The 1,112,008-nt window shown below is 40.2% G+C and overlaps 2 protein-coding genes across 4 annotated transcripts; both read left to right on the top strand.

The window, feature by feature from the left end:
• The first annotated feature begins 150,052 nt into the window (after positions 1-150,052).
• Positions 150,053-733,166, top strand: EFNA5 (ephrin A5). Of its 3 annotated transcripts, XM_082260207.1 has the most exons (7): positions 150,053-151,126; positions 151,193-151,922; positions 619,929-620,221; positions 706,865-706,930; positions 707,378-707,458; positions 719,795-719,851; positions 729,982-733,166. In XM_082260207.1, the coding sequence occupies exons 2-7, from the start codon at positions 151,798-151,800 to the stop codon at positions 730,101-730,103; spliced, it is 744 nt and encodes a 247-aa protein (XP_082116333.1). In that variant the 5' UTR covers positions 150,053-151,126; positions 151,193-151,797; the 3' UTR covers positions 730,104-733,166. The 3 variants fall into 3 exon arrangements, with proteins under 3 accessions (XP_082116333.1, XP_082116334.1, XP_082116335.1); XM_082260208.1 differs by lacking the exon at positions 719,795-719,851; XM_082260209.1 differs by lacking the exons at positions 707,378-707,458; positions 719,795-719,851.
• A 124,593-nt stretch (positions 733,167-857,759) lies between these two features.
• LOC309543710 (zinc finger MYM-type protein 1-like) lies at positions 857,760-858,975 on the top strand (the record flags this gene model as incomplete). The annotated part of the gene is made up of 2 exons (XM_082242981.1): positions 857,760-857,969; positions 858,439-858,975. Exon 2 carries the CDS (start codon positions 858,466-858,468, stop codon positions 858,973-858,975), a length of 510 nt encoding a protein of 169 aa, XP_082099107.1. The 5' UTR covers positions 857,760-857,969; positions 858,439-858,465.
• Positions 858,976-1,112,008: the final 253,033 nt, after the last annotated feature.

Genomic DNA, 1,112,008 nt, shown 5'->3' with positions numbered 1-1,112,008 from the left:
ACTGGGGGAAGGCAGAGATCTGTGTTCCTACTTAGCAGAAACACAAGATCACTACTTTTCCTACTGAGAACGGTGATCTGCCTTGTTTACATAGGCAGCGCGCCATTCTGCTTTTTGTCCCAAATGATCGCCGGGTGCCACCGGACCCACTGATTGGCTCCCACTGTAACCAATCACAGTGAAAACAGGTCACTGCCGGCACATCTGTGCGCCCCAGACCCAGAAGTGCAGAATCATGTACAGGTATGTGATTCTGCACAGAGGAGTCGCTGACCCACAGTAAATGTACGTAGGGCGGTCGGCAAGAGATTAACTCTCTATTTTTAACCCCTTCATGATGTAAGGAAAAGCAAATTTCAATGCTTAAACTTTGGCGTGGGTTAGTAAAACTGCATATAGCTTCACAACTACTTAGCGTATCCAGGTGGATTATAGCTGTTTTTTTTTTTTTTTTTTTCAGAACAAATTGGATCTTTATTTAGTGGTGAATGGTAATTGATATCTTCAGATTTTTATATCTTCGAATGAAAACTGTCCCAAAATAGTGAAAAAATTGTTTGTTTTTTTTTTTAACTCAAAGTAACCAGTTTATATGGCTAAATGTTATTGCTTCATTCAATGAACAAGACTCAACTGATTTATTTGGGCTATGTTTAACTACTACTTGCGTATATTATTATTTTTGAAACACTGGTGCACTGCTACCTTAGGCTGGCTAACATAAGACGTTTGACTGTAAGTGCTAGTGAACTGATGCTACCATTAGCTCAAGCTCTCTGAGTCTTAAAAAAAAGGAACTATAAAACATATGAAATGGTGCGCTGTTCTAGTGAATATTTAAATGTATATTATAATATGCTCATAACAATATGTGACAAAAAACATGAAAAAAGACTTTCATCAATCGTTCATTGAAGTATCATAAAATATCTGTCACAGGGTAACCAAAAAGAGTGCATATTATTGAATAAACATGCGTGAGAAATACAAAATAAAATAAAAAATAAACAAAACTTCTGCTCCCAAAACCAAGCAGTATTATTAAATGAGTCCACAAAGCATTTTGTGCATAAAGTGCTCCACAAAAATCTTGAGTGATGAATAGGTGATTTCTAATATGTAATCCAGCCACCTGGTATCCAATTCTATGTGCAATGTGTGCTCACCTGAAAACATATGTGTATCTCACAATATAATCAAAGTACTCCTCACAGAGATCCAGCTATCTTCCCTTTAGATCCACTTCTATCCAGAGTAAAAAGGCTCCACGGGTATTTTTCAATAAAACAAGATAGGTTCATTGTGCAGTGCTTTTAAAATTGTATTGGTTAATAAAAAGGCTTCATCTTAATATACTCACATTTTCAAAGGCTTGTGTTCCACCTAAACAGCTTCCGGACCGCCCGCCGCAGATTTACTGCGGCAGGGAGGACCTCCTGCGCGAACTGACGTAGCTCTACGTCAGTCGCACGCCTGCAACTAGGGGGCGCGTGCGCATCGGGGCGGCGCACTCCTGCCCCCACTCGGCAGCGGGGACTCCGATGCATGGGGCAGGTGGCTCAGATTGCCACCTGACACCCGCAATCGCTCCCCGCTGAGAGAGAAGAACGGTCAGCTGACCGTTCTTCTCTCTGGAATGATCACAGAGCGCCTTTGATCCTTCTATATAGGAACACAGGTCTCTGTGATCATTTCACAAGACCAACCCCCATACAGTTAGAAACACGCACCTAGGTACACATTTAACCTTTTGATCACCCACAGTGTTAACCCCTTCCCTGCCAGTGTCATTATTACCGTAACAGTGCATATTGTTAGCACTGATTACTTTAGTATTGTCACTGGTCCCCCCAAAAGTGTCAAAAATGTCAGTTAGGGGCCCGTTCTGTCCACCACAATGTCGCAGTCCCACTAAAAATCGGAGATAGCTGCCATTACTAGTAAAAAAAAAAAACAATAAAAATGACATAAGTCTTTCCCGTAGTTAGTAGACGCGATAACTTTTGTGCAAACCAATCAAAATACGCTTATTGAGATTTTTTTACCAAAAATATGTAGCAGAAAACAGATTGGCCTAAAATGTTAAAAAATTTAGATTTTTTAATTTTTTTGGGGAATGTTATATAACAGAAAATAAAAAATATTGTTTTCTTTTTTTATTTTCAGAATTGTCACTGTTTTTTTGTTTATAGCTATACAAATAAAAATTGCACAGGTGATCAAATACACCCAAAAGAAAGCTCTATTTGTGGGGAAAAAAAGGACATCGATTTTATTTGGGTAAAGCATTGCATGACCGCGCAATTGTCCGTTAAAATAACGCAGTGCCGAATCGCAAAATATGGCCTGGTCATTAAGGGGGAAAATCTTCCGGTCCAGAAGTGGTTAAAGTATGTCAAAGACAAGGGGCATATACAGATGATAGAGCGGCTCCAGCTCACCCACTACCTCGGCACGGGTCACGGTGACACCGGATCTATGCCTGTGCCTACACCTGGAGCTCTGCAAAACCTGCACTGGACAACCATGAATTGAAGGAACACCCGGATCCGAGATCTCAGTATAGGGCCCCATCCGGTTGTCCAGTAAAAATTTGTATTTTCTGGTTCACTACTTCCTCTGTCCATTTGCTGTTGTATTTACAATAACGTTTATTCCAAGAGGGGCTGTGAATGTTTTTGGGGTTTAGGGGCAGAGCATAGAACCTAACATTCTCAAGCGGCTCCTTCGGGGGTAGCTCTACATATGCATCCCCTCATAAGAAGAAGACTCACTTCTTTGTGTGTAAAAATAGGAGAAACAAAATGCAGCACTACAATACATCTCCACCTACTGATGATGAAATTTGTGTGGATCCAAAACTATAATTTACCTCCTACAAAAGTGCAAATATATATATATCAGCTAGTGGAGAAGTACACTTGATAATACAATACCCTTTAAACATAGAAATCCTAGTGCAAGGCAATAATTAGTGAGGATGTTAATTGGAATCAAACCATATAAAATTCATCATTTAATAAAATTACTATCAGTAAAAACACTGTGCTCCCCAAACAACAAATTGACCATATACAGTAAACCCCCCTCCATTGCGGGGGTTACGTTCCGGACCCAGCCGCGAAAAGTGAAATTCCGCGAAATAGAAAAACCCTATTAAAATGCATTGTAGGCGTGTTTATTTTACTGTCACTGTACGTGTAGAAGCATTTTAAGGTCTTTAAACACACTTTTAAAACAATAGAAACTCGTTTAAACACATAAAAGATACTAAGAGACATAGCAAGAGCTATGGAAAACACAAAAATATTTCATTTTTAATGATTTATATAGTAAAATAACATTACAAAAAAAAACGCGAATTACCGGGACCGCAAAAACTGAACCGCGATGGAGCGGGGGATTACTGTACCATTTATGTATGTTCTGTACTATAGAACACTTCCCCCACAAATGCAAAGTCCTTATATTGAAAGTAAACAGTCTTTGTGAAAGTTCTCTAAGATGAAGGTGCCGTATCCACACTGCCTAATAGGTGTCACAGACGCTCCACCTCCAGAACTGCACTCACCAGAGATCCTTAACCCTTTGAAAACAAAGGGTTGCCCCACCCTTTACTCCCCAACTAGCCTGCATGCCTGCTTAAGGATCTGGTATAGACTTTGGGGAGCACGTTTTTTTTTTTTTTTAACCATAATATGTTTATTAGAAGTTTTACAAAAGAAAAATTAAGGAAGTGCAAATAAAGAACATAACTCATATAAATACCTCAACTGAGTCATAAGAGAGAGGTAAACAATGTCCTCAGTAGCTGGTCCCATCTAAAGCTCAACATTTTTAAGGAATCATAGTAATAACAAGAAAAAGAAACAAGAGAAATGTCAGCCAGACCAACTATCTGACTTTGTGAATTACATCACGTCTAGCCCAAATTTGTCATCAGGAGAAAAAGTCAAGCAAAATAGCCCAGTGGTAACGACTAGATTCCAAGTCCCAATGAAAAGAAAACCCATCCAAAAAACCCAACACTTTTTTTCCTACCTGGATTGATATTTGATTATTGATTTTGAAGAGACTTCCAATTGCTTTTTTTTTTTTGTGGTTTTTTTTTTGCCTGGGGTGATGTCAGTGACCACATGTCCTGACCAAATCTGGCCAATGATGTCAGCCAGAATCACAGGCTGGTTTGTTGATATTTAGCAAGTGGAGCTGCCATGTAGTGATGGGGGAGCAGTGGGAGAGGATTGTCAAGCATGGATTGTCATGTTAGTGGGTGATCGGGTGGTCATTCATCAAAATGCATCAAAATGTAGCACCCTCCTAGGTAGGTGCTAGAGAGAAAGTATAGTTCTGGGTCCAGTCTGCTTATCAGAATGACTGCAGGTAAATCTATATTGTTCTGTGCTTACCAGAGATTCTCCTTATCCATTGTGAATAGTTACAGTTGGAGTATCCCACTATTGCCTTCTCCCATACAAGTTTCAAAATAAATGCTAAAAACCAATACCCCTGGACTGTTTACTGCGTGATGAGTTATCAGGAATAAGGAGGGATATATGTACTATTCCTTAAGTGACTGTGTGCTGGTAATCAGAGGAGGCCCGAGAAGTCATCTTGCAGCAGGCCCTACAAGGGCAGTGCTACAAAACTGTTTATTTATTTATTTTCTTATAAAGGTCTTTGTCACAGTTTTTCTCAAGGGGGAGTTCAGATTCTGATAGATCTCCCTCTACAAATCCCAGGTCTGCCAGGCCAAGGATGTGGGGATGAGGCTCTGCACATGCTAGTTGCCCCTCTCTTCCCTGGGCAGCCATACTGCATGACCAGAAAAGGGTCTGGTTTAGTTTTTAGAGGGAAACAAAAATGTTGTTTTTGTTTTTTGTACATGTGGTCTACCTAAAATACCAGATCCCTATCTAGGATATGCATTAGGGTCTGGTGTGGAATTGAGGGGACTCTATGAAAATTGCATAGATCCACTTCATTATCAATGATATAAAAAGACAAAGCAAATAAACATACACCCTTAATTACATAAATATAATATCTATATAAAAAAAAATAAACATGCCCCTCAATGTAAATTTAATGCTAGTTACATCATCCAGTAATGTAGATCCAGTGTCAATTATGGTGAGAAACTACCCAATGTCCTGCTGACAAGACATCCCACTCCATGACAATCCTTTCACATTGCACTTCTACGCAAAAAAAGCCTGTTATTTAAAGGGATTGTGGATTTTTAAATGTTGCCCTTTAATTCTCGTTAGGAACAATACCCTGCTGAATGGCATTTGAGAAAAATGACAAAATGCGGCTCCCATAGACTTAAATGGGGTTCAAACACTATGTCTAGTGTGCTCATCACTAGTCTGGAGTAACTACCACCCATTTCTCCTTCAAAAACAAAAATACTCCCCCTCCTGTACATTTATCCCCCAAGCTATAATCTCCCAAAGCACAATTTCTCCCCTCCCTCTGTTAAATTTACTTACCAAAAGTTCCAGGTCCCCCTCAACTTTTTCATATGACAAGTCAGACCCTAGGTTTTTCCTTAGCTCTGTAATACCTATTGGCCTTCTGATCTGAGGTCTGAGAAGTGTTGGGTGAGACCAATGGCTGGTGGCGGTCTCAATCTACCTTTACAAGTCTATGTTTGAAGGGAATAGATCATAATCGACCTGTAACTGAACTGTGCCCTAGAGAGCAAAAAGGCATACAGAAAAAGAAGGAATGCTTTTCTTTCTTAAATAGAGGTGTTAGGGTGTTTAAACCCACCAATCAGAAGTCAAGAAAAAGCAATGTAGCCTTTTCAGTAAATAAAGAGTCAAAAGATCCTAGGCCTGACCTCTCTTTCATGGTTCTAGTTTTGGGTCAGAGCCAACTTTTATGGCACAATCCTTTACAATCATAATTCCAAGGAGTGTGTTTCACAGCGTTATCTAAGATTATTTTCTCCTCTCAAGAGCCTAACTGCTCTAACAGGTCAGCAGTGCCTAAACTAACATTCAACACTCTTGTGTGTCCTCTGCAGCACCCCTCCCTGCCTGTTTATTTGAAAGTCACTTACCAATCTCCTTTTGGGTGATCAGTGCATTAGATTAAGTGAGATCCATATGAGAAAGGGATTTTTCCTATCTCTGCCTGATCCTGAGTGTCTGCATGTCAGCTGAAGGTTTGTTCTGGTATCTATCTACGTGTAATGATATTTGATAATTGCTTTACTACTAGCCTGGATCTCCACCCTGTTCTAATGAAAACGCATAGGTTGCTTGTTGCTGAGATTTTGTCTTTGTCTAAATAGAGAAACTGTTGGGGGGGGTCCTGTGCATGTTGTACTATTTTGTCTGTATATGTTGTTTTCTTTCATAAGCATAGGGTCACATCTACGAGGCAATGTAGGCCGCGGTTTGTGTGGGCATAACAGCCCATTCATTTAAGTACAGTGTGTTTCCCAGTGCAGGTGCATTTTCCAGTATGGCCCCACCTGGGCTTTCGTTGTGTGAATGGCTCAGCTGCGGAAATGTGTGCGGGTCACTTAGGGGGAGATTTATTAAAACTGGCGCACACAGAATTTGGTGTAGTTGTGCATAGAAACCAATCAGGTTCTAGGTTTTATTGTCAAAGCCTAATTAAACAAGCTAAAGTTAGAAGCTGATTGGTTACTATGTACAGGTGAAGCAGATTTTGTGTGCACAGTTTTTGTAAATCTCCCCCTTAGTGTCACCACCCGCAGAGGTGTAAACTTAACCTAAATGTATAAAAATGGAAATGTTAGCTGTTTGAAGTGCTGCCTATTATTCACTTATCGATTATATATTTTAGTCTCCCATAGTCCAGCCGTTCTGGATTTATCATACATTGCCATACATATGATCTATAAAGACGATTAAACACTTTGGGGTTGATTTACTAAAACTGGAGAGTGTAAAATCTGGTGCAGCTGTGTATGGTAGCCAATCAGCGTCTAACTTCAGCTTGTTCAATAACGTTTTGACAAAAAAACCCGGAAGCTCATTGGTTTCTGTGCAGAGCTGCACCAGATTTGCACTCTCCAGTTTAAGTAAATTAACCCCTTTGTTCTTTGGATTTGTGACAGAAGTAATGATATGCAAATATCCTTTTTACACATGGACAACAATTGTCAACTTCATCATTGAAGCTTTATATCTAAAATCAACCCAAATGGATGAAAGAAAAGTTATATTAGCCATTTAAATTCTACCAATTTTTAAAGAATGATGAAATATTTAGGGTTAACAACAGACCGATTCATTTATAAAGTACTTACTTGAGAAGTCAGTGGGTACTACACAAACTCAACTATAAAGTCTATCTAGACTTTGAATAGCAATTACATTTGCTAAACATTTTTTCGGTCACAAAGACTGCTTTTGCTTTTAACGAACCAGCACGTTTTATGAACCTTATGCCCATTACATACAGAAATGTAGAGTGGCATAATTTGTAACCCTCATTATCCTTAATACTTTGTCTTGATCAAATGGTAACATTTAACTTTATGATACATTCATCTTGTAAATGCAGACAGCTATGCGATAACAGCAAGACTTTTCGAAGTAAGTAAAAATCACATTCTGACACATTTTGAGAAAAAGGATAAAGGGTAGTTCTAATTGCATGGTATTGCAGGGTAAGCACAATGCAATGTCAGCTAACAGACTTTTGGAGAAGTCACTATTCACATACAGGGCTGTACCATATGAAGACACTGAAACTGGGATTTGTTAGCTGATCTTAAAAAATAGCCACTACACTTCTTTCTGTCAATGGAAGTTCTAAAAATGTAATTGGTAACACTTAGGTACTAATATTTTCTGCAATTATTTCACAAGTAACAATATCTACTTAAAAAGTAGTTATTTACCAATTAATTAATCACATCAGCCTTTAGTATTTATTCCAAAAAAAATTGAAATTGAATTAACTTGGTTAAAGGGACAGTTGTTTTTTGTGTATGCAATTCTGTAAGCTAAAAAATCATTTTCGGTGCAAATGGAGGAAGAAATCATGGCAATGTATCCCATGACAAATATATAATAAGACAAAGTAGGTAATAGGACTTTTAATACCCCTCCAATTATCTACTATGTCTTGTTATATACTTGAAATAATGATTATACCTTCCACTGGCACATATTCCTAGTTTGAACCTCCCTCATACACATACAACAAAGTATCCCATGACAAGTTACTGAAACTTTGGAGCTAAAACTTTGGTAAGACGTTAAAATAAAGATGGAGTAGATAGTATACTCCTTCCCTATGTATCAGCAGCTGGGCTGTGGGGACCTCTTCATATTACATTACCAAGTTCTCATTAAACAAGTTGAAATTTAATATACCAGAGATGGAAGTCTTACTCCCAGATTATATCTCTGTAAATCCAGTCTTGTTTTCTAAACCTTTTTTTTTTTTGATTGCCTATATGTATTTGAGTTAATTTTTGGAATGAACATGAACCCCTATAAGTTATGTTGCTCTGTTGAAAAAGCTTGACATCTGCCAAGACTGAGTTGGGATCCTGCTCACAATGGGTTCTTATTGGCCATTAATATCATTTAATAGGCCCAGTAGCACGGGGAGCTGGGCTGTCACAGTTCAGCCATGACAGCTGGGAGATGTTCCCAAAAAGGGTGAATAAACTTTAATATATTTCAATATATTATAATTTAATATAATAATTAAATTAAATAATAATTATAATATATAATATATTATATTAAACTGAATTGGGCTTACTCTACTTTTCCCTGGACTGTGATAAGCACTTTAGGTCAGGTATAAAAATGTAAAAGATGACTGCTATACAGACATTCATTTTTATGTTTAAATACAACATAAAAGTGATTGAACAGATCACACAAACTTGTGTTTAATATTTAAAGTACACCTGTACTGCACAAACATAAAGAGGGGGGAAAGGGTATTTCCTAAAACTGGAGTGAGCAAAATCTGGTGCAACTCTGCATAGAAACCAATCAGCTTCCATGTTTTGTTGTCAAAGCCTAATTGAACAAGCTGAAGTTAGAAGCTGATTGGCTACCATGCACCAGATTATAGTAAAGCTACCACAATGTAAAGGAAAATTGTTCAACTACAAAAGGCACTTTAATTTGTGTCTCTATCACTGTTGCCATTGTGTTCAACAATGCTTTGGGTTTGCTTGTAATGCCCTAATTTTTGAAATTGGAAATACAAAGCAAACCCCTCCTCAATCCAAAAAAAATAAAAAATTTGATAATCTAGCACTTGGTGCCTTGAGTGTCATGCCAGAGTCTTTTTATGGGAGGATAGGGCTTGCTTATGCATATTTGACTTTTAAAAGCTCAGAATCTGCATAGGTTCTTTCAGAGTTTAAAGTGTGTAATTTGTTCAGTACAGGTTTTCTTTAAAAGCATTGCCAGGGTGTACATGTTTCCCTCAATATATTCAGCCATCACACTGTTCAGAAGTATACCTGAGCACATCTCTACTAAATTAAAGAGGTTGTAAACCTCAGAAATTATAAAAAAAAAAAAAAACGAACACCTGAAAGAAAAACACATAATGAGCCAGTATGCATCGCATACTAGCTCATTATGAAATACTTACCTTAGAACGAAGCCTCGCAGTGCCGACCGCTCACCTGTCTCACGGGTGACATGTTTGGTCACCCTTCTTCTGGGTTTGGGGCATCCAGCCATCTGATTGGCTGGAGCCGCGGTGACGTCACTCCCGCGCATGCACGCGTGAGCCGACGGTGGCGGCACGGGGCTCTGAAGGAACGGCACGAGCAGCTGCATGCAAAGTAAATATCTCCTAAACGGTACATGTTTAGGAGATATTTACAGTACCTATAGGTAAGCCTTATCATAGGATTACCTATAGGTACAAGTTGGTTGCAGAGGAGGGTTTACTTCCTCTTTAACTTAAAGTTGAACTTGAGGGAAGGGAAGAATGCTCCTTTGAAGTGAAGTTCCCCCTGCATTGCAAACGTTTATTGCCCATTTAGGTCTAGGGGCCACAAAAAAAAAATTACTTACCAAATCCTCTGCTATAGCAGACTCCCTCCAGGCTATAAAAATGGCCCTACAGCTTCTTCTCCCTATGCTCACAAGGTCACAGTGTTTCTGATATCATCAACTTATGTATAAACAGAGCCTATAGCCCTGATGTAAAGGGCAAAGAACTCCTATACTCAAAGTCTTGAGCACTTTGTTTCCTTTAACAAAATGCTCTGTTTAGGGTATGTTAATCGTACCCCTTGTTGGGTGTGAGCTGAAAATCTAACAAATCTTAGACCTAAAAATGGAAAACCAAGTGAAATTTGATAAAGACATAAATCATCAAGATGATTATTTTCATCTTTGTTGAAGCTAAGTGTTGCAGAAGAATTTAGAATTGGAGGGATGTCTGCAAAGGTTCTCATTTATCCAGGTAATCCAGACCAGGTTTATCCAGGTCATGGTTTAGCTAGAAGTAATTTCACATTAAACTGGACTTGTTCCATAATGTTAGAGGACTAGCGAAACCACTTTCAACATTACTGAACAAGTCCAGTTAAATCAGACTAATTACTGCAAGCAGTTGTAGGAACATTTTTTTTTTTTTTTTTTAGCGCCCTAAGTAAATTTCAACTGCAAATAATCTGATTCATACTTCTCATTATTTTTTACAAGCATTCATATAAAGCCCTCAATTCATGCAATGCTCTACATACATTCACATTACCTTCACTTGAAATTAGACCTTTCCTTCAACGATATTAAAATCTAAAGTCCCTATCTCACACACAAACATAATAAGTCCAATTAAGAGAGGAGACAATTAACCAACAATCATGTCTTTGGAATGTGGGAGGAAACTCACGCAAACACAGGGAGAACATTTAAACTGCATAAATTTAGTGTTGTGGCTAGGACCCTGGTGCTGCAAACTTTGTTACCCCAATGCTTCATATTCCTGATATGTGCCTGCTGTACCATGTCATTGTTTGAGAAAGTAACATATTTTCTCTGTGTATTTCTTCCCTTATATGAAATCCCTGGTGTTCCTGCTATTTACCTTGCTTTCCTATTAAAACTGACCAAACTAAGCAGGAGAGCACAGAGTGGTCAGTTCTCTAGCTATGCTGGGAACTCAGTGTGCTCCCCTCCAATGATCACACTTGTCATGACACTCCCCTTCTGCACAGCCATTCACTGGGAAGCTCAGCGTGCTTCTGTTTCTCCTCCCCCAGCTCGTATGCATCTGAGAAGAGAGGGAATGTGATCATTTATAAAAAAGGGAAAAAAGGTATTCATAATGTTTTTTTTTCGCTCTACACAAAAATGTTTTGCTTTTCATTCATATTATTGTTTTACAAGGTGATCATTTACAATCAATTTAAGTGTTAACTACTGAGCCACTGTGCTGCCCACATTGGTAGATATATAGGCAAGATGGTACATTTCTAGCTTTTTTATATAGATTTAACTTTTAAGAACTAAAAGTGGATGATATACAGTATGCGCTATGCCAGTACTAGAATACTTATCAACGTATAAAGCTACAAGGTCTTAGATTACACATCATTTTTATGACCCTTGCTTTGGCTTTCAAAAATCCCAATGATTCTGTGTTGTAAAATGTTCCTTTTATGGTCCATTGTGGGTCGTTTGAAAGCAGGCAGAGAGAGAATCTGTAAAAGGTGCTCCAGTGAATGCATTTCATTATTATTACCTTATTGGAGGTGGGGCAATGCATAAAATGGATGACATAGATGAAGAACCATGGAACCTAAAAATCTAGATCATTCAGCTCCGAGGCAGACTAGTTGCTAGTGAAGTTCCCTCTGGAATCTTTATGGCAATTTATGGAACTTCCTTACCAACTACTCCCTCTTAGAGCACCTGGATCCAGATCTTAATTAGTTATAAAGTTAATGAGCCAGAATCTTTGTTTACCCATGAGGGTAAACTAGCATAACTGTATCATTTTCCTTATTATATTTTTTTTAAATATCCTCTTTCTGTTGATCAAATTTGTATCTGTAAGGGGCTGAGGGTTACTTTTTTTTGTGCATGTCTTTAAATAGCAGTATTTAGATTACTCAAAGAAAATTATTAAAACATTTGTTCATCATGCCCTTCAGACACTTTGTTGAGGACCTTTCAGGTGAATGGAACAGAACACTGTTGTTCTGTTGCTTTGTATAATCAAAGGAGGAAAGGTCTAGCTTGTAACGTGTCAGCATACAATAATGGGGTTGTAGAAAGTTCACTGCTTTACAGACATGTAATTTTTTAGTTCCGCTTGCTATGGACAATTTAATGCTGGGGACATAGTTGAGAGATTTTGTGAGTTGTTAATGTTTCACATTAGTTCAGAAGCATGCAAAAACAGTTGAATTAGAGAAATATATAACCACATGTTTGCGTATTGTGACAGAAAATAAACGCTGAGTCTGGGACAGATGGTGACCTTACTTATTAGTCCCAAGGGAAACAAATTCTTATAAAACATTCAGAAGACTAAGCGAGACAAGCATTAAAAAGAAGTTAGGTTGACCTTCCTACTGGACGTATAGGACACTGAGGGATTAAGGGGCAAACATAAACAGTTTTTATTATTAATGGTTTCATTTTAATGGTCACTAAACAATTAAAAGTTATGTCTCTATTTATTTCCAGTGGGTACATTGAAGAGCCTGAAAACCAGTCTTCATTTAAATAAAATACACAAAATCACTGTTAAGTTACCATTATAGTAGTAAAATAAATGCATTTATCAATTAGAAATTCAACAAATATAGGACAGAATGAGCAATGAGACAAAATTTAATGGAATTGTGAATTTTCAAACATTTTCTAGTGCACAGTCAATGTTAAAGTGAACACCTTGAGAATATTGATGAGGTTACAACAGGATATCCACATTTGTCTTTCTGGAACACGGCATGCTTCCCCATTGCAGTGACCTGCAATCAATACTGGTGGTGTCCTCTGCCCTCTTCACATCCCCCCCCCCCCCCACACAGTGGTGGTCAAGATGGGACAGTGACCTGGACCACGGCCCACCATTTAGTAATCCCTGGACTAGAGGGTTGGCAAAGTAGGAATGTGTTCACAATCCAGCCATCACCTGCCCGCAGTTGATGGGTAGATTGGGATTGACGGGTCGCCAACCCTTGGCTTACAGTCTACATTTATGACAGTGCTAGGCCCTGCCACTGTGCAAGTATAGAAAGAAGACACACAGCATTCTAAATGTTGTGTCTGAACATAGAGGATTGGGTTTTCAGTTTCCTGTGGGTAGGCTGTATGAACACTCATTATAAGCAAGGCTTGGCCATAGTAAAGGGCTCCCATCATGGGACAGGTGTGTGCTCCCATGAGAAGAGGTGCTCCACTTGAGAGACATCACTCCCTGCTAAAGAAGAGTTTCTTTACACACAAGACTGAGTGAGTCAAGGCAGCTAAGCAAGTCCAAGAGACTAGGAAAGATGAGATGACTAGGCTAGTCTGAAGGACAGAGGGAATCTGAAGATCTGAGGTATGAGAGAGCCCGGGTGCCATGAGATCCCTTTATCGAGAGGCCAATGAGTGGACCTCTCGATAAAGGGATCGAGAGTGGAGTGTGCAGCAGGGAGCCCAGAGAGCCCAGAGAGCCAGGAACATTGGGTGAGACAGTCTGAGGGACCAGTGAAAGCAACAGCAGCACTGCTAAAAAGGAAGCCAGGTGGCTTGGCATTATTTTGTGGTATTTGTTGAGATGGTGGAGACCCCCACTTATTATGTGGAATGTTTAATTTTGTGTTTAATAAAAGTGGGCAGATAAGTCCTAAAACAAAGTTCAGACTGGCAGGATCTCACTGAAATTGCTACTACCATTTAGCCATTTAGCTAATAATTCCCCAAGATCACATGTTCTACATTCTACATAATAGTACTAATTGAGTGGCTAAATCAAGAAAAACAATAATGCAACTGAATTCCTGCTATTTTCGCCTTTAAATATATGACATAAAGAAGGTTTACTGGCTCTTAACCACTTAAGCCCCGGAAGATTTTACCCCCTTCCTGACCAGGGGGTATTTTGCGATTCGGCACTGCGTGACTTTAACGGACAATTGCGCGGTCGTGCGACGCTGTACCTAAACGAATTTGACGTCCTTTTTTTCCCACAAACAGAGCTTTCTTTTGGTGGTATTTGATCACCTGTGCGATTTTTTGATCACGCGCTATAAACAAAAAAAGAGCGTCAATTTTGCAAAAATAACAATATTTTTCACATTTTTTTATATGAAATTCCCCCCAAAAAAAAGTAAAAATCAAAATTTTTTAAAATTTTCGGCCAATTTGTTTTATGCTACCTATGTTTGGTAAAAAAAATCGCAAAAAGCGTATTTTGATTGGTTTGCGCAAAAGTTATCGCGTTTACTAACAAAGGGAAAGATTTTTGTCATTTTTGTTGTTTTTTTTTAACGCGTAATGGCGGCGATCTGCGATTTTTTTTGCGGTACTGCGACATTGGGGCGGACAGATCGGACCCTTGACTGACATTTGTGACACTTTTGGGGTTACCAGTGACATTTCTACAGTAATCAGTGCTATACATATGCACTGTTACTGTAAAAATACACTGGTTGTGAAGGGGTTAACTTTATTTGGAAGGGAGTGGCTGTGTGTGTCCCTAGGGGCGTGCTTTCTACTGTGATTGGCTGTGGCTTGAGCTGTAAGGACACTGATCAATGGATCTACATACTAGATCCGTTTTATCAGTGTCTTTACAGCGAGGAGAATCACAGGTGGCTTGTTTACACAAGCTGCCTGACATTCTCCCTCTCCCCCGCCGATCGCCGAGTGACCGGCGGACATCGGGTCCGCTGGTCACACGCGCGGGGGGGTCCGTGACCACGCGGGAGTGGGAGCGCGCCTCCGGGGGCGCGTGCTCGCTCCCTAGACCCTCACAAGCTAGTGACGTAGCCCTACGTCACTTTGCCTGTGAGGGGCTGACTGCCGACGTAGATCGGCGTTAGGCAGTCGGCAAGTGGTTAATAAAACTGTCACTACCCACTCTGCCTTCAAAACTAAGTCCTGTGATTTGGCAAATTAATATATATTTAAAGTCAAACTGAATGCAAGTGAGTGATGGGGAAAAGGTCAGCTGCAGGGAGACCACAGGCAATACTTATAGATTGTCATTTGCCCTCTATCTACCTTTTTTTGGGACACACCTTTCAGAATTGAGTACCTATTTAACGACTTGCCTATTGGGTACTTTTACCCGCTTCCTGCCCAGGCCAATTTTCAGCTTTCAGTGCTGTCACACTTTGAATGACAATTGCAGGGCATGCAACACTGTACTCATATGAAATGTTTTTTTTTTTTTACACAAATAGAGCTTTGGTGATACTAAATTACCACTGGGTTTTTTTTGCTAAACAAATTTAAAAAGCCAAACATTTTGATATAAAATAATAGTTTGTTATAAAATATTTCTCCTTCACTAATGTGTGCTAATGAGGCTGCACTGATGGGCACTGATAATCTGCTTTGATGGACACTGATGAGGCAGCACTGATAAGCCAGCACTGATAGCTGGCACTGATGGGCACTGATTGGTGGCACTGATAGGTGGCACTGATAGGTGGCAGTGATGAGCATTAAAGACACTGGTAGGCAGCACTGATGGGCACTGATTGGCAGCACTGATAGGTGACAATGATGAGGAGGTACAAATGGGCACTGATTGTCATTGATTTGCAGCTCTTATATAAAGACAAAAGCAGCCCCTAACAATTAAGGGTGGTGTATTCTTAATTACAATTAAGATACATTGAAAACACAGGGGGATGATGAGGCCAGACCTGGCTCTCTGGGCTCTCGTAGCTCACTCAGCCTGTAGTTCTTGGTTTGGCCTCATCTTCCCCTGTGTTTTCAATTTATCTTAACCACTTAAGCCCCGGAAGATTTTACCCCCTTCCTGACCAGGGGGTATTTTGCGATTCGGCACTGCGTGACTTTAACGGACAATTGCGCGGTCGTGCGATGCTGTATCTAAACGAATTTGGTGTCCTTTTTTTCCCCACAAACAGAGCTTTCTTTTGGTGGTATTTGATCACCTGTGCGATTTTTTGATCATGCGCTATAAACAAAAAAAGAGCGTAAATTTTGCAAAAATAGCAATATTTTTCACATTTTTCGGCCAATTTTGTTTTATGCTACATATGTTTGGTAAAAAAAATCGCAAAAAGCGTATTTTGATTGGTTTGCGCAAAAGTTATCACGTTTACTAACAAAGGGAAAGATTTTTGTCATTTTTGTTGTTTTTTTTTTTAACGCGTAATGGCGGCGATCTGCGATTTTTTTTGCGGTACTGCGACATTGCGGCGGACAGATCGGACCCTTGACTGACATTTTTGACACTTTTGGGGTTACCAGTGACATTTCTACAGTAATCAGTGCTATACATATGCACTGTTACTGTAAAAATACACTGGCAGTGAAGAGGTTAACTTTTTTTTGAAAGGGAGGGGCTATGTGTGTCCCTAGGGGCGTGCTTTCTACTGTGATTGGCTGTGGCTTCAGATGTATGGACAGTGATCAACGGTTCTACATAGTAGAACCGTATGATCATCTTTCATACACAGGGGAGAATGACAGGCAGCTTGTTTACACAAGCCGCCTGACTTTCTCCCTCTCCCCCGACGATCACAGAGTGACCGGCGGACATCGGGTCTGCCTATCACACGCGCGGGGGGGCGCTCGCTCCCTAGACCCTCACAAGCTAGCGACGTAGACCTACGTTGCTTTGCCTGTGAGGGGCTGACTGCCGACGTAGATCTGCGTTAGGCAGTCGGTAAGTGGTTAATTGTAACTAAAAATATACTGCCCCCTAATTGTTAGGGGCTGTTTTTGTCTTTATATAAGTTTGACTATACTATATTTTTACTATACTATTTGTCATGTTGTAACTGCTGGAAATGTTGGAATAAAATTGCATAAAGAAGAAGCATTTGTGTGCCAGCTTTTTGACATTTGGAAGACAAAAAAAATGCCCATACAAGGTCACTACTAGGGATGGGTGAATCTGCCTGGGTTTAGTTTTTGAATCTTGCTCAAAGTTTAAGTTTGTGAATTTTATGGTGAACCCCAATTAAGTAAATGGGGGGGGGGGTCTTGTTATTTAAATCAGGTAATTTGAACAGCTAAAAAGGAAGTTATTGTCCAACAAAAGGTATGAGAATCTGAGCACTGCCATAGGGGACATGTACAAAGGGCAAAATTAAAATAAAACATTTAGAAAAATGGAATCTCTCCCCACACAGTATTCACAGCTTCCCTAGCAGCTTTGACACACACTGATAATGTGCGTCCTTTTATAAAAAGGGGGCTAGGTTTTCCACTCCTTCAGAAGACGTCACGATTGATGACGAAAGTCAGTCCTGCTTTAACTCTCCCCAAGTCATAGTGCAGATGCTCACACGGGATAGATTTTAAACTATTTTTGTATGTATAGCCTACTACAGAGGCTTTTAGCAAAACTAACCTTTTTACGCTATGAGGAGTCTGTTTTCCTTTTTTTCCTCTTCTTCTTTTCAGTTGTTAACTCCCAATTTTGGAACCTTTGAACACCGTGAGGAGTGTCCACCAGGAACAGGCTGGAGTATATACTTTGGTCACAGAGACCACCTAAGCCTTTATTGATCCTTTTGTCATAAGACAAGGAGGGTCAACAACTTCTGGGGAGTGCGGACCTTCACCTTACTTTTGCACGTGGTGGTTTCTTTGGGCTCATTGTTGGAGGAACTTGTTAATCACCGCAGGAAGGATTTCACATATTGGATGTCACAGAGAAATATCTGGGACTATGCACTTAAATTGCTTTGTACAGGCCCGAGTAGACACAACTGTATGTAAGCACCTGTTATTCCAGCCACAGGATACTCTGGATTCATGCTGCAACTGGCACTAATCCTACATGTTAATGAGGCCTACATTTTGGTTGGTTTGGTTGAAAAGAAATCAATAGAGCAGCAGATAAACATAAACATTAGCAGACCCCTTTGTCCATCTTTTAAAAAAAAAAGAATATAATGTCAGGAAAATGTTTGTTTAAAATAATTCTGACTTGATAGCTTACGTAACAACTTCAATACACACAGATACTATGGATACAGTGAGCCCACCCTGATATATCATGGGAGCTAGCTTGTCCATTCCTTCAGATTATTAGCTGGTGTGACTCAGCTAACGTTGTAAAGGTTGTATATTGTATTATAGAACTCTCCTTATTTCACATGGCAAATGTGAAATTGAAACATTGGCAAACGTTCCAAATCCTAGGAATTCACCACGGATCAGTCTCTAAATCTTGTAAGTTGGGTTGAATAGCGACAACTAGATAACAGACAATAGAGAAAAGTATATTAGCAGCCACTTTTGTCCAACTGTTTTGAAATACAGATGAAAAAATTATCAACTGCTTTTTACTTTACTTTATACATTAGTAGGACATTAGGAAAATGTGCTGTTTGTTAAAAATCAAACAGCAAAGCAGTTTCAGCCTGTAATGGATATAACAAGTGTCACTCATCTCGAAAAATAAAAATCAATCAAAAGAAATAACGGGTTGCGCTGTATAATCTGGACTTTCGGCATTGACATTATTTTCCTACATGCTGTTAAGATAGTAGCCTAATAACTGTGAATTTTAGGAGTACGAAACAATTATATGTGTCTTTTTTTTTTTACTTCACTTATTCAAAACTGAATGCTGTGATTTAAATTGAATACTCAGAGACTATCTGCTGGAGACAAGTAATCTTCACTCATTACAAGATCTCACTAGTGAATTTTCCCCATGAGCAAATTTCAATTTTAAGACTTACTGGCAATTTCTTTTGTTTTCACTTGACTTCTATACGCACTTGGTTTTATAATAGTATATGGTATATCAAGGGATACTTCATCCCCCTTCTAGTTTGCTGCTTAACTTCATGAAAACCTTTCTGAGAATATATCCCTGTAGTAGATAGTAGTAGTTAGTCTCATTCAACCTGACATGTTCAGTTAGATGTGACTAACTGCTACTAGATATACCATGGCCTGGATAAATGAAAACCTTCACAGACATATTCTTGCAGTCCATGATAAGTCTTTTTAATGACAGGTTTTCTACAAAAGAATATTTTGTTTGATTCTATTTATTGCTTTTATCATATATTTAGTAAGTCTGATAAAAATGTATTTATTGTTTGGGAAAATTACCACATTTTATTCAATTTAAAAAACTTAACGAAAAACAAAAAGATCATGGATTATTAATTTTTGCCACAGCTATTACAGTTTTGATACTTTTCAGTGTGGAACTGTGAAAGGAATTGGGTGCAAAATACTTTTGGTGCGTATGCAGGACCGGATTTTCCAATAGGCACTGTAGGCATGTGCCCTTCCTAGAGGGGCGTCTGGCTGAATTAAAGGGTTGCTCCTCTCTTTCCCGGAGCTCAGCTGATGCCTATTGGGATCTGCTAACAACAATCTTGGCCTACCGTCAGGGGGTGCTGGAAGCTCTCTCTTCTGGGGCTTGCATGACGTATTTCCGAGGTCCCTCTGGTGACCAGAGACCTCCTTACATCAGAGTGCCCCTTTACATCACATCCTGCAGTGTTCCCCTTTACATACACATCTATAAAAAAAAATATTTTATCAAGGGGGGGCGCTTCAGAATTCTCTGCCTGTAGGCTGCTGAAATGTAAATCTGGCCCTGTACATATGGTAGTAGGTTCAGTATTGCATTTTACTTTGATTTAGGATAAGAAGTTAGTGGGTAAAGCCTTATTCCAGGGGCAGTTCTTTTTATATAGAGTAGGCAATGTAAAATATAGAAAGGCTGCAATAGTTAGTGTCACTAAACCCACATCATAAAAAACTATGAATAAATGTTATATTACATGCTATTCCTACTCACTCATTCACTATGAGATTAGTTTTCTGTATTCTGCATAAAACCTGGTTGATCCTACTGCTCTCTATCTCCACCTTCTGTTCATGTCCCCAATTCAGCTAGGTATTTTGCAGCTGTGGAGGCAACTCTGCACATGCACATATTTCAGTAAGTTTCTATGCTGAGCATTTCTTCCCTATCACATCTGAGCAGCCTGTGTGGCTATAGAGTCACACATGTGGGCATATACACAGTGGTAAATGACAACCCACTCCCTCCCTCCTCCTCCATATCCACTAACCAGCTAAACACAATGGGAATGGGATAGTTAATGAAGATTAATGGTGGCTTCACCTCCCTCTTAAGACACAGGCTGGAGGGTCATGACACAGCCTGTGAGTGGCAGAAATCCCCCCCCCCCGACTGTTGTATTTGCACAACATAATAACAATTTGATTTAAAATATACTATTTGTATGCCAGTTTAAAACATATAAACTGTATGCCTGCTCATGTTTTCCTGCAGACAGGCTGGTAAAAATCTGGGTCATGTGACAGCTGTATATCGATTAGGAAAAAAGCTACGTAGACTTTTTTTAATTAAAATAATTACAGTGCCATCATCCACATAAAAGGGACAATGTAAATTAATCAGAGTGGCAGGGTGATTTACAGGCAGGAGATTGTGGGAGACAGGGGCAGGGCATTGTCACCCCAACACAGAAAGTAATCAAACAATGAAATAGACTTGGTTTGTTTTACATCTGCTAGTCTTAAGTTCTTTGAATTATCATGATGGGGTATATATTCTTATATGCCCTTCCTGTGTACACAGATCTGTACACAAAAAAAAAAAACAATTGATTGATAGGCAGCTCTTCAATTATCTGCACCTTAGCTACTTTTTTCTATTAAACAGGTTGGTTTCTGCCCTTTCTATCTTATTACTGATACTGGTCTCTCACTCCTTGCTTAAGACCTAATTTGGTTCTCTCTGCACTGTAGAAATGGCTTTTTGAACTCTTTAGTAAGATCCCTTTCTCTATGTTTACCTACAAAGTGATATTCTTCGTAGCTGTCCCCTCTGCAAGGCAAATGTCTTAACTTATGGCTAGGACTTCCTTCTTGCCTAAGGTAATACTCAGTGTGTGTTTCTGTTTTTGCCTGTGTTTGTTTGAATAGGACAGGGACCACCTTGCAAAGAAAATTGTAAATCTGTGAATAATGTGAAACAAACCTGAAAACATACTTCCTTCACATGCAGAATCACTGCCTCTCACTATTGTCCTGCCTAATATAGGAGGATACATCTATGGCAATAAGGGGATAAATATGTGGTGCTTTGGTGCACACTACTTTATTGTGCAAGTATGCAAACAAATAGCAGTTTTTCCTGTGTCAGCAACAAGTATATGCACTGCAGTCACAAAATAAAAAAGAACCCTGATGTGGGGAAAGGCAGGTAGCCTATGTCCACAGGATTCTACACTTTTTTTGCTACTGTCAGCCTTTCCCCCTGACAGCAGGATTTCTCTTCTTTCTTGCTGGTGCTTTTCCTTCTCACTGCATTGAATGGGTTGCCTGTGCCCATATTTATCCTGTATTGTTGCTATGTCTACAGTGTCCTGACTATAATGATATAACAATAATAATGTTAAGCCTGCCCCATTTCTTCCTCCTCACTCCAATGTAGTCAGCAATCCTTTTGTTCAGATGCTTTCTGTCTATTCCAGTAGCCAAGCTTGGCTGCTGGAGTATAAAAAAAAAAATCCTTTCAGGGATTAGAGAAATGGAAATATGGTGGTATTTTTTATATACAGTATATTGGCCATTTTATATACAGTAGTATATTAGCCATTGTATACAGGATCCAATAAGGTGGCTATCCTAAAGCGGTCACTCTGATTGATAACCTTAACCTGGGGTCCTTGCGCAGGTATTTTTTAGCATAAAGACACCTCTCCCCGAAATTTGTCTGCAGCCCCCTCCCAGCCTCCCCCTATTCCCAGACGTACTACTCCCAGGGTTTGGGAAGGGCAAAACGTTCCCCTTGAAGCCTGCTCCATTTCATCCTCTTCACTACCTACAGCACAAATCCCCCCACCCCCATTACCAGAAACTTGACCCTTCTTCTCACCACCAGCACCCCAACAATTCTCCATACCAGCATCACCTCAGCCCTCTTCCTCAGATTCCTCCTCTGCTACCTTGTTGCATACTTAAAGTTCTGAAACGGGCCGTCAGTAGCAACTCACCCCAAATTAAAAGTTATAATCTAAAAACTATAGTGAAAAAATACCCAATTTAATAGAAGAGGTAGATAAGATCTTGACAGTTTAAAAACTATTTATAAATCAGTTGTTGAGGAGCAGATATTTATTCTTGGAAGGATTTTTAGTTGAACAGATTTGTGCACAGAGGCAGTACACATAGCATAATTTACCCCAGCACTGTAATTTAAAGAACTCAAGCATAGTTAGTTGTAGTAGATATAAACCCAACCACTAAAATCTCAAGATTTAAAATTATATAATGACTTGAAAATCCTATTTATTATTTTATGGGGTATTTTTTCTGAATATAGAAGCTGTTGATACTGATAAAAAGGTCTTTGGGCACTTTGCGTTGTTGGGTGGCAACGTCATGTCCCTGTCTCCCACAATCTCGAACTAGTCAATCACCCAGTCACATGCTTTCCTGAAGAAAACTATAGGCTTCTGTCACCATTTAAGAAAGGTCTGTGCAAAAAACAGTTGCAGCTAGTGAAAATTAGGAAATATGCCTAGTAACCCATAGTGATTTACCCCAAGGATCAATGTTGGGACCCTTACTTTTTATCCCATTTTTAAATGATATAGATTTTGGGTTATACCATTTCAGTATTTGCAAGCTATGTAGTGGTATGATGTCCTTACAGAATGTCTCCAACTTACAAACCAACCTAATGTTGATAAATGTAACGTTATGCACTTGGGAACTAAAATCGTGCTTGTATTATACATTCTAGTAGGGTAAAAGCTGGGGAAGTCAGTGGGTGAGAAGAATCTGGGTGTTCTGGTAGAGATAGGCTGTTTCTGAAAGGCTGCTATGATTGACCCTGTAATATATGATCACTTTGACTAAAATCAGAGGTCACAGTAGTAAACAATGATGTAATTAATGACAGTCATTGTTTACTTTAATTTAATGTGATCACTGTGATTGACTACAGTGATCACAAGGTACAGGGCCAGTCACAGCAGCCTTGTACCCTGATCTGTGATCTGCTGTTTCCAGTGGCACCGAGGTCACCTGTTCTTGGATGAAGTACACCCAGTGGTCAGGTAGGAAGTGGTTAAGCAGTGAAAAAATGTTGTGACTTTTTATTTCTCTATACTGCAAATCCAAAGATAGAAAGAATGTTTTCAGGAAAGCCTTAAAGTGTCAATAAATCCAGACTATGAAAAACTCATCACATGCTATATAACAGACTGTGCATACTCAAAAACCACTAAAGCAATTTTTTGTGTAGAGTGAAATATATCTGATTGATCCTGCCTTTACCTGTCTCTCCTATCTTCTATGTGTCCCCATTGCAGCCCGAGATTGTTTGGACCAGCTGTTGTCATTTACTGAGTATGCTCCAGTTTCAGTTCCCTTCTTAGCTCTTCATACCCTCCTTTTTCTTATCTGTGCAGTCCACAGGACTATAGAGTCACACATGTGGGAGTACACACAGTGGTAAATGACACTCCCCTCTCTTGGATGCAGAAGCCGTCTGAGCAAAGTGAAAGCTAGTGTCAATCATCTTTGACTTTGCCTGTACCATATTAATGCAAAAAAAAAATACACATTTGATGTTCAATAAAGATTATTAGGGAGTTGAAAACTTTTTTTTAAATATTTATAATTGAACTTGAATTCCTCTTCTGAAACTGTTTTATCTTTAGTCTAGTGACTGGAACAGCACCAAACAGGGCTGTGCAGGCACAGACTTATACTTCAGAGGGCATACATCAACAGAGTAATAGAAGTCTCACCAAAGATCTTTCCCTTTAGATGCTAAAGAACAATAAAAGATCATGTGACCACACTACAGCACTACAAGAATAAGGTTTTTAGAGGATTAAAAAAACAATAACAAAATACAATAGCATGCACAGGTAGCTTGATAAGTGATCTGCAGCCAGGTAAGAGGCCTCATCTGTCAGAACCAACCTGTGGACAGTCAGACAGGAGCTTAATAGCATGCAACGTCTTTGGAAAACCTGTAGGGAGCCTCTCGCCATAACTACCAGACTACTCCAACAGTTTCAGTGGGATGGTACTTCCATTCTGTTAAAGCACCTCTAATCAAGTTTTATTTTTAGTTATGTGACCAGAACAGCACCAATCAGGGCTGTGCAGACACAGATTTACAATATACTTCAGAAAGCATACATCAGCAGAGTAATAGAAGTCTCTCCAAAGATCTTTCCATTCAGATGCTAAGGAACAATGAAAGATCATGTGACCAAACCACAGCACTACAAGAATAAGGCATTTAGAGGATTAAAAAAAAAAAAAAATACAGTAACATGCCATGTATGATTTATGTGAATGAATTCTCCCACTCTACAAGACTCTGGTCCGACTGCATCTCTATTATGCCATCCAGTTCTGGTCACCAGTCCTCAGGAAGGATGTGGTGGATATGAAGAGAGTCCAAAGAAGGCCAACAAAGCTAATAAAGGGACTGGAGGATCTCCGCTATGAGGAAAGACTACAAGCATTGAACTTATTCTCCCTGGAGAAGAGAGGTTTGAGAGAGGATATGATTTAAATGTACAAATACTGTACTGGTGACCCTAGTATATAGAACAAACTATTCAGTGAAAGGGAATATAAAAGGACTCGCGGCCATTCGCTAATATTAGAAGAAAAGCGGTTTAACGTTAAACTGTGTTAAGGGTTGTATACCGTCAGAGCGGTAAGTATGTGGAATTCTCTTCCACAAGCAGTGGTGTCAGCGGGGAGCATCGATAGTTTCAAAAAACAATTGGATGGGCACCTTAACCACTTGCCGACTAGTCACGTTGACTGTACTGTGGCAAAGTGGCTACGTCGCTGGACTCCTCACCTTGTGGGTGGCGCGCGCGCGCCGCCGGAGGCTCGCTCTCGCTGTATTCAGTTACAGCGGGATTCGGGCCAGGGGAGGAGCAACAGTGATCACCGCCGCTCTTCCCCGATCGTCGGGGAATCGAGTGTGGAGATCCGCCCGCTTGTGTAAACAAAGCGGGCGGATCTCCTAAGTGACAGGCAGGGTCAGATTGCAGGGTTCAGCATAGCTGAACCTGCGATCTGTCCCTGTGTCACTCAGTCACCTCCCCCCACACATGTCAATAAGCACCAGGCATACATTAACCCTTCCCTCTCCAATAAAATTAACCCCTTCCCTGCCAGTGTCATTTTTACAGTAACAGTGCATACTTATAGCACTGATTACTGTAGTAATGTCACTGGTACCCCCAAAAGTGTCAAAAATGTCAGTCAAGGGTCCGATCTGTCTGCCGCAATGTCGCAGTCCCGCAAAAAAAAAAACGCAGATCGCCGCCATTACTCGTTAAAAAAAAACCACCAAAAATGACAGAAATCTTTCCCTTAGTTAGTAAACTCAATAACTTTTGCGCAAACCAATCAAAATACACTTATTGCGATTTGATTTTTTTTGCCAAAAATATGTAGCAGAAAACAAATTGGCCAAAAATGTAAAAAAAATTTTGATTTTTACATTTTTTTGTGGGGGAATTTCATATAAAAAAACGTGAAAAATATTGTTATTTTTTCAAAATTGTCGCTCTTTTTTTATTTATAGCGCAAAAAGTAAAAATTGCACAGGTGATCAAATACCACCAAAAGAAAGCTCTGTTTATTGGAAAAAAAGGACGTAAATTTTGTTTGGGTACGGCGTTGCATGATCGCGCAATTGTCCGTTAAATTCGCACAGTGCCGAATCGCAAAAAAGTGGCCTGGACGTAAGACAGCAAAATCCTCCGGTGGTAAAGTGGTTAACGACCACAACATACAGGGGTATACAATGAACTATTGACACACTCATCATAGGTTGAACTGGATGGACTGGTGCCTTTTTATCAACCTCGCCAACTATGTAACTATGTAATTATGGCAATTAACACATTTCTATTTATTATCACTTTGAAAAAATCTGTGATTTTTAACCCCGTCAATGCTTATTATCACTTTTTATTCATTAGCATTGTATTATGTATTGCAAACTATACAGAATGTGGAAGCATTAGACATACAGTGCATGTACTAAAGGTGGAAAGTGGCACAACCTTTGGATGAGTACCTGTGATAGGATATGCATCATCACAAAGGCTCCATCTAAAATTATTTTGCTTTGAAATAATGATAGACTCATCTGTGGACCACTGTGAAATGTATTGATGTAAAAAAAAAAAAAAAAAAAAAAGCTAATAATACCTTGGAATAACTAGCTTTCAAGCAGAAAAAGAAAGTTATGATCAAAAGCATTCACTACAAGACTAAAAAGAGCTATACATAGCTATTATATTTTCCTTTTTAAATTTGCTTTTGTCAGACATTTATTGAATTGCCAATGGCTTAATAAAAAAGATTTGTGAGTTGCATTAAACACTGAATGCATGTCACAGACTTCCGTATTGAAGGAGATATCCATTTGTTATGTACCAATTACAAAGGCTTCCAGAGACTGAACATTGACAGGACATAAAGCGGTGGGACACTTTCTACAATAATTATTTATATGGTAAGGCTCAGAGATGTGCTATTCATAGATTGCATTGGTGCCAGAAAGTTGTGTCTTAGGGTTTAACTGCAATAGTAAGATTTTATATAATGTTATTCATTGATCGGTTTAAATATACACATTGTAAATGGCACAGGCTCAACTGTTATTGGCCGTGGTAAACCATGCACTAGACAGGGACATCCAGGAACAGTCCGCGTAGTTCTGCCCTGTACTTTAAGGCTCCTTTCACACTATCCGTCCGTCGGACGGATTCCGTTTTTCTCAGCGGGGGATCGAGCCGCCGATCCCCTGCTGGTCCGTTCTCATCCAATCCGATCCGCTGGACGGATGGAAAATAGGGTTTTCATCCGTCCAGATTTGACGGATCAGATCGGGTCGGATGTCAGTGGACATGTCTCCGCTGCCATCCGATGCCCCATAGGAATGCATGGGGGGACCGTTCAGATCCGCCAAAAAAACGGACAGGCGGATCTGAACGGTCCGCCTGTGTGAAACAGGCCTTATAAAGAAAGGCCTTAATTATAGTTTCAATGCAGAAGAGCTGTGTATAGCAAGTCCACAACATAAAACAAAAAAAAAAAACTGCTCTAAACTCAGACTCAAACTTTTTTACTAACAGAGTGCTAAAAGGGTCCAATAGGTTCCCCAAACAAAATTTGGCACCTTCCGTGGATCTTTTTTTTTTTTAGATCCCCCTATACAAGAAAATGAATTGCCGTATTTTTCACAGTTAAAACCACTTGCTGCATACATGGCACACAGATTCCATAGTCATTGTAACTACGCTCTATGATTTAAAGTATTACTAAACCCAGGACACTGCATTCACTTTATCTGGTCTCCCACAGTACACAGAACAGGGAAATGCAATAGTTTTAGTAAATAAAAACTGCTAAATACCTTTTTTCATCAGCAGTATCTAGCAGTCTTGTGACTTCTATCTGTGTCTGGGTAAAGCTTGTAGGAGGAGTTATCATTCTGCTCTGACTGTCATATAAGGCTGCAGGACCTCTGCCCCTCTGTTTGAACAGCACTGATTGGCCCTGTGCTGATCACTTGCACTCTCTAGCAATACACACCAATCTGAACATATACAGCTTGTCCTCTAGCCTCTGTTCTTCCAGCAGATAGATTGGGCACTGTGGAAGAAGGGGAGGAACAGGGAAAACACACAATGCAAAGGATTAACCCCTTAGGTTCCACAGTGAGTATATCAAGCATGCTTTACTGCATATACAGACTGATTTTACTGTTGTGGGTGTTTAGTAGCACTTTAATGAAAAGAAAAAGTCTAACTTACACATACAACACTCAGCACAATCATTAAAAAAAAAAAAAAAAACTCCTCAATTATATATGCTTTTCCGGTTTCTTTTACCCCTTTCGCTGCCACCGCTGTATGTTATATGTCAGCAGCAGTTTGGTAGTGGGGTGTGTGTGTGTGTAATGGGGAAGAGTCTAATTAAGCACAATCTGCACTCCATTATCTTCAGTGAGGGGGGGGGGGGCAGGAGAGACTGCAGGAGAGACCTGATGTCCCATTGTCCCATTGAAGAGAATCTCTCACAAAAAAGGTATCACGTGGTGATTTTTTGCCTACAAAGTGATAAAAAATAAAGTTTAATGAAAAAAACTTGTAAAAAAATAAAGTTCCACCCAAGCACTTAAACCCCTCCTCCAATATGTTTTTACCCCCGCCCCCTCCAACGCCCACATGCATGCACAAACAAGTGTAAATGCATGCTTTAGGAGTCCCTGTCCATACAAACGTCGATTGCGCTACACATGTTACAAATCGCCACACACGCATGAGAGAGACCATTGAATAAGAGAAAATTCTATTTTCTTGGCTAACTCTAAAATTTCCCACAGGTCATCAGTGTAAAGAAACATTTATGGAACATTTATGGTAGTGAAGTTTGTCACCATATTTTGGGCACATGCCCCTTGTATTCATGTAGCTGCAGGGAAGGAAATGCCTTGAAAACTTATGATTGCATTGGCCATTTCTTGGCTTCCATGTACTTACTGGTATTGTCCCTAGGCCCTGAATACTGGTCTCCATTCTTGGCTTGAACAGAAGACAGAAGTCAGCAAAGGCCAGCAAGAAGTCCTTTAACTTTGATCCCCAATCCACTTCCATGTAGCCACCCTTAAGTGGACACTAATAAAAATCTGCAAGCCCCCAAACAAATCCTGACTTCAGTCATGGTCACCATGGACCTTGATTCCTTTATGCATATAATTTCTTGTGATTAGGGATTATGCCTTGTCTGGAGATGATGAGGCAAATGAGCAGTTTACTTTGCAAGGGAAGTTGCATTTTAAGAGCTAGTTTTCCCCAGAGCTTAGTGAATGTGGTTAAATTTCCCCTTGCAAAGAATACCAATAATGTGCAAGGAAAGAAAAAAAAAAAAAAAAAAAACAACAGCAAAAAAACTATTTTTTGCTTGCACAAGATTGGATAGCTTAAGTCAGCAGAGCTTTGCCTCATTCACTAAGTTCTGGGGGAAAAATTCCCTTTTTCCTTGAAAAGCAAGTTTTTTTTTACCTTTAGTAAATCATCCATGATGTGTCCTAGGAATTCAATATCACATTTGATTAGACAACACTTTTGGGGTTTACACCATCAGGGGGCACACACAATCACAACACCCATTTGGCTAAGGTCATGCCCTCAGAGCTACACTTTCACCCAGGCATTTACAACTACAGGGGATCTCTTTGACAGATGTAAATAAGATCTGTGGCAATTCTGGGCTAAATAGGACAAGACACTCAGCTGCCACATCTTTGATCAATGTATGGGGAGTTTCTATTTTGCTGCCCCACTGCTTGACCTGGCAGAAGAATATTACATTTTTTACAAGCAGGATTAAACCCAAAACAAAAAATGTAATATATTGCAGCATACTAACCATCAGATGTAGCGGTTGCCTTCGTTTTCTTTTTTAGGCTTTTCCCCTTCTTTTTACCTGGTGATCTGGCCAGTAACATACCTCCTGTATTAGAGTGCTCCCACTCTGGATGGAGACGAACAGGGGGCACATTTGGAAAAAAGCATTGTCAGTCTTGGGGTAGGGGTTAGAGTACTAGCAGATTTAAATACAATAAAAAACTGTAAGCCAAACTGTAGGTACATTTTTATAAACAGTTATAGCAACTGTTTTTTTTTTTCATTTTGGAATAAAGGTTTTACAGTGTTAAATGGTTAGTCTCATTCCTGTAACTGATACATTTACAGGAGAGCATGTTCTTTTAACCACTTTACCACCGGAGGATTTTGCTGTCTTACGTCCAGGCCACTTTTTGCGATTCGGCACTGTGCAAATTTAACTGACAATTGCGCGGTCATGCGACGCCGTACCCAAACGAAATTTATGTCCTTTTTTTCCCACAAACAGAGCTTTCTTTTGGTGGTATTTGATCACCTGTGCGATTTTTACTTTTTGCGCTATAAACAAAAGAGAGCGTAAATTTTGAAAAAATAACAATATTTTTCACGTTTTTTTATATGAAATTCCCCCCCCAAAAAAATGTAAAAATCTAAGTTTTTTTTACATTTTTGGCCAATTTGTTTTCTGCTACATATTTTTGGTAAAAAAAATCAAATCGCAATAAGTGTATTTTGATTGGTTTGCGCAAAAGTTATTGCGTTTACTAACTAAGGGAAAGATTTCTGTCATTTTTGGTGTTTTTTTTTTAAACGAGTAATGGCGGCGATCTGCGATTTTTTTTGCGGGACTGCGACATTGCGGCGGACAAATCGGACCCTTGACTGACATTTTTGACACTTTTGGGGGTACCAGTGACATTACTACAGTAATCAGTGCTATAAATATGCACTGTTACTGTAAAAATGACACTGGCAGGGAAGGGGTTAATTTTATTGGAGAGGGAGGGGTTAATGTATGCCTGGTGCTTACTGACATGTGTGGGGGGAGGTGACTGAGTGACACAGAGACAGATCGCATGTTCAGCTATGCTGAACCCTGCAATCTGACCCTGCCTATCACTTAGGAGATCCGCCCGCTTTGTTTACACAAGTGGGCGGATCTCCACACTCGATTCCCAGACGATCGGGGAAGAGCAGCGGCGATCACCGCTGCTCCTCCCCTGGCCTGACTCCTGCTGTGACTGAACACAAGGGGAGGAGTCCAGCGGCGTAGTACTACGTCACTGGATGATAACGAGCCACATTGCTGCATTAGCAGAAATGTGAGCAGATGGAAAGTGGTTAAAAAACAACATACTTACTCGCAGGATCACCAGGTGAAGATAGAAGAAAGAAAACCTAAAAAAGAAAAATAATGCAGCCATCACACCTAAGAACTGGTAAGCTGCATTATAATAAAATATTTTCTTTTGGGTCTAATACCACTTTAACAGCTTTCTTTGTGTTTTGTTGGGGCAATCTTTCCAGAGATGGCCCACCTAGATAGCCCCACCACAGTGATAGTGACCTTTGCCTCCTTTTGAGGTGGTGTTAGCCTTCTCCACTGGGAGAAATCCTTTCAGTGCCTCTTAGAGGAGTGTCCCTGTCTGTGCTTCAAAATGGATAACACTGCCTAGAGATGAGCCATCCCTTCTATAAATTTTGAGATTGCCATCTCCCATTGTGCCATCTGCTTGTTTGCAGTTGGATCTATTATTTTCCCACCTACAAGATCCACAGATGTGTCTGAGCCTGTATATATCTGACAAACTATGGTCACTTCTAATTGTTTGTGGAGCTTCAAATTTGGTTAACAAAAAAAAAAATCAGGAGCGTGCCATATTTCAAATGGACAAACATAAAACAACAGTTATAGAAGACAACTGCAAATATGTGTGAACTTTAAGGGCACATCATAAGATAGACTTAGACACAGATATATAAAAAACACATTTATTAATTCAATAGTTAAAACCAATACTCATTAAAAATGGTGAAACTGACCGAACAGAGGTCTAAGTTACCAAGCATATGTGCAAATAAACATGACTAAAAATTGTAAGTCATGTATACACAAAAAGTACAATACATATCAGACAGTGCGTGGATATGAGAATACGTCTGCTCAAGGGTTGACTCGTTTCGCAGTAAGCTTCATCAGGACTATATACAGACAGTAATATTCTCTTTCAAGCAAACAAGGCAGAAGATTGGCTTTGGGCAGACACAGGGGGTAAGTGGAACCAGAACACTGGTCACGGACTACACTTATAAAAGTGAGAGATTAATATTCCCACTTCTCAAATAGAAAGCGGATGAAGTATATGAGGGGTCTGGTTGTTAGGGTTAACACAGTATCCACTGTTATGAATGTGGGTCCCACATGGGATCAATACAAAGAAAGAAGAAGATCTATCCTGAATTGTTCATAGTAAGATTGTAAACTCCAGGTGAAGAAAATATGTAATGGGGAAGGTCAGAGGCTCCACATTCAGCAGTGGGCCCTGCAAGACCGCATGCAGGAGAAAACCCCTAGACCAGACAGATGAGTAAACCTCAAATATGCCACCCCAGTTCAAATTTGGTTACTTTTTCTTGCAAGGTTTCTCTGACCTTTTTGGGCAGCACTACATCTACAAACTGTTTCTTCGGCCATTCACCCGCATCACCCCAGCTGGGCTGTCCTACTCAACGCATTTCCCCATGGCTCCTCTCTGCTGCTATGTCTTGCAGTTTCAGTGCATACTGTGGAATGGATTCTCCCTCTCTCTGTTTTCTACCATTGAAGTGCGTCCTTAGCATTGTATCAGAGCTCTATGTTTTTAAACTAAGTAGTGTTGACCAGGGGCACCTTGCATATTAGCCTAGGAATTGGTCAGAACTGATTTTTAACATTTGGATCCAATTTAATTCATTGAGGTTCAGATTCAGCACCCAAATTTTATTCATGTATGCCGAATCCTGATCAAACCAAATCTAGCTAGTAAAAAACTATATGGACTGAAATTCTGGATTTATACCAGAATTTATGCCAACTTTTGACCTACTGTGATTGTTGCATCATATTCCAATTAATGGAATAGTCTGGTAGGCAAAAAAAACCCAAAACACTAGAATGGATTAATTGGCTTCTGTCCAAATTTGTCCAAAGATTATGAGTTGTAACTAACAGATGTGAGCCTTTGGCACTTGCTGGTCACTACTCATTACTGCGGATCAGGTAAGGTTGCAGGCCATACTAGCCATCAATCAGAAGATATATATTGACTTCAATAGGTTCAGTGTATGCCTATTTAAAGGTGTTTGTCTATGCTTCAGGTTTTCGTTAATGATTCGGACTACCTATGGACTCTGTTTCTGCCTTTCACGCCCCTTCACTTTCTGTCTGGCTCCTGTTTGTGCAGCACACCTGGTGTTTCCATAAGTTGTCTGTCACCCTTCTGTGACATAGTCCACCTGCACTACCTGCTACATAAGTGCTTCTGTTACCATGACCAGGAGATTAAACAGTAAGCTTGACGGGGACTGAAGTGGATAACATATTGCGCATTGCATGGTATCAATTCACTGGAATAAAAGCTGGCACAACAAGATAAGTGTAAAAAAAAAAAAATGAGATGAGATATGTATAATGAAAAGCATCTACAATGATCTAGTCTTTGAAAACAAGTCAAGATATATCTCTTCAAAATCTCCATTCCAATAACTCCTATAAATAATGTGCATTTTGAAATCTATGATAAATAATGTGCATTGTTTTAGTTCTTTTCTCAATCCAATACTCCTCTTACTTGTCAGAGATTCCGATTCATACAGACAGCACAGTTTTGTATGGAGAGACTAATTATGTCTACCATGCCACATCATTACAAACTTCTCTAGACTAGCTGAAGCTTCATGCAGGGTTCATTAGTTATAACATCATTTCTGCTGCACACGTGTCTTATTAAGTATTACTTTACCTTTAATTATTTAGAGTAAACCTAAATTAAAAACAGAAGAGAGGAATTTACTACATAACAAGTAAGATGTGAAAGCATTGCAAGTGCCACATAAAAATATACTGTATTACCAGGCTTTTCAGAGTGGTATATGGAATGCGTGAACTTTGTGGTGCTCTTCTGCAAACTATAATTGCAGCTTGAAAATAAGTACTCTCCTGGTGATGCTGGTATAAACTAAAGCATATTGAAGCCCAGCAACTTTCACTTTAATTTACTTCCTAACGCCAAAGAGCAAGACTGTCATATTTACCTGCACAGATCCACACATTTATATGAAATGAGCTGCGGCAAGCAAAAAATAGTCAGAACTTAAATTAAGTCTGGAAGGGGTAATTTTAAGTATTTTCTGCTTCAATACAGGGCACTTTTACCCCCTTCCTGCCCAGGCCAATTTTTAGTTTTCAGCGCTGTCACACTTTGAATGACAATTGTGCTGCCATTCAACACTGTACCCATAAAAAAATTGTTATAATTTTTTTCACACAAATTGAACATTTGTTTGGTGGTATTTAACCGCTTGCCGGCCGCCCGCGCAGATATACTGTGGCAGGCTAGCTCGGCTGCGTGAACCCCCGAACCTGTACTCCTGGGGGCGAGCGCACGCCACCGGAGGCGTGCACCCACTCCAACTAGGCAGTGGGGATTCAGATCCACAGGGCCGGCAGCCGCAATTGCCGCCGGGCACCCGCAATCACTCCCCACTGAGAGAGAATGACGGTCTGCTGATGTAAACACAGCAGACCATTGTTCTCTCTGAAATGTACACAGAGAGCCTGTGATCCTCCTATTAGGATCACGGGTCTCTGTGTTCATTTCAAAAGTTCCTCCCCCATACAGTTAGAAATCACTCCCCTAGGCTCACACTTAACCCTTTGATCACCCCTGGGTTAACCCCTTCCCTGCCAGTGTCATTATTACAGTAACAGTGCATATTTTTAGCACTGATTACTGTAGTAATGTCACTGGTCCCCTCAAAAGTGTCAAAAATGTCAGTTAGGGGTCCGATCCGTCTCAGTGCCGATAAAAATTGCAGATGGCTGTCATTACCAGTAAAACAATTAATAAATAAATAAAAATGAAATAAATGAAAAAATTTGATTATTGAATTTTTTTTTTTTTGGGAATGTTAACCACTTTAGCCCCGGAGAATTTGGTTGCTCAATAACCAGGCCCTATTTTGCGATTCGGCACTGCGTTACTTTAACGGACAATTGCGCGGTCGTGCGACACTGTACCCAAACTAAATTGATGTCCTTTTTTTCCCACAAATAGAGCTTTCTTTTGGTGGTATTTGATCACCTGTGCAATTTTTATTTTTTGCGCTATAAACAAAAAAAGAGCGACAATTTTGAAAAAATTACAATATTTTTTACATTCTTTTATATGAAATTCTCAAAAAAAAATGTAAAAATCAAAATGTTTTAACATTTTAGGCCAATTTGTTTTCTGCTACATATTTTTGGTATTTCTGATATTTTCGTGTCTACTAACTACGGGAAAGATTTATGTCATTTTTATTGTTTTTTTTTTTTTTACTAGTAAAGGCGGCAATATTCGATTTTTTTGCGGGACTGCGACATTGGGGCGGACAGATCGAACCCCTGACTGACATTTTTGACACTTTAGGGGGTACCAGTGACATTACTACAGTAATCAGTGCTAAAAATATGCACTGTTTCTGTAAAAATTACACTGGCAGGGAAGGGGTTAACAGTATTTGTGATCAAGGGGTTAAATGTGCCCCTAGGGGCGTGATTCTAACTGTCAAAGGGCATGGCTTTTGAAGTAACCACAGAGACATGCGATCCTATATAGCAGGATCACATAGCCTCTGTGATCACTTCAGGGAGAATGACAGACAGCTGTGTTTACATCAGTCATCTGTCCTTCTCTCTGCTGCTGCGGGAGATTGTGAGTGGCCGGCGGCCATCGGAACCGCAGGTCACACACACTGGCTCCCCAGAGTCTCCTGAGCGAGCAACGTAGTATAACGTCGCTTTGCCCAGGAGCGGCTGCCTGCCGCAGTAAAACTGTGGTGGGCGGCCATTATGTGGTAGAATGTAAAAAACATTGTTTTTTGTGTTTTTTCAGAATCGTCACACTTTTTTGTTTATATTGCAATAAATAAAAATCGTACAGGTGATCAAATACCACCAAAAGAAAGCTCTATTTGTGCGGAAAAAAAGGACATCAATTTTATTTTGGTACAATGTTGCACAACCGCGCAATTGTCAGTTAAAGTAACGCAGTGCTGAATCGAGAAAAATGGCCTGGTCATTAAGGGGGCAAATCCTTTCAGTCCAGAACAGAAGTAGTTAATCACCACTGGGTTTTTTATTTTTTTGATTAAAGAGGAGTTCCACCAAAAATGGAACTTCCACTTTAAGGCCTCCTGACCCCCCGACATGCACATTTGGCATGTCATTTTTTGGGGGGGTGAGCGGGTACCTAGATTTTCAGGTGCCCGCTCCCACTTCTGCTCGGGCCACCTAGGAGGCTCGAAAGGAAGTTCTCCTCTCCCCCTCCCTCCCTGCCATCTTTTGGGACACGTCACAGGTCTCAGAAGATTGCCCATCCACTTAGGACGTTCAGTGTGAAGCCATATGCTATCACAGCCGGGTACCCACACTAGAGATGCCAGCCCTGCGGGGAGAAGAGGGAGAGAACCGAGCCTCCCGCTGGCCGTATCTCTGGACTGTGGAACAGGTGAGTGTGTTAATTAAAAGTCAGAAGCTACCCTTTTTGTAGTTGCTGACTTTTAATAAACACAAAAATGCGTGGAACTTCATTTTAATAGACAAATAAAAGACCAAAGATTTAAAAAAAAAAAAAAACCCTGCATTTTTCTTTGTTTCTGTTATAAAATTTTTCAAATAAATAGCGTTTCTTTATAAATGTAGGTCAAATGTATTCTGTATTTTTTCCTTGATGAAAATCATCCAAATCAGTGTTTATTTTTTAGTCTGCAGGAAAGTTATAGAGTAAAAAAAGGATGGTATACACCGGGTAAAATAAGTATTGAACACGTTACCATTTTTCTAGGTAAATATATTTCTAAAGGTGCTATTGACATGAAGTTTTTACCACATGTCGGTAACAAGCCATGCAATCCACACATACAAAGAAACCAAAACAAATACATTCAGAAATGAAGTTATGTGTAATAAAATGGAATGACACATGGAAAAAGTATTGACCACGATAACAGAAATGTATTTAATACTTTGTACAAAATCCTTTGCTGGTAATGACAGCTTGAAGATGCCTCCTGTATGGAGAAACTAGTCACATGCATTGCTCAGGTGTGATTTTGTCCCATTCTTCCACACAAACAGTCTTAAAATCTTGAAGGTTCCGTGAGCCTCTTCCATAAACTCTGATCATTAGTTCTTTCCATAGATTTTCTATAGGATCCAAATCAGGTGATTGGCTGGGCCATTCTAGCAGCTTTATTTTCTTTCATTGAAACCAAACAAGATTTTCCTTGGCTTTGTGCTTGGGATCATTGTCTTGCTGAAATGTCCAAAAAAAATAAATTTAATCATTTTTCAAAACTTTTTAAAATTGTTTTGTTTTCTTTTTTTTTAACACCCTGTGACAGCAGCATACCAATCTTACCATAGTAATACTGTACTACTCTGGGGAAATGATCAGGATATTTTTCTTTTGCACATCATGATTGCTTATACCAATGAATTTCATTGGTATAAGCAACCATTTTTACTGAATGAAACTGATTAATTCAGTGTTTGTTTTGTAATTAGCTGTGATTGGTCAAAGCTAATCACATGGTACAGATGGGCTGTGATTGGCCCTGTCTGTACCATGTAAACACTGTGACCAATCACAGCTAGCAACACAATTTTATACAATGGATGGCATGAAAGGAAGTCATCCATTGTTTACAATTGTCAAGTGATCTGCTGTGATTGGTCACAGTGATCCCATGATGTTGGCAGTGGGCCCGTATAGTGATCAGTCATCGGCTGTGTGAAGCGGCACCTTCTGAGAAGACATTATGTGACATCCACTCAAAAAGACTAAAGGCCAGCCCAGCCATCAATCTGCTTTAGGCTGGAAGGGTAGGTGTTAATAGGTAAAATTTCTAATTCTGTGCACAGATAGAGAAAATATCTAGTTGTTGAGCTGAGAGTAGAAGTGTGTTGCTGGATCTGTAATTTATGTCCTCTTGGGCCTCTATGTCATGCTCCCCTTTTCTAATAGATACATATGATAATGATGTCATACCAGCCAATAGTTCTTCTTGATTGACCTTCACCTCTTTTTCACCTCAAGAATAGAATGAAACTAGTAGATTGATGTTAGGCAGTGTAAAGAATTAGCATTGTCTGAATCTACTTCTCTTGCTCATAGATAAGATGCTGTGCTGTTCTAGGTGCTTTCAATGTAATACTATGGAATGGACCATCACAAAAAGGCTAGATATTTATTGGATATTTTGGAATACTGTATTCTAAATGATGGGTACATGTTGGGACTGATTTGCTTAAAGTAGTTTTATACATACATACATACATACAATGTTACCGACACTTTATAGAACAGTTATAACAATTCAGATGTTATAACAGACTGCAGAAATTATCCTTCTTACCTTTCATAAAAGGTTAAAAAGTTATGTCATGTGACCAGACATTTCTTCCTGATAGTGGGGGGCCAGGTTACAGGACACTGTGCAGCAGAGGCGGCTCTAGACTTTTTGAGGCCTTAGGCGAAAATCATGTAGGAGGCCCCCCACACACAATAAAAGAAATAAATAAGCAGGCGATATTAAAATGAACTGCATATTGTGGCAGCCGTGGTGATGGGGGGTGGGATGAGTGGCAGCGGTGGTGATGGGGGGTGGGATGAGTGGCAGCAGTGGTGATGGGGGGTGGGATGAGTGGCAGCGATGGTAATGTGGGGGTGGGATGAGTAGCAGCGGTGGTGATGGGGGTGGGATGAGTGGCAGCAGTGGTGATGGGGGGTGGGATAAGTGGCAGTGGTGGTGATGTGGGGGTGGGATGAGTGGCAGCGGTGGTGATGGGGGGTGGGATGAGTGGCAGCGGTGGTGATGGGGGGTGGATTGAGTGGCAGCGGTGGTGATGGGGGGTGGGATGAGTGGCAGCGGTGGTGATGGGGGGTGGATTGAGTGGCAGCTGTGGTGATGGGGGTGGATTGAGTGGCAGCTGTGGTGATGGGGGGTGGGATGAGTGGCAGCGGTGGTGATGGGGGGTGGGATGAGTGGCAGCGGTGGTAAAGGGGGGTGGATTGTGTGGCAGCGGTGGTGATGGGGGGTGAATTGAGTGGCAGCGGTGGTGATGGGGGGTGGGATGAGTGGCAGCTGTGGTGATGGGGGGTGGGATGAGTGGCAGCGGTGGTGATGGGGGTGGGATGAGTGGCAGCGGTGGTGATGGGGGGTGGATTGAGTGGCAGCGGTAGTGATGGGGGTGGATTGAGTGGCAGCTGTGGTGATGGGGGTGGATTGAGTGGCAGCTGTGGTGATGGGGGGTGGATTGAGTGGCAGCTGTGGTGATGGGGGGTGGATTGAGTGGCAGCTGTGGTGATGGGGGGTGGATTGAGTGGCAGTGGTTGTGATGGGGGGGTGGATTTATTGGCAGCGGTGGTGATGAGGGGGTGGATTGAGTGGCAGCGGTGGTGATGGGGGGTGGGATGAGTGGCAGCGGTGGTGATGGGGGGTGGGATGAGTGGCAGCTGTGGTGATGGGGGTGGATTGAGTGGCAGCGGTGGTGATGGGGGCTGGGATCAGTGGCAGCTGTAGTGGTGAGGGGGGGGATCAGTGGCAGCTGTAGTGGTAATGGGGGGGGGTGCAATCCCCCCTCAATCAGGGATGAGATCTGTGAAGGTTGTGGGGGGATGGGATCAGAAAGAGGCAGTGGGGATGGTGGGGGAGAACGGCACCAATTACCAATCAATTGCACTGGCAATTACTTACTTTGTCAGTCGATTTCTCCCTCAGCTTCAGACAGATGTTCAGCCTCAGCGCTTCTGCCTCTTCAGACTTCCTGGTTGCCTTTTCGTCATGGGGTCTCCTTGCAGAGCCAGCCAGAGCTCCTCCCGACTCACTCTATTGGCAATGGCCGTCAGCTGACTTTCTCCTCCAAATTCTCTATGGGCGGAGGATAGGCGGGGCGGTCCGCACTTCGCAGTGATACTCTGCTAGCCTCCGCCCTCCGCTCTGCAACGAGCAGACAACAGCGTCTCTCCCCCTCCATGCTCCATCACACAGACAGTAATTTTGTGCCCCCTCCAAGCGGCAGAAGGGATGGGCAGGACGCAGGCAGGCTCCCTCTTAGCGGGAGCAAACAGAGGCAGCGCCGCGCCGGCCCTGACTACATAGATTAGGCGGCCGCGAGGCCTTCGGCGGCCGCCTAAACTGCCTAATTAGAGAGCTGCCTCTGCTGTGCAGACAGGCATATTTCATAGTCTATTCAGCTTGAGGCAAGACGCTGGCTGTGTTTAAGAAGACAACATGTTCAAGAGGCAAAAAGAGCTGATATTATCAGAAATAGATTGAGAGAGAGGCAGTACCCTGCATTTCTAATTTCTGGAGGTTTTCAGATAACAGCAGGCAACTCTCGTAACATCTTGTTGAATGAATCCATCTCTAATACTACAAGGGAAAGGAGAAATGGGGGGAAAGCCCTTATATTTACATAGGGAGATTCATTTTTTTCCTCTTATTCTCTTGAGTATGATAAACACATTCATATCATTATGAAGAATTTAACCTTTTTTTCCCAGATAATGGTTTGTGAGAAGACTTGACTGTGGGCTACCATTTTTCCAGCAGGAAAGCCTCTGCACTACGGTTCCTTTTGTCACATAGAATTAATGTGTCCCATAATGGCTTCACTAGGTCTTGGCTTTTTTTTTTCTGGTTCCTATAGGTGTGGAACTAATACCTGTAGATATTTCAAAGTTCATGTTAGGACTAAAGAGATTAAATCCTTGGCTACAAGAGAAAGTTTTCTCATTAAAAAGTTTATTAACTGTAACACACATATTGTGGCATATGTCATCCAGCGCATGGTCTGTTCAATATGTTGGATGTACTATTCTCTTGAATAAAACACGCATAAGTGAACATTATTGCGATACCACAAACTACAATGTAAAGCAGCTGTCATCAGTTTTGAGGCATTTCATGGGGACATGGCAAGTTTTCAATTTCACATATTGAAAAAATCACTAAGCCCATCACAGGAGGAGATTCCCATAAACGTCTTCTTAAATGTGAAGCCTGATGGATTTACAGGTTGGTTAGTAGAATGCCACATGGGATGAACCAAACATGGGATATTAGCCTTTCCTTTTAAAGTAAAATAACTTTTTTAAGTAAAGGAAATTACCATTCTGGGCTGGGAAATGATCCACTGCTATCTTCCCTTTTGTCTGCTCATTGATTTCACTATATACAGCTGCAAGAAAAAGTATGTGAACCCTTTGGAATGATATGGATTTCTGCACAAATTGGTCATAAAATGTGATCTGATCATCTAAGTCACAACAATAGACAATCACAGTCTGCTTAAACTAATACCACAAAAAGAATGAAATGTTGCCATGTTTTTATTGAACACACCATATAAACATTCACAGTGCAGGTGGAAAAAGTATGTGAACCCCTAGACTAATGACATCTCCAAGAGCTAATTGGAGTGAGATGTCAGTCAACTGGAGTCCAATCAATGAGATGAGATTGGAGGTGTTGGTTACAGCTGCCCTGCCCTATAAAACACACACCAGTTCTGGGTTTACTTTTCACAAGAAGCATTGCCTGATGTAAATGATGCCTCGCACAAAAGAGCTCTCAGAAGACCTACGATTAAGAATTGTTGACTTGCATAAAGCTGGAAAGGGTTATAAAAGTATCTCCAAAAGCCTTGCTGTTCATCAGTCCACGGTAAGACAAATTGTCTATAAATGGAGAAAGTTCAGCACTGCTGCTACTCTCCCTAGGAGTGGCCGTCCTATAAAGATGACTGCAAGAGCACAGCGCAGACTGCTCAATGAGGTGAAGAAGAATCTTAGAGTGTCAGCTAAAGACTTACAAAAGTCACTGGCAAATGCTAACATCCCTGTTAGTGAATCTACAATATGTAAAACACTAAACAAGAATGGATTTCATGGGAGGATACCAAAGAGGAAGCCACTGCTGTCCAAACAAAACATGCTGCATGTAGATGTATTATCCTGTCTTCAATAACGTGATTTATACAGTCCCACAGTGGAGTGCTGGCTTTCACCTTACACTTATGTTTAAGAGGCAGGCTGGGATTGGGAGGGGGTGTGTGCTAGATGCAGGCTTTGAATGGTGGGGGTGGGGCATGGTGGCTAAACAAGCTACCCAATACAGGCATGTTGTGTGTCTGCATGGCCAACCAAAGGAAGAAAACTGTCCAAATTAACAGCAGTCAGGTTCTGTGCTTTGTGTGGCAGGTTTAGAACAAGAAAAAAATGTGAATGGCAGGATCAACCAGGTACACCAGATGGAAGAAGTACATGAAAATGATAGAGACTATGGTTTATAAAATAGACATATGTGAAAACACAAAAAAAAGATTTTGGGTAACATATACTTTAAACTACAACACCAGACTCATCCCTTTACTAGCTGATCACTCCCTTTCCCCTAGAGATTCCCAGCAGTATGCTAGGCTGTTTTTTTTTCTTTTTTATATTCTTACCTTTTTTCCAAAGTGTGTAGGCTAATTATATGACACACTTTATCCTCTTCCATTCCAACCTTCTCCCAGCAGTGGGGAGTCCTCTAGGATTCAGAGAGTGATGCTAAAGTAATTAGGCCAGTACCTCTCTATGCATCAATGAACTGTGAATAAAGGGCGTCATAGTCACGCACCCTTAGGGGATGGGCCCATCAGGCCTGCATTCACAATACGTTCTCAGTTTTCTGAAAGTAATATGTTTGAGCACCATGGTGACTCCCCTTCAGAGGGCCTTGAATGAAAAGAATTGTGGTGACAATTGGGGTTGGGCTTACATTCCCAGTATGTCCTCTGTTTTCTGGGTAAATGATGATGGGCGTTGTGGTGACATCCCTTCAGAGGGCTTGTGAATGAAGGGTACCATGGTGACACCTCCTTGGGGCTGGGCCTATGACACCCCACATTCACAGTATGTCCTTAATCTGGGTTGAATGTCACTGGGAATCATTTATTTTAAAGACATCTCATGGAAGAAAAAAGTACTCCTTGATGCAGTTTCCCTTTGAAAGTAATCACTGAAAGTGAGCCAGAGCTGTGAGTTTTTTTTTTCTTTTAACCTGCTGGGAGACCATACAAAAACAGAAAAAAACATCATAAGAAAAAATACTTTTCACTTAGCAAGGTGATTGTTCTTTTTTCAAAGTATATATTCACTTAGCATAGTAAATAAATTGAAGTTGTATTCACTTCAATCATCCAGGCACATACAATTTTCCTTGCACTTTATTCGGTATGTAAAATAATGACAGCTTCACCTCATTTACTATCACCAACATGCATTTGATTTTTTGATGGTCCTCCTTATATAGCTGTCCCGTTAATAACTCATATTAATAACCTCAAAAATTCACAATCTCAAATTGGCACTGCAAGTATCATCGTAAATGCAGACTACAGTTATATTACATTACAAAAGTGTCCAGACTGCGAAAATTTAACTCACTATTCACTTTTACAGTAACTGCTTTTCTTATCCATCATATAGAATATAAACCAACCAATTCACTAGATATATGATTACTGCTTATTATCATTTTATTTTTGTGTATTTGCTAATTTACCATAGCTAATTATTTCATGATGAGGTTTATAAGAACATTGCAATAAATAGTATGCATATATTTTAATGATTATTGCAAACTAAAAGATGTACACAGTCATTAAGAAGTGTTAAAAAGAAAAATATTGCCATTATAATCTTCAGTACTGTATAAAAAGTTTTTCAGCAAGGACATGTTATATAAAGAAAATTGCTGTTATATGTCAGTACAGAAATTAACAAACAGAATTATTTGGACACTTTTTAACTGGAAACATACTATTTTGCTCTTGAAGTCTATTTAATGACACTCTTTACATCACATTTCCAGGCTTCCAGCCAGCCAAAAATCAAACCATACCGTATATGTCTGCAAACAGCCCCTTGTTCTTTTAAAAGTCATGAACAAAACTCCTTCTGGCCGCCCATAGACAGCTGGTAAATGAGCTTCAAACAAATGTCATGCTTTCTGACAATGTCTACAAATTGCTTCAGCTAATGTAGATGAATTGTTGCACAATTATGTAAATCATGCATTTACAGCAGCAAGTAAACAAAGCTGTGCTCTTATTGCAAAACGTGCTACGTGCAGGTATTTCATCTGCATAGTGACAAGATACTTCCATTTTTCAAAGGAGCTAATGTGTTATTATAAAAGAATGACATGAATAAGATGGATTCACTTAAGCGTGCAATCATATTCATTTATAAATATCCATTGTATTAATATTTGCAAATACGTACAGTATACAAATGCCAAAACGCAAACTCTTTAAAGTGGACGTGTCTGCAAAATTTGAAAACCTTTTCCAAAGGCACTCAGGGTCTTATACAAATTAACTCTTTTATGACCGCCCGCCGCAGATGTACTGTAGCAGGCAGCTGCTCCTGGGCAAATCACCGAACATGTACGGCGCTCGCTCTCGGAAGTCTAGGGGGCAAGCGCGCGCCGCTGGTGACGCACTCCCACCCATGCTCATCAGCAGGGAAGCCGATGCGTGTGTCAGGTGGCTCAAATTGCCGTCTGACACCGGCGATCATTCCCCGCTGAGAGAGAAGGACGGTTGGCTGTTGTAAACACAGCTGACCGTCCTTCTCCCTGGGATGATCACAGAGCCCATGTGATCGTTCTATATAGGATCACATGTCTCTATGGTCATCTCAGAAGCTACGCCGCCCCACAGTTAGAATCACTCCCCTAGGGTCACATTTAACCCCTTGATCACCTATACTTTTAACCCCTTCCCTGCCGGTGTCATTATTACAGTAACAGTGCATATTTTTAGCACTGATTACTGTAGTAATGTCACTGGTACCCCCAAAAGTGTCAAAAATGTCAGTCAGGGGTCCGATCTGTCCGCCGCAATGTCGCAGTCCTGCAAAAAGTTGCAGATCGCTGCCATTACTAGTAAAAAAAAAAACAATAAAAATGACATAAATCTCTCCCGTAGTTAGTAGACGCGATAGCTTTAGCGCAAATCAAAATACGCTTATTGCGATTTTTTTTTACCAAAAATATGTAGAAAACAAATTGGCCTAAAATGTTAAAAAATTTTGATTTTTTAATTATTTTTTTTGGGAATGTCATATAGCAGAATGTGGAAAATATTGTTTTTTTTTTTTTTTCAAAATCGTTGCTTTATTTTTTGTTTATAGCGCAAAAAATAAAAATCGCACAGGTGATCAAATACCACCAAAAGAAAGCTCTATTTTTGGAGAAAAAAAGTGCATCCTTAACCTCATTCACTAAGCTCTTGGGCAATTTCCCTTTTAAAGTGCAACTTACCTGAGAGATAGAGAGAGGGAGAGAGAGGGGGAGGTATAGAGGGAAAGATGGGGAGAGAGGGAGAGGGAGAGAGAGAGGGAGGGGGAGGGAAAGAGGGGGAGAGAGAGAGAGGGAGGGGGGAGAGGAAGATGGGGAGAGCAAGAGAGAGAGAAAGAGAGGGTGAAGGAGAGGGAGAGGTAGAAAGAGAGGGGGAGAGGATAGAGGGAGGGATGGGGAGAGGAGGAGAGGGAGAGAGGGAGAGAAGGGGAGAGGGGGAGAGGGAGAGAGGGAGAGATAGGGGAGGGGAGAGGGGGAGAGAAAGAGAGAGAGGGGGGGAGAAGGGGAGAGGAAGAGGGGGGAGAGGGAGAGAGGGGGAGAGGGAGAAAGAGGGGGAGAGAGAGAACCAGAGAGAGAGAGAGAGAGACAGACAGACAGACATACTAGCTATATGCTGGCAGCCTTGCTAGAATTAAAGGGGAGAGGGAAAGAGAGAGGGGGAGAGAGAGAGAAAGAGGGAGAAGCTAACTATATGCTGGCAGCCTTGCTAGTATTAAAAAGCTTATTTTTTTCTGGAGCCAGACTCCTAACATAGAGGCACTAGATTGTATAGTTAGTCTCCACCAGGCAAGCTAGGATTTATTTTGTACTTTATATTTTTGTACCTTTATCGAGACACTGCTTACTTTGTTTGGATGCTGGAAACTTTGCCTACATTTATTTTATGCTGCAAATGCACTAAATCTGGGTGTGGACAGTCTCCAACATCATCTACTGTGTGTTCATGTGCTTCACCCCCCCCCCCCATTTCAAGTCATTTACCCCAAGAGACCCCAAGAGCTGCACAATTGCATTATGGGCTAAGCTGACCACCCACTGCAAAAATTTTTATCATCTGGTCATTCCTACACTCGTTACAAGTAATAAAAATTCTTTGGTACAATATAAAATTAATTACTTAATATTTTTCTTTACAGTAAATAGATAACACTGCAACACCTGGAGCAAATGCAGATTGACAGCAAAATGGGACACAGAGTGGAGAGATTTTAGTAAAACTGTGTTCACCCTGAAATAACTGATTTCACCATTAGAAAAATGTCACTGAAGCTACAACTTCAGTTGTACTGGTAGTCTAATTGAATATGATGGAACACAGCAATAACAATCATATTTATTATACAACAATTTTCTCCAGGCCTTCCACCACATTGGAGTTTACATGGCTGTATTATCTATCATACCTCATCCCTAGCCCTATCTTTACATGCAACATAACCCTTAAAATTAACTCTAACATTTAATCTAGACTAATGCCTAAATAATAACCTAAAAATTCTGTTACACACATGATCATTTTTTTATTTCCGTTCAACCCATTGGGCAGAATGAAAAAAAATCTGAGAAGCTCAGAGGAGATCCTGTACTAACAATCTGATGTTAGTACAGCGATCTCCCAGCTGGGCTATTGTATTCTGACAGCATTGGCTGAGAGCGCTGATTGGATGCCGACTGGCAAACCTTCTTCGGTCGGCTTCTGTCGGACCAGCTGGCGTATAACGGGCCAAATGTTGGCCAATTTCTATTAAACTAGCTGATGCCGTCCGATATTCAGCCTGTGTGTATGGCCCTTAACCCTTAAAATTAATCTCCAACTGCTAATCTATCCCTTTAGGCCACTTTTAGATGAACATTCCAATCAGATCTGCCTGTCAATTAAATAGACAGATCTACATGGAAGCTCAATGTTAGTCTATGAGCAGGGAACATTGAAGTTTCAGTCCCAAGCCAGAATTGCTGTGGAAAACACTGCTGATCCATTTAAGGGCCCATTCACACCAGGTGCACTGTACACTGCTTTACAAAGCCACTGTGGTGAGTAAAACTGAATAAAACAAAGCTGGAAATAAAAAGGTTACAGTGTGATGTGCTGTTTTCAGCCTTTTCAACACTTCAAGTGGTTGTAAAGGCTAAGGGTTTTTACCTTAATGCATTCTACGCGTGAAGGTAAATAACCTTCAGTGTGCAGTTCCCCCCTCAGCCCCCCTATTCGCTAAGCCAGATCTCGATCAAGTGATGTGCACAAGACCCGAGGCTCTCCTGGGTCTCTCCCTCCTGATTGACTTAAATGCAGCAGCAGGAGCCATTGGGAGAGGTGGGAGTGGGGGGCGAGGATGAGCCGCACTCTCTGTGTCTTATGGATGCAGAGAGCCAGCTCTGGAGCGAGCATGCATGAGCAAGCAGGTTTCTATAGGGGCACTCAGCAGGGGGAGGGGACCAGAGCATCAGCAGGGGGCCCGAGAAAAGGAGGATCAGGGCGGAGCTGTGCAAAACCACTGCACAGAGCAGGTAATTATGACATTTTTACAATTTGTTTTAATAACAATTTTTCCTTTACAATCACTTTAAGCTCCAGTATGCTACTACTCTATAATAGTGCACAGAAAATAGACCACAAGCAACTTGATGGTGGATTAATTAGGTGTATTCTGACAAGGCAAGATAGGCAATGCAGGAATCAGTAAGATGCCAATCAGTTAAACTGCAGCAATTCTAAAACAAATGTTAACTGATGCAAATAGGGTGAAAAGCATGAATTAACCCAAAAATAAATGTCCTTGAATGTACACTATGCATACAGCCCTAATAGCGGGTGGGTGTATGCATTATGACAAGGGGTACCTCTAGAGGTGGCTATAAAGTATCTGGTGCCTAGTTCACAGTATTAGCCACTATCTTTGTGGCCCATCCTTAAGGTGGTACACATGAGGTTTTACCCTAAAAAACACTACTCAATGCATGGCTGATGGACTGCTAAGTACGGAGTATTCTCTATTGGTATTATCTATGGGCAGTAAGTTCCACTCACCACTAATGGTATGTAACAGATCTGGTCCAGTGCGCTTGGCGGTCTGTTGTCAAAGAAGGCTCTGTCCTCACGGTCAGGTCCTCACTAACAAGTCCTTCCAAAGCTCAGTCCTCTCTGATGTAGGCACACATGGCAACAGTCTCCCCAGCTCTGGTCCCAAGACACAGAAACTCTCTGTGGCTCAATCTCTCAGCTCTCTGGGTGCTCAGAACACGGCAGCAGGTCTGCACACTCTGGTTCCTGTACTGCTCTGTCTCCTCTGTAGCTGTCTCTGTGGTAGTGCACTGGCAGGTCCAAACAGCAGGTCTGCACTACTCTTCTTCCCCTTGAAAAAGACCAAGATCTCCACTGAACTGCATAGGGAAATCTCCCTCTCTCCACCTCTGTTTTGTAAGGACTTGTGGGTGCTGAAGCCCAAGCTCCATTAACCTGCATTATAAAGCACTCCAAAAGAACTACATGTCCCATGATACTCTCCCTTCATTCCTCATTGATCCCATGTCTTGCTGGCTGGAGGGGGGGCAGGGGGCAGGATTAAGTTGGGGATTTTACACAGCCACTGGAGGTGGTGGGAGACAGCTCCCAGGCAGCAGCTTACATAGGGGGAAAACATGGAGAGCGGACACAAAAGCAAAATCCCTGCTCCTCCTCCAGCCAGCAGAGCAACCCCCTGCAACGCAAATCTCTCTTTTTTGAGCACATCATTGTGCAGATTATGCAGATCAATGTAATATTGAATTAAAAAAATAAAGCAAAGATGATTTTCTATTTCCAAAAAGCTCCTATGTTTACCTTCCTGCCCAGTGCTATGATAAAAATTACTGAAAGACAACTTCTTAAGAAGTGTTTTCACTATTTTTAAACAAGCCCACAATAACCTCTGTAGCTGCAGGCACTATGAAGCAAATTATCCTCAAAGCTCATGAGATGATGTGAAGTTGTTTGAGTTCGGTCTCTGCCTGCTTATTTACTGTTTATCAAGCATATATACAGTAAATATTTGACTTTACATAGACCAGTTCTTTAGGGCATTCCTAGTTGGCTGTCTCTTTTTTCAATTTCCATTTCTTCCTATTTGCTGTGATAATGTGGTTTGTGCGAGAGAGGTGGCAGACCATCTGGTGGAAGAAGAGACACATAAATGACCGGTACTAGCATCTATCTACTCGGCTACAGTTTAACAATTTAGTTTTCATAACAAACATGGTGTGTAGCTAAGCAATTATTACCCTAAATTATTGAGCACCTAAAAGCAAGCATTGTACAGAGTACACAAATAACTTTTGGACTGATTCTTCTCTTCCTGCTTTGCATGTGCATTGAATAATGCGGCTATGCTTTGCATTTTGAATATATACAGAAGAAGCGGCTCCTGATATCTTCCGTCTCGTGAAATGTGCTAAATAAAAATGATACAATGGACTATTGTAAACTATTGTAAGGCAGACAAGTGAATAAAAGAATGGAATGCCAACAACACTCTAGTGAATTGTGACTTATTTTTAAAGGAAAGTGAAACGTGTATTGTTAATGGTTTGAAATAGTTTATGAAAGTAGGTTACGAAGAGGTATCACTTCACACAGAACAAAAGTCCTGGACATTTATGTCTTACTGGCTTCTTTGAAATGTCTTAACATTATCTATGTTTGTAATTTGTATGGATTTCTGTTATTGCAGGTAAGTGATATGGCAAGATTTTTAAGTTTTCATATACAGGTTTCTTTTATACAAGGGGTTTTTTTTTGTCTCAAAGAGTATCTGATTTGCTTCCAAAAATGTTAACCTACTGTTACCAACCCATGAACCATGGTTGGTTCTCATCATCCTCTTTGCCTCATTTACTTGCTTGGATCCCTTGTCAGTTGACAGGAAGCCTGTTAGATGACTTCAAAACACATACCCCAGGGATCATTTCTTCTGACAAGGAAGTACAGAATTAAAAGTGGTTCAAAGATGCTCAAACTGGTGTGGGTTTGCTTGCACACGTTCAAATTGATACTTTGGCATTCCTTCATGGGAATCTATCCTGGTAATTCAAACTGTTTTTGACTAAAATTTTTCTTTATGCATATAGATTTCAGAGCACATACAGTACGTATATCTTATCTTGCAGAGAATTAGCAAACTATATGGCAAGAAAGCAGTAACCTAAACAGGGTGCCATGACCCAATAAAGGATTCAACAATGAAAACGCTGTTTCGGGTAGCCATCTGCACCACTTCGGCCCCCAAATGCTTGAATTGGTACTTAGCCATTTAGCCCTGTCCATTCAGAAATGTGATCAATAAAAAAAACCTCTTGGCTGTGATAAGTCAAAGAAGAGCAAAAATAAAAATCCTTGATAAAGGGAAAAATCACAAATAGTTTTTTCAAGATTGCCACAGTTCCTTTAAGATAGTTGGATATTTGGAAATTTTAACCTGGCCTTTGAACCCACACCGGTTTAAGCATCTCCTTTGCTTTTTGTAAAATGCAGCTGATTGTCTTCTTACCTAAAAAGTTCAGCAGACCAAGGCCCCATTCACATCTGGCCATTCCAGTATTGCTGGCAATTCTGCCCGTGATACTGGAACTCAGTAAAATTGCAGCAATATGTGCAACAGCACCGTTTGGGTGCTATCATTGTTGACGCCACCCCAGATGCGCAAAAAAATGAGAATTTTGTCATCAACACTGCACATTTCACAAAATGTGCTAGAGTTGGCTATAAAAAAAAATGGTACAGGAGCTAGTTTGGGCAGTTGGGAGCAGAGAGCAGCCCATTCAAATGGATGGTGCTGCTCCAAAAATGCATCTTAAAGACTGCCAAAGAATTGGCCCAGGTGAGGACAGCGCTGGATCCCTGGACATCAAGGTGCCCTTTTATTAAAAGTAAGCAGCTCCAGTATTTGTAGCTGCTGACTTTTTATTTTTTGGGGGCGGACTAAAGAACCTCTTCAATTAGCACTTTATCTTTGGCATATAATTCTTAAATTAAAGCAGTAGAGTACTTTTTACAATTTCCTAGGCAAGCTCTATATTTCTAGCCTCACAGAAGCCTGTGAGGGTTTGGGATCAGGTAGAGCTATCCAGTGATTGCTTGTACCTCCAATGATATGGTGGTGTTCTTACAACTACACAATGCTGCAAAATGGACAACAAACTGGATCTAAGCAAAAAAATCAGCTGCAAAATGTCTGTTTGTAGGCTACTGTTGCCTGAGTCTAGGTCCACCTTAATGGCTAAAGTCACAGATATAGCTATGCAGTTAGATAGACATTGTACTAACAACCCTCATTTTCATAGTCTTACTTCCATTTTCCTGTTACAGCAGTTGTGCAGTGTGTAATAGAGTAAGTGCCATCAGTAATCAGTACTCAGTAACAGAACTGGTATGACACACCCTCACCTTCTATGTAAAACAAGTCTGTGTGAAGGCGCTTGTGCAAAGGGGTTTGGCCATTACCCAGCTATTGCTGCACAGAGCAGTGAAACGGGAGGTAGAAAGTAGCATTTTCTCTGAAAAAGATAAATATCTTACATATAAATAAATATAAATATCTAAAAAAATTAATAATTATCTAAATAGATAAATATCTGAATACAGTATTTCTTACTAAAAAAAAAACACTCACAAATCATAACTACAGGACTATACAGAAATACACGGATATGAGACCTATTCTAGACTACTATAGATGTAGACGAACGTCCTCAGGAGGACATGATGGTTTTAAAATCTATTAGCTCGACTATACATTTCCGGTCATTATCTTGTACCTCTGGGATAGACTTATTGACATTGTTTTCTGTAGGTGACATAAACTTCACACTAGTAGTATGTATGGTTTTGTAGCGATGAAATCAAAATGTAAAAAGACCCTTTAGGGTATGGATTGGTAGCCAATGTCTGATTATGGTATAAAGTGTATGGTTAGCGTTAATGTAGTGGTTTTCATTAGGTAAGTGACCATGTCATATTCTTCATAGAACTTTTATAACAAAGTGTAAGTACATACATCATTTTCCTGACAGCAACTTTCTGATCTTTCTTGTGATGAATCTTCCAATTGATTATCAAGTGAACAGCTGACTCAGCATTTTTGTGATGTATGATAACATTTTTGTCACTTATTCTTCCCTATCAATCAATAGCTTGAAATTATTGAAACTCTAATGAAGGACTAATCACTTTATTTGCTTTAAAGTAAAAGTCTCCGCAAAGTCATTCAAATCTATTAATCATCTCACATTTGGCAGAAAATAATGGATGAATAAATACATATATATTTTTCTATTATAAATTACTTTACTTCAAATAACCATTCTGTCATGAGTATATATAAATCTGTATGTTCAACACTGAAGGCCCATTCATACTAAAACATTGTATTGTGGTGCATTATATACCAAAAACCTTTAACAAAAAATACCAAATTAGCATTCTGTATTTCTAAATTGTGCTAACAATAGACATGTGTGTAATTATAATCCAACATCACTGCTTAACAGTCCTTCATATAACTGTCAATTAAAAAAATTGTAATACAATCCACCAGTGGTGATAAAGTCTACATAATTCAATTTGGTGAGATCAGATTGTTTAATGGCAAGCATTCTCCACCAAACCCCCTTTTAGGCACATGCTCACCTTTTGGTTACAAAAGTCATTACAAAAGTCCTATTGTGCCTTTAAACAAATCAAATGGACACCATAAACCCAGCTGGACTCCTCCAGGGCTCAAGTAATTCTCCCCAGAGCTCTCACTTGGTAAATCCAACACTCTTCTCAGCTCAGGTGATAAAGCATGGATTAGTGTTCAAAGGATGCAAGAACTGACATAGTACTCAGTGAGGTATTCTTATTAAGACAATAAAAAAATGCACTTATAGTATCAAAGTATCAAAGTTGGAAAGGCTGAATAAACACATTAGTCTATTCAGTTCAATCTGTGTGAGTTTGGGAGTAGGAGTTTGTAGGTATTTATGTCTCTAGTAATTCCCATATCCCTGTATTTTGTGTTTGCTAAGATGCCTATCTAAAAGCTTTTTGAAATTATCGACACTTTCTGCTTACAGCAATAGTTGTGGAAGAAAGTTCCACATTAGGGATGGGCCAAATGACCCCCTGTTCGGTTTTCACCAGAACTTTCGAACATCACAAAAGTTCTGAACCGAATAACGAACCCCATTGAAGTCCAGGGGACCCGAACTGGAAAAATCAAAAGTGCACATTTCGAAGGCTTATATGCAAGTAATTAGACATACAATGGTTATGGGGGTTGGGGAACTTCCCTGGGGGACATATATACATTTTTAATTTTTAAATGAGCAGTGATTTTACTAATGCTTAAAGTGAAAGCATCAAAATGAGAAATAACAATAAAAATTCAAAAATCCTTTCAATATAGTGTCTGGGGGGAGTATGTATATATGGTATATTTGTAGGTTTGCTACTTAGACTATAACGGCATATTACCTATTACAAAAAACCTCAGGTAATTATATAGGACTATGTTTGGTGTTCTTTGACCATTTGTCTGCTCCTATAGTCTAAGTAGCAAACCTACAAATATACCATATGTACATACTCCTTTACATTATTGTTTTAGCTGGAACCTGAGCTATACAAGCCTGCTGCTTCCATCTCCATCTCCTTCTGTATCCATTTGTAATCACTGAGTGACAAGTCTTTTGGTAGGTACATTTATTGTCAAAAATACACACTGGAAAATGATATATAACCTTGCACTATATTGTAACCACTAAAAGAAAGCCCCCGCACTCGCCGTGGAGACTAGATACGTCACCTATTTAGCCACCTAGCATTTTCCATCTAACCATACCTCCGGAGATATACGTGGGCTGGGGGGTGTAGATGTGGGACTGCCATGTTTGCCTATATGTCAATACTCTCAAAGTTACCACTATATATGCAATGCTAATTATCTGTATTTGATATTTTCATAGATGATAATCTTTATTGAATTCTCTTTGCCCCTGAGGAAGCAATACATTTTTGCGAAACATGTCGGGCTAGAATTCCAGTGGAGGCACTTCAAACCTCACACCTCAATAAGGAGGATCTTATCAATGACGATCTTGCAAAGTCACCAGTTGTATAAATGATTACAATTGTATTGTTGTCTATATGTTTTTTGTATGTCTAATGATATTATGTTAATAGTATCCAATTGTCAATGCTTTTGGCTTTTAAAGGAGAAAATTCAATAAAATATTTGATTTTATATATCTACCTAGTCATATATAAATTGAGTATGATACCATCAAAGTCCCATTAAGCTCTTTTTCCTCCCTCTTTTCCAACGTCCATTTGGACATTGGTAATTTTCCATATGTAAACCGGGATGTAGGTATCAAATGAATAATTTTTCATATAACACAACCTTTTGATAGAAGCCTGTATTAGACAAGAATGGGACAACATTCCTATTCCTAAACCCAAGCAACTTGTCTCCTCAGTCCCCAGACATTTGCAGACTGTTATAAAAAGAAGAGGGGATGCCACACAGTGGTAAACATAGCCTTGTCCCAACTTTTTTGAGATGTGTTGATGCCATGAAATTTAAAATCAACTTATTTTTCCCTTAAAATTATACATTTTCTCAGTTTAAACATTTGATATGTCATCTATGTTGTATTCTGAATAAAATATTGAAATTTGAAACTTCCACATCATTGCATTCTGTTTTTATTCACAATTTGTACAGTGTCCCAACTTTTTCGGAATCGGGTTTGTATATATATATATATATATATATATATATACACACACACAAACACACACACATATATAGTTTATATATACACTGAACAAAATTATAAACGCAACACTTTTGTTTTTGCCCCCATTTTTCATGAGCTGAACGCAAAGATCTAAGACTTTTTCTATGTACACAAAAGGTCTATTTCTCTCAAATATTGTTTACAAATCTGTCTAAATTTGTGTTCGTGAGCACTTCTCCTTTGCCGAGATAATCCATCCACCTCACAGGTGTGGCATATCAAGATGCTGATTAGACAGCATTATTATTGCACAGGTGTGCCTTAGGCTGGCCACAATAAAAGGCCACTCTAAAATGTGCAGTTTCACTGTATTGGAGGGGTCCGGAGGGTCCGAAAACAATGGTGTGACCAACATTTGCCTCACGCAGTGCAAGCCATCTCCTTTGCATAGAGTTGATCAGGTTGTTGATTGTGGCCTGTGGAATGTTGGTCCATTCCTCTTCAATGGCTGTGCGAAGTTGCTGGATATTGGCAGGACCTGGAATGCGCTGTCGTATACGCCAATCCAGAGCATCCCAAACATGCTCAATGCGTGACATGTCCGGTGAGTATGCTGGCCATGCAAGAACTGGGATGTTTTCAGCCTCCAGGAATTGTGTACAGATCCTTGTAACATGGAGCAGTGCATTATCACGCTGCAACATGAGGTGATGGTCATGGATGAATGACACAACAATGGGCCTTAGGATCTTATCACAGTATCTCTGTGCATTCAAAATGCCATCAATAAAATGCACCTGTGTTCATTGTCCATAACATATGCCTGCCCATACCATAATCCCACCGCAACCATGGGCAACTCGATCCACAACGTTGACATCAGCAAACTGCTCACCCACACAACGCCATACACACTGTCTGCTATCTGCCCTGTACTGTGAAAACCAGGATTCATCCATGAAGAGAATACCTCTCCAAACTGCTAGATGCTATCGAATGTGAGCATTTGCCCACTCAAGTCAGTTACGATGACGAACTGCAGTCAGGTCTAGACTCTGATGAGGATGATGAGCATGCAGATGAGCTTCCCTGAGATGGCTTCTGACAGTTTGTGCAGAAATTCTTTGGTTATGCAATCAATTGTTGCAGCAGCTGTCCGGGTCGCTGGTCTCCACAATTTTGGAGGTGAAGATACTGGATGTGGAGGTCCTGGGCTGGTGTAGTTACATGTGGTCTGCGTTCTTGAGGGGGGTTGGATGTACTGCCAAATTCTATGAAACACCTTTGAAGACGGCTTATGGTAGAGAAATGAACATTCAATTCATTCGAAACAGTTCTGGTGGACATTCCTGCAGTCAGTATGCCAATTGCACGCTCCCTCAAAACTTGCGGCATCTGTGGCATCGTGCTGTGTGATAAAATTGCACATTTTAGAGTGGCCTTCTATTGTGGCCAGCCTAAGGGCTCTTTCACACGGGCGTTCCGTATGTCCGTTTTTCATCCCATCCGTTTTTTCGGATGAAAAACGGACATAATGTATCTCTATGTAAATACGGATGTCATCGGATGATCATCCTCTGACATCCGTTTTTTGTCAGTTCAGTTCAGTTCAGTTCAGTTTTTTTGAACGGAGGAGAACCCTATTTTTTGTTCCTTTCAAAAAACGGAACTGAAGCAAAAACCGATGTCAGTGGTGTCATCCGCAGACATCCGTATTTACATAGACATGCATTATGTCAGTTTTTCATCCGAAAACGGATGGGATAAAAAACGGACATACGGACCGGATGACACAAGTGTCATCCGTGTCCGTTACAAAAAAAAAAAAAAAGGACCTGATCGGGCAAAAAAAAAGGAACGCCCGTGTGAAAGAGCCCTTAGGCACACCTATTCATGCTGTCTAATTAGCATCTTGATATGCCACACCTGTGAGGTGGATGGATTATCTCGGCAAAGGAGAAATGTTCACTAACACAGATTTAGGCCTTTTGTTTACATAGAAAAAGTCTTAGCTCTTTGAATTCAGCTCATGAAAAATGGGGGCAAAGACAAAAGTGTTGCATTTATAGTTAGTTTTCAGTATATACACAGTATATATATATATATATATATATATATATATATATATATACTTTTAAAAGGTACCTGTATATATTACTATGTGCAGTCTTGTTTATATCAAGTCGATAAATAAAGTTATTATATTCTCCACCACCAGTCACACAATATGCTCACCTTCAAGAAGAAATCGCCTACAGTATATTATAAATAGGTCACCATGTGCTTTGCCTTTTATTTAGGCTTTCACCAGCTCCTTATGGATCTTTCCAAATTCACTACCTGGCCACCTCCTGTCTCTCCAGACACTACTCTCCAGATAAAGGCTGATACCTCCCCAATTACTGCTTTTAATTCAAGAACAATAAATGGTTATCACCATGTAGTATGTTAAAACACCATCTTTTATTAAAACAAATGAACGCTACTCACAAAATAAAGTGCACATACAGCCAGTGCACTGTGGTATGCTTGCTTTTAAAACACTACATTGCCCCCCTAAGAGAAAAGTATTAGCATCACATTGGATGGAAATCACCATCCACTTCTGGGTTTGTTCAATGATGTCACAAGCTCAGCTTCTACATGTTTTGTCACAGAGGACGTCACTTCCTCATGTGGAAAGGAGCCATGACATCTGTGCCCATTATCTGCCAGCATGTTGTAACAATTTAAAAGTGTTTTTGCCTATGTATTGTATAAGATTAGCCATTTTGTGGCCCATGCATTGTCAGGACTGACATTTTTTTTAAATATCCATGTCTACATATTTTCATATCACCTCCTATTTTAAAGATAATCTTCACTATCCCCATTGTTCTGGCCATTATTAGTTTATGTTAAATTTTATAATTAATAATAAAAGCAATTTTGATGTTTAGAAGGATGATATAGAACAATCTGACCCTGGAGTCAAATATAATAAGCATTGCTTGATGGTGGCTGGTAACATCTAACTGGCTCACTGACTTTGAGGTCTATGAATGTCTGCCTTGAGTCTCTGTCCTCTGCTCCAGCCAGTTTTTCCTCTAATATTTTGCTCACTCACTGCCACAATAAGGCCAAAATTGCATGCTAGCTGTCCCTATAGATCTATATTGTAATGTGTAGCCCTTTCTGAAGATATGTAGCCTCGCACTACATATGCATGCACTTTAGATTTAATCAATTTTTCAAGATTTGCGTTACTGCACAGTATCACTATTCATAAGTAATATATGCACTTTATATTTAATTAATATTGTCTCAGAAAATTAGCATCATTGCACAGCAGCACCGTTCATAGATAATATATGCACCTTATATATACAGTATATATATATATATATATATATATATATATATATATATATATGTGTGTGTGGTATTGCACTGAAGTCACCGTGCACTTGTTTCTGTATATATTGAGTTATCTATTTCCGTTATAATCTATGTATTCATACATATACTGAAGGTTTAAGATTGCACAGAGTAATACTGAAGATTTAATTTGATACAGTTGTATTTATTGATTTATTTATTAGTATATTAAATATTATATAATTATTAGTAAATATAAAAGTAAGAACACATATTCCCTTATTGGATCCTTGAAGCGCAGTATTTCCCCCCATTATTATTAATTAACAAAACTTTTTAAGGTACCAGTCACTATACGAGCGGCATCAGGGATAATAATTAATAATAATACTAAGTACCCATGACAGCACAAGAATCATACCAAAATAACTGCCCCTGTTATTTATCACTTTGTTTTGTTTAATTACCATAAGCGTTGGTATGTATTTGTATATTGGATCACATCTTAGTACCACCAATCCAGAGTGTATGACAGATACAGTGAACACCATCTTCTTGATCAGGAGAGGGACCAGGCAGAATTGTCCTCTTTCCCCTCTACTCTTCACCCTTGCTATTGAACCTCTTGCATAGTTTATACACTTTGACCCTAATATTAAGGGCCTTTTTGTTGATGACTTACTTTTATTTTTACTGTCACCCCTTATATTTGTACCTACTCTCCTCTGCACATTGGTCAGTTTGGCTTGCTGTCTGGGCTGACAGTTAATCCACAGAAATTACCTTCCCAGAATTACAAAATATTGTTATGCTGCACCTATGGCACATCTCCCAATGTACCATGCGATCCACAAAACCCCCTTTTGGTAGGATTAGAGGCGGTTGACTGTCACTCTCTCTCAGTTGCAAACATTCTGTGGCTTTGGCCTTCAGATCAAAAGAATATCCCTAACCCAATCACCACTCACTTTCTTACCTTATGGGAACCACTTAAAAATCGCAATCACACTTCATTTACTCTAAAAACCCATTACCATCCTTCCTCAAAAAAACATCATTCTACCCAGTCTTCTTGTCTCCAACCTCTTTCCTAATCTGGAAGACTGCAAACTTAATTAGACTTTATAAACTAACATCTGCTCTGCCTTAAAGTCCTTTCCATCTCTCCAGGAATCACATGGCCTTCCTAACTTTCTGATACTTGTAGCTGAAACATTTCTATTCCCCCTACCTTGACTCCTATGTCTAATGTATGCAAGACTGCAGCCAAGGACAAAAAAGATAAAGAGAAGTCTCAAAGGAAGCAGCTGTTGCTGGGTGATTCAATCATAAGAAGTGTGGAGCTTAAAGAAAATGGTTTTGTGAGATGTCTCCCTGGTGCTACTGCTAGATGAGATAGAAGACGTATTATTAATATTGTTAAGCAAGCAAAGCAGGAAGGGGACGTGGATGTTCTTGTCCATCTAGGGACAAATGACCTGGCTTGCAATGAAGTGTCAGAGGTGAAAAAATCTTTTATCACACTTGGTAATGACGTACAGGATTTTGCATCCACCATTTCATTTTCTGAAGTTCTGCCTGTGCATAATGTTCAGAATGATAGGCAGAGCCGCATAAAGGAGTTCAACATATGGCTTAGTAAATGGTGTCAAGAGCAAGGATTTGGCTTTGTTTCTCATGATAGCTCTACTTGGAATAGAAAGGAACTGTACAAAAAAGATGGTTTACATCTTTCTCTCAAAGGAACAAATGTACTTAGTGAACAACTCCAAGAATTTGCGAAAGAGTATTTAAACTAGGAAGGGGGGGCAAAAGAGTGTAAATACAAGAGTCCAATTGCCCCCCGAAACAATGCCAGAACAGGTCAGAAGCACAGAGGTTAAGAAATGATAAGCTCAGTGTCCTGTCTACAAATGCTCGCAGTTTAGGTAAAAAAATCAATGAACTTGGGTCAATAATGGCATCTGAGAATGTAGATTAAGTGGCTGTTACGGAGACATGGTTTAATGAAAGAAATGACTGGGACATAACCATACCAGGGTACTCTTTATACAGAAGAGACAGAGAAGGCAAGAAAGGAGGAGGAGTGGCCCTGTATGTGAAAGATAGCATTAAATCTAACCTAATACAAGTTGGTGAGGCCAACAAAGAGTCGGTTTGGGTTACGTTGCAGTTTGCTAATCATGCAGTAACTCGTGTAGGTGTGATATATAGACCACCTGGTCAAGTTAAAGAACTAGATGATCTACTAGTTGAAGAAATAGCTAAAATGACAATGAAAGGAGAAGTTATCATTATGGGAGATTTCAATCTTCCAGATATAAACTGGAAAACCAAAATAGCAAGTTCTACCAGGAGTACAGATATTCTAAATTCCCTACTGGGGTTGTCTCTGCAACAAGTGGTTGAGGAGCCAACCCGGGGGGAGGCCATTTTGGATTTGGTATTCACAAATGGGGATTCGGTATATGATGTCATTGTAGGCGAAACCTTGGGAGCTAGTGATCACCAGTCAGTGTGGTTTAATATAAGAACTGTGAAAGAGTCACACCACACAAAAACAAAAGTTTTAGATTTTAGAAAAACAGACTTTTCCAAAATGAAATTAGTCATAAATGAGTCCTTATCAGACTGGAACGGATTACATGGAGTCCAGGAGAAATGGGACTACTTAAAAGGTGCATTATTGAAGGCAACAGAAAATTGCATCAGACTTGTCAGTAAAAGCAAAAAAAGGAAGAGACCACTGTGGTACTCAGCAGAAGTGGCCCAAATCATTAAAAATAAAAAGCTAGCATTTTGTAATTATAAAAAAACCCAGAGCAATGAAGATAAGGAAATCTACAAGATTAGGCAGAAAGAGGCCAAGCAAGTTATAAGAACTTCTAAAGCGCAGGCAGAAGAAAAACTAGCTCAGTCTATGAAAAAGGGGGATAAGACATTCTTCAGATATATAAATGAAAAAAGGAAATTAAAACAAGGAATAACTAAATTAAAAACAAAGGACGGAAGGTATGTAGAAGAGAATAAAGGGCTAGCCGACTGCCTTAACCACTTTACCTCCGCTCACATGGAGGCTACTGCGGCACTTTGCCACGATCCCGTCCAGCGACGTAGACCTACGTTGCTGGACTCCTCCCCCTGTAGGCGGTGCTCGCGCGCCGCCGGAGGCGCGCTCCCGCTGTTTTCATTCACAGCAGGAGTCGGGCCAGGGAAGGAGCAGCGGCGATCGCCGCTGCTCTTACCCGATTGTCGGGGATCGAGTCTGGAGATCCGCCCGCTGTGTGTAAACACAGCTGGCGGATCTCCATAGTGACAGGGAGTGACAGATCGGAGTGTTCAGCATAGCTGGACATCCGATCTGTCCCTTTCTCCCAAAGTCACCTCCCCCCCCACACGTCAGTAAGCACCAGGCATACATTAACCCCTCCCTCTCCAATAAAATTAACCCCTTCACTGCCAGTGTTATTTTTTACAGTAACAGTGCATATATATAGCACTGATTACTGCAGTAATGTCACTGGTACCCCCAAAAGTGTCAAAAATGTCAGTCAATGGTCCGATCTGTCCGCCGCAATGTCGCAGTCCCGCAAAAAAAATCGCAGATCGCCGCCATTACATGTTAAAAAAAAAAAAAAATGACAGAAATCTTTCCCGTAGTTAGTAAACGCAATATCTTTTGCGCAAACCAATCAAAATACGCTTATCGTGATTTTTTTTTACCAAACATAGGTAGCAGAAAACAAATTGGTCAAAAATTTTAAAAAAATTTGATTTTTACATTTTTTTGGGGGGGAATTTCATATAAAAAAATGTGAAAAATATTGTTATTTTTTCAAAATAAACGCTCTTTTTTTGTTTATAGCGCAAAAAGTAAAAATCGCATAGGTGATCAAATACCACTAAAAGAAAGCTCTGTTTGTGGGGAAAAAAAGGACGTAAATTTCGTTTGGGTACGGCGTCGCACGACCGCGCAATTGTCAGTTAAAGTCGCACAGCGCCAAATCGCAAAAAGTGGCCTGGACGGAAGACAGCAAAATCCTCCGGTGGTAAAGTGGTTAATGAATACTTCTGTTCAGTTTTTACAGAAGAAAAAGAAGGAGAAGGACCTCCACTTGAAAGGATGACTAATGAATCATTTGATGCATGTGTTTTTACAGAGGAAGACGTTCTAAGATTGCTGTCTAAAGTGAAGACAAATAAGTCACAGGGTCCTGATGAGATACACCCAAAATTATTAAAAGAGCTTAGTGGTGAGCTGGCAAAACCATTAACAGATTTATTTAACCAATCATTAGTAACAGGAGTCGTCCCGGAAGATTGGAAATTGGCAAATGTCGTGCCCATTCACAAGAAAGGTAGTAGGGAGGAATCCAGCAACTATAGACCAGTGAGTCTGACATCAATAGTAGGCAAATTAATGGAAACCCTATTAAAGGATAGGATTGTGGAACATCTTCAATCCCATGGATTGTAAGATGAAAAACAACATGGGTTTACTTCAGGGAGATCATGTCAAACAAATCTTATAGATTTTTTTGACTGGGTGACTAAAATAATAGACGGTGGAGGTGCAGTAGACATTGCATATCTAGATTTTAGTAAGGCTTTTGACACTGTCCCACATAGAATACTTATCAATAAACTGCAGTCATTGAGCATGGACTCCCATATTGTTGAGTGGATTAGGCAGTGGCTGAGTGACAGACAACAGAGGGTTGTAGTCAATGGAGAACATTCAGAACAAGGTCATGTTACCAGTGGGGTACCTCAGGGATCTGTACTGGGACCAATTTTGTTTAATATCTTCATAAGTGATATTGCAAAAGGCCTCGATGGTAAGGTTTGTCTTTTTGCTGATGACACAAAGATATGTAACAGGGTTGATGTTCCTGGAGGGAAACGCCAAATGGAAAAGGATTTCTAGAAAACTATTCTAGGAAAACTAGAAGAATGGTCAGAACTCTGGCAACTGAAATTTAATGTGGATAAGTGCAAGATAATGCACCTGGGGCGTAAAAACCCAAGGGCAGAATATATAATATTTGACACAGTCCTGACCTCAGTATCTGAGGAAAGGGATTTAGGAGTAATTATTTCAGAAGACTTAAAGGTGGGAAGACAATGTAATAGAGCAGCATGAAATGCCAGCAGAATGCTTGGATGTATAGGGAGAGGTATAAGCAGTAGAAAGAGAGAAGTGCTTATGCCGCTGTACAGAACACTGGTGAGACCTCACTTGGAGTATTGTGCGCAGTACTGGAGGCCATATCTCCAGAAGGATATAGATACTCTCGAGAGAGTTCAGAGAAGAGCTACATAACTAGTACATGGATTGCAGGAAAAAACTTACCAGGAAAGGTTAAAGGACCTTAACATGTATAGCTTGGAAGAAAGAAGAGACAGAGGGGATATGATAGAAACTTTTAAATACATAAAGGGAATCAACTCGGTAAAGGAGGAGAGCATATTTAAAAGAAGAAAAACTACCACAAGAGTTTTAAATTAGAGGGGCAAAGGTTTAAAAGTAATATGAGGAAGTATTACTTTACTGAGAGAGTAGTGGATGCATGGAATAACCTTCCTGCAGAAGTGGTAGCTGCAAATACAGTGAAGGAGTTTAAGCATGCATGGGATAGGCATAAGGCTATCCTTCATATAAGATAGGGCCAGGGACTATTCATAGGATTCAGATATATTGGGCAGACTAGATGGGCCAAATGGTTCTTATCTGCCGACACATTCTATGTTTTTTCTATGTTTCTATGTTTCCTACAAAACTCCTCTCTGAATCAGATAACTTGCTTTGAAAATGTGTGCAAATGAAACCTTGAGCCCCGAGCTTTATAACTCACCTCTACTTCCAACTATTATACAAAACTGATTCTAAATCCCCCACATACACGACCCACTGGGAATAAGACCTCTGACTCTCCTCAGAAGCAATTGATCTTGATCCTTGTCCTCACAAGTTTGTGAGGAGATCTTTCAAATAGTTTCTACATTGTTCTCTACTGTAATCCCCCTCAACCTTCTTCTAGCAGTGCTTAATGTATCTCCTCCAGACTTAACTCAGATTGAATTTAAGCTAGGCAAAGACCAGGAAGACTAACTCCCTTAACATAGTCCAAATACAGGATTATAAGGCAATGATTCACACCAAAACTAATGCAGTTCTCCAGGATAGGGTTGACTAATATACAAAGTTATGGCAACTCTGGGTCCGCCTTGCTTTGATGATTCCTTATTGCTTCCCTGGGCATCACTACTTTAGCTCTGCTTAGCCCTACTTGTTACTCACCTTAGAGCCAGGTCCCCCCTTGGTCTCCCAGGGCTCCCCCTTTCCTTTCTCCCTTTTAACCTACTTAGATATGGTTTCTCAGAGGCTCTCATTCTGTAAGAAACACTGCCAGGTATACATCACATTGTTCTTCTGATTTTGATCTACAGTTCTCTATGTAGACTATTTTTTTTCCTTTGATACTTGATTGACGCCTTCAATAACCCCTTAATACATGATGGTCTTGTAACCTGAGACTTTATACCTTCACCTTTTGTACTCTGGATACCAAGTCTAACACTGAATCAATATTGAACAAGAAAAAATATTAAACAAGAAGAAAAGTATATACAAACATAACATAAAATAGGGACACACATTTGTTAAGGAAATAAAATGGCATTCAAAAGGCAGCTCAAGAGTTGTAAGTGGTGATAGTGTGAAGAAATGTAGAGATATGGTTTTCTAATTTTCCTATTCCCATGATTTTGTAAGAGGATCGTTTTCTAAAAGGAGAATTTTCACTCCTGGTTTCGCATACGTGTTTGCTTCAAAAATCTCAATAAATGCAGAAAATGATACATTTGTTTCAATTCCCTTGTACGATTGGACGTTTGAAGAAAACATAATGCTTCTTCCTTTCAGAAAGTTTCTTCCTATATGACAAAGGCTAAATATGTCCTGTTCTCCTACAGTGTGACTTAATTGTGCACCAGACAGAAGATTTTCATACTAAAGTCCACAGAGAGCCTTTTACAACATAGGACTGTATAAAGGATAGAGGTGGAAGTGCTTGGTGTATGAGATATAAACATTTTAAGATCAGAGAATTGGGGAGACCGGGGTGAGACATGCTGACATGCATCCTTGCCTTATATTGCAGTCAGCTTTCCCTCAGCATGAAATAGCAGATAATTCATAGACTTAATGCTACAGCACTACAAATACTGATAGAGGATTATTTTTACCTGTGCAATGCTTTCAGTAACTCAAAGCAGTCAGAAAGTGAAAAAAATTGTGTTTTGATAGGATTTATGAAAGATAAACTTTTAATAACCCAGATGAATCTGAAAAAAAAAAAAAATAGAAGCAGAAGGATAACCTCCTCTAACTCCACATATATTCTCTTTAGGTCTCTTGCACACGAGCATAAATAAAAAAAAAATGATGCTTCTACAAGCGCGCGGTAGTTCTTTCAGTGGGTGGATACCCATGGCTTCAGACTCTGGGAATGAGATAAGGGTGTCCCTGAGAGATGCTAAAAATGTTCTACACCTAAGTGCTATTTACAGACAGTCAATTTCAGCTTTGCATGTCAGAAGGTGATTAGCTAAATTTGTACTGTTCTGCTTAAAAATTGTCAAATGATCACACCTAATTAGTATGCACACTCCATGTACCTAGAAACCTTGTCTCAGTATTGTTTGACAGCATTTTATAAGTCATTTGAAACTGCAAAGAGGACACTGCTGCAAAACATCCAACTTAACCACGTGAAGTCCAGCCTGCTACATCCTCTTTCAGTTCAGACCATTTTTTAGTTTTCAGTCCTGTCTCGTTTTGAATGACAATTACTCTTTCATGCAACACTGTACCCAAATAAATTGTATGTCTTTTTTTTTTTAAACAGATAGAGCTTTATTTTGGTGGTATTTAATCACCACTGGGTTTTCTACATTTTACTATATAAAGGAAAAAAGATTGACATTTTTGAAAAAAAAAAAAAAAAAACTGCTTTAATTTGTTTCTGTTTCTGTAAAATAACACCCACATGACCTCTTTTTTGGATAGTAGACAGTCCAAGATATTTAGTATGAGGCATGGTGAGTTTTTTTAAACACAATTTTGTGGAAAATTAAGAAAATAAACAAAGTTGTCATCTTAACAAGTCATTTCTTACACACGACATAGGCGTACTTAGAATTACACCCTAAAACACATTCTGCTACTTCTTTTGAGTATGGCGATACCACACGTGTGAGAATTTTTATAGATGCATAAAGAGGCCCAAAATTCAAGGAGCTCCTTTTGGCTTATACCTGAAGTGTACCTGAAGTGTCAGGACAGAAGAAACACCCACAAAATTATCTAATTTTGAAAAACAAACATTCCCATGTATTTTCTGAAAGGCAAAGAGTCTTTTTCGCCACCAGATAGAAAATGATGTTTTTTTTTTTATCCCAATTTATCGATTATTAAGATATTTCTCACACACAGCATTGGCATACTTACAATTACACCCCAAAACTCTTTCTGCCACTTTTCCCATGTATGGTGATATCACATGTATGACACTTTTTTTACAGCCTAGTGTCTTGACAAGGGGTCAGAAAGCCCGGAAACACATTGTCTGTTCATTTCCAGTCCTTTGCACAATATGTACTGTTAGCAGGAGGGCTCCCAGTACTTCTCCAGAGCACTGTTTATCTGAGACTGCTGGCTGCATGTATTTACTGGCTATCTGGCTGTGACTGTGCCGCTCTGAGTGTTCCCTGGATCTCTCCTGGGATTTTCTGTCATGCTGCTATCCTACCCCACAGATGTGAAGATTTCATACTGCCATTGTTAAAGCTGAACAATTTGTTTTTATCTGTAAGTGGATATTTGTTTTTTCTAAATAAATGTTTGAAGGTGCTGACACCTCTCTGCGTTTCTCTGCTTATAAAGCCTCGTACACACGCAACGAATTTCCGCCGAACGGTCGTCCGTCTTTTGTCCAGAGTCGTGTCTGTTGGTTGGAATGTGCTCTAGACTGCACACAAATTTTCCCGCACGACAGAATTCTACTTCAGAAGTGATGTCATGTGTTGGATTGCTTTCTATGTGTTCTTTCATCTCTGAGCATGCCTAGTCTTGCTCATAAGATTTTTCCCCATCTAAATCTGTACTAATGAGATGAAAATCGGACGTGTTTTGATGGTCGACAAAAATTTTATAGCCTGCACACCAGAATTTTTTCGGCCAAAAAGTCGAAGTCGGTTGTCGGAAGCATCATACTAACAAGCCGAAAATCGGCAGATCGGTCGTCGGACGAAAATTCCCGGCCAAATTTCCACTCGTGTGTACGGGCCTTTAGTGTTCTAGAGACAAAGGCTAAACATAATGTGGTCTCAGTTTAGGTATTTAAGTGTAACTGCGAACACACCAAAAAACTGTAACAATAAATAATTGCAACCTGCACAGACATTTCTAGAGTGAAATATTCTATTGCTATCTTCCGGAAAAAAAAAAAACACATGTCTAAAAAAGCAATAGGTGCATTGAATTTTAGGGCATCACAATGGTTTTTTTTAAACATGATATTAATTTAATGTGTGAATGATACTCCACATTTAAAAAAAGATTAAAAAAAGGCTTTAATAGAGCTCCTTCTGACTTCCTTTAGGATGTGAAAGTATTACACTAGAAAGGTGATAATATGGCATTAAATCAAGCTATTGAAATAACATAAAGGAAGATAGAATATGTGAGTTGTAATTATTATTATAAAAACCTTAGATTTGTTTTTCTATAATTGACAACATTTTAAAATATTTTTCGCACTCTTGCAGTTATGGGTCATGAGTTCAAATGACTCCAATGATGAAATTGTTGTCAAGTTTGTTTGTTTCTGCTCTATTTACTTGGGTTTCTTCTGCTGTCCCCAACCAACACCATATCTCTAGGTTAAATAGCTTCCCTTCAATTTGTCCATAGTGTCTATGAATATGAAATCTGCCTTAGATTAAAATGAGATTCCCTCAGGAGATAGGGTCTCGTGGAAATGGTTCTCTATACTCTGTAAAGAATCTTGAGCACTATGTATAAATGATAACTGAATAGATTTGCTGGTCTGTCCATGAAAAATACTATAGTGACTTGTTTGCCTTCCCCAGGTACATCCCCAAGTTGAAGGATGAAAAAATGCAAGTAAAGCCGGTAAATGCTTTATGGTCATCAGTTACACCTGTTTTGAATCCTACTTTTTTTTTGAAGGCTTTGCATAATATTACTATAGTGTCTTGTTGTTTTTTCCCAGTTCTTCTCCAAGTTCTGGGATTTGATTGAGGTGAGAAAACACCTTTTCAAATCCAGGGCAAATAGCTACATCATTTCCCAATGGTTTGCAATTCCAACAAAGTATGTCCTTCTTGAAAAATCTGCCTGATATTTTGTTACAGATGTCAGTAACCTATTTATTATGGTAAAAAATGTACTACACACTCTGCTCCAGAAAGGAATCTGAACAACAAAGTCTCCATATTTCTCAGTGAATATTGCAACTGTGACATTACTTGTACTTGATATATTGTATCAAGTCGTCCACTGTGCCTAAGGAAGGACTGTACAGCTGTATAGAATATGTTGCTGTTATAGAAAGAAGATTGTATATATGCTTTGAAATATACTTCTGTCCTTTGGAAAATGTTTAATGCAAGCTGACTATTTATTTTATACAATTTTATTGCAAAATAGCTATTTTCCAAGATGTTTCTGTCTATGTAAATAAAACAGTTGGCCGAACATTTGGCTAAGAGCCTGGCCTAAGGTGTGTCCATTTTAAGAGATTCCTCCTACATAAAATGTTCTCTTTTTTGCCAGTGTAATTACTGAATTATCATATAATGCAGAGTAGCTGTACAGTCTGATGCTGATATAGTATCTAGATTAAAGGCTAAATTAGGTGTTGAGGAAGACAATAAATGGAAGTCTAAAGTAAAACAGTAGAAGGCTTGTCCTATAATGGGAACAATTGGTCGAACATTCCGACATTGGTCGGAAAATATGTACCACTCACAAAACAATACCTCTGTTATGGAAATAAAAAAATATTATTTTTTTTTGTTTTGCAAATGAGGTATATAACAGAATTGCCTTACTTGCTTGCAATTGGTTTTATGAATACCTTTTCAGAATGTTTTTTTTAGGCAATAATTGAAATACTTTTACAAATATTAACAGACTGCTGTGTAGTTCAAAGTGTGACTTCTTTCAGAAACTTTTTTTTTTTTTTTAAAAAGCACCTGGTCCCATTTGTACATCTTTGCAAACAAACAAATAGAGTTTTAATATACGCTTATGTCACCTGCTGTTTTTCCTTCAGCTGCACAGTGGCTGATATTTATTTTGTACTATCAGTATGTGACATATTTTTCTGGGCTTGTAGAGTTACTTACAGATAAGTTGCAGAATGATGCAATGAAGTGTGACTTTAATTTTATTCAAGAAATGGATAGCGTGTTACTGTCAAGAGCAGTCATGTTTACAAGACGTACATTCCAGTCAGGTACATCAGATATATTCATGTCAGCCATGGTTGTCATCACTCTGGTTGAGTTTATAATGGAAGACCAGAAAACAATTTCAAATTAAGGTTACCTTCAATATATAACAGATCAATCTTACAGTGAGATCTATAAAAAAAAAAAAAGTTGTGCACGAATTGATAATTAAAGAAGGAAACAGAATGCTCATTTATCTTTTGTGTGTTTTTGATTGTTTAATCTATTAAGTAGCTGATTAAGTTGTTAGCAATAGTTTCTTGTTTCACTCAGCACTATAATATAGGATTTAAAGTGAAGCCTAATTGTCTCACTTTGTGAAGGTACCTCAGTTGGTGATAGTGAAGAGAGTTATATGCTGAAGCACTGTGGAATCCTTGTATTGTTCCTTTCTCTTATCTTTGAACATACTGGCTATTGAAAGTTAGGTGGAGGATAGAAAGAATATTGTATCTTCACTGACAAATGCAAAACTCATCCATTGTAATTCAAAGACGGCAGCTTCTTGCATCTGCATACTTATAGTATTTGGTCTGGACTACTCACTACCAGTTCTGTGGTTGCCAAATGAGTGCAACCACAACCTGATGGCTGTTGCAATGCTGTATCTGTTGTGATATCTCGATGATCTGTGTGTATTTGTAGCACTCTTCTAGTTAGGTGCTAATCAGAGAGTGTAGTTTTAGCTCTGTCTGCTTATCAAAAGAGCAACAGGCAAAACATATGTGCATTCTGCTTGTCAGGGAGCAGGATTTGTAGACAGATCTGCTTGGTGTGTCTAGTGTTTATTCATTTTGTCTTAGGGAGTGTCTCCAGCTGATCCAATGGGGAGGCACGTTGGATGCAGGAGGAAACCTGACCAATGGTACACAGGCTTTTGGTACTGTCCCAGTGGGTTGGCACATACAGTGGTGTATTATGGGACAGGGAATAAAAAGCCATGGGCACATGAGGTAGAGGTCTTTTTGGCGGGAAGCCAGGTTCCAGAAGGAGGGTGGCGGCTGCCTCCTCTTCTGCAACAGTTGGTAGTGGTCACAGGCAGTCGGCCTGGTGTACCAGGGGCGTGAGACTGAACCCAGAGGTCCAGAAGAAGCTGACTAAAGGAGTTGGGGCACAGCAGAATCTGGAAAAACAGTGTCTATGAGTACAGAGGAACTTGCCCAGGGGTCTGCTCAGGAAGGGGACCACTCTGGAGTGTACAGTCAGTGGGCGGGTGTCAGCTAGCCCAGTGAGAAAAGGGGGTACTAGGGGAGTGCCCTGAAGAGAAATATAATGGAAAAACTTACCTCATCTTCATTCAAGTGGCAGGATGAAGCAGCGGCCTTGCCACATTCTCAAGTCAGAAGTGAATAGTGTTATAATTGTAATATTGTGAATAGTTAACAGTTGGAGTATCTCACTCATCCCTTCTCCCATCCCAAATAAAATAAAACCACAAAAATAACAACCCCTAGACTGATCATTGACTGAGCCAAGAACTCAAGTGATAAGTTTCTGCAACCAGTTGCTACGGGTAACCCAGGGGAATCCTTAAAGTGTAATACTCAGCAGTCCTCTAGGGGGCAGTGCTACATATCCTTCTGATACTTTTTAGAAAACATGTAAAAAGAATTGCCAAGATGGAAATTAAGCTGTGTGCAAAGGCACAAGCTCTGCTGTTGTCATTCTTTCTTCTCTCACTACCCAGTAAGTCAGTGACCTGATACTAGCATGCAGCCAATGAGTTAAGGATTCCTGATGATATAAAAAAAATGCTTTGTAGATGCATGTACATTTATGTGGTTTGAACAGAGAGGGACATTTATTTTCTCAGAATAGAAACTATTTTTCTTTTCATAGACTTTTTAAACACTTTTTATACACATTTATGTGGTAAAGCAGGAAAATTCAGGGTTACACCATAGGCAGTGCACCCAGCCCAAAATACTTCTTCTGTCATGGTCAGGACTTTACTAAAACGCAAACTTGCCACTGCTTTTATTTAGTGCCTCTCCACTTTGCATCTGGTAAATTGCTATCAATTGTAGCATACTAAGACCTTTTCAGGCGCAAGACCTAATGCTGCTCCAATACCGCTTATCCCAGGGCAGGACATCACCAGGAAATAATTCCACCACTGCTCCAAATATCCAATGGAACTCAAAGGTTTTAAATACAGAAAAAAGATCAGGGGCTCAAGAGGTTTAAAGAAATACATAACAGTTCTTTCAGCTTCTAACTAAATCAGAGCTCACCAACTGCAAGAGAGTGCAGCCTGGTGCAATACACTGCTGAAAGGAGCCACATTTTTCCCCTTAGGGCCATGCACATTTACTGACTGGAGCTGCAAACTGTCCAGATCACTGTATGGTGATTGTGGCCAGGTGTGTCTGATCAGCCTTGGACAGGAAACCTGGAATGATTTCCTGAGGTTTAGGGTGGATGTGCACCCTTGGTTGCAAACTCTCTGTGTCCAGGGGTGCACATCCATCCTTAACCACAAGTAAATGCTCCATGTTTGAGTACATGTGACCAGTTGCATACTGTTGTGATGAGGTGGTACTGATGGGCACTAGTGAGCACTGATGAGGTAGCACTGACAAAACTGTTCTGATGAGGCGGCACTGGTGGGCACTGATAGGGCTGCACTGATAATCAGGGCACTGATTATCAGTAAAAAAATGTACTTAGTGTGCCCCTCAAAGATCCGCTCTCCTTTCCTCACACACGGTCTCTGTGTGAAGAAAGGAGAGCCGATAGCCGGCAAGTCTGTTTACATTGTAACAACTGTAATTGGACAAAATAGATCGCATGGTAAAGGACTGCTGTGATTGTCCCTTACCCCAATCTGTGATGCACAGTGTCCAAGGTGCACAGGGTTCACAGAGCATGCCCGATGCATGCCCCAAGGAGTGCACGGGATATGTCCAGGGACATCCTCCCACAACTGGAGAGCCGCGCTGTAGCCATATAACGGCTTTAGACCTGGCAGCAAGTGGCAAATAAAAGAATGCAGTTTTTCTTTTCAAAGATTACTTGCTTTTTGGATTCAAAGCCATTATGTCACCTGTCTGATCTCATAAAGCATACAAGCCCAGACGTAAGCTGGCCATAAATGGACTGTTTTTTTTCCATTCAGGCAGTGGACTGATTTGTGCATGCACATAGTTGCAGAAAATAGAGGGATCCTCCTCCCTGCTACATTGTATTCTGACAGTGGGGATTTGGAGACAATGGGCTGTGGGCACTGATCAAGAAAAATTCTTCCCAAATTTTTTTCCAAAAAACGTGATAACATTTTTTTTCACAATTAAACAGAAGTTGAGCAGCCACACATGGGTTGAATTTCAAACCATCTATGGCCAGCTTTAGTGTCAGCTATCAGCCTTGAGCTCAGGATTGGGTCAAGTCAGCTTCAATTGGGGTCTTATGCACCTGGGATGGAGTGTGTCAATCTCAACACTGGCTGTACCGAGACAATTCTTTTGGCAGGTAAAACAGCTAATTTACATGTATTTTATCTGTGCATGTAATAGCTTTCCTGATATTTAGCTTTTATATTCTGGCATAATAACTGAAACTGCTCTTTGCTTTTTGCAATGGTTTGCTATTGGAAAGTAAAAATTATTATACAGTGCATTGCGAAAGTATTCGGCCCCCTTGAACTTTTCGACCTTATGTATTTCAACAACAAGTGGGACACAATTATGAAGTGGAACGAAATGTATTGGATATTTCAAACTTTTTTAACAAATAAAAAACTGAAAAATTGGGCGTGCAAAATTATTCAGCCCCTTTACTTTCAGTGCAGCAAACTCTCTCCAGAAGGTAAGTGAGGATCTCTGAATGATCCAATGTTGAACTAATGATGATAAATAGAATCCACCTGTGTGTAATCAAGTCTCTGTATAAATGCACCTGCACTGTGATAGTCTCAGAGGTCCATTTAAAGCGCAGAGAGCATCATGAAGAACAAGGAACACCAGGCAGGTCCCACATACTGTTGTGGAGAAGTTTAAAGCTGGATGTGGATACAAAAAGATTTCCCAAGCTTTAAACATCCCAAGGAGCACTGTGCAAGCGATAATATTAAAATGGAAGGAGTATCAGACCATTGCAAATCTACAAAGACCTGGCCGTCCCTCTAAACTTTCAGCTCATACAAGGAGAAGACTGATCAGAGATGCAGCCAAGAGGCCCATGATCACTCTGGATGAACTGCAGAGATCTACAGCTGAGGTGGGAGACTCTGTCCATAGGACAACAATCAGTCGTATACTGCACAAATCTGGCCGTTATGGAAGAGTGGCAAGAGGAAAGCCATTTATTAAAGATATCGATAACATGTGGAAGAAGGTGCTCTGGTCAGATGAAACCAAAATCGAACTTTTTGGCAACAATGCAAAACGTTATGTTTGGCATAAAAGCAACACAGCTCATCACCCTGAACACACCATCCCCACTGTCAAACATGGTGGTGGCAGCATCATGGTTTGGGCCTGCTTTTCTTCAGCAGGGACAGGGAAGATGGTTAAAATTGATGGGAAGATGAATGGAGCTAAATACAGGACCATTCTGGAAGAAAACCTGATGGAGTCTGCAAAAGACCTGAGACTGGGATGGAGATTTGTCTTCCAACAAGACAATGATCCAAAACATAAAGCAAAACCTACAATGGAATGGTTCACAAATAAACATATCCAGGTGTTAGAATGGCCAAGTCAAAGTCCAGACCTGAATCCAATCGAGAATCTGTGGATAGAACTGAAAACTGCTGTTCACAAACGCTCTCCATCCAACCTCACTGAGCTCGAGCTGTTTTGCAAGGAGGAATGGGCAAAAATTTCAGTCTCTCGATGTGCAAAACTGATAGAGACATACCCCAAGCGACTTAAAGCTGTAATCGCAGCAAAAGGTGGTGCTACAAAGTATTAACTTAAGGGGGCTGAATAAATTTGCACGCCCATTTTTTCAGTTTTTTATTTGTTAAAAAAGTTTGAAATATCCAATAAATTTCGTTCCACTTCATGATTGTGTCCCACTTGTTGTTGATTCTTCAAAAAAAAATTACAGTTTTATATCTTTATGTTTGAAGCCTGAAATGTGGCAAAAGGTCGAAAAGTTCAAGGGGACCGAATACTTTCGCAATGCACTGTATATCCACACGGAAATAATTGTGATGTTGTTCATCAGTGGCTAAAGATACCATAGAAGTTGTGGTCACATAAAATATATACAGATCACACCATGATTCACACAGCCCTTATATCCAGCAAAATACCCAGGGCTACACTGAGGACCACTCTTCACACCTGTAGAGTTTAACATCGCCCATAACATGATTAACCAAAAGTGGTGTGCCTCCTATATTGCTGGGTAATTTCCTATGCAAACACAACTTTAAGCACTTACATTATACACACATAAGCCATTCAAGACTAATGAGAACTTTTCTGCATACGTTTCTATACCTTACATATGTCAAAACATTTTATAATTTATTCTAGTTAAAAATTTAGCATTTGAGAAAATCCAGAGATCTACACCTAACATTAAATTACAGCAATCATATAAAAACCTAAGCCATCTGACCTTCTGAAGGTTTAATGCACAGATGATTGGAAAACAGACTAGGTTTGATTCAACAAAAATATGTTTTACTAAGATATATTTAAGGTAAGTGAACCTAAAAGAATATATTCACTTTCAAACCAAAGGACAGTGGTAAGTAGGGACTTACTGGGCCATGACAAAGAGTTCCTTCCCTGGCTTCAAATTGCTCTGCGAACGAAGAATCAGTTGTTTTGAAATCAAATAGGGGGCTTAGCAATTTAGTATGATTATGTAAGATGTACATAATGGTATAATTGCCGTTATTTTCAGAGGTTGTGTGGGATTGCTTCTTAAAGTATTTTCATTATTGTAGCCACATGATGAAAACATAATGCAGCTGAGAGCAAAATAAGGCAAAGAGATGATGTCAATCACCATAGAAAAATAAATCGCAGAAAAGTGTTCAAATATGATATTTAGCTGTTGATGTGCACACAGTTACATCGGTTGGAAAGAATAAAAACTTCATTGTCCTACATGTTAAGGAAGCGACATAATTACAATCATTTCATGTAAACTTTTTATTTCTTTAATGTGAACATGCCCTGCAATGAAAAATTGCTTCCATATTGGGCCTGCAGTTAAAATGAAAAAGTATGCAGCGTAAAATCACTGAAAACCCTATAGGGGCCTTTTAAACTTATGCCTATGCAGTAAGATTTGTTGCAAAATACATTACTGACGTTTTATACCACTTTGGTAAAATAAATATTGTGTATTAAAGTGCATTTTATGCAATATACCTGTTTTTTTTTATCCCATGTCTTGCAATTTTAAGGAGTAACTTAAACAAGTTTAGATCCATTTTAACATAGCAGCTATGTTTGTAGCTTTCTTATTATTTATGATACAGGAGTGAGAAATATATTGCATGGGGTATTGTCTTTATTTTAAATATAATTTAGAGGTAAGAAATAATGAAAAAATAAAATGAGCTTTTTCCGGTTTGAATAGTGGTAATAAAATAAAAAAAAAAAAAAAATTTTTAAACAACAAGTCTTAATATAGATATAAAACACTTTTTATCCTATGATTGATCTCATTTATCATGACACTAAAAGGATGTTTCTGGCACAAAGTGTGTAGAAATTATTTACAAATGACTTTAGGTTTTTTTTATGCATATTTTCAATATTTATGCTACAAAATTGAACAAGAAAATAAAGACATATATAGAAGTAAAAAAAAAAGGGTAAAAAAAAGGGTCAATCAGGGGTTAAATAAAAAATACCTTTTTCTTTTTCTTTTTCTTTCAGGTTTTCTAGGGTACTTCTTTAAAGAAAAGAATCAAATAGAAACTAATGAATAATGTCAACCAAAAAACGAAAAAAAAAAAGAGAGAGGTTAACTCGTTTTATATATACCTGTAATTAGACCACACAGTGGAAGTGAGTATTCCCCTAGTAGGGAAAGAATGTGACTGAAAGCTTCAGAACTGGTATATAAGGATACACTGAGTGTCACATGGAAAAAGAAAGCCAATCCTATTGTGAGAATGTCAAAACCACCTGGTTTTGACATTCTCACAATCGGATTGGCTTTCTTTTTACTTTGGACTATATTCTTCAAACTAGGGGTGTTTTCTTGTAAGCCTTCATTTTTGGTCCTTTATAAAGACAAGATGATTCTGTATCCAAGATTCTACTTCCTGCCTAAGGTGGTATCAGCTTTCTAATTAAATTAAGACAAGGTGATGTTGATGAGGACAAGGGCCACTTCTCCAGAACCCTGGCTAGGTGGTTGTTGGGGCCTGAAGGTCGGAGGCTTATTGGAATCAGGAAGTCCTTTTTAACAATAAAGGGGCATCCAGATACCAGCCAACCCCATGTGAAAGAGTAAAGAGTACATAGTATCCTGACTCATTCACAGAAAAGTGAAAAGTAAATAGAAACACATACACATCATTTCTGACAAGTTCTTTATTAAAAAAAAGTCCCACGGTATAATTCCACCATCGATCATGTCATCCAGTGATGAAGAAGGGAGCTGTCATATATAGTATCAGGAGAAATACCTGTTACTCTATATGATGCACAGCTTCTGTCGAACAGGCTGAAAATCTGGCATCCAGAACATCCAAAGCTTAGACTGAACCAGGAGCTTATCCCTAGTGGCAACATGAGCTTATGCCAGTTTTAGGCATAATGTTTTGCAAACAGCAGCCTAAGTGTCCTCTATTATTTTCTTTTAAGATGGTTGTCATTGCAGGTGAAGATCTAAAGGAGACCTGTGTTCTTCAATTAAAAAATATGACTTTTTACACTTACTGAAAAATTATTTTGTCTGCGTTTTTGGAGGACACAGCATCCATCCCTCTGGCTTTGCTGATGTCCATGTGTTTAAATATATTGTTGTTTGCACTGCTGTGTCATTTAAAGTATATGTAAACCCTCACCTTTTAAAACAACCCATTCAGTTTAAAATAGAAATGAAAGGCAAAACATTTGTGTGTGTGTGTATGTATATATATCTATATCTATCTATCTATCTATCGATCTATCTATCTATCTATCTATATATCTATATCTATATCTATATCTATATCTATATCTATATCTATATATATATATATATATATATATATATATATATATATATATATATATATATATATATATATATATATATATATATATATATATATATACACACATTACAAATGTTCCTTTTTCTCACATACCATATGTTCTCAGCACCATAAGAAGCTCAGAGAGACAGAGATGGAAAGGTAGCAGCCGACTGAACTTTTCAGTGAGTATCAGGTCGGGAAGGGGAACATTTCAAAACATGTCGGTTCATTGGAGGAGAGCAGGCTGAGTTCCCAGAACAGCTAGAGACCTGGCCACACTATGTTCTCATGCCTAGTGTTGTGAGTTTTTGATAGGAAAGTAGAGGGACTGGCAGGATCACCAGGTATTTCACACAAAGGAAGAAGTACAAGGGGAACAGGAAAACTTTTCATAAAAGTGCATGGTATGGCGGGAGGATATCAGGAATATAAAATGTTGGATTTACAGATTCTTTAACTGAAGTTATCACACAGCATTGAAGGTTTTGGCAACCAACAGGGACCATCCCTGGTCTGTCTTTTATTTTTAAGTGGTACCCAGCATCCTACTGGGGTTATCACTATACCCAGTAGCCAATGATGTAAAGTAGAGTTATGACCTCTAATACATGCAGACAAAAGTGCTCTTAATTTCAATTGCACAAATGAGCACAGCTAAGTAATTCATTAACAGAAGATAAAAAAACAAAAAAAAACAGGATTTTCCTTGCACATGATCAGATGACTGGAATGAAAAGCTAAACGGACATTAACTTTGCTACATAGCCATTCTCTACTCTTTTAGTAAATCTATCCCAACACATGGATTGTGCCACCAGTGGTAAATGTCCTACACTTTCTGAAACACTGTTTTATATAAAATATAGGGGTTGATTTACTAAAATTGGATAGTGCAAAATCTGGTGCAGCTTTGACAAAAAAACTGAAAGCTGATTGGTTTCTATGCAGAACTGCCCCAGATTTGTCACTCTCCAGTTTTAGTAAATCAACCCCATAGAAATTAAATCACCAAGTCAGACAGTTAACAAGAAAATAAATACAAGGCCCAAGGAGATCAGATCTTCATTTTAGCTGTAAACTACAATTGACAGTGCCATTAAGGCAGCACATTCACTTTTGGGCTTATTCAAATAAACACCATGAAGAACAAAGTAAGAAGCCCAAGCATTCATAAGCCATATTGTTCTGGTTTGTCTAAAATAAACTAATAGATGATTGGTTGCTATTGATTACTGCAATGTATGTGTTACATGTAATTTTCAGCATTTAATATTCTGTTTTATCCAAGGTTTTATATCAAAGCTTTTTGATTTTATCTCAGTATTATTTATTCTCTAATAACATTTCTTCAAATATGACTTATTTCACTGTTTTCTCAGTATCATAACATTTGAGCTTATTCTTGTCTTCTCATAAGGAAGCTCACTTGTACATTTAATGAGCTAAATTGTTTTAGTCTAGTCACAAGTTAGAAAAAAAATCCAAAGCCTTCTTATTGTCCTTGCTTGGATCTTTCACAAAATCAAATTTTATATTGCTGCTGCAACGTTGGCAGGACAAACTGTTTTCAGACAGAAATCAGAATTCTTTTTATTTTCTCATTTGTATACTTTGAAATATAAAAATATAAAAAAATAAAAAAAATATATTTTAAAAATATAAAATATAATATAAAAATAAAAATTTTAATCATCAAAGTTTATATATTTTTCACAAATAAATCTTGGAGTATATGCTATAATTCCAACATACTCCAAGATTTATTTAAAGTTCACCTTTTGCAAGGTTGGAACATGTACAGTAACATGTTCCAGCTCCTGCCATCTTTCCCCCTGGTCCCCCCCCCCCTCAGTGTGACAGCGGGCGGAGGACCTTCTCCCACATCCAATGTCACAATTCAAAACAGTGCAGCTGTGCAGGGCTCCTTCCACACAGCCCCATCATTCATTCACAGTTTCCTGTGAATGAACTACAAATACCTTCAGCCACTGCGGCATTTGGCTTGTAGTTCTGAATGAACTGCAAGGGTGCTGATGAGTGCCCTTGTAGATCATTTACAAGCCCTGCAGATTTCAAACCAACAACCCTTATTGAGGTATGGGCTGAAAGCTCTGGGGCTTGTCTGCAGAAGCCTGCCATTGAACCCATGATTAGAGATGGCCTTGCGATTCGCCCGGCGGTTGGTTCGCGGTGAACTTTGCTCGTTCGCTGTCCGCCGATCATGCGAACATATGGCGATGTTCGCGGTGGCCATATTCTTTTACATTGGGAAGAACTTTGAAACATCCATCAGGTGGTACAGGACAGCCAATTGAGACATTTCAGCACATGGACATACCCCCTACCTTATAAATAGACCTGACCTGGCTGCCATTGTACATTCTGTTTTTTGTCAGTGTAGGGAGAGGTTTGCTGTGTGGAGCAGGGACAGATTGTCAGTGACAAAGATCGCTCGGTTATAGTTCCACAAAAGTCCATTTAAGGACTGGTATTTGGTATAGGTGTGCTATCTATATTCTGTCTTTTGTCAGTGTAGGGAGAGGTTGCTGTGGGGAGCAGGGACAGACTGTCAGTGGCAGTTCATACTGATGTGATGCGGGAACACTGCGAATATATCTGCGTGTTACCGCATCGCATCCACAGCACAGGCAGTTCACACTGCCATATGCGATAAGCTGGGGGTGTCAATTCAAAGTTAACGACACCCCAAGCTCAGATCGCATATCACGGTGTGATCTGATAGTTCACACAGAATCGGATCGCACTGATGAATTGACACTCCCAGCGTATCGCATATGGCAGTGTGAACTGCCTGTGCTGCGGATGCGATGCGGCAACACGCAGATATATTTGCAGTGTTCCTGCATCACATCAGTGTGAACCAGCACTGAAAGGACTGGTATAGGTGTACTATTGTTTGGTGTGCAGTATAAAGGGGTGTAATACACTTATAATATACTTTCTAATATAGAAAGCATATTATAGTGTATTTGGGTACTGAAGAAATTTAGCCTCTTTCGCTGCGTTAACCCTGCTACACACAGTGACAAAAGTTACTATAAAATATTTTTCATAACTGGTGTGATAAATCATTGGCCCCCCAAAACGACAGATTGAAGCGGGGTGTTATACTTTAATAATAGTGTATTTGGGTACTGCAGAAATTTTGACTCTTTCGCTGCGTTAACTCTGCTACACACAGTGACAAAAGTTACTGGGAAAAAAAATATTATAACTGGTGTGATATACCAGTGGCCCCCCAAAACGACAGATTGAAGCGGGATGTTATATACCTTCTTCCACATATACTGCGCTTCTCTAGAGACTTTTGTCACAGGGTAATTTAAAAAATGACAGGCAGAGGAAGAGGCATGCCCTTCCGCAGGGGTGGTAGGGGTAGGGCAAGAGCACCAGGCCGGAGCCAAAGCGGGAAGTTGCAGAAGGTGCGTTCGATTATGTCAAAGGATGCACCAGACTTGTTTGAGTGGCTCACTCAGCCTTCCTCTTCTGCACCCTCTTCATCCTCTCTATCTGCACCCTGTTCACTCTCTGCTGTGTGCACCCCCAAAGACACCAACACCACCATATACACTCCGCTTGAGTCACAGGAATTATTTTCCGATCCATCACAAGACATTTACGAAGCACAGCCATTCTTGACATCGTATCAGGAAGAGGAGGTATCAACAGCCGCCGCTCAGCAGTCTGACGACAGTACCCAGATCAGCCCAAGGAGGTTGGTCCCCGCTGTTGCTGCCTACTCCAAGATCTCTAATGTTAGTGGTGGGGAAGGTGACGTCGATGATGCAGAGGAAAAATTTCTGCAGTACCCAAATACACTATTATGAAAGTATATTGTTATATAACACCCCCGCTTCAATCTGTCGTTTTGGGGGGCCACTGGTCTATCACACCAGTTATAATACTTTTTTCTAATTGCGTTTCTCACTCTTCGTAGTTGTAGTATCGCTGCAGAACTTCTCACCATTCACAATGCTGCACAATACAAATCCATTATAATATGCTTTCTATATTCATCCAGCATTGTGACTTCCTCATCTTCCTGCTCCTGCTCCTCAATGGCTTGATAAATGACACGACGCAATGCACGCTCCAGAAAGAAGGCATAGGGTACGATGTCACTGATGGCGCCCTGGCCGCGACTGACTAGTTTTGTGATCTCATCAAATGGCCGCAGAAGTCTGCATGTGTCGTGCATGAGCAGCCACTGGCGTGGTGAAAAAAACCCAAGCTCCCCAGAACCTGTCCTGCCGCAGAGTTCGTACAGGTAGTCATTAACTGCACATTTCTGCTGGAGCAGCCTATCAAGCATATACAAGGTTGAGTTCCATCACGTCGGGCAGTCACAAATAAGACGTCAGGTTGTGGCACCGCTGAATGTCAGCAAGGCGAGCCATGGCTGTGTAAGATCTTCTGAAAAGGCCCAAGATTTTCCTGGCCTGCCGCAAGATATCCTGGACCCCAGGGTATTTGACAACAATTCGCTGCATGACCAAGTTCAGAGCGCGTGCCATGCATGGCACATGTGTAATTTTTCCCTGTTTTAGCGCGCTCAGCAGATTGGCACTGTTGTCGCACACCACTTTACCAACTGTCAAATTAAGCTGTGTTAGCCACTGATCTGCCTGTGAACGCAAAGCTGAAAGGAGTGCAGGACCAGTGTGGCTCTTGGCTTCAAGGGACAACTGACGCAGCACAGCATGGCAACGTCTCACCTGGCATGGCAAATAGGTTCTGGGGATCTTGGGCAGCGCAGCAGAAGAGACGGTAGCAGCGGAAAAGGAGGAGTCAGCCGAGGAGGAGAGGGAGGATGGAGTAGGAGGAGGAGAAGAAGAGGCAGGCCTGCATGCAATCTGTGGAGGTAAAACCAAATCTACACGGGTGCCATGGGTTACATGCTTGACGGCCGTCAGAAGGTTCACCCAGTGGGCAGTAAAAGTTATATACCTTCCCTGCCCGTGTTTGCTAGACCACGTGTCTGTGGTCAGATGTATCTTGGCACCGACACTGTGTGCCAGAGATACATTCACTTGCCGCTGAACATGGCCATATAGCTCTGGGATGCTCTTCTGCGAGAAATATTTCCTTCCTGGGACCTTCCATAGTGGTGTTCCAATGGCCACAAATTTTTGAAAGGCCTCCGAGTCCACCAGTTTATATGGCAGTAGTTGGCGGGCTATAAGTTCCGACAAGCCAGCATCATCATTTTTTTACGTGAGGATGACATGATGGAAGGTGGAGTGGAGGACAATTGCGAGGAGAAGGAGAAGAGTCTGGATGCTGAGAGCCTGGAGTGTGGCTTTGTGGTTTCTTACGACATTGCTCCCACTGGGCTCGGTGATGGAAGTCCAGGTGCCTTCTTAGGCCCCTTTCACACAGGTGGACCGTTCAGATCCACCTGTCCGTTTTTTTGGCAGATCTGAACGGTCCACCCATGCATGTCTATTGGGCTTCGGATGTCAGTGGAGACATGTCCACTGACATCCGATCCAATCCGGTAAATACAGTGGCATAAAAGGCCTTTTATGTCCGTTGAATGCATAATTGCTACAGTCTATCCCAGCTCCACAGAGCAACCTCTCCCTACACTGACAAAAGACTTTTGTGGACCTATTAGCTAGCGACTTGTGTCACTATACAATCTGTCCCTGCTCCACACAGCAACCTCCAGCCACAGAATACAAAGATCTTTGCTGTCAGGTGAATGCCTGTGGGCTAATTTTTGGGGTCTGTACTGGCCGTCACTTACTTCTGTATCCTGTGTATGCCTAATGTACCTGCAGCCACAGAAAACCAAGTTCTTTGCTGTCAGGTGGACGCCTGTGGGCTAATTTTTGGGGCCTGTACTGGCCGACATTTACTTCTTTATACTGTGAATGCCTAATTTTTCAGACTGGCATTGAAAATCAATGGGTCTGTAAATGTTCTGCTAAATTGTGGAACGGATGCGGACCCATTTTACAGATGTGTAAATGGACCCTAAATGTATTTGACATGTACCGGTATTTACCGGCTGCTGTCAGTTCTGGCTGATTTAGAAAAATAAATAAATACATTTTTTGGCTGAAAAAAAAAAATTAAATAAACTTTCCCAATAGCAATACTTCTGGTATGTCAGTGTCCATGTTGTGGGATTATGTGTGCACAGCTAGTAAGTATTTTGTGGCTTCAAATATGACCTGGAGGTTTTTAATGTTTGCCTGCCATTAAAGTGAATGGGGTCCGCTGTGAACATTTGAGAAAGTTCGCGGATGGCGTTCGCGAACTGCCCCGTCTGATGTTCGTCCATCACTACCCATGATCATGGGTGCAATGCTTTCCAGACTCCTGCAGTAAAAAATAATAAATGTACCATTTTTTCTGCAAAAAGTATGTGCATTGATTACTTTTTCGAAAACGGTGAATGTATCCTTTAAATTATATACGTCATATATAAAGGATATGAGAAATACATATTATCATATATGGATTATTCTGGTAGGGTTTTTTTTGGGAACACACCTGGTTATGTGAATAGATTTTTTTTTTTAATTTTGAACAATTTTTACCTTCTGGCGCTTTCTATCTTCCTAAACCTTATATATATATATATATATATATATATATATATATAAAACTATTTATCTATAATTGTTCTTTTGATACATTTAAAATATTAGTGCCTGATGCTCTAATGCTGAAGGAAAGTTATTGAAGTGTCTTTGTTGAAAAAAGTTCCCGAATGTTCACCTAACGCCTATTTTTCTCTAGTAATTCTGTGAATAACACTTTCTGTCCTTGAGTGGCTTTGTTTTTTTCACCTCCATATCTTTGGAGACAGCAGAGGTTTTTACCAAGCCTTGACTAAAATATATTAGCCTGTTTTCATCTCCATTTCATGACTTGCAAAGCCACCCACAACTATGCTCCCATATACATCACCAATCGCAAAATATCAACCAAACTGTATTCCTGGCTCCTCCCGCGGCCTCCTGCTCTCTAGATCACTTGTAAACTCCTCTCATGCCCACCTCCAGGACTTCTCCAGAGCCTCTACCATCCTCTGGAACTCCCTGCCTCAGTCTGTGCAGTTGTCTCTGCCTTTAAGCGCTCCCTGAAAACATATCTCTTCAGCAAAGCTATCTCGCCTCTACCTAACAACTTCATTCTCCTTTCTTAAACTCATCCTACCACAGTTAATAGCTTTTGTAACACTTTCCCTTCCTTTTAGATTGTAAACTATCTCTAAATTGTAAACTCTTGTCTTGAACTGTATTTTAACACTTTCTTTATTTTGTAAAGCACTGCACAGACTGTGGGTGTGAAATAAATCCTGAATAATATTAATAATAGGGAAATACCACCCAAACCTCTCAGTCCACCCAATCCTGTCGTTTCAGGTGCCAGCAAATGGATGGAGCCTGTCAATGTTCCTCACATTGAATAAATACACAAGTTGGACACCATCCAATGACATCAGTCTTCATAAAGCTTTTTTATCCTAAAAAAAGGAAACAAATGCAGTCAACACATCCAACGACTTCTAAAATGAAATATAATACATTTTTGTTCTTGGATTTAGTTATTATTCCACTTTCACTACCCAGACAGGAGCAAGGAAAAATAGCCGGGAGTCATTGTAACCGCGAGTCATTTTAAAAGGGATTTAACTTGTTTTTGTTTCTTTCGAAATTTTAATTTTGCTGTAGCAAGATCTATACATGCTACAGATGCACGCTTTACAGGCACAGTAAGGGGACCCTCCAGGCACTATATTTAAAATAATTTTTCATTTTTATTGTTGCACTTTAAGCATCATTAAAATCACTGCTCCTGAAAAACAATTGTTTTCACAATTTTTTTTTTTATTGATTCATGTCCCCCAGGTCAGTACCCAGACCCCCAGACCCCTATTATGGCCAATTACTTGCACAAAAGCCTTCAAAATGGGAACTTTTGATTTTTCCTGTTCGGCTCCCATAGACTTCAATTGGGTTCACCATTCAGGTTAGAAAATTTCCCCTGTTTGGGAGTTCTGCTGTGAAACGAACAAGGGGATGTTCGGCCCATCTCTACTGGCCTCTTTAGCTCTGAGATTACTTCAGGATAATAGACTGCAGTGATTTTTGAAGTTTAATGTCACCATCTAATGCTTGTTGTAGAATCCCTCGTGCATTAGGCGGCCTAACAATTGGACATCTTTGAGCTTGAAAGATTTTATCAAGCAGCTGGCAGATTTACAATAACCATTTTTGGGAAGAAAAGAAAGAACTCTGGTACACTCAAAATATATTTGGGAAAAACAGCCATGATTAGACATATTATTCACATTGTGTTGCATGTTAGTGGGAACCAGATATATCTTAGGTTAGCAAAGACAAATTGACAGCTAGAATCTCAGAAAATTTCTAGCCCCAACTAGGGCCAGATTTGGGCCTTGGGGGGCCCAAGGCACTTTAGGTTCAGCTGGCTCTCACACAAAGAGTTGGTTTACATTCTCAGTGACGGTCACACATTTTTAAAATGCCTGACGCAAGATTATTCTGAGGTCACGTCACGCATGCACACATAAATCTGACACTAGCCCCAACCCCCTCACCAGTCCTTTAAGCTGATCCAGCAAAATATTGCAAATGTGGTCACACAGCCACTTGTCAAAATCTTCTACTTGTCACTTGTCAAAATCTACTCCCAGGGCAGGGAGTACCAACTCTCCACAGGAATAAATGAGAGTGCACCACACATGTATTGGCCCAGCAATAAAGTTTTTGACAAGAAACTGTGCAGCTTTACCAAAGATTTTCTGCAAAACCAGCTGTGAATTTATAATTGCTTTCAGACCTTCAACATATCTGGTTTCCACTAACATGCAATACAATATAATATGAATGGCATATCTGATCAGTTTTGGTTTTCCCGAAGTAAATTTTAGTGTATCAGGAGTTTCACTTTCATTGCCTAAAATATTTATTAAAAATCTATTAGGATACCCTCTTTTTTTTTATTTTTACAGCTTCCTGTATATAGACTGGTCAATAGCTTATCCACTAGCTGTCCAATCCAATGTTGACAGTTCTCACATACATGTAAAAATCTGCATTTTTTTTTTTTTTTTACAAGATAATTACGTAAAACCCCCAAACCTTATATATTTTTTGAAAGCAAAGGCCCTTTTTTGGAAAAAATATACTTTAATGAATTTTAGTACAAGGAAAGACATTATAATACCCAATTGTTTGGTAAGATATAAAAAATGATGTTATGCTGATTGTATAGATATCAAACATACAAAAGAGGATGCAGCACTTCCAATAGCAGGGAATCGTGGAGTTTATTGCACATACAGAGATCCGACATTAGACCACAGGACAACACACCAATCAGCAGACCCGTTTCACACGATAGTGCTAAATCATTGCTGATTATCGTAGGGTGTATGGGTTCTCCTATGGATCAAAATATGCAAATGACTTCAATTAGAATCAATTAGTGTTGTCCAGGTATTTTCGCAAAGACCCATTAGAGAAAGCACTCACACCTTCACACATGACTGACAAAAATGTGTTAACAAATACAGACTGTTCAATAAACAAAAAGTAAAAACTTTTGTAACAACACATATAATGAAAAACTGCAAACATGTTAGTTAGCATTTGTAATGGCAATAAAATATATATAAAAAAAGAAAGAAGTAAACAATATATATATATATATATATATATATATATACCAAAAACACCAAAAGAAAATTGGGTTAAAAACAAATGCAAGAAAGAGAATTTTCGCATGCACAAAAACATACATTGACCAACCAATAAACACATGGTGACAAAAGGAGAGAAGATAGCAAGTAATGCATAAAAATATATATATAAATACATTTGCTGTAAACATATCTCAATTGTCACCAGTTGTACAAAAAAGAAAAGACGCATATATATTAGTTGTATAAAAATATATAGTGGTATCTTTATATTCTTTTTATCTCCATAAAATGTAAAAAAAATTGAAAAAATGAAAAGACATGATAGGAAACACCCATATATAAATATAGAAGAGATATGGAAAAATATACAAGCAAAAAAGATGCCATATATATAAATTTCACTCACATGAGGGTTGAAATTAAAGGTGAGCGAGACAACTGTATATTTGGATAGGCATGGAGGCTATTGGTCAAAGTAATGGGACATGTCCCACTCATAATTCATACCTTTAGGAATTTGAGTATCTAAATGAAAAATCCAATAGACTTCACGTCTACATAAAAGTTTTAAACATGTTACCCCCCCCCCCCCCCCCCCGGCCATAAGACATACTTTTTCCACAATTTGAACCTGCACTAAATTGGTATCATCATGATGTTGAATGTTGAAATGCCTGGCTACATTTGTGGATTTTTTAATCCTGCTGTCACTTAAAAAGAATATAAAGATACCACTATATATTTTTATACAACTAATATATATGCGTCTTTTCTTTTTTGTACAACTGGTGACAAAGGAGATATGTTTACAGCAAATGTATATATATATTTTTATGCATTACTTGCTATCTTCTCTCCTTTTGTCACCATGTGTTCATTGATTGGTCAATGTATGTTTTTGTGCATGCGAAAATTCTCTTTTTTGCATTTGTTTTTAACCCAATTTTCTTTTGTTGTTTTTGGTATATATATATTTTTTTGTTTACTTCTTTCTTTTTTCTTTATATATTTTATTTCCATTACAAATGCTAACTAACATGTTTGCAGTTTTTCATTATATGTGTTGTTACAAAAGTTTTTAATTTTTTTTTATTGAACAGTCTGTATTTTTGAACACATTTTTGTCAGTCATGTGTGAAGGTGTGAGTGCTTTCTCTAATGGATCTTTTCGAAAAAACCTGGACAACACTAATTGATTCTAATTTAAGTAATTTGCATATTTTGATCCATAAGAGAACCCACACACCCTACGGTAATCAGCAATGATTAAGCACTATGGTGTGAAACGCGTCTGCCGATTGGTGTGTTGTCCTGTGGTCTAATGTCGGATCTCTGTATGTGCAATAAACTCCATGATTCCCTGCTATTGGAAGTGCTGCATTCTCTTTTGTATTATTGAACTTTTGGGTTACGGACCTCAGCGAGCACCCTTTGTGCAGGTATATCCCAGCCTTTCTGGATCAGTGCTCTGCAGACTGCCTTTGGAGCGGTGGATTTGTCTCCTTCCCTTCCCCTCTCTCTTCTTGTTAGATATCAAACATGTCACGCTTTAAAATTGCACACGCCAATGGAATGGCTACAAACTACGGTATTTAAATTCCCCATAGACAATGTTTAAAAGCCTTTACAGGTTACCAATTTTGACTTAAACAGGAGGCTTTAATTTATTTATTTGTTTCATTATTTTTAATGGCACTGTCTATTTAAAAGTCTTGTTTAATCATCTTTATTCATTTACAAGGAATTAACAACAACGCTTGTGAGAGCATGGTCAATGACAGGTACTCCTTACTGTGAGGTTGTATAGCTGCTTGTGTCACTTTTACATTATAGAGCATTGCTGGCTCTAAAAGAACATATCAGGATCATGGCTGCAGCTTCACTGAATCCTGAGGACTTATGGGTAAGTCCATTTGTGGGAAGTGGTTATTCAACTAAGTACAAAGGATTGCTGAATGGTGACGCCACTAGCTTTTGAAATACAACCCTTAATTCTGCAGGTTTACAGAAGCCCTCAGAGTACAAATGGATATCCAAGGGCAAATGGAGGTATGTACATCTTCACCCTAAGGCACCACAAATATCTACCAGGCATACCAATATAATAGCATAGTTTAGCTTTATGGTAGTTGTATAATGAGCATTAGGGATGATCGAACGGTTCGGGACGACCATCGGTTCGACCCGAACATTGGCTGTTCGAGGTTTGGCCAAATTTAAAACTTTTTGCTGAAAAAGTTCGGAATTTGGCAACCAGAACCGACCAAAATGCAATGGTTCAGGAAATGGGCTTTAAAAGCCCATGATTGGACCAGAACCATCAGTAAAAGCCAATTGAGGGGGCAGGAGAATTCTAGGAATGTGATTGGAGTGACTAGGGGGTCCATAGGCCAATCATTAGTGAATACGCCCCCCAGTATATAAGATAGCCCCCGCCAAATTCCTAGCATTGTTATACAGGGACATGGAAGAGAGTGGAAGCAGTTCTGTTACTTCTGCTACAAAGTGTCATTTAGCAATTTTTAGTGTGAGGAAAGGGATATCTAGTGTAGTTAGGGTGCTATTTTCCACTATAGTTAGCTTTAATTATTCAGTTTCTGTAGGGAAAGTGCTAAGTGTAAGGGGACCGTAGTGTAGTGTAGGGTTAACTGACTCTGACTGCTATGGCAGGGTGACAAAACCCTTCCATATCAGGGTGACCGCTATAGAGAAAAGATTGTTTCTCTTAGGTCACTTTCAATGCACTGATATGGCTTCTCACCGGTCAGCCTGCTTTTTGGCTGCAGGCGTTTATAGGGATTTTTTGAGGACATGTTTGGAGTCAGGCATGACATCTGAACATGTGTTTAGGGGTATATATACACACACATGTCTGTATATATACACCTGCTAGGTGTGAAAGGAGCAGAACACTATACTTGAGCTAATTAAATAATTAACACCAATATGGCTCCGCTCCTATCACACCTATATATGTGTAAGTGTAAAATACATATAAGTGTGTTTTTGCTTCAGGCATTTTTTTGGGCATTTTTTGGGGTCTTTGGAGGCCGGCAAAACATCTGAACTTCTGTATAGGGGTATATATATATATACACACACACTTATATGTATTTTACACTTACACATATATAGGTGTGATAGGAGCGGAGCCATATTGGTGTTAATTATTTCATTAGCGCAAGTATAGTGTTCTGCTACTTTCACACCTATATATGTGTATGTGTAAAAATACATATAAGTGTGTGTGTATATATACCCCTATACAGAAGTTCAGATGTTTTGCCTGCCTCCAAAAAAATGCCCAAAAAAACGCCTGCGCCAAAAAAAAAAAAACGACCAAGTGTGTTATTGCAGGGTTTTTTTTGGGCATTTTTTGGGGTTCTTTGGAGGCAGGCATGACATCTGAACTTCTGTATAGGGGTATATATACAAACACACTTATATTTATATATATCCATACACATATATAGGTGTGAAAGTAACAGAACACTATACTTGCGCTAATTGAATTAGCTGTCTTTGAGGAGCATGGACCGGATCGTTTTCCCCACTGTTGGCGGGGAAAATGACTGGGACGCGGCGGGAAAGGATAAGAATTTCTCATCCTTATTCTTAAAATTATCCTTTCTCAAAAAGATACCATCTAAAAGATATTACATTGATCAGATATTTCTACAAAACTGGACATACAGTATTCCTTTATCGATCTAAATCTTGATTATTGGATTGAAGGGTAAATACTTTTAGATATATATACATCTTGTTACTCAGGCTTTATATAGGCATTATAACATAAATCAAAATCAATTCTGTTTGTTGATGTTAGATCCCTACTCTGGCTTGGCTCTTTCCTCCTCTATGGTGTGACGCATGCATAGTGGGTGGTCCTACATTTCCCTGTCTAAAGGCAATTATCACCTACAATTTCTTCCATAACGGGCACAATTTGGTTATTTGAGGTATGATTTTTGAGTTTTTTCTCATAATCATTATAGAATTTCATGGTTTTCATATACTGTGACTGTTGTAATTTAATACAGTTGCTGTTTAATATATATGTATGTATGCTATATTTTCAATATATTTCTCATTAACCACTTGCCGACCGCCGCACGACTATCTACGTCAGCGGTCAGCCCCTCACAGGCAAACTAACGTAGGGCTACGTTGCTTGCTTGTGAGGGTCTAGGGAGCGAGCGCGCGCCCCCGGAGGCGCGCTCCCGCTCCCGCGTGGTCACGGACCCCCCCCGCGCGTGTGACCAGCGGACCCGATGTCCGCCGGCCACTCGGCGATCGGCGGGGGAGAGGGAGAATGTCAGGCAGCTTGTGTAAACAAGCTGCCTGTCATTCTCCTCGCTGCAAAGACACTGATCACATGGATCTACTATGTAGATCCGTTGATCAGTGTCCTTACAGCTGAAGCCACAGCCAATCACAGTAGAAAGCACGCCCCTAGGGACAGACACAGCCCCTCCCTCCCAAATAAAGTTAACCCCTTCACTACCAGTGTATTTTTACAGTAACAGTGCATATATATAGCACTGATTATTGTAGAAATGTCACTGGTAACCCCAAAAGTGTCAAAAATGTCAGTCAAGGGTCCGATCTGTCCGCTGCAATGTCGCAGTACCGCAAAAAAATCGCAGATCGCCGCCATTACGCGTTAAAAAAAAAACAACAAAAATGACAAAAATCTTTCCCTTTGTTAGTAAACGTGATAATTTTTGCGCAAACCAATCAAAATACGCTTTTTGCGATTTTTTTTACCAAACATAGGTAGCATAAAACAAATTGGCCGAAAATGTTAAAAAATGTTGATTTTTACATTTTTTTTGGGGGGAATTTCATATAAAAAAATGTGAAAAATATTGTTATTTTTGCAAAATTGACGCTCTTTTTTTGTTTATAGCGCGTGATCAAAAAATCGCACAGGTGATCAAATACCACCAAAAGAAAGCTCTGTTTGTGGGAAAAAAAGGACGCCAAATTCGTTTAGGTACAGCATCGCACGACCGCGCAATTGGCCGTTAAAGTCACGCAGTGCCGAATCGCAAAATACCCCCTGGTCGGAATGGGGGTAAAATCTTCCGGGGCTTAAGTGGTTAAATATAGAAAGATTACTTACTTATCGTTAGTCTCCTGAAGAAGGCACTACAAGATGGCGAAACATGTTGAGCAGACATAATCAAGTTCTTTCTTTCCTCTTTTATGTGCTTTTAAAAGAAAAATGTGTTTGTTAATTGTTTCAATAAAATGTGTAAAATTTGTTTTTACAAAAAATGATTTTTTTTCTCCATTATTAATTATTTATCAGCACCTTAAAAGTCCCAATACCAAACCTTGTTCTTTCTTTAAAATACTAATAGGGGATGTGGTTCTTTGGAAATTTACTCTCCAGCAATATAAAAATTAAAAATCACTTTTGGATTGTCTCTACTTCCATGTCCTCTCCTTGGCAGTCAGCTTCAAGGACAACAAAGGGGCCCGGTTGTCCCCAATTGAGTTTGACTGAAGCTTGTAGACACGCACCCTCTCCAGGCTGTAGTATCTTCTCACTTCTGTCCAATCGCCAAATCTTTCCTACTCCTTCAGCCGGGGCTCTCTGTTCCTAAACTAGGTGCTGATACACTTGTCTCAGCATAGGGTGTATTCCCTTGGCTGGGGTTTCCGATTTTGATACAAGAGGAGTGAGCAGGCTTCTGAGGAGTTCAGTGTTAGCTCCTATTATCAGAGAACTCATGTTGGCTCCTGATGGGCGAGGACATACAACGGCTAGGGTATCAAATATTTCTGTTTGTTCAGCCACGGAGGGGTCAAATGTCAACTTGACCAGTAACTATCCATTATATGGGAAATTCTGGGTTCCAATTTCCCCTTTCCTAATTCCTCCTTTTTCTGCAGGGGTGTTTGAGGTGCCTGTTGTAAAAGTCTTTGTAAAGATACCTTCTGCTTGGATTGACACAATGGGAGAAGGTCCCAGAAGTCTGTCAGGGAATTTACCAGGAGTAGTGGGGCTAATTTGTCCTAGAAGGCTGGTGTGCACTGACTTTCTGAAGTCAATCACCCAAAGTCAATGGGTTGTCTAGTCCCTGAGAAACAGCAATGGGAGCCTTCTGAAAGGGTTTGGGCTTCCAGTGTGGTTTCTTGGCGCCTTTAACCGCTTGCCGACTGCTCACAGTATATTTACTGCGGCAGTCAGCCCCTCACAGGCAGAGTGACGTAGGTCTACGTCGCTCGCCTGTGAGGCTCTGGGGAGCGAGCGCGCGCCCGCGGAGGCGCGCTCCCGCTCCCACGCGGTCACGGACCCCCCCCCGCGCGTGTGACCAGCGGACCCGATGTCCGCCGGTCACTCGGCGATCGGCGGGGGAGAGGGAGAATGTCAGGCAGCTTGTGTAAACAAGCCACCTGTCATTCTCCTCGGTGTAAAGACACTGATCACACGGATCTACTATGTAGATCCGTTGATCAGTGTCCTTACAGCTCAAGCCACAGCCAATCACAGTAGAAAGCACGCCCCTAGGGACACACACAGCCCCTCCCTCCCAAATAAAGTTAACCCCTTCACTACCAGTGTATTTTTACAGTAACAGTGCATATATATAGCACTGATTACTGTAGAAATGTCACTGGTAACCCCAAAAGTGTAAAAAATGTCAGTCAAGGGTCCGATCTGTCCGCCTCAATGTCGCAGTACTGCAAAAAAAAATCGCAGATCGCCGCCATTACACGTTAAAAAAAAAAACAACAAAAATGACAAAAATCTTTCCCTTTGTTAGTAAACGCGATAACTTTTGCGCAAACCAATCAAAATACGCTTTTGCGATTTTTTTTTACCAAACATAGGTAGCATAAAACAAATTGGCTGAAAATTTAAAAAAATTTTGATTTTTACTTTTTTTTTTTGGGGAATTTCATATAAAAAAATGTGAAAAATATTGTTATTTTTGCAAAATGTACGCTCTTTTTTTGTTTATAGCGCAAAAAGTAAAAATCGCACGGGTGATCAAATACCACCAAAAGAAAGCTCTGTTTGTGGGAAAAAAAGGACGTCAAATTTGTTTAGGTACAGCGTCGCACGACCGCGCAATTGTCCGTTAAAGTCACGCAGTGCCGAATTGCAAAATACCCCCTGGTCGTTTAGCAGGAAAATCCTCCGGGGCTTAAGTGGTTAACTTTGGAGCTAACTACTGAAAATGGGGATCTGGTTGGCTCCTTTACAGGGGCCCTCTGAAGTTTCCCCGCTGGTTTCTGGCATTGGATTTCACAATTGGGTGAACATGAACAATCATGTTGGTAATGTACAATTCCTCTGCAGTTAAAACAAACCCCTTGATTCTCTGGTTTCATGGTAGAGGCAATGGTAAGAGTTGAAAATTGGCTGGACTCCAGAGTACTTTCACTGGACAATGTGGTGATTTGGGCTGCTAACAGATTCATTATTTTTATCATCTGTGACATCTGGGATTTTGGAGTGGCTATCTCCGAATTGGGCTCTGCTGCCCCCACTGACCGGACGTCAGCTAGAGATGCTGATGTTGGCCTGGTTGCATTTTTTTGCCCTCAAACATAGCCTCTTCCATCCTCACTACCCTAATGAGTTCAGGATACTTTAATAACATGACATTGGCTAATGTCTTTAGCTAAATCCAGACCGGATCGGAGGGTAGAGCACCTCTCAGGATCTGATGCATTCTAGCTTGATCTATGGCTGAAGGTTCCATTCCCTTCTTTAATACAATTTGGTTTAGCATTTTGTTTAATCGCTGGAAATACTTGGACAGGCATTCACCTTGGCATTGTTGAGCATGCTCAAATTGGTAAATCAAGTCTGTAGTCTTCTCTGATCGTCCAAACTCCTCCTGCAACATGGTGAGGTAGTCATAGGCTGTGCAGTGCATTTGACTGAACTGGGGATTTCTGATAGCTTATGCAGCAGCTCCTATCAATCTCTCACTGATGCACTGTTTCTTTTGGGCTTTTGGCACATTCCATTCTTCCAGGGCCTGCATGGTTTGCTCCATCCAGGTTTCATACTCCTCTTCCCCAGTGAGCACTGGCTGTTTCCCCGAAAATGTTCTCAGCTTCCGATACCCGGTCCCAATTTATGTTAGAATGTCCTTCTGGGATTTTGTCTCAAAATCTCCCAAGGCTGAAATAAACTCTGACATGGCTACTAGTGCCGGTAAGGTGGCTTCCCCTGCCGGGGCTGCTTGGCTTGAGCTTTCTGGACTTATGTTGGGCACATTCAGCTAGATTAGATGAGCTTTGACATCGCTGGTCAACCATAACCTCTCCCTTTGGAAACAAGTGGGGATCCCATTCCTCGACTCTATTAGGGCATAAATGTGGGAATTTTCTTGATTGGGCTTGACTTCTATCACCCACACCTTCTGATCTGGGACTAGTGTCTTTATAGCTTGCCTGATCTTTTCCTCGGTCCAGGCCACCTCAGGGATGTCAATTACAACACTTAACTCCCATTGGCCATTTTCCTCCTCACACCACTGGGTTGCAGTGGCAGGGTCCATCTTAACACTCTGCGGGGTGTTTTCTTTGAGGTTTGATAGTAGGAAAGAGGATCCCAGAAGAGTTCCCCCACTTGTAGCACCACCCCAAAGGAGCTGCACTCAAATTAATAGACAGATGCAAGATACCGCATTAACTGGCCAGCAGATAGAGCTTCAAGGTAGTTACAACCAGGGGCAATCCTTAGTCCTATGTTTTGTTGGAGTTCATTGGCACACTTTGCGGCCATCAGTAAAGCCTGCAGGCAGTATTAGAGCTATGGGGTCACTGGTTAAGTAGCTTCTAGTGGCCTTAATCCCCAGCAGTGGTAGCAAGTAATAGCTGCAAGGCCCATTCACCAGTCCCGGTAACAATGTGTTAGTTAGACTCTGGCAGGCAGCACTGCAAATACAGCGTCCTGGCAGAGGCTCTGTCTAGTTTTTCAGTCCCAGAACTGCTTTTCCACACTGTAGTAATTTCCAATGGCCTCCCTCCATTTTCAGACTCTGGAGATGTCATGCCTCTTCCTCTCACCACAATAGTCCCGATAACTCACTGCAGACTCAGGAGATCCTCCAAATAGCTGGGGGTTTCTGCCATCTCAGGCTCTCTCTTTCTTTGACTGACAATCTTGGGCACAGTTGTTCTCTGAGAAACAGAAGGGTGTAGCCGCTCAGGTGTATGTCCAGAACCTGGTGCAGGTCGGATCCGTAATCCAGAAGCATGCAAAGTAGAAAAATAACCATACTGGTTATGAGTAAGTGACTGGGAATGTCGTGAAACGTGTCAACCTATATGTCTGCTTGTACACTGTCTGTCCTGTTTGATCTTACTTGAAGAATAAAGGAAACAATTTTTTGATTTAAAAAAACTATCAACCAGAGTGCGGTCACACTTTTTCTACTTTGCACAGTTGTTCTCTCCTCACTCCGTCTCTCTCTCTCTCTCTCTCTTCCTCTGAAATCACCACAGCCTCCTCAGCACTTCCTGAAACTCACCTTTTTTTGCCAGTCCCTCTGTGTCTCTCAGTTTTCTGGAAGGACAATTCAGCATCTCCCTATCTACATCTTGTGGCCAAAAGGAGATATTGCATTACAAATAGTTTTTCATTGCTACATAAGATTACTAGAGTATTTCACTGAGTCCTTAAGGTGCAGAATGTGAAGTAAGGAAGGATTCTAAATCTGGGGATGGTATGAAGGCGGTATAAAGAGGAGGGTATATACAGTATATGGGCAAGGGAGAACATTCAAGGTCTGCCAGGTGGACCCAGATAGGTATTTTGGCATTACCACAAGTTTCTTTACTTCTGACGTACACCACAACTTTAAATTGATTCTTATACAATGAATCACTTCAAAATTATTCTCTGCACCCTGTTATTTTGGCATTTTTGAAAAATTTTAATTTCTGCAGGGTGAAATATATCTACAAGCTAAAAAGTTATTAGGATCTGTGGAATTTCTGTCCAAATCTGTCATAAGAATATTCCTTTCCACAGATACGAAAACATCCAAATAACTAATAGGCTGTAGATGATTTTCCAGTGTAAATTTAATCAAAGAGAGCAAGATATTAATCTTAGGAAACATTTTGGGCAAGGAACTTTTACATTCTATCTGTACAGCCTACATCTCTGTTGATTGTGGCAAAAATATAAAAGAAAGTCTACTTTCACTTCTCTAACGTTTGTACTTAGCCCTATGTTAAAGTATACATTCATGAAATTAAAATACTGATAGCAAGCATTCATTATGAACATCATTCAGCCTATGTATTCTAGATATAATCCTGTGTGACCACTCATGGTCAGTAACAATAAACACATCTCTGGGAAACAGTCTTGAGCTTGAAGCTCCAGGGAAAATATAAAGGTGCTTTGTTGCATAAACTCTAACACTTTGACAAAGTTTTTTTCAGTTAAAGCGAAACCCATTCTGCAAATGTTTAGGACATTTTTAATTTAAAATAAAATTCTCTTTTTTAACACTCTGGGGCTTATGCATACAAATTGTTAACTGAATCAAATTCCTCAGATTGCCTCTTTAGAATAAAGTTTGCAAGAAGTTAAAAGTATGAAATGGCAGGTCCAGGTGGAGTTGACAGAGTTGTCTGTACCCCAGCACTCTCAAGTGAAGAATGTGACACCTACTGACATGAGTTCATTTTTGGCGAAGCTTTGTATAGTGGGGAGGAATGAATTAAAAATACATATGTAAATGCGATGGTGATTACTGACGAGCAAAATGACAATGAAAAGTTTACCATGGGTGGGAATGCGACTGTTTCATCCAGACAAAATACTGAATTAAATGTGGTAGGCGGTGCCCTGTAGGGATGATGCATTATTTTCCCTACCAACAGCATCTAAGGACAGCAGAGTTGCCCTTGAAACCCCCAAGGATCAGCGTGCTGAAACTGGAGGTTACCCTGGAAAACTATGGTGCCACCCTGATGGGAGAGAGCACATTTTAAAGGAATAATAGGAATGTGTTAAAGCAGAGTGCCAAAATTGAAAATCAGAATGTGTTAATACTGCCTAACATGTTTGAAAATGTTTGTGCATTTTATTAAGAATGACAGGCTCCCAGTGATATGATTTTAGTAATGAAACCAGCTGTGTATAACAATGTTTTGTTGCAAATTTGTATGCTTAAAGATGGCATGTGCAATGTGTGTTCACTGTTCAGTCACTCTGTTCTTTTGGGTCTTTTTGTACAGGTGGATCAGTCCTGTGAAGTACCCTTGAATGGAGTATAGAACAATTAGACTATGACAGTTTAGAAAAAAGTTTATTTATGATGTTGAAATAGGTCTTTGTGTGCAACAGTGGGGCAGAACAGCTTTTAGTGTGCTCACTGCTGTAGCAGAGATCCCTCTCAAGATGGAAGGTCCAAGTAAGAATGAGTTATCACATGCCTGATGACGGGAATCTGCATCGCTCCAAATCATTGCACTAGGACTTCTGTGATGTGATCATTCTTCACTAAAGAATTGGACATAATTGGCAATCTGTGGTGTGCTGGCAAACATATGCATTTGTCAAGTAAGGATGAGCACACAACCCATGAAGGAGCTAAGAATGCTGAGTTGCCAAACAAACTCGTGTTCATGGAAGTGCCACATGGTACAAGTGTAGATGAAGAGCTTGGGATCACCAAACCAGTTTATATAATGAAGGTAGGATGTTGTGACAGTTGCTGGCAGAGAGTTATGCGCCAGTGGAGTTGGGGCACAGTGTGATGCTGCGAGAGACAGCCATACTGCTGGGTATGGTTCCTCCATGAACACTGCCTGGCAAAATGCTGAAAAAAGGAGGTATAACAGTAGCATTCTCACTTCTGACAATAATAAAAAAAGCATAAAAAAACAAAAAAAAATCAACTAATGTTACTCGTCATTTTAACTCTTTACATAATGGGGATCTGTCTCTTGTGCGAGTCCAAGTTTCTGAGAAAGTAAAAACACCACAGTGGAGGAGAAGTTTTCCGCTTTCTCTGTAAGAGGGGTATTCTGGATATATAAACTCCAGACCAGAATAGCAGATGGGATGAACTTCGAGTGGGAAGTTGCTTACTATTTTCAGTGAATATACTGTATATATATACATTATTTTTTGGAATATATATTTTTTTATATATTTTTTATGTTACATATTATTCTTTTTTCTTTCCTACTCATTTTTTCACCCGCTGGCGTTAACATTTGCCTCTCGTTGCCATCTAATTCTCATTTTGCTGTGATAATGCCTTTTTTGTAGTTTCTATATTAAATTTATAAAACGTTCTGCTGTTAGCCTTCTATATGGATTAGCATTGGCTTTAACGCCTATGATGTGGGACACGCAGTCTTTTTACTTTTATGAGATATGTTGTTATTATTGTTATGTACAGTGGTGATCGAAAGTTTGGGCACCCCAGGTAAAAATTTGTATTAATGTGCATAAAGAAGCCACTGAAAGATAGAAAAATCTCCAAAAGGCATCAAATTACAGATTAGACATTCTTATAATATGTCAACAAAAGTTAGATTTTATTTCCATCATTGACACTTTCAAAAATTACAGAAAACAAAAAAATGGTGTCTGCAAAAGTTTGTGCACCCTGCAGAATTTATAGCATGCACTGCCCCCTTTGCAAGGCTGAGACCTGCCAGTGTCATGGATTGTTCTCAACCATCATCTGGGAAGACCAGGTGATGTCAATCTCAAAGGTTTTAAATGCCCAGACTCATCTGACCTTGCCCCAACAATCAGCACCATGGGATCTTCTAACCAGTTGTCTAGAAAACAGAAACTGAAAATAGTTGACGCTCACAAAGTGGGACAAGGCTATAAGAAGATAGCAAAGCGTTTTCAGATGTCAATATCCTCTGTTCGGAATGTAATTAAGAAATGGCAGTCATCAGGAACAGTAGAAGTTAAAGCAAGATCTGGAAGACCAAGAAAAATATCAGACAGAACAGCTCGCAGGATTATGAGAAAAAAAATTCAAAACCCACGTTTGACTGCACGATCCCTCCAGAAAGATCAGGCAGACACTGGAGTTGTGGTACACTATTCCACTATAAAGAGATACTTGTACAAATATGGCCTTCATGGAAGAATCATCAGAAGAAAACCTCTTCTATGTCCTCACCACAAAAATCAACATTTGAACTTTGCAAACGAACATATAGACAAGCCTGATGCATTTTGGAAACAAGTTCTGTGGACCGATGAGGTTAAAATTGAACTTTTTGGCCGGAATGAGCGAAGGTACGTTTGGAGAAGAAGGGGCACAGAATTTAATGAAAAGAACCTCTGTCCAACTGTTAAGCATGGAGGTGGGTATGAATGGGGGGTGACCAGTGCTATGGAGTGATGGAGACAAATGTATATAGGTGTAGAAGCTGCCACCAACCAGCCCCTAAAAAATTAGGAGCCAACAATGTTTGGGGAAAAAAGGAGAGGTTTGAAACAGCACTACCTGGTATTATAGATGTGCCAAGATGCTACAAAGTGATCTTATTATAAAACATATAAATGGTGAGACAATATATAATAATAAGGTGCAGAGTGCAAAAATGCAAAAACAAAATCGCAGGGACAAAAAATGGGCTAAATGTGATACGCCCTAGAAATGCTTGAAGTGCTGTGAGAAAATAAATCTAATATCACTAAGTGCAAAAAATATAATTTTTTTTTGGGAAGTGTAACAGAGTGTATCAGAACAAGGATGTGCACCAGAATCTTGAGTGATAAAAAATGAAAAAAATAAAAAAAGTGCCAGTAAATGGTATAGTGAAGAAAAAAGGGGGGGAGAGAGGGGCCCCCTATACAAAAAAATTATTGTGCTGAACTAATGTCCATGATAAAGTGCAATGTGGAGGTGAGTATCAAGGAACATAGGTGCCTGTTCCTAAAGTGTCCACTAGATGTAGCACTCACCCTTAATTTCCACCCTAAATGGCAGTATAAGATACGAGAGTGGATGTAATTCCACACAGGGGTGGATGGGGTCCAAACTGTGATTACTGAGCCAGGGTTCCTGGAATCCTCGCGGATCGACAAGTCCCATCTAGGTGCTAAAACACAGAGAGAAGATCCCCATGGTGTAGTAAGTACAATCAAACAAGTAGGCAAGTAGTAAAAACTCACGGTTCAGTCTGATTGATTCAGCAGTATGTTGCAGAGCCTTCCGCACTCCAAGGGACTGGCAGACTGCAGACCGGAAGTGACACGTAGAGTATTGCCCTACGTACATTTCGTCATTGGACTTCTACTGGATCAATCATGCTTCGGGGTTGTATTGCAGCCAGTGGCACAGGAAACATCTCACGAGTAGAAGGAAAAATGGATTCAATAACATTTCAGCAAATTTTGGATGGTAACTTGATGCCATCTGTGAAAAAGCTGAAGTTAAAGAGAGGATGGCTTCTACAAATGGATAATGATCCTAAACACACCTTGAAATCCACGGGGTATTACATCAAGAGGCGTAAACTGAAGGTTTTGCCATGGCCTTCACAATCTCCTGACCTCAACATAATTGAAAATCTATGGATAGACCTTAAAAGAGCAGTGCGTGACAGACAGCCCAGAAATCTCAAAGAACTGGAAGACTTTTGTAAAGAAGAATGGGCAAAGATACCTCAAACAAGAATTGAAAGACTCTTGGCTGGCTACAAAAAGCATTTACAAGCTGTGATACTTGCCAAAGGGGGCAGTACAAAATATTAACTCTGCAGGGTGCCCAAACTTTTGCAGACACCATTTTTTTTTTTTTTTTTGAAAGTGTAAATGATGGAAATAAAATCAAACTTTTGTTGACATATTATAAGAATGTCTAATCTGTAATTTGATGCCTTTTGGAGATTTTTCCATCTTTCCTTGGCTTCTTTATGTACATTAATACAAATCTTTACGTGGGATGCCTAAACGTTCGATCACCACTGTATATATATATATTGCTGGATGTTTCTAGGATTATGAGGTGTTTTAGGGGCATTATGTGTGGTAGGTTCCATGTCCCATGCCAGCTTTGGATGGTGGATATGGGCACATGTTATATATATATGGCATCTTTGTAGGTACATAATGAAAGGTTATTTTCTTTAGATATTTTTTGTTACTTTATTTATCTTAATTTTTTTTTTTTTTTATAGTGCCCATCATCATTATCTGGACATGGGACGTAGGATTTAATCAATTTATTTATCATCTATCTTCCTATGCTATACCATATTTTCTTTATTGGATAATTATACATAGTCTGACATTTTGATGTGTAACTCAATATATGCACACATATGGATCGATTAGATTGCTAGGTTTTCTCACATATATACATTTGTTTTTATCCAATGGTTCAATGCGTCTGGTTATGTTTAGATATATCTTTACCATCTTTTTTATTGTACTTTTGTTTTTCTTTTCCTCCCACTTTGTCAAGGTGAAGTCTACTCAATTGGACGATATTGTCTGTTGAATGTCTATATATCTCCTTTTTCATTGTGGGTGGTTAACGCATACTTTTTTTAATTTGTTTAATACTTTATGTGTTCGTATATCTTTTTCTCTACTCAGTATACATTTTTGAATATATTTAGTAACTTATTCTGTTTATTTATGTGCTCTGTGTTGGTCTGAAACTTAGTTAATATTTTTGTTTGGAGCAAAATCATCTAGTACTTGATTACTTACAGCTGATTTCAGGCTATTTAAGGGTTAGCATCACGAGTACTTGTAGGTTATGACTAAGCGATTAAGTTTGTGAAACGCGTCAACCGTGCTCCCTTGCGTTTGTGTCATGAAGTTATTGTAATTTCATTACTCTATGTTGGATGATTTTATGGAAATAAAGATCTTCTTGCATCTTAGAGGTGCGGTCGCCATTCTAGTTTTTGCATAAAAAAAGCATTGCTGATTTATAATGGTTTGTTGCCATGAGTAATAAGCATTGTATCAGTAGACTTTATGATCAATTTTACATGATTGTTGGTAATCCTAAAACATGTAATGAGATGGGTGATTGCTTAAATCATAGTGTGAGATAAAAGGTGCAGTTAAACAGTGTAGGGAGATTAGGAGAAGCCTTGTGTGAATACTTTACCCTCCCAGACAGGCTGCTAGGATGTCAGTCATTATTAGTTCTTTTTTGAGTCCTCTGTAATTATTGGAGTAGCTATCGATTTCTTTAGGCTGTTTTAGATCTCACAGGTTGCAGTTTTGACTGCTTTCCCCTGCTAGAGGTTTCTAAGACATAGGGGCTGGAAAAGTCAAAAGGGTAGCTTGAAAATTTTTTGTACTTTGGCCAATTTTTGGGGAGTTGTGCTCCGTAGGTGGTTAGTGATAACATAAATAGTCTGTGGTCTGGGGAAGCCATTTTCTTGTCCTGCTGCAGAAGTTTGACAGCCTCAGGGGCTGCTGCCCCTTTAAAGCAGTTCTGCTAGAGTTTATTGATGTTCTTTAAGGTCCCAGCTATAGCAGAGCTAAGGGGGAGGGGCTATTCCTAACTACCTTTGGACTTCACCTAAGGATCTAGTCTAGAGAACTCAGTGAAGAGTTCCTGGGGGAAGCTGGAAAGTGGCTAGCTGTACTGTGGTAGCTCTCCCTTACTGAAGAGTGTCCAGTGAAAGTTAGGAACTATGCAGTTGTCCTGTGAGGCATCTTTGCAGGAGTTTTTAAATGTTCATCAAGGGCCCAGCTGTGGCAGAATTGGGGGCCTATTCCTAACCAATTTCAGAGCTAATACAAAGTCCCATTTAAGGATCTGGTATGCAGGACTCAGTGAAGAGTGCTGGGTGGAAGCTGGAATGTGTGCAGTTGTCCTGTGGCATTGTGCATATTAACCCCTTCCTCACTGAACAGAGTCTGGTTAAAGCTAGGAACTGAGTAGTTGTTCTGAAGCATAGAGATGTCGGAAGAAAACTAGGGAGTTCACCTGTCCTGGAGAGACATTGTGTGAATAGACCTGAGCTCAAGATCCAAGTGACTGTGTGCTGTTTTGAAGGATAAGTGCCAGCGGTAGCTCATTCTGAGACAGCTCTTACAAGAGTCTCAGTTCTGTCCATTCCTTTTAAACCCTTGGCATGGAGATTGTTCAGAGAAGCCTAGCTTAGTCAAGAGTGTTCTCCTGTTGCTATTCAGCATGTCTTGAGTATCCTATACCACCCTCATCCCTTACCCATTGCAAGTTCTACAAGCGATAAACTATCTAAAGGTGTCGATGTTGCTGTAGCTGATCTGGTCAATGGAAAGGCGGCTTCTACACCTTAAAGGATCTCCATGGTCTCCTCCTTGTAGTGTAATTTAACAAAATGTAAATTGAAGCACCACGCCACTGCTAAAAGGTCCAAACATGATTTCATTCTAATAAAGGTTAGGGGGCTATCAAAAGAGTACGCAATGTCTTTTGGGAGTCCAAAACTGCTTCACTAGGGTTAAAAAAAAAAATAGAATGAGCACATCTCTGTATCTCCATATCAATGCGATTACTTTGCAATATGCCCTCTTTAAGGTCATTGGTAAAACCAAATACCCAGCAGGCATTAGAATTTTTAATGGAACAAAAAATAAGGAGTCAGGTAAAACTGAATACATACTGTAACTAACAGACAAAAACCTCAGACAAATGTAAGAATCTGAATAATAAAACACACCATTTCAGTTCATTAATTGCTGATTAAAATATGGACCTTGTAAGAAAAAAAATATAAAAATAAAATGTTTATAAAAATTAGCATGTGTATAAGTCAAGCCATATACTATGCAATATGAGTGTACAATCCCTGCGCAATCTCTCCTAGCTTCACCAACACCATTCATTAAGAGAATAAACCAAAACATACCAATTGGTAGTGATAGATCCAAAGAAGACTGTATAATAAGATTGTGGGGTTATCCTCATAATTATTAGGTCCAGTGTGGTTCTTCAATGTACATTTATTGTTCTGTTCTCACTACATGTATGCCCCAGGCGTGTGCAGCTCAACATACAGCTAAACCTTTAATCCTACAATAACCAGTCCTTTTGTAACTTAAGGCTTTATTCCAGTGAAAGAATAGTGGTCACATAAAACAGGTTACAAGTCAGATGGATATGCAAATAGGATTGTGAATAGTCAGATAGGACTGATCAGATAGGATTGAGAATATGTCAGGTGAAACTGTAAATAAACAGATAAACATACAATCAGTGTACAAACATAAACAATATATGCACTGAGTATATAACTGACAGTTCATAGGCATACCAGCGATGCTTCAAAGGGGGGTTCAGGAATCTCCCACAACAACCTCAGATGCTGACTGCTCCTTCATGAGGTAAATCTAAAATGGAGATTTTCTCACAGAGAGGGGTGGAACTAATACTCAGTAATAGAGAACAGGAAATACCATAAAGTACTGTACAACAATTGTATTGTCACAGTGGCATCTTGTGGACAATATTGGTATTGCAAGTTCCACTAACATTAATTACTTCCAAGCTGAAGGCATGACACTCCCCGTCTGGTATCATCAGATACCACTATTTATTCCTCAGATGACAACAACAAGATCAGTTCAGAAACTGGTCTGAGGAACAACTTGGTCTCCTTGTTTTTATAGATTTTGACTTCCACTTTTCTGACCTTCCCATCCTCACTTGGAAAGGTGTTAGTGATGAGACCCAAAGGCCATTCATTCCTTTGAGACTGACAGTCTTTGACAAGAACAAGATCTCCCTTTTTCAAGTTCGGTTTGTTATCTTGCCATTTAGTACGTGGCTGCAAGGTAGATAGATATTGCTTCCTCCACCTGTCCCAGAAGGTATTTGCCAGACTTTGTACTTGTCTCCACTGGCGCAAGTATAAGTCCTTAGTGGTGAAGTTTCCATAAGGAGCACTGATTACTCCAGTTTTCTGCGTAAGGAGTGCTGCTGGTGTGAGCAAAACAGGCTCATCTGGGTCATTTGAGACTGGAGTTAGAGGTCTGGCGTTTATGATGGCTGAGACTTCTGCCTTGAAAGTTACCAGGCTCTCGTGGGTAAGTCTTGAAGTCTGCATTTGCAGAAAGATAGAGTCCAGAATTCTGCGGGCTATGCCTATCATTCTTTCCCATGCTCCACCCATGTGAGAGGAGTGAGGTGGGTTTAAAGTCCATGAACAGCCCTGGTCTCTGAGGTATCTCTCTACCCCTTCGGTGTCCATGTTAGAAGGAATTTGCAGTTCCCTGGCTGCTCCAACAAAGTTAGTGCCTCTGTCTGAGCGGATGTGTTTTACAGGGCCTCGAATAGCGATGAAGCGCCTGAGGGCATTTATGAAGCTTGAAGTGTCCATAGATTCAATAACTTCAATATGCACTGCTCTGATGACCATACAGGTAAATATTACTGCCCAGCGTTTATTGTTTGCGCGTCCTCCCCTGGTGTGACGTGCTACAACAGACCAAGGGCCAAAAACATCAAGACTAACATTGGTGAAAGGAGGGTCTGTAGCAAGTCTGTCAGCTGGCAGGTTGGCCATTTTTTGTGTTTGTAACATCCCACGAAGTTTACGACAAATAACACATTTAAAGATCATGTTACTCACGCATCTCTTAGCTCCGAGGATCCATAGGCCAGCAGCTCGTAAAGCTCCCTCTGTGAACAGTCTTCCTTGATGCTTGACGTGAGAGTGATGATGTGACACAATCAAGTAAGCGATGTGGTGGTGACCAGGAACTATTAGAGGGTTTCTCTCATCTGAATCTAGGTTGGCTTGCTTTAGACGACCACCTACCCTAAGTAGTCCATTTTGATCAAGGAATGGGTCAAGTTTTCTCAAGGCACTGTCTCTAGGGATAGGTTTCCCGTTCAAGATACAGTCTATCTCCTTAGCATATGCTTCATGCTGTACAGTGCGGATGATAAGATCCTGAGACTGCTGTAGCTCTAATACTGAACTGATCCTTTGACAATGGTGCCATCCCTTGCGGTCACAGCTGTTTGAGTCACCTTTAAAGGAGCGAGCTATGTGAATAAGAAATAGCTCGAACAAGTGTCTTCCACTTTGAGAATCTGGTAAATCTGTCAGATTTAAGCTGACAACCTGAAGTTGCAGTATGAAATGTTGAGATCTCGGGACGGATGTCAGTATCTGAGTCTGGATCTATTAGTTCAATAGTGTCACTTTTAGGAAAGGTTTGTTCTGCATCGTACAAGAATGCAGGTCCAGTAAACCATGTTGTGCCTTTAAGGTTACATGCAGCAACAGCTCTTGTAGCATGGTCTGCAGGGTTATAGTCAGTAGGTACATAGTGCCATTGTGTTGGACTGGTGGATCTCCTAATCCTCAACACTCTGTTGTTGACATAAACATAGAAACGTCTGGTCTCATTGTAGATGTAGCCTAGAACTACCTTGCTGTCTGTGTAGAGCTGAACATCTTTAAGGTGAATGGCCATCTCTGAGGCTATTAGTTCTTCAAGTTCAACAGCTAGTACTGCAGCACAAAGTTCTAGCCTAGGTATAGTGTGCTCAGGGTGTGGAGCCAACTTTGCTTTGCCCATGATGAATCCTACGTGGCATTGTGTTGTTGTGTCAACAGTCCTTAAGTAGGCCACGGCAGCTATTGCCTTGACAGAAGCATCACAGAATATGAAAAGGTTTTGACGCTGTAGCTCTGTAGAAGGTACAGGAGCATATAGGCGTGAAACATGGAGATCTGATAAGACTGATAAAGAGTCCCTCCACTCTACCCAAGAGTTTCTCTTATCGAGTGGTAGTGGGGCATCCCAGTCGGATGTTTCACGAATCAAGTCTCTAAGTAAGACTTTGCCTTGAATTGTAACAGGTGTCGTAAATCCTAATGGATCGTACAGGCTACTGATTGTAGACAAGACACCTCTGCAAGTGAAGGGTCTTTCTTCTCCATTTACTTGGAAGGTAAAGGAATCGGATTTCAAGTCCCAAAGTAGACCTAGACTGCTCAGCACAGGTAAAGAGTCTGTACCCAGATCTAAGTCCTTTAGAATGGTCTTGAGAGTCCACTGGAATGGTCTTGAGGGGGGAAAGCTTCCATTACCTCTTTGCTGTTGGAAGCAATCTTGTGAAGCCTGAGATTGGAACAAGCGAGCATTTCCTGTGCTCTTTTAAGAAGACAGATTGCAGACTCACTGGAAGGTAAGGATTTTAAACAATCATCTACATAAAAGTCTTTCTCTACGAATTGTCTTGCATCTGAGCCAAACTCAAGTTCACCATCTTGGGCGGAATGTCTTAGTCCGTAGATAGCTACTGCAGGTGAAGGGCTATGGCAAAGATGTGTACCCTCATGCGATACTCTCAGATATCTTTGGAAGGATCATTGTCTTGGAACCAAAGGAACCTTAGGAAGTTCCTGTCTTCCTCTCTGACCAAGAAACAATGGAACATCTGCTGGATGTCAGCTATGAAGGCAATAGAATCTTTGCGGAAGCGTAAGAGCACTCCCAGGAGTTTGTTGTTAAGGTCTGGGCCTGTCAAGAGAACATCGTTTAAGGAGATACCCTTGTATTTGGCACTAGAGTCAAACACTACTCTGATTTGGCCTGGCTTTTTGGGATGGTACACTCCGAATATAGGGAGATATCAACACTCTTCAGAGTCTTTAGGGGTGGGAGCCACCTCGGCATGACCGTTCTCAAAGATCTTCCCCATGAAAGAAAAGAAATGTTCCTTCATCTCTGGCTTTCTTTGTAAATTACGTCTAAGGGAAGCAAAACGTTGAAAAGCTTGTTCTTTGTTGTTGGGTAAGCGTTGTCTCTGTGGTCTGAAGGGAAGAGGTGCGACCCAGCTGTTTGTGCTGTCTTTGACTAGACCTTGCTCCATTAATTCTAAGAAGAGTTTGTCTTCGATAGACATTGCCACACGATTGTCATCTTTAGTTCTCTGAAAGATTGTGCACCCTAAATGGTCTTGGTCACTGTCACAGGCAAAGTTGTCACTAGTGGGGCTTGTGAAGGGACAAGATGAGTGGGTGGCATAGGCTGATTCCTTAACAAGGAAATGGTTGTGGCATGGCTGGAAAAGAGAGGGACGTCCATTCTCTAGGGTATTTGTGAGCATGCTGCTAACGGAGTTAGGTTTGTGCACGCTTCCTAGACAGACATCTCCTATGATAACCCATCCGAGGTCTAACTTCTGAGCATAAGGAGCGTTATTGGGACCATTAATCTGAGCTCTTGATTTGTGAGCTTGTAAGATATCTCTCCCAAGGAGTAGGATGATCTGAGCCTGAGGATCAAGTTCTGGTATCAGATGTGCTATGCGTTTCAAGTGTGGGTGATGAGCAGCTACATCTGGTGTAGGAATTTCAGATCTATGATCAGGGATCTGATTGCATTCGATAAGAGTTGGCAAAGACAAGCGTTATCGCCCATCGATGGACTCGATTTGGTAGCCGGATGCTCTCCTACCGGCCATCTCCACTATTCCTGCACAAGTTTTTAAGGAGTAGGGAATACTGGGGCCTTTAATGCCGAACATGTCAAAGAAAGTTGAGCTGGCTAATGACTTGTTACTTTGGTCATCCAGGATTACGTAAAGCTTAATAGCTTTGTCTTTTTGGCCTGCTGGGTAGACTCTGACTAAGCAGATTTTGGAGCAGGACCTACCACCTATAGCTCCTTTGCAGATCTCTGTACATTGTGAAGTGACCTTTGGTGTAGTTGTGGTGGTGTGCTCCTCCTCCCCGCCGTGCTCACTAGTGCTGAGGGTGTGTTGTAAAGTCCATGGAGCTGGCCCAGGATGTAACCCTGTGTTGTGATCTGAGCTGTCACATTCTGTGCATTTTAAACTGACCTTACAGTCCTTGGCGAGATGAGATGTTGAAGAGCAGCACCTGTAGCAGATGTGGTTCTCCTTGAGGAAAGCTTTGCGGTCCTGCAGGGTTTTCTCTCTGAAGGCTCTGCATTTTAGGAGAGGATGTGGCTTCCGATGCAAGGGACACTGCTTACCAGGATCGTTGACCTTTGTCTCTGAGTTAGAGAAGTTGGCAGACCTGTGAAAGGAACCTGGAGGAGACACGTTAGTTTTGTGTACTGCTACTGGAGGTTTGCGAGGGTTAAGTCCCATAGGAGCTGCACACAACAGCGTAAAATCAAAACTTGGATCATTTCTTGTTTTAGCTTGCTGGCACACAAAGTCCACAAAAACAGAAAAAGGAGGGAATGGAACATCATGCTGTCTTTTATATCGGGATCCGTGTGTAATCCACTGCTCTTGCAAGTTATAGGGTAACTTTTGCACAATGGGATTGACACCTCTGGCTGTGTCAAGGAATGCAAGTCCTTGTAAGTCTCCCTCAGATTTAGCTACTTGAAGTTCCATTAACAAGTCACTTAACTCTCTAAGTTTATGGTAGGCTTTCCTAGGTATTCTGGGAAAGTTATCAAGTCTTTTGAATAATGCATTTTCTACTGCTTCTGCTGAACCAAAACACTCATCAAGTCTATCCCAGATTTTTCTAAGACCAGTGTCTGGGTAGTTTATATTTATTGTCCTGATTCGCCTGGCGTGCTTGGCAGACTCATTTCCAAGCCATTTGATCAGGAGGTCTATCTCTTCGCTGCAAGATAGCCCTAAGTCTCTGATAGTGTTTTGAAAGGATGACCGCCAGGCTCTGTAGTTTTCAGGGCAGTCATTAAGCTTTTCAAGTCCTTTGGTGACTAACTCGCGTCGTGCAAAGAACCTTGCAAAGTCTATGGTGGCTTGGTTAGCCTGTTGTGTGTTGTCATGGTAAGATGGCTGTGTGTAGTCATACCTTTTGCTGGTACCGAGCTGTCCTCTGGTGTACCGTTCTGGTTTGGGCGTTGGTTCTGGAGGGCGATTAGAGCGTGATTCTATTATCTCACTTATGGGGAGTCTGTCGTAGGAGACGTCACTTTGTGCGGATTTCTCCCGTTTGCAGGCTTGAGGCTTGTCACTGACTTGCGGCGGTACCGTGGAGTGTCTTTGGCTTGTCTCTTTGACATCATCTTTGACACTGCTTGTTTTAAAGTGTTGATTGATGTAATCTGAAGTTTGTTGTAGAGAATTTGGAGTTTCAGCTGCTGGATAGAGAATGTTGCTGCGTCTGCTGCGTTCACTTCTCGGGTATACAGCTAATTCTAAGGCGTCTGCTTCAGCTATGGCTGCTGCTACTTCCTTCTCTACAGTCAGTTTCTCTAGGGCTACTTCTAGGAGGGCTTCCTCGGCCTCTAACTTCACTTTCTCCTGTTTAATCTGCATTTCTTGCTCAGCAAAGGCTGCTCGGGCCTTGGCGGCTTCAGCTTTTGCACGTGCTATGGCGAGTGCATTGCTTGCGGATGAAGATCTAGAGGAGCCGGAAACTCGGGACCTTGTCTTGAGTGAGGATGTTTGGCTATGTGACATGTTGCTTGCAGGAATGCTTGACTGTGTAGAGACTGCTGTATTGCATATGCAGATGACTGCGCTGGCAAGGTAGCAGGCCTCTGTATATTCTCTGTCCTAAATCCCACTTGCTGGATAGCCGCTGTTTCACTGTTCTGTTCTCACTACACGTATGCCCCAGGCGTGTGCAGCTCAACATACAGCTAAACCTTTAATCCTACAATAACCAGTCCTTTTGTAACTTAAGGCTTTATTCCAGTGAAAGAATGGTGGTCACATAAAACAGGTTACAAGTCAGATGGATATGCAAATAGGATTGTGAATAGTCAGATAGGACTGATCAGATAGGATTGAGAATATGTCAGGTGAAACTGTAAATAAACAGATAAACATACAATCAGTGTACAAACATAAACAATATATGCACTGAGTATATAACTGACAGTTCATAGGCATACCAGCGATGCTTCAAAGGGGGGTTCAGGAATCTCCCACAACAACCTCAGATGCTGACTGCTCCTTCATGAGGTAAATCTAAAATGGAGATTTTCTCACAGAGAGGGGTGGAACTAATACTCAGTAATAGAGAACAGGAAATACCATAAAGTACTGTACAACAATTGTATTGTCACAGTGGCATCTTGTGGACAATATTGGTATTGCAAGTTCCACTAACATTAATTACTTCCAAGCTGAAGGCATGACATTTATAGTAGCTTGAATGGGCTGACTGATGTATCACAATTGACCAAATTTCATGCATTCCACATTTTTAGCAGAAGACTGCATGCTATTGCTGTGCTGTTTGTTGCTTTATGATTTAATACAAGTGCACTGAGGAAGGGCATGGGGGTATGGCACCATATTGCACCAGAATGAATGACCTCACATTGCACCAATATGTATGCTACTATACCGTAAGCATGTAACTGGGCCCTAAGTGAAGCTCAGCCACATATTGAGTAAAATTTAGACCCTGGTAACAAGCTGAAACTAAATCTGAGAGGAATATAGGATGCTTTATTGACTAATAAAGATAGTACCATTTATCTACTGGTATCCGCTCATAAAGTATGACTTTTAGTTTCATATAAATTTAAAAAAATTACAGGTTAACTTGTTTGAAACACTAAACAGTAATGTGAACTTTCAGTAATAAAAGTCAAACTGGCATACTTCTTAAAAATGGTGTTCTACAGACTGGTGAAGTTGTGTAAACATTCAGACTTTTTTCAACGTGGCAAACTAATGAGTAACTGAAAACCAAGAGCTATTGAAAACCCACAAACAAAAAGTGGAGATTTCCAAAAGGTGAACATGAAGTGCAGAAATTTTTAACAAAACACAGAATAACACAGCAGAGAATTGTGGAAAGTCAATACGTCTGGTCTACAGAGTGCCGACAGCTGTCAAAATGATAAGTTTGCTTTTTTTAACACAAAATAGCAGCCCTGTATGCCATTTGATATGCAGTGTACAAAAAATGCATATAATTTCTGTTCTTTTTCTTTTGGAGTCCAGTCAGTTTAGCATTTTGTTAGTGCACTATTTATCTGAACAAAGCATGCTGTAAAACAGAGAAATGGTTTCAGATCTGGAGGACTCTAAATTAAAAAAAAAACTAGCCAGGATGCATGCAAAACTAAATTGTTGAATAATGTTTTGTAAAGCTGACAAAGAACCAAGTGAACAATGTGTACTAAAAGATTGGGCATTCATTTCAGTTTGTAAATGTATAAATAAACCCTTTTAACAGGGTGTTTTAACAATATATTGAGGGGACAGGTGTGAGGGACTAAGGATTAAGCAGCTATTTGCTTCAGACATTTTTTTGTGTGGTCTTCATTGTGTCAAATGTATGTTTCCTCCAATTTTTGTCACTGATATATTAAAAAATGTATTTATATTAATTTAAGAAACACATTTTGTTGTGAAAGTAATAGGATAATTAGGATTGTGGATACTAAAGTTTATAATGAAAAAGAGTAAGATTTTGGGGTAAGGTTGAGAATAATCAGGAGAAATTAGCTGGATGTTAGAATTATGGTTTGGATTAAGTGTTGCAGTGAGGATGTTTTCATTACCCCTGAGTCCTATACTCATCTGTCCAGATCCAGCAATATATCACTCCATAGATGGGAAAGCTGCTTGCCAAAATGTTTTTGCCTGTTCATGCATTCTAACTTTTCCCTTTTCTTCTTGTAAAGCTTCCACTGTAATTAGGAACCTTTAACCAGTCCAGGAAAGAGAGAAAGGTAAAGCTGTCCACTGCACCCTTTATTCATGCACTAAATGAAAGGGCATGGATGGTTAAAGAGCTTGGTGCTCATATAAATTAGCCTGGTGTTTGGAGAGGCGATCCCTTTTTTAACCTCTTTCTAGAAACAGTTCTGCTTATGAATGCTCTTGTAACTCGGCATCAGTGTTGTAGGGTACAACATTAAGCATGCCTTGCGATTGTAAACCCATATTTTTTGCTTGCTATGGGGGCAATTGTGTGGGTTTGCCCCATTCCTCCTCACTGGTTGTGATTGATAGCAGTGGGAGCCAATGGCTGCAGTGCTGGATCGAGGTCAGGCTCAGGTAAGTATTGGGGAGAGAGGGTAGCTGCACTTTTTTATTATAGAAAGACAGAGGAAGGAGAGAAAAGTCAAAGACATTTCTGAGTCAAACCAACACGAAAGTTGACTTATTTGGTAACGCAGGATATAGAAAGTCTGGCTATCTACAAATCTTACCAGAATATCTCTCCACCTCTAGTCCAGGCTCTTTCTCAGTTACAGAAGAATAAAGAAAAATATTCAAACTGTTCAAAAAGGGAGAAATATTGTGTTGATGAAGGACATCCAATACCTTAAAATGTGTAATTGAATTTTGAGTAAAAAGACCTGGTATAGAAAGGTGGATAGTTATATGTTGAAAAAAATAATCGTGAGCTCTCTGAACTGGTATGCAATACACTTCAGGAGGGAGTTATCACTAAAGATGCTGCTGTTTTTTTGCTAGTTGAAAATAGTATGACACCTACCCTTTATGCACTTCCGAAAGTGCACAAATCCACAAAAGAGCCACCGGGGAGGCCCATTGTCTCTGGGAATAATTGCCTGACCAAAAACCCCATGTGGTGGCTCTACCTTTATATTTGAAAGACACAATGCATGTCCTCACCCTGTTTGACAGTATTTACATGACAGAAAATACTATCTTTGCATCAATTGACGTTAAATTTTTATATTCCAACATCCCTCATGACAAGAGCATAGTGGTCATGGAAAAATTTCTCAATGAACAGGGCAATGATTAATACAGGTACAATGAATTTGTATTGCAGCTTTTACTTTTTATTCTTGCGCACAATGTTTTCACTTTCAGCGGCTTCCACTACCTCCAGGAGCAGGGGGTTGCAAAGGGGACTAAGTGCGCCCGTTCAGCTAAGCTGAATCATCTGATCTTTCCCTGCCTCTGTTACAGAAAACCCGCCTGCTTTGTTTACATAAGCAGTCGGCTCTTCTGTCATTCTAGCAGAAGATTGTGGGAGGCCAGCGACGATCGAGCCCTCTCCTCCCGGGGTCTGGCTCCCGCTGTGTCTAATCACAGAAGGAGCACAGCTCCGGTGACGCACGTCCAAGTGCACATAATCACGTAGATCTACGTGATTATGTGCAGCCTAGCCACCCTGTCACAGTAAATCTGCGTGTGGCGGTCGGCAAGTGGTTAATATTATTATACAGGCCTTATATAGCGCCAACAGTTTGTGCAGCACTTTACACATACAGACATTGTAATTGCTAACTGGAAAGCACAAAAAATATAGAATGTAAACCTCATGCTATACTTTAATTAATAATAACTTTATTTTTTATTTTGTTTATTTTCTTCTCCCTTTTTTATTTTGTTTTCTCTTTTTCTTTTTCTTTCTCATTTATATTTTTCATTTCATTCTATTGATAAACTTTCTTTAAATTCCACCAATTATCCAATAAACATATATTCTCTCTTTTTGAGAATAAAAAATAGGGTGGAGTTTCACTTTAAGCAAGCTTACTAGCTTTCATTAATTTTTCCCCCTCCCTCTTCTTCCATCTGCACTCTACATATATGGGAGCTAGGAGACTCCGAAACATGTTCCCGCCCACCTCACCGCCCATTGGGTGACATCATCACGGCCAAATGCCGACTGCACACGCTCTCCAATCCTAATTTTGTTCCAGCCTGGGTACTGCCGGCCACTGTTTTTAGTCAAACCGCTCTCTACTCCTGCACACCAGCCAGGTAGGCTGATGTATCCAGACATCCTATCTTGGGTCTTACTCAGTGTTTGGATTTACAGAGCTGCTTACCTACAGGGCTAATCCACATAGACTAGCCATTTGTCATTCCACCAGGATACAGCAGGAAGCGGTCCCCGACACATCCATGGGATCCACGTGACATCTGGCGTATCCATTGCCTAATCACCACATTTTGTGTTTTCATGTGTTTTATGAATAAATAGATACACTTAGAATGCTGCACCTTCTTGTTCCTTTTATCTTTTATACTTTAATCAGCCCTGAATACAGGTATATAAAAAAATAAATACATAAAAGAGAACAAATTGCGCAGTCTGATAATAAACCCAAAAAATACTAATGGAGAGGTCTCCAATCCCTGACAAAGTCTGTTACGGGGAAACTTTTCGAGTGGTGTCAGAGTTGTGACATCATTATGACTGGGCCGGCTGGTTTGTCCTGCCACTGGTCTGTTATGTGATCTACCCCAATTTTTATCTATAAGCTTGTAAGTGTAATATATTTATTTTAATACATTGGGTATATGGTATTGCACAATGAGCCTTCTTTTTTTGTGCACAATATTTCCTCAATCAGAGGGGGCTAATAGCTGGCATCCAGAGAGCATATATTTCAGTATGTAGGGACACAGATGCTGAGTTACTGAGACCGACATCGCTCGGTGGCAAGAATACTGACTGAAGGATAATATAATATAGAGATCATTTCAATCTGGTAAGAGGAGAAGTTATTTAAAGCACTTTGGAGCACTGAAGCACTTTATGGGATTGGAGCACTTGTCACTGGGAAAAGAGCACCACAGATCCGTTTGAGAAAACTTTTACATATGAACCTTATCTTTATTGGAATTATGTATTATAATTTTTATAAACACTATGAGATTATAATTTTCATATGCAAAATTATTTAACATTTATAGCATTTTGATAAATTGTTTTGTATATATTAAGTTTTTTTGCACTTACTGTAAGGTGATGAAAATGTTGTCTTTACAGTAATACTATGGATCACTTAACACTGTGACATTGGGATATTTTTTTTTTGTTTATTATCAGACAGCGCAAGAAAAGTACAAAACTGGTAAATAATGTTTGTCCATAATGCATTATTGCATAACAACCCATAAGAATAAGTTATTTCTGTGACTGACCTCATATGCAAATGTAAGCAGAGCTAACATGATAGTTTAAGGTTTATATGCTATGGGCTAATGCATGTATAAATGTGTAGGGATCTGCTGCCCTCTACTGTCTGTAAGTTGTTGTACGGAGTGCTGTTCACCGAGATTATTTATGTACAGGTCTTCATGTATCTTTGTGTCTGGTCTAGTAACCCCAGAGGGAGGAAGTAATAGAGAGGGAGTCTAATACCACATGTCCTGCTATTACTCTCCATAGCTTCTTGGTGTTTTTGTGTATTTATTTAGAGACAGGTTACAGACGTAGTGCATATCTCTCTCCTTGCTGGTGTCTTACATTATACCATATGTGATATGGTGTGCGTATTTAGTAATCACCTCGATGTACCATAGTATGTGAACCTGTTAATTGCAATAGAGTTATGTAGCTTCTGTTTCTTTAGATAACCATGTCCACAAGCCTGGGATTCTATTGCTAGTTTTAGTTTAAGGCTCGATAACATAGCATAGGCTACAGCCAGGTTAGGCACCAGAGTGTCACTTGATAGTTAGAGGTCTGGTTGCATGACAGATAAGAAGCTACTAGGGAAAAAGAAGCAGAAAATATAGGCAGACAGTGCCACATCACAGTTTCTGCTGGTGAGAAGCAGCTTTCCAGGCTGGTTGGACAATGGTTGAAGGATCTCCTCATAACTATTGATCTTGTTTCCAGGTCATCCTCAGGGGCCCCTGCAAATGAACTTTGCTGTAACATTCATCTGGAGGTATCTTTATTAATAACGATATACTGTATGCCTGGGTATACAGTATCCGCACAATTCCACTAGGACTTTTGTTAGGTCCTTTACTGATAATATTTGTTTGTTTGTACATCGAATGTATGCTCTGTTATTAATCTTTTCTTATATAAAGCTTGTATTATTTCCATACTGGTGTGCATCTATATACTTATGAATAATGTTATATGCTGGTTGCAGTAGTTCCTCTAGTCCCAATTACTTTGTTTAGATTACTGAATAATTTGAAGGAAAGGAATCCCCTCTGTTCACAGTGGCCCTGTCCTGGGTGGTGGCACTGCCAACTTTATTATCAACCCCCCTCTTCTACTTAATGAAGGTTTTGGTTCTTTTATTTACCTAGAGGTTTATCACAATTAAAGTTGGGCCGAACGACCCCTAGTTCCGCTTGCGCCAGAACTCTCGAACATCGAAAAAGTTAGTACCCGAACCAAGAACCCTATTAAAGTCAATGGTACCTGAACTTGAAAAATCAAAAGTGCCCATTTTGAAGGCTTATATGCAAGTTGTTGGCCATAAAAAGGGTATGGGGGCCTGGTTACTATCCTAGGGGACATGTATCAATGCAAACAAAAGTTCTTAAAAAATATCTTTTATAGGAAGCAGTGATTTTAATGATGCTTAAAGTGAAACAATAAAAATAAAAAAATCCTTTAAATATAGTGTCTGGGGGGTTCCTTTAGTCTGCCTGTAAAGTTGTGCATCTGTACAATTTATAGAAACTATTGCAGAAAAACTAAAATATATAAATAAATAAAAAATTACATTTAAATTGATTTTCCCATCTGCAAGCTTTCAAACCATTGTTGGCAATACAATAATGTAAAAAAAATTGCGTGAGGGTCCCTCCCAACCCATACAAGGGTCCCTCCTAACCCATACAAGGCCCTTTGACAATGTAGAACCATCCTCAATCACTTAATCCGCCGCACCGCCGGACCCGTAAAAAAAAAAAAAATTTCACTTGCGACGGAGACTACAGTTCTCTGCCTGCTCCGCTGTGACAGTTCTTAAATAGGAAAGGGGCAGGGCCACCTGCCAGTTTCATCTGGTGGCACCGCCCCTTGAGACATCACTGGCCCAGCATGAACCAGGTGGCACCTCCCCTTACTTACTTAACCACCTCAATACTGGGCACTTTCACCCCCTTCCTTCCCAGACCAATTTTCAACTTTCAGTGCTCTCGCACATTGAATGACAGTGAAATGGCTGTGATTGGACACAGCCGTCATGTGATTAGAAGGGCCAATCAAAGGGACCTTATGCCAAACGGTGTTGCTCTGTGTCCAGGGGATCATGCTTAGCTGCGGTATCTCCCTCCTTCTGAAGGATATTCCTGAACATCCACTCAGAAGGAGAAAGCTCCCAACTGGCCGTATATGTGCATTGGCCAGGTGGGAGGAGGTTAAGAACTGTCACACGGGCTAGCAGGCAAATGTCAGGGAGCCTTTCTCAAGGGTGCAGCTTTATTTTTTTTTTTTCATTTTTTCGAGTCCGATGATGTGGCGGTTGTCAAGATCCATTCCAGAGCCAAAGACGCAGCAACCAAAAACAAAAAGTGTATACAGCACTGTATGTAATGTAATGCTTTTAAACACTGCACTACACTATACTCACACTACATTATAATCACACTACACTATAATCACACTACACTGACACAATACATTTATCATAATAACACTAACAACCTAGTCCTGCTCTATCTATCTCCAACAACACACTGCAAAAGGTTCCGGTGTGAAAGAATCTTTTATTGTGTGGGGTGGAACTATGAGCACTAAGCCATGATTGAAGTCATCTTGAATTTGTTCAAACAGGGCTCTGACAGTGCTCCTGCGCCCTGATTGGGCAAAGCCTTGTACCTGGCCAGCGATCAGGTGCATTGCTTAAGCCAATCAGGGCCCTAGAATGCACTGTGCACTGCACACTGCACTCGGGTGCGCTCGGCGGGAGGTTCACTCGAAAAATACTTGTGTTCGTCGAACGGGCGTACAGATAATGCTCGAGCTGAACTTTTGCTCGGCTCAAACTGTTCGCCCAACTCTAAACACAATTTCCAGCTTTGGGAGGGCCATTTTTTACAACGGTGTATTTATTGTATGCACTGTATATATATATATATATAAATTGTATTCAGTATATATTGGCACACTGGTGGCTGAAGAGGACCACAAGTAAAAGAAGAATGCTGGAGGTAAGTGAGGGAGACAGCACATTGACCTTGTGGGCTTAAAGATTAGAGCTGCAGTTTTACCTAAGTGAGTGGAGTTGACAGAAATATATTAAGCCTTCTTGCTGACATATTTTTTTGAGAAGACTTAGAGGGCTAAGCACTATATGAAATCAAGGAGCAAATATAAAAACCTCCTTGATTTCCTAGTGGACTTGGGGAATGTTGATAATTTACTATCATCAGGCCCACAAAATGGAAGCTCAAGCCTGCTGAGTTCAAGAACCACAAACAAAATAGTTTTAACAGTGGTAAAGAACTCTTTGGTGTTATTTCCTTAAATTAAGAGTGTGGGAAGCAGAAAGAAACTTTTTTTTTTTTTTTTTATATCATAACTGGCATACTGATCTACTTGCTTACACTGTTTCTTCAAACTGAAGGTGTGGTTGTAACTTTAGGTCAATACCTTTCCTAAGCCTGGAGGAGAATTTAGGATTGCTTTTAGTTTATAAAGCAGCATTTGCTTACTAAGGTGTATGTTTATTAAAGACAACTTAGAACACTTTAACATATTGCAACTATTCACTGCAAATAAATATATCTGGGGAGACAATGTTTATTAGGATTGGCAGTTCTTTCTCCAATGAAATAGTGAAGAGATGTTATAGCAGTGCATGCCCACAATATGGAGAGATGTTAAGGGAAGGCAAATGAGTGCCTGTGATCTCGCAAGATTACAGTCTCACCTACTTCTCATTAAAAAAAAGAAGAAAGTGGAAAAAATAAAACATAAAAGAAATTTGTAAATATAGATATATGTAACTGAAATAAAGACAGAAATAATAAAGAATAAAAAGTTTAACAAAAGATATCACAGATAAGAAGACTAGAAACATTTTCAAATAAAAAGGATACACCACTACATAATATAAACAGAATTGTCCAGTGTTTCTCAACTCAGGTTTTCAGGGCACACTAACAGGCCAGGTTTGCAAGAAAGCTGAAATACATCACAGGTGATATCATTTGCTGCTCAGTGATTGCAGTATTCTAGTTTGTATCTCCCCAAGGTGATACTTAAAAATCTGGCCTGTTAGTGTGCCTTGCTGAGGACCAGAGTTGAGAAATTCTTGTCCAAACCATCCATTTTTTGCTTAGGTGTAAAACATAAGAAAAAAGATTTCAAGGCCATTAGCAGTTTGGTGATTTTGACATTAAATCTACACATATGAAATATGCTGAGATAATCATTATTGTGGCTTATCTCCAATAGACACCTAAGTGTTTAAATAGAATTTACATTTTTAGGTACAATATAACACAAATATCAGCATTTTTGAGAAATATAGATGGTGGGTCCACCCTTTGTCAAGGTCTTACCTTGTCTTCCTGTTGTCTCCTATAAACTCGGTTTGCATCATGACTTGCCTGCTGCCTGGGCGTCGCTCAGTGATGATGTTGCACACCTGACTATTTAAATCACTTGATGACTTACAGTCCTTGTCCTGTGTTTGTGCTCCAAGGTGCATCACTGCTAGCAGTCTTCTGTTTTCCGTGTTCCTTTGTGCATGACTTGGCTTGGCTGACGACTTTCCTGGCTCTCGATTCCGCATCAGTTTACATCCCCACATTGGCAGGTGACCCGGCATCGGCTGACTACCTGCGTCTGGCCTCGACCCTGGCTTGGATGACTACCGACTTCTGGACTCAATCCCGGCTTGGATGATTACCCACTTCTGGACTTTACCCCAGCTGTTCCTGATTTCGCTCCTCTCTCTTGATGTGCTGTGCATTTATTGTTGTTGCTATAATAACCTACTTTATTTTATTTGCATCTTCCTGTGGTCTGGTTTCCTGGCACCCTGACAGTACACAAGGGCCATGAATCCTGATGATGCAGGTGCTCTTATGCTCCCCATGCTGGTTACCAGGCTCGAACAACAAGATCACCTTTTGAGTCACTTCACTCAGACGTTGCTTGAACGCACAGCATACCTTGCTCCTGGTGCTGCTAGGATGATGGTTCCTCCTGCTGCTGCTCCTGTTGCTGCCCCTGCTAAAGCAGCTGGAGTCGCTGTTACCAGAGGGGTGACTGGTTCAGCCCCCCTCCCGCAGCACTATGGGGGTGAACCAAGTCAGTGTCGTGGCTTCCTAAACCAAGTGGGAATTTATTTTGAGATAGTTCCTTAGGCGTTTCCCTCTTATAGGTCCAAGGTGGGCTTCCTAATCTCGTTGCTCTCAGGCAAGGCCTTGGCCTGAGCGAATCCCTTATGGAATAATGATAATCCAGCAATACTCGATTACCTGAATTTTGTTGCCTCCTTTTGTAGGGTATTCAATGTGCCTGCCCACTCTGCCTCTGCTGCTAAGCTGCTCTTGTCCCTTCAACAGGGTATAAGAACCATCAAATGTCATACCCTGGCAGCAGAGGTGGGCTGGAATAATGAGGCTCTGGTGGCTGTCTTCTCTCATGGTCTCTCCGATTCATTGAAGGTTGAGATTGCGGCCAAGGATCTTCCTGACGAGCTTGAGGCTCTCATTTCTTTCCTGATTTTGATCAATACCAGGGAGAGATTATCATTTAAGGGGTGCCTGCAGAGGCCTCCTACCAGATTGGCTCCTACATTTTGGACATGTGCAGACTGCTGTCTCCTATAAACTCTGTTTGCACCATCACTTGCCTGCTGCCTGGGCATCGCTCAATGATGATGTTGCACACCTGACTATTTATATCACCTGGTGACTTGCAGTCCTTGCACTTGTGTTTGTGCTCCAAGGTGCATCACTGCTAGCAGTCTTCTGTTCACCATGTTCCTCCGTGCATGACCTGGCTTGGCTGACAAATTTCCTGGCTCTCGATTCTGCATTGGCTTACTTCCCTGCATCAGCAGACGACCCAGCATCGTCTGACTACCTGCATCTAGACTCAAACTCCGGTTTGGATGACTATCCACTTCCGGACTCGATCCCGGCTTGGATGACTACACGCTTCTGGACTTTACACCGGCTGTTCCTGATTTCTCTTCTCTCTCTTGCTGTTCTTTTATTGTTGTTGCTATAATGAACTGCTTTATTTTACTTGCATCTTTGTGTGGTCTGGTTTCCTGGCACCCTGACACCCTTTCTCACTTCTCAGGCCTTTCTATTGGCCCACCAGTATGATGGGCTTTCACACCGGCCAATAGAAAGTTGTGAGAGGCTTGCCTTCACAAATAGTATGGAATGTTGAATGTTTCATTTAAGAGGGGCCTAATATTGGGGAAACAAGAGGCCTGCATTTTAGTCCTGGGGCCAGTTTAGTGCCAGGAGTACTTTAAATGCTTATAAAGGGTGATGTTGCAGCAACATAATTGGCTTTGTTTTTGTTTTACAAATAGAAAACATTAATGCAATGCTTGAGGGTGTTAGCTTTAGAAATCCTGATATCAGATTGTTCTACCTTATGACATCAAGATTAGCACTTCCTACGTGTCCCTGCTGCTAGCCTGAAGTAGGAATTATGATAGGATATTTGCTGAAATCAATACATAATTTGATTGAGCCTTTTTGGTTTGGTGTTCAGATAAATACTTTGATTCAGCAGTGACAGACTTTATATGATAATGACCTCTTTTCAAACCATATAATGAGAATATGATCTTCATAACGGATCTGTAAAATCACTTTATAGCCCTTTAATTTGTTAGTTAGGATATTTTTTTTCCAGTTCTACTTAAATTGCTCAGGGGCTCAATCTGCAAATGCTTTGTCAGATTCAAGTAACACTTGTATTCTGTTTCTTTTGTTCTGTTTGTATAAAAAGTGATAAACTCATACAAACAAAATTAAAGATAAATGGTAAAATATGACAATTGTTAGCCAATGTTATACAGATATATTTATTTAATAAAAAATCTTTAGACCATACTTTTTTTGTAGGAATTAAAGACAATTCCATTTCAAAGACATCATTAAAACCACTTTGTGTCCAGGCCAATTCTGACATGTAAAAATCTGCATTTTGCTTTGCTATAAATTACTTACAACCCCCAAACAATATATATTTTCTGAAAAAAATGTCCCTGGAGAATAAAATGGTGGGTGTTGTGCCTTTTTTCAAATGAAAATTTTCAGGAAAAAATACACTGTAATGAATTTTAGTGCACACAAACAATATACAATATAATATGGAAAAATATACAAGATGATGTTACACCATGTAAATAGATACCTAACATGTCACGCTTTAAAATTGTGCACGGCCGTAAAATGGCGACAAACTACAGTACAGTACACTAAATTATCCATAGGCAATGCTTTAAAAGCCTTTACAAGTTACACAAAATGTCTGGTGCTAGAATTATTATTTTAAAAGAAAACAGAGGTCAGTTATTATAATGAAAAGAGAATCATTTTGCGGCACATGCATGGAATAAAACAGGACAGAAGACCACCACAAGAACAACCTGGCTGGCAGCTGACTAGAAATTAAGAGTTAGAAGTCTAGAGGTCAATATGCACATAAGGCACAAAATAGATGATTTATATGCTGTCCCAGATCTTCTTGGATCAGCAGATAACTCCACTGATTGCTTAAGAAAGGGTGATCCTATTTCCTAAACTGGAGCCCCAGTGTTCAAGTGTTTTCCTGTGCTTCTGAAGATCCCCAATGTTCCTAGTATCTTCAGTGCATCTAAGCTTCCTGACAGCCTTTTGCTCCCAATATGTACCAGCATCTTTCCAGCCTTTTGCTCCCAGTGTGTCTTAGCCTGATTCTAGCCTTGTGTTCCCAGTGTATCCTAGCATGTTTCCAGCCTTGTGTTCCCAATGTGTTCCAGCCTGTTTCCAGCCTTATTTTCCCCACTCTGTATGCTGCTCTTGTCACTCTGTGCACCCCAACTTGCATTCTGTCCTCCTTCACCTCCTTATCTCTCTTTGCACTTCAGTTTGTTACTTGTTTTTCTGCATCAGTGTGTATCCCCTGTGAGGTACAGTCAGCCTTGTTATCAGCACCTATGCACTCCCAGCTTGTGTTTCTTTTTTGTCTCTCAGTGTATTCTCGTGCTCTGCAAGGGAATTTTCACCTGCTTTCAGCTAAGGTCTGCTCGAGCCAGCTGAGTACTCTGTATCCACTCTATGGGTTTCACTACCATAAGCCCAGCTGCTAAACTAAGTCCTAGTCAACCGCACAACCCAGTAGGGGATTTTCCACATACTGTAGCTCCCCGTCTATTACCCTGTGAATCCAAGGGATCTAAATCTAGTTCCCTCTGCAATTCTGAAACCACCTTTTAAACCCATTAGAGACATTTCTCTCTCTGTACTCTAACCCACAAGTGTTTTTTCCTGTACCCATCACTAGGGATGGGCTGAACAAACCCCCTGTTCGGGTCACACCAGAACCTTCGAATATCGCAAACGTTCAGAACCGAATAGTGAACCCCATTGAAGTCTATAGAACTCAAACTTGAAAAAACAAAAGTGCCCATTTGAAGGCTTATATGCAAGTAATTGGGGATACAATGGTTATGGGGGTCCAGGTACTGCCCTGGGGGACATGTATCAATGAAAAAAAAGTTTGTAAAAAAAATTTTTTTTAGATGAGCAGTGATTTACTGATGCTTAAAGTGAAAGCACCAAAATGAGAAATAACAATAAAAATGAAAAAATCCTTTCAATATAGTGGCTAGGGGAACCCCTTAGTCTACCTGAAAAGTGGCATATGTGTACTGTGTATAGAAGCTGCTGTGGAAATAATTGCATTTATAAAGCCAAAGACATTTTCCCTGGAAGCTTTCTTTATTTTGTAAACAATGGCTTGGTCTGTATGATTTGGCCACAATGTAGTGCACTAGGAGCAAAATTAGAGATTTTTTGGATAGGTTCAGGTGTCTTTTCTGCAGATTTTGGATAGAAGTAACAGATGCGGAAAAATTGATCTTTGTTTGTCGAAGGTGCCTTCACACTGTAACTCTATTGAGGTACTCTTGATTAAAGCAAGAATGGCCTTGCTGTCAAAATCTGAAATGATATGTACCTGTCAAACAGGTACGGAAAAATTGGTCTCTGGGTGTCTGTGGCGCCTTCACATCTTAACCCTATAGAGGGTCTCTTGATGAAAGCAAAAATTGGCCTTGCTGTCAAAAACTGAAACGATATTCACCTGTGAAACAGGAGCAGAAATATATGTCTTTGGGTGTTAATTGTGCCCATGAAACCTACACCAAAAAATATTCTTCCAGGATGAAATCAACACCCACAATACTAGGCAGCCTAGAAGTCTTAGGAGATTCAACATCCCAAAAACACTTAATCAGTGACATTGGCATGACACTGTAACCTACCAAAGTCAGGAAAAGCATTAGATAAACTCCTTTTTAAAGTGTCCTCAAGAGATCTGCTGCACTCTCTGTGGGAACTGGAGGAGTTCTGAGAATTTCCCCTTGTAACAGTGGTCAAGGAGGGTTGCAAACAAATATTTATCCTTTCCCTTGATGCCACATATTCTTGGGTTCTTTGAAGTATGAGGGAGTCCATGCACCGCAAGTTTGTGGAGGCATGAGAAGCAGACCCCTCGGGGTCACTGAGGATAACATTATCTGGAACTGCCTCCTCCCCACCACATACTACTCCCAAGGGTTCTGGGGGACAAAAAAACAACTGTTGAGGGTTGACGTATGTCTTCCTCTGCTTTAATGCCTCCAAAACAGTCAGAATCCTCCTCCTCCCTCTCCTCTTGTGCGTTCTGTGGTGTAGGAAGAATGGTGTCTGCATAAAAGTGGGCCTTGAGAGGAAAGGAAGTTCTCCTCTTCCTCCTGCTGCTCTGTCCATAATGCCATGCAGAGTCTGCTACAGGAGGAACAAAACAGGGATTGTGTCACTTATTCATGCATTGTCATAGCTCACCATCCTTGTGGCCACCTTGAATGGTGACAGTACAATGCATGCATCCTTTATCAGCAGCCATTGCCGGCTTTGCTAGAAGCCGGCCGGGGACTGTCATTGCGCCATACTCACACAGGTACTTGTTGACAGCCCTCTGCTGAATGTGCAGCCACTGCAGCATTGCCACAGTCGAGTTCCACCTGGTGGGCATGTCAGAAATCAGGCAGTTTTTGGACAGGTGCAATTCCTCCTGAATTTAAGCCAACCGAGCACTGGCTGTGTATGACTGTCTGAAATGGCTACACACTCTTCTGGCCTGCTTTAGCAGATCTTCCAACCCTCCTGGGTACCTATTTAGGAAATGCTGCACCACCAAATTGAGGACATGTGCCAGGCATGGCACATGTGTCAACTTTCCCTGTCTAAGGGTGGACAGGAGGTTTGTGCCATTATCGCACACCACCACCATTCCTGGCTCCAGCTGGCGTGGCGTGAACTACCTCTTGGGCTGCCCCTGCAGAGCTGCAAGAATTTATTCTCCGGTGTGGTTCCTGTCCCCTAGACACACCAACTGAAGCACTGCATGGCAGCTTTTAGCCTGACTCATTGAATAGCCCCTTGAATGCTTAGGGATACTTGTGATTCGTAGGACAATTCAGCAGAGGAGGGCATGGAAGAGGAGGAGGAGGAGGGGATAAAGCTGACACATCTTGCATCATCACCACTAGCTGTATGGAGACTTGGCACAACAAGCTGCAGCACTGAGCCCGGTCCTGCATTCTTCTGAATTACAAGCAGAGTTACCCAGTGTGCTGTGAACGAACTATAGCGTCCCTGAACATGCTTACTGGACCACGTGTCAGCAGTAACTTGGACTTTGTGGCTGACTGCCTTGCTCAACATTGCCACAACATTGCCTTCCACGTGATGGTACAGAGCTGGAATGGATTTATGTAAAAAGAAATACAGATTGGGAACCTGCCATTGTGGTACAGCACATTCTGCAAATTCACAAAGGGGGGCAGAATACACCAGATGGAAAGGCAGAAGTTCTAAAGCCAGCAGCTTTGAGAAACTTACATTTAGAGGCTGGGCATATGGGTGGCAGTGACTGTATTTTATTTTCTGCTGCAGCAGATGGGGCAGAGAAATTTGCCAGCTATAGTCTACAGCTGGTGGTGTGTTACTGGCAGATGTGCTGCAAGGACCTGGGACATCCTGGGCTATACCATGATCCCTGTCAGTGGAGGCTACTGAGAGGTCATGAGGCAGAGCGGGGGTAGACTGAGGTGAGTAAGGAGGAGGAACAGAATTGCATCCCTTTTGTGTGGCTTTCAGGTGCTCTTGCCAATGGGCTGGGTCATGGAAGGTTAAATGCCTTGTCAAGCATGTGGTACCCAAATGGTTTTGCTGGTGTTTTTGCCACGCTTGATGAGCTCGAGACAAAGTTTGCAAATTGCAACAGTGTGATCAGCTGCACATGTGCTAAAAAAAGACAAGACAGCTGAGCTGTGGGAAGAGTGCCAGGAGATAACAGCTCCACAATGTGATGGAATAGGGTGGCTGCTCTTTATTCTTCCATGATGGCTGCCTCGTTGGAGTTGTGCCTCACCCTCACTTTCATCCTCTGCTCTATCTGGCACCAAAGTTGCATCAGTGACATTCTTCATCATCTCCCTCCTCATTACCACTGGAGACAACTTGGCAATACGCTGCAGCTGGGGGAGCATGACTGTCAATTTGTGCACCAGTGTTCTCCCCTCTCTGTAGGCTCTTGTTCCTACCTTTCTCAACCTCAAAACCAACATCTGAATCAAGTAATAGCTGTGCATCGTCAAGGAGCAAGTGGCTGATGTGTTCAAATAATTCAGCTGACTCCTCCATGCCTGATGCTGGGGCTATGGCAGGAATAGCTGTGGACAAGGAGGCAGATTTTGCCACTTTGGCAGCTGCAGTGGACTGCACGCTAGTTTCTGCTTGGGTGACGGAGGATGAAGAGGATAAGGATGATTTAGTAAGCCAGTCCACCACCTCCTCTGCATGTTGTGGCTGGATAGCACTGGCAACATCACTAAACAGAGGAAATGATGCCCTGAGGACTGACCCCGTCCAGCTTTGCCTGTGGACACATACGCTGCTGGCCCTCTCACAGTGCCATGGGAACGTCTGGCTCTCCTTGTTGGCATCCCAGACACGATGGAAAGGTGATTATAAACAAAATGTAACAAAGATGTGGAAATATGTACGTGGATGCACTTTAATTAATGGAAAGTGGAGTTTGGTGCACTTTAACCTGAATCACTATGCAGACATACTCCAATGACACACTACAATATACTGCAGTAAAACTGCACTAAAGCACTGAAATATGCTGCGTTAGGGCACATTAAACGGGCACTAACACACTGAAATATACTGCAATAAATGTGCAGTAACGCACTGAAATATACTGCGCTAAATAGCATGTAATTCACTAAAATATACTGCATTAAACGTGCACTAATGCACAGAAACATGATGCGTTAAATGTGCACTAGCACACAGAAATATACTGTGTTAAACATGCACTAACGCACAGAAACATGCAGCGTTACACGGCATGTAACACACTGAAATATACTGGGTTAATTGTGCACTAACGTACAGAAATATACTGCTCTAAATGCCACATAATGCAATGAAATATACTGCATTAAATGTGTATTAACGCACAGAAATATACTGTGTTAAACGTACACTAATGCATAGAATTGAACTGCGTTAAACGTGCAGTAACACAGAAATATACTGCGCTAAATGTGCAGTAACACACGAAACATACTGCGCTAAACGGCATGTAACGCAATAAAATATATAATGCCCTAAATGTACACTAATGCATAGAAATATACAGCGTTAAACAGAACGTAACGCACTGAAATATAATCTGTTAAATGTGCACTAAAGCACTAAAATATACTGTGTAAATGGCATGTAATGCACTGAAATATACTGCGTTTAACGTGCAATAACGCACAAAAATATGCTGCATCAAACGCGAACTAAGGCACAGAAATATACTACTTTAAACAGCACATAATGCACTGAAATATACTGTGTTGAATGTTCAACAATGCACAGAAATGTACTGCGTTAAACACGCACTAACGCACAGAAATATACTGAGGTTAACAGCACATAACCTACTGAAATATACTGTGTTAAACAGCATGTAACGCACAGCAATATACTGTGTTAAATGTGCAGTAACGCACAGAAAAATACTTTGTTAAACCTGCACTAATGCACTGAACTATAATGCAGTAAACCTGCTCTGACAAAATAAAATTGAATGGTCAGGTCACCACACTCACACTGACTGATCTATCACCAGATTCATACTAAAGTAAAAAGTAACTTTTTCTACTAGATTCACACTAAAACTGATATTCTACACTGACAATAGTATCAGAATAGCACACTATAGCCTACTAACTCTCTAGTAGCACTAAACAGAGCCCTGTTCTATCTCTCTCAATGCCAATATCACACTACAAATGGCCGCTTTTGAAAGAATACTTTTGAATAGTGGGCTGGGACTAAAAGCAATGAGCCATGATTGGATAGAGTCATCAATAATTTCTCCAATCATGGCTCTGACAGAGCTGTGTCCCCTGCATTGAAAGCTTTCATTGTTTCAGCCAATCAGGGCTTCCAATGCACTTCCAATGCACTTTGCGGCAGTGAAGTGCATTGTGGTCATTCGGCGGGCCGAACAAACACTCGAACGCCAGATAATTTGGGTGTTCTTTGAACGGGCGAACAGCTGACATTCGGCCCGAACTCATGCTTAGGCTGAACCGTTCACCCATCCCTACCCATCACCTCTGCGAGAGATCTGAACTGACAGTCTTATCCTGCAAATAACCCCTTTTGGTTTTGCCTAGAAACAAGGTAGTTCTGGGGCCTAGGACGTCCTTCTCTGCCTTTCACCTCAACCAGGACATTCTTAATTCTTCTTGTTCTTTATTCTATCAGTTCACCAAACATTGTTCTCCCATCCCTCTGTTCACCGAAAGAAAATTTCCTTCCACTGTCACTGTCTTCCTTCATACTGCATTGCATTAACTGATAATTGCGTGGTTGTGCAATGCTGTGCTCAAAAAAAAATGATGTCCTTTTTTTCCCACAAGTAGAGCTTTCTTTCGGTGGCATTCGATCACCTCTGTGTTTTTTTTTTTTTTTCTGCTAGAGACAATAAAAGCTCGACAATTTATTAAACATTAAAACAGAATACTTTTTACTTTCTGTCATACAACATCCAATAAAAAAAAAAAAAAAAATGTAATTTCTTCATCAATTTAGGCCAATATAAATTCTGCTACATGTTTTTGGTAAAAAAAAATCCCAATAAGCGTATATTATTTGGTTTGCGCAAAAGTTATAGCATGTACAATTTAATACATTTACATACTTTTTATTCTTTTTTTTTTAAATTTTTACTAGTAATGACGGCAATTAGCGTTTTTTTAGTGAGACTGTGACATTGCGGCTGGCAAATCTGACACTAAGTGATACTTTTTTGGGGACCAGTGACACCAATACAGCAATCAGTGTTAAAAAAATGCACTGTCATGGTACTAATGGCACTGGCAGGGAAGGGCTTAACATCAGGGATGATCAAAGGTTTAAATGTGTTCCCTGGGAGTGCTTTCCTGCTGTGTGGAGGATGGTTGCACTGTAGGAAGACAGACATGCGTGTTCCTGCTTAGCAGAAACATAAGATCTCTGTCTTACCTACTAGCAGAACAGCGATCTGCCTTGTTTACATAGGCAGACTGCTGTTCTGCCTCTCTCTGAATGATCACTGTGTTCCCAGCGGACATCGGCTCCCGCTCTGCTCAGACCATGAAAAATAAATCACAGACAGGTACGTGCTTTTGCACTTAAGAGACGCCCTGCCACACTATGTGTACGAGGGGCGGTCCTTAAGCGGTTAACCATCTTCAGGTGGCTCAGTCAGACCATTTTCCAGGCTTATGGTCTAAAGAGTTGGGTTCCACCCTTTTCCATCAAGACGCACTTGAATAGATCTCTGATATGTGCAAGGATACCACTTGATTCTCAGTTTTTTTTTATTTTCTAAGGTTTATCAGGTGGATGTTCTGGCCTCATCTGATGCCAGCTTTAGGTGTTAGGTCTTTAGACAGCTCTTTGGGCTATTGACAGTCCCCTATTTTCCGTTGCTTTTCTTGAGTTTGTTATTGTATGTGCTATGTTGACCAGGGGCGTAACTACAGGGGTTGCAGGGGTTGCGATCGCATGGGGCCCGGTAGCAAACCAGTGGGTGAACTTCCAGGATTGCAAAGGTCACACTTGCGACCAGACCCTGGCATTGCACCACTGTGGGGAGGCCCCAAGATTGCAGAAAGGGGGCCCACTGCAGAACTTGTGAAAGAATCCTGCTGCGGGACCGTAATAAAAGGCCATGCAATGAGTGTAAAGAGCCCCAGGATTAGTGGGAAGAGCCCTGGGCTTGAAGGTAAGGGCCCCGGCCAGGGGTCTGGGGGGCCCTTCATGGTTTCTTGCATCAGGGCCCTGAAGGTTCTAGTTACGCCTCTGATGTTGACCATCCCTCAGCTTGACTGCTTTTGGATGCTTTTGGATGTCCAGGTTTCAGATTTCGTGTGTCCTTCAACAAACAATAATGAAAATAGGTTGTATGTACTCACTTTGTGGAGTCCGTTAAGAGATACCGTTAAGAAGCCCCTCTGTGCTTATGGTCGTATTTGTGGTATTACTTTGCTACAAGTTTGAGGAATGCTGTAGGTGGGGTAATCTTGTACTGGCCAACAGTTCTTCTGCCCATTTCCTCTGTAGACAGCAGTATAGCCTGAAGGCTTCAGATTTCCTGTGTCCCTGTAGACTCAATGGACTCCAAGAAAATCATTTTACAGTGAATTCAAAAATCCTGTTTCTTACTGTGGACATAGCTTTGCTCAATAATCAGACTGAATAACCAGACCAAGATGAACAGTAATGGCTTTTCAATTGTGAAAGTAATTGTCCTAATAAATAATGGAAATACTCAAATAATTAAGTTTTGTAGCATTCTAGGTAATTTTCTGAAAGAAAAAAGAAAGATTTGCATTATAACATTTAATCCTCAAAATGTGAACATAATAACTGAGATCAGATTGTAATATATTTCTCATTATCCACAATAGGATATGTGATTTAAAAAGAACCATAGCTGGGAAACATAAAAGAATGTTTGAAATAGTTTAAAGCCAAATGCTATCCTCTGTACACGGTTGCCTATGATTCACATCATATATAAAGATGCCTAATACCTGCACTGGCAAAGTTGAACATGCACTTTCCTACAATCATGTACTGTAGAAGGTGCTCCATAATCATTGGTTAGGGCTTATTGGTATTTGGTCAATCCCAGGGAATTCAGGATACGGGTTTAAGGAGCACATTGCTACAATGAAGGGGCAAAGGCAAAATAAATGTTCAAAACAAGCATGATACCACAGACCTTAAGCTGGCTATACATGTTAGGCAAACTACTTGATTCCCCATCCACATTAAACAGTGTGGGTGTTGTATTCAGACAGCCAATACCTGTGGCTGCCATTATACCCAAACAATGGCTGCTTCTGACTTAATGCAGATGCTATTTGGCCGATAATTTTTCACCTGGCTGCATTACCAAAAGTTGACAAAAAAAACGGCAAATTGTGTTGAGCCTTGTAATGCCAACAGTGTCAATCACAAAATTAATGTTGATCAATTCAGCAGGAATCAGCTAAACTTCGAACTGTATATGACCAGCTTTATGGTACTAATCATTTGCAATATCACCACAGAGCTTAGATATAGATTACCTCTCCTACCTGCCATAGCCTGCCAACAGTCCATTAGTGCATCCATTGCACAGTTTTGTAGCACTTTACAATGTATTGTTTGTTTAGTGATTTCAGTAGCTGCAATCAGAAAGCAGACAGTAATGCAAACAAAAATAAACTTGGTAAACCGATAACAAAGGCAGGTCGTACAATAATCATTTTTTACCCACTCCTCTTCCAGGTCAGCCCTTAAGAGATGGAGCTACTCCTCCCAAAGCAGGAAACACGTTGCCATTTTCTTTTCTTTTTAAGGCTTAAAATAACTCTTAGTTTTTCCTCCCTCCGGTGGAGACATGTTGCCTGAGGGTCCACCGGAGGATCCATATCCCAAGGGCTGAACCTGGGGCATGTGTCTCATGGCTGCAGGAGGGAGAGGGGTGTAGGAGTCTTTAGGCTGTGGGGGTATGTGTGTGCCCTTACCACTCTCTGTTGGTGGAGGAGGTCAGTGGGAACAGCAGCTAGTAGTGGTGGTCTCTAGCGGGCTGGGGCACAACAGGTTGTTGTTCAGGTGTCACCGAGTGTGCACTCCTTCATGGCTGGTGAGGTGCCTTTTCTTACCACCATTGGCTCCTGTGTTTGTCTTTTGGCAGACCAAGCCTCTTAAAGTGGTGGTCTCTAGCGGGCTGGGGCACAACAAGTTGTTGGTCAGGTGTCACCGGGTGTGCACTCCTTCATGGCTGGTGAGGTGCCTTTTCTTACCACCATGGGCTCCTGTGTTTGTCTTTTGGCAGACCAAGCCTCTTAAAGAGCCAAAGCCCATTCCCAGGAAGCAGTGTGCTAAGTGTGGGACAAAGATGCCCTTGGAGTACACAGAACCGCTACGCAAAGTTTGCATGAGGAAACTGGTCAAGAAAGAGTCAGAAACCTTTGATGCAAATTTCTTTGGATCTCTAACAGATGAAATTACATCCACCTTCAAGGAGTTCAGAAAGCTGATGTCAGAACTCCAACTGCTTCCTCGGGAAACCCCTCATCCACAGCCTAACATAGGGTCAGTTGCCTCAATGTTGCAGGAGACGGTGAGGAAACGTGCAGGTAGCTTCGCAGCTAGTAAAGTAGCCACTGGCATCTTGGATTCAGAGTAGGAAGAAGGTGGAGAAGAGGAAAGAAGGGGCCTCAAGTATAAATTGTCCTTAGAAAATGTGGAGGACCTGCTTGGGGCTATATATGAAACGCTAAGAATCGAGGAAGTGAAAGATTCCCTCCAAGCACGACTTGATGTATCAGGTCTAAGGAAAAAGAGGTCCAAGGTATTCCCAGTCCACCAGGTGATGTTCGAGGTGGTGCGGAAGGAATGGGCAAACCCAGAGAAGTAACCCTTTTTTTTGCAGCCAGCCACAGAAATGTTTCCTTTCCACAGCGACCCACATGCATTGAAGAACAAAAATCCTAAACTGGATGCTCCACTGACATAGGTCTCCAAACAGTTGCTATTAGCCTTTGAAGACATGGGGCATCTGAAGGACTGGATGGACAAAAAGGGAGACCTGGTCTTGAAAGAGAGCAGGGGAAACTTACAGTATGTCGCCAGCCTGAAGCCTGCAGTAGCCACAACTTGTGTAGCAAGAAACATAGACTTCTGGCTGTCCCAACTCCAGGATCAGATGGATAGATGAGCCATTTGGCTAAAATCATGGTTAGGGGACCCTGCATCCAAAAGAGTTTTTTTCGAGAGCAAAGGCAGTGATCTCAAGATGAAAGGAAAGATCCCGCAAGAACCATTGGACGGGCCACAAGGGGAAGCCAAAAAGCAACATTCTCTTTGGCCAAACTCCTAAGCAGCAGTGACTACAAGATGCCAGTAGGAGGAGGATTGGCTACCTTCCTTCTTCAATAGCAAAAGATGACAGCTAACGCTTATGTCTTACACATCATCCCCAGGGGTTACTCTTTGGAATGTAACAGCTTTCCACTAGAAAGATTTATTCTGACAAAGCTTCCCAGGGATCCTGATAAAGCTCGATCTGTTCTCTTGCTTTTGGTAGAAATGGTAGACTAGAAAGTCCTTGTTCCAGTCCCAGAAAAAGAAATATGGCAAGGTTTCTATTCACACGTGTTTGTCCTCAAGAAACCTTCTGGGATGTTTCAGATAATTTTAAATCTAAAACCCCTGAATCAAGCGATTCGATACAGGAAGTTCTGCACGGAATCAATATTTTCAGTAAAAAATATCCTTCACCTAGACCGTTCATGGCGACCATGGACCTCAGGGACGCCTATCTCCACATTCCCAAAAGAGAAGACTCCCAGAGATACCTGAGGTTGGCAGTGAAGATGGAGGTAAAAGAATACTATTTCCAGAGCAGGGCTCTCCCCTTCATCTGCTTTTGGGAGAAATGGCAGACCAGAAAGTCCTTGTTCCAGTCCCAGGTAAAGAAATATGGCAAGGTTTCTATTCGCACGCGTTTGTCCTCAAGAAACCTTCTGGGATGTTTCAGATCATTTCGAATCTAAAACCTATGGAATTATGCAAGTAACACCTCTGAAAAAATCTCATTAGCATAGAGGGCTCATTCTACAAAGGGCTTCAGCGGCTTCATGAGGTGAGAAGGCGGGAGCTACCCAAGAACAGATTTGCAGGTCAGGAACTTGGTCCAGCTTCTCCACCTTTGTCTGACATCACCGATGGGATCTGATTTTGGTACAAATGTCCTCCAAGCCGTTGTCCCACCCTAGTCTGGTGAGTACTTGGTTATCCTCTCAAGGGCTGACCTGGAAGACAACTAGGGGAAAAACCGAGTTAGTCTTCCAGGGCAGCAGATCCCACCCTAACGTAGGGTTGTGTTGTGTTTATGTTTCCTTCGGTTCTCTTGGATGACTGACCAGGGACCTGAGGAACTGCCTTAAATTAAAATAAAATGGCAACGTGTTTCCTGTTTTGGGAGGAGAAGCTTTATCTCTCAAGGGCTGCCCTGGAAGACTGGAAACAGAGTTACCGGTAAGACTAACTCTGTTTTTTTCTTTCTTTTTGAAAGCATAAAAATGACCGGATTGCTCCATCCACACATTTGATGTGGATGGGAATAACTACCACTGAATTATTGTATTCTGACATCAGGAAGCCTTCCCTGAAGTCAGAATACACCGATCAGTGCCACCAGTGTGTCACCAATGGGAGGAAAAGACTCAATAAAAGTTATAAGCACTGCTATAACTCAGAAGAGCCGATGGCAGATTTGGAATTATGAAGTTGATGCTATAGCCCTTACCAGTGACATGATAGAGACAAAAGGTGAAACAGAGACTAAAAAACTCCATAATCACTGGGTCAGAATTCTGGGGCAAAGGCCTTGTTCTCAATAACATAGGGACAATGTACTTTGCTGGGGATCCCTCTGGCAAGGTAACCTCCTCATGCTGAGGGCATGTGGCTTGGTAGGGTTCAGGAAGTAGGGTGCATAATCAACCCCCCTTTCCTGGCCTGTTAGGCAGCATGTTGGGTTGATGAATGGATTTTAGGTGGGACCTAATACTTTTTTTTTAAATGTTGCATGGGGTTACCCCTTGACATTCATGACAGACCCTTATCAAGGATCACTGGAGAGTAGCGATGAGCTGAACATACTGTAATAGGTAAGAGATTGTTAAGTATGGGGAGCTGGGAATTGCCCAATACAAACATTTTTTTTATTTTTAAATTCTGTTTGCCCGGGAGGAGCAATTAGTGAAATCTTGAAAACGTGCTTGTGGGTGCAGCTTTTATAATAATGCAGATTAAAGCTCAACTGCAATATTCTTTCAATTACCACGTCTGGGGGATGCCCAAAACCAGCCAGTACATGGGTGCATGTATACGATATGTACTATAGAAGGTATTGCATCCAAAATGTAATTTAGAAAAGAAAAATAGTAATTTAAATTGCGGGAATTGACATTTTCTCTGCTGGCATCTTTTTTATTTTTTTTGGCATAGGGACTTCTGGGTTTCCCACAAAAATATTCCAGACTTTAAGGGCTCTTTTATACCTCCCAATCCCAGTTAACACCCTCCCATACAGTCCCTATCAATTCTTTTCTATCTTTAACTCTTCTTCATCCTCCACATTCCCTCAAAACTATCATGATCACCCGCATTCTCTATTCTACACACTCTAACTCACATCTTCCTCTCTAACCACTCCTCTCATTCCTTCTAAAACATGCACCTCTATACCTTAAAAGCCGTTGCTGGACCCCACTGATCTGCACAACCTAAGACCCATGTCCTTGCTCCCATTTACTGCAAAAATCCTAGAACCCTTAAGCAGGTCATAGATTGTGTGATTTTCTTGCTCGATTTCCCATCAACACTAATGCCTCGTACACACGCAACGATTGTTGGCCGTGAATTTTCGGCCAACGTCCGATCGGCCGATTTTCGGCTTGTTAGTATGATGCTTCCGACAACCGACTCTGACTTTTCAGCCGAACAAAATCTGGTGTGCATGCTATAAAATTTTTGTTGGCCGTCAACATAACGGCCGATTTTCCGTCAGTCAGTACAGATTTCGGCAGACAAAAATCAGATGAGCAAGACTGGGCATGCTCAGAGAAGAAAAAACACACGGAAAGTAAACCAGCACATGACATCACTTCTGAAGTTGGTTTTGGTTGGCCGAGAAAATTTGTGTGCAGTCTAGAGCACATTTCAACCAACACAACAACACCGGACAAAAGTCGACCGATCGGTCGGCCGATAATCGTTGCGTGTGTACGAGGCATAATTCTGTGAATCTTCCGTGGATTTAATGTGTTCTCTGGGGCATGGGTAGCAGTCCCTGCTGGGAAAACACAGTGATTACTGCTAGCAGCTATAGCTGCTGGTAATAATCGCATGCTAAAAATTCAACATTCTGGTTGTACCCAAATCAATCAATGGATTGACTTGAGTACAATCAACTTGCCTATACATGGATCGAATCTTGGCTGGTCCCTGCTGAACTGGCCGAGATTCGATCCATCTATGGCCAGCTTTTGTCTACAACCACCTGAGCTACCACCTGATAACAACTTCCTTGACCCCTTTCAGTCTAGATTACTATTTGCTAAAAACAATGGCCAAAACTTTGTACTCTTACTTTTGGGCCTCTCTGCTGCCTTTGATAAAGCTGAGCACTCACGTATCCTCAAAAAATACTTTATATCTTTGATATCCCATCATGAAACTATCATTATGTTGCTCCATACACTATGGGGTGCATTAATAAAGCAGTGAATGTGACTTTCATCAAACAATCATTGCAGGTGAATATTTCTAGTACCTGTTTTAAGTAACAATGATTGCTTTACTTGCAGTTTAGGTTTAATAAAAGTCACATCTACTACTTTATAACTGAACCATTATGTATTTTGGCAGCATTGCCACACTTTGCTCTTGATTTCTCTAAGCACAAAGCACTGGCTGAATAATTAGAAGAAATCATAGAAACAGAAAATACAATTGGACAGATTTCAGATTTTGGTGCAGCCTGTTGTAAAGAGTTGTTGTGCAACGCAATGTGATGCATTTCATGGTAAATGCATAGTTCAAAGTTCAAAATGAAGTAAAAAAAGTTAACCACTTAAGCCCCGGAGGATTTGGCTGCCCAAAGACCAGGCCCTATTTTGCGATTCGGTATTGCGTTTACTAACTAAGGGAAAGATTTTTGTCATTTTTATTGTTTTTTTTTAAACGAGTAATGGTGGTGATCTGCGATTTTCTTTCCGGGACTGCAACATTGTGGCGGACAGATCGGACCCCTAACTGACATTTTTGACACTTTTGGGGGTACCAGTGACATTACTACAGTAATCAGTGCTATACATATGCACTGTTACTGTAAAAATGACACTGACAGGGAAGGGGTTAACTTTATTGGTGATGCAGGGGTTAAGTGTGTCCCTAGGGGCATGCTTCTAACTGTAAAGGGGTGTGGCTAGTGATGTAACCACAGAGACATACGATCCTACATAGCAGGATCGTATGATCTCTGCAGTTAGATCAGGGAGAATGACAGGCGGCTTTGTTTACATTAGCCACCTGCCTTTCTCCCTCTCCACCGGGAGATCGCGAGTGACCGGCGGACATCGGGTCCGCCGGTCACATGCGCGGACATGTTAGGGAACGAGCGGGGGCAGGAGCGCGCCTCCGGCGGCGCGCACTCGCCCCCTAGAGGCTCTCAGGCTAGCAACGTAGTACTACGTCACTTTGCCTGTACGGGGCTGACTGCCGCAGTAAATATACTGTGGGCGGTCGGCAAGTGGTTAAAACGTATCTCAGTGCAGCACAATGCAAAGAAACAACCCATGCTAAAATACGCATTATGTGCATGGTAAGGCACGTGCCATGAACAAACCCTGAGAGGTATTATTGACATTTCCTTTCAGTACTTCTGCCTAAACAACCTTAGGATTTCATTCAGAATGTTTTTTATTTTTGTGCTCGAACTGGTTAATCTAAAGCAGCAAAAAAAAAAAAAAGAAAAACAAATTTTAAAAATCCACTGTTTTTTTGTTGAAGTTTGCCCTTTATCTCTAATTGTAGCGCAGCAAATGACCAGCAGAGGGAGTGTGGGTGCTTTCAAATTGTAGGAAGGATTCAGAATGTAAAAAGAAACCTGGATTGAAAATGTAAAACATGTGCAAGCTTTGATTATCCGTTCCTAAAATATATGTGTATTTTATCCATTTATTTATTTATTTGTTTATTGTGCTTCCAGGTACTTCCTTTTTATGTCTTGGGTGAATAAATATATAAACAGATACATTGAATTAAAATTACCTGTTCATGTGAATAAATATATAGAACAAATTTGATGCCATATTGGCATGCAAAATATAAACTGAAAATATAAATACCAAAATGAACTTAAACGGTTTGAATGTTTACAAAAAATCTACAGTCAGAGCTGGAACTTTTTATAATACCTTCTTCGTGTTGTCCAATATATATATATTTATATATAATTTCCAATATATATATTATTATAATATAGAATTTATATAGCGCGAGACAGTTTGCCCAGCGCTTTACCACTTGAGGGTAGACAGTACAAAGACACTTTAATACAGTAGGAATCAGAGGGCCCTGCTCGTTTTATATATATATATATATATATATATATATATATATATATATATATATACATACATACATACATACATACATATACACACACACATATATATATATATATATATACACATATATATATACACACATATATGTATTTTCCGGCGTATAAGACGACTGGGCGTATAAGACGACCTCCCTAATTTTCATCCACCGGTAATACTTATACTTAGGTTACCTTGGAGATATTATACTCAGTGTATAAGACGACCCCCATTTTTGGGGGATTTTTTTGAGGTTCAAAAGTAGTCTTATACGCCAGAAAATACAGTATATATATATATATATATATATATATATATATATATATACATCTATATATATATATTAAAAAGTGACCAGTGAAGTAAGAATAAGAAATGATTTTGTATTGATGGAAGGATTGGTCACCTTGCTCCTTAACCTGCTTTTTATTAACGAAACAAGTGACTTGTAGCCCTGTAATGCACTGCTGGTCTGATGCCAGGAAGGTTATCACCCACTGAAGCATGACAGCTTTGGCACCATTATATGTAAGATAATTATACAAAAAACTGAGAGAATAAAATGACTGTTCGCCTACATTAGCTAAAGACACTGCGTATCGATTTTTCATTATAGCCAGGCAGAAATGGAAACTTTCTCCCCCATCCCCTATCATAATGAAGGAAATTTAAATTAGACAACCAAAGCGGAAAGTGTCTGATGCGCATATTAAAAAAAGAAAAAAAAGAGATCCAAGTAACGACGCTCTTCATCAGATCTGTGCTCCAATTTGCAAACAAATTCAGTTGATCGATAGCAGCATCAGAGTCACCCACAGAGGTTAACGAAATACATTGTCTTTTAATTATGGCGCTTTTATTCTGACAAAACTACCTTCATTATAAGTTTGTGATCAGATGCAAGATTAAAACCTAATGGGAAAAAGACAAGAAGGCTTACTTAATATCGTACCAACAGTAAGTGTGTACAGTAACCCAAAGCAACCAATTAGAACACTTTACTTTCTTGAGTTGCTTTTTATCATGATGGGACACTGTCAAAAAATTATCTGGGACCTCCTTATCTGTTAAAAAAAGAAAAATGTCAAGTTTAACCTTTAGTCCCGGTTCACACTGCCATATGCGACACGTTGGGGGTGTCAATTTAAAGTAAACTACATCCCCAGCTCAGATCGCATATCGCAGTGCGATCTGACAATTCGCACAGAATTGGATCGCACTAGTGTGAACCACCATGCGATCCGATTCTGCTGCAGACCAAAAAAAGGGTCCTGTGCGTGTTCACTGCGATTGCGGTGCGAATTCAGCCATACAAACTGTATAGCTGAATTTGCACCGCACAGACATTGCATGTGTTTTTAGGAGCAGTGCGCTCCGAATCATATGCAAGGCCTGTGATCGCATTAGTGTTAACTGGCTCTTAACCACTTAAGCCCCGGAAGATTTTACCCCCTTCCTGACCAGGGGGTATTTTGCGATTCGGCACTGCGTGACTTTAACGGACCATTGCACGGTCGTGCGACTCTGTACCTAAACGAATTTGACGTCCTTTTTTTCCCACAAACAGAGCTTTCTTTTGGTGGTATTTGATCACCTGTGCGATTTTTTGATCACGCGCTATAAACAAAAAAAAGCGACAATTTTGCAAAAATAACAATATTTTTCAAATTTTTTTATATGAAATTCCCCCCAAAAAAATTTAAAAATCTAAATTTTTTAACATTTTCGGACAATTTGTTTTCTGCTACCTATGTTTGGTAAAAAAAATTGCAAAAAGCGTATTTTGATTGGTTTGCGCAAAAGTTATCGCGTTTACTAACAAAGGGAAAGATTTCTGTCATTTTTGTTGTTTTTTTTTTAAACGCGTAATGGCGGCGATCTGCGATTTTTTTTGCGGTACTGCAACATTGCGGCGGACAGATCGGACCCTTGACTGACATTTTTGACACTTTTGGGGTTACCAGTGACATTTCTATAGTAATCAGTGCTATACATATGCGCTGTTACTGTAAAAATACACTGGTAGTGAAGGGGTTAACTTTATTTTAGAGGGAGGGGCTGTGTGTGTCCCTAGGGGCATGATTCTAACTGTGATTGGCTGTGGCTTGAGGTGTAGGAACAATGATCAACGGTCCTACATAGTAGAACCGTGTGATCATCGTTTCTACACCGGGGAGAATGACACAGGGGAGAATGACAGGCGGCTTGTTTACACTAGCCGCCTGACTTTCTCCCTCTCCCCCGACGATCGCCGAGTGACCGGCGGACATCGGGTCCACCGGTCACATGTGCGGGGGGGGGGTCCGTGACCGCGCGGGAGCGGGAGCGTGCCTCCGGCGGCGCGCGCTCGCTCCCCAGAGCCTCACAGGCTAGCGACGTAGACCTACGTCGCTCTGCCTGTGAGGGGCTGACTGCCGCAGTAAATATTTTGTGAACAGTGGTTAATGTAGTACTAAAACCCACTAAAAAGTGTTTTTTTTTTGTTTTTGTTTTAGCTCATCTCCTTGAACACAATAAAATAAAATAATCTTCCCCTGGTAAACTATATATCAAAATTCTTACCCCAGCAGTTTAGAATGAATGTTGCTGGTTGTTGCTTAGAGCTGCTTCTCTGAACTTCCAGTCTTCACTGGAAAGAGTTTAAGGGCTCTTTCACACGGGCGGTCCGATCAGATCCGCCTGTCAGTTTTTTAGGCGGAGCTGATCGGATCCTCCATGCAGCTCTATGGGGCAGCGGGTGTCAGCGGAAACACCTCCGCTGACACCCGCTTCCATCCGCATCCGATCCTGTGCTGAAATCTGGACGGATGGAAACCCTATTTTTCCATCCGTTCAGTAATCGGAGCGGAGCGGATCTGATGAGAGCGGACAAGCGGTCCGCTCTCCTCCGATCCCCCATAGAGGGCAGCGGGTGCTGAGACACCTCCCTCTCCGCACTGCAAGCGGAGACAGAGCTGTCATCTGCCCGGCTCAGCGGGGATCGCGGATCGATCCCCGCTGAGCAACACGGATCCGCCTGCGGAGGCGGACCGTGTGAAAGAGCCCTAAAGTAGACAGTGCAGTCTCCAGTTAGTCTGTTAGCTTGGAGAAAGAGGGGAAGGAGAAGAGGGGCCTTGCCATCCTAGGCTTTAGGGCTGTGTGTTTCTATTGATGCACACAGCGTAGAGAGACACAGCTCCCTGTATGCAAGGATGATTCCATAGGATGAGTTAAAGTGATGTTCCAGCCTCCCCCTCCAAAAATGAAAAGTCAGCAGCTACACATACTGTAGCTGCTGACTTTTAATATTAGGACACTTACCTGTCCTGGAACCCAGCCAAGTTGGATGCTGCCACCGCCATTGCCAGTAAGGGAACCCTGCCATGCATTTGCGGCTTCACGGCCTGGTCCCTACTGCGCATTCGCAAAACGTGCTGCGCTCGGTTACTGGCCCGAAAGCAGAGGAAGGAGGAGGAGGGGGCCGAACAGAAGTGGGGAAGGGTACCTGTCAAAAACAGGTTCCTGCTCCCCCCGAAAGGTGCCAAATGTGAATTTGAAGGGGGGGGGGGGAGACAGATAAGGAGAAGTTCCACTTTTGAGTGGAATTCCGCTTTAAAGGAAGAAAGGAGTCACCTTGAACAGGAAACCCGAAGGAGCAGTGTTCATGGCATCAGCCTAAACTGGAACATAGGCAGGGATTACATGATGAAGAAGCTGCATATTGTGGAAGTAAAGTAAAATCATTAAATCAGCTGTTGAAAGTGCTTAAAAATAGAGGATTTAATATCACTTGAAGATGCTTTTTTAAGGCTTGATAAAAATTTACAATATGTTGAATTCCCCGCAGATGCCATATATATTATGTAATATGTAAAAAACACAGAGGTTAACCACTTGTCAACCGCATGAAAGCAGATTTACTGCTACAGGGCAGCCGCGCTGCGCAGAATCACTTATATATATATGTGATTCTGCACTTCCAGGTGATTTGTCACAGCAGAAGCTGATCAGCGGGTGCCGGTGAATGGATGTCCGCCAGTACCAGCTGATTGTCGTGAAGACACACAGGACAAATCTCCGCCTATGTAGACAAGGCAGAGCTCCGTTCTGACAGGGGGGAAGTGATGGATTTTTTTCCCCTGCATAGAAGGGAATAAAATACATCACCTCCCTTAGTAAAAGCATTACACACAGTACACAAAAACACTCTCTAGGCACACATTTCACCCTTTGATTGCCCTAGATGTTTAACCCCTTCCCAGCCATTGACATTAGTATGGTGACAGTGTATATTTTCAGCACTGATGACTGTATTAGTGTCACTGGTTGACTTAAAGTGTCAGTTAGTGTCCGTTTGTCCGCCGCAATTTCCCAGTCCCGCTGTAAGTTGCTGATCGCCGCCATTACTAGTAAAAAATAAATAAGAATTCCAGTATATATCCCATAGTTTATAGACGCTATAATATTTGTGCAAACCAATCAGAATACGCTTATCGGGATTTTTCTTTTTACCAAAGATATGTAACAGAATACATATTGGCCTAAATTTATAAAAAAAAATATATATTTTTATTACATTTTTTTCATTGGATATGTTTTATAGTAGAATTTAAAAAATATAGTTTTTTCTTTTTTTTTTTAATTTTGGTCTATTTTTGTTTATAGTGCAAAAAAAAAAACCTCAATGGTGATCTCAGCATAGAAAAAAAGCTTTTCAGTCGAAAGGATTGCATGAGGACTCGAGGGCATACAATGCGATTAGAGGAGAAGCGTTTTAACCTCAGGCAATGCAGGGGATTCTTAAAGCTGGATACACACTATACAACTTTTGTTGGTAGATTTCCTTTAGATTTACCTTCAACTATGTAGTGCAAGGGCCGGCCTGATTGCATACAAATTCAAAGTGTTTAGATTTGACCTCATATTATATGGTTTTGGTAAATCTAATGGAAAAAATCTAAAGATAATAGTATAGTGTGTATGGCCCATTACTGTTAGGGCTACACGGTTGTGGAATTCTCTACCACAAGAGGTGGTTTCTGCGGGAACTATGGCTACTTTCAAAAGACTCTAAAGCCTCATACACACGCAACGAATTTCTGCCGACCGGTCGTCCGTCTTTTGTCCAGAGTGGTGTTTTGTTGGTTGGAATGTGCCTAGACTGCACACAAATTTTCCCGCACGACAAAATTCTACTTCAGAAGTGATGTCATGTGTTGAATTGCTTTCTTTGTGTTCTTTCTTCTCTGAGCATGCCTAGTCTTGCTCATAAGATTTTTCCCCATCGAAATCTGTACTAATGAGACGAAAATCGGACGTGTTTTGACAGTCGCCAAAAATTTTATAGCCTGCACACCAGGATTTTGTTCGGCCGAAAAGTCGGAGTCGGTTGTCAGAAGCATCATACTAACAAGCCAAAAATCGGCAGATCGGTCATCGGACAAAATTTCCCGGCCGAATTTCTTCTCGTGTGTACGGGGCTTTAGACGTACATCTCAAGGATCAGAACATTCAGGGGTATGAGAGATGATTAGAGTCACACACACCTACACAGGTTGAACTGGATGGACTATTGTCTTTATTCAACCTCAACAACTATGTAATATGATCAATTACCACCAAAAGAAAGCTCTATTTGTAGGGAAATTTTTATTTGGGTACATTATTGCATGCTGTGCAATTGTCAGTTAAACTAAAGCCTTGTACACACGCAACGATTGTTGGCCGACCGATCGGCCGACTTTTGTCCAGTGTTGTTGGGTTGGTTGAAATGTGCTCTAGACTGCACACAAATTTTCTCGGCCAACAAAAACCAACTTCAGAAGTGATGTCATGTGTTGGTTTACTTTCCGTGTGTTTTTTCTTCTCTGAGCATGCCCAGTCTTGCTCATCTGATTTTTGTCTGCCGAAATCTGTACTGACTGACGAACAATTGGCCGTTCTGTTGACGGCCAACAAAAATATTATAGCATGCACACCAGATTTTGTTCGGCTGAAAAGTCGCAGTCGGTTGTCGGAAGCATCATACTAACAAGCCGAAAATCGGCCGATCGGACGTTGGCCGAAAATTCACGGCCAACAATCGTTGCATGTGTAGGCTTTACCCAGTGCCTTATCGCAAAAAATGGCCTGGTCGTGAAGGGGGCAAATTTTCTGGTGGTCAAGTGGTTAACTAAAGGTGGAACAGTATTAGTTAGGCCACTGACTCCAAGGGTGCAGAAAAGTTTGGTTCCTTTGCACGTCTTAAACTATAGAAGATATATAAAATATATTTAAATCATAAAAATGTAAGTAAATATAGAAATATATAAAAATATCAACTAGAAAATGTTGATTTCCACAGGTGGCTACATAGAATAGATCCTGTGCTGGTATTAAATAAACACTATTGTATTTTAAAGGGGAGGAAAGGCAAAATGTGAATGTACCGTCTACAGCAGCCAATAAGGCTTTATCATTGATTACTGTCAATAATAAAAAAAAAAAAAAGATTGGTTTCTCTGGCAACAGCTGTGCTGCCTTTGCTTCAGCTTCATCTAGATGTAGATCTGCTGTCTGATCATACCGTGAAGGGTTAAACCTAAAAAAAAATGGAAAAATCCAGATTCAGTTTTGAAAATGCATTTAAAATTTGGTACGAGGTTTGTAAGAAGATAGCAAACAATACAGAGACTCAACGCAGTCTGTGGTCACCCATAGAAACCGTCACTGTGGTTGTCACAAATTGTTCTTTGCTCATTCGCATATCCTTTGTTTAAATGACAATAAAAAACAACGGGAAACATTGAAAAACTTTTTACATATTGCCTGACATGCTAGAGAATCTACAAAACTAAAATAAAATCACTGATGTTAGAATATTCTCCTTTCCTAGAAAGTCATTTAGTCATATAAAAATGCCAGCTTTTCTATCTGCATGATGTTAGCAGTGACTGTGCTTTGTTCCTCCTGGGTCTGATGAGTTCAAGAATATCAGCTCTGCTGTTTGACTAATGATGGCTCCATAATTACTGTATAGACAATGCACTCAACAAAAACAATCCATGTCTGCTTCACAAGGTCTTATCACTGCAAGATATTACAGAAAATTGTCATAGGCATCCAGAGCTTTTACTTACCCTGGAAGAAGATAACATCTTAAATATATACACTATGTTAAATACTGGGCTGGAGCCTTCTAAATTGGTGTCTACTACTAGAGATATTCCATTAAAGCAAGGCTTGTCTCTTCTGCCTCTTTCAGTTGTGGTGTGCACAATACATAGCAAATGTCTCCTGATGGACTAGTACAGGACAATCAGAATACTTCTCTATAGGGGGATATGAACTACAAGTCCCAGACACATTCCTTATCTGGAGTGCCACAGCTTGCTTAGACATTTCTAATATGCCATTAGCATTGTACATAGAAAACATCAGCTTTCTATATTATGTTTGCAAGAAAAGCAATTATGTAATACAATAAAAGAATATTGATTTTCAAATCTTATTTAAATACTGATCACCCACTGTGATATGTCTATAAAAAGTGTCATCGGAAATGATCTAGTTATCAATATATCTACTGTTCTCTCATCTATCTATCTATCTATCTATCTATCTATCTATCTATCTATCTATCTATCTATCTATCTATCTATCTTTATTATACTGATTATCTATCTATCTATCTATCTATCTATCTATCTATCTATCTATCTATCTATCTATCTGCTCACCCATATCTATCTATCTATCTATCTATCTATCTATCTATCTATCTATCTATCTATCTATCTATCTATCTATCTTTATTATACTGATTATCTATCTATCTATCTATCTATCTATCTATCTATCTATCTATCTATCTATCTATCTATCTATCTATCTATCTATCTACTCACCCATATCTATCTATCTATCTATCTATCTATCTATCTATCTATCTGCTCACCCATATCTATCTATCTATCTATCTATCTATCTATCTATCTATCTATCTATCTATCTATCTATCTAATATACTCACCCATATCTATCTATCTATCTATCTATCTATCTATCTATCTATCTATCTATCTGTATTTATTATACTGACTATCTATCTATCTATCTATCTATCTATCTATCTATCTATCTATCTATCTATCTATCTAGCTATCTATCTATCTATCTTTATTATACTGATTATCTATCTATCTATCTATCTATCTATCTATCTATCTATCTATCTATCTATCTATCTATCTATCTATCTATCTATCTATCTATCTAATATACTCACCCATATCTATCTATCTATCTATCTATCTATCTATCTATCTATCTATCTATCTATCTATCTGTATTTATTATACTGACTATCTATCTATCTATCTATCTATCTATCTATCTATCTATCTATCTATCTATCTATCTATCTATCTAATATACTCACCCATATCTATCTATCTATCTATCTATCTATCTATCTATCTATCTATCTATCTATCTATCTATCTATCTATCTATCTATCTATCTATCTATCTATCTATCGTTGTGGGGTGTATATATGTACAAACCTGTATGTGATTATGACTGCTGAGATCCTTCCATATACGCCACCTCTACCCCATCCATACACATAGCAGGCAGTGTGTCAGTGTGGACAGCACTGCACAGGAGAAGCCCTGCAGGTTAAATGATGAAAGCATTGAGTTGGTGAGTATCCTGAAGGCTCAGGCATGTAAAGGGTTAATCTATAGTGCCAGAGGCTGCACTTTCCTGGCTACATTGTGCTTATTTCAGTAGTGCCTGTTAAGCATCCAGATTTCAATGTAATTCAATTAGTCCAGCTTTAGGGAAGGTGGGGAGATTTTTTTTCTTCTCTTGGTAAGTAAGGAACGCCTCTTTCTCATGTTGCACACCAATCGTGTTGCAGAGAGGAAAAATGAGAGAGCTAGACTATGGAAATGTCTAAGCAAACAGCAGCCCTTGCCTTGAGTGGCTGCTCTGGGCTCTGACAGTCCCCCTCCTCCTTCTGCTCTAGTAAAGTGCATGAGATCTCACATGATCACCCGGCGGCTGTGTGTGCTTCTCATGAATACATCATCTGCAAGATTAGTGGTCGTACCTGGGCGCCCGCTGTGGGTGTCAGCACCCACCTTTCTCCTATAGATCTCTATATGCACCCAGTACCTCTGCCTGTGCATGGAATCTGTCTCCACAGCAAGGACTGCACACATTGAAATGCTCTCACAGTGTGTCTGCTTCATGCAAGATCTATAGGCTTCAAGTCCCTGGCTTAACAAGGGGTGGGACTTTTTTTTTGTGGGGGATTTTACTTCATCCTACAATTTTTTTGACCTACCCTCCCTCCCCGTCTGACATTTAACCCTTCATCCATTGCGCACCCATTTTATTTTCCAGTTGCTGATGTATAATAAGTTTTTTTTTTTTTCTCCTGTTTGCTTTTCTCTCTTCCTTCCCAAGCATGGGAGCAGCTGCAGTTGCTGTGAAGCTGGTGTAGACGTCGGCTTTTCATGTGTGTGATGTTGGATATTGTGGCTCATTTTATTTATTTCAAACTGCTTCCTGCTCTTACAAGTTGATCTCCTGGGGACTGGACAGCTTTAAAAAAAAAAGAAAAAAAGTAAGCGAGTGACTTTTTTCCCCCCTCCTGTTGATGCCTATGGCAATATCTGGACCTCATCTTTATGTATGTGGCCGTTTTATGCAGAAGACTTGGATGCATTTCCAGGAGTTTGCTGTTTTTGTTGTGGTTTTTTTTTTTGCCCCCGTATAAAACAATTGAATTTGCATCCTGTGCATTGAGTTTGGATGTAAGACATCACACGGCTCAGAGGATTGTTCGATTTTCTTCTTACTTCTAGTGCATCACCCCGCTCAAAAGGAAGGACAAGGACAGAGGCGGGGTGCGAGGATACATAAAGTACCCCCAAAGACTCAGACAGTTCAGATAGACTCAAGCTCTTCTACTTTACAACACTATCTCTGGAGACAACAACTGTAGGACTATTGCTTCTCTTGGAGAGGTCAACTGTACGACTATTGCTTCTCTTGGAGAGGTCAACTGTATGACTACTGCTTCTCTTGGAGAGGTTTGAAAGAGAAGATCTGATACTCAATATCCTACTAGTTGAGTGTCCGCTAGACAATTTTATTTCCAAAGCTTGCTTCTCCTTGACATTGGGCAAACCCTACAACCAGCAGCAAGTGCCACAAACACAACTGCCTGAATGCAGAGTAACTTTGTACAGAACAAGAAGTGGTGTATATATATACCCTGGAGTGCACAGGATTCCAGCCCTCCCTATGACACACTGAATTTAATACCACCATTGCTTTAGTGTGGAAGTCAAGGTTGGCATCTGGACGGCAGTGCCTGAGGTTCCCCCTTGGGAATGTGTCCCTTGTTTCCTTGCCATGCTCTATGTGCAGGGAGCACAGTGTGAATGTACACCGCCCTGTTAGTCCTGCTCTCAGCAGCATTTACAACAGCCTTACGGCCTCCAGCACCTCCCTGAGCCAGGCTATCCTTCCCTCTGCAGCAGCAGTGTCCCTGACACATTCACGCACCTTTCCGTACTAACTCTAAGAAAAAGCAGAAGCCCCATTACTGCACAACCGCAGCCTTTCTCTGCTGTACGCTTGTGCACCTCTATTTGTTCCTTTCGCACCCCTCTTTTTTTTTTGGCCGGGAGTGATGTTGCACGTGGAGATGTTGACGCTTCTCTCTCTGCTACTCTGGATGTGTGTTAGCAGCCAGGATCCTGGCTCCAAGGTGGTTGCTGATCGCTATGCGGTGTACTGGAACAGCACCAACCCCAGGTAAGGAGGAGGGGGGGAGGTTAAGAACTGACATACTGCTTTGTACTAAACACACGCTGTCCAAATCTGGCCGCAGCAGCATGTAAGCTGGATTGATCTAAGTGCTAAAGCCAGGGGAAAAAAATAATTCTGTTTGGCTGTTCTTGGAGTAAAAGCATCTCACTCAAGAAATAACATATGCGTGCATATTCTACAACTGTTCTCTTTTGTTATTTTACTGTGGTTGTAGTCCGTATGTCCCAAGGCTAATGCTGGATACACACTATACAATTGTCTTTAGATTTTTTTCCTTTTGATTTATATGAGGTCAAACCTAAACACTTTCAATTTGGTATGCAATCAGGCGGGCCCTGGCACTACAAAGTTGAAGGTAAATCTAAAGGAAATCTACCAACAAAAGTTGTATAGTGTGTATCCAGCTTAACATTGCTGGCAACACAATTTGAAATGAAGGCATACCTCTAACATATTCTACAACTGTTTTCTTTTGCTATTATACTGTGATTGTAGAGTTTAGCACTGCTGGTAACACAAATCTATAATATAGTATGCAGTAATATTGGACTTTCTGCAGCATAAAGAGGCAGTATGCTTCCCTACATTGAGAAAGGGACTAAGCATCATCAGTGACTCACTAGGCGTCACACACTGGATATGTTTTTGGTGTACTGAGCATTCCGTTATGTCTATATACATTTAACCTAAACCGTTTCTGCTATCAACACTTCTTTCACTGCTATCATCTTCAATTCATTTTGCACAATCCGGCTGAGAAGAATCAGACATCACCAGGCAGTTTTTTTTTTTTCTCAGAGCATTCAACATGTGCTAATAAAACTTATTTCTATTAAGTAGCTCTATCTCATTCATTGCCTATGCCGGCCATACACTGTTTACTTTTTATAGTGATATGACGGACTCAAGCATGACTATCAATAATGGGTCAGTCTAGGCCGAATGTGAGCATCCGGAAAAGACCAAATTCTGTCATGTCACTTGAATAGATTTCCCAGCCTGCGGGAAGATTTCTGTGCTTGAGTTATCAGTTACATGGTCCCATTACTATCTGTGTGTATAAAATAAAGTCGCAGGGAGGATAAAAACCTGCAACACTATGGTAGTCTCTAAAAGATCTGCCTATAGATGGCAAACCTCCTTGTAAACTGCTAAATCTCCATAGTCAGCAAAAAAAATAATAACAATAAAGCATAGTAATTATAAGCTTACAAGAGTTTTAAATGTGACATCATCAACTGGTCATGACAATTTGTAAAATAAACAAAGAAAGTCGAAAAAAAAGCCACAATCTTTCCCCCCTCATATAACTTGTCTTGTTTTATTCTCAAAGAGTTTCCTATTGATGGTTAGGCAATATCAGCAGCCTTAATTGGACAAACAAACCGTATTGATCTGTCAAACTCAACTAATGTTTCAATTCCTTTTGGAATCTACTCCCCCATGTAAGGCAGTACATTTCTTTGAAACATAATGAAGCTTTGAGCCAAAATATCTCAGTCATCTGCTTAGTTACTAATTAACTCTACATAAACATGTGTTTTCTTTCTAGTTGTAGGCAGGACTCCTTAAAACTGTTTGCAGGGCACTGCAGATGCCTTAGTTAAAGATGATTAGAACATAGAAACATGAGAATAGGACTCGAAACTCCTGGACAAATTACAACGGAAATAATGCCCACCAATGTGATTAAAGTGTGTGCGTGTGTTTTGGTTAACTGCAAGACACTAGAAGACAGACTTGAATAAAACTTTTATGGAGAGAGGCCAGCAATAACTTGTTGAGTTATGGGGACTGGTGTTAGAGGCAGCACTTTTTATTGTTTGGTGTATTTTTTTTTTCCCCCCTTTAACTGCTTTGCTACGCTATCATAAAATTACATTCCTTTTTTTCAAAATGTTGACCATATGTTCAGGAAAGTCACCTGGGTTCTATATTTTTTATTTTCCGAAAACAGATGTGTTCCAAATCATTTGTTACCTTTCCCGTTAGGCTGAGGACATCTTATCACAGGTTATCTTCTTCTTGTGCCTGTGATACTGCTGTTTAGTTTGAGATTAGTACATTGATTTTTGTCACAGGTCATGTTTTTTAATAGATCAGAATTGCCTGCAGAAAACTCTCACAGTGTAGAAGGAGCAGTGGCATAATCTTAAAGTTAACGGTATTTACAGATGAAACCAAAAATGTTGCCAGAGCAGAGTAAAAAATGGTTGGGAGCTAAAAATTCTTTAGACACATTATGCCTTTGAACCAATGTGATATCCCCTGTAGATACCCCCAAGTTGTATAAGAACTGGCTGTTAATTGATTTGAAGAGAGAATACTTCAACCATATGTAAAAAAAAAAGGCATCTAAACTTAAAAAGAGCATCTGGACGTCATGATAACTTTTGTCCAAAAGAAAAAAAAAAAGCCTAAAAAATGCATAAAACAACAAAACAATAAAACTAGGCAGCTTCCTAAGTGACCTCATACTATTTAGCACATCGTAGTTTATCCTTTTACTGTAATGCCTTTCAAAAACTGATCCAAAGTATTGTGTATTTTAGCAAAGCAGAAGTTTAGATGGGGCATGTCAAGCAGGATTCTGGCAGTTAGTTTAAAAGCAAGGCCAAAATGTGCTTTCATTTTTCTTGCAAAATGCCAGCCTAAATCTGGATCTTATTAAATGCCTTTCAGAGTTCATTAATTGCACTGTAAAACATGCAAACAACTGATAAGAACATTTCTTTTGTTCTGGAACTCAAGATACAAATTAACGAGTGCAGTGGCTTTAGCTTTTGTAGATGGAGCCCTGTGTAATAAAACAGGAGTGCTAGTGAAAGTCTGAATAGGAGAGCACCAGTAAGACTGCCAGGGTTTATGTGATATATAGTTAAGCTTAACTTTTTAAGAGCACTGATGCCTTCCTCTGCTTCCCACAGGCAGCTATACCAAAACCTGCATCCATGTAAAATACTACTTTATTTAAATGACTAACTGCCGACATTCTTGGTGTTGCAAGTTATTTTCCTGGAAATATAATCCTGAAATATATGTCCCTTAGTTTAACGTACAGTAACTTTTGGCAGCTAGTATAAGTTATATTAACAACCTGATGAATTCTCTAAGTAGATTTTCAGTTCAACATCTTTCCTAGGCAGAAAATGTATATGAAGAACCACTACTGAACTTTTTTGACTTTTTGCCAAAAAGCTGCTGGAATAATTAAAAGTGTCTGCTCCTAAATGTGTTTGCCTGGAATCCTGAAATATTGCATCCATAACAAATCATTCATTATGTCAGGCTTGTCAATTAGCAATATGCTGAAGCTGTGGCATTTGTCTGCTAAGTTTGACTCCAAAAAATAAAGAATTTTTTTTTTTGAACCGTGCTTGCGGAAATATGATTTGGCCATTAACCTTGTAATCTATTTCTTTAGCTTAGTATACGTGCTTTCTCTACTTATATACTCTGGAATATACTCTGGAATAGTCGTTATGTGTTCAGCCTGTACCAGCAGTAACTTATTACTTGGGCGGAAAGCACTTTTTTAGAAGGTACAAAAGCAAACTATAGAGTTACATTACAGATGCCTCAGACACATAAACCAATAACCACTTGCGTTGAATATATACATTTCTTTTTTTTTTGTTCTTTTTTGACCCTATAGTTTTTGCTTAGAATGCCATATCATTTTGTTTTGGATTTTTGCTTAAGATATGATAAATGATATACATATATGATCAAGACTATCTGATCCATAACCAACCATACAATGGTTCATCAAGAGTGTCTTGCCTAATGGATATGATGTTGCTTGATAGATGTAGATGTAGTTCTCTCAGCATATATATTAATAGGCAGGTTAATGTCCTAATTGCTGTAATGTGTTTACGTACATGTAAATAGTTGTTCTGATTAGCAATGATAACAACTGCAGTCAGATGGCGGAAAGAGAAGTTTGACTATAGTACTCTTTGCGTGGTTGGCTATCGAAATAGCTTTGTTTCAGCTAAATTCATCTAAGTCTGTCTCTCGATACTGCAGAACCAGGTTTATACTTGCTCTGGGCTTGTTTTCAAGATTTGGAAATCTTTGGAGGGCAGCAAGTTAAAATAAATAGTCACATTCTTGAAACATTGGTTCCTGCTTCCAATTTCCAGAGGGGTTTTTGATTTGGCAATTTCAATTTGAGGGACAAAGAGACCTCCAGCCCAATAAATTTTTCATGATTAAAAGTGTAGCAAGAGTGTTCTCAGTAGTTCATTACGTGCAGCTTGCTGGCTTTAATAGTGTTACTCTAGCCTGTTATAGCTGTGAAAGAATACCTTGGTTATTTCAAATGGGTTCCTGCAAGAGACTGTATTTTCCCCTTGTGGATCTCATGCAATCAACAGTAGTTTTACAGACCTCATCCTTTGAATGAAGGGCACCTAGTTAAGGGTAAATTACCCTCCTGTAATTCTTCTCATTTAATCTTTTGCAAATGCCCATAATGAAAGCACTACATTCCACCCACTGGCCCCGTTTCCTGTTGTAGAGGGACAGATAAAGATGAGCCTTTCTTTCTGTCCCCTGTTGCTATGGACCCAGCAATCGAGCAGCTCCATGCTGGGCTAACAAAATGAATGAATACAATTAGTGCTTAAGGAAAGTTGGTTTGCTCTGTTTTAAGAGTATCTATAGACCATCATGTATGCACAGTCACAAACATTACATTCTGCTCTGTCATTTTTTAGTAAAACATGAAAAATTCCCTCTCTTGATACTTTCAAATCTTATACATTAATTGCATAAACCTACATCTAGGAGTCTGCTATTACTCTCTAGCAATTAGTCATATCTGTTTCCTGATGTTTTCTATATGAAACTCTTAATTAACAGTTTAGAAGTACATCATTTTTAATGAGCATGCATATGTGTAAGGGGATATGAAGAGCTCAAGTTATAAAATTTTTGCAGGATGTGTAAAACGTGGCCACCACTTTTAATTATGGCAATAAATAATCTGTGCCCATTTGCCAATATGTGACTTTGTCCTATGTACGGCACTCCTTGCCCCGGAGATATCTAAATCCTTGCTAAGGCAGCAGTCTTATGTTATGGTAGTATAACTGTAGTAGAAATGGAAAGACACTAAAAGTTAATGGGAAAAAATCTACATCTAACAGGAAGCAAGGAGATGAATTCTCCCGTTGTGTGTTTGGCGAAGTACACTTTGTTAATTAAGTGGAATTTTAAGGTGATTCGAGCGATGAAGGTGAAACTTTGTTTCCGTTTTTGAATTTTTTTTTATTAAATACTTTAAGACTGAATGAAGGCACTTCCTTGTGGGATGAGGTTAGTACTGTAATTATAAAGGATAAGTCGACTATACAAGCCTTTTTCATTCATATCATTTCATAAATAATAGGGTCAGCCAGTACTTAGTTGAACTATTTATTCAACATTTAATTTGGTAAAGTATTCTCAGTATGTAAATATTTTCTGTTTTCCATAACCTGTAATTTTATGCACTTGTGTACTTCCATAGTGATTACACATACAATATATACACATTTATGTTAATGCATTGCTTGTAGACATGTAGGAGTTTCGTCAAGGCTATTTTCTTTCTCAAGGTCTGTAGGAACCTTTCTGTTATAGTATTTCATCTCATTTCTCTACAAATGGCTCCTTACTTTTAATTTATATTGCTGGCTTGCCTTAGCAGTTGTCAACACAAGATATCATAGGAAGGTAGCACTTACCTCAACTTATTCCTAGTTATGGTGAGTTAAACGGATTTTAAGCCGAAGTCATATAGATGGATATGGTAGGGAAAGCTTTTGTGTGATGCACTTTGTCTAATCACAAAATGGCTTCTCACTGCTTCTTCAAAAATGGCTGCTGGTTACCTCAATTGCTCCAGTGAATGAACACAAAAGCCTTGCAGAGCAAGACACTGCTAAGTATGCAGAATGGCATTTATTCCCCCAAATCATTCTAATCTGACCAAAGATTTACAGTTTGAGGGAACTGAACAATACTTTTTGGCATCGTAAATTTGGCGGTTCAGTCCTTGTATGTTTGCTGGAGCAGGTTTGTTCGTTTTATCTAGAATCTTTTCCCCACCAATTGGTTTCATTATAGCTCCAAACAAACGTGCAATGCCCTGTTTCCTATTTTAAGGATTATGCTTTACGGACCGTCCTAAGAACACTGGAATGTGGATTTGTGATATCACAAGATCTTTTTCTCCTGGATTATAGAGGGATAGCACAGAATTAAAAAAAAATTAGAATAGGATTTTCTGGTCCAATAAATGTCTTAAATAGCAGAAGGAATAAATGAAATACATTTTATTTATGGGTCAGGTACAGTTACAGCTAAATATGCTAGAATTGTATTGACTGGGAGGACATATGTCTGCTCCTGCTGACAACTAACTAGCCCAGGATGCAGGTTATACATCCTACCCTATTGAGCTAAGGTGTTAAAATAATATATTACCTTTTGGGGCTTTTTAATCATGGCTAACAATTATTGCTGATGCTTTGCATCTTGTTTGTGCATATTTGCATATACTCACATATATGTATAGCATGTGAAGTATATGGCATATATTATTATATCATGCAGTAGCACATTGTAGATGTGCATAATGTAAATTAGTATATGTATCTCAAGTGGTACCCTGTTACCATTAGGTATTCAGTCTATCTTTTCTCATTTTTTCAGCACTTTATATTTTGTGGCTATGCTACATTAACACGTAGGTAATTTTATCTATAAACAGTATGTAGTCGAAATACGAAAAACAAATTAGGAGTATTTCACATATATCACTATATCCTATTTGCAGGTGGATAAGGCACATAATGGAAACCAGTAATGTAGTGTGTCAATACATTTTGTGCACATGATATTGGCACCTTTGCCATGGCAGACATTCTGTTAGATCTTTTAGAGGTTATCAAGGCAAAGAAATTAGGTAGTTTGTACATACCCGCTCAAGCACAATAAAATGCACCTAGCAGATAATAATATCACCATTTACAACCACTCTGTTTATATTCATAATTTTGACACTTTTGTGGCTGCAGAAAAAAAGCATTCTAGACACTGTTCCTTCTGTCGTTCTTTTTGACTGGAAAGCCAATTTGACTTTTTATTGGCTGACTGATTTTCCAGGCAGTCAGGCAGCATATAGTATGTGGCAGGCTATTCTGTAAATGTCAGTATTTCCATTGGAGTGAGCGTGCCTCCCATGAACAAGAAAGCTATGTTTTATTAGAAGAGACCTGGCTGGATTGCTGATAGGATTGGAGAAGGCTGTTTATCTACCTACTCATGGCTATATCTCTTCAAAACCTTGCCAGAATACAAACTGCTTTATCTAGAGCTCAGTATAAAACTTGTGGTTGTTTTGCTACAGGACATTGGAAGTAGAAGCCGCTGTATGCTGAGACTTGTAGTTCTATGACTGCTGTGGATTTACCCAATCTTAAAACTTAATTAAATTTGTAACTAGGAAATAGATGGATAGATAGATAGATAGATATATAGATAGATAGATAGATAGATAGATAGATAGATAGATAGATAGATAGATAGACCTACATAAACCATCCTCCACTTTGAAAATTCTATCAAGCAGTAAAAGGTCGTCTGATATAATCTCTACTTTTTCAGGGAGCTGGAAATGTCAGTTTGCTGTTATTGGGAGCACCCCCACCCCATATTTCCAATAAAATTCAGTAAAGTTTATGTTCTATCCAATAATATGGAAATATTCATCTTGAAACCCATTTGGGGCCCGAGTCACATGCTGCTTCCATCAAGAATGTGGGCTCTACACCATCCTGCTGGGTACCTACTGTGTCATATAGTTCCAAAACACTCATATGTAGCTCAGTACTTTATTTCATATGTTAGATATATTTTCACAAAATTAATTTGCATAAAATGTCTTATAAAAACTAAAATTAAGCATTATATTTTAGGGCAATTAAAAACAACATTATGAGAGGAATATAAAAGTGAGAGGAAGAGAGTTGCTTTTTTCTTCTTTTTTTTTTAAGTAGTTTGGCTTATTTTAAGTATGGTGCGCCAATGCATGCAACGTTCCACTATCCCGTATCCTAAACATATTATATTTATATCCCAATGTTTGTATGTATTTAAAAAAAATTGAAATGATTACAAGTATCCATATAATATTGATATCAATAAACATAATTGTATTAATTATAAAGAGGCCATTCACACTTGGCCCGCACTCAGAACTGCTCAATGTTTCTATATACTAAGATTGGTGGTATATACTAAAGTTAGCGAGATCTGCTAACCAGTGTGCCATGGGTATTGACTGCTTAAGCTGTCAATTGACACACAGTCAATATGCATGCTCAAAAGAAGTATATTCTCTAGGTTTGGTTTGTATCTGGATCTCAGAATTCACAAAATCGATTCTTTCAACTCAAGTTTGTGAAATTTCATTGAATCTTGCAGTATGTAGTAGGTCACCTAACTTAGCTGAACAGATGGCCCCTCAGACATGCCATTGGGTTGCAATGATAATATTTTCCTGTTTAATTGTGTGGACAGAAAATGTATCAAAAATCTTCCTTTGTCTGCTCATGTTGCTCTGTGCTCTGGAGGCTTCTATTTCCAACTGTCCTGTAAGTTATTAGTGTCTGTCAAACCCATAATTGCCGCTAGTTCCTTGCTCTCTCTTCGAAAAATACAGCAAGCAGAGAGAGTAAATGAAAGGCATTTTTTTTGCTACACAAGGGCTGCACATTGCAGCGCTTAGGCTTAGCTTTATTAATTGTTATTGGACTTTGCATAATTTTGTGTCTTATTGCATAGAAACATCAAGTAGAAGGCATTTAATTCACGCTTTGCCTAAATGTTTAATTATTACTTTTAAATTATTATATGGTAATTACTTTTGTTATTCATTTACAAAAATGACTTCAGTACTTGTGTATAGTATTTATATTTTGTACAGTTCGATGCAGTTGGTGTAAAAAATAAAAATAACCAAGTCAACTTACTAAAGGAGTCATTTGTTCCTTAGCCTGTGTTCATTTCAAATTCCCAATGAGTTTGCCGAGACAATTCTATTTTCATTCCCCTTAAGTTGGTAGCTTAAATGAACTTAGGGTAGACTGAAAATGACTGCTTTAGTAAATAAGGCTTCAGAAGTTGCCAATAGATATGGGAGCTTGCAATCAGAATGAAAATTTTTTTCTTACTAACTTTTTGTATTTTTACATGCTAGGTTTTTCTCCATAGTGGGATCTCTATTGTATATAATATAAATATACTGTATAACACACCAAGGAAATATGCAAAACGCGGCTCAATAGATCCACTTTTTTCTAACCTGTTTTTCATATAAATCTTTTGGTGTACGTTTTAATCTCATTAACTCTTTGTTAATGTAAAATTTATGTTTTTTTTTCTGGAAGATTACTTTTTAGTATACAGGCACAGCTAATTGTTTTCAGCCTTTACAGTACATCAATACAATTCCATCTGCTTATAATTGAGAGGATACAAATTATGGCACACATCAAAGACATCTGGACAGAGAGATGTTTTCTTAAAGGATGTATGATCTATATACATATTTGTACAATTTTTATTATAAAGCTTGGATAGTAATTAAAACATGGCATGTCAATATGGGCCGTGGTTAATAGCAGTATTATTTTATTTTTATTTTTTTTTAAATATTAAAACACAGCCTAGGTGTAGAGTTCAATTCAATTTAATAACACTTTTCAATAGATTCTTCTGACTAGATATACTGTAATCATGAACCACAGAACATTTAGATTTCTAGCTCACAAGGAGTTACAAAGCCTGAATTTGCTTGGGTCAACAATAATGTTCCCGTCACAAGAACTGATAAGATATCCTGTTGCCAAACATATACCTTTTCTTTGTGTTACATCCTCATTCAAATATATTATTTTGCTGTGTGCCCATATCTCACACAGAAATGCATAGATTTCATTTTAGATTGAGTAGGAGGCTCCAGTCAAATACTCACAAGTTAATGCCGACTTTATAAGATTTTCCAAACAGAGCTAAGAATGAGATCGGCTAGCCATATGCATGAGTGGCTTAGAATCTGGGGCATTAGGGTAAAGCTATGATAATTAAACCCTTCTATGTGGCGGCAGTCCATTTATTTACTTTATTCATATATTCCCTTTATCTGTAATACATTATGGTGACTTGCCAGCCTGGTTACAATGGCCACAATATTTTCGCTGAGCGCTCATTATGGTATGTAAATTTTGTTTGTCCAATATTCATTGTCGTATTTTAGATTGCGCTCTGATGATCTTTCAAGGTTTAATAGTGCAGATTTACGAAATCCTGATGCCCGCTTTCAATGCTGCGTGAAAAGTTCTTGCCGCCATAAAGCTGGCATTAAGTCACGCATATGTGAATGCCTTGTAATTAATCTTAGAAATTAGTTATAATGGCATCCCCCAAAGTTTTTTAGATATGTTTTTGATGTGGTGCGTATATATACCTGCTATATGTATTAGCCCGAAATATCATAATAATACCTTTGAAATGTCATAGCAGTGCCCTGGATATGAGTATACATACATTTTCGGATACAATATAATGATTAAAAGTAGATGTAAATAGTAAAAGCCCCCTTAGGTTCATCTATCTATCTATCTATCTATCTATCTATCTATCTATCTATCTATCTATCTATCTATCTATCTATCTATCTATCTATCTATCTATCTTGTTATGTTATGGCAATGTAATATAAATGAGGCCTATTTTTCAATACAGTAAGTGCTATTGTACATAAGCATACCATAGTGCGTAGAAAGTGGAAAAATCCTTTAGCGGGGCATTGATGTCTAGTGGGGCCAGCTTAGCTTCATCCCATTGCGTTCTCTGCAGTAGAACGTCAAATGAATCTTAGTACTGCTAGCTAATAGAGTGGGTCCCGCAAAGGTAATCAGTTGTTAAACAAGAGAAAGAGAGAGCTCACCATTCAGCATTACATCTCCATTCAAAAGGTTTTATACTTATTTTTATGTGAAAAATTCGAATAAATCCAAGTCTTTAGGCAGAATGTCTGTGTCTCAGCCATTCTCCAAATCTATAGACCGACAGATAACAATATCAATAAACCTATATCTACTCTTTCCTTTGGTACGCATCACATAAAATACATAGGACTTAACACTTCTTACTGTTGCATCTTTAAGGCTAGAAGTTCTGTACATGCATTTGAATATGATTGCTGGTTCCTCCACCATCTCTCATTAGGAGAGAGATCAAAAAGCAACCCAAGGGCACAAGATTCATAAGACAAAATGGCTGCACTCCCTGGGCTGTCCCATATAAAGATGACTGTGGTTAACTGTTTAGGTACTTTATTGCATACTGTCAGCATTTACTATTGATTAGAAGGAAAAACATTTATTACGCCTTAGAATTGAAACACTAATTGTGTTTTTGTGGCTCCCCAAAGTATTTCCAGTTGTTCAGGGAAAGTAGAGTAGAAATAAGAGCTGCCAAAAAGTGTGTCTCTTTATTACTAATTAATCAAGCAAAAAGGCACCTCACTGACAAAACCAATGTCAGCTGTGACAGCCTCTCTGGGATATTTTATTTGAAATACTGTAAAAAAATAAAACTAATTAAATGATTCTCAGGGGGGTTCTGCTCTATTAGCTAACATCATGATGTACACTGTCTTTTTCGTTAAACCTTTAAATTAAAACACATTGGAAAACACCTTCACAGCTATGCTATGTGTGCTTATTGCAGAGTTATACTTTCACTTGACAATGCTGTCATACAAGTAAAGGAAATTAAAATCTGTTTGCTTATTTACAATTATCAATTCGTATCACATCAAAATATTTCTAGGAACACACACTCATAGAAATGTCCCATTATGTCTGGTTTCTTATATATTATATGGGCTCATTCACATGGGTGCAGGAAGCTGTACACCATCAAAAATTAGCATATTTCTGGGCCTGGGAGTGACAGGTGTTGGATGCATTTGATGATAAATCAATGACAGGCTATGCTGGTAATGCACATCTGATTATTACTTGGTTAAGGGATAGAGCGGCTCATCTATCCCTTAAGTAAGTAGACGCTTAAACATTTGCTTACCAGCAAACAGCCACAGCCTTCACTGATTTTTACTGGTGGCTACACGCAACACCTGTCACCTGGAAGGTGAAATACTATCGTTTTTTTTTTTTTTTACAGAGTATGGCTCTTTGTACTTGTGTGAATGAGCCCTATGTGTTAATTACATTCATTACATATAATAAATATACCGCACACACTATGAGGCATCTGCACATGATTGAGCATTCGAAGTGATTAGGAATTTGCATTTCATGTGATTGGGAAAATTAAGTAAATGTTTGCACAATTGTTTAGGTGAAAATTGTTAACTTCTTAGTAAATCAGTTCCTATCTAGCTATAACAACTATGAACCATTTATATAAGTCATTGCTCCATCAGAGATTCCATTGTTTATCATATTGTCATTTTGGTTGATTTACTAAAGGAGTTTGCTTTGCAAAGTACATTTTCACGATTAGCACAGTCACTGTGCAGCACCCACAGATCCATTCCATCAAGGGACACTATTTGCGTGTTTATATGAGCTCCCACATGGATACTCTTACTTCCTCAAGTATTTCAAAACTGGCTCTAGAAATGTATATCTGTATCTCTGATAGAGACAATAGGGTCAATTTACTGAACCAATAGATGCTGAGTTTAATAATCCAATCACGTACTGTAAAGTATGTATATTTTATCTGTCAATTACACTTGAGCTGATAGGAGTCGTCTGTATGTATATTGTTAATTGTGAATAATATATATATATATATATATATATATATATATATATATATATATATATATACACTGCTCAAAAAAATTAAAGGAACGCTTTGAAAACACATCAGATCTCAATTGGGAAAAATCTCATACTGGATATCTATACTTATATGGACTGGGTAATGTGTTAGGAAGGAAAGGATGCCACATCATTTTATGGAAATTAAAATGATCAACCTACAGTGGGCTAAATTCGAAGACACCCAAAAATCAAAGTGAAAAAATGATTCAGAAGGCTACTCCATTTAGCTGAAATTTTATTGCTGCAACTCAAAATGGTAATCAGTAGTTTGTATGTCCCCCATGTGATTGTATGCATGCCTGATAACATCAGGGCAAGCTCTTAATGAGATGACAGATGGTGTCCTGGGGTATTTCCTCCCGGGTCTGGACCAGGGCATCACTGAGATTCTGAATAGACTGAGGTGCTGGCATGGTCAGATGGACCGAAACATAATGTCCCAGACTTGTTTCATTGGATTTAGGTCAGGCAAGCATGGGGGCCATTCAATAGTATCAATGCCTTCATCCTCCAGGAACTGGCTGCATGCTCTTGCCACATGAGGCCGGGCATTGTTGTGCACCAGGAGAGACCCACTGCACCAGCGTAGGGTCTGACAATGGGTCCAAGGATTTCATCCTGATACCTAATGGCAGTCAGGGTGCCATGGTCTAGCCTGTAGAGGTCTGTGTGCCCCTCCATGGATATGCCTCCCCAGACCATCACTTACCCACCACCAAACTGGTCATGCTGAACAATGTTACAGCCAGCATAACATTCTCCATGGCTTCTCCAGACCCTTTTACCTCTTTTACTTGTGCTCAGGGTGAACCTGTTATCATCTGTGAAAAGCACAGGGCGCCAGTGGTGGACCTGCCAATTATGGTGTTCAATGGCAAATGTCAATCGAGTTCCACGGTTCTGGGCAGTGAGCACAGGGCCGTTAGAGGACATCGGGCCCTCCGGCCACCCTCATGAAGTCTGTTTCTGATTGTTTCGTCAGAGACATTCACACCAGTGCCCTGCTGGGGGTCATTTTGTATGGCTCTGGCAGTGATCATCCTGTTCCTCTTGACACAAAGGAGCAGATACTGGTCCTGCTGATGGATTAAGGACCTTCTATGGCCCTGTCCAGCTCTCCTGGGGTACCTGCCTGTCTCCTGGAATCTCCTCCAGGCTTTTGAGTCTGGGCTGGGAGACACAGCGAACCCTCTGGCAATGGCACGTATTGATGTGCCATCCTGGAGGATTTGGACTGCATGTGCAACCTCTATAGGGCCCAGGTATCGTCTCATGCTACCAGTAAGGACACTCACCCTAGTCTAATGCAAATCTAGAGAAAAACAGTCAGAAAAGATGAGTAGCGAAACAAATGTCAGTGGCCTCCACCTGTAAAACCATTTATGTTTTGGAGGTAATCTCATCGTTGCTCATCTAGTGCACCTGTTGTTAATTTCATTAACACCAAAGCAGCTGAAACTGATTAACAACCCCCTCTGCCACTTAACTGACCAGATCAATATCCCAGGAGTTTATTTGACTTGATGCAATACTCTGATTAAAAAGTGTTCCTTTAATTTGAGCAGTATATATATATATATATATATATATATAATATATATATTATAATAATATATAGCACTGAAACTTTACACAGTGCTTTATATATATAGCACATTCATAAAAGTCCCTGCCATCAAGGAGATAGCTTGCATTCTTACATAATAGAGCCAATTTAGACAGGAGTCAATTAAGCTACCAGCGCGTCGTCGAAGTTAGGAATCCGGAATACCTGGAGGAAACCCACGCAGGTACAGGGCAAACATGTAAATGTAAACTACAAGCAGGTAGTGCCATGTTTTATTTTAAATTGTTGCACTGAAGTTATTGACTATACATACCATTCCATCATTCACATTTAGAGTAAGTAAGTAGGAATGAAAAAGATGTACAGGGAATACAATTACATTAGTTACCATTATTTTCAAAGGAAAATCTTAAACCGAAGTATAAGTCCTTTAATGTATCTATGGCGTTAATGAAGAATGGCCTGTATGTGTTGCTGTTGAATAATTACAGCTTACATCTAAAGTTTTAGCACATTCAGTGGACATTCAAATAAAGCAGATCTCACTTGGCTAAACCATTAGAACCATTAGATGCAAAGATACTGGGTACACAAACTAAAAGCTGAACATTTTCAACATTGATTTAGAACAAAATGTATTGTGCCATGTATTTAAGATTACATGTCATGGACCCACCTTTCCATCTCCTTCTTTTTTTTTTTTTTTAGCAGCCAAGGATGAAAGAAAAAAAAACAATTAATTCTTAACGATTTTACTTTTAAACATCCATGTAAAATTGAGTGCCAGCTCTGCAGCTCTGGCTGAAAACCTTCTTAAGCACATTGATGAATTTGCCGTGTTGTCCAATCTTTGTTGAGAGGAATGAAATGTTTAGATGTGGTAGCAGCCTCACAGAAGCAGCCAGTCAATTTTCGTTTCATCCAGTTGAGTGCTAATTTAGCAATACTTAAAGGTTTCATTGCCTTGTAGTTAATTAGCACTGAGCAATGAATGCTAACTGTTCTATTAGTGCACATTGTCAGCACAGGGAGGTTCTTTGTGTGATGGGAACCATTTCAAATTTATAACACTCACACATGTTGGGTGTTCTGAAACACAATGGCCTGAATAGCTAAAATAATTGTAATAAATACATAATACTCACTTCCACACATCTTTTCACTAGCATCTTTCATTATGGCCAATGTTCTCAAAACTGAATTGCCGGTATTGTAATAAATGTCCTCCTTACTGTGTTAACAAAGGAATATGAGAGATGTCCTATGCCCGTTAGGGGAACAATGAAAGTAATTACACACTCAGCTATGAGTTAGAATACACCATGTATTGTTAGAAGGCAGACATGTATGCATGTGTGCTTTGTATGCATGCCCTGTATGCATTGCTGTTTGCTTGTTCTGTTGGCTGGTTTCAGCTTAATTTATGTATCCCCAGCAAATTTGTTCAATAATGCTGTTGCCACCGGTCTCTAATTTCTAGGGACAATCCTAGAATTTAAAGGAGGACTCCAGTCTAGAAAAAAAAAAAAAACAGTTTCTAATGGCAGACCTCTTCAGATCTCTAATTATAACCTATTCACAATGTGCCTATTTCTGAGGCTGAGAGGAAAGTTAATATGCAAATTAGCTGATTTCTCATCCAGACACCAGTAATTATTTTCTGTGCTCACCCTGCATTAAGATCAGTGGGAGACATGGGTGCCGTGCTGTGCCTTGCCACACAATCGACAGCTGCGATGTGCTGTGGTGGAGTGGCCTCATACAGCTCAGATTTTTTTTTTTTTTATTCTTCCACATATGTATGGTTTTGTTTAAGCCATAAAAAAACACTATCACTAATGTTTTTGTTTCACGTAAAGTGTTATTTTTGTAATTATTATATTTTGTTACTGTCTGTTATTTAACAGTTTTTTGTTTTTTTTTTCTTCCCACTACAAATAAGTAGTTAATGCTAGGAATAGATTTTCAGTAGAGGTAGTGAGTAAATCAAAAGATTCAAAGAAACGGTCAGACAAAGTAAAAAATAAATAAATAAATAAATAAATATCTATCTACATCTATCTATCTACCTATATATATATATATATATATATATATATATATATATATATATATATATATATATATGGATCTATATATATATATATATATATATATAGTGCAGACTCAATGGATCACTCTGTCTTTTTTTATGCCATCACTCTTCTATGTTTCTATATTTCTAAATGTAGGTAGTTTTGTTATGACATTCCCTTTGAGTTAAATATCACGGTTTACCAACTAATTCTTTGCTAATACTGCCAGTTTTTATTTCAGTTTATTTCAGTTCAGTGATACTGCAGGTAACATTGACTTTTGACATTGCTTGGCAAAGCCTTAACGAAAGCTGGAAGGTTAAGGGAGTAGAACCAATGCCTGATTTATAGGGGGGCAAAAGGGGGGTTTTGCCCAGGCTCCACTGCCAGAATGGGCTCCAGACTTCTTTTATAAGAAAATAAAACTTATTTTTCCTCCAGACTTCAGCAGTGTGTCCATGTAGGAAATTGTCCAGTTTTAAGCCTTTGCCAAGCTCCGTTCATGTCTCACTCCATCTCAACAGACAGTATTAAATGATGACTGTCTTGCCGATACCTTTCCAGATGGTACTGTAGCTCTTAGAATATATCTTGAGTATGATTGTCATTAGTTGTTTAGGAGAAAGGAAGTTCAGCAAATTGGCACTGATAAAGAATTATCTGAGAACCACGTTGACCCATGAAGGACTAAGTGCTCTGCGCCTACAGACTGTAGAGAGCAGTGTCCTCAAGATGATACAGTTGGATGAGTTAGTTAAAGATTTTTCAAATGCTAAGTTCAGGAAGAAATGTAACGCTTATTCTTACAGTCAATAAAATTAAAGAGAAAAAATAAATAAAAATAAGACAAATGTCTTCTTAAACCTAAAGCCTAGTACACACTCTTAGTTTTTTTTTTTTTCTGTTCAATCCAGCAGGAATTTTTCTGTTCAATCCTGAAGAAAAAAAAAACTGACAGCTCCGGAAGAGCCACTGTACTATCCATGCAATATTAGTACAGCGATCTCCCCTGCTGTGCCATTGTGTTCTGACAGGGGGATGGCCAGAGCTTGGCCAGAGATTGGCTGAGAGTGCTGGTCAGGAGCCGATCGGCAGATCTTTTTTGGTCATGCCCAGTGTCAGAAGCCGGCCAAATATGTGTACTAGGCTTAACTTTTTTTGGGACAAATGCGGTTTATCATTAATTTCAGTTCACATTTTTATTTGTCTTATAATTAAGTTTCTATGCAAAGGGAATCCCAAGCTTGAAGTGTCCTGGGCCCCCCAAGGTCTAAATCTAACACTGAGTAGAACCACTTTATGTTCCTACATGGAAGGATCAGAATCTGAAGACTACTTTAACCACTTGCCAACTGCCAGCAGTACATATACTGCGGCAGGTCGGCACTGTCCCCCAAAACGATGTACCTGTACGTCGCTTCACGGGACCGCAAGTGGGGGGGGGCTGAGGTGGGGGTGGAGAGGAAGCAGATCTGTGGGTCTGGTGGCCGTGGTTGCGGCTGGGCACCTGCAATCGCTTTACATGGTGACAGAACGGTGGTCTGCCGTTGTAAACACGGCAGACTGCTGTTCTGTCAGCAATGAACGCAGGGCTCTTGTGTTCCTCCTGTGTTCATTCCATAAATACATCCCCCACAAAGTTAGAAAACACCTCTAGGGGCACATTTAACCCTTTGATCACCCCTGGTGTTAAACCCTTTCCTGCCAGTGTCATTAGTACAGTAACAGTGCATATGTTTAGCACTGATTACTGTAGTAATGTCATAAGTGTCATAAACGTCAGTTAGGGGTCTGATCTGTCCACCGCAATGTCCTAGTCCCGCTAAAAAACGCTTATCACCGCCATTACTAGTAAAAAAACAAATAAATAAAAATTACATAAATCTTTCCCCTAGTTTGTAGATGCGGTACCATTTGCGCAAACCAATCAATATACACTTAGTGGGATTTTTTTAAACAAAAATGTGTCAGAATACAAATTAGCCTATTATGATGAAAAAATTTGATTTTTTTTTTTTTTTTTTATTGGGAATGTTATATAGCAGAAAGTGAAAAATATTGTTTTATTTTTTTTTAGAATTGACGCTCTTTTTTTGTTAATAGAGCAAAAAAAAAATGCAGAGGTGATCAAATACCACCAAAAGAAAGCTCTATTTGTGGGAAAAAAAGGAAATCAAATTTATTTGGGTACAGCGTCGCACAACCATGCAATTGTCAGCTAAAGTAACGCAGTGCCGAATTGCAAAAAATAACCTGGTCATTAGGGGCTAAATCCTTCCAGTCCGGAAGTGATTAAGTAAACAATTCCTTATACATAATGGAAGCAATAAAATGAATGACAGGGTTTCATAGAGTAAATAGTAAAATATTTGTATTATTTAATGTAGCTTTTACATAATCATTCATGCTTTACGAAAAGTGGTAAATGGTCTTAAATTGCTGCATATTGCACTTGCCTACTTTTTCAATCATTGCTAGTGATTAACAATAAGCGAATGAGTGTTTGGACGCAAAGATTCAAATGAGTTTCATTAGCACTTTGTGTTTGGAAGACGGGATATATCCAATATAATTTTATTGATCAGCCAGTGTGTGCCAGCAGTTGTAATACTGGAAGGAATAAAATCTGTTCATTGTTAGATAGAGAATCATATGCATCATCATTGACATTGGAGCAATACCAACTCTGGGCATGAAGGACCTTTCACTTTTTATTGGGCGGAAATTGTTGTTTTCTGCCAGTTTGTCACTCTTTTTAATCGATAACATATGCACTGGCAAAGTTTTAAATGGCGGCTACACCTGAAGCTCAAGTTGTTTCACATAAAGAAGTTGTTAATCGTGTTTGTAAATGAGATCAATAGTTCTCTGTGCTGTGTCCACATCCCAGGTGGTTTTTGGCTTAGGACCTGTGAAGATTAGTCATAGCTAATTCTAGCACACGGTTAGGTAGTTATATTGCAAAAGATTTTATTTATGAGTAAGAAAATTGTTTAGGAATGAACCTTTTAGTGTTAGGGTAAGTTTAGTGTTAGGGTAAGGGTTTCCTCTTTTAGTTTTGTTTTTTTAGGCTTGGTTCACATCTGTGCAGCGTGTTTTATATACCTAAACATTGAACTCTATATAATGTGCATTTTCAAGACAGCACATCAAAGATGCAGCAAGCAGGATATATTTTAATGTACGGTGCCCAGAGGCTGACTGGCAATTTTTGGCCCAGGGGGCAAGTACAATACAGAGTCCATGGTACATTGACTCGGCCCCCCTCCCACTCTCCTTCTTCCTGGCCTCTTTCTGACCCCCATTCCAGGCTGAAGCCCTGCTCCAGGTACTCTCTACTCACCAGCCAAATCTGGGTTCCTGACCTGGCCAGCAGGGGGCAGTTGGGGGGAGCTGGGACAGCTCGGTTGGGGCTGGTTGGGGGAGGAGAGTCTCCAGTGGGGCATGGAGTGGCCTCTGCTCAGACACAGTTTACATCATCCGTGCTGGGGGGGTCTGCGCTCCGTCCTTCATCCTGCACTCAGTAGGTCAGCAGTGAGGACTTTTTACTTCTCTTCACCAGGAATCCTTTAGGCATGTCTGTGGCAAAAGTGGTGCAGCCTTTTTACAGGGCATCAGAGTGGCCCAGGGGGCAATTTCCCCCTGCCCCCTGGCCCAGTCCTCCCCTGACTGTGCCTTAAGTGGATGTAAAATGCACAAGTGTGAACAGGGCCTAAGGCCCCTTTCACACATACGTTCATTTCATCAGTTCAGTCACGTTTTTTTGTCATCAGTTTTTTTTCAGTCACCATCAGTTTTTCATCCTTTGTCATCAGTTTTTCATCCGTTTTTCATCCTTTGTCATCATTTTTTCACATGATGTCATCTGTGTCATCTGCTTACACCCGTCGTCATCCGCTTTCATCCAATTTTCATCAGATCCTTTTTTTTCATGGATTATAAATAGGGCTTTCATCCGTTCATAAAAATGAATGTTGATGGAAGTGGATGAAAATGGATGTAAATTATTGATCAACCATGTACATCCGTTTTTCCATAGGAATGCATTGATGTCCATTTTTCATCTGTCAACAGATGAAATAGTATGTGTGAAAGGGGCTTAAGGGTTAGTGTTAGTTTTTGAGGCAAGTTAAGTGTTTGGTTGTTTAAGAATTAGGTGCAAACTTTAGGGAATAAGTGTAAGTGTCTAGTAGGTGTTAGGAGTAATGTTTTTCTTCTTAATGGTTAAGTGTCGAGGGGAAGTTAAGAATTAAGGCCTTCTTTTTAGCCAATAGCCTGTGTGTAAATGCGTCAGGTAGGGGAGGATTAAAGACTGTGGGTTGGGGTTATGGGTAATTTGTTATTTTTTTTTAGACATACTCCTAAACAATAGTGATTTACATTTTCTGCTTGTTCTGGTATCTGGTAGTGTATTACTTATATGCTCCTTATGCAGAAATTCTTTAAAGTGTATCTAACCTCAAAACAATGTAACACATTGCAGCTTACCCGACCTAAAGTGCTAGTTCACACCAGGAGGTCTTCAAAGTCGCGTGACATTAAAGTCGACATTCCTGTGCGACTTCATCGTGGCTTGCATACGACTTCTTTAACAGAAGTCAATGTATGTCTTGATGAATTCGCCCCAAAGTAGTACAGGAACCTTTTTCTAAGTCTGAGCAACTTGAGTCACACCAATTTAGAATGGCTCCATTGTTGGGTGAACAAGGGTTAAATGTGGGTGTCCAAATTTGTTTTCTTTTTTCATCGTTTCTTTTCCTATTTTCATCTGGCAATCTTGCCAGTTACACACCTGCATGCAGTTGTTTAAGGCTTCTTAACCTTTTAAACTGATATCTGTAAATCTCCTTTAACCACTTCAGTACTAGCCTGTATTTACCCCTTCATTACCAGGCCATTTTTCAGTTTTTAGTACTGTGGTATTTTGAAATTTTCTCAGTCATGCAACACTGTATCCAAATTAATTTTAAATAATTTTCAGTGGTATTTTATAACCACTGTTGTTTTTTTTTTTTTTTTTTTTTTTAATAAAAGAATAATAAGATAAAGAAAAAAGATTTGCCTAAATATACCCTAATTTTTTGGACTTTTTAAAAAAATATCCCACAGTCATTGTGGTCTCTCATTTATAAAAAGAAAATCCTCAAATTTGTGGTTGTCAGTCTCATTTTACACCCCACCTTTAAAAAAAAATCCCAGTCATTAGTGGTCAGTGGCATTTTACACTTCCCCCACCAAAAAAACTACATTGCTGTTGCTGTCCATGTAACACAAATGTGCGGTGTCAAAAAGATGGGCTCTAACGCCCACATGCCGCACATATGCACTAATGTATGGCCGATGTCTCTGTGATTTGAGTACACTCACTGGACACTCCCAGCACAGAGACTGCTCTCAGTCCACATTAGATCAGTAGCCATTGGGATGTTGTCTGATCATATAACCACTGTGACAGCCAATCACAATGGTCACATGATCTCTGATCCTTCACACCCCCCCCCCCGGCATTTAGGACTTTCTTAAACAATTGCTTGGGCGAGCAGTGGTTAAACCATTCCCACAAAGTAAGTGATATTTTACACTCCTGCACTTTAGGACCCCCTCACCTTCACTTTTGATCTGCCAATCCTCCTTCCTGCTGTTTTAACCCACTCAGCCAACTCACAATGGAAGAAGGGGAGATTCCCCCCATGTGATTGGGCTGAATGTTTGTAAACACTACTATTGATTACACTTGTGATGCCTGTGATAGGTGTACAGTGATCACAAGGTACAGAGCAACTCTGACTGGCTTTATACACCAAGCCATAGTCTAAGCTGTCCAATGATAGTTTAGATCACATCTTTTCTTGAGTGTGCTAGCTGCTGAGTTTGTTAACTTAAGTTATGTTTGTAAATGGCACTCCAGAAATACACATCTACCTCCCCACCTTTTTTTCTTTCTGATATGGCGGCACGGAGGTGGTTAAATAAAAGTGGATTTGTTTATACTACATAAATGAAAGTACATGAGCAATAAGATCAGAGGAACTAGATCCTCTGCCCTCTTTTTTTTAGGCACTGGTGCCACCTACTACTAGTGCAATGGACAAGCCACAAGGACATCAGTGCGGGAGGGTGTGTATAAGGAGCTTCATAGTGCCTCAGAAACAGGATGCTTTATTTTTTAGTAAATGTAGACAATCTCTTTAAATTTATCTACACTTATCAAAACCTTAACATATCACAAAATAATTTTTTTTGAAAAGCCAGTAGAACATTTGTCCTACACAATCACATCTTCATTCTCTAGAAACTCCTGTAGAAAAAAATGTGAATGTACTTGGCAGGGTAATTCAGATATCTATACATTTTCTGAAAAGCATTAGTCCATACATATCTATTCTCGATTGCTTTGCTTAAACAATTACAGAGAGCACTATCATTTGCCTGCTTATGATATCTTCCTTTGTCAGACACCTGTTCATACACACGTATAATCACCCCTTTCAAGATTTGAATTGCTTTTTTGTTGTGACGTTCGCAGAGAATGTGAAAGGTATTTTTAATTAAATCTCTTCTGAGTAGGTGCAAATCCAGTAAAGATAAGCGTGAAGACAGTACGCTACAAAAGTACTCTGGACTTGTGAATATGTTAATTTGGTTCACTACATGACATACTAGTACATCTCTGACACAGCAGGGGGATCCTATAAAGATTAAACCGTTTACAGTCATTTACATTGCTCTGCATAAAGGTAACTTACTTGGATGTGAAGGTGTGATGATGGTCAAGATTGTTTTTACGTATTTAAATCATTATATGCTTTTGCTTTGATAAATAATTCTATATGATGCAAAGAGATTATTATGTACTCATGAAAAATGATTGACAGGGTCATGTGATTCCTTTACAACATTTATTTTTAATATTTATTGTGGAATCCAAAGAAATTGTAATACGCAAAATTCTATTTACTATTTTAAAGAGGAGTTGGTTTTAACATTATGTATGGGGAGCAGCAGGCATTGCTGATAATTGTTTCAGGGAACGCACAGACAACCAGTTTGTATTTTTTGGATGTTCTCCTTTTCTTTCCTCCAGGAAGGGTTGACACCGAGAATGTCTGCTCCACTTCTCCTATACATCAATTAAGATGATATCAGTATACATAGCAATGTACCAACTGTTCATATAAATAAAGAGTGCCACTAGCTAGAATAGAAGAGGTTTTTTTTTTGCCTACTCTATATAGTTGGTAACCTACAAAGTTTGTGATGGCATATATATACATACAATGCCTGATGCCTAAACATTAAGTATAAGCATATTACACAAATCACATATATTTAAATATTAGATCGTAAACTCTCAAAAGGAGGGCCCTCCTACCTTTCTTAGGTTGAATTGTATTGTAACTGTACTGTCTCTCTCTGTATTGTAAACCACTGTACAAACCATGGGTGCTATATAAATCCTGTGCAATATTAATAATATACCAGAACTATTGATTTTATTTAAGAATACAAGAGCAAGGTCCATAATACAAATTGCATGCATCTGTCATAATCTCAATCCTCTCTGGCCTAGTTATGACCCACCTAGCTATACACTTCCTTTTTGGCTGCACACCTTATAACTCCTCCATTCCACACCAGTATTTTCAAAAACCCAGAATAAAATCAGGGAGATGGGGAATAAAAGTTGATAACTTATTTTAAAAATGATCTCATATAGGAAAGTGGCAGTGGAATTAAAGTGTTTCTAAACCCAAAAATGCAAATCCAATATTTTACAGATTGCAAGTCCTTGGTATCTTGATATGGCGACTAGATTTATTTATTTTTTTTGCAGGATTTTTTTCTTTTACACCCACACACATCAAAACTGTTCAAAACATATTAGTATAAATATGAACATTGTGTGTTGACTGTAACCTTGGTGTGCAGCCTGTGCAGGACCTGATATGGGGTCCCACAATACATTTTTATTCTCCAAACAGAAGGGTCTTTTTTATTTAGCATTTTATTGAAAAATACATGTTTTGAGATTTTTTCCAAACAATGGCAAACTGAGAGTTGCTTGGCTTCTTTTTTAAAATGATACATAGGGGTCAACTCACTAAAGCAGGACATGTTGTGTTATTTGCAATTTGCTGTCACGGAACATGATGTTATCCGTTCACTGAAGGTTTTATCTAATGGATCAGAAAAATTTACCACATGCACATTATATGATTGATTTTCTTCTGTTAGGTGTGTTGTATGTAAAAATCATCATGGCTTTTACTCATTCACATTTTGCCAGCTTCTTATAACTTTGAGTTCTATAAAGAGTTTGTTAATGAGTGCAGAAAAGTGGTGAAGAGAAAATAATAATTGAGAATAAATACAAATTCAGACAAAATAAATGATTTTAATAGTTAGACATCTCTACAACATTTTAGGAAAACGGTTGTAAGATAACATAACTAGCACAGATAATTGTATTCATACATCTTAGTAATTAACCCTATGAACTCTTGGGGTCACAGTACTAAAAATGGAAAACCACTGACCTGTAGAGTAGACACAAGGTCTAGTCAGTTGATTTAACTTTGCATTTAACACTAGATTAAAAAAAAAAAAAACAAATAGGTGCAAATACCCCCAAAGGCAAACATCCTATGCCTGGATTGCTGGTACTTACTGTGCAAATCATAGGTTTATTGCTGTGGCCTCCTCCCTACAGTGCTCTTGTTCCAGCGCTTGCTCACTCTCCACTTTTAGAAAAAGCCTTTCACTCTTTTCAATGGATGTACGCCTTTCTGTGACTGCATGAGGGGAGAGGATGGATGGGTAAACCACTAGATCTCCTCTCATCCAATCTAATACAATTAGATGAAGAGCAAGCACCAACCTATCATCACCGTACACTAACGGGATGTTTCAGTTACAGTGCCAGAACAATAGCACCTTCAGGAAAAACCGAAATCAATGAAGAGATGTTTTGTATAGTAAGCAGTAGCCATCTGACCATAGGATGCTTGTCTTTGTAGGTAACTTATATAACATGTGCCGTTCTTAAAAAATGATTTCCACTTTAAGGTCATTACAGAAAACAGGTCATCAAAAAAATGTATGTATGTGGAATGCCATTGACCTGTGGTGATTCATCCACTGAATGATGAATCATGGGGGTGCAATCGATTTTATTGGAATAATTTTCTTGATTTCTATTGCTCAAGAGATAAGGCTGGCACTTGGAACGTACGCACAGGGATTGAACCCACATGCTTTGCCACATTTTCACTTTAGAAAATCTGTATGATGGTTGAATCTTCTGGCAGTTGCCATCTGCCTAATTTTACTTTTATTGTTAAGTATGTGCCAAAAAATGATCTTTTGTTGCAGAATGCTAATTGGATATTTTGGATCGTGCTTCTCTTTACTTGCTTTGTTGATTCAAAACAACCTAAATAATCATTGGGGCATTAATGAAATAATAATGAAATAATAGTAATTGTCTTAAGATGTTAATGACTGCCCCAAGCTACATCTCACAAACCCTGTAGGAAATAGCAGGTGCAAATTTACATACAAAAGCACAGTTTTTTTTCATGCTAAGTTCAAAAAAGACTGAGCTTGAATAAATAACGCATTACCAAAAATTAGCATTTTTACTTGTTTTTCACATACTGAAAATAACAATATTTTTCATGATAAACTAAAGTATTCAGGTATTTATGGGACCCCACCCCACTATAAAATGTCAAACTGATGAAACTGGATGATGTAGAGGAGCAATTTCTAGTCATGTGACCTTTTAAAGAAGTACTACAGGCAAATAGCTAAATGATGAACAGTGAAATTTCATATATATATGAATTGTTTCACCTGCCACTTTTCATTCACCTTTGTGGTTTCCAGTGTCTCAACCACCAGCCTGTTCATTGGACAGAAAATCAGCATAAGTACTTCTGCCCAAAGAGCAGACAGGTGACACAGGAAGGAAAACGCACATGGTTGAAAATTTGAAGAGGGGAACATTTTTAAATCCAATCACTTTTATCCCTATATTTTAATAGAGGGAGGGAAGAAGAATCATGCTGTAGCAGACCTGGATTCAGCAAGGGTATTTGGTGCCTGTTTGTGAACCTGGATGAAGAAGATATTTGAAAATTCACTCAAAAAATATGAATTTAAAGTCTTATGGGTTGATTTACTAAAACTGGAGAGTGAAAAATCTGGTGATCTCTCCATAGAAACTATTCAGCTTCCAATTGAACAACCTGTAGTTAGAAGCTGATTGACTACCATGCACAGCTGCACCAGATTTTGCACTCTCCAGTTTGAGAAAATCAGCTGCTTAGTGTTTTTGTCGGCTATGTATTTATAGTCGTTTTTTGATTTTTTGGATACAGTTTTCAAGGGTGATTAGCTGTTACTAAATCCCCAGAATGAGTCTAATTCCATGGGTGAAATGCAATTGATGGCTACGAGTATATCACTATGTAACACTCGGTAGGCATCTGGTTCATGCAAGAGGGTCTTGGAGAGCCCTTCAAATAGATTTGAAAAGCATAAGGAAAATATAGATGCTATACCTAAAAGTTGCTGAGATTATTTAGTTTATTAAAATAATCCCACTAGAATCCATATTTGTAGCCAACACATTTTGGAGTTTGATACCCCCTTCATTAGGCATTTAAATACTGGTTCAAATCAAAGATGTAGTCAGGGTTTGCTGCAGAGCGTGTCTTTTTATTGTACATAACTATGTGGTATCCTCACAACCCCCTGAGTCCACTTTTGAATTAGAACCAATATTTCAAACCCTGAAAAAGTGGACATCTTTGAACCCCTGACGTGTGTTTAGTCTTTTATCTTTGTGTGCCCAATGGACAAATTCACCCTCTCTACTTGTTTTGCTAACTATTTTCCCTCACACATAAAGTCTTTGGGTGACAACTGTCCATAGATTTGGTTGGTTCAGTAGGGGCCTGCTATATTTCAATCAGTCTGTCTGTGCCACTATTAGGGAGATTCAACCTTTCTATTTATCCTGTTTGCCATTAACATTAAAAGAAAATCCCACAATGTGGGTCCCCAGAAAATTTATAGGGGGGAAATCTTCCAATAGGGACACTAATTCTGGTGACCTGGGGGTCCTCAAGAAATCCCCCTAATTTGCAGGGATTTCCTCTCACTTCCTGTTTGGCTATGGGACAGGAAGTGAAGGGAAATCTCTGCAATGGGACAAAGATGGCAAAAAAAAAAAACTGACAGGTCACCAGAACTAGTGTCCCTATTGGAAGATTGTTTTGTTGTTGTTGCCCAGTGTGCATAAAGACTTAAAGTAGAACCATAGGCAAAACTTTTTTTTTTTTTCATTTTGGATAGAATAAGGGAGGGTTGCTCCCTTATTCTGTCCAAAATGAAAAAAAAAAAAGTTTTGCCTAAAGTTCTACTTTAAGTCTCCATGCACATTAGGCAAAAAAAAAAAAGAAAATGCTGCTTATACAGGTGGTTGTTTTTTTGTTTGTTTTTTTGCAGCCCATAGAAGCAACACTGTGTTAGCCTATGAGTCAATGCACATTTGGGTATCTACAGGCATATTTGTAGAGAAGCATTTACAGGCTGGAAAAAAAAACATCATAATTGCATTTTTAAAAGGTTTCGGGCAGAAAAGCGCTTAATGCACCTAAATGCGTCAAGTGTTTTTAAGTGTACATATTTTTCTAGTATTTTTTTGTGTTTTCTGATAAAATGTTTATAAATGCAAACACACCTAAACGCTTGTGCAATATTCTCCCCCGGAGTGTTTTTTTTATGCTGCTTTTTTCTGTTCTGACATTTTTTCTGTTGCCTAGAGTGTGCGCATAGATTCCAAGAGCAAAATTCCCTTTAATTCGGAGAGATTTCCTGCTGTTTCTTCAGGACAGAAAGTAAAATCTATCCAATGGGACGCCGACAGCTTATAAAAGGGACACAGATTTGAACCATTCCCTGTGCTATTCAAAACAAAAAAAAAAAAAGTTTTGGCCGTAGATACACTTTTCTTTTTCTTTTAGTGCTGAGACAAATTAAGCACTTCTTAGTTTAACTTGCTGTGCTATCTATATATTCATGCCATTAGTTCAATTTTCTACAGCATGAACCTTTAAAAAAAAAAAAAAAAAAACACTTAAAGTGTAGAGGAAGCAATGATGAATCGGTGACAGGATAATGTAGCAAGGTCTAGCCGAGAATTGGTATTTTCTTTGTCAGTGAGTTTTTCTAGTGATACAGCACTTTGACAGCTCTTACTGACAGGCAGGTAACGTCAGGGCATCATCTCCTACTCCCAGAAATCCCATCACTGTCAGAACCATGTTTGCTCTTTAATCTATGGTTCAATTGCACTAATCTTTTCCAACTGCCTCTATTTTGTGTGGCACGGATGACAGGAAGTAGCTAAGTCTACTCCCCAGTCAGATCTGTATTTGTTTATTCCTGTCCAAATAACATAAGAATGTTAAGCGCCTACCTGTGCTGTGTAATACCAGTTCTGTAATAGATTGTCCGAAAAAACATTACGGCACAGCACACAGATTGCGGCTTTCCGTGAAGTGCTCAAGGACCTTTAATTTAAAAAGTGACAGCAACTATCATCTCTATAATGTCCTGACATGTTAAAGGTTCCAGCTGTAATTCCCCACCTTTTAAGTTATAGTAGAAGGAAGCAGCTGAAAGTTGTTTGTACATGTCTGCAAGAATTTCAGAAAATGTGCATTGAAATAGCAGGCTGCATGCTATGCAAGTGAAGCAGAGCAGCAAAACGGCTTCTTTTATTTCAAGTTCTTTGATGGTATCAGTTGGATAGAGCTGGGTCTGTGTTAAGTATAGTAATCTGTTACCCTCATCTCGTAGGATTCTATTTTATCCTCTGGCATTTTCCAGAAGCAAATGTGTTTAGAAAATAACATGTATAATGAATCAAGCTGAATAATGGTCCATAAGCTGATTCAAAATATAGATTAGAGAAGGAAAATTTCAAACATTCTAAGTGGTGGAGCAAGAGCCTGATTAAAGACGCAACAAAAACACACTGCCTTGCACTATTAATAACCTTTAAATATGTGTGCATAGGAGATATTTCAGATGATTGAGCACATGATATTGTTTTATGATGTCAGCCATTTCAGGCTGGAAAGGGCTGAGGAATAGATGACTGCAAAAATTTTTAGAGGCAGTAGTGGGATGGAAGTCAACAATGTGTAAAAACTATACCACGGGCCATTTTTTTCTTGAAATGTGCTGTTACGAGTTGCTTCTAAGACATTTTCACATTTATTTCTAGCTACTTGTTTCTATAACTCAGTATTTATTTTCAGTTGTTGTTATTAAGGGTTTTTCAGAGCAGGAGCAAGCTAGAAACTCATTATTTCTCTGTATATGGGGTCCCCTCTCTTAGGCTTCTGCTGTTCAACACCAGTTAGCTTAAACTTAGATTTTCTTGACTTCAAATACATGATATAGTGCTAGAATGATATTATAATTGAGATGCTACACATACAAACTAAAACCTTTCATTTATCATTTACTGATAAATAAAATTATACAAGGCACTGACTGGTTCCTCTCAGAAACAGCTTTACTTTGGCTCAAATTTTCTTTGATCTTTTGAGCGTTTGTAGCTGCAATTAAATGCAATAACTTTCTGTTTTTTTTAATATAAATCATTGTAGACTTGAAACCTTGGGTCACTCTCTTTTTACCTGGAGACTTATGCCTCGTTTTCACTGAGCGGAACGGTTCGGGTCGGTACAGTTTGGAAGGGTTGGAATGGTTCCGGCCTATTCAGGTGAGCGTTTCCACTGCAAGTCAGACTGCCAGGGGCCATGCGGGGTTTACACTAAACGTGGTGTTAGTTTTGCTCTTTCATTTGACATGAGCATTGACGTTTTCCTGTCCGCCAATCAGGGGAATGTATTGTGTGACACCAGTAGCTCCGCCCTAACCGTACCATACCATTTTCTATGGCCCTACATCTGAAGGAGGACCAGGAATGGTGCGGTTTGGTTGTATGGGCCTTTTTCATGATGGAAACACTCAAAATAGCGTACCGTACCGAACCGACCCCACCCGAACTGATTCGCTCAGTGGAAACAAGGTAATAGATTGTTGACTCCTTGAACATTAGCAGCATAGAAACACTCTTTTACCAATGGACAGGAAATGCCCACATTCCCAGGTCACTCTCCATCCTTACAAGCACATCCCTCACACCCTTCTCCGCCCTCCTGGACTACTCTCTCTCTTCTTTTAGATTCTTCTTTTTTTTAATGGATGACACTCTATACCGCATAAGCACATTCTAAGTCTAATGAGTTTTTTGCTCAAAGCAGAACCAAACTTATCAAAAAGCATTTACATTCCGAGCATATTGGGAATGCTACCTGTCACATCTGCTTGTGCTCTCAACCAAAGTGTCACACCACCAAATGGTTGGTGTCATAACTGATCACACATTTTTGTCAATAAAAATGATTGAAAATAAAAAAAAAGAAACTTATAGACCTCCACAGACCTGTCAAGGTCTGGGTACTCTTTATATAGGATGCAGTTATAGGGGTTCCTCGTAGTAAGGCTTGCCACTTCAACAAAACAGAACTGAAAAACATAGCTCTAAGAGACAGCCAAAAGTGTAAATAAGGGAAGCGAGAATTATTTTGCCTGCCAAAATATTTTAAAAGCCACAAAGTCCAGCACTCCTGGGATATCTCTGTAGACTAGGTAGACGCAGCTGAGGGATGATTTAGGGCTCACTCCAGACTGTGATGACGAAGCTGCAGCACATTAAAGAGATTATCACTCTGCTCTTTCCTCCTTTCAGAGTTCGCTGTTCGATAACAATACAGTAGTTTCTTGTTAGACAGCAATGCATTAGCACCTTATTGACTTATAGCGCTGCCCCTCCCTCTTGGAAGTCAATATCAAGATAAATTCAGGCCTAAATAGTTAGTCAGTCCCTCTGTCAAACACATAACCAACATTTACATGTAAAAGAGAAGTGGAGGTGTCGGAGAGGCAGAGGTTTACTTGACTCAAAGCACTTTAGGGTTGTGAAGGCCATTTCATAACTTATGTATTAAGATATGTTGGTCAACACATTCCCAAGGCATAGACACTATAAATACAATCCTTCACAATTAGCGTAATTCACATGATTGCATTGTGCCACATTTATTTGTGCTGAAAAACAGTATAGCTCTATTTTTTCAGTGCAATGTGTGTATCAACACAATGCATAATTCACATTTACTGTTACTTAAATGAAGACTCTTTTTATTAAGCATATTGAAGTGAAATAAATATAGCAATACTAAAGATGTATGCAAGCGCATATTGACGCATATGTGTTACTGCTAAAGTTAGTTTTTAAAGTACTTCTAAAGCCCAAACTTTTTTTTGTTGGACAGAGTAGAGAGGGGTTTTAACCTCTGTCATGTTTTATTGCTGTCTGTGCCTTCACAGGGGAGTTTCACCCTCTCGATTTTAGACTTAACCCCATTCACACTTTTTTGTTTTTCCCTACACTGGAATCTACCTTACTATGCTTGACTATGTAGAATCCTTTTCTTTCCAATTGTCCGTGTTCCCATAATTGCACTATTTTTTAAACCCCATGTTCAAAAAAGTGCATGGGCTTTATTTTGGTTTCTAGACTTTAATGGTAATGCTGTATATGCACAATACATGCTTTTGTGCATGTTTTTACGCCTAAGGAATTCTTCTCCTCCTAAAGAACTGCACTTCCCTCCTTGCCCAGTCCAACCCAGGAAACAAACTCCTGAAGCTTGACACACATGCAAAAACAATTGTAAAATTCCTGTAATTTGTCTGAAAAACTCTTTGAAAAAATGCTGCAAAATCAGCAGGAACATGCTCTGCTTGAGCAGCATTCAGACTAAAAGGGAGAAAAAAATGTAATATTTTCAGTTGTCACTGGAAGAGAAGGCTGTATAAAAAGGACCTCATGTTGGGGAGATGAAAAAAAAATCTTACCCTTCCTTACTCTATACCAAATATATTGTAAAATGCTGCACAAATTGTTGGCACTATATAAATCCTGTTTAATAATAATAATGATAATTATAATAATACTAAGTGGTTCTGGCTATGTTAGCTTTAGATCTTCTTTAGCTACTTGCCGACCGCCCACTGCAGTTGTACGGTGGCAGTCTGGCGCTCCCAGGCAAAGCGTCGTACATGTATGGCACTCGCCTGGGAGGAGCTAGGGGGCGATCGCACACCGCCGGAGGCACGCTCCCACCCCCGCTCATCAGCTGGGGAGTTAGCGCGTGTGACTGGCAGCTCCGATGGCCGACGGCCACTCGTGATCTGCCGCAGCTGTGAGAGAAGGACAGACGGCTGATGTAAACACAGCCGTCTGTCATTCTCACGGAAGTAATCACAGAGGCTATGCGATCCTGCTATATAGGATCGCATGTTTCTGTGATTACTTCACAAGCCACGCCCCCTGACAGTTAAAATCACGCCCCTAGGGACACACTTAACCCCTAGATCACCAGTAAAGTTAACCCCTTTCCTGCCAGTGTCATTTTTACAGTAACAGTCCATATTTATAGCACTGATTAGTGTAGTAATGTCACTGGTACCCCCAAAAGTGTAAAAAATGTCAGTTAGGGATCCGATCTGTCTGCCGCAATGTCGCAGTCCCGCAAAAAAAATCGCAGATCACCGCCATTACTAGTTAAAAAAAACAATAAAAATGACATAAATTAGTTAGTAAACGCAATAACTTTTGCGCAAACCAATCAAAATACGCTTATTGCAATTTTTTTTTACCAAAAATATGTAGCAGAAAACAAATTAGCCTAAAATGTTGAAAAATTTTGTTTTTACTTTTTTTTTTTTTTTTCATATAAAAGAATGTGAAAAATATTGTTATTTTTTCAAAATTGTCGCTCTTTTTTTGTTTATAGCGCAAAAAATAAAAATCGCACAGGTGATCAAGTAGCACCAAAAATAAAGCTCTATATGTGAGAAAAAAAGGACGTCAATTTTGTTTTGGTATAGCATCGCACGACCGCACAATTGTCCGTTAAAATCACGCAGTGCCGAATTGCAAAATAGGGCAGTTACTGGATGGCAGGAAGAATGAATGAACTATGAGAGTGCTCACCAGCTCCTTCACAGTTCCCTACAAGCCATCAGCCATGGAGCCCGAAGATACTTGTAGTTCATTAATTCACAGAACTCTGTAAGTGAATCACATGGCCATTTGGGTGGAGCTGCTTTTAAATTTTGACAGCGGATACAGAGAAAAGATCCCCATCTGCTGTAGAGGGGGGGGGGGGCAGTAGGAGAGGGCAGGAAATGGAACATGTTACTTTTTCTATCCTAAATAGGAATGGTACATGTAACATGTTACAGAGGTGACTTTATTTTTTAATTAGTAAATAACTGGAATAAATGATTATTATTATTTCAGGTACTTATATAGCACTGTCAATTTACGCAGCACGTTACATATACATTGCACATTCACATCAATCCCTGCCCTCAAGGAGCTTACAATCTAAGGTCCCTAACTCACATACATACACATAGTAGGGCCAATTTTTCATACAGGATCCAATTAACCTACCAGCATGTCTTTGGATGGAGGCTTTTCAAATTTCCTTAGAGTTCAGCTGTAATACAGACAATGAGATATACACAACATAGCCGTCTATGACAAATAATTAATTAAGGAATTCTTTCTAAATTGACTATTGCTGAGTACAAATAGCACTCATGTACAGTATGTTATATAAACGAATCAAAGATTATAATCCAACAGTTTATTACAGTTAGGTGAATGCATGCGTTAACTGGTTACGATTAGTTACTGCAGCTTTGTTTTTTATGCATTTTGATAGTAAAAAAAAAGCACATTACTTCAAAGTTTCTTGGCTGAACACTGATTGATGGCTTTTAAATTGAGTGTTAAAATATTTTGGAATAATAGAAGAGAAGGAACCATATAAATTGGCCACACAAATAGCACTCATATAGGAACCACAAGCTGATAGACAGCTGACACAAATTCAGATCCATTGAAAGCAATTCAATAAAATAAAGAGAATATTATTAAATTACATTCAATACTGAAAAATTTTGCCTTGATCATTTAAACAGAAAATTCCGATTTTACAAACAAATGAATTAATGGCCCTTGAAAAAGCATGCCTTTATGTATCATTACAACTATAATATAATAATTATAGTGATTCTGTCCCCAAATGACAACAGATGTCATTTAAATGTAGTTCAATTGTAGAAGGAAGAATAATAAATACTCAACAAACTAGATGTGGTGTGCATTGTTTTTTTTGTAAGTAGCAACTGGTATGTTTTAATAAAATGATAGTAATCAGTGTAATTTGAAATTTATAAGTAGTCTTCATGCCATCGGCTCCACATTGCTGTAAATATTGACTGTGTTAAATCTGAACCCTTTTCTAGGGCCAGACACTGGTGTCCTGAAAGGCCTCTATTGTTCCCTGTTAGTCAGCATTCCATAGCCAAGACCAAAGTATGCATGAGTTACAGGGAGAAGAAAGGCAGCTCAGCTAGTTTAATAGAGCTCCCAAATGATCTTGTAGATGTTCAATGTTGAGGAAAAGGAAAACTGTACCAAAAACAGCAATAGTTCATGATACTCTACAGAGTGTAAAACTGCCTTAATTAGTGGAAAAGCCAGAAACACATTTCCGCCTCGTGTATTGAAGACCTGACAGCCTTAACCCTCTCCCTGCTGATCTCCAGGGCTTAGAAGAAAAAAAGGGAGAGCAAAACAAAGAACATATAGGGCTGTTGTCTGGGACTGGATCAACATAAGTAGCTGCTACATATCACTCATCGGCACAGCTATTTGTGTAAAGTGTGAGTTCTTTGTTAGAATTTGTGTAAGTGAACTATGTGCCTCGTCATTCAACCACATTAACTTAATCAGAGTGTTTACATTATGAGTTCCATGTGTGAGCAAATACATGTACATTTTCAAAGTGTCAAGATATCTATTATTCGATCCCTTAGGGCCATGGTGTGCACATTAATATACTTTTGCAACTTAAAGAAAACATCTTGATCAAGGCTGAACTATAGCCACAACTGTGCATGTGGCCTAAATGAATCCCAGAAGGATAGGGGAACTAGTGCACAAAAAACTACCTTCCAATACTTTTATACACTACATTATTATTACATGGGATTTGTCAAATATTTTTTGCTTTACGCTTAGAAAATTGTTTTCTTTAAAGGTATTGTACACAATTGATGGCCCTGTGATTAATTGATTAGCAAACAAATGTTCTGGAAATTATAGAGGCAACTCCCACCCTCATATCAGTGGTTCCAAATAATATTAACTACTGCAGTAGGGAACAGACACAAAAAGATACACTCAGCATCCTCTCAAATCATGGATCTGTTTTTTTTTTTTGCACCATTAGAGTATATGGGTCCAACTGCAGGCCAGGTAAATAATTTGGGTCCATCAATAGCAGGCTCGTCTCTGCATCATCATGTACAACACAGGGCCAGCTGTAGCCACCGGTTTTACATTGTACCTTATGATGTCGGTGAGAGAAGGAGCATCACAGCTGGTCAGAAAATGTCAAGAATAGAGGCTCCAGAGGAATGGTCATCACAGCTGGAACAGGCTAGGAGCAGACTGCGGACCATGGATTAAGGCAAGCACTATTTAAAAATTCCCGATTTAATGTAGGTAATCCAAGAGGGGTGAGGATTTGGGACAGCTTATTCAAGTCATACATTTAAGGTTTAACAGAAATTTATGATGAAATTCATGAAGCATGAATGTGAGATCTGGCCCAATTAAAAGCAAACATAAATGTCTCCAGGCCCTTCTACTGTTTTATTTTGCTTATTAAAATGTAGGGTGTGAATTTTTGTTGGTTCTTATATATGAAGGAGAATTTTCCAAGCATCTTCATGAATAACAATGTGGAAGAGGGTGTTCACAGATTTATTCAATCTTGGCAATTTTCATGTCAACATGATTGCTATCAGCATTTATAGAATAAAATGAAACGAGACATTTCCCAGGCAATGCTCCTGTACAGTCCATTTTCAGATCTACCATTTTTTTCCCAAAAGCCTCATATAATTATTTGACTTCTATAGAATTTGGTATGAGTGATATAAATATACCACCATGCAAATACAGTAATCAATGAACAGAAAAAAATAGTATGATGTCATTCAATACATGTCAGAAAACAAAATTATAAGTGTGTTAAAATCCTTTATTTTACACCACAATATCGTGAAAAGCACCTGAGTCGAATTCGACACTGACAGCTTAAAGTGTTTCGGAAATAAAGCCCCGTAATCATAGGTTTGCTACCTTGTATGTTATAATATACCTTGTAGAAAGATATTTTCCCCATGCTGATGCTAAAATAAGGCTATATTTTAAAGACAGATGATTTATATACAAGAGCTATTGCTCAAATGAGAACTGAAGATAATTAAGATAAAAGTCTTGTCCTGGAGAGAGACATTTTCCTATACACAGCGGTCTTGTAATCCCATTGAAGGACACTGTGGGAAGCCTCTGGTAAGCCTCTTTTAACCTAAAATGGCTGAAATCATAGTGATGATGATGATGATGCACACACATATACATATATATATATATATATATATATATATATATATATATATATATATATATATATATATATATATATATATATAGATATATGTATATATATATATATATATATATATATATATATATATATATATATATATATATATATATATATATATGTATATATAAATAAACAAAAAAAAAAAAATATATATATATATATATATATTATAAAATGTTGAAAGGTTGTATGAAGTTTATTTACAAATAAAATATTTCTTTACTTGGAGTTGCTAGAACGGGAGAATACAAATTTTTACGTAAAATAAAATTGAATCTATTTACTATCCCTACAACCAGATTTTAGCATCTGTCTTTTAAACAATTTCCAATTTAGATTCATCTGAATCTGCTTCCTCCTTGATTGGAAACAATTCAACAACTCTTCCTGTGGCAGCTTTGAGCAAACAAATCAAAGTTGCTAAATCTGTCTATAAATTTCTTCTGTTCTCCATACTGACCCATAGCTTGCAGAAAACTCACAGGGAGAGGAACACAGATTGAATGGGCCTTTCTACAGCGGATGCTTCCCTGTCACTTTCACAGCCAGCCGCTTGTTATCTTTATCTGCAGACAACACTGAATCTTCTTAGCAAGCATTTTGCCTTAGCTGATCCCACTAGATATTTACAAGATAAAGTTTTAAGATATAAGGAGTTTTTTTTCCTTTCTCTGCTGGGATATTTGAATGAGGCACATTGACAATAACATATAACCATAGAAATGATGATCATGATAATAGTTTTTATCCATTATAGTAATAATACTAATAATCTAAGTATTCCATTAGCAATACATTTCTTCTTTTTCAAATTCTATTAATAGTATTTGTGTTATTGGTTTTATTGTATTTATTTGCTTTGTAGCTTTATATGTAGAATTGCTAAATATTCTACAATAATATATATACATTATTAACTAGATCTAGTTGAAACATTCCAGACCACCAGCACCACTGGAGACCTGCTCCTCTCACCTGTCCATGGATAAAACAGGCACCAGCTCACAGAAGCCTGCCCTGGCTCACCATTGTAGAAAATAGATGAATAAAGGCCGCATTACAGTCTTCAAGTGGGTGTAAACTCCCTTGTTTGGCTGATTTTTACCTATAGATAAGCCTATATTAAGTCTTACCTATAGGTACAGTAAATAGTTTCTAAATGTGCACAGTTTAGGAGATAGTTACTTGTGAAGCCACCAGTAAAGTCACTGGTGCATGCGCTCTGAAGGAATGGCTTACCCGTGCTGTTCCTCCATAGCCCTGATCCATGAACAGCGACTCCTGTGGGCATATGTGGGAGTGACATCATTGTGGCTCCTCCATTCAGAGGACTGAAGTCAGCGAACCAGCAAGGAAGACCAAGTAAAGATAAAAGCCTTGTCAGCGGTGACAGTGCACTGCTGGGGGGGGGGGGGGTCATTTTAAGGTATGCATACTAGCACATTATAACATTGCTTTGCAGAAGGAATTTTCTTTTTTGGAATGAGTTTACTACTGCTTTTACTCTTCCAAGGTTTTTTATTCAAACACCAAAAATATCACTGCAATCATGGTGTCTCCACCCTAGAGAAACTACCACCTCCCAAGGAGGGGGTGGTTTCTTTTAGGTGGAGATACCTTGACTGCAGCGATAGAAGTGATGTTTAAAAAAAACACTTGGAAGAGTGGAGACCGGAGTGTTGCTCTTATCCATCTATTTTTTATGATCTTAAAGGGTAACTCCACTTTGATGGGGGAAAAAAATAGCAAATAAAGAAAAAACAATATAGTGTATACAATTGCGACACAAATCCTATTGTAATTGAATGTTATTAAAAATTACCTTTCCTTTTCCGTCTGCAGCTGTTGTAATTTTCTGAAATTGCAATGCAATATTGCTACCTGGAGCTGTTCTGTATACAGAATGTGTACTGACCACACCCAGAAACATCATTTCCTGCTTGTGTGATTGGCTTACCAATTGTCCCAGAAGTCTGCTTAAGATAAAAGTCAGATTTCTGGCATCCCCTGCAATAAAAATGTCATTTTTGGAGAGATACTTCCAATAGGAACACGTCTAAAGGGATGAACGCCCAGCAGATTTCATCATTAGTGTCCTGCAGCTGCCACAGCTGATAGATACTTATGAAACTACTCCCATTAGACCCACTCAGCACAGAGGCACAGAGGAACAAACAATGATTTCTTCAGAATAACAAAAGGTAGGAATATGCAAAAAAGTTTGTTAAAATCCTTTTAATGTACATAGATCACTTAGAGGGGAATAGTCTTTTCTCAACAAAAGTGGAGTTAAGCTTTAATGGTCTGTTACAAACAAATCAAATTGAGGCAGCCCATACATTAATAATTTTTTTTTTTAACCAAGGAGTCCCCCACCCACACTGACAGCTTGGGAAAAATCTGAAAATCTGGCAAGCTGGTTGTACAGAAGTCGATTACTAGATACATGAATCACAATTTGGTGGGTTCCTACTGAACCAGCCACATTTTGATCAGTGTGCGGTCAACTTAACTCACCAGTCAAAGAGTTTGTGAAGTTGGGTGGTTTACTATACTAAGAAAGTAAAAATAGATTGGCTTTGAATATAATTCAAACTAAATAGCGTAGGTACACACAAAAAGATGGAGGCAGGCAAAGACACACCATCCTATGAAATTCCAATGATCCTATGAAGCAAGGAAAATTGTGGAGGCTGCAATTGCTAACCTCCCCTTCTGAAAATGCTGATCCATGACTAAAATAATGTTGGTACAAATGATAAGTCATTGACTTGAAACAATGCAGGCTCTCTGGCTTTTCACTTCGGTTTGTAATCTTTTTGCATGCTTCAGGTCAGTAGCTCACAGTACTGAAGTCAGAAACAGACAGGAATCTATTTTTGTCAGAAGCCGGTCAGAATCTCAGAACATGATTCCTTAAAAGTGAGTGTATAGCCGAAACCTTTTTTTTTTTTTATATTCGTTTTTGATCAAGTAGGGTTTAGAGCCTTTGTTAAGATTTTTTTTTTCCTGTCCCTGCTTTATAGATTGGGAAATGAACCCACTTTATTTGTCCTGGTGACCTTTGTCACTTAGATAAGAAGAGATATTAAAGCCAAACTTTTACAATTTACACCTGAACAAAAAGTGAGGAGACATCTACCCAGGGGGACTCCTGTTCAATTGATAGGTGTCTAGGGAATACCATACACATTAAAATCTTTGTACAATCAACTTTAGATTTATCAAAATCGTGTAATATGAGGACCTATCTAATCTATTCGATCCATTTGTTTCCAGCCTGGCAGAGCCTTTCATTATATACTTGTAAGTGAAGGGAAATTTAAATGGTCAGGAGTTTTAACCCTTCCCTACTCTATGCAAAGCTGAAAAAAAAAACGTTTTGGCTATACATATGCTGTGAGCACTGACAACAAATGATTCTTGATTTAGTTCATAGGATCAGTGAGTTTAGCTTGTTTTCATACTACAAGTCCTTGCAGTTTTAGAAAAAGAGAAATCTTTATTGATAGATAATATTTAAAAATCTGAACAGATCTAAAAATCTAATGTTTGCTCATGTCTACAAACCCAGTAAAGGCACCCATACAGTGTCCTGATTAGATTAATTAATAGGGTCAATGAATTTGAAGTTTGACATATACAGTAGGTACTTGGACAATAAAGGCTAAGTTCACCCGCTCACTCTCCACTGTAAAAACAGCAGGGGATCCTCTCCCCACATCCGCAGTCATAATATAAAAACAGTGCAGTTGTGTGGGGTTCTGCCTACACAGCCGTGAAATTCATTCACAGGAATCTGTGAATGAAGAAACTACAAGTCCCATCTTCCACAGTGACAGATGGCTTGTAGTTCTCATAGAAAAATAGAAACACAGAAAGTGTTTTTTGTTTTTCTCAATAGACTGTGGGGATACTGATGAGCAACCTTGTAGGTCATTAGCACTTTTTCCGGCTTTCTAAGAGAGAGTTCATACAGAAGTATGACCAAGAAAGCTGAAGTAAGTTTCTGCCGGTGCCTAACATTGCACATCATTGGATTTCGGGCGCAATGCTTTGCAGGCTTCTGTAAGAAAAAAATATTTTCTGCAAAAAATATATGCATTTATTTTTCCCCTAAAAAGTGAACCTAGCCTTTAAGTGGATGGCATGGTTCATGCAATAATGTGAAGGCTGTTTGGAAGCTATCCGTATGATCCAAAAGCTTGCCAGATTTTTGCCTTATTGGTATATGGATAAAATCTTTTAAAACTTAAAAAAGACGAAGCTTCCTAAACTTCTTAGGGCTGCCTAACCTTGAATACCTTGTCAGATCCACAGGTGATGCTTATCTTTACCTGCAGCAACATATTTGATCTTTTCATTTACCATGTTGAAATAGAAACATTTTGGAACTATTACAAAGATTTCTGACATGCAGGAAAATGTTAGCAAGTAATATTGAACTATTGTATGTGTGTTATTGCTTTAGTTTTTTTTTTTCGTATGGATGGTCTTTAAATTGTTCTCATTGATTGAAATATTTTGGCCATACATGGATTTCTGTATGCCATCTATAGCTATTATAGTGTAGTCGACAGTGCAGTGTGTATATACATAGAGCACACTATTAGGGTGTACTATTGTACCAGCTGAGCTTACAAATGATTTCTATGGAGGTCATCCCCCTGGAAGACAATCCAATCCATAGAGCACTCTATTAAGGTATATTGTTCTACCAGCTAAGCTTAAAGGTGATTTTTTATGGCAGCAATCCAGAGAGTTCTCTACTAATTTATAATTTCTGCTCATCTACAGGGGAGAGCAATGTGGGCTGAATTGGGGACAAAGAACAATTAATGGCTTATCAGTGCCAGTGAAGGGGGGGGGGGGGCAAAGCAATCAAGGCAGCCTTTCTAAAGCCAGCCATATATGGATCAGCCAATTTTCAATCCATGTATAGGCAGGGAGGTTGTACAGAAGTCAATCTTCTAATCGACTTCTGCACAACTGCCTTGTCGGTTTCTCCCCACTTGATCAGTGCTGCATGCTATAGCCTGCAACATTGATCAGTATATTCTGATGGTAGGGAAGTCTCTGCACTGTCAAAATATAATAGCTCAACAGGGAGGATTCCCCCATCCACCTCAAATGTGTTGCAGGGGAAATCTGGTCAGTTTTTGCTGGTTGAAAAAAAAAAATTCTATTTATGGGCTGCCTAAGATATGCTTTTGAATTCCTGCTGTTATAAGGGATGCCTTCTATCACTTTCACTAAGAAAACTAAATGGAAACTAAGCAATACATGGATTAAAACTTGGCTGGTTCAGCAGGGACCAGTCAAATTTAGATCCATGAGTGGCCACTGTGGTTCAACCGCCCTGTCAGATAAAAGCAGCTAGATCAATACTGCAGGCAATAGACTGCAGTGCTGATCAGTGTGTTCTGATGGAAGGTAAGTCTCTTCACTGTCAGAATACAATGGCGCAGCAGGGAGGAATCTCCCATCCACATCAAATGTGTAGATGGGAGAATCGGGTCAGTTTTAACGTGGAAAAAAAAAAAAAACTGGCCCATATATAGCCAGCTTAAAGTGGTTGTAAAGCCACTATGTGATGTTCATACCATACCCTCTGTTAGACAACAACATGTGCCCCACTGTATATGCTTTAAAAAATATGACGATTTTTACCTTATTTCAGAGCGCCTTCTGGTGCTCTCATGACTGCTCGTCTCTCTGCTCTCCCAGGCTGACAGCTACAGTGGGAGGGGCCAGGAACTCCCACTGATGTCAGCCGGGAGGAGGGAAGGAGCGAGGTGAGCAGTCACGTGAGTGCCGGAAGGTGCTCTGAAATAAAGTAGAAATCGTCATATTTTTTATAAAACATATACAGTGGGGCACATGTTGTTATCTAACAGAGGGTATGGTATGAACATCACATCATTTTATAGCAGTGGGGTGGGGAGCAGAGAGGCACTGGTAGGAGCTGACAGACAGGTAGGACAGAGGAGAGGAGGACAGAGGAGAGCTGCGGATGACGGAGGCACTTAAACTGACCATGGTGTCAGGGCCCGGCAGCCATGATATACTGTGGTCAGTTTACAGGGGAGGGGGCAAAACCAGGCAGGATCAACCAGATATTTTAGATGATACAAGGGGAACATTACACAGCACAAGCACTGTGCTGTATAACATGTTTTTAGGAAACAGGATCCATTTTGATCTTTTTTTTTTAGGGTTACAGACACTAAGCTGTGGCTCCTGGAGATGCTTGCCCATTAGGTCATACGCTATATGAGTTATGAGTAAGCACCTAATGTTTGAAACGTGTCAAGGTTCATTTTGATGTCTGTATGTTGGTGCCTCTTGCTCATTTAAACAAACCTTGGATTCTGCAAACAGAGTTCACTGATTTATGTGATGTTATTGCAAGGCAGCCTTTCAAACCTGTTTGACTAACTATTCCCATGTAAGTGAGTGACCAACCAATTTGAGAGCAACCTGCTGAAAATCGCCAAATCAAACGTCTGTCATCTGATATTCATGTGTACCCTTAATTCTAATGTTTTCCTACAATGCTAGCTTAAGAAACTTCTGCATTTATATCATTTACAGCACGGCAGTTAACATTTTTTTTTTGTTTTGAATTATTGGATTTAGCATTCTAAACATTTACATTATGAACAGTATATACATACACATGTATAGCTCAGTGTATATGTTCACACCAGTGGAGCATATAATTCAGGCCAGTTGCTGAAACTGACTTTGCATATCAGCCAGGGTTGGGAATACCCCACAAAGATAGTGTTTATTTTCCCTTACCAGCCCTAACAGAAAATCTTTCCTCACTTCACAGGCTTTTGATATTGTAATCTTAAAACATTTATGTTTTCCCACACAAAAGGTGGCATGAAATTTTAAACTGAGAAATAAAAGAACATGATTTTTGAAAACGTACTTTTTTGAAAGTTTGAGGAAAAGCACGACAGGGATCTCAGACTGAAATTACTGTTATTATGTGATATTTTTGGCAGAATGGGATGTAGCAGTGCCAAACATAACAGTATTTTTAAAGCTATTAGACAGTGTAACATTTTTAGTGGAATATGACTGGTGACGTACTTAGATAATGCTCTGACCATCAGTGATTAGTAGGAAAATATAAGAAATAAAATTGCAGAGAGTGAAAAACTTTGTTACCTTACTAATATATAAAAGTGCAAGTGCAATGCAATGTGTGAAAAACCTGAATCAATTAGTACAATACACATACATAAAAAAATACACATACATGAAAAAGTGCTTATGCTTAAATGCTGTGAAATCAACAACTGAAAAAATAAATAAAAAGCCCAATATGTGAGTCCAAGTATGCTCCATTCCATACACAGGTGCCCCATACACAGGTGCTCTAAAGAAAATATCAACTGTAATCCCCCATGTCTGCTCCCACCAGTGTGCGCACTCACCCGCAGATAAGGACCCACTAGGTGTATACCTAAGCAGGTCTGACAAGCTTCTGGATGCCGTTACAATGCCCAGAGATATGGAGAGCACTTCAATGAATCCAGCTCATGGGAGAAAAAAAAATCAAAGGGAGTATCATAGAGCAATAAAGTTTATTAAAATGAGCATTTAAAATAGGAAAGATATGCACTCACAAACAAGGTGCCTTACCCAGGCACGGGGAATGATCTGCTGATATGCAACTCAAGAGATGCCACTGCTCCGTGATTTCTAGAGTCGGCGTGCGTTCCACTGGATGGACGTGACGTACTGCATGACCAAAGAGCCCGCCCCTACGCATTTTATCATCTAGATGTCATCAGGAGGCATGGTCACATTCCCCCCTTCTGTCCATCTTTCTATGTGGAATTGGATCATGCTAGCGGAGTGAAAAAGATCTCCAATTCATACATTAATCTACCGGCATTACGCAGTTTATCATCTAGACTTTTATCAGGAGGCATGGTCACATCCCCCCCCTTCTGTCCATCTTTCTATGTGGAATTGGATCATGCTAACGGAGTGAAAATGATCTCCAATTCATATATTAATCTACCGGCATTACGCAGTTTATCATCTAGACGTCGTCAGGAGGCATGGTCACATCCACCCTTTCTGTCCATTTTTCTATGTGGAATTAGATCACGCTAACGGAGAGAAAATGATCTCCAGGTCATATATTAATCTACCGGCATTACGCAGTTTTTCATCTAGACGTCATCAGGAGGCATGGTCACATCCACCCTTTCTGTCCATTTTTCTATGTGGAATTGGATCACGCTAATGGCGTGAGAATGATCTCCAATTCATATATTAAACTACCAGCAGATAAGTCTTACAATGGGCTACCTAAGAATACATAAAATATTACTGAAATAAGAGCTAAAATAAAAAAATAAACTTAAATATAAAAATAAGATGAGATGTGATGTGATAAATATAAGGGCCTATAGCCTATGAATTTCTGTTTGGCCCCATCTTGTGGATGTCTGACCAATTGCATAAAATGAAACCTGCTAAAACAATGATACCAATCTAATAACTATTTCATATACAAATTTTAAAACAAATGGGGAAATATATTAAAGTTTGTTAGGAATTGAGCAAAACTTATTCTAATATATTGTGTGTATTAACATACTGCTAAAGCATGTTGGTTATTTAAACACATTGTGTATTTCATCATTTTGATTTTTTCTTATAAGAAACGAAATTGCCTAGCGGTTATGTAAAGTACTTTTCAGAATGACTAAACTCCATAATAATAGCTCAGACTTATCGCAAAGACATATGCGATACCAAGCAAATTCATACAAACTCATTTCAGAGTTTGTCAGATTTATATCTTTGCATTGGAGTAATGTGGGGCAAAATTCACACATACCCCACTGCTTTGCAGTGCCATTAAAAGTGAATGGTAACACAACGTACTATAATTCACATACTGCCAATGCTATGCAATCTCATTCATTTTGTATGCCACCCCAATGTACATCTCTAATGCATCACAAAATGACCACGGTTTGATAGGAACCAGCTGTGGTTTGTGGTACGTTGAATTGGAAAAAAAAAAGGAAGCCTAATCAAAATGAACGTTATGTGTTGTGATAATGCATCACAAAAGTGTGCATCCTGACTATAAGGTGATCGTCAACGTTTTTTAAACCATAGCAGGAAACCAGTTTACCATTAATCAGTTTAGAGCATTCAGAATACCTAGATGAACGCTTGTTTGTTGATTTGGGTTGCTACAGTTTGCAAACTGTTTTGCATTAGTCATATTTGACCAAATCATCATCTATTGATATGACTTGAGCTGGCCATAAATCAAAGATCTGCCAGTTCAGTAGGGACCAGCGAAATTTCAATCCATCTATGACCATTCCTGTTAGAAATGAGTCGATCTAATGATCAGATTCTCTTGAATGGGAATGTTGAAAATGTTTTATTTGATCAGAGCTGCAGAATACAATGACATGGTAGGAAGGATTCATTCATCCACCTTGAATATGAGGATGGTTGCATCCATTTTTTTTTTCAGCCAGCTGGCTGATGAAAAGAATAATGATCTATCAACAGCCAGCTTACTGTAAATGCCTTTTTGTTCTAGTTTTTCTACATACTGTAGATAGCTTTGTGATCTTATCTATGTAGTACTGCCAAAGAGCTATGTAAAGAACATTTTTTTTTTTTTGTCAATGCTCATTTGAAATTTAGGTACAACTACGGCCTTTCGGCAATGTCAAAAAGACCCTAAAATCATGATCACTGCCTGATTTTAGGGGCTCTGGACATTGCAGAAAAGCTATAGTTGTACATGAAATGTTGGTTAATTTAAAAGAAATTAAATCAATCATTATAATAGTAATATTAATAGTTGCTAGTTGCTATTAAGCCAAAATGTACTGTTACAAGCTATTAGCAGTACCAATGAGCATGTAATGAGGCAGAAAAAGTAATAACTTATGCTGAATTATAGTTACTCCCATCATTGTCCTCCCCACCCACTTTGGGGTTGACTTACTAAAAGGGGTGGAAAAGGTTACCTTAGCAGAATCAGTAGGCTTAGTGAATAAAGTGAGCCTATGTTCGTGTTATGTAAGCGTTATTCAAGGGAAAAAAAAAATAGAATTTTGTTTTTAAAGCCGAACTCCACTTTTGTTGAGAAAAAAAACACTCCCCTCTGGGTGATCTATACATTGCAGGGATTTTAGCAAACTGTGTTACAGATTCCTAAGTTTTGTTATTCTGAAGAAATCATTGTTTGTTCCTCTGGGCTGAGTGAGTTAAATGGGAGTGGTTTCATAATGTTCTATCTGCTGTGGCAGCTGCAGGGCTCCAATGAGGAACTCTGCTGGGCCTGCATCCCTTTAGACATGTTCCTATTGGGAGTATCTCACCAAAAATTACATATTTGTTGCAGAGGATGCCAAAAATCGGACTTGTATCTTAAGCAGAGAAAATTGGTGAGCCAATCACACAAGCAGGAAATAATGTTTCTGGGGTGTGATCAGTACACATTCTGTGTACAGGACAGCTCCAGGTAGCCATAGTGCATTGCATTTTCAGAAAATTACAACAGCTGCAGATTGAAAAGGAAAGGTAATTTTTAATAACATTTAATCACAATATGATTTGTAACGCAATTGTATATGCTATATTGTTTTTTTCTTTATTTGCAGATTTTTTTCCCCACGAAAGTGGAGTTACCCTTTAAGTGTTTGTACGACGTACACAGTTTCAAAACATGTACATTCTCCTTTTGTAAATCAACTCCAGCATCTTCGTAGTTAAAAAAAACGGAAAGCCTATGACCACCATAACTCCAAACCCTAAGCAGCATAATGATTTCTTCAGACAGCAATAGTATTTGCCAAATTATTAGGAGGAAATAAATGTATATACAGTTCAAGAACTCATGCCAGATTGCTGACATGTGGATAACATAGGCTTGGCTGTCCTGCTACCATTAAAGCAGTGCCAACTGTCTTTTACTTTAGCTTAAGCCCTAGTCATGTGGCTGTTATGTAGTGGATAAGTCATAAAATCGGTGTTAAATATCACCATTTCTCAAACTGCTAGCCCTTAGTTGATTTAGGACATTGTCAGCTTGTGAAATCTTGTCATAGCTGGGTTTTTCAGGAATCAGTTGAACTTGTCTGCTCCCTGACTCAACATTCAGCATTAATTAGTGTTTAGGTTTCTGATCTACCTAACCTACTCCATTGTCTCTTACGCAAGAATGATTATTGGCACATTAAAAACTGAGAAAATATAAAGTGAATATATGGCATACACAATCCTTTATTTTACATTATGGGTTATGCTTTGAAGTTACCAAAAAAAATTTATAGAACATTTTTTGCGAAGATGAAAGAGCACAGTTTCATTATGTATGGGTTGCCTATGAGCAAGTAAGTAAAACAGATAAAGTGGCATCTTGCTACAAAAGCTTAGCCAACTCTTCAAAGAGCTAGTCAGGTATGTTTTTCTTAGTCTGCACTCAATACACATATGAAAGAATAACTCTTAAAGCGGAGTTCCGGGCACAAAATCGACCTAATCGATTTTGTGGCCATCCGCTTGCTTTGCTTCACCTGAAAAGGAATTGGATAGTTAGGATTATTATTTTTTTTTTTTACTTACCTTGTAATTGTAGAAAGAAATACTCACCTATTTTCCACTTCCTCCCTCTGTGGCCGCGGCCTGCGCCGTCACTTCCGGTTTGCAATGATTCCTGGGAGCTGAATGTCATCGCCCCCAGGAATCAATGCGACGGCATCGGCCCCGCTCGTCACTTCCGGTGCAACGCAGCATTCCCTGCTAAACAGCTTCTGGGCATGCCCAGAAGCTGTGTAGGAATGCGGCGCCGCACCGGAAGTGACGAGAGGGGCCGGTGAAGGCGCATTCTGGGAGAAGAAGACGCGGAAGAGGACGCAGAAGAGGATCGCGCTGGCTTCAGCTGCCCACAACAGAGATGGCAACGCTGTAGAAGAAATTTTATAAGTGAGTATTTCTTCTTGCACGTAAGTGCGAACCGGGACAGATCAGAGGCTAGCCATTGTGGAATGTACTAGCCCTGACTGTCCCAGGGGTATGTTCATTGAAAAAATGTTTCTGTGCCCGGAACTCCACTTTAAGAAGGCCAAACATTATGCAATTTTCTTTCCTTCCCTCTTGGGGTAAAGGAAAGAAAATTGCTTGATTCCCCCATCAACACAATCAGTGTTGATGGAGTAATCCCTCAAGCAGAGCTATTGTGTTCTGCTGGCGAGGAGCACGGGGAGCCTTCTTTGCTGGCAGAACACAGTGATTAGAGTTGCCGGCTTTTAGAAAGCAGGACTAATCATTTGGGAAAAAAACCTGACAGGCTGGTTGTACACAAGTCGATCCATGGTTCAACCAGGGTGCCCATACATGGATTGAAATTCAGCCGGTCCATGCTGAACCGAACAAATTTCGATCCATGTATGAATTTCGATCCATCCTTGAATCAGAGCCCTGATACACTGCTCTATCCTTCGAAACAATAGCTTGAGTCCATCTAACCAATGGAAATGTTTGTATTATGGAGGAGGGGGGGGGGGGTGATGGCATCATGTCTTTGGAATAACTAGTCAGCATTTGCATATTGCACATTAGGCATCTGGATTAATGCACTGGTATAAGGGTCCCATGAGAGACATTTCATCTTGGGCTGTCAAAGGTAGTCAATGGCCAATTTTAACAGCATTCAGTCAATGTAGGCACAATGATCAGGAAATAGTAGGCAGGTATTATAGCATTTTAATGACACTCATTTGGTTTTATTCATTAAAGTAGTCTAAAGAACAATGATCCACAGAAATTCATAGCAACAACATTTTAATGTATATTACTTCAGAGCAGTCAAAACAAAACAAAAAAATGATTGCTGTTTTATTACTGTGGTTTATTGCACATTCAGAATTACTCAATGTCTTATTACCAGACTGAATAGAAGTTCTGGGAGTACTTTCCTTATCAAATGAAAAAAATGCAAATATTCATGAATTGCTCACATGATATAACCAAATGATAGCAGCTTGCAGCAATTGCAGGGCCTGCTCGCAGCAGGCATTGTATAGCACTGCAGTGTTTGTCTAAGGAATTTAAGCCAAGGTGTCTGTTGCTAATGAACGATGACTGGAAAGGATTTAAAAAAAAAAAGAAGTCATTCTCTCTATTGTCAAGAATACAAAAACCTTCAGCTAACATCCTCTAACTTCCTCTACTACTTCTGAGAGAGCCATGGGCAAGGTGCCGTTTGTGCCATATTAATCTGCTTAAGCTAATGAGATGAAAAGATCTTTTCTTAAGGTGCCGAGAGTTTGGCCTGGGTTAAAAAAGATTCAGAGCTGCTAGGGACTAAAATGTGAATCCCTCAAATCATTCATTCATTTATAAATGTTATTGTAAGGCTGTGTCATTAAAGCAGAACTCTAGGCAAGTATTCTTAAAAAAAAAAAAAAGTATTCCGGTTATATATTCATTGAATATATCAGGTACTTTAAAATACAGTGTACTGCCCCAAATCCTTTTTTTAATTACATTTTCACATTCCCCTCTCAGGAATTAGACTATGAGAGGTTCGGCACTGTGAGCCAGGAAAGCTCTTTTGCATTCCATGATGTTGTCATTATTATATGTTTTCAGGCACTGGGAGCTGGAAGGGGGGGGGGGGGGTCAGGCAATAAAGAGGAAGAGCAGAATAAAGTATTCAACTCAGCAGTGTGATGGTGCACTTTTATTGGCAAGCAAACAGGGAGAAGACCAAGAATTCACTAAGCTGCAAACATAAATAGTGGTGACACGATTCTAGCTATGAAGTCCGACAGGAGCATGTGTATGCCAGTATTGGTGAATCAGAATTATAAATATTTGACAGTTAAAACAGTGCATACAAATGTACTGTATTTTAGCTGTATTTATTTGTGTATATATTTAGCTGATGTTGCATGTTAATGATCATAGGATTATTGTAGAAGAAATCCAGGAATTAATAATTTTACATAGTTACATCTTAGACCAATCTAACTATGCCTATACCATGCCTGTGGGATACTTCTAGAACCTGGAAATCCCTGTAGAATACCACTACTCATGTTATCTCCACTAGCTCCAGGTCCCACGCATAGCGGGCTGCCCTGCTGCATTCTGAATACAGGAGTTTAGTCACTTGGCATGAACACCATTCTGAGAACGCTTTACATTTTCTCGAGAATGCAATGCATTCCTTGAATGGCGCCCGTTCCAAGCCGCCAATCTCTTGTCCTGCTTGCCACGGGACCTTGAAGCTAGTGGAGATTACCCAAGTAGTGTTGTTTACTACAGGGATTTCTAGCTTTTAGAGGGATCCCATAGGTATGGCATATGCATAGTTACATCAAGCTGGACCAATGTAACTATGTAAATATGCCATACTTAGAATTATTTTTTAAGGGCCTATTTACACCACCATGCTGTGGTAATGAGAAGTACTATACTTGTGTTGGTTGGCTGCAAAAAAATGCAGCAAGATCTAATTTTGTGCGTCGGTGTGCATTGCAGCCCATTCATTTTGAAAGGATTGCAATATCACCTCAAACACAAAAAAAGGTTTGTATTGCAGTGCAGCGTGTTGAGGTGGGAACAGGTCCTAGTTCACCTCATTCTGTTGTTAGAGGTTCTTCTATAAGCTAAAACCTTCCTCTTATGGCATTTTTCTGTCAGTCATGTAAAGCCCATGAATTACCAATCTGCTTCTCTGTACTGCTTTCTTGGTCCTCTAATGCTCATCACATTTCATTGCATTCAGTTCAGCATTAATAAATATTAGTAGGGATTAATAAGCAGGCATTCTCCTAAATGGAAAATGTCAAACAATATCATTTTACTATACTTGATCAATCTCCATGATACAAAACTGTTTATTTTATGTACCACAGCATGTCAATGTATACATTTGTGTGTTACATATACATTGTACATGTTAGGCTATGTAAACTAATGCCAAATTTGTTAATCAAAAGTAAGCTTGGTTAGCCAATGTTTGTGGCTTTTTTTTTGGGCTTCCACGAGTTCTCCTGTCTACAGATCCTATCTCTGGCCAAAAACCAACAATAGATTTTAATCCTTTTTTTTGCATAGCAGTCCCAACCCTCCTGCTGCAATCACCTCCTGTAATTGTAGTACTATTAAAAAATTCACCAGGGAGAATCAGACCTCTTCGTAATGGTCATGGCAGATGACTCAAACTGGTCATTCAAGTCATAAGATCTCTCCACCAGAGTCCCAAAGAATGATTTCAGTATCCTGTAGCTAGCCAAAACTGAAGTATCAATTCCTGATATATTGATCATTTCATTTAAGCTTTCAAAATATCTTCTTTGGTCAGAAACTCAAACCCCCATTTTCTATATAAATGAATATGTGACTACAAGAGCTGAAATCATCTCATATAATTCACAAAATTGATATTGTCATTTTCTGCTGTTTGATCCATATATGACTTAATTAACAAAGTAACACAAAGAACAACAAGGTGCTGTATCTCCCTGTCACCCAATCAGACTCTTCTACTGTGAGTCAACATTTATAAATGGCTTCTGTATATTCCAATTTGTAACATATTGTTCTTTATTGAATTTTATGCCTTGTGTATCACATTATGCTTTATGTCCTGTACATACAGGCTTAGATAAATATTGTTTTTAGCACTTAGATGTTCTTTTTCATTATTAACATTGATTTTTATGCTGGATTAATGACTTGATTCCCATTTTCAGGATGAACCACCAGTACAATGGCTTCTTATATGTCTTGAGCCATATAAGTAAACAGTGGCAATGTTGCAGATTAGTATTAATGTGCAATACGAAAACATTGCTGCACTTCCAATTATCTTTCTGTGAACCTTCTGCTAAGTTCCCAACCATCAGTTCCTATGTTTCACTCTCTTGTCAAGCTGAGTTCATAAACTGTAGCAGCTGGAAGTCCTTAGGGATTACTGCCCTTTAGCATTTTAATAAGCCCTGCTGCTTGAAATTCCTGATAGGGTACTCTGTGAGACAATTACCATTCAGAACAGAGGGACTGATGATGACCCTTCAGTAGCCCAGGTGGCCAGACTGGAAAAGTTTGGCAGACACTGTCCCAACAGCAAATTACTGAAGCATAGAGAGACGGGTTTGGGAAACTACAAGTGGAATGAAGAATAGAGTCCTAAAAAAGAAAAAGGGAGTGGATTACATCAAATTGCATACATCCTATTCAGTAAAAGAGCATTGGTTATGGTTTCCATGGTGACAAAAACATGTTGCTCATATGGCAAAGGTTATTATTACAGAAATGACTGCTATTAGGAATGCAAAGGTCTCTTATCTACTATAGTTTATTTCAAGTGGTTTGTTATTTAGACTCATGCTTTTTACTAAGAGCTTTCAGAAAATCCATAGAAACAATCTGCTTGCTCTTTATGTTTTGAATTGTAACAAAAGCTGCATTAGTCTGATTTGTTTTATGTAGAATAATGAAGCACTGACATTATGTGGGCAATCATAAGATTACCTGGACATCCTTGGATAATAATTTGTTGCAAAGATTATTTAAAAACGATGCAAATCCGTAGCTGTGTCTGGTCTGTGGTTTGAGACCTACTTAACCTTGGCTGAATTTGTAAAACCACAAAATAACAAAAATAAAAACTAAACCAAACAAATACCGAATCATTTTACAGCTGAAGATGCCACATAGTGATAATCACAATACAAAGATAGTTTCATAATTTTATATATCCCTTCATCAAAAACACCTGGCTAATCTTAAAAACATTAAGATTATTCCCAGTGACTACATTAGTCATAGAGACATGCAGAAATATGTATTTAAAAGTAACATACTATATAAATCTAAACGGTGCACATCAGGGTCCATTCACACTAGCGCGACTTGTCAGACGACTTGGTCGCCTGACAAGTCGCGGTGGGCCGCTCGCCATTGAATAGTACAGGACCCGTTCTAATAGGAGCGACACAAGTCGCTCCAACTTAGAAAAAGGGTCCTGTACTACTTTGGGGCGACCTGGAGGCGACTTGCATTGACTTCAATTATATGAAGTCCGTGCAAGTCGCACCAAGGTCGCGGTGCACGCTGTGCACTGTGACTTCACAGGTCGTCCCACCAAGTCGTGTCGCCCCAGTCTGAATGGGGTCTCACAGTCTGAAAAGATTGAACCTAATGAGTAAATCTGAAATAGAAGCACCACACCCAGATATACATTTTTTTTCAAAATTCAACAGAAGACTTTATCATATACTGTATAGTTACATAGTTAGTCTGGTTGAAAAAAGACACAAGTCCATCCAGTTCAACCAATAGAGGGAAGAAACAAATTACAATCCTATATACACAATCTTATAGCCACAGTTGATCCAGAGGAAGGCAAAAAAAACCCCAAATAAAGCGTGATCTGATTTGCTTCAGCAGGCAAAATAAATACTGCCTGATCCACTGAGAGACAATTAAATGTTCCCTGGATTAACTTTACCTATAAATATTAGTATCAAGCTATATTATGTGTATCTAGGAAAGAATCCAGGCCTTTCTTAACCACTTGCTGACCGCATACTATATATATATACGGCGGCAAGGTGACTCGTACAGGCAAACCAACGTATCGGTACATTGCTCGCCTATTGGCAGCTAGGGGGCGAGCCCCCGATTGTCAGTGGAGAAGCCGATGTCATCCGATTGCTGCCTGACACCCGTAATTGCTCCCCGCTGAGAGAGAAGGACGGTCGGCTGTTGTAAACACAGCCGACCGTCCTTCTGCCTGGGATGATCACAGAGCCCATGTGATCCTTCTATATAGGATCACATGTCTCTATGGTCATCTCAGAAGCCAAGCCCCCCCCCCACAGTTAGAATTACTCCCCTAGGCTCACATTTAACCCCATTGATCCCCTATACTGTTAACCCCTTCCCTTCCAGTGTCATTATTACAGTAACAGTGCATATTTTTAGCACTGATTACTGTAGTAATGTCACTGGTACCTCCAAAAGGGGTCCAATCTGCCCGCCACAATGTCGCAGTCCCGCAAAAAGTCGCACATCGCCGCCATTACTAGTAAAAAAAAAACAATAAAAATGACAAAAATCTTTCCCGTAGTTAGTAGACGTGATAACTTTTGCGAAAACCAATCAAAATACGCTTATTGCGCTTTTAATTTTTTTTTTTTGAGAATGTCATATAGCAGAATGGGAAAAATATTGTTTTTTTTTTTTCAAAATTGTCGCTCTTTTTTTGTTTATAGAGCAAAAAATAAAAATCGCACAGGTGATCAAATACCACCAAATGAAAACTCTATTTGTGGGAAATAAAGAAAGTCAATTTTATTTGGACACAGCGCCGCATGACTGCACAATTGTCTGTTAAAGTAACGCTGTGCCGAATCGCAAAATAGGGCCTGGTCATTAAGGGGGCAACTCTTTCCGGTCTTAAAGTGGTTAAAACAATCTACAGAGCTGGCCAGAAGCACCTCTTGAGGGAGTCTATTCCACATTTTCACAGCTCTTACTGTGAAGAAGCCCTTCCATACAAACCAACATGTTTCGGGGGCCACAAAACACCCCATTCACCAGGGCTTAAAGTGAGAAATGTTGTGTATTTGAATACCTACAAAGTATATCCTTTTATTTTTTTAACCAGGTAATGAATGAAGCACAAGGTCTAGGAAAAACTGGTCCATGTAGACATGTACAGACTTTGTGCTTCATTATTTATTACCTGGTTTAAAAACGGTATACTTTGTATAGTGCCCAGAATTTAATATTTCTCACTTCAAGGCTGATGAATACTGTTTATAGCTCTTGAAATAATTTGGCTGTCTGATAAAGTATTTGTTCTCATTTTGAAAAACAAATGTATCTAGACTATTTGCTTCTGGCGTGGTGCTTCAATTTCAGATTCACCAAACAAAGGAAAGAGTAGAAATACTGTGGCGAAGAGAAGCTGACAGTACAGAATCCAACTACCATGCCCAACCACTACTATGAATCCTAAAGCAATAGAATAATTCTAGGGTCTCGGTGCTACCCTTACATTTCTCATAACTAAGCTTACATTTCAACAACACAAGCAACTAGTATCTAGCAGAATGAAAATGGAGGGTGGGTCAAAATGTACCTGCCCTACATATATGGGGCCGTGGCATGACAACAGTGTTAAAAAAAAAAATTACAGTTAATTGGTCGTTAGTAATATTTACCTAGGATTGGGCAAAATTGAAAGAAACAGTCACCTTGGCACGAGAGGTTCCCTATAAAAGGAAAGAAAATACATTAGAACCAGTCAGTCAGCGGGAGCAGAGGAAGAAGATTCGTCCCTCCCTCCCGCCCTTATTTCTTGTCGTGATCTTTATTGTGTATATGGGGAATATTTGTTAAATTTTTTTGGGTAGTTCGAGCTTTTTGGCTGAACTACAAGTATAAGTTTTGGTGTGTGATGGTATATATAGCCCCGCTTTTTTAGTATTTATTTGAATTTAATAAATGGCCGCGGCCAATTGTACCATGCAAGTCCATTGTCCTATGTGTTTTATTTAATAGGTGTAGAGTTTTAAATTAACAAATTTGATGTCAGAGATTGTTCTGCCTACGGCACCATTTTTTTTAAAAGGTAAAATAATATACCTGATTGACTGGTTAGGAGTACAACAGATCATTTGTATACTTTTTGACATTTTCTATACAGATAAATATTTTTATTGGAAAAAATCCTGCAAGGTTTCAGGTCTCCAGCAGCTGCACATGCTGCTTATTTCTTATTTTCTGCTCAAAGTGGATTGTTTCTTTATCTTTAGGTACTGTGCTGTCTGCTTCAGTGAAACACAAAAACGAGAATGATAGAAACACAGACATGTTTGCCACTAAGATATTGGCTATGACACTAAATTGTCAGGTAAATTTTGACATCAACCATTCCAGTTCCTTCAGGAGAAGCAGTAGAGTCTCAAGCACGGAACGCTAACATAGATATCTAGGGAGATTTAAGAAAGTTTCCCTGCTGCAGCTCTGCTGAGCTAGAAAGTGCTGTACCTCACCCGACGACAATCCCAGGCTTTAAACCGTAAATGCCGCAAGCGCTAAGAGTCTAAAAGCTGTCTGTGCCTATATGCTGTCTCAAGAGTCAAATCTCAATTTACAAACTGTTGTTTTATTTCTGGTCCCAGAGAATGGGAGTTTTTTCCTTGAGCTTATAAAGGCCATAGCCGCACCATGATAGTCATATTGTAAGACACAATCCTTGATAAATATAAAGAAAAATATACAGAGTTTGAGCAATCAGATTGTAAAACGAGGGGGTCAGCATTACTGATTTAAAGGTCATTAAAAACTGATATTTTAGATTTAACCAGTTGCTGACCACACACCATGTATTTACTGCGGCAGTGTGGCTCTCCCAGGCAAACCGACGTAGGGCTACGTCAGTCACGCGCCTGCAGATAGGGGGCGAGTGTGCACGTGTGCCGCCACCAAAGTGCTCCCCCCCGCTTATCAGTGGGGAAACTGATCCACGGGTCAGGCGGCTCCGAATGCCGTCTGACACCCGCGATTGTTCCCCACTGAGAGAGAAGGACGGGCAGCTGTTGTAAACACAGCTGACCGTTCTTCTCCCTGGAATGATCACAGAGCCCCTGTGATCTTTCTATATAGGATCACAGGTCTCTATAGTCATTCCATAAGCCACGCCCCCCCACAGTTAGAAACACGCCCCTACACATTTAACCCCTTGATCACCCACACTGTTAACCCCTTCCCTGCCAGTGTCATTATTACAGTAACATATTGTAATTGTGACATTGCTGTGGACAGATCGGACCCCTAACTGACATGTTTGACACTTTTGGGGGTACCAGTGACATTACTGCAGTAATCAGTGCTAAAAAATATACACTGTTACTATAATAATGACACTGGCAGGGAAGGGGTTAACCCTATGGGTGATCAGTGGGTTAAATGTGAGCCTCATGCTTACTGACGTGTGGGGGGGGGGCTTCTGTGACAGACACAGAGATCGTAGTTTCAGCTATGCTGAATCTGCTGATAACTTTCTGTCTGTAACTGAGAAGATCCGCCTGCTTTGTTTACATAAGCAGGTGGGTCTTCTCTCTGTTTCCCTGACGATCGGGGGAGGGCAGCGGCAATCAGAGCCGCTCCTCCCACGGCCGGACTCCCGCTGTGTCTAAACACAGCAGGAGCTCGGCTCCAGCGGTGCGCATGCACCACCGGAATCACTAGCAGTCCAGTAACATAGGTCTACGTGGCTGGACCCAGGGGAGCCGCACTGCCACAGTAATATTACTGTGAGCAGTCGGCAAGTGGTTAAAGGAATCTCCCTCCTTTTCTGTGTTGAAATGGGAACAATTATAGATCATTTGAAGGTATTTTCATACATGTAAGAAAATGCCAATGAGTACATGTTATCACATGAGATCTAAATTTAACTAAAGTCACATTTCAGTTATGGGTAGCATCTAGCGGTCTAACTTAGGCAGCCCAAATGTGAGTCTTTTTTTTTTCATTCAACCAGCAGGTTGAACAAAAAAAAAAAAAAGACCCGATTCCCCTATCCAAACTCTATGTGGATAGGGAAATCCCTCCCATTGTACTATTGAATTCTGATGGTGCAGCGACTTTCCCTCCCTCAGAATACACTGATTAGTGCTGCTAGCTATAGCCAGCTGTGCTGATCGAGTGGAAGAAATCCAGCAGGATGGTTGTACAGAAGTCAATCAATCTGTTGACTTCTGTACAATCTCTTTGCCCATTCATGGATAGAAATTCGCACAGACCTATTGAACCCTCTAAATTTTGATGCATGTATGTCCAGCTTTGCTTAGTAACTTACATCTGTTGGGGACTTTAGCCCACAGGTATCCCTGTTACAGTAGGGTTGTAGAATGTTGCAATCCCTCAATGTTACTACTATTAGTCTAGACAAATGATGGGGGGGGGGGGGGGTTAAAGTGTATGTAAACCCTAACAATGAACCTATCTTTTTTTTGGGGGGGGGGGTCAACTGCTGTATCACCAGTGAACTATTTCAGCTAACAGTCTTCAGTAGTGAGACTTTTATTTTTAGGCAGTTTTGCTCTTCGTAGAACCAGATTCTAGATGTCATTTAATGAGAGTGACAGAATAAGAGCAGGACTTTGATAAGCTGCCCTGGGCAACAGAAATTCTTTGCTTTTCTTCATATATATGTATATATTTTTTTAATAAACCAGTCTAGCCAGTTATTACAATAACACATCTTGCATAGCACAATGCTGTCCTATCATATTAGCTGAAAATAGTTTATTTTAGGATTTGGTCAATAAACACATTTAAGGGGTGGACAGTATTTGAGTGTATTAGGAATGTATTTCAGTGTATTATTTTTATGGAACTTGGGTGCATTAGTTACATATAGGAGTTGTTACTGGATAAGTCTGCTTGTGTGCTCTCCCTGAAACACAGCACCCCATCTCACATAACTCACATGTATTCTGTATCGTTATAATACGGTTGACGCAAATTAACCAAATACAAAATCAATAGCTAAGATGTCACATGCACGGTTGTTTGCTTTTTACTGTGAGTTCAATATATGTTATAAGAGCCTGAGGTTTTAATATGAGGACTGCGACAAACATGGCTAAAGAATATTAGGAATATTACTCTTGTGACACAGACAGCGGGAAGGTCATGGACTATTCTCTTGAGGTATTTTTATTCTACGGTGCAATTTAAAATCTAGACAGAATGTACAAAATCCAAAATGTTTTGTTTAAATACTGCATGAACATGCAATGCAACATCTGGGAATAAAAAAACAAAAACACACCATATACTTTTTTTAGTTAATAGCCAACAAGCATTAGATTGAATAAACTAGGGTGGTTGAAATAAGTTTACTCTGCATGCAAATTCTATAAACCTCCACCTGGCAAAACCACAACCTGGCAAAACCACAACCTGGCATTACAATCAACTATATGTAGAAAAGCATCTGTCGGTGCATCATCTTTATAAAGCATAATTGATTTGCCAATCATTTGCCACTTTTTTTTCACTTTTACAGCATGTGGAATAAGTATTATTTTGTGAGGGTTTAGTTCTACTTTTTACACAATGAGGTTGGGTTAAAGAGTTTTGATTTACTAAAAGAGTAGACAAAGTTCACTTAATAAGTTAAAGCCCCACTCAAGGCCAATAGAAAATGATCCCTTGCAGTGAGGCTGTGCCCGCACTACAAGATGTAGTTAAGGGAACAATGAAAGGAGATATGCTTACCAAATCCTCTGCTCCTCCCTGCCGCTAGACCAGTCTCCACAACTTCTGCACACCCACACTCTAGCAGTCTAGAGTCCTGATGTCATGAAGTCCAGGCTGTGATCCATGATATCTTTGTGTGCCACTCAGGCTCAGTTGATGTGGGGTATAGGTTTGAGTTCCTCCGCATCCACTACTAGGAGAGCAGACAAGGGATGGAACTCGTCCCAGCTCCTGCAATGGCTCAGGGGAAAGAAATGAGGTATCCCCAATGCTGCACATCCATGCGATCCTTTAGAAGTGAACATAGTGGCAACCTCAGCCTGGACTCCTAGCAGGCCACACTCCTAATGCATTTCACTCCACCCCGGAGCTTAGTCGTGGGGATGCCCATGATCCCCATGACTAAGCTTTGGGAGGTGGAGCGAAATGCGTTGGGGTTTTGCCTGGTAGGAGTCCAGACTGAGGTTGTCACTCTGTTAACTTCTATAGGATCACATGGATTTGTGGCATTAGGGATACCTCTTTTCTTTTCCCTGAGTCATAGAGTCAAGAGCAGTGTCCATAGCTGAATGTGAGAATGCCGAGGGACATTCCTCCATCAGAATGTGGGGGAAGGTCACCTAATAGGGGAGCAGATGATCAAGTAGGTAAAATTGTTTCTCCCCTCCCCTGCACAAAGTAAGCTCTTAATTTTGTATCTGTCTGCAGTTGGGCTTTAAATGTTCACAGCTTAGTGAATAAAGTTAACCCGTGTTAACTTCAATTATTTAATTATGTATACGGAAAATTCCAATTTTTTTGTATGACTGGGTCATCAGAATAAACATAGCTTCGCTAGATACACTAAGCTAAGTGAACACTCTCCACTCTTCTAGTAATTTAACTTTTTAGAAGAAGCAATAAGAAGCAAGTGTTCTTGGTATTTCATTATTCTTTGAATCTTGATGATTGTAAGGTTAAAACCCTATTGTGAATGGTTGGACTCTGCAATCATAGAGCAATCATGTTGATTAAACTTTTGTCTCTTGAATTTCTGGGCTCTGTGGGTATAAAGAAACAATTTATCACACACGGTTTACTCTCAGCCCCTGAAAGACATGTCATACTCTCCTATTGAGTGGTAAAAGCAATAGACAGTTAGAGGAAGTTATTCCTGTTAATTATACTAATCCATGTCCATCAGAAGTGTGAGTTCTCGGAAGATACACATCCTGTTTTACAGCATCCCGCAGTTAGCTCCAGTTATATAGCTCTAGTTTTAGGTCACCCTAGTAAAAAAAAAAAAAAGTAGCAAACGCTGAAATACAGCTTCTTTTTTTATAACACATATACGCTTACTGCTGTTTAGATCTAAAGTCAATGCAGCTCTGTATTCAATAATACAGCATCAAATGTATTTTTTTTTTTAATTCAAGCATATAAATAATTAAATCTGACCTTGAACCCCGTATGCAATCCATGAATGGCAGAGCTTAATATGTAAAAGGGAGAAGCAACACAAGGAGCCAGTCACTGGTCCTGCAGTGCTAATGTGCTAACAAGGGACATGCTAAAAGGCTGAGAGAGAAGAAGGCTAATAGGGGAAAGAGAGAAGAACTCATGGGTGTGTTGCTTCTCCTTAAATGTCCAGTTTCAGACTAGGGAAGGGACAAGACCTGTGATTGTTACATAAATGCAGCAGAGAAAAATCTGGTATTTTTCTAGACAGGGTTGTACTGTATGTCCGAGCTGTAAAAATCTCAGGAATGGCTGGGCAGAAAAACCGGCAGGCAAAACACCTGGACGTCAGCTCTAAAGCCTTGTCCCAAGCAATATGAACTTTTCCCCCCCTTGCTCGTTAATATATGTACATTGTAAGTTATCTACATTGGCCACACAGCAGTAATTTTCACAGGTACAGAAAACAATTAGAATCTCTGTAGCAGGGATAGTCAACCTTGATACTGCAGCTTTTGTGGACAAGTCCCATGAGGCAATTCAAGACTGACAGCCAAAGACATGACTCCCAGAGGCGGAGGCATGATGGAATTTGTAGTTTCATCACAACTGCAGTGCTGGGGTTGACTTCTCCAGGCTATAATTTATAGAAGTTGTCTCCTATCTTGAAATGACTAAGAATTAGAATGGAAATATTCCCTGTTCCTATTAGAGCAGATGTTGCAGTTTGCAAACGTGACAGATGTTTTATGATTGTTTGTACTGTATCATTAATAGCAACCTATTACCTAATGCCATCATCTCTTGTCCATCTTAGAAATGAAAGTGAAACAAATAAGGTTAAGTTATGCCAATACATCTTTCATATTTCCAAGTTGAAGGACATACCATCATACTCAAAAATACAGTAGCAGAGATGTGTCCTTCTTGTACAAACCGACAAGCAAGAGCATAGAGATTGTGAGGCTGACATACTAAAGGAGTTGGGAATCTTCCATAAAAAAACAAGGGTAAACACTTACTTAAATGATCCAATTATTTGCAGAATAAAAAAATAAACATGAACAGAAATTGTCTTTTCACACAATTGGATAACTAAAACACATCTTGGCTCCTATCTCTGCTGATCCAGCATGTGTGAATTTAAAGGGGAAGAAGGATAGTTTATCGGTCAAATCAAGACTGCAGATTGCGTGCAGATTGCGTGCACTGACCTGCAGCTTGAGAGTCAAGTCAATTTAAAGGTAAAGTCTACCTTTAAGACCATGCAATTTTTTACACCAATTTTTAGGGTTTAACTAGGTACCAAGCGTACCTCTCTACCCCCAAAACAAATCCTTCTCTGACAGTGGTTCTCCTTCCCCAAAGCAGAGGGAACGTGACGGACGCCCAGGAATTGCTCCAGCTGGATACCTACCCTTATCCCCTTACCACCAAACAGGCAAAAAAACGCAACACAGACCGGGACTACCCCCTACTGGTGCACATCGGCAATACAACCCGTAGAAACCATAAGAAGGGACTTCTCCCCTCCCCCTTACAAGTCAAACAAAGTACCCACACATCCGTAGACAGCTTTTCCTCTCAAATCCTGTGTGATATACTTGGGAGAACAGACGCAAGGCTTCGGGAGCTGACATACACGTCACAAACATGGTGGACAATTTTTTCCTTGAAAAAGGCAGCGTATTATAAATGCCGAAACGCGTTGGAATTCTTAGATATATTCTTTCTCAAAACAGTTCCAATACCTCACACATGAGCAAGAACAGACAGAGAAAAATATATCATTGTCACCATTCACTTTGTCACTTCTTTCTACCTAATCTCACTATCACATGTGGGTCTATAACCCATCCACATAATTAATGTATTGTATGTACCATTTATGAAATTTTGTTTTCAATAAAAAAAATTTTAATACTACTTATCATATTATTTTGATTAAGCCCATAAAGTCCCACTCCCTTTTGGCTTGAGGCACCAAACATTGTTTCAAGATTTGAAAATGAATGCTCCACCCCCACAGCTATGTCATTCATTCACAGAGATCTGTGAATTAATAAACTATATTGTAAAAAAAAAAATATAAACTATGAGTCCCATCTTCCACTGTGGCAGTACTTCTCAATGGAAAAGCAAGTGCAGTGATCACCGCACTCGTAGTCCAATGATACTTCTTCTAATTCTCTAACTGAAAGTCTGTGCAGAGGTACAGACATGTGGAGTTGATTTACTAAAGACAAATAGACTGTGCACTCTGCAAGTGCAGTTGCTCCAGAACTTAGAGAATGAGGTAAACCTTCACTTTGCAAAGAATACCCAACTATGTGCAAGGAAAATAAAAAAATATTATTGATTGCCCATTATTGGATGATAAAAGTCAGCAGAGCTTCTACTCATTTACAAAGCTCAGGGGCAACTGCTCTTGCAGAGTGCAACTGCGCAGTCTATTTGCGTTTAGTATATCAACCCCATAGCTTGCAACGCTCTTTTTTTTTTTTCAAATATAAATGCATTTATTATTACTCTTATTATTATTTTTGCAAGAGATTGATTTAGCTGTTTTATCGAGGCTTTCAGAAATGTGACACATGCCTACGTATGAGCATGGGCATGGGCAGCAGGTATCAACTCTATTACTGTATGTGTTTTGTTGGGAAAAACTTTGATTATTAACATTGAGCCCACCCCTATCCACCTGAAAAACAAATCAATGGTATCAATGAACCTAATATAAAAATGTATAAAAAAATATACACACTGACTATTTACTATAGGACCAGAGAATGGTCACTTAGCTTAGTGAATATGTGGTATTGGTATTTTGTTTTAGTACCCGTTGTACAGGGCAAAATTCTTTAGTAAATGAACTCAAATAAATAGTGATTTTACCACACATTCAATGAATCTTTATTTTATCTGTAGTCCATAGTACATGCACTAATCTAAGGCGTGATTTACTAAAGGGAGTATGTTTTATGTTAAACCAAGAAAACTTGTGCTTGTTTTTAACACACAGTTTGATTCTAGAAAAACGAGTAATTTGGTGATGTCCCTTTAATGTTACGGTTTGCTGATATAGACCTGCACCGTTTAGTAAATCATCCCCACCCCCAGTATGGATTTTGTCAGCTCATGCAGGGATGGGGTCTATAATTCCTATTTCTATCTTCTTTCAAGCTGTGTTCATGTAGTGAAAACAATGCAACACACCGGAACAGGGGAGTATGGCTAACCGCCCAAGTATATCCAGCGCAGAACAGTCTGATTTTCCAAGTCACGCAAGGTTGAATCTTTTTTTTTCTGCTTAGTAAATCCCTCTCTTAGTCTCTTTCCTATGATCTCTTATGCAAAAATGATTAATGTGAGCTATGTACATGCACATATCTATGGTAGCTCTCTTAACATGTCATGGTTTGTTTAACATTACTTGAAATGAGGTGATAATTTTCTTTAAACAAGATCTTGGCCTCTGCAGAGCAAATCAATTAAAGACAATTATGTTAGTTACCAGGAAGAAATGTGAGGGGCTATTAAAATAAGAATGTTTGCAGTGCATTCCTGAATGTGCTTGGTGATCCCACCACTAAACCCCGCATAGTTCAGCTAAAGGTACTCGACCAAACCAAGATAGGCAATTTCAAATTACTTTGTTGCTGAATTAAAAATTAAAAACAAATAAATCCTACATAAGAAGACACGCCATACTTGCTTGTTTGTTAGTGGAATATTCACTGTGTAAAGCTGGCAGAATCTTCACACCTGAAACACTTCCAAGGGTGTCAGATGCCTGTCCCAATTACTTTGGGGCTGATTTTGGAAATTTACAAAAATTGAGGCTGGATAATAAGGCCTAATGCACACTCAAAACATCAGTAGAAAGCTGTAGCTGTAGAAGGCGTTTTTCAGCTTTTTTGCAGTAGCGTTTTTCAAAGTTTTTTAGCTTTTTCCAGCTGTATTGTTTTTTAGCTTTTTTTTAGCAAAACTATACTCCCACAAAAGCCTATGGCTCAAAAACGTTGATAAATGCTGAATACTTGCATTTTTTCTGCATTTGTTTGGCGTTTTCCAGATTGTTTAAGCTTTTATCAGAGTTAAAGTGTTTTTACAGCTGAAAAATGCCTCTTAAAACCCACCAGTTCTGGGTTTTTGTTCCAGCCAGAAGACGCCCCTGCCAAAAACTGCTGATAACAGCCTATGTGTGCACGGACACATAGGATAACATGCTGGGGAGTTTACTGGCTGCAGAAAAAAATGTCTGACGCCAAAAACAGCAACTGTAAAAACGTCCAGTGTGCATGAGGCCTTATAGCTTCTTTTATTTAAAAAAAAAAATAAAACATCAAAAGTTATTGGTTTCTGTGATCAACAATTCTTAAATTTTCTTTGCTCCACATTGTGGTGGACTAGTGCTGTGGACAGAAGTTGTAGGGGAAGAGGGGACACTGGTGCAGAAAGTTAACTTTGATCATTAATATTCAAGATAGTTACTCTGTCCTCTGTAGCTTACCAGTCTTTTTCAGAATCTAATATTTCAGGACCTCAGTGTTAATTATGAGCACTCCCCCAATAAAAAAAGTAGTAAAGTAGTCCGTAAAAGAAAAAAAAATCAATAAAATGGTTTATGTAAAAAATATTAAAGTGCGCTAAATTGAAACTAGGTCTTAATCAATTGAGTACACCCCCCCCCCCTCATTTTTGGATATTCTTTTTTTTTTTTTGCTGTTTTGTACCTTTTTTTGGTTTCCTGAAGGCTTCACTATTAGGTTTCCCTTAGTTGCGATGCCGGCGACTGCACTCGATGGATGAATCGGCTTTGGGGGGCCGACATGGCAGGATCCCTGGACAGATAAGTGTCCTTATAGTAAAAGTCAGCAGCTACAGTATTTGTAACTGCTGACTTTTAAATATTTTTTTTAAAGGCTGGAACTCCGCTTTAACAATCATGGCAGTATTTTACAATATTATGTACTGTGGAGTGTTTTGGTAGAACTACAAGGAGGAACTCTGGATTTTAACAGCCATAGAAAGACTGTACTGGGCATAAAGGGGTAATTTCAGTGCTGGCTGGGATGACCAGAAGTTCTGATGGCAGTAAATCTACACTATAAAGAAAGGCAAAATGCGAAGACAGCTACTGTGCAACCTGCAAAAAAAAGATTTGTTACTAGTAACACCGATTCCAAAGATTTCTGTACATATACTGTCAGCTCTTCTTGATTGGAAATGTCACTGGGGGGTATGGGGTCAATGACAACAGCAACCTCTGCAGTTATTAATATTATAGTGATTGATATGTGTTATCTTCAAATGAATAAATACGTTTTGAGGTTGAAATATTAAAACTGGAGAGTGCATAACCTTGTGCAGCTCTGTATAGTAACCAATCCGCTTCCAGTTTTTGTTTGTCAAAGCTTAATTGAACAAGTTAGAAGCTCATGGGCTACCATGCAAAGCTACACCAGATTTAGTATTTTCTAGTTTTCGGAAATCAATGTTTAAATGTGCCTTACAGCTTTCCTAATAGGGCCCCCTTCATCACCTGGGCCCCATAGCAACTTCATGGACTTCTATGGCTATGGGTATCCCACTGATGTACTTTTCTGTGAAAAAAGGTTAAAGTCCCTAAAGCAAACAAATTGTGCAAAGCTCATTGAAAATATATTAAACATTGTAAGACTGTTTTAACTCTATACCCAATTTATAAGCATACTCTTGCTTAGAAACTGAATTTAAGCTGGTACGTTCCTATAAACATGCAGCAAATGCGCTATTTTCTCTGTTTTATTATGTAGTGTTTGTAACACTCAGGCTGTATTGGAGATGTATTTCTGCAGTGTAACAACTGGCTGATTGTGACAGCTCTAATTAGTTTGATAATGGCAAGGACTGGTCAATGCAATCAATGACATCAAGGTAACCATGAGCCATCACAGAACTGATCAATAAAGCCAGTGCTTCAATTAGGTGCTTCTTTAAAGTGCCCCAGTCATGAGTGAACACAGACGCATAAAGGTTGAATCTTTTTCATCTCAAGCAGTTTTTTAAGTCTTTTTCCCAGCCAGTATGTACTTAGTTTAGCCACAGCTGGAGTGCTAAAGATTGCCTGTCTTTGGAGCAAATCTTCTATGATGTCTACAGCTTCATCATAAGTAAGGTCAGGCCCATAGGAAGGCTGTTGATCTCTAGTGATGCTGTTCTAAAATGTTTCCCTGATTTACTAAAAGCAAATATAATGCTTATAGGTGAATGCACATGCATACCTGGGTTAGGGCTATTCATGCACGAATTCGCTAAACTCAAGCACTCATGGTTATTGTGCCTGGACTATTTTTATTAGTATTGTTGTTTTATTTTATTCTACATCCTATCTCAGGCAAACACTGCTTCTAGAAAAGAGATCTCTCTCAATAAATACTATAAAGGTGGGAGGAAATGCTTAGCTGAGTTTATGTATATACATATATATAAAATATACAGTACAGATAATAAATATATATATATATATATATATATATATATATATATATACAGTACAGATAATAAATAAATATATATATATATATATATATATATGATTTATTTATTTATATATATATATATATATATATATATATATATATATATATATATATACACACACACACTTTTTTTTTTTTTTTAGAATTGGCATGCACTCACCCATGCTCACAAAGCATTTCCTCCCACCTTTTCCACCTTGTGGATCCCAATTTAAACCATTTAATTAGGATAGGAATGCTTGGAGTCAGTGAAGGATAACCAGGAGTCAGACTGATGCTAAACAGGAATAATTTATAGTGTTACATTCATACTGCCATTGTGAAGTAATTAGCAATGACAACTCAGAATTGTTGGTGTCTTCTATTTAAATATTCAAATCTGTAGAAAAATGCTGTATAATAGTTGTGCTTTGTGCCTGGACACAGTGGCTGCAATTACAAAATGCGTTGTATTACATTGTCACAAGTAATGATAAAGATTTATGTTATGCCAAACGGGGCCTTGTGATCTTATCAGCCAGTGGATCGGCTAGTAGGCCTAATATATGCAGATGCTGTGGCAAATGAGCATATAGGTGTGCTATATCATCATCATTTTTTTATAAATCATACGTTTTTGGGCTTAGCATAGGCCAAATAGTGTCTTTTACTGTGGGTGGAGGATGGAGAAGTGGATCAGTTCTGATGGCATTGAATTAGCTATTTGATGTGAACATCTAATCGTATTCCTTTTTTTATTTGCTTCAGTTAAAGCACTATGAAATACCAAATAAAAAATTTAATATATTGCAACTTTCCAATTCTTAGAGGTGGCGACTGCATTCGTTTTCTTTTTTGAGGTGAAAACAAAGGGAAAACTGGCAAGATCACAAAAAGATCACTATTTGAAAATTAAGGAGAAAAAAAAAAAGAAAAATAATGCAGCTACCTCATTTAGGAACATATTTATTTTTTTTAATTTTTGTTTTATTACTGCTTTAATGTCTTTAATATGCTTTTACAGGGGCAATATTTTATATACTGTATATGTTCCTAGCACACAAAACAAAGATATAATACTTAAAGACAAGACGTGAAAAGCTGTAATATTTTGAAAAGGCTGTCTTGTTTCATCAAAATAACAAATGATAAAGCTGCCAATGAAATCTGATACGGTTTACAGGACAGGAGGAAAAGTTTGTACAGATGGCCTGTGTCTAAAGTAAAGCCAGAGCAGAAGAGACAATTCTTCAGTTACTATAGTAGCCCATAGACATTTAAGATGTCCACATGGTGGAAATTCTAAAACGATATACCCGAAGCTTGATCTATCCATCTACATATTTGCACACACGCACACACAAGTATGGAGAAACTAATTTGACGTTGTTCTTTAGTTTCATTGGAATAATCCGGCAGCACATAGAAATATTTTTGGTATGACATTGTTTTAGTTTAATCCATCCATTTTAGCATGGGGATCTCCAGGGGTATTAAAACATTATCCTTCCAAAGCCAATTTCATTTGACCTGTTCAAGGTCAATGCAATAAGTAATATTAGGTCTCAGCAAATTCCATGTTTGTAGATCAATCGTTGGTGACCAAACTGCTTGACCATTAATGACTGGTTCTGTCTCGGGTGAATTAAATCAAATTGACTTCAAAATAGTGGATCTCTTATATTGCACTGTACTACAAAAATGTATAAAAAGGAAACAATCACAAGAAAAAAAAACTGATGTTAACCACTTAAAGGTTTGCTGAAGTTAATCCACATGCAAAAGGATTGAAACAATTGTAGATACATCATATAAGATATAAGAAAACAACCTTTTTATCGCTGTGGACAAAGAAGTAAAAGTCCAGTAGCTTGAAATAACTTGGATAAAATCTGAGAACCCATATTAACCCATATTAACAGCAAGATTGGCGCTTATTTTCTATGCTGTGGCCCTAAATATTAACATCATTTTTCAGGTACCTCAATTTTCAGCTTGCATTTCAGGTCCCAAAAGCCTGCACACATAGGATCAAAAGTTTTAAAAAGTTTTAAAAAACGTGAGCATTGTAACTTTTCATCAAAAATTGTATGTTATTTGGAAATTAACTTTAAAGAGATACTAAAGTCTGTTTTTTTAATTTTTTTTAAAATAACAAACATGTTATACTTACCCACTCTGTATAGTAGTTTTGCACAGCACAGCCCGTGTTCTCCTCTTCTTGGGTCCCTCCCCAGCGCTCCTGGCTCCTACAGCAGCATGCTCTAGGGGGCACCCAAGCAGACGTGCTCCTGACCCACGGCTCTGTGGGTCCATTTACGCACAGAGCCGTGGTTCGGCCCGGCCCCTCCATCTCCTGATTAGTTTACTGGCTATGATTGACAGCAAAGGCTCCCGCTGCTGCCAAAAGCCAATCAGGAGTGCGAGTCCCTGGAGAGACAAGGCTCTCGTGGACATTGCTGGATCAAGAGGGGGCTTAGGTAAGTAATATGGGGTCTGGGGGGCCCTTGCACACAGAAGGGCTTTTACCTTCATGCATAGAATGCAATGCATGGAGTTAAAAAACTTTATGCCTTTATAACCACTTCAGATTTTACTAAGGTTGTAATGTTGTTTGTCAGGATGCTGATCCCTAGCAGTGTTACAGGGATATCCTGCTTTGACCTCTTAAGGTTTTTTTGCACATACAAAGTTGGGACTATGCGTCGCATAATTCATTACATTTGCGAGCATGTGACTATGGGTGTAACAGCCTATTTCAAATGTCCCAGAAGCAGGTCAGCAGGCATTTTGCAATTGAACTGTAGATGTATTATTTTTTTAAAGCCCCACTCCAGGAAAAATATTATACCCCTCATCATGTAGGCAGTAACATGGACACTTGAAGAAGGGCCTTGCCAAAAGTAAACAGAATAAAAATAGGAAGAGCTTTAGGTATGTAAAAAAGGCCATTATCATGTTGTGTGAATGCGCATACTCCCGTGCTCATTACCTCAACGTGTGTCACTAACCATTACTTCTGATAGACACTTCTATGCACTTTGCTGATTGGCAAGTGTTGCAAGTTGCAGTGCGATATGCTGTCAAAAAAAAGAGGTGCAGATCCCATTTCTGGGCCACTGAGGTGCATGCCAGCCAATTCAGAAATGTGTTAAAAAAACCTGCCTGCTTTAATGAACTGCACCCTAGTCATTAGGTGTGAACCTGGCCTTAGATAGCTTTTTTTTAATACAATGATTCTTTAGAGGTGGTGGGAGGTGGGGTAATCAATATCCCAAAAACGAGCTTTAAATAAATGATTGTAATCATTTATGTTTGGGCTTGGAAATGAGTCAATAAAATCATTTACAAAATACATATTGTACAAATATATATATATATATATATATACAGTATATATTGAATTAAATGGAGTTATATATCAAGTACTTAATCCGAAGCTGGGAACTCTGGTGTGCAGCATTAATATACCCTATGTGGCCAAAACGTAACATATTTAACAATGACATTTATAGTTTTCTAAACCAATATCTAAAACAAAATATGTAATGGCGGTGTAACATTTTATATATATATATATATAGAGAGAGAGAGAGAAAGAGAGAGATATGTTAAATTTGAATGTAGCATGAACATTTTCATAACTGGACAGTAGACATGTACAGTATGTGCCGAGCTTAAGGAAGAGAGAACGCTGGTTTTCAAAATGTATATTAAGCAGGGAGAAGTGACTCTTACTTGACCTGTGCTGTTCTTATCCAGCAATTCATAGGCACTTGATAAAAACTACTTTATGATATTGTGAACTGAAAATATTATCATGATGAGAAATGTATCATTACTTAAGGCTGAAAATTGAGTGAAAGAATATTTGTTGCTCTCTCTCTGCACTTTTTGATTAAATAAGGTATGCTTTGTAGCAGACTGTGCAACAAATGCTTTTTGGCACAAGCCAAGGGTGTCATATAAGAATATGAGAAATATTAGGAGTAAGCTTTACTGAAGAATGTAATTCAAGTACATAAGAGCAGTTATCAGTCTGCATACAAGAAGTTAGTTTCTTTGGAATATTTATTTTTTTAACCACTTGCCGACCGCCCTATAGCACATTTACTTCTACTGGGCAGCCAGGCTGCACAGGATCATGTATATAGACATGACTCTGCACTCTTGGGTATCGGGCGTTAATGCGCATTGCTGGCAGCTCACTCCGGCTGTGAATCTTCACAGCGGGTCTCGCGGGCCTGATGTCCGCCAGCATCCGCTGATCATTCTGTACAAAGGCAGAATGGCCATTTGCCTATGTAAACAAAGGCAAATTTTTGTTCTATCAGTACAGAAGGCATGGACCCCGTGTTTCTGTAAAGCAGGAACACTGATCCATGCCTTCCACTAGTAAAAGCACCTCCCCTACTACACTGAAACTCCAGCTAGGCACACATTTAACCCTTTAATAACCCCTGATGTTAACCCCTTCCCAGACAGTGTCATTGGTACAGTGACAGTGCATATTTTTAGCACTGAACACTGTATTAGTGTCACTGATTCCCAAAAAAGTGTCAAAAGTGTCAGTTAGGTGTCTGATTTGTGTGCCGCAATATCGCAGTACCGCTATAAGTCACTGATCACCCCCATTACTAGTAAAAAGTAAGTAACAATTCCATAAATATACCCTATAGTTTATAGCGCTAATACTGTCGTGCAAACCAATCAATATAGGCTTATTGGGATTTTTTTTTACCAAAATTATGTAGCAGAATACATAATGGCCTAAATTGATGAAGAATATAGATTTTTTACATTTTTTTTATTGGATATAGTTTAGAGCAGAAAGTAAAAAATATTGTTTTTTTTTCTCAAAACTGTTGTTCTTTTTTGTTTATAGCGCAAAACATAAAAACCGCAGAGGTGATCAAAGACCACAAAAAGAAACCTCTATTTGTGGGAAAAAAGGACATACATTGTATTTGGGTATGGCGTCGCACGACTGCACAATTGTCCGTTAAAAAAACCCAGTGTCATATTGCAAAAAATGGTCTGGTCAGGGAGGAGGTAATGTTTCCCGGAGGTCAAGTGGTTAAAGTGAGAGCAAGAAAGACAACCAAAGAGAATCCAGGGCCTAGAACCTGTGGGAACATCTCACCCAGAGAGTAATAGTAGTAGCTTGGCGAGGCAATTGATAGTGAGGCAACGTGTGATTGCCTTATGTTTGCAGATTAGATTGTAAGCTCTCATGAGCAGAACCCTCCTGAACCCTTCTGTATTGGACTGGCTTGTAACTGTACTGTCTCCATTAATTTTGAAAAGCGCTGTGCTGTTGGCACTATATAAATCCTATATGATAATAATAATAATAGTGTCTGTGTGCCTAAAATTGGCAAGCATGAACTTTCTCACTTATGAAATGGTTAATAAGTAATAAATCATTTATACAATCCACTTTGTCTTTAGCAATTTATATCAGCATAAATGACCTACTAAATAATACAAGAATGATCAAATATGCAGAATATAAAAATTGTAGAATTGTTTGAAATAAAGGGCATATGAACTGGATAACTTAACAAAGGAGACAAAAATAGACTAAGAAGTGGCACTTTTCCTTATAAATGGACTCTCTTACCAACTGCACATAACTACTTATTAAAAACCAAAAGGAATTGCCCTCTTGCCTTTAAAGCATGTAGTGATTTCTGCTACAGATTTTAAAGGTGTCACCCTCATTACTTTACACAGAAATACATTTATTTTCCAAGTAACTTTTTTTTTTATCAGTAACTATGATGCTGTTTAGGATGGTTCCTAAATGATGACATGCCGCTGTTTTTGGTTGCTTATTAACCTTTGTCCTTTTTTGTACTCTTTGAAAAACTGGTGGGATAGAACTTGTATCTCTGGTTTCATAAACTTACTCAGACAATAATGTCTCCAAAGAAGTCAGACAAGATAATTGATTCTCTTTCTGTTAAGGTTTTCTAAAAGATCTTAACCTCCAGGTCATCATGCCTCTTAGTAAGTGTGGCCATGATGCCCTCTTTGCTTACCTACAGGATTGTCAAAGTGACCCTGTCAGGGGGTCAGCAAAATTACAAAAGGGATAACCTGGGAAGAAAATAGCTTTATATTTACCTGCCCATCAGGCTGTTTGCTATGTCTGCAGTCTCCTGGAACCAATCTGATTCCACACTTCCAGATCTGGAGAATAGCATGTCCAAAACTGTCTGCTGTGGTTCCTCCCACCAACCCCTATGTCAGCATTGTGTCCTGCAGTGATTAAGAATCAACAGGAGGAACCACAGTAGCCAGTAGGGGGACCTGCTATTCAGCCAGCCTGAGGAACTGAAATGCATCAGGTCAGTGTCAAGTTTAGTAAACAAGCTCATGGGTGTGTATACTTCACAGGTTAGTGCTCCTGTAATATTGTTGACCCTATGATGCAGTCACTTTAGGTAAAATGAAAAAAAAAAAAATGAAAACAGAGGGGTTAGAACTGCTGTCAGGTTTTTATTTATGTATGTATTTGTGGGCTGTCTGTTTCCTGGTTTCCCTTTTAATTTGTCCTTGTGATCTTCAATAACGAAGCTAAAGGAAACAACTATCTAACAGGGAATTTCTTTTAATTTTAAAGAAGAAATTTCTTCTAAGTGTCAGTGTTTTTTTCCACTTTCTACTTTATCCAAATGAAAAAAAAATGTGGCCTTAGATATTCTTTGAATAGCTATGTAATGGTAATACAAGTCTATTTAAAGATAATGAAAGTAAATATATCTTCAGGGGTCACATTATACCTGAAATCAAGGCAAACGGCTGAATAGACATATGAGAACTATTTTAAAAGCCAACATTTTTTGTAGGTTTGTCAAACCAGTCCTGAAATCCAGGAAATCCTACCAGACAGCACAGCCAGACTGGTGACCTATTGTTTTCTATACTGCTAATATGCAATTAATGCTAGTCATGGACTCACTCCCAATTTTCTACATGGACAAAGAAGGAGCAGCAGCATACTAAACAGTTCTTTCCTTGTACTTCCCCACTCTAAACATTTTTATACTTTTAGACTTGTAGATCTGTGCAAAGCAGTAGAAACTGGCTCATAGTGCTAACCATCTTTTTCTCACTAAACTGCACAGAGAACATCAGGAAGCTAATATAAAGACAGATTCAGCTTATTTTACTAGTTGTTTTTAAAACACATCATTACTATATAACTAGATTAAATGACTGAATACTGTTATTGCACCTATCAAGAATTCATATTTAATCCTTAACCCAGTAATTAACATTGATTTATAGCTCAGCGGGGAGATTGCGGTACTATCACCGCATAGTTAGTACAGCGGCTCCTCCTGAGCTCTTCAGTTTTTTTTTTTTTTAATTCAGCCCACTGGATTGAACAGAAAAAACTAATAGTGTGTATTAGGTTTAACCTTACCTCCTAAGCTGGTCATAAATGGATCAAAATTTCAATCCATGTATGGTCAGGCTGGTTGTACACAAGTCAATCCATCGATGGACCTGTGTATAACCAGATGGTCGGGCTTTCCGGCTATAGCCGGCAACACTGGTCATTGAATTCTGATGGCGGGGAAGGCTTCCCACTGTCAGAATATAGTACAACATAAGGATGTGGGAATCAAGGCGCTTTCTTTCAATCAGCCAAAAAAAAAAGAATAATATAGCCTTAGTGTTATATTACAAAAAATTGCTAAAATTCAGCCTAATTTGTCCTATGACGTCATTCAGGCAGTGATGAAATGACCTTGGCTAAATATTCCTAAATCTGAACTTCTAAAAAAAAAAAAACAATAGAATTAGCCATTGGACAGTCACATACATACATAAATATCATCAAGCACTTTTGATAGTTGATAATTGCTGAGAAGATATAAATTGGTATAGTATAATATGTATGCCTTGTAAACGAAGTCATTTTGACCACGTGTGTCTTAAAAGGTTGAACAGTTCTTCATAATAATTCAGCCTCCTCTATTCTTGATGAAAAAGAAATATAAAAGAACATTTCTCAGTATCTTGCATCAACACAGATTAAAAGCAATTAAAATAGACCAAAGGCTTTGAGTAGATGAACTAAGATCACCAGACGCACAAATTGTAAGTTGTCAACCTGTGCAGTCTCTTTTGTTTGAAGCTTGACTAGAGCTGTGTTAGGATAATTTAATTGTTGGAGGAGCTCTGTTATGCAGCCATGCAGGTAGCTAGTACCAACATATAGATTAATTAGACTTTCTCCCTTTTACCATTGTGTCTGCTTCAGTGTGTGTCTATGACAAGACAAAACAATAATGATCAAGTTTATTTTCTGCATTCCAGTCACAGGTCATGTACACTAAGAATTCTCCCTGTAGGCCTCATTTAAAGCAGAGAAATAATCATCATGAAAATGCAAAGAAACAAGAAAAAAAAAATGTGACTTTTGAGTTTTGTATAAAACAACCTAATTGAGATGAAAAGCATTTGCTTGGTTTGCCGATTAGGTTTTTTTTGACTGGAATATTAATATTTGTGCTTGATTTGTTCCATTTCATACCCTTTCCATTTTTTAAAAGACATTTGTTCGATGGCACTGATCCATATCGCTACATTTCTTCTCAACATTTTAATTTGACTGTCAGACTTTATCAGAGGTACTTGTAGTGAAAAAGACTCCCGTATTGTTTGTGGTAAGCAAAAATCCAGTATTATGCCCAATAAAGACGTAAGTACAAAAAAAGATCCTTGGATGGAAACTTGTTTGTATAGTTACAGGGTGCTGCTAGAGTTAAACCTTAGGGGGTGCAAGGGAGCAACTGTTCTTAAACCAATGCATCTTTAAGGGGCAAGCGGAGCACATTCTGTCCTTTTATTTGTCAGTAGTAAAGAATTTCACAGCATTTACACTCCTTTATCTCTTTTCTTACTTGCTGTTTGAGCCTCTGGCGGGCCTGCTAGCCTGATTCTGAAAGAAACTGGGGCTTTCAGTGTTTTTTAGATACATAAGGGGTTGCCATACTTTTGTTCAGTTACATGTCTGCAGAGGGGTACATTTTGTGACAGCACGGAGACACAATTAGAGATTTTGCCTGCAGTAAAGCTGTAAGTAAACTAAGTATCACAGTTATTTGGTATTATGTGCTATGTTGTACAAAAGATAGCAAAATGAAGTGCCTGCTATTTCTGATAAGGAGTATCAGGAAGATCTCATTGTGTAGACGAGGGGCAACTGCACTGGGTTTAGTTTTGATTTAACTTAGGGCATAATGTATTAACTATAAATGGTTTATATTCAGGTCATTTATGCAAAGAAACCTTATCACTGGATATGGAACTCATAACTGGAAGTCATGTTTGAAGAGTTTAGATTTAGAGTTTATAGTTAGGATGTGGCCTCTATATTGTTTAACCACTGGCATAGGTCATTCTTAGCAATAGCAATGCTCTAAATCTCATCCACTGTTGGGATATATACTTATAGTAAACAAGCTTGCAGGTCCTACAGATGTCTAAAGAATATTGATTTTCAGGTATACCTTTGCATTAAGGTATGCTGTTTAGCATTGTTGTAGGCATCAATAGGTGGCATGGAAATGGTTAAACTTATTCTGGTGGGAAATGAATGCCATGATGATTGCAGACCCCAAGCCACCCTGACGTCATTTCCTTCGCCATCATTGTCAAGTCTCTGGTGATGGTGGTTGTGCTGAATTATTAGTTTGTGTCGGGCTAGATAAAGCATTTCCATGTACTGAGTTTCATCATGCTTTGTGGTTTGGGTCAGATGAAATATTAAAGAGTGTTTGTGATCTCAGTGAAGAGCCAGGCTTGCAGACTTTTGCACGCACAACACAGAAATATAAAAAAAAGAAGCTCAGCACATCCTATTTTGAAAATGTTGGCGATTTGTCCACAACCCTTTAACATTTATTGTTTCCAGGGGAACATAAAGAAAGATATTAGCAAAGCGTTTTGATTGTAGTTTGGACACCTACCTTGAGTTGAGCTTGCGTGATTGTTAATTCTAGAATAAAATCAGCTTGCTGTTCAATCTACACTGATCTACGGAATCAGATATAGCGCAAGTTTGAGGAAATTATTTATTTTTTTAAGCATTATTTCCAGATAATCCCCCTCATATTGTATTAATACAGATATTGTATTAATTCAAAAGCTTTACTGTCCCGTAGAGTTTTTGTCATCCCTCGTTAATTAAAGTTATTTCTTCAATGGAGACTTACTGCAGAGATTTTTTATTTTCTCTGCCTAAGATCCAGTTGTGGTCAAGGTTACTTACCTATCTGATTTTGCTAAATGCACATGCATCAATTGACAAAGAAGGGAAAAGTTTTTTTTATCTGCAATAAATCTTTATTGGCTGCCAAGCCTGTTATTTGAGGTTTTTAATGCAGGATAATCACCCCAGTCTCTAAGCCCCCCTTTATTTGATCAAACAAAGAGACGCAATAAGGTCAGCTTTACAGAAATTTCCTGCTTATCAAGATGAAAATCCAGTTCAGGCATTAAAATTGACTTAAAATTGAATAGGCTGTAAGTTTTACAACTCGGCAACAACTGTGCTGTAAATTATATGCGTTATAATCAAAAGGCGCTGAAAGGGGTGATGAATATGCCAGTCTGGTCTTGAATATAGATATGGAATTAAGTGAATGTTTTCCTTCTGGGGTTTAACTGATAAAATAGTTACAACTCGGTCTGACTAAAAAAGTCTAATTATTTTAGTAATAGATGGAATGTATTTTTTTCTAACTTTAATACCCCCTTTTGTTTAACTCTGTGACTTAAAGACTGAAAGACTATCTGTCCATGTAGATAAAACATAATTGTTATCTTCAATAATAGTGTATTTTCTTTTGGTAGGGTATCTTTTGTGAACTTGGTGTTTTCAACTACTTTTTTGGGTTAGGTTGTTCTTACTGTATCCCCCATCCCTATGTTTTATTGATCTTCTTTGTTCTCTAAATGATACCATACCACACATGGAACAATACATGTAAGTATAAAAATACATTATTATACCCAATTGAATAGGTCTTGGCCAACAAGTAGGTATTGATTGACAAGCCTCCTGATCTTCTATCTCTCATTAATCTCCTTCTTTTTTATTTTCTTTATACTTATCTATTGTAGAGGATTATTCACTACGTGCCAGGTGCTTTAACAGCTATGGGAATATAACGATTACACTCAAAGATTTCTTTACACGTCATGAAAATGTTATCTTCTTTATGAAAAGCAAAACAATAAAATGTTGTCAGCAATGCGAATAAAGTATCTGTGCTATGTAATAGGTGTGAAATTATATAGGAAATATATAATTATTACTTGTAGTAGTTTAATATTATTTAAATAGTACTTTACAGAGTTCTTAGTTATTTTTCTGTTTATTATTTAACAATCAGTAGTTGTGGGTAAAATGTAAAGTATAAATATTCACCAGTATTATTTTTTATTTTATAATCACTGTCTATTGTTTATTTTTTTGTGAAGAATGAGTGACATTCCGGATGTTATCCATTACTGTACAATATTTCACCATTTTGTATGTTTGGTTATATATAATTTATCAACATTGTTGAAAACATTCTAGAGTCTATATTTTACATGGTAAAGCAGTAAACATTTTTAAGATCATTATAACTGAAAAACTGTCCAAGTATAAAATGAAGAAAAAGGTTCTTCAGGGTAATATCCATTCAAAGAAACCCCATCAAGCAACTAATCCTTGTTCTTGAAAATTCCTGTTGCTGGAGAGACGTTTGAGCATGCCAAGAAAAATTCCCTGTCCAGATCTTGTAGATGTAAAATATATATGATAAGTACATGGCACCAGGAAAATCAGGTCTTGGAAAGACTGGTTTAGAAAGGTGAAGAAATGTGGGACTCCAATTTTTCCATGATCAACTTCAGTTACTAAACCTTGGCATAGAAAAATAATGAACTCATTTTAGAAAATAACTGTAATAAAGTTTTAGAGAGTTTGGCTGCATCTGTCTAATCATGTGGCTGTGATTAAATAAAACTGTTATTTTAAGGATATAGTTTAAGTTTTCCTAAATTGACATGACTGTGCCCAGAAAATCCATATAAACACACAACATTTATTTTTTGTTCATTTTGTGTGCATAATAATTACATTATTCGCGCGCGCGCGCGTGTGTGTGTGTGTGTGTGTGTGTGTGTGTGTGTGTGTGTGTGTGTGTGTGTGTGTGTGTGTGTGTGTGTGTGTGTGTGTGTGTGTGTGTGTGTGTGTGTGTGTGTGTGTGTGTGTGTGTGTGTGTGTGTGTGTGTGTGTGTGTGTGTGTGTGTGTGTGTGTATTTGCGTACAATATGATTCTATTTATCTATCTATCTAAAGGCTATCTATCTATCTATGAGAGAGAAAGCACTTACAGGAAAATATTAGTGAATGCTCATTTTTGCTGAGCCAGAATTGTGTAAGGCTGTAGGTAGGTACTGGTTAGCATGTAAGGTGCTTCTGTAGCACAAGCAAGGAGACTTTAAACAATGTTTGTGGGTAATATGTTCAAATAGCCTGACTCAAGAAGGGAATTTGCAATTTCTTAACAAGACTGTGTTTGTATTTTGGGTATATCTTATTATTGTATATGGATTACATGTTCTACAGTTTAGAGTTTTGTACCTTTTTTTTTATTTTGTAATGTCTTTTTTAGTATATATTCTAATTTCTTGTATGAATTTCTTCTGTGCATTATTAGTAAGGAAATACAGATTTTAAAAAGAAGAAAAAATAAGACTTTATGTAAAGTAATTTTTTTGAATAATTTGCTCATTTTTTAAACCCTTCTCTTGAGAAAAAATGTGTAGAACATTTGAACCCGTAGCACAGTCAAATATCCTTACTTTGTTGTCAATACATAAGCTGAGCAATAACAGAAACATTATTGTATACCCCCAGAGACCTCGGTAGACACCACTTTCTGGCAGATCTCGGGAAGGGGGCATGGGCTGGATCAGTTTCTTTCTTTTTTTCTTTTCTTTTCTTTTCTTTTCTTTTCTTTTCTTTTCTTTTCTTTTCTTCTTTCTTTCTCTCTCTTTCTCTCTCAGTTATACACCACATTTTAACAGGCAGTAATGCTGAACTTGATTGAGACTGTCCTAGGTCCTGTCAATAATGAGATATATTGACAACAGGTGCTCGGTTGCCATCAGCAAGAATATATGGTCATCTGCTGCTTCATTGTCATTAGATAACACCACTCGTCATCTGGGACACAGTGACATTAGCCATATTATGTGTGTAGATGGAATTTCTGGATTCTGCCACCACAGCATATGGTGTGCTCAGACTAATGGTTTAACACAGCATTATAAACGCAGATAATGTCAGCACAATTCATTGTATACTTCCTCTAAACGCAAAGAGCAATATGGCCGCAGGTCAAATGCTGTGTTTCAGAAATAGGAAATATTTTATTTACTTAGTTTCCATGGTATGTTTTTCCAGTCTGCAAAAAAACACCAAATCCACATTTTTTTTTTCTTCATGGGACCTTGAAGAAAAAACACAATCATTCAACTTGTAGGATGAAAGTAAAACGACATGAAAGAAGCATGCTGAAAAGGCCCTGGAAGTTTGTCAAATTTTTTTTACACTAAGATAAATGAATAGTCCCCTAAAAATGCATTTTACACCAACACAAATTCTGCTTTTTAGATCATTTTTCATCGTTAGCATTTAATTACAGTTTATCCTGCCAGTGTACGTGTCCATTAAAAAAAAGAATGGATAAAAGTCTACATTTATATTGGCACAATTCCCTTTCATTCTACCTATATTTTATACTACAGCAATAGAAATATGTTAATAGAAAATCAAGACTTTAAAATGAAGTTTTAAAGACAACATTTTCCACTTTTTGTGGAAAATGAATTATTAACACTGTAAAAGTTAAAGTATTTTCTTACACATGCCATAAAATGAAACTATTTTGACCACTGTTTTATATAGATCTCCCAGTTATGCCTTTCAGGTGCCTTTCCACAGTAGGCAGGTTGAAAAGCATTAAGAAGCCAAGCCTGCCCTAATAGTACATCATATTCTGCCAGCCTCATATCACTGGTAAAAGGAACATGGCACGCAGGTGTTTAAATTATTTACACTCATAATCGGCCTTTATGTTACATTGCCGAGCTAGGCCTCTGTTATTCTAGTGCATAATTGATAGTGCTCAGAAGTGGAAAAGTTAGAAAAGCGGAATTAATGTGATGCGAATGTGCAGTGAGGCAGCTCCAGCTGGCACAGCCAAGTTGGACTGAGCGGTCTGAGAAAGTGCAGGATCGCGTGTGCACGCCCACCGAGGAGAAGACATCAGAAGTAACATGTCTTGACTTGGCATGCTGTCAGGGATTTATAGTAAGAGAGAAAGTGGTGACAGAGTCAGCAATATGAACTTCAAAAAGATAAAAACATGTTGATGGAATTCTGAAGTTTCAAAATGGTGTAAGCCAATGGCAGAGAAATTATTTAATCCTTAGTAATATCCTAATTGAATATAACCTATTATGCCCGTGGGGGTCAGCATGCAAAAAATATAGGCATTACAGTAGTATAGAGTGCTGCAAAATCTAGGCTCTAAAGAACATCACAAATACATGCAACTTTAAAATTGCACGGCAAAGAGTAATGATCACTTAGAAAGTGCAATTACTTATAGCAACCAATCAGTGCAATTCAGTTTCACCTATTATTAAAGCTGTCATAATAATACAATATGACTACTTATTGGTTACTATGGGTTACTACATTTTATCTATTACTCTTTTCCCTACTGAGTAAAACTTCATTTAGGCAGGACTCTTCCTCTTATCATGATTTGGGCAATCATAATAACTAGCCTTTGTTTGTAACACATTTATTGATTAAATTTGTTGGCTGAACAAAATTTGAATTGTATAAAACATTGATAGAGATATTGAAAATGAGTATTCTTTAGCACAGATAAAAGCATTAGCAATCATGCTAGAAATGATATCCTTTTTACCATAAAATTAAAATAGTTATATTGAGAAATAGGGAATATTAGCATGATCTTTCCAAAATAGATAATTATTTTTTCCCTGGCCCTTACTAAGATTGGTGCTGCCAGTAAACATAAATTTGCCAATTGGCCTATCAATCAGTCTACAGCTATGGGTAGCTTTATTCCTAAAGTTACATACATTGAGAATAGTAATATTAATACCAATAAATAAAATGCATAAACGCATATAAATTTCACAAATAACAAAGTGGCATAATAATATGACAGCACTGCCTTTCTTGCCTAACTCCATAGTGTGCTTGCAAAGGCAGACATGAAGGTGGGGCCTGGCTTGTATTGACCTGCACAGTACAATAAAATAAAATAAAATAAAATAATGAGGGTTATTAAGTACAGGTGTGTGTTTTTCTCATAAAACAGTTAAAATAGTTCAAAGCAGAATAATAAAAGTCCTTTGTTTTAATGCTCCATTAAAGGGAACTATACATGTAAGTAATTTAATATATGGGTTAAACAGCGCCCATGTAGACAGTACCGCCAGGGGAGTGTTTTCTCTTCTTCTCTTTGTATTTGTTTTACTTTGTTCTAACTCGATTTGCAGACTCTGCCTACGTTGGCTTCATAAGCTATTTCTCACACGTCTGTGTGTGAAAATGAATAGGAAGGAAGGAAATTGTAGCAAACTGAGAGGCCAGGAATGCATAAGCTCACATTTCTACTGGACATCTTATTATTGCAGCACATTGGGCTTAGGAAATCTGCATCTGAAATATAAACATACAGCCCTATAAAATATACCTAGAAAATAAACACCCATTATTTTACAATCATAAAAGCCCTTCTGGGAGCCATGGAAAACTTTATTTTTTTCCCAGCCTTAGCAGTGTGTACTGAGTACAATAAAATATAATGGAACTGTCTCTTTTCATAGATATCACCCAAGCATTACAGGCAACCAGAGTTATGTACACAACAATATGGCCCGTGAGCTGAATATTCACTATACAATGACCACAGTCAGACAGTATATGTTTACAATGAATACTGAATTACCTTTACACAGTCAGGGAATTAAGAAGGTTGATTGCAACAGAAATTGATTTAGATGCATCTGTAGTGTAGCCAGCAGTGTGCAGGTCACCAAAAAAAATCTTAAAATTATTAAGACATATGACGTAGTTTGGTGGGAATTGGCCAAAATTTGTTCCAGGTATGGTCAGCTTGTGATTTAAAAAAAATGCTAATTAGGTTAAACAGTATGCAAATATTGTGCTAAAGCTGTTGACCTCAAAGAAGTCAGAAAAACTCTAGTAAGACAGTTACAAATATGTGCTTACAGTGGGAAAAATGTATTCTTTCCATCATTTAGAAAAATTCCCCTCCACTCATTAACTCTAATTACTGCAATAACATGGCCTGGATGTGGCCATAGCATAGCAACGACGCAGCAAAGATCACGCTGGTCACATTACTGTATAGATGTATATATGAGGCTCTTGCATTTTTATGCTTGCTAATATGATATGCTACACTCTTGAATAGTACTGTGTATTTACACCACATAAAGGCATATTTGTGTAACCCCACCCTGGTGACAAAATGTGGCTGAGAATAGCTCAAGGTTTTACTCGTCCCCAGGGATTGCTGGTCTCAGTTGTGACTATGACTGTTTTATGTGTGGGGTCATCTTCACAGCACACGCTATATTGATTATCCTCTAAAAAGTCACATCTGTCCAGACTTCATCCACCTCCAGGGAATAAAGTACTGAAAATAGTGACTGGCTGTGATTTTTTTATTTGTAAGGTCACCAGCAAGCCATATTCAAGGGTTCTAATGAGATGACATTTTGGACTAGACGCTGAGTAGCTTATGCTGGCTAGCAAGGACACTCAAAAGGCTTCTTATATTTCTCCTGGACTCCACTGTCATGCAGATCCTATGAAAATATCCAGTTCCAGCACCTGTTGAATTAATTCTGTGGTCAATACCTTCTTGTTTTTTTTTTAAATGGTTCTAAAGGCAAAAAGATTTTTTTTTTTACCTTAACAGCTTCAATGCAGGGCACCTTTACCCTCTTCCTGCTATCGCACTTTGAATTACAATGGCATGGTCATGCAAAGCTATAGCTAAATTACATTTTAATCATGAGCTTTCTTTGGCGGTATTTAATCACCACTGGGTTTTTTTATTTTTTTACAAAAAAAACAACAAATAAACCTGAAAGTTTTTCTTAGTTTTCTAAAATCTTGTAAAAAAGTCATTTTTCTCCTTTGCTGATGTGTTGATCAAACTGCACAGATGGGCACTTATAGGCTACACTAATGGGCATTGCTGAGGCAGCACTGATGGGCACAGATGAGATGGCACTGATGAGGTGGCATTCATGAGGCGGCACTAATATGCAGCACTGATGGGCACTGATATGCGGCTCTGATATGCAGCACTGATTAGCGCTGATAGGTGGCACTGATGGGCACTGATAGGTGGCACTGGTAGGTGGCACTGATAGGCACTGATTGGCAGCACTTAGGGGTAACTGATGGGCAGCACTGATGGCTACTGAAAGGCAGCACTGACTTGCATCACCAATGGGTACAGATTGGCATCACTGCTGGGCACAGATTGACATCAATGATGGGATCCAACTGGCACCACTGCCGGGCACTATTGGGGCTGCACTGATCATCAGGGCACTGATGATCAGTGCCCTGATCATCTGCCCTGATTATCTGTACAGGTCTCCCCTGTGAGGAGACTCTTTCAGTGTGGGAGAGAAAAAGCCGATAACTGAGAAATTTAACACAGCTGATCACATGGGTAAAGAGCCATGTCATTAGCTCTTTACCAAGATCAGGGTTTCTCCGTGTCCCAGTGACAAAACACGCCCGCAATCGCTGCACTGCATGCCCCTGTAGGCGCGTGAGAGAAGTGATACTGGGGTGATGGCATATGACATTATTCCAGAACAACAGAGCATCCCGCCATCATTTGTTTATATGGTGGGTGGGAGGTAATGAATGCATTCTCTATATTAAAGTAAAAAACTTCCAATACTCCCCCCCTCCAAACACTTCTTTGTGCTGTGCCTAGCTGCAGTTCTTCTCCCTTTGCTCCAATAGGACAGACTGGAAGCAGGGGGAGCCATTGGTGGCTTCTGCTGCTGTCAGTCAACTCCTGTAAGGAGGGAGTGGGGGAGTGTCCAAACTGTGCTGTGTGGGTCTATAGATGCACAAAGCTTGGCTCAGGAGTGCACCTGTACCTGTGCTCCCATTGCACAAGACTTGATATGGGATAACATGCAGGAGAGGCGTGTGGACAGTGCCGGGAAGGAACTTCCAGGAGAGGGTGTAGGACACCACTCTGTGCAATACCATTGGACAGGACAGGTAAGTATAAATTTTTTTTCAATTTTAGTTATCTAAGGGTGCGAGGGGGGCGAGCGTGCGAGGATTCCGATGCACGGGGCAGGCGGCTCCGATTGCCATCTGACACCCGCGATCGCTCCCCGCTGAGAGAGAAGGATGGTCTGCTGTTGTATACACAGCTGACCATTTTTCTCTCTGGTATGATTACAGAGCTCATGGGATCCTGTATCCTTATAGGATCACAGGTCTCTATGATCATTCCATAAGCCCTGCCCCATACAGTTAGAATCACTCCCCTAGGCTCACATTTAACCCCTTGATCACCCACAGTGATAGCCCCTTCCCCGCCAGTGTCATTATTACAGTAACAGTGCATATTTTTAGCACTGATTACTGTAGTAATGTCACCGGTACCCCCAAAACTGTCAAAAATGTCAGTTAGGGGTCCGATCTGTCCACCGCAATGTCGCAGTCCCGCAAAAAATCGCCGCCATTACTAGTAAAAAAAACAATAAAAATTACATAAATCTTTCCCGTAGTTAGTAGACGTGATAACTTTTGCGCAAACCAATCAAATACGCTTATTGTGATTTTTATTATACCAAAAATATGTAGCAGAAAACAAATTGGCCTAAAATGTTAAAAATGTATGATTTTAAAATTTTTGGGAATGTCCTATAGCAGAATGTGAAAAATATTATTTATTTTTTCAAAATTGTCGCTCTTTTTTTGTTTAAAGCGAAAAAAATAAAAAGCGCAGAGGTGATCAAATACCACCAAAAGAAAATACGTAAATTTTTTTTGGGTACAGCATTGCACGACCATGCAATTGTCCGTTAAAATAATGCAGTGCCGAATCGCAAAATAGGGCCTGGTCAGGAACAGGGTAAAATCTTCCGGGGCTGAAGTGCTTAAATTAAATTTAAATGAAAAAGTTAAATCACAAGAACAAAAGTTCACCATTTTAGTAGTATAATAATTTGTCCCAACCCCTGCACTCTTATTTTTCCTAGGGGCTTGGTCTGCATGTAAATGTAAAGAAAAAAATAAATAAAGGTATGTGAAATAAAAAAATAAAAAAACAATAATATTGTGAATGATACTATTACATGTTTAAAAAAACAGAATTAGAATAATATAATATTTTTTTGCTACAGTGTGCCTTAAGCTTCTTTTAACACACTGATCGTAAATTATGGTGAGAGACAGAAGACCAAACCACACTCTTTCCTAATATCTCAGTGCATCTATTTTAAATTCCAATAAAACCATAGTAGAGGATGCTAGAATATGTTTTACAAACTGTGCACACCCTCTTAATAATTTAAAACAGTTCAATCCATGTATTTCTTCTTTTCAATCAAGCCTTGTACACTAAATAATCTGCTTACTGTTGTATTTATTTGTACTTGTCTGCTTGTTGTATAACGGCAGTCTCCATGTGCCATGACTCTCTGAGCTGAGGAAGGACTAATTCCTGTATTTGATGCTAAATGCTTCCCTGGTGACATTGCTTCAGGTGATAAAGTGGCTAATAACTTTTATTATTATTCCTCTGTAAAGAATATAAATATATCTTTCCTTTTTAATTTGCACTAGGAGAATCAAGTTTTCAGGGAAGTCCCTGCTCAATTTTGGATTTTAATCTTGAGGTATAAAAAAATAAATACATAATTCTTGAAGCACAACAAAGCAAGCAGAAAATGAAAATGCAAACAGTAATTCAATACACACATAGATCATTAATATCATAAACAAGGCTTGGAAATGTAAAGCGATATCATGCCAAGGAGAGTCTGTAACAAAGCAAAACTCCTTTGTGAGAAGCATCTGATGGAAGCTGCCCATGAACTACCTTTTTATTTCAGGTACTTATATAGCACTGTCAATTAATGCAGCGCTTTACATATACATTGCACATTCACATCAGTCCCTGCCCACAAGGAGCTTACAATCTAAGGTCCCTAACTCATATACATACACAGTAGGGCCAATTTTTTTTATACAGGATCCAATTAACCTAGCAGCATGTCTTTGGCGTGTGGGAGCAAACCAGAATTCCCGGAGGAAACCCACGCAGGCACAGGGAGAACATGCAAACTCCAGGCAGGTAGTGTCGTGGTTGGGATTCGAACCAGCGACCCTCTTGCTGCTAGGTGAATGTGCTAACCACTACACCACTGTGCTGGGTTACAAACTTTTTTTAAGTTCATGACATCACCGTGGAGCTGCATAGGTGGATATTTACTACCGTGGAACTAGTATGCATTCTAGAATTCACAGTGTGATAGACCGGAAATTTTTTAAAGCAGGATTTAGTTTAATGACAATAGACATGCAGAACTATCAGTTACAGTACAACTCCACAAAATACTGTGCACATATTGAGCTACCAACATATGATTTTGAAAAAATAACAAACCTTCTGGTGAAATGAGAGTGCCAGAAAATATCTCCCAGATATAGGGAGATATGAATCTGAGCCCCCAAATGTGTGGTCACTCTTCAACTTCAGCCTAACATTCTTTCCTAAATGTACATCATTTTATTGGATGCTAACATTTATAGGTAAAGTTGATCCAGGGAATATCTCATTGCTTTGGGGGATCAGGAAGGAATTTTTTTCCCTTGCTGGAGCAAATTGAATCATGATTTGCTGAGTTTTTTTGCCTTACTCTTGGTCAACTGTGGGTATAGGATTCTTTATATTAGATTGTATAATTTTTTTCATGTTATTGGCTGAACTGGATGGACTTGTGTCTTTTTTTAACCAGATTAACTATGTAACTACTGTATGTAGCTATGTAACACAACCCTTAGAAAAGGTATTATTTCTAACAATCTGGGGACTTCAAACTTTTTTGTGGCCTTTATATGAGGCCTTGATCAACAGATTGTGCAATTTTCTATAACGTATGCTAAAAGACTATTGAGGCCTGGTTAACCATATAGCTGGGAGATCTCTTAAATACCACAGTGATGTACATATGCTTAAAATGCCAGAACATTGACTCTCATATATATTTTTGGTAACAACATACATGGCTCTGGATAAGGATGAGTGAAAGTTAGAGCTTTAATTGCCCCAACATTTCATTAAAAACAGAAGGTTTTGTTGAAATGAGTCAACAGGGAATGCAAAATTAAGGTGTTTTGGTTGTTATTAATGGAGCAATTAATGCCTTTAAATGGCTTCTGAGGGTTATGGAAGCTGCCATGAAACATAGATAGATAGATAGATAGATAGATAGATAGATAGATAGATAGATAGATAGATAGATAGATAGATATTCTTCACTCTTTTGTTATTAAAGATATGCTATAAGAAGCCCCACCTCAGCTTTAATCCCTAAACACCGACCGGACTGCCAAAAGATTTGCACATAGTCATTCATAGGGATGCCTGACCAAGCGAACATCATCTGCCAGGACGGGAGGGTGAACACTGCTCAACCTTGTAAGTGCCTGAGCTTTAATTGAGTTAATAATACCCAGAAAGTATTTTATTCTACTTTATCTACACTAAGCAACCCAAGTGTCATAACAGTGAGATGAAAACAGAACAAAAGGTAATAATTAGACACTAAAGAGAAATGCCTTGGCAACTTTTCATTATATCAGGACTTAAATCTCCCGAGAGATTTTGAATGTTTTAGTTATGTATCAGTTTATACCTCTGGGGAGAACTCCGTAGAGACTAGGCCTAAAGGATCAACGATTAGGCAACATATTTTCAACAATAAAAACATTCTTTCTTTTAGCATGCCAGATATTGAAAAAGAGTGAATGACATCATCGACGGAAAACATTTCAAGGTTGACAGGCAAGCTAAAAAGCTCCCATTATAAGCCTTGTAGGCCTCATCTACTGGAAGTATACATGGCCAAGCTTACCTAGCCTGTATTCATTTGTAATGTTGTGCTATAAGATTTATGTTATAAATGTCCTTTGTGATTTTAAGATATCATTTTTCTCTGAGAGGTGAGGTAGGAAATTTACATTTTATTCATACTTATGAGAAAAACATTTTTTGTACTTGCTTTTACCATTGACAATTAAAGAAGGGAGATAGGGCATTTGAAAAGATGCTTTATTTACTTAATCAATTGTTTTACTTTACTGCATTGGTTAGAGATAATCCCAGTGGTACATTGGCATTTTTATTTAACACAGCAAAACAGGTAGACAAACCTAGCTGTGTAAACATGACCAGGCAAAGGGACTATATCAAATGCCATTATTTTCATTGAAAAACAAATCTGTTTTAGGATGTAACCTTTTCTTTGCTTCTGTATGAAATAAGACATTTCATTGCAATCTCTCCTATAGACAATTTGTCAAATTCAGACGTTACATGTCACAGCAAGCTGTGTTTTATGATCCCCGTGATTGATAGCTAGCTAAATTACATTAAAGAATTGATGAAAAAATGAATTACGGCTTAAGTAGCTTAAACTTGTTTCAGGTACAATAGTCGCTTGGAAGCCTGGAGCCGCCTTATGCACTGAGTAATATTGTTTGAACTATATAGGTCATTTTATTTGCAGTTATTTATTTTACGGGGGAATCATATGAGGCCATTTTGCAAGCAGGCAGACCTTTGTATGTATCGCAATTACGGCATTAATCTAAACAGCATTGTTTTGTGGTCAGGATGAGATAAACATTGTTTAGATAACTTATAAAAAAAAAGTTGTTTTGTCGAAGTACATTGACGACTCTATGGCATAATCGAAAAAGAAAAACATAATAATCTTAAGCAAAAAAGGGCCAAAACAGTTGTAATTGCGAATATTAAACGCAATGGGCCAAGTGTTAATGCAAAATATGAATACAACACAAATTGATGGGAGGTGTAATGCTGTCCTACCCACATGACACAGTGACAAGATACCAAAGCCACTGATCCATCACAACGAATTAGATGGCACTTGTCCTTCCTGAGAGAATGCACTCTACCACACTACTTTTACATCAACAGTTCCAAGTCACTCGAGCATCAAATCTTTTCGTGATCATATGGTCAAACCTCTGCACGCTATCGGTGCGATGAGACCTCTTTGCTGGCACGCAATGAAAATTCGACTGTTTCAGTGCTGGAATAAAATGCATTCCACGCCCGCGATAGAGGTTCCTTTTCTATTCGCTCTTGTGTTAGGTGGATGTCTTTGTAATGTGTTTCACTCTGCAATCAACTATTTTGCTATTTTGTCATATGTGCTTTACAATGGAGTGCTATCACCAGTCATAGTAATGAAAATGACAGCAATTGTGTATCTGTGCAGGTGTGTGTGTATGTGTGTGTATATATATATATATATATATATAGATAGATAGATAGATAGATAGATAGATAGATAGATAGATAGATAGATAGATAGATAGATATGTGTGTGTGTGTGTATATATATATATATACATACATATATACATACATATATAAATACATATATATATATATATATATATATAAATAAATATATACATATATATGTTTCCCTCCCAAAACACACACAGATGCATTATTTTGTGTTTTGAGATACAGCTTCTTAAAAATGTTAAAGCAAATATTCTTTTACAGTGCCATCTGATATTATTTTTACTTACAGTGCAAAAATAGCAAAAGAAAAACTCCTCACACGGCATAATGACAGCATTCTGTTCTTTGTTCTGGGAGACATCTCACTGTGAGAGACATTGGGAAAGATTATATATTTTATTGTTTATTCATCTTGGATTTTTTTCTGAGCACAGCACAATCTCTGTACAGCTAGTTTAAATTTTCCTGACCCTATTCTTTTGTCATGTTTTTAATTACTTTCTGTGCGTTTTCTAGATTTATTACATTTGGCTACATGGTTTATGTTGTTATGTATACTTATTTTATTGCACATTTTGCCTTATATTAATATTTGTATTAGCTGAGCTTTGCAATATTTTTATGCTTTTTGTTGGCAAACATTATTTTTTTTACAGCCTCCATCTTGAGCATTACTAAATGTTTACACATTGTTATAACTTACAAAACAGGAATTTGATCAAAATATTGAAATTATCATAAAAAATATATATGTGTGTAATCAAAGAAGGAAGTGGTTTAGGGTGAGGCAAAACAATATACATCTATATCTATATATACATATGGATATATATATATATTTATATCCATATATATATATAGATATAGATATATATTGTTTTGCCTCACTCTAAACCACTTCCTACTTTGATTTCGATGGTGAAATTGCCAGAATCTATATGACCCTTTTATGTTTTTTATGTATAACCTGGAGTTAGGTATTACCTGAACTACCTGTATGAATTTGTTATTTATTTTTTTTAGAGTATTATTTAACTCATTGTAACTTTTTTTTTTTAATAAATAGTATATTAACATGTATAACTGTTTTCATTGTTAAATGTGCTTGATATTTGTCAGTTAGGTTAATATTTCTCATAAATCATATTTATTTTGGTATGTTTTTTTTCCAAATATGTGGATATTCTTTTGCTTTTATGTATCACGATGTCATATAATAGCATAGAAATAGCAAAAGCAATTTGCATTATGTCCTACTGTTTCAGTTCAAACCAAAATGCTGTGTTGGTGTGCTTGAAAAAAAAAAAAAAAATACATGTTGCATTTATGAGCAGTAATGCTGCCGTGCATAAAAATCGCCTACAACTGTGGGGAAAAAAAAAACACGAGCACTGCAATTTAACAACACATTGCCATGCGTAACTATTACCATTCACGATGCACACCATCACATGTATCATGTGCATCTTTAGGCTTGCCTTCTGGTGTGAATGAGCCCTAATACATAGGTTTCCATAAGAGGGGGTTGCTGTATTAGGTATACACAGTGTACATACACATTACCAGCTGATTAAATCCTAATTTGGTGACAGTTGCTTGTGTGTGGTTAGAAAAATACTGCTATCTCAACGAGTGGCTGGCTTGAATGGTAGATCTGATCATAGACCATATTCTTCCGTGAAGATTGCCAATATAGCATTGCTTCTTTAACCTGTAAACAGTATGCATGTTCATTTAAGCTCTCAATGTCCATAATGCTCATGTAATTTGGATGTTATTTCTAATCTTTATATTTTAGATTGCTGTATTTTAAGTCAATATAATTAAACCAGTAGTTATTCAAGACACTAACAAATATATTTGGATATCATCATTAAGAAATTGGAGCTAGAGGGGAATGATTTAGTAGTAAAAGAATATTTGGGCTTAAAAGGGTATTGTGTATTATCCTTAGACATCAAACCAGGCACAAAAGGAACAGACTCAAATGATTGGTTGTTTCAAGCAAACACAGATTTACTGGGCTTATTTAAAAAATACAGCTTTAGTTAATCAACCCCCAAACTGTGATTGTGGGGCGTGCTATTGCTCTACAAACAACCGATACTGTATCTAGTAGTGTCACTTAAGGACACAGACAAAGACACTCCAAGACTTGTAAAACAAAACCATGCTTCAGTTTACATTGTAAATATTCATTCATTGTTATCTCTGAGGTTTTGTGAAGTGCTAGAGGTTCACCAGAAATATTTGTGTATATTATAATAAGATTCTCTTTGTGAAATTATTTCATTTTCAATTCAATGGCCTTTTAAAGCATCAGGCTGTGCTGTTCTAGCTATTTTTGTTGCCCATTGACTCTAGACACAGCCTCCCCAATCCGTTTCAGCAAGAGGCCACCCCTGAATATGAGGATGTCAGTACTTCAAAGCCATAGATACTTGAGACTGAAATCCTACATCTACTTTATATACTGGAACACATACAGTAGACCCAGACAAAGTCATTTGGCAGCCTTGAAAGCTGAGCTCTTCCTGTATATTTTCATATGAGAAATGCCGCACTGTGAATTTTAAGAGAGACCGAATTTTGCAAAGCCTGCATTAGAGAGAGAGAGAGACTCAAAGTCAGCTTGGAACTTTTTTAAGTGTCAGTCTCCCTCTATCAAAATAGCTTACACTTTCGGCAAGAGTATAAAAGGTTTTTTTCTTTATGCCTCCCTTAATGATTCATAGCACTGACCACACGTTTCACAGCTGCCAAATGCTTCTTTTTATGTTTTTGGAAGTAATAAGGCAATATTACAAACTATAAATTATTGTCTTAGTAGCTGCAAGCTGGCCAGCCCATCCATTCTGTACTTTATGAAAAGTTATGTTTAATGTCACTTAATGAGTACTTAGGACTGGTACGCTTTCAGATACTTTGATGGGCTCTTAAATTTACAAACGTCCTTCTACCATAAATTCCCAGTAAAGATTAGGCGAAAGATGGAGAAAGCAGTTTTGTGCACCACTTGTGATTTATGAAGGTGTTCAATAACACAAGCATTACAGCAGAAAAAGGACTATGTTGAAAAAAATATATATACTTCTGGAAAAATTATGTTCAGTCATATATTTCTAACATATTATACCAGGTTATTCATGCATATTGAAAGCTATGGATTTGATTTTATTCCACATAAATACTCTTGAATTCAAAACATGTTTAATGAATATTTGTAAAATGCATATGGGCTTATTCACACAATAACACTTTTTATTACTTTTTTTCACCTAGGTTAGGCACAATAAATTAAAATAAAATACATATAGCTATGGGTTACCGTACTTAGGACATAGTCATTGACCTTTAATAATAACAATTTGGATTGACTGACTAAATCTCATTTAAAGCTAAAGTTTTTTATTTTTTTATTTTGGGTACTGTACCAAACAGGTATGTGTAATGATGGTGTGAATCCCCTTACCAGCTGATAAATGCTTTTGCTAAAAATCAACTTGTTTTTATAGCTGCTGGATACTGGCCTGAGTGGTTGTCTTCCACTGCTGTGAAGGTTAACATCAGTGATTGTTACAGAGAAAAGTTACACCACTCACCTACCCCCTTCTGCCCTCTCCGCCATTAATCTTGCTCATATTACTATATTCCCACAATGCACTGCATTTTGTTAATGATTGGAGGAGATTCTATAATTCAACTGTTCCTCCTTCATTAACAGAATACAGGGATGGAAGATGGCATAACTGTAGATGTTGTAAATACCCACTAGTAAGCAAGTAGGTGCCCATTTTTAAAGGAATATATCTTCTTAAGTCAACATCTGAGAATGAATTTCATGACATAAAATGCCAGAGATGTTATCTAAACAGCGGGCTCAGATCGGGGGTGCTGCCAAAGGCAAGCGCTATCACTGCCCCCTCTCTTATGTGTACACTGTCTGTCATTCCCTCTATCTTCTGTGTTCACCATCCCTCACAACTAATTATACATTCCTCCCCTTGTGAACAACACGATCGAACAACAGTGGGGGAAGGGGGCGCATAGTTGACCATGCTAGCTCACCAATTACAACACAGATTTTAGCTGGACCAAGTGATATATTCACAGCAAGGATTTTTACATTTTTAAGTGATACTTCTTTAACTCCCTTAGCAGTAACCCCGAGCGTGACTCGGGGTGGTTTTTTCATGCTAGGATCGGTATCCCCAAGTCACGTTCGGGGTAGGTGTGCAGAGCCTGCAGCGGGGTTCCTTACCTTCTTCTGGTGATCCAGCGATGATCTCCCATTGCTGTGATTGCCACGAGAACCCCGCCGCTCGTCCGTCGCTCTGATGACTTCCTGGTTCCCTTCCCTGCAGCAGCAATGGTGCATGGGAGCAGAACTGGGAGGGAAATTCAAAAGTTGGACATGGCAATGAATAAGCGACATCTCTAAGTCCTGAAACGCGTCTGCCTTTGTGTCCTGCACTCACAGTGTGATGTTTCCAGTTTGCCTATTTGTTTGATGTGGAATAAATATACTCCAATTTTGATTTACATCGGAGTGCGGTCATCTCTTTTTGCTTCATAGGGAAATTCAAAAGTTGCACAAAACACAAACACATAAAAAGGAGGTGATACAGTGTAATCTGAGAGGATTACACTGTATCACCTTAGTATCAGAAAAAATTATATTATTAATATATATATATATATATATATATATATTTATAGTTTATAATATATATATATATATATATATATATATATATATACATATTATATATTTTATAAATTATAAATATCAAAAAATTGTACCGCTTTTGGTACATAATTCCTGACATAATCATACCGTCAGGGAGGTTAAGCTAAAATTCTCTATGTCCGAAAATAATCAATATTAGTTAGTAATTCTTGTCTAATCTGCTTCTGTATTGTATAGTATGGGTTCATTCAGGGAGCCCAGACCCTGACATGGAATCACTGACTCTTCTAAACTCACAGACCTTTGGACCATTTGAGATTCTGCTTTTGATAAATCAAAGAGAGTACAGGACATTTTGGGACAATAGAAGTTTTCCTTGTGAATAATTATAGTGCTTCCTTACAAGTCATATTAGACTACAGGGATGTAGAATTTCATTCCAGAGTCTCCTAAAACTTCTTCAACTAAATAAAAATAATATCTTCCTTGCCGATAATTCAGTCATGGATCAGAGGTTGCTTGGTTCTTTCTTCCAATAAGTTATACAAATGTAGATTAGAAAGAAGTTCTTTGAACCCCTTTAATAGTCCACAGAGCAAATCACCTTGTGGAGCAAATTAGAAATCCTTGATGAATTTCAATTTACGCTAATGCTGCTAATCAAGATGAAATAATATGGCATCTGTCTGCCCACTTGTGAAATTCCATCCAAGTTTGTACATCTGTATTTTATGACTTTAAGATGTGAGAAAAGTGGAATGAAACTGCATATTATTTGTAGCACAAAATTTTATTATTACTAGGTGTTACAAATAGGTAATCAGAGTTCCCCAACCCATAATAATAGTAATGTTTTATCTCATATAAAACTTTATCATTGATTCACTATTTATTTCCACCTTGCTTGTTTCCGATACACATTCACCCTACCCATCCAATGCCTTGTGAATCAGGATTTAGCATCATATCCACATTGCATATATCCCACTCATGGGAAGATTTAAGAGAAGCTAAAAAAAAAACATATTTAATGAATTCAGTGCATACAAGTTTCCATTTTCATCATAGAAAAGTGAACAACTTGGGGCTGGCCACACAGGCATTTTAAAACATATTTCTAATCCTCACCATGAAACCTCCTCCATAGCATGATTGTTGACTACGTAGAATAAGCAATGCTGAAATAACTTGCAAAGATCAAGGTGTCTATAGGCGCCTTATTTAATAAGATAAAGTGAAACGGCTGTCAAAGTGCTTTTACATTAGCAATCAGCAACAAAAATGTTAGAAAAGACAGGAGATGTTTATAAGGGCAATTACTGCCAAGTCTTTCACTTTTGGAAGTTGAGGATATGCAGATCTGAGGAGTAATGCATAGTATAGATCATCTGTAATTATACTTTTTCATGGTGTATAATCTAATCTTAATTATTCTATCTGTACATACAGGCATACCCCACTTTTAAGTACACAATGGGACCAGAGCATGTATGTAAAACGAAAATGTACTTAAAGTGAAGCAATACCTTTTTTCCATTTCTCAATGCATTTAAATACACTAGCTCCATAGGAAATCTTGGTCAGCTTGACATGGCATTGCTCCCAAACCATGTGACAAGGACACCAAGCTTGGGGAGCATGTTAAGGGGATCCAGGACTATGACATAGTAGATTACCTAGGCAAGCTGGCCAGCCACAAACAGGATATGTTGTAGTCCTGGGCCCCCTCTCGGTGCTCCCTAAGTTTGGTATCCCTGTCACTTATGGTTTAGGAGCAGTGCCATGTCAAGCTGACCAAGATTTCCTATAGACGCCAATGTTAAAAACCGGGAGTAGTGTCATGCCAAGCTGAACAAGCTGTGTCCTTACTCGCGAGTGTACTTAAAGTGAGTGTACTTAAAGCGGGGTATGCCTGTACATGTTTTAGCTGCAGTAGGTTTTATTTTCTTCTGTTATGTGTTAGATTGAATCCAAAGTGTCCTAGAAAAAAAAATGGCATAGTTATTTTTATTAAAAAAGAAGTGATGAGAACATATGCTTGTCTTTAAGGCCTTCTTTTATTTTGGCTAAACATGTGATTTTTTTTTTTTTTAAGTGTTTGGAATGATGGACGTTTTCTTACACAAAAATGTAATTAATGAGGAAGAAAGTGGCGCTGAAATATGGTATTTCCATATTTTATCCTAGCAAAGATACTTATGTGAAGAAGATTACAAATAACTAACTTCTGCATTTCAAAGAGTGGGGAATGTGTGTGATCTAAACAGAATTTATTATTTAATGATTTTATAATTACCATGATATTATAGATCATAAAATTGTTTTAGGAATATCAAAAGTAGGATAGATTACAGTAATTCACTATTCTATTATCAAAAGTTACTCTGTGGGCTATAAGCTTCTGTGGAAGGATTAGGGTGGCAAGTTAAAATTAGCCAATAGAAACAAAACATCCTTTCCTCATGTAGTTAGCATAAATAGGATAGATACCTATCAAATGTCCAACTGTTATGAAAAATTAAACTGTTATATGAATCACTAAAGGAAGCTTTTCTTCGAAGGAGGCTTATGGGCTGGCTTCATGTCTGTGTGTTCATTGACCTGTGTTGTTTTATTGGGTTCATTGTCATGTGTTCATGTGCACTGCCATTTCCATCAGTAGAGTCTTGATGACCAATCAAAGATAGACATTCATTTTTTTTGTCTAATGCATTTCAAAGCATACAGATCTGAACGTTTAACCACTTGTCGACTGCATCACTAAAATGTACGGTGGCAAGGCAGGTCCCCTGCACTGGACCACATGCCTAGTACGTGATTCAGCACTTCCTGGTAGGGGACCCATTGGGGCACCACCGGCGCCATGGCTGTGCTGTGAAAAGAGAGGAGGAGAGGCACAGAACATAGCTCTCCCTATGTACACAAGGCAGAGCTCTATACTGTCAGCAGAAATCTGTTGAATTTTCTTTCCTTGCAATGCAGCGAAAGAAAATCCACCAGATTCCTTATTAAAAGCATCACATATAGTGTACAAAAACACTGGTTAGGCACACATTTAAATTTTTGATCACCCTAGATGTTTAACCCCTTCCCAGCCAGTGTCATTAGTACAGTGACAGTGTATATTTTTAGCACTGATCACTGTATTAGTGTCACTGGTTCCCACAAAGAGTCAAAAGTGTCAGTTAGTGTCAGACTGTCTGCCGCAATATCACAGTCCTGCTATAAGTTGCTGATTGACGCCATTACTAGTAACATAAATAAATGAATAAAAATTCCAGTAAATATCCAATAGTTTGTAGAAGCTTTAACTTTGATGCAAACTGATCAATATATGCTTATTTATACTTACCTGTTCTGTGCAGTGGTTTTGCACAGAGCAGCCCAGAGTCTCCGCTACTCAGGTCCCCCGCCAGTGCTTATGGCCCCTCCCTCTTGCCTAGTGCCCTCACAGCAAGCAGCTTGAGCACTCAAGCCAAGCTGGTGCTCTTTGTTTCCATTTAGACATGGAGCCACGGCTTGGCCCTGCCCCCTCTCTCTTCTCATTGGCTCACTAACTTTGATTGACAGCAGCAGGAGCCAATGTTAGCTATCAAAGGTAAACTGTAGAAAACATAGAACTAGCCCAAACAAAAAACAAATCAGACCCCTGTATATCTCTGTGCTGCAATAGAAATCTGAATCTTTATGAATTGTACTAAGTATGTGCATTTTGGTGCCCATAGAGAAAATGGCAATGCAGAACAATACACATTTACAGCATTTTACTTTGTTTTTACTCCAGGTGATCACTGTAAATGTATGGGAAAATGGTAAATAGATGGACTGAGATATAGTAATGTCACTGTAATTTTCCATTGCTGCCTGTGTTCCTGTTGGGCGTACATAAATAGACCAAAAAATAAGAGTCCAAATTCATTTATTTATTTAAAAGACATCTAATGCATTTCAGGAGTCAAAGGAACTCCCCCTTCATCAAGGCTTCAGTTAAAAAAGATGACCCTGAGTGGACTCAAAATAAAGCTTTCATTTTTGAATCTGTTCAGGGAAGCTGATTGCTGGATTAGGATTCCTAGCCAGCAGTATCTGCATCAGCAGTCAAAATAGGAGGCCGGTCATGTTGGAGACCCAAATTTATATAGAAAATGGGAGGGGTGATCCCCGAGTTGGAGAGATCCCCGTCTTTCTATATCTCATTCTAACTATCAACATCAGGACTGAAAGTCTTGGAAAATCCAACATTTTGGGTTGTCACCAGAAGAGAAATAGCCACCTAAGAAAGGATTTTGTTCATTTTTTCACTTAGTATTGTCTCTTGGAGAAGAGAAAGTGAAGTCACCCAAATGGGATGAAGACAAAAAACAAAACAGGAAATTAACTCTTCTGTGGCTTTAGATATGCTTTAAATTATTAACAGATCACATTATTTTCATTCATTCGATTTCTTAGACTTTGAATTCTTAGACTAATAACAATGTCAGCAAATGCACTTTTTAAAAACATAAAATCTACAACTTACCAATGTCATGGCACACTTTGCTAGTAAAAATGTTATGTTGTTAACTATTTTCCATAATACCATTACTAATCTTTAAATATGTTCTGTACATTATTATTATTTGATCATTAATATTTAACATAAATATACAACATTACTAAAACAACACATATATCATGTTCATAGGTCTTAAAGGAATGAGTTAAACATGTATGTCGGTTCCTTCAAATTCTGTAAAAGTCTTGTACAAAAACATGTAACCTAAGGGTAGGTGTTAAACACATTTCTGTTCTGTATACTTTACCAGTTTTGTTCAAGGGTTAATCTGACTATTTTGGCTTGGTTTTCCAATGACGTAAGCTAAAAAGAGCTTTGTAACACATAGAAGGTAGAAAATGGTCTATAATACATCTACGCTCTTAATAGGAAGGAAGGACTTAAATTATGTTTTGTTGTCAGGGTAAGTTTCAGTACAAGGAATAAGTCCAACAGAAAGTGGCATGCAGTATTTATGTGGTTTGCATCAGCGGCAGTGAAGAAATGTTATATGAATGATGGCTTGAACTGGAGCTTAAGAAAGAGACTTTGAGTAACTGCCATCTTTTCGTTCCACAGAACTACACTGTGATTTCTTTTGAAGTCTTCAGTAAAAGATATATAATGGGATAACCTGCACTTTCAGTTCAGCGAATATCTAACCTTTTTGAATTCATTGCTTCATTGAGTTATTATTTCTAATCACACGCCTGATTGACTCCAACTAAATGACTGCTAGCCTGCAAGAGGCACATGAGTGTTAAACCCTAGACTGTAAAGGAGCATTTTAGCTGGAAAGAGGCATCATCACAGGCTGCTTGTACAATCCAGATGTTACTTATTTCTATTTTTCACTTTTAGATTTCAGGCACATTCTACAATGAACAATTATTGAGAATTTAGCTTGTTTCTGGAAAATCCTTTTTAAATTGCATACAGTGAGTACAGTATTTTTATATTTAAATTGACAATGCTTAAAAATAAATTAAATGTAGAAGCCCACTGAACCTGAGTTCATTTCAAATAACTAATCAGCTTAAGGGAAATTATTAAAAAAATACACAGTATATAAACATCCCCTGAACTTGATTGAGTAGACTAATTGAATAGAACATCTGAGGGGGGGCTTAGAATAAATTGGAAGCAGGTGTTACAGTAATCGAAAGTAGATGGAGTTAGAGAGCTTTAAGATTTTGGGGTTTGGGGACAATGTCAGAAGGGGAAGTTAGTATGTTAATTTACTAGTGGGAATTATAGATTCCTTATTTTTGTTGGAGCATTTGAGGGTTAAGAGAATCAAATTTGAAGATAGAGAACATCTTTGTATGATGGGCAGAGGCATAGGCTTGCATTGGCCAGGTGTGAGGAGTGATGATAACTTGCATAAAAAGTGGAAGGCAAGCATATTAATTTTTTGAGTTTCGTAGGTATTTCAGGTGTATTGACACATGGAGTATTTATAATCTATAAGGAGGTGGTGATGGATTATGTTTAGAGATGAATAGATACAGATATTCTGTATGTTATTCTAGTGGCTCATAGAAGAGTTGCTATAGAACGTTTTGTAGGAGCAAGCACATTTGTATTTGCCATTGTTTATTGGATGTTTTACATTGGCACACAAATAACAAGAGATAAGAAAATGTCACAGCCATGGGGAAATGTAAACAGAAGATCTTATTGTATATTTTAAAGTGGCTTTTACTATTGTAGAATGATTAAATAAACATTTTAATACTTACCTGCCAAACTGCCCACACCACCAATTTGGCTGCATTTATGAAAGAATCTTGCTCAAATATTGTCTGAATTTGATGCTTCTAGTGTCCCCCAATGCACTCTGTGGTTTCCTCTGTTGGTATACTGCATCACCCAGATGTGTTGGATGCTGAAAATCTTTAAAGAAGCTTCTATCCTCAGTTCAGTAGGGTTTGGCAGTGCAGTCAGTAGGAAAGGTAAATATTCTTCAGCTTTGCATGAAGCTCTTAATTGCATCTCTTGACAATGAGTACAAAGTCACTTTAAGTTACCTAAATTAATACTACAGATCAAAAAGGCATTTACTGTAGATATAGAATTTGGACATAACTGATTTAACCACTTTAGCCCCAGCCCTATTTCGGACACTTTTTGTTCACAAGTTAAAACCAGTATTTTTTCCTAGAAAACTACTTAGAACCCCCAAACATTATATATATTTTTTTAGCAAAGACTCTGGAGAATAAAATGTCGGTCATTGCAAAATTTTTTGTCACGCGGTATTTGCGCAGCGGTCTTTAAAACGCCATTTTTTTGGAAAAAAATTGAAAAATCACATTTCACTGCATTTAAAAAATACTAAACAGTAAAGTTAGCCCATTTTTTTTGTATATTGTGAAAGATGATGTCACGCCGAGTAAATAGATACCAAACATGTTACGGTTTAAAATTGCGCCCCCCCGTGGGATGGCGACAAACTACGGTCAATAGAGATCTCAATCTGCGACGCTTTAAATTTATTTAACGGTTACCAGTTTAGAGTTAGAGTGTAGCTCTTTTTTTTTAATTATTGCCCACGCTCTGGCGATCGCGGCGATACCTCACATGTGTGGTTTGAACAGCGATTTCATTTGCGGCTCGACTTGCGTATACGTTTTTTTTTGTGCGCGAGCTAACGGTGACGGGGACGGCTAAATTTTTTTTTTTTTTTTTTTTCCTATTTATTTTTTCTTTTTTTTTAAACTTTATTACAGGTTTTTAAAAAAAAAAAAATCTGATCACTTTTATTGCTGTCACAAGCAATGTAAACATCCCTGGTGACAGCAATATGTCGTGACAGGTACTCTTTATGGAGGGATCGAGGGTCTAAAAGACCCCAAACCCCTCCACTACACTTCCCTGTATGCAAAACGCCGAAAACGGCATTTTTGCATACAGCCGTTTTTCAAATCTGCCGCCTTTTGCAGCACAGTAACCCGGACGTGACGTCATGGACGCCGCCTCCGGGTTACGTCATCGGAGACCCGATCGATGCCGTTTCCGGCATTCATCGGGACTCCATCCAGCCGGCGGACGTGCCGGCTGGGTGCTCGGGGCTCCCGGTGGGTTGGTAGCCCCGAGCAAAGCCGCGGAAGGCGGCGGGAGGGGGGGGACGTCCCCTCCCGCCCCCCCGGGTAACGATCGAGCGGCTCCCGAGCCGCATCGATCGTTACCGACGGAAAGCCGACCGTCGGCTTCAAACAACGGTACCGGGATGATGCCTCTAGCTAGAGGCATCATCCCGGTATAACCCCGCAAAGTCTGATCACGTAGAGGTTACGTGACTGGTAGTAAAGTGGTTAATAGAGCTTTATAGACAGAAGAAATGAATATGTGGTAATTGAATTAGATAAAGCAGAGAGACATCAGTTCTTACACCTGCACAGTATAGATTAAGTCTTCATGTTAGACAAAGTACTAGTATCAGCAGTGTCAGGTTAAGGTATGTAATTCTGGAACAACTGGGCTCCATAGGGTGGGCAGTTCTGTGGTAAAAATGTACATATTTTCACATCATAAAGTTTAGTATTTAAATATATCTGTTTATTATTTAAAGTTAATAATACTTGTCTTGCTATGGGGATTTAAGTTGGCATATATCATTATATCTAGATCTGGGCAGAAACCAAATAAAAAAGTTAGTGTGGATGTGGGATGCAACAATATTAAAGTGAATTAGGCATTACAATGTCCCTACCATTTTGTAAATGGCTATTAGTGGTGGAGAACAGGGCCCAAAAATATTAAACAAGCCTGAATTTTACTACAAGGTCTGCTTTAAATTAAGACACTTGCCCAAAATATGCGGCACAAAGGTGTAAGAGAGATGAAAGTCCCTTTGAACAGGAAGCCAAGGTGTAGTCCGCTCCTCCCCATTTCCACGCTAAAATGACCAACCAGCTAAAGCTTCCGATTCCACTAAGAGTTTTTTTTAAATTATGTAAGGGATATTAAAATATGCTGAGTTATCTTTTCAACTTGCATACAGCTATTTCAGTCTTACTTAATCTCATCAGAAAAAAAACATGCTCTACCCTATATGTGTGTAAACAAGTAACCAAATTCAAAGAAATTCAGTGAAATGCCACCATTATTATGAGAAACAATCCTGTTCAAATATATTCCATGCAAGCAAAGCTTCATTTGCTATTTTGTATTTTTACTCCATTTGTTTCAGCTGAATTCCATTTTTTCTCTCTCTTATTAGATTTGCTACAATTTATGTTCACTTACAATGAAGACATTGATAAATAACCCCTGCTGTCTCATATTGCTAACAAATCTAGAATTTGTGAAATATGTAAACACAACACATGGTAAATGATATAGACAGTTGCTCATGTTCAGTCTTACTGCAGCATCTTGTGTTGTGTTGCAATATAAATCATGATTTTGAGTTATGCACATTAATTAGATATACATGCCTGACTAGAATATTATTTTAAATATGGAAAAAGTAGGTGTCCCTCTGGGGAAATTTTTCAAGTCAAAGTAAAGATGAAAGTTATGATGCTAAAGATAAATTGAGTAGAGCAAGAAGAAAAACGTTTGCAAAATAATGATAGGAGTCTGTTGAGTTGGATGGAGTTTTCAACTCTTTAAAGCCTGACATTGCCCTCTTCCATGCCTAAATGTAATGACAGGGGCATGAGTTCTGTACCCCTACTGCCTACTGGAACAATACTTCTTACAGGAAGATGTGAGGGCATATTTCCTCCCTGTGTGTGTGCTCTGCAACAGTATGGTAAAGTATGAAGGTCATTTTTGGCACACAATTTAGGACCTGAGACAAAAGCTTCACTTTGCCTCAAAAGAAGGTAGGTGGGAATCCCAAACAACTGACCGCATATGGGATATTTTGAAATTTGAGCTGCAAATAGATAAATAATTTAAATATATATTCTGTAACAAAATCTACGAATCCACAATCAGTGTATAGTATTTAGTTGTCTTATCTGTCTGTATTTTGTCAAGGCCAGTGCTGCGTACCTTTTGGATTTTAAAGTAATTAAAGTGTTTCTAAACGCTGACTTTTTTTTACCTTCATGCATTCAATGCATGAAGGTAAAAAACCCTCTCTGTGCAGCCTGTACCTGAGCCTGATCCGGATCCAGCAATGTGCATGGGAGCAGTGCCTCTTCCTGCTCTCTTTTCCTTGGCTCCCACTGTTATCAATCACAGCTAATGGGGAGGGGGTGGGGGCGGGGCTGAGATATAGACACACATAGCAGGGCTTGAAAGTGAGCATGCACAAGTGCCCCCATGCCAAGCGGCTTGCTATGGGGGCACTCTGCAGAGGGGTGGAGCCAGGAGCACCAGCAGGGAACCCAAGAAGTGGAGATTTGGGGCTTCTCTGTGCAAAACCATTGTATAAGTATATCATGTTTGTTATTTAAAAAAAATACTTTACATCTAACGTCACAAGAGATATACAAGTAAAAATAAATAAAATGAATGATAAAATATATAAATGGGTAAAAGATCACTAGCCACAGAGACTAAGGAGTTGATTTACTAAAGGCAAAAAGAAGTTGCTCCAGAGCTTAGTAAATGTGGGAAAGCTTCACTTTACAAAGAACATCCAGTCACATGCAAGGAAAATTTAAAAAAAACAGCATTTTTGTTTGGACATGATTGAATGATGGAAGTCAGCAGAGCTCTCCCTCATTTACTAAGCTCTGGAGCAACTGCACTTGCAAAAGTGTACAGTCTATTTGCCTTTAGTAAATCTACCCCTAAGCCTCCATCACCTCCAACAACCTTGAACTATGAACTATATGTTCTGCAAGCCTGACATGCTGCCAACTTCAGCCAGCTGCTTAGGCCAGGAGTGGGTGGACTAGAGCAATCCCTGGTTCTGCAGTCTGCAAATAATACCATGGGAAGCCCACCCTTGGCATCTTATAATAAACTAAAAATAAAGGTACCTAGTATTTCCTCTCTCTGTGCAGGAAGTGAGAAATGACATCATGGTGCAGGGATGCCTTTTATTCATTATTTTCATGTTTAGGTATGCGTGTTTCTACACTTTACTTTATACTGTAGATAAAAAAAAAATAATAATTATATATATTATATCTGTCAGAAGCCATTTGCAAATGTTATATTGTTTAGCCATGCTGTCCTTTTTGTGACAGTAAGTTAATTTAATGTAAAACAATTTTATTTAAAAAAAATAAAAATAAGCTTTTATATATATATATATATATATATATATATGTGTGTGTGTGTGTGTAATTCTCTTCTTACATTTGTTACAATGAGCTAACGTCTCTTTTGTCCTGCCAATATGTGAATTAGTACCACATGGTGGAAGTAATTTGATCTGATTTTGCTTGACTGACATCAAGAGCAACTGACAACCAAGTTTTTTCTTTAACGTTGATGATTCTAAGGTAGGGAGCAGTTAAGCACTGTATTAAGATCAATTTATCTATCTATCTATCTATCTATTGAAAAATATTAGAGGAGAATTATTGACTGAACACAAATAAAAATAAATCATGCTATTAAAATTAAATTATTAACTTTTTATTGTTAAATATAATTGAAAAGGTTGTATAGTATTACAATGGAGTAAGACATCTCTTCAAAATTATAATGCAATATACAGGCTAAGCAATCTGCAGCCTAGAATATATACTGTTGTGATACATAATATTATATACACGTTTCCTTCAGGACAGTGTGGTTTTTAAGGGCCATCTGATAGTGACCAGAGATCTAGTTAAAGTGGCTGGTTTCTCCCTCAAGTTCAGGAGGTTAGACAAACTGTTGCAGAAATTAAGCAGCACAGTTGTTGCTTGCCAATTGAATTATCATTAAGCCACATGAGACAGCCAATCGAGCGTTATGGATGTAACTGCAGGAGATCTTTAGGGGTAAGATTGCGAATATATTTTAATCCACAGTATATTTTTTTTAATTGTATTTACGTTATTAATACAATGCACATTAATATATTGATTTCTGGATCGTTATAAATACAAGATAATGATAAAAATAATAAATAATATTTAAAACAGATAGAACCTATATATACTTTTAAACATTTAACAGCGAGTGCTTTAACACATGGTTTAGATGCATTACATAGTGTGGTGCATTTTTCAAGCATCTTTTGAAACTCGAATTGTTTCCCAAGATTGAGTGAACTGGACTACATGGACTAAAGTACATTTATATGCATTTTACGTGTGCTGCTATTTTTTCCTATAAAAGATTAAAGTGGTTCTAAAGGCTGAAGGTTTTTTTATCTTGATGTATTCTATGCATTAAGATAAAAAAAACTTGTTTGCAGCAGCCCCCCCCCCCCAGCCCCCCTAATACTTACCCATGTCCCATCTGGATGTTGCACTAGAGCCTCAGTTGTCCGGGACTCTCGCTCCTAATTTGCCGAGATGGTAGTGGGCACCATTGGCTCCCTCTGCTGTCAATCAAAGTCAGTGAGCCAATAAGGAGAGAGAGAAGGGGTGGGGCCAAGGCACAGCTCCATGTCTGAATGGACACATAGAGCAGCAGCTCAGCTCGAGTGCCCCATAGCAAGCTGCTTGCTGTGGGGGCACTAAGAAGGAGGGAGGGGCCAAGAACACTGGCAAGGGACCCAAGTAGAGGTGGATCTAGGCTGCTCTGTGCAAAATCACTGCACAGAGCAGGTAAGAATCCCATGTTTGTTATTGTAAAAGAAAAAAAACAAAAAAAACAAGACTTTAAGAGCCGGTTCACACTGAGTCGACACGACTTCGGGGGGCGACCTGTGAAGTCGCGTGCACCACTGTGCACCGCGACTTCAGCGCGACTTGCAGGGACTTCACATAATGGAAGTCTATGCAAGTTGCTCCGAGGTCGCCCCAAAGTAGTATAGGACCCTTTTTCTAAGTCGGAGCGACTTGTGTCGCTCCTATTAGAAAGGGTCCTGTACTACTCAATGGACCGCGACCGACCGCGACTTGTCAGGCTGACAAGTCGCCTGACAAGTCGCGGCAGTGTGAATGGGCTCTAATATCATTTTAACCAACAGGATTAAAAAAAATAAAAAATGCATAGGGGATGATTTTTTAAAAAATAATAAACTGTCTATTTACTTTAAGTGCAGTAAAAATTTCAAGTTGTAAACAGGCCCTGAACATGTTTTATTCTTAGGTTATTCAATATTGTTGTTTGTATAGTTTGCTCATTTACAAAGCAGGGCAATGCAATAGTGAACAATACTTGCCCCAGAGGAACTCTCTTCCATATGTCCTTACCACAGTCGTACATATTGGGGAAATTAGAGCACCTGATAGCAACCAATGTAAACAAGGGAAACACATACAAACTCCATGCAACAGAGGTTGTGATGAGAATTGAATCTAGGACCCCACTGCTGATTATTATGCCAGACACTGGCCTTCTCTGCAAACTATTACTTGTTCTCCATAAAGAGAGTTTACTTCTATAAAGATTTAATCTGGATAGTATCATTTTGTGGAAAATGCCTTTTAGTCCTATTTTATTTATACCATTTTAATCTGGCATTCATTAATCTTAGCCTTAGGGAGATTTGTTTGATTTTATTTATTTGTTTATTTATTTATTTTTGTTTTTGTTTTTTTTTGCTTTTGCTTAACTCTAAAAACGTCCTTGAAGAAATAAGATACAGACCAATAGGTTTCAATCTGAGGGTAGCCTAAAGCAGGGCTTAGTTAGGTGAAAAGAAAGAAAAGAAAAACCTCAAGACGCATGCTTTGTTTTAAGTTAAATTGCTGCATTCAGTAGCTTTTGTTGACTTTGTTGTTGTGGTATATTCACTGATCTGTTTATTATTCTATATTCAATCACCTAGATAGAATGAAATCATCTTGCATAGGAAAACATTTTCAACAATTCTACCTTGGATAACCTTTTAAAAAAATAACAGAGGGGACTTGTAAAAGGAGAAAAATGCATTTTTTTCTGCTAGTTTCATCCTTTTATGAAACACTTGAGAATCTGCTGTTTGCATGAACACAGACGGGTACTGCAATATGAGGAGCCATCAAATAAATGCAGATAATTGAAGTTTATACCACAGAGTAAATAAAACAAATAAAATTTGCTTTTTCACAAGGCTTTCCCGTATTACTTCTTAATTTTTATTGCAGAGAGAATTGTCCGTCAGCTTAGGCATAAAGCTTTCCCTTTTCCTTGATATATCCTACTACCCTATGATCTACTTAATACTAGTCTATGTACTAGCTGGCAGAGAACTATAACTCTAAAGTATCCAAATGGTTTATATCTTTAATGAAATTTGTTCTGTACCTCTTGTGGATTTATCCTTGTTTTATTCAACTTTTTTCTTGACTTGCAACACATATTTGCTTCTTAAAATATATTTCTTTGGTAGGCTGGTCAATTGTAACTTTTTATTTGTGCTTCAAAATTTTTTTTAAGAGTGTGAAACTAAGGGAAAACAGACATAGGATGGCAATTGTTCTTAACCCATTTACCTAATCATTTTAGTTTGTAAGGTAGTTCATGAACACCCATTGACCACAGATATCACTGTGAATGCCATTGACCACAGATATCACTGTAGGTTGAAGAAGGATAAGCTAGCTTGACATTTAGACTATATTTCACACTTAGTAGATATACCATATATTCTTGCAGTCTATTAGAAGACATACTTTAGGAAAAGAGCTCTTAAAGGCCAGGTCACTTTCTGGGGTAGAGTATGGAAAGAGTGGGGTAAAAGATGTTTTGAGGAAGGATTTAGGAGGGATAGTTACAATTCAAATCAGATCAAAATTTTTAATCACTAAATGAAAAAAAAAAGGTACATATACGTGCATAACAATTTAGTCATTCACAGGGAACATTCTCATCTACATTTCTGCCATCTATTAAAATTTTGGCGATTCATTTTTTTATTCCCTAAGAAATGTTAATTCCATGCCTACGGTAGTGTAGAAGTAATTCAGAAAGTCACAGTCTGCCTACCGCTGGAGAATTGAGTGGGAGGTGAAAGGTCTATACAGGGAGGAAACAGTGCAGTCAGTTTTAAAATACCTGGATTGTTTATCTAGTAGCGATTCAACAAGGAGCTCTTTGCTTAACCATATGCTGTACTTCACTCTCTTGGACCCATGCCCTGTAATCTACTATACATCTTAACAAACCCCATTTTCCATTTGCCTTCCACGTATCAACAAACATTGTGGTAACAGACCAAATATTTTAGAAGGCAAAATAATACAGACTTGCGATAACACAGATGTTTTAACAAAAGATATTCACATAGGATAATGCCATCATTTACGCCTGGTTATATTACGTTCCTCTAGTCTTTCATTCTATACAGAGCAAATAATTTGATCAGCTAAATGTATTTAGCAGGCAGCCATCTTTTCTACAATAGTTATACATAAAGAAAAAGCTGTATCAGCTGTAAAAACACTGAGCTTTATATTGTGAACGCAAGCAGATAGTATATATGAGTGAATATATCACCAAGCAGTCTACATCTATGGGTCCTGTGGTGCTTTTCAGGCCTTTCAATTGATGAAAGGTGACCTCATTGCAATTCATGTGCTTTAAGAAATGCTAAAATATTAGTGCATATTTCCATTATTATACCATTTGTGTTGTACATTAGCTTGACACATTACTGGTGTCACTGTATATGTGCTTTCATTTACAGGTGCTGCATTTCAATATAAATATATACTATATATTCTCATGGTCACCCTATATTCCTTTTTAAAACACACTACAAATAATAATACTAGTGCTGCTACTAATATTATTGAAACATTACTAGAATAATGTGGTGTCTAGAATGTTTTACATAACAAGTATCAATACTTTACTCTCTATCTATCTATCTATCTATCTATCTATCTATCTATCTATCTATCTATCTATCTATCTATATAGATAGATATAGATAGATATCTAACTATATAGATTTATATCTATAGATACTGTATGTGTATATATATATATATATATATATAAAAAGAGAGAGAGAGTGAGATATTAATATATATATATATATATACTGTATGTGTATATATATATATATATATATATATATATTTTTTTTTTTTTTTTGTGTATGTTTAAGGGGGATTATTGTGTGGCATTTATCTGGCTTGGTAAAATAGTCAGAAGGGAAAAATGGACAAGCAGTTCAATTCATGGTGCATTGTTCTACATATTTCTTAAGGCATTCTGTGATCTTCACAAAAAAACGTGACTACCAGTATTGGTAGCATTGGGATTAACATGCAATATGTGCTTTTAAAAGTCTCTGATGAATACCGACTGAAGAATAGAAGAATTCACTGTAAAATATGATTCATATAAATACATACATGTCATACATTCTATTGATGCTTGCAATTCTGTGGCTAGTTCAGGCTGCTTCAGAAATTGATTCACATTTGTGGAATGTCTATCCACCATGGGCTTATACCACAATCATTGAATAGAACACAACTTTTACTGTAGATGCAGCTCTAAGCATTCAGAAAAAGCTACACTAATTGATATGTCCTACCAGTTGCGTTTATTACTGTTTCTCTTTGGTGAGAACATCTGTTTTCCAGTACAGATTTCCAGAAGGAATTCCTTATCTTTTTACATTATAGTGGTGTTCTATAAAAGTTTTAATATACTCCTTTTTGTATGTATGTCTATATCTATCTATCTATCTATCTATCTATCTATCTATCTATCTATCTATCTATCTATCTATCTATCTATTTATCTTTAACAATATTGCTATAGTATATATTAGTTATAGTATCAATTTACCAGATCGTGTAGCCATTTTTAAAGATGTTCATATTTTTGTTGTCTATTTTATTTTCCGCAGTTCGTAGCATTTTTTTTTTTAACTTACAGATTTAAGTTGCTGCAACTGAATAGTATGAGTGGCTTTGTATAACATCCCCATGCTATTCATGAGAGTGTTGATTTTCAGCATGTCCCAATATCCTGTCAGCTAATTCTGTCATTTTGACTCGACAATCTCCTATCACACACTGGTGAAGCACAATATTTTTGTGCCCTGAGCCACTGAGCACTTGCTGAGTTTTAGCTCAGCTCGAATGAAATATCATTCACTATTTTTCAGATGGGTCTACCTCTCCTGCCGTTAATGTTAATAACTCGAAGGGGCAGAACAAAGAAAACAAATCTGCAAGAGGATTCAAGGATTGTTTTTTTATGTCGATGGTATACTTAAGACAACCAAATACTATATTCAAAATGTTTTTTATTTTGGTTGACAGAATCGTAATGATGCCAAATTTAACCACTTGCCGACTGCCCACTGCAGTTTTAGGGGTACATCGGTTCGTGGAAGCCCTCCTGGGGGGCGAGCACGCGCCGGTGGTGGCGCGCTCTTGCCCCCAACGGTGATGCCAATCCACTGGACCGGTGGCCGCGATTGCCACCGGGCACTTGCAATCACTTCTCACTGGGAGAGAAGGACGATCAGCTGTTGTAAACACAGCTGACTGTTCTCTCTGAAATGATCACAGAGCGCCTGTGATCTTTCTATATAGGATCACAGGTCTCTGGGATAATTTCGCAAGTCAGTTACAAGTTAGAAAACACTCCCCTAGACTCACATTTACTCCCTTTGATTACCCTAGGTTAACTCCTTCTCTGCCAGTGTCATTATTACAGTACCAGTGCATATTTTGTCCCCCCAAAAGTGTCAAAAATGTCAGAGGTCCAATCTGTCTGCCGCAATGTCGCAGTCCCACTAAAAATCACAGATTCCTGCCATTACTAGTAAAAAAAATAAAAAATAAAAATGACATAAATCTTTCTCCTAGTTAGTGGACGAGATAACTTTTGCGCAAACCTTATTGCAATTTTTTTTTACCAAAAATATGTAGCAGAATACAAATTGGCCTAAAAGAATGAAAGGTTTTGATTTTTAATTTTTTTTCCCCCGGAATGTTATATAGCAGAGTGTGAAAAATAGTTTTTTTTTTCAGAATTGTCACTCTTTTTTTGTTTATAGAACAAAAAATAAAAATCGCACAGGTGATCAAATACCACCAAAAGAAAGCTCTATTTGTGGGAAAAAAGGACATCAATTTTATTTCGGTACAGTGTCGCACGACCGTGCAATTTTCCGTTAAAGTAACGCAGTGTCGAATCGCAAAAAATGGCCTGGTCATTAAGGGGGCAAATCCTTCCGGTCCAGAACTGGTTAAAAGAGGACACAAGGTCTCCAGCAAATTGAATAAGTAACCAGTCACCAGTGCCCATCTTTATTTGTTATTGATCTAAGCAGTATTTTGCCAATTTAGTCCTGTAACTTAAGAATAAACCTCTAATGGCTGCGAAAATCCCATTTTGATTAGATAAATTCTTCAGGCAGACAATGACAAATCATAGAAAAGTCTGCTGTTGGACAGCTGCTTCATATTGTATGAACTTTTTGACCGCTAATAATCTTGTATGATTGCCAAGCAAACCAAAAGGTTGAAACGCGCTGAGAAGTAAGTTAATGTTCCTTTTCATTTTGATGGAGAAGAAAGCAGGTCATGTACAAGAAAAAAAATATTTATAGTTGAAGCACATCAGACAGGATTTATTAACCTACAAATTTAATGTACATCTCTGCGTGCATCCGACAGATGCCATTGATTTTTTATGTCAGCTGCTACCACAAAAATGACTAATAATGCAAATTTGTTTCAGAATATGCCAGCAGCACACACGGTATGTTAACATTAAACAGCTCAGTGGAGATACATAGTTTAATGCAACCATGGAGCATTGATACAGAAGTAGAGATAGATGGATAGATAGATAGATAGATAGATAGATAGATAGATAGATAGATAGATAGATAGATAGATAGATAGATAGATAGATAGATAGATAGATAGATAGATAGATAGATAGATAGATAGATAGATAGAAAGATAGATAGATAGATAGAGAGACAGACAGACAGACAGACAGACATACAGAATGTTTGTGTTTGATTTTAAGGTGTAGGTTAGTATGCAAAAAAAAAAAAAAAAATATATATATATATATATATATATATATATATATATATATATATATATATATATATATAAAGCTGCATTATTATGTAATTTTATTATGTGTGTCAGATTTCTTACTCTCCCTGTGTTGACCTCTTCATTTTCAAATGAGGTTTATTGAGGTTTTAAACATGACAAAAACTTTCATGAATACATTTGTGAAAAAATAAATAGTACAACACTTAAGGGCATGTGAATAACAATAACTGCATGATGCATGAGCTTTAAACGAATAATAAAAGCCAGTTACAATCATGGGCATCCGCAGGTAGGGGCAAGGGGGGGCAAATGCCCCCCCCCCCTGGAATCTCAACCTCCCCTTTCAAGTGGTTGTTAAGCCACTTTATACCATCCTGTCTGGTCTGTTTAATAATCCTGTGTATCTGTGTATGTGTTTTAAAAAAATAAGCCGTTCTTTACCAGTTTTCAGAGGGCCGAGCGCCGCTCACATGACCCGTCGGCTCTCTCCTCTCCCCATCTGACAGCTGCCTGCAGCAGGCAGGGCCGAGGCATCCTCACTGATGTCAGTCGGGAGGGGAGGGGGAGAGGAGGAGGGAGGCCGCAGGTCACGTGAGCGATGAGTGGCACTCTGAAAACTTGTAAAGAACAGCTTTTTTTTATAAAACAAACACAGGGGCACACAGGATTATTAAATAGATTGTAGACAGGATATAAAACTTTAAATGAAACTACAGCAGCAGGAGGAGAAGGAGGGGGGGGGGAATGACCCAGTAGCAGACAGGCAGGTAGAGAGGGGGAGAGAGGACAGAGGAGGAGGGCTGCGGATGACGGAGGCACGTAAACTGACCACAGTGTCAGGGCTCAGCAGCCATGGTATAACGTGGTCAGTTTACATAGGGGAGGACATAGCCAGGCAGGATCAGCCAGGCATTTTAGGTGATAGAAGGGGCCAAATTACACAGCAAACCACTGTGCTGTATAACATGCATTAAGGGAACAGGATACATTTTTTTTTTAGGTTAACAAATGCTTTAAAAATAAATGCTGCTGTTTGCTCTTTAAAAATAAAATAAATAAATATAATGACTAAGCCCCGCCCCTTCATGACATTGTTGAAAAGGGGCGGAGCATGGGTGACCTTAAAATTATGTCCCCCCCTGAAAAACGTTCTGCGGACGCCCATGGTTACAATGAACAATAATAGTGTTTATAGACACGGATGTCTTTGAGATGGAATAGAGGTGTGTTTCTTTCGCCTTACAGGAATCAATGGAAGTAGGCAGGTAAGAAGGAGGTCCGAGGGGGATAAAGGGAGCGCACCCTTGAGCATTCAATATATGCAATGAAGACCTCTAGGGGTCCTCTTACTGAGGGCCAAGGTCCCAGACACCCCAATGGGAACTGCCTGTGTCCATAACACTGGCCCACCCTTGTAGGCTGATGGTGTGTCCAATGAAAGACAACATCAATAATTAAAAATGAAGGGGACCTTCTTATGAATGGCAGGTCTCCCAATCGTATTAGCAATATAGATCTTAGTGAAATCACTTGTGTGTTGTTTATCTAAGTAAAGATTTTTTTTTTTTTTAAGTAAGAACAGAACAGTCTTTGTTATCACAGTGAGTCACCTCTGTATTTTGCTTTTATTATTCAATGTATAGATAGCAGAAATGGGTCCTCCTGTGTTATTGCCGATAAATCTATCTAACATATCTCATCTAAAGGTACTTCAATAATACAGGTCTGATAAAGAGAAGAAGCAGGACCACTACTAATCCAATGAGCCAATATGATGTTGTTTTCTAATCGCTTTCATTCTTGTATTGAGAAAGTTTTTGATTTCAATCTGCTGTTCTTGTCTGTGTTTTTGGGCTCAGGTTAAACACACCTAAATTGTATTTCTGCTTGCAAGCAAATTAAGATAACACCTACTTAATATTTGTTACGTAATTCCATTTCTAAAACATAACTTTAAAAAAAAAAAGAAGTAAAATCTTCTGTTTAGTGTTTTACTTTCTCTTTTATTTTCCACCAATATATAATTTTCCTGTGGAATGCAAGGGGATTGGGGAATTAATGAGTACCATAATTAACCCTGTCGGTATTGTGCTGCTGGTTCTCCTTTATCAGTTGTAAACTCTAATTGAACACTGTCTATCTTATCAAAGGCTTAACATTTTAGAAGTTGGGCTTCTCCATTGTATGTTAATGAGGAATAATTCAGTGTGTCTCCAGTCTGTGTGGGGACAAAGACACTTTTGTGAAACATTTCAGAATTTCAACCAGTGAGCTACAGGGCCTTCTTCTTCTTCTTCAGTTTGTAAGTTCTGCACACTGTTTATTTCACTTTGTGCAGAAATCATCTTTGGTTTTGTCTGTACCTAATGAATTTTTTGTGGGGATGTCCTGGACACTGGATCTCCATCCTAGAGTGGCCCCATACAAGAATGTTCAGTGCACAATCACAGCTGATCTTGAAAAGCTGAAGAATATTTCTACCTGAGGTGAATCAGAGTACGGTATTTGTCTCCACTACAGCGGTAAATAAGAAGCTGGAGTGAGGAGGTTAGTTCAGGGGAAGTGGGGATGCATTAGAGGATTTTATAGTAAAATAAAGTTATGAAACATGGGTCAGACAGGATTATGCAGGATAAACCATTATTCCATTTATGAAGGTTCATAATAGAACCAAAATAATATTTATTACACTCAATACAATGGCCTTATGGATCTTTTCTCTAAGTGCCAATTCCCCAACATTGTATGAGTTCAGCACAAGTAAGTATACACTTTAACTACAGATATATACTTGGATGTTTTTTTCTAATTACATTTTTTTTTGTCTATTCACTCTATAAAATAACCAAGCAGCTCCTTAGGCCCTTTCACACATGCGGACCGTTCAGATCCGCCTGTCAGTTTTCAGGCAGATCTGAACGGATGCCCCATGCATCTCTATGGGGCAGCAGATGTCAGCGGAGACATGTCCGCTGACATCCGATCCGATCCTGTCCGTCAAATCGGGATGGATGGAAACCATATTTTCCATCCTTCTGGAGGATCGGATGAGAACGGACAGGGGGTCCGTTCTCATCCAATTCCCCCATAGGGGACAGCGGGGATCTGACCCCTCCGTCTCCGCACACATAACCTGAACATGTAAACTCTAGAATTAAAAAATATGGTTGATGTGGAGCTACTGCACAGAATTTCCTATTGCACTAGGGGTGAAGAATTGTATTACCCTCTAATGCTCCAATGCCCATTCTGACCAATAAGGGCAGTCCTCATCTTTGCCTTGATGCTATGACAGACAGATGCCACTATTTATTATTATCTGGCCCATCCTCTGCAGGAGTTTAAAGAAGCTTGAAATACCAAAGGGTATAAAACACTGTACTGGCCCCAGGCAGAATAAAGAGTGGTTTCCTTGTTAACGAGGTAACCACTTTCTATCCAAGAGTGTGATAGGGAGAGTGAGGGAAATCTGCTTTTTAAAGTTAAAGGTGCACTTATCCTTTAGATAATCCCATAAGCACGTGTACAACAAAGCATATTATTTGATATGAGCCTTAAAAAAAGACTTGCATTGTTGATATCAAAAGCTGCTTTAAATAATAACCACAGGCCAACAAGCAAAACACACAGGGGAATGCTAAAGACATGTTTTATCAAGGGACCTGGCTTCCAGTAAACAAGGATTCCTCTGAGAGGAATTACATATTCAACATAGCTTTACTAGTGATATCCATAAGTTCTGTGGCACTTCTTACAAAATCTGCTAGCTTGACAAGTGTACATACTGTATGTATAGTGAGTAAAACTGTGGGATTGGTTCAGACGTAATCTTTAAGGCTGACTCCACACCTATGTACCGCAGTAATGGATGCATTGTCACAATTCACAGTAATGCACTATGCATGGGTTATTATGTGCCAGTGACATTCAGCTTGAATGGACCCCAGAGGAACATACCTCTTACGCCCAGCATTGTGGCCCCCAGCCACTGACTGTAGTGCATTATGGTGCACTGATTAAAAAATATCTAAACTTTTTGTGGTGCATTGTTGTTGTTAATATAAAGTAGGTTATTGCATTTAACAGTGCATACAATATAAATGCAGGTTTATTAACACACCACACCAGACTGCATAAATGTAAATGTAAAGATATCAAAGACCTAAAGTTAACAAAGTGTTAGCTGCAGTTGGGGTTATTGACTGCATGGTAAGTGACAAGGATTTCCTGATTATCTGATGGTTCCTACACAAATGAATATGAAGATCAGTATTCTTAATCCAAGTAATTGTTTTTAATGTAAACGATATTAAAGAAAAAAATTGGTAAACATAGTACAGCCCTCTTGGAGTCAATTCAACCTTATGCAGTTTATTCTAGCAGTAAATGATGCCATATTGTTTCCCCTTTCTGTGTGAAGATGCCAGGCTTTTTTACTCTGCTTCAGATCTACAGTCAAGAAATATAAAAAAAATGAATACAGTCAGTTCAATTGAACAGCCAATGTTCAGGTATCAAGACAAAAATAACACATTATTGGTGCAAGTATTCTTCATATTATATGTGATTGCTGGAAAACACACACGTAGCCATGTGAATCCTTCCATGGCACATCTCTACGAGGATTAGTCTGTACAGTCATTTTTTTTTTTTTTGGACTGCAAACATTATTATGATTAATGACACCAATTTAGATGGCAACACAGTCATTCTACACAGTGATTTTTTTCATAAACAAAATATTATTTTACAGGCTATGGGATGAATGTATACTACAGTGTAATTTTAAATGACACTAAAATATCTGTGCATTCTTCCAAATCTAATAATTGATGTGTTTAAATTATGTTATCATTGGCAAGTACAAAAAGAATATTCAGCAAAAGCAGGTTGGGAAAGAGTGGTCTTATTTAATTTTTATTTAGTCACTCATTAGTACTGGAACCTGATGTTAAAAGGAGCATTTCAGGTGAACCCTAATTATTACTAGAATGCTTGTGGGGAACCTAGACTGGCAAGCATTGGGAAAAAAGATATCTGACCTCACCCTGAAGTATCTTCTGCGTTTTTTTTCTCATGTTGGGGGAAGGGTCACCTGGTCATGAATTAGCTATCACTTTCACCTTACAGTGCTAGGGTACCTTTCCACCAGTGATTCTACTTGCATTGAGTGGTGTGTCCATTTCACTGTTGGGTTTTCTGTTTGCTTTAATCAGCTTTAGGCTCGAAAAGGCACTGTAGTGTGTGTGTATTTGTTTTATCATTATAACGGCAACAATAAGTTCCTTATTAATCAAGTAAGTTTTTATAAATCAGGTAATCAAGTAAGTTCCTTTTAAAGCAGGGACTGCTGTGAATTAGAAAATGTACCCAATGAGGTACAGTATAATGTTTGTTTAAATGCTAATTTCTAGGGCGTTAGGGAGTATTTGTATATAAAAGGTTTCTAGTATCATCTACTTCCAGCCAGGCCAGAGGTGTGAAAAAGACCTTCAAGTGTTCTAAATAATTCGAAGCCTGCTAAATGTGAATTTATGTCCTTTGGATTTAAAAAAAAAAAGTATAGCTGCTCCAGGAAACAACATGAATAAAGAAAGGCGCTAGCCCAATGTGTTTAGCAAAAAACCTACAATAGTGAAAAACAAACAAGCAATTTTACAATATTTGCAAAAGATAGATTGCAGATAGATAATACAAATGCATGGTTATCTCAAGGATGGGGACTGCATGGTTATTTAAAAATATTGTAAAAATTGCTTGTTTGTTTTTCACTATTGACGATTTTTTGTTATACACCTTGGGCTAGCACCTCTCTTTATCTTATTCATTTTGCCTAGAGCCATTGGGCATTTAAATGGGCAGATGCTCATTTATCACATTTACCAATGTTGAGGTGAGGTGGGAAACATGCCCGCTCACATATTTCTTTATACATAGGTGAGATTGATTTAAATTATAATAGTTAGGATTTATAGATTTGTATAGCACATAGTGCTTACTTTAAAAAAAGTCTAATGCTCCAAGAAACAGTAAACTTTTTGTGCTCATGAAAGGTCGCTGTTTAATTATCTAAAGCCCTTGGTTTTCTTTTCAATGCATATTCTGGTCCCTTTACTATTACTTTGTGCATGCTCTGTACACTTCTGAACCCACTCTGTACCCACTTCTGTACACTTCAACAGAAAGTAATGTAATCGCTGGGCTAACTAGACCTCTTACTACCTAAGGCAGTGCCCAGTGCAAGAGCAAAGTAAGATGTACAGGCACCACAATACACAATGGAAGGAAAGCAGAGATCTGGTTGGTTGTCTGCACAGGAGGCAGAATATTTAGAGCAAGCAACAATGAGGTTGGCTGGGGAATAGAGGTCAAATGTACTATGTAACTAAACAGTTTATAGTATTCATATCAAATGAAATGATACTCAGTGTTTGTGGGCTCATTTATAGCAAAAATATTTTAGTTCTTACTATTACCACCAATGAAGACCAATTTTTACTTTTCAGAATGACGCTGGCAATCATTTGTCACAACATTGTATTCATAAATCAATGTGTGCTTTTTTCTTTCTGTAAACAATAAAAAAAAAACTATTACAGATTTTAATATAATAAAATTTACCCCGGCGTACATTATTTTGTTATAATAGTACCCTGATTATGCATCAAATTGACCAAAAACAGATGTAGACGTGTTTGGATTCAGCTGTTAGAATAATAGAAAACTGATGAATCTTGGAAGACTACCAGGTTTTTTGAGCAAAAAAAAAAACCAAAGACCTGGTGCTAGATCATCTTTATTAAAGCAGTAGTTCATGTCAGCTCATGATGTTTAGACCAGCTGAGACATTGCCAGCTTCCGAATGTAGAAATGAAAAGAAAATCTTTATCTAAGGATTACCTAATCCCTACCTAAGTGAGAACAACTCCTGCAGGTTTCCCGGCATGACAGACAGGTTGGGTGACACTTCAATTTTTTTTAACGCTTGAAATGTGCTGTTGGCTGTAATTCAATATGCCACTGTTTTAATCTGACATTTCAGAAAAATCTTTCGGATATGGGAGACAAATTGTGTATTTCAAAAACCGGTATTGTTTCATTTTTGTGGTGCTTGGAGGGGGAACTGAAATACAAGTTGATGTCATAATAGAGAACATTTTAGGACATTTTAACATTTGATGAGTGATGAGTTCAAGTTTAAGATTTTCAAAGTGATTCTTGATGAATAATTTAATATGAATATATGAATATGACCCAGCTCTGTGTTTGCATAAGAATGTTTTAATTATATCGCTGGTTAATCATTGTCAAATAAGAAAGCTGCAAATATAATTTAACATATTTTGCTTAATTGAAGAAATAATATGCAATGTGGCAATTCCTCTGGCCTCATAGCAATGCAATGTGACTGATTCCTGAAAAATGGAGTAAAGAACATGAGCACAAAAATGTGATTGTTGCCTATAGCAACCAGTTTTTATGACCCCAATGTTACATGTTAATACACACATGCATACATACACATGTACACACGTATAAACACGTAAAAGTAAACAAGCATATATGGGTTAAAAGGAGAAATTTTTAATTTAAATATGTAAATTTAGAGCGTGCTATTTGCTCCTTTGTTTGATTCTTGTTTTTGGGTGCAGCATGTGAAGAAAAATAATGGTCTGATTTTGGGTTTCAGGAAATGGCCTTCTTCTGTTGGTCTCAAGACACAAATTCGTCATTGAGCTTAATGTACTTCCATCCAAAATCTACCACCATTCATGAAATGCTAAAGACTTACCTTTAGATGCAGCATGCAATGTAATCATATTAACCTTCAGGGTACAAGTATTCTTGCAGGTTTAAAATTTTTTTTAAAAAAAATTAAAAAAACAGTAAGCACTGACTATCCGGTAAAAATAACAATCAACTGTCTACTAAAGATTTTCTTATGTCTAAACTTCTCTCTTAACCATTTCATGACCAGGGGACATTAATGACTAGAAATGCAGTATAGATTAGGTAACTTGACAATAACCTATGAGTTATTTATCTACCTGAGTTTTAAGGACCTATGGGGCTCTTATTTATTACACTGTTTAGCACAATCCTTGCTCAAAATATTTAATAAGCTGTCAAGTAGACCAAAATGTGAAAAAAAAGCTTTGCAAATTTAAAAAAATGTTTTTTTCAGTCTGTACACCACTTTAATAGCCTTCTGGCCACTTCTGTCAGGGTTCCTCTATGATGGCTAAACTAACAAGTGCTGGCTTTTTTGTAAATAAAGCCAAGTGATAGCTATTAGCTGGGACGCTCTGCTGACTATTATTATTATTATTCTACAGGATTTATATAGCGCCAACAGTTTGCGCAGCGCTTTACAATGTGAAGGAAGACAATACAGTTACAATACAGTTCAAAACAGGAGGAACTAGAGGACCCTGCTCGTTAGAGCTTACAATCTAGAAGATTGGTTTCCAATCACTGTATCTGAAAGGGCAACTGGGGGAAGTTAATATTGAGGAACAAGGCAACTGAGGACTTTTATACCAAGGAACATTAATATACAGATTTGCAGGGCAGGGCTCGATTAACCACGCTAGCGGTAAACCCGAGCTTGACTCGGGGTAGGAATTTCCTGCTATTATCGGTATCCCCGAGTCACGCTCGGGGTGAATGGGCAGAGCTATGCAGACAGCGCAGCGGAGTGTCTTACCTTATCCTGGCGATCCAGCGATGAGCTCTCATAGCTGTGACCACCAGCCGAGATCTCCGCTGCTCGTCTGTCGTAGGAGGACTTCCTAGTTCCGTTCCCTGCAGCAGCAATGCTGCATGGGAGCGGAACTAGGGAGGGAAATTCAAAAAAAAAAAAAAAAACGTTGCACAAAACACAAACACATTTTATATTATATATATATGCATATATATATATGCATATATATATATATATATATATATGTGTATATATATATATATATATATATATATATATGCATATATATATATATATATATATATATATGCATATATATATATATATATATATATATACATATATATATATATATATATATATATATATATATATATATATACCTATATACACACACACACACATATATATATATATATATATATATATATATATATATATATATATATATATATATATAAATTATATTATTGATTCGATTATAATTCATGCGTTATATATATATATATATACACACACACACACATATATATATATATATATATATATATATATATATATATATACACACACATATATATATATATATATATATATATATATATACACACACACATATATATATATATATATAATATAACGCATGAATTATAATCTAATCAATAATATAATTTTATTATGTATTATATAATAAAATTATATTATTGATTTGATTATAATTCATGCGTTTGTGTTTTAAATTTATCACATCTGGGATGTCTACTTGACTCTTGTTTTGGTCAGGTTTAAGTCAGTAATTACTATGAATTGTAGGCCTATAATACATAACGCCAAATTTCCATGAAAGAAATTGTACCGCTTTTGGTACAGAATTCCTGACAGAATCATACAGCCAGGGAGGTTAAAGGCTCAGCTAAGGTGTTATATTGTCTTAGCTAGAATATCCAGTGTGTATCTTCTGCATTAAAGATTGAGGTTTTGCCCCTAGCAACTAAAGTCAGGTCATAAAAAAACAGCTTTGTTGACTATTTTGGCTTAAATTTGTCAATAATTTACCAGTTTGTGTAGAGGCAACAAATCAAAAACGTACTTTGACTTCTAACAGGAAGAACGTTGAGTTCAAATATGTTCTTGACAGGCTGAAGAAAAGGGACTTATAGAGTGAAAATAAACCAAAGTAAACAGTGTGCTAAGTAAAAGGTCTATCTGAAAATAATGAGCTGGGATAATCTAAAAAACAAATGAGAGAGTTAAACACTTCATGATTGAGATGTTAAGGAAAATCCGTTGTTTTATGTTTGTGTGGTTCAAAGTGGGTGGCCAGCCCTTTCTCTAAGTAATTTATACTATATCCTCTTAATGGATGTCTTACTTGGTACCCAGGCATACTATGTCTTGGATTGTTTAAGAAAATATGATATGATACAATACGAGGAAGTATAGTAAAATCAGCAAAACAAAATTGTGGCAATCATCTTTAAGTAAGCAGAGAAACATATGAAATTAAATAATGCAATTAGGAAAAATGTATTGTGACATTGTTGCTCAATGTTGCTGGGTTGATAATTTATATGCATCTTGCGGAATTAACATTTCTATCTATTTTCTTGTAAACTAATTGTATAAAAAATGCATAGGAAGGGTATTCAGAATCTATGCAATACAGCTATCAGAAGCCAGCTTTCAGTAATCTTTCATTTCACAGTTGGTTTTGCTTTGATTGCATTCCACTACTACACTGCATTTTTATAAAAATAATTCAAAAAAATTGGATGACTTATGTAGCTTTACTTGATTTATTAAACTAAATGAGCAGTCTCTCTATTTTGGTAAAAAATCAATACCCAAAATATTGGGACTATGGACAGCAAAACTAGTTTGCATATTAATTGGGCAACTCATTTAATCAATTTGTACACTGATATATATATATATTGTAGGTACCTACTGCAATCTGTTGAAATGGTGTACAGTATATGTTCTATTTAAATCCCAGCTCCAGAAAACTGTAAAATTATCCCTTGCAGTGAAGCTGTACCCACATGATTAATTGCTCAGTGTGTAGGTGACATGGAAAAGCAGATTTACTTACCCAATTCTATGTTTTTTCCTGCTGCTTGACTGGCCGCAGCCATGTCCTCTCCTTTATGCTCCACCAGTCTAAGGTTCTGGCATTATCAAGACCAGTGCAGAGTCCATCTACCTTGTAAAGACAAAAAGGGACAGTCCACCACTGGAAGATAGGGTAGGGCCATCAGATGGAGGATCATGATAGGTTAAGTAAAGTTTCTTCTCCCTTCCCCTAGACAAAATAAGTATATATCCCACCCAGTGGCGAAGCCCCACTTTAATGGAAAATAGTTTTGCTTCCCAGAATTAGGCTTTAAAGTTACCACATTAAAAGCCCTTCCCTGAGATGAATAAATGGGTTTGATTTACTAAAGTAGCAGAGAATGTAAAATGAATAAAATGACTGCATTAAATACCCAATCATGTTCATGAAAAATGAATCTATCTTTAAAAAACTTCTGTGGATAAAAAGTGCAGGCCCTCAGAAGCTGTAGCCACAAATGGGACCCTTTTGTTAAGGTCAAATCCCAGGTTATTGTGACAGTCAAAAATCCAACAAAGGGTAGTCGTGGGACTTGCTGTTACCTCCTGCCCCACAGATTCCCTCAATGATGGGAGGCCTTAATGGCCAATAGGAATGTGTGGGAGACAGAAAGGACAGGAAAAATTCCTTACTATGAGTAAGTAGCAAAAGGAAAGGCCAGGATGTTGCAGTTCTTCCTAACTAATGAGAGTCTCTATGAAAAAAACAGTAGTTTTGCTTGTGCATTATTGGATGATTGAAATCAACACAGTGTCACCTTCTTCACTACCTGGTCATTAATTTTGCAAAGTGCATATTCTGTGATTCTTAAGGAGCTCAAACTCCAAAGAGTCCTGTGCAAGACATGTAAGTGAGAAAGTATGCTAAGGTAGCAATGCTATTGGTATGATTAGATGTTGAATGCACCCCAGATCCTATTCCATTTTTGGAGCATATCCTGTTCACTTACATTTTTTTCATATCACATAATTCAAATTTCATGCGGGTATATCCATTTGAGTGCAATGGACTTCCTAACAATCAACAAAGGCCAAATAAATTCTAAACGGTTAAGGCCATAGCTATTCATCCTGGATGCCATCTTGGTACAGTAGATGCTTAAAGTTTTGATACCAGAATTATTTAATTTCCTGACAGTCCTTTTCAGGTGCCATAGATCATAATTGTCTTGGTATCTGAAACATTAATCCTTGTATATGAGTTTTATCACTTAAAGTTGTATATGCTTTAGATGTGTTAAAAGTTATTGTAAAGTCTCGTTTTTTTTCTGTTTTTTTTTAAATAACAAACATGTTATATTTACCTCCTCTGGTCAGTGGTTTTGCACAGGGCAGCCCAGATCCTCATTGCTGCTCCTGGCCCCTCCCTCCTATCGAGTACCCCCACAGCAAGCAGCTTGCTATGGGGGCACCCGAGCCAACTTGCAACTCCATGTATCCATTCAGACATGGAGCTGACATAAGGCCCCACCCCTTTCTCTCCTAATTGGTTAAGTGACTTTGATTGACAGCTGCCAGAGCCAATGGTGCCGTAGCTGTGTCCCAGCCAATCAGGAGGGAGAGCCCACGACGGCCGAGGGACTTGTGAACATTGCTGGACAGAGAAGGACCTCAGGTAAGTAGTAGGGGTAGCTGGGGAGGCATTAGGATGAAAAAACGTTTGACTTTACAACTCCTTAACCACTTGCCGACTGCCGCACGACTATTTACGTCGGCAGTCAGCCCCTCACAGGCAAAGTGACGTAGATCTACGTCGCTAGCCTGTGAGGGTCTAGGGAGCGAGCGCACGCCCCGGAGGCACGCTCCCGCGTGGTCACGGACCCCCCCGCGCGTGTGACCAGCAGACCCGATGTCCGCCGGTCACTCGGCGATCGTCGCTGCAGAGGGAGAAAGTCAGGCGGCTGATGTAAACAAGCCGCCTGTCATTCTCCCCTGTGTAGAAACAGTGATCATACGGTTCTACTATGTAGGACCATTAATCACTGTACCTACAGCTCAAGCCACAGCCAATCACAGTTCGAATCACACCCCTAGGGACACACACAGCCCCTGTGTAATTTTACAGTAACAGTGCATATGTATAGCACTGATTACTGTAGAAATGTCACTGGTAACCCCAAAAGTGTCATAAATGTCAGCCAAGGGTCCGATCTGTCCGCCACAATTTTGCAGTACCGCAAAAAAAAATCGAGGATCGCGGCCATTACGCGTTAAAAAAAACAACAAAAATGACAAAAACTTTCCCTTTGTTAGTAAACGCGATAACTTTTGTGCAAACCAATCAAAATACGCTTTTTGCGATTTTTTTTACTAAACATATGTAGCATAAAACAAATTGGCCGAAAATGTTAAAAAATTTTGATTTTTACATTTTTTTGGGGGAATTTCATATAAAAAAATGTGAAAAATATTGCTATTTTTGCAAAATTTACGCTTTTTTTTGTTTATAGCGCATGATCAAAAAATCGCACAGGTGATAAAATAGCACCAAAAGAAAGCTCTGTTTGTGGGAAAAAAAGGACGTCAAATTCGTTTGGGTACAGCATTGCACGACCGCACAATTGTCAGTTAAAGTCATGCAGTGCCGAATCGCAAAATTGGCCCTGGTCAGGAAGGGGGTAAAATCTTCCGGGGCTTAAGTGGTTAAGGTTACAATATGAAGTTGTACTAACTTATTATTTATTACCAGGATTACAGATAAATACTGAGTGGCAAAACCATGTTTATTACTTTTGCGCCTTTTGTGTTCCAGAACATGGTTCCTATGAAATAAAGAATCTTTGTAGGCATCTGCTTGAGAATATTTGATTAGATATTAATAAATGTGTCTAGTAGAGACAACAAGAAGAAGGATACAATCCAACGACTTGCTCAAAAATAATAACATATTACATTTTCAAGAACATAAACTGGCCAGGATAAATCTTTCAAAATATGGCCTGTCAGCACAAATTAGCAATAGGCCTCAACTATGCAACTAAATTCTAATTATTTATTAAACAGCTGTGGCTGCTTTATACATTTAATTTATGACTGTTAATTTCCAACACAAAAAAGTGGATATGTTGCTGAATAATTATAAAGGAACATTAGGCATATTTTGAAAAGATTTCTCAGGGCTTCACTAACATTTCCAGGAACAAGAGATATTAAACCAAATCATGGATTACACTCAGAGATTAAAAATGATGAAAGTATAAGAGCAAGATCCAGTTGCTGTGCTCACTGTCTTGCTTGCTGATAGTGGAAGTAAAAAAATATATAATTGTATATAAATTGTATTTACTGTAGAATGGACAGACCTAATGCAACACACATTAATATATGGCAAAATGTGCAATTGGGTCTAAATGGGGCCTAAATAATGCTTTAATAGCAAAGAGTGATAGTAATATTCACTTGGCTTTGTAAATAAAGTGAAACTATGGCGAATATGACTATACAATCATATAAACATAAAAAAAACTGTATTTTGGCTTGCACTGGATTGAATGATTAAAGCAAATACAGCTTCTCAGTATTTACTATGCTAAGTAAATTCTTCTTTACTCCTTTAGTAATCCTTTGCAAATGAATCCTATTGAGTAAGGAAACAGTTCCTGCTTCTGTATTTTAGGACATAATATATTTCAACAGTACCAACAAACAGGCCATATGATGCCTTTAAGATCTGACTTGATTTATTATACAGACAGCAAAAACTGCATCCTTCTACCTAAGGCTGCACCTCTAATGCATTTCACCCATACAGGCCTGAATCATAGATCTAAGAATGCAGTGTGTGCTGTTGGTTTTTTATAAATCAATTCAGATCTTAAAGACTTCATTGGGTGTGGTCCATTTGTTCTGAGGAGTTTCATGGAGCCAGGGTACCAGAGCCCATGGAGTGGACTCCTGGGCTATGGCACCCGGCTGTCTCACATGACTAAAAAGGAAGAAGGTGGCTTGAGAGCAGTGAGGTGCGGAGTGATCATCTAATAATACATTTTATGTTTCTGCATTGAGAAAGGAAAAAAAAAGAGCAAACTATCCAGCTAGGTCTTCTTTTGATGCCCTCAGTTTGAAAGCTCAAATCAAATTTTGCTCTATCATGGGGGCACCAGAACAATCTAGCAATAAATAGACCACGTCGGATGTCTGTCTACTATTGCTGGAGTGGAAGTGGTTAAGAACATACTTTACACACTGTGTGATGTTACTTTTGCAGTTATTGCTTATGTTTTTACTGTTTATCTCAGATATAATTATATGCCTGTAGCCAAGAAGAGAAAACAGCTGACAAAAAGAGGGTCAGTCAGGCACTGATTTCTCTTTTATGGGAGCAGGAATGGTGTGAGCAGATAGGCTTCAGCTAAAGCATCTGTTCTGCTACAAGTATCAGCAGAATTGCTCAGTTAGGAGACTGGATTTCATTACTTATGGTAATGTTAAATATGCTCCTCTGAATGAGATCTGCATATATATTCCTATTTCTTTTCTTTGCATTGGAAAACATCTTTTCATCCAGCTAAACACACTCTGTGGTGTAATTATCAAGCATGATTTGAAGTTGTTATTACTGTTATATCCATAGTGAATTTTGGTATATTGAAAATTGAATTTTAATAAAGATGTGGAGAACACTTCATGGTATAAACAAATGAAAAAAAATTAAAATGCAGAAAAAGTAAAGTACGGAATTAAAAGAAAAAAATAATAGCTATAAAAGAGAGAGGCTGCTGCTATCAGATTATCTCTGCAGAAAAAAACACAGTAAATAGAGAATGAATGAAAAGCCTATCTGCCTTTTCTGTGCTTTGTATAGCCATGGGCAACTGATGTACTTACTTGCTGTTTGAGAACTACAAGTGCCAGCACCCATCTGCTTGAACTTTTAGGGCTGGATTTAACGGTTTAGGTTCTCCAAGGGTCTTTGCTCAGATTATTGTACACAAGCAGATTAATAAACTAGACTGCACTAGTTCTAGTGGTTATGTTCCTCAGACAAATGTCTTAAGAGTTGAGGAGCAAATCCAATCAATCAACGGGTTACAAAGCATATGTTAAGGACTATAGGGCATTGTGTATCCACTTAAAGCAAAAGAACAATGGCAACCAAGTTAGCAAAAGATTTTTTATAATGACAGCCTGATAATTATGAGGATTCACCAAAATGCAAGCCAAAAAGTAAAGCTAATTCTGAAACATTTTTAGTTTCTTCTGCCCCATCACATACCAAGTAACGATAGAAGAATAGCCTAGGCTATATACAGTGCTTGCCGCAAAAAAACAATTAACTTAATGTATGTGAATAATGTTGAAAACTTATCTTTTTCAGTATAAGTGAAAATACAAATCAATTAAACACATAAAAATTAATAAAAAGTTCCAAAGAATTGATAAATAGATAAATAAGTCTTTTCCAGTGGTGATCAATATATGTGAATAAAATAAATGTAAAATTCAATATATAAAGTATTTTCAAGTGGTGATCAGGTGCTTCGTGCTTCGTTCTCAATAAATAAAAGTTTGTGACTTTCGTGACGTGGATTCCTCTTTTCCTGTGGCTTGTGGTAGAAATAAATGACCAAGTAATACCAATCCTTTCTTTGGTGCTATGATTAATGTCCTGCCATGCCATAGTTTGTATTATAGGCACATGATAAGGAAGAAAAAGGTAGGTACCACGTGGGGTTTACATTTCTCTTGATTCTAATGGGCCATACACACTATAAGATTTTCTGAAGACTTTTTCCTTTAGACTTACCAAAACCATATAATATGAGGTCAAACCTAAACACTTTTAATTTGTATGCAATCTGGCAGGCCCTTGCACTACATAAAAAGGTAAATCTGAAGGAAATCTAACCACAAATGTCTAATATGCTCTTCATTTTCCAGTTAGCTGTTCTTGGATAAGAATCATGTTCTTTGATAAGTTGCTCTGTTTCTGTTGGTCATAAACATGGCTGTACTGCCTGGAAAGCCTGCCTAGATCACAATACTGGCAGCACAACTCATTTGACAAGCAAAATAGTTTATATAAAAATACCTTAGCTGTGTATCCAGCTGCTTGTCTGTAGTCTAGTTTTAAAATGGCCCCTTAAAATAGGCACAAACATTAAACTATACATCAGCCTAGAGAAGCAGGGAAGTTATACAGAACACATCATTGCAATGATCAGTAAAAACATATACTGAGATAATATAATTAAAATAAATGTACTGTGTCCCTTCACTTAATTTTGAAAATGAATGCCTTATAGCATTTCGGAAGAGATGTTATTAATTGAATTCTCTTTTATAAATTAATAGAATGCTGTTTTTACTTTGTTAGAGTGGTTTTAGGTATTGCAGTTAGTTTGAACCACTGTTACCTAGTCCATTTTGGATTATTGGGACAATCACTACAGGAGACAGGGTAGTAGGGGATTGGAAGAACTGTATTGGAATATACTGACTACAGCTTAAATTTGTGTAAATACATCTTAGCACCACCAAGGTGATATGATCTACATCAGCCATGTTTAATGGTTGCCAGTTCTTCACAAAAGAAGTCTTGAAAAAGCTGGCAAGTCATAGAAAGAATGCTTTCTTTTTCATTTTTCATCCGCTGCTATTTACTGATCTTCCAGTTCATTACTACTTATCCAACTGTAAGTAGAGCAGGATTTGTACAGGCATTTGCATGCAGACTATACAGCACTGTATGTATAACACAGCAAATGAGAAGGAAGGACAGAGATGTTTATTTGGATGCAGACTGCAGTTGTGACCAGTCAGAGATTTATTTAGTTTTTATACAAATTACTGATTAGTTCAGGGTTTGAGGAGAGGCATCTAAGTATTTATATTCAATGCTACCTGTAATAATATATGGCCTAAAACGTACGAAGCAGACATCATGGACTCCACTTTATCCTTAGAGTAATTGGTTGACAAGAACTTGGGCCATTTTTTAACAATGGGGCCTGGAACTTTAGCTCCCTAAGCAGCCTAATTAGTCAGGCTGTGGAGACATTTCCACGGAATGTATTGGAGCACTTATTTATTAAAGCTTTTGTAAGGACAATTGTAAATGTAATCTCATTTATGTGGGGCCAGGGGTAGGCAGCCACATCCTGGGATGCTTTAATGGCTGTATAATAAACATTAGCAAATCCCGAAACTGGGGACATGGGTGCAGTTATCTATTAGTCCAACAGGGTCTTCTATGTCTATTTATTATGTAAGATGCCCATGCTGACCTTTTTAAAAAGGCCAGTTGTCTGGCCTTCATACCTATGCTTTATCCCCAATACTTTCAGGTCAAAAAAACTGATAAAACACAACTTGAACCTCCCTGGCGGTATAATTCTTTCCGATTTTAGGTGCTGAAAGCGGTACCATTATTTTGCATGTAATTCTTAAGAATGAGCAACCCAAACCAACTATTTACATATGATTTTTTTTTACTGTGCGTTCTTCTTTATAACATCACGGGTATGATGAAGTTTGAAACACAAAATCATAAATTATAATATAATAAATGACTATAAATAAGTTAAAGTATGTATGTATGTATATATATATATATATATATATATATATATATATATATATATATATATATATATACGTATACATATATTATATATAAGTAGGAGATTGGTAATGGTAGCCCTTCTCTGTCTATAAGTGAAAGTGTACTGTAAAGTATGTACTTAAAGGTTCTCTACCAAAAAAAGTTATTTTATCTTATAAAATACAGAATACAGAATACTTTATTAATCCTAAAGGGAAATTGTTATGACACAGCCACACTCAACAAAGATAACACAAGGTCACAAGAACAAGATATGAAGAAGCAACAAAATTACCAACAGCCATTAGCACCAAATAAAACAAATTAAAGCTATGCTCTAATAAACCATCCATTCAATTAAAATACAACATAGAACAAATACTACTACTACTCATTTTTACTCGTGTCCATGTACAGGTATTTTAGAAAGCTAGTTATGTGTCTCATGTCACTCTTCTCCACCCCCCCCCCCCCACAAGTATAGATACATGTGCCAACATCAGCATGGACCATAGACAGGCAAGTGGCATAAAAACATTGGTTCATAGGGAATTATAGGGCAGACTGTTTTTGTTAAATGCAATAAATTAAGACATGTATTACTTGTTGAACTGAATTCCAACAAAGTGTATTTCATTTATACCAGGATTGCTGTGCTGAATATTACACAGTTAAATGAACTCTAAAATCTGGCCAAGTTTCTTTGAATGAAAGCCGCGGTGCCAACATAGATTATCTTGAATACAGTTAAGATGTGATAAGGGAAAAGTGAATTTAAAGCAAACCTAATATCAGCTGAGAAAACACCAGGATGAGGTCACTATTTTCTTGGGCCTTAAAATATTTGTGGTTTTTTTTAGAATTTACCATACCAAAGTACAGGCCTGTCAGTGCCAATGTGGTAATGCACAGCATGCAAGTCTCCAGCACCTAGGGGATCACATCATTTAAATTAAATTAGGGATCAGCCTGCCCGTCATTAAAACACATCATAAACTGCAGGAGAATATTTTCCATGACATGTTGCCATCTAACATAACTTTTGCAAACTGGCCTACTTGGCATTAATATGTTGTTTTTAATGACTGATTTCACTTGGAATAATCAAGTGTGTGAGCTAGTCACGAGAAAGAACTTGACTTCATGATCACTTTTGCGTCTGATTTTGATTAGTGTGTCATGCAATTGGCATCAGCAGTACTGTAGTTATTAGTTTAGACTGTCTGAGATCGCCTATCTCTCTAAGCGTCTTCCTTGGTCTTGTTTATTTTTCCTTGAGAGCAAGGAGAATTTGCTAATAGCAGAGGTAAAAAGGTTATTTCCTCCTGGGAGGCCTGAGAAACAGCAACAGATAAACACTAAACTTAGTGACTCCATTACTTGTATCCCCAGTGTCAGAACCGTTCAAAGAATAATCACGAGTCACAAATCTGTTACTAATTTGTTAAAATATTAGATAAAAATAATGTAGATTCAAATTTTAGCCATGGAAATTGCTCAGTGTGCTGGCATTTTTTGTGTGATCTGTCTGAGAAGATACCTTTATGCTAAAGTGAGAGGGAATCCTTCAATATTTTGAACTACAAGGCAGAAATGGTGCAAAGAATGGAAAGTTCACAAAAAACTGAAACATCTTGCTCTATTTTTAATCCACCAACAAATATGGTTCAATCTCAGTAGCAAGGACTGATGTAAGCTATTTAACCACTTACCGCAAATCGACGTAGCCCTATGTCGGCTGTATTAAGTGGCCATACCGGGGTGATGCCTGCAGCTAGAGGCATCATTCCAGTACCATTTTTTTTTTTTTTACAGCCGGCGGTTGGCTTTCAGGCGGGAGCAGCTTGATCGTTACCCCCCTCCCGCCGCCTTTTGCGGCTCTGCCTGGGTCTCCTGTCCCACCAGGAGACCCGAGCAACCAGCCGGCGCATTCACCAGCTGGTTGGAGTCCCGATCGAAGCTGCATCCGCATCTCTCCGATGACGTAACCCGGAGGAGGCATCCATGACATCACGTCCAGGTTACTTGGCTGCTAAAGGCACCGAATTAAAAAAAGTGGCTGTATTCAAAAATACCGTTTTCAGCATTTTGAATACATTGAAGTGCAGTAGAGGGGTTTGGTGTCTTTTAGACCCCCGATCCCTCCATAAAGAGTACCTGTCACTGCCTTTTGCTGTCTCAAGGGATGTTTACATTGCTTGTGACAGCAATAAAAGTGATCAGATTTATTTATTTTTTTTAAACCTGTGCTAAAATTAAAAAAATAAAAAAAAAATAGGAAAAAAAACATTTTTAACCGCCGCCTTCGCCGTGAGCTCGCGCACGAAAGAAAACGTATATGGAATTTGCGCCCGCAAATGAATTCTCTGTTCAAACCACACATGTGAGGTATTGCCGCGATCGCCAGAGTGAGAGCAATAATTAAAAAAAAGAGCTACTCTGTAACTCTAAACTGGTAACCTTTAAAAAATTTTAAAGCATCGCCTATGGAGATTTGTATTGACCGTAGTTTTTCGCCATTCCGCGGGTGTGCACATGTTGGGTATCTATTTACTTGGCGTCACATCATCTTTCACAATATACAAAAAAATGGGCTAACTTTACTGTTTAGTTTTTTTTTAAATGCAGTGAAATATAATTTTTCCCAAAACAATGGCGTTTGAAAGACTGCTGCGCAAATACCGTGTGACAAAAAATATTGTAATGACCACCATTTTATTCTCCAGAGTCTTTGCTACAATATATATATATATATATATATATATATATATATATATATAATGCTTGGAGATTCTAAGTAACTTTGCAGCAAAAAATACTGATTTTAACTTGTAAACAACATGTGTCAAAAATGGGCTTGGTCCTTAAGTGGTTACGTACCCAGAAGAGCATTTCATTACCAGATAGCAAGCAATTGAGATGCAAGTCATGATGGATCCACTTCAGTACAACCAATCTGCTCATACATTGATAAAAATCCAGCTGGATCAACAAAATCGGTTGGATTTTGATCCCTGTATGACTAGCTTAAGAGTTACTCTTTTACTCAAATAATAAATTAAATGTGGTAAGGTTGACATGGGCACTATTGATTTTTGTGAGTTGGAGGCTGAATTAATAGTATAAATAAGCAGGTCTACACATTTGTCATCATTTGTTAAAATGAACAGCCTGTCCATCTGATGGAAACATGTCTCTTGTGAAAGTGATATTCTGACCTTGAATATTTAAATGCATTAAAAATACCTGAGTTGCTAAATGACACGTCACTCCTTGTCCACTATCAAATGGTGCCATCTGGTGCTTAGATTGTCATAGAAATAGCAGAAAACATTGTAACATTTTGACATCCACCAATAGCTTTCTAAGTTCCCAGTGGTATCAAACAGCCACTGTTGAAGAAACTGTGGAGCTTTGAAAACACAATAACATAGGACAATCAATGCCTAGATGCTATACATCATGAAGCACTTCCAAATATGTCATCCTCTTCACATAACACTCAAAATTTACTCACTATTGTCATGTAAGATACTTTTTGGATGTCGTGGACAGCAGTAATGAAACCCACATTACTCGCTAGCCTTTGATATCTGTCAGCTTAATTGACCAGCAGAATTTGTAAAATGATGCTTTTTGGAATTATATAATGGCTAAAACATGTTATTAAGGTACTTTGGAATCAGTGCATTTTTGAAAACTATAAAATCCATTACTTTTACATCTGCTTTTTCACATTATTATTTGCTTTTGAACAATAATCCTTTACTGAAAACGAAAAAACCACTCTGCAGCATGTAATTATTAAACAGCACTTTAACGTTAACGCACACCAAGCAGGGAGTAATTGTAAAAATGTTAATGTTAAGTTGTCACCTATAGAGAAAACAGAATTTTAAACATTTCACTTACGACCTCAGCTATTTTAAAAATGTTTTTTTTTTTTTTTTTTTTTTTCCTAGAAGTGAAAGAGGATATACAACAAGCCTTTGAGCAGGAATCAGACCTCTTTATTTACAGTAGTTTTATACTCATTAATATAAAAAGTTGTAGGGTTCAGGCATTTTTCCCTTGCATTTTGTATGATTTATAATCTGCCAAAATTTCTTAAACAATGTTTAAATGTCTGTCTACTCCTTATGCCCTTTGGTAGTATGTGTCACTGGAGAGTAGCTGGGACTGACTGCAAAAAGTTGAGTCATTTTGCCTTAAAGGTAAATTATAAACAGGTTAGTCTGAAGCCATTAACTTGGCAGTCTGCGCTTTAGTACACAGCAATAACATTTGATCCTAATGGCGCATATAATATTTAACATGCAGAGAGGAAAAAAGCAGTTACCAGTTTACGAGGGACCTAGAGTTTTACAAAAAAGTACACACACATTCATAACTTACAGTGCAGAGGGATCATTTCCTGCAAGTGGAAGTTTTACTCTGAAGCTGTCATATCCTTCTAGCAATCAGTCAAATGTGGAGGAGTCTTACTGGCCAGTTATTATCAGATTTGTATAATCTTCTGTAATTACAAAAAGCAATCATCTAAATTTATAAGTAATAAGGGCTCTAAGACAAATTGTACAGCATAATATTTAATAGCCATTTTTCTACCTCCGGCTGGAAGGTATAAGTATTATTGACACAAGAGAGTGGTTCGTTCTGTGACCATTTATATAGTTTGTGAGGTTGAAAAAAGACATCAGTCCATCCAATTCAACCGATGATGTGTGTGTGTTTGCTGTTAACCGTACATTGTATACCCCTGTATGTTGTGGTCTTTAAGGTGCCCATCTAATAGTTTTTTTTAAACTATCGATGCTCCCTGCTAATACCACTGCTTGTGGAAGAGAATTCCACATCCTTACTGCTCTGAGAGTAAAGAACCCCTTACGTATTTTAAGGTTAAACCGTTTTTCCTCTAGTTTTAGTGAGTGGCCACGTGTCTTATTGTATTCCCTTTCTCTGAAAAGTTTGTTCCTTATGCTAGGGACATCACCAGTACAGTATTTGTACATTGATATTATATCCCCTCTCAAGCGTCTCTTCTCCAGAGAGAATAAGTTCAATGCTTGTAGTCTTTCCTCATAGCTGATGTCCTCCATTCCCCTAATTATTTTTGTTGCCCTTCTCTGGACTCTCTCCAGTTCCAGCACATCCTTTCTGAGGACCGGTGCCCAGAACTGGACTGAATACTCCAGATGTGGCCGGACCAGAGTCTTGTAGAGTGGGAGAATAATCTCTTTATTTATTTATTTATTGTAGGTTTGTCTCCAACTTCATTGGCTTATCCATGCACCATCCTTTCTGTTGATATTTTATGGCTTGATGTTATGTGGTTTAGTGTCCTCAGTTTGGTATGCATGTTGCAACTGGGTAAAAACCTTAGTAATAGTAGATCATGGTACTACTGTGGGTCTCAAAAGCACAGTAGACCCAAAATCTCTTGCTACACAGTTAGGTTGAACATAGAAATATTACTTTGGCTACAGCACCATTTTGCTTATATTTGTGTAACAATTTTGTGCTGTGCCTCCGAGTGAAACATCTGTTTGGAAGCAGGGTGATTTTTTTTAAGTTGGTTTACCACAGTTTTATCACTAGTGAGTGCTGAAACATTCTAAGTTTATGATCCTTCTTCACAACCTTGAACTTCATTGGAGACTCCCTTAGAGCTGGACCTCTGCATTCCATAGGATCTCCTTTGCTGACAGTAATCTTAATTTTTCTTTTCAATGTCTTCTTTTGTGAAAGCACTTCCTTCCCATGATCATACAGTCCACATTGCAGTGATTGATGAGAAAGAGACTTCATTTATTTAGACAGCACTGAGATCCAAGTACCAAAAATCACAAACAGAATGCTAAATGCCACATCACTATAATGTTCAGACACTCATGACCCTTTGGCCAATGATACCATTTCCAGATTGCCAGTCTAAACCAGCCAGCATTACACATAATGAACTTTATAACAAATAAAAGAGATTAAATAAATGCATAATACTTTTAGGTCTCGGACATTTTTCACTAGATATTTATCAGATTTGTACATAAAGGTCTATGGGACAGCTATAACGATTGTTAAACTTAAGCAGAGGACCATGAAAGCAGTCCTAGAATTACCAAATACATACAGCTGCTATTGTCAGATAATGAAATCCTCCATCTATGATCAATACACAATGGGGGAGATTTCTTCAAACTGGTGCACACAGAATCTAGTAACCAATCAGCTTCAGTTTGTTCATTTAAGCTTTGACAATAAAACCTAGAAGCTGATTGGTTACTATGCACAGCTGATCCAGATTCTGTGTGCAACTATTTTAGTAAATCTCCCCCAGTGGTTGCCAACCTTATAAAACTGTCTTTAAAGCATACAGTTTTCAGTTCGTTTTAACTCTTTTCATGCTTCAGTAATCACACGTGCCATAATTGCCAGAGACTAAGCAATTTATTATACACAAACTTGATGAACCACCAGAATTCAGTTGATTGTGAAGTCAAAACTGCCCAATAAATTGGTAGCTTCAACATAGTATATAAAAAGATCAAAACAAAAATGAAAAAAAAATCCTCCAGGTTGGGTCAGGACAATTTCAATCATATCTCCTTGTGATCAGTCAAAAATACCATTTTATGTTATGGATTGCTTTGGGATTTCAACAAAAAATTACGTTTTAATTAATGAATTAACAAAAAAACCAGCAAAGAGTTGTTTGCTTCCGGTTCAGTTGTTCAGTTGTCAGCAGAATATATATATGTCAATATCTTTGAGTATGGAGGCCAAACTATTGTATCAACACACATGAGCCATCAAACAGGCAAACAGAGATAACACATAACACACAGCTCCCCATTATAGTCTAGTAAACACTAAAAAGCAGATTGTCTGCCATGCAATGAACAGTTGATATGACACATGAAGGAACATTTTTCCAAGAACCTTGTCAGTTGGTTCTCTACAGCCAGTCCTGTTCATCTAAAACTGCCTTTAAATATCTCATTTTTTGACATAGTTTTCCTTTGAAATGGTACATATATTTATATATAGAAAAATAAACACAAAAAATAGGTTAAAAGATTATGATGTAAGAGTCTTTAAACCTATTTCTTGCTGCATTTTGTGATCCATGAAAATATATTGATTAAGCTGACATATGTAAGTAATATAATACACATAAGTATGAAGCCCCATTTGCAGTACCTCTGTCTGTACTTTTTCTAAAATACCTCATAAAGGCTTGGAACAGGTTCAGTCATTTAGCCTTTGTTGCTGTATAGAGATTTATGTCTCCTATAATATATATAATGTTATTCTCGTCTTTCTGCATTTCAGTTGAAAATAACTACCATACTGTAGATGAGACATCGAATACAGGTCACAGGAATACTATATATAGCTCCCTCTAGTGGTTTGCCTTCATAATAGTAGTAGCTGAACCAATAGTATTCTTAGAAAAAAAAAAATATTATATATATATATATATATATATATATATATATATATATATATATATATAATTTTATTTTTAAAGAAACAAATTAAAAATAAAAAAAGGGGCCATAAACATATCACAAAATGCTATGTCCTGTCATTTTTATTGCACTCAGTTATTCTGGCAGAAGGCCCACCTGGTTTATTTTACACTTAAAGCGTAACTCCACTTTTGTTGTGAAAAAAAAAAACATTCCCCTCTGGGTGCTCTATGTACATTAGAAGTATTTTAACAAACTTTGTTGCAGATTCCTACCTTTTGTTATTCAGAAGAAATTGTTGTCTGTTGCCTCTGTGCTGAGTGGGTCAAATGGGAGTGGTTTCATAATTATCTATCAGCTGTGGCAGCTGCAGGGCTCTAATGAGGAAATCTGCTGTGCCTGCATCCCTTTAGACATGTTCCTTTTGGAAGTATCTCACCAAAATGACATTTTTGTTCCAGGGGATGACAGAAATCTGACTTGTATCTTAGGCAGACTTTTGGGAAAATTGGTAAGCTAATCAAACAAGCAGAAAATTATGTTTCTGGGGTGTGGTCAGTACACATTCTGTGTAAAGAACAGCTCCAGGTAGCCATATTGCATTGCAATTTCAGAAAGCTGCAGATTAAATAGGAAAGGTAATGTTTAATAACATTCAATTACAATATGATTTGTGTAGCAATTTTATACGCTATATTGTTTTTTCTTTATTTGCTATTTTTTTTCCCCACGAAAGTGGAGTTTTCCCCACGAAAGTGGAGTTGGAGAATGGAAAACAGATTTGTATCACAATAAAATGTATTTTAAACCTTTGACTAACTGCTTCTTTCTATTGGTGAGTGGGAAAATGATCCAAAGAGACAGTTTACCAGTAGGCGCGTGGGTCTCGACTTGGGCCATCCCTATGGGGACAGGTGAGCTATGAATAAATCTCCTGTATAAGGTTCACCTCCTCCTGTCTAAAATATATGGATAGGGCTTGGGGATTGTCAGTGGAGAAAAAAATTGTGTTTATTTACCCAACTCTATTTGAAACACTTGCAGTTTAGCTCAAAGGCCAAGTGTTTTATAGCCATATGGATGGAAGAGTTTGGGTAAGGCTGCCCTTTGCCTAGCACAGTGCTGGTAAACCTTGGCACCCCAGATGTTTTGGAACTACATTTCCCATGATGCTCAACTACACTGCAGAGTACAGGACTATCATGGGAAATGTAGTCCCAAAACTGGGGTGCCAAGATTCACAATCACTGGTCTAGCAGCATGGAAAAAACAAAGGGTAAATCACTTGTTTCCCACTATAGCCATAATGAAGAAATTATTGGATGGAGTTGTTTTTAGGTGTGAAATTAACAGTATTGGACAAGAAAAAAACTTGTCTATGAAATATTGCAAACCTCTACTTAAATATCGCCAGTTCTGATAAACTTCTGTAAGTGTTAAATATTTAACTATGGCAACAATTATAAACTGTTTTGCATAAAATAAAATGGCAACATATATTTGTGGCACTTTAATTTGAGAAATAGTATTGTAGTCCTTCGGAAAAGAAAATAAACCTAAGAAAGTAAAATTCTCTAGAAAAACAAACTATTAGAAAAGATTTATAATAGAAGTTTGTAATTTCACAGGATTTACAGCAACAGAAAGCAGAACTTAAAACTTTGCTTGACAGTAAGAATAAAAAATGGTGCGACTTGGTGGGCCAAATGCCTGTTATCTGGGGAAGTGTCATTGTTTCAATGTTCTTTGTAGAATCAGTGGCTCGGCTTGTGATAAGACAAGAAAGTGCAACTATCAATCTTTCTACTTATAGATTAGTGAATGATTTTCCTGACACTGGAATCAATTAGATTACTGTGGGTAAAACAACACAAGTCTTTCTCATTCTTCATCGTTTAGCTACTCGAAATGGATGCAACAAATTGCAATACATCTATAATAAAACTTTAGAGTAGCTAAGATGATGGACTACATGGATGAATGTCATTTTAAAGACTTTGGATGATGTTGCCTTGTGTACTTTCTGAAACTCTTATGGTACTCTTATCAGCTGTGAAACTAATGCAGGCTTTTGATTTTTTACTTATGATAAGCAGTACATTTCTCTTTTTTTTTTCATCTCAATAATATTTAAAATATTTTTTGACACATATGCTTGTCACCCTTTTAAGTAGGTAGTGTGTGTGTGTATATATATATATATATATATATATATATATATATATACATACATATATAAATATATATATATAAAAATAAATAAATAAATATATATATATATATATATATATATATATATATATATATATATATATATATATATATATAAATTTGAATGAAAGCGTGTGTATACGCGTGGAGATGAAAAGATATAAAAGCTATTAGAACAAAATAAATAAATATGTAATGGTTATGCCACTGTTTTCCCTTGATGACCCTGACAATTTAACAACTTGGTTTTTGCTTAAATTTTTATATATGTAATCTATGTAGTCAATGTTTTTTTCAGTTTTTCTGCATGTCTTCCAGACCGATAAGTACGCACTAGTGGGTTTTTGCTAGCATGGCATTGCGTGTGTGTTATACATGTGTTTTCACATTTTTCATGTGGGTTGATCTGAATTTTTTCTGCACATAAATCTGCTCATTTTTTTCTCTATGACTTATGCAAATTAAGGAATGAAAGAATATCAATTTCTATGGTGCAGATGCATTATTATGCAGAAAAAAGCCTGACATGGGTTTTTGCACATTAATGTTTATTTCTCCAAGAGTTAATTTTTTTTTTTTCAAACACACTGTAATGCAGCATAATAATGTCTACAGGCTTCTTCAGAATTCATGAATTTCTATATATTTAAAGCAAATAGGATCCCTATACATAGGCTTTTGAGGAAGAGACTCAGGCCCTGTGTAAAACTGTGCCAAACCGAGTCCCTTCAGGACAGGGGGTAAAACTCTGGGGAGAAGAAAAAAAAACATTGCAGTGGAGCTCCCCACACTCTACATGGGTTAAATGCTTTTTTATACCAAGAGTACTAGGAAATTGACTCTTACTTACCTGATCCTTTGCTCCCTAGGCAGCTAGTGCTCAGCTCTTCTCCCTTACACCCCAGGTTGTGGGCAATACCTTAGTGCCCTCACATACAATGCAGAGCTGTTTGCCCTGCATTGTACATGTTGATGCCAGAGTACTTGTGACCAACAGAGCATCCTAAAAACTCTAGCACCCTATGCATTAAAGAGCATTTAACCCTAGCAGTGTGGGGGAAGTCCAACTGCAAGGGAATTTATTTTTCTTCCCTGGAGTTCAGCTTGGGAAAGCAACGTAGACACTGTAGTGTCCATGTTAATCTCATAGGGCTGAAAAGTCACAGAGTGCTTATTAGCATTGCGGTGAGCTTCATATGTGTCAGGACAGCTCTCTGGACACCCTTTTTTTGTCTAAACTAAACTATTTGTTTGGAATAGTTACGAATATATGCAAATTGAAAGATGTATCCATTAGAGCTACCTATTTAAGCACCTTGACAGAAGCTGAGTCAGCCACCACCAATGCTTTCAGTCCCATTAACCAATTACAGTCACAGTCTAGGTGATTATTTTCAGAAAATTCATTACCATGCTACATTTTACTAGCCAACTGCATGCTGTTAACTTCTTTGGGATGTCCTTTCTAGAGCAGGCCTGGAACAGATAGCAGAGCCCTTGCTTAATAAAATCAAGTCTTTCTGTGTCTGTAATTTTCCCCAGGCAAACTGAATATAAGGCATAGCAGGCAAGAGAGCTGGGAAGCTGTTTCTAATGGACCATACCCTCTAATTATTTTATTTAAAATTACAGGAGAACTATTTCACTGGTTGTAAAACTACAAAGTTAATGATGGAAATCATTTAAACTTTGAGTACCTTATGAAGAGTGGATAGTTTCATTTTTCAGCATATAAACCTGTGATTCTACTGCTCCATTTGCATAGCCTACTGTTTAACTCCCTGGCTAAGGAAGTACAACCATTTCTGTTGTCAAAGATTTACTAAAGATTTTATATACTTTTACAGAAGTTACAAAGTGAATTTGCAAAGTGAAGATATACCAAATGTAAGTGCAATAGAAAAACAAAACAAAACAATATTTTTCTTGCACATGATAGGTTGAGTGCAGTGAACAAAGCTTCATCTATGTCACTTTTGTTAAGTATTCTTGCTTAGCAAAGTGAACATTCAGTTTGAAAAATGTAAATTTCTTAATCTTTTAGTAAATCAATGTAACTGTTAGTCACTTAGCTTAAGCTGGCCACAAATAGACCTGCTTTCATTAATCAGTCAGTTGGCTTATCAAAAAAAAAGGTATGGTTGATGAAGGAACTCACCCCACTGCGCTTTTGTATTCCAATAGTGGGGACTCCGCTGTCAGAATACACGGATCACCGCTGCAATCATTGCAAATTTTCAATTTTCAATTTTAAGGGAAGCTTCTCATTAGAATCAACTTCTCTGGAGTGAAAACAGCCATTGATAGTTTAAAATTTGGGTAGTCCCTGCTGAATTGGCTGAATATTTATCCATCTATGCCAGCTTTAGTGAACAGTGCAGTGGAGTTCTACTTAATGATCCATGTGTAAATCTTGTTTTTGTGTTCTCCTGTTTACAATAAAATATTGAAAGTCAAGTCATATTCACTTTATTCACTAAGCTAAGGTAAATGACTAAGTGAACATGTTACTCTTTTAGGCAAGGTTCACATTGATATGGCTCTGCAAGCCAGGTTTTGCATTGGCATTAGAATAGGCTACCGTGCCTCCTAAAATGCAAGGAAAAGGTCCTTGCAGCATGTTAGAAATTTCAGCCTGCACAGGAACTGGTGCATGCATGCCACCCGTACACATCCTGCACGTTTGGGTGGTTGCAGCTGCTCTAACAGGTGAGGACCTGCAGCAGGAACCGCCCTCACATATGTAAACCTAGCATTAGGAACTCAAGTTAACCTTATTTATTAATATTACTTTTTCAAAGTGAACATACTCTTTAATAGGTGCACATTTTTAGATGAACAGCTTCTATACATTTAATAAATCAAACCCACTATGTTTGGTTCCACTAGTTTGTGTGAAGATTGTCTTTGATGATCTGGATATGCAGCATGGGTGGAAAAGTGCACATTTCACATATGTAACAATTTTCATATATGAACAGACATGTCAAGATAAAGTCCCTGGATTTGGCTACACATATACTATATTACCAAAAGTATTGGGATTTCTACCTTTACACGCACATTAATGGCATCCAGTCTTAGTCTGTAGGGTTCAATATTGAGCTTGGCCCACTGGTCCGAATCATTTGGTGGAGGAGGATTATGGTGTGGGGTTGTTTTTCAGGGGTTGGGCTTGGTCACTTAGTTCCAGTAAAGGGAACTCTTTAGGCATTTTGGACAATTTCATGCTCCCAACTTTGTGGAAACAGTTTGGGGATGACCCCTTCCTGTTCCAACATGACTGTGCGCCAGTGCACAAAGCAAGGTCCATAAAGACCTGGATGATCAAGTTTGTGGTGGAGGAACTTGACTGGCTTGCACAGAATCCTGACCTCAACCTGATAGAATACCTTTGGGATGAATTAGAGTGCAGACTGCGAGACAGGCTTTCTTGTCCAACATCAATGCCTGACCTCACAAATGCGCTTCTTGAAGAATGGTCAAATATTCCCTAAGGCACACTTCTAAACCTTGTGGAAAGCCTTCCCAGAAGAGTTGAAGCTGTTATAGCTGCAAAGGGTAGGCCAACTCAATATTGAACCCTACGGACTAAGACTGGAATGCCATTAAAGTTCATGTGCATGTAAAGGCAGGTGTCCCAATACATTTGGTAACATAGTGTATATGGCCAGCTTTATATTTCTGCTTCAAGACAGAAGATTTAACAATATGCTTTGAGCAAAATGTACATTTTTATTAATTTTTCACAAAGTAAGCATGTGATTTGTGCTTTAGTTTGCTTTTTTCTTAGTAACCAATTATGCCTTAAGACATTTGTACTGCAAGCATTGAAATAAAACACGCATGTTCTACTCAGAGCGTTACAACTGATTAAAAATAATAGTAATAAAAAACAAGCATAAATACAATTTGAATTTGGTGGGCCCCTTTTTTCTTAAATACAGCTACAATGATTAAACAAAATAGCAATCTGTGAAGCAATCACAGCCAATCTGCCAGTATGTTGGAACACAATTATCTAATTTTCTACAATAATTTCCTGAACTACTTTGATTGCTGTTATTTCACAATTTTTCTTTTATTTTTATATTTATTTGCCTTTGTGTATGTTCATATAAGGCTCTTATTCTACTCCCGACCTTCACATTTTCTCTTTTTTTTAAATTTCGTGCCCCCCCCTGCTTTTATTACGTAATGTATAATTCTGTGGCTTAAAGCTTGTTGGGAAAAGGATATAGGAATTCAAGTGTGAGAGTTGTTAAATCTGGAATTGATCCATTTGGCTACAACCTTGACCTACTTTTATCTTAAAAAAAAAACTAAAAGCTGCTTCACTCTACAGGGAATGCCATATAAATGACAAAAAGGTGATAGCCTACAAAATTCAGTGAAAGTGACTTTAAATGCATGATATAGTGTATGTACCCTACAGGCAAAGCAATAATGGAACAAGAGAGGTTTGCCAATTTTCTTCTGAAATTCAGATAGGGATGATAAACAGTAGTTTCCTAGGCCTAATTTATTACAATGAGATTAATTTTATTCAGATTGTGTTCTTCACCTTGATATAAAACGTACTTGGGTTCACTGTGTTTTTTTAATATTCTCGGAAATAATGCACTAAATGTATTCATTCAAATAAACCTAAACCAAATAAAAATTAATGGATAATGAAGAATTTACTTAAAAATGCTGGGTAAGTTCTAAATAAATCTGAATTGTAGAAACATTAAAACGAATGCACATATAAAAGAACATAGACTAATTCTTTTCTTGATTATATTGCTTGTCTTGCTTTTGATTAGCATGTAAATTTCCCAAAGTAGTTAAATGTATTGTAGTTTATTTCTGCTTTAATTAAACACACTGTAACCAAGAATAGTGCTTAACAGCTTCAGTTTACATAACGATATCAACTCAAACAGTGCTGGCCATATACAGTACCTAAAGATTTCTCTCGTTAAGCCCTGCTGGCTAAATGAGAGAAATCATTAGATTCCCCCATACAGGCTAAACAGCATAGATGGAGGAATCTCTCCCTGCCGATTGTTGTATTCTGACAGTTGTCACCCATGACTGTTAAGCCCCGTACACACGTACCGATTGTCGGCCGTAAATATTCGGCCGATGACCGATCGGCCGATTGTAGGCTTGTTAGTATGATGCTTCCGACAGCCGACAGCGCATTTTCGGCTGAACAGAATCTGTTGTGCAGGCATTAAAATTTTTGTATGCCAACACCAGAACGGCCGATTGTTCGCCAGTCAGTACAGAATTCGGCCGACAGACAGCAGATTAGCAAGACTGGGCATGCTCAGAAAAGAAAAAACACACGGAAAGTTAACCATCACATGGCATCACTTCTGCAGTTGGCTGTTGTTGGCCGAAAAAATTCATGTGCAGTCTTTTGCAGTTTTCAGCCGACACGACAGCCCTGGACAAAAGACGGCCGATCGTTCGGCCGACGTTCGCTATGTGTGTACGGGGCTTTAGAATACTCTAACAGTGACTGTAGCTGATTGGCTGAAGTCACTGTTTGCCCCCCTTTTTTCTCTTTCTATTTCTTAATTGAAATTTTAAAGACTGGTGGTATTGGCAGTGCCACCCATGGCTCAAATTTTGACTGATTTATGGGTATCTACTAAAATGTAAGCTATGTATGGCCAGCTTTAGTAAGGCATATCTATTTATATAATGTTAAAGTTAAACAAAAAAACAATATCTTGCACCTATAAAAAATATGTTTTTTGTACATTTTTAAGCTCATGACAGCAACATTTAGATGGAATCAGTTGATGATGCTCATGGCATGATTGCAGAAGTGTCTTCTAACCTAGACTACAGTGTGCTACCTCTAGCAGCTGCGGTTATAGAGCTTCTCTTCTCTTTGCTATCTGTCCTTCATGCAGTCACAGATTTCAGCTGGTATTGTTCCAGCAAAATGTCTGATTGGTTGCCATGGGCAACACATCCTTTTTTTAGTTGCTGTATAATTTGCTTGATGCAAAAAAAAAAAAAAAAAAAATGTGTGAATGCCCAACTGTTAAGAAAAAGGCATTTTATTTAATACGGTAATAAATAGGTAATAGAATTTTCTCTAGGAATTTCTGTATGGTGGGGAATCAGTCATGAGGTAAGGTCCTTTGAAGGGAGTTGGACCAATGGTAGATGTGGTCTTTTATGAAGTGGTATATAGTCATGGAGATCTATCTTTTTAATACACACCATTTCAACTTTAATCCGATTAATCAGTTATGACTTTTTCTTTTCAGAGGACAGCTCGTTTCACACGGTATGCGTTTTAAATTTTTTTTTTTTTTTTTAGTCCTCTTTGATTAACCACCCATGTCTTCTTTTGGAAGTGGAGCTATGAAAGACTTCAGTTTTTTCTGTATGCAGTATTTCGAGGATTAATGGGAAGAAGTCATGCTTTGTCACAAGACAGTTTTTCATGTTAACAGTTGCACAACAAGGAGTGCTCTCTCCTGGGTCTTTTTTCCCTACGAGACAGTGATGTCCTTCATGTCTTTGTGAAACACTGGTATGAATTTAAGTAGCTTCTTTGGAAGTTCAAAATTGCACTTTTTAATATGCACACAGGCTTAACTTTAGTAACTTAAATCCTTCAAGGCTGAACTTAAGCTGGTAGCCACATCTCTGAATATCACTTTCTTTTTCTTTTTTTTTTTGCTCTGAGGTTCTCCTAAGACCAAAAAGAGTAGCTTAAAAGTTAAGTTTTCCCTTGCCTTTTTCACAGCGTCATGCCCAAGGGGTTCTTTAATAGCCATTAGTTAGGCCCGAAAATTGAGAAGACGTTTGTGAAGCCTAGATGACATTTGGGACAGAATTGCCTTTTATATTTCTTCCATGGGGGAGAAGAAATCTTCTTAGGAGAGAAAGACTATGGACTAATCTCTCTCTATCTCTCAAATAGAAAAGCCATAGGTTGTTGACACAGGGTCATCTCCCAAATGTAAGCTGTCAAATGCACTTCAGGATAGCCGAACGTGAATTTAATACCATAAAAAAGGGTATGATTTTTCTTTTTATGACATAATAACTGAGGTGCTTTGTTAAAGCTGCTTACACCAGTGGTAACTTGCATTTTATTTCTTTAAGTGGAATAACAAAACTTTAGCTTGCGTGCAAATAATTACTGTCTGTTAAAATTAATTTAATAGGTGGCATATTTCTTTCATGTAAAGATAATAACTTGTTATCTTGCAGAAAGAATGAATTAGATAATTGCACCTTTAGAGTTTGATATTTTGACTACACTATGAACAGACAATCTGGAATTACTCAGAGATCAGGTCATATTAGAACCTTTCCAAAGTTATTAAAGAATCTGTTTCCCTTGGGAACCCCATCTGCCGTGTTTGTAAACTGATAGTTACTACTGGGGATATGGCATAAGGATTAATGGAAGATCCTTAAAAGCAGAAAGGAACTGGATTTATATAGGTTATGGATGTCTCGTTTTTGAGAAATTAGCTAACATCAGTTCATTTTCATGCATACATTGAGATCCAACCTGTAGCTGGTATAGAGGATGTAGTTTTGTTTGAGCAAAGCAATATTTAGCTCACTGAAAATCTTGATATAGTTGAATTAGTTTACTAACAAAAGCTAAAATCAGTTAGGCAGGCTCTGCTCTGTTTTCCTTGTAGAAAAAAAATAATTCAGAGGTTTGATCATAATTGTGCTTTTGACTGCAGGCAGCTCAGGAATGTGTATGCGTCTCATCATAAACTTCACTTGGGCCTGCACAAATCTTTCTATAGAAACTGGTGGGGTTATTATCACAAATAGGCCCCGCACTGCATTTTTTCCTCATGGTGTAGCAGTTAGCTAAAGTACAGTGATGAACTGATACCAGAAGACCCTAAGGAAGTGGCCTGTATTTGTATCATCCATTATACGTTCTGCTTGTTCTTGATTGTATTCCCTACTCTCTGTTTGAAGTAGTGAGATGAAGAAAGACAGAAGGTCTATGTCACTGGGGACAGCAGGTTCTGCGTTAGCTGGTCAACATGCTTTTATGCCTGAAGTTAGGGAGCTGGACTGACAACTTGTACAAGAAGCCTGCGGTCTGTTGGAAAGGTCTTTTACATGAAAGGGTGTGGAATCATTTATCAGGCTATGCCATGCTGTACAAAAAGCTTTTAAAAAAACACAGCCATTGAGAGTCAGAGACACCCTGTGGTCATTGAGTAAGCCTTCCTAAATGCTGATGACAGGGAAGTCAATTCTATGCAATTAATAACATCATTTAGATACATACCATGAAAAGAATGTCTATATTTTAGATCTAAAGCATAATACACAGTCCCCTTAGTTTGCAATTAGTTGAGACAGCAACGGGTAAGATTTTAGCTGCCATTTTAATGGCCTGCCAGATAGAAAAAGTAAGGGTAAGGCCTTTTTGTTTTAAATAAATCATCCTTAGTATTTCTAGTAAATTTGTTACATTACAGATTCATGCCAGTTTTGTAACCATTAAAGGCAAATTTGTACTATGGATGCAGTCAGCTAGCTAAAATACAAAAAAAAAAATTGAGAATATTAATTTAAGTGGGGTACACACTAGTAGAAAATCTGCCGAAAATTCCCGTCCGAGGTAAAATCTTACGATTTTCGCCTAGTGTGTACACAACTTTCAGCAGCCGATGCCAACATTTTCAACGAAAAAAAAAACGGAGGGACAAACACCAAAATTTTTATCGTCCATCCCCAGATGACCAATTTTCGTGTAATGTGTATGCAGTACGTCCGTGAAAAATCGGATACGAAAGACCGCACATGATCTGAAGTTGCTGACAACCCGGAAGTCTGGGAACAAATGTGCCAAAAAAAGAAAAATCGGACGAGAAATTTTGTGAACATTTATGCACTGTCAACTAAAAACGGTAATGAACGCTGAGCAAGAGAGAGAAAAATCGGAGGATATTTCGTCCGATTTTCGTCAAGTGTGTACGGCTTAGTGAATAAGGAGACGTTGTGTTCACATCAATCATCTAATTATCCTGTTGGTTTTTACCTTGTACATAGCTCTGCTGCTTACAACAGCTCACAGGTGATGGACTCACTAGCTTGGGGAGTTATTATTACTGATTCCAGAACTGGCAAAATTAATTATTTACATTCTGGCATGAAAGGTATAAACTTTAACAACTCTTCCAACCTAACCCTTCTATTATTTGGTGTCTTTTAGTCTGTTAGCAATGCCATTGAAGGTGTTGTCTCATATCTGTTGATTCTGATGAGTGCAAAAAATACCTGTTGATGTTGCTGGAAATCCTGTGAGTTGTAATGTTTGTATTGTCTGTAATAGTGTAATTGTCTATGATAGTTTCCTTGTTGCCTTTTGGGGGGTAAATGTAACATTTACTGATTTTAGTCCTAATAGTAAATAGCTTTAGGAACATTCAACTTGGAGAGTTACCATTCACCAACAAAAAAAAATGGTATAACACTATAGACTAAGAATATTTGAACAGCAAATTAGGTAATCATGGATACTTCTGCACTGTGAAGTGTCTATGGAGAATCTTGTGAAACAGACAAATAAATGAGTTTTCAGCCAAACAAACCTATAGCTGCAATGTGAAGTGAAATCATTAGCAGTGGCGTTATTACCACTGCTAAATATGACAGCTTCCTTCTGGTTGTTAGGAAACCCACAACTACAGGGGGCCTAACAGCCATTGACTCATCGCCACCTGTCACATTTAGCTGTTAGTTGGGAATTCCTGACTGACAGGTGAATAAAAACATACAGCAGGGATAGTGAAATAAAATAAAATAAAGGTATGAGCCTCCCCAAAGTTAATACCAAGCCCTTTAGGTTTTGTATGAACCCCCTGGCAAAGCACCTTGCCTCATGTTGAGGAGGACGGTTCCTTACAGCCCTGGCCCAGTAGTTGTGGGGGTCTGTGGTGGAGGGAGCTTATCAAAATCTGGAAGAGCCCTTTAATAATAAGGGGGGCACCCCTATGTAAATGAGTAAGAGGTATCAAGTATCCCTACTCATTCACAAAAAAAGTCAATGATAAATAAATACAAACACACTTTTTGTCAAGTCTTTTTATTTAAAAAAAAAAAAAAGCCCCTTTGTCAATCACCTCATCCAGCATCCAGCAATGCAAATCCACATCAATCATTATGCCTAACACCTACCAATTATTATGCCTAACACCAAACTGCCAAACGGCAAAAAAGTTGCTTAAACGTCCAGACCCATTTGCTTGACTCCCCTCAAATATCATCTCCTAGTCCCCATCTCTACAATATAAGCAAAGGGCCAGGGTCTTTGAGTGACATATTTATTCATGTATGGACAAAACCATAGTACAAAAATTCAGCCTAGCGCTCACTCCGAAGGGGAAGACTGGCGTGCTGCTCTCCTCAGGCAGGGAACTCCAACATGGGTACATAGAAAAAAAGAAAAAGGAGGCGCAAACACCTAGTGCATTACCCGTGGTCACTGTTTGCAAAATTTTAATAAAAATGCCAAATGCATACTCACAGACGTAAAGTTGATAAAATCATGTAACAAGCATCCACCATGTGTGAACTGGAACAAGTCCTTCAGTCAGGACCGCTAACGCGTTTCGGGGGTCAGGCCCCCTTCCTCAGAGCTCTGGACAAAACCATATCTGGTCAATGACATAATGAGAATTTCATTATTGTCATTGATGCTGGCTTCCCAACAACCAAGAGGGAGCGGTTACATTTACAAGTCCTAATAAATACTAGTGCTAAATGTTTGTCTTCACACTGCACCTGAAGGTTCTTTTGGCCATTTGTTTAAGATTCTCCATAGACTGTACACAGTGCAGAAGTCTCTCTCTAATTATTTCCCTGCTTCTTTGCCAATAATATTAGGCTATTTCTCTATTGGTGAATGTTAACTCTCATAGTTAAATGTTCTTATAGCTATTATTCTACTAAGACCGAATGTTAGGGAATAGTACATTCACCCAGCAAAATACACCAAAGGAAACTATACACGCATATTACAAACATTATGGGAATTTGCTATGTTTGTTATGTTATATTTGTTATGTTTGTTATGTTATATTTGTTATGTTTGCACAGACTACCTACACCTATTTACCTATACCTACACCCCTTCGTTTTGCACAGACTAATGCTGGCCATACACGCACAGAATTTTGGCCGTTTGCAGACTGAACGATTATTCGTCGGTCGAAAGCGAGTTGGCCACTAACTTACAGAATAAACTCTTTTACATAATCGTTTTCATGATCATAATGATCGTTCAATAACATGCACAATATGAGTCAGAATATTATTTTCGTTTCAATTTTACCATACACATAAAAACTTTTGTAGAAACGATAAGGTTTTCGCTATGGATCCATCGACATTAGCCGGGCACACGATCGAAATCATTGGTAAACTTGTGTTCACTAACGGCCTGATTTTCGAACGATCTTTCCTAAAACAACCATTTTCGGCCGAAATTCTGTGCGTGTATGGCCAGCATAAGATAAAATGTTTTTTTGTTTTACTTTGTTCATGGCTACCATTCAACTACTGACCACACATTTTTGCTCATTTGTGCTCATTCTTCCCATTGTATGCCTTCTTTGGGCTTATGTATGTGTGATCCCTGTTTCTCCATATCACTTGTCTCCATGTTTATTATAACATTAAGGCATGTGTTACATGGATTTTCTATTGAGCTTTCATCAAATTTCATACCTTTGCATTTCAAATTTTCATTTAATTCTTAAGCGGTATTCTCCTCAAGCCTCATTTGCAATGTGTGAACCCAGGTTCATAAACAACTTGTGTTATAAATTAGTATCACCTTGAAATGAGTCAGTTTGCAATTTGAAAAAAGGGTGCTGACCTCTCACATTGGAAGAAAACACCCAATTAACTTCTGTTTTATTTATTCCTCATACCCACTGCCTAGGCCATGTTCTTAAATTTTGCAATTATGTTTGCCGAAATTATCACTTTGTAGCACTTGTTAGATACAATTTTTCATCAGACTGGTAACATATTCACTGAAATTAATAATTCTGGTCTAGATTTTTTGTTTGCATGCAAAATGGTGCTATCTAGAAATCAAAAGTAGTAGAATAATACATAAATAAATAATGGTATTGATAACATATGGATATGAACATATTTATTGTGGGACTTAAAGTGAAACTGTGCTTTGCCATCCCATTCCTAGACAGTATATAAAAGCCTTTTTTTTGTTTGTTTGTTTCTTTATTTTTTTATTTTTTTTTTACCTGGCCCATCCCCCTACCTTTACCTAGATGAGAATGACATGTCCTGCTCCTAAAGCATCCTGGGAGCAGCAGCAGCAGCAGGTACACAGAGGCTGTAGGGAAGACCTGGGGGCATGTCATTAGGGGCAGGTAGCAAGAACCCAAGAGAGTCAGCTAGGACTCCATAATGGAGGGAAGATGATGGTACCGGAACAAGCCTATGGCAGTGGATCAAAGCTGGGCAACATTGGATTTGCTGGGCAGGTGAGGATGTTTTCTGATGGAAATCCTGCATCACAGGTAAGAAGGGATTAAAAAAAAAAGGGGAGAAGGATTTAGGTTCCTTTTTAAAAAAAAAGACTGATGGCTTTCTGATGACATTGGGTGCCTGAGAAAGAAAGTGTAGGGAAGATGACTCCCTTGCTCCCCAGATATCAGCATTTTCTTCCCTCCTAGCAGCCAAACAGAGCCATGGGGACCAATGGGAATATAAGTATGTGCTGCTTGTGAGGTTGTCATCAAAATAAACCTGTTACTTGTCCTGGTGCTGGTGCCATTGATGCTTTTCTGCCTTTCTTTAATCACTTGCTGACTGCGCTATGGCCGAATGATGGCTACAGTGTAGTCCAGTTCTGGGAGGGCGTCCAATTGATGTCCTCCCAAAACCACGCCCCCCACATGCCCCCTACAGTGTGCCTCTGACACACTTTGTGACACACTTTGTGTCTTTTAGACACAGCTGATCACAGATCACAATCACAGCGGCCCTTTACTGTGTGAACACAACACACTTGCCGGTTGTCGGGATTCCTTTCCTTGCACTGTCACAGAATGAGGAGAGGAGAGCTGGTAACCAGCAATTGTGAGAGGGAACATCTACATTGATAATCAGGGCACTGATCATTAATATCTTGATTATCAGTGCAGCCCCACCAAGCTGCCTATAAGTGCTGCCAATCGGTGCCCATCAGTGCTGCCTTTTAGTGCCCATCAGTGCTGCCGTTCAATGCCCATCAGTGCTGCCAATCAGTGCCTCCTCATCAGTGCCATCTATCAGTGCTCTTCATCAGTGCTGCCTATCAATGCTCCTCGTTAGTGCTGCCTATTAGTGCCCATCAGCGCTGCCTATCAGTACCCATTAGTGCCACCTATCAGTTCTGCCTATTAGTGCCCATTAGTGCTGCCTATCAGTGCCCATCAGTGCCGCCTATCAGTGCTCATCAATGCCACATATCAGTGCCGCCTCATCAGTCCCTCCTCATCAGTGCTCGTCAGTGCCACTTCATCAGTGTCCTCCAGTGCAGCCTATCGGTGCCCATCAGTGCAGCCTATCAGTGACCATCATTAGCCCACACCAATGAAGGAAAAAAAATCACTTGTTTATAAAAGTCTATAACAGAAACTAAGAAAAACGTTTTTCCCCCAATGTTGGGCATTTTTTTTTCATTTATTTAGCAAACGATAAAAGTGGTGATTAAATACCACCAAAAAAAGCTCTATTTGTGTGAAAAAAAATTGATTAAAAAGTCATTTTGGTACAGTGTTGCATGACTGCACAATTGTCATTTAAAGTGCGACAGCATTGAAAGCTGAGGCAGGAAGGGGGTGAAAGTGCCCAGTAGGCCAGTGGTTAAAGGAAACCGGTTTTGAGACATACATACAGGCTGTCTTTGTTGACCTCCCTGTGGAGGTTTTTGATGCTTTTCTATCAATAGCATCCATATTTCTTTCAGCACAGATTATATTTTAAAGAAACAGAGCAAGGTAAAAATCTGGGACCTGCAATTGCTATCTTTTCTAAAATGGTGCAAACTCCATGTCATCCTCATCCCGACTTCACTTCCTAATGAGAAATGGACTTGCAAACAGTATATGCATATTACGTTTCCTAATACTCCTCTGGCTGCATATTTGGTCTGGTCTAGACTAATTAAATATTGTGGCCATTATTGCTTATTTTTTCTAGTGAAAAAATGCTAGTTTCCTGGCTGTCCTGCAATTTCATTAACATCAGTAGTTTTTGAGGCTTTGCCCTAGAATTAGTATGCAGATTAGTATTTTGACCTCATGATCAGCACACTTGCTGCAGGTTAGTGCCTAAAGAAGTACTGAAGCCAGAGACAACCAGGCAAATAGTACTGTAATGTCTGCCACACATGGTTTAAATTTCAACCGATTCTCACCAAATTAGCCAAAAATGTGAGCAATGAGTGTTTCCGTCAGCACCACCCAGCTTGACAAAAGTCAATTGTTCAAATAACTTTTGCCAAAGAAGCCAGGTGGAAAACTATCTGCTGGACAGCATTTTCATACAATCAGATGCAGGCACTGTTTGGGTATTTTGACAGCCACAGGTGCTGGATGTGTGAATGCAATAGTTGTCAGGGGACAATTATCCATTCATGCTGTTTAGCATGGGAAGTGAAACCTTAGATTTCTGTTACTCAGCTCTCAGATATAATGAAAGAAATCTATAATTGTATGCCCAGCTTTAGAACACTGCAATGGCAGCATTCATGTTTCTTTTAGTACAATTCTGTCTCAAAAACATACATTTTAATAACAATATTTCCATAAGATGTGCATTTAGCATATTTTATGCATTGTTTTACCGGTAAATCCAAACACCCTGAGATTGCTGCTGGGTCTTGCCATAATGGGTGTGATTGCAGCAGCCCTAGCATGACTCTGGCCTGTCACTCAAGTGATACCATAAATTCCCCCTTCATTCCTTCCATGGCTACTACATAAGGTTTACAAAGAAAGGGAAAGGAGGAGAAGCTGGTATAGCACAGGCAGACACACCCAGAAGGTAGTAGAATTCTGATTTGTATGTTGGGGGGGGGGGGGGGATTCTGCTACGTGATTAAGGCTTTATGGAATGTCAGTTCCCTAGCAAGTTCACAAACAAGGGAAAGGGGGAAGAGAGCAGCGCCACCTCAGTGTAGATTTGAAAAGATTGGTTTATTGCATAAAACAAATAAAAACTCACAAGATGGATGTAAAAAGCCAGCATGGTATAATAATCATCATCTGCATCGCTTGGGGATGAACTGGGTCCCGGCTGTGTCGGTAGTGTCCGGCACTTCCTGGTTCCTGAGCAGTCTTCCAGCAGTGTCCTGCATCACATCTGCCGGTAGCAGGGAGGTGCTCGCGTTCGGAGCATGCAAGCTCCTTCTTCAGGCGTTGCTCCTAGCAAGTTCACATTGCATGTCAATACAAAATTGTTCATGGAAAAGTAAGCATTTAAAATACTTGCATACTTACATTTTTAAGTTGGTGACAGGGTCTCTTTTAAATAGTAAATCAGTCAAAAATATATTTTTAAAAAAATCTTTTTTTCTGGGAATAGAGCCATATGCTATTGCAGTTTATCGTTTTTGTCCACAAGGGGGTGCTATCATCAGGCACGTGCATGAGATTCAGAGAATTTATGACACAGCAGAGCATAATGGAGTCTCTCTGTGTATCATGTCAAACTTAGGTCTGAGTAGAAGAAGCAAGATCTTTCTGTAAAATTCCATTTTTGTTTAATGCATGAGCTCCATGGAATGTTTAAAGATTTACCATGGAATGTTTTATTGCTGATATATGTGCTCTAAAATGCATTCACATAACCTTCTAGGAGAGATCATCTGTTGCAGATGCTCTCATTGGATCAGGAGGGTCGTGTCAGCCTGTCGGAGAATCATACATAACACATGTGTGGAATCATGATCATTTTGAGTCATTAATAGCTTTCTAACCCATGACTTAGCCACAAAAGAATGTCAAATCTTTCATCCCTTCAGAATAGGAAAAACCTGTTTGGTTATCTAGTAGCGTGGCTTGTATCCAGCTGACACTATTGCACTGTAATGTCTGCTGCTTAGACAGAGGTGTTAAAGCCTTTAAGAAACATGAGCAACTGATAATTCTACTTGTTTCCTTTTTATGTTTACCGCTGTCATTGTTGGAAAGTTCTTAACACTGCTAAAAGGTGCTTTATAAAATAAAATACATATATCCTGGGCACATAAACAGGTCTGGACTAGTGAAAAGCCACAACGGTTTAGCTTGCAGTAATAGAAAATCAGGCAGCCTGTGGATTCCTTTTTGTTTTAAAACCTAAAATGGTCAGTCTGCCCAAAACTGATATTTCAACTTTTGTAAATACTGGAGAATTTATGACTTGACGCTTTATTAAATCTTTTTTGGATAAGATCTCTGCACTTGAATTCCTGGTCTTCATTCTGCATTCCTGCTACCAGACAGCCATTATGTTCCATTCTGCATTCCTGCTATCAGGCAGCCATTGTGTTCCATTCTGCATTCCTGCTATCAGGCAGTCAGCTCATTATGTTATATTATATGCTATTTATTTGTTTAATGCTGAATGCAACAGGAGGGGCTGGAACATACAAAGGTGGGCAAAAGAAAAAATCTTAAGGTGGACAGGTTGGGAATTCTTGTAGGGGCTCTTGTTGCTGAAGTACCCAAGACCAGTGTTGTATTTTGGCCTAGGCCAACAAGGCCCAGGCCTAGGGCAGAACTTTGCAGGGGGGCAGCAAAAAAGCCAACCCCCCTCCACCTGAGACTCTGTTGGCCACTAGTTGCTAGAACCGCCTCTCTCATCCCCCCTCTCTCTTTCTCTATCATCCCCCTCTCTGGCTCTCCTCTCACACTCTCTCTCTTTCTCATCCCCCCTCTCTCTCTCTCTCATCCCCCCCTCTCTCTCTCTCTCATCCCCCCTCTCTCTCTCATCCCCCTTTCTCTCTCTCTCTCTCTCACCCTCTCTCTCTCTCTCTTTCACCCCCCCATCTCTCTCTCTCTCATCCCCCCTCTCTCTCTCATCCCCCCCTCTCTCTCATCCCCCCTCTCTCTTTTTGATTCCCCCCTCTTTCATCCCCCCTCACCCACCCTCTCTCTCTCTCCCACCCTCTCTCTCTCTCTCCCTCCCTCACCCACTCTCTCTCTCTCTCATAAGCCCTCTTTCCCTCCCTCCCTCACCCACCCACCCCCCTCTCTATCTCTCTCTCTCCCTCTCACCCCCCATGAGATCTCAGGGATTCATGCTGTGACTTGTAGTCCTTCAGTTTTGGATGGAGTCACATCTGTTAAAAAAGGAGTGGGGAAAATTTACATGGGGGGCGCCCAATTTTAGTCTCGCCTAGGGCAGCACAAAACCAAAATACCCCACTGCCCAAGACATAGGCTCACTCAGTCTACGCTGCCCCATCTGAAATGAAAATATCAAATAGGGATGGACTCTTCATCGATTCTATTTGATATAATAATGAATGGCATACACGTGTTTCATATTTTTTGTTAATAAAGAGCAGAAAAGAGATTTTGTTTCAATAATTTTTATTGTTTGAACAAAGTAACAAATATAAACGTGAAGAACATGCAATATGGGCAAGGCAGAAAAGAGCTTTTAGTCTTTTTGTCCTTCAGCCCTATAAAATTCACAGTGTCCCCCTCTTGAAGAGAATTTTTCAGTGTGATATAATAATGAGCATGGACATCAAGGCAGACAACCTTGCTGGATAACCTATAGTGTTGGGAAATTGTTCTTAAATGAAGTGTTAAAAGGTCATGCTAAAAAGGTTCATGAATTTCAATCCGACAGCTGAAGGGTGTGACACATGCCTCTCAAAGCATACTCATGGTGGTCACTATTACACAGACCAAGGCACAGTGACTGACCAGACAGACAGTCTGGAAGCAACTAACCCATTCTGTGCTTATACAAGGCCAGTTATTTTTCAATCATGGCGGGATCCGTGTGCAGGCAGAACAACTGCCTTCCTTATCCCTGTCCTGGTGACAGTAATGCATATATAGGCTCAGTGATCCTTACTAGGGAGAGATTGTGTAGTGGAGGAGATTCTGTAGTACCAGTACTTTCTGAAGATGCCTGCTATTATTATTATCCTGCTATTGAGGAGTCTTTAGGACACTCAACAAAAGTAATATATATATATTTTTTTATTTTATTATATAGTAGATGTATAATTTTTTATATAGTATACATATCATTTTTTTATATATTTTTTTTTTCTAAAATATATATTTTTATTTATTATTTTTATGTCAGGTACTTAAATAGCGCTGTCAATTTACACAGTGCTTTACATATACATTACACATTCACATCAGTCTCTGCCCTCAAGGAGCGTACAATCTAAGGTCCCTAACTCACATTCATACATACATAGTAGGGCCAATTTTATACAGGATCCAATTAACCTACCAGCATTTCTTTGGAGTGTGGGAGGAAACTGGAGTATCTGGAGGAAACCCACGCAGGCACAGGGAGAACATGCAAACTCCAGGCAGGTGGTGTCGTAGTTGGGATTCGAACCAGCGACCCTCTTGCTGCTAGGTGAAGGTGCTAACCACTACACCACTGTGCCGATATATACATATACACAGATTCATAGTTGAATGGGACCTAATGCTGGTTGTACACAGGTCAAATTTTATCCAATTCCTGAACAGCTGGTGTGAGCAAGCCCTAAAGGGCCGTACACACAGGCCGAATGTCAGGCAGCTTTGGCCGGTTCAATAGAAACTGGCTGACATTCGGCCTGTTCATATGTCTAACATTGGATTGTCATGGAAGAGCTCAGCAGCTCCTCCTGAGCTCTTCAGTTTTTCTTTCTTTCAGCCCACTGGGTTGAACAAACAAGAACTGTTAGTGTGTACTAGGCTTTAGACATTTATTACAGCCAATACACACCCAAACTTGATTGAACTTTGAAAAATCCCACCACACCTTATATACATTTGTGAAAAAAACTCTGCACTCTCAGAACTGCAGATATGAGAGATAACTTTGTGCAAGCAACCCCTGATCCCCCCCTTCCTTCCTTCCTATTCCATTAAAACAGACCTTGTAGAACAGGGCAAGGTCTGTTTAAAATGTCTGGGCCCTTAACCTCTGTAAAATTTGAAAAAATGTGTAAAAAAAGTACATGTAAAAAAAAAAAAAATTGATTTATACTTACTTTACCACTGTCCTCTTCATTGCTGGGAGTAAATAACCATCTTTCTGAGAAGAATTCTGGGATCAAGAGGACACTCCAGTCCAATCTAAGAGCATTTTCTTTTATGGGCTGCTCTGTATTTCCCAGGATCTTGCCAGAAGGAGCATGTCGTTCTTAACTAGGCATTGTAGGCAGAATACGGTTGTACACCAAATTTATCATTTTTTCCTTACAATGCCTTCATGACATGGTATGAGCTAGCAGTGTGTACAGGGGGGAGGGAGGTCTGGACATTATAAGCTGACATTGCATTGTACTGCAAGGTCTACTCTAACCACTGGGGCACCATGGTTACATTTGAAATTTCAGCTGGTCAGTAGATGCCAATAGAAACGTAAGAAAACAAGGGTTTGCATAAAGCAGCATCTGAGAATATGCGTGTGAATATGACTGTATGCTAAATTGAGCATTTTGGATTTTCAATAATATGAGAAGCCACTATGTACCAGTTATTTTAGACAACCTAAATAAATCATTCATTTAAGTCACCTGTCAAAGAATCTTATTACAGAAAGTCGCACTGTTCACAAATTGTCAGGAATGCATTTGGAGGACTACCAGGAACTTGTTATAATTGCTCACATGCAAGTAAAAGCTTTGCCCGTGTATTCATTATTTGATGCAAAGGATTAAGTGTGATTATAAGGATGACATTGCAGCTTCTCTGCTAATAGGTAAATCAGTGTTTATGCCAGACCTATTCTGATTTCTTGCAGAGAGAAGGCTTTGATACACGACCAAGGCATACTGCTAAGTTTTAAGCGGCGGTGATCACTAAGCTTAAAAATGGCTGCATGAGAAAAGCAGAATATTAATCAAGACTAACTGTTGGCACTGATGATGAAACAGAAAAGGTCAGAGCAGAGCACGTTCTGCTCTGTAATTAGTGACTTTTAGTACCAGTGCAATTACTGTAAATTTAAGGGCATTTTTGTTTATAGTATCTCTGCCCGAGAACATTCAATTAGTGCTCAAAGTCAGTGGTAGGAGTATAGACGGTAGCTATAATTTACGCTGCCATGTGAAGGCTAAAGCAAAAATCAAGCAGTTATCATTCTTTTAATGAATGGTACTGACAGATAGCCAATGGTATACCTAGAGGTCCCAGTGGCACAAACTAAAATAGTCTTAAATACCAACATGCAACACATCAAAGGAAAGCATTACCTTTCATTCGCACTGTATAACACTTATAATAACAGTGCATGCAACAGTTAATTTACATCAACATAGCATTCATGTAATTGCTGCTACGCCCAAACAACCCCCATTCACTAATGTCATGTATAGCATCCAAGGTCTTGTGTGAGCATAACTCCAAAGAAATACCTTTGTAAATTCTAGTTGATGTGCAGAGATCGTTGCAATCACATAATGATCCTATTCAATGAATGGAGCTCCCTTATGCTATCCACAAATGTTACATGTTTTTATTACAGTTCAATTTTCCCTTTTTTGATTATAAGATAGTTTCATACGGAAGCAGCATCGGTAGAAAGTAATAGAAAATGTATAATCTTACAGCGACTTCATGTAACAGCTTTTAAGATCATCCAACAGAGATAAGTGTTTGGATTGTATAAACTTATCTTATGGCCACAAAGGAGGTTATAAAGGATTGTACAATCAATGCTTTGATCTAATAAAAAGAAATACAAGTTACGGCATGGATACATTTGTTTGCATCAGCTGTCTTTCTGCCCATACAAGTCAATGGGAATGCAAAAGCAGCTGTGAACAGGTCAAACGCATCTACTAAAGTGCAAGATGTATACATCTGAAAGCTTGATGAATTTGCTTTTCTACGCAAGCCCTAATTCAACCACAGTTTCATAAAATCTCTGCCAGTGACTGGGTAGAATTTATGTGACTCCACACATATTGAGAACTATGTGCAAATTGATATAACCCTAGAAGATTGCCATTTAACAAAGAACGTGCGGCTGGCAATAGAGTGCATTGAAGTTTGCATTGGCTAATGCAGTTGTGGACCCCATTGACTGAAAAAACTGCATCAAGCTCCCCTATGTCAGTTAGCAATGTCCGAAGAAGAGAAGCAAGAGCGGGAGCTCTGATAATGGCAGTTGCTACTCACTGAGACAGTGGATCACATGACCAAACTGGATACAGGGTAGGCAAGATAGGTAGCAGGAGGGGAAAGGGAACATTTTTAAAGAGAAGATTCAGTCAGGTGTGTGAAAATTAAAAGTCAGTAAGGTAAACCCAACCATACAATCCCATATACACAATCCTATACCAAGAGGAAGGCGAAAAAACCCCAGCAAAGCATGATCCAATTTGCTACAGCAGGGGAAAAAAAATTCTTCCTGATCCCCCAAGAGGCAATCTGATATTCCCAGGATCAACTATAACCCTAAATTTTAGTACCCAATTATATTAAGTCCACCCAGGAAAGAATCCAGGCCTTTTTTAAAGCAATTTAGTGAGCTAGCCAGAACCACCTCTGGAGGGAGTCTATTCCACATTTTCACAGCTCTTACTGTGAAGAAACCTTCCGGATTTGGAGACAAAATCTGTTTTCCTCTAGACGTAAAGAGTGCCCCCTTGTCCTCTGTGTTGACCTTAAAGAGAACAACTCAACACCAAGTTCACTATATGGACCCCTTATGTATTTATACATATTGATCATATCCCCCCTTAATCTCCTCTTCTCAAGAGAGAATAAATTCAGTTCCTCTAATATTTTCTCATAGCTGAGCTCCTCCATGCCTCTTATAAGTTTGGTTGCCCTTCTCTGCACTTTCTCAAGTTCCCTGATATCCTTTTTAAGAACTGGTGCCCAAAACTGAACTGCATATTCCAGATTAGGTCTTACTAATGATTTGTACAGGGGCAAAATGATCTCTCTCTCTCTGGAGTCCATGCCTCTTATCAGTTTGGTTGCCCTTCTTTGCACTTTCCCCAGTTCCCTGATATCCTTTTTAAGAACTGGTGCCCAAAACTGAACTGCATATTCCAGATGAGGTCCTACTAATAATTTGTACAGGGGCAAAATGATATCTCTCTCTCTGGAGTCCATGCCTCTGTTAATACAAAAAAGGACTTTGCTTGCTTTGGAAACCGCAAGATATCTTTTGTTTGTGAGTACAACGTATGTTGTCTTCAGATTTTAATAAACCTTTTTAGTGGTAATGCACGAGGTCGGTGCGCCCGTCTTTTGCTGTTGTTTTTCGTATGAAGGAGTGTCAAAGCTCTTGACTTTGCCTGGAAGTCAGGATTCATACATGTCACATGTCAAAACTCTGAACACTCAAAGGAGTGCAGATGTGCTTATGTAATGAAAGACAGAGTTTGTGGGCCTCTGGAAGTGGCTGGTGTCATAAAACCAAGAAAACAGGTGCACTTTAAGCATTAGACCCCTCAGAGGAACCTGATGGAGTATAATCGGCAATGGTTATATAGCACAGCACATTCTGGCTCCCAGGGCTTAAAATGGAAAACTTACTAAATTATAATGGATTGTGTCATTCTTTAAAATTTAGGGAGTTAATTAGGCAGCTGAGCAATTAACCAGCGAGAATATATTAAAAAATGATGTGTGCATGGCTCGCAATGTACTGTTATGATTAAAAACCTTTCCATCTCTTTTTTTTCCCCTTCTCCCTAGAGCTGAATGCTATCTGTCCTTTGCAGGATAAATAACATGTAGCATCCTGTTTAAAGTTCACACTAGCGGGAGTGCTCAGTTTTAAAATTCATATGGCTTCCTAGTTATTTACAGCCCATCGTATTACTGCTCAGCAGGCTAATGTATCATTGTGCTATTGCACTTTCACTCCTACTAATGAAAGAATTGTGATACACATTACCAAGCTCCTGCTGTTTGCATTAGAGGAGGTATCATTTTCCTTCATCTTGTCAAAGTATGTAGGCAGTTGTAACCCTTGCGGTACATGTGGGACTTCCACCACTGACACTGGAAAGCAATTTAGACCCAGGTCTCTTGCTGCAAGAAATCTGATAAAACACATCAATTTAGTAAGCATACCCCTCTGGGGTATGCTGGGCCATTCCAGGAAACACCCAATTTCTGTTTTGAAGCTCCAATATAATAATGGGATCCAGAGATGAATTACTGCAGATGAGCAGAGACTAGCCCGCTATGGATTAGAGTCATCAAGACTGTAATTTTACCCCATATCAGAAAATCTTTCGAACCGCTGTTATAATTTAGGGCTGAGTTATCCAGCAGTGGATTTTCTTTCTTTCAGGTCTTATGATGATATCAACCTTTTAAAATGACACAGCTGTAACAGTGGATTCTTCACACGAGATAAAACCACAGTCCGATGATGGCCTGATGATTAGTTCGACTTGCCTGGCAATTCTCAGAATAAAACCATTTGGATTTCATTCCAGAGGTTTTATAGCTAGTAAATGTGTATTTATGTTGCTGCATGAGTCACACTGCTTCAGCGTTTCACTGTTTACTTGGTTTTTTACTTTAAATTATAGATGCAGCTCATTGCATTGTCACATGATCCAAATAATTTCAACACACTCATTTGAAGATAGGAATGCTTATGCAATCAAAAAACATAAATCGCTAGTTAAAGTGTATGTAAATCCTAACAACAAACGACTCTGATTTTCTTCCTTTTGCTCTGTTAACCACTTAAGCCCAGGAAGATTTTACCCCCTTCCTGACCAGGCCCTATTTTGCGATTCGGCACTGTGTGACTTTAATGGACAATTGCGTGGTCGTGCGACGCTGTACCTAAACGAATTTGACGTCCTTTTTTTCCCACAAACAGAGCTTTCTTTTGTGGTATTTGATCACCCTTGCGATTTTTTTGATCACGCGCTATAAACAAAAAAAGAGCGACAATTTTGCAAAAATAACAATATTTTTCAAATTTTTTTATATGAAATTCCCCAAAAAAAAAAGTAAAAATCTAATTTTTTTTAACATTTTTGGCCAATATGTTTCTGCTACATATGTTTGGTAAAAAAAATCACAATAAGCGTATTTTGATTGGTTTGCGCAAAAGTTATCGCAGCTACTAACAAAGGGAAAGATTTTTGTCATTTTTGTTGTTTTTTTTTTAACGAGTAATGGCGGCACTCTGCGGACAGATCGGACCCTTGACTGACATCTTTGACACTTTTGGGGGTACCAGTGACATTACTACAGTAATCAGTGCTATACATATGCACTGTTACTGTAAAAATGACACTGGCAGGGAAGGGGTTAACTTTATTGGGGAAGGAGGGGTTAAGTGTGTCCCTAGGGGCGTGTTTCTAACTGTGATTGGATGTGACTTTACATGTAACAGCAGAGATCTACGATCCTACATAGCAGGACCATTAGATCTCTGCTGTTACACAGGAAAGAATGACAGGCGGCTTTGTTTACATTAGCTGCCTGCCTTTCTCCCTTCACAGCGGACGATCGCGAGTGACCGGCGGACATCGGGTCCGCCGGTCACTCGCGTGGAGGTGTCCGTGAACAAGCGGGGGCGGGAGCGCACCTCCGGCGGCGCACGCTTGCCCCCTATTGGCTCACAGGCTAGTGACGTACCGATACGTCACTTTGCCTGGCCGGGGCTGACCGCCGCAGTATATGTACTTGCGGCGGTCGGCAACCGGGTAAAGTGGAACTAAATGGCATATGAGCATCACAAATTGAAATCACAATTTAAGTCATTTTTAATTCTCAAAGCAAACTCCCCCATCCATCCATGTCTCCTGCTTTATTTTGTTGAGGAGTCGCCTTGCAAATAGCGCCCCCCCTAGCATTTCTAGCCATGGTAATCTTTAGTAAAGGCCAATGATTCATGTAGCATGTACCTCCTGGAATTCATCTGCCCTTAGCTCAGGCATGCAGACAGAAGGGTGGGCTTATCTGAGAAAGCCCCTCCTCCCTTCCAGATGAGAGAAAACGTGCTCATGAAGACTCCTGTGGTTTATAAAATCATGTTGGCCTAGGCCAAAAACCAGAAAGCAACTAAAAAAATGTAAAAAAAAAAAAAAAGAAAAGTTTTAAAACATGTACATCTAATATATCTTCCTGTCTATTTACTAATGCTAGCAGCAGTGAGATTAAAATAGTTAATACTGAATGAGTTTAGTTCTACTTTAAATATGCAATTGAAAGCATTTGTTGTATCTATTGGATGAGTGCAGAAAAAATACCTGTTGATCCTGCCAAAAAAACGATTGCGCTAGTAAGTTCCTATGCTCTCTGCCTATACGGCACAACTTTTTCCCAATTCTCTATGTGAACAACACATAGAGAGTGGTATGTGTTCTGTAGTCCTAAAAAAACATCAGATTGCAATGTTCCACTTCAATAGATAAAATATATTGAGTAGGCATTGTCACCCTAGGACAGAACGTGTTACTGCTAGAATCACCAGAGGAAAAAGAAGGTGAAGTTTTAAAACTAATGCAGCCACCTCATCTAAGAACTGGTAAGCTACAATAGATGACATTTTTGTTCTTGGGTTTGGATAAGATTTAAGTTCAAATAGAAATGTCAAAACTTAGTTGAGCATATAAATAAACTGATGCAAGCATTTTGCATAATAAGAGACAAGCAAAGTTCTGATTTAAATTGCCTATTGCCTTCCATACACAAGGGTGACGAGGTGCCTGTGTGTATTAAATGCATCTATCCGGTATGGAGAAGGTCTTAGTGAATGTCATGAAAGCATACATGTTGCCCCTTTTGATACATGGGTTCTAAATCAAATCGATTTTATGGGTTTGATTTACTAAAGGCAAATAGACTGTGCAGTTTACAAGGTGCAGTTTCACTCTGCAAGAGCAGTTGCTCCTGAGCTTAGTAAATGAGCAGAAGCTCTGCTGACTTCCATCATCCAATCATGTGCAAGCAAAAATGCTGTTTTTTTTATTTTCCTTGCACATGATTGGGTATTTTTTGCAAAGTGAAGCTTTACCTCCTAAGCCCCGGAAGCAACTGCACTTTGCAAAGTGCACAGTCTATTTTTTAGTAAATCAGTCCCTATAAGACGATTTTTCTGATGTTCTTCTGTAGGAATAACAAATGTTTATATTTTACTGCAGATAATGGCCTTTTTCACATGTGAAAACATAAGCGTACATCCATGCAAAGGGCCATGTTTGCCCGCGCTGAGTATTCTGTGCATCCTTGTGCAGGCAACCCCATTAATGTCAACTGGGATGCAGCAGCTGTGATCGTGCTGGTCTCAATTTTCACAGCCATGCGGAAGCATGTCCCCAAACACATACTACCTGTATTCGAGGACATGCACCCGCACCTGCACAGCTGTCAAATATGGACCAGGGCTGTGTCAATGCATGCATGCATAGACATGAATGGGACTACCTGCCCAGAATGTACGGAATACCTGAGGATTCCCTGTGGGAAAACACGGCCCTTCTTATGGATGCCTGTGTGAATGAGGCCTAATTAAATCACACATCATTTTAAATACAGGGCTGATTTACTATAACTAGAGAGTGCAAAATCTGGTGCAGTTCTGCTTAGAAACCAATCAGCTTTCAGGTTTTATGTTAAAGCTGAAACCGGTTGTAAAGTCTTAAAGAGGAAGTAATGCAAAAAGTGGTCACTGCCTCCACCTATAACTGGTCTTAGTGGTAAGGAGCACTGGAAGGGCGGACGCAGATCAAAAAACGAAGAGATTTCCAGTCACAACTTACCAACCAGCCAGCGACCAACAGAATTGACCTGTCTAACAGTATGCATTAAAAACAGGGGTTTGGTTGCACACATTTGCAAATACATGCGTAAACTGCAGGCCCCGACAAGGCACCCTGTGATCTGCAGTCCCTAACTCCACAATTTAAAGAGTCTCTACAGTGAGAGCACATGTATTTAATGGGATAGATGGAGGACAGTGGACTGTCATCCACATTATGAAATACTCACCTTGGAACAAAGCCCTCCAGCACTGTGCTGTCACCGCTGAGAGGGCTGACATCTTCCGCCCGTCTATCTTCTGGGTTTGTGTGCTTTTGCTTTGTGATTGGCCGGAGCATGATGACGTCATTCCCGCACATGTGTGCAGGAGCTCTTGGTTCTAGTACAAAGCTCTGAAGGTCCAGAAAGGTATGCCGGGCCTTCAGAGCACATGTGCCGGTGACATAACTAGCTGCATCCAGGGTGAATATCTCAAAAACAGTGCACATTTAGGAGATATTCATTTTACCTACAGGTAGGCCTCGTTTTAGACTTACCTGTAGGTAAAAATGACCAAGCGGGGTTTACTTCCACTTTAAGCATATATCCATGTTTTGGTAAACCAACCTCTTTTTGCTCTTATTTGTCATTTACAAAACAAAAGGAATATGTAAATATTCTCCATAAGCTAAACAATATTCAGAAATAGTCTTGACCTCAGCTTTTATACTATCATATAATTAATGTACATTGTTCATTTAAAATGTTTTTACAACTGTAATAAAAAAAAAACTGTACAAAAAAGTCAATTCGATCACAAATACTCTTGGCTAACTGTTCTTTTTTGCTGCTACCTTTGCGTTTATAGATGTTTATTTTTTAAGTAAATCATTTTTTATAGCATTAGGACCTGTATAATAGGGAGCATATCATGACAGAGGAATTATACATTTTAAAAAAACATTTTTTAAAAATTATCTATTTTTTTTAGTTAAACATATGACCATCAGTACATTCTAACCATAAACTTTGACTATGGAGTTTACATTTAATAGGTCTAGCGCTGTTCTAGACATTGGAAAATAATGGATGTGCTGGTGCTTTGTATGTAGACTTGGATTTGAGAATGTAGCACATTCATTACTTACGGTATTGTCCAAGCAGCCAGTATATAAAATACCTTGAGGCGTTTATGTCACTGGAATCAGGAGGCATTTCTGACCTTTAATGTCAAGAACGATTTATTGTATATACCACCCATAGTGTATATTAGCTGAACTGGACCTCACCATAACACTTCATATTAATGCTGGCCACACATAATAAGATCTGTCAAATCAACAAAATATACTGCCACTTGTTAACTATGGCTCTTCTTGGCTTGATACAGTTTTTGGAATTGTTGTTTGTAATGTTTTTTTGGTGCCAACATATCAAATCTCTAACACAATAATGTGTCCATATACAAGACAGGGTGGTAGGCTAAATCAATGATCATTGTTCTATTTGTGGTATAAAAATACAAGTTTGTATTGACTTATTGTACATGGTTTCATTCTAATTTTATACCACTGTCTCTGCACATAATTTTGGAGAACAATAGTTATTGATTAGAAAAATCTATCCATTATGCTTGATTCTTCTAATGAAACTGGTCCTTGAAGTGCTTACCGATACACAATCGTTTGCTAATCTGACCATTATTTGTCTACAGGGCAGTTGCTCCTATAGTTAAAATACTTATTAAGTGGGTGACATCTGGAAACACATTGGGGCTGATTTACTAAAGGCAAATAAGAGCTCACTTTAAAGGGTATTTTCTCTTACCATAGTGATGTATTATTCATCTTGGTTATTTTGATACCTTGGGTATGTTATATCTTTTGATATTAACAGTATATTCATTATTTCCATATTTGTTTTAGTTGTATTATTTATGTACAATAACAAGAAAACAAATAAAAAGACTGAATCGTAAATGCCACAAAGTGGGTGTCAATAATCCCTTAAGTGCACTACAATGAAAATTCATGGGTATGAACTCAAATGGCTCAATTTTAGGCTCAATTGCTAAAAAACGGTAAACCAGTTGGTTAGAGGCGTTTTAATGGAGGAACTTGAATCTTTATGCTCACAAGGACTTATTTAACAACATGGAACAAATAGTGCAAGTGGCCTGTAAGCCATAAACAATAAAGATGAACCTTTTAGCTTTGATCAGTCAGCTAAGTTTGTTTTGAGTCAATGAATTGGACAACTTTGAATAGCTGAGTACTGTGAGCAACACGTTTTCCTGGCAATCCCTTTTTATGATCAGGTCACAGATATCCATGCACACAGACAGTATAGAAAAATAAGACTACTTTTCAAGGGTAATCCATTCTTTGTTTAGTTTGTTTGTTTTGTGTGTTTTTTATTGCATTTTTTTTTGGCTTGCACCTGACCATCTAATTTATTATTTCAGGTACTTATATAGCGCTGTCAATTTACGCAGCACTTTACACATACATTGCACATCCACATAAGTCCCTGCCCTCAAGGAGCTTACAATCTAAGGTCTAATGTCATTTTTTCATTATGGTTTCATTTCACAATTCAGTGCAAAATATACTATCATCGCAAACTGTAGCTCCGTTCAGATGCCTGTACTCAAATACAGATCAAAAAATTTAGACAAAAATGCCATTTGGTCTCATTATATATTTTAACTTTAGGTGTCCTGTGATAATTAGCCAAGATGTCATAATTATTCATATCAGATTACCAGCTGTGTCTTTGTACGTGGACACCCTGTAAACAGGCAAGCATTAGGGCAGTCCAGAAAGCAGTGTGTCTATCATTATCATGGCAGGTTAAGAATCTTATCTTAGGTGGTGTCCTTTATAGACAGCATGAGATAAGATTCTCATTTAATGTCTCCTGCTGCTCCTTGCTCCTGTGGACAGTAAAGTATCAGTTCAAGGATGCAGTAACAACATAATCACTTTCCTTCCCATAGGTCTACTGGAGAAAGTTTGCCTTTAATAATAAGGGTGGAACTTAGCACTCGGTGGGATTTAACATAGGGGATATGATAAGCACCAAAGTGCTCCTCAGGCAGAACAAAAGAGAATTATGTCAAGAGATGATTACATAGTCATGTATATATTATAGTACCACATCCTCAGCTTAATGTTATGTATTTCAGCTTACCAGGTCCTAGGCGTGTTGGATGCGTTGCTTTTCTTTTTTTCATGCTGTGTACATTTTTTTTCAAGTATAGAAAATACTTGTTGATCTTGTCAATATTGCAGTGTCCCTGTGACTTCCTATGAATTAAACTAAAATCGTATACAATCTTTCTAACCTCCCTTCCAAGCTATATTCTGTAAACTACAACAACATCCCCCCTCCACCACCACCATCCCTGCTCCTATGTAATGGAGATGAAGAGATGGGGTATGTTTGGAGTCCAAAATAAAAGAGCAGTCTACAGTGACACCACCTCCATAGATGCAGTGGAGGTATTATGTCATTTGTGTTATTAGAAGGATCATCAGATGAATATAAAGGACAGTCCGAAAAAAAAGAAAAATGAATGCAACTACCTTATTTTACGGGCTGGTAAGCTACAATATGATACGTTTTTAATGCTGTTGGGTTTAGATATGCTTTAGCCCATTGGCTGCTGTCTTCATTTGTATAATGAAGACTGCCCCTTGCAGAAAAGTAAAGTGGAATTAAAGTCCCACTTTCAAAAACTGTGAGCAGGCAGGCTCTTTATTGCGAAAGGGACATGCAATGTCTCTTCTGCAAGAAAATATACCTATCTATCTGCTTGAAGTCTCCTTTGGAATGTATATGGTTCAGTCTACATTCTGGAATATTGATTTTGAGCTGGGATGTCTGAACTCCTTTACAAGCTCAAGATTGATGTCATCACACACCAGCCAATAAGAATGGCTGCAGCCCGGAACCCGGAAGAAAACAGGTAGAAGATGCTGGCACCGGCAAGAAATGTTGGACCGTTGAAGAAGAGGTAAGTTTCGCTTTAAAGCCTGAAAAACAGACCCAGAGAGGATGGCTTTTTATCCCACCATTAAACATCTAACACCTGTATTACAGTAAAATGTTGGTTTAACGTAACTATTACCAGGGAATTAGAATCAAAATGAGATGGTCTCACAGTGAAAGATTTCTCGTTCTTAACATGCTTTTCATCTGATCTTAATGCTGACATATTGACTCATGCATATTGCTTCTTTAGATGATCTAGCCCAAGGCTGTTTGATATGTAGATTTTCTTTTCTTTTTCACATTTTTTTTTTTTTTTAATAGTGTGTGTTGAGAAGGAGGGAGGGCAAGAATGAGACAAACAGGGAGCCCGTTCAGCTGTATTATAATGTGTCTGTCAATTTGAAATAATTACACTGAAATCACTGAGCTGAGGATTTATTATTTTTTTAATAGAACTCATCAGAGGAACACTGATGCCTGCCTCTTGAATCAGACAAATAATATCTCGCCGGCCTTCCAGTCCCGTCTCTGCCGATTTGTCAAAGATGGCACAAGTGGTCATAAGCTAGGAAGCCAAGAGTGATTGCTAGTAGTGATCAACAGCCGGTACTTAAGTGCAGTGACAAAAAAGAATCTGAAATGAGGAAAGTGTAGGTATTCCCCAGGGGAGATGATTGCTGATTCACTGGACCTTTCGCTGTATTTTTCTTCTCTCTCTATATATCTCTCTGTCTTTTTTTTTTTTTTTACATCCTCTCTGAATCATGGTCCTGCTGAGCAAAGATTTATTATCAAATTGCCATAAAGACTGTCATTTCAGAGAAGCATGTCTGGAAACGTGTACTTAGAAAAAAAAGGAGAATGTGATTTCTAATATTGCAGCTAATATTAACTTAGTCTGCACGGCGGCTCGCAATTATGAATAGCTGTGGCCCTGAAATGGAATCTTGAATAGATTTTCTTCTGTTCTGATGTTGCCTGTGTGGGCTTTATGAAAAATAAAGCTGAAAGTCCTTGTTACAATGATGCTCACAAAAGCAGAAAATTCATAATGTAGCTACTAGAGATGTAGGAGTGTGAAGAAGTGGAGGGTAGAGCACCAATCTGAGGAAAACGTGTGTGTCATTATTAATAGAAGATACTCAGCTAAGGTGTTGACATTTACTTAGTCTGCTGGTTAACATTCTAGATTGGGTTGCCACTAGCAAATCTGTTTCACTTTTGGGTTAGAACATCAGTTGCTTGTTAATATGCCCTTGCAAATTCCGTTTGGATCTTAACTTCAGGTAAAAGCTGCAAACCAGTCATGTTTTAGGTAAAAATAAAACGTTGTAGCTAACTTACAGCAAGTTAGCAGATGTCTCATCGAGAAAGATGAATAATGCTAGTTATATTTTGCTCTACTAGGTCATGTTCAGATGTCCCCCTCTCCTAGCCAATAGGCGGAAAGTGCTTTGACAGTTTAACTTCCGTTTCCTAGAAAGGTGGTCTGTTTGTAAGACCTTATGCAAACATTTTCAAATACAGTATACATAGGTAGATTTGCAGATATTTGATGTGTTCATCCGGCTCAATGCAGAGAGTGGGCCTATAGCTACTGCCATTAGCCATGTTTGGGTGAAATCACACTGATGTGAAGGACCTTTTTCCTTCTTCTGAGGAAAAATAAATGATTACTAATATTATATAAAAATATAAAAATCGGTGCTAATTCATGTATAATTCTAGTTCCAAGAATAGTATATGCGATCTTGATAAACAACTAATGGGCTAAAATATCTGTGTAACATATACACATATATTTTAGCCCATTAGTTGTTTATCAAGATTGCATATACTATTCTTGGAACTAGAACTATACATGAATTAGCGCCGATTTTTATATTTTTATATAGTCTTAACTACAGAGGGGACACTGAATAGAATTGGCTGCTTTTTCTCACTGTATTGGAATTCGGTTATTTATTTTCTCCATCATTGCGGATTTGCACATTGGAATTTTTATATATATCTACACCATTCATTGGTTCTTGAGTCAAACCTCTCACAGGTAGCGCATTGGTCCTCGTTTTTACATATTACTAATATTAGATATTTTCTGTGTGTAAAACAGCACCTAGGGAAGCTTGGTACTGCTCTGAATATGAAATATGGACTGCACAATAGAATGCAATGATCAGACAGTTACATTGCATGAAAATTCGGGGCTCTATATGGTGGTTATACTATGAGGAAAGCCAGGAGGGGGTTTTGTGTGTACCTGATAAACGGGGATACTTAAAGGCAATTATGCCATTGCTGTAATTGCTCTTAAGTAAGAACAAAAAGAGGGTGCATCAACCTTGTGCATTACTCAAGTGGAGTTTTATTAAAATTAGGTACAAAGAGATATACTCACAAACACAAATATCTTAAAAGCGTATCGGTCCACAATGGACCCAAAGCAACCAGGTCACCAGAACAGTTTCCAGCACACTGGAGGAGCTTCCAAATGGCTGACGCGTTTCAGGGATATCCTTTCTTCTTCCTGCTCTTCAGAGAAAGCTGAAGACAAGGTTGGTGCGCCCTCTTTTTGTTCTTTCTACAGTGTTTCCATCGGGTTTCCCCTGACCCTAGGAGGGCAGCAAAATCTGTGCATATACTCGGAGCCATAGAGACTCGTTTGAGTGCAAGAGAATTTGTTTTTGTTCATAATTGCTCTTAAGGCTGGTTCACACCTATGGATTTTTAGTGCATTTTCAGTTTCGCAGAAATACACTACAGTCCATGGTTTCCTATGGGTCATGTTCACATCTGTGCATTTAATGGAAAGGGCCAGGGACATTTTTCTGGTTTTTGGTTCCATAGATTTTAATGGATCAAAAACATGTTTTCAAAAACACAAAATGCACTTGGGTTATGCAAACTGCAACCTGCAACCTGCATAGGTTTGAACCAGGCCTAAAAGAGGAGACAGCTTGTCGGAAGCCATGATGCTTTGTGGGAAGAGATTTGTGTTGGCAGCTTGCAAATAAGAACTACATTTTTGGGGTTTTAAATGTGTTTACATGCAGCCTCCATATTCAGGCGGTCAGCAAGGTGTCCGTACACACACACTGGTGTCTGTGAGTGGTCCTTGCAGGGTCTGCGGCGGTGATGTCACAGGCAACATTCACTTCCACCTCCCCTGCCACTGCCCGCTGATTGGAAGGACCGCCGGCATCCTAACCAATCAGGTGCACAGGCACTGCTTGCACGTTGCCCTGCCCCCCAGGCCCTGACTTCAGAGGAGGCGTACGGAAGGAACTTCCTCCTCTAACCTGCCCGTTCCTGCCGGTCTTAGTGTGTGTGTCCAGGCCCCAGCTTCCTCATTGTGAAATGATTCAAATTGACTGTGTAATTATTCATATGCTCAAGAAATCTGCTCTAAAGTGGGATCTATGGGGAACCCTGCTCTTTGCCATAGATCCCCCTTTAGAATAGGGTCCCAATAGATCCCCCCTTAGAGCAGGGTCCCCTTGGATCCCCCTTTAGAGCAGGGTCCCCATAGATCCCCCTTTAGATTCTATAGGGACCCTTCTCTAAAGGGGATCTATGGTGATTCTGGCCTGCTCTAAAGGGGATCTATGGGGGACCCTGCTCTAGTGGGGGATCTATGGGGACTCTGCTCTGAAAGGGGATCTATAGGGACCCTTCTCTAAAGGGGGATCTATGGGGACCCTGCTCTAAAGGGGGCTATATGGAGACTTTGCTCTAAAGGGGGACCTATGGGGACCCTGGCCTTCTCTAAAGGGGGATCTATGGGGACTCTGCTCTAAAGGGGATATATGGGGATCCTGCTCTAAAGTGGGATCTAGGGCATAGATCCCCTTTAGAACAGGGTCTCCATAGATCCCCCTTTAGAGCAGGGTCCCCATGGATCCCCCTTTAAAGAAGGGTCCCCATGTAACCCCATTTGAAGAAGGGGCTCTGCTCTAAAGGGGGCTCTATGGGGACCCTTCTCTAAAGGGGGATCTTTTAGGAAGTCTTCTCTAAAAGGGCATCTATGAGGACCCTGCTCTAAAGGGGGATCTATGCCATAGATTCTATGGCTATTCTATGGGGACCCTTCTCTAAAGGAGGATCTATGGGAACCCTGGCATGATCTAAAGGGGGATCTATGGGGGTCCCTGCTCTAAAGGGGGATCTATGGGGACCCTGGCCTGCTCTAAATGGGGATCTATGGTGACCCTTCTATAAAAGGGGATCTATAGGGACCATTCTCTAAAGGGAGATCTAGGGGGGATCCTGCTCTAAAGGGGATTTATGGGGACCCTACTCTAAAGGGGATCTAAAATCTTTTAAACATTTTATAACACTATACCACAAGCAGTCTTTATATAAATGTTATTTTAAACATATTTGTACTTGTAGAACTAGGTCAGAGAGTAGACAGAGTGTTTTTTTATGGTTTTATTTGAAATGTAGCCTGGTGTCCTTCACTAAGGTCTGTACTTTGGAAAATGTCCACCACAGCCTTGGTCCGTGCCTTTCCCTGTCCATATTTTGCAGAAGGAGATCATTGTATTAACCTATACACATATGAAAAACACATTTAACATGATAAGTATAAAGCTGGCCATTGATGGATGAAATTTCTGCTGGTTCAGCAGGGACCAGCCAATATTCAATCCACCTATGGGCAGGCATGTTGTACCCATGTGGATAAATGAAACAATGTTTTGGATTTTTTATGTGATTACTGTCAGCGGCTTTATTGGGAAGGCTCCCTGCCAACAGAACTCAATAGCACTGCTGGAGGGATTCTTCCATCAACAATGACTATGTTGACGGGGAACCAAGCTATTTTCTCATCTTCCACCCATGATAAAAGAAAATCAAATCGTCTATGGCTTGCCTTATAGATCTTTTAAGCCTAGTACACACGGGCCAATTGTCTTGCTACATCGGCCAGTTCACTAAAAGTAAGCCGACATTAAGTCCGTGTGTATGGAAGCCGATCCGACAGAAGCTAATGGCTGAGAGTGCTGATTGGAGTGTTCTGGCGGTGGGGGGGCTGCCCCCTGTTAGAACACTACCGCGTAGCGAGGGAGATCGCTTTACCAACATCGGATTGTTATTACAGCGGCTCTGACTGGAGCTGTCAGTAACTCATGGTGTGTACTAGGCTTTCGTTTTGCATATCTAACTTGGTGAGATTTTTTCCAATAAAAATTTCTACCTTAAATGATCCTTCTTTCCCATGCTAGGAAGTCCAGAAGTATAAATTTGGTAGGATGGGTCATTTCGTAGTGATCACATCTCAGTGCATATGGCTAGCTTCAATCCGTTATATGTGATGTTTGAATTTATCTGTTTCTCGTAAACAAAAAGGCCATGTATTTTGTTGCTAGTCTGCTGGTTAACAGTCTGTACTATGTTTTTCACTTTTGGGTCAGAACATCAGTTGCGTGTTGATAAGCTTACACAAAGTCCTTTTGCTTTGTCCCTTGGGGACACCTAAATGCTGCAAATTAATCAAATTTCAGGCAAGAATAGAAAGCCATTGCTAACTCAGGAGCCTGTGAAAGCAGCTCTAAAAGAGACTTTGGTAAACATATGAAAAATAGGAGTTCATGAGGCCAGGGAATTGTGAAGCTTGACTGGACCTGCGTGCTGCCATTGATGAAGAGCGGCCAGTGTTTTTCCTTTTTTTTTTCATTCTCTGTACCGGTCTTTCAGCTTTTTATGCTAGAGAGGTTGTAAATGAGCTCCTTGCTGTGACGAGGTTGAAGGTCAAAGTGTAGTGCCAGCTGCCTGGCCCGCCACAGAACAATGATGCATCCTTTAGCACTGATGCACAGGACATTCCAGCAGAATGTTATACTGGGCTCCCGCTAATCTTTTTTTAAGCTAATGTCACCGTTCTACTAAACAGAATTTTTATGGTATCTCATGAAATTAACCTTGCTGCTGCGATTTCCCTTTCATATGTCATCCAGTTTATCAACTTCCTGTTTGCTGGTTAAAGGCAAATTTACTGGAAATGTTTTTCTAGGGATCTCAATATCCTGTAATTTGTCATCCTAAATTATGTTCTCTGTTCCTACAAAGCAATGCGGTGTGTAAGATGCAAAGTAACTTGGCACAACTCGCTGTTGCTGTTACTTTGAAATCTGCACAATGAGATGAAACAATGAGCCAACACATTTAAAAAAGAGGGAAGAATAGATTTGGTTAACTATACAGCAATGAAAAAAAAATGACAGCAAATAAATTCATTAAAGCATTATTAAAATAAAATGCAAATCTTTCATATTTAAAAAAAAAAAAATGTTGTTTTCTTAATTTGCAGTCTTGAAGGTGGCCTAGCTTGAAGAAAGTCTCGTCTGATGATTTGGGAATAGTAGCAATAGTTAATCATCAAACCTCAATGTTGGACAGCTAGTAGTAGTTAGTCACATTCAACCGGACTTCTTTGATGTTATTCCAAATTGCTTCCTCCGTTTAAATGAGCATGTGATCTTGATAAATGAAAACTTTAAACAAAAAACCAATTGGTTCAGTTTGAAATTTTGGAACAGTAATTCTCTATGAGTGCAAAAAAAGCCTGGTGTTATGCTACTTAAACAAAGAGATAATTCCATAATATATACAACATCAGTACTGTGTAGCCTAATAGGTTTTAGGAGCCATTATGCAGCCCCTAAATTCTCCAAAGAGCCACACAATAGGGTTGATTTACTAAAACGGGAGAGTGCAAAATCTGGTGCAGTCATGCATGGTAGCCAATAAGCTTCTAACTTCAGATTGTTTAACCTTCCTGGCGGTATTCCCGAGTGTGGCTCGGAGTGGAATTTCAGTGCCATTAGCGGTAACCCCGAGCCACACTCTGGGTACCGCCAGGGAGAAGTCGCTGGAAGAGGTTACTTACCTTGTCCCCAGGATCCAGCAGTGTACGGAGGCCGGATCTTCCGTCTGATGCTGTGTGTCCCGGCTTCCGTTCCCTGTGAGCGTTGCATCGCAGGAGGGTGGAACAGGCGGTAAATTCAAAAAGTGAAACGTTTCAAACTTTATCACATCTGGGATGTCTACTAGAGTCTTGTTTGGTCAGGTTTAAGTAAGTAAGCAAAGAATTGTAGGCCTATAATACATAACGCCAAATTTCAATGCAAAAAATTGTACCGCTTTTGGTAAAGAATTCCTGACATAAATCATACCACCAGGGAGGTTAATTAAAGCCATTGTAAAGTCAGAAGATTTTTTTTCATTCTATGCATTAAGATAAGAAGCCTCCTGTGTGCATCAGACCCCCCCCCCCAGCCCCCCTAATATTTGCCTGAGCCCCCTTTCTGTCCAGCAATGTGCCCGAGTGCTTCAGCCAGGACTTTCTCTCCTGATTGGCTGAGGCACAGCAGCGGCACCCACTGCTGTCAATCAAACTAAGTTATCCAATCAGGAGAGGGGGGTGGGGCCAAATGACAGCTCCATGTCTGAATGGATACACAGAGCTGCAGCTCAACTCAGTTGCCCCCATAACAAGCTGCTTGCTCTGGGAACACTCAACAGGAGGGCCAGGAGCAGTGAAGATGGACCCAAGAAGAGAAGGATCTGAACTACCCTGTTAAAAACCATTACACAGGTAGGAGGTAAGTATAAAATGTTTGTTATTAAAAAAAAAAATACTTTACAATCACTTTAAGTTTTAACAAAACAAAAAAAAAAAAAAACTGGAAGCTGACTCGATTTTGCACTCCAGTTTTTAGTAAATCAACCCCAATAGTTTCACGTCTGCCAACAAAAAGTCACAGTTAAAATTAACAGAAATGCAAATCATGCCTCTGAGCTAATAAAGATTTCAGTAACGTTTATTAACATAATGTGTATTGAAAGGCAATTTTTTTGTAGTTTTGAATATAGTAGGGAAATCATATTTTATTGTTTTCTGTGTCCTCTTTTTTATTTGCCCTGGTGATGATTGTCACTGGGAAAGAAAGTGTGAAAAAAACAGTAACAGAGGGTAATCTTTTGCTCTTTTGCCATGACAAGTGTCTTACAGGGGCTGTTCCCCACTTTGGCATGTTTTCTCTCACTTTTGTTTGTGTCCATGGAAGAGGACGTTCTTATATACTGAACCCCTATATCCACAGCAGACCAGAAATAAAGTGTGAAATGTACTATTAATAAAAGTATAGATTGTAAAGGACAAAGTAGCAGTTCTGACATTGCAATTATCTCGGTAGGCAACTTTTGTTTACACATTGAATATTATAAAAACTTTTTTGCCTAGAGTTCTGTTTTAATAGTGACTAGAAGCTGGTGAAATTTAGACATTTGTTCTTTTATCTGTTCCCTTTTCTAGGGTAGTCATTGTTACCTTCAAGATGTAGAGGCTCAAAATACGTCTTTCCTTTGATTGGATACTGACTCCTGATTACAATGCAGGATACATAGTATCTCATTGTATTTTTGTTAGTCTTGCCAAAAGTCAACCTAATTTAAGAAGCATTTCTGCTTTGAAGAATCAAGTTACTGGGAGAGGAACAAATCGGCAGTCATTATGTGACCAAGATGTGAATATAATGTAGATGGTCACTGAGGTAGTAAAACTGAATCCTGGCTCTGCAAGAAGCTGTTTAAATTTCACAATCCTGCCTCAGCTCATGTAGTCGTGGTGCGATCAGTTTCATGGGATGACACAGACAATGCAGTTTAAGGTAATGGAAAATATGTATGGTTTCTCAAGAAATGTTACTGTTTGGCCAGCTGTTCCATCTCTAATAAATGTGGTGGATCTTGGGCCACCATTGATTTAGGCATCTTTATGTGGATGTAATCTCTGTACAGCTAATTTTCTAAAGCATTGTGTATTATAAACAACTGTCATTTTTTATTTTCAAAAAACACGTGTAGCACCCTCCTAGATGGGTGCTAGGTAAAGGCATATAATGCTCCTGCTGCTTATCAGGGGAGCCTGATCTTTAGATAGGCCTGCTCTCTGTTCTCAGTGTGTATTCATCTGGTCTGAGGGAGTGTTCCCACTGTATCCAATAGGGAGGCATGTTGGACAGTGGAGGAAACCTGACCAATGATACACAAGCTTTTGTAACTGTCCCAGTGGGTTGGCACCTGGAGAGATGCAGCATGGGATTGGTGATAAAAGCGGGGAGCACATGAGGCAGGGTGTCTTTTGGCAGGAGCAAAGTCCCAGGAGGAGGTGGACAGCTGTCTCTCCTCCTGTAGGTGTGAGGAAAGTGGTCTAGTGAACCAGGTGTATGGAGCTGTGCTGACAAGTGGAGCTGCTGGCTGAGACTTTAGGGAAAAACAGTATCGGGAGTACCAGGAGTTTTGCCTAAGGGTCTGCCTAAGAGAGGGGACCACTCCAGAGAAGTCAGGGGATGAAGGAGCTAGCTCAAACAGTAAGTTTATCAGTAAAGGGGGTGCGGTATAGTTGACCCTGAAGAATAGGAACAAAGGGGGTGCCAGAAAGGGCCCTGAAGTTGTTTAGCAGTACAGTACAGATTATCTCAGAAAGCTCATTCGCTTATACTTCACAGCTAAGGGCAAAGTGAAGCAGTGGCCTAGTCGTGACTAGCGTTACTCAGCTCAGTATTTTCAAGTCATCCCAGCCAATTGTGCATAGTTGTATAAAGTTGGAGTATCCCACTCATTCCCTTCTCCTATCCAAGTTCCAGATAAAAAATACAAAAACCAAAGCTAATGGACTGTTTCCTGACTGAGCTAGAACACTTGGAAAAATGTCAAACTGTCATGTTGTTGCTAATGGTAACCCAGGGGAACCCGTAACCAGCAGCTCCCAAGGGAGTAGTGCTACACACGGTTTTAACTTTTTTTTTTTTCATTTTTTTATGTCTCAGTGGCGCTGATCTCTTCCAGCTTCTTTCAGCCTGTTCCTGTCTGTATGCACTCACTGCAGTTTTGGCGACACCTCATTGCTCTGGACTGGCTTCCTTTGCAATGTGTGTTTACCTACAGTCCCCATCAAGGGCACATGTAACAGGATGAACATGTCCCCCCATAAAAAGAAGTGACTGAACAAGGACTGTCATGGCAGAATAAGCAGGTATTATTTTAGGGAATACTTCAAAAGAAACACCACACAATTCTCCTGCGCTTGAAGGTCGGCCCCAAAAAGATTTTGCTCTAGGATCCCTGTCCTGGCTAATTTGGATAAATGCCGCCTTGCTGCCCTCACAAGACTGGGGATGTCTGGATAACTGGAAACGGGTAATAGACAGAGGGCAGACAGACCTAGTGCATTATCCTTTGTAAAAAATATTTTTTATTTTGAAAAAAGAAAGGTACTCACAAGCAAGTGCTTGATACAGGCATATCACATTAAAGTGGCTGTAGTGACCACAGTTTTACATCATGGATAGAAATGTCTGCAGAAACTGGCTGATGAGTTTTGAGGTCCCTCCTCTTCTTCAGAGCCCCGAAGAAGGATAATGCCCTAGGCCGGTGCGCCCTCTGCCTATTTCTCGTTTCCATTATTTTAACAAAAGCTGCACATTTAAAAAGATTCAAAACTATTTTTGAATCCCACTAGCTTGATAAAGTATTTATGATATTTTAGAAATTGGGATTACATCTGCTTTAAAGCCCGTGAGAATTGTTATAGTACAAACTAGGATGCTCTCTCCCTGTAGTCTTCATTAAATTCTTTTGTCATGATTTAAACCACATGCAGTTGTTATTTGGGTACACCCTACCACATCAAAGTATGGCACATAGCTTTGCTACATTCTAATTCAGAGACCTAACACATAATGAGAGGATTGGTTATGTAGAAGAAGGAAAATAAGAGAAATGACAAGTACATCCACAAAAATTCACACACTCAAGTTAAAGTGGATGGAAAGTGGTACAGTAATGTGTACATATTGATTTAAAATACAAAAGTTATTTGTTTGTATCATTGCCCAAAGCCATTATGTTGATACATTAGGTTTCGTTGATCTTTTTCCACTATTTCCAGACAAGAGTATTTTAAAGATAATCGTAGAAGAAAACCTCTTCCTTACATGTTTTGAATGACAATCCTTTTCTACCCTGTTGGTTACGCTTAGGACCTAATGGTCCAAGCATACTTTACCATTAGTCATTGTCTGCTGAAGAAGGTTAAACCTCAGCTGAGCTTTGGTACTCCCCGAGAAGGACACAAGAAATGTAATGATTTCTAAAACATATGATGTTACATTTTAGATCATCTAGTCAGATGTTTACTATGATTTTCACGTTTCCAGCTAAAAAATTATAGCATGAATGTACAGCAATTGGCAGATCTATAGTGAAACTTTTATTTGTGAATTTAAAGTTTATATAGGAAGCCAAAACTTATTTCTTCTTTTTTTTTTTTTTTTTTTTCAACTTTTGTTGATATCCTTTTCCAATGGGGGAGATTTTTTTTTTTTCTTTCTGCCCTAATACACAGTAGGAAGTCCGAGGAGATTTCTCCAAAGAAATATAAATACCTCTTAGTTGTTACTGGAGAATATTTCTCCTTCGTTTTTATTTTGGAGCCATAGACAGCAATAAACCCTGGCAGAAGTTTAACCCTTCCCTGCTCTATCTAAGGCTGTAAAAATGAAGATTATCATACTATTTTCAAACTATTATTCTTTAGAAATGCTTCTTAAACAGTTTTATAGTCTTTTAACACCAGGTGCAGTGGTACTGTGCTGGGTGGCTATTCCAGTGAAGTTCCACCACAAGACTAGGCAAAATGCTTTGTCTCCTATGTGCCCGATTCACATCACCGCAGGCGGTGTGCGGTTAAAAAAAAAAGTACGACAAGCTATACTTTTTTTCTGTGCAGTGCAGTGCGAGGCAATCCGCTACCTCGCATTGTGTAGTGACCTATAGAACCTAATGAAAGGACACCGTGTGATAGTTCAATAAATTTGATTGTATAAGAAAAAAAAAAAAAGTGAACAGTGTGATGCACACACCAGCCACAGCAGCTGATGTGAATTAGCCCATAGGGTTGATACCTGCTTCAACACAAAGCTCCCTTAAGGCCCCTTTCACACTATCCGTCCGTCGGACGGATTCCGTTTTTCTCAGCGGGGGATCGGGCCGCCGATCCCCCGCTGAGCAGCAGGAGGACAGCTGTGTCTCTGTGCTGTGTGCGGAGACACAGCTGTCAGTTCCCCATGCATCTCTATGGGGGAAATCGGATGGGAACAGACCGTCGGTCTGTTCTCATCCGATCCCATCCCATCCGATCCGCTGGACGGATGGAAAATAGAGTTTCCATCCGTCCAGATTTGACAAATCGGATCGGATGTCAGCGGACATCCGATCCCCCATAGAGATGCAGTTCAGATACGCCAAAAAACGGACAGGCAGATCTGAACGGTCCGCCTGTGTGAAAGGGGCCTAAAGGTTCCCTTTATAGCTACAGCTGCTCATATGTATGTTTTTTTTTTATAAATCAATAGAATTGCAAACATATTTGTGTTGGCATGCATGAATGGAACTGAAATGTTACAAAATCCTATTTTCCTATGAGTAAATTATATATGTGCTGAAAAAGATAATTTATTATTATTTATTTATTACAATTTACATATTACTTTACATATACAGTATATTGTAGATTCACACCAGTCCCTGCCCTCAAGGAGCTTACAGTCTACGTGCCCTACTTTCAAATGATCAAGTGTTTACTGACAAATTTCTTATCTAATCACCAACAGTAAGCTAAATCTCATGGATGGAGCCCTGAGCTTTGTGTGGTCTCCTTGCACATGAGCAGGGATGCATGTGAAGATAAGCTTCATTTCAATGGTAAGGGTGGGCGATTACTGTTCAACTGTACAGGCAGCGTAAACTCAGCATTAGTTATTTGAGGGGTTTTTCATGGATTTTCTAGAATGTCTTTTTTCCCTGTATATCTGGATTTTATTTTAATATACTGGCCCAATACCTTAGCACATTATGGCAGTTGCATCATATAAGGTCTTAGGTTTGATATCCTTACAAATTCTATACAGTACTATATCTATCACATACTTGTTTTATTTCAAATGGGATCCATATAAACTGTTTCTCTTTTATTCCATGGTGGTGATTCATGGAAATGTCATCTGTATAGAGCTTGATGAATAAGCCCCTTAGAGCAGTAGAGACAGCAGATGAGAGATAAATATTGCTTTTGATGAATGACTATCACCTTTGATGGATACAAGGCATAGGAATAATCTCTAAAGAAAACACATCAGTGCAAAACCAAATTTATAAGAAACAAAAAAAAAAAATGTTGTAATGCCACAGATGAAAAATACGGTTTATATAAACATTAAACCTTGTTCTATTGTGGGGCATCTGCTAAAAGCTTTTGGCTGGTCTAAATATTTGTTAAAAGGAGTGATTAACTGAGCTTCACCCTAGGATGATTGTATACATAAATATGAGCACTGGAAACAAACTTTTGCTTTAAGGCACATCTGAGATCAGTCACACAATTTAAGAATTAAGGGTTGCACAGTTAAAGTAGAACTAAAGACAAACCTTTTTTCATTTTTATTTTAGATAAGAGTTAGGGAGGGCTACAACTTCTGTCAATTTGTTTTTCCATCTTTGCCCTATTGGGGAGCATTGCCTCCACTTCCATAGCCAAAACAAGAAGTAAGAGGAAATCCCTCCAAAGTTAAGTTGTTGTCACCAGGATCATCAGAACTAGAGTCCCATCTGGAAGATTTCCCCTCCATTTCTGTTTTGGTGACAACCCAAAATTTGTGATTTTCTTTATTTTTGGTATTAACAGTAAACAGGACAAAGAGAGAGGGTGAATCTCCTTAAGAAGGACAAAGACTCCAAAACAAACATGACAAGTGTTCCAACCCTTCTCCAATCTATCCAAACCCTTTATTTATATTTTAATTTTGTCTTATTGTATAAAATGTACTTTCCAGAAAGGAAACACATTAAGCTGCATTAAATATACCTTCATAGATTTGTAGACACCTTCATGACTCTGGCTAATGGATTTTGGCTCTTTGACAAAATGGGGGCTTTCTCCTACCCATCATTATCGTTTCCTATGTGATTGATTGGAGCTCCTACCTCTCTCCTCCATAAGCTGATCTGACCTGGCAAGTTTTTTCACAGCTGTTTTTAGTTGAAATTACCCTCTCTGCACTTATTAAACTTATTCCAGTAAAAGGGACTTTAAATGTAAGCCAAACGTGTATTTGCACCTTTAGTATTTTTGGTGCTCATCACTGATACATCTTGGCACAGTAATGGTAGGCTCCTGATAAGAGTAGGAAATGAAAAGCAACAGAGAAAACCAGATGTGAAGGTAAAACACTCTTTATTAAGGGCCCTGAAACATGTCAGTGGAGGTTCTTTTCTCCCAGGCTGCCTGCTTGGTCCCTTTTGATTTTGCACTATTGTGGAGAAGCATTGGTGTTTGTCACCCCTGGTTTTGTTCAGTGTTCTTTACAGCAGGGCTCGACAAATACCAGGCATCAGGTCACCATGGTGACTAGAAATTGTGTCCTGGCGCCTGGGCTTTTGTCAGTCTATTCACTGTGAGCAATTTGTCATTCTGCATTTTTGGGTAGTGCCCACCAGGCTGCTGTTCCACTGTCTCCCTTACATGCTGAACACCGGGTCCCAGACAATAATTCATGGCCGGGACTTGCTGATCGTGGGACCAAGTGACAGGAGAGAGGAGTGTCTCTACTGACAGCGGAAGATGTGCCTTTTTTGCCTTCCTTCAAAGCAGTTGCACTGCAAACGGATCCCATGGTACATTTTTAGAATGCAATCCGGTGCAGGCAAAAACATTGCTTTTACAACCTGCGTTGGGGTGTCATTAACATTGCACTGACACCTACTGCAGATTGCAATGACAGTGTGCAAAGCAGGGAGGTAAAAACCAGCACATCTCTTAGTACAAACATCAAACAGTGCCATTACATTACACTCCCTAGACACACAGTTAACCCTTTGATTGTCCCAAATGTTAATGCCTTCCTCACCAGTGTCATTAGTACAGTGACAGTGCATTTTATTAGCACTGATTAGTGGTGATGTCAGTGTCTGTTAGCCAGTGTCATTATGCCTGCCGTACTATTACAGTCCCAGTGGTGATCAAATACCACCAAAGAAAGCTCTATTATGTGAAAAAAATGATTGACACGTCATTTGCGTACAGTGTTACATGAACGCGCAACTGTCATGTAAAGTAGCGCAGCGTTGTATAGCTAAAAAGCTTTGTTAGTTAAAAAAAACAACTGGCTCCTAATTTTTTTAGCTGGCTCCAGGATTCAGGCTCCACTCATCATTGAGCTCTATTCCTTTAGCCTGGTACACACAATCAACCCAGAGGGCTGAATGAAAAAAAATCTGACACATCACTGTACTAACACAAGCGATGTTTGTACAGCGTTCTCCCTCACTTTGCTAATGTGTTTTGACAAGGGGACCACCCCCCAACAGAACACACAGGTCAGGCCATTGGCTGCCAGTACTGATTGGATACTGGTTTTCCAGCATGCCCATTCAACAGAAGCCGGTCGTTAAACAGACTGCTGATGGACAGGAAGCTGTACATATGGGCCGAATGTTGGCCAGTTTCTACTGTGCTGGCTGATTACAGCTCGTGTGTACCCAGCATATCTCTCCTTCTGCTGGCTTCTAGAAAGGGATAGATCTACATCTGTGCTGTGACCTGACATTTGATGGAAATGTATCAACCTGGTGGTATGTTCTCATGAAGTCATCACTTGTAAATGCATTTTATCATGTTTTTTTAATAAGGGGTGTTTTACCTGCAGTGGTCCATTCTGTCATGCTTCACTTCCTACACCTAGTTGCATTTGCCCTTGGGGGTCTGTAAGGATGAGCAGATTGCCTAGACACCAGTGACACATTTTACACTTGAAGATTCTTGATTAGGGTAGAGTTTAGTTTTAGCAATTAATGTAGGGAATAGGTTAGGATAATGCCTCTGACAATCTGCGAATACACAGTACGTAACGTTACTTCAGCTGATCTTTGGATCAGCTGGCGTGGCGTCAACATTGCGCATGCGCAGATCGTCAGAGGCATTATCCAACAGGATGCATTATTCAAATGAACATGGGCCCTACTAATAGTCCTAGCCTATTCCCTAAAGGCAGTATCCACCGATCTGCAAAGCACGGAGGGAGAATCTAATTGTCAGATTCTGCCTCGCTCTCTCTGCGCACTCGTGCGACTTGGGCGACAGAATCCGCCCTGCAACACAGCCAAATTTGCTTAACAGCAATAGTATTCTGCCTGTGACTTCACCTGTGATGTCGCTCAAATCTCGCGCATGCACAGAGAGAGAGAGAGGCAGAATCTGACAATTAGATTCTCCCTCCAAGCTTTGCAGATCATCGGATAATGCATCCGATGCTCTGCGCATGTGCAATGTTGACGTCACGCCAGCTGATCAATAGATCATTATCCTAACCTGTTCCCTACATTCATTGCTAAAACTAAGCTAAACTCTACCCTAATCAAGAATCTTTAAGTGTAAAATGTGCCACTGGTGTCTAGGCAATCTGCTCATCCTTACAGACCCCAAGGGCAAATGCCCTAGGTGTAGCAAGGGAAGCATAACAGAATGGACCACTGCAGGTAAAACACCCCCACTGCATATGTGAAGATCATGGGAGGCATTACCTGATGGGATGCTATTCTACAGAAATCCAGCTCACAGTAGGAATCAAATAGAACCACAGTGTGCATACCTGTGCAGTTTTGTGCAGTGTGATTTTGTACTACACTGCACCAAAAGTAGTTCATGCACTACTTTTGGAATTGCGCTGCAAAATGCTACATTTGTACAATGCAATCTGGTGCAGGCAAGCACACTGCTTTTACAACCTGCGCTTGGTGTGTCATTAACATTGCACTGACACCCACTGCAGATTGCAATGGAAGTGCGCTTTTAATGCAGTGGGGGAAACACATACAAAACTTGGGCTTCCTGCACCATGTTCCAAGGTGAATGGGTCAAAGCATGGGGGGTTCTAAAGTAACGAGCTCCTTACAGCCTATTTCTCAACATTCTTATTCCTTGCATGTGCCTAAATTTGATTTGGCAAAAATAAAAGCCAAGTATTCCCCAATTCCTAGTCCTGTAGTTCTGACAATAGAGGTTGCATAGGGCAGAATCCCATGACAAGAGTCTACTGTTGTTGTTAGAAACACTAAGGATTGTTTTGTTTTGCAAGTGCAGTTTCACTCTGCAAGGACATTTGCTTCAGAGCTTAGTAAATGAGGTAATGCCTAATCACATGCTAGGAGAAAAAAAAATGCATTTGTGCTTGCACATGATTGGATGATGGAAGTCAGCAGAGCTTCCCTTTATTTACTAAACTCTAAAGCCTGGTACACACTATTAACCCTATGGATTGAATGAAAAAAAACTGTCAGCTCTAGTCGGAGCCACTGTACTAACCATGCAAGGTTAGTTCAGCTATCTCCCCCACTGAGTTGTGTTCTGACAGGGGAATGGCCCACTCACAAGAACACTCTGATCAGCGCTCTCCGCCATTGGCGGAGAGTGCCGATTGGGAGTGGGTCGAATGCCCGTTTCCCAGCATGCACGTCAAGCAGATACTGTCCAAATGGCCAGCTTCTGTTGGACAGACCGACATACACACGAGGCGAATTTCGGCCGTTTTTTTAGAACCCCGACATTCGGCCCGTCTGTACCTGGCTTAAGGTAAATCAAAGTGCAACTGCACTTGCAAAGTTAAGACTTTATTTGTCTTTAGTAAATCAACCCCAATGAAAAGGCTACTAAATCTGGCAGCAGATATCAAGTACATATTATGGTAATTTGGGTGTAAATTCTGATTTTAGCCCAGTTGCATTGTTTCCTAGATGGCATTAGTGATGCACAGACATATTTTACTTTATACCTGTCATCACTGTTTATTTCACTATTTCCTTTGGTGTACGGAAATCCTAGAAGCATGAGAGAATATTAACGTTCCAGGACAGAGTTGTATAGCACAGACTGTAGTTCAAAGTGCTTTCTTTGACACAGGTATCCAAAATATTTTCTTTGGCTCCCGTTATCCTCTGAATGCCATAACACACATGTCATATATCACATGTCACATGTTGAGTTGTGGCTGTAGTTGTACCTATAAGATACATGCAGTGATCTGTAAAGCTAGTTTGGCCTTGGTAGACACATTTTCCTAGTACAGAAACAAGAAAAGCATGAGAAGGGATAGAAAATACATCTTCTAAGAGTTTATGTTCTCTGGCTTCATTTTTTCTGGCTGCAAATACTAGCATTCAGAGACTGTTATCACTGAAGTACGTGGTGTGACCATGACCAGAATGCTCAAAAATGTAGATGTTCCACAATTACTCCATACATCTCAGTCCTAATGCTTGTGGGTAACCTAAACCTTGCAACAGAATATGAATGCTTGAAACATAATTCAGGCCACAAAAATAGCACAGAAACCCATATGACATTCGTACGGCTTGTTTACATTAAAACAAACGTACATTGTGGCTCTTTGGAAACTATTTGAAGGCTCAGCTCTGCCTGGTTTTCTTTGTTTTATCCAGCAAGTCGATATGCATTCCTTACATAACTTCCTCAGATATGATGCATAAACTCCCTTTGTATGACCCATCATTTAATGATGTACAATAGTTCTTGATTTTTAACACCCATATTAGTTTTCCTCGTGCCAAAACCACACACATATTTGTGTGAAAAGCTAGGAATTGTATTACATTTCCTCTACAGCAACAATTAGTTCCAGTGTGGACTCTCTTTGTGGCTTTTAGCTGTAATCTCTGCTAGATAGCCTAGGCCTCACAACTGACAAGACCAGCTCCACTTTTCTCACCCCAGGGCTAGTCTTTATCCCGTAGGTCAAACGTGGTAAACGGCCAAAGAAAAGAAAATAAAAGAGGAGGATATGAGTGTTATTTTACCACCTCTTTCAGTCATTCACAACTTGCAGTACCAGAATCAACACTTGTAATTGCCGTTGCTTAACTCTGCTACACAAACTTCTGTCTCTCATTTCCTTCTGTCCCCTCCACGGTTGTAACTAGATAACTCAGAAGCTACTCTGGGAACCCACTGGACAATTCCCGATGGAAATATAGGCACATGTTTTTTCTGAGCTTCATTACAATATGTCGAAATAGATTAGTGCTAAATTGTTTAACATATGACCAAAATGTAATTACATTGACTTATAGTTTGAATTCCAAAATGCCTTTTCTCCATTTCTGGCAATAGAAAGCCTCTCTCAGAGAGCTAATGACACCGGCTTTGATATCAGGACATCTTTAGTAGTCGGTATTCTATACAGCAACAGAACTGTCACAGGTATTTTTTATCTAGTCAATTTTCCTTTCACTTTATAGAGCTGCTTGACTCTGCTTTGTGGAGTTAGGCAATAAAGCATGCCCAATTTTCATTAGATCTAATTCTGTCATGATGAATTCCAAGCAGAAAGCAAACTGGAACATTTCTTTTGGCATTTAATATGTTCTTCTTGTAGTTAAAACATGGTTTCATCACCTTTGCCAGCGTACAGCCTACAAATCTCGATCATGTTACATATTATTCCCTAGGGCTCTGCATTTCTGACATTTTTTACATAGTGTTAGGGCATTACACAGAGTATTTCCTTATGTTGATGGCTAGAGGGGGATGCTGGGAACTGTAGTTCTTTAAAGTAAACCTGCTATAAAAGAAATGTGAAGTCTGCCATTGCTTGTCTGCTTTTAAAATACTAGTTGCCTGGATGTCAGGGAATTCCAAGCTGTGTGTCAGTGAAAAGACGTGCATCGAAGTCCCGATTTGTATACCTTCTTTGGGTCAGTGCCTAAACTATTGAAAAAAGAGGGTCAGCATAAAAAAACATGCATTTAGCAGCAAAGGCAGCTTCTGGGTTTCATGACTGGTTTCCTTTTAATGGCTGGCAGTCCACAGCTTGTGCAATCTGGTTCTGCTGGGTTGTTGTATGAAGACCAGTTGCATGTATTTTTATATGCTGCATACTGCTATATATGCTAGGTCAGAGCAACAGCCAAAGTCAATAAACATTGAAAGAACTAACCCAAAGTTTCTGTACTGGCTTTATTTTTTATCACATTTATGTTAGGGGATTGGTATTATTATAAATCAGGAAATGTTTTAGACTTGTTGGCATAATATCACCATATTATTTTTTTTTTCCATAGCAGCACAGCAAAGGGAGGCTAGGATTACTACTGAAAGTGGAAATTCAGTCAAAATCTAACTAAGGCTACATCTACTCGCACCCCCATTACCTGCATGTCTGACGGCCCTCTTTGTTCCATTGTAAAGATTGGGGTTGATTTACTAAAGCCTTGTACACATTACCAGTTTTTTTCCTGTGACCCAGAGGGTTAAAGGAAAAAAAACTGTCTGCTCAGGTTGGAGCTGCTATACTAACAATCCAATGTTAGTACAGTGATCTCCCCTGCTGAGGAGGTATTGTGTTCTGGTGGGGGACTCCCCAACCCCCCCCCCCCCCCCTCCGCCAGAACACTTCTGTTCTGTGAAGCCGCCCGTGTGTACTAGACTTAAAGGCAAATATGCTGTTTACTTTTCAGAGGAATTCTCCTTTAGCACATGAAAGCAAAAAAAAAAGTATTTATTTATTTTTTCTTGCACTTGATTGGGTATTCTTAGCAAAATGAATTTTCACAACATTCAGTTAAGGGGAAATCCCTTGCAGATTCAACAGCCCATTTGCCTTTGGTAAATTAACCCCTTAGACCTAATTTATACAATGTTTCAAAGATAACCTCACTGTTGAGAAATGAAAGCAGCCAACCAGAATCTTTGTTTTAATTTTCTGATGCAGGTTAGGGAATTTAAGGCAGACTAATCCTGGACGCCTTGGGCAGTACTTTAAAAGGGACACATTTTTCTAGTTTTGTGTTCCTGCATTGAATTAGGACATTGGAAGATCCTGAAAACATCATTACATCACCTGGGATTGAAGTCATCGATATAGCGGGAAGTGGTGGAATAACACTCCTGGGAAGAGTTAACTTTGACCACTATCACTGCACAGCTTTGGCACAGATTGTTATTATTTTACTATGCCTTGCCTTTTGTCTCTCTCTTCCTCCCTCTCTCTCTCTTTCTCTCTTTCTCTCTCTCTCTCTCTCTCTCTCTCCACCACTGCGGTTTGTTTATTCTTTACTGCTAGATTACACAGTGAATTTCTCATGCATGACAGTGCACACATTTCTATCTGTTATGAAGAAAGATGCCTTAGACGTGATATAGAGCAGTTTACAGGAATATTGACCTCTCATAAATAGCAGATGATTAGGAAATGCATGAGCAGCCGACTTTGTAATAAAACGGAATTGATTAAAAAAAAAAAAAAATTAAAAAATGTACGGCAGGTTAAATGAAAGCTGTGGATTTCAAAATGTGGCTAATGCTGTTGTCTTTTTTGTAGAACTTGGTGTGGGTGATTTGCTAAATATAATCTAGGGAAATATGTAGTTCTAGTTCCCAGGAAGAGCAATGAGTTGTGTAATATGTAGACGTATATTGATCTGGTATTCTTTGTCCTCCCAGTGGGGATATTGCAAGAAACCTTTTATGCTAATGCTACATGCCTGTGCACTGCGGGGCTTGAATATACGTTGAGGATTTAGTAATGCTTCCGTCTGTCTTGTGGAATATTTATGTTCGCATGTATATACTGTTTGCACATTACTTTCTCCCGCTATTAATGTTGTCCTCACTGTTTGCTGCTGATGCTGAAATGTATACTTAGCATTGAATTCAGCTGCAGCTGAGCAATACAGAAGACTGGGGATTTTCACAGTTGCTGAATAATTATCTCCAGTTCAGTGACTTCAGCAGCTGAAAGTAAAGCCATCTACTACTTAACCCCTTTACTGCCTCTGGGCATGTGATCATGGGTTCAAACTTCAAAGACACCTGGGTGGAGATGGCCCTATGTCTGATAAGGAGCTCCTTTACACTAATTTAGGAATGAATACCTCCCAAGAACTTAAACTGAAACACCCTTGTGTCAATTAAACTGGAGCTTTGTTGAGAAAAACACTGACAGTTCTTACAATAAAAGCACTACTAACTTTATTCCAGGTATTGCTTTTGTCCTTTAGCTATTGCAATGGGGCTTTCCAGGACATTTGCTAAAATATTTTAAAACTTGTGCCAAGTAGAAGGTTCTGCCTTTACCACACACGATCATTCTCAGTATTGTAGAAGAAAAACATACTGCACCTCTAACCTTTCTGTATATGTATATATATATATATATATATATATATATATATATAAGTAAAACTCTGAAATCACAGAGCTCTCGTATAGACGAGGGGAAAGGAGGGCTTGGCTACACCAATTTTGGATGGGACTTTTAACGGTACCAATTAGAAGAATTTAGTAAAGACAAAAAAGATATAAAATATTATAAATTTTATTCAAAAAAGACACACCTTAAACTCATGTAATATATATATATAGGTCTAGTTGCCAAATATGAAACTTCCATGCCACTAAACATTTTTAGAGATTCCATCCAAATGTATTGCTATGGGCTTCTTGTGCGTTGTTTTCAATCTCCATACTGACTATCAGCACAGTGGCTAAGTGGATTGCACTTCCCCCTTGTAGCACTAGCAGTTGTCGGTTGTGGCACTACCTGCATGGAGATTGTGTGTTCCGCCTGTGTGGATTTCCACCAGGGGCTCTGGTTTCCTCCCACACTCCAGAAACGTGCTGATGAAATAGTTGGCCCCTGTCTAAATTGGCCCATTAATGTGAGTTAGGGACCTTCGATTGTAAGCTCCTTGAGGGCAGGGACTGATGTGAATGTACAATAAATATATGTAAAGTGATAGAGCTATGTAAGTACCATTTGGGAGAGACACTTTGCCAATTACATATACAGGTTAATGATGATTTGGGAAAATCTCCCATACAGAACCCCCAGGCTTGTTTTACCCCTATAATGTGTGTAAAAGTGCAATTTAGTGTGTTACCACAACAATCACTAATCTATGGCTCTTTGTGGTGTAAGTTGCTGTGCCATTTATTTTGGAATTGGAACCCAGTGCGCAAGTACAGTAGTTATAAACACACCTCTGCTATAGTACAAGGACACACAGTGCCGCATTTTGTAATGTTTACCTTTACAAAAATGGTGCAGGTACATTTTGTAGCTGATTGCAATGCATTGGCAGTCCATTTAAAATGAATTGGCTGCCTTGACACAGCGCATGTTAAAGTATGAAATACCATACCGCAATGCAGTGGATCCATTTGAACAGGCCCTGTTTAAATCTTCTAACACCAAATTGCTTTTGATAAATCAATACGGGCAAAAATCAATGTTTCAAAATTGATTGCTATACTTTGGAGATGATTTACTTAGGGCTTGGTTAAACTTGTGGTTGGGGGTGGTGAAAACACCTGGTTGAGCCATGTTTTTACTACTACCAACTGCTTACCCTTAACCGGTAAAGACAATGGATGCTGTTTTACAAGTGCCATGGCCATGATGCTTTGCTTCATGGCTGCATCGAGAATGACAACCCCAGTGGAATTTGGCTGGCAGTAGCACCTGCTGTGTGTGACCCATTCAAGAAATGCATGCATGTTGTGGGCTTAAAGGGGTTAACACAGGAAGTAAGGAGGTGGCATAATGCCCCTTCACAGCCATTAAAATGGCTTCCAAAAAGTGATCCACTGTGGATTGCTCTTCAGGGGGCTAACGCTATTGTAAACAAGCCACCTGTCAGTTTTTCAGGCAGACCTGATCGGATGTTCCATGCACCCCTATGGGGCAGCGGGTGTCAGCAGAGACATCTCCGCTGACACCCGCAGCTATCCGATTCCGATCCTGTCCGTGAAATCCAGACGGATGGAAACCATATTTTCCATCTGTCTGGAGGATCGGATTGGATGGGATCGGATAAGAACGGAGAGGCGGTCCATTCTCATCCGATCTCCCCATAGAGGAGAGCGAGGATCTGACAGCTCCATCTCTGCACACAGAGCGGAGGCGGAGCTGTCATCCGCCTGCTCAGAGGGGATTGGCGGATCGATTCCCCGCTGAGCAGAATAGACTCTGTCGGGCGGTGCGCCCAAGTGAAAGGGGCCTTAAGCATTAAAAAATGTACCCTTTGAAAAGCGAATGTTCTATGAAGCTGCATGGAAAAAAAATACCCAAACACGCGCAAAAGGAATTAAAAAAACAGTTTTGCTTGCGTGTGGTTGGATATATGGCATGAACACATTTTCAACCTGCTCACTAAGGTGAGTTAACATTTGCAAAGTGAAAATGATCTGCTCCTTTAGCAAACCATCTCCATTGCCATTAGTGCTTCAGAAGTTCCTAAAAAACTCTTGACACAAAAAGTCTGCTCAGATGTGTTTGTCTGCAAACAGCACTTTTGTAGTCATTTACAGTTTGTACTCAATCTGCATGGAAAAACCTTAGATAAAAATGGTACTTTAAATAAATTAAACGTTTGTAGACAGAAGCAAATAAACATCTAGCCATAAAATAAGGCTCTTAAAAATGAAATTGAAAGCTCTGTGAGCGACTTTATACCTTTATGTGTATTACACCGCCGAACATTCGTATACAGCAGGCCTGCTTTTTTGGCTGACATTTTTATGATGGCCTTGTAAGTATTGGTAACATCCTAAGAAAATGAATTGATATTGTGTTGAAGTTTTTACTGTTTCCTCCGTTTCCTGAGCTATCGCAGGACTAACACTTTATAGATTCCTAGGTTGTACTTTCATTCCAGTAAGCCTTTCCAACTCCTTTACTTCTTTGTCCTTTCAAGTCATTACAGTACCCAAAAAAATGTGATTCTATTTTGCCTGGAAAGCAGTCAGGAATGTGAATCTAAGCTCTTCTTTACCTACTTAACCTTGTCTCAAAGTGGATGCCCTGGAGACTTGGACGATATTGGCCAGTATGAGATGGTTTATAAGTTTTCTGTATGCCACTTGATTCTAAGCTGACATTTATCCCTGTGTGAATTATGTTGTATTAACATTACTCCTGTCACTTTGCAGATCTAGGCCCCCGACCTTGATTATGAGCTATATTATAGGAACAGCTGGAAGAGGCTTTACCCTATTGCAATTATAAATCACAGAAAATACAAGGAGACTGAAGACCATATTTTCTAGTAAAAAAATAATAATAGTATAGGCCATCCATAACTGCGGTGCTGATCAATTTCCACTTCAGAAGTCCTGCGTGCTTGAGATGCAAATAGTTCCGCACAGTATAAATTCAATGTAGGCCCAATAATGCAAAGCATATTTTCCACTTGTTATGCTATAAATATGTAAATTGTTGCGCTCTGCTCATCTCTACAGAATAGAACTTAGGTCAGGTCATAGCTCATAGTTTCATAACAATGCCTGCTTATGCTGCCTGTGTACCGGCCGTGTTACAGTCAGGGTTTTTCTTTGTAACAGAAATGAATGTTCTTATGCATGTGAGCACATGTGTGCAGTAAGCTACAGTTAACATATACACGCGTTTTTATTTTTGGAGGCTTCGAAATTATTGTTATAGACAACGCAGTTATTTCTTTTTCAGACACTTTGAAAAATGAGACCTACAAAAATGTAGGTGTTATACGTGCCAGAAAATATATTTTGAATAAGTCAGGTTCCAAGCTTTATATGTACAGGTTAGAATATCTTCTTAATATAAAAAAAAAAAAATAGTGCAGCGCTATCCAATATGGTGTAACCCATATATCAAAGTGAAACATTAAGTGATATAAGATACACAGTGAACAAAGAAGTCCATAATTGTGTTCCAAAAAATAATAATGAGTGGTATAAAAAGTCCCAGAGAGGTGATGATAGACCCGAAGACTTGAATCCAAAGATAGAGGCAGGGGTACACCCGTGGAATATGAGTAGCAAAATAGCTGCTTACCAGAAGCTTAGGCCTCCAACTTAATGGAACGGCCACATACGCTAAAGCAATAATTCCAATGGATCACCTCCTCCAGAGACCAGGTACCAGGTATATTCCTCTATGTCTTATAGGAACTCCACATATGGTGTCATAAACATATGGAAGGAAATAAGCAGCACATAGTGTAATTCCGTAAATTATCCACAAGGTTTTATTTAGATTGCACTTACATGAATGACTTGAAAAAAGGCACATCAGATTATCCAAAGCCGATAAAGAAAATTTGCGGCGTCACGCGTGTATGTGAGCCGGCGTCTAGGGGGCGTGACAGTTGTGCGTCCAGTACAACCCAAATAGATAGATAGATAGAATATCTTCCCAATACCTTCTAAAACTGCATATTTCTAAATTATTTACCCTTTACTCACCTGGCTTAAAATGGTTGTAAACACTCACATGTACCTAGTGAAATCACCGGTCTCAGGTGACGCACAGAGATTAAATAAATTCTCCTACATAAGTTGTAATGTTTATCTGCAGTCTTCTCTTCTCTACATCTGTTAAAAGTCCAGAATTTACACAGCATTCCTGAGCTTCATAAAACAGGGAGTAGGGAGCTGATGTTACAATCTGCAGAGCTCATTGAGGAGAGCTCTGACAGCTGATTGGAGGGAAGAGCCACACAACCCTTCACACAGCACACACGAGCAGAGTTGAGGGTGTCATTCGGACGTAGCTCCCTCCCCTGTCACCTTTTTTCTCTTGGTGTCAGGAAAGCATGTCAAGATATCAGAGGTTTACAACCACTTTAAATCTTGGCATGTGCACATTTAATACCAGTACCGAAATATTGTATATAATTCCCTGATTTGAATGCCTTCAGTGGATACTATGTAGATATTCTATCTATCTATCTATCTATCTATCTATCTATCTATCTATCTATCTATCTATCTATCTATCTATCTATCTATCTATCTATCTATCTATCTATCTATCTATCTATCTATCTATCTATCTATCTATCTATCTATCTATCTATCTATCTATCTATCTATCTATCTATCTGTCTATCTGTCTATCTGCCTATCTGTCTATCTGTCTATCTGTCTATCTATCTATCTATCTATCTATCTATCTATCTATCTATCTATCTATCTATCTGTCTATCTATCTGTCTATCTATCTATCTATCTATCTATCTATCTATCTATCTATCTATCTATCTATCTATCTATCTATCTATCTATCTATCTATCTATCTATCTATCTATCTTTCTTTCTTTCTTTCTTTCTCTCTTTCTTTCTTTCTTTCTAGTATATTTGGGTACTGTCCCACCTGCCCACTTCCCACTTTGCAGTCTGATAGCATATGTGCAATGATGCAGAGTCTGATTGGTTTACAGCGCTGTTCTCCCTCTTACAGTCTGAAGCCTGGTACATGCTAACAGTTTTTTTTTTTTTTTTTTCGCTCAACCCAGCGAGTTGAACGAAAAAAAAAAAAACTGACAGCTCTGGTCAGAGGCACTGTACTAACCATCCAATGTTAGTACAGAAATCTCCCCTGCTGAGCTGTTGTGTTCTGACAGGGGGACAGCCCCTGGCCATTGGCTGAGAGCACTGATCAGGAGTCGGTCATCTGCTGCTTTTCCAGTATGCTCGTCCGACAAACAGACCAGCTGTCATATTCACAGGCCCAATGTCGGACATAATTTTTTTTTTTTTTTTACAGCTGGCCTTCAGCCCGTGTCTATGGGGCTTGAGTGCTGAGCTCTCTAATATCAAGAAAAGTTGTCCCTGAGATTTCTTGAACTATGTGTTTGCTCTTGTGCACAGAAATGAAATTGTTTCCAACTTCCAAGGCCATCTCATGTGTATAGATGCCTTAAAAAAAATAATTACTCAGCTCAGTGTTAAGTATGATTTTTTATTTGTCAGATCTGTAAACTGTTATGATACATTTCTATGGGAAAGCAGACAATTGCCCTGGACATATAAGAAGGATCCTTGACACATGCCACCAGTTAAGAATTTGTGCTCTAGATTAGAATTGAATAATTTGACAATGTGATAAGCAGATGCTTGCTTCTGAAAAGAAAACACATTTTTACTATCTACATTTATGTTTTGCTCAAATTGGTGTTTAATTGGAATGATTGGCAAACAATTTGGACTCCCACTAAGAGCTCAGTTTACATGTGGCCTGCCTTTATGTTTTGATCACAATCCCAGGTAGGGGAGCAAAACAACCCCATGCAGAAGACTGACCCAACATCTCAGATATTGAATGTTCTTCTGCATCCAACATTCAAATGAATATTATTATTATACAGAATTTATATAGCACCAACAGTTTGCACAGCACTTTTCAACATGAGGGCAGACAGTACAATTACAATACAATTCAATACAGGAGGAATCAGAGGGTGCTGCTTATAAGAGCTTACAATATAGGAGGGAGGGTCAAGTGTTACAAAAGGTGATAACTGTGGGGGATGAGCTGATTCTCTCAAGAGGAGGGTTTTCAGAGATCATCTAAAGGCAAACAGAGTAGGCGATAGTTTGGGGTAGGGAGTTCCATAGGATAGGAGAGGCTCAGGAAAAATCCTGAGGGCGAGAATGGGAGGAGGCAACAAGGGAGCTAGAGAGCAGGAGGTCTTGGGAGGAATGAAGAGAATAATTAGGTTGGTATTTTGAGACTAAGTTAGTGATGAAGCTGGGGACAGAGTTGTGGATGGCTTTGTAAGTTGTTGTTGGTATTGTAAATTTAATTTGTTGGGTGAACGGAAGCCAGTGGAGGGATTGGCAGAGAGGAGTAGCAGACACTGAGTGGTTGGTAAGGTGGATGAGCCTGGCAGCAGCATTCATGATGGACTGAAGGGAGCTAGCCTATGGAAAGGAAATCCCGTGAGGAGGGAGTTGCAGTAATCAAGGCAAGAGGTAAAAGGGGAGTGAACTAGGAGCTTTGTAGTGTCATTGGACATGGGGCCAAAAGGATAGGATTACACCTAGAACCTTGACATGCAGGGACAGGCTAATAGATGTGCCATCGATCAGGAAAAAGGCATGTGGGGGAGGAAAAATTATGAGTTTTGCTTTGGATAGATTGAGTTTGAGAAAGCTGATAAGTCTGTTATTAGATTAGTGAAGAGACGAAGAAGTGAGCTAAAGGGTAGAGAGATAATTTTGGGTGTCATCCACGTAGAGATAGTATTGGAAGCCATGGGAGGAGGCAAAGATTGAGAATAGGGGAGGTCCAAGAACAGAACCTTGGGGGACCCCAACAGAGAAGAGGAAGAGGAGAGGAGGAAGTACAATTGTAAGTAACTCTAAAGGTGCAGTTGGATAAGTAGGATGAGAACCAGGGAAGAGTGCAGTCATGGAGACCAAAGGTGTGCAGTTTTTTGAGGAGGAGGGGGCAGTCCACTGTGTCAAGGGCAAGAGAGAGGTCTAGGAGTAGGAGTACAGAATAGTGTTCATTGGATTTTGCCATTAGCAGATCATTTGTGAGCTTTAGGAGAGCAATTTCAGTGGAGTGTTGATGGCAAAATCCAGACTGAAGGGGAATATGACATAATAATGCTATACTATGGCTGCAGATGTTCACGACAGCACAATCTTACTTACTTTATATATTGCATTCTGCATTCAATTAAAACACCTTTATTACTGTTTGATTTCTTCAGACTTGCATAGGAGACAAATGTAATAAACCTCCCAATGTGTAAGGTTCCATGATTTTTTGCTGCTCCAGCCTTGAGGACTTTTCAGAAGTTGGGAACTATGCAACGCTGTTGCCAAACGAATGCTGATTACAGAACAATATCCATGGCAACCAATCTGTGAACATCTTTCAGTTAATGACTTTAGTAAACTAATATCTTATTTGGTTTTATAGGTTTTTCCACTGTGCACATCATTAAGCTATAAGCAAAAGATGGCCATAGATCTAAAGAGGATTATCAAAGAATGAATGTGATGATATACAGTATATTGCACTACCCAAATGACTTACACCCTACCGGGGGTTGCTACATTCTTTCTATGGTGGTATATAGATGGGTGCCAAGATGTGCTTGGTTTAAAGAGGTACTAAACCCAAAATGTAGTATATTGCAGCTTACTAATCATTAGATATGGTGGCTTTCACCTTGTCTTTTCACCTGGTGATCTGGCCACTAACACACTTCCTGTATTCGAGTGCCTTCAGCCTGGATGAATGAGCACAGGGGGCACAGCAGACATCAGCATTGTTAGTCTGGGAGGAGGGTAATGTTAAATGTACTAGCAGATTTAAATGCAATTACAAATCTAAACCAGCCAAACTCCATCTCACACTTATTTTTATCAGTTACTGCAGTTTTTGTTTCCTTTTGTTTCCTTTTGGGATAAATCTTTTACATACATAATAGTTGATGATTTTAGTCATCCCTGCCAGTGTTGAATGGTTAACCCAATCCCTGTAAGTTGATAGATCTGGAAGAGAGCTTGTTTTTCTTTTTTTTTTTTTTAAAAACAGAAAACTTACTTGTCAGATCACCAATGAAAATAGAAACAAATGCCTATAAAATAAATGAATGCAGCCATCATGTCCTAAAATTGGTAAGCTGCCATATAATTATTTTTAAAGAGGAATTAAACCCTCCTCTGCAAGTTGTACCGATAGGTAGGCCTATGATAAGGCTTACCTATAGGTACTGTAAATATCTCCTAAACATGTACCGTTTAGGAAATATTTACCTTACATGCAGCCAGTGACGTCACTGGCGCATGCGCTCTGAAGGAACGGCCGCTGGTGCCGTTCCTTTAGAGCCCCGTGCCGTGACCGTCGGGGGTGACGTCACTTCGGCTCCGGCCAATCAGATGGCCGGATACCGCGATCCCGGAAGACGGGCGACTGAACATGTCGCCCGTCATACAGGTAAGTGGGCGGCATGGCGGGGGCTCGTTCTAAGGTTAGTATTTCATAATGAGCTAGTATGCGATGCATACTAGCTCATTATGTGTTTCTCTTGCAGGTTGAACAAAAAAAATTTGGGGGTTTACAACCTCTTTAAGTATTTGCTTTTGGGTTTAATACTGCTTTAAGGTTTCAACTCTTTGTCAAAATGAACTTTTCCAATATGCTGAAAAATCTCATTGTGTGATAAATGATATATAAGAAATACTTGTAACTGCATCTCTGAGCCACCCTTGTGTTCCAGGCTGTATGTGGTCTACCTTAGGCTGTTCATAGACAGACAAATGTCACTCAAGATTGTTGGGTGGTGACACCTCTGCCTTTATTGACTACCCCTTACTACAAATTGGTACTTGCCAAAAAATTGAGGAGTTCTTGAGTGGTAAAATAGTTTCTTTCATTTTTTTTACATAGAAAAGGAAAAGTTTGGCTTTATCATATGAAAATTTTCTGACAAGTGCGTGTCATTACTCCTCACAAAAGGCCTATAGCCCTGTTCTATCCAGACTGTCTATTTGGGCCAATAAATTGACAGAGAATTCCTACATGAGCAAGCTTTATACGGTATGAAAAATGCTGTTGCTCCTGAAAGGGTCATGCTGCATTGACAGATCATCCTTGGTGCCTCTTAAGGACAATTGGAGTCTTTATTTTAGATTTTTATGACAAAAATCTCTTGACATTCATGTGCTCTAATATCCATAATACACATGACCTTTCTAAAGGAGCAGCTACACAAGATCTGTGGCTGGATAATCTTTCATAAACCTACAACAGATAAGCAAGATTAATAATATAATACGACGCACAAGGTAATCGATAAAAGCACAAAGGGAGGGACTTGGCGGCACAACAAAATGCTGTCAACAAAAGAGAGATGTTTAGAAAGATCCAGTGGATTGACTTTAGCCAGGACATACAAAGTTATTGCAAAAATGTTATTTCTAGAAATGTCACTAAAAGCAATGTGCAGGGCGAAGTTAGTTTGTATCAAAATATTACTGTACTCATTCATTCTGTGATGCCATCTTGTATTAGACTTTGTCACGTAACACGAGGATGATTTGAAATATGTTGATATATTATTTGTAGGGCAGTTTATTTTATTAGTTAATAATATTATTTTCTAGGAGTAGGAATGGTGTGTTGTCATTTTAATGTAGTGCCGATGCTGCACACAGTCTCTGTTTTGATAAATAATACTCATTTTCACTTGTTTAAGAGGAGGGAGTTTAGTTATGTGGATGAAGTTTTATCAAAATAATAACGCATTTTGGGTGGATCTTTACAATGCTTAAATTCCAACTTGTAGACAGAGAAGGCAAGGTAAAGGACCTATACGAGTCCCTAATGGGGGGGATTTCCCTTTACTTCCTGGTGGGACAAGATTTGATGATAAATATCTCCGATGGGAATGCAGACTGCAACAAAACACTTTTTATCAGTTAAATGGGAAATCTGCCAGGATATTATTGCTATCCATGTTTTCCTGTTCCTGTGACAACCATTCTCCTTATTATTCTCCTGGGGTGAACACCTCCAGTGCAGTCAAGTTCAGCGATATCAACTTGACAGACATATTTTCTCTTCCCAAGTCTAAAAAGAAAATAGGCTTTAAAATGACATTAACATTTTTTTGTGTTAAAATAAAACATATGTTATTCATACCTGCTCTGTGCAACAATATTGCACAGAGTGGTCCCTTACCTCCTTTTTGGAAGTCCCCTGCTGGCACTGTTCACTCTTCTTTTCTCTAGGCTCCTCTTTAGCAAGCCAGGTGCTAAGGGAGCACCCATGCATGCGTGCTCCAGAGCCAGGCTGTGGGTGTCCATAGACACACACAGTGCTGGTAAGCCATGCCCCTACTCCCTCTTCACAGAATTTGACTGACAGAAGCAGGAGCCTATGGCTTCTGCTGCTTTCAGTGTCTCCTGTGTGACCAGGAAGTGAGAGGAGAGCCGTGCTGCAGCTAGGACAGGGCTGGTGTAATAAAAAAAAACGCAGAGCGCCTCTAAGTGCAGTATTTAATGCAACAATAAAAGACAGTACATAGTTACTCACACATGAGTATGAGGTGTAGGCATAGGATAGCTCCGGCGATCCGGGAAGGATGGTGAAAGTCCAAAAGAGGGTCCCGAGTAGTGTGGTGTATCCAGCCGATGCGGTGGAACCGGTAGGAGGGGAGAAGCCGGCTGGTGTAATGTACCTGGTGGTAGAGCCTGACACGTGGAAGTAGACTTCTCTTTCACCTCTGGCTCATGAACCCTGGTAAAGGGATAGGAGCGCCTGAGCACAGAGTGGGCACGAGTGCCTGACTGGTCTTCCATTGAAGGATGCTGAAGAGCAGTGCTTGCATTGCTGAAGAGCAGGTTGTGCGTTGCTGAAGATTGGGCTATACTGGCAGGTAGCGCCGTTACAACCTCCTTTTATTTATTTCACACTTTAACCCCTTGTGGGTTCGGTTGTTGGCAGCTTACACCTTCACTATTGTCTAAGGTCTTTACTCCATAGCGCTGGTCACCCCTACCTTTTTATACTGGCAGGAAGACCAAAATAGGAGATAGGCACGGATCATCCAGCTTCGGTTAGCTGCAGGTAAACTGGGTCAGGCAGTCCGGGCAGGGAACAGAAAGACAGATCAAGTACAAGTGGCAGGCAGAAGAGTAATCAAAGTCAGACAAGGGTCTGTAACACCAGGCAGATAGGCGAACAAGCAGAAGGATCAGGCAGAGATAAAATAAAAAGACAATCCAGGGGTCGGCACAGGCAGCGTTCAGGCAGAGTCAGGGGCAGATCAAATCTGTAACAGAGAGTCAACATAGGAACAAGTAGCGTGCATTCAGGAAATAAAAATAGACCAAACAGCAAGGGATGGGTAGCAAAACAGTTAGTAGGGCTTTTTTACCTAAATGCAGGGAATGCATTAGGTTTAAAACATTTTGACATTTTTTTGACCACATTAAATCTCATAGCTTTGAGTGTAAATTCTGGGTTTGTTGGTGGCCATTTGCATGCTACCCGTCCTGTATTTTTGTGAGTCTCATCTAAGATCTTTGATCCAGTCATGTGCAAGCAAAAAAGCTGTTTTTATTTATTTTCCTTGCACATAATTGGGTCTTCTTTGCAAACTGTAACCTCAACATATTACCAAGCTATAGGACAATTTCACTTTCTTATATTTGCCTTTAATAAATCACCCCTTACGTGTCAGTACTATGGAAACAGTATTGTTGCTGCTCTTGTAGACTGCAAAGGTTCTGTACATGGGCATATTTGCTAATTAAGATGTATTAGACAAAATTGGGTGACCAGCATATGAAATTATGAAATATTAAGCCATATCTCTTCCAGACACTAAGAAGTGATTACATATTGGACACCATAAATAGAAACAAGAGCATCTTATTTGTATATGATAACTGTTATCTCTGTTTATAGTTTTCACATTGGAACCAAATAAATGGATCATTTGTATTAGGTTGTAAACAGAAATCTAATACAGCTATAGCGCAATGGACGGAACTATCCCTTAGCAATAAATCAAAAATGAACTTTTGTTTGTCTGACTATAGTACACTGCTAAAAGTTGATCTGTACCTGAAACCACCTTGACAGCTTGGAATGCATCAAGTGTAATATGTTTAAAAGGCCAACAAATATACCAGTACTCCTTTCAGCAGCACAGGTCCATCCATCTTGTCCTACAAAGAACAAGCAGAAAATATAGAGCGAGTCCGCTGCTTTGTGCTTGCATAGTCCTTAGCAAATAGCAATTTGTCACTATCTTTGACTTGAAAGAAACACTTCATTGGCATGTGAGTTACACGCGGCTCCCCATTGACACACCCTGTCACATGGCTGGACCACAATAGACAGACTAGAGTAATGTATTACTTCCAGTCTATTAAATATGAACAGAAAATAGTGCTAAGGGAAACCAATGGTAAATTTTGCTTATTGATGTACTACAAATCATAAAACATTTAATCAGCTGTTGTGCTTGTACAATTTTCCATATCTTAGGGGTAATCCACCTAAAACAAATAATTCTGTTTTTGGTAGATTATGGATAGCTGAACCACTCAACCGCTTAGAGTTTTACCTAAATTTAAGTGATAAAGTATGCTAAAGAAAGTTATAGAACGATGACAAGTGGGCATACACAGCAAAACTTCAAAGGTGGACAGGATGTTGATTAGAAATTATAGTAGCAATGATCTCATGTTTGGAGTATCCAAGACATATAGGATGCCAGACGGCCAATGAACTCCTATAACTAAAAAATTACTTTGAGTGAAATGGTCCTCTAAAGCAGTGTTTCCCAACTCCGGTCCTCAGGGCACACAAACAGGCCAGATTTTAAGTATTACCTTGGGGAGATGCAGACTAGTATACTGAAATCACTGAGCAGCAAATGATATCACCTGTGATGTATTTCAGTTTTCTTGCAAACCTGGCCTGTTAGTGTGCCCTGAGGACCGGAGTTGAAAAACACTGCTCTAAAGAGTAATTCCACTTTTGTAGAAAAAAAAAAATCTCTCTGGGTGATCCATGTACATTATTGAGATTTTACCAAACTTTGTAGTAGATTCTAATCTGTTTTTGCTGTGAAAAAAAAAAAGCTATTTGTTGTGTGCAAAATGGATCTGAATGTTGCAGTGTTCTAATGGGCAAAATACAGGTTCTGCATTCCTTTAGAAGTGATTAACCCATTGGGAGTATCTTATCAAAAATTAAATTTTTGTTGCAGAGGATACCTAAAACCTGACTTGTACCTTTGTGCAGACTTCCAGAATAATCAGTAAGCCAATCACACAAGCAGGACATTACATTTCTGGGGGTACTTCATGCACCATTGGTAAACGGAACGCCTCCAGGTTGGATTGAATTTTACAGAAAAAACAGCTCTGCATATTGAAAAGGAAAGGTGATATTTAATACCAAACCCAATTACAATATGGTATGTGCAGCAATAGTATATTCTATATTTTTTTTTTCTATTTTCTATTTTTTCTTTCTCATTAAAGTGGAGTTACCCTTTAATAGAACATGCAGTGCTTTGTGCACGAATCTGTTTAGCTGAGTGAAAACTATTGTTTGACTTTATCGGTTATTTCAGTCTAAGAGAAGCTGACTGCTGTGTCATTTTATGGAGTTAATGGACAGGAAGTCTGCTGTGTAGCAAAATATCACTCACATAATAGCAACTTTTTATCACTTGATCTTGACTTTTTCATATATTGCTGTGAATGTTAATAATAGTAATTTTACATATGTCAGCCTGTATTCTAGGATTACTGATCCTTTAGTTCCTTACAAATCTAATTGTTGTTACCCTTATTTACATTTATAACATCTAATTAACATTAACTTGGTACAGTCATGGTGAATATTTTAGCGTCTGCTGTTTTGTATGGTCAATGCAAGCTCTGCAGCTAAATACATAATTAGCAGTATTATTTAAAACATTCTTTGAAAATGGGTCATTTGTCTTACTTATGAAAGGTGTGCACACGTCCTCGGCCTCTGATGTTTACCAGCGCGTTTGATTCTGTGATGAAATTTATCATGTGTCAGCTTTATATGAGACGACTTAATTGAACTACCGTAATAAACAAATTATAATCCTTAAAGTACCCTTTTTCGCATTGCTAGAGTATCAGACGCAATCTTGTTTCTTGTTTTGCCTATGTATTGTAATGCAGCGATAAGAGCAATGATGTGTAGTAACCCATAGGCTATCAACTGCCTATCAACAATTAAGAGCACGTATGCTGGTGAAAGTCAATTGAAAGGTAATTTCTAGTTGCCCTAGATAGGTTTGTTTGCTTTTTTCTTTTTATTACTGGTTAAAATGTAGAATGGACCATAACACTTCCCTCTTTAGGAAACCAAACCAATATCTGGAAGGTTTGGAGGACTTATTACCAACAGATAGCGTATTTTTAAATCTAAGAGATTAAAGCCGGTAATAGACAGATCAAAATTTGGCCAGTTCAGCAGGAACCTGATAAATTGTGATCCATCTTTGGGCAGGCTGGTTGTACTGAATTCTATCAATGAAATTCTGTATAACCAGCCTGTTTTTTTTGTACAATCACTGCTGGCAGCTCCCACTGTTGGAATAGAGGATTACCCCATCAACACTGATTGTCAAGAAATCAGGAAATTTGCTTTCCATTACCCTGTGGTTGAAGGAAAGAAAGTTGCATAATGTATGGCCTGCCTTAAAGGCACTGGAGCAAAGGATGCAAAAATTACAGTTGTAAATACCCCCCCCCCCATAAATCCCCCTCCTTGCTAGCCTTCCTAGCACTTTTCACCCTCATAGGTCCTCTGATGAGTATAATGGTTAAAGCAGAACTAAAGGAAAAATACAATATGCAATTTTCTTTCCTTCGGCCATGGGTTGATGGGAAGAAATTTGTTCACTTGTTTGGAATCCTTCCACAAGTGCTATTTTGTTCTGCCAGTGGGGAGCATGGGGAGCGTGAGTAGCCCCCCCCCCCCCCCACCCCCAGCAGAATACAATGATCATTGCTGGCTGCTATAGCCACTGGCAGTGATCGGGTGAAAAAAAAAACAACCAGGCTGGTTGTACTAAAATCAGTTGATGGATCGACTTCAGTACCATTAGCCTGCCCATAGATGGATTTACATTTTTCCAGTCCCTGCTGAACCGGTCGAATTATGATCCATCTATGGCCGCCTTTATTTCCAACTGTCCAACACCTGAGAGATCCCTCGCTGGTGCCGGCATTTTCTCCCTTTAATCTTGCGGGACTCGGTTGATGGCCATCTTGTTTGGCAGGCTTGGGATGACTCCACTCCTGCGAATGTGCATTTGGAGCTTAGTGTACACTCTAAAGGGGATTCTGAACAGGCAGATAGATGTATTTTATTGTATTACATGTCTCTTCTGAAAAAAAAGAGCCTGCCTGTCCGCAATTTTTTTATTTTTCAAATTTAGTTCTATTTTTATGCCACATTATGAACAATTATATCATTCCACAGTTTGTATCTGTGTTATCTGTGTCAGTTATCATTGCATGTAGATCAGTATCATTCTTTGTACCACAGCATATTGACCCAGTTGACATAATTCCAGCCACCCATACAGGCAAATCTGAATAATGTTGCAGAATTGCTGGACAGTAATGAAAGAAAAAAAAATCACTGGTAACCACAAAGATAGTGCATGTATTTATCACATGACCAGATTTGCATTTTGATTGCTAGATTTCCACATGGATGGCAATTAGGCGGAATAGTCTGAGGTGCTCCATATACATGGTCAATACTCTTATGTCAGTCTTGGTCAATACCTGGGATGTGTAGAGACATATATTGAAGAAGACAAATATATGTAACATACCTACTGCTAATATACCCAATTAGCTACTCTAAACTCATTATATAGGTAATTTTGTTTTAATGTGTGCTATATACCAGACAGGTCGATGGGTACTTTTTAAACTATAGGGTGCATTTCTCACAGGCATATGACTCTTCTCATATATCGAATTTTGTATAGCTTCATTTGTTTTCTGTATCTTTTTCACAGTCTAAAAATCCCAGACAAGGAAGAAAAAAAACAATTTCCTTATGTAATGAATGGCGTAAATAATTCTTCCAAATACTGATACACCTAATTATAGTGTATGCATACAGTAACACCTGTCTACTGTCCTCCCGCAGCTCTGCGAAAACATTTCCCATAGGACTCTGATAAAAACAAGGAAGTGTTGTGTTTAGCTACTCATGCATTAAGATGTGTGCTAGATCTGACTCATCATCATTAGATGCAGACGTTTTATCAACTGAATTCTATGCAAAGTTCTAAGTAAAGCAGGTTGTTTGTCAGTTTTTCTTGTTTTGTTTGTTTGTAATGTAGATCAAGAGTGGGTGGGTGGACATGTTCTTTTGCTGTTTGGCAATTCTCAGAATGCCTTCTAGGAACTGCATGTGCACTTTTGAAATATTGTACTACAGCTGGAGTTGCCTGAGGTGAGGGCACTATGTACTGTGCTTGGGTCATCTGTATGGTGATTGCTTATTTCACAAATCATCATACATTCAAGAAGCACAATCATAAAGATCAACTATATATGTTCAAACATGTTGTCCTTGTACAGATGTGCTGATGGACAGTGCAGTGAAAAAGAGAATTTATCAATGAACTGTGATAACAGCTGGTTTGCTTCTATAATGTTTTGGTACAGCCAGACTCAAATGGGAGGTTAATCAGGCAGCATGAATTCACACAGCAGTTCAAGTTTCATACTGGCTATAATCAGTTTTATTGTGTTTTCAACATCAAAATAACATGGCCTATATTTCCAATTTTATAATAACGTTTTATAGAAAAAAAAGCAAAAACAAATTCCAGCTTGTTTGTTACTCACCAAACATTCAGACCCCATTCACACTGGGGTGACCTGTCAGGCGACCTGGTCGCCTGACAGGTCGCCGTAGGTCGCCTGCCATAGTGAAGCTGTGGACCCGTTCTAATAGGAGCGACACAAGTCGCTCCGACTTAGAAAAAGGGTCCGGAGCTTCTTTGGGGCGACCTGGAGCGACCTGCATTGACTTCAATGTTATGAAGTCCGTGACGGCCGCTCCGAGGTCGCGGTGCGAGCTGCGCGCCGCGACCTGTGAGGTCGCCCCGGCAAGTCGGATCGCCCCAGTGTGAACGGGGTCTCAAGCTCCTCTTTATCGGGAAGTTAATCCTTCTGCCCAGTTCCATAAAATATACATTTTTAGAACTTGAAAGATTTCCCCAAACCCAAGGTTTTCTCCCTGTAGGAACATCATATCCTTGCTTCTTCTGCAAGCCCTGGCAGATCTGTTATGAAGGCAATTATTCCCCTATGAGAATAACCACATCATAGCCTAACTGTGCCTGATTGGTCCAGCTTCTTGGGAATAGTTAATACCCTTTCACAGCCAAACTACATTTTCTAGGCCTTCTCTTACAGAACTCGTCAAGTGACCCCATTACCAAACTCAAAATTCCCTAGACAATCTGTAATTGTAAGGAAGCAAACAGCTTCCTCTCCTGATGCCCTCAAAATGCTACTTTGATCCAGAGATGAACTCATCTACTAAAACCAACACTTCCTGGACTGTTGATTTATTGGTCCCCCATGGCACTCACTGGTTCCTCCTGCTGGCTTCCTGTTGGTATCCTGTAGGAATGTAGAGGTCAGTGGGAGACAATCGCTCACTGTGTGGCAGCTCTTTCTCTCAAGCTGCTAGTCTAACAGTCGATGTCTATTGGATGGGACTGTTAGAAAGCTTTTGTTGATCAGCCGGCTGTAGCCAATAGGCTGCAGACACCGATCAGTGCAGTCTGACAGTGGAAGAGTCCTGCTGTTAGAATACAATGGCAGCAGGGAGGATTCCTCCATCTACCTTAATTGTCTGGACAGGGGACGCCATCATTTTTTTTTTCAAACATCCCTCTGATTGATCAAAAAAACTAGGCATCTATGGCCAGCCGATAGATTCATCATTTTTTTTTGTTCAACCTGTGGGTTGAATGAAAAAAAAAAAAAAGACCTGATTTCCACATCCAACCACTTGATATGGATCAGGGAATCTTTCCCGCAGAGTTATTGCATTCTGACAGCAAGGAGACCTCACTGCCATCAGAATACAATAATCAGTGTTGCTGGAGATAGTATAAATTATTTTGGGATGGGAGAGTCAGAATCTCTAGTGTGTCATAAACAAATTCCAGAAGTCTGTTGGTTTTAGGGACTGCTAACATCAATTTTTGGTATACTGATACTTTGGGTCTATGGACTCAAAACATTAACATTAAGGTCTATGGACTAAAACCATTAAGATATAACACGTATGAAATCAACAGTCAACTGTCCAACAAAGTCTGCCTTTTCTAGTAGTTGCAAATAATTATTGTAATTTAAATTCTAGATGGAATTTAATTACTATATAAATGCATTAAAATAAACACACTGTTTTGTACCAGATAGCTAAAAACAACACAGAACAGGGAAAAAGTACAGTTAATTGCATTTAATTTTGTACAGCTTGGTACTGTGAGCAATTTTGAGCTCCTTGTGCCTTAGAACCCTGGTTTGATGCCAGTCGATGGATTGTTTAATGTGTGTTGCTGACTCACTACATGAAGCTTTTAAACAACAGGATCCTGACCTATGCTTTTAGTAATTAACAGTCTGGGAGTGGTACAACACAATAAAAAAAAAAAAAAAATATTCAAATGAAAAACCTTTTCTCCTTATAGGAATACTGGTTTTATTTTTTTTTTTGTTTTTTTTTTATATTTCACCCCCCAGATTTTCTATGATTGAGAGTAATATAATTTTCCCTGCCTGTCAGATATTTAAGAAATGTATAAACAGGCCACGTGAATCAAAGTAAAAACTCTGGGATATACAAAATTTCTACTTTTGCCCAAAAACTAGGAAACTCTTTAAAGTTTACCCAAATCCTAATGAACTTCTCTGTGCCCTCTGCACACTTCCTGTGTTATCTGAAAGTGTTCCCTGTTCTTATCTTAAATAAGGCTTTCAGCATAAACCTATATAGTCTCCTCCCCCCCCTAACAACTATGCTAGCTAAGGTGTAAAAAAGATGTATATACTTACTTATTTTCAGCCCTCTTCAGTCGACAACAGCGGTAAAGCCTGGAGTTGTGCAATCAGTCATTGGTTCCTATGGCCCATCCATTAGTCAGCGCTCCCCCCTGCTCTCCTATGCAGCTGCCAATGGCTGATGCAAAGGAGCTGAATCACATGACCTGACCAGATCAGTCAGAAAATAGGTAAGTTTATACATCCTTTTTACATGGGTTAGCCAACATAGGTGTTAGGAGGAGAAAAATAACTTTTTTTGACTTGACAATAGGTTTATACTGGAATTCGACTATAAGAATAAAGGGAAATGAATGCTGTAAATGGTTGAGTAGTTTAGCAGGATAAAACTGGACAGGGCTGACACCAATCAGTCTACAAAAATGCTGCATGTTGTTAGCTTACAAAAGGAAATTACGAGCTGAGTGCATTTCAGGTGTTTTTATGTACCTGCATTATCTTTAAAATGGTAGAACACAATGAAAGGTGCACATATTGTAGAGATGCACTCCATATATTTAATTTTTATTTTACCTTTACATATGCTTTATTTATTATTATTATTTATGTCTGGTGGTATAACTGCCAGGGTCTTCGCTTCCCAGGGATTGCAGCATTTCCCATGCAGCAAAGCTGAGGGGGTGTGAGCTAATACTGTGACTGTACAATAAAGGGGAATTTAGGGTTCTCTCTTGGTATACAAAAATGTGAATAGGCTCCATTTGCATTTGATTGACCTGTGTTTTCTGTGTACAGTAAGAACAACTTGGTACTTTTTGTCTGCAGAGGATCCAAACATGTATATTTGTTTTAGACCCATCAATTTCAACAACCCATTATTGTCTATGGCTTGCTTAATAGACTATACTTTCTGATTTCTAAAAAATATGATGAGTGCTGATCTGTTCTGTGTGAGCTTTGATGGTTTGAAGAGGAAATGAAATGCCAGAAAATGCCAAGCAGACTCAGGGGGAAAACCAGTTTATCTGTGCCAGCAGATGAAGTCCTGACATGCCACTAATGTAAGTACCAGATCTCATTTCAGTGGATTATAATGACTGACATGTTGTCTCTAGTTTTATATTCTCATATCCCTGAGGGGATAAAAGCAAAGCATGCTGGATATTGTTGTTCATTAAAAGATGAAGAGCTATAGAATAGTTAACTTTATATAATTTTTGTTTTAACCTATATTATATGTGAAATTGCTTGCCAGGATAAATGCAAACATGGGGCTTTATGTGACATTATTGGTGAATTTTGGATGAATTGTTTGACTGTAATCATATTACTATTATTATTTTTTATTTGCATTCCAGCAACATTAATGGCATGCTTGGAAAATGGACACCATAATGTAGATAGATAGATTGGTTACATTGATGTACTGATGTCAACAACTGACCCTTCCCATATAAGTTTAGGATCCTGTGGTGCTAATACACATCTTGCTCATGTAGGAAAGTGCTGGGATTTCTCACTCAGACTTTCATTAGTCCAGACTGTTCCTGTCAAAGACATATGAATGAGGTGTCCTTTGACATTTCATTCTTGTGCACATTACTGCATGGCTCCACTATGGCAGATGCTTGCGGCTGTAGTGGAGATCGACTCCTAGGCCAAATACAATGTCGCCAGACATTTTATTATTGTGGCATAATCCAGCTGACACAGTGCCCTGACCTTCACTACTAAACTATTCTGGAGTAGAAAGCTGCATCTCCACGTTACACAATTAGACAAAGTGTATAAACTGGTTGGAGGAAAGGCATGATTGTTGTTATTTTTACCATTCGACATCCTGTTCTGCACTGTAAGCCACAGTAAATATAGAAGGTTGCTTGGTCAACAGTGGCGAAATTAAAAAATAAGGGGGCGTGGCCTGGCGTCTGATCGAGATGGCAGCCTAACTCCTGAACTCCCGGACCGAGGACGAGTAAGCCCCTGCTTGAGCACAGCCACCAGCCTCTTTACCTCCACAAGTGATGGGTAAATCCTCTGCACGCTCTTCCCCTTCACGATCCCGCTCCCCGCACGATCCAGCAATGCAGTCGAGCCGCAGCATCCCGGATCTCTTCCGGCAGCCGTCACGCGAGGTCCCGGCTTCATCCCGGGCCTACACGGAGGTGGTCCGAGGCGCTACTGCTGCACACTCTGCAGAAAAAGACAGCGTCCCTCAACAGTCCCGTCCATCCAGCCCTGCACACTCACCACCCACTCCCAAGCCCCTCAATATACAGGATCTCAGGGCTATTGCTAATGAAATCAAGGAGGACATTAAACTCTCCCTAAACACGGCCATTGCAGAGATAAGAAGGGACATGCAGACCATAAATATGAGGGTAGATGAGGCAGAAGACAGAGCTGCTGTCCAAGAGGAGTCAATCCGAGCCCTCCACACCACCACTAATATACAATCCTCCCAAATGAGAGATCTACAAAGATACATGGAGGATCTTGATAACCGTGGCCGTCGTCACAACATAAGATTGAGAGGCCTACCAGAATCTGTAGAACATAACCAAATTGAAAAAGCGACCGTGCAAATTTTTAATGACATCCTGGGCAGGCCACCAGAAACACCAATTGAAATCGAACGCATACACAGAGCGCTAAGGCCCAGGGCCAGAGACACCGACCCTCCCAGGGACATTATATGTTGCATAGTGAGTTTCAAAATCAAAGAAGACATCCTTAGAAAAGCCAGAGATCGTCGAGACATCCTTTACCATGGCACAGAAGTTAAAATCTTCCAGGATTTGTCACCCATTACGCTCCAACAGAGGAGAGATCTTCGCCCTCTTCTAGATTTGCTACGCAGCAGAGATATTCAGTATAGGTGGAAATTTCCCTTTTGCTTATCGGCCTCCTCCCAAGGGCGCACCGCCAATTTGCGAGTCCCAGAGGACCTACCTTCGTTCTGCAACACTCTGAACATTCCACTTGTTGAAGTACCCGATTGGTATAGAAACTTCCGTCCACCCCAGCTGAGAAGAGCCACATCCATGGACACCATACCTGAGCGAGATGAGTTCCATCTTGGACGTCGTAGATCTGCTTCTCCCAGGAATGCTCCGTCCACTGAATCTAGGCATGCAGAAAACGACAGTCTGACTGCCTCACCTGCACATAGAAGAGCACGCCATGAATGACCAGATTAACTCCAGATTCATCAGGGGCTTGACTCTCTTCAGTAACGAAGACTCATGCCCCACTCTTTATGTCATCCCCCCTCCGGTATCCTCTCTCCCTTCTCTCCCTTCCCTCCTCTCTCCACTTTTGTCTTGTTGATCTTCTCCCCCTAATAGATGCAAGATCAAGAATAAGAACTCGGACTAGATATCCCTGACATGTGAGATGTTCATTCGCTTCTGCAAGACCCCTACAGATGTACGCCTGAGAAACTTCTTGGACATGAACAGTCTAACACTTCGCTTCACCTGGAGACACAACCCTCCTTGATCCATTCATCGGACTCAATAACGTTATCTTGCTCCAAACCCTTTTTCTTCTTTTTTTCTGACCCTGCGGGTGGTAACGTATGCACATTTTTGTTTCTTCTTTCACCACACACTGGAGCTTGCCTGGTCGGCATTGTACATGCCTATTATGCAATCCCCATCATTGCCCCAGGTTTTCCCTCGCAACTAAAAGTAACGTTTTTTCACCTTTTGTTAACACCTATGTCTACCACCTATGTTTTATCGGTTGCCATGCAAACATCAGGATGACCTAGACCATTACGGTCCGAAAGAAAAATATCTTTTCATCCTATACTCCTGAAATAATCTATAGTCACCTCTCCCTTTGACAAGTATAACACAACTCCCCATTTCTACGAGAGGCACTCAGTTTGTCTTCACAGTCAGTAATCAGCTCTCACCCATATAAACAACCCAGTCTACATCCATTAGTGAAATTTTCAAGCACTTTCGAGATATACTTATGACTGATTTATCTATAGCGATAAGGAAGGACCGGCCTCCCGGGACCCCACCTACACACATAGGCTTGTATTTTTTGCACTTTCTCCCTTTTTCCTTTCTGCATTATCTTGCATGCAACCTACAGCTTAAAGATTCCAACATAAATGAATATATGTTCATATGAAATACCCTCGACTTTTACCGACCCCGAAAATGAGGGAAATAAAATTTAACATTATGAAGGTTGCCCTCACTCCCCCATGAATGTTGAAAGGGAACTGAGGGGTCTTATGGGGCCGGTTCTCCCCAAGAGGGGGGGGGGAGGGGGGGAAACTGTATTTTCTCTCTTCTTGTCTAAATTAATTTTTTTTGTACCCACCAAAAGTACTAACTAGATTCCCTTCTTAAACCTGATTACCGCATGCATATATCCCTCCCTTCAGATTAGGCTTCACATCATATAATCCAATTACCACCGTCTATAATACTATACCCAAACACAACATCTAGTCAAATCTGGCCCTACTCTACATCCTCATAACACCTTGACATAAGCTCCACTTCAGCTCAATATTCATAAAATGAACAGAACAGAACAGAGCTTCCCTTTTCCTGACTCCATCAAACTAACTTACATACTCCCACCTACGATCTCACCCACCCTAAATCATAACAAGACACTCTTTGAGGATACCTGAATTCGTGCACAATGCTCTACCCCATCTAGTAAGGTTATTCATATATGCAAAAATTGTGCCCATCATGTCCACATTAAGTGGCTATTGATTTATGCCTGTTTTTACATCGTTCCTCCACTCCGGAACTGATTACCCTCTTCTCTCTCTTTTTACTGTCTCATCCGGACGCCACCCTATCCTCCACAAGACAGGAACACCTTTAGTTGTTCCATTGTCAATCTCTACCTTACCTTGTACATTCTCCTAGGGAAGACACCCTTCTCTTCCCTAGTCTTGGTTTAAACCACTTTCCATATCCCACTTACCCGACTACTCCTCCCACTCCCCTTAAACTCCCCTCTCTCCTCATTGAGGATCCCCTCTCTCCTTCTCCCCTCCCCACATTCTTACTCTCCTGTACATCCCAGTCTCTGTCCCCCCCCATATATCAGACTAAGCTCAAGACTAATCTAGCTGATTATTTAGCTCAATCCGGATTCATCAGAATCTCCACTTCAGACCCAAACTCAAAATGTCACGGTCTACCCTCCAAAATGATTCCACCTCCCTTAAGTTAGTCTCATTAAATGTCAAAGGACTGAACATCCCGGAGAAACGTAGCCAAGTATTGGACCTAATGCACAAACTTAGGGCCGATATAATTTTCCTGCAGGAGACACATTTTCAAACACAAAAAATACCTAAATTCTCGAATCGTTTTTACACTTCAGCATACCATGCTACCAATCCACTAGCAAAAACGAAAGGAACCTCCATCCTCATATCAAAACGAGTCAATTGGACATTACAAGATTCTATCATCGACCCGGATGGAAGATTCATTTTTCTAAAAGGATTGGTGTCGAACAAACTAGTCACGTTTGCAAATGTATACAGCCCCAACTCCGCTCAAGTCCCCTTTTTCAGGAAAATAACCCGTACACTGACACAATTCCAAGGAGGTATTACTATTCTAGGAGGAGACTTTAACGTAGCTCTTTACCCAATTCTTGACACTTCTACTGGTTCCACATCACTCCCATTTAAAGCACTGAAACAGATCAATCTCGAAATTAAAGATCTACTCCTACACGACACGTGGCGCACATTATACCCCTCCACTAAAGATTATACATTCTTCTCATCCCCCCATAATAGGTATTCGAGGATCGATTACCTGTTTCTATCCCAAAAAGACCTTCCTCTACTAAAGGCAGCCACGATAGAACCCATGCTGCTCTCAGACCATCACCCAATCTCACTAACATTATCCCTACCAACCGCTAACCCACATTCAAAATCCTGGAGACTAGACTCTTCCATTTTAGCTGCAGAACCGGACATCCTACTCATAAACAAAGAAATCAATGACTTCTTCCTCGATTATGATACCCCAGATATTTCACCCACTACACTTTGGGAAGCACATAAATGTGTTCTGAGAGGGAAATTGATCTCCCTCAAAGCAAACAAAAAGAAAGCCCAACAAAACAAAGTTAAGAAGCTTGTCGACAAAATAAAATCACTTGAGGCAGCTCACAAACGATCACAAGCAGAGCAAACCCTACAAGATCTCATACTCACTAGAAAACTTTTACTTGAAGAACTCAACATCAAAACAAGACGCAAATTCATTCTTCAACAAAAGCTATTTTTTGAATTCGGAAATAAGAGTAGTAGTTACCTTGCAAGAGCCATTCAAGCTAAAAGAGCAAATTTAGCTGTCCATACAATTAAAGATCAACAGGGTAAATCTCACACCTCAACGCCTGCGATTGCCTCACAATTCGAACATTACTATTCTTCCTTATATAATTTACCTGCTTCAAACATGAGTCTTAACAAATTAGATCTTATAAACAACTTCCTACAAAAACACTGCCCAACCCCTCTAACTGCTTCTACATCCCAATCTTTGGAAAACCCCATAACACAAGAAGAGCTTAAATTAGCTATTAAGCAACTTAAACCTGGTAAAAGCCCCGGCCCAGATGGTTTTACAGCCCCATACTACAAATCCTTTGAAGATTCCCTCACCACACCTTTATTGAAAATGTTTAATTCCAGATCCTTACCATCTATCCCCTCAAATAGACTTCTTGAAGCGCAAATTACAGTGATACCCAAAGAAGATAAGGACCCCACGTCTGTTACGAACTATAGGCCAATATCCCTGCTTAATGTGGACATAAAATTATTTGCAAAAACCCTAGCAAATAGGCTTCTCCCCCTACTTCCACACATAATCCACAAAGATCAAGTGGGGTTTGTCCCGGGAAGGGAGGCCCGGGACAACACCACAAAAGCACTCAATATCCATCATTGGCTGACCTCCTCCAAAGCCAAAGGATTTATGTTGTCTTTAGATGCGGAGAAGGCATTTGACAGGCTGGACTGGCTGTATATGTCACAAGTCCTACGACACATGGGAGTTCAGGATAAGATGTATAATTACATAATGTCATTGTATTCCTCCCCATCGGCCAGTGTCCGTGTTAATGGCCACCTGTCAAACGCCTTCTCCATTGGCAATGGTACAAGACAGGGATGTCCGCTCTCCCCTATACTTTTTATTCTTACCCTAGAACCATTTCTAAGATCCCTAGCCCACAACCCAGACATACACGGTATTAAAATTCAATCGCATACTTACAAAATAGCCGCTTTCGCGGACGACATCCTACTCTTTCTACAAAGGCCTCACCTCTCTCTCCCGACATTGCTCCGTGAATTCCAACTTTTCCAAACTTTATCTAACTTTAAAATTAATTTCTCAAAATCCAATGCCCTAAATATATCCTTGGACCCCGACACAGTCACCCAATGCAAACAAAACTTCCCATTCAAGTGGAAACCTGATGCCATTAAATACCTCGGCATCTTTTTACCAATCAAACTATCAGACCTTTACAACATGAATTTCCTTCCTGTCCTTAAACTTATTAAAGACGATGTTAAAAGATGGTGCAAACCACATTTTTCATGGTTCGGCCGTGCGGCCATAATTAAAATGAACGTACTCCCACGTCTATTATATTTGCTCCAAAACGTCCCCATCAAGCTGCCACGTACATTCTTCCAAACGTTCAAAACCCTTTGCATACAATTTCTTTGGGAAAAGAAACGCCCTAGACTACCCTACGACCTCCTAACCAAACCCAAAAATTTGGGAGGCATCGGCCTCCCAGACCTAAAAAAATATTATTGGGCTTGCCACCTAACCCGAATTGTGGACTGGTCATTACACAAACCCACCAAGGACTGGATAACAATTGAAAACTCCTTCTCTACTACACCCATCCAAAGCACGCCATGGATAACCAGATCATACATACCACAAGCCCTGAAAAAACACCCATTAATTGGCACCACCCTGCTATGCTTTAGAGACATATGTCGACAATCTGACATATCCTCAAATCCAGGCCCCCTAACTCCGATTGTGAGCAATCCCGAATTCTCCCCAGGTATGTCCTCTGATTTTCTTGCAAATATTTGGCCCGACACCCAGGTGAAAGCCCTTTTCTTCTACGCAAATGAAACCCTACGTGACAGACTATCTTTCAAATCAAACCTTGACGGATCTCCTATCCCTTTGTGGCAATATTTCCAAATACGCCACTTTTTGCTTTCACTAAACAAAAAAGGAGCCCTCGCGAGATTGCTCACACCCTTCGAAATACTATGTATGGAAACGTCTCCACAAAGACACTTGATATCTACCATATATAATATGATCTTCTCCAACCTGTCAGTTCTGACTAACAAAATTACTTCTACATGGGAATCGGACCTCAATCTATCCATTTCAGATACACAATGGGAGAACATCTGTACCATCGCCCACAAAAGCTCACTCAATGTCTCCATACAGGAAAATTGCTATAAAGTGCTGGCCAGATGGTACAAAACTCCAACCCTCCTACACAAAATCTATCCTGACATCCCGCCAGTTTGCTGGAGATGCAACAACAATCCAGGCACCCTCCTTCATATACTATGGTCTTGCCCCAAAATCCAACCGTTCTGGCAACAAATCCATGATATTACCCAGAGAATTTCCAATACACGTATAGAATACTCTCCAGCTGCGTACCTACTTCACCTCACAGATGTGCCACCTCATAGATATAGAAAATCCCTGGTCCCCCACTTGATTAATGCAGCTAAATCCTGCATCCCAGTCCGATGGAAATCACAAACTCCTCCGACAATATCAGACTGGCTACGAAAAGTCAACAAAATTGCAAAAATGGAAGAACTGATATCAATTTCAAAAGATACCACTGACAAATACGCTCATACATGGGAACCATGGATAGCTTTTTGTAATTCAGACACTTTTCGGAGACTTAATAACTAACCATTCCATACATTCTATTTATAAATGGAAATAAATCATTACCCTACAGTGATGACAATATATAACCACAAACTTTTGAAAGAGAAGGCTTAGGGTCTACTGACCCCAATTTTACTCAGAATAGCAAATAAAATCTTTCCCACCCCTAACCAAGGGATGAAAGTGGGAAGATTATAGCCCCCTTCTCTTGCACCAATAACATACAGGCTCATGAAAAGCTGCTAGACATGTACAGAAAACCACCTTATAGACAAAAAAAAAAAAAAAATAATAATAAAAATAAAAACATTCTTTATGCCCTCGAGGGGACAGAGACTGGGACAGCAACTCTTCCCCCTCCACTTTGTTCTATTCCTTCCCCTCCCCTCCTCCCCCTTTCATACTTTCACTCTTTCTTTCTTTATCTCTTTTTTCTCTCACTCTCATATTCTACCCACTATAATCTACTTGCAGAGACCTGGACCTTCTACCCATGAGGTGAAGGAGACAGGTCTTTCTTCCACTTACTCCTACCATACAGCGAAGCAAAGTTTTCTAATCATCTAAAATACCACACAATAATGACATGATTGCACTCTCATCTTCTGTCACAATCGCTGAAGGCACTGACCCTCCCCACACAAGAGGTCGGGATAAGGGGACACAAATCCGTTTTAATGATTTGTACTCCTCTACATACGGTTTTTCTTTTGTTTTCTTCGTTAATTTTACATATTGTTCCTCCCTTATTTTACCACACCAAAATCTTGTGGCCTCGTTTATCTTACTATACCATCCAATTAATAACAAAGACAACATGAGTAGAAAAGAATGAATCGCATACGGTATTACAATACCACCACTGAGTCGGTTACATTAACGCTCTCTCTTGTTGTAACAGGATTGACAGTTATTTTCTATGTCAGTTAAAAGACATGTGCTATATTTCTCTATGTCTCGATTATTGGTTGTTACCAATTGTTTGAATTCAGCATTGTAAAAGCTGTATGTTATTTCTTTGATATTTAATAAAAATATTTTGGAGAAAAAAAAAAAAAAAATAAATTGTCAGCACTGCTTAAACAATGTATATTAAAACAGAAGTATTAGTAGTATATATTTGCAAAATGTGGAATTTATACTATCTCGTCAAGACCCCTTAGTAAAGTACGATAGAGTTAGGGACCATACTTTGCATAGGGACCTTGACTAGGCAGTGAATATTCTTTAAAGATTTGCAAATATATGCTACTAACACCATCACTGTTTTTAATAAATAATGTAAAACGAGTGCTTGCTATTCCTTTTATTTATTATTAGTAATATTATTATTATTATTATTATTATTATACGTGATTATTAGCTGTAACCATGATCCATGAATAGCAAAAGTCTCAGAATTCCTGAAACTGATCTAACTATCAAGCCAGAGAAGGAGGAGTTGAGAGTTTAGGGGTTTCGGTACAAGAAAATGTATTTTGTATTAGAATTCCTAAAAATCCGAAAGCCTAACTACTTACGTTTTTATTTATTTATTTTTTTCCCAAAACAGGGAGCCTTTATTCTGACTTGTTCATCAATCCTAGAGAGTACAAGTTGAAAGGGCAAATTATTGGGAAACCAGTATACTGACTCCCCTAGAATACGTGGAATGGGTGGAGTGAAACTGAGTGTGCTAGTTGCGGTGTCTTAGAAGCAAAGTTGTAGTTAATTGCAGATGAGTTTCCTGCAGACACACTACATCAGGGGTCTGTTTTTTCAGAGTGGAGAATAATGCCACTCATTTCGCTCCATCTCCCAGCCCCTCTCAAAGGTGTTGATAAGCCAATTTTCAATAAAGGCAACTGGGTTCTTCCCCTCTGTTTTCTTCAGAATGCCCACTGCTCTGACATTATTACGTCTGAGCCTGTTCTCCATGTCCTCTAAGCGGGCAGAGTGGCCTGAAGTGAGAGATTGGACTTGATGCAGACCCCGCTGTAATGGCGCCAAATCATCCTCCACAGTGCCTAGTCTGTCCTCTATAGCTGTTGTGTGATCCCTTAATTTCTGCATAGCTTGTCTCACTAAATTCAGCTCCAATTTTACCCCTTTCATTTCTGAAGTTAGTGCAGTAATGGCTTTATTGCAGGTTGTGACTGCAGTGAAAATGTCCCACGGGGTAGGTTCAGTAGTTGGCACATGATCTCCCTGTGCTGTGTCTGGGCCTGCACTTGTTGCTGTACTCACTGTGTCTCACATGGGAGAATCAGCGATATCCTCAGACCAGGATTCCTCTGCCTCAGCTGGCACCGAAGGCTGGACCCCAGACTCCTCAGAGGTAGAAGGTAACTTAGTTACCAGATTTGGCAAACAGCTTCATCGCTGCCTCCCTAGCTGAGCGTGGCAGACAGCCGCCATCTTGCCCCGCATATAGTCCATGAACGACTAAGTGTCCTTGCCTCTTCGCGACATCGTTCCAGCTGGTAATTGAAGGCTGGCAAGGTAGGCACAATTCCCAGTAACGTCATTGGGTAGGTAGGGGTTTGATGCAGTAGTGGAATAGGCAGATATCAGGATAAATGAATGGATCACCGGCGGAGAGAGTGTGTAGCACATCCTAATGCATCAGCCACAAGCCACTTCCCCCTTTATTCTGACTTGTGAGTGGTACAGTAGAACCCTCCCTTTGCTCCTGTGTAAAAATGGAAAAAAGCCAACCTAGTAACATATGTATCATCTGTTGATTTTATACACAACAAACCAAGGAGAAATCACAAGAATAGAAATGACACTGTCACCTAGATAGAGACAAGAGCCGACCAATCATACATGTCATACAGAATGTTGATTAGTTTGTTGATTAGTTTGTTTCTCTCTTTATGTTTGAGTTACTGTTTGGTTGTAAATGGACACTGAGATAGAACCAGCTTCATATTGTTAATAAAAACACTCGCAATTGTAAACTGTGCATCCTGTTACTCCCCTGTAATATCACTCCTCCTTCTTTAAAGTGAGTACATTTTTTTGTAGAACTTGTAAAACTAATAAAACTTTTAAGTATAAAAAAAAAATGGCCAAACAAATCTCTGACCACATAAAGCTTTTTGTCTAAGTTCTTGCAGCATTGCGTTATCATGAGATTCTGTCTTTTGAATTAAAAACGGCTCAGCAATAAATCCAGCCTGCAAGACATTTTATTCACTGTGGGTTCTTTTACTGCAGGTAAAACATCTTCAGAAGAATAAAAAAACAATTAGCAGACAATGTTTAGACTCTTGAAAAAAAACACCCATACACATGTATTCTTATTATTTCTCCTCAAATGTTCCCATGGTAAAAGCTCTTCTTGTCTTTTGTGGGATGTGGATTGTTTCAGTTTTAGAATTTAAAGGATTCAGTTTGAGGCTTTTTTTTTTTTTTTTTTCAAAAAAACAACGCATTTGAAAATAAAAAAAGTTTGCAATACTCAGCAATGCCTCTCACTGCCTTTGTAGTGGTATACTTCAAAGTACAAACAATGTATTCATCAGAGAGTGGCAGTCTCCTAGGAACTGGTGTGTGCAGTCGTGTCAAGGTGCACTTGGGATTTGTGCCCTCCTTGAGTTCCTCTGGGACTACTCTTCCTTGTTCTCTCTGGTTGTCAGGTGCTTAGGGTTGCCGTGGACACTAGGTTACAGAAGATGTGTGTCGCTTACTTCAACTCTTACAACATAAAAAGAGCTGAAGTGAATACAGCCTTTACTTTTATTCAAGCCGGTGCCTTATTCAACCTGTCCAGCCACAATTGTACAATAAAACCTCTTTTTTTCCCAGTTTATTATATCTTAATAGCCTGTCATCTCTCAAAAATGTCTTTGCTGCTTTTATATTGCTGTTTTTGTGCTGTTGTTCTGTTCGTTGTAGAACAGGTTAATTAGAGGGGTATTAAGTATATCAATTTTCATCATTATGTAGTACTAGTTAAAGAACTATAGTCAGACAATAAAGTTATTGAAAAAAAAAATGCGCAGAATTGATGGACTACTCTGTCTTTTTCTGCCATCATTTTCTATGTTTTTATGAACTGCAGGTCTCAGTATGTTCTTTTAGAATTCAGTTGCTAGTATTCTGGAGTGTTTTCTGATTGCAGTGGGCCATTGTGCAATATCATAATTTGGGCCGCCTTCGTCAAGAAAAGAAAAGTTGGGCAGAGTCTGCATTGCGCTGAATATTGTCAATGACCCTGCGTTAGTGTACCAATGCACATCAAATACTTACCCAACTGAAAGGTGCAAAATATTTGTGGATACCTTTTTTCCGCTTGTGTCACTTATATTTGTAGAGACTGTGGCTCCATGTTTTTTTTTTTTTTGGCTTAGACCCCGTTCACACTGGGGCGACCTGTCAGGCGACCTGGTCGCCTGACAAGTCGCCGTGGGTCGCCTGCCATAGAGCAGCACAGGACCCGTTCTAATAGAAGCGACACAAGTCGCTCCGACTTAGAAAAAGGGTCCGGAGCTTCTTTGGGGCAACCTGGAGCGACCTGCATTGACTTCAATGATATGAAGTCTGTGCCGACCGCTCCGAGGTCGTGGTGCGAGCTGCGCACCGCGACTTCACAGGTCGCCCGGCAAGGTCGGGTCACCCCAGTGTGAACGGGGTCTTACAATTTTGATATTCCTGTTTCCATTTGTTAATACTTTATTTATGTCAAAAGCAATATTTCTGTATCATTATTTCTGTAACTATTTTTTCAAATGCTTGGGATCTATTTTCCTATTAATATGTCTGGTAAAAAAAAAAAAAAAAAAGCAACAAATATACTGTTAAAACGAAATGTTGACTAATAAGATGAAAAAAAAGGTTAGACTTATGTATGTGTTTTGACTGTTAAAAGATGGCTAGAAAAAAAGATCAAAAATAATTCTGTTCAACCCATCATTTTTGGAGAAAGCATGCAAAAACCTAAAAAAAACAAACATAACTTTATTGTTCAGGAACACAAAATTATATGAACTATGCATTGCTATTTCTAAAAGACAGCTGTTACTTTCCTTCCTGAAGTTAACATTTAATTCAACTTTAGCCACTGAATTTATGTTTTGGAATCATTCCTTTGACAGGCTAGCAATAAAAGAGTCAATTACAGTTTTAAGTGGAAGAAAATATCTTTGCTGCTTATGTTTAGCTAGAACTGTTCAAGCACACTGTTAATAAATTTGTTTAGAACTGCTTGGAGAAACTGGAGTTTCTTCACATTTACCAGAGCTCTTCAAAGACTTCAGAATGAGTGAAGTGCGAATGTTATTTACAACAAACTTGGCATTAGAATTTTTTACATTACATTAGATATTATGGTAAAAAATGAAAATTTCTCAAAGGAATTAGGCTGGTCTAATATTGTGGAATGATTTCTGCATTAGGAATTGGTCTAAAATGACAGTGTCAGATAAAACAACCAAAATGCTCATTTAAAGCTGAACTCCAGACAGATATAAAAGAAACCAAAATGAATATAGCTTTGTATTCATTAATACATCCTCTGTGTAGCAGAGCTCAGACTGGTGAATGTAGAAGTAGCATAAGGACCATTTTGATAGGAGGATAGAGAAGAGTGACAGAAAAAGAGCCCATTAGTTATGTTGTTTTTATTATCCAGTCATAAGCTAGAGGTGGAGGATTGGCTGGCAAGTGCTACTGTCCTGCAGCAGAGAGAAATTGTGTCTTCACTCCTGCCAGACAAGGAGGTGAAGTGTTAGAGTACTCTAAATTATCAGCCATACCTCCCCAAGTTTCCCACAGAGAAACAGAAGGAGACCACCCTGCCAAAGAACCTTGTCATAATGTTGATGAGGACAAGGGCCTCTTCCCCACAACACTGGCCCAGTCAATGTGGGGGTCTGCATGTGGGGGACTTCTTGGAATATGGAAACCACTTTAACAATAAAGGACATCCTGGTACCCACATGTGAAAATTTAAAGTGTAAAAAGAGACAGACACAGTTTTAAAAAAAGTCCTTTAATAAAAAAAAAAACAAAAAGCACCACTATATAAATCCATGTCAATCATGATGACTACAGATACATGTCTGCTCCCATCATTTCACTCCTACCAAATGAGAGGTCTGGAGGATGACAATTGTTATAAACAAAGAAGTGAGGTAACCTCATTGACCATCATTGATAGGTAAAACGACTTTCATGTATATATTTCATCTGTGTATATACCTGTTTACTTGGAGTTTAGTTTTAAAGTATATTTCCACTTTTGAAGCCAGATCAGGATGAGCTCACTGTATGTCCTAACATCAAGGTTAAAGATATCAATGTTTGGGTTGTATATGGTATGTTAACCACTTGCCGTCTGCTCACTAGAGCACTACTGCGGCAAAGTGGCTCGATAACGTCTAGTACTACGTCACCAGACATTCCCCCTTCTCGGTGGAACGCGCGCGCCGCCGGAGGCTCGCTCCCGCTCTCGTCAGGGAATCGAGTGTGGAGTGACAGGCAGGGTCAGATTGCAGGGTTCAGCATAGCTGAACATGCGATCTGTCCCTGTGTCACTCAGTCACCTCCCCCCACACATGTTAGTAAGCACCAGGCATACATTAACCCCTCCCTCTCCAATAAAATTAACCCCTTCGCTGCCAGTGTCATTTTTACAGTAACAGTGCATATATATAGCACTGATTACTGCAGTAATGTCACTGGTACCCCCAAAAGTGTCAAAAATGTCAGTCAAGGATCTGTCCACCGCAATGTCGCAGTCCCACAAAAAAAAACGCAGATCGCCGCCATTACTCGTTAAAAAAAAAAAACACCAAAAATGACAGAAATCTTTCCCTTAGTTAGTAAACGCAATAACTTTTGCGCAAACCAATCAAAATACGCTTATTGTGATTTTTTTTACCAAACATATGTAGCAGAAAACAAATTGGCTAAAAAATTTTAAAAAATTAGATTTTTACATTTTTTGGGGGGGAATTTCGTATAAAAAATTTGAAAAATATTGTTATTTTTTCAAAATTTACGCTCTTTTTTTGTTTATAGCGCAAAAAGTAAAAATTGCACAGGTGATCAAATACCACCAAAAGAAAGCTGTGTTTGTGGGAAAAAAAGGACCTACATTTCGTTTGGGTACGGCTTCGCACGACCGCGCAATTGTCAGTTAAAGTCGCACAGTGCCGAATCGCAAAAAGTGGCCCAGAAGTAAGACAGCAAAATCCTCCGGTGGTAAAGTGGTTAATGCACTTATAAAACCAATCTGTTCCTAAAGTTTTCCTTAAACTGGGCTAAAACCGAATGAATTCCCCCATCCACACAAGCTAGGTGTATAGTGTAATTCTCCCTGCTGTTCCATTGTATTCTGACAGCGGGGACTCCTTCAATGTAAAAATACACTGATCAGTGCTGCAGCCAATTAGCTTCAGTATTGATCGAACAAAACATTTTCCAAGAAGTCAATTTAATGGTAGAACAGACCAAATGTAGGTCCATCTATGGCCAGCTTTAGAAGTTATTCTAAATATTGCAAACTGTCTGTAGAGTCCTGTGTATAATTATGCACCAAAAAACAACCAGAAATGTAGTTTTTAGGTATGCCGTGTGAATTGGAGCACATACCAAACATACAGCATAGTGGGGATTTCTCAAATTTGACAGCAAAGGTGGAAATTCAGAAATAATAGCAGCGTTGCTTATAAAGTTCTTACAGCAGATAGTATCTATCCCTGTATGTGGCTGTTTGTTTGCCCTTAAGCACTTTAATTATTGCATTCTCTTACTTTATTTCATAGTGCTTTTCTTCCCATAACCAGATAAACAAATGATACATGTTTAACTTTGTTGGCTTAATGGTTGGTACTTTTTACATTTTAAGAGCATGGAACAAAAGTGACTTCTGCTGGCCCAGCTGACTTGATGAAAAGTCTTAAAACACAAGTGTCGTGAATGATAGCACCACTGACCTTGACAAGTTGGACATATTTGGTGTCAGACAATGGTGAAGGTGGAAGTGTGTAATGACAGCTTTCTTTGGAATTTGTTGGCTGGAAACCTTTGACCTGGACTTCCCTTGGTTATCACTTGGGCAAGTAGCAGGCGCCATCAGTCTGAAAATTTGCTGACAGCTGTGGCAACATTAGTAATTTCAACATAATTGTAAGTGATACGGTGTTGATTTTTTGAACATGTATCATTTTAATTGGCATTCAGCAAGTGTTAGGAAAATGTGAGTATAGGACTTATCAAAAGCTTCATGTATAACTACAAACATTGTTTCATAATTAGTAAATGTTTTTGCCCAAATATTCTTGTAAGCATAACATTAAATTAAATGATTTTTGAGGCATGTCATAACTTGCTGTATGGCAACTTGCAATTGAAAGGGAACATTTATAATACTTAAAGAAGCAGCAGGAATAAAAGCTTACCTGTTGATCCAGTAATTCATGTGAAAAAATAATCCGTGCTTCAGAAACGAAGAGCGAAACCAATTGGAGAAAAATCACATATTTATGCCTTTTATTTTTGGCTGTGATCCAGCCCAATTTATAAGCATCCCTATGGGGGAGGTTCAACAAGGCCCAGTATCTACCCCCCCCCCCCATATCCTCACACTGTCATTCTCTGTCACCCACCCTCTGTTGTCTATTTTGTGTTCCTCACAGTGCCTGCTGCCATTCTCTACCAGCACCTCTATTCAATCAACTCACTCCCTGCAGTCATCCCTTTTGTCCACTTACCACTGTTAAACTCAAACTCCTCCCACTTTTCACTGCCATTCACTCCCAGTGGAAAGATTTGAAAGACTCACCCAAGATTAACTTAGCCCCCCAACAGTCTCCCATTAGAAAGACGCTTCCATTTTAAAAAGTGGCAAATCTTGTGTGAAATCTATCTTAAAAAAAAACATAATAAATCTTAATTTTCAATGTAGATCGTTTAAACTTTAAAAATAATATTTCTAACTCTTTCTCTCAAGAGATGGTCATGCAGTTTCCCAATTAAAGTTATTGAGTGACTGATCTGGAAAAAGAAAACCAAGAGATAACAATGTGTTGGTGGTAATAAATTTTTCCCCTTCCATCCAAAGCTCCACTCTAAATGTTGGGTGGAGTAGGTCAGATTGACTAACTAATATCAAACATAAAACCGTTTCAAGGGGTCAAAAAACCATTAAATTACCCATTCATTGTTGGGAATGGTACTTCCTGGTCAATTTGGTCAATTTAGACCGGGAGCTTTAGCAACAAAAATTAACTACTAGACAAAAAAAAGGCAGGGTTCAATAGAGTAGAACCCCTGGAGAAAAGTTGCAATCAAAGTTCAACTCCGGATTCGATGAAAAAAACACTCTTTATTGAAATATAAGGCTGGCAGAAAAATTCCAGCCGCTAAAAAATTGCAGCAGGCGGTAAATAAACAACCTAAAACACCCAATGCGTTACAATTTTCTACACATAGTCACTGTCAAGGATACCACATGCAGGCATCCAGCAAGGGTGATCAGATCAGTTGGCTGCACCAAGGAATCAGGACCCAGATGGATAAAGATGTAAATAAGTTTATTAAGCAAAATGACATACTCCAATACCAACACCAGTGACCATAAACAAGTAAACAAAATATAAATGATAACAGTACAAAACCCCAATAGAACCTAACAAACTATATACAAAGGGATGGAGCAAACAATAGCAGGACAGGGACAGGAGACAAGGAAAGCAGGGAGCCAGGTACAGGAAGCAGGATGCAGGGAACAGGACTCAGGATCAGAATACAGGTTTCAGGATACAGGTTTCAGGATCAGGCTCAGACAGGGACACGGCTAGCAGAGAAAATACTGAAGCACTGAGCCTCAGTGAAGGGCGGGCTTATATTCCCTCAGCAGTCCTCAGGTGCAGCTTAATTAAAAGAACAGTCCAGCTGCTGGGAGACACCCGCTGGTGGGCCCTGGAACTGCGCCCCTCAGTTCCAGGAACAACAGTGCCACCAGCAGGTGACCCACGTAATGACACTGATCCTGACAGTCACATAAAACACACATAAATGGGCCCCATACATACACCTCTGCACTCCATCAAGAACCAGCCCCAAATATTCTCATATGTAAACAGTGCACTTGATATTGAATAAATGGTTAGAATTCATAATGATTGATTAGCTACTGTTACTTTATAACAGACATAAGCAACAGATCACTATACTGCAATTTCAATAAAACCTCCAAATTCACACTTGGTAGGCTCAGGTGTAAGGATTAGCATTTGTTAATGCCTTGAATCATTCTTGAATCCAAAGTTAATTTACCAAAAGGTACGAGCAGGCACTTCACTAATTGACAGATTAATCTGTCATTAGCCAAGAGGCTTGTTGCCTAGAGAAACTGGTTAATTGCAGTATATGCAAGTGGCGGGAATGAAGAAATGACAAATTAAGACCTTAACAATCTTCAGATTTTATATTATATGATTGTAAATGTAGTGTCGCACGCAACTAATTGCAGCCTTGGTACTCCATTTATTGGCACCCTAGAACTCTTCTTCTTTGTTGGCACTTTTTTATTAGAAAGAACCTGACAGGATTTAGTATCTTCTCCTGCCGAGATAACATTTCCATACTTATTGATTAAACAATGTACCTAGAAACTATTGCTCCTAAATTTGGCCCAGTGGGCTATTTATTAGCAGTTCTGCGTGGAGCTAGTGGTGAAATTGATGTAGAGTAGGTATTGTTTATATAAAAATTTATAGATATTGTGTGTTTGCTATATATAGTATGTAATAAACGCATATATTGTTTATAGCAGATCTTGTAAAATCTTTTCCAAGTGTTGTGAAGTTGTGATGCCATATTGAAACATTATACATTTGTTTTTTTCTTTACAATAGGGAAATCTGATGGAGTCCCCTGCTGTCAAATGTTCCTAATGCCACTGAGCTTTTCTGTCTTGTTTGCTAAATGTCTCCCAAGGATCTCTCAATGTAGTGTGACCCTTGTGGCATTAATGAGGTCTAAAATTCAGATTTTTTTTCATTAATGCCCCACTGTGCCCTCATTGCACTTTCCAAGCCACAGATGTCTTCAGAAATGAAGCTTCATGCCGTCTTGTATTCCTTGCAACACAGCGTGATATCATTTAAAGGCATTTTAGGTATTTATTAAAAAAATAAAATAAATAAATGATGTCTACCTTAAATGTATTATTTTTAATGCAAAACTACTTTAAGAGTGTGCTCATTATCTTACTATAAATCAGCCAGATGAAGAAACCTTGTGCCCTGAAAGTTTCTGTTATTTCCGCTTTAGTTAGGCAATAAAGATTTTATTTTTTTGCTACTACTATTTAAACAAAAGACAATTTGTAATGATTCATGAAAAGTAAATCGAATGAAGATCAGAAGAAATGAAAATTGCTTGACTGACCTAAATATGAAGATTTGTCTTAACTGCAGAGAATCTTCAAAATTAATAAATCAAAGATCTGCCTAAAAATATTCAGGCAACTCATACATTCGAAACCATAGATTTTTATGATCATCATTATTCCGTTCCATTGCTAAAACTCAGTTTACTAAAAAGTTTAACCTAATACCCCAGATGACATTTGGATTTGGAAAACCTTACCTAATCTAGGACAGGTCCTCTAGGTAGATATGATAGCAACTAGAAAAGTATGTACTTTAATGAAAAATTGCGTGGCCATGCAAAGCTGTACCCAAATACAATTGATGTCCTTTTTTTCCCACAAATAGAGCTTTCTTTTGGTGGTATTTGATCACCTCTGCAGTTTTTAGATTTTGCGCTATAAACAAAAAAAAGAGCAACAATTTTGAAAAAAACACCATATTTTTTACTTTCTGCTATAAAACATTCCCAATAAAAAAAATGTAAAAAATATATATTTTTTTTATCAGTTTAGTTTTTATCAGTTTAGGCCAATTTGTGTTCTGCTACATATTTTTGGTAAAAAAAATCCCAAAAAGTGTATTTTAATTAGTTTGCGCAAAAGTTATAGCGTTTACAAACTACGGGATAGATTATTGGAATTTTTATTTATTTTTTTGTTTTTATTAGTAATGGTGGCGATCAGCGATTTTTAGACTGCGACATTGTGGCAGACAGATTGGCCCCTAACTGACATTGTTGACACTTTTTGGGGACCAGTGACATTAATACAGTAATCAGTGCTAAAAATATGCACTGTTACTGTATAAATGACACTGGCATGGAATGGGTTAACACTGGGGGTGATCAAAGGGATTAATGTGTACCTAAATGTGATTAATAACTGTGTGGAGGGGTTCTGTGACAGGCACAGAGAGATTGAAGTTTCAGCTTAGCTGAAACTCCTGATCTCTTCCTGCCTGTCTGACAGAAGACTCGCCTGCTTTGTTTACATAAGCAGGCGGGTCTTTTGTCAGTTTATCTGATGATTGCGGGAGGAAGGCTGCGATTGGCGCTGCTCCTCCCATGGCCCGCCTCCCGCTGTGTCTAAACACAGCAGGAGCGTGGCTCAGATGGCGCTCGTGCCACCAAAACCTCGTACACTAAATCACGTAGTACTACGTGATTTTGTGCAGCAGAGCCTCCCTGCCGCAGTAATACTATGGTGGGCGGTCAGCAAGAGGTTAATATATAAGTAGAATATGTGTTCACTTTAGGCACCCAATCACGTTCAAGAAAAAAATCCTGTTTTATTTTAACTTCTTTGCCTATCACAAGGTATTTACTATGAAGTAAATATTAATTTTGCTAAATGAACAGTTTCTTCTCCTATTGTAAATGCTCATCCTCAATAATCACCATAGCATGTGATTGGCTTCTCTGGATTATACTGTTCTTTATTTAAAGCACTCAAATGTATGATGGCTGCCACTGCTGGCACAATTTAAAAAATAATGGTTGCCTGACTATGTCTGGGTTCAAAACTCCTGAGTCACCGACCCAGGAGAAGCATGATGTGAATGAGTGTCAGAAAAGCGTCAGAATTTCTTACCTCTACATTTTCAAGGTCAGGGACACATAAAAAAGACTGAAATATCAAGATGACAGTCTTTTAACTGATTCTTAAAGGTCAGCAATGATAACTCCTGCTAATTTGGTCATGACAGAATAGAATGACATAATGCCAAAACAGTAATACAATCTAAAATAGGAAATTAAGTTGTTGAGTGTTCACGTAATTTCCAAGAAAAAGAAAGTTTCTGGTATAGACCTCACCATCTGAAAATGCTAGATTTCTGGCAAACATGCTGATTCAATATCTAATTCTCTGAGCTGTAATAAGATACAGATCAAGTTATGACTTCACTTGCTGAATGTATGTTCTAGGTTCATGATTTAGACAGTCCTGAAGCGTAAGATATTCAGGAAGTTGCATGTGGGCAGTCCCCATATTTCTTTGATTCCCCTTAAAAGATGCCATAAACAAGGCAAAAGAAAGATAAGATCTATTGTTGTGCTAATGATAAGTATCATATCATCTCCAATTGACAGGATTGTTCTTCATTTTTTAACGTGGTAAAAATTTAATAACTACTAAAGTTTTAACACATTTAAAGTTCTTTGAGTGAAGCAGATTAGAGACGTTGAATATGATTCGACCACCATGAAATTATATTAGTTTTCTTTATGTCAGTGCCCCATGGGATAGTACATTTTTAATTAGATGGCAAGAGAATGACAAAATCCAGCTTGGGTTGAGAAGAATTATATAAAAAATGTAATCTTATTGGTAATGGTTTTAATCCTTAATGTCTTTGATATGTGAACCATTCTCATTTTCCTTTCTATAACGACGGGTGGAAGCTCGAGACGAGCAGCACCATGGGAAGGTGACCTATTCTAGGCAGAAAACCACGTAATAAACCAGTAATAAGTATATTTTCATTTATTGCAAAAGGATTGCATCATCTTTATAAGAAAAATTGCTTATGAAAGATCTATGTTTAATTATCTCTATAATAATTTTGAATTAACTGGACATGCCTACTAAGGAGACTTTTTTTTCAATCCTATTTCATCTTGCTTCGGGGTATCAATAATTAGTTAAATTCTGGTGGTAGCATCCAGACTAATTTTGACAGTCCTTTTGTTTTCAATTAGCCCTCTGGGTGTGAGCCTGTGCAAAGAGTGGCTCTGTGACGTCCAGCTAGCTCTTGCTCCAGTATGCGCTGTGAGAACTATTACATTTTGTCCCAGTTAATCCTTTACAAACCATGGTATAAAAGATTCAGTAACATATGTCTTTTATTTTGTATGTCCAAAGTTTATTTACTAGAGGCATACAATGCAAGATTTGTGGTAGAATAATATCTACAGATGTATAGTAATGTGTGTGTATGTATATATATATATATATATATATATATATATATATATATATATATATCTCAAACTTTTTTTATTTATTTTTTACTCTTGGATTGTTTAAACAATTTTTAGCTGTCTGTATCTCTTTAGGGCTATTTTTCTTCACTTCCTATACAAAAGACTCAATAGAAAGTAAGAAGGGATCTCTCCAAAGGAAGGGAAATCCTCTCTTAGATAGCTATCACTGGAAAAAAAATCTCCCTGTTATAAGGTTTCCCCATAACAATTCATAATTTTGGACTCTTTATCACTTTCGGTCGTTGTGACAATGGTCATAAGTAAAAATAGATGGGGGAGGCTCCCTAGCGGGACACAAAAAACAAATAAATCCAAAAGAGGTTCTTGTACTTCTGTATTTTGTCCAAAACAAAACAACATTTCTTTTGGCTTTGGATACACTTTACGGCAATCATTCAGATTATAGTTGCCAAGGAGGGAAGTACAGAAACTTGTGTTTCTTCCAGTATATGTTTTCTTTTTCCCAACATTCAGCCCCCAATTTTGTTCTCAATATAATGTAATTTAGTTAAAATCAAAATATGCACTTTATAACTACCTGATTGATTCTGGGTTTTTGTACACTGAAAAGAAATAGAAGCAACAACACTGCAAACACCGACAGCTTGGAGAAGTAGGCTTCTGGACAGATGTATTTATTTACTATTTATTCAGTCACAGGGAGTCTTGTGACATCATTGACCAAATATAGTCATATCCATATTTGCTTGATGACATCACCCAGGGAACCCAGCCGATATGTTTATACTTAGCTGTCATCCACTGGAGCCGACATTCGCTTGTAAAAAACTGTGTAAGTATTTTTATTTACTGTTTACTTTTTTGTGACTGAGTAGGAGTACCATTTACCTATTCATAGAAGGGGCAATTTTTGGGTTCCCTTTTATTATTAAAGATTCCAATATATCTCCCACCTGCAGACCTACACAACCACTGGATAAGGGTTGTGGGGAAGAGGCCCTTGTCCTTATCAACATGGGGACAAGGTACTTTGCCAGGGGGTCCTACTTGGCAAGTTACCTCCAAATAGAGGACATATGACTTGGCATGCTTCAGAGGGGGAGGGGGCTGTATGCTTGCCCCCCTTTCCTGGCCTGGCAGACTGCATATTCAGACAAGAATCTCAATGGGGTTTGGATTCTGTACCCAAACATTTGTTATGTTCATTGACTCCTCCTTGGACTGAACCTAGGTATGTTTGGCTCATCCCTAAATGAGACTACTAATACTAATTAGGTAGGATTGCCACACTTAGAATCAAGTTAAATGTCACCTGCTTTTAAGAAAATGTTTAATTTACTTGAGACGTGTATGGTGCATTAATCATTTGGACATAGTTCATTGTTCATTGGCTTGTGTAAGGCCATAAATGTGATGCATGATAAATGCAACGATACACAAACTGAACACTACTCCATATAAACCAATTCAAAATTCACATTCTTGATGTTTCACAAATGCATGCCAGGTGCAAAGCACTTCCTGTCTCAGAGACAAACCAGGAAGTTAGAGTCTCAAAAGCAATTTTAATCCTTCCTTTTACAGTTGTTACAACTGTATAACAGGAATCCCCACTGCAATATAGCACAAATAAACGGGTAAATCCTCTTAGAGTCTATATTTCCTCACTTTATTCAAAATGTAAAAATAATTTTAGCTTTACATACACTTTAATAAGCCACGTTTGTCAAATGTTTTATTTTGACATCTGCCCAAAGTCATAGCAAAGATTTAAACGCAAGTATTTAAGCATTCCATAATTACATATTTAACTGACATCCTTAAATAAGGAATATTTTGTGAAAATTTACAGTTTGTAATGTGGAATAAATAACAGTCCTGAATCAAATGCCTCACGCATGAAAGATGTAAAACCCTTTAACCTCTTCAGCTGCAAAAAGTTTTAAACCCTTCCTGACCAGGCCATTTTTTGTGACAATTGCACAGTTGTGCGACGCTGTACCCAAGTAAAATTGATGTGTTTTTTTCCTCACAAATAGCAAATTGGTGGTATTGGATCACCTGTGCGGTTTTTATTTTTTTTGCGCTACATTGCTGCAGACAAATCTGACACTATGTGACTTTTTGGGGATCAGTGACACCAATACAGTGATCAGTGCTAAAAAAATGCACTGTTACTGTATAAATGACACTGGCAGGGAAGGGGTTAACACGAGGGGTGATCAAGGGGTTAAGTGTGCTCCTAGGGAGTGGTCTCTAACTGGGGGGAGAGTGGATGCACTGGAGGAAAAGAGAGATCTGTGTTTCAGCTTAGCTGAATCACAGGATCTCTCTTTTACTCCCTGACAGAACAGGGGTCTGCCTTGTTTAAATAGGCAGACCACCGTTCTGTCATTCCTCTGAACGATTAGTGGGTCCTGGCGGCTGCCGCTGATTGGCTCCCACTGTGTCCAATCAGAGAGGGAGCGGAGCTCCAGCGGCACGCACGCGCCCACCCTACATCACCTGCACAAAATCACGTACATGTACGTGATTTTTTTGCAGTCGAGCCGCCCCGCCGCAGTATATATGTGGTGGGCAGTCCGAAACTGGACTAACCCAACCCAATCAATATCAAGATTGGTGTGCCCTTGGATGCTGATAGCAAAATATTGATAAGGAAAGAAAATGTGAAACTCAAAATACACATGGAGGGCAAAGGGGTGGTGGTTAATAAAAAAACAAAGATAAATTAAAAAGATTGAATGGTTGATTGGATGTATTTACACAGTTTATGTTTTTCTATTCGTACTTAAGTGGCATCAAATATAATTTTGACTTCTCAAGGCCCAAGCTACCTTTACAGAAAAAGAGCAATATTCTGCAACAATGTGCCAAAAAGTCAAACAAAGTTCGAATTACGCTAAGTAGGATATTAGAAGTACTCTGCAGAGCCAATTAATACTGTTCTCCAAACCTTAACTATCTTCCAAGTGACACATTTACCATTTGATATAGCTTTTTGATATAAGATATTATGAAACGCTATTGATAATTAAGATTTTAAAATGTCTATTTCCTAGTTTAATTGGTTTTATCTGCCAGTGCCATAACCATCTATTCGGTACAGACAGTAATACAGATAATATTTTGAGATCGGAATTCAAGTCCAGCCACATACTGTCATCTGGCAATTAAATGTTATTTGATAGTTGAGTCTGCAGCTCAGGTGCCGAAGAGTTCCTGTCTCTGGTTGACAGTCTTTATAGCTTCATAAAATGAGTCTCAGAGGAAATCTGGCTATGGAAGTTTTCCGATTGGAAATGCCTAGAAATAAAGTGCACTATGTTATGGTCAAAATCAATGCACGTTGTGGAATGAATATGTCATTCAGTTTAAAAAAAATGGAAAACACTTAACTCCTTCTCATGAGAGGATCTAACACAACCTCATAAATATTGTGAACTTTGCTTAAAAAATCATATTCAGCAATCCCAATGTGACCCCTTTTTGACTCATATCACAGAGTGGACATCTCAGAAGGCTGGTGCCATTGATCTGAACTCCACATGTCAAATTGTTGAATCAGTCTTTGGCTCAAAACTATGTTTTCTAATGGTTGGCATTATGTCCAATCCCACATTGTATATGAATTTTGAATACTAAGGTCATATAACTTTTTACTTTCATTAATGCTACATTTCTTAGATTGCCTAAAAAACAATGCACCTAATATCTGGTTTCCTATTTAATGTGATACTATCTTGGCATATAAGACAGCTATTCTTGCTTTTCCCAAAATTCTTATCAATCATTGCAGATAATTTGCAAGCTAGATTGTACATCCCCAGTAGCCTTCAGGATATTACATGCACATACATGAATTATATTATAAAGTAGTGGTATGAGATCATTCCTCTTGTCTTGGAATTTTCATGTTGTTATACCTGTATCATTTAGCGTATGACAGTTTCTGCTTGCGATCCTGTATTCAGAAATTCTAAAATAGCACATGAAACAGACAAAGAAACATCGCTTTATAGTTAGCATGCTCAACACATTACGTGCCTGTCATTTGTACCTGGTGTGTACTTTGGTCACCCCATGACACCTAACTCAGTCCCTTTACTCATCTAACCCAACAAAGATGACGGAAGAGACTATATGATGATAAATGGCATTGCTAAGTGCAGCTCTGATCAATAGAGAGTGCTGTCCATTTAGGTAATGGACATCTTTGTCATATCAGCTGTTAAAGTATTCTAAAGTGATGGGTCCCTATGGGTCTGCAAAGCAGGATTCATCCACTATATGTAGCATTACTATGCACCCTTGATAAGTATTTTGCATGGCAAGATCTCACATATTGAGCTGCTCAGAGCAATTTCTGAGTGACATTACCTTATGGAAAGAAGATTTTTTTTTCTTTTGTTGTATTTTTTTTTTAAATAGTTTAAAGTTAAAATAAAACACATATAATGTATGTGGCACACTGAATTTCCATCTACCTGTTTTCATATTTTAAAAAAATATATTTATTTTATTTTATTCAATAGAAGCATTGTCCCTGCATCCAGATCCTAAACATTTTGCAGAGGAATTAATTTCCATACCTTTTCTTTCCCCAGGGTCTAATAATGTGTGTTTGTAAATGTGCTCTTCATCCCAAGCCTTATCATGCAACCATATCACAGCATGAGGCCACAACTCCTAATGACACATATTTACATTACACTAGCAGAGCTATCTCATTTCAAATGTGTTTTTGGCCCTCGGGCTAAACAGCCTAGGGACCTTTTGTAGGTAGAAAGGCCAGTGTATTTTGTTACTGGCCCGATCCCCTGAGTAAGGTAGAGCTGAGGCAGTCAAAAGTCTAACATACAAAAAAGATAATATTTAAAAGTCTGTTAATACATATTTATAAGATTATTGTCTGGTTGCTTAGCTTGTGACTAGCTGAAATTCAATTTACACCCATTAGACTATTATTTATTATTATTTATTGTAAATAATTGTACAATTATATGATTGGGTTTAAAAATAAATTTCCACAATACTGTACTATGATCATATGGTTGTTTTAAGGTGACCATAAATAGGCAAATCTCTTACAGCAATGGCTGATGAGTGAGCTGCCTGTCCCCTTTCAATCTCAGCCTGCTGTGATCTCCCATCGATTGAGCTAGCTTACAGATTCCTTTTCTGTTGAAGAAAGGTAACAATCTTCAATCATTGGCAGACGTGTACCAACATGATGTTACAGGTATAAGCATGACTGCATAAAACTCACATCATCATAGTTGTTATTAACAATTTATTTGTTTTTAATGGTGCAATTTTAGATCTGATATGAACTGTTTGGCATGAATTGGTATCAGAGTAGCATCATATAAAAGGACCCGAAAACTGCTTGGTGTGCCACTCAGGCCCTCTAGAAAGGGGTGTGAGTCCCAGACATCCGCCACTGGGAATGCTGGCATGGGAGGGAGTTTGTCCCAGGTCCTGCAATCACTTGAGGCAAAGAAAGGTCTCCTTTAACATCCATGATGTCCCTGAAATAAGTGTATGAGTGGCAACCTCAGCCCGAACTCTGACTAGGCATTGTCTGGTCGGAGTTCACGCCGAGATTGCCACTCATATACTTATTTCAGGGACAGCATGGATGTTTGGGTGTAAAGAGACCTTTCTTTGCATCACTATAAAGCGAGCACCAGTCTAGTTTAACCACTTGCCGACCGGTCACGTTGACCGTACTGCGGCAAAGTGGCTCGATTCCGTCCAGCGACGTAGACCTAAGTCGTTGGACTCCTCCCACTGTAGGCGGCGCTCACGCGCCGCCGGAGGCGCGCTCCCGCTGTTTTCAGTCACAGCGGAAGTCGGGCCAGGGGAGGAGCGGTGGGGAATCCAGTTTGGAGATCCGCCCGCTTGTGTAAACACAGCAGGCGGATCTTCTAAGTGACAAGGAGTGACAGATTGCAGTGTTCAGCATAGCTGAACATGCAATCTGTCCTTGTGTCACTCAGTCACCTCCCCCCACACACGTTAGTAAGCACCAGGCATACATTAACCCCTCCCTCTCCAATAAAATTAACCCCTTCCCTGCCAGTGTCATTTTTACAGTAACAGTGCATATTTATAGCACTGATTACTATAGAAATGTCACTGGTACCCCCAAAAGTGTCAAAAATGTCAGTCAAGGGTCCGATCTGTCCGCCGCAATGTCGCAGTCCTGCAAAAAAAATCGCAGATCGCCGCCATTACGCGTTAAAAAAAAAACACCAAAAATGACAAAAATCTTTCCCTTTGTTAGTAAACGCGATAACTTTTGCGCAAACCAATAAAAATACGCTTTTTGCGATTTTTTTACCAAACATAGGTAGCATAAAACAAATTGGCCGAAAATGTTAAAAAATTTTGATTTTTACATTTTTTTTTTCGGGAATTTCATATAAAAAAATTTGAAAAATATTGTTATTTTTGAAAAATTGACGCTCTTTTTTTGTTTATAGCGCGTGATCAAAAAATCGCACAGGTGATCAAATACCACCAAAAGAAAGCTCTGTTTGTGGGAAAAAAAGGACGTCAAATTTGTTTAGGTACAGCGTCGCACGACCACGCAATTGTCCGTTAAAGTCACGCAGTTAGTAAACGCAAAAACTTTTGCGCAAACCAATCAAAATATGCTTATTGTGTTTTTTTTTTTTACCAAACATAGGTAGCAGAAAACAAATTGGCCAAAAATTGAAAAAAAATTATATTTCTACATTTTTTTGGGGGGGGAATTTCATATAAAAAAATGTGAAAAATGTTGTTATTTTTTCAAAATTTATGCTCTTTTTTTGTTTATAGCGCAAAAAGTAAAAATCGCACAGGTGATCAAATACTCCCAAAAGAAAGCTCTGTTTGTGGGGAAAAAAGGACGTAAATTTAATTTGGGTATAGCGTCGCACGACCGCGCAATTGTCAGTTAAAGTCGACCAGCGCCGAATCACAAAAAGTGGCCTGGACGTAAGACAGCAAAATCCTCTGGTGGTAAAGTGGTTAAAATGTTCTCAAGCATCTAAGAATTAGTTAAAAGGCCACTATTGCTAAGCATTGCCGAAGACCTCTTTAGAACTCTTGACAGAGTCTTATAATATAAGGGGCAGGTACCCACAGGGGAGAGTGTTCCTAATAGAGAAGCATGGTCAAACTTCTATTCTGAGTCACAGAAATGCACTTACTTGTGCTATCCTGTGACCCAGAATCAGCCGACAGCAGGCCAAAGCCTTCTGTTGGCTGACATGATAGAGCTCTGTAAAGATCCCAGCTACATTGTTAGAATGACAGATCAGCAGCTCCCTCAAGTTTTCAGCGGACCTCTGAGAGCTGAGCTAGCTGTCCTGCCCTGTCCCCCGCACTCCAGTGAGCACTGGAGGGGCAGAGCTGAAAGCAATGACTGACAATATAGAGGCATATGAATTCATGTTTTTTTCCAGGTCCATACTGCCCCTTTAATTAGTACTTTAAAGCGGAGTTCCACCCTGGATTTTTTTTTTTTAATACCCCCGGGACAGTCAGGGCTAGTGCATTCCACAATGGCTAGCCTCTGATCTGTCCCGGGTTGCACTTACCTGCAAGACGAAATACTTACCTTGCAAACGTCTTGTCCAGCGCTGCCATCTCAGATGTGGGCAGCTTGAAGCCAGCGCGTCCTCTTCGGCGTCTTCTTCCGCCTTCTTTGGTCCCACGATGCTCTGCGCCGGCCCCGACGTCTTTTCCGGGTCGTGCGCGTCACCCCTCCACAGCTTCTGGGCATGCCCAGAAGCTGTTTAGAAGGGGATGACGCGCGCGACCCGGAACTGACGTCGGGGCCGGTGCAGGCGCAATGATTCCTGGGAGCTATGACGTCCAGCTCCCAGGAATCATTGCAGAGCCAGGAAGTGACGACGGGCCGCGGCCGAGGAAGGAGGAAGAAGGAAGTAAGGTAAGTATATTTTCTTCGCTACGAGGTAAGTAAAAAAAAAAAATATGCGATTATCCATTTCTTTTTCAGGTGACCCGGAGCGAGAAGATGGAGGTAAGTATAAAAATAGGGTGGAACTCCACTTTAAGAGTCCATGCATACTAGTGGTTTTTTTAAGCTAAACAAATGCTGGAAAAAACTCTATATAAAAACGCTGGCATTAGTGTTTTTAGTAATGTTTTAGTAGTGTTTAGGAGTGTTAGAATTTTATTAGTGTTTTTTGCAATTCCATTAAAAAACATAAAAAACAAAAACGCTATTAGTGGTGTTTAGGTGTATTTGTGCTGGAAAACACTGCAAGAAACATTACAAAAACTATTTTTTTTTCTGCTTCTATACACTGAAGCCTAAAAAATGCTAATAGCCTAAAGTAGTGTGCATTTACACATAAGATAACACCATTTAGCTTCTAAGAGCAAAAAAAAATAATAACAGCTTCTAGGAAATGCTAGTGTTCATGAAGCCTCGGGCTCTGTTCACACCTCAGCGTACTGGAATCACAGGTAAAATCGCAAGATTCTGCCCACGATTCCAGAATCCTGGCAAAACACAGGACGCGTTTGCAATGCCATTATTTCTTAATTGCACCCCGAACATGATGCAATTTTGGCATGACTGTCAGCGACAAAACGTGCTAAAATTGTGGCAAAAATCACACCCCCAAATGCTCCTGGCTCTGTGCCACAATTTGGTGTCAGGATTTTTGCTGAGAGAACCAAATAGCTACTATATTAGTAGGAATGCTACAGCTTTTGGCCAGACCAAAATCTTTGCTGCTGCACATCTGCTGTGATTGGAAGCCAGAACTGGCTATATTCTGCATCATATATGTACTACAAGCAGGGCCATGTTAATAATTTTATAAATATATGGCAGTTGTTCCTGGCCCATAAAGTTAGTGAGGCGCACCAGAAGATCCCCAAGAGTCCTGGAGTCCTGCTGCCTCTCACCTAAATTGGCCCAGTGGGACCCCTACTTACATACACATAGTGGTGTAGGCTAAGCATGAGGGTAAAGCTTCCACTGTGCTGGATACAGTGATGAGCCGAACCATTTCTTAAAACAGCCCTCATTGTATGTAAGGTACTATATGCATGAAGTGCACCTTCTGTTACCAATAATATTGGTGGGTTCAGATTATATTCAGAAAATTTCACTATGTGATTTTGAGACATCACCATTACATTTATAGTAGGTTACTAATAGAAAGGTTTTCTATAAAGCTATGCATTTGCCAGTATTAGTTATGGTCACACCTAGCACACGGAAGTGTTGATCAATATGCCCTCTTTTCTATGCTGAATCACCAGGATATTCTAATTACTATTTAAATAATGAGTGACACAGGTTCTTTGAAGTAAACAGCCTAAAAAGCAATAAGGAGAGGAAAGTGCATATTGATTACATCTACAAAATCTCTTCTTTAGACGGGGAGCCCATTGCTTGTTCTTGTCATGATGGTTGACGCCATTGATTAAACCTGGCTCCTAAAATAAGCTGGAAGGCATCAGACTTGAGAACTATATTTTTCTCATGAGCCTACATAAATATTCTGTCATTAGGCCTCACAGGAAAATTGATTTTGGAATTTTGGTAGGTTTACAACAATTACTACAAATATGTCCTTTCCTTTATGAGAGCTGTAGCATCCTGCAATCTTTAATTCATTCTCAACAGGTAATATGAACATGGCAAGTGAACTTATCAGTCTGTATTACACTTGTCATCATTGATAAGATATGCAGTTTAGATGCAGCTGTTAATTTTATTACATATTTTAAGAGAAAAAAAAAAAAATACCAGTTTCACAAAAGAAAGACAAAATATCAAATTATTTTCTGTGTACGTGCATTCTGCTTTAGGAGACATGAGTATTCAAATTCTTAACCCTGTACTTAAAACTAAAAAAAAAAAAAAATAATAAGGCAAAGTAGATTGTGTCCTAAAACCCATACAAGCCAATCTAAATTCATCTTTCTTTGCTCTAACGTCAAGCAGTATTAAACACAAAAACAAAAAATAGATTTTGTGTAAAGTACAATGTCCCTAGCTAGATTTTCAATGACTAAAAGCGATATTAAACTCAACAACTATTTTTTCAGGCTTTTTTAAGCTTTTGAGACAAACCATTTAACACTGACAAGGGTTCTTACACAAGTTAGTGTTTTATTCATTTATGTATAATCTTTATCCCAAAAGGTAAAAAACCAAAAAAACAAAACAAAAAAAACTCTTGCTTAATTGCACAAAAAAAAAAAAAAAAAAAAAGTGAATTTGGCCTCAATGTTAGTAAGGCCCATTTAAATCTAATAGTACAACTAACACTACCCTCTCCTCCAGATTGACATTGCTGTTGTCCAAAGGTGCCTCCTTAGCTCCAATGGAGTGCAGACACCCTAAGGCAGGCCATACACAGTGCAAATTTATTTCCTGCAACCACAGGTTGCAGGAAAGAAATTTGCTCAGTTCCCCCATCAACACAGAGAGTGTTGATAAGGGAATCCTGCTTGTTGAGCCATTATCTTTTCCTGGCGGGGCGGGGGGGGGGGGGCAAGGATGGGGAAAGCCATCTCCACCGGGAGAAGATAGTGATTTTTGCTAGCAGCTATACCAGCCACTAGTGATAACCACAAATAAAATCCAGCTGGCTGGGTTTACCGAAGTTGAGCGATCGATCAACTTGGTACATTCAGCCTGCCCATTCATAGTTCGAATTTGTCTATAGCTGGCATAAGACAGGAAGTGTGTTGCTGTATTACAAGATGAAAATAAAGGAAAATGAAGCCAGGTCAGCTACGTTATATTACATTTTTGTATTTGGGTTTCATTTCACTTTCAGTCATGAGAAATGTATCTATGGACACTGCATTATTTCGCAAGATCAGTGCTATCTATCCTACTCTATAAAAATACTCAATGTTTTTTCCGTTAAATTATGATCCTTTTTCAGTTTTTCTTTCTTTTAAAGGGCATCCATTAGAACTTTGGATGTGAAGTTTTAGGGTCTTCTGATTTCACAAGAGACATTTGGGTTGATTTGATAAATGTTGAAAATCTTCTTAAAATAAATTGTGAACATTCACTTCAGTTACCCAATTGGATGTGCATGAAAATAAAAACAGGTCTCTGCTTTCCAAATGATTGGATAATTGAAACAAATAAGGTTGTTTGTCACCTTTTTGTAAGCTGGCACTCATCATGAGTCAACACTAAGTTGATGGCATTGGATGAAGAGGTTGTTCTTTAAATGTTTTATATTTTAAAGCTGGCCATGTGCAGTTGGTAATGTTCTGATCAGTATCTTCAGCTAATTGTTAGCAGTTACTGATTGAGGATAACTTTATAAACATGTAAGTTGCAGAGAAGTAGAAGAAAAAAACAGCTTCTGTTGTGTGGAGACGGCCACACATTGATCGGAATTCAGCTGGTCAGTGTCTTTCCAGCTTTAAAGTGTTAATGAACCCAGGAGCCTACATTTACTATATCTGGTCTCCCACAGTACACAGAACATGAAAACCATTTTAGTAAACATAAACTGCTAAATACCTTTTCTCATAAGCAGTATATAGCAGTCTTGTGACTTCTATCAGTGTCTGGTTAAAGCTTGTAGGAGGAGTTTTCACTCTGCACTGATTGTCCTATCAGGATACAGGACCCCTGACCCTCTGTCTGGACTGTGCTGATTGGCCCTGTGCTGATCACTGATACACACCAAACTGAACATGAGCAGCCTGACTCCAGTAACTCTGTCTTATCTGGATATGTTATGGGGCAATGCAAAAAGGGGGAGGATCTATGTGTACAGGATCAAACAGCCTTTTTACACAATGCAGAGGATTATCCCCCTAGGTTCCACAGTGGGTATGCTTTACTGCATATACTGACTGATTTTACTGTTGTGGGTTTAGTAACACTTTTTAAGGTTTGCTGGCTGAAACAATATTGCTTTTATACTAAAGTAAGACTTTTTTTCACATCTATACAAGCATACAGGTAATCCATGTTACAGAAATGTTATTGTTGTCATTTTATTGTATCATGGCTTCTATCTATCTATCTATCTATCTATCTATCTATCTATCTATCTATCTATCTATCTATCTATCTATCTATCTATCTATCTATCTATCTATCTATCTCAGAAGAAAGAAACAACTCTAATTTCCGTTTTACACAGCAAGTTGTAATCTCATGTTTATAGGATTTTTGATGTGTGGGTTTCAATTTCCATCAAGTCACTGAACCATAACCGCTATAACTGATTTTAGCTGTACATTAACTAAAGTGATTGAGCTTTTGCCATTGGGAAACCTGTAGCGGTCAGAAGCTAAAGCTGACATATCAAAACATAGATGCTTATAGTGCAGTACCTTACATCAGGGCAGAGTATTATTTTTATTTATTTCCCATAGAAATATAGCACCAGGGCATAGACCCCTTCACATTACAGTTAAGTAATTTCCACACTCATGAACATGCTTGAGCCAAACCATTTAACCTATCATATTTTTAGTCATTGATACTGACTGAATGTAAGTGGTTGTAAAAGAAGAAAGCATTTTATTAAAAAAATAACAAACATGTTATACTTACCTCCTCTGTGCAGTGGTTTCCACAGAGCAGCCCCAATTCCCCTCTTCTCAGGTCCCTGCTGGTGCTCTGGGCCCCTTCCCCAAGCTGTGGGGGCACTCATGCGTGCTCGCTCCCGAGCCGACTCTCTGAATCCAGAAGACACAGAGATTGCAGCTCAGCCCCAGACCTTTCACCTGCCTCACTGGCTGTGATTGACAGCAGTGGGAGCCAATGGCTCCTGCTGCTGCATCTCAGCCAATCAGGAGGGAGAGACTCGGGTCTCCTGCACATGGCTGGATCAAGATGTGGCTTAGGTAAGCATTAGAGGGGCTAAGGAGGGAGCTGCACACTGAAGGTTTTTGACCTTCATGCATGAATGCATGAAGGTCAAAAACCTTCAGCCTTTACAACCACTTTTAGTGTAACTAAATATTGAAATGTAACGTCATTTGCTAATTCCACATATAAACTTTGAGATAGAAATCTCACTACAGATCTCTGCCCATGCTTTCCCGCATCATAAGTGCCATAGACATTATGTAAATTAGCTACTAAAATAGGGAGGACTGCTGTAGTGATTAACCAGGTAGATCTTAGGAGTATAAAATAGGGCCCCTGGCTGTCTTTAGTAATATTACTGAGCATAAAGGAAAATGTGAAAAATGTTGTTGCTAATTAACTTGGAGTTGAGGTAAGACCTTCTTTGAAGCAAGCCTCTAATAAAGTAATGCTGAAAAAACTGGGTAAATGCTCCCTGTAGTGGCAGCTCCTTCTGAGCCAAGTCTATAGGTAAAGGAGCAGATATATATATATATATATATATATATATATATATATATATATATAATATTTTGTTTTCAGGAACATGTAGTATTTAGACTCAAGAAAAAAAACTGTATGCTGATTTATTGGATACTTTACAGGGGCATATATTAAACAGTCAAACCCAACTAGTGTAGTATAAGTTTTAGGTACATGTTTCTTATTCAGACATAAACACTTTCATTATGTTTTTAGAGTCTTTTTTCATCTACGCTTCTATTTATTTTGCTTGCTTATTCATTTTAAAATAATTCAATGATCAGCATTCTTTGGTTTGATGTTAGCTTTGTTGTATTTGTCACTTTGTACTGAAAACTAGTGTTACAGCTCGAAACTGCTCAGGTGAAATATAACATGTTTCACTGGCTGCTTTAGTAAACTCGCCCAAATAATACCATTTATTCTATTTGTTCTAGTCCAGTCAAGTAATTCCTTCTATTAGTATACGGAGCACTAGCACCACAAATTTACTGAGCTTCACTGCCAGCCAGTCCATTAATCTAATTAGCTGGTGGTGGCAAGTTCAATTATGGTATGCTAATAACTTAGTATTTACCAACTTAAAAAAAGGAACATAAGATTACCCAGATTTTGTTCCAGTTAGAGGCATAGCGTTATTTGCTACATCCATCATTACAAAATGGAATAGTGATAAATATTAATACTTAAGAACGAGGAAAACAAAGATACTGTACATGTTTACTCTAACCTAATATTAAGTGTTTTGGATTTTCTTTTTCTAACATTGTAAAAATTAAAAAGAAGTATACAACTGCCATCTGGGAGTCATTTTATTGTAGTTGTCCTAGAACATAGCTGGTCATATACAACCTTTGTGTCTTCACAGCAATATCATTATGCCTGGGGTGAAAGACATGACTTACTTTGTGTGTATCAGACTATATTTACTTCAATGGCAATAGCAGGCTCTATGACACAGCATGAGCCATTGTGAAAGCATATTTTATCTGGTCTAATCTACACCTGAATTCAAGCAGGTAATATAATCTAGGACACTTAATACAGATGTTGGGGGCTTCTTTATTTAAAGTAGTACTCCAGACAGTTTTAGGTTCAGGAGTACTCTAAGTGAATCATAGCAATGATTAAATTCATGGGAAGAGATATGCTACTTTAAATTAAATTTACTTGATTTAGCATCAAAAGGGTCCGAGGTGACAATGCCGCTTAATGGTGCCTGCAAGTTCCTGACTTAGGGCCTGTGTTAATAGACTTTGGGCTTCCCAACAGGCATCAGTTGACATCAGATTGGTTAAAGTTCCACACTATGGGGTGGACAAGAAGGCTGCTGCCTACCTCACATATCCCACAAAGTGATGTATGGAAATGAATAAGAGAAAGAGGTAAAGGTGGCGCTGCCTATGTTTTATGTGTAATCCTCATGGAAAAAAAACAAAAAATCAGTGAGAAGTTTATATTGGAAGTGATAAACTAAAAATATATATATATGTATATAATCCTATTGCACAAATCCCATAGGAGACCAGTAATAAAGTGCAAACATAAAAAATTACTTATATGCTATAATAGTGTTCCCAACTACTGACTTACTATACACATACTATCACAAAAAAAATACAGTGCCAAAGAAAATTGCTTATCTGTGCAAAAAATGTGCAACAAGTGCAATGATTAAAAAAGTCCATAAACGATCTGATGCTTTGAAAGATTAAAAAGTCCTTGTAAAAAAGGTAAAATGACAAAGTGCAAAAAAATCTGCCAAAGTGCAGCATCAGTCTCTTGGTGTTAAAAATAGAAGGTGAATCCTCCTCCGTCTCCCCGGGTCTGATCAGTGGGGGATACTCCTCAAAGGGTATGTGGACAAGAGAGGCAACTCATAGTGTAAATCTGTAGCAGATTCTTTATTATTAAAACAGAAAACGCACTTACAATGGCACAATGGTATCTCTCCATTTGGAGATATGTTATCTCCGGAATGCTGTGCGTTCCACGAGCCGGAAGTGACGGGATGATGCTCTAGTCTCGGCCCTACGTGTTTAGTCAGAATGACTTCATCAGGAGCAGGCCTTTTTTATGGATTGATTAATTTTTCAAAGCATTAGATCGTTTATGGACTTGTTTAATCATTGTACTTGTTGCACATTTTTGCAAGAATAAGCACTTTTCTTTGGCACTGTATTTATTGTGACAGTATGTGTATAGTAATTTAGTAGTTTGGAACACTATTATAGCATACCAGTTGTTTTATAAGTTTTCACTTTAATACTGGTCTCATATGGGGTTTGTGCAATAGGATTATATACATATATTTTTTTATAGTTTATCACTTCCAATATAACATTTCCATTTTTTTTTTTTTTTAAGAGGATTACACATAATATATAGGCAGCACCACATTTACCTCTTTCTCTTAATCAGTTTACATCAGTTTGAGATGCTTCTGAGCTCATTTAGAAATTATTGCCAGGTGCATTTTAACCTGCAGTTTGCCTCCTTTTGATCTGCAATTGATCTGTTTGCAATCATGTAGACTGGTATGAGAATGAAATACCTTTCTAAAGTTAACAAAAGACCCTGGGTGCAGGTCTTTAGCCTGCAATGCAATCACTGTGTCCTTGGGGAGCCATTTATAGTCTATGCCTAGACTGTACAAAGGGCCTCAGCTTCTCTGCAAGTTAAGAATAAACCCTATCTGCAGGGGTATTGCAGGGGTATTGCTAGATCCTTGGTGTTCACAGCCTTGGCCTAAGATCTATGGGGCTCAATAGGTACACAGGGAGTGTTAGGAAAGCTAATAGATGTACTTGACGTAAGTGCCTGCATCTCAGTAATATTGTTACCTTAAGCTTTTTTGAAGCCAGGTTAGGATTTTGTTAAAATTTTTTCTGTTAATTGGCATTAGCAACAGGTGCAATTCTTACAACTCATAAAGTGGTCGAATAGGTCCTTTTCTATGAAAAAATAAAATAAAGCATACATATTGGTTTTATAGTAACATTCACAGAGACCATTACCGTTTCAGTCTGGTAGCGGATAATAATAATGTATGTTCACATACGTGACCTAAAGTAATTTTAGGTTTTTGCATGCTGACATTTTCATATTGAAATGGAATGGAAAAAATACACTTTTATTCGAAAGAAATTTACATTTACTAGACATTTTTGCCATTTTTACGGATCACTGTGTAACAATCCAGGAAATATGTGAATTTATAGAGTACTAAAAAAATAACCTTAGTAATAATGGGCTTGCACACTACCACCTCTTCAATGTGTTTCTTTATTTCCCCTTTCCTCACTTTTTCATATGCAGCACAGACTCCAATAAAGTGACAGTTATAGGAGTACTGGTAGGTTACAAAATATCTGTACCACCATGGGGTTCAACAATAGAGAAAAGTTGCAAAGAAAACTTACTGTCAGTGGGAAAAACTCAAATTATGATATGATTTAAAAATTATGATGTGGTTAAAAGTGGTATAAAACCAAAAACCAAAAAATATCATATGTTGCAGCTTACCAATCATTAGATTTGGTGGTTGCACCAGTTTACTTTTATTGGGATTTTTCCCCTCTGGTTTCACCTGATGATCTGGCCAATTGCACACCTCCTGTAATGCCGCCACTCTGGATGAAGGAGAACAGGGGGTACCTTTGGACAGCAGCATTTTCAGTTCAGGATGAGGGTAGTGTTAGATGTACCAGTAGATTTAACTACACTATCAATTGAAGCCAAACTCTAACTTTATAAGCAGTTACAGAAAACAGTTTTTCCTTTTCGGGATAAAGATTTTACAAGAATAAATACAATTGAATTCATTGTAAGCACCCTTGCTATTGATAAATAGATAGTCTTATTTCTGTAACTGATGCATTTCTGCCGGAGAGCTTGTTCTTTTGTAAAAAAAACAAAAAACAGACTTACTAACTGGAACATTAGATGAAAAAAGAAGAATGAATGCCTAACAAAAAAATGAATGCAGCCATCACATATAAGAAATGGTAAGCTACAATATAATAACCATTTGATTTTGGGTTTAATACCGTTTTAGAAGAACCTTGTTTTGTCATCCCTTTGAATGGAAATTTAATTTTCATTTGTCCTTTGGTGTTTGGTTTTCCAACCCAGAAATCATTCTTTCACATTTAAAATGAACTCCAGTTAAGCAGTAATGCCTATTAACACTACTGGTCAGCTTTACTACCTAACCATGTTTCGGTCTCTCCTCACATCTACCACAATATACAATATTATTTAGCTTATCCCCACATATGTAGCTTTCAGCTTGGTCCAGTTTTGGAAAAAGTACAGAGAATACAAAATAGGTTTAAAGAGACATATGTACTGTAGATAAGTAGACAAAAGACTGTTCTATAAAGATAACAAACATTTTAAAAAGACAAAGTATGCTACATGAAACAGGAACAGAGTAATAAACAATCAGTAGTATCCAACAGCCAGCAATAAAACACATTGTTGGACTTATTAGCACTCTTTGTGCTATTATTATACCTGATACCTTATACATTGCAGGGTTAATGTCCCTATGTCCCACCATAGACTAGAGCTTTGGGCTGAGGATGAGAATGATGGAACTGTCTGAAGTAAACAATCAACTAAGCAGTAGGGCTTCTTCATCTGTCCCCTAGATATTTCATGGAGTTGAGTTTTTTTTTAATGTAAAGTGTCACCATAAAAGGCTTATGGAGACAGTCTACATTTTATGAATTTCTTGCCGATCATATCCCTTAGATATACAGCAGCAAGGTGGCTTTACTGCACTGGATCGTGTACCTAGTACGTGGTCAAGCACTCAGGATTAGGGGCGCGCAGGCGCGCTGCTAGTGGCCCACTCCCGCTGTAATTATACACTGTGTGCGTCGATCTGCAGGTACCACAGACTTAATGTCCCCCAGCACCCACTGATTGTTTATTACACAGAAATAACGACAGTCTGTCTATGTAAACAAGTCAGATTGCCATTCTGTCAGCAGGGAAGGCATTCATCCTATGTTACTGCAAAGGAGGAACATGGATCAATGCCTTCCCCTAGTAAAAGCACCTCCCACACAGTGAGAAAACACAGGCTGGGCACACAGTTAACCTTTTAATCGCCCCTGATGTTAACCCTTTCCCAGCCAGTGTCATTAGTACAGTGACAGTACATATTTTTAACACTGATCAATGTATTAATGTCACTGGTCCCCAAAAAGTGTCAAAAGTGTCAGTTAGTGTCCCAACTGTCCCCTGCAATATTGCAGTCCCGCTACAAGTCACTGATCACCGCCATTACTAGAAAAAAATAAAAATAAAAAAATAAATAAAAATATCCCATAGTTTGTAGAATACATATTGGCCTAAATTGATGTAGAAATTAGATTATTTAAATTCTTCTATGGATATGTTTTATAGCAGAAAGTAAAAACTATTGTGGTTTTTTTAAATTTTAAATTGTCGGGTTTTTTTTGTTTATAGCGCAAAAAATAAAAACCGCTGAGGTGACCAAATACCACCAAATTTGTGAATTTGTGGGGGAAAAAAAGGACATTTTATTTGGGTAGAGCGTTGCACAACCGCACAATTGTCAGTTAAAGTAACTCAGTGCCGCATTGCAAATTGTCCTGCTTATAAAGGGGGGTAAATTTTCCCGGAGGTTAAGTGGTTAAATATAATCCCCTGGTTCGGAATCTCTCACTGAATAAAATAGAAGAAGAGAAGAAAGTTTAAAAAAAATACTTTTTCCATTACTTTTGGTAGTTCCCCCCATGCAGAGTGCTCAGATATTACAACAAGCAGGGACCATGGTTATAAATTCTGGTGCAGTATCCTCTTCATAGCAATGTAAATAACAGCACAGCATCATTTTTTTTTTTTTTTTTTCCGGTTATGACCTGTATTGTTAGCAGCATGGAAATATTTGGAAGTCTATGTTTAAAATTTGAAGTGTTTTTTGCTGCATTCGCTTTGGGATTTGGTCCATGCATGCATCCAAGCAATGTCAGAAGCAAACCTTGTAACTTCTTTTTCTGAGTCTAATGCCTAATTACATAATATATACCTAAAAAATGACAGTGAGAATTGTAATATTTGAAACAAACTGAAAAATGTTATATTCTAAATACAGTGGGATTAATTTACTAAAATTGGAGAGTATAAAATCTGGTACAGCTGTGCATGGTAGCCAATAGGTTTCTAACTTCAGCTTGTTCAATTATACTTTGACAAAAAATCCTGGAAGCTGATTGGTTTCTATGCAGAGCTGCACCAGATTTTGCAATCTCCAGTTTTAATAAATCAGCCTCAGTAAGAAATACAAATAAAAATTCACACCTTTGTGTTTCCCATGTGGTATGGTTTCAGCACGATGTGTTTTAGGCTTGTTTTACATGTGTTACCATTCATCCATATGGAAGGTGTGTTTTGCTGAAAAACAGAAAAATGAGCAAGCAACATTTTTTTTAACTCATCCCTGTAGCCTTAAAAGGTTAGTTCGCCTACCAAAAAACTTCCTATGCAGGTAAAGAGAGCCTGTAGGTAAACAAAAAACTGTGCAACTTTAACCAAAGTTGAATAATTCTTTTGCTCTGGGTGTATCCCATCCTCACTATTGGTGTAGGCCTAATTATGTACCTCCTGAAGCCTGACTAAAAAACTTCCAGAGATTACATCATCCCATCCTACCTTATCGATAGACATTAAATATAGAATATAGAATATATATAAATCTGAAATATTTAATGGCCGCCTATGTGAGTGTGTTATTTTACTTATGTTTTACCAATAAATTTTAAACGGAGAGCACTAGATCTCGTCCTCTCTTTTCTATACATTTACGGTTGTGTTTGCCAGGAGCGGATTGACGAGGATCCCCACGCCAATAAACACCTTTTATACCCAGAGGGGAACTGCTAGTTCTGACCTGATGGTAAAACAGGGGTCAGAGCTGGAGGTGAAAGGCCATCCATTATTGGTGGAGGAGAGCACTTGCACTTTTTACATTTTTGCACTGATTTTGTTATTTGCACAACTTTGGGATAAAGCTTGATGAACTTGTTTACCTGTCACTTAAGTATTGTTATATCTATATGTACTTGACATTTTGTCACTTATGAATTTGGGGTTTTATATCACTATTTTTATTTAATTTATTTGCACCAGTTTTTGTAAAATGATTGCATATGATATTTTATGCATTTTCTTTTAACTATTTCAAGTGGCGCAACGCTGTTATTGATTATATATACTACTAAAATAAAGCATGAGTTATTTCATCAAAATGTGAGGTATTTTACTCATAAAACCATGTGGTATTTTATCTCATGACATGATATACAGTGGAAAAGAATTAGAACCCCTGTCATTTTTTAGTGCTAATAAAGAGGTAAAATGGTTTAAACTGTAAAAAATATGCTAACTCACAAGTCAGTGTGATCCCTGCAGCATATGTATTAATACAAAAGATAAAAGATGACCAGAATACCAGTCATAGGGAAGCTGCTTTTACAGGACACACTTGGTGTATCAAAAACAACCAAGTTAAATTAAAGTGTTACTAAACCCAGGACCCTGCATTCATTATATCTGGTCTTCCACAGTACACAGAACATGGAAATGCAGTTATTTTATTAAATATAAACTGCTAAATACATTTTACAATCAGCAGTATATATCAATCTTGTGACTTCTATCAGTGTCTGCTTAAAGCTTGTAAGATGTTTTCCTACTGCATTGGCTGTCCTATGAAGATGCAGGACCCCTGACCTTCTGTCTGGACAGTGCTCATTGACCCTGTGCTGATCACATGCACTCTCCCAAGGAAAAAACTCTCTAGCAATACACACAAAAACTGAGCGTGTTCAGCCTGACTCCATTTACTCTGTCTTATCCGGACATGATTTGGGGGCGATGCAAGAAGGGGAGGATCTATGCATACAAGATCAAACAGCCCTTTTACACAATGCAGTGGATTAACCCCTCAGGTTCCACAGTGAGTATAACCACCATGCTTTACTGCACACACAGACTGATTTTACTGTTGTGGGTTTAGTAACACTTACTGTAAATACAAAATACATTTATAAATGTCAAATAATAAATTAAAATAATTTTATAATCACACACATATAAAAAACACAGTTTTTCCACAAATAAAAAAGACTGCTTTGTCATTGTGGAGATTTCCCTTCACTTTTGTCCCATAGCCATAACAGGAAGTAAGAGGAAATCTCTACAAATTAAAAGAATCCCTTGCGGACACCCCCCCCCCCCCCCAGATCACCAGAACTAATGTCCCCATTGGAAGATTTCCCCTCTATTATTTTTCTGGGGACAACCCAAAATTTGGGATTTTCTTTCACTTTCAACAATAATGGTAAATAGGATAAATAGAGAGAAGGGGAATCTCCCTAACGGTGGCACAGACAGCAATAAAAGCTGACAGGTGTTCTAATCCCTCTCTACTCTATCCAAAACAAAAAAAAAATGTTTTGCCTTTAGTTATATCGGCCCCAATAATTATGTGTTTTTCCATATTTAGGTTTCTATGTATTATTGCTGAGAAACTGGTCCAAAAAGGCAGAGACTACTCCAAATTGGCTATTATATTTTTTATATTCCTTAAATGCCTCCTGCATAGACCACTACTAAATTACCACATTAATTTATTTATTTCCTTCATTAACCGATTGCCGACCGCCGCACGACTATTTACGTCGGCAGTCAGCCCCTCACAGGCAGAGCGACGTAGGGCTACGTCGCTAGCCTGTGAGGGTCTAGGGAGCAAGCGTGCGCCACCGGAGGCGCGCTCCCGTGCGGTCACGGACCCCCCCGCGCGTGTGACCGGTGGACCCGATGTCCGCCGGTCACTCGCGATCGTCCGTTAGAGCGGGAGAAATGCAGGTGGCTAATGTAAACAAGCCGCCTGTCATTCTTCCCTGTGTATGAATAGTGATCATACGGTTCTACTATGTAGGACCGTTGATCACTGTTCATACACCTCAAGCCACAGCCAATCACAGTTAGAATCACACCCCTAGGGACATACATAACCCCTCCCTCTCAAAAAAAGTTAACCCCTTCACTGCCAGTGTCATTTTACAGTAACAGTGCATATGTATAGCACTGATTACTGTTGAAATGTCACTGGTAACCCCAAAAGTGTCAAAAATGTCAGTCAAGGGTCCGATCTGTCCGCCGCAATGTTGCAGTACCGTAAAAAAATTGCAGATCGCCGCCATTGCGCGTTAAAAAAAAAAAACAACAAAAATGACAAAAATCTTTCCCTTAGTTAGTAAACACAATAAATTATGCGCAAACCAATCGAAATACACTTTTTGCGATTTTTTTTTTACCAAACATATGTAACAAAAAACAAATTGGCCTAAAATGTTAAAAAAAATATTTTTACATTTTTTGGGGGGAATTTCATGTAAAAAAATGTGAAAAATATTGTTATTTTTGCAAAATTGACGTTCTTTTTTTGTTTATAGCGCAAAAAGCAAAAATCGCACAGGTGATCAAATACCACCAAAAGAAAGCTCTGTTTGTGGGGAAAACAGGACGTCAAATTTGTTTGGCTACAGCGTCGCACGACCACGCAATTGTCCGTCAAAGTCACGCAGTGCCGAATGGCAAAATAGGCTCTGGTCAGGAAGGGGGTAAAATCTTCCGGGGCTTAAGTGGTTAATTGACTTTAACACTGTTTTATGAGTTATTTACCTCATGTTTTTTATTTGGGAGGTAAAAAACTCATGAGGTGAGAGTGAATTGACATTTTCAACATCTCATGAGATAATTGGAGAAAACGCATCATGTGATTCAAGTATCTTATGAGATGGATGGTCACAGTCTTCCATATACTGATGTTTTAAGACAATATAGCATAGTAAATTAAATGGCATGAACACGTTATGAAGTTCAGCATAGTGATCCAAAAGCAAAAACATTTAATACAAGTCAATATAAATCAGAAATGTTCATTTAATTTTTTTTTGACATGTACACAAATGACGTTAGCTGTTTGCCATACTGAAAGTGTTAATGCTTAAAGTGTCAAAGCCGAAAGCACCTGCATATGTTTACCCACGGCCCATACGTTACTCCTCCAAGCCTCCGCTTCTTGTTTGACTTGAAATGTGTAACCTCAGGCTGTTTCCTCAGCTTATACTAATCTCTTAAAAGGCTTCCTTGGCACTTTCATGCATTTTTACTACTTTTTCTTTGCTAACAGGTTGGCAAACCTCATGATCACATAATTTATTAGTTGCTAGGGTTACTGATGAATCTGAAATTTAAGTAAGAAAACCCTTATGCTGTTTAAGTCTAAATAGGGTTTTATTTCATTAACCACACATATGTGTGTAGATTTTCTTCTTCCATTCTGGGCAATGTTTTATAAAACAATCTATTTATGATTAACTTTGAGCTTCCTGGAACACTAAGACTTACTTACACAGCGAGCGAGGATTAAAAAAAAGTCACCTTCCATCAATTAAATTTATTAAGTCTTTGTTTTTATCAGAAGTAGGTGTAATTGTGATGAGGTAGCTTCAAATTTATTGCCACTGTCTATTAAATAATGCCTGACCCCATTAATCAGAAGGTCAATTATTTCATTACTGTATTATAATAATCACAGTTGGAGATACTAATTATTGGAAGACATCATTTTTCCAGTTCTTTATCTGTCAGTTTTAACTATATAGACCTCTTGTGACCCATCACATTTTCAGCATTACATTTTGTTAAAAAAAATAGTATTTAGGCCTTCAATATTTGTAAAAGTAATTTTCAGCAGAAATATCTCTTCTTTGTAGTTTATTTCACTTCTGTTAGTTATTTAATAAAAAAAAAAAAGCTGAAGAGAATTGATTTTCTTTCATTTTTTACTTTTTTTTGTTACCAAATAGTTTATCACAAAGGACACATTTGTCCTGGATGGATTAGGCCTCTGTATCTATAACAGGGTAAATTAGTTTTAACTCGGAAGAAGAACCTTTGCTTAGAGTGGTGCCATTATTTTTAAAATTTTTAATTTACTTGTTGCACTCTGGTCTTCACTGCTTATCTATTCTTTTCTCTGTTTTCTCTAGTTTACCTTAAATCGTAATTTTGGAAAGGAAGGCCAGAGTTATTAAAGTGTGTTTGCATTAGATACTGCTTCTGTGCAAGCTAGATGAGGTTTTTATCAGCCTGTGGAACAAATGAGGCCTTATCAAAAAAATATATATATATTTTTTATTGTTGAGCCCAGGAGTCCATAGCAGCAAATCAGACACACTCTGCTGCAGTCAGACCAATAAATAAAGAATTACCAATGGTTGCTATTGGTTTCTGAGCTTACAAAATGCTACTTGCCTGGCTAATAATACTTTCTAAAATGTTTGATTTTTTTAATCAGTGTGTTTAAGGTCAATGATAAATTGGGGACAGCCAAGCAATTAGCATTATGAAAAAAGAGGTCAGCAATGGCCCCAAAATACACAGATAAGATACATACACTAGATCCCTTTTATCTGCGAAAAGTATTTGTATTTCTGTCTTTCTAGTTCTGCGATTTACATACCTCTGCCACACAGTATAGCCTTGTCTGGCATGGCAGGAGATGTAATATTTTCCAATTTTTTTCAAATTCAGATACTGCTTTCATCCAAAAAAAAAAAACATTTAATCATGTATTAATAAATAATAAATATGAAGTTGAATTAAAGTGTGCTTTAGATTTGCTGTACAGCTTCATGAGTAGAAAATCTTTATTCAACCAGATTGTATAATGTTTAACATGAGGACAGGTGCATGAATAGAAATCACAGGGCCACATAGCAAAATGTATAATGCACCTCTGACAGATCTGAAGCTGCTCTACATCAGCCCAGGCATTGATCTACAATGCGTCCCTTGGTTCCTGATTCAGCAGTTCCTAGTGCTGGAATTCCTGATAAATTCCAGTATTCCAGCAATTGCTGCATTAAATTATTGGGCACTCACTGCCAGTCTGCAGATTGTCTATGATACACTAAGGCAGTGGTTCTTAACCTTGTTGGAGGTACTGAACCCCACCAGTTTCATATGCGCATTCACCGAACCCTTCTTAATTGGAAAAATAAAACATAGGTATATATTTAGGTATATATTTATTATACATAGGTGCACAAAATGAACAAAACCATTAAAGAACAAAACCATATTAAGAACAAAGAACAAAACCATTAAAACATGATTTTCACACAAAAACAAAAACATAATAATGAATATTTACTGCAAATCAGTGTGACTTGGGGGTGTCAGGAAGGCACACACTGGGGGGGGGGGGTTGGGAGGGCATACCATGGGGTGTCAGGAGGGCACACACAGGGGGGGAGGGGTTGGGAGGCCATACCATGGGGTATCAGGAGGGCACACACCAGGGGGAATTCACAATGCTTTATTGAGCTAAATGAAAAGGACATGCATTTCCATTTGTCAGCTAACAGCACCTCTATGCTAAGCTGCAGTAACTCAGCAGACTTAGCATAGAGGTGCTTGTAAACGAATCCACCATGTACAGCTAGCTGAGCCTTCCTCCAGGAACATTCACTCGGCTCCCTCTGCTCAGCTGCTCACACTTCCCTCTTCCAGGCGGGCGTGATCTTCGTGGTCATGTACATCCCCATCCCGCCCACTCAAGCAGCAAGCAGCCTGCAGGAGATAGGCTGGAAACCTGCTGGGGGAGATACAGGGGGCGGAGCGTCAAGTGTCTATGTGTAATGGCTGTGAAATGTCCTGACCTCAGCTCTGATTTCCCGTGGTGCGCTCGGCCTCACAATCAGTAATATTTTCTCGGGGGGATGAGCCGGGCGTGTCATAAAGAATCATATGAGTTGGGTGTGTGTCTTGACCTCCGCCGAACCCCCGAGACTGACTCACCGAACCCCTGGGGTTCGATCAAACCCAGGTTAAGAACCACTGCACTAAGATGAGGTTCTTTCAGTTTACCACTCTTTATCTCTGGGGCCCCCACCAGGCCACTCCTCATCCCAGGAGCCCTGACCAAGATACTTCCTATCTCAGGGGCCCTGACTGGCCTCCCCATCCTGGCCTGGACCCTACAACCAAAGTGTAGGTTGCTATGGTTCTAGTTCCACCAGTGCAAGTAATTATGAATTTCATTTACCCATTCATTTAGTTTTGTTTTAGGCTGAAAGGTAGGGGCATCAGCTATTAATAAAACACACAGCTACCAAAGTATATTTACCACTTTACATTGAATAGAAAATAGAATAAGCACTTTTTGTATGTTGTATTATGTTTGACATTAATCAAATGCTGTTCCTACTATGGGCTATAAACACATTTCTTTGCTCCAGCTACAATATGAGATACTTTTATTTCCATTCCATTTACATACATAATAAGCATTTAAACCTCATTTGTTATTACAAGGGATTAATTTTAATAGAGAAATAAAGCAGAAGGATGCCAGATAAGCACCCTTAAACCTTCTCAGCTCAACAGCAAGCTTGTAAAATGCAAATAACGGAATATGATAAGTTCTGCATTCTCTTCCTAATTGGAAGTTCATTTAAAATTTTCACTGTATTCTTTTTATTAAAGTCCAACAGAGCCACTGTGACGGGTGATTATATAAAGTATGTTATGTGTATAATGAGAAATGTAACATTCTACTTCACAAGGGTGGAAAATCAAAGAGCTGATCATGGCAGTAAACACATAATTTCACAGTAAACCTTAAGAGTATGTAGTAAGCCAATGTCACATGAGAATATACACTGGCATAATTATAAATGTATACGGATATTAAAGTGTACAGTGCAAAATGCATTTTTCTCTTGTGCTGCCTCACTGGTGGAAATTACCTGTCTTTGAACTGGTGGGTGGAAAAGCTGTTAAGATAGTCAAGTAAAAAAGGTTTAAACCAGTGACAGCAGCTGTTTTCAAGCCTGAGGAAGTATAGGTTTATTAGGAGGTTAAACATGCTGTCACGTTTATATATACACGTGGTAGATGATAAGATAGAATTCCTACTCTTTCTGTCTACACTGAGAATTCAGTCTTCGAATACTGCTATGAAGTTGCAGATATTTAATTGGCATAAGTAGCAATATTAAATATATAAAGTGGCCATTTGTATCTTCAAAATGAAAGGGCGCACTTGTTGAAATCTCTACTGGCAGTATACTTAAGTATATAATCAGTTGCTTCTGAATGCAAATGAGCAGTTCCTAAGTGGCCTCCATACAATTCACTACACATTATAAACAGTGACATCAAAAGTGGATGTACCCCCTGTGTCCATTGTAACTCAGGACAAATGATGCTGGTCCAACAGCCATGGACATCTACAAAATAATATTTTACCCCTTAATATCTTGTCTCTCGCAGCAGTCACATGATTGGAAGCCTGTCCCGCTAGCTCTAGATTAGAAGCCTTGACCAAGATCTGTCGGTGACAACTTGTTCAGTGTGCAGGGAGCACACCGTGAGTTTACCTTATGCTGCCATGAAGGTATATGTGTGAAAGCTGGGCATTAAAGCCCACCTTTCTTGCCACCACATATATGAGTTACACAGTTGCCAATAGGTTAATTAAATATTTAGATTTTATTTACTCATCTTGCTTTCTAAAAGGACTTTGTTTTATGAAAGCTTTACTGCCACCATCCAGAGACCTCTGAGACATTGGGCTTCTTTTTACTTCCTCCACACATAGCAGTTTTCCATTCTCAGTCAGTTTCATGAAGTCTATGCTTTCACTGATGATGCTATGCACTTATCTTACCAATCAATTTTCATTTAATCTTTTTCACGGTATGTCTCTATTTTTAAGACTAGACACTGTTACATAAAGTATGTTAAACTGTTCATAGAAAGAAGGCTGTGGTCAGCATATTTTATTTCAGAGACAAATTATCTTTTCAATATACTGTTCATAGTTGTAAACAAATGCAAGTGCATATTGTACAGATGTGTATGGCTTTGTGCATCGCACACACCTTTGATGCCATTAGGGCACTGAGATGGGTCACCATTTGAATGTGTGTCCAAATCCAAAATCCGCTTATTATTGGAAAGTGATAGCATATAAACTATGATTAATATTGCAGGCACATATGGGGAGCTATGTGAGATAATTCTTCTACAATTCTACAATTTAAAATGCATTAAAAAATGTAAACATGGGAACAAATCCAATAAATTCTTAATTGGCATGACTGAAGGCTTTAAAAAACATGGTTTCAGCCTTGCAAGGTTAGGTGGTTTGAGGCAGAACCATCTTGAACGACAATGGCTGTGGATAAGTAGTAGGGATCGACCGATTATCGGCGAATCCAATATATTGAGGGCCGATATGCACTTTTCCCGATATATCGAAATTGGCCCCGGAGGTTACCGATATTGCCGATATTTCGGGAAAGTGCTTGTACCCAAGTGATGCCTGCAGCTAGAGGCTACACCCCGGTACCGGCGTCCATAGCCGACGGTCGCCTGTCTTGTAATGACAACCGATGCTTCTGGGAAGCCGCTCGGCTGTTATTACAAGGAGCAGGATGGGACACCCCCCTCCCGCCACCTTCCGTGGCTCGCCCGGGTCTCCCGTCCCACTGGGAGACCCGAGCAACCAGCCTGCACGGTCGCCGAAGACACGATCAAAGCAGGTCTCAATGCAAAAACCCGGAAATTATGTCATGAGTGACATCACTTCCGGGTACTGTCTGGCACCAGATTAAAAAAAAATTACAGCATTCAAAACAGCCAAACTTGTCGTTTTGAATGCTTTTAAGTGCAGAGGAGGGGTTTGGGGTCTTTGAGACCCCCCCGGTCCCACCACAAAAATACCTGTCAAAAAAAAATAAACACATTTTTTTTTTAAATGTACAAAAATATTGGCCAAAATATTGGTATCGGCAACAAAAACTGATATTGGTCGAATACTAATAAGTAGCTAGCATTATACCACCAGTTTAGGCAATATTCTGCAATGGTTCTCATGTGAACTCCCCATGTTGAAATAGTAATACAGAGCTGCATCAATTACAATTTAATCATTATTGTTTTCTTTTTAATGTATATGGCATTGTTTTTGTCATCGTATGACTTTGCTTTGCTGTCAATATGGTAATAATTTGCTTTCTGGGTTCCAGAATGGTAACCATTTTCTTAGTTGGGGCCTCAGATTCCCCCGATACTAGTAAAAGTAACATTTAATGGTCAGCAGAAAGGTCACAAATCAGCCAGGATGTCCTCTGAAGATTCACATAAACAGCCCACGCATTTCATGTCTGTGTGTTCTGTTAAAACTAGGAGTTAGCCAATCATTTCTGTTAGTGTTGCCATAGATTTCAACACTGTCATGCATTTCTGTTCTTTACCTGTACTTTTACATTATTATTTTGTTTCACATCTTACATAAGGTCAATATCAAAAAGTGCATTGCACCGGTACTAAGCTGTAAAAAAACTGGCAATAATTCTAGTAGAGTGAGATTGATAGAATTCCTTTAAAAATAAGGGTTTGTAGGAAATGTTGCAATTTCTCACAACCAAACATTTCAGAGATGACATGCTGGATTTTTATTTAATATGTTAGGTGCATCTCAGATAATCATCAGATCTACTATGGTCTCACTAAAAGAGCTTGACAGTAAAAAGACAAATATACTTATATTGAGAACATAGAGATACAGAATATGAGATGCCTGCCAAGCCCTGACTTTCAGTATATTACACTTTTCCAGGTTTCTATACTTCTAGAAACACTGGGTAATCTTTCCTTTGTAATATATTTTTCTCACTAATAAATTTCCACTCTAAGTTCATAGAGCCAGTTCCTGACAGTTCCATCGAGCTGCTAACAACTCACAAGATAAAAAAACACGTTTTCTCCACACATTCTTAACCAAGAATTTATGTCTGTGCATTGTGTTCTACAAGAAAATAGCTTGATGTCAAAAGCATGAGACGTTTAAAGTACACATATAAATGTTATTAGGATGCAAGGGCAAACAGTATTAATGTATGAATATAGATTGTTTTCTATCAGCGAAAATGTATTCAGTGCTGTTATAATTTTCATATGTGTATTTTTAGACTGCTGCCCTATTATAGAAACCCAACCTTCTTGGGCTTGCATTTCCATTAGTATTACATGAGTAAATGCATCAAAACAGGCTGAACAAATAGCTGTTATACTTTCATTATACACCTAAACCTTGTAAACATCTGGCATCATTTGAGCTATTGTGTGAAGATAACTTTTATTCTACAGAAATAGAGAAGTGAATTTATTAGAAACTACCGTGTGACACACTAGAGCAGGAATATGCAAACTGCGGCCCTCCAGCTGTTGCAAAACTACAAGTCCCATCATGCCTCTGCCTCTAGGCGTCATACTTGTGGCTGTCAGAGTCTTGCTATGTCTCATGGAACTTGTAGTTCTGCAACATCTGGAGGGCCACAGTTTGCATACCCCTGCATTCGAGCATAGATTGTTCTGCAAATGGAGATGCATTTTTCTTGTCTAATACTAGATGAAACAATAGTTAGTGGCACAAAATATCAAAATAGTAGTCTCCTTATGAATTGTTATCTGATTGTAACCTGTCCAAAATATTCTATACTGATTACTGTTTATGTCTACGAGGCCCTTTAGGCAGGTAGAGCTATGGCATTTCTGCTAGTAAAAAGGCCTTATGCTGTTTGGAGTATTTCTACTCAATGGCTATGCCTTAAGTGTATATATGCCACCCTAAAGCCTAGTACACACGCAACAATTATCGGCCGACCGATCGTCCGTCTTTTGTCCAGAGTTGTGTTTTGTTGGTTGGAATGTGCCTAGACTGCACACAAATTTTCTCGCCCAACAAAATTCTACTTCAGAAGTGATGTCATGTGTTGGTTTGCTTTCTTTGTGTTCTTTCTTCTCTGAGCATGCCCAGTCTTGCTCATTAGATTTTTCCCTGTCAAAATCTGTACTGACTGCACGAAAATCGGCCGTGTTTTGACGGCGGACAAAAATTTTATAGCCTGCACACCAGATTTTTAACAAGCCGAAAATCGGCAGATCGGCAGATCGGTCATCGGACAAAAATTCCCTGCCGATTTTCGATGCGTGTGTACGATGCTTTAGTCTTTATTGTTTTTACTATGTGTGTGTTTACATCTGTGTATTTTATAAATCGTATTCTTTATAATTTTCATGTATGTCTTCCTTGTGAAGTACCTTGTTGATCCTGCCAGTCATCTCTCTTCCTTGTTTTAAACTGACCACACCAAACACAGAAGCTGATCTGTGCTTTGTGGTCTGTTTGCATTTTTGGGCTGGGCATACAGAGACACACAGCATGCCTGTATTGAGTAGTTTCTTTACTATTCCTCGACCTCCCAATCACAGTCTGCCTCTTAAATACACCCCCTGGTGCAATTACCCATTAGCCACTTCCGGACCACTCCACGTAGGTTTACTATGGTAGGGCCGCCCTTAAGTGCAAAATCACGTACCTGTACGTCATTTAGATTTTTAGGTTTGTGGGAAACATGCACCAATGTTCGCCGGCACCTAGTGATCATTCTCGAGAGAGGCAGAGCGATGGTCTGCCTATGTAAACAAGGCAAATCGCCATTCTGACAGAGGGGAAGATGGAGATCCTGTGTTTCTGCTAAGCAGAAACGGATCTCTGTCTTCCCCCAATCAAAGCATCTCCCACACAGTTATCAAGCATTCCCAGGAAACACATTTAACCCTTTGATGCCCCTGATGTTAAACCCTTCCCTGCCAGTGTCATTAGTACAGTGACAGTGCATTTTTTAGCACTGTACACTGTACTAGGGTCACTGGGTCCCTAAAAAGTGGCACTTAATGTCAGATTTGTCTGCCGCAATGTCGCAGTACCACTAAAAATCACTGATCACCATCATAACTAGTAAAGAAAATAACAAAAATTCCATTAATATATCCCATAGTTTGTAGACGCTATAACTTTTGCACAAACCAATCAATATACACTTATTGGGATTTTTTTTTACCAAAAACTTGTAGCAGAATACATATGGGCCTAAACTGATGAAGAAATTATATTTTTAACATTTTAATTGAATATGTTTATAGCAGAAAGTACAATACACATATATATATATATATATATATATATATATATATATATATATATATATAATTTATTTATTTATTTCAAAATTGTAAGTCTTTTTTTGTTTCTAGCGCAAAAAATATAAACTGCAGTGGTGAGCAAACCTTACTATTGTCAATCTGCGGCCCTCCTCTTTAGACTCATCAGATTTGGGAGAAAAGTATTTTAATTAAAACATCATGAAATCTTAATGCCTACCAAAATTGTGATCACAATGCTTGTGATTCATGTTTTAATTTAGTTTTTTTCATTCCTAATGCTAAAAGATATCTTCCAGAGTGCTGGAGGATGTCTCCAAACAATGCTGCAGGTTATTGTAAAAACTAAATAGTTGTAAGTAATTCATTGTGTACACTGGTCTCCTACAAAATGTCAAATTATCCCAAGTCTAACTTTAATTTGCATTTCATTGTCCAGGCGGATTGCTAGGCACTGGCATGAGATTCAGAGGCCCCTTATGATTACACAAATTCTGGTCTAAATTAAAACATCCACTACACCAATGACACCAATGTCTTTCCGTCCTTTACAAAATAAAGGATTTGGAATTATGCTGCATGTGTTTACTTTGCAGACTCTGTTAAACAATTGTACAGAGTGACAACATGATCTATTACCAGTAGAAATTGCAATCACTCTCTTTCATGCTGTAATGTTAAATTATAATAAGAGGCAAACAAGGATCCATTCCAATCCATCATCGCAGTTAATCCGAAAAGGATTAGGCAGATTTAAATGCTATCATAAAAATAATAAGATAGATTCACACAAACATTCATTGATTTGTTAATTACCATCGCGCATTCTTCACGTTGGCTGATATTTCTATGATGTCTGAATAGATTTATCTAATGCAGACAACCTTTATGCATTAGTGGTTTGCACTTGAATGCTATATATAGCTATAGCTGATTGTTTTTGTCCCCTGCAGCCGCCTATCTACAAACAGTACGCTCTTGTTCAGACGTATGGACTGCATTCCAGATCTAGTGTTCTGAGTGATAAACCAGCTGTAGTCTGTGCGCCATATCTACTAGGCCATACGAAGGAAGGATAGCTTGAGTACAGTACATAAGAACAGTTATTGTTGTAACAAAGTGACAACGGTGATTTATGAACCGCCAGAATGGCTTGGCTTTGAAAAAGTTCTGTATCTACATCTGTCTTTGGTACTTTTTTTTTTCAGTTGTCTTGGCGACATACGTTCCCCAAAGACCCCTCAAATAGTTTTGTGGTCCTGCTGAAAATAAGGCTTACTCTTTATTTACTTTTCTTTCCTTTCTATGGAAGCTTAAGACAAAGCCTATGAATGAAAAAGCAAAGGGGAAGGGGAAAGCGAGTCGCTGGGGTTTGTCACCATTACACTCACTTCATCACACCTGACATAAACTTAGCAGAACTCATGGTTCAAAGGGAAAAAAACAGACTTTTCCTGGTATCATTTAGTCCATGGCTTTAGACTGTCAATAGAAAAGTGTTTCCCAACGTGCCCTTTTTAAAACACTGTATTTAAATTAAGTTCCATAAGTGGTATTTGGGTTTGCTTTTGGATTTGATTGGCTTAGGCAAGCCTGAAAAAAAAATGTTTTCTGGTGCCTATTCCTTCTCTTAAGAGACATTGATACTATATATCTCTGTGTCTTACATGCTTCACAAGGAATGCCTAAGTTCTGCCAACAATAAAGTTCCTCTAAGCCCCGTTAGCTTTCTTCCTTTTGAAAAAAACAGGCCATAGATTTTCTTTTTTGGCATCATTTTTCATGTAATTTAAACACACTGTTGCCTCGAAAAGTTTGGCTTCTATTATCTTCATGCTAGAGGCTTGATTCGACAAGAAGCCATTGTAATAGAAATGAAACAAGATTATGATGCAACACCGTTTAACATAAGGCATTGATATGGATGCACCAGCCCTATCCAGGATAATTCACCTGGAAACATCAGACACTGGATTCGAAACAAAAGAGTCGAGTCATCAATAGACGAGAAGAAAATCCCCCCCAACTCCTTAGTGAGAAGAGGATTTAAAACATTTCACTTAGGCACGCCATGCAGGATCCAACATAAACACAGTTCATGGATGGGTAGTTTGTATTTATACAAACAGTCTCTGCCAGCAATCACAAGATCATTTGTGCACACCCCTTAAAACATGCCCATTTATTATGTTAACTCGCAATGATATTGCTAGCATCTGACTGTAAAGGGAGATTAGCAACAGAATTCATTAAAGATTTACACGCATCCAGGAGTTTGCAATATGGAAGGCATTCAGCTGTCAATCATTTTCTACCTTCCCTCTCACTCACTTGCAAATTTGAGTTAATTAACATGAGCTTTAAATATCTAGTGGTGCCTTGTTTGTATCTTGTAATACGCTTCTTTAACTTTGGGGCTTTGTAGTCAACTAATGACAAAAATACAGCATCTGCTTTTATTAATAGGGATCTGCTAGAAGTGACACAGTTTGCATTTACACAATGGAGTTAAGTACCTTCATTTTGGATAATTTTCTGACAAAGGCATTGAGAAAGACAAAAAAGGCCAAATGCTAGAGAGATGTTACCAGTAACAGCCAATAGAAAATGAGCTTTTATTAAAATGATTGTAAAGCTTTCCACTTTTTTTTTTCATTAAAACAATAAATGTCATAATTTGACATAATTTGACTTGCTCTGTGTAATAGTTTTGCACAGAGCAGCACTGATCCTCCTCTTCTGGGTGCTCCTGGCTCCTCCTCCCAGCTGAGTGCCCCCATAAGAAGTCACTTTTTATGGGGACACTCATGCATGCTTGATCACAAGACTAGCTGTTCGCATCTATTCAGACACACAGCCTGCCTCTGCCCTGCCCCCGACTCTCTGCTTACAGATTTTGACTGACAGCAGCAGGAGCCAATGGCCAAGCCTGTGAGATAGGGAGGAAAGGGGAGAAGAGCTGCTGCAGATGTGCGGGCTCAGGTAAGTATTAGGGAGGGGCTGGGTAATATTAAAAGCTTTTTTTTCACCTTAATGCAGAGAATGCAAAATAAATTCTTTACAACTACTGTAATGTGTTAACATTATATTGTTGTAAGCTATTTGTTTGCTGGTCATTGAGGATTGAAATTTGGCTAGTTCAGCACTGACCAATGGAATTTAGATCCATCTATGTATGTTCCCATTTATGAGAAGTCAATCTAATGAGCAACTAAATTGAGAATTTGGCTTAGATCAGCCCATGCAGCCAATCGGCTGTAGCATCGATCAGTGTATTCTGACCTTGCTGGAGTTCTGTGGTCAGAATACAATGACACAGCAGGAAAGATCTGAATGTGTGGATGGGGAATCAGTACTTTTTTTTTGTCATTCAGGCCACTGGGTGAGTGAAAAAAACAGCCATGTATGGTCAGCTTTAGGCTTCATTTCTAGGAACATATTTTCTGTATGGAACATACATACATAGAAGCTGTTTTAATTGCCAAAGATTTGTATTTCTGTCCATCCAATTCTGAGATTTACACCTCATACATCACAGCCAAGTGGATGGCACAACTTTGGGAATACAGTGGTGTTACCTCTCACCCATTGCCTGCTGATTGAAGAGTGAAAGAACAGCAGTTTGATGAGCTCACCCATCTGTTCACTCTGCTCTCTTCCCTATCAGCATGTTCTATTTTAATGCAGCACACATGATTGGCTCACAGTCCTTCCCCTTTCTTTCAAAGGATGTTGTTGAATAGATGATTTCAAGAAGCTGATATCTAGATAGATAACACTCTTTGCATTTAAAGAAAACACATTTAATTAGGTTTGAACCTCCCTGGCGGTATTCCCGAGTGTGGCTCGGGGTTGAATTTGAGTGCCATTAGTGGTAACCCCGAGCCACACTCGGGGTACCGCCAGGGAGAAATTGCTGGATCCTGGTAGAGGTTACTTACCTTGTCCCCAGAATCCTGCAATGTATTCCGGCAGTGTACTGCGGCCAGATCTTTCACCTGATGCTGTTTTTCCCCCAGCTTCCATTCCCTGCGAGCGTCGCGGGGGGTGGAACCGGCAGCAAATTCAAAAAGTAAAACACACTGATATATTGTAATAATCCTATTGGATTACATTACTAAATAAAATAAATTGACCTTAGTTTGCCCCCCAGTGCCTTGCATGCAGTTTTACTATTATATATATATATATATATATATATATATATATATATATATATATATAAACGTATTTATAGTTATTTATTATATTATAATTTATGATTTTGTGTTTCAAACTTTATCATACCCGAGATGTTATAATGATGCCATTGGCTCCCACTGCTGTCAATTACAGCCAGTGAGACAATCAGGAAATGGAGGGGGTGGAGCCAAACAGCTGCTCAGTGTGTGAATGGACACACAGAGCCGCGTGTTGGGAGCAGGCCTGCTTGGATGCCCCCACAGCAAGCTGCTTGCTGTGGGGCACAAAGCAGGAGGGAGGAGCCAGGGGCATCAGTGAGGGACCTGAGAAGAGAAGGATCCGGGCTGCTCTGTGCAAAATCACTGCACAGACCAGGTAAGTATGACACATTTGTTATTTAAAAAAAAAAAACAACAAGACTTTAATACCACTTTAAGTTATATATACTTTGCAAGGTGAAAGCGCTCCACGCCTTTAATAGATCTGATTTATGATTGCACTGCCTGAACATAATGCATGTGTTGCAAAATATGTGTGCAGTAACACTGTAATGTGAAGATCCTGCACATGACTATAAGTTTTGATGCTTTAACAAATACAAAAAAGGCTCACATAAAACAGTCTGTGTGCAATAGGGGCTCTTTCACACAGGCGGCCACAAGGCAGTAAAAACAGGTTGCAGAGCTGGGGTTTTACCGCCCCCACCGACCCACCCAATTCCTAACAATACAGCCAAATAGGTTTGCACACATAGCTTGGCTGCAGTGCAATGCTTTGCTTCGAGGTTGTGCCATTTTTAACTCAGGCTACAGAGTTAGAGCGGTGGCACAATCTGTCAAACTAACCCATTGAGTTCAATAGGGCCACTCACAACAAGCGACTGTTGTTCGTCATTACCAAGATAAATAGAGAGAAGGCAATAAAAATGCATTGCTCCCTGCCTGTCCAATGCCATCTGAAAGCAATTTAAATGTGGATCACTCTTCAGAAGGCACTGCAAGTGAGAAAGAGCCCTAACACACTGCGACACGATGATAAGGTGTGAAGGGGTCATCAAGAAAAGAGTCTGAATGAAGCCTAGTACACACTAGTAAGGTGTTTTTTTTCCGTTCAACCCAGCAAGGCTGAACGAAAATAAAAACGGACAGCTCAAGAGGAGCCACTGTGCTAACTATCCAACGTTAGTACAGCAATCTCCCCTTCTGTTCTATTGGGTTCTGACAGGGGGGCATCCCCCCACCAGAACACTGTGGTCAGCGCTCTCAGACATTGGCATTAGCTGAGAGGGCTGATCGGGAGCCGATCGGAAGACCTTTTTTGGTCATGCCCCTTTGGCCAGCTTCTGTTGGATCGACTCTAGTACACACGACTCCAATGTCGGGCGGTTTCTATTGAAGCGGCTGATGCCACCCGTCATTTGGCCCATGTGTACTAGGCTTAAGTAAACTCTCAGTGTAATAATACATTCACCCTGGACATGGTCAATATCTATATGCAGTTTCCTGACACAGAAGGCGTAAAGAGAATTGACTTCATGCCGTTTTTTTGTTAATATATGTGATTAAGGGCTTGTTCATACCATGTGCATTGATCAATGCAGGTTCAACATAAGGGTATATATAAAACAACTGTTTTTTGTGCCATGTTCACACTAAGCATATACAGTAATGTGCACTGCATAGAAACGCAGCATGTCTGCATTTTTACGCAGCTTAATGCACTGCAGCACTTCGCAAAGGTGCTGCAGTGCATAGGGTTGAAGGAAATTCCATTTTCTGACACTTCAACACCATTAAAAGAGAAAAAAAAGATGAAAAAATAAACAGTAAAATGCGTTGTATCAACACATTACAATGACCCTACCAATGCACATTGGTGGGCGTGTATTATACCAGAACATAATGCTCCCTTGCTGGTGTACAAAGGCCCTAAATGGACCAGTTTTTCTTAGTTTTCCTTTGCAAAAGGAATTTAAAGGTAAAAAGGGATTTTGCATTGTTTCAATTAGCTTTGCAATATCATCTCGCCCCATGCGTGAAAGATTAACTTTCACTGAGTTGACTGTCAGAATGATTAAATACAGAGTAGGTACACATTATAGGTGGAGAAGTTGTGTCTTGTTTAAGCTAATGACTGAGTTAAGTAATTTCATAACAGGGACTGTGATAACTCCTTATGAGAGTGTTAATCATTCTTCTTTATCCTGTTATGTCTTTGTGTAAATTCATTAATTTACTAGCGTCTATTTTAATCTGTTACATTGCTGACAGTTCTCCTGTAGAGCTCCATATGTCCTGCTGCCACTGTGGAGGTGTAATTATACATACGTAGGCAAAGGAAAATGACCTATATTTCTGAAAAGCAAGATAAAATATGATAGATTTTTTATTGAATAGTTTTTTTTTTCCTATAGTATGTCACATTTAAACATATGGAAAACTATGACCACAGCAAAAGATTAAAACAAAATCATATTTATTTTTGATATGTAGAAGGAATACATGAATAGTGCTTTTTTTTTTTGTTGAAATAAGCATTAAATTGCACAAGTGCTTGCAGTGTAATAAAGGTGCAAGGTTATATTTAGAGCTTTCTTTATGGTACACGAAGTTCTCTCTTCTTCCTGTTCTCCTATTCTGGAGAGCATTCCATTTTACTGAGACTTTGGTTTTTCTTGGGAGACGGCAATCGTGAATACCTCTGTCAATGTACAAAGAAGGTCACATGACCCTTACTGTCAGTGGTTCTCCATAATGTCAGTTGCCCAGCCAATTAAAGTGTATGTATAGTCAAAGCGTTTTTTTTGGGGATACGGGTTTTTTGAGTAAGAAAAGGTATTTTCATTCCTTCTATCTGTCCTGGTAAACTGTTGTTACTGAGACAGAAAGAAAAGTGATGGGTAGTTCTCAATTTCATTAGAACAAAAAGTGAGGAAAAACTTTCAATGGGGACACATGTTTCAGTGACAACTGTATGAGAGGGGGAGTCCCCCAACTTTGTAGAGATTTCCTCTCACTTCACGATGCATCTCCAGGACAGGTTGTACAGCAAAATCTCCTCAACGAGACTCAGACTTCATAAATATAACAGGGGTTTTTATAAGAACAGAAGGTTTTCACCCTTACTTAACCCATTTTCCATGGAACTCTAGGGTTCCTCTAGAGATTGCTAGACGTTCCTTGAGCAATAAGCAATTTCTGACTCTCAGATATATAACTATTGACACCAATGATCATATTAGCTATCAGTAAAAGGACTCTCACTAGCCATCATTGCTAATTCATGATGGGCTTTAGATATAGTAATAATTGGCAGAGGTTTCCTGAGACAGGAAAGTGTCTTTCAAGGATTTCTGCATTTTAAAAAGGTTAAAAAAGGCTTGTAAGCAGGTAGTAGTGCCCCTTTTAGAGAGACCATTTGATGATACCAGTGGGCAGAGTACTCTTCCCTTTATATTCTGGTGTGTATGGAGACCTAGGCAGAAGGTGGATTAGAACTAGCTACCCCTGACTTACACAGCAAGTAGGTTTGTAGCCTGGAGAAAAGCAGGCCTCCTGGGGCTAGTGAAATAGTCCATGTGAGTACCCACTGCTGGGGGACTCGTAAAAGTGAATTTGGGAAGATAGCTGGACTTCAGCAATTCATATTTTTCGCACTGAAGTGTTCTGCACTTTAATGAAGAAAAATGTGAAGATGTTAAGCTGTTGTGCCAAGTTTTGCTTACATCGTTCTTCAGTAAATATTTAAAGGACATTCTGTTTGGAAAATCTTTGTAAAAGGGTGTGGGCATTGGGCCCGGGAAATGTAAACACTGTGAGAGGAGGAACCCTTGGGCTTGGAGCTCATGTGACGCAATATGACAAAGTTTCTCCTAAAGTCAGGTATGTGCGTACCTTCTCTTATGAAGATGATTGACTGAGTCCCAGGCCAGCTTAGAGGGAACTGCTAATCCAGTTTGCCAACAGGCTGGTGATGGGAAATGCTCAGTGGGAACCACAGTTGGCTGAGTAGCACTGAAAGGGGCCTTAGTAGGAACTCTTATTACATCCTGTAATTTTAACCACTGGCAATGATATATTATAACATACTGTATTCCCAGGCATTTTATTAAGAGAAGCGTCAAACAAAAGGATAGCTGGATCAGATTATCCTTTCATTCTGTGCGTGGTTCTTGACAAGTTCACTTCAGGAAAACACATTACGGGCCAGGAAGATTGGCCAGTTAAGCAACAATTTTGTACCCTAAAAACACCCCAGTCACATTTGGCATTGTATTGACACATGGGGGTTTATTTACTAAAGCTAGAGAGTACAAAATCAATCAATTCTACAGAGAAACCAATCAGCTTCCAGGTTTTATTGCCAAAGCTTAATTAAACAAGCTGAGTTTAGAAGCTGATTGGTTTCTCTGCAGAAGCGTGACTGATTTTGCACTCTATAGCATTAGTAAATAAATCCCTCATTGTCAGACACAATTACAAGCTAAAGTTATATATTCTACCTGTCACAAATCATTTGAGATCCATAATTAAAAAATACTAATCCATTGTCTGTATAAGTAACAGAAATATGACCATTTCTTCATTTTGTTGAGCTAACCAAATTACCTTTATTATTGCATCTGTATATGTGATTCATAAAGCCCTCTGTGGTTTCAGATTTTTCCTAAGTACAGATGAAGCCAATTAATCATTTTTTCTGCCACAAACTATTTGTATTTGTCTCCATTAATACAGGATTATTGAACAGGGGCAGACATTTTTTGTAATGTCCAGATGTCTATAATACCGGACTTAAAAGTATTAAATGTAATGTATTTAAGAAATTATGTTCCATCTGTAACTGATTCTCCATCTGAATTGCCACGTTTAAGAAGGAGAATGCACACCAGTGGAAAATAAGTAACACATTTTTTATTTCCTCAGATTATATTTTAATATATTACTTTCCGTCCAATGTAAAAAGAAAACAGAAAATCTCTTTGAGAGCAGAACATAAATTATTTGCGAGTCAGCTGTTGCAAAACTGTGGGATTCTGAGCAAAACCTCATTTTCGGTACCAGACTTTGACTCCCTGTAATTGAACATTTTGGATACTTTTTTAAATATTACAGGATTTAAAGAGATTTTTCATGCAAGCGAGAATACGGACTTAGATGTATGAAAACTAATACCTTTATACATTTTGTACCTCTCTCAATAACTGTTGAAAAAAATGTATTTTCAATTAAGCAGGAGATACATACATACACCTTCCTCTGGAGAGCAAGTGAAACCCCTGCATAGCCGTTGCAGGTTTCATTGTCATCAGTAATGACTTTGGAGGGATTAGTTATTTAACATTAAAACAGCTGCACTGCCTGGGGTACTAGTTTATGATCTCACCATGTATTATGAATATTTGAGGTGTAAGTCCACACTAAAATAAATTCATTTTAGTTTTGGGTGGACGTCAGCCATTTCTATACACTCAAAAAAAAAAAAACACCCACCAGAGGGAGTGTTCCATCAAGGGAGTTAAAGTATATCTAAAGCCATTTTTTATTTTCTTATTTTGGAGTAGGGAATGGGTAAAATCCCTGTAAGGTTATATTTTTGCCATCTTTGTCCCACTGGTGAGATTTTCTTCATGACCTGTCTTGTAAACACAACAGGAAGTTTAAAGAAATGTTCTTAAGTGTCACCGTAACAAGTGTCCTCAAGCCTAAATATTTCAATGTCCCCTTACTTTCATTCCTTGTGACCGTGATTACTAGGCTAAATATAGAGTGTATATCTTTCTAAGAGGGAGATAAATAAAAATATATAGGGCTCCTAACACCTTACCAGTCTATCCAAAACTAAAGGACCAAAAGTCTTGGTTGTAAGAAAACTATCACCCCCCTCCGTCCCGCCATTCATAGTAATCCGAAAATCGTCCTTTTAAGCATTCTCCTGTGAGCCCAGACTGATTTGATTATACACCCTCAGAGGGTGTATCTGTGACAGCCTGGACTCACAGGAAATGGGTTGATTGACAGTGGCTGCCATTTAAACTAAAAAAAGGAGCAGAAGAAGGACAAGCCCAATGTTCTGCAAGGACAGTGCTGGAAAGTAGGCGACTATTGCAGCAAAAACTGCCTTTTTTATTTTAAAACTCCTGAGCTATTCATTTTCTTACATATTTTTAAATGAAAATTCTGGTTTAAAGTAAAACTCCAGACTCTTCATTTGGATAGAGGTTGCCTTTGTTAGATGGTATTGTTATCTGTATTTTCATCAGGGAGGCTTCCCCTCATTTCCTATTCCAGTAATGCTGGTCATGGATACATGAGATGTATCCAGTGGGGATAATACAGCAATAAATAATGTAACCCTTAATTCCTGAAAACCAAAAAAAATATTAACGCCTGAACCTATTTTTGCTACTTTGGATGTGTTAGTATTCCTGTACATAATGTCACAACTATTTAGTGTATCCAGGTGAATAATACCTCGTTACTTTCAGGATATATTAAACTTTTGTTTGGTGATAAATGGTATTGGATGTCTCCTAATTTTTTATTTTTTTTTCAATGGAAAACTGGCCAAAAACAGCAAAATATTTTTTGAAGCTATCCAAATTTGTCTTGCCATTACTATGAACCGCAACCACAAAAAAAAAAAAACAAATACATTTTTCTACTGCTGGCATTCACAGTGATACCAAATATATATATTGTACTCATAGTTTGTACTCATAGTAGGGTCAAAAAACAATAGTGTGTATTTTTTTTTTTCTAATCCTACCCAAAACACATTGATTCAAAATAATGTTTTTTTTTTCTTTATTTTTTTAAATCACTGTTCAAATCCTAATTTGAACAGGGAAGGGTTGAAACTCCTGTCAGGTTAATGTTCCTGTGTGAGTTCCCTCTAGGGAAATTCCCATTTTTTAAGTTGGCCATAGATGGATAAAGATTTGGCCAGTTCAACAGGAACTGGCCAAATTTCAGTCCATCTCTGGCCATTCCTACTCTACAGAAATCAAGAATGTTGGAAAATTTCCATCCAATCAATGACTTCAGCATACATAATCTGACAATGTAGGAGTCACACACTGTCCGAATACAAAGTTAAAGCAGGGAGGATTCCTCCATCCACCTTGCTCATGTGCCGCTGGCTGATCAGAAAAAAAAAATATCCATCTATGGCCACCCTTATGTCAAAGTATCTTCCCAGCAGGGACCCATACAGCAATAAAAAACAAGTCTTTAATCCCTTTCACAGTATCCCCCCCAAAAAAATCCCAAAAATGATGGATGTAGTGCCACATACTGTAAATTCTGGCCAGCCCACAATCAGGCTTTGTAATAAACATTCTATTCATTTTATTCTATCAGAAATAGTATATTGCAGGGCTGTTTTCCACTCCCGGTCCATCTGTGATGCTAGTTATATTCTAAATACTTATAATTAACTTCTGTTAGAGTGATATTTATTTGAAGCCCTCCCCTTGTTACACACACTGTTTCCATATTAACAATCATTAAAGTTTCATACACAGTTTATGTCACATTCTTAAGTGGTAAATCTCATGTTGTGAGGCTATGGGTCTCACTGTCTCAGCAGTAGTATTTATGTACTGAAAGAATGTGAATATTTCCAGAAATAAAAGGCATTTTATGTAGAATTATGAGAAAATATCTATGAATGAGCTGGTTTTGAAGAGCCCACATTCTACACATGCTGTCATTTGGTATTATGGAATTTCTCGATGAGCTCCTCAGTAACTGTGAAATAATATATGGCAATAAGAAATGTCATTGTACTACCTCTGTTAGCATTCCTTATAGCTAGTAACTTTGAGAGATTTAAGAAAAAACCTTACATCATTCCCTCTCTTCTTCATTCTCTCTTTCGCCTCACTGACTCACTCTCCCAATTTTTCTATTGCTTTCTGTATTTCTTTCACTATCACATTATGTTAATAAAATATAAGGGTGATATATTAAAGAAAGCTCAGCCGAGTTAAGTTGATATTAAAAAATATCAATGTTCCTTACACCAGTACATTTACATTATCGTACTTTGCATTGCATATTCATGGCAAAATACTCAGCAGCAATAGCGATGAGCACATATCAGTGAGGAGTGCAGAGCATTACAAAAATGTATTGTGCTGGTTGCTTATTTTAAACAAAAGGTTGTTAAGTGCAGTGATTGGTTTGCCGGAAAGAAGCTGTCACAGTGGGAAACTGAGTTTAAGATTTGACCTTTGTCCCTCTTGCACACTGGACGTTAAAAAAAACGCCAGTAGCGTTAGCTGTAGAAAGCTGTAGAATGAGTTTTGCAGCGTTTTTGCAGCAGTATTTTTTAGCTTTTTTTAGTGTTTGCATTTTTTTTTAGCTTTTTTCAGCAAAACTATACTCCCACAAAAGCTTATGGCTCAATAATGCTTATAAATGCTGAATAGTCAAGTTTTTCAGCATTTTTCTTTTTAGCTGTTTTCAGAGTTTGAGTGTTTTTACAGCTGGAAAAACTCCTCTTCAAACCCACTAGTTTTGTTTTTTTGTTTTCCAGCTAGGAAACCCTCCAACCAGAAAATGCTGATAAAAGCCTATGTGTGCATGGACACATAGGATAACATGCTGGGGAGTTTACTGGCTGCAGAAAAAAATGCCTGAAACCAAAAACAGCAGCTGTAAAACATCCAGTGTGCATGAGGCCTTAGTCAACAAAATGATAAACAACAGTTCCTTATCAAAGAAAAACTTTTATTTTACCTTTTTTACTTTCCTTTTTATTTTTCTTAAAATGACCCCCCCCCCGTGTTCCAAATGTATTTATTTTTCACATTTCTAATCCTTTTCATGCACAAATTTTATCCACTATGTCCTTCTCTGCTGCTTGCTGCCACCCACTCCCTGGTTGAATATTGGACAGCCCAGGCTGTCATGTACACACCCCTGAGGTTTGCTCATCACAGCCCTAACCAGCATTTAAGCTTTATAACGTGCTCACACTTTTCACTACTAATGCCAGGCAAAAAGAGGAAACTCCCATGATAAGAAATAGAAAGAAATAGGTGTACTAAAAGTCATTTTCAAAAATAGGTGCATAGGGGCTTGAAGTTAGAAATGCCCTTTAAGATAAAGGAACACATTTTCAAAGTCCAAAGAACATATCATAGGCCAACTTAAGCCAAAACACTTTTTTTTTTGAAAGAATGGAAAAGAGCTGGGAATTCTGTCAAGTTTTATATGATATCTATCCCATAGGGATTTCTCCTTGCTTCCGTTCCTTTCTGACACCTGTCATCTGGAAAGAACATGAAGGGAAATGTTCCATATGAGGATATAATATATAATAGGATGATATAATAATCCTGACAGGGAGTCTAAACCTTCCTCACATGACATTGCTGACATGTTGCAAAAATGCTAGTTGACCGGCTGTTAAGTTGCTTCTTTGGCTTTAATACTTTTGCAGCAATGGACAATGCATGTGGAGCAAGAGCTTTAGCATTATTAGAAGGAGATCAGTAGCTCCCGATATTTCTTGGTATAGGAGTCCTTTAGTGTTTGTTTAACCACTTTAGTACAAGCCTGTTACACCCCTTCATTTCCAGGACATTTTTAATTTTTCAGTACTCTGATAGTTTTAATGACAATTACTCAGCCATGCTATACTGGACAAGAAGGAGTTAAAACATGGAGCTTGGAATTGGTGAACTAGATACAATATATTAAATTGTCATATACATTAGGTGAAGGGATTAATGTACAGGTTAACATTCAGTATAGGGTGGCAATAAGGGGTTACAGATGTATACGATAAGGGAGGCAAAGGGGTTAAAATATAGGCCACTACCGAGATAGCATAGATATAAGATATACAGGAGAAGAGGTGTGGTGAAAGGGTTAAAAAACATACCCACATCTGTTGCTGCTGTCACTGAACAGTAACTAATCATTGAATGATTGATTCATTCATTCATTAGTTCCTCCTTCCTTTGCTGTAAGAGGAAGGGGTGGGCTTACCACTGTAAACACTACACTGTTTATATGTGTGATCACCATGATTGGTCATCACAGTGATCAGATAGTACAGAGATGCTCAGATTACCTCTGTGAACCAACACTGAACCGAGGATAGCTGGCTTCACAGCCTTTAGTGGTCGCACTGGCCACCCAAGGGTGATTTCTGCAGTGCCATTTATAAACAGCTCTGCAGAAATAAGGGGATGATTATTTGTCATTTAAAGGCATACAACAGTAGAAAAGTGATTACATTATGGGAAAAACAATAAAACATATATAATGTAGCTCCAAAAGTCACATCACACAAAACTCCCCTGCTTTGTGCTTAACATACCCTCAATGTAAAAATATTGGGCATTCACGGCCATATGCAATCAGTTCAGTTGTAGAGTCCTTTGAAAGATTGAGGCAATCCACAGTCATTGCCAAGTGCAGTACAAGTCAGTAGGGAGGATTGGGCTACATGGCCATGATACAGTTGAAATAGAACACAAATTGCCCATATAGTGTAGGCTTCTTAAGTAAATCACCCCTGAATATCAAAGATAGAAAAAAAAATGAAATAAATCGGTGTGAACGCAGCTTTCTGCATACCAATGATCCTAACATTTTAGACTAATAAGACAAATCTTTAAATATCTCTATTAGAACTCTTACATGCATAATGATAATAAAACTATGCAGCAATTTTATTATTATTACTCTCTTTTTCTGCAAACAGATGTAAGCTAGCATATGGGTTAAAATCGTTACACTGCTAGGGTAATATTGCTATAATGATGCCATTTATCATTAGGAATCGAGTTAAGCATTTTAGTCCACTGACGTCTTGTTTCCTCACTGCTTCTAAATAAGAGGAGACATGCTTATTGTATACAAGACAGTTGTTGAGATATATGTTTTCCTAGGTACATTGTATGACCTAGCAAACTACACTGAAATGAACACCATTAGTTGCAGGAAGGCTTAGAACACGAGTACGTTTGTGTCAATACAGAGAAGACAGATTTATTACATGGTGTCACGTTAGATATATTAGCATATCAATGAAAACACTAAGTTCCAATTAGCTAGAATGGAAATGCTGTACCTCAGGAAACAGAGGAATACTGAGGCTCAATCTATAGGATGCTACTGAAAGGTGCTTCTATCTCTGTTGGCTTCATGCTTATTATTGACATATCAACTAAAAGTAGTTTGGATAAAAATGAAACACACAGATGCTCTTAGGGCTGAATTTATTCATGTGATCATTATGAAACTGAAGTATGATTAAATTTAACTCTCTAAATGCACTTTGGCTTATAAGGTGTCTTCCACATTGACAATTTCAGCACCATCCAGAATTTACACTATTGACGGGAGGGTGATGGCAGAATATATAAACAACCACCCAATGCTCCAATAATTTAAATCTATTGACAGTCCACATAACTGATATTGAAAGGTACACACTTTGTAACTTTTTAGAAACCCTTAGATCACTAAGGGGTCTATTTAGAAAAAAAAAATGCCCCAGCATTCGTATAGCCATCTTGAATAATCTTCATAATGTGCCTTATATGTGTATTTCATATGATCGTTAGCTCTATCAAGTGACCATATTTCATAATTTTCCTTAAACACCCCAATAAGGAAAATACCACATTATAGCCACTAGACAGAACTATTGATCATGAGAAGAAATACATATATTAGTCACATTACGGGGATTCTTCATGATAGCTGTGTGAATGCTAAAGCAGTAGTACGTTTTTTTTTTTTTTTTTTATTATTAAATAGACACCTTAAAGTCTGCAGCAGTAGTAGCAAATTTTGTTTTCGGTCAACTAAAAATGGCACCTATAGCAGGGTTCTCTAAACATACACGTAATCCATGTTACAGAAATTGTATTGTTCTCATTTTATTGTATCATGCCTTCTGGCTATCTATCTATCTATCTATCTATCTATCTATCTATCTATCTATCTATCTATCTATCTATCTATCTATCTATCTATCTATCTATCTATCTATCTATCTATCTATTTATTTTTTCTCTACACCTGATCAATGCCAGTCATCATTAGGGTTAAAAGAAGTTGTTTTCTATGTGCCCATTTGCACCACAATGCTGGTTTGATGTACATTGTGGAAAATGCAGACATGTTGCATTTTTCTGCAGCACATCAAATGGCATCGCAGGTCATGGCACCACAATGCGTCGTAACAAGCTGCTGTGCTGAAACAGGAATAAAGTAGAAAAAAACCCTAAAACATAAAACCCCTGAAAAAAACAGCACATCATATCACCCCCTCATCAGCAAAATGGAGCCCTTGAGTTAAAACAGAGGATTGTAACACGCCGTTAGTGTAAACAAGCCATAGATGTTTAATAGAAGGTAATCAAAACAGCCAGAACATTTTTGAGATGTATACTGGGAGCGATTGCAAGCCCTTAATTTATTCTTCCTGGAGAAGAGATGCCTGAGAGGGGACATGATAGCGATTTACAAATACCTCAATGGTGATCTCAGCATAGGAAAAAAAAGTATTTAGTATCAAGGAGTGTAAGAAGCCACGTAGCCACATAATGAGATTAGAGGAGACGCGGTTTAACCTTAAGCAGTGTAAGGGGTTTTTTACTGTAAGGGCAGTAAGATTTTGGAACTCTCTTCCACAATTGGTGGTAACTTCGGGGAGTATGGCTACTTTTTTTGTGGATGTATTTCTCACAGATCACAACATTCAGGGTTATGGGAAATTAATACGTCACTGACACACAAACCTGCACAGGTTGAACTGGATGGACTGTTTATGTAACTATGTACTGGAAGTGCTTGACTCTGGCCCAAAGAATCATAGCTTAAAAGAACCTGCAGTTTACTGGATATTTTACCCCCTTCCCTTGATTTGATGTTTGAAACAAATGCAGAGTCTTTGGGCCAGTACTAAAAAGGATTTCTTTAATTAATCACCTTACTATTACGTAGCTTAAAGAGACCGTTGACAGTTTTGAACAAACGATGATGACAGAAGTTGTAACAAAACACAAGCAGATTAGAACAGACATAGTAAACCCCTAGATGAATCCTAGATGGTGATGAAATCACTTGGAGCTGTGTAAGATGATAAATATGCCTGTCGCATCTCTAATAATAGGTGTATTGTGGGAACTGAACAGGTGCTGCAGTTATGTGAACAAAAAAATTGTTGACAGAAATTGTTGCTTTACATGTACTGATCACAACAATCCAAGTGGCCATTGAGTGATGTTATGAAAGCAGTAAGACTTTCTGTACATGATAGCATAGATCTCCATAAATTTCATAACACATTAATCCATACAGATCGAGACGTCCGTAGCAAAAGAGAATTATTTTAGCATGCTGGACAATTTCAATTCATGAACCATCTAAGGCCTCCAAAATAAGCTGCATAAATAGAGTTGTAGGTCTAAAGTAGTTTGAGAAACAGTGGGGACAATTTAGTTGGTTCAGTAGCATGGCTTTGAAAACTTACTAATTTAAAAGCTGTGACAGAAAAGATGTATTTGATGATGTGCTATGATGTGGACCAGAACTTTATACTATAGAGAAGGTACTATAGAGAAGTTCTATAGAGAAGTTAACAGCTGTTCTGTCTAGGTATGTGAGGCACTGCTTTTATCTAAAACAAGTGGCCCAGAGGCAATTGTCCCCTCTCCTCGTTGCCCCGACCGAGCTTGGTTCCTAAAAATCCACTGAAATGATCAGGAAATAATATAAAATCTGCCCCTTCTAGCAGTTGTTTGAAAAATTGTATGGGAAACCAAAAGTAAAATGGCGTGTCTTCAAGATATCTGCTAGTGTTAGAACTACCAGTAGAGCAGTCCACTTGACCACTTTGAGAATATGGGGTATACTGTACTCTACTGACAGCTAGAAGAAATTAACCTTTCACAATGTTCTTTAACCACTTGCCGGCCGACCGCCCGTCGTAATATTACTGTGACAGGGCGGCTTGGCTGCGTCCAGTCACGTACTACTATGTGACTGGAGTGCATGTTATTTCTGCAGCACGTGCGCGCCGCTGGAGCCGCGCTCCTGCCGCGGGAGGAGTGGTGCCGATTGCCACTGCTCTCCGTGATCTTCCGGGAAACCGAGAGAAACCCGCCTGCTTATGTAAGCAGGCGGATCTTCTCTCAGACAGGCAGGGACGGATAAGCTGAAACTGCGATCTGTCTGTGCCTGTCACAGAACCATCCTACCACACAGTGAGTAAGTATATTAGGCATACATTTAACCCCTTTGATCAACCCCAGTATTAACCCCTTCCCTGCCAGAGTCATTATTACAGTAACAGTGCATATTTCTAGCACTGATTACTGTAGTAATGTCACTGGTACCCCCAAAAGTGTCAAAAATGTCTGTCAGGGGTCTGATCTGTTCGCCGCAATGTCGCAGTCCCGCAAAAAATTGCAGATCGCCCCCAATACTAGTAAAAAAAAAACAATACAAATTACATAAATCTTTGCCGTAGTTAGTAGACGTGATAACTTTTGCAGCCCTTGGTTGCATGCACTGTTCGAATAATGGTTTACCAGCAGGACCATACAACAGAGGCTCATCTAAAGCCCGGCTTCAGTTAACAAGACATGGCTATATATGGGCCAAAATTTAGCCAGTTCAGCAGCTGGTTCTGCCGGTTTAGCAGAATTTCAATATGTATGTGCCTGGTTTAAAGCAATATTTGCAACCTTATGTAGCACTGTGATTTAGCTAAGAGTGTTGATTGTAATCTAATTTTGCACCATTTTTCCTCCTTGTATCTTCTGAACCTAATATAAAACCTCTTTAAAAAAAAATATTTGTCTAGAGATACATTTTAACCACTTCATCCCCGGAAGATTTTACCCCCTTCCTGACCAGGCCCTATTTTGCGATTCGACGCTGCGTTACTTTAACGGACAATTGCGCGGTCGTGCGATGATGCACCCAAAAAAATGTATGTCCGTTTTTTCCCCACAAATAGAGCTTTCTTTTGGTGGTATTTTATTACCTGTGTGATTTGAATTTTTTGCGCTATAAACAAAAAAAGAGCAATCATTTTGAAAAAAAAAAAAACAATATTTTTCACATTCTGCTATATGACATTCTCAAAAAAAAAAAAATAATAAAAATCAAATTTTTTTAACATTTTAAGCCAATTTGTTTTCTGCTACATATTTTTGGTAAAAAAAATCGCAATAAGCGTATTTTGATTGGTTTGCGCAAAAGAGTCTACTAACTAAAAAACTAACTCATTTTTATTGTTTTTTTTTTTTTTTACTAGTAAGGCCGGCAATCTGCGATTTTTTTTGCGGGACTGCGGTGGACAAATCGGACCCCTAACTGACATTTTTGACACTTTTGGGGGGACCAGTGACATTACTACAGTAATCAGTGCTAAAAAAAATTCACTGTTACTGTAATAATGACATTAGCAGGGAAGAGGTTAACTCTGGGGGGTGATCAAAGGGTTAAGTGTGTTCCCTATATGTGCTTTCTAACTGTTTTGGGGATGGATTTAACAGAGGCAGAGAGAGATCGGTGATTCCACTTAGCTGAATCACATGATCTTTCCCTGCTTCTCTATCAAGAGAGCCGTCTTGCATTGTTTACATACCAGACGGGCTCTCCTGTCAGTATTGCTGAAGATCGTGGGAGGCCTGCGGCGATCGAGCCTGCTCCTACCGCAGTCTGCCTCCTGCTGTGCGCTTGCACATAATCACGTAGATCTGCGTGGGGCGGTCCGGAAGTGGTTAAACCAAATAGTTAAAACAGTAACTGTTGGCACTCGCTTACATATACACCTCATAGGAGCTACTTGTTTGCCACTTTAATACAAACCTCTCCCAAAGGAAATACAGAGGCTGCCATTAATGAACTTCTTAGAAAATGCTAGTTGCCTGGCTATTATGCTGACTTTTTGAGTTACTAATCTAGAACAATTAATAAGCATGACAGGAAAATCAAAGAAAAGTCAGAAGTCCTTATCTGTATACATGTTCTAGTTCAGTCAGTCAATGCACCAAAGCAGGAGATCCTGCTTGAAAGCCAGGCAACTTGAATATTTAGAATGTGAAGTTAGCAATGGCAAACTGCATTTTTTTTCTGGTTTCAATTGAAGATTTGTAAGTATTCTGCACCTATTGCCTGTTTGGGAAACTGGCAAGGTTTGCTGTTTTCCTTGCATTAATTGTGTCTAAGTAGATGGCTAGCATTAGTTCTGTTAGATTGTCTAGATCAACAATGAAAGATTGCATTACTTTTTTTTTTTCTTGCTCACTGACCTGTTGCTTCCTGCCTGCCTTTAAATGAAGACTAGCTCAGTGCTTGACAAAGGAGCTGTTGAGATATATGTTTTCTCAGTGGCTGTACATAGCATGACCTTAACACAGGCAAAGAATGCCAATATGTGCAGGGAGTCTAAGAACATGAACAGTTCAATGTCAATAAATAAGAGACAGGTTTATTACATTGTGTCACATTAAATATATTAGCATATCAATGAAAACGGTTAGTTCCAATTAGATGTAAGGGCAAAGTTTTATGTCTTTCCAGATAGGGAAGGGACACGTTTTAAATTCACTCTCTAATCTCAATGGATTAAACAAATACCAGGCTCTGATTAAATCTAAGACTTTACCACTAACTGAATGTATAGTCATTAATGATACAGCCAAATGAATATATATTATTTTAAACAAGTCCCATCATTGTAATTATTCCTACTCTTCCATCTGGAGTGAGATCAAGTCTTTGGGGGATCTGATTACATTTTCTCTCTAATATATTTTATAGGTTTCCAGGAAAGACTATTCATTTGAAATATGTGGTTTCCCAACATATACAATTATTTTACACCCAAAAATCAGCTGAAAGGGAGCCCTGAGTGGATGCTAAGGCCATTTTAGTAGTATAAGCAATAGAATAGGGACTATAAAAGAGGAATAAGGTGAACAGAGCTTTATTGTACTGTGTGTTTTATGTGTGCGGATTCCCGTCCAATTTTCTTACTGGCACTAATTGACAAAGAGCATAAATTGGAATGACGGAATCCACTTTCGCCTTTCTAGAATCTTCAGAGCTGATGTGAAAGCTCAGTGCTTTTTCATTAACCCTAATAATGGGAGGACAGCAATTCTCTTAAAGCCCAGCTATGTATTTTAATACTAGTTGGCAGCCAAAGGGTTAGACACAGTCCATTCCTTGGACTCTCTCCGAGAATGTATGTGTATTATGAAGCCCGATAAACACACACCAAAGAGTTGTCAATCATCATGACCTACCATGGCCCTTAACAAGCCCAACAAACAAGAGAATTAAATCTGCAAAAAGCCCTTTTAATCTGTTTTGGTATAGGAATTCTCTAATTATTCACAAGAGTATGCAAACATTGAAAGAGCATGGAGAACGTTAAGTGGGCTTCTGCTTTTATTCTTAAATTCTTTTATGTCTGCATAGTTGTATGATATATTCAGACCTTCAAAGATGTTAAGCTTCTCCCATTGAACTACAATGCCCCCCCAAATCCGTACTGCTAGTTCACTAACTTGAGTGCAGAGGGGTAAAAAAGGAGCTGACTGATTGGTATTCATTGTGAATAGACTCGAGATGTACATTGTCAAATATACGTATGTCTAACTACAACATTCAAATTAGCTAAACAGGAATTGTTTTCTTTTCTTTTTCTTTAATTAAGTGGACTGAATAATAGATTTCTAAGCAATTCTAATAGTTTGTGGCTTTCCATATAGAAAAGGTCCAAAGGATACCATTATTGAATGCAAAATATTTTCAAGGGAAATGTTACCACATGAACAGTGTAGACTATAAATGTTTAAAGAGGTATTAAAAAGGCTACTCTATTATTTCACTTTATGAATAGACTTTGTGTCTTTATACAGATAGTGTGAATCGGCTGTAAGAAAAGAGGCTTTCATTTCAAATGTATTTTCTTAAAGTATGTTCTTAAAATGTGTTCAACAGGCTAAACTAAAATGTGACCCCTTCTGAAGACCCCTTTATATCGTAATATAAAGCTGCACCTAGCAACTTCTTTATAGGACACTGTTGCCCCCTGCAGTTTTTTTAATTTGCTTGGTAGATCAAGTATGAATTTTGAAATATACTATTTCACCAGCAGATGGTTCCAGATTTGCACCTTCTGGTCTTCCTTTTCAAATGTCAGATGTGCATGGAGCGATGATTCTTTGTATAAATAATTCTCTTAAAGCTATGATAAGCAATTGTTTTCTTATTTTAAAAGAAGAACATGTAAAAGTACATAACTGATTTTGTAATGATCTGTTTTGATGGGCTTTTGTTCTCTTCAAACAGGTTTTGCATTCAGTTGAAATTCTATGTAAATGTAAATCCTGCTTGAAGCAGGTCAAACGCAGGTCAGTAGGAGGTCCACCTCAAGTCAAATGACTTCTAAATGATCTCATCTTGTGGTTACATCAAAACAAGCCATTGACGCAGGTTCCAAAAGTGAAATACAAGGCAAAGGATTTAACAGAAACTGAAAACCCATCCTCAGACTTGAGGTGTGAAGAGTCAGTAAAGGCTCTTCAAGCTGTCTTTGAATTACAAATGAACTTAATAGTTTGACAAATATATGCCTATGTGTTCACCAAATTTACAAATTACCGAGGAGTACACATGAAAAGTACACCCATAGCTTACTTGTCTCAGTTTTGGGACTCAAGCCCCGTACACACGCAACGATTATCGGCCGACCGATCGTCCGTCTTTTGTCCAGAGTTGTGTTTTGTTGGTTGGAATGTGCCTAGACTGCACACAAATTTTCTCGCCCAACAAAATTCTACTTCAGAAGTGATGTCGTGTTGGATTGCTTTCTTTGTGTTCTTTCTTCACTGAGCATGCCCAGACTTGCTCATCAGATTTTTCCCTGTCGAAATCTGTACTGACTGCATGAAAATCGGCCGTTATGTTGACAGCCAACAAAAATGTTATAGTCTGCACACCAGATTTTTTTCGGCCGAAAAGTCGGAGTTGGTTGTCGGAAGAATCATACTAAAAAGCCAAAAATCGGCAGATCGGTCATCGGATGAAAATTCCCTGCCAATTTTCGACGCGTGTGTACAGGGCTTTAGACTGCATCAGCCACAGTTGGAAGCTGAAAGGTTGCTTTGGGCAGCAATACATTTTTCTTAAGCACTTTTAATACATCAGCCAATCTGTTACTTGCCAAAGAGAAACCCACTAACACAAGGCTAAAATGATAGAGACAACAACCATTTGCTTAAGTGCTAGTACTCTTAAAGCCCAACTCAAGGCTTGGGCAGCACAGTGGCTAAGTGGTTAGCACCTAGCAGCCCTAAGGTCATTGGTTTGAATCCCAGCCACGGCACTACCTGCATGGAGTTTGCATGTTCTCCCTGTGCCCGTGTGGGTTTCCTCCGGATACATTGGTTTCCCCCACACTCCAAAGACAAGCTTATAGATTAATTGACTTCTGTCTAAATTGGCCCTAGTATGTATGAATGTGAGTTAGGGACCTTATATTGTAAGCCCCTTGTAGGCTTGTTGGCTTGATGTGAATCTGCAATATATATGTAAAGCGCTGCATAAACTGACAGCGCTATATAAGTACCTATAATAAATAAATTGAGGTTGTCCTTTTCTGCAATGTTCAATTCCTTTCCGGAGTTTTTTTCCCCCAACATTGCCTCTGTTTTCCAAAATGATGGTCTCATTCAGCCACTTGGGTTGAATGAGGCCCAGTGCCATTCAACCTGGAAGACTGAGGGCGTAGTGTGAGTGCAGCGCATCATGAAAAGAGGTGTCATGCCAGGACCCTACACTCAGAATATACTAATAGCAGTACAGATGTCATCACAATAGTGTCCTTTTCTACATCATCAAGGATTATCCACCATCTGGGAGAAGGTTAAAAGAGGACCTTACTATTCTTCTGAAAGGCCTAAAGACATCAATAAAAGGTAAGTATAAAATAGAAACATAATATAAGGCCAGGGAGGCCTCAAGCATCAGTGGGCTTTTAAGAGTTGTAATACTTTGGAATGTTTAATTGCATTTCTTGGTTAGTGTTTTTATAATAAAATTCTAGACCTATCTTCTAGTTTTCATTTTTATTTTAACCTTTCTTACTGGTTTACTACCCTTTCTCTTTGTGTCCTTGCTTACCACTTTTCTTATTAACCTAAACACTATAAAATCCTGTTAAATCCCAGCTTTAGAGTAAATACATTTAGATCCTATCTTACTCGACAATAAAACTTTATAAAATGCATGTGCACTCCATGTTACTCAGTAAAGTTGATGCACCAAATGACATTATGCTGTTTTTATTTTTTAATTAATTGCAGCTACTTAAAGTAAAAAGCGGTAAAGTCATAGATCAAGCACCAAAACTTTGTCTCACTTTAGGAATGTTGCTCCTTTCTTCTCCCTAACCTTTAATCAATGTTCCATTCAAGTGAGCAGTTTTCCCTTAGGCCTACTTTCCTTGTTATTATAAAGCAACCTCCACAGTATCAAATGTTTTTAGAAAATATAAACAGACCTTATCCACTGAATTGCCTTGGTCTAACTCCCTGCTTGCTTGTTCATAGAGGCTAAGTGAATTTATCTGGCAAGAAATTATTAAACCTTGCTGACTGAGTTCTACTAATAAACATGTTGCCCAAACTGTATTTCTTTACACTATGTCATGGTAATGCTTTTACCAGCTATCTCCAGCGGTCACTTGGTGGTGATATTGTTCTTAGTTCCACTAATCTGCCAATTTTATATTAGAAGCTTGGCAGTTTCTTATTTAAAACTATTTACTCAAGGCACCCAAGCATCACATTGGCAGGAGGGGCATGTGCTTATATATATGCTTGTGTAAACAATGAATAGATCCCATTAAAGAGACACTCTCGTTGTCTGAGCAATGCACAGTGACAAGTCTCTGAAAAGGAAGTTCCCCAAAAAACCAACCTCTCTTGCAACTCCTTACTCTTCTGCAACCAGCGCTGCCATTTTGGCAAACCTGGAAAATGGTGACATCACTCCTAAGCCATTGTCTATTAGGCCCGGGCACTGTCTCAGCTACATGCTTCCCCCTAACCAAAAAAAAAAAGGCTACAGAGGAGCAAAAAGCTGTTAGAAATTGCAAGTAAGGGGAGTTTTATGGGTCAAGGGATGCCGTTTGCAGATACTGGCACATTGTTCTTCATTAACAAGATGATATTGGGGTTGGCTTACTAAAACTGGACAGTGTAAAAGCTGGTGCAGCTGTGCATGGTAGCCAATCAGCTTCTAACTTCAGCTTGTTCAATTAAACTTTGCCAAAAAATCCTGGAAGCCGATTGGCCACCTTGCACAACTTCACCAGATTTTTCACTCTCCAGTCTTAGTAAATCAACCGCATTATCTCTAAGGATTTCTTAAGTATATCTAAAAATCAAAACTTTTTATTTTTCAGTTTTGGATAGAGAAGGCAATTAAGGTTTATTTTACCATCTGGGTCCCATTCAGGGAATTTTCCTCCCCTTACTGTTCTGTAGACATAATAGGGAAGATTTACTAAAGCTGGTGCACACAGAATATGGTGCAGCTGTGCATAGTAACCAATCAGCTTCTAACTTCTGCTTTTTCTATTAGGCTTTACATTAAAACCCTAGAAGCCAAATGGTTACTGTTTGCAGCTGCATAAGATTCTGTGCGTTTTAGTAAATGTGCCCCAATTGGATGTTAGAGAAAATTCAATTTTGGACAGTTGGAGCAAGTTTCCCCATCGGAAAAAATGTCCCCTCTATTTCTGTTCTGGTGAGTACACTTTGGAGTTTGCCTTATTTTGAGTCCCAGTGCCAATAGTGATTGGGAGGGTAAAGCCTCGTACACATGCTACGAATTCCCGCCGACCGGTCATCCGTCTTTTGTCCTGAATGTGTGTCTGTTGGTTGGAATGTGCTCTAGACTGCACACAAATTTTCCCGTACGACAGAATTCTACTTCAGAAGTGATGTCATGTGTTGGATTGCTTTGTATGTGTTCTTTCTTTCTGAGCATGCCTAGTCTTGCTCATAAGATTTTTCCCCATCGAAATCTGTACTAATGAGATGAAAATTGGACATGTCTTGACGGAGGAATTTTAATGTCTGCACACCAGGATTTTGTCAGCCGAAAAGTCGGAGTCGGCTGTCGAAAGCACCATACTAACAATCCGAAAATCGGCAGATCGGGCGTCGGACGAAATTTTCCGGCCAAATTTCTTATCGTGTGTACGGGGCTTAAATCTTCGCAGTGGGGACAGAAAAAAATAGCTTAACGGGAGCACAGAAATCTCCATACATTATGTAGACAGGTCTCTCTTTAATATTATTTCCATTTCAGTCAAATGTTTTTAGCTTATAGTGTTAGACTATTTTTTCTATTTGTTGAATGTTCTCAAAGATTCTTTCATATGGAGCCAGTCGTCTCCGATCAGCAGGGGAATCACAAGCAGGTCCAACGGGACAGATGTATGGATGTCCGTTTTTTCACATTTGTGCCTGTTCTTTTTTGTGTCCAGCAAGCAAGAGTGGACCAGTGATAGCTCTATGGGTGGCCAGATGTAAATGGATGCTGGTGTCCATCAAACTACCTTTAATCCATCATGTTTAGGCCTGGAAAAATGGAAGAGGATACAGCCCTTTTTTGCTTTTTTTCCTGGACCTAGACAGACTCAGAAGTAAGCATGTGTAAACAGACACAAGTCCATATACATCTGCCTGTCCATAGAGCTGCATGGTGCTTCTGATCAGGACCACCTGAAAAACTGACTGGTGGACTTAATTGTAAAGGGCCCTAAGGCTTTTTCTCTTATGATCGAATATTAGAGTGTTACATTCAGTCTTTGATAATCGACAAATCTTTATGGTGAAGCACATAAGCATTACAAACAGTATCATTCATTAAGCTATTTGTAGACTACGAATAGAAGGGAACTGGTGGTCATAGGAGATCAGTTCGCTATATTCTGAGGTCTCGTGTGACCCTAAACATGTTCCAAAAATGAGGGGGGCAGTGAAAGGCTTCTAAAATTTTGTTGGGTTCTAGCTATGGAAATTGTTGTGTTCATAGCATCTGTAGCGCTAGCATTCGGGGCTAGGAGGATGCAGCCCCCCAACTTATCTGAAGAAATATTGCTTGGGGTGTGGTCACACTTGAAGTTGCTGCTGTTCTCCTGTACCATTAGCGCGGTTATTACTTTTTATTTAACTTATCTGAAGTGTACTTAACTTACATATGTAGGGGGAGAAAAAAGAAAAACAAAGAGGGGGGAGAGGGGGGAGAAAGGGAGTGGATAAGGAAGGGGATGAGGGGGGGATTGTCTCCCCTCCCGGCCTCTGCCCCAGGCAAACCAGAAATAAACAAAGAAAACAAGCCAAATTTCAGGGCATCAGGATTTTAGATTGTAAGCTCTAACGAGCAGGGCCCTCTGATTCCTTTTGTTCCAAATTGTAGTGTAACTGTAATGTCTGCCCTCATTTTGTTAAGCGCTGCGCAAACTGTTGGCGCTATATAAATCCTGTATAATAATAAGTATAATAATTATAGATGTGGCTCTGGCCTAGGGGGAAGGGAGAGGATTAGCGGACGCAGGGCACCTCCCATACTCATCCCATGTTATGGCTTTTATTCATATAATTTGCACAAATGATGAGACATTCTCAAAGCCATATTTTTAATATATAGACCTCTATTTGTTCAGATTCTGAAATGTTTGTTTCCTCATGCTGTACTCTTCCTAAATCGAAGTCAACCATGTCAGGCCTGTAGCCTAGAAGAAGATAAAAGATCCTAGTGGTGTGAGGGAATTCCTTACAAGTATCACAAAAAAAAATGTCATGAAGCTAGTCAGTAATCTTTTCCCCATAATCCAGTCAAATACTGTATTATTAGTTCTTCTACAAAGTACGCTGAGTTCAGTCTTTACAGTACTACAACTCTTATGAACGCCATTGCTTTGTTGGGCCCAATGGCTGCAGGATCAGCATTACAAGCAGGAGACATTAGTACCCCTTCAAGCTCCATGCACACACGAGGCTACTGTAAACCGTACAGTTAGAATGCTTGGTTTAACAATAATAATACATCGACCATTGTCACACGTTATTTCCAAGCTCCTCGCGTCAGCCAATCTAAAGTGCAGCGTAAGCTTTCAGCTCTGGTGCTTCACTGTAGCATCAGAACATTTGGAAAGATCCAATTTAAAAAGATAAAAAAAAAAATAATGGAAAAGATACATATTACACTATAAGCACACAGAGTAAACTGCGATGTTCACAGGTTTCAGCAAATTGTTCAGATTTTAACATCTCCTGACAACTGTTTTTCAGAACACCATTATTAATGCTCGCAGCTACCTGACAAAGTGTAGGGGAAGGAACACAGCGGAGTAATCACTCGTAGTTTTTTGGCTCAATGCGATGAGAAGAAGAAGAAAAAAATACATTTATTCCAGACAAAAAAAAAAAGATTTTTTTTTTTTCTTTGAGACATATCCACAGGCAAAGAAAACACACCAAATCACATATAATGTTCATCTATGTAGACGTTTCCTGAAGATGAATCCAAACAGGAGTTCCCAGGTGAATAATACCAGATGTATTTAGGCTAAAGGAACAGAACAAAAATCTTCATTGATTGGAGCAGTGTCTTTTGGTGCAGTTTTGTTTGACTGTGTTCCATAAGAAGAATCTATCTATTCTGAAGGGGATATCATATTATTGAATAGCAGCTGCTGAAGCCGCATTTAAAGGACTGTCGGTAAAGTAAGAGTCATGTTTTTAGGCAGACTGGTAAATGAAATGGTCAGTAGTGTTTTCTGAGGAATTAGTCAGCTGCAGTGCTTAGGAAATGGAGCTTTGTTAAAGTAGACATTTCCTTTCCTGGAGCATAGCACACGTTTACCTGAGCTTTGTCATATTTAAAGGGTAACGCCACTTTAACTCTATTCCTCATTTTCAACATAAATAAAGCTGGACTCCAGGCTAAAAGCTAAACACAGATATGTATAAAAAAAAAAAAAAACCTCAAAAGAATTTCTTTTTCTATCTGTCCCGTTCTGATTATCACATAGCTCTATCACACAAGACAGCCCTGTTTGGCTGATTCTTTTTTTCTGCTGCTACAGTCTTGTCCCTCCCTAGCCTCTGATTGGACAGTGAAAGGAGAAGCAGAAGACTGTAGAACTGATCTCTCTATCACTCCGTTTTCCCCTCCCATCAACATGCCTCTTGCACGATTGATTGTCTCCTTGTGCTGCTTCATCCTTCTCTAATCTGAAATTCTCTCTATATCCAAAAAAGAAAAAATTGAACTTTTGTTTTTTTTTTTTATAAATTTGTTTATTGAAGAAACAAAGAAGGCATATCACAATTCAAACAGAGAAATGCAATGAATGACATCTGGAAAGAATGAAAAATATAAGTAACATTTCAATACAAAAATATATAAAAATATGCAAGTCTACATGCCGACAAGAGACTGTGCTGACGACATGGATATCATAATGTACCGTCCTAGAAAGATGCAATCCCCTGAGATCGCGCCATGGAGAGATACATAGTGCAAAGTAAAGGATAATGGGTTATGGACCGCGGTAATACACTCCCCGGCACCCTCCGGCATCTATCACCCGGCCGGTAGCAGGTGCGCAGGGGAAGGCACCCAGTCAGTCTTTGGAGATCTCAGCGGTCTCAGGCGGGAACACTGCATGTAATCCCTTCGGGATAGGCAACAAGCAAGGACGTGTAGGAACATGCCTGAACTTTTGTTTTAAATCTATATTTCCTTAAAAAAAAAAACTTACTAGTATCACAAAAAAAAAAACGTCATGACGTCATGATGCTAGTCAGTAATCTTTTTTTATTGCGCTGACCATAAGTGTAAAAGGGTATTTATCTAGTAATGTGATCTCAGCTGAAGTGGAGCACCAACTTTCCTTCGGTTTTTACGTAACCAACAACCAAAAACAGCACTGAACTGAGCCCGGGGCAACATTTAGCCCAGATGTGTAGTTCCAGCCTGCAAATATGGTTAACAACAACATAACATATTTTAATATTTAACCATAGGTTCAATGCATGTTTGTCTACACTTGCAATTGGGCACAAAAAGAAAAGAGGGAACCCCCATGTGGGAGTTTGAGGGCAGACAGAAAATGAAGTATCAGCGTAATAAAACAGTATATTTATTTCACATTATTAAAAAAGTAACAATGTCACATGGAAGGTTAAAATGGAAAAAATAGACCATCTGTTAGAGTACAAGAGCATACTTGCCAACTGTCCCTTTTTTCCTGGGACAGTCCCTGCAAATAGGAGCCTGTCCCAGGTAATTTATATTGTCCCTGGAAGCGCCTGTTAATTGGGCTGCCCTTAAATGTTACGCTGAAGTAGTGCAGCTGAATGCGAGACTTAAGCCCCGTACACACGTACCGAATGTCGGCCGAACGATCGGCCGTCTTTTGTCCGGTGCTGTCCTGTCAGTTGAAAAGTGCTAAAGACTGCACACGAATTTTGTCGGCCAACAACAGCCGACTGCAGAAGTGATGTCATGTGATGGTTAACTTTCCGTGTGTTTTTTCTTCTCTGAGCATGCCCAGTCTTGCTCATCCGCTGTTTGTGGGCCGAATTCTGTACTGACTGAGGAACAATCGGCCGTTCTGGTGTTGGCCAACAAAAATTTTAAAGCCTGCACACCAGATTCTGTTCGGCCGAAAAGTCGCAGTCGGTTGTCGGAAGCATCATACTAACAAGCCGACAATCGGCCGATCAGTCGGTGGCCGAATATTTATGGCCGACAATCGCTACGTGTGTACAGGCCTATATTCCAACTCTGCTACTGTGTAATTCTCTCTATATTGAGTAGACCTATAATCTGATAAGTAGGCGAGATTAATTATGCAGAGTGGGCGGAACTTCAAGGAAGTGGGTGTGGTAAGTAATTGATAGCTGTGCTGCAAAGTGTCCCTGGATTTTTTTTTCAAATGTATGCAACTATGCAAGTGTACCATGGGTTAAATCGGGGGTGGAGGGGGGTAAGCGGGAGGGTGATAGGATGGGGTGTCCAGCCCAATAGTGTTCACACTGACATATCCATATCCAGCATGTTTCATGATATACAAAATTCCTTCTTCAAGGGGTAAGTAGGAGCACAGTACTTGGGTCTACAGGATACAAAGTATAAATACCAATATATACATTATCAATCATAGTATCTTACTTGAATCTATACAATCACATTTGGCAAAAATGTTGCTATATACTCACACCAATACAGATATGTCTGGAAATTGCAGGGGTTTGTGCTTACAGTCCTAAATGCATGTCTCATCAGAGTTACAACACATATTGTAGCCCCCAATGTGAGACCATAGGAATGTGGGCCAACACTTATACACGAAGCTCTGAATACTTCCTTTATCTGACACTTGCAATTGGGGGCGCAGTAAAATGCTGCAGTTTAGCCACATTTTTTATAACCCCTCAACTGCCCCCCTTTTGCTGCAGAGACAGTGCCCTTGGGGTGTACATATGCCATGGCTTTGATTCATGCCCGACTAGCGCAACCCATTCAAGTTAATGGGGCCATTATGCAACTGCCCCACAACTGCCCACACGAGTACAGTTGCAGCGCTGATTGTCCTGTATTTAGGGGATCAAAACGGGCCTTGTATTGCCTCCTCACTGCCTGTCAAATGCTGTCTGAAGAGTGATCCGAACACAGATCGCTCTTCAGAGAGTAAGTGTAAATGAGCCATTTAAGATTTTTAAGTAAAATATGTATATAGCTATGTTTTTCAGTGCTTTGTGACAATAAAGGTTCAGTTTTTATTTTAAAAAACAAACAAACATGTTATACTTACCTGCTCTTTGCAGTGGTTTTGCACAGAGCAGCCCTGGTTCTCCTTTTCTGGTGCTACAGGCTCCTCCATTCTGCCTAGTGCTCCCATAGCAAGCAGCTCGCTATGGGACACCCGAGCAGGCTTGCTCCTGAGCCACTGTCCCGTGTGTCCATTCACACAAGGAGTGTGGCTCAGTCCTGCCCTCGCTCTCCCCTCTCCAATGGTTACTTTGGAGAGCTGAGACTCTTGTACACATGGCTGGATCGAGATGGGGCTCAGGTAAGTATTGGGGGGGGGGGAGTGGGGTTGTTACTGCACACAGAAGGTTTTTTTTACTTTATTTACCATAGAATGCAAGAAGGTAAAAAACCTTCAGCCTTTACAACCACTTTAATATACTTTATTATAATTATGGAATTACCATATGCAGTAATATACTTTGTATGGCTAAGAAATTACAGAATATATTTTTTAATCACACATAAACTAGGCTGAGAAAACGAACCAGCAAAGTACATCCCTAATGTAAAAAAACTCAATAAACAAATACTATATACCGTCGAATTGACCCATACGATCCATTACCAAGAGCCAACAAGAGACTCAATCAATGCACAAACAACATAAACTTCCAGACTGCAGCAATGCTCTTTATGACCATGGACTGTTATTATTTACATTAAAAATAGCACAGGGATTGCTATAATCATTTACGATATTTCAATTACTCCAACTCCCTTTACACATCTTTTCATCTCTGCATGATTTTATTATCTCTTCCTTCCTAAGATTCCATTTCTATGAATATATAGTTTGCCTTTAACTAAATTGGTCTGTTTACATCTGACACACATTGAGATATTTGATATTGCTGCTGTCAGTTTTTATTTGCATGATTGGTGTGAACACTTCATTTTGGATAACATAGACTCATAAATGATTGGGAAATTTTATGGGAATGTTATGGTTAGCTATTATGGCTGGCAAAAGTATGCTGTATATTAAGCAATGCTAGGTAGGGGCCGATATAATGTATGGGCAACTTTTTAGACAGCCATTGAAAAAAGGAAAGATAGCAAGAGGATATATTAATCTTTAGTAAACATAAAGTGCAAGGGGTCCCATTTGATGTTTATCTATACACATATATACACTTTTGACAGAACGTTGCCTTCTGCCACAATATCTTATGGTCTGTGACAACCAGTAGAATATGGTGACGTGGTTTTCCTGGAAGCTTTTCTTGGTCTATTCTGCAATCATTTCCTATCAGCGGAAAATCATCGATGACCTAGAACCTCCACAGAAGCACCATCCTTATTTCCCCAATAAAATCCACGATGGGTCATATTATCTCCTGGGGCCCCTATGGAAAAGCATGGTCCTTACAAGTGCAGTGTCTACTGCTAAAAGCAAACCCCAGTCCTAAGCCCCATATACTTTGTATTCATTGTTTTTTTTTTTTTTTTTTCATCAGTGCTTATATATAAATAGACCTCCCCCAGCACCACCCTGTACAATACCAGAAGTGTGTGGTCTTCTGCCTTTCAACTCCCCACTTCAGAACTCGATGTGTGCTACAAGGAGAAGTAGAGCTTTTTAATTAGGGCCACTCAAAAAAACACCTAATAAACACCGGACTGTTCAGCATCTTTTGAGCACCAAGAGGATATGCATCTTACTGGTTCCAGGGCTAGCCCCTTTTCACGGGTGAGTTCAATTCAAAGGAGTTTAGCTCAGAACTAAGCTGGTGTTTTGAGATAGCCTCCACCCATCTTGAAGTACCCACATGGTGGTGAGTAACATATCAGATGGGTTGCCTGCATGATGGCACCCCCCAAGTCATTTGAACACCATATACAATAGAAAAAAAGGGCACAAACACCTAGTGTATTATAAACAGCAATTTATTTAAAGGTAAATAAAATAAATAAATAAACAAAGACATAAAATAATTACATAATAAATAAATAAAGACATAAATAATTACATAACTCCATGCTATACTGTCAAAACCATGTATAGCTGCCCCCACTGTGATTTTATCCCAGAAAAGGGTACAATCAAAAATTTTAAACAAAAATTGGTGAGCGCCTAATGGCCTAATTGCACTTTATGAATTTTCTGATTTGTGCATACACTTAACCATATTCACTGTAGTATTTTTTGCATTTATGATTTTATATATTGTATTATATGCACTTAATTTTTAGTACAATTTTTATCACATCATATCTTTTTTACCATCCAGCACTTATTTATAGATTTTACCTGCTAGCGCTGCCTATATTTGTCTTTTAGCCTAATGGGAGTCGATACCCCCAGTTGCCTTAAATATATTGTTACTAGGCTCTCATATAGGGGAATAGGCAGGTTTTGTCAGGTCATAGACCTCTCTACCTCCTGCACTGAAACACATGATTAAGGGGTTCCATACCCCATGACTGGAGCCACCTATTAAGCCGGATCTAATAACTTCACAGTTAAGAGTCAGGGTCGCATCTTACTGGTTCCAGGGCTAGCCCTTTTTCAGGGGTGAGTTCAATTCAAAGGATTTTAGCTCAGAACTAAGCTGGTGTTTTGAGATAGCCTCCACCCATCTTTAAGTACCCACCTGGTGGTGAGTAACATATCGGCTGGGTGGCCTGCATGATGGCACCCCTGGCATGATGGCAAGTCATTTGGACACCATATACAATAGAAAACAAAGGGCACAAACACCTGGTGCATTATCCACAGCAATTTATTTAAAGGTAAAGACATAAAATAAATACATAACTCCACGCTATACTGTCAAAACCATGTATAGCTGCCCCCACGGTGATTTTATCCCAGAAAAGGTACAATCAAAAATTTTAAACAAAAATTGGTGAGTGTCTAATGGGAGTCGATACCCCCAGTTGCCTTAAATATATTGTTACTAGGCTCTCCTATAGGGGAATAGGCAGATTTTGTCAGGTCATAGACCTCTCTATCTCCTACACTGAAACACATGATTAAGGGGTTCCATACCTCATGACTGGAGCCACCTTTTAAGCCGGATCTAATAACTTCACGGTTAAGAGTCAGGGTCAATGGAGAATAATCATTCTCCACCCTGCCATACCACCTTGGGCTCCCCTCGATTATTTTATAAGGTATCGAAATTCCCTAGTTCCTCAATGTTGAACATTAGGAAATGGTCTTATACTCTCATGACCATAGACTTTTCATGCTTTAGGATGCCGGTGTAATAATCTAACCTTCATCGATGATTACCCCTACTGGGATGCATAATTGCGCCTAACCTTTAAATATTGTTATGCTTTGTAACCCCATACCGTAAACTCTTATATTGTATTTTATTAATTTTCCTTTTTTAACTCTTTAGAAAAAAAATATTTGAAAGTAAAAATTGATGTGAGCTCAATACTACAAAAATAAATAAATACATTAATAAATGATGTGTCCATGAAAATGAATTCCATGAATCTAAAGTGCCGCAATGTATGCAAGTGCCATTGCTCCAATCATAATATACTTGGTGCACTAATACATTATTATAAAGTCTCTCCACATATAAAAGTCTCTACAAATTGTTGTTGCACTTTATGTAGAGACTCTTATATGCGGAGAGACTTTATAATAATTTATTAGTGCAGTGAGTGTATTATGATTAGAGCAATGGCACTTGCATACATGGCACTTTAGATTCATCGCATTCCCACTTTGTGTAAAAAAACACTACTGGGCCTCTTACCAGATGGTATATAGTATACGCTGGGAAGATCTTCCTGGGTTAGTATTCTCTCAGGTGGCTGGATATATATGACCAACTCTGCAACAGCATAAATCCGCTTCTTCTTATTAGCTCCACAAATTACCATAACCACCTACTGGTTTTTGTCTACCACTTCCACATTTATTTGGACACTCATCCCTTTTCCTATACTTGCACGTTTTGCAATATATGATCATATTTATTTCACCCAGATGTGATTTATGTGTATTGGTTTACACTGTTTTTATTGTGTCAATTCACTACTTAAGGATATTTACATTTCACCTTTTTGTTTAGCGCACCAACTTTTCAACACTTTAGATTCACGTAATGAATTTTCATGGACACATAATTTAATCCATTTTTTTATTTTAGTGGTATTAAGTGGCACACCAATTTTTGTTTAAAAGACATAAAACATACTCACAAAACCAATGTAAGTAACAATGCATTATATAACTCAGAGACCAGGAGCAAGCCCATCTAGGAATGTCTCAGGTTCGAGTGGATGATAAACACCAGCTGATTTCGGGGGACAAGCCCCCTTCTTCTGGTATGTCTGAGCCCTTCCATTTCTTATATTATAGCAACTATAAAAAAAAAAAAAAACACCTCCACCAGGGAAGGGAAGAGGGGGGCACCAGCCCATATGCCTGATATGCCAAACATGTGCCTTTTAGGAGCTAAGTCAATTTTGTAAAAGCTTTATAAAAAATGTCCATAACAAATGTTGTTGAGATAAATACTGGTGGACAGAAGAAATGGCAGACTAGATTACAGGGGCAGATCATTAGTTAATGAACAGTTTAGCTGATGAGCTGCTATTGTTTTTGTCAACAGCATGAGGAAGTTTCTAGTGTGCATGTGCTTACTGTACTGTCTTGGAGCGTGATGGACTCGGTTCACCTCACCATGAGAGGTATAAATCCAACACACATAAAAAGAAGTATAAAATATGGGCTAATGCAGCCATTTCTGTCACCGCCTATAACAAACAACCATCCTTATGTACTAGCCTGGACTTCTGTGACAGTAATTGGCAACATTTGTTTGTTCCTGGTATTCTGATCCTGAATATTAGCCACTGATCGAGGGTGTCATTTTTTATGTTGACATGTTATTGTGTTGAGGCAAAAATTGCTTATGGAGAGAAAAAAAGCACTTTGGGAAGTCAGATTTTTATCATGCAGCTGGATTCTCCATGATTGTATTGGGAACAGAGTGTAGAAATTAATCACTTAAAGATGCAGTGTAAATGCCTTCAATATAAAGGCCACACACAGGCTTTTCTTTAACCAGTGTGTGTTCCTTCCCCTGCAGCCACAAACATATCCTCAACTCTCCAGTCACATTTGTATTCAACTGGGCAGCCTTGCCTCTCCTATTCCTTTATGTCAAACAGACATACATGAGGGGCACAATCTCCTGTAATACACAACTGAATCATCAACCTCCTTCAAAATATAACTAGAACTCATTATTGACTGGATCACACAAGATGCTTTCAATGGCGAATGATTAATAATTCATTTATTAATATTTATTTTACATTTATTACCAGTTTGCTACAATAAGCTTCCTTGTAAGTTTGGAGACATGATGACATATTGACTATTACAACAATGCAAGTATTAACCACTTGCCGACTGCCGCAAGTACATTTACTGCGGCGGTCAGCCCCTCCTGGGTAAAGTGACGTATATATAGGTCACTTGCCCGCGAGCCAATAGCGGGCAACCCCCCCCCCGCCGGAGGCGCGCTCCTGCCCTCGCTCGTTCCTGCCCTCGCTCGTTCCTGCCCTCGCTCGTTCCGGACTCGATGTCCGCCGGTCACTCGCGATCGTCCGCTGCAGAGGGAGAAAGGCAGGCGGCTGATGTAAACAAAGCCGCCTGTCATTCTCCCTGGTGTAACTGCAGAGACTATACGATCCTGCTATGTAGGATCATATGTCTCTGTGGTTACATGAAAAGCCACACCCCTTTACAGTTAGAAACATGCCCCTAGGGACACATTTAACCCCTGCATCTCCAATAAAGTTAACCCCTTCCCTGCCAGTGTCATTTTACAGTAACAGTGCATATGTATAGCACTGATTACTGTAGTAATGTCACTGGTAACCCCAAAAGTGTCAAAAATGTCAGTCAAGGGTCCGATCTGTTCCACTGCAATGTCGCAGTCCCGCAAAAAAAAAAAAAATCGCAGATCGCGGCCATTACTCTTTAAAAAAAAAACAATAAAAATGACAAAAATCTTTCCCTTAGTTAGTAAACGCAATAACTTTTGCGCAAACCAATCAAAATACACTTATTGCGATTTTTTTATACCAAACATATGTAGCAGAAAACAAATTGGCCTAAAATGTTAAAACATTTTGATTTTTACATTTTTTGGGGGGGAGAATTTCATATAAAAAAATGTGAAAAATATTGTTATTTTTTCAAAATTGACGCTCTTTTTTTGTTTATAGCGCAAAAAGTAAAAATCGCACAGGTGATCAAATACCACCAAAAGAAAGCTCTGTTTGTGGGAAAAAAAGACGTCAATTTAATTTGGGTACAGCGTCACAAGACTGCCCAATTGTCCGTTAAAGTCACGCAGTGCCGAATTGCAAAATACCCCCTGGTCTTTGAGCAGCCAAATTCTCTGGGGCTTAAGTGGAGCAGAACCCCAGTGAAAAAAAAAAAAATTAAAAGATAAAAAAATCTTGATTCCACACTGTCCCCACAGTTCTTTTTTTCTACCACTAGATGTCCTCAGTCTTCCAGGTTTAAAGGCAGCCAGCGTCATTCAACCCACTTCCTCTAAGACCAGTCTGTGAATGGACAGTGGAGGGGAAGCAACACAGTTACAAGATCATCTCCTCCCAGTCTGAGCTTTGCTGTACAGGGACTGCAAAGTGAGGATACTAAGCCAAAATAAGGTAGTTACACTGCTTGTATTTAAAAAAAAACACATTTAATTATGTAATAATGACTACAGGACTGTATTAATTTGTGGCTTTTATAGCTGCCGAGATTTCAGTTTTATAAGTGACTGATGGCACAGCATTGCTTTACTAACTTTGCATACCCAATAGTATTTTTTTAGTGATCTTCAAGGATTTAGAATATTACTTCACAAAGCAAAGCTTCATGAATCGCACCAAAAACACCCTTGCAGTTCCTACCCCTGCACCGCAAGGGTTAAATGCTCCTTAAAGTCGGTGCTACTGGACTCTGCTTCCTTCCGAGTACCCCCAGATCGAGCAGCTTGCAATGTGGGCACCCAAACAGGCTTGCTCCTGAGCCACGGCTCTGTTTGTCCATTCACACACAAAGCAGCGGCTCAGCCCTGCCCGCTCTATCTCCTCATTGGTTCACTGGCTGTGATTGACAGTGCCAATGGCTCCCGCTTCTGTCTCAACCAATGAGGAGGGAGAGTCTCAAGGGAGGACTGTTTGGCATGGGGGCACTCGTGCATGCTCGCTTTCAAGCCCTGCTATGTGTGTCCATGTCTCAGCTCTGCCCCTTGCTCCCTCCCTACTGGCTGTAATTGAGAGCATCGGGAGCTAAGGAAGTGAGAGCAGGAAGAGCCGCTGCTCTTGTGCACATCACTGGATCGCGATAAGCTCAGGCAAGTTTTAGGGAGGCTGGGAAGCTGTTGCACAGAGAAGGTTTTTTACCTTCATGCAAAGAATATATGAAGGTAAAAATCCTTGAGCCTTTAGGACCACTTTAAGTCTAGGGGTAGAAAAATAAGGCTGTAATACTTAATTTATTCCTTGGTCTGGTGCTCCGGTAGGCTTCTGTCACTCTCTTCTTCTCTCTGATGCTCTAGGTTGAGGACAAGCCTTCCCCAAACTCACAAAGAAAACAAGACTATTGGATCTGCATTGTACTTGAAGGTGTTATTAGCACGTGATCAGCAACTGGAGCACCATAGGGTAAAGGGTTTGGGCAACCATTGCACATCATGGAGGAAGCTTGCCAGTGAGTGAGAAATAATATAAGTATTGTCGTCTCTTCCTCTACCCCTAGACTTAAGGGATAGGTTCACTTTTACAAAAAAATAATAAATGCAGGAAAAAAAAAATACATTTATTATTTTTTTTTGTTAAGAACCTGTGAAGCATTTCACCAATGATCAGCAGATTGTGGGTGTAATGCCACTGCCCTGAAGACTGTCTGTGTAGCTGTCTGCCCATACCTCCAATGCGGACAGGCAGTTACTGAATGAAAGGACGCTCAATGAACTACCTAAAGAACTCAACAAGGCTATGATAGTTTATTGAGAACTACTGTACAAGCTGCCAGCCGCAGAGAATGTCAGTATTTGTAGTTCATTAATTCACAGGGATCTGTGAATTAATGATGGAGCTGTTTGAGCGGAGCCCCGCGTGGCCCTGCTCTCTTTGAATTGGGGCAGCGAATGCTGGAAGAAGATTCCCAGCTCGTTGTCGCAAGAAGGAGAGAAGGATCGGGGAGAGAGGGATCTCATGCTGAACTTGTTATATGTTACACCCTAAAAATGGGTAAACCCTATGTAACATGTAACATGATCAGAGAGGTTAACTTATCCTTTACCAGCATTAAACCCTGTGTGGTGGTGGTGGTGGGGGGGTGTTTTTTTAGGTACCTCCCAGAGTTCAGCACAAGGGTTTTTCCTTAATAAGTATATGTCATAACACCCATTGCACTCCATTTTAAGCCGACTTCACCGAAGAGATAACCAATCTCAATAGTGAGCCCTTGTTTGATACTCACTGGTACTTTGCTTATCACTGGATGCACTTAAAGTATTTTGTATATCATTTAGCGCAGTCCACAAAGTGTAACTGAGCACTGACATCTGTCTGTAGCACAGATAATAACTGTCTCTATGATATGAACTACAACATTGTAAACTAAGATAAAAGTGTACATTTAGCTCAGAAAATACTGTTGTATAATACATTATCAGGTCTGTTCAACCGTAAAAAGCAAACTAAAGTAAGAATGTCAAAAACATAGCAAGAGTTTTAGGTTTTGTGATTTCTATGCAGGAAAAGCATTAGTAGTGGGTAGCTAAGTGCTAAAATGACACTAAACTCTGGTTTTGAAAAAAATATGTATTCAAGTATGTATTCTTAAAATAAAAAAGTCCCTTTTTTACTCTTAGGCCTCTTTCACACAGGCGCTCCGTTTTTGTAGTCCATTCAGTCACTTTTTTTTTTTCTTACGTCCGCCTGTCCGCATATCATCCAATCCGTTTGTGGATGATATACGGACATAATATATGTCTATGGGATTGCGGATGTCAGCGGATGACACCGCTGACATCCGATTTTTCGTCCTTTCCGTTTTTTAAATGGAAGAAAATTAGGGTTCTGTTCCGTTCCAAAAAACGGAATAGAACTGGAAGGATGCAAATCGGATGTCAGCGGATGGTCATCCGCTGACATCCGCAATCCCATTGACATGCATTATGTCCGTATATCACCCGCAAATGGATGGGGTGATATACGGACATACGGAACGCCGTGTGAAAGAGGCCTTAGCCATCTCCTGATCTCCAAATTCCTTTTTCTGACTTCCTGTTAGAGGGTGACCACATTCATTCTCCATGGTCCCAATGGTCCCACATTATGTAGTTATGTATCCCCGCTCTCTTGTTCTCTCCTGAGATAGACTATGGACTGTGTAGTCTGCATGGAGCAGAGCACAAATCTACAACTAATATACACACTGCTTGTTCCAAACTAACAGAAGTGGGTGGATGGGTGGGAAGGTTCAGGAGTTCAGGGAAAAAGCTAGAAGCAGGCAAAAACCACAGTGAGAAACCATTTCATGAAACATACATTACAGAGCCATTAAATAGTGGATGTTGTAGAGAAGCGAGCCGGCAGTGCCATTGTTTATTTTGGCAGTTTGGGCCAGGTTTTGCAATAAGCAGGCACACTGATGATACAGGTGTGTGCTGGGCTTATGTTAGAGCCGGAATTAGAGGTGAGTGGCCCAACCCTCCGGAGGGGGTCAGTCTGTGAAAGGGAGCTGTCAGGGGCACGTTGCTCCATACTGACCATGCTGGGACAGTGTAAGGCCGAGCCTGGGAGGATGTAGAATCAGGGAGTTGCAGGAGAAACAGTCAGAGGTGACGGAAGTACAGCATTTCCTGCACAAGCACTAGGACTGTGTGTTTGATGGTCTGGAGGACCAAGGCAGGAGGCCTAAGCAGAGATACTGCAAAGAAGAGCCAGGAGGCTGAATACTGTTTGTTATCACACTGATGGTGAGAACCCCTGTAGGGGAAATTAGTCTAATGTGAACTTTTACTTTGTTTAACCACTTCTGGACCAGGCCATTTTTTGCGATTCGGCACTGCGTTACTTTAACAGAAAATTGCACAGTCATGCGACGCATGTTCAACACAAATAGAGCTTTCTTTTAGTGCTATTTGATCACCTGTGTGATTTTTATTTTTCGCGCTATAAACAGACAAAGACTGACAAAAATGAGAAAAAAAAGCAATATTTTTCCCATTCTGCTATATAAAATTACCCCCAAAAAATGTAAAAAACAACATTTTTACATCCTTTTAGGACAATTTGTTTTCTGCTCCATTTTTTTGGTAAAAAAAAAAAAAATCACAATAAGTGTATTTTGATTGGTTTGCGCAAAAGTTATCGCGTCTAAAACTAGGGGAAAGATTTAAGTCTTTTTTAAATTAATTTATTTTTACTAGTAATGGCGGCGATCTGTGATTTTTAGCAGGACTGCGACATTGCGGCAGACAGATCGGACCCCTAAATGACATTTTTGACACTTTTGGGGGGGCCAGTGACATTAAAGTGAAATATGCACTGTTACTGTAATAAATGACACTGGCAGGGAAGAGGTTAACCCAGGGGTGAGCAAAGGGTTAGGTGTGAGCCTAGGGGAGTGTGTTCTATCTGTATGGGGGATGGGCTTGTGAAAGGACCACGGAGACCTGTATTCCTATATAGGAGGATCACATGCGCTCTGTGATCATTTCAGAGAGAACAATATTTGGCTGTGTTTACAATAGCTGACCGTCCTTCTCTCTCAGCGGGGAGCGATCGCGGGTACCCGATAATCGCAGCCGCTGGCCCCGTGGATCGGCATCCCCGACGTACCCATACGGCGATTCGCGCAGCCAAGCCAGCCTGCCGCAGTATATATGCGGTGGGCGGTCGGCTAATAGTTAAAAGTGGGCAAAAAAAGCCCTAAAATGTATTTTTGGAGTGGAGTAAACTCACTGTTTGATAGTGTAGTGCATGCTGCTAGGAGAACTTATCACTGCCGATATTACTATAAGACTATTAACTGGTGATTCTGTTCACACTGGGGCAGCTTCAAAGTTTCCTGACTCTGAAGTCACCCCGTAGAGCGCAACTTCAGCGCAGCTTGCAAACGATTTCTTAAGTAGAAGTCAATGTAAGCCCCTCCGAAGTCGCCCCCAAGTAGTGCAGGGACAACTTGAGTCGCTCCAAATGGAACTGCTCCATTGCACTGAATGGAGTACGACCTGTCAGTTGCCTGACAAGTCACCCCAGTGTGAACCGAGCCTTATACTTTCCACACTCCAAATATGTGACAACATTTATGTAAATAGGTATTAGCGCGGCGCTTCACCTTTTGAAAACTTACATAAACAAAAAAATATAATGTAAAATACTCTCAATTGTGCATGAATTCTTATATCAACGTAAGTTACTTAAACACCTAGTAACAAAAAAACTATACAGGCGTATGCCAAAAGGTGAACATCCACTCAGGTAAAATTGAAAATATAACTAATATAGATATAATGCAGAGATATGAAAGTGCAAATAAAATAAAAATTAAGAGTTCATCTGTGGCAAAAGTCCAATAAAAGTGCCCCATCACTCAGTGCTCGCGCACGGAAGTGAACTCATGCTTAAGTCACGCAAGCATATGTACACGGTGTTCAAACCACACATGTGAGATATCGCCGAAAATGTTAGATAAATAATTCTGGCACTAGACCTCCTCCGTAATTCTAAACAGGTAACCTGTAGATATTTTAAAAATTTTGCCTATGGAGATTTTTAAGTACCATTGTTAGTCGCCATTCCACGCGTGTGCACAATTTTAAAGCGTGACATGTTAGGTATCTATGTACTCAACGTAACATCATCTTTCACATTATACAAAAAATTGTGGTAAATATTGTGTTTTCTTTTTAATTCATTAACCACTTCCGGAAAGCCTGCCGCATATATACTGTGGCAGGGCAGCCCGGCTGTACAAAATCATGTACATGAGCTGGGGCGCGCACGCGCTCCCGGAGCCCCGCTCCCGCTGTGCAGCCACCTGGACCCCTCGATCGAGGAGAGGCAGAACAGCGGTTCTGTCACAGAGGAAAATGGAGATCTTGGGTTTCTGCTAAGCAAAAACATGGGTCTCTGTTTTCCTCTAGTGCATCCATTTCCCACACCGTTAGAAAGCACTCCCTAGGAGCACACTTAACCCATTGATCGCCCCTGATGTTAACTCCTTCCCTGTTAGTGTCCTTTATACAGTGACAGTGCATTTTTTTAGCACTGATCACTATATTGGTGTCACTGGTCCCCAAAAAGTGTCACTTTATGTCACATATGTCTGCCGCAATTTTGCAGTCCTGCAAAAAATCGCTGCTCGCCACCATTAAAAGCGAAAAAATAAAAAATAAATTAAAAAGTCCATAAATCTATCACATTTTTTACACAGGATAACTTTTGTGCAAACCAATCAATATATGCTTATTGGGATTTTTTTTTTTTTACCAAAAACATGTAGCAGAATACATATTGGCCTAAATTGATAAAGAAATTTGATTTTTATATTGGATATGTTTTGTAACAGAAAGTAAAAGATATTGGTTTTTTGTTTTTGTTTTCGAAATGGTCAGGCTTTTATCGTTTATAGCGCAAAAAATAGAAACTGCAGGGGTGATCAAACACCACTAAAAGAAAGCTCTATTTGTGGGGGAAAAAGACAACAATTGTGTTTGGGTACAGCGTCGCACGACCGCGCAATTGTCCATTAAAGCAATGCAGTGACGAATTGCAAAAAATGGCCTGAGTGGTTAAAGTGTTTTTCTCTAGCGCTCATCGACAGACGTAGTCCTCGGTGATACACCACCTTCGGGTTATGTTACCTCCGCAGGAGCAGGACTAGACAGGAAATTAAAAAGCTCTGGCCACACCCTAGGGGCAGTCCCAGAGGGTATATCCTCTCTCTCTCTGCCTCAGCAAATCAGTTATTTTCTGTCTAGTTAGGAGTAAGGACCTAGATACCTTGCTGGGATCTTAGGTCCTGGCAAGAATTTTTTTCTAAAAGGATTTTTGGACAGCTTTTTTTCTCCAGTGTTCCTGTGAGATCTTCAAGCAAGAAAGCTGAACTGGGCGACGGGCTGGATGTTGAGATCCGGTGGTCACCCCAGTTCAGCCTACGAGCGCGTGCAGGCCATAGCTCCGCGCTGGGTCGGCCGCGACAAAGTCCCATTAAAAGGACTGAACCCGCGAGTTAAACGTCTCGCTGAAACGCCAAAGACCATGAGTCACGGCGTCCGTATCGGTCGACAGCCCTCCCGCCCCGGTGGAGAGGGGTACTGTCAGGAGTTGGTGCCCGCCTGGTTCCGGTATGGTGAGTAGTATGTTCCCCCTTTTTCCCTGATGGGTTTTGTGGTGAACGCGGGCCCCTCTCTGTATGGTAAGAAAGAGTTCTTTCTATCCTATAACATGTCACAAATCCTCCTACTTTGAGTGTGATTTTATGCGTGCAAAAAGCCAGGAGGCTTGGTTTGGGAGCTAACAATCTATTGTATACATGTTTTAAAGATGTAATCTGTGGCATTCTGGGAATCTTATGGGTTAAGTATAAGCTACCTACCAGTCAGAAGCCATGGACATGTAGACTGCCTTCCAAGTCAGATCTCCAGCTAATAGCAGGCCTCCCGAACGGCCATGCGGTCCGCCAGGGCCGGTACCGCCAACCACGCCATATCCCCATGCAGAGAGAGTGTTATGTGCCTGCAGCACACCGCTAGTCAGCACAGGCCGCCGCCATTTTTTTTGCTGGATCGCACGAGCCGCCATTTTGGCGTAGCCTCGTGTCTCCAGCATGGGGGCGGCCATGTTTGAGGTGATTCTACACCTCGTGGAGCTTGGGGGAGGCGCCGGAAGGCGTGCAGAGGGGCGGAGCCGCCTCCTTTCTTCCTGGGCAGCCAGCCAAAAGACTTCCTGTTTGTCTAAGACAGCGCTGTAACCTGTTGCAGTTTAACTCTGAGCATCAAGTGGTGAGCCTGGGGGTCTATCTCTCTCTCTCTCGATCGATAGGGATCCCTAGCAGGTAACACTAAGGGGTTTTTTTGTGGCGCTGAGGGTCAAAAAAAAAAAAAAAGAAGTTTTTTCTTTACTTTGAATTATATCATCCAGGAAGTAACTGGAGTTATTATGGACCCTGCCACACATATTCCCCCACCTGTTTCCCTCGAGGGGGCCTCGGGACCCGCCGGTGCACAGAGTATAGAGTCATTTACAGCAATTATGGAGTCTATGGTGGCTCGGGTGGAGGCGGCCTGTCAGGGACGGGGGTCAAGGAAGCGACCCCCGCCTACCCCTATACTATCTGACACCTCTGACTCTGATTCAGAGATGGTCACTGCAGTTGCAGGTTCCTCTGCAAGGGCTGTTATCCCAGGTAAAGCCCCCTCAGACAGTGAGGAGGACGCTTCTTCTCCTGCTATAATTCAGGAAGAAGCATTGGTGGACGCACTAGTTGTGGCAGTGCAAGAAACCTTAAAACTTGAGGCTTTACCGGCAGAGGCAACTGAAACAGAGAGGCCTTTTGGGACTAATAAGCCCATCAAGACGGCGAAGGCTTTTCCTGTACCTAAATGTTTTGGTAATCAGATTAAAGGAGAATGGGAGCATTCTAAACGTACCTTTACTATTTCCAAGCGTATTGCTAGACGCTATCCGTTTGAGGAATCCATCATTAAGAAATGGACGGTACCACCAGTCGTGGATCCGCCTATTTCCAGGCTGAATAAAGCCACGGTTATTCCAGTGGAGGACACTTCGTCCTTTAAGGATCCGGTGGATCGAAAGATAGAAGCGGAGTCCCGCACTATCTTTTCTCTGATAGGGTCAGCATTTAGACCAGTAATTGTTATTGGTCTAGTTTCCCAGACACTTACGGAATGGGCGAAAATGGTACGCCAAGATCTTAGGGGAAAAGATATTCCCCAGGAGACATCTGATTTGATAGAACAGATCATACAAGGGCTACGGTTTATCTGTGACGCAGCCTTGGACACTACTCCCTTGTTAGGGCATGCATCTAAGTTAGCAGGGATCCTCAGACGTGTGCTGTGGTTAAAATGCTGGTCAGCTGACCTAGGTTCCAAAAAGACTTTGACCAATCTCCCTTTCCAGGGGAATCGTCTATTTGGAGCCAACCTAGATGAAATCATTAAGGATGCCACCGGGGGCAAGAGTACTTTTTTGCCACAGGCTGCAAAAGCTAAGGGACCTCGCAACAAGCGAGGACCTTTCTTTACCGCCCATAAAGGGCGCCCGGCTGGTACTCCCGGGAAAGGCAAGACTCCTCCAGGAGGGTTCAAGAAGGGCTGGTCGGACAAGCAGAGGACCAACCCAGCCAAACCCGAAGTAAAGGAGTACACAGCCTGAAGGTGCGCCCCCACCCGATTTCAGGGTGGGGGGACGTTTTCACCGGTATTCAGGACATTAGATCGAGCATCAACCACTACTACCGGTGCGATTCTTCCCTTCCAACATTTAAGTACAGGAAGCGGTAGTTACCGTTCCCTGTATAGATCTTTTCCTTTACCTTTTCCTAAGATTAGTCCCGATACCTCACAGGAATCGGATCTGATTGACCAGATAGGCCAAGTAGCCTCTAGTCGGGTGACTTCGGTCCCTGAGGTTCAACCAGAAAAGATCACCTTTCCTGATAACTATCAGGTATCTGATAAATGTGTGGGAACAGAAAACGACCAGACTTTCTCGGATGGTCGGGGCCAGATAGCTCTAGGGACGCCTGGTTCAGATCCAATCAGCGCCAGTGGTCCTAGAAATTCTAGGCTGGCCTCTTCAAGCCGGCCTGGCCGACTTGGACATGTTAGTCGCAGACGTTCCGTGGGAACTTCGTCTCAGGGAGTGTCTGTAGTCTCAAGGACCTATTTACCTTCGTGCTTTACAGTCGCTGGTTTTAATGGCCTGGCCATTGAGACCCAAGTACTGAAGGACAGAGGTTTGTCTACTTCAGTCATTCCTACCCTTATTAAAGCAAGGAAAGCGACTTCCAGCAAAGTCTATTATCTCACATGGAAGACTTATATTGCGTGGTGCGAATCTTTAGGATTTCCTCCACGTACCTATTCGGTGTCTCGAATATTGGCCTTTTTGCAACAAGGGGTTGAGCAGAAGCTAGCCTTGAGCACCATCAAGGGTCAAGTTTCAGCATTAGCAATCTTCTTTCAGAAACCTTTAGCTACCAAATCCTTGGTGCGGAATTTCATCCAGGGGGTGCGGCACCTGGCTCCTCCAGTCCGCGCGCCCTTACCGCCCTGGGATCTTAATTTGGTTTTGTCGGTTCTACAGAAACCTCCCTTTGAAAACATCAGGGAGATTCCCTTGCTTACTTTATCCCAGAAGGTGGTCTTCTTGGTGGCTATTACTTCTGCTCGCAGGGTGTCAGAACTGGCTGCATTATCATGCCAGTCCCCATACCTAGTGATTCATAGGGATAAGGTAGTACTTCATCCTAAGCCATCTTTTCTTCCTAAGGTGGTTTCAGATTTTCATCTGAATGAAGATATTGTACTACCTTCCTTGTGTCCTCAGCCCAAGCATCATCGGGAACATGCGTTGCATTCCTTGGATGTGGTTCGGGCAATCAGGGTATACCTGAAAGCTACGGAATCTTTCCGTAAGACGGATTCACTTTTTGTGATCACGGATGGCCCCAGAAAGGGTTTGCCTGCATCTGCCGCGACCATTGCCAAATGGATTAGACAAACGGTGGTACAGGCTTATTCTATTAAGGGTCAGAGTCCTCCGTTCCTTGTTAGGGCGCACTCCACTCGAGCGCTCAGTACTTCCTGGGCCTTTCGCCATCAGGCGTCAGTGGTCCAGGTATGTAAGGCGGCCACTTGGTCGTCGGTACATACCTTTACTAAATTCTATAAAATTGATGTGACGGCATCGGCGGATGCCTCATTTGGCCGCAAGGTTTTGCAGGCCGCAATTTGAGGAGACCGGTGGTCTACCTCGAGGGTTTTTTTCTGTTTGAAAATTTTTTTGTTGAGTCTCATCATTAAGGATGAGCATTGCAAACTTCTAGTTGGCACCGGTTGGGCCTTCTAGATTGGGATTTGATTTCCATTTTCCCACCCCTCAGTTGTGATACTGCTCTGGGACGTCCCGAAGGTGGTGTATCACCGAGGACTACGTCTGTCGATGAGCGCTAGAGAAAAATGGATTTTTGTAAAATCTTACCGTAAAATCCTTTTCTCTTAGCTCATCGACAGACGTAGTCCCCGTCCCTCTGTTTTGGAGTTGGGTTGGGTTAAATTCTCTAAGCACTGCTTTTTCACATAACTGATTTGCTGAGGCAGAGAGAGAGAGGATATACCCTCTGGGACTGCCCCTAGGGTGTGGCCAGAGCTTTTTAATTTCCTGTCTAGTCCTGCTCCTGCGGAGGTAACATAACCCGAAGGTGGTGTATCACCGAGGACTACGTCTGTCGATGAGCTAAGAGAAAAGGATTTTACGGTAAGATTTTACAAAAATCCATTTTTTTTTTCCAAAACAATTGTGTTTGAAAGATTGCTGCGCAAACATCGCATGACATAAAATATTGCAACAATCTCCATTTTATTCTCTAGGGTCTCAGCTAAAAAATATATAATGTTTGGGGGGTTCTAAATCATTTTCTAGCAAAAAATACTGATTTAAACTTTTAAACCAAAAGTTCCAGAAAAGGCCTGGCCTTCAAGTGGTTAAAGCTACAGGGAAGGAAAGGCTAAGTGTTAAAGTGATGATAAGTGTAAGAGGCAGGTGACAGGGGTTATAGGTGCCGAAAGCAACGTTACCACTCAAGGCTAGGTTTCTGAACCCAAAAATAACAGTATGATGTGAAAACCACAGCAGCCTCCAGCAGCCAATCAGAAACGATCCCTTTTCTGAAATGATTACATCAATCTGAAATGTGTTTGCTATGGCTCGCTACATTTGGCACAACACCATTGCTCTGTGGCAGCCTTCATGTCTTTCTAATTACCGAATCAAGCTGTATAGATGTGTAAGAATGATCCAGCTAATTTACATACGGAACTGAAAAGTACTGGCGGTTACATTCATTTATGAGCTGGATTGACCTTACATGACATTTAGAATTGTGCAGATTCAAGAAAAAAAAAAAATGCAAACCACCATGATTCCATAGTTACTATATCAGACAGAACAGGAGGATTGCTATGTCCTGGTGGAAGACATGGGGCCCTGAAGTATTGATGTGAATTGCTGACAGGTCCTCCCTTGCTTATACAATTTTACACTTTCCTGTTCATTTTGCTAACCCTATTTATTGCCTTTTTTTTAGTTTGTTTGAATTGCTGCTGGAAATAAAGCCGCTTTGTAAAGAACTTGAATTGGAAAAAAAAAGTGTTCACTTTAGTTGTTACTTAGTCCCTCATCCTTAAAGCTGCTTTCAAATGTGTTGCTAAGTAAAACATTGCCATTAAAGAATTTAGTGACAGCTGCCGAGGTGTTGTAGTGCCGAGAGCCTAAGGGAGGCAAACAGGAGGAGCCTTAAATATACCAGAGAACACAAACTCCTTTCTGCCAAGACAGCATACTGCTTTATTGGTGCTTACAGTTTATGCTTAGCCCAGTCACAATAGACACACACACTTACATACACAATCGTACACACACACACAGCGACACACATATAGTTTATGCTCAACCCAGTGACAATAGACACACACCCTCATATATATATATATATATATATATATATATATATATATATATATATATATAGAGATATAGATATATATAGATATAGATATAGATATACAGCATATATAATGTAGCACTACCCCCCATGGGAGCTGCTGTGTGTGTGGGTTCCCCTGGGTAAACATTAGCAACAGTAGAACATTCTGACATGTTTCCAAGTGTTTTTACCTCAGGCAAGGACCAGTCCAGTTTCTTTGGTTTTTATGTTTTATTAGGAACTTGGATAGGAGAAGGGATGAGTGGAATACTCCAATAACTGAACTATGCACAAAAAGGCAGGGACTGTACAAAAAATGATGACTGACACTGGTTAACGCTGACTGACACTGGTTAACCCTGTTTGAACTAGTCACGGCTAGGCCGCTTACTGTATTTCACCTTTGACTGTGAAAAAGTCCTTTTAGCTTCCCAAGGTACTCTCTTCATGAGGTAGCTGAATTTATTAGTAGACTGCACTGCTGAGCAACTTCAGGGCCCTTCCTGGCACCCCCTTTACCCTCTAATCTTCAGGGCTTAACAACTTGGCACCCCCTCCATGCTGTATTGAGTACATAGAAACATACAAGAACACACTTAAAATGAATGTATTGCCCAGTAACCATAGGCTCACACACACATACAAACACAACCTTACATGCACAGAAAAACGCATGTACAGTTTATGTTTAGCCCAGTGACAATAGACACACACATACATACACAACCAAACACAGTCTTACATTTTACGCTTAGGCCTGTGACATACACGTACAGAAGGACACACTTATAGTTTATGTTCAGCCCAGTGACAGTAGCCATTCAGCCATACATACACAACCGCACACACACACACACTGACACACACAAGGACACACCTACAGTTTACACTTAGCCCTATGACAATAGACATGTACACATACACATACACATACAAAAGGACACACTTATAGTTTCTGTTTAACTCAGTGACAATAGACATGCACATATACACATATACATACACACACACACACACACACACACACACACACACACACACATACACCTACACACACACACACTGAAAAACTTACAGTTTACGTTTAGCCCAGTGACAATAGACATGCACACATACATATACACACATACACTTACACACACACACACACACACACACACACACACACACACATACTTACAGTTTATGTTTAGCCCAGTGACAATAGACATGCACATATACAACCATACACACACACACACACACTTGCAGTTTATGTTTAGCCCAGTGACAATAGACATGCATATGTACATATACACACATACACTTACACACACACACACATACACACTGACATACTTACAGTTTATGTTTAGCCCAGTGACAATAGACATGCACATATACAACCATACACACACACACACACACACACACACACACACACACACACTTGCAGTTTATGTTTAGCCCAGTGACAATAGACATGCATATATACATATACACACATACACTTACACACACACACACACACATACACACGGACACACTTACAGTTTATGTTTAGCCCAGTGACAATAGACATGCATATATACATATACAACCATACACACACACACACACACTTGCATTTTTTGTTTAGCCCAGTGACAATAGACATGCACATATGCATATACAATGATACACACACTTGCAGTTTATGTTTAGCCCAATGACAATAGGCATGCACCTATACATATACAACCATACATACACACACACACACTTGCAGTTTATGTTTAGCTCAGTGACAATAGACATGCATACATGCATATACAACGATACACACACTTGCAGTTTATGTTTAGCCCAATGACAATAGGCATGCACATATACATATACAACCATACACACACACACACTTGCAGTTTATGTTTAGCCCAGTGACAACAGACATGCACATATTGCACATATACATATACAACCATTCACACACACACTTGCAGTTTATGTTTAGCCCAGTGACTATAGACATGCACATATTGCACATATACATATACAACCATACACACACACACACTTGCAGTTTATGTTTAGCCCAGTGACAATAGACATGTACACATACACGTACACAAGGACACACTTCCATAAACACACTTGATGCACAGCGCCAGGCAAAGAGCTTGTAATTCTATTTGTTTTCAGTACGTTTTGCAAGCTGCTCCTGATATCACCTTTTACATGGGCCATCTGTTGATGGTGCAGACTCTCAGCAGAGCGGTTTCTGTAGGCAATGAGCGGGAAAGGGATAGAAGCATGAGTGCTATTAGGAAGCAGATGTATAATATCAGCGAGCTTCTTTTCAGTCTGCCATCCTTCCATATTGATGGAGTGTCATATGCCTGCCAGCTATCCCATCCTAGGGCACTATAAAGTGCTCTCCGCGGACTCATTAATCAAATATTGCTATTGTCAGATGATGGAATTGAATTTGCGATGCACTGGATCATGCGGTAGTCAGAATCCCCTGCGTTGTTTTGCATTGTCCTATTATGAATGCTTCTTTGAAGCTTCTTGGTCATGTGTTCTCAGAATCACGTGACTTGCTTGGGAAGAGTGCATAGAGCTGGTTTTTGGCTCTGCTTATAAACCTCAGCATGCAATAAGTGATTTCTTTATTACCTAAAAATAACCTACTAGTTGCCACCCGCTGAGCAGGGAATTACAGGCTGATATCAAGACAAATTCTGACGCTAGCTGCAATTAAATTAAATACTTTTTAATGATTTTTAATTAATATATAACTTTACTTCTTTGTGCTTTTAAATACCTGCCTAGTGTGCAGCTTTAATAACGCATAATTGTATTGTTCAGTATGGTAATTTAAAGTGTATCTAAACCCAAAACAAAAATGTTATACATTTCGGTTTACCAATTCTTGGGTGTGGTAGATGCATTCGGTTTTCTTAGGCTTTTTAACTTTATTTTCTTTTTCCAATAAAAAAAACTTTTATTGAGAAATTCAATGCAAACATTAACAGAGATTGTGTAAACATCAAAGGTGTTAATAACTTTATAAAGATCATAGACGTAGAAAGCAAAAAACAGTCTAGCAAAGGTTACATAGGTGTATGGAGTATCAATATGGGTGCAAAGTCAAATGATATCAGCACCCTCACAGTCTATGATCAACAACAGTTATAAACATTGATGAGGTATGGTCCCGAGAGAGGACCAGCCCCAACAGTTGGCCAAAGAGCGATTAAGGAAGGAGTATAGAGAGAAACGAAGTAGAGAGAAATGAAGGAAGAGGATTAACTTTATTTTCTGTCAGCAATTTGGCCATACACTGACCTAATGGGTATAGATAGTTTTTGGTTGGATATCTTTTAAAGGTAAACCTAAGGCAAATATGAAAATGAAAACTTGAGACGCATACATTGAACTCAACCTTCATGGTCTACAGCTTAGTTTTGATCCAGATATTGCTATACTGCACTCATACACCCCACTGTCTGTAATCTGGGCATCTCAGGCTCGCTGTACACACTTTGACTTTTCTTATTCAGACCCCGCGGTGCTGAACAAAACAGATCAAAATATTCCTCTATCCATGGAAAATTTAGATTCCTCCACCCATGGATTCATTGCCAACTATTGTATTCTGACAGCCACCAACACATGCCTATCAGAATACCCAAACAGTAGTTGCATCTGACAATTTTCCACCCACCTCCAAACAATTTTTCAATCGAAATTTGTTGAGCTGGGTGGTGCTAAGCCCCCCACAGTTTGAATTTCATCTGATTCAGCAAGAATTAACAAAAAGTTGAGTCGTGTATGGCTAGCATTAGTATGTTCCTATGTCTGATGCTGAAACCTCACTTACTACCTTATTTACATGATAATGGATTGATGGTAATGTCATGTACCTTGCGGCAGAACCTAATATGTAGAGGAAGGCCTCTCTTACAGCCCCGGCTCAAGGACCACTAATGCTGGGACAGTGGCCGCAAGAGCGTAGCGATGTATGAGTCCCTTTAGAAGTTCTGTCAGAAGTTTTGTGGCAGTGGATAGCAGGTGTGTCACCAGAGGCCGGTCAGATTGCTGGAACAGCAGGTGACAGCAGAGACAGCAGACCCAGGGCTGGGCAGACAGCAGTTGACTGGTACTTGATAGGCAGCTGGCAGGTGGCACTCAGCAGATGAAGGACCAGCAAGGACCAGGTAGCATGCAGAGCAGGACAGGTTAATAACTGGATGCAAGTTGAGATGAGCCAGGTCAGCAACAGACAGTTAGATACAGGCTTGGACGGCAGGCAGAGAATGGTCAGGATAAAAGCAGAGGTCAGCAAAGGAGGATCCGGAAAATGAGCAGGAGGTAGAGCAAAATCCAGAGACAAGCTAAGGTCAGGGCAGGTAGTGTTCAAGCAAGGTCAGGGCAAGCCAGATCTACAGGAATCCAACAGAGAAGCAGATCAAACAGATGCAGATCAGGATTAGCGGTCAGAATACAGTCTGAATGGGATTGGTAGTGCAGGAAACAGAGAGCGAGACAAAGGTAGCTGCACCGACTTCAGGAACCATACTTCTCCTGCCCTCCTACTGACCTTGTCCAAACGTATGTGGAAATTTGCTTGCACTGGATTGTACAATACTCAGACAAAAGTGATTGTAAAGTCTTGTGTGTGTTTTTTTTTTTTTAATAATAACAATTATGTTATGTATGCTTCCCTCCTCTGTTCAGTTGGTTTTGCACAGGGCAGCCCAGATCCTACTCTTCTCGGGTCCCTCTTCACTGCTCCTGGCCCCTCCCTCCTGTCAAGTGCCCCCATAGTAAGCAGCTTGCTATGGGGGCACCCGACCTGAGCTGCAGCTCTGTGTGTCTATTCAGACACACTGCCATTCAGCCCAGTACCCTCTCTCTCCTGATTGTCTGACTGACTTTGACAGCAGTGGGAGCCAATGGCGCCTCTACTGTGTCTCAGCCAATCAGGAGGGAGAGTCCCGGATGGCCCAGGGACTTGTGTACATCCCTGGATAGGGAGGGGGCTCAGGTAAGTATTAGGGGGTGCTGGGGCAGCTGCTACACACAGAAGGTTTTTATGTTAATGCATAGAATGCATTAAGATAAAAAAAAAACCTTCTGCCTTTACAACTCTTTTAAGGTTTACTTTGTAGCTGTAGTAGCTCATTCATTGCTTTTATTAGTTGCCTGTGTGTTTTGCTGTATAGGATAGAATGTTAAATGCTGACAGAGACTCATAATAACTCCCTTCACATCACTGTATTACATGTCACTTCAGTAAATCCTAATACAACACAGTTTGGGCCTGGTTTACCTAATGATATGTGAAATTCACCTATATTCACTATATAAAGCTCAATTTTTTAATCCCATGCACATTCCTTGATGTCTGAAGGACACCCAGGTGCAGTGCTCCTCACCTCATTTCATACTTTATTAAATCAGACTGAGATTCACTTTTCTACACTTCACCTCACTTGACCTCACCTCACACTTAGTAAATCAGACCATATTATTATTCCTCTTTACAAATCTATGTTGTTTGAGCAAATATGCCACTGTCTCCAAGCCTTGCATAAAAGCTTTTGTGGTGCCAAAATCCAGAGGAGTATTTTTTCACATTTACATGATGTAGGTCAGCTGTCATAACTTTACAGACCCCAAAATATCTTACTTTGTGTTTGCATTTGCAGCTGACCTCAAGCTATTGTTTACTTTTCCAGCTATTTGAGACAAGATGAGGCTGACTAATCTGGCTTTTAATGGGGTTCCTGGCAGCAAGTGTGGTGTATATATGAGAGAAACTTATATACAAGTACGCATTAAATAAATATCTCCACATACAGGATGGATCTATATTACAATGACTACACGGCTGTTCATTTTTTCCTACTCTTCCATCAATGTCTAAAGTGGGCATGTTATTGGTGGGTATTTATTTATCTATTAGAGGTATTTTATAGTGCCAACATTTAATTTATTTACTTTACAGAGTGTACATTGATATCAGACCCTGCCCTCATGGAGCTTACAATCTAAGGTCCTTATCCCACATTCATACATACACATGCTTGGACCAATTTAGACAGGAGCCAATTAACCTACCAATATGTATTCGGCCTACAGATATTAAAGTGGTTGTAAAGGCTGATGGTGTTTTATCTTCATGCATTTTATGCATGAAGGTAAAAAAACCTTAAAGCGGAGTTTTACCCTGGGAATGTTTTTTTTAATAAAAATACCCCCAGGACAGTCAGGGCTAGTGCATTCCACAATGGCTAGCCTCTGATCTGTCCCGGGTTGCACTTACCTTTTAGAAGAAATACTTACCTTGAAAATGTATTGTCCAGCGCTGCCATCTCAGGTGTGGGCAGCTTGAAGCCAGCGCGATCCTCTTCTGTGTCCTCTTCCATCTTCTTCAGTCCCACGATGCACTGCCCCGGCCCCGCCGTCACTTCCGGTGCCACAGCATCATTTCTGCACAGCTTCTGGGCATGCCCAGAAGCTGTTTAGCAAGGTATGACAGCGCCTGCACCGGAACTGACGTCGGGACCGGTGCAGGCGCATTGATTCCTGGGAGTGATGACGTTCAGCTCCCAGGAATCATTGCAAGCCAGGAAGTGACGAATCACCGTGGCCGCCGAGTGGAGGAAGAGGAAGTAAGGTAAGTATATTTTCTTCTAAACAAAGTAAGTAAAAAAAAAAAAAAATTGAGATTATCCATTTGTTTTTCAGGTGACCCAGAGCAAGAAGATGGAGGTAAGTATAATTTTAGGGTGGAACTCTGCTTTAAGTGTTCAGTTGCCCCCTCAGCCCCCTCTAACATTTACCTTGTCCCAATCCTGTGATTTGCACAAGAGCCTAGGCTCTCTCGGGCCTCTCCCTCGTCATTGGCTGAGACAGCAGCTGTAGCTATTGGCTCCTGCTACTGTCAATCACAGCCAATGAACCAAAGAAGAGAAAGCTCTGAATGGGCCTGCTTGGGTGCCCCCATAGCAAGCCGCTTGCTGTGGGGGAACTTGGAAGGAGGGGGGCCAGGAGTGCCAGTGGGGGACCCCAGAAGGATAGGATAAGAGCTGCTTTGTGCAAAACCATTGTACAGAGCAGGTAGGTATAATATTAATTTCATTTAAAATCACTTTATTGGCTCATGACTGGTAAGGGTATGAACAACCCATTTGGGGGTAAGAACACGCTGCATGTTTTCCATAGAATGTTTCTGGCACATCAGCCATTTTCCAATATACACCAGAAGGGAATATATTTAAACTAATATCTATGATGAGAGGCGTGTCTATCAGACACTACATACTGTGCCCAGCCTCCTATTGTTCTGGAAAACTGTTGTTTTCCTTATCGTGAATCTTCTTAAACTGATTGCTAAGTGGGAGTATCTACCTTCAATATTAATACCTGAGCAATTTCAATGTTGGAAAAAAAAGAGAAACATCATCGTCTTTTCAGCTGTCTTGAAAGTATCTCAGCAAAAAACAAATCTCCTTTTGATGTCTCCAATTTTACTTCCAGCTCTATGTAAACATCTGGGAAAGCAGTGAACCAATCACACAAGCAGGAAATGAAATTTCTGGGGGCATTCTGTACAGTTTGTCATTTGTAAAGAAGCAACATGTTAATTTTTTCAGCAGTTTCAGAAAATAACGGCTACAAACAGAAATGGAAAGGTCATTTTTAAAACATTTAAATTACATAATGGTTTTCTTAGCAATTATATATAAATAGAACTGTCCTTTAGATGCTTTAAAAAAATGCAGCTGAATTATAAGAATGCTTACAGAGAGAAGAGTCTCTGTTTCATAAACAAACTTTAGCAATCCTTTATCTAGGATAGATTTTACAAAAAAATAAAAAAAATCATAAAGTTATTTTTCAATGGATCTCTTCTGATCTATATTTGACAATATATTGGATTCACCACCGTTTCCAGTGCTCCCATGCTAAGACTGATCTAGTAAGTATGGAGCCTTCATGTTTGCTCCGTCTTTATTTAACACTCCATATGTGCACACACATATCATTTAAAATACTATTTTAGCTTATAGATTCATGATGTACACCTACTCCTGAGGAAGCTAATTATATTTTGCAAAACGAGTATAAAGGGTTAAAGGGTGCTATATTTTATCATGTCTTTTGTACATGCTTGTATGTGCTCAAAATGTATGTTGATGCTGTTACTTGTATACTCTATTTTATATTGTACACATTGTACATGTATTTTACTACTGATCAGTCCAACATGGTTTTACTGAATGTGATTATTATCCATATGGTTGTTTAACCACTTAAGCCCCGGAAGATTTTACCCCCTTCCTGACCAGGGCCTATTTTGCGATTCAGCACTGCGTGATTTTAACGGACAATTGCGCGGTCGTGCGACGCTGTACCCAAACGAATTTGACGTCCTTTTTTTCACACAAACAGAGCTTTCTTTTGGTGGTATTTGATCACCTGTGCGCTATAAACAAAAAAAGAGCGTCAATTTTGCAAAAATACCAATATTTTTCACATTTTTTTATATGAAATTCCCCCCCAAAAAATGTAAAAATCTAATTTTTTTAACATTTTCGGCCAATTTGTTTTATGCTACATATGTTTGGTAAAAAAAATCGCAAAAAGCATATTTTGATTGGTTTGCGCAAAAGTTATCACGTTTACTAACAAAGGGAAAGATTTTTGTCATTTTTGTTGTTTTTTTTTTTTTAACGCGTAATGGCGGCGATCTGCGTTTTTTTTTTTTTGCGGTACTGCGACATTGCAGCGGACAGATCAGACCCTTGACTGACATTTTTTACACTTTTGGGGTTACCAGTGACATTTCTACAGTAATCAGTGCTATACATACGCACTGTTACTGTAAAATTACACTGGCAGTGAAGGGGTTAACTTTTTTTGAGAGGGAGGGGTTATGTGTGTCCCTAGGGGCGTGATTCTAACTGTGATTTGCTGTGGCTTGAGCTGTATGAACAGTGATCAACGGTCCTACATAGTAGAACCATTTGATCACCATTCATACACAGGAGAGAATGACAGGCGGCTTGTTTACATTAGCCGCCTGCCTTTCTCCCTCTGCACCGACAATCGCCGAGTGACCGGTGGACACCGGGTCCGCCGGTCACACGCGCGGGGGGGTCCGTGACCACTCGGGAGCGGGAGCGTGCCTCCGGGGGCGCACGCTTGCTCCCTAGACCCTCACAGGCTAGCGACGTAGTACTACGTCGCTCTGCCTGTGAGGGGCTGACCGCCGCAGTAAATAGTCGTGCGGCGGTCAGCAAGTGGTTAATAAAACATTTGAACTATAGGTGTAACACTGCACCATGTTATTTATATGTGTGTAGCCTCATTTAAAGTCCCCCGGGCAAAAAATGCATTTCCTGTTTGTACGAAATTTGGGATGGAGGCTACCACTCTGATGGGAGATCCAGATCACACCTTCCTTGTATATTGGATTCATATGACACACATGAAAAACTAGATTTTAAATCAATTGTTGAAAGATCATAATTTATCAATCACAACTCAGTTTTCATAATGCAATCTCATAATATGATCAAAATCATGAGCATAGCATCTCAGTGTTGCCGATGCAACGCTGTCAATATTCTTCTGCCCTGGCTGATTAACTAAATCAAGTTTAAATCGGTCTGTAGGGAAGTTACACCTATTCTAATTTTGCCAATTTGATTATTTGAAACAAATCACACATCCATCGGGTAATAACTTCAAGCATGTATGACTGCTATTAGAACTGGACTCTGATTGGTTGCTAAAGGTAGAACATTTTCCTTCCCTCCGCTCTTTACTGACCAGAGTTTACACATACACTTTATATAATTACAGTAGATTTACAGTATATGTATGTTAGAGCAGACTGTTTATGTAAAAAAAAAAAACATAATAATATATTTTTGTACTTAATATTATATATCCATGTAATTATGTAGCTTTTACAGCGTTTAAAAAGAGGTCTGATGCTTGCCTTCAAAGTTTCCATAGCAGCTACAAATGTTCCGTGGAAATGTTCTTATTGCATCCCAGTTTCTCAGTGTTACAGTTAACAAGCAGCAGTCTAATGTGCTATCTGTTTGAACATTGCTTTCAAAATAAAAAAAAATGAGCGTACACAATTCTATCATCCGCTCTTAGTTCTGCCATGTATTAACATGTTGTAGGTCATTTATCTACTAAACCTGTTTTGTACCTTTTAGCGGCACCTTTACTTCACAGGTTCATATTCATTGGACTTCTTCCTAATATTTATCAACCCTCTTTGAAAAGTCTATGATCCGTGCTGCAAACATCTGTCAGCCATTTTACAAAATCCTTTCATCACTACCGCATCCAATAAAACTCCATACTCTCTCCTTCTCTCCAGGACTGATGCACTGAACCTTTGGCTGTGGAGGACAGTGGGAAATTTTAGGAGGTGATGAGAGGATGTTGTTAAAGCAAGGAAAAGCAAGAAAAAGTACAGCTAGAGGAGTGTGCAGTAAACCGATTTTATTGTAGTCATGCTTGAAGTGTTTGAGTTGAAACATGAGGCTCTTTTCTTCACAGTGTAAACACAGCCTGCAATGTGCCTCCATAAATATAACATTGGCTAAATAAAATTCAAGCTGATGCTATTAATACTATTTAGAAATATCCATATATAAGGCTTTTCATATCTAGTAAAAGCTGAAGATATGTGCTACCCTAATCCCATTTTCTCTAAAACGAAAAGTAGTCATAGATATCGTATAATGGTTAGATGTCAAAGAATTCTTCCACTCTTGGTAGACATATACGTTTGTACACTAATAGAATACAAATACATTTATAAAAATATTTATGTAGATTGCAAAGCACTTATTTTTATATTTGTTTAAATGTATTTTTACTGAAAAAATATCACAGATTTTATCAAGATATGACATAGAACAGGAATGGTGAACCTTGGCACCCCAGATGTTTTGGAACTACATTTCCCATGATGCTCAAGTACACTGCAGAGTGCATGCGCATCATGGGAAATGTAGTTCCAAAACATCTGGGGTGCCAAGGTTCGCCATCACTGACATAGAACAATATACCCATAAAAACATGATGCTACAGGTTTTGCAGAAGTACAAAAATTGTATCATCTGTGTGTACAAATGCAACATTTACTGTAGTAACTTTACGCAAATATACAATTAAAATAAAGGTTGCAACTGTTTGCTTTAATAAGTCATCCAGTCATGAGGTATATATCACATTGACAGAGGATTTGTAATAAGTTCCTAGCAGCATACTAGAAGTAGGCAGTACCATATCAGTATGTAGATATGAGGGTAGAAAGGGAAGACCAAGAGGCAGCAAAGTGGACCCAAGGATCCCTCACCCATTGAAAAGCAACAGCAGTGTTATTAATTCTCTCTCTTAGATCTTCCATGGTTTTGACTCCTCGAATGCATAAAGTGGGTGTTGTTGGGCCATGTGTCCACTTCCAATGAGGGGCAATTAAACATCTAGCAGCAGTGAATACTGTCCAAAATATGTGATAACGTGCTGCTTGTTGGTTGAAGCACCTTCAGCCATATCTAAAGCCTCTACCTTTAAACTGGTGCTTAGTGGTAACTACCCCCTTGTGTCAGTTATCAGTTAAAAGCACCCTTTTGAATATTAGTTATCAGTGACAAGCCTCTATTTACATTGGCAGTTAGTAAAGCTGTCCTCATTTTGGGAGTGATCAGTAGAAATGCCCCTTTTTACATAAGCTGTAGGGGCAATATGTGCTCATTATATTTTGGCGGCCAGTGGAGATGCCCCTTTATATTGTTAGTCAGTGAAAATGTCCTCTTTAAACCCCTGTGGTCAGTTATAAATGGCCCCATTATATTAGAGGGAAATAAATTCTTAATATATTAGTGATAAAAGGCCCACTTTAAATATGTGATCACTAAAAATTCATCTTTACATTAGCAATCAGTAAAAATATCCTGTTTACAATGGTGGTCAGTGAAAGTACTCCTTTGCAATGGGGGATAAATGTCCCCTTTACATTTTGGTGATTAGTGAAAGATACCCCTTTATACACTGATGACTCCATTATTTTTTACATGAATGGTCATTAAATAATGCTCCCTTGACAGGGGAAAATACCCTCAAAGGTTGAGTTATATAAGCTACCCACCCAATAGAAATGTGTCTCTCTCTGCCCTAGGTCCCTTAGGCTGTGGTGGAAGATATACCAACAATGGTAGCCTTTTGTACTTGAAGAGCTCTTTTAATGGGTGGTTAAAAGTACTATACTGTTCTCACCTGGTTCTACTGCAAGTTTCCAGTGAACAATAAATATGTAACAATGTAACATCTAGCATTGAATATCCAACATCCAATATCAACAGCTAAATCAAATGCAATTTATAGCTCTAAATTATTATCCAGTGGAGGATAACGGAGGGTTACACTATTTTATTCTAGGCCTCCCCCCAAGTCCTAATCATACCTCCAATTTCCCAAAGGGTCCTGTAGTACAGAGAGACATTTCATGTCTTATATATGTCATATATACTACTACTATCGCTACTAGTTAGTTCCAGACCCTCATCTGATATATACGGGTGTTTTAAGGATCAGAAAACACATAAACCATGTATGGTAACATTTTTTTTTAATAGCTTCAGTCTTCAAATAAAAAGCAAAATAGTTCAATTTTTTTCTAGAACAAATGATGATTTTCATATGTCTTTAGTTACAGTAAATTGAAGTACATTATCAAAACATTTTTACATTTGCTATTATTTAAAGCTAAACATTATGGACAAACCAGACACTCAGATTGAGCTAGGTACTTTCATAATTTGGGCTGAAGGTTAAATGCACAATCACCAGGTTTCTTTTGATATAAAATAACATAAATACCTCTATTTCTTTTCACTGTAAAATTCCAGAATCATAATAATTCAGTTGTGTTAAAGATTGAAGCCATATGGAACTTGCAACAAAGGACTTCCTTGGGAGTCATCAATATTGTGATTAAAGAGACATCTGCAATACTCTATTGTATTTTATGCTTGTACATATTTAATAATAAATTTGTGTTTAACTATAATAACAAAGACAAATAAAATAAGCATTGATGTCTAAATATCATCCATCATTAACCAGTTTTACATGTATTAAATTGGATTCAGAATACTTGTCCTGGGTGGCTTTAAAGGAAACCCACATTGAGACAAATATGCTTAGTTGCTTGGCTGTCTTTCTGGTTGGTTTCCTTTTGAGTCCTGGCCCTGGAAGAAGTATGCTCTGACTCCACTGGTCCAGGTCAGTGACTTTAAAGCCAGAGACTGTCAAGTAACTGGGAAATGTAAAAATGAAAATTATTTGTTAGTTTAGGTCTAGGAGACTTGTTAAAGAAAATATAGTTACCTGATTCTCCACTCCTGGTCCTGACGAAGCTGATTGGTCAGTGAAACACGTTGATGTTACGCCCCCTGCCTACTGCTGTTCACCTGGAGCTGGGCTTGTGAGCTGTATGAGAGAGTCACATTATTGTATTGTGCCAATGTGAAGCTGATACTTCGGCAATTACTGTCTGACCATTGACTGCAGTCTTGCGTTGAGTTCCTGAGGCTGAACCCTTGGGATCTGGCTGCTGCTGCCTTTTGGAAACCGGGCTGTGACACGGAACTTTTGCTTAGTGAGTTGCCTCGGCATCGTCCGGGTGGAGCCTATCGGCGGCCCTGCAGCTACACATGTCCGATGTGAACCTCTGGGAGTTAACGCTACAGCCTGCTCACCTGTTCACTGTCGGAGCACCATCTGGTGCATACCATCATTAGCAGCGGCACGGGCCATCCACTTTACCTCATGTCATTGAACTGTTCCCGATCATTGGTACCGTGAGTAGTCTACATACGTATTTCTCTCCTGAGCCGCTGTGCTGTGCATTATGACAGTGTGAGGATCACTATGGTCATAACATTATCCTATATCCTGGTCGTTAGCTGTTTATTCTTCTGGATATCCTGTCTGCCTTGATTAGCCCTGAGATCTATCCCCAAGTGGATCTCCCTGACCCAAGGACTATCTATGTACATTTGCGCTACCTGAAACTTACCCGTGTGGGCCCAGTATCCCTAGATCCAAAGGGGTTTTCTATGATTTTTTTTCAGGCATGTCTCTATGTAGCAACTGCCATTACAGCTGATTGACCGTTGTCACATAGGCTCATATTATATAAGATTTTTTATTGCAGCATTAACAATTTTTGGCAATTTATACTGCACAATTATTTATATTCAATTTTGGATCCCCAGCGGAGGTTAATCTGCCTATGTGTAGTGTTACTCAGATTGAGTTATTTTGTCTCTGCTGATTTATCGCATGTGTGCTGCACTGGTTTGATCGGCTCTCTAATTGCATGCCGGTGGGATTGGGGATCTCTCATGGATACTCTTTACCATGGTCAATGAGCAATGCCTTTGGCTGCTCTCATCTGTATCCTATAGTTTCCTTGGTCTATTTGACTGCACGCATGGTGCTGAGCTCCCTGTGATCTCTCAGTGTCCCATTGGGTTTGGCTCTTCTTCCAGTTTTTGCATTGAGTTCATGGAGGATGCTTTTTTCATGCTAGTTGCTATCTCTTTATGATTCTCTGCTCAATTACTGGACCCCATTATGCTCCATTACCATTTCCATGTATGCATTGTTTAAGTTTTTCATGTGATTTTGCTATGGTGACTGTCTGCAGCTGGCGTATGGGGTGTGCATGTTTTAGTGACTATGTAGTCTACTTTTGGGTGGCTTGGTGGAAGGTCATTTGTCTTTTTTAGCATCTTTGTTCCTGGATCTAATACATTTGATGTTTTAAATTAGGAGCATTGTGGGTGCATTTTTTTGAAAAAATCCTGAATTTATACCTCTATACTCAATACATTATGGTGCTTCTGGGCATTCTCTTCTCTATGCCCTTTTTTATACATATATGTTTTTTTGCCATATGAGTATCACTTTGCATTTTATAAAAGAGTGAGTAGGTTTATTGATTTACTTGATTTTATATTAATTGCTAGCCAGGCTTTCCAGCCATTTTTATTATTTTCTGATTCTCCACTCCTCTACTATGCTAGACTGTCTTCTTCCCTATGCTCCAGTAGTCTACGGTCCTGATGTCATCAAGACCAATGCCCTGCATTGGTTGTAATGACTCCATAGGACAGTCCACAGCTGGAGCATGGGAGAGTGGCATCTACCAGGGTAGCAAAGGATCAGGTACATTAAAGTGCTTCTCCTCTCCCTTAGACTAAACGTGCAATGGGGGCATAATTGTTTGTACTCACATAGGAAAAAGAAAAAAAGATTAATTATTTTATTTTTTTTTTGCATTGGAGAATGCAAAGCATTCTAACCATGACCAGTGCATCATAGGGGCTATGCATAGGCTCCTACAGAATATTCCTCCAGGCCTAGGTCCACACAGAGGCATGTACCTTTAATTATGGGGCTGAAGGAAGTAGTCACTGAACTATACATGTGGTGACATCAATCCATATGAATGGTTCTGTGAATGGATGATGATGGGAAAAGATCCCCATGGGTAGGGGCTGCAGAATGTGACCATGTTTCATGTTACACCCCAAATAGGAAACATGGCCAGAAAGGTTAAATTAGAAGTTGTACTTCAGGATCCTAACCACTTTGCACTTCTATCTCTCTTCTCCTTGCATAGTGAAAATGCTTTTAAAATTAAAGCCTTGCTTTTCAAAATAAAAAAATTATTTCTGCAGTGTGACATCATTGCTGCTTCTGTTAATTTTACAATGCCTTTTTACCGGGGGGGGGGGGGGACTAGGGGGGTGGGTTGAATCTGCACAGGCACTGCACATTACAACTGACCTTCTTACCACGATTGGGTAATACACTAATGTTGAACCAATCATATGCAGTCGGTAGATCATGAGTACTGCAGAGATCATACTTGTCCACACAGGGAAGTATGAGGTCAGCACATCACTGCTCCTTTCAATATACTACACAAAAGTAATTATATGACCAGGAGACATTTCTCCATAGGGAGAAAACAGTTAACCTGGTCACAAAAATCAGAAAAACAGTAAAACATGAGATATATTGGGCATGTAAGAGGGAGGAGAACCCATGGAAAAACAAACATTACAAGCCAAAAGCCAACTTTTTGCAGTAAGGAACTCCTTCATGCTGTTAAAAGGAAGCCGTTGAGCTTGGGTTGCCATCTGGTGGTCATAAAGCAGTGAAACACTATAGTTATTAAGCGTAATAGAGCTCCTATGGCAGGCATTATTAAGTAGAACAAGAAAAAATAGGATGCCTTTAATGATAGACAGATTTGGAAGGATAGTTTGAAGGTAATTGTTTTTCAGAACTCATTTGGCCAAATCATTCTTAGATATGAATATAAAAAGTATAACTGAATACATTAAAGGAAAGAATAGTCTTGATAGATACTGTATATAGAACAGCATTAAAGATTACACAAGTTAATGAAGTGAAAAAATATTTTAACTCTCCTTCATTAACTGACTTTTTTTCTTCATTTGACCCTCAACTGTTGAGTAACTTGTATAAGAACACAAATATATATATATTTTAGAACATGAAAATCTTTAACGGAATAACATATATATCTCTGCATCTAATTTGCAATTACCATCAATCGAAATGCCCTTCAAAGTTGCAGCCTACCTTTAAGGCTGCATGTATTACAACCCATAAATAAGGCTAGATTGTTCAATGTGCCCTTCTCTGAGCAGTCCCAGGCGTGCAAGAAATCTTTTGTTTATCTCTAGCATTATTATGGATTCTGAACTTCACCATGCACAGTGTGATTCGAGTTCAATGAAGTATCTTGAATGTATGCGTAAGAGTACATACTGATTTATACTTTTATAATTATAAACAGACTTTCTATATAAACTCTGTATTGCATATTTAGTTTTTAGGGCTATTATTGCCTTTTTAGATTAAAACACCTGTAACATAAAGGTTCTAAAGCAGGGGGTCTCAAACTGGTGGCCCTCCAGCTGTTGCAGAACTATGAATTCCCATGAGGCATTGCAAGGCTGACAGTTACAAACATGACTCCCATAGGCAGAGGTATGATGGGGCTTGTAGTTCCGCAACAGCCAGAGGGCTGCCAGTTTGAGACCCCTGTTCTAAAGTGTGTCTTGGGCTTGGGAAAATTCTGTATGTTTCCCCTCTCAAAGAAGTGTACCTCATCTCAAGAGTAGGACCGGAATAAAACCTCAATGCCTGAGGAATTTTTTTTCCAGGTTTGTTCTGTCTACAGAAACAAAAAATCACCTGAAACATTTAAGTAAAGACACAATAACTAGTTACACTTCCTGTAGAACTATCTAATAAAAATGTATAAAATATGAGGCGTCCAGTCATAATGTTTAGTATAGTCTATGAAATATCTAGTGTTGATACAGTAGGCCTAAATCTTGAGTAAGAATATAGGAGCCAACCATACCAAGGGCCAAACGTTTTACTAAAGGATGTCTGGAGGCCCTGCATATCATTGATGTACAGATAGAAGCCAGAGGTGGCCACAGGAACCATACATAACAATGTAGCATGGTCTATTAAAATAAATGTGAGAATATTATCACTTTATAAGTTCAGTTGTATCACAGCTGTATAGAAAAAAAAGGAAAAGATACCCGAAGGCTTTGTTGTGACCCATGATAGGAAGCTCCACGTATTTCTCATCAGAGATAAAGCTAGGTCTCTCAATGGGGTGCGACATGAGGTTGTATATTGTGGTGTATGAAACAGTACAATAAGGGTGTGAGCAAAACAGATCATGATTTCTAGCAGTGTACAACAGTCATTACTCTAAAAAAAGAAGGTCTGAATAAGAGAATGTTTAAAATAATGACTCCCACTGTGCTCAATCACTGTAAGCCATAGCGGTGGTCATTAAACACTATACCACTCGTGATATCAATGAGGTTGTTCCAGGCCTGGAACCTGGAGCGCTTTAAAGTAGAACAGTGCATACACCCATGTAATCTGGGCTTCTGTTTCTCTACAGAAAGTCAGAAACACTATTCTAGTAACAGAATATTTTTTTTTTACTGTTTAACTAGCAAATGAGCAGGAACTCCTAGTAGAATTGTCAAGGTAATCCATCTGAGATTGGATTTGAATCATCATACTTCAGTCATTAATAAACATAAGTAAATTCATCATAGTATATACTGTATTCCATGATGATTCATTGGCTTTATAAATCAGTAAAAGAAATCTACAAATCAGTCAGTGAGTGCACAGCAAGATTAATGTTAATGTATTTCCTTGATTTGTTCTTCTCTGCATACCTATTGAAATACCTCTTCCACCACTGGAAGCAAAAAAAAAAAAATTACAAAGACTCCTACAATCAGGAGCCTCATGTGTGATGAGCTGCAGGAAACTGAAGAAGTTAATTGCAGCATCTGCTAGAAAATTTTACAAGATGGGCTCGGCCGCACAAGAGGATCATTTGTATAAAAAATGAGACTGCAGTCAATAGGTTTGTGCAGTGCCAAGTTACGGCTTACTTTTAGCTATTGATCTGATTTGCAGTCCCTGACCAAATTACTTGTACGGGAAAGTCTAACCAAACACATAAACATGCACGCAGACCTTTTCCTGCACTCTGCAATATTGCCCATTGTTGAGAACTGCTGCCAGAAATTATACGAGAGGAAGAAATGTTTAGAAAAATTGGTTTCAGGCATTTAAAAACAGTGCTGATCGTACACAATGGGGTTCATCTCTGAATACTGAAGTGATGTGTGTACTGGGTTGTTGCCTAGAGCAGCAAACCAGATTTAAGTTGTCATTTTGTAACCAATACTTCACGCAACCGATTGCTATGGGCAATATCTTCTCTGGTTTTAATAAGGGAGATTAAATGTGTTGAATGCTGGGCAAATCAGTTGCCAGGAAACGAGTAAAGTGATCTTTTGGACAGCGAACTAGTACACTGGGGGAACCTACCTTTAATTCTTCACACGTCACAGGGATCAAAAATCTTCCTTCCTGTCACCCAATAAAAGAGAAACCACTGCCTGATGCAGCTTGCATGTTAACCACTTTACTAGTTCATTACATATGTTGAGTGATGGTTTTAGAATATCTCAGCAATTTTTCTAAGAATCATTTCTGAAATGTGCTTATAACTAGTATTAGATTAGTGCCTACATATCACAATAAAAAACAACATATATTGAAGAATAACATTAAAGAATTTCTGTGTAAAAAAGAAGACTTAGCCATTGCTTAAGCTCTAATGCCAATTTTTATTATATTTTTTGTGAACATGCATTTCATTAAATGTAATTTCTTGTGTGGAATGTGTTCAATCTCTTCAGGAGTAAGAGGATATATATATTTTTTTTAATAATTTTTATTTGGTTCTCAAAGGTACATAAGAATCTTGAACAGTACAGTATGCAGAACTGAAACAAATAGGAACCACAAGGATATCAACTAGTAAAGGGAAAACGGTCTCAGTGCATAGGATAATGGGCATAGGCAAGGCATTGAAATCATGGTGACATAGGGCATTATCAAAAAGAATACCGATACAATACAATAACGTTACAATATCCATATCTGGGTACAGTCATGAGAAGAGCTAGAGGTGCAGCCTGGAATGAAATAAGGTGGGGTGAAGAGGGGCTCACGCCTACGGGGTTGAACGAATGAAGAAGCAGTGTTCCCCGTGTCGGGGGTGGGTCGGCCCTGGACAACCCTATCGGGATCAAACTGTGTCCAGAGGGTCGGTCCCCCTCAGTAATAGGATAATTTGATAGCCACCCCCCACTTTTACTTTTTTTCATGCTTCCTCAATGTCTATAAGTGCACTGATTAAAATGTACATTCAAATTCAGACTGTTTTGGAGCTTACACAAAGCTAAGGACACCCTCCCTGACCTTGGCCAGGAGTGCTTGGACCCTGGCATTTAGCAGCGCATCATGCATGAAAAGGGACACTGTCATACCATGCTTGACACTGGGTCATAATGGGTGAATGTGGTGGACAAGGAGCACAATGATTTATGTATTACCAGTAGATTATTGAGTATCCATCAAACCTATTACAAGTACAGGTTTCCTTGTGCTGGAATGTAACAAAATGTATTTTAGCATGTAAAGGCATCCAGCGGGTACTAGAGAGGAACTGTGCTGGATCAAATGATATTGGGTTCAAAGACATGCTAGCTCCACAAGGGAAGTAAAAACAAATTAATGTAATGTCAAGCAAAGCCTTTGTAACTTTGACAGACAGTGGCAAATCTAGACTATTTAGGCAATATAGAGAACAAGGATGGCTTGTTTTGTGTTTGTTTTAAATCTGTTTGGTTTTTTTGACATGATGTAACTCATCACCAGACTAGGACTCCTGAAAGACTCTTAGTCCCCGTTCACATTAGGTCGCTCCGACTTCGGGGGCGACCTGTGAAGTCACGTGCACCGCGACTTCGGCGCGACTTGCACGGACTTCATCTAATTAATGTCTATGCAAGTCGCCTCCAGGTCGCCCCGAAGTAGTAAAGGACCCTTTTTCTAAGTCGGAGCGACTTGTGTCGCTACTATTAGAACCGGTCCTGTACTACTCAATGGACCCGATGGTGTGCGACTTGCCAGGCTGACCAAGACCATAATAGTGTGAACCGGCTATCTCCTTCAGACTGACACTCCCCCTGTTCCCTCTTTGGAAGACTCTTGAGTACCTTTTTAGGATGCAGGTTCCCCTGTCCCCCTAAATCAGGGTTCCTAATTTGTAAAATGCATTGGACTGCCAGCAGGCAGTTTAATGGGCCTTGCAGCTCAGTTAGTGCACAATGAATGTGCATGACCACAGCATGCTGCTTCCTTTTATGGTAAGCTTTTTCTGCTGCTAAAGAGAAGGCAGAAAGCGTGGCCATTGTGATGTAAAGAACTTATGCTGATGGAGAGTGACTCATGCCACAGTGCATATTACTCTGCCTCTCCACCATACTTGCTACTTAGCTTCTAAGCCACCAGTGGGTAGCAACAGAGTCTGAGTAAAATTTAAAGCAAAGGCCGTGGACACCTTCTAAGTAGTGGTAGCCAGTGTGAACTGATGCCAACCTTTCCCTAGGTACACCACTGGTGACAGAATATAACTTTTAAGTTAGTTTTAAATTTTATATTTTAATTGTAGTTCTTTTTATATTTTTCGTTTAGGTGGTAAACGAGTGCAAAATATCATACAATGGGGTATAAAAATAGAACATTGCCTGTGCCTCATCAAGTAGAAAATCCTTACTCCTTTTATTTCTTCTAAGCACACCCACTTTTATAAGTTATCAATCAGAAAAAAATGTAGTGGTGTGGGAAGCAAAGGAGAAGAATTGTTTAGTGAGAGCTCAATTAGCTGCTCTTACAATAGAGTGGGGTGTACAGTTTCAGGCTGTCAAAGGGAAATCCTCTTGTTTTTTTTTTAACCGGCTTCTATTTTTACTGTAAAAGGTTTTACATGGAAAACGGATAAGCCATGCAAAATAGTTTTGGTTGAAAGAAAGCCTTAAAATATATTAAATTCATTTTAAACAGTCATAAGGCACCTGGCTTCATTCAAGAGGTCAGGTCTTTGTACGGCTTCACACTTGACTTATTTTTTTTATTCACAATTCATACCATACCCAATCACATTCACAAAATTGGTGTATTTGATATGTTTTTTTTTTCTTTTACAATGAATTTTGCTCTGTGAATTTCAATATGCACAGTGTGTGATAAGTTCATGAAAATTAAACTTTTAGAACTAATGGTTTATATATTGTGCAAATGCTTGATGTATACAGCCAATGAATGTAATGCTGTAATTTGATTATTATATGTTATTACAGGATAAAGACGAGCTAAGAGGAGTTAAATGGCAACACCATCCATTATATATTTCCCATATTCAATTGCAGTGGAGCAGCATAGGATTCTTCAGTTTATATTATTATTGAATGGCAATCTGATAGTGATTCATCCACAACCCCAACAAAGGGAGTATTTATTACTGTATGTGTCCTTACTGGAGAGATTTCCCCCCAATTCTGGACTGCCAGGATAATTAAAAAAAAAAACTCTCTGAAAGGATGCAGACAATACCATAAACACATTTTTAGTAGATTAGAAAAAAATTAGAAGTACAACATTCATCTTTTCTAAGCTTTCTGTAAAGATAGGAAGTAAGGGAAATCTCCCCATGGGGTCACAGACATAAATACATACTGTACCTGACATAAATTGTAACTATACCTCCACTCTATTAAAATACATACAGTATCTCACAAAAGTGAGTACACCCCTCACATTTTTGTAAATATTTTATTATATCTTTTCATGTGACAACACTGAAGAAATGACACTTTACAATGTAAAGTAGTGAGTGTACAGCTTGTATAACAGTGTAAATTTGCTGTCCCCTCAAAATACCTCAACGCACAGCCATTAATGTCTAAACCGCTGGCAACACAAGTGAGTACACCCCTAAGTGAAAATGTCCAAATTGGGCCCAATTAGCCATTTTCCCTCCCCGGTGTCTTGTGACTCCTTAGTGTTACAAGGTCTCAGGTGTGAATGGGGAGCAGGTGTGGTAAATTTGGTGTTATCGCTCTCTCACTCTCATACTGGTCACTGGAAGTTCAACATGGCACTGCATTACAAAGAACTCTCTGAGGATTTGAAAAAAGAATTGTTGCTCTACATAAAGATGGCCAAGGCTATAAGAAGATTGCCAAGACCCTGAAACTGAGCTGCAGCACAGTGGCTAAGACCATACAGTGTTTTAACAGGACATGTTCCACTCAGAACAGGCCTCGTCATGGTCGACCAAATGAGTTGAGTGCACTTGCTTAGCGTCATATCCAGAGGTTTTCTTTGGGAAATAGACATATGAGTGCTGCCAGCATTGCTGCAGAGGTTGAAGGGATGGGGGGTCAGCCTGTCAATGTTTAGACCATACACCACACACTTCATCAAATTGGTCTTCATGGCTGTTGTCTCAGAAGGAAGCCTCTAAAGGTGATGCACAAGAAAGCCTGTGCACAGTTTGCATAAGACAAGCAGACTAAGGAAAGGGATTACTGGAAACACATCCTGTGGTCTAACGAGACCAAGATAAACTTATTTAGTTCAGATGGTGTCAAGCGTGTGTGGCGGCAACCAGGTGAGGAGTACAAGTGTGTCTTGCCTACAGTCAAGCATGGTGGTGGGAGTGTCATGGTCTGGGGCTGCATGAGTGCTGCTGGCATTGGGGAGCTACAGTTCATTGAGGGAACCATGAATTCCAACATGTACTGTGACATACTGAAGCAGAGCATGGTCCCCTCCCTTCGGAGACTGGGCATTCCAACATGATAACGACTCCAAACACACCTCCAAGATGATCACTGCCTTGCTAAAGAAGCAGAGGGTAAAGGTGATGGACTGGCCAAGCATGTCTTCAGACCTAAACCCTATTGAGCATCTGTGGGGCATCCTCAAATGGAGGGTGGAGGAACGCAAGGTGGACATTTTCATTTAGGGGTGTAATCACTTTTGTTGCCAGTGGTTTAGACAATAATGGCTGTGTGTTGAGTTATTTTTAGGGGACAGCAAATTTACACTGTTATACAAGCTGTACACTCACGACATTACATTGTAGCAAAGTGTAATTTCTTCAGTATTGTCACATGAAAATGTATAATAAAATATTTACAAACATGTGAGGGGTGTACTCACTTTTGTGAGATACTGTACATACATACACTTGTTTAATTTAGGTTTCAAGTGACATTTGTATACTGTATGTGCTGTATTTCCACTCAAGAAGGTTGGACAACCTAAATTGTATCTAGGCTAAATCTTGTTTTTTTGGGAGTGGAATGGTTAGACACGCTCCTATGTTTTTGTTGATATCTGAGTCGCTCTATTTGTACTGGTGACCATTGTCATCAATAAACAAATTAGGGAGAAATCCGTAATTTTAGTGTTGTCTAGAACAAGAGGTAATAAGAAATCTTACAAAGGGATCCCCTGTTCCAGGGACAACTGTCTAAGATGGGAATTCCCTTCATTTTGGGAGATTTTCTCCAATTTCTTGCTTCTCTGGGACAGGAAGTAACAGGAAATTCCCCAGTGATATAGAGACAGAAAAAAAAAAAGATGGTGATTGAAGTAACTTGGAAAAATAGCTGAACCTGGTCTTACATAAGTAGCAAATAAACCATTGTTGTCCTTTTAATTGTTTTACAAAGCATTATTGAACATAATGACGACCAGTGCAATTTGAAATAAATTCACTTTATGTATTCTGCCATGGATGTGTGTGTGTCTTCCTAGATTTGATAATCAGTTAAAAACAACATTTCATTTTGACGTAATTAACTGCTTCCGAACCACACTCCGCATTTTACTGTGGCAGGGAGCCCCTCCTGCGCGAACCGACGTAGCTAGGGGGCGAGCGCGTTCCGCTGGCGATGCGGGACTCCGATGCACAGGGCAGGCGGCTCCGATTGCTGACCGTTCTTCTCTCTGGAATGATCACAGAGCGCCTGTGATCCTTCTATATAGGATCACAGGTCTCTGTGGTCATTTCAAAAGCCCAATCCCCATACAGTTAGCAATACTCCCCTAGGTACACTTTTAACCCATTGATCACCTATTGTGTTAACCCCTTCCCTGCCAGCATCATTATTACAATAACAGTGCATATTTTTAGCACTGATTACTGTAGTAATGTCACTGGTCCCCCAAAAAGTGTCAAAAATGTCAGTTAGAGGTCCGATCTGTCTGCCCCAATGTTGCAGTCCCGTTAAAAATCGCAGATCACTGCCATTACTAAAAAAAAAAAAAAACAATAAACATGACATAAATCTTTCCAGCAGCTAGTAGAAGCGATAACTTTTGGACAAATCAATCAAAATATGCTTATTGCGATTTTTTACCAAAAATATGTAGCAGACAACAAAGTGCCCTAAAATGTTAAAAAATTTTGATGTTTACATTTTTTGGGGGGGAATGTTATATAGTAGAATGTGAAAAATACTGTTTTTTTTTTTTTCAGAATTGTCGCTCTATGTTTGTTTATAGCGCAAAAAAAAAAAAACAAAATCACAGAGTTGATCAAATACCACCAAATGAAAGCTCTATTTGTGGGAAAAAAAGGACATCAATATTATTTAGGTACAGCGTTGCACGACTTCGCCATTGTCCGTTAAAGTAACACAGTGCTAAATCGCAAAAAATGGCCTGGTCATTAAGGGGCAAATCCTTTGGTCCGGAAGTGGTTAAATTGTATTTAAATAAGTTAACATTGATAATTGTGTCTATTTATGCTATTTAGTTAAGTTTTGCGCTTTCAAGAAACTGCGTTCCAAAGCTCCATAAAGTTCTTCTGCTTCACTTAATATTTTTTCTCCAAGTGTCTTTGTTCTCCACAAGCTTCCTTCATCATTATATCAATAAATACTAGCAGATTTTGTGTAAGATGACTATTAGAATGCTACAACTGTACATTCTTCCATCAAGCTGTGTAATTTTTCTTATCAGAAACTCCTTATATGCTTGTAAAACATTACTAAAATATCTGTAGAACCTCTGCCTTTTATTCATACTGTATATTAAGAATGCTTCAAGTATAGAAAATATTCATATAGACTAATTTTTGGCACAATAATTGATGTAAATTGAGAAGGAAAATGTTTAATTTGAAGCCAATTAGCTACAAAGGGCTTTCTGCTATATTTTATTATACATCTAGAGGCATAGTTAATATAATTAAAACTTTTTTTTATTTTTTTTACTGATAATGTAAAATAGCTACATACAGCTGTTGAATTTTGCTAAGGTTATTTCTGTGTATGTGTGTGCTATTAATTTGTAGGACTGAGTGCTTTATAAATTATAGCCATTCACCAAAGCCTTGTATTTTTATCAATGAATACAAGGCTTCCTCTAAATGGCTGAGGTGGCAATTGTGATATCATCCACTCACCTCCTTGCCCTCAGTCAATCAGAGGAAACTATGTATTCACTAATAAAAATACAATGATCGCTGTGAATTGTTGATCAAAGGTTAGCCCAACTTAAGTTTGTTCTAGCAACAGACATGAAGTCTACCTACCTCTGCCAGAACACAGAGCTGCATACTATACAGTGCTGACAGTGGTCACAGCAGTTAGTAAAAGAAGATAGTTTTTTGTTTGGAATAACTTGGCACAAACAAACTATTAATAGTGAAAGGAACGAGTTAGCCCCCTTTCACACATACGATCCGATCAGATCCACCTGTCAGTTTTTCAGGTGGACCTGATCAGATGCCCCATGCATCCCTATGGGGCAGCGGATGTCAGCAGAGACATGTCCGCTGACACCCGCTGCCATCCGATCCAATCCGATCCTGTCCATCAAATCCGGACGGATGAAAACCCTATTTTCCACCTGTCCAGCGGACCGGATCGGATGAGAACGGACAGGCGGTCCGTTCTCATCCAATTCCCCCATAGAGGACAGCGGGGATCTGACAGCTCCGTCTCCCCACACAGAGCAGAGACAGAGCTGTCATCCGCCTGCTCATCGGGGATTGGCGGATCGATCCCCCACGCTGAGCAGAACAGCTCCGTCAACGGAACTGAGCCGTGTGAAAGGAGCCTTAGGCTTTAAGGCTGTGTTTTCTTTTTTTACTTAGTAATTCTGTAAGCAACACACTTCCTGTTCCTGGGTGGCTATGTTTACTCTCCCACTGTATCTATGGAGAGAATGCCACCCAGAATGGACTTTAAACATGTCTGTCTTTGTTCAACTCCATTACATAAGGAATGGAAAGATTAGTAATTTTTCTGTTAAACTCACAAGAAGCGGCAAGGACACTGCATTTATGACAAGATCAACAGGAATTTTCTGTACTTGGTGAAAATGTTCTTAGCCTGAAAAAATGTAACCAGCACAGCCACCACATCTAAGGTCTGGTAGGCTGTAATATATAACATTTTTGTTCTTGGATGTATTTATCCTTTAAATATGAATACACTTTCTTTTTTATACTGCAGTTGGGTTTTAGTCATAGCCTTGCTTTGGTCATCTTAATATTATTGGTTTCTTGCTAATACCATCTGACGCGTTTCGTGATTTCCACTTCTTCCCCGGGAGCGTCTCCCGGGGAAGAAGTGGAAATCACGAAACGCGTCGGAGCGTGACCAGGCGGTGTAACCAGGCTGTGTAAGAGGAGTTCGGATTACCCAGAAGGCGCGGCGTCCACGGCGTGGAGCCTGGACATCATCTCCCGAAGGGCATCCCTCTCTTATTTGTGACTGTTTTTTGCGTTTGATGACATACAAGACATGTGAGTGTGCTACCTTATGTTTTATTTTTTTATTTAATAAAACCCTTTTAAACGGTATCACGCTATTGGGAATATGTTCTCTCGTCCCCATATGCTGCTGAGCTTTTTCTGACTGTGCTGGTGTGATTCCCGTTGTGGATACTCTGGACCAGTTACCATCATTATAAGCCTGAATGCTCAAACACAAAAGTGGGTTGGGCCACAGCATCTGGTGAGTGGGCAATTCTCCTCCCCCCTTGGAGCACGGTGGTGGTGGTGATCCTTTTGAGAAACACGTCTTTGTACATTATCATCCCAGGAGATAGAGTGAAGGAATATGGACTGTTTGAGTCATTTCTGAACTTTTCCTGCTGCCTATGTGACTTTTATTGCATTTCGGACTTTTGTGCAGTGGGCACAGTATTTTTTGGCACTTGCTTCTTGACAAGTTTGCGCTACTATATATATATAGGGATATTGTTGAGTATCTATCTATTATATATCTTTTTCCATATGTTTTAATTAAGTAGCTGCATAGCCAATATATTTTTTTTTGGTGAGTGGTCCTCATTTTAAGCGCTTGGGATAGCTTATACCTTTATTTGGTTTTCGGTGGGCATTTAAGCTGTCATATTATATATCTCTCAAAGATAATTGAAATACACTTCAAGCTCCTCAGTCCATTCTTATTCACCTTCTGAAATTTGTAAGTGGACTGCTGATTTTAAGCAGCCCCACTCAGAGCAAGGGTCTTAGGAATCTACAAGAGGTACTCTATGATAATCCACTCCTGTTAGGATCTTCAGTATAGGTGAATTAATTGTTTTCGGTTGTTACTGTTCTTCTTATAAAAGTATCACCCAGAAATTCTTGTTCTGTAGCTTTTTTGACATTTAAAATCATTGTTACGCCTTATGCAGACACACCTTCTTCTGTTTATACCTTTAATAGATGAATGTGTTTTTCTTGCATAATGCCTGCCATTTACATACATTTTGGAATAATTCAAGTATGAGTAATGTTTGTATTGTTTCTAAGAACAATGTAAGGCTTTATTCTCTCTTCCACAAAAGGTATTTGCCAAGAGAAGTATTGTTCCATTGTATTAAGATGTTACAGGTTGCTCATATTTTAGACAAAAGTATAATGAAATTGATGTTCCTATTAACACTTCTAAAGCCCTATGCAGCAAATGATGTTCTCCAGCTTTTGTAACCTTTGTCATGTTTAATCTTTTGTTGAAATCTACTTTAATCATTAGAGAACCTAAGCAACTAACATATTTGCATGTCTTCTTAAATGTACACAATACAACATATCAAAGCAGACGATTGCAATGATCACACAATGGGAATAAAGAAAAAGAAAGAAGTATGCAGATATTAGCAGGAAAAAGACGTTGTCCCATTTATGGGTCTGCTAGCTACATATTGGATTTGAGTAGTGAGGCAAGATTGGAGTGGAATTTGCCCTGAAAAAAAAGTGGAATGTCTGCTAGGAAAATTGTGCCATAAAGTACTTGTATGCACTACATATTAGCATATTATGACCTGTCAAATGATCCCCTGGCGGTCCCACCACTCTTGGCTGTCATGGGTGCTTTCATCTTCTACCAGTCTCCCTTCCTGGTTTAATCTTTTCAACCACTTTATTGGTTGGGCTGTAATGATGTAATTTCCAGGCATGCACATGGGAGTCACATGATCAAGGCATAGAGTGGTCCTTTTCTACATACAGTATGGAGCAGCAAATGACGTATGAAAAAAGAACCAATGGTCATGAAAAATTTACTTGATTTTTTTTCTTTGCAGTCTTTGCCACACCTTTCATACTTCAGGAGAAAGGAGAAAGTCTACTAATTTGCAGTAAATCTAATTTTAATGTATGGTTATTGGATCTAAATTTATTTAAAGAGGAAGTAAACCCTCCTCTGCAACTTGTACCTATAGGTAAGCCTATATTAAGGCTTACCTATAGGTACTGTAAATATCTCCTGAACATGTACCGTTTAGGAGATATTTACTTTGCATACAGCCAGTGACATCACTGGCGCATGCGCTCTGAAGGAACGGCCGCTCGTGCCGTTCCTTCGGAGCCCCATGCCGTTATCGTTGGCTCCCGCGCGCATGCGCGGGAGTGACATCATTGAGGCTCCAGCCAATCAGATGGCCGGATGCCACAAACCCGGAAGAAGGGTGACACAACATGTCACCCATGAGAGAGGTGAGCGGTTGGCACTTTGGGGCTTCGTTCTTAGGTAAGTATTTCATAATGAGCTAGTATGCAATGCATACTAGCTCATTATGTGTTTTTCTTTCAGGTGTTCATTTTTTTTTAAAAAAATTTGAAGGTTTACAACCTCTTTAAGAGTAACTTTTAAATGATTGATCGTGATTACCTTCAAATTCCTGCTTCGGACATTTAGAATCCTGTAAAAAGGCGATACCTAAAGATGAATTCAAGTAAAGCAGCCAAATATGCACACAGTATTTTTAAATGTAAGATTTTTAGTTTGGTTCAGCTAGTCTTGCAATGCAGGTCACCCTTTCAGATCACACAGATTTTTTCTGCAGTTAACCATACAGCATGGTCAAGGACCCATCACTATCCAACTTGTAATACAATGAGGGAGGTTAGAAAACAGTGTTAATGATAATCCCTGTACCTTTTCCTCCCATGAGCTTACTCACAGTGTTACCGGTAAGGGAGATTACACATAAACTCATAAGGCAACAACAGTGTAAATCCAGCCATTCATGGATCGAAATTCGACCAGTTCAGTTCGGACTGGCTGAGATTTAATCCATGTATGGGCAGACTGATTATACCTAAGTTGATCCATTGATCAACTTGGGTACAACCAGCCTGTCAGATTTTTTACATGTGATTACTGACGGCTATAGCCATTAGCAGTAATCATTGTATTCTGCTGGCTGGAAAGGCTCCCCCCCCCCCACCAGCAGAACATATTAGCACTGAGGGAGACATTCCCCCAGACTGTGTTGATGGTGGAATCAAATGAGTTCCTTTCTTTCCACTCATATTGGAAGGAAAGAAAATCAAATCTTCTATATGCTTCTTTAGACAGAGTGCTCTGTGCATTGCAATAGAGCCCTGTTTGGCTCAAAGTTTTGCCCCACCCTCACCCATTCTTGCTGTGCAAGGCATTGCAGGAAGTTAATGTAAAGACTCATCCATTGATATTAAAATGTATGTTTTTAGTCAATACATAACTAAGTTAAAATTGTTTTTCTTGTGTGTCTGAAATGCAGCTTTAAGACAAGAACTCAATGATAAAAAAAAAGTTTGGTTGGTCAACAATAACCTGTGTCATAACAGCATATTGCCAATTTCAGTAACTAAAAGAAAAAAACGTAGGGCCAGCGAGACAAGTATACTTCAGCTTGGTGCTCATATTTCTCATATTTTCTAAAGCTGCATTTAGGACTTATCTCAGTATTTTCTCTGATTCCATTTCCCCCAGAGGATCCAATTTTCATTTTGGCTGCCGCACAGGCCAATGCAGGCTGTAATCTTTTTTTTTTTTCTTTTTGCATGGGAAACCTTGAGTAAATTTAATTTACTAGTGTGATTCTCATATCCTGTTTCAATCAAGTGTAAAACTGAACAGTAATGGGACCTTGCTCAGGAATTCTCCAAAAATCATAAGCAATGTTATTTCCAATCCAGGTCAAACTCTCAATGTATTCATCATATGTACAAAAAAATCAATCAACCATCAGTCACAATGAAACATGCACCTGATGACTTTTGCCCATCTCAAAGTGTTTAGGGCTATAGGAGATGAAACAGATGAAAAGCTTCAGAGCTGCCTTGAAAATTCAAAATTGATGGAGAAATGCTGGTGCCCCATCTACAGTTGATAGCTTAAGTCTCATCGTTATTCAGACGGCATATGGGATTGAGAGAAAAGCTATATCTTAACCTTTATTTGATTGTTTCTGTAAATGAGCCATAGTAAATCACAAGTAGTACATTTCATGAAACCTGTGTATGTGATGGAGACTTGGGTTAGTATGCCTAATAAAATTTGAATGTGGTATATAGCTATTATTGTTATATAAGTGTGCAACTGTGTCCAGGCACCAACAATACCAAGGTGGGGACTTGAATGACCTAGCTGAGGAGCTGAGGTCTTGAAAATCTTCACACATTAATGAAACATATGTGAAAGTTTTTTTTTTTGTAGAATATCCATGGAGAGAAACAGTATTGGAAACCTTTTGTAACTGCACAAATGACGTTAAAGCGGTTGTAAACCCGAAAATTAAAAAAAAAAAAAAACCTGCAAGACAAAGGCATAATGAGCTAGTATGCATCGCATACTAGCTCATTATGTATTACTTACCTTAGAACGAAGCCCCGACATGGACCCCCGGACATCGCTGCGGGCGCTGCCCTGATCCCTTGGCGTCTCTTCCAGGTTCGGCGGCTCCGGCACTGTGATTGGCCAGAGCCGCGATGACGTCACTTCCACGCATGCGCGCGGGAGTGATTTTCCGGCAATCTCCCGGCAAGGAAAACTGAAGGTCCCCCCAGACCTTCAGAGCGCATGCGCCGCTCACGTGAGCGGCTGCATGCACTGCAAATATCTCCTAAACTGTTCCGGTTTAGGAGATATTAATTGTACCTACAGGTAAGCCTTATTATAGGCTTACCTGTAGGTAAAAGTGTCAAAAAGCGGGATACTACCGCTTTAAGGGTTTATTTGGTACATTTATCTCATACTAGCCAGTAGGTTGCTGTGATTGATGTTTCTCTCACCTTCTGAAAGTTTTTTTTTTTAACTCTGGACCCAAGTGTGTATTTCTCTATATGCTGACTACATACATGACTATAAAACTCTCTCATTAACTTTTTTGCTAACTTTTAATCATAAAACCAGCCTAAAGTTTTAAAGCAGCTTATTACCAACACTTTAGGTGATGGTACTAATGGGAACTGTGGTAGAACTTGGTAGATGAATGATAGGCTGAATTGGTAGAAGATGGTAGTCTGAATTCATCTGTTTGGTATTTTTACAAATGCAAAAAAAGTGGTTGACTTTTGAAAATTGCTACTTTTGTGGTAGCCATACACTGAGTAATACTGTTATTTCCCATCAGCTTTTATCCGCAACAATATTTTACCCACAGTTTTATTTGTTTCCCGAAATAAAGGGACGGATTATGAAAATTGGAGTAGAAATCAATAAAAAAAAATTTTTTTGCACCCATTTCAAACATTTGTTTATTCAAAAGTGGAGAGCAGATGGAAACAGTTGTAAAAGATTGCTCTGGCTGAAATCTGAAGTAAGGGAACAAAATTGCCTAGTGGTGTGGCTGGTATGCTTCTTATTGGAATATGGAACACCATGGTGCTCCCAATATACAATTAGGTGTTTTTATTATTAGCATGTTACATTTCTTAAGCTCAACTCCATGCAAATACATATTATTGCAATGGCATAGTCAGTATTCCATCAATAAATTTATTATTTAAATGTAAGTAGTGGAAGTAGATATATTTCACCTGGTAGCCTAATTTAGTCCCGGTACAGCAGGTAAAGGGTGTGAGAGAAGGACGCATCACATGTAATTAAACAATTCATGTACTGACAAGGTGCATGCTTATAGGAAGAAGAAGCAGAGTAACAGAAAGATGAACTCATCAATGTGCTGCTTCTCCTTTCACTGCCCAATCACAGGCTGGCATGGGTCCAGGACGACCTGAGTTTAGAGGATGTAATATGAGTGATCCTGGTCACTAGAATGAGGACATCTGGCAGCAGAAAAAATACTACAGGGGAATCTCTAAATTGCAATTTAATATTGCATCAAAGGCTGGGCTGTATGTTAGCTGGTATCTACAGATGAAGAAATAGGTAATTAGAAATAACAAATGGCCCATTCACCATTGCGAAAAACCCTCAAATTGTTGAAAATAATAAATCCCTGTTTTGGGATAACACTGGGGCATATCCTTACCCTGCAGGAACCAACTAAAATTAATTTATATTAACCACTTTACCGCTGCTCACTAGAGCTCTACTGTGGCAAAGTGGCTCGATAACGTCTGGCGACGTCACCAGATATTCCCCTCCGGGCTCGCTCCCGCTGTATTCAGTCACAGCGGGAGTCAGGCCAGGGGAGGAGCTGCGGCGATCGCCGCTGCTCTTCCCCGATCGTCGGGGAATCAAATGTGGAGATCCGCCTGCTTGTGTAAACAGAGCGGGCGGATCTCCTAAGTGACAGGCAGGGTCAGATTGCAGGGTTCAGCATAGCTGAACCTGCGATCTGTCCTTGTGTCACATAGTCCCCTCCCCCCACACACGTCAGTAAGCACCAGGCATTCATTAACCCCTTGATCACCAATAAAAATTAACCCCTTCCCTGCCAGTGTCATTTTTACAGTAACAGTGCATATGTATAGCACTGATTACTGCAGTAATGTCACTGGTACCCCCAAAAGTGTCAAAAATGTCAGTCAAGGGTCCGATCTGTCCGCCGCAATGTCGCAGTCCCGCAAAAAAATCGCAGATCGCCGCCATTACTCGTTAAAAAAAAACACCAAAAACGACAGAAAACTTTCCCTTAGTTAGTAAACGCAATAACTTTTGCGCAAACCAATCAAAATACGCTTATTGCGATTTTTTTTAACAAAATTATGTAGCAGAAAACAAATTGGCCTAAAATGATAAAAAATTTAGATTTTTACTTTTTTTTGGGGGGGGGGGGGAATTTCGTATAAAAAAATGTGAAAAATACTGTTATTTTTTCAAAATTGTCACTTTTTTTTTTGTTTATAGCGCAAAAAGTAAAAATCGCACAGGTGATCAAATACCATCAAAAGAAAGCTCTGTTTGTGGGAAAAAAAGGACGTGAATTTTGTTTGGGTACGGCGTTGCATGACCGCGCAATTGTCAGTTAAAGTCGCACAGCGCCGAACCACAAAAAGTGGCCCAGACGTAAGACAGCAAAATCTTCCGGTGGTAAAGTGGTTAAACTAATAGTTGCTAGACCATGGGCAAATAGTAAGAGTGCCACATCCTCAAATATTCAACAAATACAACAAACAAAAAAAGCTATGTTTAATATAAGATTATTGCAGACTCTCTTGTACTATGCTCCTGTGAAAGGAGGCTCGCTAGCAATGAAACGTGTTGAGCCTTTTATGCCTTGTACTAATGTGGATTGCTAGCACCAGGAGGAATTGTCATTATATAGGTGCCCACAGATGTGCATATAAATATTCCACATTGCATCCGTTATGTAAATCATATTATCTATATAGTTGGTTTTAAGAGATTTTAATTGGATAAACTTTGTAATCATTTTATATCAAAATTAGGGTCATACAAGTTTTATCTGTGGTGCCTTAAAATCCTTTTTGTTTGTTGTATTTGTTCTCTATTAGACTACTAATAAATACAACCATTTTGTAAGAATACCAGGCCTTTTTTTTTGGTTGGCCAGATTTGTGGGGAGAGGGACAGACATTTTTATAAGGAGGTTTTTTTAAGAGGTAGAAGAAAAAATATCTAGACCTTGTACTTTGATTTGATGCATATTTGACTACATATGCTATTAAAGAATTACCCTAATTTTTTAGTGACCTAGAACAAACATGGTGCAAGCAATGTCACTGTGTAGTCAGGACTCCTGATTTGCATACTTGTTTGGGTCAGTCACTTGAAGCTTTTGGGTCATCATAACAACCAGATAAATACCATTTCCAAAAAGACAGGTCTGCGGGGACAGCCTAATATTCTCACTGCACAGATTTTCCTTAACACATTCCTAAACATGTTATTAAAGTGTACCACATCCCTTTTTATGTGCAGCCTCAAAAATGAAATTAATGGAATAAAATTACGAGCGTATATAGCTAAGCCTGGCTAGCTTTTTTTCCTACTGTATTTCTCAATAAAGCACCCAGTACAGCTCACACAATTTATACGAAGTATACAGTGGGATTATTCACCTGAAATAACACTGTAAAATATATTAGTATTAATAGGCCACACAAAATATTGTAACAGTTGCTTCTTGATTTTTACAAGGGAAAATTATTTTTTCACTGAAACTGTATTTGCCATTAGTAAATTATTGCCATTTTAAGTAGATGATTAAAAACACAGTAACTCAGCAGACTTGTATCAACCTGAATGGCTGTCTGCAAATCCTAAAGGTGCTCATAAGGACCGACATGTACATATGTTACATATTGTCTGGGCGGTAATTAGGTTTATGATGAATCTATCTGACAATTAAAAGGAATGAACTTTAGATGCAGATTGACATCATGGGAAAAGGAATGGGTCTTAAACAAGGCAGGAGTCAGCAACAGAAATCTGCTGAGGGCGACTTTTTTTTTTTTTTTTTTCTTCTCTTTTATATGTGCTGTAAAGAAAATTAATAACTTTACTTGGGTGGCAAATAACATAGTACAAAGCAGCCTTATCCTATGAGGAAATCGATCTGTAGTTATCAGGGAAAGGATATTACCTGCAACCTCCCGGTGACCCGTACAGTTAACTATATGTACTGTGTTTCTTTTTGAAAAAAATGTAAAATAACAGGATTATTGTATCTATGTATGAAGGAAAAAAAAGAACACTTCTATTAATGAAATACAAAATAATACAGTGAACTATTTAATCATTTGTTATTAAGCACTTCCTGACCGCCCTGCGCAGATTTAATGTGGCAGGGCGGCTCGGCTGCACAAAATCATTGTGATTATGTGCAGGCGGTTACAGTGCGCCGGCCAGAGCAACGCTCCTGCTGTGATTAGACAGAGCAGAAACCAGCCCGCAGGAGGAGTGGGCTCGATTGGAAACATGACAGGAGAGCCACCTGCCTATGTAAACAAAGCAGGCGGCTCTCCTGTCACACAGGCACAGTGGGATCATGTTTTTCAGCTAAGCTGAAACACTGATCTCTGTGTGCCTGTCACAGAGCCCCCCCCCCCCACACAGTTAGCAAGCACATTTAGGCTTACTTTTAACCCCTTGATCACCCCCAGTATTAACCCTTTTTCTTGCCAGTGTCATTTATACAGTAACAGTGTATATTATTTAGCACTGAATACTGTATTAATGTCACTGGTCTCCAAAAAGTGTCACTTAGTGTCAGATTATGTCTGCCGCAATGTCGCAGTCCTGCTAAAAATCACTGATCGCCGCCATTACTAATAAAAACCCCCAAAAATAGAAAGTCCAAAAATCTATCCCATAGTTTGTAAACACAATTAAAATACGCTTTTTGGGATTTTTTTTTTTTTACCAAAGATATGTAGCAGAATACAAATTGGCCTAAACTGATATAAGAATAGGATTTTTAAAATTATTTTATTGGGAATGTTTTATAGCAGAAAGTAAAAAATATTGTTTTTTTTCAAAATCTAAAAATTGCAGAGGTGATCAAATACCACCAAAAGAAAGCTCTATTTGTGGGAAAAAAAGGACATCAATTATATTTGGGTACAGTGTCGCACAATTGCGCAATTACTAGTTAAATTAACGCAGTGCCGAATCGCAAAAACTGGCCTGGTCATTAAGGGGTAAACCCTTCCGGAGCATTCAGATGCATACAGCATATGGTTTTGAGGGCATCTAAATGCGGCACTGTAGGAATCAATGGGCCCATACACACAACTACAAACAAAAATTTGTGCTGTGTTTAGCAGTACACGAAGAGTTGGACAGCTGTAGCCCAGGGCCATACATAGCTTAAGATTTTATGTAAACATACATATAAATGCATGTAAATGCATATACACATATTAATGAAGTCATTAGAAGAATTGTATGCATCTAAATTCTTTACGTCTGAATGCGCCTAAATGCAACTAAACATGAGCCATGTATTGGGCATGTACTGTATCTAATGCAGGAACATTTGCTGGCTCCACCAGAAAGAATCTGCATTCCATATAGAAAATGTGCATATGTCACTGTGAATGAATCCTAACTGTAACAGAGAACGAGCTGTCACCTACCTGTCTGTTCAGTGTAGCAAGGCTGCATGAATCTCAGGACTGAATGGACAGAAATATAAATTCTTAACAGGTAAAACAGCTCCGATATGTGTATTTCATTAGTGTATTTAGCTGTTTACCTGGAGTTCAACTTTAAAAAATATATTTACATTTAAAATAATTACATTGCACATCATGTTATTGGTATTTACAAAAGTGCAATTCAAAAACCTGTGTTATCTCTGACATGTCACTGTAAAAAGCAGTTCACTTTTCCTTTTTGGGTTAAAGCTCACCTAGGTCTAATTACCCCACACTTGACTGAAATAGTAACTAACAGAACAGAAAAGTGGACATAAATAAAGCAAATTGCTCCTATATTTAGTACAGAGGGCACGGTGAGCACACAGCTGGCAATAAGGGGTAACGGTCACAAGTGTGTTTCCTAACCTCAAGTCTGCCCTCTGTAAATCCCTGTAGATCTGTCCTAACTGGCTTCCATGTCTCTAATCCTTATGAGTAATTCTACATGGTCAGTCTTAATGAAGTGCTATTAAATGGGCCATAGATCTTTTTTTTCTTCTTGGTGGGGTCAGGCTTGTGCATACGAAGAAGAATATTTAGGTGGTGAGGGTAGCACACCACATTGTCTTGTTGGTGTAACAAAACTGTTCTAACAGTGGGAGGGACCTAAAACTTGAGCCCACTTACTGTGAACCAGGTAACATATTATTATTATAATATTATTATTATACAGGATTTATATAGCGCCAACAGTTTGCGCAGCGCTTAACAAAGCCACAATCCTTATACCTAAGAAACGTGGTTTAACTACTGTAACACAAACAATGGTCTAACTAACATGTGAAAGCCTCATCACAAACACAGCAGTGATATTTAACCCTTTACTCCTGCATTGGTCAGTGGTAGAATTATTTAACCCCCTTTCCCAACATTGATGATCAGAGGAAGTATTAATTAGCCTCTACTCCTCCCACATAGGTGGTCAGTGGCAGTTCTCCTAACATGGCCACATTCAGACCTCCTCCCCACCCCCAACACACACACACACACACACACACACTTTGGTTTTCAGTGAAGAAAAAGTTTTACATACTTTATGATTTCACACAGGCTGGCTCTGGTTAGGCAGGTGCACTCATTAATCAGAGAGCTGTGGACTTCCACCTATATATATGCATTTCCACCAGCTTAGCAAGACACACACTGGCATTGCAAGCTGTAGGTGAACAGGGTTTGGCAGAGGGTAGGACTGATGGGCATAGTTGCTCCACCACTGAGAATGGGGGCAGACAGGAGGCAGGAATAGTGGCTGGTGTTGCTTAGGCCCAAAAGGACATAGATCTGCCAGCTGGAGCATTTAGCCCAAGCTGTGGCACCTGCATGAACAGATGTCCTAGGGGGTGTTTGGACCTCCACATAACCCCCCCCCCCCCCATCTACATACCTGTTTACTGATGATTGATGATCACTTCATTGCAACCCATATGGGATTATTTACTAACAGAGTAGAGATTATTCATTTACCTAATTGAAGGTTCACCTAGCTTAGATAATAAGATGAAGCCATGCTTGCTAGTTGTTATGTGCTAAATATATTCTTTTTTTTCCTATTTCATTTACAAATGATTAGGTATTTAAAGTAAAAACACGATCCTCTTATTTAATATCATTCACTTTGCAAAGTTAACATTCACTTCTACTTCTTTCATAAATTACACCTATTACAAACAAATGGTTAATTTTATTAGTAGCAGGACACCGACATAACCAAAGTAGTTTATATCTACCACAGGCAGGAATGAAAATTCATCAGACAGTTGTGAAGTTTGTTTTCTCATGTATCATATTTACATTCAACTGAAAAGACAGCATAGAAAGCATTCAATCAGGAATTGTCAGTGAGCACTAGCATGCATTTCACGACTGGCAACCCACAAAGAGGAACACATGTTGAATTGCTGAATTCTGCTATAATAATGGCAGCAGGTGGAAGCAATGGAAGCCAAGGCAGATTATGGATTCTGGTTTATTATTTGTGTTTATTAAGGAGAAAAAAAAGACAACTGAATAGCAGCTAAGCCGTTTATATCCCCCCACTAAAACAAGAATGGGTGAAAATTCCAACCAAGTTTGATGTCTAAATGAAGTAATCTCCACAAGGAAAGAAAAGATTATATTTGTTAAACTGTACAAAAAAATCAGACGATAATATGGCTTTGTTCACAGCATTGCATAAAGGAGATTAAAGACGGAAAACAAGCTGCTTAAACACTGTAAACTAATTAGTCCAATGAATTGTTTTCCCGAGGTTCATGAGATATGAAATATTGGCACTAGTGCGTGAAATACACTCTGCCTCAGTGCTCCTTTCAATTTATTTTTCTGTTACTGTCACATGTGCACACAAAAAAGAGTAGTCAATATGAAAAGAGAAAAGGCCAAGACTGAAATCCTGCTAGCTTGGAGCATAAGACACATTGAAGGCTGATTTATGACAAAAAGTGGAGTGACTAGACCAGCTGTCATCTTCTAGTTCAAGTTGGAGAATTAACAAGGGCAATAGCTTTCTATAGATAACACATTTCCTCTATTTTCATACCCAAGGCCATTATATCCAACCTAATACAATTGCATTCGCTATTTAGAGAAGAACACTGGTAGGTAAACAGGTAGATCAATCCAAAATCAATTACATTTGCCCAACTCTACTCTTCCATGCTTTTTCACACTGTTGCTGACAAACCCCCCTTTTTCTTTTTCGATATAATTTTTATTAAAGTTTTAGTATATAACAAACATAGTCCAATTATAGTTTTCCTGAGAGTACAATCAAGTCAACGGTGTATGTGCAGCAAAGAGAAAAAAAAAAGGAATACAGCAATGGAATAATCGTATAACAGTTGTCAAACCTATAGGTCTACACCTGAAGATTTCAATGATAAACCTGGCGTGCCCTCCATTGATCTCTCAAATATGGTCCCGGAGGAACACCTCAGCCAGTCCAAGACATTGCGGTACCAATGACCCCAAGTTTGAGAGTGTAAACAAACATTTTAATTGACAAAGTCCATCGACATACACCTGAACCTAGAGGTTGTAAACAGGTCATAGAACAAAGTAAAAGCAGTATACACAGAAAATAAAATAAAAGAGCTTCTGGTGATAGCCAAGAAATAGGCAATTGAACAAATTGTATAAGCTTCGAAGTACAGTTCAGCACCATAGAAACACATCAATACAACAGTTCCTGGAATCGTGTACTTCTAGAGTCCACCTTTCACGGCAAGTTTCCACTGGGACCAATTAGCTTGATATACTAGGTCAGAGCCCTCCTTATAGGCTAATATCTTTTCATATTCAGCTATTAGTTTTATATGAGTCATAACTTCTGTTAGTGAAAGGGTTTTCTTTAAGATTTTGATGTCCTCTGCTAATCATTTTCTTTTAAAGTTTGGCTCTGATGGTCATTGCATCACTTTAAAGTCCAAATGTACGCAATCACTGTACAACTTCCCTTAGCTCTTCCAAAAATGATGTAGTGTGAGGGTCTACCTAAGCAATCCATTTATTTTATATCCAGCCAGAGAATATCTACTCACTATATGGTTGTTGGTAGATCCAAAGAAAGTTGCACAACCAAAATATAAGGAGTATAGCCAGTTTAGAGAACAATGTAAAATAACACAAATGATTTGGTGCTTTGTATGACAATCAGACAGTTATAGGGTGCAATCAAATAGAAATGTCAATCTTGGGGCACTAAATATAAAAATAAAAATGTGGACTGCTAAAGTGAATAGATGTTCCTTGCCCAATGAGGTTGTAAAGTCCCACCACTTGAGGTTTTTGAAGCATATAGTTATGTTGAACATTAAGTAAATCAACTCTTTTGACTGCTTGGTGCCTTTATTGATCAACTGCATGAACCTGTAGTTTATAGACTTAAAAAGGGTAAAGTTTTCCCAGTGTTATAAAAAAAAATCACTGGAACAAGGTATTTTAAAATGAATGTGGGTTGCAGTTTAAATCTAGTTATGAGGATGCCTATGATGTTATGTGAAATTGAGTATATGGGTAGTTTTATGTTACTTTAGAATGATTAGTGTCTTTACATCATTCGCTTGTACACATAGAAATAGATTTTATGGTTCATTCCAAGACAATCCTTATGATGTTTGCAAGTAACAATAATGATGGCCACTGGCACCCATGGGATCCTCAGGTACAGACATACTTCTAATTAGCCTGTCTGCCTTCAAGAATGCATTCAGTATTTTTACAAATCTGACATTTTTATAGAACAAAAAATTCGCCAGAGGTTTGGCGTCCGCTTCAACATCAAACTCCACCTTTACTATCAGGCACATCGATAGACACTTTTTAATGGGGCTATCTCAAGTGGCCAGTATTTCTGAATGTTTTTTCATGTCATATATTGATATATAAATCGCTAAATATTTTCTACACAATATGAAGATCTAAGCTAGCACAGACCAACAGGCTGCCCTTGTAGTTTTTTCTAAAGCCAAAGTCAAAACGTTTAAAAAGAAAATCATTCCTTGTGTTTTCTTGTTCCTGAAAGTGGATTTAGTTGAAATCTTTTGTCCTCTGATCACCCCCCCCCCCCTTCATACCCCCACAGTGGTAATCTTTCAGTGCTGCGCGGGTTGAGGGGCCTGTCATGTGCACTCATGAAGAGTGCCAACTATGCCCAACATTTTTGCCCTCCCCATTCAGAGAAGCCATACTATGAATAGAAGAGGACCTCATCTTCATTCATACTCATCATTTATCCTCGTGTCCTTTATTCTTATATCACTTTTTATTTATGGAAGCTGTAGTACAGTATTTATGAATGACTCCCGCTGCTCTCACAGTACTTTGAAAGTGTTTTTATTTTTGTTAGTTGTATTTGAAAAATGCTGCAGTTGTATATTACTGCAATTCTTAAAGGATAAGTCCACTTTTTAATAAAAAGAATAAAGTCAAATTTTTTTTTTTTGCAGGTAGAAATGTGTATTTATTATATTTTGTTTGCAGGAGCCTGGAAAACATTGCACCAGCAATCAGCAGATCGCTGATGCCATGCAGGCCTCCTGCACACTGCCAGTGTATCGGCTTACCCATACATCCTGTACGTTTTTTTAAACAGTGGCAGCTATTATGGGAAACTTCTCCCTGTACTTCTGCCACAGGGAGGGGGGGTCAGCAGACAGTGTCTGCAACACTGGGAACATTTTACATGTTCCACCCTAAAATAAGGTGGAACATGTAACATGTTCCCAAAAGGTGAACTTATCCTTTAAAGATACCGCTTTGTGAATAAAGCCCAGAGTCTCGTGTGACACCAGGAAGAGAGCAGAAGAGCTGCTGCAGAAGAGACAATGCTGGATCAGTGAAGGATTCAGGTAATTGTTTAGGGTTGAGTAGGGGGATAGTTAGTGGGGTGTTTTTTACCTTAAGCACTTGCCGACCGCCCCACGCAGATTTACTGCAGCAGGGTGGCTCGGCTGCTCATAATCACGTACATGTTCGTAATTATGTGCACGCAGTCTCGGAGACATGAACGCCACTGGAGCTGCGCTCCCGCTGTGATTGGACACAGCGGGAGCCAGACCGCAGGATGAGCGGGCTCAATTGCTGACGGCTTTCAACGATCTTCAGAGAAACTGACAGGAGAGCCGTCTGTGTATGAAAACAAAGCAGACGGCTCTCCTGTCACACAGGCACAGAGAGATTGTGTGTTTCAACTTAGCAGAAACACAGGACTCTGTGTGCCCATCACAGATCCCTCCACAGTTAGCAAGCACATTTAGACGTACATTTTACCCCTTGATCACCCCCAGTATTAACCCCTTCCCTGCTAGTGTCGCTTATACAGTAACAGTGCCTTTTTCTTACCGGAGCCTGATCTGATCAAGCACGAGCTCCAGCCTCTGTTGCTCTCCTCATTGGACAGATTGATAGCAGCAGGAGCCATTTGCTCCCACTTCTGTCAATCAAAAGCTTTGACATGGGAGCAGGGGGCATGGGAGTAGGGGACGGGGCTGAGTCCCACTGTCTGTGTCAATGGATGGACGCAGCAGCGGGACTAGGAAGTGAGCTTGCACGAGTGCCCCCATGGAAAGCACTTACCGTGGGTGCACCAGATGAAGAAGAGGGGCCTGGAGCACCAGCGGAGGGCCGTAGAAGAAGAGGATCTGGGTTGCTCTGTGCAAAACGATTGCACAGAGCAGGTAGGTATATGCATGTTTGTTAAAAAAAATTTAAAAAAATCTAACAATGTAATGTTCATACAGTAATTCTAAGGGGATCTTACACTTCAAACCGTTTCTTTCTGAAAACAAGGCTTCTGATAATTGATATTAGAATGATTACATTCCAAGTTTATTTTTCTTTTAACATCAAATCTACATTTTCAGATTGTTTCTGTTCCAGCTGCAGAACAGGAGGGAATAGCTAAACTTTTCAAACCTGGCTAAGCTTTGTTGTGACTGGGATGGGATTTATTCCAGGCATAGTCAGACAGTCTAGCACAGGGGTAGGCAACCTCGGCACTCCCTCTATAATGCAACTACAAATTTCATGAGATATTACAAGATTCTGACACACACAGCAATGACTCCCAAAGACTGATGCATGATGGGATTTGTAGTTTCAGCACAGCTTCAGCGCCGAGGTCTTGCACATATTAAGCCTTATTTTGCACTATGACAATTTGATCTCAAAGCTGAAAAAAAATCTACTATGAAAAATTACCATTTGCAATGATCCCTAGCAACCAATCAGCTTGAATTACATATTTTCATGCAATCAGTGCTGTGAAATTGGTTGTTATGGGATACTACAGCATGTACGCTTCTCTTTGCCTAATAAAGGCATTTATGACTTGTGAATGAATAATTAGTAAACAGTGTAATCGCGTATTTGAAAAATTCTTTATAGAAAAAAGAAAGGGTTGCATTTCAGTTCTATGTGATAATTTTTTCTCTAGTACTGTGGAGCTGTAATGTTCTATTGTATAGAGTTTATGCGCTCCAAATACTTAGCACCAAATAAAATGATTCACTTGAGGCCACACAATATTACTTAATCTGACCTGGGACTTTTAGCAGCATAACACAAACAGAAAGTGAAATATCATAAAACAAAAGGTAGTGATGCAACAGATCTGACTCCAAGAAAAATAAAGGATTTGTAAGCTTACCTTCAGAGACCTGCTCTGGGCTTTCCACAACAGTCCCAGTTCAGTTTAAAGCCAAAAGTTCACTATTTTTGCTTGGTGGAAGGAAAAATAGTCTGTTATTTATCAGAGTTATGTTCATTTAGCTGTAGCTTTTTTTTTATAGTTCCCAGTAAATGTTGTTTAAAGTTATTTAAAGGTTTGAAAAGAACACCGTGAAGATAACTTTTCTAGAATTACTGTATCAAAAAACTTTTTAATCCATGGAGTCTCTATTAGAATTCCAGTGTACCACATTGTAACAGGTGCAAAGAAGTGAAATTAACTTCTAGTTAATGAGTTTATTACTATACTATACTATACTGTACTGTACTGTACTAAACTACAGCGCAATGTTCAGATAAGGATTCTTTCAGCCTAAGATAGATGATACCTAAATGATTGAGTATTGCTGGTAATTTACCTGATATCATCCAGTTATCTGTTTTTTTTTTTTTTTTTTTTCATTGGTGTTCTTCAAACTTGTTTTTTTTTATTTTTATTTTTTTATATTTAAACTTATACAGCTAAAATTATACCAGACCACTAGGCCATTGGTAAATTAGGTAGGCTGTTTAGGGGTTCCAAAAAATTGGGGCCCGCATATTTAAACACATGCCTAGTAATGGTGTACAGATAAAAGCCCATATGTCTGGTGTTCCAGATTGGTACTGTTTATGGAATGGCTAAAAAGATTTGTGGACAAGGTCAGGCAGATTACCCAGCAAACTAGGAAGTTTGGTAAAGCCAGTACAGACAATGGACTGTTAAAATTCCTTCAATAGCTAAAGAAAACCCCCAGACCTAGCACCCACCTGGAAATGATCAAAGCAACTATACTACCTCATATAATAGTTACTCATAATGCAATGTGTATTTGTAATTAAAAAAAAAAGTTACTTAAAGCGGAGTTCCGGCCTCAAAATCGATAAAATCGATTTTGGGCCATCTGCTTGCTAAGGGGAACCTTAAAAAGAAATGGATAATGGCGATTTTTTTTTGGTCACTTACCTTATTATAGAAGAAAATATACTCACCTTCCTTCCACTTCCTCCCTCTGCGGCCGCGGCCTGAGCCGTCACTTCCGGTTTGCGATGATTCCTGGGAGCTGAACGTCATCGCATCGTCAGGACTCAATGCGCCTGCACTGGAAGTGACGAGCGGGGCTGGTGCAGGCGCATTGAGGGACTCCAACGTCACAAAGAGGACATGGAAGAGGACAGGAAGAGGGATGCTGTGGCTTCAGCTGCCCACACCTGAGATGGTAGCGCTGGAGAAGAAATTATCAAGGTAAGTATTTCTTATTACAGGTAAGTGCGACCCGGGACAGTTCAGAGGCTATCCATTATGGAATGTACTGGCCCTGACTGTCCCGGGGGTATTTTTAGCTCAAATTGACCCCCAAGGCCGGAACTCCACTTTAAAATGAAACCCTCACTCAGGAAAACAAAGCAATAATAAATGACATAACATATAGTTATATGTAAATGGTATTGATCTTCTATAATTGTGAACTGCAGCAGAATCTGTGTCGAATATTGCCTGAACCTATATCATAGCAACATGCTTCCAGTGTGGATGATGGTGGGAAGCCTGTTGGATGAACTGTATGCAATGTCTTTTTTTTTTGCTGTCTTAAGCACTTTTTTGCCTTCTGTTATGGGCCCTAAACATTGTGAAACGTAAGATTTTCTCCCAATTAATGGCATAGTCCTGTACATAGCTAATTATGTAATTGAAAATTGTTTGTTGCCTAGAGTTTAATAAAAGTGTTGGATTTATGCTAACAATAGGGTACAAAACCAAGTGAATAAGTAGCCATGCTGATCTGCAGCCATTGCCATTTCATTCAGGACTTTCCTGCAATCTATAATGTGAACAACATAGAACCTTATAAATATGTATGAAAAATTCTCTTTCACATTGTGCAGGGGTTTAACTTATGGCTGCAGTAAACCACAAAATATCATAAAACAAAAAGAAATATTATATATGCCTTAAAATTGGGTCTTTTTACAGCATCTGGCATATTTTACTGTATTTGTACTGTCAAGATCTTGTCACAGACCTCTGATGGTGAATAAACAATGAACTATAACACACGCACTGTAGCCTAGATAACAGCCATTTATGCTAACACTGTTTGCTGAAAACACTCACAACCAAGGCATTTCATCTCTGCAGAGTATGGTTATGTTGTACTTATGGTATTTTTTAAATCACAAATTGCTTTTATTGAGATACACATCAGAAGTATAAATCCACAATGAGACAAATAATACAATAACATAACATCAAGGATAACAATAAAAACTCGTTAGCTAGAGTTTCAAACATAGGTCACAACAAAATAAGTACAGAACTGTAATGTCATAGTTGAGATATGCAGTATGTAATACAAGTAATAATCAAAATGTAACAGTGTACAGTGTACGTACTGTAATGTGATATATTTTCAATTCATATCTTAAACCATTAAAAAGGAAATATCTGGCAAAAACACGAATGGGGAATAAAGTATCTGTTGAATATCTAATACAGGTGTATCAATGTTAACTAGACAGTGACCCTTTTATATATTATAACCATTAGACATACTGATGCAATAATATAAGAAAAACAAAGGTAGCACAGATTATCATTAAAGTGTAAATTCAGCCTTTTTTTTTAGCTGTGGCTAGAGTAAGGTGGTGCTAGAACCTTGGTCAGATTTGTTAACCTTTGTTAAAGCTTTATTGAGAAAATTTACAACCTCTTCAATGGGTAAACAGACATTAAAGAAAGTCTACCTGAAAAGAGTGTTTGTAATGTTCTATGTGCGGGTAATTATGATATATATATATATATATATATATATATATATATATATATATATATTTACAATAAATGAATGAATGTAAACAGGCTTGGGGGATGTAGGGATACATTATACGATGAAAAGTATGTGGCCACCCACACAATTATTGAGATTAAATACACAAAGCCAGGTCCAGAAAAGCATGTTTGGATAAGGGTAATGGGAAGGAACTTGTATGCCCTGCACCCAAAGATGTGGGATGAATTGGAATGTCAAATGCAAGACAGGGTTTCTTATTGGCATCAGTAGATAACCTTACAAATACTCTTTTGGCTGATTGGGCACCAATTGCTACAGAAATTCTCCAAAGTCTTGTGGATGCCTTCTCGGACGAGTGAAGGCTGTTATAGACAATAGCCAACTCCATATGTATGCTCATGTTTTTGGAATGGTGTGTTGGTTAGGTGTATACAAACTTTTCGGCCATTTAGTGTATATGATATAGCAGAATTTCAACAGTAGCTTCAAGTTTTCAGAATTTTACTTTTAACGTTTTCAGTGTCTATAGATCACTTTCCCAGAAAATTTCCAGCAAAACCTGAAGTACAAAAGCATAGGGTCAAATAATCTCAATTGGTAATTTTCTCAAACCCATTACACATACACAACCTCCTTGAGATTTATCAATTGGTATGTAGTGCAAGGCCTGTTGATTGGATACAAATCGATTAGATATAGTAGGTAGGTCCTCATATTACATACTTTTGTCAAGTCAAAAAATAATTTTACAATCAGATTGTAATGTGTATGATAACTAGGAAAGGGAAGGCTAGTAAATTAACCGACACAGCGCATAGGGCTTGGTATAAACAAAAAATAACTTTCCTGAAGCTTTTTAAATATTTAAAACATAATTCTTTGGAGGGTCTAAATATACCAAGGATTGGGTGGCTGCATGGCATCATTGCATTTAAATAATAGGCAACACCTTAGGTAAATTAACTTCTTGTAAACAGTTGTAAAGACCTAAACAAGAAATTTGTAAAAAGCAGATGATGAAAGATTGTACCATATTTCATAACTTGATGAGCTGATTATTATGCTACAAGGGTTTCTTTTTTCTTCTTCTTTTTTTTTTTTTTTTTTACCAAAAAGCCATATTGCAGACTTTAGGAGCATTGGTAAGAACTAAATGAAGATTGGTTTTATTTGTACACCACCTAAATCCGTGATAAGTGATTACATATAGGGGTTAGCAATTTGAAGCTCAGCTGGTTTAGGGAGAAGATTATGCACTCTCACTATTTTATCCCATATCCAAAGACATATGTGAGATAGCAGAGCTGCCAAGTAATAAAGGTTGCAACCAAGTAGAGCCAATCCGACACAATCCAAAGCAATTTGCAAGCGAGTCCATATGAGCTTTGGCCTTTTACCTTTCCGGATAAAGGAGTGAAGCAGGCTGTTGTGCAACTTAAAACATTTAAGCCTTATAAAAAGTTATTGCTTGCTATGAAATATGAAGAATTTTAGAAAGAAAGTTCACTTTTTTATAATCTTTATTTAATAAAGCAAGTTGGATCAACAAAAACATTACAGTATAATATTTGAAAAACTCTGTTCAAGTTTCATAGTTGCAAATAAAGAATTGTGATACATCCAATTTCTTTACTTGAACTTGACATTTTTAACACAGCCAGAAAAAAGCACTTGGCAGGGAGGATAGGGCAATGAGACAGAAAGGATAATGGGACACTGGGTTTAAAAGTCAGTATCTCAGGGGGAAAGGTAGGGAAGAGAAATTGTTTGGAAAGAATGGAAGAGTTAAGATCACATTCAAGTATTGTACATTTTTACATTTTCTGTGCTATGTCCCTCATGTTGACATCGGCATATGAAGTCCCAGTAGGTTTGGCATATTGTTGGCATTTTTAGGACAGTCCCACCACATGTGGAGGAATGTGCCTGTCCAGCAGGTGTCATAAATAGCTTGAAAAATGAAGACTGGGTTGGTTAGTACCATCTGCTCCAGAGTTGCAGCAGGACTCATATATGTGGGAGGAAAAGAATGAAGTATGGATGGATTTTTGCCTTCTGGGGGTCTAAAAAAGCAAAGCCTAATTCTGATACCCATTCCCTGAAAAAAATGCAGTTTTTTATTGTCTGAGTGAAGAACATTTATCTTAATAAGTAATGCAGCCTGTCACTTGTATTTTTAAAATAAAGACAAACTCCAGGGAGATATTAAAAACATTTTAATGCAATTACTGCATGTATTCATTAAATAGTAAGTAAACTTATAAATGAAACTACAAGTATTTGACTGGATAGTAGCTACCTTTATCCCTATGTACAGCACCACTGAAACCTGCAGTAAAAAAAAACATAATACAACATAATGGGGAACTCCCTAAGCATAATCACAGTCCCATTATGCTCGCCTGTAGCCTGGGGTGTTAGGGCTATATATCAGGGTGATGGATTGTTCAATGTATTACAGAGACCCTGTCATGTCCATTAAAAATCCAAATGGCAAGTCCCTACAAAAGAAGAGGTACTATACTTGTTTTTCTGGAGGCCTGTGCCTCCGAGCTTTCCAGCACTGCAGTCTTTGTGACAATATTTAACATTTGACATTTCTAAGAATGTTCAATGCCTGTGTCCCTTGCCAAATGTGGTGGCCCCATCATCCAACACCTACATCGCTGATGACTCCTGAGGTAGGTCCCTGAGCTGGAACAGAGAGAAGACAGAGGATACAGGTTGCTGAAGAGGTGAGTATAAAAAACACTTTTTCTATTGGATTTTTAAGGAAACTGACAGGGTCAGTTTAGGTACCCAAAGAAGGTCTAGCTTTGCCAAAATTATTGTGCAGTTTTTAATTTTTGATGACAGATTAAATGAGATAATCCTGGCATGGCTGTGGTGTACTTACACATTTGTTAGGACTGACATTGTGGAATTTAGACCAGGTAGACCTCCTAAAGCACCTGATTACTTACAGAACATTTTAAATGACCATATTGTTGATATTGAATATTCTAATTTAAAGGAACGCACTAAGATGTGTTATTTTAGAGTCTCTAAACTTATGGCATAGCTTCCAACTGTCTTTTACTTGGAGGGATGAGCCCTCTTTTGGAACCAAATCTCTCTGTCCCACTTTCCCCCAGTTGTCCCTCTTTTTTTGTCTGACCTATATTAAAAAGTGTACTATTTACCTACCAAATGGGTTATGCTAAACTAAACCTTTCATCCAACCTGTAAATTACTGTATGTTTTATTTTGAAAAAGGCACTAAAATATTAAGGTAGCAATTAAAAAAAAAAGATAAATCAGTTAATGATCCATAAAATTGGGGTGTAGGGGAGATGGGCCCTTTTTCTACATATTTTGTGCTAAACGTTATCCCTCTTTTTTTTTTTTTTCCCAGGAAGTTAGGAGTTATGTCATGGCAAACACCAACCAGATCACACCCTTGCCTTTACTGTCCCTAACCTCACAATTCATTAATGAACATGAAAGCATGCCCTCACGGGGTGAGTCATGAGGGTGCATGCAGGTGCATTGCCTTAAAGTGTTAGTTCACCTTTATATAAAAAATGAAAAGGTGAACTAACATCATACAGCCTGCCCACATTCCCCCCAATACCTCACTGTACTTACCCCTGGCAATGCTGAGCTGCCTGTGCCCATGCAGCCAGTCCAGCAGTCCAGAAATTTGAAATCCCCGCTTTTCTCCCTCCATATTGAAACAGAGATTCTGATTGCTCAGAGTCCGTCCTGGAAGCACTACACAGAGAAGAGGTGAAAAGCGAGGATTTCATATGGCCGCTGGACTGGCTGCACAGTGGGGACCAGGGGTAAGGGCAAGGTGCACAGAGTTAGTTCACCTTTACATTTTTTCTGTAAAGGTGAACAAACACTTTAAGTGCAGGGCAGCATTTACATAAAATAACAGCCCAGAGTTCTAAGATCCTAGCGCACTCTGAAGATAAGTAAAGGAATGTACAAGCCACATCTAGGGGCCTGCATTAAACTCATGCTACCAGGTTACTAACTTGTCTTTTGTTGAGGTTTGCTTTAAAATTATTGAAGCTGCTTTGTAAAATATCTAGCCATTGTTCCTTCTTTTCATCATATTGGTTTGGGATTTATTGCAATTCTGTTTCATCATTATTGTTTTTTTCCCCGTGATTTAGAACACCTCTACTGTATGTTTTATGATTGTGTATTGGAGCCCTGCAAAAAAACCCATAAAAAATAATGACATGCTGGTAAAAAAATGAGAGCAGCATACTTTGCTACCTGCAGCAGTGCAGTTTAACTGGAGCACTTTGCTGTGGCTACAATATAATGTGGCATACCTAAGCTTCCTAATGCTCTGTGATATATAGTCAGACGGATACGTATTTTGTAATGTGGCTTGTCCATAAAAGCTCAAACTTTATACGCCATTATATTTCATTACTAAAAAGCTGACTAATGAAGTAGAGAGTAAACTACTGACAAAAGCAAATGAAGCACTGCAGCTAGCTCCTTCTTTTCTTTTGTAAAAATAATTAGCTACTCGGGGACTTTTGCAGATTCTGTAAAGGAAACCCGTTGGATCCTGGCCTTTTAATAATAACTAATCAGTCCTTGTCTTTTATTCATTTATTCCTTTTTTTTTACACTCTGCAACTTTTGTGGCAGTTTTATACATTCATTCTACTTGCATTTTCTCATGATTATTTTACAGGGAGTTTATTGACTGTTTGAGCTTCATAAATTAAATGCTAGTTTGCAATTTTGGCTTATGTTGTTATTAGAGGATACCATTTTTTATTCCTAGACATCTGTGTGGATATCTTGTGAATTTTAGAAAACCTTTTATGGCTAATCCCGTAGGCTGACCCCTGGAAGAAATCCTTATTAGACTTTGTTACTGCTCATTATACAGCATTAGCTGAGCAGATCAATGTGCACAGGCTTTTCCAGGAGAGGAGGGGTTAATTAGTGCTAGCAAGCAATTACTGGGATGTTATGATACTCTAAAATAGCTATGTGAATCCTCTGTGTATCTTTTTTCTTATTTGATGGCAGACCCCTCAACACTTGGCACATGAAAATAGGTAAAACTGAATCACTTGGGTGGAGGTGTTTCCAAGCAATTATGATGAATATTTCCAAACCTGTTCAGTTGCTAACACTTGCGCAGTAAAACCATTACATAATATAACAGTATATGCAGTGTGCTAGCTAGAGGACTTAAGGCGGACCCAGACCTAGGCAATCTTCAAACACAATAAAATAAATCAGTTGTGAATGATACAACTCTTACAAAAACATTCTGTAGTCTCTCATTATGCCTAGGCCCATTTTTTATTAATTCTACAGTGTATAAATATCAGAAACATATAGTGTAAATGGGCTTCTGGGTGTCAGAGCCCAACGCTAAGAGTATTCCGATTGGCAAGGAGGAACAGTGAAAAATAAGGCTCAAGGAGAGACAAAAAAAATATAATAAAATAAAAATAAAAAAGAGGAGAAAAAAAAGGAAAAGAGTGGGAGGGATAGGAATGGAAACGGGGGGAGGGGAGGGAAAAGGGAGGGGAAAAGGAAAGGGGGGAGGGGGAAAGAAGGGGAGAGGGAAAGGAGAAAGGAAGGGGGGGTGGGGGAAGGAAAGAAGAACAGGAAAAAAGGGGACAAGAAAAAGAGGGCTGTTGGGATTTTAATGGTACTATAGCAAGTAGAATATACACCAAATATATATGAGGTTAAAATGTTGAAAATTTATTGGTACATCATAAAATCGTTAAAAGCACAGATGTGAAAAGAACAAATGAACGTGTGAATACATACAGATATATCATATGTATCTGTATGTATTTACATGTTCATTTGTTCTTTTCAACATTTTAACCTTATATATATATTCGGTGTATATTCTACTTGCTATAGTACCATTAAAATCCCACCAGCCCTCTTTTTCTTGTCCCCTTTTTTCTGTTCTTCTTTCCTTCCCCCACCCCCCTTTCTTTCTCCTTTCCCTCTACCCTTCTTTCCCCCTCCCCCCTTTCCTTTTCCCCTCCCTTTTCCCTCCCCCCTCCCGTTTCCATTCCTATCCCTCCACTCTTTTCCTTTTTTTCTCCTCTTTTTTATTTTTACTTTTATTTTATTATATTTTTTTGTCTCTCCTTGAGCCTTATTTTTCACTGTTCCTCCTTGCCAATCGGAATACTCCTAGTGTTGGGCTCTGACACCCAGAAGCCCATTTACACTATATGTTTCTGATATTTATAGACAGTTTGGGATGACGGTACCCCTTTATATTAGATACAACAAACACAACATTGTCAATTAATTCTTCAGTGCTACATGTGTGAAAGGCAGCCAACATATTAGTGAAGGTGCAACCTATCACAGGTCTTCCTGTTTTTAGCCCCCAATTATGACACTATTGGTTTGATTTACTACATTTCTACTTTGCAAAGGAATTTTTCCTTAGCTTAGTAATGTGTCAAGAATACAACCAATCACATGCACAGAAAATGGAAAAAAAAACAACAAAAAAAAAACATTTTTTTTCTGGATCGATGATAAAAGTCAGCAAAACTTTACTTCATTTACTTATTGGCAAAATGAACATCGTATCTGACTTTAGTTAATAAATCCCTATGAATGTCAGTAACCAGATTCATGATACACTGTACATCTAGTTGCTTTAAAGTCCTAGCAGAGACCTGAAAGGGTACAAGAATAAAGAGTGCCCATGTACTGTTACATGCCAGACATGCTCTGCCACTTCTAATCAGAAATTTTATTTTTAACTTTTTTTTTTTTAATAATACAGATTAGTTAATTGCATTCACAGATTGGTTGATCACATTCAACCACGCTAATGAATCCCTGTTGACAGCCTAACATTCGATCTTAGGTATAGGTCAACTTTAAGTAGGATTCCGAAAGATAAGGATTTATTGTTGTCTGTGTCCCCTTCAGTAAGATTTAGACTTCTGTTTGTCCCGGTGGCAATTATTACCAGAACAGAAATTGATGGGAAATCCAACATTTTACAGTTATCACCAGAACAAGACTGGTATCACCAGAACAAGAGTAGAAATCTTCCAGTGATAACAATTGCTTTGGTAACATTGGTTTAAAAGAAGAAATTACCCTAATTTTATAGACCTTTCTATACACCTGCTGCATCTCTAGGGCATGAAGTGAAAGAAAATCTCCCCAACATAACACAACACAGTGCTTTAACCAATGCCTATTCTAGTTAACATTAATAGGAACGTTTTGGCTATACATACACTTTGAATTTATTTTCTTTCAGCTTTGATTTGGTGAGTTTTATGTATCATGAATTGGTTTTAGTCTTCCTACAGAACTTCTATAAAATATACATTTGAGCTGAGAAGAAGCAGTAAACTGCCATTTACACTAAATAGTACTTTAAGATTCATGCATGTCCTTTATAGTATACTTTCTTAAAGAGCACCCCAGGAGCTAAAAAATCGGATGTGCTCTTTAATTCTGCCCTGTCTCTGCAGCGAACAGCCCAAATAACTATTAGGGGCCAATTACCAACATGCCAGTCCATGCCAGTAATGCATTGGTGTGTTGTGTTTGTGCATTGTGGTGCCATTCTTTTTTAGTGGCACTCCAACCCGAAAAGATGTAGGTGTGACTTTTAGTCTGCTTTGGTGGGTTTGCAGCCTATTAAAAAAAGTAAACTCCTTTAGCACAACACATTAACACTTGACACAGCTGACTGGCATGGTGTGTATGGATCCTTAGTGTTGCACCAAAGAGGGGAGACCAGAGCTGATGACCATGAAATGTACTGTAGTCTGCATATCGGATCTCATAGGTACTCCAGGGACATCCCACAATAAGTCTGACAAGTTGCTTTTGGCCTAGAGAATACTACTATTTAAAGTTCCAGTTTAATACTTTTGCTCAGCCAGCACCCCAGCAGCCTAACCCAAATCGACTTCCCTTCTTTTACGGTAGATATTGATGATTACCTACCTATATTTCCATTTTCTTTTTCTTTAACAATTTGTTTACAGCGTTCTACAGGAAACAAGACTTTATTTACAATTAAAAGTAAGGGGGAAAAAACAAAGCACTTCATTAAAAGTTCAGCTTTTCATGACATGCTAAGTGATTTAAATTTATTCCAATTCCACATGTTGCTTAGAAGGTAACACCTCTAAATTTACACTGAGTAATTGCTGGGAATAGAGCCCAAAACTCAGCTTGTCTCATTCATATTACGTCTTAGGAAGAGTTAGTTGTTGGGAATTAGTCAAAATATAATTACAGTTTTCATGGCAATGAATCAGAAAACTATATATGTTTAAAGAAGCTCTCTAGGCAAATACAACTTTAGATATTATATCTGAATACCTATGTGCAAAGTGTCTGTTTTTTTTTTTTTTTTTTTGCTTTTTGATACCCTAGTTAGCAGAAAAAAATATAAATCCAATACAATGTTTGGCGTATAACGGCTCTAGGCTGTTTTCAAAAACAACAGCTTGCGCCATGGAGTAAGCTAGTCATTACAGACAATGTGATTCAAACCCAGCAGTGAACCTCCTACATGCTGCTGATTTCAAATTTTATGGGCTGCTGGGAATTGATTTTGAGCTTCTAGTCAATCACTTCTGCAGCTGAAAAGGTACCAACATTATTGCATAGTGTAGCAAATCAATAGCTTATTTGAAAACAATGTGTTATTATTTTGCCCCATTTTGGGTTTTTCCAAATTGCTCTTAAAGCAGAACTCCTGCAAAAAAATTACAGGATGAAAATGAAAAGCCTATTAAAAGGCTTATAACCAAAAATAAACAAAATAACAGAACAAGCATACCTCGCAATGGCCAGCATCATTTGACCCATTTCCTCTGAGCCCAGGTCATCATGGACCCACCCCAGCCTATGACTAGATAGTGAAAGGAGTATTAAAACATTGAAAAGATCATCTCTCTGTCATGCTGCCTTCTTCTCCTATCTGCATTCTTCTTGTCAGCAAATGAACCATCTGGTTCCTTGTACTACGTCTTCCTCTGACACTCCAGCACTGCTGTACAGGGACTGCAAGAGTCTGAGAGTAGGTCAGATTCAAGTACTTATATTGCCTGCATTTAAATAATACATGTATTAACAATTAGAGAGCTTCATCAGTTTGTGTCTTATATCTAATGTAAGAGAAACACCTATAAATCAGTTATCCCTAATCTCTGTGTTAAAGTATGTGTGAGATGAAGAAAGGTGCAATAAATAAATCACTAGTAAAAACAAAGTGAAAGGTCTAATCCATTGCCTTTCTATTGCAGGCAACAGCGGTAAGTGAGACTATAATGGCTGGTAACCGACAATGACATTAGTACTAATGTTGTCTACTACAAGTCGTATCTTGAATTATGTACAGAGTGTAACTGAAGAGAAGTAGTACCATTAAAACACTCAGTACAGATAGTCTGAATAGGATCAATAAGGAGGTTTATAGGGTGGATCAGTAGGGTATACTAAACCACATTCGCACTCCCATGAAGCAGATAAATAGGTGATCAAAGAGCATATTTCCCCATTGACTTTAAAATTGAAATACTGTATGTTCTCAGTTTCCACTGCCCCTGCTTTATCAACAAGTGCCAAATGTTTTAAATAAACACTTGTCTGGTTCAAAATCTTTTCCCAGCACCTTGAGACTAGGGAGGAGGTTGGGTTCACCAATACCATGGGTCCAAGGTTCAAGATTTGTGGTCCTGGCAAAGAATTGTGCAGATTTGCCTGGGAGCAGGGTGCATTTTATGACTCACCTTCACCAAACCCCTTACCCCCATAGATACAATAAAAGTCATACAAAAGTTAGGACACTAATGCCTTATTAAAACTGTCTTGGTCCTGGCCAATTTTACGCTAGGAGTATTTTAATTCCTATAGTACAATCCCAACCTTTATCTCCTGTAAATTTGGGCCTTGTCTTGCATCAGCTATGGTCCATTAATTTATATAATAAAACGCCTGCCTTTTCTATTTTTCACTATTGCATTTTGGGCAATATTCTGTCATTGAAAATGTCTTGCTACTGGCCAATTTTAGCCTGCTATATTGTCTGTGGTCCCTTAATTCTAAATTACAATTTTAATAAAGTTAGCTATCGGCAACCCAGTTTTGCATAAGGGAAAGCATGTGGGGCTTCTAAAACTGCCTGAGAAAAGCCTTGTTTTTAAACTGAAATGAATCACATTGGGTTATTCTACTGTATTTAGGCCAAGCTAATTAAAAAGTAAAACAAGAAAATCAGTTCTGCTAAAAAAAACATGTATGCTGCCAGAGTATGCTTGCTCCTAGGACTGTATGTGAAAATCGTACTGTTATGTAACCCCAAATTCAACTTTAAGGCATCCCCATGCATGTTATATAAAGTCCCATGCCTTCTTTTTTTTTTTTTTTTTTACAAAAGTTTGGCTATTAGCCCTAAAAATGGCTAGAATTTACAAACAAAATTCACCCCATAGACGTCACTGGGATTCCTCATTAAGTTTAAATTTGCCAAATTTCAATCAGGATTCATCAAACCCTTGGCTAATTGAACCTTGCCAAATTTGTCCATCCCTTCTTAAGACTACTGAGAACAGAAGACATGATAATATCCCAAGTAGGTGCTTAGATTTAGCTTTCTGGCATGGCAGTGAAAACATATCTATAATCTGTATAATTTTAAAATAGTACGTAATCACCTTGAATAGCATTTATGTAATCTACTTAAAAGTGACAATATTGGTACTTCAGCAATAAGTATGAAGTGCCTCCAATCATATGCCGGTGTGCACTTTAGGTCAATGGTTGTACAATCCTACCTCTCACCCTCTCATGCCAGTAATCCCTTGACAAGAACTTTAAACTGTAAATGTGTTTTCATAAAGGAACCCTACATCTGGCAAAAAAAAAAAAAAAAAAACTATGCACAAATTCATGGCTTGTAAAGCATTTCAATGATAATTTCTGGCCAGACATCAGGAATGAGCAGAGGGTTTAGTTTTTCAAGTATCAATTCAGATTTAACACCATGAACAAAGAAACCAAATACCTTTTTTTCGACTGAAGAGCTGGATTGTAATACAGTTTTGTCGCTGCCTAAGTGAGTTTAGCAGAACACGTTATTCCCTTTGAACTATTAGATATATTTAGATTGGAAAACAAAATGATACGGCACTGATTCATGCCCAAAGACTTCAATTTACTTAGGCAAGTTATTAAAACCTGAGTCCAAGTAATTTACCTCTGAACTATTTATGAAGATGCGCTGAAGCAACCAGAAAATTATCATTGGCTTTGTCTCAACAGTAATGACATAATTACGTTTATTTGCATGATATTAAATAGAAGAAATTAAGGCTAAGGCTCAGCTAAGTAGCCAATTGCTTTTTTGTACTCAGAGAGCACTAAGAATGAAATGCTTTCAGTTTCAGGATTGTGCTTGTATCTCTGTATTCCAGGCTGTTTCTACAATAGGCAAAATGACAGCCTATTCAAGGAGTCATGGAATCATAGAGGGCCAGGAGGATGCCCTAGAACTTTTCTTCCAATGCAGAAAAACAAACCAGTCTCTGGGGGCAACAGGTGTATATTTAAAATGGTGCTTCTGTGGAATACTGTTACAGTGGGGCTAGTCTTATACAAATTGTGGGCCCCTCCAGACATACAATCCTGAAGACTCTTGCATAATGATAAAGTTGAACTCAAGGCACATATAATAAACAAAAAAATGTTGCAATTGTATAGTTATACTTATACAGCAGCACCCAGACTGGGAGAGAAAGAAAGACAGTACTGGCCGCCAATAAGGGATGGGAAATTCAAATATGTTTCAAAGCAACATGCTGATAAAAGGAAAGAGTAGAGTAAAAATTGGGATGACTTAATCAGTCTATTGCTTGTCTTTCCCTGTCCAGTCAGAAGGCACCATTGTGTTCCTAACTGTAAATGGTGTCATCCCCTGGTTGTGCTGTGTAACGGGCTCTGTAAATATCAGAACTAGATGGACAGAAATACAAATCATTGGGAAATTAAGACATCTCCTATATATGTATTTTGTATGTGTATATAGATTTTTGCCCAGAGGTCAGCTATAATATGACAGTGTGTGCCTATCTATTTAATTTGCAAGGCCTTTTTTAACAAGCCCATACATTATTTATGGTTACAGGGGCAGCTTTAATTCTTGATACTACCCTGTAAGGATGTAGCTGCCCTCAGCATTTAGTGTTGGCTATGGCCCCCAACATAGCCTATTTCGGATCTGTAGTAAAAAGACCATGGACCTATACACACCAGGTGCATTGGGCTGCACTGGAAAGCCTTGTCGAGAGCAGTCTCAATACATGGACAAGGCAAATTGTCCTATCTGCTCAGTTAGCGGGAGAAAGAAGGACATGCACTACTTTTTTAACTGCAGTGTGTTGCAATGCACTACACCACATCACAATGCACTGCGGTAAATAAACATGAATGTGTGGGCTAGTCTCACTGGCCACAATCCTGAAGACAATGTTGATTTTAAGGGGTCTTTGTCATACAGAAGTGAAATAGCTGCCCCTGTATCTAAAACCATAGTACATTGACGGTCCCTAATTAATTAATGTTACTCAAAAGTTAAATTTTGAGATTTAATATATCTCAAATATGATTAGGGTAATAAGAGTTCTTTGACCAGGAGTGAAAGCTTCAACACAACAACAGACATTTATTGGTGAAAAGAATGGAGGTCTAACTAATACATAGCAATCCATCTATTGTACAGAAAAAGGAAAAAAATAATGGATTAAATGAAACAATTTAGAGTATAATACTCAAAACATTAATATACAAACTGCAAGACAGACAATTGCTCTTTCCCAAAACGAATATAGACCTATTTCTCATAGACATGCATGGGGCTATCCTGATTGTTGGAACTATTTTACCCCTCTCCTACACCTGGGTGTATCTCACCCAGGGTTGGGCAATTTCCCCATCCCCTAGAATTAGCAAAGCTCAGTCCCTCAATAGCACCTCCTCTCTTGGGGGGGAAAATGAATTTTGCCAGGTCATAACCTTCTCTTGAATGGGGCATTAGGTATGCAAGGTCATATCCTCAGCAAATTGTACATTCCTGATCCTGAACCGGTTGCCATATTCTCTGTATATCTAAAGAGAGCATATTTTGAAGTGGATATAGTGTTAATGAAGGGTGTTCAAAAGGGCCAGTCTAGATAATTACTTTGGGCCCATATAGTTTGGGATAAGGTACTTAATTTAGGGGTTTTCCTTTCTCGCATATAAGTTTATGACTGGTAAATAGCATAGCATCTTCCATGGCACCTACATGTTTAGCCCAACCTAACATTCCTGCACTTCAAAATAAACTGGTAAATCAATTTGTTTCTAACACTAAAACCTGAAAACCTTGTTCCCATAGATGTGTACATATAACTATATCAAACTCTAAAGAAATACAATATCTCATACCACTATTCATTGTTACTTATTTGTTATTTATTTGTAAATATAAAGTTATTTGTAAATATACAGTATCTCACAAAAGTGAGTACACCCCTCACATTTTTGTAAATATTTTATTATTTTCATATGACAACACTGAAGAAATGACACTTTGCTACAATGTAAAATAGTGAGTGTACAGCTTGTATAACAGTGTCAATTTGCTGTTCTCTCAAAATAACTCAATACGCAGCCATTAATGGCTCAACCGCTGGCAACAAAGTATGTACATCCCTAAGTGAAAATGTGTTATCACTCTCACTCTCTCATACTGAGCACTGGAAGTTCAACATGGCACCTCATGGCAAAGAACTCTCTGAGGATCTGAAAAAAAGAATTGTTGCTCTACATAAAGATGGCCTAGGCTATAAAAAGATTGCCAAGACCCTGAAACTGAGCGGCAGCACGGTCGCCAAGACCATACAGCAGTTTAACAAGACAGACTCCACTCAGAACAGGCCTTGCCATGGTCGATCAAAGAAGTTGAGTGCACGTGCTCAGCGTCATATCCAGAGGTTGTCTTTGGGAAATAGATGTATGAGTGCTGCCAGCATTGCTGCAGAGGTTAAAGGGATGAGGGGTCAGCCTGTCAGTGCTCAGACCATACGCCGCATACTGCATCAAATCGGTCTGCATGACTGCCGTCCCAGAAGGAAGCCTCTTCTAAAGATGATGCACAAGAAAGTCTGCAAACAGTTTGCTGAAGACAAGCAGACTAAGGACATGGATTGCTGGAACCATGTCCTGTGGTCTGATGAGACCAAGATAAACTTATTTGGTTTAGATGGTGTCAAGCGTGTGTGGTGGCAACCAGGTGAGGCATACAAAGACAAGTGTGTCTTGCCTTCGGTCAAGCATGGTGGTGGAAGTGTCACAGTCTGGGGCTGCATAAGTACTGCCTAAACTGGGGAGCTACAGTTCATTGAGGGAACCATGAATGCCAACATGTACTGTGACATACTGAAGCAGAGCATAATCCCCTCCCTTCGGAGACTGGGCAGCCGGGCAGTATTCCAACATAATGACCCCAAAATACACCTCAAAGACACTGCCTTGCTAAAGAAGCTGAGGGTAATGGTGATGGACTGGCCAAGCATGTCTCCAGACCTAAATCCTATTAAGCATCTGTGGGGCATCCTCAAACGGAAAGTGGAGGAGCGGAAGGTCTCTAACATCCACCAGCTCTCTGATGTTGTCATAGAGGAATGGAAGAGGACTTCAAAGGCAACCTGTGAAGCTCTGGTGAACTCAACACCCAAGAGGGTTAAGGCAATGCTGGAAAATAATGGTGGCCACACAAAATATTGACATTTTTGGCCAAATTTGGACATGTTTACTTAGGGGTGTACTCACTTTTGTTGCCAGCGGTTTAGACCTTATTGGCTGTGTGTTGAGTTATTTTGAGGGGACAGCAATTATACACTGTTATACATGCTGTACACTCACTACTTTACATTGTAGCAAAGTGTAATTTCTTCAGTGTGTTCACATGAAAAGATATAAAATATTTACAAAAATGTGAGGGGTGTACTCACTTTTATGAAATACTGTATATACAAATATATACAGTTGCTAATAGAGATTACACATTAACGCATCTTAAGGCAACAAATGGAATGTCATATTGTGACATTCCAATAAAGTTTAAAAGAAAAAAAATAAGCAGTGTGATGCACTGTAATCCGGACACTGACACTGTATTCTCCATCAGGCACACCCACGGCAGTTTTACAACATGATTGCCTGTGTGAATAGGCCTTAATTTTTTTTACTTTGCAAAGACATTTAATCATTTTCCCTGTTCTAACATGTACTGTTTACCTTTTAAAAGGGGTTTATTTTTAAACATTTCAACATGTCATACATTTTTCCACTAGACCTTAAACAACTTCGTTATGAGCATGACAAGCATTCACTGACATACTTGCAAGCAGCTGAAGTCTTTTCAAAGCATGGTATCTCTATGGTCCATTGACTCAGCTCCCACTACAGAGTTTTGGTTAATCTTTGAGCAAAGAAATGCTTTTCAAAATATATTACATTCAGAGTAAATTATCCTTACATGTTAACTGGATAAATATGAAATCAAAGTGCAGCAATTTCTAAATTAGTACCATTTAATTCAGATATTAGATGTCAAGTGCAAATCCTTATTGACTGATACATTTACTTTGAATAACATAGTCTCTTTTCCATATTAGGTAAAGAATAATACAGTATGTAGGAATTTCTTCATATGCAAATAAATGCCTTATCTGTTTGGTGCCTTTGAAATATTTTTTACTGATAAAATTATAGATGATACAATTGGCATAATACACCAATTCATACTTAGGAAAGGATGTACAAGAGAAAAAAAAACGGACAACAGACAATGAACAGATATTAAGCGACAATCTTGTTTCCTATAATGGGTAATATTCATACAGATAAATATGTGCAATGGATTAGAAAGAAGTTAAATGTCTTTGAGTGAGATATTTCATCAGTATTAAAGGTCCAATCAATAATGTACTTTTGGTCACAGTTGCAAACACAGCCACATAACGTCTATGGCAATATACACAAAAGTAAAACACTATGGTGAACTTATACTATTTGATGAAAACACACAGGTGATATTTCAGGTTCAGCTTAGGTAAAGTGGTTCTAAAGGCTCAACTTTTTTTTAAATTAAAATAATAAACATACTTACCTGTTCTGTGTAATGGTTTTGCACAGAGTGGCCCCAAACCTCCTCTTCTGGGGTCCCCCGCCGGTGCTTTTGGCTCCTCGTTTTCTGTGTCTGCCTCCATAGCAAGCATTTGCTATGTGGGCAGACATGCAGGCTCGATCCCGAATCGGGCTGTGTGCGTCCATTGACACAAACAGTGCGGCTCTTCTTTTCTCCCTCCTTACAGGATTTGATTGACATGTCTCCGAAAAGAGCAATGATGGATTGAAAGAGGAGCCAGGTAAGAAATGGGGGGCTTGGAGGGGGGGGGATACTGGAAGGTTTTTTTAACATAGACTTCATTAAAGTGGATATAATCCCTCACATATACCCAGTGAAGTGAACAGCCTCAGATGAAATACAGAGATAAAACAAATCCTCCCACATAAGTTTTACTTGTATCTGCTGTGTTCAGCTTTCTACACCCTTTGGAAAGTGCAGAACATCTTACAAATCTTGTTTCCTCATTCAGCAGTGGGTGTGGAGTCTGGGTATACACTGTGTGTGAGCTGATTGGAGGAAAGGCACACCCCCCCCCCTCCACATAGGCAGAGGAATGAAAAAAACTTGCAGAGCTACAGTTTGAATAGACACACTTTCTGCTTATCTCCATCTAAACACCCTCCTCAACACAAATTTCCAGCTGCTTTTATCTTGTGTGTTGGAGAACTTGTCAGAAGTTATCATGTTGATAACCGAGGAAATAGGCAGCAGAAAGACACAACAATTGGAGCTTTGGATAGAGATAAGTAAACACTACAGATATATGTGAATCAGATTTCATGAATGGGGTTTACAACCAATTTAAGGTAAAAAAAAAAAACATTAGCCTTTAGAACCACTTTAACATAGACAAGTTATCTTGACCAACGTCTATGAGTTTGATCTTGGATACTACCTCTGGTATCATGACTACACGTATTGCTACCTCACTGAAGACAGAATTTATAAAACTTGTATACATAATTGATTTTTGTCCATTACTTCCATGGAAGGGTAATGTGAAAGACCTCTGATATTACTGAAGCATTATAAGACATTTATTAGAACACTAAACTCTTTTGGCTAGACCAGATGTGCAACATCTTCTGCTTTAGGTCATTTTCACAAGCAATGCTCAGATTAGTTAATGAAGATGAGCAAACCTTGAGAGGTTGTGGTTTGGCCAAAACTTTTTAATACATAAACTCCCAAAATTTGGAATTTTGGAAATCTCAACTTCTGAACAGGTGTAGGAGCTTCTACATCTATGAGGGTAATCCTTATAAAAGGCTAAGTGGTTCTTCTTTATTCTGTTAGTATTGTAAACATGAAAGCTCCATTTGCATTGGGACAATATATTTGTAATTATTTAGAGAAGTAATCTGAACTTTATTCTGAGTCCTTTCTACAGGAAGTAGACAGGCCTGGAATTGATACAATCCAGGGTGATGATACTCACATTTGCAGACATAGAAAGATATCGCCTTCTGCAAGGTCAGGCTATCTACAATAGAATACATGGGTTCAGTGACTTACTTTGTTTTTCCACTGTATCAAAGTTATTCGAAACATGGGCTTTGACTGAGCTAACCACTTAGATATGCTACTAAGTAGCTCTCTTTGAATGTTATCAGGCTTCTTGAAAATTCAATTCTTTAGAAGAGGCTTGGGAAATGACCAGCACATCTCAACAGGTTAGCCATGCATGCAAATACCCAAGCCTGTGAGGAGAGTGAATTTAATTCTGCTCTCAAGGAAAACTGGATGGAAGTACAAATCTGCTGATGTTTCACGGTATGAATGAGCGGAATCCTCGCTAAACTGCTGGACAAAAGCAGCTGTCTGATGTTAACACTATAGGAGCTTGTACAGCAGCATATTTAAACACGATCTTCTGGATCACATTTCCTCTAAGTAGCTGAAACAAATTAAAAGAATATTGCCTGTATGCCTTGGAATCAGTCAATGCTCCCTGTCATTTCTGCTGGCTAATTAGCAGGAGTTTACCAGTGATTTCAAGGTTACAAATGTAAAAATTGGCTGCTAATAAATGAGGGAATGTTAATGTTCCAGCTCTAGACTCGGGGGGATTACAGTATTGATGGAGCAAAAATAAATAAATAAATTGCAGAGAGGAAATCATTTCTCCCGACAGGGCTTGCAGAGTGGAATTATTGTTGTAGAAAGATGTGCCTAGCATTTAGTGCACTCTCTACCTGACAAGTGAAAAATACATGCTCCATTTACTAAGAAATCTGCAAGGTAAGATAAGCAACTTTATAGTTTTCATCAACAAATGCACGTTTCTGGTGTCTTTGTGAACAGAAATGTAATCTGTTATTGTCTCTAAGTCAATGCTCCTGGATAAAGGTACATATTGCACACAGGATGGTGATGTAATGATGAACGCTATGTGAAATCAGTTGTATAACTGCCCAGGAAACTGAAACATATCCATTGTTACTGATGAGAATTCCTTTCTCAAATTGCAAATTGAATATTTAGTATTTTGGTAAAAGGATAAAAATATCATTTATTCTTAGACATTATAAGTCTTTTTCAATCAATTAAAATAGCAATAATGGGTGTCAAAGTGCAATAACCCATAGATATTAATTAGACTGATTAACTGTGCATGGATCAGCTATGAGATCCTTTTCACTAGGCCTATTAGGAAGAACATAATTATCACTTATCGCTTGTGCTACTTTATCCAATATGATACATGCTCTGTTACAACCACTTCCTCCAGTCTTTATCAGGTGAGAGACTTCCCTTCTCAGAATATTAGAACTGCTTTGGGAAGAATGTATATTATCTGTATCACCCACATTCTTAATAACTCAGCACTTCCAACAGTTAGTTACATGTATTTCTACATTACAGGATTTGGGTAGAAAAAACACCCCATTCCCCGTTCACATTACGTAGAGCATTTTGGGTTGAATCCAGCCTTCCAGATCTGATTTTCTCATCTCCACTCCAGCAGATGTCAGAAATTTGTATCTGAAAGCTAGCTTTCAATGACTTTAGGTGTGTAATAAGCTCTTAAACATCTCAGGTGCTAGATATGCTTAAAGGGAATATGCATTAAAGTGAGATTGGTCCTTCAACAGGCTAGATTTTGAAGGAAAATAGATGAAAAGTATTCCCAAGTCATACAAGTTTTCCATAAATAAAGTAGTATAATGAAGAGCTATTAGGGAGCATATATTGATAAAGCTGCGAGCAAATCCATCCACATACATTGCCAATTGCCAGCAATATTCTCTGTGAATGTGTAGATGGTAATGTTTTTTAGCAGCAAATGTTTCACTGATGAATGTCCTGCTAGTGTTCCCTCTCCAAAAGAAAAAGTAAAAAAAAAGGAACTCCTTTAAAGAGAAGTATGAACTGTAACCCCCCCCCCCCCCAACATTTATACTCATCGCCGTGATGCTGCATCTGTCCCCTGCTTCTCTGCAGTGAGAACTGAGCAATCAAACACCTGTGATCACTTGGCTCTCCTCCTCCATTCTGAGCAGAGAGCCATGACTGTCAGTCACCGGCCCTCTGCTCTGCCTCTTAAGCACTCATTGGAGCTCTGAGATGTGGAGGGGGCAGGAGGGGCTGGCTCATGTTCTCAGCAGATCTAAGGCAGGTGCCATTCCAGGCATCTGGGTGGATCTTGACCATTTGATCGGGATCTTTCTCAAGCCTGGCTAAGTGACATTAGCTGACAGCGGACTTTAGCCTGCTGTCAGCTGAAAACGTGTCACAGGAGTGCAGAATTAACTGCACACTTGTGACCTACAGGAGAGGTATAGCCAAAAAAGCTTTGTCTGTACTTCTACTTTATATAGGAATTTCCCCCTAATCAAAAAAATTGCAATCTACAAACAGATACTTACAATTAATTGAAGGTTTTTTTTTCTTTGCATGCTTTATTTTTCTTTCCCTTTCCATTGTACTCATGGAGGCCATTTTTACTAAGAAGACAAATCCATCTCCCCTTACTTCTGGAATTCAGCCTAGAACTCTGGGTCTGCCTCTTGAAACATGTGATAGGCAAGTCCCAGGGTGCAGCTGTAAGGCCAGGGTGACATCACAAGTACTTTAAAACAAATAGGAAAAGGAGAAAGAGTAATAATAAGTAAAAACAAACATTTTTGTATAGCTAGTGGATGTAAAATAATGATTTCACAATTTCATGTATGCTGCTATGATTTTTGGTGAAAAGGGGGAAAGAATAATTTTAAGTTCCAAATTTGTGTAAAAACTCTGATTAGGCATTTATAGGGTGACCCACAAAGCCGCGACATTCATTCAACAGAGTTCTGTGAATGACTGAACTACATGTACCGAGAGCCTTTGTGGATGACGGCTTGTAGTTCTCAATGTACTGCCAGGGTGCTGCCGAGAGCTCTAGGTAGGTAATTGTTTCTTTCTGATATTGCGTAACTGCCTGCCCTTACAAGGTACGAGCAGACAGCTTATACTGACAGTCTGAAGGAGCCCTGCGTTGCACCCACCATTAGCTGATCGTGGGTGTAATGCTTTCTATGCTCCTACATTTTTTTAAAGGTGAACTTGTCCTTTCAGTGCCAAATCTTAATAAAACATTACTATAAACAGCAATACTATACAGCACAAAATGCTATCATCTGACACAATAGCCTTTTATAGTTTCCGGTGTGCTTTAAAAGGAGTCCCCAATAATAGCATTATCTTTCTTAAAGCACTGGTTTTCTTAATGCCCATATGGGGGTATTTGTTTGGAGCTATCTACCCCCTGGATAGTAGGAGGTGGTATCACCTCCAAACTTAGTCAGTTGCCTCTTCTACCCGGATGGACTGGATTATAAATGAAAAAAAAAAAAAGTATTAATTATTTTTAACATCATTAAAATGAATCCAGTGACATCTACATTTGTCCTCCTTCCACATTTCATGGAATGTTTTTTAGGTTTAGGAACAGTTTTAGGTGCACGGGGAACTTTAATGGTGTGTCTATAAGGTTCAGCATGACCTATGTGCCACTAAAAAAAGGCTATAATAATTAAATATAATAAACTTTGTTCATAAATAGGGTGTATTGCTCCCTGTGGAAGCATGACAAAATACATTATATATACTTCTTATACTGTATATACTTTAGCTAGGCAATCTCAGGATCAAAATAATATGTCAATCACTCTGTGAATAGTACAATGCAATCTGTAGGTGTACAAGAAACATATTACAATAAAACATAACGTTAAAAAGGCACAAAATGATACATTGATGGCTTCCTTTGTATGTTCCATCAAAGCAGAAGTCATGCCCCCACATTATAGTAAGTCATGCGTTCTAGTCTTGTATTATTTGGAAGCCCAAATACCAAGCCTATTTTATTTACTATGATGTATAACAGTAAGCAGTAGATCTTTTCTCCCCCTTAATCTAAACTCAGTATGAAGCTTTCTTTACAGCCTTGCTGCTTTTTGCAGTAATAACATATATTCCAGTTTTTGATTTTCATTTTGTTGTATTTCCAGCTAATGGATTTGATATTGCTCATAATTTAGTGTTTTATCAGGCTGCAATAGAAGTAATGTTTAAATACATTTACAAAGGAATCAATAAAAAGGACAATGTCACTCAGGGCAAACTAGAAATTAGTTTCTACATCACCTAGGGCAAAGAAGGAGTTACCACTTTTAAATCTTTTTCAAGAACATGTAAAGGTATTTCAAGTGAAGCTCAGTCCTTCTTTGATTCTAACAATACCCCCTAGAGCTAATGAATACATTAAAGTATTTTTTCCTGTATTTTAGTTAAGGAATGTATTGAATAATTGTCTTTTTTTTCACTTGATATGGTATAATATATCGACTCTATGTTCTGGAATCTTCATGCGGTCTGTTGAGCCACATTCCACTTGTGAAGTAATAACTGATAGGATGAGGAGGACTGCTCAGAGGAGATGTATAAAGCTTACAACGCCCTGACCACCCTGGATGCTTTTTATATATGAATGTTACTAAAAAGAGAAGGCTTTAATCTCATTGATCTCAAAGTGCAGAACAATGGCGTTCAGCAACTCACAGCAACCAATCAGAAAACATGCTATATTGTACTTTGTAAATTTTTTTTTATTTTTTGTGAGTGTTACTATTGCCCAACACTGCTATTTGTTGATATGAAATAAATCTGTTAGCTAGGCCTCCAAATGCACTGCACACATTGATAAGATGCCACTGGCTCGGGCATATTTTTAGGCTGGGTTCACATATGTTCATGTCCACAAATCCATTTTTTTAATATGTTTTTACTTGCATTGTATATGCATTTTTTCTTCTATCGGGAATCGCTGAACAAGAAAATGCACAAAAATTAGGAAATGCCTAATTTTTTACAACACAGCATGCAGATATGATTGTTCTCATTAGAATCAATGTATTTTTATGACACATGTTTATTTCTGTAGTGCAAAACACACATAAAAATGCAAAGCTATGAACCAGGCCTTAAAGTACTTTTTTTTTTTTTTTTTGTTGCCATAAACAATATTTATTGAGAATAATAAAAGTAGTGCAAACAATACAGAAAGTACATAACATCTTTGAAAAGCCATGCCAGGTATATGTCTAGTAGCCTATAGTTGTTTACTGAGTCATGGGACATAATAGACATAAGCTATATAATAAAGTGAAGAATGATAAACAGATATTCAAAAACATTGTTTTCGCACTCAGCCAAGTAGTGTAACAAAGGGATAAAAGTGAGGTATTGGGTTCTGACAGGGTATAAGGAAATTGACCTGTCCCCATTACGAATACTATAGAAGGGTAGTTTTTAGGGTTCATGTCCTGGGGTATAGAGGATGAGACAGTCCCGGAAAAGGAGATAAGTGAGGACAGAAAGAGATAGAATTACAGAAGGAGAAAAAAGAAAAAGGGTGAGACAGAGAGGATGGGGGGGGGGGGTAAAGGATGGGAATGTGGGCAAGGGAAAGGGAAGGGCATTAGGTACAAACTAAGTGTAATAAAGGTAAAAAATAATTCCTTTTCCTTTACACATCTACTTGCAAGGAACAGACAGCTTCTGATGCCAATTTCAGTCACCTTGATAATGACTGGAATCATGGCACCTTAGGGTATAAATGATTGATAGCGTCCAGTGGTTTTGAAGTGGGTCCAGCATGACCATGTGTTTGCACATTTTTTCATCCTTTCTTGGGAGATATGAATCAATTCCTCCATCTCCTCTATCTTAGAGAGTCTAGAGAAACACTCTCTGATTGTTGGGATGCGTGTGGTTTGCCAGTGGACAGGATTACATCTTCCGCATTCACCATGTGCATAGCCAGAGATTTATGGGTAAAGATGTATGATGTAGAAGGAATTGTTCAGGGGTGAATGTACTGTAGGTACATGTGTGAGGAGATTATATACTTCCTTCCAATAAAGTTGAAGTAATGCACATTCCCATCAGATACGAAGCATCGTGCCTTCCGCTTTCCAACATCTCCAACAGGTACTGGGTGTTGGAGAATTTGTGTAAGTGAGACAGGGTTCTGTACCATCTGGTGTCTATTTTATAACAGTTTTCTTGAATCGTTACGTTCTGAGAGCCCTTATGTGTATATTCATTAATAGTATCCCAGTCGTCAGAGAGGGTCTTTTGCAATTCTCTTTCCCAGGAAATTCGGGATGGTTCCGGGGTGGGAGGAGAATCCTCAAAAAGTAACGTGTATATAAGAGAAATTAAATGTCTTTGCAGGGACTTTCGCATTCAAAGGGACTCGAAAGGTGTAATTTGCTTTGTCCATATGGTTGATGAATCCTGAGTTGAGAGGAAGTGTCTGATTTGTCTGTATACCCAAAAGGGAAAAGTTTCAAAAGGCAACTTGGATACTAATTGCTCAAAGGAAAGGGGGTTCCCCCTGAAAAGAATTGATGTGCTAACACTTCATCATGGGGCCATTCGTGCCGTAGGAAAGAGTTTGCCTCTCCAGGAGGGAAGTAAGGGTTCTTGAAGTACTTCTAACGTTTTAGTGTTGCATCAAACACCTAACACTGCTGTAGTTACCTAAAGTACATTAAGCTAAATTAGTACCAAGGCAATATTTGGTTAATATGGAATATAATCCATCAGTAGAATTAATATAATCATGTATGAGAATTGCCCAGGGATTGTACATTAGATTAAAGGGCACTGGTACATAACATCACTGAATTAATGTGGCTACAAACCTTTAAGAAGAGATTAATTAAGAATAAAATCAATTTCACTTTAAATTAATTTTTCCACTATCTATTCTTCTATTTTATTAATGGAATCCATCTTACTAGTCAAAAAGCTTTTTTTCCTAATAACAGTAGGTCATATATTTCTAATATGCACATATCATATTTTATTAAAACATAAACTTCTTTATCATATAGATGTATTTCTTTTGTTTACTTTTATATTTTATGCAACCATTATGACAAATATTAGCACCTACTCAAAGAGGACCAGTCAAAACTGGTTAATAGGATATAATATTAGGTCTTAATCAGGATGCAAATTTTTATAATATTAAAATTATGCACTCTTGCTTATAGAAGGTTTAGGTTTGCTCTCTTATTTAGCTGTACATTTTTTTTCTAAATCTTAGTGTTCAGTTTGAAAGTCATGGTTATATGAAGTTTGAAAGTTGCCACCCTGTCGATTGCCTAATTTTACAATCAGCTACTAGGAATGCATGACAATTTTTTAAGCCCCGTTATTAAGGTGATAATACGGAACCAAGTTATATTTTATTTCTGTAATACTTTTATGCACACTCAAAGCTGTAAAATAGTGTGAAATCATACATTTGTCAGGTTAACTCTGATCTCTGATTTTAAAGCTGAAGAGTCAGATTAAGTAAAATTAAGATGGGGGCAAATATACATTTTTCATAATTAAATCACACCTATCCTGAGAGAAAGGGCACATGTTTAGATTTTCATTATTATTATTAAATATATATATATATATAGTTTTTTTGCCTGTGTCGTGTGTCTGCTGTGTCCTGTTATAAGTGGTTTTGTAATATACTTTTGGAAAAGAATCTTCATTTAGGGGCCAGGCAACAAAGTAAGAATGCTGCTCCAAGAAAAACTTGCCTTGCCTTATGAGAGGAACTTTATTGCCTAAATAGGGACATTCAACATTGCAGGCCATGTAAAACTGCCAGCATATCGCTATTGGCCAGTTACAATATAAACATGCTAAACTGGGTTATGTTTAGGGAAGGAGGATGTTCATAGTGTCTTTAGGGCTCTATCTTAGGCCTATCATACATGCTGATATTTAGTGCTAATGCAATCCCTTTTCAAACACTAAAGCATTAAGCATTCCACTGGAGACTGCGTGTTTTTTTGGACATACTATTTTAGTGAACATACCTCAAAACAGTAAAAAGCAAAAGGGCTATTTCAGATACAGAAAATCCTGTGACTGCCATCGGCAACCTCTACAATCCTTTTTTCAGGGATAGAGTGCCCAGACAAGGGTCAAAATGCTATATGTTGTAAATTGAGTGAATAGGTGCTGCCTCCTGAACCCTGCTAGTCTACGCGTGTCTTATAAACATCAGATATGACCATGGTCACCATCTATCCATTTTTCCATTGTGTATCCGTTTTGAAAAGAAGGACATTGAAAGTATTAATGACCTTTTACACAGCTCCAGACTGACATTTACATCATGTCCATATCATCAGATTGGAGAGTGTGTGCGCAGCTTAAAGTGGAGTTCCACCCAAAAGTGGAATTTCCGCTCATTTGCTCTCCCCCACATTTGGCACCTTTCAGGGGGGAGGGGGGAACGGGTACCTGTTTTTGACAGGTACCCTTCCCCACTTCCGGGAAGGAACTCGGAAGTTTGTCCCCCTGCTCCTTACCCTGCCGCCGAGCCAATCTGAATGCGCAGTGCACTTCAGGCATGCGCAGTATGGACCCCCCAGTAAAGCCGCAAGGCTTCTCTACCAGGTTTCCTTACCGTCAATGGTGGCGGCAGCACCCAACAGCCGATGGCCGATTCGGTGCCGACATCGCTGAACTCCAAGACAGGTAAGTGTCCTAATATTAAATGTCAGCAGCTATAGTATGTGTAGCTGCTGACTTTTAATTTTTGGAGGGGGAGGCTGGAACACCGCTTTAATGTAAGGCTTGTTTTGTCTTGTGATTATAATATGCACTGAGTTTTCCACAAAAACAAATGTTTATCTTCTGATGGAACACAGGTATTTTTTAATTATATCTTGCCTGCAGTTCATTCCAGCTCCAGTTTCAGCCAGAGGTTTAAGACCACTTTACATAACAACCCTAAATAGTAAAGTGTGTACACCAGATCCTTTTGGTTTAGGAAGTACATTATATGGCTTACTGGGCTAATGCCCTTAGTGACCTCTTAAGTACTAGCAAAACAGAGTAAATGTCATTTGTAACCAAGTTTCAAGCATAAAGTTGCCTAAAGCAAGCAGAGGTAGAATTTGGCCTTCCTAAATCATTTGTACAATACTGTGTTATTAGAATGTGATTTTCTGCCTCTTTTCGTTCAAAACTTTCTGCAAAATTAGAATTTCTGCTTGCAAACATTCGACTGTACACAAGCTTTATGCTGAAGAGAGCTCCCTAATAGCAGTTCCCATGTGTAAATTCTTGTTAATAAAACAAACCACTCTAAATTAAAAGAGAAATTAGGGTAATTAATCATGAAATTATTTGCTAGCAGGCATTTGTATAATTGAAGTTTAATAGGATACTCTTATTGTACTATGTGAGATAGTCACGTTAGAACGAATTTAGGTAATATTTTGTTACACATGAAGCAACTGCAGTAGACAGAAGAGGGAGTAGAATTTATATACAGTATGCTTAATATTTACATTTAAAGTGTATATATATATATATATATATATATATATATATATATATATATATGTCACAGGTCTACAACTTCCTACTCTTGTTAAATTTACACGTGGGAAGGGTTACACATAAGCATTGGTTGGGTATTTGCTTGTGTATAAGAGCATGTGAGACATATTAACCTCTTTCTGCAACACTTTCAAAATACCACTGTGTTTATAGCAAGATTTGCTATGGTTCACCAACAATGGGCACACAATATCCGCTGGGTGAAGTTTGCTTTACATGTATCCAGCTCTTGGCTACAGAGAAAGTAGAGCATGAGAGAGGTATAGTAAATCTCGTACTTCTATATAGCATTTATATGTGATTAAAGTCCTTGACAGCTTGTGAAATATTGTGTAGTAGTTCTGCTATTTGACCCTGAATGATAACCTCTGAAGCTTGCTAAGCCTAACCACAGGGCTCTTCTTTTATTGGGTAATGTCAGCACATGTCTGCTGAACAGAAAAAATAAATACATTTATGGACTTATAGCACTTTGAGAAAAGTGGGTTTCTGCAGACAGTATATTCCTTGATCCTGACATTAAATGATGTAGCAAATCCAGATAAGAGATCATTATATGTATGATGGAACTGATGAAAACTTGCGTTGTGGGATATTAATTTTAGTTTATTGTTTTCACTCTACATTCTCCAATAAAGAACAACAATTATTTACTTGCCATTTTGAAACGTATGTCAAGACAAAAAAAAACATAATTAGTACATCCCTGTCATACGTGCCCAATTACACATTTTACCCCTTAAAACACATTACAAGAGCAGACAAATACAGTAACTACTGATGTACTCCCACTTTTCTCTTTGACATGACAACTTTATATATATATTTTTTAGCTCTGAAATTCTGAGCCCTGCCTAATTTCTTTTTAAAGATTTATATTGTTTTTGTATTGCACATACAGTCAAGAAGGTGGCATTGCATGGTCCAAAACAACTAATAAAAGGATACTCAATGTGGGCACATAGCAACATTAACTATTACTGATTAAAATGTAAAAATGACAGCTGAGGGATATCACTATCAAAGAAGTGAAGGCATTACTTTATCCCAAGGTGGTGTGGCCATGTGCCTTATAGGCTTTTGGCCAAGTTGGATGCATTGCCAGCTAATCAGGAAGACTTAAATATGTGTGAAAAGCTCTCTGTTCCAGAACTGAAGGTGGGTCACTTGAGGGTAGTTATAGTAGGCAACAATAACAAAGAGTAAAAGATCGGAATAATAAAAAAGAGACGTCAAGAAAAAAATAAGGAGAGGAAAGAGAAGGCAGTGGTCCATGCCCTGGGTCTACCTGTCATAGATTTGGCTACAATGTGGTGAGTGAGGCTGGGTCCATGAAGGTTAGTTCTTAAATAACCCTATTTTTGTGGACGCTGGTCATTATATTGGATAGCGTTTTAATTGATTATTGTAAAGCCATGAAAGTGAAGCTTGACTGCATGAAAGAGAAAAGATGGCACTTTTTAAGTCGAAAATATAGTTTGTTTTGCTGATAAAATAGGTAAATGTTTCCAATTATTGCTGGTGTTTGTGCAGACAATTGATTTGGTCGCAAAATAGGGCAAATCATGTGCTGCAAGTGTGCAATTGTGTTCACTAAATGGGTTTGGCATTGACAACCTCCTTTCATCCTTAAAGAATTTATTGGAGGCCAAAAGATGTCGATGAGCCACCCTGGACTAAATACTAGTAAGTAAGAGCCATGTAAACTGTCTCTTGGGAGGCAATTCTAGAGGAACTTTAAAACACATTTGTCCATATTTGTGACAAATCGTTTTCAGTTTTCAATGGCTAGAAAGTAAAGCAGTCCATTTGGGAGGAAAGGGAATTAAGATAGGCATATAAAACTGAAATTAATTTGGATATGCCTGGGTTGTTGGCTTATATATTCAACCATTATGAGAATATTTTTGGTGAAAAGTCCAGGGATGGGAGATCTGAATCAGTGTTTTATTTACATGTATAGAAAAATCTCTTTAGAAGGGGTTTAGTTTCAGTCTGTTAAGATTCCCAGAGATGAGGTTGGAGTAGTGGATCAGATAAAAAATGGTGTTAAAGGTATTTTCTGCCTGAGGATTTTCCAAGGCAGTTTGAACATTAGGATGTTCCATTAGGGTAGACCTAATAGGGCCAAGAGCAGAGGGAGCAGCCTCATCAATGCACATGCGTGCAGCCTAATCGGCGCAAATCAGTAAAGAAGAAAAATTACTTATTTAAAAAATTTTATAACAGAAACTAAAATAACCTTTAAAAAAAAATGCTCTATTTTGGTTTGTTTAGCAAAAAAAAAATCCAGTTATAATTAAATACCATCAAATGAAAGCTCTAGCTGTCTCATAAAAATTTAATTTGCATACAGTTGCATGATAATGCAATTGTCATTCAAAGTGCAACAGCACTGAAAGCTGAAAAATGGCCTAGGCAGGAAGGGGGTGAAAGTACCCGGCATTGAAGTGGTTAAAAATCCTCTTCTTCCATGATTTATCAGCAAGCAAATCAGGCAATTTAAGCCCAGGATGTGTCTTTCTGGACTTTCTTTGATATATATTTGTTTCCATGTCTAACATATGTTTGTACTTTGTTTTCATCTGTTTAGTACATTATATGAAAACATTCTACATGTTCAGTTTTGTAATAAAATTGAATCCCCGCTCTAATTAATTATTCTAAGCGCGTGTTAGCTCTTTTTTCCCCCAAAACTTCTCTATATGGACTTCGGGAAGCTATGCATTTTCTCAGAGTGCCTGTATTGTCGAGTGTGACAAAGTTCAGTAGGCCTTCTGTGTTGCATGACGCAACAGCCGACAGCAAGCGGGGCAGATGCTAGAGTGCCATAGCTCCTTAGACAGATGGTTTTAGATAAGTAATGGAGCAATAAATGACAACTGAAGGGGTAACAGACCAATGATAAGAAAAAGCACAGACAGGATGAGTACAAACATAGTCGAAACAATAGACAGAAACAATCCAAGGCATTAAAGTCAAATAGAAACTTTAGATAGAAGCAGGAGAGACACACCTCTTTCCAGGGTATAAGCAAACAGGCAAACCTGGGAAACAGACTTTAAGCGAAGTTCCCTTTTTTTTTTTTTTTAAATCACCCCCGTGATAGTCGTCAAATATGTATTGGAAATCGGCACATGCTGCATATGTCAACGTTTTCTGTGTCATTAAAAGTGTTAGTACTCCCTGTAGCCTTCTGATCCAGCAAGTGTCCATCCTAAGTGTGGGCATCTGAAGCCCACTAGGAATCTCTTCCGGGATAAGGTGCTGCTGGCTACCCAGCAAGCACTCCACGATCTTGCGCATGTGCAGTGGGACTATCATGGCCGTACCAATGGAGCCTAGCATCGCATCATTTCTGGTTTAGAAGTAACGCAATGCTAGCCGCGGAGGATGCCCATTGGCACCTGGGATTGCTTACATTGGTATCCCAGGAGCCATTGCGAAAGAGGATATGACGTACTTCGCCGCAGCCGGGTTTGGGTGGAAGTGGATCTTTTTTAGAAGAAAAGGTACTATATATTAAAAAAAAAACACTATCCAAAAGGGAATGGCGGAGTAATCAGCAGCACATGCAGATTTAAATGAAAATTAGGGTGGAACTCCGCTTTAAGGTTGCCATAAACATATCAATATATAATTTGTCTATGTACAGGCAATTCAATAACCACTTCTGGACAGGAACATTTTTTCCCTTAATGACCAGGCCATTTTTTCTGATTTGGCACTGCATTACTTTAACAGACAATTACGTGCGATGCTGTACCCTAATAAAATTTATGGTATTTGATCAACCGTGCGATTTTTATTTTTTGCGCTATAAACAAAAAAACAGCGACAATTCTGAAAAAAAAAAACAATATTTTTCACTTTCTGCTATTTAACATTCTCAATAAAATAATTTAAAACTCTATGTTTTTCATCATTTTAGGCCAATTTGTATTCTGTTACATATTTTTGGTAAAAAAATTCCAATAGGCGTATTTTGATTGGTTGCGCAAAAGTTATTTCATCTACAAACTAAGGGAAGGATTTATGTAATTTTTATTTATTTATTTATTTTTTACTAGTAATGGCAGCAATCAGTGATTTTTAGCGGGACTACGACATTGTGGCAGACAGATCGGACCCCTAACTGACATTTTTGACACTTTTGGGGGGACCAGTGACATTACTACAGTAATCAGCGCCAAAAATATGCACTGTTACTGTAATTAAGACACTGGCAGGGAAGGGGTTAACCCAGGGGCGATCTAAGGGTGACCCTAGGGGGTGTTTTTTAACTGATAAGCTTTGAAATCAACACAGAGACCTGTGTTCCTAAATAGTAGCAATACTATTGATTCCAGAGAGAACAACGGTCTGCTGTGTTTACAACAGCCGACTGACCCTCTCTCTTCATGGAGAGCGATCGTGGGTGCCCAGCGGCAATTGTGGCCACCTGGATCAGCTTCCCAGCTGGCGAGTGGGTGGGCGCTTGCCCCCCAGGATCGCTACCGTGGACCGCCGTACAGGTACGGCGATTTGCGGGAACTTGCCAACCTGCAACCATATAACTGCGGCGGCTGGTCGGCAAGTGGATAATAAATGAAATTTTGAGTACAACACATGGCATCGATTGAAAACATGATCTATCACAAACTTTAGAAAAATAATTATAATTAAATCAATCTGTATTATAATTGGTTGTCTGACACACAAGCAGATATTTGTTTCATCAAACAGAAATGATGATGACAAAATTCCTCCATGGCTGGTCAACTTGCCAGCATCAAAATCAATCAAAAGATGACTAAATTGATGAAATGGAGGGACAGAGTTTTATTATTCTTATTCAATTTGATAATTTCAGACGCATTGGTCAGTACATGTATGGCCACCTTAGAGTGGAAATAAACCCTTCAATTAGGCTGTTTTTCAAAACAGTTATATTCAAGGCATGCTATGAATAATAATTGTCATAGTTTCTTGCGCTCTCAACCAAACTGTCAAGCCATCAAATAGAGGGTGTCATAAATTATCACATGGGCAGCACCATGGCCTTGGCTATAATGAATAGGAGGTATTAGTTATGATTTAGCTCTGATTCACATATATGTGGTGTGGGAAATGCAGCGAATCCTGAGCATTTTCCGCACCACATTGAAATCGCACTCTGTTCAGGCGATCTGCTACTGGTTTCAGTGCTAAGTTAATGACACGCCAAAACAGGTCGCAAAATGCCCTGCAATTGCAAAAATCTGATTGCATGGGTGTGAACACCCATGTGGTCTGATTCTGGTGCAGCAAAAATAAAAATAAAAATGCCATGCACCTTCGTGTGGTGCGCATTGAGCCCATACATAATAAATATGCTCAAATCTCACTGCAGAGAATCACATGTGATTTGAATAAGAATTATTTGTGATTGGAATCAAATGTGGTGTCCTGATCTGCACAAGTGTGAACCCAGGCTTAAAGCTGGATACACATTATACAACTTTTGTTGTTCAATTTCCTTTAGATTTACCTTCAACTATGTAGTGCAAGGGCCTGCCTGATTGCATACAAATTGAAAGTGTTCAGGTTTGACCTCATATTATATGGTTTTGGTAAATCTAAAGGAAAGTTGTACAAGAAAATTGTATAAAAGTTGCATAGTGTGCAGCAGCTTAAGGCTCCTTTCACACATACGGTCCGTTCAGTTCATCAGTTCAGTCACGTCAAAATGTATCAGTTTTTTATCCGTTTTTCATCCGTTTTTCATCCGTTTTCCAATCCGTTTTTCATCCGTTTTCCATCCATTTTTTATCAGTTTTTCATCCATTTTTCATCCGTTTTTCCATCCATTTTTCATCCGTTTTTTTTTTTAACATCCACTACCAATGCAAAAATGGATGAAAAACGGACCATTTGTCCGTTTACATCCGTTCTTCATCCGATTCGTTTTTTTGACGGATGAAAAATAGGCCATTCATCCGTTCCAAAAAACGGACATTGAAGGAAGCGCATAAAAACGGATGTTAACGGATGATCATCCATTGTCATCTGTTTTTACATAGAGATGCATTGATGTCCGTTTTTCACCCGTCAACGGATGTATGAATAACGGACAAACGGACCATATGTGTGAAAGGGGTCTTAGGCTGAATTCCAAGCATCCAAATAAGCTCTTCTTGATTAGGGTGTGTGAGTTTAATGCATACACTTGTAAAGATTAGCAGATGGTGAAAGCTCATGGCTAAATGTTAAAATGGATGACATGAAAATGATTTTTTGTCTAATAATTCCACTTGAGATAAAAGCAATATAATAAATCTTGATACTGACAGCTTTTAATATTGGCATATTCCATGAGAATGCTATCCATAAATCAATGTGGATCTTATGAAGGCATAGCAGCCAATCAAATGCCAGCTATCATTTTATGAGCATAGATAACAAGAAGCTGACTACTGAGGGTCGGTTCACACTGGTGCGATGCGGATAAACCCTGTGATTCAGTGCTGGTTCCCACATCGCACTTAAATCACACAGTGGTTCACACTGTGATCTGAGAACTGGGGGTGTCAATGTAAATTTAATGACACCCCCAGATTGGTGCGAACTGTCAAATGGTGCAGGAATCAGATTGCATAGGTATGAATACCCATGCGATTTGATTCCAGTGTGGACCAAAAAAAGGGTCCTGCACCATTTTGGTGCGAATGCAATGTGATTTCAGCCATACAGTTTGTACAGCTGAATTTGCATGGCACAGACATTGCATGTGATCTGAACAGCAATGCCTTGCGAATCACATGCGATGTTTAACATGTGTGAACTGGCTCTTATACCTACAGAATTGCAACTCATTTTTCTTTGCTCCAATTTTCAGAAACAAGCACTGCATTTGTGTAGGCTATAAGTACATTTTACTAGTTCCTCGCCATTTTAATTGCTAATTAAAATATAAATTGCATTATTTTTTTTAAATGTATTTTAGTCTAACTCAAATTTAATACTACTTAATGTATAAGACTGAAAAATCTATCTTCATAATTCATGTGCACAAATAAGTAGTCGCGCAGAGGTTTTGGAATCTCTTGTGTGTCCCATGTGCTCCCTGCTTGTTTTAGCTAGTTCCTATTAAAGGAAGGCAATTAGTGGCAGGTTCAGTGCAGCTGAGCTGATTCTGCTGAGAAAACCCAGGTAATTCTCAAGTGGTTAATGAGTATTTCTGAACCAGCTGCGCCTGTCTCTAATAAAAATAAGAACTATCTTCACCTGGCATACACTTGCTTAATACATAGGTACCTACATACAAATCCATACAGAGGAATCCGAAAAATAATTATATTAATATATATCGGCAAGGTTTCTATCTAATTTATTTGCAATTGTGTTTACTGTCAGCAAATCATGTCAATAAAATACTGGATATGGGTAAGCGCTGTCACTTCAGGCCAGGGCTGGCCATTTGGCAACTCTGGCACTAACTAGAAAAGCTTTTTTTTCCATTGGGTTTTTGGTGAACTGTTGATGCTCTAGACTAGAGCAAGGATCTCCAAACTACGGCCCTCCAGCTGTAGTTCACCAGCAGAACTACATGTCCCAGGAGGAGTTGTAAAACTCTGACATTCACAGACATGACTAGGCATGATGGGAATAGTAGTTTATGAACAACTGGAGGGCCATAGTTTCGAGAGTAACAACATACCAGAGTCTTACTGAATATCAATGGTATTATTAAGCTGAACAAATATTAATAAAATTCTACAATATATGTACATATCTATAGCACCTATTTGTGATTGTGAGATAGCACATTGACTGTATTAGAGTAATATGAAACCCCCAGCATTTTAGCTTAAAGTGGTTTTAAACTTCTGAAACAAAAATATAACAAATCATATCCTTCTAAAGTGTGTAATTGCCTCAATGCAAATCCAAATAACCTATTATGATTACTGTCTCCTCACTCAATCCTATGCTATCTGCAAAAGTAAGTTCTGACAGTTCTGACAGTCTTCCTACACCAATCAATACAATGAGAAGGTCATGTCTCCATGCCGCCATGTCTCCATGCCCCACATTCCAACCAGCACACAGCAGGTGATTTACAGCTTCAGCTGTGCATGTTTCCTTATGAGACTGTATGAAGGGTGTGACTATTCCCTCCCCTCAGGTCTCAGATCCTACTCAGCTTCCCTCTCTGTGCCATGCAGTGTGTGACATCAGACTCTACCCACTGCCTCGTGAAGCTCAGAAATGCAGTGCAAAGTGTGAAATTGAGTGACTGCATAGAAGAGAGTGGTGCAGATAAACAGGTGCAACTTATGCAGGAGGATTTATTCAATTTCAGTCACTTAAGTTGGTTTATGTAAGGGTATATGTAAAAAACCTCTTTAACCACTTCTGTACCATGGTGCTTTTTTTTTACTGGCAAACAGGTTGCGGTTTATTTACTCAGGGACAATTACAAGTGGCACTGGATAAATAGTTGTTGGGTGGATGATCTGCCTGGTGTCATTAGACAGCTGGGTACACAGAGACACTGTACTCAGCCAATATGAGGACCTGGGTACCTAGTGATCACTTTGATTTGTCATCACTGCCTGTGAATACAGGCTAATTATAGTATACGTCACGTACCTGGTAGGAGGCTAAACTCACAAGGTTGACCTCTCTTGTATCTCCAGCCCAGGCCCTACTGAAGGTGGAACAGATGGTGCTGAGGGACAGGAGGAACAAGATTACCATTAGGTGCAGAACTTGCAGCAGGAGATGAAGGTTTGAGAAGTCAGGCAGAGGACATCAGGCTTGAAACAGATGTGATGCAGGCAGGAACACATTGCGATGAAAGGAGCAGTTATGAAGGACAGCCGAAGCAGACACTCAGACATATTATGAAGTCAAGTCAGATGTAGGAGCGTGCTCAGAGAGGTAGCCAAGGTCAGTAACAGGTGGGCAACGAGATACAAAAGTGTAGGTGGAAGCATGGACAGGAACTAAGCTGAGGTTACGAACAAGTGGGTAGTGGTACAAGCAGAATCCAGGATCAGTTCAGTAACAAGCCGGGTCATCAACGGAAATCAGATATAGGATACACTCAGGGCACAGGAAAAGCTCAAGACCAGTCAGCACTGACAGTGAGAAAAAATATCCCTTAAATAGTGTGTCTGGTGCTACAAACTGTGGACATGCTCCTGTACACCTATTCTCATTCCTCTGAATGATGCGCCTATGCTAATTTCTATAAGCGATGCTATGGGCATGTGCATATCTATGCACCAGTCACCATACTATAATTACTTTACAGTATATACCTTTTGGCTTCTCTGGGCCACATTGAGTGTAGAGAAATTTTCTCAGGCATATAAAATATATAATATTAGTTAAAGTATATAAGTAATAAAACGCCGCCGCACCCTTCCCGTGCTGCCGCGCCACCCCCCCAGCACTAATTTTACACAACTAGTGGATGATCCCCTCTGAGGCTAGCTCTGTGGCTGTGCCCCCAACTCGACTTCCTTCCTCCCCAGCAAAAAAATAAATAAAAATGTCAGGGGGCAGTGGACCACATTGCCTGTGGTTCCGGGCCGCATGCGCCCCCCGGGCCGCAGGTTGGACATGCCTGGTATATACAGTATGCTGTGTGAGATTAAAGGTCCAGTGCCTGTGATGACATAGAAGATTTGGAATGAAATTTAGTAATGTCAATATGGTGTTGCTCACTAGTCTCTTTGCTGACGGGTCTAACATGACAAACCAAAGCACTGTCTCTACCAAAATGGCCACCTTCACCATGAGGCAAAGTAAAGAACAAGCAATAGAAAGTCAGTACTGGGAAAAATATCAGCTGCAGGGAACCTACAAGCAATGCTGCCTATCTATTTTAGGCACAGCTTCAAGTGTTCAATTCTTCTTTAACACTTAAGTGTATCTAAAGCCAAAATAATGTTTCTAAATTTTGTATTGAGTTGCAAAGAGTTAGAAGCTCTATTAGGTTTTCATTGTTGTCTGTTTTCCCACTGGAAAGATTCATCATCTGTACGTGTTCTGGTGACTTTTGTCACTGAGACTAAAAGTTGAAAAAAAATTAGAAATCCTCAGTTGTAATTGTGTCAGAAATTAAACCCTTGTTCTGGTGGTCAAATTTAAGGAAATTATTTTTCTTGCTTTTGAAATATGTCCTCTTCCCAATGAGGCATACAAAAGTTATGAGTTTTAACCCTTTCCTACTTTAACTAAAATTATCTGAGAGGAGGTTTGGCTTTAGTTCTTTCCTCTAGACTTTGGACCTTGTTTTACACGTGTTTCTGAAAGAACCAATATAACAAAATTGAAAGAAGACCTATGTCTGTAAATGTAACCTATTTTAATTCTAAGACAAGTCTTGTTCTGTTGATCCTGAAGAATGCAAAGAAACCATCCATGAAGTTGCTGCTAGTTCATTCTCATAGATGGTAGACAACTCCTTCTTGATCCCATCAGTGGCATGTGGATTTGTTTGTTGGAACAATCACTCCACTAGACATTCTTATTACATATAGCTAAAGATGTCATTATGAGTAAACACCCTTCCCTTTTTTAGAGGATAGGGAGCATGACTCCTTTAAGGTGTCTGTAAACCCTAAAAACAACTGTTCTTATTTGCTACCTTTGGATCTGATACATGTGCTATAAAAACCTTTGGTTATGTCTATTCGATAAGTGTCCTGTCTTGTGCACACTTCTTGTGTCATTTCAGTTAATCTAATTAACCATCCTAGTTTTTATCTTGGGACAATCGTCCTGTAAGTGTCTATGTCATGGGGATAATAGAGTGAGATGGTTTGAGTAGCTTAGCAAAAGAGAGCTGGGTATAGATGACACCAATCTGCCCTCAAAAATGCTGTATGCTGTCAGTCCACAACAAGAATTTGGAGCAGCATTTTTGGCATATTAGAGGAATACATTTCTGGCAGATGAACAAGTATTTTTTTGTACTTGTAGGGCCTTTAAGGGATGAAACACAGAAAAATGTCCAAGTATTGCAAAGATGTACTGTATAGGTTTTGTTTTTTGTTTTTTGCCTTGACATAGATTTTTAACAGAATAATGCTTCTTGCCAATATCTATTATATAAAGCTTTACATACTTTTTTGAGAACACACATCTGCCTACATTCGGAAAAATCAGCTGAAAATAAATCAAAAGACAAATGAAACATGCTATGTCCAGAACGTCCCTTCCCCAGGTTTGATTTTACAGTCAAAAAAGTCAATAAATCAGATACGCTGATATACTTGCTTTGTGGCAAGCGTCTATGGAGTCTCATTATTCATACATGTCTGTGTGGTGTTACTGAATCAATTTGTGCGATATCTATTTTACACTCATGGGTAGTTCATGCTCCCTTATGAGCAGCCATAGTCAGCAGCAAATAATGAAAGACTTAAAGTAGAAAGGGACGGAGCAAAGATTTCACTGTTCTACAAAGGAGGATTTGTTTTTTTTTTATAAGGTTTCTGCTCCTTTATCAATATGTACAGAACAGCAGCCAAGTCAGATCGGAGATACTCTGTAACTCTTTACCCATCAATCCTTTTACATTGTACCAGGCACGGTGTTAAATGAGGGTACGGAAAGGTCTGATTGGAAGAAAAGAGCCCGGCCTGAATGTAATTGCTCACTGGAGGTAATTCTGTTTTAGACACATGATGACACACAAGGCTAATTTTTGCCTGGCCCTTTGCTAGAATAATCCACAGGCCAGTGTTCCTGCAGTGGTGTTGATGGAGTATTGTATTCTCCACACTGCTGTCCTACTATAGTTTATAGAAACAGGTTCCTTTCACAATAAGTAAATAATTACGCTTTTTGATTTATTTCTGTAAGCAGCATTCATAGATTTTCAGCTCCCTGCTAAGCCGATTTCAGGCAGGAGCCTGTTTTGAAGTTGTTACAACAGCAATCACAGGAGACTTCACCATAAAATACTGTAAAATCTCCCGAGGTCATTCTTATATATCATTAGCCCAATTTTTCTTTCTATGTAGTATTTGAAATCTGCAAAAATACACTGTACGGAAATGGTGATTTTTTTTTTTTTTTTTAATGCAAATAGGGACAACAAAGGTTATTTATAATAAAACAATGCACACAAGGAAAATGCAATGCCCACACAAATTGACAACATTGTACTTATTTTCTATACTGCACCAGAGAATCTAGAATACAATTGCTTGATAAGAGTATCATCGGTGTCATTTGGAATGAGTCATAGCTGACCTTTTATCACCATTCAGTAATGGAGAGTAGTATATTTCAGCATTTGTGTCATTTTTTAAGTCATATGTCATCAACTAAGGTCATACTGGTGACATATGTCCAACAGTATAAACAGCAGAGTTCAACAACCGCTTTTCCTGATGGGTGTTGCTCCCTGCTTTCTGAAATGCTTCTCAATTCTTCTCAAGAGCAACAGTGCAGGTAAAAACTGTAAGAGTAAATGTTGTGCACTGGTTCAAACCCTTAAAGACTAGTTTCACCTTTTAAACATGTTACTGTCATATTAAGGATGTGACATGTTCAAGCCAACCCCCTCTTCTCCTTAGCCCCTCCCCCATGACAGCAGACAGGAGTTCCTCTCACCCCCATCCACTGTCACATTTGATATCAGCTTGGCTCTTCCTGCACAGCTGTGTCATTCATCCACAGAGATCTGTGAATGAAGAAACCACATGTCTGCAACCGCGACACCGCAGGTGCAATCCTCTGCAGGCGTGTGTGAAAAAAATAAATAAATGCACATTTTGTTCCTGCAAAAATATGTACATTTAATATTTTTGTCATAAAAGGTGAACTTTTCCTTGAATCCTTTAAAGAATAACTGAATTCAAAAACATTTTGTTTATTTTGGATAGAGTAAGATAGTTATAACCACTGTCGTCTATGTCCCATAGCCAAAACAGAAAGTGAGGAAAATCCCTGGAAGGTGAGGGAATCACTGGTTTAATTGTCATTTAAGACTATTATATTTAGTACTGATTATAATAATTGCAGAAAATATGTACAAAACAATTTTACATTCACTTTTGTTGTTGTTATAGGCATAGGTTTAGGAATTTTTTATGGCAAATTCAGCCACTGATAAGGGCTCATTTGGAACAAGCTGCTGTTTTGCCACTATTGTCACTATTGTCAAAAGTATTGGGACACTTGCCTTTACATGCACATGAACTTTTATGGAATTCTAGTCTTACTCCATAGGGTTCAATATTGAGTTGGCCCACCCTTTGCAGCTATAACATCTTCAACTCTTCTATGAAGGCCGTCCACAAGGTTTAGGAGTGTGTCTATGGGAATGTTTGACCATTCTTCTAGAAGTGCATTTCTTTCTGTGTATTTATAGATATACTGTGTGATGTATCTATAAATGGGACAAAGTGCATTTGTTCTACTTGGGTATTTATTTAGAATTATTCCATCAATGAAAGCACATATAATAGCTTACATGTAGTTCCAGTCATAATAATGAGGCAGGATGAGGCATATTTGGAGAGGCAATAAACTGTTGATCCATCATTAAATAGAAATTAGAGGTTTCCCTGTCTTAAAAAAAAAAACAATAAAAATCATAAACCTTGTACAGCAAATGGCTTGCTCCAGTCATTCAAGTCTTCTGGTTTTATGCAACGTGCATTTTATTTAGAAAAAAAGAAAAATGATATTCTCCTCATGACAATGCAGCAAATCTTATGTCATTTAGAATTTGTCCATCATGAGAACAGGAAGAGTCCACATTTTGTAGGGTTTGTTATTTCACCCCTTCACACAAATAGATGAATTATTGCAAAGGCAATTTAATCTCACTCAGCATTAAATCCATTAGTGCAGGAAAGAGTCTTGGGATAGATATTTTTGGCTGCCTTTTACTTCGGCAACAAGAATGTAAAAAATTTGCCAGCTCAGATTTGTTCAAAGCTTAAAATATAAATGTGTTTAATGGATATTTTCCCTGTCTATCTAATAGACAGGTTGACATATTCCTTTTAGTGAATCTTCTTCATGTCTGGAGGACAGGGCATGATTAGACTGTGGGGCTGACTTAGAAAATGTGCCTCCTTCTGGCAATAGATTCCTATATTATACTAGGTATAATAAGTCCATAGCTTCAAATCTTTTCAAATTCACTAAAGGCTTTACAACACATTTTTGTGATAAGCCCCTTTAGAACTACCTGTGCCGAATTCAGACAAGCATTTACACCAGTTTGGTAGCTTTACCGACATAGAAGACAATTCAGGCATTTCTTACTTTACACTTACTTTAAGAAACTGTTGCTAATGCAAGATTCATAAAAAAGAATTTCCACCAGTTTGCAGTTTAAGAAACTAGTGGTAATTAAAACCATCTCTGTGCTGGCATATGGCGGTATTCCAGTATTCAGAATGGGGCATGCCTGTGCTGAGAGGCTGCTATACTGTATATGTGACCGCAAAGCCTCATTCAGCTGTCAACCAAAATATATGCCAGATGAAAGCTAAAAGTAAACAAAGAGGCCATGGACAGTGGTGATGCATTTACCAAAATATGGCAATGCCAGTATTTTTTAACTGATCTGTGTCACTGAATTGGCAGTGCCTGGTGAGGAACTAAGAGACTAGCTCCATATCAGGTCCACTTTTTTTGGACTATCAGGTCTACTTTATTTTTGAAGGCTGCTATTGGACTTAATAGCAGCTATGGATCCACCCCCTGCCGTGCACTGACAATCAACAGTAAGAAAGAGCAGATGGGGACTGGTCTCATTTTATTTTTTAAACATGTTCTATTTAGGTGATAAGTTTACTATAACAGGCAAAATAAAGCACCCAGCAAATATTCCGTGTGCTTGTACACATTCAGTTCAGCAAAGATTCATAGATATATAGTACATACACAGTAAATAAATACATGACAATCTAACAGAACACCAGGAACCATATAATCTTTCAAATGCAGTCTTTCAGAAGAAGAAAATAGGTGGTTAGCAGCATCAAATATTCAGGGAACATGTCAACTAGAGTTTTTTTATTTTATTTTTAGGTTTGGGATTCATCCTAAAAGAGACTCAGAATTTAACAGGGAATCAGGGAAACCTAGGGCTGGGGATGGAGGGGCGATACCAGAAAAAGGCAACATCATTGGATCATAATGGAACTGAAAGGGACAATAAAGGAGAGGAAGGGTAAAAGAAAGAAAGGAAGAAAGAAGAAACCCCCCCCCCCCATCATATCCTTTCTCTTCCTCCACATCTCGATTGCCCATCTATAAAGCCCCTGATGTGTATAACGAATATTGAAGGGGAGCTTGTTGTGATGTCAATACAGTGTATGTAAATGACAGGGCTGTCCTGCTAGTAGAGAGGAATGTAATGATCAAAGTTCCTGTCATTTTATTATTAAAAAAACTATGATACCATACATATAAATCAAAAAAGTGTACTTGTGAAAATATGAATATCTACAAATATTAAAGTGGTTGTAAAGTCCCTTTCTCTACTAACTAGAATCCCATCTGTTATATCAGGTTACGTGACTGCTCAGCGGCGGTCTTCAATAAGGTATTGCGCCGCATCATTTTTATAAAACAAAGGCACTGAGCGATATAACCTGATATAACAGAAAGGGTTTCTAGTTAGTAGAGAAAGTTATTGTACATAGTATGGCAGCAGCAGGGGAGGGGCGGGGAGGACACGGCTCACACACAGGAGCTGACATGCAGGGAGGGGGGAGAGGACAGTGCAGGGTTGCGGATGACAGAGGCATGTAAGCTGACCACGGTGTCAGGGCTCAGCAGACATGACATACCGTGGTCAGTTTACAGAGGGGAGAGCCAGGCAGGATCAGACAGGTTTTTTTTAGGTGATAGAAGGGGCCAAATTATACAGCACAAGCACTGTGCTGTATAACATGCTTTTAAGGAACAGGATCATATATATATATATATATATATATATATATTTTTTTTTTTAGTTTAACAAATGCTTTAAAAATAACTGCACAGGTAAACAACTGCATAATAACATAACCTAAAATTGCACACTGATCAAATTCAATATGAAAATCCATAGCCTTTAGCTGAATATTCAAAAATAAACTAGGCACCCTGATCTAACATGACAGCATTAAAGCAATTTTTGCAGTATTTCTGTCAATGTATTTTATAATCCACATTAAGCTAACAATAACAATTCTGCCTTAGCTATCAAATAAAAATTCAATTTGTGTCAATTAATGTATGATAATGATATTAAATGAATGCATTTCACTACAGTCATGGATTTAAAGAGCAGTCTCAAACAACGTTGGACTGCAACCAGTAGGATACCCAGTAAACACAACAACTGGGCTAAAATAAGTAATGTCACGCAATTTATGTAAATACGAGTTCTGTATACTCAATTTCAGCAAGACTTTCATAGACTATCTAACAAGGACTGTAGTAAGAAGGTACTTCCTTGAGCCTATGCAGTGTACCTTCTCTCCTTTTTCCTGCAGCTCCAGTCACAGTTTTCCAAGGAATGTTTCAGTCTAATTCGTTGCTATTAGTGCATGTTTCTTCATAAGAAGGAGGTGTTGCTAAAAATGCCTTATCTTATTTGATGGGTAAATTTAAAAATACTCAAGTCCAGCAAGAACTTTCGTTTCTATCCATTAAAATGGTGTTGTTGCAAGAGGAAATGAAGTGAAATCTATCTAATAGAGATAAAAAACACTTTTTGGTAGTGTTAGGAAGGTTTAGAACCTGCCAATGTTGTTATTGCTCTCATTCTTTTCCTTCCCTGAAGCACATAGAGGTTGATTTATTAAATGAAAATAGGTTGTTCACTTTGTAAGATAATTTTGCCTTAGTTTAGTGAATGTGGTGGAAATTCACTTTGCAGAGAATACCCAATCATGTGAAAGAATAAAAAAAAAAAGAAAAAAAAAGTATTTTTGCTTTGATGGAAGTCAACAGAGCTTCACCTCATTCAGTAAGCTAAAGAGAAATTCTCTTGCAAAGTAAAAATCCCACATGCCTTTTATAAACCAACCCTCAATTGCCCTGTTTTTTTGCCCTGGTTTTATCCTCATAAAATGAGGAGAAAACGAACCAATAGGGTCACAGAAAGCAATAAAAGCCTTAGTCTCTTGCTGCTGCTTACTCTCCCCCCCCCCCCCCGGCCCTCCACCTATTGGCATTTTATCTAAATGCCAGTAAATGGAAATGGGCTTTCTGATCATGTGATCACTGAGATTAACTGGGAGAACTTCCTCAGCACAGAAAAGCCACTCCCCATGGACACATATGGTTGGTAGCTCGGCAATAAAGCCCATCCGCCCAGCCATTGTATATATGTGTATGGCTGACAAAAACAGGTTAACTCTCCCCCTCAGCCAACACATAATAACTAGCCAGAGTTGCTATTTACCTTCATTTTCATGTCATTACATTTGTTGTTTTTGTACTACTAAAATGTGCAATACCATTAAAAATAAAAAAAAGATGATATCATCTGTAATCTTATATACAGTTATGTACGCCTTGTGCCTTGCATTTGACCTTCATATCTTCCATGTGTTGTTGATAATGATATGGTGGTGATGATGTCACAATTGACTAATTATTATATCTAATGATATAATAGTTCTGCAATTATACTGTATACTTTAAAGTTTCAACTCTACTCAGGCCTGTTTGAGTAACATTAACCAGAACAAGGATATAGATTTCAGTGGTTAATACTTCAAAGGCATTTTGTAAAAGGTATAACAATATAAACAGACACTCTCATTTCATGTTAAATTGCTTGCTGAAGAAATGTTATTGAATGATTAGATTGCCCTTATTCTAAGAACATATCTGCATGTTGTTCTCATTTTTATTCTATCTTTTACGAACTGCGTAAACTAATCTGTCTCTTTGGAATGATGGAAAAATGTCCATTTTTCTAAATAACTAGCCTAAAAACATAATTGCTTTTGCACATTACTGCTCGTTCAGACTTACACTAATCATTTGCTGCTGGCAAAATAGCTAACAGTAGGTTGAAGTCATTATGTTCTGCAAGTTCAGTAGACAAAATAAAGCAAAACTATGTAGCTACTGATTGAGTGTTCATTTCTATGCAGACACTCTGTCTGATGCAATTAGTCTTTGACCTTTTATAGAATTAAATATTGCAAGAGATAAGCTACATATATACAATATTCATTCCGTGTAATAACAAACTTTTCTCAAAATTTACTCCTGCAGTAAAAACTGTTCAGAATAAAAGGCTGCAGTAGTTTCCTTACAAAAAAAAGTTTGCTTAATTGATAAAAAAAAGGAAAAATATTCAAAAAAGACAACTGTATAAAATAATTGTATAAGATTTTATTACTATATTATTATTATTATAGAAATGAATGGGGAAAAGGAAATGATCAAAGAAAATATGTAATGGGATAAGTTCAGTAACTCAAATTTCTGAAGATCAATAAAAGATGCTGGCTATTGGTTACTTTAGGTGCTATAAAAACTGGAAAGATTAATTAGTATGAATTCATGCAATCTGAACATCATTGGTATGATCTCTGTTTGTTATGAAAGCTTCAGACATAGGACAATCATCACCAATCCAGAGATTTTTCTTTCATCTTTTAAGCCTATAGGTACAATGCAACATGCAAATATGTCATGCTTGAGTTTTTTTTTTTTTCCTGATTGCTAAGATTTCCCTATAAGAAGACAGGAGCCAAGAGTAATAGAGCAGTACACATCTAATCACAGGGTTATTGGCTTAAAACACACCAGTCAAACTTAGAAATCAAAATATGAGGTGCATTCGGTGTACATGCTTTAAACTTCATACAGGTATAGTGCTAATGCAACATTCCACCCCACTCCAGCATAGCAGGGTATATACCCATTGACTTTGTTGACTTTGTGAGGTGACCTATGGTGACCCATGGATTTATGTTGCATCAGATTACTAGACTAGATTAGAGTTTCTGATTTTAGCAGAGAAACAGGGTTTTCTAAATAGTGTTCCTACTTTGTAGGTTTTTTTTTTGTATGTTGCTTTGAAACTCTTTGGATATCTTATCTTATGCTCAATGCTCAAGCTAAACTTTGGAATCTGTACCTTAACAAGACAGTAAAGCAATACTGGTTATGGCGAGAGGGGATGAAAGTAATCAAAAAGCTTTCACTCTAATCAGAACTTTGTATTTGCTTTAGTTCCTTTTGACAATAATCTGTATGTCTATACTGTCTTGTTGGGTCCAAGTCCTACTTCATAGAAGCCATGGTTCAGTGGGTTGAACTGATAAAGAACACATAGTCTGAATGGTTTTATAATATTAGGCTATTTTTGCACTATGCAGATCTGGATGTGCATTTGGCCAATATGGCATACAGCATTAACTTGCATGGCTGTGCCCACTGTCCTAATATGAGGAATAGTCAATTTTTTATGAGATATGGTTTAAAATGAGACGTGTGAATACTTTCTATCTTAAGAAGATTTCATCGTGTTGGAATCTGTATCATAAGAGCATTATGGACTACTATTCAATTTTCACTATATATGTGTTTAAGTTATGCTTTCTTTGATTAAATATTCCCACACATCTTTGTCAAAGACCTCCCCTCGTATCTAGTGCTGCGGTAAACTGGAGTTCCATGCCAGCCATTACCATCTTAACTGGTTGGCTTCTGAATACTGATCTTTGACCATTTTCATTGCCTGGGTTGAGATGACATCAGTCCCACACATGTTCTGGGCTTTGTTCATCTCGACATCGTCAAAAATTATGCACTGAGCTGCACATGCATGCTCAATGCACAGTGTGGACAGGCAGGTAAGGACCTTCTTCTGCTTTAAAAATCCTGTCTGTTTGTCAGTTTTTCCCTAAAGTTCCCTTTTAATTAGAGCAAGTGTGCTAAACTGTTAGAAGAAGAGTGAAGAGAGATGGACAAGCTTTGAGGAACGTCTACAGTATACTGTTATATAGTATATACTGGCAGTGATTCATGTCATTGTACAATACTGGTCTTAAGTCAGCAGTGACCATTTTTTTTAAAATAAAGGAGGCTGAACTCCAAATGAGCACTCGGTTTTACTTACAATAGCCAGAGATATGTAATAAGTGTCATGACAGTACTAATGATTAAAAAATTAAAGGAGGCTCAGGCAAATCATTAAAGTCCCTATTAACTAACGCACCCTAGGGAAACTAAATGGATGATTTAATGTACACACTGGCAAAGGCTAAACTTGCACAGCTAGATTCTCTGCATAAAACACATGTATCAAAGAGTCAAAAAAAATCTCCCAGTACAAATGAACTTTAATTGTCTGTTTTAATCCTAATTACAAATAGAATTTCCCAGTGGTTTTCTTATCTGCTGAAGAATTGACCTGAAATGTATTTGCCGAGCTGGGTCCTAATGGTGGTTCTATAGTAATCTGCATTCAAGTTTCATTTTTTTCTGTGGGTTTTTTTTCCTGCAGGTTTCGTTTCACAGGTTTCTGTTGGTCGCAGTTCTACCGTAACCAATTTCCCACCAACCGCACACATATGCGTGAAGTGGGATTTTTTCTGTAGGGCCGCATGTATTCGTATATCACTTTGTCCTGGAAGTGCGTGCACAGCGGAGAAAAGGAGACCAGGCTTTCACGGAAAGCCCCGGGTCTCATACTAACGATCTGGACCTGGGACTCTCGGTTCCGGGTCACCTGATTACTGTGATAGCCTCTGATTGGCTATCACAGTGATCAGTCACTGTAAACCTGCCCCTGTGTTTACTTGCTCTTCTGAACAAAGCGAAAGATATGTTGTATCTTCCTCTTCTTGCAGGAGAGGAAAATGAAAACAAACCAAAGTGTATAAAAACAAACAAATAAAAAAAAACAAGCAAATAAAAATGTAAAATAAAGAATAAAAAAAATAAAGAAAAAATAACAAGATAAAGGTTTGCCAGGGTTAGTGTTAGGCCCCGTTCACATAGGGGCGATCCGACTTCGGGTGGCGACCTCCGAGGTCACGGTGCGAGCAGCGTGCCACGACCTCGGAGCGGCCGCCACGGACTTCATAACATTGAAGTCTATGGCGGTCGCCTCCGGGTCGCCCCAAAGAAGCTCCGGACCCTTTTTCTAAGTCGGAGCGACTTGTGTCGCTCCTATTAGAACGGGTCCGCAGCTTCCCTATGGAAGGCGACCTGTGAGGCGACCAGGTCGCCTCATGGGTCGCCTTAGTGTGAACGGGGGCTTAAAGTCCAGGCCAGGGTCAAAGGTCATGGTCTGGGTCAAAGGTCATGGTCAGCATACTTTGAATAGTATTTTTTTATAAATTAGTGTCAGTGTCGGTGTGTTTTAGGCAGGATTAAAAAATGTGCACCATTGTTATTGGGCTGTACTACGAGTACAAGCAACAACTAACATACACTTATGTGGTGTCGCTGTAATTGTCAGGAGCAGAATATTTTTTTTTTGGGTTGTTCTTTGGTAGTAAACTATGATAATAGCAAGAAATTTACAGCTAAATTTAAAAAAAAATTGATATTTTTTTACTATTTTGGGCCAATTTGCCTTTATTAATATAAAAAAAAAATCAGGATATATTCTTTACCATTTGCGACCAAAAGAAAGCCCAATTTGTCCTGGAAAAAAAGCAAGGTTTAATTCACCTGGATACACAAAGTAGTTGTGATGATATGTACAGCTTTACTAGCAAATGTCAAAGTTGCAAAATTGTGCTTAGGCATTAGCATTTGTTTTCCCGTTAGGCGTGAAGGGGTTAATATTCAATTACTGTAAGTGTATGTAAATCCTAACAATGGAGTTATTTTTTTGGCCCCTTTGGTTTGTTTAAAATAATGATTGTGTTTTGTTATGCCTGTTTGATAAGTACAAAATATATCCATTGATCCTGCCAGCAATCTTGTGAACTGATGACTTCCTGAGCTCTCTGCCTGTGCGTCAGTCTTATCATTTACATTGTTCCCAGCTATCTCTGGGGACTACAGGGCCCCCACATACAGTAATATAAAGAAGAGCAGGGGAGGAGGTTCTATAGTTCTGTCATAAGTAACAACATTTTTTCTTCATAGCTACTGTATAGAAAGGAAGTGTATTACTAGCAGGTATTTCAGGTACAGCTGCCTTAAAGGGTAACTCCACTTTCTTGGGGAAAAAAATAGCAAATAAAGAAAAAACAATATATTATTATTAATATTATTATTATCATTATACAGGATTTATATAGCGCCAACAGTTTGTGCAGCGCTTTACAGTGTGGGGGAAGACAATACAGTTACAGTACAATTCAAAACAGAGGGCCCTGCTCGTTAGAGCTTACAATCTAGAAGGGAGGGTCAAGTAAAACAAAAGGCAGTAAAATAGCGTATACAATTGCGACACAAATCATATTATAATTGAAGGTTATTAAAAATGACCTTTCCTTTTCAATCTGCAGCTGTTGTAATTTTCTGAAAATGCAATGCAATATGGCTACCTGCAGCTGTTCTTTACAGAGAATGTGTACTGGCTACACCCTGGAAACATAATTTCCTGCTTGTGGGATTGGCTCACTGATTTTCCCAGAAGTCTTCCTAAGATACAAATCAGATTTCTGGCATCCCCTGCAACAAAAATGTAATTTTTGGTGAGATACTCCCAATAGGAACACGTCTAAAGGAATGCAGGCCCAGCAGATTTCCTCATTAGTGCTCTGCAGCTGCCACAGCTGATAGATAATTATGAAACCACTCCCATTAGACCCCCTCAGCACAGATGAACAAACAGGGATTTATTCAGAATAACAAAAGGTAGGAATCTGCAACAAAGTTTGTTAAATGCCTTGCAATGTACAGAGATAATGTTTTTTTCTCAACAAAAGTGCAGTTATGCCTTAACTAAAAACTGATAAGGTGCAACTTATGTTCTTGAGATGACATGTAATCACTACTTTTTCTTCATTCCGGTGCGATTTGCATCTCACTCAAATTAATGAATTGCAAAATCATACCACACGGTAATGTGCTGGAAGTGTAGAGGAACAGACTGTTAAAGCAAACATGACTTCCAAAGGTAACAAATTTACCGGCAATTTGTGGTGCATGCATGTACAGGTCTTAGCAAATTATTTATTAGGCCTAGATTACGGATTTCATCTTTTCTCCATATCATAATCCAGCCCTTTTGTCACGCCAATGATATACTATCAAATGACAGAGTGTAAGTGATCATTAGAGGCTTTGTACTAAAAAGGGGCTCTGACCCAGGCTAAGGCCTGGGCCTGAGATTAGAAACCAACGGGCTCACAAGGATTCTATGATTGGTATGAAGTACACAGGTACTTGCAGGCACCAGGTGGTTCAGCATTACCTTAGGCCCTTTTCTAGGCCAATTCGGGATCATTTTTAAGCTTGTGTTATTGATGTCACTTCTGTGAGAGACAGCAAAGTTTCCTCCTCAGCAGCAACTATTCCTAAACCTTCGTATTGCATGCTGTTCCTGTGGTTGTGAAGCCATGACTGTTCATCTTCTGTATGCCTGTCAGGACAAAATATTTTTGACCTAGAAGGTAGGAGAATGTCAGGTTCCATAAGAAGAGTAAAGTTGTTTCTTCCACAGGAAAGGTCAACTTTGACTGGATCCCGGAATTGAATGTCTGCTGAAAGAATATGGAGGCTGCCAGGGCTAACCACTTCTTTTAAATTGCTAGTAACCTGACAGCTGACTTTCTGGCTTCAATACTTTGTGATTCGCAGACAAAAAACAAGTAGGCAGTGCTGGTGTTCTGACTTAACCACTTCAGCCCCGGCAGATTTTACCCCCTTCCTGACCAGGCCCTATTTTGCGATTCGGCACTGCGTTACTTTAACAGACAATTGCGCAGTCGTGCGACGCTGTACGAAACAAAATTGACGTCCTCTTTTCCCACAAATAGAGCTTTCTTTTGGTGGTATTTGATCACCTGTACGATTTTTATTTTTTGCGCTATAAACAAAAAAAGAGCGACAGTTTTGAGAAAAAAAAAACAATATTTTTCACATTCTGCTATATGACATTCCCAAAAACAAAAATTTAAAAACCAAAATTTTTTAACATTTTAGGCCAATTTGTTTTCTGCTACATATTTTTGGTAAAAAGAAAATTGCAATAAGCGTATTTTGATTGGTTTACGCAAAAGTTATAACTACGGGAACGATTTATGTCATTTTTATTATTTTTTTTTTACTAGTAATGGCGGCGATCTGCGATTTTTTGGCGGGACTGCAACATTGCGGTGGACAGATCGGACTCCTGACGGACATTTTTTACACTTTTTGGGGGACCAGTGACATTACTACAGTAATCAGTGCTAAAAATATGCACTGTTACTGTACTAATGACACTTGCAGGGAAGGGGTTAACAGTATAGATGATCAAGGGGTTCAATGTGACCCTAGGGGAGTGATTCTAACTTTGGGGGGGCGTGGCTTCTGAGATAACCATAGAGACATGTGATCCTATATAGCAGGATCACATGGGCGCTATGATCATCCCAGGGAGAAGGACAGTCGGCTGTGTTTACAACAGCCAACCGTCCTTCTCTCTCAGCAGGGAACGATCGCGGGTGTCAGACGGCAATTGGAGCCGCCTGATACACGCATCGGCTTCCCCGCTGACAAGTGGGGGCGGCGCACGCTCGCCCCCCTAGACTCCTGAGAGCGAGCGCGCTGTACATGTACAGTGATACGCCCAGGAGCGGCTGCCTGCCGCCGTACATCTGTGGTGGGCGGTCTTAAAGGAGTTAAAAAGTACTGAAGCTAAAGAAAGCAAGGCAACTAGGATTTCCCGAAAGAGGTCAACAGTGGAAGTCTGCATAACTCTCCTCGGTTTTCTTTAAAGAGAATTTTGTATTCTATGACTGCCTTTAACCCATCTTTGCACTGACACTGGAGAGCCCCTCCAAAGCAGCAATTTATTTCAAGACCAGAAACTAAGATTTTAAAATGTACCCACAGTGCCCCCATCTAGTTACATTTGGTATTGCAACATCTGGTACCCTGTACAATATTTATGGATCCATCCAAGCTTTTCTTGCATCCAACAGAACACACTGATTTATAGTTTAATGTACAACAATGTACTTTAGATAAACGTGCTATGTTTTATTTTCCAAAAAGAACTTCTGAACTATCGGTTTTATTTATAATAATAGCCACTGTTATATACTGTATACCTTTAAGTATTTATTAAATGCTAGCGCGATTGCAGGCTTCAATTAGAAATGGATGCTATGCCATCTGAGGAAGAAAGATTAGTTGAAAGGGACATTTGCACATCAGCTCTGTATGGGTGGCATTTGCCGTATAATAGGCTGAGATGCTGAACAATTTCCCACAAGCCTAGAGCTAAACTTCATGGGCGATTTTATTCCCTTGCTAATAACTATTTATATACCCGTTGGCAGTCACTTCATCTGCAAAACATTGAAACCAAAATGCTGCAATTAGTGGCATATCTAAGAGGTTAAACTGCTCGGGTGAAAGATATTAAAATCGCCAATGTAGTTTCGTCCTTTTGCATCTTGGCACTAGATCTTTTGCCTATAGATTCTTAATCCTACATAATGTTTAAGCTGTATGAAATTTCACAGAAAATATTTATTTTTTTTAAGTTGAAGAAAAAGAGAAAGATAAACTTTAAAAAATATTATTACCTTTTCTGTGTTTATAAATTGATAATGCTACATTTAATACAGGGGACTCCCATAACGGCAGATGCAAAGAGTACTATAGACTTTCTAAGGAGAAAGCACAGCACAAATAGTTTCCTTTCTGATTCTCTGTCTGTATTTGAAACCTCAGATTGGGCAATACAAGAGGAAGGAGAGAAGACACTGATCTGACTTATTCACTGGTGTGTGTAATTTTCCACCTTAGCATTTTAACGTGATATTAACCTCTTTCCGAACAGCCGCAGTAATTTTCCTGAGGCAGGTTGGCTCTGTCCTGTGAAACTGCGTACCTGTACGTCATTTCACAGGACCGCTAGTGAGGGCGCGTGCATGCCCATTCGACACAGAGGAAGCTAATCAGTGGGTCCAGTGGCCACGATTGCCACTGGGCACCCGCAATCGCTTCCCTTGGAGACAGAACTGGGGCCTGCTGTTGTAGTCCGCTGTTCTGTCAGTTATGAACACAGAGATCCTGTGTTCCTCATATTAAGGAACACAGGGCTCTGTGTTCATGCAGCAAGCCCATCCCCCCACAGTTAAAAAGCACCCCCAAGGGACACATTAAACCCTTTGATCGCCCCTGCTGTTAACCCCTTCCCTGCCAGTGTCATTAGTACAGTAACAGTGCAAATGTTTAGCACTGATTACTTTAGTAATGTCACTGGTCCCCCCAAAAGTGTCAAAAATGTCAGTTTGGTGTCCGATCTGTCCCCCGCAATGTCGCAGTCCTGCTAAAAAATGTTGATCGCAGCCATTACTAGTAAAAAAAATTATATCAATCTTTTCCCTAGTTTGTAGACGTGATAACTTGTGCGCAAACCAATCAATATACACCTATTGGGATAATTGTTTACCAAGAATATGTAGCAGAATACAAATTGGCCTAAAATGATGAAAAAATTTGATTGAAATGTTTTTTTTATTGGTAATGTTATATAGCAAAAAGTAAAAAATATTGGGGTTTTTTTCAGAATTGTCGCTATTTTTTTTGTTTATAGCGCAAACAATAAAAATTGCACAGGTGATCAAATGCCTCCAAAAGAAAGCTCTATTTGTGGGGAAAAAAAGGACATCAATTTTATCTGGGTACAGCATCGCACAACCATGCAATTGTCAGTTAAAGTAATGCAGTGCTATATTGCAAAACATGGCCTGATTATTAAGGGGGTAAATCTTTCCGGTCCAGAAGTGGTTAAACTCTAATTTTTTTAAGCACTTTTAGCAGCTAATTCAATCACTAACAGAATGTGCATCTTTTTTTATCTTATATTCCTGTTTAACAACTTCATCTCCGGAAAGTTTACCCCCCTTCATGACCAGGCCATTTTTTGCGAAACGGCACTGCATTACTTTAACTAACAATGGCGCAGTCCTGTGATGCTGTACCCAAATAAAATTGATGTCCTTTGTTTCCCACAAAAATAGCTGTCTTTTAGTGTATATTAATCACCTCTACCTTTTTTATTTTTTGAGCTATAAACAAAAATGTCTGACAATTTATGGGAAAAAAAACAATATTTTTACTTTCTGCTTGAAAACATACCCAATAAAAAATGTAAAAAATCTAATTTCTTTATCATCTTAGGCCAATTTATATTTTGTTATATATTTTTGGTTAAAAAGAAATCACAATAAGCGTATATTGATTGGTTTGCGCAAAAGTTATACTGTCTTAAAACTATGGGATATATTTACAGAATTTTTGGATTTTTAAATAATTTTTACTAGTAATGGCGGCAATCAGTGATTTCTAGTGTGACTGCGACATTGCGGAGGACAAATTGGACACTAAGTGACACTTTTTGGGGACCAGTGACACCAATACAGTGATCAGTGCAAAAAAAATGCACTGTCACTGTACTAATGACACTGGCAGATAAGGGGTTAACATCAGGTCAACCTGGGAGCGTTTGCTAACTGTGTGGGGGGGATGCTTTACCTGAGGGAACACAGAGATCCCTGTTCCTGATTAGCAGAAACACAAGATCTCCATCTTCCCCTCTGACAGAACGGCAATCTGCCTTGTTTACATAGGCAGACCACAGTTCTGTCTGCCTCGGGATTGATCTGCAGATCCCGTCGGACATCAGGTCCGCCAAACCCGCGGATTAGCTTCCACTGTGCCCAATCATGTGCGTTCCTGATCCAAAGAAAAAAATCACGTACGTGATTTCACGCTGAAGGGCCATCCCGACGCAGTATATATGCGCGGTGCAGTCCGGAGATGGTTAAGCTGGTACCATGACTGCTGTTCCAGGTTTTCTGTTTTAGGGTGGCTCATTTATTGTGTAGTATTCTACTGAGCCACCCTTGCATGCAGGGAATAGAGTTGTGTCTCCCTATGCTGTGTGCATCAATAGAAACACACAGTCCCATAGCCTAGAAAGGCAAAGCACTCCCCTGTGTCCTCCTACTCCCCCTCCCTTCTCCAAGATAACAGGTGCACTGCAGACTGCATTGTGCACTCTTTTCCTGTGAAGAAAGGACTTTTAGGCAAGCAACACAGAAAGAGCATGAGAAAGCAGCATTGAAAGTTGTAAACTGCAAGTGCTGGGGTAAAAAATGTTAACAAATAATTTACACTGGGGACTGGGTTAAACTAATAAATGCTGAAGATTTATTTATTGTTTTTTTTTTATTATTATTATTTTTATTATTATTATTGTGTTACAGTGGGCTTTTTAGAACAGAACGTGAAGAAAAACTGAAAAACATAAAGAAGTCAATAGCTCCACCATTGTTGACTTACTTTATAACACAGACTCCATCATCAGAATCCGGACTACCTAGTGATTCATTGATCAGGAGAAAAATTATAAACATTTACACGTGAACTCTTATTCCTGTATGTTTGTTCTGAGTTGAAATGACACTTTGCTACAAATGTTAAAGTAGTGAGTGTACAGCTTGTTTAACAGTGTAAATTTGCTTTCCCCTCAAAATAACTCAATACACAGCCATTAATGTCTAAATCGCTAGCAACAAAAGTGAGTAAACCCCTAAGTGAAAACGTCCAAATTGAGCCCAGTTAGCTATCTTCCCTCCCCAGTGTCATGTGACTTGTTAGTGTTGCAAGGTCTCAGGTGTGAATGGGGAGCATGTGTGTTAAATTTGGTGTTATTGCTCTCACTCCCTCATGCTTGGAAGTTCAACATGGCACCTCATGGCAAAAAACTCTGTAAGGATCTGAAAAAAATAATTTTTGCTCTACATAAAGATGGCCTAGGCTATAAGAAGATTGCCAAGACCCTAAAACTGAGCTGCAGCACAGTGGCAAAGACCATACAGCGGTTTAACAGGACAAATTCCACTCAGAACAGGCCTCGCCATGGTCAACCAAAGAAGTTGAGTGCACATGCTCAGCATCACATCCAGAGGTTGGCTTTGGGAAATTGACATATGAGTGCTACCAGCATTGCTGAAAGTTGCTGAAAAAATTGCTGAACAAGTTGTAGAGGTGGGGGGGGGGGGTCAGCCTGTCAGTGCTCAGACCATACGCCACATGCTGCATCAAATTGGTCTGCATGACTGTCGTCCCAGAAGGAAGCCTCTTCTAAAGATGATTCACAAGAAAGCCCGCAAACAGTTTGATGAAGACAAGCAGACTAAGGACATGGATTACTGGAACCATGTCCTGTGGTCTGATGAGACCAAGATAAACCTATTTTGGTTCAGATGGTGTCAAGCATGTGGGGCGGCAACCAGGTGAGGAGTGAAAAGACCAATGTGTCTTGCCTACAGTCAAGCATGGTGTTGGGAGTGTCATGGCCTGAGGCTGCATGAGGGCTGCCAGAACTGGGGAGCTACCGTTCATTGAGGGAACCATGAATGCCAACATGTACTGTGACATACTGAAGCAGAGCATGATCCCCTCCCTTCGGAGGCTGGGCCACAGGGCTGTATTCCAACATTATACTGGCCCCAAACACACCTCCAAGATGACCACTGCCTTGCTAAAGAAGCTGAGGGTAAAGGTGATGGACTGGCCAAGCATGTCTCCAGACCTAAACCCTATTGAGTATCTGTGGGGCATCCTCAAATGGAAGGTGGAGGAGAGCAAGGTCTCTAACATCCACTAGCTCTGTGATGCCATCATTGAGGAGTGGAAGAGGACTCCAGTGGCAACCTGTCAAGCTCTGGTGAACTCCATGCCCAAGAGGGTTAAGGCAGTGCTGGAAAATAATGGTGGGCATATAAAATATTGACACTTTGGGCCCAATTTGGACATTTTCACTTGTGGGTGTACTCACTTTTCTTGCAAGCGGTTTAGACATTAATGGCTGTGTGTTGAGTTATTTTGAAGGGACACCAAATTTACACTGTTATACAAGCTGTACACTCACTACTTTACATTGCAGCAAAGTGTAATTTCTTCAGTATTGTTACATGAAAAGATATAGGAAAATATTTACAAAATGTGAGGGGTGTACTCACTTTTGGGAGATACTGTATTCCTTTTGTTTTGCAAATGTGTTACCTTTTTCTTTCCATTTTTTAGTTTCTAACTATAGTGACAGAATGGTCCCAGCATGAGATTATTCTGCTACTGATGTTATCAAATGCCATGCTCTTTACTGACTACAGAAGAGTCAGAGATTGTAGAGCTGTCCACTTCACTAGTGATAAGCACCCGATACGTCTTAATAACAGAGCTTGATTTATAAGAGAATAATGAATGCCCTGTAAGGCTCTTTACTGTATAGCTAATGATGATCTATGCCAACAAGCACTCTCTTGTTCACCTCTGCCCTCCTAATTACTAATACTACTTATAGTGATTACACTTGGAAAGTAAAGCCTTTCTGCATTGTCGCAAAGCTGATAATTGTTCATGTCACACTTTTTGAATGAGAATAAGTAGTCTGCTCTAATTCAGATCCTGTTTTCAAAAGCACATTTTTGAGTAAAACATAAAGAAATCTAGTCAAGTATATAAGATACGATGCATTATATATGCTATTTTTTTCTTTTAATGCAATTGGTTATACAATTATGGCTTCACTATGTCATAAGCAGCACTTATAGCTGGGAAACAGACTATAATCCCTGGTAAAACAAATGTGCATTCGGGTCGGTAAGTCTAAGTCTAAGCATCTACTAATATTTTTTTTCATACCTCTTATAACCTCCAATATCAGCATGGTTTTGAATTGTGTCACCATCCCCACCTCTTACCACAAAGACATATACCCATCTATTTGTTTGTCTATTAATTAATATTAAGGGTACTGGGTCAGCTTTTACCATTTGAAGAAATGTAATTATTGCTGGTGCCCATAGTTACTACTTGGGGGTTTGTTATTTTGTATTCTGCACTTTACTGGCAGTTCATTATCTAAACCTCTGTATATGTACTGTTCAAGTCCAATTAAAGTCTCTTAATAAATTAGCTAGAAACACCAAATGACAGTAACAAGTTAGATGTCAAATGTGGTAATGGTATTATATCCGTAATTGAGCATTAGTGTAAAATCCTCTCTTTCAGGTAGTCTTTATCCGGTCTCTCTGCAGTAGTCCAACGTGCCCCCTGCTTATTTTGAGCTACAGCTCTGGAAATAGCAATGCTGATTCTTAACTTGTACTTCTGACTAAGCAGGAGGCATGTTGGCTCACTGCAGAGAGACTGCTGCTTACACATTCTATATCTGCTGCCACTTTCCTGGGAGAGATGACATTTTACTGGTGTTAGAGAGCAATTACAGGCATACAACCAGTAAGATATTTGTAATTTAGCTTTGTACTGTGCTTTAAATGAATTAAGGTAATTTAATAGGAAACGTCAATTAACCACTTTACCACCGGAGGATTTTGCTGTCTTATGTCCAGGCCACTTTTTGCGATTCGGCGCTGTGCGAATTTAACTGACAATTGCGCGGTCGTGCGGCGTCGTACCCAAACGAAATTTATGTCCTTTTTTTCCCACAAACAGAGCTTTCTTTTAGTGGTATTTGATCACCCGTGCGATTTTTACTTTTTGCGCTATAAACAAAAAAATAGCGTAAATTTTGAAAAAATAACAATATTTTTCACATTTTTTTATATGAAATTCCCCCCCCAAAAAATGTAAAAATCTAAATGTTTTAAAATTTTTGGCCAATTTGTTTTCTGCTACCTATGTTTGGTAAAAAAAAATCACAATAAGCGTATTTTGATTGGTTTGCGCAAAAGTTATTGCGTTTACTAACTAAGGGAAAGATTTCTGTCATTTTTGGTGTTTTTTTTTTTAACGAGTAATGGCGGCGATCGGCGATTTTTTTTTTTTTGCGGGACTGCGACATTGCGGCGGACAGATCGGACCCTTGACTGACATTTTTGACACTTTTGGGGGTACCAGTGACATTACTACAGTAATCAGTGCTATACATATGCACTGTTACTGTAAAAATGACACTGGCAGGGAAGGGGTTAATTTTATTGGAGAGGGAGGGGTTAATGTATGCCTGGTGCTTACTAACGTGTGTGGGGGGAGGTGACTGAGTGACACATGGACAGATCGCATGTTCAGCTATGCTGAACCCTGCAATATGTCACTGTCTGTCACTTAGGAGACCCGCCCGCTTTGTTTACACAAGCGGGCGGATCTCCAGACTCAATCCCTTGACGATCGGCGATCGCCGCCGCTCCTCCCCTGGCCCAACTCCCGCTGTGACTGAAAACAGTGGGAGCGAGCCTCCGGCGGCACGCAAGCGCCGCCCACAAGGGGAGGAGTCCAGCGACATAGGTCTACGTCGCTGGACGGATTCGAGCCACTTTGCCGCAGTACAGTCCCAGTGACTGGTCGGCAAGTGGTTAAGCTTTAACAATTATTTTTATTTTAAGATACTGCTTTTACCCTTTTTCATCCATGTTATCCCCATCCCATTGATCTCCTTCAGTCTCTTTTGGCCACTCTGGCATTGTTTGCACACCATTGCCCTGGTAGACAATGCCTGTTTAATGTGTGCCAACAGGAAATGACTGAACAAAGACCATCATGGTAGAATAACCAGGTATTCTATATGCCCATTCCAACTTTTCAAATTCACATGCTTGAGATACCAAGTAGTTGGAAATTCTCAATTTACTTTTATTGGTTTACCATTTCATTTCATTTAAGCACAGTACTCAAAATGAGTAATTCACTTGAATGCAGCATAAGTAGTAATTTTAATTATCGCTTGTGATTTTTCCTTTACAAACTTTTATTCAAACAAGCACTAATGAGAAGACAACGGTGAGTGATAATTATAGAGGGAATATCATTAATTTTACAGGCATTTGATGCATCAAGTCCTATAATATTTAACTTATGCATCAGGCCTTCTGCCTGAACACACAGCATAACAAACTAGAGCATTTTCATCCCTCCCTGTAATCTACAGAGAAAAATCCTAGGAAGTAAAGAAAATGACCTCCATATGCTCAACATATTGTCTACAATTGTGGTGAAGGCCAAAGCCTTAAATTACCTTTGCTCCTGGGAATTGGAATAGGATAATTATCTTCAAGAAAAAGAAAAAAAAGTCTTTATAATACAAGAAGATTTATCATTTGAGGAAAGAATTTACAGATGTTACTGGTGGAACCTTTGTGGTGGTGAGCAGGTGTAAAACCGATTTGATTATATCTGCCTCAATGTTAACTTTTCACCACAGGTATTGGCAGTTCACAGATAGCGTCAAAGAAAGCTATTTTGAAGCATGGAATGGACTTGATATGAAACCACAGCAAAGGGGAAAGAAATGGTGTCTTTGAAAAAAGGAATTGGCTGTACGGTATATTGTACTTCATTGCCCTACACCTTGAGGGCATGTTTAAGCCTATATTCTACAAAGAATAAAAAGTATACAGCTTTGCACAATATTTGACCTCTTTCCTCTTTTTATTGGTATTATTAGCAACAATGAAAGAATTGCAACATATCTAACCTGTGGATGGAGTATAATATATATACACATATAAATATATATATATATATATATATATATATATATATATATAGTATCTTACAAAAATGAGTAAACCCCTCACCTTTTTGTAACTATTTTATTATATCTATTACACTTTGCTACATTGTAAAGTAGTGACTGTACAGCTTGTATAACAGTGTAAATTTGCTGTCCACTCAAAATAACTCAACACACAGCAATGTCTAAACTGCTGGCAACAAAAGTGAGTACACCCCTAAGTGAAAATATCCAAATTGGGCTCAAAGTGTCAATATTTTGTGTGGCCACCATTATTTTCCAGCACTGCCTTACCCTCTTGGGCATGGAGTTCACCAGAGCTTCACAGGTTGCCACTGGAGTTCTCTTCCACTCCTCCATGATGACATCACGGAGCTGGTGGAAGTTAGAGACCTTGCGATCATCCACCTTCTGTTTGAGGATGCTCCACAAATGCTCAATAGGGTTTAGGTCTGGAGACATGCTTGGCCAGTTCATCACCTTTACCCTCAGCATCTTTAGCAAGGCAGTGGTTGTCTTGGAGGTGTGTTTGGGGTCGTTATAATGTTGGAATACTGCCCTGTGGCCCAGTCTCCGTACTGAGGGGATCATGCTCTGCTTCAGTATGTCACAGTACATGTCGGCATTCGTGGTTCCCTCAATGAACTGTAGCTCCCCAGTTCCGGCAGCACTCATGGAGCCCCAGGCCATGACACTCCCACCACCATGCTTGACTGAAGGCAAGACACACTTGTCTTTGTTTTCCTCACCTAGTTGCCGCCACACACCCTTGACACGATCTGAACCAAATAGGTTTATCTTGGTCTCATCGGACCAAAGAGCATAGTTCCAGTAATCCATGTCCTTAGTCTGCTTGTCTTCATCAAACTGTTTGCGGGCTTTCTTGGCTTCCTTCTGGGACGACAGCCATGCAGACCAATTTGATGCAGTGTGCAGCGTATGGTCTGAGCACTGACAGGCTGACCCCTCACCCCTTCAACCTCTGCAGAATTGCTGGCAGAACTCATACATCTAAAGACAACCTCTGGATATGACGCTGAGCAAATGCACTCAACTTCTTTGGTCGACCATGGCGAGGCCTGTTCTGAGTGGAACCTGTCCTGTTAAACCGCTATATGGTCTTGGCAATTGTGCTGCAGCTCATTTTCAGGGTCTCGACAATCTTCTTATAGCCTAGGCCAGTAATGGCGAACCTTGGCACCCTAGATGTGGTGGAACTACATTTCCCATGATGCTCATGCACTCTGAAGTGTAGTTGAGCATCATGGGAAATGTAGTTCCAAAACATCTGGGGTGCCAAGGTTTGCTATCACTGGCCTAGGCAATCTTTATGTAGAGCAACAATTCTTTTTTTCAGATCCTCAGAGAGTTCTTTGGCATGAGGTGCCATGTTGAATTTCCAGTGACCAGTATGGGAGAGTGAGAGCGATAGCACCAAATTTAACAAACCTGCTCCCCATTCCCACCAGAAACCTTGTTACACTAACAAGTCCCATGACACCGGGGAGGGAAAATGCCTAATTGCGCCCAATTTGGACTTTTTCTTTTTTTTTTGGACTTTTTCACTTATTTTGAAGGGACATCAAATTTACACTGTTATACAAGCTGTACACTCATTACTTTACATAGTAACAATGTGTGTCATTTCTTCAGTGTTGTCACATGAAATGATATAATAAAGTATTTACAAAAATGTGAGGGGTGTACTACTGTATATAGATTATTTTCACAAATCAGTCCTTTAGTGACTTTGCAAAGCAGTTCTTTTTAGTAAATGGAATAACCCAGAAATGTATTAGGCAGGCAAAATATAAAATGTGAAGCAGGCATCAGGTACACTCAGCAGGGCTTTAAAACAGTAGGAATTATCCAGCATAGTTTAACAAATCTCAACATTTCAATGGGACACAGCCCACTTTTCTCAAGATGGCATGCAATATGTGAAATGTCATAATATTTCCCTTCCCTTCCAGCACACAGAGATCAAACTCATTATACTTGAGATGCATGGAAACCAACACCATGCATCTATACGTATGTGGTGGCATAGCAAAACCCTGTACTTACAGATGCAGAAAGACCAACAGGCACTCCCATCAGTTAGGAGTAAATCTATACATATTGTAGCTAATTTGCTTAATCTCCATAAGGAGTCAACAAAAAATAGGTTTGACTAATAATACACCTTAAGAACAAGTATTCATCTGCCTGCACAGCAATCCTAATTTGTCTTTCTGACATGGCGACTGGCACCATGAGCAATGCAGCAAAACATATGATTGTTGGCATCTAAATCCTGGGTGTACCCAAAAGTGATTAATGGGGACATATCAGCAAGATCTGGCATCAGAGATGTCACATAAGTGTGGCAATTGGTAATTTTTACACAGCCACAGGTTAACTCTTGTTTCAATATCTCAACATTCTTATTTCATATATACACTATGTATGCAAGGTTACACAAATGATGAATGCTGGTTTCAGATGCATATAACATTTATGTATCAGGGTTAGGGCCACAAATATTAGTGATTATGAGTGTAGCTAAGTAAACATTTTCTAATGGTATCATGAATGAAAAATGGCTATTTTTCTGATCAGCCAAGTGCACCCAAACGTTAATCTGAAATGCTAGCTGGCACAGCAGGGACCCCCCTGCACATTCCTATGAATAAAAAGTCTGTTGGGTGGTTGAAATGATCTCTATCTCTACCCCAATACAAATTGTACATTTTTTAAAATATATTTACAATTTAAAAAAAAAATGCAAACTGTTATACTTTTTGAATGTAATTATTTCCCCTTTAGTTACAAAAAAATGTATTACATCCGATAACACGATAATGACGTTTCAAAAGGTTATTTTCAGTCTTTTTGTATCTGTATCTTAATACCTGGTCATCCTGCCATTAAGGTTTGCAATCAGGTACTTCTTGTTTTGAATGACAACTGTCTCCCGGTTGTCCTTCTGCATTGTCACCCTTGTGGAATTCTCCACTTGCACCCCATATTGGAACTGGCCATGTGACTAAAAGGGTGTTGAAATAAATTCCAACTGGTCATGATGTATAACATGGATGATTTATGTCACCAGAACACTTAAAGTGCAAAGCTCTTATACTTGTATGATTATATAGAAAAAAATATTTTAGGACTATGTAGAGACCTTTCCTCAGGCATGTGATAAACACCAAACACAGCAGACACATAAAGGAATCATCCACCAATAGACAAGAGGACCCCATATTGCTCCCAACCCCATTTTTTTAACAATTATAATATTTTACCATATTTCTTTTCTATGTGATCATACAAGAATAAAAATGTTTGCACTTTGCAACAAGCTTGTCAGTTAGCTGGCTACATGTTCTATCCCTGCACTGTCATCCTGTCACAGGATAGAGACCAAAGTGGCTGTGCCAACAAACATTGCACAGACATGGTCCACTGTTGTCACTGTCAGAAAGCTGGTCCTGAGCAATAATGTGTAGCTGATAGTGGAGTGAATATATATATAGACAGGAAGTGGCTGAAAGAGACTGGGGGGATTCGCAGTAATGAGATGCGAAAAAAGGTGGGAACATAGAAAATGCAATTATTTATGATGCACCGTGCTTTAGCAAATTAAATGTGATCCTATTAGGGTTTTAATCACCGTCAATTTAAATGGCTCTGACCCTGTACCTTGAAGGTAAGGTCATTTGTATAATAAGCTTTTGTGCTTGTAATTATGCAAAGTTAGGTCTGTAGACAAGAAGTCTACTGTGCGATTCCAATCTGATTCAACCACTTCTGGACCAGAAGATTTTCCCCCTTAATGACCAGGCCATTTTTTGCGATTCGGCACTATGTTACTTTAACGGACAATTGTGCGTTCATGCGACGCTGTACCCAAATAAAATTGATGTCCTTTTTATCCCACAATAGAGCTTCCTTTTGGTGGTATTTGATCACCTCTGCAATTTTTATTTTTTTGCGCTATAAACAAAAAAAGAGCGACAATTCTGAAAAAAAACAATATTTTTCAATTTTTATACCATTCCCAAAAGAAAAAAAAAATCAAATTGTTTCATAATTTTAGACCATTTTGTATTCTGCTACATATTTTTTGTAAAAAAAAAATCCCAATAGGTGTAATTTAATTGGTTTGCGCAAATGTTATCGCGTCTACAAACTAGCGGAAACATTGGTGTGATTTTATTTATTTTTTATTTTTTTTACTAGTAATGGCACCGATCAGTGATTTTTGGTGGGGCTGCGACATTGTGGCAGACAGATTGAACCCCTAACTGACATTTTTGACACTCTTGGGAGGACCAATGACATTACTACAGTAAGCAGTGCAAAAAATATGCACTGTTACTGTACTAATGACACTGGCAGGGAAGGGGTTAAGCCAGGGGCGATTAAAGGGTTATGTGTGAGCCTAGGGGGTGTTTTCTAACTGTGGGGGGGGGTGGGCTTGTGAAATCAGTACAGAGACCTCTGGTCCTAAATAGGAGGAACACAGACGCTCTGTATCGATTCCTGTGAGAACAACGGTCTGCTGTGTTTACAACAGCAGAACGCCGCTCTCTTTTCACGGGGAGCGACCGTGGGTGCCTGGCGGCAATCACGGCCGTCGGCCCTGTGGATCAGCTTCTCCTCTGGTGAGTGGGCGTAAGCGCACGCCCCCAGGTTCACTTCCGCGGACCGTTGTACAGGTACGGCAATTTGCGGGAACCTGCTGACCTGCAGCTGGTCGGAAAGTGGTTAAAACCTTTTTTTTTATCTTATCTACTTGACAATCTGATATACATATATATATATATATGTGTGTGTATATATATATATATATATGTGTGTATATATATATATATATATATGTGTGTATATATATATATATATACACATATATACATATATATATATATATATATATATATATGTATATATATATATATATATATATATATATATATATATATATATATATATATATATATATGTATACACATAGTATATCATATCAATATCAAAGCCATTTTATTGTATAAATATATAAAATTATAAAGATAGAATAGTTTCTCCTGAATGAGTAATTCTCATCAAAAGTTTCTTATATATGAATATTCTGCACTGCGCTATTCTAGGGATGGAAGTTCAGTATGACTACTGGCAGTTTGGAACAATTAGGAGCTCTCATACATTTTTAAATATTATTACTAGTTTGTTTATAAAGGTAATTTGTATCATGAGATTATTGGCCCTTTAATAAACCCAAGAATTGCACTCACTTGGCCCGTGATTTGCTGCTACCTAACATCAGTCTTTGGCTGTCTTTCTAGACTATTAATCCTAGGCATGTCTGCCAAGAGTTACAGAATGTTCAAGTGTTATGTTTTCAAATAAGTCATTTTGCAAGATAAGCTAATTTGCAGGCAATTAACCAAGCTGTCCATTCACGTCATACCTAATTTTAAAATTCACTTTTAAATGAAGTCAATTTTTTTTCTAGTTTTGAGTCAGATACTAGTGAATGTAATACTTGGATGTTATTCTTATTTTTTTATTTATTTATTTTTTTTTTTTTGTCGAAACCTCCTATCTAGAAGGAATACCTGGCATTAATGCAATCTGCTTTTTTTCCTTCATTCACTATCCGGTTCTGCTTTCAACTCACCATGATCCAAAAGGGGGCACCTGCAATATAGCCTCACCGCATTCCCACTGTGAAGATCTCACACTGCTGGAATCATAAATGTGTTTCTTTTTTTTATTACGATATTTATTAAAGATTCCAATTCTTTCTGAAAATGAGAGATTTGAGAGAAGAAAAATTGAAGTCTGCCTTCTCTCGGGAGACTTCTGGCAGCATTGCACTCACTTGGAGGTGAGCGAGCATGAACTGGAGCTTTCATACAGATGGACTGAAAATTGTTTCATTGTTGTAGCTGTGACTAGATACATTTTCAGATCTGTGCAAAAACTCTGTCCTGTATAAAACACTTTAAGCACCCTGGAGAGAATGTTTTACTTGTGCTCTGGTCAGAGAATAGTGTTAAGACCTGATAGTTCTGTCAGCTTCTGACAAGATGGTATAGTAATTAAAGGAGATATCCAGGGAAAGAAAGCTACTGTGAAATGATATGGGCCATTCCATAGAAGAATAATGAGATTTTCCAGGCTCCTGCAGTCCCAATAAATAAGCAAGGACTCATTCTGCTGTCATTAAAGAATAACTCCACTTTTGTTGAGAAAAAAAAAACATTCCCCTCTGGGTGATCTTTGTTTATTGCAAGGATTTTAACAAACTTTGTTGCAGATTCCTACTTGTTTCTGCTATGAAGGAATAACACTTTCTTGTGTGCAGAGTAAATGTGAATGAAAGTGACTTTTTCATTATTAATCGGCTGGAGCATTTGCATTGTTCTAATGAGGAAAGTTGCAGTGTCTGCATCCCTATAGCACAATTAACCCGTTGGGAGCATCTCACGAAACCTGACATTTTTGTTGCAGAGGATACATAAAATTGGATTTGTATCTTAGACTTCTGCAAAAATCAGTGAGCCAGTCACACAAGTAGGACATTTGTGGGTGAAATTCTGTACACCAAGTGTGTACAGAATTCCTCCAGGTTGCCATATTACATTGAATTTTACAGAAAGCAGTGTTGCAGACTGAAAGGGAAAGATCATTTTTCATAACATTAAATTTCAATATGGCTTTTGTAGCAATGGTATATGCTGTATTATTTATTTCTTTTATTTGATATATTTTTTCCCATGGGCTGGATGTATTATAAACATTTTTTTCCTCTAAAGTATTTATTTGTTCTATCATTTTATGTATCTCAATGCTGCCGATCTCCTCCAGCCTCCTTCATCCACTCCCTGTCCCATGACTCCAATGTCGCTACATATATTACTCAGAAAGACCTTCATGGCAGGATCAAAATCTGAAATGACATTAACATGTTAAGCACATTTTTGTGCAAAATAGGAAAAACCTACACCCCCCCCCCCTCCTCACTGGCCCTACTCTCACCCATTCCCATTTAAAAAAAAAAAAACTCTCCCTAGCCCCTTTTAAATTTACCCAAATCTGCCATTATTTTACCCTCCACTGTGCCTCTTCGGGGAGTGAAGATCAGTGACTTATTGCTAAAACGTTCCACTGATGGACCCATTGGGAAATGTCTACAACATTAGACTGTGACATAGGTACCTGAGGAAGGACCATAAAAGCAGCCTAATACAAATCGAATTCCGGCTGGTTCAGCAGGGACCGGCTGAATTTCCGATCCATTTACAGGCAGGCGGGTTGTACACAAGTATATCTATTGGTCAACTTGTGTACAACCACCCTGTTCAAAAGCATTCTCTCAATCAGCGCCATCGGCTATAGCCAGCAGTGCTGATCAGCATGTTCTGAAGATGGGAAAGTCTCCCCGCTGTCAGAACATAACAGCTAGGTGGGAGGGATTTCCTCATCCACATCAAGTGAGTGGATAGAAGAATCAAGTCATTTTCTTTTGTTAAATCCACTGGTTAAAAAATAAAATAAAAAAATGGCTTATGTGCAGACAGCCTAACACTCTACAATCTAGAAGCAGGTAGTATTGCGACCCAACCTATGGTGTGAGTATGGATTTGGGGGAGTATCTGGGTTAATGAGCTTTGTTTATTATTGTTGGGTTCATTAGTTGGAGGCGGTATATAATAAATATATATAAAATATATATCTTTGCTCAGTGGACAGAAATCTATCAGCATAACATGTAAAGTTAAAGGGATCAGCTACAAACTGAGATTCAGCCAACAAAATATTAACAATCACATCTTAGATTTGTGTATGCATTCCAAGCTCAGAATTTTACAGCTGACATTTCTCAAGAAAAGTATGCGTGAAAGTACATTGCAATGGCCTAGGCTGTAGGATTAATGTTACCTTTTCAATTTTGTATGTTTTGCTTTAAGGAAAAAAAAAATCACACTCCTGGGATTCATTTTCTGCTGAATGATGTCTTTGAATGTTAAACATAGAGCACAAGTTCATTCGGTGCAGAAAATCCTTAGCAATATCAGAATATCATGCTCTTTCTAGTAGATGTACCAGGCATCTGTCTTAATCCTGTGAACTGTGTGTTATGCCAACAAGGCTTTTGACAGATAGGGTATTGTTTTCAATATCCATTAATGGATTTTAGTGTATGCCTCGGGGCACAGTAAGAAAAGAGAATCCTAGATGAAAATTTTACTTAGGTGAAGACTGCCAGGATAAACACATGGGCTGCATATGTTACTATTCAGACCTAGCATGGATCAACAAGCAATGGTGGCTAATTACTTCTGTCATATTTCCTTTTCTATTAGTTATTGTAATGCATACCCTTTAAAGGGCAATTCCTGGCAATAAATGAAACCAATCAGTTAACAGCTGATGCAGTACAGTAAACAGTGCAGTTGACTAAACCACTGCACCAAGAATAAAAAGAGTACCTTATAGGCCATTAGTAGAGTACCTCCTGCATTTTGTGCTGCTTAATATCCACTCTCTCTCTTTACTTCAATCCAGTTGGTAGCTGTGAAAAATGTCTTTGTACTGGTATTTTTTACATCACTCTATCTGTAGGTGGGAGAATCCAAAGGTCCTGTAGTAAGTTAGTTTGGGAAATAGTTTTCCTCCATCAAAAGCAGATGAGCATATATTCTTTCTGAGAAATGCAAGTAAAGCAACAATGAAATCGTTTCTGATTCACATCAGGCACCACTAACTGTTTCTACTATGTAGGGGATTTTAAAAGGTTTGCACTGGTCTAAACTTAAATGGATAGATGTAAAAACAGCTCTGAGCATACTGAAGCTTAAAACTGGGCAGTTCTGATGTCATGGTCAACTCAGTCATGGAAGACCTTTATCGGTAGGATGCCAAGGTTAGAATAGAATCAAGCCAACCTACATTTAAACCCATTCAAGGACTCAACAAGTGTCCTCAGAGAAGCATTGCATAACCTAGAACAGGTGATCTGTAGGAATTTATTAAAAAGGACATACCTCCCACATATAAACCTTTTTTTTTGTGCAACAGTATTCACTGTATACCATCTTCTTTTTTTTTTTTTTAACAGTATAAGCAAATAATAAATAGTATAGCAGCATGCTTCTGGTATCCAGCAATACGAAGTCAACATTACTTTGTTTATCAGGAGTCTGCAGGAGGCTGGTACACAAAAGGATCCATATCATTTATTGGTGCTGTTTTTGTTCAGAAAATAGTTTTTTCTTGGATATCTCACAAAATTACTAAATGAACTTCATAGGATCAAGTATTGTTATCAGGTCTTAACATGCTCTGTAATCAAAGCACAAGCAATGTGCTGAATAAACATTTCTACATTTAGAAAGAAGTTGTACATTTGTAGTTGTTTAGGCTACAAATGTACTTGATGTAATTTGTAATTTTGATGTATTTTTTTTTTGTTCATTTGAATAAAACTTTTGACAGAATATACCTATTTATATAATTCCCTGGAAATGTTCACACATATACTGCACTTAAATTAAATGACTGCCAATAACCCCTTAGAGCCAGCACCTGCCGGGCCTTAAAGGACTTTAGAATGGCGGGAGGCGGGGCGGGGCTTATGGTTATGTGGGCTGCCGTCATTGGCTGTCATGGCAGTCACATGGACAGAAAGCTTGTGTTCATAAGCAGTGAATGGGAGCTTCCAGTAAGCCACCAGATAACTGTGCCAAGAGAGCGCAGGGTGCATGTTTTTGGCACAGCTGTATCGGTGCTTTTGCATGCAAATATGAGGCCACTCAGCCACCGAGAGGCCACATATTTGCGTGCGCTCGGCTCAAAAAGGTTAATATACTAGTATAGCTTATAGGGGATATAGGACAACCTAGAGAAAAACATAACAACATTGAATAAATGTAGAATTTTAACAACACAGTAGCCCTAGTGGAAATTAAATCTAGGATTCCAGTACAGGCAATAGTGATAACCAAAACCACCAAAGATCCAAAGACTACTACTTGCTCTGGGTATGAAGCCTCACAATTGGCAGTTAATAACAGCAGTAGGCAAGAGGTCATATCATTCTGCAGGCTACCTTGTCACTGTGCTTCTATATAGTCTATTTATTGGCACGTATCAGCAGGTTAATTTTGGGTTTGTGCGATGATTCAAGGAGTCTGAAGTAAAAGCAAAATCTGCTTATTCTTAAATTGACAATTACCCTTTTACAGTTGATATTTCACTTGAATAAATGGAAGTATGTTGCACGACTTTTCCATAACTTTTTATTTATCTCTAGTTAGTTTTACTCTGCATGGCAATATTTTTTTTATTGAAAACAAAGCTATAAAGGACTTTTTAGAGAAGTTTGTTGCATAGTGTAATGTTGGGTTTTTAATTGATCACTTTGGGAGCATTAATGGCTGAGACAATATAGAGAATATTGAAGGATATAAGAATACAAATGCTTTTTACTTTTACTAATAGGGTCATAATGGAGCACATGCTATAGATTTGTACAATCAAGCTGGGTCCAGTGTCCCTCTAGTATTGAATGTGGTTTTGCTGATAATAGGAAAATTTCCTGTTGTAAATTAAGAATTCCACAAGACCATTATTTTAAGATTAATGACTTGAAGATATTTAGAACATCATGTCTGAGAGTTTTTATAGATAACTATAAAAAAACAGCTTTTCAGTTAAAATATAAATACCTTATAGCTCATCAAATGTTGGATTTAGTGAATTATTTAAACATTCCAGCTAACTTATTATAATTAATAATTTATATGACTGAACTGAAGTAATCTGATTTGTGTGAAGAGAGTCACAGGCCTTTAGCCACACTAGAGGTCTTGTTAAAATTGCAAACAGTGTGATTGTGGTTGAAGGGTGCCACCCATGGGCTAATGTATCAGCTAGTACAAAGAAGATTCAAGTCCAGATTTGGAACATTGGTGGCAGGAGAGAAAGGAGAGAGGAAAAACAAAGGCGCCACCTGTCTTTTTAATATGTGGCTATACTACTAGATAATCCCTACTCTTCTACATAGGCATGAATGCTGCCATACATTTGTAGCACTTGTAAAATTTTCTAGTGGCTGGATTGTAAACTACAGCTACACAGTTTGCAGTACTAGCACATCACTAGCAGCCAGTTATATCATGATAAGTGAACTGGTGCTACATGTCTGTCTTCTTACTAGCCCCTCAGTTCTAATTCTAATTGTTGAAAAACTCCTTATCCTGGTCATTAGTTGTTCTTTCTTCATTCTACATTAGAAGCTGTATTCTGGGGCTTTGCATTAGCTGAATGCGGGCTGTGCTCATTTTTTTTATCCTGAGAACAGTTAAGTCAACCTAGTGTGATGATGTTATATGATATTACATATCAACTTCAATTTGTATAGAAACCCTACTTGAAGGATAATCAGAATCATTTTGCCAAAATTGATTACATTGCAAGAGTATGGCTTTCGCCTTTGGGGGAATTTTATTGAAATTAGTCTAAAATTTAGCAACATGAACTGCTTAGTTGAAAAAAAAAATAATAATAATAGAAAACAGCCTGGGATGATATACATGTCTATCAATTGGATTGTTCTGAAAGAAAGACATGTTTTTTTTTTTTTTAGCAGTCAACTTGGGGAAATTGGAGGCAACTTTTTACCAAAAACAATAGCTTCATAGTTGGCAGGAGCTTCTTTATTCCTCAGGAGCCATTTAGAATTGATTGAACCCTTAAAGACGACCTCAAATTAGCCCTCCCTATTGACTCCAAAGTATTTCACCGAAATGTCCATCTTTTGTGCCAAACTTTTGGCAAATCAAAAAATTCCCAGTCTCATTTAACCCTTGATACTTAAAATTTATGTTTTACTTAGCCTTTAAATATCACCTATATCATCACTGTATTTATATAAAATGTATTTCAGCAGAAATAGCAGTATTTTCCTACCAACAGCACCATTTTAAACCCTTCTGCTTTAAACTATTTCCATCAAACAACTATTTTGATGTGTGATTCTAGTTTATGCTGCAAACAGGCAGAAGTGTTCTCCTTTCCTAGCAAGCAAAATTCCCACTGCAGTGTGCGATCAATACACAGGTAGAGGCAGCAATTGGAGGGATTAAAGCCATAGGCATAGGGGAAGATGAACACCAGTCTAACCACCCGAGGATCAATGCACTGCCATGTCACACAGTATGAAGGTGCCCCTCAGTTCACAGTCTCACTTTATCATCCTCGTGTCTGGCCCAACTCTGCCCAGAGAAGCTTTTCAGACCAGACAACTGCCGCACTTCTGAGACAGTTACAGAACAAAGATCCTTAAAGATCAGAAAAAAGGGTCACCCATGTTTACTTTGAAATAACGTTCTTTTTTTAAAATGCAGAATGCTATAAAGAACTCTGCTCTGTCTATGGCCTCAGAGAACCAGACGTGTCTTATATGGTATTGCATACATAGGGATGCCAGGAAAAGACATGCAGAAGACAGCAGTGACTATAATAAAGCAAATGTAACACAAAGGAATTATAAAAGCAATATTATTTCCTGTTACAGTTCTAAAGTGAGTCTTTATTTTAAGGATGACAGATCTTATGTGAGTTAAAATGAACTAATCATTTTTATAATGATCACAAAGCACTTTGGAATTCTTAGATTTTTGTGGATGCTTCTCTTACTTGAAAAAAAAAAAAAAAAGTAAAATGTTAGTGCATACAAAAAACTTTCTACAAATGAAATACATATTTTGCTGCCCTCATCTGCTCCTTGTTAGCTCTTATGTAAGTGCCGCAGGTGATTCTTAAATCTATTGCATCAATTACAAAAAATGTATGACAGATGCAGCAATCAGTTTAAATCAAATAATAATTGGTTATATTTTTGTGTATGTAGTCAATCTGGACAAGTTGGGATATAACCCTGTCAAAGTCCTATCCCGCTGTCTCCTTCTAAATGGATGTGCTTGGACCTGGTCCAGCAGCAACATCCCAAGAGACATCTATGTAAGATGCCTGAACTATCTCAATGGCTGCCCTCAGTTTGATGCTTTGCAGACCAGGCAGTCACGAGCAGTTATATCAAAGACTTTTAAAACCATCTTTTTTTATTCCTGACAAATATTTACAAGCTGTTTAACCTACATGTCTGGATGGTTACCATCCTTAGCTGTTTCACTTCAAAAAATCCTGGTTAATGTGATATAACTAAAAACATTGGCAAACATTCCTATAAAACAAATACAAAAAAAAGGACAGAGGCTGAGGAAAGCAGAATAAACAAGGGATTGTGCAAAGTTCACCAAACTTTTCTGCAGTAGAGTAATTTTAGTGTTGGAGGATTCAAGTTCAATCACAGCTGACAGGATTCTAAATGGGCCATTAACTTGAGTGACATAGTCTATCTCACCTATGAATGCCCTCAGTCCACAGAAAAACACTGGGCACAAGTGAAGTGCCTGCAGGTGTCTGGACTATGGGGCGCTAGACAAAAACCTTCTCATGGAGAGTGAAGGGTCAAACCTTAGAAAAATTTTCACTTACCACCATTAGGGGTTTAATATTACTAACTAATGGACTAGAAGGATTGATGAAAAAATTGAGGGGCAGAAGAAGGGTTCCACCCAAAACTCTAAATGATGCTTATGGTGAACCAATCTAAAAAAAAATCACCATCTTGCTGTTCTGCTGTGTAAAGTTCAGAAATAAATTAAACATTCTTTGACAATCTTCTGCATATGCTGATGCTGCTTTTCCATTATGCTAATTTTCCAAGTGAAATTAGGGGCCAACACATCATTTTAACAGACAGCAACCAGATTCAGCTGTCTCATCTCTAAAAAGTGAATTATATAGGTCCCTGTGAGATAGATTATCATCGTCTTGTAAGCAAACTTTACTACACCCACTGACACTGTAGGATTGATTTACTAAAACTGGAGAATGCAAAATGTGGTGCAGCTGTGCATGGTAGCCAATCAGCCTCTAGCTTTAGCTTGTTCAGTTAAGCTTTGACAAGAATATCTGGAAGCTGATTGGTGTCTATGCAGAAATCTACCATATTTTGCACTCTCCAGTTTCAGTAAATCGCTCCATTGTGTTTTTAAACAACTAAAAACTATTTTTTTAACCCCTGCCCTTGTTTTTTCTTTTGTCACCTGTGTCCCATTGGAGATATTTCCCATCACTCCATGTCACATAGCTGAACCTGGAAGTGAGCCGGAATTCCTCCTAAGTGAGGGAATCCCTGGTTGTCATCTGGGTAACCAGAACTAATGTCCCCATACTAGGAAAAAACAGCAATAAAAACAGATGCTTTATCCAAAATGAAAAAAAAATGTTTTATCTTTAGTGATACTTTAAATGGCATTGCTTTGGTAAACCCATTACACCTGCTCTGACATCTTTTTAAAAAGTTCTGAAGCCCAGTGTCAGGGATGATCAGTGATCACATGACCACTGTGATTGACTGTCACAGTGGTCACATGATTGGGAGTTAGTCCTGCTGGCTACCGATAGTTAGTCCAATCCAAGAGCTGTCTTTGACAGCTCAGTTTCTGTTCTGGGGACATGTAGTGAGCACTCTCAGCACAGAAGCGTCTGCCACCCAGCAACCTATATGTGCAGTGTGCGGGTGTTAAAGCCTGTCCTTTTTTTGCTGCACATATGTGTTAAGTGGGCAGCAAAGGCCCATGCATTAATATAATAAAGTGAACTTAGCTCTTTTACATAATCTTTATTCAATGTGGTTATATAGACCCACACATATTCTGAGACATACCAGACCTTCAGGCATTTGCAAGACTGCCAATCCCAGCCTGTCTGAATGCATGCAAACCACATATAACCCAGTCACATTTGGGTCCTTTTAAAACATATTGTCTCATCTCTAGCTTTAACACAGTAAACAAATGGTACACAACATTGATGATGTTCCTAGAGTTGCTAGCTAAACATTCTAAAAAAATGGCCTACTTCAGTTCATTGGCATTTGACTCATTTTTGGAACTGTGTATAGAATGTCAATGCCAATGTATTTGTTGCTGATATGTGAAAGCATGAATTAGCTTTGGTTTTGGACATCTTTTTTAGTAACTTGTGTTCGTGTATGACAAAACATTATACTAATACATAGTGAGTTTGGCAAGTTATTGATTCACAAATGTGATAATCTTGAAATTCTATTCCCCAAAATAGTTGCTGCTAGATTTTTAAACTTGCCTAAGTCAGAATTCAAAATACTAACTCTGATGGTATATTCGCTTGAATGTGGCATCTGAACAACTTTAGAGTTCTGGTCTCAGTATTTGTTTACAGGAATACCAAGTTCAGTTTTGATGGTGACTAGTCCTAAGAAAAGACATTGTTGAATTAGAAAGAGTTCAGCAAATGGCAACAAAGTATTAAAGTGAATGGAGGACCTCAGCTAAAAGGATTAAATACATACAGTAGATCACAGCTATTCACTCTGGAGAAGAGACATGTAAGGAGCAAATATGATTACAATGTACAAATATATTAAAGATGACTCCAGTAACTGTAATAAACTGTTTACACTAAGGTTCCTGAAAAGGACATGTGACTACGATTGGAGATTAAAAAATAGAAGATTAAAGCGGTTGTTAATTCAAAACAATAAAAACATCCCATCCCCTCTTTAATATAACATTGTGTGCCCCTGTGTCTGTGTTATATAACAAAATATGCCAATATGTACCTAAATCAGAGCATGTCCTGACACTCACGTGACTCCTCGGCTCTCTCCTCTGCCCAACTGGCAGCTATAGCGGGCGGGGCCGAGCACGCCCACTGACAACAGCCAGGAAGGAAGGAAGGGAGCAGAGAGGAAAGAGAGCCGAAGAGTCACGTGAGCTCTGGGAGATGCTCTAAAATAGGTACCGATCGGCATATTTTTTATATAACACTAATGGTATGTTACAGAGGGGATGGGATGTTTTTATTGTGATTAAAATAGCAGCGGGAGGGGGCGGGGTGGGCATGCACTGTTGTGAGCAGACAGGCAGGGAGCGAGGGGGAGAGGAGGAAAGAGAAGGACAAAACAGGGCTGCAGTGACAGAGGTACGTAAATTGACCACGTTGTCAGGGCTTAGCAGCCATGATAAACCATGGTCAAATTACAGGGGGGAGTGTATAGCCAGGCAAGATCAGCCAGGTTTTTTAGGTGTTGGGAGGGGCCACATTACACAGCACAAGCACTGTGCTGTTATTCATGCTTTAAGTAAACAGGGTCTTTTTTTTTTTGTAGGGTAACAAACACTTCAACCTTAGATTGCAGAGAGGGTTATTTACTGTTAGAGCAGTAAAAATGTGTAACTCTCTTCCCTTAGCTGCAAGTGTCAACAATGCCAAAAAACCTTTAGATGTCTTCCTCAGGAAGCAGAATTTACAGTGCTATAGAATTTATTAGAGAATAAAAATCATACACACACATAGGTTGAACTGAATAGATCTGTATATAACTCTGAAATGTGAAACAAGCAGTCACAAGAACTTGAAAGCAGCAATATAAAGCAACCTGTTAGGTTGGAAGGCAGGAGATGTCGAGTCTATTTCCATCCACATAGTCCTGTCTTGTTGAGATTCACCTTGGAGCTGAGTTACTGCAAACTCTTGTTTGACACAGTAATTCCAAGTCTGATCTCTTTCCATTGAGCTAACCTAATTTTATTTGACTGTGTAATTATGATGGAAGCCGGCCAATCCAAGGCAGTCGTTTGGGCACAACCTTTGTGAAGTTTTGTTCCACTAGACTGGGTGAAGAAGGAAGGTTACAAATAATAAGCTTCTCTGGCTGATTTGTAATGAACTAGTTATAAATGGCCCCTTGCTTTCCTTGCTGCAGCCTGAGATTACAAAACAGCTTTAACTAAATGCATGCAACCACATCTTATTTTGATCAGCTTTAGTGAAGCTATGGCGTGTAATTATCATAATCTAACAATTAGCCCGGCATCCTTTTTCAGTGTTTAATTACCCTGATAAACTATAATTGAATAGAGGACTTAACAAGAAAAAAAAAAAGAAAAAAACTTTCTGTCTGCTCAGGTAGGACCACTGCATCATTGTCTCTAAACAGCTCAGTGGCGTTGTGCAGACAACTGCTTGTTGCCTATTATTTCCTCTGTTTTACATTCTAGCTGGATTTCATCATCAGTGCTTGACCTTGACTATTAATCTTAGTGTTAGTGAAGCCTCGGCACAAGGCTTAGGTTGTAGCATATGTGCAAATCAAACTAGGAAGAACAAACAGATTTAAATTTGCATGTAATGAGGGTAATGTACCGAGCCATGTGCAAGTTCGTGATTATTTTACCTTCTAGCTTATTTACAAGTCTTCATTTTTTATTAGCCCTGATCCTGATATTAGTTTTACTATTAGTAGCTTCAAATCACAGTCCCTTACTGTTTATTGACAGAAGTTGATTGTACTGTTGGTGATTATTCCTTATTCATTTTAGCGATGTAGGTATTGCGTAGCAGAATTAGGTTCTATTTCCTTGTCTGGGGCTAGTAATTGAAGTTGGCATTTGAATATCATATTTAACTGAGGCATGGAAAAGAAACACGTGACTCTCATAATACAGGTCTGTGCAATGATTCAGGCATCCTTCGTGTTCTGTTATCTGCAATGTGCCTATGTTCTACCTTTCTAAAATGTCTCTTCTATTATCAGACAACTGAAACGGAATGATGGGTTAACATTTACCATTGTGAAAAGTTTTGGAAAAATTTTGGATTCCGACATGTATAGTTTTCTAGTGAATGTTTGAATTACAGTGGTACAGAACATTGTTATATTGTTCACTTGCTCTCCTCTACTGGTCGATGGGCAGCTAGTAATCTGTTTTCCTATTCGTCTTTCACTTAGCACAGTTCAATATTAATTTTAACTATAGAGTTTTTTGGAAATTATGTGGCCACAAAATATACTGTATTTACAAAAACATTTTGTTGTATCAGAAATACAGCAATGTTGTGTATTTATTAAACTCCCAGTGAAATAATTTGTGCAAGAAGGTTACCAGCATATAAAGCACATTAAAGGAGAATTCAAGCTTAAACCTAACTACTCTTAAAACAGTTCCATCCCTCCTCCTAACACCTATGCTAACTAACCTGTATAAGAAAAATATATCTACTTACCTATTTTCAGTCCACTTTGGCCTGGTCATTTGATCTCCCCTATGTTTGCCAGTGGTGCTGCTGGGGAGAAAAGAGAGAACTCTGACCATGACTAGTAAAGCCTGAAATGGTGACATCAACCATAGGATTCAATGGCTCTCTCCTCTCCCCTGCAGCTGCAGTGGCTAATACAGGGGAGCGGGATATTGTGACCTAAAAATAGGTATGTATTTACAGCACATCTTTCTAACACATTTTAGTCCGAATGGGTGTTAGAAGGGAGTGGAGGGCAGTTTTTAGGAGAAGTTAGTGTTAAGCTGGAATTCCACTTTAATAGGCACCGAAGGTGGCCCTCTACTCCCATGCTTATTCTGTGCTGTATCCTGACAACCACACAGCCACAGACAGCTCAAATCATGAACTTGAACCTCTTAGTGCCAACGGAACGCAAATATGTGGCCTCTGCTTTAAGGGGTTGTACGGGGTGATACCTGCAGCTAGAGGCATCAACCTGTTACTGTTGTTTAGTGCTGACGGTTGGCTTTCTTGTAATGACAACTGATGTGGCTAAGCAGCCACTCGGCTGTCATTACAAGGAGTGGGATGATACTTACACCCCCCCCCCTTGCCACCTTCGCCCGGGGTCTCCCGTCCCAACAGGGAAGCTGAGTCACCAGCTGGCACGTCCACCTGCTGGTTGGAGTCCCGAACAAAGTCGAATTAAGCTCTAAACGGGTCTCCAATGTAAAAACCCGGAAGCGATGTCATGACATCACTTCCGGGTACTGAAGCCTTAAAGGCACCAGATTTTTTTTTAAAAAAAATGAAAGCATTCAAAACAGCCAAACTTGGCATTTTGAATGTTTTTAAGTGCAGAGGAAGAGGTTTGGGGTCTTTTAGACTCAATATCCCTCCATAAAGAGCACCTGTCACTGCCTATTACTGTCACAAGGAATGTAAGTGACAGCAATAAAAGTGATCACAGCATTTTTTAAAAGAATAGTTTAAAATGAAAAAATAAAATAATTAAGAAAAAAAAATTAAAGTGAACTCATACGCAAGTCGCGCTTGCATATAAAAACCATGTTGAAACCACACATGTGAGGTATCACCATGATCGTCAGAGCAAAACCAATAATTCTAGCACAATTCTAGCACAAGACCTCCTCTGTAACTCTAAACTGGTAAAAAGTTTTAAAGCGTCGCCTATGGAGATTTTTTAAGTACCGAAGTTTGTTGCCATTCCACAAATGTGCACAATTTTAAAGCATGACATGTTAGGTATCTATTTACTCGGTGTAACATCATCTTTCACATTATACAAAAAAATTGGGTTAACTTTACTGTTTTTTTTTTTTTTTTTAATTCATGAAAGTGTATTTTTTCCCATAAAAAAATTTCATTTGAAAGACCGCTGCGCAAATAACGTGTTACAAAAAATATTGCAACAATCGCCATTTTATTTTCTAGGGTCTCTGCTAAAAAATATATATATAATATTTGGGGGTTCTAAGACATTTTCTAGCAAAAAATACAGATTTTACCTTGTAAGCAACAAATGTCAGAAAAAGGTTTAGGCTCGAAGGGGTTAATGCTGCTGAGTTTAAAGCCTTTGATGTCCACAACATCTCATCTATTTGTGTCTTTCTGACCCCACTGCATTAAATATGCAGCAAAAAGAGGAACACGTCAGCATCTTATATCACATTTGACCTTTGACAGGCAAGTTTTGCTTATCTGATCTAAAGTTCAAAATGTCACAATGTCAGTTTTAAGACCTACCACGAAAATTGACGCTGATGTCGGGTTTAAAAAAAATGCATTGACTTATGTATTCTCTATAACTCAAAAAGTACCTTATGCTCTCAGCCTCCTCCAAAGTTCTTTTTTTTTCTGCAGTGGTTTGACTTTCTATTAGAGAGTGGCTATGTTTGTTCTTCATAGTCCCATTGTGTGTATGGACATAGCCACCCTCTCTTGCTGACTCCCAAAATGGACTATGGATTATGAGATTTGTAGTTAAATGTAGAGCAGTGTACATGATCACAACTAAGGTGCACTGCTCTTTCCAAACAAACTGAAGGATGGGGAGAAGAGGTCCAGGAGCCCACAAAGGATGATACAAGGAGGAAGAAATAAACTGTGATTACAGAATCATTAATTAGTGTATGTTTATAGACTATTTTTTGGAAAATAAGGATATTGTTTAATGCCATGTAAGGTAGATTTAGGTGCATCTCAATCTCCCTTGCCTCTGAAGCCCAATCTGTGCTTGGGTCGCGCTCCAGAAGCTACTGACAGAAGGTAAGGAAGTGATGCAATGCCTCTTCCCCACATGTTTTAATCCCACTTTTGCAGACAAACTCACCTCAACTGTGTGTATTGTGTGCGGTTACAGAGCCTTTCCACCACTCCCCCATTGACTTGAATGTGTAGCGGTCGGCGGGCTTGGCACCCACCACTCGCTACAAGTCAGGTCAGCTTTGCTGCAGATGCAAAGTAAATCATTTTGGCCACAGAATTTAAACACCCCCATCTGCAGCTAAGTGCAAAATTAAGGGGAGGGGGTTGCAAATTAAGGGGAGGGGGTGGTTGGCGGGTTGAAAAAACGGTGCTCAACTGCACATTTATGCTGCCCTCCAACCACAAGTCTGAACCATGTAAGGTAGATTTAGGTGCATCTCAATCTCCCTTGCCTCTGAAGCCCAATCTGTGCTTGGGTCGCGCTCCAGAAGCTACTGACAGATGGTAAGGAAGTTATGCGATGCCTCTTCCCTGCATGTTTTAATGCCACTTTTGCAGACAAACTCACCGCAACTATGCGTATTGCGTGCGGTTACAGAGCGTTTGCACCACTCCCCTATTGACTTAAATGTGTAGTGGTCGGCGGGCTTGGCACCCACCACTCGCTACAAGTCAGGTCAGCTTTGCTGCAGATGCAAAGTAAATCATTTTGGCCACAGAATTTAAACACCCCCATCTGCAGCTAAGTGCAAAATTAAGGGGGGGGGGGGGGTTGGCGGGTGGCAAAAACAGTGCTCAACTGCGCATTTTTGCTGCCCTCCAACCTTAAGTCTAAATGAGACCTTAGGGTCTAACATTCATAGAGGGACAAAAAATTGAACAGGACAGACCTCAGGAAGCAAACTTACACACCCCCAATGTCAGGAGCTTTCTGAACTAGGCTGGAAAAGGCTAGGAAAAAAAACAAACACTTCAAGGTAATGAAAACTCGTAGCATCAGCTAAAGATCTCTTCCATTGTGGGCATACATTATTACTCTTTTAAAGCTCTTTTCATTTTCCTGTCCATTACAAATTCTATTCACTGTCATGATTATAATCAGGTGCCTTATTACAAACCAACATTCATTTAAAATATATGCAAATAGACTTAAATATTTGAATCTGACTATACTAATTCATAATGCAAGCAAAGCAATGATTGTAAAACCACATTAATTCAAGCCTTTCAAAAAATCTGTGATATGTAATTTTCTAGTCAACGGTAGTAAAAAAAAATAAGTTAACCAACGTTTTTATTCCTGTCTGTTTGTGACAATGGAAGTTCGGCATATGCTATAACAAATTTATTATAACATATACGAAACACTGCAAACAAATGAAATTAATGCATAGAAATGTACATTTGAAAGTTGTAAGGAAATCTGCATACATTCAATCTTTTATAAACATGAGACCCATTGAGAGAGCCTTCATTTAAGAGGGCTTTTTTTTATTTAACTGATGTGTTTAATACAAGGGTGACTCTGTTAGCTTCATGAGAGTCCTTCCTTTGTGACTAAAATTTCACTTTTTTCACATAATACAGTCATAAACAAGTGTCTGCCTAATCATTTACATATAGATGAGGTCTTTTCAAGTGAGCTAATAATTATTTATAATCTCTTAGGAATTGATGCACACTTTTAGATACCACTTGCATATTGCTTAGTTGTTCTAGTCATATAATCAAATGGCAATAAAAATACCTCAAGAAACTCATCATTGGGACGTCTTCCTGTGGTGTGAAGTCTGCTTAAGCGAATTTGAAATGTTCCTTGGTTTTTTTAATGTAATCAAACCATGCCACCCACATTCAAACATAGCAGCTGGAAAACATCTATTATAGACCAGTCTATGATAGCATACCCATGGGCATAGGTATGTGTATAGGAGTAGCTGTGCATTGCACTGCCAGCGGAGCTCACCAAATTCATGTAGCTGGGCACTTAACCATACTGGACACACAGAAAAGCACAATAAATTGAACTTACTTAAATTAAGATGGAACTAAAGGCACAACTTTTTTTTTTCATTTTGCATAGAGTAACAAACAGGGTACAATATAACCCCTGTCGGTTTTTTGCCATCTGTGTCCCATTGAGGAGATTGCCCCTCTTGGCTCATCTAAAAAATGTAAGGATAGTCTTCTACAGGCCAAGGAAGCCCATTTACTGTATATGTTATGATTTGTAACTAATTTAGCTTTGTTCTTCAGTCTAAAATGCTCTGCACTCCCACTCTAGTTCTCATTGTTGATAAAGACAAGTTATGGCCATCATGGATATCCCCATGCACAGCTTTGATTTAGAGAAAGAAAGGCATTGTCTATATCAATATAAAATAGAGTATCAAATAAAAACTCTAAAAATTATTTTCCGCTAATTTAAAAACAAATACTGTTATATCACTGCCAAAATGCACAATAAAATAAATAAGTGTTTTAATTGAAATGCTTATAAGCAGTTAAAATGGTTGTAAACCTCTGACATGAAATATGAATAAAGCATATCTCTCTATACTGTGTACTTGTCTCAGTTCAGAGCATTAAGTCTCTTTTGTCTCTGTTGCCTATTTACCGAGAGGTAAAAAAGCTGACAGGGGAGGGAGCTCCAGCACGCAGCCTGTGATTGACAGCCTCAGTTCTGTTCCTGGGCGCTGTGTGAACAGCTGTGTCCCTTCCCTCCAATCAGCTCTCAGATGTCTCCTCACTGAGATCTGCAGAGTGTTGATAAAACGATAACTCTCCCACTCTACAAGACTCTGGTCTGGCCGCATCTCGAGTGTGACGTCCAGTTCTGGGCACCGGTCCTCAGGAAGGATGTGCTGGAACTGGAGAGAATCCAGAGAAGGGCAACAAAGCTAATAAATGGACTGGAGGATCTCAGCTATGAGGAAAGACTACCAGCATTGAACTTATTCTCTCTGGAGAAGAAATGCCTAAAAGGGGATATAATATGAATGTACATTTATATTACCGCCCCCCCCCTCCCGTTGCCTTCTGGTGCTTCTACCGGCTCATCTGTGTGATCGGTGAGCTGTAGAAGGAATCCACAAGCTGCAGAAGTACACCATAGAGAATACCGAGGACCAGATGGTCCCCGGCAGTCTCTATGACTCTCGGAGACCCGGGAGCGACATTATGACATCATGCTGGGACTGGCAGTTGTAAATACTGTCATGATCTTTTTTTATATCAGGCTTTTCAGCCTGTAGGAGAGATCTGAGGTCTTATTGACCCCAGATCTCTCCATAAAGAGGACCTGTCTTGCACTATTCCTATTACAAGGGATGTTTACAATCTTGTCATAGGAATAAAAGCGATCACAAAAAAAATTAGGGGAAAGTGTAAAAATAAAAAAATAATATAAACAATAAAAAAAAAATTAAAAGTGCCCCTGTCCCCACAGAAGTGAACGCATATTTACGTCGCGCCCACATATGTAAACGGCGTTTAATCCACACATGAGGAATCGCTGCGAACATTAGAGTGAGAGCAATAATTCTAGCCCAAAACCTCCTATGAAACTCTAAACTGGTGATTTATAAAAAGTGTTGCCTATGGAGATTCTTTAGGTACCAAAGTTTGGCACCATTCCACTAGTGTGCACAATTTTAAAGCATGACATGTTAGGTATCTATTTACTTGGTGTAACATTATCTTTCACATTATACAAAAAAACTAGGCTAACTTTAGTGCTTAGGTTTTTTTTCATTTATAAAACTGTTTTATTTCCCCCAAAAAAACGCGTTTGAAAAATTGCTGCGCAAATACCGTGTGACATGAAAAAGTTGTAAGGACCGCCATTTTATTCCCTACAGTCTCTGCAAAAAAAAATATATATAAAATGTTTGAGGATTTTGAGAAATTTTCTAGCAAAATAATGATAATTTTTAACATGTAGGAGTGGAGTACAAGAATTGGCCCGGTATGGAAGTGGTTAAATAATATTTCTTACCTTTCTAGCTGTTTCTTTGGAGTATATATATATATATATATATATTGTATATACATAGGACTCTATACAGCTTTTGCTGCTTAGAATAGATGTATAGGTAAGGAACTAATTGAGGACAAAACACCAAAGTTTTGATACGTTTAACCCCTTGTTAGAACAGACAGTGTCCACATCTAATTCACAAGTGATATAGAGATCTGCCAGCACAGTAAAGATGGGATAAATTATGGTAAACTTAAAGTTTAAAACAAAAAGTGTAACTGCTGACTTTTAATAAGCACAAACTCAGCAGTCGCACGATCCAGCGTTGCGGTCGCCCGAACCCTCGGTTCTCTCCTTCGCCCCCTCCCCGGCACCGGCATCTCAAGTGTGGGCATCCAGCTTTGACAGCTTGTGGCTTCACAGCCGGGTGTGCACTGCGCAAGCGTGAGTTGCACTGCGCCTCCTCAATGCCTGGGCAATCTTTTGTGACCTGTGACGTGTCCCAGAAAATTGCATGGAGGGAAGGGGAGAGGAGAACTTCTGCTCGAGTCACCCAGGCAGCCCGAGCAGAAGTGGGAGCGGGTACCTGTCAAAACTAGGTACCCATTCTCCCCCAAAAACAAATGACATGCCAAATGTGACATGTAAGGGGGTGAGGAGTGCTTAAAGCGGAAGTTCCACTTTTGGGTGGAAATCCACTTTACCTCCACAGCCTCTCATTGACATTACATAGAAGGGGAAAGCTAAATACGATTTTTCAGAAACTAAGTAGCAGGTAAGTAACAATTTGTTATTTTTTTTTTTTTTAAAAGCCAGGAAACATGAAGCAAAGATAAGGTAGGTGTTATTCCAATTTGACAGCAAAAGTGTAAAAAAAAAACTTTAGGCGTCTACTAAAAACTGGGATATTAATTTTGGATGGACTGACACTATAAATAGAATAACTGTGACCTTGAGATCATGCTGACAAAAGTACAAATATCATCTTACAGTCATGATGTTCCAAGTATTATCTGAGCCCGTGCTTATTTTACCAAGCACCTCATTTGAATGATTTAGCTTCTAATTAGTCATAATTAGTTTGTCATTATTTCCTTTAGTCATATTATTAATATCATATTCATACTTTGTTCTGCTGTAGCACATTCAAGAAATCAATAGCCTTTACATTGCATTAGATTTCTCGATAAGCATTGGGCAAAGAGCCATTTACAATCATATAAAAAAAGAAAAGTACAATGGCCTATATCTAACAAGCTGCTGTTTCATCACAAGTATATGGGAGCACTGATCTGATTTCATACATTTCCTAGCACAAAGCGATCGTAAAGGTTTTTTTCTTTTTAATTAAACGAACAGACATTTCATTCATACTTACCTGCTCTGTGCAAGCACCGATCCTCTTCTTCTCTGGCCCCCACTAATGCTCCTGGCTCCCCCCCCCCCTGCTGAATGCCCCCACAGCAAGCTGCTTGCTATGGGGGCACTTGTGCATGCTTGTTCCTGAGCCCTGCTCTGTGTCCATAAGACACACATAGCGTGACTTGGCCGCAGCTCCCTAGTTACCTTGGCCTTGGCTCTTTAGCACATCATTGGATCAGACTAAAAGTATTTAGGGGGGGGGGGGGCTGCATACAGAAAGTTTTTTACCTTACTGCATAGCATTGAATGCAGTTCAAGACAATCAGTTAAAGTGGTTGTAAACTTATTTTTATAATTTGTACCTATAGGTGAGCCTATAATAAGACTTAGTTATAGGTTCTGTAAATATCTCCTAAACTTGCACTGTTTAGGAGATATTTACATTGTATGCAGCCAATAACGTCATCAGCGCATGCGCACTGAAGGAACGGCCAGCTGTGCCATTTCTTCAGAGCCCTGCGCCAAGATATATATATATATATATATATAAATTGCAGCTTACCAATGTTTAGATGTGGCGGCTACATTTTCTTTTTTAGGCTTTTTTCCCCTTTATTTTCCCCTGGTAATCCAACCAGCAACACTTTTCATGTCTTTGGCTTTCTCCTCTCTGGATGGTGGAGAGACAGAGATACCTTTTGGAAAGCAGCATTGTCACTATGGGGAGGGGGTAGTAATAGGCACACAAGCAGATTTAGATGCACTTGTATAACAAATGAAAACTGAACTCCAGTTAAGCAGTTACAGCAATCATTTTTTTCCTTTTTAGATAGATTTACATAAATAAATAAACGTTTCTCATTATAAGCACCCCTGTCAGTGATCAATGATTTGTCCCAACCCTCTAACTGACATTTTTACTGGACAGGCTGATCTGGTAAAGGAATTTAAAAAATAACAGGTTTATTGACAGGACCACCTGGGGAAAAAAGTAAAAAAAAAAGAAAACGAATGCAATCACCACATCTGAGGAATATCTAAAAAATGTTGGGTTTTATAGTGCAAGTTGTGAATTTGAGGTTAGACCTTTGATGAGCAGAGGGAACTGAGATGAATTACCTGGTATAGTTTCTGTCAGGCTTACTGTGACAGATACACAACAATTTGTTCTAGATTTGTGACATTTATTATTTGTCACTCTTGCTTGATTTTGATCAATGTCATCAAGTTCTTTTTTTGTTTTTTTTTGCTTCAGCTGGGAGAAGACATTATAAACCGTGATGACATATCTAAAACAACACATATGTCATAGGTACATACAACACATTAACCACTTCCGCCCCAGAAGGTTTAACCCCCTTAACCAGGCCATTTTTTTGCGATACGGCACTACGTTACTTTAAGTTACAATTGTGCGGATGTGCGATGCTGTTCCAAAATAAAACAATCCTTTTTTCCCACCAATAGAGCTTTCTTTTGGTGGTATTTGATCACGTCTGGGGTTTTTATTGTTTGTGCCTATAAACAAAAAAAAAAGACAGTCAGTTTTGAAAAAAAAAAAAACAATATTTTTTACTTTATGCTATAAAACACATTCAATAACAAGAAAATGTAAAAAATCAAATGTATTTATCAATTTAGGCCAATATGTATTCTGCTACATGTTTTTGTTTAAAAAAATCCCATTAAGTGTATATTGATACAATAGGGTTTGTGCAAAAGTTATAGCGTCTACAAACTATGGGATAGATTTGTGGAATTTTTATTTTTTACATTTATTTTTTACTAGTAATGGCGCATCAGCGATTTTTAGCTGTCACATTGCGGCGGACAAATCATGCATTAAGTGACACTTTTTGGGGACCAGTGACCGTAATCAGTGTTAAAAAAATGCACTGTCACTGTATAAATGGTGATGGCAGGGAAGAGGTTAACATCAGGGGTTATCAAAGGGTTAAGTGTGCTCCAAGGGAGTGCTTTCTAACTGTGGGGGGAATGCTGTGACTCGAGGAAAACAGAGATCCGTGTTCCTGCTTAGCAGTCTGCCTTGTTTACATAATTCTGCCTTTCCTCCGAATGATCGGCTGGTATATGGCAGGAATCATGTCCGCCGGACCGGTTGATTGGCTCCCGTTGTGTCCAATCACAGTGGGAGCAGGTCACTGGTGGCGTGCATGCGCCCCAGACCTAAAGGCCGAGCCGACGTACAGGTACATAGGTTCCTGCAGGAGGGCTGACCTGCCGCAGTATATCTGCGTGGGGCAGTCCTCAAGTGGGTAATGTGATTCATTTTTAATTTTTTATCATCATTATTACTTCTGTCATTATCCAAACTTTAGCTTGTAGGTGCAATGTGAGGTTTTCGGACTATTTAATTGGTTGAGGTTTGCATTTTTGCCTTGTAACCACCTTACCATCCTGGCTAACGAAGGATTTGTTTTTCAAATACTCCTGCTTATGTATTCAGCTTTAATAGTTGAAAAGCTGAAAAAAAATAAAAATCTCTACAGCTTAAGGCCTCATAAGTCATGCACAATGGACATTATAAAATCACCTGTAGCTTTGTAGTGAGTTTTTCAGTGTTTTTTAGCTTTTTTGCATTGGCATTTTTCAAAGTTTATCAGCATTTTTTGGCATTTTTAGCTAAAAATTACCTCTCATCTGTTTTAGTAACTCCGACTTTCCCACAGTGCAATGCTTGCTTCACACCCTTGCAATAAGATTTAGGTGCGGGATTAAAAAGGGTCTTACAACATTTTGGTGCAAATGTGGACCCTTTTTCCCCCCCACATCAAAATCGCATTTTGTCAAGCTCACTGCATTTTGCAATCTGTTTCGGGGTGTCGTTCATGGAACATTAAGCCCCCGTTCACATCGCATTGACATGTCAAATCACATGACAAATCAGAGCCTATTTCCGGCAACGTCACTGTCCGAATTGGTGATACCCTGACATTGTGGCGCCGCACCGATTTCCAAAATTTCAATAGACATCTGTGCATGAAGCCGTACAGATGTCTGACAAATCACCCCCGAAGTTGCTCTGACATGCGAGTTTGAAATTGTGCACTTTCAGCTGAATGATTTCAAACCCGCCCTCAGTGTGAGCCGTTGCCTGCAATAGGCTCCAATTTGGCATGCGATTCGAAATGTCAATCGCATCCCAAATTGGCACAATGTCAACGGGGGCTTCATGTGAACGATACCCTGAAACAGATTGCAAAATGCAGTGCCCTTGCCAGAACCCCTACAATGGGATTAGGTGTGGAGAAAAAAGGGTCCTGCAACATTTTGGGGCAAATGTGATGCAATTTGAGCCATACAAAATATATGGCTCAAACTACATCGCACAGACATCACATGTGATGTGCATAGGAATGAGGTGCATTTTTGGTGCAAATCACATGCGGTGTTAGGCACGCACCAGTGTGAACCCAGGCTATGTTCCATGAACAACACCTCCAAACAGAACCCAGGCTTAAAAAAACCAATGGAATAAAAAACGTCAAAAAAACGCCAATTAGCAGCGTTTATCGGCATTTATTGATGTTAGAGCATTTTTATAGCTGAAAAAAAAAAACACTTAAAACCCACTAGTTTTCATTTTTTTTTTTACAGCCAGAAACTGCCCCTGCCAACAACTGCTGATAACAGCCTATGTGGGCATGGACACATAGGATAACATGCTGGGGGGTTTACTGGCTGTAGAAAAAAATGTCTGATGCCAAAAACAGTAACTGTATAAACGTCCATTGTGCATGAGGCCTAATTCACATCACCTATCTGTAATAAATGATGTCTCACCTTGTGCAGGCTGCTCAGTCCAGGTTTCCTTTAAAACACCTTCATTTATTATTATTTTTTTATTATTATCTAGGATTTATATAGCGCCGACCGTTTACGCAGCGCTTTACCACTTGAGGGTAGACAGTACAAATACAATACACTTTAATACAGTAGGAATCAGAGGGCCCTGCCCGTTAGAGCTTACAATCTAAGAGATTTCATTTAGCTGGACCCCATGTTTATGCCTTAAAAAAATGCTCCTTAAGTTAAAAAAAATTACAATGACATCAGAATCGGCATTAGAATACTACATATTACTCATATGAACTCATCGGGCAAGCGGCAGAGAAAGCAGCAGATTCGTGGACACTTTCTTGTAAAGTTGATTGATGATCCTCACTGACCGTCATACACTAGCATTAAGGAAGCTTTTCTTTTTGTGCTTATAGCAGCTGTAGTGTTAGAGGTCAAAGGCTCAACATCCATGTGTTGCCGACTTCCACCTGTGGCTGCAGGAAACGTAAAACTTCCTTTCACTAGCCTTTTAAATCATTTGAGGCTTTCAGAGCAACCATTCAAGAGTTTATGAAAGTAACCATGAACTGTGATAGCTTTGAGGTCGAATTCTTAAAGATTTGTAGCCTGCGACAATTCTATAAATATTAACCCCTTCACTGCTGGGTCAGTTTTTCCTATACACATACTAAAAACTCTTTATAGACTGGACTATTCACGAAATACTTCCCCAAATTATATTTTCTAATAGGAGAGGACCCATGAAATAAAATATGGTAACCATAATTCTGTATTTCTTACAATGTTTAATATAATACAGTATATTAAATCTTTATTTTTTATAAACAATAAAAAAATTACACATACAAAGTGAGATCCTACTTTCTGTGGGTCAGTATAATTGGGTAATAACAGATTCTGACAATAAGGACACCAGAGATCCACGGTGCTGACCTTAAATGTGCCAATTTAATAGAGGAAGCCCCCTTTAGAACACATATTGGAGGTAGAGATTTCCAGGACCGCAGCTAGTTCAGCTGTCTCACACCATTGGTGCACCCTTTCATCCCCAGCACTGTATTCAGTCAACAAAGTGAATAATATAAGTCCTGTATAGCCTCGAAAGCTGGCCATACATGGATAAAAATGGGGCCAGTTCAGCAGGAATTAGCCAAAATTCAATCCATGTATGGTCGAACTGGTTGTACTATCAAAAATTTGAGAAAAAAAAAAGGCGGTGTAGGCGGTGAACTCCCCCTTAGATGCTATTAAGATAACACATAAGTTGTAAAGAATTCACATTTTATTAGTAATAAAGTTTAAAAGCCTCCAGTATACAGAGATATGACATAGAATATAAAACCAATGTATAACATAAAGTAACCCTGAAAGAGGATATAATTCATAACATGAAATCCCCACATAGCAAACTTGAGGGTACCACCCCTATACACATCCATACAGGCAGCTAGGTAGCCAGTGATGCAGAGGACTGGACTCCTTCCCAGCGCGTTTTGCCTTACAGCTTCTTCAGGGGTGTTTGCATGGGCAAATTTCAAATGGGTTAAAGAAAATAAATAATATTGCAATCTGCTGGAGAAAATCAGAAACGCTCATAAATGAATAGATTTGACACTTGCATTTAGAGGAACATTATATATAGGTGAAGTTACCCCCAACTTATGGGTAAAGGAGGAAAGGTGGACCCTTCTTCCCGACCGTCCACAGATGAGATAATTTTATATACCTGTTTTGGCTATGGAGCAGGAAGTGAAGGGAAATTCCCCCAATGTCCTTAATCAGACACAGATCCCTAACAGGGTTTATAACCCTCCCTTACTTTATGCCCTTAGTTTTATTTTTACTGATCCTGAACAAAGCACAAGGGTCTGAGCACTTCCTGATTCATTTTCTTCAGAGGAGTTTGGTAAATTGGAGTTCACCAATCTCCTCTCACTCTCTATTCTAAATGAAGCTTCAGGAGTCTTAAACTGGAACTACACTGCAAACTGAAAATGCTATTTAATTCATTTTTAATATTCAAAGCAAATCCGCCCATCTATCCGTGTCTCCATGCTTCATTTTGCTTGGAAATCACTTTGAGAAACACTCCCTAGCATTTCTGGCTGTGGCCATCTTGAGTAAGGGCAGATGATTATTGTAGCATTTACTTCCTGGAATCCATCTACCCTTACACCAGGTATGCAGACAGGAGACCATGAACAGTTAGGTTCTTTTTGTTTATCCAGTGGGCTGAACATATACATCTACCATCTACACAATTGAGGTGGATGGAGGAATTCCTCCAATCTGGGCGTTGTATTCTGACAATGGGACTCGCCAGTGTCAGAATATACTGATCAGCAGATGCAGCTGATCAGTTTTCCAGCATGGCGCATGGCCCTTTGACAGAAATCAATCAAATGATTGGCTCCTGTCCATGAGGCACGGCAACACACTGATTGAGATTGGCCAAATTTCAATCAGTAATAGGATAACAGACAACTTTAAGATCCCCGACAACTTTAGGATCCCAGACAACTTTAAGATCCCAGACAACTTTAAGATCCCAGACAACTTTAGGATCCCAGACAACTTTAAGATCCCAGACAACTTTAAGATCCCAGACAAATTTAAGATCCCAGAGGATCCAAGTGGGCAGCTGTTTGAATCACTTCTACATAAAAGCAATCTCAAGCTAGAAGCTACAGAAAAAAATTTCAATAAAAAAGAGTTTTTCTTTTAAAAATATTTTTATCAAAACATACTTTTCCGAGGGTTGGTTCATCGCGTCTGGTATAGTTCAATCACTGAAAAACATCCTTGTTTTAAAACAATGCAGTTTTTTTTGCACTTGTTTGGACGTCTCACTAGCCTGCGCGTCTTCTAATATGTATTCCCGGTTTATGCAATTTAAATAAACAATGCATATAATAACAGTTATCAAGAGCGTGAAAGACACCCGGCACTCCTTTGAATTGAGAGAGTACCAAAGGAGACATTATACAGTTTTCCACATGTCAACTCTAAAAGTGAAGCATTCCATGACCCCTTTTCACTCTTTGTTTATACTTCAGCTTCATCACTGTGACTGCTGCTGGAAGAAGATCAATTAGATGATAGCAAGGGAGGTCACTGAGCAAGGGTTATTGTATCATCAATATAATGTGATAGATTGAGGAGCTCCTGTGAAGCATGCATTACACATAATATATAATTCTTGGTTTCACTGGCTCCTCTAATAAGCTTTTTGTTTCATTAATCTAAAGATGATGTTTTGTAGACATTATACTCTTTTAAGGATAGTAAACATAGATTGTGCCTTGTTCCAGTGTAAACTATGATCTTTTAAATGGACCTTTCATTAGAATAAACGTTACTGGTATACATCTTGTCGGAAAGTTTACTATGTGTTAATGAATGAAATGAGCAGAACACTTTCAGAGCAAATTATTTAGAACAGTTCCCACAGCTGTCCTGTCAAAGAGCACTGACACTCCAACTGAAATAGCATATAATGGGTGAGCTGCTATCATTCACACATCCAGGGTCATAATGATCAGTAAAGATGCTTCTTTGGTGGGCATACTTCTCTCTTTTTAGGAATCTTAAACTCACGAAGGCTAAGGGGTCTGTTTATGAATGTTTTCAAACAACTTTCTCAGAGGATTCACATATCTTTCCAATTTAAATCCAATAAAAATGTGTAAAAGTTGTGAAAAGCTTGGGTGAAAACATTTTATAAATGCAATCCTTAAGCTACGTTCACACTGTTGAGTACCAGAAACGTGCACAAAATTACATGCATTCCCCACACACAAGGAAATTGTGCTGCGGTTTTGTTCTTAATGGCACCCCCATGAACTGGCAAAACAACAGCGTTTCAGATGCACCATGCCATTCCATGCGGCCCAATTTTTAGAAGTCTAGGACTTCTTTTCCCACAATTCTGTGTGTATGGTGGCCCAGTTCATGCACAAGTATGAACCTGGCCTTAGCGTTTTGCCCTTATACCTGCATCTTACAGATAATCCCATGCTAGTATACTTTACTATTCTGGTCATTAGACAACGCAACGACCCAATGAGGGTCTATCTGAGAATTAGACCTGATCTGTACCATTATAATAGGGATTTGTTACGTGTAACATTTTTTTTTTTTTCTAAGCCATAACACTTATTATTTTTTATATTTTTTCATTTATAATTAGGACCGGTCTGTAGCATTTAAATAGACATTCAGCGGGTAATGACTATATTATTCGGAACATGGTCACTTTGCTAAGCCTTACCACTTCTGGGAGTCTAAGAATTAGGACAGGACTACACCACTATAATAGGGCCCCTGCAGAGATATAACTATGAGATACAAACAAAGCATAGAAGTGACTTCCATGCCTCTATGCCCTCGGAGCGCCCGACGGAGTGCATTCTGCGCAGCGTGAGATCGATCCGCCGATCCCCGCTGAGCAGGCGGATGACAGCTCCGTCTCTGCTCTGTGTGCAGAGACAGAGCTGTCAGATCCCCGCTGTCCTCTATGGGGTGGTCCGTTCTCATCCGATCCCATCCGATCCTCCAGACGGATGGAAAATAGGGTTTCCATCCGTCCGGATTTCACAGACAGGATCGGAATCGGATAGCAGCGGGTGTCAGCGGAGATGTCTCCGCTGACATCCGCTGCCCCATAGGGATGCATGGAGCATCCGATCAGGACCGCCTGAAAAACTGACAGGCGGATCGGATCGGATTACCCATGTAAAAGGGGAATAATGATTAATAGTCATGGGAAATGTTATATGTATTCCTAATATAAACTCCAGTGAAATATATTACAATTATTATCATGAAAAAAAAAATGATAATAATGTTAATATTAATAATATTAATATTTTTGCTTAGCGCAGTGTTTTCACACCTATTTACTGATAATAATGTTAGCACCTTACAGATTTGTGATTGATTATATTGAGGAGTTAATCTAATCACAAATCATTTATGTTAGCCTTATGATTTGGGTTTGGCATGAAAAACTGTAGGAAAGTAAAACATGTATTGTGTAAGAAAAAAAATCATTATGACAATAAAATTCATATATCACAAGAGTGATATGCTTTGAACTTCAGAGGTCAAGTGATTTATTTTTTTTTTTTTTCAAAACAATAATGTGCAACAACTTTTTTCAATAATTCAGATTTCGCCTGTCATTGTTTAAGAGAAATGAAATTGCTGTGTGGTTCCAGACATCATATTATATTCATTGTCAGCTACTTCTGCTAATTGTTATGACTTGAAGAAAGATCAATATAATGTAACAATACCTACAAAACGTTTCTTGTAGACCTTTGAATATAAGGTCGTGCATTCCTCATAAATGTGTCTTCAGTTAAATCGGTTTCATACAGTTTTTGTCTTCACAAAGGCAAGGGTGGGATTTAAGTTTCACTTCTAATTTATCATTCAGAGCACATCGGTGTCAAATGTCACAAGACTGACACTTGCAAATTCTCTAGTATTGCATGTCTGAAAATGCTTTATAATAATTAAAGAGAAAACCCATTTGGGCTAGACTTCCTAGGGCTACAACTATCATCTGGCTCTTGTTCAGAGCTGTCAGGTTACCACGAGCGCTATTAATTCATATCCCAGAATCCTTTTATCATAAAGCTGCAGATTCTTTTCTGTGTAGTTTGGCAGCCAAACTGAACTGCTTTTACGTTTCTTGTAAATGCTGTACCGGGCTTTGTATATGTCTTAAAAATTTGTGCCAGCAAAGTGTAACTAAATAAATATGGCTGTCCTGATGTCATAAATCATAGAAGAAACTGGCTTATTGCTGTGAATATGTTATGAAATATTCAATAATTTTAACATGCTTCACAGTAAAACCATAAAAAGCACATTCCTACTTTATAAACCATTAACGCTTATTTATATTAACAATGCCTTAATTACTTTTTAAAAATATCAAGAAAAATGATTATCTTTATCATTATTTTATTTAGTACCAACAACTGAACAGCAAACCAACAATTTATTACATTATGCTAACATGCATTAAAAAAATAGTGAGTCTGACACTTGCTATGCAGTTTATTAATACATAAGTACAATAACTGAATAATGAAATGTCTGAACCAAATGAAAAATGAATTTTTTTTTAGCAGGAATTAGTGTAGTGATTTTTGTGAAAATTTTTAGTCCCAAAATGTATAAATTTTATTTTTTTCAAATTTTTTCACATTTGGAAACTCTTTCAGTCTAATTCACTTGCTTAAAAAATCTGGTTTATTTAAAATGTACAGTATATATATATATATATATATATATATATATATATATATATATAGATATATATATATATGTATATGTATATATATATATATATATATATATATATATATACATATATATATATATATATATATATTTGTGTGTGTATATATGTATATGTATATATATATATATATATATATATATATATATATATATATATATATATATATATATATATTTATATATGTATATATATTCGTGTGTGTATATATGTATATATATATATATATATGTATAAAATATTCAGGTTTTTTTTGTCTATTTATTTGTATACTGTCATTTTAGATATTTATATTTTACTTTTCTCAGGACCTGTATTTGATCTGTGAAGAAATAAAAAAAAAAAATAGCAACATAAAATAATAGGGCTAATGAGGGGCTTTTATGGCAGGCAGAGACAGGTTCAGCATAGTAAAAGTGGGCTTCTGTAACCCTCAGGGATAATTTATAGCCCAGTATGACCTTATAAAACCTTTGTAATTTCACCAAATTTTACCAACATTTTGGGTAAAAGAAAACTCTCATTTTTGCTCATCTCGAATTATCACCACGTTAATTGTGAGTGCACCTGCTTATTGAAAGCCTTACCAATTAAATTAATTTGTGCAGAGTGACCCCTAATACTCTACTGCATTATAAGGAAGGTTGAGCCGCATCTTGCCCTACGCTCTGAGAAAAAGCAACTCTCTCTGTGCCACTTGTATTTTGAGCCCTTTATACATTTTTTAATCACTAACATACACCCACAATAACTTAATAACAAAACCCATGCTTAGACAATTAAATTTTAGCATACAGATTTGGTGAAGTATTTCAAAGTAATTAGCACATTGTAAAAGGTCAAAACCTTTATCATGTAATACCTTTAAGCCACAGGTCACAGAAGAGCACTTCATTCTGCACTTCTGTGACCTGTATTCAGCCAACAGTTGGTTAAAGTCCCCTATCGGTGGACATCACTCAGCTGGTCCAGACTCTGGAGAGATCCCAACTTTAATGCTGGGATCCACCCAGATGCCTTGCCAGCAGCTGGCTCAGTCTCTGTGTGCCGCTCAGAGCTTGAGCCAGCCACACCCGCCCCCTCCACAGACCAGTGCTCCATAAGCACCAGAGGGGCAGAGCAGAGAGTGGTGACTGACAGTCTTTGATCCCTTTGTTCTCCATGTAGAGGCATCGGGGGACAGATTCAGCATCGGTTCTATGCTGCATCCGCCTAAGTGAGTCTAAATGTTTTGTTTTTTTTCAAAACTCACTGTTCTCCTTTATATAACACCATTATGTCAATATTAGTAAGTCATAGAACAGTTTTTGCTAATATTATATAGTGTTAATAATATAGGTAGAAAATTAAGCAGAATAAAAATAATATTTCACTGTGTTACCTACAGTACAGATATATTTTGAACATTGACTATTCATACTAAACATGACTTTCTCTTTCTTTTTTTTCCTCTGGTAGGTTCATGAGGGGTGACTACCATATTGAAGTATGTATCAACGACTATCTAGATGTGTTCTGCCCTCATTATGAGGACTCTGTGCCTGAAGATAAAACGGAACGATACGTTTTGTTCATGGTGAACTTTGATGGCTACAGCTCCTGTGATCACACATCCAAAGGCTTCAAAAGATGGGAGTGCAATCGGCCCCACTCCTCCAATGGACCTCTAAAGTTTTCAGAGAAATTCCAGCTCTTCACTCCCTTTTCATTAGGATTTGAATTTAGACCAGGAAGAGAATATTACTATATTTGTGAGTATTCTAAAATATTTTTGTTCTGATGACCTAAAGAACCTCCTACTAATATTTTCATGATGCTTCTTTTGTAAATATACATGTTATATGATATAGTATTCATTAGGCTCATCATGCTTACATATACAGTATGTGTTCTGTGCACATGATGGCTTCTAAAAGCTTGCAATATGAATCGGAGGCTTGTGCTGCCATTGAAAATTAAAGTGACCTCTAGTTGATTTGAAATTATTGTTAGGAAAGAACCACAGTTTGGAGAGTAGCATAATAATATAATAACAATTCCCAGACTATGACTCAATTTGCTGTGCTATTTTGTAGGTACTGTCGTTTGCCATTCTTCAGCTTTTTCGAGTTCTATGCACTTATCTAATTTTACTAACAGTAAAGTAAAGTTAAAGTAGGTGAACACCCTAAAGAATAAATTCAGGTTTAGGTAAAATGTCCTCGGCTCCCACATCCTCCCTCTAGCTAAGCTAAAACCCACACTCAAGGGCTCACTTATCTTTCTCCAATGGCAATGGCCTCATCCATTTAGAAATCATATTGGATGGTGTCCACTTCTTCTCGTTAACCTTCCATAGACTTGAACAAAGCTTTACTCAAAGGCATGATTAATGCCTCGTACACATGCAACGATTATCAGCCGACCGATCGTCCGACTTTTGTCCAGAGTGGTGTTTTGTTGGTTGGAATGTGCCTAGACTGCACACAAATTTTCTCGCCCAACAAAAATCTACTTCTGAAGTGATGTCATGTGCTGATTTACTTTCCATTTTTTTTTTCTTCTCTGAGCATGCCCAGTCTTGCTCATCAGATTTTTGTCTGCCGAAATTTGTACTGACTGATGGAAAATCAGCCGTTGTGTTGACGGCCAACAAAAATTTTATAGCCCGCACACCAGATTTTTTTCGGCCGAAAAGCCGGAGTCGGTTGTTGGAAGCATCATACTAACAAGCCGAAAATCGGCCGATCGGACGTTGGCCGAAAATTCACGGCCAATTATCGACGCGTGTGTACGGGGCTTAAAGCTGGATACACACTATCCAACTTTTGTTGGTAGATTTCCTTCAGATTTACCTTTTCTATGTAGTGCAAGGGCCTGCCAGATTGCATACAAATTGAAAGTGTTTAGGTTTGACCTTATATTATATGGTTTTGGTAAGTCTAAAGGAAAAAGTCTTCAGAAAATCTTATAGTGTGTATGGCCCATTAGTCCAGTTGTTTGGCAAGCAGCATTGAGAAGATTCCTGCACAGAAAATGTACTGTGGCTCCCATCTGGATGGCGAGGGGGCTTGGTTTGAATAGGCTCAAAGGGTAGAAAATGGGGATTGTGGATTTTCTTTGTTAATCTAAACCTGAACTTGACCTTTAAATGTGACATTATTAAAATCTTTCTTGATGCTATAGGTAGTGAAATTCGAATGATCTAGTTAGAAAACAATACCAACAATATTAGCAAACCTTTGTATCTATCTCCTTTCACCTCTACATTAAATGGAATTAATATAGAGCTTAAACCTGTAACTGTGACTCGAAGTGGATGTCAGAATAATGCTTGAAGGGGATATTTTTTGCTGACTCTTCTCCACAGAAAAATAATGTATACTGCTAAAGAAAGCTTTGGACTGGCCTGATACCACTCTAGCATTGCTGGTTGGTTTTTGAAACTCTGTTTTCTTCATAAACTGTAGCTCTTACTAAGGCTTTCAATCTCTCTGTCTATCTAGCTATGTAATCTTATCCCATCCTGTGTATACAGTAATGCAGTGCAGGTATATAGTGAGGTAACAGCTATTTAAACAGTGCCAAAAAGTAATATTGGCTTTTCACTTTCAGTATGTCTGCAACACTTGAAGTAACATTTTTTATAGGAAATATACATTACATTTCTGTAGCATATGGTTTTTGTTCACCGCACTTATAAACAGACTCTTTCCTCCTTAAACTACAGTATAAAAATGGACCATTGAGACAAATCTTTATTAACTGACTGCAAAAACAGTTTAGTAGTTCGAACAACACAAATGTGATTTCACTCCTGTAAATAAAATGTGTTTTAGTGGACTCAGGATAGATGTGTTAAAATGTTACAAGCAAATCATTGCAAATACGGATATTATTGAATACAGCCTCAGCACAAAATAACAAACTTTTCTAATTAGTGTGAAGATAGTCTCTTTGTAACCAGTTGAGTAAACATTACTCTTTACAAAAATTATTAAAGTAATATAAATATAATATTTAATTGTACATTTATGCTGCACGTCAAGTAAAAACACTTAGAAAGTGGACCAAGAATTGTAGAGACGTGTCAATCAATGGTAAACAGTTAAGACAAGTCCTTTACTAAACATTTATTAGACCTATGATGCTCATACGATGATGCTCATAAGGTTTTTCATTCAAACTGAGAAGTTTTCCAATTTTAAAACTCTGCATTTGCATTTTATTTAATTTGAATCCATATTGTTTCAAGGGTTACTTTTTCAAAGAATGCAGAGTGAACATGTTTACCAGTAAAGTTTACTGTATTTAATTAAATACATAAAAACATTAAATACATAAAAAAATAAAATAGCTACATATAATCACACTGTTAAGCCCCATACCTAATTTTTCACTTGGTATCAATGATCTTCAGGCAAATATTGATCATCTATAGCTTTATGATCATCCACCTAATATTGAGTAGATCCCTCTTTGGCCATCGAAGCTGCCTGATTTTGGCACCAAAACAGCCCTAAGTTATCCAGGCACAGACATCTCTGAAGATTTTCTGTGGTTTTAGGCACCACAGTGGAAGTAGCATATCCTTTAAGTCCAGTAAGTTGTGAGGTTGGGCCTTCATGGATCAAGCTTGTTTTTCTAGCACATCTCCCAGATACTTGATTGGACTGAGATCTGGAGAAACTGGAGGCCAAGTCAACACCTCAAACTCATTGTTGTGTTCCTCAAAGTGTTCTTGAACCATTTTTGTGGTTGTGTGGCTGGGTGCATTATCCTGTTGAAAGAGGCCACTGCCATCAGGAAATACTGTTTCAATAAAGGGGTGTAATTGGTCAACAACATTGCTTAGAGTGGCACTTGTCAAGTAACATCCATATGAATGGCAAGGTCCACAGTTTCCCAGTAGAACATTGCTTCAAGCATCACACTGCCTGCCTTTTCCCCAAACTCCATTCTGGTGCCATCTCTTCCCAAGGTAGGTGACAAGCCTTCCCCAGGTAAGTGACAAGCCTTCCACACGATTTAAAAAAAAGCATGATGCATCAGGCCAGGCCACCTTCTTCCATTGCTTTGTGGTCCAGTTCTGATGCTCATATGCCCATTATTGGTGCTTTTGGCTGTGAACACATGTCAGCATTGGGACCCTGACCAGTTTGTGACTATGCAGCCCCATATACAACAAACTGCGATGCCCTTTTGGTCTGTTTTCAATGCATCAACTTCAGGGACAACATGTTTACTTGCTATCTTGCCTAATATACCCCATCAACTTTCAGATGCCCTTGTAAATAAATCAAAAAAAGATAACCAATGTTATTTACTTACCTGTGAGGGGTCATAAAGTTATGGCTGTTTGGTTTATACCGTACCCTTTAGTAATCCCGATATGGAGATAAAAATCTTGTAGGCATTACCTCACATACCTTTACAGGGAACATTTACTAACCATTCCTAACTAATTACAACTGAAACAAATGTATAAAGAAGCATGACATATAAAGGAGAGTGAGTGTGTTGAAAGGTATCTTTCTCTATATGTGTGCTCTTTGCTTGCTTTAAAGCTAAAATCGTGGAATTAGATAAAATCTTCCCTGGCAGGGGGGAATCCTGCACTGCAAGGGTTCAATGTTTGTTTAGTCCAGTGGTACAGGTACAAGGTCAATATTCAGGCTATTCCTTCTGCCAGAATGTGTAGTCCTAAAAGGGAGGCCTATCAACACCAGCATGTGCAGTGCAAGGCTAGTGACCCTACAAGGTACGTGAGAAGGAAAGCATGCGACTGGGTTCCAAACTTCTGTAGAGAGGTGGCAGTGCTGGACCAGTCATACAGTGGAAAGGGCCTTGCTGGAGGAAGGAATAAGGTATTAAACCTTATTTATGAACCCCTAGGCTAAACAAGCATTTCATTTTCGCAGTGTGTGGGGCTACCACCGCAAGGCTACATTTTGCCTAATTCCTGGAGGTCAGCATTAATGTGTACATAAAAGCGTGTTTTTGTTTTGTTTTAGATAGTGTTAGTGGTGAAGGGTTAGACCCTCTGCCAGTTTATTATTTATATCTATACCCCTGCTAGTGAGATTCACACCCCTATTTGTTCTGGTGACCATTGACATTTAGGCAGAAAGTGATGAGAAACTCCTCCATAAATATGACAACTCTCGAAGATCAGAATTGGCTGAGGTGTAGGGGAGGGAAGATGGTGTCATGATCTCCACCTCAGCCAATCAAACGAAGCCTTGCACTCATTTTTATGGTATTAGAAAGCAAAGAAATATAGCTTAGCGCCTGTTTCCTCAAAAGTTACGGCCTCCAGTATAGACCTGAGAACTCTGCAATGATATGCAGCATACATACCTTTTATTACCAATCAGGAGACTTTTTCATCTCCTTGTCTTACTTGACACTGGTGACCCAGAGCACTGTATAGTTGAGAACAGGAGTTTACTTGTCACTCCTGTTCCAAGGATGGGTGACATGGTTAAAAGGTTAACTGAGAAGATAATATACAATCAAGTCAAGGTTTAGGGTAGCTGAACTAACACACTTGGCTTTTACTTCCCAGGCATAATTCACTGCTATAAAAAAAATATGTGGTTTCAGCATAACTTTTGCTTGAATGTCATTTTTTTTCAGTCAGGGAACCCTTAATATTGCTTTCACAAAACTGCTTAAATGATTACTTTATACTAATATCAAGTATAATGAAAACAGTCAGTGCTATCTCAACCCGTGAAAAAAAAATATATATATATGCACCATGCAATAGTCTATGATATACAACCAACCAAAACAGTGAAAATAATAAAAAAAAACTGCAGCGCTGAAAGTAAACATGAAAAAAAACTCCAATGCGTGTTATGAATGCTAATGTGAAAATACCATGTCCTGTGGTACACAGTGAAAATATTATGCACAGTAAGTGTAAATGTTGTCTATATAATATCCAGTGTAACAATGTACAGTGACAGTCCCCAGTGGTGTCACCTACACATTCAGATAAAAAACAGTGAATATGGATAATAAGTCCTGGTGGTATCACTTGCACCTTCACCAAAAAAGGCAGATGGCACCCTCAGTGATAATCATTTATCAAATGGTAAAAATGAGCACTTACCGCAAGGATATGCTGTCTTATCACAGGACAGCAATTAAAACCAAACGGCAATTCAAATGCGTTAGTTTTGGTGAAGGTGCAAGTGACACCACTGGGACTGTATATTGTTGCACTGAACAATAAGGAGGTAATATTTATATTCACTGTTTTTTATGAATGTGTAAGTAACACCATCGGGACTGTATGTTGTTACACTGGATATTAGGGAGACAACATTTATACTTACTATGTATAATATTTTCACTGTATACTGAAGGACATGGTGTAGAAGAGCAGAATGTTTACCGATACTACTCCTTCCCCTCTATACCTGTCACTGGTTGTCAAGGATGCTGTCAACTTCTAGAAACCAGTGATGCTGACAGTGGGCAGAACCTGATGGGGGAACCTGGAATACTAGTTGCCCACTCTATAGAATCTGCCCAGAACATAGCCATATTAGTCCACTTCCAATAACACTATTATATGCTTTTTTGGCACTAACAATTAAAGCTGACATTTAGTTTTATATATATACAGTTATGTGGGGGGCGCACTTACTTTTGTGAGATACTGTATATTTGTATATATCTATATATATCTATATATATATATAGATATATATATATATATATATATATATCTATATATATATACAGTATCTCACAAAAGTGAGTACACCTCTCACATGTTTGTAAATATTTTATTATACCTTTTCATGTGACAACACTGAAGAAATTACACTTTGCTACAATGTAATGTAGTGAGTGTACAGCTTGTATAATAGTGTAAATTTACTGTCCCCTCAAAATAACTCAACACACAGCCATTAATGTCTAAACCATTGGCAACAAAAGTGAGTACACCCCTAAGTAAAAATTGGGCCAAAAGTGTCAATATTTTGTGTGGCCACCATTATTTTCCAGCACTGCCTTAACTCTCTTGGGCATGGAGATCACCATAGCTTTACAGGTTGCCACTGGAGTCCTCTTACACTTCTCCCACTTCTCCATGATGACATCACAGTCAGCTGGTGGATGTTAGAGACCTTGCGTTCCTCCACCTTCCGTTTGAGGATCCTCCACAGATGCTCAATAGGGTTTAGGTCTGGAGACATGCTTAGCCAGTCCATCACCTTTACCCTCAGCTTCTTTAGCAAGGCAGTGGTTGTCTTAGAGGTGTGTTTGGGGTCGTTATAATGTTGGAATACTACCCTGTGGCCCAGTCTCCGAAGGGAGGTGATCATGCTCTGCTTCAGTATGTCACAGTACATGTTCGCATTCATGGTTCCCTCAATGAACTGTAGCTCCCCAGTGTTGGCAGCACTCATGCAACCCCAGACCATGACACTCCACAACCATGCTTAACTGTAGGCAAGACACCCTTGTCTTTGTACTCCTGACCTGGTTGCCGCCACACACGCTTGACACCATTTGAACCAAATAAAGTTTAATTTGGTCTCATCAGACCACAGGACATGGTTCCAGTAGTCCATGTCCTTAGTCTGCTTGTCTTCAGCAAAATGTTTGTGGGCTTTCTTGTGCATAATCTTTAGAAGAGGCTTCCTTCTGGGACAACAGCCATGCAGACCAATTTCATGCAGTGTGCGATGTATGGTCTGAGCACTGACAGGCTGACCCCCCTACCCCTTCAACCTCTGCAGCAATGCTGGAAGCACTCATACCTATATTCCCAAAGTCGACCTCTGGATATGACGCTGAGCACGTGCACTCAACTTCTTTGGTCGACCATGGCGAGGCCTGTTCTGAGTGGAACCTGTCCTGTTAAACCACTGTATGGTCTTGGCCACAGTGCTGCAGCTCAGTTTTAGGGTCTTGGCAATCTTCTTTTAGGCCATCTTTGTGTAGAGCAACAATTCTTTTTTTCAGATCCTCAGAGAGTTATTTGCTATGGAGTGCCATGTTGAACATCCAGTGACCAGTATGAGAGAGTGAGAGCGATAACACCAAAGTTAACACACCTGCTCCAAATTCACACCTGAGACCTTGTAACACTAACAAGTCACATGACACCGAGGAGGGAAAATGGGTAATTGGGCCCAATTAGGACATTTTCACTTAGGGGTGTACTCACTTTTGCCAACGGTTTAGACATTATTGGCTGTGCGTTGAGTTATTTTGAGGGGGACAGAAAATTTACACTGTTATACAAGCTGTACACTCACGACTTTACATTGTAGCAAAGTGTAATTTCTTCATTGTTGTCACATGAAAAGATATATTAAAATATTTACAAAAATGTGAGAGGTGTACACACTTTTGTGAGATACTGTATATATACATATATATATATGTATATGTATATATATATATATATATATATATATATATATATATATATATATATATATATATATACATTTTTGGAGGGAGGGATACAGCACAAATCATTTTACTTCGATGCTTCATGTAAAAATTTTCCTGCATAAAGGAAGTGGAGAAACTTCTGGTGCTGATTGCTTGTCCCTTCCTGCCCCCTCTGCCATTCACAGACTTTACACTATTATTGTCCCAAAACACAACACATGAATGGAGGTGGAGCAGACCAGGACAGAATTTGTTGCATTGCTCCCCATGTCAAAAACTATTTTCAGGTAGCTCAGCTGCAACATTTGAAGGGGTAGGTTTAGGAGGACACTGCTAATCCTATTGTGGAATACATGGAAGCCGATAACTTTGCTGACATTGTCCAGCGCTGACCCTCAAAGATAAGGTATGTTTGACCATTAAATCCTCTTTCCAATACATGGGGCTTAACATAATGTATACATTCCCCTTTAGAAAAATATTTTATGGGAATTGTGCAAACTAAAAGTGGCATGGCATGGCATGGCAAAAATGTGGGCTTCGGCTTTTACATCAGTTGTATACGTCTAACACTCTTAAAATCTTTCAGCTCCTTAAAGGAGGTGTTCCTACTTCCTAGGCAGCCCTTCTTTGAATTTCCGCAATTATTTCACATGCTGGCTGTGCAGGCTCAACTCTCCAATTTTTGTCTACATAGAGAAAATGTTCAGTATTTTATGGCATTGCAACAGCAATGAAACTCAGGGGCCTTTTATGTAGAATTTACACCTCGCTATAACTAACTCAGGTTTTCATTATATATAGGGCACAACTTATACCAGATAAATTCTTGTGGTGGGGGTGTTAGGATAACTCTGACTGGCAAAAATGTGGTAATGGACCAGCTGACCTGTTGCACTTGTTAGGGTAATGCCCCAAGTTGGTTAGATATTGGAGATAAATAGTGTTATTATATTTCTAGAGTTGCACATGTAAAGTCCACTTTGCCTAGGAAAAAAAAAACTGTCCTCAGAAATTCCTAAAATAGCAGTTGTTGAGATATTATAGATCTATAAAATAAATGAAGCAGAGGCAGGAAGAGCCTGGCACTACAAGTTCTCACTCAGGTGCAACTTTTTCACCATGAAGGAGATAAGTGAGACGTATGATTCTGACATTGCCAAATCTCCCTCCAGATCATGGGAGAGTAGCAGTAAGAGGCAGCAGTACATTACTTGATCTCACACTGCATGTTTACCATTCAGCTATAAAGTTGAAATAACAAGAAGTGCGCTGTTATTTTTTAAGAGCAATTAGAGACAAATTGTAGAACTCTCACGGAACTACTTAGGCACAGTTATTGATGATCCATTTAAAATCACAAACTTTGACTTTTTAATCTTAAATTTACTTTAATTATTTTAGGATTTAGATTGTTTATGCATTTGTTCTTCAGTTGGTATTTGCTTGGATTTAGGGAGAGTTTTTAAGAAGATTCAATCACACAGCAAAGCTACTATGTTAATAGTTTCTTAGGGAAGAAGATGTCATTCTCTAACTGATGCTGCAGATTGATGCTGAGACAGTAAAGCTACATCTATTCTTTGCATCACTGCTTTTTGGAATTAGCATGTAACACTTGAGTGGAGAAATGACAGCTTCTATGAGAGCCTAATCACACAGGTGTTTTGTCTTATGAAAGAGTCCCTTTATAATGATTTTTAATTAGTACTGACTTCTTAAAGTGGGAAATAACTGGATATCTTTACATATGTTCTAGTTTAGTTCATAAATCCCTCTTGTGATCTTCCAGATGGAAGTCTATTTTCCTCTAACACTAGCACCTGTGAAAAATGCTGTCAATTTCCTTTGGTATCAGAAATTAGTATAATTAAGCAGATTATAGTTGTTTGGTTGAGCCCTGCACTTCTGTAATATCCCCTCATTCATGTTGCAGAATTAAAAGCTGACATGGATATTGGCCAAGTGAGGGAACCTAGTGACATGTATATATATATATATATATATATATATATACATATATGTATATATCTTCTAAACTTTTTTCGTTTTTGATAGAATAGGGAAGTGATAGGGCTCTTGGACACTGCATCTCAAAGAAGCTGCTCCTACAGGCTTTTGAGCTTTCTTTGAGCTTGGAATCTCCCCTCTATGTTGGCCAATGTGTCAATGCACACTATGGCTTTTTCAGGGGTTTACAGGCATATGAGCTTATAGGCAGGAACCCTCCTCCCCCCACCAAACTTGCATTTTTGAGAGGACCTTTCAAGCAGAAAAGATGCCTAAGCAGCCAAAAACGCACGAAAAAGAGTGAACAGACTCCAAAAAGCTAAAACACATGCAATAAAAAGGCAGGAAAAAGCACAAGAAGCACAAGCTTCTTAAGGCAGTTGTCACTAGAACAGAACAATTTTCCCATTGGAACATATACCCTCACCTTATGTTCCGGTGACAGTAATAAAAAAGTCACCTTCTGTCTCAGTGACAATGGTCACCAGAAAAAAAAAAATAGAGAGTTAATATACATAATGGGGACACAGAGTAATAAAAAAAAGCTGCAATCTGTCCCAACGCAATCTAAAACTTACAAAAAAAGAATAAAATGTTTGGGCGATACACTAATTTAAAGCATCCATAGGAGAAGTAGGGCCAAAAAAGCTTTGGCCCTACTTGTCCTATGGATCACAGGAGTGCAGTTTATTCTGCACTCCTGTGACCTGTTTCCAGTAGACAGATGGCTAAAGTCTGCTCAGCTGGTCCAGGCTGGGGAAAGATCCCAACTTTACAGTCGTAATCCACCCAGATGCCTGGCCTGGCAGCTGGTACAGCCTCTCAACTGCATCACTGAGAGCCTGAGCTGGCTACTCTCTCCCCAGTTCAGTGCTCCAGTGAACTATGGAGGGGCAGAGCAAAGAGCAGGTGACTGACAGTCACTGCTTTCAAAGCAGAGGGGAGAACTAAACTATCTGTGGTGTTTGATCGCTTAGTTCTCCGCTGCAAACACCTAGCTGAGTATACATTTTTTTTATATACACCCCATACTTCTCTTTTAAAGCCTTCTCAGATTCAAGCTTCACTCTCTGGCATATATTTTGCAGGAAATAGTCACTGGACAGAGATACCTATGGTCGTGTGAGATGATTTTCATTGCTGAGCAACACTTTCAGAAGATTGACCACATCTTTATTTGGTTTACTGAATAGTAGTCATTAATTTACCAATCATGTATGCCCAACCTAATATTCATAAAATTAGAAGCCACTTTGAGGGTGCAAACTTTTGTAACTTGAGATGAGAGAAACTGGGCACTTAGGAAGTTTGCTTTTAAAATTGGTGGAAGTATTAGGGCACCCAGTTTGCCATCTGCATGCCATAATGCTGGTTTTAGTGAAAAGTAGGGTTTTTGACTCCGGAAAAAAGTGGTAAAGTAAAACATGCCCACCATACCTCCAGATCTCTAACCTTAGCTTGACCATTACACTAACTCAAACACTTAACTATCGCTTCACCTGAACCCTAAAGTTTAAAATAGACCTAGGGTCAAATATGTACTTTTTATAAGATGCGCAGGCTAAGTGATGTATAAGTGTAACAATTTAAGATATTTATTAACACTCTCAGAGTTCACGGTAAACCTTCTGACTGCATCTTCCATTTCAGAATGTCAGCGCCATTTTGGTTCAGGCATCATCGAGAGTCAGCATTAAGATTTTTGACTGGGTTCCTGGTTTAGAGTTACATTCCAATCATATCAATTCTGAGTATTCAGTCATACAACCACTCACTCAACATGATGTCCCATTCTTCTGGCAACATCCAAACCTGCAGATGATTTATATAATATAAACTAATAGTAATTGGAGTTGAGTGCTCAGGTTTAGAAAATCTTACCATTTGGTTATCCAAGAGAAAAATTAAGCTAATTTTTGTTTCAAAATTCCACACTGTACCTAAAATCAATATATTAGTATTGGGTGGACTGAACCTTTAAATGTGCATGTAGTACAAGGCGATGTAGAAAGGTGAATTATAGGACAGTTACTGCACACTTCTGTTCAAAATAAAATTACTCTTCAAGTATATTAATCAAATATCAGTATTGCTTAGCTTGCACATATATCAAACTCTAAATAAAAGGAATTAGCTGGGCTGCAGAAACCTTGAACATTAAAACAACAAGCACATTAGAGGCTTTCACCACCATCCTATGTAATAGTAATAGACTGTCTCATTTTATCTTCATAGACACTAACTCAAATTGAGGCTGGCAACAACAAATCGTGTATGCCTCCCTACTTCATAATATGATTGCTTTCTGGCCAGTGTTTAAGGCTTTGATGACCCATAGACATCTATTTCAAATATACCAATATGTTCAGGTCAACCTGATAGATGTGTTAGTCAAACTGCAAACTAACAGGACAAAATTGTTAAGGCATAAATTATAGAAAAAAGGCCAGGTCCACCCAAAGCATATTTGCCACTTTGGAATTAGTAGTTGAACTATTTATTTTGCCTAAATATCTCCTCAATTTGGTGAAAATTTAATTCCTCATCAACCTATTGTAACTTTTAATATTATTCTTGACTTTAGGATGATTACTTAGGAAGTATTTACATGCTCACCTTCTAGAATCTCAATACCAAAGAAAGCAATATAAAGAGTCTGAAAGTCTCGCTCAGCCTAAAGCTGGCCATAGAGGGGTTACATTTTGAACAAAAATTCCAGGGAAACAAAGGTTCTGAGAATGTTTGTATGTTTTTATATTCATTAGTAGGTTAAATCACTGTCTGCTTTTGGCCACAATGATGAAAAAATTCAAAGAAACAGGATAGAATTTTTTTCTTGAAAGAACAAATTTATAACATGGTTACATAGTTGTATAGATAGACAGGTTAAAAAAAGACACAAGTCAATTTAGTTCAACCAATAAAATGGAGAAAAAAAATCATACAATCAAATAAATAAAAGCCTATACCCACAGTTGATTGAGGAATGCAAAAAACCCCAGCAAAGGATGATCTTATTTGCTCCAGCAGGAGAAAAAGAATCCTTCCTGATCCACGGGAGGCATCGGATATTCCCTGGATCAACTTTACCTATAAATGTTAGTATCCAGGTTTTTTTTTTTTCAGGGAAAAATATTCTCAGTTTTAATAGGCTTTCAGTTGCAAGTTTTTGTGAAAATCTCATTTCTCGTTTCCAAGTCCAGCAAATGCAGCCTTCAACGAAGAACAGCTTCATTTTAAATAGTTTTCCCCTTGCTCACAATTGTGCCCGATAAGGGAGTGTGCACTTCCAGGGTTCTACCCTACAGATGGTAACTAAAAACCAGCAGTTCTCAAACAACTATGTGCCTATGATGTTTGTAATTATAGCATCAGTCAACATTTCTTCAACCTCTGATTGAATATTAAAGCCTAAATGCACATTATGAAAACCGGTATATGTAAAAGGCACGTGCAATATGCAGTCCCATTCCTACTACAGTGGCAGTTCAAACCTGACAGTGTATGTGGTTTTCATTGTGTAAAGTCCATTCATTACAAAATCTAATGTTAAAAGCAAATGTAATCTTTCAAACAATATTTAAATGTTCTGAGAATGTTCTGAGCATTTTTGTACAAATTTTCACAAGAATTTTCATTCAAAGTTCTATCCACCTATGGCCAGCCTAACTTTAGTTTACAAAATAATTGTCTAGGAAGCAGGGCAAGAAACACCAATTAACTTATCTCACAAATCTTGGTTTAAGAAGTAGGTTGGAGATTCAGATTGAGATAAGTTCATAAGTTAGTTATGGTAAGGATCAAGAATAGTACCTTGGTCAATGAACAATATTAATCAAGTGCAATAACCAAGGGCTAAATGTAGTGGAAATGATTGACAGGTTTAGGGTGCAGGGCTGGCAGCCTAATGAATAGCCATTACCTTTGGCTACCGCTGTAGATTCAAGAAACCATTTTCAAAGTGCAAAACTGAAAAATGTGCTTTTGGCACAATATGTTGCATACAACTGTTTTTTAGTTACAAAGTGCATTGTAAATAATTTTTTCTAGAATAACTTGAACTCTGCTATAGCACAACACTTTACTGTAAACTTAGCATCACATAGAGTGTAACAATCATTTAATCCTAAAATATGCTCAGTAATAAACTGTTGACATTATGCAAGAGGTCAAGCTTTATTTACTGTACAGAGTGTAAGGCTGTTTTACAATAATGTATAATTCTGATCACTATCCAGAGCAATGAGAGCATTTTTTTGCTAGATAACTAAGTAATTGTTGGGTTGGTTTGCTGACATTTACAGTTTTGGAGGCCCTGTTTTTTAAGAAAACTAAAGGAGGCAACTGAATGCTGCTGTAATTAATAAGATTTGCCACCCCAAAACTCTTCAGAATTTTACATTCTAAGAGTGTCAGATTACTGGTGCCCCTATTACGTACCTGATCGGAGACTGAAGTGACGAGGTAGGCCTCTCTTGTATTTCCAGCAGGTCCCACTGAGGATAGAACAGAGGGTACCAAGGGACAGGAGTAACACAAGTGCCAGCAAGTGTTAATAGAAGTGCTTTCAGCAGGTGATATGGTCCCAGGCAGGCTGGCAGAACATCAGGTCAGGAACAGTAACTGTGCACAGAGATTCAGCCAAAGTTAAAGGGGCACTCTGCATGGGCTGCAAGTTCCAGATGAGAGGTTTGTCAGAGCTCCCAGCAGATTTGAGACAGGAACCTTACTGTGGTGAGCAGAGTTGATACAGATGACAACCAGATAGGCACTCAAAACAGATGTAGGAACAGAGCCAGAAACAGAAGCATGGTCACAGAGATTGCCAAGGTCAGCAGCAGGTGGGCAGTGAGGCACAGAATCATAATGCAAAGACATGGTCAGGAACATAGATAGGGGTCAGGAACATGCAACAAGGCAGGATCAGCATCCAAGTTCAGGTCGGAGGCAAGCTGGGTCAACAACAAGGGAACAAGCAGAGTAGCAGCTTTATACAGGGAGTAGCTAAAAGGCCAGTCAGCATTTAAACATGAGCATAAGCATCTTTAAATAGCCCCACTGCCGCCAACATGCACACTGAGTGCGTGCCCGTGGGCGTGCGTGTGGCTGTGTGCATTACTGTGTGCATGAGCATGCCTGTTCACTATTATGCACATTTCTGCAAGCCAAACAGCCCCATGCACTCTGCAGTTTCTTCTGACAACCCTATCACATATCTAAGCAGTGATTTCTCTTCACTACAGTGGTTTATGCAGCAGGAGAGGTAGGTACTTACATCATGTTATTATTATTATTATTATCATTATTATTATTTTTTATTTTATATTAGCCACAGAGTAAATTTGAGTCTAAAAAAGCGATTTCATGAAAGAACAATTTCATTTTTCTTTTTTGAGGAGAGTAGGGTAGGGATTAGTTTTTGGCTAATCCTCAAAATCATTATGACAGCCTGAGTTGTGTTCCAGCAAAGCTACCTATAGCTGGATTCATTTATTTTTCCATATATTCCTAGTCACTATTTTGTTGATTTAATAAAGGCAAATAGACTTTTTGCATTGCAAGGGAATCTTTACTCTGGAAGGGATTTTTTCTATAGCTGACTTCTGTCAACCAAACATGTGCCAACAAAGATACTATACCATATATCCCCTACATGTACCAACTCTGGGAACATATAGTGGTTTGGTTAATAAAGGCAAATAGGTTATTCACTTTGCAGGGAAAAAAATACTGTTTTCAAACTTATTTACATTGTACGTTACTGGATTTTGTTTGCAAAATGAAGTTTCACTACATTCGTAAAGCTCAGGGAAAATTCCCTTGCAAAGTGAGAATTTCCTTGCAAAGGAAACAACTATTTGCCTTAAGCAAATCAACTGATATGCAGTATGTTCCCATAAGGTTAAACAAAAAGGGTATATGGTATAGTATTTCTTTTTACAGTGTTCTCTAGTGGATTCTTCAAAGAGATAGTTACATAGGTTGATGAAAGCGGTTGCCCCACTGGAAAACAACTGTTTTTTTTTTTTTAGCAGGAGATGTTCGCTGCAGGTGTCTAGGTAGCAGTAATAGCCAGTTAGAGACTGAAACTTGCCCAGCTCCACACAGACAAATCTGTCCTGTGTAGAGTTGCTGCTTAAATTTGTCCTTGCCTATTCCTTGACGTGTTATACAATACTATGAACTGATAATATGGGCCCAAACGTTTAACATTTATAGGGGTTATTCTTATATTTGAAAACCCTAATGTTAAAGCATTGAGGAAATATGTTAGAATGAGATTTATGATTAGAGTCAGTAATCTACAAAGCGCCACTATACATTGCTAATATTATTTTGTTACATCTTATGTTTGAAAAAATCTATTCACATTGAGAAACCGTGGAAAATATGTTTTACTATAAATTAAATTATTAACACAGGAAAATTTGATTGAATGCAAACGTGAATATGTTCATTTTGCATAAAATACATATCTATGGATTCAGCTTGCTCTGTAAGCCAATTCAATTAAATCAATTTGTAAAATATAATTAGCTTAGACCAAGCCAGTAAGATGAATGGTTAGATAAATACTTCACTTATTAGCTGTTTTCCTGATTTGGACTTAATAATGTAGCAGTTTTATTGTAAATTCTGCCTTAGCCTGATAAAAAAAATAATAATAAATACAACAGTTTAATGCCTAGAAAGCGCAACTGGGCTGGCTAAGTAAATAATGTAATATAATATAGGCAGTGCGAGACACAAAGCTAGAACTGCATTTTGACAGACAGATCAAGTGCATCAGATGAGCTCAGTGAGCCAGCCACACAGCGTGCCTGGGACTTTGACAGATTTTAACTCCTGCAGGAATAGTTTTCCAGAATACCTTTGCAAAATAAAATTAAGTTACACTGGACTGCAAACTGGGTATTACTGCACTGCAAAAAGGGCATGTTTGCAGGGCAGAATATAAAGGTCTTTTTGTATATTTAAGCAATATCTAAAGGCTTTGCTTTAGTTTTAGATAGAAAAGTGGAGCGTTATCACCCCTGGGATGTTTTCATTGCATCTTTTGTCCCAGTTGCAAAGATTTGTACTCTCTATTTGTCTTCATGACAATTGTCGCTAAGAAAGAAGCTGGTGGGAAATGCAAAATTTTATAGCTGTGACTAAAGCAGAAGTCAAGGGAAAAACATTCAAAGGTAAAACCAGTTTTAGGTACAGTTCTCTTCAAGATTTAAAGGGATTTCGCCTCACTTGCTGTTTTTCTGAAGATGAAAGAAAGGGAAATGTCCCTTCCTTCAGAAAGAAAAAAAAATAACAGGGTTGTAACCTTTTCCTACTCTAAACCTAAATAGAGTGTATCTAGACTAAAAGCCCTGCCAATATTCACTGCTATCAGGGGCTCTGTTAGAGAGATTTTCTCTCACTTTAGGTTCTGGAGACAACTCTTTTTACTAGACAGAAAGTGAAACAATCTCTCTAACAGAGCCACCAATGACAGTAAATGGAGCCAGGGGTTTTAATTCTTCCCAACTCTCTCCAAAACTGATACTGATAGAATATGACTGTGCCAGTAGCCACCTTTCTAAAAGGAATATAGTATAAATGGTCATTTATTTAGCATTGTGAATCTTTGCACATGAGACAGATTTTTTAGTTTTTTTCTAGATTCTGAACAGTTAAATGAAAGGATCTCAAACCCTCCCTGGTATTCATGTAGGGTGATCTGAGATCCCAGTCTATACGTCTGATGTGGTAATTGGGAAATCCCATTATCTTTATTGCATTTTTATTTTGTACTATAGTTAGGTGAATGGGTACACAGCTGGGAACTATTTAAATATATATCTTTACAGCAGTCCTTAAGAAATGTGAAGCTTAACTCCAGTCATGTGCCCCTTCACTCCCATATTTAGGATCTAAAGCTTATTTAGTCTTAGAGTAAGTAAAAGAGAAGAATGATTTCTTTATTTATCTGTCTCTGGTTACCTGAAGCTATTCATTGCTCCAACTCTAATGCTGGGCAGGCCTTCAATGTCATCACATGCAATGCAGGTTCAGTGGTGGCCACTGGTCCTGCATTTGGAATGAGAATTTTGGCAAGAGGGGTGACCACGTGATGTGAGAAGCGAACTGGCTTTGTGAGACAAGAATCAGCTGGGAGGAAACCTGTAGGATTCTGAAATAAGGTTAATAATACAATCTTTTATATCCACCCTAGAATAAACAAGCATTATATCCTGAATATGCTTCATCCTCATCAACTAGGTCTTCATTCACACTCACTTTGAGATCACTTCTCACATAGAAACAGACAACACCACCCCTCAATTTTACCCATTCTTTCCAAAAGAGAGCATAGCCAGGAATATTAATAGCTTCACTTTGTGCACCAAAGCTTCAAACTCACCTATTTTTTTTTTTCTTGACAGACTTCTGGCTTTGGTAAGCAAACCCTTTAAGTCTTTGTCACATTGTGCACACATATTTTTATTTTAGTGCAAATAGTACCATTTCCATCTTATATAGTCCTAACCCAAATATTGCTAACATCTACCAACAACTACCTAAACGTTATAGTTTATTTACAGATGTAATCCAATTGGTGTGTGACCAATTGGCTGCTTAAAACAGAACTCTAGTGAGCTTACAAAAAATGTAGTTTGAGTGACACCCTCCTTCTGCATATTCAGGATATAATGGCTCAAAATTGATATAGTCCAGAAATATTTAGACATAATAATGTTGAATAAAGCACCTGGGCCAGATGGCATACACCCATGGATCCTAAAAGAATTTAGCTGCGTCATTTCAAAGCTATTGTTTCTAATTTTTAGGGACTTTTTAATGACTGAAATAGTACTACTGGATTGGCATAAGGCCAATGTGGTGCCTCTATTTAAAAAGGGATCAAAGTCTTTACCAACTAAATATAGATCTGTTAGTTTAACTTCTATAGTCGGGAATATAATGGAAAGTTTAATAAAAGACCACATAGATGAGTTATTGCTGGAAAAAAAAAAAATGAAGAAACAGACAACATGGATTCATGAAAGACAGAAGTTGTCAAACAAATCTGATTTCTTTCTATGAGGAAGTAAGCAAAACCTTGGACAGAGGGGTGGCTGTGGTATACTTGGATTTTGCAAAAGCGTTTGACACAGTTCCCCACACACAGCTAATGTGTAAGGTAAAGTCTACAGGCTTGGAAAAATCAGTTTGTAAATGGATAGAAAACTGGCTAAAAGATAGAATTCAGAGAGTAGTGGTTAATTGTTCATGCTCTGAGTGGTCAAAGGTTATTAGTGGTGTACCCCAAGGTTCAGTGTTGGGATCATTACTTTTTAATACCTTTAAAAAAATGATATAGGATCTGGGATTAAAAGTATCTTTTCAGTCTTTGCAGATAACATCAAGTTTTGCAGTGGAACAACATCCTTACAAGATGTCTCCAACTTACAAGCCAACCTCAATGCACTGTTTCATTGGGCAACTATGTGGAAGATGAGGTTTAAATTTAAAAAATGTAAATGCTCTTGGGGGGACAATAATATGCATGCATCATACATACTAGGAGGAGTACAACTGGGGGAGAAGGATCTGGGTGTTCTGGTAGATCATAAGCTTAATAATAGCATGCAATGCCAAGCTGTGGTTTCCAAAGCAAGCAAAGTTGTTTCTTATATTAGGAGATATATAATTTTGCCCCTGTATAAAGTATTAGTTAGATCTCATCTGGAATATGCAGTTCAGTTTTAGGCACCAGATCACAAAAAGGATATCGCGGAACTAGAGAAAGTGAAAAGAAGGGCAACAAAACTAATAAGAGGCATGGAGGAACTCAGCTACATGGAATGATTAGAGAAACTGAATTTATTCTCTTTTGAGAAGAGGAGATTAAGGGTGGATATGATCAACATGTATAAATACATAAGGGGTCCATATAGTGAACTTGATGTTGAGTTATTCACTTTAAAGTCATCACAGAGGACAAGGGGGCACTCTTTATGTCTAGAGGAAAAGAGATGTAATCTCCAAATAAGGTTTCTTCACAGTAAGAGCTGTGAAAATGTGAAATAGACTCCCTCAAGAGCTGATTCAGGCGAGCTCAGTAGATTGCTTTAAAAAAAAGGCATGGATTATTTTGTACATAATTTAACTGAATAGTAATATTTATAGGAAACTTTGATCCAGGAAATATCTGATTGTCTTTCGGGGGGATCAGGAAGGAACTTTTTCCCCTTTTGGAGCAAATTGGTTAATGCTTTTCTGGGCTTTTTTGCATTCCTCTGGATCAACTGTGGGTATAGGATTGTGTATATAGAATTGTGTGTTTTTTTAAGTATATTTTTGTTTTCCCTTTTTATTGGCTGAACTAGATAGACTTGTGTCTTTTTTCAACCAGACTAACTATGTAACTATGCTCACATTTAAATATAACACACGATTCAGTGTATTGGCACCAAGTTTTTATTCAAATATTTAGATGTGAATCATTTATTTTATCATTACATTTTCCTTCTATTTTGAAGTCCATTTCATAAAAATGTTAAAAAAATGTTTCTATGAATATATTTTTGTATATTTATAATGGCCTTGCTCAAATATGCATAAGATAGTTATCATTTTCTTCATGCTGATGAGCCAAACCATGAAAGGGAGAGACACTCACTACTGCTTTTACAATAGGAGATGTATTCTGTGCAACATGGAACACTGAGCAAATGTTAAAAAAAGAAAGCTTTCGACAGGCATTTAGAATAAATTAGTTGTAGACCATTGACTCAACGCCAACCATGGGTTTTTTTCTTTTTTATGCCTCTCTAACTCATCAAAAGGAGTTTATATATGTATAAACACATGACACAGGGAAAGTAAACTTCATTCTATACCTATTGGGTAGAGCAAACATCACAATATATTACAAATACCACTATAAACAGAAATTGCATGTTATTACATACTGATGTGTTCACACGGGTTTAATCAAAATTAAAATCACTTGCTATTTGTTTCTTCATTTTAACTAGATATACATGTTCTTCCAGCCAAATAAACAAGTGCCTTTCAAGTGAACCAAGTTGTCAATGCAGGGAAAACCAGCAGGATTTCATTAATAAAGCCCAACAAACAGCTCATACCAACTTTCTATTTCTTTTCTACCACTCAGTTTGCCCACCAAGAAGAAGCTCTATGAAAGCTTCAAGTTACAGCTCGTTGCTTAGGGCTGATGATGGTTTATTTGTCCCCCATGGCTGCCAATTGGCAGCAGCCAATTATTAAGTATTAGTGATGTCATAGGAGAGTAACACACATTCTCCCAACACCCAAAAGCATATATCGTCTCTCATTTTTTTCTTTATTCTCATTGATATAGTGAAGAAAAGGGCTGGTCCTATAGTGAACTTATTTTTGACCTTGCATGAAGGAAGCGCATGTCAACTTTAAGAAACCAAATGGAGAGATGTTAAAATTTTGATGATTTCTTCCTGAGAACTGAGTACTTAAAGAGAACAAAGAGCTGCTTAGAGCCTAGACTATATGTAAAAAGGCCCCTGAGGCATTAACGGCCGTAATGCAACATACAGACCAGAGCTCTGTGAAATGTCATAAATAACAAAAACAATCTGATCCAAAGTAATGTGCATTAGGCCCATGGCATCCTGGTGATCCAGGATCATCATAAGGGAGAGAAAATACTCACAGAGCAGTGCAAAGTTTACCTGGCTAGCAAGGAAGCAATGTATTACCACTTGATGACTGCCCGATGGCAGTTTTACTGCTACAGGGGGGCAGCTGTGCGCCTAATCACATAGATATACGTGATTTGTTATTTCAGCCTGCAGGGCCAGAGCACTGCTTCTGCTGGGAATATTCACAGCAGAAGCTAATCTGAGGGTGCTGGCCACTCGATTTTCTCTGCCACCCGCTGATTATTGGTAAAGGACACAGAACAGTGATCTGCCTAATTAAACAAGGCGGAATGCAATTCTGACAGGCAGGAAAGAATGAATTATGTGCTCCTGCAAAGCAGGGACTAGAATCAATTTCTTCCCTTAGTAAAAACCGCATACAGTGTACACCAAAACACCCTTTGATTGCCCTAAATGTTTAACCCCTTGCCAGCCAGTGTCATTAGTACAGTGACAGTGCATATTGTTAGAACTGATCACTGTATTAGTGTCACTGGTTATCAAAAAGTGTCAGTTAGTGTCCGATTGTCCACCGCAATATCACAACCCCGCTATAAGTTGCTGATCACCGCCATTACTAGTAAAAAATTAATAAATAAATAAAAATTGCAGTATATATCCTGTAGTTTGTAGATGCTGCAACTTTCACGTAAACCAATATATATCGTTGATTGGGATTTTTTTTTTTTACCAAAAACATGCAGCAGAATACATATTGGCCAAAATTTTTGAAGAAACTTGATATTTTTAAATTTATTTTTATTTTTATTTCAACATTTTCTGTCTTTTTTTATAGCCCAAAAAAAAAAAAAAATGCAGCGGTGATCAAATACCACCAAAAGAAAGCTCTATTTGTGGGGAAAAAATGACATACATTTTTTTTTACGTACATTTTATTTGCATACAGTGTTGCATGACTGGTAAAGTGCTGTATCACAAAAAAGTGGCCTGGTCGTGAAAGGATTTACCCCCCGAAGGTCAAGTGGTTAAAATGAAGTATTTCTCTGTTCTGTTCAGTGATCCTGTCATTGCCAACAACAGAATCATTAGTGTGCCATGCTTCCTAGAAATTTCTGTTTGAAGCTGACAATGAGAAAGTAAGAATGGGCAAAAACTAAAAATGATTCTGCTTATCTGGGTTAGAAGACCTACTAATTTGTATAATAACAGCCCTACCATCTTCAGAATCTGAGACAAAATCATTACTAGGTTTTACTAATGGAACAAAATTGTTCCATTATTTAAAAGTTTTTTTTTTTCTTTTCTACATTTTGAGCTTGTCAAAAATCAACTAAGTGCTGCTTTTGATGCTGATTTTCTTAATATTTTTCCTAAATCAAGTACTTTCACATGTTTTAAAAAGTACACTGCAAACACATGTAAATGTGACCAGAAAGCAAACTGCAAATGCTTTACAAATGCATGTAATCGCATATGCTGAGCACACCATGTACTGTATATGGGGATTGCGGTGTAAATCATACCTAAAGAGGAACTTTAACCCCTTCGGGAAAGAGGGTAAAACAAACGCTAAAGCCTGAACATAATTTTGCAACTTTGACATATGTTATTAAAGCGGAGTTCCACCCAGTGCACATTTTTTTTTAAAAAAAATACCCCCGGGACAGTCAGGGCTAGTACATTCCACAATGGCTAGCCTCTGATCTGTCCCGGGTTGCACTTACCTTTTAGGAGAAATACTTACCTTGAAAAAGTATTCTCCAGCGCTGCCATCTCAGGTGTGGGCAGCTTGAAGCCAGCGCGATCCTCTTCAGCGTGCTCTTCCTTCTTCTTTGGTCCCACGATGCACTGCACCGGCCCCGACGTCACTTCCGGTGCGCGTGCGTCATCCCTCCACAGCTTCTGGGCATGCCCAGAAGCTGTTTAGAAGGGAATGACACACGCGCACCGGAACTGATGTCGGGGCCGGTGCAGGTGCAATGATTCCTGGGAGCGATGACGTTCAGCTCCCAGGAATCATTGCAAAAGCCAGGAAGTGACGAATCGCCGCGGCCGCCGAGGGGAGGAAGAAGGAAGTAAGGTAAGTAAAAAAAAAAAAAATTGCGATTATCCATTTGTTTTTCAGGTGACCCGGAGCGAGAAGATGGAGGTAAGTATAAAATTAGGGTGGAACTCCACTTTAACACTGTACATATCATTGCAACTACTTTGTGTATCAAGGTGGATTATACCTTTTTTTTTATGGTTTTACATTTGATGGTAAATGGTAATGAATATCTCCTAATTATTTTTCCTGCTACTACCATAACCTACCACCAAAGCACAAACCAATAAATTCTCCTACTCCTGATGATTGCAGTGATACCAAATCGGTATATGTTATATGTTGTCTGTACCCGTAGTATGGACCAGAAACAGTTTTGTGCATTTTGCTTTTCTTTACGCTACATAAAACACATTGATGTTGACACTAACTGACACTGATTTTTAATTCCTACCTAAAATTAACTGACCCTGACCTTTGAGGATGACCTTTAACCTTGACCTTTGACTCTTTCCTTGATCTTTGCTTGACATTGACCTGGATCAATCCTTGATCTAGCTATTTTTTCATGTATTTATTTATTTATTCCATTTTTATTGATCACTATGATAGCCAATCAGAGGCTATTACAGCAATCAGGTGATTGGGAACTGGACTTTCCGGTTTCTGTTCATTAGTATGGAACCAAAGGCTCTTGATGAGAACCTGGTCCATATACTGTATACAAAGACAGGCATGTATATATTCAGCCTCAGGGAAAGAAGACTCATTCTACGGGCAGTAATTGGTTGAAATCCAGTTAAATGCATGTTTGTAGAATACCTTATTAACCACTTTCTGCCCATAGGACATAAAACGATGTCCTTAGGTTAAAGTGGTGATATCTGAATGATGCCTGCGGCTACAGTTTTTAGCCAGTGATTCCCTGTAATGTAAAAGTCATCCTAGCGGCTATTCAGTCTGATGTAAACACTGCCATTTTTTCCCTGGAAAGCAGAGATCAATGTTTTTTTTTTTTTTTTTATCTCATCCTTTCCAGGGTAGAGGAGATATCTTCATAAAGAGGACCTGCCATGCCTTATCCCTATTACAAGGGATGTTTACAGTTCTTGTAATAGGAATAAAAGTGATCACAAAAAAATTAAAGGGACCATGTAAAAGACAAAAAAAAAAAAAAAACCTTTTAAATCGCCCTGTCCCCTCGTGCTCACAACATGCAGAAGCAAACACTTACATAGGTTGCGCACGCATATGTAAATGCATGTGAGGTATCGCCATGAATGTTAGAGCAAGAGCAATAAACATTGATTTTTAGGTACCAAAGTTTGGCACCATTCCACAAGTTTGCGGAATTTTAGGCATGATATGTTAGGTATGTATTTACTTGGGGTAACATCATCTTTTATAGTTTACCAAAAAATTGGATCATATATTGTATTTTGTGCATTAAAATTGCAGTTTAAAAATTGATGCACAAATACCATATGATATAACAAATTGTAACGATTGGCATTTATTTCTCTAGGATCTCTGCTAAAAAAGAAAAAAAACTATATATATATATATATATATATATATATATATATATATAATTTTTGAAAATGTTTGGGGGTTCTGAGGATTTTTACACGTAGAGAGGAATGCTAGAATTGGCGCCTGGGCTGGAAGTGGTTAAAATGGAACTAAATGTAATTAATAAGAAACTGCAAGCGGGTAGCTCTTTATTGCAGAAAAGACATGCTGTGCCTCTTCTGTAATAACTGTAGTGCCCTCCTAGGTAGGTGCTAGAGTGAGTGTATATAGCTTTAGGTTTCTCTGCTTAACGGGAAGACAGTCAGGCAAATTTGTGTACTGTCTGCTTAACAGAGAGCTGTGATTGTTTAATAAGGTCTGCTCAGTGTGCTCAGGTGCTGCTCATGCTGTCTTGATGTTTCACACTGATCTAACGGCAATGGAGTATATTGGACAGTGGGTGAAAACCTAGCAGATGAGAGCGAGGAAATCTGTACAGCCCTGGCTAATTAGAAGGGGATGTGCCCCAAGGCATGCTGGGTACCTGTATTTATACCTAAAGAGCACATGGGCTTGTGGTCCAGTATACCTCTGCAGAGAGAGAGAGGTCTAGGTGGGAAGGGGGCTGCTGCCTCTCCCCAGCACAGGCTGCCATGCAGCCTCAGGTGGTCAACCCGAGGACCTGAAACATTGAAGTTTCAACCCATGGTCCTTATAAGAGCTGACTGAGGGAGGATGTCCATGGATCCTGTTTGGTACCACTGAAGCGGACTACCGTGTATGATTCAGGAGCCTTGGGAGCACAGACCCCCCACAGGGGATCTTCAGGACTTGTGCTGTTAGATCCCCCTCTGGGTGCTAGAAGTCAGTTACTGGGTGCAAGCACTGGCTAGTGTCTTGAAGAGGCAAAGTTCGCAGAGTTCCTTTAGCTACAAAGGGGCTTGTTCATCCCATACAGGCGCTGTGTGGTCCTACAGATAACCTTCTTTACAGTTCTATTGAGAGAGTTGTCCTCATCTGTAAATAGGTAATTTGGAGTGTCTTAGTGAATCCCTTCTCCTATCCAAGTTCTCCAAATAAAACATAAAAACAAATCCCCTAGACTGGTCATTGACGATAACAAGCGTGTGCGAGTGTGTGCACCTGGCTGAGTGAAAATACCCTGTATCTGGCTCTAGAGTAATCAGTGGGAAGCCCGGGAAAACCAATATCCAAGTGGCTCCCGCGGGGGTATTGCTACATACTGTAACAAACATCTATCTGCCTGCTCGCTGTCTTCTTTTGAATTGAAAGCTCTACTGAGCTGCACATGCGCAGCTCAGTGTGCATTCCTAGCATCCTCCGATTGTGCCAGAATGAGGACTCCTGTGTGCATGCATGGGATAACATAATTTCCTGATCGGCCAATCAAGAGACTGAAAATCCGGCTCCTGGAAGTGGCTAGAAAGGAGATGACAGTGACGGAGTGAGGGATTATCCCATTGTGTTGCTGGAATGAGGAAGTGTGTAATACTCTGAGTTTAGTCCGACATTAAGCAAAGGATCTGTGATAGTGTTCAGACACTCTTGTTATTCATATATCTTTGCACACTGCATACCCAAGCAGGTGACAATCATGATCCAGCTTTGCAGCTGACGGAGTCACATTTTCACACATAGCATGCTTATTGGACAATAAAACAAGTTCCACACCTCATGCTGGCCATACACTATAATAAAGTAATTGTTCAAATTAATTTTCGAAAAACGAACACTCGACCGTGAAAGCAGGCGATTGTGCCATCATGCAATGACCGATAAATCGTTCAATGAACATAAATAAATCTGTCTTATGTTTGTTTTTTCACATTTACCTAGTGTAAACAGTTTGGACGAGAAACACATTAACCTTTCAATTTATCGTTCGTCAGAAAATTTCCAAACTTGTCCCAATTTATGCCCATTGACTGGCCAAAAAATGAATGAACTGTCCAAATGACTGGATTTCGGCCGATTTTTCATATGTGTGTATGGCCAGCCTCAGTCCAGTGAGCAGGGAGATGACCTAGGAAGTTGTAAATCTCAACCAGGATATAGTACAGTCATCTTCCTGGCTATGCAGCGTGACAGATTCAAGTGAAGAACAAGATAGGTTGAATAAAGTTTCAAACCCTTAGGGTCTTTACACACTGGCTTTCCACCCTGCGGACTCTGTTTTGTTCAGCGGGGATTGATCCTCCGATCCCAACTGAGCAGGCGGATGACAGCTCCGTCTCCGCTTACTTTGCAGAGACAGACCTGTCAGATCCCCGCTCGCCTTTATGGGAGATCAGATGAAAATGGACCATCTGTCCACTTTCATCCGATCCTATCCTCCAGACGGATGGAAAATAGGGTTTCTATCCATCTGGATTTCACGGACAGACGCTGACATCCGCTGCTCCATAGAGTTACATGGAGCATCCGATCAGATCCGCCGGAAAAACTTACAGACGGACCTGATCAGAAAGCCTGTGTGAAATGAGCCTTAGGCAGCTAAAAGAGTTGGCAATTATGTAATTCAACTGTGTATTTTGCTTTTGGCCTGAAGTTCACGTTAACTAATATAAAACAGATCACTGCATTTAATGGCATATAGACAGACACTTTGTGAAATGCATACTATCTATTCGGTCTTCTGTTTATGTTCACTCTGCCTCATATCTGACATGAAAGTCAGAAGAGATTCAAAATATTTTCTTAAATTTATGTTAAACCATGTCTAGCCATTCCAGGACAACAAATGAGCTTGAGTCTTATATTTCCCACCAACATGCCCTCAATGTATGGTCGATATGCATGCAGATGTTATTATTTCAAAGCAATCGTATATAGGATTACTGGCATGTTAAACTGCACCTGTGGTAGCTTTCGTTCAAGGAATGCAGCCATATGATATGACACGGAACCTTATTTTATGATAGCCTGTGCTTGCCGAAGCAAAACAGTATAAATTAGTCTGTGTCACGTCCGTGCATTAAAAGTCTACTTAGTAATCTATATTAATCATAACCATTTTCCAAGTTTAATAACAAGCAGAGTGGCTGCCAAAGTGCTTTCTGAAAGACATTTTTTTTCCTCCACACTGTTATGAGCAACAAAACAGTTATTGGACCCTTAGATAAAGATTAACAGTTCCTACAATTCTTTTAAGAAAGAACATATTTTACTCTTGTTTCCAATAGAGTGCTGGGGTTCACTGCAGACTTGATTTGTTGTTTCTCAGATAAAATTATACAGCAGAGACATGAGACAATGTAATTCATTTTTTTCCAAAAGCTGAGAGGTTAATCAACAAAGCCTTCAGTGGCTGAGATCAAAACTAGAGTTTGGTCTTTAGAAGCATGGTTACGTTTGCTCCACGTGATTGCTGTCAATATACTTTTGTTCTGTAGACTGCTGACTTGCCTTTGACAGCTTATAGCAATACAGAGGGACATGGCACAATATGCCCGTGTATCTTAGTAATGCCATTCTCAGCTCAACTGTTGTTCAAGACAAACTTGTTGTTATCTCTTTAGCCTTGTAATCAGACTTGCAAAGGGGAGTGAGAAGCACTGAGATGGCCTGCAGAACACATAATGATAATATAGTCTCTGCTAGAACAGGGGGTTCTCCTTTTAGTGTTTAATATATAGCATTTTAGCGAGTATAATTTCGTGAAACGCGTCAACTATTTCTTTTCCTCCTGTCTTTGGCTTGTCGTTATGGATTTTATGGATTTACAATAAATGGTTTTTATCATTTTATACTCTCAAGTTGGTGTGCGGTTGCCTACTTCTTAATTATATAGCATTTTGAAACTGCATCATATGACAAGTTGGCCATATTATTAAAAGGAACCTGTACTACAAGAAACCTTTCTGACCACATAAAAATGCAAGTTATCTGGTCTCTGATTTAATAATTGGATACATGAACATAGAATAAGGTACGTTATTTAACCACTTCTGGAGCAGAAGATTTTCTCCCTTAATGACCAGTCCATTTTTTGCGTTACTTTAACGGACAATTGCGCGGTCGTGTACTCAAATGAAACTGATGTCCTTTTTCCCACTAATAGAGCTTTCTTTTGGTGGTATTTGATCACATCTGCGATTTTTATTTTTTGCGCAATAAACAAAAAAAGAGCAACATTTCTGGAAAAAAAACAATATTTTTAACTTTCTGCTATATAACATTCCCAACAAAATGTTTTCATCATTTTAGGCCAATTTGTATTCTTCTACATATTTTTGGTAAAAAAAAAAAAATCCCAATAAGCGTATTTTGATCGGTTTGCGCAAATGTTATCACGGCTACAAACTAGGGGAAAGATTTATGTCATTTTATTTATTTATTTAAGTAATTGCGGTGATCGGTGATTTTTAGCGGGACTGCGACATTGCGGCGGACAGATCAGACCCCTAACTGACATTTTTGACACTTTTAGGGGGACCAGTGAAATGACTACAGTAATTAGTCCTAAAAATATGCACTGTTACTGTAATAATGACACTGGTAGGGAAGAGGTTAACTCAGGGGCGGTCAAAGGGTTAAATGTGAACCTAGGGGGTGTTTTCTAACTGTGGGAGGGGGTGGGCTTGTGAAATCAACACAGAGACCTGTGTTCCTAAGTAGGAGTAACACAGCAGCTTTGTAATGATTCCAGAGAGAACAACGGTCTGCTGTGTTTACAACAGCAGACTGCCGTTCTCTCTTCGCAGGGAGAGATTGTAGGTACCCAGGGGCAATCACGCCCGCCGGCCCCGTGGATCGGCTTCCCAGCTGGTGATTGGTAATTCACAGGAACCCTCTGACCTGCCCCTGTATAACTGCGGCGGCTGGTCGGCAAGTGGTTAAAGGAGTTGTAAAATCAGAAGGTTTTTTTTTCTTAATGCATTCTGTGCAGCTCTCCCCCCTCAGCCCTCCTAATACTTACCTGAGCCCATCTCTATCCAATGATGTCCACAGGTTTCTCAGCCAACCGAGATTCTCCTTCCTAATTGACTGAGACACAGCAGCAGCATCATTGGCTTCCACTACTGTTAATCAAAGTCATCTAGCCAATCAGGGGAGAGAGGGGGCAGGGCCGGGTCGAGGTTCGGTGTCTGAATGGACACAGGGAGCTGTGACTCGACTCAAGTGCCCCATAGCAAGCTGAACTGGGGGGGGGGGGAGGGGCCAGGAGCACAGACAAGGGACCCGGGAAGAGAGGGGTCTGGGCAACTCTGTGCAAATCCACTGCAACAGAGGAGGTAAGTATAACATGTTTGTTATTTTTATAGAACAAAAAACGAGACTTTCCAAAGACTTTAAAGTCAAATACTACTGAGAATAAATTGGACTTTAAGCCCTCTTTCACATTGAATGCAGCTTTGAAATCGTGCAACTTCATCTGAACTCCTACAATTTCAAAACCACATTTCAGTCCGATTTTGGGCACGACATGAAAGACATCTCTGTGGGTTCATGCACAGATGTCTATTGAAGCCACCCCCAAAGTCTCCAAAAGTAATGCAGGAACTACTTTTGGAAATCGACATGGCATCGATTGGGACCGTGCCATTGCCGGTAATAGGCTGCAATTTGACATGCGATTTGACCTGTCGCCGATGTGAACGGGAGCTTAATGTATAGAAGTAGTCTACATCATTGAAATTTTTTTTAAAAACTCAATTGATTTTATTAAGTACAAAAGAGTTAGGGTTAGATTTGAGAACCCTCAATGCATTTTGTGGACAATTCCGTCTCTGTCACATATTATATTGTCAAAAGTTTTGGGACACTTGCCTTTACACGCACATGAACTTTAATGGCATCCCAGTCTTGGTCAGTAGGGTTCAATATTGAGTTGGCCCACCCTTTGCAGCTATAACAGCTGCAAGTCTTCTGGGAAGGCTGTCCAGTAGGTTTAGGAGTGTGTCTATGGGAATGTTTGACCATTCTTTCAGAAGCACATTTGTGAGGTCAGTCACTGATGTTGGATGAGAAGGCCTGGCTCTGGTCTCTGCTCTAATTAATTCCAAAGGTGTTCAGGTTAAGGTCAGGATCTAACCTTGTTTTGTGCACTGGTGAGCAGTCATGTTGAAATAGGAAGGGGCCGTCCCCAAACTGTTCCCACAAAGTTGGCAGCATAAAATTGTCCAAAATGTCTTGGTATGCTGACGCCTTAAGAGTTCCTTTCACTGGAACTCCTAAAAAACACCCCCCCCCCCCCCTCCACCAAATGATTTGGACCAGTGCACAAAGCAAGGCTTATAAAGACATTGATGAGTGAGTTTGCAATGAAGGAACTTGACTGGCCTGCAACCCAACCCGATAAAACACCTTTGGGATGAATTAGAGTGGAGACTGCGAGCCAGACCTTCTTGTTCAACATCACTGCCTGACCTCATAAATGTGCTTCTGGAAGAATGGTCAAACATTCTCATAGAGACACTACTAAAACCTTTGGACAGCCTTCCCAGAAAAGTCAAGGCTGTTATGACTGCAAAGGGTGGGAAAACTTAATATTGGTATGGGTTTCAAAGGAAGGCGTCCCAATAATTTTGACAATATAGTGTATGTTGAAGTTTTCAATCAAAAGCTACATGCCCTGTTTCTGCACTCCTAGCTGGTAAAGGGTGGTAAAGGGTGGGTATCTAGGAACACCTAGCAAAATGACCTTGCAGAATATGAGTGTTTACAAGAGCTATATACATCTTTTTGGGAGCTTAGTCACTATAAATGCGGCCCTAACCAGTCAGGTAACCAGTGTTGATTTAGAGGTTCCCATCTTTTATATTATGTGATTCAGATATGAATTCACGTTTGATAAATGTTTGGCACCAGCTTTCCTATTGGCCACCAGGAAAGGTATTTTAGGTGTTCCTGGATACTCACCCTCGTAGCTCCAGAAATCCCTCTTCCACTTCATTTACCTACCAGGAGTTCAGAAACAGGGCTTGTAGAATTGGAATATATATATATAGGACTTTTTCAGAAGTTTGTTACATTTTTTAAATTAATTATTTTGTACTGAATAAAATCAATTGTGTTTTTTAACATTTTTCCAATGAAAAAAATGACTACTTCTATACCTATTCGAGATGATGTATGCCCTTTAAGGACAAGCTGGTTGAAGTCTTAATGGCTTTTTTTTTCATATTTACAGTCATTGTGAATTTAGAGCTCCTAATCTGTACACTGAGTACAGAGAAAGTACTGCAGCCAGCGAATCACCATGACAGCTAGGGAACTATTGTTTTCAGAAAGTGAGGTCAGAAATGGCAGCCTCTATTTTTTTCCCACTACAGTTTTCTTTTAAATGACACTGCCTGGTTTAAAACATGTGGTTATGAGATTAACTGCTTCAGCCCTGAAAGGTTTACCCCACTTCATAAACAGGACATTTTTTGCGATACGACACTGAGTTACTTAACTGACAATTTTGCGGACGTGCGACACTGCAGTCAAATAAAATTGATGTCCTTTTTCCCCCATAAGTAGAGCTTTCTTTTGGTGGTATTTGATTTCACCTCTGTGGTTTTTATTTTTAGCGCTATAAACAAAAAAAGACCAACAATTTTGTAAAAAAAAAAAAACATACCTAATAAAGAAACGTAAAAAAAATCCATTTGTTTCATCAATGTAGGCGAGTTTGTATTCTGCTACATATGTTTGGTTAAAAAAAAAAAAATCCCAATACGTGTATATTGATTGGTTTGTGCAAAGGTTATAGCGCCTGCAAACTATGGAATATTTTATGGGAATTTTTATTTATTTATTTTCTTTACTAGTAATGGCGACGATCAACGATTTTTAATGGGACTGTGACATTGTGGTGGACAAATCTGACACCAACTGACACTTTTTTAGGGACCAGTGACACTAATACAGTGATCAGTGCTAAATAAATGCACTATCACTGTACTAATGACACTAGCAGGAAAGGGGTTAAGATCAGGGGCGGGTTAAGTGTGCTCCTAGGAAGTGCTTTCTAACTGTGTGGAGGCTGGCTTAGCTGGAGGAAGACAGAGATCTGTGTTTTTGCTTAGGAGGAACACAGGATCTCCATCTTCCTCTCTGACAGTGCGCAGTTCTGCCTGTGAATGATCAGCGAGTCTCGGCTGACATTGCATCCACCAGACCCGCTGATTGGCTCCCACTGTGTCCAATTAAAACAGGAGCTGGTCATGGTGGCGCGCTTGCGCCCCAGACCCTATGCATGAATTTACGCACAGGTATGCTTAGCAGGAACACAGGATCTCCATCTTCCTCTCCGGCAGACCGTCATTCTGCCTCTGAATGATCAGCGAGTCTTGGCCGGCCTCGCATCTACCAGACCCGCTGATTGGCTCCTGCTGTGTCCAATTAAAGCAGGAGCTGGTTGTGGCGGCACGCTTGCGCCCCACACCCTATGCATGAATTTATGCACAGGTATGTGCTTAGCAGGAACACAGAATCTCCATCTTCCTCTCTGACAGACTGTCTTTCTTCCTGATCAGCGAGTCTTGGCAGACATTGCATTCGCCAGACCTGCTGATTGGATCCTGCTGTGTCCAATCACAGCGAAAGTGGGTTGCCAGCTGTGGGCACGCCCCAGACCCTGTGCACAAATTTATTTTGCATGATTTCACGCAGAAGGGCCACCCTATCTGCGTGAGGTGGTCCTTAAGAGGTTAAAGGTAGTCCCTCCTATGGACATACAGTACTGTACTCTATTTACAGAGCTTTACTGAGATGTTTTACTCTGCAGACATTCATTGAAATCTAAGCAGTGGTTTCACCATTTGTTGGCAGTTGTATTACAGGGGGTCTCACGCTTGTCCTTTTTGTCTTATTCACCTATGCTGGTAGACAAACCTTATTCTGTTATTGTATGGCAAAGCCCTTTTATTACTTCTATGCAGGTAAGAAATGCTGGCAAAAAATACACTTGTTTGTTAATTTGTCCATTTAAGTAATATCCTCCAATGTACAATAAAAATGTCCAGCATGTGGGGGGATTTTGGCAGCTGTTTTAGAGATTTTTGGTCCTCAGAAACACTCAGTATTAGTTCTTCTTTTGGTCTATTCTTGTTTTCTAGGTAAATATCTGAAAAAAAGCATAAATACATTTATCAGAAGACTCAGATGCCATTTCCTATCATGACTTTTTACACATTACTTTTTTTTACATGCTACTAAACACTTCTTTGCCTAATTATTTTTACTATTTGCTGTTTGTTTTCTTAAAAAAAATATGACAAAAAGATAACATCAAAACCAATTATTCTGAAATTTACATCTGCAATTATTAATTAAGCATAAGTCTTGTGTTCAAAACAGAGGCAATGTGGATCTTGTGAGAAAAATCAATTTATGAAGAAATTAAACTGTTTGTTTAAACTGACCATTTTTTTAAAAAATAAGCCATTTTCTGAACAGGGCATTACGTCATTTATAAATAGCTACTTCTGTACTGGTCCTGCAGGACTCCATCCATCGGATGGCTGATTCGCACTTTTCACGAGATTTAGCTCAGCAACTCTGCTGATGGTAACTGTCATTACAACCTCATGTGTAGTGAATGTCAATGTTCCATTTTAAAGATTCAGCCAACATTCAAATTGGTCTGATTTGACATGTCAAATTGGAGCCAATTGCCGGCAACGGCACCGTCTGAATCGGTGCGACACCAACTTTGCGGCACTTTCCTGATTCATAAAAGCCATTTCTCTACTACTTTTGGTGACTTGGGGGGGGGGGGGGAGGAACCCACAATCATGTAAAATCACCCCCAAAGTGGGACTGAAATGTCAGTTTGAAATCATGCGATTTCAAAACGGCTGCAGTGTGAACCTGGGCTGAAAGAGACTTTATTTAATAAATGCAAATGAACAAAGCTAATATATGTGGAATAGAGGTGTGTCTCAGTCCCAAAATTATACACAAAGACAGAGAATAATGGCCCGCAGGACTTTTAAGAGACACACAGCAAACATTAAAAGTATATAAATGTATTAAATAAAAATATACATATAAAATCAGATCATGAAAAATCTTTACAATGTAATCATCAGTAGAAGCAGAACAAAAAATTAAATGTAAATTCATACAAAATGTAACTTAATTTTATTGCCAACATTCCGTGACATGGCAATATCAATCTCAACTTTCTGTGCTGTGTCGATCTCAACGCGTTTCATGGAATCTGTAGTTCGCTTCATCAGGAGAAAAACAGATATGAATAATTAGTGTGGTGATGGAGAGAACCCCCCCCCTTTTTTTTTGGGTGCAAATCTTCTCCAGGAGTTGGGGAGGGAAGGAAAGTCAAACCAAGGACGGACAAATGGTGCCCCCAGATGGAAAAGCCAGATAGAAGGAAATCCTAGAACTCCATCACCACTCTAATTATATTGACCATTGGAACAGTTGACTGGACGTAGTAGAACATTTATTACTACATGAGAAGATCCCGATTACTGCATTAACTATTAATATCTGTGTTTTACCTGATGAAGCGAACTACAGATTTCGCGAAATGCGTTGATATTGTAATAGCACAGAATGTTGGGAATAAGATGAAGTTACATTTTGTATGAATTTACATTTAATTTTTTGTTCTGCTTCTACCGATGATTTTACATTGCAAAGATTTTTTATGATCTGTTTTTTTTTTATGTATATTTTTCTTTGTAATAAATGTATATGCTTTTAATGTTTGCTGCGTGTCTCTTAAAAGTCCAGTGGACCATTATTTTCTGTCTTTGACTTTATTTAATAAGTTAACCAGCCAAAGAGAGCACTGTAAGTGTTATACTAATATAATTTTCAATTTTCAGTGATTACATAGGAAATTTTAAGATTTGGCTGGAGAATTTAAAACTTTTCTAAAAAGGAAAACCATTTAAAACACTATCTTTTATCCTAGCCTAAGGTGACAGTGACATGGGCCAGGACACACCCTAAAAATGCCAAGGATGCTTGAGTAACTGCGACAACATTTTTTTTTTTTTGGAGGCAATATTATGTTCAAATAAGAGGTGACCATCATGATCATCCCTGGCGGTGCTAAAAATTATCCAAAACTCTACCACTGCCATTGAGCTGCATGAAAATGTTTTAAAAAAAATACCTAAAGAATACCATGAAAATAAAGAAGGGAAATAATGTACAAGAGTGTCTTATACAATGCATTATATTGAATCACTATGTTAAAACTGAACTCCTGAAGCAAAAGAGCAAGGGGACCTCGAAGGGCCCATTCATATTCTTGCATTGTGGTAATGCAGAAATTGCCATGGGTGACTGGTCATTTAATGGCCCTGAAGTAGTACTCTTCCAGTAGTGCTGATGTTATTATGATTATGTCGGTGCTAACTGGCACAGGAGAAACCCATTTGTAAATGTTTTTGTTCACCTATTCTAACTTCACACCATTGGTTGGTAAGCATCTGGTTTTGGAACATGTTGTTTGTTGGGATGTGCCCAAATGTGTAGGAAGAGACATAAAGAGCTTTGCAGATGCATCCTCCAAATAGCACTATTCTGCAGTACTTATGCTGTTGTCACCACATATGTACACTAGTACATTTGTTACTTGCTATGGAAATTTTGTTATTATGTATATATATATATATATATATATATATATATACTGTATATATATATATATATATATATTTATTTTTTTTATATAGAAACCTCAGCCACCTAGGCAGGAACATACAGTATACAGCACCTGTTCCTAGATCATCGCCCAGAGTTCAGCTTTAAGGCTAAGTTCACATGTAGGCATTTTGGGGCGTTTTTGGGGCGTTTTTCTGCTCTAGGATCAGCTCAAAAAACGCCCAACAAGACAAATCCTATTCATTTCAATGGCCCCTGTTCACATCTGAGCGTTTTGACATTTTAAGCAAAACGCCGAACGCTCAAAAAAGTACATGAGCTTCTTTTTGGGCAGATTACATGCGTTTTTATTTTTTTACATTGGTCACTTGTCAACCTAAAAATGCCTGCACAAAAACACCTGTAAAAACGCCTGTAAAACTCCTGTAAAATGCCTGAAAAAACGCCTGTAAAAACGCCTGAAAAGAACGCCTAAATACCACCTGTAAATAGCAACGCCAAGATGTGAACGTAAGCCTAAGTCTAGACAAAAGGTTACATTGTTATAGTTTGCTGGAGCTTTCTAGCTGTCCTCCATCCTATGCCAGCAGATGGAGCTCTAGGGTCCTTCTTTTCTTGCCTTGCTGAAACAGGTCTATTTGGTTATATGACTGGAATTAATCATCAGAACAGGAACTCAAACCTTGTCACAAGTGTATACATAGCCAACACTTTTTTTTTTTCATTTTCCAGAGAGTAGGAATGGAACTTTCCTTAACTCCCTGTTATGGAAATGCAACTGAAAGTTAGGATAAATCTATGAAATTTGAGTGAAAGTCTCCTATATGTCCCCACAACAGGTGTCTGTTTTGGAAGATTTTTCCTCATTTGTCTCCTGCTGAAAAAACTAAAATTTTGCATTTCATATGAGAAACAGAGGAGGTGAATCTGCCTAGCGGGGCAGCATACATCAACAAGCAACTTTAATCTGCCGGGGTGGAAAACAAGCCTAGTTTGTTTGGCTGTCTCCCATAAAGCTTCAGAAATTATTTTTTTGTAAAAAAAATCATACAGTATAACCTTGGATTGAGAGTAACTTGGTTGGAGAGCGTTTTGCAAGACAAGCAAATTGTTTTCATAAAGTTTGACTTGATAAACAAGCGATGTCTACTTGATATACAAGTTACGTCATGTCACAACTGAGTATAAAAGAGAAGAGAGACGCCTCTAAGTGTAGCAATATGGTTACATTTAATGAAGGTTCAACATGTAGCAACTCACATGGTTGATGAATAAAACAGTCACATCTAAGTATGGAAGCATCCTGGGTAAAGCTATCCACATAGACCATCCTCTGCACTGCCATCGACGTCATCTCTTCCACGCTGCACTCCATGAACGCTTCAAGCCTATTTCAGCGCAGTCTTCCTGGTCACGATTGCAGACTGACAGTGGTGAGGAGGATGGTGTATGTGGACAACTTTACCCCCTGATGCCTGCATTCTTTGATGTGCCTCTTTTAATCATCAACTATGTGAGTTGCTAAATGTTGAACCTTCATTAAATGTACCCATATTGCTACACTTAGAGGTGCCTCTCTTCTCTTTTATACTCTGAAGCTCCTCCTGGATTTTGTTTCTAAACCTCTTGTGGAGGCACCATTTGTGGTTGGACATTTTATGGTTAGACAACCCATCACATTGCTATAATCTTTTTATATGGACTATGAATTGAAAAACATATGAATAAATGGTTCTGGAACTAATAATTTGTGTTTCCATGATTTCTTATGGGGAAATTCGCTTTGATATACGAGTACTTTGGATTGCAAGCATGTTTCCGGAATGAATTATGCTCCCAATCTAAGGTTTTACTGCATATCCTGCAGAATAAATATAATTTATAAAAAACCTTTAAAACAATGAACTACTTTAGATCCACCCCAAAGAAGTTTTACTGCTACAGGATGACACCTGTGTGCCGGATCACGTATATATAGATTGACCCAGCTCTTCCGGGTAGGGCTCGTGCATGCGCACCGCTGGCGGCTCACTTCCACTGTGATCTCACACAGCTGGAGCCCAGCAGCTGGTACCACAGACTCGATGTCCATCGGCACCCACCAATGATCCAGCAGAGAGGAAGAACAGCGGTCTGCCTATGTAAACAAGGCAGATCGCTGTTCTGACAGAGGGGAAGGCATGGATCCTGTGTCTCTGCACAGTATGTCTTCCCCTAGTAAAAGCACCTCCAACACTGAAAAACACTGGCTAGACACACAGTTGACCCTTTGATCGCCCCTGATGTTAACCCTTTCCCAGCCAGTGTCATTAGTACAGTGACAGTAAATATTTTTTAGCACTAATCACTGTGTCCGAATGTCTGCTACAATATCGCAGTCCCACTATAAGTCACTGATCGCCTCCATTACTAGTAAAATAAATAAATAAAAATATCCTATAGTTTGTAGACCCTATAGCTTTTGCGCAAACCAATTAATATACGCTTACTGGAGTTTTTTTTTTTACCAAGAATATGTAGCAGAATACATAATGGCCTACATTTATAAAATAATTTGATTTTTTATATTTTAATTGGATATGTTTTATAGCAGAAAGTAAAAAAAAAATATATATTTTTTTTTTCTAAATTGTTGGTCTTTTTTTGTTTATAGCGTAAAAAATAAAAAAGGCAGAGGTGATGAAATACCACTAAAAGAAAGCTTTATTAGTGGGAAAAAAGGAAATACATTTTATTTGGGTACAGGGTTGCATGACCATGCAATTGACAGTTAAAGTAACGCAGTGCCGTATCGCAAAAAATGGCCTGGTCATGAATGGATGTAAATCTTCCGGAGGTCAAGTGGTTAAAAAAAATAATTGAAATCCTTTTTAGTTTCTCTTTAAGATGGCCTCATTTTTCAAAACTATTTCAGAACTGTAAAGATATTCCTGCGACATGCACAAGTTTTTAGAAATTATAGGAAAATATTTAGCATGTACTGTAATGGTTTATAAAATCCTGTAACTACGCCTAGTGTATTGCTGTCCTTAGCTTTGCCCAACAGTATTTCTGTTGCTGGGTACAATCCGCATTGGTTTGACGTGACATCATTGTCTAATAATAGGACTGTAGCATATGAATGCTGTATACAATGTACTGAAAACAGGAAAGAGACAATTGAACTGTCTGGCCATCTGAGTATCCTAACAGTTCTGTTAAGGAATTGAACACAACTGACAAAACATATTAGGTTTATACAGCCATCTGATATATCTGACACTCCTTTTAAGGAAAAATCTACTTTCTCTAAACATGATATCACATAATAACATATAATTGATACACAAACTCTCTTGTAACTGATTTTTATAAAATTTTATTAAAATTGAAAATTTTATTTCAATCTTATACTGATACTTCAATATATACAGATAGTATGGAATCCCATCTGCTCACCAGGTAGAACAGGCCTCCTAGCAGATATTTTTATTTTCTTGACAGGATAGATAAAGGGAAACCAAATCCATCAATTTAATGGTTTCCCCAAAAAATACATTCAACGCATGCCACGAATGATACCTAATACACACACACACATCATAGGTTGAACTGGATGGACTGATGTCTTTTTTCAACCTCACTAACTATGTAACTAATACAGTTGCTTGTGCTCCTAACTGAACTGCCAAGCTATCAATTGGTTGGTTGCAGATTAACCACTTGCCTACTGAGCACTTTTACCCCCTTCCTGATCAGTCCAATTATCATGTTTTAGGGCTGTCACAATTTGAATGACAATTGTGCGGTCATGCAACACTGATAGGCGACACTGATGGGTACTGATAGGCAATGGTAGGCAGCACTGATAGGTGACACTTCTGAGGAGGCACTGTTGGGCACTGATTGGCAGCACTGGTGGGCACTGTTGTGACTGCACTGATAATCAGGACACTGATAATCAGTCCCGATGTCCCTTTAACACAAGCCAGTTATCGGCTCTCATTTTCTCTTCTCACGCTGTTAGTGTGAGGAAAGAAAAGCCGATCTAATGATTGATCCTTTTACCTTGATCTGTGATCAGCTGAGTCCAAAGAACTCAGTGATCACAGAGCGCACCAACCACACACCGCAGGGGGCTCATGGGAGCACAATCATGGGAGGATGTCTATGTACACCCTCCTGGCAAATTAAGCCCACGCTGTAGCCATCGGCTTCGCTTATAGTGTGGGTGGAAAGGGGTTAAATAGAGGCTAATATGTCAGCTTTCTTGGCTGTAAAGGTAAGGAGGTTTAGTTCTGCTTTAACAGCTTAGAAGCAGTGTAAATCTAAGCATTAGGGGACCTTAAGGCCCATGACTCTTGCTAGCATTTACCCACATTGTAGTGTGATTCCTCTTCTGCATACTTCCATCAACAAACTGCTATCATATTCATCGTTAGCTGTAGCTGTTAGCTTTCATCGTTAGCTGTAAAGCACCTTCAGCTCGAGTACTGTTGAAAAGTATAGTCACAAAAAAGTGCAGCGCTCTCCTTCAATAAAGTGTATAAAGTGTAGGAGGTGACATAATCACGCTGGCACTAGGTGGAGCTGTGCATGCAGAGGATTGTATTGTGAAATGCTTGGTTTTTACTTCTGAAACGTGAGTGGATTTTATATGCAAATAAATACTTTTTATTAGCGATTTGCACTATGGTTCCTTTCTCTTGCCTCCTATATGACACCACACTGAGAGCTGCTGCCACGGAGTGTACAGCCAGTGGTAGTGGTGCCACTTATAACTCTGCAAAGCGCATATAGACCTCCTTTAATTAGTGAGGTCCATTCAAGCAGGTGAGAAGACACCCATAGGTGGGGTGAAAGGCACTGTGGAAATCAGAGGCAATTACAGAAAAGTCTCTGGTGTATGGGACTGCAACCTTTTTTTCATGGACATTGCATTATTTATTGATGGACTGTATATATATATATATATTTGTGAAAAGAAAAAGGGAGCACTAACCATACAATTATGCGGCAGCACTAGAGTTTAAAGAAGTGAAGATGAAAAATGATATAGTGCGCTCAACAAAATGAATAAATGCAAATATGATTTACATCTAAATATGATTTTCAAATATTCTTGTAATTCCCACACAATGTGAAAACAGTGTGCGAATAATGATTATTTGAAAAACATGTAAGCAATAACAATTGTGAATAAATGTAAAGTCTATGTATATATATATATATATATATATATATTTAAAAGAAAACATGAACTCACGTTATTTAATACATTATTATATATAGAATATTTTTACACTGTTTTCAGATATTTAGTTATGCACTATAATTTGAATGCACTTTATTGAAGGAGAGCGCTGCATTTTTTTGTGACTATATATATTTAGTGCATTTTGTACAGGTGGTTGGATGCATAGTGGTGCTAGCTGCTTCCTATAGTATATAGAGTTAAGTAATAGCTGGTTCAGGCTAAGTTCCCATGTAGGCGTTTTGGGGCATTTTTGGGGAGTTTTTCTGCTCTAGGGTCAGCTCAAAAAACGCCCAACAAGACAAATCCTATTCATTTCAATGGCCCCTGTTCACATCTGAGCGTTTTGACGTTTTAAGCAAAAAAGTACACGAGCTTCTTTTTGGGCAAATTACAGGCATTTTTATTTTTTCCATTGGTCACTAGTCAACCTAAAAACGCCTGCACAAACACGCCTGTAAAACGCCTGAAAAAACGCCTGAAAAACGCCTGTAATTAGCAACGCCAAGATGTGAACGTAGCCTAATACACAGGGATAGCGAGGACATTTTTTTTCATACTTATATACTGTTGCAAAATAACCAGAAAAGTAAAGAACTTGTTTGTTTATTTATATTTGTTCTATCTGTGATTTAAAGTAAGGCCCCTTTCACACGATCAGGTCCACCTGTCCGTTTTTCAGGCAGACCTGAATCGGCCACCCATTCTCCTCTATGGGGAGGTGGATGTTAGTGAACATATGTCCGCTGACACCCATCTGACATCCGATAAGATCATCTGAAAACAGACGGATGGCGATACGTTTGCCATCCATCCAGAGGGTCGGATCAGAGGGGATCAGATGAAAATGGACATGCTGTCCGTTTTCATCTGATCTCCCCATAGAGGAGACCAGGACAGGCCCATCTCTGTCATCTGCCTGCTCAGTGGGGATAAACAGAGCGATGCCCGCTGAGCTAGCGGAGACCTCTGAGCGGATCCGCCCCATGAGAAAGGGACCTAAATCTCAAATTAAGAACAAAAATATGATATATTGTAGCTTACCAGTCCTTCGCTGTAGTGGCTGTGTTAGTTACCTTTTTCAGGAAGCACAGAAAAATTCCTGTCAGTAAATGTGTGCCCATGTGACTTATTGTTTACTGAACTGAAATAATATAGCCTTATCAGTTCTCTTCTGTGAATTATAACATCCTCCCCCCTTTTACGGAAAGAAGGAGAGGGGTATGACTTCTGTAGTCCTGTCATAGGATGACAGCACTGTTCCCCCACACACAGTACAGTGAATAAGTGTTGTCATCCTAGAACAGGAAGCATGTTACTAGAACAAACACCAGCTGAAAATAAAGAGAAAAAATCCTGAAAAAGAAAAAGAAATGCAGTGATCACTTCTAAGGACTGGTAAGTTGCATAAAATGACATTATCTTTTTGCTATGGTTTAGATACACTTTATTAATGTCCATGGATATTTTAGCATACATTTTATGTGTGACACGGAGTGGTTTTGTAAAAGATCACTGATCCCTCTGTTGACATTTGGTGGTCATTAACAGCATCCTATTTAATTGCTATAAAACTGACAGAACTGAAGAAGCAGCAACAACACAGGATATACTTGGGAACATTTACTCATTTACATACTGTAGTGCCAAGAGCTGTGATTTTCTGTAAATTTGTAGTATATAACACCAATCAAGATAAGGGCTATAATTGCAGCAAATGTACATTAATTATGTCACCTGTGGGTTCATAAGGAGAGCTGACATATTGCCATAATTTAGGCAATATATAGCAATTATAATCACTTACAAGTATCTTTTGATTGCAAAAATGACCAAACAGATCAAGGCAACCAACCACAGTTTCTATGGAAAACCATGAAACAATTAAAGCTATTGATGGTAGCTTGGCACAATCAGGTTATCCTTTGGTAACTAAAAGCTATGAATGTAATAACCCCCCAGTGCTCAGGAGCATGGACATCTGGATGGTCCCATCTACATGTCAAATATTACTATTCAACTGATAATCTCCACCGATGAAGCCCTCCTCAGACAGGAGATTCTCAACAGAAAACTGTAAAAACAAACTCTAAAGAAGGGGTAGCCTTCCCCCAAAACTAAGACTGCCAATTCGAGAGACAGTTTGGGCCAGGTGGCACAGCCCTATAACTGGATCTCAACACAGTGTCACCATTTGTTTACATTATAATTGTGAGAACGTTTTTGCCTTTTGGTTTCAATAGCATTTTTGGTAAGGCATTAGGTATTTGTGCCCTCCTATATGAATAAACTGCTTACAAGCACACGGAAACCAAACTAATTGCAAGCAACCAAGCGCTAAATGAGGAAATATCTCTCACAATGGTGTGGTTAATGCTGCTACTTAATAAAAACATATATAAATAAAAGAATAATCAAACACACATATGGTAAAATATTCCTGTAGCGCAAGGGGAGACCAATAATTCAGCCCCTACCACTTCGTCAGCAAGCACTGACAGAAATAAATAAACACTAATGAGGTACAGTTCATAAAATGCTATGCAATCCTGGTCCACAAGCATCGGTTAGAAGGAGCAGATTGTAGGTGCAGATATATGGGGTCACCAAACCGTCACCACTGTGCTCTGAAGGGGGATAAGCAATGCCCACTCACCAGCTCCATAGGCTCAATCACTCTCGTGAAAGAGCAAACAGGCAGATAGTAATCATCTTCCCTTAGACTTCCACAATCGGAACAAGAAACTCGGGACCACTCACATATGAGACCTTTTTTCCTTTTTTTTTGTACGTAATCACATTTCTTCTGTTCTTAGCTGCATACGAGGGGAACATTTTTGGAGTTTGTCCCTTTGGAAATTTTGCACTGCATGCCTTCAGACACTGGCTGTCTCACAGTTGTCAGACTTTTAGAAGCCCAATTTCAGGAGAGTATTCATAGGAGGGAGGAGCCGAGCCTGTGATGTCACGCAGCCACCGCTGTTCTTGAGGAGTGGTGAGCGAGCAGAGGAATTTCCTGTGTGAACCAATTCGTTTTTGTAAAAGTGAGATACATACTATGAGAAAATTGGAAGAAGAATTCAGTACAAGAGACAATCGTTTGATTTTCGACATCAGATTCAGACTTTACAAATGAAAATTTCCAAAGGGACAAACTCCAAAAATGTTCCCCTCGTATGCAGCTAAGAACAGAAGAAATGTGATTACGTACAAAAAAAAAAAGGTCTCATATGTGAGTGGTCCCGAGTTTCTTGTTCCGGTTGTGGAAGTCTAAGGGAAGATGATTACTATCTGCCTGTTTGCTCTTTCACGAGAGTGATTGAGCCTATGGAGCTGGTGAGTGGGCATTGCTTATCCCCCTTTAGAGCACAGTGGTGACGGTTTGGTGACCCCATATATCTACACCTACAATCTGCTCCTTCTAACCGATGCTTGTGGACCAGGATTGCATAGCATTTTATGAACTGTACCTCATTGGTGTTTATTTATTTCTGTCAGTGCTTGCTGACGAAGTGGTAGGGGCTGGATTATTGGTCTCCCCTTGCGCTACAGGAATATTTTACCATATGTGTGTTTGATTATTCTTTTATATATATTTGTGCCCTCCTGTTCGTTTTTACAATTAAAAGCTACCTTAAAATGACTGAAATTGTCCGCAGATAGCCATGTATATTGCCAACATAGGGATCACTGAGGTTAATATATAGTTAAGAAATCCTACTGTAAACAATGACAAGTGGCTAGATATATACTCAGAGCAGTGAGCTAACCATACTTGTGGTAATGTTCAATCAATTTTCTTTACTTCTGAGCCACAAGTAATTTCAGGAATAATTGCAAGCAATCACCAGAAACTAAGCAGCCTATCATCCACAAGTTTGATCAACCACCAAAATTCTGTCAATAATAAAGTCTAGATTGGATAATATTTTTATTTTTCCACCATGTTCAATTGGAGAAATGCTGATTCTTTCTCCCTGCAGTCATTCAAAATCAACATTTTTTGTCTTCAATTGCTTTGCAACTTTGATAAAAAATGGAATTTAAAGTATTTTGTCATTTGTATAACCAGTTTTAGTCAAGTGTATGAAAAATGACTTACTCTCAATCACTGCACAAATAGTGGCAAGGTTACAGTGTTCTGAGCAATCAATACATAGATTTTTTTAACTTTTTCTTTATGGTGGAACTACCTAACCATCAAATGGCTGCTACCACAAAAAGTCTAGCAGACTTAACTTTTTCTTGTAAAGTCATTTTATTTAGCTGTATTGCTGTTATTTTGAGGATCACATTGATTTCAGTAAATAAAGTTTAGGTTTTTTTTTTTTTTTTTTGCAAAAGATTTTTATTAATTTACATGATAGCTAAATAATCACAATACCATGTGTGCAATGGAAGCTAGTGATACCAACTAGTAAATACAGATTGTATGGATTTTAAGATCAGGCTGTTATTTTACCATTAGCAATATAACAACTTTTTGTTCCATCTTTTAAAACACTAATTTTCTTGAAAGCCAAAACATTAAACCAACATAGTTTGTTCTAATTAAATAAGACAGTTGGTTATTTCCCTCTCAGTTCTGAAGACGAGCAGCTTTAACTTCTCATCTATTCATTTTAACATGTGTTCCCATGGTAGGGCTCTTCTTGAATCAATCAATGAACAAATTGGGAAAACTTTGTAATCATCTGGCTGGTAAGGAGAGAGTTTGGTTACCACATATGTGGATAATGCAAAGTTATCTTTACAAATCTCATTTTCTAGCCCCATAAAGCTGCCTGAATGGCATTTCTGTGCTCGTGCCACATTATAAGGCAGACTTATTGAACAGGCAGTGTGGAGCTTTCTGTGTCTTTGGCACAGCTGTGTCATAATCAGCCTGCTGAGCAGAGCAGCACACAAGACATTTGTTGTCAAGTTCATATTTCATACTGGAGGGAATCTAAAATGATTGAACTCATACTGAAAGTGTTTTATTTGCAGAATCCTGCGCATACCAGAACCCTGATTTGGCATAAACATCTGCTATCCGATTGTCTTTCAGCTTCCTTCCTCTGCCAAAGGTTATCACTTCCAGGAAGTTTGCTTACCATAAAAGGTTCTTGTCATACCTTAAATAATGTTCCTACTCATATTTAACTCATGGAACCACAAAGATATGCCCCCTATGTTGCAGCTAGCAATAAATTAGAGTAGAGTCTCTCGTTTAAAAAAAAAAAAAAACATGGCAGCTAATTTAGTAATACCATATGTATAAATTGGTAGGAATTCCACTGGAAAAGGGATAGATGCTAACTACTTGCCCCTTGGGTCTCTTTTACCTTGTTTTCCGGGGCCATGTTTTTGTGGCTACACAGTTTTCAGCATCCTTTATTTAATAACTTATACAAAACATAGGGTAACTACTCTTGTTTTATGATAGAAGGCTTGAAGAGAAGTGTAATAAAAAATGTATTGATTGCTCTCTAACACATCCCCACCCAAGTCCTGGATCACCCCTGCAAAGTTCGGAACTGTCAGAGTGATAAAGAGGTAGTTGGAGCTGTATTAGGGCACCTCTGACAAAACAGATGAGTACTACACAAAATACTTTTTTCAGGAAAATGCTTTGAGAGATTGACTCTCTCTTCTTCAAAGTGTCAAAACGTACCGAAGAAGAGAAAATGGATCACTCAAAAACCTTGCCTGGAAAGAAGAAATATTAGACAAAAAAATCACATACAGATCTCAACTTTCTTGTCATCCTGATCAAAGAGCTCCATGGCTATTTTCCCTAAATGATTGCCAAGCCCCACATTTTGACCTGGTTTTTGCATTTAAGTTACTATAAAATTTTAGCATGTAAACGCTTATTGCTCAAAGGCCGCCTGATTATTTTGGACAGCTATTGAATTTTTATATTCTTGGCTGAAAAACTTTCTTGCATACACATGTTAAAACAAATCTTCAGGTTCAATATTTTTATTGACAAAGCAATACATACATATCCACAGTATGATGAAGTTTTCAGCAGGAGGGGGGATTTGCACCTACTTCAGGTACAAAAAACATTAAAGTGTTGAACAGCACAAATACACATTAACATATAAATTGACCGGTAATATTCCACAAGGTTAGGTACAGTAATAGGAGCTCCAAGCCCCATGAAGTGCAAATACCATGTACAGAAAAGATAAATATCAAAGACGTACAGTCAATCCAAGGAAATTGGGGTGCAAAAAATGATTTAGAATCATAGTTCAAAACTTCCAAAGATGAAGTGGAAAAAAAAGAAAAGAAAGAGAAAGAAGAGAAATTAAGAAGGAAAGGGAGGAGGGCAACTGCCCACAGTTAATCGGGGCTGTCATTGTTGCGTTAGGTAAAGACAGATAGGTCATGGCTCAAGGAGAGAGCGGTCAAAACCAGGTGGCAAAAGATTGTTAAAACAAATCTTAAACACAAAAGTGACAATGATCATTGCTATCAATATTAATATTATTATTTCTACTAATACTTTAGTTCTCCGAATATGTGTAAGATGTATGCCAATATATCTGTCAAAAGGGTCTTGACTGAGGTGCCATGGTGATCATTCTTTCTACTATATTAATTCAGTGTCTTAGCAACAGAGTCTGCATTGTCAATGCATTGTCTTTAGGATCACTTTCTAAATTATTCACTTAAGCATCCTTGACCCTTTTTATGTGATATTTCTAAAATAGGGAATACTTGACTTTTGCCCCAAAGACACAATGTTGCAATACTGCAGCTCTTTTTATTACAATGCTGAGTAAACAGTTCATGAGGTTGTAAGTTTACAACTGGACATGTTACTGTTCTTCAATGTTTCTAATACAGTCTACTGGGAAATATGTTGCTAGTGTGGCCTGCAGCTTCCCAGTAAACTGCTATAAAAGCCAAAGAGAGTCAGCATTTACTACTCATCTACTATCCCCTCTAGCCAAGCCATTATATTATGCTTGTATAGCATCAGTAAAATAAGATAAAAAATAAATCCACTTGGAAGAAAGTGAGGGTATGGGGAATGCATAGGTAATTTTAGGGTCTCTGCCTTTATCACATGCTGTATAGGTGTTACACCTGTTTCAAACCCAACACCAGGAAACTTAAAAAGGGTTAACTGCTCATTTAATCTAGGGAATAGAAGAGGCACTTTACCAAACATGATTATTCACTTCAACTGCAGATGGTGCCCCCCCCCCACTCCTACTGTGGCCTGTCCTTTGTTGTCATCAGGTCCAGTGCAGGGCTTTGGACCCTGCTTTGGCTTCGATGATATCAGGGTCTTGGATGGCTGGAAATTGGGGAAGTAGATGCTCTGGGTACCATTCTAGCAGCACAGAGAAGTGGAAGATTGGATAGGTAAATCCACTTTAACGAGCAATTAACTCTTGCAGCACGGGAGCAGCTCACTGTCAGGGATACTTTTTAGATTTCCCGGAGTTGGGCTTTAAGTCTATAGAACACCCAAGCTAAGGAACTAAAGGCCAGTTGGACACAGAAACTTGCATCCCTGCATTTAAAGCCAGTAGATGAGTGATTGGATGACATGAAAATAAGTTTAAAACCTGCAACACATGAGCAGAAATGATAATCAAACAGAAGTACATATGGTCCTCTAGTTCAAATACCTCTGGAATGTAAGTGGCTGTAAGAATGGATTGTTGGAAACAAGCATCTGCAGAATAAGAAGGTTTGAATATACAATTGGTTACCAGCATGTCCTATGCATGGCCACCATTATTTACAACGCACAAACATCTTACGTCTAATTACTTGCACATAACATATCCATTTATTGGTGTTCCCCTTAAACCTGAAATATATTTAGCAAAAATGTGAAATGCATAACACTAAAATTTTTATTGGTGGGACTTAAGTAAATGTATTGCTTTCTATGGAGTCAGTAAAAGACTAGAAAGCAAAAACTTTGTAAAAGTAATGTATATGTAAATTTCTGAAATATAACTTCATGAACTTGTTAAAAGTGATTGTCAAATCTGTTTTTACCCTTCCGCGGCACATTCCATCATTCAAGCACCTATGTCGCTTATTATGTACTGTGCATTTCTGTATTGAGTCTAAAAGTCAAGTTATTTTACACATGTCAAGAGGGTTTAATGCTCTTGTTTGGTGAAAGGATTATTTCAGATACAGAAAAGCGAGCGGCAAGCTGTGTATTTTCTAATAATGTTCTTTCACCGAGACAGATAAATCATATATCTCAATAAATGGAATTGCTGCAACTTGAATGGAAGAGTTACTTAGAACTTGTATATTTCCACAACAAGATGTTTTCTATTGAAGAGACGTAATACACTCCTATATATAACTGTACTCAAGAGGTTTGTCTAGACCAGTGGTTCTTAACCTGGGTTCGATCGAACCCCAGGGGTTCGGTGGGTCAGTCTCGAGGGTTCGACACACCCTCCGCTAGTACCACTTCACTGTCAGGGACTATTTCTCCAGTTTCGGGCATGTTCTTCCGCTCCCGCTCCGCGCCGACATCATGGAAATACATAACATCCAGTGGCGTAGCGTGGGGGGTGCAGGGGGGGCCGGACGCACCGGTGCAATATCTGGGGGGGGGGGCGCATCCGCTCCGCAGTGTCATGTCACTCACTCTATCAAGACAGGCTGGCCGCCACCGCCCGCTGAGTCTGCTCGCACTCGCACTCGCAGCTCTCTCTGCCCCTGGCTCACTCTCACTGCTGGCTGTGCAGCTCAAGTCCCGGCTGAATCCGATCCAGCCAGAGCCGGCTTAGCCCACTGTGGAGTGGTGGGGGGGGGGGGAAGCCAGGCGTGCGGTGCAGAGAGGGACTGTCTGGGGGAGGGACTAACCCGTGCAGCGGCCGCCCAGCGCAGCGCGGGAGAGAACCACCAGGCCAGGCAGCCGCAGCAGCAGAAGAAGCCGGCAGGTGAGAGGCCAGAGAGCCAGTGGTAACAGTGGTGCTGCAGCCCCCAGGAGGAAAACCTAGCCTGTGATCGGGAGTCGGGACACAGGTGAAAAAAAGGTAGGACTGGAGTAGTACTGGCTGTACTAGTCTAGTGACTGACTGTCTGTCTGACTGTGTGAGAACACTGAGAAGACTATGTAAAGGGGATCTATTTTATGGGGAACCTGGCCTGCTGTAAAGGGGGAGATCTATATGGGAGACGGGACCTCACCTCACCCTGGCCTGCTTTAAGGGGGGATCTATATGGGGGACCTGGGATCTATATGGGGGACCTCACCCTGGCCTGCTGTAAGGGGGGATCTATATGGGGGACCAGGTCCCCCATATAGTTCCCCCCTTACAGCAGGCCAGGGTGAGGTGAGGTCCCATCCCCCATATAGATCTCCCCCCTTACAGCAGGCCAGGGTGAGGTGAGGTCCCGTCCCCCATATAGATCCCCCCTTACAGCAGGCCAGGGTGAGGTGACATGAGACATGATAATGACATGAGACTGTCACTTGCCAAGATAAAGCCACGCATTTCTGAACTGGTCTCTGAAAGACAACAGCAGAAGTCACACTAATTTGCAGTAAATATTCATTATTATGTTTTTGTTTTTGTGTGAAAATCATGTTTTAATGTTTTTGTTCTTTGTTCTTAATGGTTTTGTTCATTTTGTGCACCTATGTATAAATATATACCTAAAATAATATATACCTATGTTTTGAATTTGAAAAAATCATATTTTATTTTTCCAATTAAGAAGGGTTCGGTGAATGCGCATATGAAACTGGTGGGGTTCAGTACCTCCAACAAGGTTAAGAACCACTGGTCTAGACTGATTCTCAGATAAACGTGCAGCATTCCCTTATTAAAACAAAAGGTATTTACATGTTATCACTTCCAACACATACCCACAAATAAGGGCTTTATTTCTCAGTAGGATACAGTGGGCAGGGGCATGCAGTTCCCTTATTCCCCAATGGCCAATTGTACATCCATAACCTCTGATTTATAATCAAAAAGCAGTCAACTTTTGTACATCCATTTATTCCAACTTACATATAGCTGTGTGGCTTGTTACCTCTCATCAGTGCTAATACAGAAATCATGACTTCAATACAGTAGGTATTAATAAGTAGTGAAAAAAGATAACTCCTTAGAGCACGGTCAACATAAATCAAGAAGACCTTCCCTAGAAATAGTGCAAATTGCAGATTCTCTTTACTGCATATCTTAAAAACAAAAGACCTATTCCACATTTGAAATTAATTTGAGCTTTATTCATGCAGACCTCCACAAGCCTTCTTTTCACTTGTGTGAACTATAAGTTTCCAGAATTATAGTCTACTCTGGAATATGGACTGTCCTGTGGCAGAGATGATTGGTTCAATGCTGCTGAGTGAGTCACATATTTTATCACACCTGGAAGTACCAAATGTTTTCTTTGCCCCCCCTGGTGCCAACTAGAGCTGTGAGGAAAGGTAAGTAAGTAAAATATCCCACAAAATTTAGTACATCCCTCACATTTTTGTAAATATTTTATTCTATATTTTCATGTGACAACACTGAAGAAATGACACTTTGCTACATTGTAAAGTAGTGAGTGTACAGCTTGTATAACAGTGTAAATTTGCTGTCCCTTCAAAATAACTTAACACACAGCCAGTACACTCACTACTTTCCATTGCAGCAAAGTGTCATTTCTTCAGTGTTGTCACATGAAAATGTATAATAGAGTATATTTACAAAAATGTGAGGGTTGTACTCACTTTTGTGTGATACTGAATATATTGCTCTGGAGATGTTGTGTGTGTTGGCGGTTAGTTAACCTGTGCCTTGCCATAAGGTTGTATCTACGTTAAAATCAGTAGTGCTGGCACTGCTGGATGTAAAGACACAATAATAATGTAAGCATTTTATGTGATAGTGTTTATCTTGATAATGTTGTAGCTTTGTTTACAGTTTGATATTGTTCAGATTAGACTTGTGTATTGAAAATGCAGCACGTGAACATCCTTGAATTGCCTTTAAATTATAACAATTGGAATTTGATAGGTAGTTTATGCTAAACTTAATTCTGACATTATACTTTGCTGTATTTTAACAGATAATATTGTATAAAAAGAGCACTGTTAGCTGGCCAATATTACACTGGGAAGTATTTTTTTTTTTTTTTTGCAATAAAGAGCTTTATTGAGAATAATTAAGCAAACATTAGCATTTTTTTTTTTTTTTTAATACAAGTACCTCTGTATTGGTGGTCACTATTAGGTATGAGCTTCAGGATTGATTTAACTATGAGTTTTACCAGAACCCTATCTATTTTCCGAACTGGTGAACTAAATGGCCAGGTTCACTTGACCGTATGAACCTCTAGCTGCTGCAGACGGAAGTGACTCATTTACAGCCCAGAAATCCTCTTGCATGTAAAATTGTCATTGAAAAAGGGCAGAAAAAAATGTAAGATTCAGTTGGGTATGGATGTTATGTTCAGGTCTCTTGATTTTTGAAGTGCTCTGCTCAATAAAACTTTGCTTAGTTTGCTCATCACTAGTCACTGTCAAACAGATGCTTATGCTTGTTCTGAATGACCTCCTTTTAGTTTAGCTGGTCAAATGAGGATCTCGCACCACTTTTATATATCGTACTTTCTTTTTGGACCAATATGGAAGGATTTCCTCCCACATAAGCCTTTGCAACATAAACAGCAGGATCCCCACTTGATCATACAAGATCCAGTCATATTTTTTATTCATACATTTTATGGGAATATATTTATTTATATAGCATTTAATTCATACTGTAAACAGTATACTTGAAAATACAGGAACTTAGCAGTGCTAAAAATACACATTTGTACAAGTATTTTCACACTCTGTTGCATATAGCAGAAACTACCTTCCAAATTGTTAGCCAAGTGTCCTATTAGAATTTTTTTAACTCAAAATCAGAATTTGCAGATATTTAAACTGCTAAGAAATTACTTGGTCTTATGTCAAACCTATTAGTCCACAGAGTTAATTTTTAGGGGAGAATTATCAGTAAACATCTCTCTTTTCTGCTGGTAGTCGTAGTGGTGGGGGCAAGTACTTCCTACCCCCAACATGAGATGCTCTGGACTAGTGAAAATGGGCATATTGCAATGTTTACAGGGTTTGTATGATTTCATGTATTTTATTCACCTCAGCAGGAGAAGGCCATTTATAAATATTCATGGCACTTTTGACTGGCTTTTCTTGCTCTTTCGGATGAACACTGCACAATGCCTATGGAGAAATATTGTATGACTTGCTTGCAAAATGTAATATAACAGAGCTTGCCGGCCTGTGTCTGTCAATAGAAATGTGTTACAATGTAGAAGTGGCTTTTCATACAAGAACAAAAACCATGCTTTGACACTAAGATCTGTACAAACTGTATCAATACGACTGTAAATGAATTCAGATTTCATCTTGACTTGAGATTCTCTCTCTTGGTAAAACAATACAATATTTTTTATTTTCATGAAGCAGATTTTATAGGGATCTATTTAAAAAGTTAGCAATATAATAATTTCCTTTATATATATATTTGTTTCCAGTTTAACCCCTTTCTATCTATTTATGAAATCTCATCAATTGAATTTCTCATGTTTCTCAGCTTCTTATTATCACATTGCTGTAACTGCAAATCCATTGTTCTAATTCTTTTTCAAAATCCCAAATCTCTAATTCATTTTTTTTTTTTTGCCACCCCTCTAATCTAAATATAATACATTATTTTCCATGCTTGGTTATATGCTGGGCAACCTTATTGATACAGCTGCTGTAATTAAAATGGACAGAGCCTGTAATATATTTGTTTTGCCACCCCAGGCATACAGATTGTATTCCCATGGTTGGAGGGCCACAATCAAGTTAAAAGAGGATAAAGCTAATGGTCAACAAAATTCCTGTTGTATACAGAAGCAATTTTGATAAATAATCTAGCATATACAGTATCTGATAAAAAATAATACATTATGTTGGTGAAAAATTAGATTTCATGGAATTCACATGTGTTTCACACAGATAGATTTGCTTAAGTAAAGACTGTTTACTTTGCAAAGTGTATTTTTACATTGTAAAATATATTTTCACTGAGCTAGTGGGATGAAGATGTGTTCACTTCAATATTGCAATTATATACAAGCAAAAAAATATATATTTTTTTTATTTCCCTTGAACACGATTTGGTACTCAAGATGTTCACCTTTAGTAACAAATCGTGTTCAAGGGAAATAAAAAAAAATATATATTTTTTGCTGGTATATAATTGCAATATTGAAGTGAACACAGCTTCATCCCACTAGCTCAGTGAAATCTTGCTATGTAAACAGCCTCTACTCTTTTAAAAACACAATGTTACCTGTCCATATAGGGCAAAGAGACAGTGGGATTGATTTACTACAGACTAGGGGTGAGCTGAGTGCTTTGTCCATGTAGATGAAGATGACAGCATGAGTGAACCTGACAGCTTCTTGCTGTCAATAGTTGATAAGAAAGCAGGAGGTGCCTTTACCGACTACTGACATCACTCAAACCATTCACTTACATGGCCGGAATCCAGAGCCATGGAAGAAAAAGGACGGAGATAGTGGGTTACATTATTGCCTAAATAATAACATTGACCAAAATTGGCCATAGCCATTTTTGGGCTATGATGTTACCACTATCCTCCTCTTTCCGTATATTGTCGATGACAGCTCAGGGAGCTGTCATTTGGTGAGTGGTCGTTATTGTGTAAGGGTTGCCAGTTTTTTTCTTCCAGCAGGTATAGTTTGTGATTGATGAGGATCCACATTGCTGGATGACGGGATCGATGATGGATTTACATTGTGGGCCTAGTATGGTTCAGGAAGGGTGGTGCATGTTTGCCCCCCTTTCCTGTTCTGCCAGGCTACATGCTCGGACAAGGGTCTAATATGTATTTTTAAGGTGACCTTATGCTTTCTTTTCTTGATTTTTTTTAGTGGGTTTGCCAATTTCAATCCGTATCAAACTCAAAGGGCCTGGTATAGATTATGGAGGAGCCCTCATGCCATCATTTGTGTGAGTCCCCCAATGACATCCACACTAGACCTTCATCTAGGATAAGGGTCTGGTAAGCATAAAGGAAATCCCCAGTTTATCTGTTTACAAAAATAATTAAACAGTTGAGGGCTGTCATTATGCCAGTAATTTTAGCACACTATTTTATTTGTAAATGTCAGGTTTGCTGTAGTAGGTTGTATACATTGCACGAATGTGCCACTTTACAGATAGAGTTAGGGCATCTAATAATTGTGCCATTTCACAGGTAGAGTCGGGGCATCCCCCAGACATGTTATTCAATAGAGTTTTGCATTTTTCCTTGTTTAAGAGTTTTTGGAGTTTATAAAAACATAATAAAGATGTTGAATAAAAAAACAAAGGCAAAGAGAATGAATCTCCACATCTCCTTCAGAAGTAACATTGAGTAGCAAAATATAACCACTTTTGCTGGCATAGGGTTCCTGGAGTAACAATTTACTAAGAATAATAACCTAGGAAACATTACAAAAACAGGTTAGGTCTCATAAAGAAGCTGCTAGTAGTATTGCATGAAAAGCAGTATGTTTTTAACAAAGCATGGCAACGTGGGACCGCTATGACTAACAGACAGAGTTGGGTTAATAAAGTATATGTGAGGAGATATGATTGTTACTGATTAGGAGCTGCTATAGGCTAGGGGTGGTAGAGGAAAAGTAGTTCAGCAGCATCAGGAGGAGTTGCAGCAGGAGAGAAAAAAAGGAAAGAGTCTGCGTCTTATAAGAATGGGGGAGATTCATATCCATTTCAGGGGAAGGGAGGAAAGAAGAGAGAAGAAGGGGAAAGAGAAGTAGTCCACAAGGTTAACCTGGGTGCCAGCAACATGTACAGTAAGAACTGTCAGCTAGCACGGCAAGAGGACAGAGTCGTCAAAGGTCAGCCGCAAGCAGTGTGCAGCCCAGGGACACCATATTTTGTCAAATTTTGAGACCTGGGCTTTTTCTAAGACTTCCATCTTGGCGTGTATCTTGACACAATTCACCCTGTGTTTTTCCTCTGCTACAACTAAATTGGGGGGTTTCCATGCTTGGAGTTTAGCATTTTTATTGTTTTACTTAAGCATTACTAAAATTGCTGCTCCCGAAAAGGAATTTTTAAAAACTTTTTTCTTTTGGTACATGTCCATCAAGACAGTGTCCAGTCCCCCTGCCCTTTTCCCTTTTTTGACAGCCATTTGCCTACTAGCCTAGAAAATGGCTGCTGTTTAATATTTAGCTGTTATTGACTTCAATGGGGCTCATATATGAAGAACCAAAACATTATAAATGTTCTCAAAATCCTGCTTTAACTGAATCTATAATTGTATTTTAGATGGTAGCAGATCTTCAAACTAATTGAAACTTTCCTTGCAAAGCAAACAGCATACTTGCTTTTAGTATATGAACTCAAGGGTCTCTGCAAAGTGCTCTCACTAACCCCCTTTTACTGTTTCTTTTTATGTTGCATCCAACTGCACTGATCAGAGCTCCTGGGCTTGGGGGAGCATGATCTACTTCCCTGAGACAGTGCTATGGAGTAGCGAACAATTGCTAGGCATGGTGTTGTGATGCTGTCACATGACCAAAGGAAATAATGTCACTGTTCCCATGAATCACAGACACCACAGATTTAAGTTCCAACTGTGGAAAAAGAAGGAGCTGCAAGATATTGCAGGAAAGGAAAGCATAAGGAGGTGGCGGGGAACCTTTAAAGAGATACTGTCACTTTGCCCTGCATGGGCAAGGTACCAGTTTCTCTTTAAATAAATCAGTACCTGTGTCTATAATAGCGCAACATAGCATTTTAACTCTTTATAAATATATGTAAAGGGGCTAACAATGTACTGCAAAGTGCTAATAAAGTAATAATAGGTCAGGGTATTTAGATCTTTATAGGCTGACCCCGTAGTCTACTCAGCATTGAATACCATTCCTTCTTTGCATGGATTAGTGACTTCTGAGTTTCTTAACACTGGACATTTTATCAATATTTCTTAAGGAAGTTTATCCACAGAACCTAAGTGACTGAACTTTAGATTCAACAGTAAATCAATGTTCTAATTCTTGAGAGTTTTGACACTCCATATATTAGAGATCACTAAACCCTAATGTAGTTAAGGCTCTCTGGGTTAAAGATTCCAAATCAAATTTAATAAAATTAAACAATTTCTATCTACGTGTAAAAACAACCTCATTTCTCAAATAATGTTAATTTTCTCACATTTATTTTATTGCATTGCTTATAATAAGAACCCTGTCAGCAGTGCCGCTAGTGGTGAAAAAGGCACTTAATAAACCACTGAAAGTGTGTTTTCTCTGTAACTTGTCATTTTTAGTGTATATGTTTCATTTTATAGATTGTAAGTGTTAGTGAAAAAAAACCACATAATTTTTGGATATTTACGTAAATCTATGTTTGAATTGATGTGCTGCTTTATCTTTGCTTAATGGGGTTTTCTATGAAAATCAAAAAGATGCATCAGCTTGATTCCTTCCATATATCCACAAGCTAAGTTATCCTTACTGTAGGTAAAATATCATATATATAATTTTTTTCCTTTTCTCACTAAGAAAAACATCCAATTCAGGCTACATTTTTCAAAAACCTAAATCGAGTCTGCCAAAAGCATGTGCAAAAATGTGTTATGATCTAATGAGACCAAGATTGAACTTTTTGGCCGTAATTCCAAAAAGTATGTTTGGTGCAAAACCAACACAATGCATAACCAAAAAAACATCATACCCACAGTGAAGTATGGTGGTGGCAGCATTATGCTTTGGGGCTGTTTTTCTGCAGATAGAACTGGAGCTTTAGTCAAGGAGAAGGGACTTATGATTCATTTCAAAAATCAGTCAATTGTGGCAGGAAAAACCTTGAGGCCCCTGCAAAAATGCTAAAGATAAGGAGGAATTTCACCTTTCAGCAGAACAATGATTCAAATCATATTTCCAAATCAACAAAAGAATGGCTTGATCAGAAGAAAATCAAAGTTTTGGAATGGCTCAGCCAGAACCAAGACCTGAATTAAATTGAAAATCAGTGGGGTGCCCTGAAGATGCCCTTACAATCTAACAGATTTGGAGTGCTTTTGAAAGGAAGTGTGGGCAAAGTCTTCCAAGGCAGGATGTGCCAGGCTGATCCTACACTAAAAGACTGACAGCTATCCTTCTAATAAAAAGGTGTTTCAACAAAGCATTAGTTGAAAGGTGTGCAGATTTAAGCAACCACAATGTAAATATCATAGAAAAAAAATAAGTACAATACAACAGATTTCAGACATATACCTTATAGATATGATGTGACAACATTGGTAAAATGTATACAATAAATCCATTACAAGTATACAGATACAAAGATATACAATACTGAGATTATAGTATACCAAGACAGTAAGGCAATGGAAACAATAGTCAGCCAGAAGAATTAGGGCCTCCTGAAAACCAGCTTTTCAGGGTCTAGAAACCCTATTATCCAGGAAGACCTGCTGGTTGTTCTGGGTGTGCTGATTTCCTTTGTTCCAATGAACGTTATATATGAGAGCTATATTGACTCCCTAAGTGATGATAAGAATCCATTTCTTACTTCTATATAATAATATATATATACAGGGCTTTTTTTCAGCAGGAACGCGGGGGAACGCAGTTCCGGCACCTCCAGTCTGAATGTATGCAATGGCAAAGGGGTGCTGGGGTCAGTGGGGTGAGCTGAATGGCCTATTGATGCTAGCTGCTGGGGGATCTATTGTTGTTGGGATGAATCTATTATTTCTGGAGGGCATTTTGTTGTGGGGGGGCTATTGTTGCAGTGGAGGATTTATTTTTGCTTGGGAGAACTATTGTTGGGGGGGGGGGTCTATTGTTGCTGATCCCAGGGGATCTATTTTACTGCTTTTCTAGTTATCATTAACAAATTCTATACAAATTACCTAGAACCACAACATGATACTTGGTTCTGTATTCTCTAAAAGGGGGGTTACTGGGAGGTGGGTAGGGGGGTGAAACCAAAGGACAGCGCTCCGAGGTGGGTAGGGGGTGGAGACAAGGAGTGACTCAGAAGAGGGGAGTACCTGCACCTATTCACGAAGAAAAAAAGCCCTGTATATATATATATATATATATATATATATATATATATATATATATATATATATATATATTTATTTGTTTTAGCTTAAACAAAGAAGATCATCTCTAATTCACTAAGCCTTCTGCAAATAAAAAAATTCTCTCTATATTGTGGTTGTACCTCCCCTGCACACAGTGGGGAGATAGTTTAGTGATGAAGATTCACCATGCATTATGGAAGATATGGCCTCTTTTTAAGCTATTTTCATAATTTTAATATAGGAAAACTGTAATCACTACAAACAACATTATTGCTCAAAGCAACATACCACACTGCTAAAGCACAGCTTAAGGTATCACAATAGAGATAGTGCTAGAACAAAAAAACATTAGCCGAACGCAATTACACATTTAATAAGAGCACATTCAATAGCTCTTTTAACAGTTTTATTGGAAATTGCTAGAGTTAAGTCCTGTGTGAATATGCCTTGGTTCTTTTTTTTTTTCTTTTGCTTTATTGAAGGTACTTGGTCTAACTCTGTGCTTTAATTTCTATTCACCACGTACATATGGAGCCATCATAAAACTGGCATGGGTTATTGAAGCTTTCGGAAATTGCCGATTATAAAGGTAGAGATACGAAACAGCACAGGATATAGAGAATTGTTTTATCGCTTAATAGTAAAGGGAGATGGGGCAGAAAAAAATAACTTTTGTGGGTTTGCCTTGAAAGCGACATTTAATTACACATAATTTCCTACATTTTAAAAGCTGCAATTCCACAGCACTACACCAAATGTTGCTATAGAACGAAACACATAAACGACTTCCAGCACGTACGAAAAAAGTATGTGCTGAAAGTATCATGCCTGCTATAGGTGAAAGTTAGTGAAGTGCCCTCAGCGCTTACTGCTTTCTCTACATAGTTTAAGTGACCATGCATGAGTCTTTTTATTGTGTGTTGAAAAGATCGTTTCTATTCTACTCTAGGGAAGTCAGCCCTCCTGTAAGCTAGCTCCTTTGTTATGAATATGGAACAGATGGAGATGAATCTATCAGCTCTGCTGGAACAAAAACACTTACAAGCAAGCTCTATTAAATACTCTGCTCAGCTCTTTGATACCAGAAGCTCTTTGTGAACTGCTGTGGTGCTCCAATTCTTTAAAAAAATGATAAAGTTCTTATTAAAGCAAAATGACTTTCCCTAATAAAAATGTGTAATCTGCTAAATAATATACATCTGTAAACTAAATAAAGACTTAGCTATTTAGATAATTTGTTCTTCCTTCGGGGAATTAAATGTTCTTTAGGTATTTCTTGGAAAGCCTTGTTGCGTTTTAGGTGATTTTGACAATAAAAGATATTGCCATTAAAAAAATATTAAAAACATTGAGTAAATGCCTGTTTGGGTTTGTATTTTTGTTTTCACATGACATACTTGGGAGAAACGGTGTCTCCTTAAAGTGGTATTAAAGCATCGTTTTATTAAAAATAACAAACATGTTATACTTACCTGCACTGTGCACTAGTTTTGCACAGAGCTGCTCCAATCCTCTTCTTTTTGGGTCCCCCACCGGCATTCCTGGCTCCTCCCCCTTTGAGAAAGCTGCTTGCCCTGGGGGCACAGCTGCATGCTCACTCCTGAGCTGCTGCTCTATGTGTCCATAAGACCCCTCCCCCAGTCTCTCCTCATTGGCGCACTGGTTGTGATTGACAGCAGTGGGAGCCAATGGGCTCCCATTGCTGTCTCAGCCAATAAAGAGGGAGAGTCCTGGGACAGCTGAGGCTATTGTGAACTTCGCTGAATCAGAGAAAGTTCAGGTAAGGATTGGGAAGGGGGGGGGGGCACTGCACACAGAAGCATAGAATGCATGAAGGTAAAAAACCTTCAGCCTTTAGAATCGCTTTAATGTGTGCCTTGTAAACAGGGATGAGCTTCAAGTTCTGGTTTTTAAAGAGTTTGGCCAGAACTCTAACTATTCAAGGTTTGTTGAACAGGTGAAATACATGGCCAGATTTGTGGCCTGTTTGTCTACCAGAACCTCTGTGACTAATTTATTGGTAATATTAGTTCTGCCATTAATGAATGACTGACAATAATTCTACATTGAGAAAGAGACAACAAAAAGAAAAGGGGCGCACGGACCTAGTGCATTACCACTAAAAACATTATTTAAATATTAAAAGGTATACATTATACTCACAAAGCAGGTGTGAATGTACACACATCAACATGTACATAAAATCTCCAAGGTAGCCAAGGTCCCACACGATGCTGAATGGCTTGCAGTGTGCCGCATGGGGCTGCTATGGCTGGGCTGATGCGTTTCAGGGCCCCCTTCCTCAGAGCCAAAAAAGTTGCTTTCTATGTTTTCTAAAAATAGTAATGACATATACAAAAAAGTTCTTAGTATATATCCAAGGTGTATCCCTTCACCATTAGTATTGAGTGTTCATTTTATAAGTCTTTTCTTCATCCAAGTGATGCCACTATGCTGTCTAGACTCTCACCTGAATATTGCTTGAAATAAGCATGTAGTATTATATCCCTATTCATAGTGCTGTATATCCAGTTTGCCACTAGACGTCCTCTGTGCTGTTCCCTAATGCTCTATTTGCTATGTGGGTAATGGGTACTGTCAGGAGCTTCTAGAGGTCCTCTCGCCATGTAGTGCAGAGTGGGGATATACAAAGGATAGTCTCATGGTGTAGTATGTAAAAAGATTTATTGAAATAAAGCAGCTTTGACTCACATATAGAAATCCAGCATCTGGAAACTTTTCACGAGCACCGTGCTTGTTTCTAATGTCTACGTCACTTCCGGCAACCTCAGCTCGCGCCCTACGCGTTACATCACGCCCAAGTGACTGCTTCAGGGGATAATGGAGGATGTGATTGGTTAACTTATATAGTCTATCCTAATAAGCCATTTTAAAGAAGCCCAATGTGTGTGTAATATGGTCTATGATGATTTTCTCATAGCCCAAAAAACTGTTTCCATATCGTCGCCATTTTTTGTGTGTCTTTTATATAAGTGTGTTTGTCGGCCATTATCTTGTAGTCTTTGTATTCCTTGTACTGGATTCTTGGGAGCTCTATATATAGCACTACGTGTACAGATCTATCATAATTGGGGCTAACTTCACACTGCAGTGATGTTTAAGGATAGCAGGAGGGACTTAGATACAATGAAAGTATTCAATTTAAATATCATATTAAATACATTAAATTAGAAATACATAAAAAAAACACAGATACTATTACAATTCCACTTGGTATAAACAAAACTTTTTTCTGCTTTTATATAAGTACTAATAATAGTAAAAGTATTACAATAAAATAGAATAAAAATAAAGTATGCTAATTAAAACACCATGTGTAATGAATTGGGTAAGGAATGATTGTATACTATGTACAGACAGGTCCTATTATGTGGGTAATGTAAAAAAGATATACGGACCATTCAAAATAAGAATCAAAGAACATGTACAGAACATACAGAAAGGTTATGACAACTAATACAAAAACTACAAGATAATGTCCGACAAACACACTTATATAAAAGACACACAAAAAATGGTTACGATATGGAAACAGTTTTCTGGGCTATGAGAAAATTGTGTCATCATAGACCATATCACAGACACATTGGGCTTCTTTAAAATGGCCGCCACCACTTATCTTTAGGATAAGCTATATAAAGTGACTAATCACATTCTCCCTTTCCCCTGAAGAAGTCACGTGGGTGTGATGTAACGCGTATGGCGCAAGTGGAGGTTACCGGAAGTGACGTAGACATGGAAACGAGCATGGCGCTTGTGAACAGTTTCAGGGTGCTGGATTTTTATATGCGAGTCAAAGCTGCCTTATTTCAATAAATCTTTATAACATGCTACACTATGAGAATATCCTTTGTATATCCCCACTCTGCACTACATGGCGAGAGGACCTCTAGAAGCTCCTGACAGTATCCATTACCCACATAGCAAATGGAGCCTTGGGGAACAGCACAGAGGACATCTAGTAGGGAACAGGATATACAGCAACTCGAATAGGGATATAATACTACATGCTGAGTGAAAAGAATTATACAATGAACACTCAATACTAATGGTTAACGGATACACCTTGGATATATACTAAGGACTTTTTTTGTATATGTCGTTATTATTTTTAGACAACATATGGTTGTGTCTGTGATTATTTTGTATCTATAAGCATTTACACTTTTGTGATTATCTAACTGCAAGGTACCCTTTGGTGGATTTTATATGTGATTTTTATTGCATTTCAGCAAGCTGTATTAATATTATTTTATATAGGATTGTGAGCATCTCTTTCATTTTCAAATAGTTGTTTTGAATCACCGCACTTTGAATGATAATTCACTACATTACCCAATAGGCAGCGCAGCACTATTCACCAACCAATAAACAAAAAAGGATACTGTGTATACCTCACTCATTCATATGATGGGGATGGATATCAGGGAGGGCCCTCTGATGTTAAATGAAAATTCTAGATTTTGCTAAATTTCCCTCTGCTTCTAAGACCCCCCACATCTAGGCCATGGATATGAGGAAAGGTCTGTTGTCCTCATCAATGTGGGGGCACTTTACCGGAGGGGTGTTCTGGTAATGTATTGTCCCTATTTTGGGGGTGTGCTGTCAGATATGGTTCGGAAAAATGTTCACTGCCCCTCCCTTTTCTGTTAAGATGGAGGAAAACATGTTCTTTAAACCTTCACTGAAAGATATATTCTGTTACTTGAACTTACACAATTCAGCTTTCTTAAATAAGGTATGATGTCTGCGGTTCGAAGAATGGATTTATGATTCTGTTTGCAGAGATTCTGTCAATAATATAAATTTTTAATATATTTTTTTTAATGAACCTACCATTTAATTTATTAGTAACTGGAAACCTTTTTACAGGGACTCCTCGCTTTTACTGACATGTGGATATTTGCATTAAACCCCTGCAACTGGACCTCGCTAGAATTCTCCTGCAAAGCAAAATGATTACATCCTATAACATTGCCTGGATATACTAAGCTCCTGCCCTTCAGTATAAGGTCACCTATGTGACTGTGTATACTGGAATATACTGTTTAGTCCTATGCAGTCGTGGATCACTGCATAGCATAGGACTAAATATGCAAAATGTCATATATATATATATATATATATATATTTATTTTATATAATATACATTTGGTGGTGTAAACTTGACTTGCCTTTATACTTTAAAGCAGTAGTAGAGTCTGCTTTGTGATTTTTAGCTATATGTAAGCCTATAATAAGGCTTATCTGTAGATAAAATTAATATCTCCTAAACGTGCACTCTTTAGGAGATATTCACCCTGGATGCAGCCAATGACATCACCGGCACATGCGCTCTAAAGGCCCGGCATACCATGCCAGATCTTCAGAGCTTCATGCTGGAGCCAGGGGGTCCTGCGTGCATGCATTGGAGTGATGTCATCGTGGCATTGGCCACTCATGAAGACCAGGGAAGATGGAAGCCCTCTCAGTGTCAGTATGTGATGCATGCTAGCATATTATGCAATTACCTTACAGTTTTTTTTTTTAAAACTGCCATAGTTACTACGGCTTTAAAAGGAACATCCTCACTTCTTGCATAGAATGAAATAACTACTACGTAGAGATGTCCGATCTTGTACTAGTGGCCAACGACTGTTTCTAAGGAAACAAATATGTCATCATCATTCATGTAAGAACTGAACTGTTGCCGAAACTAATTAGGGCATTAGAGGACCATAATTATGAAGAGCGTTTACAAGCACTTGCTTTATTCTCCCTGGAAAGGAGATGCCTGAGAGGAGACATGATAGCAATTTACAAATACCTCAACGGTGATCTCAGGATAAACTATTCAGTCGCAAGGATTGCATGAGGGCATGAGGCCATACAATGTGATTAGAGGAGAAGCGTTTTAACCTCGGGCTACGCAGGGGGTGCTTTACAGTAAGGGCTACAAGACTGTGGAATTCTCTGCCACAAATGGTAGTAATTGTGGGGAGTATGGCTATGTTTAAAAGACTCTTGGAAGTATATCCCAAGGATCAAAACATTCAGGGGTATGAGAAATGATTACGGCCACACACACCTACAGAGGTTGAACTGGATGTAACAACCAAATGAAACAAGAATGTCTCATGGCAGGATTCTTTGAAATAATCACGACGACTACTATTGCTGATGTCTCCTTCTCAAAATGCTAGCTGTCGTGCTGCCATCACCTGGAACAAATACGCAGCTATGGATTTTCTAGGTCAGCTACTGAAAATATTGAAGTTAGTGGAGTAGCAGAACAGGCAGGCAACTATAATTTTCAAGAGAAAATTAACAGTGGCAGCCTCCACACTTTTCCAGTAAAAAAAATGAATGACAATTAAAGGAATTGTAAAGTCAAAAAGTTTTTTTATCTTAATGCTTCATATCCTCATTGGCTGAGACAGCAGTAAAGCACCCTTGGCTCCCACTGCTATCAATCAAAGTCAGTGAGCCAATGATGAGAGGGAGGACGCAGGGCGGGGCGGGGGCGGGCCACAGCTATGTGTTTGAATGGACACAGGAAGCTGAGGCTTGGCTCAGTTATCCCATAGCAAGCTGCTTGCTCTGGTTGCCCTCAACAGAAGGAAGGAGCCAGGAGAGCCAAAGAAGGACCTGAGAAGAGGAGGATCTGGGCTGCTCTATGCAAAACCACTGCACAGAGCAGGTAAATATATTTTTTTTGTTTTTCGTTTTTTTGAACAAAAAAAAAAAAATGAGACTTTAGTATCACTTTAATTTGCTAAAGCATAAATAAATCATGTTTTCATTGTTTGCTGCACCTCAGCATTGCTGATTTCTCGCAGCCTATTTTGAAGCATTTTTCTGTCTACATGAACATCTTCCACCAATTGTTGGAGGTCACTTCACAGTGGGCCATGCTTGTGTATGTGACAGGGTGATAATGCAGGAGAACACATGGGAGACAGGCAGAGTGTTTTCACTGCACAAAAGGAAGCACAGAAAAAAACACTTTCAGGGCAGCATCAACATATATTATTTTACTGAAAGTTGCAGATTATAAAATATTGAAAAATACATATTTTAATAAGATGTTGAAGCATATGTGAGATTTTAGTCATTAGGTTTTTAAGTGTAGATAAGACTGAAACTGAAAAACCTTTTCTACAAAACTTTGTAGATATACCTGTAATCTTTTAGTGGAGGGGAGATAATGGTGTGGGGTAACCATTAGGAATCATGAGACCCTATGTAGCCTACATAACAGCCCCCCCTCCCTGCTTTGTGCACTGGTCCAAATCATCTGGTGGAGGAGGGATTATGGTGCTGGGTGGTTTTTCAGGGGTTGGGCTTGGTCCCTAGTTCCAATGAAGGAAACTGTTAAGACGTCAGCATACTAAGACATTTTGGGCAATTTGTTGTGTGAACAGTTTAGAGATGGCCCCTTATTGTACATGACTGCACATTAGTGCACAGAAAAAGTCCATAAAGACATTGATGAGCGAGTTTGGGGTGGAGGAACTTGACTGGCCTGCACAGAGTCTTGAACTCAACCCGATAGAACACCTTTGGGATGAATTAGAATGGAGACTTCTTGTCCAACATCAGTGTCTGACCTGACAAATGGGCTTCTGGAAAAATGGTCAAACATTCCCATAGACAAACTCCAAAAACTTGTGGACAGCCTTCACAGAGGAGTTGAAGCTGTTATAGCTGCAAAGGGTGGGCCAACTCAACACTGAACCCTACAGACTAAGACTGGGATGGCAAAGTTTATGTGTGTGTAAAGGCAGGTGTCCCAATACTTTTGACAATATAGTGTATCTTACTTGTATACACTGTATAGCATGCTTGCTCTAAGTTATTTATTTAACGATTGTACAATCACATTTTGTCATTCCTGCATCCATTGTTTTCCTGCTTTGTAATATACAGAACAATGAATATGTTTTCCAAGTGCAGGTCAAATAAAAAAGCTTTGTTTTTGCAATAAGTTGTGAAAAACAATGATTATATGAAGCACAAGCAAACACACTGCTTGTTTTGTTTGTAGACATTCCATCATGTTTTATTATGTTTATGTCAGATTATCTATGTACTGTCATGTATTATTAGTGTTCTATCATAACTATTTTTGTATTTCCTAATATATTACAAAGGGATAATCAGATTTCATTTTGTAGAAGTCAGAACCAATACTGATTTGATTCATTGGGAAATAAATAATCTCATAGAGCTGGTACATTATACAACAGCTACAGAATAGCTAATTCTTGTGTTATTTGTTAGCAACCTTCTGCCTTTGTCTATGCTAATGTAAGCAATAGTTTTAGAATATATAAAAGTAAATCAATGCTAATATTTATCTTTTTATTTTTTTAAGGGTGTTTATTCTAGTGCAATAGAATTGTGATTCTATTTTGTTAAAATAACAAATGTTATCTTGTTTTTATTGTTGTCCTCGGCTTTATAAAAGGACTTGCAATACACATTAATTTGCAAGCTGCTCAGCCTGTGGAAGTGTAAAAACTTGTGTAACCTTTGCCTTTAGATAGAGGAGCCTACTTTAAAGAGTAATAGTATGCAGTGCCATCTAGAGGCCATAAAAATTTAATAATGTTTCACCAAAAGGGAAAACAGGATTTCTCTTGACAGTTTCATGACGTGTTTCATTTTACATAAAAAAAAATATTTTTCCATTTTTCACAAGTGCATTATTTTGGCTCTAATACAGATATGTGTATGCAATGAAACAATAATTAAAAAAAAAAAGCTGTTATTATTATCTAAATTGAAAAATGTTGATAAAAAAGCACTTTAAAAACATCTTTATTGAGTGATAATAAACTTCCACTCTGACAAAGACCTGCAAGCATACAAACTGCCGTGATCCAGATTGAATACTAATTCACTGTGATCTGGTAGCACTCTTTCCATTAGGGAACAGTTTTTTTTTTTTTTGTTTTTTTGTTTTCTTCTATTAAAATTTGCTTCCCACAATTTAGAAAAATGTGAATCGTAAAACCACCAGGTCTGGTTTGCTTATCTTTACTTGCTTATTTGTAATATGACAATGTAATTTTACCTCCTGTATAAGTAATGCTAACCCATTACCCTGAAGCTAAATACAAACTATTCTCATTACTTCTATATAGCAGATATCATCCATTGCCATCACCTAATGCCCACTGCCCCAATCCACACTACAGCTCTTATTTCTTTTTTTTTCCAAAAAGCTTTATTGAACAAGGTACACATTAGAAAAGGGTACAACAGTTGGATCATTCCGATCAACATTCTCGGTGATCCAATATTAACGAATTTAGTAACAAACCGAAAATACATAATGATGATCCTTTTCATGATTGATCATGATTGATCCTTTTCATATATAGAAATGTTATAAATAAAACCCACCTATTCTTTAACAAGGAAAACATTCCTATCGAAACTCATACTGTCCTTTATTAAAACCACTTCAATACTCTCGAAATACTTACATCTGAACCCCTCTCCTGTTATTTTCTCTTATTTCTAGGTAAAAAGCAAACATGCATACTACCTGATGCCCCTTCAATACTGTGCTTGGCCAGCCCCAGTGGTGTCTCATGGGGAGCAAAATATATTATATTATGCAAATATCAACTTTCAATAAGGTCTCCACCTGCACAGGGCGTCAATAGTGCAGACTAGGCCAGCCCAGCAAGCAGGAGCACTAATGTTGAATTAAGACAAAGAAGGTTGCCTGCTATGCAGTGAGGTATGGTGGTTACGCTGTATTAAATGTCTAGGTGACATTTATGCTTTAAACTCACTTCACATTACCAAGTATGTAGGTATGGCAATTCCCTTAAATATATAAACATCTTCCAAAATGGAAAAACAAAGCAAATTGTTAGAAGACTTGCTGTTGATTATAGTAATGTTTTAGGATTAGGATCAATAGATGAGAAGGATAGATGAGCCTGTAACAACTGACTTTTTTTCTCAAGTTGCCCTTTAGCATTGTCATTGTGACAGACAAAATACATAGACATTCAGTATATAGAGTAGAATAGATTAAATCTCAAAGTAAATATTAAACACGTAACTCTTGAGCCCAACTTACTTAACCTAAGTCCAAAATCAAGCTTAAGGCCCCTTTCACACAGGCGGACCGTTCAGATCCGCCTGTTTGTTTTTTTGGCGGATCTGAACGGTCCCCCCATGCATTCCTATGGGGCATCGGATGTCAGCGGAGACATGTCCGATGACATCCGACCCGATCCGATCTGTCAAATCTGGACGGATGGAAACCCTATTTTCCATCCGTCCAGCGGATCGGATCGGATGGGATCGGATGAGAACGGACCGACGGTCCGTTCCCATCCGATTTTCCCCATAGAGATGCATGGGGAACTGACAGCTGTGTCTCCGCACACAGCGCAGGGACACAGCTGTCATCCTTCTGCTCAGAGGGGGATCGGCGGCTCGATCCCCCGCTGAGAAAAGCGGAGTCCGTTTGACGGACATAGTGTGTGAAAGAGCCCTAATACTTTATGGCCTGGGATTTTCTTGTGAATTTTAGATTGACTAGAAATATTTGGGAAAGTGGAGGTAATCTACTAATCCCCAAGGAAAAGCTGGGCATGCTTGTGAATTTTGGATTGATTTGAAACATGTTTGGAAAGTGGCAGTGGGCACTGGGAGGGATCTTACATACTCTATATTACCAAAAGTCTTGGGACGCCTGCCTTTACACACATATGAACTGTAATGGCATCCCAGTCTTAGTCTGTAGGGTTTAATATTGAGTTAGCCCACCCTTTGCAGCTTAACAGCTTCAAATCTTCTAGGATGTACACAAGGTTTAGGAGTGTGTCTATGGGAATGTTTGACCATTCTTCCAGAATGGCATTTGTGAGGTCAGGCATTGAAGTGGACAAGAATGCCTGGCTATGCATTTTTTTTTCAAATTTTTCTATTGTCGGTAGTGTTTTTTTTATGTTTTGTCATACAGCTGGAAAGCCCACTGACAGCTAATGACTCATCTGTTGTTAAGGATGCGGCAGCTGGCTTCTCAGCCTGCTCCTTAACAACCGGCAGCCATTCACTGTGAACTTGGTGGCCGAACATCCCGCTGAGTGCTCCAGAAATTTGGGTGTTCACTGAACAGGCAATGTTCGGGCCAAACTTATGCTCGGCCCAAACTGCTTGCCCAACACTAGTTGTGGGTATATTAATATATATATTTGTGCACCTTTTTATCTTAAATTTTTTTTGTAACTCCTTGTATCTGGGTGATTGAGTGCAGCATTTTCCTATTGCATCTAGCGCATAAAAACATTAGGGTTAAGGTAATACATATCTCATGCTGGAATCCCTGGACCCAAGTCCTCCAACTTGAAGTGATGGCTTCACACTAAAAGATGTTGTTCCTGAGCTGATAACAATCCAAACTGAACATATCATTGGGATATTTAGGTTTTCCGGGTTTCAGGATTATTGAGTCATTGTGTAAGCTGCAGCATGTGACCTTTTGTTTAGATGCCCCTATGACAGGGCCACCAATAGGAATTATCGGACCCTAGGTAGCCTACATAAAATCCCCCCCCCCGGGTCCTTGTCTAAATTGTTTAGTAGAGGAGGGATTATAGTGTGGGCTTGTTTTTCAGGGGTTGAGCTTGGCCCCTTAGTTCTAGTGAAGGGCACTCTTAAGGCGTCAGCATACCAATACGTTTTGGATTATTTTATGCTCCCAAATTTGTGAGAACAGTTACATTTTTGGAAACAGGAACTTGACTGCTGGCCTGCACAGTGTCCTGACCCCAACCAGATGGAGCCCCTTTGGGATGAATTAGAGTGGAGATTGCAAGCCAGGCCTTCTTATCCGCATCAGTGCCTGACCTCACAAATGCGCTTCTGGAAGAATAGTCAAACATTCCCATAGAGACACTCCTAAACCTTGTGGACAGCCTTCCCAGAAAAGTTGAAGCTGTTATTGCTGCAAAGGATGGGCCAACTCAGTCTTGAACACTACGGTTTAAGACTGGGATGCCATTAATGTACATGTGCTTGTAAAGGCAGGTGCCCCAACACTTTTGGTAACATAGTGTATACATAGTGAAAAGTAACATACACTATACAAATTTTACACTTTTTGGATGTTGAGTACATACAGCAGTATAACAAAACAAGATGAGATATAAGATAAAGCCTGATTATATGAGGAAACATCTGTACATTTCATCACTATCAACCATTTATCCTGCAGAAAATGTAAACAAAATGATACTACCCGGACCTTGGTCACTTACAACCATTCATTTTCAAAGGGAAAAAATATTTATCTGTGCACATAATGGCTCTTGTATAGGGCATATTTGCTTTTCTTTTGATCTACAAAGCAAACACTCAGGTGTAAAGGACTAATATACTTAACTACTTGCCTTCTGTGCACTTAAACACCCTTCCCATCCAGGCCAATTTTCAGCTTTCAGCGCTGTCACACTTTGAATGACAATTGCGCGGTCATGCTACACTGTACCCATATGAAATTTTTATCATTTTTTTCACACAAATAGAGCTTTCTTTTGGTGGTATTTAATCATCTCTGGGTTTTTTATTTTTTACAAAAAAAAAGAATAAAGACAAAAAATTTTGAAAAAAAAAAAAAGTTTTTCTTATTTTCTGCGAGTAAATTTTGATAATAAATTTTTCTCCTTCACTGAAGGGCGCTGATGAGGCGGCACTGATGGGCACTGATAGGCTGCACTGATGGGCACTGATGAGGTGGCACTTATGGGCACTGATGAGGTGGCACTTATGGGCACTGATGAGGAGGTACTAATATGCCGCACTGATGAGCACTGATAGGCGGCACTGATAGGCGGCACTGAGAGTCGGCACTGATGAGCACTGATAGGCTGCACTGCTGGGCACTGATAGGCGGCACTGCTGGGCACTGATAGGCAGCACTGCTGGGCACTGAGAGGTGGCACTGCTGGGCACTGACAGGCAGCACTGCTGGGCACTGACAGGTGGCACTGCTGGGCACTGAGAGGCGGCACTGAGAGGCGGCACTGATAGGCGACACTGATGGGCACTGGCGGATGGCACTGGACACTGACGGGTGGCACTGATGAGCGGCACTGATGGGCAGCACCATCAGTGCCCACACTCAGTGCCCATAGTGCTGCCAGTCAGTGCTCATCAGTGCCTAGATGAGCAGGCACTGATGGGCACTGACTAGCAGCACTATGGGCACTGATTGTGGGCATTGATTGGGGGGCACTGATGGCGGGCACTGTGGGCACTGATGGGGGGGCACTGTGTGTGTGTTTTTACCTTTGTGTAATCAGGGCACTGGTGATCGGTGCCCTGATTACATCGCTGTGTCCCCGGCGCTGTGAGGCTCCCCCTCCTTCCTCACACTGCAGGCTCCGTGTGAGGAAGGAGCGCCGGCGATGAGAGATGATCTCATATGTTTACATATGAGATCATCGCTCATTGGACGGCCAGATCACGTGGTGAATGGCCGCTGTGATTGGCCATTCACCACGATCTGTGATCGGCCGTGTCCAAGGGACACGGCCGACACAGATTTTCCCCGCAGCGCGCTCGCGGGAGCGCGCTGGGGGCGTGTCACTGGGAGGCCGTTTAAAAACGGCCTCCCGAAAATTCGAGTCCGCGCTGCAGCCGTATATAGGCTGTAGCGCGGATGGCAAGTGGTTAAAGCTTAACTCCACTTCTGTTGAGAAAAATACATTTTCCACTGGGTGATCTATGTACAGTGCAAGGATTATAACAACCTTTGTTGCAGATTCCTAGCTTTTGTTATTCTGAATAGATCCCTCTGTGTTCCTCTGCTCCCCAGTAGTAAAGTGAGTCTAATGGGAGTGGTTTCATAATTATCAATCAGGTGTGCACCTGCAGAGTACTAATGAGGAAAGCTGCAGGGCTTGCATTGCTTTAGACGTGTTCTTTTTGGGATTATTTTACCAAAAATAAAATTTTTGTTCCAGGGGATGCCAGAAATCTGACTTGTATCTGAGTGCAGATTTCTGGGAAAATCAGCAAGCCAATCCCACAAGCAGGAAATTATGTTTCTGGGTGTGGTCAGTACACATTTTGTGTACAGAACAGCTCCAGGTAGCCATGTTGCATTGCATTTTCAGAAAATTACAACAGCTGCAGATTGAAAAGGAAAGGTCATTTTTAACCACTTAAGCCCCAGAAGATTTTACCCCCTTCCTGACCAGGGCCTATTTTGCAATTCGGAACTGCGTGACTTTAACGGACAATTGCGCGGTCGTGCGATGCTGTACCCAAACGAATTTGATGTCATTTTTTCCCACAAACAGAACTTTCTTTTGGTGGTATTTGATCACCTGTGCGACTTTTTGATCACGCGCTATAAACAAAAAAGAGCGACAATTTTTCAAAAATAATATTTTTCACATTTTTTTATATTAAATTCCCCCCCAAAAAAATGTAAAAATCAAAATTTTTTAACATTTTAGGCCAATTTGTTTTCTGCTACATATGTTTGGTAAAAAAAATCACAAAAAGCATATTTTGATTGGTTTGCGCAAAAGTTATTGCGTTTACTAACTAAGGGAAAGATTTTTGTCATTTTTATTGTTTTTTTTTTTAACGAGTAATGGCGGCGATCTGCGATTTTTTTTTTTGGGACTGCGACATTGCAGCGGACAGATCGGACCCTTTACTGACATTTTTGACACTTTTGGGGGTACCAGTGACATTACTACAGTAATCAGCGCTATACATATGCCACTGGCAGGGAAGGGGTTAACTTTATTTGAGAAGGAGGGGTTAAGTGTGTCCCTAGGGGCGTGATTCTTACTGTGATTGGATGTGGCTTGTGATGTAACAGCACAGATCAACGGTCCTACATAGCAGGACCGTATGATCTGTGCTGTTACACAGGGGAGAATGACAGGCGGCTTTGTTTACATTAGCCGTCTGCCTTTCTCCCGGTGTAACCGACGATCGCGAGTGACCGGCGGACATCGGGTCCGCCGGTCACTGGCGCGGGGGGGGGGGTCCGTGAGCAAGTGGGAGCGTGCCTAAAGCCTCACAGGCAAGCGACGTAGTACTACGTCACTTTGCCTGTGAGGGGCTGACCGCCGCAGTAAATAGTCGTGCAGCGGTCGGCAAGTGGTTAATAACCTTCAATTATAATATGATTTGTGTCGCAATTGTATATACTATATTATTTTTTCTTTATTTGCTATTTCATTCCTCCAGGAAAGTGGAGTTACCCTTTAAAGGTCAAAACCTTATAAATGGTAGGAATTATCTGCAAGCTAGAAACACATGTTCATTTAATTATTTGAGAATTTATGTGAAGCACTGACACATTTATTGATTATGTGCTAATGCATATCAGTTGCATAAATTGATAACCAAAAGTAAACTCATACTTATCATATTAACTGTATTGATTGTGGATTAATTATTCACATACTAAATCAATAGGAAATGCATAGAAAACCTAATTCTAATATAATTTTATTGAAACAAGAACATGATCTTTATTTTGCTTAAATATACATTTTGATATTATACTTTATCCATAGCAAGCTATGTTTACATATAAATGGGACCTTGAGCAATAAAAGTCAGGACAAAGGGGGAGAAGCGGATTGGTTGTTATACAGACAACTCTTCCCTCGGACACTGTGTTGGTTAGTGTGCAGAGGTCATGCTGAAAAATAATTGCTTAATTACCTTGCTTAATAAACTGGCTTAAGTCAGCTCAACAACTGAGCTAACTATTATTACTATAATGTATCATAAGCAAACGAGAGAAAGTAACTATACACACCAGGATACATTCAAGGCAAAAAGAAAGGGGAGGACATACAGTACATGTATAGTATCAAGACACTTTCTTTTCTTGTGGAAATTGGATTTGGAAAATTTTGGGTTGTTGTGGAAACAAGGATTGATGATAAAGCTTCAATGGAGAGCTTTTACCCATGAGAACTCTAAGGAGTTAGCAGTGAATTTCCCTAAGGGTAGATTTCTTCTCACTTTCTGATGTCTCCCACCATTTGTAAGTATAAGTCATATCTAAGTCGGATGTATGTAACTTGGGGAATGCCTGTATTAGCAAATAATTATTAACAAATGACAAATAGATTGCACATGAATAAATAGGTACACTTTAAAGCATACGTGATAACCATTGGCTTTAATAGGTTACGAATTTAAAAGGAAAGTATAGCCAAAGTGTTTTAGGTCATATCTCTCTTCTGGTCACAAGAGTGCACTTTACCTTGCTCTCCTGTGACTCCTGTCAGCTGACATCACATAGCTGCTCCAGGCTCTGGAAGGACCTCAATCATATTTTCGGGATTCACGTACCTGCCTGATTGACAGATGGCTCCAGTTTTCAATGTGCAGCTGAGAGCCAAAACAAACTGTGCCTGCCCCATCTCCAGTGAGCACCGGAGGAGCAGAATGGAGAGCAGTGATCAACAGTGATTGCTCTTCACTCCAAGAAGAGTCCAGCAGACATGTGATCTTCCAGTTCTCTGGCTTAGAGCCGATATGGGAGAGCTGCAACATCAGACCGAGGTGAGTATAAATGTTTGTTTTTTTTAAATACCCAAACTTCTCATTTACAGATGTTGAAAAGCACTATCTAGCAGTATCAGAGCAAGACAAATAAGAGTTGATTTACTAAAACCGGAGAGTTCAAAATCTGGGGCAGCTCTGCAAAGAAACCAATCAGCTTCCAAGTTAAAAGCGGCAGTAAACTGCAGCATTTAAAAAAAAAAAAAAAAATCCCCTGCAAGACAATGTCATATTGTGATAGTATGCATTGCATACTAGCACATTATGAAATACTTACAGCACCTCAGAATAAAGCCCTCCAGCAGTTGACAGGGTTTCCATCTTCACTTGGTGCACTTTTAGGAGATATTAATTTTTCCTACAGGTAAGCTTTATTATAGGCTTACCTGTAGGTAAAAATTTCAAAATGGACTTTACTTCATCTTTAATTGAACAAGCTGAAGTTAAAAGCTGATTGGCTACCATGCACAGCTGCACCAAATTTTGCACTCTTCAGTTTTATTAAATCAACCTCATAAAACCAATAAGCAGGCACTTATCATATTCAAACCTGCACTGAAAAATGAACAATGAAATCTGGTTGGTAGATGCAGGCCCAGGTAAACTATATAAGCTTGGTCCTTTGAGCTATAAAGCTGTACCCATTGGTCCTTACTTAAAATCTCGACTACTTTAAACTTACACTATTACTAGCACACACAGTCTGTTATCTTCCACACTTAAAACCCTTAACCTTATATCCTGTCCTACAAATGAACCCAAAAACCTTCTTCCACTTTGCACGTTATGTCTGTTACCTCAAGAAGAAGCATGCTTTCCTCCAGCAGACTGCAGTATACCTCCTATTGCCACAACAGCTGTAACTGACTTTCCATGAAAGTGGCTGTAAACTCTTACATATACCCAGTAAATTGACTAGCCTCAGGTGATAAACAGAGATGAAACCAATCCATAAGTTGTACCTGCAGTCCTCTCATCACTATGGCTTCTCAAAGTGCACAGTTTACATAGCCTTTCTGAGCTTCAGCAGGCAGGGAATGGGAATCTGATGCCACACACTGCACAGAGGAGAGAGCTGAGTGTAATCTGAGACCTTGGTGGAGGGAATGGACTCACCCCCTCTACACAGATTCATAGGAAATCATGCACAGCTGAGGCTGTTAATCACCTGCTGTGTGCTGGAGGGGGTGGGGGTAGATTTCTGGACTCCCTGGTGTTAGGATAGGGGTGCTTTCATACTGCCCTAATGTGGTCTGGGTGCAGCTCAGTGTACCTTCGTTTTTTTTGCAGGTTACCTGCACTTTCCCATAGACTTCTATTATGTCCTGCATTTTTGGCGCATTTTCTGAACGTGCACCAGAGATGCAGCATGAAGAACATTTTGTGTGCTTTTAGAAAATGCACTAGAATTGGGGAACAAGTCTATGAGAAACCGCAAGGAACCTGCATGAAAACCGTAGGTATACTGTGCTGCACCTGCACTACAGCCAAACCATAGCGGGACAGTGTTAAATCACATTAGAAGGTCAGAAATGACTCAGAAATCAAGGCAAGTACACAATATAGATGCTTGTTTATATTTTCACCTCAGGGGTTTGAAACCACTTTAAGGACATTTTAGAGTGAATCAGCCATATACACGGTGATGGAAAAGTCATTGGTATAGCTAGGTAGGCCTCCCAGGAGTTCCCCACCAAAGCAATCTTTATACCTACACCATTGTAGGAAATGAATAAATGGCTTCTTAGTACTGACTAAGTATAGCTGAGTATAGCCACATTAGTTCCAGTTATTATTATATATATTATATATTTCAGGAAATGTATAACAAATTGTGTATTTGCTTTGAACAAAATGTAAAACTTCCCTAAAGATAAAGCAAAAAAATAATAATAATAATAATTAATTCCCTTGATTTAGAACTATGAAAATTTTCCACCCCAGGGTCAAACAGTGTTTTGTAGGGATCAGTGTTGGGAATGCTAAGCCCAATACTGCATGTTTTATTACATTCATAAATGGGTGGATTGAACCAGCAACACTGTAGTCTATATAACAATTTATTGGTGACTGGTTACAAAGGAGTGACAATAAAACAAAAAAGCTGATGCATTTTGGCGAGAGCCTTAGTGGTAGCTATAACTAAAGCTCTCGCCGAAACGCATCAGGTTTTTGTGATGCCAGCTCAATCCATCCATTTGTCTTGGTCTGATGTGTACAGACACACTGAGCCCAGGCACCTGTGTATGGATCTTGCAATCAGATTGGGTGTTACTAGTTGTGTGCCCTGCTCCTTCTACCCGGGAACTTTGCCATAAAGTATTACTGCAAGTACTATAGTTAAGGCACAGTGGTAAATACTTTTTAAAGTTTTGGTTTTTGTGTATTGCATTTACAAAAAAGAATGTTTGGGTTTTGATGCACAGTTGACTCATCATGCAGATTGTATTTGTCTCAGCCACTTGTTTTCCTCTAGATAGGTTGTTTTGATGTCAAACTGAAAAAAGTCGTGTGAAATGAGCTGACACTTACGATGTGTTGATTATTAAATTGTGCCAAGTAATTCCTTTCCTCATCTCACTTCTAAAGACACGTCTATGTAAAAAAACTCATTCTTAAACACACACTATTCTTAAGTACTATGGAGATGAAAATGAACATGAATCACTTAATGACAGATTTAACTAAAACACATTACAAATTCAGTGCAATAATGACTTTATTACCTGTATATGAGAAGGTAGAGTCCACAGAGCAATGATGCCTTTCAGAGAGCAATAACCCATAACCACCAAAAAAATGTAATCTTTCACCAGTTTGAAGATGAATAAATTTGGTGATCGATACAATTTTGTGGGAAGGCAAATGCAAGCAGGTCATATGCAAATTGACTGCAGGTGAAATTAAGCTGCAATGAATTATGGATAATCTCTGAGATATAACTGATGTCAAGATACCATCAAAGCCCTTAGACATAGGCCTTTATTTATAGAGTGTGTCAGCCAATATTTATGTGTATGATCACCCTAAAGACATATGTGTTTAACTCCTTGATGCCGACAGAAAGCAGATATGCAGATTCACTGGACTGAACTTTTTTCTGTAGAGCCACATATCTGCGCATCTGTCTTTGTGCTGAGAGCACCGCCCCTTCTGAGATTACATGCTCATAAAAGAACAGTTAAAGCAGAAGATCAGGCATACAGCAGGTAACCTCTTAAGAGGCAAAGCCATTTTTAACTTTTTTTATATTTTTTTGGGTCCGGCAGGCGTTGTAATTGACGATGGATTTACATCGATGGACACTCATTTTTTTCTTTTCTTTTTCTTTTTAATAAAGGACTCGTCAAAAGCTGCTGTGGTTTTTGCTTTTTTACAATTTTCTGGTGAATGAGTAGGCGTACAATGTACTCGATACCCATTCACATTGGGGGGGGGGGTGGGATCTGGGGGCCCCCTTCCAGATTCTGATAAGCCCCCCACCCGCAGACCCCCACAACCACAGCCCAGGGTTGTTAGGAAGAGGCCCTTTTCCCCATCAACATGGGGACAAGGTGCATTGGGGGGGAACCCCAAAGCACGCTCCCCATGTTGAGGGCAAGTGGCCTGGTATGGTTCAGGAGGGGGGCACTCTCTCGCCCCCCCCTTTCCTGGCCTGCCAGGCTGCATACTCAGATAAGGGTCTGTAAAGGATCTTGATGGGGACCCTACGCCGTTTCTTTTTTATTTTGGTGTGGAGTTCCCCTGAAAATCTATATCAGACCCAAAGGGCCTAGTATGAATTCTAGGGGGGACTCCATGCAATTTTTTTTATTTTGCGTAGAGTTTCCCTTAAAATCTATACCAGGCCCAAAGGGCTTGGTATAGATTTGGGCGGGGACCCCACATAATTTTTGTTTTTAAATTCTGTCATACGGTTCCCCTTAACCACTTAAATACAGGGCACTTTCACACCCTACCTGCCCAGACCAATTTTTAGCTTTCAGTGCTCATTGGCGTCTATAGGAAATTTTGATCAGCTTGACATGGCACTGCTCAGGAACCATAAGTGACAGGGACACCAAACTTGCATCGAGAAGGGACCCAGGACTACAACGTATCCATACATTTTTAGAGTAGAGTGTGCCTGTACACTACACTTACTGCACTAAACTGACTGAACACACTATCTACCAACTACCTGCTTAATTTCCATTGGCACACACTATACACGGCTGCCATGTAAGCAGCAGCCTTATATGGTGTGGGGCGTAGACTTAGACCCTGAGCCATGATTGCCTTTGGCCAATCATGGCTTTCACAATACATACATTATGCTGTAATTGGCCAAAGCATACAGGTCAGGTGCATGCTTTAGCCAATCATCAGCAATCAATGCACTGCAGTGGCGCAGTGTATTGTGGGGTGTTCATCGGTGGGAAAATTTCCCGCTGAGGGCCCCATTTCTTCATGTGTTTCTTCATGTGTTCAGTGAACATTCAAACAGCTAATGTTCGAATTGAACTTATGTTTGATTCAAACACAAAGCCCATCCCTAGTTTTGGGTATAAAACATATTGGTTGCGACTTTAAGAACCTAATGTGTACAGTCTGAAGGAAAGAAGGGAAAGGGGAGACATGATTAAAAACTTTAAATACATCAAGGGGATGAAAAAGGTTCAGGAGGGCAGTTTTTTCAGGATAAAAACAAAATCACATACATGGGGACATTACCTCAAACTAACTGGAGGAAAGTTCAAAACGAATCTTAGAAATTAATATTTTACTGAAAGGGTTGTTGATGCTTGGAATAAGTTATCAGCAGGGGTAGTGAGACAGTCAACATGGCTTCAAACATGATTGGGACAAGCATAGATCTATACTCTATCTTTCTCTTGCAGAGAGAAAAAAAAAGTGTGTATTAAAAAATAAATAAAACAAAATAATAATAATATTTAATAATAGTAATAAAAAATAAAATAAAAAAATAATGAAAAAATGTTTGGATCGAGTAAGGGTCAAAGGTCAAGGTGAGGGGAAAAGGTCAGGAGCAAAGGTCATAGTCAGTATATTTTGTTTTTAAATTAGTACCAGTGTCAGTCAGTGTCAGTGTGTTTTAGGTAGGATAAAAAAAAGCAAAATGCGCACTATTGTTACTACGGGTACAAACAACAAATAGTATACACATAAATGGTATCACTGCAATCGTGGGAGCAGGAGAATTTATTTTGAGTTGTTATTTGTGGCAGGTTATGGTAGTAACAAGTAAAATACAGCTAAATTTAAAAAAAAAAAAAATTAAATTATCTTGGACCAGTTTTTCCTTGATAATAAAAAGTAATATACTGCTAAATGTAAAAAGTTATTTTTCTTGAAATTATTTTAGACCAGTTTTCCTTTGATAATATGAAAAAAAAACAAATTCAGGAGATATCCATTACCATTTACCACCAAATGAAAGCCAAATTTGTCCTGAAAAATTCAAGGTATAATTCACCTTCTTGTGATGATATGTACGGTTTTACTAACACATGTCACAGTTGCAAAATTGAGCTTAGGCATTAAGATTTGTTTTACCATTAGGCCCAAAGGGATTAAGTGTATGCTTAGGTGCACACACATGCTACAGTTTTGTGGTGCAATGCATTTGTGCTGAATAGTACCCGAAGCAACGGTTTTGTACTGCAAACACATAAGGGCCTATTTCTACAAATATAGCAAATCACGATAAATTTATGTGTCAAAATTTACTTGCATTTAACAAAGGTTAATGCACATCCACCCCTGCATTTTACAGCAGTTATAATTTCTCCAATGGATGCTGAAAATGACAGATATGAACCTGAGGAAAGTTGTCTTTATTTTAGTGCAGCCGTTACTCGGGGAAAAGGAATTTAGTAGTGTAAATATCCAGGTAGCCAAAGGAAAATATTGACTAAGGCCAGCCCATAGCTTTATGTGCACCACATTCCAATCCACACAAGCACAACACCACTATTATTATTTCCCTACTGAAAGTGGAGAAGGATTTTGCTAGCAAATGTAAAATTGTTCACAAAATATATCTATAAATGCTACTGGGATCAGGATTTTCCCTTGAAGAATTGGAAAATCCAAATATTTGCAAATGCTGCTTGATCAGGTTAATGCACAGGTCAATGCATGTTTTAAATAAGCACAGTGTGGCTGGCATGAAAATGGTAAAAAAAATGGCAAATTATCTGCTAATTATTAATTTGCAGCTTTAAAAACATGTCCCAAAATAATGCCCTACAATTGGGTCACATGACACACTCTTGTGTAGTTGTAGTCTTATGTGGTAAAAAACCCTCAGAAAGGTAGCAATTAATCATCATTAAAATTCACAGACGGCTTGTATAAATTATCTGCTCATTACTTTTTTTCCCAAGTGGTTCCCTTAATTAACCTAAAAGTTCAAAGTCTAACCAAAATGTGAACAGGTTGGTTTGTGGTTGCTGTATTGCTATGAGAATCTTTTTTTTTTATCACAATGGAAGCTGAGGTCCCTGTTCTGGGATGCTTTATCTCACATTCCAAGAGCATCTGCCTGTTTAGTGGTATGCATGAAGATAATTTAGGGAGTTTTATGAAACGCTGTCCAAATTAGGCTGTACGATCATATGGAAAAAATCAAATAGTCACAAGCGGATTGGTTAAGATTTTCCACATAACATTCAAGACATTTAAACATATGGATTTAATGCTATTTATGTACTATCATAATTTAAATGATTTGGACATGTACAGATGTGCTGTAAGGCTAATTGAATCAGAACATTTCTCAAAACAATTCAGTTATTTTTTATGGGGGCTGTTTAATATACCTGTTGTGTAAAGGTATCTTAGCATTCTGAGTCACACTGATTAGGATTTGTAATGTGAAGTTCCTCTGCCAGTCTCCACCTCTTGCTTTTCTTCATTGGGACATGAGCTAAATAATAAACCTGCAAGGTACTTTCTGCAGATTGGAGCAGTGTAAAGCGGATGTGTAAGAAAATAACAAGTAGAAATGTATATTAGTGGAACTGAATACACCTGGTGTCAAAAGTTGTCAGGCATACATACAAGCGCATGGGGGCCATACAAACTACTGAGTACCATTCTGAGTTGCTGCAATGAAATTTCAGCAAAATGGACTAGCCTCCTGCATCATTGTTTCACTTTGATTTTTGGGGTATCTTTGAAGTCAGCCCTCTGTAGGTTGATAATTTTCATTTCCGTCAACCAATGTAGCTTCCTTTTGTTCCTAACATATTACCCAGTCCATATGGATATTCAGCATGATATTTTTCCCTATTTAGATCTGATGTAATTTCAAAGTGTTCCTTTAATTTTTTTGAGCAGTGTATTTATACAGTATATACGTTTAATCTGCATTCCCTTCAGTCGCCTAATCACATGTAAGCAAAAGTCCTATTATAAAAAATTTACCTTGCACCGTGCAACCTTAATATGGTTTTCAAAGTGAAGACAGCTTTCCCTTGTTCACTAAGCTAAATTAACATTCTCTACTCCTTTAACCACTTAAGCCCCGGAAGATTTTACCCCCTTCCTGACCAGGGGGTATTTTGCGATTCGGCACTGCGTGAATTTAACGGACAATTGCGCGGTCGTGCGACGCTGTACCTAAACGAATTTGGCGTCCTTTTTTCCCCACAAACAGAGCTTTCTTTTGGTGGTATTTGATCACCTGTGCGATTTTTTGATTATGCGCTATAAACAAAAAAAGAGCATCAATTTTGCAAAAATAGCAATATTTTTCACATTTTTTTATATGAAATTCCCCCCCAAAAAAATGTAAAAATCAAAATTTTTTAACATTTTCAGCCAATTTGTTTTATGCTACATATGTTTGGGAAAAAAAATCGCAAAAAGCGTATTTTGATTGGTTTGCGCAAAAGTTATCGCGTTTACTAACAAAGGGAAAGATTTTTGTCATTTTTGTTGTTTTTTTTAACGCATAATGGCGGCGATCTGCGTTTTTTTTTGCGGTACTGCGACATTGCAGCGGACAGATCGGGACCCTTGACTAACATTTTTGACACTTTTGGGGTTACCAGTGACATTACTGCAGTAATCAGTGCTATACATATGCACTGTTACTGCAAAATGACACTGGTAGTGAAGGGGTTAACTTTATTTAAGAGGGAGGGGCTGTGTGTGTCCCTAGGGGCGTGATTCTAACTGTGATTGGCTGTGGCTTGAGCTGTAGAAACAGTGATCAACGGTCCTACATAGTAGAACCGTGTGATCACTGTTTCTACACAGGGGAGAATGACAGGCGGCTTGTTTACACTAGCCGCCTGACTTTCTCCCTCTGCAGCGACGATCGCAGAGTGACCGGCGGACATCGGGTCCATAGGTCACACGCGCGGGGGGGGGGTCCATGACCTCGCGGGAGCGGGAGCGCACCTCCGGGGGCGCGCGCTCGCTCCCTAGACCCTCACAGGCTAGCGACGTAGATCTACGTCACTTTGCCTGTGAGGGGCTGACTGCCGACGTAAATAGTCGTGCGGCAGTCGGCAAGTGGTTAATACATCACACTACACACACAATTGAATGTGGTTGATTTACCAAGACAGCAGAGTCTGTTCAGGTGACTTTTTACTGTGATTAGTGAATGAAGTGAAGCTGTGTTCAATCATCTAATCATGTGCTAACAAAAATATATATTTTTTAAATTTTCCCCACATACGTTCGGTAATTAACCACTTGCCGACCCCTCACAGTAATATTACTGCGGCAGGTCGGCTCCCCTGGGTCCAGCGATGTAGACCTACGTCGCTGGACTCCTAGTGATCTCGGCGGCGCTGAAGGAGGAGAGGCTGGAGGAGGAGATTGCCGCCTCTCTTCCCTGATCTCATTTCCCCGATTGTCGGTGAAAGTGTGAGAAGATCCACCTGCTTGTGTAAACAAAGCAGGCGGATCTTCTCTGTGACAGACAGGGAGAGATCACAGGATTCAGCATAGCTGAACCTGCGATCTCTGTCTGTGTCACAGAACCCCCTCCCCCCACACACATCAGTAAGCATGAGGCATACATTTAACCCCTTGTTTACCAACAGTGTTAACCTCTTCCCTGCCAGTGTCATTATTACAGTAACAGTGCATACTTTTAGCACTGATTACTGTAGTAATGTCACTGGTCCCCCCAAAAGTGTCAAAAATGTCAGTTAGGGGTCCGATCTGGCAAAAAATCGCAGATCGCCGCCATTACTAGTAAAAAAAAAACAATAAAAATGACATAAATCTTTCCCGTAGTTAGTAAATGCGATAACTTTTGCGCAAACCAATCAAAATACGGTTATTGCAACTTTTTTAACAAAAATATGTAGCAGAAAAAAATTGGCCTAAAATGTTAAAAAAATGTGATTTTTACATTTTTTTTTTGGAATGTTATATATCAGAATGTGAAAAATATTGTTTTTTTTTTTCAAAATTGTCACTCTTTTTTCGTTTATAGCGCAAAAATTAAAAATCGTACAGGTGATCAAATACCACCAAAAGAAAGCTCTATTTATGGGAAAAAAGGACGTAAATTTTGTTTGGGTACAGTGTCGCACGACCGTTAAAGTAACGCAGTGTCGTATCGCAAAATATGGCCTGCTTAGGAAGGGGGTAAAATCTTCCGGTCTTAAAGTGGTTAAAGTGAACAAACTTCACTAAAATAATTGAATAATTGACTAACTAATTAACATTGTGGCGACTGAACCCTGATCTCTTCTTGATTCTGCTTGCTTTTTACAACTCCCTACAAACATTCATTTAGAGAAAGACAGTCTAAAATCAAACAGCTACAATTGTGACTATTTTTTGGAAATCCTAAAATTCTCTCTTACAGTGGTGTCAATGCAGCACTCTGTATTCCATTTTTATTTGTAAAAATTAGGATTTTACAATGCATTTGATTTGTAAACAATTAGACACCAGAATAAAACATAAAACAGAACAAAAACTCAATTTTAAATTGACCCCCAAATCATTATTTAAGTCCTTTCTAATAAAAATGCCATTGCCTCAAGTGAGTAATGGACGGTAGAGAATGTTTACTAGTCAGTTTCTTATGAAAACTTATATGCATTCAAAGGAGACTGGTTTAGTGGTTAAATCCATGCCTTTCATCTTCTTAACTTTCCAACAGCTTCAAACTCCATAGAAATGCAGTCAACTTGCCTATGAACATTTTTCTAAAAGTTTACAACTATATAGTTACACCTTTGAACAAAAGTTTAGGCTTAAAACTTTTTGTTTCTCTTCTTCAGCTTCAGCAATTCCAGATAATGGAAGAAGATCCTGCCTAAAGCTCAGAGTCTATGTACGGCCAGCAAGTAAGTGCTCTATGTTTGCTTTAAATATGGCCCTCGGATGCATGTTTTATTGTGCTACAATTAAAAGCATTAAAGTTTTTTTTTCCTTTCTTTGTTTGTTTGTAAATATTAAGCCTTTTGTGATACCGGTAATCAACCGTTGTGATTTACTTTGCATCTTTATTTCTAATCATTCCTCATTGAGCATTGTTACAAACATGCTTACTTGCTAACTTGTTGTTTCTTAAATGTTGTTGATGTCTAGATTGACTAAGAACAATACTGTATGCTTGGCATAAGGAAAATGCCCCATAGCTCAAAATGCTCTAAGCAAAACATGCAGTACAAAAAACAAAAAAAAAACAAAAAAAAAACAAAAAAACAAATTAAATAATTAACATAAAGAAAGTGGTGGAGCTGGAAAGATCTCACTAACATATTTGGCTGTTATCTCTATTTTTATTATAGACAGCTGTATGAAAACTATAGGTGTTCATGACCGTGTTTTCGATGTTAACGACAAAGTAGAAAATTCATTAGAACCAGCAGGTTAGTATGCTTAGAGAAATCTTTTAACCAACCTGTTTCTGCCTTTGGTGCTTTGTATTCCAAGCCTTGCATGTCTTGCATGTTGTCTATGTAGAGCGGTGATACGGTTTTCATAGTTACCCTCATTCCTTTAGCATGTTTATGCAATGCATGAAGGACATTGTGCATACCTGCTTTCTTTTGGGCTTGCAGAGGTTGCAATATATTTTAGTTTTTAAAATAAAATTTTAAATATGTATGAAAAATTTATATTTTGCATGCAGATGACTTGTTGTGTTTGATTATGTGTATTCATGTGCTTCCAAAATTTAAAAAAAAAATTGTTTTTAGATTAGTGCTTTTATGAAATGGTTGTGTTTCTTGATTGATATACCACTAACGCATGACACAATATACCCTTGTCTGTGCCCTTGTAATTTGTGATAGTTTTTTGTATGTGTCAGTTCCTGTAGTTATCATAGTGAATCAATTAATAAAGCAACATAACACTTTTGGGGGCTTGGTTAATTCTTTGGTGAAAATCAGTTTCCCCATTGTTGAGCCAGCTAGACAACAATGACATCATAATTAGACTAAAAATTAAATGCATTTTATTGTGTAACTCCATCTTTGTTGTTTACCATTAATGTTTTTCATTTGAGGTTAAACTATACGTATGGATTTTTTAAATTTTAATTAGAGGCACATACATTTTTATAAAGCAAATGAATGGTGTTTTGTAGTTAAAGTGTTTGCCCACTCAGATGTCAAGAGATATTTTAACTGGAAGGTAGAAAATTGAAAAAATGTACTTATCACAATTACCCACCTCACATTTTAGAACCAATAGGGAGGTAAAGAGAGCTAGAGGGGATTTACTTCACAGTAATCAAGAAATATATGGTTCCATGTTCCTAATACACTACCTTGGATTGTAAGGTTAGTGGGGTGTGATGTATTTTTTAGGAAAACAAAGTCAGCTTGCAAGTTGGAAGGACCTTTACTAATGCAGAAGCAGCAGTTGCCTGTGTCTTTCGTTTTAACTAAGCCCAGTTTTTTTTTTTTTTTATGTGAAAGTCAGGAAGAAATTCAGGAGCAAATCATTGTATAGCTTACATAATTTTTAATTTTGGAGAGTTTGTTATCAGCTATGGCATTGTAAATAGATTATAGCCTTCATATCATCAGTCAGTTGGTTATATAAAACTGTAATATTTTCAAATTAAGATAACAAATAGGCCTACATTTTTGTATCTTAGGCTTACAAATTAACTTTAATGTGGTCTTAAGCCTCAACCATAGCACACAGGATCCCATGTGAACATACGTAATCCAGTGAGTAATCTACCTTGGCTTACGTAATGCGATCCACAACACATATACTCTTGTTGCAGGATTTTACAATGAGAGCCTACAACAGAGATGTATATTAAAAAAAACTAAATTATACCATATGTTAAGCAGTTAATAGTTTCGTGTTATGATAGACCAACCTTATTTCATTAAAGAGAGTTCTCTGAGCTGCATATCTGTAAGTAAAGGACGTAGTACAAAAAGGCAAATTTCTAAAAAAAAACTAGAGATGAACACCCCCCTGTTTGGTTTGCACCCAAACTCTAGAACAGGGGAAAGGTTCAGCCCTAAACCACAAACTCTTTTAAAAGTCTATGGGATCCGAACATTAAAAAATCAAAAGACCCCATTTTGAAGGCGTTTATAAAATTATTGGCCATAAAAAAGGATATGGGAGCCTGGGTACTGCCCTGGGGAAACATAATGCAAAAATGTTTTTAAAAAATGAATATTTTTAAAGGATCAGCAATTTTAATGATGCCTAACGTGAAAAAATAATAATTAAAAATGTATTTAAATATAGTGCCTTGGTGATCTCCTTAATCAGTCTGTAAAGGGGCACATCTGTACAGAGAATAGAAGCTTCTGCAGCAAAACTGATATTTCTAAAGAAAAAAATTGCACTTTGTGGCTGAAAGCTATTGCCAGCTCCCAGCAATACAAAAACAATTGAAAAAAAATGGCATGACATACCAGGCCCTTTGGGTTTGGTAAGGATTTCAAGGGGAACCCCACGCCAAAGTTTAAAAAAAAAATGGCATGGGGTCCCCCCAAAATCTATACCAGACCCTTATCCTATAATGCAGCTGGGCATGTCAGGAAAGGGGGGTTTAAGCATGTGCCCCCCCTTCCTGAACCATACCAGGCCACATGCCCTCAACATGGCAGGGTTCTTTGGTGCAGGGAGGGTCTCTGCGCGAACCCTGGGCTGTGGTCATGGGGATCTGCTGGCAGGGGGCTTATCAGAATCTGGAAGCCCCATTTAGCAAAGGGACCCCGGATTCCACCCCCTTTCCCCCATGTGAATGCATATGGGGTAAATTGTACTCCTACTCATTCACCAAAAAAAGTGTCAAAAATAAATAAAAACAGTACAAAGGTTTTTGACAAGTCCTTTATTAAAAAAAAAACAAAAAAGAAAAACAATGTCCCCCCCCCCCCCCGGATGTAGATCCACCATCAATAACACCACTACTTGACCCAAGAAAAGAACAAAAAAAACACTCCACCTGCAAGGAAGGCTAACTGCCTACTGCAGGCTCCGCCGTTTGACAGTTCTTAGGTAAGGGGTGAAGCCACCTGGTGAACATCCCACTAAGCACCCTGCAAATGGGCGTACAGGCGATGCTTGGCCCAAACTTTTGCTCGGCTCGAACAGTTTTCCCATCTGTAAAAGTAACTACAAGATTTTGGAACAAACCAAAATGTGTTATTAGTTCCCATGGTACTGCTAACCCATGTGTCATGTGTCTCCCAAACAATAAAAAAAGACAGTTACAATGAAATAAAATAAACAGAAATTTTTTATAAGAGCAGCTTATTATTATTGAATGCTAATTTTGTTCACTACATCTTGTGTGTTAACCAGTGGCAAGATTTTCTATCATTCTTCTATGACTTCACTTAACTTGTAACTTTAGGAAATGTTTCTGTGGACACAGAGGGGGAAATTAACAAAGAATGGTGGTGTCATAATACATACACCAATTTTCCTAATTGAAAAAATGAAGCAGGTCCTGTTCCAGACACAACATAGAGAGTAGGAGAACTGGGGCTGATTCTCAAGTTTCCTCTGCCCCCCCCACTCAGCTGGGAGCAAAGAGGGAGGAGGGAGGCTGTTAACCATGTATTTGTAGGGGTTAACAGCTGGGCATATAGGCAGGGAAAGGAGCTTCTCCTGCCTATATGCAGACACTGCCTGTGTTCACTACATAGGCAGAGGAAGGCATTTGGATTGGCCGCCAGTCTACAGGCAAACATTTTATATCCTGTATGCCAGGACCAGTCTAAAGAGGATCTTCTGCAGTTTTCCATCAGTGGTAATGTGATGCACACCATTTGTGCTAGCTTCCTGTGCCAGGGTTCCTTGCCTATAACTGCAGAGTGGCAACCCTTGCCTACAACTGCAGAGTAGGGCTTTGGAAAAAGTGCTGACAGGCAGGATTTTTGGATGACAGAAGAAACTATGGGGTTGATTTGCTAAAACTGGAGAGAGCAAAATCTTGTGCAGCTGTGCATGGTAGAGAATCAGTTTCTAACTTCAGCTTTTTAACCACTTTACCACCGGAGGATTTTGCTGTCTTCCGTCCAGGCCACTTTTTGCGATTCGGCGCTGTGTGACTTCAACTTACAATTGCGCGGTCGTGCGACGCCGTACCCAAACAAAATTTACGTCCTTTTTTTCCCACAAACAGAGCTTTCTTTTGGTGGTATTTGATCACCTGTGCGATTTTTACTTTTTGCGCTATAAACAAAAAAAGAGCGTTTATTTTGAAAAAATAACAATATTTTTAACATTTTTTTATATGAAATTCCCCCCAAAAAAGATGTAAAAACCATTTTTTTTAAAAATTTTTGGCCAATTTGTTTTATGCTACATATGTTTGGTAAAAAAAATCGCAATAAGCGTATTTTGATTGGTTTGCGCAAAAGTTATTGCGTTTACTAACAAAGGGAAAGATTTCTGTCATTTTTGGTGTTTTTTTTTTAACGCGTAATGGCGGCGATCTGCGATTTTTTTTGCGGGACTGCGACATTGCGGCGGACAGACCGGACCCCTGACTGACATTTTTGACACTTTTGGGGGTACCAGTGACATTACTGCAGTAATCAGTGCTATAAATATGCACTGTTACTGTAAAAATGACACTGGCAGGGAAGGGGTTAATTTTATTGGAGAGGGAGGGGTTAATGTATGCCTGGTGCTTACTGACGTGTAGGGGGGGAGGTGACTGTGTGAGTCATGGACAGATCGGATGTCCAGCTATGCTGAACAGTCCGATCTGTCACTCCCTGTCACTATGGAGATCCGCCCGCTGTGTTTACACACAGCGGGCGGATCTCCAGACTCGATCCCCGACGATCGGGTAAGAGCAGCGGCGATCGCCGCTGCTCCTCCCCTGGCCCGACTCCCGCTGTGAATGAAAACAGCGGGAGCGAGCCTCCGGCGGCGCGCAAGCGCCGCCCAGAAGGGGGAGTGTCCAATCACGTTAATACTACGTGGCTGGACGATAACGAACCACTCTGCCGCAGTAGTATTACTGTGAGCGGTTGTAGAGTGGTTAAGTAAAGCTTTGACAAAAAAAATGGAAGCAGATTGGTTTCTTTGCAAAGCTGCACCAGGTTTTGCACTCTCCAGTTTCAGTAAATCAGCCCCTATGTATGTATATTCTATCATTGATGTTTTTCCCTGCCTGTCATCATTTTTTTCTCTGTAAGTATACATTGAACCCAGTGGCGGCGCCCCCCCCCTATCCATGCGTCCGGCCCCCTTATCTACATACAGGGTGCCGGACGCATGGAGTTCAACTGGGCTTTTTTTTTTTAGCATGTGATTAGAGCCAGAGGCTCTAATAGGCTAAAAAAAAGGGTGGGCTCGGGGCACAGAGCACTACGCCCCGAGCCCACCCAGTTCTGTGACAATAGCGAATGAAAATTCGCTATTGTCACATGAATCCTCCTCCTGGCTAATCAGGAAGGGGTTCTGAGACCCGTTTCCTGATTGGCCGAAAGGAGAAGCCATGCCAATGGGCATGGAGGAGGAGGGAGGAGATGCAGAAGACTGACGGGGAAGAAGCCGAAGCCGCCGCCGGTTGCTGCTGCACATGTCCAGATGTCCAGGCATCCAGGCAGGGTAAGTGAGCCGGGGGGGTCCTGCTGTGGTCCTGGGGGGGGGTATGGTGCACAGCCTGGTGTGGCTCGGGGGGGGTAGTATGGTGCGGTCCGTCTGCCGCCCCCCCAGCCCATGGAGCACCAGCCGCCACAAATAGGTGGCTCAGTATACAGTCTCTGCACTTATGCTGTGGTGGGAGAAAGTATTTTCCTTGAGCATGCACAGGAGTTACATATGTTCAGGCTCAGCCAATAATGAAGCTGGAGACTCTGAACCTAAAAGAAGGGATCAGTTTTCTAGGTAAGTCTGCCATAATGTGCAAATATGCTGTGCATACTTACACAATATGGCACAAAGCTAATGGGGCCCAACATTTTGCATTTGGTCTGGAGGTTTAGTTCTGCTTTAGTTTTAAGGTTGCACTTATAAATGCCTCCATCTGCTGCTCAATTTTTGTAGAATCATGAATAACCACCGTTATTGCTGTCTATGTTTTCCTAGCTCGGTTACAACCAGAAGCTTCTGCTTTTTGTGAAGGGTCTCATTCTCTTCTTATCATGCCAGCTGGGGTAACTGTGTCAAATCCAGAACACTAGGTCCTAATAAATTTAGATCCCTATATGCCCCTCCAATGCAGGAATATGTATGAGAACATGCATATTATTTTTATCTACAAAGGGTGGATTATATCCACTTTTAGTTAATAGATTTTCTTTCCAAAAATAGATTTTCTATTAGAATACAGTATTTTATGTATTAAAGATATAGATGTGGCTTTGTAAAATCAATATTTGTCTCAAGCAAGTTTCCACTGTACAAATTGCCTTTTCTAACTCATAACATAGAATAGGAATAGAGGAAGGTATCGCATGCCATTCATAAATCAATTATTAATTTTGAAATTAACCTTTAGTAGTTTTTGGTAAATATACAGCAAATAAATGATAACCTCACTTGACTTTTTCCTTCAAGCAAAAAATTGAAAGAAAACGTTCAGATAAAAGCTGTTGCTTTTAAGTATGGAAAGCAATCTGTTTGTTTCAGCATTGCTGTACATCAATATCTTACACAAAAAAAAAAAAAAAATGTTTACTCAAAATATAATTTATTGTTAAGGTACCTCCTTTTTTTTTTGCTTTGTCTGCCAGATTTCATCCAATATTCTCCAATGAATAATATTTTTTTAACATTAGCCTCAAGAATTAATATTTTGAGTCCAATACACATCCTGCTCATATTTTTTTTCTGCTTTCAGCAAAGTCTATATTTTTGACTCATCATCAACACTTCCACCTGAGCCATGTGTGCACAACCAGCTGGTACATAGCAATCTCATAGACAGCATATAGGCCAATGAGAAAAGATCAATATGCAGTACAAATGCTGCAACAAAGGACTTTTGCACCTTTAAAAAGGCACATACAGAATATGGGAAAACTATTATAATAAAAAGTTCATGGCAGATGATGAAATAAATTAAGCAAGCTGCTCTATCCCATAAGTATCTTCTTCCTCACCCTATTTCAAGTCATAGTATGGCTGTGTTTTACAGTGCCCCTTTTAGTTTGGGGTAACAGCTTCCTGATCGACTAGGTGTAATCTAAATATAAGAAATGTTTCTTACCTGATTCTACAAGTCGAGTACATTGTGGCATGAAGGTACCCCACAAACCTTTCATCCTACAGAGAGATTTAAAGTGTGAGGCATTTACACATTTTACTTTTAGTGACACAGGGGAAAATTGGTATAGCAGCTTGGCTAGGTGATATTAATATTACTTCTAAGGTCTAACGCTCCATAGTAGAATGTATGACTCCTGTGCATATGTTTGTGTATGGTCCCTTCATTTTTCTACACTAGATATCTTTAACAGTCATTTTCACACAGTACACATTTGGAGTGTTTAGATCCTTCACTCAAGGTATAAAAAAATGCTATGACAATGGGTAGCTTATTGAGGTTATATTTTACATATATTGTGCTTCTATTATACTTTGTATAGCCAAGCAAGCATTATCCATTATGGAAAAAAATCCAACTGTTGAGAGTAATAAACATTTCTCCATTACTATCTAAAATATCCCCAAATATATATTTTGGTATATACAGTAGTCAAAATGAAGTGATATCTAATATGGCCAATAAACTAATTTCTGGAAATTACATTAATTACCTGTTAAATAAATAAAAGGAAAAAAAACTAAGAGTTAGAAGAGAATTTTTAGATTTAACACAAGTCACTGTGTATTTAAAACGACTTACAAACTGAAGAAACACTTGGATGAGAAAGTAATTGCATACCTTTCAAGTCATCACAGCCTCTATGGACATGAGTAGTGTACATAACAAGATGCCCATAGTAAATTGAGGCACAAGAATTAGATACATTTTTTAACTGGCTGCCATCAGGATTTGTTTTTTCTGTTGTCCACCAGTGTCAGTAAAAGCAAAAAGCTAAGCATACTGACATGTATTACAGTAATACTCAAACATAATATACACTATATTACCAAAAGTATTGAGACACCTGCCTTTACACACACACATTCATTTTAATGGCATCCCTTTAACGGCCCACCCATTGCAGCTATAACAGCTTCAAATTTTCAGGGAAGGCCATCCACAAGGTTTAGGAGTGTGTCTATGGAAATGTTTGACCAGAATGTTTACAGAAGCGCATTTGTGAGGTTAAGTACTCATGTGGATGAGAAGACCTGGCTAACAGTCTCCACTCTAATTCATCCGAAAGGTGTTCTATTGGTTTGAGGTCTGGACTCTGTGCAGGCCAGTCAAGTTCCTCCACCCCAAACTCGCTCATTCATATCTTTATGGACCTTGCTTTGTGCACTGGTGGGCAGTCATGTTGGAACATGAAGGGAACATCCCCAAACTGTTCCCACAAAGTTGGGAGCATGAAATTGTCCAAAATGTATTGGTATTCCCTTCACTGAAACTAAGGGGCCAAGCCCAACCCCTGAAAAACCACCCCACACCATAATCCCCCTTCTACCAAATTATTTGGACCATTGCACAAAACAAGGTCCGTAAATAAATGGATAAGCAAATTTGGGGTGGTGGAATTTGACTGGCCTGCATGGAGTCCTGACTTCTACCTGATAGAACACCTTTGGGATGAATTAGAGCGGAGACTGTAAGCCAGGCCTTCTCTACAACATCAGTGCCTGATCTCACAAATGTGCTTCTGAAATAATGGTCAAACATTCCCATAGACACACTCCTTAACATTGTGGACAGTCTTCCCAGAAGAGTTGAAGCTGTTATAGCTGCACTGGGTGGGCCAATTCAATAGTCAATCCTATGGACTAAGACTAGAATGTGTGTGTAAAAGCAGTTGTCTCAATGCTTTTGGTAATATAGTGTATGAGCATTTGACAAATTGGTAAAAATTGGTAAAATAATGGCTGTGCTTAGGGTAATGGTTGCATTGGGGTTACAACAAAGTCTTTCATTGGAGAAATTCATAATTCTATTGATTATTCATGCATGCTGCCTGTGTCACCCCTCTGAAAAGTGAACCGCTGTGGATCAATTTTCAGAGATGTTTGACAGGGGTTGAGGAGGTGATATGCTTAGGATGGTCAGCTTTGATTCATTTAGTTAGAATCTTTATCAATAGAAAACAAAACTGCTTATAAAATGTTAGCTGGAGATGGGCTTTTTTTTTTGTTAGTCACTTATGTAAATTCAATATAAATCTACTAGTTCATTTAACACTACCCTCTCCACAGGGTGACAGCTGCTGTCCAAGGGTGACCATGTTGCTCTTCCAAAGACACGCTGGGGGAGTAAATGTAGCCACTCTATACAGGCAGTGTGAGTACACACTGTACACATATCATCTTAGCCACTGACAGTTTATTAGGCATGACTGCAAATATTGCACATTTCTAATAAACCTTAGGTGTAAGTGTTTCATTACACTGACATAAGGTTTTGTAAGCCTATTCTACTCAAATCTGTTGGCTATTACATATAATATTTTCTTCCTCTGCTCAATGAGGCAGAATGTATGATGTATACACTCTATTACCAAAAGTATTGGGACGCCTGCCTTTACACGCACATGAACTTTAATGTCATTCCAGTCTTAGTCTGCAGGGTTCAATGTTGAGTTGGCCCACCCTTTGCAACTATAACAGCTTCAACTCTTCTGAGAAGGAGTGTTTCTTTGGGAATGTTTGACCATTCTTTTAAAAGTGCATTTTTAAGGTCAGGCACTGATGTAGACGAGAAGGCCCGGATGGCAGTCACCTCTCTAATTAATTGGATTGAGATCAGGACTTAAGCTTGTTGTCCACTGGTGCACAGTCATGTTGGAACAGGAAGGGGCCATCCTCAAACTGTTCCCACAAAGTTGGGAGCATGAAATTGTCCAAAATGTCTTGGTATGCTGACGCCTTAAGAGTTCCTTTCACTGGAACTAAGGGGCCAAGCCCAACCTCTGAAAAAGAACCCCACACCCTAATCCTCCCTCCACCAAATTATTTTAACCAGTGCACAAAGCAAGGTCCATAAAGCATTGGATGAGCGAGTTTGGGCTGGAGGAACTTGACTGGCCTGCACAGTCCTGACCTCAATCTGATAGAACACCTTTGGGATAAATTAGAGAAGACACTGTGAGCCAGGCCTCCTAGTCCACATCAATGTCTGACCCTTACAAATGCACTTCCAGTAGAGACACTCCAAAACTTTGTGGAAAGCCTTCCTAGAAGAGTTGAAGCTGTTATAGCTGCAAAAGGGTGGGCCAACTCAATATTGAACCCCATGGACTAAGACTGGGATGCCATTAAAATACATGTGTGTGTGTGTGTGTGTGTAAAGGCAAGTGTCCCAATACTTTTGGTAAAGTGTAAGTGTAAGTATGTACATATGAGTGTGTGAGTGTGCATATGTGTGTGTTTGAGTATAAATCAACAATGTACAGTATATACTGTAAATGGGAACACAGATGTTTCAGTCTGGTTGTCTAATATTTAAGAAAAAATGGAACCAAGCATGACTATTTTACACACATTATTTATAGATAAAATTAGGGAGCAATCTGGCAGTTTCAAAAGGGGTAGAAACTTGCAGTAGGGTACAGCAGAAATCCCATTACACCGTTCACAGTTAACAGCTTAGCAGGCATGCAGTAGCAACACACAAACTTTTGGTCCACCTTAATATCTGGTTATTTCTTACTGGCAATTTACAAGTCAGAGAAGCACATTCCATTGCTATGCCACTCCAGGTAACGCTTCATGGCACTCTTTTAGCAGGCCTGCCTGGCCTCTCACTTGTCTTTCTGCCAATCCTCCATGATAAGAGGAGTTCTGCCAGCTGGGACCTAAAGGACCCAAGCTACAAATGTTGGTAAATGGGATTTTTACCCTTTCCCTTCCTTTACAAAATGCTAACAAGCTTTCATGAAACCCACAAGCACAGTTTTTACACTTTTACAGTTCAATTTCTTTGTAGGTACAGTAAATATGAAACCCAAAAAGTTTTTGCCTTTACTGTTGACAGCCACATGAAATTCTAAAGTGCATTTACTTTAGATTTAGATAGTGTTTGTTTTTTTCTACTATTTTCTCCAGGTAAAACAATAAATATAAAGTTGACATTCTAATAGGTTATTATAGCTTTTTGTCATGGGCCATGGCCAAAAGTTCGAGCAATTATCAAATGGATGAGCAGACATGCATTTATTATCATAAACTTCCTATGCCTGCTTACCATGAGGAGTAACAAAATTAAAGTATTGAAGGAATTCAATTGCCTTTTTCCTAGAGAACAAAATGCTCCAGACCTCTCCTTCGCCAGTCATGTGACTAAGAACCTAAGCACCTAAACATTCTTTTTGCTAAATAATTAAACACTCTAAACTCTTATCCTCACTTTCAACATAGATCTTATTGTTAGTCACATTGCTGACAAAATAGAGCAACCAAAACAGCATTTTCCTAGCGAAATGTACATTTTTGAGTCCTTCTATTACTCATTAATTATCCATTCCAACAAGACAATTAATCGAGATTTAGGTTAACTTACAGAAAAGGTTTATAGAAATTATATATGGAAGCAATATTAAAGTTTACCTGTAAAGTATGGAAGGTTAAAGGACATGGACTGGGTGGTTTAGGGATAATATTCATTTTTTTTTCCTCTGGCTAAGCATTTTTTATCTTTTATGCAGAGCTACCCAATGACCAAGCTCTGACTGTCTTTGAAGAGCACCCTAGAATTTAGGCTACTGGGAACTCTGCAAAGAATTTGAGAGAGCATGCAGGCACCTGTAGGTGCTTGCTACCCAGAAGAGGAGCTTACTATCCATAAACTACAAAACAGATTTAAAATTTGTCACGGATAATTTAAAATGTTTTCATTGCTTGAAATCCACTGTCCTTTTCACAGCACTTTTTTGTGATGTCTGGTTTAGTCAGCATTTCATACATTTTCTTTCAAAAACTTCACCCCCTGTCATTGGCATTCTTTCACAGTTCTAATTCCATTTGCCATTGTGATGGCTTATTCCACTTTTCATTAATTTTCTTATGAAGTCAATCAGGTTATGTCCAGTGCTTAAAGTGTTATGTTGCCTTTTATGTTCCCTAAATGCTACATTAATCCACAATGAGACCATGGAGACGTCTTGTAGATTGAATGTACTGTATATAGACACTTTACAAACAGCAGACATCAGGTCCTTATAAAGATGCATACATAATAAAGTGCAGCACTTTATTGCTTATGTACTGTTTATAAAATTATACAATTTAGTGCTGTACTTCAAAATGCATACTGAGGACACTTTATGGTGATCTCACACATGTATTCTCCTACATTCCAACTGATTAATGAAAATATGTTCATATACTGGACATTATACAAATTTAAAAAAACTATAAACCCCAACAAAAATCATGTGAATATTCTAACAACCAATTGAAAAAAACTAAAAAATACTTCCAAAATAGCCATGACTGTGGTGACAGTAACAGTCTCCAGTTACCCTGTAAACTACATACCCAAATCTGCCTTCTGCACATTGGCTCACAGTAATCTTATACACACGGAGCATGGGGAACAGTCGACTACAGCACATACCCATAATCATAACCTCCTAGTACTCATCTGCAGCATAGTGGTACTCCTCTCTTTTCCCCTGCAGGCTTTGATCTCATTGAAGCACCAAGTTTACCTGCCAATCTGACCAGCCCAGAATTCAGTCAGTGAGATGAGTCTTTGCATTTTGTGGGGCTAAATTTGGGGCGGATGCTGGGTTTACCATAGAGCGATATGTGTGGCTGCTTCTTCCACCATCCCAGCCTGTCTTTCTGTAACATATCTTTATTGCATTTAAAAGTAAACAATTGAATGTAAAGAAATGATGGCAAGGGGTTAGAAACAACTTCTTAAATTGAATAAATAAACCAAAGCCATGATAAATGGACAGCTTGCAACACTGCCAAACCCTGCTTAATGTTTACACAGTCTGACTCTGTCCATAATTCATAATGACAACATAACCTACTAAATTTTTTCAACTTTCTCATTTTAGTTAGATTTGTTATAATTGTGGCAAACATAAAAAGAATATCAGTGCTGAATGTAACCGGGTGTGTTAAATGCCAAGTCCACCTAAAAATGATATTTCAGCTATATATGTCCAGCTATGACATTTCAGCTTATATGTTCGATGGTAGGTTTAATCACTTGCCAAATTCTTATGTTTCTTGGGGATTCCATTGGCTAGAGGCTCTCACCAGATTTACATTTTCTTTCCCCTGCTGTAGCCTTTACAAAGTGTCCTAAATGATCCTATGCAATGTAGGATAAGGACATAAGTAGAAGCTGGATTTATGAGAAAGTGACGTCCATGAAACGGTGGGAAAAGGTGGAGATGTAGACTGTATCAGGGAATTCTTACCATTTGAACCTCATAGAGATCCAAAGAAATGGACAAGTGATTTAATCCACTAGTAATTTCATAATCTGAAATATCATTTCCTGGTGGAATTGCCCGTTATTAGATCCATAAGGGCCTTTTATAGGCTCAATCATAAAAAAAAAAAAAAACTGTCCACCTGGCATTCACAGATAACTTTACCATTACTGGTACTGCCTTTTTCTGACTCAGTGAGAATGTGGTAGTTCCACACCAACCCCTAAATCTTATCTTTGTTCTTGTTTCCAATTGGGAAATTTGATTGGATGATAACTGGTTGAGTGATAAGTGCCTTCTGCTGAAGTCCTGGTGTGGCATCACTGGTGCTCTTGGAACCCCAAAGCTGAGCTAGAACCCTGCAATCCAAAATACAAAACATCTATATTTTGAAAGAGAAATAATCTCATTAATTTGTATTTTGCTCATGCAAATAAAAAAGAGAAATATATTAAAAGAAGAATAAATGAAAGCATGGTGGAAGAATTTGCTCTTTAAAATCTTTAAAATGTTGTTATAAAATGATGGTGTTGTTACATGTATTTATGCTAAGAATTATTTATATCTTTGAATTACATTGTAGTGACCTTACCAGATGATCTGATAATTTTCTGGACACATACTAAACACATGTATCAGCTTATTGGAATCTGTTAAAGGAAGTCAAATTAAAAGAAAATGTTACAGTAAACAATTAAATTTATTTAGTAACACAGTTGTACAGTCACATGCAAAATCTTTTTGAAAGCAACTAAAGAGCTCCCTCTCTATACCAACTGCTAGATTACATCACCATTGCTTATATTCTTCTAATACAAGCCATTAGGCTATATTAACTTCATATCATTTCACCTCCTATAACATCACCCTTGCTATGGAGCAGCTGTATCTTGGAATGGTGGTATACAGAAGGAACTGCTTTGCCAAAAGTTTAGTATGTGTACTTAATCAATCAGTTTATCTAGTAATCCTACACTATAGTTATGCACTAAACACAGAAAACGTTTTCATATTTTAGCTCATCTGTAATGCATACTGAAACATGTATAATCACAATGTTGATTATCACATTGCTATATCCTAGGTAAAGCAACAATTATACAGTTTTGGGCCTACCAATAAACCAATAATTTACAGGATAAACAATACATTTTATTCTCTACATGCTATATGTATTAAAAATGTTTGCAAATTGTTTTGAATATTAAAAGGTTTGTCAGTTTTTAGAAATATAAATCTTGGCACATCTATCTGCCTGGGTTTACTTGCCTGCACCACACATTTTCTGGCAAATGTTTAACCTGATTGGTGCCAAATATTATTTGAAGCCAGAGAATGAGGAACAGAAACTCTTCATATTTCTAAACTTGTATTTTTTTTAACAAAGGTTCTGCATTTGGAGAATTATTTAAAAAAAAAAAAAAGTAAAAAAAAATGACTACCATATCACTACTAGCTCTGCCTACCAAACATGTAGGGCAGGAAGCCTGCAGTACTTATAGTGAACTGGTCCAAATGCCCTTCAGTACTGAATACACTTTAAAAAAAGTTTCCAGATTATTGGTACTCATGCTTTCCAGCCCCCATAGTGCCTGGGGGAATGTTGGCATAGGTATTTGTGGGGTTTATATGCAGCATAGCTGTGCATAGCTGTATGGAGGGTCTACTAATTTGCTTTCCACTTTTTTAATCTGGAAACTGTAGGGTGGTGTCTTCTTTGGATCTACTCTGATACCACTGCCACTAATACTGTATTTAGTATACAGTAATTTCACACAGTGATGCATGATTGAGGGGTCGAAATTTCTCTATTAGTGTTTCATCAGAGGGGAGGAGTTATTTACCTGCATAGAGGGGCAAGTAGGTTACACATAAACACCCCATATAATTCCTACTCCTATGAATTGGGGTTGTCAAAGATTCAGAGGTATATTAGAAATAACAAAGAATAAGAAGAAACTGCGGTTAAAAAATCCACCTTTCCTATAAGCAGCAACTCCTAAAAACCACAATTGTAAATGAGCTGTGCTAAACACAAACATAAATTGTGAAAAACACTAAGTGAATCAAAAATGATAGCAAAAGTAGTTCCCAATGATGAAAAAAAATGTAACCACTTGTGGACCGGAAGGATTTACTCCCTTAATGACCAGGCCATTTTTTGCGATACTGCACTGCCTTACTTTAACTGACAATAAGAGCAATCATGCGACATTGTACCGAAATATGATCAATGTCCTTTTTTTGCTCATAAATAGAGCTTTCTTTTGGTGGTATTTGATCACCTGTGCAATTTGTATTTTTTGTGCTATAAACAAAAAAAAAGAGCGACAATTCTGAAAAAAAAAAAACAATATTTTTTTCTTTCTGTTATAAAACATTCTTAATAAAAAAATAAATAAAAATCAATTTTTTTTCATTTTTTTTAGGCCAATTTCTATTTTGCTACATATTTTTGGTAAAAAAAAAAAAACTCAATAAGTGTATATTGATTGGTTTGCGCAAAAGTTATCGCGTTTAGAAACTAGGGGAAAGATTTATATCATTTTTATTTATTTATTTATTTTACTAGTAATGGTGGCGATCTGTGATTTTTTGCGGGACTGCGACATTTCGGCGGACAGATCGGACCCCTAACTGACCTTTTTGACACTTTTGGGGGGCCCAGTGGCATTACTACAGTAATCAGTGCTAAAACTATGCACTATTACTGTGCTAATGACACTGGCAGGGTAGGGGTTAACACCAGGGGCGATCAAAGAGTTAAATGTGTCCATAGGGGTTGCTTTCTAACTGTGGGGGAGATGGACTTGCTGCATGAACACAGAATAAGATGAACACAGGATCCCTGTGTTCATTACTGACAGAACAGCGGTCTGCTGTGTTTACAATGGCAGACCGCCATTCTGTCTCCACGGGGAGTGATCGCGGGTGCCTGGCGGACATCGGCGGACATCTCAGCCGCCAGACCCGCTGATTAGTTTCCCTATGGCAAATGAGCATGCGTGTGCCCCCACTAGTGGTCCCGCGAAGCAATGTACAGGTACGTCATTTCGTGGGACAGAGCCGACCTGCTGCCGTAAAACTATGGCAGCTGGTCGGCAAGTGGTTAAAAAAGCTATTGTCCTTATAAGTAACCATGGATAGGTGTCACACCACCCCTTTAGGTAAAAAGTAGAAGAGATGTCTATCACTTTAAGAAAGTCCTCCTCGTGATGATAATATCTCACACTGTGACAAAAAGTGTAACCTCCACCACATGAGATGCTTGCATGAGCTTTATCATTTGTGGCTTATACCCAGCAAGGGCCTTTTTGCTTAGAAAGGGCAAACAGATGGCAGCTTACACCAAATAGGACATTCCAACACAGAGCACAGCAGAGCAAGTGTTCATGACCTTCCACAGGACTCAAGAGAACCAGGATCCTCCCTCAGATGGTGTACTCAAAAGATACCCCAGAAATAGAAATACTCGCTATAGTGTAAAACCAATAATGACTTTAATAGAACAAACAGTATTGCAGTTACATGCCTGTAATTCAAAAAGCCGGCTAAGCATGCATTTCATGTGGTGGAGGTTACACTTTTTGTTGTGGTGTGAGATATTATCATCACAAGGAGAACTTTCTTAACTACTTGCCTTCTGTGCACTTAAACACCCTTCCCATCCAGACCAATTTTTAGCTTTCAGCGCTCGCACACTTTGAATGACAATTGCGCGGTCATGCTACACTGTACCCATATAAAATTTGTATCATTTTTTTCACACAAATAGAGCTTTCTTTTGGTGACATTTAATCATCTCTGGGTTTTTTATTTTTTATAAAAAAAAGAAAAAAGCCAGAAAATTTTGAAAAAAAAAGTTTTTCTTATTTTTTGCGAGTAAATTTTGAAAATAAATAAATTTTTCTCCTTCACTGATATGCGCTGATGAGGCGGCACTGATGGGCACTGATAGGCTGCACTGATGGGCACTGATGAGGTGGCACTTATGGGCACTGCTGAGGTGGCACTTATGGGCACTGATGAGGTGGCACTGATGAGGAGGTACTAATATGCCGCACTGATAGGCGGCACTGATGAGAACTGATAGGCGGCACTGCTGGGCACTGAGAGGTGGCACTGCTGGGCACTGAGAGGTGGCACTGATGGGCACTGAGAGGTGGCACTGACGGGCAGCACTGATAGGCACTGGCGGGCGGCACTGATGGGCACTGGTGGGCGGCACTGATGGGCACTGGCGGGTGGCACTGATGTGCACTGGTGGGTGGCACTGATGAGCACTGATGGGCAGCACCATCAGTGCCCACACTCAGTGCCCATAGTGCTGCCAGTCAGTGCTCATCAGTGCCTAGATGAGCAGGCACTGATGGGCACTGACTGGCAGCACTATGGGCACTGATTGTGTGCACTGATGGGGGGCACTGATGGTGGGCACTGTGGGCATTGAAGGTGTGTTTGGTGTACCTATAGTAATCAGGGCACTGGTGATCGGTGCCCTGATTACTTTTTTCTGTGTCCCCGGCGCTGTGCAGCTCTCCCTCCTTCCTCACACGCAGGCTCTGTGTGAGGAAGGAGCGCCAGCGATGAGAGATGATCTCATATGTTTACATATGATATCATCTCTCATTGGACGGCTTGATCACGTGGTGAATGGCCGCTGTGATTGGCCATTCACCACGATCTGTGATCGGCTGTGTCCAAGGGACACGGCCGACACAGATTCCCCCCGATGCGCGCTCGCGGGAGCGCGCGGGGGGCGTGTCACTGGGAGGCCGTTTAAAAATGGCCTCCCGAAAATTTGAGTCCGCGCTGCAGCCGTATATAGGCTGTAGCGCGGATGGCAGGAGGTTAAAGTGATATACATCTCTTCTACTTCGTACCCACACAGGTGGTGTGACACCTATCCATGGTCACTTATTTAGGACAATATCTTTATTACGTCTTTTTCATTATTGGGACCTACTTTTGCTATCGTTTCCAATTCACTTATTGTTTTTTTACAATTAATGTTTATGTTTAGCGCAGCTCTATTTACAATTATTATATTAGAAATAAAACTGACCATTTGAGAGTTGTTCTCTTTTTGGTAATCGCATTAAAGCTTCCCTCATTGCTAAATGGTATGCAGGCACACACCACATTCTCTACCTCCTTAATATGGGATTATAATTCACATGCCTTTCAAAAATAAAATAGAAATAAGCCTCCAAATGCTGAATCCTAAAATGTGTGGCAAATGTCTTTATATATAAATGGCAATTTCCACAATATTTTATTGCAATCAACTCTGGATACACTCTATGGCTAAAGGTATGTGGAGACCCCTCCAAATTATTGAGTTTTCAGTGAAATTTATTGTTAATGCTAGAACATAAAAATTAACATTTCTGTTCCAGCATGACTGTGGCTCCGTGCCCAAAGCCATGTCCCTAAAGACATTGGGCTTCATTCACAAAGTGGTATGTTTCCCCTTAAAAAAATTGGTAAAATACTACTAGGCATTTTTTAAAAAGTTGTTTGGCATTCACAAAAACTTTACTAAAATGCTGCATTAGTATACTGCAGAGGTATTTCGAGAAGTGCTGCGGTATTTTAGTAGTAAAAGATTGCAGTAATTTAATGCCAGGCACTAGTTGCCATATTTATTTACATTATTAGATAGGCATTGTTAAGGAGCGAGTGACCACCTGCATTCTTAACATCTTAACAACCAGTAAAAAACATGGTTGTTAAGGAGTGGGTGGCCGCTGCGTCCTTAACAACCAATTAATCATCAGCTGTCATTGGGGGTTCTCCGGTGACAGCTGAATGCAAAAAATAGAATTGCCAGCAATAAAAAAAATCAGAAATAAAAGGTGTGGGTCCCTCCCAATGCATACTAGTCGCTTCGGGTCTGATATTGATTTTGAAGGGAACCCCATGCCAAAATGTTTTTTAAAAATAACGTGGCCTCCCCCCCCCCCCACAATCCATACCAAGCCTCTTATCCTAGCATGCAGCTCAGCAGGTCAGGAAAGGGAGGGGATGAGTGAGCACCCCCCCCCCTCCTGAACCATATCAGGCCACATGCCCACAACATGGGGGGGTGCTTTGGGGCAGGGGGGTTACCCCCCCCCAAAGAACCTTGTCCTCATGTTGATCGTGACAAGGGGCTCTTCCTCACAACCCTGGCCGGAGGTCTGCGGGCAGGGGGCTTATCGGAATCTGGAAGCCCCTTTAGCAAGTGGCCCCATGTCTATGTGAATGAGTCATTCACCAAAAAAAATGTGTAGTGTAAAAAAACATTAGACAGTTCTTGGCAAGAACCAGGTGACCCCACCCACTTGTGACATCATGATCTTAGCATGCCCCAAAGCACCCCCCATGTTGAGTGCATGTGACCTGATATGGTTCAGGAGGGGGGGCGCTTGCTTGTCCCCTCTGTTTCCTGACCTGTCAGGCTGCATGTTCAGATAAGGGTCTGGTTTAGATTTTATGGGAACCCTACGCCATTTTTTAAAAGAATTTTGGCATGGGGGTTAACTTCAAAATTCATACCAGATGCTGTTTTTTTTCAAAGTGTCGGCAATTGTTTTTTTTACATTTACCCCCACTGACAGCTGATGACTCGGGTTGTTAAGGACACATTGGCTGCCTGCTCCTTAAAAATCAGTACACATTCCACAAATATTGCATGCCTGGACCACCACCTAATTTTAGCATTTATTTATTTATTTCCTTCTGTGAAAGGATTTTAACAACTTTTTAGGTGGTATTTATGGAGCATTTTCAGCATTTCTCGGTCTAGTGAAATGACAGTTACAGGATCACAGTGATATTTAGGCAAAATGTGCCTTGACACCTAAATATCTCATGCAAGTTCATTCTGTGAATGGAGCCCACTGTTTGATGAAATTCGTTTGGAAGAGTTTGAGTGATCTGCACAGATCTCTGACCTCAATCCATTTGAAATTTTGATCAAGGTCTTCTTGGTCCATGATAAGTACCTGACCATAGAAATGCTCTTTTGGCTGAATAGGCAAAAAATCTCAGTCTCTTTCCAAAATCATATGTAAAGCCCTCGCAGAAGAGTGTAGACTGTCACAAGAGTTGCACAATGAGGGGCATCTTCACATTAATGCTCATGGTTTTGGAATAGAAAAAACAGGCTCATTAAGGTATGATGGTCAGGCAACCACAAGCATTGTGTCAAGAAGTTTACAATGACTTTAGAAGTTTTTTTATTTTAAATACATAGCTGCATAAAATGCATTTTAAATGGGGTTAATAATGTACAGTTAAGTTTTGTATAGATTTGAATGCTACAATTTGATTTAAAAAAATCTCTGTCAGAAATACAGTATCTCACAAAAGTGAGTACACCCCTCACATTTTTGTAAATATTTTATTATACCTTTCAGGTGACAACACTGAAGAAATGACTCTTTGCTACAATGTAAAGTAATAAGTGTACAGCTTGAATACCAGTGTAAATTTGCTGTCCCCTCAAAATAACTCAACACACAGCCATTCATTTCCAAACCGCTGGCAACAAAAGTTAGTACACCCCTAAGTGAAAATGTCCAATTTGGGCCCAATTAGCAATTTTCCCTCCCGGTGTCAAGTGACTCATTAGTGTTACAAGGTCTCAGGTGTGAATGAGGAGCAGATGTGTTAAATTTAGTGTTATCGCTCTCACTCTCTCATACTGGTCACTGGATGTTCAAAATGGGGCCTCATGGCAAAGAACTCTCTGATCTGAAAAAAAGAATTATTGCTCTACATAAAGATGGCCCAGGCTATAAGAAGATTGCCAAGACCCTGAAACTGAGCTGCAGCACGGTGGCCAAGACCATACAGTGGTTTAACAGGACAGATTCCACTAAGAACAGGCCTCGCCATGGTCGACCAAAGAAGTTGAGTGCACGTGCTCAGCGTCCTATCCAGAGGTTGTCTTTGGGAAATAGACATATGAGTGCTGCCAGCATTGCTGCAGAGGTTGAAGGGGTGGGGGGGGGGGTCAGCTTGTCAATGCTCAGACCATACGTCGCATGCTGCATCAAATTGGTCTGCGTGGCTGTCGTCCCAGAAGGAAGCCTCTTCTAAAGATGATGCAAAAGAAAGCCCATAAACTGTTTTCTGAAGACAAGCAGACTAAGGGCATGGATTACTGGAACCATGTCCTGTGGTCTGATAAAACCAAGATAAACTTATTTGGTTGAGATGGTGTCAAGCGTGTGTTGGGGGCAACCAGATGAGGAGTACAAAGACAAATGTCTCTTGTCTACAGTAAAGCATGTTGGTGGGAGTGTCGTGGTCTGGGGCTGCATGAGTGCTGCCGGCACTGGGGAGCTACAGTTCATTGAGGGAACCATGAATGCCAACATGTACTGTGACATACTAAAGAGGAGCATGATCCCCTCCCTTCAGAGACTGGGCCACAAGCCAGTATTCCAACATGATAACGACCCCAAAAACACCTCCAAGATGACCACTGCCTTGCTAAAGAAGCTAAAGGGTAAAGGTGATGGACTGGCCAAGCATGTATCCAGACCAAACCCTATTGAGCATCTATGGGGCAGGTGGAATGGAAGGTGGAGAAGCGCAAGGTTTCTAACATCCACCAGCCCTGTGATGTCATCATGGAGGAGTGGAAGAGGACTCCAGTGGCACCCTGTGAAGATCTGGTGAACTCCATGCCCAAGAGGGTTAAGGCAGTGCTGGAAAATAATGGTGGCTACACAAAATATTGACACTTTGGTCCCAATTTGGACAATTCGACTTACTCACTTTTGTTGCCAGCAGTTTGAAAATAATGGCTGTGTGTTGAGTTACTTTGAGGGGACAGCAAATTGGCACTGTTATACAAGCTGTACACTCACTACTTTACATTGTAGCAAAGTGTCATTCTTTCGTTGTTGACACATAAAAAGGTATATTAAATTATTTACAAAAGTGTGAGGTGTGTACTCACTTTTGTGAGATACTGTATACCTCCTAAGTCAATACCGTGTCTGCTAAATTTTCTTATTATAACATAATCTAATGCTGAGAAATGACCCTCCAACATACTGTCTGCCCTTTTAGCTGCTCAACAGTGTAGAGGATAGGTCTTATGCTCAGCATATCTGTTAATGTAACATAATTGAAGGATACCTTCTATAAAGACAATGCTAATATGCATATGCATGAAAATACTTGTGTGAATTTTAGATGTAAAAGTACTCTAAAATTCCTTTTTAAGGAATGTCATAAATGCCTTAATTGATGACCTGAAAATCTTTCAAATAGAACGAAACATTAACAGAAGGGAGAATGGGGAACAAATAGCAAAAGAAAGTATATTTTTTTTATGGTAATATAACATGACAGTCATAAAGCAGATGGATGTTACAGTTAAATTATTGACTGTGTGTTTTGTATTTGAACAGATGACACAATCCATGAATCAGCTGAGCCATCCCGTGGTGAAAATTCAGCACCTATACTGAGAATACCAAACTGGCTTTTGACAACCCTATTGTTTCTTCTGGCAATTCTTTTGACGTTATAGCACAGTATACTTCACAGACCAGCTGCAGAATATAACAGGGTCTTGGAACATCAAAGATCCACCTGATTGCTTCACCTGAGAAAGAACCTTTTTTTCTGCTTTTCATTTTGTTCTTATTTTTTCCCCCAATATCAAGTGAACTTGAGTTCCAGAAAAATAAGTACTTATTATACTATACAATATAGACAACATATTTGTTTCCAGGACATTTTAAAAGGAACTTAAAATGACATGCCAAAATTTAATAGCAACACTAGTGAAACAAAGTTTTCCTATCATTCGGTTTTAGGAAATCACACACTTTTGTGCAGATAGTCAAGAAGACAATAATCAACGAAAAATGGATTTTGGATGAAATGAAAAAGAATGTGCAACGAGATTCAGCTATGATGAACAGCACTATTAACAAATGTGGTTAAAACAGTAATAATTTAAATTTCCTAAAGGTTCCCAAGGAAATGTTTATCTAAGAAGATGATATTGACCCTCCTAAGCACTCTTACCTGCACTAAGGGATAAGCAGAGGGGCATGGGGTTTTTCTATTATTTTTTTTTTATATATATATTTTAAGTCATCTAGAGTGCAGAATGCTGTTCTACTATTTAAGATATAGGCAGATAATACCATAAAATAGATCTCCAAGGTGCTACAAATTTTATTTTGCCGTTTCACAACTCACATGCATTTTGTACATAAGATGACCATGCTTAAAGTCTTGGAGGCAGCCATAGATAACTGCCCTGGATCACAGTCCTACAATATATGTGAAAACATGTAAGTCTGTTACTGAACTTAAGTTTTTATCATTTTTTTGTACTGAACTGACTTCATTGTACTGTTATAAAACAGTCTCAAGAAATTATTTATCAGAATGATATGCATGGTTTATAATCAACTGCAAAGGAAAACAGTCTGACCCTGAAAGATAGTCAAGTGAGGTTTTTAACCCCATTTGAACCCAGTTGTAGGGACAGAGTGACTGCAATACATTGTGTTGCTATCTACTCCAATTCGTTTAAAAAACAACATTGCTTTTGCTTGTTACATGGTAAATTCAGATGGTTCCCAAAGATTTTAAGGAAATGTTTTCAAACTGATATATGCATAACCAAGGAATATTTAAACTAATGGATGGATACATGTTTTCTTCTGCTTAAATAAGTAGATACCAATAAATCTCTAGCAATGGGACAAAACTTGGTTGAATTAATGGACAGCTACCTATTGTTTTGTTGGAACATTCAACTATGGACACTTGATAACTTTTCAGGGTGCCTTGAGTTTTATTTTTCTGTTTTATTATGATTATTATTGATGTATAGCAAAGGACATGACTCAGACACTTCATATTCACCAAATGTACTTTACGTAATAAAGCCTTTAACAAACTGTGATTATGTTTAATATAAAAAAGAAAAAAATACTCAAGTACAATAATACTTTTAATATATTTGTATTTGTAAAAAAAAAAAAGTTCAAACATACACAAATGGTCATAGTTAGTCAAAAACATTTTATAACTTTCACAACTACGTGTTTTCTCTAGATCAAAATGCAATGAGAGGTATAACTAGGGCCTTCAAGACTTCTCATTGACCTGGGTTGCTTTATTCTAGAACAATAGTATTATGCAATTTTATTTTTCATCATAAACTACAATAAAGCACAGACTAGTAACCTAAGAAACAATTATTGTATTATGGTGTAGGCTTATTTGACAACAATGTGAGTCATTCATATAATGCAGATCCTCATTGAACAAATTTACAGTGTTAGCACAAAAATCTACCTACAAAGATATAATAAAAAACAAACAAAAAAACAAAAAAAAAAACAAAAAAACCCAGGACTAATTTTATTCTTAAAAGCAATTATTAATGAAGTCTACACTCTTTAACAGCCATTAAAATTCAGTGATATAGTAATAATAAAATATATACTGTATGACACATGCATTAGGTTTACATTACATACATTTGGTATTTAAAATGTGTTTGCAATACAACTGCTGCTTCTGTGCATTATTGTTGATGGATGTTAATGCATTTACCAGCCTTAACATTGATTTAGATGTTTGTGTTTTAATTATTATTTTGGTTATATAAAGAAAAATAAATACATTTAGTGTCCCTCCTTAAAGCAGCTCCATTATAATAACAGAACATAAATCCCAGTGCTGGTAAACTTATAGGTTTAAATAACCAGATGATAGTAAAATTGTATTAATAAAGCTGATAGAATCAAACAAGCAAAATCACAAGAAAGGATATCCCCGCTAATGTTAACATTTTTTTGCTTCAGCTAAATTGCCTTTTGAAACAGGTACAAGTTGTCCCTTGTCTATGTGCATTGTACTTCACTTAATGCTGCTTTGGGCGATGTGAGTGAATAGTATGTAAAGCGCGGTGTGAATTGAAGGCACTTTATAATTACTTGTTATAAATAAATAATGCAATGTAATAAATAAATAATGAAGTTTTGTAACTGGCTGCATCAGTTATCTGCCAGATGATAAAAAGTGTGAATCCAGTAAAGTGCACCATTTTTTTAAGGAACAACTTGCCTCTGTATCCATAGACAATTTGACTGGGAACAAGAGAAATCTTGTGCTGGACAAAGAAATCCTTGAAGTAATGGAACACTGAAAGACTATTTTCTGTAACATTTACAAAATTATTTGAAGGATTTTGGGGTAAATATTAAAGCTGCTCATTGCACTTGAAGTCTCTTTGGCTTTCTTTTCTTTCCTCAGCTACTTTCTCTTTCTCTTTTTTTCCCCATAAACTATTATGGCCCAGGCTGGGTGCATTTTTAACCCATTTTCCTGGTGGCCAGAGGCTTTGCAACCTGAAGCAGGGGGATTAAGCATTAGTCTGTTTGGTGGATACTGTGTATCCTTTAATACACAAGATAACATTTCATGTTAGATTAGAATATTGTTTTGTACTATACCTTCTTGGATGGAAAAGATTATAAGATAATGAAAAAAATACATTCTTTAAATTCTGTATTATTAGCAACCTATGTTGTATATAGTGTTTGATAATAAAGTATTAATTCAATTCTTATGTCTTTTCTAAGTGAATACATTAGAATTTCAGACCACAAAAACATAAAAAAGTAATCACGGCTTTCATCAAATGAGGCTTGAAAGCAACAAAAAAAGGTTCATCTATAAAACATGATCACTCACCTTTGTCCTCACTGACTCATGACCCAGAACAACACAACATGTAACTATCAATGATGTTTTGTACTAAATGTTTATAGAACTGATGTTAGAGCCCTGTGTATTTTTGGCATGTTGGGATAAGGGAATATAGGGATTTTTGGTAATTTTTGGGGGGGTCTTATATTCATGATGGCATACTGCCCTCCATGCAAATTTACCATTCATATGGTATATTTAAATTAAAGGTGAGTCTTTGAAAGAATGATTAACTCATAAATGATATGTTAGCCATTTAAACTTTATGTAGTACATTTTTGTGTCTGAAAGAGCCACAATCTTCATGGTCCATTAAACACAGTAAAATTAAAAAATATCTCAAATATGTTTTATGGGTTTTGTTAACTTGCCGTGTAACTTTGTGGTTACGTATTTTAATTTCTATCCTGTTTCTGTTACTTCTGCTCTTTCTGTCTTTCTCCTTTCAAGAAGTGAATGAGCAGATCCGTCCTACCTTTTGGTACCACCAAATATTTTCCCAGGTACCCCCAAACCTCTCTCAGATCTGAGATAAATCTCTCTATGATAAGCTTACTGCCATTGTCTGTACAGATTCATAGATGCTGGCATGTTGGAGGTTACCCATGAGGCTACAAAATTTGCTTTTTCATATTTACTCCTGACATCTCATTGAAACCACTCATTGTGTGTGCATCTGGGTAAGAAAGTCCAGCTCAGTGTGGTCCTGTGCTTGTACTTCCCTGCTTTGCACTTACTATTCATTGAGTGCTGTTTTGCAATGCTTACATTATACCAATTTAAAAAAAATGTAAAAAAAAAAAAATCATAAACTGTATTTGTATATACACGTGTCCGTACAAATAAACTTAATTAAAAAAGTAAATCCTGTTTCTTTTTTTTTTTGTGCCTTTGCTCTCGATGTACTATATTTATTTTATTTGGAATTTTAAGGTTTTTTTTAATGAGAATGCATAGTTTGTATTTAGTGCATCATCTGAGATTAAATTTATCATGATTAACAAAGTAAAATCTGTAAACGAAGCCTTAGATAAATACACATCAAGAAATATTGTGCATGTCATGATCTTGAAATCTTTATTAAATAGTCAGCAGGAACATCAGATGAGTCTTATATTGACACTGCTCTATATTCAGAGGCAAGAGCCAGCAGCTAGCACCCAGTTTGCAGACATAGAATAAAAACAAACCAAAATATTTCCTTGCGCTAGCAAAAACAGAATATATAAAGACTGCTGCATCCACTACACAATCTAGATGCTTGATGTAAAACAGCTACTTCATGAAAAGTGAGTGATCTGTCTCTTTAAAATTCCAAAGTGCAATTGTGCATACAATAAAATTGAATTTAAACCATATTACTATCTTATGAGAAAATAATGATAGTGCAAATACATGCAATATAATAATTGAAAACCAAGTATAAACACAAATAAAATTGTGCTGTATGCTTAACTGTGTCAAAAGCACTCAAACATTAAAGCATGTGTATTATAACGCCATACTCTCAAAATAAAGATAAGCATATAAGAGTGTATATCCATACAGATGGACAAATGTGTATATGGACAATAATAATCTAGGAGCTTAAATATGTCAAAATACTCAAAAAAGTGTATGTGATATAACCCAGTACTTCATTCTCAAAATAGAAGTAAACATAAATACGTGTATATGCTGTACGTACAGATAGACAAATGTACATGCCAAGGCTCGGCAGTTCCTAAATGTTTTGCAGGACAATTTCATGGGTCAGATGGTGAATGCACCGACAAGAAACAATGCGGTACTTGACCTACTGATCACCAACAATACAGACCTGCTCACGGATATAGAAATACGGGGGAACTTAGGAAACAGTGACCATAGGTCAATTAGTTTCAGTATTAATTACAGTAATAGGAAACACAAGGGTAATATAAGGACACTGAATTTCAAAAGAGCCAATTTCCCAAAACTGCGCTCTCTGCTAGAAAATATCAAATGGGATAGAACCCTGGGAACAAAGAACACGGAGGAAAAATGGGAGTGCTTCAAGAGTATACTTAACAAAGGGATTGACCAGTGCATTCCAAAGGGAAATAACTTTAAAAGAGCAAAACTTAACCCTGGGTGGCTAAACTCCAACATAAAAATGCATATTAATGCTAAAGAAAAGGCCTTCAAAAAATACAAGACTGAGAGGTCATTGGCAGAATTCAAGCATTACAAAGAGTGTAATAAGAAATGTAAAGACGAAATCAAAGCGACTAAAATTGAACATGAGAGACATATAGCGGAAGAGAGTAAAAAGAACCCCAAAAAAATATTTAAGTATATAAACAGTAAGAAAGTGAGGCCAGAACACATTGGCCCCATAAAAGACGACAAGGGAGATTTGGCCACAGAGGACAGGGAAAAGGCGGTAGTGTTAAATAATTTCTTCTCTTCAGTCTTCACAAAAGAATTGGGGGGCTACACTAACCCAGCTTGTAAGGCCAAACTAAACAACACACCTCAGAAAGTACCGCCATGGCTAACAGAAGATAGACTTAGAACTAAACTAGAAAAACTTAACATAAATAAATCACCGGGACTGGATGGCTTGCACCCGAAGGTTCTTAAAGAGCTCAGCCAGGTGATTGCCAGACCATTATTCTTGATCTTTAAAGATAGTTTGCAGACGGGTATGGTGCCAGCTGATTGGAAAAAAGCCAACGTGGTACCAATATTTAAAAAAGGGCAGAGATATATCCCGGGTAACTATAGGCCGGTCAGCCTTACATCAGTAGTCTGCAAGATTTTGGAGGGGATGTTAAGGGACCACATACAAGACTTTAGTAATGAAAATGGTATTATTAGTAGTAATCAGCACGGATTCATGAAAAATCGTTCTTGCCAAACCAATCTATTAATCTTCTATGATGAAGTGAGCTGCCACTTAGATAAAGGTAAGCCTGTGGATTTGGTGTATCTGGACTTGGCAAAGGCCTTCGACACCGTTCCCTACAAACGCTTACTGTTCAAACTAAGGAAGGTAGGTATGGACCATAAGGTGAGTACCTGGATAGGGAACTGGCTCCAGGGGAGAGTGCAAAGGGTGGTGATTAATGGGGAGTACTCGGATTGGGCAGGTGTGGAAAGTGGGGTCCCCAAGGGTTCTTTCCTGGGGTCAATCCTGTTTAATAATTTTTATAAATGATCTAGAGGAGGGGATATCTAATACAATCTCAGTATTTGTGGATGATACTAAACTAAGCATGCCAATATCTTCTATGCAGGATGTGGAAACCTTACAAGCAGACCTGAACAAAATAATGGGGTGGGCAACTACATGGCAGATGAGGTTTAATGTTGAAAAATGTAAAGTAATGCACTTGGGTGCCAGAAACCAGAAAGCAAGCTACTCACTAGGGGTGAGTCTAGGATGGAAAAGGACCTGGGGGGGTACTGGTAGACAACAGGCTTGGCAGTGGCATGCAATGCCAAGCCGCTGCAAGCAAAGCCAACAGAATACTGAGATGTATAAAAAAGGGGATTCACTCCAGAAATAAAGAGATTATTCTCCCTCTCTACAAGACTCTGGTCTGGCCACATCTGGAGTATGCTGTCCAGTTCTGGGCACCGGTCCTCAGGAAGGATGTGCTGGAACTGGAAAGAGTCCAGAGAAGGGCAACAAAAATAATTAGGGGAATGGAGGACATCAGCTATGAGGAAAGACTACAAGCACTGAACTTATTCTCTCTGGAGAAGAGACGATTAAGGGGGGATATGATATCAATGTACAAATACTGTACTGGCGACCCTAGCATAAGGAACAAACTATTCAGAGAAAGGGAATACAATAAGACATGTGGCCACTCACTAAAACTAGAGGAAAGGCGGTTTAACCTCAAAGTACGTAAGGGGTTCTTCACTGTCAGAACAGTAAGGATGTGGAACTCTCTTCCGCAAACAGTCGTATCAGCAGGGAGTATCGATGGTTTAAAAAAACTATTAGATGGGCACCTTAAAGACCACAACGTACAGGGGTATACAATGTACTAACCCCACACACACACACATCATAGGTTGAACTGGATGGACTGATGTCTTTTTTTCAACCTCACTAACTATGTAACTATGTACATATGGACAAATATAAATAAACAAGCATAAATAAAAATATGTTATTCAATATTGCATACAAAAATAATAAACATGAATGCAGCAAAAAAGTGTAACATGTCTATACAGATGGATAAATGTTCTTGTGAACAGTCCAAGATAGAAAATCCCAAAGAAAAAGAAGACACAATTCAAAGTGTGAGACAGAGAGCATTCAGTGCAGCAGGAATAGAGGGTGTCAGGAAATCACACCACCTACATGTAAGGTAAACTCCTTACCAGAGAAACTGATCCCACCCAGAGATCATGAAGCGCCTTTCTGTTCCACAGCACAAAATATTCAGATACATCACCTCATCTAGATACGATCCTGTGTAAGTGTGCTCAGAAAAGAAGAGCTTAAAGCAAGAAGGGGCCACCTTAGTGCAGTATGTTAAAACCAAGGGCTTTTATTTTGGTTATGTACATACAATAAGAAGACAATCACATATAACATTACATAGGCATATAACAAAAGATGAGTACCGCCAGATTCCAGCATGCCTATAAATGTCACGTGTTCAACCCCCCCTAATGAAGGCCTTTGAACCTCCTTTAGGGAAAGGGAGCCTTGACTGCTGGAAGCATGGCATCACTGTGGGTGTGAACCTAAAAGGGAAGATAAATAGCTCCCTTAGGATATGCTATCAAGACCTGAGGTGACTGGGTGGTGCCTGAATTCTAGGAAAAGGCTACGCTGGGACACATACAACTGCTCTGAGGAAATTCAACTGTCCCAAGAGTTTCCCACCCTCCCGCCCGTTGTGATGTTTTGTCACAGCTTTATTGGCGATTTTGACCTTGCCAGCAATTGATGTTGCTTCATGGGCTATGCCCTCAAGTTAAATTATGGGGTCAGTCTAATGCCTGTCTGGCACTGATGGTAAGGATGTAACGGTTAGCGAACCTCAATCAGGTTCAAAATAGATTTCTTGCTGCTGGATCTGATTAAATAGGTAATTAGAGTGCATGCACGTGGATATCATAGACTGACACACATGTTCAGGTAAATGATGCTTCCTGTTTATTTCTAATGGACAGTCTATTATATAGTTAGTAGGCGGTGTCATATGTTAGTACGTCATAAGCATAATATTAGCATAATACTGATTATTTGCAGCTTTCTGATTAGTCAAGTCCGTTATAAGGTGGTCCCCTTTGAGTTCATGAACGTTATCTTCTTTTGAAGGCACTGTGCCAAGGCTCCATCTTTCTTCTCACGTTCCATCTCGGTGGGCGGGGGCGAGTAGGTATCTAGTAACGGCCATTTTGAGTAAGGAAGATATGTACATATATAGAGAAACAGACATAGAAAAATAGACATTTTGCTTAATTCACAAGTGTTCATCACATTCCTTCACAAGGACAGGCCTCTAAGTTTATGTTTTATGGGTGCTCACGGTAGAACTGTGACTGGCCTTGTTTTTTGGTAAATTCTTGGGTCAGTCTAATGCCTTTTGGCACTGATGGTAAGGACAGGCCTCTTAGACTATGTGAGTATATGTTTTATGGGTGCTCACAGTAGAACTGTGACTGGCATTGTTGTTTGGTAAATTCTTGAGTCAGTCTAATGCCTGTTTGGCACTTATGGTAAGGACAGGCATCCCAGAATATGTGAGTTTATGTTTTATGGGTGCTCACAGTATAACCGTCACTGGCATTGTTGTTTGGTACATTTGGAAAGTTGTTACTTTTGCAAAGTTCAATAAAGCTGTGTCCTTGCCCTATTTCCAACTTAATCAGCTTCCGTGTCTTTATGGGGGGCAAGGTATTGGTATTAAAAAAAAAACCTCTTTATATGCCCGAGGAGGAAGTCGTAGGACGAAACGTCTGGGCGTGACTACCTAGACTGATCGAAAATAGATTCTGTCAGGATAGGACTTTTTTTGTTCACCCTATAGAAAGACACGCGGTGTTATCCTTGTTATATTGTTTGAGCGCTGTTAAATGTTTTTCGTATTATATTGTATGATGCCAAACATTCCTGATTTATACTTTTAAACCGCTTTGCTACCTGCCAGCTTGTTCGCAGCTTAGAGCTTTATCTTTTTTTTTTGTAAATTTTACATCTCTTATGGCTGCTCATTTTACTGGTCAATTTTAATCTATTAAGGCATAACAAAAAATGTGCCAAACCCGCTTAAAAACTCCTCTTTTCATCATAAAATGTACCAGACTGAGATGCTACTGCTTTATTTAAACCACTTCAAGTCTGTTGTATGTTTTTAAAGGTCTTGGATGTGAAGGGTGATATCTCGGTCATTGGTGCAGCAATGATCGAGGTATAATTTGTTTGAGCCAGTGATTCTGCACAAAGTAATAGTAATCTGAGCAGCTATCAAGCTGCTGGATTACTTTTACAGATGGTGGAAGGGGTTCTACTCCCCTCCTGCTACCGATGTGACCTGTGGAATCCAGATCTAGGCACACAGCAAGAGGAAGGGACGTTGATCCTCCCTCTGTGCAATGTCAGAAACCAAAAGCAATAAGGATTTTGTCACTTCCTGTTTCGGTTCTTTGTTTATCTGGCTGTTACTGGTCAGGGAAGCAGCCAATTAGACAGATATATGCCTAATCGGCTGCATTGGAGGCCAGAGGAGAGATTTGTGGTCTAATAACCCCAGATCTCTCCATAAAGAGGACCTGTCAAAGCCCATTCTATTACAAGGTTCATGCCTTGTAATAGCAATAAAGTTAATAAAAAAAAAAGTTAGTGTCACAAAAAATGCCCAAAAAAACGCCTGCGCCAAAAAAAAAAATGCCCAGGTGTGTTATTGCAGGAGTTTTTTTGGGCATTTTTTGGGGGTCTTTGGAGGCAGGCAAAACATCTGAACTTCTGTATAGGGATATATATACACACACACTTATATGTATTTTACACATACACATATATAGGTGTGATAGGAGCGGAGACATATTGGTGTTAATTATTTCATTAGCGCAAGTATAGTGTTCTGCTACTTTCACACCTATATATATGTGTAGGTGTATATATACATATAAGTGTGTGTGTATATATACCCCTACACAGAAGTTCTGATCTTATGCCTGCCTCCAATAACCCCCAAAAAATGCCCAAAAAAAAGCTTGCTACAAAACCGGCAAGGTGTGAAAATAGCGGAGCCATATCCCTGTTCTAGAAGTGACCTAATACAAACAATCTTTTTTTTCTGGTTCTGGACATGCTACAGAGCTGAAACTTCACAGGTACACTTTTTAGACCCCCCAGACACTAAATCAAAATCAAAAAATCTCATTTTTTTTTCAATAATTTTTTCAATAATTGTCTCTCTATCAAAAATGACAATTTTTAAGAACTTTTTTTGTGTGATTAATAGTCCCTGGGGCATGACTCAGAACCCCAGGCACTTTTTAGGGGCATTTATTGGGTTTTAGGGCTTCAAAATGGTGTTTTTTGATTACCAAATTTTGGGTCCCATTGATTTCAATGGGGTTCTGAAATCCGGGCCAAATTTTTGAGAAGTTCGGGTGTTCTGGTCGAACCGAACTTTTGAAAAGTTCGATCATCCCTAGTAGATAGTGGGGGGTCAGGTTTGTGCAGGAGAAGGTCATAGAACAGGGAAATCCCCTTGGCAGTTTTCCTGATAGAATGGTAGTAAGTCCAAGCCTTAAGAGGGGTACTTCTAGTGTGCAAGGGGTGCTGTCTAAGGAAGCTGGGTATGTGGAGCACGGGGAGGAAGTGGGCGGGTGGTACGTGGAATCTGTGCATCAAAACCTGTGGAGTTAACAGAACGTCCCCGTCATAAAAGTGGGAGAGTTCGGAAATATTCCCAATTGTGGCAGTGTGGACGCCTGAAGGGAGGGGAGGTGTGCTGCTAAGAGGCGCAATGGCAGTGAGGATGAACGGTGGGGGGCTACCTCACAGTGCTTCCCCCGTCCCCAGTCTCTGCCAGGCCATCAGGGAAATCTGAAGTGTCGGAGGAAGTCCAGGGAGGGGCCAGGGGATCCAGAGGTCCCCCAGAAGAAGCAGCCGAAGGTCTTTGGTCGGCGATAGATGACGCTCTATGGATGACCAAAGAAAGTCATTTTCATGAGAGAACCATGTCCTCAGTTGGTCCAATCTGGTGGACCAGTAATATGCAAGGAGGTCCGGCAATTTGACACCACCCAAAGCTCTGGGTAGCGTAAGTATAGAGGTAGATACTCTTGCCCGTTTACCACACCAGATAAACTCACGCAGTCCTCGGGAGAGAGCATCCAGGTATTTTTTTTTGGAAGGGGATTGGAAGCGCCTGGAACACGTAAAGCACTTGAGGTAGAATCGACATCTTATAGGCCGCCATCCTGCCACCCCAAGATAGTTCAACCTTGGACATGGTAGCCATATCTTGATTAAGTTTTTTAATAAGGGGGTCTAGATTAGCGGGAAGAAGTTTAGAGATGCAGGGGGTAATATTCAGTCCTAGGTATGGGATATGATCATCAGACCAGGGGTAGGGACATAGAGATCTTAAAAGGGATACCACTTTTGGGCAGATGCCCATATTGAGAGCCAGGGATTTAGAGGTATTTACTTTATGATAGGAAATCTCCCCAAATGCCAGTAGTATGCGATGCACAGCCGGAAGCGAGCGAACCAGGTTCGTCAGTATAACTATAATGTCATCCACGAAAAGGTTGACTTTATGAGCGGTATCACCCAAGTAGAACCCCTCCACCACTTCGTCAGACCGGATGGCCTCCACCAGAGGTTCAATCATCAGATTGAAAATCGCTGGTGAGAGAGGGCAGCCCTGGCGGGTACCATTAGTAATGGTGAACGGAGCAGAGGTAATACTAGAGGTGAGAACCTGGGCTGAGGGACAAGAATAGAGTGCCAAGAAGGCCGAAAGTATGCCACCCGAGAAGCCGAACCTCTCCAGGGCCATACGCATGTAGAGTCAGTTGACCCTGTCGAATGCCTTCTCTGCGTCCAGCGTGAGGCGCAGAGAAGGCATTCGTGTGCTCTCCGCCAGGTGTACTAGATTGATAATTCGTCTGGTAGCATCAGACGTCTGCCTTCCCGGCATGAATCCCATTTGGTCGCCTTTAATCAGATGGGGGAGAATGGGCTGCAGGTGAGCGGCAAGCACTTTGGCATAAATCTTGATGTCACTATTAAGAAGGGAAATAGGCCTGTAGTTGGCAGGGGGGCTAGGGTCCTTACCAGGCTTTGAAATTGTCGTGATATAAGCACTAAGCATGTCACGGGGGAAGGCAGACGTCCGCGCCGCCTGGTTAAACACGTCGGTAAGGCAGGGACTCAGGGTATTATTGTGGAGCTTATAATACTCGTTGCATAAGCCATCTGGGCCCGGGGATTTACCAGTAGGCAGGGAGTGTATAGTTTTGGAAACCTCAGCAATTGATAACGGAGAGGAGAGGGATTGTACATTGGCAGGGGTGAGGGAGGGAAGGGACAGTCTATCTAGGAAGCTTCTAATGGTTTCAGGGCCGGGCTGTATGGTGGAAGGGTCCTGAGCCAAGTTATATAGGGATCCATAGAAGGTTGCAAATTAATTCGCGATATCCTTAGGATGGGTAATTTTGGCCTTTGTCCTGTGATGTGTCAGGTAAGAGATACGCGCAGACGCCCGCCTTTGTTTGATCCTGGACGCTAAAAATGTACCCGCTCTGTTGGCATGGGCGTAGTACCAGAGTTTGAGAGCCTTAAGGTGGCGATCATATCGATCCATTAGATGGGACCTAAGGGATTTCCTCGTTTGGGTCAGAGCTGTGGCCACCGGAGGAGTAGGTGCGCTTTTGTGAGCAGTCTCCAGAGTACGGATCTTGGAGATGAGGGCAGTAAGTTTCTGATTATAGGCTTTGTGTGTCCTGGCTGTTTGTTGAATACAAATGCCCCGTATAAATGCTTTATGCGCTCCCCAGAGTGACCAAGGGTCTAAAACCGATGGGGCATTCATTTTAAAGAACTCACACAAGCGGTCTGCAATTACTTTACCTGTTATAGAATCCTGAAGTACCCTGGCGTCACAACGCCAAATGGACGTCCGTTCCCTGGGTCCGCTCTCCTCCACCACCATCTCCACAGCAGCACGGTCAGACCATGTTATGCTTCTGATGGCCGAGGAGGAGATCTTACCCAGCAAAGGAAGGTCCATCAGGAACAAGTCTATATGGGAATATGAACGATGTCTGGAGGAGTAGTGAGAATAGTCCCTCTCTGAGCCATGTTGACACCTCCAGACATCGTAAAGTTGTTCCTTGTGTAACAGGGGATTTAGAGAGAGTTGTCGGGTCCGGGCGGCACCGAAGTGTCAAGCCCCGGGTTGACCACAGCATTAAAATCACCAAACATTACCAAATTACCATATACATTCATGGAAATCTTCTGAAGCAACCTGTGGAGAAAGCGGATCTGGTGGCTATTCGGAGCGTACACTGCCACCAGAGTCATAGGCATGCTGTCAAAGTCACCCTGAAGGATCAGGAACCGACCCTCCGGATCGCAAACCGTGTCTTTCATAGAAAAGGCGACCGTGTCCCTGATCGCAATCAAGACCCCACGTTTCTTCTCAGGGGCACTGGCGAAGAAGAGGTTAGGGAAGTTCTTGTGGGAAAATTTTGGTTGCTGAGTGGCTTTAAAGTGAGTCTCCTGGATGGAAGCAATGTCTGCCCGACTATTGCACAACTCGGTCCATAGAAAGTAGCGCTTGGCCGGGTGGTTCAGTCCGTTGACATTCAAGGAGAGGAACTTTATGGTCATGGTGGGCAGACAAGGCAGATCCGTAGACACTGGACTTTAAGCAATGTGTATCCATAGAACACAGAGTAGGCTGCGGTTGGTTGACATTCTCAGGACAAGAGAGATCGGGTTGGGTATTCTCACGCCAGAACAAGGACAGGTAGGGGGAGGTAGTCCAACAACAGCGCTATGCGCCAGAGAAAACATAAATGAAAAGTCCAAAGGCAGGCATGACCTGCAACAAGGAGCAAGGGGCCATAGGGATAAATCACATCCTAGGCCTGGGACTGTGATGGAAACTGCAAGGAGACACGTTTACCGCCAGTTGAGCTCTTTTTGGAGTTGGAGCGTTTACGTGATACAACTTGCCAATCCCCCAATAAAGGTGCTGGAGGAGAAGAAGAAGGAGCTGTAGATGATGGCGATATGTCCACAATGATCCCCCAGCGGCGCAGTAGGCACACCCCTTCCTCCATTGTGGAGATGGTGACCGTAGAGCCATTGTGATTGATGGTCAGGAGGGCCGGATGCTTCCACTTGTGCGGAATGTGATGGTTCCAGAGGGCCTTCGTAATGGTGGCCAGGTTCCTACGTTTCTGGAGTGTGTGTGCCTAGATAAGTCCGGGAGTATCTGGATCTGGGGGAAATCCCCCGGCATGGTGTGGAGCTGTCGTGAAGCCAAGAGTATCTTGTCTTTCGATTGAAAAAAATGAACTCTGAGGAGTACATCACGGTGCAGGTCCTGTGCAATGAAACTGGGCTTCGGGATCCTATGGATCCTGTCTATTGCCAAATCAGACGCCGATAGAGAGGGTACCAATGCAGAAAAGAGGTCCTTAGCCATCTTCTCCAGGTGTTGTGGTTGCACCGTTTCTGTTACCCCTCTGAGCTTTAAATTATTCCTTTGCGACCTGTCCTCAAGGTCCGCGACCTTATCCTTAAGCCAGGCTATGTCATCAGTGTGGCTATTGTAGGCTGCAACAAGGGTGTTGAGGGAGAGTGTGCACTTGTCCATGGATGTCTCAACAGTATCTACCCTCTCACCTACTTGGCAAACTTCACGCCTCGTCTGGGCCAGGCCCTGTACCACATAAGTGTGGATAGAAGACCACAGAGAGTGCATCATGTCTTTTAAAAGAGAGGCTGAGACAGGGTGGTCGCCCACTGGAAAGGCTGCGAATGGATCTGCTGCGTTTGATGCCTGAGCCTGTGATGGAATGGGAGCCGCCATGTAATCCATCTGATCATTATGGATGGGATAGGGCGGGAAGACCCCCGGCGTGGCTTCTGCTTGGCTGGGCTCCTTGATGAGGGCGAGGGGGAAGTGGAGGAGCCTGAAGAGTTCCCACTATCAGGGTTTGCCACTTGCCTTAGTGGGGGTGAGCACCCATCCTGCTTGCCCGCGCTGTGCTGAGGAGGCCGCTGCTGCTGGCCGGCGCCATGTTGCCTGAGACCGGCCGTGCTGGAGAGGAGAAAACCATCCATCCGGGTGAGCTGATGGGATCCCTTCTTCCCCTTTGCCATGGGGGGGTCAGCGGGGATCAGGTAGCGGAGGTTGTGTCGTCCTGGGGGTCAGTGGAGTCTGAAGTCCCGGGTGGCGGAGCTTCAGAGCTATGCGGCCATCCACTACCCCGTACGCCACGCCCCTCATCAACCACTCTGCATTCTGATTAGCCGAGGTGGGGAAGCAAGTGGATAATGTCGCAACCCCCACCTCAGCCAATCAGAAGAAGCAATGTATTCATTAAAAAAATTACTAAAGTGCATAAATGTGATATGATGGACTCTCTCTACATCCAGCAGTAAAGGGGATGTCTCTGGTACTGCTATCAGCACACAGCAGTGCTTACTATATGTAGCATGATGTATTACAGTATATAACAGCCTAAACAGCAGCCAGTCCATTCTGGCATGCAAGTCATTTCTTTGGTCCAAGCTGGCTCAAACTAAGTATTTAATGTGCCGGGAAAGCTGAGATTCAATTTTAAAGGTAAGTACTGCAATCGCTACTCAATCTGTGCGCTTTCATAAATATCACATATCTTACCTTTACTACTGTATATTTGAAAGTTTACCTCAAAACTTATTATGTAACTTATTTTGGAAAGGATAACAACAAGTAAACATACTTTTTTTAAATATCGCTTTAAACTATGAGGACAATTTTAGGTCTTGTAAGTCATTGTAAACATGTCTTTTGTTTATAAAGTGTTGATGAACAGTTTGTTCTTTTACTCTGTTTGAGTGGATATTCAATGTGTCAGGTGTGTATCTAGAAGGCCTCTAGAAGGCATTGCTATTAACCAGCTGAGAAAGTTGTCCTTATCCAAACTACTGTATGTAGAGAAAATGAGGAAGTAGTATTGACCACTGTGTTACCCTTATTTTTCCCAAAACATGCAACTCAGTAACAAATCCAGTCAGACTTAATGTGCTATACATTCATTGAAGGATGAAGAAAAATACAGTCCAGTTAAAAAAAATGCAGAGCATCATAAACTTTACTTAGCCAGGGTCCTCAAAGGACTTCTAATGATGCCCTCTAATAAAAGGTCAAGTCATAAGCTGCCTGGACAGCAGCTTAAGAAATACATATCTGTGAGTCTAGTATTTTGACCTAGAGCTGAGCAGTTAAAAATCTTAACTCAAATATTTCATTACTTCTATGGGAATGAAGTTATCTTCCTTAAAATGGCATGTATACTCAGACACCAAACATGCCTATATTACAAGGTCCTGAAGGGTAATAAAACACATTTTAACATATTCCTTAGAGAAATACACAAGATCTATATCATATTGTACATCATGCTGTGTAAAAAGAAAATCATATTTTCATTCTGCTAAATAATTTACTTGTTGTTAGATAGTGAAACATTGTCTTTTACAGATGTACAAGAGAAATACAGATGTATAAATACATATGTACAGATGTATAAATACATATGTACTAGAGATAGTTGGCATTAACAGCGTATCCTCTGAGCATAAAAATATTCTCAAGCACACCTACAACACACCCCTCAGCACCTTTAGCTCTCAGCCACCTTTTCCTGGGACAAGAAAAGATGGCCACACCACAGATGTGGGCACTCATTTAATGAGTCAAAATCAAAACTATTAAATATATGGAGAGCCACTTTCTGAGGGCCAGTGACTCTGCCAAACATCAGAATGTGCTTACTTTAGGTCAAACCAAGAATCAGACAAGACTGCACTTAAGTATTTTTTCACTTTTAAAAACTGTAATATGGAAAGCCAGAGATCACCATCAAGCTGCTTGTGAAAGAAAATACTCCTTATTGGTCCTTCAAAGCAGGCAAACACAAATAGCTTCAGCAACAATAAAGGCAAACAGTGCATAGTCCTGGTATAATTAAGACCACAAAGTGGATCATCTCTATAGTACCTCAGCCCCACACTTTTGTTAGGGTTCCTGATTGATTTGGGGTACAAGACGAGCTGCAGGAGATCAGGAAAACAGGGTCTCAGTCACCAGTCAGTCAGCACATTCTCACAGCTGTGGACTACCCCACTTTTCCTCATAAATAGGTGCTAACCTTTTACAGATGCTTTTCAAGTCTTTCTTGCAGGGGGGGGGGGGGGGAGTTAATACTTTTCGGACCAAAGTCCCTGTAACCAGGGTTTAAAGGCTCTTTCCCCCCAAAATCTCTCCAAGTCTCTGAAGTTCAGGTCCCAAATAAGGACTTACCAATTCAAAGAGTACTGGAAATATGTCCTCTCCTCTCAAACTGGACTACCCCAGAACCCCTCACCCATTCCTGGCATCCTATACAAACCTTTTTATTTTACTGTTGCTTTTGACTATTTTGTAATGCTTTTCGTTTTTATTTTTTTAAACATTATTTATAATGGTTGAGCTAAATCTCTGTAGTTAGTGTAAACCCTGTTACATTCCTGTCTAGGTGTCACAACAAATGATACAGACATTTTAAGGTCAAGATGCTGTGAATGGGGCATGTGTCCAATAAAAGATATGGTGGTGGTTATTTTGTTTATAGGGTTAACTGCTTGGTTAACCTGCCCCAGTGATGATCACTCTCAGTCTGCTGGTGCTAATATTGTTGTCTTGCCAGCTAGGTGAACTAGGCATAGGGTTAGATTGGGAATGCAATAAATATACCTCATGTTAGACATATGCTAAAAAAACATCTTAAGAGCGAGCTAAAACTCTGTATGGCAGGTGGTTCAAAATCCTAGCTGTCACTGATAGCTCACCCAGAAGTATAATTTCTGATACAATTGAATGGCATCAAAAACATCTGGTCGCAAAGGAGTTAAACATCTGTTCGAACCTGACTTTTTAAATATATGAATGTCTATAGCTCAACACTTAAAATTATGTCTTTTGATAACTTTCTGTCTGTTCCCATTATAATTGTATACAGTAAGAACTCTTCAAATTTCAACTTTCTCCTTTTAAATTGATGTCCCCTTGTCCTTTGTTTTGTCCTTGGCACATAATGTTCATTAGTCAATGTTTTTATTGTCCTTGGTTATATTTATACATTATAATTAGGTCAAGTCTTCTGAGTCTTTATTTTTTCAAATTGAACAAACCTAATTTTTGTAATATATTACTGTAATTTAGCCCTTCTATTCATTTTAATAATGCTGTTGCCCATTTCTGAATTCTCTTAAGTTTTCCTTTTCAATTATACCATGGAAAATCCCAACATGATTTTCATGCTAAAGATGTGATATTTTCTAAATTAACTATACGACAACAAAAGCAAGTATTGGAATAAAATCAGAGAGGTACAAAAGTCTCTGAAATTATAGACATATTCAATTAGAACTCCTAGCTAGGCCTTGCTCCTGCCCAACTAATTAAATAATTTTCTCAAAGAATGTTATGTTTCTAGTTATTATGTTGGAATAGGATGAAGGTTTATTATTGCTGATAGACAGAGGAACAGATGGTATACAGACTTGTTACAGGAATGTCCCGGGAAAAAAAAAGAGAACAATAAAAATTTTCATTATGCAACCAAAGTATAGAAAACACGTCACAAGGAATACATGAATAAATGATTACAATTAAAAGAGTATATAACAATATATATCAGAGCAAATAAAGATATAATGTTAAAATCTACATACCTTAAATATTAAATGGTTTCTTTTTAAATGATTCTCATATTGCACATGAATGCACACACCAACACAACAATATACATTGTTTGTTAATATATAATGTGTATATATATATATATATATATATATATATATATATATATATATATACATACACAGTATCTCACAAAAGTGAGTACACCCCTCACATTTTTGTAAATATTTTATTATATCTTTTCATGTGACAACACTAAAGAAATGATACTTTGCTACAATGTAAAATACTGGGTGTAACGCTTGTATAACAGTGTAAATTTGCTGTCCCCTCAAAATAACTCAACACACAGCCATTAATGTCTAAGCCGCTGACAACAAAAGTGAATACACCCCTAAGTGAACATGTCCAAATTGGGCCCAATTAGCTATTTTCCCTCCCTGGTGTCACGTGATTCATTCGTTTTATGTGACTCATTGGTTTCTAATGTTCTCAGGTGTGAATGGGGAGCAGGTGTGTTAAATTGGGTAATATCGCTCTCACTCTCTCATACTGGTCACTGGAAGTTCAACATGGCACCTCATGGCAAAGAACTCTCTGAGGATCTGAAAAAAAGAATTGTTGCTCTACATAAAGATGGCCTAGATCAATGTTCCTCAACCTTGGTCCTCGGGGCCTACTAACAGGCCAGGTTTGCAAGATAACTAAATTACATCACAGGTGATCTCATTTGCTGCTCAGTGATTGCAGTATTCTAGTCTGCATCTCCCCGAGTTAATTTTTAAAATATGGCCTGTTAGTGGGCCCCGAGGACCGGAGTTAACCACATACCGCAAAGTGACGTACCGCAAACTTTGCGGTAGTATACCGGGATGATGCCTCTAGCTAGAGGCACCATCCCGGTACCGTGGTTTACAGCCGACAGTCGGCTTTCCGTCAGTAACAACCGATGCGGCTCGGGAGCTGCTCGATCGTTACCCGGGTGAGCGGGAGGGGACGTCCCCCCCCTCCCGCCGCCTTCCGTGACTTTGCTCGGGGCTCCCGTCCCACCGGGAGCCCCGAGTACCCAGCCGGCGGACGTGGATGGAGTCCCGATCAAAGCCAGAAATGGCTTCAATCGGGTCTCCGATGAAGTAACCCGGAGGCGGCGTCCATGACGTCACTTCCGGGTTACTGTGCTGCAAAAGGCGGCAAATTTAAAAAACGGCTGTATGCAAAAACGCAGTTTTCAGGGTTTTTCATACATGGAAGTGCAGTGGAGGGGTCTAGGGTCTTTTAGACCCTCGATCCCTCCATAGAGAGTACCTGTCACTGCATATTGGTGTCACAAGGGATGTTTACATTGCTTGTGACAGCAATAAAAGTGATCAGATTTTTTTTTTAAAAACCTGTAATAAAGTTAAAAAAATAAATAGAAAAAAAAAATTTAGCCGCCCCCGTCACTGTTAGCTCGCGCACAAAAAAAACGTATACGGAAGTCAAACCGCGAATGAAATCGCTGTTCAAACCACACATGTAAGGTATCGCCGCGATCGCCAGAGCGTGAGCAATAATTAAAAAAAAAGAGCTACACTCTAACTCTAAACTGGTAACCGTTAAAACAAATTTCAAGCATCGCCTATTGAGATCTCTATTGACCGTAGTTTGTCGCCATCCCACGGGTGTGCGCAATTTTAAACCATAACATGTTGGGTATCTATTTACTCGCGTGACATCATCTTTCCCAATATACAAAAAAAATGGGCTAACTTTACTGTTTAGTATTTTTTAAATGCAGTGAAATGTGATTTTTCAAAATTTTTCCAAAAAAATTGCATTTTAAAGGCCGCTGCGCAAATACCGCGTGAAAAAAAATATTGCAATGACCGACATTCTATTCTCCAGAGTCTTTTCTAAAAAAATATATATAATGTTTGGGGGTTCTAAGTAGTTTTCTAGGAAAAAATTCTGGTTTTAACTTGTAAACAAAAAGTGTCCGAAATAGGGCTGGGGCTTAAGTGGTTAAGGACCACTGGCCTAGGCTATAAGAAGATTGCCAAGACCATGAAACTGAGCTGCAGAACGGTGGCCAAGGCAATATAGCAATTTAACAGCGCAGTTTCCTCTCAGAACAGGCCTTGCCATGGTCGACCAAAGGAGTTAAGTGCAGATGCTCAGCACCATACCCAGAGGTTGTCTTTGAGAAATAGACGTACTGTATGAGTGCTGCCTGCACTGCTGCAGAGGTTGAAGGGGTAGGGGGGTCAGCCGGTCAGTGCTCAAGAATTTCTTGAACCCTTTAGTTTTATTAAAGTTTGTTTGATATTCGAATCGTTAGTGTGGTTAAATCAATATTTAGTTTCAACCGCAGTGATGCAGAAGAGTGTATGTGGTTTTTGTTTAATTATGTATGGTAATTCCAAAATCATGTGTTAAAAGGAAATTTCTAAAAAATTTCCAATCAAACAAACTAAATATTTCCATACAATTTTTCATGCAAATGTTCATATGAAGGTTTACCCAAAAATCGACTAATGTATGGCCAGCTTTAAAGTTACTACAATGCAGTTTGTTTACATAGGAACTCATAAATCCTGTTTCCAAGTTTAACTCTTGTTGTAAGGTATTGAATATTTACTAAAAAGTTTGTACTTTCAAACTTTCCTCTCTTGTTCAATTTGGAAATTCCTTTTATGAACTTCAAAACATACCTTAAATTTACTGGATAGCAGAATTTTTTCAGCTGTTGTCTAATAATGTATACATGAAAGAGCTATTTTTGCATTATTTTTATTATTATGTCCTTTGTACAGTCTTATTTAAGATTTAGACTTCAATTCAGCGGATGCCGAAAGAATGGTGACCATTCTGCAAGGCATTTAATGTGCACTGCATATATCTATAATACAATGTACTGTAGATCACTCTAGAAGGGTATTTTGTACTTTTAGACATTCCTCTCTGGTTCAGTTAGGAAATCTCCCTTTGATATAAGCACTTTTATGTGTTCCTTGCTGTTGTGGCAGAGGACTAATTTTCATTTATTTTTAAACGCCGGCTATTTTTATCTGCCAGTGTGGACACCTCTTAAACTCCAAAAAAAGTTGCAACAGAGACTTTGACTAATGTATACAAATTTCTCTTTTGTTGATAGATTATTAGATAAAAATCCTCTATCCGATATTTAAGTAGTGACACATATACTCTGTACCTAAAAGTTGCTGTATGAAGCTGTTTACTGGTTTAAATAGAAGAAATACGTTTGCACATTATTTAAAGTGCTTTGCACAGATTAGCCTTTTTTTGAATTTTGGACTTCAACCCAATGGATGGCAAAAAGCACCAGTGCACAAGACATTTTAAGATTGTTTGTTATGTGTTTCATACATCTAATATACAGTGTAGAGTCCTCTAGAAGAGCATTTTGTCCAACTGCTGCTCTTACAAAGAGCAATTTAACTCCTGAGAACATTAAGAAATGTGAGCTTTTTGTACGCTGTTAAAGTTACGTACATTACTTAAGTTTAAGTTAGCCTTTAATAAATTAATATAGTCTAAGTAGAAACCTAAGATACATTATTTATCTACACTCAAAACATTAAAATTCTCCCTCAATTTATCGAGAAGAACACATAATAAATACAAGCATTAGGCTGGGCTCACACTGCTGCAAGGATTGGCTCACAGCAGTGCGTCCCTGTTCACAGTTTCAGGTCCTATTTCAGTCTGAATTTTTGGCTGCAAATTGGATGTGGGGGAACCTGCATCCAATTTACAATATTGTGAACCCAGCCTTAATCTATGGCATTTCCCTACATCTATTACTTAGTGATGGGTGAACTACCCTGGATTCAGTTCTTGGGAGGATTTGTGAAACTTATATATGCAGAACATAGCACCTGAATCCTATGGGAGCTGAATCTTGTTGTTTTTGTCTGGCCTTTTTCAAGGCCAATTTGTAAGCCATGTGGGACATGTACCAATGCAAAAAACTTAAAAAATGCTATTTAGTGGGGAGTGAGTATTTTGATGCAGCTTAAAGGGCAACATTACATTCATGATTTCTCTAAAAAACAAGCTTGAGTGGTGTCTTAAACAGTTCCCGCCAATCCTTTAGCAAAATGACAGCTGGGTGGGACTTTTGTCATTCTGAGTGAACATCATATGTTGTCCTCCCAGAATGAACCTCTCATGCGGCCACCGGGTCATGCAGCGGTGCATTCTATTACAGGCTGTGTCGGTGTATCACATCACTAAAGTGATGTGACTGATCACTGTACCAGCCTGCTACCAGTACCATGTGATCGCTGTGGCCAATCACAGCAGATTGCATGACAATTGTACGCAATGAATGGCTTCCTTTCATGCCATCCATTGTATACAATTGTGTTGCTAGCTGTGATTGGTCACTGTGATCACATGGTACAGAAAAGACCAATCACAGCCCATCTGCACTATGTGATTTTCTTTGACCAATCACAGCTAATCACAATAAAAAATACTGAATGAATCAGTTATATATATTTTTTTAATCTTTTTATTGTTTCAACACACAAACCAACAACAACAACAACAACAACAACTAGTGCATATGGTTCACCAAAAAGTCATACATAACCAAGAAACAAATGTGAAGGGTCAACCATGCAGGGGCGATGAGCAATAAGTACACATAGCATCAAGTCAAGCATATACAATTATGGGGCTATGGCGAAACTCTACTTACAAGCTGAAGTAAAGAGGCGGTCAATGAGGTATTAGAAGCCAGACCCATCACGTCCCCGGCCCCCCGATCCCCCGACATGCAAGCAGTCAGCGAGCAAGTTGAAGGTGGAGTCCGACAGCCACCTGGACCCTGAATGAATCAGTTATATTTAGTTAAAATGTTTTCTTTTACCAATGAAATTCACTAGCAATCATAATGTGTAAAAAAAAAAAAGTATAGTTGTAATATAGTAACAATGTATTGCTCTGGTCACAGTGTGTTAAAAATAATGCTGTACTGCACTACAACACAGGATCATATAGCGTTTGAAGTATATCCAGACTCAGGGTCCACTGTGTCAGAGCCCCTTTTCATCAGGGTCTCCTATGAATCTCAGATCAAATGAAAGGAACTCACCCACTTCCTGCAGCAAGCAGCTTGAATTGCAGGAGCGGGAGACTGCAAAACGGTATCTGTGCGCATGGCTATATAGGTCAAACCATATATGCACTGTTTACATAGCAGCACACTAGCTGTATGATGCCCTTGGGGCTGTTTTAACCTGCAAAATTTTAAATAAAATTGGATTATTATACCGACATACATCCTCTGCAGGCGGGGCACGCCCGTCCTTTATTTCCAGTGCTGCCTGTCTTATTCAGCCACAACATGTGGAAGAGTTGGTGGAGTGGATAAATAAGCCATCCTCATCCTCCTCATCCTCTGACACCCACTCTCACAGTAGATTGCCTTCCACCGCAGCTTTCAAAATGGCCCGTTCCACAGGCTCCTTCTCCACAGCTTCTCCTTCTGTCGACTCACCATCATGCACGGAGGAATCACCGGAACTATTCGATCATATTGTCAGTGACATGCTGCTGGAGGATGCGCAGCAATTTGAAAGCAGTGATGTTGGTTCCCTGGTTGATGAAGGGAATAATGTGAACCTAGAGAGAGGGTGTGACAATGACGGACAGGAAACTAGCAGTCATGTTCCCACAGCTGCAGTATACTGCCAAGTTTGCTTCAGTGACGAGGAGGGAGGGGATGATGAGGTCACTGACTGTACTTGGGTGCCTGAGCGGATAGAGGAGGAAATTGAGGGGGAGGAGGAGAATGAGGCACAACTCCAACGAGGCAGGATTTACTCCAGAGGCCGCCATAGGAGTAGCCAGCCTATTGCATCACAGCACAGAGCTCCACAGGTGCAGGGTGCTGTGAACTCCCCGTGGACTCCCAAAAGTTCATTAGTATGGGCTTTTTTCAGCACATGTGCAGTAGACCACAGCGTTGCTGTTTGCAAAATCTGTCTGAAGCGATCAAACAAGGCCAGAACACCATCCGCTTGGGCACTACATGCTTGACAAGGCATATGATGGCCTGTTATGCAGTCCGTTGACAACAGCACCTGAAAGAGCCACAAGATCAAAACAAGCATACTGCACCTTGCTCCTCATCTGGGATCTCTAACCCTATACCTCATGTCTTCTCAAATACCTGTATTGAGAGGGATGATGGTATAGCAATGAGTGCCACAGAGACTTGCACCCAATCTGCTAGCAGTACACAACTTCTTGATTTGAGCAGCAGGCAAATTTCACTAACCCAGTTTCTGAACCGTAGAAAGAATCACTGTCCCAGCCATCCACATGCTCAGCGTCTTAATGCTAGCTTGGCCAAATTGCTAGCATTACAATTGCTGCCTTTTCATCTGGTAGACTCTGCTCCCTTTCACAAATTCCTGGAATGTGCTGTACCACAGTGGCAGGTACCAAAAAGACATTTCTTTTTGCGTAAGGCCATTCTGGCTCTCTACCGTCATGTGGAAGGTAGTGTTTTGGCCTCGTTGGACAGAGTGGTCAGCAGTAAGGTGCACATTAACTTGCACTGGGTAACTCTGCTGGCAGCTGGGAAGGATGAAGGACAGGGTTCAGTGTTGCAGCTTGTTTTGCCATCATGCCTCCAAAAGGCTGGTGCTGGTTGTGCTACATCTGGTTACTTCACCACCTCCTCCTACTCCTCCTCCATGTCCTCTTCTGCTCAATTTTTCTCTGAAGCAGCAGTGCTCCCTAAGCCTTCAAGGGCCTATGCAAGCAGTCAGGCAAATAGATGCAATGCCGTGATTCAGTTGGTCTGTCTAGGGGATAGAAGTTACACCGGGGCAGAGATTATGTCAGCTCTGCATGGGGCAGGCTCAGAGATGGCTGATGCCACAACAGCTTGAGCCAGGAATGGTTGTATGTGACAATTGCACCGACCTTCTCTCCGCCCTCTGTCAAGGACACTTGACACATGTTCCCTGCTTGGCACATGTCCTGAATCTGGTGGTGCCATTGACCAGATACCCAGGCTTCCAAGATCTCCTGAGGCAGGCCAGAAAAATCTGTGGCCATTTCCAGCGTTCATACAATGCCAGTGCTTGCTTATCTGACATTCAAGGGGAATTCAACCTGCCCACCAACCGCCTCATTTGTGACATGCCCACCTGGTGGAACTCAACATTGGAAATGCTGCAGTGGCTCCACATGCAGCAGAGTGCCATCAATGAGTACCTGTGTGAGTATGGCACAAGGACAGGGTCAGGGGAGCTTGGCTTTTTTTCATCATGCCAGTGGCTTTTGATAAAGGATGCATGCATCGTCCTGTCACCATTTGAGTAGGCCACAAGGATGGTGAGCCGGGACGATGCATGCATCAGTGACATTATCCCTCTAGTCTACCTGCTGGAGCACACGCTTTGTGGAATCATGGACAGGGCACTTGAGGCAGAACAGTGGGAGGAAGAGGAGGAGGAAGAGGAGGAGGAAGAGGATTGCGGCAGCATGGATGTAGAGCATAGCATACAGCAGTCTTAGAGGGATGGTTTTGATTCCCCATAAACCCCAGGAGTTGTACGTGGTTGGGGAGAGGTTTATCCTGCTGATAAGGTCATCCTTAGTGAGCCAGAGGACTCAGAAGCTCATACCTTCCCCAACTTACGTTGCATGGGCTCCATGATTCTGCAAAGCCTGCAAAAGGACTCGACGATTCGTGCTATCAAGGAGAGGGATAATTACTGGTTGGCAACCCTTCTTGATCCCCGTTACAAAGGTAAAATTTCAGAGCTCATCCTGCCTTCGCAGAGGGAGCAGAGGATGAAACATCTTGAGGAGGCCTTGAAACAAAATTTGTGTACCACCTTTCCAGACACTGGGAGGTTAACATTCTCTGGACGTGTTTCTGAGGCATCGTTCAGCCAAAGGAGGAGTGATAGAGAAGGCAGCCATCTGACCAATGCCTTTAAACAGTTCTTTAGTCCTCAGCAGCACCCAGGGCTGTTAGGTTTAAGTAGCTATCGGCAGCGTTTCCATCAAATGGTGCATGATTATCTAGGCGCAAGAGAAGAATTGGAGACCTTTTTCAGGTTGGCATCCACTGGGTTACTGTGTCTTGAGGATGGACCACTCGCCAGAACTTGCTCAAAATGCAATGGAGCTACTGGCCTGTCCTGCTTCCAGCATGCTTTCCGAACGGATGTTCAGTGCTGCTGGAGGTTTTGTGACGGACAAAAGAGTGCATCTGTCCACAGACTCTGTTGACCAGCTGACTTTTATCAAAATGAACCATTCCTGGATCAACAAGAGCTATCAAGCCCCTGATGGTGATGTAACTGATTGAATTTGCTAGGGGTCTGCCATCCCTTTAAGACTGCATATGCTGCCTATCCTATTCCTCTACCTTGATTCTGCTATCTTCCAACAATGTTTTTGGTTTAGGTCACCACCAACCCCCAAGGCCTAATTTTTCTGCACTTGTATGACAGGTGCATAAAATTTAAATGTCATATGTAATTTTTAACAGCAGGCCCTATCCCTGTGCCCTGTGCCCAGCAAGAGTAACTCTGAGGGGTTACGGTGTTCAGGCACCACCAACACCAAAGGCCCAATTGTTTGCACCTGTATGACAAGTACATGCAATTTCAAATTTGTATAGAATTCTTACCAGCAGGTCCCATTCCTGTGCCCAGCAAGAGTAACTGTGAGGGAATGGTTACAGTGTTCAGGCACCACCAACAGCAAAGGCCAATTTTTGGTACCTGTATGACAAGTACATGCGATTTCAAATTTGTATGAAATTCTTACTAGCAGGTACCGTTCCTGCGCCCAACAAGAGTAACTGTGAGGGGTTATGGTGTTCAAGCACCACCAACAGCAAAGGCCTAATATTTGGCAACTGTATGACAAGTACATGCGATTTCAAATTTGTATGAAATTCTTACCAGCAGGTCCCATTCCTGTGCCCAGCAAGAGTAACAGTGAGGGGTTGGTTATGGTGTTCAGGAACCACCAACAGCAAAGGCCCAATTTTTGGCAATTGTATGACAAGTACATGCGATTTCACATTTGTATAGAATTTTTACCAACAGGGCCTGTTGCTGTGCCCAGCAAGAGTAACTGCGAGGGGTTGTGGTGTTCAGGCACCACCAACAACCAAGGCCCAATTTTTCTGTACCTGTATGACGCGTATGTGATAGTAGCATATGCTTGCGCTAATGAAATCATTTACAGTAATATATTTCTGCTACTATCACACCTATATATGGCTAGGTGTCTATATACATATAATTATGTGTGTATATATACCACTATACACAAGTTCAGATGTTTTGCCTGCCTCAAAAGAACCCCAAAAAATGCCAAAACAAAACGCTAGCGTAAAAAAAAAAATGCACAGGTGTGTTTTTTGCTGGCATTTTTTGGGAGTTTTTGGAGGCAGGCAAAACATCAGAACTTGTGCACAGTACCACTATACACAAGTTCAGATGTTTTTCCTGACTGCAAAGAACCCAGAAAAATGCCTGCTATTAAACCGGCAAGGTGTGAAAACCGAGAAGAGAAGCCAACCCCCTGAGCTGAAAGTGTTCTAATACAAACTATCTTTTTTTTTATGGTTCTGGACATGCTACAGAGCTGAAACTTCACATGTACACTTTTTAGACCCCCCAGATTGGAAATCCAAAGTAAAATTTTTATTTTTTCAATAATTGGCTTTTTTATCAAAAATGACAATTTTTAAGAACTTTTTTTGTGTGATTTCGTATCTGGGGGGTCTAAAAGGTGTACCTGTGAGCATGTCCAGAACCATAAAAAAAAGGATTGTCTAGCGTTTTTTTTGGCATTTTTTGGGGTTCTTTTGAGGCAGGCAAAACATCTGAACTTGTGTATAGTGGTATATATACACACATAATTATATGTATATAGACACCTAGCCATATATAGGTGTGATGGTAGCAGAAATATATTACTGTAAATGATTTCATTAGCGCAAGCATATATTTCTGCTACTATCACAACTATATATGTCTAGGTGTGTATATAAATATATGTATGTGTGTATATACACCACTATACACAAGTTCAGATGTTTTGCCTGCCTCCAAAACCCCCCAAAAAATGCCAGCAAAAACACACCTGGGCATTTTTTTTGACGCTAGCGGTTTTTTTGGCATTTTTTTGGGTTCTTTTGAGGCAGGCAAAACATCTGAACTTGTGTATAGTGGTATATATACACACATAATTATATGTATATAGACACCTAGCCATATATATGTGTGATAGTAGCAGAAATATATTACTGTAAATTATTTCATTAGCGCAAGCATATATTTCTGCTACTATCACACCTATATATGTCTAGGGGTATATATACAGACATATATGTGTATATATACCCCCTATTCACATGTTCAGATGTCATGTCTGACATCAAACATGTCCTCAAAAAAGCACTGGCAGTGGCAACCCCTGCAGCATGAAAAATGCTTGCTGGTGAGAAGCCATATTCCTGTCCCGAAGCAACTCAGAGAAATGATAATTTCTCTATAGCGGTCACCCTGCTATGGAAGGGTTTTGTCACCCTTCCATAGCAGTCACTGTCAGTTAACCCTACACTAGACTACGGTCCCCTTACACTTAACACTTTCCCTACAGAAACTAAATTTTTGAAGCTAACTTAAGTGTAAAGGAGCACTCTAACTACACTAGATATCCCTTTCCTCACACTAATAAATGCTAAATTACACTTTTAAAGTAAAATTAGCAGAACTGCTTCCACTCTCTTCCATGTCCAGTATAACAATGCTAGGAATATGGCGGGGGCTATCTTATATACTGGGGGGCGTATTCACTAATGATTGGTCTAGGGACCCCCTAGTCACTCCAATCACATTCCTAGCATTCTCCTGCCCCCTCAATTGGCTTTTGCTAATGGTTCTGGTCCAAACACGGGCTTTTAAAGCCAATTTCCTGAAGCATTGCATTTTGGTTGGTTCTGGTTGCCGAATTACGAACTTTTTGGGCAAAAAGTTCTAAATTCGGCCGAACCGATGGTGGACCCGAACCGTTCAATCATCCCTACTCACTACAGGGTGCTTGACTAGTTGCAGCTGAAGTAATAATGAAAGGAAAATCTGGATGGCTGCACACCAAACTGAAATCCAAATGCCATTATTCACATAAACCATTAAGAACTTGAATAGCACTACATGTACAAGCAGGGGAGGAACGGCTTACATGTTTCACACATGAATGGTACTTTATCAAAGCACAGCCTCTGGCCAGCATCAGCCAGCATTTTTGGCTGAATTGTTGACATTCAGCAGCTTACCAGGAAGCTATCATTCATGGTGGTAGTGAAATGGGAAAAAATTGATGTTGCTCATCCCACCATGGCCATGGGTAATCAGGGCATCATTATTTTTTAATTATTTTTTTATAAACAACTTTTTCACAGTGTGTATTTATTTAATTTGTATTTTTTTGTGAATAACTAACAAGAGATTTAATGTAGCCTTCACTTATTCATGTAGAGGGGATTCATACCTGGGAGCTCCCTTATATTAAAGCAGACTTCCAGATTCTGAGTACCTTACACAGATCTACACGTTCACTGGGCCAGGCATTTGGGGATGAGGTCCTTGTCCCTATCAATATGGGTGCAAGGTGCCTTGCTATGGGGGTCCTTTTAGCAATCTGCCCCTGCATTTGCTGGCAATCTAGGCTGCATAAAGGGTCTGGTATAGATTTGGGGTGAACCACATACTTTTTTGCTTTTTTGCATGGGACAGCTTCCAAATACACACTAGATTCTTATCAAGGCATGCAGCCAGGATGTCAGTTGGGCATAATATATGCCTAGACGGCATGGGAGTGTGGCTGCGGTCACTTCTGTTTTGATAGAATAAGTTGATAAGCTTAGCGGAATCGTCGCTGGTTGTTTTGAGCAGCGGCATTTTGAATAGAGTTTATCGGCGGGAAGCGCTGGGATTGGTTAGTTTCAATCCAAGCTAGGCGGGAAAGTCACCCGTCAGCCAGGCGGGAAACACGTGAGTCACGTGCGGCTACGTCATAGACTTTGGTCTATAAAAAGGGCTGCGCGGCTTCAGTCTCCTCAGTGTCACTGAGCGGCTTGGCGAGCTCGGAGCTATAATACTCTGAGCTATAATACAGAGCTCGCCAGCCGCGGTAGGAGATGAAGACCCTCGTGAGAAGACTCCTGGAGAAAGCGGCGGCCGAAGGCGGAGAAGAGTGGCTGAAGAAATGCCTCCAGATGTCTGGAGCGGAAGAAGAGGAGCCGGCGCCGGAGTCTCGTTCAGCGCCGGAGTTCCAGCCGCAGTCGCCACTGCCGGAGGTCCAGCCACCGCCGAGAGTCAAGCCGCCAAGGGTCCAAGCGCCGCCGGAGTCGCAGCCATCCCCGGAGCTTCGTCTTACACCAAGAGGCAAGCCGATGTCAGGGGTCCAGCCGCCGCCGGAGTTCCAGCCGTCGCCGGAGTTCCTGCCGCCGCCGGAGGTAGAGACGCTCCCAGTGGACCAGCCGCTGAGTCAAGACGTCGCAGGCCGGGTGTCAAGGATGGCCGCCGGCGCGCGGCCTACACCCCGAAGAACACAGCGGAAGCTTCGTCTGAGCCATCCAGCGGAGCGGGGCAAATCGAGGATGGAGGCGGCATCCGGAACTTCGTTTCGGCCGGAGGCGGACCTTCGTTTACCGGAGGAAGAAGAATCCAGCAGAGCAGGGCCCAGTCGGGGCGGACGAGGCGCCGGGGTCAAGACGGGTCGGAGGAAAGATCCGTAAACGCCGGCAGGAATTCTCCCCGTCGCCCATTCGGGGCAGTGAGGGGAGGGGGCGGCCACTGCGCCCCTCCCCCTCGGGTAGGTGTGCTTTTCTTCCTCCCACAGACGGGGACATTTGGGCCACGCCCCGCTCTCCTGCAGAAGAACAGGGGTTCATGCCTTCCAGGCTGGCCCCAGGTATACCTGCAATTCAAGAGCACAGGGTGAGCAGTCCGATGGCAGAGGCTTTGAATAGGGACAGGCAGTACCCACAGGCAGCAGCAATAGGGAAGCAGTCAGGTGAGTTGGCTACAGGTAATATGTTGGTACAAATTTTACAGTCTTTATCTAACATATCTGAGTCGCTTAGTCATAGCACTGCTTCCCCCATGTCAGTTTGGTCAGATAATAGGTCTAGCAATACAGTCTCTAATTTAAATGTGAATCAGTTGCAACCTTTTCCCTCGGTTCCTATTTCTTCTGTCCCTGAGTCATGCTACAAAGAAGTCTTACCTTGTGAAATGTCACCTCTTGGGTTTCACCTTTCCAATTCGGTTAAAGAGAAGATCTGGAAAGGTGAATACCTGGATTTACTTTCTTTACTCCCTAATAGTAAAGAGTTTTTGAATAAAGATGATAAAAAAGTGGATGACGTTGATAGAAGACACCCTGTAACCAGGTCATTTTTTAACTGGTTACAGGCGTTCTGTATCTATTCTTCTGTGATGGGAGAGAAATATCCAAATAAATGTTCAGGCCTGTTCCAACATATAGAACATATTCTGGAGGCCTACAGGAGTTTCGGCGGATTAGGTTGGTTTCACTATGATGAATCTTTCCGCCAAAAAATTTCTGTATATCCTAACTTGAAATGGGGCATGAAGGACGTGGGCTTATGGCTCAACTTAATTGCTCCAGCCAGACCCACTTTTCCTAAACCACAGGTTAGCTCGTACAGCCCCAACCCAGTGTACAAAAAAGGGGTGTGCTTCGCATACAATGAGTCACAGTGTAAATGGCTCAACTCGTGTAGATATCGTCACGAATGCTCCTTTTGCCCCGGGGCACACCCGGTGGCAAAATGTTTTAAAAGAGCCACCAATACACACACAGGAAGGGAATTTCCCAAAAGCACACACGCCGGTGAAACTAGTAAACATGTTGCATTGGCTAGCTCTGTATCCAGACCAGGAGAGAGCTCAAATGCTAATTAAAGGTTTTTCTTCTGGATTTGAGTTACCTGTTTTCACTGGTAATGGGTGCACGCTAGTCAATAACTTAAAGTCTGTGCTTCAGTACCCTGAGGTGGTGAGGAAAAAAATTTGTAAAGAAATTTCAGCCGGCAGGATTGCTGGGCCTTTCATGACTCCACCTTTTAAAAATTTTAAGATTTCCCCATTGGGCTTGGTACCAAAAAAGGAACCCAACAGTTTTAGTCATGTGGCAGCACAGTGGCTAACTGTTTAGCACTTCTGCCTTGCAGCTCCATGGTCATTGGTTCAAATCCCAAGCATGCCACTATCTGGTTAGAGGTTCTTCCTCTGTTGTAATGTAATAGCGTCTTTTTCTCCCCATGGGTTGTTCCCTTTCATGCTTTTATTTTGAATTTTTTTCAACTTTTCTCCATTGGGTGGTTAGCAAAGAGGCTGGTTTTGAAGGAACAGTTCATTATTTGGACGATTTCCTTTTTATCGGTCCTTCTGATCTTCAAGTATGTTCCAATCTCTTGACCTTATTTTTCTCTATTGCTTCATTTTTTGGTATACCGTTGGCTGAGGAGAAAACGGTTAGTCCTACTAGTGTTATTGAATTTTTAGGGGTCACAATTGATTCTGATCTTTTTCAATGTAGGCTTCCAATGATCAAGATTGAAAAGTTGCAATCTTCCATCGCTTTCTTTTTGCGAAGAAAAAAAATTATTTTAAAGGAATTGCAGTCATTTTTAGGTCTGCTGGCCTTCGCAACTAGAATTATGCCGATGGGCCGGATATTTTCTAGAAGATTGGTCATGGCTATGTCCGGTTTCAAATCTCCATATTCCCATATCCGGTTAACCTCTGGCCTGAAAGATGATCTATTGGTTTGGTCCATCTTCTTGGAAGACTACAATGGAAAATCTTTCTTTCAGGAGGAATTTTTGTTAGCCTCAGAATTGAACCTACATACAGACGCAGCTGGGTCATTGGGTTTTGCAGCCATTTTCAAAACCCATTGGTGCTGCGGGTCATGGCCCCCAGATTGGGTGGCAAAAGAAGCAACAAAAAACATCGTTTTATTGGAACTCTTTCCTGTATTAGTGGCATTAGAGCTTTGGGGAGAGCAGTTTTCAAACAAAAGGATAATTATTCATACTGACAATAAAGGGGTGATATTTGCAGTAAACTGTCTCTCCTCCAAATCTCTGTTTGTCATTAAATTATTACGTCACTTAGTACTTCTGTGTCTGAGATTGAACATCTGGGTTAAGGCGAGATTTGTCCCAGGGAAGCAAAACAATATCGCTGACGCGTTGTCTCGCTTCCAGATGGAGCGTTTCAGGAGGTTGTTGCCAGAGGCCGACAAGATTGGTTTCCAGTGTCCGGGTCATCTCTGGGAATTGATTTAAAGTTGCTGTCTTCAGCTGTAAAGAATTCTTTGGCTCCCAAAACATGGGCAGATTACATGGCCGCATGGCAGGGGTGGCTGGATTTCAGTACAAATGCTGTTTTTTTACCATACTCGCCATGCGAGCAGTCAATATTAGCTTTTTTATGCTCACTTATGCAAAAACAATTTTCGTTTAGTCACATTAATAAAACACTAGCAGGCGTTTCCTTTTTCTTTAAACTGCATAATTTACCTGCTTGCAATAGTGATTTCTTGGTCAAGCAGGCTCTGAAAGGCTTCAAAAAGTTACTTTTATTCCAGACGAGCGCAGACCCATTTCACCAGATGTTCTGTCTAGGTTATGCACAGCCACAAGGGTGATTTGTTATTCAGATTACGAGGCGCTTTTATTCCATGCAGCTTTTGTGTTGAGTTTCTATGCAGCGCTTCGTATATCTGAATTACTGCCCCCTAATAAGCAAAGTTGTTCTGGTTTACAATATAACAAAGTTGTTGTTTCTAATGGTAAGGTTTTGGTATTTATTAGAAGGTCCAAAACGGACCAACTAGGTCTGGGTCATTGGCTCACTTTAAACACTTGTGGCGATTCCATTATTTGTCCTTTCTTATATATCAACAGGTTCTTAGCTGTCAGGCCTCCTCTGACGGGCAATTTTTTAATTCATTTGGGTGGTTCTGCCCTTACTAAATTCCAATTTTCCTCTGTGTTTAAGAGATGTATCTCTTTTTTAAGTTTAGCTGCCTTTAAATTTTCCCACCACTCATTCCGTATCGGAGCTGCCACAGAAGCTGCTAAACTGGGCCTGGATGTAGAAACTATTAAAAAATTGGGTAGATGGGAGTCTGACAGGTTTAAACTTTATGTTCGCCCTAACTTGTCTCTCTGATTCAGTTTTCAGATCATACATTTGGATAATTGGACATTCCTATGTATACTGGGCTCGGAAACGGGCGGAACGCAGAGTGTACACTGCAAATTTATCGTTTAATACAGATGCTGTTCAAGTTTTATGGAGAGGCATTAAAGGGCTTCAATGGGAGAACCTAATTAGACACATCTTGCATTTGTTAGAAATTTGGCCAACTCCTTCAGTGATAATTATTCATCTGGGTGGAAATGATGTTGGTAGGCGCAAGACCTTAGATTTGTTGCTTAATATCAAATATGATTTGCAAAGATTGAGGGATATTCTTCCATGTACTCAATTAATTTTTTCAGAAATAATTTCTCGTTTTCTCTGGACATCCTCCAAGGAAGGTAAGCCTTTAGAAAGGATCAAGAGGAGGTTGAACAGGTCTTTAGAAAAATTTATGCCACTCATCGGGGGGTTCTCTTTCCAACATGTTGAGTTGGAGGGAGGGCTCCCTGGTCTTTATAGACAAGATGGTATACATCTATCAGATGTGGGCCTAGATATCTTTAATCTGGGCCTGCAGAATATGATAGAGATGTCCGTGGCTGTTGGGCAGGCCGGTAGCTTTCAGCAACTGGCTGTTGGGGGACTTATTTGAATTTTAAAATATATATTTTGACTGGTCATCACTCGAGTTCTATGACTTGATTTGGTTTTGCTGGATTTTTATTTATTATTATTTATGGATTATTTATTATACTGATATTTATTAATATTTATTATTATTTATTTGATGATTAATAAAGTTTGTTTACAATAATTTAAAGAAACCAATAAAGGTGCAGCGGCCAATTTTTATCCATCTATGAGTGGTGTATTCATTATTGAGTGGTCTTGTTTAATTTATTTTGAAGAAGGTATTTTCAAAATATTTAAATTGCTTAATGACAACATTGCAGTCTACAGTCCCATGTCAGTTGGGCATAATATATGCCTAGACGGCATGGGAGTGAGGCTGTGGTCACTTCTGTTTCGATAGAATAAGTTGATAAGCTTAGCGGAATCGCCGCTGGTTGTTTTGAGCAGCGGCATTTTGAATAGAGTTTTTCGGCGGGAAGCGCTTGGATTGGTTAGTTTCAATCCAAGCTAGGCGGGAAAGTCACGCGTCAGCCGGGCGGGAAACACGTGAGTCCCGTGCGGCTACGTCATAGACTTAGGCCTATAAAAAGGGCTGCATGGCTTCAGTCTCCTCAGTGTCTCTGAGCGCCTTGGCGAGCTCCCCACCCCCCCCCCCCCATCCCTGTCGTGGCACTTTTATGTGGTCTGTCACCCTTGGATCAAGGGGGGACTTATTTGAATTTTAAAATATATATTTTGACTGGTCATCACTCGAGTTCTATGACTGAGTGATTTGGTTTTGCTGGATTTTAATTTATTATTATTTATGGATTATTTATTATACTGATATTTATTAATATTTATTATTATTTATTTGATGATTAATAAGGTTTGTTTACAATAATTTAACCACTTGCCTACAGTGCACTTTCACCCCCTTCCTGCCCAGACCGATTTTCAGCTTTCAGCGCTCTCACACTTTGACTGAGAATTACTCAGTCATGCAACACTGTACCCATACAAAAATTGTGTCCTTTTTTTCACACAAATAGAGCTTTCTTTTGATGGTATTTGATCAATACTGGGTTTTTTATTTTTTGTGCTATAAATAAAAAAAGACTGAAAATATTGTGAAAAAACGCATTTTTCTTTGTTTCTGTCATAAAATTTTGCAAATTAGTAATTTTTCTTCACAAATTTTGGCCAAAATTTCTACTGCTACTTATCTTTGGTAAAAATAACCCAATTAAGTGTATATTATTTGGTCTTTGTGAAAGTTATAGAGTCCACAAGCTATGGTGCGAATCATTGAAAATTGATCACACTTGATCACACCTGATGTACTGAAGGCCTATCTCATTTCTTGAGACACTAAAAAGTCAGGAAAGTACAAATACCCCCCAAATGACCCCTTTTTGGAAAGTAGACATTCCAAGGTATTTAATAAGGGGCATGGTGAGTTTTTTGAAGTTGTAATTTTTTCCCACAATGCTTTGCAAAATGAAGATTTTTTTTTTTTTTTTTTTTTTTTTTTACAAATTGCCGTATTAACAGGTTATTTCTCTCACACAGCACATGTATACTTGCAACTACACCCCAAAACACATTCTACTACTCCTCCTGAGTATGGAGATACCACATGTGTGAGACTTTTTCACAGCCTGGCCACATACAGAGGCCTAGCATCCAAGTAGCCCCGTCCGGCATTCTAGGAGCACAAATTACACATATAATTTCCTGACAACCTATCGCACTTTTGAAGGCCCTGGAGCACCAGGACAATGGAAACCCCCATAAAATTACCCCATTTTGGAAAGCAAACAGCCCAACGTATAATTTTTGAGGCATAATGAGTCTTTTGAATATGTCATTTTTTTCCACAAGTTTTTGGAAAATGTGGAAAGAAAATGAAAACACATTTTTTTTACACAAAGCTGTCCATTTATGCAATATTTCTAACACATAGCATGTACATAGCAAAAATTGCACCCCAAAATACATTCTGCTATTCCTCCTGAGTATGGCGATACCACATGTGTAACACTTTTTCACAGCCTGGCCACATACATAGGCCTAACATCCAAGTAGCGCTTTACACAAAGTTGTCCATTTATCCACTTTAAGACTGGGCCTATTTTTGACACTTGGTGTTTACAAACTAAAATCATTTTTTTTTGCTAGAAAACTACTTAGAACCCCCAAACATTATATATTTTTTTTTAGCAGAGACCCTAGAGAATAAAATGGAGATCGTTGCAATATTTTTTATCACACCATATTTGCGCAGCAGTCTTCCAAATGCGATTTTTTTGAAAAAAAATTCACTTTTTTGAACTAAAACATAAGAAAACAGTAAATTTAGCACATTTTTTTTCCATAATATGAAAGATAATGTTACGCCGAGTAATTAGATACCCAACATGTCATGCTTCAAAATTGTGCATGCTCACAGAATGGCGCCAAACATTGGTACTTAAAAATCCCCATAGGCAACATTTTAAAAATTTCTGCAGGTTACTAGCTTAGAGTTACAGAGGAGGTCTATGGCTCAAATTATTGCTCTCGCTCTAACGATCGCGGCGATACCTCACATGTATGGTTTGAACACCGTTTACATATGTGGGCGGGACTTGCGTATGCGTTTGCTTCTGCGCGCGAGCTAACGGGGACAGGGCGCTTTAATTTTTTTTTTTTTTTTTTTTTCCTATTTATTTTATTTATTATTTTTTTATTTTTACACAGTTTAAAAAAAAAAAATGTTTTGATCATTTTTATTGCTATTACAAGGAATGTAAACATCCCTTGTAATAGAAATAGGCATGACAGGTCCTCTTTATTGTGAGATCTGGGGTCAAAAAGACCTCACACCTCACAACTACACTAAAAAAGAAAAAAAAAAAAAAAATTGTTGAAAGAGGAAAAAAAAAAAAAGCAAAAAAAAAAGCGGCCCTTTAAACCGGTTGCTAGGCAACGTCTTTTGACGTAGCTCCGGTCCTCCAAGACCATAGAGTTGAGTGAGGGCCATCTTGCCCTCACTCGACTTCCTGTCTCTGAGGATCCGGGACCGGATAGTTTTCCCCGCTGCCGGCTGGTCCGGTAAGCTGGGAAAACGTCTGGGACGCGGCAGGAGGGGGGGGGGCACCTCTTCCCCTGCACCGTAAGGGTAATTCCGCGGCGAATCCGCCACTGGGACCACCCTTATCTGAAAGCCGACCGCCCGCCGTTTCAAAAAATACCGGGGTTATGGGGGCTATCTGCTGCCATAACCCCAGTATTTAGCTTTTAATGGCCGACGCATATAGTCGTTAGGCGGTCAGTAAGTGATTGCATGTATATGACAAACAGGTGACGATGACTGACGGGGTGACAGGTGACGATGACTGATGGGGTGACAGGTGACAATGACTGATGGGGTGACAGGTGACAATGACTGATGGGGTGACAGTTGACGATGACTGATGGGGTGACAGGTGACGATGACTGATGGGGTGACAGGTGACGATGACTGATGGGGTGACAGGTGATGATGATTGATGAGGTGACAGGCGACGATGATTGATGAGGTGACAAGTGACGATGATTGATGGGGTGACAAATGACAATCACTGACGGGGTGACATGTGACGATGATTGATGGGGTGACAAGTGACGATCACTGATGGGGTGTCAAATGACGATGATTGATAGGGTGACAGATGACGGTGACTGATGGGGTGACAGGTGACGATGTTTGATGGGGTGACAGGTGACGGTGATTGATGGGGTGACAGGTGACGGGCGATGGTCACTGATGGGTGACAGGTGACGGGCGATGGTGCACGGCGGTACTGATGGCAGTCTCTGGTGACCGGTGAATTTTAGGCTACATTCACATGTGAGCGTAGCGATCATGGGCAGAATCACTGCGATTCTGCCCGCGATCCAGAAATCATTGCAAATGGCGGGACGCCTGTGCGTTGCCCGTGATTTGCAATAGCACCCCAAACGCTGTGCGATGTTGCCGCCATTTCCGCCTGCCGAATCGAGGTAACATCACGCAAACAACGCATGACGCCCCAAAGAAACTCTTGTACCTTTTTTGGGCATCATGCGATGTTTGCGCGATGTTACCGCGATTCGGCAGGCGGAAATGGCGGCAACATCGCACAGCGTTTGGGGTGCTATTGCAAATCACGGGCAACGCACAGGCGTCCCGCGATTTGCAATGATTTCCGGATCGCGGGCAGAATCGCGGTTATTCTGCCTGCGACCGCTACTCTCACATGTGAACGTTATGGGTGTCAATTTCTGGGCACTGATGAGGTGACTGTTGGGTGACAGGGGACATTGGGGGGGGCTGAGGACTGTGTGGGGGGGATCTTTATTTGTGTGCTTTTTACTTTTTACAGGGGTACAGAGCAGTAACTCAATGTTTCTAGCTCTTCTCCCCTCACACTGGAAGCTGTATGAGGGGAGAAGAGCTAGTAACACTCAGTTACTGCTCTTTGTTTACATTTTGTGATCGGCTGTGAATGGATTCACAGCCGATCACATAGTAAACAGTCACTGTCAGTGACTGTTTACTACCGCCGGTGACAGCTGTGTTCCTACGGAACACAGTGCCACCGACATGACCGCGCTGCGCGCTCCCGATCGCGCATGCGCGGTCATCTCCCGGGCGCCTCCATTGTGATCGGCTGTGTCATTGGAACACAGCCGATCACGTGGGAAACAGCCATGCCTATTGGCTGTTTCCCCCCTGCCGGTGACCGGCTGTGTCCCGGGGACACGCCGACACCGGCAGTGCACGGCGGCGCGCCCGCGATCGCGCGCCTGCCGTGCATTTACTGGGTCACGTCATATGACGTCCGCCCAGGATAATAGCCGCACCGTCCCGCCGTCATATGACGGCGGGCGGGCGGTAAGTGGTTAAAGAAACCAATAAAGGTGCCGCGGCCAATTTTTATCCATCTATGAGTGGTGTATTCATTATTGAGTGGTCTTGTTTAATTTATTTTGAAGAAGGTATTTTCAAAATATTTAAATTGCTTAATGACAACATTGCAGTCTACAGTCCCATGGCCAGGAATTGAGTGGGCAGCAAGCATGAGTGCTCCCTCTCTGAAACATATTAGGCCACATTTATTGCATAAAAAAAGTTAGAGGTCTGGTATGAATTACGCAAAAAAAAAAAATGTAAAATATTGTCTCAGGGTCCCTCCCAGAAACTGATACAAGACTTTTACCTAGGCATGATGCCTGGCTGGCCACAAAAAGAAGAGGCATTGAATGACCCTAGGCAAAAATATTTCTAGATGTTTCTTCAGGTAAAAAGACAGAGAAGTGTGAGAACTTCAATAGCCTATTTTTTTTACATCATAATGTTTTATTTTTCCTTTGCAAGTCATAAGAAATGCAATAGCAGCTTGAAGCAGGTTGAAGCAGGTTGATGCAGGTCAGAACAAGGTCAAATGTAGGTCAGAATAAAGTCAACTGCAGGTCAAATGTAATTGGTTGCATTGATTTTGCTTATTCCCTGTAGTGTTTCCTAGAAATGATACATTGGGTTGATTTACTAAAACTGGAGAGTACAAAATTTGGTGTAGCTCTGCACAGAAACCAATCTGCTTCAAGGTTTTATTGTCAAAGCCTAATTGAACAAGCTGAAGTTAAAAGCTGATTGGCTACCATCCACAGCTGCACCAGATTTTGCACTCTCCAGTTTTAGTAAATTAAGCCCACTGTACCTCTTGTACAAACATGTATGTATTTCCTATGCACCTCAGTACTATCTAGTGGCCATAATGGGGCATTTTACTACGGAAAATAAAAACATTTGTTTAGAAGAGAAAATATATAGAAAAGTGCAAACTCCAAATATTTGGTAAAGTGAGTGAACAAAAAAAAACACCACCGAAGTGATTTGTGCCAATTCTACTCCTTTTAGGAACAAAGCTCACCAGATGCTGTTGCCATTCACTCTCATGTCTGGCAATTAACACTTTGTAACATTCAAGAGCTGCTACAGATTGCCAATCCCTTAGAGTCAGTAGATGCAGGATTAGAATTTTCTTTAGATTATTGCATAAATTGATGTTGGTAAAGGTATAGGCATAGATCATTGTGTAGCCCACTGTCTGTCTAGATATACAAGAGAACTAGTTTTTAATTACTTATCCATCTTTTATTTTCTCCACCTCAACTTATCAGTACACATAACTTTGATGAAATGTCCAGTGAAAAAAACATAAAAAGATTTATTTATTTATTTTATTTTATTTTATAAAATTGCAAATAGATCTTAAAAATACAATATGCAGTTATTTGATATTGGTGTGAATAAATGAGAAATTATCCAACAGTAGTCTTTTGTAGGGCTGATCCTAGGGTCACAGATGCCTGGGTGCAGACATTTTTTCTGGCGCCCCCACATAAGCATGGTCATTTTATCAACCCCTCCCCTTTACAACAGTTTATATGGCAATGAGTCAATGACACAACACGTAAGATGGTCAGAGACTGCAGACTTGATATGTGAGATGGTCAGAGACTGCAGACATGGTACGTGAGATGGTCAGAGACTGCAGACATGGTATATGAGATAGTCAGAGATTGCAGACATGGTACGTGAGATGGTCAGAGACTGCAGACATGGTACGTGAGATCGTCAGAGATTGCAGACATGGTATGTGAGATGGCCAGAGATAGCAAACATGGTACATGGGGAGGTCAGAGATTGCAGACATGGTACGTGAGATGGTCAGAGATTGCAAAGATGGTATGCAAGATGGTCAGAGACTGATGACATGGTACGTGATATAGTCAGAGATTGAAGACATCGTACAAGAGACTGAGGACATGCTGTAGTGGTTATTGGAGACTGAGACATGCTTCAGAAGATGGTCATAGATTGGAGACATATTACATGAGACTCATGGAAATCACTACTATAACAGTGAAACACAAATTAGTGTCTGCATGCAGCCCCCGGGTCACAGGTTGGGTACCAGGGAATTACACTCAGCTGCATATAGCTGCTGCATGCAACACCTGTTGCTCCCTGGTGGCAAAATATGACTGTATTTTATGGTATAGAGCCCGATACACCCGTCTGCCCTAAGGCCCTATTTACAACTAGTGTAGCAGGAACCTGCATCCCTGTGTGTTTTATTTGTGTATTTTAGCACAACCCACATAGGTCAACCCATGCAAGTGAATGGTCTGCCCTATGCATGCTAAATAAGCTCCAGAACCTTTACTAGCATTGAGTGTCAGGTGGAAAAAGGCACATCTGCTAACTGCGCTTGGGGTGCCAATAACAAGCATGACATGCATTTGCAGCGCATTATTCACAGGCCTTGGGTGTTCCAAAGTGAATGCAACCTAAAAGTTTGCCATATTTTGAGTTCATGATATACAATAACCATGCGGAAGGTTTTCCTGAATTTGACACCAGGCTCCTAACCATATCTCCCAGCAGACATGCATCCCCACAATTTACTGAATGCCCCTCAGTGTGAGGAGGGAGCTCTGATCTCCCTTGGGCCCAGCACAGCCCACCATGTTAGCCCCCACCCCCAGTGACATCACTAACCGGGGCCACCAGGTGCTATTTTCCACCTTCCTGTCACGGCGCACAGTCATTTCCTACCTCTGTCCAGTAGGGATTCTCCTTGTACGGTGCACAGGCAGAGTGGGGAAGAGTGTGGGATCTCTTGGTGATGCAGTGTGTGACATTCAAAAATGGCGCCAGGCGGCGCCATTATGTCACCGCGGATGCACTCCTCGGCTGAGCGTGTACGAGCTTTCCCGAGCCAGGCAGACTTTGGAATGGGTGGTTGACAACACTGTTCAGTGCCCCCCCCCCCTGCCTCAGCTTGCAGCTCCTGGGCGTGGTGCACCTGCCCAGGATTTGCCCTGGCATTACTTACTGATATCCATTCTCTGCCTTTCACAACCAGTGGGCTGGAGATGGAAGGATAAATAAGGACTTTTTTCAGATTTTTGTCACTTTTTTTGGATCTATAAAATACATTGACCATTGTATTATCATAAAAATGAGTTCTGCAGAACAGAAAGGTTATGTCTATTTATTGCCAGTACATGATAACTGTGTATTCCTCATTTTATACATCCAGAGGCTGTCCAGCTGTAGCTAAGCTAAAAATCTTGCAATCCTTTGCCTCCTATTGACAGTAATTGTTTGTCAACAGCAGAAGAGCACCAGGTTGTAGACCTAAGGCTACTCATGGATAGGAGCATAGAATGTTGATGGCAAGAAACTTCTGGCTAATCCGATTCACTCTTTGAACTTGCTGATAGTTTAATATTTAGTATAAAATATTTTATAGTTATTTTTTCTTCCATCGAAACTTGAAATATGTTTTTAAATATTATAATACTATTTTAGAAAAAACAAGGCTCCCTCTCATATATGTATTTACACCTACATAGACCCCAGGCCTTCCGCACTTCCTTAATGTTTGAGCAAATTATTACCAAAACGAAATACTGTCATGTGGAACTCTGGGGGAAAGGGGGGGTAGTATAAATAGTGTTATGTACAGTAAATACTATCAGATTTTTAGAAAATGTGTACTTACATAGGATTTTCAAGTGGCTAAAATAACAGATTGAGATGCTTAGTTGATCTGTCAAGCTAAGATTAGACACCCTTTATTGTGTGCCTATTATGTTTTATCATATTCTCTGTTTGAATTTTCCCTTGAGTTATAACACTCATACATTAAAGCCTATATGTGGGCAAATGTTAAAGAATAGGCTCACCTTCCTAAACATGTTACATGTTACACCCATATGGTCAGCAACCTCCACCTGAAAGAATTCATTACAAGTACTGTCTGCTGCCATGGCAGATAGCTGGCAATTGTCTATGAACTGTGAGGGCACTGGTGAGCACTCTGGTGGTTCATTGACACTTCCTACAGCTTTCAAACAGAAAGCCTGTACAAAGGTACAGACAGAAAGCTATAGCAAGTGTCTGGAGCCTGGCATTGTACCCAAAATCTGCTGATGCCAGTTCCTGAGAAAAAAAAAAAAAATATTAAATGTACATTTTTTTACATGCAAAAACATGTGCATTTAATACTTTTTTTGTAAAAGGTGAACTTAGCCTTTAACCCCCCTTCTGCCCTCTTCTATCTGCTTACTGGCATTAGAAAAAATTCTAATTACCTTTTTATTCACTTAAAGCCATGTTCATGTAATACTCAAGTCCAGAGTATTTTCTCCTCTTCTGTTTACATGAGGTAGGGTCCTTCTGCGAGTATCTACGTCACTGCCTACATGTTGTAGACACTTCCTATTGGCTGTCCAGTGGTAGATCTTCTCAGGATCCAGAAGAGTGACATCAGCACAAGAACTCACAACAAAAATGACAGGTGCCGCTCAAGGCTTCACCAGGTCCTCTTGCATGACAAACTGCTTGGAGAGCCAACAAGAAAATAGCTCATCCCAGCTCAAAACATCTAGTGGGGAAAGCCAATCCTAAAAGTTGCAAGTCACAGCAAAACCCTGTAAGGAGGCGCATGGCAGCCTCATCCTGGGCTCCAACCAGACCATGCCCCCCTATGCATTTAATTCTGCCTCCAGAGCTTAATCATGGGGATCAGCACAAGGGCTCTATCGGGGGGGGGGGGGGGGGCAGCCAATGCCAACATATCTGCAATAGTGGATAAGGGGTCTCCCAGACCTAGAGCAGATGCCTGGGAGTAAACCAAATGGTGAAATTATGCAAATATATCTTGCTTCTTTTCAAAAGTTTTAATTGGGTTTTAACAAAGTGTACAAATAAAACTCAAAAATACATTTTCATGCATATTACTATATTGTTACAGGCAAAAAGTAGTTTTCAAACAGTAATAAACATCCAAGTTGACAAACATAAGACAGACTAATTTTGTAAACCATTGTATTCTTGTGGGTGCCTCCCTGATGAAGAGTTATATGGTACATTGGGAGCCGATGGCTAGGTCCCCCAAAGGTCCAGACAGGTTTGGGGGAACAGGTCCGTCTAGTATGAGGTGATCCATCAAGATTCATACCAACTAAAGAGTATTCTGCATCTATGGTGTTGGTGCTGTCTGGTTGTTTAGGTATGAGGGTATCTTGGAGTGTTCGTCTCAGATACAGTTATCATCTAATTAGTCTTTAAAAGCAGCAAAGGACAGTAAGGGGGGAAGTATGAGAGGGGAGGATAAGGAAAAGAAATGGGGGAAGGGAGAGAAGGGGAGATGGCCTATTATAATTATGTATGAGTGGCGTATGTAAATTATTAGGATTCAAAGACCAGTAAGAGATCAGGATAAGGTGGGTCTCATAATTAGGGATGGCCATGCGGTTCGCCCGGCGGTCGGTTCGCGGAGAACATTGCTTGTTTGCAGTCTGCCGATTTTGCGAACATATGGCGTTGTTCGTGGCGGCCATATTAGTTTACATTGGGGAGAACTTTGACCCATGACACAGCCATCAGGTGGAACGGGACAGCCAATTGAAACATTGCCGCACATGGACATACCCCCTACCTTATAAATAGACCTGACCTGGCGGCCATTTCACATTCTGCTTTTTGTCAGTGTAGGGAGAGGTTATCTGTGTGCAGCAGGGACAGACTGTCAGTGACAAAAATCGCTCTGTTAAGGTCCACAAAAGTCCTTTTAAGGGCTGGTATTTGGTATAGATGTACAGTCTCTTTTGTCAATGTAGGGAGAGGTTTGCTGTGTGCACCAGGGACAGATCGTCAGTGACACAAATCTCTCTGTTAAGGTCCACAAAAGTCCTTTTAAGGGCTGGTATTTGGTATAGATGTACAGTCTCTTTTGTCAGTGTAAGGAGAGGTTTGCTGTGTGCACCAGGGACAGATCGTCAGTGACACAAATCGCTCTGTTAAGGTCCACAAAAGTCCTTTTAAGGGCTGGTATTTGGTATAGGTGTACTGTCTCATTTTCAGTGTAGGGAGAGGTTTGCTGTGTGCACAAGGGACAGACCATCAGTGACACAAATCGCTCTGTTAAGGTCCACAAAAGTCCTTTTAAGGACTGGTATTTGGTATAGATGTACTATTCTTTGGTGTGCAGTGCACTATATAGGGGAGTAATACACTATATGGGGAGTAATACACTATATAAAGCATATTATAGTGGATTTGTATTGTGCACTGTGCAGCATTGTGACTGGTGTGTTGAGCGTTTCTGCAGCAATACTACAAACTGTGACAAAAGCACTTTAAAAAAAGTATTATAACTGGTGTGATAGACCAGTGGCCCCCCAATACCACATATTGAAGTGGGGTGTTATGTGAGTATACTTTTATAAGTGTATTTGTGTCTTGCAACAATATTGCCTCTTTTGCTGCATTAACTCTGCTACACACCGTGACAACAGTTACTGGCCAATTTTATGTAGAACTGGTGTGATAGACCAGTGGCCCCCCAATACCACATATTGAAGTGGGGTGTTATCTGATTATACTTTTATAAGTGTATTTGTGTCCTGCAACAAAATTGCCTCTTTTGCTGCTTTGACTCTGCTACACACAGTGCCAAACTCACTGGCCAATTTTTTGTACAACTGGTGTGATAAACCAATGGCCCCCCAATACCACATATTGAAGTGGGGTGTTATGTGAGTATACTTTTATAAGTGTATTTGTGTCCTGCAACAATATTGCATCTTTTGCTGCATTAACTCTGCTACACGCAGTGCCAAACTTACTGGCCAATTTTTTGTACAGCTGGTGTGATAGACCAGTGGCCCCCCAATACCACATATTGAAGAGGGGTGTTATTTAACAGTATACTTTTATAACAGTGTATTTTAGTCTTGCAAAAATGTGGCCTCTTTTGCCGTGTTAACTGTGCTACACACCGTGACAACAGTTACTGGCCAATTTTTTGTACAACTGGTGTGATAAACCAATGGCCCCCCAATACCACATATTGAAGTGGGGTGTTATCTGAGTATACTTTTATAAATGTATTTGTGTCCTGCAACAATATTGCCTTTTTTGCTGCGTTAACTCTGCTACACACAGTGCCAAACTGACTGGCCAATTTTTTGTAGAACTGGTGTGATAAACCAGTAACCCCCAATACCACATATTGAAGTGGGGTGTTATCTGAGTATACTTTTATAAGTGTATTTGTGTCCTGCAATAAAATTTCCTCTTTTGCTGCGTTGACTCTGCTACACACAGTGCCAAACTCAGTGGCTAATTTTTTGTACAACTGGTGTGATAGACCAGTGGCCCCCCAATACCACATATTGAAGTGGGGTGTTATCTGAGTATACTTTTTTAAGTGTATTTGTGTCCTGCAACAATATTGCCTCTTTTTCTGCGTTGACTCTGCTACGCACAGTGCCAAACTTACTGGCCATTTTTTTGTACAACTGGTGTGATAAACCAGTGGCCCCCCAATACCACATATTGAAGAAGGGTGTTATTTAACAGTATACTTTTATAACAGTGTATTTTAGTCCTGCAAAAATGTGGCCTCTTTTGCCGTGTTAACTGTGCTACACACCGTGACAACAGTTACTGGCCAATTTTATGTAGAACTGGTGTGATAGACCAGTGCCCCCCCCCCCCCGATATCACATATTGAAGTGGGGTGTTATCTGAGTATACTTTTATAAGTGTATTTGTGTCCTGCAATAAAATTTCCTCTTTTGCTGCGTTGACTCTGCTACACACAGTGCCAAACTCACTGGCCAATTTTTTGTACAACTGGTGTGATAAACCAATGGCCCCCAATACCACATATTGAAGTGGGGTGTAATCTGAGTATACTTTTATAAATGTATTTGTGTCCTGCAACAATATTGCCTTTTTTGCTGTGTTAACTCTGCTACACACAGTGCCAAACTGACTGGCCAATTTTTTGTAGAACTGGTGTGATAAACCAGTAACCCCCCAATACCACATATTGAAGTGGGGTGTTATCTGAGCATACTTTTATAAGTGTATTTGTGTCCTGCAACAATATTGCCTCTTTTGCTGCATTGACTCTTCTACACACAGTGCCAAACTCACTGGTCAATCTTTTGTACAACTGGTGTGATAGACCAGTGCCCCCCCCCCCCCCCAATACCACACATTGAAGTGGGGTGTTATCTGAGCATACTTTTATAATTGAATTTGTGTCTTAAAACAATATTGCCACTTTTGCTGCATTAACTCTGCTACATACAGTGCCAAACTGACTGGCCAATTTTTTGTACAACTGGCGTGATAAACCAGTGACCCCCCAATACCACATATTGAAGTGGGGTGTTATCTGAGTATACTTTTATAAGTGTAGTTGTGTCCTGCAACAATATTGCCTATTTTGCTGCATTGACTCTTTCACACAGTGCCAAACTCACTGGTCAATTTTTTGTACAACTGGTGTGATAGACCAGTGCCCCCCCCCTCCCAATACCACATATTGAAGTGGGTGTTATCTGAGTATACTTTTATAATTGTATTTGTGTCTTGCAACAATATTGCCTCCTTTGATGCATTAACTCTGCTACATACAGTGCCAAACTGACTGGCCAATTTTTTGTACAACTGGTGTGATAAACCAGTGACCCCCCAATACCACATATTGAAGTGGGGTGTTATTTAACAGTATACTTTTATAACAGTGTATTTTAGTCCTGCAAAAATGTGGCCTCTTTTGCTGCGTTATCTCTGCTACACAAAGTGCCAAACTCACTGGCCAATTTTTTGTACAACTGGATTTGATAGACCAGTGGCCTCCCAAATACCACATATTGAAGTGGGGTGTTATCTGAGTATACTTTTATAAGTGTATTTGTGTCCTGCAACAATATTGCATCTTTTGCTGTCTTAACTCTACTACACACAGTGCCAAACTCACTGGCTAATTGGGTCTCAGGGCACGATGTATGTGATCCATGTTGATAGGCATCAAAAGTGGTCGGTCAAGGAGACTATTAAAAAGGCCCACCACGGGGCATGGCCAAGATGGAGACCTGAGCGGACGCACTTGCCGGAGCTCTACTGATCTTTCTTTAAACTCTTCCAACTACAATGCTCCTACAGCTGCCGATCTGCGGGCCATATGGGGAGGGGTAAGAAACTCAAATTCCCGGCCATCGTAGAAGAATCTTCCCCGAGCGCCCGGGCCTCGTGGCGGGTTGGCCGCATTCCTGCTCCAACATGGCGTCCCAAACTGACTCTAGGCCTCCATCTCCCTCCCCACAATTAGGCCTGGAGGATGTGATGGCGGCTATTGCCACCTGCCAATCGACCCTTACTTCAAAGATTGAGGCAGTGCAGCTGGACGTGGGGCTTCCCCGTCAGGATACGGACAAGCTTCAATCCCGCTTGTCCGATGCTGAGCAGCAGTTTGGCCATACCGAGGACCTGGTCTCAGATCACACTGGGGCTATACAATCCCTTCAGACTAAGGTCAGGGAACTGGAGTACAAGGCTGAGGATGCGGAGATTCGCAACAGATGCAACAATCTCTGCATCGTGGGGTTGGCAAAGGGGGCGGAGGGCACCAATCCTACGCTGTTTGTGGATGAATTATTCCGTTCTATACTGCCTGATGCCCCCTTCTCCCCCTTCTACACTGTGGAGAGGGCTCATCGTGTCCCACCGAAGCCGGGCCCTCCTGGGGCACCCCCCCGAACACCGATCCTTCGCTTCCTGAACTTCAGAGACAGGGATGAGGTGCTGAGAGCTGCTAGATTGAAAGGGGCCCTATCGTACCAGAATGCTAAATTGCTGATATTCCCTGATTATTCAGTTGAGACACAGAAGCTCCGGAAATTGTTTGATTCTGTTAAGGCGGCCCTGCGTACTCGGAGCATTAAATATAGTGTGCTGTTTCCTGCCTGACTCAGGGTCCAGAATGGTGAGTCAGTGCGCTTCTTTGTGTCCCCTTCGGATGTCTCTGCCTGGATGGATACCCTGCCGCCACAGCGCTGATCACCCATCCTTGCCCCTCATGGAGACCTTTGTTTTTCCTCTATTACTGGATGACCTGTTGTCCCGGCTCCAGGGATACTCCGCCTGCACGTGTTGTGCGGTATGAGTGCTTCCCTGGGCTTCCCAAGTTGGTGTCCCTGGTTTTCCAGGAGACTGTTTTGACTGAAACTGGCTGTGCCTTGCCGCCTGGCCATTTTGATATTTGGTTACTGAGCTTTTTTACTTCTTACCTGTTGGATACCCTAGGAGTGCCTTTCCTGGAACTCTCTTCCCTCTGCCTGGTGGCCTACCGCAGGGGGACGGACATACTCAATCCTTCAGGCTCCTGCCCTCTGCCTGTGTGGGCTTGGGGGTCGTGGCTGGCACGGCCTATTTGCCACACATTAAGTACTGTCGGCGAGGTAGTTGATGCATGTTTGCCTAACCATCCTAATCTGTTTCAGCATCTCTGCTGCATGGACCGCTGCTCCTTCGGGAAGATCTCAGATGGTGGTCGCCCCTCCCGTTGGTAGTGCAGTTGCACAGTTTGGGGTTCCATGCGCACCAAGGTTTGGGGTGGAGGTGGTGGTGGGGGTGGGGGGTTGTTGATGTCTATGACATTTCTGTTGGGGTTATGTTTTTTCTATTTTTTTATTAAGTTACTGTTTTGGGAGTGCTTTGTTACTGAACCTGCCGTGGGGAAGGGGGAATGCTTTATTGTTGCGTATACTGCCTGACTTTCTAGTGTTTGGCGTCTGCGGGGGGCCCACCCAGTGGGGATTTTATCCCTCTGCTGTGGGGGCTCCACGGGGTCGATGCAATTTCTACTTTACTGTTACTATAGTTCTATTATGACACATAATCCTCACATTTGTGTCCTCCAGGAGACACACTTGCAAGGCTCCCACCTTCATAGTCTTAGGAGACCCTGGGTGGGACCCCACTATCATGCGTCCTACTCCTCCTATGCCAGGGGGGTTAGTGTGTTGGTGCATAAATCCCTCCCCTTTCATGTTCTTGATGTTAAAACAGACCCCGGGGGTAGGTATGTGCTGATCTATGCTAAAATTCATGATGTACCCTTGGTCCTGGTGGGGCTTTATCTGCCTCCTCCCGCCTCGGTCCAACTGCTCTACTCACTCATGGAGACTCTTTTACAATTTGATACTCCTAATATTTTACTGCTGGGGGACTTCAATCTGGTTCTGTGCCCGGGCCTGGATAGACTGCATCCCGCAGACCACGGCTTTGGCGTCTGTCTAGGTACTGGGCGCAGGACGAAAGATTGCAGGCCCAGATGGCTGATGTCATCTCTGCTCATTGGACGAGCAATGAGGGTGCTGCATCTCCTCCGGTAGTGTGGGACTCCTTCAAGGCTTGGATCAGAGGGGAATACATTTCTTGTATCTCTGATATTCAGAGGCGGGTGGCAGGTTCGCTACGGGAGCTGGAGGAGAGGGCGTCTGTCCTGGAGGAGGCATATGTCTCGGATCCGACCCCGGAAAAGCATGCGGAGTTGCAACACTGCGCACTCTCTCGGTGTTCCGGATGGAGGCCACTAAAAAAGCTATGGTACGCTCTGCTCAGCAGGTGTTTGAGCATGGAGGCAAGAATGGCAGATTGTTGGCCTGGCTGGCGAGGGGTCAGTCATTGACCACACCAGTGGGCTCCGTTCCGTTGGAGGGGGGTGAACTGGTTTCATCTTCTGACCGTGTTAACGCTCGCTTCGCGGAATACTATGAGTCTATATGCTCCTGTAGGGCTGCGTACTCATGACCTAATCTCTCTACTTACCTGGACGGGGTTTCCTTCCCTGTACTGGAGGAGTCTGCAAGAGATCGGTTGGAGGCTGTTGTCTCGCTGGAGGAGATGCAGGGGGCTATCGCTGGGCTGCAGAAGGGCAAGACGCAGGGGGCTGACGGGCTTCCTTGTGAGTTCTACTTTACTAATGAGGAGATCCTAGCTCTGCGCCTCTTCTCTCTGCTGTCTGACTTTGCCTCCCTGGACTCTCTCCCTGCATCGATGGAGGAAGCGGTTGTGGTTCTGATTCCCAAGCCTGGCAAAGACCCCCTAGAATGTGCCTCATATCATCCCATCTCGTTGTTGAATGTGGACGCCAAAATCTTTGCTAAGATTCTGACCTCCCGGTTGTCCACAGTAATCATGCCGGGCCGGGGCACTGACATTAATATTCGCAGACTGTTTCTCAATCTGTCCATTCCCCATGATAACGTGGGCTCCCGGGTTATTGCCTCTCTGGACGCTGAAAAGGCGTTTGACTCGGTGGAGTGGGAATATCTCTGGGAAGTTCTACGCCATTTTGGTCCTAAATTTCTTCATGGCCTACAGCTGCTGTCTCAGAGCACGGGTTCATACAAATGGGGACCTGTCGGATTCCTTCCCACTCCACCGGGGCACTCACCAGGGTTTCCCCTTGCCTCCTAGTCTTTTTGCCCTTGCCTTGGAGCCCTTAGCTATCCTGATTCGGGTGGCGGAGGGGGTGGGTGGCTTCCGGGTAGGCGCGTTGGAGGAAAAGATATCCCTCTACGCGGACGATACTTTTCTCGACATCCGAGATGCAGGTCCTTCCCTCCGCGCAGCACTGACAATCTTTGATACCTTTGGAGAATTTTCCGGAATTCGCATTAATTGGTCTAAATTGGTGCTTTTCCCCATTGATGATGGGTCGGTGCGGTTGGCCCAACAGACTCCCCATCCGTTGGGTGACAGAGTTTCGCTACCTGGGGGTCCAAGTGACTGAACCCCTCGAGGCCTTTGCGGATAAGAACCTGCTGCCCTTACTTTCTGACCTAAAAACGTGCTGCGCCTCTTGGGCTGGCTTGCTGCTGAATCTCTTGGGGAAAATCAACCTCCTGAAAATGATGATCCTACCCAAGTTTACCTATATCTTTCGTAATACACCATGCTGGGTATCGGGACGTTTTTTCCAGGAACTGGATAAATGTGTGGGGTTCTTTCTCTGGGGTAGCTCGGTAAAGCGCTTAGCCAAATCTACTCTATGGCTCCTGACTGCCCTGGGGGGTCTTGCTCTGCCTAACTTCCGGGTTTTTTTTTGGGCGGCGATTTTGGTGACAGTCCACTGGTAGTTTCAGGTGTCCACAATGAATACACAATAAAAATAAAAATTCAGCGCTTAAAATCAAATGGATGGGTAAGCAGCTGTACACCAGGATAGGTCAAACCTACCAAAACCTATAATATGCAGTAAAAGAAAATAAAGTGCAGCGCTATAAAATTACAAATAGTGCATAAAATCATTCACATTAAAATGTATAAAATGCACAATAAAAAGCATGTGGATCATAAATCATAAAGTCCTTAAAAGCTGATTTCCAAAGTGAAAAACAGGAATATTTAAAACGACACTGCAAACGTGACTCCTCCACCACAGATAATACAGCCTCTCACCTCCTGTATTCGACCACTAGGGGTCACAACACTTTGTATCAGTAAGCCAGAGGCAGCCAGAAGATCTGAATATCCAGGATCCAACAGGTTTTAAATTGGATGTTTATTTTAATATTTAATATTTTGCTCGACTGTCTATATTCGGGCATTTCCAATTATATTGCCATAATTTATTTAGTCACTGATGGTGAGCTGCAGCGGAGCTTCAGGGGTTAATCCGTGTTGTTTATTCCCTCTGACCACTGCTGTTCAGCTCTGTTATTCTTATTTCCTGTGTCTACAGGAAGTTGGGCTGGTCCTTGGTTGAAGGGGGTGGAGGATTTCCATTCCCCTTCACTTCCTGTTTTGTAATGACCTGGCTTCTGGTTGCTATGAGACGCCTTTATAATGAGCGGGTGCGGTCTCCCTCCTTACCCCTGCTGAGGAAGTCATGCTTATTGACGTAATGCATACGGGGGAAGGAGTCTGATGTCACCCGCAGCTCTCTGAGATCCTGGAACACATGTCCACAATGAATACAGCCACGTGGTTGGAGGCTGCCTATTTGGGGTCCCTTACGGATCTCCGGAATTTTGTTTATAGGGGTCTGCGGGCGTATGACTTTGTACCAGGTCCCTCCCGAACTACCTGGCGGGTCTGGATTGTGGCCCATCGCCAGTTTGTCAAGCCTAATCAGTGGTCTGCTGCTCAGCTCCTATGGGGGAACCCCACCCTGCCTCATCTGCGCATGCTTCCGGACCCGCAGGCCTAGGCGAGAAGTGGGTTGAAAATGTTGGTGGATGTCATGCCGTCGGGTAGGATTCTGCCATGCTCCCAGCTCAGGGACAAGTTTAAGTTGCCTCTGTGGATGCGATTTCGGTATTTTCAGTTGCGCCATGCTCTTCGGGCGCAGTTTCGGGAACCCCCTCTCCTCCAGCCTGATCTCATTGAACAACTCCTGGCCCCGGGGGATTTGCAAAAACCTCTGTCCTCCTTGTACGCTTCCCTTTTAGAGACGGAGTCTCCTAGAGTTGAAAGACTTTGGACTATGTGGCAATCTGATCTCCCCTTCCTGGAACTGGAGTACTGGGAGGAATGCTTAGACTCAGGTCCCAAACTGGTTATTCCGTCCCGGGATAAGCTAATTCAGGTGAAGTTCCTACATAGAGTATACTATACCCCGGTAAAGCTGCATCGCATATATCCTGAACGGGACCCTACGTGTCCTCGCTGTCATGCTCATCCGGGTTCTTATATTCACATGTTCTGGGAATGCTTGGTGATAGCTAGCTACTGGGGTATGATTTTGGAGTTATTAACAATCGGTTGGGGCTTACCCTCCAGGTCTCCCCTGCGTTGGCCTTATTGGGCATCCATGATGATGACCAACGCACACATCACTTTAAGTTGCTGATTTCGTACCTTTTATATTATGCAAAGAAAGATATACTTCTTAGATGGTCCTCCCCCTCTCCTCCAGCTGTGTTGTCCTGGCTCAAGCTGGTGGACGCGGACTTGCCCATGTATAAACTGACCTATATGAATAGGGGTTGTTCTTGGAAATATGATAAGGTGTGGGCACCCTGGACTGCTGATTGAGTCCAGAGGCCTGTACTCTCTCCCCTTCCTCCTTTCTGCTCCCCCCTCCGCCCCCTCCTTCTTTCTCCTTTGCTGTTTCTTCTGTTTTCCCTCTTCTGACACCAGTTGGAACGGGAATACTTAACGCTTGCTCCTTCTTAATAACATGGCATACTAAGTATTATTGCTTACTTTGTTGTATTGTCCTTGACCCTCACGGTGTGATGACTATTGTATAATATTTCTTGTATGTTTTTCTCAATAAAGCACTTGTTTGCACTTGTTTGTACTTGTTTGTAAAAAAAAAAGGCCCACCACGGTAGGCAAGAGCTGATCTGCGTCCACTGCCTCAGGTAGGCCTCTAATCCTTAGATTGTGCCTTCTCCCCCTATTGTCAAAGTCCTCTAGATGACGTTGAAGATCTCTCATCTGGAGTGTTTGAGAATCCAATTGGTGGGTTACTTTGCTGAGCTTTAGGTCATGATGTGAGGTTACCTTTCCAATTTCATGAACTCTGCCTGATAGGGACCTTATGTCCAGCTGCAGCTCTGATGTGGCGGCCCCTAGTGTGTCCTTTATGTCATTGGTTATTGCCCTCAGATAGTTTAGGCTGAGTTGCTGGTGTTGTGTGGAGGCAGGGTCGCCCAATCCTGGCGTGATGGTCGAGGAGATTGTAGAGGATGGCGGTGGATTCGATCCCTGTGACTGGCTGTGGCGGGAGGTAGCAAAATTGGAGGACTGCGTGTGGAAGATATTCGGGATATTCTGACTCAGTGGCGGCCCGCCTATAGGGGGCGCAGAGGCACCGCCCCCCCAAACACAAGCAGAAAAAAAAAAGATTAAATAAAAAAGAAAAAAAGTCAATTTTTCTGCCCACTAGGGGCGCCGGACTTAGTGCTGGGTATGGGGGGGTGGAGTTTTTGACCCCACCCTCGCCTGGCAGAGGCGCCGATTGGCACTCTTCTGGGGGTCATCGGGGCGCCCTGACACACCCCACTTTAACGATGTCCGGGCTGTGATTGGTCCAGAGTCCAGCCTGGACCAATCATGGGAGGACATCGGACCTGGTGACGTGAAGCCTCGGGACGGTGCACTGCCCCGGCGTCACGATCACCTTCCATTCCCGCCCGCGGCACGGCGCAGAGAGAGGAGCGGCGATCGACTCGCAAGAGCAGCGTGACCGTGGAGGAGCTGACAGTCAGACGATCGGACATCGGAGAGCGAGGAGGAGTGAGTGAGCCGTAGCCGCCCATGGCCTACCGTAGGACGGTACGAGACGTCCTGAATCCTGGCTCACCCCACCACAGACCGGCACTGACTGAGACGAGACCAGTATCCCGGAGTCCCTCCTGGTCAGACGAGTACTCGAGTCGATTTCAGGCAGGCCGCAGGCGCAGCCAGGGAGGGAGAGTAGACACAGTCCCAGGCTCCCAGCAGTGTGTGACAGACCGTCAGGGACCAGCAGCAGCCCAGCTAACGGTAAGTGAAGAACTTTGAAGTGGCAATATTAGACAATATGGCGGCAGCGCACTGTGTGGTTTTTGTGAAGCTGCATGCCTGTACATTGACCTGTGCCATCATGCCTGTACATTGACCTGTGCCATGCCTGTACATTGACCTGTGCCATGCCTGTACATGACCTGTGCCATGCCTGTACATTGACCTGTGCCATGCCTATACCATCACCTGTGCCATGCCTGTGCCATTCCTGTACCATGACCTCAAAGTCCTGCAATTTTTTACCGCATTTTTTGCTGCGAAGCAATACCTATTACATTTTTCTTTTTGCGCCCCCCCCCCCAAAATTTTTGAGCACCAGCCGCCACTGTTCTGACTAATCCTGCCGCCTGACTTACGGAGGGAGCGGGATCTAGTGGCAGAAGTGTTGCGGGAGGCTGTCCCTATGCTTACTGCTGAGAAGAGCAGGATGATTCTCCGGCAAAAGATTTAAAACAACCCGTGGCGGTGAGAGCTCTGGTCTCAGGCAGCCATCCACCAGCAGAGGCGCATAAAGGAGTTCAACATATGGCTTAGTAAATGGTGTCAAGAGCAAGGATTTGGCTTTGTTTCTCATGATAGCTCTACTTGGAATAGAAAGGAACTTTACAAAAAAGATGGTTTGCATCTTTCTCTCAAAGGAACAAATGTACTTAGTGAACAACTCCAAGAATTTGCTAAAGAGTATTTAAACTAGGAAGGGGGGGCAAAAGAGTGGAATTACAAGAGTCCAATTGCCCCCCGAAACAATGCCAGAACAGGTCAGAAGCACAGAGGTTAAGAAATGATAAGCTCAGAGTCCTGTCTACAAATGCTCGCAGTTTAGGTAAAAAAATCAATGAACTTGGGTCAATTATGGCATCTGAGAATGTAGATTTAGTGGCTGTTACGGAGACATGGTTTAATGAAAGAAATGACTGGGACATAACCATACCAGGGTACTCTTTATACAGAAGAGACAGAGAAGGCAAGAAAGGAGGAGGAGTGGCCCTGTATGTGAAAGATAGCATTAAATCTAACCTAATACAAGTTGGTGAGGCCAACATAGAGTCAGTTTGGGTTACGTTGCAGTTTGCTAATCATGCAGTAACTCGTGTAGGTGTGATATATAGACCACCTGGTCAAGTCAAAGAACTAGATGATCTACTAGTTGAAGAAATAGCTAAAATGACAATGAAAGGAGAAGTTATCATTATGGGAGATTTCAATCTTCCAGATATAAACTGGAAAACCAAAATAGCAAGTTCTACCAGGAGTACAGATATTCTAAATTCCCTACTGGGGTTGTCTCTGCAACAAGTGGTTGAGGAGCCAACCCGGAGGGAGGCCATTTTGGATCTGGTATTCACAAATGGGGATTCGGTATATGATGTCATTGTAGGCGAAACCTTGGGATCCAGTGATCACCAGTCAGTGTGGTTTAATATAAGAACTGTGAAAGAGTCACACCACACAAAAACAAAAGTTAGATTTTAGAAAAACAGACTTTTCAAAAATGAAATTAGTCATAAATGAGTCCTTATCAGACTGGAACGGATTACATGGAGTCCAGGAGAAATGGGACTACTTAAAAGGTGCATTATTGAAGGCAACAGAAAATTGCATTAGACTTGTCAGTAAAAGCAAAAAAAGGAAGAGACCACTGTGGTACTCAGCAGAAGTGGCCCAAATCATTAAAAATAAAAAGCTAGCATTTTGTAATTATAAAAAAACCCAGAGCAATGAAGATAAGGAAATCTACAAGATTAGGCAGAAAGAGGCCAAGCAAGTTATAAGAACTTCTAAAGCGCAGGCAGAAGAAAAACTAGCTCAGTCTATGAAAAAGGGGGATAAGACATTCTTCAGATATATAAATGAAAAAAGGAAATTAAAACAAGGAATAACTAAATTAAAAACAAAGGACGGAAGGTATGTAGAAGAGAATAAAGGGCTAGCCGACTGCCTTAATGAATACTTATGTTCAGTTTTTACAGAAGAAAAAGAAGGAGAAGGACCTCCACTTGAAAGGATGACTAATGAATCGTTTGATGCATGTGTCTTTACAGAGGAAGACGTTCTAAGATTGCTGTCTAAAGTGAAGACAAATAAGTCACAGGGTCCTGATGAGATACACCCAAAATTATTAAAAGAGCTTAGTGGTGAGCTGGCAAAACCATTAACAGATTTATTTAACCAATCATTAGCAACAGGAGTCGTCCCGGAAGATTGGAAATTGGCAAATGTCGTGCCCATTCACAAGAAAGGTAGTAGGGAGGAATCGAGCAACTATAGACCAGTGAGTCTGACATCAATAGTAGGCAAATTAATGGAAACCCTATTAAAGGATAGGATTGTGGAACATCTTAAATCCCATGGATTGCAAGATGAAAAACAACATGGGTTTACTTCAGGGAGATCATGTCAAACAAATCTTATAGACTTTTTTGACTGGGTGACTAAAATAATAGACGGTGGAGGTGCAGTAGACATTGCATATCTAGATTTTAGTAAGGCTTTTGACACTGTCCCACATAGAAGACTTATCAATAAACTGCAGTCATTGAGCATGGACTCCCATATTGTTGAGTGGATTAGGCAGTGGCTGAGTGACAGACAACAGAGGGTTGTAGTCAATGGAGAACATTCAGAACAAGGTCATGTTACCAGTGGGGTACCTCAGGGATCTGTACTGGGACCAATTTTGTTTAATATCTTCATAATAGATATTGCAAAAGGCCTCGATGGTAAGGTTTGTCTTTTTGCTGATGACACAAAGATATGTAACAGGGTTGATGTTCCTGGAGGGAAACGCCAAATGGAAAAGGATTTAGGAAAACTAGAAGAATGGTCAGAACTCTGGCAACTGAAATTTAATGTGGATAAGTGCAAGATAATGCACCTGGGACATAAAAACCCAAGGGCAGAATATAGAATATTTGACACAGTCCTGACCTCAGTATCTGAGGAAAGGGATTTAGGAGTAATTATTTTAGAAGACTTAAAGGTGGGAAGACAATGTAATAGAGCAGCACGAAATGCCAGCAGAATGCTTGGATGTATAGGGAGAGGTATAAGCAGTAGAAAGAGAGAAGTGCTTATGCCGCTGTACAGAACACTGGTGAGACCTCACTTGGAGTATTGTGCGCAGTACTGGAGGCCATATCTCCAGAAGGATATAGATACTCTAGAGAGAGTTCAGAGAAGAGCTACTAAACTAGTACATGGATTGCAGGAAAAAACTTACCAGGAAAGGTTAAAGGACCTTAACATGTATAGCTTGGAAGAAAGAAGAGACAGAGGGCATATGATAGAAACTTTTAAATACATAAAGGGAATCAACTCGGTAAAGGAGGAGAGCATATTTAAAAGAAGAAAAACTACCACAAGAGGACACAGTTTTAAATTAGAGGGGCAAAGGTTTAAAAGTAATATGAGGAAGTATTACTTTACTGAGAGAGTAGTGGATGCATGGAATAACCTTCCTGCAGAAGTGGTAGCTGCAAATACAGTGAAGGAGTTTAAGCATGCATGGGATAGGCATAAGGCTATCCTTCATATAAGATAGGGCCAGGGACTATTCATAGGATTCAGATATATTGGGCAGACTAGATGGGCCAAATGGTTCTTATCTGCCGACACATTCTATGTTTCTATGTTTCTAACCACGCCCCCCAATATATCTTGCTTCACATGATTTTATTTATTTGTTAATTCTCTTTAACATTCTCTAGAGTTTTTGCATTGCATATCTTGTTACAAAGAAGTGTGTATTTCCTATGCACTTCAGCTCTATCTGGTGGCCATAATGTGGCATTTCTATACTGCAAAAGAACTATCATTAAAATAAGAGACTAACCTAAACAACATTCATTTTTGCCCAATTCACACAGGATAAAAAGTGCATGCACATTAACTGGATGAATGTAAATTCCTTTTTTGTTTATAAATAGACCCTTAAATATTTCTTTTAATCAAAAGGAAATATTAATCCTAAGACAAATCTGCCATTATGGAATAATCAATGTCACAAACTGGAAACGTCATTAGTTAGATTTAACAATTTTTTTCTCTGAGTCAGCAGCATATCTCTGGAAGCTTGAAATGCTTTTTGTTTTCCTTTTATCTTTAAGTGCACCTGTCATCCACTCATAAACCAAATGACATGCTTAAAGCATTAAACAAGGAATGTTCTAGTTGTGCTTAAAAGCGATGTGAAATCTTTGGCATTTCCTTTTCATTTCATAGCTTAAAACTCTGGATTCCGTAGACAACAGTCTATTTGACTCAAAAGAAAAGACTGGACTATCACTCACAATATGTTGGATGCAAAATAGATAAGGTATAAAATATACTGCATGCAGTAGCTATATGTAGAATAACTACTGAGCATAATATTACCAACCAGGTGCTGAATCAAATATGACAATTGCACTTTTTTGTGATGCTTAATAAAGCTGTAATTGCTTGTCTCTTCTCAAATGTTTCTCCTTTTAAAAAATTATTTTTCTAAAGAGATTATTTAGAATGTGTTTGAGCACTGAGGATGATCAGCACAAATGACACTCCTAATGACTTCTAAATGCTTGTTGTTAAACGCTATACTTGTTTTTGCTTGTCATGCAGCATTACATATAATAATATTAATATTATATAGGATTTATACAGTGCCAACAGTCTGCACAGTGCTTTACAATACAAAGAGGGACTGTACAATTAAAACACAGTTCAATACAGAAGGATAGGAGGGCCCGGTTATAGGAGCTTACAATCTAAAGGGAGGGCGAGGTGGTACAAAAGGTAATAGCTGCAGAGGGAAATCTGGTGGAGGTGACTCAAGTACAGTTTTTTTAGGTGGAGGTGAGGTAGGTGTCCCTAAATACATGAGTTTTCATGGATTGCCTAAGGTAGACAGGATAGGAGCTGACCAAACATACTGGGGTAGGGAGTTCCAGGGGATAGGAGAGGTTATAGGAGGTGGCAACAAGGAAGTTAGACAACAAGATGTCTTGGGAGGAGTGGAGAGGATGATTTAAGCAAAATCTGCAGATGTTGCTCTAGTGGAAGCCAGTAAAGGAATTGGCAGAGAGGGGCGGCAGTCACGGATCAGTTAGTAAGGTAATTAGTCTTGCAGCAGCATTTATAATAGATTGAAGGGGGGATAGCCTGTGAAAAGGTAGGCCAGTAAGGAGGTAATTGCAGTAGCCAAGGTGGGATATAACCAAGGAATGAATAAGTTGTTTTTTGGTGCCGTTAGTCAGGAAGGGGCAAATTCTGGAATTGTTGCAGAGATTAGGGCCACAAAATTTAGCCAGGGACTGGATGTAAGGTCCGCATGAGAGATCAGAATCTAGGATTACACCTAGCATCCTGGTATGAGCAGAAGGAGCAATGGTTGTGCTGTTGATCTCAATGGTAAAGTCATAATGGTAGGATCGGGGAGGAGCAAATATTTGAAGCTCAATTTGAGAGAGATTGAGTTTGAGGAAGTGGTGTGACATCTATACTGATATGTGGCTCATTAGATTTGTGATACCTGAGGAGATTGAGGGGGGTGAGCTGGGGAGAAGAGAGATAGATCTGGGTGTCGTTGGCTTAGAAGTGGTATTGGAACTCAGCTGGCCCAGGGAAGAATTATAGAAAGGGAATAGAAAAAGTTCAAGTATTTAGCCTTGGGGTACCCCAACTTAAAGAGCAAGATGAGCAGAGGAGATGGTGTTGTATGTGACACTGAAAGTACACTGATTTAGGTAAGAGGAGAATTCAGGAAAGAATAGAGTCATGGAGGCCAAGGAAGGGGAGTTTATTTAGGAGGAGAGGGTAGTCAACTGTGTCAAAGGCAGTGGAGAGGTCTATGAGTATGAGAAGAGAAGAGGAGGAGCCAGGAGCACCAGCAGGGGGTTCTAGAAGAGGAGATTCAGGACCACTCTATGCAATTCCATTGCAGGTAAGTATAAACCTTTTTGTTAAAATAAAGGTTTGCAACCACTTTAATAAAAAATACATTTGTGCTCAAAAGTTTTCATATCCTGGCAGAAATGGTGATATTTTGGCATTGATATTGAAAATAAGACCGATCATGCCAAAAAAACTTTAAGGAAAGTGATCATATGAAACCGTTTATTATCACATAGTTGTTTGGCTCCTTTTTAAATCATAATTATAACAGAAATCACCCAAATTGCCCTGATCAAAAGTTTACATACCTTACAATGTTTGCCCTTGGTACAGACACACAAGGTGACACATATAGGTTAAAATGGCAATTATTGGTTAATTTCCCACATCTGTGGATTTTTAAATTTCAATTAGTGTCTGTGTATAAATAGTCAATGAGTTTGTTAGCTCTCGTGCATGCACTGAGCAGGCTAGATACTGAGCCATGGGGAGCCATGATGATGATTGAACAAAAATGAGCTGCATGGTCGAGTTGCCAGAAATAAGCCTTTACTGCACCAATGCCACAAAAAAGCCCAGTCAAAAAATGCCCGAAAACATCTTGACATGCCCCACTGGGCTTTTTTTGTGGCGTTGGCACAGTAAAGGCTTCTTTCTGGCAACTCAACCATACAGCTCATGTTTGTTCAATTATCACCGTATTGTGCTCTTTAAAAACAACCATGCCGTCGTTTTCTAGAGCAGCCTTTATTTCTCCTGAGGTTACCTGTGGGTTTTTTCTTTGTTTCCCCAAACAATTCTTCCGGCAATTGTGGTTGCAGCCTGGTCTTTTTTGGTCTAACTGACCTTGGCTTGGCTCAAGAGATCTCCAAATTTTTCAATTCTTAATAAGTGATTGAACAATACTGATTGGCATTTTCAATGCTTTGGATATCTTTTTATACCCTTTTCCATCATTATAAAGTTCCATTACTTTGTTATGCAGGTCTTTTGACAGTTCTTTTCTGCATCTCATGGCTCAGTATTTAGCCTCCTCATGAGAGCTAAAAAAACAAATTGACTATTAATATACAGACAATTGCAATTTAAAAAGCCACAGATGTAAGAAATTAACCATTAATTTCCATTTTAACCTGTGTGTGTCACCTTGTGTGTGTATACAAAGGCCAAACATTCCAGCGTATGTATAATTTTGAACAACAAAGAAAATGGCACCTATAACTGGCCTTCATAGCAAAGAACACATGGAAGAGTTAGGACTGCAGGTAATACAGGGTGCCGTGGAGTGGCCCTGCAGCTTACACATGCATTTGCAAATGTGTGCTAGCTAAACCCCTCTTTTGACGCAAACTGTTAGACAGCAGGTTTGGTTGGTAAGCAAACTAGTTAGCAAATTGAACTGGGAATTTTTTATCTGTATTTGTCTTATGTGCATTTCCCTTCCATGTGTTCTTTGCTATGAAAGCCAGTTATAGGTGGGGGCAGAGGCCATTTTCTTTGTTGTTCGTGTATACTGGGGAGCGGACACACTGGATGCCTTTGCTGTTGCGCTATTGGCTGGGTGTCTATTGTGCCCCCAAATACCTTTTAGGGGGGTTGGGCCACCTTCAGGCTCACCTGCCACTATCTATCCATTAGCTTGCATGTGCTTCCACTGTGGAGACTCTTCATAAATGTACAAAGAGTTAGAACTGCAGGTAATACAGGGTGCCATGGAGTGGCCCTGCAGCTTACACATGTGTTTGCAAATGTGTGCTAACTAAACCCCTGTTTTGACGGAAACTGTTACACAGGTTAATTTGGTTGGTAAGCAAACTGGTTAGCAAGTTGAACTGGGAAATTGTTATCTGTATTTGTCCTATGTATAATTTTGATCAGGGCCATTTGGGTGATTTCTGTTATCATTATGATTTAAAAAGGAGCCAAACAACTATGTGATAATACTGTATATGGCTTTATATGATCACTATCTCTAAATAAAAGCCAGTTTTTTGGCATGATCTGTCATATTTTCAATATCAATGCCAAAATTTCACGATTCCTGCCAGAGTATGCAAACTTTTGAGCGCAACTGTATATGTATTTTTAATAATCCTGTCCTAGTTACCTGATCTTGACTTGAGTACTTCATTTATAATGTATGAGCTACTAGAGACCCCAATCTCTTATCTTAATAAATGCCTCAGACTTGGCAATTCAGTGGCAGTGTTTACCTTTTCTGCTCTTTGTTTCTTCCCTGCTTTTCTGCACATGTGCTTGATCTGCCACAGAGAATATTATGCCATAAAAAATAATTGGTCATAGATATAGACCCAAGAAATGATAGGAAGATGGCCTTTTACTCTCCATGAGAGGTGCCAGTACATGCACGGGACAGTGAAAAAGAAAGCTGTAGAAGTGGATGTAAACATTTATAGGACTATGGGCCGGTTGTGGCAATTAAACCCTGGGTAAGCATTCTAATGTAACAATAAGCATTTTTGTAGTGTAGATAAGAGATGTATGTTTAATAAAACTAGGAATATTCATTATCTGTTTGCTGAAGACTGTCACTGTCTGACTTTAGTCCTCATGCACACTGGACATTATAAAAATGCCTGTAGCATTAGCTGTAGAAAGCTCTAGCTGGAGAATGAGTTTTTTTAGTATTTCTGCAGTAGCATTTTTTAGCTTTTTTTTAAACAAAATTATACTCTCACAAAACCTTTGGCTCAAAAACATGAATATAAACGGTGAATAGCCACGTTTTTCAGAGTTTTTGAACGTTTTCAGCTTTTTTCAGAGTTGGAACATTTTTACAGCTAAAAAAACTCCTTTTAAAACCCACTAGCCTTGGGGTTTTTTTCCAGCCAGAAAATGCCCCTGCCAAAAACTGCTGATAATAGCCTATGTGTGCATGGACCTTATACTGCATTCGCAAGATTCAATGAGATATTAAAGAGATGCTTAACTGCCTTGGGATTCCAATGTAGCTTGTGAGTCAGACAGTAGCAGCCCCACTGGAAAAGTATTACACTTAACAGATTCCCATTAATATGTTTGCAAACCCTAACAACAAACTAAAAGGGGCCAAATCAGATAAGTTAATTAAGTATCCAATTGAAGGTATTTTGTTATACCTGTTTAATAAGTAAAAAAATGACCTGTGGATTTTGCCAGATATCTTGTGACCTGATCACTTGAGCTCTCTGCCTATGCTGACTATTATCAAATACATTGTTCTCTACAGCACCATGCCCCTCTAAGTTATGGGCATTATGAGAGGGCTGTGAGAGGGGCAGGGCTATGTAGCCCTATCATATTTATTTTTTCATTAAATATAATGGTGAGAGATTATTGTCATCCTTTGAAAGGTATTTTGCTATTTGTGTGAATTGTGTTAAATCAGTAGGTGAAAATAAAGGGAACAAAAATTGAAAAAAAAAAGCAGAATGCAGACACCACATCTAAGGACAGGTAAGCTACAGTATATTATGTGAGCTACAGTAGGGTTTATTTTTATATACCTAAATAAATGTATTTAACTTTATTTGAAATGTATAAATTGACACTTCAACTGTTTTTTTCTTTGTCGCATACATGTAAAAATTAAGCATTTTCGCTATAAAATTACATTTTTACATTTTCTAAAAGCAGAGGCCCTGTAGAATAGAAAGGTGATAGGTGCAAATTTTTGTTTCACATGATATTTGCACAACTGTTTTTCAAACGCAAATTGTTCAGAAACAATATAATAAAATTAATTTTATTGCAAAATCACACCATATAATACCCCCTGGCTCTGTGAAAGTGGTCAACAGCTATGGAACTGCCGCATCACTTTTACTTTGAAGCCTGTTGCCAGCTCTACAAAACCCTGCAGCCCTCAGCCTGTGATCAAAGATTCACTCTTTGGACGTACATAGTACGCCCAAAGAGCTGAACTGGTTATTCATGTCTGCGCACAGCAGTGCCCTAGTAATGAGGTTTATGCAACCATTAAAGTGGTTGTAACCCCCCAAAAAAACCCTGTTCCTTTAAATGCAGGATATACAGTATAGTGCTTGTGCAGTGTCATTTGTCCCTCTCTATGCTGTAAAATACCTGATTGATCCTGCCTGTTCCTGTGTCCCTCTTAGTGTGCAGACCACGGTGTTCAAGGCTGCTGATGAGTCTAGTCAGGAGTCTATGTGTGTCATGGCTAGTCAGGGAGTCTATGTGTGTGAGCCCACCACTATTCCGCTGAGGCTGTAAAATCACTAATCACAAATCCTGGAATCCCCTCTGTTACAGCAAGATATAGTGTGCAGTGTCTGTTTTTAAAAAAAATGATGCAGTGAAATACCTTATTTCAGAGTGTGCTGTATGTTCACGTGATCTCCTCCCAGCTGATGTCAGAGGGAAATCTTAGCCCCTCCCACTGTAGTCCACAGATCTGAGAAGGAGAGCACAGAGAGGTCATATGACTGCACAGCGGTGCTGTAAAAAAAGTGATTTCACTGTATAATAAAAATAAAAGCATACACTGCACAGTATATCTTGTTGTAACAGAGGGGAGTCCAGGATTTGTGATTAGTGACTTTAACACTGCTTTAAATGTATAGTACCTCCTTTGTGTTTTTTTATGTTGTACTGCAGGTGTGCTAACCACACCTTTGCTTAGGGCTACATGAACATCATATTAGTATTGCATCATTTTCTCTAGCGTTTTTTAGCATCAGACTCTAGTCATCTATTTCCATGAAGTTTGCACAATGTTGGACACATGACCAGTTTATGTTTCTGTTTGCTGCAGTTGAGGAACAATCTGCCAGTTCTACCTAGGTTTATTTTCTCAGCATTGACTTTAGTCCTTACCTATTAGAGACACCTGGGCATTCAAATCTCTAATTTCCTAAAACACATTGACAGTGATCAATTTATTTCTGAAAAGTGTACTGATCTGAGTCTTATTCTGCTATACAATGGCTCAAACTAAGAGAGTCAACTAGCTTCAATTCTCTTTGCCTCCATCAAAGACTGCCTATGCAAGTATCCCAGGCAATGTCTGCTCCTAAGGATATATTTTGCTGATAGTTTTTTTATGCTCAGATATCTTAACACCCCCAAACCTACTGGTAGGTTAACTGTGTTCTGTCTAGACTTTAAAATAACTCTATCACCAATCTTAAAGTCGAAGTAAAATATTTACCTGTACAGAAGAATGTACATACTTACCTCTATTGCTGCCCACCTCCAGGAGTGTTGATCATCTGTGTCTTCCATAGTGCCTAATGGTTCCATTTGCTGACCTCCATGACACTTTTATGTTCTATATTGACATAGGGGTCGACAGGATAAACCACTAATCACAGCAGGGGACTAAGAGACTGAAACTCCCAGAGCTGTTTGTTTCAGAAGAAACTTCACCAGGAAGCTCCTCGTCAGTGGAGCAGCATTCAGTGGTGCATTCTGCAGTTAAAGTATTCACTATATTATTTACAGGGATCTTTTTTATGGATATAAAAGATGGCTACAGGGTCATTTTAAAGTTTGTGTTTTTGTATGATTAAGTTCACTGCATTGTACACTTTTAATTGCTATACTACTTTGGAATATACTGATGCTATACAGCAAATAAGGAAAACATGAATAATAATTATGATTTCACTAAATGGAACAAAAACTTAACATAGTTTTCTATTCATTTTTAAAGTGAAAAAATAAATATGTAATAGAGTTTGGGTTTTTACTTTTTATGGATTGATTTCTAAGTTAATTTTGGTGACTACATTACGCATTTTCTATTCTTAATAATGCTCCAAACAGTTTCATAAAATGCATTTAAATTCTTATTTCCAAAGCAAAGCATTTCAAATATTATCTTCGGTAATTTTTCCCAGACAGTTTTATGATCAGTGGCTCATCTAATGTAAACTATTTGTTCTTGGCTGTGGACAATATTATAACAGTTAAGAGAGATTTGGGACACATTCTTAATTTCAGATGCGGCAAGCCTTAATCAGATAATCTTAGGGACATTCTTCTCTTTTGATGTTTGGCAGCCTGGGATGTATATTTCTGCCAAGACTGAGGAAAATCTGTTAATTAGTTTTTAAGAACCACATAGGTGAATTGCCACTGGGCTTTTCATTTTCAAATTTATTTCTAGTAGAATAATTAAAAAAAAACTAATTTGATTTAATTTTAATGTTTCATGTTATATATGTGAAGACTAAAAAAATAGAAATCCTAACATTAGTTTAAGTTGATCACTTAGCTGCCTTTTTTCACAGATGTTTCAGAAACATTTTAAACTAGTATAATGTACTGTAATACAACAAAGTAGTGTCAATAAAAGCATTTGTAAAGCAAAGCAATGGTATTTATTACTGTATTGCATATGTTTAAAGGTCAATAACATGTTTGATTGTCAGTACAAGATTCATGGTGTGCTTACTTTCACTTGCACTTGTGATTACTGATGGCTGGCAAGTTTTATTATGCAGCAAAGAAACTAGGTAGTCTCAGCCACCCTATTAACAATTGCTTTCATTATCAGCATTAAACTGATATGCATTTACACAGGTGACATTTTTTTTTCTGACAACTATCAAATAAGTCCTGTGGAGTTTTGTTTCAGGGCAATGAATGGCCTTTAGATTTTTTTTAACATCAGCGTTTGTGTCAGTACTGGTCACTGCACAATATGCTAAAATATAAAATGCTAGTAATGACATTTGTTGATTTAAGAGAAAGTTAAGTACTTCAGGAAGACATTTTTACCATAATTTAGCTTTTGAGGACAAATATATAGAGTAGTGATGAGCCAAACATACAGTACTTGGTATGGTTTAAGTAGAGTTAGTTGAACATTGGATACCAAACACTTTGAAATCAACGGGAACTGAAACTGTAATAACAATATTGGCTATTAGGCCAGGGATTGTCAAACAAATGGCACAGGGCTGGCTACTGACTTGGAGGACATATAATAATGCATAATAAAAAAATGCAAAAATTTAAATCGGCGCTAGGAGCAGCATTTTTAATATTGTAGAAAGTGAAAAATTAAAACTGCCCTATACCCTGCTGGGAAGGGGGTGCCCTAAAGCAGCCTGTGAAGTAGTAAGTCTGTAAAATGTTTATAACCAAACACAGCAACACCAACATTTACAAATGAAAAATAATGCAGTTTAAATGCTGGTACATTACAGCTCCTTGTTCCCTTTTGAGGGGTCCCTATGCCATTTTTAACAAAAAAATAAGCCAGCAGTGAAATTTAATATACAGGTAATGTAGTGTTTGTTTTTTCATTTTGTAAATGTCACTTTTGCTGTGGTACATCCTACAGCAAATATGAAAACAATGTCATGCTGGTCCCCCAAAAATCCACACCAGGCTCTTTGAATGTGGTATGAAATTACAGGGGGAACCCCATACAAAAAAATGCATGGATTCCTTCCAAAATTCATACCAGAACCTTAATCTAAGTATGCAGCAGATTAACATTTTTATCCAGCTATGTCCATATGGTCATATTTAGGCAATTTCATAACTCCCTATCCCCACCCTTTTGCTTACAGGATGAGGGGATGCAAGTCAATACGCTGGGTGATATCATTGGTTGCTAAGGATGTGGCAGTTGCAGGCACTCTCTGTTTCTTTAGCAGCCAGTGATAGCAGGAAGCTTTTATGTTTGTGTATGCCGAATGCCCTACATGTTGTTGCCTTATGAGTTTATGTGTAATCTCCATTACTGTGTTGCCTGATGAGGAGTTATGTATAAATCTCCATTAGTAATTGTAAATAGATAGATGTAAATAAATATACAAATTTTTGATTTGATTTCAAACTCATATTTGGAATATGATGGTAGAGTTGTAAGTTGTGTAACCCAGACGCAGTAGTATGAATCCAATTTACAAGTCTGTTTGAAATGCCAGCCCGCTATTTACATTTAATCACATAAAAGGATAAGTCTGTTTGAAGGATGAGCTGTTTTTCTACCCGGGAGGTGGCCTGCTGATATGCCAAATAGTATCATTCTATAATTAAATTCCTGTGAGCCAGACATCCTGGGGCCAATGCAATAAGGGAAATAGACCAGGTCATATCCGCCCATAATTCATCCTCCATATCAAAGAACTTTTATTAAGATATGCAATGAAGATGGACTATCTGTTGAGGGTTGGACAATGTGCACTGGAGATGAACCTTGCATATCTTAATTTTCAATTTCAGAGCAAACCAACAGGTATAATTAAATTCTCCCTCCAACAGAGAGGAGGGGTTAGCAAGGGGCCGAATTATGCTAAGCTAGGCGTGGAGGAAGTTGTCCAATCCTGAACGAGATACGCCCAAAGGGAGGAACAGGGCAGGATAGCTGAACCAATCAGAATAGCCCTATACAAGTCTATGTGATATAGATCTATATTAGTGAAGGTGGGAAGGAGTGGAAGTCTTCGTGCATTATGAAACTCCCATGGAAAGGGTAACTATGGACTTTTATCTGCACTTAAAAGGTATACATTGCTTGTCCTCTTTCTGTCGTTAGTGCTGTGTTTGTACATGAGTATCATACTCTATATTTGTTCAGTTAAACTAGGAATATTTTCCATTTTTGTATGTACTATAGATAGATTGTTGTAAATTAATTTAGGCTTCCAGGCTATATACCAATAAAACTAATATTGCTGTTTTGAAGCTTTTACTCATGGTCAAATAACTCTCATTTAACCCGAATATTGTCTGAGGTAAATTAAATCTCATATCTTCTGGGTAACACTGTGATGGGAAGCTCTGCTGAGTTCAATCATCCAATTGTGTGCATGCAAAAATATCATTAAAAAAATGTCCTTGCATGTTATTGGGTTGTTTTTGCAAAGTGAATTTTTAGCACAATCACTAAGCTAAGTGAAAGTTCCCTTGCAAATAAACAGACTATTTGACTTTAGTAAATGAACCCGTAGTGTAGTTACTGTATATGGACACCAAAAGAGCTTATGTATTACTTGCAGTAAATGTTTTGGGTTAAACTCAGATGTTATGGCATACCGTATGTCCCAAAAGTGACCCCCCCTACATTTTTGTAAATATTGTATTGTATCTTTTCATGTGACAACACTGAAGAAATGACACACTTTACAATGTAATGCAACATGCAGCCATTAAAGTCTAAAATATATTTTTTTATGTATTTGTATTGAAATACAATTTAATAGTAATACATTTTTATTGATTACTTATATAGATACTTCTGAGATAAATAAATTGTAATATTTATATGATATATCCAATTCAACATCTTTCGACATTTTTTACACAATTGTGAGGTCTTATATCGTGGATATCTGTTTTTTACTTTTAATGGTTATGTTTTAGTGATATATACATTTTGGCCACTGAAGGGAATGAAGAGAAAGGGTATTTAAATTCCCTTTCTTTTTCCCTTTTATATTAGTGTCAGGACATCAATGTTTTGGGGAATTATTTATATGCGGCTTATATATGTTGAAATAGAACATTGCCGTATTGATGTCCCGTTTAAATATCCTTTTTTTTTGTCCAGTTAGGTGGATTAATATATTGCATCAGTCAGGAAGTTTCATTCATTCTTAACTTCCGCATTTGTAGATATGTTTACATATTACATCACTTTCGCCCTTTTTCCTTCATTTGTCTTCGGTCTAACACTTCCGCCCTTCCGTTGGTGTAAATATGGAGTTATTGGTGCCGCCCAGTGCTCCATTGCGGGGGATACATATAGGCGTGGAGTCACGTCTGACAACCACGCCCCTGACAACGTCAAACCTATGATGAAATGTGTTGGGTGGAGTCAGACGTGACGTAACCACGCCTCCAGAGCCGGCCTTCTGTGATTGCATGTGGGGACGCCTCAACACACTAATCTTCAATACTTATAGATACCTTTCTGTTTATGGCGTTTTACATGTGAGTTGAATACCTTGATTTTAATAAACATGCTTGTTTTTTACGGTATTACGCTATGTCCCTTTCATTTCCTTATAGCATTTTGGATATTGGGTGATCCTCCATGGGTGCCCATTCCCCCCTCTTCTTCTTAAACAGCAACAGAAACGGAGTGGTAGTCATTTTTGCTGGGACTTGTGGTTCCTTTATTCAACACTTCCTTTTCTTCTAATTTTTTTTTCGCTAACATTGATTGTTTTCTATATGGACTCATATGGACTTGTTATCATTATCTGATTAATCTCTCATGATGGTGTCACTGTACAATTAATTATTTGATTGAGTTTTATGTTTTTTATGATTGAACACATATTGTTTGGATAGCGCTACACATATTTGCATATTACTGTTTTTGGATATTTCTATAGATCCATGTGTGCTTCTGTTCCTTTTTTCTTTTTTTTTCATCTTCTTCAACACAATCTTATCACTAGAATTTTACCAATATTTTTAGCCTAGAAAATCCCCAATATTATTATAAAATAATGGTGGCTGCTGTCCTCGGAGAAAGCCAGCTTTGTGGGGTAAGCAAAAGGGAAAAGCAGGAAGGGCAACCTGATTGTAGTATTAGTAAAAACTATTTAACCACCTCCCACCCGGGCCATAGTACATATACGGCCGGGTGGGAGTCTCGTCCTTCTGAATGGACGTTCCGGAACGTCCTTCAGAAGGAGAGAGATCGCGCCGCCGCGGGCACGCGCAGCGGCACAATCTCGATGTGCCTGTGTCCCTCAGACACAGAGCAACATCATTCGGCAGGAGGGCCCTGTGATTGGCCCTCCTGATCACATGACGGCTGTGACCAATCACAGCCGTCATGTAATGTCAATACAGCCGTTGTAACGGCTTCGATCTCTTCTCCTCCTGACAGATCCTGTCAGTGAGGAGAAGATCAGAGGATCTATTCTGCAGCCGGGGTGATCAGTGAGTATTTCTAATTACTCACTGATCACAGGGGGGGTCTGTGCTGGTAATCAGATGATTGATTACCAGTGCAGCCCTGGGGGGAGGGGATGCCACTAGAGCCACCAGGGATGCCCACCCATGACCTCCAGGGATGCCCACCATGACCACCAGGGATGGCAAACAGGGCTCAGAGAGCCTGCCAGTGGTGCCCCCCTATCAGTGCTGCCCACCAATGCCATCTATCAGTGCTGCCCACCAGTGCCCGTTATTGCCATCTATCAGTGCCGCTCACCAGTGCCCATTATTGCCCACCAGTGCTGCCTATCAGTGCCCATCAGTGCCGCCCATCAGTGCCACCCATCAGTGCCCATCAGTGCCGCCTATCAGTGCCCATCAGTGCCCATCAGTGCCGCCCATCAGTGCCCATCAGTGCTGCCTATCAGTGCCCATCAGCGCTGCCTATCAGTGCCCACCAATGCTGAATATCAGTGCTATCTATCAGTGCCACATATCAGTGCCCATCAGTGCTGCATATCAGTGCTACCTATCAGTGCCCATCAGTGCTGCATATCAGTGCCACCTCATCAGTGCCACCCCATCAGTGCTACCCCATCAGTGTCTCCTCATCGGTGCCTGTCAGTGCGGCGTCATCAGTGCTCATCAGTGCAGGAAAAAACTTATCTATTTACAAAATTTTATAACCTAAACAAAAAAACTTTTTTTTTTTCAAACTTTTCGGTCTTTTTTTATTTGTGCACCAAAAAAGAAAAAACCTGGCGGTGATCAAATACCACCAAAAGAAAGCTCTATTTGTGGGGAAAAAATTACAGAAATTTGGTGTAGGTACAGTGTTGCATGACCGCGCAATTGTCATTCAAAATGCAACAGCGCTAAAAGCTGAAAATTGGTCTGGGAAGGAAGGGGGTTTAAGTGCCCAGTATTGAGGTAGTTAATCACAAAAATATAAAGCACTCACAAGATGTCAGTTAAAAGTATGGTCATCTGTTAGCATAGTATCCTTTGGGTCTCACATGGTGTCCTTGTGCTGTATCCACGGGGGGACGAAAATGCAATGTATTTACTATGGCTGAAAAATGTTTTTCAAACCACACCTCTGTGATATATGTTTATAGGGAAGGACCATAAGGGTCTGCTAGAAAAGAAAAAGTGGAAACAAATTATTCAGATTGGTTCTCATGACAATGAAGCATCCACAATAAGGCTGAACAGATTCACTATAAATTGGGATTAGAGGAGGGTATGCACCTCGATATCTTCATTTAACCCACCTGGAATAAGGGTACCCAATGAGTAAATCCAGAACATCTTCTGTTGGCACAAGCATTTAAAACGTTTGGGCACAGGGAATAAGTTGTATATGGATTCAATGATCCAAATTTTAAGGCCAACCGTGGATTTACCATGATGTTTCAAAAAATGCTTAGGGATGCCATGTTGACCACAACCTTTCTCAATGAATTACATGTGTTCGCCAAAGCATGCTCTCAGGGTCTTGCTTGTTCTGCTGACATAAAAAAAAAACAGCCCACAAAGACAAGTTAAATAGTACACTACATAATCGGTGGAGCAATTAAAAAATGATTTGAGGGTGTAGGTCTTACCCTTCACTGAGAAATATTTTTGACCATGTTGGATAAACTGAAAGGTCAGGCAGAGGGGTTTCTTACACTGATACATTCCCACCAGTGGGATAAGCGTCAAAGTGGAGGTGGTGGGGGAGGTAGTCCTAATTTTACTGGGCGCAATCTTGCTTGTTATACTTCTGGCTTTTCTATACGACCCTTTAGGTGTGGTAGTTAATGTAGTATGTAGATGGGGGTCTTCAAGTAGTATTGACTAATGGTTTTCCATTTTGTTATACTAAGTGTGAAATTAAGTATTAAACCAGGTAGGTTGTATATGGCAGGGGAGGGTTGGTCCTTTGGATGACAAGAAGCTGGATTACGATAGCGGTGGAATGCTTCATCCACCAGGGAAGCCATAAAACCTTTCTTTATGAATTTATTGGCAAGAAGTTGACCATGAGTGCTATAGTCTACATCTATATGTGTAGTGCTTCCATAAATGGCAAAACTGGCTTTATGGAATGTTGCTGACCCACCTGGGGTGGTGGCAACTGCAAAAGTGAATAAAACAGTTCCCTGCAGTTGGTTTTACAAAATTCTTGGCATATATGGAACAGTCATCATGGCATAATTCCAGATCCAGGAAAGCCAGGGAGTCTTGGTCCAAGACATGAGTGAAGGACAAGTCAAGTGTGTTTTGGTTGCAATACTGGACAAAGATGTCAATATCTTAGGGTGAACCATCCCATATGATCACTATGTCATCAATATATTGTCCATAGTAAATCACATAGGCGGAAAAGGGGTTGTCAGAGGAGAGATATAAATGCTCCCAAAAGCCCATAGTAAGACTGGCGTAGCTGGGGAAAAAGTTAGCCCCCATAGCTGTGCCATTTATTTGTAGATATTGGGTCCCATTAAACTCAAAATAATTATGTTTAAAACATAGGGTCAGAGCTTCTAGTATAAAATATGCTTGTCTAGGGTTAATGTGGAAGTCCTTGGCTAGAAAGTGCTCAACAGCTTGCACCCCCACTTCATGGAGAATAGAGGTGTATAAGGATGAAACATCCAAGGAGAGCCACCAGTAGGTCAGGTCCCAAGTGTAGGGTGCAAGCATCTCTAGCAAATGAGGGCCACCCTGGATGTTGAATGGTAAATTTTGGGCTAGTGACTGTAGGAATTGATTAATGTAGAAAGAAAAACCTCTGGTTACACTATCCATAGCTGCCACTATGGGACGGCCTGGTGGGTTGAGTAGAACTTTATGGAACTTTGGCAGGTGATAGAAGTATGGTACTTTGTAAAGGTTTCTTTTGTGGAAGGAAGCCTCAGTTTTGGAGATGATGTCTTCTTCCAGGGTCATGGGAAGGATTTTGTATTTATTTGTGTCCAAAAGAAGTCCAAGGGATTTCTGAATATGCACATTCTTGTCTTGAACCACTATACCGCCCCCTTTATCTGCTGGCTTGATAATAATGGTGTTATTCTCCATGAATTTCTCCAAAGCCTGATGTTCAAATGGCATAAATGTAGAACTTTTGTAGGTCTGGGGCGGGTGAGTTTTACACATGAGCATAAGGTCCGAATAGACCACTTGGTAAAAAGTTTGGAGGTAAGGACCTTTACTGTAAGTGAGGTTGAAGACAGACTTGGGACATAATTAGGTATGTACAATGGGGGGGGGGATGGGGCAATGTTGGGTCAGCCAGCCTAAATCATCAACAGTTTTCAGCATATAGTTCTTCAAGGTAAACAATCGCTGGTAGATCTGGGTCATCCAAAGGAATCATATCTAGGGAAAGAGAATCTGTACTATTGATGTCTGAAGCTAGCTGTTTTTTAGGGGCTTGGATGTTGTAGAATCTATTAATAGTAAGGTTTCTGATTAATTTATTAGGGTCCTTTAAAAGGTCAAATGGATTGGGTTGGGTGGTGGGGCAAAGGTCAGACCTCTGCTAAGTAGAGAGATATCATGAGGGGAAAGTGTGGTGTTAGAAAGGTTGTACATTTTTACAGTTTCCTTATTTTTCCTTTTCTTTCTACCTCTGCCCCCCTCCATCCTCTTCTCCATATTTTCATTTTATGAGGCTCTGCAGGGCGCCTTCCACTTAAAAATGTATCTTTGGTGTGCATAGAAGGAGTATGAGAGGTAGGGTAAGTACCATGTGTGGAGTCCACTTGTGTTATGTATTGGTAAAAGACTGTGTATCTATATGAGGCAGTTTGGGGTTTCCAGGATCAGGGGCAGGTACAGAAAGAGACCCATTAGATTTGAAGCTGGGGTCACATGAATGATTAAGATGAGTAATGGGTTGTACTTGAAGGGTAGTTGGTGCATTTAGTCTAGATTGCGTACCCTTTGTGGTAAACTTTGAGTTGGCAGTTTTAGGTGTGTTCTTAGAACGTGGAAGTTTGTGTGAAGGTTGTCCAGTATTGCAACCAAAGCACACTTGTGTGGGCAAGAAGTTTAAACACAGAGAAGAAAAGCTGCAGACAGCCTGAGCCTCCATCCTGGGGTAAGTAAGCTGACCCTCTCTCCTGCCCCAGTATATAAAACAATAAGGGGGGGCTACCCTATGTGCTGCTTCCACTAATCACCTCAAACTGACTCACTAGACTTTGTAGAGTTTATGAATATTTAATTTTTATTGATTTAGTAGTAGTATATGATATGTATACTGTAGTAGCCATGCAGATTTAATTATTAATTTGGCACTGTGCACTTTTTACATCAGAAACAGATTTGGATGATATATTTATATATCATTTTAGGGTAAATACTTAGAGTATTTTTACGCTGATATTTTCCTTGTTTTTATCTTGTTGCTGCACCCACTTGCAGTCAATTAGCAGCAATTCTACTCTTAAATATTTTTTCAACAGATACAGCCATGTTTAGGGGGGCAAGGGGTGAGGATGGGGAGGGGGGGCGCCTGATTAGCTCGCACAGGGCGCCTGAACACCTAAGGCCGGCCCTGCTATAATCAATTCAAGGTCTCAACTTACCCCCCTTCTTCTTTACGAAGAAAAAACTGGCACCCGCTGGAGAAGTGGACTTGCGAATGTGCCCCCGGGCAAGCGCATCCGCCACTTACTATTCCATGACCTTATTCTCCGCCACCAAGAGAGGATAACCCTGCCACGAGGGGAAATGGCACCAGGTTGCAAATCTATGGCACAATTGTAGGGACTATGGGGGGGAAGAGTACCAGCACACACGTTGTCAAATACATCTTGATACTCATGATATTCAGTAGACAACACTGAATCTGAGGAGGTACAAAGTACCTTAAAAGGCCCATGGATACAAACAGCGCCACACTGTGGAGACCAAAAGAGGATCTCAATCAAAGGTCGGATTGTGTTTGTGAAGCCAAGGGTACCCCAAAACAACAGAGTAGTGTGGGGACGATATAACCTGGAAACAGGTTGACTCCCTGTGAACAGCCCCTATCGCCATGTCAACCAGGAGCAGTCTTGTGGGTAACCTGTGCCGGTTGCAGGGGTCTGCTATCAATCACCTCAATGGCTAGTGGAGAAACTCGGGGCTGCAAGGGTATGGAAGTCGCAGCAGCAAACGTACTGTCAATAAAATAACCACCAGCACTGGAGTTTACCAATGCCTGAGTAACCACCAAACTTACTCCCCAGTTTATCTTTATGTGAAACCGGGGACGAGGAAATTCCACCTAAGATCTGCCCCCAATAGGACCTTAGGTGCGAGAGTTTCCCGGATATGTAGGACAAGATTTCAGGAATTGCTCAGCAAGGCCATGATACTGGCACTGGCCCTTCCTCCTCCTAAAGGCCCGCTCAGCCTTGGAAAGGCGAGTGAACCCCAGCTGCATGGGTTCACAGCCCTATCGCACCATCCCCAGGAGGTAAGGGAGGAATGGGAGGGGAAGAAAACGTAGGAGCCAATCTGGTAGGAAGGCTCCGCAGTTGCTCCTTAAACAATGGTCTCTCCCTGAGCCTGGAATTGATCAAAATCAGGAAAGAAATGAAAGCCTCGAGCTCGTCAGGGGGATCTTTGGCTGCAATCTCATCCTTCAATGAATCGGAGAGACCATGCGAGAAGAGAGCCACCAGAGCCTCATTTTTCAGCCCACCTCTGCTGCCAGGTTACGAAAATCAATGGCATACTCGACAACAGTTTGCATACCCTGTTGAATGGACAGGAGCAGCTTAGCAGCGGAGGCAGAGTGAGCAGGCACATTGAATCAAAATGTTAGTGTGGATGTTGGTTTATGGCGCTACCTAATAAGAGAGAATATATAATAAAATGTGGAAATCCTTTAAATAAAGATATGTGGAAAATATATAAATATTGCTTATATGGTAGTGTTTTCCGTAAGGTGCTGTTATGCATAAATTGATGTATACCAACTAAATATGCAAATACAAAAAAGTATACAAAAAATACCACATATATATTACTTTGTGCAACGTGATTATGGTGGTTTGACCAAAACCCTGGTATAAAATTGCATAAGCCAAAAATGTGCAAATGGTGCGACCAATAAAGTGACAAAAGCAATCAATTATAGTCCTATTAGTGCTTCATTCAGTCGATTCTGGCAGCCACTGCTGTGATAGTTAATATTCCAATATCCTCTGTACTGTGCCAACAGATATTCCGTGCAGGTGTTACACCGTATCTGTGTCCTCTGTGTTATCACCCGTGGTCCCCAATAGGTATTGCACTCACCAGACTGCCCACCCCTTGCAACAGGGGTAAAGCGTTTTAGGGTACTGTCCTGTCCGTATCAAGATATCCCCTCTCTGGTTTCCGATTCCTAGTAGGGTCCGGTGATGTTCAAGGAGAAAGGATATAATGCCCCATAGTGTAGTATTTCCATATAGTTTATTAAGTAAAACGCAGTAAATTACAGTTAAGCATATCAACGTTCAGCAATCGGCGTATTGACGCTAGTCTCCGCCCTACACGTTTTGTCTATGATGTCACCTGGAGTGGATTGAGGATTATCGTTTGACCATAAGGGATTCGCCCAGGCCAAGGCCTTGTCCAAGAGAAACAAGATTAGCAAGCCCCCCTTGGACCTGTCAGAGGGAAACGCCTGAGGAACCATTTCAAAATAAATGCCCACATGGTTTAGGAAGCCACGACACTGAACCGGTTCACCCCATAGCGCTGCGGGAGGGGGTCTGAACCAGTCATCCCTCCGGTAACAGCAATTTCAGCTGCCAGAGTAGGAGCGGCAACCGGAGCAAGGTGTGCTGTGGGTTCAAGAAATGTCTGCAATGCCTGAGCGAAGTGACCCAAAAAGTGATCTTGTTGATCGAGCCTGGAAACCAGCATGGGGAGTGTAGGAGCACTTGCTTCGTCAGGATTCATCGCCCTTGTGTACTGTCAGGGTGCCAGGAAACCAGACCACATGAAGATGCAAGTAAAACAAAGCAGTTTATTAGAGCAACAACAATAAACACACAGCAAGAGTGAGGAGCAAAATCAGGAACAGCCGGGGTCGAGTCCAGAGTGGGTAGTCATCCAAGCCAGGATCGAATCTAGAAGCGGGTAGTCATCCAAGCCAGGGCGAGTCCAGCGGTGGGTAGTCTGCTCATGCCGGGTCGTCTGCCGGTGCCGGGTCATCTGCTGATGCAGAATCAAGAGCCAGAGAAGTCATCAGACAAGCCTGGTCATGCGCAGAGGAACACAGAGAACAGAGGACTGCTAGCAGCGATGCACATTGGAGCACAAAAACAAGGGCAAAGGACTGCAAGCCAACAGGTGATATATATAGTCAGGTGTGCAACATCATCACTGAGCGATGCCCAGGCATCATGGAAGTGATGATGCAAACAGAGTTTATAAAAGACAGCAGTCTGCACATGTCAAAAATGGCTGCCAACAGGAAGGCAAGGTAAGACCTTGACATCAACACAGCTTCCCTAAGAATTTTTGGAACATCATGGTAAATCCATGGTTGGCCTTAAAGTTTGGATCATTGAATTCATATCCAACTCGTTCCCTGTGGCCAAAAGTTTCAAACGCTTGTGTCAACAGGAGACGTTTTGGATATTCATGTTAGGTACCCTTGTTCCAGATGGATAAAATAAAGATGTTGAGGTGCATACCCTCCTCTAATTACGATTTATAGTGGATCTGTTCAGCCTTATTGTGGATGCTTCATTGTCATGGGTGCAATTCTGAATAATTTGTTTCCACTTGTTTTTTTCTAGTGGACCGTTATGGTCCTTCCCTTAAGCATAAATCACAGAGGTTGCATTTGAAAAACATTTTTCAGCCATACTAAGTACAGTGCAATTTCACCCCCCCCCCCCCTATTCTTTCCCCTATCCCTCTCTTCCTCTCCCCCCCTCCCCGTCTTTGCCCCTCCTTCCTCTTTCCGTAAAAAAAAAAAATACAACCCTCCAGTCTGTACGTACTTGTGACAATATAATACTATCTTACTGAGATAATGATTTGCATAGTGATTACTTTTATTAAATTTTTATTCATGTTTGCTGATTTATATATGTAATTTTTTTTCATGACTGTCTACCATAATATCGTTATTGATTGTTATGCTGATTTATGATTTATTTTTAGTATAATATTCATATGTTCTATGAGAAGTACTCATTGGCCCTAGTACAATTATTATGCTGATTTATAATTGTTTTTATGTTTCATTTCCACATCTATGATTTGCACCTATTAGCCATATTAATTTCTTCCCTTTATTTTATATAATAATCTATAGCAATATGTTGTCGGGCCCTCATCTCTTAGTGCCCTACATACTACCTGTTCCATTATTATTATTATTTGACTTTTGGCTGCATACTTCAGATTCTAAGCTATGTATTAACTGTCATGGAGGTGCTGGCCCCTGTAGTCCCACAGCCAGTCCCTCCTATTTAAATAGACTCAAAGAGTGATTATTCCTTAGGCCTGTAGAAGGAGCTGAAACTCCAAGTGCAGAGCCTATCCTGTACAGTGTTCCAGAGTGACTCCACCACTTCTGGTGATGTCATTTATGTGCGTTTCGCGCTGGTTTCATTGGACTTCCTGGTGGTTACAGGACGTGCTGCAGACATCTCTCTATTCAGCAGCCATGAATACAGTCAGGGCCAGACTGGGAATAAAATTCAGCCCTGGAAATAATTTCATACCAGCCCCACAGCATTATTATACCGACCCAACAGCATAGCGCCATTATTTTCTTGTTCATAAAAGGGAAAACCATGCATTTTAAAGCACATTTGAAGAGTGTATTATATATATAGTTAAGACAGAAATGAAAGCATATAGGGCTTTATATATATATATATATATATATATATATATATATATATATATATAAATATATAAATATATATATAAGCAAATTCCGGTTAAAAGTGGTAAAAGTGCAGACATGGTACAGGAGATGCAGAGGCTGTGTGTGCATGGTATGGTACAGGAGATGTCAGAGGCTGCAGACATGGTACAGGAGATGTCAGAGGCTGTGTGGGCATGGTACAGGAGATGTCAGAGGCTGCGGACATGGTACAGGAGATGTCATAGCCTGCAGACATGGTACAGGAGATGCAGGGCCTGCGGACAAGGTACAGGAGATGCAGAGGCTGCAGGCATGATGCAGGAGACGCAGGGGCTGTGTGGGCATTGTACAGGAGATGTCAGAGGCTGCAGATTTGGTACAGGAGATGTCAGAAGCTGCAGACATGGTACAGGAGATGCAGGGGCTGCAGACATGGTACAGGAGATGCTGGGGCTGCGGGCATGGTGCAGGAGATGCAGGGGCTGCGGACATGGTACAGGAGATGCAGGGGCTGCGGACATGGTACAGGAGATGCAGGGGCTGCAGGCATGGTGCAGGAGATGCAGGGGCTGTGTGGGCATGGTACAGGAGATGTCAGAGGCTGCGGACATAGTACAGGATATGTCAGAGGCTGCAGACATGGTACAGGAGATGCAGGGGCTGCAGACATGGTACAGGAGATGCTGGGGCTGCGGGCATGGTGCAGGAGATGCAGGGGCTGTGGACATGGTACAAGAGATGCAGGGGCTGCGGACATGGTGCAGGAGATGTAGGGGCTGCGGACATGGTGCAAGAGATGCAGGGGCTACGGACAAGGTACAGCAGATGCAGGGGGTGCGGGCATGGTGCAGGAGATGCAGGGGTTGCAGGCATGGTGCAGGAGATGCAGGGGTTGCCGGCATGGTGCAGGAGATGCAGGGGCTGTGGGCATGGTGCAGGAGATGCAGGGGCTGCGGGCATGGTGCAGGAGATGCAGGGGCTGTGGGCATGGTGCAGGGGCTGCAGACATAGTACAGGAGATGCAGGGCTGTGGGCATAGTACAGAAGATGCAGGGTTGCCGGCATGGTGCAGGGGCTGTGGACATGGAACAGGAGATGCAGGGCTGTGGACATGGTACAGGAGATGCAGGGCTGAAGGCATAGTGCAGGAAATGCAGTGCGGCGGGCATGGTACAGCAGAATCTCCTGTACCATGCCCGCCACACTGCATCTCCTGAGGAGAGGTCTCGCTTACCTTTTGGACAACAGGCACCTTACATTTAAAAATGGTGCTGCCCGGCGCCAACACGTCACCATGCTCCATCTGGGAAAAGCCGAACGTGTACGGGCTTACCCGAGCGGCGGCGTAGCATGTGCAGTGCGCATGCTGTCAGGCCATGGCCATTTTTTTTTCAGTTGTTATCAGCCCCAAAGCAGGGGGGACTTACCGGCCTACCGGTAAATTTCCCGTTATCCCGGTATCCCAGTCCGGCCCTGAATATAGCACAAGGACACCATGTGAGATCTAAAGGACACTATATTAACAGGTGAGCATACTTTTAACTGATATCTTGTGAGTGCTCTGTATCTTTGTCATTAAATTGTTTTTACTAATACTACACTCAGGGGGCCCTTCCTGCTTTTCCTTTTTGCATCACCATAATAAACTTTGAAAATAGCAGGCTGGTATCAGGGCACCAAGCAGCATATGGGGCAGCAAGAAACAATCAAAAACTCACATACACATTAGTAAGTATACTTGTTTAGGTAAACAATTCCAAAGAGTCAACCATTTTGTTCTGACAAAATCACTTAGTGTATATCAAATACTCCTATTTTATACATGTGCTTTGAACCTATGTGCATCCTTATTTCTTCAGTGACAATGACAAACAGTGGCGGCTGGTGAAGTTCTAAGATGGGGGAGTGCAAAACCCCGCCCTTCCATTTCACCCCTCCCATTTCTCAGAAGTCCCACCCCTTATAGACTCCACCCATTTTGTCCCCTGTATTTTGCTTGCGTGTACAAATTCTCCCAATATATCACATATTAAGGGGTCCATCAGTACTAGTATATCCCATAATAGGGAGCAGGGGCCCTATTATGGGATATACTGTGAGATACACCCTATTATGGGATACACTGACTCAGAGTGGCACAAGCCCCAGAGTATAGACCCCCTAGCACAAACCCCTCAAGCACAAACCCCTCAAGCACAAACCCCCTAGCACAAACCCCACAGTACAGGCCCCCTAGCACAAACCCCACAGTACAGGTCCCCTAGCACAAACCCCACAGTACAGACCCCCTAGCACAAACCCCACAGTACAGACCCCCTAGCACAAACCCCACAGTACAGGCCCCCTAGCACTAATCCAACAGCACAGACCCCCTAGCACAAACCCCACAGTACAGACCCCCTAGCACAAACCCCACAGTACAGGCCCCCTAGCACAAACCCCACAGTACAGGCCCCCTAGCACAAACCCCACAGTACAGACCCCCTAGCACAAACCCCACAGTACAGGCCCCTAGCACAAACCCCACAGTACAGACCCCCTAGCACTAATCCCACAGTACAGACCCCCTAGCACTAATCCCACAGTACAGACCCCCTAGCACAAACCCCACAGTATAGACCCCCTAGCACAAACCCCACAGTACAGACCCGCTAGCACAAACCCTACAGTACAGGCCCCTTAGCACAAACCCCACAGTACAGACCCCCTAGCACAAACCCCACAGTACAGACCCCCTAGCACAAACCCCACAGTACAGACCCCCTAGCACTAATCCCACAGTACAGACCCCCCAGCACTAATTCCACAGTACAGGTCCCCTAGCACAAACCCCACAGTACAGACCCCCTAGCACTAATCCCACAGTACAGACCCCCTAGCACAAACCCCACAGTACAGGCCCCCTAGCACAAACCCCACAGTACAGGCCCCCTAGCACAAACCCCACAGTACAGGCCCCCTTTCAATGCAGAGACCAGCGTGCGTGCCCCCTTTCAATTAAGAGACCAGCGTGCGTGCCCCCTTTCAATGCAGTGACCAGCGTGCGTGCCCCCTTTCAATGCAGAGACCAGCGTGCGTGCCCCCTTTCAATGCAGTGACAAGCGTGCGTGCCCCCTTTCAATGCAGAGACCAGCGTGCGTGCCCCCCTCTAATGCAGAGACCAGCGTGCGTGCCCCCTTTCAATGCAGTGACCAGCGTGCGTGCTCCCTTTCAATGCAGAGACCAGCGTGCGTGCCCCCTTTCAATGCAGAGACCAGCATGCGTGCCCCCCTCTAATGCAGAGACCAGCGTGCGTGCCCTCTTTCAATGCAGTGACCAGCGTGCATGCTCCCTTTCAATGCAGAGACCAGCGTGCGTGCCCCCTTTCAATGCAGTGACTGGCGTGCGTGCCCCCTTTCAATGCAGTGACCAGCGTGCGTGCCCCCTTCCAATGCAGAGACCAGCGTGCGTGCCCCCTTTGAATGCAGTGACCAGCATGCGTGCCCCCTTTCAATGCAGTGACCAGCGTGCGTGCCCCCTTTCAATGCAGAGACCAGCGTGCATGCCCCCTTTCAATGCAGTGTCCAGCGTGCATGCCCCCTTTCAATGCAGAGACCAGCGTGCGTGCCCCCTTTCAATGCAGAGACCAGCGTGCTTGCCCCCTTTCAATGCAGTGACCAGCGTGCGTGCCCCCTTTCAATGCAGTAACCAGCGTGCGTGCCCCCTTTCAATGCAGTGACCAGCGTGCGTGCCCCCTTTCAATGCAGTGACCAGCGTGCATGCCCCCTTTCAATGCAGTGACCAGCGTGCGTGCCCCCTTTCAATGCAGTGACCAGTGTGCGTGCCCCCTTTCAATGCAGTGTCCAGCGTGCGTGCCCCCTTTCAATGCAGAGACCAGCATGCATGCCCCCTTTCAATGCAGAGACCAGCGTGCGTGCCCCCTTTCAATGCAGTGACCAGCGTGCGTGCCCCCTTTCAATGCAGTGACCAGCATGCGTGCCCCCTTTCAATGCAGTGACCAGCGTGCGTGCCCCCTTTCAATGCAGAGACCAGCGTGCATGCCCCCTTTCAATGCAGTGACCAGCGTGCGTGCCCCCTTTCAATGCAGTGACCAGCGTGCGTGCCCCCTTTCAATGCAGTGACCAGCGTGCGTGCCCCCTTTCAATGCAGTGACCAGCGTGCGTGCCCCCTTTCAATGCAGTGACCAGCGTGCGTGCCCCCTTTCAATGCAGTGTCCAGCGTGCGTGCCCCCTTTCAATGCAGAGACCAGCATGCGTGCCCCCTTTCAATGCAGAGACCAGCGTGCGTGCCCCCTTTCAATGCAGTGACCAGCGTGCGTGCCCCCTTTCAATGCAGTGACCAGCATGCGTGCCCCCTTTCAATGCAGTGACCAGCGTGCGTGCCCCCTTTCAATGCAGAGACCAGCGTGCATGCCCCCTTTCAATGCAGAGACCAGCGTGCGTGCCCCCTTTCAATGCAGAGACCAGCGTGCCTGCCCCCTTTCAATGCAGAGACCAGCGTGCGTGCCCCCTTTCAATGCAGTGACCAGCGTGCATGCCCCCTTTCAATGCAGAGACCAGCGTGCGTGCCCCCCTCTAATGCAGAGACCAGCGTGCGTGCCCCCTTTCAATGCAGTGACCAGTGTGCGTGCTCCCTTTCAATGCAGAGACCAGCATGCGTGCCCCCTTTCAATGCAGAGACCAGCATGCGTGCCCCCCTCTAATGCAGAGACCAGCGTGCGTGCCCTCTTTCAATGTAGTGACCAGCGTGTATGCTCCCTTTCAATGCAGAGACCAGCGTGCGTGCCCCCTTTTAATGCAGTGACCGGCGTGCGTGCCCCCTTTCAATGCAGTGACCAGCGTGCGTGTCCCCTTTCAATGCAGAGACCAGCGTGCGTGCCCCCTTTCAATGCAGTGACCAGCATGCGTGCCCCCTTTCAATGCAGTGACCGGCGTGCGTGCCCCCTTTCAATGCAGTGACCAGCGTGCGTGTCCCCTTTCAATGCAGAGACCAGCGTGCGTGCCCCCTTTCAATGCAGTGACCAGCATGCGTGCCCCCTTTCAATGCAGTGACCAGCGTGCGTGCCCCCTTTCAATGCAGAGACCAGCGTGCATGCACCCTTTCAATGCAGTGTCCAGCGTGCGTGCCCCCTTTCAATGCAGAGACCAGCGTGCGTGCCCCCTTTCAATGCAGTGACCAGCGTGCGTGCCCCATTTCAATGCAGAGACCAGCGTGCGTGCCCCCTTTCAATGCAGAGACCAGCGTGCGTGCCCCCTTTCAATGCAGTGACCAGCGTGCGTGCCCCCTTTCAATGCAGTGACCAGCGTGCGTGCCCCCTTTCAATGCAGTGACCAGCGTGCGTGCCCCCTTTCAATGCAGAGACCAGCGTGCGTGCCCCCTTTCAATGCAGAGACCAGCGTGCGTGCCCCCTTTCAATGCAGAGACCAGCGTGCCTGCCCCCTTTCAATGCAGAGACCAGCGTGCGTGCCCCCTTTCAATGCAGTGACCAGCGTGCGTGCCCCCTTTCAATGCAGAGACCGGCGTGCGTGCGTGACCCCCCCCCCCCCCCCCCCCCGAGACTTCACTTACCTCACACTGGTGCCACTGCCGTCACCGTCACAGATATTGGATGGACTTTTCTTGAACTCCTCTGGGCCTGGTAGACTTCATCTTCTATGCTGGATTTGCGTTGTTCAGCTTCATTTAATCACAATGCAAGATAATCTGAATGTTTTGATATCTTTATTTACGTGATATATACAGTGCCTTGCAAAAGTATTCGGCCCCCTTGAACTTTTCGACCTTTTGCCACATTTCAGGCTTCAAACATAAAGATATAAAACTGTAATTTTTTGTGAAGAATCAACAACAAGTGGGACACAATCATGAAGTATAACGAAATTTATTAGATATTTCAAACTTTCAAAACTTTCAGTGCAGCAAACTCTCTCCAGAAGTTCAGTGAGGATCTCTGAATGATCCAATGTTGACCTAAATTACTAATGATGATAAATAGAATCCACCTGTGTGTAATCAAGTCTCCCTATAAATGCACCTGCACTGTGATAGTCTCAGAGGTCCGTTTAAAGTGCAGAGAGCATCATGAAGTACAAGGAACACACCAGGCAGGTCCGAGATACTGTTGTGGAGAAGTTTAAAGCCGGATTTGGATACAAAAAGATTTCCCAAGCTTTAAACATCCCAAGGAGCACTGTGCAAGGGATAATATTGTAATGGAAGGAGTATCAGACCACTGCAAATCTAACTGGCCGTCCCTCTAAACTTTCAGCTCATACAAGGAGAAGACTGATCAGAGATGCAGCCAAGAGGCCCATGATCACTCTGGATGAACTGCAGAGATCTACAGCTGAGGTGGGAGACTCTGTCCATAGGACAACAATCAGTCGTATACTGCACAAATCTGGCCTTTATGGAAGAGTGGCAAGAAGAAAGCCATTTCTTAAAGATATCCATAAAAAGTGTCGTTTAAAGTTTGCCACAAGCCACCTAGGAGACACACTAAACATGTGGAAGAAGGTGCTCTGGTCAGATGAAACCAAAATCAAACTTTTTGGCAACAATGCAAAACGTTATGTTTGGCGTAAAAGCAACACAGCTCATCACCCTGAACACACCATCCCCACTGTCAAACATGGTGGTGGCAGCATCATGGTTTGGGCCTGCTTTTCTTCAGCAGGGACAGAGAAGATGGTTAAAATTGATGGGAAGATGGATGGAGCCAAATACAGGACCATTCTGGAAGAAAACCTGATGGAGTCTGCAAAAGAGACTGGGACGGAGATTTGTCTTCCAACAAGACAATGATCCAAAACATAAAGCAAAATCTACAATGGAATGGTTCACAAATAAACATATCCAGGTGTTAGAATGGCCAAGTCAAAGTCCAGACCTGAATCCAATCGAGAATCTGTGGAAAGAACTGAAAACTGCTGTTCACAAACGCTCTCCATCCAACCTCACTGAGCTTGAGCTGTTTTGCAAGGAGGAATGGGCAAAAATTTCAGTCTCTCGATGTGTAAAACTGATAGAGACATACCCCAAGCAACTTACAGCTGTAATCGCAGCAAAAGGTGGCGCTACAAAGTATTAACTTAAGGGGGCTGAATAATTTTGCACGCCAAATTTTTCAGTTTTTTATTTGTTAAAAAAGTTTGAAATATCCAATAAATTTTGTTCCACTTCATGATTGTGCCCCACTTGTTGTTGATTCTTCACAAAAAATTACAGTTTTATATCTTTATGTTTGAAGCCTGAAATGTGGCAAAAGGTCGAAAAGTTCAAGGGGGCAGAATAATTTCGCAAGGCACTGTAAAAATGTAAATTAAAGCTTCAGATTTACCTGTTGTAGAAAGGAACTAAAGGGAGTGGGGAGAGGTGGTAGCAGAACAATCGATCGGGGGGGAGTGTGCCCGTCAGACACAGTGAGTTCCCCGTGGGGTTGTCCGGGGTGCAGGCCCTCCACTACAACTGTCACCACACTCATGCTTGCCTATCCCGTACCTGCGGGCCTCTCCCAGCTCCACTCCGTTACCCGGATAGTTTACTACTTCCCTGCAGGTCTGCATGACACTTTCGCCTGATACCTTCACCTGTCATCTTTTATCCACAATTTGCACTTACGCACCCCGGTGCTTCATCACTGACTGCTTTGATGGTATGATTTGAATTTTTTGTTTACTTTCTATTTGTTCCATTTGTTATACCACGGTTATGGTACATTGAGTTGTTCTTTTGATTACTTGTATTGTTGAAAACTCAATAAAAAGCATTTTCAAAAAAAAAAGGAACTAAAGGAAAGGTAAAAACTATTTGTGAAATGTCTTATGTAAATAACATTTCTAAAACATCAGTGGATTTCTGAATGTACTATTGGTGATACATGAGGTCTAAAAAGCTGTTGAGTGTTATCTAAAATCTAGGAGACACCAAATCCATAGTAATTGTATAACAAATATGACTTAATGATGTCATCATGTCATCATGGAGGAGTGGAAGAGGACTCCAGTGGCAACCTGTGAAGCTCTGGTAAACTCCATGCCCACAAGGGTTAAGGCAGTGCTGGAAAATAATGTTGGTCACACAAAATATTGACACTTTGGACCCAATTTTCACTTAGGGGTGTACTCACTTTTGTTGCCAGGGGGTTAGACATTAATGGCTGTGTGTTGAGTTATTTTGAGAAAACAGCAAATTTACACTGTTATACAAGCTGTACACTCACTACTTTACATTGTAGCAAACTGTCCTTTCTTCAGTGTTGTCACATGAAAAGATATAATAAAATATTTACAAAACCGTGAGGGGTGTACTCACTTTTGTGAGATACTGTATGTCATTTTCATTTAGGAAGGTCCATTAGCTCCAAAAATGAATGTTAAAAGCACATCTTTTTTTATGTACTTTCAACATTAGTCATCAAATGTTTTAATGAGAATTATCATAGGAATGTTGTTTGGAAAAACTACAAGTATATGGGCAGCTTTAGTCAAATACACACATATATTAATTTATGTTTATAAGTTTATATAAGCAAAACATATGCTACATAATCATAGGATAGTTAATCATAAATTAACAAAATAACATACAGTATATTAACCTAAACTGTATTTTAGCCAGCCAGAAGAGGTCTTCCTATAGGATAATGACTATATGGTCTACAGTGACATATAGTTAGGTCCCAGAGGATATTATAAGAAATTATATGTAGAAATACAGTATAGCAATCCACAAAAGGCAATTCTATGTACCTTAAAGATGAGCATCGATCAAAAAACCTTTCTGTGATTGGAATTTTAGTCTGTCTACTGAGTCCTTTTTAACTTGGATGAGAATATTCTGAAGTCATGCTGTCTCTGGGACTTTTTGCAATCTATACGTACTTCAATCTTATGTTATAATATTTTAGGAAAATATGTGTAAGAAACAATAAAAATGCATGCAGTGTATGACAGTGTATAACACCTAGCTTCAGAAGAAGTGTAATTAACGTTCTGCCTTTTTTATTTTAGAATTAGGATGACTCTGCTCCATGTATTAATGCCTATGGCTAAACATTGGTTCCTCCCCATCTCTGTACTGATAGTGCAGTTATCATTCACCAGCTATGAACATCTCTGGTTGAACGCACAAAAATGAAAAGTTGAACTAGAAGATGCAGACACATTTAACATGTTTAATATACCTTTTTCCTGAGATAAACTGTAATAAAGCACTTTGAAAGCAGCAGTGGTCCAGTAGAAATATAACTAAGACAAAATGACAGAAATACTTAGGACCAATATAAAACAATTTATTTTGTCCAGGATATTCACTACTAAATGCTAAACATATTTAGACTTTTGATGATTCTTGAAGTAATCGGGCTGATGCTAAATAGCTGTGGAAATCAAAAAATAAGTCTAGGCAAAACAGCTTAATATATAGTTGAAATTCATAGTCATGAACTGAATTACCCTCCAAAACATGTCATTTTGCTCAGCCCATTTTCTAAATCAGATACCTGTAATAGACACCATAGCTTGGCCTTGGTCATTTACTTTTCTGCAGGCAAAGAAATTTGGCTTGACCAAAGCTGTCAGTGGATAGTGACAGAGTAGCAGATAACTGATGTGGTTCTCTTCTCCAATCAGTGAGTTGATTTAATAGATGTACAGTAGTGCACAATACAGAAACCTTAAGTGGCTTAACAGGCTGCCCTTTTACTTCCAGTGTGATTATTGATGTGTAGGTGATTATAGGAAGCTAGTGCAAAGACAGATTGAGGGGGTCTATTATATTTACATATAATTGCTACTCTGCTTTCTTGCAGTAAATTGTAATGCAATTCTCCAGTGATTACATGAGTGCAATGCGGTACATAAGTCTTTACGTATATCTCCTCTTATTGAAAACATTGGGTTGATTTTCTAAAAGCAAAAAGGCTGTTCATTTTTTTAAGGTAATGCTTTTAGCTTAGTAAATACAATAAGAACTACATGTGCCAAGAATACACAATCACACGTGGTAAGGTAAAAAAATAAATAAAAACCACGTGTGATTTTGTATTCTTGGCACAGGTAGTTCTTTTAATTGCATGTGATTGGATGATGAAAGTCAGTAGAGCTTCACCTCATTCACTAAGAAAAGGGTAAATTGGTTTGCAAAGTGGAAATTCCATTGCAAAGTGAACAGTCTCGGATGGAAAAGGACCTGGGGGTACTGGTAGACAACAAGCTTGGCAGTGGCATGCAATGCCAAGCCGCTGCAAGCAAAGCCAACCGAATACTGGGATGCATAAAAAAGGGGATTCACTCCAGAAATAAAGAGATTATTCTCCCACTCTACAAGACTCTGGTCCGGCCACATCTGGAGTATGCTGTCCAGTTCTGGGCCCCGGTCCTCAGGAAGGATGTGCTGGAACTGGAAAGAGTCCAGAGAAGGGCAACAAAAATAATTAGGGGAATGGAGGACATCAGCTATGAGGAAAGACTACAAGCACTGAACTTATTCTCTCTGGAGAAGAGACGATTGAGGGGGGATATGATATTAATGTACAAATACTGTACTGGTGACCCTAGCATAAGGAACAAACTATTCAGTGAAAGGAGATACAATAAGACACGTGGCCACTCACTAAAACTAGAGGAAAAGCGGTTTAACCTTAAAGTGCGTAAGGGGTTCTTTACTGTCAGAGCGGTAAGGATGTGGAATTCTCTTCCACAAGCAGTCGTATCAGCAGGGAGCATTGATAGTTTCAAAAAACTATTAGATGGGCACCTTAAAGACCACAACATACAGGGGTATACAATGTACGGTTAACAGCAAACACACACATCATAGGTTGAACTGGATGGACGGATGTCTTTTTTCAACCTCACTAACTATGTAACTATGTAAGTCTATTTGTCTTTAGTAAATTTACCCAACAGAATCATTAGGGTAGGTGACCTGTGCACTGCACTATATTGGCAACTCCCAAATATATATATTACATGAATTACAGTTGTTATTTATTAGACAGGGTAAAGCAGGAGTAAAATGCAGAGAAGCATGTCTGCAGTGTTTCTTATCTGTACCTGTACTATATTATATTTCATGAAAGTGAAAGTAGGGAGAGGTAGTACAATTTTCAAATACAGTTAAGGTATGTTGCAGGAGCCTGATTTGAAGATCTGTATAGAAATGTTATTAGCCTCTATAAATTGAATCACAGACTTCAGAATAATTCAGCCATATTGCGTGGAACAAAATGACAGACTCAAGTACTGTTTGCACAGAGAAATAAAACATGTTCTAGATGTTCTGTAGTCATTATAACTACTTGAAAGTATAAGTGCATCTAATTTAAAATGGCAGTGAGATAAAATATCTCCTGTTCCATGTGGAAGCACACAAAACTGCATGGGATATACATTAAATCATTTATAAAATAAATTCATCATGTTTAAATCAATAATAAATCTTGCACAGCATCAAATAGATGAATGAATGCTGTAATACACATTAGTGTGAAATTGCATCTGGATGCATTCTGTAGGAAGACAGTGGACACCAACCACATGGAATATAGCTCATATCATGTGAAATCTTTAGGATGGTTTTTAATTCATTTTATGTCAGCCTGTCTGAATTAGCCAGCACAGCATGTTTCACATTCACAAGCTGTATAATTCAAACAAAGCTGAAAGTGAACAGGACAGAAAAGCTGCTGAAATTGGATTCATGAGACAGATTTTGTGCTTTGAGGTGGATTGAGAAAATCCACTTATGTAGATGACTGAAGAGCTTATCCTTGTAATGTTAGGAGCTAGTAAAACCCATGTAATCATAAGACTTTGAAGAACTGATTATGACAATATCCTGTATATATGGTTTAAGCAATATGTGATAACACAAAGTCGATTTGGCAATATAAACTTATAGTACACACGATACAGTGCTGTAATGTTTACATACATAAATTCATATTAATAAAACAATTATTGTGATTTAAAGGGCATAGGGTGTTCCCAGGTTTCCCACAAGGGGAGACACGGGAGTATAGGAAATTTGTAATGTGCCACAACCTATAGTAAACCAGATAAAGATATTTTTAAAAACAAAATGTATTAATTCAAAGTGTAAGAAGACATTTCAAAAACATGTATACAGTGCTTGTGTAAATAAAAACAAATCAGCGCAACTAATAAAATAAATATGAATAAAAAAAGAGCTGCTATACCAACAAAACTTCTCACTCAAAAGTTGATAAAAACAGCAGACATCAAAGGTACAGCGTTAAAAATATGTGAAATCATTGTGCAAAAATAAGCAAAAAAAAAAAAATGCTTATAACAAATCAAAGTGACAAAGTGCCACTAGGATAGTGCTAAATGAATTTTATAAAATGCAAACAATAACTTAAAAAAATCATCAAAGTGCCTCCAGTATATCAAAGGTGACAGTGTGCAAAGAAGTTCATATAATTTTTATAAAGTGCAGTGAAAGATTCAGAGTCTATCAATCCATTCAGGAATCTAAATCACTCTGTGCAACATATGCTGGAATAAGTGCTTGACAGGTGCTTCAAAAAGTGCTAGTGCTTCCTCCACCAACCCCCAGGGTGGCCTCTCACCTTATACTTAGACCCGTGTGTTACCGCCGGGTTCAAGTAAGCAGTTCCCCTGAGGGGTATAAGCTTTTTTCTCAACAGGTGGGGCTCACTTGGTAGGGCACTGTTATTGGTTTCCTCTGACATCACTTAGTATGGTAATAAGACTGGTAACCTTAATCTCAGACTATTCCCCTCATTATCCAGTGTACATGTAAAGAAGGGGATGACAATCTAGTGCTCTCTGCTAAATAACTTCTTTATTGGTATAAAATAGTATAACTCACATGGGTTGGCACTACAAGCTGTGCGGGCTAAAAACGCTTGTCTCTCTTTAATTCGAGGGAGCAAGCTGCCAGGTTGCCATTCGTCCAGAAGTCTCCACCCTATAAATGTTGCGTCATCCGTCTCAGACGTCACAACTTCATCAGTAGGGCTCCCATATATGCGTTGCATCATCCGTCCAAGACGTCACGACTTCATCAGTAGGGCTCCCTATACATGTTGCGTCATCTGTCCTAGACGTCACAACTTCATCAGTAGGGCACTACTGATGAACTCTTGATGTCTAGGATGGATGACGCAACGCGTATAGGAGGCGGAGACTTTAAGACGAATGGCAACTCGGGAGCTGGCTCCCTCATCTTACATGTGAGACAAGCCTTTTTAGCCCGCACAGCTTGTAGTGCCAACCCATGTGAGTTATACTATTTTTATACCAATAAAGGAGAGAGAGTACTAGATTGTCATCCCCTTCTTTACATGTACACTGGATAATGCGGGGAATGGTCTGAGATCAAGGTAACCAGTCTTATTACCGTACCAAGCAATCCCAGAGGAAAACAGTAACAGTGCCCTACCAAGTGAGCCCAGAGGAAGACCACCTGTTGAGAAAAAGCTTTTACCCCTCAGGAGAACTGCTTACTTGAACCCGGCAGTAACACACAGGTCTAAGAATAAGGTGAGAGGACACCCTGGGGGTTGGTGGTGGAAGCACTAGCACTTTTTGAAGCACCTGTCAAGCACTTATTCCAGCATATGTTGCACAGAGTGATTTTAATTCCTGAACGGATTGATAGACTCTGAATATTTTACTACACTTTATAAGAATTATATTAACTTATTTGCACACTGTCACCTTTGATATATTGGAGGCCCTTTGATGATTTTTAAAGTGATTGTTTGCATTTTATGATATTCATTTAGCACTATCCTAGGAGCACATTGTCACTTTGATTTGTTATAAGCACTTTTTTTGCTTATTTGTGCACAAGGAGTTCACATATTTTTAGTGCTGTACCTTTGATGTTTGATGTATACAGTGCTGCCAAATTTGCCTTAAAATCGTTAGAACCCAGGGTGGTGGTGGGATCGATTCATTTCACCCAAATATGGCTTCTTCAGGATCCACTTGAAGTCCACATAATATATTAACTGGTAAGTAAACAATACATAATTAGAGTATACCTACAGAAAATTCATTACACATAATAAACAACAATACAGAGAGCAAAAATACACATCAACATCAGAAGATCAGCACCCGCAAGCAGGAATAGCAAAAAAAAAAAGGGGGGTGTATGAGTGACTCTGGGGGAATCAGGAAGGATGGAAAAACTGGGGGGGACAAAGACTGAGGCATGACTAGCACATGAACCTTCTGGTCACTCACCCCAGAAATGCAAACATAACAAAAGATAAATACAAAGGCTGGTTTACCATAATTAAACCCCAAAAATGATATCTGTTCAAAAAAATAATAAACAATAAATAAAATATGTAAAAAATATATATTAAATATCTGTCAGTCCAAACAGAAAAAGGGGAGAAGGGAGTGGGAAAAATCTAGTATACAAACAGCCGGCTTGCCAAAAAGGAGATATTTTGAAGGTGATTATAACTGGCCAAAAAAAGAGGTTGTATCAAGGGCCAATAGAGCAGAGCAGAGTGGTAAACATGGTCAAAGCCCCCCAGTTTGTTCATCCTTCCTCCCACCTCCAGAGTCACTCATGCACTTCTCCCCCCTTTTTTTGCCATTCCTGCTTGCGGGTGCTGATATTCTGATGTTGATGTGTATTTTTTGCTGCCTTTATTGTTGTTAATATATGTAATGAATTTTCTGTAGGTATACTGTACATACTTATGTATGGTTTACTTACCAGTTAATATATTATGTGATCTTCAAGTGGATCCTGAAGAAGCCCACTTTGGGCGAAACGCACCAATCCCACTACCACCCTGGGTTCTGCCGATTGTATGGCAAATTTGGCAGCACTGTATACATGGTTTTAGAATGTCTTCTTACACTTTTTCTATGGATTCATACATTTTGTTTTTAAATATATCTTTATCTGGTTTACTATAAGTTTTGGCATGTTAAAAAATGCCCTATACTCATGTTTTTCCCCTTGTGGGAAACTCAGGGACACCCTATGCTCTTTAAATACTGATTTGTGTGGATTGTGCCACCCTGTTTTATTTGTACAAGCTCCCCCTCAAACTTTTTTTATATTTATAGTGGCAAAAAACAACTTTTTCTTTCTGGTGGGAGAACTTGCTGATAATACATGGAATGGGAAAACAACGTTTTCACTGTTTTGGTTTAATTTTCTTGATTTAGCTAATCATCTTGCATTATTGTGTTATTTCTTCTCTTTTTCTTCCCGATAGTATTTACTTACCTTGACTATTCTAATTCAAACAGAAGTGTGGGGCTCTAATAAGGAGGACTCTGAGATTTTTTTGATAACCATAAACTCAAGCAGTTGTTACTGAAAAAAACAACTTTTTTCTGGCATGTTTACTACTTTCAACAATATATGAACTCCAAGATTATACCTAATGGACTCCGTATTCAGATTTTTCCTACTATTCAATCTGTCTACTCTAATCTTAAATGTAAGCCGTGCTTACAAACAGCCAAATAGATTTATGAAACCTAGACCTAGAGGTCACAATAATTATGATGGTTACACTTCTGACTGATCAGATCTATCTTCTGTTTCCTCTTTTCACACAGGTGTAGAATCCATGAAATGAAAAAAGAACATGATCCAGACATTTTTCCATCCACACACGGTGGTGGTCACTCTGGTATCCCTATGCACATGTCCCGGGCCTCTAAGCTGGCCCAGGTTTCTCACATTACTGACACTATTTCCTCTTCTTTTCTTGGTAATAGTAATTCATGGGTGTTTATTTCTGGCTCGCAGGTGAGCACAAACCCTTCCTGTGGCCCTATTCCTAAAACCACTTTTGTACTTGATGATTTTTTAGACAAAATGACCGAGGATGTAGGTCCCAACCTCACAAAGAAATCCACCACTACAAACTCACACTCAGAGTGCCATACCCATAAACAAGAATAAGACAAACCTGAAGAAATCAACCATCAATGATTTAGATCTTGTCATGTACCTGGTGGTTAGAGCCTGGTTTATGTAGTGGAAGGCCTCTCTTACACCTCTGACTCGTGCCCCTGGTAGAGTATACAGGTGACGTAGGAGTGCAGAGTCACACGAGTGCAAGTGGATGTAAAGGCTGCTGGGATGCTGGTTGAGTAGGACACCAGATGGTAGCAGATGTCCCAGGAGCAGATGGACAGGTGCTAGCGACTTGGTAGCTCCAAGGGTACTTGAAGATAGGCAGAGTCAGACAAGCCAGGTCATACACAGAGCGATCAGATCAGGAACAGATGAGGAGACAGTAGAATGGTCAAGGAACAAGCCGGGGTCAATGCAGGTGGGGAGCAAGAATAGTCAAGAGCAAGCCGAGTCAGTAATTCAAGAGCAGATGCAGGTAACAATGAACAGGACATTCACAGAATGCTTTAGATGAGAGAACACTGATCCTGGGTGCTGATCCAGCTTAAGTAGCTCATTTGGAGCCCTCATCTGCCACGAGATGTGGCGCGCACATTTGTATGTGCATGTGCACATTTGTTCGCGCATGTGCACATTCATTCGCATTCAAGCGCATATTGGTTTACCTGTGCTTGCGCACGTTAGCACTTGCTAATGCGCCTCTTCTTCGGGAGCTTCAAGGAACAGGGACTTGCTTGCAGGCATTAGCCTGTCTTCTGACAGAGCCTTCCTGGCAGATCTATCTGAAAATGAGATCAAAATCCTACAAAATGGTCTCAATTTATGACCCACACATGGTATGGACAGGTTTTAACTTATTAAGGATGCCCATCTCTTTGATTACAAACTCAATTTGAGATAATTTATTGAAGGCCTTAAGATTAGGAAAAAGAGAGCCCCTCCGGGAGGTTTATTATCTGATTGGTGTAAGTTTACCAAACAAGATTATAAAATGCTTAAAATACTATCTGAATTGGAGGCGAAATCAAGTACTTTTGATCCAATTGAGGAGATTGATTGTGTACCTTTGTATCAGAGACCTGTAGATTCTGCCTATCCCCAACCTGTCAATACATCCTCGATAAGCTCAAACCTGTCCAACACAGTCAATATTTTCAATTAAAAATATACCAAATTTCTCACACAAACTAACCCGAACTAGAGACATTGAACATCTTACTCCACACAATAAGATGGTAAATTTCTCTATCTCTGAAAACCAGGCCCTTTTAAATTTAAAGAAAAGAACAGATATCATCATTAAACCTGCCAAAGGGTGAGAATGTTGTGGTTATGATTATCCACTTCAGTCCTGTAAGGTTTTACCCCCTTCCTGACCAGGCCATTTTTTTGTGTTACTGCACTGTGTTACTTTACCTGACAACAGTGTGGTCGCATGACACTTTACCCAAATAAAATTGAAACACAATATTCCCCATGCGCACATTCAAGATATTCGGCAGTTCAGTGATGCTGGGTGCTGTAATGACCATAGGTTGGAAACCGTAGATACTCAAAGTGAATAAATGTCATCAGCACACCAAGGATTCTTTGAAAGGGTCCAAAACTTATTTTCATGATCACATAATAGATATATAGGGCCGGATTTAAAGAAACTGCAGCTTCAAACATCTATGACGTGTTTCAGTTTCGCCGCGTTCAAATCAATTAACTGGCGCTGCGGCGAATTGGCGAGTGAAACAGCAATAATGAATTCTGCCGTCAGCGGGATTCACTTACGATCGCGGCTTCGCCAATTCGCAAACTTATGTCTTCGTGCTTATAGCAGTTTCACATAGCGATGTGGGCTAGTGGATTAGTGCACACATCACACGTCTGTAATTCATCTCCCTCTGCTGTAGGTTCGAGGCTTACCATCTCCACCTACTTTTTTTATTTTCTTTTTTTGTTTATATTGCTAAAATGTAACGGATTACATCATATATATTGCTAAATAATGTTACACTCAGAAGCGCTTGCAAGCTTACACCATTTTAAGTGTTTTTTTGATCTTGTCTGTGTGTCGAATCGATCTTATGATGGAAAGTACCAAAGGCAAGTGACCAAACCCCTACCCTACTTCAGGGCAAGATGAAACCTCACAATTTTACCATGGTCTTCTTCCCACATTCCATACAATGTTTAGTTCTTTAGCTATATGTGCTTTTTAGCCTTAACACACTCCTTTTTTTCCACCATACAGCTTTATTCTGCACAATAGCTAAGTGCTTTGCAACTTCACTGCAGTTAACAACGTCATGGGTTCAAATCACATCACTACACTTGGGATCTCTTTTCACTCTCATTTTTTTTAACAGTTTTTTTTAACTATCTTGAATTTGGGGGGGGGGGGGTGTCCTACCCAAATTTCAAGCACATCAATGGAAACAACACAATTTTGATTTTATGAGTGTGGTCCTAGTTTTATCGAGATGCAATTCTTTACATATTTACCATGGTTCTTACAATTTCTTGACCAATAAACATAGGTGTCTGATATTGGACTCTCTCCATATTTCAACAACACAGACCCTCATAGTCCAACACTACATTTGCCTCACACCTCAACACAACACTGTCACATCCCTACTCTACATTACAACCCCTCACATCACCAGTACAAGCAGCATGCAAAGTGCAAAACTCCGGCCTTGGCAGCTTAATGGGCCATACACTAACAATTTGTCTAGACTTTTTCCTGTAGACTTAACCAAACCATATAATATAAGCTCAAACCTCAACACTTTCAATTTGGATGCAATCAGGCAGGCCCTTGCACTACATAGAAAATGTCAATCTGAAGGATAAAGTCTTCTCTAAATCTTACAGTGTGGATGGCCCTTTTGTCTGTAGGCACCCACACAAAACAAAAAAACACATGTTCAATTCTAATGTATTTATTTATTTGAGAATGACAGCAGAAGGAGGGATGCAGCAAAATAATATTGTCACTCTCCAGTCCGTGTGCCTTTACAGCGCCAGACCACGATCTTTGCTCCATGGCTACGGGATTCTGATGTCTTCCACAACTTCCGGCAGAGTTCAGAATCCATTCTGCACCTCTACCAGCTCATAGGGGACAGGCATGGCAAGGTTGCTGGTCAGCTTCCAAGCCACTTTCGAAGTTCCAGGGTGTTCATGTTGGTCATTGGCCATGTGCCTTACCAAATATCCACTGACCACAAAAGAAAATGAGTGGAGTCCATCAAGGTGGGTTTCTACCACCTACACCCGCAAGCAGTACCACTCCTGGAAAAATAAAACAAAGGATAAGACATTTAATTATGAAAATCACATCTTAATGCCTGTTTGCTTCATTCTGAACTTCATTTAATTTCGACATCACGAGTGAAATAACACATTTTATGCCAACTTACACAAACCAGAAATCATTAATGTAAACATTTGAATACACACCTGTGACGCCAGACAGCCCATCACCACAGGCTTCCCATGGTACGTGCCATGATTCCAAGATGTTGATGTTCTGGAAAATTACAACACCATAAGATACCAAGCAGCCGTTCATGTTATCAATAACTACACAGGTGGCATAGACACAAATAAACACCTGCCAGCTCTTCTCAGCCCTTTACACTATTCACAATACCAACATGTTTATGGTTAGAGGTGCATGTTTTTGCTCAAGTAACACAATTTTACCAATGTTGACTACACTTTATCTACAATGGCAAGTGTCATTGGCAGATGATAATCACCCTCTGTCTCCCTGTGAGTGGCACCTCTGCTAACTAGCTAATTAATACACATGCCCTATCTTGACCGGTTACAGTACTTACATGTAAAGTGGCTAGCAACCAGGGTATTCCGGGTGGCCATACCGGCAGCGGTGCTCCGCCGCCTGGGGGCCGCCGGCTGACGGACCTCTGGCTCCCTCTCCTCCGTCAGCTCCCAAGAATCATCCCGGGCAACGCACATGTTGTGCAACACGCAGCACGCCAGGATGATCTTGGAAGCCTTTGTAGGAGAGTACAGGAGTTCACCCCCAGGCCGGGCCAAGCAGAGAAACCGGGACTTGAGAAGACCTATGGTCAACTCAATGATACTCCGGCTTCTCCGCAAGGCCCTGTTGTAATTCCTCTCTGCTGGGCCCTGGGGGTACCTGATTGGAGCCATCAGCCACGTCAGCTGCGGGTAACCAGCATCCCCTGAAAAATAAGAAAAATATACATTAGTTCTTCCTATCATGTGACTTTAGATGACTCCTCAAAATGGGAGACAATTAGGCATTTTACTAAACAACCTGCTCGTCTGTTTGCAAAAAATCATATGAAACATCTCAACTCTGTCTAACTGCCTAAATCACTAATACAAATGGGAAAAAGGACACACAAAGTGGTGGGTTTCTCTTGCAAGTTCCAACTTGGCCCCTATTTTGTTCCTATTACATTAGCCTAGGTCTTACTTCTGGAATATATCTGCAACTAGAGTGAGGAAACCAATATTGACTCACTTATGCAAAGTACTTTGGGGATATGGCAATACCATTGGAATCATTTGTAGGTTTTCTTTGGGTGGCTAGAGGACACCATTTACACATTGGTTAACCACCTTCATTGGACTCAAAGACAACTTTGCAAATCTTTCTTTTGTGAGCTGCTAAGCTGCTGATCTGGTTGTGTGTGAACAGCCTGACAACTCCTAACACATCCATTTTAGGTAGGCTTTGCTTAAATCAGGGTGTACACCGATGTAGCTTATTCCTATGTCTATGTAATCTTACAGTTTATGTTGTTAAGACAAAATACTTTACCAATAAGCCACCCTTCGGGCATTTGTCCACTTTCAAACACCTCGTACAGAGTACTTGTTCTTAACATACTGGAATCATGGCACGACCCTGGGTGACCAGTGTTGACACTCATGATGCGCTGTTTGGCGTCACACACTAATTGGACGTTCACAGAGTGGTACTGCTTGCGGTTCCGGTACTCACTTTCGTGGCTCCTTGGTGGCCTAATGGCTATGTGGGTGCCATCGATTGCCCCTAGGATTTGCGGCATGTGTGCCCGCAGGTAGAAACCCAACTTGACTTCATTCCACTCATTTTCATTCTGTGGCCAGTGGATAAAATTGGGCACTATATCGACTATGGCATTAATGACCAACATGAACACCCTTGAAACTGTGGGCTGGCTAATGCCCATGATACTTCCCGAAGTGGCTTGGAAGCTGCCACGCCCTAAAATATACAAAGTGGCCAGCAATCTGGCCATGCCGGGCACCGCATGGCCGCGCTGTGTGTCCGGGTCAATTTTGTCTGCTATGAGCTGGTAGAGGTGTAGAATAGTTCCTCGCTCGAGCCGGAACTTCCTCCTGACATCAGAATCCCGCAGCTTGTCCAAATAGATCCTTGGAGCAAAAATGCGTGGCTGGCGAGGTAAGGGCACACGGACTGGAGGTGCTGCTGCTGGAGGTGCTGCTGCTGCTGCTGCAGCTTCCCCACCTTCTGCTGCCTCCTGTGCCAGGGCTTCCTCAAACAAGGCACCGATAAATGCCAGCATTGCACCATCTAATGCGTCTGGGATATCGTCCTCCATTTTGAACGCGCAAATTCGCGAATGCGCAGATATATATAGAAACGGCCGCTAATTATCACACCTGTGAGCCAGCTATAAAAGGAGCACATGGCCAATATGGCTGCTGGATGTTATAGATCGATGTTTCTTATGTGCTAGCAAGACCCTGTGACCCACAACCTACATTATCTGGAGGTAAGACAATTGTATCTCTCTCTCCCAAAAAAAAGGAAGGAGAGAATTTGTACTTATCTTGGGTGTGCTTAAGTTGTCTATGGTGAATCCCCTCCAACCCACAATAGCTTGGGAACCCCTCAAGTGTCTTTTAATCATTGGCAGTTGGCCCCATGTGCATGTGGTTTGGACATGTGTTTTCTCATGTTTGTTAAAGGTGTGCAGTCTAGATTTGGCATCTAAACCTGCCCCCTTACCTTCCCAGCTTCCAAAGACACCATTTTTGCTTTCCTGATAACTGTAATTTATTATGTGCACGTATGTAGGTCATGCGATTTCTCATGTATGTTTAATGTTTGCAGCCTCCTTTTGCCTATAAAGGATTACACCACCCCCCCTCCACCAAGTCTGTTTGTGCCATTAGGTAAGTGTTTGGAGGGCCTCGTGTGATTTGTACCCATATGCGTTTTCTTATGTGTTTTTTTTTTCTATTTCTTTGCAGCCTCTTCTGTTTTTTTTGCCACCACCACCACCACCACCACCACCGTGTTTGTGCCATTAGGTAAGTGTTTGGAGGGCCTCGTGTGATTTGTACCCATATGCGTTTTCTTATGTGTTTTTTTTTTTCCATTTCTTTGCAGCCTCTTCTGTTTTTTTTGCCACCACCACCACCACCGTGTTTGTGCCATTAGGTAAGTGTTTGGAGGGCCTCGTGTGATTTGTACCCATATGCGTTTTCTTATGTGTTTTTTTTTTCCATTTCTTTGCAGCCTCTTCTGCTCTTTGCCACCACCACCACCACCACCACCACCACCGTGTTTGTGCCATTAGGTAAGTGTTTGGAGGGCCTCGTGTGATTTGTACCCATATGCGTTTTCTTATGTGTTTTTTTTTTCCATTTCTTTGCAGCCTCTTCTGCTCTTTGCCACCACCACCACCACCACCACCACCGTGTTTGTGCCATTAGGTAAGTGTTTGGAGGGCCTCGTGTGATTTGTACCCATATGCGTTTTCTTATGTGTTTTTTTTTTCCATTTCTTTGCAGCCTCTTCTGCTCTTTGCCACCACCACCACCACCACCGTGTTTGTGCCATTAGGTAAGTGTTTGGAGGGCCTCGTGTGATTTGTACCCATATGCGTTTTCTTATGTGTTTTTTTTTTCCATTTCTTTGCAGCCTCTTCTGCTCTTTGCCACCACCACCACCACCACCACCACCGTGTTTGTGCCATTAGGTAAGTGTTTGGAGGGCCTCGTGTGATTTGTACCCATATGCGTTTTCTTATTTTTTGTTTTACATTTCTTTGCAACCTCTTCTGCTTTTTTTGCCACCACCACCACCACCACCGTGTTTGTGCCATTAGGTAAGTGTTTGGAGGGCCTCGTGTGATTTGTACCCATATGCGTTTTCTTATGTGTATTTTTTTTCCTTTTCTTTGCAGCCTCTTCTGCTCTTTGCCCACTACTACCACCACCACCAAGTCTGTTTGTGCCATTAGGTAAGTGTGTTCTGTAACTGTTCACTAATTATACTGTATATGAAGAGCAATCTGCAAATCCTGTTTTTTCTGTTTTCTCTTTTGTCATTTCAGATTTAGGAGTTTGGGGCTCTTTGCTGCTGCTGGACAGCCAGATTCTCTGCCCACCTCGTGCTCCCATGGCCCCACCCACTGGAAGGATGAGAAGGGGCAGGGTGGCCAGGGTGGCCAGGGTGGCCAGGGGGGGCAGGGGGGGCAGGGGGGGCAGGGTGGGCAGATCGTCTGGCTCTGGTGTGAGGGAGGCTCCAGCTGTATCCATGAGGGAGTCCACCATCCCCATCCCGGAGGAGGAAGCCGGGGGAGGTGGTAACACACCAAGTGGACAAGCTGGCTCTTCTGACAGTAGTCCTGGAGCGGGTCCGTCCACCAGAGTCAGCTTGTCCACATTATCCCGGCTTCCCCGTTTCAACCACAATCAGTGCTGTGCCCTGGTCCACGCCTATATGGCCAGATATCAGGCGATACATGGGACCAGGGCCGCGTCTTACTCAGTAACAGAGAAGAACAGATTGTGGGATGAAATCCGGGATGCTGTAAATGCACTGGGTGAAGCACCTCGCCACCGTGACAGTGTGCGGAAGAAGGTCAACGACATCTGTGGGTCCGTTCGGAAGAAGCTAATTGCATGGGCTGCGGAGGGTCTTTATGACCGACAAGGTCGGCTGGATGAACGTGCACGAAGTTCTCTCTGGGATTATCAATTACCTTTCTTGAACATCATAGGACCTGATACCATCTTTACCAGAGAGGACTTAGATTCGGATGCTTTGCACCGAGGTAGGATATTATCTTGGATGTCAATTGTGTGAGTTGTTTGGAAAAGATTAACTACTATCCTATGTGTGACATTAATAGAATGTGATACTTGCCCTTCCAATTGTCCTTTTTTTGTTTTCCCCAACCTGCAATTTGTTCATCTGTAGCACGGATCTCAGCCCCTCCACAGCCCATGCAGCTTGGCGAACCAGACGGACTCACAGGTGTTGACATCAGTGCTGACCCTCCTCCTGGTAGGTCCAATATCATACTGTGCCAAACAATGTAGATGTTTTTTTTTTTCCAAGATAGCTCATATTGCTATGTCCTTTACAGAAGATCCGCAGCAGGGAACACACCCAGTGCAGCTAGGCCTGGAGGAAGGTGTTGGTATGTCTAGCCAAATAATGTTTTTTGGAATCTTATTAACCCCATTAACACACATGTTTTTTCTTATGAAAGAGTGTTGCCTTTTAGATGTTTACCCTGCAAAACACAGTTGACAGCATTAATGGGTGCCGTCATTAGTAGGCAGACCAAGCCTTCTTAACCTTTGGGAGGGTTTAGCAAGTGCCCTATGAGCCCAGGAAAGCACTTTTGAATGTTTGGCCTCAATGCTTCATTCATGAAGCTAGGAGGGCAATCTGGCCATAATCATTACTGACTAAGGTTATGTACTAAACATGTTTTTATTTTTTTGTTTTTAAAAGAACATCAGGCCCCTCTTGACGTTGCAGCTGGAGTTGGATCAGGAGCTGGCGACGATTCTGCATCCAGTGCTGTGGTATGTGATATAAGGGAACAAGGTGCACATGTAACATTTCAATGGTAGCATTGATTTTGGACTAGATGTGGCTTACATTGTGTGTGTTAAATTAGTGCTATGACATTCTGACGATGCACCAGCACAACAAGAGTTCTATCTTGAACATCAGGGAATTATGTTATAATTTGGTGTGCCACTAATGTTCCAAAAACATCCAGGATCTTTAAAGTCCGGCCCGTCTTTGATTTTCCAGGTCCAAATTCATGGGTATCGTTTGGTTGGGTTGTCCTCTAGCCGATTGATGGCAAGATTTTAGACAACATACGTAGATGTATAAAGTCATTGGTGTAGTAACAGATTTACCAAAAGCATAAACAACCTACCACACCAGGGTTAATTGGGAACACCTTCATGTTGAATCTTTTTTGCCTTTGTCATATTAGTCCTACCAATATAATATGTACCCATTATCAGAAGTGTTGCTAGCTTGGATAATCTTACAATGAACAAGTACTCATTAGAAGCACATCAAACTTTTCAACGTTCTGCTTGGGGTGTTAAGTTGTCAAACTAATCTGAAATATTTAGTCATGATGTTTGATAATGATTTGGTCTATTTCTTCTGCTTTCAGGTAGCCTTAGATGCAGAGGGATTGTCACCTACCCAACTTCGTCCATCTATGCTGGATGTAGCCGAGAGGCTGCTTGATGAGTATCAGGTCCAAAATGAGTTAAGGAGGCGTACTCAGCAATCTACTGAGGCAGTACGTCTGCTCGGGCTCATACAGGAATCTGTAGCAACAATGGTACAGGTTCACCAGGATATGTTACAGGTTCAACAGGATATGCGTAACAGCTTGGTAAGTTTAGCAGACCAGCATCAACGGGATCGGCAAAGTGTTGACACTCAGGTGCTGGCCACACGCCAATGCCTGTTTGGATCTGAAGATGCCCCATTGGCAGAGCCCTCCCAAACATCTCACTCACCTGCCACTGCAGGTTGTGGTAGTGGGAGGGTAATGCCAGTGTTGGCCACTTGTCAGGCAGCTGGGGATGGGACAATTCCTCCTGTAGCCACTCCTAGCACTTCACACTCCGTTCGGACTCCCACACCCCTCAATGAGCAATCCTCCTGCACAACCTCAATGCGCACTGGTTCCACAGTACCCCTTCCACCTGACTACATTCCCTCCACACCTTTATCACTTCACTCCTCCCCAGGCCGTTCTTCTTTTTTGTCACCAATGCGACATGTCGTTTGCCCCCGCACCGTGGACCACAACAACCAATCAACCACCACTCCCCACACATCTTCACAACCCTTGCACCACCAGCAGCATCAAATAGCCTTGGAGCAGCAACGATCCCATCTCATGTTAATGGCACACGTTGCCCAAATTCTTAGGCTGACCCCAGAGCAGATGAGACTATTGGCAGAACATCTTCTGTCTGGGACATTTCCAAGGTTCAACACCCTGCATCATCAGCAGCCTCAGACACAAGATATGATCCTAATGGGCCACTTGACCACAACTCTACAGCTAACCCCAGACCAGATGGAACTATTGGCCCACCATTTGATGGCAGGAAACTTAACAGTGCTCACCACACTGCTTCAGGCACCACCACCAACTTGATTTTTTGTTTTTTTGTTTAATTTGGTTTAGTTTTGTTAATGATTGTTACATTGGCCAATTTGTTGGGCCATTTTTTTTTTTATTTGAGGGTGGCACAATATGATTTATTATAGTGCTTCTTTTGGGGATGAAATAAAATTTTATGCAAAATGATTAGTTTGTGTTTGCTCTTTGGTTTTTTAGGAGTGTTGGTGGCCAAGTAATGGCCCTGGTTAATGTAGGCATTTATACACACGTGCTTCTCTATCTCCAAACATATGATTTCATGTAAATTTAGATAACTCAATGTTCACATAACGACCCAAGAAAAGGTCTCCCTTCAAATGTAGCTTCAAAACAAGTCTCAAGGCTAACATAAACCAAAGCCAACATACTAACAATTACAGACCACACCACTCAACTAAACAAATACAACACAAAAGACATTCGATGTGTACACCAAAAAGAAAACTTGGGTAATAAAATAAATGTTTTAATAACACATGTGGGTGTCTACCAACTGTAGCGTACAAAAAATATATTACAATATATAATAGAATGAACTAAATTGCCAATGTAACATTTGTGTTGCAAAGAGCAACATACTTAAATTTAATTTAGATAAACATTTTAAACATTTTTTATGTTTTGACATCATTTTTTTGAAGGTTTTCACAAAAACAATTCTTTTTTGTAAACATTTGTGGTTTTGTCGTTTGCCATAAAAACAACAAGGCTTTTTTGTAAACATTTGTGGTTTTGTCGGTTGCCATAAAAACAACAAGGCTTTTTTGTAAACATTTGTGGTTTTGTCGGTTGCCATAAAAACAACAAGGCTTTTTTGTAAACATTTGTGGTTTTGTCGGTTGCCATAAAAACAACAAGGCTTTTTTGTAAACATTTGTGGTTTTGTCGGTTGCCATAAAAACAACAAGGCTTTTTTGTAAACATTTGTGGTTTTGTCGTTTGCCATAAAAACAACAAGGCTTTTTTGTAAACATTTGTGGTTTTGTCGGTTGCCATAAAAACAACAAGGCTTTTTTGTAAACATTTGTGGTTTTGTCGGTTGCCATAAAAACAACAAGGCTTTTTTGTAAACATTTGTGGTTTTGTCGTTTGCCATAAAAACAACAAGGCTTTTTTGTAAACATTTGTGGTTTTGTCGGTTGCCATAAAAACAACAAGGCTTTTTTGTAAACATTTGTGGTTTTGTCGGTTGCCATAAAAACAACAAGGCTTTTTTGTAAACATTTGTGGTTTTTTTGTTTGCCAAAAACAAGGCTTTTTTAATTTTTTTATTTTTTTTGGTCCCAAAAACGAGGGTTTTTTTGTTTTTTTTATTTTTTTTGGTCCCAAAAAAAAGGGTTTTTAATTTTTTTATTTTTTTGTTATATTTTTTTTTAGAATGTCGAAATGTGACAGTTAAAAAACATTGGAAAATTAACCAAACAAATTAAAAAATAAAAACTAAAATCTTTTTAAGGGTGACACATTCCTCACAAATGGCTCCTGAGGGGCTGGATCCGCCCCATAAGTGTCTTCCAAAACTAATATTCGGTCTATGCACCATGTTACATATTCCAAAAGGACCTCATAGGTGAGGTGGGTGTGTCCTGGGTAGAAAAAGACATGACAATTAGTTTTATGCAAAATGATCCAAACAACGATTGTAATTAATGTGCCTCAACAAATATGCTTAGGAGTCTATTGGTTGGCTTTTATCAACACTCTGAAGCAAATATGCTAAATTGCTGGTGTAAACCTTAAACTCAAACTTTCACAGCAAATTGTTCAAAAGGTTACATAAGATGGCTTGGAATGTTAGTAGCAGTTCCACCAAAGCTAAGTAAAAGGCTTTTCTTCATGTCAACACAAGCAATCATTTAGAAGAATGTAAGGTGTTTTGGGTTCAATTGGTCAACACGATACATGTGCACACATTTATCTCTATCACCATTGGAGTTTGTGTAGCGTTCTCTCTCCCTCTTACTGTCTATAGATTGAACCTGACACATAGTAGAGACTTACCCTTTGGAATTCGGAGGGCCAGTTGTGGACGGAGCAGATGTGTCTGCTCCCCTGATCTCCTTTCCGCCATCCCAGCTGTGTTAAGAGAGAAGAAAAAGTTTATCAACAAATGGACTCACGCTAACTGTAGGTTAGGCAGTCATGAAAACGCTCTAACACCCACTCATTACCCCTCCACATTTCCCTGAAAGTTTTATTTAGACTTTGATATGGTGGTGATGCAGATTTGTACAGTGCAAGCGTCATTCTACTGGGTGAAGCTTGTAGCGTTAAGGATACGTACTCCCTGCTTTTGTGCTGATTGTGTTTTTCGGATGTTTTTTGTGCCTCAGCCCTGCCTGTTCTAAGTGTTGGAAACATATCATTTTGGGAGGGCTGTGGAAAACTAATCAGGTTAGACTTACACTCTCTAGGTTTTTGGGGACAAGAGAAATAACAATCCTCCTTTTTACATGGCCCCTGTACACACCTCTAGGCACCTCCCTCCTGTTGGTTGACCCCACAGCAGGCAGCTTGCTATGGAGGCACATGAGATGAAGCCAAGCACCCTGTGCCTGTTCAGGCACTAGGCTGTGAGCCAGCCTTGCCCCCCTCCCTTCCGATGGTCTCAATGATTAGGAGTGACAGCATCAGGAGGCAATATTGGCATGCTGTCACCTCAGTTAAGGAGGAGGGGGAGTCTGTTCCAGACAAGTATTAGTGCAAAAATTTGGACAGTAAAAAATGGTCCCAGTAAGTCTTAGGGGGAATATGCACACCTATCACTTGGAATACTAATGCATAGAATGCATTCACATAAAGAACCTGCTGCCTTTAGAGCAACTTGAAGCCTGAGCGGGGACATACACAGTTAGCATTTCTCCACTTACTAAGTAGACACATTACTGGAAAAGCACACAACTTACCATCATCAGTTTTTTTTTGGGCCCCCGAAGTTGATGGCGTGGCTGGCTCGGGAGAAACTGCACAAAAAGAACACAAATTGTGAACTGGAATGTGGTACATTACCGAGGAAGAGTATTTATGAAAGATTGACAAACACACATTTTCAGTGTTGACTAAATCAGGACATGATTAAATTACAATGTCCACAAAAAATTTACAAGTACAAAGCACACCATTTCCAATGTAGAGAAACTAACACCAATTTAGAATAGGGTGGCTTGAGATAACTTACAAAAGATAACATGTCCTGTAAAGCTGCCCAAAACCACCTTTCAAACATGAAGGTTAAGCAAGAGTGTTTCATGACCAACCTTCCTGTCACATATAGCAAAACTACACTTGCTTAGACTCCAACTTAGATTATCCTAGATACACATCATCCTAGCACACACAATTCATGTGAGAATCTAATTTTAGGTACTTACAGACTAGTTCAGGGGAGCCTGGAGTGGGGGAGGATGGGGGAGACCCTACATGGGGGGATGGTGTCCCTTCATGGGGGGATGGCGTCGTATCTCCTAGAAACACAAAGACACAAATACAATCCTTGAACCAAAGCTATTTGATAAAGGCACACAGAAAGTAGTTGGGAAACATTGAAGGTAGTAGTTACTTTGGACTGGGTAAGCAGCGGCCCCTCTTCCCCAGTCCTCCACAACTAACATCCTCAATGTCATCTGCTACATAACCCCAATGGCAAAATATATATATTACAGCCCTTAGATTTCCCAGGACACATTGAACACACAAACACATGTAGAATACTTACTTCCCATTTGAGGAGAGCCCAGGTCCTCATCCGGTTGAGACCAATTGGCCTCTTCTTGGGCACCAATGTGTTCCTGGCCCGGATCCAGGCGACTTGGCCCTGCCTGAGGCTCCTCTCTTGCTGAAGTTACATCAACCACAAAAGAAAACAAAACAAACAATCATTCCTCCAAGTTCGACCTAATACACAACACACCAGCACATCCACATTACTTACAGGGGGCCTGAGAAGGCTGAGCCTCCACATCCTGATCACTGGTTTCTAAAATAAAAGAAAAACATTATATATTATTTATGGACACAAATAGGCAGTAACCTCTCATCATGCTAGCACCATACTCAATGCCCCTACAATTCAGAACATAGAAGTGCACTTACACCAATGAGATGCATTGACCATGTTTTAAAACAGGAGGGCACCATGCAAATTAAGCGGGCGCCTAAGGCCTCACACCTACAGGGGCCTTGCGGCCAGTGGCGGAGCACCAACATTTCGAAGGGCGCAGTCAGGGAAATCTCCCAAGTAAAAGATTGCTTTCAATCCTCGGATCAAAAAGTTGCAGCAGTGTGCTGCAGTCCCTTCACTGCGTCTGCCAGGTGTCTGTTGTCCGCTGACACTTACTCCTCCTTCTCTGACTGGGGATTGGCCGTCTGATCATGTTATCCTAAGATGTGGAGGAATCGGTAGGTGTGTACCTGCACCAGTAGGAAGTGACTGGCCGGTCAACTCACTCTGCTATCATCATTTGTTGCTCTGGGAGGAGAGCTCCGCCCTGGACCCGGAACATACAGGTAACCAGGCCCAGACTTGATATTTTGCAGGCTGGTCATAGATTTGTTGTGTCCACTATGCAAAGGGGTTGAGTTGCCCAAGGGAAGTTGGAAGAGTCTGAAAATGGTTGGTGGAGGAGGAGGAGAAGAAGGCCCTGGGTGGCTGGGGGACAAGGAGAGGGCCCCTGGGTGTTTTCTAGAGGAGGAAAGATCCACAATGACGCCAGAGTCAATTGCCAAGGAAGAGAGTGGAGCTGAGCAAGTCCTGCCTATCTGACCTGAAAGCCAAACATGGTGTAGATGGAGCCCTTTGCCCTACACAATGACAGCACCAGAGGTGGAAGGTGAGTGGTAGCGGGTCTTTGACATTATAGAGCATATGGACTCTGTCCATTATTGGTAGTTTTGTTTGGAGTTGTCCTTTAGATGTTTAACTGTGTTGTTTTTGACCCGAGCTGTGAGGGACTGAGGTATGACAGCCCACTATGCTGAGACTTATAGTGCCCTAGAATGTTGAGGACTGAGGAATCCTTAGTCCCTAACAGAGGGCACTACAAGACTTAGCATAGCAGGCAGTATTTCCTCATTCCCCTACAGAGAGGATTACAAGTCCAAGCAGGTAGCCTTCTGCAGTGGGACTTGTTGTGCCCTTGACTGTGGTGGACTGAGGAAGGGAAGTGTAAGAGGGTCTCTGTAAGCTCAGATGTATGGGGGAGCTTTGGGGACCACAGAGTTCCCTTTTACACCAGAGTCCCCAGCTTCCCCCCTCAAATAATGGTTCCCAAACTCTCCTTATATCAGAGTCTTCACACTTCCCTCTTACAGTGTAGTAAGTCTGGAGACTCCGATGTAAAGGGGGCTCTGTAAAATGTGATTAGAGATTAGAAATTTCTAACATTTTTATTTTCTACTTACGATCCACAATTTGCAGTTGCTCAAATGGCTCGCTGCCTCTGAATGCATATTGGAGTGTGGCCGTCCTCCTCCTCCCCTTCTTCACCAAAAGCACAAGAGGGTGCCGGCCGTCCGCTTTGGCTAGAAGCAGAAGAAAAAAAAGAAACATAAAAAATACGAATGTACATAGTAGTATTAAAGGTTGTGAAGAGACACTTGATGGAGGTAGGAAAGGTAGGAGCGAGAGGGAGGGGGGGGGGTGTTGGTATTAGTGTTGTTGCATAGCTAAACACATGTCCACCTACCCAAAAAATTGTAACCTATCTGGTCACATGTAATGTATATTTTTACTTACCGGAGATTTGCTCCACAGCCTTTAGCAGGAGCCTGGGTGAGCGCCTTTTGGCATCACTCCAGGCCCGCTGCAGATCCACTATCTCAGGCAGGAACTGAAATCTCCGCTGCAGCCTCATCCGGAGACGACACATCATCTTGTGCTTTTGGTGAAGATGCGTATAAACTTTATCATACCCCCAGAGGAGGAGGAGCTGTGGAAAGAGCAGTGTATGTTTGAGTCCAAGTATGTCCAAAATAGTACAGTCTTCAAATAACATGCTAGGTCGTCTTTGAGATATTGTAGAACAAAGAATTCCATTTCTGGTGATACATATACATCGATGTCCAAATCTACCTCCATGACATAGGTTGCCCCACACTGGTGATTTCCTCTACATGATATAGCCATTTTCTCAATTGGCCTTTCATGACACACCCAGGGCCGCCATCAGGGGGGGACAGGCAGTCACTGTATTTACAACCTTATTGCTGTCCATTTAGCAGGGTGCAAGTAACTTTACACACATGTAGCATAGGTATCAACTTTTGTCACCATGTTAAAAGGACAGCAGTATGGGTAGCATTACAGTGACTGTTATTAGTCCAGGCTCACTAAACTAGCCAATGCTTGGAAAAGCAAGCCATGCAGATTGCTTTTCAGGTCCCTTTTAACACGAGCTGTCTGATTGGGTGTGGCTGTTAATTTTTGACGCAGACCTGATAAGCCCCTCAATTCTCCTTTATGGAGTGTTATATGTAAATGGGATTGCTTCATTTGAGATGCAGATTTAAACTGTGTATGGCCAGGCTGAAGGTACCCAAGTTGATTGGTCGATCACCTGGAGGACAACGTACAACCAGTCTGTCAGATTTTACACACACTTATCGCTAGCATCTCTTGTAGCCACTAGCAATAATCACTGTGTTTTCCTGGCAGGGGCAGCACCAGGAGAACACAATGGCTCCGCAGGAGGGTTTCCCCTGTCTGTGTTGATGGTGGAATCAAGGCAAAATGTTTTTCCTGCAAGCCACGGGACAAACAAAGATAGTTTTTTAATTAATCCATGATTTTGCCAAAATGGAAAAAAAAAGATGTTTGCTTTGTATATTCTTAAGTTTGCTACATAACTAGAACATGTAACAGTGTTATATCATTGCAGGAGATTTCCCTTCACTTCCTGTCTTGGTGTCACCAGGACAGGAAGTGAGGGAATCTCCCGTGGGGATATAGCCAGCAATTCTTTCCTTTTATATATACTATGGACATTATAAGGCAACAATTGCAAGCTATTTCCCCACAGTGATATTCCCCTCACTTCCTGTCTTGGTGACACTAAGACAGGAAGTGAGGGAAAATCTCATGCAATGATATCACCCTACTAGAAATTGTAGTTCCGTCTAAAAAGTATACATAAAGTAAGCACTTGGTTTCCAAAGTGGCAAAATTATGGAGGAGTTAAAACCCCATAGTGTGATCGGGTAATCTGACGGTGTGTTCCTACACTCCTCAATGTGTCTGTTCATTAAGCTGTGCTGAATTATCCTTGATTCACAATTCCTGCAAGAGTTGCACATGGTATGTGGGAGATGCAAATTTAAGGTGGCATAATTATCCACACAATCACACATAATCCTTTTTAAAGGTCCCCAGCAGAATTTGATGGCATAGTGGTTCACAGCAGTGCCATCAGATTCCAGTTAGATCTGTAAATTAACAAAGCAATGTGATCTGGGGGTGTATTTAACTTGCAATGGACACCCCCATTCATTATCATATGGCAGTGTGAGATGGGTGTGTTGGGAATGTGATCCATTGAGACAAGTGATTATACACTCATGTGTTTCTTTTAGAGGTGATTTGTTCAAGGCAATCCTTTGAAGACATGACCATTCCAGATTTTTGTGATCACTGATTCCATCTCAGGTGAACCAATTAGCTGCTGTGTGCAGATCCAGCTTATGATGGTAAGAGTGTCAGACAAGACAAACGGTGCCGAGCTTGCAGTGTGTATGGATGTATGTAAGGCAATAATTTTTGGCATTATGCATTTAGGGAATATAATGTTTCTAATCTTGCATATATGAAAAGGGTCAATACATTTGTCTTTATCTAGACAGATTCCAAAGCGTCAGAGCAATCTGTCACAGATAATTGGGTTTCATTTTGTGTAAAAGTTGAAACGAATCAAATCTATCTATATACAGGCATAGCCCACTTTAAGTACACAATGGGACCAGGGCATGTATGGAAACTGAAAATGTACTTAAAGTGAAGCAATCCCTTTTTTCTTTTCTCGATGCATGAAAATACACCAGCTCCATTGTAAATTTTGGCCACATTGACATAGCCTTACTCCCAAACCATGTGGGAGCATGTTAAGGGGAGCCAGGACTATGACATGATAGATTACCTAGGCAAGCTGGCCAGCCACAAAATGGATATGGTGTAGTCCTGGGTACCTGGGTACCCTGTCGTTGCTCCCTAAGTTTGTTATCCCTGTCACTTATGGTTTGTGAGCAGTGTCATGGCAAGCTGAACAAGCTGTGTCCTTACTCACGATTGTATATAAAGTGAGTGTACTTAAAGCAGGGTATGCCTATCTATATCTATATAGAAAGTTCAGAGATGTGAACCTGTTCCCTATTATATACACTAATATATGGTATATAACATATTCTATAATGTATCTAATGTATATATATTGTATATAATATATACATAGTATATATATTGTCTAATATATATATTTTGTATAATATATATTTTGTGTGTGTGTGTATATATATATATATATATATATATATATACACACACACACACACACACACATACACACATATATATATATACACATGCATATATATATATATATATATATATATATATATATATATATATATATATACATACATACACACACACACACATATATATATATATATATATATATATATATATATATATAGGGAACAGGTTCACATCTAGGAAGTTTCTATAACAGGAAGCTTCTAGATCACGTCTAATAGGCAGAAAGTGCATGCGCAGATCAGCAGACCAAAAGTTTCTTGCACACCCGCTAGATAAGCGACCCACCCAGCCACCATCCCCCATCCCGCACCCTGCACATTCCCACCCCCTCCTTACCTTACACACAAATGCCACTATTTCGGCAGTAAACAGTGCAGGAGCCATGATGCACACTTACGACAGGGCCTGGACAATTTCCGGAAACGTGTGCACGCACCAAAAGTTTCGTTTCCGGTTTCATGTATAAATGTGAGAACGCGGTTTTGTATATTCGCGAATTCGCGAATAGTCAACATACACAACCATTAAGCAGATTTAACTTAGAAAAAGAAATACAAATCCATACATTTGTGGACACCAGAAAACTTTATTAAGACACATGAAGACATTTTAAAAAAAAATTGGAAACATGCTGTTTATTACATTTGTATTTTTCAAACAAAAACAACCTTTGTACAACATTTAGACCATATACATCGACAAAGAGCCCATAATCAACAGATGCATGTGCAGATTGACAGAATTATGTTAACAGCAATAAATACTTACAGAGAGTCAACACACAACACAGCCAAATCTCACCTCCATAAATAACAAAGGGCCAAAAATGTTACCCATAAAACATGTGACACACAAATATATTGGACCTCTTCGTAGGTCAAATCTTTCCTGATGTCTGAGTGAGCTATATATAATCCAAGCAAACACACACCCAGAATGGTAACGCCCAGTCAAAAAATTAACTGTGTGTGTCCTGTGTGTTTTGGAGCATGCTCAGTTGCCAAAACAAGGGAAATAGAAATGAGGAATAGAAATGTATGTAGGTGTGTATAGTATATGTGAATTGAAAAAATTCTCTATTCAAGTTTGCTAGTCATTATTTAGAATGTTTAGATCCAGGAATACATACATATATATACAATTACGTGAGAGAGAGAGAAATATATATTTAGGTAAACAATTGAAACACACCTTTTGGGATTTGGGAAGTGAGATTGTGACAATTGACCAGATATGTAAGCCAACAATCTGACTCATCACTCATGAACATCCCTAAATTTGGCGTGGCAATTATATCAGGCGTTCTTATGTGCATTTTGGCTGGCGTTTTCACAGGCGTTTTGACATGCATTTTTTGGGCAGGCATTGTTATATGAAATCACCTACAAAAGCCCCAAAAACAGACCACAAACACGTACATGTGAACGTAGCCCGTTTGGGGGCGTTTGAGGGGGATTTGTCCAGCTCAAGGATCAGCTCCCAAAACAGGCAAAAAATCCAATCCTATTCAGTTCAATGGCCCCTGTTCCCATGTGAGCATTTTGACGGCATGAGGAAAACACCCAACGCTCACTGAGAAATAGCACAATGATTAGGGAGTCTGCCTTCCTGCTGTAGGTTTGTAAGTTCGAATCCGGAAGGTGCCCTCTGAATGGGCAACACTTGGATATCTCCAATCCTCCAAATGTTGACATCATTAATTTTGTTCATGTTTGAAAAAGGCATGTGTATCAGCAAACTTTTAATCTAAAGACATGAACAAAATACAAAAGATGCCAGTCAATATGTAGCAATATCGTGAGCTAAAGCTCTATTTGTTTGTTGGGCATACTTTGCTAATTAGCCAAGTATGAGATATATATATATATACCTTCAGTTAAATGTGTATTAAAATGGTAACACTTGGCCATACCCATATGGAAGAAAATGTAGTATTTGCAATATATTTCTAAAAAAATTCTTTGGAAACACATAAAATATTGTCAAAATTGTGACATTTCCTTGATATGTGTGAAATGCTAATAATCTTTCTTTGAAATATGTTTTACATCTATTTTTTTTCTATCTGACGACCAATTCCCCAATGTAATATTTTGTGGGTTTTTTCAGATAATGTGGAGGTTCTATATAAACACTGTAGATTTGACTGCTATGATTTCGGAGTTAGCAGGAAAGGTGTATGGAATGTGATGGTGTTTACTAAGGGATCCCTTGTTGGAAGTGTGCATGTTTTTCCAATTCCGCCGGTTTTTGCCATTTTCTATGGGCGAGACAGCGGATTTGCAAGCGGTATTCAAAAAAAAATTGACCCAAAATCGCGCTGGCGAAATTTTTTGAGCCTATTTGGCGTTGCGCATGCGCACATTCGCGCGTTCGCAGCTCGGGGCTGGAGGAGCTGTTTAACCTTTCCACACTTTCGCAGATATCTCTCTTTCTAAGTCAGTTTTTGAGATTTTTTAAACGCAAGTCATCTCCAAATTGACTTCCACACCTTCCACAGTGATTTGGGATTTTTGGGGGTACAGGGGAAAATTTGGCTAAACTTTAGTCGAGCTTTTAGCTGGCGTGGTTTTAAGTCGCGCTCTGACCATATTGCATCTTAATAAATCTCACACTAGGCGCTATTTTCCGCCCGCCGTTCTTTGAATGCCAATTTCAGACTTAAATAATCGCCGGTTCGCAAAATCCCGCCGAAACGCCTATTCGCCGTACTATGAATCAGGCCCATAGTAACTTTTCGAAGCCACGCAGGGCCCCTTTATCAGGCAAATGATGATTGGCAAGTGATCGTCACTTGCCTGATGAAGGGGCCCTGCATGGCTCCAAAACGTTGCTACAAATATTATTGATGTCTTTTTTTTTGCCACAAATAGAACTTTCTTTTGGTAGTATTTGATCACCTCTGTGTTTTTTTTTTTGCGCTATAAAGAAAAAAAGACAGACAATTAAAAAAAAATTTAAAAAAAACAATATTTTTTACTTTCTGCTATAAAACATATCCAATGAAAAAAATGTAAAAAATCTAATATATCAACTTAGGTTAACATGTATTCTTCTACCTGTTTTTGGTAAAAAAAAAATCCCAATAAGTGTGTATTGATTGGCTTGCGCTAAAGTTATAGCATCTACAAACTATAGAATAGATTTATGGACTTTTTATTTTATTTCTTTTTACTAGTAATGGCAACGATCAGCGATTTTTAGCATAACTGCGACATTGTGGCAGACAAATCTGACACTAAGGGGGAGATTTACTAATGCTGGAGAGTGCAAAGAAGCCAATCAGCTTCCATGTTTTATTTTCAAAGCCTAATTGAACACGCTAAAGTTGGAAGCTGATTGGATATTATGCACAGCTGCACCAGATTCTGAGTGCTCCAGTTTTAGTAAATCAGCCCTAAAGTGATACTTTTTGGGGACCAGTGAGATTAATACAGTGACCAGTGCAAAAAAAATGCATTGTCACTGTATAAATAACACTGGCAGGGAAGGGGTTAACATCAGGGGAAATTAAAGGGTTAATTGTGTTCCCTTGGAGTGATGATTAACTGTGAAGCGAATGGTTGCACTGTAGGAAGACAGAGATCCATGTTATAGCGTCTACAAACCATGGGATAGATTTATGGACGTTTTATTTTTTTTTACTAGTAATGTCAGCGATCAGCCATTTTTAGCAGGACTGCGACATTGCGGAAGACATATCTGACACTAAATTACACTTTTTGGGGACCAGTGACACTAATACACCGCCCCCCCCCCCCCAATCTGTGTCAAAAAAATAAATAAATAAATAAATAAATAAAAATTCAATTTTCAGCCCACTAGGGGTGCCGGACCTACTACGGTCTATGGGGGGGGGGATTTGCACCCCACATGCGCCAGGCAGAGGTGCCAATTGGTGGCCTTCTGGGGGTCATCGGGGGGGCAGAGTAATGCGCCCGGCACTCCCACTTTAGTGCTGTCCTGGGCTGTGATTGGTCCAGACTCCAGCCTGGACCAATCATACAGGACTCGGAGGACATCCCGGGTGATGTGACGCGTGGGCGCGGTGCGTGCGTCAGTCACTCACCGTCCCGGCGTCACGTCATCACATTTCCCGCCCGCCTTCAGACCAGAGAGGAGGGCTGGCGCATGGTCGAGGAAGAAGACAGAAGAAGAGGCCATCTCTTCTGAGCTGTCCCGACTCCCGTCAGCAGCAGCAGCACACCAGGAACAGTGACGGCACCAGTGTGAGGTAAGTGAAGCGATGCCTCAGGGAGTCAGGGGGGGGGGCCCACACACTGCTTTGAAGGGGGCAAGCACGCACGCTGGTCTCTACATTGATGGGGGCACAGCACGCTGGTCACTGCATTGATCATGGGGCACAGCACGCTGGTCACTGCATTGATGGGGGCACGGCAAGCGGGTCACTGCATGGGGGCATGCAAGCTGGTCACTGCATTGATGGGGCATGCAAGCTGGTCAATGCATTGATGGGGGCATGCAAGCTGGTCACTGCATTGATGGGGGCATGCAAGCTGGTCGCTGCATTGATGGGGGCATGCAAGCTGGTCACTGCATTGATGGAGGCATGCAAGCTGATCACTGGATTGATGGGGACATGCAAGCTGGTCACTGCATTGATGGGGGCATGCAAGCAGGTCACTGCATTGATGGGGGCATGGCACGCCGGTCATGTCTAAGGCCTACATACACAGGGTATCTGTGGCCTATAAATATTAACAGCCTGTGTACAGTATATATCTGTGTTGGAGTTACTTCATGTGCAGACCTTTACTAATTTCGGAGAATTCAGTGTGCAGGCTCTAAATTATTTTGCTTTTTAAATGGCATTGCTTTTCATAGGACAGTTACTCCTCTTCAGAATATTAACTTTCTGTTTTAATAATTTTAATGAGTTTTATACCATCTTATACCAGGCCGCTGTGTGCCATTTACTATTATTAAATATATAGTGCCAGGCCAGCAGCCTGCTTAGCAGTGAGTGTACACAATATAAGGCAGTGCAGGCCAGGCCAATTACATAGTACATCAGGTAAAGTGCTATGCTAAGTTAGCATAGCACTTTACCTGATGTACAATGTAATTGGCCTGGCCTGCACTGTCTTACATTGTGTACACTCACTGCTAAGCAGGCTGCTGGCCTGGCACTATATATTTATTAATAGAAAATGGCACACAGATAGTGGCCTGGTATAAGATGGTCCCATCATGGTTATGGACTGGTGGCATGATGAGAAGTCCTTGTGGTAGTTCTGGCCTCATCCAGGACAGGGAAGGATGCCACTGCCCACTCTGCTATTAGGGATGGTCCCCCCCCCCATCCTATGATAATAAGGAGTCCAGACAGCCTGCTGAGCCACCCTCCCATTCCTAGATTCACACAAAGGTAAATTGAGTAAACTTGCCACATTTTAATTCAGTTTTAATAGTTATCACTGATGGAGGTCACACAGTCTAGGAATGGGAGGGTGGCTCAGCAGGCTGTCTGGACTCCTTTTTATCATAGGAGAGGGGGACATCCCTAATAGCACAGTGGGCAGTGGCACCTTCCCTGTACTGGATGAGGGAATGGATCTTGAGGACTTTTTTATAGTGACCTGTAATTTGTTTCTTTATTTTCACCTGCTGATCCTCCTAGTAAGTTCATTGTTTTCAACAGAACAAGCCGTCCTGCAAATGTAGCAGTTAGAAGGTTCAGACAAACCATTTACACTGACAGAGGTGCTCACAATGATCAGCTTTTATATATTTATGTAAAACCTTTATCCCAAAAGGAACAAATCTGTTTGTTGTAACTGCTTATAAAGTATTAGTTGAAGTTTGGCTCCATTCACACCAAAGTGTACTGCAGTGGCACCTGTGGGTTTTTTTTGTTAGCTTTTTTGTGTGTTTTTGTTGAGCGGTTTTTGGAGTGGCACCATTTATCTGAATGGGCCATCCTCCACTCCAAAAATGTGGCAAAGCCGCTCATGTATCACATTTTGACACAGAGCCAGACACATTTGCATTTTTTGCCACGATTTTTGCACACTTTGTCACACAGCAAGTCACAGTTGTGGCCATTGTCTATATTGTGCACAGATCTACAGTGTAGAAGGGTACCTGACTGTGTGTTATAGAAATATAGAACTGCAGTAGGGTACCTGTATATTGCAGCATTTCTTAGTAGTAGAATTGTACCTGTATATTACAGCATTTCTTAGTAGTAGAAGGGTACCTGTATATTACAGCATTTCTTAGTAGTAGAATGGTACCTGTATATTACAACATTTCTTAGTAGTAGAAGTGTGCCTGTATATTACAGCATTTCTTAGTAGTAGAAGGGTACCTGTATATTACAGCATTTCTTAGTAGTAGAATGGTACCTGTATATTACAACATTTCTTAGTAGTAGAAGGGTACCTGTATATTACAGCATTTCTTAGTAGTAGAAGGGTACCTGTATATTACAGCATTTCTTAGTAGTAGAAGGGTACCTGTATATTACAGCATTTCTTAGTAGTAGAAGGGTACCTGTATATTACAGCATTTCTTAGTATTAGAAGGGTACCTGTATATTACAGCATTTCTTAGTAGTAGAATGGTACCTGTATATTACAGCATTTCTTAGTATTAGAAGGGTACCTGTATATTACAGCATTTCTTAGTAGTAGAATGGTACCTGTATATTACAGCATTTCTTAGTAGTAGAATGGTACCTGTATATTACAACATTTCTTAGTAGTAGAAGGGTACCTGTATATTACAGCATTTCTTAGTAGTAGAAGGGTACCTGTATATTACAGCATTTCTTAGTAGTAGAAGGGTACCTGTATATTACAGCATTTCTTAGTAGTAGAAGGGTACCTGTATATTACAGCATTTCTTAGTATTAGAAGGGTACCTGTATATTACAGCATTTCTTAGTAGTAGAATGGTACCTGTATATTACAGCATTTCATAGTAGTACAAGGGTACCTGTATATTACAGCATTTCTTAGTAGTACAAGGGTACCTGTATATTACAGCATTTCTTAGTATTAGAAGGGTACCTGTATATTACAGCATTTCTTAGTAGTAGAATGGTACCTGTATATTACAGCATTTCTTAGTAGTAGAATGGTACCTGTATATTACAGCATTTCTTAGTAGTAGAAGGGTACCTGTATATTACAGCATTTCTTAGTAGTACAAGGGTACCTGTATATTACAGCATTTCTTAGTAGTACAAGGGTACCTGTATATTACAGCATTTCTTAGTAGTACAAGGGTACCTGTATATTACAGCATTTCTTAGTAGTAGAAGGGTACCTGTATATTACAGCATTTCTTAGTAGTAGAAGGGTACCTGTATATTACAGCATTTCTTAGTAGTACAAGGGTACCTGTATATTACAGCATTTCTTAGTAGTACAAGGGTGCCTGTATATTACAGCATTTCTTAGTAGTAGAAGGGTACCTGTATATTACAGCATTTCTTAGTAGTAGAATGGTACCTGTATATTACAGCATTTCTTAGTAGTACAAGGGTGCCTGTATATTACAGCATTTCTTAGTAGTAGAAGGGTACCTGTATATTACAGCATTTCTTAGTAGTAGAATGGTACCTGTATATTACAGCATTTCTTAGTAGTACAAGGGTACCTGTATATTACAGCATTTCTTAGTAGTAGAATGGTACCTGTATATTACAGCATTTCTTAGTAGTACAAGGGTACCTGTATATTACAGCATTTCTTAGTAGTACAAGGGTACCTGTATATTACAGCATTTCTTAGTAGTAGAATGGTACCTGTATATTACAGCATTTCTTACTAGTAGAAGGGTACCTGTATATTACAGCATTTCTTAGTAGTAGAGTATGTTATAGCAAAATAGTAGTAGAGAACCTGTGTCCAATTGGGGAGATTTCTCTTTGATTCCTGCCTCAAAGGCAATCATGAAGTGGGAGGGAATCCTTGGTTGTCACCAGGAGTAATATTTATATTATTAACAATCTCTATCAGTTTCCATGTGCTGCTGCACCTTTGTCTTGCTTTTGTTTACAAAGCAATACCACTTCTCCTGATCATTGGCATATAGTCAGTACAACATGTCACTGTATAATGACCACTGTAAAAATCATTAAGTAGGCAAAAAAAAAAGAGGTGCATTTGTTTGATATTCTCATTGTGTGTACGAGGCTTCAGGGTGGCGTGCAAAACACCTTCAAACCTCCTAGCCTAACTATCATAACTCTTGATTAAATAGACACTTGCATATAGCAGTGCCATACCGATCTCTCTTTTAAACATTCCCATATTGTCATTTGACTCATAGGTACTGATCATTTTGGAAGTGAGGCAAATTTGTCAGCCATGATGAAAGAAAATTCTGTTTTATCTTTAAGACAAAACCCCTTCACCAGGCATTCAGATGAAGCGAAAAAGAAGATAAAGGAGCTTGGACCAGATCGTCTCAACTTGGAAATGAAGCAGCAGTCAAGTTATTGTGGTCGAGCTTACACTCGGTGCTTTTCCACCACTTGTTATGAGAGACAGAGTTGGCTAGCTGGATGCGATGTGAGTCATGCCTTCTATTGTTTTCCCTGTTTGCTGTTTCAAAGTCCTGGAACTGACACGTTGTGGACAACAACAGGGTTTTGCGACTTGAAACATCTCACTGAAAAGTGCACGCGGCATGAAAGTAGCTGAAGCCATCTTGACAACGCTATGAGGCTCCAGTTTTTTGGGAAGCATAGCATTGCTGAACAGCTAAATGAAGGCTACAGGATTGGCATTAGAAGGCACAATGAAGAGGTCACAAAAAAACGACACATCCTGTCTAGAATAATAGACTGTAAAAATTTTGTGGTGCATTTGAACTTGCTTTGCGTGGCCATGACGAGAGTGAGAGATCAGATAATCCTGGGATATTCCATGGCTTGGTCGATTTTTTCGCTTCTCTTGATGGAGTTTTGAAAGAGCACCTCGAGAACGCCACTGTGTTTAACGGAACTTCAAAAACCGTTCAGAACGAGCTATTGGACTGTATGTTGTCTGTTGTGAAAGAACACATCATCCAAGAAGTACAAAACAGTGATTTTCTGTCCATCCAGGCCGACGAGACCGCTGATATTGCCACACAGTGCCAACTTGTGCTTGTGCTGCGCTACATTGATGCCAAAAGCAACATACAAGAGAGGTTTTTTGAGTTTATTTCTCTCCACGCAACTACAGCTGATTCCATTGCTACAGCACTACAAGAGCGTCTTGCTGTCATCCTTCCAGAGGATCAGAAGAGTAAACTCATCTGCCAAGCCTATGATGGAGCTAGTGTGATGAGGGGTGCCACTGCAGGTGTGCAAAGGAAGATCCAGGATGTTTACCCAAATGCCCATTACATCCACTGCTATGCACATCAGCTTAATTTAATAATGCAGCAGGCCCTTTCTCGCATATTCAAAGTGAGAATTTTTTTTCCTAACCTTGGAGGGTTTGCCAGTTTTTTTCAAGATCGCCAAAGCGCACGGATGTTCTTGATAAAGTAGTTGCCCATAGACTACCAACTTCAAGCAGCATCAGATGGAACTTCCACAGCCGTGCCATCAATTTGAGCACAGAGAGGACCTCATTTGCTGTTTTAAAATGATACAAGACTCAGGTGACTTTGACCTGATTACCACCAGAGAGGCAGGAGCCTTTGCCATGCTGCTGGAGGATCAGGATTTTAAGTTTTTTCTTACCCTTTTCCACAACATCATGCCACATGTGGACCTCCTCTATGCCAAACTCCAGCAGAAGGACATAGATTCAGTCCACATTAAGGGGAGCATCCAGCAGTTCCAGCAGGGCATACAGAAGATCAGTTAGCGGCTGTATTCATCCTTTTCCATGTTGTTGTTGTTGTTTTAATTATTACTTCTTCTACATTTTTCAGAGATTCTCTGCATTCCCTGGTTGGCCAAATCAGTGAAGGTGGTTCTCACCTGAAGAGGCGGTGCTCGCTTGATCCAGAAGCCCATAAACTTATTGCAACCGAGGTTAGTTTTTATTTGTAGAAAATATTGTTTTTTTTTTATAGCTCCCTCTAGATATGAAGATTGGAAAGAAAAATATTTTTCTTACAATAAAAATGATGTGATCTATAAATTTGTTGTTTGTTTTTTCCTCTAGTGGACAACATTGGTATTACAGCCTTCATAGCTCCCAGACCATCAGAAATGCATATAACTTAGAAAATTTTACTTAGAATGTCCTGTTCATGTGTATGGAGTTCTGAGAAATTCTGGATTCAAAAACACTGAAAATGATCTTCCTTTATAATAACTTAAACCTGAACATTTTAACAAGTGCTTTTTGAAATCATAATTTTCAGCATCCCATACAAATGCCCAAGACATTCTGAGTACATATGTTAAGTTTCATGCATTTCTGATGCTCAGGGAGCTAACGCATGACATTGACATTTTGTCACCAGTACCTAATTTTTGTTTTTATCATTCTCGATAGGTCTGTGATACCATACTCCTACACACCATGGAGCGGTTCTCCTTCACAAACCACCTGGTTAGTGCCACCCTGCTTCAAGCGGACAAGTTTGAACAGTATGCAAGGGAATTTCCAAAGGATGCACTGAGCACAACTGTGAAGGCATATCCTGTACTCGATGGGAGTAAGTTAAGAACAGAGCTTAGCCTCATCTACTCCAAGGAGGAATTTCAAACCTGCCGTGGTGCTGTGGACCTATTCCAGCTGTTTGTGGAGAACAATCTTGAAGAAGTCTTTAGAGAGACTGTAACTCTCCTGAAGATTCTCATCACCACACCCATGACCACAGCAGAAGCTGAGAGGTGCTTCTCAAACCTGAAAAGAATAAAGACTTTTCTGAGGAACACCATGACCCAGGAGAGGTTGAATGCATTGGCCATGCTGTCAATGGAAAAGAGACTGGTGACAGAGATGACAGATTTCAACCAGAAGGTGATAGAAAAATTTGCATGCCAAAAGGAAAGAAGAGTTCACAATTTTGTGCCGGTCTATCCATAAAATACATTTACGTTTTTGGTTGTAAATAACATGACAAAATGTGGATTATTTCAAGGGGTAACTATGAATACTTTTTCAAGGCACTGTTTCTTGATTACTGAAGGCCCCTTACACACTTGTGTGACGTCAAAGTCATGCAATTTTTTACCGCGTTTTTTGCTGAGAATCAATACTATACAATATTACATTTTTCTTTTTGCGCCCCCCCCCAAAAATTTTGAGCACCAGCCGCCACTGGTCCAAGCATTCCTAAAACATGTACCGCCTTCTGATTATATTGCAAAAAGGAACTTGAACTAACTTTTACAGAGTATAGAAAGTGTTTTACATGTAACAACTGTAAAGAAGTGTGAACGCCAAATATGTTCTCTATATTTAAAGTGTATGTTACCCCAAAATGTAATGTTTCAGATATGTATTGCATATATTGTATTGCTTACTTGTCTGTGAAATACCTTGTAATCCTGTCAGTACTCCTACTTTTCTGTTTTAATCTGACCACACCTAGCATGGACAGTTTGTGCCTGTGCTTTCTAATTGGGGGCTTCAGGATGCCGTGCATGAGCATGGTGTGCATGTATTGCTGTGGTCAGACTTCTGCTGTCGTGCCCTCACACCCAGCCAATCACAAGGAAGGCTAAGTGTGCAGAAGCCAGGGAAGTATGGAGTGTCTATACTCTGATTGGAATACCGCTGCTACGCTCCCCAGTCTTGCTCTGAATGACAGCAGCTGGAATGTGTTATGTTGGCAGATCAGCAGATCAACACAAAGAGTTTACACCCCATCTAAATGCATTTTGCAGAGTATAGGTATATATTTAATTTTTATTTTACCTACTTTTTTTTAAAGAATTTTGCCTTGTGTTATGCCCTGTACACACTATCAGATTATCTGAAGACTTTTGTCTTCAGATTTACCTTTTCTATGTAGTGCAAGGGCCTGCCGGATTGCATACAAATTGAAAGTGTTTAGGTTTGACCTCATATTATATGGTTTTGGTAAGTCTGCAGACAAAAGTCTTCAGATAATCTGATAGTGTGTACAGGGCATAACTTTTTAAACTGATTGGCGTGATTTACAATGTAAACATTCACATTCACTTTAAGCCACCTTCTACCTTTAAATAAAGCCTCTGCCGCACAGAAGAGCTTGAGACATCCTTCTTCTCAGGGCAGTAGCTATAAATCACAGGACACAATAAGAAAAGTTTATTGGAGCTCCCCCATCAAACTTTAAAACAAAAGGCCTGTCTGTCAGCATAACAACTGTTTTTTTCTAAGGTCTTGTAGAAAATTTAGTCCTTAGGTACTAAGGCCTTAGGCCTTAATTTTAATTCTAAGAAAACATTTAAATACATATTTTACATATGTATACCTATATGTTTACTTTTTAACGGCTAGCAACTTCCCTGCTAGCTAGTAAGAACACTCTGATACCTCCTGATTTAATGTTATTGCTTATCCCCATATCTTTCTGCCTTCAATTCCTCCTAGCAAAACAACCTTTTATAGTGAGTTTTTCATTTATATTATTGGATCATAATATCTTAGCTTTAATTTCTGTGTCAGCCCTTCAAAAGAGAGATTGAATTTATTTACTTGAGTATTGACTGATTTGTTTTTCTTTCAGTTCAAGAACTCTAAACACTTTTCTCCAATGCCATACTTCAAAAACATTGATTTTCTGACACTTAGCCCTACTACTAGTCCCTCTCTCACTATTGTATGACACAAATGTGAAGATCATAGCTCTATGGGCTACTGTTGTGCATGGGTTTTTTTTTAAGGAATATTGGAATAGGTTGTTATTTCCATTTCAGATGAACTGTGTTTACTTCGATTTATGCATTGTGACCTTCCCATTGTGTGTGTGTACCATGGATCTACACTACATAGCCTGTAGTATAATTGAGCTTTGCAAGCCCTTTAACAAAAAAGATAGAGAGAAAGAAAGAGAGAAAGAGAGAAAAAAAGAGTGAGAGAGGAAGGAAGGAGTGAATTGTCATTTTGGTGTAAACTTCTGATATTATTGGAAATTCATATAGAGCAATAGGATACATAGAACAGTTAGATAAATGTATGGTATTTTATTGATGTGCAGATGTGAATTATTACATCCATATTGAGCAATTCTCAAAGCTTTACACAAGGAACAGTATCTTTAATTTTAGATATTTGACTGTAGTTTTCAAATCTCATTGGACTCAGCTTCAAATAATTGTCACTTCTTTGAAAAAAAAGTATCTTGATCCTGGAGTTTTACCTTTGTGAATGTAGCCTATATAGCTTTAAATTTTTTGGGCAATGTACATTTTAGTTGTACAGGCAGTCCCCGGGTTACAAAAAATATAGGGTCTGTAGGTTTATTCTTAAGTTGAATTTGTAGGTAAGTCGGAACAGGTAAATTTTTTAAGTGTAGTTTCAGCCAAAAAAATGAATTTTAAGTTTTTTGTATAGCAAAGGGAAGGGTTAACACTCCAGTAACATTTGTTTTGCAGTCTCTGCCCCTGTTCAAAAGATTTCACCTCACTTTCCATCCCTATGACAATTGGATTATGAAAGTTTTCAGTTGTTGTGGAAACAAGGATTGGTGATAAATCTTTAGTGGAGACACCTTTTTCCCATGATAACTCTTACAGGAGTGAATTTCCTTTCCTAGGGGTAGATTTCCTCTCACTTACATAGTTACATAGTAGTTGAGGTTAGGGTTGAGCGGACACCTAGATGTCCGTGTTCGACGGGTTCGGCCGAACTTTAAAAAAAAGTCCGGGTCCGTGTCCCGGACTTTTACCGAACTTTTCCCGGACACCGAACCCCATTGAAGTCAATGGGGACCCGAACTTTAAGGCACTAAAATGGCTCTAAAACACCAAAGGAAAGGGCTAGAGTGCTGCAAATGGCAGCAAAACGTAATTAAGAGCATGGCAAGTGCTCTGCAAACAAATGTGGATAGGGAAATAACTTAAAACAACAAAAAAAAACAGAAAAATAAAACAATGTTCTTCTTCATCTCTGAAGGACGAGGCCCATATGGAGTAGGAGGGAGGTTGAGGTGGTGGTGGATGTGGCGGTGACATAGGCGTGCGCACAGGGTGTGCTGGGTGTGCCTGGGCACACCCTAATCACCTAGGGCACATAGCATTGCCAGTGAGGAGATGGGAAAGATCTCCCTGGGACCTGCTCTGCTCTATTTCTCCTTGCCTACAGGTACATGGCCCCGATACATTACTCTCCCTGCTGGCAAACACATGCATGTGTATTTCAACTTTGGGGTGCACACCTTAATGCAATAGGCTGCGCACACCTATGGGCGGTGTAGGTGGAAGCGGCGGTGGAGGAGGACCAGGGCCGGATTAACAGCATCATGGGCTTGGTGCTGAGGATTTTGAAGGGCCTTAAGGGCCGTGCCTTGCCATGCACCCAGAGGAGGAAGGGTGCAGCCATGCATGCCTAATTCAACATGGGATGCTGTCTCTGAAGCCCATAAACACATCCATGCATCGCCAACTGTCCCTCCTTGTCCGGCCTTCACGCTGTGTGGGGAGGTTCTGAGGGTGCTGCCTGGGGAAGCGAGCATAGAAGCCAGACTTCTGTGTTTACAAGTGACAGAAGAGCGGTAACAGTGAATATGGCCAACCCGGGGCCTATATAAAAGGTAGGGGCCTGGAGCTGCAGCTCCAATAGCCCCTACATTAATCTGGCCCTGAGGAGGAGGACGAGGTAGCCAACACTGCTTCTTTTCAAAAATTTTAAATGAGGGTACACCCCAAAAGAGTGAGAAAGAGCAAAAATGGAACAATGGGTGGGTAAGGTCGGTATCCATTGCTATTCTGCATAAGGTACGGAAAAGTCCCGTGGGATCCATGCCTGGTTCATTTTAATGAACGTGAGCTTGTCCACATTGTCTCTGGACAGGCGGCTGCGCTTGTCTGTTATAACGCCCCCAGCCGTGCTAAATACCCGTTCAGATAATACACTGGCTGCAGGGCACGCCAGCACCTCCAAGGCGTAAAGGGCAAGCTCAGGCCATGTGCCCAATTTGGAGACCCAGAAGTTGAAGGGGGCAGACCCGTCATTCACTACATGTAGGCGTGTGCACACATACTGCTCCACCATGTTGGTAAAATGCTGCCTCCTGCTAAGACGTTCCATCTGAGCTGCTGGTGCTGCTGTTTGTTGTGGCGTGCTGACAAAGCTTTTCCACATTTCGGCCATGCTAACCCTGCCTTCTGAGGTGCTGGCGGTGCCCTGGTTGCGTTGGCGACCTCCTCCTCCTCCTCCTCTGCCTTGTGCTTCCACTGTGGCCCCGCTGTCAGATGGGAATGCCAGCAGCATGGCGTCTACCAGCGTGCGCTTGTACTCGCGCATCTTGCGATCGCGCTCCAGTGAGTGAATTAAGGACGGTACGTTGTCCTTGTAACGGGGATCCAGCAGCGTGGCCACCCAGTAATCAGCACAAGTTAGAATGTGGGCAACTCGGCGGTCGTTGTGGAGACACTGCAGCATGTAATCGCTCATGTGTGCCAGGCTGCCCAGAGGCAACGAAAGGCTGTCCTCTGTGGGAGGTGTATCGTCCGTGTCCTCTGTATCCCCCCAGCCACGCACCAGTGATGGCCATGAGCTGGCCTGGGTGCCACCCTGCTGTGAACATGGTTCCATCTCCTCCTCCAGCTCCTCCTCCTCCTCATCCTCCTCATCCTCCAGAACTGTGCCCCTGCTGGACAATTGCGTCCCTGGCGTTTGCGTGTGCAGGAACCCACCCTCGGAGCCCCTTGCGAATGACTGCCCTGAAAGCCTTGGAAATGTTACCTCTTCATCCTCCTCCTCCTCCTCATCCTGTGCCACATCCTCTTCCATCATCGCCCGAATTGTTTTTTCAAGGAGGCATAGAAGTGGGATAGTTAAGCTGAGAACGGCGTCATTGCCACTGGCCATGTTGGTGGAGTACTCAAAACAGCGCAACAAGGCACACAGGTCTCGCATGGAGGCCCAGTTAAATTAAATAGCGGAATAGAAAATATGATCCAAAAAAAGTGTATGTATATCACACGTACACAACCACACTAGGCCCCAATTACTATTGTTTGTACCCCTAAAAGGCTAGATGAGGAGTAGGGGGGGTATGGAACAGGCAGCACCCTCAAACCTTCAGAAGTATGAGATGAACCCCAACAACTTGGAAAGGTGGATCTCTCTCACACGTACCAACACAGACTATCCCCCAATTTAACTGATCCCCAAAGGTTTTTGATTAAATAGCGGAATAGAAAATATGATCCAAAAAAAGTGTATGTATATCACACGTACACAACCACACTAGGCCCCAATTACTATTGTTTGTACCCCTAAAAGGCTAGATGAGGAGTAGGGGGGGTATGGAACAGGCAGCACCCTCAAACCTTCAGAAGTATGAGATGAACCCCAACAACTTGGAAAGGTGGATCTCTCTCACACGTACCAACACAGACTATCCCCCAATTTAACTGATCCCCAAAGGTTTTTGATTAAATAGCGGAATAGAAAATATGATCCAAAAAAAGTGTATGTATATCACACGTACACAACCACACTGGGCCCCAATTACTATTGTTTGTACCCCTAAAAGGCTAGATGAGGAGTAGGGGGAGTATGGAACAGGCAGCACCCTCAAACCTTCAGAAGTATGAGATGAACCCCAACAACTTGGAAAGGTGGATCTCTCTCACACGTACCAACACAGACTATCCCCCAATTTAACTGATCCCCAAAGGTTTTTGATTAAATAGCGGAATAGAAAATATGATCCAAAAAAAGTGTATGTATATCACACGTACACAACCACACTAGGCCCCAATTACTATTGTTTGTACCCCTAAAAGGCTAGGAGTAGGGGGAGTATGGAACAGGCAGCACCCTCAAACCTTCAGAAGTATGAGATGAACCCCAACAACTTGGAAAGGTGGATCTCTCTCACACGTACCAACACAGACTATCCCCCAATTTAACTGATCCCCAAAGGTTTTTGATTAAATAGCGGAATAGAAAATATGATCCAAAAAAAGTGTATGTATATCACACGTACACAACCACACTAGGCCCCAATTACTATTGTTTGTACCCCTAAAAGGCTAGATGAGGAGTAGGGGGAGTATGGAACAGGCAGCACCCTCAAATCTTCAGAAGTATGAGATTGTGTTCACTGTACCCCACAAAGATTGAGTTCACTGCACTCCACAATGATTGTGTTCACTGCACCCCACAAAGATTGTGTTCACTGCACCTCACAAAGATTGTGTTCACTGTACCCCCCAAAGATTGTGTTCACTGCACCCCACAAAGATTCTGTTCACTGTACCCCACAAAGATTGTGTTCACTGCACCCTAAAAGGATGTTGTTCACTGCACCCCACAAAGATTGTGTTCACTGCACCCTAAAAGGATGTTGTTCACTGCACCCCAAAAAGATTGTGTTCACTGTACCCCCCCAAAGATTGTGTTCACTGCACCCCACAAAGATTGTGTTCACTGCACCCCAAAAAGATTGTGTTCACTGTACCCCCCAAAGATTGTGTTCACTGCACCCCAAAAAGATTGTGTTCACTGTACCCCCCAAAGATTGTGTTCACTGCACCCCACAAAGATTCTGTTCACTGTACCCCACAAAGATTGTGTTCACTGCACCCCAAAAAGATTGTGTTCACTGTACCCCCCCAAAGATTGTGTTCACTGCACCCCACAAAGATTCTGTTCACTGCACCCCACAAAGGATTTTGTTCACTGCACCCCAAAAAGATTGTGTTCACTGCACCCCAAAAAGGATTTTGATCACTGCACCCCAAAAAGGATGTTGTTCACTGCACCCCAAAAATGATTTTGTTCACTCCACCCCAAAAAGATTGTGTTCACTGCACCCCAAAAAGGATTTTGATCACTGCACCCCAAAAAGGATGTTGTTCACTGCACCTCACAAAGATTGTGTTCACTGTACCCCCCAAAGATTGTGTTCACTGCACCCCACAAAGATTCTGTTCACTGTACCCCACAAAGATTGTGTTCACTGCACCCTAAAAGGATGTTGTTCACTGCACCCCACAAAGATTGTGTTCACTGCACCCTAAAAGGATGTTGTTCACTGCACCCCAAAAAGATTGTGTTCACTGTACCCCCCCAAAGATTGTGTTCACTGCACCCCACAAAGATTGTGTTCACTGCACCCCAAAAAGATTGTGTTCACTGTACCCCCCAAAGATTGTGTTCACTGCACCCCAAAAAGATTGTGTTCACTGTACCCCCCAAAGATTGTGTTCACTGCACCCCACAAAGATTCTGTTCACTGTACCCCACAAAGATTGTGTTCACTGCACCCCAAAAAGATTGTGTTCACTGTACCCCCCCAAAGATTGTGTTCACTGCACCCCACAAAGATTCTGTTCACTGCACCCCACAAAGGATTTTGTTCACTGCACCCCAAAAAGATTGTGTTCACTGCACCCCAAAAAGGATTTTGATCACTGCACCCCAAAAAGGATGTTGTTCACTGCACCCCAAAAATGATTTTGTTCACTCCACCCCAAAAAGATTGTGTTCACTGCACCCCACAAAGATTGTGTTCACTGCACCCCAAAAAGATTGTGTTCACTGTACCCCCCAAAGATTGTGTTCACTGCACCCCACAAAGATTCTGTTCACTGTACCCCACAAAGATTGTGTTCACTGCACCCCAAAAAGATTGTGTTCACTGCACCCCAAAAAGGATGTTGTTCACTGCACCCCAAAAAGGATGTTGTTCACTCCACCCCAAAAAGATTGTGTTCACTGCACCCCACAAAGATTGTGTTCACTGCACCCCAAAAAGATTGTGTTCACTGCACCCCAAAAATGATTTTGTTCACTGCACCCCAAAAAGGATTTTGTTCACTGCACCCCAAAAAGGATGTTGTTCACTCCACCCCAAAAAGATTGTGTTCACTGCACCCCAAAAAGATTGTGTTCACTGCACCCCACAAAGGATTTTGTTCACTGCACCCCAAAAAGATTGTGTTCACTGCACCCCAAAAAGGATGTTGTTCACTGCACCCCAAAAAGGATTTTGTTCACTGCACCCCAAAAAGATTGTGTTCACTGCACCCCACAAAGGATTTTGTTCACTGCACCCCACAAAGATTGTGTTCACTGCACACCAAAAAGGATTGTGTTCACTGCACCCCAAAAAGATTTTGTTCACTGCACCCCAAAAAGATTGTGTTCACTGCAGCCCAAAAAGATTGTGTTCACTGCAGCCCAAAAAGATTGTGTTCACTGCAGCTCACACACAGAAAAATGGATGTGGATCACTGACACCTGCCTATCTCCAATCCCACACCACACAGCAATATCGATTGTAGTTTGTAGAACACAGTTTCCCTAAAATTCAGCAGACTCTGTCCCTAACAGGATTGAGAAGAGATCGTAGATCAGGATTGAGTGCAGATTCACCCCACCCCCCACACAGCAATATCGATTGTAGTTTGTAGAAGACACTGACCCTATAATTCAGCAGACTCTATCCCTAAAATGCCTACAACTCGCCCTGCCTAAACACTCCGACCTGTCCCTCAATTCTATCCGGACACAAATGGTTTTTTCCTGCCTATCTTTCCCTAATCAGCAGCCAGCACATTGATGTGTGCTCTGTCCCTTAGCTAAGCAGCAGAATGACGCTGCTGCGGCGGCTGCCTCGAACTTATAAAGACTTGGTCACATGCTTCAGACGGCCAATCACAGCTACTAAGACATTTGCAGGCATGGCTGGGATGGCTTAAGGCACACCAGTTAAACGATTGTTGATTGGCTGTTGAAAGCCCGCCATGAAAAGAGCGCCAAAGCATGCAAAACCCGGAAATAAAACGACCGAACACGGATTTTTACCCGAACATACAGTAAAGTGTCCGTGTCCGTGTTCGGGTAAAAAAAATCCAATTATTCGGTACGAACACGAATAATACAGTCCGTGTTCGCTCAACACTAGTTGAGGTTAAATAAAGACCCTAGTCCATCCAGTTTAACCTGTGTAGGTGTATGTGGATGTATTCATTTCCCATACCCCTGAATGTTGTGATCTTTGAGATGTATGTCCAAGAGTCTTTTAAAAGTAGCCATACTCCCCACAGTTACCACCATTTGTGGAAGAGAGTTCTGCTTAATGCCCTTACTGTAAACAACCCCTTATGTAGCCTAAGGTTAAATCGCTTCTCCTCTAATTGAATTGTATGGCAAAGTGTCCTCTTACATTCCTTGTGACTGAATAGTTTTTTCTCCACGCTGAGATCCCCATTGAGGTATTTGTAAATCTCTGTCATGTCCCCTCTCAGGCATTTCTTCTCCGGGGTGAATAAATCAAGCACTTGTAAACGGTCCTCATAATTAAGGCCCTCCAATCCCCTAATCAGTTTAGTTGCCCTTCTCTGGACTCTCTCCAGTTCCAACATATCCTTTCGGAGGATTGGCGACCAGAACTGGAAAGAGTACTCAAGATGCAGCTGGACCATGATTTTATAAAGTGGTAGGATTATAGCTTTATCTCTGGAATAAATCCCCTTCCTTATGCATGCTAATATTCTGCCAGCTTTGGCAGATGCAGCTTGACATTGCATGCTATTGCTCAGTCTATCTTCTACTAAGATTCCCAAATCTTTCTCCATTCTTGATTCCCCCAGATGTTCCCCCCCTAAAGCGTATTTTGCGTTTATGCTTTTAGTCCCCAAGTGCAGTACCTTACATTTCTCCACATTGAACCTCATTTGCCATGTAGTTGCCCACTCTGTTATTTTGTTCAGGTCATCCTGTAAGATTTCTATACCTTGATGAGAAGTTATTGCCCTGCTTATTTTTGTGTCATCAGCAAAAACTGAGATTGAGCTAATGATCCCATCCTCAATGCTATTTATGAATAAATTGAACAAAATTGGTCCCAGGACTGAGCCTTGGGGGACCCCACTTACCTCTCCAGACCAGTCTGAGTACATGTTATTTATCACCACCCTTTGGACACGCACCTTTAACCAGTGTTCTATCCAAGAACAAACCTTGTGGTCGATGCCTGCAGATCTTACAGGGAACTGTATCGAATACCTTGGCAAAAATCCAGACAACCACATCCACAGGTCTCCCCCTATCCAACTCACAGCTCACCTCCTCTTAGAATGTTAACATATTGGTTTGTCCTTTTGTAAACCTGTGCTGATGACTGCTGATGATACTGTTGACTTTAGCAAATTCTTGAATATAGTCCCTTATCATCCCTTCCAGTATTTTACATACTATTGACGTCAAGCTGACCGGCTTATCATTTCTTGGGCTATGTCTTTGCCCCTTTTTGAATATTGGTATCACGTTGGCTTTCCGCTAGTCACGTGGTACAGCTCCTGTCAAACACTGATCTGCAAAGATCAGGAACAGTGGCCTAGATATAACCTTACTGAGTTCTTTGAGTACACTTGGATGCACGCCATCTGGTCCTGGTGATTTATTTGTGTGTAGCAGGTTTTCCAGGCATTGGGCCTAATGTGGGTCTGCCATTGTTACCGGTAACACCTTCAGCCCATTTAAGCTGAATAACCAAGTGTGAGATTTGAGTCAAAGACCATTCCGGCATCTTTGGTTTGTTTTGTTTATTTGATAATGGGGATGGGAGAAGGGAATGAGTGGGATACTCCTCTGGCTCAACTAGGTACTGGGACACTTTGCAGAAAAATGCCTGTTAGCGCTGTCTTGATGCCAGCTGAATGCCGAACAACTCCTGCTGGCGCTTGAAAAATACTGACTTGCTGAACTTGTGCTTGAACTTGACTTTTAACACTATGGTTAGCTCAAAAGTCCTGTAAACAGCTCCCTCCAGCCCTTCACTGACTGAGGTAGCTCTTTGTAACTGCTTGTGCTGCTGCAACTCTCAACACTGTACACTGCACACTTTAATTCTTCAGTGCCCAACCGCTGGCGCCCCCTTTACACTTCATGGTCCTCTCACTAGGCACCCCCTCTGAACTTCAGGGTCCCCTCACTAGGCACCCCCTCTGAACTTCAGGGTTCTCTCACCATGAACCCCCTCTACACTTCAGGGTCAACACTGGCACCCCTTTTACCACTAGCTGGCTCCTGGATCCCTTGGACCTTCACTGGAGTGGTCCCCATTGCTAGGGAGACCCCCAGGGGCAGTTTACAGTACTCACGAACTGGGAATGCTTTCCTGAAACTGGACCCCCTCTGCTCCACTGGTCCTTGGCACACCAGATCCTCTCTGCAACTCAGCTCAGCTCACTCCATCCCCTCAGGCAAGCCACCCGGGTCACCCAATCCTGCTGACAGGAGGAGAGACAGCTGTACTCTCCCTCCTAGGACTCTGCTTCCCACCAAAGACGCTGCATCATGCACTCCCCTCAAACTTATATCCACTCCCAGAATCCTGTGTGGCAGAATCTGCCTTTTTGGGGTAGATACATGCCTGAATGTGCCACTGATTGGGTTTCCTCCACTTCCCAATGAAAACCCTTCTCATGGAGCCAGTGGGGAGACTCCCCAGTCTCAATAGTAACACCTGGGAGACATGACAGCCCAGCTGAAAATCATGGCCCTGCTGTTAGGCAGCCAAGGCCCACTATACTTTGCCTAGCACTTACCTTGTTGGGTGCTACATGTGTTAATGTTATCAAGCCTTTCCATGATTTCACCCTACCTTCCACAACACGTCCTGTTGTCTCCCTCTGTTTGAAGGTAGGAGTTGTTTGTAAGTCAAATGTTTGTAACCCAGGACCACCTGTAGTATTCTTTTTAGTATTCTTTTGAATAAGCTTCTGTGTTACACAAGCATTTGTGAATAATTTAGTATTTTTTCAAATCAAGTGCAGCTCCCAATATTCTTTTTTTAGATTTGACGGAAGTGTGTATGGGTTAGACTTTCTGTCACAATTTTATTTCTGTTAGGAATATTTCCCTTACCTGGTGGTCTCCAAGTGAGGAATTGAGGAGAGCTAACCACAGTCGTTGTTTTATAATTCCATCCCCCATTCATACAGTTTAAGCACAGCAATGTCAAGATGCTCCACCATATATCCCTATAAACCCTAAATAATTGCCAAATATATGGCCAAATGGGCATCTTTCATATATTTTGTCTGTGCAGTACTTCTGAAACAAAGACTGGTCCATCTCTCAAAATTCCATGGACTTTATGATCATCTTCAACCCTTCCTTTTATCCATTGCACCACAATAACATACATAGGAAAACCTACGAGCAATCATTACTAATTCACCTATTAAAATCAGTCAGTATGTCTATTCCAGCAATGTGGTAACAATTACTGTCTATCATTGTGAATAATCAAAATAAATCAAATAAAGAACATGATTTTTCTTTTTTTCTTCTTCTTTCCTCTCCCTCTCTTTTCCTTAACCTCTTTCTCAACAGCACCCTTCTTACCATTTCCTTAGCCTTCCCTCCCAAACCTTCCTTGACTTTCCTTTGAAAATTTACAAGGGGATGTCCCATAGACAAATCCAAATCATGGTTCTACTTGTACTAATTTGGAAAGTAGAAGACACCTGGGCACAGTATGGTAAATAAAATTAAATGTTTTTTTGTTTCCTTTGGTCTTTCAGACAATTGTTTGTAATATCAATCTTGTATCAATCTTCTGTATATCAACTGCATACACATAAAACAATAAAAACAGTATTTTGGAATTGTGTAGAAAAAAAGGTGCATGGCTTTAAAGCTGCAGTTTAAGGAAAAAATAGTACTCCAGCTCAGATTTTCTGCATTATTCTTAGAAAATATAATCACACGAACAAAGCAAAAGTTTCAGGGATTGGCAAAACATTAACTTGTACATGATCAAAGTAAAAAGCAGAAAATTGATTTAGGATATTTTATGATTCTTTGACGTACCCTAATGGGGGATACAAACAGTTATGAAAACCTGACATAAAATCTAGCTCTTCCTAATTCATTCTAAGCTCCAAAAATCTGTAGCTAAGATCCCATCTGAAATGTTTGCAGTTCCAGCCAATCAACACAAATTCAGAATACCCAAAATAACCATTTTACTTTAATCACCACTACAGAATTGACACCTGAAGAAACAGGTAGCCTTTAACCCAGACACTGTAATATATGAAGAATACAAAAGTCCCAACTGGGTATCATTTTGACAGTCAAAATAAACACTATAAATGCAGCTTAGGAGGTAGTAAAAAACTACTATTAACATATGTTTCATTTTTGAGACATAAGCTTATACAAAATACTACAGCATGTGGTAATCTTTGAGAGGCTTTAAGCTAACCATTAACAGCACATTATTCCAATTTAAATGTTTCCCTCTCATTTTAACAAGAACATGTCATTATATTGCCACAAAATATTGACATTAAATAGGCTGATAAATGAGCATGCTGATTCTTCCAATAACAATGTGTAGACAAAAATCAAGATTCTTTAATTATAGCTTACTTTTTTCCTTTAATTTACTCTGAAGAATGCCAGAAATGAATAAACCTTATTTTTAAGAGGTTTCAATATATTATTCTAACAGATTAAACCAGACAATACTGCTTCAATAAGTGTTGTTGCTTAGAGAAGAGAGAAGTTACTTTCTTAACTATTATAATTGCATTTTCCTCTTGAAAATATTTTCTTTTTCCCAGAAGTTGTTAACAGACATAATTCTCCAAGAGTGCTATTGCTATTTTAAGTTGCAATGCAGAACATAATGGTGGTAATGCTTAGAATGCAGTGTTGATTACTGGGCCTGCTGATGCTGAGACTAGTGACAGGTTTGACAAGCCCATCCATGTTAGCAGTGGTCATTTACTATATGATGGAGGAAGGTTTAATAAGTGAAAGTTTATTTATCTTCATGGTTTGGGAATCATCACCCATCTTTCAATTGCAAAAGCCTATGTTTGGAGTGCTTATGGTTTCTCACAGTAAAAGTTTCCTAATTCAAGAATTATTTTCGTGACACTAGGTTTTTACTGAAATGCAGTTTTTCTCTAAAAAGCAAACTGATGTAAAGGATAGTAAAAGTTTATTACATCCATCTGTATGTATATGCATTTTTTAATAGATGTCCTAAGAGGCAAGATGAATCATTTCTATGAACTCCACTGACCAAATAACTGACTCAAGCTACCTACGTGTATGAAAACACCAAGAAGGGGCAGGGCAGTTTAAAAAACTTGCACGTCAGGGCAAAAAAAGTATAGGTGAGAACCCATTCTATCTTTTCATTCTCATAACACAAAAAGCATGTTATTGTAAAATGCAAACTGGGAGAGACTTACTGGCTTTGTGTAATTAAAGCTTCATTTTGTATCACTCTAAACAACATCACATGCTGGATAAGGGGTCAGGAAAAGCATTGATTTATTTTAAACATTGATATTTTTAAGTGTATGTAACAATTCTCACTTTAGGTGACCCAATATACAGATTTTCAGATAACATCTGCTTCCTCTAGAGCTCCAGCAGCTCTTTGCAAAGTGAAGAAATGACACCATTCCATTTATCCAAAGGAGTTATCAGAATGTTGGAATGTCCAAGTGGGTTGCTGAGATGTGTTGAGGATCTGACCCAAAACAATTATGCACATAAGGACTTATGAGTTTTTTGTGACCTTACCATGCTTGTTCCAGGTCAGTGACAGCTCAAAAAAAATGCATGTGCATTGCACTGCATTGATTTGCATTGACATGCAATTTTATGCAAAGGGGGGGGGGCACATTTGCTGTGAAGCTCTTTCTCAAAGTGGGGCTATTTCTATAAGTGGGAGCACTTCTGACTCATCATCTGAATGTGTCATCTGAAAATTTCTTCTCTGTCCCTTCACAGGTATGTTCCTACTGCTGCAACTCCACCCAAAACTGTGATCCTGAAAACTGCTCTCCTTATGTTTTTTCTTTAACTGTGGTATGTTCCTACTGCTGCAACTCCACCCAAAAATGGTGATACTGAAAAGTTCTCTCCTTATTATTATTATTGATATTATAATGGATTTATATTGCGCCGACAGTTTACGCAGCACTTTACAACTTGAGGGTACAAAGTACAAATACAATACACTTTAATAAAGTAGGAATCAGAGGACCCTGCTCATTAGAGCTTACAATCTAAGAGGGAGGGTCAAGATATAAAAGAGGTAATAACTGTGGGGGATGGGCTGATGGAGAAAATAAAAGTACAGTTGTTACGTGGTTGCCAGATAGGTTTCTCTGAAGAGATGTGTTTTCAGGGATCATCTGGAAGTAGACAAAGTAGGAGATAGTCAGACAGATTGGGGTAGAGCATTCCAGAGGATGGGAGAGTGTTGCCTTTATTATGTGTATACACCCCAATCATTGTAGTAGCATGCACCTATACACCTCTAGATCCTGAGAGATCTTACACAAAAGAGGTAGTCCAATCCGCAATACACATTTATTGAAAGGGTTACATAATATATACAAATTACACACTAAACAGTATTTACAACACATTATTAGTATAAATCCCCTGGCTTATATGATATTTACAAATTACCCACAATAGCCATATTTACAATACTATGTATGTATAAGCAGGGAGCCAGTTTACCTTTCCACTTCAGGTTGGGGCATGGTGCCTGCTGTGTGTTCAAACACAAAAGAGAGAGATATAGTTTGGTGACCAAGCTTTTTTCAAAGCTGATTCATGTGCCCCAGGCCATGTTCCCCAGGCAGACGCCAAACTTGTTGAAAGATACTTGAGTCCCTGCTGCTACTGTAAAGACCAATATCTATGTAAGTAGATTTGTAGTCAGCATTAAGTAGAGCAAGCAGTACCAGGCAAAATATTATTTGTAATTAAAGTACTTGATTCCACTGTCTGGTGGCATTGCAAGACTAAATTGATTTCCTCTTATTGCTCCAACACAATTTGGGAAGTTGGTTACATGTCAAAAAAAGGTCAGTGATCTCTTGCCACTTCGCTTCTGTGGGTGTTGGCATTACAATCTTGTGTAAATTTCTCCATATGGCTTTGAAAGTTGCTGGGATAAAGTAGTGTATTGTTGACTTGGAAAGGAGGAATGCAAAATGCAGTATAGAATACAAATGCTCTGTACCTAGAAACCTGAAAACAACAAAGTTGTCAGATTAATATTGTATTTTTTTTTCTATTTTGTATTTCCAATTCTACAAACCAAGGAGGAGCATCAGTGACAATTATGGAAAGGAGTTTCAGCTGCAGAGGAAAGAGAGCAGAAGTTGTGGGGGGGCAGCAGATGGGTACCATACTGCCATTTTACCCAACCCACAGTAGTTGATGTATGGATTTGGATTAGCGGAAGCAAATGCTTAATGATTTTGTGTATGTAATCCTTAAAGGGTAGGTTCACCTATTGTAACGTGTTACACCCATATTAAGGGTGTAACATGTTACAAATCCACTGGCCCCCCGCACCTCAGTGGCTCCAAGACGTGGCAGGCAGCAGGGGATCTTCTCCCCCCGCATTCTGTTACACATTGCAAAGAATGTGGCTGTGTGGAGCTCAGCAATGACACTCATTCACAGAGATCTCTGAACTGAAAACTACAAGTGTGGAGAATACCAAAGAATACTACCTTGCCATGGCCACTATCCTTATAAAACAATTGCCAGTCAAAAAAAGAGCAGCCATAAGCCTGGGTATGTTCATCGTTCTTAACCACTTGCCTACCGGGCACTTTCACCCCCTTCCTGCCCAGGCCAATTTTCAGCTTTCAGCGCTCTCACGCTTTGAATGACAATTGCGCGGTCATGCTACACTGTACCCATATGAAATTTTTATAATTTTTTCACACAAATAGAGCTTTCTTTTGGTGGTATTTAATAACCTCTGGGTTTTTTATTTCTTACAAAAAAAAAAAGAAAAAAGACAGAAAATTTTGAAAAAAAAAAAGTTTTTCTTATTTTCTGTGAGTAAATTTTGAAAATAAATAAATTTTTCTCCTTCACTGATGTGCGCTGATGAGGCGGCACTGATGGGAACTGATAGGCTGCACTGATGGGCACTGATGAGGTGGCACTTATGGGCACTGATGAGGTGGCACTTATGGGCACTGATGAGGTGGCACTGATGAGGAGGTACTAATATGCCGCACTGATGAGAACTGATAGGTGGCACTGATGAGCACTGATAGGCAGCACTGATGAGCACTGATATGTGGCACTGCTGGGCACTGAGAGGTGGCACTGCTGGGCACTGAGAGGTGGCACTGATGGGTGGCACTGATGGGCACTGAGAGGTGGCACAGCTGGACACTGATGGGTGGCACTGATGGACACTGACGGGTGGCACTGATGAGCACTGATGAGCGGCACTGATGAGCAGCACCATCAGTGCCCACACACAGTGCCCATAGTGCTGCTAATCAGTGCCCATCAGCGCCTAGATGAGCAGGCACCGATTGGCACTGACTGGCAGCACTATGGGCGATGATTGTGGGCACTAATGGGGGGCACTGTGGGCACTCATGGTGGGCACTTAGTGTATTTTATTTACCTTGTGTAATCAGGGCACTGGTGATCAGCGCCTTGATTACATTTTTCTGTGTCCCCTACCGCTGATCGGCTCTGCTCTTCCTCACACTGCAGTCTCTGGAAGGAGAGCTGGCGATGAGAGATGATCTCATCGCGGCCTCCCGGAAATTAGAGCCCGCGCTGTAGCCGTCTTTTGGCTATAGCGCGGGCCGGACGAAGTTAAAGCATACCTAAAGGCTAAACTTTTTTTAGTTTTGGATAAAGTGGAGAGGGATAAATACATCTATCAAGTTTTTATTGCTGTCTGTGCTCTTGTCAGGGAGATCCACCTAATTATGGTTTGTACCCACAACAGTAATACGGGGAAAATCTTTCAATGGGGACACTTGTTCTGGTGACCCTGGTGACAACCAGAGATTCCCTCACTTTGGAGGGAATTCCTCACTTATTGAGAGAGAGAGAGAGAGTTTTTTTGTGGTTGAGGGCAAGGTGGTCCCTGCATAAGTTGTTACCCTCCAGTCAGAAGGATCGGATAAAGGCTCATGCATGACAGCTGAATTTTAAATGTCAATGTGACCGATGTTTACTTCCAAGGGCTCATTTTTGTTGAGTTAGAGGGGATGAGCCGGAGACATGCATCCGACTGCATTACGCAGGAGCACCAGGCTGTGATGGGTACCTCCAAGGAGGTGGAGGTCCCTTCGAATGTCTCAACCTCTCAAGCTGCAGTGAATGAGCCCCTCCACATCTATGATAAGGGAAAAGTCTCTAAAAAGGTCTTGCATATTGATGTGGAGTGCATTGAAATGACAAATATGCTATTTAAAATATTGGACATGGTAAAAGGGCATTTGCTGTACACTTGGGTGGCTCCACTGCAGTCAGGGTCAGGTAGTACAAGCTGTGCTGGGTAGCATTAATCACCAGTGAAACTGGGTGATACAGGGCTTTCTATTAGTGTTGCAAGTGATCTCACAGTTCCCTGTGAGGGTGCTTCAAGTGACTGGTTGCTATGGAAGGCACTCTGGAGAGCTGTTGGAGACACCAGAAGTCTCTCCACCTGATGTGGTGATGGACACGTCAGCTAGTGCAGCCCGAGGTGCAGCTGAGCAGGGATTAGTGAATGGCGCGGATACTGCCTCACCTGCTTGACCTCATAAGAAGGAAGGGCCTGATATTGAAACAGAGATTTTGTCTGTCACCTGTACAGAGGTACACGCTGAGGTACCCGGAGACACTCTGACATACTGTACTGATGGTATCAGAAATTGTGACATGAAAAAGTGTGAGCTGTCAAGGATTGGTGCTGCTAACAATGGGTTTTGTGACTGTGATATTTTAATGAATAAAGCATGGGGAAGTAAGGTATTGAGCAAAAGGTTGTGCTTTGCTCAGTGTCAGTTGTCAGGACAAGTGCCCACAGAGATTTGGATAACAGGTGAGGTGAAGCCTTGCGAAGGTCCGATAGGGGGTAGCTGCTCACCTGTGTGTGGTCCCTCATTGCGCCTGGCCCTAACAAACACTGAGAAAGAAAGAACTGATGGTATTGGTGATTGTGGAAAAGGTGATTTATTACTGAATGTTACTGTCTTGATTATGTGGAGACTAATAATTCATTGGTAAATGAGCATGAAAAACAGTGGTTGATTTCCTGGGGATTTGGATGTCAACTGCAAATTGGTAAACCGAAAAGACCTACTGTGATGGTTAAAATGGGTACAAGTGAGGAAGAAGGTGGTTCCTCATCAGGCATAGTGTCAGGAGCAGGTTCCCTATAGAACCTGGAAAGTGAATTGAAAGGAAGTAGCAGGGAAGGCAGAGGGTCCTCAGAAAAATGTGAGCTCAAGAACCCCAGGGACAGAGGGAGAGGGCTGAGGATACAGAACTGAAGGACCCCATTGAGATCCAGGCTAGGGCGAGCCCGGAAACGCACCTGAAAAAAGATTGGGCCTTCGCAGCTGACAGCTTGTGGAGAGGTGCCCCCACCTCCCATCTCTCTTCTCATTGGCTAACTGAATGAGGAGGGAGTGTCAAGCCTCTTGTACAACATTGCTGGATCGAGATGGGCTAAGGTAAGTATTGGGGGGGGGACTGCTACACAGTAGATTTTTTTATCTTAATGCATAGAATGCATTAAGATAAAAAAAAAACTTTTGCCTTTAGAACCACTACAAGGTTTACTACATAAAAAAAAAATCAGAGCCGGATAATCTCAGGTAGTATTTTTTCTAATGTAGCTTGTTTTGAATATGCAAGAAAGCATTATTCAGGACTTTCATTAAAATATATTTATTTAAAAAAATCAAAACAACAACAACAAAATGTCTACATTGCTTGCTACACCATTGGTTCCCCTTGCAAATCAATAGCAGACCCTTATGTTGGACTCTTATATAGGGTCTGCTATGGATTTTAAGAGTGAAGCCTGTGCAAAAAAGACAAAGTATAGGGTTTACCAAAAATCCACACAAACCCCTATCCAAGCAAGCAGCTTGGCTGGCCAAGAAAAGAAGGCAACAAGCGGCACTCCCCTTCCTAAACCATACCAGCCACATGCCCTCAACATGGGGAGGGGAGCTTGGCTCCATATTGGTAATGCAAACAGGGCACATGAAAAATAATATTTTTTCTATATGCTCTAGTGGTAAACTGCATAGATCTGGTGTGGCTTACCTGTGTATTCAGGCCCATTAGGGAAAAAAATAAATACTAGCCATCAGCATAATAGTCAGTTAACTAGTATTTGCAAATGTAGGTCAGTAATGGAAGCTATTTTTCCTCTTGCTATTTTTTTACTTTAAGGACCCACGTTTTCCTAGAGTTTTATTCTTCCATTACTCTCTATGATAACACTTTAAAAATGTGTGTTTTCTACAAGTGCTGACAAGTGTTTTCAGTGCATTCATTCCAAACAAGAATGCAATGACCTGATCCTGTTTTTGTGACATGCACTAAAATACTTACAAAATTCCATGTACCCACAAGAATGCAATGACCTGAAGGTATATAGTATATGGTATTAGGCACAGGTTTAACCCTGAAGGTTGGTGACAGTAAAAATAAGTTACTGTATATATTTAATGACATGAATGGGGGACATCACAATACATTATTATTATTGGATGACCTTGAACTAGCACAAGCCTAGAACACTTTCACAGTGGCTTAAGTTGGCCATAGATGGATTAAAACTTGGTCAGTTAAGCAGGAACCAGCCGAATGTTAATCCATCTATGGCTGTTCCCGTTCCACTGCAGTCAATCTAATGACCAAAAATTTAACTTCAATCAGTACTGCAGACAGTCAGCTGAAGTACTGATTAGTATATTCTGACAGGGAAGAGGATTCCCCCATCTACCTCATTGGCTAATCAAACAAAATACCGATACTTGTATGGTCATTTTTCTAATAGCATTGCACACTGGATGACCTGAGTGACATTTACTAGGTCTGATAGAGTATGATAGAGTATTTGTTCTTTTTTTCATTCAACCAGCAGGTTAAACAAAAACAAAATGATCTGACTTCCCCACCTACACATTCCAGGTGGATGGGGGAATCACTTTCTCTCTGTGCTATTGTCTTCTAAAGGCATGGAGCTTTCCCTGCCATCTGAATATAATGATCAGGGCTGCCAGCTATAACCAACAGCACTGATCAATCAGGAAAAACCTGACAGGCTAATTGTAAAGAAGTCAATTGGTATATCAACTTCTGTATAACCAGGATGCCCATACATGAACCAAAATTCTGATGGTTCATGCTGAACCAGCCAAATTTTGGTCCATGAACGGCCATTTTAAAAGTATAATAGTGTACTATAACAATATTTAGTGAAGTTTGCTAGTAATCATACTGGGCGCACTACACAATTTATCAGTCATTTAAACGTGTCCATATTATAATAAATTAGATACAGTGTTATTAATTTAGCAGAACATGGTCACTTTTAAAGTGAATGTTCTTTTATCTTGGTCAATAAGGTAAAATAAAACAAAACCTTGTAAGGTAAAATAAAGCAAAATGCCTCCACCTTCGAATTTTTGGAAGTTGAGCAATAAGAAAAGTGGCAGCAGAGGAACTACTGCAACCAGCATATAACAATAACATATATATATATGTATATATATATATATATACACACATACACACATATATATACACACACGCACATACATACAGTATCTCACAAAAGTGAGTACACCCTTCACATTTTTGGAAATATTTTATTATGTCTTTTAACCGCTTGCCGCCCGCCCGCCGTCATATGACGGCGGAGCAGAGCGACCATTATCCTGGGCACTTTAAGCAGGGCAGGCGCGCGATCGCGTGCGCGCCGCCCTGCACTGCTGGTGTCGGGGTGTCCCCGGGACACCCCCCGTCACCGGCAGGGGGGAAACAGCCAATGGGCGTGGCTGTTTCCCACATGATCGGCTGTGTTCCAATGACACAGCTGATCACAATGAAGGCGCCCACAAGATGATCGCACATGCGCGATCGGGAGCGTGCAGCGCGGTCATGTCGGTGGCACTGTGTTCCGTAGGAACACAGCTGTCACCAGCGGTAGTAAACAGTCACTGAGAGTGACTGTTTACTATGTGATCGGCTGTGAATCCATTCACAGCCGATCACAAAATGTAAACAAAGAGCAGTAACTGACTGTTACTAGCTCTTCTCTCCTCATACAGTTTCCAGTGTGAGGAGAGCAGAGCTAGAAATAGTGAGTTACTGCTCTGTACACATGTCACAAAGTAAAAGCACACAAATAAAGGTCCCCACACAGTCCTCAGCCCCCCCCCAATGTCACCTGTCACCCAACAGTCACCTCATCAGTGCCCAGAAATTGACACCCATAACGTTCACATGTGAGCGCAGCGATCGCTGGCAGAATCACAGTGATTCTGCCTGCGATCCGGAAATCATTGCAAATCGCGGGGCGCCTGTGCATTGCCCGTTATTTGCAATAGCACCCCAAACGCTGTGCGATGTTGCCGCCATTTCCGCCTGCCGAATCGCGGTAACATCGCGCAAACAACGCATGACGCCCAAAAAAGTACAAGAGTTTCTTTTGGTTGTTTGCGCGATGTTACCGCGATTCGGCAGGCGGAAATTGCAGCAACATCGCACAGCGTTTGGGGTGCTATTGCAAATCACGGGCAATGCACAGGCGCCCCGCGATTTGCAATGATTTCTGGATCGCGGGCAGAATCACAGTGATTCTGCCCGCGATCGCTACGCTCACATGTGAACGTAGCCTAAAGTTCACCGGTCACCAGAGACTGCCATCAGTACCGCCGTGCACCATCGCCCGTCACCTGTCACCCATCAGTGACCATTGCCTGTCACCTGTCACCCCATCAGTCATCGTCATCTGTCACCCCATCAGTCATCGTCACCTGTCACCCCATCAGTCATCGTCATCTGTCACCCTATCAATCATCGTCGCCTATCAATCATCGTCACTTGACACCCCATCAGTGATCGTCACTTGTCACCCCATCAATCATCGTCACATGTCACCCCGTCAGTGATTGTCATCTGTCACCCCATCAATCATCGTCACTTGTCACCGCATCAATCATCGTCACCTGTCACCTCATCAATCATCATCACCTGTCACCTCATCAATCATCGTCACCTGTCACCCCATCAGTCATCGTCACCTGTCACCCCATCAGTCATCGTCACCTGTCACCCCATCAGTCATTGTCACCTGTCACCCCATCAGTCATCGTCACCTGTCACCCCATCAGTCATCGTCACCTGTTTGCCATATACATGCAATCACTTACTGACCGCCTAACGACTATATGCGTCGGCCATTAAAAGCTAAATACTGGGGTTATGGCAGCAGATAGCCCCCATAACCCTGGTATTTTTTTAAATGGCCGGCGGTCGGCTTTCAGATAAGGGTGGTCCCAGTGGTGGATTCGCTGCAGAATTACCCTTACGGTGCAGGGGAAGAGGTGCCCTCCTGCCGCATCCCAGACGTTTTCCCAGCTTACCGGACCCGCCGGCAGCGGGGAAAACTATCCGGTCCCGGATCCTCAGAGACAGGAAGTTGAGTGAGGGCAAGATGGCCCTCACTCGACTCTATGGTCTTGGAGGACCGGAGCTACGTCAAAAGACGTTGCCTAGCAACCGGTTTAAAGGGCCGCTTTTTTTTCTTTTTTTTTTTTCCTCTTTCAACAATTTTTTTTTCTTTTTTAGTGTAGTTGTGAGGTGTGAGGTCTTTTTGACCCCAGATCTCACAATAAAGAGGACCTGTCATGCCTATTTCTATAACAAGGGATGTTTACATTCCTTGTAATAGGAATAAAAATGATCAAAACATTTTTTTTTAAAACTGTGTAAAAATAAAAAAATAATAAATAAAATAAATAGGAAAAAAAAAATTAAAGCGCCCTGTCCCCGTTAGCTCGCGCGCAGAAGCAAATGCATACGCAAGTCCCGCCCACATATGTAAACAGTGTTCAAACCATACATGTGAGGTATCGCCGCGATTGTTAGAGCGAGAGCAATAATTTGAGCCCTAGACCTCCTCTGTAACTCTAAGCTAGTAACCTGCAGAAATTTTTAAAATGTTGCCTATGGGGATTTTTAAGTACCAATGTTTGGCACCATTCTGTGAGCATGCGCAATTTTGAAGCATGACATGTTGGGTATCTAATTACTCGGAGTAACATTATCTTTCACATTATGGAAAAAAAATTGGGCTAAATTTACTGTTTTCTTATTTTTTATTTAAAAAAAGTGAATTTTTTTCAAAAAAAATCGCATTTGGAAGACTGCTGCGCAAATATGGTGTGATAAAAAATATTGCAACGATCTCCATTTTATTCTCTAGGGTCTCTGCTAAAAAAAATATATATAATGTTTGGGGGTTCCAAGTAGTTTTCTAGCAAAAAAATGATTTAGCTTGTAAACACCAAGTGTCAAAAATAGGCCCAGTCTTAAAGTGGATAAATGGACAACTTTGTGTAAAGCGCTACTTGGATGTTAGGCCTATGTATGTGGCCAGGCTGTGAAAAAGTGTTACACATGTGGTATCGCCATACTCAGGAGGAATAGCAGAATGTATTTTGGGGTGCAATTTTTGCTATGTACATGCTATGTGTTAGAAATATTGCATAAATGGACAGCTTTGTGTAAAAAAAATGTGTTTTCATTTTCTTTCCACATTTTCCAAAAACTCGTAGAAAAAAATGACATATTCAAAAGACTCATTATGCCTCAAAAATTATACGTTGGGCTGTTTGCTTTCCAAAATGGGGTCATTTTATGGGGGTTTCCATTGTCCTGGTGCTCCAGGGCCTTCAAAAGTGCGATAGGTTGTCAGGAAATTATATGTGTAATTTGTGCTCCTAGAATGCCGGACACTGCTACTTGGATGTTAGGCCTCTGTATGTGGCCAGGCTGTGAAAAAGTCTCACACATGTGGTATCGCCATACTCAGGAGGAGTAGTAGAATGTGTTTTGGGGTGTAGTTGCAAGTATACATGTGCTGTGTGAGAGAAATAACCTGTTAATAAGGCAATTTGTAAAAAAAAAAAAAAAAAAAAAAATCTTAATTTTGCAAAGCATTGTGAGAAAAAATTACAACTTCAAAAAACTCACCATGCCCCTTATTAAATACATTGGAATGTCTACTTTCCAAAAAGGGGTCATTTGGGGGGTATTTGTACTTTCCTGACTTTTTAGTGTCTCAAGAAATGAGATAGGCCTTCAGTACATCAGGTGTGATCAAGTGTGATCAATTTTCAATGATTCGCACCATAGCTTGTGGACTCTATAACTTTCACAAAGACCAAATAATATACACTTACTTGGGTTATTTTTACCAAAGATAAGTAGCAGTATAAATTTTGGCCAAAATTTGTGAAGAAAAATGACTAATTTGCTAAATTTTATGACAGAAACAAAGAAAAATGCGTTTTTTCACGATATTTTCAGTCTTTTTTTATTTATAGCACAAAAAATAAAAAACCCAGTATTGATCAAATACCATCAAAAGAAAGCTCTATTTGTGTGAAAAAAATGGCACAATTTTTGTATGGGTACAGTGTTGCATGACTGAGTAATTCTTAGTCAAAGTGTGAGAGCGCTGAAAGCTGAAAATCGGTCTGGGCAGGAAGGGGGTGAAAGTGCACTGTAGGCAAGTGGATAATGTGACAACAATAGTGAGTGTACCACTTGTATAACAGTGTAAATTTGCTGTCCCCTCAAAATAACTCAACACACAGCCATTAATGTCTAAATCACTGGCAACAAAAGTGAGTACACCTCTAAGTGAAAATGTCTAAAAAAAATTTGGTGTTATCGCTCTCACTCTCTCATACTGGTCACTGGAAGTTCAACATGGCACCTCATGGCAAAGAACTCTGAGGATTTGAAAAAAAATATTGTTGCTCTACATAAAGATGACCTAGGCTATAATAAGATTGTTAAGACCCTGAAACTGAGCTGCAGCATGGTGGCCAAAACCATACAGCAGTTAAAAAGGACAGGTTCCACTAAGAATAGACCTCACCATGGTCGACCAAAGAAGTTGAGTGCACGTGCTTAGCATCATATCCAGAGGTTGTCTTTGCGAAATAGACGTATGAGTGCTGCCAGCATTGCTTCAGAGGTTGTAGGGGTGGGGGGGCAGCCTGTCAGTTCTCAGACAATACGCCGCACACTGCATCAAAATGATCTGCATGGCTGTCGTCCCAGAAGGAAGCCTCTTCTAAAGATTATACATAAGAAAGCCCGCAAACAGTTTAATGAAGACAAGCAGACTAAGGACATGGATTGCTTGAGCCTGTCCTGTGGTCTGATGAGACCAAGATAAATGTATTTGGTTCAGATGGTGTCAAGCGTCTGTGGCGGACAAGTATTGGCAGCCTTTCGTTGCCCTGATCAACTACCAGAACAAGCAGCCAAATTGCAACTACTACCGGACCTGTCCCAATTGACAATCCAACAACGCAAGAATCTCATTAACATTACAAAAGCTCTGAGAAATCACAATATCCGTCAAAATTGGAAATCTCCTATCGGGGTTCCACTGCTTACGTGATTTCCCTTGAAGATTGCCTTTGATTACTTCAGCAATAGGACATCATCCTGGAACCACCTCCAAGTGAACAATGCCATCACCAGCCTTCCAACGCAGCTCAGGAAAGACATACTGCCCCAAAAAGAAGATTCACTTGATGCTCATAAGACAAGCTCTTTATATCTTCTACCGCAGTTCACTAGCATTCCCGGGAGTGTGCATTAATGATGGTGAGCGCAGCTACTTTATGACCCCCAACCATGGCTGGCAGATTAACCTGCCTGAGCCCTTCCTCTTCACATAAAGGCCTCTTCTTTTTAGCTTTTCATGTTTTACTTGTTTATACTTGGGGGGAGGGATACCGCGCTTCAGAGAAGTAAAGCAACTAGTCTACTAAATTGTTGATAGACCCAAACCAAACTAGTGGTCAATAACTGTGATGGTGCTCAACCAAATCTACGTGTTTACTACAAATATATAAGTGTACTTCTAAAAATGTAAATATAATAAATTAAATAATTCCCAAAATCAATACATCTTCAAAAAAACTTCCTTCAAATAAATAACATATAAAGTGCACTATTGTCTAAGGAGTTGATATATATATTATATATATATATATATATATATATATATATATATATATATATATATATATAAATAAATATTCACACTCTTAAAACTATATAAATTAGTGAATGATAAAAATTCATATAGGTGACAGTAAGGTGCTCGGTGCTTAAAATACACAGGTGGGTGAACTATTTTCCAATCTTGATAGTCAGTCCTTATAATGTGCTTAGAGTGTCCAAAAATAACCAAAATGTGATATTCTTCTTCTAACAGGTGTTAAACCTCCACCTAACACCGTGTAGAGTTGTGGGGTGTTTCTTCTCACTGGTTCCCCCTAGGGGTGTGCTACTTGCTCACCTCAATATATATGGTAATGCGCCTTTTGATACAAATATGCTACTCCTCTCCTCTCCTTCCTTATACTGCAATCAGGGATGATGGTCAGCCTGTGTTAAATGGATCGGGGTCCAGCGTTCTCCAGGAGTCCCACGAATCTCAAAATGAAATGCTCACATAGTGCAGTATTGCCATAATAAAACCGCTTTATTAAAATAAAATTAATGCACTTACAAGCAGACGTGTAACATTGCGCCTTTAGCTGCATACAGGTAATCGCGGTCCTCACTTCCGTGTTCAAAACGAGACTTCCGGTCAAACGGCCCTACGCGTTACGCCACTTCCGCTCACGTGCATATACTACAACAGGTCTCCTCCTCCAACATCCATGGCATCAAATGGTCAGACCATGCTGCAATTACACTAATGGTGGAGGAGAAGGAAACCTGTCAAACAACTTATCTATGGCGTTGTAATAACACTGTTCTCCAAACTCCCTCTAACAAAAATGTACTTTTCCAGCATCTTTGTGGGTATTTCAAAACGAACAGCTCCCCCGAGTTGAGTATCTTTACCATGAGGAACATGAATAAAGCATACAGTCGCGGACTAATACTACAGATGAGTGCCAGACTTAAACGACAACTAAATGGTAACCTTACAGTCCTTTTGGCATCTTTACATTTCCTGGAAACCCAAAACAAAACATTCCCATATGAGTTATTTTCTGCTTCTCTCACCAAGTTGAACTACAAGCTTCATACACTGTTGTGCTCCCAATATGATAACGATCCGAGGAGACACAAACTCAACTACTATGAAAGTAATAATAGAGCCAGTAACAAAAAAAATGGCCCCTGCCCCCATCTATAACTGGCCTTTACAGCAAGGAGCACATGGAAGGGAAAACGCATGAAAGACAAAACCCCAATCCATGACCCATTTCACTTTTAAACACCAATGTTAAAGTGTATGCTAAACTACTAGCAAAACATCTCATTGATATTCTTCTCACCCTAATCAAGTCTTACCAAAAATGGTTTCACCAAAGGCAGACAAGCCTCTGATGCTACTAGATGCATCATAAACTTACTTCACCAAGCGGAGATTGGCGGCATGCCTCTGCTATTATATATTGACATGTTTGACAGTATATTGGCTCCACATGAAACAGGTATTAGAGAATTTTGGCTTTTCTGGAAATACACTATATTATCAAAAGTATTGGGATGCCTGACTTTACACACACATGGACGTTAATGACATCCCAGTCTTAGTCCAAAGGGCTCAATATTAAGTTGGCCCACCCCTTGCAGCTATAACAGATTCAACTCTTCTTGGAAGGCTGTCCACTAGGTCAGGCCAGTCAAATTCCTCTACCCCAAACTCGCTCATCCATGTCTTTATGGACCTTGCTTTGTTCACTAGTCCAAATCATTTGCCAGAGGGGGGATTATGGTGTGGGGTTGTTTTTCCGGGGTTGGGCTTGGCCCCCTAGTTCCAATGAAAGGAACTCTTGAGGCATCAGCATATCAAGACATTTTGGACAATTACATGCTCAGATTTTTGTGGGAATAGTTTGAGGATAACCCCTTCCTGTTTCAACATGACCACGCATGAACCAGTGCTCAAACAAGGTCCATAAAGAGATGAGTGAGTTTAGGGTGGAGGAACTTGATTAGCTGGCAAAGAGTCCTGACCTCAACCCGATAGAATACCTTTGGGATGAATTAGAGCCAAGACTGTGAGCCAGGCCTTCTCATCCAACATCAGTGCCTCACTAATGCGCTTGTGAAAGAATGATTAATTATTCCCATAGACACACTCCTCAACTTTGTAGACAGCCTTCCCAGAAGAGTTGAAGCTTTTATAGTTGCAAAGGGTTGGCCAACTCAATATTGAACCATACGGACTAAGACTGAGATGCTATTAAAGGTCATGTGCATATAAAGGCAGGCGTCCCAATACTTTTGGCAATATAGTGTATCTTATCTGCTATCGTGGCCCTCTACTGTACACCCTCAGCTATGGTATACTTCCAGCCCGTTATCAAAATGTGTTACTATCTCTAATGGCATGCACCATGGATGCCCCCTCTCGCTTTTTAATTTAATAATCAAACCCCTTGAAAATAAGGTTGGGTCACACCCTTAAATCTCAGGTTTCGCTTATATAATTATTCTTATGTTATCAATTTATTTGCTGACAATGTTATCCTGCTATTGATTGGCCCTGTTAACTCCCTTATGAATGCACATGAAGTGTTACAATTGTTTAGTGCAGTATCATACTATATAAGTAGTGATGAGCCGAACAACCCCCCAGTTCAGTTCGCACTAGAACACCGCAAACAGGGGAAAAGTTCCTCCAAACAAACTCTATTGAAGTCTATGGGACTCGAATGTCAAAAATCAAACAGCCTCATTTTGAAGGCTTAAATGCAAGTTATTGCCCAAAAAAAGTGTATGGGAGTACGGGTACTGACCTGGGGAACATGTAGCAATGACATTTTTTTTTTTAATTATTGTGTTTAAAGGAGCAGTGATTTACTGATTTTAATGAGGTTTAAAGTGAAACTATAAAAATGAAAAATTCCTTCAAATATTGTGCCTGGGGTCCCCTTAATGTGCCTGTAAAGTAGCGCATCTATACGATGTATGTAGCCTGCTGCAGCAATACTGACATTTCTGAAGGAAAATATGTCATATACAAATATACATACAAATTTCAAATGCCATTTACTTGTCATACAGGTGCAGAAAAGTTGGGCCTTGGTTGTTGGTGGTGCCTGAACACCGTAACCCCTCGCAGTTACAATTGTTGGGCGCAGAAACGGGCCATGCTGCTAAAAATTTCATACAAATTTTGAAATCGCATGTACTTGTCATGCAGGTGCAAAAAAATTGGGCCTTGGTTGTTGGTGGTGCCTGAACACCCCAACCCCTCGCAGTTACTCTTGCTGGGCGCAGGAATAGGCCCTTCTGCTAGAAATTCCATACAAATTTTGAAATCGCATGTACTTGTCATACAGGTGCAGAAAAATTGGGCCTTGGTTGTTGGCAGTGCCTGAACACCCCAACCCCTTGCAGTTACTCTTGCTGGGTGCAGGAATGGGCCTTGCTGTGTAAACCAAACATAATTAACATAAATTCATCGGTATACATTAAGAATCATGTGCATTTGTGAAAATAATTGTGCTAAAGTGCTTAGTGCTTATAAAGTGTATATACAAGAAAAACTGTAGAATCAAAAATACAAAAAAAATCATTCAATTTTATTATATAAAAGTGCAGGTGCTGACAAAAGTGCTCTTCCCCTTCAGCTTGTGAATGAGCTGACTTCCATCTGTGAACGTGATCCAATACTGAAAATGGCTGGGTCACTCACCAGATAAGGTGGGTCCTGACTGCTGTATAGCAGCATGGCTATATAGCGCTTGTGTGGTCTTCCCCATCAGGGTCCACTGTAGTTTATCCAATACTTTCACTCTGGCTTGGACCTGTGAACTTCCAAGATCTCCTTGTCACCAATGCAGGCATGCAAAGGAAGCAAACGGACTCCAGAAGATCATCTCTGAAGACGTCAGCGTGCTGACAAAACACGTTAGGTGAAATGCATGTAGTGACATCATGTGGGGAATGCAAACTGGAAAGTTACACACTACACCACTACACCACTCTGGCTTCCCCTGTAATCGTGATGGTCACACTTTTGTTTTTATGGCTTTTAAAGTATTTTATCGCCACATGCTGTTTTAGTTGTGATACCCCTGGATGGTAAATAAATATTTTTGTTTGGCCTTCTACACCATCTGGAGTTCGTTTGCTTTCTTTGCATGTCTGCATTGGTGACAAGGACATCTGGGAAGTTTTTTTTTGTATTTTTGATTCTACAGTTCTTCTTGTATATCCACTTTATAAGCACTAAGCACTTTAGCACAATTATTTGCACATATGCACATGATTCTTAATGTATACTGATGAATTTATGTTTATTATGTTTGGTTTACACATGCACTGTTAGCACTTATTTACCTTTCTGAGTAGAATATTGAGGCAAGCGCTGAGGCTAGCCTCTCTTTTAGAGGCTAATATATCCAAGATCAAGTGTTTTTATGTGTTTTTATCAGTGATCTAGTGGGGGCGCTGTGCTGTCATCTGAACTAGCCAAAGTTGGGTGTCGGCTATGCAAACCTGCTGGAGTGATGGGGACCTGGAAGGTTAGTATCGGCAGGAACTGAAACTGAAATTGGGCCTTTGGTGTTGGTGGTGCCTGAACACCGTAACTCCTCATAGTTACTCTTGCTGGGCGCAGGAACGGGACCTGCTGGTAAAAATTGGATACAAATTTGAAACCGCATGTACTTGTCATACAGGTGCCAAAAATTGGGCCTTTGGTGTTGGTGGTGCCTGAACACTGTAACCCCTCACAGTCACTCTTGCTGGGCGCAGGGCACAGGGACAGGGCCTGCTGTTAAAAATTACATACAATATTTAAATTGTATGCACCTGTCATACAAGTGCAGAACAATAAGGCCTTGGGGGTTGGTGGTGACCTAAACCAAAAACATTGTTGGAAGCTAGCAGGATCAAGGTTGAGAAATAGGATAGGCAGCATATGCAGTCTTCAAAAGATGGCAGACCCCTAGCAAATTAAATCAGTTACATCAGCATCAGGGGCTTGATAGTTGCTGTTGATCCAGGACTGATTCATTTTGATAAAATTCAGTTGGTCAAAAGAGTCTGTGGACAGGCGCACTCTTTTGTCCATCACAAAACATCCAGCAGCACTGAACATCCATTCAGAAAGCACGCTGGAAGCAGGAAAGGCCAGTAGCTCCATTGCATATTGAGCAAGTTCTAGCCAGTGGTCCATCCTCAAGACCCAGTAACCCAGTGGATTCTCACTTGGAAAGGTCTCCATGTCTGCTCTTGCCCCTAGATAATCATGCACCATATGATGGAGATGCTGCCAATGGTTGCTTAAACAGCCCTGGGTGCTGCTGAGGACTAGAGAACTGTTTAAAGGTATCGGTCAGCCGGCCACCTTCTCCACCGCTCCTTCTTTGGCTGAAGGATGCCTCAGAAATATATCCAGAGAATGTTAACCTCCCAGTGTCTGGAAAGGTGTTACACCATTTTTTAAGGCCTCCTCAAGATGTTTCATCCTTTGCTCCCTCTGCAAAGGCAGGATGAGCTCTGCAACTTTACCCTTGTAACAAGGATCAAGAAGGGTTGCCAACCAGTAATTATACAAGCCAAGCTCCCCTGACCCTGTCCTCATGCCATATTAACACAGTTACTCATTGATGGCCCTCTGCTGTGTGTGCAGCTGCCTCAGCATTGCCAATGTTGAGTTCCACCTGGTGGGCATGTCACAAATGAGGCAGTTGGTGGGCAGGTTGAATTCCCGTTGAATGTCAGATAAGCAAGCACTGGCATTGTATAAACGCCGGAAATGGCAACAGACTTTTCTGGCCTGCCTCAGGAGATCTTGACAGCCCGGGTATCTTGTCAAGAAACGCTCCACCACCAGATTCAGGACAAGCATGGAACATGTGTCAAGTGTCCCTGTCGGAGGGCGGAGAGACGGTTGGTGCCATTGTCACATACAACCATTCCTGGCTAAAGCTGTCGTGGTGTCAACCATCTCTGAACCTGCCCCTGCAGAGCTGACAGAATCTCTGCCCTGCTGTGACTCCTATTCCCTAGACAGACCAACTGAAGCACAGCATGGCCTCTTTTAGCCTGACTGCTTGTGTAGCCCCTTGAACGCTTAGGGAGCACTGCTGTTTCAGAGGACAATTGAGCAGAAGAGGACATGGAGGAAGAAGAAGAGGAGGAGGTGGTGGAGTAGCCAGATGTGGAAGAACCAGCATCAGCTTTTTGAAAGCGAAACAAGCTGCAACACTGAACCCTTTCCTGCATCCTTCCCAGCTGCCAGCAGAGTTACCCAGTGTACCATGAAGGAAATGTAACGTCCCTCTCCATGCCTGCTGGACCAAGTCATTTGAATCTTCCTGCTAACTGCTCTGTCCAACAAGGCCAAAACACTACCATCCACATGACGGCTGAGAGCTGGAATGGCTTTACGTGAAAAAAAAAATGCCTTTTTGGTACCTGCCACTGTGGTACAGCACATTCCACAAACTCACGAAAGGGAGCAGAGTCTACCAGATGAAAAGGTAGCAATTGTAATGCTAGCAATTTGGACAAGCTAGCATTAAGATGCTGAGCATGTGGATAGCTGGGACAGTATTTCTTTCTACGGTTCAGCAACTGGGGTAGTGAAATATGCCTGCTGCTCAAATCAAGCGGTGGTGTACTGCTAGCAAATTGGGTGCAAGTCTCTGTGGCACTCATTGCTATACCATCATCCCTCTCAATGCAGGTATTTGAGAAGACATGAGGTATAGTAGGGTTAGAGATCCCAGATGAGGAGCAAGGTGAAGTATGCTTGTTTTGATCTTGTGGCTCTTTCCACAATGGTCTGCATGGCAAGTCGTCATATGTCTTGTCAAGCATGTGGTGCCCAAGCGGCTGGTGTTCTGGCCACTCTTGGTCCGCTTCAGACAGATGTTGCAAACAGCAACGCTGCGGTCTACTGCACATGTGCTGAAAAAAGCCCACACTAATGAGATTTTGGAAGTCCGTGGGGAGTTTGCAGCACCCTGCACCTGTGGAGCTCTGTGCTGTGATGCAATAGGTTGGCTACTCCTATGGCGGCCCCTGGAGCACATCCTGCCTCGTTGGAGTTGTGCCTGCTGATCCTCCTCCCCCTCCCTCACTTTCCTCCTCTATCCTGTTAGGCACCCAAGTACAGTCAGTGACCTCATCATCCCCTCCCTCCTCTTCACTGGAGCAAACTTTGCAGTATGCTGCAGCTGTGGGAACATGACTGCTAGTTTCTTGTTCTTTATTGTCAGCCCCTCGCTCTATGCTCACGTTATTCCCTTCATCAACCTGCGAACCAACATCACAGCTTTCAAATTGCTGCGCATCCTCCAGCAGCATGTCACTGACACTATGATCAAATGGTTCAGGTGACTCCTCCGTGTATGATGGTGGGGCGACAGAAGGAGTAGCTGTGGAGAAGGAGCCTGTGAAACGGGCCACTTTGGCAGCTGCGGTGGAAGGCAACGTAGTGTGAGCGTGGGTGTCAGAGGACGAGGAGGATGAGGAACGGCTTATTTATCCACTTCACCAACACTTCTACATGTTGTGGCTGAATAACACGGCAAGCACTGGAAAAAAAGGACGGGCCTGTCCCGCCTGCAGAGGATGCACCATGTCGACTGTGACCACCACTTTGCACTGTGAAAACAGAGGCAGCTTGCCCTCTTTTCATGGCCTGTGAGCGTCTGCCTCTCCTTGTCGCCGTTTCGGTCATGATGTGGATTTGGGGGGGGGGGTTTATTACTGGTTGATCAATATATAATATAATGCACTGCTGATATCTACTGAACTGACCGATAGATACTGAATGGCCTGCTATTTAATTAATTGTCCTATATATAGATAGAGATCAATATAGGGTATACTGAACTGACCAATAGATACTGAATGGCCTGATATCTAATCAATTGTCATATATATAGATATAGATCAATATAGGGTATACTGAACTGACTGATAGATACTGAATGGCCTGATATCTAATCAATTGTCATATATACTGTATATATATATATATATAGAGAGAGAGAGAGAGATCAATATAGTGTCTTCTGAACTGACGGATAGATGCTGAATGGCCTGCTATTTAATCAATTGTCCTATATATAGATAGAGATCAATATAGGGTATACTGAGCTGACTGATAGATACTGAATGGCCTGATATCTAATCAATAGTCCTATATAGATAGAGATCAATATATGGTATATGGTCTATGGTATATACTGCACTACTAAATATACTTCACTATCTGATCTCTTAACTTTTAAAAAGCACAAATCTCTCTCCCTGCCTAACTCACTGCTAGCAATGTATCTAATTAGACTACACTGCACTGTCTGCAAATCCCTTTCCTCTCCCTGCCTGAAAAACACAATCCTCTCCCTGTCTAACTCATTGCTAGCAATGTCTTGAATTAGACTACACTGCACTGTCTGATAAACTGCAAATTATTGTCCTCTCCCTGCCTCAATCACTTGCTATCTCGTGCGCATAGTCACACTACACGCTGCGGCTGTGCGAGCAGTCATTATATAGTGTGGGGCATGTATTAGCCCCTGAGCCATGATTGGCTAAAGGCAGCCTGCCTTTGCCCAATCATGACAGAGAGGATTTGATTGGCCAAAGCATGGAGGTCAGGGTGCATGCTTTGGCCAATCACATAATGCACTGCACGTGCGCATATAACACCTGTTTTTACACCGCAGATGACACCTGTTTTTACACCGGTAAAAATGTGCACTCACCACAAGGATATATTGTCTAGATATAGAACAGCGATCAATGCATGTTAAATTATGTTCATTTTTTGACTCTCTCTCTCTTTCTCTCATCACAAGTGGTCTGGTCAAATCAATCTCAAATTTAATCAGGGGTCAATAAAAGTATACACATCCATAAGGAATCACAAACCATTAAGAAAAAAATCATTATAATGTAGTAATTTTAATGATTGAATTAAATGTTAGTACATAAAAACATCCAAAGGTGTAAAAACAGAGCAAAAATACAAATGCCGCTGGTGTCACTTACATCTGAGGCCACCAATCCTGTACAAGATGGTGTCTAAGGCAATGTACAGCTAGCTCAACGCTGCTTTGTGCAATTGCACATCTACAGGAGCTTCTATTTGTTAATAATTAGTGACCACTACTATGCAGCCTGTTCCTGGAGCTCCAATCAAGCTCTTATTATAAATCAAATGGGGGAAACCAGCGCCTAGGAAGCTTATGTGTAAAAACAATTAATCACCAGAAATACAGCCGCTGAACCATAGCAAAAGCTATGTGGCAAGTAAGGAAAATTAGGGTCCTTTCACACGGCCGCTCCGCTGCTTTCCGTGTGTCCGCAAATCATCCTATTTTTTTGCGGATGATTTGCGGACATCAATGTAAGTGAATGGCACTGCGGGTGTCAGCGGAATACCATCCGCTGACACCCGATTTTCCTCCTGTCAGTTCTGTTCCGTTTTTATGAACGGAACAGAACCCTATTTTTCCTTCCATGTAAAAAACGGAAAGGAAGGAAAATCGGATGTCAGCGGTGTCATCCGCTGACATCCGCAGTGCCATAGACATACATTATGTCCGCATATCATCCGCAAACGGATGGGATGATATGCGGGCACACGGAGCGGATGACAGAAATGTCATCCGCTCCGTGGAAAAAAAAAAAAAAAAGTCCCGCAGCGGACCTTTCACACGGAGCGGCCGTGTGAAAGGAGCCTAAATTAGGCACAATATCTGTGAAAAAATTGTATGACGAGAAAAAAATTTTTTTTTTTATATATATGGTGGTGGTGAATAAATATGGAATGGTAATGAAATTAATGTAAAACAAAAAATGCTAAAGCAAATGTATTCTAATTATAAGTGCTAGTGCTTAAGTGCAAACATATGCTAATAAGCACCTGAAACCAATTGCTTGGTATGTATGGGTGCAAACTTAAGGTACTGGTGCTTCAGTGTAATGGTGTATATTTGTAAACAATAATATTCATAAACCCAAAGCCCCCATGCACACTGGACGTTTTTGGAGCTGTTAGCAGCGTCAGACATTTTTTTTTGCAGCTGCAGAACATCCATCCATGTTATTCTATTGGTCTCATGCACACATAGAGCTTTTAGGAGCTCCAAGTGGCATAGGCATTTAATAGCTGCAAAAAAAGCCCAGGACCAAGCTGTAAAAATGTCTGACGCTGCTAAAGGCTAAATAACGTGGCTTAACGTGCGTTAAGCCACGTTATACGTTTTGTTTCTTCCATTCAAAATCAATGGTTCCCTATGGGAGCCTATTGATTTTAATGGAAGGCGCATCGCAAGTCGGATCAGGATGATGCGACTTGCACTGTGAGAATCTTGAGGGGGAATTCCACGCAAAAATGGGGAAAAACAGCATGGGGTTCCCCCCCAGGTTCCAAACCAGGCCCTTCGGGTCTGGTATGGAATTTGAGGGTAGCCCCACACCGAAAAAACGGCATGGGGTCCCCCCAAAATCCATACCAAACCCTTATCCGAGCATGCAGCCCAGGAAAGGGGAGGGGACAAGCGTGCGGCCCCACCCCCCTGGACCATACCAGGCCACACGCCCTCAACATGGGGGGTATGGGTGCTTTGGGGCAGGAGGGCTCTGCAACCCCCCACCCCAAAGCACCTTGCCCCCATGTTGATGAGGATAAGGGCCTCATCCCCACAACCCTGGCCGGTGGTTGTGGGGGTCAGCGGGCAGGGGGCTCATCGGAATCTGGAAGCCCACTTTAACAAGGGGGGCCCCCAGATCCCAGACCTCCCTCCCTATGTGAATGGGTAGGGGTACATTGTACCCCTATCCATTTACCCCATAAAAGGCAATGTATTTAAATAATGACAAGATACGTTTTGAAAAGTTTATTAAAAATCTTCATCCGGTCTTCTCCACTCTGGTCTTCTCATCTCCGCTCTTCTGGTCTTCTCCTCTCCGCTCTTCTTCCCTCCTCTCTTCTGCTCTTTTACCCTTCTGCTCTTTTGCCTTCTCTGGTCTTCTTCTTCCTCTGGTCCTCCTCCGATGCTGTCTCGGTGATTATGCCGGTCTCTGCAGCTTATTATATAGCAATTAGGGGCATGGCCTCCCGGTGATGTCTCCGAGAGGCCACGCCCCATGATGTCACCGACGCTGTGCTGTGTAACATTGATCCTCTGCTCAAGCCGTCCGTGAGCAGGGATATGTGAAGCAGTTCCTTTCCAATGCTTGAGCAGTGCTGTCTCAGTGTCCTGTAAGCTATGCCCTACCGGTTTCGTCACCTGACTTCTTCTCGGGGCAGTCTGACACTGAGACTCACTGCGCCATCTTAAATAAGGGAAGGGTATAGTATTTTCACTGAGTTAATTGGTTGTCCTATTTCTATGATTGTACTATTATTTTTTGGAAAAAACACTTGATCCCCAGCTTCTGGTGTTCACTACACATACTGTATTCAATGCATCAGTTGTTAAAACTTATATTTATAAAAACTACGATCACCATATATATATAAATATACACGTGAGCCATCTAGTGGCCAAACTATAAAAATTCATGTTGCTCTAAATTCTGATTATATGGATAAATATTCTCCACAAGGAATTCCCCTAATACTCATAAGTAATATAAATCAGTGTTCAGTACTGTCCTTAGTAACCTATCCACATCCCTTGTGTACGTATAAAATTAAGGTTTGGAACCTCTGGTCCCAGTCACCAGAGGTAACAGTTAGCAGTGGGACTTTATAGGATTGGTTACTCAGTAAGGTAAGCGTGTATTGTAAAAAGCAATAATTTTATTACAAGTAATTCATCATAAAACCAACATCAATAGATGTACATAATAAAAGGACATTGCAAGGATTGACACATAGATGAATATGTATAATGCTTGTTTGCCCTCATACATAAGGACATTACAAGGATTGGCACAAAGATGAAAATGTGTGAAAAATTGAATAGCGCACTCACCAGCACACGAGTGATACCCCGTGGATTGCTGGAAGCCCACTTCCCATTGGTAGGAGCCCAATAGATCCCGGCCACCTTTCCTTGGGGAACCTCCTTTCCGTCTAGGTCCCTTCCAGGACACCCCCATCTGTGATCCGCAGAGGATTTCTGGCCACAGGATACATCTATATACCCGCTCTATACCCCTGTGTGGGGTGGGTATTTCTGGTGAGTGCGCTATTCACTAGAGGGGTCACCTAGCACCTCACCGCCCACCACGGGGTCACTCCTTGTACTTCTGATAATAGGAAAACGTCACCTGCTATCAACACTGAACTGTGTTCACCACATTTACATATATCAGCACCTGCTATTATTATTGAACTGTATTTCATCATATTTATTTATTTATATATTCCTTTTTATGGTCACAGCACTTGCTTTATAGTCTCTTATCACCTATATTGGACTTTTTTCTATTTTTATATATATATATATATATATATATATATATATATATACACTTTTTTTGTCACTGCACTTTTATACCCCAGTGTGTGATTCCATCTGGGGCATTTCACCACGCACAGAGCACTTTTACTTGTTTATCAATTGTATATTGCATCATTTATATTGTTTATATTATTTATTTATAAGGTTGATCTATATGGCCCAGATCCGATCTGATCTGATTTACACCTACTGTTCTTATTATCACAGACCTATAGAGTTGTTTATTATCAAATATTTTTTATAATCCTGGATCACTTACATTTGCACCTAACACTTTCATATACCCTACTAGTACATTGGCACTTTCTAACTTTCCTCTTTTACATTCATCATATAGCTGTATTTCAGTGCTCTTTTTTATCATTTTTATTTTTGATTTTTAGTGCATTTTACCTCTATTATTGGCAGTATCCATATCCCAGTTAATACTAGGCAGCGCCATCACCCTACACATTTTTTCATTTACCATATGGTCCTTTGGACTATAAGTTAGGGAGGCTGCAGCCTAATTTTCACCATTTATAATATAATGTATTCATCCATTCCACATCTACCCAATTAGACCACCAACGCAGAGTTTCAATACACTTTAATTTGGCATAGTTTACCTACCTTCCACGGGCCGGTGTTTCAGTCACAGCTCGGCTGCTGCACAACACATGAGGGAGGAGGTGGGTGGAGCCGGTCTTCTTGGCGCGGAGGAGAGGAGGAGGAGCCGAAGAGGAGGATCCTCCTCTGCTGTTAATCATAGGTCCCGATCCCTCACAACGTCACTGGTGTAGAGGAGACAGAGCGGAACAAACCAAAGCAGTGGCCAGCAGGGGGGGGGCAGCGGGGGTCAAGTCACTGCAAGTCATAGGTCGCAAGTCAAAGTCAAGTCGCAAGTCATAGGGCGCAAGTCAAAGTCAAGTCGAGTCATTTACTGAAGTCTGTCAAGCAAGTTGCAAGTCCCCAACCAGGTGACTCGAGTCCCCCACCTCTGCAAAGCAGACTCCATAAGATGAGAGGCGACTCCACTGGGTCGACTGTTCCGAGTCCTGGTCATTCCACCCAAAGGGTACATTGGTCCCTCTTGGTGGTTGGCTGATATTGTGCAGACTGGACCAAACACTTGTAACGGACTAGACCCGTGGCAGGAAATGGGCTTCACCCTCAGGGCAATCAGGATCTAGTGCAAAAGGAAATTGGTGGAGAGAATCACCATCTGCATCCTCCTTTGTTCATAAGTAAGGCACTCCTCCCCCATACTAATCTCTAGGTCGATCAATAATTGTTGCCCAGTGTGGGAACTGTATTGCTAGTATTGTGGTTCATATGCTTAACAGCTTAAACCCACAAACAAATTAGGCACTTTAAATGGGTATTAAATATCAATGCCCACATTGCTAAGCAAAAGAGGATCAATAAGGGCTTCAGGCAGTATACGGACATTCGTAGGCTGATTACTAAAGCCTATTCCAGGTTACACAGTCTCCCAATTCTACCAGAATTTACTTAGTTGAACGATAGTGACACCTCTTAAGCCAAAGATACGTTCCAACCCCTGGGTCTAGTGGTAAAGAGGGGCTATATACCATGTAGTCAGAGAAGATTGCCTTCCTAGGATGGGGATATCCCTTGTTAAGACATACCTATCCGCCAGATCACAATGCCTTCTGCCGTTCCACATAGCGGATGCACCGGAGGAGCCGCTGCCAGCGTCCTCCTCGTGGACTCCGCCATATGTTTGGTCCCGCCGGAAGTGACGCCATTCCCGCCTGCGTCACTTCCGGCGCGGGCGCATTGCAAGGCATTCAGCGCGACAGGGGGACGAGCCCGCCTCCCGTGTGCATTCAGCCAGTCCAGCCTACCAAGGACCGGAAGAGGCACAGCTCACCACTAGGGGGAGACTACCTCTGCTTTGCGCCCGAGTCTGCACTAGGCGGACTACGGAAGAAAGTCCCCCATGGGGTCACCTATCAAAGATACAAAGTTATACACAAGAAAATACAAAACAACGATATGTATATGTGTACAAGTACAAAGATACAGGTTATCACAGATTTAACAGCCATAATGACTTAAATCAAATGTATTAACATATAATTGTACATTGGGAAAGGGAGGAGGATAATAAAAAAAAAAAAAACAGGGGAAGAAAAAGAAATATAATAAAATAAAATTAAAATTAATACAGTGAGGGTGGGGCAATACCATTACAGAAATGGCTTGTAGGAAACAGCTGTGTTAAGGCCTGGCCATGCCGTGGCTTGCAGCCTATATATCCATTTTGCTTCTTGTTGTAATATTTTATTGTCAAAGTCACCACCGCGTGGATTACGCGAGATGACCTCGAGAACGCAAAAACTAACATAGTCAGGATTAAAGCTGTGATGGGTCCCCACGTGTTTGCAGATGGGCGTAAAAATTAGGCCCACCTCCAAATAATATAGGTGGTCCTGGATTATTGCTTTTTACAATACACGCTTACCTTACTGAGTAACCAATCCTATAAAGTCCCACTGCTAACTGTTACCTCTGGTGACTGGGACCAGAGGTTCCAAACCTTAATTTTATACGTACACAAGGGATGTGGATAGGTTACTAAGGACAGTACTGAACACTGATTTAACTTTCATGCTTTAAGGGTATAAAACCCTATGTCCAAATCAGTTCTGTCCTCAGAATATATTTCATTTTTGACTAACGTGATAGGTATTTATACTTATCACGGGATCCCAGAGAAAAAAGGTTCATTGGTGTATTCTAATATACAAATCCTTTTTGTCAATATAAATGCCTCCTGTCAGGTATGTTTCCCTAGCATTCCCCTCCTCCTCCCCGACTTAGGGTTTTCTCCTGTGGGTGAGTAAGGGTTGTGGACTGCAGGGAACGAAGACGGAGAGCATTTAGATATGAATTGCGCAAATATTGATGAAATAAAGTTGATGTAATTATTTAATTTAACGAGGTTAATATTTTCCTGTTTGCTTTTCCTCTCTCCCCCCCCCCTTTTTTTTTTTTTTTTTCTCCTTCTTTAGATTTTCATTTTTCAGTGTTAAGGGTGTGGGCACCCATTTGTACAGGATCCAATGGCTCAGTTAAGTGGAGCAGGATGGGAAACATTCCTTGACTCCATTGAACAATCCTGCATTACTACCACAGGGCAGGATGTGGATACAGAAGTCTATTTCCAAAAAATGAAAAAGCTACTGGAGCGAAAATCAAACCTTGGATGGCACGTAAGATACTTCGATAAGTATTTAAAAGAAAACATCAACCCCCTTGGGCTGCGCATACAAGTGTTCCCCTCCTTCGAAATCTCTGACGGGGAATTTCGTGAGGCATGGGAACACAATTTAACACTCTGCACAGCCCATATGATGGAGCTGTTGAAGGGCAAATATAAAAAAGACCTAGGTGAGGTGGAGAAGGAGATTACCTCCCTCCAAGAAAAGAAGCCAAATTCCCAGACGGGTGAATTCCTAAGAAAGGAGCAGGAACTAATCCAACATTTGGAGAAGTTCAACAAAAATCTAGTTCTCAAAAAGGACTTTAAACTCCATAAAGACAGGTTGGCATTTGCAGGCGGGTACCCCTACAGGTGACAAAGGCCAACCTGGTCTAAAAATGTGAAGCCCAATAGAAATAGATCAGCTTTGGAAGTTACCCTATCTAGGTCTGAATCCGATACCTCATTGTCCTCAACAGCCTCATCACAGCCATTGAATACAATGGCTTTACGGGGTAAACCAGGTAGAGGACGCCCCCCCCCCCAAAAAAGGAACAGGAAGTCGAATGGATATGTACCCCCAAAATAGGCCTAATAAACGCACAGTGTCCCCACATGAGACTACACCCAAACCTAAGCAATCCAACAGCCTATTTAAGAATGGTAGTACGGGTCATAGCCAACAGGGGGACTGTGCCCGTACACCCATGTTTGGGGCTAATGTAGGTCCGCTACACCCGAGCACAGGGGCAGTGAATAAAGGCAACCGAGAGGCACAGACTGCGGATCCATCTGACGGGGTCCCCCTTTAGTAGGTACCCCGGCGCCGGCGGCATCCAACATGAAGCCGTCGCTGGGAGACAGAAGGATAGGGACACTAGATGCCCACGTGATCAAACTCACATAGAACCGAACACCCTTGATGTGGTGAACTTGTCATCATGCCCACTCTCCCCAGTGGAAATAGAGGTCCTAGCCCTGGGTCTGAGCTTCTGTCCCCTGGTCAAACTAGACAAATTCAAACTGGTAAAGGATTTGCACCTCTTTGCGAGGAATTTAACTTTTAAATACATCTATGATAAAGAGAGAGGCACCAAAACCTCGGGAGGGGAGGAAGCATTTAAAGACTTTAAGGTCCAGGACTTTAAGATGCTCAAATTTCTAATGCAACTTTTAGATGAGAATGAGCAATATCAGGGGGAGGATGATGATAATTCCCACTCATCAAGTGATGAGGAGGCTGCTTCAATCCCTAGTCCCCCAAAATTTAAAACTAAATCGAAAACCTTTCCCAACCTACAAACGTGTCCGGCCATCTGGGCCTTTCTTAAACAGACGTTAAAGGATATTGATAAAATACCTGCCAAGGTGCCCTTTGCTCCTAACCTAAGCAGGGAGCACCAGAAGGCCCTTGATTGCTTGATCCATAACGACCACATTGTCATCAAACCGTCCAACAAGGGCGGCAATGTGGTCGTTATGGATCGTAATCAATATGAGGATATGTGCATGGCCATCCTGTCAAACAGGGAGTGGTACCTCCCAGTTCCATCAGACTTAATCCAGGAAAAAAATGCCATCTTTTTGGATCTTCTACATGAAGCCCTCACAGGGGGAATAATAGACAAGGAGCTCTACGACTTCCTGTTTGTTAAATGGCCTGTGGTACCCACATTCTACTCGCTCCCCAAGATCCATAAGGATCTACAACAAGCACCAGGACGACCCATAGTATCGGGTGTGGGATGTATGACCGAAATGGCAAGCAAATATGTTGATGGTCAGTTAAGACCACACGTGGCCAGGTTACCTTCGTACCTCAAGGACACCCTCGAGTTGCTCAAGATCTTGGATGGGATGACAGTGTCAACCAACTCAATACTGGTGGCCATAGACATAGAGGCCCTTTATTCCAGCATCCCGCACTCGTTGGGCCTTGAGGTGGTCTGCACCTACCTTTGTGAGCAGGGACGCTCCTGCTGGCCACAAGCCAATTTTGTTTTGAGGTTATTACATCATATCCTTCACTCCAATCTCTTCACCTTTAATGGTGAAACATTCCTCCAGGTACAGGGGGTTGCGATGGGGACCTCATGTGCCCCATCGTATGCCAACCTGTACCTGGGGGGATGGGAGAGGTCCCTGTTCGCGGAGGAAGGGGCGTCTCTGTATCTTCGCCACATCGCTTTGTGGCGACGATATATAGACGACGTCCTGGTCGTTTGGACTGGGTCTGTGACTGAGCTGCAGGAATTTATGGCATTTATTGCCAAAAATAGTTTCAATCTGAAATTCACCATGCAATGGAGTAAAGAAGCTATACCCTTCCTGGATACCAAAATCTTTTTAAACTCGGATTGCTCTATATATACCTCTCTATACCACAAGAGCACCGCAGGCAACACCATCCTACACTTTAATAGTGGACATCCTCGCCCTCTAGTGCAAAGCATACCCTACAGCCAATACATCAGGTTGAGGCGCAATTGCACTAGAGAGGCTGATTACAAAATTGAGGCTGATGCCTTACGTGTTCGCCTGCATGCTCGAGGGTATAGCAATAAGGTACTTAAAAGAGCTTATGCAAGAGCAAACTCTAAAGGGAGGGACCAACTTATCTTTGGCCCCAAAAAACACCAATCTGAGAGTATAATGAGGGTTATTACCAAATATAATGCCCATCACTCCATGATCAGGCAGGTTCTTGCCAACAATTGGCACTTTCTCTATGATGATCATGTAATTTCTAGATATGTTGCACCTCAGCCGCAGATCACGTTCAGAAGACCCAAATCGATCAGGGACATGCTAGTCCATAGTCATTACCAACCACAATCAGGACTTGGGGATGCTGTTGAAAGGAGAGGTACCTTCAGGTGTGGAACATGCGATTTCTGTCCATGGGTGAAGGTAGGAGAAAATGTTGCCCTCCCCCGTGGAGGTATTCTAAAATCTCGGTTTTAAGCGGACTGCTCCACAGAGGGCATGGTGTATCTTGCCACCTGCCTCTGTGGGGCATTCTACGTGGGAAAAACCAAAAGGAGATTTTCTAAACGTATCCAGGACCACCTATATTATTTGGAGGTGGGCCTAATTTTTACGCCCATCTGCAAACACGTGGGGACCCATCACAGCTTTAATCCTGACTATGTTAGTTTTTGCGTTCTCGAGGTCATCTCGCGTAATCCACGCGGTGGTGACTTTGACAATAAAATATTACAACAAGAAGCAAAATGGATATATAGGCTGCAAGCCACGGCATGGCCAGGCCTTAACACAGCTGTTTCCTACAAGCCATTTCTGTAATGGTATTGCCCCACCCTCACTGTATTAATGTTAATTTTATTTTATTATATTTCTTTTTCTTCCCCTGTTTTTTTTTTTTTTTTATCCTCCTCCCTTTCCCAATGTACAATTATATGTTCATACATTTGATTTAAGTCATTATGGCTGTTAAATCTGTGATAACCTGTATCTTTGTACTTGTACACATATACATATCGTTGTTTTGTATTTTCTTGTGTATAACTTTGTATCTTTGATAGGTGACCCCATGGGGGACTTTCTTCCGTAGTCCGCCTAGTGCAGACTCGGGCGCAAAGCAGAGGTAGTCTCCCCCTAGTGGTGAGCTGTGCCTCTTCCGGTCCTTGGTAGGCTGGACTGGCTGAATGCGCGCGGGAGGCGGGCTCGTCCCCCGTCGCGCTGAATGCCTTGCAATGCGCCCGCGCCGGAAGTGACGCAGGCGGGAATGGCGTCACTTCCGGCAGGACCAAACATATGGCGGAGTCCACGAGGAGGACGCCGGCAGCGGCTCCTCCGGTGCATCCGCTATGTGGAACGGCAGAAGGCATTGTGATCTGGCAGACAGGTATGTCTTAACAAGGGATATCCCCATCCTAGGAAGGCAATCTTCTCTGACTACATGGTATATAGCCCCTCTTTACCACTAGACCCAGGGGTTGGAACATATCTTTGGCTTAAGAGGTGTCACTATCGTTCAACTAAGTAAATTCTGGTAGAATTGGGAGACTGTGTAAGCTGGAATAGGCTTTAGTAATCAGCCTACGAATGTCCGTATACTGCCTGAAGCCCTTATTGATCCTCTTTTGCTTAGCAATGTGGGCATTGATATTTAATACCCATTTAAAGTGCCTAATTTGTTTGTGGGTTTAAGCTGTTAAGCATATGAACCACAATACTAGCAATACAGTTCCCAGACTGGGCAACAATTATTGATCGACCTAGAGATTAGTATGGGGGAGGAGTGCCTTACTTATGTACAAAGGAGGATGCAGATGGTGATTCTCTCCACCAATTTCCTTTTGCACTAGATCCTGATTGCCCTGAGGGTGAAGCCCATTTCCTGCCACGGGTCTAGTCCGTTACAAGTGTTTGGTCCAGTCTGCACAATATCGGCCAACCACCAAGTGGGACCTATGTACCCTTTGGGTGGAATGACCAGGACTCGGAACAGTCGACCCAGTGGAGTCGCCTCTCATCTTATGGAGTCTGCTTTGATTTAGAATCATGTGAAAAGATATTTGCAATGTATGGTAAGCTGGTGATGTCACATTGAACTGCAAGCTACTTCTCACATTATTAATTATGACGGACATTATGATTTACTGCTTTTTTCTTTCTCTATAAGCACAATAGACGAAGTCTGCCTTTCATGCCTGATGAAGCGATATTCAGCATTTTGAATCTGCGAAACGCGTCGTATGAGGGCAACCAATTTTTCACACATTTTCATCTTTGTGCCAATCCTTGTAATGTCCTTATGTATGAGGGCAAACAAGCATTATACATATTCATCTATGTGTCAATCCTTGCAATGTCCTTTTATTATGTACATCTATTGATGTTGGTTTTATGATGAATTACTTGTAATAAAATTATTGCTTTTTACAATACACGCTTACCTTACTGAGTAACCAATCCTATAAAGTCCCACTGCTAACTGTTACCTCTAGTGACTGGGACCAGAGGTTCCAAACCTTAATTTTATACTCATAAGTAATATATTAAAAAAACATTCTATATAAAATAGCTGTATATCATAAAGAATATACATTTTATTGATTTATCTGTGTTTTATATTGCACCAGCCCAATATTATATTGTATGTTATTTTTTTTACTCTGTGAAAGAATTATAGTAATGGTAAAATTGAATCCTCTAGTCCTTTTACTTCTCCATCCTTGAATGGAAAATCTTAGCTCATCATATTAATTTTAAGAACATAAATTACATTTACTGTGCAATGTTAATGTACATGTGTTAAAAATATTATTTTATATACAAGTGCATTTTTAATATTAAAAAATAATTTAAAATATTAAAAAAAAAAATTGTAAGAAAACAGTTTAAATCAATATCTATATTTAACCCATATGGCTGAAGTGTATTCATTTTGTAAATCCATTGGGTCTCTTTTCGTGATATTTCCTTGGTTTTATCACACCCTCTCCAACTATTTCTGATTTTATCAATACCAAAAAATGAAAGAAGACTCGGATCCCTATTATGCTGTAGTTTAAAATGTCTGGACACACTGTGTTTCTCAAACCCCTTCTTGATGTTCACACAATGTTCTCCTATCCTGACCTTTAGTGGTCTTGTCGTCCTACCCACGTACTGGAACATTCTAGAACGTATACGACATGTGTAGATTCACAGGTAATTAGTGTCATATTTTTTGTTCGTATTGTTTGCTGTGAATTCTTTTATTTTTTATAATCTTTTTTGTGGTCCTACATGCTTTGCATGTGTTACATTTGTAAAACCCTTTTAGGTCAGGGAACATCTCAATTGTGCGTGGTGGGTCCAGTACTGTATGAACTATTTTATTCTTAATATTTTAAGAATAAAATAGTTCATACAGTACTGGACCCACGTTCATTTTGTGTGTGACGTTTTTTGCCTTGCCCGCTGGGCCTTCATGCGCCCTCAGCTCCCGTGGGAGGTGCCTGGGTCCATGCCCCCACCTCCAGTACCGGTCACTGCCTCAGCTACCATGTAAGTTTTGGGAATGTGGGGACTTGTTCCCTTCTTCCCCCCCTCCCAGTCTTCATTTATCATCCTCTTTTGCAATGTTTCTATACGCTTATATTTTTTTTTTTATAGACATGGATCATACACCTACTCTGAAGAAGTGGCGATTCTAGTCTACGAAACGCGTCAGTCATTGGTTGTTATGATGTCAATCAATTACCTTTTTACTATTGTTACATTGCTATGTTGGTTCTTTTGAATCTGGTCTGGGGGTCATATGTTTGTTTTTACCATTCCAATTTTATATCAGCTATTCAACATGTTTGTATTTTACATCATATACTCCCATTTTGCATGTATAAATAAATGTGATATTTCTATTGTACCAGCCTGGTCATGTCATGTCTCTCATTTAAAGTCCCAACCTCTTTTTATTTTCTATTTGATAATAGGGATGGATGCGCACGGCAAATCCCACAGGGCGCCTTATTTAAAGTCCCGCCCTTTCCCCCTTTTTTGCTGCAGTGGCCACATATAGATCAAAATTCGGCGGTCCTGCCTGAACCAACCAAATTTCCATTCATCTTTGGCTACCTTTTCTTTTAAAGTAGAAACAATTCCAAATGCCCAAACAAGATGTTCCACAGGTGTCAAAGAGATGTAGGAGATTTGATCCATCTGCTGTGGAGATGTCCCAAACGCCACGGCTATTGGAGGACAGTAGTAGCCACAATAAATACAGCATTAAAGATATCCATTTTAATGGAACCTAAATAGTGTGTGTTAGGTATACTTGACACTGTTACTCTGGATATGTTTTTGAGAGATGCGGTAGCAAGGGCTTTATTCCAGGCCATAGAGTTATACATTGGATCTGAACTGACCCTCCTACACCAAAAAATGTGGCTTGACCAGATGGGCAATATATTGTGCCTTTAAAACTTATATACCAACATAAAAAACTGGCTAGATACTCCAGTTCTTGCACCAACAGACTTAGTAATGGAGAGATTAATTCTCTGAATTGGGGACATTCTGAATTTGTTAGAATGGTTAGCATTGTCCATTCCCTCTCATCTCTTTCACTATGTTTATGCCTTGGGCTACGGCGGACCTGGAGAGGAAATAATAATGGGGGATGGGTAAAAAATGGCATATTTAATATGTTACTCGCTATCTTTTACCTGACATGGAGTGAATGGTGATCTTTGTAATATTTTGATTGCTCTAATTACTTGTAAATGAAAGTGACATCTCAATAAAAAGTGTTACTTGATTTAAAAAAAAGAAATAATTCCAAGCACACAGATATTTTAATTTCACACACTGCAAAATAATATAAATTTAAAACTTAGACTGTCTGACTGTCCTAATGTATGCCAAAAATGTCTACAAAAGGATTTGGTACTGACATACACTGTGGGTCTTAAGCTTCTTTGAATGTGACCTGAATCTAGTGTGTTGCTTTGCTTTTAAATTGTTCTGAAACCCAAAAGTAAAAATCTAATATATTGCAGCTTATGCATCCTTTGGTTGTTTTGACTACATTAAATTTCATTTTCTGGGCTAAGAACATTTTCAGTAAGTAAAGAAAATAATTTTAGTTTTAGATAGAAATGTAATGCTTTGTCACTTCATGCGAGCTGAAAAGGAAACAAAGAACCTTATTTCTATTGTGTAAGCTACTAGTCCCATCAATCCATCATAAAATAGAGCTGAACAAAGGCCGACATGTCCCTATTTGGAAGCTCAGATAAGAGCAGTTATGCTGGTCATAGATGTATCGAAAATCGACTGGTTCAGCAGTGTCCAGTCGAATTTCAATTAATCTATGGTCATTCCCGCTCAACAGAAGTCAATATAACTATAAACTTCTGTAGAACGAAAATGTTGGAAATTGTTTGTCAACTGTCCCACCGTGAGAATACAATTGGAGGATTCCTCAATCCGCCTTACTTGTGTGGATGTACTTGGAGGAATCCATTTGCTTTTTCATTTGGCCCAATGACTGAAATAAAAATAAAATATTATTCTGTGGCTTGCTTTGGAGATCAACCACACTTTAACCTGTCACCTGCCAGGAACCCTATAAATGGGCTCATGAGGCAGTGTGGCTTCTCTATCATGTGACTCCTGTGATTGTCTCTCACCGCAGTCATATGATAGGGAGCCCATTTAGCTGACTCCCATTCAGAAGATATGACCAAGATCTGTTAGTGACAGTGTTAGTATCTAAGATACTTAGAATGAGGTGCACCTGGGAAACACAACAGTATCACAACAGCAATGGAAGACTCAGCCCAGCCTTAGTCAATGTCATTAAGGCCCTGTTCACATGTAGTGATTTGGGATCACAGGCTGGCAGTATCCCAGTGATTCTGCCTGCAATTCCAAATCACACTGCAATGCTGACAAAACGCAGCACGTGTGTTTGTGTTCCATTCGTTTTTAGTGGCATGAAAACATGATGTGGTTTCGGATAGTGACGTCACGGACCTAAAATTTGCCGTTCGCGAACGGCGAACGCGAACCTCCGCGAATGGCCGAACCGCCATAGACTTCAATAGGCAGGCGAATTTTAAAACCCACAGGGACTCTTTCTGGCCACAATAGTGATGGAAAAGTTGTTTCAAGTGGACTAACACCTGGACTGTGGCATGCCGGAGGGGGATCCATGGCAAAACTCCCACGGAAAATTACGTAGTTGACGCAGAGTCGGGTTTTAAGCCATAAAGGGCATAAATCACCTAACATTCCTAAATTGTTTGGAATAACGTGCTTTAAAACATCCAGTGTGTGTATACGATCAGGTATGATGTTGTATCAATCAGGTAGTGTAAGGGGTACGCCCGCTTCACAGTGACAGACCAAATATATATTTTTTTTAATTTGCAAGGTGCTGTGCTACCGTATATATGAGTGGTGGGCACTGCAGTGGGCACAGTACACTCTGTTTTTTTTTTTTCACTACAATTTTTTTCATCTAAGACTGATTGCTACAGTTTTCTTTGGACTTTTTTTCACAGTCTTCACCCTCACACTGCTATTCAGTGTATATATCTAATTTGTAGATATATTTCACATTTATCACTACTAAGATTTTTTTGCTACTGAAGATTTTTAGTGGTTCACCCTTCATAGGGCACTTAAAATATTTTTTATTTTCCTCCATTTTAGCACTTTATTTCTTTAAGATTATCACATTTGTCACTTTTTATTGATTCACTTTATTTGATTGAAGAGTTGGATGGGTTCACTCTTCATAGGGCACTTAACTTTATAATATTGTTTTCTTCTTTCTTCTGCTGAATGTTGGATCAGTACCCTTTATTATTGATTCTTTCACAGCATTCACTTTGCACAGGATACTTATTCAAGTGCTATTGATTCAGCATATTGAGGATCTCACTTTTTTATCATATTTATGCACTTTCACTTTGGCACTCAAGCACCTTTGTCATTTTTATCTGAAGGTTGATGTATTGATTTTATACTATTGCTTTTGAATTATTGATTAATTTTAAAGATCTACTTTTAGATATCTATGGTTCACCGGTTTTAGAATATCTGCGCTGATTTTTACTCTTTATTTTATCTTGTTGTATGTGGGGACACTACAAAATTACCTGCAGATTTCTGGTGCTCCATTATTCTATATTGGTACCTCCTCTTTTTTCCGTTCCCTTCTCTTCATTTGGTAGCGCATAGATTTATCTTCATATGCACTCTGTGGACCTGACAGTCACTGGCAGGCCAGGCAACTGCAATTATAAAAAAATATATATATTTTTAATTTGCAAGCTGCTGTGCCACCGTATATATGAGTGGTGGGCACTGCAGTGGGCACAGTACACTCTGTGGACCTGACAGTCACTGGCAGGCCAGGCAACTGCAATTATAAAAAAAATATATATTTTTAATTTGCAAGCTGCTATGCCACCGTATATATCAGTGGTGGGCACTGCAGTGGGCACACTACACTCTGTGGACCTGACAGTCACTGGCAGGCCAGGCAACTGCAATTATAAAAAATATTTTTTTTTTTTCAATTTGCAACAAGCTGCTGTGCCACCGTATATATATCAGTGGTGGGCACTGCAGTGGGCACAGTACACTCTGTGGACCTGACACTCACTGCAATTATGACAGAGGAAAAACATTTTTTTTTTTTTAAACTGCAAGGTACTGTGCCTGTGCCACCCGAAATGAGAACACTGACTAACAAGACCGAGAACACTGACTAACAACTGTCCCTAGCTATTAACAGCAGCAGCACTCTCCCTGCTCTCACTAACACACTGCTTCAGAATGATCTAAGATGGATGCTGCCCTTGCTTTTTTATAGGAGGTGGGAGGGTGTGGGAGGGAGGGTATGCTGATTGGCTGGAATGTGTCTGCTGACTGTGAGGTACAGGGTCAAAGTTTGCCTCACTGATGAAGTATAGGGGGTGGACCGAACATCGCATATGTTCGCACGCAGCGGCGGGCGCGAACAAGTGATGTTCGCCGGGAACTGTCCGCTGGCGAACAGTTCGGGACATCTCTAGTTTTGGATCCTTGTGTGATAAATCGCTCAACAATCACAGCAAAAGCACACCACATTTTGGTGTCACTAAAAATTAATAGAACACAAACACACATGATGCGTTTTGCCAGCATTGCTGTGCGATTTGGATTGGAATCTGGGTGTGGTGGTGGGCGGAATCACAGGGATATTCTGCCCACAATCCCAAATTGCTACATGTGAACAGTCAGGGCCTAGGAGGCTAACACATCAGCAATTATAGACGACTCAGCACCCAGCACCTCAATCAACAAACTTTGCCAGCAGTTCCCACAATCTCAGATACCTAGTTATAGTATGAATCAATGACATGAAGAAATTCTGCACTGTAGTTTTAGCCTGAGGAGCACACAAGGGAAAGAGGCACACACACACACACACACACACACATGTGAAACGGGACAGCCAAACATTCCAGCACATGGGCAGTCCCCCTACCCTATAAATAGACCAGAGCTGTCTGCCATTTCACATTCCGCTTTCTGTCAGTGTAGGGAGAGGTCTGCTGTGCTCATGAGGGAGAGTTTGCTAGACACATATAGCGCTGTGAAGATCCACAAAAGTCCTTTTCAGGGCTGGTATTTCAGTATAGGTCTACTAGTATCTTTTGAGTTTAGGGAGAGGTATCCAGTGGTTGCTTTAGGGGCAGTTAGAGATTGGCTGCAGTGACACAAATCGATCTGTTACTGTCCACAAAAGTCCTTTTCAGGGCTGGTATTTCGGTATAGGTCCAGTTTCTCTTCAGTATAGGTACAGGTTATCCAGTCTGTGCTGTAGGGGCAGTTAGAGATCGTCCTCTGCAATAACACAAATCGCTCTGTTAATGTCCACAAAAGTCATTTAAAGTGCTGCAATGTCGTTATAGGGTCTATTACAGTCTCTTTAGTATAGGGGCAGGTATCCAGTGGTTGCTGTAGGGGCAGTTAGAGATCGTAAGCAGTGACACAAATCGCTCTGTTAATGTCCACAAAAGTCATTTAAAGGGCTACACATTTTTTGGCATTGCTGTGCAGTGCACTAAAAAGGGGGGGGGGGGAGGGGGTAATCCACAGTATAATATACTTTGTAAAAAGCATATTATAGTGGATGAGTAGTATTATTGTGCACTGTGCAGCATTGTGACAGGTGTGGTGGTGAGACTGAGCGTTCCTGCAACAACACTATACACAGTGACAAAACCACTTATAATGTATTATAACTGGTGTGATAGACCAATTGCCCCCCCCCCCCCCCCCCCAATACCACATATTGAAGTGGGGTGTTATCTGAGAATACTTTTACATGTTTATTTGTGTCATGCAACAATATTGCCTCGTTTGCTGAGTGGAGTCTGGTACACACAACGCCAAACTCACTGGCCAATTTTTTGAACTGGTGTGATACACCAATGCCCCCCCTCCCCCAATACCACATATTGAAGTGGGGTGTTATCTGAGTAAACTTTTACAAGTGTATTTGTGTCATTCAACAATATTGCCTAGTTTGCTGAGTGAAGTCTGGTACACACAGCGCCAAACTTACTGGCCAATTTTTTGAACTGGTGTGATAAACCAATGTAAACCCAATACCACATATTGAAGTGGGGTATTATCTGAGTAAACGTTTTCAAGTGTATTTGTGTCATGCAACAATATTGCCTCGTTTTCTGAGTGAAGTCTGGTACACACAGTGCCAATCTCACTGGCCAATTGTTTGAACTGGTGTGATACACCAATGCCCCCCAATACCACATATTGAAGTGGGGTGTTATCTGAGTAAACTTTTAAAAGTGTATTTGTGTCATGCAACAAAATTGCCTCGTTTGCTGAGTGAAGTCTGGTACACACAGCGCCAAACTCACTGGCCAATTTTTTGAACTGGTGTGATACACCAATGTCCCCCCAATACCACATATTGAAGTGGGGTGTTATCTGAGTAAACTTTTTCAAGTGTATTTGTGTCATGCAACAATATTGCCTCATTTGCTGAGTGAAGTCTGGTACACACAGCGCCAAACTCACTGGCCAATTTTTTGAACTGGTGTGATACACCAATGCCCCCCAATACCACATATTGAAGTGGAGTGTTATCTGAGTAAACTTTTTCAAGTGTATTTGTGTCATGCAACAATATTGCCTCATTTGCTGAGTGAAGTCTGGTACACACAGCGCCAAACTCACCGGCCAATTTTTTGAACTGGTGTGATACACCAATGCCCCCCCCCCCCAATACCACATATTGAAGTGGGGTGTTATCTGAGTAAAGTTTTTCAAGTGTATTTGTGTCATGAAACAATATTGCCTCGTTTGCTGAGTGAAGTCTGGTACACACAGCGCCAAACTCACTGGCCAATTTTTTGAACTGGTGTGATACACCAATGCCCCCCCAATACCACATATTGAAGTGGGGTGATATTTGACAGAATAATTTTCTAAGAGTGTATTTTAGTCCTGCAAAAATGTTGCCTCTTGCTGTGTAAACAGTGCTACACACAGTGACAACAGTTACTGGCCAATTATTTGTAGAACTGGTGTAATAAACCTGTTTCCCCCCATTACCACATATTGAATTGAGGTATTATTTAACAGTATACTTTTCTAAGATTGTATTTTAGTCCTGCAAAAATGTGGCCTCTTGCTGTGTAAACAGTGCTACACACACAGTGACAACAGTTACTGGCTAATTATTTGTAGAACTGGTGTGATAAACCTGTGGCCCACCAATACCACATATCGAAGTGGGTTGTTATTTAAAAGTATAATTTTCGGATGCGCATGCGCGGCTGCTCCGATATGGCAGCTTAGCCCGGAGCCCTGCGCCTCTTCGGTCTGTAAGGGACCCCAGCACTGGCATTGGAGCGTACTACACCCTGCACTCTGCACCGTCAGCTTCCTCTTCCTCCAGCGGTCCGCCCTTGGATGTCGGGGGGTCACCGGAGAGAGGTTTCCCACCGCCTGCACTTCTCGCGGGACCCGGCCAAGATGGCGACCGCACCTTTCCTCCCCTCAGAGGATCGCGGCCAGAGGGAGGTAGGAGACACTCTATCCTGCAGTATGGACACCCCTTCAGCTTCCCCAGATCCCTGATCCTCCGCAGTGACCCCCGCATACCTTCCACAGCCCCCACTTGCCTCACCGGCCTCTACAGAATCTCTCCTCAGCAGGACCCTGGAACAGGCCCCAGGGATCCCAGGGCTACATCCACCTGAGGCCCTGGCTTTACCACACCATCTAGGCCTCCACTCTAAAGGACATTTCCATGATCTCTCACTATTAATGGCTAGGTTCTCAGAAATGCTAGCCACTGGCCTTGCTCAGACTGCCTCACAGGTCACGGGCTCCATTAAAGCGGAACTCCAGAACATTGGCACCCGGATCGAAGCGATCGAGAACACCATGGATCAAACGGTCGCACGGGCCATATAAAATACTGCTTGCATCCAGACTATACAAGATCAGCTAGAAACAGCACTCAGTAAACTGGATGATCTCGAAAACAGAAGCAGACGCCTGAATTTCAGGGTCAGGGGGATACCTGAGACCATCACGGACATCCCTGCCACAATCAAAACCTTTATTAAAGATCTTATGCCGGACATTTCTGATCATCGCTTGGAACTCGATCGGGCACACAGAGCTCTTCAACCTCCCCGCAAAGATGGCCTCCCCAGGGACGTTATCGTCAAGACGCATTTTTATGGGGTCAAGGAAGAGCTCATGAAAAAGAGTAGGGGTAGAGAGGATCTATCTATCCAAGTCCACAAGATTCAACTCTTTGCTGACCTCTCCCCCTTCACTATTCAGTGCGGCAGAGCTTTGAAGCCGCTCACACTGGCGCTATCTACTAGAGCACTGAAGTATTGGTGGTCCTTCCCCTTCAGGCTGAATTTTCAATTTCAGAATAAGACTCATAGCTTCTCCAACTTCCAGGAGGGTGAAGGCCTGCTCCTACAACTGGGTATTATCACAAGAGACCCTTCTTCTGCACCGTCCACCTCCAGGAGGGAATCTTCCAAGCGACCCCCACCGATCAGCCCTTTGTCCTCAGTATGGAACAAGCAACAGACGAAGCGCCACCGTGATGTCCAGCCTCCCTGATGTCCTCGCTGATCTTCAGGAATCGTCTTTCATCGGTCGTCGAAGTTCAACCTTCTTCGCCTGAATGGGGTCCCTGCTGATCCCTACCTCCCAAATAAATTTTTTTTTTCTTTCTTTTTGGCCCCCTTTTTGGGTATGTTTTTGGATTGTTATTTTGGCTCTTTTCCAGCAAACATTCCCTTCCATATTTTGTGCCCTTACTGACCATATTTTTTTATTTCTTTTTTTTCTTTTTTTATTTTAAGCTGGTCAGGTTCTTTCTTGAATGCTGGGACTATTGATCATTATTAACTGCTTACTTATTTGCCGTACGGTTTCTAGCTTCCTTCCTCCTCCCAGTACCCCCCCACTTACCTGTTTCCCACTAATCTCCACTCATTTCTTCTCATTCCCCACTCCCTCTCCCTCCCCTTGCACTCTTCCCCTTCCTATGGTACCCTTCCCTTCCCTCCTCCCTTGTCCTCACCTCCCCACGACGCCTTTTGGGCATTTGCCCTCACTATATACATAGGGGTGATTTTAGTGCTTGAATACTTTTTGCTGTTTATATTTACAGGAATGCCGGCCTGGGGCCCTATGGCCGGAGAGGCCTTAGTGTGCCTCCTCCTGTCGGACGTAAGATGACTTCATCTTGCCTCCTTCAGGAATGTGCCCTGACTGGTTCAGGATGCATCTGTTCATGTGATGGGGAACTGTGAGTCCTGCCCACGTTCTCCTCATCATTCTGCAAGACCACGCTCTTGCAGCCTTCTTTTTTTCTGCTGTCTTCTTTTCCCTCTTCTTCTCTTTTTCCTGGCTTATTTTTCTCCCCTCCAGGTTCCTGCAGTCCAACCGATTCACTACTGTTCTCGTCACGCCTGCTGAAACTGTGATTCAACTCCTACGGGGAAACTCTCGGGACCTTGCCTGGCCGCCTCCACCGGCGTACCTCCCACCCGTGCACCATGCAGCCTAATGTGAGTACGGTCTCCTCTCTACAGGTGGCATCACACAACACACAGGGCTTAAATTCTCCTATTAAACGCAGAAAGGCGTTTCAGCATTATCATTCCCAAGGAATGGGGGTTCTCCTGCTTCAGGAGACTCACTTTCCGGAATCATATCAACCGACATTGTTTTTTCTCACCAATGCCCCCTCCAAACAGAAAGGGGTGGCTATATTCTTTGCAAAATCTCTTCCCTTCATGCACCTTCACACCGTTCGGGACCCACAAGGTCGCTACATCCTCGTCAAAGGCCACATTCACGGTGTTTTGTACATGTTTGTCTCCTACTATGCCCCTAACAAGGAGCAGGCGAAACTCCTTTCTGAGATGCTTCTCCTTCTCTCACCCCATTTCGAGGGACACGTTGTCATTGGGGGGGACTCTAACCTAGCACTAGACTGCTCCTTAGATAAATCTGCATCCTCTAGTGGCAAACTTCGCGGATCCTCTAAACAAAGCCTTCGCGTTGTCAGATCGCTTCACGCGCTGGGCCTTATAGATATATGGTGCGAATTGAACCCTTCTACCCGAGATTATACCCATTTTTCTGCCCCCCACAATACGCTGGCGCGCATTGACCACATCTTCATCCCCACAATAAGGTTAGGTTAAGGTTAGAAAGGTTGTGTTAGTTGGGGACTCAATTATCAGGAGTTAGAATCTGTATGGGTAGAACTCCACAGGGAAGGAGAAAAGGGAAAAGTAATTGTGGGGGTGTGCTATAGGCCACCTAAACAAGGGGAGGAGATAGAGCTGGAATTTTTAGCACTTTTGGGTAAAGTGGCAAAGCTAGGATCAGTCATCATATTGGGGGACCTCAATTATCCCGACATTGACTGGGGAGAGGGGACTACACACTCACATAAGGCCCGTCTAGTCATGGAAACCTTACAGGATAATTACATGTCACAGCTGGTGGATTCTCCTACTAGAGAAAACGCAATCCTGGATCTATTGATCACTAATGACCCAGACATAATCTCGGAGGTAAAAGTCCAGGACTACCTGGGCTCTAGCGATCACAGGATGATCACATTTAGCGTAAATAGCAATATAGTAAGGCAAGTGGGGAACATAAGAAACCTTAACTTCAGAAGGGCAAACTTTCCAAAATTGTACTCATTGATGGAAAGGGTTAACTGGGACCAAACCTTGGGATCACTGACCACAGAGGAGAAATGGGAATGCTTTAGGAACATATTAAGCAAATGCGTCTTGCAGTGCATTCCTATGGGAAATAAATTTAGAAGAGACAAAGCCAAACCTGGCTGGCTAAACCGTAGCGTTAAAAAACTTATTAGGGGAAAAAAATTGGCCTTCAGGAAATATAAATCAGAGGGCACAGTATTGGCTTTCGAACAATACAAGAAGGCAAATAAGAAGTGTAAACACAAAATCAAGATGGCTAAAATAGACTTTGAGAGACATATAGCGGAAGATAGTAAAAAAAACCCAAAGAAATTCTTTAAATATATCAACAGCAAAAAAACTAGGGCAGAGCATATTGCACACATAATTAACGATGATGGAAGGATGGTTACAGAGGACACTAAAAAAGCAACCGTGCTGAATGCTTTTTTCTCGTCAGTATTTACACAGGAAAAGGAGGGGTACACTAACCATGACTTTATGGTTAGTAGTAATACACAGGACTTGCCACTATGGCTAACAGAGGGTGAAATCAGGGAAAGGCTGGATAAACTTAACACAAACAAATCACCAGGCCCGGATGGCGTACATCCGAGAGTACTCAAGGAACTCAGTAAGGTTATATCCAGACCACTGTTCCTGATCTTTGCTGACAGTATTAGGACAGGAGATGTACCAGGGGAGTGGAGGAAAGCAAACGTGATTCCGATATTCAAAAAGGGTCAGAGGCATATACCGGAAAATTATAGGCCTGTCAGTCTGACATCAGTAGTATGTAAACTTCTGGAGGGGATGATAAGTGACTATATCGTAGAGTTTGCTAAAGACAATAGCATCATAAGCAGTAACCAGCACGGGTTTACAAATGGGCGTTCTTGTCAAACCAATCTCTTAACATTCTATGAGGAGGTGAGCTATGAGCTAGATAGGGGCAGACCAGTGGATGTGGTGTACCTAGATTTCGCTAAGGCGTTTGATACAGTTCCCCATAAGCGCTTAATTTATAAAATAAGGTCTGCAGGTATCGACAGCAGGGTTTGCTCTTGGATACGGAACTGGCTAAAAGGGAGTGTCCAAAGGGTGGTAATAAACAGCGCATACTCAGACTGGTCTGAGGTAGTAAGCGGGGTCCCCCAAGGCTCAGTCCTGGGACCAACCTTGTTCAATTTATTCATAAACAGCATTGAGGTCGGGATCAGTAGTTCGATATCAGTTTTTGCAGATGACACAAAATTGGGCAGGGCAATAACTGCACAGCATGAAGCAGATATCCTACAGGATGACCTGGACAAAATAACGGAGTGGGCAACGACTTGGCAAATGAGGTTTAACGTGGAGAAGTGTAAGGTTTTGCACTTGGGGACTAGAAACATAAAAGCACAATACACATTAGGAGGGGAACCCTTGGGGGAATCAAAAATGGAGAAAGATCTGGGAGTATTGGTTGATGATAGACTAGGCAACAGCATGCAATGTCAAGCGGCAGCTGCCAAGGCTAGCAGAATATTAGCATGCATAAAGAAAGGGATGTATTCCAGAGATAAGTCTATAATCCTTCCACTTTATAAAACTCTGGTCCGACCGCATCTGGAGTATTCTGTCCAGTTCTGGTCGCCAGTCCTCAGGAGGGATGTGTTGGAGCTGGAGAGAGTCCAGAGAAGGGCAACTAAACTGATTAGGGGATTGGAGGACCTTGATTATGAAGAGCGTCTGCAAACGCTTGATTTATTCTCCCTGGAGAAGAGACGCTTGAGGGGGGACATGATAGCAATTTTTAAATATCTCAATGGGGATCTCAGCTTAGAAAATAAGCTGTTCAGTCGAAGGGATTGCATGAGGACTCGGGGGCATACAATGCGATTAGAGGAGAAGCGTTTTAACCTCAGGCAGCGTGGGGGGTTCTTTACTGTTAGGGCTACAAGATTGTGGAATTCTCTACCACAAGAGGTGGTTTCTGCGGGTAGTATGGTGGATTTCAAAAGACTATTAGACGTACATCTCAAGGATCAGAACATTCAGGGGTATGTGAGATGATTACAGCCACACACACCTACACAGGTTGAACTGGATGGACTGTTGTCTTTATTCAACCTCACCTACTATGTAACTATGTAACAATAGACATCCCATCTGCCCTGAAGTCTAAAATCAGAGATGTCCCTTGGTCGGATCATTCTATGGTCACCCTGCTGCTCTCCTGCTCCCTTCACCACAGGGGCCCCTCCCCGTGGAGAATTAACAAATCTATTCTAAGCGACCCCTCTAGATGATACATGATAGAATCTACACTTCGCGACTACTTTGCTCTTAACGATCTCCCTGACACTACCCCTTCCACCCTCTGGGGAGCCCATAAGGCAGTGCTGCAGGGCTATTTAATTCAGCTAGGGGCGAAAATTAAAAGGGAGAAGCAGATTGATATCACTCGTTTAGAGACAATATTCGTTTAGAGTATACTCGCCTCCGTAAAGCTCACAAGCGCTCCTACTTCTACTTCCCTTGCAGAATTAGATGCCATTAAACTATCGCTTAACCTGGCCCTTACCTCCAGAGCGGAAAAAAGTCTCCGTTGGCAGGAAGCTCGCTCTTACGCATTTAGGGATAAACTGGGCGCGAAACTGGCTTCAAAACTCTCCCCTAAGTTTAGGGGAGTGGGGTGTTATCTGAGTAAACTTTTTCAAGTGTATTTGTGTCATGCAACAATATTGCCTCGTTTGCTGAGTGAAGTCTGGTACACACAGCGTCAAAATCACTGGCCAATTTTTTGAACTGGTGTGATACACCAAAGCCCCCCCCAATACCACATATTGAAGTGGGGTGTTATCTGAGTAATTTTTTTCAAGTGTATTTGTGTCATGCAACAATATTGCCTCGTTTGCTTAGTGAAGTCTGGTACACACAGCGCCAAACTCACTGGCCAATTTTTTGAACTGGTGTGATACACCAATGCCCCCCCCCCCAATACCACATATTGAAGTGGGGTGTTATCTGAGTAAAGTTTTTCAAGTGTATTTGTGTCATGCAACAATATTGCCTCGTTTGCTGAGTGAAGTCTGGTACACACAGCGCCAAACTCACTGGCCAATTTTTTGAACTGGTGTGATACACCAATGCCCCCCCAATACCACATATTGAAGTGGGGTGATATTTGACAGAATAATTTTCTAAGAGTGTATTTTAGTCCTGCAAAAATGTTGCCTCTTGCTGTGTAAACAGTGCTACACACAGTGACAACAGTTACTGGCCAATTATTTGTAGAACTGGTGTAATAAACCTGTTTCCCCCCATTACCACATATTGAATTGAGGTATTATTTAACAGTATACTTTTCTAAGATTGTATTTTAGTCCTGCAAAAATGTGGCCTCTTGCTGTGTAAACAGTGCTACACACACAGTGACAACAGTTACTGGCTAATTATTTGTAGAATGGTGTAATAAACCTGTGGCCCCCCAATACCACATATTGAAGTGGGGTGTTACCTGAGTAAACATTTTCAAGTGTATTTGTGTCATGCAACAATATTGCCTTGTTTGCTGAGTAAAGTCTGGTACACACAGTGCCAAACTCACTGGCCAATTTTTTGAACTGGTGTGATACACCAATGCCCCCCCAATACCACATATTGAAGTGGGGTGTTATCTGAGTAAACTTTTTCAAGTGTATTTGTGTCATGCAACAATATTGCCTCATTTGCTGAGTGAAGTCTGGTACACACAGCGTCAAAATCACTGGCCAATTTTTTGAACTAGTGTGATACACCAATGCCCCCCCAATACCACATATTGAAGTGGGGTGTTATCTGTGTAAACTTTTTCAAGTGTATTTGTGTTATGCAACAATATTGCCTCATTTGCTTAGTGAAGTCTGGTACACACAGCGCCAAACTCACTAGCCAATTTTTTGAACTGGTGTGATACACCAATGCCCCGCCCCCAAATACCATATATTGAAGTGGGGTGTTACCTGAGTAAACGTTTTCAAGTGTATTTGTGTCATGCAACAATATTGCCTTGTTTGCTGAGTGAAGTCTGGTACACACAGCGCCAAACTCACTGGCCAATTTTTTGAACTGGTGTGATACACCAATGCCCCCCCAATACCATATATTGAAGTGGGGTGTTATCTGAGTAAACTTTTTCAAGTGTATTTGTGTCATGCAACAATATTGCCTCGTTTGCTGAGTGAAGTCTGGTACACACAGCGCCAAACTTACTGGCCAATTTTTTGAACTGGTGTGATACACCAATGCCCCCCCCCCCCCAATACCACATATTGAAGTGGGGTGTTATTTAACAGTATATTTTTCTAAGAGTGTATTTTAGTCCTGCAAAAATGTGGCCTCTTGCTGTGTAAACAGTGCTACACACAGTGACAACAGTTACTGGCCAATTATTTGTAGAACTGGCGGACTGACGGACCGGCAGATAGGGAGGAAAGGCAGGCAGAACTTGCATTGCACAAGAGGTACAAAGCAGACTGCAAATGTATCAGGAGCGAGCCATCAACCATGTACAGTCACATCTGGCGCTCCCAGGATGCCGGCACATGGCTCCGCATGGTGGGCTTTTTTTAATGTGTCCGTTGCTGACACAAGTGTTGCCATCTGCAGCCTTTGCAGTCAACGCAAAGGTCGCAGTAAGCCAAACACTCACCTAGGGACAATCGCCTTAAGAAGGCACCTGAAAAACCATCACCGAGCCCAGTGGGAGCAACACCTTCGGAACCCACAAAGCCACACTCCATGCTCTCACCGTCCAGCCTCTTCTCCTTCTCCTTCTCCTGTCTCCTTACAGTTGTCCAACACTCCACCTTCCATGATGCCGTCGTCACGTTGTTCTGGAAAAAGGCAGGCTTCTGTGGCTCAAATGTTGGAGCGTAAAAAAGAGGTGTCCGACTACATCGGGTTAACGGCCGATGTGGACGCTCTGAGGAGTGATGAACCCCTGGACTACTGGGTGGGCAGGCTTGACCTCTGGCCAGAGCTTGCACAATTTGCAATGGAACTGTTGGCTTGCCCCCCGTCCAGTGTCCTGTCCGAAAGGACGTTCAGCACAGCAGGGGGGATCATGACCGATAAGCACACTCGCCTAGCTCATGACAGTGTAGACTACCTCACATTTATAAAAATTAATAAGGCATGGATCTCTGAGGAATTCAACACATGTGACCACCAGTAGACCATGTTTCATTGAAATTCCTTATCACAGGCCACAAATATCTGCCAGACCGCTATCCACCCACAACAATTCCTGGTCCTTGTCTTCGCTAAATACAGCGGCATAAAAGGCATTTCATGTCCATTGAATGGCTAATTTTTGGGGCCTATACAGACTGACACTTACTGTTCTGTGTACTGTGAATGCCTACTGTACCTCTAGCTATCAAATACTACCTTCTTTGCTGTCAGTTCAACCCATGTGAGCTAATTTTTGCAGCCTATACAGGCCGACACTTACTGTTCTGTGTACTGTGAATTCCTACTGTACCTCTAGCTATCAAATACTACCTTCTTTGCTGTCAGTTCAACCCATGTGAGCTAATTTTTGCAGCCTATACAGGCCAACACTTACTGTTCTGTGTACTGTGAACGCCTACTGTACCTCTAGCCATCAAATACTATGTTCTTTGCTGTCAGTTCAACCCATGTGAGCTAATTTTTGCAGCCTATACAGGCCGACACTTACTGTTCTCTGTACTTTGAATGCCTACTGTACCTCTAGCCATCAAATACTACGTTCTTTGCTGTCAGTTAAACCCATGTGAGCTAATTTTTGCAGCCTATACAGGCCGACACTTACTTCTGTATATTGTGAATGCCTACTCTACCTCTAGCCATCAAAAACAAAGTTCTTTGCTGTCAGTTAAACCCATGGAAGCTCATTTTTGCAGCCTATACAGGCCAACACTTCTGTATACTGTGTGAACGCCTACTGTACCTCTAGCCATCAAAAACTAAGTTCTTTGCTGTCAGTTCAAACCATGTGAGCTAATTTTTGCAGCCTATACAGGCCAACACTTACTGTTCTGTGTACTGTGAACGCCTACTGTACCTCTAGCCATCAAATACTATGTTCTTTGCTGTCAGTTCAACCCATGTGAGCTAATTTTTGCAGCCTATACAGGCCGACACTTACTGTTCTCTGTACTTTGAATGCCTACTGTACCTCTAGCCATCAAATACTACGTTCTTTGCTGTCAGTTAAACCCATGTGAGCTAATTTTTGCAGCCTATACAGGCCGACACTTACTTCTGTATACTGTGAATGCCTACTCTACCTCTAGCCATCAAAAACAAAGTTCTTTGCTGTCAGTTAAACCCATGGAAGCTCATTTTTGCAGCCTATACAGGCCAACACTTCTGTATACTGTGTGAACGCCTACTGTACCTCTAGCCATCAAAAACTAAGTTCTTTGCTGTCAGTTCAAACCATGTGAGCTAATATTTGGGGCCTATACAGGCCGACACTTACTGTTCTGTGTACTGTGAATGCCTACTGTACCTCTAGCCATCAAATACTACGTTCTTTGCTGTCAGTTCAACCCATGTGACCTAATTTTTGCAGCCTATACAGGCCTACACTTACTGTTCTGTGTACTGTGAATGCCTACTGTACCTCTAGCCATCAAATACTACGTTCTTTGCTGTCAGTTCAACCCATGTGAGCTAATTTTTGCAGCCTATACAGGCCGCCACTTACTTCTGTATACTGTGAACGCCTACTGTACCTCTAGCCATGAAAAACGAAGTTCTTTGCTGTCAGTTAAACCCATGTGAGCACATTTTTGGAGCCTATACAGGCCGACAATTACTTCTGCATACTGTGAACGCCTACTGTACCTCTAGCCATCAAAAACTAAGTTCTTTGCTGTCAGTTCAAACCATATGAGCTAATTTTTGGAGCCTATACAGGTTGCCACTTACATCTGTATACTGTGAACGCCTACTGTACCTCTAGTCATCAAAAAACTAAGTTCTTTGCTGTCAGTTCAACCCATGTGAGCTAATTTTTGCAGCCTATACAGGCCGACACTTACTGTTCTGTGTACTGTGAATGCCTACTGTACCTCTAGCCATCAAAAACAAAGTTCTTTGCTGTCAGTTAAACCCATGGAAGCTAATTTTTGCAGCCTATACAGGCCGACATTTATGTATACTGTGTGAATGCCTACTATACCTCTAGCCATCAAAAACAAAGTTCTTTGCTGTCAGTTAAATCCATGGAAGCTAATTTTTGCAGCCTATACAGGCCGACACTTACTTCTCTATACTGTGAATGACTACTGTACCTTTAGTCATCAAAAACTAAGTTCTTTGCTGTCAGTTCAAACCATGTGAGCTAATTTTTGGGGCCTATACAGGCCGACACTTACTGTTCTGTGTACTGTGAATGCCTACTGTACCTCTAGCCATCAAATACTACATTCTTTGCTGTCAGTTCAACCCATGTGTTCTAATTTTTGCAGCCTATACAGGCCGACACTTACTGTTCTGTGTACTGTGAATGCCTACTGTACCTCTAGCCATCAAATACTACGTTCTTTGCTGTCATTTCAACCCATGTGAGCTAATTTTTGCAGCCTATACAGGCCGCCACTTACTTCTGTATACTGTGAACGCCTACTGTACCTCTAGCCATCAAAAACGTAGTACTTTGCTGTCAGTTAAACCCATGTGAGCTAATTTTTGGAGCCTATACAGGCCGACACTTACTTCTGTATCATGTGAATGCCTAATGTACTTTCAGCCACAGAATAATACGTTCGCAGCTGTCAGTTAAACCCATGTGGGCTAATTTTTGGGGCCAATACTGGCCGACACTTACTTCTGTATCCTGTGAATGCCTAATGTACCTTCAGCCACAGAATTCTACGTTCTTAGCTGTCAGGTAAATGCATGTGGGCTAATTTTTGGGGCCTAGAATGGCCGACACTTACTTCTTTATCCTGTGAATGCCTAATCTTTCAGACTGGAAATGAAAAACAAAGGGTCTGTACAGGTTCTGCCAAATTGTGGAATGGATGCGGACCCATTTTACAGATGTGTGAATGGACCCTATATATATTAGACAATGTATTTACCGGCTGCTGTCAGTTCTGGCTGATTTATGAAAAAAAAAATATATTTTTTGCTGTAAAAAAAAAATAAACAAATTTAGGGCAACGTTTTCAATTGCAATACTTCTGTTATGACATTGTCCATGTGCTGGGTATATTTGTGCACAGCTAGTACGTCTTTCGCTGCTGCAAATATGACCTAAAGGTTTTTAAAGTTTGCTTCCCATTAAAGTCAATGGGGCCCGCGGCGAACTCGCGGTTCGCAGACTTTTGAAAAAATTTGCGGCTGACGTTCGCGAACTGCCCCGGCCGATGTTCGTCCATCACTACACATAATACATTCAAATATGTAACAAAACAGCTGCACAAAAATAAAGTGATAATAAAAACAACGTGATAATAATATTAATAATAATAATGTATGCGGTGCATACTAGCACATTATTCCATTAATTTTCAAGGAGAAGATTTTTTGTTGTTTACTACCACTTTAAACTAAGACCAGTAGGCCTAGCATCGCATGAAAATGGTCAAAAATTTCCTCAGCAGGACTACAATGTAGCAGGCTAGCAGCACACATTTAAATAGGGATTAATACCCTTCAGGGCAGCATTCAAATGTAGTAGCACAGCGCTTGATACAGCTAAAGGTAAATCTCAGAATGTTCCCACTGTTATGTGACTGTGCAGATAGCACACACATGAAGAGAGAGAGCCTTTTCATTTGTAGGTCTCCTTCCTTTTTTTCAGAGCCAATCTTTGTCTCTGTCTCTGCCTTGTTGCGCTGTTTCTAGTACTCCACCAACATGGCCAGTGCCGATGACGCTGTTCTCAGCTTAACTATCCCACTTCTATGCCTTCTTGAAAAAACCCATTTAGGGTCAAAAAAAGTTGATTGCCGCCCTGTTTGCATATGTTACAGTGAGATACACCCATTGCATACTGTTGTATTGCGCTTTGCAATATAAAAAACCCATTTACTGCGCAACGCCATCTGTGGCAAAGTCGACCTAACTACGGATACGTGGACCAGTAAGCACGGTCAGGGACGTTATATCTCCCTAACAGCACACTGGGTAAATGCAGTGGCAGCTGGGCCTGAGGCGGATAGCAGTTTGGCGCATGTCCTTCCACTACCAAGGATTGCAGGGCGCTTCAGTTTGCATCCTGTTCCTAACTCCTCCTACTCTGCTTCCTCATCCTCTACCGCCTCCTCTTCCGGTCAGCGTAACACCTTCACCACCAACTTCAGCACAGCCAGGGGTAAACGACAGCAGGCAGTTTTAAAACTTGCCTGTTTGGGTGAAAAATCACACACACCGTGCAGGAGTTGTGGGGGGACATTGAACTGCAGACCGATGAGTGGTTGCTGCCAGTGAGCCTCAAGCCCGGCCTGGTGGTGTGCGATAATGGGCGAAATCTCATAGCATCTCTGGGTCTAGCCTGTTTGACACACATCCCTTGCCTGGCGCATGTGCTGAATTTGATGGTGCAGAGGTTCCTTGGAAATTACCCCGATATGTCAGAGCTGCTGCAGAAAGTGCGGGTCGTCTGTGCGCACTTTCAGCGTTCTCACCCTGCTGCTGCTCGCCTGTCAGCGCTGCAGCGTAACTTCGGCCTTCCCGCTCACCGCCTCATATGGGACGTACCCACAAGGTGGAACTCCACCTTGCACATGCTGGCCAGACTGTGCGAGCGACAGCAGGCCATAGTGGAGTTTCAGCTGCAGCATGCACGCGTGAGTCGCTTTGCGAAACAGCACCACTTCATCACCAATAACTGGGCCACCATGCGAGACCTGTGTGCCTTGTTGCGCTGTTTCGAGTACTCCACCAGTATGGCCAGTGCCGATGACGCAGTTCTCAGTTTAACTATCCCACTTCTATGCCTTCTTGAAAAAACCCTTTGGGCGATGATGGAAGAGGATGTGGCACAGGATGCGGAGGAGGAGGATGAAGAGGTAACATTTCCAATGCTTTCAGGGCAGTCATTCGCAAGTGGCTCCGAGGGTGGGTTCCTGCACACACAAATTCCAGGGACACAATTGTCCAGCAGTTCTGTTCTGGAGGATGACGAGGATGAGGAGGAGGACATGGAACCATGTTCACAGCAGGGTGGCACCCAGGCCAGCTCATGGCCATCACTAATGTGTGGCTGGAGGGATACGGAGGACACAGAGGATACACCTCCCACAGAGGACAGCTTTTCGTTGCCTCTGGGCAGCCTGGCACACATGAGCGATTACATGCTGCAGTGTCTCCGCAACGACCGCTGAGTTTCCCACATAGTAACTTGTGCTGATTACTGGGTGGCCATCCTGCTGCATCCCTGTTACAAGGACAACGTACTGTCCTTAATTCCCTCACTGGAGCGGAAGATGCGCAAGTACAAGCGCACGCTGGTAGAAGCGCTGCTGGTGGCATTCCCATCTGACAGCGGGGGCACAGTGGAAGCACAAGGCCAAGGCAGGGGAGGAGGAGGAAGAGGTCGTCAACGCTGCCAGGGCAATGCCAGCACCTCAGAAGGCAGGGTTAGCATGGCTGAAATGTGGAAAAGCTTTGTCAGCTCGCCACAACAAGCAGCAGCACCAGCAGCTGATATGGAACGTCTTAGCAGGAGGCAGCATTTCACTAACATGGTGGAGCAGTATGTGTGCACACGCCTAGATGTACTGAATGATGGGTCTGCCCCCTTCAACTTCTGTGTCTCCAAGTTGGGCACATGGCCTGAGCTTGCCCTTTACGCCATGGAGGTGCTGGCCTGCCCTGCAGCCAGTGTATTATCTGAAAGGGTATTTAGCACGGCTGGGGGGCGTTATCACAGACAAGCGCAGCAGTCTGTCCAGAGCCAATGTGGACAAGCTCACATTCATTAAAATGAACCAGGCATGGATCCCACAGGACTTGTCTGTACCTTGTGCAGAATACACATGTATACCGGCCTTACCCAGCCATTGTTGGATTTGATCTTTCTTACTCTTTTACTTCTTTTTTTCATTAAAGTCCAAAACCAGTGTTGGCTACCTCGTCCTCCTCCTCCACTGCCGCCGCCGCTTCCACCTACACCACCATTTCCACCGCCATATCCACCGCCACCTCAATTTCCTACTCCATATGTGCCTCGTCCTCCTCCTACATCATTCAAGATGATTATTTTTTATTTTTATGTTTTTTATGTTATTTTAAGTTATTTCCTTATCCACATTTGTTTTCAGAGTACTTACCATGCTCTTAAGATGATTTTGCTGCCGTTTGCAGCTGTTTAGCCCTTTCCATGTTTGTTTTAGAGGCATTTTAGTGCTCAAAAGTTCGGGTCTCCATTGACTTCAATGGGGTTCGGGATCTGGGCAAAGTTCGGGTTAAGTCCGGTTCACGAACCCGGACTTTTTTTTCAAGTTTGGTCGAACCCGCCGAACCCGGACATCCAGGTGTTCGCTCAACTCTTGTCATTACTAATAACTAGTGTTGAGCGAACACGGACTGTATTATTCGTGTTCGTACCGAATAATTGGATTTTTTTTACCCGAACACGGACACGGACACTTTACTGTATGTTCGGGTAAAAATCCGTGTTCGGTCGTTTTATTTCCGGGTTTTGCATGCTTTGGCGCTCTTTTCATGGCGGGCTTTCAACAGCCAATCAACAATCGTTTAACTGGTGTGCCTTAAGCCATCCCAGCCATGCCTGCAAATGTCTTAGTAGCTGTGATTGGCCGTCTGAAGCATGTGACCAAGTCTTTATAAGTTCGAGGCAGCCGCCGCAGCAGCGTCATTCTGCTGCTTAGCTAAGGGAAAGAGCACACATCAATGTGCTGGCTGCTGATTAGGGAAAGATAGGCAGGAAAAAACCATTTGTGTCCGGATAGAATTGAGGGACAGGTCGGAGTGTTTAGGCAGGGCGAGTTGTAGGCATTTTAGGGATAGAGTCTGCTGAATTATAGGGTCAGTGTCTTCTACAAACTACAATCGATATTGCTGTGTGGGGGGTGGGGTGAATCTGCACTCAATCCTGATCTACGATCTCTTCTCAATCCTGTTAGGGACAGAGTCTGCTGAATTTTAGGGAAACTGTGTTCTACAAACTACAATCGATATTGCTGTGTGGTGTGGGATTGGAGATAGGCAGGTGTCAGTGATCCACATCCATTTTTCTGTGTGTGAGCTGCAGTGAACACAATCTTTTTGGGCTGCAGTGAACACAATCTTTTTGGGCTGCAGTGAACACAATCTTTTTGGGCTGCAGTGAACACAATCTTTTTGGGCTGCAGTGAACAAAGTCTTTTTGGGGTGCAGTGAACACAATCCTTTTTGGTGTGCAGTGAACACAATCTTTGTGGGGTGCAGTGAACAAAATCCTTTGTGGGGTGCAGTGAACACAATCTTTTTGGGGTGCAGTGAACAAAATCCTTTTTGGGGTGCAGTGAACAACATCCTTTTTGGGGTGCAGTGAACACAATCTTTTTGGGGTGCAGTGAACAAAATCCTTTGTGGGGTGCAGTGAACACAATCTTTTTGGGGTGCAGTGAACACAATCTTTTTGGGGTGGAGTGAACAACATCCTTTTTGGGGTGCAGTGAACAAAATCCTTTTTGGGGTGCAGTGAACAAAATCATTTTTGGGGTGCAGTGAACACAATCTTTTTGGGGTGCAGTGAACACAATCTTTGTGGGGTGCAGTGAACACAATCTTTTTGGGGTGGAGTGAACAACATCCTTTTTGGGGTGCAGTGAACAACATCCTTTTTGGGGTGCAGTGAACACAATCTTTTTGGGGTGCAGTGAACACAATCTTTGTGGGGTACAGTGAACAGAATCTTTGTGGGGTGCAGTGAACACAATCTTTGGGGGGTACAGTGAACACAATCTTTTTGGGGTGCAGTGAACACAATCTTTGTGGGGTGCAGTGAACACAATCTTTTTGGGGTGGAGTGAACAAAATCATTTTTGGGGTGCAGTGAACAACATCCTTTTTGGGGTGCAGTGATCAAAATCCTTTTTGGGGTGCAGTGAACACAATCTTTTTGGGGTGCAGTGAACAAAATCCTTTGTGGGGTGCAGTGAACAGAATCTTTGTGGGGTGCAGTGAACACAATCTTTGGGGGGGGTACAGTGAACACAATCTTTTTGGGGTGCAGTGAACACAATCTTTGTGGGGTACAGTGAACAGAATCTTTGTGGGGTGCAGTGAACACAATCTTTGGGGGGTACAGTGAACACAATCTTTTTGGGGTGCAGTGAACACAATCTTTGGGGGGTACAGTGAACACAATCTTTTTGGGGTGCAGTGAACACAATCTTTGTGGGGTGCAGTGAACACAATCTTTGGGGGGGTACAGTGAACACAATCTTTTTGGGGTGCAGTGAACAACATCCTTTTAGGGTGCAGTGAACACAATCTTTGTGGGGTGCAGTGAACAACATCCTTTTAGGGTGCAGTGAACACAATCTTTGTGGGGTACAGTGAACAGAATCTTTGTGGGGTGCAGTGAACACAATCTTTGGGGGGTACAGTGAACACAATCTTTGTGAGGTGCAGTGAACACAATCTTTGTGGGGTGCAGTGAACACAATCATTGTGGGGTGCAGTGAACTCAATCTTTGTGGGGTACAGTGAACACAATCTCATACTTCTGAAGATTTGAGGGTGCTGCCTGTTCCATACTCCCCCTACTCCTCATCTAGCCTTTTAGGGGTACAAACAATAGTAATTGGGGCCTAGTGTGGTTGTGTACGTGTGATATACATACACTTTTTTTGGATCATATTTTCTATTCCGCTATTTAATCAAAAACCTTTGGGGATCAGTTAAATTGGGGGATAGTCTGTGTTGGTACGTGTGAGAGAGATCCACCTTTCCAAGTTGTTGGGGTTCATCTCATACTTCTGAAGGTTTGAGGGTGCTGCCTGTTCCATACCCCCCCTACTCCTCATCTAGCCTTTTAGGGGTACAAACAATAGTAATTGGGGCCTAGTGTGGTTGTGTACGTGTGATATACATACACTTTTTTTGGATCATATTTTCTATTCCGCTATTTAATCAAAAACCTTTGGGGATCAGTTAAATTGGGGGATAGTCTGTGTTGGTACGTGTGAGAGAGATCCACCTTTCCAAGTTGTTGGGGTTCATCTCATACTTCTGAAGGTTTGAGGGTGCTGCCTGTTCCATACCCCCCCTACTCCTCATCTAGCCTTTTAGGGGTACAAACAATAGTAATTGGGGCCTAGTGTGGTTGTGTACGTGTGATATACATACACTTTTTTTGGATCATATTTTCTATTCCGCTATTTAATCAAAAACCTTTGGGGATCAGTTAAATTGGGGGATAGTCTGTGTTGGTACGTGTGAGAGAGATCCACCTTTCCAAGTTGTTGGGGTTCATCTCATACTTCTGAAGGTTTGAGGGTGCTGCCTGTTCCATACCCCCCCTACTCCTCATCTAGCCTTTTAGGGGTACAAACAATAGTAATTGGGGCCTAGTGTGGTTGTGTACGTGTGATATACATACACTTTTTTTGGATCATATTTTCTATTCCGCTATTTAATCAAAAACCTTTGGGGATCAGTTAAATTGGGGGATAGTCTGTGTTGGTACGTGTGAGAGAGATCCACCTTTCCAAGTTGTTGGGGTTCATCTCATACTTCTGAAGGTTTGAGGGTGCTGCCTGTTCCATACTCCCCCTACTCCTAGCCTTTTAGGGGTACAAACAATAGTAATTGGGGCCTAGTGTGGTTGTGTACGTGTGATATACATACACTTTTTTTGGATCATATTTTCTATTCCGCTATTTAATCAAAAACCTTTGGGGATCAGTTAAATTGGGGGATAGTCTGTGTTGGTACGTGTGAGAGAGATCCACCTTTCCAAGTTGTTGGGGTTCATCTCATACTTCTGAAGGTTTGAGGGTGCTGCCTGTTCCATACTCCCCCTACTCCTAGCCTTTTAGGGGTACAAACAATAGTAATTGGGGCCTAGTGTGGTTGTGTACGTGTGATATACATACACTTTTTTTGGATCATATTTTCTATTCCGCTATTTAATCAAAAACCTTTGGGGATCAGTTAAATTGGGGGATAGTCTGTGTTGGTACGTGTGAGAGAGATCCACCTTTCCAAGTTGTTGGGGTTCATCTCATACTTCTGAAGGTTTGAGGGTGCTGCCTGTTCCATACTCCCCCTACTCCTAGCATTTTAGGGGTACAAACAATAGTAATTGGGGCCTAGTGTGGTTGTGTACGTGTGATATACATACACTTTTTTTGGATCATATTTTCTATTCCGCTATTTAATCAAAAACCTTTGGGGATCAGTTAAATTGGGGGATAGTCTGTGTTGGTACGTGTGAGAGAGATCCACCTTTCCAAGTTGTTGGGGTTCATCTCATACTTCTGAAGGTTTGAGGGTGCTGCCTGTTCCATACTCCCCCTACTCCTCATCTAGCCTTTTAGGGGTACAAACAATAGTAATTGGGGCCCAGTGTGGTTGTGTACGTGTGATATACATACACTTTTTTTGGATCATATTTTCTATTCCGCTATTTAATCAAAAACCTTTGGGGATCAGTTAAATTGGGGGATAGTCTGTGTTGGTACGTGTGAGAGAGATCCACCTTTCCAAGTTGTTGGGGTTCATCTCATACTTCTGAAGGTTTGAGGGTGCTGCCTGTTCCATACTCCCCCTACTCCTAGCCTTTTAGGGGTACAAACAATAGTAATTGGGGCCTAGTGTGGTTGTGTACGTGTGATATACATACACTTTTTTTGGATCATATTTTCTATTCCGCTATTTAATCAAAAACCTTTGGGGATCAGTTAAATTGGGGGATAGTCTGTGTTGGTACGTGTGAGAGAGATCCACCTTTCCAAGTTGTTGGGGTTCATCTCATACTTCTGAAGGTCTGAGGGTGCTGCCTGTTCCATACTCCCCCTACTCCTAGCCTTTTAGGGGTACAAACAATAGTAATTGGGGCCTAGTGTGGTTGTGTACGTGTGATATACATACACTTTTTTTGGATCATATTTTCTATTCCGCTATTTAATCAAAAACCTTTGGGGATCAGTTAAATTGGGGGATAGTCTGTGTTGGTACGTGTGAGAGAGATCCACCTTTCCAAGTTGTTGGGGTTCATCTCATACTTCTGAAGGTTTGAGGGTGCTGCCTGTTCCATACTCCCCCTACTCCTAGCCTTTTAGGGGTACAAACAATAGTAATTGGGGCCTAGTGTGGTTGTGTACGTGTGATATACATACACTTTTTTTGGATCATATTTTCTATTCCGCTATTTAATCAAAAACCTTTGGGGATCAGTTAAATTGGGGGATAGTCTGTGTTGGTACGTGTGAGAGAGATCCACCTTTCCAAGTTGTTGGGGTTCATCTCATACTTCTGAAGGTTTGAGGGTGCTGCCTGTTCCATACTCCCCCTACTCCTCATCTAGCCTTTTAGGGGTACAAACAATAGTAATTGGGGCCCAGTGTGGTTGTGTACGTGTGATATACATACACTTTTTTTGGATCATATTTTCTATTCCGCTATTTAATCAAAAACCTTTGGGGATCAGTTAAATTGGGGGATAGTCTGTGTTGGTACGTGTGAGAGAGATCCACCTTTCCAAGTTGTTGGGGTTCATCTCATACTTCTGAAGGTTTGAGGGTGCTGCCTGTTCCATACCCCCCCTACTCCTCATCTAGCCTTTTAGGGGTACAAACAATAGTAATTGGGGCCTAGTGTGGTTGTGTACGTGTGATATACATACACTTTTTTTGGATCATATTTTCTATTCCGCTATTTAATCAAAAACCTTTGGGGATCAGTTAAATTGGGGGATAGTCTGTGTTGGTACGTGTGAGAGAGATCCACCTTTCCAAGTTGTTGGGGTTCATCTCATACTTCTGAAGGTTTGAGGGTGCTGCCTGTTCCATACTCCCCCTACTCCTAGCCTTTTAGGGGTACAAACAATAGTAATTGGGGCCTAGTGTGGTTGTGTACGTGTGATATACATACACTTTTTTTGGATCATATTTTCTATTCCGCTATTTAATCAAAAACCTTTGGGGATCAGTTAAATTGGGGGATAGTCTGTGTTGGTACGTGTGAGAGAGATCCACCTTTCCAAGTTGTTGGGGTTCATCTCATACTTCTGAAGGTTTGAGGGTGCTGCCTGTTCCATACTCCCCCTACTCCTAGCCTTTTAGGGGTACAAACAATAGTAATTGGGGCCTAGTGTGGTTGTGTACGTGTGATATACATACACTTTTTTTGGATCATATTTTCTATTCCGCTATTTAATCAAAAACCTTTGGGGATCAGTTAAATTGGGGGATAGTCTGTGTTGGTACGTGTGAGAGAGATCCACCTTTCCAAGTTGTTGGGGTTCATCTCATACTTCTGAAGGTTTGAGGGTGCTGCCTGTTCCATACTCCCCCTACTCCTAGCCTTTTAGGGGTACAAACAATAGTAATTGGGGCCTAGTGTGGTTGTGTACGTGTGATATACATACACTTTTTTTGGATCATATTTTCTATTCCGCTATTTAATCAAAAACCTTTGGGGATCAGTTAAATTGGGGGATAGTCTGTGTTGGTACGTGTGAGAGAGATCCACCTTTCCAAGTTGTTGGGGTTCATCTCATACTTCTGAAGGTTTGAGGGTGCTGCCTGTTCCATACTCCCCCTACTCCTAGCCTTTTAGGGGTACAAACAATAGTAATTGGGGCCTAGTGTGGTTGTGTACGTGTGATATACATACACTTTTTTTGGATCATATTTTCTATTCCGCTATTTAATCAAAAACCTTTGGGGATCAGTTAAATTGGGGGATAGTCTGTGTTGGTACGTGTGAGAGAGATCCACCTTTCCAAGTTGTTGGGGTTCATCTCATACTTCTGAAGGTTTGAGGGTGCTGCCTGTTCCATACCCCCCCTACTCCTCATCTAGCCTTTTAGGGGTACAAACAATAGTAATTGGGGCCTAGTGTGGTTGTGTACGTGTGATATACATACACTTTTTTTGGATCATATTTTCTATTCCGCTATTTAATCAAAAACCTTTGGGGATCAGTTAAATTGGGGGATAGTCTGTGTTGGTACGTGTGAGAGAGATCCACCTTTCCAAGTTGTTGGGGTTCATCTCATACTTCTGAAGGTTTGAGGGTGCTGCCTGTTCCATACTCCCCCTACTCCTAGCCTTTTAGGGGTACAAACAATAGTAATTGGGGCCTAGTGTGGTTGTGTACGTGTGATATACATACACTTTTTTTGGATCATATTTTCTATTCCGCTATTTAATCAAAAACCTTTGGGGATCAGTTAAATTGGGGGATAGTCTGTGTTGGTACGTGTGAGAGAGATCCACCTTTCCAAGTTGTTGGGGTTCATCTCATACTTCTGAAGGTTTGAGGGTGCTGCCTGTTCCATACTCCCCCTACTCCTAGCCTTTTAGGGGTACAAACAATAGTAATTGGGGCCTAGTGTGGTTGTGTACGTGTGATATACATACACTTTTTTTGGATCATATTTTCTATTCCGCTATTTAATCAAAAACCTTTGGGGATCAGTTAAATTGGGGGATAGTCTGTGTTGGTACGTGTGAGAGAGATCCACCTTTCCAAGTTGTTGGGGTTCATCTCATACTTCTGAAGGTTTGAGGGTGCTGCCTGTTCCATACTCCCCCTACTCCTAGCCTTTTAGGGGTACAAACAATAGTAATTGGGGCCTAGTGTGGTTGTGTACGTGTGATATACATACACTTTTTTTGGATCATATTTTCTATTCCGCTATTTAATCAAAAACCTTTGGGGATCAGTTAAATTGGGGGATAGTCTGTGTTGGTACGTGTGAGAGAGATCCACCTTTCCAAGTTGTTGGGGTTCATCTCATACTTCTGAAGGTTTGAGGGTGCTGCCTGTTCCATACTCCCCCTACTCCTCATCTAGCCTTTTAGGGGTACAAACAATAGTAATTGGGGCCCAGTGTGGTTGTGTACGTGTGATATACATACACTTTTTTTGGATCATATTTTCTATTCCGCTATTTAATCAAAAACCTTTGGGGATCAGTTAAATTGGGGGATAGTCTGTGTTGGTACGTGTGAGAGAGATCCACCTTTCCAAGTTGTTGGGGTTCATCTCATACTTCTGAAGGTTTGAGGGTGCTGCCTGTTCCATACTCCCCCTACTCCTCATCTAGCCTTTTAGGGGTACAAACAATAGTAATTGGGGCCCAGTGTGGTTGTGTACGTGTGATATACATACACTTTTTTTGGATCATATTTTCTATTCCGCTATTTAATCAAAAACCTTTGGGGATCAGTTAAATTGGGGGATAGTCTGTGTTGGTACGTGTGAGAGAGATCCACCTTTCCAAGTTGTTGGGGTTCATCTCATACTTCTGAAGGTTTGAGGGTGCTGCCTGTTCCATACTCCCCCTACTCCTAGCCTTTTAGGGGTACAAACAATAGTAATTGGGGCCTAGTGTGGTTGTGTACGTGTGATATACATACACTTTTTTTGGATCATATTTTCTATTCCGCTATTTAATCAAAAACCTTTGGGGATCAGTTAAATTGGGGGATAGTCTGTGTTGGTACGTGTGAGAGAGATCCACCTTTCCAAGTTGTTGGGGTTCATCTCATACTTCTGAAGGTTTGAGGGTGCTGCCTGTTCCATACTCCCCCTACTCCTCATCTAGCCTTTTAGGGGTACAAACAATAGTAATTGGGGCCCAGTGTGGTTGTGTACGTGTGATATACATACACTTTTTTTGGATCATATTTTCTATTCCGCTATTTAATCAAAAACCTTTGGGGATCAGTTAAATTGGGGGATAGTCTGTGTTGGTACGTGTGAGAGAGATCCACCTTTCCAAGTTGTTGGGGTTCATCTCATACTTCTGAAGGTTTGAGGGTGCTGCCTGTTCCATACCCCCCCTACTCCTCATCTAGCCTTTTAGGGGTACAAACAATAGTAATTGGGGCCTAGTGTGGTTGTGTACGTGTGATATACATACACTTTTTTTGGATCATATTTTCTATTCCGCTATTTAATCAAAAACCTTTGGGGATCAGTTAAATTGGGGGATAGTCTGTGTTGGTACGTGTGAGAGAGATCCACCTTTCCAAGTTGTTGGGGTTCATCTCATACTTCTGAAGGTTTGAGGGTGCTGCCTGTTCCATACCCCCCCTACTCCTCATCTAGCCTTTTAGGGGTACAAACAATAGTAATTGGGGCCTAGTGTGGTTGTGTACGTGTGATATACATACACTTTTTTTGGATCATATTTTCTATTCCGCTATTTAATCAAAAACCTTTGGGGATCAGTTAAATTGGGGGATAGTCTGTGTTGGTACGTGTGAGAGAGATCCACCTTTCCAAGTTGTTGGGGTTCATCTCATACTTCTGAAGGTTTGAGGGTGCTGCCTGTTCCATACTCCCCCTACTCCTAGCCTTTTAGGGGTACAAACAATAGTAATTGGGGCCTAGTGTGGTTGTGTACGTGTGATATACATACACTTTTTTTGGATCATATTTTCTATTCCGCTATTTAATCAAAAACCTTTGGGGATCAGTTAAATTGGGGGATAGTCTGTGTTGGTACGTGTGAGAGAGATCCACCTTTCCAAGTTGTTGGGGTTCATCTCATACTTCTGAAGGTTTGAGGGTGCTGCCTGTTCCATACTCCCCCTACTCCTAGCCTTTTAGGGGTACAAACAATAGTAATTGGGGCCTAGTGTGGTTGTGTACGTGTGATATACATACACTTTTTTTGGATCATATTTTCTATTCCGCTATTTAATCAAAAACCTTTGGGGATCAGTTAAATTGGGGGATAGTCTGTGTTGGTACGTGTGAGAGAGATCCACCTTTCCAAGTTGTTGGGGTTCATCTCATACTTCTGAAGGTTTGAGGGTGCTGCCTGTTCCATACTCCCCCTACTCCTCATCTAGCCTTTTAGGGGCACAAACAATAGTAATTGGGGCCCAGTGTGGTTGTGTACGTGTGATATACATACACTTTTTTTGGATCATATTTTCTATTCCGCTATTTAATCAAAAACCTTTGGGGATCAGTTAAATTGGGGGATAGTCTGTGTTGGTACGTGTGAGAGAGATCCACCTTTCCAAGTTGTTGGGGTTCATCTCATACTTCTGAAGGTTTGAGGGTGCTGCCTGTTCCATACTCCCCCTACTCCTCATCTAGCCTTTTAGGGGTACAAACAATAGTAATTGGGGCCCAGTGTGGTTGTGTACGTGTGATATACATACACTTTTTTTGGATCATATTTTCTATTCCGCTATTTAATCAAAAACCTTTGGGGATCAGTTAAATTGGGGGATAGTCTGTGTTGGTACGTGTGAGAGAGATCCACCTTTCCAAGTTGTTGGGGTTCATCTCATACTTCTGAAGGTTTGAGGGTGCTGCCTGTTCCATACTCCCCCTACTCCTCATCCATCCTTTTAGGGGTACAAACAATAGTAATTGGGGCCTAGTGTGGTTGTGTACGTGCGAGATACATACACTTTTTTTGATCATATTTCCTATTCCGCTATTCAATAAAAACCTTTGAGGATCAATTGAATTGCGGGATAGTCTGTGTCGGTACGTGTGAGATCCACCTTTCCAAGTTTTTGGGGTTCATCTCATACTTCTGAAGATTTGAGGGTGCTGCCTGTTCCATACTCCTCCTACTCCTCATCCATCCTTTTAGGGGTACAAACAATAGTAATTGGGGCCTAGTGTGGTTGTGTACGTGCGAGATACATACACTTTTTTTGATCATATTTCCTATTCCGCTATTCAATAAAAACCTTTGAGGATCAATTGAATTGCGGGATAGTCTGTGTCGGTACGTGTGAGATCCACCTTTCCAAGTTTTTGGGGTTCATCTCATACTTCTGAAGATTTGAGGGTGCTGTCTGTTCCATACTCCTCCTACTCCTCATCCATCCTTTTAGGGGTAGAAACAATAGTAATTGGGGCCTAGTGTGGTTTTGTACGTGCGAGATACATACACTTTTTTGGATCATATTTCCTATTCCGCTATTCAATAAAAACCTTTCTAGGGCAAGATCTTAAATTACAGAAATATGAGGAGACCGTCAAATAAGGGCCGTGGCCTGGGTCGTGGTGCTGCTGGTAGAGCTCCTGTTGCAAGGAGAGGACGTGGTCGATCTGTGCCAGCTACACGCACAAGTGAAACACCTTCCTCAAGTGTGAGTAGGCGACAGAACCTGCATCAGTATTTGGTAGGGCATCAAACGCCCCTAGAAGTGATGAGGCCAGAACAAGTTGAGGCGATAGTAGATTGGTTTGCTGCTGACAGTGCCTCCAGTTCCTTCACATTGTCTCCCACCCAGTCTACTGCAGAAAGGTCAGAGTTGGCACCTGCAGCCAATGTCCAACCGTCTTTCACCTCACCCCCTTGCAAATCAGGCCAGCAGTCTGAGCCCCAAGCCATACAGCAGTCTCTTATTCTTTTTGAGGACTCTGTCAGCAGGGTTTCCCAGGGCCATCCACCTAGCCCTGCCCCAGAAGTGGAAGAGATTGAGTGCAGCGATGCCCAACCACTTATTTCTCAAGATGAGTACATGCAAGGATCATCGCAGCACGTCTCCGATGATGACGAAACGCAGGTGCCAACTGCTGCGGCGTTCAGCATTGTGGAGACCGACAAGGAGGGCAGGGGTGAAGACTGGGTGGAAGATGATGTGGAGGACGATGAGGTCCTCGACCCCACATGGAATGAACGTCATGCAGGTGACCTGAGTAGTTTGGAGGAAGAGGCGGTGGTCGCACAGAGCCACCAGCACAGCAGAAGAGGGAGCAGGGTGCAGAAGCGGAGCGGCCGTGCCCTAGACACTACGCCCGCTACTGCCCAACGCAGCAAGGGAACGAGCGCACCAAAGTCAGCTCAAAGGAGTTCTCTAGCGTGGAAGTTCTTTAGAAAATGTGCTGATGACAGGACACGAGTGGTTTGCACCCTGTGCAATCAGAGCTTGAAGCGAGGCATAAACCTTCTCAACCTGAGCACAACCTGCATGATCAGGCATCTAAGTGCAAAGCACGAGCTGCAGTGGAGTACACACCTTCAAAACCAAGAAACGTCTCTGGCTCATCCTGCTTCCTCTTCTGCTGCAGTCTCGGCCGCTCCAGCCACATCTGTAGTGATACCGGCACCTGCCACCCCGCAAACAGACGATCTGTCAGCAACACCACCACCTGGGTCACCAACAACCATCTCCACAATGTCCCGTGGAAGCGTTCAGCTTTCCATCTCCCAAACACTTGAGAGGAAGAGGAAGTACCCCCCTACCCACCCGCGATCCCTGGCCCTGAATGCCAGCATTTCAAAATTATTGGCCTTTGAAATGCTGTCATTCCGTCTGGTGGAGACGCACAGTTTTAAAAACCTTATGTCGGTGGCTGTCCCACAGTACGTCGTGCCCAGCCGCCACTACTTTTCCAGGCAAGCCATCCCTTCCCTGCACAACCAAGTGGGGGAAAATATCAGGTGTGCACTGCGCAACGCCATCTGTGCCAAGGTCCACCTAACTACGGATACGTGGACCAGTAAGCACGGTCAGGGGCGTTATATCTCCCTAACGGCACACTGGGTAAATGCAGTGGCGGATGGGCCTGAGGCGGATAGCAATTTGGCGCATGTCCTTCCACCACCGAGGATTGCAGGGCGCTTCAGTTTGCCTCCTGTTCCTAACTCCTCCTACTCCGCTTCCTCATCCTCTACCGCCTCCTCATCCGGACAGCGTAACACCTTCACCACCAACTTCAGCACGGCCAGGGGTAAACGACAGCAGGCAGTTTTACAACTTGCCTGTTTGGGGGACAAACCACACACCGCGCAGGAGTTGTGGAGGAGCATGGAACAGCAGACAAATGAGTGGTTGCTGCCAGCGAGCCTCAAGCCCGGCCTGGTGGTGTGCGATAACGGGCGAAATCTCATAGCAGCTCTGGGCCTAGCCGGTTTGACGCACATCCCTTGCCTGGCGCATGTGCTGAATTTGGTGGTGCAGAGGTTCCTTAAAAACTACCCCGATATGTCAGAGCTGCTGCAGAAAGTGCGGGCCGTTTGTGCGCACTTTCGGCGTTCTCACCCTGCTGCTGCTCGCCTGGCAGCGCTGCAGCGTAACTTCGGCCTTCCCGCTCACCGCCTCATATGTGACGTGCCCACAAGGTGGAACTCCACCTTGCACATGCTGGAAAGACTGTGCGAGCAGCAGCAGGCCATAGTGGAGTTTCAGCTGCAGCACGCACGCGTGAGTCGCTCTGCGGAACAGCACCACTTCACCACCAATAACTGGGCCTCCATGCGAGACCTGTGTGCCTTGTTGCGCTGTTTTGAGTACTCCACCAACATGGCCAGTGGCAATGACGCCGTTCTCAGCTTAACTATCCCACTTCTATGCCTCCTTGAAAAAACAATTCGGGCGATGATGGAAGAGGATGTGGCACAGGATGAGGAGGAGGAGGAGGATGAAGAGGTAACATTTCCAAGGCTTTCAGGGCAGTCATTCGCAAGGGGCTCCGAGGGTGGGTTCCTGCACACGCAAACGCCAGGGACGCAATTGTCCAGCAGGGGCACAGTTCTGGAGGATGAGGAGGATGAGGAGGAGGAGGAGCTGGAGGAGGAGATGGAACCATGTTCACAGCAGGGTGGCACCCAGGCCAGCTCATGGCCATCACTGGTGCGTGGCTGGGGGGATACAGAGGACACGGACGATACACCTCCCACAGAGGACAGCCTTTCGTTGCCTCTGGGCAGCCTGGCACACATGAGCGATTACATGCTGCAGTGTCTCCACAACGACCGCCGAGTTGCCCACATTCTAACTTGTGCTGATTACTGGGTGGCCACGCTGCTGGATCCCCGTTACAAGGACAACGTACCGTCCTTAATTCACTCACTGGAGCGCGATCGCAAGATGCGCGAGTACAAGCGCACGCTGGTAGACGCCATGCTGCTGGCATTCCCATCTGACAGCGGGGCCACAGTGGAAGCACAAGGCAGAGGAGGAGGAGGAGGAGGTCGCCAACGCAACCAGGGCACCGCCAGCACCTCAGAAGGCAGGGTTAGCATGGCCGAAATGTGGAAAAGCTTTGTCAGCACGCCACAACAAACAGCAGCACCAGCAGCTCAGATGGAACGTCTTAGCAGGAGGCAGCATTTTACCAACATGGTGGAGCAGTATGTGTGCACACGCCTACATGTAGTGAATGACGGGTCTGCCCCCTTCAACTTCTGGGTCTCCAAATTGGGCACATGGCCTGAGCTTGCCCTTTACGCCTTGGAGGTGCTGGCGTGCCCTGCAGCCAGTGTATTATCTGAACGGGTATTTAGCACGGCTGGGGGCGTTATAACAGACAAGCGCAGCCGCCTGTCCAGAGACAATGTGGACAAGCTCACGTTCATTAAAATGAACCAGGCATGGATCCCACGGGACTTTTCCGTACCTTATGCAGAATAGCAATGGATACCGACCTTACCCACCCATTGTTCCATTTTTGCTCTTTCTCACTCTTTTGGGGTGTACCCTCATTTAAAATTTTTGAAAAGAAGCAGTGTTGGCTACCTCGTCCTCCTCCTCAGGGCCAGATTAATGTAGGGGCTATTGGAGCTGCAGCTCCAGGCCCCTACCTTTTATATAGGCCCCGGGTTGGCCATATTCACTGTTACCGCTCTTCTGTCACTTGTAAACACAGAAGTCTGGCTTCTATGCTCGCTTCCCCAGGCAGCACCCTCAGAACCTCCCCACACAGCGTGAAGGCCGGACAAGGAGGGACAGTTGGCGATGCATGGATGTGTTTATGGGCTTCAGAGACAGCATCCCATGTTGAATTAGGCATGCATGGCTGCACCCTTCCTCCTCTGGGTGCATGGCAAGGCACGGCCCTTAAGGCCCTTCAAAATCCTCAGCACCAAGCCCATGATGCTGTTAATCCGGCCCTGGTCCTCCTCCACCGCCGCTTCCACCTACACCGCCCATAGGTGTGCGCAGCCTATTGCATTAAGGTGTGCACCCCAAAGTTGAAATACACATGCATGTGTTTGCCAGCAGGGAGAGTAATGTATCGGGGCCATGTACCTGTAGGCAAGGAGAAATAGAGCAGAGCAGGTCCCAGGGAGATCTTTCCCATCTCCTCACTGGCAATGCTATGTGCCCTAGGTGATTAGGGTGTGCCCAGGCACACCCAGCACACCCTGTGCGCACGCCTATGTCACCGCCACATCCACCACCACCTCAACCTCCCTCCTACTCCATATGGGCCTCGTCCTTCAGAGATGAAGAAGAACATTGTTTTATTTTTCTGTTTTTTTTTGTTGTTTTAAGTTATTTCCCTATCCACATTTGTTTGCAGAGCACTTGCCATGCTCTTAATTACGTTTTGCTGCCATTTGCAGCACTCTAGCCCTTTCCTTTGGTGTTTTAGAGCCATTTTAGTGCCTTAAAGTTCGGGTCCCCATTGACTTCAATGGGGTTCGGTGTCCGGGAAAAGTTCGGTAAAAGTCCGGGACACGGACCCGGACTTTTTTTTAAAGTTCGGCCGAACCCGTCGAACACGGACATCTAGGTGTCCGCTCAACCCTACTAATAACCCAGCACACACCTGACCAATTAGTGTGCTGGTTTTTCTGAAAACCTGGACCCAGGATCGGACATTTCAACCCACCCGGGTTACTTAGAAATCTCCAGACAGCAGGTCCCAAAATGGACTTTAGAAAGCTGAAAAAACTTTTTCCTCTCCATGGCAGCAGCTCCCTGGAACCCCTCAACGAACCTGGTTAAGAATTCTGGATCACAACCTCTTTCTAGACCCTGGCAGGCAACGCTCTACCACAGTTTATATATTAAATATCATTTTGATAAACACTTGTCAGTAGTACCATCTTTTTAATGCTATTCTGTACATTCAGAAAATATGTGGTTTGGTGGGTCTTTTACAGACTCTAAGCCTGGCAGCAATGAAATGTGCCTGCAAGGAAGATGCAATGTGGGAACCCGCACTGGAATCGCGCTGGTTCCCACATCTCAATAGTCTAAAACCAGGCTAGAGCTACGAGTAAAAAATGATTAAGAAAATAGAAAAAATGGTCTTTCTACATAAGATCAAAAGCAGAGAGCAGGGCCTGGCAAAGAAGAAGTTAAACGGCTTTACACTTATATGTTCACTGTTAAAGGGTTTAGGCATTCATAGCTTAATTGTATCTATATATCACTCTGGCATAAATGGAACTGTACAAAATACCAAAAATAACTCTCCTGCACTCAGGTGTTATGCTTAAGGGAAGGAAGTGTGTCTTATATTTTGTTATCTGCGCCTAGGGTCTTGCTGTCCTCTCAGGACCATGGGTACCCACAAGAACTAGAAAGATAATGAAAACAAAAGAAGAGTGCACCGACCTAGTGCAATTCTGTTAAAACATTTATTGAAAGATAAATAAGTATCATATATCATACTCACAAACACATGTAATAAGTGCGCATGTCAAAGCACTGTATAGACAGATATCCGCCAAGGCATTAACAGTTCCAATGCTGCAGGGAGGCCAGATGGCATCTACTGTATACAGGTTACGCTGACTCGTTTCAAGGGAGAACCCTCTTCCTCAGAGCCAAAGACACAAATGACCCACTACACAAATATATACCTACAAGCTGGACTGCCCTCATTAATCAGTCCCGCCCCTCACACATCATTCGTGGTGTATATTGTTCAAAGGTCCAATTGCAGAGCAACAATAATCACCATCTGTAACAGGATACACTGTGCAATATATCTTAAACAAAATAATTGCAATACAGTTTACATGTGACATATTTATAAACCAAGCATACATCCATTTGTATTAGGGCTATAGGCTTCCATCAGTGTACCCACTGTTATTTTTTTGGACAATGTCTCTATTTTCTAAAAGGGGTCATAATAGTAGTGCTGCCAATATTCCCCGGAAAATTTCAGGTAACAAGTGATATGGTGCCACTCCAGCCGCCATCTCAGGCCACTTCAAACGTTGTTGGAATGCACGCTACTCGTATACCCGGAAGTTCGGGCGAGCGTGCGTTCCATCGGCTTATACGTCGCTACTGGTGTCTGACGTTGTCACATCCGGCCCCGTCTAAGAGCTTGGCTGTGATGAGTGATGTAAACGGCAACCAGCAAAGTCAGACCCACTTTTCATTAACCCTTGCTTTACCTACTTAGTGGAGACATAAACCTAATGGGGCTAAAGGAAAGAGCAACTTCATAGCTAACTGCAATAGTGTAAAACCATAAATCATGGGAGTCTATTTGATTGTTGTCTTCCTAAAGCCATACTCCTACTTATACATTTATTTATAAGGGAAAATAAAGTTGGCAACCTATTATATATATATATATATATATATATATATATATATATATACACACACATATATTAAACTTGCTCATAGGATCCAAAGTAAACATATACTGTAAAAGGTGTATATATGTATATATTCTAGTTAATATTTAATAAAAAATTCTCATCCCATCAGTGAAATAATGGTAGAGAGAATATAAAATATACTGTATATTTACATTTAGATTTTACACACATCTCAAAAATAAAAATAGAAGTAATAATAATAATATTAAAGTTAAAGATAAAAAAAGAAAATAATAATAATAATAAAAAATATATATATATATACGTATATATATATATATATATATATATATATATATATATATATATATACACATACAGCATCTCACAAAAATGAGTACACCCCTCAGATTTTTGTAAATATTTTATTTATATCTTTTCATGTGACAACACTGAAGAAATGACCCTTTGCTACAATGTAAAGTACGGTAGTGAGTGTACAGCTTGTATAACAGTGTAAATTTGCTCTCCCCTCAAAATAACTCAACACACAGTCATTAATGTCTAAACGGCTGGCAAAAAAGTGAGTACACCCCCTAACTGAAAATGTCCAAACTGGGCCCAATTAGCCATTTTTCCTTGCATGTGTCATGCGACTCGTTAGTGTTATAAGGTCTCAGGTGTGAATGGGGAGCAGGTGTGTTAAATTTGGCGTCATCGCTCTCACTTACTTATACTGGTCACTGGAAATTCAACATGGCACTTCATGGCAAAGAACTCTCTGGGGGTCTGGAAAATAGAATTGTTGCTCTACATAAAGATAGCCTAGGCTATAAAAATATTGCCAAGACCCTTAAACTGAGCTGCAGCGTGGAGGCTAAGACCATACAGCGGTTGACCAGGACAGGTTCCACTCAGAACAGGCCTCGCCATGGTCAACCAAAGAAGTTGGATGCACGTGCTCAGCGTCAGATCCAGAGGTAGTGTTTGGGAAATAGATGTATGAGTGCTGCCAGCATTGCAGCAGAGGCTGAAGGGGTGGGGGGGTCAGCCTGTCAGTGCTCAGACCATACACCACACATTACATCAAATTGGTCTGCTCGGCTGTCATCCCAGAAGGAAGACTCTTCTAAAGATGATGCACATGAAAGCCTGCAAACAGTTTGCTGAAGACAAGCAGACTAAGGTCATGGATTACTGGTACCATGTCTTGTAGTCTGATGAGACCAAGATAAACTTATTGGGTTCAGATGGTGTCAAGCATGTGTGGCAGCAACCAGGTGAGGAGTACAAAGACAAGTGTGTCTTGCCTACAGTCAAGCATGGTGATCAGAGTGTCATGGCCTGGGGTGCAGAATGAGTGCTGCCGGCACTGGGGAGCTACAATTCACTGAGAGAACCATGAATGCCAAAATGTACTGTGACATATTGAAGCAGAGCATGATCCCCTCTCTTCGGAGATTGGGCCACAGGACAGTATTCCAACATGATAATGATCCCAAACACACCTCCAAGACAGCCACTGCCTTGCTAAAGTAGCTGAGGGTAAAGGTGATGGACTGGCCAAGCATTTCTCCAGAACTAAACCCTATTGAGCATCTGTGGGGCATCCTCAAATGGAACATGCAGGAGCCCAACGTCTCTAACATCCAACAGCTCTGTGATGTCATCATGGAGGAGTGGAATAGGACTCCAGTGGCAACCTGTGAAGCTCTGGTGAACTCCATGCCCAAGAGGGTTAAGGCAGTGCTTGAAAATAATGGTGGCCACACAAAATATTGACACTTTGGGGCCAGTTTGGACATTTTCACTTAGGGGGTGTACTCAATTTTGTTGCCAGTTGTTTAGACATTAATGGCTGTGTGTTGAAATATTTTGAGGGGACAGCAAATGTACACTGTTATACAAGCTGTACACTCACTACTTTACATTGTAGCAAAGTGTCATTTCTTCAGTGTTGTCACATGAAAAGATATAATAAAATATTTACAAAAATGTAAGGGGTGTACTCACTTTTGTGAGATATTGTATATATATATATATATATATATATATATATATATATATATATATATATATATTATAAATATAAATGAAAACATATAAAAAAGCCCAAATTGACATGTCGACACCGACAACCACAAAAACGGCAACTGCCCACTTTTCCCCAGTAGTATTTCAAAATAATACTTAAAAATAGATACTTAAAAATAAACACTGATCAAAATAAATTTAGGAAGAGTACACCAAGTGGCCCATGAACCACCATTCTTTGATCAAAAGGATAGCTACAATTATGGAGTTAGTAACTCTGGCACCTGTGCTGTCATGTCTCACCATAAAAAAGAAGTGACTGCAATAAGTGGGAAGGTGCATGCAATTCAGCAATTTATTAATTGTGGCAACTCTTATGTGGTTTATGGTCTATTGTGCCCTTGTGGGCTTTTATATGTGGGCTGACATCACGTCCACTGAGAGTTAGAATAGGAAAACATAGGAGCAATATCACTACTATAAAAAACAACTACTCATTTCCTTGGCACTTTGCAGATGTTCATAATAGCAGCACAGAAGGCCGATCGGAAGGCAGAACGATTTGGATAATGGTAGAAGACACCAGAAGCTTTGTATTAGAGATGTGTTCTGGATCTTCACCTTAGGACCTCTGACACCTAAAGGGCTTAATGAGGAAAGAGAGCTTTATTCTGCAATGTTATTCTATTTCCCTGTACTGTGGGCACCATCTGCATAGATCTCATATTTAAAGGAACGTGTGGACCATCTTGCCATGTTAGTCAGATCTGCTCAGTGGCCTTGACCCGTGTAGATCCCTTTCCCTGCTTTCTCTCTTCCTACTTTACTTAGGAAATACTCTGTTTTTATCTAGTCTTGCAGCTCTGTATTCACATGAGCCCCCCCCCCCCCTTATATATGAATTTCAGCTACATCTGGGACCTATTTTGAGTCCCCAGAGACACGAATCTTGGCATTTTACAGTGGGACATCCATCCCATAGTCCTTGTGTATCATCTAATCTCAAATCTCCCTCCTTTTTCTTTTTCCCCTACCATTTTTTTGTCTTCTTTCTTTTTTTTTTTTTCTATTTTTAGCTTGGTTTATGCCCACTGGCCATTGTTTTAACTGTTTTCTAGTAAAGGCAGTTCGGGCTCTACTGATTTATTAATTTATTTTGATCAGTGTCTATTTTTAAGTATCTATTTTTAAGTATTATTTTGAAGTACTCCTGGGAAAAATGTCGACATGTCACTTTGGGACTTTTTAGATATTTTATTTATATTTATATCTGCAGTTTATATAATGATTTTTTTTTCATTATTATTATTATTTTTTTTTTCTATTTTTATCTTTATTATTATTTTTATTTTTGAGATGTGTGTTATATCTAAATATAAATATATATTCTCTCTACCACTATTTCACTAATGGGTTGAGAATTTATTAATAAATATTACCAAGATACTGTATAAACATATATACACCTTTTACAGTAAATGTGTACTTTGGATCCTATGAGCACTTTTAATATATATATATATATATATATATATACATATATAAAACAAGTGGCCAACTTTATTTTCCCCTATAAATAAATATATAAGTAGGAGTACGGCTTCAGGAAGTCACCAATCCAAATGACTCCCATGATTTATGGTTCTACACTATTGCAGCTAGCTATGAAGTTACTCTCTCCTTTAGTCCCATTAGGTGTATGTCTCCACTAAGTGGGTAAAGCAAGGGTTAATGAAAAGTGGGTCTGCCTTTGCTGGTTGCAGTTTACAACATTCATCACAGCCGAGCTCTTAGACGGGGCCGGATGTGACGATGTCAGGCACCGGAAGTGACATATAAGCCAGTGGAACAAATGCTCGCCCGCACTTCTGGGTCCACAAGTAGCGTGCATTCCAACAAAGTTTGGAGCGGCCTGAGATGGCAGCTGGGGTGGCCCCACATCGCTTGTTACCTGAAATTTGCTGGGGAATATTGGCAGTACTACTATTATGACCCCTTGTCCAGAAACAAAATGGTGGAACAATGATGGGAGCCTATATCCCTAAAAATGGATGTATGCTTGGTTTATGAATATGTCACATGTAAACTAACATGTCACATGTATATTGTCTGGTAATTATTATGTTTAAGATATATTGCACAGTGTATCCTGTTTTAGACTGTGATTGTTGCTCTGCAATTGGATCTTTGAACAATATACACCATGAATGATGTGTGAGGGGTGGGACTGATTAATGAGGGCAGTCCATCTTGTAGGTATATATTTGTGTAGTGGGTCATTTGTGTCTTTGGATCTGAGAAAGAGGGTTCTCCCTTAAAATGTGTCAGCCTAACCTGTATAGATGTCATCTGGCCTCCCTGCAGCATTGGAACTGTCCATGTCTTGGAGGATATCTGTCCATAAAGGTGCTTTGACATGCATACTTATTACATGCGTTTGTGAGTATGATATATGATACGTTTTATTATCTTTCAATAAATGTTTTAATGGAATTGCACTAGGTCGGTGCGCCCTTCTCTAGTTTTCGTTATAAATGGAACTGTGCATTCACACATCTCTGTGGCCATAGGTGTAGCTCAGTAAAAGTGGTCTATGGGGAAATGTCACTGTAATCAGGCCTTGCTCTCAAGAGTAGTTACAATGCCAGTTAGCTGTGTGCAATTCAGTCCTGCCTCTCCTCCCTCTTTGTGCCTATTATTCAATATTGTTTACCAATTATCATGCATAAAATTCCTTATACAACTAGGAAAAGAGATTCAAACAAGAGACATGCCAGCATGGTGGTTTTGCTAAAGCATTTTAAGACTCTGTGTAGCAGAGAATTAGCTTAATGCATGGCTTCTGGAGGAGAAATCCTACATATACAAGCTATGTATTGTGGAAAGATCATCATTTTAGATTGCCGACATTATAAGCTTAATGCACGATTCAGGACATATATTTGACTAAGAATAGAGCATTATAATGCAAAATAACTTCATTTTTGGAATATCTAATAGAATGGCTCAGTAGGGTTCTAGGGATAGTGACATTTATTTAACAAAAAAAAAAACATATTTGTCAGCTGCAGGAACAAGGCTATCCAACTCCACTTTTGTAAAATAATCTCATTTTGATTTATGTCTTTAATATTTCGAACTGGAAATGTAACACGACAGCAGTTATTTTATACTGACTAAGAGTGGGAAGTATAGAAGCCATTTTTTATGTTTAGTATTTGCTTTTTATAATGTTATTTATCAACATTATTGGAAATTAAACACAGAGGCTTTCACAAATAACAATGCCTTACATTTGACTTGGTCTAAACTGACGGTAATTTGAATAATTCATGAAAGCCGTATGGTTTTCTTAAACTTAATTAGATAAATGAGCAATCTGACTTTGTTAAATCTACCCACATGAAAGCAGCATCTGATTGCAGATTCGGCTTGACTGTGTCACATTAGGTAATGCTACCCTAATTCTGATATTTGAAATCAGATTGTTTTCATTGATACCTTGCCATGCAATAGTTATGTCTTTTCTTATCAATATCTCTGCACGGTTTCAGTATAATAAGATTACAGACAATTGGATCAACCTACAAATACTGGATGTGCTCACCATGATTCAGAAAATAATACAATGGGGTACAATGGATGTTTGAGCAGAAGCAACAACAAACAGAAAGTTGAATGTACCTATGTGTAACTAAACATCTAAGAAAGAACTCCAATGTTAAAGGTGAGTTCCGGCCTCAAAAACGATTTTGGGCCATCCGCTTGCTCAGTGTCACCTGTAAAAGAAATGGACAGTCCCGATTTTTTTTTTCTATTACTTACCTTGATATTGAAGAAAATATACTTACCTTTCTTCCACTTCCTCTCTCTGCTGCTGCGGTCCACGCTGTCACTTCCTGCTTGCATTTATTCCTGGGAGCTGAACGTAATCGCTCCCAGGAATCAATGAGCCTGCACCGGCTCCGCATGTCAGTTCCGGTGCAGGCGCGTCATTCCCTGCTAAACAGCTTCTGGGCATGCCCAGAAGCTGTGCAGGGATGATGCGCCAGCCCCGGAAGTGACGAGCAGGGCCGGTGCAGTGCATTGTGGGACCGAAGAGGATGCAGAAGAGGTCGTGCTGGCTTCACCTGCCCACACCTGAGATGGCAGCACTGGAGAAGAAATTTTCAAGGTAAGTATTTCTTCTAAAAGGTAAGTGCGACCTGGGACAGTTCAGAGGCTATCCATTATGAAATGTACTAGCCCTGACTGTCCCAGGTGTATTTTTAATGAAAAATAGATTCTGAGGCCGGAACTCCGCTTTAACTCCTTATGATAATAAAAAAAATATTTCCACTTAACTAGGTATGTGGGCTAGTTAATGTTAAAGGCACCACATTCTTTAATAAATGGGGCTAGAAATGTAGCATTGTTAATGGGACTGGAGCTTTGGACCATGGAATCCATTACAATTATTTTTTGTAAAAGGTAATTAGAGCCATTATTCATATCAAATTTTAAAATGCATCACTTAAACACAGAGTCCCACTTGATCAAATACTTGATCCCATCGAGTCCCATAATATCAAGTAGCACATACCTACACACATAGATACAATATACACAAATCAGCCATCACTTTATGACCATCGACAGGTTAATCGAGTAAAGCTGGATATCTCATTTTAATGGCATCTGAATGTTGGTGGGATATATTAGTCAGCATGTAAACATGTTTTTGCTGAAGCTTATGTGTTAAAAGCAGAAAAAATGGGAGCCTCAGTCTGTTGTGTATGGGGCTGCGTAGCTGCAGACCAGTCAAGGTGCCCATGAGGACCCTTGTCCACAACCTAAAGTGCCAACAATGGGCAAGTGAGCATCAGAACTGAACCACAGAGCGATGGAAGAAGCTGGCCTGGATTCATGAATCATATTTTATTTTACATCATGTGGATTTCTGGGTACATGTGGGTTTACCTAGGGAAGAGATGGCACCAGGATGCAGTGTGGAAAGAAGGCAAGCTGGCAGAGGCAATGTGAGGCTTTGGGCAATGTTTTGCTGGTAAACCATGGGTCCTGCCATTCATGTGGATGCTTTTTTGTTGTTGACCAAGTATACCTCTTTATAGAAATGATATTCTGTGGTGGCAGTGGCCTCCTTCAGCAGGATAATATACACTACCACACTGCACAAATGGTTCAGTAATGGTTTAAGGAATACAACAACGCATTCAAGGTGTTGACTTGGCCTCCAAATTCTCCAGATTTCAATGCAATTGAACATCTCTGGGATGTGCTGGAAAAATAAGTCTGATCCATGGAGTCTCCACCTCACAACTTACAGGACTTTAAACGATCTTCTACTAACGGCTTGGTGCCAGAAACCACAGCATACCTTCAGAAGTCTAGTGGCACACATGCTTTGATGGATCTGGTTTGTTTTGGAAGAAAAAGGGGCTGTGCTAGCAGTAAAAGGGGGACCCACTCAAAACTGGGTGGGTGGCCATAAAGTTATGATTAATCAATGTATGAGCCTAAGTATCTACCCTTGTAAGCCTCTACTGAATGTAGGCTGCTCTGTTGATCTCCAAAGAATCATTTTTGGCTAGGGAGGATGTCACTTTACAAAATGGCCATTTACCATGTTTCCTTTACCACTTTCAGACCTTACCCATCTGCGTTCCTAGCCCCTTTTTCTATTCTCTAAGGACAGCCCTACTTAACTATCTCTTGACATGATCCCTGGTTTGCTTATGCCACAATATTTTGGTCAAACGAAAGCTAGAAGGCAGAGTGAGTTTACCATATATTATTGCAGCAGCCTTAAAGAGGAGGTCCAGGCTCCTTCAGAAAAACATTAAAAGTCAGCAGCTACAAATACTGTACCTGCTGACTTTTTTGATTAGGACATTTACCTGTCAATGAATCCAGAGGTTCCCCCACCCCCCCAGAAAAGTGCCAAATGTGGCAGCAGAGGGGGGGGGGGGGAAAGTTGAGCTTCTGCTTTTGGGTACAGCTTTACTTAAAGTCATATCACTGACTAGTTCTTTCTTGCCCACACTAAACATTGTGTGACCATAAAAAGCCATACATCTCGTATACCCCTAAAATCTCTCCTTTGGATTAGACCGACACATCTCCCGACCACACAGGCCTTCCCCCATGTAACTTCCTTACTCCTTGACATACAAGATTCTGCAATTTAGAAGTATAAAATTTCAACCTATATGGGCCCTTTAAACCCAATACTAGGCAACCTAAAATCCCAAGCAGAATTAGCCTGCAGCAGATGTTTGTGATAGAAGGCCTCTTAGCCTTCCCCAATTAGGCAGGCTAAATTTCTCTCTAGTCCTAAAACTATGAAAATATTACAGTCCACAGATCCTCCATAGCTAGGTAGATGCCCTTACTATCTGCAACTAACGTCATGCATACCTTACCACCCAACACCTTACCACCCCAAAATTTCCAGGGACTTGAAACCTTTGGAATCCCTATTTCTCAGAAGTACCAATTAAGTACATATTGTTTCCCAGCTTTACAACATCCTACTAACCCATGCATTTCCAAAATGACCCTATTATATCAGAGACTGGGATACCGGATGGTATACATGTCCTGTCATGTCATAAATAATGATTTCATTGATTCTTGACTGGTGTTGAAAATGCAGGGAAGAGGCATTATACTCTATGCATTATGGTAATGCATTATGGTAGTCCTGTTACTATATCAGACCCTACTGGAGATCTATATTTACACTATGTCACCAAATTGTGGTTACTGTCTGGCCAGAGAACCCATAAGTAGCTTTACTATCCATTACACCTAGATCAGTTACAACAAACCAAAAAAGGGTCTTCTCTGATTTCTCCAGGAATCTGCAGGTTGAGGCCTGATCTGTAGGCATTGGAGGACAATTATGATTTCTAATATTAGGGAATTGGTTGACAAGCCTCTTCATATTATGAGGATTGCAGAACTAAAAGCCACCTTACAGGAATGGTACTTTAAGTTCAAGGAAACTTGGTGTACTTAGATTTACTTCTCTAGTTCAGCTAAACTTTTGGCCCTCCATACAGTTTTTTTTTTTTTTTTGCTGCCAATTAAAGTGGATTTTTTTTTTTCAATTGCAAACAGGCAGGATTGTTAATGCATAAAAGACATACAGTACTATGTCTCTTCTGCAATAAAATAATTTACTTGCATGACCACACTGTACACTGAGCTGAGGTGAGAATAGCTCCACTTTAGGAACAGGATCCAGATTGGGTACGCACCTACCTTCTTCATCTTTTTCTTATCACTCCCTTCTCTCTCTTTGTATATCTTCTTCCTGATTTTTAATTTCTGTTTATACTTTACATTGATTATTTATTTGAGGTAATGGAGACAATAGGCATCTTGCCCTTTGAATTTAAGTGGCCATAACACAAATGCAACTGGACAAATGCTTTATAAGTGCCAAGAGATGCTGTCTATGTTGTACTAGTCTGTATTTGGTCTAAGCTGCTGTATCAATAGGGAAAATACCACCCTTTTGTCTTAAGGAACCTTCAATACTGATCTTAGAACTTTTCTTTGCATGTATTTGTAAGTTTAAATACTCGATAAATCCAATAAAAAAAAAAAAGGAGAATGCACAAGTGCTCAACCTTGGACACTGGCTTTAGATACGCTTACTGCACTTGTCCAAGGCTTCTTGGGAATGCAGGATCAGGAATAATATATAAAGAGAGGCACTTAGCAACCAAACATTGTATATATGTCATTATGTACACTCATGTGTTAAACTCATCTGGCTCTTTCTTATGTTATAACAGCTGTTAATGTGGAAGAGCTCCTTTGCAAACAGGAGCGATGACAGAAATTATTACCTCAGTTATGTCAAATGTACATATTATAGAACACCATGGAACAAAATACAATATTCACATGAATTAAAATACAAGCCTGCCTGAGTCAAATTGTTAAGATACAGTGTAAGGCTGGCCATTGACAATTTGAATTTTGAATGATTTCTGCTGAATCAGTCAGAATTGGAGACATAAATGGCCCTCTAAGCACCACCCAGCTCAGCGTAAGTTGATTTTAAAATAGTTTGAGCCAGGTGGAAAATGCTTGGCCAAACAGTGACTGCATTCTAATAAATGCAGTTTCAAATTGACAATGTCACTGAATACAAATTGACAATGTTACTGAATACAACAGCTGGCAGTGGAGATTCCTCCATCCCCACTGTTTAATGTGGATGGGAGAATCTATTGATTTTTTCTTCTTCACAAGCTGAATAAGAGAATATTGAGTCATGTATGGCTAGCTTGACATGCAATTTCAAATATTTTAAAGATCCCAGATTCTTTTTGGTCTGATACTTTTATGCAGCATATCAAAATGCTTTCAGGTTGTCACTTGCCCTTTTACTGTTTATAGGAGTATTTTCTTTTATTAGGAGTTCTCTCTGTTGGCCAGGTTTGATTAGAGAGAGTAATTATACTGTGATGTATTAAATTGCTGCACTCACCTAATAGTGCACTATAAACTCTTATATAATACAAAGTGAAATATACAATAAAATAAATTGTGAAAATATACAATAATAATTAAAAATAGCAATGTGCAAACGTAAATGTGTTGACAAAGTAAGTAATCTATAATGGTGAAAAAATCTGGGATAAGTAGAGTTTATAATAGTGAATAAAGTCCCATAAACCATCAAACAAAACGTTGATAAAAGAGTCTCTGGATGATGACTATTCAATAACACTTGATCTTCAATCCCTTCACCAAAGCAGGACCACCCGGTGTGCACAAATGCTTACCAGAAAACACAGACCCCTTAATTATAGGGGGTAAGTGTAGGCAGAAGTTGTATACAGGGTATATATCCGGTATCCAAAGAGTATCTGCACCCGACAGAGACATCCACCTTGTATCCACCTGATAAATCCTTACAGCCAACTCTGTATTCCTCACAGCCAACTCTATCAATGTTCCTCAGAGTACATTCATTAGATGTGGTAGTTGAATTAGTTTCCTTTTTTAAAGTTTTTATCCTTTATTTTCCCATGGTGATTCAGCCAGTAACACATTTCCCGTGTTAGGGTGTCTTAGCTTTTGCTAGATTTCTTATAAACTTCAGAAACTCTCTGTTATACAGACAGAGACTAAGGAACCAGCAAGACACAGGAAGGAGTTTACCACTTACCACTTACCAATTACTTACTTTGTCAACACATTTACATTTGCACATTGCTATTTTTAATTATTATTGTATATTTGCACAATTTATTTTATTGTATATTTCACTTTGTATTATATAAGAGTTGATAGTGCACTATTAGGTGAGCGCAGCAATTTTATACATCACAGTATAATTACTCTCACTTCTTACGTTTTCACAGTTTTTTTGCAGCTCCCATTTAGGTAGATCACACCTATTATACATGCATGTAATTTATACATGTATATGTAAAAAAAAAAATTTTTGCACTAATATTTATTTTACACTATTGGTTTATTAATTTTGAGTGATTGATTACACTTCAAATTATTATTATTCTGTTGCGCGGATATTATTGGCAATTAACACCAATTTTTTCCACAGGTTTGATTAGAGTTTTACGTTTGGTTCATCTGTAGCTAGTAGGTTCCCAGTTTTCAAAAGTTTCAGTGAACCCCTTTGAAGTCTATAGGAGGTGAATCTTATTATTCAATTCTGGCTATTTACAGGGCTGTTAAGCAAGGTACTGTATTGTCAAACATAGCTTGAAGATCTGAGACTTGCCATGGGTGACATGTACCATTGCCAAAATGATGCTGCACAGACTGAGAGGCCCACACATACTATAGTAAAACATTTCAAATTTAACTGATTGCAGACAATTCACCGTACATAAACTGCAGCGGGGTGTGCGTACTGCCGGCGACCCTGCTTCCACTGTGATCACACACAGCGGGAGCCCAGGACTCAATGTCCCCCAGCACCCGCTGATTATACAGTACACAGGCAGAATGGCGATCTGCCTATGTAAACAAGGCAGATTGCTGTTCTGTCAGAAGGGAAGGTATTGATCCTGTGCACCTGCAAAGCTGTCTTTTGTCCAGGGCTGTCGTGTCTGTTGAAAAGTGCAAAAGACTGCACACGAATTTTGTCGGCCAACAACAGCCGACTGCAGAAGTGATGTCATGTGATGGTTAACTTTCCTTGTCTTTTTTCTTTTCTGAGCATGCCCAGTCTTGCTAATCTGCTGTCTGTCGGCCGAAATCTGTACTGACTGGCGAACAATCGGCCGTTCTGGTGACGGCCAACAAATATTTTAAAGTCTGCACGACAGATTCTGTTCGGCCGAAAATGCGCTTTCGGCTGTCGGAAGCATCATACTAACAAGCCTACAATCGACCGATCGGTCGGCGGCCGAATATTTACGGCCGACATTAGTGTCTGATTTGTCCACCCCAATATCTCAGTTCCACTATATGTCCGGGATCGCCGCCATTACTAGTAAATAAATGAATAAATAAATAAAATATCCCATAATTTGTAAATGCTATAGCTTTTGTGCAAACCAATCAATATACACTTATTAGGATTTTTTTTTTTTTTTTACTAAAAATATGTAGCAGAATACATATTGGCCTAAATTAATGAAGAAATTAGATTTTTTGGATATGTTTTATAGCAGAAAGTAAGAAATATTGTTTTTTATTCATTCATTTATCTGTCTTTTTTGTTTATAGCGCAAACAATAAAAGCCACAGAGGTCAACAAATACCACCAAAAGAAAGCTCTAGTATTTGTTGGGGGGAAAAAAAAAGAATATACAGTTTATATGGGTACAGTGTCGCACGATCGGGCAATTGTCAGTTAAAGTAATGCAGTGCCGTATCTCAAGAAATTGCCTGGTAATGAAGAGAGGTAAATCTTCAGGAGGTCAAGTAGGTAATGACAAAACAGGTAATAATAAAATGATTTCAGGTTACTGATGATAACAAGTTATTAATTTGTTCTGATTACCCTGCATATATCACCAGAAAGAGTAAAGCCATTAGCAAGGTATGCTCAGCATTGCACTTGAAACAAAGCAATTCACACTGGAAAAACTCTGCCATCCCTCACTTTCTGACACAAAACAGTCAGCAGCATTCCTTTCAGAACCCTGAAGAAGCAGACACATTCCTACCATCTACTCAAATGCAATGCACTCCCTGGAAAAAGAACAAACAGCAACAATCTTCCTTATTACCACAGTCCGTGCATATACGAGTGCCATGCGCCATCTCATGTCACTATGACTCCTGCACTGGGGACTTTGATTAGTATTCTATATTTGTTTATATACGTCTTTTGAATATAGCATATTGTCCCATGATAAAAAAGGAAATACAGCTCTAATTACTGTACATATCCATAAAGTGCTTAAACATACACATTAATAAAATGCAATAATATAATAAAAATCAAAGTGTCTAGTGCCTCAAATAAATACAATGAAAATGACCAGTCATTCAAATCCATAAAGTGCCCAGTGTTCCAAATTAACAAAATATCAAGTCATCTGTGCTCCAAAATTTAATAATCTGCTGCACACTTCTCACTTGTTAAATCAGCAGTTTAAAAACCAAAAATCCAATCTACAGCTGCTGTCAGTCTTAGAACTATGTGATTCACAACACCGGGCTTGTGTTTTGCTAGTGCTCATCTTCAAATGTGATATCCAAAGACCACATCAGTTAAAAACCCATACATGAGAACCCTCCAAATATTTTGACCCCTTGGTAAATAAAGTGGGTCAAAATCAGCTTTTTTCTCCCAAGGGATTTCCTCCATACACTGGTTCCTATATTTATCCATAATGCGTCTCACACCACATAAGCCACAGGGAAAGACAAGAGGTGCACCAGAGTATAAAATTAATAAATTCACACTCATACTGTATGTCTCCATGCCTTTTTACAGCACTTAGTTATAAACTGCTTAATTCTGTGCTGCAGCTGGCTTCTTTAGCAGAATACGCAGTGTGAACTCGACTCCTGTGTGTGGTGACGTCTGCGTTTTTCTTTTTCTATTACATACAGTACCTGTTTAGCATGTACAGTTTATTTTGGTTAACATGTTTTGTTTTTCTGTATTTTTATGCTACCCGTTGGCCCAGTGACCTCATCCAGGACCCTCTACCCTTTTTACCTTACTAATACTCTGGTTGATCAATTACCATTGAGGTTTGCTGGGTTCAATTTCCAATTTGTATGCCTCTTTTATTTTCTCATGACATTTATAGGGCATACTGTATGAACCTGGTTAGAGTATGCTACCTAAAACATATTTCACAAATCCTATCCCAACCTTTTTTGGGAGGCAGGCCTTACTGGGAAGGAAAATCATGTCTTTTCTGTTGCCATATCAAAGCGTACCCTTCAAAACGATCAAACTGCTAGTGAAGGGCTGAGTGTCTTAAGTTAAGCTAAATGCCTTTTCATCACGGACAAGACTGGCAAAAAGCTAAAAGACAGTTTAATTTGTGAATTGATAGATATTTACAAAGCAAAACTTCATACTAGGCCTCCAATACCACAAATATGGTAAAAAATGTATAAAACTCTTAGCCAGGTTACTGCAGCGACACAGTATAAGCCTGGATAAGTGCATTGTCTTAGATCATCAAACAAATTTTAATTTTACATGAACAACTGGAATAAATACAAAATGCAATTTTTAAATGATGATTTAATTTACTAAGAGAAAAAAAACAGTTACGTACCTGGTAACTCTTTTTCTAAGAAGTCTTCCAGGGCAACATCTGAGAGATTGGCTTCTCCCACTTGAAACAGGAAACACAATGGTCCACCATTATAAAGCTGTCATTCATACCTGCATGCCCCAGTATTAGTAAAGCACAGAAGGAACCCTCAGTAAGCCTATGAATCCACAGAAATATGTACTGTTGTTTAGGACAGGAACAAGTGCTGTCCTGGAAGACTTCTCAGAAATAGTTACGAGGTATCTAACTCTGTTTTCTCTAATTGTCTTCCAGGGCAGCATATGAGAGGATGTATTAAGAAATACTTACTAGGGAGGGGATAAGGTCTAGAGCACCTTGTGACCAAAAGTCTGGTCCTGACTGGACAGCTGGTGAGATTTTGTGTTCTGTGGAAAGTTGAAGAGACTTTTGGTAGAAAAGCTGGGTCTGAGGCGAGGATTATCGTATCTGTCTGAATTAAACAGTAGGGTTCTATCATGGATAGAGCCTGTATTTCGCGTACTCTCCTGGCCGACACAGGGGCCACTTGGAGTAATGTAAGGTTTTTATTTGAGCATTCCTCCAGTGGTTCAAAGGGTACTTAGAAAGGAATCCTCTAAGTACCGTGGAGAGGTCCCATGTCAGCTACTGCTGAGCCTCGTGGGTCGACCTTTTTTTAACGAGAGAAGGAATCTTCTTATGAGTGGGTCTTCTGCCAGCCTAAAGTCGAGGCAGGAAGATAGAGTCGCCACTTGTGTTATGTTAAAGTGTTATGGGAAATGTTTTTGTCTGCTCCTTCCTGTAAGAAATCTTGCTAAAATAGTCCCTCTGTTGGGGACTCCTTTGCTTCCGTACCAGAAGACAAACTTTTTCCTCACTTTCTGGTAGATGGCTCTTGTCACTGGTTTTCTGCTGGCTAAAATGATGTCTATCACCCTGTTTGACAGACCTTTCCTCTGTAGCTTCACCTTTTCAGTAACCAGGTCGAGAGCTTCATGATCTTGTGGTTTAGGTGGTTGACTGGCCCCTGCAACAGGGGGTTCGATATGTCTGGCAGTGTTAGATGTGTTAGAACTCTGAGGTTTTTCAGGTGACTGAACCACGACCTCTGGGGCCAATGGAATGCAATAAGTATCACTGTTGTCCTTTCTCCTTCAATCTTTTGTACTACCTTTGGTATTTGGATTGGAGGAAATGCATAATGTGCAGATTGGCTTCCAAGCTCTTTGCTGATTTGGCAAAGAACAGCAGATCATCTAGGTATGGCACCACTCCTATGCCCTGTTGTCTTTTTTAGGGCTTCTGACATTATTCTAGAGAAAATCCTGGGTGCAGAAGAGATGCCGAAAGGCAGAGCGGTGTACTGCAAATGTAGTGTGGTTACTGGGCCCTGGACCACAAATCTTAAGTATCTTTGAGGACTCTCCTTTATGGGCACATGTAAATATACATAGATGGAAAACTCTATCGAGTAACCTTCTGCTATCGTGCGCAGGATTAACCAGTTTTCCATGGCTTTCCTCCACTGATGAGCGAAGGTTGCCAATCTGCCTGCCACCTGGAGACCGCTATTGTCTTTTGTTTCTTGGGATGGAAGGCTTGAGAATAAAGTGTCCCTTGCCTTTTTGTTATGTTGTGTCCAGCGCTTCTTTACTCCTGTTTTATTTAATCTCCTGGACTGACGAAAGCGCACTTTCCCCTGCTTCTTTTTGGTTTGGGGAAGGCCTTTATTTTTGGCTGCGGTCCTGTCCAGAACTGTTTCCAAGTCCGGTCCAAACAGTAAATTGCTTGTGAAGAGGATTCCACACAATCTCTTTTTGGAAACGATGTCCCCTCCCCTCGACTCCAGCCACAGGGCTCTCCTGGCCGAATTAATTATTAGTTAGCATGGTTATGGTCCTTACTAACTCTTCCCTTGGGATGTCTCCTTCTAGCAATTCTTGCAGCTGAGTCAGCCAGACTTATAAGGTCCTAGCTGTGCAGGTGGAAGCTATTGCCAGATTCAGATTTGCTGCCCCTGCTTCCCTAGCTCTCTTTAGCAGCACCTCTATCTTCTTGTTGATGGAATCACTGTCATGGTCTTACCTTCTTGCTGTTCTCCTTCGTTTGACATGTGCTGGCGGCCATCTTGGTTTCTGGGTTTCTTGTAGCCTCCCACCCTGCGGCTCCTCCTTCCCACTGGGAGGAGCTGGATACCTAGCTCATATATATAGGAGGTCTGTGGCTTCAGTTCCCTGCTTGGTCCTCCTGTGTTCACATGCTACTAAGACTGCTGCTACTTCTGGTTCCTGATCCTGGCTTCGTCTGACTACCCTGCTGGTTCCTGATCCTGGCTTCGTCTGACTACCCTGCTGGTTCCCGACCCCTGGCTTCGCAAAGACTCTGCATCGGTTTCGCCATCCGTTTGGACTTTTGCTTTATAGCTTGTTTTTCAATAAAGCTTTCTTATTTTCACTTATCTGTTGTTGTACGTCTGGTTCATGGTTCCGTGACAATCACTGAGGGTCCAGGAATCGTCGAAGGCTCTTCCCATTCCTTCTTAACTATGTTTTTCAGGGTCTGATGTACCAGGAATGTTCTTGTTTTTTTTGGTTGTAAGCCTTTGTACATCTTATTGTGTAAGGAAAGCTTTGTAATTTTATGTTCTTTGATGCCCAGAGTATCTCCTATGGCCTTCAGCAGATTGTCCGTGTCCTCCAAATGAAAAAGGGTGCCTTCTGATGCTGGGTCTTCATCATCTGAATATGAGCATAGGCCACCTTTGGATGCATGAGGGGATGGATAGCATGCTGGTAGAGGTACTGGTCTGGCTAGAGCTTGCTGGAGCCTCCAGCTTTTCTGTAGCTGAGTGTGGTGGCCCAATCATGCTTTTTATTTCCATCTTAAAGGAGTTGTGCATGTCTTTAAGGAAACCCTGTGATTCCTTGGCCACCATTTTGTTCTGTAAGTAAGCACAAAGGACCCAGTAAGATAGGTGGTTGCCATACACACACAAAGAATAAAGTTTGTAGTGAGGTTAAAACAGAGGAGACTTCAGAGTGCTCTGACCTACCTTGCAACTGTCCTGACATGCAGGATCTGCAGGGCAGGGTGGAGAAGCATGCAACATGGTTAGCCCACAGGAGCCTCTGCTTAGGGTCCATTGAACTGCTTCCTGCTCCAGCTCCAGCCCCGCCCCCACAGCCGACCCTGTGCAGATTGATGGACATACCTGCACCTGCACCTGCCACTGCTACACTGGTGTCCTCCCAGTCTGTTGTTCCATTGGGAACTTTTTTCTTTTTTAAATGTGCGCTGCTGCCCCTGGAACTGATGTCACCAGAAGTGTCCAGCCCTATTGTTCGGCTCTGAGGCTCCCAGCCTACTCCAAGATGGCTGCTTACCAGAATCAAAACGGGAACATCTGAAAATGATGCACCCACCACCATGTTGCTCCTCTGGGCAGCATGGATTGCCTCCAGCTTACCCAGGATGATAAGTCTGTCGGGCGAGAAGCTACCCATATTGCCAGCCCAGGATCCAGGTAGATGGGCCGGCACCAGGGGATGATGTGGCTGTTCTATGGGGGAATGCCACCGGTATTCAGTGCAGCTGTGGGGATGGTTGCATGCCTCTCAGTAGGGGTGAAACTTCAGGCAGAGACCAGCTTGGCCCGGATTGCTGCCCCTGGCCTGCACTAACCAAAGCCCTCTGGGTTGGATGGGAGGCTGGCCAGGGAGTCCCCTGAAGTTAGCACAGGGGCATGAAAAAAAAAAAAAATTGCTTCAGCTCCTGTGGATCTGGAGGAAATACATGTAGCAGAATTTCCAGGCATTGGGTCTGCCACGGTTACCGGAAACGCCAGCAGCCCATTTAAGCTGAATACCCAAGTGTGAGATCTGAGACAATGAACAGTCCGGCATCTTTGTTTTGTTTTTTTTTTTTATGAGGATGGGAGAAGGGAATGAGTGGGATACTCCTCTGGCTCAACTAGGTACAAATTGGGACTCTTGAAGAAAAATGCCTACTGACGTTGCCTTGACGTTGGCTGAATGCAGGTCAACGCCCGTTGGCGCTTGTAAATATGACTTGCTGTCTGTGAACTTGAGTGTAACTTCTGACACTTCTGGTTAGCTAAAAAGTCAAGCACTGTACTGAAGACTGACTTCTGACACTCTGGTTAGCTCAAAAGTCTAGCACTGCTCCCTCCAGTCCTTCCTGACTAAGGTAGCCTTTGTAAACTGGTTCTGCTGCAACTTTCAACACTGCACACTGCACGCTGTACACTTAACAGTTCAGGGCCCAACCGCTGGAACCCCCTTTACTCTACTGTACGCTGCACACTTAACACTTCAGTTATACTTCACTTATACCCACTCCCAGAATGCTGTGCGCCAAAATCTGCCTTTCTGGGGTAGATACAAGCCTGGGTGAGCCATTGGCTGGGTTTCCTCCACTGCCCAATGAGAGAGCCCTCATTGAGCACAGTGGGGAGACTCCCCAGTCTCAACAGCCACACCTGGGAACCATGACAGACCAGCTGAAAACCATGGCCCTGCTGATAAGCAGACAAGGCCTACTACACTTTACCTAGCACCTACCTTGTAGGGTGCTACATACAATCAAACTGAGGCACGCATGTATGACTGACAGTTTGATAATGGTGGACTATTTTGTTTCCTGTTTAAGGTGGGAGTAGCCTATCTCTCAGATGCTGCCCTGGAAGACGATAAAAGAAAACAATCCAAACCTGCCTGCCTGTTAAAAAGTAATTGCACCCTAAACCTAATAACTGGTTGTGCATTGTGTATAAAGCCTGTGCGATCCGGTCTTCTCTGATCCTTCTCTTCTTTAACTGACCTCAGCCCACTTCGGGATAGAAAAGAGCATTCAGAGTCAGACTGCACATGCTCAGTTTGGTGTGTATTGCTAGAGAGTTTTTTTTTTTTCATGGTAAAGTGCATGTGATCAGCACAGGGCCAATCAGCACTGTCCAGACAGATCATCAGGGGATAATGAAAACTCCTCCTACAAGCTTTAAGCAGAGACTGATACAAGTCACAAGACTGCAATATTTTCTTATTCCTCATCCACAGAATTAAGATCTGAAACCAAAAGTCATATGATATACACTACTTCCAGGTTTGTACTAGCTAGGAAAGATATCTGAAAGGACGTTTTCTGGTCTCCTTTCCTTTTACCTGGCAATACCTACCATGCCAGTAAAAACCAAGAAATCACCTGCGCTAATAGATAGACCAGCAAACAATATAGTAAAAGTATAAAGATTGTCCAAAGCTGCTGACACAATTCTGCTGGTCAGAGAACATAGAAAATAATATAACACAAATGCAGCATTCAAGACGTTATTGTAGTCCAAAAAATGAGTGCAGAACCACATAGGAAAGTGCTGGGAAGGACCCGCCACCAGAGAGAAGAGTTCACGCTGATCCTTACCACAAAGGATGGACTACTGGTTCAAGAGTAGTCAGTAAAGTGTAGACATGTCTCAATCCAACTCTCCACATATATGGCATATAGGATCTTTGGTAAGCCAGCACATACACCATACATAGGCTTTCACAGAAGATGTATGCAAGCAAAAAGGGACTTCATTGCGCAGTATTAGTTGCAAACGATTTATTTGAAATAACCAAGGTACTTACAGAACAAGAGTATTAAAAGTGCATGTAGCTCCTCATAGTGTGGTTAGTGTTTCCAACAGTATGGCCGACTATCCAACATGGTGACATCTCGTGACCTGGCTCCTACTGACGTGCTTTATTGTAAATAGACATTGTCAGGGGCTTGGTCACAAATGTGCATATCCCATATTTATATGGTAATAGCCGGAAATGTAAAACACCAATCTAAACATAATGGGGACCTGTAAAGGAATCATCACAGTGGCCGAAGGTGACGTACTTGTTTCCCGAAGGTGGGCAAGATGTTCATCTTACTGGAAATAACCCACAGGCCAAGTCGATAAGCCAGGGACCTGGAAAAGGATCAACGCAATGACTGGACGTGACGTACTTGTGTTCCAGAAGGCGGGCATGACACCTCGTCTTCATAGAAATTACACAAATAGGCCACAGGTCAAAATAGCAATGGGAGTGTATCAGAAATAATGTAGATGCGCTCCAGAGGCGGACATCGCATAACGCCAAACCAGAACTAATGTAGGTGCGTTCAAAAGGAAGAACCACAAAATCCGGTAAAACGCATTGCAATACGTTCCTAAAAATAAAACAAAATCCAGCTAGATGAAAAAAATAAATAATATTGCTAGATCTAGCGACATTGATTGAGCCAGTATTGAACAGTAATGTAAACTGGTAAGTATTAAAAGCTCACCTGAACTAACTAAAACTCATGAAAAAAAGGAAAAATATGAAGTTGCCAAATCCCTCAATAAAGGGCATTGGAAGTGCCAACTGATGATTGGAAACAGCAGACACTAAGAAAATATGAAACATATTCACAAACATAATAATCACGTGAACATAAAATAAAGCATTTATATTCAAAAAACAAATTACAAATATACAGTAGATGAACAATAGTCACAATACACAAATGTAACCACTTTAATACAGGGCACTTTCACCCCCTTCCTGCCCAGGCCAATTTTTAGCTTTTAGTGCTGTTGCATTTTGAATGACAATTGTGCGGTCATGCAACACTGTACCTAAACCAAATTTATGTCATTTCTTCCCCACAAATAGAGATTTCTTTTGGTGGTATTTGATCACTGCAAGGTTTTTTATTTTTTGCTAAACAAATAAAAAAAGTCTGAAAAGTTTGAAGAAAAAAAAAAAAGTTGCAAATGGTTGGCCAACATATTGCAGGCCACATGGACAGGTGATGATGTACACTACATTTTTTAAAGCACAAGTAAGGAAAGAATTAATCTTGTATGGTTTAGAGGTGACATTGGATGGAAAAGAGGTACACCATCGGTTCTTAAGACAACTGGTCTGACAGACTGCACACCTCCTACAAGGTTAAAACCCTTTCATCTGCTGAAAAAAAAAATATTTTTTTAGGGGGATCTATTACATTGGGGGCAATCTGTATCCTCAGGGGAGAAACTCCTCTGAAGATAACAGCTGGTACTGCCGGTAAGACTGGGCCCAATGTCCTATCGTTCTTAAGGACATCCCAATGTTTCTTAAGTATATTTTTAACCACATAATGATGGGTGGAGAAAGAGGTAAAAAAGGAAAACTTGGGTGAGAACCTAGATGAGTGATCATCTGCTGACCCAGAACGGGGAGCTATGATATCAGTCCTATTTCTATTATCTACTTCCTGAATAACTCGCTCAAGTTCCAGTGAGTCATAACCCTTTTCAAGGAATTGTTTTTTTTAAGATGTCTTGTAAATAATTCTCACAAAAAGTACAGTTCCTCTTTAGTCGTAGGAATTGGCTTTTTGGTATGGCCTTAAGCCAAGATCTATGATGACAACTCTTGACATTTATGAAGCCATTGCGATCAGTGTCCTTGAACTACCATGCCAGTGTTTGGCCTGCAGGTAGGACAGTGGAGTCTGGGGAAAAAAGGCAGAGGGGATTGTCCATTCTTGGGGGTTTTGGAAACAATCCAGCATTTTTTCAGCTGCTGGATCATTTTAATGTAAAAGCTGACAGTGTACTTCTGAAATTTACATAAACTTGCAGCCAAGAGTGTGTGTTAAACCCCCCTCTTGCTGCAAATGTCTGTGGTAGCAAAAGGGTGAAAGCTGCATATGAAGTTACAGAACAGTACAATGTAGAACAGTATCTGCTCCTCGGTATCAGGACAATATCCCCCCGGACAATATCCCCCCGGAAAACATCTCCCGGGCAATATCCCCCGGGACAATATCCCCCGGGAAAACATCCCCCTGGACATAGGGTTAGGGTTAGGGTTAGAGGGGGGATATTGTCCGGGGGGATATTGTCCAGGGAGGATATTGTCCAGGGGGATAATGTCCGGGGGATATTGTCCGGGGGGATATTGTCCTAGTGTTAGGGATACAAGTGGTAGCCTGATGGCAGAGGAAGGCCCCACTGGTGCTGGAGGGCGGAGCTTAGACGGGACCCCCCAAGGTAAGTAACACAGGCTAACCTGAGGTGCGGAATCTAAGTATCCACCGGTTTTCGCCAGGGCCTCTAGTGGTGAGGATGGACTTTGCTGCGTGTGGATACCAGGTCGCAGTCCTCAGGGTCGCCCCACCAAGGGAGAAACCGGTCAAGATCCGAAGGCAGATAAGCAGATAAGGGAGATCCGAGAGAATGGTCAAACAAGCCGGGGGTCAGGACGGGCAGCAGGTCAACAAGGTCAGGAACAAGCCAAAGGTCAAACGGATATCAAACAGGTAACAGGAAGCAGGCTTCAGGAACACAGGAAGAGCTGCAGACAAGACAGCGAAGACACAGTGCTTCTGAGCTGTTTAAATAAGGCAGCCTGTTTGCCAATTACTGCAATCAGTCTGCTCTAGGTTAACCCTTTGGATTGCAGAATCATGACAGCACATCAGTGTGCTCAGGAAGCATTCCTAACATTGCCCCCCCCTTAAAGGCAACCTCCGGGTGCCCAACAAACTGCTTTTCTGAGGATGGGCAAGAAAAAACGCCTGGATCAGGTCTCCCGCATGAATGTTACTCTCAGGTTCCCATGAATTCTCTTCCGGCCCATAACCCTTCCATTTAATAAGGAACTGAAGCTGGTTACCTCTTTTCCGGCAATCAAGTACAGCCTCAACTTCGTACTCCATGTCGCCATCCACCATCACTGGTTCCGGAGGTCCAGGGCTTCTGCCGGGGAAGGCGTCGGGAACTACGGGTTTTAAAAGAGTGACATGGAACACAGGATGGATCCGTAGGGTATCAGGTAAGGATAACTCATAGGACACGGCATTGAGTCTTCTTTTAACAGGGAATGGGCCGATAAACCTGGGAGCCAACTTCTTGGATGGGCATGCCAAGCGGAGGTTAGCTGTGGATAAAAAGACCTGGTCACCTGGTTGGAGAATCAGTTCTCCCCTCTTTTTCCCATCAAAGATTCTTTTGGATGCTATCTGAGCCTTGGCCAAGGTGTCCTGCAGAAGTTTGTTGTTACTCGTGAAGAAGCCAATGGTGACCTGAACTGCGGGCACTCCGGAATCAGATGGGAAGTCGGGCAGAAAGGAAGGATGAAACCCATAATTGGCAAAGAAGGGAGATTGGCCGGTGACAGAATGTCGTGAATTATTAAAGGCAAATTCCGCAAATGGTAGTAATGCTACCCAGTCGTCCTGGACGAAGGTGGTAAAGCACCGGAGATATTGTTCCAGGGTCTGGTTCGTTCTCTCTGTTTGCCCGTTCGTCTGCGGGTGGTAAGCTGAAGACATAGATAATTCAATTTTTAGTAGCTTACACAAGGCCCTCCAAAAGCGTGACGTGAACTGTACCCCTCTGTCCGAGATAATGTTCTTGGGTACCCCGTGGAGTCGCACGATCTCCCTAATAAAGACTTCTGCAGTTTCTTTCGCAGAGGGGGTACCTTTGAGGGGTAGAAAGTGGGCCATCTTAGTAAGCCGGTCTACAACCACAAAAATGGCGGAGCACCCGGCCGAAGGTGGAAGTTCCACGATAAAGTCCATGGCGATAGTTTGCCAGGGCCGGTCAGGGATGGGGAGTGGTCTGAGGAGACCCCACGCCTTACTTCTGGTGGTTTTACTCCTGGAGCAAGAAACACAGGAAGACACATAACTTCTGCAGTCTTTTTCCATTTCAGGCCACCAGAAGGTGCGTTGCATGAGGTCAAGGGTCCTATGAACGCCAAAATGGCCAGCCAGAGGGTGGTCATGGCAGGCAGCTAGAACCGAAACTCTGACTCCCTCTGGGACAAAGATTTTGTCCTTAGCCCACAACAAACCATCCTTGCGTGACAGGGGTATCCCAGGAGGACCGAAAAAGTTGGCAGAGGCTTGCTCAAGATGGGATTTCAGGCTAGTGAGCAGGAGCAGGAAGTTTTTCTCTGAGAGGATAGTGTCAGGTACCAAATCTTCTTTAGGATTATCAAACATCCGGGACAGGGCATCCGGTTTGACATTTTTCGACCTGGGCCGATAGGTAATATGGAACGAGAATCTGGAAAAGAAGAGTGCACATCGGGCCTGGCGGGGTCTAAGTCGTTTTGCAGATCTTAAGTATTCAAGGTTCTTATGATCGGTAAATATAAGAATCGGGTGTGATGCTCCTTCCAGTAGATATCTCCACTCTTCGAGAGCGGCTTTGATAGCCAGGAGTTCCCGGTCCCCGACATCATAATTTTTCTCCGCAGGAGAGAGTTTCCGGGAAAAGAAGGCTATTGGGTGAGTTAAGTCTTTAGTTCCCTGTCTTTGGGAGATGACTGCCCCGACCGCAACTTCCGATGCGTCTACCTCCAGGAGATAGGGTAAGGCAGGATCCGGGTGACTCAGGATAGGGGCAGAGGTAAAATGTTTTTTAAGAACCGAGAAGGCGGACTGAGCCTCTGGGGTCCACTGGAAGCGGACATTCTTCTTAGTAAGGTGAGTAATAGGGGCTATGATGTTGGAGAACCCCTTAATGAACCTCCTATAAAAATTGGCGAAGCCAACGAAGCGCTGTACTCCCTTTTTGTCTGATGGAGGTGGCCAGTCCAGAATGGCAGAGACCTTCTGAGGATCCATCTCTATTCCATCTGTGGAAATTATTAACCCCAGAAACGGGATACTGTTCTGCTCAAAAACGCACTTCTCGGCCTTGGCGTAGAGACCATGCTGGCGAAGGCGACCGAGGACATTTCGAACGTGCTCGCGATGCTGCTCTAGGGATGTTGAGAAGATTAGGATGTCATCCAAGTATACGATGACGAAGATATCCAACCAATCCCTGAAGATGTCGTTCACAAAGTGTTGGAACGTGGCAGGAGCATTACAAAGGCCAAATGGCATTACCAGGTATTCGAAATGTCCGAATCTAGTGCGGAAAGCAGTCTTCCATTCGTCGCCCTCCCGGATGCGCACCAAGTTGTACGCCCCACGAAGATCCAGCTTAGTAAACAAGACGGCAGATCTGAGTCTCTGAAAGAGTTCGGGGACTAGAGGAAGGGGATAACGGTTTTTAATAGTAACTTTATTTAAATCCCTATAATCAATGCATGGTCGGAGAGTGTGATCCTTCTTCTCTACGAAGAAGATACCTGCCCCTGCTGGAGAGGTAGAGGGACGGATGAACCCCTTCTTCAGACTTTCGTCTACATAGTTTTTTAAGACGTCCAGCTCACGTTCAGAAAGTGGGTAGATCCGGCCGAACGGGATTTCGGCTCCTGGGAGCAAGTTGATGGGGCAGTCATATGGACGGTGGGGGGGCAAGGTCTCTGCTCCCCGTTTGCTGAATACATCCAGGAAATCATGGTATGCTTTGGGCACCACAGAACATACATCAGGTTCAGATTCAAGACAGAACAGAGTCTTGGGGAATTCAGGAGGAGTGGGTAGACAGGAATTCTTGCAGTACAGAGATAGGAACTGGATGGTGCCTGTGATCCAATTGACTTGTGGGTTATGTGCTTGCAACCACGGTAATCCCAGGATAATGGGAAATAAGGGGGATTTGATAACATCCAAGATAATCAGTTCCTTATGGCCGGAGGAGGAGACCATAGGAAGGGGAAAAGTTTCTTGGGTCACGGGCCCGGATTTGATGTGGGAGCCATCAGCCAGGAAGATGGTGAGGTCCTGGGTCTTGAGCCGGAGAGGTACGCCATGTTGCAGGGCGAACGAGCGATCAATGAAACAACGGCAGGCTCCCGAGTCAATGATTGCTGTAACTGGGACGGGTCCTTCCTGAAGCTGTAATGACACAGGAAAGGCTAGGTGGGAGGAACTGGTAACAGTTGCCACAGAACTGGATGGTAAGGCCTGCAGGAACTTATTATATTTTGCCGGGCAGGAGCGCACATAGTGGCCAGCTTCACCGCAATACAGGCACAGGTTACCCAACTGGCGACGGCGTCTCTCCTCCGGGGACAAAGCAGGCCGTATGATCCCAAGTTGTATAGGTTCGGGCGTATCTGAGGCGACTCCAGCAGGAGCGGGGTTGGTAGGAGCTGACCCAGCGGAAGAAAAGTATGCAGGAGGAGCAACTGGTAGCGTCCAGGCTGGTCTGAACTGCTGCGGAGATCGTTCTGCTCTGCGTTCCCGTAGCCACCGGTCGATTTGAATGGACTGGGAAATCAAATCTTCCAAGGCGTCGGGGACACCTACCCGCGCCAGCTCGTCCTTCAGTCCTTCCGACAAACCGAGACGGAACTGATACCGGAGTGCTGCTTCGTTCCAGGACGTATCGGAACTGAGGCGGCAGAAGTCAGTGACGTAGTCTTCTACGGGCCTGCGACCCTGCTGAAGAACATGAAGCGCAGTTTCTGCGGTGGAGGATCGCTGCGGGTCATCATAGAGCTGTGCCATGGCCTCCAAAAATGACCGTAAGGAGTTTAAATGGGGGCTGCCCTCTTCAAGGAGCCGATGAGCCCAGGACTGGGGTTCGCCTAGGAGCAGGGAGATAACAAACCCCACCTTGGTGGTCTCCAAAGAAAAGGTTTGAGGTTGCAGGGAGAAATACAGCTGGCAGGCGTTGCGAAATGCGCGGAATTTACCGCGATCCCCGGAATATTTTTCTGGAGCAGGAACTCGAGGTTCTGGTGGCAGCATCACTACGGTAGGGCCAGAAGCAGGTCCAGAGGGTGCTGCAGCAGGAGAGGAAGCAGATAATACAGGAGGACCCCCCTGAAGTGTCGTAGAGCGCAACCGTTCCTCTAGCTGTGTGTAGCCGTTTTGAAGCGACTTTACGGCTTGAGACAGGGTTGCGAGGTGTTGGCAGATCTCTTCCAACGGTGAGGCTTCTCTTGCAGGCTCCGTCATGGCTGTCTTGTACTGTTAGGGATACAAGTGGTAGCCTGATGGCAGAGGAAGGCCCCACTGGTGCTGGAGGGCGGAGCTTAGACGGGACCCCCCAAGGTAAGTGACACAGGCTAACCTGAGGTGCGGAATCTAAGTATCCACCGGTTTTCGCCAGGGCCTCTAGTGGTGAGGATGGACTTTGCTGCGTGTGGATACCAGGTCGCAGTCCTCAGGGTCGCCCCACCAAGGGAGAAACCGGTCAAGATCCGAAGGCAGATAAGCAGATAAGGGAGATCCGAGAGAATGGTCAAACAAGCCGGGGGTCAGGACGGGCAGCAGGTCAACAAGGTCAGGAACAAGCCAAAGGTCAAACGGATATCAAACAGGTAACAGGAAGCAGGCTTCAGGAACACAGGAAGAGCTGCAGACAAGACAGCGAAGACACAGTGCTTCTGAGCTGTTTAAATAAGGCAGCCTGTTTGCCAATTACTGCAATCAGTCTGCTCTAGGTTAACCCTTTGGATTGCAGAATCATGACAGCACATCAGTGTGCTCAGGAAGCATTCCTAACACCTAGAATCTGTGTATGGCTGTTGCCCTTCTTGATGTGCCACTGAAAATTGTGGACAGCTCCCTTCCTGATCCCCTGGACAACATTACTTTCTATCTTGTTTCTGATGAACCTTGAACTGCTTCCTCCTTTCATGAATTCCCTATTTAATTCATGCATCTGCACTTCCTATTTGCCAGATTATTGTGCCCTACTCCAGCTAATATCTTGCTCCTTGCCCTCCTGCTGCGATCTTTATCTTTACTACTACACATTACCAATTTTTGGCAGGTTTCTTGACTACGCTTATGCTTGATTGCAAACTGCAACCACCCGTTACTGACTATTTGGCTTGGCCATCGCCTTTTCTTCTGCTTGTTTCGTATATATGTTTCATCCTCTACCTGACCCCGGATTTCTCACCTCCTAATGGGGCAAGCATAAGGACTGTGACCTAGCACTAGCAATCTGGGAATTAATCTCCACCATCAGGAGCTCTGGTGAAGGTCAGCTAGTGCTTAGACGACTGCACCCCCCCCCCCCAGTGTTGAAAGTGGCCTAGTGTAGTGCAGGGAGTGGGGGTGTATGTTCACTATTCTCCTTTATCTGGTCACCTAACTGTCATTGGTAAGGATCTAGTTGAAATATTAAAGGGTACCCCTGGCAATTTTTTCCTTTTTTCATTTCATTGCTACATTCAAACTGAGAAGAATCAGTTTGGGTGGCTGCAGTATGTAAGTAAAGCTAATTGTAAAAAAAAATAAAAAAAAAAATAATAAATTGTAAAGCAAAATATGTGGGGGGTGTTTGGGAGGTGGGGAGTCTTGGTTGTCAAATATTCAGGCAGGTGAACTGGCTTAATATGGTCAGATTTTTGGTGATTCACTGAACCACAATCAGGCTGGGTTCAAATCTTATCTTAGCTGTGTGTTTGCATTTGAGGAGTCGCATATTGCCAAGATCTGCTTTCATAATAAAGCTGCTTTCATATATAAAATCTCTGTTGTGAACTCTAGAAATTATTTTCCCCACAATGCCTAGAGAAGGAAGTGGATGAGTGTCTATTTTTAGAATATGTAAATACTTTGTTATGCATAGTCCGAGCTCAGGTTTACTTAAAGGACTCATAAACAAAATATAAGTACCCTAAAAATCAAAAAAGAATGTTAAAGCGTAACTTCGCTTTTGTTGAAAAAAAAAAAAAACATTACCCTCTGGGTGATCTCTGTACATTGCAGGGATTTTAACAAACTTTGTTGCAGATTCCTGCCTTTTGTTATTCTGAAGAAATATTTTTTTTGTTCCTTTGTGCCTTTGTGCTGAGTGGGTGAAATGGGAGTGGTTTCATAATTATATATCAGCTGTGGCAGCTAAAGAGCTCTAATGAGGAAATCTGCTGGGCCTGCATCCCTTTAGACGTGTTCCTATTGGGAATATCTCACTAAAATGACATTCTTGTTGCAAGGAATTCAAGAAATCTGACTTGTATTTTAGGCAGACTTCTGGGAAAGTTTGTGAGCCAATCATACAAGCAGGAAATGATGTTTCTGGGGTGTGGTCAGTACACATTCTATGTACAGAACAGCTCCAGGTAGCCATATTGCATTGCATTTTCAGAAAATTACAACAGCTGAAGATTGAAAAGGAAAGGCAATTTTTAATACCATTCAATCACAATATGATTTGTGTCGCAGTTGTCTACGCTATATTATTTTTTCTTTATTTGCTGATTTTTTTTCCCCCACAAAAGTGGAGTTACCTTTTAAAGTATTAATCCTCATTCACACTTGGCTTCTCTGAAAACGCGGGAGAATCGCGTGTTTCTGCCCATGTTTTCAGAAACACTGTAATTGTGTGATGTGCTTGTGATGCCATTATTATTTAATGGCACCCCAAATGCTGTGCGATTTTGCTGCGTTTGTCAAGAGGAAAAACACGCATTTAAAAATGCACAATGCCCCATGCCTGGAAAATAACTTCTTTTGCACATTTGTCATGCATAGGGCTGTGCTGTGCACGACCACCTGAAATATGCAACAAAAAAAAAAGCGAGTGGGAATGCATGTTCACCTAAATGTGAAGATTCTATGCCAGTAGCAAGCTGTGGATTACAATAAGTTGCAATCTTTCCACATGATTAAACATGCGCCAGGGCAAAATAATACATTATATTTTTAAAATTGCATTTATCCATGATAGTGAATTAAAGCTATTTTTTTCAATTCTGTTGTATATTACTCTTCATTACTTTTGTTCAAAAAAATTAGAGTTTTTACAAAAGATGTATTTATTTTGCAAAGATAAAGAGAAGTATCTAAATATTTGAATAACATGATGTCATCAACTTCAAGGATATATACTAAGGAAAAAAACAAAGGAAGCATTTCTGCTAGCCTATACTTTTGTCTTTCCCTATTGGATACTGTAAGACAGTTTATCTCTCAACACTTAAAATGTAGAGAGTCTCAAAGGAATAACCACCTGCCTTGTCAGCAGACCTGTAATAACAACTGTATTCATAAAAATGATGTCTGGATCTGGGAGAGAAAGAAAAGAAAATACTTAGACAACAAATTCCGAAGTACACGGAAGACTGGTTATTTCAAAAATATGGTAATTTAGTGCTAAACAGATATGACATAGTAAAATGCAATTGTCACGGACGTTAAATGTATTTGTAAAACCTTAAACTTGCTAAAACGCTCCTGTCTGGTTCTGTTGATGCAGTAGCTAAAATAAAGCATTAAATAAAAGTTCAATAGCTAATGGTCTTTGAAAACTTTTAATAAGATTAAGAGAATCTTTGTAATGTATTAAGTCTAAAATGCAATTGCACATAACATATTTATTTTCCTAACAATATCGCCCAGCTAGCAATGCTAAGGTTTATTTGTGAAGAGATTGACAAATAAATAAACGAAGCACTAGCCTAAACTAGTGATTGACCGATATTGGTTTTTCGTTGCCGATACTGATATCAATATTTTGGCCAATGCATATCAGTATTGACCGATATTTTTGTACATTTAAAAAAATATATATATATTTTTTATTTTTGACAGGTACTTTTGTGGAGGGATCTGGGGGTCTAAAAGACCCTCTTCTGCACCAAGTTTGGCTGTTTTGTAAGCTGTCATTTTCTTTTAATCTGGCGCCAGACAGTACCCTGAAGTGATGTCACTCATGACATCACTTCCAGGTTTTTGCATGGAGACCCGATCAGAGCCAAATGAGGCTTTGATCATGTCATCGGCGGCTGTGCAGGCTGTTTGCCCGGGTCTCCTGTGGGATGGGAGACCCAGGCAAGAAGCAGAAGGGGGGGTCCTCCCCTCCCGCTCCTTATAATGACAGCCGAGTGGCTTCTCAGCCGTATCGATTGTCATTACAAAACAGCTGACCGCCGTTACCGGGGTGTAGCCTCTAGCTGCAGGCATCACTCCTGTACATGCACTTACCCGAAATATCGGCAAAGTCGTAACCTCCGGGGCCGATTCCGATATATCAGGAAAAGTGCATATCGACCCTCGATATATCGACTTTGCCGATAATCGGTCCATCCCTAGCCTAAACCCTAAGGCCTCATGCACACTGGATGTTTTTGCAGCTGCTGTTTTTGGCCTCAGATGTTTTTTTTTTTTGCAGCCAGTAAACTCCCCAGCATGTTATCCTATGTGTCCATGCACACATAGGCTGTTATCAGCACTTTTTGGCAGGGGCGTTTTCTGGCTGGAAAAAAAACCCAGAAATAGTGGGTTTTGAGAGGATTGAAAAAAGCTGTAAAAAGCTTAAAATCACTACTGCAAAAAAAGCTGAAAAACTCCTTCTACAGCTACAGCTTTATACTGATGTTTTGATATTGTCCAGTGCCCTTGATGCCTAAAAGTTAACTAATAAACTGTACTATGTACCTGGCCATACCATTACCTCAGGCTCTACCCTGTCACAAAAGCACCTGAAGTTGGCATTACAGTGGGGCTGTCAAGCTATATTACTGCTGCTATTGGCTCAGCTGCTGTTGTATAGAAGAAGGAACAACAGGAGTCCTCAAAAAAAGTAAGATTATATGCATCCACCACCTCTTGCCCTCTATCTGCTGCTCTAATCCCCAGATAGGGCCCCACACAGGCACTTCTTTTGCATTTTACAGTGGCATAAGCATTTTTCCCCCTCTGTTCTGGTTTCTCCTCCCAGAATGAGTGTGTTAGATGACAGTTCAGACTGATTATCAGCACCAGAGAAAAATCTTGAAATCAGGGAAGGCATGCTGTGGAAATAAGGACATTATGTAGACGCAGCTAGCTATGGTACCTCACTCTGGTCCTAATTCCTGTAGCTCAGACAGACTGTAACTGTCGTAGTTTACTTGGGAGAAAATGTTCAAAGAGATCCCCAGCTGTAAAAAAGTTGCAGATCCGTTCACTTCTGGTGATTTGGGATTGTCTACCCGCGATTCCAAATCGCACTACAATAGTGGCAAAATGCACAGTGCATGTTTGGGTGCCCTTTTTTTTCTTGGCACCTCAAATATGGTGCTGTTTTGCTGTGATAAATCACACAACAAACCAACCACATTGCATGAAGCTTGTCACCCAAAAATGAGTATTATCTTTTTTGGGCGTCAAGCTTAGCAGGATGCGGTTTGTCATGATTGCCACACGCTTTATCAGGCACAAATTTAGGCAAAACTGCACCACATTTGAGGTGCCATAAAGATGTATACTAATAACGAATGAAGATGAAGTGAAAATACCCTCATACAGGCACCATTACTTTAAAAAATATATGGTAGCAAATTATTCACTCTCGTCCCCAGCAAGGGGAGAAAAAGAGAATGAAAGAGACTTTAAATGTGCCGTATCCACAAAAGCTAAAAAAAAAAAATAATAAAAAATGACTACATCTTTATTACATCAATAAAGCAGGAAAATATTTAATTATATAAAACATTATATATAAAGCCAAATATAATATAGTATTGGATAATGTAGAAGGATTACAATCTACAATATATTGTTTGCTTCTGTCCAAATATGATTGAAAGCGGGCGTACAGGTTCAACAAGTTTCTCTAATACTGCTTCATAAGGATCTGCGCCATCAAGAAGAATCAAATGGCTGTATATACTGTATTAGAATACAATTAGAACACAGTATATCACAACAAAATAAATTAATCATATAAACAGATTGAAACAAGTCCTGCATAATCATTGGTGGACAATGGAGAGAGTAGGGGGAAGGTGGATGGAAAAAAAAAGGGAAAAGACATCACATTTCGGTGTTAAGTGCATATGGATGGGGTCATGGGGGTCAGGGCAGATGATATACACATAAAAAATAAAAAAAGCCATTAAAACATGCCTTACCACTTCTATCAATAATGACCAAACAAGGTAAGGTGGGAAAGGAGTCAGATCCATAAGGGTATACAAAGGAAGCAAGCTATAATAAATTAATCCAAACATCCTGCATGGGGAAAGGCTCTCAATAAATAGATAACTAAATAGAAAAATTGCACTAAAAAATAAAATAAAAATAAAACTGTACATGATAAAGAAACAAGGTTACTCAGCAAGCCTACCTCAGATGACCACAAGATAAAGAACCTTTCTGGCCAGATGGAAAAAGTTCTTAATGGAGAGTCAGCTTGAAAGAGCTAAAAAAAACAAAGACCAGTATTGAGACTATCTCACCCAAATCCCTATAGAAATAGAAATAAGGGCACATATGAAAAGAGGATAATATCATTAACAAAGCCCACCTTAGTACACTCAGACTTCCAGATATACTCCAGCAACCATAGCAGCAGTCCACCATCAATGAGATATCAAAGGCATATATGTACTTGGTGAGGGGGGGGGGGGGGGGGGAGTGAATAATTTGCTTCCTAAAATTAATATTACCCAAACACACATGGTGCATTTTGCCACTATTTCAGTGCGATTTGGAATTGTGGTAGATTCTGTCCACAATCCCAAATCGCCAGATGTGAACAGGGCCTGAGGGAAACTATACAAATAGGCATTTTTTTTATAGCTCAAGAAAAATCAATAACACTATACATACTTTCTCCGGTGTGGGCAACACAACGATCTCTGCGCGTTTCCCACACCGCATTGCAATTGCATTGTATTTGCGATCTAGTGCGGGCGTCAATAAAAAGTTAACAATACCCCAAATGCGTGGTTTGCCTGCACTGGATCTCATAGTACAAAAAAATGACCATGTGATCCGGTTGTGGTGCGGCTCCAAAAAAGGTGCCTGCACTTCTTTGATGTGATGCAGTGCAAATTGAGCCCAATAAAAATGAATAAGCTCAAATTGCAATTCACATGTGTGTTAAAATTCCACATTTTTTAACCCTAGCAAAAAAAGAAAAACATTAAAAGAAAGACATAAGACTCTAGATCACCAAAGAAAAAAGAGATACAAAGGGGTGACCAAAAGGCTAGCAAGCATAAAGACTTGCAATTAAACACTGCTCGGATCCCTTCAAGTCTAATGCTGGCCATACACTAGCCGAAAAATCGTTCAAACTAGTTTTCAATTAACAAACACCCGGCCGTGAGAGCAAACGATTTTGCCATCATGTAATGATCGAATTTTGATTGATTATTATTTCAATGGACATAAATGAATCAGTTTTTCGTTAATTTTGTCACATATGTCTAGTGCAAACAGTTTGGGCGAGAAACACGTGAACCTTTCAATTCATTGTTCGTTGGGCGCAATTTTTAAAACCGTTCCTTCGATTTTTCAGCTCTGAAAAGTTAAAACTGATTTTCTATTTGTGCCCAGTAACTGGATGAAAAATGAACGAACGGACCAAATGACAGACTTTTGAATGGTTTTTCGACTAATGTATGGCCAGCATTAGAGTTTAAGAAGGACAGTTACTTCTATGGAACTGTGAACACAAGGGAGTACACCAGGGTACACCACACCAGAATGTACAGTATAGCATTGTATAGCAAAGCATCCCTCCCTCCCCTAGGTGTGATTGGCTCTAAATTGTTTTTAAGGGTTACGGAAGCTCATTTTAACTATTCCAAACCTGTTCTTTGTGTAGCAAAATGTAAAGTGACAGTCCAGAAATATTAATCAAATAATAATTGAATACAAAAAAAAAAAAGAACGCTAAATTTGTATTTTAAAGCAAAGCGTAAACTGTTGGCACTATATAAATCCTGTATAATAATATATATATATATATATATAAAATAAAAAAAATTAAATAAACTATTTGGAAAAATAAATAACTAAACAACACATAATAACCAAACCCCAAAACACCCTTTAAAAAAAAAAGTCGATTTTTATTCAAGCAAATTTTATCAATTCAATGTAAACACTTACATTTTTTTCTGCTTTACCCAAAATTTTGTGGAGGGTGAAAACAGAATTAATTTTGCCAAAAGTACTCAAATCTGTTCCAGGTGAATGACTCACCAAGTAGATAAGGAAGAAGATGACAGCTTTTGGGAATGTAGCAGTAGTAGCTCTAATATTTCTTTTCTACAGTTTCCTTTAAGGCAAAAAAAAAGACCTAGACCGCTGCTCTTAATATTGAATGTTCAAAGTTTTAAAAAGAAATAGAAATGAGATCGTCCTGTGTTTAACGCAGGGCACAATTGTATCAACTTGTAACTGCAGTGGCTTCTTTCCATCCTTGCTGTAGTCTCCAAGAGTGTATGTTCAAGAAACAGTGCAAACAATTATTCTGCCAATTGTTATGTTGTTGAAATAATTATAATATTTTTTCCAAGCATGCTTCAACTCTTTAACAGTGCAGCTTTTCATTTCAGACTAGACCAGCAGTTGCTTGATCGTTAACCATACATATTATGATTATCTAGCAATGCTCAGAACAGCTGCACTACTAGCGATAACATATAATATATGGCTGGGCATGGTTTTGCTCTGGGAAGACTTTGCAAGGAAAAAGCTAAAATGCAGATGCTAATAATGGCCACTGCTGCAGGCAGTACATCAGATGCCTCAAAACATCAGCAATAGCAGGTCTTAGGGTTGACAAGGTTCAGCTATGCTCCCACTACAATCCATAGCAATATATTTGTTTATTTCCATAGTACCATAATATTCTACTTTAATTCACAGAGATCAAAGACACATTTATGTTTCCTTCCCCTAGAGATATGTGTATATATATATATATATATATATATATATATATATATATATATATATATATATATATATATATATATATATATATATATATAGTATCTCACAAAAGTGAGTACACCCTTCACATTTTTGTAAATATTTTAGTCTATCTTTTCATGTGATAAACACTGAAGAAATGCTATAATGTAAAGTAGTGAGTGTACAGTGTAAATGTGCTGTCCCCTCAAAATAACTCACAGCCATTAATGTCTAAAACTGCTGGAAACAAATGTGAGTACACCCCTAAGTAAAATGTCCAAATTGGGTCCAAAGTGTCAATATTTTGTGTGGCCACCAATTATTTTCAAGCACTGCCTTAACCCTCTTGGGCATGGAGTTCACCAGTGCTTCACAGGTTGCTACTGGAGTCCTCTTCCACTCCTCCATGATGACATAACAAAGCTGTTGGATGTTAGAGATATTTCGCTCCTCCACCTTCCACTTGAGAATTCCCCACAGATGCTCAATAGGGTTTAGGTTTGGAGACATGCTTGGCCAGTCCATCACCTTTACCCTCAGCTTCTTTAGCATGGCAGTGGTCATCTTGGAGGTTTGTTTGGGGGTCATTGTCATGTAGGAATACTGCCCTGTGGCATAGTCTCCAAAGGGAGGGGATCATGTTCTGCTTTAGTATGTCACAGTGCATGTTGGCATTCATGCTTCCCTCGATGAACTGTAGCTCCCCAGTGTTGGTAGCACTCATGCAGCCACAGACCATGACACTCCCACCACCATGCTTCACTTTAAGCAAGACACACTTGTCTTTGTACTCTGCACCTAGTTGCCACCACACACGCTTGACACCATCTGAACTAAATACATTTAGCTTGGTCTCATCAGACCACAGAACATGGTTCCAGTAATCCATGCCCTTAGTCTGCTTGTCTTCAGCAAACTGTTTGTGGGCTTTCTTGTGCATCATCTTTGGAAAGGCTTCCTTCTGGGACAACAGCCATGCAGACCAATTTGATGCAGTGTGCGGCGTATGGTCCGAGCACTGACAGGCTGACCCCCCACCCCTTTAACGTCTGCAGCATTGCTGGCAGAACTCATACCTCTATTTCCCAAAGACAACTTCTCGATATGTCGCTGAGCACATATGAGATACTGTAGGTTTTATAGTAGAAAGTAAAGTGTTTTTTTTTTCCCATAGAAGCTATTGTAACAGCCTCTGTAAATGGAGCATCTGACTGGAAGGGGTGGGTATAGTTGGGCACTCTTGAGCACCTATTACAGCCCTTTAGTTCTATTAACCCCTGCAGCACTGAAAGATTACAGCCGCAGGAGGGGGGGGGGGGGCATCTGAGGAAGAAGATTTCAGTGAAAGGAGGACACAGCAGCAAAAAGGACACATCTTACTAAAGGTAAGTAAAGTCCCTTTCACTGATATTTTATTGTTTTAGTTTTAGGCAGACTCAGGCTTTAAGAAACCTAGAAAACAATAAGAAATGATAGTAATTTAATGCATTATGCGGGTAATGCTTTAGGTCAATATTGAAATTGGGTGGTATTCAAGAATAGATGTTCAAAACCAGGATTTTTAGGTATAAAGTACAGTTGGTTTCTATGATTTTCTATTGCAAAAAAAAAAAAAAAGGATATACAGTAAGTGAACAAATCTCTATATCTGCTTCTAAATAGTATTGATATAGAAACTAGAGCCAGTAAAATACTGCACTGCAGCAGGATATAAGCATTTTTTCTGCTTAGATAAATCCCATAACAGTCACAAGCCTGAAATTTAATATCACTTGTTTTTTCACAGCACGTTAATGTCTGTCTGATTTAGGTTTGTGATTAAATATTGCACTTGACTTTTATTTTACTTGTTTTGCTATTTCCCTAGTTTCTGAAGTGAAGTGCTGTCTTGAATTTGGAACAGACATTGATATCTCAGTGGAATGTATTTTGACTGGTTACCCTGCTGCTATATCATTAAATAGTTTCACCCGAGATACAACCTTTAATTACTGCCAATATTTGTAAGCAACTTGGATGCTATTATTGCTACATTCTCCTATGATTACTTTTTCATTGTGGCTGAAATGTTTCCTGAGTGCTCTGTGCTCTATCTTGTACAAAGCAGGAGCTGTCTACTTGATAAACTCAGATCTCAAATATTTTTCTCCTTGTTCCAAATGATTCTGTGCTCACTGACAAGCTCTTTCATTTATTTGAGCTTTGTGTTGTTAATTAAAAACAAAATGTTGTTATAACTTGGGATCCTATTAACATCCTGCATTGATTTTAGATGTGAAAACGAAGTTGATAGGTTTGAAAAAAAAACCTGCAGTTGTTGGTTGATCAGAATTGCTACAGCTGGATTCATGTAAAGGCTATATAAACATGGTCTAGGGGTCTTCAAACTATGGTCCTCCAGTTGTTCAGGAGCTACGATTCCCACCATGCCTAGTCATGTCTGTGAATGAGAGTTTTACAATGCCTCATGGGATGTGTAGTTCCGCAACAGCTTGAGAGCCATAGTTTAAGGATCCCTGGTCTAGGACATTAGCATGTAGCAAGCAGAATTTTAATTAAAGCCTGGTTCACATATTTGCAGTTAGGCGTGGAGCATTTAGGCGCATTGTCTTCTAGGTACATTCTGCATGCATTACCACTGACCTTTAAGTAATGTGAGCTTTGATGAAATCACATTAAAAGGTACAAAAACTGAATTTTTCTTTTAACACCCTGCACCTAGTGTGAACGAGTCCTAAGCCAAAGTGAGGACCTCATCCTTTTTATGGATACCAAGCATTGTACCACTTTTGTTCTACTGTCTTCTTCTCTGTTGTCTGTCAGTTAATAGCTGCTCACATCTATACACAACTTTTGCTTCAAATTAAAGTAAGACATGTTGAAAGAATTAAAATTCTGAATCATCTGTCTGAACATTGCTATACGACCTTAAATATTTCTAGCAAACTTTGCAATAAAAACAAGGATTTTGGGTTCACATACATTGCAATACAAGTTCAAGCCAGTGAACTGCATCAAAGTGATGCCTCCTTGATGAGTCCCTACTCTACTTTGCAAAATTAAAAAAAAAAAAAAAATCTGAGTGGGCATCATAAAGAAAAGAGGACTGCTAGTCACCAAATGCTCAATAAATCAGAATATTGAGGTGAGGTACAGTAAATTATATGCTCTAAGGAAAAAGTGGAAGAGGAAGCCTTAATTCCAGTTATCCATCAATGTTACAGTGTACTTGAACTGGTAAAAAAGTTTGCAACTTGTGACATCCAACAGCAAATACCCCAGAAAATCCCACACACAGTTTAATCTTGCTTATAAATGTTCTGAAAAGCACACTAGTATGCACATTTCCGTCTCACCTAGTAAGCCAGCCATTGGCCCTACTCTCTCCTGCATGCACAACTGTTCGGTCAATGACTCCCCCCCTCATAATTTTGTTTACTAACAGGGATGAGCCCAATGTACCCGGGCTTGGTTCCAGGTAGGTTCAAGTCAATGGGAGCCAAGGGTAATAGGCAAGGGATTGTCATGTGGCACTGAGCACTGTCCTGGGGAGCATGTACCAAAGCAAAAAGTTTTAATTGCTTGAAGGGCAATATTAAAAATGCTAATTTCCTATATACAGTACATGCTTGAGGGATTCCCTTAATCTGCATGAAAAGTGATCCATCTGTAGAATATATACTATCTGCTACAGCAAAAACAGGCAGTTTACAGACAAAATCTCTTATCTGAGCATGCAGCCTGGCTGGCCAGGAAAGATTGCTTGGCCCCTGAACCATACCAGGCCACACGCTCTAACATATGGGGATACCTTGTGAGGGGGACTGATACTATATATAATATTTGGCTCATGACAAAAAAGCCAAAAGTCCAGTTTCCAGATGTATGCCAAAACAAGCTAAGTTTGCTCCAAACCTGTGTTTGGACCAAACCAAGAGTTCATCCCTATTGATCTCCAAATTAATTTCTCTATTTAAAATGCCACAAAATCATAGGAGGAAGTCATTACATGCAAATAATTGCTGTTTCCCATTTAAAAGACAGGAACACATTTACCTCTACTACTGACAATGCAACTAATTATACACGGTTCAAATCTCTGCTGGTTTAACAGGATCCAGCCAAGATTCAAACCTTTAATGGGTAAGTTGAATGTACCAAATTAATCAATCGCACAATCAGCCTGCCAGATTCTTTTGCAATGATTGCTAGTGGCTGCTATAGCAGGGATCGATAATCACAGTCTTCTTCGAGCAGGGATGGCCTCCCCTACCCACCTCTGCCGGGAGAAGACAATGGCCTATTTGTGTTGACGTGGGAATCAAGCAAATTTCTTTACTGCAACCGTGGTTGCAAAAAAGAAATGAGCTCCTTGTATGGCTGGCCCAACTAAGCTTAAATCTACTCCTACTCCCATTTTAAGCCTTACCTACCCTTATCTACCCTTTAAAGGGAAAGATCTGTATACTTACCACTTCTAATAGTACTCTGATCCAGTCACATGATCTATTCAGTGTCAGCTTCATTGTAGAGGAGAGATCACCATCAATGTGTGATGATGTCCCCTGTAGACTTAGTATAGGGCAGCTGTTGTCAGCTGTCCCTCCTCTACACTGAAGATGGAGCTGGGGACCCGACCATGTGACCAGACTGGAGTGACTTAGGAATGAATAAGTAAGTATAGATTTATTTTCTATTACAGGATCAATAGACTGGATAGAATTTGGCTGGAATTACACTTTATTTGCTCTGTGCTACTGTCTATGATTTCATGTGTGTCAGTACATCTAAACATAGTCCTTAAACTTAAGTAATTAAAGGTAATTTATTTAAAAAAGAATGATTGGTTACATAAAATCATAGTCAGTAGGGCCACAATAAATAAAAAAAAAATGAAGCTGTTGCCTTAAAGTAAAACAAACTTTAACCAAATGACATTGAGTGTTTAATAGTTCCATAGTATTTATAGGGTTGCTTTTCTGATGGTGGCAACAATAGACATGGTCTTCATAATATGTGCTGAAGCAGCCCCTTTCAGTCTACATTGGAAGCTCATGTGACAGGGTGGCTAGCAGAACAGAATTAAGAGGCAGGGACACATTGTTGCCAGACTATAAAAGGAAGTGCCTGAGCATGGACACTCATAGTAGAATCACCAGGTTTTATCCTAATACAATTTTTTTGTACAATACATTTCTTTGAGTCTGGGAACTGTGGATTCAGCATTTTCACCCATCCCTAGATAGCACTAATGTGCGATATCTGTGAAACTAGCATAGCACTGTAATTGGCTTTAACCTGGTAAGAAGACAACACAACCACTGCTATTGAGCAGGATCTTTATATTACAGTACACTCAATACAATTCAGCAACCCAGTGAGTCCTGGACCACCCCTCTGCTCCCACCTTTCTTCCCTCCTTTTTTTTTATTTCAAAATGCTTTAACACAATGACACCAGAGGGCATTCATGGGAAGAACAATATCTGTTATCACCACCATAAGCAATTATTATATGCTAAGCTCAAACTTATTTGGTGCAGAACTTGCTTTTATCTGCAGTCTTGCTGCCATATTTTGACCCTGGGGTCCAGGTGCCTGTTCCCATAAAGAATTTGCCCTGATGCTGAAATAACCCTGTTGTCACAAAAATATTGCAAAGTATTGTGTATATTGTCATTATTGCTAATAAGCAATAATATATGTTATGTTTTTGTGCATATTTTTGATATCATAGTTTACACTTGTCTTACTCCTGAATCAGTAGTCTGCAAGATTTTGGAGGGGATGTTAAGGGACCACATACAAGACTTTAGTAATGAAAATGGTATTATTAGTAGTAATCAACATGGATTCATGAAAAATTGTTCTTGCCAAACCAATCTATTAACCTTCTACGATGAAGTGAGTTGCCATCTAGATAAAGGTAAGCCTGTGGATGTGGTGTATCTGGACTTTGCAAAGGCCTTCGACACCATTCCCCACAAACACTTACTGTACAAACTAAGGAAGGTAGATATGGACCATAAGGTGAGTACCTGGATAGAGAACTGGCTCCAGGGGAGAGTTCAGAGGGTGGTGATAAACGGGGAGTTCTCAGATTGGGCGGGTGTGGAAAGTGGGGTCCCCCAAGGTTCTGTCCTGGGGCCAATCCTGTTTAACTTATTCATAAATGATCTAGATGAGGGGTTATCCAGCACAATCTCGGTGTTTGAGGATGATACTAAACTAAGCATGCCAATATCTTCTATGCAAGATATGGAAAACTTACAAGAGGATCTGAACAAAATAATGGGGTGGGCAACTACCTGGCAGATGAGGTTTAATGTTAAAAAATGTAAAATAATGCACCTGGGCATCAGTAATGTGAAAGCAAGCTACTCTCTGGGGGGGAAACCTCTGGGGGAGTCTAGGATGGAAAAGGACCTGGGGGTACTGGTAGACAACAGGCTTGGCAGTGGCATGCAATGCCAAGCCACTGCAAGCAAAGCAAACAGAATGCTGGGATGTATAAAAAAGGGGATTCACTCCAAAAATAAAGATATTATTCTCCCACTCTACAAGACTCTGGTCCGGCCACATCTGGAGTATTCTGTCCAGTTCTGGGCACCGGTCCTCAGAAAGGATGTGCTGGAACTGGAGAGAGTCCAGAGAAGGGCAACAAAAATAATTAGGGGAATGGAGGGCATCGGCTATGAGGAAAGACTACAAGCACTGAACCTATTCTCTCTGGAGAAGAGATGATTGAGGGGGATATGATATCAATGTACAAATACTATACTGGCGACCCTAGCATAAGGAACACACTTTTCAGAGAAAGGAAATACAATAAGACACGTGGCCACTCACTAAAACTTGAGGAAAAACGGTTTAAGCTTAAAATACGTAGGGGGTTCTTTACTGTCAGAGCAGTGGGGATGTGGAATTCTCTTCCACAAGCAGTTGTATCAGCAGGGAGCATCGATAGTTTCAAAAAACTATTAGATGGGCACCTTAAAGACCACAACATACAGGGGTATACAATGTACAGTTAACAGCAAACACACACACACACATCATAGGTTGAACTGGATGGACTGATGTCTTTTTTCCACCTCACAAACTATGTAACTATGTAACTATGAATAAGCAAATTTATTCTGGGGAACACATTAAGAGCACCTGCCTGTTCTTCACCATTTATTAACAACAATTCTGGACTTACAATGTCCCACTTTTAAGATACTTTGTAGGTGTTTGATAAGGTGGCGACCCTATACTTTTTTTGGCGATTGAAAACTTTTTTTTTATGTGCCTACCTTAAAACAATATAATAACATTACATTTGTCTTTATAAATACGTCTATTTAGTGGTTACTTTAAAAGTCTGTTTATTTTCTTTCAACCAGTCCATACATGTTTTTTTTTTTTAAAGGAATGCATGGCTAACTGTCTAGAAGTTGGAATCCAAATGGTAACTATATACAAAAGTGGAGTTCAGGCCAATACCTTTTAGAGGAAGTTGGTGCTTATCCCCTTTCTTACATGCCTTTTATGTTCCATAGGTTAATAAACCTTTCTGTTGGTTACTCTTTCAGTTAAGATATTATTCCTTGGAAGCATTTTGTCTTCCCTATGTGCAAATTTGTATGGATGTGCACTAGATATATTTAATGATTTTATGTGTAAAGTACTAAGCCTTATTGACATCTCTTTTATTGTACCAATCTGATAAGAATGTTTTTCTTGTTTGCTATGCAGTGCTAACAACTGTATGTTTACCATGTATCATTACTACTTCTAATGAAAAAAAAAAATATTGATATGAAAGTCTGTTTATTTCCATATTTGTAAATGATTCATTCACCTCCATAAACCAACACATGACCAGTTTTAACAAAAAAGACCTTGTAAAAACAGACTAAATGAGTTTATTTAGAATATATGTTGTAATTATATAAAATAAAAATAGATTTTTTTTTTTTTTTTTGGCATTAACAGTGAAATTTTAGTGGTTGGGTTTACATGTACAATACTTTAATTTGGGTTATAGTATAGTTTACTCTTGTGCTGCTAAGAGACTTGCTTGTTTTAGTTACTTTTCCTATTTTTGCTATAGACTGATTTAATTTAAGACTGTTGTCATCAAGATGTTAAATCTCTTGTTAGCAAGCAATTACAATCTCTCCTTTAGCATTACCCTAAAAATACACCTGTCTATTTTATTAATTGGAATTGAAAATTGAAAGCCTGCAGACAAAGGTGAATGAGCGACTAGATAAGTCATTCTAATAATAATAAATATCCCCTAAGCAATATAGGAATCTCATACTTCCGCAGTGAAATATAAAATATTAGTGGTAATTTGAAAGCCTAGCATGCTTGTGCATACTCTTTATATAATTCTTTATTTTCTGATGTTCTTGTTACAATACCCACTTACAATACAAACCAACTACTACTTCACTCTTAGGCCTAACTGTAAAAAAAGCAAAAACATGTCATGAAAAGATGAATTTTTATACATTTTGTATATAATGGTTATATAAAACGTAAAATGCATCTTCAATAAAACAAAGGAAGAAATGTGTTTTAAAATCATTGATAATTGACACATGATCAGAATGTGGTTGCTACAACATCTTTAGCTTTAACTAACTTTTTGGCACTTGGACTTTGGAACTCTCAAACCTGTATGCCCCTTTTTGTGCCAAAACCAGATAATACATATATGGCTTTCTTACTTTTCTTTCATTTCTTGGTTGCATTGTCTTTAAAAAAAAAAAATATGTATGTATATATATATATACACACTACCGTTTAATAGTTTGGAGTCATCCAGACACTTTCATGTTTTCCATGAAAACACATACTTTTATTCATCAAATGAGTTGCGAAATAATGGAAAATATAGTCAAGACATTGACAAGGCTAGAGATTTTTTATTTGAAATAATAATTTTGTCCTTCAAACTTTCATCAAAGAACTCTCCATTTGCAGCAATTACAGCCTTGCAGACCCTTGACATTTTAGCTGTCAATGTGTTGAGGTAATCTGAAGAAATTTCCCCCCACGCTTCCTGAAGCACCTCCCACAAGTTGGATTGGCTTGATGGACACTTCTTATGTACCATAAAGTCAAGCTGCTCCCACAACAGCTCAATAGGGTTGCGTTCTGGTGACTGCACTTGCCACTCCATTACAGACAGAATGCCAGCTGACTGCTTCTTCCCTAAATACTTCTTGCATTGTTTGGAGGTGTGCTTTGGGTCATTGTCCTGTTGTAGGAGGAAATTGGCTCCAATCAAGCGCTGTCTATAGGGTATGGCATGATGTTGCAAAATGGAGTGATAGCCTTCCTTATTCAAAATCCCTTTTACCCGGTACAAATCGCCCACTTTACCAGCAGCAAAGCAGCCCCAGACTATCACATTACCTCCACCATGCTTGACAGATGCGCCAGGCACTCCTCCAGCATCTGTTCACCTTTTCTGCGTCTCACAAATGTTCTTCTGTGTGTTTCAAACACCTCAATCTTAGGTTGGTCTGTTTATAACACTTTTTTCAAATCTTCCTCAGACCAATGTCTGTTCTTTTGCCCATCTTAATATTTTCCTTTTATTGGCCAGTCTCAGATATGGCTTTTTCTTTGCCACTCTGCCTAGAAGGCCAGCAACCCGGAGTCGTCTCTTCACTGTGGACATTGAGACTGGCATTTTGAAGGTACTATTTAAGGAAGCTGCCAGTTGAGGAACTGTGAGGCATCTTATTTCTCAAACGATAGACTCTAATGTACTTGTCCTCTTGTTAGTTGTGCACCGGGGCCTCCCACTTCTCTTTCTATTCTGGTTAGAGCCAGTTTGTGCTGTTCTAGTACACACCGTTGTAGGAAATATTCAGTGTCTTGGCAATTTCTCACATGGAATAGCCTTTATTTCTCAGAACAAGGATAGGCTGTTGATTTTCAGAAGAAACTTCTCTTTTTCTGGCCATTTTGAGAGTATAATCGAACCCACAAATGCTGATGCTCCAGATACTCAACTAGCTCAAAGTAAGGCCAGTTTTATAGCTTCTCTAATCAGCACAACAGTTTTCAGCTGTGCTAACATAATTGCACAAGGGTTTTGTAATCATCAATTAGCCTTTTAACAGGATTAGCTAACACAATGTACCATTAGAACTAGGGATAGACCGATTATCGGCAAAGCCGAAATATCAGCGGCCGATACTCACTTTTTCCGATATATCAGTATCGGCACCGGAACTGGCCGATATTGCTGATATTTTTGTGACGTCATTCTGTCTTCTTAGGCTGCCTCTCTTGCCTTGGACAGCCTCATCTGGAGTCAGGACTAGTCTCACGGGAGTGTATCACAGCCATACACCCACCTACAGCAGCCCGGTGCCAGCCAGCCACAAGCCCTGTACCAGCGAGCCAGCCAGCCACCCACAGGTCCTGTACCAGCCAGCCAGCCACCCACAGGCCCTGTACCTGCCAGACACAGCGTTCCACCGCCAGTTTGCACTGCTCCAACATGTCTCCGTTATGGCAGGGCTACTTGGGACCGTCATGGCAGCTTCCACAGGTAATCACCATGCCACTACCACCAATTGATGTCCATTCACTATTCACAGAATAGAGCAGTAGCCATTTTTACCTTTATGGGCATTGTATACTTGTCTCTTATACTGGATATACACATTCACCAAGATATTGGATTTTTGGTGATCTTTGGTGCTGGTGTTTGGAAGGATCAGAAACTGCTACAAGTAACATTGATTTCTGTCCCCTGGTGCTGTTCCTTCACTGTGTGAGGGGGATTCACTTCCTCGGGTTGTCATTGCCGAGTACCACGAGCATTTCGTGTGTTATTTAGTATTTACTATGAAGGCTATGTGTAAATGGCTATTATATAAGCTCAGCATATAGATCCATAGAGTGCACCGATTGAGGTCTGTTATGGTTTGAGTAATCAGCTGTGTAGCCACGCCCATAAGGGCGTTATCCCCTCCCACAACTCTGAGGGTCATGTGCAGGCCTGGTCCATTGTATTTAAACCACGGATCCAGGCACAGCCTTCAGGCTCTGAGGAAGAGGCACGGCCTCGAAACGCATCAGCCCTTCCGTCTCTACTTGACATTGGACTTTTATAAAGAGACTGCTCTATGGAATTGAAATGCTGGAATATCACGCATGTTTGTGAGTAGCTGATTTTAAAATTAATGTTATTAAAAAGCCCGCTGAGGATAATGCGCTAGGCTGGTGCGCACCTCTCTTTGTCTTTATTTGCAGTGTTTGGTTGATCACCCCTGGTCGTTGAGGGCAGCAGAGCTTAGCCATAGTGGACGCCAAGTGGAGTTCCGTGTTAGAGGCAGCCTGAAGACCCAGTTCTGAGTGCAGGAGCAGGGTGCTCAGCATCTCTCTTTTCGTTTTTGGACCTGCCAGACACAGCCCCTGTGCCAGCCAGCCACCCACCACAGGGTGCCAGCCAGCCACCCCCCACAGGGTGCCAGACAGCCAGCCACCCACCACAGGGTGCCAGACAGCCAGCCACCCACCACAGGGTGCCAGACAGACAGCCACCCACAGACAGGGTGCCAGACAGCCAGCCAAAGGCCCTGTACCAGCCAGATGCCCACAGGCCCTGTACCAGCCAGCCGCCCACAGGCCCTGTACCAGCCAGCCACCCACAGCTCCTGTACCAACCAGCCACAGGCACTGTACCAGCCAGCTACTCACAGGCCCTGTACCAGCCAGCCACCCACAGCCCCTGTGCCAGCCAGCCACCCACCACAGGGTGCCAGCCAGCCACCCACCACAGGGTGCCAGCCAGCCAGCCATCCACCACAGGGTGCCAGCAAGCCAGCCACCCACCACAGGGTGCCAGACAGCCACCCACTAAAAGGTTCCAGCCAGCCAGCCACCCACCACAGGGTGCCAGCAAGTAAGCCATTAAGCATTAAAGAAAAATTGACATGTTCAGTACCAGATTTGTGAGAAAATTTGTCTTTATTTTTCAAAACTTTAAATGTACAAAGTATTGGCCCATATCGGCCGATACCGATACGTTGTGACCAAAATATCGGTATCGGCCCTGTAAAAACCATATCAGTCTATCCCTAATTAGAACACAGGAGTTATGGTTGCTGGAAATGAGCCTCTGTACACCTATGTAGCTATTCCATTAAAAAACTGTTGTTTCCAGCTAGCTTAATCATTTACCACATTAACAATGTCTAGAATTTCTGATTAATTTAATGTTATCTTCATTGAAAAAACAGTGCTTTTATTTAAGAAAATAAGGACATTTTCTAAGTGACCCCAAACTTTTGAATGGTAGTGTATATATATGCAAGTAGTGGAGATGGACAGCACTTCCTTGAAGTATATGAAAGGGCTCATAACAGGGATTGAAAAACTGAAATATATTGAAAGCCAAGAACAAAAATGTACTATATATTAACTTACCAGTCCTTAGTTGCAGTGGCTACATCAGATAAGTACATTTTCTGCAAGTATAGAAAAATACCTGTTGACTCTGCCAGAAATCCAGTGTCTTGTAACCTCCTGTGCACTGATCTGCCAAACTATATTCTGTTAATTATATTCAGGAGTACACTGATCCTCTACAGATACAATGGAGAATGAAGCATTATCCCCCTATGACCGGAAATGTTTTAATGACAGGATGCCTAAGTGAAAATAGAGGAAAAATGTAGAAAAAAGAAAGCTAATCCAGTCACCATATTTAAGGATAGGTATGCTGCAGTATGTTACACAACAAATTGCCTATGTAACCATAACTACCATTTATGATATCTGCCAAAAATACATTTGAATAACTACTGTTTCCGGTAGTGACGAGTGCCCCCCAAAGTCACACCTCCTCTCTGGTTGTGTCACTAGCCCTCTCAACCATGTTATAATGAATAAATGACTACAAAATACGGGTGATTTCACCAAAGGTGCTGTTACACATAATTCTACAGGACATATCTAGTAATGTCTTTGTAAATTCTTTGTAAATTCTTTAAATGTTTGAATAATCACCAAAAAGTAAGCGTTTCTTTATATAAATATTTTTATTGTCAAAGTATTTTCTGTTTGTCAGTGATGTAATAATTAGAAATATGCAGAACAAAAAAAATGTGTTTCTTTTAGTTTTGTTTCGATTTGTTATTTGTGTAAATTCATTTAGTTAAATGTGTTTAATCTGTTTAATTCATTTTCGGAATTTGTTTCATTTATTCCAATTTGAATCAATTTGTTTTCAAATTAATTCCAAATAAATAGTTTTAAAATTTGAATAGTTTTTAAATTTGAATAGTTTTTAAATTTGAATTAAAAAAGTTTTCAAATTGTTTTTCAATTTACAAAGACAATAATATAGAAAAGAAGATAAAGGAATAGAATAAAAAAAATAAAATAAAATATAACAAAATAGAATAGAAAATAAAAGAACAGAGTAGAATAAAATAGAATAAAAAAAAATAGAATAAAATAGAAAGAATATAACCATCTTCTGAAATTCAAATTCAAAAGAATAGAATAACAGAGAATATAACATATTAGAACAAATAGAAATAGAAGATAATTAAAAAATAGAATATAATAGAATAGAATAGACAAGAATAGAAAGAATATAACAATTTCACAAAATGCAAATAGAATCAATTCAATGTTGAATTGAATGGAAAATAATAGATTAGAATAGAATAGAATAAAAAACAACAGAATAGTATAGAAAAAAACAACATAATAGAATAGAATAGAAAGAATATTTACCATCTTCATATTCTAATCTATTCTTTTCTATTCTATTCAAATTTGTAAGATGGTTATATTCATTAAAATCTATTTTATTCTAATCTGTTGTTTTTTTCTATACAATTCTGTTATTTTCTATTCTATTATCTATTATTTTCTATTCTATTCCAATTCATTATATTGGAATTTTGGGAAATGGTTATATTCATTCTGCTCTATTCTATTCTAGTCTATTCTGTTGGTTTTTAATTCTTTTCTATTCTATTATAGTCTATTCTATTCTATTTTTTCTATTCTATTTTTTGCTCTTCTATTCTTTTCTTATGTATTTTAATTCAAATTTATTCTATTTAAAATTTGAATTTCAGAAGATGGTTATATTCTTTCTATTTTTATTCTATTCATTTTTCTATTCATTTTTATTCTATTCTGCTCAAATTTTTTTGTATTCTATTCCTTCACTTTCTATTCTATTTTATTCTCTTTGGAAATTGGAAAACAAATCGAAAATTATTTGAATTTGAAAAATTTTCAAATTGGAAACATTTTTGAATTTGAAACGTTTTTGTAATTGAAAAGCTTGCGAATTCCAATTTGAAAACTATTCAAATTCTAAATTGATTTGAAAACTATTCAAATCAATTTAAATTTGATTTTCATCTGAATTGTTTTAGTTATTATTTGGATTCATTTAAACTTGGTACTATTGTAATTCGAAAAGGGGAAATTCACTCGAATTTCAATTCGGAACGAAGCAAACTGCACATGTCTAGTAATAATTATGGATGTTGGCATACTCTAGTTCCACCTAAATGCATTGTTTTTTTGGTAAAATACACTGTATCTTTCGCACTCTCTGGTTGTATACCTGAGAATGTGCAACTGTCATGCTTCCGTGCACATCGATCCAGCTCTGGGTTTTGTCTCCTGTCAGGTTCCTGCCTATCCATCCTGAACCTAGGTATTATTAAAGCGGACTTCCGGGCACAGATGTCATTTTTTGATGAACATACCCCCGGGACAGTCAGGGATAGCACATTCCACAATGGCTAGCCTCTGATCTGTCCCGGTTCGCACTTACCTTTTAGAAGAAATACTTACTTAGAAAATTTCTTCCACAGCGTTTCCATCTCTCTTGTGGGCAGCTGAAGCCGGCGCGGTCCTCTTCTACGTCTTCTTCCGCGTCTTTTTCTCCCAGAATGCGCCGCACCGGCCCCTCTATTCACTTCCGGCGTGGCGCCGCATTCCTAAACAGCTTCTGGGCATGCCCAGAAGCTGTTTAGCAGGGGAATGCGGCGTCGCCCGGAAGTGATGAGCGGGGCCGGTGCGGGGCATTGATTCCTGGGAGCGATGACGTTTAGCTCCCAGGAATCATCGCAGCGCAGGAAGTGACGGGATGAGCCGCGGCTCCGAGGGAGGAAGCAGTCAGAGGTGAGTATTTACGATCTTCAATAAAAAGGTGAGTAAACAAAAAAAATAAAAATAACTATCCAATTCCTTTTCAGGTCAGGTCTACCTAGCGGAGGGGCACACAAAACAAATCGTTTTTGTGCCCGGAACTCCACTTTAAGTCTTTGCACCTGTATGTTAGTGTTCAAGCAAGTGTTAGTGTTCGTGTGGAATCTGGACCCCTCTGTTTCTGTGGTGCTCACCACCACCTGAGTATCCCCATATTCTGTGTGTTGTTTGATCCTGTCTTTGTTCTCAGTGTTTTCCTGCTGTGCAGTTATATTCCCGTTGGTTTCTGTCCATGGATCCCTTAATTTCCTGTTGCTGTGTGTGTCTTTCTCAGCATTGTTTCTTGTTGTTTGCCTGCAGCCCTTTTCAAGCTTGTTGAGTCTCTCTCTCTCTGCACCGTTGCTCAGCATCCCCCTACCTCCTGTGCTTTATGCTTGCTCCCTGTATCCTCTCTACTGGCATTCCTTCCTAGCTAGCTTCAGTAGGTCTCCTGGTCTCCTGCGTATACCCTGTGTCCTTCCAGCATGCTATTTGGTTGCACTGTACCTGCATGAGTGTACTAGAAAACCGCAATCTAGGAGCTCTCTTGCAGCACAACATCCACACCTCCAGTGGCTCAGGTGAAGACCAGGTGGCTCCTTAAACCCTGCGACTCTGGCACACCTCCGTTTGCATGCGGTCACACTGCTCCCGCACCTGTGAAGACCGGTACCAGGGTACACCTGTTTCATTGTTTCATTGGCCCACTAGATCTTGAGTTTAAAGTCCCTGGTGGTCTTACCCTCTAATCGTGACAGCAACATATACTATACTGCATTTTTACCTTTAAAAAAAAAAAACACTAGTTTATATTTTAGGGATTAAATTTTTTTTAAGCTGATCTGATTTCTACTATTTAATATTGTTGTGTGCTAATGAATTGAAGAGTTATTTGATCCTCCACTACTTCACTTAGCACAGTCCTGTAAGATAAAATACATTGCCGACTGACATTGTTACCATTAATAGATGCATGTGACAATATATGTTAAAATTACATAGTGAAGTGTTAAAACAAGTGTCAAAACACATATAATAACAAGCATTATAAATGTGTGTTTAATACATACAGATGGGAGAGATAGATACCTAAATCACCCACAAGTTATGACAGGTGTTTGAAAAAACATTATATTTTTTGTTTAGTTTTACTGCATGTCTTAGTGAACTAAGAGGGCAAACTCAATGAGAAATCAACACATTCTTTGCTAGGTTTGTCAACAGTATACAGTAAGAGTGAAGTCAATGTGCTTAGTTTATTTGTAGAAAGAATTTGTTTTTCCTTATAGTGCATAGGCCAGATTGTACAGTGCATTGTAAGGTGAAGCATGGTAAAGATGAGGCAGGGGATTGACCCACAAGAGTGTAAAAATATAAAAGGCTACTCTATCCACAGTGCAAGGTACACTACATTTTAGTGCCTCCACTTGTGCCTATTGCTGTCAGGCTGTTCTAGCTGCCAGTTGCTTTTAAGGTCCTCAAAAATGTTCTTGCAACTTATACTCCCATGCCATTTTCCCTCAATAAGTTCATAAATATGGTTGATCTTGTTCATTATAGCCATGTTCAGTAGCATTGCTGGCAACAGACACCAAGGGCACATATACTAAATTTGATGCTTGGTGTCCTGAGTTGAATCTTACTGCAGCCTGCACTTCCATCCCTACCTGTATCTCCCACCTGTCATATTGGTTGTGGGCGATTGGGGTCCTTGTGGAGGCAGTGCTCCTGTCTCCAAGACCAACCATATGTTTGTTACTGGGAGGAATAGGTGCTCAGCAAAGGGCACCTTCTCCAGCCTCTAAATTAAAGCCAGGGACTGCATATAGCCATTGTACTGCCTGCCTATTCATTTCCTACCATCTGCACAAGGATATTGCAATTAATTGCTTATGAAGATGGGGTAAGTCAGGGTGAGAACCTGATCACTGGCAACCAATGTAAGGGGGCACACTGAGCACTTACCAACAGTGTAAACGGGCATCCTGTGCACAAGAGTGTAATGGGACACACTGTCCACCAATAAAAGGGAGCACATTGGGCCTTGACCACCAAACACACCTGGCACTGACCATCAATGTAAGAAAACACAATGGGCACTGAGCACCAATGTAAGGATGAACCCTAAGCACTGACCACAAATGCAAGGATGAACCCTAAGAACTGATCACCAATGTAAGGAAGTACAATGATCACTGACCACCAGTGTAATAGTATAAAAACTTGTCACTGACCATCAATGTTAATGTTTGCATGAACACTTATCACAAATCTAAGGGTGCATGATAAGCATTGACCACCTATGTGAGGGTGCAGGCCAAATATTGACCACCAACGTAAGGGTGTACACTGAAAAATGACCACCAATGTAAGAAGATGCAATAAGCACTCACAACCATTTTAAGGGTGCATGCTGACTACCAGTGTTAGGGAGCACACTGCCCACCAAAGCAACAGGGGCACTTACTCCTGACCATTGCACTGTACAAGCTGTGCTGTGCAATTACATAGTCATGACCCTAGCACTCTGATCGCTTGACGGTATACACTATGTTGTACATTACCTAGTTTTGATTGCTGCACTGATTCCTCTATATAGTTCTAACCACTACACTCTTTATGTTATGTTCTGTACTACATAGTCCTGATCACTGCACTTTTAGGCTAAATACTCACGACTTTATACTTTATGTTATTTTGTACATTACATACCGTAGCCCTGACTTCTGTACTCTATAGGCTCTTGACCACTTACCTTATATGCTATGTTATATGTTACATAGTTTTGACTGCTATATTCTATACCCAAGATAGTCCTGACCACGTCACTCTATAGAGTATATTTTAGAGTATACCCTGTTATATATTACATACTTCCTATTTAGGTTTGTATTGTTTTAACATTTGCTGTTTGCATTATAGTTCCCCAATTATTTTAATGAAGTTCTTCCTTAAGGTAAGAATAAACAACGTTAGCTCTTTGTGTAAATTCTGTATGAAGAAAAGCATATGTAATGGAAGGAATTTCTTTAATGATTCTTTAGTTCCAAGATTTATGTATGTCTTTGAGACTTTTACTTATGACACAGTAATAAAGCATATTTTATAGATAGAAAGACTTCAGCATATGTGTGCAGTGTATACAATGAGTAGGCTCAGGCCCTGGTCTACCTATTTTTAACCACTTGTCCTTCGGACGGTTTTACCCCTTCCTGACCAGGCCTTTTTTTTTTTTTTTTGCTATTAAACACTGTGCTACTTTAACTGGCAATTGCAGGGTCACGCTTCACTGTACACAAATGAAACCTATATCGTTTTTTACACAAATAGAAATTTCTTTTGGTGGTATTTGATCATCATTTTATTTTTTGCTATATAAATGAAAAAAATGACCAAAAATTTTGATAGAAAAATTATATTTTCTACTTTATGTTATAGAACATATCCAATAGAATCTAATTTCATCATAAATGTAGGCCAAAATGTATTCTGCTAAATGTCTTTGGTTAAAAAAAAAAAAAGAATAAGTGTATATTAACCACTTGTCAACTGCGCTTTAGCCCAATGACAGCTACAGCATGCTCATCCAGTTCTGGGAGGGTATCTATTGACATCTTCACAGGACTGCCCCCTTACTCACCCTCTGCGGCACGCACCCAGCATGCTCTGTGATTGCTGCATCCTTCTGACAGTCACAGTGGCTCTTTGTGATCAGTTGTGCCCAATCACAGCTGATCACGATGTAAAAACACTTGCCAGTTATTGGCATTCCTTTCCTCACAGAGAGCCGGTAACCAGCTAGTGTGAAAGGGACACCTGCTCTGATAATCAGGGCACTGGTAATTAGGGTACTGATTGTCAATGCAGCCCCAAAAGTGCCCATAATTGATGCCTATTAGTGTCAAGCAGTGCCCATCAGTGATGCCAATCAGTGCCTCCTCATTAGTGCTGCCTATCAGTGCCCATCAGTGCTGCCTATCAGTGCCCTTCAGTGCTGCCTATTTGTGTGCTTCAATGCCACCTAATAGCGCCCATCAGTGCTGCCTATCAGTTCTTACCAGTGCCACCTCATCAGTGCCAATCAGTGCTGCCTATTAGTGCCCATGAGTGTAGCCTCATCAGCACACATCAACGAAGGAAAAAAATTACCTATTTGCAAAATTTTTTAACTTAAGAAAAACGTTTTATTTTTCAACATTTTTGGATTTTTCGTTTGTTTAGCAAAAAAAACCCAGTGGTGATTAAATACTACAAAAATAAAGCTCTAATTGTGTGAAAAAAATTGATAAAAAGGCCATACAGGGGCACGGTCTCGGCATGGTGGCGTGAGGACGCATTGAAGGAGAGCTCCCGGCACTTCGCCTGCAAAACCGCTCATATTAACCTCGGAGACCCCCACCTTGTTCCTGACAGGATGCCATCCAAACGGCGACAGTCCCCACAGCCTCCACGGACACCCCGGCCGCGCTCGAACTCCTTTGGCTACTTCTTCTCCGGCAGTCGCCGGTCCGGGCCTACTGCTTCCAAGATGGCGGCGGACCTTCAGGAGCCTGTGGTGAGCGTGCTCTTCCCCATCCTCTCCCCGTGCCTGGATCCCACTGCACCGCCTTCCCTGGCCTCCACTGGCTCTATCTCCAATCGGGCGGACCCCGCTGCTGCGGCTGCCCTGGCGGACTCGATAGACTTGCGGGCCCACATTCTGTCCCTCCCCACGGCCGCTGACCTGGACAGGCTGGCTGATAGGGTTGAAAAGGCCCTGCGCCAAGAGATAGAGGCCGTGAAAGCTGACACCACACACTTGGGCCACAGAGTGGAGACTGTTGAGACCAAGATAGAAGACATCATCCCTGTGATGCAGGCTCTCTCTGATCGCTGCAAACAGCAGGATAGACGCATAGACTCTTTCTTGGACCAACTTGATGATATGGAGAACAGGAGCCGCAGGAGAAACATCCGTATCAGGGGTCTGCCCGAAGTCACTGCAGCAAGAGACATTGTCCCTACTCTTCAGGGAGTCTTTAAGCAGATCCTTGGGAGGGATGCCCTGGATCACATCGAAATTGACCGGGCTCATAGGGCGCTGTGCCCCCCCTCTGATGATCCTGATAGACCCCGGGACATAATCTGCAAACTCCACAAGTATACTGTGAAAGACCGTATAATGTATCACATGTGCGGGGTCTCTACCATTGACTTTGATGGAGCGCAGCTGTCCTTGTACCCGGATGTTTCCCGCCGCACTTTGATGCAACGCAGGGCCCTGAAATGTTTTGTCTCCCCCCCCCTCCCTCTCCTTGTATTTTGAGTCTGTGGGTCACATGTTGTTGGCTTCTGTTTTACAGGGTCTGCTGTCGGGCAGCTGGCAGTGCTGCTGGGTCTCTCTCCCACTCCTACGCTGGGCGCTTGGGTCCTTGGTTCTGACATCTCCTGAATGGCTCCATTGAAGATCTTGACGTATAACGTTCGAGGCCTGGGCTCCCAATTTAAGAGAGGTAAGTTGTGGCTTGAACTGCGTAGACTGGGTGCACAGGTGGTTTTCTTGCAGGAAACGCATTTTGCCCCCCAATCCATGCCCAGACTGCCCACTCACTTATAAAGCCAGTGGTACCACAGCCACTCCCCACGACCGAAGTCCGGGGGAGTCGCAATAGCGCTCCACAAGGACTTTCCTCTTATTCCGTCGGATTCCCTCTTGGATGCACAGGGCAGGTACCTCTTCCTGAAGGGCACTCTGTATGGCCGCCCTCTGACCTTAGCCTCCCTTTACGCCCCGAACTCGGGACAGCTGTCCTTCCTTGAGTCGACTTTGGACTCTCTGGCTGCATTTCGTGAGGGCCAGTTAGTCCTTGGGGGGGATTTTAATTTTTGCCTGGACCCTCATACTGACACGTCAATGGGACGATCGGCGCACTCGTTCGCGGCACATCGCCGACTCCTCGGGCTAATGCAGACACACGGCCTGGTGGACTGCTGGCGACTCCTCCACCCTTCCCAGCGTGACTATAGTTACTACTCGGTGACCCACGACTCTTATACGCGTATTGACATGTTTTTAATTGACCAGTCCCGACTGGACTCTCTGGCGGGAGCGGACATCTCCGTCCGCACTCTCTCAGACCATGCCACGGTGACCGTGCAGCTGGACTTCCTTCACTGTGACTGGACATGGCGCCTGAACGAGAACCTCCTAGATGACGCAGTGGTGATAACATCGGTGACTGACACGATTTCCAACTATTTCCGCGAGGACAACGGGGATGTTACCCCGTCGGCGATCTGGGAGGGACACAAGGCAGTCGTACGTGGCGAACTGCTCTCGCAGGGGGCACGCTTGAGGAAGGGCCGCCCGGCGGACCTTAATCGGCTTTTGGAGCAGATACGGGAAACCGAACTTTCCCACAAGCGCTCGCGGGCGTCGGGAGCCCTTCAAAGATTGCAGGGCCTCCAAGAGGAGCTGTCCGCTCTCCTGGAGGCGCAGATACGTATCCGCCTCAGGTACATTTCACACAAATTTTATGAGTTTGGCAACAAGTGCGGGCGCTTGCTGGCTAGAGCGCTCCGTAAACAACAGGCCTCAACCCATATTCCTAAGTTGCAGACCCCTCAGGGCCCGACCACCCAGATCCCCTCCCAGATCGCGGATGCTTTCCGGGAATATTATTCCCGGCTCTATAACCTTTCGCACCCTCTTTCTGATGCTGCAGAGGCGGCAAAGAGTGCCCGGATTAGGCAATATCTAGCGGAGGCTGATGTTCCCCATCTGACCACTCGCTCAGTTACGACCCTCGAAAGACCCATTTCGGAACTAGAGCTAGAACTGGCCCTTAAGGCTTTACCGAAGGGCAAGAGTCCGGGCCCCGACGGCTATACCAATGCTTACTATCTCAAATTTCGCTCATCCCTGTTGTCCCCTATGTGTAAGTACTGGCGCTAGGCTCCCCGGCCACCAGAAATGCCCTTCTTGCTCATATCACCGTTCTCCCCAAGGACGGTAAGGACCTCCCATTGCCCAGTAGCTACCGACCTATATCTCTGATCAACACGGACGTCCAAGATCCTGGCTCGGATCTTGGCCGACCGCCTGAAGCCCCTGCTCCCTTCGGTGATCCACCCCGACCAGACTGGGTTCATTGCGGGCTGGGAGGCTCGCGATAATGCCAACAGGGCGCTTCAGCTCATACATTTGGTTGGGTCCCATCCTCATAATCCACCCTGTCTCTTGCTGTCCACGGACGCCGAGAAGTCATTCGACAGGGTGGATTGGCTCTACATGCGCCTAGTCTTGGAGCACCTGGGTCTGGGTCCCCGAATGACGAGCTGGGTGGCGGCGCTATATGCATCGCCAGAGGCTAGGACACCTGTCCCTCCCCGTCCCGATCCGCAACGGCACGCACCAGGGCTGTCCCCTCTCACCGTTGCTCTTCGCTCTGACCCTGGAGCCTTTTTTGGCGAGGGTCAGGGCGAATCCGGATATTGGGGGGGTTACGGTGGGCCCCACGGAGCAAAAATTGTCCGCGTATGCGGACGATGTCCTTTTCTATGTGTCCAGACCGCGGACGTCGCTTCCTGTCCTGATGTCTGAGCTCCAGTCCTTTCATACGCTTTCCAATTTCAAAATTAACTTTGACAAGTCGGAGATCCTGCCCCTCTCCGTTCCACAGGACATGGCTGCGGCCTTGAAATCCTCCCTGCCGTTCACTTAGTGCCACTCCAAACTCAAATACTTGGGGGTCTACCTGCCTGATTGCTCCACGGATGTGTTTGGGCTCAACTTTGCGCCCCTGCTGAACGTGATTTGGCGGGACTTGACTGACTGGACCAAATTTACTCTGACATGGATTGGGAGGGTGAATGTGCTTAAAATGAACATCCTGACGCAAATTCTCTTCTACTTGCAGATGCTTCCTGTGCGCCTGCCCAGGTCTTTCTTTTCAAGCCTCAACAGCCTATTTATTTGTTTAGTGTGGAATGGCAAACATCCCGCCTGGCGTTTCACCTTATGCAGCGTTCCAAATGGGCGGGTGGCCTGGGGATCCCCGGGGTCCGGAGATACTATGAAGCTATAGCTTTACAGAGGATCCTGGACTGGCACCACCATGTCCGGGACAAACTTTGGGTTCCTCTGGAAAAATACATAGCCGGTAGGAACCTAGCTCATGCCCCTTGGCTCCTCGGAGCACATAGGGGCCTCTCCACATGGGTCTCCCTATCCACGACCCACAACCTGCAGGTCTGGGATGAAGTTAATGCCAAACTACAGCTGTCGGTGGCGATCTCCCCGCTGGCTCCGCTCGGGGCTACCCGTGGTTCCTTCCAGGGGAGGATGTTTCCTTCTTTGGAACGCGGGCAGCTGGTGGGGAGACGCGCTGCGGATGATTCGCACAAGAGGGGAGGATACTACCCCTCTCGGAGCTCAGGGAGCGTTACGGGAGGTTCCCGATGGACTCATGGCATTACCATCAGCTGACTCACTTCCTTCTTCCAAAGATGGGGGTGATTCGCTCACCAACGCTCATGTCCCCATATGAGAAGCTCTGCATCTCCAAGGATCCGATCAGCCACTCCTTTGCGCTACTGTATCAACTTCTCTGCCCTGCGGACCTGGAGTCCAGGCCCTTATTTGTAAGAGAGTGGGAGAGGGACCTGCAGTGCACCTTTTCCAAGCAGCAGTTGACCCACATGTACCAACTGACCCACTCTAGTATGGTTGATACCAAGATGCAGGAAAATGGATATAAACTGATGACAAGGTGGTACAGGGTGCCCTCCCGGCTCGCACGTTTCTTCCCGGGTGCTTTGGACCGGTGCTGGAGGGGCTGCCGGGATCGGGCACATTCCTACACATTTGGTGGGAGTGCCCGCTCCTGCAGCCGTTCTGGACGGACATTTGGGCGCAGATCCTGGCGATCTTGGATGTGGACATCCCAGATGACCCACGACTCTTCCTGCTGAACGTGCCATCCATCCCTCTTAGCCGATATAGGAAGAGTGTTTTACCGCACCTGCTGAACGCTGCTCGTCGCCTGGTCACAATTTTATGGAAGCAGGCGAGGGTGCCAGACAGGGCGGCGTGGATAAAGCTTCTAAACAATGTCATGGCGGCCGAGAAGTGGATGGCCCGCTGCAAGGATCGGTACAATAAATTCTATATGAAATGGGCAGTGTGGATAGACTATACGGCCTCCGGCTCGGGTGGCCCTGCCCCTGGGTTAGCGGCTGCCCCTGACCCATGATGAGCCTTTACTGCAGACCCATACTGGCCCTGCTCACACTGAGACAATGTTGCACTTTAGTCATACCTGTTTATCATGATTTTGCCTCGTGACCTATGGACTCCCCCTTCCCTCCCTCTTGTACTTTCCTCATGTTCCTCTCCCTTCCCCCCCTCCCTGCCCTCTTCCTCATCCTCTTCCTTTTCCTCTCTCCCCCTCATTTGGCCGTCCTTCCATTTCTGGCCCTGGCTTTCTGACTTCGCCTGACTTACCCCTGGAGCTTAGAGCATGTATCATGGTGATAGAAATGTTCAGTTGTTGCACGTAGGAGCTGCGGCCCTTACTCATATTTGTTTGTTACTATACACGTGTTTTTTTTTTCTGTTCTCTGATTTCCATGGCCTCATGATACTGTTGGTTAGGTTACACTGCCACTGAGGGGTCATCCCCCATGTGTTTCTGATTGTATTCATTGTCCTTGGCTTTTATGTCCTTTTTCTCGTTTGTCTGCATTTGAAATTAAAATAAAGATTATACAAAAAAGGCCATACAGTGCTGTATGACCGTGCAATTGTCATTCAAAGTGTGACAGTGCTGAAAACTGAAAATTGGCCTGGGCAGGAATTGCGTAAGAGAGCCCAATAGGCAAGTGATTGATTAGTTTGTGTGAACGTTATAGCGCCCACAAACTATGGTATGCACTACATATTTGAAAATGTATCAATCCTGATGTACCTATCTTGGAAAGTAGACAGTCTGAGGTATTTAGTAAGAAGCATGGTGAGTTGTAAATTTTTGTCAAATTTTTGGGGAAAATTAAAAAAATAGGTATTTAGTGAGAAGCATGGTGAGTTGTAAATTTTTGTCAAATTTTTTTGGAAAATTAAAAAAATGAAATGTAATAGGTTTTTTTCACATTTTTTTTACATACAGTCACCAGTGCAATACAGTGTCATATGACTGGCATGGTGGTGATCAGGGATACTGACCGGTGGTGATCAGGGATACTGACTGGTGGTGATCAGGGATTTTTTTTTTACACTTTGATTGCTGTTACAGTGATAATCACTATAACAACAATGTTTTGAAATACATTCATAACAGCTGTAATTACTATTGTGTGGTATGATACCAGAGGACAAATCGATGGCGGGAGCGTCTATAAGTGACGTACGTGTACGTGATTCAGCTTGCTCGTGCTGCCCTCCCACAGTAAATGTACTGTGGGCAGGCGGGGACTGGTTAAAGCGGAGTTCCACCCAAAAGAGGAACTTCTGCTCATTTGTTTCCTCCGGTGCCACATTTGGCACCTTTCAGGGTGGAGGGGGGAACGGGTACCTGTTTTTGACAGATACCCTTCCCCACTTCCGGGATACGGCTTCGCCGCGCTGCCCCTCAGATGTTTGGTCCCCTCCTCCATCACCCACCGCCGAGCCAATAGGAATGTGCAGTGCTCTTCGCACATGCGCAGTAGGGACCCAACCGTTAAGCCGCAAGGCGTCATTGCCGGGTTCCCCTATCGGCAATGGCAGCGGCAGCACCCGATAGCCGATGGAAACATTGGCTGCGGTGCCGACATCACAGGACTCCTGGAGAGAGATGGCCTTACGGTTTGCCCGGCGGTCGGTTTGCAGCGAATTTTGCTTGTTTGCTACTCGCCAAATTTGCGGACACATGGCGTAGTTCGAGGTGGCCATATTTGTTTACATTGGGGAGAACTTTGACCCGTGACACAGCTGTCAGGTGGAACGGGACAGCCAATTGAAACATTCCAGCACATGGACAGTCCCGCTACCCTATAAATAGACCTGATTTGGCGGCCATTTCACATTCCGTTTTTTGCCAGTGTAGGGAGAGGTCTGCTGTGCTCATCAGGGAGAGTTTGCTAGACACATATAGCACTGTGAAGATCCACAAAAGTCCTTTTCAGGGCTGGTATTTTTCGGTAAAGGTCTAGTATCTTTTGAGCTTAGGGAGAGGTATCCAGTGGTTGCTTTAGGGGCAGTTAGAGATCGGCTGCAGTCACACACAAATCTCTCTGTCAATGTCCACAAAAGTCATTTAAAGTGCTCCAATGTCGTTTTAGGGTCTATTACAGTCTCTTTAATATAGGGAGAGGTATCCAGTGGTTGCTTTAGGGGCAGTTAGAGATCGGCTGCAGTCACACACAAATCGCTCTGTCAATGTCCACAAAAGTAATTTAAAGGGCTGCTAATTTTTTGGTATTGCTGTGCAGTGCACTAAAAAGGGGGGGTAATCCACCAATGCCCCCCCCCCCCCCCCAATGCCATATATTGAAGTGGAGTGTTATTTAACAGTATAATTTTCTAAGAGTGTATTTTAGTCCTGCAAAAATTTGGCCTCTTGCTGTGTAAACAGTGCTACACAGTGACAACAGTTACTGGCCAATTATTTGTAGAACTGGTGTAATAAACCTGTGCCCCCCCCCCCCCAATACCACATATTGAATTGAGGTGTTATTTAACAATATACTTTTCTAATATTGTATTTTAGTCCTACAAACATTTGGCCTCTTTTGCTGTGTTAACTGTGCTACACACAGTGACAACAGTTACTGGCCAATTATATGTAGAACTGGTGGACTGACGGACCGGCAGATAGGGAGGAGAGGCAGGCATAACTTGCATTGCACAAGAGGTACAAAGCAGACTGCAAATGTATCAGGAGTGAGCCATCAACCATGTACAGTCACATCCGGCGCTCCCAGGACGCCGGCTCATGGCTCCGCAGTGTGGGCTTTTTTTAATGTGTCAGTTGCTGACACCAGTGTTGCCACCTGCAGCCTTTGCAGTCAACGCATAAGTCGCAGTAAGCCCAACACTCACCTAGGGACAACCGCCTTAAGAAGGCACCTGAAATCCCATCACCAAGCCCAGTGGGAGCAACACCATCAGAACCCAAAAAGCCACACTCCATGCTCTCACCATCCAGCCTCTTCTCCTTCTCCTGTCTCCTCAGTTGTCCAACACTCCACCTTCCATGATGCCGTCGTCACGGTGTTCTGAAAAAGGCATGCTTCTGTGGCTCAAATGTTGGAGCCTTAAAAAAAGGTGTCCGACAGGTGTCCGACTACATCGGGTTAAGGGCCGATGTGGACGCTCTGAGGAGTGATGAACCCCTGGACTACTTGGTTGGCAGGCTTGACCTCTGGCTAGAGCTTGCACAATTTGCAATGGAACTGTTGGCTTGCCCCCCGTCCAGTGTCCTGTCCGAAAGGACGTTCAGCACAGCAGGGGGGATTGTGACTGATAAGCGCACTCGCCTAGCTCATGACAGTGTAAACTATCTCACATTTATAAAAATGAATGAGGCATGGATCTCTGAGGAATTCAACACATGTGACCAGTAGACCAGGTTTAATCGAAATTCCTCATGCCAGGCCACAAATATCTGCCAGACCGCCATCCACCCACAACAATTCCTGGTCCTTGGCTTCGCTAAATACAGCGGGATAAAAGGCATTTTATGTCCATTGAATGGCTAATTTTTGCAGCCTATACAGGCCGACACTTACAGTTCTGTGTACTGTGAATGCCTACTGTACCTCTAGCCATCATATACTACGTTCTTTGCTGTCAGTTCAACCCATGTGAACTAATTTTTGGAGCCTATACAGGTCGCCACTTACTTGTGTGTACTGTGAATGCCTACTGTACCTCTAGCCATCATATACTACGTTCTTTGCTGTCAGTTCAACCCATGTGAACTAATTTTTGGAGCCTATACAGGTCGCCACTTACTTGTGTATACTGTGAATGCCTACTGTACCTCTAGCCATCATATACTATGTTCTTTGCTGTCAGTTCAACCCATGTGAGCTATTTGTTGGAGCCTATACAGGTCGCCACTTACTTGTGTATACTGTGAACGCCTACTGTACCTCTAGCCATCATATGCTACGTTCTTTGCAGTCAGGTAAACCCATGTGGGCTAATTTTTGCGGCCTATACAGGCCAACACTTACTTCTGTATTCTGTGAATGCCTAATGTACCTTCAGCCACAGAATACTACATTCTTAGCTGTCAGGTAAACCCATGTAGGCTAATTTTTGGGGCCAATACTGGCCGACACTTACTTCTGTATTCTGCGAATTCCTAATGTACCTTCAGCCACAGAATACTACATTTTTAGCTGTCAGGTAAACCCATGTAGGCTAAATTTTGGGACCTGGAATGGCCGACACGTACTTCTTTATCCTGTGAATGCCTAATTTTTCAGACTGGAAATGAAAAACAATGGGTCTGTAAAGGTTCCGCCAAATTGTGGAATGGATGCGGACCCATTTTACAGATGTGTGAATGGACCCTATATGTATTAGACAATGTATTTACCGGCTGCTGTCAATTCCGGCTGATTTATGAAAAAAATATATATATATTTTGCTGTAAAAATATATATATATATTTAGGGGAACTTTTTCAATTGCAATACTTCTGTTATGTCATGTCCATGTGTTGGGACTATTTGTGCACAGCTAGTACGTCTTTTGTGGCTGCAAATATGTATATGTGATGTAATTAGACTTATAAAATTATTGTATGATCCTTAAATAAATAATTAGGCAGATATATATATGTGTTCAAGTGATAAAATAAATCCCTAAATATCCTCGCCAGTGTTAAATCATATTGCATATAAATAACAATCAGTGATGGAGAAATTCATATGTGACTTGTGAATAATTTAGTATTATAAAAACACAATATTTTCTCAATAAAACTGCATAAATCCTCTTAAAATGCGTAGTGCAAGAAAAATGTCCAAAGAAAACTTCAATGTGCAAATCACAGTGGTAAGGAATCAAAATAAAGTCCAACGTATATCAATTCAAAAATAAATACAAGTAGTGTCAAAAATAGATAAATCCAAGTCTTTGTGAATCAGTGCAAATAACAATTAGAGTCTTCTATAAAGTGCTCAAACCACCTGAGGGTGGTAGGTGTTCCCCAAGAGAGTGAGTGACCAGAGTGTCACAGACCACAAAACAACTGTGCACCCCCTTGTGAGTGGGTGCTCACCTTATATATGATTAAAACAGGCACATATGCAGGGGCTCCTTCTTAGGGGTGACCCATCCAGATCCTATTACTCCAGCAGTCCGTAGCTCAGATACGGTTTAAACTGGCACATATACAGGAAATCAGGGAAAAATTATCCATCCAAAGCGTGACACTCCAGCAGCAAGTATCAGCGTAGCATATGAAAAAAAGAAGCCTCCAATAGTGCTTATACCTCTTTAAGTATTTATTTAATAAAAGAAAGATCAATTAAACTCACATTTTTCAGTGCATCCATGCACCTTTTCAAACGGCATATACAGTAGTTATATACAGTAATTATATTATTCTGCGCAACACTATTTTATATTTTACTTTGATCACACTTTTTATGAGAAGTGTAGTGTTTGCGGCATTTTAAAAATCTGGTATTAAAAGGTAGCTCACAGGAACTTTTTATCTTTGTGGCTGCAAATATGACCTAAAGGTTTTTAAAGTTCGCCTCCCACCAAAGTCAATGGGGCCCGCCGCGAACTCGCAGTTCGTGGACTTTTGAGAAAATTTGCGGCTGGCGTTCACGAACTTCCCCGGCCGATGTTCGTCCATCACTACTCCTGGACAGGTAAGTGTCCTAATATTAAACTTTTAATTTTTGGAGGGGGGTGGAACCCCGCGGAACTCCACTTTAAGCAACTCCCACTGGCAGGTGCAATTGATCAGGCCCACTGTTTGCCAGAGATTCCATCCTAAGTGTGCCTTTTGGTGCCCTAGATCTTTTATGATCCTAGCAATTCCTCGGCCTGTGCCTGACAATTATTGCCTGTTTCTAGGAGTGACAAATTAATTTTTGCCTAAATCATCATAGGTAAAAAGTCTGAAATTCTATATTTGCACTTTTCCCCTTTTCTGCTTTCCATTCATATTTGAAGCCCTTAATGCTGCCACATTCTGGAGTAAAAAATATATACAGAAATTGTTCTCTAATTCTTTGTAAACATCAGCCTCCCTGCTAGGTCCTAGATGCTTATAGTGCCAATGCTGCTGTGATGTAGTGCTTCTATACGCTGGAAAAAATCTATAACATTTTTTTTTGGCCTTATTCTTCTTCATCACTGGCCTCCTTGGTTTATACATGATTGTGCTGCTGTGCTGATGCTGTGATGTAACTTCTGCTGCATTTTATAATATTTTTCTGCTATTTATTGAAATATTTATGGCTGTTTTAATGTATTCAAATGCTCATACATATACTATATGCTACACTATGTTTTGTAATGATAGCAACCTTGCTTTCATTGTCTCTTCAGAAGATGTACAGATAATGAGAGTCCACACCACATTTTCATTTTAAACTGGCTGCAACCAGTTTTATTGCATTGTATAGTAACACTGTACCACTCTGGCGAGTTGATCAGGATTTATTTTTGATACAGACTATGATTGCTTATAGCAGTGAATTTCACTGCTATAAGCAAATATTTTTACTGAATGACAGTATGTAGACACTGTGTATTGTTGTGATTAGCTGTGATTGGCCACAGCTAATTCCATAGTACAAATGGACTGTGATTGGCCCTGTCTGTAGCCATGTGGCAACTGCGACCAATCACAGCTACCAACTCAAATGTATATAATGAATGACATGGAAGAAAGCATTCGTTGTTTACAACTTTCATGTGATCTGCTGTGATAGGTCACAGCGTTCACATGGTACAGACAGCAGGCCGGTACACTGATTAGTCATTAGTGTACGTCTTTCTCGGGAGGACCTTATATGACGTCCTCCCAGAACAAAAGAGTTCCTGTCCAAACGTCATTTAACAATGGCGGGTGGGAAGCAGTTAAATGTAGAAAGAAATATGAAAACTGCTGTCCTGCAGAGTAAAAAAAAAATGTGGTCCCCGCTTTAACATGGAAAAGTAGTTCTAACTGCTTTACTCACCCAATCTCCTTGCAAGCTCACTAATCCAGTGATAAGGTGTCCCTCCTCCTGTAGGTTGTCATTTAATCCACTTTCATGTATTCCATTACTGGTACCAACATGACCGCATACATGCGGTAATAGCCCCGCCTACCAGATGTATGCTGCCATGGATTGACGCCAGGAAAGGAAAATTACCATAAGCAGTAATGCCTCTATGAGGGGGTCAAATCTGGGGAGGGGGAGGTTTAATTCCGAGCCCTAAACTTTGCTTCAATTGTCTTCATATAATTCCTAAACAGCATACATGGACAAAGTATTAAATATTCAAAACTGTGCTAAAATCCACACATATTTTGTATAATAAAAAAAATGGCTGGACATGAGGTTCAGGTTCAGTGCTAGAAAGGATTCAAGGCCAATCCTGTATGTTCCTGAATTGCTGTACAGGTGAATTCATGGTGCATTTTGTAACCATAAAGCACTGAATATAGATCAGTTAGCTTCAAGGGAACAATAATGGGACATCTCCTTTATTATTAAAAGGGAAGGGGCACAGATCAGTCATTGTGTCAGTGTATTGACAGCTTTTGCTTGCATGGGAAGATATTAATGTCAGTTAGGAAATTATATTTTAACCCCTTCCCACTGACTGTACGCATTTATACGGCCTCACGGAAGTGGGTCTTTTTCTGTGTGTACTAATGATCGGGACCCAGGACTTCTGCGAGATGAAGACTCATTGCAGAAGATGAAGCTCTAAATTAAAAAAAAAACAAAAAGCATGCAAAAAAATGCAAATAAACAATTAAAAATAAAGAATAGAAAATAACAAGAAAATTAAGAGAAGAATAAGAAAAAATATCAAGATCAAGGTTTGCCAGGGTTAGTGTTAGGGTCCAGGTAGGGGTCAAAGGTTATTGTCAGCATATTTGGGGTAGAATTAAAACAATTCTAGAATTTTTTTTTTTTTTAATTAGTATCAGTGACAGTTAGTGTCAGTGTGATTTAGGCAGGGTAAAAAATTTACACCATTGTTTCTTGGCCCTACTACGGGTACAAACAGCTAACGTGCACATATGAGGTGACCCATGCAATTGTCAGGAGCAAGATACCGTATTTATCGGCGTATAACACGCGCCGGAATATAACACACACCTAAATTTTAGGGCAGAAATTTCAGGAAAAAAGCTGAAATTTAAAATAAACAGCTTTGAACTCAGAATATTTTTTTAAATTAAATGTAGTCTTACCAGTGTCCTTAAATGCAGCCTCGCCAGTGCAGTGCCCATACATGCAGCCTCGTCACTGCAGTACCCATACATGCAGCCTTGCCAGTGCCCATACATGCAGCCTCGCCAGCGCCAGTGCCCATACATGCAGCCTCACCAGCACCAGTGCCCATAATTGCAGCCGCACCAGTGCCAATAATTGCAGCCTCGCCAGCACCAATGCCCATACATGCAGCCTCGCCAGCACAGTGCCCATACATGCAGCCTTGCCAGCGCCAGTCCCCATAATTGCAGCCTCACCAGCGCCAGTGCCCATACATGCAGCCTTCGCCATGCCCATAATTGCAGCCTCACCATCGCCAGTGACCATACATGCAGCCTTCGCCAGTGCCCATACATGCAGCCTTCGTCAGTGCCCATACATGCAGCCTTCGCCAGTGCCCATAATTGCAGCCTCGCCAGTGCCCATAATTGCAGCCTCGCCAGCGCCACTATACACATCACTTTAAAAAATCTCCAGAAAGCAGCGCCGAGAGGTAGAAGGGGGCGGGCGGCGCAGAGGAGAAGGAAGGATGCCCTCTCATTGGAAGTCCCGGCGCCTATGATTGACGTCGGCATAGGAGGCGGGACTTCCGATGACAGCGCATCCTTCCTTCTCCTCGGCGCCGCCCGCCCCCTTCTACCTCTCGGCGCCGCCCGCCCCCTTCTATGTCTCGGCGCTGCTTTCTGGACATTTTTTTTATATTGGCGTATAACACGCACAGCTACTTTTTCCTCAATTTTTAGGAGGAAAAAGTGCGTGTTATACGCCGATAAATACGGGTAATTTATTTTGTGTTGTTCTTTGGTGGTAAAATAATGGCAATAGCAAAATATATATACAAGTAAATTATTTATTTTTTTACTATTTTGGGTCAGTTTTCCTTTGACAATAAAAACAAAAATTCAGGAGATCTGTTACCATTTACCACCAATAGATTAGGTATAATCCATCTGGATACACAAAGTAGTTGTGACGATTTCTACAGTTTTACTAACACATATTAAAAGTTGAAAAACTGTGCTTAGGTATTAACATTTATTTAACCCTTAGGCGGCAAGGGGTTAATTCTGATTGTTGCCTTTTTTTTTTATATTTAATGCTGATTTAAGGTCAGTGGTCACTTTTAGCTACTGTTCTATCCATAGCAAGTTTCTATTTTTTTTTTTTGGCTGCAAGGCTTTTGTTTTGTTTCAAGGAGACATTAAATGGAGGTTTTCATTTATTGTGGGGTATAGCTTTTTTTTTATGTTTTAGGAGCAATTTTTTGATTAAGCTATTTTTTTGCAGCAAGACTTCACTTTTTAATTGCAGAGGTATTATTTTGAGTTTTTTTTATTTATTTTGAGCAAATATTTTTTTTTTTTTTTTTGCTGATAGGGCCTATTTTTAGGTTAGGCATTTTTTTATACAAGTCTTATTTTCAAAGAGTAGACCTTTGTTTTGGAAGTGGTTATTGTGGTGTTTTTTTTATGGGGTGCTCTTCATGTTTCTATTATGATAATATGGTCTTTTCAAGTTTGGGGAACTAACATGCAGCATTAACTTGTTCCTGATCATCTTTTGCCTTTTGCTCATAGCACGTAGCTGCATGGTTTGAAAATAGATAATACTATGTACAGTGTGCATCTAAACCTCTCCCATTCATTGTACCCCCCTAATCCTATAGTAAAAACAAACATTAGGCATACTTTGGTTAGGCTGAATAAAACTGTACTGCTGTTGGCCAATTTAACTACAGTTTATGCAAGTGAGAAAAGAAAAAGCTACACTGAACTACTGACCATATTAAATCAACTGGTCAAAGTAGGGCTGATAATATAAAATACTGTATAACTTTAATCCCAGAGTCATATTATATTTAAAAATTCAAGTACACATTTATATAAGAAAAGAAAAACACGATGTGCGGTGCCCCTTAATAACCCAACCACCTACTTACATAGTATGCATGGAGTCAATACAATATTTTTGCGCTTTTTATGTAAATTAATATACTCTAATTTAAACGTCTTGTTTAAAAGCTGCCTCTCCCTGTGTTGTTTAAAAGCTGTCTCCCTGTGAAACTGCAGCCTCCAAAAGTGCCTAACTACTTTGCTTAACCACTGTTCATTGAATCATTACAATGTTTCTGGATTTGTTTATATTCTTGTTAAATATTACACTATAAATTAGATTTTTTTTTTTTAAACTTGCCTCTCCTGCCCCCCCATGAAAATTCAGCCTACCAAAATAGCTTGCAAAAGGAAGAGAGATGTGGGAATTTAATTGAGAGCAACTAGGCATATAAGTTTCCAAAATGAAAAAAATCATCATATAAAACCCTAAAAAGGGGGACCTGTATAGAGCTGACATACACTCAGATGTACAATTTATAATATACCGCTATTTATTAATCACATATACATTTATTGCAAATAAGGATAAATACACTTAATACATATACAATAAAGATCTGTAAAAATGTAGTAGATTACATATGACACTGAGTTCTCTATAGATACATGGTCTGGAAACATAAATACACTTAAATTTGATATCTGAGTAAATGTAGGCTTGACGCGTTTCTTGGACCTCCGTCCATTCATCAGGAGCTGGGAGATAAATAGAGTATCTAAAAATAATGATAGATCTAGATTATAACATACATTGGGTGTCTCCAAGTAGGGGAGCAGATCCATAAGGAAAAAACGTAGTGATGGGAAGAGTGAGGTGCACCATAGAAAATTAGATTGCGAGAAAAAGTAGTGATATGAAGGAACCAAGGTGATATATATATTCATCCCAGGGTGGGAGCATATGCAATAAAGAGTGCATGAAGTGAATAAAAGTGATTAATATATATAAAAATCGTGAAAAGAGGATATATACCGCAGTTCCCACGTCCACAGTGTAGGAGAGTAACAGAAATAGACTGATAGCACTGGATGGTGAAATTGTGTCCAAGCTGCATATCCCGATGGGCAACGATGAGTCCACGCCAACGCCATAATGGCGTCTGATCTAAGTAGGCAGGGATCGAGCCTCCCACATCCGGTCATCCAGACCGGATGTTGATCGGAAAGAGCCGCCTCAGACGCAGATGGGAAACTGTAGCCATGGTAATGTGACGCCGAGTGGCGCCGCATCCGTGGCAGGCAAAATATGGCGCTGATCGTTGTAGCACAGCTCCGCCCCCCGCCTGGATGCTGTAGAGCAGAGACAGGCAGGGAAGAGGAGCGGCTGAACAACCATCGCAGCCCCGGAACAGGAAACCCGGAACAGTTCCAGTATTCTAAATCCATCCTAGATTATATATATATGGCAATAATTGAATTTAAAAGCTGAAAAACAATAAAATAAAAGAATATTGATACAATGGGGATATTACAATAGATGTATGAATTAATAGGTATATAAAAGATACTCAGAAAAGTGGCAGACCTTAAGGTATACGGGTGTCTTCCACCCAAAATAGATCAGGAAAAGTAAAAGAGAAAGATCTGCCACATAAAATTGTTTAGATGTATGTCTAGTTGCCTCCATCCCTGGATACGTATTGCAAAAGGAAGAGAGATGTGGGACTTTAATTGAGTGCAACTAGGCATATAAGTTTCCAAAATGAAAAAAATCATCATATAAAACCCTAAAAAGGGGGACCTGTATAGAGCTGACATACACTCAGATGTACAATTTATAATATACCGCTATTTATTAATCACATATACATTTATTGCAAATAAGGATAAATACACTTAATACATATACAATAAAGATCTGTAAAAATGTAGTAGATTACATATGACACTGAGTTCTCTATAGATACATGGTCTGGAAACATAAATACACTTAAATTTGATATCTGAGTAAATGTAGGCTCGATGCATTTCTTGGACCTCCGTCCATTCATCAGGAGCTGGGAGATAAATAGAGTATCTAAAAATAATGATAGATCTAGATTATAACATACTATTTTAAAAAAAGGGAGAAAGAGAGCATAGGACAATAATGAATGGAATGGGCACTACCTGAGATAGTGTCATGTATCCAAAAATATTCCAATTTAGGGAGGAGGAGGAAGAGAGCTGATCCGAGAAATGCCTGATCTGGGGCTGAGGCATAGACATCATCCAGCACATGGGGAGGGGGAGTTTTGCAGCAAAAAAGTGAGAGAATCAATAGCCGGTATGTGGTATGAACCAGAGATCTGATGTACTTCTCATAAGAGATAGTATAGCGGATGTACTGGGATCAATGAGGTCTGAAAATACATAATATAATTCGTTTTGTCTATATTTCTATTGACATATGCAAGAAAACTCATATTGATATGAAACCACTACCAGATTTGATGGAAGATAAGCAAGAGTCAAAGAGTCTGAAGAATCCAAAATGTGAGAAGTGCACGACAGGTGGTAATACCACATTGGGTGTCTCCAAGTAAGGGAGCAGATCCATAAGGAAAAAACGTAGTGATGGGAAGAGTGAGGTGCACCATAGAAAATTAGATTGCGAGAAAAAGTAGTGATATGAAGGAACCAAGGTGATATATATATTCATCCCAGGGTGGGAGCATATGCAATAAAGAGTGCATGAAGTGAATAAAAGTGATTAATATATATAAAAATCGTGAAAAGAGGATATATACCGCAGTTCCCACGTCCACAGTGTAGGAGAGTAACAGAAATAGACTGATAGCACTGGATGGTGAAATTGTGTCCAAGCTGCATATCCCGATGGGCAACGATGAGTCCACGCCAACGCCATAATGGCGTCTGATCTAAGTAGGCAGGGATCGAGCATCCCACATCCGGTCATCCAGACCGGATGTTGATCGGAAAGAGCCGCCTCAGACGCAGATGGGAAACTGTAGCCATGGTAATGTGACGCCGAGTGGCGCCGCATCCGTGGCAGGCAAAATATGGCGCCGATCGTTGTAGCACAGCTCCGCCCCCCGCCTGGATGCTGTAGAGCAGAGACAGGCAGGGAAGAGGAGCGGCTGAACAACCATCGCAGCCCCGGAACAGGAAACCCGGAACAGCTCCAGTATTCTAAATCCATCCTAGATTATATATATATGGCAATAATTGAATTTAAAAGCTGAAAAACAATAAAATAAAAGAATATTGATAAAATGGGGATATTACAATAGATGTATGAATAAATAGGTATATAAAAGATACTCAGAAAAGTGGCAGACCTTAAGGTATACGGGTGTCTTCCACCCAAAATAGATCAGGAAAAGTAAAAGAGAAAGATCTGCCACATAAAATTGTTTAGATGTATGTCTAGTTGCCTCCATCCCTGGATACGTATTGCAAAAGGAAGAGAGATGTGGGACTTTAATTGAGTGCAACTAGGCATATAAGTTTCCAAAATGAAAAAAATCATCATATAAAACCCTAAAAAGGGGGACCTGTATAGAGCTTTTGCATTGGATGAGGTATACAACATTACTGGAGGTGCAGTTGTATGATCCTGTTATATTGAAGGTCCCATTTGTGTGTGTGTGACACTTTTAGACAGATTGATCTGGTTGCACAGTTTGCAGCGTTAAGAAAGATAATCAAAGATTTACAACCCATCATAACAGAAGATGAAACTCTGAAAGGAATATTCCAACAACCTCCAATACTGGCTTTCAGGCAACCACCCAACTTCAGACATAAACTAATCAGCAGAAAACTTCATTCGGATTATGAAGTCACAAATAATGGGAGCAAATCCTGCCATAAAAAACGCTGCAAACTGTGCAACCAGATCAATCTGTCTAAAAGTGTCACACACACAAATGGGACCTTCAATATAACAGGATCATACAACTGCACCTCCAGTAATGTTGTATACCTCATCCAATGCAAAAGATGTAGCAAAGGATCTTATGTAGGAGAAACCGGACAGAAGTTGCAAGCGAGGATGAATTTGCACAGACATACCATCAAGGAACATAAAGAAGATAGTTTCTGCACACCTGTGGGACATCATTTTTCACAACCGGACCACACTATAGAAGACCTCAATGTTTTAGTTCTTAAAGGGAATTTCAGAACCATGCAGGAAAGGAAAACTTTTGAATTAAGAATGATACTTCTTTTTGACACAAAAAATAACGGCTTAAACTTAGATATGGGTTTCCTTACTCATTATCCTACAGTTTTATGACCCCCTCCGTGACTCCCCCCCCCCCCCCCCCCACCTTCCCCTGTCTTCAACTCTCCCTCTATCTTATCTTTTTACAATGAGAAAGGTTTTTTCGCCTGTGGGAGATGTTATGGCTACACTAAGGTAAAGAATAACCCAAAAAGAAGAAAAACATTTGTGGCAAGAAATACAGGAAAGGAATACAAAATTAGGGATTGTATAACATGCTGAGTGGTCTACTGTATAGAATGTGAATGGGGCTTACACTACATGGGCATCACTAAAAGAACTTTAGCAAAGAGGATACGGTAACATACTGTATTGTATATACAATATTTAAATATTGTTATATAATATTAATATAATAAATATTGTATATACAATATTTCTATAGGATTCAAGAAACACACTCTCTCTGGATTTCTCACGTTTTCATAATAAAGATCCAGCAGGAATAATGTTTTAGGGGATGAAGTTAAAAAACACTGGAAGGGGAACAACAAAATTAGGACCCTGAGTCTGAAAGAATCAAAGTGGATTTATCAGCTCCAAAAACTAGTACCAAAAGAGTTAAATGTAGATACTGATATCAATTGCTTCATTGAGGATTTTTAAAATTAAAATTTAATAGGTACAGTATAAGCACAGGTTTTATATGTATAGTATTATTCTAGGTCAGTGGTCTCCAAACTTCCACCTAGGGGCCAGATGCGGCCCTTTGCTTCCCTTTATCAGGTCCTTGAGGCATTATTCCTGCCACTGACACCAATAATAGAGGATTATTCCTCCCACTAACACCAATAACTAACACCAACACCAATAATTCTTTCCACTGACACCAATAAGGAGGCACTATTCCTCCCACTGATACCAGCGAGGGGGCATTATTCCTCCCACTGACACCAAAGAGGGGGCACTATTTCTCCCACTGACACCAATGAGGGGGAACTATTCCCCCCACTGTGTCAGGGAAATGGCCATAGAAGAACTGGCAATGTTGTCAATATCCATCATAAGCGCATCTGGTAAACTTCCGGGCAAACCAGCACACGCAGATGCGCGACGGCGCAAACAGGCAAACGTGCTTGGGCGATGGCGCGCTCATTGCGTGACAAATGTTGGTGCCCACTGGCCTATTTTAACCTGCTTCTGTGAGCACTACATTGCTGGATTATTGTCAGGTCCCCAGTGTGTCCTGTGTTCCTGTGTATCCAGACTCTTGGACCTTCTGTTACCGACCCTGCTTGCCTCGACCTGCTTTTCCTAATCCCCTGGTTTGACCTCTGGCTTGCTCTTCTGACTCTGCTCCTGCCTACCCCATCGTGTTTGACCCCAGCTTGGCTCACTGACTCAATGACGGCTACTACCTGTCTAACGGCGTATGAATAAATCCGCTACTGACTGATCTCCTGTGTATGACCCCTGGTCTGGTTCCTGGTTCTGTTCCCGGTCTGCTCTACTGCTAAGTATGCCTGGTTGCACCCAAGCACACCTGCCCTACAGTGTATCCTGCCTGTTCCAGCTCCCTTCTGGTGATCAGCTCATCAGACCACAGTAACTGGCAAACCGTGCTTCTTTGGGCACTGTATTCCCTGTACCACCTTCAGGGGTGCACTGGGGAACCCTCTTAGCTCCTTGGCCTCGCAGGTCACTGCCCTAACCCAAGCAGTACAGAGACTACAGGAAGACTACTTCCAGATGGAAGGTTGACTGCAGCACCTGATGGTGACACCTGCTTCTGCGGACCAAGATCCATCTTCCGCCAACTCTGCTTCTGCGGCACCAGCCGAAAAAAGCACCACTGCCACACATACAGTTGTAGTCCCTCCTCCAGAGCCATGGGTGCCAACTTCTGAAAAGTTTTCTGGGGACTGGAAAAAGTTCAGAACCTTTCAAGAATGCCTGCTTGCTGTACATGACTTTTTCCATTGAGACTGTGAAAGTGGGGTTCATTATCTCATTACTATCAGATGAACCCCAAATTTGGGCCCACAGTTTATTGGAGCAAAAGAGTCTGGCCATTAACTCTGTGGACTCAATCTTTGAAGCCATGGCACAACTATACGATGATCCACAGCGTATGGCCACCACTGAAGCCGATCTGCATACACTACAGCAGGGACAGTGCCCAGTGAAAGACTACACAGTGGATTTCCACAAGTGGTCCTGGACACAGGATGGAATGAAGCAGCCCTAAGATATCAGTACCAGCTGGGAATGTCACTACACTTAAGGGTCTCATCCAATTGGCTATACAGCTCGATAGACACCTGCGGGAACAATGGTCTGAACAAACAATCTGAACACATACACACATACAGGTGTGATAGGAGCGGAGCCACATGCCTGCAAACAATTTCATTAGCGCAGGCATAGGGTTCCGCTACTTTCACACTTATATGTGTGTATGTGTATATATACATATATGTGTGTGTGTGTGTATATATACCCCTACACAGAAGTTCAGATGTTATGCCTGCCTCCAAAGACGCCCATAAAATGCCCAAAAAAAACGCCTGCAACAAAAACGCCCAGGTGTGTTGTTGCAGGCATTTTTTGGGCATTTTTTGGGCGTCTTTGGAGGCAGGCATGACATCTGAACTTCTGTATAGGGGTATATATATATATACACACACACATATATGTATATATACACATACACACATATAGGTGTGATAGGAGCGGAGCCACATGCCCGCAAATAATTTCATTAGCACAGGCATAGGGTTCCGCTATGTTCACACCTATATGTGTGTATGTGTATATATACATATATGTGTGTGTGTATATATACCCCTACACAGAAGTTCAGATGTCATGCCTTCCTCCAAAGACGTCCACAAAAAAGCCCAATAAACGCCTGCAACAAAAACGGCCAGGTGTGAAAGTAGCGGAGCCCTATGCCTGCTCTACTGCAATTCTAAGACAAACAATCTTTTTTTTCTGGTTATGGACATGCTACAGAGCTGAACCTTCACAGGTACACTTTTTAGACCCCCAGACACTAAATCCAAAGAAATCTCATTTTTGTTTTCAATAATTTTTTTCAATAATTGGCTCTCTATCAAAAACGACAATTTTTAAGAACTTTTTTTTGTGTGATTAATAGTCCCTGGGGCATGACCCAGAACCCTAGGCACTTTTTAGGGGCATTTATTGGGTTTTAGGGCTTCAAAATGGTGTTTTTTGATTACCGAAACTCGGGTCCCATTGCTTTCAATGGGGTTCTGGAATCCGGACCCGAACTTTCGGGAAGTTCGGGTGTTCTGGTCGAACCAAACTTTTCAAAATTTCGATCATTCCTAGTTAGGATATATATATGTGTCAGTGAAGGGAAGAGCACTACAGTTGGTGGAACAATCACGAGTGAAATATATGGATTGCACAATAATCAACCAATTTGCATGAATTAGGATATGAGTAACATCTTTGGCACGTTTAGATATCAGCACTAGTTCTTTGAGCTGCACAAACTACATAGAATGACTATAAAGCACTTAATGATTGAATAATGACATTTGTTTATAAAGAAGGACATTATGCATGCTATTTAAGTAAATATTTTATTGATGGAATTTGTTATTCTAATGTTGGTTTTGTCACGCATGTTATGTTTTGAACACATCTGATCACATATCATAAGAAAGCGCTGCACTGAGATAGCATTACAATTCAGATTTAAATGTGTAATTTTATATGGGATGTAAGGGTTCAAAGCACAGGCTGTGAACAAAACACATACATATTTACTCACCCCTACTATTCAGTAGTGAATATATGGCTTTTTCTGAAAATGCTGCATAATCTGACACTTACAGAAGTGTTGGTTCCCTTGTCCCCTGCTGCCAGCCCCTGTGTTATAACTATGTGCTGTAGAGACATATGGACCAGCAGTATCAACTACAGCATGCAGCAGTGGGCTGAGAAATCCATATTTTCCAATGTGTTTTAATCTTACAGAATTCTCAGGCACTGGTATCTCTTCACTGAGATCAGTGGTGCAGGCAGCAGGAGAGGGATTTAAAAAGATCCTGTCGAGAGACCATTTATTCAAACAAAAATATTACAATAGGATTTTATGTACTTTTACCATATTTTACAGGTTATTTACCTGTAAAGTCTCCATTGTGCAGAAATTCAGATATCTGAGACTGTTGCTTGTTGCCACTATCTTGGATGTGCCCCAATAACAAGAAGCTTGTTGTGGGGGCAGCTGAAACCCCATTCAGACACAGAGCTCTGCCCGGCCTACCCCCTTTCTCTCCTCCTTGGCTCACTGACTCTGATTGACAGCAGCGGGAGCCAATAGCACAGTGCTGCTGTCTCAGCCAATGAGGAGGGAAGTCCTGGACAGCCAAGTCTCCCGTGCAACACCACTGGATCCGGATGGACCTCAGGTAAATATTAGGGGGGCTGCTGCACACAGAATGTTTTTTTTTTATCTTAATGCATATAATGCAATCACTTTATGACAATCACTTTAAGTGACACTGTATAGTTTTCCCCTTCGCTCTTCCCCAGCAGCTACATAAAAGGTTATATAGGGCGGGGGGGGGTAGGTTGGCTAGTAGGGATGATCGAACGGTTCGGGTCGACCATCGGTTCGGCCTGAACATTGGGTGTTCGAGGTTCGGCCGAATTTAGAACTTTTTGCCCAAAAAGTTTGGAATTCGGCAACCAGAACCGACCAAAATGCAATACTTCAGGAAATGGGCTTTAAAAGCCCGTGATTGGACCAGAACCATTAGCAAAAGCCAATTGAGGGGGCAGGAGAATGCTAGGAATGTGATTGGAGTGACTAGGGGGTCCCTAGACCAATCATTAGTGAATACGCCCCCCAGTATATAAGATCGCCCCCGCCATATTCCTAGAATTGTTATACTGGACATGGAACCGTAACTCAAAACATCTGAACTTGTGTATAGTGGTATATATACACACATAATTATATGTATGTAGACACCTAGCCATATATAGGTGTGATAGTAGCAGAAATATATTACTGTAAATGATTTCATTAGCGCAAGCATATATTTCTGCTACTATCACACCTATATATGTCTAGGTGTGTATATAAATATATGTATGTGTGTATATACACCACTATACACAAGTTCAGATGTTTTGCCTGCCTCAAAAGAACCCCAAAAAATGCCAAAAAAAACGCTAGCGTCAAAAAAAAATGCCCAGGTGTGTTTTTGCTGGCATTTTTTGGGGGTTTTTGGAGGCAGGCAAAACATCAGAACTTGTGCACAGTACCACTATACACAAGTTCAGATGTTTTTCCTGACTGCAAAGAACCCAAAAAAATGCCTGCTATTAAACCGGCAAGGTGTTACAGCAGCGAAGCCAACCTCCTGTGCTGAAAGTTTTCTAATACAAATGATCTTTTTTTTTATGGTTCTGGACATGCTACAGAGCTGAAACTTCACATGTACACTTTTTTAGACCCTCCAGATACTAAATCCAAAGTAAAAATCTCTTTTTTTTTTTTTTTTTAATTTTTCAATAATTGGCTTTTTTATCAAAAATGAAAATTTTTAAGAACTTTTTTGTGTGATTTTGTGTCTGGGGGGTCTAAAAGGTGTACCTGTGAAGTTTCAGCTCTGTAGCATGTCCAGAACCAGAAAAAAAGATCATATAGGTGTTAAAGGAGGGTCCCACATCCCTGTTCTACTGAAAAATTATCTTATTTTTTTCATGGTTCTGGACATGCTACAGAGCTGAAACTTCACATGTACACTTTTTAGACCCCCCAGATACGAAATCCAAATATCCAAAATCTCTCTTTTTTTTTTTTTTCAATAATTGGCTTTTTTATCAAAAATGACAATTTTTAAGAACTTTCTTTGTGTGATTAATAGTTAATGGGGCATGACCCAGAACCCTAGGCACTTTTTAGGGGCATTTATTGGGTTTTAGGGCTTAAAAATTGTGTTTTTTGATTACCGAAGTTCGGGTCCCATTGATTTCAATGGGGTTCTGAAATCCGGGCCGAACTTTCGGGAAGTTCGGATGTTCTGGCCGAACCGAACTTTTCAAAAGTTCGATCATCCCTATTGGCTAGCACAAAAAGTAGTTAAATGCTCTCAGAAGAGGAGAGGAATATGAAATGCATGGAGGGAGGGGGAAGGAAGTTCAAAGACACATTTAGGTGAATAAAAGAGGTTTTACATGCAAAAAACATGTAATGTTTAATGTTTTACCTGCAATTTTTCAAGTTAGTGCTCCCACTGATGTCAATCAAAGTCAGTGAGCCAATGAGGAGAGAGAGGTGGTGGGGCCTAGCTTCAACTCCATGTCTGAATGGACACACAGTTCTCTGGCTGGACCTGTGTGCCCACATAGCAAAATTATAATAAAAAGTGGTGCCGTGCTCCTAAATGCTAATGTTACGCCACAGGGTCACATGGGTTCCTCAAGGGGATATATCATTTTTTGTCATATATCATATATAGTGCGGCACCACTTTTTGATATCATTTTGCACATTGATACACGTTTAGAGAGTGTGTATAGGTGTAAGTGATCCACTTTGTAAGTTTTTAGATTTGTAGTCTTATAATACTCAATAGCACAACATAGCAGCGTGCAAGTACAGCCATTTTTAATTCCCCCCTAAGCAAGCTGCTTGCTGTGGGGGCACCCGGCAAGAGGAAGGGGCCAGGGCGGCCACAGAGGAGCCTGAGAAGAGCAGGATCTGCGCTGCTCTGTGCAAAATCACTGCACAGCTGCTGACTTTAAATGTTTTTTTTTCCCCAGCTGGAGCACCGCTTTAACGAAGGTATGCCCTTTTCCAAATGAAAGTTATTGAAAGTGAAAATAAAATTAGCCACATATAGATACATTTGCCATCTTGAACTTTTTGGCCATTATTTTCTAAAACGTAATGAAATATGTGGAAAAGTCAAATGTAAAGCTTCACAATTCTTATAGTGGTTCTCGAACATTTAATATCTCCATATTATTACACAACTGAATTTAAGAGGAAATAATATAGTAATATTCTATGCTACTTAGCTACCTGGCATTTTCTTCTAGAATAGATTGCATTTCATATACAGTACTATATAGGCAATCTCTAAGTCCCTGCAGGGCCTTTTCTCTATTTTGATCAGAGATTTTTCTTTTTCAAGCTGGATTATTATTTGTTCCATATCTTGCTGTCTTTCTGATAAGTATTAAAATACCATTGATATTTTATGTTTCTTGGTAATAGAGTTATTTGATTTCTTCTGTCTGCTTATGGTTATAGTAATCATTTGACATACATCAGAGATGAACAATGCTATAAAACTCATGAATACATTTTAGACTAGCTTTTTTTATTTTTTTGCTGCTTGTCACAATATGCCCAATAATATTTTCCCATTCAATAGTGTCTTCCTGCTGCTATTAAAATCATTTAAAGGTTTCTTTTGTAATCATGCACAGAACACAGTTGGACTCCTATGATTTTATGGAACTTGCTAAAAGCAGAGAACTTCTAAATAATAAATACAGGGGAAAAATACATATTTTTTATCTAGCCAATCTAGTCTAAATAATCATTTGTGCTGTATAAGCCAGGCTTTCTCAATCTTTTTTTTAACATGAAGGAAATAATTGTTAGGTCTTAGGGAACCCTTGCAAAAAAAGTTATTATTTTTACAGATTACAGTACATTAGTGTGATCGGTAAACTGTAGATATATCAATTACATTTAAAAAATTAGAAGATATACTTACTTCTCTAATGTGAAACCTATGCTTGTTTTTTTGCTAAAAAAAAGGAACACAGTCAGTGAAAGTTGTAGAGTCACCTTTTGTTAGTGGACAGTAGAGGAACATCAGTACCAGATGTATGTATGCTCTGTTGACTAGATGATCAGTATACCACTGATCAAGGAATCCCTAATGGTCTCTGGAGGAACCTTAGGCACTCTAATTTATTTCAAGTTGCTGACATAACATACAATGGGTATACAAAGGAATCACATTTGTTGCTTTGCAGCCTGAAATGAAGAAAGGCACAGTTTTTGTTTTATCAAGCTGTATTTACTCAGTGCACATTATAACATCAAAGTGAAAGATAACAACAACATGTCAGAAAAAAACAGAATCACTGAGTTGGAAAGGGATCACCCCCCTCCTAAAAATGTGTAAACCCAATTAGGTATACCTTATCACCTTCTCAATGGCATACAAAGTCATCTGACTTTCAACTGTGATCAGCCGTGGTCATGTTGATTAGCTGAGCAGAAAAAGAGCTTTCTTTGAGCATATCAGTCCTTAGTAGTGCAACTGAAAAAAATCAACTATGGGTGGCAAGGCACTGTCAAAAGATCCCTCCGTGATAAAGTTGTGGACAGACAAAAGTCAGGAGAAGGATACAAAAACACTTCAAAGGCCTTATTAATGCCTAGAAGCACAGTGAAGTCTATTGTTAGGAAGTGTAAGGTATTTGGTACAACACAGACCTAAACTGGATGAAAGAGTCAGGGGGAAACTGGTCAGAGAGGCAACCAAGAGGCCTACAGCCATTGTGTGCATGTGGCAACCATATCACAAACTCACTTCGGAGTGAGAACAATAATTATATTGTTAAATGTGGAAAAAAAGCCACTCCTCATAAAAGGCCACATGCAGCCATGACTGAGCTTTGCCAAAATGCACCCTAAAGATTCTGAGGCCACATGGAGAAAGGTGTTATGACCAAATGGGACTAAAAATGTATTATTTGGCCTCAACACTAAGCGATATGTCTAATAGGAACCAATACAGCTTACCATCCAATGGTGGTAATATCTTGCTATGGGGTTGTTTCTCTGCAGCAGGGACTGGAGCACTTGTTAGGATAGAAGAAAAAATGGATGAGGCAAAATACCTTCAAATTCTGCCAGAAAGTTGACAACGGGAAGAAGGTTTACCTTCCAACATGACAATGACCCAAAACACACAGCAAAAATGACCACTGTTTAATTTAACTAAACTTGAGCAGTTTTGCAAAGAAGAGTGGGCACATTTTTCAAAGTCTAGATGTGCAAAGTTAGTAGAGACACATCCCAAGAGAATAAAGGCTGAAATTAAAGCAAAAGGTGGTTCAACAAAATACTAACACAAGGGTGTGATTCTTTTTCCATCTCAGTGGTTCTTTTTTTTTTTTTTTTTTTTTCTGACATGTTGGTGTTATATCTTTCACTTGGATATTATAAGGCTGCACTGAGTAAAATACAGCTGGAAAAAGGAGGTGATTCTTTTTTCTATACCCACTGTGTAATAAATTGCCATAAGCTTTTTTGTTTATAGTACAGACATTTAGTGAACTTCTATTTAAATCATAGCTCCAGGCAAAATATTTTACTTTTTTAGTTTTGGTTAATTTGGGGAGTTAGAATCTCTTAGATGTTTTTACTATTTCTGAAAGCATTGAGGATGGTTCCCTTAATTTCCAGTATGGACAGAAAGGGAGAAAAATCTCTCCAATGAGGGAATAGGGAAGTGTTAGAACCTCTGTCAGTTTTATTGTGGTCTATGCCCTACTATGAACATCTCCTCACTCTCTGTTTGATCACCAGGACAGTACGTGAGGCAACTCTCCCCAAAAAGGGAATGATAAACCATCTCATCGCTTATGCACAAATGCTAATCTGCACATTTGCCTAAATTGGCATACAAATATTACAAATATGTGCATGCCAGTTTAGGCAAGGGGCAAGTTAATTAGCAAAATTCAACTGCCTTTTTCCAAGGGAATAGCATATTTGCCTTTAGTAAATCAATCCCTGCGGTCTGTATTTTCTTACCTCTATCTGCCAAGCACAGCTAATCTCCTTTTCCTCTTTTCAAATGCTTCTTCAGCCTCATAACTAACTTTTTTTATTTTTTGCCCTTGGTACCTTACCTCCCATCTTAGTACCTACCTTGGACAGCTTTTATAATTGTTATCATTCTGTTGCTATAATCTTGAGTGTAGCTTTGCTCTATGGCTACAATGTTTTGGTTGTTCTCAATTATCTTGATTGTCCTATTATCTTATGCCTGCCTGGCACTCTGTGCTTACATACACAGCCATCAGTTTATCACTTGTTCTACTGAATCCAATAAAAACAACATTTAAGAAATTTTCAATATCAGACCAATTTTTCTCTGTACCTTTGGAACTATTTTTAAATAGAGGGTGACAACACAAATTTAGAGGGTGACAACACTCTTCTGGGTTGAAATCACTTCCACATTGTCACCCTTGCTGCTGTAGCTGCTGAGACATTGACACCGTTAGCAAAGTTTAGATTGACAGCAAATGATCTGTAGGAGCTTAAGGAAGTGATATAAAAGCCCTCCTTAGACCTCCCCCTACACAGTAGGTACATGAGAAAGCCACCTTAGCTGCATTTATCATTATAGAGTGGTAAATTATATTTCTTAGAGGACATTTACCATACTAACTTGCCTTGTAATTTTCTGTTTTTATCTCTGAATACAAAAATGCATTTTTAACCACTTGGTTATATCAGGATCTTGGCTGCAGCGGCAGCCATAATCCTGTACTGTTTTGTACTGTGATCAACTTTTCTGTAAAAGTGACCGAGCAGCTTTACAACCATTTGATCACTTTTACAAGGCTTAGAAGGTTTTTTTCCCCTGCCGCCACCCACAGTTGTTCCTAGACTCTCCTTAAGTGGTCAGGTTGGCTACTCACAGAGGATATGGAGAAATATCAGTTCCCCAATTTTCCCTGTGACTAGTGAAGCTGAAAGCAAGAAGGATTTTGTCACTTTTTTGTCTGTTTCAGTGCTGTCAATCCCTGGCCGGTACAGGCAGGGAAACATGTGATCATAAAACATTCTGTGTTTGAGCAGATGCTTTGAAGGCAAAGGGAGATATCAGGGATGAATCAGTAAAGAGTATCTGTCACTGCCCAAAGCTATCACAAGGGCTTGTCCACCCTTTGTGATAGTAATAAAATTAAATGAAAAAAAAAAAGCGTAGGTTGTTGCACAAATACAAACACAAATTTGGGTCTGCCACGTGTATGTAAACAGTACCACATATGTGAGGTATCACTTCGGAGTGAAAGCAATAATTATATTGGTAAATATAACTCTAAGCTGATAAACTGTGAAGGCTTTTAAAGTGATGCATATGGACAATTTTAGGTACTCTAGTTTGTCTTCATTGCACAGCGGTGCAGAATTTTGAATGGGAAATGAATTGTGTTGGTGCGCTAAAAATGATTTAAGTGTATTTTTCATGAAAATTTCTGTTTGATAAATGGCTGCAGAAACATTGTGTGACATGAAAACATTTTGACAGCCACCATTTTATTCTCATGGCCTCTGCTTTCAGGAAATATATAATGTTTGTGGGTTCTAATTAATTTTCTAGCAAAAAATACAGATTTTAAAAATTATATAAAAAATAAAACAATTGCAGTTAAATTTGTTTAATTTTTTTTACCTTAATACATTTCCTGCATTAAGGTAAAAAAACATCCCCATCTCAGTGCTTGTTCTAAACGCCCCCCATCCCATCCCAAAATCTTAAACACTCACTGATCCAGTGCTATCTCATCTGCATCACCACTGCTCTTTCTTCCTTTTCTAGCAGGAGACCTTGAGAGCAGTGGGAGCCATAAGTTCGGGAGAGCAACTGCACTGGTACCCCCTCAGCAAATGGTTTGTTGAGGGGCCATTCTTAGGAAAGTAAAAGCAGAGTGCGCCGGTAGAGAACTCCAGAAGAGGAGGTAATGGACCGCTCTGTGTAATATCATTGCACTTCTCTTCTTAAATAAAGCAACAATTGTTTCAGGTGTTAAGCTCTTCTTAACAATGTCACTGTTTGAATGTCAAGTATTGGCATCTAAGTGGCTTTATGCCTTTTTATTTTATATAAAAAATATATCTTTATGACTTTCTTTTGAATCTACATAGATATTTAAATACATAGCATACTATGGTTCAGTCCACTGTACCAATGCAAGAATTGAATTCACTGGCTATGCAAGCATTTTTGCAGTGAGTTGCTACTGAGACTGATACCTTGGAAAGGCATTGCTGAGCTTTCTTTGATCACACTTATCACACTTCAAATTCTTTTAAAGCAATTCTGCAATTAGAGATATTGATTGTTCTACTTTTTTAATGTTAGAAACCTATTTTGAATTATTTATTAACAAAGGCACAAGCATGATGCTAAAGTACCTTGATGCTTTGTAAACTGTTTACCTGTCTTTAAAATATTATATCAATGTATGTATAGGGGTAATTCAGGAATATTGCATAGTAGCATGCAATTGTGATTATTGAGTGTATCTGTTTTTAACAATGCCAGTGATTTATTGACTGCCTTGGTAAATTCTCATTTTTGGGTTCTCATTTTCTCCAGTATTTTCTGTTGATTAACATTGTTCTTAAAACAGTGGGTTTCCTTTTAAGCTGATGCAGGCAGGGATATATGGAACGTATACTTCTTTTACAACTAAAGCTACGAACATTGCAAACAAAATATTTTTGCCTCCAACAGAAATTAAAGACCTAGTTTTATATATAGCTCAAATATATTTTTATTTGAGTTTCTTACTTTCTGAAATCTTCCAATACATTTGTATAAATGCTAAAGTGTAGAACTGCATTTCTCAATTAACAGTATAACATTACTTGAATATACTTCTATCAGTATCATTAGCATTATCATCTCTCCTTATACGGTTTGAATAGATTTCAATTGCTCAAAATCATATTTTGGTACTCCAATGAAGTTTCATCCTTAAAGATTTACAGGTAGAACAAAATTGCACTGGTTAGCACTATCTTTGTTTGCTAAGTTTTGTTCTTTATGGCTGGTCCCTCTTGGAACATGTCGTCTACTTACTGGAAAATATTACGTTAGTCTTCAAACCTATTCAGGACTCCATGTTGCACTTTTTCTTTGAGGGCTCCTATTCAGCCACCTACACTACTTAATGGATCTCATATAGAGATACACGTGCACAGCTATCATACCATGTTGAAACACTGATTTAATCCCTAGCTCTTCATCACTACGAATCAAGCCCCTAAGACATTTTCTTCTGGTTGGTTCACCATGGGTCTTAAACTACTCTCAAATAATAAAGGAGAAGATAGCTGCGCTCAATACATAAATCAATACATGCAGGCTGCCAGTACAAAGGTGATATCAGACCAAAAAGCAATGTGTAATAAAGTACAGCACCAAAATGACAAATAATTGGAAGAAAAATATAGACTAAACAAAGTCCATAAAGTCCGTGAAGCCAGATGCTGTAGTGCAGAAATGAATGCAAGAGAATTCCAACACCATAAGTGAGAACACAATCCTGACGATCACCACATGCTCATATAAGGTGATTCCCTTACCAGAACTTTAGACCCCCTGTTACGGAAGGTCAGCCAAGCATAGAACATGAAGATAACCACCAGGATAGGGTCCAACTCCAAAGTTCAGCATCAGATCCACCATGTAACTTAATCCAGAATATTAAATCCTCATATGTTCAAGTGCCTCAGATAATGGATGATAATATCCAAACTTCTCCAAGTGTTAAAAGCAATGTTTCCTGGTAGGGTGTACGCTGTAGCCAGCATGTGCTCCAACCGCAGGAAAAGGAAATGACATCAGACGTATGACAGGAAGCTTTACCGGTTTCGCCCCTCCTACAGAACGTCTTCTGATGTGAAACTGACAGGCAGTGCAAGCTTGCCTCCTGTATCAGTGGATGCCCTATCGGGGGAAACTCATCATAGAGCAGGCGCCGCATCATCACATTCTACAATCGCGACCCACACTGCAGGCGGCCGCGACTACACGAGTGATAGCAAGCCTATTGCCACCTTTTTACACGTAAGTGCAATCGTCTTTTTTTTTCATAATAAAGTATCAAAAGATAATGCACTATTGGATCCCTTTCTTATTCTCCCAACATACCATGCATCTTGTGGGGGAGTGCTTAGAAGAGGAGAGGAGTGTAAAAAGTGGCATCCCTTGAGACCATACAGATGAGATCCGGCAGCAGGAGTAATCACACACTCTGATTGCTATACAGCTCTGGTAAGAGGCTTTATTTTTCTCAGGCTTCAGAGAAATACAAGCGTGTGATTCTCCCATATGGTAAAGGGGTGTTGTCACTTTAAGGTGTTCTTAATTCCACATTCATATCCCTTATCTCTGGTAAGAGGCTAATCCTGAAGGTGGTGGGATTCAAGCGTGTCACTGAGCACTGAATATTGTTTCTTTCATCTTTGGATTTTCACTACTGGATAATTATCGCACAGACTTTATTTTATTTTTAGCACGGATACATATTGTGGACTTGATTTTTTTTTTTTGTCACAAACCCTTTGGGGTTTATTCATTTTATGGTTCATATTGGTCTATTTGAATAAACACCTTGTTTTAATGGTTGTCACTATATTGATTGATTTAAATCACATATGACGAGGCAGCCGTCATGAGGGGGAGGAGCCTATTGGCACGCACGTAGGACGGAGGGGGAGAGGGCTATCTCCTGCTAATGGAGGCATCAGGGAACCTGACCGCTCCCGATTCACCTCCGGCCAGACTCTGGATGCCTAAGCTCCCGGGGATGAGCGCGGGCGCTGCGAGTGGTGAACCCTGCTGACCCCCCCCCACCCTCCCCGACGTCTCCCTCCACGGTGTGTAGCGACGATCTCATGCAGCATTAACACCCGGAGGAACCCCGCACGCGTACAGCACACGGAATCGGCCCTGGAGAGCCCTGTCTCCTGCACAGGAAACGCAGGTGAGCAGCCATAGCGGCGATAGGAGAGACCTCCTCGCTAACCGGCAGTGCGGGGGGCTGGACACGGTCAGTAAACACGACCAGGCGAACAGGTCCCGAGGGAGCGGACCCCAAGAGAGCTGCCAGGTCCATGTGAGCCAATCCATCCGGAGATGCTGATGTCCTGATGCCTGAGGGCTGGAAGCTAAGGAGACAAGAGAGTATACAGTCTAAAGACAAACGGGAAAAAGGAAAAAAACTTTTAAAAAAAGGGACAGTCTACAAAACCGTGAGTCACAGAGGAGCAATCCCTCTTTCTATATTATACCTACTGTCATTTCTCTGTTTATCTGAAGGTCTTATAAAGACTCCTTAGAGACATACAACAAAGCAGTATGGTAAAATGTTAATGTCAACACACCTGAGACTGATTCAGCTGCTCCCTGTTTAAATCAGCAACCTCTCATAAAGTGTTTGTTATTGGATTAATAGCCACAACAGTCTTTCAATACCCCAAACCAGCTAATTTTCTATTCTATACGGTCCCTTAATAACCGTACACAGAGACTCATAAGAAGATCACAAGTATAAATAAAGACCTTGGGGCTATATATAAAATATTTAAAATGATTAACACTCTCTCTGTGAAATAATACCTGACATTACTCAATCACCTTGCTACGACATACAGCCTGAGTTTCCCCTTTGCTCTATTGTCTTCTCTCTCTTCCACCTCTCAAATACTTAAGGTCGGGACTCACACTAGCCTGTATAAGAACTTGAGTAGGGAGGTGGGAGGCTGGAAGTGCTCCATGCCTCATACCTCCTATAACCGCCTGTGAATATTGATTCAAAATAAAGGCTACCCGGATGGTCTGTGTCTTCCTCTGGCTTGAAGGTAGACAAAATCTTTTTCTGATCATTAATATGGTATACCTAATTTTGGAGCACCATCATAGGAGGTTCTGAGATTCTATAAAAGAACCGCGGAACAACTCTCTACATAATGAGAGGTAAATCCACAAGAGGAGGAGCAATCGCAAAATCACCAAGGGTATCTTCAAGCCCTAACACAATAAGGAAATTTATGACACAAGAAAATGCCTTAGAAAAATCATCCCAGGGAAAACAACAAGGAACGGACAAGAAGAAAGTAGAGAAAAATCCAAAAGCTGAAGTAGCTAAATCACCAATCAGCCCAGCAAATTCAGAATTAAGCATAAGGACTGAAAATGACGAGGGAGAGGAGGAGGAGCGGGGAGAAATAAGAGAGCATGCCCCCACAAAAGGTGAAATGCGAGAAATGTTTGCAGGATTGGAAAAATCTTTAAAAATCGAATTGGTTAAAATCCAAACCGACCTAGGTCGGGTCCAGACGGATCTGGGACACGCCCTGGGACGAGTAGAAGAACTAGAAAAAAAACAAGAGGACCAAAGAAAAATAATACAGGGGATGAGAAAGGAAATAAATGAGACCAAGAAAAAAGCCAGAGATCTAGCTTATAAACTAGAGGATCAAGAGAACAGAGCTAGACGAAAAAATTTGAGGATCCGAGGCTTAAAAGATACAACACAGGAAGAAAATTTAGAAGAAAAACTTCAAAAAATCCTAAACCCAGTATTAGGCAGAAAGGAAGAAGACCAATTGCTGATCGACAGAGCACATCGCATAAGAAAACCGATAGGAGCCCCAGCAGAATCACCTAGAGACGTGATAATCAGGTTTCAAAATTATACAGATAAAGCACAAATATGGGAAAACCTAAAGAAGAATAAATCATTATTAAATGCAGTAAATACAGAAAACGACAAGATACAGATATTTACAGATCTGGCACCGGAAACACTGAGGAGGAGAAGAATTTTAAAACCCCTGACAGAAGAGATGCAAAAACAAGGAATCAGATATAATTGGGGGTTTCCAGCCAGTTTAATAGGAAAAAGAGACGGGCGATCAGCAAAACTCATCTTTCCAGAGGAAACTCAAGAATTTTGCAAAAAACTGGATATACAGGAACCAAACCTGCCTGGATGGTATGAAGGTGACAGGGAAGACGAATTAGGAAGAAACTCACAGACGGAAGAACAGCAATGGACATTAGCCAGAAAAAACAAAAGATAAAATACGCGGAACACTGCCCAAATAATGCAAATCGGGAGGGGGTGTGGTTTTTTTTTTTTTTTTTTTTTTTTTTCTCCCCTCTCCTGCTTTGCGGGGAGTGGTCTCTCTTACAGATGCGAACTGGGTGGGGGGACTGGGGGAGGGGGGGTCGGGGGAGTGGGGGGAGGAGGGAGGGAGGGGAAGGGAGGTAAGCTATATAAAGGAAGCAGGATAGCCCCCCCCCAAAGCCGGAACGTCCTTCCAACCGAGGAGGGAGGTATATCGTGCTAACCCATTAGAGCACCACCCCAAAGGAATGGGTACCAGGGAGAATGACCCAAAGAAACAACTAAATACCCTAAGATCAAAAATGGATCAGAAAAACATCAACATGAGACGGAAGGGGATGGAGGCGGGGGGGAGGGGAGGGGGGGGGGAGGGTGGGAGAGGGGGGGAAGGGTAGGGATAGGGAAACTCTCCATTGCCAAAAAAGAAAAGAAATTTTAAAAGCCTGCCAGACTAACAACATTGGTAGTATGCTGTTAGTGGAATTTAAATTGATCCGGTGCCCCCCTGTTCGTGGAGGAACTGGATCAAGTAGAAGGAAAAAAAAATGAAAGATGAACAACTAAAAATAATAACGTACAATGTAAGAGGATTAAACTCCCATACAAAAAGGTATAAGATATTGGAAGAGCTGAGGAGAGAAGCAGCAAATATTGCTTTTCTACAGGAAACGCATATCTCTCTTCACTCGAATTTAAAACTTTTTTCTAAACACTTTCCTAAATGGTATTACGGAGACTCACCAATAGAACGTGCAAGAGGAGTAGCAATAGGAATAGCTGGAAATACAGAATTCTCCTTAGAAGAAATGAAAATAGACCCGAACGGTCGATACATTTTCCTTAAGGGACAAATAAGGGGGATGGAGCTGACATTGGCCAATATTTATAACCCAAATAAAAAACCAAGTGAATATCTGGGGAGAATCCTGTATGATCTAGAGAGCTTTAAAAAAGGCTACCTGATAATGGCAGGAGATATGAATTTTTGTTTAGATCCAAATGTCGATAGTACATCGGGAGTAAGGACGTTAGGAGACCAAAAACTGAGGAAAATAAGGGTAAAGTTACATCAGAGCCAATTAGTAGATGTATGGAGGATTCAACATCCAAAAAAAAGAGACTATACTTACTACTCCTCAATACACTCGATGTACTCAAGACTGGATTACTTTTTTATTGACCACCGCCTGTTGGAATTTGTAGAAACTACAGAAATAGGCACAATCACACTGTCAGACCATGCCCCCCTAACCCTAACAATCAAGACACCGACACACCACAAAAGTATGGGAACATGGAGGTTAAATGAAGAACTAATTCTAGATGAAGAAATAGGAAACAGATTAGAAAAAGAACTAGAGCTATTCTTTCAAGAGAATGATACGCCAGAAATATCATCCGCTACACTCTGGGAAGCACACAAAGCGTATATCCGAGGGATATTAATAGCCAGTGCCTCAAAAAAAAAGAAAGAGAGGTCCAATCAAATCAATACACTCATAAGAGAAATAAACGATCTAGAACAAAAACATAAAAAAGAATTTAAAAAAGAAACAGAGGAAAACCTTATAATTAAAAGAGACGATTTAAAAGATCTATTGGAAGAAGAATCTAGAAATCACTTCAATAAGATAGCTAGATACAGATACAACTTTGGAAATAAACCAGGGAAATCCCTAGCAAGATTACTGAGGAAGAAAAAATCAAAAAATTATATAGAAAAAATCAAAAACAGTAAAAATGAAACAGTAAATCCAACTACAGAAATAGCTAAAGCGTTCCATGCCTTCTATAATACGCTATATAACGTCCGGAAGAAAGAAACCTCAAAAACAAGGCAGGAAAGAATAATTAATATCCAAAAATATATTGAGGAAGCAAACCTGCCCAAGATCCCAGAAGATAAATTGGAACTTCTTGAAGCGCCAATTACTGAAAGTGAAATAAGAGAAGCATTAAAAACCACCCAAAATGGAAGGAGTCCAGGTCCAGATGGATACACAATAAAGTACTATAAAAGATTTAAAGAAATATTAATACCAAAAATGCTAGAATATCTGAATAAAATAGGGAAGGAAGAACTAAGAGAAGAATCTCTAATGGCATATATAACGGTCATACCGAAAGAAGGGAAAGATCAAACCCTATGCTCTAGTTATAGGCCAATCGCGTTGTTAAATACAGATACAAAATTATTTGCGAAAATTTTGGCAACGAGATTAAAAGATTTATTAAAAATGTGGATCCATCCGGACCAGACTGGATTCGTTCCAGGTCGAGAAGGTAAGGATAATGTTATACGCACCTTGCTACTTTTACAAAAAACAACAAAACATGAAGTCCCCTCCATCCTATTATCAATCGATGCCGAAAAGGCTTTTGATAGGGTCGACTGGGACTTCATGAAAGAAACCATAAAAAGTTTAGGGATTGGGCTAAGAATGAGGCAATGGATAGAAGCATTATATAACAACCCCACAGCAAAAATAAAAATAAACGGAAGCTTATCAGAGAAATTTGGAATGAGTAATGGGACAAGACAGGGGTGCCCCCTGTCACCCCTATTGTTTGTGTTAACCCTGGAACCATTACTGGCAAAAATTAGACAAAATGTAGACATAAAAGGAGTGAAGGTAAATCAAGAAGAACACAAAGTCGCAGCATACGCTGACGACCTGCTCTTCATTGTCACAAATCCAAGGATCACTCTCCCAAATATTCAAAAGGAGCTAAAAGATTATGGAAAGTTGTCAAACTTTAAAATAAATCCAATAAAATCAGAGATTCTCAACATAAGGTTAAATACTCAGGAAGAACAAAGTATAAAAACACACTTCCCATATACGTGGACAAAAGAAAAATTAAAATACCTAGGGATATATTTAACTCCTCATACTGAAAAATTATATCAAGCTAATTATATACCGTTACTGAACGAAATAAAAACAGAAATAAGAAATAAATCAAATGGTCAAATCTCATGGATTGGAAGAAACAATGTCGTTAAGATGTTTATTCTGCCAAAAATCTTATATACCTTCTCTTTATTGCCAATAAACATCCCCGCAAATTTTTTTAGGGTAATTAGAAACCTACTGACAAAGTATATATGGCAGTGGAAAAAACCCAGAGTACAGTACAAGATCCTAACAAGAAGCAAAGCACAGGGAGGATTAGCCACCCCAGACATAGAGAGGTATTATAAGGCGGTAATTATTACACGAATGGTGGACTGGACAAAAATAGAAAGGAGAGAAAAAAGATGGGTAGAGATAGAATGTACACAAAATAATAACCAGTTACACAAAACAATTTGGATTCCACCAAAATATAGGGAAACACAGGGAGCACATGAATTGACAAAAGTAGTTTATAAAATATGGGATGGAATAAATAAGCAACTGAAATGGGAATATAACTCACCAATGATAGCATTAAACGGCACTAAATATTTTCCACCCGGGGAGGAAGAACAGGGGGGAAATTGGATAGGGATCACTCAATTAAAAGATATTTTACACAAAGGGCACATAAAAACACTTCAGAAATTAAAACAAGAAAATAATAATATAAAAATAGATAATTGGAGATATCTCCAGCTGAAACATTTTGTCAGCTCATTACCACAGCCGATTAGGTCGGAAAAAAATCTCAACAATATCGAGAAACTGAGCTACTCTCTCAAGCAAAGGCATGGAGTGTCTCAGATTTACAAAATGCTGACGGAATGGCACAGTATAGAGAAACCTCCATATATAGGAAAATGGGAGAAAGAAATAGGAATACACTTGCAAGGACAGGAGCTAGGGATTGTACTGGAGATGGCGGGATCCACAGCCATAGATGTCAGTACTACAGAATTAAACTACAAATGTCTATACAGGTGGTATATCACCCCAGAAGTGATAAATAAATACCAACCAGGTAAGACAGATAAATGCTGGCGGGACTGCGGCAACATAGGTACAATTTATCATTTATTTTGGGACTGTCCCAAAATAAGAGATTTTTGGCTAGAGGTAAGACAACTGATTGAAGACATCACCGAAATAAAAGTGCCGGACGATCCATGGGCATGCCTATTTCACAAAACAACTATACCTTTAAAGAAATATAAAACGACTCTGGTCCCAACAATGCTGAATGCAGCAAAAGGAACCATACCAAAAAAATGGAGAGAAAAGGAGAGTCCGAAAATAAAGGAATGGTGTAAAAAGATAAATAATAAATATAATATGGAATACCTATGTAATACACAAGAGGAGATCCCAAGAAATATGATAAGAAAATGGGGGAAATGGAAAGAATTTAAAAAATCAACTAAATATATTGAGATAAATAATTAGCATATCTACTATGGGGAGGCATCCTAGAGCGAAACGGCTGGCAAGTAGGGGAGGAATTCTGGGAGGTAGGGGGAGGGTGGGAAGGGAAAAATGTATATGTATTTCTTTTGTGTGCCTCTTGATGCATAATTTAATTATGTAACTTGTGAATCTAAACCAAATTGGTGGAACTCTGTATATTGAGATTTTATATGCAAATAAAAATAAAGTAAAAAAAAAAAAAAAAAAAAAATCACATATGACATTTGGCACCTTATTAATTTAGCGCACCAGACCAATTTTTCCAATTTATTATTTGTCCAGATCAGATATCTGGATCTTTGGTAGTAGCTTTATTTTTTGCACAGAATTGTCAGCGCACTCACAATTACTTTAAAGCTAAAATACCTTACCTACTACACCCTTTTACCAAGCACAGGCTTACAAATCCACAATAGAGTTCTGCCCCGAGCCGCAAACTCTATTAAAGTCTATGGGACCCAGAAATTAATCATCAAAAGTCCCAATGTTGAAGGAATATATGCAAGTTATTGGCATTAAAAAGGGTATGGGGGCCCGGGTACTGCTTTGGGGGACATGTATCAATGCAAAAATGTTTTTCAAACTATCATTTGTAAGGGATCAGTGATCTTAATAAAGCGTAAAGTGAAACAAAAAAAATGAAAAATTCCTTTAAATATAGTGCCGGGGGGGGCTTAATCTGCCTGTAAAGTGGTGCATCTGCAGCATGTATAGAACCTGCTGAAGCAAAACTAACATTTCTAAGGAAAAAATATTACATTTAAACAGACTTCATGGCTGCAAGCTATTGCCAGCAATATAAAAAAATGCCAACATTTTTCTGAGGTCCCCCTGAAGAAATCCATAGCACTCTTATCCGAGCATGACGCCTGGCAGGTCAGGAAAAGGGGGTAAGAGCGAGAGCCCCTCCTCCTGAACCATACCAGGTCATATGTCCTCAACATGGGAGGTGCTTTAAGGCATGGGGAGCTCTGCCCCACTCCCCAAAGCACCTTGTCCGATATTGTTGGGGACAAGGGCCTCTTGCCGACAACCCCCTTACCGACAACCCTGAACCCATGTTGAGGGCCTGTGGCCTGGTATGGTTCAGGAGGGGGGGCTCTCGCTCCCCCCACCTTTCTTGGCCTGCCAGGTTGCATGCTGGGAGAAAGGGTCCAGTATGGATTTTTCTTTTTTTCTGCCGGCAATTATTTTTTTTACTTTCAGCTGCCAGTAGGGAAGCTTGTTTCCCTACTTCCCTACTGATACGATGAATCATACGATGAATTGTTAAGGACATGACGGCTAGCTTCCCAGCCTTACTGCCTAACAACATATTGACTGTGTGCTCGGCAGGCAATACCCCTCCGAGCACACAGAAAATGTGGGTGATCTGCGAACACCTAAACGGGCGTTGTTTGGCCCAAACTTTTGCTTGACCTGAACTGTTCGCCCAACACTAATCCACAAACTATAGTGGATGCCTTTGTGGACTACTATAGATCACTTTATAATCGAAAAGATTGCATGTTAATGTTTACCAGTTGTTTCTGTTTTATGTTCTTTGTTTTATGCTCTTTGAACTTATGATCATACCGACAGTGAATCACCACTTCTTATGGTAGAATTGAGTTGTTACTCTTCTCAACCATTTGGGAGAAAAAAATAGTTTGTTGCACACGATGCACTAAGTGCCTTATCACTTTTTTTTTTTTCTTTCAACGGTTTTTATTAGAATATAACAAATGCAGGTACAAAATATAAATGGTACAACAAGTTAAAAAAAACATCTGTTAACCACTTGCTGACCGGTCACGTTGACCGTACTGCGCCAAAGTGGCTCTTCTCCGTCCAGCGACGTAGACCTACGTCGCTCGACTCCTCCCCTTGTGGGCGGCGCACGCACGCCGCCGGAGGCTTTCTCCCGCTGTTTTCAGTCACAGCGGGAGTCGGGCCAGGGGAGGAGCGGCAGCGATCGCCGCTGCTCTTCCCCGATCGTCTGGGAATCGAGTCTGGAGATTCGCCCGCTTGTGTAAACAAAGCGGGCGGATCTCCTAAGTGACAGACAGGGTCAGATTGCAGGGTTCAGCATAGCTGAACCTGCGATCTGTCCCTGTGTCACTCAGTCACCTCCCCCCACACACGTCAGTAAGCACCAGGCATACATTAACCCCTCCCTCTCCAATAAAATTAACCCCTTCCCTGCCAGTGTCATTTTTACAGTAACAGTGCATATTTATAGCACTGATTACTGCAGTAATGTCACTGGTACCCCCAAAAGTGTCAAAAATGTCAGTCAAGGGTCCGATCTGTCCGCCGCAATGTCGCAGTCCCGCAAAAAAAATTGCAGATCGCCGCCATTACTCGTTAAAAAAAAACACCAAAAATTACAGAAATCTTTCCCTTAGTTAGTAAACGCAATAACTTTTGTGCAAACCAATCAAAATACGCTTATTGTGATTTTTTTACCAAACATAGGTAGCAGAAAACAAATTGGCCAAAAATTTAATTAAAATTATGATGATTAAAATGATTTTTACATTTTTTGGGGGAGGAATTTCATATAAAAAAATGTGAAAAATATTGTTATTTTTTCAAAATTTACGCTTTTTTTTTGTTTATAGCGCAAAAATTTAAAATCGCACAGGTGATCAAATACCACCAAAAGAAAGCTCTGTTTGTGGGAAAAAAAGAACGTAAATTTAGTTTGGGTACGGCATCGCACGACCGCGCAATTGTCAGTTAAATTCGCACAGTGCCGAATCGCAAAAAGTGGCCTGGACGTAAGACAGCAAAATCCTCTGGTGGTAAAGTGGTTAACAAAGATCAGAAAACTTAGACCAGAGGTGAAAAATAGTCACATAATCAACCCAATGTAAGGTATAGAAAAATATGAGGGGCTAGGATTCATATAATTGGGGGTGGAACCCCCTAAAAAATAAGGACACGTCCCCGAAGACATCCCTAAAGGGAACACACTGTGTCTCAGGGGAGGTGGCCCATATGAATGGGATCATAATAGAGGAAGACCGTAACATACCTTAATCAGTAGGCTTGAAATATATTATCTGCCAACAATTTGAACATAAGGAGGGGCCTTATCACTTTTAATGTCTTGTTTCATTTTTGTAGACTAATGTAAGATCATTATGTCATGTGTTCTTTTCTTTGCAATTTCTTTTTTTTTTTCAAATATCAACTTTTTATTCAGGAATTTGCAAAAATATACATGACTTTTTCAATATCTCATACTTTTCCATCTTAATGTATATTATAACTTCTTCTTTTGCTATTACATTAAATTCCCTTCTTTTTCCTATTTCCCTTCCCTCCCTCCCACCCTCCCTCCTCAAAGAAAGAGAGAAAAAAAAAATCTCTATAATCCTGCACACAGAGATGGATTTATTCCTTTATTTTATTTTACAGGTATTGTTTCCCTTCTTCAGAGCTTATGAAATCATTCCATGATTTCCAGACTTTCTCATATTTTTCTTGCCTATTTTGTGTCGTGGCAATTAGTTCTTCTAATCTCCTGTTATCTTCTATCCTGTTTATCCAATCAGTTACTGATGGGGGTTGTGTTTTTTTCCAGCAACCCGGAATGCCTGCCTTAGCCGCATTTATCAGGTGTGGAATCAACGATCTTTCATATTTAATTGCTGGTATATCCGATATATTTAGCAGGAAAAAGGTTGGGCTCTCTTCTATTTCATATTCTACAACTTTCTGCACTGTAGATTTCACTCCCGCCCAGTACGTTTTTATCTTGGAACAGGACCAGAAGATATGATACAATGTGCCCTCTTCTTTTTCACATCTCCAACATAGATTAGATCAGTGTTTCTCAACCTTTTTTCAGTTGTGGCACCCTTATCAATTCTGCACAATCTCAAGGCACCCCATTCTAAAATGTAAAAAGAAACCCTAAACTAATAGTTTTACATAAGGCAGCAACATCCATACACATGGGCCATCCAGCATTAGAAGTAATTTATTCCTCCACTATTGCAAACTGGTATGGACTAGTATTCTAGTGTTTCTCTTCTCCCTCAGTTTCTCTTCTTCTATTTGCTAATGTGACCCCTAGTGCTGAAGGAGAAGGGATGAGGAGGAGTAAATAAGGATGCAGTGCAAGCACCCGTCATTCTCCTTATCAACCAGTGATGTCACTGGTTGTCAGGGGCTTGACCCGCACAGTGCCCAGGGTTGTCAGGGTGTCAGAGGCTTGACCCGCACAGTGCCCAGGGTTGTCAGGTTGCCAGTGACTTGACCAGCACAGTGCCCAGGGTTGTCAGGGTGTCAGAGGTTTGACCCACACAGTGCCCAGGGTTGTCAGGTTGCCAGTGGCTTGACCAGCACAGTGCCCAGGGTTGTCAGGTTGCCAGTGGCTTGACCAGCACAGTGCCCAGGGTTGTCAGGGTGTCAGTGGCTTGACCAGCACAGTGCCCAGAGTTTTAATTCTACAAAGTAAAAACCTGTGGCAATTTGTTGCCATTTTGCCAAGGCACCCCTGAAGAACCCAGGAGGCACACCAGGGTGCCACGGCACCCTGGTTGAAAAAGGCTGGATTAGATTGATTCAAGTTCCATTTTTGTAATTTCTTGGGCGTGATGTACCATCTTGTTATAAGTTTATAGTTCATCTCTTGTATTCTAGAACATTTAACTGGGCCAAAGGTAAACCTCAAAATCCTCTGGATCTGTTCCTTTGTCAAGGTACAGTTCAGATCTACCTCCCACTTTCTCACCCAAGGCAGTTCCGGTTGGTCCTCTGGGTTTGTCAATAGTCTGTATGCGATCGATAGGGTGCGTGATAGGTTTCCTGGTTTTACACATGCCTGTTCAAATCTAGTTAGTGCCCTGTCGAACTCTTCTGGATTCGGTATGGATACTAGATAGTGGTGTAATTGGATAGCCTGCCAGAATGGCATTTTATATGGGCCTTCCTCCTCCATCAGTTTGGTCAATGAGGGCCATTTTTTTTGTATTAGGAATGAGGAAGCCTGTACCTGCTCTTTTTCCCTTATTATTGTAAACTGTTTATTATCTAGTCCCGTGGGGAACTGAGGGTTACCTAGTATTGGGTATAAGGGGGATCTATTCAATGTCAACTTAGAATATATATTTGGTCTTGTGCAAATACGTAATGTATTTCCTATTATTAGGTGGTGTTTTAAATTTTTGGGTAGATCCTGATAGCACCATATAGCTCTTTTCAAATTTACCTCTGTTCTGTTTGTGCTTGTTCCAATTCCACCCACAATTTAGACTCTGAATGGTGCCACCAATCTAAGATCCTACTTACATGTGTGGCCTGATAATATGCTATTATATCTGGGAATGCTAAGCCTCCCTTTTTTTTTGGCAAGGACAAGATTCCCCGTGCTATGCATGCTTTTTTATGAGACCAGATATACTTTATGAATAACGAATTTATCGCCTTAAAAAATCTATTTGGTATCTTAACTGGCAGTGCTCGGAAAAGATATATAAATTTTGGTAGTACAATCATCTTCAACAGGTTACACTTACCGAACCATGACTGCATCCCCCCATGCCATTGTTCTAGAAGTCTCTTAGTCATCACTATCAGGGGCAAGAAGTTGAGATCATAAACTCGTGTTAATTTTGCTGGTATACATGTCCCCAAATATCTCACTGCCGTTTCGTTCCACTTGAAGCCAAAGCTGTTTTTCAGTATTTGTATTTGGTTCGATGACATCCCCACTCCCATTGCTTCGGACTTCCCAAAGTTGATTTTCAGGTTCGATACAGCCCCATATCTTTTGAATTCTTGTATCAGATTCGGCAGTGAGATATTTTGGCTTAAACAGGGAGAATAACATATCGTCCGCATAAGCGGCTATTTTATATTGTCTTTCCTTTATTCTCACTCCTTCGATGTCTGGGTTCAGGCGGACTCTGCAGAGGAAGGGTTCCAATGTCAAGGCAAAAAGGATGGGTGACAATGGGCACCCCTGCCTAGTGCCGTTCTTTATTGGGAATGTGTCTGATATTATCCCATTTGCTTTCACTCTAGCTATTGGATTTGTGTAGGCTCTAGTTATCTTATCTAACATCGAGTTTCCCAGCCCAATGTATTTGAGCACTGCGAACAGAAAAGGCCATCCGACCCGGTCGAATGCCTTTTCTGCATCCGCGCTCAGCACCACACATGGGGTCTTCTTCTCATTTACTGTTTGTATCAGGTTGAGTATTCTTGTGGTGTTATCTTTTGCTTCTCTTGATGTCATAAAGCCTTCCTGATCTAGATGTATTAATTTTGGCAGTATTCCTGCCAGTCTATCCGCTAACACCTTAGTGAATATCTTCAAATCCACATTCAGTAAAGATATTGGCCTATAGCTGCTGCATGCAGCTGGGTCCTTTCCTTCTTTTAATATTAGTGAGATGTGTGCTGTAAGTGTGTCTCTACCTAATGTCCCATCTAGTCCTGTTGCATTATACAATCTTACCAGATAGGGGCCCAGGGTGTGGAACAGTAACTGGTAGTATTGCGTTGTTAAACCATCTGGTCCAGGTGCTTTCCCTGGTTTCATTGATCTCATTGCTTGCTGTACCTCCTCTATGGTAATTTCTTCTTCAAGAGATTCCCTTTCTTCCTCTGTCAACTTAAATAAATGTGATTGGTTTAAGTACGTTTCTATTTCCCATTGTGAAGATGTTTCCATCTTTAGATTATATAGTGAGGCATAATATTTCTCAAATGTTTCCGTTATTTGTGTTGGTAGGGTTTTTTTAATCCCATCTGCTGTTACAATGTGAGGTATATATGATCTCAACTTCTGCCCCTGGACCGTTTTAGCAAGTAGTTTTCCGCACTTATTTCCCGCTTCATAATTTAATTTGCGGCACTTTTGTATGTCTGCCTTAGCCTTATATTGTAGTAAGTCTGTAATCTGCTTTCTGGTTGTCCTTAGGTCTGTCCCTATACTGATCCGATGATCGTTTATGTTTTGTTTCCAGCACTCTGAATTTATCTAGTAGTTGTACCATTTGTTTGTTTCTTTCCCTTTTTATACGCGCCCCATGCTTGATAAGTATCCCTCTGATTACTGCCTTATGGGCTTCCCAAAGGGTGCCCATATTGCAGTCAGTTTGGTAGTTAATCTCAAAATACGCTTTCAATTCTTGTGTTACTTCCCTTAGTATTTCTTCCTTTTGTAATAAACTCTCGTTCAACCTCCAGAACTGTCTTTTCTGTAAGGGATTTTCTGTTAGACTGTATACTATTATTATGGGCGCATGATCCGACCAGGTAATGCTGTTAATGTATGATTTTTTCACCGCCTGTAATTGAGCATGGGGTATTAGAAAATAATCAATTCTCGAATAATTCTTATGTGGTATCGAGTAAAACGTGTAGTCCTTTTTATCGGGGTGTTGTAATCTCCACACATCAATCAGCTAGAATTTATACAGTGCCTTCAATATTCGTCTACTCATTCTAGTGGGGAGTGCCGAGCTCCCATAGGAAGTATCTACTGTCGGCATCGGTGGTGCATTAAAGTCCCCTCCTAGAATCAGCTGACCTTCCGAGAAGCTCGTTAAGTTGGCCAGGGTTCTTGATATAAACACATCTTGTCGTTTATTAGGCGCGTACAGCGTTGCTAGTGTTACCTGCGTTTCGCCTATCTGTCCTTTTACAAATAGGAATCTTCCCTCTGGATCCTGTCTGCTATCCTGAAGGGTCCACGGGACATCCTTTGCTATCAATAGCGACACCCCTCGTGATTTTGCTTGCATATTCGTAGAATGATATGTGTATGGGAAAGATCTGTTTTTGAGATAGGGTATTTTATCTGTCCTAAAACGCGTCTCTTGTATTAGTGCTATATTGACTTTCTGTTGTTTCAATTCTTTTAGTAATATATGTCTTTTTTCTGGCACGTTTAGTCCTTTTACATTATAAGAGATAATTTTTACGTCCTCCATCTCTGTTTACAGAAAAGAAAAAGAAAGAGAAGAAAAAAAAAACCCCAACCAATTGACAGCCGAGAGGTTCCGGGTCCTAACAGGGCCCGTTTCCTCTCCCCGTCAATCTGGATAGTTATCCTATCCTTATCTCACACGGCGCTGCTAAATGCAACTTGTGTGGATTTTTTAACTAGGGGCCTGCCCCGGCGTGATTCTCCACTGCCTCCCCACACCTCCAACCCTTTCTATATTTATTATTAAGGGGGTGTGGGATGGGGGGACAGCGGGAGAGAGACAAAAAAAAAAAAAAAAAGACAACCCTGTTTCTAGTGTCTCTCTCCTCTACTGTTCCCCCATCCCATCTCCCCCTCAGTTTCACAAATGTACATCCAATAGGCCCGAGGTTAGATAAGTACCACATTTTCCCTATCTTAAGCTACCATCCTCTTTTATAATTTTACATAGCTTCATGCCTTAACACATATATTATGTTCTTATCCCCACATTTCCCAAAAAACACCAAAGCAAAAAAAAAAGCAAAAAAAATTAAGAAAAAAGAAAAAAACCCACTCGTGATCCTGTCCAACCAGAAGGGAGAAAGAATATCTTCTCCTTAGATTAATAACAAAATTACTTAATAGGGAAACAGTACATTAATATATATAAAAAAAAAAAAAAAAAAGGCAAATGTCTCTCGTGCTCGATTTAAAATAAAAATTCCAAAAAAAAAAAAAAATACCTCGCGTGCTCAGTTTAAAGGGGAGGTTCCAAAGCAAGGGTATTCCTCCTAAGAGAGAAAAAAAAAAGTAAATCTCTCGTGAATATTTTCAAGTGTAAGGGAGAGGAAAATAAAAAAATAAAAAAGTCCTCTCCTTAAATTATCAATATGAATTACTTAATAGTGAAAAAGTGTATTATGTGAAAAAAAAAAGGGTGAGAAAAAGGGGAAAAAAAGCCCTCTTTTCAGTAAAATGTATCTAAGGTATGCTAACAGTTAGTAGGGTCCCTTTCCTGTCATGCTTCTTCCTTAGTTGTTCATCTCTCTCTTCTCACTTCTTCTTCCAATGTATCTGTCCCTTTCTTCTGTTGCTGGGGGTATTCAGACGCTTCCTCCCTGGGTATACGGCTCAGCCAGTTAGCAACTTGTATGGGTTCTGACTCTATAAACCGAAAAAATGCGGCTCTTTCTTGGTATGTCCTGAGATTAAAAGATCTTCCATTTCTGTGGAACACTACATAGAAGGGGAATCCCCATCTATACGTACACCCCGCCTTTCTGGCCAGATCCAATAATGGTCTTAGGATCGCTCTTCTACGCAGTGTTCCTCTGGATATATCTGAATATATCTTTACTGGTGCCCCTTCCATTGTTATATCTTGGATTTCCCAGGCTTGTCTTAGGATCATTTCTTTATGAGTGTAGTGGTGTATTTTACAAATAACGTCTCTAGGCCTCTTTTCTTCTCTGCTTCTAGGGCCACTGGTTCTATGGATCCTCTCTATTTCTAGGTTTCCTGGGTATTTATCTTTTAAAACTTGTTTAAAGATCTCCTTCGCCGCCTCATCTAGTTTTTCATGACTGATATCTTCAGCTATACCTCGTAATCGCAAATTACTACGGCGACTTCTATTTTCTATATCCTCCAGCTGTAGTTGTATTGCATCCTCTGTTTCAATTTGGGTATCACGTTTTGACTCTAAGGCTAGCAATCTTTCTTTTATCGAGTTAATAGATGTCTCCTCTTCTACTAGGCGGGCTGTGATGTCCTGTATATCTTTTTTTACTTCCTGTATTTCTTGCTGGTGTTTTTCCTCTATTCTGCTAATCATCTGTTCAATATCCGCTTTTGTCGGCAGTGCTTGTAACATAGCTTTGAGTTCAGAGCTCTGTGTGGCGGTCTGTGTAAGTATACAGGATATCGGGGTCTCTCTTTGACTACTCATTACACTGTTAGCCTCCCCTTCTATCGAGGGGGTGGTTTCTAGTGAATTTGGTATATCACTAGTTTCTGGACTTGTGAATGTCAGTTTTACACCCTTGGAGGATTTCTTACTATTAGTAAAAAAACGGTCGATTTCCCCTTCCGTTTTACTTATCTGTGCTTTTCCTGCTTTACCTGTGCTCTTCCTTCCCTTTCGTCTTTTAGCAAGTGTCATCCTCCTCTCTTATCCTCTAGGAAAGTCGCGGCCTCTACTCTACAGGTGCACTTTACAGAGTAGAGCTTCTACTAGCTAGAGATCAGACTGTTTCTTTTCGGTTAGCCTAATCTGATAGTGCTAGTCCTTCCCTGCTGTCTCTTGTTTTTATACTCAGGTTGTTTGCTTCTTTATATCCCCCATTCACTCTTATGGGTTATTGAAGTGGAGAGCCCTTTCTCAGCCTTCCAGCTTTAAACACGGTTTCCTAATGGCTCAATTTCCTTCACAGTTTTATAATTTTTGGCAGTCTCTTATTCTCTCCTTATTCCTTACATTTACGGCATATGGACCACGTAAGACACTTCACAATTATCACGGGTTTTTGTATGCCCCGCGGTACTCACGGTTGCTGCTGTGATTTCCTCTCCCCTCTCCTCCTTTCCCTTCACTCTGTGTGGGTCTCCATGCTTTTACAGCCTTCCTTGTTGTTCGGTGAAGCCGGGGAGTAAGGCAGGCTATCTGTTTGGGAGCTCTCTCCTGTGGTGGAACGGGCTATCGCACCCTTCCAGGTCCCAGGTATCCGGTCTAGTCGGGGTGTCACCTGCCTGGCCTTGCGATGGAGGTGCTGGTACTTGGCCCTAAGGCTGACTCTCTCCTTTATCCGCAGTTTCCCCCCTTCAGTGCCCGGCCAGCGTCCCCTCGCAGCTCTCCGTGTGCTTCCAGCGGTAGCGTGGCTGACAGTGAAGGTGCCTCTCTCCTCCCTCCGGTGTCACCTGCCTGGCCTTGCGATGGAGGTGCTGGTACTTGGCCCTAAGGCTGACTCTCTCCTTTATCCGCAGTTTCCCCCCTTCAGTGCCCGGCCAGCGTCCCCTCGCAGCTCTCCGTGTGCTTCCAGCGGTAGCGTGGCTGACAGTGAAGGTGCCTCTCTCCTCCCTCCGGACTGTGGCTGTTAACGCCCGATCGGTACGGAGCTTTAAGGCTATAAGGCTCCACAGCTTCTTGCTGCCCGTCCGATCACCGTGTGGGAGCTTGGCGCTTGCGGCGGCTCACTCCTCCGCCCGTGAAGTCCTCTATATGGTAGCCGGCTCTTTTGTGCCTCTCCTCGGCGTCCTCTATGCTTCCAGCGTCGGAGGTGTAGTCAGCGGCGGGGAGAATCACCTAGCGCTCCTCACATGACCGCTTCCGGGCACGCCCCCTATCCCTTTTCTTTGCAATTTCTAACAAAAAAAAAACCACAATAGTAATCTAGAGAAACAAAAATAGGCCTGCTTGCAGTTTTACAAAACGTAGGTTGAATTCCACTTTATGATAACAAAGTAACACGTACAATTTCTTGTTTTTTTTAGAACATACAAAGCCTTCTTTTGTTAATGTTGTCATGCTTAAAATTATCTGTTATGCAATCCATTAAAAAGGCGTAAATAAAATAAAAAAACACTTTTTTCCTATTTGATTAGTGTTAATTTACTAAAATAATTTTACATATATAATTATAATTTATAATTTGTTCTATAATCTATAATTTGTCCTGTTTAAAATAACAATATCATTATAACTCTGATACAAAGAGTTGCAAGGTTACTTAAAAATAAATGCATTTTTTTTTAATGTTATGTTTTGGTAATGTGACACTTAGGGGTAGATTTACTAAAGGCAAAAAGACTGTGCAAAGTGCAGTTGCTCCAGAGCTTAGTAAATGAGCAGAAGAAAACGTTATTGTTTTTATTTTCCTTGCACGTGATTGGGTACTCTTTGCAAAGTGAAACCTTACCTCATTTGCTAAGTTCTGGAGCAAATGCACAGTCTGCTTGCCTTTAGTAAATCAACCCCTTAAAGTGGTTGTAAAGGCAGAAGGATTTTTATCTTAATGCATTCTATGCATTAGGATAAAAAGTCTTCAGTGTGCAGCAGCCCCCCTAATACTTACCTGAGCCCCATCTCTATCCAGCCATGTTCACGAGTGCCTTGGCCATACGGGACTCTCCCTCCTGATTGGCTGAGACACAGTAGCAGTGCCATTGGCTCCCGCTGCTGTCAAACAAAGTCAGTCAGCTAATCTGGAGAAAGAGGGGATGGGGGGGGGGTCTACGGCCCCGTGTGTGAATAGATACACTGAGCTGTGGCTTGGCTCTGGTGCCTCCATGGCAAGCTGCTTGCTGTGGGGGCACTCAACAGGAGGAAGGGGCCAGGAGAGCCGAAGAGGGACCCGAGAAGAGGAGGTGCCAGTCTGCCCTGTGCAAAACCAACTGCATAGAGCAGGTAAGTATAACATGTTTGTTATTTTTATAGAAAAAAAACAAGACTTTACAATCACATTAAAGTGGTGGTAAAACCCAATCATGAAATTCAAACAAAGCACATATATCTGTACTGTTTACTTGTCTCTCTCCAAAGCTCAGAGTGCTGTTTCTCTCTGGTACTTTGTTCCTCTGTTATCAGCATGAGTCACTTCTGAGATGTTTTCCCAACACATAAGATACAATTTATGTTGGGGAGAGAGATAAACACACAGCTTGTCTATTCCGAATTTAGCTCTGCATGTTCCTTCATTACTCTGTTTTTGTGGAAGTTGGGGAGTGTCCCTTTCCTCCAATCAGCTCTCACACATTATATAAGAGATGCAGCTCTCCATCCCCTCATCTGTACTCCTCACAGATGCAGAGGTATTTTATCACAATTGTGCTCTTTTGAAGGGATGTAGACAAGAGAAGACTGCAGATAAACAAGAAAAACGTATGTAGGGGGGGATTTGTTTTGCCTTTGTGTTTCACCTCAGGCTATTTACTTCATTGGGTATATGAAAGGGTTTACAACCACTTTAAAACTAATAAACAAAATGAATAAAATCTATAAAAAGGTTAACTATTATTAGTTAGAAAAATATAAATAAACAACACAGTTTCAGCTAAGAAATGGTTAGAGGAGAATGGGAAGGTTTAAAAGAGTAAAATAAAGGTTAATAAGGGGTTAAATAGTAAAAATAATTTTACTTGTCAGGTTGCTGTCATGGCTACTGGTTGTTAGGGTGACAGCACCCTTTGGCATACAAACAACCAGTTACTCATTACATTCAGCTGTCAGGTGAATGTAAAAAATTGCATTCAGGTCGGGTGTGGATTTTAAGCTGGGTAGAACACAAAAAAAAGGTATAAGGTCCCCCCAAATTCTAAACCAGACCCTCAGTGTCTGATATGAGTTTTAAGGGGGAACCCCACACAGTGGGGGCTTAATGAGCATGCAGGATCCCACTGAAGTTATTGGCCAAATATAATCATGTTTATATATGGTCAACGACAAAGGGTCTTGCATACACCTTATTTTTTTATTACATGGGGTTTTTATTAAATTCAATAAAAGACCTGAAGGGCCATGTATGAATTTAAGGTGAAGGGGATGCTTTTTTTTTTTTTTTAATCCCTTTGTTTACAACATTCACCGCTCAGTGAGCAATCCCCAGTGACAGCACACTGCAGCTGGGGGTTCACTAATTTATACAAAAACTCACCCAAGCTCTACTGCCATATGAATAATGTTAGGACAGAGTGCCGGTGCTCAGGCCAACCAGTCTATTGTAGATAAATCCAATGAAAAGCTGGCAACTCAATGTTTCTTCCTAAAAGATTCACAACAGTTTTTACTGTTAATCCATGGGGCAACCCATCCACTTGAATGGGCTGCCCTACACACAACAACCACCCCAGAGAAGTTCCAGAACTTTTTTGGAGCGGGGCATGGTGCGTTACCGCAGTTTTTGGTGCATTTGCTGCCCTTGGGGTGTCTTTAACATGTAATGGCAACACAAACATGATGCAAATTTGCAGTGTTTCTGAAACACATGGCAAAACACACATTTTCTGTGCAGTTTGCCATGTGTTTGGAAGCACTCAGACGTGAATAAAGCCTCATTGTTCTTGTGTAAATGCACCACACTTTTAGGCCCCATTCACACCTAGAGTAGTGGGAGTGCATGTTTTTGGCTTGTTTTTCCAGTGACACACATAGGGCAATAAATCAATAATGCTGCGCCAAAGTGAAAGTGACTCAAACCAAAAATAAACCAAATAAGATGAAATATCACTTTAAGTGGTAAATCAATAATGTGAAACGTGCAAACAATTTGCACAAATATATGATAAATGAAACTGGGAAATAAATTATCTCAATAATAAATAATAATACAAAAGTGCAAATGCAAATAAACTGAAAAGAGTTCCAAACAGAGTCCAAACAGAGTCCTTGAATCACAAGGAAAGGGTGCTCCAATTGTCCCGAACAATTGTTCTGTGCTGTGTTGAAACAGTGAAATAGTGCTTCACACCACTCCATTCATTAAAGTGCTCTCAGTGACTGGTGCTCTTATAGCAGCTCACCTCAAAGATAAACTCATGAAGAGTCACATATGCATCAGTGGTAAATAGACTGCCTGTCTCTCCTCTTCAGAACTCCAACCTCCCCTGAACCAGCCTCCAGGTCCCGGTCACACTCAGGTAAAAGAATGGAAGAGGGATCTAGTGCTCTGAGTTTTTAAATTTTATTGAGAGAAAAGCATGTATAGCACATACAGAGGCAGGAACTTCAGACAGTGCGGGCTGGATACAGGCTGACAGCGTGTAAAAGGCAAGAGCTTCCTAGGTCTGACGTCTAACGAGTAGGCTCCTCCCCTGTACACGTTGCATCATGTGACTTCGTCAGCAGGGGTGGTTTCAAGGGGCTGTGCTACATGTGGCAAAGCAGCTCATGGGACATTTTGGTGTGGTGCGAGTTGCACATTTTTTACGGCGCCTTTGCTGCGTTTGCCTTGTTTTTTTTTTTAATGTGGCAAAATGCGTGTTCACTTCTGTGTTTGGTGTGCTGTTAACAAATAATGACATTGAAAGGGCAACTAGGTAATTTTAGGTGTATAAATGTGGCCATACACTATAAAATCTGATTGTACAATCTCCTTTAGATATACCAAAACTATATCATAGGAGGGCTCACCATCTATGCAATCAGGCAGGAACTTGCACTACGGGGTGTCCTGTGGGCTGCATGCGGCCCCCGAAAGTTTAGCATTTGGCCTGAGCCTATCTTGAGGGACCCTGGGGAAGCCAGGCAAATGAACACATGGAGAGATGTCAGGAATGCTGTGGAAACATAGTTGAGGGAGGAAGGGTGTGTGCTAATGAGATCAGCTGGTAAACTCCTTGCTGTGTCTTACTGTTTTCTCTGTCCCAATCTATATGCCAGCAAGTAAGATCTTGTTCTCAAAATCAAACAAAGCTTGTATTTTTCTGCAAACGAGGTACATTCATGGTATATTGGTACATAGAAGAGCTGGATTTTGGAAAAAAATGGTGACCTTAGCCTTCAAGTTTTCTGTCTTGTTTGATTGCTATTCTATCCATAATGCTCATTGCAGTCATTGTTAAAACCAATAAATGTATTAACCACATCCCACCCGGCCAATGTACATATACGGTCGAGTGGGAGCTTCCTCCTTCTGAGTGGACGTTCAGGAATGTCTTGCAGAAGGAGGGAGATCGTGCAGCCACGTGCACATGCAGCTGCGCAATCTCGGTGTGCCTGTGTCTCCTGGACACAGAGCAACACCGCTCGACAGGAGGGTTCTGTGATTGGCCCTCCTGATCACAGGACGGCTGTCATGTGATGTAAATAGTGCCAGTTGTCACAGTGATCGGCTCTGCTTCTCCTCACACATCATTTGCATAATCTGTCTGTGATCATCTGGCGCACATCATCGGCCATATCTGTCAGTGATCATCTATCACATCTGTAGTCATCTTGCGCACATCATATGCCACATCTGTCAAAGTGAACATCTGCCACATCCTAGTGATCAACATATGTCACACATCTGTCCCATGAATCAGCGCACATCTGTCCACATGGCTAAAAAATGATCCAGGGCCTTCAAAAATGTGATAGGTACTCAGGAAATGAAATGTGTAATTTATGCCTTTAGAACGCCTGACTGTTCTACTTGAATGTTGGGCCTCTGTATGTGGCCAGGCTGTGGAGAAGTCTTACACATGTGACATTGCCATACTCAGGAGGAGTAGCAGAATGTATTTTGGGGTGTAATTGCAAATTTATCTATGCCATGTGTAAGAAATAACTTGTTAACATGACAATTTTGTGGGGGGAAAAATATCTTCATTACAACTTCATTCAACTATTGCGGGCAAAAAAATATTGCAACTTCAAAAAACTCACTATGCCTCTTACTAAATACCTTGGACTGTCATCTTTACAAAAAAGGGTCGTTTGGGGGGGTATTTGTACTGTCCTGACATTTTAGGGCCACAAGAAATGAGATAGGTAGTCAGTACATCAGAATTGATTAATTTTCGATGATACGTAGCCTAGCTTGTAGCCTCTAAAACTTTCACGCAAACCTATTATCATACACTTATCAGGATTTTTTTTACCAAAGACATGTAGCAGAATACATCCTGGCCTAGAGTTATGACAAATTTTGATTTTATTGAATTTCTTTTAAAACGTAATGTAGAAAATATATATATTTTTTTTTAAATTTCCGTTATTTTTTCACTTATATCACAAAAAATAAAAGCCCAGTAGTGAATAAATACCACCAAAAGAAAGCTCTATTTGTGAAAACAAAATGATAAAAATTTCATTTGGGCACAGTGTAGCATAACTGAGTAATTCTCATTCAAATTGTGAGAGCACCGAAAGCTGAAAATTGGTCTGGAAAGGAAGGGGGTAAAAGTGCCCAGTATTGAGGTGGTTAAAACACAAACGTATTAATTTTTTTTTTTTTTTTAATGAATTTTACTGTGGTATGATATTAAGCACTGTGGTATTTAGAAAAAAAATATATTGCATGTGGTTGGAAAAAAGGGAGTTTACAAATTGTAAACTTAAACATAGTTTGAGGACACTTTAACCACTTCTGGATCGGAAGGATTTAATGACCAGGCCATTTTTTGCAATTTGGCACTGCGTTAATTTAACGGAAAATTGCGTGGTTGTGCCACCCTGTACCAAAATAAAATTGATGTCCTTTTTTTTCCCACAAATAAAGCTTTCTTTTGATGGTTTCTGATCACCTGCGCAATTTACATTTTTTACGCTATGAACAAAAAAAAGAGCGACAATTCTGAAAAAAAAAAACAATATTTTTCACATTCTGCTATATAACATTTCCCCCCCAAAAAATTAAAAATCTAAATTTTTCATCCTTTTAGGCCAATTTGTTATCTGCTACATATTTTTGTTAGAAAAAAATCGCAATAAGCGTATCTTGATCGGTTTTCGCAAAAGTTATTGCTTTTAAAAACTAGGGGAAATATTTATGTAATTTTTATATATTTTTTTTTAATAGTAATGGTAGCAATCAGCGATTTTTAATGGGACTGCAACATGGTGGTAGACAGATCGAACCCCTAACTAACATTTTTGACACTTTTGAGGGGATCAGTGACATTACTACAGTAATTAGTGCTAAAAAAAAATGTGCACTGTTACCGAAATAATGATACTGGCAGGGAAGGGGTTAAAGTAGGGGTGATCAAAGGGTTAAGTGTGAGCCTAGGGGAGTGTTTTTTAACTGTGGGGGGGATGGGCTTGTGAAATGACCACAGAGACCTGTGGTCCTATATAGAAGGATCACAGGCGCTCTGTGATCATTTCAGAGAGAACGGTCAGCTGTGTTTAAAACAGCTGACCGTCCTTCTCTGTCAGCGAGGAGTGATCACCAGGGCCAGCAGCCGCGATTGCCGCGATTGCCTGGGGGGGGGCAGGAGTGTGCCGGCGGCGGTGTACACTCGCCCCCTAGAACGACGCGTGTGATCAACGTAGGGCTATGTCAGTTCGCGCAGGAGAGTGAGGCTGCCACACTAAATGTGCGGCGGGCGGTCGGGGAGCTGTTAAACAGTAATTTTGTAGTAGGGCTATAGGCAGAACATTTTTGTTCATTTGGGATAGAGTAAGGGAGGGTTTATTTTTGCCCTCTGTGTCCCATTGGGGAGATTTCCCTTCACTTCACTCCTGTCCCAAATCCAAAACAGAAAGTGAGAGGAAATCCCTGCAAATTAAGGGAATCACTTGGGGCCCCCAGGTCACCAGTAGTGGTGTCCCCATTGCAAGACTTTTCCTCTATTACTTTTCTGGGGACAACCCAAATTGTGGGTTTTCTTTTTACTTTCACTTTCACTTTCAATGATAATGGTAAACATGAAAAATAGGATGACTCTCCATAATGCTTGGTTCACATCTATGCGATAGGCTGCAGGTTGCAGGTGCAGGAATCGCAGCGATTCCTGCAACCACTTGTAGTGAAAACGCACTGCAGAAAATATGTGAAACTGCCTTTTATTCTGAATGGCACCCCCACCCATGTGAAACACACTTGTGGGTGTAGGAAACTGCAGGGAAATCACACGGTCAAAATGACAATGTGATTTCCCTGTGGGACACATTTTAAAAAGATGCATGCACTTTTTTCTGTAGGAAATTCAAGCACAGCAGCCCTTTAAAATGAATAGGCTGCCATGCCCAAGCACAAGCGACCCGCAAAACCGCATTTATATGAACCCAGCCTTATGGGGACACAGATAGCAAAAAAACTGACAGGTGTTCTAATCCCTCTCTCTTCTATCCAAAAATTTGTTTTTCATGACCAGACCATTTTTTGCGATACAGTACTGTGTTACTTTAAGTGACAATTGTGCAGTCATGCAACGCTGTACCGAATAAATTGTATGTCCCTTTTTCCACACAAATAAAGCTTTCTTTTGGTGGCATTTGATCACCCCTGTTTTTTTTTTATCTTTTGTGCTATAAACAAAAAAATGCCGACAATTTAAAAAAAAAAAAAACAATATTTTTTACTTTCTGCTATAAAACGTATCCAATAAAAAATGTACAAAATCAGGTTTCTTCATCATTTTAGGTCAATATGTATTCTGCTACATATTTTTGGGGAAAAAAAAAACCCAATAAGCATATATTGATTGGTTTCTGCAAAAGGTATAGCATCTACAAACCATGAGATATATTTATGGAATTTTTTATTATGTTAGTAATGGAGGCAATCAGCGACTTATAGCGGGACTGTGAAATTGCAGCTGACAAATTGGACACTAACTGACACTTTTGACACTATTTGAGCCAGTGACACAATACAGTAATCAGTGCTAAAAAATATGCACTATGCACTGTCACTGTACTACTGACATTGGCTGGGAAGGGGATAACATCAGGGGAAATCAAAGGGTTAACTGTGTGCCTAGCCAATGCTTGTGTACTGAGTGGGAGGTGCTTTTACTAGGGAAAGGCCTTGATGCATGTTCCTGCTTTGCAGGAACACAGGATCAGTGCCTTCCCTACTGACAGAAGGGTTATCCACCTGTTTACATAGGCAAACCACCATTCTGGCTCTCTGCCTAATGATCGGCGGGTGCCGGCAGACATTGAATCCATTGTACCTGCAGATCAGCTCCTGCTGTGTACAATCACAGTGGGAGGGGGTTGCCAGCAGCGCGCAATTTGCATCCCGGACCCGTAAGTGCAGGATCACATACTAGGTATGTGATCCTGCGCAGGAAACCTGCCTTGCCACTTTATATGTATGTTATATGGTCAGCAAGCAGTTACATTTTCTAATGACAGCATGAATTTCCCTCTTTTAATTCCAGAATGCCCTTATTGCATTTCAATCTAATTTTAGTTAGTGGGTGCATGTTGCCGTGTGTGAAGATCTCTACAATGAGTTTACACTATCGCCCTATTATTTTAGGGATGACTCTAAAATGCACATAAAAATCACAAAGATTAACACAGTAATATATATTTAAATTGCATAAAGTCAGTACAAGGTTATCTTCTTGATATATGACGGCCAGAAATGACCTAAATGTGGAAAGATAAATAGGCAAACTTGGCAAAGCAGTTGTTCTTTTCTGTCAACAAAAGTTCACTCTAATCTCACCAGATATTTTTTACGATATTGTGTTGTCATAAAAAGACATGGGGGAGTGTATTGCAAAGTAGGTCAGTCCCTTGGAGAGCAATGATAATGCAGCTTACTATTAAATGCAGAACAAGTTTATACAGACTGTTTGTGTTGCAATTTATTAACAAATTCTTCTCCATGTGCTGCAGAAATATTTTGATTAAAACACTACTCTTGGAAACCTAGTAAATAGGGATGGGCCGAACAACCCCCTGTTCGGTACGCACCAGAACTTTAGAACATCGCAAAAGTTCGGAACTGAATAACAAACTCCATTGAAGTCTATGGGACCCGAACTAGAAAAACCAAAAGTGCCCATTTTGAAGGCTTATATGCAAGTAATTGGGCATACAATGGTTATGGGGTCGGGGACTACCTTGGGGGACATGTATCAATGAAAAAAAAAGTTTGTAAAAAAAACGTCATTTTTAAATGAGCGGTGGTTTACTGATGCTTAAAGTGAAAGCATCAAAATGAGAAGTTACAATAAAAATGAGAAATTCCTTTCAATATAGGGCCTGGGGGCCCCCTAGTCTGCCTGTAAAATGACACATCTGTACTGTGTATAGAAGCTGCTGCAGAAAAAAATTGCATTTATAAAGCCCAAAAAATTACATTTTCCCTGCAAGCTTTCTTTATTTTGTAAACAGCAGGCTGGAGAGCCAGTCTGTATGATGAGGCTACAATGTAGTGCACTGGGAACAAGATTAGAATTTTTTTGGACAAATTCTGGTGTCTCTTCCGCAGTTGTTGGATAGAAGTAACAGGTGTTGAAAAATTGGTCTTTGTGTGTCAAAGGTGCCTTCACACTTAGAGTTGAGCGGACACCTGGATGTCCGTGTTCGGCGGGTTCGGCCGAACTTGAAAAAAAAGTCCGGGTCCGTGTCCCGGACTTTTTCCGAACTTTACCCGGACACCGAACCCCATTGAAGTCAATGGGGACCCGAACTTTCAGGCACTAAAATGGCTCTAAAACACCAATGGAAAGGGCTAGAGTGCTGCAAATGGCAGCAAAACGTAGTCAAGAGCATGGCGAGTGTTCTGCAAACAAATGTGGATAGGGAAAAAACAACAAAAAAAAACAGAAAAATAAAACAATGTTCTTCATCTGTGAAGGACGAGGCCCATATGGAGTAGGAGGGAGGTTGAGGTGGTGGTGGATGTGGCGGTGTCATAGGCATGCGCACAGGGTGTGCCGGTTGTGCCTCGGCACACCCTAATCCCCTAGGGCACATTAGCATTATCACTCTGTTTGCCAGTGAGGAGATGGGAAAGATCTCCCTCTGACCTGCTCTGCCATAAGAGAAGTGCCACACACTTCTATTTCACTTTGCCAGCAGGGAGAGTAATGTATCGGGGCCATGTACATGTAGACAAACACATGCATGTGTATTTAAACTTTGGAGTGCACACCCTAATGCAATAGGCTGCGCACACCTATGGGCGGTGTAGGTGGAAGCGGCGGTGGAGGAGGACGAGGTAGCCAACACTGCTTTTTTTCAGTCATTTTAAATGAGGGTACACCCCAAAAGAGTGAGAAAGAGCAAAAATAGAACAATGGCTGGGTAAGGTCGGTATCCATCTCTATTCTGCACAAGGTACGGAAAAGTCCCGTGGGATCCATGCCTGGTTCATTTTAATGAACGTGAGCTTGTCCACATTGTCTCTGGACAGGCGGCTGCGCATGTCTGTGATAACGCCCCGATTGAAGGCCCCGATTACTATTTTTTGTACCCCCAAAGGCAGGATGAGGAGTAGTGGGAGGAGATCGGAACAGGCAGGAGGCACACTGAAGCACCCTGCAATCCTCGGCGGTATGAGATGCGCCCCCAAAATTGGAAAGGTGTATCTCACACGTACCGACACAGACTATCCCGCAATTTAATTGTTTTTACCCCAAAGGTGTAGATTGAATAGCGGAATAGAAAATATGATATCAAAAGGTGTATGTATCTCACACGTACCGACACAGACTATCCCGCAATTTAATTGTTTTTACCCCAAAGGTGTAGATTAAATAGCGAAATAGAAAATATTATCAAAAGGTGTATGTATCTCACACGTACAGAACCAGACTAGGCCCCGATTACTATTTTTTGTACCCCCAAAGGCAGGATGAGGAGTAGGAGGAGATTGGAACAGGCAGGAGGCACACTGAAGCACCCTGCAATCCTCGGCGGTATGAGATGCGCCCCAAAAATTGGAAAGGTGTATCTCACACGTACCGACACAGTCTATCCCGCAATTTAATTGTTTTTACCCCAAAGGTGTAGATTGAATAGTGGAATAGAAAATATGATATCAAAAGGTGTATGTATCTCACACGTACCGAGACAGACTATCCCGCAATTTAATTGTTTTTACCCCAAAGGTGTAGATTGAATAGCGGAATAGAAAATATGATATCAAAAGGTGTATGTATCTCACAAGTACCGACACAGACTATCCCGCAATTTAATTGTTTTTACTCCAAAGGTGTAGATTGAATAGCGGAAATAGAAAATATGATATCAAAAGGTGTATGTATCTCACACGTACCGACACAGACTATCCCGCAATTTAATTGTTTTTACCCCAAAGGTGTAGATTAAATAGCGGAATAGAAAATATTATCAAAAGGTGTATGTATCTCACACGTACAGAACCAGACTAGGCCCCGATTACTATTTTTTGTACCCCCAAAGGCAGGATGAGGAGTAGGAGGAGTTCGGAACAGTCAGGAGGCACACTGAAGCACCCTCAAATCCTCGGCAGTATGAGATGCGCCCCAAAAATTGGGAAGGTGTATCTCACACGTACCGATACAGACTATCCCGCAATTTAATTGTTTTTACCCAAAGGTGTAGATTGAATAGCGGAATAGAAAATATGATATCAAAAGGTGTATGTATCTCACACGTAGAGACCCAGACTAGGCCCAAATTACTATTTTTTGTACCCCCAAAGGCAGGATGAGGAGTAGGAGGAGTTCGGAACAGGCAGGAGGCACACTGAAGCACCCTCAAATCCTCGGCAGTATGAGATGCGCCCCAAAAATTGGAAAGGTGTATCTCAAACGTACCGATATAGACTATCCCGCAATTTAATTGTTTTTACCCCAAGGGTGTAGATTGAATAGCGGAATAGAAAATATGATATAAAATTGGTGATTTATCAATAGCACATGTGAACAGCAGTGTCTTATATCAGTCAGCTCTGCTGCAGGCTATGGAGGGAAAAAAAAAAGAAAATTCCCCTTTTAAGTTTGTAATTTTTAACTAGATTAGTACAGACTATGCCACAATTTAATTTTTTTAACCCAAGGGTGTATATTGAATAATGGAATAGAAAAAAGTGTATAACTTTTGAAATCACTCAATAATAGCACATGTGAACACAGCAGTGTATTATCACAGTCAGCACAGCAGCACTGAAGGAAAAACGCTGCACACAACTGACTGATAAAAAATACTTTTTTCTCCCTCCTCCTCAGCGGGCAAAAAGATTCACACCACCCCACACACAGCAAGATCGATGTGGACCACTGATCCCTGCCTATCTACAGACTCTCCCTAAAAGGATCGATAAGCTCGGTCACTGCCGGCACTGCAAACCCCCCCCCCCCCCCACACAGCAAAATTGATTGTAGAACACTGAGCCTGCCTATCTCCAGCCTCTCCCTAAAAGGATTGATAAGATCGGTCACTGCCGGCACTGCAAACCCCCCCACACAGCAAAATCGATTGTAGAACACTGACCCTAAATATCTCCAGCCTCTCCCTAAAATGCCCTAATATCTCACCCTGCCTGCAGCACTCCGACCTGTCCCTCAATTCTTTTCGGACACAATATGATTTTTGCCTGTCTGTCCCTAATCAGCAGCCAGCACGTATCATGTGTGCTCTCTCCCTAATCTACAGCAGAATGACGCAGCGCGCTGGGGCTCTCGAACTTATAAAGACATGGTCACATGCTTCAGATGGCCAATCACAGCTACTAATACATTTGTAGGCATGGCTGGGATGGCTTGTTGGGAACGCTTGTTGATTGGCTGTTGAAAGCCCACCCTTAAAAGCGTGCCAATACATACAAACCCGGAAATAAAATGACCGAACACAGATTTTTACCCGAACATACAGTAAAGTTTTCGGGTCCGTGTTCGGGTAACAAAAATCCAATTATTCGGTACAAACACGAATAATACAGTCCGAGTCCGTGTTCGCTCAACACTATTCACACTGTAACTCTATAGAGATACTCTTGATGAAAGTAAGAATTGCCTTGCTGTCAAAAATTGAAATGATAGGCACCTGTCAAACAAGTGCAGAAAAAATGGTCTTTGGGTGTCTGTGGCACATTCACACTGTAACCCTAAAGAGGTACTCTTGATGAAAGCAAGAATTGGCCTTGCTGTCAAAAATTTAAATGATATGCACCTATCAAACAGGTGCAGGAAAAATGGTCTCTGTATGTTATTTGTGCCCATGAAACCTACACCAAACAAATTCTTCCAGATAAAATCAACACTAGGCAGCCTGGAAGTCTTGCAAAGATTCTACATCCCAAAAAAGACAACAGGGGATTCATAGCTGCTGGTAATCCAGGACAGTTTTATTTTGATATTTTGCAGTGAATAGCCTCCTTGATCCCCTTCAGTCTGGATCTCACTGCCTCAACACTCCACTGAAACTGCTCTCCTAAAACTGAGGAACGATCTACTAACGGCCAAAACCAATGGACACTACTCTGTACTTCTACTCCTGGACCTTTCTGCTGCCTTTGATACGGTTGACCATCCCCTCCTCCTCAAAAACTCTACGCCTTTGGTCTCCGTGACTGTACTCTTCACTGGTTATCTTCCTACTTATCCAACCGCACCTTTAACGTTACTTACAATTCTACTTCCTCCTCTCCTCTTCCTTTTTCTGTTGGGGTCCCCCAAGGCTCTGTTTTCGGACCCCTCCTATTTTCAATCTACACATCCTCTCTAGGTCAGCTATTGGTCCCGCGGCTTCCAATACCATCTCTACGCTGACGATACTCAAATCTATTTATCCACTCCTCAGCTCTCTCCCTCAGTCTCCTCACATATCACTAATCTACTATCTGATATATCAGTCTGGATGTCACACCATTACCTCAAACTCAATCCGTCCAAAACCAAGCTTATAATCTTTTCTCAACCACTTGCCCCTTCCCCATATCTCTCTGTCAATATTGATGGCATTACTATCAGCCCATCCCCGCATACCAAGGTCCTAGATGTTGTTCTGGACTCTGAACTCTCTTTTAAGCCCCACATCCAATCACTGTCCAAATCTTGCCTCCTCAACCTCCGCAACATCTCCAAAATACGCCCCTTTCTAACCAAAGACACAACAAAGCTCCTAGTTCACTCCCTGGTCATCTCGCTCCTCGACTACTACAATTCCCTTCTCATTGGCTTACCTCTACACAGGCTATCCCCCCTTCAATCCATCATGAATGCTGCCGCCAGGCTCATCCACCTCACCAGTCGCTCAGTGTCCGCTGCTCCTCTCTGTCAAGCCCTCCACTGGCTTCTGCTCACTCAATGAATTAAAATCAAAATACTAACAACATCTTACAACTTAGCCCCCAGCTACATCACTAGCTTAGTCTCAAAACACCAACTGAATCGCTCTCTTCGTTCCTCTCAAAACCTCCTGCTCTCTAGCTCCCTCGTCACCTCCTCCCATGCTCGCCTCCAGGACTTTTCCAGAGCCTCTCCAATCCTACGGAACTCCTTACCCCAATCTGTCGGATTATCTCCTACTCTATTAGCTTTTAGGCGATCTCTGAAAACCCTCCTTTTCAGAGAAGCCTATCCTACCCACACCTGACAACTGTACCTCCATTTTCTCCATCAGCTCATCCCCCACAGCTACTGCCTTTTGTTTCACTTGACCCCCCTTCTAGATTGTAAGCTCTAACGAGCAGGGCCCTCGAAATCCTCCTATATCGAATTGTATTGTAACTGTGTTGTCTTCCCTCATATTGTAAAGCTCTGCGCAAACTGTCGGCGCTATATAAATCCTGTATAATAATAATAACATAAATGTCAGACAGTCCACAGACAGATGCATTCTATTATCAGTAACAAAACCTCCATTGCCTGTCAGAAAGCACACTGGATGCAGGGCAGCCCAGCAGCTCAATTGCATACTGGGCAAATTCTGGCCAGTGGTCTATTCTCATGACCCAGTAACCCAGTGGATCGTCACCTGGAAAGCTCTCCATCTCTGTTTTCACTCCTAGATAATCATCCACCATATGATTCAGACACTGCCAATGGGATGTGAAAGCTGAGAGCCCTGGGCGGCGAGGACTAAAAAAATTGTGAAATGCATTGCTTAGGGGGGCCCCCTTCTCCATTGCTCCTCTCTTGACCTACAGAAGCCTCAAAACTACATTTTCCATGACACTGTAACCTACCACAGTCAGGAAAAGTATTAGTGTTCTCTTTCCCCTTGTAACGTTGGTCAAGGAGGGTTGCCAACCAGTGATCCTTCTCCTTGGTGCCACATATTCTTTTGTTCTTTTGCAGGCTTTGAAGCATAAGGGAGCCTATGCACCTCAAGTTTGCAGAGGCATGAGAAGCAGACTCCTCTGTGTCACTGAGGATTACAGTATCCCAGCTATGTACTACTCCCAAGGGTTCTGAGGATGGAAAACCATCTGTTGGGGGTTGACATATGTCTTCTTCTGCTTCAATGCCTACAAAACTGCTAGAATCCTCCTCCCTCTCCTCTTGTGCGTTCTGTGGCGTAGGAAGAATGCTTTTTGCATAAAGCGGGCCTTGAAAGGAAAGAAAGTCCTCCTTTTACTCCCACTGCTCTGCCTTGAGTGCCCTGTCCATAATGCTATGTAGAGGCTGCCCCAGCAGGAACAAAACAGGGATTGTGTCACTGATGCATGAATTGTCACAGCTCATCATCCTTGTGGCCTCCTCGAATAGTGACAGTACAGTGCATGCAAGCGTATCAGCAGCCATTGGCGTGGGGAAAAAAGCTGAGCTAGCCTGAGGCTGTCATTGTGCCATACTCACAGGGGTACTCATTGATGGTCCTCTGCCGCATGTGCAGCTGCTGCAGCATTGCCAAAGTCAAGTTCCACCTGTTGGGTATGTCACAAATCAGGCCATTTACGGGCAGGTGCAATTACCACTGTATTTCAGCCAACCAAGCACTGGCTGTGTATGACCGCCTGAATTGGCTAAAGACTCTTCTGGCCTGCTTTAGCAGATCTTCCAACCCTGGGTATATATTTAGGCAATACTGCACCACCAAATTGAGGATATGCACCAGGCATGGCACATGTGTAATTTTCCCTGTGAGGTTTGTGCCATTATCGCACACCACCATTCCTGGCTCCAGCTGGCATGGCGTAAACCACCTCAGGGCCTGCCCCTGCAGAGGTGCAAGACTCCCTGCTCCCATGTGGTTCCTGTCCCCTAGACACACCAACTTAAGCACTGCATGACACCTTTTAGCCTGATTCATTAAATAGCCCCAGGGGGTACTTGTGGTTCCTAGGCCACCAGGGGGTACTTATGATTCCTAGGACAATTTAGCAGAGGAGGGAATGGAGGAGGGGGTAGAGCTGGCAAATCTCGCATCATCACAATTAAATGTATAGAGACATGGCAGCATAACAAGCTGCAGCACTGAGCCCTGTCCTGCATCCTTCTGAATTGCAAACAGAGTTACCCAGTGTGCTGTGAACTAAATATAGCATCCCTGACCATTCTTGCTGGACCACGTGTCCGCCGTAATGTGGATTTTGGCCCAATGATGCCACAACATTGCCTTCCATGTGATGGTACAGAGCTGGAATGGACTTAAATGACAAAAATACAGACTGGGAACCTGCCATTGTGGTGTAGCACATTCAGAATATTCATGGAAGGGGGCAGAATCCACCAGACGGAAGGGCAGAAGTTGTAAAGCTGGGTGCATGCACGGCTCTTGAAAATAGTGGATGCATAGACCCGGAGCTCCGGTCCCTGCCAGCTCTCTGTGCCCATGCACAGCTTCACACCGCACCTCAGGCATGGGAGATAAGCACAATCCCCCTCAGGAGTATATCAGGTGTCCCATGGTTAAAATTGGACCGCCCAAACACAGTCCCTTGCCTCCTCCAGAGCAGGGGACCTTCACAGAGATGGAGAGCTTCCTCGATTTCACAGCCAAGCCCGCACTCACCCACAAATCACCTATCTGGTACCTGACCTGGTCACAAAACATGCAGACCCCCTCCAGCAATCTTCACACCAGATTTGCAGGATGAGAAATGACAGCTTCTCCCCCACCAACTGGCTCGCAACATTGCCCTAGAGGTGGGAAGCTTTCACAAGAGGGGAGATTGATCAGAAAGGAGAACGCACGAACACTTTGGAAACAAAATTTGACAAGCTAATCCAATATGTCCAAGTTCTTGAAGAAGAGAAGTCTGCTTTGAAATGCAATGTCTCCCAATTACTGCTCCAACAAGAAGACCTAGAAAATAGGGAAATACGCCAAAATCTGTGCATAAGGGGCATTTCGGAATCTGTGGGAGACAACAACTTACGTCCGGATCTCTTGGGTCTCTTCAATACCCTTGCTCCCAGTATAGCGAACATAGACTGGTGCCTTGATCAGGCACACAGGTCTCTAGGCCCCAAGCCGCCAACTGGAGCTCGCCCTAGAGACACTATAATCCGGTTTCACTATTATGACAGCAAGGAAGCTTTGGGAACAAATCTCAAATCACTTATAATGGTAAGAAGCTAAAGATTTTTAGTGATCTCAGTCCGATCACCTTGGCTAAGCATCATCAGCTCCGTCCTATCACCTCCCACCTACAACTTTAGCGGATACCCTACTACTGGGGCTTCCCTTTCTATCTAATTGTTACCCGGGAGGGTGTTTAACACAGTCTCAGAGATCTGCATGAAGGAGATGCCTTCATCCAAGGCTTAGGTCTTCCACCACTACCAGAAGATGATCAGCTCCTTTCACAACCTCCTCCACGTTCATCGATAGTCGCAAGGACCAGACTGTGGACCCCTGCCAAACAAAAGCAAAAGAAACCATCCTCTACTCCAAAAAGGATACACCCCTCCAAGCAACCTCTGTGAGTTCTACACACTGTTACTGCTAAGATCCTCATATTTGGCCTTGTTGCGTTCCAGCTTCTAATTATTCAGATTTTGCCTAGTTGCTTATATCGAAGGCCACAGGCTCAATAGTCCTAGGTCTGAGACTATGGACTTTGCTCCTTTATCCATGGGATAAAACTCTGGGTGTTATTATTTTTACTTTCCTGTTGGGTTGACTACCTGTTTTAATTGGTTTTGCCAGTCCTTTATGTTCTGCAGGAGAGCGATTGGAACCCCCCCTCCCCTTCCCTCCACCTTTTGGTTGCTTCTCCTCAGGATGAAGACTGCCATGCTCCCCCTTTGGTTCCATGGCCGAGGCCATGGACTTCTGAGACGCGAATGCCTCTCAGGCCTCAAATGTATTTTGTTGTTTTTTTCCCCTTTTTTTCAAACTCTTTTTTGGTCTGCACTTGTTATTATGTTTGAAATGTGTTCATTATGCTCTTTTTTCTTTCTTTTTCCAGCCATGATCTCAAACATTTGGGTTTCATCACACATAACACTGGATACCCTACTTGTATACATATACATTAGCTTATTAGCCTGGTTATACCCTTATGTCTCTACGAATTGCATCATATATTGTAAAGGGTTTGAACTTCAACAAAAAAAGGTGGCTAGCATTGAAGGAGTTCAAATCTTCTGGTGCAGACATAGTCCTAGTTCAGAGGGCTTGTTTAAATTTGCATCTAAACATTTTCCTACATTGTACATCTCCTCAGATTTATAGTAGCTATTCTTATTTGTAAATCATGCCCTATACGGGTCAAGAACTCACTCATTGTCCCCCATTGCCTCCATATTGCCCTGAGCTGCGATTATGTGTCTACCGCCTTTACTCATAATAATGTGTATGCCCCAAATTCAGGACAACTTCCCAAATGAGCAGCAATTAAATATACAGTGCTAAATGTGCACTAACACACTAGAATATACTGCGTTAACACTCTGAAATATACTGTGTTCAACGTGCAATAACACACAGAAATATATTGCGTTAAACATGCACTAGCGCATAGAAATATACTGCCTAAACGTGCAGTAACGCACTGAAATTTACAGTGTTAAATGTGCATTAACGCACAGAAATATACTGCGTTAAACATGCAGTATTGCACTAAAATTTACTGTGTTAAATGCAAACTAATGCACTGTAATATACTGCATTAAACGGCATGTAACACACATAAATATACTGCGTTAAATATATTAAACGTACAATAATGCAAAGCAATATACTGCGTTAAATGTGCAGTAAAACACTGAAATATATTGCGTTAAATGTGCACAAATGCACAGAAATATACTGCGTTAAAAGGCACGTAAAGCACTGATATATACCACGTTAAAAGGCATGTAACGCACAGAAATATACTGCGTTAAAACGCGCAGTAACGCACAGAAATATACATTGTTAAACGTGTACTAAAGCACAAAGTAAAAACTAATAGTCACACTACACTCACACTGACTGAACTATCACTAGATTCACACTAAAATGACACTAAAGTAAAAATGAATGGTCACTACACTCACACTGGCTGAACTATCACTAGATTCACACTAAACTGCTATTCTACACTGACAATACAATCAGAATAGCACACTATAGCACGACTCTCTAGTAGCACTGAACAGAGCCCTATTCTATCCCTTGCGACACCAATATCACACAACAAATGGCCGCTATTGAAAGAATACTTTTATAGTGTGAGGCAGGACTAAGAGCAATGAGTCATCATTACTTTCTGCAATCATGGCTCTGACAGTGCTCTGTGCCCTGATTGGGCAAAGCTTTCATTGCTTCAGCCAATCAGGGCTTCCAAAGCACTGTGCGACGGCACAGTGCGTTGTGGTCATTCGGCGGGCTTAACAAATGGTCGAACGTCCGATTAATTAGGGTCTTGTCGAATGGGCGAACAGCCAATGTTCAGCCCGAACTCATGCTCGGGCTGAACCGTTCACCCATCCCTATTGGTAACCTGGCACTTTATGGTGAGTATTCAATAGCTGCGGATTGGCCTACTTTAGTATGAATCCCTGTTCAGATAAATTGGCCCACTCAATAACTACTTGTATAGGACATACAGAAACACACTAAAGCATAAAATTCAATATAGTTTTGAAATTGAAAGCTTCAGGTATACATGTTGATTCTAGAATTTAACTCTATTCCCCTTTATAAAAGATGTATATTTATTTTTGTGAATGCAATGCTAGAGTATTCTAAGGCAATTACCCATATATGTGATAAAAATTGTCTACCCTTATATGTGATAAAATCTGTCTATTATCATAAAAACCTATAGTGGTTGCGAGTGACTTTCTCACTCTAGAGTACAATAAACCATAAGTTATTATATATTTTTTAAAATGATCTAAGTATCTGTTTTATTCTAGGTAACTCCCACAAATTGTCCAAGTATAGTGAAAACAATGAAGGCACAATAAAGGCCCGTACACACGTACCGATCGTCGGCCGAAAAGCGTCGGCCGACGACCGATCTGCCGATTGTAGGCTTGTTAGTATGATGCCTCCGACAGCCGTCAGCGCACATTCTGCCGACAAGAATCTGTCATGCAAGCATTAAAATTTTTGTATGCCGACACCAGAGCGGCCGATTGTTCGCCAGTCAGTACAGAATTCGGCCGACAGACCGCAGATTTGCAAGACTGGGCATGCTCAGAAAAGAAAAAACACAGGGAAAGTTAACCATTACATGACATCACTTCTGCAGTCGGCTGTAGTCAGCGGACAAAATTCTTGTGCTGTCTTTGCACTTTTCAACAGACACCGACAGCCCGGGGACAAAAGACGGCCGATCGTTCGCCGACGATCGGTACGTGTGTACGGGGCTTAAGTTTTGCCTTGCTGGGTTTGACAACAGCAGACATCAAGAGGTGTCACCGCAATGCTTATCTGATGTTTTCTGAAAATTCTCTCGATTAAATGTACAGGTTACAGTACAAAATGCAAAAAAAATCACCAAATATCGTTCTTTGTTTTTTTTTTATTCTTCATGCTATTCATTTGTGGGAATATATATTTCAGAAAGTTTGGTGGTGGTGTTGTGGAAGGGAACTGGCAGCACCTCTAAAAGAAGGTTGGCCTGTCAGGATGTATCAGCAACAAAAAAAACTGTCCACATCTCAAGTAGCACTATGGAGTTCTACTGGAATAGCTGAAGCGCTTACCTGTTCTGTGTAAATGTGTCAAGTCAAAAGTCATAATTGTCAGATCAGCCACACTTCAGCTTTTTTGTGAAATGGTTTGGAAAACAGGGTGAATATTCATACTGTCAAGAGATTTTAAGCAAAAAGTAACTGGTTTTGAGCAGAAAATCTGAAAAGGTTCCACAAACCTTTCTGCCCCGCCGAGCAGCTGGAACATGTACCTTAACATTTTTCAAAGATAACCAATCTTTGTCACCCACATGAATGGTAGGAAGTGATCTATGATGTCTCTTTGTAAATAGGCACCTTCAAACTTTTAATCAGTTTATCCTGAAACATAATGTAGTTAATCTGTTGGTAACAGCAGGAATTGGAGTTGAGCTAGGGATATCAGAAATAAAAACTTGATAACAACTGGTGTTTAACCACTTCCCACCCAGCCCATAGTCAGTTGATGGCTGGGTGGGCCTCTTGTTGCTCTGGCTGCATGTCAAATGACGTCCTCCCAGATTGCACTTCACATGCGCCTGCGCTGCAGTGCGATTTGCCACTGGTTGTGTCCATCAGACACAGCCAATGATTGATCACTGTACTGGCCCGCTACTGGTGTCATGTAACCACTATAGCCAATCACAACAGGTCACATTACAGTTGTAAACAATGTATGGCTTGCTTTCAAGCCTTATAAGTGAATGGGGTGGTTACCTCACTGGCTGTTGTGGACTCACCGGCACCCACCGGCATCCTTGACAGTGTGAATCTTTCATTTGTAACAGAAGAAGCAATTCTGCTATTATGCATAATGTTCAGCATGACATTCCGCTCTTGCCAAACTGGTAAATGTTATGGCTTTATACGAATGCCCGAACAGCTAAAATTCAGTCTGAAGTTGTAAATGGACCAAACCCACCCTGCAATATTCAAGTATAAAATTAACCACAGGAAAAGAATTCAACATAGAGAACTTCATAAATTGGAATAAATGCTTTCCTGACAGACTCCATGGCAGCACACGTATGGGTAGGCTCCGCCTCCTCTCCTACCCTATAGGACCCCACTCCCATAAATTTTTGCTCCAAGCCAGGAGCCGTGTTCCTTTTTTGTCCTCCTTCCGCAAGAGAAGTCTTACCTTATAGGATGCGTTTTCTTACATACCTGGTGGCGTGTGGCTTTCCTGGATGATGCCTTTCTACCTTAGTCCAGCAATCTCAGTACTACTGGGTGGACCCGGGCAATTTAAAAATGATGCCGGAAGATGCCATAAATCCTGAATGAGAGGTGGGCTGCATCGCTTGGCCAAACGTCCTTGCTACTAGCGGGAGGCCCTTATGCCCTGACGCACACGCTAGTCTCCGGTTGAGGAGCGTTCCAGGTCCTTCTGTCGGTATTGGTGGTAATGTATTGCTTACTTTTATATTTTACATCGTTTTGCTTCCTGGTTAGTATGGCGGCTGGAGCGCTCCTGCGTTCCAGGCCGTCGCTCTCGGCTCCTCCCCTGCCTCCTGATTCCCAGTTGGGTGTTCATTGCGAGGCTTGGTTCCTAAGTGGTCTGCGCATGTGCGCACGCCACTTCCGGTCCTCCATGACGCGGTGGCGTCGGGGGGGGCGTGGCTTTACGGCTCCCGGGAAATTTAAACAGCTGATGGAGCTGTCATTCTTGGGATGTCTGTGGGCTTTTGCGGCGGCCTCCCCACGCTGTGTCTCTGCCTGTGTTTGGTAAGTCCTGTGCTGGGTCAGTCCTGCTTGAATGGGGGAGGGGAAAGGCGGCTATGGGAAGGTAAGATTGAGTTCTTACATCCTTCCTATTGCAGGTTATCTCGCTGTGATTTGCAATGGATGCCTCACCGCCCCCCGGTGGCCAGTCCCTGCGCAACAGGTGAGCTTTAGCTTTTAACTCTCGCTTGTCTGCCAGCTGGCTTACTGTAGCCTGAGCTTTTCTTTCCTTTGTTTTCAGCCCTTTTAGGTCTGACCAACGTCCTGCATCGGGATCAAAGGATAGATCACCTTCAGGCCATCACCATGCATCATCCAAATCCAGGCACCATAGATCCAGGTCTAGGTCTAGGCGCCATGATGATTGTCCAAGCCGGTCTTCCCGACATGCTGACCGCCCCGCACACAAATCGTGCTGGGGTTGTAGGGCTGTAGTCCCTGAGGATAGATCCTTGTGTGATGCCTGCTATTCTCGGGCAATCAAGGAAAAACAAGTCCCAGATCCACCAGTGGAAATCCTGGTCAGGCGGATCGTGCAAGAATCCTTAAGGGATTGGGATCCCAACCGGCTGTCTGGTCATACAACTGATACTCCAGTTCTCCCTCAGAGGGAAGACGTAGAGCCAGGCACTTCCCAGCCTTGTCGCTTCTCGGATTCCTCTGAAAGTGAGGATGACCTAGAAGACCAAAGTTCAGGTTTTGATTTTGCCATGATCTCTCCGCTAGTGAGAGCGGTAAAAGAGGCGTTAAAGTGGGAAGAGCCAGCAGACTCCCCAGCAAAACAGAAGAAATACTTTAAACATCTCAAGAAAGAACGGGATCATTTCCCTTTTCTGAGTGAGCTGGGGGAAATCATTACAGACGAATGGCATGGAGTTGAAAGAAAGAATTCCTTATCGTCCAAATTTTCCAGGTTATATCCTTTTAAGACCGACAAAGTGAAGCATCTTGATTCTGCACCTACAATAGACGCAGCCTTGATGAGGCTAGTCAAACACGTTACCCTACCTTTGGAAGATTCCGTCTCATTTAAAGATGGTCTGGATAGACGAATTGATACGGATCTCAAAAAGATCTATCTGTTAGCTGGTATGACCTGCAAGCCAGCCCTAGCCCTTGCAGCCACATCCAAAGCTATGGAGGCTTGGGTAGATAACGTGGAGACCACACTGCAAGGTGTCTCAGAGGAAGCAGCCAGAAGCTCGGCTGTGTATGAACTAAGGTTGGCAACGGCCTTTTTGGGAGAGGCTTCCATTGATATCATTCGCCTGGTGGCACGGGTCATGCTCTCTTCTGTCACGGCCAAACGTGCTTTATGGTTACGTCCCTGGCTGGCCGATCCTGCTTCCAAACAAGCCTGGTGCAGGATTCCGTTTGAGGGTGCGTCCCTTTTTGGCAACAAACTGGACAGTGCCATTACCCGTGCCACTGGTGGTAAATCAGGTTTCCTCCCTCAGGATCGCCGTTTGCTTGACCGCAGAAGATTTCAGCACAAACCAAGTTCGGATCGATCCAGAGAAGCTCGCTCTTACAGGCCTGGACGTGAGTTCAGAAAGAATTGGAAAAGATCTCAACCTACAGGTCAGAAGTTCAACAAGGGAACACCTTCCAGTGGTCGGGAGACCACAAAGTCTTTTTGATATCAGGCCTGCTCAAGCGTTGCGAGTAGGCGCTCGTCTACGTCAGTTTGCGCACGTTTGGGCAGCCTCGATTACAGACCAGTGGACCGTCAAGACCGTGTCTCATGGTCACGTTTGGTCTTTCGAAGAAACTCCAATTCTGCGGTTCATCCCTACGGCTCTACCTCGCGTGGAAGAAAAGAAGTCAATTCTTCTGTCATACGTAGATTCCCTGATCTCTCAAGGTGCTGTCATCCCAGTTCCGGCCGAAGAAAGGTTTCAAGGCCTTTATTCACCTCTATTCATGGTTCTAAAGAAGAACGGTTCTTGGAGGCCGGTCATAGACCTGACTCATCTGAACTCTTTCATAAAGAAAGAGAGGTTCAGGATGGAGACACTCTTCACTATCCGCCAAGTGGTGCAACCAGAAGATTGGATGATCTCCATAGATCTAAAAGATGCCTATTTCCATGTCCCAGTGGCAGCAGAACTACAAAAATTTCTTCGCTTTGCCGTGGGTCAAGTGCATCTCCAGTTTACCTGTCTCCCTTTCGGGCTTACCACCTCACCTCGAGTCTTTTCAAAGATCTTACTGGCTATTGTAGCTTTGATCAGATCGAAAGGGATCCGACTGTTTCACTACTTAGACGATCTGCTTCTTCTTTCTCAAGACCAAGCACAGATTCTGCAACACAGATCTCAGGTAATCTCCACCCTTCAAGAATTCGGGTGGCTCTTGAATCTGGAGAAAAGCCATCTGGATCCGACAAAATCCTTGATCTTCCTGGGGGCACTCTTCAACACCTCCAGAGGCACCATCTCTCTTCCAGTGGAGAAGATTCCGGTGATCCGCAGCAGAATACAACCGGCAATGTCAACCCCTTATCTTCGGGCATCACAGTGTCTGAAAATAATAGGGACCATGGTCTCCACGGCCCCCATGGTCAAGTGGGCACAGTGGAGGATGAGGCCCTTTCAAATCGGTTTCCTCCGCCAATGGAGCTCCGGGAATCCAGACACTCCTGTACGGATAACATCCTCTATGAGGGCGAGTCTGTCTTGGTGGCTACAACGGGAAAATCTCCTGAATTGTCATTCGATCGTTCCCGTTCCTTGGATCGTTGTGACATCGGATGCCAGCCAGACGGGCTGGGGTGCGCACTGCCTGTCAGAGGTGGCCCAGGGCAGGTGGGACTTTCCCACCCTCGGGTTGGTCTCAAATGTCCTGGAGCTTCGGGCAGCTTTTCGTGCCATCATGGCCTTCCGTCACTTGGTGAAAGGGTCCTCGGTCCTTCTACGGCTAGACAATACGACGGCAGTCGCATATATCAAGAGGCAAGGGGGCACCCGCAGTTCCTCCCTTCTGGGAGAAGTGAAACCGATCATGGCATGGGCCCAACGGAATCTTTCCAATCTATCAGCTGCTTATCTTCCAGGAGTCCAGAACGTTCAGGCAGATTTTCTGTCAAGAACCAATCTAGACAACAACGAATGGTCTCTTCATCCAGAAACCTTCAAGTGGGTCATCTCTCTGGGGATTCTTCCGGAGGTAGACCTGTTTGCCTCTCCAAACAATGCCAAACTGACGAAATTCTACTCGAGATGGCGTTACCCCCAAGCCTACGGGGTAGATGCTCTGACGGACCACTGGAAGTTCCACAAAGCATATGCTTTTCCCCCGGTCCCAGTGATATTCAAGTTCCTGCAGAGACTCAGGAGAGAGAGGGTAGAAGTCATAGCAATTCTTCCGTTTTGGCCAAGGAGGCCCTGGTTTCCTCTGCTGCTCCAACTGAGCTTTCGGGATCCTGTTCCCCTGCCATTCAGGTCGGACCTTCTATCTCAGGGTCCAGTGCTGCATCCATGCCCAGCGCAGTTACATCTCATGGCATGGTCCTTGAGAGGGAAAGACTAAAAGCTCTTGGCTGTCCAAGTGCGGCAATGTCCACAATGATGAGTGCCAGGAGACCGGGCACCAACAAAGTCTACGAGAGGATCTGGTCTAAGTTTGAGGATTACATGTCTAATGAGTCCGATTTCATCACTAATCCTAAGATCCATCATATTCTGGGGTTCCTCCAGACAGGCTTAGACCTATCTCTGGCTGTTGGCTCTCTCAGAGTACAGATCTCAGCAATCTCTGCCTTCACGGGGACCTCATGGGCAAAACATCCTCTGGTCCGGCAGTTTTTCAGAGGTGCGTCAAGAATGAGACCTCCCAGGAAACCCAGGTTCCCCAAATGGGACCTTCCACTAGTCCTTGAGTTTCTCTCAGCAACAGTTTTGGAACATGGAGATTCCTTCTTCCTTAAGAATCTGTCTATGAAGACGGCCTTTTTAGTAGCCATCACATCGGCTAAACGTGTCTCTGAAATTAGTGACCTGGGTTGCAAAGAACCTTTTCTGACATTTTTTCCTGATCGGGTCGTCCTGGTCCCTATGCTAGGGTCCAATCCGAAGGTAAATTCAGTTTTTCATGTCAACCAAGAGATTGTTTTACCTACATTCAAGTCTCAAGATGACCAGAGTACCCATCCGTTGGATGTGGGCGAAGTCCTTCAAACATACTTGAAGTTCACAGCTTCCTTTCGCAAGTCAGACTATCTATTTGTTCTCTTTTATGGAAAGAACAGAGGCAAGAGGGCTTCTTCCAGAACAATTTCTAGCTGGATAGTTCAGACCATCCAGTGGGCATATAGAGCCAAGGGACTGGCTCCTCCGGAAGTGGTGACGGCGCATTCCACCAGAGGGATTTCTACGTCTTGGGCGGCTTCCCTTCATGTTGCACCAGATGTCATTTGCAGAGCGGCCTCATGGTCCTCAATTAACACTTTCATGTCACACTATTGTGTTGAACCTGCTTCTTTATCCTCAGTTGATTTTGGTTTAAAAATTTTGTCTGTTGACGGTGCAAATTAAACCTATTTCTGTTTGACCAGCAGTTGCCCACCCGGGTGTGTATGGCTAGTTATTTCCCATACGTGTGCTGCCATGGAGTCTGTCAGGAAAACGGAAAATTTATATCAATACTTACCGTAATTTTCCTTTCCTGATAGAACTCCATGGCAGCAGGAGTTCCCTCCCATCTGCTGGAGTAGTCTATATATGGAACACGGCTCCTGGCTTGGAGCAAAAATTTATGGGAGTGGGGTCCTATAGGGTAGGAGAGGAGGCGGAGCCTACCCATACGTGTGCTGCCATGGAGTTCTATCAGGAAAGGAAAATTACGGTAAGTATTGATATAAATTTTCCGTTTTGTTGTGTATCTAAGAGATTCTAGTCTGTTTTTTCTGTAATATGTGGGCTGCACTATCTGCCCTCTTAGGTTAAGGATTAGAGAGCACCATTGTGTGGGTTGTAATCCGAATGATCTCCAACCATCTAATGTGTCCAAAAAATTCTTAGAGGTACATAGGGGGACATGATCTCCTTTGTGTTCTCGGAAATAGAGAAAGGTAATCTTCCAGATAGAGGTGGAGACTTACGTAAAATAATATTAGAACGTGATGCGTTTTGAATTCATAGGTTAAAACAAAAGTCCCTAATGGTCTCAACTATCACTGGGATGTATATTTATTTCTTAGGTAAATAGTTTAACCTGAATGAGTAAAATTCTTTTTTTTTTAAATAGGTTTCTCCAAACAAAGTGTTTTCGTGATATATTTATCGTTTTAATCTATCACAATCTATGAAACATGCATTTCCAATTCTCCTTCAAGTGGAAGCAAACCCTCCTATCGTTTTCAGCCACGAAAGCTGCTATCTTAAGCCGCCGACCGATCGGCCGATTGTAGGCTTGTTAGTATGATGCTTCCGACAGCCGACAGCGCATTTTCGGCCGAACAGAATCTGTCGTGCAGACTTTAAAATATTTGTTGGCCGTCACCAGAGCGGCCGATTGTTCGCCAGTCAGTACAGATTTCGGCCGACAGACAGCAGATTAGCAAGACTGGGCATGCTCAGAAAAGAAAAAAGACAAGGAAAGTTAACCCTCACATGACATCACTTCTGCAGTCGGTTGTTGGCCGACAAAATTTGTGTGCAGTCTTTTGCAGTTTTCAACAGACACGACAGCCCTGGAAAAAGACGGCCGATCGTTCGGCCGACGATCAGTACGTGTGTACGGGGCTTAAGCCTCTGTTTAATCTGCAACTGCCATGATGCTGCACATGTGATCCATTATGACACTAGCCATTGGATGGTTTAACAGTTTTGTTGAGAGCACAACCAATGTGACAGCTAACATTTGCGGCATGCCGAGAATGTTAACTGTTTTTTAAAACTATCAAATCGATGGGTTTACTTTCGCTTTCAGTATTAGGAAACTATATGATATGCAATATTCTAACATTTCATAATATGTTTATTTTTATATACAAGTGTGGGTTACATAGAAAGGTTAACTGTTGGAACAGGAGGATTTTCTTACTGGGAGACATAGGGTATGTTAGGAAACTGTGATGTTGTTTAAATCAGCTAAGATTAAGACCTTTACAGGGCTGGAATGCATTAGTGGATGAAAGTTTTAGCTGCATACCTTGGAGACAATAACATTTGGAACTTCAAACTTTGTGCAGGATCATATTTATATATTTTTCTGCTTGATTTATGGAAACCCTTTCTAGCCCCAGCGCTTTCACTCATGGAGAAGGACGACTAGGGTAGAGCAGATATACTTTTTTTTTTTTATTCATCGTAGTACAAGACACCATTGGCTCCTTTCAAGCACTCTTCAAGTACTTGCCCATTCTCTGATCCTTCTTACCAGTACCTCTTGTGTGTTTGCTACAGCACAGACATTGAAGGATAAGTTCACCTTTCTTTTGTGTACCAATATACCATTAGTGTACTTCTTTTGCAGAAATAAAAAATCTTTCTTTTTATCGTCACACCCCTTACCTTGGTGTCCAGCTGGCTGTATGAAAAAACTTTTCCATTACTTTCTGGATGAGCCTTGGGACATGACATAGGAAGGAGTTTACCAGCTGACCTCATTAGCACACACCCTGCATCATCTGCCCTCCTACTCCTTTAGATCACTAGCACCCCTCATCAGGCGCAAGTTTTTTCTATGCAATCAGTGAATATCAATCTCACTGGGCAGTGTGTGTAAGCTGAGTGATCATGTAACAGCCTATATCAGGGATCTTCAAACTACGGCCCTCCAGTTGTTCAGGAACTACAATTCCCATCATGTCTAGTCATGTCTGTGAATGTCTGAGTTTTACAATGCCTCATGGGATGTGTAGTTCTGCAACAGCTGGAGGGCCGTAGTTTGAGGATCCCTGGCCTATATGGATAGAGCTGTAAAATTGAAAACCCAGGAAGTATATCCTGGGTTCTGTAAAGCTCCACATTCACTTTACAATCTGATTGAACAATCTGCTTTAGATCTTTCATCAACTATGTAGTGCAAGGGCCTGTATGATTGGATACTGAGGGATTGGATAGATGATGTGTCCTCTTGTATAGTGTATGGACACCTTTATACATCTAAAATGAACTAGTTGCACTTTTGACGCACATTATTTGTTATCAGCACACCAAACACAGAAGCAAACACACACACATTTTTCCATGTAAAAAAATAAGCGAAAGATGTAAAGTAAAAATGTGAAACATGCAACATGCCAAAATGTCCCATAAGCTACTTTACCACATGTAGGGCAGCCCTATGCATGTCACAGGAAAAACATGCCAAAAAACATGCGCTCCCACTATGCTAGGTGTGAATAGGGACTGAAAGTGAAATTGATGTGTTTACACAAGAAGATGGAGGCTCCATTCACGTCTGTGCATTTCAAAATGCATGGGAAACCACACAGAAAATGCGCGTTTTGCTGTGACTTTAAGAAATGCACTGCAAATGCACCAGAAAGCACCACACTTCACTGTAGAAAAAAGTTCTGAAGCTTCTTTGGGGCAATTGTTGTGTGTAGGGCAGCCTATTCAAATGAATGGGCTGCTCTATGGGTGATGAGAAAAAACACTCCTAAATATCCAAAGAAACCTCATAAAACGTCCCAATAGGACACAGATGGCAAAAAAAAACCCTCCCTTACTCAACCCAAAATGGAAAAAAAAGTTTTGCCTACAGTTCTATTTTAATACCCTACCCAATCATGTGTAAGTGAAATAATAATGCTAGTATTTCATTGTTATGTATATTTCTATATTAGCACTTCCTGTCTCAGGGATGCCGGGTTTAAAATCCCAGAAGGAGGAGGGAAGAAGAGAAAGGGAGAGAGAGTTATATCTACCCCCCCCCCCCCAAATGAGGTTGCACAGGATTTTTCTAAACACATAATAGCTTAATTTGAATGACCTCAGTAATGAATTAATTACTTAAACGAATCAATATGCGACATTGCAGTTGTATTGTTTATACAATAACCATATTATTGTAACATATATATTCCACTAATCGAAATTGTAAAAAGTTGCCCTTTGTTTATACTGAAAAACATATGAATAAACACTTTTTAATAATTCTTCTTAAGAGTTTCACCTTAATTATTTTATTCCTTTTAAATGAAGAACAACATAACAAAGAACCATAAATTGTTGCATTTTTCTGCAATCCGTTAAAGAAATATTTTTTTGTGACTCATAGTGACATATCCAGAACCCAATTAGGAATTTAGCAACTTGGAAGAGATGCCTGAGAGTTTTAAATCTAAAATGCTAGTGTATACCCCAGGTGGTACATGGGAATGAATCATGCATGTAGAAAATCTCAGCTGTTTGCAAAACACCACTGTGAAGTGCCAGGGCCATTATGCAAACAATAAAAAGAACAATTGATCTGTTTTTCTTTTTGCATTAGCAAAGAATTAAGGAATAAAATAGGGAGCAAAATGACCTGAATTTATTCATTCTGCAAAAACAAAGTCCAAAGTTTTAATTAAAACAAACTATATTCCCTTGCAAGCATTGCGATATGAAAATGAGGATCATGTCCAGCATATTGTATTCAGTTTCTTCTAAATTTATATTTTTTCTCATCAAAAGATATTTCTTTCTGGAACAAGCCTGGGTGAGCCACCTGCAGCAAAGTCAAAATATGTGAGGGAGAACTTCAGTATAGAACAATTGCTTCCAAAATTTCTGCTAAAGGTAAATGCCATACTCAAGTGTCCATGAAAAACTTGCCATTCTGCCATTTTTGATCTTCTGCACATGAAAATTTTAAAAGCGAAAATGTGCGCAGATGTTGCATAAAATAGAAAAATAAATTCTATATGATATAACATGGCCATTATAGAGAAGAAGTCACCAGAGAAACTTTCTTACTACCACTTTTTGGGACCTCATCCACTCTTGTGTTTACAACAGGTGCTGTCTGTAAAATCTCAAAAGTGTGCGTCTATTATTTTATGTTTTTCAAGGGTTTTTTTTTTTTTGTATTGAAAGTCATCCCCTGCCAAACCTTTTAGGTTCTGTATCCACAGATGTTAAAACTGAGTACTTGTTATAAATTCCCAATACCACAAAGTGGTTTATTAAACCTGGCATGGGAAAATTCTATAGCTGAATCAGTTTTTCAGGAAAATTATTATTCAGTATTTTTAAGTAGTTGGACCTCAGCTAGCTAAGAGCTGCAAACTATATAGGGGATCCTATTGTTGCTTAGTTTCCAAACTTTCCCAAAATTGAATATTAAAACCAAATGCCAGCTTCCGCTGACATCGTATGTTGGATACCAATCCTGGTCTATGGTTTTTCCATATACATTTCAGGAGTTTCCCTTGCTCAACATGTATTATGTAGCTAGGAATTGAGATGGACCCTAAAGTAGTAAAGAAGTTTAGTAGATATGTCATTTTGAGGACATGGGTCTGCAGAGTCAAGAAGCAAGGGGGCCAGAAAGTTCTTTAAAGAGAGGAGGGTAATTTGCTCTGTATAGTGAATCAAAGGAATGGTTTAGGTTGATGCCCAGGTAAGGTAAGGAGATGGGCCAGGTAAAAATGATAGTTTTCATGAAGCTGACAGAAAAGTCGACGATACAAAGTCGGGTTCCGGACCCTGGATTTGATTGAGACTGGGAGGGTGCCAAGTAAGTTGAGTAGGGAATTATGAAGGGTTTGACATGCAAACAGTATTATTTTATGTTGTTCACATGCAAGTTCTAAACTTGAAAAAGCAAGGTGTGCACAGATTGCAGCTCCCGGAGGCTCTATGACCAAGATAAAGAGAATCAGGGATAAAGGACAGCCTATCTAATGCCCTGACTGATCAGGAAAGAAACAGTGCTGAATCCTGCATGTTTTACCATAGAGGATAATTGGGAAAATAAAACTTTAACTCATGATATGAAGTCCTCTCCCAGACAGTAACTGCAAAGGGCTAAGGGCACATATTGCTAGAAAGGGTGACAAAGGCTTTGCACTTGTTGAGAGAGAGAGCAAAATGAATTGAATTGATCAGGTATGAGCAAGGTACTGTAGAAATGTTACCCGGTGAACATTGCCACTTTCACAATTCACAATGGCATAAAGCCCACTTGGTCCTTGTGCATGAGATGGGCCATGTAAAGGCTTATTTTAGCAACCAAGACCTTTGCATTATTTCATATCGATGTTTAGAAGAGGGCTTGGGTATTATAGGAATGTTGGTGATGTTTGAATTTTATAATTACCTCATTCAGGTTGCTAGTAAGCACATGTAATTCTGCCCATTTTCAAGGCAGTTTGAAAATGGTCTCAAGGCTTGAAATTGTTTTCAAGGCCTAAAGTGATGCATTAGAAATGCATATTTAATTTAAAAACATGTGCTGGGGGAGTAGGAGGTTTTGGAATGTGTTGCTGAACCCCCTCGGACACCTCCCTTATCAGTTTTTCATAGGGGTTCATCCAGGTTCCCATCTTTTGACTCCTATCCGGTTCTGGCTCTTTTTGTCAGACAGGTAATCAAGGATTTGGAAGCTATGGGTAACCAAAACGTACACACGAATTTAAATTTGACTCAAAAAACAGCCCTCAAAATTCTTCAAAACAACACGTCCATTACCATCAAGCCCTCCGATAAGGGGGGCAACATTGTCCTTATGGACAATGAGGACTATGAGAGGATGTGCCTCAAAATCCTGCAGGACCTGAGATGGTACCAACGGGTATCCGCCTCCCTGGTGGATAAGTTCAACTCTGAATTTTACCGCCGGCTTGACGAGGCGGGTCAGCTGGGTGTCATCAGCAAGGAGATCTGGGACTATGCACGGACTAGGCATCCTAGGTTGCCGACCATGTATGCGCTCCCCAAAGTGCACAAGCGTCTGGACGATCCACCAGGGAGGCCGATCATCTCGGGCAATGGTAGTATCTCGGAGGGTATCAGTGAAATTATAGATTCCTACCTACGACCATATGTTTCTAGTCTGACCTCCTATACGAAGGACACCCTGCATCTACTCCAAATTATAGAAAATGTACAAATCCCCCAATCAGCCCTTTTGGTTTCAATAGACGTAGAATGTCTATACAACAGTATCCCACATGACAAGTGGATATCTGCAGTCAAACAAGTTCTCAGCCAGAAGGGAACAGATGATTTGGCATTTGACAATTTCATCTTATCTATGTTGGACTTCATTCTGAGAAACAACATCTTCTTGTTTAGGGGCTCCCACTACCTCCAGGTGAAGAAAGTGGCTATGGGGACCTGTTGTGCCCCCTCATATGCCAACCTGTGCCTGGGGGAGTGGGAGCACTCTATTTTCTCAGATGAGGACATGTCTATATACACTTACCATGTACTCATCAGGCAAAGGTATATAGACAACGTGTTCCTCGTCTGGGATGATTCTCCTGCTCTTTTTCAAGACTTCCTCAAACATCTGAACCACAATAATTTTAATTTGTTTTTCACCATGGTTTATAATCATCACCAAATTCATTTCTTGGATCTGACTATTTTCAGGGATGAGGAGGGACAATTGTTGAGCAAACTATATAGGAAGGAGACTGCCGGCAATAATATTCTTCATGCCGGCAGCTTCCATCCTGAGTCCCTTAAGAAATCAATCCCTTATAGTCAGTTTCTCAAGGCACGAGGTGATTGTTCAACCCCTGAGGATTTCCAAACCGAGGCAGACAATCTTACTCAAAGATTTTTAGTTAGAGGCTATACAAAATCATGCCTCAGGAAATCTTTTAATAAGGTTAAGAATTTGGAAAGAAAAGATCTCATTTTCAGATCACATAAGTGGCAAGAAGAAGAGAAAGTTAGAATGATCACCCCTTACTCGAATGAGCATACGGGGATGCATAAAATTCTAACAAAGCATTGGGATATTCTCCCAGGCGATCAAACTCTATCAAAATTCATCACAGAGAAACTATCTGTTGTTTTCAGAAGAGCAGTTTCTATCAGGGAGATGCTGGTCCAGAGTGAGTTCAAGGGGGACTCCAGGGGCGACCCCTGCAAGATCTGGAATGTGAATGCGGTTCCTTCTACGTGGGGAAGAGGGGAAGACCAAGCAAGAGCTTCAGGCTCGTGCCAACAAATATCTGGCCAGCATGAGGATAGGTAACCTCTACCTGCCTTTGGGCAGGCATGTTGCCTGGGATCATCATTATTGCATGCCTCTGGTCAACATCACTGTGCTGGGCCGCATTCACATTCCACCAAGAGGTGGTGATTGGAACAAGATTTTGCTTCAAAGGGAGGCTCGCTGGATCCGAACCCTGAATGCCACGGTTCGGCCAGGCCTCAATGAGACAGAAAGTTTCAGGCCTTTTCTGCGGGGTTTTAGTTCTGGCAAAACTGACTAATCTCCCCTTCATGTGTTGTTCTGCTCCTTTTCCCCCTTTCCCCTTCTCTTTTCCCCTCCTTTTTTTTTTTTTTTTGGCCCTCCAGGTATGTCCGATGACAGGGTTTATATATACATACAATGCTTGTTATTTATAAGTTATGGTCCATCAATTTATGACCTCCCCTTTTTTTGTATATATGGGTCCCAGTGTTGTGTTTTTGGAGACCAACTCTTTAATTAGGATTGGATCTCCCATGAACATTGGTCACCCATTGTTTGGCCATAAGTGATGGACATCTATATTATTTCATTTATTATTTATGTTTTTGTTTACTATTGTTATTTCTCATTTCATGGCTCACCCATTGTGACGGATCTTCCAAAAATACATGTGCATGGTTTACATGGCACTAAGTATATTCATTAATACTAATTTATTGTTTTTCATAATATGATCACTGAGATGTGGTGTGCATATTGTATGCATTGCTCTCTATGTGCACGCATCACATGTGGGTTTAAAGGTTTTTATTTGTTTATTTATAGACAAAAAAATCCTTTTTATGTTTTCCCCTCTGTTTTGCTTCCATTTCTGGCTTTTTGTTTGAGGATTTTGCCACATCCTAGTCCGGCACAGATAAGCCTGCCCATCCTTGTGTGTGGGAGGCTCCCTGTGATGGCCCATTTCGTAGCAGCAAAATCTATTTTGGCCTCTGTGGACATTGGTCCGTCCTATCTGTGTCGGCGGCAATTAGTCTCCCTTAACCTCCCCGCTTACGGAGGTGCTGGGTAGAAGTCGATGCCACTTCCTGAGCGCCGACTTCATCTACTTCCGGCCCGTCCTACTATGGATGACGACTTCTGGTCGCATCACATAGGGGGAGGTGCCAGTGCTGCTTTCCCGCTGCGCATGCGCAATATAGGGGGGCGCCGAGGGCCGCCATCGGCGCCATTTTCTTCTGCCTCTCTTAAGGAGAGAAAGAAAACTTCTCTCCTTTGGTGCAATTGTCCAATATATCGCTTTATTGTGGCCATTATTGAAACTTTTTCTCCTTGGATACACATTTGTGGAAACAGTTTCACAGAATAGAATATTCCAACACATCCTATTCTTGTGATTATGAAGAAACAAACTTTTGGTCTTTTTTGTCTTTATCTTGAGAGATTACTGTTCCCAAAAAACCTTTCCCCTTTGGGCACTGATATTCATATTGATACATCTACATTTTGTGTCTGTTTTTTCTTAAGGCACCGTTCATGATTGGGTGAAAAAGTCTCCACCCTGCAGTCTTACTGGGATGTGGTGTTACTTGTGTCGGTGGGTTCTGCCCCCTTCATATACTCTCCAGCCTGGCAGAGATGTCTTTGCATGTGTTTGAAAAACTTTTGAATTTATGCATCATATGACTGAACCACTATAGAGATCTATACTACACGGTTAGTGATTGCCTAACTATGAACATGTGTTCTTTTAGGAAGATCCACAGCTGAGACCATGATTGATGTAAATAAATGTTATGGTTCATTTTTTCCACAGAAATGGGACAACAATTTTTCCCTGAAGAAGAATTGAACTACAAGTTAATTTAAATTATTCGAAAACGCGTTGGATACTTCCTCCATATGGATACTTTCTCCTTATAGAGGTGTATTGAGTCCCCCCTCCCCTACCATTTGTCTCAAACAATTGTCTGATTTTATGATTTTACTGTCGATATTGGTGGTTTTCAGCATCACCCACACATTTTGATATGTTTGTATGATTTGTATGGAATTTTAATTATGATTCCAATAAATGTTTAAAATATTTTATACATCTTTTTGTTTATTTGATTGCCTTCAAAAATCCCAACTAAGAGGAGAAAATACTCTGTTTGTTTCCCATGTGCTGGGGGGTTGCCTTAAACTTGCCTGCCATGTATTCTGTAGAATATATACAATCTACTACAGCAAAACTGACATTCATTTTAATTACTATTAAATGACATTTCCTAACAGCTTTGTTTTTTAAAAAAACAGGCACCCCTTAAAATACATACTTTCTGAAAGGTAATTTCCACTGTAATACAAATAAAGTGTGTTTCCACTAAAAAGATATACCAGGTTCTAATCTTTGATGGGGACATACATTTTAAGGGCGTATCTCACAATGAAACAGAAAAAAAATGAATGCAAAGGCCCCATACACTATACAAGTTCTTTATCCAAGTCTGCAGCCCGGCTCTCTGACTAGGAAGGGAAAGGGGCAGCAAGAAGTTTCATCATTAAATATACCCCCCAAAACTATACTAGGCCACCTGCCCTCATTATGGGGAATTTAACTTGCCAGGGGCAAAGCGCCTTGTATCCATCTTGATAAATGCAAGGGCCTCTTCTTCAAAATAAGGATGCCAGATATCCATCCCCCATCATGAAAGAATATGTGGTCCATAGTACCCCTTCACATATACACAAAAAAAACAAAGTCCCACAATGTAAATCCATTGTCTGTCATGTGATCCATCAATATCTAGGCAAACATCCTATTTAGTTTGTCTGCTCAATGAAAGGTAAACAGGAAACGTTTACACAGAATTTTGCTTTGCTCTTAACTTGAACCTCATAGGGATGGTGACTGCTCCATCTTACCAAAGAAATCCAAAGCATATCATTAAAGCTGAAGTTTAACTAAAACAAAACTCCTTACAACTTAGTCCCTTCAGTTGCCTGTAATTAAGTAAATGCATAAAAAAGTACAGCCCTCAAAGTAATAATTAACATTGATTGGTGCAGAACAAACATGAAAAAAAAAGAAACATGACATAAGGGTCCTCATGTGTTAAACAATCTGTTGTGATCTCATAATCATTATATATATCCCAATTAAGTCCAAATAAAGACCAAATACAGCGCTTGCTGTAAACACTAATAATAAGAATAATACATCAATTCTAGTGAATATGAAGTGCAACAGTGTTAGATTAAAATTAAAATATCACACTCAAATATAAATAAATAAATCTGGTAAAAATTTAATTTCCTGTGAATATAAAGTGCGTCGGTGTTGAATAAATTTATAATGAATAAAATATTTCAGGATAAAGCGGTGACTTGGTGATCAAGTGTACTTTAAACAAAAATGTCCTTGGTGAAAGTGATTATCCAAAGTTCATACAAAAGTGCTCGTGCTCAGACTTGATAGATATAATCTTGGCTGTTTCTTATCCCAAGTGGGTAATTAGTTGGGATAAGAAACAGCCGAAATTATATCAATCAAGTCTGAGCACGAGCACTTTTGTATGAACTTTGGATAATCACTTTCACCAAGGACATTTTTGTTTAAAGTACACTTGATCACCAAGTCACTGCTTTATCCTGAAATGTTTTATCCATTATAAATTAATTCAACACTGATGCACTTTAAATGCACAGGAAATTAACTTTTTACCAGATTTATTTATTTATATTTTAGTGTGATATATTAATTTTAATCTAACACTGTTGCACTTCATATTCACTAGAATTGATGTATTATACTTATTATTAGTGTTTACAGCAAGCGCTGTATTTGGTCTGACCAATTGCCTAAAAACTATCTCATTATTTCCTACAGCAGCTGCTACCTCACATATTTATGTACTTATTTATTTATTAACAGATTGCACATTATACCACATTCAACCTTTTTTCCAGTGGCGTGTGGAAATATACTAGTATATTTTTTCCAGCAAAGTCCAAATAAAGTCTACATAAAAAAGGAAGAGTGTATTAATCCAATTCTTCAAAGCATGTCCACCAGTGTGCCAATTAAAAGCAAATCAGTGCACCCTGTGCATCCAGATCCTGTTGACCATTATTTATTAAAATTGTTAATCAGTGCATGAGGGGTTAATATCTCTCGGCAATCCACATGTCTCCTCCATAAGCCCAACAAGAACTAAACAGCCCCGAAAATTCTAAAAACAAAGAATATGAAGCAATCCCATAGAGTAATACTGTACAGATGATTTTATTTAAAAATGTAAAGCGCACACTCAAAGACTTAGCAATGCAGGTATCAAAACATATCACAAAGCCATAGCATTCCTATGGGCAGACAAAGCGCACCCAGCTATCCATCAAATCGGTGTGCATGATGATGCCACTCTCGTAGTCCCCACCTTATGACTTTCATCACAGATGACATCATAAGGGGACCGGATGTAATTACACATGTCTCATGTCATACATGCAGCTAAATCCTAAATATCTTCACTGCATGGATGCCTATTGTCCTCCTGTCTCCCAATTTCCAGTGCTGCAATGGTTAACAGCTTTGGGTTTTCAGCCAGAACAGCTGTACAGATGTTCTAACAGGAACACCAATGAAATCACTGCTCGTAAACAAATCAGTGAATTGGAAGAGTCTTATAAGTCAAAGAATCCTGTTATAAGGATTAAAAGGCTGGCTTAGAAGATTAATAATGGGGGATTTGTTATGTGGCAGCCTGTTCAATATAAAGGGGGTGAGTTCCCAGCAGCCATGTGTCACTGTGCATTGGAATAGTTTAGGGAGAGCTGACAGTCTGCTATACATTGCTATACTGTGCTATATTGGGGGAGGGGTTGATTTACCAAAACTGGTGCACATAATCTGGTGCAGCTGTCCATAATAACCAATTGTCTTCTAATTGCATCTTGTTCAATTAAGCTTTTAAGCTTTGACAATAAAACCTTAAAAGTCAATTTGGTACTATGCACAGCTGCACCAGATTCTGTGTGTACCAGTTTTGGTAAATCTCCCCCATTGACTGTGGATTGCAAAGTATGATGCATATTTATGTGTAACCCCCTTTTTTTTTGGTTGGTTACAAAAAATTGGTTGGAGTTTAGTTTCAGGGTTTTTTTTTTCTTTGGGGTGGAGGGAGGATATTTTGTTTTTATCTCCTAGGGCTTTTTGTATTTCAGGAAGTGTAGAATACATTTGCTGATGAATACAGGCAAAGCTACCCTATGCTTGCAGCACATCCCCAGTACTTGTGCAGTAAGTATTGTGCATCATAGGACCCCATATAAATTCCCTAATGCCATAGCTTCCATTTAATGTATGAAATTCCCTTTATTAAGAATTTCACATCACGCCAGAAGGAAAGGCACTTGGAGGTAGAAGGGGGTGAGCAGGTTCTGCATAACAAAGCAGTGGTCAGGTTGCACCCGCTACAGGCAGGTCACATCTTCCTTTTTTTAGGTGCATTTTTTGTGTCAATATATTTTTATTGAGAAGACATAAGAAACAATGTTACAAACAAAACACTGACTGCCGTGATATATGAGCATTTTAGACAGGTCATATGCGAGTTTTACAGAGGCAACAGATGTTAACTTCTAGCAACATACATTGCACTAATTGGTTGTAACTTTGAGAATTCTTTTAGTAATTATTGTTATGAATGCTGTAAAGAGAACAAAAGAAAGGACAGAAAAGAAATAAAATAAACATAACCAAACATAAGTCCAATACAGTCATAGAGATTCTACTTCTCATTTATCCTTGTTTTGAATGTACCAGTCATGCCATGGTTTCCAAAGTAAGCTAGTGTTTTAATATCTTCCTGTAGAAGATGCGAAGAGCAGCTCATAAGTGACTCGTAAGTAACATGAATGTGGATAATTCGGTTTATTTCATTTACAGACGGGGGTTGGGGGTCCTTCCAGTGTTTGACTAAAACTAGGCAGGGTGCCAATAATATGTGAATTACCGGATTCTTTAGATTGAGTGGTATAGATTCAAGGTCTAGGGAAAAAAGGGTTGTTCCCGCTGACATCAGGATTGCAAATCTGAAAATTTGATTGATCATGTGAAAAAACATCTACCTAAAGGTAGATATTACTGAGCATGTCCTGATTATATAGTTGAGTGTACCCATAGCTCCACAACCTCTCCAGCATAGCGGGGAGAACTGTAGAGCAAATGTTGAGATTCTGTATGGGGTTAGGTACCAGCGTAGCTTCTGGGTAATTTCCCATAGTTTGATATTTTTTGTGGCTGTGTAATTTGAGCATAATACTTTTTGCCATTTTTCAAGGGGGTACCCCCCAAGTTAGGTTCCCGTGCTTTTATGGGTATTGACTTAAAGAATACATTTTTATTATTGATTATGTTGTAAAAAAAGGATATACCCTTTATATTAGAATCAGAAGAGGATTAGATTTGCACCACTTTCCAAGGTAAGGATATTTTTGTGGGTGGGTTGTGTTATAGAAAATGTGTAATTCTTGTGTAGCTATAGAGATCATAACTTGGTAGATCAAACTCAATTTGTAGGGCTCGTCCACTTTGTGTATTCCCTTACGAGGCCAGTGCGATAGAGGAAGGTCTGGGATGATAATGGGTAAACTCATAATGGGTAATTCAATTGTGGATCGATTAGATTTGCCAAAAATCATAGTTAATATGTCCTGCCATGCTCGTATCAATGCCCATTTAGTAGGTGAAAGTGTGTTAGTCGCGGATGGGATATATCGGCTAACCAGGAGATAATTATATAGATTATTGTGCTTCACTTGGCACCTCTCTAGTTGTGCCCATATATTGTTGGGAGAGTGGGAAAACCATACCTTTGAGCTAGCAAGAACTGAGGCGGAGTAATAGTCTTTAAGCACCACGTGTGCAATTCCTCCAGCTCTTCTGGTAGTTATGAGATTGCCAAAGCGCATCTCGCCCTCTTCTCTTTCCAAAAGTATTAATTCACTAATGATTGAGCAGATTTAAAGAAGTATTCGGGTACTATAATGGGAAGCATTCTAAATAGATATATTAGTTGAGGTAGAAATACCATCTTAAAGGCTGCCAGGTGACTGGACCATGTTAGCTCACAATCGGAAAGTTCCCACAGCTTGGATCAGATAGTATCCAAGAAGGGAAGATAGTTAGCCGCATACAGATTTTTCATACTTGGAGTTAGAGTGATAACTAAATAATTAGATATAAGGAAATGTAGCTGCCAGTTTTTGCTTCAAATGAGAATATATGATTTAGTTTTGTTGACTTTATAGTATGAAATACTGTTAAATATTATTAAGGTTTCATGAAGCAAAGCCAGAGAATTCTTCACATCAGTAAGCATTAAGATTATATCGTCTGCGAATAGGCTTATAGTATGAGTCGTATTAGGAGTATGGAAACCAGGGATTTGGGGATGAGAATGGATATAGGAGGCTATTGGTTCCATCAATAAGTTGAAAATTAATGGAGTTAAAGGACAGCTTTGGCGCGTTCCCTTGGTGATGGGAAAAGGGGTAGATAGTATCCCTGAAGGGTTTACTCATGCTTATGGTTTGGTATAAAGGACCATAATAGTGGAGAGTATTGATCCAGAAAATCCAAAGGCTAGCAGGACCCTGGCCAGGTTATCCTAATGGATCCTGTCGAACCCTTCTCTGCGTCCAATGCTAGAAACAGAGAAGGCTTCCCCTGTAGGTTGTAATGTTCCGGTACCTTTGGTACCCTAAATTACACTTTCCACAAGTGTATGCGCCCTACCATTTACTTTTGGAAAGGTGCGCATACACCTTTAAGACTGGAGCTGTCATCACTCAGCGCCGGACTAGATGGCTATTTAAGGCGTCGGCTCTCACTCACATGTGTTCGTTCAAACACCCTTATCTGGATGCTAACCTTGCTTGGAGCTTCCATGCTTGCAAGCTTACTTCGCTGACGGAACCTCGCTGCGCTGATCCCTGTATCCCGCTACTGGATCATCCGCCTCTCCTGAACCACCCTTCGGCTGTATCGCTAATAGTGCTAAGTACCCCGCAGGGGAATTCTCTATAAACTTATACTAAGCTTACACTATCTAGCTCTGCATAGTAGAGACTGTTTATCACATCTGCATAAACTAGATTGCTAGCTCTTGAGACTACTGCTACTTTTCTGCACTGGGTTGATCTCTTTTGTATGTCCACCTGCTATTCTATCATCTGCTATCATACAACATTGTTAAACCTTCCTGCATCCATCTGCTACTGTCTCACCTTCAAGTGTCTATCACCTACCACCTCCACTCAACCTATCCCTCAAACCTTCATCATTGTGTTACCACATATATAAAGTCACTCTAGGAACCAGCTTGCTAATTGTGTGTATTTACTGGCTGAAATAAGACCTTCCACACATGATGAGTCATTGAGGTTGGGAATGGTATCTCAGCATATCTCTTACATGACAACTGACGTGGAACTATTTCTGCAGCTGAAAATCCACACCATATAAGAAACGCAGGAGCGTTATAGATTGAACGAACCTAAAAAATGGATTCAGCAGAAATAGCCACTCAGGTGACACAATTAAAACAGCAAGTATCTGCGTTAATACACGCACTTGCTGAATTAAAAGAAGACAATCAGGCTCTGTCGCAGCAGGTAATTAGACTGACACAACTTACCTCTGCTCAGTCCCCTGAACCCAAGATAAATCCCCCTTTGGTATTTACAGGCGATCGCAAAAAATTTCGCGAATTTAAAAACGCATGTGAGTTACTTTTTTTGCTAAAACCTCGTACCTACCTTACTGATCACATTAAGGTTTGTACTATTATTTCTTACCTATCAAGCGATCCTCGAGCCTGGGCAGATTCTCTTTTTGAGAAAAACGACCAGCTTCTCAACTCCTATGCCTTGTTCCTGGCAGAGCTCACTAGCCTATATGATGACCCCAATAGGCAGAGTACTGCTGATCTTCAGTTAAGATCCTTGAAACAAAGAAGGAGGCCTGTGGAAGACTTTGTCGCAGAGTTCAAGAGATGGACCCTTGATTCAGAATGGAATGATGCATCTCTGAAAACCCAATTTAGGCTTGGCCTATCAGAAGCCGTTAAGGACGAGCTCGCCCGAGCGGATCTGCCAAAAACCCTGGATGCATTAATACAACTCAGTATTACCATAGATAGAAGACTACGAGAAAGAAAGGCTGAAAAGATGGGAATGCCATTATCCGTTTCCTCTCGGAGTCTGGCCGTTGACCCCGTTCCTATGGAGATAGGAACCATACGCCCACCGCTATCAACTATGGAAAAAGCCAAAAGACGAAATGAAAATCTCTGCTTGTACTGTGCATCCCCGGATCACAAGATAAACGTCTGTCCCCTAGTCAACAAAAAGAAGGGTGAGTGTTCACATGTCTCTCTAGGAGGATTGACAACTTCATTCACTAACCCCTACATTTCTGTTTTTTTGACATTACAGTGGGACCAGAACAGGATTACTACTAAGGCCATGATTGACACAGGATCTTGTGGAAATTATATGGATATATGTTTTGCTGCTTTAAATAAAATTCCTATTATTTCTAAACTCAAACCTGTCTCAGTAAGTCTTATTACCGGTGTTCCGTTATCCTCTGGTCCGATCACCGATCAGACACAAGCACTTCTAGTCACTATTAACGAGTCTCATAGGGAGACTTCTACCTTCGATTTAATACCATCACCCCATTTTCCCATTGTGTTGGGACTTCCCTGGTTGCACACACACCAACCAACCATAGATTGGAAGAAACGGTCCTTGACCTTCCCTTCTTGTTATTGCGAGGAAACGTGTAACCTCCCGTTTTCCGGGAAGATTCTGTCTGTGGTGACAGATGAGATTGCACCACTATGTTATCAGGATCTTTCTGAGGTTTTTCTTGAGAAAAATGCTCAAGCATTACCTCCTCATTGAGACTATGATTGTAGCATTGATCTACTCCCAAATAGCAAATTGCCGTTCGGTCATGTTTATCCTCTTTCACAGGATGAACTTGACCATCTCAAAACCTATTTGGATGAGAACTTGGAAAAAGGTTTTATTAGACCTTCCACTTCTTCCACAGCAGCAGGACTCTTTTTTGTTCGCAATAAAGATTCAAGTCTCAGACCTATCATCGACTACAGGAAATTGAATGCTATCACAATAAAAGATCGCTATCCTCTACCACTTATCCCTGAGCTCATTGAGCAGGTGCGTGGAGCTACCTATTTTTCAAAATTAGACCTGAAAGGAGCATACAATCTCATTCGAATCCGTGATGGACACGAGTGGAAGACTGCGTTCAGAACTAGATACGGATTGTTCGAGTATCTTGTGATGCCATTTGGCCTATGCAATGCCCCTGCAGTTTTCCAACGATTTATAAATGATATTTTTAAAGACTTACTAGATGTCTGTGTTGTGGTATATCTGGACGATATACTTATATATTCACGGACCCTGTCTGAACACATAAGACATGTAAGACTTGTATTATCGAGATTGCTTGCACATAATCTTTATGTGAAGCTGAAGAAATGCTTGTTCCATAAAGATGAGGTACTCTTTCTAGGCTACATCATATCCAAAACAGGAATCGAGATGGACATGAGTAAAATATCCTGCATTCAGGATTGGCCTACACCAACTACACGCAAGGCGCTGCAGCGATTCCTGGGATTTTCAAATTTCTACAGGAAGTTCATAAAAAACTTTTCTGCTATTGTGAGACCCCTCACACAGCTCACTAGCATAAAAATACCATTTAAATGGTCAGAAGAAGCAAATAAGGCTTTCCACTTGTTAAAGACAAGGTTTACTTCCGCTCCCATATTACGCCATCCAGACCCATCCCTCCAATACATTCTGGAGGTAGATGCGTCAAACCTGGCAGTAGGAGCAATACTCTCCCAACGACCTACCCCCACTTCACCACTTCATCCAGTCCCTTTTTTTTCTAAATCCCTGAGCAGTCCCGAGATAAATTACCCCGTGGGTGAGAAGGAACTGCTTGCTATAAAATTGGCTCTGGAGAATTGGCGACATTTACTCGAAGGCACCCAATTACCAATAATTATATACACGGACCATAAAAACCTCCAATATCTTCAGACTAGCAAAACTCTCTCGCATCGACAGGTACGATGGTCACTATTCTTTCTAAGGTTTAACTTCCTAGTGACCTACACACCTGCAGATAAGAACAAAAAGGCGGATGCACTATCACGACTAACTGAAGAAAATTACTTTGAAATTCCTTCCGTTCCTATAATACCTCACAAACGCATTATTGGAGTTGTCCGTTCCTTGAAGGAAGAGGTTCTGCATGGTATAAGGTTGGATTCACCCCCACCACAACTAAATACCGATGCAGAAGGCTTCCTCTACTACAACGACAAACTTTACATACCACCTACCCTACGCACCAAGATCTTGGAATTATCGCATGATGTGCCTATGGCAGGACATATGGGTATGACAAAGACTTTCAATTTGATTTCTCGGCAATTCTGGTGGCCTGACATGAAAACATCTATACAAAAATTCGTCTCTTCATGCAATGTCTGTGCCAGGTCCAAAATTGACACTACGAGACCATCCGGCCTACTATGCAGTCTACCAATACCCCAAACTCCATGGGAGGTTCTGTCATTGGACTTCATCATAGAATTGCCTCCTTCCAAAGGATTTAATACCATCTTGGTGTCAGTGGACCATCTGACAAAGATGGCACATTTCATTGCTATTCGCAGACTACCTTCGTCCAAACAAACGGCAGAACTCCTGATGAAACATGTCTTCAGATTACATGGTATCCCAAAAACTCTTTTGTCTGACCGTGGATCCCAATTTATTTCTAAATTCTGGCAAGAACTATGTCACATACTACGGATTGAGCGGAAGCTCACTTCTCCTTACCATCCGCAAACCAACGGACAGACTGAAAGAGTCAACCAATGCATCGAGCAGTATTTACGTTGTTACACTTCTTACCAACAGGATGATTGGTTGGATCTTCTCCCCCTGGCAGAATTTGCCTACAACAACGCAACTCACAGTACAACCAAGCAGAGTCCGTTCTACTTGAACTATGGGTTCCATCCCTCTATTCTCCCTCCACGCATCCTTCCTTCAAATAACCCAGTAGCCTCAAACTATCTTTCCCAAATAAAGGATTCTCTGGGTTTACTAAATACTACCATTGCACACGCTCACAGTCAACAAAAGAAGTACTATGATCTTCGTAGAAGACCTTCTCCACAGTATACTATCGGGGACCTCGTTTGGCTCTCAACAAAAAACTTGAGACTGAAGATCCCTAGCAAAAAGCTTGGACCTCTGTTCTTGGGACCTTTCCCAATCAAGAAACTTATTGGAAAAGCTGCAGTGCAGCTTACATTGCCAATGGACCTAAAAATCCATCCCATTTTCCATGTGTCGCTACTAAAACCCCATGTTCCGGACCAAGGAATAAGGCCTAATATTCCACCTCCCCCTCCTGTACAAGTTGAAGGTGGAGAAGAATACGAGATAAAAGAGATTCTGGATTCTCGTATCTACAGAAGAAGACTTCAGTACTTGGTTAGATGGAAGAACTATGGGCCCCAAGACGACACCTGGCTAAACACCTCTGACATACATGCCCCTAGATTAATCCGCAATTTTCATGCGAGATACCCAGACAAACCAGCTCCAGAGGCCTTCAGGAGCAGGCCTTAAAGGGGGGGGGTATTGTAATGTTCCCGTACCTTTGGTACCCTAAATTACACTTTCCACAAGTGTATGCGCCCTACCATTTACTTTTGGAAAGGTGCGCATACACCTTTAAGACTGGAGCTGTCATCACTCAGCGCCGGACTAGATGGCTATTTAAGGCGTCGGCTCTCACTCACATGTGTTCGTTCAAACACCCTTATCTGGATGCTAACCTTGCTTGAAGCTTCCATGCTTGCAAGCTTACTTCGCTGACGGAACCTCGCTGCGCTGATCCCTGTATCCCGCTACTGGATCATCCGCCTCTCCTGAACCACCCTTCGGCTGTATCGCTAATAGTGCTAAGTACCCCGCAGGGGAATTCTCTATAAACTTATACTAAGCTTACACTATCTAGCTCTGCATAGTAGAGACTGTTTATCACATCTGCATAAACTAGATTGCTAGCTCTTGAGACTACTGCTACTTTTCTGCACTGGGTTGATCTCTTTTGTATGTCCACCTGCTATTCTATCATCTGCTATCATACAACATTGTTAAACCTTCCTGCATCCATCTGCTACTGTCTCACCTTCAAGTGTCTATCACCTACCACCTCCACTCAACCTAGCCCTCAAACCTTCATCATTGTGTTACCACATATATAAAGTCACTCTAGGAACCAGCTTGCTAATTGTGTGTATTTACTGGCTGAAATAAGACCTTCCACACATGATGAGTCATTGAGGTTGGGAATGGTATCTCAGCATATCTCTTACATGACAACTGACGTGGAACTATTTCTGCAGCTGAAAATCCACACCATATAAGAAACGCAGGAGCGTTACATAGGTTCGCCATATGTATGATATTAATTAGCCACCATGTAGTGTCTGAGGATTCATGACCCTTGGAAAATCCTGACTGAACAGGGTGGATGAGCGAGCGTAGGATGCTAAGTAAGTCTTGGGCAATCAGCTTAGCATTGATCTTTATAGCAATGTTTGTTAGGCATATTGGTCTAAACTTTTGGGGTGTGGTAGGTTATTTCCCTGGCTTCGGGAGGGTAACGATCAATGGTTGCAACATCTCAGGAGGGAAAGCAGAAGAGGCAGCAGCTGTGTTGTAGATATTGATCAAATGTGGCGTTAAAATATTTTTAAATAATTTAAAATAATCCTCAGAGAAACCATCTGGGCCTGGGGATTTGTTGCTAGGTAGTGACTCAATGACTCGTTGAATTTCTGCATCTGTAAATGGAGAATCCAATTAATGTAATTGAGTCTGGGTTAATTGGGATAGGGATACTTTTTGTAGGAATTCTTCAATTATCTTTGGAGTTGGTTGGGGTGTGTTAGGGTCTTTATTGAGATTATAAAGTGAGTTATAGTAATGACTAAAAGCATTCACTATGTCCTGTAGGTGGTAAAGTTTGTAGTTGGAAGCAGGATGTATGATATAGGGTATTTTAGTTTTATGTCCGTGGCCTCTAAGGCGTTGAGTTAAAAGTTTACCAACTCTATTACCACTCAGCAATAAAAAATTTTTAGTCTTCTAGATGCCCTTTAAAAATTTTCTAAAAGGATGTCACAAAGCTCATGGCGTAGAGTAGTTAATCTCTTGGAAGTTTTTTGTGATGGGTTTAGTTTGTTTTGGGTGTCTAATGCATGGACTTCATTAGTGAGCTTTGTAAATAGGTTCTGCCCCTTGCCCCAAATTTATTAATTCCTCTTATATATACGTCTTATGTGCGTTCCAGAGAATTAATGGATCGCTGACTGAGTTCTCATTATCCACATACAGGTTCAGTAGTATCTTTTCCAATCCTGACCTAATGTCCAGTTGTTGAAGAAGCCTAGGGTTGACCCTCCGTATAGGCCATGACTGCACTGTGGAAGGGTCTTCAATGGACATCCGGACCGATGCATGGTCAGACCATGTGATGTTGTTGATAGATATGGAGCTAATCTTAGACAAAAGCCACTTGTCCACTACGTATAGATCAATACGCAAGTATGAGCGGTGAGGAGGCGAAAGATACATGAAGTCTTTTTCACAGGGGTGGTAACACCTCCATGCGTCATATATGTCCTGTATGGAGTGTTGGAATGATGCATATAGAAGTTTAAGTGGAGTCCATAGTTGGATCAGGGGTTAGGTTAAAATCCCTCCTTAATATTAAGGAGCCTAGTTGATGTTTAGGGATCTTGCAAAGTAATCGATGAAAGAAGCGGAGTTGGTGTTTGTTGGGGACATAAACATTTGCTATTGTATACATCTTGGAATTGACGTCACAAAGCAAAATCAGGTATCTACCTTGTGGGTCTCAGATTTCCTTATGTAAGTTGAAGGAGACAGTTCCTTAATTGCTGTTAAAACTCCCTTTTTCTTTGAGTCTGCATTTGCAGTGAAGATGAAAGGGAAGTTTTTATGTGTACACTTTGGAGGAGCTAGGTTGCTAAAGTGTGTTTCTTGTGCGCACAGAATGTTGCAGTTGTTTTGCAGCGCCTCCTGCCACATGAATTTATGTTTCAGTGGGTGGTTTAGACCCATTCTATCAAGTGAGTTATGTTATAGAAGTGGCTAGTGTTGTTGTTACTCACTGTGAATAAGCGGCTCCCTCTTGTGGACATGTTGAGAATGACCTATTCAATAGATGAGTGATGCTCCATGGTCTGCAGAGCAAGTTCAGGAAGGAGGAAGGTTATCAACAACTGTATTGTAGAAGCAAGATCAGAAGACATAATGAACTTAGGTATATGTAAACTAATCAACCAGTAACAGTACCTGCTTTAAGACAAAAAATAGAAACAAAAACAGAGTACATGAAAGGATTAGTAAACCCCGGTGTAGCACAATGCCCCTCAGGCTTTTTTTTTTTTTGGGGGGGGTAACTTAAGCCTGAAGGTATCTTCCATCTCACACAGGATCTGGAATTTTGCTGCAGTTCTTATCCAGGATCAGTTATGTTTTTTGCAGTTACCAACTGCCATTCCAGTTCAAGCCTTTTGGTGTTAGAGGTTGGATTTGCAGAGACAGGAGGTTCAACAAGTATCTTCCAAGACCTAAGCAGGGCGATTCCCCTGTCCAAGGAGCCAATGACAAATGAGGAGCCATATTTTGTGATGGTGATCTTAGAAGGGTATCCCCGCCTATAGTTAAGTTTGTGATTACCAAGCACTTTCGTAATAGTGTTGAGGTTTCTCCTTTTTTGCAATGTGAATTGGGATAGGTCTGCATATATTTGAAGTGCAGAGTATTGCTGAGGAACATGTTCCTTTTTGCGCCTGGCCACCATGAGCTTTTTCTTTACATGGTAAAAGTGGAGCCTCACTATAACATCCCTAGGCATGTGGGAGGGAAGACAATCTGGTTTAGGGAGACAATGAATTATATCAATTGTAACATCTATATCAGAGAGATCAGGAAGAATAGCTTTGAACATATCTACAAGCAAAGGATTTTAGGTCTGCTTGTTGAATAGATTCAGGTACCCCTCTAATTTTCAGATTGTTTCTTCTAAATCTAACCTCTATGTCAGCGAGGCATCAACCAGATCATTAATGGAGGTACTCCCCCATTTTGGTTTCTATGTGGTCTACCCTGGATTCCACCTCATTCAATTCATTGTTAAATCTGTGCATGCATACCCATATGTCTGCTTGTAAAGAGCTTCTCAGAGACAATAACATGTCTTTCATTACTGTGTCAAGCAGAGGCTGAATATTGGTAGGGAACTCCTCAATGGAGTCAGGAAGTTCTCTTGTGTCCTTCCTAGAGTCCATATTGTTGCTCACCTTATGCCTCGTTCATCTTGAACCTGACTTTCTTAGGGCTGCTAGAGAGAGGAATAGGGCAGGGGCTTGTGTTGTGTGAGGAACTTCCACTATTATTAGAGATGTCTTGCTGGGAAGCCTTGTGAAAAGATCAGGCTGCTGGCATGGAGGACACTGTGGTGGCATCTTGCTTCTCCCCTGACCACCGCTGTGTGAAGAAAGGGGCTTCCTAGCTTCTTTTCTTTTCTTGGGAAAGCTTGCTGAATCACCACAAAAGTAGGCTGAAATGAGTGCCTGGGAAGAAAGTGCAGGCCGTTATTTTCCCTGTGGAATCAGAGCAGCAGATCTAAGCTGCCCTCTCCCTTGGTGCCAGACTCTGCCCCTACATCTGTCTTTTTTTATTCCACAGTGCCCTTTCTCTACAGCCACAGCACATTTAGGAGGTAATTAAGTGGCTGACAAAACATTATTTTTCTTCCTCCTCCCTGGTGCAGAACAGCCAGCTGTCTGCAACTGATGCTAATTCGCCCAGTCCATTTCTTCCTCCTCTTCTGTTAATCCCACGATAGCCCCACAAACTTGCAGTGAGGATTTAGAATTATTACAAAATTGTTGACTTTGTGCATGAGGATAATTTACAGGTACAGGCCACTGTCACAGAGGTCTGCAGTGTGGGATCTTTTTTTAATTTAGCTTCTGCCTCTAGCATTTCATATGTGGCAAAAGTACTAGCCATTTAGGTGCCACATGCATGAGGAGGCACATGACTCTGCACCACAAATCTCAGTGGAACCAACATCCCCAATAAGACAATTCAACAAAAGACTTGCACTCTTCCTTCTTGGTCCTCACTTTGAAAAGCTTCCTTCTTTCCCCTCCAAAAATTCTCTGACTACATCTGCTGCAACATCTGTGGATTTAAGTGACGGAGAGCACAGTTTTACAACGGGTTTTAGAGGTTTAAAATATTGCAATTCAAACATCGAAGAGGTTTAGGGGCTAAGCTGCATAGGGTAATGCGAAAAGTTGGAACTTGACCGAATTCTTTTATATCAACCCTCCATCTCAAGCAGCATCCTTCCCTAGGCAAGCATTTCCACAGCTGCTGGAGCAGAAGAAAAGATGTCCCTAAATTGACCCCAAGTTCAGTGTGTTCATTGTTATAATGCCAGCTTGGTAAAACTGCTGGCTTTGAAGCTGTTCCCATTCCAGCTCCTGGAATTAGCCAACTTGTGCAAGTTTGTGGTCTGTGCTATGCATCTCAGTGGCTGGTACCCAGCCACCTTTATTTTGACCAGAAAGCAATCCCTGCCCTCTGCCAGCAGGTGGAGTGTAATGCACCTGTTTCATTGGAGTTTGCAGAGCCACCATAAACGGCCTGCCAGCTGCATCATCTGCAACATCCCCACACTGGAACTCAATGTTGACAATGCAGAAGAAGGTCCAGATGCAGCATGCCCTCAAACCCTCAAAAGGTGCTTGTGCAAAGTATGAGGACAGGCTGTGAGAGCTGAGGTTCTTTTGTCTGCAACAGTGATTCATCAATTAGAATGCGTGCAGTACTTTGGCACCTTTTGAAGTGGTGACCAGGATAGTGAGCTGCGACTAATTCATTTTGTATACCCTTTGATGTTCCTCCTGGAGAACACACTCTATGGCCCTTATAGACCTGGCGCCAGAGGGAGCTTGAGGAAGAGAAAGACTTGCTGTTGTTTCAAGTCCAGAAGGGTCCTTAGCCTACTGCTTCCATCCCCGGAAATGGCAGGAGGCAAAGGAGGAATGTGAGGAGGAGGTGTCAGGGCACTGTCAATGAGAAAGAAATGGAAATTGGGCAGGATTCAAAGAGACATTTTCACACCTCCAAAAGTCCAGGAGTTGGTTGGGGTGAGATTATTGAAAGCATGGTTGTCCTCAGGGACACCAAGTACCCAAATTATATTTTATAGACAATTGTTTGCAAATTAAGTCTTTCATGATCATATACCTGTGCAAGGTCCCTATAATTCTTTACATCAAGGAAAATTACCACTATTGGGTGGCCACCCTATTGGATCCATAAAACAAGGTTAAATAGGTAATCTACTGCTACCATTCTGGCTGAAGCTCAATTGTGGCACTAGGTGCTATGTAAGAATCTCATAATGTAAATATCACAGTAGGAGGGGCATATAATATACAGATAAGTGGTGGAAAAAGAAGGGAAAAACAGAGCAGAGCATAGGAGCACACCGAGACCAAAAATTGCCTTTGAAGACCTTCCAAATCAGGCATCACTAAATGGTGGGCAGCGGTCCGGACCCGGACCAAGTGACAGTTCTGTCCAGATCACCATGGCCATGCCATTTAGTTGCCTGTGTGTCCTCTGTTCCTCTTGCGGCTGCTGTCTTTACACCAGGGCAGAGATTGGGAGGTGCATGGAGAGCGGGAGCTGTACCACTTTTCAAGTTCACAAGCGGGCAGTTGGTTGCTATGACACAGGGCATCTATCCAGGCCTTTTGCACCCCCTGTCCTCTGCTATGGAATGTAGGACAGGAAGGTCGGGTGGGGGGGGGAATTAGCACACTGATGTAAAGGAAGGGGAATTGTGCTGTCAAGGCGGCCAACTCTGTAAACAGTGGACTGCTATATAAAGGGGGACGCTAAGTAACAGGAGTGCTGTGATGTAAAGAGGGGGTCCTATAACATAAAAGGGTATGTACTTTAAAAGGGGGGACTTTCATGTGGCAGGGGTATGTGATAAATTAAGGGGGCTATTATAATGTAAAGGGGTAACTGTATTGTAAAAGGTAGAGGATATTTAAGTGAGGAGAACTGTGATGTAAAGATGGGTGACTGAGATGAAAAGAGGGGGACTGTGAAGTAAAATTGGAAGACTACAATGCAAAGGGGGGAGGGGTGTAATGTAAAGATGGGGGACTACAATGCAAAGGGGTGGCTGTGATGCAATGATAGAGGACTGTGATAAAGGACTTCACTGTATTGTAAAGAGGGCTGTAATGCAGACAAAGGTTCTGTGTTGTAAAGGGGGGACTGTAATGTAAAGGTGGGGCTGTAATGAAAATGGGGGGACTCTGATGTAAAGAGGGGACTGTATTGTAAAGGGGGCTGTAATGTGAAAGATTTCCCTATGATGTAAATGGGGGGTGGGGCTGTGATTCAGGGGAGGGGGCTGTGATGTAAAGGGGGCAGAGTAATAACACAAACAACAGATTTAACCTCTACTGGAAAACATTTTTGCTGAATGGACCTTCATGAATTATAATTCAATACCCCTATTTTAAATGGAGCCCTACTTACAGTCAGGTCCATAAATATTGGGATATCAACACAATTCTAATCTTTTTGGCTCTATACATCACCACAATGGATTTTAAATGAAACAAACAAGATGTGCTTTAACTGCAGACTTTCAACTTTCATTTGAGGGCATTTACATCCAAATCAGGTGAAGTCTCCGAAGGGAGGGGGTCATGCTCTGCTTCAGTATGTCACTGTTGGCATTTGATGGTTCCCTCAATGAACTGTAGCTCCTCAGTTCTGGCAGCACTCATGCAGCCCCAGACTAGGACACTCCCACCACCATGCTTGACTGTAGGCAAGACACACTGTGCCTGGTTGCTGCCACACACGCCTGACACCATCTGAACCAAATAAGTTTATCTTTGTCTCATCAGACAGGTTCCAGATGGTTCCAGTAATCCATGTCCCTAGTCTTCTTGTCTTCTGCAAACTATGTGTGGGCTTTCTTGTGCATCATCGTAAGAAGAAGCTTCCTTCTGGGCTGACCCCCCACCCCTTCAACCTCTGCAGCAATGCTGGCAGCACTCATTTTCCCAAAGACAACCTCTAGATATGACACTGAGCACGTGCAACTCCTCTGGTCGACCATGGCGAGGCCTGTTCTGAATGTAGAGCAACAATTATTTTTTTTAGATCCTCAGACAGTTCTTTGCCATGAGGTGCCATGTTTAACTTTCAGTGACCAGTATGAAAGGGTGAGAGTGACAACACCAAATTTAGCACACCTGCTCCCCATTCACACCTAAGACCTTGACACCGGGAAGGGAAAATGGCTGATAATGGGACATTTCAACTGGGGGTGCACTCACTTTTCTTGCCAGTGGTTTAGACATTAATGGCTGTGTAGGTAATAGCCCCCTGAGGGGTTAATATAGCGCTTGCTTTTAAGCAATCAGGGGTGAACAATTCCTTGTTCACACACCTGAATGATGAACATTAAGTGAGGAAATATTATTATTTCCTAAAGGTGATAGCAGTTGTAATAAAGTGCACAGTGCTAAATAAACAAACCAAAATATATTAGTGTATAAATATACAAATGATGTGATAGCAGATGTAATAAAATGCACAGTGCTAAATAAATAAACCAGAGTATGTTAGTGTATAGATATACATGTGAGGGTGATCAAAATATTCACAGTAATAACCAAGTCCCAAAATATATTCCTTAGTGGTCTTGTGCAAAAAAATGTCCTAGTAAGGTTTCTCCAGTGTTCAAATTGCTGGTATAATCGGCATAACTCGTGTCATAAGGGGTGCACACTCACCGTATTTGATGGGTCTTGAATGCCATATAGCAACAAGACCTTGAGAGCTTGTGGCTTCCCAAGCCTATAGGTAACTGCTGGTCTCTATGGTTCACTGTAGTCCTTGACTCCTATCAGCTGTAATGTCTGTCAGCCGTCTCTCTGCTCTGTTGTCCCCTGTGTAACCAACAAGAATCTGACACCGGAAGACGAATGAGGCTTCTATGGTAACCATAAACTTCCTGCTTCGCATTAACCAGTAAAAACGGTCAGCTGATAGGAGTCAAGGACTACAGTGAACCATAGAAACCAGCAGTTTCACCCCAGTTTCACCCCAGAACACATAGTGGGAGAGTTACTAAAACTGGAATGTGCAAAATCTGGTGCAGCTCAGCATGGAAACCAATTAGCTTACAGATTATATTGTCAAAGCTTAATTGAACAAGCTGAAAAAAGAAGCCGATTGGCTACCATGCACAGCAGCACAGAAGTTCCCCATAGTGTTTTAAAATGAATTCATGCCCTTATTGGAGGGTTTTATAGTAAAGAAAAATTGTTAGTTAGCTCCTTAAGTGCTTGTTTCTTCAAAATAATCAAATTGGTTTCACTACGCATTTTGATCTTCAATACCTCAATTTCTATATATTTACATGTTTTAGAAAGGCTGCAATGAAACGTGGAGAAGGCAATGTATTCAATTTCTTCTTGAGAGATGAATCAGAATCAATGCCAGTAGGTCCTTTAGCTTCTGCCAAGAGGGTCTCTAAATCGATTTTATTAAACAAGTCGATCGGCTCATTGTCAGGAAAGGGTTCACCTGCTGGTGGCACTGTGGCTCCCAGATCTATAGGCTGCTGTTCCAGTGTCCACCAGTGGGTTTCCCTAAGCATCCAGAAGCTGGCATCATCTCATAAACTCAGTCAGATGCTGGTTGCAGAAAGTGTATTTAAACCCTGTGCATGCTCTTCCTCACTGCCTTGATGTTGCCTCCATGTACCCCTGACCTGCATTCAAGTGCTCCTGTATCCTGCATCCTGTTTCCTGTTCCTGGGCCCTCATCCTGACCCTGCAGCTTGATCCCTTCCCACCTGCTCTCTATGTTTCCTGTTATCCTCTCCCTGTCCTGTCTTGCTCCCAGCTAACTCTGCTTGATCTCCCAAGCATGACCCTGGCCATGTTACGATTATGCTTTGCATTCCCTCTTTGCTATATGTATTTGGTTTAGGCAGTTGTTCTTTGTGTGTCACTATCTGTTTGGTTATCTGGTTTGTTTACTCAGTTTGGTATTTTGGAGGTGCATTGTGTTTATGTTGTTCACTTACCTTTTAAATATATTATATTCTTTTACACTGTATTTGTGCCTGATATTCTCTGTGGCAGTCCACGCATTTCTGGTCACACTTGTTACTGACATAACACCAAGGCCAGTTCTGACCAGATGTGGCTGCACAGGGAAGCCATCTTGGCTTTGC

This window comes from Pelophylax lessonae, assembly GCF_965119305.1.
Source record: "Pelophylax lessonae genome assembly, chromosome: 1".
NCBI classification, from domain to species: domain Eukaryota; kingdom Metazoa; phylum Chordata; class Amphibia; order Anura; family Ranidae; genus Pelophylax; species Pelophylax lessonae.
Note: the sequence above shows the minus strand (reverse complement) of the source record. Positions and strands in the feature narration are given on the sequence as shown.

Excerpts from the sequence above, each read along its gene's own strand:
- EFNA5 (XM_082260207.1), top strand. The coding sequence starts at position 151,798 with ATGTTGCACGTGGAGATGTTGACGCTTCTCTCTCTGCTACTCTGGATG. Across the intron at positions 706,931-707,377 it reads AGTCTATGTACGGCCAGCAA|ACAGCTGTATGAAAACTATA; the intron begins GTAAGTGCTCTA and ends TTTTTATTATAG. Across the intron at positions 719,852-729,981 it reads TCTGACCAGCCCAGAATTCA|ATGACACAATCCATGAATCA; the intron begins GTCAGTGAGATG and ends GTATTTGAACAG.